Source organism: Schistocerca gregaria, chromosome 4, assembly GCF_023897955.1.
Source record: "Schistocerca gregaria isolate iqSchGreg1 chromosome 4, iqSchGreg1.2, whole genome shotgun sequence".
NCBI lineage: Eukaryota > Metazoa > Arthropoda > Insecta > Orthoptera > Acrididae > Schistocerca > Schistocerca gregaria.
Window position 1 is genome coordinate 563,099,807 of NC_064923.1, and position 1,153,433 is coordinate 564,253,239.

Genomic DNA, 1,153,433 nt, shown 5'->3' on the forward strand with positions numbered 1-1,153,433 from the left:
GAAAGAAAATGCTTCATGGCAGTCCGCAACGACCTTCAATCTAGTTGCAGGGGCTGATGATTTCAGAGCTGCTTGGCTGTCTCAATAAAAGTAGATGCTACGATTTTTGAAGGGTCTACTCTAATTCTCCTCTGTGCACATGCTGATAGAAGATACCGTGTAATACTGTGCCCATCTTCCCTAAAGAGATTCTAGGCAGTACACCAGACCCAGTACTTTCATTTGTTTTCGACCTGTCAGTAAACCACTATATTATGTCTCCTGCACGGTTTAGTGGTTCGTTCTTCCACTGCTCGCTGCTTCCAACTGTTACATGGCAAGTTTTATTGAAACAGCTAGAAGTTATTGTATAGTTAGTTGGCATTTCCCCAGCCACCGCCATACTGATTTGGGATTCCGTATATTCTAACTATATCCAGTTATTTCCATTTTTTAGCCTTTATGTCCCTGTCGCTGCCTCCATTTTAAGCCACAGGTGTAAGGCTGGCATGTCTAGCATAATATCCATTCCGAGAGTGGATGTCCTGCTAAGTCCCTCTGTTTGTGAATGCAGACCAGTCTCTGCACTTTGCAAGACTCCCTAGCACCCACCTTCTGTTCGACTTTGTTCATATTATAGCCCAACAAATTATCTTTGGCCTTTTTGCAGAGGTGTATATTCAGTACGTACTGGGTTTAGACCCCAGTTTCCCCTATAGCAGCTTCTACTGCTTATAAGATTATCTTTCGCAATGGAACATATTTTTATGTGAGGTGTTCATAATAGTTTTCCTTCCAGGGCTACCTCTAGATACACTCAGGCCCCTCTAAAGTTTCATCGAGAAACATAATTTTTCAGTATGTGTGCTGGACATGCTTCACTATAAATAATACTACACCAATTTTCATGGGCCTTGTCTTTAAATACTTTTTCACTATGTCTAGCGCACATAGGTTTAACAGTACTAGCAAATTTTCTAAGTCTTACTGTGATATAAATCGTCTACTTATTCTTTTCAAGAGTAGTCTGTCGCATTCAGCTCATCTATGAGTTCATTCACCATTAGGTTCTTCATCTCTAACCATTTACTCGAAGGTCGTATTACTAGAACCCCCTCGACATCCAGGAAGGTACAGAGAGCGACCAGAAAGGGTAGTGCTTTTTCCACAGTGTTACTTCACATGATCTGCTTCGCAAGTATTATGAAAATGTGGCAGTTCATGGATAAAATTACGTATTCACAACAACAAAAATATATAGACAGAAAACAAAAGTGGCATTATGAATTTGGCAGTACCGTAAGGTTTTCACTTTGACACTAAGGGTTACTGAAAGGAGCACGACGAATTTTGCTAGAGCGTTGTCTTACGATTTGCTCATTGAATTTGTATCTGCCTGCTTGTAGTTCTGCTACAAAAGAATTGAAAATTTGGCTTTCAGCCAGTCTAGATGGTCGAACAAAGGCAGCGTGCACCTGAGAGGCAAGCACGTTACCTAGGAGCTAGCAAACAGGTGCGGATCTTTCATGTAGTTATTGGCTCAGTAGCCGCTATGGCAGATAAACCGCAACATAAGAGACGAGAGTAGTTGTATTTCCCGTGTGGAACCACTTTCGTTGACTCAAAAGCATTAACTGATATCCTTATGTCACATCTCAAGAGAAAATCACTCGCAGTATTCAGTTGAAATGACACGATAATATCAAGTGAATTTAGCAGGATAGTTTGATGCCATCAAGGAAGTAACTCGTCGGTCACAGAGTTGCCAAACATATTCTGCGCTGTTGCCAAGTTTCAGTTATACTGCCAGGAAGCATACCAGCTGGTGTGGTCTGTAAGTGACCTTAGAAGTGACTATAGCTTCATCTCAAGGTTGCAGGTGGCAAGGGCCGCAAGATACTCATTATGTCAATGAACCTTATCCGCATTTCTGTAACTAGGTTTAAGGGCTAGAGTGCAAATACTTGTAATGCATCGATGCACTGAATGCAAACTAAATGTCATAAATAAATAATTTGTGTTTTACTGTCTTAGTCGGACCGAAACCTTGAAAGCGTATTCACCAGACGCTTTACAACCCGACTGGAAATGTTACCCATCTGCAAAGAATAACAGTTATTCGTGGCTTCTGGGACAGTTTCTGTTTTACGTCGTAACAAACAAAACTTAGAACTTAGAAGAGTACATGTTTTATATTACAGAAGAAAATTTTTAGCTGAAGAAGAATAACAAATATAAGGAACAGTTTCAATTATTTTGTTTTGTTTTGTATATGTGGGCCACAAAGAGGTGGACAGTTATTTTGGTTAGAAGCAGAATACTATTCTTTCACTTTTTTATCCCTGGAATATTCTTTACGTTGATTCTAAATTCAGAACTGTTCTAATTTGGCAAAAGCCCTCCGGCTCCGAAATTTCTTTCATTTGTTGAAAAATAAATGGCTTCCTTACAGACCTCATATGCATCCAGTGCATAATAACTCAAAATTGTGAATATATTTCTGAATGAATGTTTGTTTTGTATTTTTCCGTCACCCTTTTCACTGTTATAAGTTATGTACTACAAGGAACGCACGCCGTTGGAGGCTGCAGTCTGTAATTTATTTTACCTTAATAACTACATCAGTTTTGTTCTACAATTTATTATATACGGGTGCAAACATGGAATACATGGGAATAATGCAGCTGCTCAGTGACAGGAGGCATTGAGGCCAGGCCTCGGATCTTCGACCCCTCCCCTCTTTGCCTCCGCCTATTTGGTGTTGAAAGTCTTCTCAACTTAAAAAAAAAAAAAAAAAAAAAAAAAAAAATACTAGTGCAGTGATCAGCACGTGTGTCTAGTAAGCATGAAGTCCACGTTCGAAGCCCAGCCGGTCACAAATTTTCATCTGCCGCCATTGCTGTATTTCAACGCACTGTGACAGTGTGGACGTCGGTCCTTCGATATTTAAGATGCAATTTTTTTTTGAGGAAATAGAGGTGATTTGCGAACATTTGTCTTGCCATCAATGTACCAGGACGTCAACGGCATCCAACCCTTAGTCATTGCTCTGCGCCAACGCTAGCCCAAGTCATATATATGCGAATCAGATTGTAGTTCATATTTAGTCAAATAACGAATGGTCAGTATACAAGTATGCCGGTTGGAGTGGCCGAGCGGTTCTAGGATCTACGGTCTGGAACCGCGCGACCGCTACGGTCGCAAGTTCGAAGTCTCTAGCAAGGATGTATCTGATGTCCTAAGGTTTAAGTTTAAAAAAAATGTGTGTGAAATCTTATGGGACTTAACTGCTAGGGTCATCAGTCCCTAAGTTTACACACTACTTAAACTAAATAATCCTAAGGACAAACATACACACCCATGCCCGAGGGAGGACTCGAACCTCCGCCGGGAACAGCCGCACTGTCCACGACTGCAGCGCCTCAGACAGCACGGCTAGGTTTGAGTAGTTCTAAGTACTAGCGGACTGATGACTTCAGAAGTCAAGTCCCATAGTGCTCAGAGCCATTTAAACCATTTTTGAAGAATACAAGTATTTGCGAACAGTGGAAGCAGAATTGCAGCGAACTCATCACTTAACCAAGTGCAACATAGGTTACCTGATAATGAATCATTCCAGCTTCATAGCTGAGGGTAATATTTGCAAAGCAATTCATTGCAGATTTAATGTAATACCCCCACGATGATCTCTGAAGTCATACTGTATCATTAGCAGCCCGCGAATGGAGTACTATGTTCGTTAAATCGGATTACTCAAGCTGAGGCCAAATAAAGAGAAGCGACGACGCCACAACACTATCTTTACCTAAGTGGGCAGTCAGTGCTAAATTACGTGCGTCAGCATTAACGTTACTGAACGCAGTTTGACAGCATAACACCACCACAACTACTGACAACCTGGACCATTATCAAGACGCAGATGCTGTTGTACACGTGCTTCCTATGTAATTGTCTTCTTTAACTATGGTGATTGTGAGAATTAAAGAGCTTTATAACCTTAATTCTATTTTTAATAAGTATTCAAAATTGGTCGGTTAAAATTATTATGTACAAAACAGCAAACTAATGATCCGATTTATAAGCTCTGAAAAGGGATACAAAAAGATGTAACCTGAAGTAAAACAAAAAATATTTACTTGTAACTGCTAACAGTAAGAATGAGACTCTATATCTCTTACATGCAATTATTTCTAAAATAGAATATTTATGACTCTAGTTCATTTAAGAAACTGATATATTTTTCAGAAGACGCCTGTTGTACATAATGATGAATGTGCATGTGCAGATCTATTAGAATGAACCTGTGGATCAGAAAACAACTCAGATGTTCTTCGATTCTTGTTTTGGATATTGTTTTCTAAAGTTTTGCGTAGTAATTATGCCACACGAATACTAGTTGTTACCTTAACAGTAAATTGTTTGCCTGTTTTACCGCTCATCGACCTCTTTCACAGAGGTGGGCTTCCTCTGTTATTTTGTTTATGTTGGACCTGACTGCGGGGCAGTCCATGGGACAGTGATGGTACTCAAGGAACTGTGGATTGGCACAGTGCTTTTGCAAAGAACTGAGAAATTCAACTGTCAGTGAGGATTTTCTAATATCAGTGTGACCCAAAGGCCTATTAAAATTTGAAAATGGCACTAATGCACAGAATAATGTTGACAGAGAGGTAAAAAATTGAAAGACATGCATGAAATGATATAGGGTTTTACTGAAACCTAAAAAAGTGCAGAAACTGGCCAACACATGGCACTGGACAGCAACACGTCAGTGATGCCACATGAGAATCACGTCTAAAATGAGCTGTAATTAAGAGTGGGAATCAGATCATCCCTAGCCTGCCTGATAAAAACTTCCTGGGAGGTAAAACTGTGATTATTGGTTGTGGGGTTACCTGAAGTTGGATGTCTACTGTGATTGTCAAACCTTATTAGAGATGCTATAAGACAACACCTACTGGCAATTTCTCACCATACCTACAGATCTGCTGTACACTGCAGTTCAAAACATTGTCCCTTGACTACAGGTATTTTTGATGAACGACATGTGAAGTGTTTGTTTTGTTAATTATTGCTTTTGTACCACATTTAGCGCCATCTGATGGTCATTTTGTGCATGTTTTTACTTTCAATAAAATCCCATGTCATTTCACATGAGTGCCAGTTTTTACCTCTGCACCTCCATTGTTCCAGACAATACTGAATTTTCAAATGTTAATGGCCTTAGGGTCATCCTGTATTTTCCTTAGCTGCCACAGTATAATTTACTAGTTTTGGAAGTGTCTCCTCAAACATTAATGTAAACAATGTGGAGAATATAGAGCATTTAGCATCTACATTGCTTTCTGCATACATTTCATCCCTGGTTTGATTTTTCAGTGCCCAAGAAAAAGTATGTATCTTATGATTTGAGATCATCCTTTTGCAGGCCTGCAGTTTTGCCGGTTTCACTAAGACTATCTTTAGCTTTATCACCTATCAGTAATGATCTGAAATGCCAAGATCTCTTATAAATACTTTACAATTTTCCTTGTCAGTATCCCTAAGTACGTGGTCCATAAATAAATTAAAACTTTTTGAAACCCTCTTAGAACTATTTACCATCTGCACCATGACAAAAGAGCTCAAAATGTTTAAGAAGTTTTCAATAATTTCACCCTCAACAATTGAGTTAACATTCATGTATACACTTATTATTATGTTTGTTCTGGGGTCTGAAACTTTCTTCAGGACTTAAATTAATTTGTTGAAATAAGCCTCCACATTATCAGCAGTTGAATGTAAACACAAGAATGATTAACTTTTTATATGCATATAGTGTTGGTACTTCAGTGTCTGCCAATTCAAAATGTTTATCTACACTAATTGTACGTGAGCTTGTCTAGCTTTAAAATGTATGCCATCCCTGAATAGATATATGATCCGCTCCCCTTTAAGGCAGACCCACAGTAGCGACTTGCACATTCATCTGATGATAGCACTACATGCTGCAATTCATTATCTCTACACCAGTACTCTGTAACGCACAATACCGTATTGCTCCAAGACTGTAATTCAACTTCAAGCTGGTATACTTTATTTATAACTGACTGCACATTTTAATGAATGATAGATAATTCTGAGAAAATTTTCATGATGCTAGTGCACTTATGTGTGGTACGCATTCTGTTTCCCACATACATAGTGCAGAAGTCTCAGCTAGTTGAGATAAAAGCTGGTTGAGATACTTTTATAATAGGGGAGCCTATTGTCATGCTTTATCCTAAAACAGGCATAGTTCTCCTACATGTCATAACAGGTATTTCACAATGTGTAGTCCCACACTCACTCACTATACTCTCACTAATCAACTATACCAACCTCCCTTTTCAAAATTTCAGGTGCAGAACATGTGTAGTGTACCTCTATCTCCCGATTTTCCCCTCTGGCAACAGCACAATGTGTGCCCGTCAGCAGTTTTCAGTGTCAACTTCAGCTCTTTACTGACATGCCTTGCAGCACTGCCAAGATGATGCTGATAATTGTGCTGAAACAGCTCTGTCTGGCTTACAATGGTGCCACCAGTTAGGGAAGCTCTCTTACTCAGGCCACCACCTATGTTGTATGTCCTGTCTCTAGCCAAGCTGTTCCCCGCCCCACTCACTCACTCACTATCACTATGTGTTCATCTTTTGTGAAATCCTTACACACAGAGCAAAAAAAAAAAAAAAAAAAAAAAAAAAAAAAAAAAAAAAAAAAAATGCCGCCACCTGATCCACCCAAGCATTAAGCCTAAAAATGTTGGTGACCTGATGCTCCCCCTAACTTCTCCTGTAATTTATATTAAAATTCTGTAAAATTGTCCTGTAATTGATGACCTACACCTCTGCCATGACTGCTGCTTACCTACATTATTTTCTTCTTCCTAACATTAGTGTTATTACCAACCTTCTTAATCATGGGCAAAGTCTGGTGCAAATATCCTACAACCTTCAGGATTCTCTTTCCTTGACTATGGCAGCTGAAACCTGTTGCTGGTAGCCACAACAAAACAGTCAGACCATGTTCTGCTCCTGTTAGACCTTCCAGCAACTCCCGGTTGCCAACACTGCCTTCACTACTACTTTCCCTCATCCTCACCAACTCTCTGCTAGCTTGACCCAACTATCTTCCTTTCATGGTCCTCTATTAATATATTCCTGCTGCAGATATTGTGGTTCCGGCAAAAGGTCTCAGCGATCTCCCCAGAGTCTTCCCTACTAATTCCTGCTCCCCCCACCCCAGTGAAACCATTTACTACAGCTCCCAAAATGCTTCAGACTACTCTGTGCCTTACAACAGCTTACTCATGATCAAATATTATCTACAGCAATGAAAAAGAAAACTTAAATATGATACACTAATGGAATATTATGTAATGCCGATCAGTCCCTATACCAGTTCCAAACTGAATAATCCATAGCCCTCACCCGCCTAATTCTTCCCCTGCACATCACCTCAGCCAATGAACACACCCGTCAACTCCTATACCTAATCAAAGTCCTCAATCTTTCCTCTCCCACATCCACACCGACTGTTCAAGCATCCTCGTACAGGCCAACCACAAATTAGAACAGCATGCCACCCTCCACCTCAAAAAACTATCCAATCTCTTGACTTCCCAACTCCAGAAAGGCAACTCACTCACCCTCCACAACCTTTCCACCAAACCTCAACCTCCTCTCATTGCACACAGACCCAATCTCTCCCATCTACTCAATCTCCCACGTCCAGCTCCACTCCCCCCAAAACCTCAAAATCCTAGTCAACACAATCTGGAACCACAACACCCCAACTAGGAAGTTAACCTTTCCTCCAAACCTCTCTCCCAATCCGAAACCTCTTTCCTATCCAAAAGCCACACCTTCAGCCCTACTCCCAGATTCAACCAAACAACCCTAGTCAAACATTTACTGTCCTATACTCGCACTCTCTGCTGGAAATATCACTTTGCCACGAACAAAAATAATCCTAATCCTACTCCTAATGATCCAACTCCCCAAGACACTGTCCAAATTGAACCCTGCCTGGAACAGTTCCATCCTCCATCACAGCGGGACCCACCTTCTCTTCCTCAAAATCACCCTCTCCAAACCTTCCAGGAATTTCTCACTTCCAGGCTTGCCCCTCAGTCCTTCTGGAAAAACCTTAATCCTACTCCCAACATCACCTCAGCTGAAGCCCAGGCTATCTGTGATCTGAAGGACGACCGATCCATCGTCATACTTCCGGCTGACAAGGGTTCCACGACCGTGGTACTTGATCGTCCAGAGTATGTGGACTCCACCGACACCCCTCACCCCTACCTTCTACCTACTTCCTAAAATTCACAAACCCAATCATCCCGGCCACCCCATTGTAGCTGGTTAAAAACCCCCACAGAACGTATCTCTGCCTACGTAGATCAACACCTGCAACCCATTACATGCAGTCTCCCATCCTTCATCAAAGACACCCACCACTTTCTCAAACGCCTGGAATCCTTACCCATTCTGTTACGCCCAGAAACCATCTTTGTAACCATTGATGCCACTTCCTTATATACAAATATTCTGTACGTCCAGGGCCTCACTGCGGTGGAGCACTTCCTTTCACGCCAATCACCTGCTGCCCTACCTAAAACCCCTTTCCTCATTACCTTAGCCAGCTTCATCCTAACCCACAACTTTGTCACTTTTGAAGGCCAGACATACCAACAATTAAAGGGAACATCCATGGGTACCAGGATGGCCTCCTTATACGCCAACCTATTTATGGGTCGCTTAGAGGAAGCCAGCCTTCTTGGTTACCCAAGCCTGCCAACCCAAAGTTTGGTACAGATTTATTGATGACATCTTCATGATCTGGACTCACAGTGAAGAAGAACTCCAGAATTTCCTCTACAACCTCAACTCCTTTGGTTCCATCAGATTCACCTGGTTCTACTCCAAATCCCATGCCACTTTGACGAAAACAGCTTTCGCATCCCGCATCTACCCTCCCGACCTGGTACAGAAGCAGATAACCAGAGCAACTTCCTCATCCCCTTAAACCCAGAACCTCTCACAGAAGAACCCCAAAAGTGCCCCAGTTGTGACAGGATACTTCCCGGGACTGGATCAGACTCTGAGTGTGGCTCTCCAGCAGCGATACGACTTCCTAAGATCCTGCCCCGAAATGAGATCCATCCTTCATGAAATCCTCCCCACTCCACCAAGAGTGTCTTTCCACCGTCCACCTAACCTTCGTAACCTCTTGGTTCATCCCTATGAAATCCCCAAACCACCTTCCCTACCCTCTGGCTCCTACCCTTGCAACCGCTCCCGGTGTAAAACCTGTCCTATGCACCCTCCCAACACCACCTACTCCAGTCCTGTAACCCGGAAGGTGTACACGATCAAAGGGAGAGCCACGTGTGAAAGCACCCACGTGATTTACCAACTGACCTGCCTACACTGTGACCCTTTCTATGTGGGAATGACCAGCAACAAACTGTCCATTCGCATGAATGGACACAGGCAGACAGTGTTTGTTGATAACGAGGATCACCCTGTGGCTAAACATGCCTTGGTGCACGGCCAGCACATCTTGGCACAGTGTTACACCGTCCGGGTTATCTAGATACTTCCCACTGACACCAAACTATCAGAACTCCAGAGATGGGAACTTCCCCTTCAATATATTCTCTCTTCCTGTTATCCACCAGGCTACAACCTCCGCTAATTTCAAGTTGCCACCTCTCAGACCTCACAATATCTTTGCCTCTGTACTTCCACCTCGACTGACATCTCTGCTCAACCTCTTTGCATTTACATATGTCTGCCTATGTGTGTATATGTGCGGATGGATATGTGAGTGTGTGCAAGTGTATACCAGTCCTTTTTTTCCTCCTAAGGTAAGTTTTTCCGCTCCTGGGATTGGACTGACTCCTTACCCTCTCCCTTAAAACCCACACCCTTTCATCTTTCCCTCTCCTTCCCTCTTTCCTGATGAAGCAACCTTGGGTTTGTGAAAGCTTGAAATTTGTGTATTTTTTATTGTTTTTATTGTCTGTACCAACATACCAATGCTTTCATTTGTGTGTTTTCTGTTGTTTTTATTGTCTGTACCAGCAAACCAACGCTTTCGTTTGTCTGTTTTTTATTGTCTCTACCAACATACCAACGCTTTCATTTGATATATATATATATATATATATATATATATATACGTGGAATTTTTCCCTCTATTTTATATATATATATATATATATATATATATATATATATATATATATATATATATATATATGGAATTTTTCCCTCTATTATATATATATATAGAAAGAAACTTCCACATGGGAAATATATATATATATATATATATATATATATATATATATATATATATATATGGTCTGCTTGTGTATGTATATGTATGGATGGATATGCATGTGTATGTGTGTGTGTGTGTGTGTGTGTGTGTGTGTGTGTGTGTGTGTGTGTGCGCGTGAGTATAAAAATGCACGGAAGTATGATTTTTTAACACAAACCTACGTTGTTTTTTTTTTTTAAATGGAACCCCGTTAGTTTTGTTAGCACATCTGAGCATATACACAAATACGTAATCAGTGCCGTTTGTTGCATTCTAAAATGTTAATTACATCTGGAGATATTGTAACCTAAATTTGACACTTGCGTATCACTCCTCCGCGGATCGATCGTGTGTATTGGAGAGCACTGAATTACATAGGGATCCAAAGGGAACGGTGATGGACCTTAGGTACAGAAGAGACTGGAACAGCACATTACGCCCACATGCTAATACCTTTTTATTGGTCTTTTTCACTGACGCACATGTACATTACCATGAGGGGTGAGGTACACGTACACACGTGGTTTCTGTTTTCAATTATGGATTGGGATAGAGTGTGTCCCGACATATCAGGCCAATAGATGTTCAATGTGGTGGCCATCATTTGCTGCACACAATTGCAATCTCTGGCGTAATGAATGTCGTACACGCCGCAGTACATCTGGTGTAATGTCGCTGCAGGCTGCCACAATACATTGTTTCATATCCTCTGGGGTTGTAGGCACATCATGCTACACAGTCTCCTTTAACATACCCCACAGAAAGACATCCAGAGGTGTAAGATCAGTAGAACGGGCTGGCCAATTTATGCGTCCTCCACGTCCTATGAAATGCCCGTTGAACATCCTGTCAAGGGTCAGCCTATTGTTAATTTTGGAATGTGCAGGTGCACCATCATGCTGATACCAAATACGACATTTTCGAGCAATGTGGGCAGATCATTCTGTAGAAATGGGATGTATGTTGCAGCTGTTTGGCCCCCTGCAATGAAGTGAGGACCAATGAGGTGGTCGCCAATGATTCCACACAATACATTTACAGTCTATGGTCACTGTTGCTCTACCTGTCTGAGCCAGCGAGGATTATCCACGGACCAGTAATGCATGTTCCGTAGATTCACTGCCCTGTGGTTTGTGCAACCTGGTTCATCGGTAAACAGGTAGAACTGCAGCGTATTTTCTGTTAATGCCCATTGACAGAATTGCAATCGATGATTAAAGTCATCACCATGTAATTGTTGATGTAGTGACACATGAAACGGGTGAAAGCGGTGATGATGCAGTATGCGCATGACACTACTTTGACTCAGCATAACCAGCTCTCGCAATGTCCCATGTACTCATGTGTGGATTCATGCAACAGCAGCTAACACACCAACTGCACCCGCTTCTCCTGTGATGGGCCTGTTACGGACCCATTTGCGTGCTATGACCATACCTGTTGCATCCAATATTTGGCTTGTGTCTGTGTATGTATGGATGGATATGTGTGTGTGTGCGTGCACGAGTATATACCTATCCTTTTTTCCCCCTAAGGTAAGTCTTTCAGGTCCCGGGACTGGAATGACTCCTTACCCTCTCCCTTAAAACCCACATCCTTTCATCTTTCCTTTTCCTTCCCTCTTTCCTGACGAAGCAGCCGCTGGTTGTGAAAGCTCGAAATTCTGTGTGTGTGTTTGTGTGTTTTATTCATTGTGCCTATCTACAGGTGCTTTCCCGCTTGGTAATTCTTGGAATCTTTGTTTTAATTCACTGTGACAGGTGTACACTCGCACACACACACATATCCATCCGCACATACACAGACACAAGCAGACATATTTAAAGGCAAAGAGTAACGCAGAGATGTCAGTTGAGGCGGAAGTACAGAGGCAAAGAAGTTGTTGAAAGACAGGTGAGGTATGAGCAGCGGCAACTTGAAATTAGCGGAGGTTGAGGCCTGGCGGATATCGAGAAGAGAGGATATACTGAAGGGCGAGTTCCCATCTCCGGAGTTCGGATAGGTTGGTGTGGGTGGGAAGTATCCAGATAACTCGGACGGTGTAACACTGTGCCAAGATGTGCTGGCCGTGCACAAAGGCATGTTTAGCCACAGGGTGATCCTCATTACCAACAAACACTGTCTGCCTGTGTCCATTCATGCGAATGGACAGTTTGTTGCTGGTCATTCCCACATAGAAAGCGTCACAGTGTAGGCAGGTCAGTTGGTAAATCATGTGGGTGCTTTCACACGTGGCTCTCCCTTTGATCGTGTACACCTTCCGGGTTACAGGACTGGAGTAGGTGGTGGTGGGAGGGTGCATAGGACAGGTTTTACACCGGGGGCAGTTGGAAGGGTAGGAGCCAGAGGGTAGGGAAGGTGGTTTGGGGATTTCATAGGGATGAACCAAGAGGTTACGAAGGTTAGGTGGACGGCGGAAAGACACTCTTGGTGGAGTGGGGAGGATTTCATGAAGGATGGATCTCATTTCGGGGCAGGATTTTAGGAAGTTGTATCCCTGCTGGAGAGCCACACTCAGAGTCTGATCCAGTCCCGGGAAGTATCCTGTCACAACTGGGGCACTTTTGGGGTTCTTCTGTGAGAGGTTATGGGTTTGAGGGGATGAGGAAGTGGCTCTGGTTATCTGCTTCTTACCAGAATGTATACATATAGATATGTCTTTCTGCATTAAAGGGCATTATTCCACACATTGTAAATGTGTGTATGTGAGTCTGTTACAGTGACATCAATTTTGAAATGTCTTTACTCCAGAAATAATGCCCTTTCAATGATGAACATTTTGCATGCCATCTATCCAATACCTATTGCACTATACATTACGTTTAGCTGTCCATGGTTCAACTGTTGTTATTTCTGCACATGTGTTGTGAACTGTAAAATGACATCAAGTATTGAGTTGGGACGTAGTGAAAGTATCAAGAAAAACAAGAAAGGAGAAAGTAATGTTGGAAATTACAAACAAAATGTTACAAACAAAGCAAGAGTAAAAGGTCATGAGAATACAAATAGTAAAGGAAAATGTGTTGCAGAAAGAAATATTGGTGAAAATGCAGGTCAGTACAGTGCTTACATAGCTTTATCAGAAGATATTATTACTTTTACCGGTGCATATTGCATCTGAAAATAGGATGACAAAGTAATGGTTTATTCATTTTGCTTCTCTTTTAATTGCTTATAGGTGGTGTGTGAATTTAGCACAAAATATGAACAGGAAACATATTTAATCAGTTTTCTTGTTGCAAAACCAATATACAGAAGAAGAAGAAGGAGGGCCATGTGGGATGAGTCTACTAGGAAATGATCACAAGCATCTTGCTCCGATTTTTTTTGTGCCAGTAAATGCTGAATGACGTAAAGTGTGCCACCCAGTTTTGTTTTCTCTCTTTGAGAAAACAGTAAAGAGACTTCAGTCAATAAGGCTTCAGAAGAAGAGTTCACGAAATATGTGGGGAATTGATAGTAAGAACCATGCTTGGGTCACCTGCTCATGGCCGGCCGCGGTGGTCTCACGGTTCTAGGCGCGCAGTCCGGAGCCGTGCGACTGCTACGGTCGCAGGTTCGAATCCTGCCTCGGGCATGGATGTGTGTGATGTCCTTAGGTTAGTTAGGTTTAAGTAGTTCTAAGTTCTAGGGGACTTATAACCACAGCAGTTGAGTCCCATAGTGCTGAGAGCCATTTGAACCTGCTCATGTAAAACTCATTCATGACCACATAGGGCCATTTCCTGTACAAGAATCACGGCACTCTTCATATGAATTCAGACATTTGGTCTCCAAGTCCACAGTTCAGGGTATGTATCATTTGTTTTGGACAGAACAACCCACTTCTGGCATTACACCCAAGTGCTATGCAAAATATTTCACAAAACATTTCAATCTATAATTGGTCCACCACTAGTTGACACATGCATAAAATCCTAAGAACTTAAATTAAAGATGAGAAGTCCTATGTTAAGCGATGTTGCTAAAAGAGTAGCTGCTATGGAGCTTGTTGTACATAAGTTTTCCAAAATCATGAAAATTACTGAGGAAGAATGCAAACACAGTGATTCACTTCTTGGTATTTGTTTTGACTTCATGCAAAACTTCCCACTGCTAAACATGCCTGTACAGGGTGTATTTCATCTTTGGCAGCTATGAGTAAATGTATTTTGTGTACATAACATGAAGAATAATGAGCCTTTAGTGCATGTATACCATAAATGCACTGCAAAGAAAGGAGCCAACAAAATGTTTAATTATAAAAAAGTATGTGGCAGAAAATGTCAAAGAGCTATGTTTGTTTTCTGACAGTTGCACTGGGCAAAATAAGAATCACTATATGGTGCAATTTGTTGGACACTAAATGTTTTGATGAAGTGGAACAGTTTTTTCTGATTCATGGACATTCATATAATGTATGTGACAGGAAATTTTCCATGGTAAAATGTGTAACCAGAAGACCTGAAAGAATATTGTGGAATGATTGCCACTGCTTCCAGAAATCGAAGTTCATTCTAAAGCGAATAGAAACCAAAGATAGCTACAACTTCTCAAAGTGGTGGTCATCATACTACAGGAATGGGGGTTGTCGAACAAAGCACAAGGTAGGCATGATCCAGAAAGTCAAGTTTCAGCCATTTTCCTTTATGCCTTTTGAATACTGTAAGTTACAGTCAGGTGTTGTGGCTTCTAAATTCATAAGAGGACTATAGAAGCATATAATTGATTTTTTATATCCGCGACTGTGCATTGTTTTTAATTTTGTGGTTGTTTACATTGGACCAGTGGCTACTTACAGGAACAAAATGCAAGACATTCAGTCTTTACTTGATTGTATTCTACATGAATATAGGTATTTCTACAATGATTTTATAAAATGGCCTGTAGACAGTACTGTTGCTGCTGATGATCATGCTGATTATGATCAATGACACCATGTTGTGTGTACTTTGATTGGAGTTAACAATCAATACTGTGGTAATGTATGAGTAAAGAAATGTAAAACTTTGAAGGCTAATAAATGCATAATCTGACCATATGGATGAATTACTTACTCAAGAAAAGGACCTTATTCCAAGATTTTGGACTTATTTTTTCACAGAGATTGCAAAACTTGGCAAATGCAGTAATGACAAGATGAACATTCCATGATGCTCTGGAAAGTCCATCCTGTTACTTTCCATATACTCACCCATGGAATGTTTTTCTTCATTTCTGAAAGCTTAAGGGTTTGGAGTAAGGCCCTTTCAAAAATGACTGTTATCATTTAATATTTATCCATTCTGAATTACTTTTTGTTGTTGCACCTGTTTGGGCAACATATTTGTTTTATTTTATTAATCATTATTATCTGGTTGAGAGGTTCACTGTTAACATATCGGTATCTCTGGAAGAAACAATCTGTGCAATGGTATGAAACAACCAGTTGTACAATGAATTGTAGGTTCACTCAAAATAAATCATTAAATTATTTTATTATTAAGGGTGTAGCCTGCCATGACTCCAAAAATTTGGTTTAAATTTAATGGACCTTAAAATGCAGCAAGTAAACAGTGGATTTTGAGCATAAGCATCACTATTTATTTTGTCATGTGATTGTTCTGTACAAAAGGTTCTGTTACAATATAGTGTTGAACAGACAACACTTAGAAGACTAGCAAAGTTACATAATCATATACTCATGAAGCATTTATCTGTCAATTATTTCTCAACAGGAAAACTTGAAGAAAATTTAAATCTAAATATTGCTCACAAATGTAGTTTGTATACCAAAGAAAAGGAAACACATTTTATCCATACTATGTACAAATAAATTTGCTATTGGTCCTAGGCTGTCTCCTTCATATGTATCTCAGTAACAGTGGAAATTGGTGATTGTGGAATGATATTCTTTGATATCTGTGGTTTTACAGCACCACTGTTTTTTCCTACAGAGAATTATAATGTGGTTCATTACTGGAATTTTCATGACAAATATTTTGCATAAAAATAATGCACCATAAACAAGGATCATTTCTGTTTCACCAACTTGTTTTTATCATCTACAGGAATTAGGTGGTTATCTTTTCCATAATGCTCAACATACATAAAGTTATCAGACTTAATGGTGTATCTTTCATAATATTTTTTTGTGGAAATAGTCGAAGAGCTAACACTCACTACACGTTCATTTGTTTCATAAATTTTCTGAGTAAATTTACCATCATTTTAGTGGTCCAGCTGAGAATATCTCTTAATCCTCCACTGGGAATAATTCCTAGATGTTTCAGTCTTTTGTTTTTCACAGTTCACAGTCATACAGGAAACAGCCCATCTTTGTCCGTATTTTGCAGTTATTTTTTTCCAAGATGGTATAGTCTTTAAGAAGTGTAACTACTAATATGAAATAATTTCTTTCACTGCTTTTTGTTATTGTGTGATGAAAAAAACAGCATAAGACCTTAAATAGGCATGAGTATTCCACAAAATTCATGACTTTCTGTTGAAGCATTTGTTACATCATTAGTTGGAGACAGCTTTTTCTTGGACTTTATTAACAACTTGACTGTAAATAGCATACCCATTTCATACATAAAACACACGCTTACAAAAGTCGTAAAACTTCTTTCTTTGTGAAAAACTTACATCAGTTGTTCACCACACTATACATATGTACACTGAAATGTTGAAACTATGTTATAAAATGAGAAACACAATTTTTCTCAAATTTGTATACATTTTTTACAAAATAAATTTATACAAATGCAACAGTTTTGTATTGCTTGTACTTTTACATTTTAAACATATGACACTTCCAGTTGGAATAAAAAAGACTAGGAACACACCTTCAGTACATAGCAGGTATAAAAATTCCCAACTTTCGTGCCACTGAGGTACTAGTAATCCCCCATTGAAATTACATAAATATCACATATAATGCACATACATTGTATCACAGTCTATCAAGCAAGGAGAAACTACTCAGTAGCCTTTTATATATGCAGCGAGGTGCTTCTTGTCCTCTTCTGATAAACCATTTTTAAGAGTTCTTCGCACTAAAACAAACAAGAAGATGCAGTAAATATTCATTAAAAGAATTATAACAGATACAAGCATGCAAGAGAGCGAGAGAGAGAGAGAGAGAGAGAGAGAGAGAGAGAGAGAGAGAGAGAGAGAGAGAATTATTTTATATATACCATAAATTAATTAATATTTTCTAACAATATGTATTGACTCAGAGCACGAAATTTTGTCGTAATAATGAAAATAATCAATTTTTGAAAATATAAGTAATTGGATAGATAAAAAGTCTACTCACCAAGCAGCAGCAGGAGGAGACACATATAAAAGGTATTATATATGCAAACTGGAGCCAATGGCTCCTTCTTCTGGCACAAGGATTGAAGGGGAACGAAGAGGAGTGAAGGACAAGGACTAATGAAGTTTAGGAAAAGGGGTCCATTATGTCTCAGATTTTGCGCACCACATCTAGAAAGCTTTTTGTCATCCTCCTAATCTCTGCAATATCCTTGTTGTCAGACGCTATGCTGCTCCTGCACCCATCTCCCTAATCTATGGCCCCTACCCCTGTGACCACCCCCACTGAGAGACCTGACCCATACCACCACCTGTACCAGAAAAATATGTACTCTCAAAGGGAGAATGCGCATGTGAAACAACATGTCATATAGCAGCTGTTACATAAACACTGTTCAGCGTGATACATCAGCATGACTACTATCAAATTATTGGTTAGGATGAATGGGCACAGGCAGAGGGTGTATACTAGCATCAGACAATATCCTGTTGCAGAGCATGAATTACAATGAGACAGTCATGACCTCGGTACCTGTTTCTCCACTTGTACCAACTGGATTCTTCCCCCAGACACCAGTTTTTTAGGACTCCGCAGGTGGGAATTGGTGCTACATGTCCTTGGTTCTCACCATCCACATGGCCTTAATTTATGTAATTTTCTACAGTCTCAGCATTTCTTCTCAATAACTGTTCCTTTCTTCACTCAATTTTAGTGTTCTACATCTTCCATTTTCTGACCTGTCTATTTTCTGCTGTCTCCCTCCCACCTCTGTCACATACAAAACACCTACTTTTTGCTCTTTTTAACACATGCATGATATTTTAGCAGTAATTCTCTGTCTTGCATATTACACTGTTTTTTACCTTTAAGCTCTCAGGTTTTCTAATCTCATCTGGCTCAGTCTCCAACAATTGGTCTTTCCTTCTCATCATGTCTGATAAGTCTTCTCTGACCTGGAGTTCTGAGTGACTTTTCTGAATTCTACTGTATTTCATAAACCTCGCTAGTCCTTTTCCTACACCCTTTTCCTTCCCCTTCAATCCTTCTGGAAGGATCTGAAGGAGCTACAGTACTGGCTCTGAAAGCCTGCATAAGTGATACTTTTTATGTGTGTTCTCCTGCCACTACCTGGTGAGTAGATTTTTTATCTATCCAGTTACATTCCATTTTGTTATAAGTTGAAGTGAAAAGCCCATACTTTTGTTTCTCTTTAACTCAGTGACATATTTACAAGAATCTATATCAAAATTAAGGAAAGGAGAAGGTCTGAGGTTCCAAAACACCATCTCTGAAGAAAGTGTTTGAAAATGCAAATGAGGAATGTGTTTGAAGGAGTTTATATTCTACATGATTATCCCAGGGCTAAATACCCCTTATTTGCAGCATCAGACTTAAAATTATATATCTCAGACAGATTATATTGATTGAAGACTCCTAAAATTTATTACAGACTTCTTCACTCTTTTCCACCTAGTTGGAAATATACAAGGGTTGGAACTTCAATAGTGGCAACTATCTATTTACAGCTCGTACAGAACAGATAGGTGTTTCAAAGTTTTACTGACCTTCAAAGTAGTTACCAGCATTGTGTATAGCCCATTGCCAGTGATGTGGAAGTTGTAGGATACTATTAGCAGAGCCAGTTGTGTTGACAAGTTCGAGCAGTGAGGTCTATTTCCTGACGAATTTGTAAAAGTTCTGAAGTGAATGCCATGAAGTGTTTCCTTCCATTTAGAAATCAAGTTCAACTTACGACGGCTTAAGTCAGGGGAGTGCAGTAGGTGGTACAGCCCCATCAGTCAAACAAATTACTAACAGCTTGCACTGTACGTGCTTGAGCATTGTCCTGCAAAATGATGGTCAGGTCCTGCAGAACATGTCATCATTTCTGTTTCTATGCTGTTCATTTTTGGAACACAAACTATGACCAGCTTAGAGACAGAAGTGATAACACTTTCTGCAGGACCTGACCATCATTTTGCAGGACAATGCTCAAGCACATACAGTGCAAGCTGTTACTGATTTGTTTGACTGATGGGGCTGCTAAGTGCTATACCAGCTACTGCACTCCCCTAATTTAAGCCCTCATGAGTTCAACTCGATTTCTAAACTGAAGGAGGAAACACTTCGCAGCATTTGCTTCAGAACTGCTACAAATTTGTCGAGCAACAGACGGTGCCACTCAAACTGTCAACATAGCTGGCACTGCTACGAGTATCCTACAACTTCCACATTGCTGGCAATGGGTTATACACAATACTGATGACTATTTTGAAGGCCAGTAAAACTTTGAAACAGGTATCTATTTTGTATAAGCTGTAAATAAATAGTTACCAGTACTGAAGTTCCAACCTTCGTACATTCTTTGAACTCTTTCACAAATATATAAAAATCCCAATATCTAAAGACATACTATGTAGATGACTGTGAAATGCATGGGCCAAATTGTGTGAAGAATGACTGCTTGAACGATTTTGTGTGTCCTGCAGTTAGCTGAAGCTTGTCTTAGTGGTTTTCTATAGGAGTGAAATGTTGGGGCTGGGTTCTTCACTTAACACTGGTTCTTCACACTTGGTAAGTTTCATGGAACAGTTAGTGGCTACCTTCAGCTGTATGCCAATTTAGGTTTTTTAGCACTGCTGTTACACTCTCCCATGAGTCAAACAAACTTATGACCTTTCATTCTGCCCTTCCTTGAATATACTCAATAACCCATCTTAGTCATACGCGATAAGGGTCTCACATGCTTTGCTTGAGTAATATTATAAGCTGGGAGGCACAAATATTTTGTAACCAATCTCCTTTTTAGACTGGCTACATTTTCCCTGTATTCTGGCAATGAATCAAAGCCTCCTGCTTACTTTACATATGACTGGGTCTTTGTGACCTTTCCATCTAATATCCGTACCATGTGTTACATCTATGTATTTGTATGAGTTGATTGATTCCAGCTGTGATTCATTGATATTGTACTCATTGGATATAAATTTTCTTTGTTTTGTTTGATGAAGTGCACAGTTTTACATTTCTCTGCATTGTCAATCTTGACATCACCTTGAAATCTTATCAGGGTATGACTGATACTTGTGCAGTTTTTTCAGATAGTATTTCATTATAGATAAATGCATCAACTGCAAAAAGTTAGTCAGTTAGCAACCAAATACACTTCCCAAGAACCACCTGAAGTTAATTCTACTTCTACTGATAACTCTTAATCCAAGATAAAATGTGGTGTCCTACATAACACTTAATCCAGTCAAAAATTTTGTTTTGATACTTGATACGATTGGAGCATGGGTGTGGTATGGAGTCAAATGCTTTGCAGAAGTTAAGAAATACTGCATCCACCAGATTTACTTGTTCCATGGCTTTCAGAATGCTAACTCAGCTCGCAGTTCTGTAAAGATTCCAACAAGGATTCCACCCAATCCTGGAATTTTGTTTGATTTTAGTGATTTCAGCTGTTTCTCAATGCCACTGACTAATATCTGTATCAATTGTCTTTGTAGTGCTGCAAGAGTTAAAGGTGGGGCAGTACTTCAGTAGATTCCTTTTTTAGCAACATTTGAAAAGGTGTTCAGTATTCCTGTTTTCACTTTGCTTGTCGTCCATGAGGGCCTGGACAGCTAAATTTAGTGCCACTACTGGTCTTTTCATATGATCAGAGTTTCTCTGGGCAACATGAAAGATCTTTCAATAATATTCTCTGTAGCAGTGACTGAAGACTTTATGCATTGATTTCTTGACAGCCAAATGTGTTTCATTCAGCATCTCCTCATCTGCAAACCAATGTGTTGTTTCACATGTATTACACATTAGTCCCTGTTAATTTAGAAGTTTGTTTAATGTGATGTATACCATGGAGCATGCCTCCCATTGTGAAATGTTCCTAAAGGTACAGTATATATCCAGTGTTCAGTCAGTTGTTCTTCTAAACTTGGGGACACAGTTCCTCAACATAAACCTGCCCACAGAAAAATGTTTTGAGTGTCCTCTTTGAGATATGTCAAGGTTGCCTCTGTATCTAGCTTACTGAACATGTAAATCTTACTTGTTTTAGCTGTCCTCTGTATTTTAGTAATCATTATTGCTACAACTGCCTTATGGACACTCATACCAGGTTGAATATGGACATTCTGATAGAGGCCAGGTGTACTTGTAAGTATTAAATACAATGCAAGGGAATGCTTTTAGTATTATTTTGCAGGAGCTTTGTCATTCCTACCATCTACACAAGTTCTCAATTGCATCTGTGGGTGCACCTGGTGGTCAGCGGAAGGGTGCAATTACAAATTTATACCCATCCTTGATATTGAATCTTGCCCAAACAATCTTACAAGCAGTTTGAATTTCTACCTCTGTGAATTTGTGTTTCTTGTCTACTATGACAAATACACAATATCCATATCCCATTAGCCTCTCCTATCTATATGCCCTGAAATCTCACTTCTGTCGATATCAGGTTTTTGTCAGAACTTAAATGAGCTATACTGCTTTTTAGCACTGCTTCAGTATTTGTGACTGTGCTGTGAATGCTTCTGCAGTTGGTCACTAGGATTTTAATTATTTCATCTGTGTTTGTGTGTGTGTGTGTGGAGGGGGGGGGGGGTTATTGGCATTTCTTCAGATCTTAACACTAATGCTTTGGTGTTTCCTGAAATTAACACTATCTGAATTTGATGGAGAGTCACAAAAAAAGAAATTGTGTGCTCTTCACACTCAAGTCAGCCACTTGGGTAGCAGCTTCTAGTGTGTATTGCAATCATGAACCATTTCGGAAGCCCCTATGGTACTCAAGCATATGACACGAGTTCAGGAAGTCTCTTTCCTACCCCACCATTGTAAGGGACTTGTTTCTACCTTGTTACTTCTTTTCATTTCTTCATTTGCTATGGAGAAAAACCTCCACTGAAGAACAAAAAATTAAGTTTTCCCAGCAGCCATATACACCTGTATGCTTTTTGAGAAAAGAAGCTCATATTATGTTAACAAAGTCTTTCTCAATGCCCTCTTCAGGAAAGTCAACTGCGGAAAACCATCATCTGAACATTCAGCACATTTTATAAAATAGTTTCATACTTGCTTTCAGCCTTACTTCATTTTCTTGCTTCATATTTCCTCAAATCTCTGAAGTCCCAATAATTTTCCCTGTTGCTATATTCTTCTGCTATTAACACACCCTGTGATCTCCATTGGTATGTGCATGCACATTAGTCATCCTGTCATCTTTATCTTGTAACAACTCTCTTGGTAACTTTTTTAATCAACTGTTCTTGTATTTTCTTTTTCAGCACTTCTCCCATTCTTTCTCCTTCCTTTAAGATGAAATCTACTACCATTTCTGTTATTGTTAATGACATTCATTTTGTTTATCTTTATAAGTCTTATGTATGTATTCCTATTTTCTTATTTTAGTTTATCTATATGTTTCCTGGCTTCACTCTACTTGACTTTCATACTTCTACTACTGTACCATCACACAGTATGGCAAAACATTCTTAGTTTGAAGCACTTTACTTGTTTAAACTGATTATTTCTTTTGACTTGGAGCTTGGTACTGCGCCTGTAATTTGCCACCATTTCTTTTCCTGCAGCTTTCATGACTCCAAAAGTATGAACTACATTCGTTATGAAAACATCAATCATATGTTTTTTCCCTTATCTTGCAGATCTGTGTACTGATGCCTGCTGCAGTTCCTGTATTGGGATATTCTAGAGCCTCTGTATAAACTCTTGTTTTCTGTTTTTATTTAGTTATTTTCTTTAAACACCTAACATTAGAAATTTTTTTTATTACAAGGGAAAATGAAAACAGACTTAGCAAACAAAAACAGACTAAACATATTCTGCTGAAACTGCACATCCGATCAACCAAGGAATGATGATTTTAATTCAGAAGACAAGAGATAAAAGAAAAGAAGAGAAATCTGAGAAATTTTTGCATACTGAATCCCACAAGTGATACCACATGCCTCACACTAAGTAAGATACCAAAAACAGTAGATGACAACTGTTTACTAGATGGATCCCAGCTTTCTCACAGAGTTTACTAAATTTTAGTTTTTTATTGGCGACTGATTTACAAATAAATTAATTTGTGGTTAGTCCACTTGAATTATTAAGATAGATCATCAATATCTTGCTGTCACAGTAAAGAAATAATATTAGATTCCTCATAACAATATTACATCCAAAATATTCCAATTCATTGAATTTTCTAATGGACTGATGACATAAAATGTTGTTGAGATACGGGTGAAGTGCAAAATTTTTCTTTGTTTTCTCACAAAGTATTAGGAAGGTGAACAACAACTTTTTGTTAAGCCATTATTGAACTATAATATCAGAATTGTGGACATACAGAAACTTAATTTTGTAATGAAGAGCATATTAAGAGCAGTGTTTTGTCTATAAGGCATTTGAAGTAATGTATTATGATGCCTATGGGTTGGTCATATCACTATGCACTTATGTGAATGGAAGCCTCACTGATACTAAGAGGATGAACTTAGGTCACTTTACTGGAATGGCATCACCATTATTTATCATGAGAGATTGGCAGGTATTGTGTGTCTGAAGAGCAATGATCATGGAACAAGGCACACAGGAGGAATTCAGTAGTTACTGTGAGTAATGGAAACACTAGCACTGATGAAAGCTGAATGACATACTTCAAATGGAGTAAGAATATGACAGCTATTTTATGGTAGATTTACTTTTGAATTACTGTCACTATGAGTAGATATAAGTGTGGCCTACTTGAGTATTGTTTGCTAATAAACATTTTTGGAGATCATGCCTGTCTTTTAGAAAATATAAATTTTGTTTCTCTTGGCCCAACAATATTTCACTACTGTTGTGGCAGCTACATTATTTATTCTATTGCATTACTATACAGTGAGTAAGGTACAGTACTGTAAGTTAAAACAATGTAATGTGTCTTCAGTGCCACACTAAGATGCAATTGAATAAATAGCATATTCTCAGGCAATAACATAACACTGTCAAAAAACATGTTTGAGTGAAGAGAAACAAAACTGTGTTTTTGGTACAGAAAACCTAATCTCAAAGAAATATCTATAATTACCATGTACAGACAAAAAGTTAATATTGTAACAAAATGAAATATAGCCTGCAGTCTGTTTACCTTTTGCTGACTCTGCAGAGCAAAAAGGAAAAGAAAATAAAAGAATTTTGTTAGAACTATGATTTTGAAATTACAGAATATAAAGACTAAACAAATGTCTTCTCATGACTTTAACAAATAGAAAAAATACTTACTAGGCAAGAATAGATGTAAGTATAAAAAAAAAAAAAAAACACAACCACTTGAGCTCTCAGAACCAGAAATCCCTTGACGAAACAGATGGAGAAGAAAGAGGAAAGGACTGGAGGAAATAAATCTAATTAAGAATGAAATAGGATAGTCAACCAAGTAAAAGTAAACTCAATGAGATAGTATGACAGGTATATGACGAATGGAATAATTACACGCAAACAAGAGTTGAAACCCTGAGAAAGTCAGATGCGGGAGGCAGAGTAGACATCAGTCAGATAGATTGTATGGGTAACAAGATGAAGAAGATGAAGAAATAACAAGTGCTGGAGATCTGCTTCCAAAGAGAGGAATGCAAAGGAGAAATTCCTATACAATGGAAAAATAAATAATAAAAACAGAGTGAGAGGGGATGAGGAAACAGACAAGAAATGAAGAGGAGAAAATATAAATGAAACTAGTGATTAGAATGACATTGAGTCTAAATGAGTCTAAGAACAATGTGCATATTGTAATCATAGTCAAAATTGTAAATTTCTGAGATAATGGGGCTGATTGTGAGATTCAAATGTTAATGTAATTGCACTGCAATTAGAACAGAGAGTGATAGGGGGAGAAATTTGGATTGGTGTTAGTCACAAGGATATGAACCTCAAGGCAAGGAAACAGTGTTGGTAAAAGCATAGGATCTAACCAGGATGGTATTGAGGTTGTTAGTGTGATAAAAACTTACTTTGTATCAAGTGGAGTATCTCATTTCAAGGCATGATTTGATTATTTTCCAAATAGACAAGTGGGCTGGAGCATTGCATTTTCAGCTATGACTGAATGATAAGAAATATAACCTCTTGTTGTGTTTAGGAATCAATTATTTTATGGTTGGCACAGATAGTGTGCTTGTTTTCAAGCTGGAGAGGTAATTAAAAGTGAGCACAGTAGGTGAGACTGGCTATTTATGAAAACATACATTTCCCACAACTGCCACACATTCCAGGAAAGAAATGATCTGTAAGTAAGGGATGATAACTATTTATGCATTTTATTGCTGTTTGTTTGCTGCTTCATACACACTGTGGTATGAAAGTGCCTGTAAGTGACATGGAGGTCAGAAATAACAAAGATGGTATGAGATTACAAAACAGATAAACATTATCTGTGCATATGGATTTTGAATTTCTAGAAAGTTTAGACAAAATATGGAACCCAATGAAAATATTGTCACTATAGCAGAACTACATGAAAGAGGTTTACTTAAGCTACCCATGAAACAATTAACCCAAGAAGGAGAGAGTCTTAGTTCTATAAATGTATCACTTATCTGTTTGTCTGTCTATGCTTCAATACGAAATATTATGGATGATTATGAAGTTTATTAATATTCAGATCTTTTGTCTTTTACTCTCCCATCCTAACTGCACGTGTGACCCTCTTAACATGAGATGTGAGTGAAACCTGCCTCTCTTTCCGATATTTCCTAACCTATCGCTCTTTTGTCTCTGAGAAGGACTTGATAGTTCCATAAGATAGGTATTGTTTTCCTACATTTTAGACACATTTTAGTCATTTGGCAGTACTTATAATTATCAATCTCATACCCCCATACAGTTGCAACATATCTCACTGACTTATAAATTTGGTATGCAGCACCAAGAGTTTAAAATAGTCTGACCATGACACAGTTTTCCTATACTTGATGACTGCAGAAACTCATTTGGTTTTCATTAAATTATCTTTTCTATTACATGCTTAGTGATTATGAACTTTTCTTCATCTATATCCATGCCTTACAAACTACTGTGAAGTGCATGGCAAAGGACATTTCCCATTGTACCACATATTAGGGTTTCTTCCCCTTTTATTTTGTGTCAAAGCATGGGAAGGATCACTGCTTAAATACTACTTAGTGCACAGTAAGTAATCTAAAACTGTCTTTGGAGACCCTATGAGAGCAGTATTCCTCATTCAGGTACATTTTCACAGGGCAATTGACATATACAATTCAAGTATTTCAGCATCTCAGTGACATTCTCCTATGAGTCAGGCAAACCTGCAACTATTTGTGCTTGCCCTTCTAAATCTTAATTCTTTTTTACATTTATTTGATAGTTTTTGAATTTCTATCTCTGGGTTTAGTGCTATGATGACCTTATTCTTATTTTCAGTGACACAAACATAGCTTTTTTAAGACCTCTGTCAGGGAAATTATCTCCAAAATGAAATCACAACCAAGTAAACTTTCACTTACCGAGTTGACACATTCACAGATGAATACAAATATGTGACACAAATAGTATCTTGTGGAACAATGGGTGCCTTTATTTGAAAAAAGAAGAGAGAAAATTATGGGAAAGTGAGAATCCTGAGGAATTAAGTAATCAAGATGTCCAGGATGCTGACGACACATAAGAACAAGAAAAGAAGTAAATCAATGGCAAAGTACATCTTTCTTCCCCATTTTCTTAATAATGTGAAGAATATTAATTGCATCAAAAGGAAAACTCACTTGAGAAAACCATAAAATTACAATGAACAGAAAGGCTAGACACAACTTACCCTCAAGAGGAAAAATTCTAGCACTGCTGATAAGCTATACTAATATACCAAAACCTGTCTTAGCATTCAGAATTATTAATTCCTTCTTCTGGGAGGAAAGAAGAACAGCTTGGGGAATGTTAGAAATTAGGGCAGGTCACTCAGGTCCCAGGAAAAGAGGGACCCAGTAACTTTGAGCACAAGAGAAGAGTTTTGTTTCACCTTCACCTCACAACAGCTGGTTTTCTCTCACCCTGAGATCTGTGTGACCTGCCCCTACTTTCTAAAATTCGCCAATCTTTCTCTCTTTCCTCTCAGAAGAAGGAACTAACAGTTCTGAAAGCTAGGATAGTTTTTGTACTTTAACATGAGGGAGGATCTGCAAGTAAAGTGCAATAATTTTTTTTTCTCCCCTGCTATTGCCGTTGGAATGTCAAAATTTCACAACTGAGTTTGAAATTTGCACCACCGAGGGAATTTTGTTTTCATGTGCAATTCTAGTAAAACAAGGCTGAGCTAAGAAACAAACTTGATGTCCACGCTACTGGCATCAACTTGTGAAGAGCAGCATAGTGTAGTTTGATATTTGTGGATCAAAGGGAATAAACTGAGTGAAATTCACAGGGACACATGTGGCATGTATATGGACAACTGTATGGACCATAGCAATGTCTCCAGGTAGTGTGCATTCTTCCCAGAGGGCCGATTCACCACACTATGGGTGGCTGGTAACAGCTTCAACCCACAGAATGTCAAGAGCCATCTAGGCAACAATTTTGAGCAACCGGCATGTGAAACTGCAAATCTTATCACAACAGTTCAACACTTTATATGGTGCAGTGTGCTATATTGTTCATGATACATCGAAATTTCGTAAAGTTAGTGCTCCCTGGGTGCCTACGAAGCTGACAGACAACTACAAGGACCAGAGAATGATGACAAGCTTGGCTGACTTAACACTTTACAACACTTTACAACACTTTCTGAAAGGAATCACGACTGGTGTTGAATTGTTGGTGTGCCACTACACTCCCGAAACCGAACAGGCCGCTAGGAAAGTGCTTATGACAATATTATTGGAGATGCATGGCGTGTTACTGGTGGACTTTCCTAAGCAGGACCATTATGAATGCTACAGTCTATATTAAAATTTTAGTTAAGCTGCATCATGCCTTTCATCATAAACACCACAACATTAATGATGATGGTGTCAAACTTCTTCATGACAATGCTTGTCCCCATGTTACCACTCCTGTTCATGAGAAAATTTAGGTGGGAGGTGCTCCAGCATCCACCTTGCAGTCTGGACCTTGCACCATTGGATTTTCATCTGTTTGGTCCCATGAGGAAATTCCTGGCCAGCCAATGCTTTGCGACTGATGCAGAAGTGAAATCAGCATTCATAGATGGCTGTACTCCAACCAAACAGACTTCTAGAAACAGAGTGTACTGAAACTGATACCATGCTGGAAGAAATGTGTTGAGAATGTTGTTTTCTATGTAGAAAACTAGATAAAAGATATAAGTTCATTTCTCACTTTTTTGTTTTGTTATCTACTAAACTTTTTGGTAGTAAATTTATTATATATTACTTTCTGATATTCACTTGCATACGCCTACAAGCAGTACTGGAATTTCACCTCTTAAAGATAATTCCTGGCCAGCTATTCTCACGCCTTGTAATATAACAGAAAATATCGATGAATTTCTATCATGGCTTCAACAAAATATCTAACATTTTAGGTCACCACTTTTCTTATGCAATACAGCTTACCTACGTCTTATGTAGTTAGTGACATGTAACAGTAGTATTTGTACTTTTACAGCTTTTATGAAGGTTGTGTCTGTAAATTTTAAATTAGATTAATTACTGATGTCACTTTAAATTAATTTACATGAAAGAGTACAACACACATACAGAATCACATACTGCTTGGTGAGTGCATCATTTAAACACAAAAAATGCTGCAAGTTCAAACAAAAGGAATGAGAGTGTGGCATTTCTAAGAAACTATTTTATCCCGATATACTAGTGCACAAAAATGTTCGGTAACCTCAAACTATGCTGCTATTCTGTGACAAGTTTTATCAAAACCAGTAACTCAGTGACTATGGACTACTAGTTTACCATGTACTTGTTGTCATTCTCAACCAGGAACTCCTGTGTAGCCTAATGGAAAATTATATGTTGCCTTGTTCTAAGCAGTGGAAGTAATGAATACAGACATGCGTGCATTATAATGAGGACCACTGCTAACTGAATGTACCTGGTCACAGATCCACAGCATCAGTCTTGTTTCTTTCATGTCTAACATTGCACACATTTTCTGGTGGAGCGCAAGAACAAATCTGAAATAAGTTGCTTGCCTTTTGCCACTTGGTGTAAATCTTTTCATGATTAAATGTGTTTCGGTGTAAGCTTGAAGAAGTTTAAACTGTAGGTCATCTGACTGGTAGTGTGCTGGGCTGCCCCCACCAGCAATACATCAGTGAGAGCTGTACGGGCACTGTTGGATCCCACTGTGCTGCTGTACTACTGAGAAATGTCAGCCAGTCCTCAATGAGCCATTGTTATATATGATTTAAGTACCTTACATTAATACTTGTTCCATAAATCATGAATACGGCATTTGTGACGTGGAAAAAGTCACTTAACATAAGTTAACAGTTTTTCCCTACTTCATATCTAAAAAAAAAATTATCTTCCTCTCTCTTCTCTTTTACTACTGCACATCTAAAAATTCATGTATTGAGTAGGAGATGGCATCCAGAAATTCTTTTAATTCGTTTTTAAATGCTTGTTGTCTATCTGTCAGACTTTTAATGCTATTTGGTAAATGACTAAATATTTTTGTGGCAGCAGGCAGCATAATTCACCCCTTCTTGTGTCAGAGTCAGATTTAACCCATGATAGTGAAGATCATCCTTTCTCCCAGTGTTGTAGCCATGCACTTTGCTACTATTTTTGAACTGAGATGGGTTACTACCAACAAATTTCAGAAGTGAATATATGTACTGTGAAGATACTGGGAATATCCAGATTTCCTTAAATAAATGTCTGCAAGGTGATATTGGGTGGGCTCCAGCTATTATTCTAATTACACCTTTTTGTTCAATGATAATTTTTCTCTTAATGGTGAATCACCTCAAAATATAGTGAAAGAAAATTGGTATAGCAGGCTAATTTACTGACATGTTTATCACCAAAATTTGCAATAACCCTAATAGAATAAGTAGCTTAACCTTAATGTTTCAACAAATCATCAAAGTATTCCTTCCAATTCAATTTCTTATCAATGCATACACCCATAAATTTTGAACACTCTGCCTCAGCAACAGACTTCTGTTCAAAGCCTGTATTTATCGATGGCGTTATGCCATTTACTGTACAGAACTATATACAATGTGTTTTCTCAAAATTTTAGTGAGAGTAGCTTGTATCATCAGCAAAAAGAACTAGCTTTGCATCTTCATTAATATATAACTTTTAAGCTTCCTGTGCCTGATGATGTGTAAAGTACTCGAAAGAGGGGCAGACTGTGGCTGCACATTCCTAACACTTTTGAAAAGAGATGGGTATAGGAATGTGATTATATGCAGTAAGTCAGTCAGAGTCAGGTACAGTAGTTTGGTATGAACAAGAAAGTACTGCCACGAGTTCAATAGTTTTCGAGATATGATGCGATATGTTTGAAGCTGTATATGAATGGGAAATTTTCATACACATTTCAAAAAAATTAATGTTAACTCTGACACTAATGAAACTTATGAATACATTTTGGCATGCTTAGATACACTACAGAGAGCTACACCATATATGAATTTGATATTTTTTACTTAATTTTTATCAGAGATAGAGGCTTCAATGCAATTTTTTATCAACACAGAGAACAATGCACTGCAGTGGCAATCTGCAGACAATACGTAATGTGACAATGTCATAACTTCTGACCTTAAAAATCAGGTATCTACTAATGTAAATCAGACTACCATACCCCATATGTAACAGTTGCTTAGTGTTGCAAGCAGTCTCATATCTTTTGTATCAAGGTAGTATATCACTGTACCAGAGTGTGAAGTAATAGCATGCTTCCTGTTTTGGATTTGCCATATAGATTGTTATTGTAACAATTTAAATTAATGTGTAGCAATAAAATGCTCATAAATTCATATCTAGAAAATGATTTCCTATGCTTATTTCATTGTGTTATGCTACACACAGAAGAGCAGTGCATTCAGTCAGTAGATGTTAGTCATCTCCAGTAAATCAGTGCTGAAAACAATATATTTAAGTTAAGATATTAGTAACTCATTATCACATTCAGTGCTTTTTTTCCACAGTCTATATGTTTCATTTTGATACACACAACTATCCCGTTGTAACTAATTCTTACCATAATGATATCTGTTATAACTCTGATTTACTGATAAGCAGTGTAGCAAATACTACCATAGTCGTGTGTTTCATTCCAATAATTACTCACACACTGACAGTTACATGAAATTACAGAAAATCAAAAAAAGGCTTTCATTTTCAATCCGAGCAGATGAATTCACAACATGCATACAAACATACTGGCACACATGCTAAGCACATACCAAACCTTCTGATCATGGTGACCCCCTACAACCTTCCATCACATTATTCTCCCGTGTTCGAGACCGCTTTACTATGAAAGAAACATGTGCACTGTTAGGCTCATTGTATAGGGTGCGAAAAGCAACAGAAGCACATAAAAATGCTATCAATTATGGAAGCTGTTTCTGTGTAGGATGACCGCATGCTGTGAGCAATATGATTATTAAACAAAAATTATCAGCAATGCAGATACTTTATTTTTAAATACAGTTTTGTTGACAGCCAATTTCTGTACAGGAACTGGCATTTATTGTTTTAGTGTACACTGTGTGAAATACTAAAATCAATATTTCAAAAGAAGCACAGCTGCAGTTTTGGAACACATTGGTAGCCATATCATAGGAATACAATTTATAGTTATTTCAACACATAAAGAAAGATCAAACATCAGTTACCATGGTAAGAACTGCCAAAACTTTATATTATACATACATTTTTTAAGACTATTGAGGTTTCAGAGGAGGTAACAAGAAACTAGACAGTGATATCTGCATAAAGCATTGAAAGGTTTAATTGTAAAACCTACTGACACTTTAGGATGAAGTGAATTGTGAAACACTGATAAAATATCCAGTTTATTTTATGCTACTGCGTTTTGGTTGGTCTGTGATCTGAAGTGCATTTCCAGCATTCCAGCAGAGACTATTACAAAATTTTATTCTCTGCATGTTCCCTACCATCCCCAAACAGACGAACACTTCGTTTTGAGATTTACCTGTACTCATTTTTGTGTGTAACTTTCGAGTTACTGTATGTATTTACTGAAGCTTTTTGTTATTTGTGGAATGTAATATTAGTAAATTAAATGAATGATAGTTTTCCAAAACTGAACTCCTATCTTGTGGTCGTAAGTACTGCACTTTTTCAAGAAGAGAATTATGGATGTTACAAACACAATGAAAATTTTGTCTTTATCCATGGCATTACAACTTAATAAAGATACTTCCCTCACTCATGACTCACTAACCACGGACATTCAAACACTAGAGGCACTGAACCCTTATAAAAATTATTGACAAAATCTGAAAACCTACACTGCTATATACAAATATTTATGTGTATTTACTGTCACAGTCACATCAATTTTACATCTATTCTCTGTGAATTACTACATGGTGTCCAGCAGAGATCAGTTTTTGTTGTAGCATATATCATGTACTTTATTTTCCAGTATAAAACACCATAATGAGTTTCTGTCCTGTCCTTAATTGTAACAAATCTAAAATTTCCATTTCAGAGACACAATGGAATCTTTGCTTTGAAAATTACTTAGATTGTGAGAAGCACCCCAAGTTATTTTTACTTTTCTGATTATTTCTTTTACTATCCCTTCAGGCATTCAGTCACTGGTAATGCTAAACATGAAAAATAATCATAAATACATTTCATGACTTCATTTTCAATGCAATGATTACTTAGTTTAGTATTATTATGTTTGATTCCCGGGCCTAGTTTCAAGTTCGCTGTGTTAAGTATAGTTTAAAATGTTTATGCACAGCGACTATTACTATCTACCCTTTTTTGCACCCAGCACATTTGAAAATTATGAAGGAAAGAACAGACAACCACTCACTGTATGGAGGAGGTGTTGAACACTGGGTAGGTACATACAACAAATAATCAGAAACTTCTCGACATAGTAAACAAGTGTCATTACCCATTTCATTGTTTGTATTCCACACTGAAGTTTCGACTGTTGTCTTAATTTTGCACATAGTATTTTTTTAATGCTAACTCCCATAAGACATACTGATACCAAGGACACACTGTACATGTGGAAAATACTTTCTGTAAGTCATGCTAGTATAGCCGAACACTTGAGAAAGAGTAAAAATGGCACAGAACACAGACATATAATAAATTTGTGACCACACAGTTAGCAAATCAGCTAGGTACTGATAAAGTCAATAACAGATTTCCTTACAAAGTTAAAGGAAAAAGCAGTCAACACTAAAGAAATACATCAAAACAGATGTAAACATTTTTTGAAGATGATTGGCCACAGTTATTAAGTATTTTTTTGAAATAGAGGACACACAGCTGTCTGTATGTTCTTTATTGTCACAACTGGTTTCAGTTAATACTCATCATCACAGTCTCTACATAGAGTGAAAAAAGCATTAAACAAACACAAATGCATAGAGTACAATCAATTACAAATGAGGGGGTATATACTTACGAAAGTCCATATATTATTTACATGTCATATCAAGTCACAGCAATAATGCAATGATATTATAGCTACACCAGAAGTGCTGCACATCAAGACAACAAACAAGTTTCAATACTCGGTGCATCAGTGAAAGCACAATTATAACATTTGTATTCAGGATTAAGTGAATGATATTTCTTGACACTGATCGCCATTTTTCTTATACTTTGTTGGAGTAGATGATTCTATAGAGATTCAATATCTGTCAAGTGTTGGTGTGTTGGCTAAGTGACCTTTTTTTTTTAACAGTTATTATACATCATCTTGAAGATATGCATGATGCACATAAATCACTGAATAATAAAAAAGGACAAGGGGGGGGGGGGGGGGGGGGGGGAGTGTGCAAAACTAGATTAGTGTGGTTTGATATCTCAAACATTTCTTGAATTTCAAATCAGATGTATCATCAGTGGGTATAGTGAACTTCTCACTGACAGGACTTTTTTAAAGTGTCAACCACTGTTGAGAAAGAATAGTTCATTGAAATGTAAGGGAATGACTGGGAACTTTATGATAGAGAAAAAAATTATTGAAGATTTTAAAAACAACAAACAGAGGCTTGCAACACAAACTAAAGACATCTGCATAATAAGGATGAAGGAAAAGAGCCAGAATAAACATAGTTAGTTGTGCTGTATGTTTTAGTAGCAGAAAAACTTGTATCTGGAGACTATTTCTAGGAAGAAATAGAAAAATGGTGCTGGACCTCATTCATTTGTTATTTTGAATAGAAGTGAAAAGACTTGAAATAACATCCCTGGAATAGTCTAATTAAAGTTGAAGGTTATGTGAAAAAACAGGGAATCCTCATCATGTTTTGACTGATCTATGTAGTGGTCACATACAAATTAAAATTTTTTAAAACATTTATTAAGTTGGTTGTACAATGCACTTGTTTTGCACTTAGTGTGGTCATAAATTTCAAAATGTAAAACACCATGCTTCTACTTAAATTTTGTGTAATTTTTACATGTATTAGGTGGGCAAATCATATTTTGCAAGTTTTTTTGATGAACAGAGTATCAAATATTTTATTGGCTATATATCATTACATGAACAGTTTTTTGCTCAGAGTTTGGGAATCAGTCCACTTGCTTTCTCAAACATCAGCTCCTCATACAGTCTTCCTGTCTATGTGAGTGTGACTGTGAGTTCCAGTTATTGTATTAGTTTTATTTAGATACTCCTGCATACAGAGTGTGAGACAAGCCATTATTGCAACCAAACTCTTCTTGTAATTTATATTATCTTATCTCTTAAATTTCTGTGTGATTAGGAAATAGACTGCCATGCAAAGCTTTTCAATACCTCACTGAAGACTCGTTTTCAAAGACAGTTACCACCTTTTTACCAGGCTCTCTCATTTTAGGCAGTTCTGGATTTCTGCAACAATTGATATGTGAAGAGAACAAACCATTCCTCTTATCGTCTTTCATAGTTTGTCTTGGAAGATGAATACAAAACTATTTATCACTATCGGTATTTTCAACACGAGGTGAACATTTGAACCCGCACTTAGCAAATGTTTTGGTGTTATAATTAGCATCAATTTGTCCAACATGATGCCTTAATCCAGTATGTTATTACTGTCATGCATCTTTAGAAATTAAAGTGTAAGATTCCATTTAACATAAGATAAATGTTAATTTTCTTAATTCCATCTTATTTTTCAAATGTATTATGCACATAGTTGCAAAAATCACTCAGTTCCTATCTGCATACTAAATTGACTGTGAATAATGTCCCAATACAGCTGCAGTACTGCTCTGAGGGGCACCACACATGGCAGTTAGTATTATAACATGTTTTAAGATTTTCTCCTGTTCATTCCCACAGATCAAGTGGAGAGAGAATTACAGCTTTTACACCTCTTTAAAAGGGCCAGTGAATAAACTATACGATGTGGAATGTTAAGTTGTTCGAACATTTCATATGCCAGAAGAAACTCAAGTTTCATGTTATTATGTACTATTTATATCTCAGAATATTAATATAGTGACTTCATGTTTTGGCATTTTTATTTTCATAGTCACTGTCATTTGTGGCATTTGTGACATGTAATCAGCATGGCTTCAGAAAACATCGCTCTTTTGCAACGCAGCTAGCTCTTTATTCGCACGAAGTAATGGCCGCTATCGACAGGGGATCTCAAGTTGATTCCGTATTTCTAGATTTCCGGAAAGCTTTTGACACCGTTCCTCATAAGCGACTTCTAATCAAGCTGCGGAGCTATGGGGTATCGTCTCAGTTGTGCGACTGGATTCGTGATTTCCTATCAGGAAGGTCGCAGTTCGTAGTAATAGACGGCAAATCATCGAGTAAAACTGAAGTGATATCAGGTGTTCCCCAGGGAAGCATCCTGGGACCTCTACTGTTCCTGATCTATATAAATGACCTGGGTGACAATCTGAGCAGTTCTCTTAGACTGTTCGCAGATGATGCTGTAATTTACCGTCTAGTAAGGTCATCCGAAGACCAGTATCAGTTGCAAAGCGATTTAGAAAAGATTGCTGTATGGTGTGTCAGGTGGCAATTGACGCTAAATAACGAAAAGTGTGAGATGATCCACATGAGTTCCAAAAGAAATCCGTTGGAATTCGATTACTCGATAAATAGTATAATTCTCAAGGCTGTCAATTCAACTAAGTACCTGGGTGTTAAAATTACAAACAACTTCAGTTGGAAGGACCACATAGATAATATTGTCGGGAAGGCGAGCCAAAGGTTGCGTTTCGTTGGCAGGACACTTAGAAGATGCAACAAGTCCACTAAAGAGACAGCTTACACTACACTCGTTCGTCCTCTGTTAGAATATTGCTGCGCGGTGTGGGATCCTTACCAGGTGGGATTGACGGAGGACATCGAAAGGGTGCAAAAAAGGGCAGCTCGTTTTGTATTATCACGTTATAGGGGAGAGAGTGTGGCAGATATGATACACGAGTTGGGATGGAAGTCATTAAAGCATAGACGTTTTTCGTCGCGGCGAGACCTTTTTACGAAATTTCAGTCACCAACTTTCTCTTCTGAATGCGAAAATATTTTGTTGAGCCCAACCTACATAGGTAGGAATGATCATCAAAATAAAATAAGAGAAATCAGAGCTCGAACAGACAGGTTTAGGTGTTCGTTTTTCCCGCTCGCTGTTCGGGAGTGGAATAGTAGAGAGACAGTATGATTGTGGTTCGATGAACCCTCTGCCAAGCACTTAAATGTGAATTGCAGAGTAGTCATGTAGATGTAGATGTATCTTTGCACAATTCTGATATCTGTTTTCATTTATGGTATTAGCTGTTTAAGGCATATTGTATTTTATTGTTGTTACTGAAACAAATACCAAACACTTTTATTGTTGCAAGTGCCCTATCTCCATGTAAAAATTTTATCGTATTTTTAATATTTTGTGATCAGTCCCATATCTTGTGGAGACACAATATAAGATCACTGGACTTCAATAAATCACTATACGAGCTATTGTTAGTCCACCTCCTTTTTGGCTCTTCCTATAGAAATGAGTGTCTACTCAACTTCAGTAATAGTTTTCTTTAACACTTACCAGTTTAACAAGCCTGTGGTCAGTCACGTTCAACTTCATTATACGTGTCTGATGTCCTCTGTCAGGCCAATTCAATGCTGATATTCACTTCTCCTTTATTTCATTATAGACTAAGTAAGCATCCTATCTTTTTTGTAGACAAACTGTGGCTTTCCAGTTTCCTACTAATGCAATAAAGCCTTGTATTCATTTTATTAAAGAACTGAATGTTTGTGAATGTTCTACTTCACATCTCTATGCATTGTTGCTACCTGTCACTTATTATTCTGGGTACTTCTAACTTCAGCTGAAAACTTATATCAGAATTGTCCTGTATTACTACATGCTTATTTTCTCTTTATGGATGTGGCATTTCTGTCATAAATGTAAGTGCTCTTTAATGGTGTTTGTGATAGTTTACTGTATCTTGGCAACAGAGAACCAACAGTTACACATGCAGTAGTCTATATGAGTGTGTAATTAATAGAAGTTTAATATCCCTGCCAATGTACGTTAGCAATAGCAATGTGGGGGCACTCCAGTTAGACTCAGCTAGGCACTGCCAGGTGGATGTGGCCACCACAACACATCATTTGACCCACTTACAGCCATGGGTTAAGCTATTCACCACGGGTCAATCTAGTACAGCACACTGCATGAGTAGCAACCTGTAATGTCTAGCTGTTAATTGGATTTTTAACTAGCTTTAGACAATGATTTTTTGGCTAATGTTCTTGGTGCTTATCCCATGCTCTGCTTATGACAACCTTGGCTTTGTTCACAGATCGCAAGTGTGTTTTAGGTTCCTGTGTTATGGGCCCAAAGTTTATGGAACTGAGGCAGCAATATATGTCACAACAACAACAGTTTGTGGCTCAACAGGAACTACTCCTGCTACTGGTCTCTCTGTCCCCACTTGGGCCATTGATCCTGTCATGTGTTCTTCCAGGCCTTGGGTTGCAGCTTCATGGAAATATAGTCTCAAGCCCTGCCTACACCCGGCTTTCCCCACCATCAGCAGCAGTTGGTTGCAGTTCACCTATACAGACATGGCATATTTGTTTTCCTGGGATCGTTATTCTTGTGTTGCTTAGTGATTCAGTTCAGTATATTGAAACACTTCACATTGAGCTTTTGTAAGTTATTGTGAAATAGTTACATGATTTTTTCATTCCTATGTATCAGATACCAATGGTTCTGCAACACAGTTTCAGTTGTCTTCTTCATTGTATCTTACAATCTTGTTTGGAGGTTTTTGTGTTTTCAGGGGCTCTTTTTATGCATAGTGTTTAGGGTATATTCAAAGCCTGTGACATGCAAGTTTGTGTTGCAGTAATCAGAAGCTTGTTGGTAGCTTCTTAGGCACATGTTTGCACACTGCCTAAATGTACTTTTGTTTCATTCAAGCCGTTGGGACAGTCTGTGTTGTGCCTTCTCACTTGGGTGCTGCACTTCTCTGACATGGTTCAGCCATCTCTTTTAAGAGGGGAGGGGTGTAGTGAATGCAGGAGTGTCCACCTACATTTTCAGCCACCACACTTATGGATACACTTCCTTGGAGGTTATTTGTCAATAGACAAGTCACTGAGGTGTTTACCACAGTGACTCCTGCAGCTGCCACAGCATTCGGAGATGCAAGCTGTGTCAATACATGGCATGCAAGTCACAATACACAGCACCTATTCACATCTGCAAGGCCATATGTTCACATGACACTGCACGTAAAGTCTTCCATAGGCATGCACTTAGGTCGCTGCTTCACCCCTTGGGAGTCAGTTATGTTCCACACTCTGACTAACCATCAACCACTAAAAGTCTGCATTACAGACCCAATGCCTGCTGCTGTTGAAGCCCACCAAGGCATTTTCTCGAACTTGCCATGAGACCCTGTGACGCTGGACTTTTGTCAGCCACTTCTGAGAGCACTGTTCCATTGAATCTGTCTCTGGACTATCCATGAGCCACTGCCTCACAGAACCATGTCATTAAAGCACCTTGCCGCTCATCAGTTGAGTGGCCTTGAGCTCCCAGCCTTGTGGGACTGAGTCATTGCTTAACCTCCCTGCTCCTCATCTCTTCAACATTCATGGACATTTTTCCTCAGAAACTCAACTTAGTTAGTCCCTGTTGTCCTCATAAAGTGTGGATTTCAATTGCCGTCAGTCATGTTACTTGGCCTAAGCACGCAACACCTTAGTAGCTTTGAAAAAATCAAACAATGGAAAATCTGGGATGGAATAATGACAATATTATGAAAAGGGTAGTGAGGCGACCGATAACCTCTGACAACCTCGAAGGAAGTGACGTCATAGATGGTGGAATCCTGATTGTGACCTTGCAGTTGATGAGCGTGCCACAGCCTGGAGGAAGTGGAACTTGACTAAACGACAAGAACACAGGGCGAATTTCACAATGGTGCAGAACTGACAAGCAAGACCATCATATGTGTGAAGAGATCTTATGATCGATCAAGACTGGAAAAGTTGGATGAAGAATTTAAAATGTACAACACCAGAAACTTTTATCAAGCATTCAAAGAGGAACTCTGAGGGTACAAACCACAATGCCTTCACTTTAAGAATAAACCAAGGGAGCTGGTCACTAATAACCACGAGAACGTGGAACTTTTGGCAAACTATTTGGTGAAATTGTGAAGAGCCCACAGAAAGACTCCCTGTTGAAGATCCTCAAGAGATGCTCCTACCATCTAACCCACTAACTATACAGCAAGTTGCTAATGCCATCAACCATCTTAAAAACTGCAAGACACCCAGGGAAGATGGCATCATTGCAGAAGCTCTGAAACCAGTTGGAAATACAATCACAGAGGCCCTACACCAGATCTTGGTTGACTGTTGGGAGACTGGCATGGTCCCTGATGATTGGAAATTGGCTATTACACACCCTTTACACAAGAAAGGCGATTTCAGTGGTGTCAACAACTACCAGGGGATTTCTCTGCTGCCAATAGGATACAAAATGCTCTCCAAGATTTTACTGGACTATGTAGAAAGTCAATGTGCTCAAACAACTGGTGAATATCAAGGAGGATTTCAACGTGGTATATCCTGTACCAAGCAGATCATCGATCTGAAAACCATTCTCCAACTAAAACAAAAAAGGAGTATGAACATCACCATGGTTGTTGTCGACTTTATGAAAGCTTATGATTCCATTGACCGCCACACACTCTTCTTAGTACTCCAATATCGATGTATGGATTACAACACACACACCCTCATCAAACAGACACTCACAGATACAACATCTAAGGTGAAGTTCACAGGAGAATTATCTTAGAGTTTCAACATCATAACGGAAGTACAACAAGGTGATAGTCTAACACCCATCCTGTTTAATATGGTGTGTGATAAAGTCATCAAAACCTGGGAATGTACACTGAAGAATCTAGGAATCAAACTGGTTACCATTGGAGCCGGGACTCGAAGAATCAAGATTAGGTCCTTGTTTTCGCAGATGACATTGCAATCATAACCAACAACTCTAAGGATGCTGACATTGCTGTCCAAGCCCTGCATGAGTTAGCTGTGAAGTCAGGGTCACAAAAATCGTATTAAAGACCAAATACTTTGAGAACCAGTGCTCCAGTAACACCCCTTTGATGACTATACATAGTACGATTGGATCTGGGCATTGTTTTTAAGCGACTATCATTAAAACATCCATTTTTGACCCACTGCCCAACATACCAATGCAGACATACTCTGACATGGAATTTGACTGCCATCCAGCAGCTTGTTTTGCAGTGGATTAACAGCTGCAAACCACCATGGATGAATTCTTGTTGAACACATGTGATGTCACCACAGAAAACATGTGATGTCACAATGGCAGTGTCCCACGACCCCTAAGGTTTTGTCTGAAGTCCAGAAGGTGTAGCTGGAACATGTCTGAAATCCAGGAGTGGCTGGAACATGTTTCCTACCAGGCTGACCCAGTTTTTCAAAATTATTTCATGCTGTATTACTAGCTCCATGCACCTCAGGACATCTTGACTTTGACCTCATAGGACTCTGACTACTGGGTTGTCAATCTTACTGGCTCTAGACCCACATCCTCCAGTGTTTTCATACATCTCACTGATGGCTCACGCTCATGAAGGCTATAGCCCAGTGGCATGTCTACTGCACTGGCATCAAAACCAACACTAAAACACATTCTACTCCCACACCTTCAATCAGACATACCCACTGCAGCATTTTTCACTGACTGCCCACAAGAGAAGGTTCACAGCGACTTTGTTGGGCGATTTATGAGAGCTATGTGGCTGTTGGTTGTGGATGCCATTTCCAGTTTCTCATATGTGACACACATGTTGTCTACTACCACTACTACCCTCACCACCATCCACACCCCTGAGAGAATTTTTGCTATTGAGGGGGCACCTTGCACCTTAGTATCTGACAACAGTTCTCAATTTACATCAAATCAGGTGGAGCACAGTTTGAGGCCTTCTGACACAAAAATGGCATCATCCATTTGACTACTGCCTTTTCACCGCAACTCCAACAGGGAAGTTGAATGGATGGTCCACACCTTCAAGATTCAGATGTGGAAAGTCATGCATACACCATTGGCCGAGGATGCCTCATACGGATTCCTCGCAACATATAACCCCACCCCATCAACGGAATTAGCTCAGCCAGACTTCTGCATTGGCGCAGGCATCATCACACCCTGTAAGATCTTCTGCATCCTGTGGACCATGTCCTCCTGCATACAGGCTCGCCTACATTCAGGGTGCCAGTGTATGTGCTCACACTTTCATCTGGTGTCCAGGTTGAACCAAAGGGTTTATCCTAGGCCAGAAGGATTCACAGCTGTTTGAAATCTAGACTGGCATCATTCACCTGCTGCACCACCACAGCTGTCTCTACAGAATCCTAGCCTCCTCCTCCGCTCCACAGAATTGACACTAGGGTCAAGGGTCACCTCCAGCCAGGAATCCATCCCCTCTCACATGCCTCCTGCACCATGGTAGGACTTCCAACCCCAGGACCTTACTTACTAATGTGCAGATGAAAGAATCACAGTTAGGTCACCTGTGGAGAAAGAACTTCCCCTCTGCCCCACACCCCAGTGGCACTGGACCAGTCTCAAGTTGTGGATCCACTGCAACTCCTCCATCCTCACTGCCGTCAAGCTGGCCTCCTGCTGCGGTCGATTTAGGGCTGATGGTCCTTGATCCACAGGCAGTGAGTGATGCCTCTCCTGCCCCCCACATTCACAGCCACCAGCACCGGCGAGGTCAACTTGGCCCTACATGCTGGTTTTATATTCCTGACAGCAGATCTTAGCAATGGCAACACACAGGCACTCCAGTTAGTTTCAGCTAGGTGCCACCAGGGGCATGGCCATTGAGTTATGTGATCTGACCCACTGACTGTCACAGGTTATCGAACTACCATACCTCAGTCTAGTACAGCATACCACACAAGTAAACACTGATTATGTCTAGGTGTTATTCAGATCTTGACACTGCTTTGGACATTGACTTTCTGGCTCACATTCTTGGTGCTTATCCCATGCTGCACTCACAACAACCTGGGTTTTGTTCATGGATCCACAGATCACAAGTGTGTATTTGGCATCGACTATTTACATAGTGCACCAAAAAGACAATATCTAAATTATTTGAATTATGAAATTTTTCAATATAGGTCCTATTCTGCATTTAGTTTTTTAGTATTGTAATAAAAAAACTTCTTGCCATTGTGCTCTATAAGGGACACACATCTGGAGTGAGGTGTCAAGAAGAAGTAACCAAATATAAAGACTTCAGCTATGTGACAATTTGTAGTCTATATGCCAGTATAACCAGATGCTTGTTGCACACCATATACTTATAACACTTCCAAAGCATAATGTGTATATGCAAAAGCTAGTACCAACTTAAGTTTCTGGAATCATGAGTTCTTTCTACCAGAGATAAGAAGACAAAATATAGATGTGAGAAACAGATAAGTCTTCCAGAATGTTGAGCTGCGATAAACAAAGGCTGGAAGGCAAATTGACAGTAAACAACTTGTTTTCCAACTACTCTATCTCACTTCACCAAGTGTTCATTTGTCTCAGTTTAATATTTCACAGCCTGCAGTATGTATTTGTTTCATCGTTATACTATGTCTCTTCAGAAGAAGGAAACCCATCCAAACCGAGGACTTACATTTAGACTTTCACACGTAAATGAAGAACTGTGGCATCTGCCATGGCACTGTCTCAAAAAGCAGGTTTTGAGTGTAATTATGTAACTCACCTTTAACATTAATGTCATTGAATTATATTATTATTTATAATGTGCAGGAACATGCAGACAATATATCCAAAAATTGTAACCTTTTGTGGCTGATAACTGACGACGACTGTTTGACAAATAGCTACTTACTGTTAACTTGTAACTTAATGGACCAACATACTAACTACTGCAAAATTTTCAAGTAAGGTGCTTGCATTACCTAAGTGCAGAAGCTAATCAGGGAACTAACTGCAACAATTTTAATACTGCCTAGGATGTTACTGAAATAGTTCCTAAACTTTTTCAAGTAACCAATATATGAATATGAAACTCATAACTAAACAGGATAATTTTGCTAAGATGTTTCAAAAGAAGGTGGTTGGATACTCTTTTTGAGTATCGTATCAGCTTCTTTTGAAACATAAACAAATTAGATAATGGTTGAAAGATACCCAAATAAACTTTTTAGCTATGTTTGTCAGAGGAAAGATGCAGTCAAAGCATTGGCACAGAACAGACATGCAGTTGCTGGAAGGAAGAAAAAGTTACCCCAAACCCTGTCTCATGTAATATAAAGTGCAGGCAAAGAAACATATTTAGCCTAGTCAAGTACTCTTGCTTTTGTTTCATCATGTAACTTGGAGCTCTTCTTCTCAGTCCTAAAATTTACTTTTAATGAGAGAGGAATATCAGCTGTTAGACTTACAGGATTTGCGATCAGCATTTCTGGTTCGTTTGCGTTCTCGTGGTGTTGTCCTCGTATTTGGTGCTTTGGTGGCAGTTTTCACAAGAGATTCCAAAATTTCATCATCTCCATCTGTCAGGTGACCATTCACTGTTGCATCGCCAGTTGAAGGACTCAAAGCATTTCGGCCTGAAAAATTGTACTCCTCTAGTGTGTAGCTACATTTTACTTGTAGTCCTCTAGTCTACATTTAAATTTTACATTTAAACACATTGTGAGGCACATTCAGCTATGTGACAAGTTATCAAACCATGTCTCACTGTAGTCATCTGGCACAGGTAAGTTGTGAGGCAGGTCATGAATCATGCCTGGATAATTCATTAGGCAAGAGTATTGTCAATGAAAGATACAGAGTCTGAAGCATTTGTATAACAATGGGTGTTCAAAGGAGGAGTGGTAGATTTTTTAAAATATTTCTAGTAATGAAGTGGATTACTAATATGGCTACAAAATTGTTCAGGGCAACTTTCACTACATAGTAAGCCATATGATTGGTAATAGTATGTCTGATATATTACTTTAGACTATGAATAAAGGACAGAAAATACTGAACTCCTGAAGCTTAAGTTATTTTAGTTATACTTATCTGGAAAGATATGTGTGAGACAGGAAGAGTGTTAGAGTTGATTGTTACACACAAACAGTAGATAGCACAGACATCTCAGCTACAGAACATCACTGGAGAGGGTGAAATGATTTTTGATATTTACAAATGAAATGTTTATGCCCTACGGTATTAACATGGCCATCATCAGATTATTCTGATATTGTTTTGGGCTCTGATTACATGGGATTTAATTGCAGTGAGAACGCACACAATGGTTACTTTTAGGCTAATTTTGCAAAAAAAGAAATGTAAAAAGTGGATGGACTGCCAAAGAAGAATTAAGTAGCAAAGGAGAGGAGCACTATTACAAGGGAAACAACTGTGTTTCTAAATACTGTAAGCTACGTGGTGGAATACAAGCATTATTTGCAGGTAGTGCTCCTGCTGTTACTGAAAAGTTTTCCCATTAATATGGAAGAACTCTGGCAAGGAGATATTCAAGTATTTTCTCCTCCATACACTTAATGCTATGTTCTTCAATGTTCATATTTTGCAACAATTTGATTTATTCATGAGCCAGTTTACAGCTTCTTGTGTCATTCTCTGACGAGAACTGTCTGTTGTAACTGCAGATAAAGTAACCATAGAATTCACATGAATTCTTAAAACACTTAAATGATCTCCATAGTTATAATGATTTAGTTGGATATTAATTTTCATTGTTATCTTAGTTATAATGTGATAACAGGTGAGGGATGGAGAGAGGGGGGGGGGAAGGGAAGGAGGGAAGCAGGGCCAGTATCAAATAATAGAGATGTCACAACATTGAAAATCTGAGGCTGATTGTACATAAAATTTGTACAAGAAGAAGCTGCTACATTAAAAAGGAAACAAAGTTGTTGATCCTATCACTGTAACTGTTTAGCTTTTTAATTTATGAATAAATTTAAAATTTGCATTATTTTTACGTTTTCATGTAGACTATTCTTTCTGTCTTTTTTAGATGTATGGAGGAGATCACAGTGTACATCATAAGGATAATTTTTTTATAGTTAGAATGACACTCTGATCAATTTTGATGTGGTTACTTTGTTTACAAAAGGTCAAAGAAAGACTCATAACAACAACGAGTTCAATTTTTTTTCTTATGATTGGCAAGTTGGTGCCCGATTGTTAAAAAGGAGCTATTTTCAGTTTTGAGGCATTGCTTTCAACATCTGAAGATTTGCATTTTCTTTATTGATGAATTAAAAAACCAAACCTGAGAATCTACTTCACAGCGCACATCACAATGGTGTGGCATGGATTGTGCCTTTGTCATAATATATTCACATGAATTCTTAAAACACTCAAACAATCTTCTTAATCATGTGATGGTAACAGGGGGAGGGAGGGAGAAAGGGTGGGGGCAGGGAAGGATGGAGGCAGGGAAGGGGTCCCTAAATTATGGTAAGGAATGATGGACTCCCTGGGCCACATAAATTGAGAAAACTGATTCAAATGTTTCCAATATGCATTAACTGATGTACCAGCAGCAACAAGAGGAAGGCATGATCAGTATACATGAAACAAAAGAATTCAAGCTACAGCATCACAAGCATCAAAGAAAGTATCATGGATGCATGTCAGAAGTGGTAAACAGTTTGGTGGAGTGATATGTGGAAGGGAAAAATTATATAACAGGTTTGATTGTATGTATACTGTATGTGTACACTATACGTAGCAGTGTAAAGTTCCAAAATGTCAGATTGGCAGGGCTATATAGAATAAGCTCAGCCATTGGGAGTACTTCATATTTTATGCCCAAAAATGTTAAAATATCCAACCCCAGGATACCAGAACACAATTTGACTATTTTCTGATTGTTAATGATCCTAATTTAATGAGGCTTATATTTTTGCCAATGTCAGCCCAAAAGATAATGGGCTGCCACCAGTGGTAAAACCTATTGTTTCCTTCTGTGGGGAAGAAGACACGGGTGTAGGATGAGTGAAGTTACGGGGCCAGTTCTCTTCCACCTTGCTCTTCCTCTGTTCTGTCTTACCTTCCAGTCTTCTCTTCCATGTCATCTCCATCATCATCATCATCATCATTATCTGCCCTGTACAAACTCTGTGATGCTGGTGGCTGTGTTATGTTCCTATCCCATGCACCTACTGTATATTCCTCGTGTGTTCCTATTCCATCCACCTAATGTCTCTCCCTACTGCATTCCTATCTTATGTTCCTCCTACCTCCTGCCTCTTCTTCCCATATTCCTATCCTGTGCATCTGCTTCTTTTCCCACACCTGTCAGTCACCTAATCCGTCAAAAAAAAAAAAACTTTTCGCTAATCAAGGTGGAGAACTGCAGTTCCGACACTTTGTAGCCATACAGATGTGCGCGCGCATGCTCATGCCGCCCCCCCCCCCCTCCCCCCCGCCCCCCCCCCCCCATACACACACTGGAACAAGCAAAACCAAATTTTACCAATTTGTGAGCGGAAGACCCCAACTTTCCTTTTGTTAAGCTATATTCCATTCCCCCCAACCCCCCCTTGAACAACTTCTAGAATTACCTCTGTGTGTGTGTGTGTGTGTGTGTGTGTGTGTGTGTGTCCTTGAACAACTTCTAGAATTACCTCTGTGTGTGTGTGTGTGTGTGTGTGTGTGTGTGTGCGCGCGCATGCGCACACACACAGTACACTAAGCTCTTGCTAATCTGGCCTTTCAGTAATCTGGCCCACATTCACCCTGTAGTCACTCAAGCAGAAGTGACAAGTACAATAATGAATACTCACATGCAACAATGTTGTTAGTTAAATATAATGTTACACAATGCTATAAATGTCTGAAACTGTAGCTTTCTTTAGGATTCAGCATCATGCTCCTGAAAGGAAACATGTTATGCTAGACCTCGAGTGGAAACTCAAAATTAGTGATAAGTTGAACTGATATTCTTTGCAGAATGATACTGCTGCTGAGTACAATGCTGGATAAGCAACCAGTTATGACCAAACTTTAACAGACAAAGAGTTAATCAAAAGCATACAGAAAAGTTCTGATTGAAGTGATGAAGAAGAAGACATAGGAGAAGAGAATGTGAAGAAATCTCACACTGCTGTTGTTGAAGCTGCAGACATAATTCTGGAGTACATTATGCAACAATCAGAAACATGCAGTACCAATGTAATTGTTTTAAAGCTGTTGTGTGATAAAGCATACTGCCATCATGTATAATTATTGTAGAGAAACTAAAGAGCCTAGTGTAGTTCAAATAAGGATTTATGGGGAAGGTTGCAAAGATCTCTGTTTTATGTACATAACTTTTGATGAAACAATCCTCTACTGTTCTGTGGGTTGATATCTTCACTCCCAAAGTAATTTGGTGTATATATGCATCCACATACATAAGTAACTATTAGCAGCTGATTTACAGAATCCTCTAAGCAGATTTTTGAACTTAATTAGTGGTAACAAATTTTTTTGTCTCCCTTCTCTGCCTATCCAATTACCTCCCTATGGCTCATACCATAATGCGCAATGAATTTTCTGAATCAGTAACCAGAGAATTTTCTTGTTAATTTAATTAGGGAACAAACTTGAACAAATGGATCAACCTGCATCGTTTATTTTAAGGGACACATCTCAACATGTCAATAGTGTTTAGTGCAAAAGGTGGTTCATGCACATGAAAGATGCAGAAAATTGTTAATACTTGCAGTGTATGGCTCTTGAAAGTTTATATTGTGTTAATTAAGCAGTTTAAGAATTCCTTGAAGTGCTATAACCTTCGCCCACCTGCACTAGGAAATTTGGTTATTAAAATGAAAAATACATTTTACAGTATTAGCTTTATAAACACCTGTCAATTTCCAAGTACAGATTAGAAGTATGTGAGAAGTCATTAGTGGTGTTAAAAAATGCTTTCATTACACTTTACACATGCAACAAATATCTGCTGCTTCTGCATTTGCCACTATTATATAGACAAGCCACTATTATTTGGACAACTGAGAAACCTAATAAAGTAGATCAGCATTCAATAAACACGTGAGTGCTTTTAAAGAGGTACAATACGGATCAAATGTAAGATACTGTAAAATGGTAACATCACCATGAGTCTCATACAAGCAGATTTTGATACTTAATTCTACATAAGTGGCTACATATTACGATTCATGTTGTTACGCATTGGCAACATGCCATTTACAAGAATCAACTGGTCATTGTATGCGTAAGACCACCAGTAACCAAAGTGTACAGCTATGCCACTCATAATCTTCATAAGATGCTTTTGCATAAGAAATCAGTCCATGAGTTTTCACTTTCACTAATCAAGGGTCCAGACCCAACCTTGGCAGAAAAACCTCAGATGATAGGAAGATGTTTATAAGTGGTTCACAGTTAACTGTTTAAGTCTTAATCTCAAAAAGACTCTTATTATGCAATTTCAAGTAATTCCTGGATAAAAAGTAAAAATGGAGTCAATACATGGATAAACTAATCAAGAAACACATTCCAGTCTTGCCCTTACAAGCATCTATCATTGTACTGACTACAGACAAGGGTATTGGATTATTTTGCATAATTTTACTGGCTGTTGTATTACAGAATTATCTTTTGGAGCAGTGCACCAGAAGTGAATACAGTGTTCGCTCAGCAGAAGTGAGCAGTATGGATATCGTGTAAAGCAGAGAACCACAAATTTTGTAGAAGCTTTTCTAAGGATCTTTGAATTCTTACACTCACTTCCCAATATATTTAATGATTTTTCTTACTGATAATGTAAATCAGTTTTTACTGAACTGTGTTATGCATAGTCTCGATATAATACACAAAAATAATTTTCACGTAGACCTTGGCTATTTGTCCAGGGTTCAGAATGGAGGCACATACTCTGGTAGTAAGATATTTAATAAGCTCCTGTCAAACTTCATGCAAAATATCAGGAACCTCTACCAATTCAAAAGGAAATAAATCATATTTCATTAACCACTCTTTCTACTAATTATATGAGTAACTCGGGGATTGAACCATTTTGATCAGTAAATGGCAAGTTGCAGGATTCATTATAAAGCTATTTGACAAGTGATATTGTACCATAAGTAGGACTCATATTTATATATGTAGAAATATTTTCTTAGAAAAACACCACTGTAATCAAGTAAATATTAAACTACTAATAGCAGGTAAACAGCAGCTACATAATAAAACTGAGAGCACAGCAGTTTTTTTAAAAAAGTAGCAGCTTTCTTACTAACTTACTCATGTTTAGATGGTGTAAGTGAGTAAAGCATTAAGCAGTATAATGACAGATTACTGTTAATACAGTATACAGATTAAATTAGCATGATGTATTAGTCTCATGTTAATGTACACCTTGACTTTTCCACATTCATGAAGGTTCCCCTTTTTGATACTATCTATGGAACACAATAAATGAATGAGTTCTGGAAATGAGATGCTAAAAGTATTCAATCCGTTTTGCTATTTTGGTAACAAATTAACTGATGATGGCTGAAGAAGAGCAGCTATAAAATGCAGATTGACAATAGAGAGAAAAGCATTTCTGAAAAGGAGAACTTTACTAATATAAAATATAATTTTATGTGTAAGGAAGTGTAGCCTTGTATGGGAGTGAAATGTGAACAATAAGTAGTTCAGACAAGAAGACAATAGAAGATTTTGAAATGTGGTGCTACAAAAGAATGCTGAAAATTATATGGGAGTTCATTTTGTTGCACAAATTGACTAAAAGAAGGGCTCAGTTGATATGACACATTCTGTGACATCAGTGAATCATCAGTTTGGTAGCAGAAGAGAGACAAAGGTTAGCATGCAGTAAGCCGATTCAAATGGATTTAGTTTGGCACAGTTATTTAATGATCAAGAGGTCTGCACATGAGCTGCATCAAAACAGTCTTCAGACTGAAGACCATGATGATGTCAATGAAAACAACAAAATTTAAAAAAATTGGTGTTTCATTATGTACCTGCGTCCTTCCTTTGTCGACGCCATGGCAGTGTTAAAGTGCCATGAACACTTTCTGCATCAGAAACATCTCCACCCAACAGCTGCCGCAATTCAGCATCTGCACGATCCTCCTTTGTGCGAAACTTGCCAACCTACAAAACATAAAAAGTCCTTAAGGTATTAAATGACTACTTACACATGTACTCTTCATCATTTACAGTTAATATCTGTAACACTAATGATTGTATGTACATCATACCTCAGTAATCATCTTCCCACGTGTTTTGTTGCGTTCACGATGATTTGCTTTTTTCTCGAGTTGCTGCAGTACACGTTCTCTAGTAGTGCGATACTCAAGAGCAAATTCAGAAACAGTGCGGCAAAATTCATTTGGTCGTAAATCCTGCACTCGATGCATCGGAATCCCCAGCCATAGGAGAAATTTATGAAACCTTAAACACAAATATTTTCTGCATCATTCTTTCATGAGCTACATTATTACCAAGTTTTCTGTTACAGAAAAATAATTGGTTCAACATATACTGGTTTATTAGATGAATAAGTCTGCTCTGTAAAGAATTTTCGATAAATTGGCAACTGTAGGCATATCATCCAAATATGGAACATAAAATAATACTGCTGATTAGCTTCCAAAGAAAGATAAATGAAGTAAAGAACAAAACACACACACACACACACACACACACACACACAATTGTATTGAAGTAATTGTTATAGTATTTATTACTAACCTGTTCATGACTCTTCTGTGCACTATCCCTAAAACAATAATCCTCTCGGCACAGTCTGCCAGAAAATCAGACATCCTGAAACAAACCAACTACCTTGTGACTTGTCAACATATTTTTAATCAATAATTTTTGAATAACAATGCAAAAGGAAGGTAGTTGGTGATCCATGTATCATTTGTGTGACATGACAGTGATACAGAATGAGGCAGTCTACCAAACCCCTGAAAAAGTTGCCTGAATAATGGCTGTGATTTAATATCACATAATAATAATATTCTTATAGTCTGCTTTTCTTAATAAAACTAGCTTTCTTAACTATGAGTTTTTATTATGTGATTAACATGCTGTATTACAGAGAGTAACACTCCATGTGTTATTTATAAGTTGACTGCCAAGAGGCCACCAGTGGTGCAGTAGAGCAGACTGCTTTGGCTATCAGTGGCCACATGGCAGTCAAAGTGTTAAAGATAAGTTACCTCAGGCTATGATTTTGCAGGACATTAATGAATGGAAATAAATATGTTAACTTAGTAATTTATTTCACTCTGAGACCTGAAATCACGTTAAGTGCAAATGTCAGTTAATGGGCGTACTTAAGGAGCTTAAGTGCTTTTATCCATTTCAAATTTTCTTACATACACACACAAATTCTGATGTTTCTGTGTTGATTATTAACTCTTATAGTCTGATTGAAAGTAGTTGTCACTTGACATTTGCGCTGCGAAGTTGCGGCGTTGTCACGTCAAGCACTGGCTGGAGGCAGCCACCTCAGCGCATCGCTACCCCCGGCGATAGAAAATTGTTTTAAAGCCTGTATCTTCTACAAAAATTTCAAACCCACATATGATGTATATCTCTACAATGTCTCTCAATCTGTCGAACATCTATTCTTAATTTTAATTAGGACAAGAGTTATGTTAATTTGTTTGAAACCATTTAAATTCTCAATTTCGCAAACAGCTTCTAACTTATCACGTCATTACTGAAAAACTATTGGTGTCACAGCAAATACTTTTTTTCTATTCATTACCAAAATAATGCACTTGGTAAAGAATCCTTAAAAGTTTTCGTAGTGCATCACGTTTCCTGTATATAAATTTCTGAAAACAGCATTTTTAAGCAACCCTATCAGTACTGAACTCTAAACAAGTATGATGTTTAAAATCTCTCTCTCCTATAAATATTATGTAAATATTTTGAAATTTACTTACAGTATCGGTCTCAGTGGTATCTATAAGCAAATCAAATATCTTTTCTTCATTTTAATTAGGGCCGTTGTTACATTAACTATTGAAGTGAAATAAATTTTCGCGTCCGGAAAAGTTTTCTTCTTTAGATTGCAAATCTCGAAAACTATTACACACATTGAATAACATTTTGGTGTATATACAAAATGAAATAGAATTAAAATTCAGTCTAACTTACCGTAAGGAGATGACGAGAGCTAGCCAAACAGCATTTCTTAGTCTCACAACAAAAATAAGAATTAATCAAAATAAATGCACAAACACAATATTTAATGGCAGTCCGCTGCTCGTGGTTTCGCGGTAGCATTCTTGCTTCCCGAGCACTGGGTCCCGGGTTTGATTCCCGGCGGGGTCAGGAATTTTTCCTGCCTCAAGGTGACTGAGTGTTGTTGTGTCGTCTTCATCATCATCATTCATACCCATTACGGTTGGAGGAAGGCAATGGCAAACCACCTCCATTAGGACCTTGCCGAGTACGGCGGTGCGGGTCTCCTGCATCGTTCCCCTACGCTCTGTCGCGGAGTATGGGACTTCATCATCATCAAGTACACTACACACTAATCAGACAATGCGAAAACACTGCTTAATTCAGAGTCAGAGTCAGTGGAACTATCCATCTCGCTGCTCGTATTGACAGATATAATCAAGTCTTCGACACTTTGTTGTAAGATACCTTCATTGTTCCATGTGTCCTGTATCACTCTTTTCACATGATGCACTACCTTCTGCCAGTCTTCCGAGGTCACAATTTCAACTGCCTCTTTCAAAAGGTATTCTACTTCGGTTAATGTGAATTTCTTATTTTCTGCAGCAATATGCCATTTAACCTGAGCCCAAATCAGCTCTATTGCATTGAAATGGCAATGGTAAGGAGGCAATCTGAGCACTTTATGCCCGTATTTTTTTGCTACTTCATCCACAATATAAATCGGGTTCTTTGGCTTGTGTTGCGATACAAGCTCTAATAATTCTGCCCTTGTAAAATTACTGTCGAACTGCACCTTATGTTTCTGTAACCAGCTAGCAATGTCGTTTTTCCTCATTGCCTTTGTGGGTGCCTTGTCTTGTATTACTGAATGATAAGGAGCGTTATCCATAACAATGATAGAGTTTTTTGTTAAGTTCTGGAGCACACAGTCTTCAAACCATTTCACAAAAGTATTGTGGTTCATCTCTTCGTGGTAGTCGGAGGTCTTATTTGAACTGAATAGCAGCAGACAATTTGGAATAAAACCTTTTGAATTTCCGGCACGTGCTACAATTATCCTTTTCCCTCTGCCGATCGGAGCTGCCATATTACCGCTGATGGTACCGTCTGTCCAGCCTTTTTTTTAAACTGTGTCCTGCATTCACCCATGTTCCATCAAGCCAAACAATATCATCAAAATTTGTCCCCACTAATTCTCTAAGGAAGCGGCACCGCCAGGCTGCAATATCTTGGCGTTCCATTAGTAACTTTCTGCCAGAGACAGATTTATAGCGGAATCCTAACATTTTAATGACTCGTAACAAAGATGATTTACTACCCTGAAACAGGTCAGCCACTGTGAGGGTAGCATGTAGTTTTTTGAGTGTTGGATACTCCTTCCTCGAATAAAATGCGTATATTTGACGACGAATGGCATCTTCCTGAAAAGAATCAAGTTTCGTGACCCTCTTCTCTAGTCGCCTATTTTTCCCAGGTGTATCCAATTTAGATGATTCACTTGAGTCTTCTTTCGTGAATTTATCCTTGCAGATTCTTATTACTGATCACTTGCTAACTTGCAGAGCAGCTGCTGTTCGCTCCACCATCTTATCCAAGGGAGTGAGAGGCCCTCCTGCATCCCTCTATCTCAAAATACTCCCTTAAGGAACACACGTATTCACGCACCTGACTGCGTATAACGACGCCATGTCCACCACTTTTTGGAGCTTTCTGAGGAGTGTGCAGCCTCGGCCTCCCTCTCTTGCGACTGCTTTCATCAGACATCATAAACGCACGAAGCTACTAGTCACTCAAATCTCTCATCCGCACGTCTACAACGGCTCGCTGAGACTGGCTGGCACAATGCCTTAGTCAGCTCAGCAGAGCGAAGTGGCAACGCAGTGGCAGCCGACAGCGCCGGCTGCCATTGGTTTATCGGTGGCGAGAGCCCTGCAGCCCGTTGCCTGTCAAGTGACAACTACTTTAAATCAGACTATAGTGTGATGACATAGCTGAAAACAATATAAAATTTAAAACCAAACAATGGAAAATCCAGGCTGTAATGTAACAATATTATTGAAAGGAAAGTTGCTACTCACCTTATAGCGGAGGTGCTGAGGCGCTGATAAGCACAATAAAAAGACTGTCACAAAGAAAGCTTTCAGCCATTAACGCTTTTGTCAACAATAGATCACACACACACACACACACACACACACACACACACACACACACACACACACACACACACACACACGACTGCAGTCTCAGGCAACTGAAACCACACTCAGTTGCCTGAGACTGCAGTCATGTGTGTGAGCTGCGTTTGCGCTGGTGCGAGCGCACATTGTGTGTGTGTGTGTGTGTGTGTGTGTGTGTGTGTGTGTGTGTGACATATTGCAAGAAGCATTTTTTTTTTTTTGAGCTAAGGTCTAAGAGACAACTTAATGCAATCAATGATCGTACACCTTGCCAAAGCAAATGATACAAAACTTGAAGACTTGGAACCAAAAGATGCTCCATCCAGTTTAGCTAAGTCATGTGACTAGGGCCTCCCGTCAGGTAGACCATTTGCCGGGTGCAAGTCTTTCGATTTGACACCACTTCGGCGACTTGCGCGTCAAATTTAGCTAAGCGAAGACTATGTAAAGAGCTCACCTGATTTAAATTTCTGTCTCTATTCATTATAGTTACAGCAGACACAATGCAAATGAGTTTTTATGTAAGATGTATGATAAATCTGTCACAAGTGGTGAAAATTAGTTAACTTGTCAGTGTAAATGGAAATGAAGCCCCATGCTTCTTGAGAGAGCATAGAGGAACAATGTGGGAGACTCGCACCGCCATACTAGGCAAGGTCCTAATGGAGGTGGTTTGCCGTTGCCTTCCTCCAACTGTAATGGGGATGAATGATGATGATGAAGATGACACAACACCCAGTCATCTTGGGGCAAGTGAAAATCCCTTACCCTGCCAGGAATCGAACCCGGGACCCCATGCTCGGGAAGCGAGAACGCTACCGCGAGTCGATGAGTTGTGGAAAACTTGCCAGTAATTGCCATTTAAAATAAGACACCCAGTTTTGCATTTATTAATGTATCAGTTTTTCCTATAAACTTGTTCCAAATTTGTTCGTATTGATATTTCATCTTATTGTGCTGCTGTCCTTTGCCCTATACTTCTGGGGTAGGGAGGTGGAGGGGTATCAGTATAGGAGTGGGGGAAGACACGTGCTACCTGTGAAAGCATGTAGAGATACGGTGGGAACAGAACAGTGGGTTGCTAGATGCAGCATCAGGAGAATGTGTTGGGGCCAGGTAAAAAGGCCAAGGGAGAGGGGAGAGAAGTAGAAGAGGAAAAACTATACAGGTGCACTGGAGGGATAGAAGGCACATTTAGGGCTGGAGTGGGAACAGATAAGGAGATAGGCAGATGAAGGACAAGGGCTCGTGATGGATGAGGCAAGGCAGGTTAGAGGAATGAAGGATATGTTACAGGAGTGTTCCTATCTGTGCAGTTATTCAGAAAAGCTGGTGTTGGTGGGCAGAATCTCGATGGTTCAGGCAGTGGAGCAATATCTGAAGACTTGACTTCACCTTACGACAACAGTAAGTTATTCATGTGTGAATGTGTGTTTGTGTGTTTTGCCTATGTCTGATGAAGGGATCAGTCCAACAATATAGGGAAAGACAGATTGCTACTTACTGTGAAGATGACATATTAAGTTGCAGATAGGCACAATTAAAATACACTTAAACACAAGCTTTCAGCCATAGCCTTTATCAGAAAAAGAAAGAGAAACACACACCACTCATACACACAAGCAAGCACACCTCATGCACACATGAAGGGTACTTTGGACCAGACTGCATTGTGGTCTGAGCTGCTGGAGTTGGTGGTCAAGTATGTGTGAGGTGTGCTTGCTTGTGTGAACAAATCATGCGTGTTTCTCTTTCTTTTTCTAACAAAGGCTGTAGCTGAAAACTTACATATAAGTATCTTTTAACTGTGCCTGACTGCATCTTACGTGTCATCTTTACGGTAGGTAGCAATCTATCTTTTTCCGATATTGTTGACAGTCCAACCTGGAGTTTCCTTTATTTGAAGGTTTTCCCGATAAATAATAACATCTTCCAGCCTTCTTTCAATATGCTTATCTAGCACCTCAATGCCTCTTGTATGTGTTGAGTGGCAATCTATCCTTTTCTGATTGTTATTATTTCATCCCAGATTTTTCTTAGTACAGTACTCTGCATGTGACAAAATTGGTTTTATTAGTGCTGAAACTTATGATAGCTGACAATATCGAGCAACAAAGAAAGTTACTGGTAACAAAGATGAACAGTTAAAAATAAACTTAAAGTTCACAAGTGGTCACTGTGGTAGCTGGACTGCTGGTAGCTCTCTGGAAATACCGAGGAATTCCTTCTGCTGAGTGCCTGGTCTTGGTGCAGTTGTAGTTGTTCCTTCACATTTCCACTTCACAATCCTATCACGAACAGTCTGAAATATGTTCTGATGGATCTTTTACTAAGGTGACATCCAATGATTAGTCCACTTTTGAAGTCACTGAACTCTCCTGACTGACTTATTTTGAAGTTACTGCTTCTCTACTGACAACACAATACTCCCTGTTTCCTTTTACAATGGCAGCTCCACCTCTCATTACATCTAGCCATCAGTTCCATGTTAAATAGGGGTGTCTTGATACTTTTGTTCAGATAATGTACTTACAAACAAAGCTAATATGGAATCAGTAATATTTACAGCAGATGATAAAACATAATTATGGCATGAAGTGTGTGAACTGGGAAGTAAGGGAGAGTAAAAGAAAACTAAGTAAACTTATAAAACTGACTACAGATAACTTACTTTGTCTTCATAGTGAAGCCATCATGCTTTGCAATAACTTTTAGATGGTCCCAAGAGGCTTTGCACTCTTGCTCCATTTTCTGAATGTTGGCAGCAAGCTCATCAAAATCAACTTTTGATGCACGTGTAACAGCACCAATCTCTGAATACAAGTCTGTTGAATCTGGAAATTTTTCCATAACCATATGACAAAGGTGGTGCAGCAGAGAGTGTTTATGCACTGTGTCCTTTACTTCTGGAACCTTTGCCAAATATTCAATCTGAAATCCTTTCACCTGAACAAAAATTAAATATAGGGTTTCAGTTGCACTGTGGGTGGTCTTTGAGAATTTTACATCAAAAAGAGAACATAACCACATTAAAGATACCTATTTAAGCAAATTGTTCAGTGTTGATACAAAAAACAAACAATGAAAAATTGCACATGCAATATTTTCATACAGATCTCTATAAAAGAAGAGCCTTTACATTGCTGATGATCGATTACTTTCAGTGAAGTATAAGTTACTCAAAAAAACTATAGCATATAGGTTAGGATGGATACAAGCAGAGGCTGGAAACTGACAATACTGGCTAAGCAAATCTCATCTGTGACATTTTTTACCCTATTTTGGGGAATCACACAAAATGGGAAACTGAAAGGTTAACTGTATATTTCATTTATCATAATTTAAAATGATTTATGTTTCTGTGGCAAAATATATGTCACAATAACGAATAAAAAGGTCCACAAACATTAGGGCTTTCTCCAGCAAATATTATTCAGTGTGTTAATGGTTAATTTGGAAAGAGAAATAGAAGTTTTTCAAAATAATACAATAATTCAGAAAAAATTACATTTTTACAAGATGCTAACTACGGAAGACTATTAGCATGAGCTCTTGACTACAATTACAGCTGATGCTGCTGCACTACTCAGTGCAGAAATAATATGTTTCACACCATGATGATTTCTTGTAATCAAAATAACAATATACAATAAAATACAAGTTCCCAATAATTAAACCAATAAAAAACTCTTTTTTATGTTGTGATGCCACTTAGAATAATTTAAAAGAATGGGTGACTTGTTCCTTAGCTTTAAGCCTACACTCAAAAGATACAAGATAAATAAAGTCTGAACCTCAAACATTTCATCCTCTGACCCTATTATCTACATGAATGTTTAAGTAGTATTCAGATCTCAGTCAAGATTTTAAACTTCCATTCAAAACAGTTTATTAAAAAATGCATATTACATACATTTCTCAGTGTGTTCATCTTACCTCACTTCCATTTAGAAAAATACCAATTGAAAGCAAGGTACTAAGAATACCACGGAATGTTTTGTTGGATTTAAGGGTCTCCATTCCTTGCTTAAGATCCATGAGAGGTTCTGCTACTTCCTGTAGGTTAAGAAATTGAAATCAGTTTCTGACTTTATTGCAAGGAATTACAATAGACAGCAATATTTCAAAGATGGGTGATGAAATACTTCAATAAAACAAAATGATCTGGGATTTAGTTACACAGGCAAATAACACATACATGTTTGAAAAACATCAGTCTCTATTAAACAAATACAAACACTATGTTCCAATGACACAATAATCTATTGTTACTGTAGCTACAACAAATAAAGCTACATTGGGAAAATCGTTTTCAATTCCAAGCATGTATTGCTATGTGAAACTTATGAAATTATTGCTCCTTCACTTCCTAATTATGTTCTGTTCAAATGTCAATCTTCACTCACGTCTTTCCTGAAATCTTAAATCTAGGTAATCTCTTTCCTACTATCTCAGAAGTAATTTCCTCAGCTCTTGAAACTACTGTAATTCAGACAAATACCCTGTCACACTTATTGTATATATGATTCTATATTCTCCGGATGACTCTTCCCCCACTCCACCCCCCCCCCCCCCCCACCACCACCACCACCACAACCACCACCACCACCATCCAAACCACCTTCTTAGAAATCATTCAGCGCCTCAGAAAGAAGGTTGAAACTAGAATTTCTGTTTATATACAGTCTGCAAGTTACTGCTGTGGAGGACCCTTCCCTTACTTCTGTCAATTTTTTACCAGACCTGAAGACTAACTGCCACAGGCATCCCTGGCCAGTGTAAGTTTCTACATGCTGCATGGCAGAATGTCACTTTGATCTGTAATTGACACAAAGACTGCAAGAATGCAGCCAGAGTGCTGTGGGAGAAGAGAACAAAGCTCAGCTCCCATAGTGTAGGAAAGGGTAGCAGGAACCAATTGTCACCACCAACCATTAAAGTAGCAACACTTTTAGTGATCTTTAATTGCTGATCAATGATGACGAAAGTTATGTGACATACCAAGGAAGTAAGTAGGAATCAGTATTTCCCAGAAAATCTGGAGAAAGTATTGAAATGAGCTGGATCCAAAGGTTGCTTTGAGATAGGAGGGAGTCACAATGTTGCATAATGAATGAACTGGATTCAGATGGCAACCAGAATGATAAGCAATATTATTTTGGCATAGTTCAATGAACATTTATGGTATCAGAAGTAGTCATATGGCAGCTTACTGATAATCAACTCTGGTCTTACTTCGAAAAATGAATACAGTTCCCAATTTCGCTATAATATATACGACTCAAACTGTCTCAGCTGAATGAGATTCAGTGTTCATTAGAATTAGCATAAGACATGGTTGGCTACACCACTAAGCGAGCTAATGACACAATTATCAGGCTTTCATCACAAATATAATTGTACTTTATAGGTACACAGTATTTATTGTTGCAGTTTTTGTGTCGTTAAGATAGAAGGAAATAGGTGGAAGATACTAGTCAAACTTCCTCAAAAAATTTCTCCGAAGTTGAGGAACACAGAGTCAGGATACCCATAAAATAAATGAAATGAAACAATATAATTTTCACTGCTTAAAACTTGTGAACATTGAACACTTCTCACCAAAGTGGCTGAGAACACTAGGAAAGCAGCATGTGGCATATTCAGGAAATTTGGTTTCAAGACTAAGTGCTCTCATAATTATCTTTATATCAATATTGTACAAAAAACATCATTCAGCAGCTGATATTTCATGGCCAGCTGGCACTGGATATTCTAGTGGTGTGGCCTATATGACTGCAAACACAAATGTAAAGTGTAGACAACTGTGTTATCATGTAAGGCTTTCAACTGTATGTTAAACTTGATGCAAATGTACGTATTATATATTGCTGGTCATGGATTTTGGTAGTTTTCTATTTGCTGCTGAAGGTTTCACTAGTTTGTTAGTCACTGTTATTCAACACTACAGAAGCTGTGGGCACAAAGAGTACACACATGCACTGTCTGGTGCCATACAGCTGTCATTAACACAAAGATTGGTTTGACCACCAAAGTGATGTACCGTGCATGATCCTTTTGGAGGTGGTGTACCCTTAGCTTCCTCACACCTTTGAACAGGCACACAGACATAGGGCTCTATTGTTTAACATGGACTCTGATCTACAATGGAACTCAGCATGATCTTAGTTCATGGTGACATAATCAAGTGTAGTTCAGTCTGAGTCCATTTTTTCTAACAATCTAAAATCATACAATTGGCTCTTATTGACTATGAGTTACGTTGAGTGATACCCCATATTTAGAAACCTTGTGTAAAAAAGTTGTTGAACATGTTAAGACAGCATAATTTGCATAATGTGAATGCAGAACCTACAAGACTACAAACACACTCTGATAATGTTTTTGGTAACTGTCCTCATGCTATGTGTTCTTCCAAGGCGAATGGGTTAATTTTCTCAGATCAGACCTTAGTCGTACAAAATACAACATGGGAAAACTAATACGCTAGCTCAGAGTAACCAACAGGCTGGGATTATTTTTAAGAGGTACTTCAAATCTCAAATTATTTTACAAAACCTTCCAGAATTATTTAATACTTTGATATTTAGTATATGGCTCATGTACTGAGGGGAACCACTGTCCACCACTGAATTTATACCCTTGTGAGCACATTTCAGTTTTAAGCAAGTGGCCTATAAAATTCAGTCAGTGATTAAAATAAAGACACAAAATACAGGAATTGATACATTTAAGTAGCTGAAATCAAGGCGATTCTGACAAATCTCAATTTATTCACAATTGATCAGATTATTTTGAGTGCTGGCTCAACACAAGATATATCGATGCAGAGATATAAAATGAAATAATTATGATCTTATGATATCAATAAACATATAGAATCTATTCAAGATAGTCACACTAAGAACAATTAAATTGATTATATGTCTAGCAGTTGATGTAGAGCAGTTTGCAGGCAGTTTACACAAATCTAACATCACTGAATAAAGCACTAAGTCTCTAGCTCTCAGCTTAAATGTTAAATCATTGACTCTTGAAAATCCGTTACTTGACGTACATACATGTGTGGAACTTCATCACCTAAATGATCTTACCAGACCAGTGTCCACCAGCAAAAGACCTTGAAAAACTCTCTCTATGCTCTCAGTTCAGTGTGAATTATGTGACTAACTACTCTGGTCAACATTTTATCTGTGGCCAACATGCATTTCATCACAAAAAGAGTCATTTACACTTAACTTTTAACTATATCCATTGAAAATTATTTGGCACAAATCTTTAAATGTTCTTTCATTTCATTCATAACTGCTATAAAGTCCATTTATTATTATTACATCATCAGAATTGACACACACCATTATTACTATTTTTAATCATTACATTTCAGCATGGACACACACTAGTCAAGACTCTTACTTTATTTACTCCCGCTGTTTCCACACTGCATTATTCAAATGTCTTATTTTGTAATACTAATTTCCAACTTTTCTTACAATAAAAGTACTATCAAATCTTATCATACTCATAAATGCAGAAATTAGACTGCTTTTTGGTGGATGATTTGTCTGGCACACAGGATTAGTACAAGGTGCCCAAAATTAAATTTCCAGATTCAAAGTGCTCTACAAAGAGAAGCACTTCTCAGAATATCAAATTTGAACAGAATATTATTGACATAGGGGGAAACATCATGGGAAAAAGGTTGACAATAGACAGCGCTGTCATTGTCAAAATATGCATGCACATCAACAGATGCAAGGCACACAGCTATTTCTCAGTTTGTGTCCAAGATACCACAAATCACAGTCTCCATGAAGAATCATGCGCTGCTGATATAGCTCCTTTACAAGAATGGTGACTGCACATCAGTAGCCCTGCAGACATTCTGGGCACTCAACAAGCACTGGTGCGATATCTGCTAAAGATCAGGAGAAAATGGTTACAAAATTTGAAAAGACAGGTTCTTTTGAAGTGCAATGTGGCAGAGGGAAGAAAGAAGTTGATCAACATCCATCAAGGATGTAACATCAGCACCGCAGGAGAGGTCACGCAGCGGTGTGCGAATATGCAGTGCATGGGAAATTGCCCGAACGTTGGACATGCCTGTGAACACAGTGCATAAAATCCTATGAACTATCCTGCAACGCTATCAGTTCAAAATCACCCATGTTCAGGAGTTGCTTCCTGCTGAACAGCCAACAAAACAAATGTTCACTATGGAATTTCTTGCTCGCATGGAACTGGACAATGAATCGCCATGAAACATTCTGTGGACAAACAAAGCCCATTGCCATCAGCAAGGACATGTCAGTCTGCAGAACTGCAAAATATGAGCAACAGAAAATCTGCATTGACATCAAGCAGCATCACTTTACTCTGAAAGGCAACTATCTGGTATGGACTGACAGCAACATTTATTGTAGGGCCATATTTTTTCAAAGAGATGAGTTCTGCGGATCCTGTCACCTGTACTGGCATTGGCAAACATAATGAGAGTTTTTTGTGTGCCAACATCATTACAACCCTTCAACAGCATGGATGTGTGGGTAAGATCATTTTTATGCAAGACTACATTCCTCCACACATTGCACAGCCCGTGAAGTGTTGGCTGCTGCAGAGGCATTTCAGAAAGGGTAGAATTATCAGCTGTTGTTTCCCTACAGCATGACAGTCCAGATCACCTGATCTTAACCCTTGTGACTTCTGGCTGGGAGTTAGCTGAAAGAAGTTCTGTTCAGTGCTCCATTTATGAATGTAGGTAAAAAGGACACATTGTACATCACATTCTGAACATGACCCCCAAGACACTCCAGTTTATTGTGGAGCATGCTGTTTCTCAATTTCAACTTGTGGCAGAAAATGGCAGACAGCAAATTGAAAATGTCTTGTGGCAGTCTCCCAACAATTAGAAACCAATGTTAGTCTGCTTTATACACAGTTCTTGCTTGGCCCCAGGACCATGAAAAACTGATATAATTTTGCTGTTTATGCCGCTTTTGGCTCCAGAATAATTAAAAATTGAAACCTTTTGTTTTTTATGTGGTTTTTGCATCAGGAAAATTAAAAACTGACTTTCCCATCCAATATGGTATGATCTTACTGTTGTGGATGGGCTTACCTAACTCAGAGTGACATAACTGTTGACTGCTGAACTTCTGCAGTCATGTACAGTGAACAGTGTGGATATTGTAATTTGCAACTTGAACTATAGCCATCATAGTGTAGTTCAGCTGTCATTTGTAGCTAGCCCCATTAATGTTAATAATATACCTATTAATTTCTGAGTCTCATGCATTTGCGGTTGTGATTTTAAGAGCATTGGCAACATATTGCACTGGCACTTGTGATTATGTTTCCAAATCAGTTTCATCTCCTTGACAGAAAATTCTCATCAAAATTCCACACAGAATGCAAGTTCCACAGAAGACAGTGCAGTAGCTGTGGTATCTGTGTTATTATGCGACACTGTCACCTTCAACTAGTTCCTCTTCCCCTACTTCAACATTGCCTTCAAGTTTGTTTCGCTTGTACAGTCCTTTTATAAACTCCTCCCAGCTTACTGTTTTACCTCCTTGGCTTAAGAATGGCTTGCCATCTGAGTTCTTGATATGCATACAGCTGCTTCTTTATTCTCCAATTATTTTTACTGAGTCTCATGCATTTGCGGTTGTGATTTTAAGAGCATTGGCAACATATTGCACTGGCACTTGTGATTATGTTTCCAAATCAGTTTCATCTCCTTGTCAGAAAATTCTCATCAAAATTCCACACAGAATGCAAGTTCCACAGAAGACAGTGCAGTAGCTGTGGTATCTGTGTTATTATGCGACACTGTCACCTTCAACTAGTTCCTCTTCCCCTACTTCAACATTGCCTTCAAGTTTGTTTCGCTTGTACAGTCGCTTGATATCCCTATAAGTGGTATCTACGCTCATTGTTACACATGCTTATATAGCCTGCCATTTGTCCTCTTGCAATTCCTGCTTAGCTATTTGCACTTTCTGTTAATTTACATGTCTGAATTTCCTATTATGTGCTTCATTTTTTGCAAATTTATATTTTCTCTTTCATTAATTAAATTCAGATTTGAACTAGATTCTGTCTTTTTTACCTATTTTCTCCTTTGCAGCCCTCAGTATTCCATCTCTTTCCACTCCTTTCCCCTGTTTCAGTCAATCATTGCTTAAAACACCCTCAGTAACTGACAATAACCTCACATTCTCTCAATTTATCCAGGTCCTATCCCCCTAATTTCTTACATTTTTGCAATTTCTTCAGTTTTAATCTGCAGTCCACAGCCAGTAAATTATGGTCAGAGTCTATATCTGCCACTGGAACTGTCTTACAGTTCAATTGGTTTTGAAATCACTGTCTTACCCATTATACAATGTATCTTAAATCTTCCAGTGTCTCCAGGTCTTTTCACATCCTTCTTACATTAGTCTTAAACAAAGAGTTAGCAAAGATTAAATTATACACCGTGCAAAATTCTACCATGCAGGTCCTCTATTATTTCCTACCCCCAGTCCATATTCTCCGACCACTTTTCCTTCTCTTCCTTTTCTTATTATTAAAGTCCAGTCCCTCAAAGGAATTAAATTTCCATCTCCATTAACTACCTGAATAATTTCTTTTGTCTCAGCATACATTCTTTCAAACTCTTCATTATCTGCAGAGCTGGTTGGCATATAAACCCGTACTGCTGTGCTGCATGTTGGCTTCATGTCTGTCTTGTCTATGATAAAGCATTCACTATGCTGTTAACAGTAGCTTAACTGCATTCCTGTTTCCTTATTCTTTTTTAGACCTTTTTCTGCATTATTCCTATTTGATTTTGTATTCATTAACATGATTTACAAATTTATGTATTGTAAAAGGTATCTCTTCTGAGCCCCTAAAACATCCAAGTAGACCCCAATCATTTAAGAAAGGTAGCAAAGACCTGCTTAACTATAGACCATTTTCATTAATTCAAATGCTATACAACGTCTTTGAAAGCATCATGTATCAGCAAACATTTGACTACTTAGAACTGAATAAGATATCAAGCTCTTCACAGTTTGGTTGCAGGAATGAAAGGTCAACAGTATCACCCACAGAACTCTTGGTAACAGACATTTTATCAGCACTTGAAGACAAAGTTAGGACCCCTTCTATTCATTGTACAGGTAAATGACTTACCAGAAAATAGTGACATAAAGACAAATATGTAGCACATGATACAACTTTTGTATTTGTAAGCTCTTTAAGGCTGGACCTTATGAACAATATGAATCTGGTGAAAGAAAGGCCAGCATCTTCATATAAGGAAAAAAGTTTAATAGTAAACAAAAAAAGACCCGAAATATATGGTTCAGCCTATAAAAAATTGCCATTGCAGAGGAACAAAATGTAAACTTGTTAAGGTCAAACAATGGAAAATCCAGGATGGAATGCCTGTTGCTTGTTCTGTGCCTGCTCCTGTGCCACCTGCTGTCATCCACGCCATGCTTGCACTACTGTTGCTCACCTCCCTCACCCCTGCACCAATGCCAGATGATGCCTGCTGCACCAAATCCATGCCTGTGCAGTATCCGCTTCCCAATCCATGCCAGTGCCTGCACAGAATGGCCTCATCCATTCTGTGCCTGCAACTGCGCCCAGTGATGCCAGCCAAGCCACGACTGAACCTCTGCATCTCGTGGACTGTACCACACATGCACAAGCACCAGCCTCACTTGGACAGCCCAGCTCAAATCTGTGGCTTCCAATTGATGCTGTCACCTCCCGGGCCAAGCCAGCACTTCCACTCGGTTCTGCCTGCCGCACTGCATCTGAACTACCACAGCTCACTGACTGTGCCACACTTGTACAGACCACCACTTTGCTCGTGCAGCCCAGCTCTAGCCCACAGTTGACATCTCATGTCATTTCCGGTGTTCAGGACACTGACCTCCAAACCAGTGGCTCTGCTCCAGACAATCTTTTTATCTTGTCTGCCACCAACAACAGCACCGTGCACCACATTAACACTAAACCCGACCTGGTGGTTAGTCAGCTCCCCAGATGTTAACCCTGTGACTCCCTCTGCATGGCAAAGGTAGGGGTGGACAAACTGTTGCAAGCTGGCATCATTCGCCCATCAGGTAGCAGCCGGGCCTCAAGCGTCCACCTCATCCCTAAGAATGACAGCTTGGCCTGACTCTGTGGGGACTATCAAGCCTTGAATGCCTGCACAATCAAGTACAACTATCCAGTCACTAATATTGAAGACTTAACACTATCTTGCTGGTGCTACGGTGTTTAGTGTAGTTGATTGTAAGAAGGCATATCTGCAGATAATGATATACAAAGATGGGATTCACAAGACTGCCACAATCACACCTCTGGTATTGTTTGAGTTCCTTTTTATGTCTTATGGACTAAAAACTGCTGCACAAGACTGGCAATGCTTTATAGACAGCTTAATTTCTAATTTTATTTTTGTTACATGTCTCTGGACGATATCCTCATTATTTTGCCAGACATGGACTCACACTCTGACCACCTTGAACAAGTTCTCAGCACTGTTGAAGCCAATAGTGTAGTGATGAACACTGATGAATGTCGACTCTGTCAGGTGCAAGTCACCTTCTTGGGCCACATCATTAATGCTTCCAGCATCTGCCCAACTCCAGAGCACACCGAGCCGATTCATAACCTAAGCCACCATTTGACATCTATCAAAAACTCTACTGTTTCTTCAGGACAATCAGTTTCTGTTGTTGTCATTTGTTCCACACCGCTGCCCTGCTGGAACCTTTAACACAAGCCCTCAAAGGCAAAAATACATATGGTCATAGGAAGCTCGCGTGGACTACAGACGTGCAGTGCTCCTTTCAAGCAATCAAGGATGATTTGGTTCAGGCAGCCACCTTGGCCCACTTGATTCTAGAAGCTACCCAGTCCAGCACCACTGACACTAGAAACAGCAATAGGAGCCATCCTTCAGCAAGAGGTCAACGGCTCCAATCATTCTTTGCGCTTCTTCTCCTGTAAGCTGACTGAGGCACAGCACAGGTGGTTGGCTAATAACTGGAAGCTACTGGCTATTTACAAAGCTGTGAGGTATTTCAGAGAGGATACTGAAGGATGCCCTCTTGTCATTTTACATGGACCACCAGCCCCTAGTCGATGCCATCTGTATCCCACCCAAGGATGAGTGCTTCTACCATTACCATCACCTTGAATACATCACACAATTCTCTACAGATGTCCGTCTCGCAAAAGGCACAGACAATGTAGTCACTGACTACTTGTCATACATTGGTGCCATCTGAGCCATGATCAAGTTCGACAAACTCGTACAGCTCAGCAGGGGCAACTCAATCCAAATTCTCACTGCCATCTACTTTAAATTCCACCTTACACATGGACAGAATTTCCAAGGTGCTCCATGTTCTGGAATAGCACCTTAGCATCAAATGTAATTGGTCAATCCATCCTGAAACTCAGGTACACATACTTATGTATGAGGTCTACCAATGCGTCTACCTTTTCCTTACATGTAAGGTGGAACCATGTAACTGTGGGTATGGTGGCACCATCTATTGGTAGAGAGACTGATGTGTGTGCCATCTGATATTGCATAGCACCAGTGTGGTTTCATGCCAAAGAGAAGGTGGTCGCATATGTTATCATCCATTACCTAACATGTAGGTGGGTAAGCGGGAACAATGAGTAGTGATTTGATTTTTGGTGGCAGAGGGAGTTAGAGGCCATGAAATGTATTGATGGTTGAAGGCTGTGTATGGTGAGTACAGTCTAAGTCATTCAAGTGTTGTGGAATGGCGTAAATGATTCCTTGAGGGGTACAACTCACTGGAACGCAATGCTTTCTGGACAGACTCATCATGTCATCACACCGGAAATGGTTGTGCAAATGAATGCTTTAGTCTTTGACAACTGGAGAATCACCATGGACAAGATCCATTGGTTAATGGGTATTAGCATGGGCACCGCCCACACCGTAATACATCAACACTTGAACTTTTGAAAAATCTGTGGGCAGTGGGTTCCCCACCAACTGACCACCGATCAGCGCAAAACTTGAATGGTGCTGTCTTTTAGTCATCTGCAAAGTTATCATGAGGAGGAATACGGCTTTCTATTGCGTATTGTCACAGGTGACGAAACATGGTGTAACCCTTTTGAACTGGAAAGCAAGCATCAGAGTAAGATGTGGAAACATGTAACTTCACCACCTCCAAAGAAATCAAAGGCTGTGCACACCAGTTCTAGTAACATCATGATGTCTCCCTTTTTTGACCACAAGGGCCCACTCCGTGTCGAGTTTCTGGAATGGGGAACCACCATCAATGCCGAGCGTTATCAAGCCCTAGATGAGTCATCAAGTCAAAATGCCAAAGCATTTTGTCCAATGGCATTATCCTCTTGCATGATAATGCCTGCCCACACATGACCAATGCGCTGAAGACAACATTGCAGCAGTTTCGGTGGGAAATGCTGGAACATCTATCATACAGTCCCGATCTTTCACCATGTGACTTCGAAGTGTTTGGACCTCTAAAACAAGCTGTTCGCAGACATTGATAAGCAATGGATGACAAAGTGTGTGACTGGGTCCAGGCCTGGATCCAACAGCAGCCTACTAGCTTCTTCAAGGATGGAATCAACCGGCTAGTGTCACAAAGGGATAAATGTGCCAACTGTTTTGGTGACTATTTTTGAGTATGTTTACTGTGTATAACAAAATTTTGGGTTAATAAAATTGTTACCATTATTTTACACTAGTGATCAGGTTTCATCTTATTGCCCTTTATATATGAAATGACATAATTTCAGAGACTTTACTCCTCTGATGTAGATATGATTTTGTATAGACTGAAGCGGTGAGTGAAAATTTGTACCAAGGCCAGGAATAAAACTTGTGTTTCTTGCTTACTAAGCAGGTGCATTAACCACTAAGTCATTCAACTGCACGGAATACACTGGCACGCCTCCCTCCTCAATCCAAAGTCAAATATCCACTCATCGCTTCAGTCTGTGTACATAAAATCATATCTGTATGGAGAGCAGTAAAGTCTTTGAAATTATGTCATACATTTGTATAAGCACCTGCAACTGGGTTTCAGGCTGGACCCCCATTTACATTTGTTGCCGCGGTGCTACTCCAGAAATGTGGAGAACCTCAGCAATTCTGCTCATGTGTAAAGAGGAATTTAAAGTAGACTGGGATGGCAGTGAGAATTTGGATCAAGAAGAGAGGCATGCCAGGTTAATCCATGCAGTTGTGTGAACTGCTGTGCCAAAGTTGTTACTGGCTAACACACCTGCCTAGTAAGCAGGGGACCCAGATTTGATTACAGGCCTTGTCACAAATTTTCATTCACTACTTCAGTCTACATACATAAAATCCTATCTCTATGAGACCTGAGAAGTCTCTGATATATTTTCAACCTGTTTCAACATCTTGCCCTCCCTAGAGTCAAATCTACTGCTTACCCTATAATTGAGCAATTCATTTGGCTCCACATTAAGTGAGATCACAAGTTATGGATAAGGGTCAGTGTACTAGGCCACCATTGTAAAACCACCTGGCACATTCAGTCCCTGCTAGGCATCTTCCAGGTACCAAAGGGACACTTCCAACACATTCATGTGGACCTGGTGGGCCCCATTCCCCCATCCGCCAATAATCATTACGTTCTCTCCATTGCTGACCAGGCAATATGCTGTGCAGAGGCTACCCCCATCCAAGACATCACTGCTGAAACAGTTGTCAGAACTCTCATGTCTACCTGGTTCACACATTTTGGCTGCCCTGCCTCCATAATCATGGACCAAGGTAGGCAATTCAGGTCCTCACTGATTGCCGAACTAACTATGTGCCATTACCTGTTACAGAACTACCACCTACCACTCTCAAGAATGGGCTTGTTGAGAAGTGGCTCTTATTTGTAATTGAGGTGACCAGTCAGACACACTCCTGTGAGAGTTGCTGGGTATCCACACAGCACATAAACAAGACCTCAATGCCTCACTAGCTGAGATTTTACACAGTTAGATGTTATCCCGCTCCCCTATGCCAACGTTGCTTTCCACCTTCGCAGCGTCCAGCATCACATTTCCAACCTTCATGATCCCCCTTCCCTCCCTCCATATTCTTCCTCAAATTTTCATCTCCAAGGACCTAGCCATGCGCAACCACATCATGCTGTGTGATGATACTACCCACACCAACTTCCAGGCCCCCTTCTCGGGCCCGCAGCCCAAACACCTATGACATTCTGCTTAACAGCAAGCCAATCACAGCCTCCATTAACTGACTGAAACCTATCTGGTATCTCATCAGCTAGGACTCTACCATCACAATGGCTTCCCTTCCTACTCCCATTGTCCCTCCATCAGTGACTGCGTCCCCTCCTTCCCAGATGCTGCTAGATGTCTGCTGCTTCTGCCCAAAGGATCTTAGCCTCAAGGTTACAGAAAAGGAGCTGGTAGATACAGTCCCCGATACACAACTTCTGTGAAGTTCTCACCTTACCTGATAAAATCAATCCCGCAACTCTGTATGCACATTTAATCGCTGATGGCAGCCTGACAATTTTCACTATTCACCCGCTCACTCCTGACAGTGACCTCCTCACAGACCCGTCCAATGCACACACACTAGGGGATACATCTTCCCCACCTTTACCTCCCATGCTCACCTGCGTGGACTGCAACATACATGCTTCCACCCATTTCCATGACTATCATCTGTACATCCTGCATCAGACCATGCCTGCCAGTACTTCAGCTGCCTCAGTCGTTACCTTCAAACTGTGCTCCACACTACCGGTGGAGGGAGAGTGGGGAAAGGGGCTGGGCTCTGTGGGAACGTTAATATCAGTGGCCAGAGAAAACAACTCACAGTCTTATCTCTGATGGTTGATGGGAGCAGTACGCTCTATAAGTCGAGTGTGTTAAGTTTTGTATCCTTGTATGTGTCGAGTTTTTACAAAATTTAATGTTGCCTACTCCATACCACTGTGTAGTTTATCATTCATTATTATTATTTTGTATTGGAGTTCCACATGCTCAACTCATTTTACAAAACAAACAAAAATGACTTCACCAAAAACAGAATTTAAAATGAGAGGTAACTACTGAATTAAGAGTTTTTCCATAGTAATCAGATATAGTACATACCTTTTCACTGTTCTCATAATCTAGTTTAAAGGCCCAGAGTTTCAATCTAGCAGGAAGTTCTGAAATTGATGCAAGTGTCAGCAAGAACTGTTCTGCACTGCCAAGTGGTAAGTCAGGATTGGCCATTTGTGCCTCTTGGATCTTAGTACATTCTTCTTCTGTTGGAAGCATTGTGAGAAGTTTCTGGAAAATAAATGTAATTACTCTGACATTTTTCACAATATTTATGTGAAGAAATCTTAATTCATAACAGGCAAATAATTGTTGATATAATTTTATATTTCAGTCAGTTATATATATGCTGGTCAGTCGTAAGTGTTGATCTTTGTAAAAGAGTGTTTTGTATTTTTGGTGAGCTGAGATCAGTTATTTTATAATCAAAAGATTACAAGAAAAATAAATGTTATAAATTTATAACGCTACAAACATACATGAAACCATAGTTTGTGGTAAGTAGGCAGTGTTAGTTCATAAATTTGTATACAATCTAGACCTGCATTTCAGTGACTGATAAATGTGACACTAAGTTTAGTGTTCATTTGCGAAATAACTCTTAGAATTTCACATCACTTGCTGTGAACAATATTGATTCGTTTTTTGGTATCCTGTTAAATTAATAATACATAAAGTAAGAGTAGCCTGCCTTGTCTAATGTCAAACTACAGATGTTATCTACATAATCAGATTCTTGTAACATCAACACTACTTGCTTATTTGAAACATTTTTTCCAGCCATAGTTAAACACATTACTTATTATGGTTCTCTAACAATCTTCTAATTTTGATAACATTCTGTGTTTAATAATATGGGGCCTTTCTTTGTAGCTCCTTCCTTAGTAACAATAATAAAAAGTTATGGACTTCTGGCATAAGCTGCAGCATGATTTGAAATCAAATTGATTTTCAGGACTGGCCTGCTTCAAGCCAAGACAAGAGCCACCACACTTTAACATATTTTAATGAATGCTTTAGTAACATTTCTGAGATGGCTAGATCACTGGTTGCATTCCATATGAATTTTTATATGAATTTGGAAACAATCACAGACTATACTTTAAAAATGTAACAGAATACTGCCTTCAATTTCTAGAACTTAGTCCAAAGCCTTCCCAGAATTTAAATGGCCTATGGTAGCAAACTAGTTACTTTGATGGCATCTTTAGAGCGATCATATTCCTGGATATCTTAATGAATGCTTTAGTAATAGAAACAATCACCACTTTGACCACTAAGGGTTTTCGTTTATGGATTACACTTACTTAATTTACTAAAGAGAAAGCAACTTACTGACCAGAAATTTACTGAATATACCTTAAAATAGAAAAAAACCTACAAAAATATAAACTTGGACTGTCATAAAATTAAGTTTCTTAAAGTAAATTCCAGACAATTCTTCTGGTGCAGTATAAATCTTCGATGCCATGTATTTTGAAACATAAACACTTTGGATACCTTGGTTATGGAAGCACCTGCCATATGAGCACTCAACACTTTGCCCATGTTCAAATGCAGTGGGCTATGACATAATGTGCTCACAACTACACAGAACAGTGTTCTGATCATGACTACCACTTGCAAAGTATTCAGAACACTGCACAGGTGCTGTTCAAGGGAAAATACAACAATGCAACCTGCAGGGTTGGCTATCATCTGAGTTTATGTTCAATCGTGCATTTCTCACAGTGTTTCCATATTTTTTCCACCCCCTAAATATGAAGGCAGTCAAATCTGAGAAGTCTGTCTAGTAGAAGATGTCAGGTTACAAAATGCATTTCATCATCAGTGTGTAAATTTCGGAAAACACTAAATGAGTCACTTATACAGCAAAAGCACAATAATTACTACAGTAGCACAGCATAATTGCTATCAAAATTGGGACAAGCTTCAGAGAATAGTGAGATGAAAGATATGGATTCCTAGACCTTGTCAAGCAGCTGTGGTACAACACTGAAGAAGTTCATACTGCAACAGTGCAACACAATGATTTCCACTGACAGACAAATAAAAGGTGAAACACTGAAATTAGATGCCAGTGATGCATTACAGATGTCTGATAAATGCTACAGTTATGTGAAAAGCTAAATGTCTTAATATAAGAAGAAAGTTGAGACAAAATCACAATTAGCAGCATTTCTGCATACCCTAAATAGGAACTTGTAACTTGCATTGGAAAATATTTTGCCTTTTGAGTCCAAGCAGTCAAAGCCAGACATTTGAAATACAATATTAAGCAGGACAAGCCGCGCAGGATTAGCCGAGCGGTCTAAGGTGCTGCAGTCATGGACTGTGCGGCTGCTCCCGGCAGAGGTTTGAGTCCTCCCTCAGGCATGGGTGTGTGTGTTTGTCCTTAGGATAATTTAGGTTAAGTTGTGTGTAAGCTTAGGGACTGATGACCTTAGTAGTTAAGTCCCATAAGATTTCACACACATTTGAACAATTTTTTTAAGCAGGACAAGGGTGTTCGAACTAAAATATTAAAAGCACCACACTTCTAAACAATAAACTCATCATCTTTAGAAACATAGCATACTTTATAATGAATAATCATGATCATCATCTTCATCCATAACTGGGGACTGTACTGACTTAACAATTTTACAAACATATCATCAAATAGTAGAAGCATTGAGTTATCAACATAAAAAAGGAACTTTGATAGCTTTTGGAAAAATCCTTTTTTGAGCTACAGTACACAAAAATATGATCCCCCACCCCCTCGTCACACAAATACATGAATCTGTACAGTTATATTGTGCCAGCTGTACAAGGAAAGTTAGTAAAGTATTATTCTTTTATGTATGACTGTCAATGACTCAACAATTCCATTATTTGTTGAGCAGTTTCCTTTACTCCAAAATTATTTACATTCTGTGCAACTTTCCATACCATATTTACAATAATTGTAGGTAGGAATCATAAAATATACGTATAAGAAATGATGTTAGTTATTGTGTTATCATAAAAGTAATTATTTCTCACCTCTATTCCTTCCCTGTTCATGATTGTGGCATCCATCTTCATAATGGCAGTTCGTATAGATCTTGGGGGAGGAAGCTTTGTCATTCCTATATTTATTGCATTTGAGCGTTTATGATCCAATACTATGATTTCCTTGTTTTTATTCATCTCTTGCTGTTTCTATTGTAAAAAGGAAATCCAATGATATCAAATTTCATTTCAACACTGTATAATGGCAAGCTTAATCATCTTAAGTAATACTCATAATCTCTTACTACAACATACTTCTAAACAAAATATATTCCTATCTAAACATATTATGTTCCAAAACAGGTCTTGAAGCCTGTTTCCAGCCAAAGGCAGGTACATATTCATTTATATTTTCAGTTCTTTATTATCTAATACTAGAATGATAAAAATCTGAAAATGCATTATACCAAAGAAAAGGATCCCACTGGTTTAGTTGATGCATAGAAAAAATTAGGAATATACTGTGTTTACCTAAACAATGATCGTACCACAAGTTGTGACCAACATTTTAATCACACCTAACTATTAATTGTTTACAAACTTGGTTTACTTTTTGTGGCAACTGGTCCCATCTTCTGCTAACATATTCAACTTACTGAGGCACACCTCATAGTTGCACACCATTTATAAATTCTTTTTTTAGGATAATGACTTTCTGCAGCAGATAGTCCTTGATAATCAATATATATCTGCGAGTTGTGCAGTGTGATAGATGAAACACTTTTGTGTAATACGATATGGCTGATAGTTTCAAGAATGCCTTGATTTATGTAATAACTCTTTTTTCTGCTTTTATTTAACATGCTGATAGTCACTGATAGTAATTATACAAGGTGGTCAAAATAAAACTGGCCTGGGAAGTCATTATAAGATTGACACAGAGCTGAGGGCTGGCAGCAGCTTTAAAATGTCGTTGGAAATATGACTCCATCATAATAATATCCTATATATGGTTATGATTGGTTCTCCTCAAAACTGGAGGATGACCACACTAATCTCGATCCAGCACTAGCAAGATAAAGAGCACCGAAAAGGGAGAAAGGAACCAGCACTAACCACATTTCATTTGTTTCCGTCTTTTATCATGTTTGTTTTATTCACATGTGTCCAATCTACACAATGTTAGTTCTACTATGTGACCACCGAGACATGCACCTAGTGAGAGGCATTTGCATGATTTGTCACATTGCCTACAAAAATATTACAGGCTACAAGAATATTACAATGAGTGTGCATAAATGATACAGTCTACTGCGCCACCAGCATATGCCTTGTTATAGGATACATTCTGTAGTATATGAAAACTGGCCTGTGCAATTGCTAATCACAAGTTAGTGGTGTTTACCACTGGAAATGATTTTTTTTTAATTTTAGTGGTAACATACTGTCTCCAGTAAGACTTTCACATTACTTTTCTGAAAATAACTATTGAGTATTGACTTCCTTGTTCCTGGCTGATGACCTATCATTATAAAACTTATAAGCGCCAATGCTTTTATCTCTATCTGACACAGCAGTAGTTTTGCTCAGTTTTCTCTTACCATTTCTTTGCACCTACATCATTTTCTTCTTTCTATACTTTTCCTTTCCTAACTTACCTCCACTTCATCTTAATTATACCCTCTTGATCACCATTTTCTTTCTGTGTAGCTAATTACAGTCTGCCTGTGATCTATTTACCAGTGGGCATGTCTACACTCAGTGTTCTTTTTACAATGGTATTTTTATCAGTGTTGTATGCATGCTAAGCTCTCAGGTTGCTATAGTGCATGTAATAACAGTAATGATAATAATATTAACAGAAATAACAATGGTTATTATTAGTTAATGTTCATTTTGTGGATATAATTATTACTGTTACTGTTTTTTGTGTCTGCAGATAATCAAAATTTCACAGGTCTGTGAGTTGTGAAAAGAGAGCATCTACATATTGACAGAATAATATGCAACTTGCCTCTGGTGGCATCAGTTAGCAGTGTTGACTGTCCTTTAGCAGGTAACTTCTTAACTGGGTTCAGAGGAGACTAGCTCACATTTCAATATGCTCTATGATGCACATTATTTACAATTCACAGGCTATGTATTAATTTCTTACTTTTCCCTTTTTCATTATTCATTTTTTTTGTGCTGTTGCATTTTGATGAATGTAGCCGGAATCTCATTTCTTGTTGGCACATGGCATTGACATAGAAATGTGTTCTTTTATAAAGTACTTCTCATTAGAATTTACAATGTACATATCGATTATCAAATCAATTTTCAAATGATCATGTCGTCACTATTCACATTTGTGTCAGTATTCTCGAGAAAATTCATACTATTTCAAGCAATCATACATGAAAGAAAGAACGTGAGTAAGTCACAATGTGAACTTTTCATTGCCATTTTGCCAAATCATTCAGTTATTATTCTTAAATTTCATGTGAGAAAAAGAGGCCTTGGTTGCAGTGCAGTCTTCTTTGTGTATGTTGCATTCACCGATTACCTCCATTTTATATTTTTGATGAAGTTTGGGTTGCAGTTAGCTTCTTGTTAACAGTGAAATCATTATAAAAGGAGCAATAGCTCAAATGGAACAAGGATATGGAAGGAAATTAGCCTTGGAGTTATTTAAGAAATTTTCATAGCACCCCACCACCTAACTTAGGAAAACAGCAGAAACTCTAAATTGAAACCCATTCCTCACAAGTATAAATCCAGTGTCCTACTTGCCACACCATATTGACCAGGATTTATTTTTCCACTCAATTTCAAAGTATATATATTTGACTTTCTTGTTAAAGATTGCATTTTATTCCCGAGTCAATAAGATATGATGTAAGGTGTCTGGGAAATTTGAATCCTTCCATCCTTACTTTTCACTGATCAACAACTGCTATATTGGATCAATCTCTTGCTACAAAACCTTATACTCATATGTATGCCTCTCTGTTTGTTATGTGAGAGTCTTCACATACCAATCAAATCATTTGAGAAAGGGTTTTTCTTTATTATTGCTTACAACACTTCATAATGCAAGAGACTAACTCTTTTCATACTTAGCATGCAGGACTCATATTCAAGAGTTAATTTTTTTATGTTTTTACTGAATCAATTGTGGAGAATTTTTGACCGTTCTTTGGGAAAGAACACAGCTAATTTCCTTCCTTATCAGTTCCATATTCTGATAACGTACTCTGTCTCAAATAACCTCACTGTTCTCCCTATTTTCATTATTTCCTTACAATAAAGGAAGAAAATAGCTGCATTGGCATAAAATTGATCTTAATTTAAACTACCTTACTTCAGAAGTGGCATATCAGACATTATTCATTTAGGAATATGTGCAAGCAAATACCACAGCAACTAAAGAAGATATAGTGTATGTTATTTCAACCATATTCAATTGCATAACAGTAAAAATCACTAAAATAATACTAAATTACTAAACCAACCAGCTAACCAAATAAATTATTTTCTTCCAAGATACCATTTCTTTCTTAAATAGGCCCCAAAAAAGCAGAAGTCCCAAGAGCAGTACTCACCTCCTATTAGAGCAGCATGCCATTTCGTGATGACCATTCAAAAAATTGTGAAAGAGAACATAAAATATTAATAAGCATCAGAGTAAGTACCATAAGCCAGTCAATATAACGAATAATACAATAGAGATTAGAGAGCATGAGTAAATTGTAGTTATACACCAAAGTACCTTAGCAAAGCACACAGTCAGGGGATCAACATCCAATACCAACAAATCCAACAAGCAAAGTAGAACATAGGCCAAACATCATTCCATTTTATATATTTTGTGATCACAGATCACAGACAAGAATTTCTGCCAAATTATCAGGGCATTTCTTGTGCATCACATGTAGCACTCATATAATGAGATCACAAAAAATATTAATGAAGCCATGAATATTTGTATTTTTCAATTTCTTATATATATGCGCATGCTACTATTGCATCAGACTGATGTAACTCTCAGTCAAAAATCTAATTCCTAACTGTTTAAAAGTAAATTAAATATCTGCAAGCCAGAATTAATAGGTCAAAGTATATCTTTCAGTAATGTGAAAAATGTGGCACATTGTGATATTTTCATGGTGTCAGCAGTCTTGTAAGAACTGTAGTTTCATTTTGTATGACACAAACCTTATTTGGCTTTTGTTAGCACACTTTTGAATGCAGACAACTCCTGGGTTTGTTGGCATTTTATAACTTACACTTACTTGTATGGATAAACAAAATATAAAATCAAACAACATTGTGAAATAACATGTTTAGGAAAGAGAGAAATAGTTTTTCTTTTTAGTTAAGGACAGCAGAAAAGTTTAAAATAAGCAAAATAAGTCATCATTTAGAGAAATTTTGAATTCCCTCACTCTTTAGAGCAGGAAACTAATTTAAAGACATTTACATCACCAAACACAAATGTACTGATAACTTTTGTATCCAAAATTAACTTCTAGCTAACTCATCACAGGTCGAATGTACATGAAACATCATGTATAGATTAGGCTACAAAAATTTCTCCCATTTTTTTCCATTAAATGGAACACAGATATCCCAGCATTATACATTATATTGTATAACACCACAGATATTTATTTGCATGGACACCATTTTCCTAGAAAATATCATGAGTCCACATTAGTTACTAATATTGTAAAAAGCTTACTGGTATAGTGTGTGGATTTTCATTGTTTATTTCACCTACAATAATGACACACTATGAAAACCCATTGCTGCCTGCCTCAACTCAAATGCTCTTTGCCATAACCAATGAAACCTATCTCTAAACCAACATTCACCATGCATATGGTGTTTCAATCCATGGAAACCAGCTTCCCCAATGCCCATCTGAAAGTCTACCGAAAACCTCATTCATTGCAACACCAGCCAACTTCATTCTTACCCATAACTTTTTCTGCTTTGAGGGTTAGACCTAAAAATAAATGAAGAGTTCATTAATGGGAATGAGGATGGCCCATACTACTGCAACTATTTCATGGGCCATATGAAAGGAGGTAGATTAGAAAATTTAAAAAGGGAAATGAATAGGTTAAAGTTGTATATAGTGGGAATTAGTGAAATTTGGTGGCAGGCGGATCAAGACTTCTGGTCAGGTGAATACAGGGCTACAAATACAAAATCAAATAGGGTAATGGAGGAATAGATTTAATAATGAATAAAATAATAGGAATGCGGGTAAGCTACTACAAACAGCATAGTGAATGCATTATTGTGGCAAAGATAGATACAAAGCCCACGCCTACCACAGTAGTACAAGTTTATATGCCAACTAGCTCTGCAGATGACAAAGAGATTGATGATATGTATGATGAGATAAAAGAAATTATTCAGATAGTAAAGGGAGAGAAAACCTAATAGTCATGGGTGACTGGAATTCAATAGTAGGAAAAGGGAGAGAAGGAAATGTAGTAGGTGAATATGGAATGGATGTAAGGAATGAAAGAGGAAGCTACCTTGTAGAATTTTGCACAGAGCATAACTTAATCATAGCAAACACTTGGTTCAAGAATCATGAAAGAAGGTTGTATACATGGAAGAGGACTGGAGATACTGGAAGGTTTCAGATAGATTATATAAGAGTAAGACAGAGATTTAGTTACCAGGTTTTAAATTGTAAGACATTTCCAGGGACAGATGTGGACTCTGACCACAATCTGATGGTTATGAACTGTAGATTAAAACTGAAGAAACTTCAAAAGTGTGGGAATTTAAGAAGATGGGGCCTGGATAAACTGACAGAACCAAAGGCTGTAGAGTGTTTGAGGGAGAGCATTAGGGAACAATTGACAAGAATGGGGAAAGAAATACAGTAGAAGAAGAATGAGTAGCTTTGAGAGATGAAAAAGACAAGGGCTAGTAGAAATCCTTGGATAACAGAAGATGTACTGAATTTAATTGATGAAAGGAGAAAATATAAAAATGCAGTAAATGAAGCAGGCATAAAGGAATACAAACATTTCAAGATTGAGATGACAGGAAGTGCAAAATGGCTAAGCAGGGATGGCTAGAGTACAAATGTAAGGATGTAGAGGCATATATCACTAGGAGTAAGATAGATACTGCCTACAGCAAAATTAGAGAGACCTTTGGAGAAAAGAGAACCACTTCTATGAATATCAAGAGCTCAGATGGAAACCCTGTTCTAAGCAAAGAAGGAAAAGCAGAAAGGTGGAAAGAGCATACAGACGGTCTATACAACAGCAATGTACATGAGGGCAATATTATGGAAATGGAACAGAATGTAGATGAAGATGAAATGGGAGATATGATTCTGCATAAAGAGTTTGACAGAGCACTGAAAGAACTAAGTCAAAACAAGACCCTGGGAGTTGACAACATTCCATTAGAACTACTGACAGCCTCAGTAAAGGAAACAAAAGAAAAATTCAGATTAGGAATGAAAATCCATGGAGAAGAAATAAAAACTTTTAGGTACATTGTAATTGTGTCAGAGACAGAAAAGGACCTGGAAGAGCAGTTGAACGGAATGGTCAGTGTCTTGAAAGGAGGATATAAGATGAACATCAACAAATTCAAAATGAAGATACTGGAATGTAGTCAAATTAAATCGGGTTATGCTCAGGGAATTACATTAGGAAATGACACACTTAAAGCAGTAAATGAGTTTTGCTATTTTTGGGGGGGGGGGGGAAATAACTGATAATGGTCTAAGTAGAGAGGATATAAAATGTAAACTGGTAATGGCAAGGAAAGCGTTTCTGATGAAGAGAAATTTGTTAACATCGAGTATGGATTTAAGTGTCAGGAAGTCGTTTCTGAAAGTATTTGTATGGAGTGTAGCCATGTATGGAAGTGAAACATGGATGACAAATAGTTTAGAGAAGAAGAGAATAGAAATTTTCTAAATGTGGTGCTACAGAAGAATGCCGAAGATTAGATGGGTAGATCATATAACCAATGAGGTGGTGTTGAATAGAATCAGGGAGAAGAGAAATTTGTGGCACAACTTGACTAGAAGGAGGGATCGGTTGATAGACATGTTCTGTGGCATCAAGGAATCACCAGTTTAGTATTGAAGGGTAGCGTGGAGGGTAAAAATCGGAGAGGGAGACCAAGAGATGAATACACTAAGCAGATTAAGAAGGATGTAGGCTGCAGTAGGTACTGGGAGATGAAGAAGCTTGCACAGGATGGAGTAGCATGGAGAGCTGCATCAAACCACTCTCTGGACTGAAGACCACAACAACAACAATGAAAAAGCATTCTTCAAATCTCCTGAGCTGGGGCCCCTGGCTTTTTACAAATTTATGAAAGATATTTTTGTGCTGTGCTCTGAAATCTTTGTGAAGCAGAACTAAACTTCTTTCTGCAACAGAATCATTCTGTTCACCAAATTAAATTCACCCTGTCCTTCTCCAAATTTCTTGGATTATAATCTCCATTTCCTTGTGGACCACATTGAAATTGTACTTCACACAACATCAACCAATAAGTAGCAAGATCTCCATTTCAACAGTTGCCCGCTTCCATGTCAAATGCTTCCTTCTCTATGGTCTATGTATCTATGAAAAACAAATCTGCTCTGATGCTGTATCTCTTGAGACCTATATTAATAACTTCTATCAGGCTTTCCTCCCTGTCAGCTACTCTACTGATCTTGTCAACAGTCAATATCTCCCTGGTGGTCTCTACTTCTGCACCTCCAACCAACTGACATTTAACTTTAAAAAACTCAATGTACTTCCCTTGTCACCAATTACCACCTAGACCCTGAAAGCCTCAAGCCAGGATTATGACTTCCTAATTTTATAAACCCTGAAAAGAAATCATCTCTCCCTCATATTCTCCCCACACGACCCACTGTTGCCTTACATTGCCCTCCTAAACTTTATTGTCTCTATCATTTATCCTTATTTCCTTTTCCTCTTTCTTTTTGTGTTTAATTGCAATACTCATATCAGTCTTTATTTTCCTCAGTGAGCTCTGTACTAAACTGGAGAGACAACTCAAAACTAACTTCATACAGTAAAACATGATGTTTGGTGGGTATGTCATATTGGCAAGGGGTATTCCGGGTTGTTGGTATTACTTGTGCTTGTGACTTTTAAGCAATTCTTCTACTGAACTCAAACCGAATCTAGCCAGCAACATGTAATATTAGTGAACAGTGATTTCATTTATCCTGTGTAGTAGAATGACTTGTCAGCTTGCACTTACCTATCAAGGAGGCTGTGACGTATTGCGTCATGGCTTGGCTTCATGTAGTCCCTCCAATTTAGTATTGGCTCACTGATTTTCCCTGGTTCTTTTATCCCCACCTTTGGTTCTCACTCTATTCTTTTTATTATCTCTGAATTAAAGTTGGCTGGGAGCCTACTAGTGTGATACATTTAACATCTTACTGTTTCTCGCAAGCTTTCCATCATTTTCATCTACCTAATTCCTCATCATAAGATGTGGTGGTCCTTCTTAGTTCAGTGTTTGAATGACCTGTCCCCCACCCTGCTCCCATTTACAGCCTCTACATCCAAATCCTCTTCTCTCCCTGAAGAAGAAACCTGTTTTCCGATAGCTAGAATTGCTAAGTTCTATTCTAAGTATATCTAACAACAGTACTGGGAGTGGTTAGTTAGTTTTTCTGTCTCTCTGTGATATTAACAAACTTCCAACACAGGAGAATTTTAGCATCACCAAGCCACAGCACTGTATACAAGAATTCTGCAGTTGATTTTCATCCATATCTTTTATACTTCAAGCATCTCAAGAGAGACATAGATATTATCACATTTACTAGAAGAAAGTTGTAAATACACTGGTCTCCAAAATTAAAGCAACAAACTATTATTTCCCCATCCTCTGTCACATTCATGATATAATCATACGAACTCTCAACACATGCTCATACAATCATGTTCCACATAGAATATGGTATTTCTGGCATTGTACAATCACGTCCACAATGACAACAGGGTACCTATCAAATGGGGTAATGCTTACAGGTAGTACCATATCCACAATCGCCGTGTAAACAGTCAAAGACAATGCAGCATGCACAGAGAAGATACCTGCCAGATTCTCTGCCGTGGAGGGCCTAGGAAGAATGGAAGCAGGACAGATACAAACTGATGCGGCTCGCTGACTTAATGTGAATCGTTCTGTTGTCTTTAGGGTATGGTGACAATTTATAGAGACTGAAATGTATTCCAAAGACCAGGGTGGGCCTGACCATGTGTGGCATCAGAAAGAGAGGACCGCTATTTCGCTGTAAATACAAGACAGTACCCCCTTAGTACTGATTTCATCTGGAAAGTGATTCTCAATGGATCCTCATCTGGAGGGAATGTGGAACACAAATTCAAAATCCAAAAATTGTGGGAAGGAACCTGTGTCAAGGAGGATCCCTAATGGTGTAGGCAGAGATTATGCTGACCAACTGATCACCTCTTTTTGAAACTGTATGGCATGGTTTAACTGCTGTCAGGTATCATGATGATAACTTGTGATCTCCTGTGTGGCTGTTGTGAGATTCTGTGGACACAGCCTTTGTACTGATGGACAATAATGATCGAACTCCTAGAGCACATGAGGTTGATGTTTTTTTGGAGACAGAAGATACTGCATGGATGGTGTGGCCTGCTTGCTCTTCTGATTTGAATCCCATAGAGCACATCTGGGATGCACTAGGGTCACAGGTTGTAACCACCAATCACTCTCCAAGACTTGCGGGCAGCTCTGCTGGAGGAATGGGCTTTACTGCCTCAACATGAGATTGATGACAATTCAGAGCATGCCCCATCATCAGACCAGTGTTGTTGCCATAGAAGGTCACACTCCATACTGAGCACATTGATTAGTTGTCAGAATGTATGTGCAAATCTTTTAAGTTGGAAAAAAAGGAAAAACATTTTTCTCTACCTTTATGCATGTCGCAGTTTGTTTGAGTTATGTATTATTTACATTGCTTCTACTTTACTATCACCCGTTTATACTGTATTGTTGTCCGCCCCCTGTAGCTGAGTGGTCAGCATGACAGACTGTCAATCCTAAGGGCCGAGGTTCGATTACCGGCTGAGTCAGAGATTTTCTCCACTCAGCGACTGGGTACTGTGTTGTCCTAATCATCATCATTTCATCCCCATTGACACACAAGTTGCCAAAGTGTGTCAAATCGAAAGACTTGCACCAGGCGAGCAGTCTACCTGACGGAGTGTCCTTGCCACACGACATTATTATTATACAGTATTGTTGCAAAGTAAGTGCAACCTCGAATAATTTACATTTGTTCACTTTAATTCTGAACACTAATGTAATATCCATCTGTGATGAAAGGTTTTCATTTATACTACTACACTGTTTCTTAGTCATTAGGTACCAGCTTACCCAACCATAATTATTTGCAGAATGAATTTTTGCATTGATCCGAAATCTTCTGGCAGATTACAACTGTGTGCCAGACTGGGACTCAAGCCCAGATACCTTAAACCCAGATATCTTTTAATCTGTCTTGAATTTCCAAATCATTTCATTCTGTTGCAGAGTGAAAATCCGTTCTGGAAACAATCCCCTAGGTCATGGCTAATCTATTTTGTCTGCAGTATTAACTTAATGGTGACGCAGTCTTAAATTGCCATCTCTCTTACTCTCTAGTAGCAGTGAACAAACTTTCTTTTCTTGAAATCAGAAACAGGTTATTATTTTTGGTAAAGCATATTTTGTTTCCATTCTAACAGAAGGACTTGAGTTTAAAGGTAACTTGAATTTGAAATTAAACTAAGAACGAAGGCTGAATCTCTATCAAGAAGGCTCCAGGACATGGTTATATTTACTACACAAATGAATCCTGTTCACAACAGTTATGTACTTAGTATGACAGAGAGTCACACAACCAAATCAGAGGCCATCCCACAATGAACAGGGACATGCGGACTCCACCCTGATATCCACAACAACTTGTCAGTGTCCTGCTTCATCACAATATATTTTAGTGATACTGAATCCTCCAAAACCCTTTCCTCTGAGTAAGTACCAAGAAATCTTAGAAGATAAGAGCATTTGGAATAGGAATGACTGAATGATACAAGGCTGTCTTCACCCTTATGACAAAAGAAAATTTCTGCTTACGCTAGTACACAGAAGAAACAGAAATAATAAATTTGTTTCAAAATATAATATGTATTAATAATGATAATTTATCATTCTTTCTGGTCTTTGATTAACTACACATATGTTCTAGTTTTTTTGGACAACTCTCTGTTGTACGTCAACATGACATGTCAAACAGCCCACAGCACAGAAATTGTGACACTATTTCCATTAACTGACTCATTTCTATAATATCACAAATTTCCTGTTGTCCTGCTTCTACAATGACTTATTTTACTTACTTCAGACATAAATTATGATACCAAGCTGTGAATCTGAATTAGTATTAATTTTTTCTCTTAAGTGTCATTAACTCTAAACTGAATAAGTACCACAAATGGTAATAACAGCTCATTGGTGGTCAAATGGAAACAAAATTATTACTGACGTATGGAAAGTATGCAACCTGTCTGGTTCTAGTTTTACGGCTTCAGGTTTTCTGATTGCTGAAATATAGCACCTATTGTCACAACCTATGACAAATGCAATCTTAACTTTATTCACATTGCAGATGTGAATAATTTATTAAACTAACTTTCTCTAACCTACTTTAAAATGGTGCACTTCACTAGAGTTCACGCAACATTAGTAAAAACCTGTCCTCATTTGCATTTTCAAGGAATACTGATAAGACATCGAATTATCTGGTTTCATGTGTGGATATAAAATAATTATTTCTAAAAGTAACATGTGATTAATTGATTTGTTAATATGATGTGATACATTATAATTAGAGCCTTAAAAATTAATATGAAAAAGAATTTTTCATAAGGCACCAGCATGTTTGATACAACAGGCTTTCACTTCTGAGATATATCTGAGAAAGCACGATATTTTTAAGAGTACTACATATCACACGTAATTAAAAGAATTTCATAACAGAAATTTCCTGTTCTACATAATAGATTATGCATCTGAAATTAAAAATCAGAACTGAATCTTGACACTTCAAATTCTGTAAGAATTAAATGTTGCGGAGATATGAGCCACTAGAGTGTTAGCAAATTCTGCTACATAAACATTCAATTCTAATTACTTCACTTAAGTAGCTGCAAACAAATTATCAACAGCTGATACACAACTACATAACTACACTTCATAATGTGTAATGCAAACTGTGATATAAATCTACATACTGAGAGCTGTGATGGCTTGAAAGACATTTTCCAATAATAATATTATGTTTATTTACCAGTAAAATACTGTAAAAGAGTCTATTTGGTAGAGCAAGACTATATTTTAAATGTTTTGTAGAACATTGTGAAAGAGAAGCAATGGAAAAACTCTCAGTTATAAATAATCTGATTATCGCTTTCACCTGGGAGAGCGAAGCATTGTAAATAACATCTTTAGCTTGCTAGCATTCTGTGATTTCTAAGACGCTTCTGTATTCTGTGACTTTACTAATTCCCCACCCCCCAGATAGTAGACTTGACTAATGAAGGATATATTTTCAAAGGAGGGGCACTTCTATTGTTAAAAAAAAGAAACAACAGCCGCCATTGCTACGAGATATCAGAAAATATTAATTTTTGTTAATATACACTCTTTTAAGAAGTTGAATGTATACTGTAATACTTGAGCATTGAGAAGAAATTTTTTATGAGATAATAATTGTTATCTTAAAAGGTAAAATTTTTCTCATTTATGAAGTGAATATTATGCTCATCTTTCCTCTCCTAGTAATTACAATACTAAGTGTAAGCAAACAGGAGACTTAGGACTTTAAATGCTAGGCAGTACTGTGTGATCCCTGTTTAATAACACAGTCTTTTGGAATGAAACAGACTCTGTTTTGTGAAAAGTGAAAATTTGTGGAACTTGCCCTACCTACACAGACTATCATAATTGTTCAGAATCATACCCATCTGACTTGCTCTTCAATAACAGCATTAAGAATTTTTCAGAGTTACATTATGACGCAGATCTTGAAAAACTGTTTCTTATGCTGGCTGCTAAAAACTTCAGCCTTTGGTGTGCTTGATTGCACTCTGGAGACACTGCACATTACTGCAAAATTAATAATTTACTCTTTTCAGCCAAGAAGACAGCAATTAAGATCCACACCATTAAATATTTTATTTTTGATGAAAAAGTCAGTTTCAATTTTCATATTCAAACATAACACCAAAGGACAGATTTATTTAAATCATTTAATACTAGGAAGGAATGAGGACCTGGTAAGAGTATGGAACAGTAGTAACAATCAATTTTGGAGTGGAAAGATTCAAGGCTGCCAGCCTGTTTGTTCTTTTTGCTCTTATCAGGAATACTTAATAATTTTTCTAGTGGCCAAGGGAGGGTTATTAGAATATGCAGCTGATGGAATTGTTTTATGGCTTTTCTGTATTTTTTTGTTGTTGATGTCTGTGGCTCCAGAGAGTCCTCATGTTTCTTTTCAGAAAATACTACACAGTTGTTTCCGTGACTGGATCTGTACACAACAGTGAACAGACATGAGGAAGAACACTTCCTGCAGAACATATAAATAGATTTACAGTTAACATATGGTGGGAAAGATAGCAGTCCTAATATTTACCAGTGAAGTTTTTATCTCATTGTATTTTTTGACTATTTATTAGGGTGAATTACTTGAATCATCTTCTAGGTTCAAATATTTCCCTGTCTTACCGGATCAGTCTTGCAACTTTCTTCCTATTTCTATTTACCCATGTTTCTTCACTTGACCTCTTATTTATTTGGATCCCCTTCTATTTGTCCATTTTCATTAACTCATCATTAAAAATATTATAAAATTGTACATTTCGCACCCATACCATTTCACCTTCTATTTTTAATCGGCACTTACAGAAAAAGAAACTCTCCAAGAAATGAACATTTCTTTAACTTTTACTTGACAGTCTTATCATGGTTTTAATTTGTTATATGTATTTACTCTTCTTCCATTGACTATTACACTCCATTTTAAAAATTTGAGATGGCAGACAATAATTCTAAGTTCTGTCAACACGAGAGATATTCACCCCAAGAAACACCAATGTTACAAGCCTCCTTCACCAATGTGGTACTTATTCCATATGTGTTTATCGAGTAGTTCATAAAAAACAGTCAATTATTTACAGAGATTTGGGTTTGTGGCAAAGATACATTACAAAAACAATATTATCTAAAGTGCTATTGATAAAAATATTTCCTGGAAATATTAAAATAAAAAACAATTGTAAAAAATGAATTTTTGTACTTTATTTTTTTATGAAGGTGCAAGTTCACAAAAAACAAATTTCAAAACAATCTACTACACTACAGAAACCTTTGTTCAAATTTAAAAAGAATACTTTTTCTGTGACATGCATGTAGGAAAGGTACATATGGGCAAAAACTACTAAGCAGTAAGCTTTCAAAATTTAAAAATTTATATAAATGCATGATACGGAGAAAAATTAAAAAATGGAGGACAAAAGTGGAACTATCTACACAGTGGGTACCAACAAGCTCAGGTGTGTGTGTGTGTGTGTGTGTGTGTGTGTGTGTGTGTGTGTGTGTGTGTGTAGTTTTATTTTAATTTGTAATTGTGATTATTTCATTTACACAGTAGGTTTTACCTAAGTAATTATTACCAGCACGGTGATTGGAGACAGAACCTATACCATGTGTAAATCTCATGCTTACAGAAAGCTTGTTACAGGTCACATAGTTAAACATGAAAACCGTCAGGGAAGCACAATGTAATAATAGTGCACTACATGCTATAAAAATTCTTGTCCATGCTTTGAGGTGTGGTAGTGCAAAATGATTTTTTAATTGCAGGTGGTAACTCAAACTAAGGAACATATAAGCATTTTTTCCACAAAGAAGTTACTTAAAAACACATGCAGCAGAGTGTTATGAATAAGATAATATTATGCAATAAAATGGGAAAACACACACACACACACACACACACACACACACACACACACACACACAGAGAGAGAGAGAGAGAGAGAGAGAGAGAGAGAGAGAGAGAGAGAGAGACAGACAGACAGAGAGAGAGAGAGAGAGAGAGAGAGAGAGAGAGAGAGAGAGAGAGAACTATCCCACAGAAATAACTTTGAGTCTCCTCCTACCTTGGCAATGAGGTCCTTGGCACGTGACTCAAACAGGTGCTCCAGCTTCTGTGTATCAACTGCAACAGAGGGAAGCTCATCCCATATAGTGCCTCCTACACTGTGCAACTTGGCTGCAACAACAGGATCATCACGAACTTCCTTCCAGAATAGTTTGACTGTCTTTTTAGTCTTTCTAATTGGTGGAGATGTGGGTGAGTTTGAAAGCGCAGTCGTCCGTGGCGAAAGACCATTCCGCATAGCTGGTGGAATGGCAGCTGGCGGTGGTGGTGGTGGACCAACTCCTCTTAGGGCTGGTGGTGGTGGTGGAGCAACACCTCTTGGTGCTGGAGGTGGAGGAGGCGGACCACCATTGCAGATGGGTGACGGAGAAAGGAGGTCAGTGTCATCATCACTGACCAAGTCAGTAAAGTCCAAGTCAGCTAGAGCCAATGGCCGCTTGACCTTATTCACTAATTCCTCCCACTGTAGGTCAACTTCTGACTTTTTGACCTCTGGTGGTGGTCTAGGAGATGGCACAACTTCAGCCTGGGAAACAAAAAATATGTCACACTTTCAAAACTATAACCTTGTGTGTTCATTATTCTAGGAGGAAATATAAAACTATTTGAAGACTGTCAATTGTATATGTTATGAGAATAAGAGATCCTTTTCCAGTTTACTGTTTATTTCTAGCAGAGAAGAGTGTTTTCTGGATAAATTTCTATTTAGATAATTATTCGAATATATTGCAAAAAATTGTATTCACTAATAAAATATTAAAATTTAAAGTGATTATGAAATTACAAGTGATTATGAAAATACAAACAATTACTTGTCACTTGATTTTTTTGCTGCTGGGGGTCAGGTCATGTTTTGTTTGATAAATAATTTAATACAGCTGTATAGAGTGGTGTGCATTGCTGGCTCAGTGAGGAAACTCCAGACCATTACACTAAAAGCCTGGGGTTTGGTCCACTGTTGGTCATTATTTTCGTCACTTGGGTTCCCTCCCCCCACCTACAACAATAATTTAAATGCTAAGTCAAGTAGCAATGTGTTTTGGAGTAGGCTACATGTTGAACTATGGGCCCACCTGTACCTGGTGAGGGAAAGGCAAGAGCATGCCACTCCAGTATGACTATGCCTTCTGACACACTGCAGTGTTCAAATCAATCTTTAGGTTGAGCATCTTGTTACTTGCTTTGTGGTGTAACGGATATAGCATAAAAATGCTCTGTAAGTGAATTGTTTTGCAGTTACACTACTGACATGACCCAATTCAACTGACTCTGTGATTGCCAGTATTTCCTCTCTTTGCTAATGGAAGCACTCTGTGTAACTAGTCAAAGATGACAATGTAACCACCAAAGTCTCTTATCTTCCATACCTCCTTCAATTGTAACAAAATTGCTAACCTTATAGAATATGGGTGTCTCATTCATATAATTACATATAACTCTCATGTTTACAGCACTAGAAAATGAGAGAACAATGGAAGGACTTCCTAGCATCAATAGACTTTAAATTTACAATCTCCTAAAATGGCGTTAGACAAAGTGAATAGCAAAACTACAGAAAAATGTAGTGATATGTGGAATGCTGTTGGACATACGAAGTCATCCAAATTAATTGAAAGTTCACTAGAACTAGCTCAGAATAATTTTTGCCTAAAGAGATGAATGATTTTTGATTGAACATATCCCTATGCAGTTAATAGTGGTTTGGGATTCAAAAATTTCATAAGGTACAGAGAGCTTGACAAAATTAAGGAGTTCATAATATTGCAACACGAGGACTACTTTCTATCCAGGAAGTATCAAGAGGCATTTTGAAGACTTTATTCATCTTTCTAGACAAAAGAAAACAATTGCAATAATTGCACCACTAAAATTTTATTACTGTGTAGGTTCGCAACCTCTAAATATTTTACAAATAAAACATGGTCCATTGTATATTAATGCTCTTTATGTAGTTGTGTGATTAGCTAATTTTGACTTTGTATAATTTTCAGGCACCTAAAATTGAAATATACCATTGTGGAAAAGACTAACATCGTCTGCATACATCATATCACTATCGGTTTGTTGCAGGATTCTCGAACATATTCTCAGTTCAAATATTATGAATTTCCTTGAGACAGAGAAGTTGCTGTCCATGCATGAGCACGGCTTTAGAAAGCATTACTCCTGCGAAATGCAACTCGCACTGTTTTCACATGATATCTTGCAAAACCATGGATGAAGGGTATCAGATGGATGCCATATACCTTGACTTCCGGAAAGCGTTTCACTCGGTGTCCCACTGCAGACTCCTAAGTAAGGTATGAGCATATGGGATTGGTTCCCAAATATGTGAATGGCTCGAAGACTTCTTAAGTAATAGAACCCAGTACGTTGTCATCGATGGTGAGTGTTCATCGGAGGAGAGGGTATCATCTGTAGTGCCCCAGGGAAGTGTGGTAGGTCCGTTGTTGTTTTCTATCTATATATTTTTTCTCATGATGCTGTGGTGTACGGGAAGATGTCGTTGTTGAGTGACTGTATGAGGATACAAGATAACTTGAACAGGATTTGTGATTGATGTAAAGAATGGCAGCTAACTCTAAATATAGATAAATGTAAATTAATAAAGATGAATAGGAAAAGGAATCCCATAATGTTTCAATACTCCATTAGTATTGTAGTGCTTGTCACAGTCACGTAGATTAAATATTTGGGCATAACATTGAAGAGGGATATGAAGTGTGACAAGCATGTAAAAGCAGTTGTGGGGAATGCGGATAGTTGCCTTTGGTTCATTGGTAGAATTTTGGGAAGATGTAGTTCATCTATAAAGGAGATCACATATAAAACACTAATACGACCTATTCTTGAGTACTTCTCGAGTGTTCGGGGACCCTATCAGGTCAGATTGAGGGAGGACATAGAAGGCAATTCAGAGGCGGGCTGCTAGATTTGTTACTGGTAGGTTTTATCATCATGCGAGTGTTACAGAAATGCTTCAGGAACTCAGGTGGGAGTCTCTGGAGGAAAGGAGGCATTCTTTTCATGAATCGCTACTGAGGAAATTTAGAGAACTGGCATTTGAGGCTGACTGCAGTACAATTTTACTGCTGCCAACTTATATTTCGCGGAAAGACCACAAAGATAAGATAAGAGAGATTAGGGTTCGTACAGAGGCATATAGGCAGTCATTTTTCCCTCGTTCTGTTTTAGAGTGGAACAGGGAGAGAAGATGCTAGTTGTGGTATGAGGTACCCTCCACCACACACCACATGGTGGATTGCAGAGTATGTATGAAGATATAGATGTAGATATAAAAAATTACAAGATTGTATTAACATAACCAAATTACAGTGATAGCTCTTCTTACATGCGTGACATCAACTTGCTTGCATCATGTCTTACATTGTATAATTAGCAGTTTTATCTTCCACATATATGGTCACACATCATTCATAAATACATGTAGACAGAATCCAGATCACAATGCTATGTCATCAAGTGTCACATAGTAGTAACTGTAACTATGAGTACTGCAATCTGACAACTACAAGCAGCTGTTCTGATGTCATCAGAGATACATTTACAACTAAGGTCGCAGAACTATTGATAGCAATGTGGGAGAAGTACATTACATTATTTGCAGGAATACTGGATTTAACTCATGTATTATATAATAAAATCAGTTTGTGTGTCCATTTGTCACAGATTACTTGCCACCGACGAAAAACAAATTCTGAAAAATGTGCAAACATTCTGCAAGTAATAATACATAGCCAATGTATTGTGCAAAAACAGCACTTCAATAAATGAAAAGAAATTTACATTCAGCTCTGTCAACAACAGTACTCAATAGATGGTTTTAGGTTGCATGCTGACGTCTAGCAGACAGGTAGTGTATATGCTATGCTATTAAGAAGGTGAAGACAAACCTTTGCAAAACAACAGCATTAATACCTATACTTGCATCTATAAATCTGCACATCAAAAGAGAAGAAGGGAGTATTAATAACAGTTGTTGTTAATTAAATAATTTCACTATAATAGAAATTATTTGTAATTTTTTTCAAATTATGGTAACATCCTACCAGTTCAGTAAACAGACTGTCAAGTGAAGCATTGTTAATGTGACAGTGGTCAACCAAAACTTCTCATTGAGAAATGGCTGGTTTAACAGACAGCCCAACAAACCTGAAAGCTAGGATACTTTCATGTACTTTTATGTGTGTCTGTCAACAGTCTTAAATATTTCTCTTTCTGAAGGCAAGTTCTGGGCAGAAGATAAGTTTCATAATTGTACAGTTTTCTTTGGTGACCAGAAGTTGAACAGCTGTAAATTCTTTTATTTAACATAGGACCGGATTTGGGATCTTATACACCCATCTTCAGGTGTCATAGTGGTACTTTCCACTTCCGGTATATGCTCTGATGTGGATGTTCCTCTGACAGCACTATTTCTTTGGTGAATTTTCATTTTAATATGAAGTCCACTAATTATGGCTGTCTTCTTGGTTTCATTTATAGTTATAGTATTTGATATGCCTTGATATAAACAGAGTTGTGATGAAGTTTTTCTCAGTCATCATCAAGCCTGACAGTTGTGAGTGCTATCTGATATCCCCTACACAGTTAGATTACCCTGTACAATAATTTCACAATGCACATGCTTAACCCCCTAAAATTTTCCTCCCATCTCCTTTGCATGTTCTTGCATAGTTTAAAAATGTACAAAAGCCTCATTCCACCATCTTTCTATTGTACACAAAGAATTTCCTATCAGACATTGCATGTAACCTACTTGACTTCAGCACTAGTTGTTTTATTAAGACACACTCATGCAAACTGAAACTAGTTCTCGGAGACTGCAGACATGTGTGCAAATTGCGCTTGCATGAGTGTATGTGTGAGTGAGTGTATGTGTGTCTACTGCTGATAAATGCCTTAGTGGCCAAAAGCTATAATTGTGTGAATCTTTTTGTTGTGTCTATCGCAACTCAGCATCAGTGCTATATGGTGAGTAGCAACTTTCCTTCTCTGGTATTGTTATAGTCAACACTAATTCACACAATTTACAAATCAAGAATCTGTAGATACTATTTCATATGTTAATTGCTCAATGACACATGATATATTCAGAAACTGAAAACAATTAATGGTTATTTACATTATTCTAATTAATGCTTTTGACAAACAGAGCCTTACCTTTGATTTTGACTTGGCCAGGCCTTCCTTAGCACGAGATACAAGTCCAGTCATGTCACCAGCAAGGTCTGGTGGACGCGGGCCTGTCACTTCGTCTTGGTTCCCACCGACACCTGCATTTGCAAGTCTCTGTGTGAGATCACGTACTGAACCTGATTCTCTTTTGGGTGAGTCAGGAGTCTGTGCTGTTCCTTCCATCTCGTGACCAGATGCGACACTTTTCTGGTTTTCTGTATCAAGACCAAATTCTTTTTACTGCATGTGAGAAAGACAATACCTTTCCTTTAAATTGTCAAGCTCTCATACATTCTTCATATTAATAGTGTACAAGTGCAAAATAACCTTCTGAATGACTGATGTATCTTTTTGTCAGGTCAAATACTTAATGAATTTTTATTGAGTGTTCTAATTTGTTTTTGATTAATAACAAATGTGCAAAAGAACACTTTTTTCTTCTCATATGAGTTTCATGCTTTAAAATGTGCTGTATTAAACATTTACATACACACTACAGAGGCAGTCTGTAAGAAGCAAAGAAATTACACATTAGACCACATATCCATATCTGTTTTGTCTTTTCTATCTTTCTTTTTTGGCTACTCTGTTTCCTCACTTCTCAGTTACTCCATCTTACCTCCTGCCAATGATCAGTTTTACTCATGACTACCTTGTTGATTACAACAGTTCACTGTCTTGTGCTTCACATTTCCAATGTGTGACAATTTCTTTCCAACAGCCGAAAAAAAATAACAACCATACCAGAGACAATAAAAGTACAACTAGATGATGACAACAATAAATTCCTGAGAGATTAAAACTAAATTAATGTCTGTGGGTTGAACTTGGTATGTTGCAGTCCAAGGGTATATTTGAGCTCATTACTTCCATTGTGTATCATCTACTTGACCTACAGCTCTATGTAATTTTTCTCTTCCTACATCACTTATACATCCTCTCCTAAACTTCTTTCTCCTTTAATTTTCATACCAATCAAGCAATTTTCATTTCCAAAAGCTTAAGATTCAAATTACTTTTCTATTGTGTTTGAGAATACTGACTATTTTGTGCCTGTTTTTGGAAATATTGGTATCACTTCAGCCTTCCACAGTACCCATTTAAGCTGAGAGATGGCAACTGCATATTATAAAAATAATAGAGAAACTGACTACATAGTGCAACGTGGTCACAAGGCACAATGTATCCATACATGTGTATATGTGCGCATAAGTATATATGCATACATGTATTCTTTATTTTTAAAAAAAATGATGTTTTCAAAAGCTACAACAATTTCCTGTCTTGTTTATGTGCATTTCAGTGGCTCAACACCTGTACTATTGAGTGAGTTGTTACTTTTACTCTTTAAATTATTTACATTCCACAAGGACTTTCCACTGCCTTGCATAGGTGTAGGTGTTGTTCCAAATGGGCAATGAGCGATATTTAAGTTTTGCTTATCAAAGAAACCTGATTTTTTTTCCTTTATTCTTCCTTCTCAAAACAGGTGAGTCCCTCTCACTTGTTGCCTGGAAACCTGGTTCTCTTACCATCCTTCATCCTCTTTGTTTTCTCAAGAAGGAAACCTGTTGTTCCAAAAATTAGAAGTGCTGCATTCTAAGAGCAGTACTGAGAATTGTAACTTGTGAAGATAAGTACTCGTCAGCATTTCTTTCTCTGTGATTTTAACTAGTTTCTGAATTCAACTTCCTATTTTAAACAATCTTGAGAAAAAGAATATTTGTTGGAGGTGAACTTGGTGAAAATATGGATATTCAATAGCAGATTGTGTTTTAAACTGAAAATAACACAGACACTGCTTAGTAAGCAGGAATAATTATAATACAAAAGTTATTTCTCTGTAATATTTCTTTGTGACACAATGTATGCAAGCAAATATAAAGTATGTTTGTCCAGAATGTAGTTTCTCTTCACTATAATGCTCACAGAAACAATGTTACTGTGGGACAATCCATCTGAATGGAAAAGAAATCCTCAGTTGTTATCATATTCCAAGTGCTTCCCTGTTTTGATTCTTTACACCCAAATTAAACTGGTAACACCACCTTCCACCATAATGATAATGCTTCACCATATCAAGATCTTCATCAACTCTTGTCAATGAAATTTTGCCTGTATGTACTCTGCTGCTCTCACTTCTGGTGCCACTGAATGCAAAACAAAAGAGCTACAAATATAAATAAGCTATTTTTCTATGATTAACCTCCCATTTTGTGTACCAACTTTATGAGAAAAGCAAAAAAGTGAAGTTAGTTGCCTTTTTGCACAATCTCTACAGTGCGCCCTGCCTTTCACATGTATGGCAGAAACTCAACAAACAACATCGATTATTTCTGAATGATAGCTTGCCTTCTGAACTATTTTGAACTAGGAATTGCACTTTAATGTGTCTAGAGCTGTATCCTGGTATGTTTATGTAGCAGCTCTAAATAAATATAATTTTTCACTGCTCTTTGCTGCATATTTCTTTTTATACACTGCAGTAATATATTTACCACTGTGTGGCTCCCATTCAGAAATGGCTGCATAACCATTTTTGACAAGCTCATACATTCTCATCAGGATAGAAGGCTACAATGAATTCCAATGGTTGACCATAACATTCATTACAACATCTATTGCAGTATAGCAATGACATGCAGAGAATGAAATTAGGACATACACAGTAAATGGTCTTAAATGAATGATCTCACAATCTATATTCTTAGTTAACGGACACGTTGTTTCCATTTATTTGCCCTGAGTTCAATAATATCATTCTCTTTCCTTGTCCATTCTCCTGAATAGATTTATCAAGGTATTTTATTTTTTCTAATTTAATTATTAACAAAATTTTTACTGTCAATTTTTTTGTTCACCATATATCTGTTTGACTGAAAGTACTACAAAAATTGTCTATTTGTGTTAATTCTTTTCCAACTGTTTATTTACTTTATTATTGGTCTTATGTTTACAGTAAAACTGTGTGATAATAAAACACAAATTGTTATTACCATGATTTTTCTTTTTAACAGCCCACTCCCATTTGACCTGCTAAGATAATTTACTCTGTATTTTAAAACTAATACATCTATATCTTATGTTAAGTTACCAACATCAAATTCTTTGAAAATCTGAACTAGAGTCATTCTAACAGCAGACCCATGCATGTTAAGACAATGCACACATCAAACCATGTTTTGATGTTGTATTATTATTATTATTATTATTATTACTAAAAGTTCTGACATTAACTGTACTTTTTCATTATTATCTGAGACTAAGAAAACATAAGCCAAACACATTCTACCACAGGAGTTAACAAAGAGTAGGAAATTATCATACAAAGACAACACAGAAAGGCATAAATGTAAAGTGTGATGAATAAAAGGCAAATGAGTACAGGGTGATCTTAGTATTCAGAAATGATAGAAATGAGAAATTATTTTCAGATAAATTGCTATGAAATAGTACATAATACAAAGTTGCATATAACCCATGAAAAGTATAACAGAAAGGGTGCAATGTACTGTCAGCAACAATATTAAGTAAACAGAGATGACATGCACAATTCCAAGTAAAGGGTGATTGGAAGTTTTCAAGACTAGAGAACAATTATAGTTTGGAACAAGGAAGATGTTACCATGGAAAGGGAACAGTAAGTACTTCTATAAGGTCTATTTAATTGGATAGATAAAGGATCTACTCACTAAGTGTCAGCTGAACATACACATAAAAAACTATTGTGATTGGCAAACTTTCGAAGCTCCTTCAGGCAGAAGGGTTGAAGGGGAAGAAAGAAGGGTGAAGGAAAAGGACTGGAGAGGTCTAGCAAAAGAGGTAGATTTTGTGAAAGTCACCCAGAACCGCTGGTCAGGGAATACTTATCGCACACGATGAAAAGGAAATATTGATTGTTGGGGACTGTTCTAGATGACATTTGAAAACCTGAGAGAGTACCCAACAATCAGTATTTCCTTCTCATCCTGACCCATGGTTCTGGGTGACTTTGCCAAAATCTACCCCTTTTCCTAGACCTCTCCAGTCCTTTTGCTTCATCATTGTTCCTTCCCCTTCAACCCCTCTGCCTGAAGAAGGAGTCACAAGCTCTGAAAGTTTGCCAATCACAACAGTTTTTTATGTGTATGTTCTACTGCTGCTTTGTGAGTAGATTTTTTATCTATCCAATTAAATAATTTTATCAACAATTGATTGTTTTTGTTGTTATATTCTATAAAATCTAGATGTACATATGCCCACCACAAACCATTGAACAGAGCACGATGAAGCTTAGTCCCTGCTATTATCAGTCTCTTCTTTGTGTGTTCTATTCACAGATGGAGCAAGGGAAAAAATGACTACATGTGTCATTGCATGTTTTACCCCTTCTTATCTCATCCTTCTGAATTATATAGGATGTGGGTTTTAAAGGAGAGGGTAAGGAGTCATTCCAATCCCGGGAGCAGAAAGACTTACCTTACGAGGAAAAAGGGACAGGTATACACCCGCACACACACACACACACACACACACACACACACACACACACACACACACACATATCCATCCGCACATATACAGACACAGGCAGACATATGTAAAGGCAAAGAGTTTGGGCAGAGATGTCAGTTGAGGCGGAAGTACAGAGGCAAAGATGCTGTTGAGTGACAAGTGATGTACAAGGGGCGGCAACTTGAAATTAGTGGAGGTTGCGCCCCTCATACATCACTTGTCACTCAACAACATCTTTACCTGTACTTCCGCCTCGACTGACATCTCTGCCCAAATGCATTGCCTTTACATATGTCTGCCTGTGTCTGTATATGTGCGGATGGATATGTGTGTGTGTGTGTGTGTGTGTGTGTGTGTGTGTGTGTGTGTGTGTGTGCGTGCGCATGCACGAGTGTATACCTGTCCTTTTTTCCCCATAAGGTAAGTCTTTCCGCTCCCAGGATTGGAATGACTCCTTACCCTCTCCCTTAAAACCCACATCCTTCCATCTTTCCCTCTCCTTCCCTCTTTTCTGATGAAGCAACCGTGAGTTGCGAAAGCTTGAAATTCGTGTGTGTGTTTTTCATTGTGTCTATCTACCAGTGCTTTCTCGTTTGGTAAGTCACAGCATCTTTGTTTTTTAATATATTTTTTCCATGTGGAATGTTTCTTTATATAAAAAAACAAACACCATCTGAACAAGCCTTATAGGCACCAATGATACTGTCTGGCCACCATGTCATCCTCAGCCACCCACACACCCCTGCAAGCCTACAATGTCCTAGCAGACTACATTGTATCAGCACTGCAGCTCAAATGGTGATGGTTGTGGTGGTGGGGTGTCCAGTGGAGTGTATGAGGGGAAATAGGAGATGGAAGTGGGATGTTGAGTTGGAGAAGGGTGGCTGACAGATGGGAGGGAGAGACAAGAGACACAGGAAGGGAGTGTGGCACTGGTGAGCTCATTATGACCACAAGGAGGGACAGTTGTGCACAGTGCACAGTCATGTGGAGGGCTGGATTGGGAGGAGGAAGTAAAACACAGGAACAGGGAGGGTGCAGACAGGACAGTGTGAGTGTAGGATAAGTGATATTGGAGCAACAAGGCAGGGCCAGAGTTGGATGTAGGGCAGAGGCTTTTGGAGATTGAAGCCAGTAGGATTATGAGATTGAAGGGTGTACTGTGTTGACAACTGACTTTGTAATTTGGATAAGCCTGTATTGGAGGTAGGTTCCAAATGGCACACATTATGAAGTAGCCATTGAAACTGACGATGTTGTGCTCAGCAGAGTGTTGTTTGTTGACCACTGCTTGACAGTCACCATTCATTTGGATAGACAGCTGGTTGGAGGTCATGCCCACATAAAATGCTGTGCATGAGCTACAGCAGAGATGACATATATCGTAAAACCTTCCACAGGTTACTCTCTCTGTGGTAAGATGGGATAAGAATAGGATGGGCATGTGACAGGACTTGAGTAGTATATCCTAATTGGGTGTATCGGATAGGTCCTGCAGCTTTGTCTTCCAAAGGGCTAAGACCCATATGGAAAATGATTAGAATGAGTATGGCATCAGGATGAATGATGATACTGCATAGGGAGGGGGCAGAATACCTTTTTGGGAGAGTTGGGAAGAACTGCAGCACATGATGTCTCTTATTTATGGACATGATGATGAGTATTTAAAATCCTGGCAAAGAATATGATTAAGTTGAATCAGTCCAGGATGATACTGCATTCTTCTCTGACACCCTCCAAGCACATCCTGTTCATAATCTTGTCCCAAGAATATCATATTCTATCAGAGGCACAGCACAAAAGCAGTCATAATCTAGCTCTGCCATAACTTCTGCACACCATTTTATATGGACCACCAACCAGCTGTCCACCCAAATAAATGGCCACCACTAAACTGTGTCCGAGACCAGAGTTTTGTCCATGCAGTGCAGGGCATGCCATTCAGTACAGCATGTTCATTTTCAACAGTTGCTTCATATCCCAAATCCTTTTCACTAGAACCAACATAATTGAATTATGAAGATGGGAACTGTATGTGCAACAAATCCTTTAACTCCATAATCCTCCTGATCTCCATTTCCGCTCATATCTGCCTCACATCCACTTCCATCTCTGCCTTGTGACCGCAGCTTCAATCACCCTGCACTCAAAACCTCCTGTTTGAAACCTCCCTGTTCCTCTATTCTACCTCTCCCTCCCAATCCAGTCCATCATGTTGTTGTGAGTCATGCGTAACCCTCCCTGTCACCAGCCCAAATAAACTCACCACTGACACATTCTCATCCTGTGCACCTACTATTTCTCCCTTCCAGTCATCAGGCCCTTCCTCCAACTCAATCTCCACTCCCTGACTCCTTTCTCCCTTCATACTGTCTACCATACTTATCCTCTCACCCAGTTGAAGTACAGTGCTGGCACAATTTAGTCAGTCAGGACAATATATCCCTGTGTGTGATACTAATTGTAACACTACTGGTTGTAAGCCTCATCTTAGGTGTAAACACCAAATGTAGTTGGCAGTTAGGATGGGCAATTTTTCTTGGGAGGTAGGAGGAGTTTGCTCAGCTACCTGTGAACAGAAAGTGGGGCATTTTGTGACTGGAAATGGCTCAGGGAGGTGTGTATGCTAGATGAGAAGCAAGTTGTCCAATTCGGTCAAAACTGTGACACATAGACATTAGCATTATTATTATGCAATAATAATGCACTGCATAATGGCTTCATACATGTAAACACTTTGCCAATGTTTCAATCTCCAACACAATTTACAACAGATTGTGGTGCAGAATAAACTATTGTTTTAATCCAGAAACTTGTGTTGATGTTTTTCATTTGGTAGCTGTCCCACTTTTAGCTGTTTTTGGTGGTGATGTTTTCAGACTTTATACAAGAATTCTTACTAACCCGTCAACTGCACAACTTTTGCATCTTTATTCTTTCCACCATTTACATTCCATTAAAAACTTTTCATTGCCTTATTTAGTTTAAAATACAGTACAGTTAATGGTAAAAAAAGTAAAAATAAAAACTTCCTGCCCAGGAAAATATGTCTGTTTTCTAAATTTGACTAGAAATTTCAAAACAGTGAACATTTTGTGTTTATGCTAGGCTGAAATTTTCTTAGCCTGCTAAGAATATGCTTATCTTTTGTCTCATGCAGTATTCATTATGACCTATATTACAAAATAATTAACTGGGTTGAAAAAATTAGTTGTAAGAATAACTAGATTACAGCTACAGGAAAAACTAAATAGACCAGTGACCAAACAGAACATACAAAAAATAACCTTCTTATTTACAGTACAATAATGTGCAAACTTTTACCCCTATACTGCCATTTGGGTTCACTGTCTTCCCATGTCCCAAATAAACTCTTGTTGTTGATAAACATTGCTCTTTCCTTATTTCACTGCCTCCTTCTCCATTCATTCTATGACTTTTATTTATTTATATTTCATCAACATTTACCTCTACATCTTCATCTACACACATGTTCTGCAAGCCACTGTACGATGCATGACAGCTGGTACCTTATATCACTGACAATAATTTATTTTCTTGTTTCACTCACAAAATGAGCAAGGGAAAAATAACTGTCTATTCATCTCTGTGTGAACCCTAATTTCCTTTATCTGGTCATTATGTGAAATGTATGTTGGTGGCAGCAAAATCCTTTTGCAGTATGCTACAATTCTTTAGTCTCTAAATTTTCTCAATAGTGTTTCATAGAAAGAAAGTCATCTTCTCTCCAAGGAGTTCCATTTGAGTTCATGAAGCATCTCTGTAATACAGTAATTGCTTGTTGACTGTGCCTACCAGGAACAAATCTAGTAGCACACCTCTAAATTGCTCCAGTGTCTTCCTTTAATCCGCAGCTCTCAAGAAAGGGTCACATGAGTGTTCTATATGCAAACTCCTTCACAGACAAGCTATATTTCCCAAAAATTCTCACAATAAACCAGACTTGACCATTTGATTTCATTACTCTTGTTCTTAGGTGCTTATTACATTTTTTATCTCTTTGCAACTTTATGCCTACATATTTAATCAATGTGACTGTGACAAGCAGCAGACCACTAATACTGTATTCAAACATTACAGAATCATTTTTCCCACTCATCTGTATTAACTTATATTTCCATACATTCAGAGAAAGCTGCCATACATCACTCCATATAGAGATTTTGCCTACGTCATCCAGTGTCCTTTTACAGCCACTCAATGACAATACTTTCCCATATACTATAGCATCATCAGCAAACAGTCACAGACTGCTGCTCACCCTATCTGCCAGATTACTTATATATGCAGAGAACACTCCTCTTTTGTAATCCTGATAATATCCTTCTCTCGCATGAACACTTACTGCCAAGGACAATGGGCTGGGTTCTGTTACCTAAAATTCTCCGAGCCACTCAGATGCCAGGGAACCTATTCCATATCCTTGGACCTCCATTAACAGTTTGCAGGGGGCACTGTGACAAATACTTTCTTGAAATCTAAGAATATGGAATATGCCTGTTGCCCTTCATCCACTGTTCACAGAATATGATGTGAGAAAAGGGCAATCTAAGTTTTGCATTAGCAATGCTTTCAAAATCTGTGTCGATTTTTGGACACAGGTTTTTCTGCCTCAAGGAATTTTATTTTATTCGAACATAGAATGTGCTCTATAATTCTGCTGCAAACAGGTGTTAAGAATGTTAGCCTGTAATTTTATTGGTCCATTCTTTTACCTTTCTTATCTACAGGAGTCACCTGTACTTTTTTCCAGTCACTTGCGTCATTGCACTGAATGAGAGATTCATGATAAATGCAAGCTAAGTAAAGGGCTAATGCAGTACAGTGTTCTCTGTAAAATCAACCAGGGATTCGATCCAGACCTGGCAACTCATTTGTTTTTAACTATTTTGATTGGTTCTCTGCACCAGCTATACCAACTGCTATGTCCTCCATACAAGAGTCTGGAGCCTCACTCTAGTCAAAAACAATGTTCTGTCCATGTAACTTGCTTAACATGAGGGGAAATTCAATTTCTTTTTCACAGTCACTTTTAATCATCAATTTCTTTCTTGTAAGTTTGACCATGTTGTACTGACAGTAATATATCAATACCTTATACTATCAATACATCTTTAAAAAAATTCTGGAGCATCCACTTAAAAAAAGTCACCTGCAAAAGCCAATGGTGTAGCATGAAGTTTTGTACCTCTATTTTAATAAGTCACTGGCAACCTGCCACATCTTCACAGTAATAGTACTAAGTATCTATGGCTGGACAGCTTGTCTGGCACAGCATTAATAAATTATATACACAAACCTTCCTCATGAATCAATCTGTCTATTAGTGAAAACTGTATTAAAATTGCTACAGTAGCTCCTGACATTAGGCTTCACATACAGACAGAAAAATACAGTAGGAGCTTTATTATGAAATATGTATAGATATTTGTACAACAGAAGTTTGTGCTGTCTAGTTTAAATTAAATGTCAGTTAGACTGTATAATAATGGGTTCTGTTTAGTATTTAAATACTTGGCATGGTAATTCAGAATGTAAAGTAATGAATTGAATTCTGAGGGACAACGGGTTTTCAGACAATGTAATGTTCTTGGCAGTTTGGAAGAAATGGCTAAGCAGTTTTATGAAAAACATTTGAAATAGTAATTGTATATTTTCCTGAACTGTTAAATTTCCAACATAAAAAATAGCCATTACTGAAAAGCTAAAAAAACTGTTATTAGAGCTAGTATGGTGCAATGAAACACAGTACACTAAAGTCGCAGGAATGAGACTACTGGGAAACTTCATGTAAGCACAAGAAACAATTTACTGTTGAAAGTGTGCTATATGCTCCAGTACATTGTGTGTGTAAAATGCAGCCACACACTGTAGTTAACATGAATGCAGAAGGATTTTTTTCCCTATGTAACCTTGGCGATGGCCAGCAAATAATAATTCAAAAACATAATTGAAAAACAATAAAAAATATAGAAATAAAATTCTGATAAAAGTGAAAAGTATCAAAAAACAAAACAAAAATATAAGTACCGTGTGCCACAATTGAGGCACGCAAAGAGGCGGTGGTCTCCTGCTGCTCGCGGATGAAGCTCCGCTGGCGCTCGGCACGCTCTCTACGCCTCCTCAGAGCTGGTGTCACACCTGCATCACCGTCTGTCCGTGCAAAGTCCACATGTCACTACTGCTCACATATGATTAATTTTGAGATTATCTATAGTTGGTAATGAGGCAACTTGTCCTCTCTCTTCAACTGAAATATTATAAGCATATAAGATACAACAAACCTTGCAGTTATATGATAATATTATGTACGATCATCCCTCATAAAATGTCCTAAAAACATGAATATATAAGTAGCCTGGTCAATGCAGTCACTTTTAATGTCTGTATGTGTTTGATATACAAGCTCACCATCCGTAGATGAATTTGTTTTAGACAAGCCAAGTCTACGCAACTCTTAATTTGAGAGCTAGAGAGGCTATTGAGTTGGAAATAGTGTTAGTACATTGTATTGTGGATCCCAAAGCATGTTAACTGTCTTGTGTTTCAATGAACTTGTCACAATTAATTTTACTTCAGTCAGTTTTTTTAGTGTTATTGATGATGCGTATGTAATAATTGTATTAATGAAGGAGTATGCTTCATTGCCTATATGTTTTTTGTTTTCTTATCTGGGATGAATGTGTCCAACATATTCTCAAAATGAACTTCGGTTAAACAAATCACATAAAATGACTGGACAGTACTCATCTCAAGAGGCCAAAATTCGTAATACTGTTGATTAGTGGAAAATACTAATTCTAACTTTTGGAACTTCCTCTGCTTCTTCTTCCAGGAAGAAAGAGAGGTTGATTGGGGTAGGCTGGAAAGTAAGGGCAGATCACTCAACCCTTATGTTGCACTAGAAGATACTCTTTTTTCCCCCATATTTCTTTTAATAAAGCTCTAGTTCACAGGTGATAGAATGGACAGATTGAGAAGTAAAGGTGAATTAAGGGGGAAGAGAAATGAAAAATGAAATGAGTAAGGCAATTTATAAATAGGCAGTAAGAAATAATAAAGGAGGAGGACAAGAGGATGAAATCACCATAAAAAAGGAGAAAAGTGAAAATAGGTAAATAACTGAGTATCTAATGAAAATTTCTCATTCGTGTAAGTGCAATTTGTTAAGTGTAGAAAGATGGTGGAGTGGAGGCAGAATTGAAGTTCAGAGAAATTGGTAATGGGTGGGAGGATTCAAATAGTGCAGCAGTAACAACCATTCAGGTCTCAGGAGTCATATTGTTCAGATTCAGATTCTTTATTTTCCGTTGACCACATGCAGTGAAATAGGCTTTATTATAATGATGTCAAGATACATAAGAAGTTACTATATTAGTTAATGTTTACATTACAAGTACATATTATTTATGCTACATTAATCAATTGTACAGTATTGCAATCATAGACTTAAAACTCAATTTCTATGTTACAGGTATCCAAGAATTCTGTATGACTGTGGTATAGATTGTCTATTAACCATTTGTGCAGTTTATGTTTAAAATTATTGAAAGGCGTATTGAGTGCTGTATGCGATATTTTGTTAAATTATTTCGAACAGTTCACTTTGTGAGAGTTGCCCGTTTTTGTCCACCTATGTCTAGGAATATCAATACTCTCTCTGTTTCTGGTGTCATGAAAGTGTATGTTCTCTCTGGTGTTAAATTATGTTCTGTTCTTTTTAGCATATATCAGTGATACATAAATATGGAGATTTATTACTGTCATTATTTCCATTTTGATGAATAAGGCACGGCAGTGTTCCCTTGGACCAACCTTTTTCTGCATCAGTTGTACATCACTGACATGACATGAATGGCCCTACAGTAACAGCCCATAAGATATATTAGACTGAAAAAGCCCAAAGTACACTGTTCTGAGATATTTGTTACTCACTAGATCAGACAGTTTCCAGATGAGATAGGACACCCTTGATAACTTTTTGCAGACCTGGTTGATATGGGGTTGCCAGTTAAGTTTGGAATCAATGTGTATTCCAAGCAGTTTTATGGATTTTGGTTCTACCTCATTAGCCAGTCTCAACTGCAGATGCAGAGTTTTCTCTGGATTATACAGAAGTTTGTTAGCCGAGAACCAGTTTAGTCTTAAGGTGAGAGTGTCCTATAAATCTCGGTCTGTGCTAATTAAGATTGTATCGGCCACATAGCAGATAACTGACTCGGGCCCAACATAAGATGGCAAATCATTAATTGCAACAATGAAGAAGAAAGGACCAAGGACAGAGCCCTGAGATACACCAGATGCAACATTATTCATAGAACAGTGTCTGTTTTGAATTGACACAAATTGTCTCCTGTTATTTACGTAAGAGTTGTTTATTTCTACCCTGTATTATTTGTACCATAATACTTTAGTTTGGCTAGTAGGGTGTCAAAGGGGATACAATCAAATGCCTTGCTCAGATCACAAAGTTCAACTGAGACTGTGTTTATTTTCAAATGCTGTTAATGTCTGATTGTAGCATGCTCATAAACTAGGTGAGGAGTGTCCTCAAGACAGACAGTTCTTTAGTAGCAGTAAAAGTAGTAGTATTTATATTCATCCATGGATCACTTTAATAAGAAGACCGGACATGTTATGGCGTTACAGGTTAAAAATTTAAAATATAAAACTTTACTTACTTACAAGTCTGGTTTGAAGGGAATGGGGCAGGCAAGAACCAGCCAAGGAATTGCCTGAAGTAATTTCGGCAAGCCATGCAAAAACTAAATCACAATGGCTGGGTGGAGATTAGAATTCCTATCCTCCTGAATACAAGGGCAATATGTTTAAAAACATACAGCCTGATTCAGTTCATCCCTGGTGCACAATACTGCTTTGAATATCCATACGTGCAGATGGGTTACTTCATAAAGAAATAAACTGGTGCTACATAGTTCTGTCATTTTTAAGAACAGTTACTGCACATATTATGCATACATTATTCCATAATGTAAGAAGCTGGCGCTACACTATTATTTAATTTCTCAACATGAACATGTGAAACCCAAATAACTCTGTTCTTCCATGAGATCCAGAAAGCTGTAGAGACTGGAGCCTGAATTTTTGCTGTGTTCATTGACTTCCAGAAGTTGTTCACTACATCTCCACACTGTCCCAAAATGAACAGAGTATGATTTATGAAGTATTAGATCAATTGATTCCCAATATAAAAAAATGTAATGTACTGCTCATAAACAATTGCCGAACAGCCCGTGGAAGCAGTGACATCTGTTGAAATCTAACAGTGTGCACAAAGAGTTAATTAAAATGAAAAGACCACATAAAAGTAATTACAAAAAAGGCACATGTTGGACACACTCTTTCAAAAAATCCTTAGGAATTGTAGCCCACTGAGAAAGAAGGTAGCTTATAAATCTTCTTTTGACTGCTGCCTGAATATTGCTTGGCTATCTAGAACCCACACCAAAAAGGAATGATAGAGGAAACTAAGAAGATCCAACGAAGAGCAGCACACTTCATCACAAGTTCATTGGGTAAAGTTCATTTAACAAGCACAGAAATGTCACGGACATGCTCATCAATTTGGGTGACAAGCATTAGAAGAGAGGCAATGGGCTTTATGGTGTGGTTTTTTGTTGAAATTCCATTAATGTAATTTCCTGAATGAGAAAACCAATATACCCCTTCTTCCTATGTATATCTAGGAATAGCACCAGCACTGTAACATTGCAGAGTTGAGCCCACACTAAGTCTTACCAACAACTGTTCCTCCTGTGTACTGCACGTGACTGCAAAAGTAAAGGGAAACATTGAACTCACAGTATCCTCCACCAAAAAGCATGAGGTGGCTTGCAGCATATAAACACAGGAGTTTATTTGTGTCCATTCGTGCTTTCAATCCGTTAACTTCTGCAAACAAAGCCATGTAGTATACACAACTGCCTGGTAAAAAACACAAGTGGTTTCTCACATTGTGCTGCTTTTTAAGTTTTAGGAGTTACTGCTGGTGAAGCTGAAGTATGTAGTAGTGAGTGGGACAAAGAGGTGGCTTTTACATCTAGATTAACTTTCATATTCTGCAAGCTACCTTACAGTGTGTGGTGACTATAACACACTTCATTTTTCCCTTCTCTGTTCCATTTATAAATGGTGTATGAGAAGAAGGACTGTTGGTAGATTTATGTATCTCTGATTTTCTCATAATTGTCATTTCATGAGACATACGTGGGAAGATATTATATGTTGCCCAATTATTCTTGAAACACTTGCTTTCAGAATTTCAAAAGTAAACCTCTCCATGGTACACATCGATGCTCTTGTAGTGTCTGCTACTAGAGTTTGTTGGACACCTCTATAACACTCAAACACTTATTAAGTGGTCACACGATTAAATGCACCACTTTATATTGATCCTCTCACTCTCTCTCTCTCTCTCGCTCTTCTATTAATCCAACCCTGTAAGCAATCAGGACTGATGAGCCACTTCTTCTCTGCTTCTATTGATGAATTACATTTTCTGAAGGTTCTTCCAATGACTGTCAGTCCGTCATCTGCTTGATCTAAAATCTGTTTTATATTTTCTCTTTAGGTCAATCTGGCCATTTAATCCTAGCTATTTTGTGGTAGTTTTGCTTTTCCAATGGTTTCATCACCAATTAATAGTAATGGATCCCTTCTGTTTGTGCACATACCCTACATTTACTCATGTTTAGAATCAACTGCAAATCACTGTCCATCCTCTGCAGGTCTTCCTGCACTTCACCAGTCTTTCGGCATTGTAACCTTTCCAGGGACACCAGCACTGTCTGTGAACAGCCTCACAGAGCCTCTGATACTATCTGCTACATTACAGATAGCACTATGATAACTTACTATTATTATATAGTTATATCATACAAAATTGTATTATAATTTGCTATTATAATTTAACCAATTTACCATATAAATGTTCATTCGATAATACATACTATATTACATTTATATGTTGACAAGATCATCTACCTGTGGACATTTACTAATGAGCACTTTTTCTGAGGTACTACTTAATCTGGCACTACCTAAAGCCATGGCTTTTAATAACTCTTGTTTCATCAATTTCGTTGATGACAATAGCCGCTCACATTTGTCTAATATATTGTGGCATCATGTGTGTAATAAGGCCAATACGTCTGAAGAAGATATTTTTACAAATATCGAAACCATGGTCAAGGGATAATAAATCTTTATTTGCAACTGGTTGACTGATTTTTCAATTTGTTCATACAATTAAATGTATAAAATGGATGATAACATTCACAAAGTTGTTAAATTATCGAAAACATAAATGGGCTCACAATTACTTACCTTCATAAGGAACAACACCCAGTACAACTGAAAGAACATAAAAAACTGTTCTCTTGGCTGTTTGAGAAGAAAGGAAAGAGTGCAGTAGGTCATTCAGATGTTTAGTGGCATCACTGTAGTGGACTATTAAGCACTGTGCCAGTGTCAGCTCAAAGATGATAGAAGGAGGAGAGACAGAAAAGATGTACGGGTGAATGTGGAAGAAATTAGTATGGGAAAAGTTAAAATATAATTCAAAATAATATTAAGTAAAAAAAGTAAATAAAGGACTGGTTTCAATTAGCTGTGGTGGAGCTGTAGTAAGTTGTTGTGTGTGGATACATAGAACAGGTTCTGCAGTATGATTCATTATAGGGACAGAAGGAGTGTTAGGATTTAATGCCCTGTTGACAACAAGGTAATTAGAGACAATGTACACACTTAGATACGACACGGAAATCAGCCATGTCCTTTCCAACATTTGACTTAAGGAAACCAGGAAAAGCACAGAAATCTACTCACTTAGATAGGATAAGACAATCGGCCATGTCCCTCTCTGTGCAGGTGTACAGCACATGTAATTTAATCATTTTCATTACTTATTGTGCAGAAGATGTACCTCAGAGACACAAAAATGTTAACCAACTCTTCTGTTGTTTCTTTGAACAAAATTTTCACAATTATGAATGGAGATACAAAACTGTGGATGTTCCACAGCAGTTTATTTAAGCTCCAAGTTAGTTTTTTTAATTTAATGAACTGAGTCTGGAGATTCAGAAATTCATAATTTCATTGTAAAATAATACATTAACATATTAACTTATATGACACACTGAGCTGCATACAGAGACAACAAAATGGCTGTTACACATTGAGTTTTAAACCAAAGCCTTCTTCAAAAGGAAAATATACACACACACTTTCACACAAGTAAGCACACTTCATGCACTCATGACTGCTCATGGCTGCTCCAGCCAAAATGCATTCCGGCAGGAGTGGCCAGAGATAGTAGTCACATGTATGTGAAGTGTGTTTGTTTGCATGAATGTATGTTTTCCTTTCTGAAGAAGGCTTTAACTGAAAGCTCAATGAGCAACATTCTTTTCATTGTGCCTCTCTGCAACTCAATGTATCGTCTTTATGGTGAGTAGCAACCTATCCTCCTCATAATATTGTTGATATTCCAGCTTGGACTTTCTGTTGTTTAATTTAAATAAATATTTTTGAACTATACAATGCATTTCTCCAATATAAATTCAGTTGTCATAAACAAACTGCAGTCAAAGCTCTCAGTTTTCCACAGCAAATGCCGTGCAAATTACTGCGAATTAAAATACATCTCTCTCCCCCCCACCCCCTTTCCCTTTCTATATCCTCCTTGAAAAGCACTAAACAACACTGATAACAAATTGACCACCATGCTATAAGTAGGTAGGACTTCATAGGTACTGGTACTTGCCAACAAGCTAAAATCCACCAGGAATACTATAGCCCACATTCTGAATAAGGGTAAAGACAAGGTTCCACATTTGAAGTAGAGGTGAATTAATAGGATTTCTACAATCTAAGTGGGAAATTATATCTAGGTCAATCAAGGAGGGCTATAACTACTACACTTACTGACCATGTTAGGAGTTGGAGACTGATAAAGAAAGATTGTACCTTCGCTGAACATGCTCTGAATAAATGTCATTCTTACGATACTGAATGTGATGTTCTCCATAGAGGAGCTAAATGCAGAAAACTATCATTACTTAGAATTCTGGCTATTAATAACCACCCATCAAAGAATCCTGACCTGATGCCTATAGACCAAACACAGTTTTATTATTCACTATTACTGAAGAAGCAGCAGCTGATTACTGTTTTTCGTCATCATTAGATAATGTGCTTGTCATAGCTGTTCCACACCCACATTACATCATTCCACAGGCTCCTTTCGCCTCTCTCTGTGCCCCCCACCCCCACCCCCACCCGATCTGCTTTCTTCGGCCTGTTCATCACATTCACCAGTTATTTTGTCCATCTAAAATAGTAATCTGTGCCAATGAATAGTGACTTGCACATAGTTTATGGCCTTATGCTTTTAATCTTTGGGTATACTGTAATATAAGATTTATTTGCTCAGAGCTTCTTTGTGAATTTCAATATGTTTTTTCAATAGATATTTAGTTATAAAGGGACACATATTTTTGGAAAGACAAACTCTGTACAACTACAAAATTCCACTGATGTGTGGATTATCTTTTTAGACTTAAGTTACCTGAGGATGGTCTGTAAAGCTAAAATCAGTTCATAATGAACTATACAATATACATTATTGTGGAATATCAATGTTGTATACTTATGTTTTTAATATGTTTGGTTTTTATCCTAACTCATTCAAACTGGAGGAAGTGTATACTAAGTTTGAAAAAGAATACGAAAAATATTTGCATGCCAAGCAGCTATAAAGCACATACAAAAGTTATATGGTCAATAAACTTTTGGAACTTAACCTTTTCGCATCTGGTAGAATTGGGAGGTAAGGAGTGGATGAAATGGGCTTTATAATGATTACATAGCAAAGTTTCCCAGATTCATTTTCCATTTTACCCCCTTATGCTGGGTGTCTTATCCCTTGATCCTAAGTGACTTCCCTCAAAATACTTATTTTGCTTTGTTCCATTTTCCATCCTTTCGCACACAAAGGGAACTCCGAGTTTAAGAGTAGTGTATAACGCAAATTATTTTCACATGAGTAGATCCAACTACACATAATAAGCAGTATTTTTCTTTTCATTTTATTTGGTTGTTCCTATATAGAAAAGGTCTCCCAAATGAATCTACAACCAAATATAGATAGAAAAACCTGTTATGCACCAAAGAACAACAGACATAGGCATGGCTAAGAAATGCCACAAAAACTTGCTTTCAGAACCAGAGGTTCTTTCATCCAGTAAAAGAATTGTAGGAAAACATAGTAAACCTAAACCTAGATGTTCAGTCAGTGAATGAAAGTAAAGTTCAGGGAAGAAAGGGAGATTGCAGTTCAATGTCCTGTTGACAGCATGGTCATTAGTGACATAACACAAACTCAGATTATGGAAAGATGGGGAAGGAAATCAGCCATGCCCTTTTCAAAGGAACCATCTGAACATTTTCTTGGAGCAATTTAGGGAAATCATGAAAATAAACTAAATTCTCCCAAATGCAAGTCCAATGCATTAACAACTGCACTATCTCTTGTAAAGCCCAATATGTTACCATGTGCCAACTTCATTTCCCAACAGTTTTCTATCTAACACAAATATTTATTGTGATAATATATTTACACAAATGGTAAGAAATAACAATGTACAGAAACAGATAGGTATAATGAATTTGACATAAAAATACCATATCTGTATCAAGAAAATTTAGTCATAGGAATGCTCTCTATTTGGTGCCATGTTCATCTTTTCATATAAACCATTACTGAGGAATGTCTGACAAACAATATTTTGTTAATTTCTTCCTAAGGTGATACCATAGTATCAGCTGCTGATAAAACTATACTACTACTACTACTACTACTACTACTACTACAACTAGAAGGTATAAGTACTGCATGTACAACTATTTTGTAGTTTCAATAATTAAATGTATGATTCCTAACCCTGAATTCTTGTATTCGCGAAGAGCTAAGGTTTAGGACATGTTGGTTTATGTTTACCATAGTTTACCCGAAAAACATCAGGTGAACGCCAAGATGGTTTCTTAGACAAGGCCAAGCAGAATTTCCTTCCTCATCCTTATTTAATTACATAAGTGTTGCATCTCTAGTATCCATGAAGTCAAAAGGTTATTAAATCTCAAACTTGCTCTATTCCATTTAGCTCTATGTTATTTAGTTTCCACACAACACAGCCAAACACCAGTGACTCTCATCACTTTCACAGTGGCTGCACATTTTCAATAACTATTGTGCAGCTATGAAGCCTAAGACTAAACAGTTCATTGTGTGTATTTCTGTGAAAGCTTTTAGGGGTTTGTGGGTTACTTCACTGTCCCACATATAGTTTGGCAGTTAGGTCTACAATGACACTAATATTTCTCAAACACATAACTGATACCAAAATGCACTTGCCTCTTGCAAAATTCGCAAAGCTTTTAGAATTGAAGGTAAACTTACTTCTGTCCTTATGGGAGCTGTCTCCATAACCAGGTGGTGTACGGGATCCGGGAGAACCTTCTTCATCTTGACCAGGGACCAGCAGTTGATTTGATGATGGTGACTGCTGTTGTTGTTGGCGAACAGAGAATGGGGATGTGCCGGTTGAATGTCGGCGTGACTTACGTCGTCCAGTAGCTGGTACTGACTCTGTCAAAGCTTTTCGCTGCCGCAGTGTCTTCCTACATATAAAAAATAAGGCAAAGATATATTTTTAATCCATAATGTGGACAACATAGTGCAAAAATATTGTATATTATGAGTAATTATAGCTCACTTTTCTTGACATTCTCACATAAAAAATTATTTAAAATATATCTATACAAGCATTATTAATTTAAAAACTGGAACATAAGCAACACAATATGTTAAGATAGCTGTTCACTATACAGTGATGGAATGCCTCCTTCATATGATGAGTGGTTACTGTGCTAATTAAATTAGTCATCCAACATTATAAAATCTGTTTTCTGACCAGGAACAAATGAATCCCTTCTGTCAATTCTCAACTGTAAATGCACTCCCTTAACAGATACTTGTCTTATTACCTAAGTACAACTTCATATTTGTTCTGTGTTCATCTATCCATCGTAATTTGCTGCTTAAGGTTGTCCCTCTTTTCCATGTGTACACAGTTCCTACAGAAAGAAACCTTGGCAGTGGGTTGATGACAGGTACAGGTGGACAGGTGTGGGCAAGTGAGTGATACATAGTCTTGATGCCAGGCTGTAGCATATGTATTCATACTCGCTGAGCGCACATGGGTAGGAGTGGCCGCTTAGATCTACCTATACTTGTCTTCTATTTCCCAGACTTCACAGAATTTCTCATTAATACCATGCTTAACTGAAGATTGGAAAACTAGGCAAGATGTGCTGGCAGTAAGAGGGTATATCATGAAACTTGCTGGAGTTCTTAAAGGTAAGAACACTGTCTGCAGCAGGCAAGGTTCCAAGATTGACTCCCTGTCTGACAAACAGTTCTCATCTGCCATAATGTTTTGCCTAATTATCTATTTCTATAGATACTATAGTAGAGAACTAGACATTCATAGCACGAAGAACCAGGCTTCAATAAGAAGAGGCATCTGACTATTCTGTCTCTTTTCCCCCTGTTTAATTTTTTTATGGAAAGAACAATAGAAACACAAAAAAACACGTAAAAATTGTAGATTTCATTGAACAAATGCATTACATATAATTTTTGATGATATTATAGTCTCTGCAGTTTCAGAAAAAGAATGTATTATGTATTTTGGCTAATTCCCTGGACAGTTACGATCTAGGAATGAACAAAAACAAAAGAGCACTTTGACATGCAAGTGAGATCAAGCATTAAGATAGGAAATACATCTACATCTACATGATTACTCTGCTATTCACAATAAAGTGCCTGGCAGAGGATCCAATGAACCACCTTCATGCTGTCTCTCTACCGCTCCACTCTCGAACTGCATGCGGGAAAAACAAGCACTTAAATTTTTTGGTGCGAGCCCTGATTTCTCTTATTTTATCGTGCTGATCATTTCTCCCTATGTAGGTGGGTGCCAACAGAATGTTTTCACAATCAGAGGAGAACAGTGGTGATTGAAATTTAATGAGGAGATTTCGTCACAACGAAAAACACCTTTGTTTTAATGATTGCCACTCCAATCGACGAATCATGTCTGTGATACTATCTCCCCTATTTCATGATAATACAGAATGAGCTGCCCTTCTTTGTACTTTTTTGAGGTCATCCGTCAGTCCCACCTCATGCACATCCCACATCGCACAGCAGTACTCCAGAATAGGGAGGACAAGCATAGTGTAAGCAGTCTCTTTGGTAGACCTTTTGCACCTTCTAAGTATTCTGCCAATGAACAGCAGTCTTTGGTTTGCTCTACCCATAATATTATCCCTAAGTATTTAGTTGAATTTACAGCCCTCAGATTTGTGTGACTTGTGAGGAACGGTGTCGAAAGCCTTCTGGAAATCTAAAAATATGGAATCAATTTGACATCCCCTGTTGATAGCACTTATTACTTCATGAGTATAAAGAGCTAGTTGTGTTTCACAAGAACGATATTTTCTGAATCCATGCTGACTATACTGAAGCAAACAAATAAATAAAGATGGCTGCTTCAGACAATATACTAAGCTATAGTAATAACTGTTTGATGGGTATTAACAGACCAATCACAGCAGTCAAACCAACCTTCAAAAATAAAAATGATTTATCAATGAACAACACTTTAATATAGGAGGAACTAAAGATGAAGTCAAGATATTAACTTGAAAGGATTCATCTATGGTCATGGAAGAGGTAAAACAGAGATGTATATAAGTATGTATGAAGGAGTCACAAAAGCATCCAGTTTGAAACAAAATCCAGTTGGCAAATATTTAAAGAATTAAACAAGAAAGGATACAGATTGAAATCTTCCAAAAGAAAGACTGCATTATTTGGACATCTAATGCAGCATACCAAACTCATAAAGAATATCTTTGCAGTGAAAGTTGTAGGAAAGTAAACAAGCGTTAGGCTCAGGACATCCATATTACAAAAGTGTGATTAGTGGAATGAATTGCACAGCTACAACTAAATGGTACAGATACTGAGAGACAGAGAAGAATGGTTATATTAACAATATCATAAGAGAATATCAACAGTGATAGAAGGGAATGATATTTATGATGATTTCTTTTTCAAGACTATTCTGTGTTATTAAAATCACAACTATTTATTACCTAATGGCATCATCCAGTTGCTTCAGTGGTGTTCCCTTCTCTTCTCCATCCTCATGGTGGAGAACTGCCTCATATATTTGGAACTGACGAAGAAGGTCCAAGTCTGTTCCTTGCTTTGACATGTACCTGCAAATGTTCAGAATTCTTTGTCATGGAAGTAAAAAGAAAGAAAGAAAGAGAGAGAGAGAGAGAGAGAGAGAGAGAGAGAGAGAAAAGAGAGAGAGAGAGAGAGAGACATTTAAAATTTTTATGATATGCAACATTACTTTTTTAGTCATTATTTATGAGACACATTGAATTTATAACAAAAAAATTGAAGAGATTAACTTTCCACATCCTATTCATCTAGTCTCCCTAGGAAAAAAACTATTAGTTTATAAAACTAGGATAGTGTATCACAGTATTTTCATTGTGCTTTTCTGCAACTCTGCTGGTCATCTTTATGGTGAGTAGTAATCTACCCATTTTGTAATACTGTTGTAAGTTCTACTTATCAAACAACGGAAAATCCAGGATGGAATGTAACAATACAAGAGAAGGAAAGTTGCTTTTCACCATATAGTGGAGATGCTGAGTCACGATAGGCACAATAAAAAGATTCACACAATCGTAGCTTTCGGCCATTAAGGCCTTTGTCAGCAGTAGACCCACATACACACAAGCACGCACACACACTCACACTAGCACAACTTGCACACACGTCTGCAGTCTCAGAGAGCTTGTGTGAGTGTGTGTGTACAGGTGTGTATGTGTGTCTACTGCTGACAAAGGCCTTAATGGCCAAAAGCTATGATTGTGTGAATCTCTTTATTGTGCCTATCGTGACTCAGCATCTCCGCTATATGGTGAGTAGCAACTTTCCTTCTCTCGTATTGTTGAATGTTGTACTTAGTAAGTCAACCAATATAGTCCAGGTATACAATTCTGCCTGGGAGAAACCACATATGGGGTTCCCCACGGCTCAATCTTAGGTCCACGATTGTTCCTCACACATGCAAAGAATCTTCCATTTGCAAGCAGAATTAGTTAATATTGTAGATTACAATAACATTGTAGTCAATCCGTGCATGCATATAGAAACAGAATAAATCATAAACAATGATCTTAAAAGTCTCATTGACTGTCTTTCTGTGAATGGTCTCATTCTCAATTTTTAAAAGACACAGCATATTCAGTTCTGCACATCTATTGGTACTACACCAATTATAAGTGTAAAACATGGTGAGTAATTAATAAACATGGTGGAAATTTCAAACTTCTTAGGTATCCATGTTGATGAAAATTTAAACTGGAAAAACACATTTGGAACTCCACACATGTGTGTGTGCGCGCGCGAGTGTATACCCGTCCTTTTTTCCCCCTAAGGTTAGTCTTTCCACTCCTGGGATTGGAATAACTCCTTACTCTTTCCCACATATGTCTGCTTGTGTCTGTGTATGTGCGGATGGATGTGTGTGTGTGTGTGTGTGTGTGTGTGTGTGTGTGTGTGTGTGTGTGCGTGCGGGCGCGTACACCTGTCCTTCCCCTTGTGGAAGTTTCTTAACAAAGATTCCAAGACTTACCAAGTGGGAAAGTGCTGGTAGATAGGCACAATGAATAAAACACACACACAGAATTTGAGCTTTCGCAACCGGCGGCTGCTTCGTCAGGAAAGAGGGACGGAAAAGGAAAGATGAAAGGATGTGGGTTTTAAGGGAGAAGGTAAGGAGTCATTCCAATCCCCGGAGCGGAAAGACTTACCTTGGGGGGGAAAAAAGGACAGGTGTACACTCACACACACACACACACACATATCCATCTGCCATACACAGACACAAGCAGACAATTCTCATCAAATTTGTTCATTCAGCCATTCACACATATTGTTCTGAGAATCCCATCATGAACAAGTAGCTACTAACAAAAATTATGACTGATCGAAACCTGCTCATACTGATAACTACAGAAATTCCTCCGAAATTACTTTTTATGTAGATTTGAATCTTCCCAGATTTTCATTGTTAACATCATAAGCACCATCAGCTAATTATAATGTACTGAGACATTGAGGGAGCCACTCCTGCCTTTATACCTGCCCTCTACTACCATCACACATCCCCTGTGGTCCAGCTGACAGTGCTCTGTGATGTCATCAGCTCTCAGGTCCACACTCCCATCTACATTATTTGTGTCTACTGTCTCCTCTGCCACCAAAGGACACATCAATGAAGTTCTATCTTCACTTTCACTATTTTGTACTGTTTATCATATGCAAATGCTGTTGCTCCTTCAGTGATATGAGCTTGGAGCCCCACGCCTTGCCGAGTTGGTAGTCAGCATGTCTATTGATCAGGTTTCCCCCCTGCTTGGTTGCAGTCACTTCCTGGAACATGGAAGTCTATGGATTCTCATATTATCATACTTCATATAGTGCTTGTACTGCAGACAGCAGCACTCAGATACTGAAGATTTACTGAGTTGTCCTAGCCTAGTGTGGCATTGGTGTTAACCAATACAACTATCTTCCACTGTTCAGGTTGTTTTGCCATCATGCCACATTCTGAAAGGATGTTGTAAACACTTGGCTTTCTAAGCCTAAGTTGTCCTTTTCATAGCCACATAGGCTGCACGTCTTGGTGGCTGCACATGTCACACATTCAACGCCAAATTTGTTTAAAATACTGTTGGTCTTCACAGTGACAGCCTCTACATGTGGTATACATGTTAAAACCTCTTTGTCTGTCCTCTTCTGTTTCTTCTTTTTCTTTGGAATGTGACTGATGCAGTGCACATTCAATTTGGGCTATGGAGTAGCCATATTTGTGGAAGACTTCTCACAAATGCTTTAATTCAGAGGCCAAGCTTTTTCATCTGATAGGATGCATGCATTATTGGTCACGGTCCTCAAGACACTACTCTTCTGGGCATGATGGTAGTAGCTATCAACCAGGGCGTACTAGTTAGTGTGGGTTGGTTTGCAGTAAACTTTGTGCTCAAGTGATCTATCTGTCTTCCACCCCACCAGGACATCCAAGAACAGCATCTGTGCATCTTTCTCCAGTTTCATAATGAATCTGGCATTTGGGGGGGGGGGGGGGGTACATTAGCTCAGATGAAAGAATGCACTGAGCTTCCCCATTCTATGGGGCCACATCACAAACATGTAATTCACATGCAAAAGAGACTGGAAGGTCTGCAAATGTATGAGTCCAAAGCTGCCTTCTCAGAGTGTTCTACAATCAGATTCCCCATCACTGGAGGTAGTGAACTGCTGTTAGCTACATCCTGGGTTTGTTCATGATGTATAAGACATAGATGGGTGTTAACATATGCCTGGACAGGTCTGTCATTTCATGGTCAAACATTTCACTTGTCAGTTCTATCAGATCCTTTGGTGGCACTCTGCTGAACAAATAAACAACGTCAAAATTGACCATTATGGCAATATCTGAAATGTGTAGGTATATCAGATTTTGTGCGAAGTCTGTCAAGTTGTTTACACGGTGGCAGGGTTTCCATACATAAGGACTCAGCAGTCTTGAGGAACCTGACAAGCTGAGAGATTGAGGCACCTATATTGATTATAGGGTGTAATGGGATGCCCTTCTTATGCATTCTCGATAGAAGATACAACCTAGGTGGTACCGGACTCCATGCCAAAAGGTTTCTGATGGTCTTCTCTGGTATTCCTGATGCTGAGAATTGTGCTGTTGTCCTCCTGTAGACCTCATTTGTAGGGTCACTCTGTTGCCAAGTACAAGTGTTACCTCCTCCCCCCAGTAATGATGCACTCGAAAAATTTAAAGGGTACATTTGCATCATATCTCAGCCAAATTCTTATTCAACTACTAATTGCCTCATAGGAAACGTCCAAAATGTGGGATTGTGCCACTAGCTCAGAATGTGGGGCATTTTCTTGCACCAATCATATATTTTTCCACACCTTGTTCACTGTTTATTTTGCCATATTTACCCAATTATAAGACAAGGTTTTTCCCAATTTGTCAGTAACAAATGGAGGGTAATCTTACATTTGCAGATTAAGTTATTGCTGCAGAAGCTGATGTTTTTATGTTGTTTAATAGTGTATGTAGTTTTAAAAGGTTCAAATGGCTCTAAGCACTATGGGACTTAACGCCTGAGGTCATCAGTCCCCTAGACCTAGAACTACTTAAACCTAACTATCCTAAGGACATCACACACAGCCATGCCCGAGGCAGAACTCTAACCTGCGACTGTAGCAGCATCGCGGTTCCAGGCTGAAGCACCTAGAACCGCTCAGCCACAGTGACCAGCTACGTAGGGTTCATCTTTAGGCCTCAGCAAATGATACTTATGCTCGAACAGGCTAAGATTTGCAGATACGCCAAACTGCTCCATATTGTATCGATGTTGCTCAAATCATCATGTGCCATTTCACTCCTGCAGCACTAGTCCACAGGACATGCTAAGAACTATGAACTAGCCACTACAACAGTCTATTGTTCTGCTTAACATTTGGCAACTTTGTGAAACACAGGAAGAAATAGCACTACATCCTATAATCTTACAAACTCTTGTTGTATTTGAATAGTTTTGCAAAAAATGCTCTCATACATAAACGGATATCATGAACAAACATAAATGCTGAATTTTACGTAAAGGTAACATCAAAAAGCAAAAATGTTGCCTTTCAAAAAACATTACTAGATTCTGAAGCCAGCTCAATATTTCATTAGATTACGAGAGACTGTAATGATTTACAAAGTGGGCAGCAAATTAAAAATTTGGTTGCTGTTCATGTATTAGAATACTGGGGGAAAAGGATACCAACTTTCAATCAGCTTTAGAACATGATGGTGACATTAAAATGAAATGAGAAGGAAAATTAATCCAGAATGAAATGTCTAACAAACAAAATAAACCATATTAAACTTGCTCATCGTTGCTGTGAGACTAAATGACAGTGACAAGACCCATCACGGAGACGGCATGAACAGACATCAGTAGATCACAGGATGAGTGAAAGCTCAAAAATTGGACTGAATTATGATTGTGATCTTTAATTTATGTATCAGATGCTGTTGTTATACATGACTTGCACCCTAAGATATTGCAGTCTGCATTTCACACTTGCTTGCACAGCACTATGGGCTTGACTGAGAGGTAAATGAGAGTGGGAAGGGGGGGTAAGTGAGTGGGCTGCAAATTACAGCACATTGCTAATCAGGTGTACTTTGGCTTTTTTTGGAAAATCTAACACGTATGAGCTGCAGTTTGCTTGAATCCATTTCTAGTCGAAACTGAATTAACCTTAAAATTGGACAAATATTTGAGAATAGTATTAATCTCTGCGGGAGACAGTAACAGTCTGGATAGGAGCCAGTGGTGTACTTCGGTAGGTGCTTCATACTCCAATGTTGTTAATGTTCACCATGGTGTATGATGGGAACAAAACAGGAATTTGCTAGCTGCTGGTTCTACGTAGCCTATTATGAGAGAGCACCAGGCAGACAATAAGTTTGGAAGAAAGAGAAACTGTCACAGCCTCACGTCAGCAGAGAAGCGAAATCCAATATGTATTCAAATAAAAGCAGCTGTATTCTGAGGTCCGACAGTAACCTCATAAATCACAACATATTCAGAAGAAACAGCCAAATATTGGCAACAACCGGGACATATATTTCACACCTTTACTATTAGGATGATGATGATGATTAAAAACAGTGATACCACAGATGATAGGGTTAGCAAGTGAAAAATGTAGAAAAGAAAATGCTGTTCACTGGGACATATGACAACACAACTTATCACTGTATTAGACAAAGCAATAATCAAGGAATGTGTATGGGCTCACAATTGTAAAATGACAATGGAACGGTACAAGACAATTTTACTTGTAGTTGGTGCATTTTCTACACAGGTGCACCTGCTTGAGGGCTAATAAATGAAACTGTGCAATTATGCTAATTTTATATTTTTATTAATTGTAGACAGACTATACACTGCACAGCTTACCACAACATCTTGAGTTAATCAGCATGAAAGTTTGAAATTACACTGTAGTTAACATCAAGGGTTGAAAAAAATTAATTTTGAACTGCAGAAAATTCTGTGAATGACAGGTAATTTCAGAGAGTCCAGTCCAGCAATATTTTAAGGGCTAGTCTAATGCTGGAGAGCAGAATCAGTTTGTGACCATGCCAGGAACAGGAGCCATATTACTCGTCTTGGATAACCAACCACCTGTTTTAGTGTGAACTTGAAATTATTCACACCTATATTTATTTGTGGTTTGACAAACAGTTGGATCTTTTATTTACTTTCAGATGGTTGATCAGTCAAAGCTTTTGATTATTTGTGTTTGCCTCTGTTGTGCATTATTTCTGTGGTGTAATAAACTATTGGCGCTTGTATTCCTTCTTTGTTTGCTGAACTATGATTTACTGGGCACATTAGCACTTAGAACTTTGAAATTTTACAGCATTATCTACACTGTATGGGGCTCATGGATTAGCCTAAGAACTTAAACATTTTGTTTTGCTTTGCTGTTAATATCTGTTGAAGCTCACAACAGGAACAAGTGAAAAGCGAAGAGGTTAAAATCAGCCAGTCACAAACAAAGGTTTATTGGCTCTTCACCTAGGTTCTGATATTTGTAAAAATATCTTCTTCAGAAGTAGTGGGCCTTGTTACATCACATTAGATTAGATGAAGCTGAGTGGCTCTTGTCATATACTAAACTGACAAAATAAGAATTTTACGAAGACATGGATTTACATAGCAGACAGATTACATATGCCATACTGCAGAACGAATTCTCACTACTAAATGTCCACAGGTGGAGGCTCTTGTCAACATAAAATTGTAATAGGCATCACAGGATAAAATATTTGCATAAGTTACTTTTACACAATGTCAGAGACTAAGGCCAACTGCTACAAGTGAAAAGTATTTATGGAAACCTTTTATTTTTATGACCAATTTTTCTTGATTAGAGAAATTTAAAGTAATTTGCTACGTCATTATTATTTACTCATGTGCGTACAGAAAATTGGGTGCAGTTGATTTATTATCTGAATTACAAGTAAGAAATGCAACCAGCTCCCTACACAACATAGAGCCAAAGATAGAAGTAAGTTCAGCCATATCCTAGAGGGCAGCATAAATTATTATTATCAACGTGGGTGGTAACACTGCAAACTTCTTAAGTTGTTTGCACATTAGTTCCAGCTTCTCTTAATCCTCTCACCTGATTTGGCAGATCTGACAACAATTAGAGTCATCTACAGGAAAATGAGAAACGATAGTGACATGTGGAATGCCCTTTGTCACATACCATAAAGTGGCTTCTACAGTATAACTATAGATCTGGATGTAAATGTGGATAAAAATCTTGAGGAAAACAATATATAGTGGTTTGTAACTGCAACTTAAGTTTCATTCCTGTTATATTTTTTTGTTAGTATGAAAATCCGTTATCTGCAGTGAAGATAAGGCTCTGACTGCAATCTGCTAGTACCTAACTCCTCAGCAACCATTGCAAAATTTTGTAATTTATACACCTGAAGGTCTCAACACAGTTGTAAACAATGCCAACAGGTTAATAAACACTGTTTTTTCTTTCAACTAGATCTCAGTTCTCCCTGTAGAGAATACTTTACAGAAAGCAACATAAGATGTTGCCACTAAGTTATTGGTCTCAAATGTAGGTCTCTAAATCAATAATAGCTTACATTTCCTTGAAAAATAGGAAAAAGACTGGAATAAGCAATATAAATAAGTAATTGTGGGTTATTTGTATAGCTACCACCTATGCAAATTCCAGTAATTGGAAAAAAGCATGTGTGGCGGCATTTCTTAAATTACCTAAGGATTTTCTATCCTAGTCTTTTTCTAAAATACATCCTTCCCTTTCATAATGTGAATCTGGAATAAGGTGCCATTAACTCAGGATTTGTTTCAGAGCTATCACCCTAAGAATGATGTTGATGTTTTAACACCACATACAATTTGACGTATTGCCAGTTGGCTTCTGTCTCAGGATCTTTGGCTGACATTTGTTTAATGATTCTCCTGACATTTTGCCAGCAGGAGTAGCTGGCATTGTCATCCTACATTGCTGGCAGCAGACTAGAGTCAAGCCCAAGCTCAAGCTGGCCTGAGATTGTATGTACCTGTCATGCCAATGTCTGAGGCTTTTCCCTGGTTATTGACACTGTAGCTCTTCCCTTTGTACATGCAATAGTAATTTGCTGCAGCTTAGGAATCCAGGAATCATCTGTCTTATGTTTCTTCCTCCTTGTTGAAAGTTATTGTCATGTTTTGAATTTCTGTGGTTTCCCCAAACAAATCAATACAGGTGTGGTAGCTCTTGTTCATGGCTAGAAGCCCTGTGTTGGCAAATTGTATGATGTGATCGGTCTTACATTGTGCATTGTTCTGACATGGCCAATTTCTCCACTTGTCTGAACCTATAATATTGTTTGTGTTCAGTGATCCTGGTACTGGTGGATCTTTCAGACATTCCAATATATATTTTTCCACATCTACACAGTATGCGATACATTCCTAAGATTGTGAGTGAGTCCATTTTGTCTTTTGATGATCTGAGCCATTCTTTGATCTCCTTGGTCTGTTTGCTAATAGTCTTTACATTGTCTTTGTAGAAGTCATAGAGATTTACAAACATGACAATAGTGTCAACAAGAAGAAAGAAAGCCTCAGGGTAAATGGATCCTGTATTCCCATGCTACAGCGAATAATCATTCCAGGTACCAACGAGAGAAACATAGTGGTGATGACCAAGGAAAAGCCTTCAGACATTTGCATGACAGTTACTCATCATCATCATAATCATCATCATTTAAGACTGATTACGCCTTTCAGCGTTCAGTCTGGAGCATAGCCCCCTTATATAATTCCTCCATGATCCCCTATTCAGTGCTAACATTGATGCCTCTTCTGATAAACCTATTACTTCAAAATCATTCTTAACCGAATCCAGGTACCTTCTCCTTGGTCTGCGCCGACTCCTCCTACCCTCTACTGCTGAACCCATGAGTCTCTTGGGTAACCTTGCTTCTCCCATGAGTGTAACATGACCCCACCATCTAAGCCTGTTCATCCTGACTGCTACATCTATAGAGTTCATTCCCAGTTTTTCTTTGATTTCCTCATTGTGGACACCCTCCTGCCATTGTTCCCATCTACTAGTACCTGCAATCATCCTAGCTACTTTCATATCCGTAACCTCAAACTTGTTGATAAGGTAACCTGAATCCACCCAGCTTTCGCTTCCATACAACGAAGTTGGTCGAAAGATTGAACGGTGCACAGATAACTTAGTCTTGGTACTGACTTCCTTCTTGCAGAAGAAAGAAGATCGTAGCTGAGCGCTCACTGCATTAGCTTTGCTACACCTCGCTTCCAGTTCTTTCACTCTGTTGCCATCCTGTGAGAATATGCATCCTAAGTACTTGAAACTGTCCACCTGTTCTAACTTTGTTCCTCCTATTTGGCACTCAATCCATTTATATTTCTTTCCCACTGACATTACTTTTGTTTTGGAGATGCTAATCTTCATACATTTCTGATCTAGCTCTGAAATATTACTTTGCAAACTTTCAATCGAATCTGCCATCACAACTAAGTCATCCAAATATGCAAGACTGCTTATTTTGTGTTCACATATCTTGATCTCACCCAGCCAGTCTATTGTTTTCAACATATGATCCATAAATAATATGAACAACAGTGGAGACAGATTGCAGCCTTGTCTTACCCCTGAAACTACTCTGAACCATGAACTCAATTTACCGTCAACTCTAACTGCTGCCTGACTATCCATGTAAAGACATTTATTTTGCTTGCAAAAGTTTGCCTCCTATTTCATAATCTCATAGAACAGACAATAACTTTCTTCTAGGAACCCGGTCATATGCCTTTTCTAGATCTATAAAGCATAGATACAGTTTCCTGTTCCACTCATAACACTTCTCCATTATTTGCCGTAAGCTAAAGATCTGGTCCTGACAACCTCTAAGAGGCTTAAACCCACACTGATTTTCATCCAATTGGTCCTCAACTAATACTCGCACTTTCCTTTCAACAATACCTGAGAAGATTTTACCCACAACGTTGATTAAAGAGATACCTCTGTAGTTGTTACAATCTTTTCTGTTTCCATGTTTAAAGATTGGTGTGATTACTGCTTTTGTCCAGTCTGATGGAACCTATCCCGACTCCCAGGCCATTTCAATTATCCTGTGTAGCCATTTAAGAACAGACGTTCCACTGTATTTCATGAGTTCCGACTTAATTTCATCCACCCCAGCTGCTTTATTGCACTGCAATCTATTGACAGTTTTCTCCACTTCCTCAAATGTGATTTTATTTCCATCATCATTCCTATCCCATTGTACCTCGAAATCTGAAACATTACTGATCGTATTTTCACCTACATTGAGCAACTCTTCAAAATACTCCCTCCATCTGCCCAAGGCATTCACAGGATTCACCAGCAGTTTTCCTGACCTGTCCTAAATACTTGTCATTTCCTTCTTACCTCCCTTTCGAAGACTGCTAATTACACTCCAGAATGGTTTTCCAGCAGCTTGACCCATAGTCTCCAACCTGTTTCCAAAGTCTTCCCAAGATTTCTTCTTGGATGCTGCAATTATCTGTTTGGCTTTGTTTCTTTCTTCAATATAACTTCCTCTGTCTACCTGAGTTCTAGTATGTAGCCATTTTTGATACGCCTTCTTTTTCCTTTTACAGGCTGCCTTGACTGTGTCATTCCACCAAGCTGTTTGCTTCATCCTACTTTTACACACTACTGTTCCAAGACATTCTTTAGCCACCTCTAGTACTGTGTCCCTGTACCTTGTCCATTCCTTTTCCAATGACTGTAATTGACTACATTCAACTAACTGGTACCTTTCTGAGATCGCTGTTATGTACTTGAGCCTGATTTCCTTATCCTGAAGTTTCTCCACTCTTATCCTCCTACATATGGACCTGACCTCCTGCACTTTCGGCCTCACAATCCCAATTTCACTGCAGATTAAATAATGATCAGTGTCATCAAAGAATCCCCTGACTACACGTGTGTCCCTCACAGCCTTCCTGAATTCCTGATCTGTTATTATATAGTCAATGACAGATCTGGTTCCCCTGCCTTCCCAAGTATACTGGTGAATGTTCTTATGTTTAAAAAAGGAATTTGTGATTACTAAGCCCATACTGGCACAGAAATCCAAGAGTTGTTTCCCGTTCCTGTTGGCCTCCATATCCTCTCCAAATTTACCCATAACCTTTTCATACCCTTCTGTTCGATTTCCAATCTTGGCATTAAAATCACCCATGAGCAGAACACTGTCCTTGTCCTTTACTCTAACAACTACATCAGTGAGTGCCTCATAAAATCTATCCACATCAGTCGTTCGTTTACATACCTTACTGCAACTACGCTGGGTTCCATTTCTTTCCTGATGCAAATCCCTACACCCCATTGTGCTATTCCTGCTTTGACTCCTGACAGGTAGACCTTGTATTCTCCCACTTCCTCTTCTTTCTCACCCCTTACCTGAATGTCACTAACAGCTAAAACGTCCAGCCCCATCTTACTTGCAGCCTCTGCCAGCTCTACCTTCTTCCCAGGGTAGCCCCCATTGACATTAATAGCTCCCCATCTCATTACCATTTGTTTGCCAAGTTCGTATCTTAGGAGTCCCTGGTTTGTCAGTTAGAGGCGGGACTCCATCACCTCCAAAGGTCCAAGGCTTTTTGCTCTGATTGTTGCCAGCATCATATTTAAAGTATCGGGGAAGCAGGTTGCTAGCCTTACTTGCCCCGAGTCCCATTGAGTTTTACCCCTAACGGTTGAGAGACTAACCGGTGGATTTGGTAGTCTTTCCCGTATGAGCACAAAGGTGACCACGACTCAGAATATGTCCGAGATGCCCAGCCTTATTCCAAAGTAACTGGTATCCCGACTGTCGGGACCACTTACTTGGCCACTCATACGTTGCCTGTGGTTCATGAACTAGGACTTGACTACAGGAACCCACACCATGAACCACAGCTACTTATAATCTCAAAATACAGGTCCAATTCCAATCTGCCACCAGCTATGGGAATCTTTGAAAATTACAGCCACTCCTGCTGGTGAATCATGTCAGGAAAATCATTAAACAAACTTCAGCTTGTGCTCCCAAGATGGAAGCATACAGGCAATACATCAGCAAGTGCCCATGAAAGCCTCAACAATTTTATACATATGATTTGATGCACATTATTATTTCCTCAGTAGCTAAATATAGCTCTCAGCACTATGGGACTTAACATCTGAGGTCATCAGTCCCCTAGACTTAGAACTGCTTGAACCTAACCAACCTAAGGACATCACACACATCTGTGCCCGGGGGCAGAATTTGAACCTGTGACTGTAGAAGCAGTGTGGTTCTGGACTGAAATGCCTAGAATTGCTCAGCCACAGCAGCTGACTCAGTAGCAAATATGAAGTTGCAGTAATCTTTCTTCCCCCCCCCCCCCCCCTTTCCCCGTCAGTTGGCTGGATCACACAGCATATAACTTTAAGGAATAACCTATAGCTTTTTGTTGGAGAACTAGTGCCTAAACTGAAATTCAGTATTTATGAGATTTACAAAATGTTTTATGTACTCTCTCATATATTGTGCGCTAAAGTAAATAATAATAATAACAATAATACATAAAACTACGAAAATCTCCACTTGTGTATTAGGAAGATCTTCATATGTATAGAGACAAAATGGCATGAAAATGTTTTGGTTGTGTAATCGGTAGTTGCTTATGAGATATAACATAGACATAGAAAAGAAAACCTTTTTTCCTACATATATGAAATAACGAAACCTTACCTTTGTATTACAGCTTCAATGCCTTGTTCCTCTAGGGCGTCAACCTGATCATAATATGTATCTTGATCAGGAATACCATTCAGTGTTTTGTTTATTAGTGTAGTTGCATATATGAGAAGTTCAGTGTCAGCTGTGTCAAAATCCTTCAGCAATTTTATTATGTTACTCCAGGGAAGAGCCCCTGTAAGAAAATAAAGAAGACATCACAAATGAAAATATGGTGAGTAGTTAAAAAACCTGTTACAAATGCAGTGATATGCATCCACATATTCTTCTTACTTTTGATGGCCAATTTAATTTTTTTACTCAAAAGTTGAATTTCTAGGTGAACCACAAACAGAGAGTTTATGCATTAAAATGTTTGACAGTGCCAAGACAAAATTAATTCATCTGTTAAGTGATGTGTAAGACCCATAAAAAATCACTGTGCCATACCTAGACCATCAATGTACAGCCACTCTAGCATCTTTTTCTTGTCATAAAAGTGGATATTTTACATCTCTGTGTTGTGTTTAGGAAATATCTCATGTTCCCAGAATGAAATTTTTCACTCTGCAGTAGTGTGTGCACTGATACGAAACTTCCTGGTGGATTAAAACTGTGTGCCGGACCGATACTCAAACTTGGGACCTTTGCCTTTGATGGGCAAGTGCTCCACTGACTAACCTACCTAAGCACAACTCACGACCTATCCTCACAACTTTAATACCACCAGTACCTCTTCTCCTATCTTCCAAACTTAACAGAAGCTCTCCTGCAGACCTTGCAGAATTAGCACTCCTGGAAGAAAGGATATTGTGGAGACATGGCTTGGCCACAGTCTGAGGGGTGTTCCCAGAGTGAAATTTTCACTCTGCAGTGGAGTGTGCGTCGATATGTAACTTCCTGGCATATCGGTGCAGACTCTGCTGCAGAGTGAAAATTTAATTCTGGAAACATCCCCCAGATGATGGCTAAGCCATGTCTCTGAAGTATCCTTTCTTCCAGGAGTCTGCAAGTTGTCCAGGAGAACTTCAATGAAGTTTGGAAGATAGGAGACGAGGTACTGGTGGAATAAAAATTATGAGGGCAGGTGATTAAGTAATGCTTGGGTACCGTAGCTCAGTTGGTAGAGCACTTGCCACGAAAGGTATAGGTCCCGAGTTCGAGTCTCAGTCCAGCACACAGTTTTAATCTGCTAGGAGGTTTCCTATCAGAGTACACTCCGCTGCAGAGTGAAAATTTCATTCTGGAAACATCCCCAAGTCTGTGGCTATGCTGTGTCTCTGCAATATCCTTTCTTCCAGGAATGCTAGTTCTGCAAGATCTGCAGGAGAGGTTGGTGCAGTTAATTAATGAGAGTATTGCAGATGGGTGTGGGGCTACACAAGTCCAAATACATGTTGTCATAGGTAGGAGGATAAGGCCTGTTTCAGGATAAATTTTGACAACAGGTTCCCCTCCCTTAAAAGTGTCTCAACCCATTTAGAGACTTCTTCAATGTGTATGTGAAAGGTAGGATGTAAGTATTAATCAAAATGTGCAGTCTACTAAGAACAAAGTACACTAGCCTGAAGATGAAAGCTGTACCTTTTTTTACACTGAAACCAGGTGACAGGTGTACCTGCTTAAAGGAAGATCCTCTAACCATGATATCACCTTCACAGGAATCAGGTATCCAAGTAGAGAAGGAATTAGCATATTTCATTGTAATATAAGAGGTCCTACAGATAAAACTAGTGAATTGCTTATATATGTTGACTCTGACATTATTGGTATATCGGAGCACCACCTAAATAATTTGACAATTCAGAGGCTTCCTTTAGCAGGATACAGAGTAGCTGACTGTTTTTCAAGGAGTTCCTTGTGGAGTGGGGGAATGGCCATGTACATAAAAAACAGTATTCCATTTGAGTCCCTAGTAGTATCACAGTACTGTACTGAATAGGTATTTGAATGTTGTGCAGGGACAGTTGAATTTAGTGAAACTAAACTTCTAATTGTTGTTGTTTATAGTCCCATAACTCTGACTTCAGAGCTTTTCTGCTCAAGCTAGAGAGGGTTCTAGGTTCACTTTATAGGAAGTATCAAAAATTAGTTATATGTGGTGACTTCAATATTAATTTTGTATATGATTATGCAAGAAAAAGGGTGTTGGTAGATCTTTTAAAATCATATGAGCTGAAGCAGACTATTTTTTTTTTTGTTCCCAACCAGGGTGCAGGGGAACAATACCACAGCCACAGACAATATTTTTATTCACTCTTCATTACCAGATGGACCTTCTGTTAATAAAAGGGTGAATGGCTTTTCAGATCATGATGCATACATTTTAACATTAAAAGGTCAAACAAATGTAACATATAGTTACAAACTATGGCAATAGAGAAATTTTTAAACCTTGTTAAGGAACAAGAGTGGCAGCATGTTTACAGTGCTGATAACATAGATGACAAATACAATGCTTTCCTTAACACATTTCTCATTTTACATTAGAATGTTCTAAACAGGGTACTAGCAGTAAAAGGCAGCCTGAGTGGCTGAGTAGTGAGATAAGGACATCATGTAGAACAAAGTGGGAATTATATCAAAATTTGGAAGTAATCACAATCAAGCTACAGTGGCCACAAACAGTATTTTAATGTGCTTAAAATTGTTATTAGGAAGGCAAAGAGTATGTGGTAGCCAAAGAGAATAGCAAATTCACAGGATAAAATTAAAATCATATGGTCCATTGTGAAGGAAGTGTCTGGTCAGCAGCATAAGGTCGACAATATAAAGTCAACTCATAGTAAAAGTATTTCTGTACTGATAAGTCAGATACATGTACAGTATTTAACAATCATTTTCTGAGCTTTGCTGGTGAATTAAATAAAAACTTAGTTTCTACAGGGAACGATCTTACTCTCTTGGAAAATGTCTTTCCGAGATTGATGTCTGAAATACTCCTCTGTGATACTGACAAGGGGGAGATTGATTCAATAATTAAATCACTGAAGACTAAGGACTCTCATGGATATGATGGAGTGCCTAGCAGAATACTGAAGTATTGTGCTGAACATATTAGCCCTGTACTTAGCCATATTTGTAATTTTTCCTATAAGAATGGTCAGTTTCCTGAATGTTTAAAGTACTCAGTAGAAAAATTGCTTTTTAAAAAGGGAGAAACAGATAATGTAAACAATTTTGGACATACTTCTGTGCCATCAGTATTTGCTAAAGTTATTCAAAAGGCAGTGCATCTAAGGAAAATTGATCATTTTATATCACATAATTCCCTATAAAATGTACAGCTCAGCTTTAGAAATCATTTAACAACTGAAAATCTATATTCTCTTTTCTCTGCGAGGTACTGGATGGATTAAACAAATGGTTTCAAATGCTAGGTGTAGTTTTTGATTTACCTAAGGTGTTTGATTGTGTTGATCACAAAATATTGCTCCAAAAGTTGGACCATTATGAAATACAGGGAGTAGCTCACAATTGTTTCACCTCTGACTTCAAACACAGGCAGCAAATGGCCATTATTCACAGTTTTGAGAATGGCTGTGATGTGGGATCTGAGTGGGGTATGGTCAAATGGTGGGTGCCCCAAGGATCAGTGTTGGGGACACTCCTGTTCCTTATTTATATAAATGATATGCCTTCTAGTATTGTGGGTAATTCTAAAATATTTCTGTTTGCTGATGACACTAGCTTGGTAGCAAAGGATGAGTGCAGCATTGGCTCTGTCTCAAATAGTGCAGTTCATGGCTTGTAGACAATAAACTAATGCTAAATTACAGTAAGACTCAGTTTTTACAGTTTCTAACACACAATTCAACAAAAACAACATTTTAATTTCTGAGAATGGGCATATGATCAGTGATGCTGAACAGTTCAAATTTCTAGGTGTTCAGATAGATAGTAAACTGTTGTGGAAAGCCCACATTCAAGATCTTGTTCAAAGACTTAATGCTGCCATTTTTACTGTTTGAAAGGTATCTGAAGTAAGTGACTGTTCCACTAAAATTAGTCTACTTTGCTTATTTTCATTCACTAATGCCGTATGGTACTATATTTTGGGTTTAACTCTTCCAATTCTAAAAGGATATTTTTGGCTCAGAAATGGGCAGTTCGAGCAATAAGTGGTGTGAGTTTGCAAACCTCTTGTCAACCTCTGTTTACTAGCCTGGGGAATTTGATATTGGCCTCCCAATATATATATACTCTTTACTGTCATTTCTTGTTAACAATATCAGCTTATTCCCAAGAATTAGCAGCTCTCACTCCGTTAGTACTAGGTAGAAATCCAATCTGCATTTGGACCCCACTTTCTTAACTCTTGTGCAGAAAGGTGTGCAGTATAGTGCTGCATCCATTTTCAATAAGCTACCACAAGAATTCAAAAACCTTAGCAGTAATCCAAGCATTTTTAAATCGAAACAAGAGTTTCCTCATGGGTCACTCCTTCTATTCTGTTGAGGAGTTCCTTGAAAAATTAATGATTCCTATGTTATATTGTTGACTATGTTTACTTCAACTTATGGCTTGACTTTTGTTGGGTTCATAAACATTTTATCTCTCATTACTTTTACGTTGTAATTTCATGTACTGACATGTTCCATGACCTTGAAGATTTGCTCCTATGCAACTAGAAGTTTAAATAAAAAAAATAAAAAATAAACAATAAAACACTGCATAAACTTACTGTCCGAAAAGTTCTGAGATTGATTTTCTCCCAGGCGTGTAAGTGACATCAGCAAAGTAACTACGGCAGCACCCTGCACTAACATCTGGAAACAATATTTGTGCACATGGGAAGAGCAGGAAGTGCTAAGAAGTGGATCTGTGTCCATAAAGTGTCTTTGTGGCTGTGCCACAAACCACTACAGAAGCAACATCTCTAAATCAAGAATTCAAGATATTGTCCAGAATGTTTTCAAGAGGAGAAAAGTGTGTGCAAAGATTGTCCCACACACCTTGACTCCTGAACAAAAACAACAATTTGATAGAAATGCAAAATGCAGGCAATTTGTTTCTGGAAAAAATCATCACAGATGTCAAGACTCCCCCCCCCCCCCCTTTCCCATCCATGGCCCTGAAGAAGGCTTTCGGTGAATGCTTATACATAACAGTCTTTTCATTGCACCTGTCTGCAACTCAGCATGTGATCTTTATGATGAGTAGCAATCTGCCCCTTTCATACCATGTTGAAATTCCAACCTGTACTTTCCTTTACATTTTAAAGGAAGCACAAAAATTATTTTAACCTGGCACCATCTTGTTCTGACAATTCCAGATAATTAAATTTAACAATTCTTTACAAAAGCACTACACTAATCTGCAGTTCCTAAAATCATTCAGTTGCAAAATAATATGTAATGCAAAAAATAAAAGCACAGAAGCTAGAAGCACCAGGTGTAAGAGGAATGGCAAAAAAATGGTTCCAGTCTCATCCATCAGTCATACATGTCTGCTGATTATAAATTTTTAGCAAAACAACTGTCAGACAAGAAAAATGCAAACACAAGTGTTCCTCTGGGTAGTATATTGGGTCCATTCTGTTCTGAAAATATATCAATGACTTTCCAAGATAATATAAAACAAGGAGAAAACATTTTCCTTTCTGAAGACATCAACATCATAGTCAATGATGGAACATTAGAACTCCTATTACAGAAAGTAAATGAAACTCTCAAGGACTGGGCAGAACATAATAAATTACCAGTGAACATCAAGAAAACAAACATTATGCATTTCAACATAAAGATGGAAAACAATTGTCAAATTAAGTACATGTGATAAGTCTATAGATTGCTTATAAAACATGAAGTTTTTAGGAGTGAGTATTGTCAATTAACATGGAATGGACACACAAAACACAAGCAAAAAGAATGTAATTAGCATGTTATTCTCTTGGAAGTCTAATCAGTTCACAACGGCCACTGTTTTGTGGTGCTGTACTATTTCTGCATACACTCAGTTCTTAGCTAATGGATTCTTTTCTGGGGATTGAAGGCACAGAACTTGGACACAATTTTTAAGCTGCACAAAGAGGCCATAAGAGTAATAACAAAAAGTACTGTTGGGTTCATTGCAAAGAACTATTTAAAAACTGGGTATCCTTGCTGCACCAAGTGATTACGTCAACCAATATGTCAAATATGTTGTACAAATCAGGGAAGCATTACTAAGTATTTCACTAACAGTTCTGTACATAATCATGTAACAAAATCCAGTTTGGACATACATTTACCAATGAAAAACAAACAAAAACAACTCAAAACAGTATTTTGATTCAGGGAATAAAACTGAATAATAAACAGTTCAAGGAGATGAAAAATATTACTAAAATACATCTCTTTAAAAAGGGTGATAAACCATTCTTCATAAGTAATGTGTACTACAAATTAAAGATTAATTTGAAGGCTCAGAGGATAGGTTAATAATGAAAGGAGATAACTACACCATGTCACATGGTAATGCTTTTAGAAGAAAATCAGTCACATGCCAGGTTCTACAGTGCGTGATAGTAATATTGTGTGATTCTGCACTCAATATCTCATTCATCGTGTGTGTGTGTGTGTGTGTGGGGGGGGGGGGGGGGCAGGTTCCCACTCAGTTCTTCTCCCAGACTCAGGGGAGGATATGAAGAAATGCATGGGGCATAGTTACATGTTTATGGATCTGGAGTCATTTTCCAAACAGATTGGTGTTCGTGCAAGGGGTATACAAGCATTTTCATGGTCCAGAAGTCACCAGCCAGTGCCCTTAGTGTGTGAAGTTAGGAAGTGCAAAATTATGTTTATATTATCAATTATCAGCAGCATATTGTTGTAAACCAAATAACGCCGTGCATTGGTTAGGATTCTAGCCTCATATTCAGAAAAATCTGAGATTGCCTTGTCTAGCAATTCTAATTTAGGTATTCTGTGGACTTCCTAACTCATTTCAGGCCTATGCTGGACTAATCCCTTCATCAAGATCACCACTGACCATTTGCCCTCTGCTTCTTTTGAAAATCTGAAAGGTCTCCATAAACTCTCTGACTCCTCAACCTATAAGCTCCACCATAGTGATTCCATTCTAGGAGTTCAACATAATGTCCAATACCTATCGAAATCCATAGGCCCTTCCCATAACCTCTTCCCTGACTCCATCACCCTCCTCATCCCACATCACTCTACACTAACTCCTTTTACACACACCCCAAAGTCCACAAACCAAACAATTGTGGTGCCCCATTGTAACTGGCTATTGTGCTCCCACTGAAAGATTTTCTGCTTTTGTTGACCAAAACATAGCCTCCCAGATCAAAGATACTAACCACTTCCTTCACCAACTCTTCACCATCTCCACTTTCGATGCCACTTGCTCCAGCATCCATCATGCCAATGGCCTTCCACTATCAAACACTACCTCGTCCAATGTCCTTCAGATGCAAAACTCATTACCTCATACCTTATACAAATTACCAGTTATTTCCTGACACACAACTAATTTTCCTTTGAAGGTAAGGTAGACAAACAAATCTGCAGCACAGCATAACATCGACTTCAGTTTACTTGGGGAATTTTAGGAAAATGTGGTTCATCTGTAAAGGAAGCCACATATAAGCCACTAGTAAAACCCATTGTTGAGTACTGTTTGAGGGTTTGGAATCTGCAGGTCAGAATAAAGGTAGGTATCAGAGCAGTTCAGAGGTGGGCTGCTAGATTTGTTGCCAGTAGGTTCAAAAAACATGTAAATATTAAGAAGATGCTTCAGAAACTCAAATGGGAATCACTGGGCAGAAGGCAACTTTCTTTTTGAGAAGCACTATTGAGAAAATTTAGAGAACCAGCATTAGACGGTGACTGCAGATCGACTATACTGCTACCGACATACATTGTGCATAAGGATCATGAAGATAAGATTAGAGAGACTAGGGCTCATATAGAGGATGTAGAGAGTCATTTTTCACTTGTATTTTTGAGTCTAAATGGAAAATCATGATTAGAAGTGGTAAAGGGTACCCTCCACCATGGAGCATATGATGGCTTGTGGAGTATCTATGTGGATGTAGATATAGATGTAGATAACAAGCATTGTCTTCCTTGCCAAGAAATCCTCAATTGAGCTACATATTTGGTGATGATCTCTTAACCATACTATCCCATCCACAATTCACATTATTAACTGAAATAGTATACAAAATATATACCATTAAAATTCCAAAGAAAAACCACATTTAAAACTGTTGAGTTTCATTTGAAATAAATAAATAAAAATAAAGAAATGGGTGATGTGGCTTGTTTGCTATCATATTAAGATTCAGCACACTAAAAGCCACAAGAATAAGCCATTTTCATTAAAAAAACTTTTTCATCATTAACCTATTTTTAATCATTGAGCTATATAAACTGTGTCAATAGAACCAGTTAATAGAACCAATTTCAGTCAGAATACAGACACTCTTCAGGTATACAATGTTAAATTTCTCTCATTCATAGTTTTTCACCTTAATAAAAATTATTAACGTATAACTGTGGTTTCTGACATTTGTGTGGTATTACAAGTGGCCAGATCACTGGCAGATTAAAGGCCTGCCCAATCAGCATAAGGTGGAGTAGGAGCTGAATAGCATCCGTTTTTCATTTAACAGCTGTGCAGCCATATCCAAGAGGGAGGAAATATTCAACAGCAATACGAGCAATGCTAACCACATGTTATGCCTCATCATCGTGATCATTACCTTGCTGTGAGTGTCTGACTGTGTCCAACTGACACAGCAACTGTCTGGCAAAGGTCTGGATCAGAACTCTCCGATCACATTGTGAGTTATCAACTATGAAAGTTTACAGTGCACACTCAACAGCCTGCAATATAGATTCCTTTGGCAAAGAGACACCACTCGGCACACCAAATCTGGTGTCTCTCCCATCTCAAGTAGATCCAGGAATAGCAGGGTGTGGTACCATATTGCTCACAGCAGATATGTGCTGTAGCCTCGCAAGTGATTCTTCCATCATGTGGTGTATCCCTGGATCACCCTACATGCATGTAATATTTTATTTTTATTTATTTATTTATTTTGCAAATAATTCCTTCCCTGGAAGCAAAAGAGGGCTTAAGGAGAGCCAAATGCTCTATTATACCTTAGCTTCCTTAAGCATTATGTCGTTAGGACTTTTTTTATCATGGGTCAGAGGGGACAACTGAAATCCCAGCATTTGCCTTTTAGCCAACAAAAATCATCTGTGTGGAAATTGATCAATATGGTAATTTGAGTGTTTCCATCTGTGGAAACAAGACAATATTACAAGCATACATTTGTATCCTTTGGGTACTTGTAATAGCTGCAGTTTGTATGAATGACATCCTGCACTGATGTGCACCCCTTTTTTGTGGATCATACAGACCTGAGTTCCATCTGATGGAAATTACCTGATGCAACATCCCTCAACTGGTGGATAAGTATCTACAAAATCACTTGTATATAGAAGCAGCTTGTGCACCACAATTAAATGCAGTCAAACAAGCACTGAAAACTTCAAGCTTGTGGATTTTACTCACTCCCACTGTGGACCACTGTTGAGCTTCACAGGCCACTATTCAGATTGCAGGACATCACGCAAGCGGCTTCCAGATGGCCTCATCTACAGCATGCTCAGAGGAGCAGCTACGCATCCTGTGTTGCTGAGCAAGGGCACCACACTCTGTACTGATATTTTGTGTGCTACCAGTAGACAGACACTACATATGGTGAGCAACATTATATACTGTACTTACATAGAACTGAAGCTAAAACTCAATAATCTTTATTAACTACAGAGTTAAAATATTTTAATATCAATTTTCAGTGCAGTTCTTGGGGAACTGGAAGATGATAATAATGTGATGACATTCAACAGATACAGAAATAATTTCATCAAATTTTGTAAACTGATGCTTAATGGAATTAAATAAGTTACAAATTATCAAGATTTTGATTTGTGTTAAAACTGAATCTATCACTGCAGGTGGCCAAATTATGTAGGTTGGAACTTCAATAGGGGCAACTTTGCTGTGGAGGCACTATGCAATGGAATCTAGTATTGCTGCTGATAGCACACATTGTTGAAATACCTACCTTACATCCGAGCAAATGTACTCGCCCGTCCCACATAACCGGCGTGCGCACAATCGAGGAAAACACAGTCACTTGTGAGCAAGCGGTCTAATGTAACAGAGTCACTACATTTTCGAAACAGGAACAACAGAGTTGGATAAAGACTGAATGTGCCAGAGGTCATACAGCATGACAGCGTAATCAAGGTCTTCAAGAGGCATGCGGGGAATCAACATTGCTGTACAGAACAGTGGCTTGTTGGGTAAAAACTTTCAATGGAGGTCGGCAAACTGTGGCAGACATGCTTGCACAGGTCATCCTAGGGTCTCTGAAGAAGAAGTTAATGCTGTTGCCATGTTAGTGGACAGTGATTGATGCCATATGATTCGTGAGCTTGCCCACGAAACCCTATTAGTGCATATGACTGTGCTTCACATCCTAAAGTAATGTCTTGGCATGCGAAAAATTGCATCACAATGGGCTCCGCATGACTTGAGGGAAATGCAGAAATGGATGCGTTATGATGCTGCTCAGACACACTTGTACCGCTATGAGTGTGAAGAAAAGGCTTTCTTACGCCGTATTGTAACACTGGATGAGACATGGGCCACATCGTACGAGCCAAAACTGAAACACCAATCCAACAAATGGCATCACTGTGGTGAATCTCACGTACAACTGTGATGGTGTTAACCTAACATATTATGTTCCTCCACGGAATATCGTCAATGCACAGTATTAATGTTTGTTTCTGGAGCATTGCCTGTGACCAGCTTTGTGACAGAAGCGGTGACACTTTCTGTGCAACCCACCCATCATTTTGCATGACAATGCGCTGGCGCATACAGCGCAAGCTGTGGCTGCTCTGTTCAGTCGTTGGGACTGGAAGGTACTGTACCATCCACCATACTCCCTGGACTTAAGTGCTTGTGACTTTGATTTGATTACATATATTAAGGAACCATTTCGTGGCATTTGCTTCAGAACTATTCCAGAGATTCTACAGGCAGCAGACTGCTCCATTTGTACCATCGACAGAACATGTTCTGCTTACGGTATCCTGAGCCTTCCACATCGCTGGCAATGGGTTCTACACAAAATTGGTGACTACTTTGAAGGGCAGTAACAGGTACAAACATGTAACTCTTTTGTATCGATCGTGAATAAATAGTTGGCACTATTTAAGTTCCAACCCTCATATAAAAGCCTGTCTTCATGTCCCAAGTTGGTGGTAAAGAGCCACCAGAATATGGCAACTGAACATCCCAGAGGAAAGCTTTCAGGACTTGCTACAAAGAGCTCTGAATATGCAACTATTTTGTTGACTCCCTCCAATGAAGGGAGAAATGACCATCATAATAAAATAAGAAAAATCAGTGCTTCCACAGAAAGTTTTGTTCATTTTTCCCACGTACTTTTCAAGAGTGACCGAGAAATAGTCTGAAAGTGGTTTCCTGAACACTCTGCCATGTGCTTTAGTGTGACTTGTAGAGCTGCCATGTAGATACAGTCAGAAAAAGTGAGGCCACACTGGTCAGTCAACCATTTTCCTCAGGTCCAGAGGTTTGAAGTAGGGCTCGAGAAGAGCAATTGCCTGGCATTTTTTTAGTTGGTCTTCAGGAGAATAACACTCATTTCTGCAATTGCTATAGTCAGCCTCCAGACCAAGTGGACCTACACTTTAGACACCAGGTCTGTAGAAGTTTACCTGTGTATTGAAACCAGAAGCTTATAACAGCCTACTTGTTTTCAATGAGCAATCATTTTGATCATATTATTTCTTGCTACTGACATTAACTGACTTAGCTGAATTAACCTGTTATACAATAATCAATGAGGCAAGGGATTATTTGCACAGCCACTCAGATAGTGCCACATGTCCTAATGCTGTTGTATCATTATTTGATGACATCTCTTTGGCTCTCATCATTATCTCCTGTATTTCTTTATTGCTTGTGAATGGAATCTCTTAGTAACTGCATAATGATTCCCAGATACATTCTGTGCTCTTGTGTACAACTAAACATTATTTGCAACCTATTTCAGTGTGGTTACACTTATCAAATAGGGAGTGTCCTTCTACATGTAATTGAAAATTTCAGTGTATATATTTATTTGAGTCTGAATATGTCCCTTATTTGATTAGTGTTGTAAGCTCCCCACGTATCCTTTATTTCCACTGGTAGCTTTAATCATGTTGTTTGTGATTAATTGCACATGTCAGCAGGAAATGGAGACTCTTGCCAAGATCACACTAAGGACAGGAACTATCAGGTCAACAGGTTCCCTTTTTAACAGAAACAGTATGTTTACAAATGACATCACACACTATATATCTTCCATATCATCTCTATTCGAACACAAGTTTATCTCTCATGGCAATCTTTCAATCTGGTGTACTAACTTATATAACTTTCACTTGTAAAATGCTTTCTGATAAATTGCTTTTCTTATGAAATGTATGACCATTTTGTCTACATAACATATTATGAAAAAAAGAAATCACAATTCTGCAACAATATAAAAGCCGTACAAAGGCGAATGCACATTTGAGTGTCCTTGCATTATTATTACAACAACAAAGTTTTTATTTCATTCATTTACGGAGATTCTAGGAACATTTCTAGATTATACTAACCATGTGAAGAATCAACAGTATGGATGGCTCGGATGAGCAGTAGGCAATTTGTTTCCACATACTCCACAAATACAAGCAGAAGTTTCAGTGCAGTCTTCACAACCAGACGGAACTTGCTGGCAATCAGGGTGTACAGCCACTGAACTGTCTGATTGTGTTCCATCACACCGTTCATTCCATCTACATACAGCATAACCTGTCCCAAAGCTGTAAATAAAATAATAGCTTCAGTTAACTTGTAAATAAACTTTATTAAGTATGCAACAATCACTGCAACTGACTGATAACTTATTCCTTGTCTCTCAAACTTGTCAGTGCCACCTGTTTGTGCCAATTATTGTCTTGTCAATGCCACCTGTTTGTGCCAATTATTGTGAATTTACAATCTTTGCTGGTGACACTATGATGTGTACTGATAATTCATCTATGCAAAAGACTGTGTTCTACAACTTATGCTTTACACATTATTTGATCGTGAAGAAACATGGAAAATATTAAATCAGCTTACTATGGTTATTTTCATGCCATTATGGTTTATCAAATCATCTTTTGGGGAAATCAGCCACTGGCTAGAAAAGTGCCACATGCATAGAATTTAGTCATAAGAATTGTGAGTGGATTCCATCCTATAACCCCATGCAAAAATCTTTCTATGGAACCTAAAATCCTCACATCTACAGTGCAATACATATTCTCCAGGAAATGTTTCATAAAGAAAAAATAACCCGTTTTTAATCCAACAGTATGTATCAGTGTCATGATATTACAAGAAAAGATGACATCCACAATGAGCACACATACCTCCACATGGTACAGAAGGGAATCCATTTTACTGAATGCAAGATATTTAATGACCTCCCTTCACAAATTAATGTCTAGAGAATGATGTGCTCCCCCCCCCCCCCCTCCCCCTCAAAATTCCCTTCATCGAAAGGGTCATTCTACACCACAGAAGAGTATGTGAATCATGATGTATAAAATCCATATACATGTAACGCCCAGATACATTCTCAGATCCTTATTTGTGCATATGTTTATTTATTAATGTAGGCATATTTAAATGCCTTATTTTTCTGTAATAAATCAAAGTATATACACAGAATATGAAACTGATTAGCACTTTTTATGAAATACCACAGACTGTATTATAATAGCCACAACAAAGGTATAACAATAACTCATTTTATATCCCATTCACAACATGGATCACTGTAGCACAGAGCTCTGTAAAATGGACTAAAATGAATAACATTTTCCTTTACAGCACAAGATATAATAAAGAAAAGCAAGAACATTGTTTAATTAAACAGATATGAATGATTTATAAATTGCTTATAAATCACAAACATTTAAAAATTTCCTGACATTCAACAAAAACTGGGCAAGCACACAGTGTTCACAAAAATTCTGTCAGCTGCTAGGGCCTTGTGGTTACAAGTACTGAATTAGTCATTATAGATCCAGTAAGTGATATTCATATAAGTGAAATAATGCTGAACTGGAGAAAGGAATCCAAAACAGTAATAACTTAAAACAGTAAGCAGGCACACTGCATAGAATTGACTAACAAATTGGAAAAGTTTACCAACACCATATGCAAACAATAAAAATTTTTGTCTCTGTTCTGGAAACAGTTCAATTAGTAATTACAAAATGATAGACAGTAAGAATTTAAACATGGGGATAAAAAATCTCTAAATATGTGTTCTGTCAAGGACTAAAATTACACATGACACTTCACAATAGATTATAGCCACTCTACAAGAGTATATAAAACTAACTGAAGGTGTATAGTAAAATGCACATTACACTTTAGAATACATTAATACACAATTTTTACCATTTTTTATTATCAGTAATTCTACGAGATTATCTGGGTCAAACATACAAAGGCCATTGAATAAGTCACTACAAATATAGAAAAATGTGTGTGTGATATTTAGTGTGAATAATATTGATTTCTTCTGATATTTTTGATCAACATCATATTTCTTGTGAAAGTACAAACACTATTTTTACTTCCTATGCTGCTTGGATCTTCTCATAAACATCAGCTGCGATGAACCCTTAAGTAGAATTTATTCACCCCAAGATGGCCTACAAACATGTAAGTGAAGTAGCACAATCCATTAAAAACTGGTTATCAGTTCCTAGTTTCTAGCTTTTCCCTGTTCTCTCTCCTGGTGCAGCTTCAAATGTTGCCTCTGTCCCCATGAGCCTACATGTTACCCTGGTCTCTGTGCTGGGTGCGGATGTCACCTGCACTTCTGCTTTCCTCGTTGAGATTTTCGTCAGTACCTCTCCTCTTTGATGACCCCCTTACCCCAGAAAATGAATTTTACTGTTGGATAACAACATAATTGTGGTTCACTCATTAAGGTGTATCTCCCAATAACATTAGTCTTAGAAATGAGATACAAGCATTGTATTCAAGGGTGCAGAATGATGTGCTGATCAATACACAAGTGAGCACTGTAGCTCAAAAACTTCAGTTTATAGAGATTTTAGACTAAATTTAGGTTGTTCAGTGTCCCAGGAGTGTGGAAAAGGCAGTGCTATATAGTACCAAGTCAATGGATACCAGTTCAGATGTTCTGCAGCACAGAACATGTGACTGTCCAATGCAATCATTTCTAAGTGGTATCAAGGCCACTGTACTTGTGAATTTTCGGAAGGCTATCGTTTACAGGGTAGTAGGGACTTCAAAGTAGTCAGTATTTGATTTAAATGAATGGTTACTTATTTATCTTGGTCCTATCATGACCTCTCATCCACACAGTCAACAGCTAGACACAAATGATACCAGAGCTTTGATTTCAAGCTAATAAGGATTCTATTACTCAGGTTAGTGATATGAAAAGATTTCTGATGTGATCATGACTACATGACGGGAATTAACAGACTCTGAATGCATGGGTCATTCCATTTCAGAAATTGCTAAGGAATTCGATACTCTGAGATTGAAGGCGTCAGGAAAGTGCTGAGAATACCAACTTTCAGGCAATACCTCGCACTGCGGGCAACACAGTGGCTGAAAGCCTTTATTTAACAACCAAGAGCAGTGGCATTTGTGTACATTTGTCAGTAATAACAGACAAGCAACATTGTATGAAATAACCACGGAAATCAACATGGGACATACGATGAATATATCCCTTACGACATTGTGGCAAAATTTGGCATTAGTGGACTATGGCTGGAGTAGACCTCTCCTAGTCTCACGAGTCTAGAAACTGGATTATATGCATTTGCATGTTGCATATGCATATTTGGCTCTTATTCACCGGCTGTTGCATATTTTAACTAAAAACCATTGACGATGCCATGTTTTCGCTCAATGTTTCCAATATTTTAAAACTTTTGATGGGCGGTCTCTAGCTCGATCTAGTTTTGATGTCTCACAGATTGACCACGAACTATAACTGTAATACCCTCCGCTGTCATGCCGTACGCGTCGGCAACAACTGAAATACGCAAGTTTTTAGTCGCACGTCCATTGTTTCAGTTTAGCTTTCTATTGACTTGTACACAGTTGAACGTGTTTAAGACGTGTAGTGTATAACGCATTGTGCGCCAAGCCACCAGAAAAAAGAAACGTCGTTTCGTGGATAGCTGACCATACTGAAACATTTTACATATAACGGAATTGTATCGTAGAGCTTTTGAGAAAACGTTTTGTGCAAAAAAAGTTTCAAATAGACCAGATGTCAAGACAAGTCTTCATATCGCAGGAATGCAGAAGAAAGGACCACGATAACAATTTTTGATAACAGCAAGTTGCAGTAGCAGAAATTTGTCCGAAGGTAACGAAAAAAGTCGGTTAACAAGGATCTGTGTGAAGCATTCGTTGCAAACAATATTCCTCTTCACAAACTTACAAAACCTATCCTCAAAGGCTTCGTGCGCAAATACTGCTTAAATCAAAATACACCAAATGAATCAATATCGCGCAAAAATTACATACCGACAATCAAAGTAAAAATTCTGGAAGAAATATGCAATGAATTCAAGGACAGCATTATCCGGATTTCAGTTGACGAAAATACAGACACCTATGGCCGTTACATAGCAAATTTAATTGTTGGTGCTTTAAAAGAAGAGCCTTCTTCCTATTTTACGGCCTACAAAGAACTTGGAAAAGTTAAATCATTCTACGATTGCCAGATTTGTGAATGAGGGTATGAGAAAAATATTTCCAGAATCTTATTTCAGATGTGGCTCCCTATATAATCAAAGCAGGAAATGACCTCCTTGTATTTTATCCCAATCTGATTCATGTGACGTGCTTTGCTTATGGAGAACATCGCCTTGCTGAAGAAGTACGTCCCACGTTTGTGAATGTAAATATTAATACACTGATTTCATCAAGGAAGCTTTTAATCACTTCGGTATTAAAAAAAAGACATAGCTGTGATTAGCAATAATTTTTCCCATTTATCTGCAAGTATCATAAAGCTTGAAATTCAAGGTTTGTCGTTGAATGAAATTATTCAGTTAATAAATAAAATTATTCTTGTGAGCTCCTCATTGCCGGAGGTATTCCCAAGAAAACTTAAAGAAAAGTTTGAAAACATTTAAACAATAACTCAAGCTTTGAACCCTTGTGCCAAATTTAAAATTTTTACTAATAGGACGGATGAACTTTACCCAGAAACAGCAAGTGCCAACGTAGAACCCAAATTCAAATACTGCCCAGTTATCTCAGTTGATGTAGAATGGTCCTGTTCTACTTATATAAATGTTTTGAGTAATCGAAGTCACAATCTTACTATTGAACGTTTGGAACAGTACTTGGTCGTTTATGTTTACAATAGTAGAAAAATGTAAAATAAACTGTAAATGATGCGTTGGTCTAATAGTATTAATTAAAAGTCAAGTTTGTCCAAAAATTCATGATTGTATGTTGACTTTTCAGAAAAAGTGTTATAGAGTTTTTGAGCGTGCCCCTCTGCGTGCGCTATATCTCGAAGTTGGTCCTGTACATATCGATTGTTTCGCTGCGATTCACTCACATCCGCTCGTTACCGACAATAGCGAAGAAGGAACAATTCTTGAAATACGGTATACAACCCCATTTTGCAAATTTTTAGAAAATAATCCCAGAAATGCCCCCTTTCCTAGTCTCTACCAGCAAGTATTCAGAAAATGAGATCAGCGATCTAAATACGCCGATTTTTCGCGTATTCCTCGTAACTGATATGCACAGGTTCTACTTTTGAGATCTAATGCACGCAATAACTATCATGTTTTTCTACTATTTGATCTAGGATATTTCGACACTTTTAATGCATATTAAGCGTTTTTCTTGCACATTTGCATGTGCATTCTAAGGTTTTTATGATGCATATAATCTGGTCTCTACTCTTTACTATTTGTGGCCTGGTCAGATGAGTCGGTAGGCTTCGAGTTTGGCACAGACCCCACAAAACCTAGACCCAAGTTGTCAACAAGAAAAATGTACAATCTGGTGGTAGCTCCATAAAGGTGTGGACTGTGTTTACATGGAATGGAGTGGGTCCTCTGGGACAACTGGAGTGATCACCTACTTGGAGACCATTCTTCACTGGTCTTTCTATGGATGACAAAGCGCCATGTCATCGTGCCACAAATGATCATGATTGGTTCGAAGAATATCCTGGGCAATTCGAGTGACTGATTTGACCACCCAGATCGCCTAACATTAATCCCATTAAACATTTGTGGAACATTATTTATGCACAAAATCCTGCATCGGCAGCATATTCGCAATTATGGGCAGCTGATGACGCAGCATGGCTGAATATTTCTTCAGGTGGCTTTCAATGACTTGTTGAGTCCATGCCATGTTGAGTTGCTGCAATATTCCGGGCAAAGCGGGTCCAGTATGATATAAGGAGGCATCCCATGACTTTTCGTCGCCTCATTGTATTTGTTTATGATTTATTGGAAATATTCTGCCTTCCTTTACTGTTATTTCTTCAAGATAACTGTTGATATGTACAATATAACTCATAGCAATATAATGAATGCCATTATTTGATTGACTCACCTCTTAGGATGTAGTTTTGGTAATTCTGGTCTGCTTCAGAGCCAACTTTGATGAGGCATGCTAGGCCATCATTCTGAACAAATTCATGGACTAGGTCTTTGTCTTCCTAAACAAGAAATAAAAAAGCGTTTTAATATCAGAGACATTTACAGAAAATTTCCTGAAAAATTCTATGTACATCAAAAGGTTTCTCATTCACAATACAAACAGCAATGTGACAACTTAAGATGTATTAATACTCAGTGATGTGTGTTATTACAAACGGTAATAATGTGTTCTTCCATCGCTTCTTGATGCAACAATTTTGGATGAGAAGTTGTTTGTATTTCATAAATGTTGACTATGTCCTATGTTAGAGGTACTATCAGGCAACCACAAGTTTTAATCAAACATACACTTCCATGTACCTACAAAATTGCGTCAAATCCATATAGGCTACACTGTACTGTAACCTAGAAAGAGCACTCCTCAATTTTCTATAATAAAATACGAAGTATGTACAAAAAAACAAAAGTAATTTTTTTAACCTGGTGGTACAACACAAAAACAGTCACCCACTGGTATTTAGTGCTTTAATAAATATTTCTCTGCTAGAACCAGTTATATGAAGCACATAACAGAATTCAACAAACTTAGCTGTTTTACAATTTGAATAACCTCCGTTCTTTTACTGGTATGAGCATTAATGAAGTAATGACCACAAACATGAGCACCTCCTGAATTTGTGATTACTGTTCTAGATGCTAATTTTTACAACATACACATGCCTTGTAAGAAATGACATTATTTTTGACTCTCTCTCTCTCTCTCTCTCTCTCTCTCTCTCTCTCTCTCTGTGTGTGTGTGTGTGTGTGTGTGTGTGTGTGTGTGTGTGTGTGTGTGTTTGTGTGTGTGTTCATCCAGCTGTTTCACATTTTGTTCTTCCAGAAGGGTTCAAGATTATCATCACTGCTCATCTCTATTTCCTATTTTCATTCTTTGTAGCTGGTAATTTTAATAGGTCAGCATTGCTGTACCTGCAGTGCCACGGTCATAAAGTTTGATCTCTTGTTATAGCAGTTTACCCATAGTCTTAAATTAGTCTATCACAGCTTAGATTATAACTTTACCTGTTTTATCGTATAATTCTACTCAGTGAGAGATATCTGTGGATTTTGTTCATTCTATGTGAAGCAAGAAATACACAGAAAGTCCAGAAACAGATCAAGCTAAGGAGGCAACTATTCAAAGGTGGCAATGGTTGACACGGGTCAATTATTGCCTTGGAATGCAAAAGTATTGGAGCACCAGCCACAAAGGGCACGGTGCACTTGGGATCTACCCAGAAACCCTGCCATTGCTGCATTTCATACGCATAAAACCTGGCTGGTTTGTCCCTGCATGAGGGTGAATAGCAGAGAATGGAGGATTTGTGAACCTCTTGGTGGAAGAAAAATGTGGATACTACTTGCACAGCAATTCTCTTACACCTCAGAAGCAAATACAAGGTGTTCACCACTGCAGAAAGGGCATCTAAGCCAGTGTAACTGTTTGTTTATCCTGTGGATGGTCTTTCTGCGAAGCCCAGTAAAACCCGCAGGTGAGCATGTCAGTCATTGCGAACTCAAATGTTAGACAGATAATGGTGATTCTTAGGAAAATAGCTGACACAATGAAAAGGAAGGCCAGGTTGCTCTCTGTATATTTTCTGAATGAAGTCTCTGTCAGTGTGTGTTAAATGCATCAAGCATAGCCCACTGCAGATCGTAAATAAGTTGGCACAAATTGTACCTACCACCCAGGCTTCGAAGCTGCCTTTAGATGGCCAACTGAACTGTGGGAAACTGCTCCTACATACCCCAGGGAGATGACTTTCTTGCCACTCCGAGTCTCCCTGCTGGCTCTACTACTTCGTGCTCCTGCGTACACCACACGCACCGATGACTTTCCCGCCATTCCAGGTCTTTCTATTGGCCTTCGTTCTTTCGTGCTTCTGCACACATCATATCCGACGACTTCGCAGTCTGGAGAGAAAGACGTCACTGTGGCATGTGTAGGAGCACATAAGAAGGGGATTTGCTAATTACTGGGAGCTCAAAGTTAGACGTGTTATGATGCCGCTTAGGATGACAGCGTTCAGGGCTGGAAACAAAGCCAATATGCACTTGATATGTTTGCTGGTGGGCCCCGTCTGAGATGTGGCCGTTGAGCAATTAGTGTGAAGCCCTCTGGAAGCTGTGCCCTAAATCGGCACCAGTGATGCATGTCGCATGGGTTCTGAGGCCATCTTCAGTTCTTACGAGTGGCTGGTGAAGGTGGTGAAGACAGGTCGCCTAGCATACAGGGTGCAAGCGGAGCTCACAATCCACAGCATCTTTCTCAGAGTTGACTGAGGTCCTCTGGTTTGGAACTGAGTGGACGGTCTCAACCAAAGGTTTAATCGTCTCGTGGCAGTCTTAGTTGCAGATTTCTGGGCCTGCGTTATTGGTTGGGGATTTGTAAGACTCCCCTTGATAGGTCAGAGGTGCGACACACAAAGGAAGCAGCTACTCCCGTAGCAGAGTGCTTGTGGAGTGCACATGGTTGTTTTTAAGGATAGGAAATCATTTAAGGTACTCTCGCCAACACTGGCCTGTCGATACACATGTAAGTAAATCAGGCCGCATTCAGAGACAGGACGGTTCACTGTAAAAATTTTATCAGTAAATCGCCAAAATATTCGTAACACACTTCCCGAATTTACTGCCCTCCAGGAAAGTTCTCAACCTCATATTATTCTTGGGTCTGAGAACTGGCCAAAACCCAAAATAAGAAGCTCTTAAATGAGATTTTCACTCTGCAGTGGAGAGTGCGCTGATGTGAAACTTCCTGGCAGATTAAAACTGTGTGCGGACCGAGACTCGAACTCGGGACCTTTACCTTTCGGGGGAAATTACTCTACCATCTGAGCTACCCAAGCACGACTCACGACCCGTCCTCACAACTTCAATTCCGCCAGTATCTCGTCTCCTACCTTCTTCTGCGCAGAAGAGCTTCTTTGAAGTTTGGAAGGTAGGAGACGAGATACTGGCAGAATTGAAGTTGCGAGGACAGGTCGTGAGTCGTGCTTGGGTAGCTCAGATAGTAGAGAAATTGCCTACGAAAGGTAAAGATCCCGAGTTCGAGTCTCGGTTCGGCAAACAGTTTTAATCTGCCAGGAAGTTTCATATCAGCGCACACTCCGTTGCAGAATGAAAATCTCATTCTCAAGACTGTCGTTTTGTATATTCATAAATGATCTGGCAGATATGGAGAGCAGCAATCTTTGGATTTTCAGTGATAATGCTGTGGTGTACAGGAAGGTATCCAAAATAAATGACTGTACGTTGATTCAATATGACCTAGACAAAATTTGTAGTTGGTTCTTAATGTAGAAAAATGTTAGTTAATGAGGATGAGTAGGAAAAACAAACCCTAATTTTCGGATACGTCATTAGTAGTGTCTTTCTTGCCACAGTCACGTCGTTTAAATATCTAGCTGTAGCATTGCAAAGTGCTATAAAATGAGGATTGCGTTAGGGAAGGCGAATGTTCGACTTTGGTTTGGTGGGAGAATTTTAGGAATGTGTGGTTCATCTGTAAAGGAGACCGCATATAGGACGCTAGCGAGGCCTGTTCTTGAATACTGCTCGAGTGTTTGGGATCCGCACCAGATCAGATTGATATAATTGATTGAAGAAACACAGAGGCGAGCTGCTAGACTAGTTATCGGTAGGTCGATCAACATGCAGTTGTTACAGATATGCTTCTTGGAGCCCAAGTAGGAATCCCTGGAGTGAAGAAGACATTCATTTCAAAGAACATACATTTCGCACAGGGACCATGAAGATAAAGTAAGAGAAATTGGGGCTCAGATGGAGGCATACAGATACTCTTGTTTCCCTCTCTCTATCTGCGAGTGGAACTTGAAAGGAAACAAATAGTTGTGATACAGGGTACCCTCCGCCACGCCTCGTACGGTGGCTTGCAGAGTGTGTATGTAGATGTAGGTAGGTGTAGATGAGAGTATGGAGTACTCAAAGAAGCGAAGAAGAAATCAGCATGTAGCTACAAGCACCCAGAAGAAAGCAGGAACGATGTGTTAAGCCATACTCGTGAGGAAGACCAGTCATGGCAGCATCTTCTTGGCAAAGGTAGTGGCAACAGCCTCGGGTGCGGTCAGGGAGAAGGCAGTGGCTGGATAACAGACGAGTCCTGGCACTGTGTGAATGAAACCAACTATGGCTGCGGTTGCGCAGCGAAGGTGCAGAGCATTTAGGTAATGTTGGGTGCGTCTAGAGGCAACACAGACAGCAATCTCGGTCCCAAATAGTGTTATGTGCCACCCTCGTGAGGAAGGTCGGCTATGGTCGCACCTTCTTGGTGAAGGCACAGGGCAGTGGAAGCAGTGTCAGGCTCGTGGCCAGAGGAGGAGGCAACTGGGTGGTAGACTAGGTCTGGTGCTGTGGGAATAAAGGCATGCCCTTGGCGCCAAATGATTTGTCCTGCGCTGTGTCACCCTTGCGTGGAAGGCCGGCCATGGACGCATCTTCATGGTGAAGGTGCAAAGCTGCAGGCCAGTGTCGGGCACAACTGAGAGAACGGCAGCAGTTGGGTAGGATAGTTGTGTGAGATGACACCTATTGTTGCAGCTTGTAGACTTCATCCTTACCAGCAACTTAAGACTAGTACCACTTTGAGTAGAGTCCCATGTCAGCAACGTGCAGAGTAGTGGAATCATCGTCAACAGGCACGAGTAGAAGAATGTCATGGCCACGTGGTGGACGAGACTAGAAACTATAGTATCCTGAGCGGCAAGCTCATTGCAACAATTGATGAATTCCCAAGCACCTTGAAAGTGACACTTTATTAACACAGCACAGGTAGAACGAATTTCCCTATAAAGTAGCTTCTGAATGATGCAATTGAACGGGATCCTTCTGACATGGTAATGTGACGTAGTCAAGTGTCTGTAGTGATCTGGAAGGCTCGTGACGCTAGTCCATCTACAACTACATCCATACCCCGCAAGCCACCTGACGATGTGTGGCGGAGTGTACCCTGAGTACCTCTATCGGTTCTCCCTTCTATTCCAGTCTCGTATTGTTTGTGGAAAGAAGGATTGTCGGCATGCCTCTGTGTGTGCTCTAATCTCTCTGATTTTATCCTCATGGTCTCCTCGCGAGATATACGTAGGAGGGAGCAATATTCTGCTTGACTCTTCGGTGAAGGTACGTTCTCGAAACTTTAACAAAAGCCCGTACCGAGCTACTGAGCGTCTCTCCTGCAAAGTCTTCCACTGGAGTTTATCTATCATCTCCGTAACGCTTTCGCGATTACTAAATGATCCTGTAACGAAGCGCGCTGCTCTCCGTTGGATCTTCTCTATCTCTTCTATCAACCCTATCTGGTACGGATTCCACACTGTTGAGCAGTATTCAAGCAGTGGGCGAACAAGCGTACTGTAACCTACTTCCTTTGTTTTCGCATTGCATTTCCTTAGAATTCTTCCAATGAATCTCAGTCTGGCATCTGCTTTACCGACGATCAACTTTATATGATCATTCCATTTTAAATCACTCCTAATGCCTACTCACAGATAATTTATGGAATTAACTGCTTCCAGTTGCTGACCTGCTATTTTGTAGCTAAATGATAAGGGATCTATCTTTCTATGTATTCGCAGCACATTACACTTGTCTACATTGAGATTCAACTGCCATTCCGTGCACCATGCGTCAATTCGCTGCAGATCCTCCTGCATTTCAGTACAATTTTTCATTGTTGCAACCTCTCGATACACCACAGCATCATCTGCAAAAAGCCTCAGTGAACTTCCGATGTCATCCACTAGGTCATTTATGTATATTGTGAATAGCAACACTCCCCTGCGGCACACCTGACATCACTCTTACTTCGGAAGACTTCTCTCCATTGAGAAAGACATGCTGCGTTCTGTTACCTAGGAACTCTTCAATCCAATCACACAATTGGTTTGATAGTCCGTATGCTCTTACTTTGTTCATTAAACGACTGTGGGGAACTGTGTCAAACGCCTTGCAGAAGTCAAGAAACGCGGCATCTACCTGTGAACCCGTGTCTATGGCCCTCTGAGTCTCGTGGGCGAATCGTGAAGTGTGTCGTGATGGTTAACTGCAACGGCCACTGAGGCACCGAGTTCGGGAAATTCCAGCGCTGGACGGGCAAAGCCTCCAAAAGCGATGACTAGCCATAGGCGTGGCGTAGCTTGTAATCGTGTGGCGCTCGGTGAGCACAGGTGCGATGTAGACCTCGCGATGGCAGCGCCGCTCCAGGCGATGCGCGTGCTGTTGAATGCGAGGTTGGTGCCCCTGGTGGCGCCCGACAGAGGTCGGCATGTCAACTGGTGTGTTGAGATTTGTCTGCAGTAAAGTTTCCGTAACACGCGGTGTACTAGCGACGCTCGGCTCTCGACTGCCTCTGGTGAAGGAGCGCCTGCGGCAAGAGGGCAGGCTACCCGCTGGTTGCGAGCGTTGTGCCAGAAGCAGAAGTGACCGGCATACGTCCAGATACATGGCAATGTAGCTAAAAAGATTCCGAAATGCAGTTTTCGTTTTCCTGAGTTGTGTTTTGTGTAAATGCAACAACAGAGGATCGACGTTTGTTGCAGGGACTGGCAGTTGACCATCAACGAAGGTGTTCGATGAAAAGATTGACGATAAAGTACTGGGGACAGTAATAACCGTATATGAACTCCAAGAGGGGAAAAAAAAGTTACCACGAAGGAATTACTTGAATGGGATGGAAATCGGTAGATGTGATGTACATGTACAGAAAAACAAAGGATTACAGTTTCAGAAACAGTGGATGATTTGTTCAAGAGAAAGAGCTTCATAAATTGAACAGATCAGTAAAGAGATGGTCCACCTCTGGCCCTTATGCAAGCATTTATTCGGCTCAGCATTGATTGATATAGCTGATGGATGTTCTCCTGAGGGATATCGTGAAAATTCTGTCTAACTAGCTCGATATATCATCACAATCCCGAGATTGTTGGAGCACCCTGCCGATAATACCCCAATTATTCCCGTTTGAGGAGAGATCTGGCGAACTTGCTGGTCAGGTGGGGTTTGGAAAGCATGAAAACAAGGAGTAGAAACTCTCACAGTTTGCGGGTGGGCATTATTTTGTTCAAATTTAAGCCGAGAATGGCTTGCCATTAAGGGCAACAAAACGGGGTTTAGAAAATCGACGACATTTCGCTATACTGTAAGTGTGACGCGAATAACAACCAAAGGGGTCCTGCTCTGAAAAGAAATGGCGACACACACCATTATTCCTCGTTCTCGGGACGTATGGCAGGCGACAATCATGTAGGTATCCCGCCACTATCCGCGATGTCTCTAGATACGTCTTCGGTCTGGAATATCAATAACTGGAGAGGAATTGTCTTCAGTGATCATTCACGCTTTGAAATGAGACCAAATGACCAGTGAAGATGTGTCTGGAGATGCTCTAAGGTGCCATTTCTTTTCGTAGTAAGATCCCTTTGGTGCCTCGGGTGTGGATGTGTGTGATGTCCTTACCTTAGTTGGGTTTAAGTAGTTCTAAGTCTAGGGGACTGATGACCTCCGATGTTAAGTCCCATAGTGCTTACAGCCATCTGAACCATTTTTCTAGTGTTTGTGCTTGCCAAATCCTACCTTGGCGAGCAAGGTCGCCGGATCTCTCCCCAGTTGAGAATGTTTGGATTATTATGGGCAGGACCCTCCAACCAGCTCGGGATTTGAACGATCTAACGTGCCAATTACACAGAATTTGGCACATCCAACAACCCTATCAATAAATGGGAAGCCGAATAACTGCTCGCACAAGGGCCAGAGGAGGACCAATGCGTTATTGACTTGCTCAATTTGTGAAGCTCGTCCTCTTGAATAAGTAATCCATTTTTTTTTATTTTAATAATTAGTTTGTTTGTACGTGTACATTACATCTACCGATTCCCGTCCCATTCGATAATCCCTTAGTGGTGTTTTTTTTTTCCTTTTTTCCTTATAGTTTTCCTACAAATATGTGTCCGGAGTGCTCTAGAGGGGATCTGAGACATAAAACTAATTGTGGAAAAAGCAGATGCACAGTTGAAATTTACCGGAAGTATCCAAAGAAAATTACATTCGTCTGCAAAAGAGAGAGCTTGAATACTGCTCATCAGTCAGGTTGTTGTTGTTGTTGTTGTTGTTGTTGTTTTCAGTCCAGACACTGGTTTGAAGCAGCTCTCCATACTACTCTATCCTGTGCAAGCTCCATCTCCCAGTACCTACTGCAACCTACATCTGAATCTGTTTAGTGTATTCATCTCTTGGTCTCCCTCTACGGTTTTTACCCTCCACGCTGCCGTCCAATACTAAATTGGTGTCCCTTGCTGCCTCAGAATATGTCCTATCAACCGATCCCTTCTTCTAGTCACGTTGTGCCACAAATTTCTATTCACCCCAATTCTATTCAATATCTCTTCATTAGTTATGTGATCTACCCATCTAATCTCCAGCATTCTTCTGTAGCACCACATTTCAAAAGCTATTCTCTTACTGTCTAAACTATTTATCGTCCACGTTTCACTTCCATACATGGCTACACTCCATACAAATACTTTCAGAAATGTCTTCCTGACACTTAAATCTATACTCGATGTTAACAAATTTCTCTTCTTCAGAAACGCTTTCCTTGCCATTGCCAGTCTACATGTTATATCCTCTCTACTTCGACCATCATCAGTTATTTTGCTCCCCAAATAGCAAAACTCATTTACTACTTTCAGTGTCTCATTTCCTAATCTAATTCCCTCAGCATCATCCGACTTAATTCGACTACATTACATTATCCTCGTTTTGCTTTTGTTGATGTTTATCTTAAACCCTCCTTTCAAGACACTGTCCATTCCGTTAAGCTGCTCTTCCACGTCCTTTGCTGTCTCTGACAGAATTACAATGCCATCGGCGAGCCTCAAAGTTTTTATTTCTTCTCCATGGTTTTTAATTCCTACTCCGAATTTTTATTTTGTTTCCTTCACTGCTTGCTCAATATACAGATTGAATAACATCGGGGATAGGCTACATCCCTGTCTCACTCGCTTCCCAACCACTCGTCCAAAAGGTAAGATTAAGAAGAAGAAATAGATAAGATCCAAAAAGAACGGCGCATTTCCTCATGCTATTGTTTAGTCCGCAGCTCGTGGTCTCGCGGTAGCGTTCTCGCTTCCCGAGCACGGGGTCCCGGGTTCGATTCCCGGCGGGGTCAGGGATTTTTCACGTGCCTCGTGATGACTGGGTGTTTGTGTCGTCTTCATCATCATCATCAATCATCCCCATTACGGTCGGAGGAAGGCAATGGCAAACCACCTCCACTAGGACCTTGCCTAGTATGGCGGCGCGGGTCTCCCGCGTCGCTCCCCTACGCTCGGTAAACGGAGTATGGGACTCATCATCATCATCATCATTGTTTAGTCGGTGACAGTTCGTTACGGAGACACCCAACGACTTGAAAACCAGAGCTCATATTGATATTTACCGGCAGTCGTTCTTCCAATGCACCAGCAACAAAGGAAAAGAAGGGCAATGATGATGTAACCCCTGCACATCGAGAGTTATCATGTGGAATGCAGACGTGGATGCAGATGAAAATAATTCTCACATACTGTACAGTGGACATAAAAGGAAGGAAGCAAGATTAGGGTTTAACGTCCCGTGACGACGAGGTCTTGAGGGGCTGAGCACATGCTCGAAATGGGGATGGAAATCGGATACCACATTTCACAGGAACCATCCTGCAATTTCCTTGAGCAGTTCTCTAAAAACGAATGGGAATAACAGAAGAAGGATGAGAAGACTCTTGTGCATAATCGACGGGCACCACAAATTTGCCACGAAACAGCACAACAATACCACGCACAAAGAATTTAAGGATTTAGTTGACGATGAAAGATAACGATGGACATACGGTGTATATGGGATTCATTGTTCTGTACAACAAGAAGCACTTTTGTGTTAAATATGCAGGTATAGAAGATGTGATAGAATTGGTGGTGTGAATATCAAAATTTTCGAATCGCTCGCATTATTACATTGTCAGTTTCAATATGTTTTTACGGAAATGAACGAAGATTGTGGCGATGTCATATTACTGCAATGTGCGAGGGCTACTCGAAAAGTAAGGTCTGATCGGTCGCGAAATGGAAACCTATGTGAAAATCAAAAACTTTTTATTAGAAACAATTAGCTACACCTTCCAGCTACTTCTCTACGTAGTCGCCGTTCCGAATTCAACATCTTTCCAGTACCTTCGTCAGCCACTTGTGCTTTCCGCCAGTTCTCGGCACTGGTTGTGCCAAAATGTTGCGTTCATAGACAGTGTTTCACGTGAGCAGAGATGAAACTCAGCCAATTACGGGCTGTGTGGTGGGTGATTAAACACTTCCCATCGAAAACGCTGCAGGATCTTCTTCATTGCCCCTGCAGAGTGCGGTCGAGAATTGTCATGGAGAAGGAAACGCATGACAGTCATGTTATGTGGGGTGCATGAAATCAGGCGAAATCTCTCTACAGGCCCTCGTACTTGGCGGGAGACACTATTTTTAGGCATCTTTACTAGCTCACTGTGCGCTCAGAACAGAAGAGAGCGACAAGACGCAATCGATGGGCAAGCTAGAGACACAGCCCAACACATCTGTGCAATCTGTATCGGAGTTTCACTGACGTTACCATTTCGCGTCCGATCGTACCTTACTTTCCGAATAGCCCTCGTGCGCTAGTTAAGTCAAAGACATGCCTGCACCGAATTTTCGATTTAAGACATGCTATTGTTGAATTTCAGGAGAAAAAAGGAAAGTAAAACGAAAAGTAGATCAGGAATGGATTTTAAGTAGAGTTGACTACAAACTACGCTCAGTGAGAGGGCACATCAAAAATAGTTAAATAATACCGAAAATTTGTTTTTTTACCTATATTGTTGAGAAATATGGAACAAAGCCGTTTGCCGCATCGGCGCTTTCGCCTTTTAGCTTTCTTCCCGCTCAGACAGTGCGGCGCGGTAGAGCGGAAAGTGTGCACTCAGGTGCGACACATTGGCTTACGTGCACGGACGCCACACGCGAGTCGAATCGTTGGGCCCTCCCTGATATACACCTATTATTGACAAGCTATTAAGTATAAGCTTAATTGACAAGATTACGAATTAATTAAAGCAACTGACTTTATCAGTCTAATGTGCCATCAGTACGTGAAACATCTCCATCAGTGTAGACATTGCGCCATCTGTTACGAGATTTATTTATTTGAGATGAGGAAAAATAACGATTTTACAGATGATACAACATTGAGAACGCAACAACAAAAATAAACCTAAAATCTAGAACACTAGCAAGGAAAGTGAAAGTTAATAAAACATAATCTTTTAAAATTACTGTTTCTATGCATGATATATGAAGTGTAAAACGTAAGTATTATCTTATTTCTCTTTAACATTATATACTGTAACCCTCAACGTACGAGTGGCATATATGACCCCCATCGCCATATTTCGTAGATTTTTCAACCAGTTCCAATGCTTCTAAGTAGGTGCTCTTAATAGTGTATGACTGGAACGTTAACCTGATATTTACAAGCAAAAAGTGCTGATTATGATTGTACAGAATTTCTGATGGTGGCAGGCGAGCAAAGTTTTCCCCACACACTGTTCACAGATTGCGAGACTCACCTGGAAGATCTGCTTCAGTGAGAACAGGGCGCGCCGCAGTTCACGTCCCTCCGAGTTGAGGAGTTTTTCTGTAATGAAGGCGAAACAGGAAGTGATTATTCGACACTTCAATTTTTCACTAGCTCTACTGGAATGAAACATTGTTGTATTCTGCGTTTCTGTATTCTCAAAGCGGGCCAACAGAAAATAATAGCAACAATTAACATTTATTCTCCTGTTTCATTGTATGGAATAAGTATGGTAGACATCAGTTCAATCCGTAATGCAGCCAGTAAACAGGCAGCTGGCTCTATGGCTTATGGAATCACTCATAAAATGCAACGGTGGCTAGCAAACTCACATTAGCTTAAGAACGGCATCTGGCTTATATTATTTAACCTTTTTGCTACATACGCATTTCACTTATGACACAAAAGTAGTTGATGGTACTGTTGAGAACGAGCAATAAATAGAACCCTTCCAGAGTTCGAAAGTTGCGACAAATAAAATCCTTCCAGAGCTCGAAAGTTGCGTTACACAATTTACATAAAACCCCACCTACTTCAGAGCAAACATAACTCTGATTTACAAAACGAAATTGACACACGCTAAATGTACAATACGGGCTGCCTGTGTAGTTATTATAAATTTCGCATGGCTGAAGTACACTCAGAATATTCTCAACTGTCTTTTCCGAAGTCTCTGCTAGACAATTCAGCAAGAACATAACAATATATTTCCCTTCCTTCGTCCATCATAGGCAGGTTGAGAAATCCGTAAACCATGTGAATTCATTGTATACAACATTCGTACAGCAGCTTTCAAATATTGTATTCATTTATTTACAATCTTTTGTTTTCATCGAGAAATTTGCTTGGATGTAGGACAAGTAAAAAAAAAAAAAATTACAAACATTGTTACATAGACTGCTACAGCGTAAAGTGACATATAATGAAGCGAATATATCAGATACAATATACGAAACTGTTAAATCGTAACAATATAGAAAAATATTTTTGCTCCCATTACAATCATAATATTAGTAAAAATGAATGTAATATGAGCAAATAAAACAGATTAACGTACAATTAAGAGAAAGTGTAAGATTTGCAAAATAAAGTATACTCGGAATATTTACTGACAGTTAAGAGATTCTTAATAATTACCACTAGATTACGTCCGTACTAAAAATTAGTGAAACACAATTAAAAATATACTCGCATCAGACTGTTCATGGTTAACACACGCATACCAGAAAAAAAATTCCTGAGTACTAAGCTATTGCAGGTGGAAAATAATTGCAGAGTTATCAACAACTTAGAAAAAATATTGTTCTGTACTCATACTTCCGAAATATACACAGATTTTGTTGTTAGGGCTGTTTGAATTCTTAAGATTCACTGCCAGCATGTTTAATTTAAGGATGGAGAGAATCTAACACTTTTGTCAGGTATATAGGTTTCTTAGTTTATAACGCAGGTCAAGCTTTCTTCTTGCTTTATGATTGCGATATGATTTGTACAGAAAGAGATTCTTGCAGTTCCGCACAAATAAACAGTAATAAGATGAAAGCCTGCATGCGTATGTGTGAATTTGAAGGGCTGCTGGTTGCAGCGGAAGACGAGATGGAACTACTGAAACTGAAACTACGTGAGCAGCTGCACCACCAGGCAAAAAGTTTTAACACTTCTTTCACTTTAGGTAAATGGAATACAGCAGATGATATAGATTTGGGTGAGTTCTCAGTCGGTCGCGTTCGTATCGAAACTTTCAAAACATTTGCTGAACATTTCAGCAAACGCTGAAACTGCTACTTTCGCCCCTGCAACGGTGGCTCGACCCGCCCAGTCGCGGTGTGTTGCGTGTTGCGTACGTGTGGGGGGTCGGGACAGCGTGCAACAGCGCATCGCGCACACTGGTCGCCAATTCACGAATTTAAGTCAACAGAGCAACTTCAGCACAGAATTTTAGTTTCTATTCGGTCCATATGGAGATTCAGCAGTTAAGCATGATATGTTTACAGTTCCAAGGTGAGGAAATGTTCTTCAATCCTGTAACAATTATCTGTAACTTCAAAGCCAATAACGAAAAAGATATCTATTTTGTAAGTTGGTTTCTCACTTATGCTAGACCTAGTTTTGTATTAACTCCACCCACTGGCTGTGTCATGGTTCAGCTTTTTTTCTTTCACAGTTTATTCTAGGGTGGCATAGTACATTGTGATGGGCACGGTACAGCACAGTTTATAGTCTGTTGCATACTATAGTTACTTTTCTTTAAAACATTAATGTACACATTGTACAAAACTAAAGGTTTCACCGCCTCTCCCTAACTGTTGTCCGACAGAAATAACTGACACACAATGCACGGAGGGCAGCATGGTATTAGTGAAACATACGCGGCTCTGTAACATGCACGTCACAAAGTTGGAGCGGCAATCGAGGTTCTGGATAACCATCACCACGAGGGCGATTTAGAGCCCTGCCCTGTAAAGCACGGCAGGCTCCACCGTTGCGACAGAATGCCGTGCTTTACGGAGTAGAAAGTTGCTTGCGTCAAGATAAAACAGTCCTTTTTGCCAAATGTTTGAGCGCGAAAAGAAACAAGACTCCCTAGAAATTACACAATAAATTTTTGTCCCCATTTTTAAACACAAACGAAGGGTGGCAAATGGACATATGGGATCTCAAATTACCGTAACCAATATGAAGTCTAGTTTTAAAAAAAATGTTTAACTGCTTGAAAGTAATTAGCGTAATTAAGAAAAAATTTTGTAACAATTTTCATAGACAGAGGAAGAGTGGGAAACGGGATATCAAAGTAACCAGCATAATGTCTAGCTTCGGGAAAAAATTAATCCGAGCAATTCAGAAAAACGTATTAATGGTTTGAGGGAAAATTACATATGGATTTTTATCTGAATTTTCAAAGTCAAACTAAGAGTAGTAAAACGACAAAATGAGGTGTCAAATTAGCCTGCCTGAGATCAAGATTGGCAAAACTAGGCTTTGATCGCTAGAAAATAAGCAGGGCAATTAAGAAAAAAATATTTCGTAATATGAGGAAAAACTGAAATATTTCACGAACAGAAGAAAATTGATTTAAAACAGTCTCCAACGCAATAAAATATTTATCGACAATGGTGCACGGTTTTGGCGAAGGTGTGACCATCTTCAGAGAGTAACACCATGATGGCAGGCGGTGGAACAGCTAAAAGGGGTCCGCAGCTCGTGGTCGTGCGGTAGCGTTCTCGCTTCCCTCGGCCGGATTCGATTCCCGGCGGGCTCAGGGATTTTCTCTGCCTCGTGATGACTGGGTGTTGTGTGAGGTCCTTAGGTTAGTTAGGTTTAAGTAGTTCTAAGCTCTAGGGGACTGATGACCATAGATGTTAAGTCCCATAGTGCTCAGAGGCATTCGAACCATCTGAAGCTAACAGGGATCCACGAACGTCAACTAGTCTGAAGATGGTCATATTTTGACAGAAGTCGCCAGTTACCACTGTCAATAAATATTTTATTGCCTTCAAGTATGTTTTAATTGAATTTTAAAATATTTCATCGAGACCGCTGATATTCTTCACGAGAAATGTTCTCCAAATTATTGAAACTTCTCTGTTTCCTCTTGATCTATATACTCTTGACAATAAGAAGATATCAATTGATATTTAAATATACGTCATGCGTTTGAATAAAACTTGAAAATAAAAAATGAAGGATAACGCTCTAATATTTTGTGAAACAGTTTGTCTAAATGTAAGAAATAGAGTAGAGAAGCATTTGACGCGCATTTGAATAACGCTTGAAATCATGTACTGCATATGAAGTGCCGATTGAGAATTTAAAGTTCAATGTTTAAAGTTCTTTTAAGTTGTTCGAGGGTTATGGCCTACTTGACAGAATTAATTGTACATCCCAGATCCAAAAATTCACCGGTTTGCCGCGCGCGTTTCGTCAGCGAACAGGGTTTGCCATTCGCCTTCGTTACAGCGAAAAATCCATCGTCTAACAGTGCTGATTTCCACTGTTGCATCGCCTTACATATTTTTCACTCTTTCTTGAATGCGAATGGGCGTTTCATCTTCTGCATTCAAGATTTCCATCACAGAACGCTATCTAGTACGAATATCGATGTCAGCCATTTTGCAAGCGACTGCAGTACTGGCATGTTTTCGCAGAAAGTTACTAATGCAGTAGAATGGAGCAGTAGCTTTGAGAAATTGCGTCAATTTCATATTTTTCCCTAACAAACTTTATTTAAGGAGACAAAAATGGGATGCATTATATTTTCACTGATCCTCGTATCTACTTGTGTTGGTATTAATGTTACAGCTTTTTTTTTTTCGCGGTAGAGGACAATGTGTGCAGATAAAAAACAGAACTGTCAGAAAATACTGTTGTGCTTATACTAGTACCTATCTGCAGGAAACAATTTCATCTTATGAGTTGTGAGGTTTCATTGTCTACTGACAGTGAAGCCGCGTAGAGACGAACGAAGAGAAGCAGCTATCTGGGTAACAAAAAGAGACCTGAGAAGCAATGGCCGCAGCATGAGGTACACACTCGGCCGCGCATCAGCCATGACGGCACGTATGTATCGTTCACTGAGACCGATGGATCAGTCAGTTTGTATTCAATTTTGCACCCTGTGATGTGTACCCTGTAGCCGTTACCAGACTTCTAAGCTTGAAATAAATTTTGTCTACTGCTACCATCATTTAACCGTGTTATAATCTTCCTCTCTTCTTTGTCAGTCTCGAAAAAATCGCGTAGGTACGCTACGTCCACAGTGCAGTACAGCCCAGCTGCCCCACGCCTGTCGGCGTCCCCACACCACGGCGATGCCCTTTGCTGTAAATCTGTAAACTGACATTCCTGGTCTCCTGATGAGGGTGAGCAGCTTGTGATTGAAACCTCAGCGTCCAGGGCCCTTCGAACCCGCCTCCCTTCCTCCAGCTGTCACTAGTAGTGAGTTCAGCCAATCACCGCTGACTTAGCCAATTGACCACTGACTTGCCACTGACCGACCAATCACCGATGTATCTGTAAAATGACTGTCTTCTTTGCACGTTCTCACTGGTTCAGCTCCATCTACAGCTAAAGACACTTGACGCGTCCATGACCTCGTTTGGCAAACTACAGACAAAAAAGAAACTTCCTGGCAGATTAAAACTGTGTGCCCGACCGAGACACGAACTCGGGACCTTTGCCTTTCGCAGGCAAGTGCTCTACCATCTGAGCTACCGAAGCACGACTCACGCCCGTTACTCACAGCTTTACTTCTACCAGTATCTCGTCTCCTACCTTCCAAACTTTACAGAAGCTCTCCTGCGAACCATGCAGAACTAGCACTCCTGAAAGAAAGGATATAGCGGAGACATGGCTTAGCCACAGCCTGGGGGATGTTTCCAGAATGAGATTTTCACTCTGCAGCGGAGTGTGCGCTGATATGAAACTCCCTGGCAGATTAAAACTGTGTGCCCGACCGAAACTCGAACTCGGGACCTTTGCCTTTCGCAGGCAAGTGCTCTATCATCTGAGCTACCGAAGCACGACTTCTGTAAAGCTTCTCTAAAGTTTGGAAGGTAGGAGACGGATACTGGCAGAAGTAAAGCTGTGAGTACCGGGCGTGAGTCGTGCTTCGGTAGCTCAGATGGTAGAGCACTTGCCCGCGAAAGGCAAAGGTCCCGAGTTCGAGTCTCGGTCGGGTACACAGTTTTAATCTGCTAGGAAGTTTCATATTAGCGCACACTCCACTGCACAGTGATAATCTCATTCTGGATACAGACAAAAAAGTTTTCGGTCCGTACCGAGAAGTACTTTGAACAACGTGTGCGTTGGAAGTGTTTCACACTAGAGTTCCTCATTATGCTCGGATTTGGGAACGTCCCCCATTCCTTTCCGCTTTCTGATGAATGGAGTAACCCAGCTACTGTGCAGTTCGGAATGTCTTAAGGAAATGCAAATTGTGCTTGCGCCCATCTCAGCAACTACGGCGGTGTGCTCTGCCGACGTTAAACCAAGCAAAATTACTTTCTCTAGGTGGTAATCCGGATCGAATTCAATAACCCACGCATACCGGACTGGGAAAGACAAGTCGATACTTTTCTACCTCAAAACGTAGCACGTTCACTACACTACACAGCACAGCTGTACGGTCACTGCAGTACGTACTACGACTGTACGCTCACCTCAATACACAGTAAAATCAAGTACAAAGTACGGCAGTTATCCGCAGCACAACCCTGAGGCAGCACTCATTCGGAAGTAGGCAGGATCCGTGATGCGTCTCTGTATATATTGTCCATGATTATCCATTCTCGGTACGGAATTTGTGCCACTGTGGATGCTGCACTGCCTAAGTCGTTAATTGTCTTATCGTCCATCGAAGATCGCCAATGTTGCGTAACTTTGTATCTCAAGTGTCGATGGCGGCCGGTGTTGTACACCATCCGAACTCAGAAGTACTGACCATGTCTTTTTGTATCGTTAGCGATCTTAACAATCTAAGTCCTCTAGGATCGCTAATGCCGCAACCAGTATGTTGTCAATGTGTTCCTAGCTGTGCGCACCTTCCCGATTTCGTCAATTTTATTCAGTACGTTCCGTCTGCACAGGTACGTCAGAACTGCTATGAATTCTGTCATAGCTTTTTCTGTTCTTTGTCCGTGGCTGTACATCGCGCACGTTTCCTGTCAACTGCTCTGTCATTCAGAGGATCGAGGCACAATGTTGTCATTCGTCCTTATCGATCGTCGGTTAAGGGTTTGATTTTTCCTGTCGGGAGTGCCGACCTGCACAAGCTGGCTCAAGCTGTTCAGTCGTACCTTCCACTGTAGTTATTCTTCTCTCCTGGTAACTATTTGTAAGTGATCCAGCGGCTTTGATTCTTTTTGGAACTCACTACACCCCTTTCAAGATTGTGGATGACGTTTGACACCTGTGCATTTTGCCAGAGCATCCCCTGAAGTTCAGTACATGTTGCCACATTTCACACAACGTCTTGGCAACCAGCAATAGTTTGTTATCTGAGTCCAACGCTGGCGACATTAGTAATTTGCGGGTTCATTGCGACAAACGTAGTGCTCCACTCGTATCTTCGTGCGTAGTAGATATCTAACGTCGTGTATGGTATCGAATTTTGTGTCTTTGGCACTACAGTCATTTTCCTTCCTGCTCTTCAGCTCCTCGCACAGCTTGACATGGTTGAGGTGGTGAAAAATCATTATAGGTGGGTTTTTAGTTTCAGTTAGTTTAAGTGATTCTTGATTGTCAGCTGTCTGCACCAGTGCCTCGTCTCTAGTTGCTCGTATCTGTTGCTGGTTTCAGTTTTTTGTCGTCTTCCACGACTTTCATTGTTCGTATGTTGATGGTTTTCTTCTTTGTGTCTCCTCGATGTCATTTTCCCGGTATTTTCACTGCTTCTTCTCTTGAGCTGTTCGCAGTGTCGTGATTTTCAGTCGCTGGTGGTTGTTCCTCATCCTCTTCTTTTGAAGACAAAGTTGTATTGTTCTCCAGTAAACTCTAACGTATCCTTCTGTGGCCCCCCTCTCCATGCTGTTATCATATCCGATGCCTCATCATGGGAGCTCCTTTGCCGTCCGTGAACTACCAAAGGTATGTTTCGTTTTACCCAGCCGCTACGTGCATTGTGAACGCTGCCAGTGCTCCTGCCTGACTCAGACTCGCATACTTTTCTTTATGGAGGAAGATAGGTTGTTCCAGAGTGTGACTCTTTGCAGCCATATGTAGATCTGCTTCAATTATTGCATGGGTACGGAAGGAGGGGGGATAATATACATCTCCCCAAATGCGGATGTGTTTGGGCGGGGGGATTGTTGGGGCCATTTCCGGTATTCACGATATAGCCACCGGAAATCTCCGAAAATACTTGCCAGAACAGCTGGTACTACCAACTTGATATAGTAGCCTTCCCACTCGTTCATCAGCTTCCATTTCTTCCTCTCGTCGACTGTCATCAGAGCGCTTTCTTCTCTGACAACCTCTACTGTCAGCTCTCTACAACGGTTGACCATCTTTGGACTTTCCTCACCCCAGGTGTCGTGGGCGGCCTTGTTTGGGACGATGCCGACGTCACACTGAGGTGCGCTTTGGTTTGCATCGCGCATGACTCGATCTGTTACCGCTGGTGCGCTTCCCGCAATAGACGGCAGGCAGCTTCATTTCGGCTGGAGAGAATGGCCGGCCTTGTACACAGCTCTGGGCGGGAGATTTGCCCAGGTCACATGGTGCCGACGGCGTGGCTTGGTGTTCACGTCAAGATCGATGGCGCCCTGTCTCCGGAACCACGAGAGTAACAATTGTTAAGCTGGGGTCTTCAGATGTTATAAAAAAAATGGAAATACAAATGTGAACGTCTTTAAGGTGGTGCTGTGCCACCTTTAGTGTGTCATGGAGCTGCCATTCGTTTGGGTGGGCTGCTTACAGAACGATTACAAATTAATGAACGCTTTCACTGGACTATACTTTCACAAAAACCGAACATAAAAAACTTGACATGTTTGTTTGGATGGCCGTATTACTAATACGTTTTTCTGTCTTAAGCTTTACCGAGCGAGGTGGCGCAGTGGTTAGCACACTGGACTCGCATTCGGGAGGACAACGGTTCAATCCCGTCTCCGGCCATCCTGATTTAGGTTTTCCGTGATTTCCCGAAATCGTTTCAGGCAAATGCCGGGATGGTTCCTTTGAAAGGGCGCGGCCGATTTCCTTCCCAATCCTTCCCTAACCCGAGCTTGCGCTCCGTCTCTAATGACCTCGTTGTCGACGGGACGTTAAACACTAACCACCACCATCTCTTAAGCTTACTGCAAAGTACGGAAGCTTTTCACCAGACACGTTTCACTTTACTCGTAATGCACTGTCGGTGGTACTTCTATAAGCATTTTGCATGCACTGTACCGTCATTTCTGAGCATAGAGAGAGTTCCGTTCCGATCCAGCAGGTGGCGCCAAGGGTGCAGTAGTTTTCCTGCCTTGCCTGGACGGTGGTATCATGAGCGGAGCCTCGGCAGTGCCACCCGAAATCAAGAAGCTAGCAGGCGCGGTGAAGGAAAGCGAGTCTGATGGAGAGCACAGTACAGCTAGACTGGAAACATACGCCTGCGGTGCTGAATGGCAGTTGGCGGCTGTAGACACAGAGAGCGAAGTTAAGGGCAGTTGGCAGCTGTAGACACAGAGAGATCGAAGCTAAACACACACGAAGACTGATCCAAATGGTGTTTTTCTCGTTCCCGTGAAATCTGCGCCTGCAGCGTACGATGGTGCTGTGTGTCGTCTACATAGGATTGCTCAGGGAAGCTTTCAGGCATGGGAGTGTTCAGTAAATAATCCTTGATACTTGTTATGGATTCCCTGGCGTGCCACAGTGACTTTGTGTAGTTGTGTGGTGGTTGTGGTTTGAAACGGTGCGCCTTTGCTCATTATTTCTTGAAAGGCGACTGCAGACACACACACACAATGACCTTGTATATCTCGTTCTGCCTCGCCATAATTTGTATACGGGGAGGTCTTGGGGCATATTCGTGTAGATACTGTTAAAACATTGTTTCCAAAATTGCCAAGTTTTGATATTGGTATTACGATATCTTGCCGGGCTGATGTTTAACGGCGCTAAACGCTTCTTACAGGCTTGCTATCTGATGCTATTCATAATGCTGGATGAAGAATGTGCGAGAGACGAAGCAGGTCGTCAATTAATGAAATAAATTTGCCCACACCAAAGTTGTGGTGAGCCTTGTTGCATGTTCTATGTTATTTTTGTTTTAAGTGTGATTTTATTTTATGCATGTTAGATTAAGATTTTAGTTTTAACTTTTTGAGTTATTCTCTGATTGAGTGTTTCTACTTTGGCTGTATCAGAACTATTTAGGAGTTGTGAGATTTTGTAAGTAGGTTGAGAACTGATGTAGTTCCGCACGAAGCGAACTACTGGTAATGCTGTTTTCTCAGTGAACACTTTTTGGGTGTTATTGTTTTCGATATTATCATTAGTGAAGACGAATCAATAAGGTTTTCCTCAAAACATTGTAGTAAATGTGTCGACAGTAGTGTTATAAACAAACGATATCACTGCTTTCTTATAACTACTTCACAAATCCCTGTCCCCGCCACCGCTTCCACGCCACAGACTATGTTGCAGCTAAATGTGTGTTTTGATCCCTGCAGTGTTAAAAGAGTTTTCTTTAAGAATGTGTACAAAAGTAATAAGCCAGGATGAAGTTACACGAATAGGAGGAGCAAAAAACACACTTTTTATCCTACATCATTCAAGAAGTAAGAAGAAACATGATGCACACATGTGCGTCAAGACCGAAACCCACGTATAATGTGGAGCTACTCACCGATTATGGTGTGCACGCGAACCGACAGCTGAGTCCGAAGAACGATGGAATTCTTGTGGCTGTAACAGAGAGAGGAACAGTTCGTTAGACAGGCGGTGTACATAACTTACAGTTAAGTATACTGTGTGTGTGTGTGTGTGTGTGTGTGTGTGTGTGTGTGTGTGTGTGTGTGGATCAGCGTTGAGTAGCTCTAGCTTCATAATTGTGAAAAGATTGAGCGTAACGTTTTGTTGAAGGAACTGTGGTCACGTAGACGGTTCATAGAGGTTACTGCCACCACTGTGCGGATCATACTGTTCCCGTGATATAACTGCTGTGAATTTGGAAAGTTTAGCAGAGAATTGATGCTTGATGTAACGGCCAACTGAAGACAGTAATGTAATTGTGCGTAAGTGAACATACGGTGTATCACGTAGAGTGGGTGACATTGAAATTCTTTTATGCGACAGTTCGAAACTGTATACAATGAAGCGGCCGCGGCATTGTTATAGTGGGAAGAACGGATACTGGTTTGCCGTGGGCGAACTGGAGAAAATGCAGCAGTAGATTGCACGACACGTTCTGGCATTCTAGCCAAGTTGCAACGGCTGAATAAGTTGAAAATGTTCAAAGAAGAGCTGTGCGCTTTGCGAGATTTATATACTTGGCGTAGAAAGATGACAGAGGCTCGTAACAGACATTGTAAATGGAGTGAACGTGGTTTCTTTGTATGACGACACGGTATTTCAGGTTGTCAATTTGAACCAAACAAATTCCTTTAAGATATCTAAAAACATAAGTGTTGATCAGATCAAGTAAAAACATCACAGGTCGCCGCGTAACATATAGCAAAGCGACAAAGATAAAATGTCAGTACACCAACACCATCCTGTGTCAAACCGAGAAATTATCTCGTCAAGCAGTGACTATGATGTAAAACGAGAAAACTCTAGCTAATCGAGAATGTCGGCTGTTGTTCATCTCGTGTACTATCTGCACGGCAAATGGAAGGGAGGGCTGCTGATGAAACCGGCGCACTAGCTGCACTTGGCTCAGTAGGGAAGAGAGTTGTACAACTTTGGCACACTTTCGACGTAGAGTACAAGTTTAATAAATTTTCTTTTTCCATTTTTAAATTATGACTTTCACTTTTTATATGTTGCAGTCTTTTTCTGAAATTACAAAAGTTACTCCGGAAAATTACGTGAAAAAATTATCTAAGGTATAATACGGCCATTTACCTAGGAACAAATATTCGATAGCAATTTACAAGCTGTGTAGTCGAGAAAATATTATCAATAGTGTATTGAATAATTTCTATGACTCTGCTACACATCAATAATCAGTAAGTGAAATCAAATTAAACAGAAGTATTATCGAAAACCAGACAATAGTTAAAAACGTTTTGGAAAATAAGTTATTGGCAATTAAGACAAATTTCCATTTCAAGACAGGGAAAATTGTTAATATATTAAAGAAAATCTTCAGCATCAACAACAACATCATCATCATAACCAGTGTTCTGGTCTAGGGCAGGACATCACATGTAGCTCTCCATGCAGTTCTGTCATTTGCTGTCCTCCTCTTCGTCTTTCATTCACAGTTTCTTCCACAGCGTCCATGAGTTAACAAACTCTTCCCATTCAATGTACAAGCCAATTGCGTTTCCTATTTCCGATTACGTTAATTCTTTCTTCTCCCACTCTTCTTAACACTACCTCACTTCTCACTTTGTTTCCCCGTTTTATCCCTTCCATCCGCCCCCAAATCCACGACTCAATCCTTCCATTCATCTTCCTTCCTCCCTTCTCAATGTCCGTGTCTCTGTTCCACATCTCCATCTAGTTCTCGTACAAACACACTCCTCAAGTCATCGTATGGTGCGTGTCAGAGGATATTCTGTACCTTTACTAGTCATTTCCTTTTCTGTTCCACTCGCAAATAGAGAGAGGGAAAAATGACAGTCTATATGCCTCCGTATCAGTCCTAATCTTTCTAATCTTATCTTCGTGGTCCTTACGCGAAATGTACGTTGGCGGCAGTTGAATCGTTCTGCGGTCAGATCTAAATGCCGGTTCCCTAAATTTTGTCCGTAGCCTTCCATCCAGAGTTTCCCATTTGAGTTCACGAAGTATCGCCGTAATACTTGCATGTTATTGGAATCTACCGGTAACAAATCTAGCAGCCCGCCTCTGAACTGCTCCGATGTCTTCCTTTAATCCGACCTGGTGCAAATCCTAAACACTCGCAACAGCGTCCTACATGCAGTCTGCTTTGTAGGTGAACAAACCGAAGTCGACCATTCCCTAATACAGTCCTTATATGCTCATTCCATTTCATATCACAAATCTCACGTCTTCCATGGAGGAAGAGCTGCTCTACTAGAGCGGTCAGCATGTTCTCCAGACATGAACCCTATCGAACATGCCTGGGATAGATTGAAAAGAGCTGTTTATGGACAACGCGACCCACCATCACTCTGACGGATCTACGCCGAATCGCCTTTGAGGAGTGGGACAATCTGGACCCACAGTCCCTTGATGAACTTTTGCATAGTATGCCACGACGAATACAGGCGTGCATCAATGCAAGAGGACGTGCTAGTGGGTATTAGAGGTACCGGCGTGTACAGCAATCTGGACCATCACCTCTGAAGGTCTCGCTGTATGGTGGTACAACTTAGAATGTTTGGTTTTCATGAGCAATAAAAAGGGCGGAAATGATGTTTATGTTGATCTCTATTCCAATTTTCTGTAGAGGTTTCGAAACTCTCGGAACCGACGTAATACAAAACTTTTTTTTGATGTGTCTATTATTCTGTAGATACTGAGTTGCACCTACCAGATCACAAGAACTTTATTTTCAGCTACCTTGAACATTACGAGAAGACGATTAATTTTCTGTTTATTTCTTTTTTGGGCCAACACTTCTGCACTGTGGCGACTGTTGTGAAAGAGCACAAGAGCACTTGAACAGCCTAACTTTTGACACTTCGCGGCTTTTTTTTGGTTATTTTTCTTAGAATGCTGTTAAACGAAAATTACACGCGGTAATCTGAAGTACTTGTACAAGGTACTAAATCTAACATGTTATGCTACATTGTTATTCTTCTAGGCTCCGTGCAACTCGGCATCAGGATCGGAAGCACAACTGCAGTTGTGTATATATATATGGAGTCCCATGAATCTTTAACCGCACCGCTTTACTAGGCAAGGTCCTAGTGGATGTGGTTTGCCATTGCCTTCCTCCGATCGTGATGAGGATGAATGATGATGATGAAGACGACACAACAACACCCAGTCATCTCGAGACAGAAAAATTCCTGACCCTGCGAGACCACGAGCAGCGGATATGTATATACAAACATCCACGAAAAGCTGTAGCACTGGTTTCTCCAATATTCACTTAATTGTGGGATCGACGACGGTGTGCTTTTGGCTCTTCTCAGTGTCTCATCTGTATTCTAGTCAAGTGACCAGGTTGGTAGACACTAGGCCCTACTACTTGAATTTCATAACTTCCACAAACGGCAGTTTGCGTTTGGAGTTGGTTTTCTACTGTGCAGGTTCAAAATGGTTCAAATGGCTCTGAGCGCTATGGGACTTAACTGCTGTGGTCATCAGTCCCTTAAAACTTAGAACTACTGAAACCTAACTAACCTAAGGACATCAACACATCCATGCGCGAGGCAGGATTCGAACCTGCGGCCGTAGCGGTCGCTCGGTTCCAGACTGTAGCGCCTGGAACCGCTCGGCCACTTCCGCCGGCTACTGTGCAGGAATCTAATTTCGTGAGCAGTGTCAACATGAACTCAGTTGAATACGTTTTAAGTGCTAACGTAATAAAAATTACCAGGAAAGGTTAACCGCAAGGAACTAGGGCCTCCCAGACCATACCCGTTGACTGAGAAAGTGATGACATCATATACGCGTGACTACAAGCGAAAATTTAATAAAGAAATATATAATAAAAGTAAGTTGCTGTGTGGGTGCACCGTGAGAATGTCTGATTTTCAGCCCAGAAGTTAATTCATTAATTAATATGTGTGTGTTTAGGGATCTGGTACACTTGTCCGAAAAAATAAAAAAGGCACAAAAACTCCTATTTACAGGTTAGCAGTGAAAACTTAAAACATTATTTCATTCTTGCCCTAAACTGTACTTAATTATTTGCAAAACAAAAAAATTCACAAAAACAAATTATTCTTTTTTCATACAAGATACGCATATTATTATTATTATTATTATTATTATTATTGGCAGTGGTTATAGCTGTATAAAGATGTTGATTAGCGTAACTGTTATACAGTAGATGCTATTAATTTCACACTCTCATATTTACCTAAATCTAAAAATTTGTGAGCATCCAGACTGAATACTCAAGAGCAACCACTGTTCCCACATCCCCAGCGTTGCAGTTACACTGCAGACTGGCGGGATGGAAACGACAGGATAGGAATGTTGTTCATTACTGTGTAAATTGTATTCCAGGAGATTCCGTTGACCGCAATACGTCTCTTTAGTTACACGTTTCCTTTCCCCGGCGTGGCCGAGTCAGTAGGTTGGCAAATGATTAGTCTCGGCGGACCGAGGAGGTTGTGAATGAGAACAGGACACGTTTCACTCCCGTCAAGCAGTTCGTGCCCAGCTTGGGCCGAATAGATAGTTTTTGTATTCCAGTTCCAGATACGCCACGTTATTCCGGCCTATTCGTGATGACATTGAGCGTAGGTAGCGCTCACCGCTCGGCGCAGCGTTAACACCGTCTCTTGCACAGTCGGTAGCGAAACCAGTGACGGGTAAAATGCGCGGTCCAGAACGGGGTCTTTACTTTCACACGGTGCCTTTGAGAGAGCGCGTGGGTGGTCAGAACGAGGTTGCCTACTGGTCCCTGCTGACTCGCGCACGCATCCCGCGACCCGGTCACTCCGATACAACCACAGGCAAGCCATGGCGCAGTTCCCTTCTCTCCCTCTCTACGCCTTCGCTCTGCGTTCTCTCCCCGTCGTACGTCTCGCTTTGCTCCTTTTACAATGCAGCAAGCCGTTTCCGACTCCTGCTGAAATAGTGATCGTGTAAGGACAGTCGTTGTTTTAGGTACAGACTATATTATGTCATATTGTCCCCGTCAAAATCTTTCCTCTTACTTGTCACCCCAGCGATTTCTCGCGGTTCTTATATACATTCGCTGACAATCGAAACATTGTTACACGCAGTAATTTTGTTAACTACAGCCACAAAGTTGTTCAAAATTACAGAAAATTTATCAGTTGGTGGTTACAACTGAAATACATGAAATAGGGTACAAGGTCAAATACATACTTGTCGTTTTCATGGAGACATAAGTGAAATGATTCGAATAAACAAAGCTGATTATTTTGTTAACTACACAAAAATTACTCCAATCCAAATATTCCTAACATGTTTCTACATAGTTTCAGATATACGTACATTACTTTTTGGTATGAATGGTTCAAATGGCTGTGAGCACTATGGGACTTAACATCTATGGTCATCAGTCCCCTAGAACTTAGAACTACTTAAACCTAACTAACCTAAGGACATCACACACATCCATGCCCGAGGCAGGATTCGAACCTGCGACCGTAGCTGTCGCTCGGTTCCAGACTGCAGCGCCTAGAATCGCACGTTTTGGTGTGAACAGACTTTCAATAAATAATACAGTAGTCCAAACCATCGATTTGCTTACATTATCGCTTAGATTTCGTTTTACTTGTCTCAGTAGTAAATAAGTAATTAGGTGTTGTTGTAATTAGCACCTGCTTTGTAAACTAACAGTATGATTAAGAGTTGTTACAGGTTTCAAATATTATAAAAACAGTATTTTGCTTTCTCTTTCATTATTTGATTGTTCGTAACTGAAAAGTTCCACTTGTGACTAAACGAACTGTTTATACATTGAAGCGCCAAACAAACTGGTATAGGCATGCGTATTCAAATACAGATATACGTAAACAGCCAGAATACGGCTCTGCGGTCGGCAACACCAACAACTCTCCGGTGCAGTTGTTACATCGGTTATTGCAACTACAATGGCAGGTTATCAAGCGAGTTTGAATGTGGTGTGCCGCGCAGGATTACTCGAGCGGTCTAAGGCGCTGCAGCCATGGACTGTACGGCTGGTCCCGGTGGACGTTCGAGTCCTCCCTCGGGCATGGGTGTGGGTGTGTTTGACAAAAAAATGTCCAAATAGGTGTGAAATCTTATCGGACTTAGCTGCTAAAGTCATCAGCCCTAAGCTTACACACTATTTAACCTAAATTATCCTAAGGACAAACACACACACCCATGCCCGAGGGAGGACTCGAACCTCCGCCGGGACCAGCCGCACAGTCCATGACTGCAGCGCCTGAGACTGCTCGGCTTAACCCGCGCGGCTGTGTGTTTGTCCTTAGGATGATTTAGGTTAAGTAGTGTGTAAGGTTACGGACTGATGACCTTAGCAGTTAAGTCCCATAATATTTCACACACATTTGAACATTTGAATGTGGTGTTACAGTCGGCGCACAAGCGCTTCGATACTGCATCTTCGAGGTAGCGATGAAGTGGGGATTTTCCCGTACGATCATTTCAAGAGTGTATCGTGAATATTAGGAATCCGGTAAAACATCAAATCTCTGACATCTCTGAGCCCATAAAAAGATCCTGCCGAATAGGACCAACGATGACTGAAGAGAATCGTTCAACGTCACAGAAGTGCAACCATTACACGAATTGCTGCAAATTTCTATACTGGGCCATTAACACGTGTCAGCATGCGAACAATTCAATGAAATATCACCGATATGGACTTTCGAAGCCGAAGGCCCACTCGTAAACCCTTGATGACTGCACGACACAAAGCTTCACGCCTCGTCTGGGCCCGTCAACACCGACGCTGGACTATTGTGACTGGAAACACATTGCCTGGTCGGACGAGTCTCGTTTCAAATTGTATCGAGCGGATGGACGTGTACGGTTATGTAGACAATCTCATGAATCTATGGACGCTGAATGTCAGCAGGGGACTGTTCAAGCTGGTGGAGGCTCTGTAATGATCTAGGGCGTGTGCAGTTGGACCCCGTCTAGATACGACTCGACAGGTGACCCGTACGTAAGCATTCTGTCTCATCACCTGCATCCATTCATGTCTCTTTTGCATTCCAACAGACTTGGGCAATTCCAGGACAATGCGACATCCCATATGTCCAGAATTGCAACTGATTGGCTCCAGGACAATCTTCTGAGTTTAAACACTTTCTCTGCCCACAAAACTGCTCAGACATGATCACCACTGAGCGTATCTGGAATGCCTTGCAAGGTGCTGTTCAGAAGAGACCTCCACCTCCTCATTCTCTTACGGATTTATGGTCAGCCGTGCAGGATGCATGGTGTCAGTTCCCTCCAGCACTACTTCAGACATTAGTTGAGTCGATGCCACGTCGCGTTGCGGCACTTCTGCGTGCTGTCGGGGGCCCTACACGATATTAGGCAGGTTTACCAGTTTCTTTGGCTCTTCAGTGTATATCTTTCTAGCATCTGTCCATCTTCTCCTTGGTTTTCCGTGGAGAAGTGTATTCACTCTGCTACCTTGTCAAATAGACCTGTTTTGTCTCAGGCTATTAAGCAAGCAAGCAGCACCGCAGGACGAAGGATAGTCGTTGTTTTTATGTCTGGATACACGTTGTACATTATCTGAACAAAACTGGGTATATACACTGTCTAGTCACATTAATGTTACCACCTGTCAAAAAGCCAGAAGAACAACTTTTTGCAGGAAGAGAGTCAATGGCGTTCTGTAAGGTACTGCTGGGATGTGGTGCGATGCCGACATCGGTGCCGTGCCACCTGCGCCAGGTTCTCAGTTGAGAATCCATGGCACGATACAGCTCACAGTTTCTCAACTGGGATTAAATCTGGGGAGTTTGCTGGCCAATGGAGTATTGTAAAGTCATCCTGGTGCTTTTTGAACGACACACACGCACTGCGAGCTGTGTGACACGTTACACTGTGCTGATGGCAGGGTCCCCAAGGATAGATGCATACGTGTTGATCCATTATGCCTTCAAGAACGACGTCAGCGCCCAGGGAATGCCAGGAGACACTATGCTCCCTCCTCCTGCTTGGATACTTCCGCCGACTGCTGCACGGTGTTTGTTTTCAGACTTTCACGTCCTACGAACCACAGGCCATCTGCCATTTGGAAAAGCCACCAGTCGCCATTCAGCGGACGTCCAGATGCGGGATTCTGCGCAAGCCAGTTCATTTCTGGAATATTTTGGTTCACAAACCATTGCCCCACATATGCTGCTTTATGACTAGGTGGGCTCTCTTGTTGATATGAAAAATCATCGTCTCCGAGCTATTTCTCTACTCTACGCTTTTCACAGTGCTGTAAAATGTATTCATTAACTTCCGCATTTAGCGTTTTCTTAACCGCAATAAAATAACCACACGCTAATCACGATAAACACTGCCATACTGTAAGACCATTACTTTTCGTACATCACTGTTGGGACTACACAGGACGCCAGTTATCTTCTCCAAGCTTTCTGCAAATCCAAACCTCCATCGGATTGCCACAGGGTATGGCGTGATCCATCACTCCACGTCACTCGCTTTCAGTCAACCACTGTCCAGTGGCATCGATCTTAACACCAGCCCGAGCTTAGCTTAGCGCTGACTTCAGAAATGCGTAGCCTATGAGGAGCTGTTCGACTATTGTACCCCATTCTTTTTGACTCTCTATGCAGAATCATCGTGCTAGTTGGGCAGCTGTTGTACCCTAGAGCTCACATGTAGGTCCTTTCGCTGATTTCATCATATTTTTTACAATCACCCTCTGCAATGCTCGACGTTCCCCGCCCGTCTTCCTGGTCTCGGTACAGTCGCGGCTCCTCCTTCGTGACAACTATTTCCAATTCCGCTTATATGCGTGTGTCCAGATACTTTTGATCCAATAGAAAAGCTTGAAAATCTTTGAACTTGGTGCTTCATTGAGTAATAGCCAGTGTTCCACGACAGGAACAAGCAAGCAATCCTCTGCAAAATGCAGGTGGAAAGAGGACGTATTGTATTGGCGTTGAGACGCTAGATACAGAAGGCAGTTGAGGTACGCCAGATGGGTGAGTGAGGCGCCTCTAGCAGCAGCACAGCTCACCACAGCCCGCCTCGCCTATTACAGCGACAGCCACTTTGTGTCTCGGCGCGGAGCGGAACTCCCGGTAACCGGAGCCATGGCGTCGCGAGGCGAGCACAAAGTGCGGCTAGTAGCCGGAGCTGCCGACTGTCACACGCCGGTGGCGCTGCCGGCGCGAACCCGAGACCACGGCTCGGCTCGCCTTCCACACCCGCCGCCAACTTGCGGCTGCCTCGTTGCAGTTACCACACAATGACAACTCGAAAGGCCAGCGCTTTCCGGAGTCTGCACTGGCTACAGCAATACTAGTGGCACTAAAGATATGAACTCAATCTTCAGGGATTAATCTCTTGTGGGTATATTTCTCCCAAAACCATGAAGGCCTCATGTACTGATGGGCGGCGAACGTCGAGCATTGCAGACGATGGTTGTAAAAGATTGGATGAAATCAGAGGAAGGAACGCATGTGAGTTACAGGGTGCAACAGCGGTTCAACTAGTGCAAAATATATGTATATGCACTGACGAGCCAAAGAAACTGGTACACCTGCCCAATATCGTGTAGCCCCCTCCCCACGGAGCACACAGAAGTGCCGTGCCGCAACACGACGTGGCATGGACTCGACTAATGTATAAAGTAGTGTTGGAGGGAACTGACACCATGAATCCTGCAGAGCTGTCCACAGATCCGAAAGAGTACGAGATGGTGCAGATCCCTTCTGAACAGCACGTTCTAAGGCATCCTAACCTAAGGACAACACACAACACCCAGCCATCACGAGGCAGAGAAAATCCCTGACCCCGCCAGGAATCGAACCCGGGACCGGATATCTTCACGCCTGGGGAGTTTGGTGGCCAGCAGAAGTGTTTAAACTCAGAAGAGAGTTCCTGTGCCACTCTTTAAGAATTCTGGACGTGTAGGGTGTCGCATTGTCCTGCTGGAATTGCCTAAGGCCATTACGTGCTTGTCACCAGTCAGACTCGTATCTAGACGTATCAGAGATCCCACATCACTCCAACTTCACACGCGCCACACCATTACAGAGCCTCCACCAGCTTGAACAGTCTCCAGCTCACATGCAAGGTCCATGGATTCATGAGGTTGCATCCATTTCCGTACACGTCCATTTGCTCGATACCATTTGAAACGAGATTCGTCCGACCAGGCAACATGTTTCCAGTCATTAACAATAAAATGTCGGTGTTGATAGGCTGAGTCGTAAAGCTTTGTGTCGTGCAAATGGTTCAAATGGCTCTGAGCACTATGGGACTTAACTTCTGAGGTCATCAGTCCTCTAGAACTTAGAACTACTTAAACCTAACTAACCTAAGGACATCACACACATCCGTGCCCGCGGCAGGATTCGAACCTGCGACCGTTCCAGACTGTAACGCCTAGAACCGCTCGGCCACTCTGGCCGGCTTTGTGTCGTGCAGTCATCAAGGGTACATGAGGGGCGTTCGACTCCTAAAGTATATATCGATGATGTTTCGTTGAATGTTTCGCACGCTGACACTTGTTGATGGCCCAGCATAGAAATCAGCATCAATTTGCGGAAGTGTTGCACTTCTGTCACATTGAGCGATTCTCTTCAGTCGTCGTTGGTCCTGTTCTTGCAGGATCTTTTTCCGGCCGCAGTGATGTCGGAGATACGATGTTTTACCGGATTTCTGATATACATCGTACACGCCAGTTTCTTTGGCGCTTCAGCGTATACATAATGACAGGTTCGCCAATGTACTGCCCTTTCATACAATGTATACGAGATACTATCACAATCTGTATATGTGCATATCGCTAAAGATGGCGGTATTATCGCGTACACAAGGTATGAAACGGCAGTGCATTAGCTAAGCTGTCATTTGTACTCATGTGATAGATGTGAAAAGGTTTCAGACGTGGTATGGCCGCCCGACGGGAATTAACGAACTTTGAACGCTTAATGCTACTTGGAATAGGACGCATGGAACATTCCACTTCAGAATTCGTAGGGCAATTCAATATTCCGAGATCCACAGTGTCAAGAGTGTGCCGAGAATACCTAATTTCAGGCATTACTTCTCACCACGAACAACGCAAAGGCCGGACGCCTTCGCTTAACGACCGAGAGCAGCGGCGTTTGCGTAGAGTTTGTCATTGCTAACAGACAAGCAACACTGAGTGAAACAACCGCAGAAATCAATGTGAGACTACAACGAACGTATCCGTTAGGGCAGTGCGGGGGAATTTGGCGTTAATGGGCTATGGCAGCAGACGATCGACGCGAGTGCTGTTGCGAAAAGCACGACATCGCCTCTCCTGGGTTCGTGACCATATCGGTTGGACCCTACGCGACGGGAAAACTGTGACCTGGTCATATGAGTCCCGATTTCAGTCGGTATGAGCCAATGGTAGGGTTCGAGCATGGAGCAGACCCTACGAAGTCATGGACCCAAGTTATCAACAACGCACTGTGCAAAGCCAGTGGTGGCTCCATAATGGTATGGATTGTGTTTACATGCAAGGGACTAGGTCCTCTGGTTCAACTGAAACGATCAATGAATGGAAGTGGTTATGTGTGGCCAGTTGGAAACCACTGAACAATGGAATCTTTGTGGATAACAATGTTCCATGTCACCAGCCCACATCTGTTCGTGACTGGTCTGAAGAACATTTTGGACAACTACTGTGAATGGTTTAGTACCGAGACCGCCCGACATGAATTCCATAAAATATTTATAGAACATAATCGAGGGGTCAGTTGGTGCACAAAATTTTGCACCGGCAACACGTTCGCAATTATGGACGGTTATAGAGGCAGCATGGCTCAGCATTTTCGAAAGGGGCTTCCAAAGACTTTTTCAGTCCATGCCACGCCGAGTTGCTGCACTACGCCGGGTCCGACACAATATTGGGAGATATCCCCTCACTTTCGTCACCTCAGTGGATCCTAGCTGAGATACCCTGGGCTGACCAGGTATTTATTTATAGTTGTGCTTCCACGCTCGTGCCACCCAGCGTCAGGCCATGTGATTAATGCTTACGACGTCATATCTTCTGACGTCATATACCCTGAACTACCTGTCGTACAATGATATAATTCTGCACTTTTTTTTCGTCAGTCTACTGACTGGTTTGATGCGGCCCGCCACGAATTCCTTTCCTGTGCTAACCTCTTCATCTCAGAGTAGCACTTGCAACCTACGTCCTCAATTATTTGCTTGACGTATTCCAATCCCTGTCTTCCTCTACAGTTTTTGCCCTCTACAGCTCCCTCTAGTACCATGGAAGTCATTCCCTCATGTCTTAGCAGATGTCCTTTCATCCTGTCCCTTCTCCTTATCAGTGTTTTCCCCATATTCCTTTCCTCTCCGATTCTGCGTAGAACCTCCTCATTCCTTACCTTATCAGTCCACCTAATTTTCAACATTCGTCTATAGCACCACATCTCAAATGCTTCGATTCTCTTCTGAACCGGTTTTCCCACAGTCCATGTTTCACTACCATACAATGCTGTACTCCAGACGTACAACCTCACAAATTTCTTCCTCAAATTAAGGCCGGTATTTGATATTAGTAAACTTCTCTTGGCCAGAAATGCCTTTTTTGCCATAGTGAGTCTGCTTTTGATGTCCTCCTTGCTCAGTCCGTCATTGGTTATTTTACTGCCTAGGTAGCAGAACTCCTTAACTTCATTGACTTCGTGACCATCAATCCTGATGTTAAGTTTCTCGCTGTTCTCATTTCTACTACTTCTAATTACCTTCGTCTTTCTCGATTTACTCTCAAACCATACTGTGTACTCATTAGACTGTTCATTCCGTTCAGCAGATTATTTAATTCTTCACTTTCACTCAGGATAGCAATGTCATCAGCGAATAGTATCATTGATATCCTTTCACCTTGTATTTTAATTCCACTCCTGAACCTTTCTTTTATTTCCATCATTGCTTCCTCGAAGTACAGATTGAAGAGTAGGGGCGAAAGGCTACAGCCTTCTCTTACTCCCTTCTTAATACGAGAACTTCGTTCTTGATCGTCCACTCTTATTATTCCCTCTTGGTTGTTGTACATATTGTATATGACCCGTCTCTCCCTATAGCTTACCCCTACTTTTTTCAGAATCTTGAACAGCTTGCACCATTTTATATTGTCGAACGCTTTTTCCAGGTCGACAAATCCTATGAACGTGTCTTGATTTTTCTTTAGCCTTGCTTCCATTATTAGCCGTAACGTCAGAATTGCCTCTCTCGTGCCTTTACTTTTCCTGAAGCCAAACTGATCGTCACCTAGCGCATTCTCAATTTTCTTTTCCATTCTTCTGTATATTATTCTTGTAAGCAGCTTCGATGCATGAGCTGTTAAGCTGATTGTGCGATAATTCTCGCACTTGTCAGCTCTTGCCGTCTTCGGAATTGTGTGGATGATGCTTTTCCGAAAGTCAGATGGTATGTCACCAGACTCATATATTCTACACACCAACGTGAATAGTCGTTTTGTTGCCACTTCCCCTAATGATTTTAGAAATTCTGATGGAATGTTATCTATCCCTTCTGCTTCTCTAAAATCTTTTTCTCATGGTAACCTCCCCCTTGGCAGTCCCCTCCCGGAGATCCGAATGGGGGAGTATTCCGGAATCTTTTGCCAATGGAGAGATCATCATGACATTTCTTCAACTACAGGCCACATGTCCTGTGGATATACGTTACGTGTCTTTAATGCAGTGGTTTCCATTGCCTTCTGCATCCTCATGTCGTTGATCATTGCTGATTCTTCCGCCTTTAGGGGCAATTTCCCACCCCTAGGACAAGAGAGTGCCCTGAAACTCTATCCGCTTTTCCGCCCTCTTTGACAAGGACGTTGGCACAATGAGGCTGACTTCATATGCCGGAAGTCTTTAGCCGCCAATGCTGATTATTTATCAAAATTTAGACAGTGGCGGGGATCGAACCCGGGACCGAAGACGTTTTGATTATGAATCAAAGACGCTACCCCCTCCCCCCTTTTTTTTTTTAAATTTTGGTCGCTTTTGTTCGTTGCATCTGCTCGGGGCGGACGTCGTAAGACATCCATTTATGTTCGTTGTTGATCGATTGACTCAGTGTTTTTTTTATTACAGAGGGCACGTAACCCTCTGACCGAACACGCTGAGCTACCGTGCCGGCTCCCTAGACCACGGATAGTGTCTGTAAAATGTGCCGCGAATACAGTAAGTAGCAAAGGAGTAATAATTATAACGTCATACCCCATTCGGATATTGTACGAACAGCGGAAAAGTAGTAAGCGATAAACACTTTCCATTTATTATTTTGTAGGGGTTGTCAACGAGAAAAAATTTAGTGGAGGTTTGTACGTATGTGGAAAGTTTGTTGCAAGTTACTAAGTGCTCACATTCTCAAATACTGGATGAGTAAAGCCCGGGAAATCAAGCGTAAGGGGCACCCTTCTTTTTTACCCCCCAGCCCCATTTCTTTGCAGGTAAGTGGTTCTTACCCCACAGCGATTGTTGCCTGACAATAAGGTATATATGTGCAAAGTTTGGTCGAAATCAGTCCAGTGATTTAGGAGGGTACTGTTTCGTATAAGGGCTTTCTCACAGAACTATAGACATCCTCGGGAGAACTAGGCGCGATAATACTGGTGTCTAAGTTGGGAAACATCCTTAGACTTCAAGAAGAATGTAGCAATTCCAATTACAAAGCATGCAGGTGCTGACAGGTGTGAACATGATCGAACTATCAGTTTAATAAGCCCTGGTTGCAAAATAGTAACACGAATTATTTACATAAGAATGATTGAATACAACATCGAGGGCGATCAGTTTGGGTTCCGGAGAAATGTAGAAACACCGCGAGACAACATTGAATCTACGACTTATCTTAGAAGATAGGTTCACCTCCTCAGACCTTATGTAGCATATATGCTACATCGAAAGGGAATAAACTAAACTTGCTGTGTCCAATTGTAACATATACTTTACACCATGTGCTTTCACAGCATCACTTGTTTTCCATCTTCACATGTTCCCAGTAGGTCAAACCATATGCTTAGAAAAGGTGTTCATTGTAGTACCAGCACGTGTTCAAAAAATAAAGGTAATTTCTTTTTGTTTTGGGTAATTTTAGACTAGAATGCGTCTAGACCCTGCTGTAATATGTTAATAGATCCAGAACTATCGAATAAGTTTATTTCATCGCAACAATACAGTGATGTTTTGTTTTCGATGGAGCACCAAGACTACATTTGGCTCGTATTTATATTTTCACATTCCAGTGACGTTGTTTTCATAACTTTTTGGTGTTTAATATTGAATTTTCCGGTTATTGCACATGTTTTAATTATTTTCTGACATAAATATTATTTACTTTGCACACTGTCTAAAATTTTTCTGAATCACACCAACTTTTTAATTTCAGTATTTCAATCTTATTTGGCCCAAGAAGACTGCATTGAACAACAACGTAAACTTTTCATTCATAAAATATAAGCTCAGGCCTGAGGAGGTTAAAGAAAGACAAACCCACGTTTACAGTATTTGTAGACTTTAGAGAAAGCTTTGTCAATGCTGACTGAAATACACTTTGAAATTCTGAACCTGTCACGGGTAAGATACAGAGAGCGAAAGATTATTTACAACCTGTACGCAAACCAAAAGGGAGTTACGAGTCGAAGGGCATGTAGGGAACTGGTATTTGAGAAGAGAGCGAAATAGGGCTGTAGCCTATTGCAGATGTTATTCAATCTGTACTTTGAACAAGCAGTTAAAGAAACAAAACAAAAATTTGGAGAAGTAATTTAAGTTCAGGTAGCTGGTGACATTGTAAATCTGTCAGAAGCAGCAAAACACTTGGAAGGGCATTTGAATTGAATGGAAGCGTCTTGAAAGGAGAATATACGACGAATACAACGAAACCAACAAAAAGAGTAATGGAATGTAGTCGAATTAAATCAAGCAGTACTGAGGGAATTGGATCAACAAATGAGAGGATAAAAGGAGCACGTATGTTTTGCTATTTGGGCAGTAAAACAAACTGATGATGGCCGAATTAGAGAGAATGTAAAATACATACTGGCAAAAGCAAGAAAAGCATTTATGGACACGAGAAAATTTGTTAACGTCAAATATAAATTTAGTATTTAGTATACACTAAATAAAACTGCGTAGAAAGCAAATTTGTGGCATAACTTGACTGAAAGGTGAAATCGGTTGATATGATACATTCTGAGCCATTAAGGAACCATCAACTAAATGCTGGAGGGCAGTAAGGGGGGAAAAGTGTTGGGGAAGGCAAAGAGATGAATACAGGACGCAGTTTCAAATGGATGGAGATAGTAGTGGTTATTCGAAGATGAAGAGGCTTGTACAGGATAGCATAGCGTGGAGAGCTGCATAGAACCAGTCTTCGTTCTGAAGACCACAGGACAACGAAATCAGTAACACCTTAATCCAAATAGTAATTCGAGGAAAACTAGAAAACTTGACAGAATGTAAAACTTTACAATAACGAAAGAGTCCTTTGTTCGGCGTAGTCAGTTTGAAAAACTGTCATACGGAAACATGCATCAGTCCTCTATGTGGTTAGGAGATAACTGCTGCGTGCGCAATACGGTGGCCTCTGTTTAAACGTTAAAGAAAAAGGTCAGCTTAAGATGTTTTACGGAAAACGCGTAGATCTATACCTGAGGGAGAGTATCAGGATTTGAAAACGGCTCGTATCGAACACAAGTACATTTGACTTAGTGTATTGGGAGACAAGAGGGTGGCGAATGAACTGTGTGTTGCAGTTGCTCTGGAGGCTCCAGCGACTGAGACTAAGTGTGAGGTGCACTATGCCGCCTTTACACTGGAATTGGTCTCTAGAGTGGTTTCTCCCGTTGTTCACGTCCTTCCAAAAACAAGAGTGGTATTACTGCCTTCACTAACAGGTTATAGCTGTAATTTATCCTCATGTCCACGACATACGGCAACATCTGTATTAGACTAGAATTGAGGCCTGTTTGATGTTAAAATGTACTGAGACGGAGTATGACCTAATTGAGTGGACACAGATCACTGGGAACAATTTTATCTCCAGTTAACATCCAAGTACTAAATAGTGGAGTACACATACAACCGGGAAACTAACACGACAGACACACATGTGAACTATCACGTGCCTAGAACCAGCAGTGTGTCGCTGCACTGCCCAGTGCGACGTAGTTAGCTGTACGATTGCGCAGCTGAATTTATATTAGCTACGAGGGCGGCGTATCACATATATTCCTCGGTCCACTTCCTGTTATTTAAGTAAGCTTAAACAAGGCTTGATAATTTGCTACTTTGAACCACAGCAGTTTCTTTTCCCAAGTTACTGTGAATCGGTAAGACTTCAAATATAAATAAATAAATGAAAACGCGTCAGGCGTATACAGAACAATTGTTTCATTCCAGCACAGAAGATGTCCGATCAGCAGAAAGAAATTTCTGAAGACTTTGTGCTATGACATGGCTTCGTCTTCAGACACCATAGTTATAGTGTCCAGACAACCATAGCCAGTCAGTGACATAAACACACGCCAAGCAGGAGAGGCGCGTGCGGAGGTTCGCGACATTCTCGTACACCCGATCATCTGAGAAACAGAGATCAGCGTGAGATCCTCATACACGGCCACCTTCACATTGTTAGTGGCCTGCTTATGGCCGTTCTGCTCAGCCAGCATATTTCAATTTCCCCAGCAGCTGATTTCCAGCGACGGAGCTATTTGTTGAAGGAAAGCGGTTTCCAGTAAATTACACTGTCTCGTCTTGCCATCTGACCCAACACGCAGATGTCTTTAAAAGAGGTTTCCACAACTGCGTAAAATGATGCAAACTGGTTCGACCTTCGGACAACAAATATTACTAACACGACATAAACCTTACAAATGGAAAAGAAGCGTGACTGGGTTAATGTTATAGCGACAGTTTTTATATTTTATTAAAACACTCAGGTTAAACGACACTCTCTTAAAATGTGCATAATGTGTAAACAAGGTAGCATATTGAAAAAAATAAAAATAAAACGGGCAGATAAACACCATTCTACAATCATAAAAAGGCAGCAGCAGTTGGACACTCACTGGGTGGACATGTTACTGCTTATGTCTGACTCATGGTAGTACACTATCCGATCAAAAGTATCGGAACAAATATTTTAACTCTCCTGTGGACGCTTTCAATGAGATGTCTGAATGTCTGTGGAGGAATGACAGCAATTCTTCCTCAGGAGCCAAAGTCGGAGAAGTTAGTCGTGTCTGATGCTGGGATCTGTAGCGAAGTCGACTTCTAATTCAGTGGCCGTCAAACTGCAGCCCGAATCAAATGTCCGTGCTGCGCTCGGCTCTCAGACATACAAGCAAGCTCACTACTTTCTTTTATAATCTGGACTTTAATAAAAATGCCAAGTAACTGTTAATCAAAACACAGGGATAAGTTGTGATCTAAATGACAATAGAAGTATTCATTTTTATCATCACAAGACAAAAAAAAATGAGTACAGAACCGCTTCACAAACTCTCGGACCGATTTGATGCAAAACTTGTTTTGGTGTGTGTAACATGCATCTAGTGACTAACTGCCGAGTCCAAAAGCGTCAACTAACGCTCAGGGCGTCTTAAGATCGTAGTTTTCTTGATTAAAAACGAACAAAAATACAGAAACAGTAATATTTTGAGATGTGCTTGATTTTTATTGAAATTGGTGAATTCGGCCGTGAAGAGTTAGCAGCTTATGTCAGGGACAGAGTGGTTACGTAGCGCAGACACTGCGGAACTAATAGAAGAGATGGGGAATATTTTATTGTTTGTCTTCCAATGCTGACAGCTCAAACATGTGCACAACGTGAATTGATCAACTTCTACGGTGAAAAATGTCAATCGGAAGTAACATGGTTCAATTCCCGGCTGGGCTGGGGATTTTCTCCGCCCGGGGACTGGTTTGTGCTGTCATCATTTCATCATCATCATCATCGTCATCATCATCATTCATGACAGTGGCTAGATTGGATTGTGAAGAAATTGGACTGCGTACTTCACTGTTGGCACTGCACTTGATGGCAGGTGTTCTCCATGCATTCGGCAGGCCCAACCAAATCACAGGATTGCCACAGGGTATAGCGTGATTCATTACACCAAATCACTGGCTTCCAATCATTCACTGTCGAGTGGCGTCGCTCTTTACACCATCTAAAAGTGTCCCTTGACACTCAATACATATATCAGTGAGCTACTCTAACACTGTACCCCATTCTTCTTAAATTCCTACGCACAGTCATCGTGCTAGCTGGACTGTTGGTAGCACTTTTGGCGCTCACCAGTTACTCCTTCCGACAATTTTAAGCGAATGTTTACAAAATGGTTCAAATGGCTCTGAGCACTATGGGACAGCACCTGAGGTCATCAGTCCCCTAACTAACCTAAGGACATCACACACATCCATGCCAGAGGAAGGTTTCGAACCTGCGACCGTAACGGTCGCGCGGTTCTTGACTGAAGGGCCTAGAACCGCTCGGCCACACTGGCCGGCGAATTTTACAACCGCACTCTCAATGCTCGACTTTCCCTGTCCGGCGCAATCTTTGTTTAGCTGTGGTTCTTCCTTTGCGTTTTCACTTCACAATTACATTACCAACAGTCGACTTGGGCAGCTTTAGAAGAGTTGAAAAGTCCGTGTTGGGTTTGCTACTGAGATGACATGCTATAACTAGTCCACGTTCGAAGTCACTGACCGATCTAGTCGCCTGTCACTGAATCTCAACCGCCAAACCAATGCTCCCAACTCACTTCTATACTGGCGGGTTTGCCTCACGAGACACCTAGTGGTCAGTTCCACATTACATAAGGGTTCTGTGTCCAAGTTTCTCCACGTTCTGTTCACGGAAGGGTCGTGGGAGAATGAGCTGCATGTTGTACATATTCTGATTTTACCTGCACGATCTCTAAGGGACATATGCATAATGGGCTCTAGACTATTCTCGCTTGCCATCCTCAGAGAGGGAGCTTGAAGATTTATCGTGAGATGCACAAACATAATTCTTAAAGTGTCACCAGTTATGGTTTTTCTGCAATTCTGTTTTACGCTCTCGGTAGTGAAACAAGTGTGTGGCAATTTGCGTTGTAGTAATCCGGTGGATGGGTTGGGTTTGGCGAATACCTGGAGAACGTCACCTGCCGTCACGTGCAGTGTCAACAGTGGCATGGACGGCGAGGATTATGTCTGATTCGTGGGGCGCTGAACTGCGCGGTCACCAGCGCCCGTACAAAGTCCCAATTTTTACGCAGTCCAATTTTTCACAATCCACTCTAGCCACTGTCACAAATGATGATGAAAATGATAATGATGAAATCGTGAGGACAGCACAAGCACCCAGTCCCTGGGCAGAGAAAATCCCCAACCTGGCCAGGAATCGAACCCGTGACCCGGAGGCAGCAACGCTATCCACGTGAAGTACGGAGGAGGTCGTATCGAAGTATGAGGCTGTTTTTCGTTAGTGTGTGGTCCCATTATTGCACTTAAGGAAACGCTAAATTCGGAAGAACAAAAATACCTCTGTGAGTCGTGCCTGGAGTGCACTGGAGTGTACACAAGTGTGGAGTGTTCTTTGTGTTGTTATACAATATCTTATACGATGTTTTTTCACTTGTGTGACATCACAAACTCTACTTTTTCATTTATTATTCCTTTAGTCAAAGGCCACCACGCTTTTTCGTTTCGTGAAACGCGTAGTTAAGCGTTTCCTCACGTCAACAGCTAGTGCCTGCTTTACATCAGGCTCATATTATCTCGACACCTAATGAACATTAATGCAATTTTTGCAAGATACAATTTCCTCCTAGATAACAGCATCACATGCAAAAAGCCGCCGGCCGTGGTGGTCTCGCGGTTCTAGGCGCGCAGTCCGGAACCGTGCGACTGCTACGGTCGCAGGTTCGAATCCTGCCTCGGGCATGGATATGTGTGATGTCCTTCGGTTAGTTAGGTTTAAGTAGTTCTAAGTTCTAGGGGACTAATGACCACAGCAGTTGAGTCCCATAGTGCTCAGAGCCATTAATTTTTTTTTTTTTTTTTGCAAAAAGCCTGAGATTAGAACTAATAGTAATTGCTAAACCATTAATATATATAAAATGTAGAGCGGTGGTCCTATTGCACTCCCCTCGGGCACACGAGAAATTATTCAGAGTCTACACAGCACTGTCCACCCATCATAATGTGCGGCTTCCTGCCTATAACGAAATGTTCGAACCAGTCACAAAACCTTGTTACATATTCCACGCGGAAGTATTTTCTTTATAATGTATCGATATCGGGCTTTATCAGAATGGAACCTGGCGATGTAGTGGCGAAGTGAGTGTCACGGAGCTGAGAGGTCGCGCGATGCAATCCCGGTCGAACTCCAGAAAAAGTTTCTTTCTACCTTCAATTTAGCCTTCACCCCCTCAATGACGTTAGGGTAGCCAGAAAAGACGCATGATTCGGATTCCCCCACTGGGGTTGGTTAGGGGCAGGCCACCGAAGTGGTGTCCACTTGGAAGACTTGCACCCGGTCGCTAAACAACACAAAATTATCATTATTACTGAATCCTGAATCAAAAGGCTTTAGAAAGTACGGAGACATTGAATATTGCTGGTTTCCTCTACCTATGACAACGAGCTATCGTGCGTAAAGAGCGCGAGTTCAGTTCCGTTTGATAATTTTTTTGGAACCCGTGCTGATTTCCACAAAAGGTTATTTTGTAATGCTCTGCTACAAATAGGTGTGAGTTATGTGAGAGGATAATTCTGTGGGTTGGTTCTACTTGTTTTTTTGTAGATGGGAGTTGAGCCATTGCTTTTCATTACTGGCAAATTCTGTTTTCGGAGAAACTAATTATGAACGCCGGTAGGGCAGTCCCTCTGATAGTTTCCATTTACTACCGATATGTTTGTAGGTTCATGGTCCACAACTGTTCATCAGGAGTTATTCTGAAATCTTTTAAAATATGAGACCTAGCATCTATTTTAAGAACTAATCGTGAAATAATCTAACTCACTATGTTTGTTCCTGATGATTAAACCATCTCCAGAGCAAAATGTCCATGGTGAAGTACCAGTCAACCACGTGAAACAAGCAACCTGTACTTGCGACAACATCACGGCGGCTCTTGCCTCGCTGACAGACAGGATCGTTTTCTCCAGGCGTGGACATCAATCGGGCCACATCAAACAGAAACGTAAACATAGTCTTCTTACTCAGAGAAAAAGTCCTCCGACCCCTGGTATCAACTGGCTGAAATAACTTATTGTACGCTGTTTCGTCACAAACTGAGATTCTGAGAGCCATGGGTGTAACACAAGCTAAGGGCTGTTCCACGCATTACGTAATTCAGAACGCGGTCACCATTACTGGAAAGGATTACATAACCTATAAAAAAGTGTCTAAATTCCGAAGAAACTAATTCGTTACCTTCGTAGTTCATTTGATATCCTGTGGGTATTTAGAAAGGAAAACGTGGTTAGCTGCATCTCTAAATGTTCAAAATCAGGAAACGTTGAGAGCATCGGAAATGGCTCAGCGACTGCTTGTTACCGTGTAATATAATCTGAAGGATGAGCGACGCATTTTCGAATAGTTTGAGAAGCACACATCACAGGGCGTCCTTATTTTTCATTCCTTACTTCTTATTCCTGCTTCTGAAAGGAGAATGTCACGCGCTATGAGGTGTAATACTCGCGTTTCCTTCCGGAGCAAAACGCGACATGCTATATAATTCCATTTTGAAGTCGTTTTGTAAGTCGTTACTTATTTCTGTGTACAAGTTAGCTCGTAAAAACCATCCGTGAATTATTACGGCTCGTCTTACAGAACTGCAAGTGATGTTTGCACGAGTCATGAGTCTTTTATTCTCGTTGGCCAATTTATTTTATACGCTGCGGCAAACGACATGGGATGTTGGTGCAAGCAGTGTGAAACGGCTTTTATTGCACAACATAAACTGGCCCCCGTATTTACGACAAGCCGGAGTAGCAAGAAAAGACAGAGAGAAGCAGGAGAGGGCGTAGCGCAGTGTTTAGCAAACTGCGCTTTACACGTGGGCGGCGCCAACGCCGACAAACATCTGCCGGCCAGGCCACGGCTCGATTCGTTAACAGCTTTCTGATGTTATCCGTACTGCGCAGTGCGCAGTAGCGACGAGTTCCGTTCCAAACATAACACGTTCCTTCGTTTGGCAGTTTTGTGGTCGCTACGTTCCTATTTGCTTCGTCTCTTATCGCTTCTTCCACTTTTGGCAATCATTGGATAATGTGAAAAATACCGTGCAGCGCTCTGGTTTGGTACTATGTTACCGCAGAACGCCTTGTCGGTTCGTAGATCTTCGGGTACTAAAGAACTTTGGGTTGTAGGCAGCTGTATTTTTAAAAAATGATTTAAATAAATAGAAATTTTTACTATAACACGGTTTTAGTCGGACTAAAAAGTATAACATAATTTTTCCTAGCCCGATACAGATTCCTAACCCCACACAAACAGTTCTGAAAATCTGTGATTCTCAATTTTTAATAGCTACGAAAATACTTGCAAGATTTATAACGAAAAACGTGGAGCGTTGGCAAAAGATAATGGTTCAGAGGTGAACTACTCACGCATGAACGATGTATTGAATGCGCCCCACCTTTTTCATTACAAATCTTACAAGTATTTTCGTAGCTAGAATGAGATATTCACTCTTCAGGGGAGTGTGCGCTAATATGAAACTTCCTGGCAGATTAAAACTGTGTGCCGGACCGAGACTCGAACTCGGGACCTTTGGCAGAAGTAAAGCTGTGAGGACGGGGCGTGAGTCGTGCTTGGGTAGCTCAGATGGTAGAGAACTTGCCCGCGAAAGGCAAAGGTCCCGAGTTCGACTCTCGGTCCTGTACAGAGTTTTAATCTGCCAGGAAGTTTCATTTTCGTAGATATTAAAAATTCATAAGCACAAATTTTCGGGACTTATCTGTATGTGGTAAGGAATCTGTATGGAGCAATGAGAGATTATTTTATACTTTTTAGTCCGATTTAAAATGAGGAATATTAAAAACTTATTTTTATTCAAATTATTATTTTCTGCTTTTCAGTCTTGTGTGTTTGAAATTTTTCAATCAATTTTAAACATTGTGATGCGATTACAACAGAGCGACGTGGAAAATTTCAGGTTTATTTAAACTTCAATTCACCAGACTCAATCAATATACTGCTTTCCCCTATGTGAATCTCACGTAAAGATACTGAAAAATTAGTAAGATTCAGCTCACATCGAGGCTTAACAGCAACCGTTCTTTCCGCAAACCACTCACAACTGTAACAGAAAAATAAGGAAAATGGCAGCGATACACAAAGCAGCCTCCGCCACAAAGTGGACAAGAAAGTCAGTTAATATTGCACTGTAATCCAGATCCGAACTACTTCGAAAGCCCCTAGCTCATTGGGAAGTTAGTTTTAAATCTATTGAAAAATTTTCACTGAACAGACAGGCATACAAAGGACGAGTTAACACAAACATAGTAAACGGAATCATTTATATACCAAATTTGGCTCAAATTGCTCCAGGCATCCCTGAGTTATGTTATGGGGCTGCTAGGACTCTTAGTCCCATAGTTTTTTATTTATTTTTATTTTTTATTTTATTTTATTTTATTTTTGAAGAGATGCGTGGGCGCAGTTGGTAGTTTATTCGTCACCGACTCTTTCTGCAGCAGGTAAGTTACTCACATTGCGCCTGAAGGAGCTGTGATGCAATCTGCTAAACACAGCCATCGGGCAGAAACCCCAACTGGAGAGGCGGTGCTCCGTGTTATGGTTATATGTCACCCCGTTTTCATCCCCACTTCGATCCGTATTGCAGATAGCTCGTTCTTTACCCCACGTTTCTGCAGTGCCATCCACTTCTCAGCTAAGTTTAAAATTTCAGGCCTCTAGCTCGTCAAGAAGTTAGTTTAATATCAACTGTAAAATTATACCGAACAGACAGACAGACAAGAAAGCGACCTCATAAAAGCGTGTTGACAATACCAGGCCCTTCTATAACAGACAGGATAAATCAGTTCATGGGTCGAAGGAAGATGTTAGGTTACCAGCTCCGGTATGTCCTTGCCTAGTAAAGAACTATGAATTGAAGGGCGCTTTATTTTTTTAACTTTTATGCAGCGTTTCACGGATAGACAAAAAAGAAACCCATAAAATTTACTGTCTTTCATCATAAACAAATAGTTTTACGACATTTACACCGGGTGTTCTATACTTACGCTTTGACCTATTTCCAGCGACAGTACTTCGTACCACTACTACTCATTCACTTTCTTGCTCCAATAGCAAATGAAAAGAAAGAAAATGCAACTATTTTGGACTTTATGAGAGATGAATGTTCGAGGCAGTAGAATAGTTATGCAGACTATCGCAAATGCTGATTGTCTGAAAATGAGAAGTAGCGTTTCGCAAAAAGCTTGTTTTCTTCCCTTCAAGTATTCCCACCTAACCTCACAGAACATTTCCGTAACACTACTGAACTGATCGAACTGACTGGTAACAAATCTAATAGCACGCCTCTCCAACGATGGCTCCCTTTAATGCGACGTGGTGGCGTAACGCGTCCTCTGTTGGTTATTCTTCCGCCTTTCAGTAAGCATCAGTTTTTATTGTTTAAGGATAATCTAGGCTTTTGGCTCTTTAATATGACATTCCGACCCTCACGGATATCACCTGTTGCGGAGAACTTAATTGAGAAAGCGGATATGAATTAAACGAATCGTCGCAATACGCCTCCTGCTGGCACGAGTGACGATTCCAGATACATAATTTAACATTTGCGGACAATAAGAACCATAAAAATTAGAAATAAAGACGGGAAGAATCGTTGTTAGATTCACAAGGCACATATATATACTGTAAATTAGCATATACGAAATTACGTCCAGTACCAGAACGTACACAAAATTACCAATGTACAGGGTGTCCAGAATTGTTGCGACAGACTTCGAGAGGTTGCAGAGGGTGTCTTGAGTAACAATTTGAGGATATGAACGCGTGTCTGGAAACGTTAACCAAGTGGTCGTAGCTCTTAAGGCATGCATTTTAGAGCCCATGTTTACCAGATTTTTTTGCTTCGACTGACGGTACCTGTCAAAACTCCCGAATACTGACCATTCCTCCTCGGGCACTATATGTAACTTTGTACGTTTTTCGTCTGATGTGTCGAGTCTAGCGCCGAACCTTTTCCAGACGCCACACTTCCTCTTCTGATGTAAATTTACAATTTATATACTGTATTACTAAATTTACATGATAATCCTTCTACAGTCTCACAAAACACAGCCTCGTTAAGAGCCTATCTGATGCTGATAGTTGGACATTTTCACCCTGTCAGTGCTACACTACAACAGCAAGATCGTTTACTGAACTTCTGTGCTAAGTGACGGTTTTATACTCTTGCACAACGAGGTACTCCTGCACACTTTGGTAAGAGGAAACGAGTCGTTGATTCGCAGCTGCCGCAACGCCGTCGTTCTCAGACTCTCACATTCGCAGAGCTTCAGCGAGTTGGACGGGTGCTAGTGTAAGAATGACGTAACAACGGCGCCTTGATTGCTACTGTACGCAACCTTCAACACTGGACTCGCACACGCTCCGTTTCTTATCTGTACTGCACAGATATTTTTGAAATAAATTGCTGCACGAGTTGACACTCCTTTGGTTGTCAGTTATCATTGCATGTGTTAGCTATATTTCTTTTTTTCTTAAAACAAGAAAGAGAATCAGTATGTCCAATGTGGTGAGTGTTGTGAAGAAATTAAGTGGTATACAAAATGGAAATGAATTATTGAAAGAAAAAAGCAGATACTGTTCAAGTAAAGAGACATGGTGAATATTTTTCTACGTACGAAAAAGTAAATTTGAATTGCCTATTCGGTAGTAATAACATTAACATTCAAGCGAAATTTTAACACCATTTGATTAAAGCAGCGACGGTGCTGAAACACGTAGCAACACAACAGCGACAGTAAAGATGGGAATGGAAGCAATGTTACTGATGGTGTTGATGCAGAACAGGCATTGAAGGCTGAGGCTTTCGATGGTAAAATGGAGTTTTGAACATCTGGAGACGAGGAAATAGAGGGGACAGAGATGGTGACAAGACAAGTCACGAAGAATGTCGAAAACAGATGGGACTGGGGTAAAAGGGGGGAGGTTAGAAAATCTCTGGCCTAAATAGAGTTCCACATTTATAATCTGGCCCTGCTCCCAATAACGTTAGAAGTCTAATGAAACTTGATGTAAAAAACAAGAGCAACTCAGTAAATATTGGCCTTTGCATCAGATTATTTGTCACTTCTTTATTATCCAATTATTACATGTTTATCTATTCGTTGTTGTATCTGTTCGTGGCGAACAACAGTTCGTGCGTAAATGGTGAGCAGTCTTTACTCGGGGCTGGTTTTTCGTGCGCCACCCTGAACTTATTATACGCAACTTATTCTTAAGAACTTTATTGGAAGACTAACAACTTAGTATCTTCATACCTGCTTTTACTTTTGTGAAGTTTGTTATTTTCTGAATTTCAAATGGAGAGGTCAATAAGTGCACCAGGTGAGTAGATTTTGTAGAAATGGTTTGTCGGCTGAGTGCCTTTGATTTTTGTGCTGAGCTCGTGGCTCGGATCTGTGCGTGTGCTCCTGTGGTCCCGAGTCACGAGTGGCAGCGGATCAAGGTGGCCGGGCTGCTCACTCGCTGCCCGCTTAGGCCAGCCGCCAAGAGTAGCCTGCACTCCACGTACGCCGAGCCTCGGCTACTTACCTTCCAGTGGCTCTTCTTACCGTCGGCCCGAAGTGACTCATCGGAGAAAATTCTGCAGTACAAAAAGACCTGTCTCCATTCACTCATTGGCCTTCCTCTGTGGTATAACTGTTGTGGTCTTTAGTGCAAAGACTCGTTTGATGCGTATCTCCACGTTAATGTATCCCACGCACACCAATCTGTAACTAACTACTGCACACTACATCCATCTGCCCAGCTTGCTGCACCGAAGCACTCGTCTCCCTCTACAATTGTTATCCCACCACACTTCCTTCTATTACGAAATTAACAATTCCTTGCTGACTCATGCCCAATCCTTTTGATTAGTAACATTGTATCATCGAGTTCTTGTCTTCCTGTTTCAGTTCAATACTTCATTACTTACTCAATCTGAACATACAACGTTCGTTGGTCTTGTTTACCTCTTTATTTCAAAAGATGTTCTCTCCTTCCCTGTACCTTTAATCTTCCACGTTTAATTTCCGTAAGAGGCTACACTCCACACAAATACCCTTCGACAAGGCTTACTAACACTTACATTCATATTCGATGTTAACAAATTTCTCTTTCCCAGAACTGGTGATGACGTTCTGCATTTTATAGCTAGCAAATAGCAAAATTCGTTTACTATTTTCAGTAACTAACTCCCTCATCTAATTCTCAGCATCACCTGAGTTAATTCAACTTCACTCCATCACCCTCCTCTTTTCAGGACGCACCAGTTCCATTCATGTGTTACTCCACGCTGTTTGTGGTATGTGACAGACTTACAATGTCACCAGCAAATCTGATCGTTAATTCCATTTCTAATTTTGTCCTTAGTTCCCTTCTGTGCTTGCTCCATGGTCATATTGATTAAAAGAGGGAATAGGTCACAGCACTGTCTCTCTCATGTCCTTCGCCTCTAGTAATGTCTACCTAGTGTGTGTACATGTTGCAGATAACATTTCGCCACCTGTATTTTATGCGTGATGATCTCGATACTGTGAGATGCTTTTCCTAAATACATAAGAACTATAAACGTGGATCTGCCTTTGTTCAATCTATACTCCCAGATAAGTCGCAGTGTTAAAATTGCCTCGCGTATTTCTAAATTTTTTTTCCAGAAACCAAAGAGACGTTCAACAGGCTGTCTTTTAACATAGCTGTTTCACTGAAAATGAAACACTCCGCCTATGTCCCCAATAAACTCTGAGAGCAGTACCCACTTCTTATTAACAACCCAATGTACACTATTGCACCCAAGTTCCTACTTTGTTTCCTCATTCGCCCGTTTAGTCGAGAGCAAGGAGCGGAAATAGGCGGAAGGACTAGAAATTTTCTGTTCTGCCCATAGCAGCAAAGCTATGTCTTGTGTCGGCCTAGAACCTAGAGCACTGCAGGCGAGAGAGAGGCCGAATCAACTCCGCACAGCCTGACGCTAGTTACTGAACCATTACGCCTACTGCCCGCAGTTTTATTTTTTTTCTCGTATACATTATCTCGGTGTAGTAACGTGCCGAGATATTGTTTTGTTTACTCACAGCACGATGCGGTGTTAGGTACACTTATTTTTGTTGTGGTATAAAGTAAAACCAAATCAAGAATATATTTAAAACAGTAAATAAAAATAAATAAATAAAAATTCCCACAAAAGATTTCCCCTTACCATCCCTGATTCCTTGACGGGTGATGGGACACAAAAAAAGTGGTAACCGTCGCGAATTCTAAATTTATAGTCGCGTGTTCGCATCCAACGACATCTTTTTATCACAAAAAAGTCGATATAAAACATAAAAAATACAAAAAGGTAACTAGCTGGGAATCGGAAAAAGTTGGCAAATTCGTTAACCGAATCCTTATCTGCATAGTAGGGATAGTGCTTTACGAAAAAAAAGCCGCACTGCCTGAGCGCTTGCATAGCCACGCGGAGGACACGCAGATGCGTGCATGCCGTGAAGCTGCAGTGTGTGCAAGCTCTGATAGGCCAATTCCTTTGCGCTGCGTTGGAAAGTAGTTGTTCGTTATGTTTTCTTAGCCGCGTGGATGGGACCAGGAGGCTTTTGAATCGCAACGGGCGAGTGCTCGCACGTGCGAAGAATGCCCGTGACACCGGGCCGCGTTAGACAGCGAGTGATGGGGAGCGTGTGCTGCACACTAGGCTTCGCCACGCGGGTGCAGTCTTCTACTTAAGCCCCATCACCTGCCGCTCGACATCGCCAGTGCAGTAGCAGTTGCACTCTTACCCCTGTCGTTTCCCCGCCTGGCGTCGATCCAGAGACTGCAGTGATTTCCTAGGCACGGTCTGCGAAAGTCCTTGACTTCCTCCGACCTCTCAACTGACTTACCCAGCCAGTTACGATGGACGGGAATTGGGGGGAAGGGGGGGGGGAGGGGACAAAGGGGGGGGGGGGAGGGCAAACCGCTGAGGTCATCGTTTCCTAGACTTACACACTACTTACACTAACTTACGCTAAGAACAACACACGCAACCATGCCCGAGTGAGGACTCGAACCTCCGGCGGAGGGGCCGCGCAATTCGTGACATGGCGCCTCTAACTGCGTGGCCATTCTATGCGGCTAAATAGCAGATATGCAAACTATTTCATACCAGAGCATTTATATCGAAAAACGGTTTAACTCTCACAGATACTATCCCTATTCTCCAGTTTTAAGACGAAAATAATTTCCACGGGTGTTTTAGCGAAACAAATTGTTGAAAGTGATTATCATACCCACGACAACGTCTGCAGTGGAGCTATCTATCCCTATAGCCAATAGAAAAAAACCATACTAAACAGTTCTATGACGCAAAGACCGCTATTAGCAGTAGCAGTGTTCTGAATCGAGTGAGACATCGTTCGTCTTAGATTTCCACGACCCTATATCCACACTGTCCAAGTCATCTGACTTTGTGCGACGGAGAGTACTTAAGGTACCACTATCTCATCCCTCTATCCTTGTTCCATTCGCGAATGGCGTTTGGGAAAAATGTTTGTCGGTGAACCTCCGTATTAGCTATAATTTCTCGAAATTTCTCATTGCAGTCATTTCCCCCGGTAACTCTCTCCACAAATCGAGAGAAGGATTGACTCTTTGTACATACAAAAAAAAGCAGTGTAAGATGAATGTTTTTGTATACAGAACTATTTTTTTTCATTTTATCCAATTCATGCTAGTTAACTGTAGACTAATAGTCCATCTACCCGTCAACCCACTATGCAACCTCCACAAAGCTTCTTTGTGTATGTGTGTGTGTCTGTGTGTGTGTGTGTGTGTGTGTGTGTGTGTGTGTGTGTGTGTGTGTGCGTGTGTGTGTGTGTGTGTGTGTGTGTGTGCGTGTGTGAAGCCCCATCACCTCCTAATGACCCAACTGCACTGTAGCATTTAAGAGAACTTCACGTTTTGAGAGCTAATCTATGGTCTGCGATCCTAATACCTGCATTGTTGAACTAATATTCAGTTCTCATTTCCCAAAGTCCTAGCAACTTTATATCTAAGAACGTGTCTTGATTTTTTCAGTCTTATTTCTATTATCAACCGCAAAGTCAAAACTGCCTCTCTGGTGCCCGTGCCTTTCCTAAAATCAAGGTGATCGGCACCTAACAGATCCTCAATTTCCTTTTCTGTTTTCTGTATGTTATTCTTGTCAGCATCTTGGTTGTATGAGCAGTTAAGCTGATTGTGCAATAATTCTCGGACTCGTCGGCTCTTACAATCTTAGGAATTGTGTGGATGACTTTCTTTCCGAAAGTCTGATGATACATCGCCAGGCTCATACATTCTACACGTTAACCTGAATAATGGTTTCTTTTTCACTTTCCCCAAATGATTTTAAAAATTTCAATGGGATGTTACCTTTCCTTCTGCCTTATTTGGTCTCAGTTTACACAAAGCTCTTTTAAATTGTGATTCTAACACTCGATCCCCTAACTCTTCCCTGTCGACTCTTGTCAGTTCTATCACGTCACCAGACAAGTCTTCCCACTCACGCAGTCATTCAATGTACTCTTTCCACCTGTCCGCTCTTTCCTCTGCATTTAACAGTGGAATTCCCATAGCACTCTTATTGTTACCACCCTTCTTTTAATTTCACTGAAGATTATTTTGACTTTTCTAAATGCTTAGTCAATCCTCCCAACAACCATTTCTCCTTCGATTTCTTCACATTTTTTCTGCAGCCATTCCCCTCAGCTCCCCTGCACATCCCATTTATTTCATTCCTAAGTGACTATTATTTCCGTATTCAGAGAATTTCCCTGAGGATCTTGCACTGCCCATGCTTACCTGTTAGCCAAGCAGGCAAGGCGTCGCTCGTTGTCAGGAGAACGGGTAGGCTGCTCTGCTCTTATCCAAGCCAAGCTATGCCCAACCAAAGCAGGCTAAAAGGAATCTTGCTCGCGTGCCCGTCTTCCCGCGGTGCTACGCTAAGTAGCAGTTTATACTGTACGCTTCCATTGTAGTGTTATGAGAAGTGTCTGGAAGTTGATAAGCCTTTTTTTACACGAGTATCACGAGTCTGAAAGAAACATGTATTCATTTGTGGTCATTGTAGGCCAGAAAATGGTGGATTTTATTTCTTTTTTTTTTTCTTTTCGGCGTATTTCGGGCTTATTGATTTATTTCGGTATGAACAGTTTTCTCTGCGACATCACCCTGTTTAGACTAGTCTATTCTCAATTCGAACAATCTTTTCTGTAGTAAGTAGAACCATCTCTGAATGTCGAGATCCCCTGCACCTACGAAGCTGCATTATAGTATGCAGCAACGCCACCCAAAGTAAGGTTTTGGAATGGTTTCTGTAGCCTTCGTGTGTTTCAACCAAATATGACCCCAGTTATACGAGTTCTAATCACTTTCTGCAGGATGTGTATTGCGGGTTCGCTGAATTCATTCTAAGTATTCGAAATAATTCATTCCAAATTCACCAAATGCATTTTAACAAACATGAAGTTCGTTATTCATGAAAAATGTTCAAATTTGTGTGAATTCCTAAGGGATCAAACTGCTGAGGTCATCGGTCCCTAGACTTACACACTACTTAAACTAAATTATGCTAAGAACAACACAACACCCATGCCCGAGGGAGGAATCGAACCTCCGGCGGGAGGCGCCTCAAACCGCGCGGCCTTTATGTTAATCTAAAAAGTACATGTCTACAAGGAGAAACTATTCTTTCACACCAAGCTTTCTACGCACTACGTTGCATACTACCAGAGTCTGGTCTTTTACATCGGCTGAGCCACATATTTTTTCGTATGTCAATCAATATTTGCTTTAAATTTAGAATCCCTACATACTGCTAGATGGCCTCTAGTTATTAGCACACCTTTCCGTACACTAAGTCTACACTTTCAAGATATTTAAGGGGTGAGGAATCTGCTGGTCAAATTTTGCAAACATGTCTTAACATACTCGAGGTTCGCGAATGACTGTTAGTAACTTTTTTACACAACTTCCATTGCGAAACACCTACCGGTTTATTTGAAGCTGCCTCATAAGCCCACGACAACTGTTCTGTTGTTTCACTTGGCTCTCTTTCGTGACTGGTACGTATTCCCCAATTCTTAATTTCTCCTCAGTCTCCTTTAAGTCTGGTTTGTTCAGTCTGCTGTTCCCTCCGTTCTGATAAATGAGTTGCAGTGAAACTACGTACGCGGAACATACATCTGGCTAATCACATTGATAGTGCAACCTTTTGTCGGGTGCAGCAGGCTGAATGGGTCCTGTGAAGCTTGCCAAGCTTTCAGAAACCCAAGTTGGCCTGCTTTAACCACTCCGCAGCAGTACACGTTTACTCTTAACTCTTTGAGGAGGATGGATGATTTAATGGCTGCCGCGGAGATAGAGGCAGGCAGTCTGGAAGGAGACTTGGTTCACCTCTGTTCGGACCTCGTAAAGAAAAGGCACATATCTGAGCGAATGGAAAAGTCGACGAGAAGAGATACCCCAAGGACACAGCGACGGTTTGGGGGAATGTCGGACACGGAAGAAGCAGCCGAGGGTGTTTCACAACGACGGCGGACGGCTGTGTAAACACGGCGGCCCGCGTGGGAAGTGCGAGGAGGGGAGGCGCTGAAACCTGACGCCAGCGGCGCCTTGGCGGCTGCCAGGCTGCAGGCACTGCCCGCCAAGAGGGGCGACTCGTCTTCAGCGGCCCTCGAGCGGCTCAGTATTTATGACACAGTAACGTTGCATCAATGCATTGCGCGGAAATGCGGGGCCAGGGACGGTACAATAATACCGCGCAATACTTAAGTCTGCTAAGCGTCAGTTACATGTCGGCACTCGACAATGTGAACCTCGCATGTATTGCGACTGAATTAACTGCCTTGCAAATCACAGGCATAAATTATGCAGAACGGGCGAAACATGTCTGAAAAGCTGCCAGGAAACATTTCAGTGCACCAGGCAAACCACAGATACGTAGATCGCAACAACTAATTACAAATTAAACACGTGAACTGTATTATTTTTCGATACTTGTGCTGTTTTCTATATACACTCCTGGAAATGGAAAAAAGAACACATTGACACCGGTGTGTCAGACCCACCATACTAGCTCCGGACACAGCGAGAGGGCTGTACAAGCAATGATCACACGCACGGCACAGCGGACACACCAGGAACCGCGGTGTTGGCCGTCGAATGGCGCTAGCTGCGCACCATTTGTGCACCGCCGCCGTCAGTGTCAGCCAGTTTGCCGTGGCATACGGAGCTCCATCGCAGTCTTTAACACTGGTAGCATGCCGCGACAGCGTGGACGTGAACCGTATGTGCAGCTGATGGACTTTGAGCGAGGGCGTATAGTGAGCATGCGGGAGGCCGGGTGGGCGTACCGCCGAATTGCTCAACACGTGGGGCGTGAGGTCTCCACAGTACATCGATGTTGTCGCCAGTGGTCGGCGGAAGGTGCACGTGCCCGTCGACCTGGGACCGGACCGCAGCGACGCACGGATGCACGCCAAGACCGTAGGATCTTACGCAGTGCCGTAGGGGACCGCACCGCCACTTCCCAGCAAATTAGGGACACTGTTGCTCCTGGGGTATCGGCGAGGACCATTCGCAACCGTCTCCATGAAGCTGGGCTACGGTCCCGCACATCGTTAGGCCGTCTTCCGCTCACGTCCCAACATCGTGCAGCCCGCCTCCAGTGGTGTCGCGACAGGCGTGAATGGAGGGACGAATGGAGACGTGTCGTCTTCAGCGATGAGAGTCGCTTCTGCCTTGGTGCCAATGATGGTCGTATGCGTGTTTGGCGCCGTCCAGGTGAGCGCCACAATCAGGACTGCATACGACCGAGGCACACAGGGCCAAAACCCGGCATCATGGTGTGGGGAGCGATCTCCTACACTGGCCGTACACCTCTGATGATCGTCGAGGGGACACTGAATAGTGCACGGTACATCCAAACCGTCATCGAACCCATCGTTCTACCATTCCTAGACCGGCAAGGGAACTTGCTGTTCCAACAGGACAATGCACGTCCGCATGTATCCCGTGCCACCACACGTGCTCTAGAAGGTGTAAGTCAACTACCCTGGCCAGCAAGATCTCCGGATCTGTCCCCCATTGAGCATGTTTGGGACTGGATGAAGCGTCGTCTCACGGGGTCTGCACGTCCAGCACGAACGCTGGTCCAACTGAGGCGCCAGGTGGAAATGGCATGGCAAGCCGTTCCACAGGACTACATCCAGCATCTCTACGATCGTCTCCATGGGAGAATAGCAGCCTGCATTGCTGCGAAAGGTGGATATACACTGTACTAGTGCCGACATTGTGCATGCTCTGTTGCCTATGTCTATGTGCCTGTGGTTCTGTCAGTGCGATCATGTGATGTATCTGACCCCAAGAATGTATCAATAAAGTTTCCCCTTCCCGGGACAATGAATTCACGGTGTTCTTATTTCAATTTCCAGGAGTGTAAATCTCTACTGCAGCAAGAATTAGCAACAATTATTTCCAGGCTGCTAATTGAAAGCTTGTATTACCTTACGTCTCTGTTGTGACAACTGTAGAAAAAAAAAGTACATGCTTACTGGATACCTCACCTGTTGTCAGAAACATTTCTGCTTACTGTTATGACACCACGGCCTTTAGTTTCCTTTTCTGTTGTGGAGAACGGCCTATATGGCTTTTCTGATCAATCAGGAATTTCTTTTCTCAAAGTACTGTATGGTGCTTTCGTAGACATCTTCCAGCTCACTCCTGATCCTCTGTCGTTTACTTCTTTCAGTTCTTTACGAAAATTCCTTCGGAGCGAGATGAGTATCTCTAAGTCTCGCAATACCACCCTTACACGATGCAATATACTGCACAATATATTGTCCGAGCATTAATATTTTTTAAAGCTCCACAGTCTTCTTCGATATACTGCACAAGCCGCCATTAACGATCTCAGACGGTTGATATTATTGCGCAGTACACAGTATCATCCTTTCTTCTGTCCGTGTTGTTCCTAATTTCTACTTTATTACGCCTTGAATGCCTTCTAAATTTAGTATGTCTGTCAGTCAGTCAACTATTTGGTCGAGAAGAATCTCTGCCAACCTAATCTCTCCTTGAAACTGCGTGAATTGAACGCAGATGGATATGATCAACACCGATGGCCAGCATTGCTAATTTGTGGGGAATCCCCCAAACTTTGGGGAATTTCAATTCGATTCGGATTCCTACGATGGTTCCACCTTTTGTCTACAGTTTTTTGTTATATTTTTTTAAAAAGTTCTTATTTCTGTAATCCATGCTGTTGCACACGTTTTTGCAAAAATACAATAATATTTGTTTTGTTATACTGTTCTCGTTCATTCGGCAGCAGTTTCAAGATTTCTGTTATTCGTACTCCTAACTCTTTCTGTGTACTCTGATAGGTCTCCTCTTATTTCTCAATTTCTCTCTGTCGCTTGCATTGAAACTAATATTTTTTTCTAACATTTTTTCCTTCAAGTATCGTTATTCTGTCCAATTTACAGTTAATTGTTAATCATTCCGATGCATATAAACATTCCGGTCTTACAACTGTGCTACAGACTTCTCCTTTTGCGTGGCTAGGCGTGCACCTTTTACTGCAGGTACTTTCTGTTGAACCATACGCTATTTCTATTGCACCTATTTCTACAGCTATTGTAAATATTTCTAGTTCATTCTGCTGTTTGGGTTCTCCAAAAGATTTAAATTCACTGAATCGTTATAAATTAGCTATCTGTGTTCCTAGGTATTTCGTTCGCATTTTCTGTTGTTTTGGTTACGACCTGCAGAAGATTTATTTGAGTCACTCCTTCTGTCAGATAATCTGAAAGTACATAGATAGTCTTCAAAAGTTAAGCATTTCATATAATTAGATTCGGTTTCCTACCTATAACTATTGGTTAAACGATGTGTAATTTTTTAGCTTGAAATTCCAGATACAACTTTTTCCAAAACACAGTTAAACAATGAAGGTTCTCCCACATCATTTCTTATTTCAAGTGGCTAAAAGATTGCTTTATTATCATTTTTGTTGAATTTCGATTCCTATGAGCGGGGCAGACTGACAGCTCTTACCCTCCGCAGCACCGACCAACAAAAAAGGCTGTTAGGCGATGAGGCTGCTAAAGTTGTCTCGATGCCCTCGGAAGGAGGCGTTGTAGCAGAATGATGAGGTTTCTGACAAGTGGAAGCAAGAGCAAGATGTCAGCTATCAAAAGGATTACGATGCACTACACGCAAAGGTAACGAGATTTGAAGTTGGTGAGTAGGATACAGTGTAGTTGGAATGAGTTTTACGGGTGAAGACATGGTAGTTGAGGTGTCATTGCGAAAGGAGTTAGTGGGGAGAGAGGGTGAGGGAGGAAGATAGGAGATTACGGTTTAACGTTCCACCGACGACGTCGTCATTAGGGTCAAAGAACAAGCTCGGAGTGGGGAATGAAATCAATGGTGTAGGACCCAGCATACCGTTTGAGTTATGAAATTCACGGAAATCATCGGTGACTTGAGAGGGATCTGAACTCCAGTCACCCGAAAATGAAAACAGTGTCGTACTTTGGTCGGTGAGTGGAGCATGGTACTGACATGACGATCTTGCGTATAGGGATGCACGGCTTCGCAGGATTGGAGTGAGAAGGATGAAGAACCCACATACATTGCCTGCCAAAAGAAGTGAAGCGTCTAGAAGACATGGTCAATATAACTTCGTATACGCACACAACACCGGCGAGTACCTAAGTGATTAGAGTAGCAGTTCACTGCGACAGGTAGAATGACCACCAGTGTGTTTGTTACCAGGCGTGGTATGGTATACAAAGTCCTGGAGAGTGTGAGATGTTGAGTGGTCACTGTGAAGGACACAGAGATGTCGCGTACTCGTTTTAGACAGCGTAAGCAGGACCGGACAGAGCATGAAAGGGACCTCTTCGCGGGTCTCCATTTGAACGACTGGTAGCATCGCGCAGTGTCCAACTTATGGAGCATTCGGATAAGATAGTGGCCCAATGTTGAATTGCATATGAACGTGAAGCCAGGCATACTCGTCGACAAGATTCTGGTCGACGACGGCTGAGCAACACAAGAGAGGATCGTCGTATTGTGCGGTAAGCACTTCGTAAGTCATTCACATCTAATCCGAGAATATTCTGTCATTTCACATCACTGGTCGGAGGCTAGAAGCAGCCGGACTACGAAATTATCATCTCATTCGTAGGCTGCCTTTAACACAACACAAATAGCTATGTTTGGCGTGGTACCATGACCCGGAGGCATGGACTGCTAATGAACAGTGTTACATTTTGCTGAGAAACCAATAGAGGTAACGTAAGACCCCAAATGTCTATCATCGGCGAGTATGGGGGCGACCTGGAGAGAAGTCTCACTCTTACAATGTTTTGGAGTGGTATCGTGATGCTGGGAGGCTCGGATCTGGCTTAAGGTCAAGGGTGGTAGTGACTGAGGAAACTCACTGCACTTTGGTATGTCATGGACATCCTGCGTCCTCGTGCGTTACTTCTCATGCGAGAGCATCGTGGTGCCATTTTTCAACACGGCAATGCCCGTGAACACATAGCACGTGTCTCTATGAACGGTCCGCGTGATGTTAGACTAATTCCGTAGCCAGCAAGATCTGTCCCCAATAGAACATGTGTGGGACCCGTTCAGACGTCAATTCTGTGCATCCGGGATGTCAAGGACAAGTTACAACAGTTGTGGGTCAGATTGCCTCAGGAGAGGAGATAATAACTTTCTGACACCCTTCCCAATCGAATCAATGCATGCGTCCCAGCCAGAATGGATGCAACGACTTTGTGATAACTGGGCTCATACTGCCAGGTTCTTCATAAACTGCGTTCAATCAGAAGTTTCATTCCATTTTCTTCTCTTCTTCTGGATGCTTCACTTTTCTGTCAGGAAGTGCAACTAAAGTGTATATTGTAATCGATGATACGGGGTCTACGCGCTCAGTAAAATACAACGCGTTCGGCGCTGGTCGAAACACGTCGTGGCCAACAGCTTCGCGCCCGACGATGGCGTACTCGGCTCGAGAAGCCAGAGGAGAGCGCCAGATGGGCTCCTATCTGTACACACCTGCGCGCGCGCAGCCAGTCCACAGCACGCCTGCGCCTACGTGTACAGTCGCCCCTCTCCAGTCGACGGGACAGAAGTTCGTTCGTGTCACTCTGGTCCGGCCTGATGGCGTAAGTCGCAGTACGTGACACTACAGACGTTAAGAGTTGCAGTGACTGTCTCCAGAAGGGAGCGAGTGATATTTTCACACCAGTTTAATACTTCGTAGATGCGCGTTTAAACAGACTCACGCTCTCGGTAACATATAGCGAGGTTAAGGACTTTACCGAGTATGACATATTGAGTTCCCGCCTAGCCGGAGACGTAGCCGAGAGTTCGCGATATATGTTAGGCAAGTTATCTGGTGTGACGTCAGAAGTTCGTTGCGAGGGCCATATTTCCCGAGGACCCCGGTATCACGGAAGTGACGTCAAAATAACGTATCACTCGCTGCGAAACTCAACAAGAGTCGATCCAGTTAGCCAGAAGTGACACTAGCTTCTCCCGTGTGTGAGCGGACACTCGGAAATCGCAACATATCGCAGAAAAACAGCTAAATATTTGTGACAAGGAAGAACATAAATGTCGCTGTAGCTCTTTTCACTCTCAGCAATTTCATCTTTCGTTTTTTTAATCACGCTGAAGTCAAAACATGGAAAAAACTCATTCCTGAGATCGCGCGCTCTGATATGTAACAATGAACATTGTAGAACATAATTCGTAACTTTCTGCGTCTACTCACTATGCAACACTTTCTAGTCAAGCAACTTCGGTCATTAATTTCATATGAAGGCTAATGCCACAGATTAACTGACATTTAATTATAACAAACAGTACCGAGCCTGAAATGTTTCTAATAAACCTTCAATGCGCCGTTGCCTTCAAATGGCGTACAGCCACACACACACCTCAAAATAAGGAAACAACAAAATACGTAAATCCAATATGGCGTCTCTTAAGTGCATTTGTGGACTGCTATCGAGTTAAGATGCACGTCAATTTGACGCCAAACACCAGCAAGGCAGGAGTGACACGAGTGCCTTCCAACCGAGCAGAACTTCCTCACCTGCTCTCTTGTATGGTCGGCCATTTTCTTTACTACCTCTCTTGACAATAAGCTCGCTGCCGACCTGCGCGTTTACGAAAATCGGGAAGCCGTTCTCGTGTTTCGAGAGGCCGAGAATAGCGCCGGCCATTACGACGGCGACAACGCACTTGGCACATTCCGCCCAGTGCCTGACACGTACGTTTTCAGTAACGGACACTTACTACCTCCAGCAGGCCTTTTCATTTCAGTTTCGTGACATCTGAAGCTTCGGTTGGTTGGCCTCTATTCTACCTTAACCGCAAGCGATCATTACTTACGTCGAAATCATTTAGCAACAGTCGTACTTGTTTTATTGTTAAAGTATAAGGGGCAATCAGAAAGTTTCCGTTCGAAGGCATACAGCCCAAAATAAATATATAAATATGCTTATCAGCCGTGAGCACTGAAGCAATCACCCCACCGCACCAGGTTGAAGAAATCCGTTTGGTAAAACATCGTAGCCTGCTGTGTGAACAAGTCCGTACTGTCTGCTGCACACCCTAATCCGATGGGAATCGTCGACCTTTCAAGGCCTTTTTTAGGGCACCGAAGGCATAATAATCACATGGGGAGAGATCAGGACTATGGAACGGATACTCAGTGTCTCCCGCTTGGGTTGGAGTAACTTCTGCTTTCCGACGTTTGCGATACGAGGACTTTCGTTATCATGAAGCAGCACCAGTATTCCTTGTCGCATCATTCCACAACGCTGGTCGTCTACAAATATGATGCCCCATATACAGTTTTCAGTCTCCGAAGATTGTCCATTGGTGTTTGTCCTTCCGTAGCCAAGAAATAATAACAGCGTGATGATTCTATGGACGCATTTGGTGATAACGTAGCCGTACATCAAGTTTCCGTATTTACCGCTTGCACGTGGGAAAGACACGAATGCCACCCTAATCTCATACCTACATGTGGGGGTTAAAAACTCCCATAAGATCCGCGCTATGTTGCATATACACTGCAGCAACGCTCTCAAACGGAAAATTTTTGAGCCCCCCCTTGCAATGATACACTGTACTTTTCGCAGCGTAAAAAAACTTAGAAAGAGGTATGTACGTGTGTTCTTATCGACAAGAACTGAAAAAAAAAATGGACAGAAGTATTTTCTTTGTCATTAGCCATTTATTTTCGTAAGGACACTAAGCAAGGTGTCACAGCAGTGAAGATACTGTAATTAAGTAGTAGATACGCTGAGTGGCTGTTAGTGCAACGCACGGAGGTAATCCAAGAAATAACAACCTACTGCGCATTCCCGCTGCACAGATTGACGCCAGATTTCTACACTACTGCCCATCAAAATTGCTGCACCAAGAAGAAAGGCAGATGATAAACGGGTATTCATTGGACAAATATATTATACTAGAACTGACATGTCATTATATTTTCACGCAATTTGGGTGCACAGATCCTGAGAAATCAGTACCCAGAATAACCACCTCTGGCCGTAATAACGGACATGATACGCCTGGGCATTGAGTCAAACAAAGCTTGGATGGCGTGTACAGGTACAGTTGCCCATGCAGCTTCAACACGATACCACAGTTCATCAAGAGTAGTGTCTGGCGTATTGTGACGAGACAGTTGCTCGGCCACCATTGACCAAACGTTTTCAATTGGTGAGAGATCTGGAGAATGTGCTGGCCAGGGCAGCAGTCGAACATTTTCTGTATCCAGAAAGGCCCGTACAGAACCTACAACATGCGGTCGTGCATTATCCTGCTGAAATGTAGGGTTTCGCAGGGATCGAATAAAGGGTAGAGCCTCGGGTCGTTAACACATCTGAAATGTAACATCCAAGGTTCAAAGTGCCGTCAGTGCGAACAAGGGGTGACCGAAACGTGTAACCAATTGCACCCCATACCATTACGCCGGGTGATACGAAGTATGGCGATGATGAATACACGCTTCCAATGTGCGTTCACCGCGATGCCGCCAAACATGTATGCGACCATCATAATGCTGTAAACAGAACCTGGATTCATCCGAAAAAATGACGTTTTTCCATTCGTGCACCCAGGTTCGTCGTTGAGCACACCATCGCAGGCGCTCTACATCTACATCTACATCTACATCCATACTCCGCAAGCCACCTGACGGTGTGTGGCGGAGGGTACCCTGAGTACCTCTATCGGTTCTTTCTATTCCAGTGTCGTATTGTACGTGGAAAGAAGGATTGTCGGTATGCTTCTGTGTGGGCTCTAATCTCTCTGATTTTATCCTCATGGTCTCTTCACGAGATATACGTAGGAGGGAGCAATATACTGCTTGACTCTTCGGTGAAGGTATGTTCTCGAAACTTTAACAAAAGCCCGTACCGAGCTACTGAGCGTCTCTCCTGCAGAGTCTTCCACTGGAGTTTATCTATAATCTCCGTAACGCTTTCGCAATTACTAAATGATCCTGTAACGAAGCGCGCTGCTCTCCGTTGGATCTTCTCTATCTCTTCTATCAACTCTACCTGGTGCGGATCCCACACTGCTGAGCAGTATTCAATCAGTGGGCGAACAAGCGTACTGTAACCTACTTCCTTTGTTGTCGGATTGCGTTTCCTTAGGATTCTTCCAATGAATCTCAGTCTGGCATCTGCTTTACCGACGATCAACTTTATATGATCATTCCATTTTAAATCACTCCTAATGCGTACTCCCAGATAATTTATGGAATTAACTGCTTCCAGTTGCTGACCTGCTATTTTGTAGCTAAATGATAAGGGACCTATCTTTCTATGTATTCGCATCACATTACACTTGTCTACATTGAGATTCAATTGCCATTCCGTGCACCATGCGTCAATTCGCTGCAGATCCTCCTGCATTTCAGTACAATTTTCCATTGTTGCAACCTCTCGATACACCACAGCATCATCTGCAAAAAGCCTCAGTGAACTTCCGATATCATCCACCAGATCATTTATGTATATTGTGAACAGCAACGGTCCTATGACACTCCCCTGCGGCACACCTGAAATCACTCTTACTTCGGAAGACTTCTCTCCATTGAGAATGACATGCTGCGTTCTGTTATCTAGGAACTCCTCAATCCAATCACACAATTGATCTGATAGTCCGTATGCTCTTACTTTGTTCATTAAACGACTGTGGGGAACTGTGTCAAACGCCTTGCGGAAGTCAAGAAACACGGCATCTACCTGTGAACCCGTGTCTAAAGCCCTCTGAGTCTCGTGGACGAATAGCGCGAGCTGGGTTTCGAAACCCATGCTGATTCCTACAGAGTAGATTTCTAGTCTCCAGAAAAGACATTATACTCGAACATAATACGTGTTCCAAAATTCTACAACTGACCGACGTTAGAGATATAGGTCTATAGTTCTGCACATCTGTTCGACGTCCCTTCTTGAAAACGGGGATGACCTGTGCCCTTTTCCAATCCTTTGGAACGCTTCGCTCTTCTAGAGACCTACGGTACACCGCTGCAAGAAGGGGGGCAAGTTCCTTCGCGTACTCTGTGTAAAATCGAACTGGTATTCCATCAGGACCAGCGGCCTTTCCTCTTTTGAGCGATTTTAATTGTTTCTCTATCCCTCTGTCGTCTACTTCGATATCTACCATTTTGTCAACTGTGCGACAATCTAGAGAAGGAAGCACAGTGCAGTCTTCCTCTGTGAAACAGCTTTGGAAGAAGACATTTAGTAATTCGGCCTTTAGTCTGTCATCGTCTGTTTCAGTACCATTTTGGTCACAGAGTGTCTGGACATTTTGTTTTGATCCACATACCGCTTTGACATAGGACCAAAATTTCTTAGGATTTTCTGCCAAGTCAGTACATAGAACTTTACTTTCGAATTCATTGAAAGCCTCTCGCATAGCCCTCCTCACACTGCATTTCCCTTCGCGTAATTTTTGTTTGTCTGCAAGGCTTTGGCTATGTTTATGTTTGCTGTGAAGTTCTCTTTGCTTCCGCAGCAGTTTTCTAACTCGGTTGTTGTACCACGGTGGCTCTTTCCCATCTCTTCCGATCTTGCTTGGCACATACTCATCTATCGCATATTGTACCATGGTTTTGAACTTTCTCCACTGATCCTCAACACTATCTGTACTTGAGACAAAACTTTTGTGTTGAGACATCAAGAACTCTGAAATCTGCTTTTTGTCACTTTTGCTAAACAGAAAAATCTTCCTACCTTTTTTAATATTTCTATTTACGGCTGAAATCATCGATGCAGTAACCGCTTTATGATCGCTGATTCCCTGTTCTGCATTAACTGATGTTTGTCACCAGAAGGTCTAATATGTTATCGCCACGAGCCGGTTTTCTGTTTAACTGCTCAAGGTAGTTTTCAGATAAAGCACTTAAAAATATTTCACTGGATTCTTTGTCCCTGCCACCCGTTATGAACGTTTGAGTCTCCCAGTCTATATCCGGAAAATTAAAATCTCCACCCAGAACTATAACATGGTCGGGAAATCTACTCGAAATATTTTCCAAATTATTCTTCAGGTGCTGAGCCACAACAGCTGCTGAGCCCGGGGGCCTATAGAGACATCCAATTACCATGTCTGAGCCTGCTTTAACCGTGACCTTCACCCAAATCATTTCACAATTCGAATCTCCGTCAATTTCCTTCGATACTATTGCACTTCTTCTCGCTATAAACACGCCTCCCCCTTCACTGTCCAGCCTATCTCTGCGGTATACATTCCAATCCGAGTTTAGGATTTCATTACTGTTTACGTCTGGTTTCAGCCAACTTTCTGTTCCTAGTACTATATGGGCGTTGTGACCGTTTATTAATGAGAGCAGTTCTGGGACCTTTCTATAGACGCTCCTGCAGTTTACTATTAGCACATTAATATTGTTATTCCTTGTTGCATTTTGCCTACTCCTGCCTTGTCGCGTCTCAGGAGGCGTCTTGTCGGGCCTAGGGAGGGAATTCTCTAACCTAAAAAAAACCCATGTGCACTCCACACGTACTCCGCTACCCTCGTAGCCGCTTCCGGCGTGTAGTGCACGCCTGACCTATTCAGGGAGACCCTACATTTCTCCACCCGATAGCAGAGGTCGAGAAATTTGCACCCCAGCTCTCCGCAGAATCGTCTGAGCCTCTGGTTTAAGCCTTCGACTCGGCTCCAAACCAGAGGACCGCGATCGGTTCTGGGAACGATACTACAAATAGTTAGCTCTGATTCCACCCATCGAGCGAGGCTTTCCGCCTTCACCAACTCCGCCAACCGCCTGTACGAACTGAGGATGACCTCTGAACCCAGACGGCAGGAGTCATTGGTGCCGACATGAGCAACAATTTGCAGTCGGGTGCACCCAGTGCTCTCTATCGCCGCCGGTAGGGCCTCCTCCACATCTCGGATGAGACCCCCCGGCAAGCAGACAGAGTGAACACTGGCCTTCTTCCCCGACCTTTCCGCTATTTCCCTAAGGGGCTCCATCACCCGCCTAACGTTGGAGCTCCCAATAACTAATAAACCCCTCCCCCCATGTGCCTGCTCGGACCTTGCTGAAGGAGCAGCCACATGTCCACTCACAGGCAGAGCGGGCGATGCCACACGGCCAGCCTCCACATTGACCCTCCGCCTCGTGCGCCGCGAACGCCGCTGAACCCGCCACTCCCCTTGGGGAGAGGGTGGCCCAACCGCGCCCGGTACCCGCGAAGATGTCTCGACAGCAGGGACAGTGGGTGAAGCATGTAACACCTGGGGTGTACCTTGCGACGCACCAGACTCCCCACTGCCGCTACACTCCGAGGCAGCAGCCTGAAGACGGCTGACCGCGGCCATCAACACGCTCAGCTGTTCGCGAAGAGTGGCCAGCTCCTCCTGCGTCCGTACACAGCAGTCACACATCCTATCCATTCTAAGGAATCAATTTACTGAAGAGACTTAATCAACTTTTAACTAGACTGCTAATGCACTAAAGGCGGCTGATTATTGACTAAACTGTGATTGCTAACCACTTCTTGTAGAAAACAAGGAAAATAGCACTACCTGTCTCTGGACTGTATTGAAAACAAACACTAGCACTATGGCTGACTAAAGGGACTCTCTCTGACTGTGATGCAGCGTCAAGGGTAACCGCAGCCATGGTCTGCGATCTCATAGTCCATGCTGCTGCAAACGTCGTCGAACTGTTCATGCACATGGTTGTTGTCTTGCAACCGTCACTATCTGTTGACTCAGGGATCGAGACGTGGCTGCACGAGCCGTTACAGCGATGCGGATAAGATGCCTGTCATCTCGACTGCTAGGGATACGAGGCACTGGGATCCAGCACGGCATTCCGTATTACCCTCCTGAACCCACAGATTCCATATTCTGCTAACAGTCATTGGATCTCGATCAATGCAAGCAGCAATGTCGCGATACGATAAACCGCAATCGCGATAGGCTACAATCCGACCTTTATCAAAGTCGGAAACGTAATGGTACGCATTTCTGCTCCTTACACGAGGAATCACAACAACGTTTCGCAAGACAACGCCGCTCAACTGCTGTTTGTGTGTGAGAAATCGGTTGGAAACTTTCCTCATGTCAGCACGTTGTAGGTGTCGCCACCGGCGCCAACCTGGTGTGAATGCTCTGAAAAGCTAATCACTTGCATATCACAGCATCTTCTTCTTGTCGGTTAAATTTCGCGTCTGTAACACGTCATCTTCGTGGTGTAGCAATTTTAAAGGCCAGTAGAGTATTAAAGGTCTACGGGTTTCCTCGACATGTTTTGTCCGTGTCGTGCGAGTGCCAAAGTTACTGTGCATTCTATGATTAACAGTGTGACACAAAATCCCGAAGACTGTGGGACGAAGTGTATTGCTTGATGTTTGAATGCCCGGAACTTGAAAGCTACCTTGAACTAAAGGAACAATGTAATTATACAACAATGACGAAAAAATGTGAGATAATTACGTGAAATGATGAGGAATTGACAACGAAACTGGACCGGATCGTCCGTCACTCGTCACAGATGCTTTGGAGAATCGAGTGAAGCGCGAAATGGTGCCAGACGATGCTGTAACCTTAGACGAGTAACGCAAAAGTATCTCAAATATTTATCACTCACAGCGTGACTTTCGCGGCTGAACCAAAATTTGTGCGATTTTTTCCCCAGCAGAAAACGCAGAGGATTACTGCAGTACTGACAGTTTTGACGCTGATTCATCAGGCGCTAATTGGGCGCTATGAACAATGCAGATCGACATTGTATTGCTTTTTCGCAGTTTTGTGCATTTTCAAAATGCCCACCTCACACTGCTGCTACAACCAGAGGCTCGTAGGATAAATTTGAGTGGGAAGCAACTGAAAAAGATGAAAGCAATTAAGTGGCCAGTTCTAGAATAAACCCCCATTTTAGTTTTACAGAGTACTCCTTGGATCTCCCACCCAGCTAAAAACCCCCAGAGACTGGAAAAATGCACAGGTCACTCGAACGGACCCGCAAAATTACAGACAAGCATGCTTAACATCAATTTATTGCAGAATCACTGAACATATTTTAAGGTCGAATACAATAAACTTCCTTGAGACACAAAAGCTTCTGTCCATAAATCAGCGTGTATTTAGAAAGCATCGGTCGTGCGAATCTCTGGCTGCCCTTTCCTCACATGACGTCCTGCTAACCATGGATGGAAGGCAACAGGCAGACTCCATATTTCTAGATTTCCTGAAAATGATTGACACTGTGCTCAACTGCAGACTGTTAACAAAGTTACTAGCATTCGGAATAGGTTCACAGACACGTGAGTGGTTCGAAGAAAGTAGCAGGTGGTCCTCGATAGCGATTAATAATCAGATACAAGCTTGTCGCCACGGCTTCCCCAGAGAAGTGTGATAGGACTGCTCTTGTTCACTCTACACATAAATGATCTGACGGATAGGGTGAGCAACAATCTGCAACTGTTTGCTGATTACGCTGTAGTATACGGGGAAGTACTGTCGCTGAGTGACTGTAGAAGGGTACAGGATGAGTTAGCATTTCTATTTTGTGTGATGAATGGCAGCTTGCTCTAAATGTAGAAAAACTTAAGTCAATGCAGATGAGTAGGAAAAACAGTCCTGTATTTTTTGAATACGAAAATGGCTCTGAGCACTATGGAACTTATCATCTGAGGTCATCAGTCCCCTAGAACTTAGAACTATGTAAACCTAACTAACCTAAGGACATGACACACATCCATGCGCGAGGCAGGATTCGAACCTGCGACCGTAGTGGTTTTTCGAATACGGTAGGGGTATTGGTGGTGTGCCGCTTAACAAAGTCACATCGATTAATTATCTGTGCGTAACGTTGCAAAGCGATTTTAAATAAAAAGAGCACGTATGGACGGTAGTAGGGAAGACGAATGGTCAATTTCGGTTTATCGCGAGAATTTTAGCAAAGTGTAGCTCATTTATAAAGGAGATGGCGTATAAAAAACTGTGCGATCCATTTCCTAGTCATTTCCTACTATTCCTTGAGTATTTGGGAGCCCCTCACGTCGTATTAAAGGAAGACATCTCAGCAATTCAGAGGCTTGCTGCTAGATTTGTTATCGGTAGGTTCGAACAACACATAAATGCTTCGTGACTTCAAACGGAATCTTCCTTTTTCTTTCGATCTGTCACATTTTCATTTGACTGCCCCTTGTATTTCAAGTTTTCCAGCAATTTTATTTCTATTACTGATTTAATATCCGTCAGCTATTTCTTTTTTGCTATCAGTTTACTTTTCTTTTCTTTGTGGAATACAACACCGGCGCATTAACTTCGTTTACGCTATGTACCTATAACTGGGGTGCTGCGTGTTAGTTAGCAGCCTTCCTCCCACAATGCTGGCACCAATGCTGTCTGCATCTTGTACCCGAGTTCGACGCACAAGAACTCTCAAATAAAAGTGTATTGGCCGTTGGCCGACTCTGAGAAGGAACGCCCTAAATGAGAGGTCGTAAAAGGCCAATGATGTCTACGGCATTCGATGCCACACATAATGTCTATCCTGCAACCACAATATTGGCTGCTAATATGAACAGGGGTGGGACTGGAGGTATCGAACAGCTAAACTAGCATAAGGCTGTTCAGTTTTGGAACACAACCTACGACCAACTTAGGACAATGCTCCAGCACGTACAATGCAAGCTGTTACTGATTTGTTTGGCTGATGGGGCTGCTAAGTGCTTTACCACCTGCTGCACTCCCCTGACTTAAGCCCTAGTGAGTTCAACTCGATTTCTAAACTGAAGGACACACTTCGTGGCATTCGCTTCACAACTGCTACAAATTCGTCGGGCAACACAACTGGCGCTACTATGAGTATCCTACGACTTCCACATCGCTGGCAACGGGTTATACACAATGCTGGTGATTACTTTGAAGGTCAGTAAAACTGTCTATTTTGTACGAGCTATAAATAAATAGTTGTCACTATTAAAGTTACAAACCTCGTATCTCCGTGTTGGCATCCAGGGAGGGTTATCAGCTTTGTGCTCAGAAATTTAATTAGTTTGCTCCCTCTACTGGTAGATAAAGTATTTCACTAAACAGGTAAAGTAAGACTCTTATATAATTTAAAGATCGTGTACAAAGGTAAATTTAACGATGTGCGACAGTCACAGAAAAAAGTTATAATTATTGTTAGTAAAAGTCCATCCTCAGTTACTAAAACCATTTAATCTAATTCCAAAAATACCATTTTGCTTATTTACAAAAACTTTGAAAGTTATTCTCATTGATGATAGGTCTATCTGATAAAACATTCAACTGCCATCCCTTGCACTACTGCGTGGGCAAAGAATCATATTTACAGAAAAAGAACCAAGTTTAATTTACGAAAATACTATCTATCATCACCGTAACGCTTTCGCGATTACTAAATGATCCTGTAATGACGCGCGCTGCTCTCCGTTGGATCTTCTCTCTCTCTCTTCTATCAACACTATCTGGTACGGATCCCACACCGGTGAGCAGTATTCAAGCAGTGGACGAACAAGTGTACTGTAACCTACTTCCTTTGTTTTCGTTTTTCATTTCCTTAGGATTCTTCTAATGAATCTCAGTCTGGCATCAGCTTTACCGACGATCAACTTTATTTGATCATTCCATTTTAAATCACTCCTAATGCGTACTCCCAGATAATTTACGGAATTAACTGCTTCCAGTTGCCGACCTGCTATTTTGTAGCCAAATGATACGGGATCTTTCTTTCTATGTATTCGCAGCACATTACACTTGTCTACAATGACATTCAATTGCCATTCCCTACACCATGCGTCAATTCGTTGCACATCCTCCTGCATATCAGCACAATTTTCCATTGTTACAACCTCTCGATATACTACAGCATCCGCAAAAAGCCTCAGTGAACTTCCGATGTTATCCACAAGGTCATTTATATATATTGTGAATAGCAACGGTCCTACAACAGTGCCCTCATAATTTATGCAGTGGGGTCGGTGCAGTGGGGTTGCCAAGGTAAGAAACAAATCTAGGGCTTAAATTAACCTTTTGAGAGAATTTTAAAATCAATCTTCAATTCTAACATCAGTCTTCATTAGCAAAATTTCATGTAAATCCAACACACGCGCCGTTACGTAGAAGTTAACCACTGCATATGATTGTCTCATGATAGAGTTAGTCTGAGTATGTGACTGATTATGATAGTTTTTTTGATTGTTGTTGTGAACCATTCTTCACGTACAATCTAATTTAAAAACAGCCAGATGCGTTTCAAATTGATTGAAATCACACATGGATAAAGTAGTCTACTGGCCATTAAAAGTGCTACACCACGAAGATGATGTGCTACAGACACGAAATTTAACCGACAGGAAGGATGATTAGCTATTCAGAGCATTCACACAAGGTTGGCGCCGGTGGCGACACCTACAACGTGCTGACATGAGAAAGGTTTCCAACCGATTTCTCATAACAAACAGCAGTTGAGCGGCGTTGTCTGGTGAAACGTTGTTGTCATGCCTCGTGTAAGGAGGAGGAATGCGTACCATCACGTTCCCGACTTTGATAAAGGTCGGATTATAGCTTACCGCGATTGCGGTTTACGGTATCGCGAGATTGCTGCTAGCGTTGGTCGAGATCCAATGACTGTTAGCAGAATATGGAATCGGTGGATTCAGGAGGGTAATACGGAACGCCGTGCTGAATTCCAACGGCCTCGTATCACTAACAGTCGAGATGAGAGGCATCTTATCCGCATGGCTGTAACGGATCGTGCGGCCACGTCTCGATCTCTGAGTCAGCAGATGGGGACGTTTGCAAGACAACAACCATCTGCACGAACAGTTCGACGACGTTTGCAGCAGCATGGACTATCAGCACGGAGACCATGGCTGCGGTTACCCTTGACGCTACATCACAGACAGGAGCACCTGCGATGGCGTACTCAACGACGAACCTGGGTGCACGAATGGCAAAATCCAGGTTCTGTTTACAGCATCATGATGGTCGCATCCGTGTTGGCGATATCGCGGTGAACGCACATTGGAAGCGTGTATTCGTCATCGCCATACTGGCGTATCACCCGGCGTGATGGTATGGGATGCCATTGATTACACGTCTCGGTCACCTGTTGTTCGCACTGGCGGCACTTTGAGTAGTGGACGTTACATTCCAGATGTGTTAACGAAGCGTGGCTCTACCCTTCATTCGATCCCTGCAAAACCCTACATTTCAGCAGGATAATGCACGACCGCATGTTGCAGGTCCTGTATGGGCCTTTCTGGATACAGAAAATGTTCGACTGATGCCCTGGCCAGCACATTCTCCAGATCTCTCACCAATTGGAAACATATGATCAATGGTGGCCGAGCAACTGGCTCGTCACAATACGTCAGTCACTACTCTTGATGAACTGTGGTATTGTGTTGAGGCTGCATGGGCAGCTGTACCTGTACACATCATCCAAGCTCTGTTTGACTCAATACCCAGGCGTACCAAGGCCGTTTTTACGGCCAGAGGTGGTTGTTCTGGGTACTGATTTCTCAGGATCTATGCACCCAAATTACGTGAAAATGTAATCACATGTCAGTTCTAGTATAATATATTAGTCCAACGAATACCCGTTTATCATCTGCATTTCTTCTTTGTGTTGCAGTTTTACTGGCCAGTAGTGTAATTTGCACATGAAAGTTCGTGCTTAAAAGTAGAGTAGTAAACTCAATTATAGATCAGACACGGTAATCGGAATTTAAAAGTATTTGCTTTCACATTACTAGCGAAAGGGTTTGGTACACAAGTAGTCTGTCAGTTACGAACCACTGGCATATAATTTTCAAACACAATACTGCCTGCCTCCTACTGGCGGGTACTCTCGTAACATCCAGTAGTCAGTTCCGTGTATTACGTAGGGGCGTCCGGATATTGTTGATCAGATAGTGTACAGGGAGTCGTCCGGTCAAGAAAAGGTGAGAGAGCGGAACCAGGTCGGAACGCCATCTGCGCAGCCGGCTACGGATGTGGCGGCAAATCGCTTTAGGGCCGCCGACGCCTGTGACATGGCAGCGGCTCCTCTGCGGAGCTTCCCAATCCTGTTTGCCGCGTCTGACGTCACCTGCCGGCCAACATCCCGCAGCCACCTCTCGGAAAAAATGTGGATGCGGCCGCTTTCCGCATCGACGTCTGCACTCTGCCAGCTGCGTGGCACAGAGTGGGAAGAACGACTGCTTGTACGTCTCTGTGCGAGCAGTTATTTGTGTTATTTTACCCGCGCCATCGCCACATGATAGATGCCGAGAGCGCTGAAGCATCTCCGTATTATTTGTCACGAAAGACGGTTCTCCAAGTTGTCACAGCAGGTTCTCGCAGGGTGTACGACTGTCTGCCGGGTAATATTTTAGTCAGCATTACTCTTGCGCTCTGTCGCCAGTCAAACAAGCCTACATAAGGCTGATGCAATATTCAAGTATCAACCGTATAAATGCTTTCTCCGCAATATGTTTTGTAGACAATTTGCAGTTTCTCCGTATTGTGGACTTTCATTTGTTTTAACTGAAACTCATCCAATGTGGTCCTTCCGCTTCACCACTCTACATGTTCTTACTCCGAAATTTATGTATGATTTGACTGACTAATTATGACTCATTAATTGCATAATTAAAGGAGACCACATTTTAAGTTTCCGGAGCTGTCGGGAGCTAATTTCCAATCTGCACCAGTCTCATTTTTTGTGGCGATCTAACTGAAAGTGAGTGTCACACTTGCTGGACAGAATTTCCTAGTAGATAACTCCCTCATCTGATAAAAGCATGAGACAGCAACTAAACACTATCCGCTACATCATTAATATACAGTATGAACAGTAACGGTCCTGTTACACTCCCTAAAACATATACAGGGAGAGATTAGCCAGCGTCGCTACGGCAGCCACGTTTCGTCCCTGCTGCATTGGAACGTACCAAAGGACAACAGCGAAGGCCGCTGCTATACACCTGTCGCTAAGGGAAAAAATGCAAGTTCAAAATTACGAAAACATCGCATTCAAACGTTTTTTCAGCTGCTGGATGCTTTTCTATCTCACTAGCGCTATTGACGCTTAGAATTCATGCAGTGAATATATGAACTATTTAAGCATCTGCATAATTCTGCTTTGAAGCGTCTTCAGAAGACAAATCAATGCACTAAAAAGAACATTTGCATGTTATAAGAGTTGTTTTTCATATCAAGTGAAAAAGTTGAAAATGAGACAGACATTACATCAAATAAGATAAAATTGTAAACAGTCGTCCGTTTCAGGCGATCTACAAGTGTTTAAAGGTGTAACGCAATGTAATACAAAATGGTACAAATGGCTCTGAGCACTATGGGACTTAACATCTATGGTCATCAGTCCCCTAGAACTTAGAACTACTTAAACCTAACTAACCTAAGGACTTCACACACATCCATGCCCGAGGCAGGATTCGAACCTGCGACCGTAGCAGTCACGCGGTTCCGGATTGAGCGCCTTAACCGCGAGACCACCGCGGCCGGCACAGTGTAATAGTACGACGCTTTTGCAGAATCACTCACGAATTTAGGCTGAGTGCCTTTCATGGGCAACTTTACAAATAACAGGCCCTTCTGTTCTGCCATACAGCATTATAAGACAACAACAAAATGAAATAACAAATATGACAGGCAAACTGTATATATACCACAAAAGTTTTGTCTTAATTTAGAGTAAATCTGCATGAGTGGTACATCACAAGATTATAAAGTATCGTTAAGGTGATTTGTTAAGCATAATATCTTCAAATGGACGTTTATTTCCAGTAAACAGTGCAACAGCAACCAAACAGAAATGCGGAACAAAATATGCTCCCAATTCATCAGCGCCAACAGTCCGCGATAATACCAAAACCGAGACATAGCGTTGTGTTATGTCTCATAACAGGGCTGAAACATTATGATACCAGCAACGACTGGCGTAAATAGGTTTCGTAAAGCCTGGTGGTAGTATGTACGAAATTTTAAAGACTTACAGTGCACCAAAAAAACAGTACATTGCAATATTTGGTAGAGCGAATGATGTTAGCAGGAAGAAACTAAAACAGACACCTAGAACTGTGAGAGTCAAAGTGAGTAAAGTAAAGGCGCAGACAGTTATCGTGACAGAAATGCCTCACAGGAGTCATTTGACAGATTCTTCTATTCAAAAGGTAGCTCAGTATCTTGGGAAAGATCTGTTACTCAACTGCATATGTATTTGTTTGCAGTGTGTTTTCTATCTCCTCTGTTTACTGCAAACACCCAAAGATTTCTTCTCTCCTCGTTCCATGGGAATACGAGCTTACAAAATCCACCAATATTACTGACGTATATAAGTTTTTCATTTAACAATAGTCTTTTCACATGCCTGTATCAAATTTTAATTTATTTAATACGGTCAGTAATTGAAAATAAAATGATGTTTTATTGGATTTTATTATGAGTCAATACTTATTATCATTTCCATTTGACAATAAAAATAGAATTTAAATAAAAGCAAAAAATCTTGCCACCAGCGAGATTTGAACCATGGACACTTTGATTATTAAAATTTGACGGTACACAATGTCTAAATAAATAATCGCGATATGTATTGTACTTAAAGAGTCCCTGGAAATAATCGGATCTTCAAACGCGATTTTTTCGAGTTTTTCTATTTTTGAATTGAATTGTATTGCTTTAGGTTGTTACAGGTCTGCTGCTCAGAACTGCAGGCAAAGTAAGGCAGCAGTCACCATTTGGTGGAAGAAGAAGTCGGAAAGTCGTCCACAGACACTACAGTGCTGTTATATATACTATAAAGAAAATCGAAGGGAGGTAGTCTATAGCGTCCCGATGTCGCATAAAAGCTCGTATTTACGCTCAAATGCATTATTGTCTGACCGAAGTGCAAACAAGCACAGAGTGTTAATAAATCCGAAAGTAACTCAGATACTTTGCAGTCTTTTGCACAAGTCTACAAAACAATGTCCCTACTCCGGAAGGCACTGCGAACATACGAATCGAAGAAGAAACGCGGACAAACGTGGCATCGTAGCTGATCAGCCAATCACGTCTCTCTCTCTCTCTCTCTCTCTCTCTCTTTCTCTCTCTCTCTCTCTCTACCTCTCCGTATATACGCTCTCTAACATCCCCCGTGGTACATACCAACTACTACTGTAGTGTCTGTAACTTTCCGACTTCTTGCACCAAACAAATCGTCATTGCAGTGCAGAGCAGCAGACCTGCAGCAACCTATAGAAGTTACGTGCCGTTCGACCAGAGACGTGTTTGACTTAACGGTGAGACAGAAACGTTAGTGTCAGGAGGATGTTTGCGAAAATGCTAGTTTTCACGCAGCGGCAGTTTACCTACAGGGACGAAGTAAACACATGTTCACATACCACGAGCCAACGCCAGCAACTCCAGCTGGCACTCTTCCATTATTAGGGTCCTCAAAATATTTCCACGTCCACTTTCCAGCTGACGGTCTAAAAATGAACGTTTAGGATAAATGAGTTGCCAGGCTGCGTACAAAAACCGACAGTGTCGCTTGTGCAGCGTTATGTCAGTATGCGCTTTTACTCTCAAATCTTTCCTTCCAATCCTCTCTTAAATAAGCAGTTTAGAACAGTTGTCGGCAAACCGCGGCTCGCGGAGAGCTGCATGCGGCTCTTCCGGCCCTCTGCCTGCGGCTGCTTTTCCACGAAATACGGCGTGTGGGCGTGCATCTACAGTGCTGAAGCATCATCGACAATTCCAAGAAATTTTAGTTGAAACGGAGAGTGAGTGCGCAGATCTGCTGCACTGCAAGATACGCTGTCTGGCTAAGTGAAAACGCTGCGGTTCCTTATGAACATAAACTAAAGAACTACTTGTGAATAGTTTTCACTATCCGGTATTAACCAACCATCAGTGTATCAAAAAAATTATTGCATGGAAAACGTTACGTCTCATCTAAAAGAGCTTACTTATACTCTACAGGGGAAAGGACAGACTATTTCGATGTTAGAAGTTATTTTATTCGAAAATAAGTTATCTCTTTTTGCTCTATATTTTGAAAAAACCTTTGATTCACTTTCGAAACCTGTTGAAACAATTCCAAGAAAATTATTCTGACATTGACATTTGCGATTTCAAAACACTTTTAAATATGTAGGAAGGTTTCCTCTGCAGGTTTGAGGAAGTTAGAAAAAGCAAAACCCTTAATGCTACTGTAACATATGAAATACTAAAAGAATTATGAAGCTCGAAATTTTAAAGTCTCTGTGCTGATATTGAAATACTGGAAAAAAACAAATGTGAACTTCCAGAACGAAATTAGAGCATTCGCTCGCGAAAGGCAAAGGTCCCGAATTCGAGACTCGGTCCGGCACACAGTTTTAATCTGCCAGGAGGTTTCAAATGTGAACTTACTTCACAGCCCAAGTGGTCTGCTTTGAAAGATCTGTAGAAGGGAGATATGTCTATTTTTAACACCTGGAATAGTATTCCTGATTTATAGAACCAGCTTAAAAAGGGTCTGCCCTTCTTTCCTTATTCATGTCTGCATATTTATGCGAAAAATAATTTTCAAGCGTCAACTTTATCAAGAGTAAATCGACACATCGTCTTCTTGATGAGAACCTGGAATCGTGCCTAAAATTAAAAGCAACATACAAAGTTGAGTTACCGAAACTTTGTAGGGCATCAAGGCCATTGTTCACATCAGTGTTTGTCAGTCATTGCGATGATTTAATTTTAAGGCTACGTTACAGTTTAATGTCATCAATAAATAAGACCGTTATTAAGTATGATGTCAAGTTTCATTCAACGTATAAACAGCGTACCTAAGCCTTAAGTGAAGTGCTTAAGTTAATTTTACGGAGCAGTGCGGACTGAAAGAGCATGTACTGTCGAGTATTCAGAAAGGAATGTTGAGGAAGATGATACAAGTACACCAGACGAGTGTGGATGGCATAGTTGGAAGGGATCGACCCCAGTGAACGCACCTCACATTGCAGATGTTTCTGGCAAAATCAGTTTAGGAGTTCCCTAATTAAGTTAGTAACGGCGTACCTACCTACACAGTTTAAGTTTTAAAAAAATTGGCTTCCAAAGGATATTTCAATCGTTGTTCTGTTGATATTTGGCTCTGTGACTAATGGGATTGGTGACTATTGGGTTATCAGAAGTTGCCATCGCTGTCTTGCACAGGCTAGAAGGGCTGAGCATCTATTTGTTCCGTTTTCACAAAAGTTTACTATTTCGTTTGTGCCGTGACGCTCGACTCGGGAGGTAGCCGGTTAGAATCTTGGAGGCGGAAGAAATGTTTACCTCCAATATTTGGTTGACAAACAGGGCAGGTGACGGCGTAATCTTCTCGATTATCGAACTGTTCAAGAGTATGCTGGATTAAATTAAAACAATCTTCACAGTATCTCGTAGAGTGAGGGTGTGCTGGTACTGTATTCACTCTCTCCCTTATCTAATAACCATACAAACAACACATCCCACTGTACGTATACTTCCATTGCAGTCAACTACACTCAACAGACACAACTCACGCACAGAGTGGAAAGTAGATGTTATGCACTGAGGAACAAAACTCTGCCCCAGTAGACGGTCTGCCAGCCAACAACGCCACGCAGCTCTTTACTTCTTTCTCTTTCTTCTGGAATTGTATGTCAGTATTTACTCTGATACTCTCTCATTGCTACTCCTGTTCGCAATTACCTTGTATGAGGTTCTTTCAAATGATACCTGGTCAGTTGCTTCTACCTTGCCTTATACGTAAGGTGGCACCACGTAACTGCGGGTATGGTGGCGCCATCTATTGGTAGAGAGACTGACGCATGCACACGGTTTGATGTTGCATAGCGTCAGTGTAGTTTCACACCGAAGAGAAGGTGGGCACACAAGTTTTCGGAGTGTTTCGATTTTTGGCTGCGGAGGGAGTTGGAGGCCGTGAAATGTATCGACGGATGAAGCCTGTGTACGGTGAGTACAGTTTGAGTCGTTCAAGTGTTGCAGAATGGCGCAAACGATTCCTTGAGGAGCGCGAGTCACTGGCAGACGATGCTCGTTCTGGACAGGCTCATCCACTGTACAGTCACGACCTTTAACCGTGTGACTCATGTGTTTGGATCTCTAAAACAGGCTACTCGCCGACATCGATTCGCAACGGACGACAAAGTGTGTGACTGGATCCAGGTCTGAATCCGACAGCACCCTACTGGCTTCTTCAAGGATGGAATCGACCGGCTAGTGTTGATGGGGATAAATGTAGCAACAGTTTTGGCAACTGTTTTTGAGTATGTCTACTGCGTATAACTACATTTTTGAGTTAATAAAATCGTTACCGTTACTTTACACTAGTAACCGACTTTCATTTGAATGCCCCTTATATTATACAATTAGTAAAATGTAAAGTGTGTGGGATTACATTCAAAGGGATCAAAGGAGGGAAGAATAACTTAACGAAATCGAAAAAAATCATTTGTGAAATAGAAACAATAATTACAATAAAGGCAGTTTATTGGAAATGATTCAAATGGCTCTAAGCACTATGGGACTTAACATCTAAGGTCATCAGTCCACTAGACTTAGAACTACTTAAACCTAACTAACCTAAGGACATAACATACATCCCTCCCTGAGGCAGGATTCGAACCTGCGACCGTAGCAGCCACGTGGTTCCAGACTGAAGCGCCTATAACCACTCGACCACAGCGGCTTCATTGGAAAGAACACATGTTTGCACATCTGCGAAATCAATCTGTGCCGCCGGGTAACATTCAACACGTTGTGTTCCATCATGTAGACTGTGACATGCTTAAATGCTCTTTCGCATGCTATCCATTAGGTGGCCGAGATGTGGCAGTTGCCTAAAACGATGGAACTATCAGGAAGCGTCAAGGATGATCTCTGACTTCGTATGGGCGGCGTGTACGAATTCCCATGCCAATGGGAAAATATGTACACACGCTGCATATGAGAACCGTTTAAACGTACCACAGTGGCGTAGGCGAAGCTGAGGCGAACAATTTGATATCCGACACTTGTGGTCTATGAAGTCGGGAAACAGCCTGAAATTCGCCTACAAAAGCCATACGAGATTTGACCCATAATCGTCATTGATTAAAAACCCATTGTTCTTGCACTGACATAATGTAAAATTGACTTTTATGTCACTTTACCCCAAAATATTATTAATTTTAGTTGGCACAAGATTAAAAATTAAATCGTTTTGTTTGGATGGTCTTGTGCCACTGTGCTACGTTTAGATAGAACTGTACACATGACTGGGTTTTGCATAACGTTCCCAAAAGTCTTGTTTTCCGTTATCCTCACGGAAAAGTTTAAATTAATAGAAAGTCACGATCGACTGTACTTCTGAATTGACGACCATGAGGAAGGAGAACAGTAACACAATGACAATGACACAGAGCTACCGTGTCCAAAGATTTAGAGGTCAATACGCCCACCCGACATTATGCCTCCCAACACCAGAACACCTCTATAACCAAAACGATTATGTCCACCTATGTTCGTGGATTTAGTACTTTTTCCCACCTCTCGCCATATGAAGGTATGTCCAGCAATGTCGTACGTGATCGTTTTGGTGGTCCAAGTGCTGTGGGGTGGGCAGGCATAGTGTTGCACGGGCATACTGATTTCCCAGTCTTTCCAGACAAAGTTATTGTGACACTGTACTCCTTACACATGTGCGTCTTTCCAGGGGTGCATTCATCCGTGACTACACCTTTATGAATGACAGTGCGCGACCCCATCGAAAAGTGAAGGTCCAGGAGCTCATCGAACAAGTGGATATTCAGCGAAAGTACTGGCCGGCCCGTTTCCTCACCTTACATTCCATCCAGCACGTATGGGATGCCTTGGGTAGGTGGTGTAGGAATGGAACGCCTTACTCCTTACCAACTCGTGACCCGGATGGGAGCACGTTGCGGAGCATGCAGTACGATCCGTGCTAATCACACAGTCTATTAAGAACCATGTCCCGCTTTTTGTAATGTACAGGAGACCATCATGAATCTTTGGTAACTCCACAGTAATTATTGTCTTCGAATAAAAGTGTGCCGGCGGGAGTGTCCGTGCGGTTCTAGGCGCTGCAGTCTGGAGCCGAGCGATCGCTACGGTCGCAGGTTCGAATCCTGCCTCGGCATGGATGTGTGTGATGTCCTTAGGTTGGTTAGGTTTAAGTAGTTCCACGCTCTAGGGGACTGATGACCTCAGAAGTTAAGTCGCATAGTGCTCAGAGCCATTTGAACCATTTTGAATAGTGTCATATCTCTTCTGCTAAACCTTCCGGGATGTAAGGTCGTGGTCCATGAAACTCTTTAGCTCCTAACGTTTCGTCCAGAGCCGTGCTGGACATCTGTTTCTCCTCCGGTGGGTCTTGCCGACTGTCGGCAAGACTCACCGGAGGAGAAACAGATGTCCAGCGCAGCTCTGGACGAAACGTTAGGAGCTGAAGAGTTCCATGGACCACGACCTTACATGCCGGAAGGTTTACCAGATGATATGTCATCCGGTCGTGAAAGCCTTCATACTAGTGTCGTATCTGTTCGTCTCAGTACGTATTTTTTTCAGTTACCTTCAGTACTATACTGTAGCCGTTCCTTCTATGTACGTTACAAGTTTCCTTACCTTCATCTTTAAGTTTGGCACACCAGTATATAAGCAAGGACTCGCGGAGCTGCCGCTTCTTATGCAATCGTAGGGCATCACGATTATTATTTAACAATACAATGACTGACTGGTTAACAGCGAATATGTTCCTGGTGTGTGTGTATGTTTAAAAGGTTCAAATGTGTGTGAAATCTTATGGGACTTAACTGCTATGGCCATCAGTCCCTAAGCTTACACACTACTTAACCTAAATTATCCTAAGGACAAACACACACACCCATGCCCAAGGGAGGATTCGAACCTCCGCCGAGACCAGCCGCACAGTCCATGACTGCACCGCCCCAGACCGCTCGGCTAATCCCGCGCGGCGTGTGTGTTTTGTATACAGGATGTTTCCGTAAGAGCGTGCAAGCATGTAACAGGACAGAGAGAATGCTCTATTGAACAATTTGAGGCAGGGAAACTGGGATCGGAGAAGCCAGCCTAAGGAGATATGGAAGTAAACTTTTCTACCACTTTGTCTAGAATTACTGTTTTCCACCTTATCTACAACTAACATGCGTGCAAGTTTACACGTGTGTAGGTTTATGTGTATTGAACTGGGGACCTAGAAACGATTGAGAGATTTCGTCCCGCCGTAGCCCTTAGTGGATCGCAACCCCACAAGCCACAGCAGTCCACCTACCCCACCCCCGCCCAACACCGAACCCAGGGTTATTCTGCGGCTCTGCCCCAAGTGGGCCGCCCCCCCCCCCCTCCCTCCCCAGAACGTCTCATACCAGACGAGTGTAACTCCAAATGTTTGCGTGGTAGAGTAATTATGGTGTACGCGTACGTGGAGACAGTGTTTGCGCAGCAATCGCCGACATAGTGTAACTGAGGCGGAGTACGGGGAACCAGCCCACATTCGCCGAGTCAGATTTAAAACCGCCTTAAAAACCATCCACAGGCTGGCCGGCACACCGGAGCCAAATCCGCCGGGCGGATTCGTGCCGGGGACCGGCACGCCTTCCCACTCGGGAAGCAGCACGTTACACCGCGCGGCTAGCCGGAGTTTACACGTACTGTGCTGTTTGTTTACATGTACATTCTTTTTTTTTTTGCAGGGGAACAAGGACAACGAGCCCAGTTACTAGAAAGTCATGACGCAGGTGTCCATAAGGTGGCTCTGTTGTATCATGCTGTGAATCAACGATAGACCGATTCATTACTCGGAGATATTCAGAGACGTACAGTACAAGATGGAGCAGTACCGCTAAGTTTTCGCAGAACTCACTGACATGCACCGTGTGTGGGGGGAAGAACGTTGCTCTCGCTGCTGAAAGACTGTGCAGGTAACGATTTCCTTACAGGCATCATCCGCCACGACGAGTGTTTATTTCTCTCGATCGACGAATGCGGGAGACTGGTTCATTGGAAAGAAGAAACGAGGAACCTCGAAACATGAGGACTACTCTCACACATGATTAGGGAGAGGACGTGCTGGAACTTTTGACAGCAGACCTCACTACAAGTACTCGTCGCATTGCACGCGAAATGGGCGTTGCACATACTAGCGATTGGCGAGTACTCCACGAACAACAATTACACCCATATCACCCACAACGAATCCTTGCAATGCTTATGACTCACTATGCACGAAGGCTTGCACTGTGTCCGTGGCTGCTTCCAACAATGGATTAATCGATCATATTTCCTCCAAATCGTGCTGTTTACTGACGAGGCTTCATTTGATCGGGATGGTATTTCGAACAACAGGAATAGCCACATGTGGGATGAGAGAAACCCTCGCTGTAGTAGAGTTACACCATCACGTGCGTTTTGCTGCGAATATCTGGGCCAGCATTGTAGGCAACAATCTCATTGGGCCATATCTTCTACCTGGCCTTCTAAATGGCCACCTCTACTTGAGGTTCGTGGAAAGAATTATACCGGAGTTGTTGGACAACGTATCTTTGGCTGTGCGTGAAAAGAGGCGAATGCAACATGACCGTCCACCGCCTAACTTCATTGTTGATGTCCGCAAACACCTCAAAGCTGTAACGTATCCTTGGCTCCGTGCGTCAGAATTTTGTTCACCGATGTTATGCTTGCATAGAAGTGTACGGCCGTCAGTTTCAGCACATTTTGTAAGATACAGTACAAATGGGACGTTCACAGAGTCAATGATGGTATTTGAAGTTAACTGCAATTAATGTAAATAAAAAGGTACACAGCAATGTGATTTATTCCTATTATCTTCTAAGCTGTCTTCTTCGACTCTACGTTCCCTACCTCATATTGTTCAGTGAACACCTTCTACGTCCAGTTAAATTTTTGCACGCTCTAATGGAAACGCCCTGAATGTAATATACCATCTGGAAGACGGCTATAATTTTACTTTAGTAACTAATCTCTATTCAGAGAATGTTACATTGACATACGCACAAGACTACAACACGCTAGGATGAAGTCTATTTTATAATTGGTAATTAATTATTAAAATCAATTTACAACAGTCTTCGAAAAACTTAGAGGAAAGAATGATAAGTTACACAATTCGGTATTAGATACCAGCCCAAACATGCAAACTGTCATTACCAAACGAATACAAAAATTAGCACGCTTTTTTTTGCCACAGAATGAATCGTCGAGTAGGAGCGAAGTGTTCTCAGACTTGTGATACTCGTGGAACAGCACAGGATAGGAAGGAAGCCGTTACAGCACTGAGGTAAAATTGTCACCTAGATTGCCACTGTACGCAATCCTCAACATTACACTCGTAGTAGCTTCGTTTCTGCTAGTGCAGGCGGCATACGGAATGCTGGGGTAGGTGGAGAATATGAAGGCCAGTTCGTGAGCCTTTAGGGTGCCGAGGACCAGCAGTAAACACGTGGCCTGCTCTGTCATCAAATAAGCCCAGAAAAGCTCAAGAATCACAGCACTCCCATTAGCCTCCAAAAAGGGGGTACCTAAGAGCCACAATTGCCAGACAGCCGTCATCAAATAGTGGTGTTGAATACACATGAAGCAGATTTTCATTGTTTTGTGCCTGCCAACAGAGGCTGAATCTTCGAATGATGTCGCTCTGACGTACGCCAGCAACTTCACCGACTGGCAGTTCAGCGGCCTAGTGCGCAAGCTTAGAGCTTGATGGTCTTTCGAGATATGTTGACAGACATTCGCATTATGCAATTCGCATTGTCTCGTTCGCGGCTGTAGAAACGGCGAAATCTACACTGAGAATGCAGGTTTACTATCACCTCCGTTACACAGGAGGCTGTATGCAGCGATTTCCTGAGGTCAACAAATTTATCGAGAAAGACGTTTACGATTTTTTTTTAAAAAAAAAAAAAAAAAAGCAGACTGTGCAATTCATGAGGGAGTAGCAAAACAAGATTTGAGCAGTTTACATTTAGTCCGTCACAAACGATTTCGTTTCCAATTGGATCTCTTCTTATGCAGCCGTTCTTTCTTATCAATTTTCCGACCTCTGTTGCTTCCAGTTTACTTTTGTTTCTTGTAACTGACCCAGATCTCGTTTTCACACTACAGTAAAAGCAACTCCACAGTTTAATAAATTTTGTCATTGCATTCTTTCGGGTTTAATAATTAAGTGTTCTTGATAATATTCCACATATTGCTGGAAATTCATGCAGCTCTTCAGCTATATCACTTTTATTACTCGTATGACACATATTTAAAATGTGATAGCTGTTCAGTTACATCGTTGTTAACTGTACCCATCGACTACAACTTAAGAGATCATAACTTTGTATTCTTTATTAATTTTTCTGAAGTGCTCTATTAAAAATCCTAACGAGTATCGTTGCTAAGATGCCATAAAAGATTAATTCATTGCGGACAGTGGCCAAGGGTAAGGCAGCTGTTCCGTAGAAAGCTTAGATCTAGAGCTAAAGTACTTGCTAAACAGTCCTACTCGTTGGCCAGATGCAACATTACAGGACGACAGATAAGTATGGCTAACTCAGTAATTATCTTCTCCTATCTGACCTCACCATCAACATAATGGACAACTCGAATTCAGTGTATCTATTTGGATCAAATTTTATTTGGCAAATGCTACACTATGAATCCAGGGTGTAGTAATGTCTGATGCCACAGACACACTTCTAAGGACGTTATCTTTCATCAGACAACTGTCCACTTGACGTCTGTCTGAAGTTGAGGATACACGGCACGCTTTTACAGCCACATGAATGTTCTCTTTCTTTGTTTCTTTAAATCACTTCAACAAAGCTTGCGCATTGTTGCTGCCACCGTATTTTCGAAACCCGGAAAAAATGATGTCTTTGAACACGCATATATCGAGTGACCAATACTGTCCAGACATTTCAGGTAATTTTCAGATGACCGTTCTAAAATGTAGGACATGTGTGAACAAAGGAAAATTCGGGTCTGACTTTCCATCGACTATGAGGTCCTTAAAGCCAGAGCAAAAGCGGGATTGGCGAGTAGTTTTCAAAGGGACCATATCGGTACTGAACTCAATCGGTTCAGGGAAACCACAGAAACCTTAATGTGAATATTGGAAAAGGGATTTAAACTCAAATCTTCCCAAAATGGAATCCAGTATTTTTAACACACACTGCTCTACCTCGCTCAGTGACGTGCATGCGGCCGCCGTTTTCTGTAACGACGATCAGTTAGTTTGCTGGTACTTACTTCTTGTGGAAGTTTTCGAACTCGTCCTGCTGCTCGTTGATGGATGCGTCCAGGTCCAGGTATGCCCCGTAGTCGCCATCTTTGTACAGCTGCAGCGCCGCATCATCGAGCTGGAACAGAAAAGGCGAGCGTTATTGCCAACTGTCTAAGGAAATGCTGAGTACAGTGCATTTCACACACCACTCGAACATCAACGCATTCGACAGAGGACTGCATGTGTAAGAGGTCCAATTCCCCGACGCGGTAAAGTACAAAGTGTGATCTACCAGGTACGTCACGCCTGGGTGAGAGAGGCACTGTGGAATGCAGCCCTATATAAGAAGAAAAGCTGCAAGACGTACAGAAAAATGACACATACAAGTGGATAGAACATCACTCCAAATTTAAATTCGTAACACACATCGTGGCGTTGTTGAGGAACGCACACTAGGTGGGAGGCGTGTCAGAGCATGACGTATAAGAGAGGGATGGGTTCGTTTTATGTCCTCGAATCCCTAAACGTTAGTCAATTGTAGCGGTTCAGTGACGGTTTAGCACCAAATATCCGGTTAAGGTTCCAACAGACGAAACAATCCCTGGGAGATACAACACATTTAGTGAAACTGGCTGCTTATGTGGTGCAAAGAAAAAAAGCTCGACGGGATCGTAAGTGTGGCGCAATCATTTGCCACGACCTTGAAAAACTCTACAGCACGTGCGGGCAGAAAACTGCAGATACCGCAGTATACTGTGCGGCGCATTTTACGCAAATGTCTGAGTGTAAAACCGTCCCCGCTACAATTGTTACTTGCTCTGACTACTCGGGACAGCCGGCCGCGGTGGTCTCGCGGTTCTAGGCGCGCCGTCCGGAACCGTGCGACTGCTACGGTCGCAGGTTCGAATCCTGCCTCGGGCATGGATGTGTGTGATGTAGTTAGGTTTAAGTAGTTCTAAGTTCTAGGGGACTGATGACCACAGCAGTTGAGTCCCATAGCGCTCAGAGCCATTTTTACTCGGGACAATGAACTTTGTTCTGATTTTTGAGATGACTTAAAGCGGTTTCTGGGGAAAGATGGTTTCTCATGTAAGTTGGTTTTCAGCGGCCACGTTTCACACGTGCAGAAAGATGAATCGTCACAACTTGTGGGTTTGGTGCACAGAACATCGACACCAGACAGTGGAACACATTCGCGATTCACCTAAAGTTAACATATTTTCTGCCTTGTCCTCTTCGGAAGTTTATGTACTACTTTTCTTTGCAAAGAAAACTTTGACAGGTTGCATGCAACTCATTATGCTGCAGTAATGGCTTAGGCTACATTTTTAACAAGACAGTGGGAACTTCATTCACAATAAGGCGCTGCTCGGTGGAGCAGAAGTGCCTCAGTACGGTATTGGACATGCTTAACATCACGAAACCCCTCTTCTTCGGTGGCCCTCATTGTAACGTGATTTAGCTCTATGTGATTTCTTTTCATGGGATTATGTTACACATAGTATGCCCCTGCCCAAACTGCCACTTAATTTGGAAAAGTTGCAAGGCCATATCGATCATAATGTGTTGGACCGCGTACGGCAAGAGTTTGACTTTCGTACTGACGTTTCCTGCATCACAAACGATGTGCAACAGGTGAATTAAAAACTTGGGGATATTCTCTTTCAACTGACGTGCAGCTGTTTTCGAGACATATTGTAGTTTCTGCCCAGTCGTCTTCTGAAATCTCGGAGGCACTTACGAACAACCCTGTACTTCTTAAGTGTATAAAGTGGTTACCTTCATTTATGTTTTTACTTAGTCAATAAAAAAAGCTGGAACTGAGTGAATGACGTTGGTTGTACCAAGTACTTATTTGGATTACGTTCACAGTATCACACTGAGACAATACATTGAATGAAAACGTGAAAAGAACTCTTCTATACACTCGGTAGCGGCACTGTTTTATACACACAGGGTGTCAAAGCGGCTTCACAGCTTTGGAATGATATGTAAATTTATTGACATAACTTACAGAATCGGTAGATGTGTCATTTTGTGGCAAAACAGCTACGAGTTTTAAATAATAGTGTCAAGTTCCATTTTGGTTCAGAGTAACTTGTTCAAAGGCAGCGTAGATTCGATTTTCCAGGTCGGCAAAATTGTTTGGTAGGGGAGGAACATACACTCGGTCTTTAATGAAATCTCAAAGAAAGAAATCCAGTGGTGTCAAGTCTGGGGAGCGAGATTGCCATGCGACTGGCCATTCACGGCCAATCCGCCGACCTGGGAAGCGATTATCGAGGAAACCTCCTGGTAGTGAAATGGGGTACTGATGCACTACGTGAATCAAAATTGAAGTTGTTTGCTACAAAACGACACCTCTATCGGTCCTGTAAGTTATATCAATAAATATGTATATTATTCCGAAGTTGGGAAGTCCTTTGGAAAGACCGCGATTGTCTTCAACATAACGCACTAATAAAAACACGAAGGAGTTATGTAAATTGGTCTCAAATTGCTATTCGTACAGGTATCGACGGCAAATTCAAAATTCTAAACTTTGACGGCCGATGGGTGAATGTGTGACGCTGCACCGCGATTTCATCGCACAGCTGGCAAGGACAGTAAACAGAGGACTATCGTTACAAGGGCGTGAAGTCTTAGTGAATTTCATTCGGTGTACGCAGCAACTATGCCTCGCACATAGGCGCGTGAACAATATAGCAAAAGGTCAGCATTCCAGAGAGGGCGTGGAGTTGGGCTCAAAGAAGCCGGATAGAGTAATAGGCAAGTCGCCACTATTCGAAAATGTTGCCAGGAATAGGTGAACCATGGCCGATCACAGCATAAAGATGGAAGCGGTCGACCTAGAGAAACGACAGAACGTGTGGATCGAACAGCCATCAGAGGAGCAGTCGAGCCCCAGATTCATCATTTATCGTCGATCCGACTTGATACTGGTGCTTCAGTGACCGCAAGGACCAATAACAGGTAGAACACAGGAAGGGGCCTGAGCTCCCAGCGCCTCTCGCGGCGACTGCCACTGACCTCTGTACACCAACAAGCCCTTTTTGCAATGGTATCTCGGCCTCGAATCTCAGCGACTGGAGTAGAATTGTCTTCAGTGATGGATCCCGCTTCGAACTGAGTCCCGCTGAGCACCGAAGAGGCGTCTGGAGACGACCCGAACGGCGGTGGGATACCGACCTGACTGTCGTCGCCAGACATACGGAACGACAACCAGGAGTAATGGTCTGGGTGGCATTTCATTTCATATCAGGGCACTTTTGGTTGTCATCGGGGGCTCTCTTACAGCACACCGAGCGGGTTAGCGCAATGGTTAGTGCAATGGAGTCGCATTCGGAAGGACGACGGTTCATCGGCCATCCCAATTTAGGTTTCCCGTGATTTCCCTAAATGGCTTAAGACAAATAATGGGATGGTTTCTTCGATAGGGCACGACCGATTTCCTTATCCATCCTTCCCTAATCCGAGCTAGTGCTCCATCTCTAACGACCTCGTTGTTGTAGGGGCGTTAAACACTGATCTCATCCTTCTCTTACAGCACAGCAGTGCGTCGACGATATTCTACGCCCCGTTTTCTTGCCCTTCAAGGCAAGCCACTCTGGACTTATATTTCAGCAAGATAACGCCCGGCTGCACACGGCGACAGTTTCTACTGCTTGTCTTCGTCCTTGCCAATTCCTAAGTTGGCCTGCAAGGTCGCCAGCGCCAACTAGACAGTATCTGGCACGACGTCTCTCAGGAGGATATCCAATAGTTTTGTCAGTGCCATAATTAGTTGTTTATCGCCTTCTCATAAATATCGCCTTCTCATAAACTATCTACACTCCTGGAAATGGAAACAAGAACACATTGACACCGGTGTGTCAGACCCATCATACTTGCCCCGAACACTGAGAGAGGGCTGTACAAGAAATGATCACACGCACGGCACAGCGGACACACCAGGAACCGCGGTGTTGGCCGTCGAATGGCGCTAGCTGCGCAGCATTTGTGCACCGCCGCCGTCAGTGTCAGCCAGTTTGCCGTGACATACGGAGCTCCATCGCAGTCTTTAACACTGGTAGCATGCCACGACAGCGTGGACGTGAACCGTATGTGCAGTTGACGGACCTTGAGCGAGGGCGTATAGTGGGCATGCGGGAGGCCGGGTGGACGTACCGCCGAATTGCTCAACACGTGGGGCGTGAGGTCTCCACAGTACATCAATGTTGTCGCCAGTGGTCGGCGGAAGGTGCACGTGCCCGTCGACCTGGGACCGGACCGCAGCGACGCACGGATGCACGCCAAGACCGTAGGATCCTACGCAGTGCCGTAGGGGACCGCACCGCCACTTCCCAGCAAATTAGGGACACTGTTGCTCCTGGGGTATCGGCGAGGACCATTCGCAACCGTCTCCAGGAAGCTGGGCTACGGTCCCGCACACCGTTAGGCCGTCTTCCGCTCACGCCCTAACATCGTGCAGCCCGCCTCCAGTGGTGTCGCGACAGGCGTGAATGGAGGGACGAATGGAGACGTGTCGTCTTCAGCGATGAGAGTCGCTTCTGCCTTGGTGCCAATGATGGTCGTATGCGCGTTTGTCGCCGTGCAGGTGAGCGCCACAATCAGGACTGCATACGACCGAGGCACACAGGGCCAACACCCGGCATCATGGTGTGGGGAGCGATCTCCTACACTGGCCGTACACCTCTGGCGATCGTCGAGGAGACACTGAATAGTGCACGGTACATCCAAACCGTCATCGAACCCATCGTTCTACCATTCCTAGACCGGCAAGGGAACTTGCTGTTCCAACAGGACGATGCACGTCCGCATGTATCCCGTGCCACCCAACGTGCTCTAGAAGGTGTAAGTCAACTACCCTGGCCAGCAAGATCTCCGGATCTGTCCCCCATTGAGCATGTTTGGGACTGGATGAAGCGTCGTCTCACGCGGTCTGCACGTACAGCACGAACGCTGGTCCAACTGAGGCGCCAGGTGGAAATGGCATGGCAAGCCGTTCCACAGGACTACATCCAGCATCTCTACGATCGTCTCCATGGAAGAATAGCAGCGTGCATGGGTGCGAAAGGTGGATATACACTGTACTAGTGCCGACATTGTGCATGCTCTGTTGCCTGTGTCTATGTGCCTGTGGTTCTGTCAGTGTGGTCATGTGATGTATCTGACCCCAGGAATGTGTCAATAAAGTTTCCCCTTCCTGGGACAATGAATTCACGGTGTTCTTATTTCAATTTCCAGGAGCGTATATCGCCCTCTCACGTGCCCCGTCGGACCTTTGAGTACTTCGGCAATTTTCTGGCAAATATATTTATTTTTCTTCGGAATTTGTGCGACTTGTTAAGGCCTATTTCAACGGGGTACGAAAGATTAATGGAACTTACTGTTATACTTTATTTTCAAAATGTCCCTAAGCTTACACACTACTTAACCTAAATTATCCTAAGGGCAAATACACTCACCCATGCCCGAGGGAGGACCCGAACCTCCACCGGGACCAGCCACACAGTCCGTCCATAGCTGCAGCTAATCCCGCGCGGCCTTTATTTTCATAAGTCCGTCTTGATCACGCAGATTTCTTACATTTTATTACCTCTCAGATCTGTTACAAAGATAAATATTGAGTAAGCGACAGGTTCAACAAGTTAACTCTAAATCTAACGAGTCTTAGTGATACATAAAAATATAGAATTATAAAATGTTTATAGCCACGTACAGCATACATACATACGATTAAAATATTCTCTTGTAAATCGTCGTAAAGTTGAACATGTGAGTACTTGGTACGCACCGGTAATACTCAGATTGCGTCTGGTATTTATACAGGAGACTAATGCCAACAGAGGGCACTTTTAGCTAGAGCGCATATTAAACCAGTGTCGCAAATGTGATGATTAAATTGCGGCATGCACAGTCATTAGTTACTTTTTTTAAGTACTTCCCATAGCAAAACGAGCGTCTAACAATAAAATTTAACTGACGTAGAAGTGGATTCATACTTAAAATACCATAAAAAGTACAAGTAGTAATACACTAATATAACACAGCCACTAGCCTGACTAGGTAAAACATAAAACTTGTATAAGCTAGTATAAAAAGTGTAACAATAAAATAAGAAAAATTATACTAGCTTGTTTGTTTTACCTAGTCAGGTTGGTTCAAATGGCTCTGAGCACTATGGGACTCAACTGCTGAGGTCATCAGTCCCCTAGAACTTTGAACTACTTAAACCTAACTAACCTAAGGACATCACACACATCCATGCCCGAGGCAGGATTCGAACCTGCGACCGTAGCAGTCGCGCGGTTCCGGACTGCGCGCCTAGAACCGCGAGACCACCGCGGCCGGCTTAGTATTTGTACTTTTTATGGTATTTTAAGTATAAATCCAATTTCACATCAGTTTCGTTTTGCTATTGGAACTAATTTTTTTTAAAGTAACTAATGACTGTGCATGCCGCAATTTAATCATCACATTGGCGACATTGGCTTAATATGCACTCTGGCTAAAAGTGCCCTCTGTTGGCATTAGTCTCTTGTATAAATACCAGACACAATCTGAGTATTACCAGCAAGTACCACGTACTCACATGTTTAACTTTACGATGATTTAGATCAGAATATTTTAATCGTACGTATGACTGCTATACATGGCTATAAACATTTTATAATTTTATATTTTATGTTTCAATAAAACTTGTTAGATTTAGCGTTAACGTATTGAACCTGCCGCTTACACAATATTTATCTTTGTAACAGATCTGAGGATGGAAGTATGCCGAAACCGGTAATAAAGTGTAAGAAATATGCGTAATCAGGACAGACTTGTGGAAATAAAGTGCCAAAAATAATTGCGGACTCATTTACACACTTTATATCTTCAATTAATAACTTATTGTTATAAGTGACAGTTCCTAAACTGTGTTTTCTTAAAGAGCAAAGGACAAGATCTCATAAGCTACAATAGATAAGTTACTACAGCTTGCACCAAGCACTACTTAGCCGTTTCCATTCTATGGTGTAAAGCTCGTACAAGCCTCAGGGCGTGTTTGTTTGTAGGGCGGTGATCCTATTTCTATCTGTTTACACTAGGGCAGACGGCGATCGGCACTCGCCGTTGAGCTACGCAGTTGGTCATGAGCTATAGCAACAGCGCGCCTACCTAGCCTCTGGGTTTACCAACAACCTGGAGATTCTCACCGCGGGAACGGGGTCAGTACATAAACACCGCGGGGAAGCGGGCCAGGGGGCAACGAGCCCTAAGAGAATCAGAAGCGTTCAGGGAATGTAAACACCTCGCCATCAAGAAAAATAACATTCCTACGCCGTGTGCAGCGAACATAATCCAAATATCGAGTGGTGTATGTCTGTGTACGAAAATGTTTCAATCTTCGAATAAACGAAATTCCTTCGCAATCTTCTCTGTCTTTTCTTCACTTTTATTCTCCCAGGTAAACAGAGAACTTCGTACGAGCTTTTTCTTTACTTGATCTGTCTATACAAACTGTGTTTGTATGGGTAGCTCATAGTGAGACAAATTTTCTATATCTTCGCAGTAGTTTTTAATTATATAGCAACAGATTTAAACTGAACTGGGGTGGAGAAGATCAAACCGGCTTTTGGATTTTTCAAAGATCTGACTAACCTTTAATCTACTAACATGTTCCCATCTTTCAGCTAACACTAAAGTCGGTGAAGTCAAACTAAAGTACGGTTTCTATATAGTAAAGCTTAGTAGTGACTTACGGTTCACAATAAAATTGTACATTGCGAAACACCGAATAAAAAAATATACAAAACACACTCTTATGTCGCTGCAAAATACTCTGTAAACTGAGTAAGCTTAAACGTTGATGAGCCTACCACGCCAGACAAGAATGAATTAGGTAAGAACAATTTCGATGGTGTTCAAACAAATAACATAAAAATCATCGCTAAACATTTACTACCGAACTGTGTATCCCCTGGCGACAAAACGAGTCACTTTGCTCCGTTAGGACGTTAAGTTTACAATAAGTGCACTAATCAACCGGCTGTCAATGATACCATTGAGAAACGAGCCGAAAATTGCCCTTGTGTTCAAAAGGTTCAAATGGCTCATGGGCCTTAACATCGGAGGTCATCAGTCCACTAGAACTTAGAACTACTTAAACCTAACTAACCTAAGGACATCACACACATCCGTGCCCGAGGCAGGATTCGAAACTGCGACCGTAGCGGTCGCGCGGTTCCAGACTGAAGCCCCTAGAACCGCTCGGCCACCGCGACCGGCAACCCTTCTGTAAGGACTGTTAAACTTCAGTAGTCATAACTAAACAATACCCGCGGCAAAAATTCGTCATTGAGGATACATACCGTTGCTGGCGTCTCTTACAGACTGCGATGACAAAAGTCATTGGATACCTCCTAATATCGTGTCGGACAGCCTTTTGCCCGGCGCAGTGCAGCAACTAGACGGGCCATGTATTCACCAAGTCGTTGCAAGTCTCCTGCAGAAATACTGATCCATGCTGTCCGTATAACCGTCCATAATTGCGAAAGTGTTGGCAGTGCTGGATTTTGTGCACGAACTGACCTCTAGATTATGTATCAAATGTTCGACGGGATTCGTGTCGGGCCATATGGATGGCAAAATCATGCAATCGAAAAGTCCCAAATGTTTCTCCAACCAGTCGCGAACAATTGTGGGTCGATGACATGGCGCACCGTCATCCATAAAAATGAAGTCCATCAACGGCTGCAACTGGTCTCCAAGTTGCTGAACATAAGCATTCTCAGTCAATAATCGGTTCAATCGAACCAGTGGACCCCCCCCCCCCCCCCCCAAAAAAAAGGGTACAAATGGCTCCGAGCACTATGGGACTTAACTACTTAAACCTAATTAACCTAAGGACATCACACACATCCGTGCCCGAGGCAGGATTCGAAACTGCGACCGTAGCGGTCGCGCGGTTCCAGACTGTAGCGCCTAGAACCTCTCAGCCACTCCGGCCGGCACCAGAGGACCCAGTTGATTCAATGTAAAAACAGCCCACACAGCCACCACCAGCTTACACACTGCTTTGTTTACAACTAGGGTGCACCTTACCGTCGGCTCCTGCCAACCGAAATCGGAACTCATCTGATCAGGCCACGGTTTTCCAGTCGTCTAGGGTCCATCCCATATGGATACGAGCCAAGAGAGGCGCTGCAGGCGATGTCCTGCTGTTAGCAAAGGCACTCGCCCCGGCCGTCTGCTGCCATATCCCATTAATGCCAAATTTCGCCGCACTGTCGTAACGGATACGTTCGTCGTACGACCCACGTTGGTTTCTGCGGTTTTTTCAAGCAGTGTTACTTGTCTGTTATCACTGACAACTCTACGCGAACGCAGCTGCTCACTGTCGTTAAGTGAAGGCCGTTAGCCACTGCGTTGTCTGTGGTGTGAGTTAATGCCTGAAATGTGGTATTCTCGGGATACTTTTTTCACTCCATCCCTTCGCTTAACAGTCCGCGTGTACATTTCTGAGCAAGTGGTGTCTATATACAAGTGATTATACGGGAAACAACGCTATCACACAAAAGATATCAGCATACAGTGGAGTCAAAGCTGACAAAATAAATCTACAATTCCTCTACTTGCATTACCCAGTAGTTCTGATTATCTGTTAATATTAATAACTTCTCAAAACTGGACAGACTTGTCGGCAAGGAATTATCTTATATCTTTACTTTTAAGAAATATTCTTACTTTCCGCTGGTCGATAGTTTTTCTTAGTATCTCAAACCGACCATTTTTGGGTAGTGTCACCCCTTCAGATTTGTTAAATAATATCAAAATAAATAACTACTGGTTTATATCCCTATGTTTTCAATATTACAAAGCAAAAAAATTTCCATCTCATTTCAATACAAATATTGCACTACACACCGTTTATAGTATAGATTCTATTACACCGTAATCAGTCTTACTAATGTAACACTGTCAGTTTGTCATATACTAAAACCCAACTAGAACACTGTCGCTTTGTACTGACCCTTTATGGCCAGAATTTTCGTGCTTTGGCTTTGACAACCACAAAAAATATATTTCTGGACCTTTATTTCATGTTTAATAAAAAAGGAATTGGAGAGTCCCGTCAGGTAGTAACGATAGTGTCATCGACAAATATTACTTCGTATGAAGTGATGTTGATAATTTTGTCTCTCAATGACACACATAAATTCCTTACAATGGGAACAGTTTGAACAAGGTCTTTATTCTATATTACAATGGCACAATTTTCACATCTCTTACACTAGCAACAAAATATGGGCATGAGCTCCAAGATTTTGGGTTCAAATTTCACTTGAAAGTGAAAATCTTTCTTTCTCTTTTTGTTCTGAAAAGAATTGAGAGATACTTATTATCACTGCAGTCTTCAAATTGAATTTCTTCAGCTTCTTGAGGATAAATGGAAGTGTTCTGTTGACGACTGAAACGTGGCTTGGTGTCATTTTCCGTTACTTCGACGTGTAAATTGTTGAGTTCAAATACTGCAAGAACATGATGTTGTTCTACCAAGAATCGACGGAAGATTCAGTTAACTTTTTTCTTTCCTCAAGAATCACTACTTCCTCATTTGATGTATCAACAACAAATGGAAAATTCTCCTTGTCTCCCCTTTCAAATGGTTCTAAGCACTAAGGGGCTTAACATCTGAGGTCATCAGCCCCCTAGACTTAGAACTACTTAAACCTAACTAACCTAATGACGTCACACACATCCATGCCCGAGGCAGGATTCGTACCTCCAACCTTAACAGCAGCGCGGCTCCGGGCTGAAGCGCCAAGAACCGCTCGGCCACAACGGCCGGCTACTCTCTCCTTATCTTTCAACAAACGGGAAAGTAATATGAAGACCGAATTATCACAGAAGACACTTAAAATCAATTGCGGAATGACCGACTTCCAACTATACGCAACCCCCCCCCCAAAAAAAAAAAAAAGAGGTCCAGAGTCAGAAACTCCGGGAGAACTGTAGAATGAAGTGATTTTGTACATAGTAATTGTTATGAACTTATTAAAGACATGTTTTAGCCTTTAAAGGCGCACACTTCTAGGAAGGGACGAGACGCTTTACCATGCGTCTGCTGAGGCGCTCTAGCAAGGCGAGTTTACATGACGGGGAAACCACAGCTTGGTGCTAATTTCGGCCAAGTATTTACCAGGTCCCTCTACGACGGTTTAAAGGATATGAAGAGAGATCACGTTCTTAAAAGGTTCTTAATTGTTTCCCTTTAAAAAGATTTTTCAAAATAGGAAATCCTTTGTAATGTTTTGTATTTAATATTATGGAATACTTTACTTGTAAATTAATTCAAGAGTATATTTTTGAACCCGCTAGTATGTGTAGAGGACACTCATCAACACTACAGACTTTTTACGTCAATCAAACGCCTTTTAAATTTTTATATAAGAGCAGCAACAAACAACTTAACTTTTAGTACGCATATATAAGAGAGAAACTGGTAAGTGTTCCTTTAACATAACTTAGTCTGTAACGATTAGAACTGGTATACTATACAAAGTTTGCATTGTTATTAGATTTTTTATTTATGTAAAATTGCAAACATTGGATTTATTTTTATATAGTTTAACAGATCTGAAGATGGGAGACACTTACCGAAATAATTATGTCTGAAATTTGAAAAGTAAATAAATAATGATCGCCCTACTGAAAATAAGTATCTCCTATTACTAGTTTTATTAATGTATACATCACGCTCGTAGCTGATTTGCAATGCAATATTATAGTGATTATTGTATCTGGTGTAGAATAGAACTGTCCAGCGGGGACCAGTAACGAAAATAAAGGCGCTTTATAAAGGGTGGGAGAAAAATTAAGATTGTGTGCATCAGCTGTAGCCTCAAATGCAAGTATTTTTTTCGAATATTTCTCTTCTCTTTATTAGCTGTTTGAGACAATGAAGATAGTGCATGGTTATCTTGTACATCCATGACAAATAGGGTATAGCGAATAAATGGCTGCCACTGACTGGTCACGAATGGATAACTTATGATTGTACTCGGGTTATTTCCTTGTTAGCCTAACCTAAGGCTGATAAATTGCTATGGTCAGATGACGGAAAAATACAGAGAGATTATTTAGTGCTGAGAGGCAAATCTTGGCGAGATTTCCAGCTTCCAGGAACGCTCCCAGTTGTACGATCTGTCTTACCCACCCGCGTACGACCTTAGCTGTCACGGGTACCTTAAAATAGGCTTGCTGCGGCCTACGCTCATACCGACGTCCGTATTACGCGATTCGTAAAGACACATTGGCCGAGGTTAGGGACTACCAATTACCTATCTTTCTTTTTCCTTTACATTTATTGTAAGCTCCATGTATTTAGAGTTGGGCGCGCTCTAGTGTAATTCTTAGATTTTATGATCAATTCCCACGGTAATATTTAGATTTCTGTAGCTGGAACTTTTCTGTCAGTTCTATGTGCTATTTTCCAACGAAATTATAGTTTGTTCTTACACTGTTCGATTCATTAAATCGTGAAAATGCTTACATCTTGCATCTGATGCTACTGCAGTCTGGTCAAGTACATCTACATCTACATCTACATCCATACTCCGCAAGCCACCTGACGGTGTGTGGCGAAGGGTACCCTGAGTTCCTCTATCGGTTCTCCCTTCTATTCCAGTCTCGTATTGTTCGTGGAAATAAGGATTGTAGGTATGCTTCTGTGTGGGCTCTAATCTCTCTGATTTTATTCTCACGGTCTCTTCACGAGATATACGTAGGAGGGAGCAATATACTGCTTGACTCCTCGGTGAAGGTATGTTCTCGAAACTTCAACAAAAGCCCGTACCGAGCTACTGAGCGTCTCTCCTGCAGAGTCTTCCGCTGGAGTTTATCATCTCCGTAACGCTTTCGCGATTACTAAATGATCCTGTAACGAAGCGCACTGCTCTCCGTTGGATCTTCTCTATCTCTTCTATCAACCCTATCTGGTACGGATCCCACACTGCTAAGCAGTATTCAGGCAGTGGGCGAACAAGCGTACTGTAACCTACTTCCTTTGTTTTCGGATTGCATTTCCTTAGGATTCTTCCAATGAACCTCAGTCTGGCATCTGCTTTACCGACGATCAACTTTATATCATCACTCCATTTTAAATCACTCCTAATGCGTACTCCCAGATAATTTATGGAATTAACTGCTTCCAGTTGCTGACCTGCTATTTTGTAGCTAAATGATAAGGGATCTATCTTTCTTTGTATTCGCAGAACGTTACACTTGTCTACATTGAGATTCAATTGCCATTCCCTGCACCATGCGTCAATTCGTTGCAGATCCTCCTGCATTTCAGTATAATTTTCCATTGTTACAACCTCTCGATACACCACAGCATCATCTGCAAAAAGCCTCAGTGAACTTTCGATGTCATCCACAAGGTCATTTATGTATATTGTGAAAGTGCACGTCATGAATGGCTAGTAGAGGCCGAAGGGCAGCTTCAGCAGCCTAATGGGGAATTTTTCCTGTCCTCCACGCCGGTGACCATCTTTCCTTCGCGAAGTATGAGAACTGTGTGCATAAGTTTATCCGTGGACCGCAGATGACAGCAAGGTCATGTGTGTAGTGTAATGTCGTGTTCGTGGTGATGAGAGAAGGGAGAGGGTAAAATCCGGTGCCAGCGCATAGCCTACTCCTCTCTAAGAGAACCGAGGGTGCCTCCGAGCTTAACGTCCATCTACGACAGACGGATCACTACCAACAGTGTTGCTCGCCCTCACTCCGTGAAACACTGTGGAGAGGTTTGGAATTTAATCCAGGACACTGGTGCAAAGAGTGACTTTACGCCATCACCGCTCCTGTGCCCTCTGCAGTAAAGACAGAGGGAAAACTGCTAACAGTACGCGGCGTACCCGACGGTGCTTAACTTCTACGGTCTGAAGGGAACACGTGTATCCATCTCGACACCCCTATTGAAATTTAGGCAGTACGACACAGCCATTCAGAACGCTATCCGTGGTGAAGGGGAAGAGAAGCAATAGAAGGTAAAGTAAAATCTCTTCTATAAGCTGCAAAAATACAGCGTAACCTAGTACAGTGGAATGACAACAGCACATTTTGGGAGCACATGAGGTGTTGTTGGAGGCTGTGTTTCGATCATAAACGATCATCATCAGGTACAGAAACTATCAGAACAATATTCTCGTCCGATACGACCCTCTTGTGTAAAATTAGTTAATGTAAGGTCAAACTTTTTTCAAGAAATATTACTCTCGTAAACAACATTTGCTATCAGACAAGTTGAGATTATGCCACTGCTGTCATTAATTTCTGTTGCTGGTGACACACAAAACTTATAACTGACAAGTTACGTTTTTCGTCAATGGATTTACATACTCGTACATACACGAAAGCGACGAATTTTCCGATATACATATTTATGTTCATGGGCCTGGAATACTTAGTAGTCTCTGATGGCCTCGATATCGACGGGACTTTTATACCTAATCTCTCTGTCCTTCTCGTCGAAAAGAAATTGGCTGAGTCTGCAGCTAGAGAACGCAGTGCTAACTTAATATTCTGACGGGGAATCACTCCTCCCCACTTTCAGGATGGAACGTTTCCCCATTTGTGCATTATGTTAGCACCGTCGGGGAGGGGGGCACTGCGATAATAAACTCCTTTCGTGTGCTCCACATTGGCTATACTTGATCACGCACAATGTTTATATGTGGAGTGATGGGAAAGTCAATGAACGAAATAGATTCTTCATATAACACGCGATTATATTTGTATTTTTTAAATTCCAGTTTCTGTTTGGACTGTAATTTTAATAAAAAAAGTTAACGACGAGATCACTAGAGTCGGAGCAAGAGCTTGGGTATGGGTTGGATTGGGAAGAAAATCGGTAACGTGTGTTTGGAAGGAACTAAACTGGAACTCACCTAAAGGGGAACCACGAAAAATCAAATTCTGGATGGCTGGACGGAGATTCTAACCGTCATTCTCCTGAACGCCTGTCTGGTATTTTACCACGGAGCCATCTCGTCGCACTGCAATCCGGACGGAAATTTTCTAAGACATCACCCCCGTTCTCGCAGTGGCGCCGTTCTCGTGACTATTGCGGACGCCCGAGCCGATTTCCGCTGTTCCAGTGGAAGAGGACTTTGTACAGTTTGGAGATGATGGGTCGGTCTTTCCGTAATTCGTCTACATGTTGTGTGGTTGGTACTCTCTAGGTTGGCTTAAGGGCTAGTGACATACCCGTGAGGCAGGTGTTTCCCAGCACCTGATGGAGAGAAACTTGCGAAAAGTCCTGGCGGGAAGCAGCACTTTGCAAAGGAGTGCAATTAGTGAGAGGAACGAAAAGCACCTTGGAAATGTCTGCTCTCTGAATATGCTGATATGAGTGAAATGAAGTCGCTTGAAGCTCAGGTAACCGAGAGGCTGGAGCTCATGAAAACGAGAAGTTGCGTGTAGGAGATGAGTTGTGTGCCCTCCAGAGCTGAGACGTCATCTTAAGGTGTTAAATATGTCTGAAGTTGGCGGTTAGTGACCCTTTGTGACCAAAAATATTACTTTTACAAAAACAGAAAGCCTACAAGTATTCGAAAGCGAAAAGTACATTCCCACGCAAGAGTTTGGAATTTGCTTAGTCACTTTCTCGCTTTCTAGGCAGGTATAGCAGTTAGTGGGTAAGTGCTCGGTAGGAAGAAATCTCATATCGACTTGTGGTGTCGTTAGTTAGATGTTTTATAAAAGAGACTGATATGGAGAAGTCTATGTAAAGTCAATAAACAACCCTTGTTCCTGTGGAAATTGTAGGAGTATTGTGAGTGAATTTTGACCTGTTGACTTATCCTGTTTTGGCTAGGTGGAGGTTATCGCCAGAGGTAATTCGGTGATTTGAGTGTTAGTGGTGTATGGTAACCAGTAGAATGTAATATAATTTCACAATAAAGTTTCTATTATAGATGTAAAGCTAATCACGACACCCAATAACAAACTCTTTGACCTAACTCAAAATTTATAAGTAGAAAATTCCATATTTTGTATTTTACAGAGACACTTTTATAATAGAAGCACAATTTTGCTCATTGCCTGCTGATTCTACTGGTACCCTACAATCCTTCTGAAACGATATTTTAAGAAATCCATATTTCTAATGTTGAAAGTACTTTAATACGTTACCCTAGATTTTGCCACGATGAATTGAGGATCTACAGTAACTAAAAACCATAACAGGTTATACGGAAGATCAACTCATTTTGCTAATTCCAGGATTGTATAACATTAACAAAGGAAGCTGTTACGTTACATTCAAATTCTATAAAAACACTTTTTCAAAACTAAAACTTATTCAGCATACCTGGAGGAAAAATATCAAGTTTTACTCATACTATTGTAATCCAAAAGCATTAGTCGAATTAATATTGCCACAATATAAACCGAAATAATAAACACTCCAAAACTTCGGAAATATTAGGAACTCGAAAAATCCCAGACAAGTTTTGGAATGATCACTAGAACTTCTTTACGACGAAACATTTTATACATAATTTCTCAATCGTTTGAAATTGCGTAATAAATTCACTTATTTTATTCTGCTAAGATAGCGGAGGGGTTTGTGGAAATAATAGTGGACTCAAATGTGGTTATTACAACATTAATATGCATTCATACAAATTTAATGTGACACAGAAAAACTATTTTCTGTTAATACAAATATAAATTAAAATAGCGCTAGCCTTCAGGCTTGCTTCTATTACTAAGCACATCTTAATACTTCGATTTGCGACATACCTCCCTTAAACTGGTGGGGAGAGAGAGAGAGTTGTCTTTAAAAACGTTTTTGATAGACGCCAAGCGTCACTTCAGCGTGAGTTGAAATTATGGTAGGTCACGTAGACCTAAAATACTTTTAATGTTTGTGAATGTCAACCAAAAGTAGGTTAGCAGCAGTACATGAACATATCCGATGTCTACCATGAGCGTCTTTTATAAATCTTTACAAAACATACGTTGTGCTATGAAGACATGTGTAATAATGCACTACCCAGATGTGGGAGTGCTAAGAGTCTGTGTCTGAGGAATGCGGAGTGGCCTTAAAGACCTAATGGTCGACGACAAAAACAATAAACAAATCCCAAAGAACAAACCGAAAGCAATCTAAAGCGCGAGAGCCAAGAGTCGCCAACAGCGTACAAACAAAGCCACTATAGAAAACCTAGGGAAAAACCAAGAGCAAGCGAGTAATTGTGTGCGAAAATAACGTTGTCGATCACGAAGCTTCGGAAACGCCAACGTAACTCGAGGAGGAAAGAGCGTACATTTTCCTCCTAGCTTGCACCGCGAGGATCTAACCAAGGAACGTGACGTCTACGCTATCTGCGGTGTAGACATGAAGCCAAACAACTTTGGATGGGCAACGCTGGTGCGTCGATCTCGATATCAGAGACCATTGAAGGTACTAAAACAGGTTTTGATTGGTTAATACTACATCGCTCATAGTTTAAAAAAACAGAGAGCACAAGTGGAGTGCGGATACAGAGGCCCTAAATCAACTGCAGCCAACGAATTCATCACATTGCACTGATGAAACCCACGAGTTCAATTTGTGGCATGTTCTTTATCGAGACCACACATGGTAACGACGCAAGTGGTTGGATCTCGGAACCTTGCAGACTTGCTGAAATCAGTGACATAGCTACAGGGCAATAACTGCTGGTTTTGAAGCAGCGAGAAGTTCAACGTCGTGTCGCAGGTCAAAGAAGGCTGGGGATCCTTATTCAGATTATCTTGTATGTACAGCATTGATCTTGGTCCGTCAATAAACATTTCCTATTTATCTTGCGCCCCAGGACCCGTGGATTCCGGCCGTGGCCGCAAGTCAGACTTGACCACGGAAGCTCCGCCAACGAGTCGAAGGCAGGTTTCAGTTTCAAGAGTCCTAATGATCAAAATGGCTCTGAGCACTATGGGACTTAACATCTTAGATCATCAGTCCCCTAGAACTTAGAACTACTTAAACCTAACTAACCTAAGGACATCACACAACAACCAGCCATCACGAGGCAGAGAAAATCTCTGACCCCGCCGGGAATCGATCCCGGGAACCCGGGCGTGGGAAGCGAGAACGTTACCGCACGGCCACGAGATGCGGGCAGGGCGCTGCAGTTTTGGACTGTGCGGCTGGCCCCGGCGGAGGTTCGAATCCTCCCTCGGGCATGGGTGTGTGTGTGTTTATCTTTAGGATAATTTAGGTTACTTAATGAGTAAGCTTAGGGACTGATGACCTTAGCAGATAAGTCCCATAAGATTTGAGATACAATTGCACAATCTCTTTTGCATAGCATTAAAACCAATACACACGCTCACTATTTGAGACACTCTATTCAACTTAAATCGCTTAAACGACTGAAAGAGTAATAGCTCATCTTCTGATCATACATGGTGATTCAGCTGCACCTAGCACTGTGTTTTATGCAGCCCGTAAAGTCTTCAAATATAACGTGCAATATTTTCATATTCCCTCCCTCATTATGTGCAGTTTGTTAGTCCTACAGAAGAAAATGAAAAGTCCTTTTTTTGGCAAATTCAATGTAGTTGAATTTCGTACTGGAATAAGTTTCTGCTGGAGGCCACAGTTTTCGAGATATTGCAGAAAGACAATTTTTTATGTTTTTCTTGAATAATTCGAAAACTAGAGCCTCTAGCGGAAACGCAGCCCAATACAGAATATAACTATATATAATTGCCTACAAAGATGTGATATTCATTTTTCTGTAGGACTAATAGTTTTAACGTAGTGAGTAAGAGAATATGAAAATTTTGCGTGTGGCACTGAATCATTAGTCAAAGGGAAAACTAACCGCAAAAAATAAACTTATTATTTACGTTAACATACTGAAATGTGCAGGAACACAAAAACGATTTTTTGTTGATAATTATTACTTTGCAACCGTCTAAATTACAACTGAATAAAACCATTTTTCTTGCCATATACATTTCGCCTTTTTTATTTGCAAGGCATCTTCAGTGGAATATTTCGTAGATGCTGATCTACACGTGTTCTTTTTCTTGTTTTACAGCTGCTGTCCTGGTGCTGTGAAACAAAATATCTTATGGTAGAAAACAGAAGAACAGCTGTATAAAAGGAAAAAGAACGCGTGTAGATCAGCATCTACGAAATTTGTTGCACAAGGTTCCTTGCAAATAGAAAAAGCGAAACGCCTATGACAAGAATAAATTATTTTATTCTGTTGTGATTTAGACGGTTCTATGGTAATAATTATCAACATAATATTACACACAACTGAGGACAACAGCACAAGAAATAGTTAACGATGTTACGCGACAATGGATTTATTTTTAATCGCGTAAAGGAGTCGTAGCAACACTGGAGATTTCCTCGAGTAAACTGTTCAGAACTTCCTCCGTAAATAACTGACAGATAAAAATATGCGTAGATAACTACGACAGAAGAATAGAAGTAATGATTGTGTGAGACGCTGTTGTAAGACAAACCCCTTAGCTAATGACCCCAGCCGGAAAAACACCAAGGCAGCAGCGCAGCGCTCTCTGCTCCGGAAATGCCGGAGTCTGGCGGCGGGCAGCGCCTGCAGTGTTGTCTCGCAGACACACAATAGCAACCAGCTTCCTGCTTCGCTTTTCTCCACAGGTGGTTCTATCAGCGCACTGACACGACCACGTTACTCGAGAACCTTCCATCAGTCTGATAGGAGCCTAAACCCACTGAATCCCAGTAGGATGCACTTGCTGGATACACGGCTCTGTGGAAATACATACTGCAGGTACCGGAGCAACAACTATAAAGTTCGGTAGGAGACAAACAAGTGGGATTTAGGGAAGAAGTAGGGACTGCGCAGAAAACAGATAGTTAAAATGAGTTAAATGACTTTGCTGCTACCAATCACGATTGTCTTTTATTTATACACTACTGGCCATTAAAACTGCTACACCACGAAGATGACGTGCTAAAGACGCAAAATTTAGCCGACAGGAAGAAGATGCTGTTATATGCAAATGATTAGCTGTTCAGAGCATTCACACAAGGTTGGCGCCCGGTGGCGACACCATCAAAGTGTTGACATGAGGAAAGTTTCCAACCGATTTCCCATACACAAACAGCAGTTGACCGGCGTTGCCTGGTGAAACGTTGTTGTGATGCCTCGTATAAGGAGGAGAAATACGTACCTCACGTTTCCGACTTTGATATAGGTCGGATTGTAGCCTATCGCGATTGCGGTTTATCGTATCGCGACACTGCTGCTCGCGTTGGCCGAGACCCAACGACTGCTAGCAAAATATGGAATCTTTGGGTTCAGGAGGGTAATACGGAACGCCGTGCTGAATCCCAACGCCCTCGTACCACTAGCAGTCGAGATGACAGGCATCTTATCCGCATGGCTGTAAGGATCGTGCAGCCACGTCTCGATCCCTGAGTCAACAGATGTGGGCGTTTGCAAGACAACAACCATCTGCACGACAGTTCGACGACGTTTGCAGCAGCATGGACTGTCAGCTCGGAGACCATGGCTGCGGTTACCCATGACGCTGCATCACAGACAGGAGTGCCTGCGATGGTGTACTCAACGACGAACCTGGGTGCACGAATGGGAAAACGTCATTTTTTCGGATGAATCAAGGTTCTGTTTACAGCATCATGATGGTCGCATCCGTGTTTGGTGACATCGAGGCGAACGCACATTGGAGGCGTGTATTCGTCATCGCCATACTGGCGTATCACCCGGCGTGATGGTATGGGGTGCCATTGGTTACACGTCTCTGTCACCTCTTGTTCGCATTGATGGCATTTTGAACAGTGGACGTTACATTTCAGATGTGTTACGACCCGTGGCTCTACCCTTCATAGATCCCTGCGAAACCCTACATTTCAGCAGGATAACGCACGACCGCATGTTTCAGGTCCTATACGTGCCTTTCTGGATACAGAAAATGCTCGACTGTTGCCCTGGCCAGCACATTCTCCAGATCTCTCACCAATTGAAAACGTCTGGTCTATGGTGGCCGAGCAACTGGCTCGTCACAGTACGACAGTCACTACTCTTGATGAACTGTAGTATCGCGTTGAAGCTGCATGGGCAGCTGTAGCTGTACACGCCATCCAAGCTTTGTTTAACTCAATGCCCAGGTGTATCAAGGCCGTTATTACGGCCAGAGGTGGTTGTTCTGGGTACTGATTTCTCAGGCTCTATGCACCCAAATTGTGTGAAAATGTAATCACATGTCAGTTCTAGTATAATATATTTGTCCAGTGAATACCCGTTTATCATCTGCATTTCTTCTTGGTGTAGCAATTTTAATGGCCAGTAGTGTATTTTACCTGACGCGTTACGAGAAACGATTTCCATTCTGAAGAGCGTTTCCTGCAGTTTCGTCGAAATGTGTCGTGCAAAATATTAACAAAAGAAAATCGTTACTGTTCGCAGAAATGTTATTCATTACCAGTTGTTTTCAAGGACGTAGGCTTTGACAAAACATTTCTAATGGACCAAATCAAACAGATATATACGGTGAAACAATCGGAACAACACAGCCGCTTGTACAACAAGACGACAGTAGTAACTTCCCCCGGTTTCGGGGAGCTCTATGACTCCACTGATATGTAGAAACTGATGAGAATTATGAAGCACAGTTCGGTGAAACTAAGATACTGACTGGCGCTAAGACACAGGTGAGTTTCAGGGGAACACTCGACTGTCAAGGTAGAACCCAAAGATGGAGAGGACTAAGTAATTAGACACTGAAGGGCAACAAACGATAAAATGGGGATACCAGAGATACACCTAGAGGACAAGAAGGGCGATTGAATACGAAATTTCTGCAGTACATAAGACAGAAGAAGATCTTGATAACCTGAGCTAGTAAGAGCGATAAAACTGTAGATCTCACACAGCAAAGAGACAATATCAATGAGGACGAGAAAGCAGCTGAAGAAAGAGTGCAAAATTTACGTTACTGGGAGAACGTGTAACAGTATTAGTGAAGAAATACGAGAGATACTAAAAATATGCGAATAGAATTCTGTTTAAGAAGATAGGCATACATGGTTACTTTGTTAAGGTTCCGCAATCGCACTTCAGATGTAAAGTTTAAAGCCAAAGCTGTCATCGACCCGAAGGTTGCTTTGAACATCTCAGTCCTTTACTAGGCACGAGATTATTGCAGCTGGTATACCCATGCCCACCTCCAACATTTGAACTGAAGTACTCAGCCAATTACGAGAGGCTGTATGGTTTAACGTCGATTCAACCACGGTGTGACTGCACATTTTTCGCTCTAAAAAACCATTGCCAGATATGACACAGAAAGTGAATGTTAGAAACAAAATCCTAGGAGCAACTGAAAATTGAACCACGCATCTTTGGATCGGTAGGCTGACATAATTTTTACTTATAAATCTTCTTTTACCGCTCTCCTTCCTCCCCTTATAGTTGTTCTCCCGCTAGTTCTTCCTTCCTCTGAACCACCGAACCACAACCTACTCACTGGGAAGACATTGGAGAAACGTCTGCATCCGTAATACACAAACCACTGATGTGCATAGCAGAGGGTATTTTTCATTGTACCACGTATTTTGGTTTCTGCTCACTCCATTCGCGTACGCAGCGCGGGATGAACGATTGCCTCAGTGTGCGTTGTAATTACTCCATTCGTGGCTTCGTTGTAAATACGGGAGTGTGACGTCTATACGGGAGTGTTACTTAGGGGCCTATAGTACATTCTTAGATTCCTCATATAACAGCAGCCCTTGTGACTTTGCGAGTGGGCTTTCGGTGTACAGTACTTGTTTGTGTTCAAGCATCTGCCAGATCTCAGCATTGCTGTGACGCTCTCAAGTGAGGTAAAACTGTGACCTCCTTGGTATGTCTTCAATATCCTCCGTTGGTTCTGTTTGGTATGAGTCGCACACATTTGAGAATATTTTACGATTTCCGCACGAGTGTTTTTAAAGAAACTCCTTTGTAAGCAGACTGCATTTTCCCATAATCCTACAAATGAATCGAAGTCCGCAGCTACCTTAACTATGGGTGAACCTAGTTTATCACCCCATTTCATATTCCTACAGATTGGTTCACCTGGGGGTTTGTAAGAGTGTACTGATTCCTGTTGTGAGTCACTCCTATTGCAGTCACAGCACACTACGTTTTTCGTTTCGTTAAGTGAACAATTTTTCTGGACATTTAAAATAAGTTGCCAATCTTTATAGCACTTTGAATGCCTGTCAATGTCTATCTGCATATTTGTGCAGCTTTTTTCCAGATAGTACTTCCTTACTCATAACTGCGTAATATTGTATACCAGGTTATTAACATACAAAATGAAAAGTGATAATCCCCAAACACTTTCCTGGGACATACATCAAGCTAGTTTTATTTTTGACCATGTCTCCTGATCCCAGATAAAATGCTGCGTTATCCGTCACAACTTTTGTTTGATACCCAGTATGATAGCACCTTCATTAATAAGCTGTAGTGTGCTACTGAGTTAAATTATTTCTGAAAGTAAAGAAAGCTGTATCTACCTAATTGCCTTGACCCATGGCTTTCCAGATCATGGGCGCAAAAAATGCGATTTGGGTTTCGCATGATCGATATTTTCATAATCGATGTTGGTTGGCATAAACGAGGTTTTCCTGTTAGAGATAGCTCAATGGATTTGAGCTCAAAATATATGAGGGTCATTCAATAATTAAAGAGAGAAATAGGTCTGGGGAAAACTCTTAATAGGGCAAGTTTGATACTTTTATGGCTTTAAGTTGGCATCACTAGGATGAGCCCTGATCAGCTGATGTATCAGCATTGTTTTGATTATAATCTTAAAAATACATTTCCAGACAGCTTGTCCGCTTGAAATCCACATTAGTTGAACAACGTTCTGTTATTCGTTTTTCACTTGCAGTAGGCGAGAAACCAGTGACTATATACTGTAGAATGTCTAAAGTTTATGGTGAAGGTTGTATGAATCGTGCATATTTTTGCAAGTGGGTAGAGCAGTTCAAAAATGGCCGCGACTCAGTGAACTACGAACACCGTTCTGGCCGACCAGTTACAGTTTCAACTCCCTCACTTGAAAATCGAATTGATGACATTATTCGTGCCGACCGCCGTGTGAGGTGGAAATAATAGTTGATAAGGTTCAAGTTAGTACTGGTACAGTCCATAACATTATCTGTAAAAGCTGAAGTACCGCTAAACATGTGCAAGACGGGTCCCAAAGGAGTTGATGCGGCTACACAAGGAAAAAAGGTTGAGTGTGCACAGAGCTAAAGGACCGTTAAGAAAGAGAAGGTGAGCACTTCCTCAACAAAATTTTACCTTGTGATGAAACTTGGGTTCACTGTTATGCCGGCCGGTATGGTGGTGCGATTCTAGGCGCTTCAGTCTGGAACCGCGTGACCGCTACGGTCGCAGGTTATAATCCTGCCTCGGGCATGGATGTGTGTGATGTCCTTAGGTTAGCTAGGTTTAAGTAGTTCTAAGTTCTAGGGGGCTGATGACCACATATGTTAAGTCCCATTGTGCTCAGAGCCATTTGAACCATTTTTTTCACTGTATGAGCCAGAATAAAAAAGACGAAGCATGGGGTGAAAGCACACCAACTCACCCGCCAAGAAAAAAATTCAAAATCCAAGCATCAGCAGGAAACGTCATGTTGACGGTGTTTTGGGTTGCTGAAGGTCCAGTTTTTTTGTGATTATCTCGAAGAGCAGCGTACAATGAACACCCAATACTACTCTGAGTTGTTTTTAAGCAAGGTGAAGCCAGCCATGAGAGAGAGACGTCGTGGACCTCAGAGGAGAGGTTGATTCTCCAGCAAGACAACGCACGTCCTCAAACTGCTCAAGAGCTGAGAAGGTGAGGGGGGTGGGGGTGGGGGGGGGGGGGGGAGGAGGCCGACAGGATCACCACAATAATACTACGTCATGGATCAAAGCTGACGGACGGTACCGAAAGCTGAAGTTGCGCCGTTTTGTGGATCCCATCTGCTGCCCTTCTTGTAGGCACGTGAGACCTGTGCTTTCTTCCAACTACTACACAGCTCTTTTGTTCGACAGGTCTACGGTGTTTTATGGTTAAACGGTCTAACTCAGCCGAAAATTCGGGATAGAATCTTACGGAAACCCATCAGTTCCTTACACTGTGGTCAATTTTAGCTCTGACTAAGAAGGATAAGCGCATTTTCCTCTCGTATTCCGTTCCGGCAGAGGCGACATGGGACAGTGCAGTTCTGCAAGGGGGTTGGCGATCTGGAATTTTAACCTCGCCAACATATTACATGTATTCGCTGATGAAATTCGTTACAAATAATCCATCACATATTGAGAAGAACAGTGATGTCCCCACCTACAACACCAGGGGGAAAAATGATCTTTATTACCCTTTGTTAAAGCTGTCAGTGGCTCGAAAGAGGGTTCAATACGCAGCAACAAAATTTTTTGATCACTTGTCCAATAACACAAAATATCTGACAGCTTGGATATTAGATGTTGGATGTTAACCGGGGACCTAGAAACGACGACTATCGCAGTCCAATTCACCCCTCCGCCGCCTCACACCGAACCCATGGTTACTGTGCGGTTCGGTCCCCGGTGGACACTCCAGGGAACGTCTCAAACCAGACGAGTATAACCCCTATGTTTGCGTGGTAGAATAATGGTGGTGTACGAGTACGTGGAGAACTTGTTCGTGCAACAATCGCCGACATAATGTAGCTGAGGCGGGATAAGGGGAACCAGCCCGCATTCGCCGAGGCAGATGGAAAACCGCCTAAAAACCACCCACAGACTGGCCGGCTCACCGGACCTCGACACAATTCCACCGGGCAGATTCGTGCCGGGGACCGGGCGCTCCTTCCCGCTCAGAAAAGCCCTGCGTTAGACCGCTCGGCGAATATCTGACAGGTAGTGAAGCTAGTTCTAAGTCTCATTTAAAATAATTTCTCCTGGACAACTCCTATTCCACTGACGAATTTCTACTTAAAAACTGGTATCCAATAAAATAATAATAATAATAATAATAATATATACACTCCTGGAAATAGAAATAAGAACACTGTGAATTCAGTGTCCCAGGAAGGGGAAACTTTATTGACACATTCCTGGGGTCAGATACATCACATGATCACACTGACAGAACCACAGGCACATAGGAACAGGCAACAGAGCATGCACAATGTCGGCACTAGTACAGTGTATATTCACCTTTCGCAGAAATGCAGGCTGCTATTCTCCCATCGAGACGATCGTAGAGATGCTGGATGTAGTCCTGTGGAACGGCTTGCCATGTCATTTCCACCTGGCGCCTCAGTTGGACCAACGTTCGTGCTGGACGTGCAGACCGCGTGAGACGACGCTTCATCCAGTCCGAAACATGCTCAATGGGGGACAGATCCGGAGATCTTGCTGGCCAGGGTAGTTGACTTACACCTTCTAGAGCACGTTGGGTGGCACGGGATACATGCGGACGTGCATTGTCCTGTTGGAACAGCAAGTTCCCTTGCCGGTCTAGGAATGGTAGAACGATGGGTTCGATAACGGTTTGGATGTACCGTGCAGTATTCAGTGTCCCCTCGACGATCACCAGAGGTGTACGGCCAGTGTAGGAGATCGCTCCCCACACCATGATGCCGGGTGTTGGCCCTGTGTGCCTCGGTCGTATGCAGTCCTGATTGTGGCGCTCACCTGCACGGCGCCAAACACGCATACGACCATCATTGGCACCAAGGCAGAAGCTACTCTCATCGCTGAAGACGACACGTCTCCATTCGTCCCTCCATTCACGCCTGTCGCGACACCACTGGAGGCGGGCTGTACGATGTTGGGGCGTGAGCGGAAGACGGCCTAACGATGTGCGGGACCGTAGCCCAGCTTCATGGAGACGGTTGCGAATGGTCCTCGCCGATACCTCAGGAGCAACAGTGTCCCTAATTTGCTGGGAAGTGGCGGTGCGGTCCCCTACGGCACTGCGTAGGATCCTACGGTCCTGGCGTGCATCCGTGCGTCGCTGCGTTCCGGTCCCAGGTCGACGGGCACGTGCACCTTCCGCCGACCACTGGCGACAACATCGATGTACTGTGGAGACCTCACGCCCCACGTGTTGAGCAATTCGGCGGTACGTCCACCCGGCCTCCAGCATGCCCACTATACGCCCTCGCTAAAAATCCGTCAACTGCACATACGGTTCACGTCCACGCTGTCGCGGCATGCTACCAGTGTTAAAGACTGCGATGGAGCTCCGTATGCCACGGCAAACTGGCTGACACTGACGGCGGCGGTGCACAAATGGTGCGCAGCTAGCGCCATTCGACGGCCAACACCGCGGTTCCTGGTGTGTCCGCTGTGCCGTGCGTGTGATCATTGCTTGTACAGCCCTCTGGCAGTGTCGGGAGCAAGTATGGTGGGTCTGACACACCGGTGTCAATGTGTTCTTTTTTCCATTTCCAGGAGTGTAGTTGCATCAGAAAGACTAATAACAACGTCTTCATGTGCACATATCCCGCAAACCCATTCATTCCACATCATTTTGGAGAAAAAATCGTTGAAATGATCTGTGGAACACGTAACTAACCATAAAACTAGCAGTCGCCTGCCTGCGCTGGGACGGCGATCGGCGATGGACAGGCAGGCAGCGCGCGCCGATCTGCCATCGCTCTCTCCCCCAGCCCCCAGTACGTACTTCCTGGAGTGTCTGAGCCGCTGGCCTCGCCGCCTGACCTACGCTGACAGCACCCGTCTCTCCCAGATAAACCCAGCACAGCACTTTCTTTTCAGCAGCCCTACTCAGCTTCCAGAACTAGGACGTTTTCCACCAGTTCACAGTAAGTAACCCGGGCACTCATCTCTCACGAGTTTTGTAACGGAAACCCGACTTCGACTATCACTGCCACACTTTTCAAACCGTTAATTTCTGTCTCTCTCAGCGCAAGCAATCAACAAAATAACGTACCGTCTTCAACTCAATTTTATCGACGTTAGATGGTATGGATGAGGTGTACTACCACCTTACAAATTTTATGAACACAGTTTTCTGTCCGATTCAACAAAAAAAAAAAGCTTCAAATGGCTCTGAGCACTATGGGACTTAACATCTATGGTCATCAGTCCCCTAGAACTTAGAACTACTTAAACCTAACTAACCTAAGGACATCACATAACATCCAGCCATCACGAGGCAGAGAAAATCCCTGACCCCGCCAGGAATCGAACCCGGGAACCCGGGCGTGGGAAGCAAGAACGCTACCGCACGACCACGAGATGCGGGCTTTTCTGTCCGACTCACGTTTTAATATTAATATTTAGTTTGCCGTGATGTACTTTGACAGCACGTTACACATTATTTTGTCTGGTTACATTTGCCGTACGTGCGATTTTCTACTGTGTGCATCAATGAGAAGATGGCTACGTTCTGCCAAGTTCAATTATTGCACTTTTATACTGAAGATATTCAATGAAATAATCTCTAACTTACGTCTGGTAAGAACATTAACTGCAATCTCTCGCAAACAGAACACGGAATAAAAGAAAAGCAGCGCTTGCACTTAACTTCAGTATAAAAATAGATATGTGGAACAGTATGTTATGTTTTTGTTTTGTTTACTGTTCTAGGTGCAGAGACAAAGTATTTTGTCGTCACACATAAGCTATATTACTTTACACTGAATATGTTCAACGTAAGATCACAAAGTGTTGCACTGTAACACACAGTCACAAAGAACAGAGACCATGCGTTCATATAACTGATTCGCCTCGAAAGGCAATGAATCCACCAACTTCAGTGTGGATGCACAGTTACGATCGACCTCCTGCGGGAATCTCAAAGTAGCAAGCACGGATGACATGGTCGGCGACACCGCGTAGGTGGCGCTACGTGGAAATAAGGGTCGGCTGGGAGGCGAACTGAGATTAAGTCCACGTAATTGCGATAGACACTATGTCTAGTTGGCAGAGTGATTAAGGCAACTGATTAGCAAGTAGGAGATGCCGGGTTCGATTCCAGGTGCGGCACAAGCTTTCTCTTGATGCTGCTCATTCCGCATGCAGTCCCCATTAGCTGTCATCAATAGTTCCTTTACTTTCCTTTCCTTTCTCCCCCCCCCCCCCCCCTCCACCTTCAATTTTCACAAACAAGTAAACTTTGCCACCTAACTTCAATGGTACACACAACACCGAAAAAAGCATTGCACTTAAAGGAGTAATGTAATCAGGACGAAATAATGTGGAATTATTAGATAGGCATCTACTCATGGCAGAATGCTGCCCAAACAGATCGTAACAAACTAAATACAGTTACTAAAATGTTACTGAATAGGAAACTGTTTGGTATGTATGTATGAAAGAAGTATCACATATATAGAACATTTAAGCACATAAGCTACCGGAAGATGAATTTTGTATGTTCGAACCCAGTAATGCTACATTTTTTTTTCAATCAAAAGAACTAAAACAAAACTACCTCTAGTTACTTCTGCATATTCTTAAATATAGGGGATGCTGTAAGGAAGAGTGGGTTTAACGTCACGTCGACATCGAAGTAATTAGGGACGGAGCACAAGCTCGGATTGTGTAAAGGATGGGGAAGGAAATCGGCCCCGCCCTTTGAAAGAAATCATCCCCATATTGCCTGGAGCGATTTAAGGAAATCACTGAAAACCTAAATCTGGATGTCTGGAAGCGGGTTTGAACCGTCGTCCTCCCGAAAGCAGGCCCAGTGCAAAGTCCGTTACATTTCCATTACATTTTAGGTAACGTGTAACTCAATGCACGACTGACAATAACTCTACGATGACACACTGATAGGCAGGACTCGAGACTATCTCAACCACTTACTTAAATGTGCACTTCTTATCGGTAAATAATTTTGCTTATAAACTTCAAAGACTTTACGATAATCGAAAAGTCAAAACACACCTGACGATAACAGATCATTGTTGTCTGCATCTTACATTTGACAGGGAACGGTAAAGTTCTCGTCCGAGTGCCGTACACAGGGTACATTCTGATTTTTGAAGAGCCACAGTTATGACTCCACGACAGTTATCTGGTCTCAGGCCATTTGTTAGTATTTTACTCGCACTCCACGTCTCCTGTGCACAGGAAATTTTATATTATTATAAGCATGAAGGCAATGGACCAACGAAATTTCCACCGAAATTAGACCAGGCAACAGCACTGGGAAAATGAAAGTCCCTGCCGCAGATGACACGAGTTTCTGATCTCGTGCTGTAAATCGGAGTGGACCTTGATATCTTGGCACCTTGTGTTCTTGGGTCCCGTAATGAAGTCATTCGTGTTCCAATTAACAGCTCCACGCTTAGAATCACTATTGATACGAAAGAGGGAGCACAGCCGAATGTGTGAGCTATCGTTTAATAAGATTTATGTAGCACAAAGAGAAGTTTTTTAGGAATGATTTTTGTCATCGCACCCGTAAAACTGTTAAACACACTGCAAAGCAGGTTGTTTCATTGTACAACTATCGCAACGAGTATTGTGCGTACGAATTTGACAAAGCTTTGAGCGGTTTCTTGTTTTCTGAAGCCATACTCGCCATCGATGGCGATCCGAGGCTGTGCAGAAGTGACATTCATCGCTGAAGGCGACGTAACGCCTCTTGCTAGCAGGCAACGCTTCCCAAGTACGGCACCAATCCGAAGGCGCTGTGTTGTTTACGGCAGCCTGTTCCCTGGGTAGCGATTCATAGAAAATGTGAAAAGTGATCAGTGCTATTTTAATAACAATACCGACAGAAACGAGCAACAGACACGTGGGACAAGAACCGGTACTGCACTGCTGAGACAATAACGAACCTGTTACTGTGTGGTGTGGTGTGGTCTGTTGGGTGGTACGCATGCGCAGCACTTGCCCCACACGGTATATGTGGTAGTTTCTCCTTGTTCTCGTCGGACATCAGTTGTATTACAGAATGGCACTATCCCTAGTCTGGATTCCCGATTACAACGTGATTTTTGATTAGTGTCTCAAAAAATCAGAATCATTAGGAGGACACTGGTGTTTTTTATTGTATTCAGCCACAACCGCTTTTCGAGGAAAGCAGCGGACGGACTAAGTTTTCTTTCATTTGCCTGTTTAATTTAAAATTTTGATTATGAGCGTCATGAAACTGAAGGAGCCAATATTTTTCAATATTCCTTCGACTTCTACGTGTATTACAGGAAGTAATAGGAATAAAAACTTGTAAAGCAGTTATTTCTCAACGGTTCTAACACTCGAGTTAAACTGACGTGAGAAAAAAAGATATAACTGTATACCTGTTGCTTCAGCGATAACCGCCATACCTGTGCGGGATTATAAGGGTTACTGCAGTGAGTCCATTACTTTTGCCCAGTTGGAAGATGTGAAGAGGATACGCTGTAAACGGGAACCCTCCCACTCTGTTAACAGACTTGGTGGAACGTCGCCTTTAAGACGATGCGGTATCCCCCTTGTCCCATTCAGTCCGTAATCGGGACGCTATCAGACCCAAACGCCGCTCAAGCCGGACGTTGCACAATTCTACCAGCCGGCCACAATGACGCCCCCTTTCAAATTCTGTCACGTACTGGTGACGACCTGTGGAATGCACCCTAGGCATACTGCACGCCCTTAAGGCCTGACAGCAGCGTTACTAGGTTACAACAGAAACGCAGTATTTTAACAGAAAATTCAAGAAGAAAGTATGTATTTACTGACGAAGTTAGAGCTGATTTTCCATTCCTAAAATAAGAACAACAAAGCGATTTTTTTTCACTGTGAAGAAACACAAGCTTGTGATTTCAAGCAAAAGTTTCTTCACACAGTGTGATGCGTTTTGTTACAAAATGTGAGAACAATGCCGTCATGAATGATGAAGAAAGACATCTTGCTACTGAGGAAGCTTTTCTAACTTTTTATGCAATGAAATATAACCATTCCTTCAGGTCAACGGAATGCACTACTGTAGTCATCAGGAAGCTGTTTGAGGCTGACGGAGTGGCCGTGCGGTTCTAGGCGCTACAGTCTGGAACCGAGCGACCGTTACGGTTGCAGGTCCGAATCCTGCCTCGGGCATGGATGTGTGTGATGTCCTTAGGTTAGTTAGGTTTAAGTAGTTCTAAGTTCTAGACGACTGATGACCTCAGAAGTTAAGTCGCATAGTGCTCAGAGCCATTTGATCAATTTGAAGCTGTTTGAGCTGTTTACAAGTTCCAGAACAAAGAGTGCAGTATATATCAAATGTGTTGGCCCCACAGGCATTGCATCAAATTTGTGAGGGGTTGAGAGATGTGTGTGAAATCGTATGGGACTTAACGGCTAAGGACATCAGTCCCTAAGCTTACACACTACTTAACCTAAATTATCCTAAGGACAAACAGATACACCCATGCCCGAGGGAGGACTCGAACCTCCGCCGGGATCAGCCCACAGTAGGTAGGAGACGAGGTACTGGCGGAATTAAAGCTGTGAGGACGGGGCGTGAGTCGTGCTGGGATAGCTCAGTCGGTAGAGCACTTGCCCGCGAAAGGCAAAGATCCCGAGTTCGAGTCTCGGACCGGCACACAGTTTTAATCTGCCAGGAAGTTTATTATTCGTGGTGTAGGTTGTGCTAGCTTTACCTGGCACTAATACTAATAATGTGTCTGCCCTAGTTAAAGACGCCGTCATATTAAAGTGATATATTGTGTTATGCAACAACAATAAAACAAAAAGGTATTGCGATATTTTTTTAGTGCGAGTTTTAACAAAAAGATACGATGATCTATGTAAAATCAGCATAAAAAAGTAGTATTTAACACAAATGTGCTATATACATATACCATAACCCAAAGTTTCCACAAAATGTCGATTCCTTTCTGCTTTTAATTTGTGGCCCGTATTTTGATTTTGAAAATCTGGTCACTCAGTCGTCACGGATGGCTGCAACTCTTTTCATTTACGTACCGGTTGATGTTACGTGTACTGAACGGCGTCTACTCCGGGCCATTAGTTCGAGGTGCTTGTTGGAATGTTTCGCGCTGCTGCGAAATGACAGCAGGCGTGCGATACCTGAGCCGTAGCAGCAGTAACAGCAGCAGTGTGGCCTCTCCCACTTGACGCCTGGCCAGGGCGTCGGTGATTCAGACAGCTTGCCGCCTTATTTTAGCGACGCGTAACTCTCGCGCCTGCGTCACCGAGCGCCGCTCGCCAGAAACTATTGCTTAGCGCCACACGTGTTATTTCAGCGAGTTTCGCCCGAGCCAGTGAACCGACAAATCTCGGCGGGCAGTTGCACCGTTGGTCCACGAGATCACAGCAACGCATCGAGCGTCAACACATTCTCAGAATGAACAGGGCGGAACCACTTTACGTTGTGCGAAGGCTGAACAAAAAGCATGGCACCTGTACTCCAAGAAGAATGTAGACATTATGAAACCTTTTTGTAATTGTTTTATTGTCTTCGCATTGATGTTTCTTCTTGGCATTTTCCCCTCTGTAGTAGGCTCCCCTTCTCGCTCTAGAGACACTTCTTCTTCCGGAATTTTTTTTCTTCCAACTTGGGTTGATGGGTGGGTGGGTGGAGTGTCATGTTTATGTTGTATGACGACGATGACGACGACGACGACGACGACGACGACGACGATGACGACGACGATGATGATGATGACGATGATGATGATGACGATGATGCCACGTAGTCTAGCATCGGGGAACCTCCAAGCTCGACGTCCCCATCCAACTGACGGATCACCATCAACAGTGCCCCATATCCTCACTTCAGGAGACTGCAAAGATCTGAAATTTAAGCCAGGACATTGGCGCAAATTCTGGTGATCAGGAACTTTACGCCACCACCTCTCGTCCCCTTTCCGGCCAAATATTGGCAGTATAAATCTTTTCCACCACCAGGATTGGAACCGGATTACTCCATGTCGAGCGCCACCGCAGAAGCGTGCTTTAGCGACCTCGGTCCCGGAGGAGTCTTCTGGATGCCAATGATCTGAGTCTCACTGATAGTGATGTTCGGCCAGCTTTGCTTCATTCGCGCCAGAGGTCGCTGTCAGTTTCCAGGCTGTGTGCAGTTTCGGCTGCAGTCTGCAATGAATTTGCCGGCTGTTATCGTGCCTTGATCGTATTGCCTCTGTTATCTCTCGTGTGTTATCCCTTGTCAGACAGTACATATACCCCTGTACTATCTTCCTGCAGGGCAACACTCGATCACGCACAATGTGTGTCTAAAAACTGTCTGCATAGTGTCGAGGCATTTTCTTGGTCCGTAAGATCTTCTGATCCGTCCCCAGTAGACCACCTGTGGAATCAGCTCAGGCGTCAAGTCCAACCTAGTGTCAATATGCATGATACCGAGGTGTAGTACAAACGGGGAAATACCCCGTATTGAAATAAGTAGTCGCATTTCCACATTACCGTTACTAGGTGGTTTACAGTGCCAGCTATTGCCCCCCTGGTGTCAATGTCTCACTCACTGTGTATGGCCAGTCGATCGGCTTGAACGCCTATGCTGTAAGGATACACCAGTAATTTCTCTCAGACTCTCTCTCACTTGTTTGATAGTTTCGCCTCTGTTAGCTCTCGTGTGTTATCCCTCGTCAGACAGTATATGTACCCCTGTACTATCATCCAGCAGGGCAACGCTCGTCCACACACACCATGTGCGTCTAAAAACTGTATGCAAGGTGTTGAGGCACTTTCTTGGTTCGTAAGAGTTTCATACCCACCCCCAGTAGAGCTCATGTGAAATCAGCTCAGCAGTTCCAAGCTAACCAACTTACCTCAGCAGGAGAAACAACGGCTGCGTGACACCCTTCCCAACACAACCAGTGCATGCATCCAAGCCTCAGTCAGTTGCATGTTCCGTGGATTATAATTACAACCTCTCGCTATGATGTGGAACGAGTCAGTTTTACAATTACAGTACGACTTCTCAAAGTAAAGTATGACCACATAATGACCACTAACATGATTTCTTAGGTTTATTATCCCGTATCTATAGCGATTCACAGTTAACTATATTCAGTCCCTCCCTCTATTAAACATAGACCCAAATTCTTTTCATCACTGGGTAGATGGTTAAGAATTATTGTGGCTGAATGCTTTCCACGCCCACTAAAACTAAGTGACGAATAGTGTAAATCATTTCTTTTTCTAGCGTTATATTTCTGTTCCAGTAACCTTCAAACTGCGATTAACTGCTGACAATAAACTTCTTAAGGAAGTAAATGTTCTGTGAAACTGTTGTTGCTGTGTTCGTCTGTTTACAGAGCTGTCTACAAGAGCTTCTAGAGTGAACAGCACATATCCTTCTCACACATTTTTACGCAATAATCACTTCCTTCCTCAGCTACGACTTGCCCCAAAATACGATACTATAAGACACTAGTGAATTAAAATAAGAAAAGAAAGTCAATTTTTTGAAATAATCATCTAGAGAATCTCTTGTAATTCGTAACTCAACAGTTGCAGATCTTAGACATTTACCAAAATCTGTTAACTTAAAACTCAACTTCTTTTCAATACAAATACCTACGAATTTAGTATTCTTTATCTCTATCTCCGATGCATTATTTCTAGTGGTGTAGAACGAAAATGTGCAGTAATAAATTTTGGCTCTTGTGTCTTACACACTGAGGCCACAAAAATTATGGGAGTCCTCCTAGTATCGTGTCGGACCTCCTTTTGCCCGGCGCAGTGCAAGAGCTCGACATGGGATGGACTCAACAGGTCTTTGAAAGCCGCCAGCACATAGCCGTCCATATTTGCGGAAGTGTTGCCGTAAGAGGATTTCGTGCACAAACTGACCCCTCAATTATGCCCCCTAAGTAGTTGATGGAATTCATATCTGGCGATCTACGTGACCAACTCATGCGCTCGAACTGTCCAGACTGTTCTTCAAACCAATGACGAACTGTGGCACGGTGACATGTCGCACTGTCATCCAACAAAAATTCTATCGTTATTTGGGAACATGAAGTCCATGAGGGGCTGCAAATGGTCTAAAGTATTCGAACATAACCATTTCCAATCAACGACCTATTAAGGTGGACCAGAGGACGCAATCCAGACACTATCAGCTTGCACAACTAGCCTTGTCAATTTCGGTCGTCCTGGGGTCTGCGCCATCCTCTAACCCTATCATCAATTCTTATCAAATGGTTCAAATGGCTCTGAGCACTATGGGACTTAACATCTGAGGTCATCAGCCCCCTAGACTTAGAACTGCTTAAACCTAACTAACCTAAGGACATCCCACACATCCATGACCGAGGCAGGATTCGAACCTGCGACCGTAGCGGTCGTTCGGCTCCAGTCTGTAGCGCCTAGAACCGCACGGCCATTCCGACCGGCTCGCATATATGGAAACAGATTACACATGTCTAGTTATATTAATGGGACCACCGCCTATATTCGACGACAACGTGCAATAACCACTCACAGATGGCAGTACTAACAGTAGTGGATACGTAAAACGGGCTGGGGGGGGGGGGGGGGGGGGACGTCGTGAAAAACAGTGCGGTCGCTGTCCTAATGCGGAAACGGAACGATTTATCTGACTTCCAAAAGGCATGATCATTGGCTTTTGGAAGAAGGGTGCAAGCATTTCCGAAACGGCTGAGTTTGTGAACTATTCGCGAGCCGCCGTGGTTAAAGCGTACTTTGCATAGAAAAATGGTTCTATACATAACTGGCACCGATCCAACTAAGATGCACCGTGAGGCATAGATGAGAAGAGTGAACGACAGCTGCGGTGATGTGTACGGGCGAATGCGCGCAACTGTAGAGCAACTGACTGCCTGGATGAGCCAAGAGACTACCAACAGTGTCTCCTCAGCGACCGTTCAGTGAACGTTGCTGCGTATGGGAATCTGCAGCAGGCACCTGGTTCGTGCATCCAGGCTCACTGCTATTCATCGACGACATAGGCTGGAATTGCACGCCAGTAGTGGAACTAGACGCCCACTAAGTGGCGACAGGTGGCCTTTCAGATGAACCACGTTTTATGCTGGATTGGAGAGATGGCCGTTGGATCGTCGGAAGGGTCCACGCCCAGGAGGAAGCGTTATAGTCAGGGAAATATTTTTATGGTCCTCTAACCCTATCATCACTTCTTATCAAATGGTTCAAATGGCTCTGAGCACTATGGGACTTAACATCTGAGGTCATCAGCCCCCTAGACTTAGAACTGCTTAAACCTAACTAACATAAGGACATCCCACACATCCATGCCCGAGGCAGGATTCGAACCTGCGACCGTAGCGGTCGCGCAGCTCCAGACTGTAGCACCTAGAACTGCTCGGCCATTCCAGCGGACCAATTCTTATCAACTGCTATCGGGACTCATCTAATCAGGCCACAGTTTTGCGATCGTCTAGGGTCCAATCGATATGGGCACAAACCTAGAAGAGGCGCTGCAGGTGATATCGTGCTGTTAGCAAAGGCACTCGCGTTGGTCATCCGCTGCCATCCCCCGTTAACGACAAATGTCAACCCACCGTCCCAGTGCATACATTCTTAGTACGTCCGAAATTGATTTCTGCGGTTATTTCACGCAGTGTTGCTTGTCTGTTAGCACTGACTAGTCTACGCGAACGGAGCTGCTCTCGGTCGTTAAGTGAAGCCGTCGGCCACTGCAATGTCTGTGGTGAGAGCTGGTGGCTGGAATTTGGTACTCTCTGCACACTCTTGACACTGTGGGTCTCTGAGTACTGAATTCCCTAATGGTTTCCGAAAGGGAATGCCTCATGTGTCTAGCTCCAACTATCATTCCGCATTCAGTCCTAATTCCCGTCGTGGGGTCATAATCCTGCCGAACACTTTCGCACATGAATCACCTGAGTACAAATAACAGCTCTGCCAATGTACTGCCGCCGGCCGCGGTGGTCTCGCGGTTCTAGGCGCGCAGTCTGGAACCGTGCGACTGCTACGGTCGCAGGTTCAAATCCTGCCTCGGGCATGGATGTGTGTGATGTCCTTAGGTTAGTTTGGTTTAAGTAGTTCTAAGTTCTAAGGGACTGATGACCACAGCAGTTGAGTCCCATAGTGCACAGAGCCATTTGAACCAATGTACTGCCCTTTTATACCTTGTGTACGCGATAGACCGCCATGTATATGTGACTACCGCTATTCCACGACTTTCGTCAACTCAGTTTACTTCGTACAGATGGACAAACTCTTTTATCCTTGGGAACTAGTTCACTGCTGATCTGTTTTTTTTTTTTTTTTTTTTTTTTTTGGAACCGTTCATTTTTACTCGTTCACCGTTCATTTGTGCTTGGTATACGGTTCTTATGAAAAACTGAAAACTAGTAGTGTAGGTGACTGAAGGATGGAGGTCACCAAGAGCGGGCGCTTGCCTCCCCCCTGGAGTATAGAGTTTTTATTCATTACAGAATTCTTACATACTTTTAGAAGTAATTTCTGTGATTCTACAGAACATCTCGTTTAGCCAACTGTAGCGTTGTGTGGCTGATCGCAGGGAAATAATATAGGGTGCTGTACGGAAAACCGGCCCAGAGTACATACTGCTCGCCAATTATGGACGATGTGTTGCCCGTTACGAGCATACACAACAAACAAACAAACATGTAATAATTAGGCAGTGAAGAAATAACAAGCTAATGCAAGCAACAATTGCGAAACAATCGATGTCAATGTGTAGAGAGCTGAAGAAGAGAACATGAAAATCTAACGCGACGCGCATGGGCTATAGCCACCTGTTGGTGGCTGTTTCCCAACTTAATAGACCGTAAGTGTCTTGCATAAACTTCTTCGTTTCAGCTTCCACTACATGGCTATGCTACGTTGTAAACAATAATCGTTTACACCCTGTATATACTTCTCGTTGGCTCTGAGTTCGTAGGCGAAGTAGAGACTTTATGGAAGCATAAGATAAAATGTGGTTTTTCTCATCATACTTGCGTCACACACTCAGTAAAAATTAGGTTTCTATGTTGCATTATTAAAGTTAATGCAGCAATAATAATAATAATTAAGTTCGTAGTAATAAAGTTTTTGGTTTGAAAGCTCCTTCTGAGCAAATGTTCTTGAGATAATAAGTAAATACGATTTTATGGCAATTTAAGTCTTTTCAAATGGAGAGAAACCGCTTTTCCTACTGAGCGAAAATGACCCACAACCCACTTTTTTTTTCCAAAGAAACCAAACTAGAAGGTAATGCAAATTGAAAACAACCAAACTTAAAAATAATTAGAGTCTTCCTAAATGTAATGTTTTGTATATGAAAGATAAACGATTTTCGTGTAATATGAATTTCTTACACTAAAAATAAAGCAAATTATTGAAAGATAATTGATAAATCAAGTCGATGAAACCAAAAAATATATGAATAACAAAAAAACTTGCCTTGTTATAAGTATGTCTTCTGCTGTTCATCGGTATAATGAAGTGAGTTGATATGTTTTCTGTAAAGACGTACCTATTACATACACCGTAATTTTTATGTAATTTACGTAACTATAAAATACTTTTTGATTACCGGTCGTGGACGCTGAATAGCCAGAGCCAAGTGCAAGAACAGTTTGGAACACATGTAAAATGGGCGAGCGCAGTGAACGAAACGAACATCTGGATACTGAACTAACTAGGAGCAGTCGGCAGTGGAACTGAGACAGGTGGTCATGCGAAGAACGACGAGTGCGGCCGAGAGAGACCGAGACTGAGACGAGCACGCGACCGAGGCTGGAACGAGAACTGCCGAATTGACCGCCGCGACCGAAGTGAACTATGAACCGATCGTTCCTCGTTCCCGGGAACTATAAGTAGACCGCCGCGACCGAAGTGAACTATGAACCGATCATTCCTTGGAATTCGTTCCTCGGTCCTTTCGTTCATCTTGGTGAACCGTTCCTTTGCACCCGTTCGTTCGCGAACTACCCATCTCTAGTACTTAGTCATTGATTTTTTTTAAGAGCAATACATCGAGATTCACGAACGAGTCTAACGTTCGTCGAGTCGAACGGTGCAGGGGATTTAACAAAATGCGATACTGTACAACTGTATTGGAAAAGCCAGGAGGTCGCAGTGAGGTGAGGTGCGTAGCGTGGGAAGCTGGGCGGGAGAGAGGCCGGCGCGCCGGCTGCACAGCGCCGGCAGCCGCGGAACGAGGCTGCGAGGCCGGCCTGTGGGCTCTCCAGCTCCAGCTCCAGCGGCCCCTGGGGACGGATGTAGGCCGCGGCAGAGGCCTGTGGGCGGTCTGGTACTGGCTCTGCCTCTGGCTCTGGTACTCTGTTCTGCCTCGCGGGGCCTCTACAGCTACGCAGACTGGGACGGCAAGCGGACGCGGTCGCACCTCCTTAAGACTCTTTCCTTCCTGGTCGCTCGCTTCACCTACAGCTAGACGACATTCTCCTCAAGCCGCTGTAACCTACGCGACGGAGAGTTCTCCCTGTCATTATTAGTTATTCTGTGGGCAACCGACGGGCCGCAGACCGGATCCGACCATCGATTGTTTTCAATTCGGCCTGCGGAAAAAATTCGCAAAGTTACTCCTACCCGTTTGTCTTCTGGAACTATCTGCGTCAAATCCATATTTTGTTTCTCTGTTCTTTATCGTACTAACATTAGTACGAGGGTCACTCCAAAAGAAATGCACACTATATTTGTAAAAATACAGTTTTCATTATGCATGTGTGAAAGTTTTACAGTGTGTAGATACATCTTTCCCGCTTGTTTTCAAACTTAGTTCAACCTATTCCCGTGAGTGGCGCCGTCGCAGCATGTCTTCAAGAAGGCAGCTACACTTGGCGTTCGTCAGAGGCAACGTGCTGTTTTGGAATTCCTGTGCTGTGAAAACGAGACAGTGGGAAATATCCACAAGAGGTTGAAAAAGGTGTATGGAGAAGCTGCTGTACAGTTAGTCGGTGGGCATGCAGGTTACGTGATGAAAGCGGGCACGGCAATATTGAGGCTTGTCCTCGCAGCGGCAGACCTCGCACTGCAAAAAAATGCTTCAAATAGCTCTGAGCACTATAGAACTTAACTTTGAGTCTTTGGGTCGATTCCACAGGCAATGACATCTCGGTCGGCGGAAGATTCCAATCCGGGTAGCGATGCGTTCTCACAACGGACAATTGCGAGTGTAAGCCACCCACTACTAGCTACATCAGTTGAAACATCGAGTGAAAAATTAACTCGACATTCACGAAAATAAATAGGTCCACTAAGAATAACAGATTGTGCAGTGCCATTTGTTCCAAGTTTATTTTCCAAGCTAAGTATGTGTTTATACACTGGCATGCGGCGGCGGCAATGACGATAGACACGTCGACGAGGCATAGTGCTTCAATGCTGTTGCAGATAAGAGCTCACAGTGGAATGATTCCACTGGCTCGATGTTTTGCAAGAAAAAAAAATGGCTCTGAGCACTATGCGACTTAACTTCTGAGGTCATCAGTCGCCTAGAACTTAGAACTAATTAAACCTAACTAACCTAAGGACATCACACACATCCAAGCCCGAGGCAGGATTCGAACCTGCGACCGTAGCGGTCGCCCGGTTCCAGACTGTAGCGCCTAGAACCGCTCGGCCACCCGACCGGCCTCGCACTGCACACACTCCAGGCAATGTGCAGAGAGTTAAAGAATTGGTGACTGCTGACAGACGCATCACAGTAACCGAATTGTCACTCTACGTTGGGATAGGGGATGGAAGTGTTGGCAGAATACTGAAACTGTTGGTGTTAAAAAAGGTTTGTGCCAGGTCGGTTCCCAAGATATTGACAGTGGCTCACAAAGAAACAAGAAAAACGGTATGCAGCGAACTTTTGGAACAGTACGAAAATGGTGGAAATGAATTTCTTGGAAGAATTGTGACAAGTGATGAAACATGGCTCCATCATTTTTCACCAGAGACGAAGAGGCAATCAATGGAGTGGCACCGTGCAAATTCACCCAAGGAAAAAAAATTCAAAACCACACCTTCTGCTGGAAAAGTTATGGCTACGGTGTTTTTCGATTCCGAAGGACTGTTGTTTGTGGACATAAAGCCAAGTGGAACCACCATAGATTCTGATGCATATGTAACGACACTGAAGAAACTTCAAGCTCGACTGATTCGTGTTCGACTACATCGGCAAAAGCAGGATGTTTTGCTGTTGCACAACAATGCACGGATCATGCCAGTCAAAAAACCATGGAAGCGATCACAAAACTCGGATGGACAACTGAAACACCCGCCTTACAGTCCTGACCTGGCTCCATGTAACTATCATCTCTTTGAGAAACTCAAAGACTCTCTTCGTGGAACAAAGTTTGAAGATGATGACTCCCTTGTGCACGATGCCAAAAAGTGGCTCCAACAGGTTGGTCCAGAATTTTACCGTGCGGGTATACAGGCGCTGGTTCCAAGATGACGTAAGGCACTTGAGAGGGATGGAAATTGTAAGGAGAAATGAAAATATTGTTCCTAATCTACACACTGTAAGACTTTCAAGGATGTAGAATAAAAGATGGATTAAAAAAAATAGTGTGCATTTCTTTTAGAGTGACCCTCGTAGATAATTTGTGCTTTGTGGACGTACTGGAACCCTGCAGCTGAGAGTCAAGATCGCATAATTTTGTTTTTTTATTTTCAACAACCGGTTCGATAGGCTTTGCTGTCAAGATTTTTGTTATAAAACGTGTTCATTGTCAGCTGGGACTTCACGCCACGTTGTCATGTTACAGGTAAACTATAGCACATTATACACAGGTCTGTCAGAAATAAAACTTTTACAATCAAATAGCACCTTGTGCACATGGCTAAGACTGTATACGAGTATGTAGCGCTCACAGATTATTGTCACCTCATAAAAATGACAGTATATAATAAAATGCACAGTGAATTTTCATAACGTGACAGTCAACTTTGAGAGTTACATATACGGACATGGCCATGTGCACAAGGCACTTTCTGATTTTAAATGTTGTATTTCTGACAAATCTTGGTATAATGCGCTACGTCTTATAAAAAGAATTTTTGAAGATCTGAAAATGACGACCAAGTCTATCGATACTGGTTGTTTGCAAATAAAGAACTATTGATGCGGTCTTGGCTTAAGAAAGCTTTTTATACGCGTTTCTGTTTCTATTACGACGCTTCACGATTCCTGTCAACCCATCTTCAGCTTCCTGCCTCGGGCATGGATGTGTGTGATGTCCTTAGGTTAGTTAGATTTAAGTAGTTTTGAGTTCTAGGGGACTGATGACCTCAGATGCTAAGTCCCATAGTGCTCAAAGCCATTTGAACCATCTTCAGCTCTGTGCATGTATTCGCATGTTGTGAACATTCTTTATTAACGATACTACACTGCACAATTTTGTAAGGACGTTTTAAACGCCATAAATAAAGATAAAATATTCACTACGCGTAAATAAATGTTAACATCTGGTAGCTTTAAGGCATAATTTGTTGGCTAGGCGAGTCGGGAAAGGGTGCCATTCATATCGGTGCGTCATCCAATAAACTTGAACGTGACAGACGCTATATTTTTGACCTGTCACGTGTCTAGGCGTTCCGCGAGCGTACGTAAGCATGTGAATCAGGCCCAAGGTCACCGAACGTTGCCCGCGCCTGCTCTATCCTATTCCATTCGCGCACAGAGCGAAGAAAAAAAAATCTATGTTCTCCTGTTGATACGGTTGTTGTTGTTGTTTTCAGTCCGAAGACTGGTTTGATGCAGCTCTCCACGCTACTGTCCTATGCAAGCCGCTTGTTCTCCGAAAGATTACTGCAACCTACATCCAACTGAACCTGCTTCATGTATTCGTGTCTTGATCCCTTCCTCCTACACTTCCTTCCAACACAAAATTGATGATTCCTTGGTGTCTCAGACGAGTCCTATCAACCGATCGCTTCTTTTAGTCAAGTTCTGCGACAAATTTGTTTTCTCCCCTATTCTGTTCAATACCTCCTCATTAGTTACCCGTTTCAGCTGGACTTCAGCTTTTTTCTGTAGCACCACATTTCAAAAGATTTCTTGATTTCTTCTCTGAACTGCTTATCGTCCATGTTTCACTTCCGAACGAGGCTACACTCCACACAAATAACTTAACTTAAATCTATATTCGTTGTTAACAAATATTTCTTCCCCAGAAACGCTTGTCTTGCCGTTGCGTTAACATTTTATATCCTCTCTACTTCGGTCAGCATCAGTTATTTTACTGCCCAAGTAGAAAAATTCATTTGCTCCTTTTAGTATCTATTTCTTAATGTAATTATCTCAGTATCACCTTATTTAATGTGACTAAATTTCATTACCCTTGTTTCGCTCTCGTTGATGTTCATCTTATATCCTCCTTTCAAGACACTTCCATTCCGTTCAACCGCTCTTCCATGTCCTTTGCTATCTCTGACAGAATTATGATGTCGTCGGCAAACCTCAGAGTTCTTGTTACTTGATTCCGAACTTTAATTCCTTCATCAAATTTTTCTTTGTTTTCCTCTAGCGCTTCCTCAATGCTCAGATTGTATAACATCAGGGAGAGGCTACAATTTTGTTTCACGTCTTTCTGAACCACCGCCTCCTTTCATGTCCTAATCTTATAGTCGGCGTCTAGCTTCTGTACAAGCTTTAAATGACCTTTCCCTCACTGTATTTTAGTCCTGGCCGAGCGGTTCTAGACGCTACAGTCTGGAACAGCGCGACCGCTACAGTCCCAGGTTCGAATCCTGCCTCGGGCATGGATGTGTGGGATGTCCTTAGGTTAGTTAGGTTTAAGCAGTTCTAAGTCTAGGGGGCTGATGACCTCAGATGTTAAGTCCCATGGTGCTCAGAGCCATTTTAACCATTTATTTTAGTCCGCGACCTTTAGGATTCCGAAGAGTGTATTCCAGTCAACATTGTCAAATGCATTCTCTAAGTCTATAAATGCTAATAAACTTAGGACTACCTTTCCTTAATCTATCTTCTCAGACAAATTCGTAGTGCCAGTTCTGCTTCGCGTGTTCCTACATTTCTCCGGAATCTGTATTGTTCTTGCCCGGGGTCAGCTTCCCCCAATTCATCCATTCTTCTGGAAATAATTAGTGTCATTGTTTTGCAACCAAGACTTTTTAAACTTATGGTTCCGTAATATTCACACCTGTCAGCACTCGCTTTCTTTGGATTTGAAATTATTACATTCTTCTAGAAATCTGAGCGAATTTCCCATGTGTCATAGGTCTTGTACATCGGTTGGAGTGTTTTTGTCACGGCTGGCTCTCCCAAAGACGGCAACAGCCGTGGGGGAGTGTCGTCTACATCAGGGACCTTGTTTCGACAAAGGTGTTTCAGTGCTCTGTCAAATTCTTCTCGCTGTATCATACCTCCCATTCATCTTCATCTACTTCCACGGCCTCTCCATACATTCCTTCCCCCTTTCAGGTTTCCCCACTTTCCCTGTACGAGATATTTCCTGTTCTTCAGCGATGATACATCCACATTCTTCCGTTTCAATCGTTTCTGTGTCAACGGGTACCGCCGTGTTTTAGCCGTAGCATCTCTCCCGGGTTCTTGCACAGCTTTTTCTGTGGATGAAACATTTTATTAGAAATCTACTCTGTAGGAATCAGCATGGGTTTCGAAAAAGACGGTCGTGTGAAACCCAGCTCTCGCTATTCGTCCACGAGACTCAGAGGGCCTTAGACACGGGTTCACAGGTAGATGCCGTGTTTCTTGACTTCCGCAAGGCGTTTGACACAGTTCCCCACAGTCGTTTAATGAACAAAGTAAGAGCATACGGACTATCAGATCAATTGTGTGATTGGATTGAGGAGTTCCTAGATAACAGAACGCAGCATGTCATTCTCAATGGAGAGAAGTCTTCCGAAGTAAGAGTGATTTCAGGTGTGCCGCAGGGGAGTGTCATAGGACCGTTGCTATTCACAATTTACATAAATGACCTGGTGGATGACATCGGAAGTTCACTGAGGCTTTTTGCAGATGATGCTGTGGTGTATCGAGAGGTTGCAACAATGGAAAATTGTACTGAAATGCAGGAGGATCTGCAGCGAATTGACGCATGGTGCACGGAATGGCAATTGAATCTCAATGTAGACAAGTGTAATGTGATGCGAATACATAGAAAGATAGGTCCCTTATCATTTAGCTACAAAATAGCAGGTCAGCAACTGGAAGTAGTTAATTCCATAAATTATCTGGGAGTACTCATTAGGAGTGATTTAAAATGGAATGATCATATAAAGTTGATCGTCGGTAAAGCAGATGCCAGACTGAGATTCATTGGAAGAATCTTAAGGAAATGCAATCCGACAACAAAGGAAGTAGGTTACAGTACGCTTGTTCGCCCAATGCTTGAATACTGCTCAGCAGTGTGGGATCCGCACAAGGTAGGGTTGATCGAAGAGATAGAGAAGATCCAACGGAGAGCAGCGCGCTTCGTTACAGGATCATTTAGTAATTGCGAAAGCGTTACGGAGATGATAGATAAACTCCAGTGGAAGACTCTGCAGGAGAGACGCTCAGTAGCTCGGTACGGGCTTTTGTTAAAGTTTCGAGAACATACCTTCACCGAAGAGTCAAGCAGAATATTGCTCCCTCCTACGTATATCTCGCGAAGAGACCATAAGGATAAAATCAGAGAGATTAGAGCCCACACAGAAGCATACCGACAATCCTTCTTTCCACGTACAATACGAGACTGGAATAGAAGGGAGAACCGATAGAGGTACTCAGGGTACCCTCCGCCACACACCGTCAGGTGGCTTGCGGAGTATGGATGTAGATGTAGATGTAGATTATACTATATGTTGGAGTCTGGGGTCGCTATGTCGCCAGCACATTTTCATTCCAACCTGGTGATCCTGTCTGTTACCAGTGTTCTGCTGATGATCACTTTGTACCAGCCTCTGTTATTCTCTGTGCACACTGCAATTTCTGAGCATTCGTAGTTGCCAGAGCCCAAGTGTCAAGACTGAAGTTGTTCCTAGCAGTGCGCAAGAATTTTACGCTACCCGTTATAGAAACACTGTAACACCCATCCTTGTGTTTCATCAAGAACTGAAGCTTCTGCCGGCAAGTTCAAACCTATTCCCGTGGAATTTCTGCACTTTCTTTGTCTTTCCATTTATTACTTTTACAGCCAAGATGGATGCATTTGGAGATGAATTACATATTTCAGTAGTTCATAGTTTCTTTCTGTTTGGACTCAGAACTTAAGATTTTCTCGTATCCATCTCCAAACCATGTGCTGCACAAGTAACTTCAAATCTTGAATCATATTTGTTAATTTTATCAGTTCTTGACATATCACCGCAATATCTGTAGAGTTTCATGGACTGTCCATTGATTTTGGTCCTTCGATTATATCAGTCTAAGCCTTTAAATGCGTGTTGCATACTATGGTAAAAAGCTTTGGAAATATCGTCTCCCTTGGCGAATTGCTTTGCTTACTGGAATCTTGTCGCATGTGTGGTCCTCTTCTGCACTCAGTCTTATCGTTGTTTGTTCGTACTACGATTCGAGAGCCTCATGTATTTCTGAATCGCTTGAGATGAATGCCGGGATGTTTCCTTTCAAAGGGCATGGCCGATTTCTTCCATCACTCCCCAATCCGAGCTTCCGCTTCATCTCTAATGATCTCGTTGTAAACGGGACATCGAGTTCCTATTTTCCATCTCGAGCTATTCCAACCGGTCACGATCCTTGCACCAAGCGTCCCAATTCCTTATATCCGCTCTGCTTGGTAAGCTCTCCAATCAGTGAAGCAGTGAGTTGGAAAAGACCTGCCCGTCTTGTACGCAGTTTCCCTTACAGAAGCGCCGCAAATTCCAGGAGTCTTCTAATAAATTCAAGGCTTCCGTATAATTGCTTTCACGTGTTCGTTCTATTTCGTGAGGCTTCGGAGCGTATCCATTGGTATTTTAAACGATATTTTAGGCTTCATGAATGTGCCACCAATCTTGTTATTGGATACCACTGGTTTTTAAGACCTTTGAAGTACTGCTGGTAGTTTCCGCAACGAGACAACACTAATCTGAAAGTTAGCTTTATTTGAGAAGTATCTGCAGCTTTCGGTGTTACTTTTTATTCTGTTACTAGCTATGGAACCTGGCATTGCCTGGTCATTTATTTTGCCAACTTCCTATTACAAATGAAAACAATATATGAACCCTGTTTGTAACGCAATATTCCGCGCAGTTTCCGTGAGCTGATTGACAGTGCGATTTTGTAAACTTCTCTGTAGTAAGGCCTCTTCACAGCTCTATAGACAGCTATCATTTTCGCCAACAGCAGTTTGCGCTTCGTAGTTGAAAGCTGTCGAAAACGCTACTAAGTGTCAGGGATTCTCTTAAGTCGACTCGACTGTGGAAAGTCCTGGTAGTAAAGTTTCAATATAATAGAATTTCATGCGTGATACGGCATTTTTTTCACGCATCTCAGCGTTTGTGAAGTCATACCGCTTGAACTATGTGACTTGCAATCACATATTTATGTCCGTTCATTAAGCGGGATATGGGGGTACAGTCTGCAAAGAGGTAATAAATTTAAACGTCATGCACAATGCGGCAGCTTTTCACGCATCTCAGTGTTTATGACGTCATATCCCCAAGGCCCACGAGAAAGACAGGCTGCGGCGCGTACGTCACGAAGGTAGGCCTGCGCTCGCTCGCTCGCTCAACAGCAGACAAAATGCTTTTCTAAATGTGTTAAGTCGCAACTGGTTGTGTACGTACTAACGAGAATTGCATTTTCTACTTGAATTTGCTATTATGAAGTCTTGCTGATTACTAGACGTACAGCAAAATTTAAGATCAACTTTGGACATAAATGGTATAACGGCTTGTTTATAGCATATAGTCTCTTCTGATTAACAGTCCTCATATCATACAAGATGTGGTGCCTTAAATAAAGAATCATTTTGGGGTAATTTTAATTTTATTATACCCCAGTACAGCCGTAATAAACTATCAGTAGGCTGGTGGACTTCATATCATTGTAGGACTAACAACAGTACGACTCCGTAGTAGTGGCTACCAGTGGAAGATGTACTTCTCGTTTGTATAAACACACCCAGTTACGAGTTAACAGGTGTAGAAACGCAGTTTGTCTGCTGAGTTGAGCGAGCTCGGCCTACCTTTGGGACGTACACGCCGCGGCAGGTACGTGGTTCTTTCACCATCAGCGACTGTTGTCTGAGGGTAACGAATGTGTACACCAGCTCTGCTTGGAATCGATCCAATAGTTCAGGAGGAGATGTGGAACGCACACACACAATTTTCTACAATATACATGAATTTAGTAATGGATAAAGTCTGCGGTGCAAGCCCCGTGACCAGTCTACGACCTGATTATAGGCGGAGTGTAGCATTTCTTATCGCTGCGGCTCTAGGAGGGGGAGGATCAGCGGGTTGCTCACCCTGGCCGCCTTTCACCCCTAGGAAGGTCTTCGGTACTCCATTTGTGAGCAGACTGAGTGGACCTGGAGCCATCCTGGAGAGACTATAACGAGGAAAAATCGCCGCCCTTACCTGGGATTGAACTCGAAACTTCCGGGAATGATGTCTGTTTTACCCGTTAGACTACCACGACCACACGGTTATTCAGTACAATTAAAACATCCAGGAAGTATATGTGCCGAAAGTGGACGGGGTATGATGTAGTCTGCTCTCTTGTAGGTTGTTACCGTGACCAACTGGCAACTGACGGAGCTGCGGTGTGGAAGAGTGCTATGGCTACCGCTGTCCACTGTCAGAGGGCCGCGGGACGAGCAGGCACAACAGGGCAGTCCAGAGACCAAGAGCTCCTGCTACAGTGGCACATACCTTCCGATAGGACTACTTATATTTTTAAAAATATTGATATCGGCCCTCGATACATCGAATGAAAGTACTGATATTTCGACCGAAGAAACGTCGACGTGCCGGCCGCTGTGGGCGAGCGGTTCTAGGCGCTTCAGACCGGAACCGCACTGCTGCTGTGGTCGCAGATTCGAATCCTCGGGCATGGATGTGTGTGTTGTGCATAGGTTAAGTTAGGTTTAAGTAGTTCTAAGTCTAGGGGACTGATGACCTCAGATGTTAAGTCCCATACTGCTGAGAGCCATTTCTCAAATGTCGACGTACCGGCCTATAAAAATATCGGCTGCACATTGTAAATATACTGCCGGTTTTAGAGCTGCACATTTAAGTATTGATTTATCATTAGATATACTGTACATCACAAGCCAGCAGTCTCTTGTCCCCCCTCCGAGTAAGAATAGAAAGAAAACTATGCACGTTCATGCTTTGCGATAACAACTTTGCTAACAATGGTAACTGCATGTAAGTGGCACAATTAAAGGTGACCGATGGGTCCGTCGTTCGGTTTCGTCACATATCCGACTTCTACGGAACACTTCGTCTCGAGTTCCCTGTTTTTTTTTTCTCATTTCTGCAAAGCGCCACCGACCTAAGTTTGAGTGTAAAGGTTGCGTGGTGAAGTTAAACGTTGCAGTTTCTGTTGGTAACGCCGTTTGCTGATTACGTCAGCAGTTTCCCTCACATGTCTCAGCCCATCGCAAAGACCAATCTTGACATTTACATTTTTGTTCATCATTTTGAGTAACTGTTTTTAAAGAGTGCCGATGTGAAGAAACAATTTTTAACGCATCTTCGCATTGGAAATCTTATTACTCTACCAACCGCCAGCCCGCTCCCCCCTCCCCCCGTCCCCCAGTGCAATCTGGCTTCTTCTTTGTGCCACCTGTACTTGCTTCACAGAGTCAAAGAGAAAGACTGGATGTGATTAAAGCTCAAAAAGTTGCAAGATTTCCTCACACAGTGAAAGTAAAATTATGCCCCACCAAAATGTCAACAGAACAATATATTTCAAATATTCACCGAAAGCGGCGAAAAAAATGATATAAAATAAAAATATCGGTGCTCGATATTGCCATTTCGATATCGATTTACTGGGGAGAAATATCGCAATAATATATATATATATATATATATATATATATATATATATATATATATATATATATATATATATGGATGAATCAATCTCCGCCTTCCGGCAGAGTACCACACCTCATCTGCGCCGTTTTTCTAAATGAGGACAGCTGCAAGAAATGATCCCTGAGAGGGTAAGGAGCAAAATACGTCTTATACGGGAAGTACGTACACTCGGAGATGAAGATAAACGATGTTAACGGTGATCACGGTACCAACATCAGTTTGTTGCCGCCCCCCCCCCCCCCCCCCCCCCCCCCAACATGAGGTAAGCCTGACAACTGTATGGAACATTGTTCACAACTACCACTACCCGTATGGCTAACAACGCGTTCAGGTTTTACTACTTACTCTTTAGTTACGGTTTAGTAGCTGGTTCGTCACGCTCTGTCATGCATCCTATTCACAGATGGGGCTATCTTTGCAACAGACGATATCGTCAACCTTCTCACGACGCTGTACGATACCACTGTGTCTTCCTGATTTAAGTGAATGGTTTTTTTTCTACACGTTTCCACCACTCAGTCTCTCGATCTGCCGACTATTTATTTATTTATCTATTTATTACGAAGAACTATTCAAAGGGCAAACTTATATCTTATAATGTATATTAATAGTAGCTGTAATTATTATGTTGCACGTATCGTACGATGCTTGAACTGGGATTACGGGTCGGGAGAGGGGGGGGGGGGGGGGGGGGGGCAGCAGAGCCACATACCAGCGATCACTTGGACCTCATAAGTTGCCGCATGTTAATCCATCAATCAGAGACTACATGGCCACAAGTAGCGAAGGCTGTTACTTTTACAATAACTGTAATGAATTAACAGATTCTCCTTTATCCGTGAAAGACTTGCTCCGTGTAAGTTTTGTTGAGATCATGAATCAGGAGCCAACAACTTCTATTTAGCGATAAGTAATGCTGAATACGTTGGAGACAATAAAGGAGCGAGTTTTAATTCTCAATCCAGACTTTGCTTTTGTGTAGAACTGCCTGAATATTATATAAATTAATACTGGAAATCCTTTTGTTTTTTAAGAGTAATCTTACTTTTGGAAAGTGGGAAACTTCGATGCTTACTTTGACTCAACACCACGCCCTCGAATGCATTGATTTTAGTAAAATTAAAAAATAAATAGTCCAACAACATGTTTTTATGTAGTACATCAGTGTAGTTTAACATCGTAACAGATAGGCTCTATTGGAAAGAAAAAAGTTATATTCGTTTTTGAACTTAAGGCCAAGCTTCTTATATAATCTTTTGATGGAATAACAAATGAATTTTTCCTGGTGCTGTTGGCTACGCTGCAACACCTCTCTGAAGAATAATACGAGATGAGCTAACCGCACAGTTTAAAAAAAAATAGCGCTAATTATATTCAGATAAGAAGATAAAAGATAAAAATATATTCACTATTTCAAGCCGTACTCTAAAGCGTTTTGTATCGTGAATATATAGCAAATCTCGTAATAAAAATCATACTGAATGGCAAGTTTTAACGATAATCCGTTACCTCAAAGGATCTCATAGTAAAAGAAATAATAATCATCGGACAACGATTACCATAGTCCCACAGAGGGTATCAGATCTAAATGTATTAAAGCTATACAGGGTCAACATTTTCAACACTGTGCGACCCATTTGTCATCACGACTATTTTATGTTGCCGTACATACACACATCAAAAATAGTTTTACATCACCCCTGTTCCGAGAGTGCCGGAAACTGTACAGAAAATTGGAATAGAGATCAACATAAACATCATTTCCGCCCTTTTTACTGCTGATGAAAACCACACACTGCATGTCGTACCACCATACAAGGAGACCTTCAGAGGTGGTGGTCCAGATTGCTGTACACAGCGGTACCTCTAATACCCAGTAGCACGTCCTTTTGCACTAATGCATGCCTGTATTCGTCGTGGCATACCATCCACAAGTTCGTCAAGGCACTGTTGGTCCCGATTGTCCCACACCTCAACGGCGATTCGGCGAAGATCCCTCAGAGTGGTTGGTGGGTCACGTCGTCCACAAACAACCCTTTTCAATCTATCCCAGGCATGTTCGATAGGGTTCATGTCTGGAAAACATGCTGGCCACTCTAGTCGTGCGATGTCGTCATCCTGAAGGAAGTCATTCACGAGATGTGCACAATGGGGGCGCGAACTGTCGTCCATGAAGACGAATGCCTCGCCAATGTGCTGCCGATAGGGTAGCACTATCGGTCGGAGGATGGCATTCACGTATCGTACAGCCTTCCATGACCACCAGCGGCGTACGTCGGCCCCATATAATGCCACCCCAAAACAGCAGGGAACCTCCACCTGCTGCACTCGCTGGACGCTGTGTCTAAGGCATTCCGCCTGATCGGTGGTGGTCAGTGTTTAAGGTCCCGTCGACAACGAGGTCATTAGAGACGGAGCGCAAGCTCGGGTTAGGGAAGGATTGGGTAGGAAATCGGCCGTGCCCTTTCAAAGGAACCATCCCGGCATTTGCCTGAAACGATTTTTGGAAATTACGGAAAACCTAAATCAGGATAGCCGGAGACGGGAATGAACCGTCGTTCTCCCGAATGCGAGTCCAGTGTGCTAACCACTGCGCCACCTCGCTCGGTCCCGCCTGATCGGGTTGCCTCCAAACACGTTTCTGACGATTACCTAGTTGAAGGCATATGCGACACTCATCGGTGAAGAGAACGTGGTGGCAATCCTGAGCAATTTGTTGGGCCCGTCTGTATCGCGCTGAATAGTGTCGTGGTTGCAAAGATGGACCTCGCCACGTCGGTAGTGAAGTTGCGCATCATGTAGCCTATTGGGCACAGTTTGAGTCCTAATACTGGCTGCACGAAAATCAATATTCAACATGGTGGCGTTGCTGTCAGTGTTCCTCCAAGCCTTAATCCTTAGGTAGCGGTAATCCACTGCATTAGTAGCCCTTGGGCGGCCTGAGCGAGGACTGTCATCGACGGTTCCTGTCTCTCTGTATCTCCATGTCCAAAGAACATCGCTTTAGTTCACTCGGAGATGCCAGGACACTTCCCTTGTTGAGAACCCTTCCTGGCACAAAGTAACAATGCGGACGCAATCAAACAGCGGCATTGACTGTCTAGGCATGGTTGAACTACAGACAACACGAGCAGTATACGTCCTTCCTGGTGGAATGATTGGAACTGATCAGCTGACGGATCCGGTCCGTCTAATAGGCGCTGCTCATGCATGGTTGTCTATATCTTTGGGCCGGTTTAGTGACATCTCTGAACAGTCAAAAAGACTGTGTGATTCAATATCCACAGTCAACGTTTATCTTCTGAAGCTCTAGGAACCGGTGTGATGAAAAACTGTTTTTGATGTGTATATAAAGAGGAAAACTACTGTATTTGATAAACGACCTACAGGTTTCGGAGATACCCCACGGTGTGATCGCAGCGAACCGTCAGCAACGGTTCAGTTTCCGTATGTTCGCGGAGATTATTAGAGACTGTCTCGTTGGACCACTCGTCCTCCCACAATGTTTCGCAGGCGTGGCATATCTGCACTCGCTGAAGGCAAACCCTGCCTCTCCTACTCTGTCGCGTCCCGGCAGAAGTACTATCACCAGCTTTGGAGGAAGGTGTGGCTTGCCTGACGCAATCAGGGCGCAGAAGACAATGTGGTCTGAGGTCTGTTAAGTTACTTTAATGGAGAGAGAGAGAGAGAGAGAGAAAGTCTCGTCAGATGCTTAGGACAGGAGATTTTGGAACGGAAAGAAGTTGTTGGCTTCGTAGGAATTGAAAAAGAGTTTTCAATTTAAATAACCGTTTATTTCCCAATTAGTCAATCCTATTAGTCCATCTCGTCCAACCCCTATTTCCAGCTCCTTCTTTCCCCATTCTCTGTCCATCACCTCATCTGCTCCTCCTCCTTTCTCTGTCCACTACCTTCTTCCCGCCTCTAAGTCCATCATCTCTTCCCCTTCCTATCTCTTCACCCCCCCCCCCCCCATACAGTAGATGCTTGCCTATGGTATCTCCGCCGTAAGAGCAAAATGTTAGTGCACGCACTAGTGTTTCGGAGTTCATTGTTCATTGTACATTGTGGAAGACGGAGCTCCGCCGCAGGTCACCCCCATAAGTGTTCACACAGTGACCCAACGACATCGTCAGTTACGATTGCAGTGGACAGAGGACCATCGGGATTCGACCGTCGATCAATGGAAACGCGTCGACTCTTCGGGTGAATCAAATTTTTGCTGCGCTATTGGTATGGTCGTCTCCACAAAGACTGTCATCAAGGTGAAAGGCGGCTCGAAAAATGCAGCGTTGCACGGACACAGGCTTGTGGGAGCAGCACGATGACAGACATTCTCCTACGATTGCATGGGACCTGTGGTAGTAATCGAAGACTCGCTGACAGCTACGAACCACTTGCATCCTTTCACGCTTGATGTCTTCCCCGACGGCGATGTCATCTTTCAGTAGTGTAATTGTCCGTGTCTCCGAGCCAGAACCGTGCTACAGTGATTTGAGGAGCATTATAGTGACCTAACGTTGACGTCACAGCGGCCAAATTCGTCTGATGCAAATTCTATGGAACCCATCTGCGTCGCTGTCGGGCGCCATCACAGCGTGCGCGAATCAGCGGCCCGCTATTTACTCTAATTACATGACCTGACACATGACACTAATGCCACATACCTACCAACAAACCTACCAACAAACTGTCGAATCCCTGACAGACAGAATCACTGATGTATTTCGTTCCAGATAATGACAAACAAGCTATTAAGCACGTGGTTATAATATTTTGGATTACAAGTTTAATTACCCTGCATAATTGAGCAGTGTCTTGAAAGGAGGATATAAGATGAACATCAACAAAAGCAAAACGAGAGTAATGGAATGTAGTCGAATTAAGTCGGGTGATGCTGAGGGAATTAGATTAAGAAATGAGACACTTAAAGTAGTAAAGGAGTTTTGCTATTTGGGGAGCAAAATAACTGATGATGGTCGAAGTAGAGAATGGAGACTGGCAATGGCAAGGAAAGCGTTTCTGAAGAAGAGAAATTTGTTAACATCGAGTATAGATTTAAGAGTCAGGAAGTCGTTTCTGAAGGTATTTGTATGGAGTGCAGCCATGTATGGAAGTGAAACGTGGACTATAAATAGTTTAGGGAAGAAGAGAATAGAAGCTTTCGAAATGTGGTGCTACAGAAGAATGTTGAAGATTAGGTGGGTAGATCATGCAACTAATGAGGAGGTATTGAATAGGATTGGGGAGAAGAGAAGTTTGTGGCACAACTTGACTAGAAGAAGGGATCGGTTGGTAGGACATGTTCTGAGGCATCAAGGAATCACAAATTTAGCATTGGAGGGCAGCGTGGAGGGTAAAAATCGTAGAGGGAGACCTAGAGATGAATACACTAAGCAGATTCAGGCGGATGAAGGTTGCAGTAGGTACTGGGAGATGAAGGAGCTTGCACAGGATAAAGTAGCATGGAGAGCTGCATCAAACCAGTCTCAGGACTGAAGACAACAACAACAATTGAGCAGCACGTGTCCAATTAACTCCCCTGGGTGACAGTAGATATTACTTGAATGACTGTATAGGGCTCTCTACCCAGGATAATGAATACGTTGCGTCCTGCTTATCACGAAATGTTTGATCCAGTCGTAAATCTGATTCGATATCTGGTAGGTGGAGAGAACGGGGAAGGTGACACTTGGGGCGGCGACCGGCGGTCAGCCCTTGACAGTGGCAGAGGCTGCCCTTTGTGGAGGGCGGGCGGGTCGCCGGGGATTCTTGGGCTCGTTTTTTTGTGGAGACACGGAGTTTTGTGGTGGGAACGCAGCCGGCAGCGCCTGCGGGCACACCTGCCGCTTCCGCTCCCACAGTGGAGCGCCGGCGGCAATTACGCATGCGCGGCTCTAATTGCCTGCCGCATTCAGTCTCCGCTGAGAAAGTGTCCAGTCAGCCACCCGCCTGGGGAATACCACAGCCGTGGACGGCCCGCACTTCCTGCCCTCCAGCCATCTCGCGCCTTTTAAGTGGCTTCTTCGAGGCCCGCTTCCTGCCACGCTCTTTTCTTATAGTAGTACGCATTAGAGTAACTCCGCCTTTCACTGCATAATTACAGCAGTCAGCAGTGAACTATGGAGAACATCACATTCGGAACGAATTCAACGGTGGTTTCAAGTGGATGGACTCTTTGGTCGGTCTTTGATGGAGCAATTTTATTACTGACAATAAAAGGCACAATTTCTTTACATCGTGAGCCCGTTTCTGACTTGCATACTTGTCTTTAGATTGTCACAGGATTTCGTCAACGATTTTACCGCGAATAAAACTGCTAAAATCGATTTAGAGCACGAGACTATGCTGAAAAGGCGTGACCTCAGTCACGTAATTCGTCATACAAAAGGGGTGATCAAAAAGTTTTCGTTCGGAGGCCGTACAGTCCTGAATAGTTATGCATTCAGGAGGAATCGCATTTGGTGAAACTGCGTGTCCTGGTGCGTGAAGAATTCTCCAACTGCCTGCTACACATCTTCGTCCGACAGGAACGTCGACCCATCAAGGCCGTTTCTCTGGGACCGAAGGTGTGATATTCGCATGGAGAGAGATCAGGAGTCAGGGCAGGCGCTCTGATGTCTCCCAGTTGAGGCTAGTTTTCCAGATCGGTCGGTGTCTTGTGTCGAACTGCGCTCAGCATGGAACTTGTCCCATCACTCCACGGCGGTGGCTTTGGACAGACATGCTGCCCCATACACACTGTTCAATCTCCGATGGATGTCTACCGGTGTTCGCACTTCCGAAACCAAGAAAAGAATAATAATACGCTGGTATTGTTTGGACGCATTTGGTAATAATGTCGCCATAATTCAAGTTTCCACATTTAATGCATACAGACTGGAAAAACACGAATGCCCCACTAATCCTCTGACTACATGTCGGTGCTTATATAGCCGCATCGGAGCCGCGCTACAATGCATACACGCTGCAGCAAAGCCCTCAAAAAGAAACTTTTTGATCGCCCCTCCCTTTTTAGCACCTGGAACTTAGTACTGGTGATTAACAATCCCACATATTCAATGTAAAAACGTTGCATAGTATACTTTGAAGATATCTACAGTTGATCAAAATCAACAGTTCCTAGATTTCTCAAACTATTTGGCTGTTACCGTTGTTACGCATAAATAAAATTTTAGAATGTAGCTTTGACCATGGTTTTTTCTCCCAATTATGGACCCACAGTGAGCTAAACCACTTGAAAGGAGTTACTATCGAGTGGCTACCGAATAGTGTGCCGAAGCTTGTCCAACTCTGTGGGTCGCTGGGTCCACCCTTTCCTTTAAATTGTTTGTATAACACGTGTGTGCGTGTAACTCACAATGTTTATCATATTTTCGATAGCATGTTTCAGTCCGTAGAGGTAATCTTCGGATCTACGAATGGCTGTAAAAATTTCGTATCAGCTCTAAGTTACATACAAATAAATGTATCGGTGAGCAAAATAAACGAAAGAAAATTGATTATAAGTGAGCGTATCTGGTTACCTAAAAATTGCAGCAACTGTTGCGCGTCGTCAGCTGGGCTGCTAACCGCTTCCTTAATCGAAATCGATAACGCACGACGTATCGTGACGCTGGTTTCGGAGAGAAGCCGGTTCAAATCCGGGTGTTGGATGAAATTTTCGCAACCAGTATTTGGCAGTAAGGGTAGGAGACTGGCTTGAAGTTCCTCATCGCCAGTGTTTGCGCCAATGTCCTGCATTAAATTTCAAACCTCTCCGCAGTTTTGAATAAATAATTTTGAGTATTAGGCTGCGTCATTATAACACAATAAAGCAGGGGTGTCCAACCCGCGGGCCGCATGCGGCCAGAAGCTAGTAACAATGCTGCTCAGGAAGTATATCTCACGAACGGTTATATATACAACATTAACATTTTTACATTTTAACTGAACTACTAGCAGTACCTTAATGATTAAATAAACGTGAAAATGCCGTTACATTCGCGTCGGGGAAATGAGAGAAACGCAAAGCTGTATACAAATGTACTCCGTTTATGTAAAATTATGACAGAATGAGTTTCCATATGAAACTCCTGCCAAATGATTTTATCATTTGTCTACGTTTTTTTCATGGTTATTATAGTGTTAAGTATATTATGTGCAGCCCAATAAATTGTTCTTCTACACGTGTGGCCCACGTAAGCTAAAAGGCTGGATACCCCTGCACTAAAGAAACTGAACTGCCGGCGTTACGCCCTAAAGAGGACGGCTGGAAAGTGAGTCAAAACGTCGGAAATTCAATTTTATAGTGAAGCGGCCCAATATCCAAAATTATTTGGTTCAAAATGCCACTGGCTGTGGAAGCCTACGAATTCTCCGCGGGGCCTCATAAAGAGATGACATGTAACAGCGTATGGAAATTTGTGGTAATATCCTATAGGACCAAACTGCTGATCATCGGTCCCTAAGGACATCACACACATCCATGCCCGAGGCAGTATTCGAACCTGCGACCGTAGCGGTCGCGCGGTTCCAGACTGTAGCGCTTAGAACCGCTCTGCCACCCGGGCCGGCTATGGACTTTCCGGAACTAAGATTCGAAAATGAAAAGGAAATCTTACGGCAATTGTCTAGTAACAGTTTCGACTCATGGAGGTAAGTGGTTTCTTTAACTGTGAAAGCTATTTAGAAAATGAGCGCTGCTTAGCGAGCAATGTAGAAGCGCGTGTTGGGAATTACTGGAATCAACAGGAAAACACATTGCTCAAGGAAGACAATGGAGGGACAACCCTAGTTAAAATGTAATGAAACTGTCTGGAGAAAGCTGTCAGGCGAAAGGAAGTTCTTTGCAGGATTCAAAGAGATAAGAAAAACACACGGTATTGGCCTCACTCTGTGGTTCTCAAATTTTTTTTACTCTGGACGCCCCTTCGCGGAGAAAAATAGTATGAGTCTCCAGCCTGTTTTATTAATAAAAATATACATTTTTGCTTTTTCTTTGACTTATTTAAATTTAGAAAAATTTTAGGCAACAGAAAACTAAAAGTACTATTATAATGAACACATGGAACAAATTATTTATGTCGATCAAATTTTCGTTTATTCAAAAAGTATGAAATGAACAATATTTTCAATTCAGCAAAAATGGACGACAAGAGCATTAAAAATTTTAATTCCGAAGTTCATTGTGGTAGATGGCACTAAGCACTATGGGACTTAACATCTATGGTCATCAGTCCCCTAGAACTTAGAACTAACTAACCTAAGGACATCACACAACACCCAGTCATCACGAGGCAGAGAAAATCCCTGACCTCGCCGGGAATCGAACCCGGGAACCCGGGCGCGGGAAGCGAGAACTCTACCGCGCGACCACGAGCTGCGGACTTGTGGTAGATGAGCTCACTTTTGAGAAGGAAGTTTAAGACGTGGTCTAATAGAGGAAACAGCCAAAGTTCTTTGCTTGCATTTAGCTTTCACCGATAATTCGGCTACATAGCTGCCAAAGCTAAAGAGCCAGTCTCGCAAAAGTACGTTCTTGCAAAAGGCATCACGATCCCCATTGCATTTTGGCTCAAGGTTGGGAATTCCTTGCTAATACGTATCCAAAACTGCAACAAAGACACTCAATTAAATTTACTCGTCAGTGAAATATCACAGTTGAGATCCTTATGTTGTTCTTGTTCTTTTATATTTAGACATGATCATTGCAACATTTTTGAGAACCATCGGCCGAATGGAAGGTGGATAAATGATAGTAGAGAACAGTCAGGAGCAACACGGAGTCGTATAGCACAGGCAAAATGACTGGCGATGAATGAATTATACTGAAATTTTCACTTTGCCCACGGTAATACAGCTTCGACGTATGCAGGAATTAAGGTGTCGACATAACCATTTAGTCCATCTAGGCACCACCAACGAAAAGCTGGAGGTTGAAGGCTCGCGGTGAGCTTGCACGTGGAGGCTCGGTGGCAGGTCGTTAGCGATTGTAAGCAGCCGCAACGGCGCTGACAGGAGGTTCTCCACGGCGCAGGTGTAAAAATAGGCCAGCGCCGCTCCTCTCCGCCTTTGTGTCTACTGCCGTCGAGCATCCTGTTACACATCCCAGGCGGACCGCTGCCTTCGCTCTTGATCATCGTGAATCGTGCTTCCAGTCACCGCCCCTCACGTTCACGTTTACCGCGGCTCTCCAGTATCTCCTCCAACTAAAACTGCGTAAATGAGTCCCGTCTCGGTCGCCAAATCTTACCGATGTGTTCGTTCCCAGCTCGCATTCTGCCTCAAGCACTAAGTGTTTACAAAACAAGAACATAAAAACGCCTTTTAGGTACAAATCATTTTACAACTCCTAAAAATTTCGCCTTAAAATTTATGCACTCTTGCATGCTTTCGAACCTATTCTGGAAACTTTTTTACGACTCTGACTTTGGCACTCAAAAGTATGGTTTTGAAATGATTTAGTAGCTTCTCGAGGTGTGAAAATCGCTATCCACGCATTCTTGATTGGACATAAGAGAACAAAAGGAAATCGTTGAGGGATAAATCAGGAAAATTCGTTCAGTAACGTAATAATTTAATGATTTCCACCGTCAAATAATCAACTGCTTAATGTGCTGTGTGACATTGTTCTGTTGAAGAATGATCCAGTTTTTTTGATTGTTTTTCCTGATTTCATCCAAGACTTGTGGTAAACAAATTATCGTTCACTCTACAGCATTAACTGTTCTCTGGACCTCTATAATTTATATCTAGATATGCCTTGTGTAACGAATGAAACAAGCGATTATTTCTCGAAAGTTCTTCGCAAGCGTCCACATTTGTCGGTTCTATTTTCCTTTCCTTTAAAAAAAATTCCCAAACAGCTGATTGCTGGTTAGTTTCTGGAATATATCCTAGTTTTGTCTCCTCTATGCTGTTACAGATGATTTTACATTTTCTCAGTCTACTACATTTTCGACCATTTTCTTACACTAACTAAACTAAACCTGTTTTTGACCTTCAGTCAAACTGTGCGAAGTCTATCAGGAACGAATCCGTTTCACAATTTTTTTTAATGCCCATTCAGTCAGTTAGTTACATATTCCATACATCATCTGAACTATTCTTTATCGAAATGATGTGGGACCCGGCAGTTTACAGGACGTGTATAGATTATTAGTGTTAACATTAACGATCATAATATCTTTTAGTCCTAATCAATCCACTAACCTTAAAAATTGATTGTCCATTTTTTATTTTCTCTGGGTACCAGTTTTTAAATAAGTATTCGTCCTTCAAATAGAAGAAATTGTCCAGGAGGAATGATTTTAGGTTAGTTTTGAAACTTGTTTTGCCGCCTATCAGAGATTTAAGCTATTGAGCAAACGATCAAAGATTTTTTTGACTGTATATCGAACTATTATCTGACCTGCTGACAGCTTCAAAAAGGGATAATAAGAGTCATTTTTCCACCACTATTCTTCTTAAATTGTGACAGATTATTCACGACGAATTTCATTATCGAATGTGTATATTGTGATGATGCAGTTATGATGTCTAACTCCTTGACGAGGTACCTATGCGAGAACCGCGGTTTAACGCCACGTGTTATTGTTACTAGTGGCTTTTGTGCTATCAGTAATTTCTTTCTGAATGATAACTCCAGAAAATTAATCCATAAGACGTTACTGAGTGGAAACATGCAAAATATGCCAGGAAGTTGATTCAGAGAAAGCAAACTGTGAGCTTCCTAGGATAGCAGAGCCCCAGTACTCCCTGGTGTAACCACGCAGCCAATCATACGACGAGCAAAAGTCGATAAACTTAACGGTTTGAAAAGCTCACTAATACGCTTCATTCATTTCATGTATCCGTCAGCAAGTGCACCAAAAAATTTGGAGCATTATGCTGTGTTTACTGACTTCTGTCCATGTGCTACATCAATTGTTGGTATGACTCCATTTGTCGTGCAGAACTGAATGTAGTGTGTTTTCTCAATATTTAAGGAGAGTCCGTCCAGTTTCAGAGAACAACTTAATGACTATCTGGAAAACGTCATGAACAGTCTGTTGCTTTTTCTCTAATATTTATTATAAGACTAGTATTGTCTGCAAAAAGTTTCATTTGTGCTTGTTGAATGTAACGTGGTAGGTCTTCAAATGTCTGAGGAACAGGAGTGGAGGAGTGGACCCAAAACTGAACCCTGAGATTTAATGTCGAACGCACTGTGACGTGTCTAAGGATCCCTCTAGCTCAAGGTGGGTCACATGCCGAGCTTCAGTCATGCTCTATACTTCCCGGATGTTTCTGAAACCGATAAGTTTAGTCTTCACAAAATTCGTCACCAACGGTCATCACGAAATTCTGCAATCAAGCTGTGAACCGTTTTCTCTGTAGATGACGTTGGACGAAGCGATTCGAGGCGTCAGTGTTGAGTTAGGTCTTGAAGGAAACCGTAAAAAAAATCATCCTACGAAAACCTTCACGTTAACTTATCATTTTTCACAACAATGTTCCTTTAAACACTCACATAAAAAAGAATCCTCTCGTTACTGAACTGACATTGTTTTGGTAGTAACAAATTTTAAAGCAACACTAATATCACATCTCAACTGCCACATCTAGCAGATGATTGAGAAACGTAAGAGACGACCCTCGTACCACTGACAATGGGGTTTCCAGTAGTTTCTCTGAACCACCGACGCTAATTGGTCCGGCAGTTCCTTAAAAAGGTCGGGGCTGCTTCCTGCCTCCATTCTTCTACCAACAGCCTCGAAGTCAATAACTGTGGCCTTCCTAGGAAAGCAGAGCCCCAGCATTCCCTGGTGTAACCACGCAGCCGATTGGCAACCACTGGTGCATAGCGCTGCGAAGAGCAGGCGCGGCCGTGACGTCACCGCTTAGCGCCTGCTCTTCTCCGCAACCGACTAGGGACTTACGAGTGCAATATGCATCACAGTTAAAGCTAACAGATTTCCTGCTTTCAAAATGTACAGAGACGTGCGACGCGGCAACACAGCGGTGGCCGCTGCGCGCGGTCTTTCCCGGTACTGCATTTCTCTGGAAAGCTCGTGCCGCGGGCCAATCCCTAATGCAGCCATTGTTTCAAGATGTCAAGAGTCAGGCAACCGCGACCGGAGGTTGGCGTTTGAGTAACTGTGAAAACAAACAGCATTTCTCGTGACTGCGTATGTCTCATACCAGAAAAACAGTTCTGTTCTGACTTCTTCATTCTCGTTGTTTGGTTTCGTCGAAATCAAGATGAATGTACAGGGTGACAACTATTGAACTGTATGAAACAAAATCGTCGTAACTTCTGAACGGTTTGCGTTAGGACGGTCAAACTGCACGGTTGGCCGCGGGGCATGATGGGAGTTTGTAAGTGCATGCATGGTTTGGTTTAGCGACGAAGCTTACTTTCATTTGCATGAGTTCCGTCAATAAGCAAAACTGGCGCATTTGGGGGACTGAGAATCCGCTTTTCTCGATCGAAAAGTCCCTTCACTCTGAACGGGTGACTCTGAGGTGTGCACCCGCATCTCGTGGTCGTGCGGTAGCGTTCTCGCTTCCCACGCCCGGGTTCCCGGGTTCGATTCCCGGCGGGGTCAGGGATTTTCTCTGCCTCGTGATGGCTGGGTGTTGTGTGAGGTTAGTTAGGTTTAAGTAGTTCTAAGTTCTAGGGGACTGATGACCATAGATGTTAAGTCCCACAGTGCTCAGAGCCATATGAGGAGTGCTGCGTCCAGTCACAGAATCATCGGTGCGATATTCCTTGATGGCACGGTGACTACCGAAGGCTACCTGAAGATTTTGGAAGATGATTTCATCCCCATTATCCAAAGTGACCCTGAAATTGACAATATGCGGTTCATGCAAGACGGAACTCGACCCCATCGACGCAGAAGAGTTTGATGTCTGGAGGAGCACCTTGGGGACCGCATTCTGGCTCTGGGGTGCCTCGATTGGCTGCCATATTCTCCGAATCGAAACACATGCGACTCCTTTTAGTGGGTCTATATTAGAGACAAGGCGTACAGCAATAACCCAAAATCATTGCTGAGATGAAAACAGCCCTTCAGAAAGTCATCGACAGCATCGATGTTCCGACACTTCAACGGGTCATGCAGAATTTCGCTATTCGTCTTCTGCACCACATCACTGTCAACGAAGGCAGGCGCATCGAACATTTCATAATCTAAATCTGAATATCTGTAGTGGCGTTTACAAATGGTTCAAATGGCTCTGAGCACTATGGGACTTAACAGCTACGGTTATCAGTCCCCTAGGACTTAGAACTACTTAAACGTAACTAATCTAAGGACACCACACAACACCCAGCCATCACGAGGCAGAGAAAATCCCTGACCCCGCCGGGAATCGAACCCGGGAACCCGGGCGAGGGAAGGAGAACGGTGGCGTTTACATGTTAAATAAAGTGTGAGCAGGCCGTTGTTTGTAAATAATTTACTTTTTTCTCATATAGTTCTGTAATTGTCACTTTGTATTTCTACTAGAAACCAACCTCTGATTCTTTAAGGAATCTGTCATGAGTTAACCTGTTTCGAGCACCTGACCACTTTACCAGTGATTAAGGTGTTAAATATTTCACACTAAGCGTGTCAAAACCAGTACGGTTGAAGACACTATACCCTAATTATTTTGGTAAATTTTATTTCGGAATATTCGATCACAGACTAAAGAAAAAGTTTAAACCAAAGCTGTGCGCATGCAGATAATGCTTCATCTGGATCCAGTCTGTAAATTTGCGCAATTTTATCTCGGCTTTATTATCGGGGTGAACAGTTCCACTCTGATGCACTATTTGACCCCATACTTCGTAAGCACCATTACCTCGGTGTCGCTTAACGTTTGCCGTGGAAGAAGGAAATGCAAAAGAACTGTTATAAGAACGAACGCAGTCATTTAAACTTTTACTTTCACGGTCTTACCTCGTTGATTACCACCGAAGTGTCAGACGTGGCCAGTACTTGGATGGGTTACCGCCTAGGTACGCCACGTGCGGTTAGCAGCTTTCCCCTTGTCTTAATGCCGGAAGATGGGAGGGTGGGTGACTTAAAGTCTCTGATCACCAGTCTTTGCTCCCGTGTTCTGGATTAAATTCCAAACATCTACTCAGTGTCTCATGAAGCGAGGGCATTGTCGGATGAGGAAATTAAGCCCGACGGCCCCTATTCGAGAGGGGTAAGCTACATGACGGTACGGAGTTTCACCTCTCCCTTCTCATCGTCACGTAACACGAACTTAACACCACTCTAGTCACCCATTACTCCCGCCAGCACTCGCCAGATACACTTAAATCCACAACTCTCATATTTTGCGAAGGAAAGGTACCGTTATGTGCGAAGACGGCAGAACCTCCCCTTCGGGTTCTGCCAGTGAACAATACCTTACAACTTTATTGTACTTTTTCCACACATACCAATGAATAGGTCAAAATCAAAACTTTCTGTTTTAAGAAAAGCTAGTTTTTCACGCGTATCAAGTTTTACTATGTTATATCTCGTGAACTATGTGTCATACAATGATATAATTTTGCAGGTACATTTAATGGTACCTGTGAACACTGCCCGCAGAATTTGTTGCGAACGGAGATACCAGTAAAGAAGTAATAAATTAAAAAGTGATGCCTCATGCTGTAGTTTTACGGCGAGAACAGCGAAAATGTACTGAGTTTTTATAATTAAAGTGCAGCTGCTCACATAGAGATCGAATGTGGACTGTAATTATCGTATGGCAGCGAAACTTGGTATCTATGCTAATGCGTTAATGCGGAACCGTTTTACGCTGGAAAAAAATTAGTTCCAGTTTTGGTCACCAGGTGCAGGCATGCCGTTGACTGTATTATTAACCGACGCTTACACAATTTTTTTCAATATGAGGACCGGAGACTTCGATGAGATGCTGCATCCGAAAAACGACATGATCAACAGTTGCTCGTAGCTGACAAAATCTGACCAACGTGTTCTTGCACACTGGCCTTCAGATCTGGTGGAGATCGAAAGTGTCCCTGGTAATTGCGTCCTTGCAGATATCCCCTGAGCCAAAAGTCACGCAGATTCAGATGACATTTCAGGCTATGCATCTGGAAAACGTGTGGTGATAGCACTTCCATACAACGTCGCATTAAGCAGATTTTTCACTGGGCGAGAGACATGAGGTGTTGCACCGCATGAAAAGAGCAGTTTCCACACAGTTGCGCTTTTTCAAAGAAAGATGTTGTACAGGGTGGTCTCGATAAAATGCAGACGTCACGGTACACCTACAGGCCATCTCAAATAAGAACGGAAGGTTCTTGTGAATCCACACCATAGGGTCACATACGACCAGTGCAGTCGCTCAACATGCACTACATGCGGTTTAACAGTACCCTAAATTCGGCAGTTCTGTGTATTCACTGTTGCATGCTGCAAAGCAAAATGTGCCTCGCCACTCCATAGAATATTGCCTGGCCATATGTCATCAACTTCTGTCCATGCTAGAAACCGAAGAGCCCGTACTGTTGACCATGGGAAGACAATTCTAGAGACACTGCATGAGCACTAACATTACCCGAGGCACGATCTGCGTGCTCAGATATAGCCACAGCAATTTAGTCAAAACTTTCACCGGGATAGGACGCCTTCCTCTTCCAGGTGCCACACCAAGCTCACCCGTGTGTTCGAATAATCATCTTCTTTAAACCACCTAATGACGTCAGGTCTCTACTCAGACTTTCAGTCGGCAATACTTTATCAGCGCAGCACTGTAATTAATGGGTTTCAAATAAAACTGTTTCACTAACAGCGCACGGTTTCTCTTCTCGATACCCATACTGTTCATTCAGGTTATGTACTGTCAAACGACAGCGTGAATGTCATACCGTCATACAGCGTACAGTGTGAGATTTGCGCCTGGTGACCAAAATTGGAACTAACTGTTTGCCAGCGTAAATCCATTTCGCATTAACGCATTAGCTTATCTATAAAATTTTGCTGCCATTCGATAATTAGACCGCAAACTGGACCTCCGTGAGTAGCTGCACTTTAATTACAGCCACCCGGTAGTAAAAGATAAACGCTTTTGCTTCCGTTAGTTTGTGGGAGGGAACGGTGGACGAGAAAAGTTTTCAAAAAGGTATAAAATTATGTGTAAAGATTGTTCGATAAACGTAAGTGCTCTCATTCTCAAATACTATATGATAATTTGCGCAATTGTAAGCTGCACTTCCTCAAGACACACACACAGTTTCTAACTTTAATAATTGGCTTATTGCGTTAAACCTTTAACATATCTTAAAAAATGGTTCAAATGGCTCTGAGCACTATGGGACTTAACATATGTGGTCATCAGTCCGCTAGAACTTATAACTACCTAAACCTAACTAACCTAAGGACATCACACACATCCATGCCCGAGGCAGGATTCGAACCTGCGACCGTAGCAGTCGCGCGGTTCCGGACTGAAGCGCCTATAACCGCTAGACCACCGCGGCCGGCAATATCTTAATGAGGATATTATGAAAGCATTTAAATTTTGAAATTCGATCAGTAACTATATGAAATATTTAAAATCAAATTTCTGTTCGCTCTGGAGGCCATTAGATAGGCAAGTTTCAACTCGGAAGAAGTCACTAGCTACAAAGAATTAACTTGGATTTGGGAGGGAGAAAAATATTTACATCCTTTTTAAGGGAACCATCCCAGAAATCGAATTTAAGCGGGGGGGGGGGGGGGGGGACGTAAAACTGGTCATAATGTCGAAAAATTTTTGGCAACATTTAGTTCTGTAGCATGTTAGAAATTATGTCCACAATTTTCAGAGTTTAATTCGTACTGCTAATCATGTATACTAAAGAACCAAAGGAACTGGTACACCCGCCTAACATCGTGCAGGACCCCCGCGAGAACGCAGAAGCATCGCAACACGACGTGGAATGGACTCAACTAATGTCTGAAGTAGTGCTGGAGGGAACTGCCACCATGAATCCTGCACGGCTGTCCATAAATCCGTAAGAGTATGAGGGGGTGGAGATCTCTTCTGAACAACACGTTGCAAGACATCCCAGATATACTCAATAATGTTCATGTCTGGGGGGTTTGATGGACAACGAAAGTGTTTAAATTCAGAAGACTGTTCCTGGAGCATCTATGTAGCAATTCAGAACGTGTGGGCTTTCGCAATGTCTGCTAGAATTGTCCAAGTTCGTCGGAATGCACAATGGACATGAATGAATGCAGGTGATCAGACAGGAAGTTTACGTACGTGTCACCTGTCAGAGTCGTATCTAGACGTATCATGGGTCTCATATCATTCCAACTGTACGTGCCCCACACCATTACAGAGCCTCCGCGAGCTTGAACAGTACCCTGCTGACATGTAGTGTCCATGGATTCCATACCCATATACGTCCATCCGCTCTATTCAATTTGTAACAAGACTCGTCCGACCAGGCAACATGTTTTCAGTCATAAACAGTGCAATGTCGGTGTTGACGGGTCCAGACGAGGTGTAAAGCTTTGTGTCGTTCAGTCACCAAGGGTACACGAGTGGGCCTTCGGCTGCGAAAGCTCATATCGATTATGTTTCGTTGAATGCTTCGCACGCTAACACTTGTTGTTAGCCCAGCATTGAAATCTGCAGCAATTTGAGGAAGGGTTGCACTTCTGTCATGTTGAACGATTCTCTTCAGTCGTGATTGGTCCCATTCTTGCAGGATCTTTATCCTACCGCAGCGATGTCGGAGATTTGATGTTTTGCCAGATTCCTGATGCTTACGGTACACTCGTGAAATGGTCGTACGGGAAAATATCGCACTTCATCGCTGCCTCGGATATGCTGTGTCCCATCGCTCGTGCTCCGACTATAACACCACGTTCAAACTAATTTAAGTCTTGATAGCCTACCACTGTAGCAGCAGTAACGGATCTAACAACTGCACCAGATACTTGTCTTTTATAGGCGTCGCCGACGGCAGCGCCGTATTCTGCCTGTTTACCTATGTCAGTTTTTGAATACGCCCGCCTATACCAGTTTTTTTGGCGCTACAGCGTAAAAAGCCACCTTGTTTCAACCAATGCATAGTATTAGGCCCCCTCAACCCTCCCCCCCCCTTTTTCTTCGCGATTCTGTCCTTGTGTGTGGTGTTTTTATTATTTCTCGAGATTAGAGAAGCATCTGAAGAGTAGTGAGGCAGTTTACGATGCGTTATCTTCGTCTGCCCTTGGCTATCTTTGCCTGCTGTTATTGTCTGTGATGTACAAACATAAACATTCATTGTCCTGCTTTTACTGCAAGAAGAACGAGTGTCTGTAAACTTTCCAACTGGATTGCCGTTTAAATCGCCAAGATACAGCAGCTAGGCTTTCAAGAAAGTGACTGAAAATAAATAAACACTTTCAATAAGGCACCTAAAAGAACTGATAATATGCGTATTGCTAGTACTTAAATGTCAGACAAGAATACTACCAAAAGGGCATGCCAGAAGGATGAGACTAGAAGAAAAGGGCCACATGGAGGTCAAAAGGACCAAATGTGTGATTACGCGCACAACGTACTTGTTTCTAGCTTAGAGGCTAGTAAAATTTTCTTTTTGCATTTTCCTCACCTCACATTTTTCATTGTATAAGGAAGATTGTTTATTGTTTGCTGAGCCTTTGCAGATAAAGGGTGAAATTTGCTACACGCTTTGTAAGTAGTTTACCACAACTTTCTGTAGGACAAAATTTTTCAAGGTGCACCTCTGCCAAATGTGCTAAAATTTTATGAAGTAAAAATTGCTGCATATCAAACACAAAAATTTTAAAATTGATGAGAATTCTGAAAATGATATTACAACAGTGGCACACAGAATTTTTTACCTTGTTACTAAGAATAACCAGTCTCATTGTGAGAATGATAACTAAAGTTATCTTTAAGAAAATGTTTCTAACGTGACAGTATGAGTTCGAAAAATATGCAGCATCTTTATGGCCAAATTATAGGACTAAAAAAATTGAAAAATTAAAAAAAGTTGTTGTTACAGCCAGTAGCTTAGTACAATAAGTGTAAAATTTGGTTGAGTTGTCTCTCAAAAAGCAAAAGTTACATCAGCTAATACCTTCCTGTCCATTTTCTTCTACGTCATCCTTGAACGATTTAGTGGGAGCCAAGGTAAACCAAAATTGAAAGCCTGGGTACAGAGTAGAACCGTCGTCCTCCCACATAACAGCCCAATGTCTAGCCGCTGTTTCACGTCGCTTGTGGTGCCTACAGCACGGATTGCTCACCTTCCCCATGAAGTAGGAATGGCGGAACCAATATCCGGAAACCATGGGAGATCTAAATTGTGGGACGTGGATTTCATACTCGCTATTCCCAAATACGAATGAAATATATCCTAATTACTGATTTATCCACAGTATCCAAACATTGTGTGAGTGTGTGAACTGGCCCGATCGTTAAATATGCCACCTATGAAATACTCGACAATGAAAACAAAAATCTGTTCAAATGGCTCTGAGCACTATGGGACTTAACATCTGAGGTCATCAGTCCCCTGGAACTTAGAACTACTTAAACCTAACTAACCTGAGGACATCACACACATCCATGCCCGAGGCAGGATTCGAACTTGCGACCGTAGCGGTCGCACGGTTCCAGACTGAAGCGCCTAGAACCACTCGGCAGGCCAAAAATCTGCGACATATCTTGCCGAGAGCTGCGTGGTTGACGGGATGGAAACTTCGCTAATTCGAATCAGTCTCACACGTAGTCAGAAATAAATCCAGAAAGCTCGTCTCCACTCGGATGTCAGGTGTCACAGGGACTAAAGAGAGCCTCTTGTTCACGCTTGATTCAGAAAACATGTTACCAAGTAGAAATACCTGGGTGCTGGGTCAAATTAATTCGAATATTCAACCCACTGAAATACGTAGTTGACGCTGGCACCTTATGTGAACGTCATTACAAAGCTGTGAAAAATGCGGCGACTTCTCTAGTGAAACTTCACTTCTCCCCTCCCACAACACACTCACAAAAACACAGGCCATCCGTTCCCTTGCTACATTATCGAGAGCTCTCGCCGAGGAAAATACACAATGGAACATGATGAGTTATCTGAACACCGGACACAAACGAACGGGATGTCACAAAGTATTATTTCAGCTTTTCCAATGTGTACAACCGGCAATTCGGGTTAGCCGCACCTGAGTGTATGTGGCACGCACAGACAGGAATTTACTCATTTATTACCATAGACATGAACTGGTGACCAGCTACCTTTCACTTCCGTAAAGCCACGGCGGTAATGCTAAGGGAGTGTAGAGTGTGGACCTCACGATGTCTGTCGTGTAGCGTGTGAATAAGATGCCATTCATGCAGTATAGTTCGCAGTTCTGTTAATTCATGTCTCACAGAACTATTGAATAAGGCAAATGCCTATAGCTAAGTAACATAAAATAAAAGGTTACTGACGATAAATCGCTGAGGCGGTGAAAAAGAAAATGAAATAAGCTGGCAGACAACTAAGTTTTCATGCATGCGTAAGAATAAACTAAGTTTTCATGCATGCGAAAGAATGAAGAAGGAAGTGGATTACTGCAAATCGGATGCAATGCATCACCAAAGATCGAAGAAAGGCATTAATTAAGGGAAAACTGTATAAAAGCGTTCCGTTTTGTGTCAGGTTCTATATCAGCAGATCAAGAAATATTTGATTTCCGGTATTAGCGCAGGCTACGAAACTATAAATATCATAGTACCAATGTGTCTCTGTTTTCATTTTCTTTTTTTCCCAGTGTTCCTGCCCTGCCTTGCAGGTAGATGTGTGCTGACTTCAGCCTAAAAGTAGCTGTTCTGTACTAGCGTTGAAATCTCCGAGGCAGCTGCTTCAGGAACACGATGCTTGATAGGGCATCATTTGCAGTGGTTGCCTGCTATTACACTTTAAGTAGCTGCTGGGTGTACGTCGAAGCATATGCATCCCAAGACTTTCTCACAGTTGCCTTTCGGTATTTACAGAACGGATGAACTACGTCACCGAACCATAAAGCAGGCGTGCTAGCTTAGTAGATGAGAACATTATCGTTCTAGTGGAGAATAACTTAGATTGAAGGCTGTTTCCGCATGCTGCAATCATGCTGTAGTACAGTGTGTTCATGTTAAACATATACTAACACAAACTGTAATCATCTGAGACGTAATTGAGATATTTACTGGCGCTTTCTTTCTTCAAGTACGGTTAGTTATAATGTTTTCTGCTTTTGCTTGCGACAGTTGGTACCGCGTAAATGCTTTGATCACGTAAATGTGCACCAGGATCCACGTGGACTCCACAGCAGAAGACGACGTGTGTGCTTTTTCTCGCGGAGGTAAAGTCTGTTATGCTAGCACAACATCGTTTTCGGCGTGAATATGGATTCCCACCAACTGACGATATTGCCATTTGCGTAACATTCACGACATGGGACAAGCGGTTTCGGGAAAGTGGGAGTTTGCTTTCAATAACGGGCCATAGTACGGAGTTCCAGAGGCTACTGCTGAATTAATCGGTAAACCGTTCCAGCGGAGCCGTCGTAAATAAATCCGACAAGCAAGTAGGCAGTCAAAGTTACTCCATCTGACAGTACACAATGCCATCCATAAAATGTTGCGCCAACGGGCGTAGAAATTGCAGATTCGTCATAAAATCAAGAGAAATGAAATACAGATTATGATGTCTCTAGCGCTACTAATGACGTGTATATCGAAGTGTATTAGGCGTGTACAAAACATTATGGGTTACTATACTTGTAGATGCATACCGTCAATAAATATTTCAATTATTTCTCAAGTTATTACAAAAATGTTCATGTGTGTGTGAATTCCTAAGAGACCAAACTGCTGAGGTCTTCGGTCCCTAGACTTACACACAACTTTAAGTAATTTATGCTAAGAACAACACACACACCCATGTCCGAGGGAGGTCTCGAACCTCCTGCGGGATGGGCCGCGCAATCCGTGACATGGCGTCTCAAACCACGCGGCTAAAATCGCTAACTATTGCCACCTAGAATAGCTCCAAAAGCATGATACGAGCTGAAAAATTTGTGGGACAAAAGTTGCTTCGGACGAAAGTTGCGTGGGATAACGGGGGTCATAATATAACATTGGTTTTTTGTTGCTAGGTGGGATCGCTTCAGAGATATCAAGGTCAACTTTTTTTTTAATGGGATACTATAGCTTGGTAATTATTTTCTGACAGCTGCTATCGAGACAAATCCAATGATTTGTAACAGTAAGGTTTTTGAAGGTCAACGAAGGTCACAAAGGTGGTATGAATGTCCATTTACAGAAGGTGTTCGAAGTGATGACTATTGGTATCAATGCAGTGCTGCAATCTTCTTATCATGGATTGAGTGGTATTCCTTATCACATTGGCAGCTACCGCAGCACATACTCTGACAATTTTCTCTCACATATCTTCAGGTGTATTTGGAACATCTTTATAAATAATGTCTTTTATTAATCCCCACAAGAAAAAATCCAGAGTCGTCAAGTCTGGCGAACGTGCTGGACACCTGACACCTCCTCCGCGTCCAATACAACGATTTGGGAATTGTCTCTGCAACTCGATTCTGGCCATCGGCGAAAAATGTGTCGGACACCCATCTGATACCACATTTTGTTCCCTGTTCCTAAATGTATATCAGCTAATAACAGACAAAATGCTTCTTGTAGGAATATGGTGTACTTCCTACAATTAAGATTTCCTTCGATGAAATAGGCGCCTATAATTCTGTCCGCTAGAATCCCACAGATTACATTCACCGACTACGGTTTATGGTGAGCAACTTGCCGCCGCCAACATGGATTTAAAGTTGCCCAATAATCCATGTTATGCAAATTAACATTTCCATGGTTCGTGAATGTAGCCTCGGCAGTAAATAGAATCAAATTAATAAATGTGTCATCCCTCTGAATCTGAAGTTGAGCCCATCGGCAGAATTCAATGCGACGCATACAATCCGAACCAGTTAATTCTTGGTGGAGACTGATATGGTAAGGATGATATTTTTGGCGATGCAGAACACGAACAACACTACTCTGGCTCAATCCAGATTCCCTTGCGATTTGACGCGAACTAACTTAAGGATCTCGAACCACAGTGGCAACACTACCAATGTCCATTTTCTCGTTGGTAACTTTCCTTTGGAGTTAAAGATCCAGTTGTTCTCAATTTATCATACACATATTGAAATGTACAACGTGTCGGGTGAGTACGTTGAGGATATCTTTCAGCGCATAAGTCTCTAACTCTCACTGAATTTTTGTTGGTATTCTCCGTAAATGAAAAGCATATCGACTTGTTCTTTGAAGGAATACATCACTCACATTCGCTTGATTCGATGATACTAGTCTTACCATCCTTGTTAGTGTTGTAGTACCAAACCGTCGAATGGTGTTTACATGTTAATGACACGTTAGATGGATACGCCGTATATTTACTATTTGCAAGATATACGAGAGCGAATTGCCAGAGCATGTGCTTCAGTAAGTGCCGATGTGATAGTGAATACCACTCAATCCATGATCAGAAGATTGCACCACTGCAGTGATACCAATGGTCATCACTTCAAACACCTTCTGTAAATGGACGTTCATGCCACCTTTGTGACCTTCGTTGACATTCAACGACGTTACTGTTGTAAATCATTGGATTCGTCACGATAGCCACTATCAGAAAATGAGTACCAAACTATAGCATCCCATTTTAAAAGAAAAAGTCGATCTTCGTATCTCTGAAGCGACCCCACCTAGCAACAAAAAACCAACGTCATATTATGACCCCCGTTGTTACACGCAACTTTTGTCCCACAAATGTTTCAGCTCCTATCATGCTTTCGGAGCTATTCTAGGTGGCAATAGTTAGTGACTCACCCTGTATATTATCATACGTTTAACCTGTCTTCATAATCACCTGCATTCATTTTGAAATAGAGCCAAACTTACGGGCCCTTACCTGTTAATTTCTTAGTTCTACCAGGGTGATAATCTGATTGACTGCTTCCCATAACGTAAGCAGTTGACAACAACGTCGGCAACTGTGGCTGCGACATATGCACAGAGCGATATGACTAACGCAGTGGTAAGACGTTGGAACCGACAGTGATTAGAAACACTGCCTCACCATCCAGATTTAGGTTTTCCGTGATTTCCCCAAAATTTGTAACGTTTGCCACTATTTCCCCAAACTTGTAACGTTTCTCCGTCGTTCCTCAGATGTCCTCTAATCTCCGTCTTCAACATTCGTTTCCAATGTGATTGGTCGGATCCAAAACAAAATGTTTGTAAATACCCACTGTGCAACGAACGAAAGACAGCAGCGTTCCGACCTGTTGCTCATATCCAAGTGGTGGTACTTGCTTTGTTTTACTGCGAATGACGAGTTTGTAGAATTAAGAACGTGGAATACTGAACGATCAAGTTCGTCCACGGTATCGGCAAATCAGCAGAAACCTACGTTCAGGTTGATGTCGCGTTCGTTGAAGGCGTTCGACACAGCTACGCACTGCCGCCGCCAAATGGACAAAATACCGGAGTATGGAACACCACACCAGTTGTGTGACTCGACTAAAGAGTTTCTAGCAAACAGAACACGATATGTCAGTTTCGACAGAGAAAACTTTTCAGGTGTAAAAAGGAACTTCCTGTTATCCAAAATGAGTATCACTGGACATTCACTTATCATAGTATGTATAAATTACCTGGTGGATAACGTCAGAAGTTCCACGATGCTTTTTCCGGATGGTGCCGTTGTGTGCAGAGAAGTCGTAACACGAAATGCAGGAAGGCCTGCCGAGAATCGACGCTTGGTGCAGGGACTGACAACTGTCCCTCGACATCGACAAAAGTAACGTATTGCGCATAAACAGACAGACCCATTAATATATGAGTACACCATTGTAGAACAATCACGACATGCAATTACTTCCATATGTACATATGCGTAGGTGATGATATAATCGCAGGTAAGGCAGAATGGTTCAAATGGTTCAAATGGCTCTGAGCATTATGGGACTTAACATCTGTGGTCATCACTCCCCTAGAACTTAGAACTACTTAAACCTAACTAACCTAAGGACATCACACACATCCATGACCGAGGCAGGATTCGAACCTGCGACCGTAGCAGTCACGCGTTTCCGGACTGCGCGCCTAGAACCGCCAGACCACCGCGGCCGGAGGTAAGGCAGATGCCAGAGTGAGATTCACTGAAAGAACCCTCGAGAAATGTAGTCCACTGACCAAGTAGAGAAATGTAGCCCACTGACCAAGTAGGTAGCTTACAAAATCATAGTTCGGCCAATATGTTAGTGAATATGGGATGCGTAACATATAGTCTGACATAAGAAATAAAGAGATCCTAATAAGAGCTGTGCGTTTTATTACAGTTTCCTTTAGTAAGCGGGAAAGCGCCATAGAGATGCTTAGCCAAATGCATTGGCACACGCTGCAAGAGCGTTACGGTTAATTGTCTGTTTAAAAAAACCACGCAAAAGATTGTGACAAAATTTGACATTAAATGTGTAATTTTGATTTATAGAGACTTGTAATTCTTTTTAATCAATTCCTCGCGAATTTTCATGTTTAATTATGAAATAAAAGAGACATTAAAAAAAAGAAACAAAAGTAGCATGGACGGGTCTCGAACCAGGGTCGCCTGGACGGGAGTCTCGCTCGCCTGCCATTTTTTCTAAAATTTCATTTTGTTCGTTTTCGTTCTTTGCATCTGATCGGGGCGGACGGCGTAAGACACCCTTTTGAGTTCGTTGTTGATCTACTAACTCAGTTTTTTTATTGCAGAGAGCAGCTAACCCTCTGACCGAACACGCTGAGCTACCATGCCGGCATTTTTAAATCTCATTTTTTTCGTTTTCTTTCGTCGTTTCTGCTCGGGGCGGACGTCGAAAGACAGCCGTTTCAGTTCGTCGGTGATCCATTAACTAAGGTTTTTTTATTTTATTTTAGAGGGCAGCTAACCCTCTGACCGAACACGCTGAGTTACCGTGCTGGCTTCACTCGGCTACTCGCTCACTTGCCACAACAGTGAAACTTTTCTGTATATAAAGAACTGCCCAAACTTTAAAAGGCAATATTTCAAAAACGAGTCCGCAATGGCACCTACAATTTTAGGATGTGATAGGTGCCTATCCACACTATAAGCAGGCGAAGTGGGAGCTCATAACTAGATGCACCTCCCAGAAGGTCCCCCTCTTTGTTCGTCTTCGCAAGCGTTTATTCCGTTGTATGGGTTCCACTGCTCTAAATTTAGCGTCACGTACTTGACGGAGCACAAGATCAGTTTGGGGAAGCCGGTCGGTGTGGCCGTGCGGTCCTAGCCGCTTCAGTCTGGAACCACGTGACCGCTACGCTCGCAGGTTCGAATCCTGCCTCGGGCATGGATGTGTGTGATGTCCTTAGGTATAAGTAGTTCTAAGTTCTAGGGGACTGGTGACCACAGATGTTAAGTCCCATAGTGCTCAGAGCCATTTAGTTTGGGGAAGGAAATCGTTCGTGTCCGTTCCATAAGACCCATCCCGCCTCTTGCCTTAGCCGATTTCGAGAATTTCCGGAAAAACTAACCTGGATTGACGAATAAAGATTTGAGCCAGTGCCCTCCCGGACAGGAATGTGGTGCATTAACCACTGCACCGCATTATCTTTAAAGTTGGTACCAATGGCATGTTGCATCAAGTACAAATTTCCAGAACATTTAAGTAATGATTCAATGCATTTGAACCGCCGACAGGTCGTTACCGCAATGGAACAGTCAGGACACTTGTATGCAAGTGTGCCCGGCCTCTCGCTGGACTCTGCACAACTCGCAGTGGGCGTCTGCAGCTCGGAGGCTGGTCCTGGGATGGAAGACAAGGCCACGAGGCCTACGCCGCGCCGTCCAGGGCCCGCGACAACAGCCAGGCCTGCTGCTCCGGCCGGCCCACAGCGCCGGCGTGGGCTGCGGCGCCGGAGTCGGCGGAGGCTGCGTTTTGGCACCTCACTGCTCGCAGCGAGCAGCATACGTCCGGTCGCTTTGATCACTGCTTCCACACGCAATTACGAAAGGTGAGCTTTTACTAGCAAGCGTTTTCTGCCTACACTACTGGCCATTACAGTTGCTACACCACGAAGATGGCGTGCTACAGACGCGAAATTTAACCGACAGCAAGAAGATACTGCGATATGCAAATGATTAGCTTTTCAGAGCATTCATACAAGGTTGGCGGCGGTGGCGACACCTACAACGTGCTGGCATGAGGATAGTTTCCATCGATTTCTCAAACACAAACAGCAGTTGTCCGGCGTTGCCTGGTGAAACGTTGTTGTGATGCCTCGTGTAAGGAGGAGAAATGAGTACCATCACCTTTCCGACTTTGATAAACGTCCGATTGTATCCTAGCGCGATTGCGGTTTATCGTATCGCGACATTGCTGCTCGCGTTGGTCGAGATCTACTGACTGTTAGCAGAATATGGAATCGTTGGGTTCAGGAGGGTAATACGGAACGCCGTCCTGATCCCAACGGCCTCGTATCACTAGCCGTCCGGATGACAGGCATCTTATCCGCATGGCTATGACGGATCGTGCAGCCACGTCTCGATCCCTGAGTCAACAGTTGGGGACGTTTGCAAGACAACAACCATCTGCACGAACAGTTCGACGACGTTTGCAGCAGCATGGTCTATCAGCTGGAAGACCATGGCTGCGGTTACCCTTGATGTTACATCACACACAGGAGCGCCTGCGATGGTGTACTCAACGACGAACGTGGGTGCACGAATGGAAAAACGTCATTTTTTCGGATGAATCCAGGTTCTGTTTACAGCATCATGATGGTCGCATCCGTGTTTGGCGACATCGCGGTGAACGCACATTGGAAGCGTATCACCCGGCGTGATGGTATGGGGTGCCATTGGTTACACATTTCGGTCACCTCTTGTTCACATTGACGGCACTTTGAACAGTGGACGTTACATTTCAGATGTGTTACGACCCGTGGATCTACCCTTCATTCGATCCCTGCGAAACCCTATATTTCAGCAGGATAATGCACGACCGCATGTTGCAGGTCCTGTACGGGCCTTTCTGGATACAGAAAATGTTACACTGCTGCCCTGGCCAGCACATTCTCCAGATCTCTCACCAATTGCAAAAGTCTGGTCAATGGTGGCCGAGCAACTGGCTCGTCACAATACGTCAGTCACTACTCTTGATGGTATCGTGTTTAATCTGCATGGGCAGCTGTACCTGTATACGCCATCCGAGCTCTGCTTGACTCAATGCCCAGGCGTATCAAGGCCGTTATTATGGCCAGAGGTGGTTGTTCTGGGTACTGATTTCTCAGGATCTATGCACCCAAATTGCATGAAAATGTAATCACATATCAGTTCTAGTATAATATATTTGTCCACTGAATACCCGTTTATCATCTGCATTTCTTCTTGGTGTAGCAATTTTAATGGTCAGTAGTGTAAATCGTCTCTCTAACTGAATACAGTATTGAGCGGAACTTCACTGGCTTAATGTCACGGGATAGCGATATGCTCATATACAGACGGCGGTACTATCGCGTACACAAGGTGTAAAACGGCAGTGCATTGGCAGAACTGTCATTTGTACTTAGGTGAATAACGTAAAAAGATTTCCGACTTAATTATGGCCGCAAGGCGTGAATTAACAGACTTTGAACGCGGAATGGTAGTTGGAGATAGAGGCATACAACATTCCATTTCGGAAATCGTTCGGGAATTCAATATTCCGAGATCCACAGTGACGACAGCATGCAGAGAAAACGCAGTGGCCGACGGCCTTCACTTAACGACCGAGTGCAGCGACGTTTGTGTAGAGTTGTCAGTGCTAAAAGACAAGAAACAATGCGAGATATCGAGATATAACTGCAGAAATCAATGCGTGACGTATGAGTAACGTGTCCTTCAGGACAGTGCGACGAAATTTGGCGTTAATGGGTTATGGCAGCACCACGTCCCAAGCGAGTGCCTTTGCTAACAGCACGCCATTGCCTGTAGCGCCGCGTGACCATGTCTATTGGACCTTATATGACTGGAAAATCGTGGCCAGCACAGATCAGTCCCGATTTCATTTGGTAAGAGCTGATGGTAGGGTGCGAGCGTGCCGCAGACCCCACGAAGCCACGGATCCAGGTTGTCAACAAGCAACTGTGCGAGCTGGCGCTGGCTCCATAATGGTGTGGCTGTGTTTACATGGAATGGACTTGGTCCTCTTGTCCAACCGAATCGATCATTGACGAAATGATTAAATTCGGCTACTTGGAGACCATCTGCAGCCCTTCATGGGCTTCATGTTCCCAAGCAACAAAGGAATATTTATGGCTGACACACGCGATGCCATCAAGCCAAAATTATTCGCGATTGGTTTGAAGAATCTTCTGGACAGTTCGAGCGAATGATATGGTCACCCAGATAGCACGATATGAATCCTATCAAACATCTGTGGGACAATAGTCGAGAGGCAGTTCGTGCACAAAATTCTGTGCTGGCAACACTTTCTGAATTATAGACAGCTATAGAGGCGTAATATTTCTGCACGGGACTTCAAACGACTTGTTGAGTCCATGCTACGTCGAGTTGCTGCATTCGGTCACTCAAAAGGAGGTCCAACATGATGCTAGGAAGTATCCCATGACTTTTTCACGTCACTGTGCACTATACATATATTCCACAATCCACTTTATACTCCATGGTGGAGGGTACTTCATACCGTTGCTTGTCAAATTGCGTAACAGTACACGATTACCTGTATGATTGTATGTTCTGTTAGGACTGATTGTGTGAAATTCAAACTCCAATGTACTTGCTGCGAGCTGCGGCGTTACGACACTCCTAGTTTCAACAACAGTCGTGAAGGAGGTCGGATCGGTAAAACAGATGTGGCCGCAAATGTCACCAGTACGTGTCTGACAACTCGACGAAAAATGGCGGCGGTGTGAGTGATAAATAGTCGAATTTGATCCAAATACGCAGAGACAGGTTCCTGGCTGCCCATTCACGACAGTGCTCTAGCCCATAAAGCGAATATCAAGCACCATTTTTGGGCAGCAAACGGATCACAATCCTGGATCAGCCGCCTTTTTCGCCCCAGCTGGCTTACAGTTGTTCCCTAAATTGATGTTGGCAATGAAAGGACACCGTTATGACGCAGTCAAGGACAGGCAACAAAACTGTTACGCAGTATTAAACGAAATTTCAAAAAAAGGTTTATACTGACTATTTCAAAATACTTTCAGAACGATTTCAGTTACGTATCAATTTAGCGGGAGACTACTTAAAAAAAAAAACAGTATTTTGTGATAATAATCCATGAGTTTTATTTTCTGTACCCACAGTCAAAATGGTTCAAATGGGTCTGAGCACTATGGGACTCAACTGCTGTTGTTATTAGTCCCCTAGAACTTAGAACTACTTAAACCTAACTAACCTAAGGACATCACACACATCCGTGCCCGAGGCAGGATTCGAACCTGCGACCGTAGCAATCGCACGGTTCCGGACTGCGCGCCTAGAACCGCGAGACCACCACGGCCGGCCACCCACAGTCCTAACTGAACTGGGACATACTGCGTATTCCTTATTTTGCCCTTGCGGTCCTTTGCGGAATGTATTAGGCACTAGTTACGATGAGCAGTCTTGCAATGGATATATTAGCGTAGAAAGCTGCTTTAAACCACCTTAGCTCTGAAGACCACAACAAGAACAACAAGGTTTCTATGAGTAAGAAAGGACGAATATCAGGCGCAGTTTTGTATGTGAAAGAAATATGTTAACGCAGAAATTGTGCGAATAGATTATTATAAACACCATTGTACCTGAAATCTCACTTGTGGCATCCATCTATATCGTAATTTTCTAGTATCTGTTTATCGAAAACTTTATTAGATCCTCGATCGAAGATCGAAAGGTTTGAATCGCTAAGACTGCGGGATTTATAAATCGCAGGCAATGGTTGAGCTCACAACGGATGGATCGTGTCTGTACTTCTTTGTAACACATTATTTGTTTTATCTGCGATGTTACCGTACCACCGTAGGCGCGAGCGCCATGAGCAGCATTGTTACGAATTACCTTTCAGTAAAGTTATAAAATGGTGTAGCGTGATCAAGCGCTTAGTTAAACACTGATTCGGCTGTCATTGCGAAGAGCTTACGCAAACTGCTAGGACCCCAAGTGAGTCAATAAAAATATTTTCCGGAATGTACATGAAAATAGGTATTAAATTACAAAATAATAAAAGATGTCGTCTCATATGACTCGTAAGTATGCTCAGCAATACAGAAAACACAAGTTACAGGAATGTTCGCGATAAAAGGAATAAAAGAATGCCAGAAGTACGGTAGTGTCGAAAAGGAAATGAACGAACGGCACAACGAAAGTTCAAACTTGTGATTTATCTGTTCTGTAACCATTACACTACTCTGTGTAACCACTGTACTAGAGATAGTTCGCAGGTTCGAATCCTGCCTCGGGCATGGATGTGTGTGATGTCCTTAGGTTAGTTAGGTCTAAGTAGTTCTAAGTTCTAGGGGACTAATGACCACAGCAGTTGAGTCCCATAGTGCTCTGAGCACTGCATTTGAACCAGAGATACTGGTAATTAAATTACATATTAAAACGAAATACTTCTTATTACACTGCAGCGGCAAAGAAACTGGCATACTCATGCGTATTCAAATACACAGGTATGTAAACAGCAGAATACGGCACTGCGGTCGACAACGCCTATAAGACAAGTGCCGCGCAGATGTTAGATCAATTACTGCTGCTATAATGGCAGGTTAACAAGATTTAAGTGAGTATTAACGTGGTGTTATAGTCAGCGCATGAGCGATGGGATACGGCATCTCCGAGTTAGCGGTGAAGTAGGGATTTTCCTGTACGACCATTTTACGAGCGTACCGGGACTATCAGGAATCCGATAAAACATCAAATCTCCGACATCGCTGCGGTCGGATAAAGATCCTGCAAGAATGGGACCAATCACGACTGAAGAGAATCGCTCAACATGACAGAAGTGCAACCCTCCCTCAAACAACAAGTGTTAGCGTGCGAAGCATTCAACGAAACATAATCGATATGGGCTTTCGCAGCCGAAGGCCCACTCCTGTACCCTTGATGACTGCACGACACAAAGCTTTACACCTCGTCTGGACCCGTCAACACCGACATTGGACTGTTTGTGACTGAAAACATGTTGCCTGGTCGGACGAGTCGTGTTACGAATTGAATCGAGCGGATGGACGTGTATGGGTATGGAATCCATGGAACCTGCATGTCAGCAGGGTACTGTTCAAGCTCGCAGAGGCTCTGTAATGGTGTGGGGCACGTACAGTTGGAATGATATGAGACCACTGATACGTCTAGATACGACTCTGACAGGTGACACTACGTAAGCATCCTGCCTGATCACCTGCATCCATTCATGTCCATCGCGTATTCCGATGGACTTGGACAATTCTAACAGAACAATGCGACAACCCAAACGTCCAGAATTGCTACAGAGTGGTTTCGTGAACACTCTTCAGAGTCTGAACACCTCCGCTGATCACCAAACTCCCCAGACATGAACGTTATTGATTAAATCTGGGATACCTTGCGAAGTGCTGTTCGGAAGAGGTCTCCACACCCTTGGAACCTTACGGATTTATGGACAGCCGTGCAGAATTCATGGTGTCATTTCTCTCCTACTTCAGACATTAGTCGAGTCCATGCCACGTCGTGCTGCTGTTGCGGCACTTCTGCGTGCTCGTGAAGGCCATACACGGCATTAAGCAGGTGTACCAGTTTCTTTAGCTCTTGATTGTATTTTATCACGACGATTTCATGAATATAGTGCGGACCCGAACTGCGCACAGAGAATTTTCTTCTAAGTTCATAACTTTTGAAATTATGTGCTAAATTCAGTCGGTTGCTGCCAACATTCGGGAAGCTTATTGCCCTGGAGTTGCAATGCTCCGTTACACACACTATCACATTCAGATCGAGACTGCTAGCATGGCGCCAGGCGTGAACGTTAAAATGTCGTTAAGCCTGACCGAGACGATATTACACTACGTGATCTGGCGTCAAGGAGTTGTCAGAAATTCTTCTAGAAACGACTTGAAGTGAAAACATGCAATCATCCTGTTGTCGTGGACTTCAGTCCGAAGAATGGTTGATGCAGCTCTCTACACAGGTCTGTACTGTGCAAGTCTCTATATGTGTGCAAAACTGCTATGTAATAAAAGGGAACTTCATCTCTGATTCAAGAGAAGCAAAACCATACCTGACACAAAAGCTGAATGAAGCGAAAATGAGCGTAAGGAGAGCAATGAGAGAAGAGATGTTTTGGTCGTAAGTAAAATCAGTAAGTGGATCAAAATCATCTATTCATTCACTCAGTGATCATACTGGCACCGAAACTGAAGATATCAGAGAGAAGGCCGATATACTGAATTCTGTCTTCCGAAACTGTTTCATCGTGGAAGATCATATCACGGTCCCTCCTTTCAAAAGTCGTACCAACGTCAAAATGTCAGCTACTGAGATAACCGATCGCGGAATAAAAAAACAATTAAAATCGCTTAGTGATGGAAAGGCGTCGAGACCAGATGATACACATACGAGACTTAAGACAGATTATGCGAAGGAACTTGCTCCTCTTCTAGCAGTAATTTATAGTAGATCGCTTGAGGAACGAAGGGTACCTAGCAACTGGAAGAGAGCGCAGATTGTTCCAGTTTTTAAGGAGAGCCGTGGGATAGATGTACACAACTATGGATCAATATCGTTGAAGTCAATCTATTGTAGGATTATGGAACATGTTTTATGCTCAAGAATTATGACATTCTTGGCGAAGAAAAATCTCCTCTATCAAAATTAACATGAATTCCGCAAACAGATATCCTGCGAAACTCCGCTCGCTCTGTTGCTCTATGAGATCCACAGCGCCGTAGACAATGGCGCTCAGGTTGACTCTGTGTGCCTTTACTTCAGGAAGGCCTTTGGCACAGTCATGCACTCCCGTTCAGTAGAAAAAAACACACAAAAAACGAGCTTATCAAGTATCGGAGAAGATTTGTGACTGAGTTCAAGACTTACTTGCAGATAGAACTCAACACGTCGCTCTTAACGGAACAAAATCGACGGATGTAAAGGTAACTTCCGGTGTACCCCAAGGAAGTGTGATAGGAGCATTACTATTTATAATACATAAAATAATGTAGTAGAAAGCGTCGGACGTTCTTTAAGACTGTTCACAGATGATGCGATTATCTATAACAAAGAACCAACGCCAGTAACTAGTAACGATTTGCAGAAGTGTCTCCAGAGAGTTTATGGATAGTACAGGCTCTGGCAGTTGACCCTCAATGTAAATAAAAGTAACATATCGCACACACATAGGAAACGAAATCCACTATTGTACAACTACACTATTGATGCCAAACTCCTGGAAACAGTATCTACAGTGTAATGTCTAGGAGTATCTGTCTAGAGCGACAAAAAGTGGGGAAAGCAGATGCCAGTCTCAGATTCATGGGAAGAATCTTAAGGAAATGTAACTCATCCACGAAGACAGAGACTAATAAGGTGCTTGCTCGACCGAGTCTTGATTACTGATCACATATCTGGGATCCCTATGAGAAGAGATGGAGAAGATACAACGAAGGGCGGCACGTTTCGTCACGGGATTGTTTAGCTGGCGCGAGAGCGGTACGGAGATGCTCAACGAACTACATTGGCATACGTTACAAGAGAGGCGTTGTACTCAAGGAGAGCTTTACTATTGAAATTTCGAGAGGGTACGTTTCGTAAAGAGTCAGACAAAATATTACTTCCCCCCACATAAGCCTCGCGTAATGAACACCGAGGAGAAAATTCGAGAAATTAGAGCCAATATAGAGGCTTACCGACAACCATTCTTCCCGCACGTTATTTACGAGTGAAAAAGGGTTGGAGAAATCAGTTAGCGGTTCAAAACGTACGATCCGCCACACACTATTAGGTGACTCATCATCACCGACTTAATTCGACTGCACTCAGTTACCCTTCTTTTACTTTTATTGATGTTCATCTTAAGAATGTTTAAGACACCGTTACCTCTGTTAAATGACCTTCCAAGTCCTTTGCTGTGTCTGACAGAACTGCCGTGTCATCGGCACACCGCAAAGTTTTTATTTCCGCTCCCGGAACTTTATTTCTCGTTCCAAATTTGTCCTTGGTTTCCTTTAGTGCTTGCTCAATGTACAGACTGAACAACTCCTAGAATGTGCTACAACCGTGTCTCATTCACGTCTCCACCACCGCCTCCCTTTCATGTAGCTATGATCTTATAGCTCTAGTGTGGTATCGGTGTACACATTGTAAGTAACCTTTCCCTCCATATACTTTATTCCTACTACCTTCAGAATTTCAAAGAGCGTAGTTCAGTCATTATTGTCAAATGCTTTCTGTAAATATGCAACTGCCTTTCTTCGGTCTGTCTCGTGGGATACGTCGTAGGCTGAACACTACCTCGTGTACCAACATCTCTGCCGAGCCGAAACTGAGTTTCTCGAAAGTCAACTTTTTCCATTACTCTGTAAATGATTCGTGGTGGTATCTGCAACCATGACTTATTAATCTGATAGTTCGGTAATATTTCCACGAGGTGGGCTGCATACGTTCTGGCGTGGCGGTTAGCGTCGCTCGCTGGAGTGCTGCTAATTTGCAAAAGATGTGATCCGTGGTACGAAAGTGACTGGGCTGAATGCAAGAAAATGGGAAATACGTCCTCCCTGTCGGAAGATAGCCATCAATGAGAGAAGGCAGCCTTTCAAATTTATCGTTTTAGCAGAATGCAGTAATAAAGTTATTCTTGTTTGGGACTTCTGGCAAGGATCACAAGGAGTAACCGTCGGTGGAATATCGGTGGTTCAGATTCGCAAAACTACTTCAAAAAGCACAAATAAAAATAACTGCAGGAGGATGGATTCGAACTGGATACCATAGCACGCCAGCCACTAGCGCTTAACTACTAAGTCACGCAGCACAGAGCCTAGCTTGAAGCACTGTTCAGCATTCTGTGAGGCCATTCGTCTGTGGGTGGTAAATAGTTACAACATCGCTCACACTACATAACCGCCTGCCACTCACAGATCAATGGCACATGTAATACCGGCGAACGTTGACGTTGAACAGAGAGACTGGGATACAAATCTGTCTGTCGTAAATTCCCATATAACACAGCGAAGTAAGACACTACACGCTTCACACTGTTCTTGTCGCTTGACGGCCGCAGTGTCGAAACGACAATGGATACACTATTTCTGTTTCAACCGGACGATTTGTAGCAGCAATAGATGTTAAACGAAAGACCAAATTGACTCTGACATAATTTTCGTTGAATAAATTGGCAGTTTTGTGTGGGGTGGCAAGTGAAAATGTCATGATTTTTTGACTGACTGTACTGTTTAGTTATTTCTGTATTTAATGTGCCGTAACGAACACAATTGGTTTGAAAGACATCGATCGTAGGTAAGAAATGAGGATTCATGGTCGTTAAGGACATAAAGCAACGGCCTACAAGCGACAACAACTATGTCCGATAATCACACCACGTTGACTGTATGTCAGAGAGATTTTGTCCGACTCAACTGCTGTTGTGCTATGGTTCTTGGGCGTTCTTAGGCGTTTCGCTTAACTTAAAAGTCAAGTTTAACCCAGTAAACAACGAAATCTTCTCCGATGTTACAAGTCTTAGATAAGAAAATAAGTTTTCCAAATTTGCATAAAGACTGAAACATTAAAATTTAGCTTCATTTTATTTTTGGACGCTTATATTTTCTGAAACTACTGGTATGGAAGTGTAGCCATGTATGGAAATGAAACATGGACGATAAATAGTTTAGACAAGAAGAGAATAGAGGCGTTCGAAACGTGGTGCTACAGAAGAATGCTGAAGATTAGATTGATGGATCACACAAGTAATGAGGAGGTACTCAATAGAATTGGGGAGAAGAGAAATTTGTGGCACAACTTGACTAGAAGAAGGGATCGGTTGGTAGGACATGTTCTGGGGCATCAAGGTATCACCAATTTAGTATTGGAGGGCAGCGTGGAGAGTAAAAATCACTAGAGGGAGACCAAGAAATGAATACCCTAAGCAGATTCAGAAGGATGTAGGTTGCAGTAGGTACTGGGAGATGAAGAAGCTTGCACAGGATAGAGTAGCATGGAGAGCTGCATCAAACCTGTCTCTGGACTGAAGACAACAACAACAACATATCTATTTGTGTACCCGTAGACGTGCCTCTGGCTCTGAGCACTATGGGACTTAACTTCTGAGGTCATCAGTCCCCTAGAACTTAGAACTACTTAAACCTAACTAACCTGCGGACATCACACACATCCATGCCCGAGGCAGGATTCGAACCTGCGACTGTAGCGGTCGCGCGGTTCCAGACTGTAGCGCCTAGAACCGCTCGGCCATCTCGGCGGCCGAAGCATCTCAGCATTTGCTTTTAGTGATTTAGGGAAACTACAGTAATGATATATACGGATGCATGGACGGCTATTTCAACCGCCATCTTAGAGTGCACTTACAATATCTGCACTTTTCAGCGTAATGTACAAGTTGGGAAAGCTTATGATCAACGGAAACGCTCGGTTGTTCGTTGGCGAAGGTCCACTCAGCGAAATTGTTGTTGTGGTTAGTCATAAAACGTGCGTCAAGGTCGTGACTGCTTTCACATTTCTGCAGACGCAGGCGCACTCCGCCGTCTGCTGGCCTGTAAGCGAGACGTAGGAGGCGATGGGTGGCGCCGAGCCGTGGCGGATCTCTAGCCGTGCCGTGTTCGTCTCATTACGCTAACCAACTCCAGTCGGCCTTACTTCGGCACGTAGCTGGCCACTGATTTCCGTTTGGTCACGTCTCGATTGTCACGCTCGCTATGCAGAGGCAGGAACTATTCGAGAGGCTGTGTTGTTTTCCAACCCGTATAACAATATGTGATATTAAATAGTGAACACTTCTCGATGGTTTACAAGGTCACGAGCTGACTTTCGACTTCTGTGATCATCATCAAGTGACAACTGAATACTGCAAACAGAGATAAAATGACGTGTGGTTTGCACAGACATTATTTATACAGAAGATAGAAATAATGGCAAGTAGGAGTGTTTGCACAGGAAAGTAGAAAATAATTTTTTTGTTTCGTAAAAATATCTACGTCAACTAAAACAGAAAACAAAGTAATTTATGTGGTGATACATGTAGCAGGTGATGAGAAATGAAGTTGAATTAGCAATTTTAACCCACTATCTTTAACTAAAATTAACTTTAAGAGAAGAAGAGAAATAAATTAAGTCGGGCCGTTGAATACTAACTGGACACTCGGTGTCACGTGTTTGTAGACTTTCAATAGTTCCAGCGATCTCATCTTTCCGCTCTTCTTAAAAGAATGTCAAACTTCAGATTCTTCATCACATGAGTGATTTTCTGTCAATAATGATCGGCAATGGTTGAAACAACCCGCTGGAGATTGTCAAAGACAGATTCAGTCTTTTCAGATTATCTTAAAAAAAAGGTCACTTAAATGATACAGAATGTAAAATTTTATATTCCTTAAAAAAAGCACTAAATTAATCTACTACAGCTGCAGGACATCAAGTAAAATATGACACAGATGCTGGCTTAGCATTAAATGACCAGACTAAATTTCATTTCCCCCCTTCCCCCTGCTAAATTAAGTTTTAGTTCAAATGGCTCTGAGCACTATGGGACTTAACATCTGAGGTCATCAGTCCCCTAGAACTTAGAACTACTTAAACCTAAATAACCTAAGGACATCATAAACATCCATGCTCAAGGCAGGATTCGAACCTGCGACGGTAACGGTCGCGCGGTTCCAGACTGAAGCGCCTAGAACCGCTCGGCCACTCCGGCCGCCTAAGTTTTAGTTACAAATATCAAGTTAAAATTGTAAATTAAACTTCTTTTCCATCAGTTGTTATATGTATCTTCATATAAACGTTTTGTTCCATTTTTAGTTAATATAGCTATTTTTGAGAAACATAAAAAGTGTAATAATATCCTATGTAAACACTTCTACATATCATTATTTTCGTATCTTCTGTATAAATAATAGCTGTATAAATCGCACGTCATTTTATCTGCATTTGCGACATTCAGTTGCCCCCTGTCGATGGCCTAAAAAGCCGAACGTTAAATAAATGTAATTTCGCAGAACATCTGGAGATGTTTTCTATTTAATATTTCTATAATGTTCAGCAAGCACCGACGGAAAACTCAGCTAACGTAAAAATATGCGAAATGGAACAAGTGGAACGTTACCTGTATTCTGGACAGGAATACGAGTGATTCGACAGCTCAAGTCGTCAGTCGGTCGGAGAAGCCTTTGAGTAGTCCTCCATGGTTCGTTCCCTGGTCCGTTGCTTCACTCCTCGTATATCAATATTTCTTCCATATTATATTCTTATATCTATCCCTTATGTCGTGACGACATCCAGCTGTATCTAAGCGCTAGCCCGAAGGGTACTGCTTCCGCCATCCACGTATCAATGATAAACGTTGTTCGGTATTACGAGAGGCACGGACCTGGGTGTTAAAGTGAATCCCAGACACAGCTGATCCTCATACAACACCAAAAGTTGATCAGCGATCATTTTCGAGAAATTGGTCCTCCCACACTCCTTCATAGTCTCCAATTAATATATATATATATATGATGTAAATAAAGTAGAAAGAAACTTCCACATGGGAAAAATATCTTAAAAACAAAGATTCCAAGACTTACCAAGCGGGAAAGCGCCGGTAGATAGGCACAATGAATAAAACACACAAACACACACACAGAATTTGAGCTTTCGCAACCGGCGGCTGCTTCGTCAGGAAAGAGGGAAGGAAAAGGAAAGATGAAAGGATGTGGGTTTTAAGGGAGAGGGTAAGGAGTCATTCCAGTCCTGGGAGCGGAAAGACTTACCTTAGAGGGAAAAAAAGGATAGGTATATAATCGCGCGCGCGCGCGCGCGCGCGCGCACGCACACACACACACACACACACACACACACACACACACACGCATATCCATCCATACACAGACACAAGTCTTTCCGCTCCCGGGACTGGAATGACTCCTTACCCTCTCCCTTAAAACCCACATCCTTTCATCTTTCCTTTTCCTTCCCTCTTTCCTGACGAAGTAGCCGCCGGTTGCGAAAGCTCAAATTCTGTGTGTGTGTTTGTGTGTTTTATTCATTGTGCCTATCTACCGGCGCTTTCCCGCTTGGCAAGTCTTGGAATCTTTGTTTTTAAGATATATAATCTTGAATGCTAGTAACCTGAAAAGAATAAATTGGCACAATTTGTAGGAAATATCTCGCTTATGTACATGCGATTCAAAAATTTTGAACAAAGAAAGAAAAAAAAGAGTCGCATGGCATCATTGGCTGGAAGCCCCTGTTGGCGTATGTTCTGTCGCCTAGTTGCAAACCGTTTTCTTCCTCCTCGCCCAAGGACTCCTTCCCACGCGGCGTGCGATAGCTGAGTCTTAAGAATATCTGTTGACTATGTCTGTATTCGTCCACCCGGTTAGCCGTGCGGTCTAACGCACTGTTTTCCGGGCGGGAAAGCATGCCGGTCCCCGGCACGAATCCGCCTGGCGGATTAGTGCCGAGGTCCGGTGAGCCGGCCAGTCTATGGATGGTTTTTAAGGCGGTTTTCCATCCGCCTCGGCGAATGCGGGCTGGTTCCCTTATTCCGCCTCAGTTACACTATGTCGGCGATTGCTGCGCAAACACTTTGTCTACGTACGCGTACACCATAAATACTCTACCACGCAAACATTCTAGTTACACTCATCTGGTGTGAGACGTTACCGGGGGTCCATTTGGGGGCCGAACCGCACAATAACCCTGGGTTCGGTGTGGGGCGGCGATGGGGTGAGTGGACTGCTGTAGCCTGTTGTGGGGTTGTGTACCAGTGCGGTGTACGGCGGGGACGAAGCATCTCCGTCGTTTCTACGTCCCAATTCCATACAGTACAATATCTGTATTCAATAATTACCTCAGACATGTTTATAACATCGTTTAGTGCGGTGATGTCAGCTTCTCCAATCCTCTGTTATAAACCCGATTGTTTCCCTCGTTACAGTTCCGTTATGAACACGCTCCTCTGCTGCTGCTGCTGCTGCTGCTGAGTCCCTGTGTCGCTACAGGCAAACACGAAGGGAATCGCTTGTTTGTCTCGTATGAAAATGAGACAGATACGTGACTGCACGCCTGTGTCAGAATTCCGCACTGATTGAAGACGGCACAGCGATACTAGTACGCTGACTTCCCCACGGTGGCCTTAGAGTCGAGCTCTTCTGATGTGGACTCGCCGAGTGGTCCAGCGCAGCGGCGGCGGCGCTATTGATCTTGTGGCAGGGATGAGGGGGGAGGGGGTGGGGCTGGCCTCGCGCCAGTACACTCGCAGGCCGCTAACCTCCCAAGGCACACAGCACAGCTGCCACCTTCCAGGCGTCTCCACTGCTGCCGTTTTGTAGTCCTAAAAACCGACCACAAACACACGTGGTCTCGCATTCGGGAGGACGACGGCTCAATCCCGCGTCCGGCCATCCTGATTTAGGTTTTCCGTGATTTCCCTAAATCGCTCCAGGCAAATGCCGGGATGGTTCCTTTGAAAGAGCACGGCCGACTTCCTTCCCCGTCCTTTCCTAATCCGATGAGACCGATGACTTTACTGTCTGGTCTCCTTCACCAAAACAAACCAACAAACACACGCAACACCGCCTTTCCCTAAACAAAATTTTGATTCACCCAAGCTTTAGGCAAACATTGGTTGAGGATCTCGGTGGCAAATCTGCATGCCTGTGAACCCTCCTACGGACCCACACGTAGTCCCAGAGATCCATCAAAATGCAGCATCTGTGATCTACTGTTCGGTGCTCGTGCGGTAAAAATCAGGTTGGTACGGCTTCTAATGAATCTTGGAAGACTACCTACCTACCGGCCAAAGCCACTGTTTCGATATTAATCTGTGGCAACCGGCAAGTGCTGGCGCCAGCAAGTACGGGCGCCAAACAAGTCAACTGGAATTCATCGTCATCACATCAACAGATTTTTTATCATCCATCGCTGGATACAGGTCTCTTCCAAATGTCTGCACGTGTTACTTTTCACATCCAAGTTTGTTCTGGTTATCTCTTTATGTCATCAATCCATCTTCAGTTAGGCAGTTCCCTATGTGGAACTTCCTGGCAGGTTAAAACTGTGTGCCGGACCGAGACTCGAACTCGGGACCTTTGCCTTTCGCGGGCAAGTGCTCTACCAACTGAACTACCCAAGCACGACTCACGCCCCGTCCTCACAACCTTACTTCTGCCATTACCTCGTCTCCTACCTTCCAAATTTGACCGCGAAAGGCAAAGGACCCGAGTTCGAATCTCGGTCCGGTTCACAGTTTCAATCTGCCAGGAAGTTTCATATCAGCGCACACTCCGCTGCAAAGTGAAAAATCTCATTCCAATTCCCTATGTGTTTCTTATAACGGGAAATCCAACACATGTTCTCCTTCAATCATCCATTATTTATTTCATTTCGCTATATGCCGATCTATCTCCAACTCAGTTTCGTCATAGTCAATGCCACATCCTCAACATTTGTCTTTTCTCGTATACATTTATTTCCTGTTCCTTTTCATTATACCCAACAAGCATCTTTTCAGTGCTCGTTGGATGACACACAATTTGTAAACAGTTTGAGCATTTAACATCCACGTTTCACTTCCATAAGTTGCTTTAATACCTTTTGTTAAAGGTTAAACTGGGAATTTAATCTTTGAATTGAGCACTGAGTTCCCTAAATGAACTTCTTAGTTATATTTACCCTATTTTCTTTAAATGACCATGCGCTTGTTGTTTTCATTTGACTTACGAGCAAAAATTTGTCACTGTTCCTATATTTCATTATTAATCTTTACTGTTTTCCTATCGGCATACTAATTATACATTATTTTCGTCTTACAGTGATTAAATACTCAGGCCTTACAACACACTTGCTACGTTAAGTTCATCCACTATTGGCCAACGTTCTTCTGTACACAAGGCAAACAAAATAATGTCACCTGCAAATCGGAAACGGTTCATCGCCATGATCCTCAAACCACTTGTTTTCTGTCCTGTTCCATTTAGTAGCTCGTCACTTCGTGCTTGTTTGTGCAACCTTGTTCAGCACTATTTTTTTCAAGTTTCTTCTCTCGTCTTCACGCTGTCTACGTTTCAGTCTTGCAAAGTACGAAGTTGCAGAGGTACATATAAAGTAACCTTTTATTGAGACCCATAACGATATTTCATACCTGCAGATAGTCTGTGGCAATATGTTTCGGATCTCTCCCTCGCTTCAACTCTCTTAATTACTCTTGCTTCTGTAGGTGAAGGTTCTCTGCATACGCCGACTGCAGTGCCTTTCACAGTTAAAATGTTCAAGAAGTCTGCAGTTTACAGTTTAATACAAGTAATGACTTCTCCACACAGCAGTTAACAGAAGAAACAAGTAATAAGCAACCAACACAGTTTACAAAAAAACTAACGGAAAGCGCAGGAAAAAAGAACCGCAAGAAAGAAACGAGGAAGATATAAAAACGCGAGCTAACATACAAAATTACAAACCTCCTGCTCTGTGACACCACTTAGAAATTCTTTCAAGAGCATGGTCCTAACAAACCTAATCTTAACATCCGCCGACCTAATAACCATTTCATCGGAAGAGCAATAAAGATCCGAAACTTACGCAAATGAAGCATTTACTAAGTATAAGATTCCCTAAAGAAATGACTTACAAAACACTGTTCCATCGATGCTTGACATCGCTTGTCAGGTTAATGCAGGAGATAGACAATGTCCAAAGAAGAGCGGCGCTATTCGTCACGAAGTCTTTTAGTAAGGACGACGGTGTCGCAGACGTTTAGAAAGCGCTATAGTCTTACGTAGAACTGCCTTGGCAGACACTGCAAGAGAGGGGTTCTTCATCACTCTTAGGCTTTCTGATAAAAGCGTGAATTGAGCATGCCGGCAAAATCAGGGAATTAAGAACTCTTACGGATTCGATAACCGATCTTTTTGCCTACTACTCGCGAAATGAACGGGAACGGAGGATATGACAGTAGTATCACTCAGCCATATAACAGGTATTGAAATAGGTGAACCTTTACATTGTCTAAATATAAACGTATCACAAAAGTGTTGCATCATCCACTTATCTCGAAATTCATGGCACAGAAACAAAAATTAGCTCTGAAACATACGTACATATTCACGAGTAATCTGTTCCGACACCAAATCAAAGACTTGTGTAACAACAAAATCGTCTGTTTCCCATAGGGGATTTTTCACAACACTCCTGAGCAGCGTCAATACTTGTTCGGATGCAGGCTTGAATCCGTCATACTGTCATGAAGCCAATTTAAATCCACATTGTCGTATTCTTCAATGGCCATTTAGCTAAGTCGCGCAGAGTACGAGATCGATGTCGACATCAAAGAACAGCTCGTTCCAAATGGCCGCATACGTGTTCGAATGGGTTCATGTCTGGGGAACGTGCAGGCCACTTCACTCTGGTGACAGCATGCTGAAGGGAAGTGTTCACGAGAACAGCACGATGACCACACGAGTTGTCATACGTCAACATGAAATTGTCACCTAAATGTTGGCAATACGGTCCAGCTGTTGGTTGCAGAACCTCGTTCCTGCGCCGCAGAGCAGTCAGACTGCCCTCAGTAAAAACGAGAGTTATAAAGCGGCCCTATGTAACAGAAGAAATATTGAATTTAATCGATGAAAGGAGAAAACATAAAAATGCAGTAAATGAAGCAGGCAAAAAGGAATACAAACGTCTCAAAAATGAGATCGATAGGTAGGAAGTGCAAAATGGCTAAGCAGAGATGGCTAGAGGACAAATGTAAGGATGTAGAGGCTTATCTCACTAGGGGTAAGATAGATACTGCCCACAGGAAAATTAAAAAAAAAAACCTTTGGAGAAAAGAGAACCACTTGTATGAATATCAAGAGCTCAGATCGAAACCCAGTTCTAAGCAAAGAAGGGAAAGCAGAAAGGTGGAAGGAGTATATACAGGGTCTATACAAGGGCGATGTACTTGAGGACAATATTACGGAAATGGAAGAGGATGTAGATGAAGATGAAATGGGAGATGCGATACTGCGTGAAGAGTTTGACAGAGCACTGAAAGACCTGAGTCGAAACAAGGCCCCCGGAGTAGACAACATTCCATCATAACTACTGACGGCCTTGGGAGAGCCAGTCCTGACAAAACTCTACCATTTGGTGAACAATATGTATGAAACAGGCGAAATACCCGCAGACTTCAAGAAGAATATAATAATTCCAATCCCAAAGAGAGCAGGTGTTGACAGATGTGAAAATTACCGAACAATCAGTTTAATAAGCCACAGCTGCAAAATACTAACTCGAATTCATTACAGACGAATGGAAAAACTAGTAGAAGCCGATCTCGGGGACGATCAGTTTGGATTCCGTAGAAATATTGGAACACGTGAGGCAATGCTGACCTTACGACTTATCTTAGAAGAAAGATTAAGGAAAGGCAAACCTACGTTTCTAGCATTCGTAGACTTAGAGAAAGCTTTTGACAATGTTGACTGGAATACTCTCTTTCAAATTCTAAAGGTGGCAGGGTTAAAATACAGGGAGCGAAAGGCTATTTACAATTTGTACAGAAACCAGATGGCAGTTATTAAGAGTCGAGGGACATGAAAGGGAAGCAGTGGTTGGGAAGGGAGTAAGACAGGGTTGTAGCCTCTCCCCGATGCTATTCAATCTGTATATTGAGCAAGCAGTGAAGGAAACAAAAGAAAAATTCGGAGTAGGTATTAATATCCATGGAGAAGAAATAAAAACTTTGAGATTCACCGATGACATTGTCATTCTGTCAGAGACAGCAAATAACTTGGAAGAGCAGTTGAATGGAATGGATAGTGTCTTGAAAGGAGGGTATAAGACGAACATCAACAAAAGCAAAACGAGGATAATGGAATGTAGTTGAATTAAGTCGGGTGATGCTGAGGGAATTAGATTAGGAAATGAGACACTTATAGTAGTAAAGGAGTTTTGCTATTTGGGGAGCAAAATAACTGATGATGGTCGAAGTAGAGAGGATATAAAATGTAGACTGGCAATGGCAAGGAAAGCGTTTCTGATGAAGAGAAGTTTGTTAACATCTAGTATAGATTTAAGTGTCAGGAAGTCCTTTCTGAAAGTGTTTGTATGGAGTGTAGCCATGAAGTGAATCATGGACGATAAATAGTTTGGACAAGAAGAGAATAGAAGCTTTCGAAATGTGGTGCTACAGAAGAATGCTGAAGATTGGATGGGTAGACCACATAACTAATGAGTAAGTATTGAATAGGATTGGGGAGAAGAGAAGTTTGTGGCACAACTTGACCAGAAGAAGGGATCGGTTGGTAGGACACGTTCTGAGGCATCAAAGGATCACCAATTTAGTATTGGAGGGCAGCGTGGAGGGTAAAAATCGTAGAGGGAGACCAAGAGATGAATACACTAAGCAGATTCAGAAGGATGTAGGTTGCAGTAGGTACTGGGAGATGAAGAAGCTTGCACAGGATAGAGCAGCATGGAGAGCTACATCAAACCAGTCTCAAGACTGAAGACAACAACAACAACAAGAACAACAACATGTAACGCCACCACCAACATCTTTATGTATAAGTGTAACACAGAGTTGGAAGAGTTACCGGGTTGTCTCCAAACACGTTGTCTGCGATTATCAAGGTGCAAACAGAACCGAGTGTCATTCATAAACTGCATCTGACGCTAATCCTGGGTCGTCCCTTCTGTTTATTTCTTGCCCATCTGTGACTGAGTCCATGTCGTTGTGGCGTAGGACGAAGAGTCCGCCATGATCGTCAGGAGTGGAGTTTCGCATCATGCAGTAGCCTCCTAACAGTTTGATGCAACACATAACATCCTGTAGCCATTTCTAACGCCGAATTCAGTTCTGTAGCACTCAGCCCACGGTTCCTTTGACTCAAAATCCGTAGATATCGATCACACTGTGCACCTATCGAATGCGGACGGCTTGCGTGGTGTAAGTCCCCAACACTGTCATATCCGCGCCACATCACTTTAATTACGGTGCAAACTTTGAGCGCATTTCCTGGTTGAAAAGCTTTCTGCGTGTAAAGTGAAGACACGGACCGGTTCATTTCTCGCGATTGTCCTTCGTGGCAAGACGGATATCCAGAGATATCTCTAATGCCTCCCTACGCGTTCTTTACTTTCAACTGAAACACCACAATCCATTCGAGTGCGGCGATCTGCCCATAGGCGGCGCTCATGGTAACTGTGTTTGCTTGCTAACAACGCCAGAGGTGACCTTCCGAACGGTACTGGAACAGTCACAATAGCAACACACCTGCACGACACATCGGAATGATGAAAATTTTTGTTGATATGTGTATTAGGTTTAGTCGGAAGCCGTTTCCATTGTTTGCTGAGACGTCAACACAAGCAAGGGCAGACGTTACTACGGCGACAACAAATGCGATCGTATTGCGTGGATGGTGGGTGTTTCTGCAGCCACGCCTCACCTCCGCCTCCGCCTCGTCCTCATCGCATGCGGCCTTCACGCTTTGGATGGCGCATCGCGTCAGCAGAGCGCAGACGGCCCGCTCCCTACCCGCGCCTATCCTGCTCCATCAGCAGCAGGCCTAGTCACGTAATCGTTTGGATCGTCAATATCTGCTGTGCAGTCTAAGCTTGTGACTTTTCCGCAAAGTGTCACCCACAAGAGGAGAGGGCTCAGCAGCTTTGTCGTCACGTTCTTAATGAAGGAAGAGCACTTAATTGTTGACTACTAATACTCCCAACCACGGATTCATACAAAAGGGTAACATTACAAATCCAATCACAATAATTACTTGCCGACTGCTTGAGTATCTAGCACGACGAAAAACTAAAAATATAATTTCTGTTATATTCGGTATGCATCCGACAAAACGCCGAGTATACACCTCTGACTGTATTTCTGCTAAAGAATTAGGGTCAAGCGATTTGGATACACCTTTGGCTTGTGTCCCAAGAGGAGGATCATCTTAGTGTCACTATCCTACAGTACACCGGGGGAGGTGGCGCAGTGGTAGCACACTGGACTCGCATTCAGGAGGACGACAGTTCAATCCCGCGTCCGGCCATCCTGATTTAGGTTTTCCGTGATTTCCTAAAATCGCTCCAGTCAAATGCCGGGATGGTTCCTTCGACTGGGCACGGATGACTTCCTTCCTTAATCCGATGAGACCGATGACCTCGCTGGTTGGTCTCTTCCCCCAAACAACCCAACCCTATCCTACAGTAGAGGGTCAAAGTACGAATATTACAAACTTCCTCCTACTTAGGCAAAGAGAGCAAACGGGTTTATTCTTTTGGCATTTGGCATGGCCTACAGTGAGCTTGACGAGACTTACGGAGGCACCATTAGTTCTCTAGCTGATTCTCGGAAAACCCCCAAAAAAGTTTTTTACTATACTTTTGTCGTCACCAGTGTACCAAAACCCAATCGAGGATTCCAAGACAGCTATACACAAAAAATGTCTGAAATCTTTACTATATATTCGTAAGATTCCTATCTCGAACAATATTGAAAATCTTCTTCATCTCTTTGCCCCTTTCCGAGATGCATAGGTTCAAAGTACATTAATATGTTGTTGTCGTTGTTGTTGTTGTTGTGGTCTTCAGTCCTGAAACTGGTTTGATGCAGCTCTCCATGCTACTCTATCCTGTGCATGCTTCTTCACCTCCCAGTACCTACTGCAACCTACATCCTTCTGAATCTGCTTAGTGTATTCATCTCTTGGTCTCCCTCTACGATTTTTACCCTCCACGCTGCCCTCCAATAATAAATGATGATCCCTTGATGTCTCAGAACATGTCCTAGCAACCGATCCATTCTTCCAGTTGTGCCACAAACTCCTCTTCTCCCCAATTCTATTCAATACCTCATTAGTTATGTGATCTACTCATCTAATCTTCAGCATTCTTCTGTAGCACCACATTTTGAAAGCTTCTATTCTCTTCTTGCCTAAACTATTTATCGTCCATGTTTCACTTCCATACATGGCTACACTACACACAAATACTTTCAGAAACGACTTCCTGACACTCAAATATATACTCAATGTTAGCGAATTTCTCTTCTTTAGAAACGCTTTCCTTTCCATTAAAATACACACGTACAATCAGCGTGGGACGAAGACATAGTTTATCAAGTAACGTAGCACGGAGAAATATGCTGTAAAGTGTCTCCGTTGTCCTCTGGAAACCCCATGTAGTAATACTGAAGCACACGCAAAAATTTTTTGCAAACAAGATCTGGTCTGGTTGTAACATTAGTTTCGCGTTATTTCAATTTAACATAAGTAAACTATCTAAATTTTACTGACCAATAGATTTAGTTTCATGTGAGTTACACGTCCTCCTGCAGCAAGAAAAAGTAGAGAACCACCGAAAGAATGCTCCTAAGGGAGCACAAAAAAGTGGGGAACCAGCGGCCTCATTCTATCTTCTTCCGCACCTTTAGAATTTTCCCAATAATATTAGCATGCGAAATAATTCGCAGTTTTTTGTGCAGAGAGAGAAGAAAGTTGCAGTGGCAAAGAGATGGAAGTAAGAAATACTGGAAAAGGAGACAATGGTGGTGTGAGAGAATGAGAGGGATACAGTGTCAGTGGGACTCAACTGACAGTGACAGAACACTGCTAAGAAAAGAGTGAAGGAGACAGTGCCGAGGATGAGAGGAGAGGAGGAATAAAGAGAAAAGTGGAACTGGGTGAGAGTCAGTGATAATGAGAGACAGAGTATGTGACAATGACAAACGGAGGACAGAGAGAGATAGTGACAGTAAGAAGAGACAGCAGCAGTAGGAGGGACGGAATGAGATATCATCAGTACGAGAGAGCAACAGGGAGACAGTGACATTGAGAGAAAACTGTAATAGTAGGACAGAACGAACGCGAACTGTAGCTTTGACGTAGGAGACAATGACGGAAAGACATACAGAGACAATGACAATATAAGTTGGGCTGAATAAGTGACTGAGAAAGGGCAAGTGGGAGTGTGTGGGTATGAGCGATAGACTGGTGGATGTGATTAAGTGAGAAAGGGCAACTGAAAGTAGATGGGCATGAGCGGTGGACTTGTGGGTGCTTTGGGAGTTTGACGTGAGTTACATGTTAAAAAAAGGCGCGAATACGTCCGCTTGCAAAATTTTTAATAAAATTTTTAAAGGTTCTGAGGAAGGCATATGAAGCAGCTGGTGCCCCACTTTTCAAAATGGTTCAAATGGCTTTGAGCACTATGGGACTTAATTTCTGAGGTCATCAGTCCCCTAGAACTATTTAAACCTAACTAACCTAAGGATATCACATACATCCATGCCCGAGGCAGGATTCGAACCTGCGACCGTAACGGTCGTGCGGTTCCAGACTGTAGCCCCTAGAACCGCTCGGCCACTCCGACCGGCCCCACTTTTCAGTTAGGTCTTTTTACATAAACAGGAACATTTATTTTTGTGCTCCGATAGGAGCATTTTCCCGCTGGTATCACTTTTGCGCGACCTTCTGTAAACACCGAAGTGTTCCCTACACGTAGGAACCAATGGCTAGCGACGGCGAATCAGCTTTAATGTAAGCCGAACAAATAATTTGAAAACTGATCTACGAAAAGGACCTTCTGACTTCTTATACGTCCTTTGACCGAGTGGTCTTTCCAGGCAGTTTGATTTCACATCTCGAACTATTGATTGTAACTACGACAGGAGCTGGACGAGTGCTTCGCAATATTATTACTTGCCGAAATCTTATCGAGTCATGCCTTTTGTGTTGTAGTGCTGAACATCAATAGCAACTCATTAATATGAAAACTATTTCTTTTCTTTTTGAAGTTGTTACCCGCTAGGAACAACCGCCGTTTCTTTGCAAATGAAAGTGAAACGAGTGGAGAGCGGCCTACTTTACGGAAATTCTGGGTGGAACGAGAAGTAGAAATGAGAATGGATGAGAGCGGCCGGAAAGCACTCGCCTCGATTGCTTCGCGAGGCCACGACGCCGCCCGGCATTAGGCAGAGCAGGAGGGAAGAGCCGCGGAGATAGGCGTGCAGCCAACGACCGCTCGCCGTCTTATCTCGCCAAAGGGCCTCACACCGAGCTCACTACACTACTCTACACGACGCGACAAGCGGGACACCGGCGGCCGCGCACTCTGCGGGGTACACCGTCCACCTGTCCGCAGGCAGTGACCTCAGCCACGTGAACCATTAGTACCGAATTCTGCCGAGCGTCGTGGCCACCGCAGTGGGTAGCAGCTGGACTCTCATACGGTAGGGCGGCACTTCAAAGTTCGGTCCGGTCCTCTAACATGTCGGTCTTGCGTTCTTTCCCTAAATCACTTAATATAAAAGTTGAGATGGTGTCTTTGAAAAGGACTCAGACAGTTTCCTTCCCCAATCCTAGTTTTCTCAGACTACTAACTTGGTCGTCGACGGGATATTAATTATTCTTCCTTCAATGCAGCTCGGATATTTAGGTGTAGTCTTTGTGACGGACTCACCTCAGATGTCTTCATTAGCAGAATTGCAAGAAACCCCCAATCGTACGAAACTTCCATAAATATCTCAGTTTAGCCTGTCAGTGGTGGTGTAAGGAGGGCACAGTAGCTGGCCAGTGTAACGGGGCGCACAGTATAGCTGGTCAGTACATGCGGGTACTGGATAACTGGCCACACTTTGCTACCCTGGCTTTGCCAGTCCGTCCTTGAACTGACTTACTGAGCCGCTGCGTAGGAATTCTTCCTGCCTATACTGTGGAGATGCTCTCGTGGTTTTTTGTCCCCTTGCAGAGCCGTATCAGCATCGTCGGATTTTGAAAGAGCAGAGCGTACAATCGGTATAGTTCGTACAAGATCGTATATCTTCAGTTATGCCATAATTATCCTTTATCTACTAATATCAACGTTTTCCGGCACTGTAAAATTACTGAAGAATAGTATTTATGACCCGTCGACTCCTCCTAATGTCTGAGTGGTAAAAGGCAACTTTTGTTCGTGCCAAAATAAATGTACTTTCCCTACGTATCTCTTTGCTAAGTCACGAGCGATTTTTAAGTCTACACGTCATTCCACTGGCTCTGAAAGCGCCAGATGACCAATCTACTCTGCTAGCCAACGTCGGAACTTAACGCTCATTCCTTACTCATTATACACTGCAGCGCTGATATATTCAGTTCACTAATGTGAAATAGCAAAACTGGAAATAAATTTATATTTCCAGTATTTGGCTAACATACAAAGAACAAGTGTAACGCACCAGATATTGAACCAGTAACCTTGGCTAAATCCTAAACGTGTCTGCGTTATTTCGTGGTTATCCATCTGACGGTTTGGAAGGGAAGGCTATGCTCGCAGACCTACCGTGGCGCTATCGAAATTAGCATAGTGTTCGCCTGCACTGGGGTTCGTATTCTCCTCCTTTCCTCTTGTCTCACAGCAAGTCGTCCTCAGCCAAAAAGGCTGCTTTCAACGTCGCAGTGCTTTATAAGCCACTGTGCCATCTGCATGTGCTATATTCTTGTCTTCCTCCGACCTGTGAACTGGCATACAGCGACTTACAATTATCGTGGATCCTGAACCACGGTGTACTTTGGCAATGATTTACGATTGAGAAAAATTCCAGGGTTGAAAGACGCGATAAATGACAGACAAAATTCTAGGGCTCACTGAGGGTCGAATCATCAGAGCATTGCATTTACCGTCTTACAGTCACCCACTTGGCCACACTTTCCATCCTGCACTCAAGTCAAACAACACAAACACTATTAAGAGCGGAGTTTATCGTAATCACAGCTATCCACACGACAAAGACGCACATTTGACGGTTCAAAACAGGTCAGCGGAAAGTAGTCGCAAACCACCTTAATTATACGCGAGACAGCACTGAGAGGCTCGCACATAATTCTAACGTTCCCTGCCTGTGAGTTGACCTGATTGACATTTAGGGGTAGGGATGTTTATGCTTTGTTGATGCTCGCTCAAAGGGACAGTCTTCGTTTCGAGGAATACAGAGAACGTTGCAGTACATGATGTTTTGTATAAAATTTCACAAGTCAGCTCTAGAAATACGTCCGGGAGCAACACCATTCTGGGTCATGGCTGGCAGCCTTGCCGAAGCGTCGGTGTTGACCGTCCGTTCCCAGCGTAAGAGCCGCTGCCGATGTCGATGGGCGTGGCGCGCCCGGCCAACGCAAACACATGAAAGGCGAGACCCTGAGATGCTTTCTGTAGGCAGCGGTGTGGGCTCCGTGGCAGAGCACACACGGTGCACAAAGTGGCCGTTAAAAAGCGACGTCTACCTACGTGTCATCTTCCTGAGAATTATGCCATACCACGTGTTTCTCGAGGACTGATCAGTGCAAGTAAGCGTGCGTTTCTTGCGATATTTTACCAAGATAAAACGAGATATGCGGTCAAATTTAGGTCATGAAACTATTTGTAACAGTGAGTGATTGAAGTGGCACGAATGAAGCTAGTTTATGCTGAACGGGGATAAATACGTAGAAAGGTACAAGACAAGCAAACGTCACAGACTACTTCAATAGATGAAGTCATGTACATAACAGGACTTCACTAGAAACATTTTTTTTTTAATTTAAAAGGTGAACTGACCATTGATCGTTAACAGAGTATTTCTTTAACCCGCAGTTGAAACACTTCACTCTGAAACCTTAAAAAAGGGGAGGGAAGTAGGAAAGCTGCCGCTGACGTAGTTCGTTGAGTTGCTGCCGTTCACGTTCCAGCATCTTTAGGCAAAAGCACCAGAGGACAGCGGGACAGGTGAAGCTGCCCCTCTGCAGATCCGCATCAAATACAGCGAGGAGAATAGTTAACAGCAAACAGATTAGCCATTAATCTTACAAAGACTCCCATTATGCAGTCCCAAGCAAATCAAAGCTTCTTACGGGTGTCAAATGTAGATCAATGGACAAAAATGAGATTCCATTTGTGAATTTCCTGCACATCTAAATGGATAATAAACTTAGATAGCACCAGTACGTGTGTAATACGTTAACCAAAAACCACAGTTCTGCCCGCTTTATACGAAGGCAAACTCCACCTAACAGTGTCAAAAGGGATGCCTAAACCTCAGGCGCTAGAGTAGCCTAGCGGCTGAAATGGTATCGACGTTTAGAGAGAAGTACATTTCCAGAGTGCTCAAGAAAGATGCGTAGGTGACACCGAGGCTGTTGCCGAACTGGCTGGTCTTTGCCATTTTAATCACGCGAGTGTCAACGTCGAACGGTCCCTAGTGGTTCCAACGAGCATGGCGCAGTAAAAATTGCTCTGTCACCCTACACTCCAAAGGGGAGAGTGAGATCACCTTCAGCGGGACTGCAGCCCCGCGTTGGCCTTAAAGTAGGACTGATGAGGCAACAGAGGCCCAATTTGTCAAGAATGTCGCCCTGTTGCTCATCGCACTACGTTATGTCTATTTCCACAGCGAAATGTGTGGGAATCAATGCGTCAAAGGAAGGGGTTGTTTCGTTCACGCCCTTTATGGACCGACCCCCCCCCCCCCCCACACACACACACACACGCACACGCTTTTTATTGTTCTTAGTGACGGTGTATCTGAAATATATTCTCTGCCATCCATACAAATACCGTGTGACTGCAACGTCGGTTGTGTTTTTGACTTACATCGCAGAGGCGTCAAAAGAAGGAGTGAAATGTGGGCAAGACCAGCTACCATCGTGTGGCGTCCACAATGGCGTTAGGCAGGATTGTGGTGAAATTTGGTGATAATGTAACATCATTAATCCACCTTACAGCTCACATAAACTTCAGAGCTGTGGCCTGTTTCTCGCATGTGTCGGTGTCATAATGTTTTGGTTCATTAGTGTATACGATGTAATATACTGCAACAAGAATGTCTCTTTGTGCAAGATATGTAAATCAGTTGCCTTTTACAATATTTAGCTCTTTTGATACTTCAACACTCGATAGCGTTCCATGTTATAGAAGCCACTTCTCCGTACTGATCTTTTTCTTGTAATTTGCGAAATAGTAACACTAGACACGAGCTTCCGTGGCCGAGGTCATACCTCGTATTTAGCGGTCATCCACATATATGTGAGTCGCCAGAGACTCCATGCCATACGGATGGCGGATTCCCCATTATGTCTCCAGGTTATCTACCTGATGCAGAAGAACAGCGTCTAGAATGTGAGTCTGCCGTGGAGGGGGGAGGTTGACGAGACTGATGGCCCTCATTCAGCGCATGACCCCAACTGCTGTGACGCCGACATCTCTTCTTATTTCGGATATGACGTTTTACCCACGTACTAACGCACAGAGATTTGGATCAAGGGTTTAGCCATATTATATCTTTACCGGAATAGTGACTACACTTTCTCTGTTTTTGGACCTTTCTATTGGAACGATTCACTCGTCTCCGACGCCACAAGCGCTACCGCCAGTACTTTGTTAATTGTCTGGGTAGTGTCTTCTTGGATTCTCCCAGCAGTTGGGATGTGCCAGGTATGAGACGTCAACTTTATGTGCTTGTCAGTATTACAGACCACAACAAATGACGGAACCGTACGGACCCTTTCTTTGTGAAGCCGTGCCTTGCCCCAATGGTGTTTTAGGAGTATCCGAGGGCATCTTGTAGCTAGTAGCCGTGACTGCAGTGCCTTATGTTGGTTCCACCAGAAGAGCAACCTTTATGTTGTATATATGGTTTAATTTTGTGTTTGTTCTTCAGATACCTTCTTGATCCCTAGATGGGCACAATTATACAAATAAAGGAACGGGTCGAGACAAGAAAGAGGGGGAGCATAGTGCCCAGACTTCGGGTTTCGTCTCAGCCCAACCTATCTCAATCAGCCCGAAGCTGATACCTCCACTTCGTGCGCCGCTAGACCAGCCAGTTCGAGTCCTGATGGTGGAAAAAAGTTTGACTGTCAGTATTTGGCCGGCAAAGGGAGGAGAGATGGTGGTGTAAAGTTCCTGACCACCAGACCTTGAGCTAGTGTCCTCGTTTAAATGCCAAACCTCTACGCAGTGTCTCATGAAGTGAGGGGTATGTTACACTGTCGATGGTGATCCGTCTGTCGGATGGGGACGGTAAGCTAGGCGCCCCCCCCCCCCCCCCCCTTGGTGTTATTCGCGAGGAGTAGGCTATGTGCCGGAAATCGGGTATCACTCTCTCCCTTCTCTGATCAGCACCATACGCCACAAACAGTACACTATACCGTAATACACTACTGGCCATTAAAATTGCTACACCAAGAAGAAATGCAGATGATGATTCATTGGACAAATAAATTATACTTGAACTTGACATGTGATTACATTTTCACGCAATTTGGGTGCATAGATCCTGAGAACTCAATACCCAGAACAACCACCTCTGGCCGTAATAACGGCCTTGATACGCCTGGACATTGAGTCAAACAGACCTTGGATGGCGTGTACAGCTACAGCTGCCTACGCAGCTTCAACACCGTACCACAGTTCATCAAGAGTAGTGACTGGCGTATTGTGACGAGCCAGTTGCTCGGCCACCATTGACCAGACGTTTTCAATTGGTGAGAGATCTCGAGAATGTGTAAGCCAGGGCAGTAGTCTAACGTTTTCTGTATCCAGAATGGCCCGTACAGGACCTGCAAAATGCGGTCGTGCATTATCCTGCTGAAATGTAGGGATTCGCAGGGATCGAATGACGGGTAGAGCCACGGGTCGTAACACATCTGAAATGTAACGTCCACTGTCCAAAGTGCCGTCAATGCGAACAAGAGGTGACCGAGACGTGTAACCAATGGCACCCCATATCATCACGCCGGGGGATAAACCAGTATGGCGATAACGAATACACGCATCCAATATGCGTTAACCTCGATGTCGCCAAACACGAATGCGACCATCATGATGCTGTAAAGAGAACCTGGATTCATCCGAAAAAACTGACGTTTTGCCATTCGTGCACCCAGGTTCGTCGTTGAGTACACCATCGCAGGCGCTCCTGTCTGTGATGCAGCGTCAAGGGTAACCGCAGCAATGGTCTCCGAGCCGATATCCCATGCTGCTGCAAACGTCGTCGAACTGTTCGTGCAGATGGTTGTTGTCTTGCAAACGTCCCCATCTGTAGACTCTGGGCTCGAGACGTGGCTGCACGATCCGTTACAGCCATGCGGATAAGATGCCTGTCATCTGGGCTGCTAGTGATACGAAGCCGTTGGGATCCAGCACGGCGTTCCGTATTACCCTGTTCAACCCACCGATTCCATATTCTGCTAACAGTCATTGGATCTCGACCAACCCGAGCAGCAATTTCGGATATGATAAACCGCATTCGCGATGGGCTACAATCGGACGTTTATCAAAGTCGGAAACGTGATGGTACGCATTTCTCGTCCTTACACGAGGCATCACAACAACGTTTCACCAGGCAACGCCGGTCATCTGCTGTTTGTATATGAGAAATCGGTTGTAAACTTTCCTCATGTCAGCACGTTGTAAGTGTCGCCACTGGCGCCAGCCTTGTGTGAATGCTCTGAAAAGCTAATCATTTGCATATCACAGTATATCCTTCCTGTCGATTAAATATCGCTTCCGTAGCACGTCATCTTCGTGGTGTAGGCATTTTAATGGTCAGTAGCGTACATACACGTAGTATTATAAATATTGTAATGGAGTATGTTACCAAGAAGTGTCGGCCGTTGTGGCCGAGCGGTTCTAGGCACTACAGTCTGGAACCGCGCGACCACTACGGTCGCAGGTTCGAATCCTGCCGCGGGCATGGATGTGTGTGTGTTGACCTTAGGTTAGTTAGGTTTAAGTAGTTCTAAGTTGTAGGGGACTGATGACCTCAGAAGTTAAGTCCCACAGTGGTCAGAGCTATTTGAACACTTTTTTTTTTGCCAAGAAGTAAACAAATAAATAGCATGAAACAGAATAATTATCTTATACGCAAATTTGGTAATGGCTCTGCACTTTAGATCAAATGATTCAGGATATGCCAAAGCGGCACTGCGGTAGGAAGGTGTAAATGCGACTTGAATACTGCAGACCAGATGTGCGGTCGGTCGTTCGAAAAGATCTGCTGAGACAAACTTGAACGTGTAAAGGGCCTTTACTTAATACGCTGCACAGCACTTTGCTCTCGGCCATTAGGCTGCTGGAGTGGAGCGGAGCGAGTGACAAGCAATCGGTGCGAGCGGAAGTTAAAAAGCCGTTCTTTCAGATCATGGCAGTGTACTGCCAGAATTATGGCCCAAATTTCGGCGAGGGATCGATTTCTGGGGCTGATATCTTGCAAGTGTGCTTTTTTTTCGCCTCCAAATATGAGGACACGTTGGTGATGTTTCCCTGTAAAAAAATCGTTGCCACAGCAAAATGCAGCGATAAACAACAGAATAAAAGCCAAGGCCGACAAGAGATCGAAAGCCAGATATTACTATGTGTTGTGGTGTGTTGCGTTTACCCACAGAGCCACCGAGTAACGTGAGATGGGAATCAAAGAACCTCATTTGCACCTGCTGAAATCTGCACTCCTAATGCTAATGACTCCATGTAAGTCATCTGTTGTAGCAGGAATCAGACAGCTGCGGATGACTGTACCAACGGACGGTGCAGTTGTTGTAGTCAGTTGGGAGCTGTGAAGGGCGGAAACCGTGCACGTGTGGCCTGTATTTTGAGCAGAGCTAAGCGCATTCTTACGGCCTCCTCTTCCGGCGTTTTTCTTGGACTAGCCGCCCCCAGTAAATCACGGCCGGCCGTATGCCGCTCCACCTCCACTGACAATCTGTGAGGTCCGCTGGCATGCCGCCAAACGCCACCTGACCGGCTCCCGCCCGAGCCCCAGACACACGGAGATGAAACTCGAATAAAAAAAATCCATCAAACCTGACTGACGTCTTCGGGCGCTGCGACAGTCTGTTATAGAGTCCAGACAGCGAGTACACTATCAACAAAACCCGCACCGCCTGAAGAAGGCGAAGGGGGAGGGGGGAGGGGAGGGGGCGGTCGGTCGTCGAAACACTGTGCATAAGACGGAAACAACAATTCGTCAGAACATCCGGAAGCTCAGTATCGCACCGAGAAAACCTGAGACATCACTGTCACTTATGATGCGTTTGGTAAAAAAATGGTTCAAATGGCTCTGAGCACTATGGGACTCAACTGCTGTGGTCATCAGTCCCCTAGAACTTAGAACTACTTAAACTTAACTAACCTAAGGACATCACACACACCCCATGCCCGAGGAAGGATTCGAACCTGCGACCGTAGCAGCAGCACGGCTCCGGACTGGAGCGCCTAGAACCACACGACCACAGCGGCCGGCCGTTTGGAAAACAAAAAGCATGTACGTCGTAAGTAAACAAACTGATTTCAGTGGCACGATATACAATTACACATAGCGTACGAAGCAGCTAAGAAAAATAGTTCAGAAACAAACTAATTAACTTTTTGAGACTGTTAAAAACAGACGGTACTCGGGTTTGACAGCTGAGAAAGAGTAATGAAGACTGTTTTTCATCTCCGAAAGAACAGAATTTCATGATTCCGTGGCCGTACTTACACAGGATGATAGAAAAATGCCGACGTCAGCCGCACCCGAGGGCACTGAAATAATTCAATGACAAGTCAAAGAGCCAGACCGGGTCTCGAACCCGGATATCCCGTTTTATGACAACGGATAGTGGGGCACTAGGGACGTAGTGTGCGACAAGTTGTGAATATGGAACGGACGTGCAGCGTGCTACGACAGGCGGACTGCTCGAGGCGACCGCTCACGTAAAGCGGGACGTCCGGGTTCGCGTCCCGGTCCGCCACAAATTTTCACATGTCGCCATTAAATTATTTCAATGCTGTCATGCAGCTGACGCCAGGGTTTCTCTTTTACCGTATCTTACATTACTGTTTGCAGGGAAAGATGCTCACGATATGCACTTGGAAGATGCAGGTTTTCTTGTACCCAGTAAATCGTGCTCAGGCGATTTACTCTTATAAGATCATAATTAAGAAAGACGTAGCAACAGTGAATAACAATTTTAGTTGAGTATAATCAGTGACAGAGTGCTGCATTTAGAGGGAATCAATAGATCAAGACCTTGAAAGAGAGCGGGAAGGAAAATAGATCTGAAAAAAGTCAGATCAAATGCCTTCCAATGAGGTGTTCTAAATTGGAAAATATTAACTGCAGGCTCCGACTAACCGATTTTCTCTTTGTACCCCGCGCAAACGTGCAAGAACAGCCTACGAATAACGTGACCGTTACCTCTGCAACAGGATAGGGTCTCCGCAAGCTCGAGTAGCTTTGCGTCAGCAACTTCTGTTGATTAGTAGAACGAAAAACCAGTTCCAATTTTACTTTTTTTTTATTAGTTCGATGACCGGTTTTAGGCAGAGACCCATTTTCAAATCATCGTAATATAGTCAAAATGGTATTTCCGAAAATGTGAAAGTCATGTCAAAAAAGTGTAACGAAAAGTTACAGCGCATGAGATAACGCGCTGTAACACTTCGTTGCACATTTTTGACATTATTTTCATATCTTCGGAAGTACCATTTTTTACTATGTTACAATGATTTGAAAATGGGTCTCGGCCCAAAACTGGTCATCGAGCAAACAAAAAAAGTAAAATTGTATCTTTGGTCTGGTTTTTCTTTGTTCTCTCCACAAGTTTGTTTCAGAGAGTATATTCTTAAATTCTATCTTAGTTTTGCTATCGAATAATAAGTATATTCATCAGGACATTTTTATGCATACTGCTATTAAGCTCCAAACCAGCATTAGTTGTAGTTTCAGTAGGCTCTCTTGAAGTAAAACGGTTTTCAAAACATCTACTCACCAATAACTGTCATACGAAAGGGAGTGGCTCTTACCTGAAACAAAAGAATTTTTTTTTCGTTAGTTTGTGGATGAAAAGAAACGAAACACTGTGATAAGTCATGTTATAATGCACCATCAATATCTTTAAAGTATTACTGAAAACAATTCAAGATGCTGAAAATACAATCAAACGATAGAATTTTTTTCAAACAAAGAAAAGAATTTTGAAATAATGACTGTGGGAATGCAATTAAATTAAAATCTGCAGAATTTAAAATTGTCTTCTATGGTAAAAAAAATTTACTGATCGGTTTCGATCTGTATGATAATCAGAATATATGTTTGTTTTGCTAAACTGGTGTAGTCAAGATATGCACCGTGAGGATATATAAAATATAATAAAAGTGTGTTTTATACCTTTTCGTGGTCCCTCTCTTGGTTACAAGAGGACGATGGCGACAATATAGATCGAAATCGGTCATAAAATAAAACTTTTTTTATCAATGACTGTTGTAAATTCTTCAAATTTTGAACATTGGATAGCTGTGTCCGCTCGCTGTGATTATGTCAAATTTCATCCTGATAAAATAAATTCAAATGCTAACCTTTCGCACATTGTTCAGTCATACTCATTAAACAGCCGCAGAGAACTGCTCCAAAACGAACAAGAGGAAACCGAAAGCAAAATACAATGGAAATTATCTCTAGAAATACGCCTCATGCAGGTTTTTAGTGAAAGGCTTAAATAAAAATACACAGCTGTTACATCTTGGGCAAGTTTTCTCATTTAGTGTCGCTTATTACAGATTCCAGTTTCGTCAAAACAACGGCGCTCCTTGACATTCTTCAGATACAGAGAGCTACACTCTCTGTTCAGGCTACACCACGTCACATTAGAGGGCAATGTGCACAGGGATTCAAGGCGTAATTTTTCAAGTAGCATGCAAACGTATTTTCTCAAGATATGCGTTCCGCTGAATTCATCCATTAGCAGTAGACGCCTTTAAGTTTTTTCTTCAGAACTGAAAGGCATGTGGTTTAAAGGCGGCCTTAAAAGGCTAAACAGCGAATGTTGGTGGGAGTCGACAGCTGCAAACAGCTGGCGCAAGAATTTTTGAGGTCGCGAGAATCATTCACAGCACCCCAAAAATTTTCGAGAGGGTAAGCCGATCATTTATTAGAGGATGTCAACTTTGTAGCAACATTGGAAGTAGAAATTTCGAGCATTTTCTGTTAAAATTAATATTTGAAAAAACAAGACTGACTAAAATATAACTTTTTTCCACCAGCGTCTTAATCGTGACATGCTTAGTAGTGGCGCTTATTATTTTAACACATTAATGGTATTACAGTACTTTGCCGAGTACACATGACACAAAAATCGCATATATGGCTCAAATGGCTCTGAGCACTATCCGACTTAACTTCTGAGGTCATCAGTCGCCTAGAACTTACAACTAGTTAAACCTAACTAACCTAAGGAATCACACACGTCCATGCCCGAGGCAGGATTCGAACCTGCATCCGTAGCGGTCGTTCTGCTCCAGTCTGTAGCGCCTAGAACCGCACGGCCATTCCGGCCGGCTCGCATATATGGAAACAGATTACACATGTCTAGTTATATTAATGGGACCACCGCCTATATTCGACGACAACGTGCAATAACCACTCACAGATGGCAGTACTAACAGTAGTGGATACGTAAAACGGGCTGGGGGGGGGGGGGGGGGTGACGTCGTGAAAAACAGTGCGGTCGCTGTCCTAATGCGGAAACGGAACGATTTATCTGACTTCCAAAAGGCATGATCATTGGCTTTCGGAAGAAGGGTGCAAGCATTTCCGAAACGGCTGAGTTTGTGAACTATTCGCGAGCCGCCGTGGTTAAAGCGTACTTTGCATAGAAAAATGGTTCTATACATAACTGGCACCGATCCAACTATGATGCACCGCGGGGCATAGATGAGAAGAGTGAACGACAGCTGCGGTGATGTGTACGGGCGAATGTGCGCAACTGTAGAGCAACTGATTGCCTGGATGAGCCAAGAGACTACCAACAGTGTCTCCTCAGCGACCGTTCAGTGAACGTTGCTGCGTATGGGAATCTGCAGCAGGCGCCTGGTTCGTGCATCCATGCTCGTTGCTATTCATCGACGACACAGGCTGGAATTGCACGCCAGTAGTGGAACTAGACGCCAACTAAATGGCGACAGGTGGCCTTTCAGATGAACAACGTTTTATGCTGCATTGGAGAGATGGCCGTTGGATCGTCGGAAGGGTCCACGCCCAGGAGGAAGCGTTATAGTGATCTCGTAATTCTACAAGGCATCTACATCTACATCCACATCCATACTCCGCAAGCCACCTGACGGTGTGTGGCGGAGGGTACCCTGAGTACCTCTATCGGTTCTCCCTTCTAAATGGCTCTGAGCACTATGGGACTTCTCAGGTCATCAGCCCCCTAACTAACCTAAGACATCACACACATCCATGATCAAGGCAGGATTCGAACCTGCGACCGTTGCGGTCGCGCGGTTCTAGACTGAAGCGCCTAGAACCGCTTGGCCACCAGCGGCCGGCTCTCCAATCTATTCCAGTCTCGTAATGTTCGTGGAAAGAAGGATTGTCGGTATGCCTCTGTGTCGGCTCTAATCTCTCTGATTTTATCCTCATGGTCACTTCGCGAGATATACGTAGGAGAGAGCAATATACTGCTTGACTCCTTGGTGAAGGTATGTTCTCGAAACTTCAACGTAAGCCCGTACCGAGCTACTGAGAGTCTCTCCTGCAGAGTCTTCCACTGGAGTCTATCTATCATCTCCGTAACGGTTTCGCGATTACTAAATGATCCTGTAATGAAGCACGCTGCTCTCCGTTGGATCTTCTCACTCTCTCTTCTATCAACCCTATCTGGTACCGATCCCACACCGGTGAGCACTATTCAAGCAGTGGGCGAAGAAGTGTACTGTAACCTACTTACTTTGTTTTCGTATTGCATTTCCTTAGGATTCTTCTAATGAATCTCAGTCTGGCATCTGCTTTACCGACGATCAACTTTATATGATCATTCCATTTTAAATCACTCCTAATGCGTACTCCCAGATAATTTATGGAATTAACTGCTTCCAGTTGCTGACCTGCTATTTTGTAGCTAAATGATAAGGGATCTATCTTTCTATGTATTCGCAGCACATTACACTTGTCTACAGTGAGATTCAATTGCCATTCCCTGCACCAATTCGTTTCAGATCCTTTTGCAATTAATTACAATTTTCCATTTTTACACCCTCTCGATACACCACAGCATCATCTGCAAAAAGCCTCAGTGAACTTCCGATGTCATCCACTACGTCATTTATGTATATTGTGAATAGCAACGGTCCTATGACACTCCCCTGCGGCACACCTGAAATCACTCTTACTTCGGAAGACTTCTCTCCATTGAGAAAGAGATGCTGCGTTCTGTTATCTAGGAACTCTTCAATCCAATCACACAATGGACAAACACAATGGATCAACACAAGTACCAATCTCCTTGGGGACCATGTCCACCCTTACATGCCTTTTGTTTTGCCTCGGCACGATAGCATCTACCAGAAGGACAATGCATCGTTTGACGTAGCTCCCAGTGTACGTGGATGGTTCGGAGAGCACCAGGATGTGTTTACCGTACTCCACTGGCCACCGAACTTCCCGGATTTAATCCCAATCGAGAATCTGTGGGATTGCACCTTGAGAGGGATGTTCGCGGCATGGATCCTCAACCGAGAAAACTAACGCAGGTGGCCAAGGCACTCGAGTCGGCATAGTTCCGCATCCCTGTCGTCTCGCAGCGGCCCCGTTGCAAAAGGTGATTATTCAAGCTTTTGACAGATGGCCACATTACTGTGTGTGTAAACAGATATTCGTTGTATAATAATTCCAATCCCAAAGAAAGCAGGTGTTGACAAATGTGAAAATTACCGAGCTATCAGAATAATAAGTCACAGCTGCAAAATACTAACGCGAATTCTTTACAGACGAATGGAAATACTGGTAGAAGCCGACCTCGGGGAAGATCAGTTTGGATTCCGTAGAAATGTTGGAACACGTGAAGCAATACTGACCCTACGACTTATCTTAGAAGAAAGATTAAGGGAAGGCAAACCTACGTTTCTAGCATTTGTAGACCTAGAGAAAGCTTTTCACAATGTTGACTGGAATACTCTCTTTCAAATTCTGAAGGTGGCAGGGCTAAAACACAGGGAGCAAAAGGCTATTTACAATTTGTATAGAAACCAGATGGCAGTTATAAGAGTCGAGGGACATGAAAGGGAAGCAGTGGTTGGGATGGGAGTGAGACAGGGTTGTAGCCTCTCCCCGATGTTATTCAATCTGTATATTGAGAAAGCAGTAAAGGAAACAAAAGAAAAAATCGGAAAAGGTATTAAAATCCATGGAGAAGAAATAAAAACTTTGAGGTTCGCCGATGACATTGGAAGAGCAAAGGACTTGTAAGAGCAGTTGAATGGATTGGACAGTGTCTTGAAAGGATGATATAAGATGAACATCAACAAAAGCAAAACGAGGATAATGGAATGCAGTCAAATTAAATCAGGCGATGCTGAGGGAATTAGATTAGGAAATGAGACACTTATAGTAGTAAAGGAGTTTTGCTACTTGGTGAGCAAAATAACTGATGATGGTCGAAGTTGAGAGGATATCAAATCTAGACTGGCAATGGCAAGGAAAGCGTTTCTGAAGACGAAAAAATTTGTTAACATCGAGTATAGATTTAAGTGTCAGGAAGTCATTTCTGAAAGTATTTGTATGGAGTGTAGCCATGTATGGAAGTGAAGCATGGACGATAAATAGTTTGAACAAGAAGAGAATAGAAGCTTTCGAAATGTGGTGCTACAGAAGAATGCTGAAGATTAGATGGGTAGATCACATAACGAATGAGGAGGTATTGAATAGAATTGAAGAGAAATTTGTGGCACAACTTTACTAGAGGAAGGGATCGGTTGGTAGGGCATATTCTGAGGCATCAAGGGATCACCAATTTAGTATTGGAGGGCAGCGTGGAGGGTAAAAATCGTAGAGGGAGTCCAAGGGATGAGTATACTAAACAGATTCAGAAGGATGTAGGCTGCAGTAGGTACTGGGAGATGAAGAAGCTTGCACAGGACAGAGTAGCATGGAGAGCTGCATCAAAGCAGTCTCAGGACTGGAGACAACAACAAGGTATCGTTGGAGCCCGCGGTAAGAGGGTGGGGGGAGAGGGGGACGGTATACGAGTGGAAGGATGAGAGAGAAAGAAGATTGCAGCACACGCAGCGGAAAAGTGACATTAACCATCACGTTTCGAGTGGACTTTGATGGAATTAATGAAAGACTAACCTGTTTCGTGTAGGGATACAGAAACTGTTAAGATCTGCCGTGGAAGAAACTTCGGCGCCGCTGTCCATTTGGATGAGGCACTGCTGGCGGAGCAGCGGACTCCGAGAGCGCGGCCGCGGTGTAATAACAGCGGCCGGCGGACGGGCGCCGCCACCTGCTTCACATCGCGCGTGTTTATTTCCGGCCGCCAGCAGAACGTGCGTCCTGCTGCTCAAGCCACACACGTTTTGTGTTCCCTTCGTTATGGGGCCTCCAGTTTACTTCCGTTTGGGTTTCTGGAATTCTTATCTCCGAATGCATTTCAAAATCATACCCTAAAGTTTGTAAGACGAGGTGAAAATGTTCCTATATTTTCCCGGGAAATTCATTTAGACATTAAAACCAATCCGGGTTTTGAATGAGAAATTGTAGACTGAATCGAAAGCGCGAGCACCTGGAAATTAAACCTGGGCACTGAAACGAATCCCTATCATTGTATCACCTGATGAATACACCCTTATTTATTGAACTGTTCCATACCATTTATATTCTAGTGATGTTTCTTTGAAAACTGCATATTTATTTTCAGTACAGGAGTATTCCGTATAATTATGATGTTTGGCGACTATTACTAGAAATTTCATTTATCTCTTTATATTTTTTCAGTTATATTTTGAAAATCCACTTGTCTCATTCTCGTATTCTTTTGCCGGCCGGGATGGCCGAGAGGTTTTAGACACTACAGTCTGGAACCGCGCGACCACTACGTCGCAGGTTCGACTCCTGCATCGGGTCTGAGCACTATGGGACTCAACTGCTGTGGTCATCAGTCCCCTACTTAACTACTTAAACCTAACTAACCTGAGGACATCACAAACATCCATGCTCGAGGCAGGATTTGAACCTGTGACCGTAGCAGCAGCGCGGTTCCGGACTGAAGCGCCGAGAACCGATCGGCCACAGAGGCCGGCAAGCAGGCAAGATGTGCTATTCTTGTTTACTTTATAATAACCTGCTGGAGAGTTTCTATGAAGTGTTACACGCAGAAAGCCAAATCTGTGGCTTGCTAGGATGATACATAATGTGAAATTTGTCTAGTAGACTGATTACGGCCAAATCTTCAATAAGAATGTTAACTTGTGTAATACATCAGTTCGTGTTGAAATATAAGATCAGACAATCTTCAAAACAGTGTTTCATTTGAAATTGATCATTTTAAATCAGTGTCTTGTTTAAGTAAATTTCGAGAATCAATGTATTATCAGAGTCGAATCGACAATATACTAGCAGCGCGGGATTCGCCGAGCGGTCGAAGGCTCTGCAGTCATAGACCGTGCCGCTGGTCCCGGAGGAGATTCGAGTCCTCCCTCGGGCATGAACAGATTAATGTTTTTTGCTAAACTTGACAAAACCAGAGCATCTGAAGAAATCATACTCCTGATTTTATACGACGACTAGCCGAGCCAAAAATATGTATGAGAAATCAAGTTGAGTATATTTATTGATTGCTAACGAATGCTACAATCAACTTAGGAACAGCCTGTGTACAATCCCGTTTTCCAGATGGTGCTGACAGAAATGTCCAAATTTAATTATCTTCATTTTATTACGTTTGCGATTAGTGAACTGAGGAAACGGGGTTGTTAAAACACATTACTAGCCTGCTTTCCACGTTGATCATTGTACTTCCAGCGAGTTCGGTACAGCCTGCCCTGCAAAAATTATGCGTCTATAAAAACGCGAACTCTACAATCCTCAATGTGATTGTAGCCTAATGGAGCAAATAATCTACCACATTATGAATGCCCGCTGACAAGACTCCAACTATATTGGAAAGACAAGCCCTCTCCTAAGGTTATTTCATGATTAGTCTTCCTGACAGAGAACTAAGATGGAATGGTGAATTAATAAAGTCTTTAATCTATTTCTCTCTCTCTCTCTCCCCCCCCCCTCCCTCACACACACACACACACACACACACACACACACACACACACACACACACACACACACACACACACACAAAGTGAATGAGGTGACGGTACCAGATTAATCTTTCGAAGTTCTCTTTTCGTATGTACAACAGTTCTGACTTTTGCAATAAGCGGTATTCTTATAATTCGCTACCTCGCATACTGAAGCACAATAACTGGCGAATACTAAGTCTCCTGGACTTTCGCAAGGAAAGGCCTGGATTCAAAAAGAAAAATTTTCAGCACGACAGTGGTATTCTCCAGATTGCATCTTTGCGAATGGGATAATTGTCATATTTTAAGTACGAATTGAAGTGGCAGGCGAAAGAAAGTGCTAACCCTCGATCTCGCAAGCATTAGTCTCAATACATTATCTGACGAGTTTTCGGATGCACCATACTCTGGTAACGAGCAGTTTCATTTGTATCGCTAAAAAGAACTGCCTACTTTATAAATTGTTGCAATAGTATTCTTGTCTCTGAATGTCACCAGCATGACGCTCTCATGTATTAGAACATTTTTCCTCAGCAGGTTAACCCCCCGCTCTACCTTTCCCACGTCTAAAGAAATTCGTTGCTGGACTGTTTGCATCCATGCCCGAGTCAGGATTCGAACCTGCGACCGTAGCGGTCGCGCGCTTCCCGACTGAAGCGACTAGAACCGCTCGGTCACGCCGGCCGGCTATTAGCTTAATGACCGCATATATAGCCGAATGGTGTCGCCCTGGAGTCTCAATCCGAATCCAGTCACTGCTAAAATTTGTCGGCAAGGTAGCTCAGCGTGTTGAGTCAAGGGACTGGTCACCACCTGTAATAAAAAAAATCTGAGCTACGTCCTCATATCTGTAAATGTGAAAGGTGTCACACGAAATCCGCCAAGAAGCACTGACGACATAATGACGAAGTAAAAAATCGGAGTGGGGGGAGTGTGTGTCACTGTCTTCGGTGCAGAATGACCTGGGTTCGATTCCCTGAACCCCTTCAAATTTTTCCGGGGTAGGAAGGTCTGGAACAGCGTCCACTCAGGCTCGAGAGACCAAAAGAAGAGCTTTTTCAAAAAATGGCTCTCAGCACTATGGGACTTAACATTTGAGGTCATCAGTCCCCTAGACTTAGAACTACTTAAACCTGACTAACCTAAGGACATCACACACATCCATGCCCGAGGCAGGATTCGAACCTGCAACCGCAGCAGCAGCGCGTTTCCGGACTGAAGCGCCTAGGACCGCTCGGCCACACCAGCCGGCGAAGAGCTTTTTCAACAAAGAAATATCGCTCCTCGTAATGCCTCGCTGACAACAGTCGGAACATGCCTAAATTATACTTCATGAGAGGTGTGTAAAAAAAATGGTTCAAATGGCTCTGAACACTATGGGACTTAACATCTGAGGTCATCAGTCCCCTAGAACTTAGAAAACTACTTAAACCTAAATAACCTAAGGACATCACACACATCCATGCCCGAGGCAGGATTCGAACCTGCGACCGCTGCGGTCGCGCGGTTCCAGACTGAAGCGCCTACAACCGCTCGGCCACAACGGCGGGCCAGAGGTGTGTACGATTCATAACTAGTTTCATGAACTTTCGCCAGCTGCAGGAGGATACTTTAAATTTACCAGAATCGAACTTCACCCGTAAAGTTTACTCACTGGAATACTTTCGGCCCAACTGATTTCACCTAAGAGAGGACTATATAAAAAATAAATGCATTTTTTGCCATCGAAAAGTCTTCCACTGTGGGGCGGAACCTTTCAGCTTTGCCCCCGTACACGTGTTATTTCTGTTAAGTTAAAAAAAGAAACAGAAGTAGCTGAAAGCAGGCGAGTGGCCGGCTTTGAACAGGCCTAGTGTCCCTTTGTGCTTGTCGCCGCAGTGACATAACCCGCTCTTCTCCGAACACAGAACAAGACGGCCAATGTAAGCTCCTGCCGATACATTTCCGCCCTGTGTGAAACGCAGAGCGTAGCTGAGGACGCGCGCGTGGTCGGCCGCCTAACGGTCCCGTGGTCGAGTCCGGGCGGTGGCAGCGGCTGCGCGTGACTTGTTCGGCCGCCAGTGGCCTCAGGTCTGCCGCCGTGGCGCGGGTACCGTAGGAGCTGCGCAAACTCAGTGCGCAATCTCTGGACACGTTTACGTTCCCACCGCCGCTCTCGCCGCGAAGCTTCACTTTTGCCCCCTCCGTCTTCTCCCTTCGCTATTTAGATAGGTTCTGCACTATTTTATGCCAAATGTTCCTTGGTTTTGTACGATGTTCCAAAATGATCTTCGCAACTTTGGTCACTTATACTTAGCAAGATGTATGAGACAGGTGAAATACCCTCAGACGTAAAGAAGAATATAATAATTCCAATCCCAAAGAAAGCAGGTGTTGACAAATGTGAAAATTACCGAACTATCAGTTTAATAAGTCACGGCTGCAAAATACTAAAGCGGATTCTTTACAGACGAATGGAAAAACTAGTACATGCCGACCTCGGGGAAGATCAGTTCGGATTCCGTAGAAATGTTGCGACACGTGAGGCAATACTCACCCTACGATTTATCTTAGAAGCTAGATTAAGGAAAGGCAAACCTACGTTTCTAGCATTTGTAGACTTAGAGAAAGATTTTGACAATGTTGACTGGTATACTCTCTAAAGGTGGCAGGAGTAAAATACAGGGAGCGAAAGCCTATTTACAATTTGTACAGAAACCAGATGGCAGTTATAAGAGACGAGGGACATGAAAGGGAAGCAGTGGTTGGGAAGGGAATGGGACAGGGTTGTAGCCTCTCCCCGATGTTGTTCAATCTGTATATTGAGAAAGCAGTGAAGGAAACAAAAGCAAAACGAGGATAATGGAATGTAGTCGAATTAAGTCGGGTGATGCTGAGGGAATAGGATTAGGAAATGAGGCACTTAACGTAATAAAGGAGTTTTTGCTATTTGGGGAGCAAAATAACTGATGATGGTCGAAGTAGAGAGGATATAAAATGTAGACTGGCAATGGCAAGGAAAGCATTTCTGAAGAAGAGAAATTTGTTAACATCGAGTATAGATTTAAATGTCAGGAAGTCCTTTCTGAAAGTAAATAGTTTGGACAAGAAGAGAATAGAAGCTTTTGAAATGTGGTGCTACAGAAGAATGCTGAGGATTAGATGAGTAGATCACATAACTAATGAGGAAGTATTGAATAGGATTGGGGATAAGAGAAGTTTGTGGCACAACTTGACCAGAAGAAGGGTTCCGTTGGTAGGACATGTGTTGAGGCACCAAGGGATCACCAACTTAGTATTGGAGGGCAGCGTGGAGGGTAAAAATCGTAGAGGGAGACCAAGAGATGAATACAGTAAGCAGATTCAGAAGGATGTAGGTTGCAGTAGGTACTGGCAGATGATAAAGTTTGCATAGGATAGAGTAGCATGGAGAGCTGCATCAAACTAGTCTCAGGACTGAAGACCACAACAACAACAACAACAACAACTTCAGAAATGAGGACAGAAAGGGGTGGATTGCGGCATAATTTTCACACAGATATAAATGTTATTCAATATCATATTTATTGACAAAAAGGGAGCAGAGTTGGTAAGTAGCTTCTTCTGCACTGTTTGCCGTAAGAGAGAGATCACCTGCGAAGGCTAGGCAGATGAGTACTATCTTGTATTTTTATAACCAGTTCTAAATCTACAGTGTCTGTACATGTCGTCGTCCGTTCTTTTATCAATCCAAATTGTCAAAGGTCCCTCTGAAGCTAAACGTCTGTTCTAAAACCACCCATAAACGGAATTGAAAATTAGCAAGTTCAGGCGCCTGCTGAAAACTATTGGTTCTTACTAAAACGTTGGTGGTTGTGGTGTGCGTACTGTAAGACCTTCAGTACACACACACCATCAGATTATTTTACTTGTCGCTCTAACGAAGTAGGCGAGTGTCTTATCGTGGCGTGTGTTTATCTTCTGCCATTACGTCAGACGATAGAAATGCCACTTGCACGCTTAGAGTAGCGGATTGACGGTGACCAACTTTAAACAGAACTTGATTCATTATCACACACATTTATTAAAATAATAAAAAGCATAAAAATTACTTAACTTGGTTCTGGATGCTATTTATAATTGAGAATCTGAAGTTCCTTTGGTATTGATACGTTAATCTCATTCTCACATATATCACTGATACTTGACAAAAGTGTCTATACATTTATCTTCATGGCTATGTACAGGAATACGGTAATCTTACTAAGCGCAGATTGAAACTTGACTATAGACTGGTACAGACAAATGCAGACTGACTAATCGGAGGTCTGTACACTCGTTATAATACATCGCGCGTTCATGTATCACTGTGCGAGTGTGATCCGCGAGGAGAAAAGGTTCTACGTAGCCAGCAATCTCATTGGCTGCGTTACATATTAATACACGGATCGGCGGAAGCAGAATTTGGTCCCTCTCTATGGCAGCGCCATCTCGTAGTGCGGAGACGGACGAGCGCTGCGCCTGCGCTGTTGTGCTTAGCGGGGCCCGCTCTCGTGGGAAAGTTGTGTACGCGCTGACTACGGAAGTATGTACACAACAGTGGTTAACTTCAGATTTACCGGCATTGACTTTCTCATACTAAAAGACTGATTATGGGAAGGAATAGAAAAAATTAAGGGAGGTCGTAAATCAACAACAACACATCTGATACGCTGCTGCTGAGTCATATATCTATGTTCATTAAAAGCACTGTTTGTACACAAACTCGGCTACATTCGCAGTAACCGATTCACAGCTTTGATCCTCGATGCTCCTGCGTTAACAGATTTTCTACGATTTGTCTAGGTCGCATCAGGTAAACACCGGGGTGACCACTTAAACAAAGGGCTTGTCTCTAATGGCGCGATGTCGGCGGGCGCTAAACTGCGGCGACGATTCACGTGAAAGGAACTGCACAATGGAAGTCGGTAAGTGGTGATCGCGCAGCTGCTGCTGCCAGGGTTTGCACAAGGCGTCGCCTGTTTCGGCTCCTGCGAGGCGCTATTGTCACTGCGATGCGGCGTGCCTTATGAATCGTGCAGACGACACGCCACCTCCCGGTTTAGTCACCTGTGACTCCACACGCCACACGCAGGAACACGAAGCTTCCCCCTCCTATCGCCTCCTTTTCCCTGCAGGAAATATCTTCACTAGTTTTAAAGCCTCTTTACTACTTGTTCACTTAGTTTCAGCTATTGCACCTGAGTATGCTTCACAGCCGTGAACCTTACCGCGAGGAAACCTGTTCTTCAGCGAATTGTGCTTTAACGAAGGTTACGATTAAGAGCCCAACAGTGATCTACGAAAATTTGTTATCTTTTGTTCTTTCTGTTCACGAATAATCCGTTCCGCAACGTACCGGGTGTGTTACTTCCTTCTGTGGGTATGTTTGTTTACTCAACGTTCATATCGATTTTAATCACTAGAGCTATCAAGGGCGGCTGTTAGAGAGGGCCGGCCAGTGTGGCCGAGCGGTTCTAGGCGCTACTGTCTGGTTCGAATCCTGTCTCAGGCATGGATGTGTGTGATGTCCTTAGGTTAGTTAGGTTTAAGTAGTTCTATGTTCTAAGGGACTGATGACCTCAGAAGTTGAGTCCCATATTGCTCAGAGCCATTTGAACCAATTCGTTTTTAAGTTTTTTTTTTCATTTTACATATTAAAACGTTTCGGCTGTGTAACCATTCGCAATCAACTGCAAACATCTCACAAAAACATTAATTACCATACAAATTACAACGAAACCTTTGGTTATCGTCACGAGAATAAAACGAGTACAACCCAAAACATACGTAGTTACTGGGTTAAGCATTGCGTTCTCGAGCGGTCTAAGGCGCTGCAGTCATGGGCTGTGCGGCTGGTCCGGGCGGAGGTTCGAGTCCTCCCTTGGGCATGGGTGTGTGTGTTTGTCCTTAGGATAAGTTACGTTAAGTAGTGTGTAAGCTTATGGATTGATGACCTTAGAAGTTAAGTCCCATACGTTTTCACACAAATTTCACATTGCGTTCTTTTTTTTCTATATTTAGTCTGATTTTATTCTGGTGTCTATAAGCAATGGTTGCTTTCCAAGTTGCTTTCATATTATGTTTCTCTGATACGTACGCAGTTACTTGAGAACGTAAACACAGCCGAAAGGTGACTGTACTTAAAATTAAAATAGCCCGCATCTCGTGGTCGTGCGGTAGCGTTCTCGCTTCCCGCGCCCGTGTTCGATTCCCGGCGGGGTCAGGGATTTGCTCTGCCTCGTTATGGCTGGGTGTTGTGTGTTGTCCTTAGGTTAGTTAGGTTTAAGTAGTTCTAAGTTCTAGGGGACTGATGACCATAAATGTTAAGTCCCATAGTGCTCAGAGCCATTTGAACCATTTAAAATTAAAATAAAATTGATACGAATAACAGTGACCCTGTTACAACTAAACCAACGTAAGAAATTACCCTTTTTGCAGACCACCTGCAAACAGCCATGGTCTCTTCAGCACTATATTATGACATAACAGCATTCTGCGTAAACTACAGATAGGCTCATTCAGTGAAATACAGAATAAAGAGGATCATCCAGTCACTTAGGAGCAGTCTGAGAGTTGTCTTTGAGAGCACTACACAACACCAATATCTGGCTGTCACTGTCATTTTCATTGGTCAATACATGTAATAATCATGTGGGAGAACGCAAGCGAAAGGAATTCGCAGTGCCTCGTAAATAGCTCTAATTTAATGGGAGATGGAAACTCTGACTTCAGATCACCTTCCACGGAGAAACAGCAAATCTCTAGTTGCGGGGCAAGGCTGCAGTCGAGTTACGTCAGTAAGTCAAGACTCCGGATGTAGTGAGGTGAATCAAATGAATGGTCTGTAGGCCTAGGGAAGGCTACTGCATTACTTCTGCGAAGATAATCATAATGTCTGAGGAATAACTACGGACGAACAGGCTTCCGGCAGATAAGAAAGGCACCAGAGACATAATTTTGTTATACAATAACCTTTCCTGCTGCCAGTCACAATTACCTTTTATTTAATTCTTTCACGACGCATATGAAGAAATGATTCCCATTCTCAAGCGTGTATTATGGCATTTATGCATGATGTTTGCGATGTGAGCGGCTGAATTATTATTTTGTCTTCACTCGATTACTTCGCAAACGGGAAAACAAGAACTGGCGAATACTACTCAAATTGTCTGGTTCAAATAGATGAAAAAACACGTTAGTAGAAGTCTGAATTTTAGAAGGAAGAACTGATGACTGTATCGGTGTCCCCAGACGTTCTTTATCATTGGGTAAAACGAAAGACATGAACTATACTATCTGATCAAATGTATCCGGACACATATTAACGGACATTAATATGGGGTCTGTCCATCTTTAGCCCTTATGATGGCTTGAATTCTCTTGGGGACACATTCAGTGAGATGTCTGGAGGACTAGGAACAAGAAGCCCATTCTTGCACAAGTGCTGAAACCAGAGAAGATAATGATACAGGACACTAGGGGATGAAGCGAAGTCGACGCTGGACGGTCGGGCCCGAAGCGAAGTCGACGTTGTGACTCATCCCAAAGGTGTTCCCTTCTGTTCAGGTAGCGACCCTGGGCAGGCCAGTTTATGTCAGGAATGTTGTTGTCCACAGACCATTGCCTCACAGCTGCTGCCTTGTAACCGCATGCATAGTCATGCTAATACGAGGCGTGTTTTTCTTAAGTAAGTACCGTTTTGAAATTTTAAAAAAGACGTGCTATGATATCTCAATCATTTTATTTTTACATGAAAGCCTGTACCTTAATCTACTTTCCTACATAACTTCCGTCAAAAATGAGGCACTTGTCATAACGTTGTAGCAGTTTTTGAATACGCTCCTCATAGAAGTCTGCCGCCTGACTTGTTAACCATCGCATCACCACTGTTTTGTCTTGAAGACGCTGACCGCCCAGGAGTTTTTTTCGGGTGCAGGAACAGATGGTAGTTACTGGGCGCAAGATCGGGGCTTTACGGAGGATGATCTCGAGTTTCCCATCGAAAAGATGTGATGAGATCTTTGGTCTGATTCGCCACATGCGGACGGGCATTGTCTTGCAGCAAAACGATGCCCTTGCTCAACTTGCCACGTCTTTTGTTCTGAATTGAACGGTGCAGATTGTGCAATGTCTTACAGTAAGCTGCTGCATTAATTGTCGCATTGCGAGGCAGAAATTCCACAAGCAATGCTCCTTTTCTGTCCCAAAAAACTGTTCACATGATTTTCCGGGCAGAAATTGTCTGCTTAAACTTCACTTTTCTGGATGAATCTGACCTTCATACAGCCCCTATCTTGCGCCTAGTGACTACCATCTGTTCCTGCACTTGAAAAAAAAAAAAAAAAAAAAAAAAAAAAAAACTCGGCGGTCAGCGTCTTCAAGACGATGACGAAGTCAAAACAGTGGTGATGCAGTGGTTAACAAGTCAGGCGGCAGACTTCTATGAGGAGCGTATTCAAAAACTGGTACAACGTTATGAAAAGTGCCTTAATATTGACGGAAGTTATGTAGTAATGTAGATTAAGGTACAGGCTTTCATGTAAAAATAAAATTATTGAGATATCTTAGCACGTTTTTTTTTTTATTTCAAAACGGTACTTACTTAAAAAACACTCCTCGTACAAACAGCCATCGTCTCCGAGCAGTACACTATGCTGTAAAATGTGATCATATTCTTCCATATCTGCGTTTTTCTAAACGCGATAAGGGGACCCTACCCACAAGAAACAGCCCATGACGTAACACCACCTGTTCCCCACTTCACTGTTGCACTACACAAGATGGCACGTAACGTTCTCCTGGGATTCGACAAACCCAGACCCTCCCATCGTATTGCCACAGGGTATAATGTGATTCAGTACTCTAGTGTTTGACGGTCGCTGTCTATCAACACATGAAGTCTGTCTCATCTTGGTTTAGCTATGGTTGTTCCTTCGCGTTTCCACTTCACTATCATAACAACAACAGTCGACATGGGCAGTTGTAGAAGGGTCGAAATGTCCCTGATGGACTTGTTACCCAGGTGACGGAGTTCTCCTAACCGTCCCATTCTGCTGTTATGTACTCCCCACTTCCACTGATGTCAGTGTGCCCCGCCTATTGTGAGATCTAGTGGTGTAGTCCGGATTACATACGGAGGTCGGAAAGTTTTGGTTGTATAGTGTATAAACTGGTGGAACACCGAACAGTATCCACCGGATCTATCTCATCCCCCTGCCCCCTCTTCATTGTCTGGATTACACTTTGAAGGAAAATATCGTTCCATGGAAAACGTGGGAGTCCATTCGAGACGTTACAGCAATCTTACATGTGTGGTTTTCAGTCCCTGCTGAATTACACTTCAGATATGGTACCTATACACTGGAAAAACATTGGACAAGAGGATTACATATAAAAAAACAAAAAAAAATCAGGACGTTGACCGCGAGGCGGAGAGGTTTTCAATTTGCCCTGGTACTGGTGTACCTGCTGCGGCCGCAGCATCCGGCCGGCCGGTGTTGGACGGACACAGGGGGGACGCTGGAGTCGCGTCGTTATAACGGTGAGGGGTGGGGTGGGGTGGGGCGCGGAGGGGAGAAAAGGGGAGGCAGGCCTGTACCGCCAAGCTCAGGCAAGAGGCGGCCCGGCGCCGAGCTTTCGCGGGCGGTGACGTCAGCCCTGCGGGGAGCCAGTGACCGGCCGGGCTGTGGAAGGACGGGCGGCCGCCGTGGTGTGCCCCGCAGCCGGGCCGACGCTTCCACGCTCCACAAGACTTTGGCTTTTGGAAAGGTAAAGAGACCAGAGAGGCAGCTGACGCCATCCTTCGTTATGGAAAAACACACTTCCCTACCAGCTGAAGATCAACAAGTCCGGCTAGGTAGCTGCGCGGTCAGCGCTGCGGATTGCTAAGCGAAGGGGCCCGTGTTTGACTACCGGCCACGTCGGAGATTTTCTCCGGTCGGGGATTCGGTATTGTGTTGTCCGAACATTGGTATCGTCATAACTGGCATTACACTATTATAAAGGGGCGCTGTTCACCCTGGATATCGAAAAAGCAGGGGGGGAACGTTCAAAAGTGGAGTTACAGTTCAGAATAAATGTTGTCTATGATAAGATTTGATGATGACATTCCTATGTGAAAGTGAGGAAGAATTACAGGGTCTGCCGATATACGTACAGTATACTGAACACACCCTATCAGCAGGGTAGGGACCAAATTATCAAAATTGGTAGCTACGTAGAAATCGAATCCTGTCACGCTAGAATAAAATTTTTAAAAATCGAAAAATGCTCAAATGTTTTGTGAAATGTCTTGTCTACAAAAAAAAAAAAAAAAAAATAGATTAGGGAACACTGGGGACGCTTCTGAGTGATGCTCGAAATCACGTACGGCAAATTAAGTATCGATTAGGAAGTTAAACTCAATGGTTAAGCCAGAATTTTAAAGAGTACTAGAGTTTCGAGCGTCATTCAAAGGCGCGTAAAATGTTGTTCTAATCTATTTTATTTCTTCCTTTGAGACAAATCAGGGTGCGTCCCAGGTTTCTATAATCTATTTTATTTCTTTCTTTTAGGCAAATCATTTCACAGAACATCATTTCACAAAACAGCTGATCTTTTTTTATTTTCTAGTTTCGTTCAGGAGCAGTTTTCCACATCCCGCTAGGTGAATGCCGAGCTGGTCTCCACGTTCCACCTCGATTGTATTCGACAGGGCGTGATTTACGCTTTGCAGAAAGGAGATTCCAATTAAGTAACAACAAACGCAGAGGAAACTTAGCGCAATGCTTACTTTCTCTGTAACCTTAACGGCACTCTGTATCAACAGCGCTGACCTCACGAATGTGGCACTTTTCAGCAGTCGCAGGTAAACAGGCTGTAAATACAAATGCAATATTTCTTCCATAACGGAATAATCTGATTTTTAAAAACCTCAAAAACACTTCCGACGTCAAATTTACTTTTAAGATTACGATTATAAATTAATTTGTTACACAAAAACAATTTAATTAAGGGCACACTTTCAGTTACTGGACTGAAGAAAGTCCTTCAGTATTTTAACAAATTATACAGAAATTTTCGAAATGCTTTTATGTTAGAGGAATAATGCATTCATTATTTATCAAGTCAATATGAAAAACTTGAAATTAATTAATGACATACCGGATGCAATTCAAGGATTTCATGGCCTATGTGCACAAATAAAAGAATACTAAATTTCACTAACTCATATCAACCTTGGTAATTTGTGCATTTAAACAGATTCATTATGCGAGTCTTTGCATTCATCACAAATGTTAACGATTAACAGAGCCTCATTCACTCAAATATATGCGTTAAGTGCCTCGGAAAGAGTGTAAATACCTGTTATCTAACACAGTTGCGTTATACGTATTCGTGAAGCAAACAAGTTGAACGACATTGACAAGGGCGTGCACAGAGGCAGGCGTAAGATTCAGTATCTGTTTGAAGCAGAACTGCTGTCCTGAAATTTCCAAGTTAATTGACCATTTGCTGGTATTCTTTTTGAAACTTACAAAGCCAGATGTCTCAGGGTTCTAAAAGCTTTCAGTAGCTATGTACCTTCAATCGGCCTTGAATTTTTCCCCTCGTGCTGCCAGTCAGTCCCCAAAACTATTAAATATGAATATAGAAGGTATTCGCACATATCTGAACATTACATGTCTGACAGCAATATAATATGTACCAATATCAAAAAACTTCATTCTCTAGGCTAAGTACATTGAAGGCAATAGGTATCAGTTATGAAGTAACAGATCTAATAATTAATTTAATAACCCGCCATTCCCACCCCTCCTTTCAGTTCAGGTCGTGCGTCATTGGTTATCGAGTTCCCTATAGTGTAAATAATCGAGAAAGCCAAATAAATTTAAGTTTTCACAAAATTTTAATCTTTTCGCAGTGCTCCATTTGGTGGTGAGTTCACGGGCAGCCAGTCGACTGATACACACACACACACACACACACACGCACACATATATATATATATATATATATATATATATATATATATATATATATATACGACTTTCCACGTCGTCATTAACAAACTTGAATTACCAAATAATGATGGTTGTGGCGATGGTGTTGATGTTGTATGTGGCTATAACATTGTGTGAATACGACATTATTAACTCGCTGAATTCCGATAAATATCAGGCTGATCGGCATCACACGATCTTTTGCATTCAGTCAACATTAATCTGAAGCTACCTGTATGGGCAACATAAAAATGGCTTTGGATTGCAAGAAGCGAATTTGATAATCACTTTACACCACGGATTTAAACAGCTGATCTATTTTAAAAGTCGCTATTGTGAGTGTCGCATTATACCTCCTTTTTCCCTCCAGACTGCGCTGCGCTGGAATGCTGGGTAAATCTGGCGCGCATATTAATGTGACGTAAACACGTGAGTCACGCGAGAGGTCTGCAGGGCGGCATCACGTTTCCGTGATAAATAACGCACGGGACACGGCGAACGGTCCAGTTGGTTAGCACTGGCACGTTTTCAGCCGATATCCCTGGGGCTGTAAATGTTTGAAGAAACGTACCCTACCAACAGCGCTAAAACTTAATACGTATTACAGAATAGCATAGGAGACAGACGGGCGAGCAACTGCGACTGACTGATGTAAGGGATGCCGACGGAAACAAAATAAATTAACCGCATATGTCTGCCTATGCAACAGAATGAAGGAAATTTTCGTTTTGTGGTATTTTCAGTGTTGCCGCCAATTAAGTGGCAATATAGGAGAAACGTAAATTGCATTTATTCAGTTACACATAATCTAAAATTCATTGTTTCAGTATGAATAGCAACTGAAGTCGACAGAGCAACAGCTTTGAAGAGGTAACAACATAACCACTGTTTCCGCAGCAGAACATTTTATCCTGGTCAATTTCATAACATGCTAACGCATTTTAGAATACCACATCTACGTGGATGTTACTTGGAGAGAGCAGGATGGTTAAAATGGTTCTGAGCACTATGCGACTTAACTTCTGAGGTCATCAGTCGCCTAGAACTTAGAACTAATTAAACCTAACTAACCTATGGACATCACACACATCCATGCCCGAGGCAGGATTCGAACTTGCGACCGTAGCGCTCGCCCGGTTCCAGACTGTAGCGCCCAGAACCGCACGGCCAATCCGGCCGGCAGAGCAGGATGTTTAAAATAGATTACATAATGGGAAGATACAGAATTTGAAACCAGATTGGAAACCACACAGTATTTCCAGTGACTTTGAACACAATTTATTGGTTACAAAGTATGGATTAAATCTGAAGGAACTGCAGAAAACTAGGAAATCAAGGACCTGTATAAACTGAAAGAATCAGATGTTACTAAAAGTTTCAAGGGAAGCATTAGGCAACGATTGACTTAAACATGGGAAGGAAATACAAAAAATAAAAAAGAGGTACATTTCGCTGATAAAGATATGCAGTTGAAAACCTTGGATAACGTGCGAGATATTGCCTTTTAATTGGCGAAAGGAGAAAACATATGACTGTAGCACAGGAAGGTTGCAAAAAGGAAAACTTATGGATAATATGCTTCGTTTTCGAGAACTGTTTGAGGATGGTTCGCAAATCGTATATTTTACGATGAAGTGTAATCAGGTTCCATTTCTGACACAAAGAAATTATTTTCACACATTAAAATATGAAATAATTTAAGAGTAGGGGAGAGTGTCATACACGGAGGATAATATGCGTAAGAACTCATGTTGTTTCCCGCACAGTTTAAGAATGGCATGAAGCAATGCGCAATAGAAGCCGCCGTAAGCTCTTTCTGGCATTTTATACTGTTTTTCTTGTTGTGAGACATTTTGTTGTGTTTTGTGCAACGATTGTAAACATGCCGAGTTCTACGAATTTAAGAGCTCTATAACACATGGAACGAATTTGAAGATTTTTTGATTCTTCGTTTGCAGATTAGTTTAGTGATTAAAATTTCTATATATTTTTGAAGCTAGTTGCATAACATGTGGACAGTTCAGCCATATATCGTCTGTCGAGCACCATCTTGTACCTTGAAGCGGTAGAATATTTTTCACCATGGAACGCGTGATATTTGAAAATGAACTGATTTTCTTTAATGTCCTAACAAATTTTCATGTCTTGAAAATGGTAATTTGTATTAATTCCTAATATTTTTGAAATTTTTAAAGGGGTTTGATAAGATTTATGCTTAGTTTGACTTACTGATTATTTATTGGTGTGTGGAATAGAAACTATTAAATACAATAGTGATAAGATTTTCTCGATTGCAACGTTTTTAAATTTCAGTCGAATATTTGATCCGAGGAACCTCACCATGTCATACCTTGGAATGTGTTTTCACATTTGGAAAAACCTTATTTTCCGGGTAATTTTTCTAATTTCAAAAAAAAAGACTGCAGCGCACATGGATGCTATTATTTCAAAATGGAATGAGAAATTACATTAAACTTATGTAAGTCTGCAGGCTTTCGTGTCCGTTGTCACTGAAGTTAAAATATGGGTCATTAGGACTCGTCATACTTCCTCTAAAATAATCGACGTATCGACCCCTCTGCTGGGATCTTCTTCAGGATTTTTCGGTTCCACTATTGTTAGAACACTCTAGCAGTAGTTGACACCCGAATATCTTGAAGAAGATCCCAGCAGAGGGGTCGAAACGTCGTGTAATTTAGAGGAAATATGACGCGGCCTAATTACCCAGAAGATTTCAACTTCAGTATATTAAACTTCTATTACAGAGCTGAATGGAGACAAAAGTTTGAAAATTGTTCCAACACACTCCCCTACAGTGTATTTCATCGATGACCAGCCGAAAGTCATGAATTGTTTGTCAACAATGATTCTTTCTTAGATCACACGACACGAAATACGAGCCGAACAAGAAGTCTTCGTACTAAGCGACGTCTATGGTTGGAGTCGCCTAAACAAGCTCTTTCGTGCTGGGTATACATCACTAGGCAAGATGTCGTGATAATCCTCGTATTTCACTCAACACAACTGCATGACACCGAACAGGATATCTTTCACGGAGCTGACTATTCTCCGAACTGAGGGTAACAGATAAAGTTGTCTTGGTCGGACTGAGCGAGTGACTACCACAGCTGGTGACGCAACCTCCCACCTCTCTCGGTTCGTCGCTACAGGCAGCTCCACGGCCAAAGCTACACCTGGCCATCGACACACACGCACCGCTCGTTCCCTCACGCACAAACTTCCTGTGCGTAGGTGTTGCTGCCCGTGTCTAGCCCGGTAGGGCGACAAGCCTCCCATCCCAAATCGATGCACGCAAATAATTTATAAGATCCTGACGCAGAGTCCACTTGTATTGAATGTTTGCTTATGTACGACAAACTACGCTTTACGGTCTACTTCCACATGCTGTGTTTAGATATACTGCAGCTCTCGGCTTCAGAGGTTTGGTGCGACTTGTTTCCAGTCTGCTTACTCATTTCACATTGTTTACTTGAAATTTTCATGAAAAGCTCGGTGACCCCCCCCCCCCCCCCCTCCCCCTATGAAGACTACGAGCCATTTTCTCATCGCTCAACAAATAATCCGTAACACACCAACATAGTGTTTGCTTGGCCTTCTTACAGTAAACAAATAAATAAAAAAGAAAAAATTAGAGTTTAGATGTGAACAGATGGTATTGCATTTATTTACTTGTAAAATTTACGAAAAAGACGGTTTTTACCATTTAAAATACAGTGAGCGTTAATACGGTGTTATGCTGGTATGAAAGTTAAGGAAACTTCTTTCTCAGGAGAGTAAAACATGCAGTACGTAACTCTGTTCAGAAACCATCTGCAGAAGCTATCTGCTACATCTCCATGCACGTTTCATATCCTACTTGAAATAAATAAAGCAAGCTCTTGCAAAAACATTCTTCCCTAATTATCATATTTTTGTGGTGAATAAACAGCTAGATTAAGGAAGGGCAAACCTACGTTTCTAGCATTTGTAGACTTAGAGAAAGCTTCTGACAATGTTGATTGTAATACTCTCTTTCAAATTCTGAAGGTAGCAGCGGTAAAATACAGGGAGCGAAAGGCTATATACAATTTGTACAGAAACCAGATAGCAGTCATAAAAGTCGAGGAACATGAAAGGGAAGCAGTGGTTGGGAAGGGAGTGAGACAGGGTTGTAGTCTTTCCCCGATGTTATTCAATCTGTATATTGAGCAAGCAGTAAAGGAAACCAAAGAAAAATTCGGAGTAGGTATTAAAATCCATGGAGAAGAAATCAAAATGTTGAGGTTCGCCGATGACATCGTAATTCTGTCAGAGACAGCAAAGGACTTGGAAGAGCAGTTGAACGGAATGGATAGTGTCTTGAAAGGAGGATATAAGATGAACATCAACAGAAGCAAAACGAGGATAATGGAATGTAGTCGAATTAAGTCGGGTGATGCTGAGGGAATTATATTAGGAAATGAGACACTTAAACTAGTAAAGGAGTCTTGCTATTTGGGGAGCAAAATAACTGATGATGGTCGAAATAGAGAGGATATAAAATGTAGACTGGCAATGGCAAGAAAAGCGTTTCTGAAGAAGAGAAATTTGTTAACATCGAGTATAGATTTATGAGTCAGGAAGTCATTTCTGAAAGTATTTGTATGGAGTGTAGCCATTTATGGAAGTGAAATATGGACGATAACTAGTTTGGACAAGAAGAGAATAGAAGCTTTCGAAATGTGGTGCTACAGAAGAATGCTGAAGATTAGATGGGTAGATCACATAACTAATGAGGAAGTATTGAATAGGATTGGAGAGAAGAGAAGTTTGTGGCACAACTTGACGAGAAGAAGGGATCGGTTGGTAGGACATGTTCTGAGGCACCAAGGGATCACCAATTTAGTATTAGAGGGCAGCGTGGAGGGTAAAAATCGTAGAGGGAGACCAAGAGATGACTACACTAAGCAGATTCAGAAGGATGTAGGTTGCAGTAGGTACTGGGAGATGAAGAAGCTTGCACAAGATAGAGTAGCATGGACAGCTGCGTCAAACCAGTCTCAGGACTGAATACCACAACAACAGCAACAACAAACAGTTACGATTACGGTATCCATAAAGTGATAAGTGCTCGAAAATGAGCAGTGTGCGGAGCCATGAAAATATTTAACTACGTACGTCCCTTGTGGAGTAAAGGCCCTGATAGATAACGGAAACAGCTCCGAAAACTACTCCTAGCCCACAGATACGTTTCTAAATAGATAATATCTGAAAAATTATCAACACTCTTAGAGGCAGTTTTTAAGTCCTTACAGTGGAAAACTTAAGACGTATGCGTGCATGGAACACGTCTGAACAAACGTTGTTTTGCTGACGACATTGTAGTTATTGCTTCTTTTGCGAATACACTTCGTAACGAAAGAATCAACTTCAGACAAATTTGAAAGAAGGCATGAAAATTTCAATAACGACAAAACGGAAGAGACAATACATCCACAAGAAAACAGTACAGATTTACAATGAAATGAAATGATCGTGCGGCATTGTTGGCCGGGAGGCTCATCCACGGACGTTCGTAGCTCAGTTGGTAGAGAGCACTTGCCCGCGAAAGGCTAAGGTCCCGAGTTCGAGTCTCGGTGCGGCACACAGTTTTAGTCTGCCAGGAAAGTTTCATATCAGCGCACACTCCGCTGCAGTGTGTAAATCTCATTCTGTAAGTGAGTAATTACTTTTACAGTTTACGTATGGTTTCCAAACGAATCTTCATGTGTTACTGATATTCTTAGATAATTGCTTTGTCACAGGTACAACGATTGTGAGAATATCTGAAGTCATGCTCATTTTGTCGATCTGCTCGTAAGTACACATTACTCACATCCGATGGTATCTACTGCATTTTATTTTTTAAAATTTCTCTGTCACAGAGGAACCTGATGAAAATCCACGCCAAGATTGAGACTAGCTGTTAACAAAGAACTGCTCAACGTATAGGCAAGTGATTAAACCACGACCTTCATTACATTTCCAGTACTGTTAGGATCGGGCTTCGTCGCGGCGCGACATGTAGCTTCATTGGGCATTCCACCCCCTACTCGCAGCCGGTCCGGCCCTCACAACGCACGCAGTGAGTCACGCCGGCGCCTCACGCACAAAGGCGTCGTGGCGCCTCACGCACGGCTGAAGGAGGGGCCCGCAAATTCTACTCGCTAACCGGCGTCTGCTCAATATTCCTCTTCGGCACCTCTGTGCGACTCTGCTAGAAATCCGACGCCTTCGGCTCCTTTCCTCGGTAGCAATTACCGTCATGTGTCGGGAAACCACATGGCAACGTCGTAGAAGAAAATCAGGAGTCTGACACAGTGATAACGTACTCGCCAATTCAACTATGTGACGAAACAATGCGGAACTGTACCGGGAGTCTGGAAACGCAACACTTACATGGGCGCCGTTAACGAAGGCCTTCTGTTCCTAGTGTACGAACAGAAAAAGCTGATATATACGTGGAATACAGCGGCTGGTGTCAAACATGCTGAGACCCTTCTTGGTTTACTGCTAACGTCACTTATAAAATACTTAAAATGCTAAAGATACCATAATAAGCTACGTTTAGGCCGTATTGCAGTGACCTTCCTCAGAACGTAGAATAATTAGCTGGGGCGAAAATGCTTCGGTGTACTGCATTTATAACGCAGGATGCGGGATCTGGCAGCGTCTACTAAGGATGCAGCAAAACCCCTTAACAGCGCAGGTGTATACGAGATACAGTGTGGGGGCAAAACAGGAAAGCTTGTTTCGTTCACATATCACAGCATGAGCGCTATGTTCGGTTGGGTCAACACTATAGATCATCGCTGTTGTGGGCAGAGTTTCAGGAAGTCCGAGCACTTGCAAGACGGCAAGTATACGAACACACGGAATAAAAGGGTCAACTAAAATCCTGACTGCATCAAAAGAGAGGACGGGCTATCAACTACCAGCAAGTCATATAGTCTATGAACTGTCTGCTACGCATCTCCTCCTCCTCTCCTAACACCAACAACTTTTATTTTAGCGCTAATAAAATGTAATAATGTGATGTCGGTGGGATAAAAACATTTTTTTTAGAAATGTAATATATTGCAGCACTATTACCCAACTAAAAAGTCTATGTCCTGAGTAAAACAGAAGTGGTTTCTGGTGTTCCCCAAGGTAGTGTTATAGGTCCTTTGCTGTTCCTTATTTATATAAACGATCCGGGAGACAATCTGAGCAGCCGTCTTCGGTTGTTTGCAGATGACGCTGTCGTTTATCGACTAATAAAGTCATCGGAAGATCAAAACAAACTGCAAAACGATTTAGAAAAAATATCTGAATGGTGTGAAAAGTGACAGTTGACCCTGAATAACGAAAAGTGTGAGGTCATCCACACGAGTGCTAAAATGAGCTCGTTTAACCTCGGTTACACGATATATGTGTCTAATCTAAAAGCCGTTAATTCAACTAAATACCTAGGTATCACAATTACGAACAACTTGCATCGGAAGAAACACGTAGAAAATGCTGTGGGGAAGGCTAGCCAAAGACTGCATTTTATTGGCAGGAAACTTAGAAAATGTAACAGACCTACTAAGGAGACTGCCTACACAACGCTTGACCGTCCTCTTTTAGAATACTGCTGCGTGGTGTGGGATCCTTACAAGGTAGGACTGACGGAGTACATCGACAAAGTTCAAAGAAAGGCAGCACGTTTTGTATTATCGCGAAATATGGGAGAGAGTGTCACAGAAATGATACAGGATTTGGGATGGAAATCGTTAAAAGAAAGGCGTTTTTCGTTGTGACGGAATCTTCTCACGAAATTCCAATCACTAACTTTCTCCTCCGAATGCGAAAATATTTTGTTGACACCGACCTACATAGGGAGGAACGATCACCACGATAAAATAAGGGAAATCAGAGCTCGTACGGAAAGATATAGGTGTTCATTCTTTCCGCGCGCTATACGAGATTGGGATAATAGAGACTTGCGAAGGTGGTTCGATGAACCCTCTGCCACGCACTTAAATGTGATTCGCAGAGCATCCATGTAGACGTAGATATCTCCCTGCAACACGAGTACTTTTACCCTTTTAAGTATTTTATAAAATGACGGGCAGTGCACACAAAAGAATTTTAATGAGAAAGATTAATGAGTTTCACAAGATCTGTATTTGCGGATTCCATGTTTCATAATTCTACAACAGAGTGGTATGGGTCTATAATGCTGTTACGTCGGGCAACCCTTATTGAAAACGGGAATGATTGAAAGGACTAACCGCTTTACTATCTCCCGCATTGAAAAAAATACGAAACGTCAAATTCAGAAAAAAATACGAAACGTAAAATTCAGTATTTTGACCTTATCTCTGTCACGTTCTGCTTTGGTGCCGCAATGGCCACCGAGCAACCTAATAAATGATTATGATTTTTACTCTTTTACAGGTGTCACGCAAGATCTGAACTACTTAGCGTTTTACGTCAAATTGGTGTTTAAATTTTACATTCAAGTTCATTGCATTTATTAACAAGGCTTTGAATTGGAGCTGTAGCTCGTACTCATACAAACACGAATACAGGACTTAGATGCACAAGCATTTCAGTTGTGCAGTCGGCATTATTTACAGTTTGGAGTAAGATGGTTCAAATGGCTCTGAACACTATGGGACTTAACATCTGAGGTAATATGTCCTTAGGACTACATAAAGCTAACTAACCTAAGGACAACACACACATCCGTGCCCGAGTCAGGATTCGAACCTGCGACCGTAAGGGTCGCGCGGTTCCAGACTGAAGCGCCTAGAACCGCTCTGCCACACCGGCCGGCGTTGGAATAAGACATTAGGAAGAAAACACCGCTGGAATTCCTGTATCGCCTCTAATATTCATGTACAGCAAACATGCCCGCTTTTTATGCTGTCTAGCTATACTTATGTTACAGCACAAATTTGAGCTGCAGCGAAAGAACAACGTATATCGTCGCCGAGGAGAATGACCTGTAGAGAAACATTGCGTGAACACACCACAGAAGATTCCGTTATCCCCGCTATCCAATAGCAATTCTGTCACCAGATCTGAAACAGACCAAGTGCTGCTGAAGACACCAGACATTTCTTAGAGCAGCTTCGCAGCACGGGGGTGCACCCCCGTTTCGCACAGCTGTGGAGGAAGAAAAGATCGATAAAAGGGCGCCCTGCGACGGGAAAGAGAGCCAGACCGGCTGCCAAGGGTCGCCCACCCCCACTGCCGTCGTTTTCCCAGGGGAAGGGGGGCTGGGAGCCCACACTGCAGTCAGAGAGCCAGCGCCCGTTGACAGACGCGAGACGATGGCTCAGACCACTTACACAACTGGCACGTGATGTCTCCTTTCACAAACATTTTGTAGTTCTCGTGATATGGAGATAAAAACAAACTGGTTCCTGCAGCTAGCGCGAGAGGACTTACACCCATATTGCAAAGATTTTCGAAAAAGTCTTGGGCCGAAATACTTCACTGGAGCTACTACTCTGTCGTAAAATTTCTCGTCATAGTTTGATCAGGAATAGATGCCAAACAAATAATCGCCTGTGTAGCAGCATTTAGTGTAATGTTGGCGGCAAGCGCATAGCTTGAAAAGAAAGAGAAATGGAAACGGTTGCATGTGAAACTGTGGATAGTGAAAAAAGAAGCTCTAAGCCTGAAAGAATTTACTTCGTGAGTTACAAGACCTAAAGAGAAAAATAATTTTATAATGGACTAGCAAACATTTCATTTTGTTCTTCTGTAAGAGTCAGAGAAATGAAAAAGAGACAGATGGTTAAAAGTAGGTAAACTGTTTATTATTTCAAAAGTAATCGCCATAACCGTTAATACATTTACCCCACTGTGAGACTAGTCGGCCAATACCTTGATGGGAAAAAGTTTGCAGTCGCCTACAAAATGTTGATTGTACCTACGGGAGCATCTCTTCGTCTGAAGCAAGTGGGCAGCCACGAACGTCTTTCTTCGGGGCTCTAAAGATACAGAAATCACATTGGATAGATCGGTAGTTTATGGAGGATGTGTACGGACTTTCCAGCGAAATGCCACAACGTAGTGCAAACAATTTTGGATACTTATGGGCGGGCACCATCTTGCAATAGAATGCACTGGCCGTCTTCTTTCACAGTGGGAAAAATGTATTGGCGGTTCCATCTGTTTCGCTTTCATTTCATTGCCCTAAATAGATACTAAGAAATGCCATTCCTGCTAAAGATCATCTCATGGTTACGTTAAGAACTTTAGCAACATGTGAAAGCTACTCGAGCACTCGATATAGACTCACATTCCACAGCGTAATGTTTCATGTAATGTTCCAGAAACACATGAAGCTACATATTAACAAAGGAGGAATTTTTGAAAGGAAGCATAACATCTTTAAACTCCGCCTGAAGAGGCCTCGAAACCCAAAGGTACCGACCGATCACGGTGTCTTTCTCAACCGATAGGCGTTCAAATGGTTCAAATGGCTCTAAGCGCTATGGAACTTAAGATCTAAGGTCATCAGTCCCCTAGACTTAGAACTAACTGAACCTAACTAACCTAAGGACATCACACACATCCATGCCCGAGGCAGGATTCGAACCTGAGACCGTATCACCCGCGTGGTTCCGGACTGAAGTGCCTAGAACCGCTCGACCACAGCGGCCGGTCTCGATAGGCGTCACTGGATGCGGATATGGAGGAGCACGTGTTCAGCATGCCGCTCTCCCGGCCGTTGTTGGTTTTCGTGACCGGAGCCGCTACTTTTCAGTCAAGTTGCTAATGAGTGCAGACGGTCACCTGTCCAAGTGCTCGGCAAGCACAACAGCGCTTAATTTCGGCGATCTGACGGCAAGCAGTTTTACGTGGGCAAGGTCGTTGGCACAGTCTTTTTATATCAATGAATAAATACGTTAATTTCACTTTCATACACTTTATTAAAACCACATGGATTTCCACACGACCATAGAGTTTTCTTTTCATTCAATCTGGACGTATGTGAAACGCCTGACTGCGTGCCTGAAGAACCTGATGGCGTATTTAATGAACTTTCACCGGTCTCTTCCCCCACATCCTGTAACCAGTAAAATGCACGATATACAGATTATTACGCTCCTGATTGACGTTTGTTTTTCTCTCGAGGGATACCATTAACGAGTACCAATAAACACTGCGTTTATAAATATACGAAGTGCTCGTGCCGGTAATGACACTTCTCACGGTCTATAAATAAAGACGAATATACTTGAAGAACGTATTTGCACTTCGTAAAATAAATGCATTTACAATTAATTGCATTTCTAGATACTTTCTTTTAACTTTTCCGCCAAATACTGGCTCCTTAATCCATTTCAATTCATCCTTATTTCATCCACAGTACAGTTACTTCGAATGCAGCTGACCGCTGCAGCTATTTCTTTATAATATTCCAGTCATTTATCGGTCCGTGTTATGAAGAATTTTGTATTCTTCATACTTTGTAATGATCATTGTGATGGTTGCCAAGCACCAAATACATTTCGCCGCCTTTTCATGGTTTACAGGCACTAAAGCAAGTGAAGCGACAACTATACAACGACGAACTTTTAAATAGGTGAGATAATAGCACCCGAGAGATACGGGCCTTACTGATCCGCCGGCAAGAGTCTCCAATCCCAGCTAATACTCGTATTATCAAGTCATATGTTGAGTCGTATATTACATAACGCACTGTGTGAGGCAGGTCAAACGATGGAAAGAGACGTGGTCATATCCAGTTCTACAGGCTCCTCCTTTCGGTAAAGTGAAGTGATGTTCACACAAAACTACCACTTGTTGATGCCTTTTCTTCAGTGTTAATCACTACATTACCGGGCCTCCCAAATACAGTTTATGTAACTGCAGGTAAAGTCTGTGGCAGAAGCAGGCAGAGTGCAGCCCTTCTTCGTCTCAGCACTAAGAAGGAGAAGGTAGCAGGCACATCGCCTCGGCCACACTTTAGACCGTTACAGATTCGCGCTACTAATTTGATAGCAGCCTCAGTGGACCTGTGGCAGTCCCGTAGAGACTGGAGCGGTTAAAAAATCGCCGCATCATCTGGGAATGCACTCCGGACATAGAGGTCATTTCTCAGTACCACTTCTGGTATAAACATTCCAACATCATTTCTCGAAATGCACCTCTAGCTGGTGATCTGCTCTTCCAATGTCGATACTCGCTCACTTGTAAATGGCCAACCGGTTTTGCGATGGACTTGGATTGTCACGATCATACTTGCTTTTAAATTAGGCGGCTGATCTGTGCGGAGTAACTTTGTTCACAGCGACAGATAAGAGGGCACATTACACTGGTCAAGCGTTTATTCATCTCCCTTATTTAACTTTTGGAAACCAGTCATTTTGCTGACTAAATCGGAAACGGGATCGGCCTATTTTTAAAGACCATTCGTGTGAAATTAATGACGACTGTCGATCGGGGAACTGATAGTGGGCTAGCAAAGTCGTCTTACAGAAAAAGTGATACTAATGTAACCATTGGTTACCCGTGAGTGTAGCAATGTGACAAAAGGAACGCTAATACAAGAAAGGACGATGGTGAATACAGTGAAAGAATTATTGGTTCATAACATTTGGTAACAAAACAGATATTTATTTAAATTTTCATTTCTTTACGCAGATGTGAAACACGGAGACACTTAATTACCAATCAGAGAAACCGAGAATGTGACAGAGCTGTTCTTCAGGAAAACGCACAGTAGAGACGTGGTCCCCTTAAGACGAGCAAACGCCATTAGCCATCGCAGCGAACCAGCCGACCAGCGATCCGTTTGTACTCCGGGGAACCACCTCTAAATGATATAGATCTCATATATCCACAAGGAAAGTAGCTATTTTACGCGGAGGCAAAAACCACGACCGAGCGAGGTGGCGCAGTGGTTAGACACAGGACTCGCATTCGGGAGGACGACAGTTCAATCCCGCGTCCGGACATCCTGATTTAGGTTTTCCGTGATTTCCCTAAATCGCTCCAGGCAAATGCCGGGATGGTTCCTCTGAAAAGGGCACGGCCGACTTCCTTCCCCGTCCTTCCCTACTCCGATGAGACCTATGACCTCGGTGTCTGGTCTCCGCCCCCACAACAGCCCAGCCCAGCAAAAACCACCTCCAGGTGATATAGATTTCACATATCCACAAGAAAAGAGGCCTTTTTGCGCGGAGGCAAAAACTCTCAGCGGCTAGGTTGCTGAACCTTTTCCTTAGGGTCTCCCAGCCAACAATGCCATACGACTTTACTTTTCCGCGAGTTGTACGAAGGAATATTTTACGAGATTTGTCTCGCACGCCGCACATAGCCAGCAGTGCACACAGATTCTGACCGTGGCTGCAGTGGGACGCCGCGTGCCGTAACGGAAGTTTCAATCTGAGTGGTTCAAATGACTCTAAGCACTACGGGACTTAACATCTGTGGTCATCAGTTCCCTAGAATTTAGAACTACTTAAACCTAACTAACCTAAGGACATCACACACGTCCAAGCCCGAGGCAGGATTCGAACCTGCGACCGTAGCAGCAGCGCGGTCCAGACTGAAGCGCCTAGAACCGCTCTTCCACAGCGGCCGTCAATCTGAGTGGCGGAAGGGCGTGTTTTCAAGCCTATTACAACAACTAGCGCTGTATTACAAAAGCGGCCGCATGCAAGCAGGGTCCTCTGTTGAAGCTCGTAACCTCCCGATTTTTGCTTCCATTTTGTTTGGTTCGTGATGGTGCCCTGCATTTGGTTATCTTTCCTTATGAGCCCTTGAACTCTACCATTCAACAGGTGCTGATTAACTTGTCAGCAAATTTACTTTTGTATTGATACTACGATGCGGTTGTGCCCCTTCCGAAGCGGCAGCGACTTCAAGGAAAACAATTGCGTAGTGGGAGTAAACGCGTGCTCGCGGTGGGCAACGGATGTTGAAAACTGTGGACAGGTCCCTCGGCCGGTGGTGTGCTAGCGAATGCTGCACGGTTCGGGACTCAATACGGATGGGCAAGAAATGACGGCCGGCCAGAGTGGCCGAGCGGTTCTAGGCGCTTCAGTCTGGAACCGCGCGACCGCTACGGTCGCAGGTTCGAATCCTGTCTCGGGCATGGATGCGTGTGATGTCCTTAGGTTACTTAGGTTTAAGTAGTTATCAGTTCTAGGGGACTGATGACCTCAGCTGTTAAGTCCCATAGTGCTCAGAGCCATTTGAACCATTTTGATTTTTTCTGAAATTTATTTCCTGACAGAAAAAATGACTTAACACATTTTTCATCATATAAACTAAAACTGCAACGTAAATTCAGAAAACGTATGTTACATACGTAATGGTCAAGTTCATGACGAATATTTTGATGTGTATTTACACATGTATCGTACATATACTACGACAAATGCAAGGGGGTCCACTAAGTGACATTTAACAAATGTTTAGCAGAAGTGTATTCTCAAGTAGATTTTTTTTCAACAATACAATACACAGGTAAACTTGTGGAAGTATCTTCAGCTATTGCACTTAAACTATTCCTGATGTCAACTTTTAGCTGGAAGATCTGTATTCTTCTCTCTTTTTACTTGCCTATCATCAGCCTTATAGAACACACCAAATTTTTATCGATAACTACTTGGCAAAATATTAGGTATTTGCGACAGGTTTAACAATAGAAGAATAGAATTTTCATTATTCTCTTACAGTGTATTTCATATTTATTTGTCATCCGTTTCAAATCACATAATTACTTTAATGACACACTTTCGAAATACTAAATTTATACAGTTTACAAATGAGAACATACAACTTCCGTTCCACTGACACAGCTCGCCTATCCAGAAATACTAGATAGTGCGTGACAATGCCTCTTAGTTTCTACTTGTGACTGCGACTAATCACAGTGTACTATCTACGGCAATAAATCACATTTTGAACCCAGCAATACCAACACATTTTCCATAACACGTAATATCAGGGGGGAGGGTGCTCTGTGCTCATCACAAAAAAATAAAAAGAAACAAATTTCGTTAAATATATTTAACTTTTATTAACAACACACTTTTTGAATAGGTATTGATGTATAAGTCATATAGAGAAGCTAAAAACATCTTTTAGCCCAAACTTAGTAGCACCAACGCATTTTCCGCGAAGTTTAAACTGAATGGAGGGATACTATATAACTACCACAAAAATTTTTAAAAAAATGTAAATCTCATTCATTGTCGTTGGTTTTCATTCACATGAGACTTTTTAAAGTTATATAGATGCGTAAGAAGGGTCCTGAACCTGAAAATATGAACACGACATTAGTTGCGAAAACTCTCATTCACTACTAAGACTTGAATTTTTGGGTTAAGTTTTATAGGGAAAATTAGAACAGTTACGTTATCTGATACAAGAAATCATTAAAAACAACATATATTTTTTTAAGAAATTGAAAATGTGTAGTACCAGACTAGATTACATTTTCAAAAAGTGCCCCTCTTGCTATGGCGAGCGTCAGTGTTGCGAAGGGGTTACAAGTTGTGAATGCATAAACTGCGAATCTAAACTGTGCCAAATCGCAACTAAAAATCGCAGTTACGGAAAAGTAACGTTCAGAGAAGACAGTGATATCGTGAAGTCACAATTTAGCCCGTCCCTATGACTGAGGCTTCTCAGCTGGATGCAGGAGGCCTACCCCCTCCTCCTCTCCTCTCCTCTCCTCTAATCTGCTCTGCTCTCCTCTCCTCTCCTCTCCCCTCCCCTCCACACAGTACGGCGGCGTCAGCGCACTCGAGGACCGGTCTGAGCGGCAGCGGCGGCTTGCAGCTACATACGGCCTGTCGCTGACGCCCAGGTGTTCCCGTAACGCTGGTGCTCTGTCGAGCAGCGGAAAGAGGCGGGCGCGTCAGGTGAGCCGGTACGGTCCCCAGCAGTTTCTATACGTGCTGGCGACGCGTTAGCCTAGTGTCCAGGTAATGCGCACTTCTGCCCCACGCTTGTGAGAGACCTGCTGCTGCAGAGTATGAGCACTCCTACACTGGAATTCCTCCTCCGTGCCCAAGTACGTTCCTCTGAATTCTACGAGGCTGTCGTTGTTAGAGAGATACCTTTATTGATAACGAAGGACCACTGGATGCTGAACAATGTCTCTGCCCCAGAAGGCAACTACACCTGCTAGGACCGTCAGCCAAACTCTTGTTTTCGCGAGCTACCCACACCTCTATGAAATTCTTTTAACAAATGGTTCAAATGGCTCTGAGCACTATGAGACTTAAGAACTGATGTCATCGGTCCCCTAGCTCCCCAAAGCCACATAAATCCTAAGACCCGCGTGTCGAGGAAACAAAACGCATTCGGTGTGAGTCAACTTTTTGTACTTTGCCACAAAGGATCGTAAAATACCGTCCTTCGCGAAGTGTTTTTTTTAATTATTATTATTTCTTCAGCGTGGCTTTGTTGTGGAAATGAATGTAATGAGTACGTGGAGAGTGTAGTGTCGCGTTCGTATTGTTGATAATAAAACGTAAGAAGAGAGTGACACATGGACTCACGCCATGAGAAACTGCCGAGGCGTGTGGGAATGGACACTGGAGCACACTACAGAAACTTTACCGCCGCTCTTTCTTTGCCAACCGAATACTGGTGATGAAACAAGGCCTACATGGAGTCCAGAGCCAATACGCAATCGCGCCTACCGACCAAAGCTATGGAGACAGAGAGGAATGCCCACAAGCTCACAGAACAGAAAATCTAGGCGAGGACTGAATGTCACTACCGTGTTTTAACTTCATGTTCGATATTGCATCTTCATGCCGTAACAACACATATGAGAAAGTTATTTATCAATGAGTATCTGGCATTGGATTCAAGCTTGCACCTTAGTTGGGACATAAGATGAAAATCCCAAATTCAGATGCACGTAAATGCAATGCTTCGATAGCGACAAAACTTTGCGAATGGAACAAAAGAGGGAACGGTGGCTTTACATTGCGCGTAAAGTTGACAGTGCTCCCGTAACCCATTCATTAAAAAGGTTACAGACTGAGATCGCATCTAGAATCCCGCAGTTTATTTGTTGGCGTTTCATCAAACACTGTTCGTCATAGAAACTAAGTGACACTACATTAAGTTCATTTTGTTCAGGTTACAAATATAATCTTTTTCGTAGCATAATGAATGTTCAACATAACGTAGTCTGCGCGATTAAATGAAATGACGTTGGTATAAAGCCACCAGCAACTGACGAAAGGAAACTTAACTACATATGTGTGCTATGCGTTTATTTCTATTCTACAGACGTTGAAGGTTACAGAGCTATATCGGTAAGACCTATACCGCACTAAATCAGAAATTTGTGAAATATTTTTATAATATTTGTTTTTATACAGTCTTTGTTGATGTAATGAGGTTTGCCGTATCGTGGTCCTAATTTTTGCGAAAAACGTGTCGAAGAACTTTGACGGTGTAATACGACCCTCGTCGTGCTTCTTAATCTCAGTGATTACATTGTATCTAATCTGCTTGGTGTCCTTTGGCTGCTACGATTCTTTGCGTTACTCGACTATACGTTAACTCTGTGCGCGCTGGCGCTATTCTAATACTAAATTCTAGTTGTAATAACACTGCAAAAACAAATATGTAGTCACAACACTTCAATATCAATTAACATATCCGCGGCTTATGTAGAGGAAATGCCACTTAAATAGAACTTTATGATAATTTTTAGTTCCTGCTAGAGACCGCCTCCAAATTCACACCGACTGAAGTGACGCAGAGCTTAGCACACTGGACTCGGTTTTAGGAGGAGGACGGTTCAAATCTGCATTCCTTGAAAGGGCACGGTTGACTTTCTTCCCCGTCCTTGAAACGATACGAGCGTGGGCTCCGTCTCTAATGACCTCGATGTCGACGAGACTTTGAACTTCAATCTTCTTCTTTTTCGAATTCACCCTAAGAATCGTGGCTTGTTGCGAGTGGGACACTTGGCGACGCTTGACATCATAACCATTGTTCTTTCACGTGCAGTACTCACCATCACTCTACGGCCACTTTCGCTCACGGAAGTTGCGGAGCTCTAGTTTGGGAACAGTAAGGGCGGATGTGTGAACGGAGGACCGCAGTTGTGTCTCTCTTCGCACGTTATACAAAACTTGCATCGGAACGTGCTCCCTAACAACTACGAGTACTACGCGCTGGGGAGACCCGATCCGTCCACAGTCCCACATTTCTGGGTGCAGTGTCCAAACTTTTAAACAAATACTGCAGTGAACACTAACTTGGGCTATCTCATCTCTACCTATATAAATAGAAGTCACTTCCTGCATGGGCAGGCTAATCTCAGGAATACATTATGTGTATTCGCAACTGCGAATATGAACAGCCATCAGCTGTATAACTGATTGGCGACACTGAAAACCGCCGGGCCTGGACTCGAACATGGGTTTTTTCGTACAAAAGTCAAGTTGTGAAGACGATACCATTGCCACCTGGCGACATGGGACACCTAGGCACGTGCAAGCCACCTAAGTAAGATCCAATTGACTGAAATCTCTTCATAACATTGCACAGCAAAGAAACATGCGACTCCGAAACCTGTGGTTTTGAATCATTTACGCATGGAGTAAAACTCAACATGGGATCACTTTTACTTCATTTACACAAAGAATTTCTTGCAGGAGCGCAACAGATGATACAACTTTCAGCTTTTTGCTTTCCTTGAGTCAAACATAGATGCGGACGCGATTCTAAGCGTGGTGGAGCATAAGATACTATTTGTTTGGACACTTTCAAATTATACACATGTACACTGGCGAGAAGAATATTTATGTCCTTAAAAAATCATAAAGACATGGGCACGGTCTTCTTGAACGAGATTCAGGAATTTCTTACGGATGAATGCTCAAGATTTCGAAATTCTTTTACAGGTGATTGATGGACACATTTCCAAATATTACGACAATTTCAAACATCCAATTTCTGCTTACCTCAGATTACCAGATGCAATCCGCTCTCTTAACTCACTGCAATTTCTTCGAACAACGGGTAAGGGAGATACTCATCTTAGAAGTACGAAAACAACTACTTAGCGAAAAAACATGCGAATCCAAAATATGTGTTGTTTTTACTTTTTGTGCTTCAAGTAAAATGTTTATACCGAAAAAGTACTTCTGTAACTTGGCTGGGTTCACACACAGTACGTTGTATCAGCAACACAGAAGATGGCTAACTTTCAGCTTTCTTCTTTTCTGTAAGCAAAGCTACATGCGGACATGAGTCTTTGCGTGACGCGGAGACGATGTCAGCCATAAAGTGTCGACGACAAAGAACTGTGGCAGTGAGTCTGAACAGTTCATCTCAGTGCGAAATATCCTTCACAACAGGAGTGCTGTAACACGAGCTAAACATGTAAATCATGCGTGATTTTTTCTTATTTGTTCTTTTACTTATTTTTCCGCTACATATTGAATCACACACACACACACACACACACACACACACACACGCACATACATACATACACACATCCACGAGCCGTACACCATATTTAAATCGGTTGTAAACATCTTGCTTAAATCATTACGTGCCCACACCATTGCGTCAGTGTCCTCTAACGAGTTGTTTGTTTGGCGGTGGTTCGCGTCTTGACATTTCCAAATTTTTTTCCTAACATTCGCGTTTTTATTAGGTTCTGATACTTTATTATTAGTTTAATATATAGGTATATACTGTAATATTTGATGTTACGTAAATATAAGTTCATCGTTTTTGAGGGGTGACTTTGTTCGATTGGCTTAATCTGCACGACAGCTTGCGCTACTTGTATAAAGGTATTTTGCGCCCTTTTTCTTTTAAGCTTCGTAATTCACATGTTGCAAAGATTCTGCTACTGGGTAGGAACAGTGATCAAGTGAGACTGACCTTGCGGTTTTACTAAAATGTGGGAATGATGAAATAATGTTTATCTTATGCGGAGAAGTATTCCAAATTTGTACAGCACTGTCTGTAATGGAACTTTTATAAGCCTGTGTCCTTATTAATTGGACATGGTACATTCCTTTCGTAGACGATGCAGGAAATGTGCGATTTAATACAGCTAATGTGTGAATTTTACGCGCGACCGTTGAGTAAATAGTGTGATTTACAAACTAGAAACATCCCTCAACTGCTGCTGGAGTGCGTTGCAATCGCTTATACCATGTTGGGGCCCACGTACCGTATGCACGAATGGCATCGTTCCTGAGCGTTCAGCAGCACGTTGAACTTGGCACGCTCAACGTTAACGTTCGACAGCACCGTGCGTGTGCCGACGGCTTAATAGTCGTGAACACTCCGGTACCAATGAGGCTGCCGCAGCACAGGAAGAAGCTGCGAGGACAGGACGCCGGCGGCGGCCTTCTGGGGTCTTCGTCCGCTGCGGGCCACGCCCGGCGAAGTGCACTCACCGTCTGCCACACCGCGCCGCGATCGGAGCAGCCGTCGGCGCGCAGTACACGGTCCGCCCTGCCACGTACGGTGGCATAGCAGCTTAAGCCGTCAGCACACGGGCCGTGCTATCGAACGTCAACGTTGAGCGTGCTAAGTTCATGTTGCTAAATTCTCAGAAATGATGCGACTTGTGCATACGGTACGTGGGCCCCAACGTGGCATACGCGACACAACGCACTCCAGTGGCAGTTGCGGCATGTTTCTAGATCGTAAATAACACTGTTTACGAAGCGGGCGCGCCTAAAATTTCCACGTTAGCTCTGTTAAAGGCACATTTCCTCCATCGTCCATGAAAAGAATAGTACCGTGTCCAATCAATAAGGACACAGGCTTATAAAAGTTGCATTACAAACAGTGCGATACAAATTTGCAATATTTTTCCACATAAGATCATTCATCATCCTCACATTTTAGTAAAACCCCAAGGTCAGCCTTGCTTGAACACTGTTCCTACCCAGTAGCAGAATCTTTGCAACATGTGAATTACGAAGCGTAAAAGAAAAAGGAGTGAAATATCTTTATACAAGTAGCGCAAGCTGTCCTATACATTAAGCCGATCGAAGAAAGTCACCCCTCAAAAAAGGTGAACTTATATTTACATAACATCAAGTATTATAGTATATACTTCTACATATAAAGTATCAGAACCTAAGAAAAACGCAAATGTTAGAAAAAAAATTTGCAACTGTCGAGTCGCCAACCACTGCCGAAACATACCACATCGTACGGATCAGCGACGCAACTCACTTCGCCAAACCAACGACACACTATAGACACTCAATCATAGCGTGTTAGCACTTGCTAAAAACCTTAATCGTAGATATGTTACTAACTGAAATTTAACTATAACAAATTGTACCAAGAACAATGCGTTTTGGGTGGATCTTCAGTGTGTCGCTGCCTTCACATAGCCTACTCTCATAATACGCAATTCTTTTGCCACGAATATGATGTTTCTCATTATTTTATTGGAACGAATCACAAGTTAACAACGGGTTTTCCAGTGATTCTCAATTTGCTGGTGTCCAGAAACGGCATATGTATGCATAGGCTTGAAATGAATTCCAATATGGCGCCTCACAACTCCATACTGAAGGGAGACGGCGTGCGTGTGATGTAGATGGCGTTGTGCCATCTCATTGATCAATGCTCAGACGCACGCTCTGAATATCTGACATGATATTGCTCTGCACGTTCGGGAAGACTCCGTAACGTGCTATTCCACGCTATGACGTCAGAAACTCGACACGCTCAACGTCAGTTGCACGATCCGTGCGCCGACGGCTTTACCCTTCACATGCCGCCCTGAGCTCTACATTCCAGACGCACCAACATCTCCAAGCATACAACGTAACTGTGTTACGGGGCCATAACTGTGCACGATAAACACGATGACGGGCAAAATTGTGGTGGTTGTCCAGCAACATTTTCCGATCATTTTGGCGTAAGCGAACCGTGGTTTCAGCTACGTCGTTACGGAGTAATAATATACAAGAAAAAAACATAGAATAAAGCAGCCGGCACACGTGGCGAGGCAGCTAACGTTGACATGCATACAGGTGCGATATCCAGCGTCACGAGACACAGCGCCGACGGCACACGGCACGAACTGGTTAACACGTTTGCGGCAAAAAAAAGTTAGTCTAAGCTAGATTAAGTAAGGCGTAAGCTTAGGCTCCTCCCCCCATGAACCATGGACCTTGCCGTTGGTGGGGAGGCTTGCGTGCCTCAGCGATACAGATGGCCGTACCGTAGGTGCAACCACAACGGAGGGGTATCTGTTGAGAGGCCAGACAAACGTGTGGTTCCTGAAGAGGGGCAGCAGCCTTTTCAGTAGTTGCAGGGGCAACAGTCTGGATGATTGACTGATCTGGCCTTGCAACATTAACCAAAACGGCCTTGCTGTGCTGGTACTGCGAACGGCTGAAAGCAAGGGGAAACTACAGCCGTAATTTTTCCCAAGGACATGCAGCTTTACTGTATGATTAAATGATGATGGCATCCTCTTGGGTAAAATATTCCGGAGGTAAAATAGTCCCCCATTCGGATCTCCGGGCGGGGACTACTCAGAAGGATGTCGTTATCAGGAGAAAGAAAACTGGCATTCTACGGATCGGAGCGTGGAATGTCAGATCCCTTAATCGGGCAGGTAGGTTAGAAAATTTAAAAAGGGAAATGGATAGGTTAAAGTTAGATTTAGTGGGAATTAGTGAGGTTCGGTGGCAGGAGGAACAAGACTTCTGGTCAGGTGACTACAGGGTTATAAACACAAAATCAAATAGGGGTAATGCAGGAGTAGGTTTAATAATGAATAGGAAAATAGGAATGCGGGTAAGCTACTACAAACAGCATAGTGAACGCATTATTGTGGCCAAGATAGATACGAAGCCCACACCTACTACAGTAGTACAAGTTTATATGCCAACTAGCTCTGCAGATGATGAAGAAATTGAAGAAATGTACGATGAAATAAAAGAAATTATTCAGATAGTGAAGGGAGACGAAAATTTAATAGTAATGGGTGACTGGAATTCGAGTGTAGGAAAAGGGAGAGAAGGAAACATAGTAGGTGAATATGGATTGGGGCTAAGAAATGAAAGAGGAAGCCGCGTAGTAGAATTTTGCACAGAGCACAACTTAATCATAGCTAACACTTGGTTTAAGAATCATGAAAGAAGGTTGTATACGTGGAAGAACCCTGGAGATACTAAAAGGTATCAGATAGATTATGTAATGGTAAGACAGAGATTTAGGAACCAGGTTTTAAGTTGTAAGACATTTCCAGGGGCAGATGTGGACTCTGACCACAATCTATTGGTTATGACCTGTAGATTAAAACTGAAGAAACTGCAAAAATGTGAGAAATTAAGGAGATGGGACCTGGATAAACTGAAAGAACCAGAGGTTGTACAGAGTTTCAGAGAGAGCATAAGGAAACAATTGACAGGAATAGGGGAAAGAAATACAGTAGAAGAAGAATGGGTAGCTCTGAGGGATGTAGTAGTGAAGGCAGCAGAGGATAAAGTAGTTACAAAGACAAGGGCTGCTAGAAATCCTTGGGTAACAGAAGAAATATTGAATTTAATTGATGAAAGGAGAAAATATAAAAATGCAGTAAATGAAGCAGGCAAAAAGGAATACAAACGTCTCAAAAATGAGATCGACAGGAAGTGCAAAATGGCTAAGCAGGGATGGCTAGAGGACAGATGTAAGGATGTAGAGGCTTATCTCACTAGGGGTAAGATAGATACTGCCTACAGGAAAATTAAAGAGACCTTTGGAGAGAAGAGAACCACGTGTATGAATATCAAGAGCTCAGATGGCAGCCCAGTTCTAAGCAAAGAAGGGAAGGCAGAAAGGTGGAAGGAGTATATAGAAGGCTTATACAGGGGCGATGTACTTGAGGACAATATTATGGAAATAGAAGAGGATGTAGATGAAGACGAAATGGGAGATACGATACTGCGTGAAGAGTTTGACAGAGGACTGAAAGACCTGAGTCGAAACAAGGCCCCCGGAGTAGACAACATTCCGTTAGAACTACTGACGGCCTTGGGAGAGCCAGTCATGACAAAACTCTACCAGCTGGTGAGCAAGATGTATGAGACAGGCGAAATACCCTCAGACTTCAAGAAGAATATAATAATTCCAATCCCAAAGAAAGCAGGTGCTGACAGATGTGAAAATTACCGAACTATCAGTTTAATAAGCCACGGCTGCAAAATACTAACACGAATTCTTTACAGACGAATGGAAAAACTGGTAGATGCAGACCTCGGGGAGGATCAGTTTGGATTCCGTCGAAATGTTGGAACACGTGAGGCAATACTGACCTTACGACTTATCTTAGAAGAAAGATTAAGAAAAGGCAAACCTACGTTTCTAGCATTTGTAGACTTAGAGAAAGCTTTTGACAATGTTGACTGGAATACTCTTTTTCAAATTCTAAAGGGGGCAGGGGTAAAATACAGGGAGCGAAAGGCTATTTATAATTTGTACAGAAACCAGATGGCAGTCATAAGAGTCGAGGGGCATGAAAGGGAAGCAGTGGTTGGGAAAGGAGTGAGACAGGGTTGTAGCCTCTCCCCGATGTTATTCAATCTGTATATTGAGCAAGCAGTAAAGGAAACAAAAGAAAAATTTGGAGTAGGTATTAAAATTCATGGAGACGAAGTAAAAACTTTGAGGTTCGCCGATGACATTGTAATTCTGTCAGAGACGGCAAAGGACTTGGAAGAGCAGTTGAACGGAATGGACAGTGTCTTGAAAGGAGGATATAAGATGAACATTAACAAAAGCAAAACGAGGATAATGGAATGTAGTCAAATTAAGTCGGGTGATGCTGAGGGAATTAGATTAGGAAATGAGACACTTAAAGTAGTTAAGGAGTTTTGCTATTTAGGAAGTAAAATAACTGATGATGGTCGAAGTAGAGAGGATATAAAATGTAGACTGGCAATGGCAAGGAAAGCGTTTCTGAAGAAGAGAAATTTGTTAACATCGAATATAGATTTATGTATCAGGAAGTCGTTTCTGAAAGTATTTGTTTGGAGTGTAGCCATGTATGGAAGTGAAACATGGACGATAACTAGTTTGGACAAGAAGAGAATAGAAGCTTTCGAAATGTGGTGCTACAGAAGAATACTGAAGATAAGGTGGATAGATCACGTAACTAATGAGGAGGTATTGAATAGGATTGGGGAGAAGAGAAGTTTGTGGCACAACTTGACTAGAAGAAGGGATCGGTTGGTAGGACATGTTTTGAGGCATCAAGGGATCACAAATTTAGCATTGGAGGGCAGCGTGGAGGGTAAAAATCGTAGAGGGAGACCGAGAGATGAGTACACTAAGCAGATTCAGAAGGATGTAGGTTGCAGTAGGTACTGGGAGATGAAGCAGCTTGCACAGGATAGAGTAGCATGGAGAGCTGCATCAAACCAGTCTCAGGACTGAAGACAACAACAACAACAAGCTTAGGCTCAAATGGTTCACATGGCTCTGAGCACTATGGGACTTAACATCTGTGGTCATCAGTCCCCTACAACTTAGAAATATTTAAACATAACTAACCTAAGGACATGACACACACCCATGCCCGAGGCAGGATTCGAACCTGCGACCGTAGCGGTCACGCGGTTCCAAACTGGAGCGCCTAGAACCGCACGGCCACAACGGTCGGCTGTTCCTAGGTGCTCGATCTTGTTGTATCTTGGAACAGTTTTTCAAATTTGAAAGCGGCCGTTCTGGGTTTCATTTGGCTCGCAAATCAGACATTTTACGAAAATTGACGCGCGTAGAATTCCTACGTTACCTCTGTTAAAACACACATTTTCTCTCTTGGTCATATGCTTACCATGTTGCTGTGCCTGTGATACACACAAATAAAAACTTCATTATCTGTGAACGTGAAATAAGATAAAAATGAAAGACACATGACCACCTACTCCTGACAGAGAGCGAACTTACATTTACAAAAGATCTAATATTACAGAAATTATATCTACAAGTTCAGGCTTTCAGAAAACGCGAAGGTGAAAGAAAGAAGTGTGTATAATAGAAAGCGAACTCTCTTCCGATCTGCCCTCCTTTCTGTAACGGAACACCTCAACCGAATACGCTATGCTGGACCGCAATTACTTGGAAACTCGTATTTTATTTTGAGTCTTCTAAAAGCTGTAATCCCCAGAATGTTATTATTTGCCATTTAATTACAACAAATCCTAATAATAACGACACGTTGTCATTAATTACCAATAGGTCGTTGCCTTAAAACGACTATTACTACACAGGAGTTATAACACGAAAATAATTAAATATGAAAATTCTTTAACCACCAAATGACGTTTCCCGTCATTTAGTTACAGGAAATGATACCATTAACAATTCATTCTCGAGACACTCAATGTGCTGGTGCTTATAAACAGCATATATTCATGTGTAATAACACAAAACCCACTGAGTGTGAGCTTCTGATGTACACAACAAATACAGTATATCATGTTGCTTTCTGCTTATTACGTAAGGAGCGTTCTTGCTTCCTATTGTTTCTCCTATATGTGGCACGTTGCCGAAATGTCACAGAATCTATTTTGTGTGTCATTTGACAATATTGCTCCGCAACGTGAAACAGCAGGAAGTGAAATGCTATCTTGAACGGCGCCACGGCAACGATAGCTACGTAGACCGGTGTGCCGACGGCTTATCGGAAGAACCGTCGGACGATACACGTGTTGCCAGAATAGCTCAGCACAGCGTCATCGTTAGAGCACTGCACCCGCTTGGCGAGCCGAAATCAGCAGCAGTTGTTCCCCATCACTCGTTATCCACGCGGTTCTGTCTCCCTCGCTACAAAGTGGCAGAACACTCGTCTAGTGTGAGCTTAAGGTTCGAGTGTACTACAACGGTTGTCGCGACATGATCGGCGCGGCAGTAGCCGTGCGCCTGTCAAATTACACTTCTCTGATGTAACTGTATACAACCCTCTGCCAAGCACTCGGAAGTATTGCATTCAGTGCCACTGGACTGCCGCACGATTCGTGCACTATAAGAGCGCCTTAATAGGCGCGTGACCCCTCCCACGCAGCTAAGGAGACATGAGGGTTAGACACGTCATCACGCAACGCGAGGCACACGGAAGAGAAAACCGCAACTTCGAGTACTTTGCGCGTCTGCGACGTTTCCGCGTTCGTATGCACCCGCGTGAGCAGCCGTCATTGGGCGAACTGGTGTCGGTCATCTTCAGCAACTTCCGCCATGTTATGCAAAGTGTGTTCGCCCCCCCCCCCCCCCTCTCTCTCTCATCAGTTTGTAGTACATCAGTTTGTGTTGAAATATAAGATCAATCTTTAAAACAGTGTTCAATTTGAAACTGATCATTTTTAATCAGTGTCATTGTTTAAGTAAATGTGGAGAGTCAATGTATTATCAGAGTCGAATCAGCAATATACTATGATAATAAAACGCTAACAGCTAAATATTTTTCACTAAACTTGACAAAACCAGAGCATCTGAAGAAATCATACTTCTAATTTTATACGACGACTAGCCGAGTCAACAACATGTATGAGAAATCAAGCTGAGTATATTTACTGACTGCTAACTACTGGTAAAATCAATTAGGAACAGCCTGTACACAATCCCGCTTTCCCGTTTAAAATATAAATTTCTGTATTACCTGGTGCTGACAGAAATGTCGAAATTTAATTATCTTCATTTTGTTACGTTTGCGATTACTGAACTGAGGAAACGGGGTTGTTACAACACTTAACTAGCCCGCTTTTCACGTTGATCATTGTACTTCCAGCGAGTTCCGTACAGCCTGCCCTGCACAAATTATGCGTCTCTAAAAACGCGAAGTCCGTTCGTAAACAGAAAGCAAAAAAGAATGAAGACGTCGTAGCAGCAACTCGGGTCCCAGAGACAGGATTTTACACTATTTCCAACACAGCACGAATGCCGGTCCCTGGCGCTATAGCAGTCTCAACTGGGTCTGGAGCACGCTTGCAAGATGCAACGCGTCCCTTTATAAACGGGGCTCGTCCACAACGCTCAATGTGATTGTGGCCTAACGGAGCAAACAATCTACCAGATTATTCTATGAACGCCCGCTGACAAGATTCCAACTATATTGGAAAGACACTAGAAAGGCCTCTCCTTAGGTTATTTCGTGACTAGTCTTCCTGACAGAGAATTAAGATAGAATGCTGAATCAATAAATTCTTTAATCTATTTCTCTCCCTCTCCCCCCCCCCCCCCACCCTCTCTCTCTCTCTCTCTCTCTCTCTCTCTCTCTCTCTCTCTCTTCTCTCTCTCTCTCTCTCTCTCTCTCACACACACACACACACACACAAACCGCAGAACCGCGTGAACAGCATGCGGATCGGGCACGCGCTTTCTGACAGCGGGAGGAATGAGTCCAGCAACACCTCTAGTCGACCGTTGATGAAGTGATTGTGAAGAGGAATCGCGAAGGAATAACCACAGCTAAGCTACGACCAGGGACACCGCATGTCCTGACAGACAGCGGAGGGTGGTTGTAAAAAAATTTCATGAAATCTGCGGAAAGAACTCTCCAGAGTCCCAAATGCAACTAGCACTACAGCTAGCACAATGACTGTAATCAGGGAGTTAAAGAGAGTAGGGAAAAATAGTTGAACAGCTCCACATCAGCCACTCATTCCTGTACTGTATGTTAACAAAGGAAATTTTGCGTCGCATCTCTCTCCGATTTAGTGGTAAGATGACCCAGTGCATAGACCGTCAAAAACTGAGCTCAGATCAAGCATAAAAACACGAAGAAGGTGTACTGAACTGTGAACAAAAAGCAAAATAGAGACAGTGAACGGTCCAAGAACAAGAAGTGCAATAACGAGCGACAATGTCTCGGGTAAGTGGTCACGGAATTGGATTGCCAAGCGAGTGAGCCCTGTTCTTAATGCCCTTTCTTTTCTCGCAACATTATGAATTGTCTCCAACGGCCTTGCCGCAGTGGATACACCGGTTCCCGTCAAATCACCGAAGTTAAGCGCTGTCGGGCGTGGCCGGCACTTTGATGGGTGACCATCCGGGCCGCCATGCACCGATGCCATTTCGCAGGGTGCACTCAGCCTCGTGATGCCAATTGAGGAGCTACTCGACCGAATAGTAGCAGCTCCGGTTAAAGAAAGCCATCATAAAGACCGGGAGAGCGGTGTGCCAACCACACGCCCCTCCTATCCGCAACCTCATATGAGGATGACACGGCGGTCGGATGGTCTCGATGGGAAACTTGTGGCCTGAAGACGGAGTACATAAATTGTCCATAGGGTCATTGAACTGTTTGTTCTCTTTCTGTAATCTTGGCAGTTGTTATAGCGTTGGCTATAGAATATGAGTCATGTGGTAAGAATACACTACCGTCGCAAGTAAAAGTGATGAATAGTGAGAGCAGGCGAGATACCACATAGGCGTCTCACAGAAATGAAAACAACAAATAAACGGGTGTGAACTATGTTGCAAAACGGAACATAATTTCAAAAACGTTAAAAACGTATGTTTTGACTGAGCACAGAGAAACTGTATGACTGTGATACTGTTGCGTCCATTTGTTGCAGCTTATGTGACAAACCACTATGTTCTCATCATTTCGTTGGGAATGGTCACATTCACATTCATACGAACATCTACATCGGGCAAGGAGGCATTTCTCACTCACTTACCGGACGTACAAATTAGGTACGTCGATAAGAGATTCCTGTCACAAGTCAGAGGTACTCTCACTAATGCCGCGTGTGACACACCGGACGTGTTGTCCTGTGGAGGATTCGGTTGACTTGTCGCCTTGTCATCAGACGTTTGCGATTCTCATTCGAAAGTCACTTCCCTTCGGCTGCTAATACAACAGTTGTACAGAATCAACTGTCACTATAGGTCCCTCGCCGTTGCAAACGGACGTTACATCACGACACAGACACAAATTTCAATAAAGCCAACAGCGAAAAAGCAATAAATAAATAGGAGCGACGGAGATTTGAATACAGCTTGCCCGCTTGATAGTGCAATACCGTAACCACTTGACCACGACGCCATTTCTATGCCCGCTGATCCAATTTGCGTTTCCTGTTTTTAGACCGTTCACTGTTTTTAATTATTAATTATTTATTTTTTTCACAGTCCAGTACACCTTCTTCCGGTTTTCATGCTTGATCTGCGTTCAGTTTTCGACGAGTTGTCCACTGTGCCCTCTTAGCACCAAATGTGAGGGGGTGCGATGAGAGTTTCCACTGTAAGCAACGCTTGTGGTGGTGTAAAGAGTGATGTCACTGGACACGGATGACTGCAAAGCAGTGATTCTTAGTGATGACTCATACTTTATCCTGTGGCAATCCCATGGGAGAGTTTGGTGAATGACTTAAGAATGTTACCATTCAGCAAGTGTCGTGCCAACAGTAAAGCACCAACCAGGTGGCGTTTTTAGTTGTTGGGGTGTGGTGCCCTTATCTCGCTTAAGAAAACACTAAATGCGAAAGGATATTAAGACATTCTAGAGCATTGTGTGCTGCGTTCAGTAGAGGAACAATTCGGGGAGGACGATTATTTGTATCAGCGTGAGTATGTAGCCTGTTAATTGTAAGGTAATGGTTTGTCATCAGTAATATTCCTGAAATGAACTGGCCACTCTGGTCACAACTCGAACCCACAGGATCCACAGACATTCAAGCACCTCACGGAAAGTGTCCCCTAAAGAGTTCAAGCGGTCGTAAAGGCCAAGGGTAGAGACACCCCACAGTAGTGTCCACTAATAGGTGTTCGGATACTTTTGTTCAGACAGTGTAGGTGTATTTGTTAACGTGAATACAGAATGAAGTCGGTGACTTGCTCCACATGTGCAGTGTACCTGCCCCACTGCTGATGTGCATTCTGTGTAGGTTGCCATTTTTGAACGGCTTTTACTCAACTACGAGAAAGGTGCGGCCATGTTTCAAATTGGCTTATTTGTTAAAACTATTGAAAATAAAGGAACAGACTATGTATAGACTTTGACCAAATTTGAATGGTGATATTCCCTTACAAGAAAGAATTATATCACGGCAGAATATTGAAATTCATTAGTTTAATGAAAAAAAATCAACATTAGTGTTTTAATAACACCAAAAATTTTGTCTTTGGCTTTGTAAATGAGAATAAATTATGCGATTAAACGCATAATATAGACGTTACTATAAGAACTGATGAGATGTCGGCTATATGACAGTTTAAACAGATGCCACGGAAAAATAAAAAAGAGCAAGAATCAGTGAAAAAAAGAAAAAGAGAGCTGTTGGCACACCAGTATACGGCTTCCTGTGCATTTCGCGTGGTTTGTGCGAATCAATGGTGCTCCTTCTAGACTACTGTTTTCTCCTATAATCTATGTCTTTCTAGACAAAGTATTGGTAAAATTCGTTTCCTATAAACAGCTGCATTACTGAAAGAGTGACAAGTTTTTTTCAGTTAACACGGTAGTCAGACATCCTATTGTTCGCAGACATTTTGTTAGCGCATAAAATAGAGCTGGAATTTTCGTTGCATTTGTTGAATACGCTGTAAAAAGATACTTACTGTTATTCCTTTCCTTGTTCTTCTTTGTTACACAACTCAATTCAAACTGAAACTTCCTGGCAGATTAAAACTGTGTGCCCGACCGAGACTCGAACTCGGGACCTTTGCCTTTCGCGGGCAAGTGCTCTACCAGTGAGTACCGGACGTGAGTCGTGCTTCGGTAGCTCAGTTGGTAGAGCACTTGCCCGCGAAAGGCAAAGGTCCCGAGTTCGAGTCTCGGTCGGGCACACAGTTTTAATCTGCCAGGAAGTTTCATATCAGCGCACACTCCGCTGCAGAGTGAAAATCTCATTCTGGAAACATCCCCCAGGCTGTGGCTAAGCCATGTCTCCGCAATATCCTTTCTTTCAGGAGTGCTAGTTCTGCAAGGTTCGCAGAAGAGCTTCTGTAAAGTTTGGAAGGTAGGAGACGGATACTGGCAGAAGTAAAGCTGTGAGTACCGGACGTGAGTCGTGCTTCGGTAGCTCAGTTGGTAGAGCACTTGCCCGCGAAAGGCAAAGGTCCAGAGTTCGAGTCTCGGTCGGGCACACAGTTTTAATCTGCCAGGAAGTTTCATATCAGCGCACACTCCGCTGCAGAGTGAAAATCTCATTCTGGAAACATCCCCCAGGCTGTGGCTAAGCCATGTCTCCGCAATATCCTTTCTTTCAGGAGTGCTAGTTCTGCAAGGTTCGCAGAAGAGCTTCTGTAAAGTTTGGAAGGTAGGAGACGGATACTGGCAGAAGTAAAGCTGTGAGTACCGGACGTGAGTCGTGCTTCGGTAGCTCAGTTGGTAGAGCACTTGCCCGCGAAAGGCAAAGGTCCCGAGTTCGAGTCTCGGTCGGGCACACAGTTTTAATCTGCCAGGAAGTTTCATATCAGCGCACACTCCGCTGCAGAGTGAAAATCTCATTCTCAATTCGAACTGCCGCAGCTTTCCAAGGCGTTTCACTGTTGAGACGGTCGCTCACGTACGGCCGCGTTCGCCGACCGCCATAACCCTTGCGCCGACCCCAGGCTCTTGCAGAAGCAGGAGTGGAGGAATAAACGGCAAAAAGGAAATAAAAGTAGACGCAATTACCATTGTATGGCCGCTGCGTGCAGTCAGTTTTTCTGTTTGACAGCACTTGTCGATCTGCTTATTTATTCAGGCAGCTCCTCTGAATTCGCAGCGAATCCTGTTCCAGAAGTACCGTCCCAGAAAAAAGAAGTACAGTGCACTCGACCCCAGACCTCCAGTGTGAGCACTGCAAGTCAGAGACAGTCGATTTCGAGTTCGGTATCGCCTCACTGATGTTCGCGTCATTCGACTAATGTCCGGCTCACAACACAAGTGTCGTCACTGAACAATTACGTATTTGACAAATGCACGAGGAGGTACCTCAAATTTTAATATGACATAAAATCTAAAATGCAGTATAAGTAAAATCTACATTAATCTCTTCCGAACATGCACAGAAAAAAATCTACTGAATTAACACATCCCCAAGTCGAGCGTCTTGCACTGCGCTTCTTCCAAAGAAGCTACACCATAATTATACATATACAGTTCATCTTCAAGATATTGATGCGTACTGTTTGTAAAATCGCGCGACAATGATGCGACACATCCCAACCTTGGGTAATGGCCGGGAAAATTTATTCACACGTGTGTCAGGCAGTTATTACCTACGAAAGTACCCCTGTGCACTACAGCCTATTTGCCAAATCCACGAGCAACGATTTAACTTTTAAAATCACATAAAATGTAAAATACACTACTGGCCATTAAAATTGCTACACCAAGATGAAATGCAGATGATAAACGGCTATTCATTGGACAAATATAGTATGCACGCAATTTGGGTGCATAGATCCTGAGAAATCAGTACCCAGAACAACCACCTCTGGCCGTAATAACTGCCTTGATACGCCTGGGCATTGAGTCAAACAGAGCTTGGATGGCGTGTACAGGTACAGCTGCCCATGCAGCTTCAACACGATACCACAGTTCATCAAGAGTAGTGACTGACGTATTGTGACGAGACAGTTGCTCGGCCACCATTGACCAGACGTTTTCAGTTGGTGAGAGATCTGGAGAATGTGCTGGCCAGGGCAGCACTCGAACATTTTTTGTGTCCAGAAAGGACGGTACAGGACCTGCGCCATGCAGTCGTGCATTATCCTGCTGAAATGAAGGGTTTCGCAGTGATGGAATGAAGGGTAGAGCCACGGATCGTGACACATCTGAAATGTAACGTCCACTGTTCAAAGAGCCGTCAGTGCGAATAAGAGGTGACCGAGATGTGTAACCAGTGGCACCCCATGCCATCACGCCGGGTGATACGCCAGTATGGCGATGACGAATACACGCTTTCAATGAGCGTTCACCTCGATGTCGCCAAACACGGATGTGACCTTCATGATGCTGTAAACAGAACCTGGATTCGTCCGAAAAAATGACGTTTTGCCATTCGTGCACCCAGGTTCGTCGTTGAGTACACCATCGCAAGCGCTCCTGTCTGTGAGGCAGCGTCAAGAGTAACCGCAGCCATGGTCTCCGAACTGATACTCCATGCTGCTGCAAGCGTCGTCGAACTGTTCGTGCAGATGGTTGTCGTCTTGCAAACGTCCCCATCTGTTGACTCAGGGATCGAGACGTGGCTGCACGATCCGTTACAGTGATGCGGATAAGATGCCTGTCATCTCGACTGCTAATGATACGAGGCCGTTGGGATCCAGCACGGCGTTCCGTATTACCCTCCTGAACCCACCGATTCCATATTCTGCTAACAATCATTGGATCTCGACCAACGCGAGCAGCAATGTCGCTATACGATAAACCGCAATCGCGATAGGCTACAATCCGACCTTTATCTTAGTCGGAAACGAGATGGTACGCATTTCTCGTCCTTACACGAGGCATCACAACAACGTTTCACCAGGCAACGCCGGTCAACTGCTGTTTGTGTATGACAAATCGGTTGTAAACTTTCCTCGTGTCAGCACTTTGTAGGTGTCGCCATCGGCGCTAACCTTGTGTGAATGCTCTGAAAAGCTAATCATTTGCATATCACTGCATCTTCTTTCGGTCGGTTAAATTTCGCGTCTGTAGCACGTCATCTTCGTGGTGTAGCAATTTTAATGGCCATTAGTGTACAATGAAGTAAAATATCTATTGATTCAAACTTACAATTTGGCATCGTTGAATACGTCCAGTAAAACTGCTAGTGTAGCCAGGACACACACACACAGACACATGCACACGCACACACACACACACACACACACACACACACACACACACACACACACACACACACACACACAGATTTCTAAAACCTTTTTGAATTACCTTTATCTAATGCAGCCGAGATGACACAGTCGCTAAAACACTGGACTCGTTCTGCGGAGGACAGCGGTTCAAATTCTCGTCAGGCAGCCAAGATTTAGGTTTTGCTTGGGTTCTCTAAATTGCTTAAGGCTGTGAAAGGACATGGCCGATTTCCTTCGACATCCTTCCCTAATTCAAACTTGAGCTCTATCTCTGCAGACCTCGTCGTGGGCAGGAACTACAAATCCAATCTTCCTTCCTTCCTTTTACGCAGGGCGCAGCAAATAAGAGAGGCTCGGAGAACAGAGAAAGGAAATATAGCATTAATCTGACTATAGCAGATGTTGAAAGTGACACACCATTCATCTCTTGGCCCTTTTGGGTCCTTGACAGCAAGTTGCTGGAAGTGGACCGAAGCTGGATTGCTGGAATTGCTGCATCCGAAATGTTCTGCTGCAGCTTTAGAAGACAAAGAGGGTTGTTGCGATACACCTTAGACTTGATGGCTCCCCACACAATGGCTCCGCACACCGACAGATCGGATGACCTGGGTGGCCAACTACGACCGCGGCCCAACTGACCTCTGTTAGCAACCCTGTCAGGCGTGAAGACTGTGTAAACGTGCTCCAAGGTGCACGTGGCGGGCGTACACATGGTGTGCGCGTCACGGTGTGTGCTTACACGCATACATTCACGTCTAATGGTATCCCCTCGTCCGGGCCACTTTTATTTGCTTCACCCTGAAGCGTTTGTTCTTTTCTCACATATCAATTTTTGCACTTGATCAATATTTTCTACGGATCATACCATCTGTATCCTCACTACGCATGCTGATGAGTGAAACAGCTCACAAAATGTCTATTTAACTCATAGACTGCTACGGTCGCAGGCTCGAATCCTGCCTCGGGCATGGATGTGTGTGATGTCCTTAGGTTAGTTAGGTTTGAGTTGTTCTAAGTTCTATGGGACTGATGACCTCCGATGTTAAGTCCCATGGTGCTCAGAGCCATTTGAACCATTTGAACGATAACTCACAGACGCCGTCGGCTACGTAAATATAGTAGACTATTTTTGAAAGAACATGACATGCGACTTGGAAGGAAAACTATAACCGAAACACCACATTCACTACAAAGCAGTTGTAGCGAGCTTCTTTGGTCAGTTTTCTGTTTTTTTTTTTGTTTTTTTTTTCATCACATAAATCAAATGTGTTTCTTGAAGACAAGAGTAAAATTGTTTATTATCACTGTAGAAACTTGAAATCAAAAAAGAAAATTAATCACAAGAATGCTTTTTGACATCCAAGGAAAATTTTGGGGCATTTAAATAAAAAGTTTGCTCTCCAGCAATATAATAGAAGCTTCCTTTTCCCTTCTAAGTACAAGTATTTTGAGGCTGTGGCGGAGGGGGGGGGGGGGGGGGGGGAAATTTCAACTTAAAAGTCTTTGAAATATTACACGCCAACTACCGTACGTGTTACAGCAGGGATTGCGCCATAAACTAGTGCTGATGTCACTGGCGGTGAGGACGACTCTATAGGTGGCAGCTGAAAATAATCGGCAGCCTTCTCAAACTGACGAGCAGTTAGACGGGACTTAATTTACTAATCATTAACGCGAAAGGGCAAATGATTACCATCAATTGTACAATCTGTTGGCAAGCTCAGAGCTAGCACATAAAATGAAAGACGCTGTTCAGACACTGTCTGGTACATCAGCAAGAAAGCAATAGGAGCGAAAGTAATTACAGCAGCAAGGAGGGCCGCGCACTATTGTGAATGGAGTCAGACAGGTACTGCAAGTACTTGTGGCGGCTAACTGCCAGTCACGGCCACCGTTTAACGTTTCATGCAGAGCCAAAGAACGCCGAGCGCAAACCATAAATTTAGTAACCAAGGTTGCTTTCTACAAGAAGTAGTTGCCGATGGCAGCACGATTCACGACCAGTGGTGTAAGAATATGTATGCACTCCGCTTGATGTATGCACTTTGCTTCTACATCCTTCCTGTAGATCAGAAATTAAAATATGCAACTGTCACAAATAGTTTTTTTTAGGTTCTTAACAATAATTATGGCTATGCGTTTTGGCAGATCTTTAATTACTGACCTTGCTCCTTTAACAGTCGATTACAGGGCAACATTTTACTCTAGCTTCTGTAGGCTGATGGCATGAATGTGCATTAAACTCAACGAATAACTGAAAACGATAAATACAATACACTTTTAAAATATTCCATAGCACTTATACAGGTATTATAGTGCTCTCTACTTTTACGACATATAATGGGGAAATGTATCCAGAATTCTGGAAACAATTCCCCAGGGTGTGGCTAAGCCGTGTCTAGACAGCAACCTTTCTTCCAGGAGTGCTAACCCTGGACGTTGCACTGGAAAACCGCAGTAAAGTTTAGAAAGTAGGAGATGGGGTGCTGGCGGAAGTGAAGGCATGAGGACGGGTCGTGAGTCGTACTGGAGTAGCCGAGTCGTTTGAGCACTTGCCTGCGAAAGGCAAAGGTCCCGGGTTCGAGTCCGGGTCCGGCATACAGTTTTAATTTGCCAGGAAGTTCCGTATCAGCGCAACCTCCGCTGCAGAGTGAAAACTTCAATCTGGAATTGGGTTAGATGTAGATGAACTGCAACATCAAACATGGACAACTGTCCCCGGTAACAAGAAATCGAAGTGTCAGAGCTAACCTTGTCGCCGCTGTGGGTCGTGTTTTCCTTCGCTATTAATCGTCGAACATGATGAATAATTACTTCGAAAACGCTTTCTTCCACGCACAAATCGGCGCAAGAAGCATTCACAGAAATAGCACTAGCGCTTCCTGTTAAGATTACGATTTCATCTGTCTCCGACACTGGCTGCTGCGACACTTGCTGCTAGCAAGGCGGACGTCTTGAGTGGAGCATCCGAGCCATCTGGCTCGGTGGAATGGAATCACGCATGTGCACTTATCGTGACTGAGGTATGCAACTAAGCGGATGTCTCTTCTTTCGTCTGAGGCACGCGCCTGCACACGACGATTTGGCGCAAGTTGCACAGATGTAAATACTACATGAGGCTTCCGACAAACGGAAGATCTGCCGAAAATTGCGCTGTGGCTCGCGCCTGCGGTGTCCGGAACTGCAGATGAAATTGCTCTCCGGATTTAAACCCTTCGACAATGTACCACAACGGGCCTGGAATACCTAACTTACAGTGGTTACAAAAGTGAAAGCTTAGGCCGACAAGAAGTTGCGCTCGACCTGCAAGATAGCGAGCGCAATGCCTCCGGTGACGCTGAGTTCTCTGAGAGCTGGAGGGGAGAGGGAGGCGGCCTAGCCGGCTGCAGCGCGCAGCTGTTGCATTCCAGACCCCCCCCCCCCCCCACCAGCCCCTCCTCTTCGATCCCGCCCTTTGTCCCTTCACAGCCTTGACCGCCACCTCACCTGCGCCAACTCGTCGTCGACTCGTAGTACAGATGGTAAAGTGCTGGAACTTCGTCTTGGTCCAGTTACCCGATATGTTTACAGCGCGAGATGCCCTTGGCTTTCCGCCCGGAAAACCTCTTTTGATAGCTGAGCAATTTTTTACAAACAGTCCACACTGACAGAAAAAGGCGAACAGGAACTTTTTATTCCTTTTTGTTTAGCATGCTCTGGGGTCGTTTGATTATTCTACTTACGTAGACGATGCACACAATTCACTACAGTTGTCATTGTGGGTACAAAAAAAGAGTCAACTGAAAATCGTGAGTATGGAGTTGTTGGGGCGGGATGAGATTTCTTGCATATTTGGTCTATTGGCTGTACGATGGATGGCCATAAAGTTTTAATTATTACTGCTAAAATGTAAACAAGTAAACTTAGGAAGTATTTATTTTGTTTATCTCCAGGTACTTAACATTTGAGGTCATCCGTCCCCTAGAACTTAGAACTATTAAACCTAACTAACCGAAGGGCATTATACTCACCCATGCCCGAGGCAGGATTCGAACCTGCGATCGTAGCGGTAGCGCAATTCCAGACTGTAGCGCCTAGAATCGCTCGACCATAACGGCCGGCCGCAGGTGCATGTCTGCAGTCGTGGTACACGTTGAAAACCTAGCGCCAAAGTACCGTGAAATTCAAAAAAACAAAAAGACCCAACACGTTGATAAAGCTGTGTTGCTGTGGTCTTCAGTCAGAAAACTGGTTCGATGCAGCTCTCCAAGCTAGTACATCCTCTTCATCTACTGCAACCTAAATCCATTTGAGCCTACTAACTTTATTCGTGCCTGGGTTTCCCTCTAGAATTTTGACCTCCCTCACACTTTCTACCACTGCAAAATTGACAATTACTTGATATCTCAGAATTTGCCCAGCAAACTATCCTTTTTTTTTTTAGCGAAATTCTATCATACATTTCTTTTTTTTCTCCAACTCATTTCACTACCTCCTCTTTAGCTGCTCAATCTATCCACCTAATCTTCAGCATTTTCTGTAACACCACATGTCAAAAGCTTCTATTCTGTTACTATCTGGCCGGCCGCGGTGGTCTCGCGGTTCTAGGCGCGCAGTCCGGAACCGTGCGACTGCTACGGTCGCAGGTTCGAATCCTGCCTCGGGCATGGATGTGTGTGATGTCCTTAGGTTAGTTAGGTTTAAGTAGTTCTAGGGGACTGATAACCATAGCAGTTGAGTCCCATAGTGCTCAGAGTCATTTTCTTTGCTACTATCTCAAATAATATTGCTATTGCCGCCCGCTCGGTTCCACGACTGCTCACACTCATACTAAAAGCTCACCGAACCGAGGCACCAGCCCAAACGTTGCAGCTGTGTCAGGTCAAAAATGAATGGTATTTAGCTGCCTTTATCATCAATGAAGGAGTGCTGAGTCTACCAATATGGCCGCGAGACAACGCTGTAAAGCAAGCAACGGAAACATGTGAGTTCATTCCAGGCGGAAAAGGTAAAGGTTTCTACATCATGGAGCAATAAGATGCTAAGTGTATTCTGGTACTGCCATGGTGTGGTGCTAACCCATTATGCTTGCTAACAGACCATGCGTGTACGCTAAAGGAGCATACCACCGAAATCTTCAAGCGAAGTTACGGAAACTGTCACGACGAAGCAATGCGGGAAGCTATCCATGACAGTTATTTTTGCTCCAGGGGAATATCCAGCTGATTGTGCAAAGGAAAGTAACAGATATTGTTTCTTTGGACTACAAAATTTGCCTCACCCTTGATTCTCCTGACACGTCGCCCAGCAACTTCCTCTTTCCAGAACGATAACGACGTGATTTTAATGGAACGTTTTCTGACTGCCAAAATGCAGACTTCTACAATCAGTATCCGCCAAATTATGCAACGTCGAAAAATTTGACGCGCTGAAGAGTGAATACGTGGAGAATGTCTTACAAGTGCAGCATTATCTTTTCGAGGTGACAATTGAAACTTTATGCCTGTTCTTGTAGATGACGGAGTAGCCTGTACAGAATTGAAAGATCACTTTTTCGAAACCCCATAATTGTCTCCCATTGCGACGCATAAATTCGAAATCTGGTTCAAAACTGCCTACACTCTTCCCCTGTAGTGGTACAAAAGCGTGGACCTCTGCGACGTTATCCTTGGGCTCGCCGACCCTTGAAAAAGCAAAGTGTCGACTTGCGAAAAAAGACCAGAGCTCAGAGAAGTTCACGTGTAAAGTGAGTTAATAATATGACGCTCTATCGCCGGCCTTGCGGCGGACTTCACTGCCGCTAATCGCGTCATCCAGCGCACGGCCTCTTATTATAATTACAGTTTTCCTCAAGAACAGTGAATCACATACCAGCGATCAAACTGTTTCCGTTTGTGGGCTTTGGTGAAGCGTATACGCAACGTAGGCGACACCGATGCGAGTATCTATAGAGGGCGAGTCACTTACTATTGCCACCTAGAATAACACCGAAAGTATGATAGTAACTGGAAGGTTTGTGAGACAAATGTAGCATGGGACAGCGGGGGCCATAATAAGAAGTTGGTTTTTTGTTGCTAGGTGGGGTCGCGTCAGAGGTATGAAGGTCAACTTAGTTTTTTAAAATGGATGCTACAGTTTGGTGCTTATTTCCTTATAGCGGCTATCGACACGCAGCGTTAAATTCCTGCGAGTGGCCAAGGAAAACACTGCAGAATCAACAAGGAAAAGCCTCTGGAGGTGGCATATAGAGTGTCAATGCAACTACCCCTTTCATTGGGACGTTGATTTCCTAACATTTCGATGTCGAAAACGACTGTTTGTGGCTGGTCGGCGGAGTTTCGAGTCCTCCCTCGGGCATGGGTGTGTGTATGTTTGTCTTTAGGATAATTTAGGTTAAGTAGTGTGTAAGCTTAGGGACTGATAACCTTAGCAGTTAAGTCCCATAAGACTTCACACACATTGGAACACTTTTCTTTACTGTTTGCGTGCGATGAGAAACAGGAAAACGTTCTTGACAATCTTTGTTACTGCTGACATACTCCTGACGCTTCAACCCTTCTTTAAGGGCAATGTGGACTAGTAACCCCATTTAGTATGATATTACCCCCTTTTCAGTGCAGTGCGAACGCAGGTTTTGCTCTCGTGTGTAGGTTGAACCACCACGGACAAGTTCAAAATCATTCGACGAAATATAAACGTGATCCAAAGCAGCAAAGAGGTCTTTTTAAATAATGCTCTAATGGTTCCAACTGTACATCACAGCAAAAATTGCCGTCGCTGTGCATTACAAACAGGTACGGAAACTAAACGAGCGTACAGCATTGTGGGCCGGGAGCCCCCCATTCGGGGAAGTTCGGCCACCGAGGGCAAGTACTTATTGTATTCTACGCCACAGTGGGCGACTTGCGCGTCGAAAATGGGGATGAAATTATGACAAGGACAACACAAGATCCAGTCTCTGAGTGGAGAAAATCTCCTGCGCCAGTCGGGAATCGAACCCGGGCTCCTTGGAGTAGCATTCCGCCGCGCTGACCACTTTTTAAAAAATCTCATTTTGTTCGCTTTTGCTCGTTGAATCTGCTCGGGGCGGACGTGGTAAGACATCCGTTTAAGTTCGCTGTTGATCGATTAACTCAGTTTTTTTTTTATTACAGAGGGCAGTTAACCGTCTGACCGAACATCCGTTTAAGTTCGTTGTTGATCGATTAACTCAATTTGTTTTTACTACAGAGGGCAGCTAACCGTCTGGCAGAACACGCTGAGCTACCGTGCCCGGACTCCAAACAGGTGAAATCATGCTTAATGCTGTTGCTAGCGGACGATGTTTTTTAAAGAAGAGTTCAAGCTTCAGGGATATGTGAGTAGTATCAACGATTGTCAAGAATGTCTTTCTGTTGCTCATCGCACTGCGAATTTTCGTTTTCGACCGCGAAATGTCCCAAGGAAAGAGGTGGTTTCATTGACGCCCTGTACGCCACCTGCTGAGACCTTTTCGTTTACGTTCAGAGCAAGCGGTGCGTCTGAAACGTTTTCACTGGGCGCTCGTAAGAAAACCGCGCGATTTCAACGCTGCGTGTCGCGTTTCTGGGGACATCGCTAAACCCTACTTTTTTGTGTGTGTATATGTGTCGACACCTTGCCGTTTCAAGCGTCACCGAGCTCGCGTGTGACGTCGCAGGGCGCCACCCTTTTGTACCATTACAGAGGACGGTTGTACGTACTTTTGAGATAGATTTCAAACATGCGTCGCAATGGGAGAAAATTATGGGGTTTCGAAAAAGTGATCCTTTAATTCTGAAAAATTACAAATTCTCACATCTCCTTCGATGAAATTGGGGCCTATAATTCTGTCCTCGTGAATCCCATACCATGCATTCACCGAGTACGGTTTTTGATGTGCAACTTGCCGCAGCCAAAATGGATTTTCAGTTGCCCAATAATGCATGTTATGCAAACTAACATTTCCATGGTTCGTGAATGTGGCATCGTCAGTAAATAAAATAAAATTGATAAATGTGTCATCCCTCTGAATCCGAAGTTGAGCCCATCGGCAGAATTCACTGCGATGCATACAATCCGTACCAGTTAATTCTCGGTGGAGACTGATATGGTAAGGATGATATTTAGGGCGATGCAGAACATGAACAACACTACTCTGGCTCAAGCCAGATTTCCTTGCGGTTTGACGCGAACTAACACAATGATCTCCAACCTCAGTGACAGGAATAGCGTTAGGAACTTTCCTTTGCCGGATATATTTAAGATGAGTAAAAGATCCAGTTGTTCCGAATTTATCGCAAACATATTTAAATGTACGATGTGTAGGGTGAGTACATTGAGGATGATTTTCACCGTATAAGTCTCTAGCTCTCACTGAATTTCGTAGGCATTCTCTGTAAATGGTTCAAATGGCTCTGAGAACTATGGGACTCAACTTCTGAGGTCATTAGTCCCCTAGAACTTAGAACTACTTAAACCTAACTAACCTAAGGACATTACACACATCCATGCCCGAGGCAGGATTCGAACCTGCGACCGTAGCAGTCTCGTGGTTCCAGACTGCAGCGCCTAGAACCTCACGGCCACTTCGGCCGGCCATTCTCTGTAAATGAGAAGTATATCGACTTGTTCTTCGAAGGAATATATCAATTCACATTCGCTTCATTCGACGATACTAGTCTTACCGTTCCTGTTAGTGTTGTATTGCGAAACTGTCGAATGGTGTTTACATGTGAATAGCGCGTTAGATGGATACTCTCTATTCGGCGAATATTTACTATTCGCACGATATATTGTCAGAGCATGTGCTTCGATAAGTGCTAAAGTGATGTGAAATAGAAATAAATCCTTGATATGAAGATTGTAGCACTGCATTGCTACCAATGTTTATCACTTCGAACACCTTCTGTAAATTGACGTTCACGCCACCTTTTTGACCTTCGTTGACTTTCAAAGACCCCACTGTTACACATCATTGGATTCGTGTCGATAGCTGGCTGGTGTGGCCGAGCGGTTCTACACGCTTCAGTCTGGAACCGCGCGACCGCTACGGTCGCAGATTCGAATCCTGCCTCGGGCATGGATGTGTGTGATGTCCTTCGGTTAGTAGTTCTAAGTTCTAGGGGACTGATGACCCATAGTGCTCAGAGCCATTTGAAACATTCGTATCGATAGCTGCTATAAGAAAATACTATAGTATTCTATATTTTAAAAAATAAAAAAATAAGAAAGGTGCCCTTCATATCTCTGACGCGACTCCACCTAGCAACAAAAATCCAACGTCATATCATGGCCCCCGTTATACCATGCTACATTTGTCTCACAAACCATTCAGGTACTACCATACATTCGGAGTCATTCTAGGTGGCAATAGTTAGTGACTCACCCTGTATATATACGCCTATGTTGCGTGTACGCTGCACCAACGCCCACAAACGGAAACGGTTTGATCCCTGGTATGTGATTCACTGTGGCTGAGAAACACTGTAATTATAAGAGGCTCTGCTGGATGACGCGATCACCGGCAGCGGAAGTCGGCCGCACGGACGGCGATAGCGCGTGACTATCTCGCTGCCGAGAGACCGCTGACAAACTGCACACGGTAGCTCGCGCCCTTATCGCTGGCCTCCATCGCGCGTCACGCACATCAACGAAACGTCTCGAGACCCGGGAGGGGCTTCGCGTTCGCACGTGACTGTTCTTCCGGAAGACCAGAATTTTACTGTGGCCCACGTTTACATCGTCATTTCAACGTCTTTAGACACTCAATTGCGTTACCAGAAATCAGAGATATATCCAACAGTGCTAGTAACTATACATTGCTTCACAGTTTCCAGCCGGTGTCACGTAAAAAACAAGTTTCTTAATGTACAGGATGGTTAGAATCAAAACTTCACTACGTAAGAGCGCCCCCATGAAATACGAGTCGTCGTAGGTCAATGACACTTTATCGATACATTTGTAAGAACACGCGGAAGATAAAACAACGAGTAATCTATTGAAAGAATCAATATTATAATTTCGACACGAAATTGTTCTTCAGGAAGACCAGAATTTTACTGTGGCTCACGTTTACATCGTCATTCCAACGTCTTCAGACACACAATTGCGTTACCAGAAATCAGAGATATATCCAACAGTGCTAGTAACTATACATTGCTTCACAGTTTCCAGCCGGTGTCACGTAAAAAACAAGTTTCTTAATGTACAGGATGGTTAGAAGCAAAACTTCACTACGTAAGAGCGCCCCCATGAAATACGAGTCGTCGTAGGTCAATGACACTTTATCGATACATTTGTAAGAACACGCGGAAGATAAAACAACGAGTAATCTATTGAAAGAAGCAATATTATAATTTCGACACGAGATAGTAACATTTGTTAACTGCATACCATGTTTACGTTCCAGGTTACGGACGTTAGCCAATGTGACTACCATCTACATCCACGACAGCCTGGAACCGCACTAGAAATACCATTTGACAATTGTTCGCAGCATTTTTCGAACGGCGGAGCATGGATGTTCAATTGTCGCGACAAAGCTAGTGCACGGATTGAAGTTCACACATTGCGTCCAGCATTCACAACCGTGACAACAGTAACTTCTCATTCGAACATCCGAATCATGCTCTTCAACTCCGGCGCGAAAAGAGGACCTCGCCGTATTCCTTTAACGCTTCGATACCTGCGGAGAGCAGCAGCACTATTGCTGTGGTTTTGACACAACAAGCTTTATGAGTAAAGCCCTGCTTGCCTTGCGCTGATCCACGCTGACTGTCTGTATGTGTAATGCAGACTGATGCTTGTGTTCTCACCATACTTCGCCGCACCAGTATCGGGAGGTCACGACACCGACGCCATAAACAACGCAAATCCTGCAAACACACAGTCTGAGCATTAGTCCTATAAAGTTGGGACCCATACGATAGCCGCGCAAGATAGCCGCGCAGTCTACGGCGTCTTGTCACGGTCCGGGCGGCTCCCCCCGTCGGAGCTTCGAGTCCTCCCTCGGGCATGGGTGTGTATGTTGTCCTTAGCGTAAGTTAGTCTAAGCTAGATTAAGTAGAGCGTAAGCTTAGGCTCAAATGGTTCAAATGGCTCTGAGCACTATGGGACTCAACTGCTGTGGTCATTAGTCCCCTGGAACTTAGAACTACTTAAACCTAACTAACCTAAGGACATCACACACATCCATGCCCGAGGCAACATTCGAGCCCGCGACTGTAGCAGTGGCACGGATCCGGACTGCGCGCCTAGAACCGCGAGACCACCGCGGCCGGCCGTAAGCTTAGGGACGGATGACCTTAGTAGCCTGGTCCCATAAGACCTCACCACAAATATCCAAATTGACCCATGCGATAAAGCCGGCCGGTGTGGCCGAGTGGTTCTAGGCCTTTCAGTCTCGAACCGCGCGACCGCTGCGGTCGCCTCGGCCATGGATGTGTGTGATGTTCTTAGTCTAGTTAGGTTTAAGTAGTTCTAAGTTCTAGGGGACTGATGACCTCAGATGTTAAGCCCCATAGTGCTCGCAGCCATTTGAACTATTTGAGCCATACGATAAATAGTTTTCAGTTACACTGGCTCAATTAGCGAAAGTTTAATTATGAACACCCTGCGTATACCTGTTTTATCACTAGTATTTCTTTATTCATTTTTAAGTTTCTACTGCCCAATTAATCACGATATTTTTCTGGAACGGTGAAAGTGATACTGAATTTCCTGGTAGTAATACATCCCGCAGCAAAAGCTCGACCGCATAACACGGGATGTTCATTTGTAGCCGTAGTAAGAGATCCGTAAATTCAAAACAGGGATTACGACTGTCCGCAGCTCGTGGTCGTGCGGTAGCGTTCTCGCTTCCCACGCCCGGGTTCCCGGGTTCGATTCCCGGCGGGGTCAGGGATTTTCTCTGCCTCGTGATGACTGGGTGTTGTGTGATGTAGTTCTAGGGCACTGATGACCATAGACGTTAAGTCCCATACTGCTCAGAGCCATTTGAACCATTTTTTGATTACGCCAACTGACATGCTCACATATAAACAAAAAAATTCTTAAACAATATGTTATACGAGTTACATAAAGGTAAATCTGTCATCAAACTGAGGTTGATTTGAAACCCGAAAGAATGGTCATGGCGCAGGTGGTATGCTCTTACCAACCTTTGATCTTTGAACTTGCCTTACTGACTTACCCAGCTAGTTATAAGATTTCCGACAGTTTTAACGTGTCACTTTCAATACGGTACAAATCATCTAAAAGAGCGACATATCTTAGAAGACAATTGGGATTGAATTCCGCACCTTAGAATGATAATAACCAGAAACTTAACTTCCAACAAATTGATGAATTAGTCGACGTTAAGGAATGCTGCTACTTTCGAAGCAAAATAAGCCATGATGAACGAAACAAGGAGGACATTAAAAACAGACTAACACAGGCAAAGGGGGGCATTCTCAGCCAAGATAGATCTATTGGGTTCACACATAAGCCTTGTTTTGAGGAAGAAATTTAGTGGAAGTGTGCATTTGGAGCACGGCGTTGTATGGAACTGAAACACAGTCGGTTGGAAAACTGGAACAAAGGAGAATCTAAGCGTTTCGAGATGTGGTGCAGCAGAAGATAGTCGAAAATTAGGGGGACTTATAAAGAATGAAGAGGTTCTGCGCATAATTGATGAAGAAAGGAGCAGACTCGGGGACAGCACGATAGGGCATGCTTTTAGACATCAGGGAATAACTTCCGTGGTACAGAAGCACATATAGAAGGTAAAAACTGTACAGGAAGACAGAGACTGGAAAACATTCAGCAAATAATTGAGGACATAGGGTGCGAATGCTACCTGAAATGAAGAGGTTGATCCAATAGTTAAGAGTTTGGAATAACAGATGGCTGTTCATGAGTTCTATTTTCTTAACGCCTGTGTTCATACGGTAATATGTAACTTTCTCATAAATGAGTATCATGCTCATTATACCGGGAAGCGCTTCCCCTAACAACGAATACGGTAGGCATAAATGACACGGAACCAAAACAAGAAACGAAGACAGAATAGTAAGAAAGAGAAGCAGTTACCTATAAATAGACATTCTACGTTGGCTCAATACCGTGACCTTGTGATTTAACGATAGCAACATGGTGGTCACCCTTCTTTTGGTGAAGTGTTCCAATAGTCCTATTCTCGGCTGCTGTTGCGTGTCGCTCACGTAAAAGTCGATAGTAGAATCTATTTGCTTCATCTGAATTGCCGCCGCAGCTGATTTTCATGGTCGCCGCCAACTTGGCGTCATATTTTAACGAGGAAAAAGCACACTTGCAAGGTATCAGCCGCAGAAAGCGATCCCACGCGAAAATTGGGGCTTAATTCTGATAGTATTCAGTCATGATCTTCGAAAGTACAACTTTTAAACTGTTTGTTACTCGTTGCGCCACACTACAGCCGCCTAATACCCGAGCGCAAAGTACTGCGTAGCAGAGTGACAACCACAACCCTCATATTCACGGAATGTTGAAGGCGTGGGAAGAGGAGGGGGAAGGTGGACATATCTATCCAACGAGTTTTAAAATCTTGTTCAAGAACACATGTTATCTTTCGCGGAACGTAGTAATAGGCCAGTGTAAGCTCACGCATATATATGCTCAATATTATTTCAACAATATTCTCGTATTGATCATTCTGCAGTTGTGTATACATCTCAAAATTAATAAACCTAAGTAACTGAAGAATTATTTTGAAATGAGGTAAACGATTTTAAAATTACAATTTAATAATACCGATCATGTTGAAGAAAGTGCATCTTTTACAGATGTACATAACTTTCACAGTGCCAGCTTTTTTAAAAAAAAAACTGCACAGCAGCGATGTTAATAATCAAATTGCGCTTCGCTATTTCTTTACTGAGACAGTAATTCGTTTCTTTCATTTGCACTTCATTTGTGAACTGCAACACAAAAGTGTTCGCCGGCCGCGGTGGTCTCGCGGTTCTAGGCGCGCAGTCCGGAACCGTGCGACTGTTACGGTCGCAGGTTCGAATCCTGCCTCGGGCATGGATGTGTGTGATGTCCTTAGGTTAGTTAGGTTTAAGTAGTTCTAAGTTCTAGGGGACTGATGACCACAGCAGTTGAGTCCCATAGTGCTCAGAGCCATTTGAACCATTTTTGAACCACAGAAGTGTTGAAAGCAAAGAGAGCTCTAAGACCAGCAACGGGTTAGAAACTGCGCATTTTGACACACGAACAAACATGTTACTAACGTCAAAACAATATTTCACAAACCTCTTACTCAATCTCTGTACAGTACTTCACACTTGGGCATTAGCGGGCCGCAGTGGGGTGGAGCGAGTGACGAACAATCGGTACGCGCTCAAGTTTAAAAGCTGTACTTTCACGAGGTCATAACTGCGTATTGTCAGAATTATAGTCCGAATTTTTACTCGATTTCGGTTGCTCAGGCTGTTCCGTTGCAAGGGTGCTTCGTTCTCCTTACGTCGAGTAGGTGATGTTTCCTTGTAAGGGAATTTCAGGCGACCATATTGAACAGCAGCAACACAGATATTTTGCTTCACCAATTTGAGCCTTTGCTCCGTCCTTAATGACTTCACCTATAATGATTTCACCTTCGAAGGAATATTAAACACTAATATTCCTTTTTCCTGGTCCGCTGAAAAGACGCGAACGATAATCGCTGAACGCGAACTATCAGACTTGTTGGCTGAAAGGAGGGCGTCCATTAATTATGTGAAGGATTTTTTTCTTACTTTGAACCGTCTCCCCGCCAGGTGAAATGTTGTGGGAGCCCCCGTCATCTCATGTACAGTTTATCCTATATACTTTAAGAAATTACATCTATTTGATATGTTCATATTTTTGCTTCATACCACAAAAAACATCTAAAACATATCTTCTACACACCACAGTTCTTCTGTGACATAGAGGATGATTACGTAGCCTTTCAATCTCTTGGTTTATGTGACCACTACAAGAATCTTTGTCGATGAACCTCAGCTTAGTTTCCTTCCACGGACGATTAACGTCTAAGGGCACGTTTGTTTCGACATGTCAGCAAGCCGCTTAATATACTCATTGTATAACTTTTCATATATTTTTTTGTTGAACACAATAACATCGTCTTTATATGCATTGCATTATATCACGACTAACACTGACTGGCACGTAGCCGGCCGCTGTGGCCGAGTGGTTCTAGGCACTTCAGTCCGGAACCGCGCTGCTGCTACTGCCGCAGGTTCGAATCCTGCCTCGGGCATGGATGTGTGTGATGTTCTTATGTTAGTTAGGTTTAAGTAGTTCTAAGTGTAAGGGACTGATGACCTCAGATATTAAGTCCCATAGTGCTTAGAGCCATTTGAACCATTTGACTAGCACGCAGTGATTTCGACCGGCGTTGGCACGGAACTGCCGAATGTAATCTGACGCTTGTGAGGCACTTGTTTCAAATCCGGGAAACTTGAACATACACAAGTGTAAAGCATTCAGTTCAATCAGGGAGGCCATAAAGATTGGAGAGCACTTTAGTATTGTCTATGCTCGGTGTTAATTTTATAATACAAATGTTGTCCATTATAATAATGTATATTCTCTGAAGTAAAAAAAGTTTACGTGAGGTTTTCATTGCCTCTCCCGTATTCCATCTTTAAATCAGATTGCCTGAGGTTTTGCCGGACCTTTCTAGCCAGGTTTTGATTTTACGTACCCCCAAATGGTCGCGTGATTTGGATCACAGATGTTTCCATTATTCTGGTAATCACCTGTTAACACCGCAAGCGAAACTGTGTTGTGTCGCCGTTGAATCACCCATAGCACAAAGAATGGGTGTTTGTGTGTGTGCTCCGGATGTGTCACACGTCCTGGTCTAGGAGGGCCGCCAAGTGGAACGTGATAGTAGTGTTAGCGACCCACTCAAAGCGCATTACTCTCTGCCTTGGAATCACCCTTGTACCACAGTGTTTACTTCAAGGCTGTAAATATTTACAAAGTTACCTCCGGGTCGTCCGAAGAAAGTGGAGTTTCAGTGTAGACTACAACGTAAAACTGACGGAACGATTAAAAGCGGCATTTATTCGCCAACAATATTTTTTTTTCAGTTCTGGAGTCACGACTGATAAAAAAATTATTCAAAACTTTACCGCTTACAATAACATCTACCGCCGCATATAGACTAAGCACTAACCTCTACAATCGAGTGATCCAATAACATGAAGTATTGTCTTTATATTTTATTCTTTCGTATCTCCTTCCACGCTTCATTTAGAGCAAAAAATATATAGTTACTCAATTCGGTAGTAAATTTTCAAATGCTGTCGAAAATAGCTATCAACACTAAGCTGAAATAAAAGTATGCGCATTGCGCAATAAAAGATCCAATGAAACAGATGTTACACTGTTGAACGAGGATATTATTATACCTTGAAGGATAGATGCTATGGTATAGAAAAACGTTATATTGTATACTAAAACGTTAAAAGTGTAGAAGTTATCTCTGATAGAGGCCCCTTAACGTAATCACACTCTCTCAACTGAGAACAGGGAAATGGAAAGTTAGACAAATCGAATACTTTGGTGAATAACTCGCTCTTCAAGTTTTGCGAAATCCGAAAACGACATTCACAAAAAAAAGTGTTTGTGATGATGGTTACAAAAGCCGGCCGGTGTGGCCGTGCGGTTCTAGGCGCTTCAGTCTGGAACCGCGCGACCGCTACGGTCGAAGGTTCGAATCCTGCATCGGGCATGGATGTGTGTGATGTCCTTAAGTTAGTTAGGTTTCAGTAGTTCTAAGTTCTAGGGGACTGATGACCACAGATGTTAAGTCCCATAATGCTCAGAGCCATTTGAACCATTTGATGGTTACAAAAATGGACTCGTATTCCCGAGGATGGCGGTTCAAACCCCGGTTTCAGTGACATCCGTAAATCGTTTAAAATGAATGCTGGGATTGTTCCTTTCAGAGGACAAGGCTGATTTCCTTATTCAATTCGAACTTGAGCTCTAACTCTAATGATCTCGTCGTCGATGGGACGTTGAAGACTAATCTTCGTCCCTGCCTTATTGTTGTTGCTGTTTCTACACAGCAGACTTTAGAAGGCCACTTAATTTTTGACATTCTTCGATAGCACCACGTTTCAAATGATTCTTTGTCGTTCAAACCGGTTTTCCGATGACGAGCCTTACGACATTTACAATTAGATCAGATTCATACGTCCGTTCCAGGTTAAGTTATGGTAAAAGGCCGCAGTGAGATGTTAGAAGCAAAAAACATTAACTGGTGGTTAATTTGCTTGCCAAGTAGACTGCTTGCAGTAAGATGGTAACTAGGAGCCTCTGGTGGAAAGTGGTCCGCAAATGACACGGGCTGCTTGTGAACGGGGCGCGCCTGGAGTCGTCCTGTAGAATGTCAACATCCACCTGCTGCTGATGCCGCTTTCGGCAGCGGGGTCCAGTTAAGAGTGTGTCTGGCCTATTGGAGGTTTGCCAAGGAGTTACCAGTATGGAGGCGTCATCGCATGCAGTGTATATCAACAATGAAACTTACACTCTGCAGCGGAATGCGCGCTGATGTGTAACTACATGGCAGATTAAAATTGTGTGCCAGATTGAGACTCGAACCCGGGACCACAGCCTTTCGCGCGACTTTCTGCCAGGACGTTTCAAATGAGCGTACACTTCGCTGCAGAGTGAAAGTTTTAGTTTGGAAACATCTCTCCAGCCTGTGGCTAAGCCATGTCTTCGCAACAGCCTTTCTTCCATTGGTGCTGGTCTTGCAAGTTTGGTAGGAGAGCTTCTGTGAAGTTTGGAAGGTAGGAGGTGGCCGAAATACAGCTGTGAGGATAGATCGTGAGTCGTGCTGTAGCACTTGCCGGCGACAGGCTAAAGTCCCGAGTTCGAATCTGGCCGGCACACATTTTTAATCTGCCAGAAAGTTTCACCACATAGCGAGGTTATGAATAGTTCTATTCGCTGCGTGTTCTGATGAACTGATTCTGTAGTGGCATTAGTGGCAGAACAACAGAGAGAAAATTTGGAATACATTTCACATAAATTTTCTCAGCATGTTATAGTCTTAGGTGGAGATTTCAATGTACCAGATGTAGACTGGGAGACTCAGATGTTTAGGACGGGTGGTAGGGACTGAGCATCGAGTGACGTTATACTGAGTGCACTATCCGAAAATTACCTCGAGCATTTAAACAGAGAACCGACTCTGTGGAAATAACATCTTGGACCTACTGATAACAAACAGACCCGAACTTTTCGACTCTGTAAGTGCAGAACAGGGAAACAGTGATCATAAGGCCGTTGCAGCATCCCGGAATATGGAAGTTAATAGGAAAATAAAAAAAATGGAGGAAGGTTTATCTGTTTAGCAAGAGTAATATAAGGCAGATTTCAGAATATCTAACAGATCAAAACAAAATTTCTGTTCCGACACTGACAATGTTGAGAGTTTATGGAAAAAGTTTAAGGCAATTGTAAAATGCGTTTTAGACATGTAAAACTGTGAGGGACAGGAAAAACCCACCGTGGTTCAACAACAAAGTTAGGAAACTACTGCGAAAGCAAAGAGAGCTTCACTCCAAGTTTAAACGCAGCCAAAAGCTCTCAGACAAACAGAAGCTAAACGATGTCAAAGTTAGCGTAAGGATGGCTACGCGTGAAGCGTTCAGTGAATTCGAAAGTAAAATTCTATGTACCGACTTGACAGAAAATCCTAGGAAGTTCTGGTCTTACGTTAAATCAGTAAGTGGCTCGAAACAGCATATCCAGACACTCCGGGATGATGATGGCATTGAAACAGAGGATGACACGCGTAACGCTGAAATACTAAACACCTTTTTCCAAAGCTGTTTCACAGAGGAAGACCGCACTGCAGATCCTTCTCTAAATCCTCGCACAAACGAAAAAATGGCTGACATCGAAATAAGTGTCCAAGGAATAGAAAAGCAACTGGAATCACTCAACAGAGGAAAGTCCACTGGACCTGATGGGATACCAATTCGATTCTACAAAGACTACGCGAAAGAACTTGCCCCGCAAGTCTCTAGAGGAACGGAAGGTTCCAAATGATTGGAAAAGAGCACAGGTAGTCCCAGTCTTCAAGAAGGGTCGTTGAGCAGATGCGCAAAACTATAGACCTATATCTCTGACGTCGATCCGTTGTAGAATTTTAGAACATGTTTTTTGCTCGCGTATTATGTCGTTTTTGGAAACCCAGAATCTACTCTGTAGGAATCAACATGGATTCCGGAAACAGCGATCGTGTGAGACCCAACTCATTTTATTTGTTCATGAGACCCAGAAAATATTAGATACAGGCTCCCAGGTAGATGCGTTCGATACAGTTCCGCACTGTCGCCTGATAAACAAAGTAAGAGCGTACGGAATATCAGACCAGCTGTGTAGATGGATTGAAGAGTTTTTAGCAAACAGAACACGGCATGTTGTTATCAATGGAGAGACGTCTACAGACGTTAAAGTAACCTCTGGCGTGCCACAGGGGAGAGTTATGGGACCATTCCTTTTCACAATATATATAAATGACCTAGTAGACAGTGTCGGAAGTTCCATGCGGCTTTTCGCGAATGATGCTGTAGCATACAGAGAAGCTGCAGCATTAAAAAATTGTAGCGAAATGCAGGAAGATCTGCAGCGGATAGGCACTTGGTGCAGGGAGTGGCAACTGACCCTTAACGTAGACAAATGTAATGTATTGCGAATACATAGAAAGAAGAATCCTTTATTGTATAATTATATGATAGCGGAACAGACACTGGTAGCAGTTACTTCTGTAAAATATCTGGGAGTGTGCGTGCGGAACGATTTGAAGTGGAATGATCATATAAAATTAATTGTTGGTAAGGCGGGTGCCAGGTTGAGATTCATTGAGAGAGTCCTTAGAAAATGTAGTTCATCAACAAAGCAGGTGGCTTACAAAACACTCGTTCGACTTATAACTGAGTATTTCTCGTCAGTGTGGGATCCGTACCAGATCGGGTTGACGGAGGAGATAAAGAAGATCCAAAGAAGAGCGGCGCGTTTCGTCACAGGGTTATTTGGTAACGGTGATAGCGTTACGGATATGTTTAGCAAACTCAAGTGGCAGACTCTGCAAGAGAGGCGCTCTGCATCATCGTGTTGCTTGCTGTCCAGGTTTCGAGAGGGTGCGTTTCTGGATGAGGTATCGAATATATTGCTTGCCCTACTTATACCTCCCGAGGAGAGCACGAATGTAAAATTAGAGAGATTTGAGCGGGCACGGAGGCTTTGAGACAGTCTTTCTTCCCGCGAACCATACGCGACTGGAACAGAAAAGAGAGGTAATGACAGTGGCACGTAAAGTGCCCTCCGCCACACACAGTTGGGTGGCTTGCGGAGTATAAATGTAGATGTAGTATATACAGAGTGTAACAAAACCATACCGACAAACTTGGCCGGATTGTGTCCAACTTCATAACGAATGTAGTAACCTGTCTCGAACAACGACTACGGTAAAGATTATGAATTTATAGGGACAAACGCCTGTGACGAACGTGAGTCGTGACACTGACGCAGCTACACTTGGCGGTCTCTACAGTGATGCGAACAAGCCTGGACACTTTCGATGGCATCTAACGTCCTGAATGCCTCCAGGCCGACCGGGCGACCAGTACACACTGGCTGATAAAGCTAAGTACCCAGAAGGGGCAGGGTAAACGAAACTTCACGGATTAACAGGATATGTGATGTTACTTCGGTGAGTACAATATCGAGTCAAATTTACACAGAACTCGGCATTATGAACCCACTTATCAGTATGACGTTACACTCTCCTTGGTCTGGATTCATGAAGTGAATTGTTTGCGAAGGGTATCATAAATCCGTTGAATCCACTTGTGAGGCAAGCTATCCAACAAGTGCTATAGCTAGTCGTCGATATCCTGAACATTGGCTCTGGAAGGAGTTGTTGTCCGAGCTGTTCCAACTCGTGTTCTATGTGCGACAAAGGTACCTAAATGACACGTAGACACTACATAGACATCCGTGCCATGGGTGAACGAGCATTGACCTGTTAATAAATGACACTACGATTCTGTCACATGGTAGGTAACACTTATGGAGGCAAGATATCCGTCACGTGCCGTAGTGCTGCTAGAGCTCAATCATTACCAGCCGTGTCCTCGTCTCATACACGATGGCTGCCCGCACCATACAGCCATGAGTAACACATGCGCGGGCCGGTGTGGCCGAGCGGTTCTAGGTGCGTAGCGCCACTAATAATAATACGGAGAGCCGAGACACGGTGGCGCCAGCAAGTGGGCAGTCTGCGAGTTACGTGGGCAGCGCGCCGTGTGCGTCGCACGTAACATAACATCGATAGTGCACACGTTAGTAGTGCTTAGGCCTGTACATGATAAGGTTCCTTCAACGTGCGCTTCAGCTGCACGTTTCTTCGGCGTTACAAAATTAACTAAGCCATCACTGATTTCTATCGAATGAAAATATATTCTCTCTCTCTCACTCACTCTCTCTGTCTGTCTCACTCTCTGAAGCAGATGTCAGGCGGAAACAATAGTGGAGAAGCAAGAGGACGACAATAGTGTTTAACGTCCCGTCGACAACGACGTCATCAGAGAGGGATCACAAGCTCAGATTAAGGATGGGACGGAGAGGAAATCGGCCGTGTCCCTGCAAACGAACCATTCCGACATCTGCCTGAAGCGATTAGGAAGAAAACGGAAAACCTAAATCAGACTGGCCGGACGTGCGTTTGAACCGTCGTCCTCCCGGAAGCAAGTCCAGTGTGAAAACCAGTGCACCACCTCGCTCGGTGCGAAAGAATTTTTGGCAGAGTGGTCCGCCCCGTAATTTATGGAGCACGCGTCTACAGCCGGTCCTGAAGAAAAGAAACTGACCCGCTGTTGGCGTCGAGGCGCCGCGTCGCTTGTCGCGCCTGCTTGCGCGAGATATCGCCAGCTGATACTGAGCTACTAGGAACGCCTCGATTGCCTGACATCTGCTCAGCGGCTGTCCACAATGCTATCTGAGGCTGCTCAGTGTTAGAGAAATAGCGCCTCACAGCAAAATTCACGACCAAAACAATAAAATCATAACCAAAACAACAAAACTTCAGCTGCGGGTCAGTGTCCCCATTTCTAGGTATTTTTGAACACGCAGTTATCAAACGCTAAGCATATCACGACGACCCACTTCAACTGAAAGCAGGTGAAATGATAAGCACGCGTTTGGTAAATTCATTCCTCATTGCTAGATATAAGATCATCATAAACTCTTAAAAGTTACTGAAACTCTAAACTTTCGTCTTTCGATAGAAAAAAATGTTAATATGGAACGTGGCAGAGAGTACTTTCGATAACACTGCCATTTCTCCCCTTTCCATTTCAATTAACGAGTAGTCTGCGGTACGAAGGAAGACGAATGAAAATGCTGTCTATGAAGTGAAAACAGGAATACACCGGAATACGAAGCAGTTGACCTGGAATAGGATCAGACGGAGACAGCAATGGTCTCAGAAACCTGCCAAAAGACAGAACACGGTATGGTGATAAATGATGTAAAACTCCAATCGGTAGCGATTGTCGCCGCCCTACAGTAGTATCAACCGACGCTTGAGCTCACATTCATTGTTGGTGATACTTATAGAGTAGTAGTGTCTTCGTTTACAGGGTATCCCAGGGCATCATTAAAACCAAGGCGTTTTTCGTTGCCGAGGAATCTTCTCACGATCTTTCTCTTCCGAATGCGAAAATATTTTGTTGATGCCGACCTACATAGGGAGAAACGATCACCATGATAAAATAAGGGAAATCAGAGCTCGTGTCGAAAGATATAGGTATTCGTTCTTTCCACGCGCTATACGAGATTGGAATAATAGAGAAATGTGGAGGTGGTTAGATGAACCCTCTGCCAGGCACTTAAATGTGATTTGCAGAGTATCCATGTAGCTGTAGAATGGTCAGTATTCAGATATATGAAAAGAACGATCGTTTGAAGCAAAAAACTTCATATGGACATATGCTCTATTTCGAATGGTTTCCAGGATAGAACACATTTAGTGTAAACCGTTATTTATTTTATGAACTAATTAGTACATTGTCACTGTTTACAACGCACCACAATAGTACAGAGGAATTTGATATAGGGCACTTGTCGTCTGTGAAGCCAGAAAACTACCTAAAATTGGCCTGTTAGGAACGACCTAAGCTAAAACGCATACGCGTCGGGCGAGATTTTCAAGATTTTCTCGCCCTCTTCGCGCAAATTACACTGTCCAGCCACATCAATATGATCATTTCTCAAAAACCTGGATAACCACCTTGTGCAATGCGACACAAAAACATTCCCCAGACCGTAACGCTCCCAGGTGGCTTGCTTTCAGATGTTTCACGTCATACATGCCAATGAGCGCCTGTCCCACAGAATATATAGAACTGATTCATCCCACCAGTTGCGGTAATGGTGTGCAAATTCCAGCCTTCGTCGTCGCAGCTGTCAGCATAGGTGCGTGCACCAGACACCTGCTGCGGAGGCCCAAACGCAGCAGTGTTCGGTGAATGGACACTGAGGGAACACTGTTAGAGCCCCTTGGTTCTTCTGGGCTGTATGTTGTTCAACAGTTGCACGCCTATTCGCCTGTACTCATCTCCGAGGACGTTGTTCACCCGTGTCATATATGGCCCGTAGTGCAACGTTGTTGTCTGCGCCGGTTTTGGATAGGGCATTGCATTGCCATGCAGGACATATTTTAAGCACGCCGTCAGTCGGACAGCTTACAAACTTAGCAGTTGAAATTCTTCCACCCTTGGCCCGAAAGTGACTGATCGTGCCCTTTTGTAGGTGAGATAAATCGCTCCGTTTCCGCATCACGAGCCTGCACTCTTTTCCGCGTTGTTCCCGATATGGTTCAAATAGTTCAAATGGCTCTGAGCACTATGGGACTCAACTGCTGTGGTCATCAGTCCCCTAGAACTTAGAACTACTTAAACCTAACTAACCTAAGGACATCACACACATCCATGCCCGAGGCAGGATTCGAACCTGCGACCGTAGCAGTCGCACGGTTGCGGACTGCGCGCCTAGAACCGCGAGGTTGCCGATATGCTTTTTAGTATATCCTCCAGTGCATGTGCTACCACCTACCGTCCGTGAATAGTTATTCCAACGCTGGCGTCGAAACTAGGCGGTCGTCGCATTAATGTGACTGGACTGTGGATTAGTCCTAGAGAAATAAATGAATAGGGCCTTTTTTTGTAGGAAATTTGATGTAATTTAATTTGAACTCCAACACGTTGTCTCTAGAGACGTACGTTTTCGAGGTTGTTTTTTTTCCACCAGTCTTCCGACTGGTTGGTGCGGCCCGACACGAATTCCTCTCCTGTGCTAACTTCTTCATCTCAGACTACCACTTGCAACCTACGTGCTCAATTATTTGCTGGATGTATTCCAATCTGTCTTCCTCTACACTTTTGCCCTCTTCAGCTCCCTCTAGTACCATAGATGTCATTCCCTCATGTCTTAACAGATGCCCTATCATCCTGTCCCTTCTCCTTATCAGTGTTTTCCACATATTCCTTCCCTCTCCTATTCTGCGCAGAACCTCATCAACATTCGTCTGTAGCCCCGACTCGTAGAACGTTATCCTTCCGTTCTTCTCAAGGTAACTTCCCCCCTGGCAGTCCCCTCCCGGAGATCCGAATGGGGGACTATCCCGGAATCTTTTGCCAATAGAGAGAACATCATGACACTCCTTCAATTAACAGGTCACATGTCATGTGGATACCCTTTACGTGTCTTTAATGCATAGTTTCCATTGCCTTCTGCACCCTCATGCCGTTGATCACTGCTGATTCTTCCGCCTTTAGGGGCAGTTTCGCACCCTAAGGACAAGAGAGTGCTCTGAACGTCTATCCGCCCCTCCGCCCTCTTTGACACGGCCGTTGGCAGAATTAGGGGTGACTTCTCATGCCGGAAGTCTTCGGCCGCCAGTGCTGATTATTAATCAAAAATTTAAGCAACGGCAGGATTCGAACCCGGGATCGAAGAGGTTTTGATTATGAATCAAAGACGCTACCCCCCTTTTTATATTTTTAAACATTTTGTTCGTTGTTGATCGTTGTGTTTGGTCGTTGGGGACGTCTCATGACATTCGTTCAAATTCGTTTGTTGATCCTTCCACTCACTTTTTCATTACAGAGGCCAACCAGCTCTCTGACCGGACACGCTGAGCTCCCGTGCCGGCTCTACCCCTAGGCCACGGGTCTGACCATTCGAGTTATTCAATTAACGTACAATGGGGACATTAAATTTTTTATCTCGAAAATCCTTCGGAATAAGACATAAGTCCATGTGAAGTTTTTGCGCAGTCCGGTGTGGCCGAGCGGTTCTAGGCGCTTCAGTCTGGAACCGCGCGACTGCTACGGTCGCAGGTTTGAATCCTGCCTCGGGCATAGATGTGTATGATGTCCTTAAATTAGTTAGGTTTAAATAGTTCTAAGTTCTAGGGGACTGATGACAGCTGTTATTCTAAGTTCTAGGGGACTGATGACGTTAGCTGTTAAGTTCCATAGTGCTCAGAGCCATTTGAAGTTTTTGCTTCAAATGATCTTTCCTGTCGTATCTCCGAATATTTACCATTATTCCTGAGGCAACCTGTATATTAATAACCAGTTGACAAATGAAATGAATGTTATAGGATACGTTACGTGTTGATCGTGAGAAGCAGGGACCCAAGGACGCTTTCTTGACGTACACTTCGCACTACTTTTGCCTCTGATAATGTCCCATAATGATATACCACATAACTTCCGGCTATTAGCAAATGTTCACTCCAGTTACATGTCTGTCGTATGCACATATCTTGTTTACTAGGCGACGGTGCGGTATTGCACGCACAGTTACGCATCTGACACGTCACACTCGCAGGTCACAGAAAGGTCACGGCAAACCACATTTGCTTGGCGTTCGCTGTGGGCGGATAGGGAGCGTAGGCTTTCTCTCTGCCACCACGTACTTACGAGAAGCGCTGCGCGGAGCCGCGGTTAATGACGGTTAGGAAGAACGGACCTGGCATCGAACCCGGATCCGTCTGGACGCGAGCGCGGCAAATTGGTAGAAACCGAAATGACGGCAAACAGTCACGTCGTGCGGCGGGAGAAGAACGCTTTCGGATGGCAATGAGCAAAAAGCGGCGGCCTTGGAGCAGCCAGCGGGCGGCGGCGCCCACAATGGAGGCGAGCCTCGGCGCATTAATGGCACCGGTTGCGTCGGTCGCAGCCCGAAGCCCGCGCGCGTGTCGGCGTAACCCACTTCCAGCACTGCTCGCTGGCGACGGCAAGGGTACCCAGTCAGCAACGACTAGCTCCGTCTCCTGCAGCACCGATTTTATACTACCGCTACTTCTGTCAGGGGTGTACCAGTTATACAGAGAGATCGGTTAAAAATTGAATGGAATTTTTGCAAATACAAGGTCGTATACAGCGTATTTCCACGTATTCCTACAACAGGTAGTACTGCTTTAAAACAATGTTATGTCCGGAAACCATTATTTCTAGATGTATGGGAGAAGAATTCGACAGGGCACTGGAAGATATAATTCGAAACAGGGTCCGGGAGCAGACCGACATTCCGTCAGGATTACCGATGGCCTCGGGAGAGCCAGCCACGACAAGATATATGAGGCTCGCGAAATACCGCCAGACTTTAAAAAGAATGTAATAATTCCAGCTGCAAAGAAAGGAGTTCAGTAAATCACAATACGAATACGAATTATTTACAGACCAATGGTATAACTAGTAGAAGCCGAGCTGAAGGAGGGTCGGTTTGGGTTCCGGAGAAATGTACGAACAAGCGAGGCAATACTGACACTATGACCTATTTTAGAAGATACGTTCAGGAAAGGTAACTTACCTTTATAACACTTGTAGACTTACAGAAAGTTTTAGACAATGTTGACTGCAACATTCTGTTTGAAATTCTGAAGGTAGAGGGGGTAACACACAGAGAGAGAAGGGCTATTTACAACGTGTACAGAAACCAGACGGCAATTGTAAGAATCGAGGCGCATGACAAAAAGTGGTTGAAATGGCTCTGAGCACTATGGGGCTTAACATCTGAGATGATCGGTCCCCTAGAACTTAGAGCTACTTAAACCTAACTAACCTAAGGACATCACACACATCCATGCCCGAGGCAGGAGTCGAACCTGCGACAGTAACAGTCGCGCGGTTCCGGACTGAAGCACCTAGAACCGCTCGGCCACCGCGGCCGGCAGGGGCATGACAAGGAAGCAGTGGTTGAGAAGAGACTGACGCAGGGTTTTAGCATGTCACTGATGTTATTCAATCTGCACATTGAACAAGCAGTAAAGGAAACCAAAGAAGAATATGGAGTAGGAATTAAAGCCAGGAGAAGAAATAAAAACTTTGAGGTTTGTCTTTGACATTGTAATTCCCTCAGAGATAGCAAAGGACTTGGAAGAGCAGATGAAAGGAATGAACAGTGTCTTGAAAGGAGGATGTAAGATAAAAATCAACAAAAGTAAAACACGGATGATGGAATGTAGTCGAATTAAATAAGGTAGTACCGAGGGAATTAAATGAGAAAACAAGACACTTAAAGCGCATGATGAGTTTTGTTATTTTGGCAGTAAAATAACCGATGATGGTCGAACTAGAGAGGATATAAAACGTAGACTGGTAACGGCAAGAAAAGCATTTTTGAAGGGAAACTTGTTAACATCGAACATGGTTTAAGTGTTAGGAAGTCATTTCTGAAAGTGTTTGTATGGAGTGCAGCCATCAACGAAAGTGAAATATGGACGATGAACAATTTGGAAAAGAAGAGAACACAAGCTTTTGAAATGTGGTGTTACAGTAGAATGCTGAAGATTGGATGAGTAGATCAGGTAACTAATGAGGAGATACAAATGGCTCTGAGCACTATGGGACTTAACTTCTGAGGTCATCAGTCCCCTAGAACTTAGAACTATTTAAACCTAACTAACCTAAGGACATCACACACATCCATGCCCAATGCAGGATTCGAACCTGCGACCGTAGCGGTCGCGCGGTTCCAGACTGTAGCGCCGAGAACCGCTCGGCCACCCCTGCCGGTGAGGAGATACAGAAGAGAAGTGGGTAGAAAAGAGATTTGTGGTACAACCTCACTAGAAGAAGGGCTCGGTCGATAGGGCACGTTCTGAGACCTTGAGGGATCCCCAGTTAAGTATTGGAGAGAAGTGTAGGGTAAAAATCATAAAGGGATACCAAGTATTGAATACCACAAGCAGATTCAGACGATGTAGGTTGCAGTAGTAATTCGGAGATGAAGTGGCTTGGACAGGATGAAGTAGCATGGAGAGTTGCAGCAAACCAATCTTCGGACTGAGACAACAACACCATTGAGTATTTAAAAATGCCAAGTGTTCCTAATGAAGTTAGTGTTGGTAAGAACAGTTCCTATAATGACGTGTACGGAAGTCAGTACCTGCTGAGATATGGCTCAACGTCTCTTCCCATTCTCATCTGTCTGCTACGTGGAGACAGACACTACGTAGTGTTACTTGTGGTTACCACACATCCAGAGACATGCTTCAGTCCTTCTTCGCTGTGAATCACGCACTCTTTCAAAAACACTGGGCTCCATTCGGATTGGGTCACATGCACTGGTGAGGCGCTCCTGCACCGTCTCCCTACTGTCGATGTTGGGCGTACACAAATGCCTACACAAATGCCTTTAAATGTCCATGTAGCAGGAAATCCAACGGATTTAGGTGTGGTGAATGAAGATGTCACGTTACCGGACCACCTCTGCCAATCCGTCGCCCACGAAACTTTACGATGATGTACTAATGCACAATCTGTAGAAAATGGCTTGGAGTCCCGTCGTGCACAATGGGTAACGTTCCCCAACAGCGCTGGTAACACAGCGCACAGAAATCGGTGATACGCGGCACGTGTTATTCTGCTTGAAAAGGTGCACGGCCCTATGATTCCGTCACCGATAATTCTAGTCCACAGATTGATACTGAAGTTTTTGTATGTCCATCCTTACGATTGGAGATCTGGAGACTTCGGCCGCTCACTTATGTAAGAAAATGAAACACCTACAGCCGACCTTACGATGTCATTCATTTTATCGCTACCAGTTGCGGTGTTTCAATGCACCATACTCAGGCCTTAGCTGATGCTGAGTTGGTTAACACCATCCGTATACACGATGCATCAGTGGCCAACATCTATAACTGGTTTTCGCAGACCACCTTTATCCGTGATATTATCTCTCCAAAGATCAACTGTGTACTGACTAGTTGTGACCAGAACTACCTGCTGTAACAAGACGTGACACAAAGAAAAAAAGATCTATACAAATGTATATTCTATGTGTTATCATACTGCAAATAAGGGTTTCAGGGCTGGGTACAACAGGGCTTGCTTAAAAAGAAGTGTAATTGTACCGCAGAATTTATGAGTAGTGAAATGAAGTTATGAAATCCTGTTTGCTTTGCAGCCTCGTCAATTGGTTAAATTCCCACGAGCTACTACCGAATCTACCCATCTAAATAGTTGAATTACTTAATAAAATAATGAAAAAAAGAAAGAAAATGGTCAGACCCGCTGACTGCCATGCGAAAGATCCGAGTTCGAATCGCAGTTCTGCCAGGGATTTTTCTTGGTGGAAGGAATGGAACAGGGTGCACTCAGCCTCGCGATGCCCTTAGAACCTGCTTGACCGATGAAGTAGCAGCTCCACGTCACAAAAACTGACAACGGCCAGGGAGCGATGCGCCGACCCCACGTCCATCCGTACCGTATCCAATGTCGCCGTTGGCAGAGGATGACACGGCAGTCGGTAGGTACCGATGGGCTCGTCAAGGTCTGTAGAACCATTTTAGGTTTCACCGTGAAGTGAAAAGTAACTGCTGTGTCACCTATCATCTCGTCATTTCAAGGCGGTTCATCGTACTGGACTCCATACTCAGTATCACTATCCGTATCATTTATAAGCCAGCGATCAGTAGGAATCACGATCGGCCTTTTTTTCAATACCAATTATTTAACCCCACACACTTCATCATAGCAGTGACTCACAACCATGGAATCATCGAAGAAGACATAACAACAAAACACGTAAGGACAAAGTCGATGGATTTTAGGTTAAGAAGAAAATGTAGGCAAAACCTTCTACCTACATGTACATACCACCATAAATAACACGATCTGGACATTGAATTAGAGTGATGAATAATTAACAATTAGCAAATACCTCAGTGATACTTGCCAGAAGCACTACACAGGGTGTCTCTTCAATGGGTCCATTTTTTACAACGTGGAGCTGGAGTCAGTCCAAACATATCTTGTCTGGCGTCAAAGGAAAGCTGTCAGTTTGTTTCCCTTCACAAATGAAATTATTTTCAAATCGTGATTTTACGGTTCCATTCGATAGAGCGTTCCAAAATTAGTCTACTAAGTTATTCATTTTATCGATACGTATTATGAGGAACAGTAAACCTCGAAGGCCAGTAAAAATGGTTCAAATGGCGTGGAAAGGGACCGTCTCACTTGCAGTACATGAATTCTGCTTATTCAGTTCACTAGTTCATAAAACAGCGTTTCAAATTTACTCTCATGTACTCAATTTCGAGAAACTCAAATTCCATGCTCAGGTACGTTTCAGATGCAGCCAATATTTGCAATCGAAAGAATAATGCCAAGACGTCAAGCCTGTATGGATCACAAGAGCGATACAACCACAGCCCACAAACGTAAGTAGCGTGCGTGTAGATTGATTTTTTTTAATGCACATTTGTCTGGGCAGGCGAATTGAATAAACAGAAATCATAGTGTGCCTGTGCTCACAAGATTCATTAAGGTGCACTGTTCAATGGACAGTCAAATTTCAGCTGTTTAGTAACAGTATTCGCTGACATATTTTTTGGAGGGTTCAATCTAAATGAGATACTCCCAACAATATTAATAACAAGTATAGGAAGTAAAAGAAACAACACAATAAGAATATAGATGTATCTCGTCCATTTATACAGAAACTATGGCGTTAGCATAATACGACGGATCAAATTCCTCAAAATAAATAAATAAATAGATAAAACTTAAGGACGGGATTCGAGAGCTAAAAATACAAAAAAGGAAATCTGAAGCGAAATAATAATTTTCTAAATACTGGTGCTAAAACTAGGATTCCGCCATAGGAATAGTAATAAGACAGGAGTAAATAAATTGCATAAAAATGAAAGAACGCTGGACCATAAGAAAATGACAAATGATAAAGTATTCAAATGGTTACAATGAAGGAAATATAAGTATGAGCAACAATATATGCAGATAAAATAAGACATCAGCCGAAATGCCCTCACGAGGTGAAAGAGAATAGTTAAAATTTTTCAATTCCGTAAATAGAAAATGGCTACTTTTGTAGACGTGCGTCAAAGTGCCCAAAGATTTCTGGTTTTCTCCTGCATTTTGGTCACTGGTATTTAATATTTCCCTAGCACTACTCAACTATTTGCTTTTGACTGATTTAGGCGCAGAACGACAGAGACAAGCATTACTTGACAAATTACAAATGAGCCGAACACAGTATGTAAATCACCTCATATATTTCAAAGACCAGACGCCTGCCGGCCGGGGTGGCCGAGCGGTTCTAGGCGCTACAGTCTGAAACCGCGCGACCGCTACGGTCGCAGGTTCCTATCCTGCCTCGGGCATGGATGTGTGTGATATCCTTAGGTTAGTTAGTTTTAAGTAGTTCTAAGTTCTAGGGGACTGATGACTTCAGTCGTTAAGTCCCATAGTGCCTCAGAGCCATTTGAATTTGAACCAGTCGCCATTTTATGCAATAAAACAGCACTGGATTTACACCCAAAAAAATTACTAAACGATGACCATCTTAGCTGATATACATAAGTTTCCATAAAGAAGGCGGAGACAGAAACTTTATTATCAGCTAATCACATTTTTAGAACCAGGAGCTTATTTCCTATTAACAACTTCGAGAAAATCGTATTGCTGTTGCGGCACACGAAAGGCTAGTGTTACGTTAAAACTGGTTTCGTAACTTCGCGGTATTTGGCGTTGCAGTGAAACGGAAAGGAAGCCTTATTGGTCTGACCTCGTCTTAAAAAATGTATACATTCCGGCGTGGCGTTTATTGCTTAAACCATGACCAGCGTTTCTGAAATATGGTGAAAAGAGATTTCTTGGATTTCCTGGGAAACTTGACAACTTTGCATGCAAATCCGTTACGGATTGGCACGCTTCAGCACAAGAAATTAGCTCACTGGTTCCCGATGGCAGGAAGGAAAAAAGAAGACAGAGTTTAACGTTCCGTCGATAGCGGGATCATTAGAGACGGAGCACAAGCTCGGATTACGAAAGGATGGAAGAGGAAGTCAGTAGACCACTTCTCAAAGTAATCATCCCGGCATTTGCATGGAGTCATTTAGGTAAATAACGAAAAGCCTAAATCTGGATGGCCGGATGGGGGTTTGAGCCGTCGTTCTTCCCCACGCGAGTCATGCTAACTACTGCGCCACCTCGCTTGGTACCGGCTCCCAAAAGAGAGGACAACGTCAAGTGGAAGAAACACCTTTCGAGGACGATTCCAAGTGATAACTACAGGGTGTTTCAAAAATGACCGGTATATTTGAAACGGCAATACAAACTAAACGAGCAGCGATAGAAATACACCGTTTGTTGCAATACGCTTGGGACAACAGTACATTTTCAGGCAGACAAACTTTCGAAATTACAGTAGTTACAACTGTCAACAACAGATGGCGCTGCGGTCTGGGAAACTCTATAGTACGATATTTTCCACATATCCACCATGCGTAGTAATAATATGGTGTAGTCTCTGAATGAAATTACCCGAAACCTTTGACAACGTGTCTGGCGGAATGGCTTCACATGCAGATGAGATGTACTGCTTCAGCTGTGCAATTGTTTCTGGATTCTGTCGGTACACCTGGTCTTTCAAGTGTCCCCACAGAAAGAAGTAACAAGGGTTCATGTCTGGTGAATAGGGAGGCCAATCCACGCCGCCTCCTGTATGTTTCGGATAGCCCAAAGCAATCACACGATCATCGAAATATTCATTCAGGAAATTAAAGACGTCGGCCGTGCGATGTGGCCGAGCACCATCTTGCATAAACCACGAGGTGTTCGCAGTGTCGTCTAAGGCAGTTTGTACCGCCACAAATTCACGAAGAATGTCCAGATAGCGTGATGCAGTAATCGTTTCGGATCTGAAAAATGGGCCAATGATTCCTTTCGAAGAAATGGCGACCCCGACCAGTACTTTTTGAGTATGCAGGGACGATGGGACTGCAACATGGGGCTTTTCGGTTCCCCATATGCGCCAGTTCTGTTTATTGACGAAGCCGTCCAGGTAAAAATAAGCTTCGTCAGTAAACCAAATGCTGCCCACATGCATGTCGCCGTCATCAATCCTGTGCACTATATCGTTAACGAATGTCTCTCGTGCAGCAATGGTAGCGGCGCTGAGGGGTTGCCGCGTTTGAATTTTGTATGGATAGAGGTGTAAACTCTGGCGCATGAGACGATACGTGGACGTTGGCGTCATTTGGACCGCAGCTGCAACACGGCGAACGGAAACCCGAGGCCACTGTTGGATCACCTGCTGCACTAGCTGCGCGTTGCCCTCTGTGGTTGCCGGACGCGGTCGCCCTACCTTTCCAGCACGTTCATCCGTCACGTTCCCAGTCCGTTGAAATTTTTCAAACAGATCCTTTATTGTATCGCTTTTCGGTCCTTTGGTTACATTAAACCTCCGTTGAAAACTTCGTCTTGTTGTAACAACACTGTGTTCTAGGCGGTGGAATTCCAACACCAGAAAAATCCTCTGTTCTAAGGAATAAACCATGTTGTCCACAGCACACTTGCACGTTGTGAACAGTACACGCTTACAGCAGAAAGACGACGTACAGAATGGCGCACCCACAGAATGCGTTGTCTTCTATATCTTTCACATCACTTGCAACGCCATCTGTTGTTGAAAATTGTAACTACTGTAATTTCGAAAGTTTGTCCGCCTGAAAATGTACTGTTGTCCCAAGCATATTGCAACAAACTGTGTATTTCTATCGCTGCTCGTTTAGTTTTTATTGTCGTTTCAAATATACCGGTCATTTTTGAAACACCCTGTATAATCACTGTGCATCACAAGGGGTTTCCTTGTTTAGTGAAAATGTGAAACAACCATGAAAGGCATTACTTAAGGCACTATTTAAACAGTGCTTGGCGTAATATTTTAAGTAAATCCTGTAAAGGGTGGGAAAGTCAATTCAGAGGTCGCAGGAAGGCAAGGGCATACCACTTCCAAGACAACCATACTCAGTTAAGCACTGCGCTGTTCAAAACAACTTCCGGAATGACAGCTTCCTCTTTTAATAGCTGAAAGAAAGTAGGCGGAGACCATTTTACTCCGGTTAAAACCAATCAAGTATTGCTGCTCCACTGAGTGTTTTCATAATGTGCTTTTTTGAAATGATTTCTACGTGGACAATAACACCAGAACACTTCCACAAAGCAACTTACACTGAATAGAAGTGTCACAATCGTAGTTTACGAAAAAGTTCAGAAATATGTATATTCTTCCTCAGAATGAGTTGAAGTCATGGCGTGATCGAATGAAGATCAGGATTCTCTGGCTTTTTGTATAAATCATTTCCGGCAACATTTTTTGCTGAAATAAGAACTTAGGGCTATTGACAGATTTAGTTCCTTGCGTAAAAGGTCATCGGTATTTAGACTCAAACTAATGCAGTGCCAACTAAACTGGAGTGGGAAACTGATGACATGACACTCTCTCGTCGGGCTATTTTAGGGGGGCAGCGGGCGTACGCAAATCTAAACACGTCATCGTCTCAAGAGCCTGCATGTTGACGTTAGGACTATGAAGGAATAGAGCAACTTACCTGTTCTACGTAAGATCAGCGCAATTGAGAGATTCATACTATTATTGAGTGTGGTATCATTCACGCTCGTTCCCAACTGTCGTAAAACACATTTGTGTAACAGTCTAATAAGACGTTTCACATGTCAAGAATTATATAGAACTGCAAAGCGTGGTGTCTACTTCGTATTGTGTAACGTCTGTACAGACCCCGTTTAAAGGTGATATGATACTATTGTAACAAATACATTTCTCTGTGAGATTCATGTAAATATTTGATTAATATCGAGCAAAGATCTTAACAATTCCCTGTAAATAATATTAACCATATAACTGATAGACCGTGAATTTAAGTATCTGCAGCAATGTGAATAGCTACAAGAATATAGTCTGCGAGGATGTGGCGGCACAGTCGGGTACGGCTACGCATAATTTATCTTCGGCACCTATTTACTTTTTTATTGGGAAATATTCGACGCCACACGATAGTTCCGTTAAACATTGACTCAATCAAGTTATCTCAGAGAAGATAAATAGGTATAAGATCATACAAACTACTAAACGGAAAAACAACAAGTTCGATTTTTTACCCTTTATAAACGTATACTCGACTATAGCAGAAAATTTCAATCAGCGAATTGCCCCCTAAAGTCCCATGAACGTACGTAAAATATTAAGTGTACACATACAAATAACAATCGTAAGAAAAGAAACTCAGCGCTTCTCAATAGACGTATGGCCATAACGACAGTCAGCGGAAGGACATCGAATATGTTAAAAGAGTTCTAACGTCCTCCCACTAGACAAAAGATGCGTGAAATTCTACCAACGAATCTAGTTCGCTCATTACAGCTGAGATAGTTCGAAAATGCCAATGCTGATCACACAAAATATTATTTCATTGGTTCAAATGGCTCTGAGCACTATGGGACTCATTAGTCCCCTAGAACTTAGAACTACTTAAACCTAACTAACCTAAGGACATCACACACATCCATGCCCGAGGCAGGATTCGAACCTGCGACCGTAGCAGTCGCACGGTTCCGGACTGCGCGCCTAGAACCGCGAGACCACCGCGGCCGGCTTATTTCATTGAGTTGACAGTACAACAGATGGTGGACGCAGTATGAAAACAACTGGTTTGTGCAACGAGAAGGATAGATTATGATAATACATGGTCAGATGATCTCTGTATTCTCGTTCATTGTTGAAATTCAAATTTTGCCTGCAAGCATGAGTAGAAAAAAAAATATTTGCTTGATTATGCGTTGATTATAATAATCCCGCAATGACTATGTTTCTACAAAAAAGAAATTTTATAAATGTTCTTTTTTATGTCTTCTGCGAGAAATGACACTGCATAGAAACTGCGAGATTTTACTTAGCAGTAATTGAAACAAGGATAACGTGGCATTTAAAGTAAAAAAAAAAAGACAGAATATGATTAACTTGCGTGGAACCATTTATTAACTTCTGAAACGTATCATATCAATTATTTATATCTTCGCAACATATTCTGCTACGAGGCAATAGGAGCATAGAATTTTGTTTTGTCTAACAATCGAAAAACTTATAATTTTTACAGGGCTAAGATTTATCACAACACGCAGAAAGAAGCAAACGTTTGTTTCTTTATTCTTAAGGGATCTTTTTTGTTTCGCTTTTATGATTTAGTTCTCCGACCCGCCGATGTTTGGCACCTGATGTACTGTCCTTTTGAAATAATCTGTTCTTTCGTTCTAGATGAAAATGCTGTTTTTCCTTAGTCGGAGCACTAGAAGGGGATCCATTTAATACTATGAGAGCTACTAAGAAGCCACTCGAAATTGCGGTGCCCGTTCGAAAACTGACACTAACGGCCGTCTTTTTAAAAGTAACGGCTATCACAACTGTGAACAATTTCGCTGCACTTGTCTAGGAAATTGCTTTAAAAGAAGAACTAGGTTTCCCTCTATGTCTCTAACAGCGGTCGGAGTATCAAGTACCACAGCTAGAAATATTTTGGCTGTGGCTTGGGACACACACTCTGAAGCTCGTATTGCGGCAGGTAGACCGACGCAATCAATAGAATCGACCTATGTGAAACGAGCGATGACTAACTCCTCATTATGAACTGCGTACACTACGTATTGTGGATTAGTTCGCACTTGTACCTGTATTCACTGTAAGAAAGCGGAGGCACAAAAAGATTCAAGGTACGCGTCCTTGCGCAAACTCGAGCTAACAAGTACTTGCATAACGAACAGGTTGTAGAGCCGTCATTTCTGTCTTCGAATTATCATTGTCTGCGGCTGTATTAAATGTGATTCGATACGCAGTGGTTACATCGTCTACTTGTTGGCTCACAATGAAAACTGTTGTATAGTTTTCTCTGTTAAATGACAGCAGTAGAGGCATGCTGCATTTTAAGTGTGCTCTCGGTGGCACTTTACACTACAGGGCCAGCAGCGTGTCATACAGCCAAAGAAATTATAATTATTAAAATGCTACTAGCCGCTTTTCTATATTGGTTATAATAACTGAGTGTACAGAAGCATTATATCTCGGTAAGTCAGAGATAAAAACCATTATGCTTGAAACAAAATTTCTTTTTCATTTATATGAAGGTAACAACAGTTTAATCGATTAAGTGATTAGACGAAGCCGGAGAACTTGATTTTAGTTCAATAATTCTAAAACTCAGGTTTTCATGACTTTAGTACCCTCTCGCTGTCGTCCATGTGATGCACCCTTATTTCGACAAAATTTTACTTCTAATTTCAAAAACCTAAAAAAAATCCACGTCGGCGGAAAGAAAGCCAACATTACATGAACCACTTGGCTGTTGTCTCGTGGATTGGCTTTGATATGAGAAGTTGGTACTAGTGCGTTCGGGATTGCTGTCAGCCTTGCATCAATTCTGCATGTCATGATCATAACAGATTTTAATGTGCACCCTTAATTACTTAAGTCGCTTGTGATGAATGGTGTCAAAAGCTTTCCGGATATCTAGAAATACGTAATCAACCCTGTCGATAGCGGCTATTACTTCGTGCGAATAAAGAGCGTTGCACAAGAACGATGTTTTCAGGAACCATGCTGATTACGTATCAATAGTATGCAGTGGTATATTAGCGCATCCGAGAATAGCCCGGGATTCAATGCGGCGTCGGTTTATGACGCCACAGCCCTGACGAGCTTCAACAGCCGTCGGTACGCGCACTTGTCAGCTCGCAAAGAAAGACACCCCAGATAATTAAAAATCAACAGATATCATTCCAGATCCCCAACTCATTTTAATGACTGACTCACTGGCGAACATATTATCAAGTTAGCAATTTTATTTCGAAGTTCCCAAACATTTAACGCAAATTTGTCCCTGATTAAAAATTCTGAGAGAAGAGTGACCGTAACAGATTCGCTCCTGACATACATGTTTATCATATATGATTGAAGTGACTTCAGAAATTCACTGTGGCTGCATTAATTCACTTATTATCACAAAACTGAAACTCATAAAGAAAAACTCAAACATTATTGTACTGTTGCAGCGCACTTCAGATTTCTTCCACGAGAGTGCAGCAGTGAGCAACTAGGCAAGACGGCTACAGGCGCCAAGTAAGTTTACGTCGTGCTTATAAGGCTTTCATACCAGTTTGCCATAACAGTGTAACGACGGTTCAGAGCGAAGTTCAACAAAGATCCACCAACTGACAAGTCCATTCGGCGTTGGTATGCGCAGTAAAAGCTTCAGGATGTCTCTGCAAGACGAAATCAACCGGTCGGACTGAACCGTGTGTTAAGTAAGAGGTGTAGAAAATAGGAGAGCAAATTATTCGGATTTTCTTTTGACATATACGTTACATACTATTTCACGTGCTCTCTTGCGTTACGTAAATAATCTATCAGCGTTAAGTAAAGGAAACTAGAATACTAAAATAAAGAAAGAGGAAGAACGTTTAAAAAAATAACTGCGTGAGGTTCGAGCAGGTGATCTATTAGGTCGCAGTGGTTTTTGAGATAGGACATGATATTCATCGTAAGCGTTAAATATAACATCTACTGCTCCTGTATTAATTCTTATATTGAAAATACCCAAAAAATTACAGCTCCCAATTTCAAGCCATATCTGAGACTGGAGATTTGTATAAAAGCCAAACTGCAGATTTACGACACTGCCTGGAAGTATTAAAGAGTTTTTAATTATACTTCATTCATACGCTCCCAAGTATATTAAGAAGAACCTCTATCAACGTTTCCGCCGTTAATCCACGAAGCAGCACACGTGGGATAAAATTATCCACGGTAATAAAACTGTTGGAAACAGTCGACCATATTGAAAGTAGGTGATGGAGTTTAATGTTAGGACGTAACATTAACAGGAGGAAAGTCATAAGGAAGCGTAGATAACCGAATGTAACGTGAAGAGCTCCGGGAGAAAGCTCCCTGTCCGGACACAACACGCCTCGAATAGAAGGGACGCAAGGTGATGTGATGTGATGGTTCCGGAGACGGCGTAGCCAACCACTGCATCAGGCACGGGGGCGCAGATGTCGATTACAGCAGGCGAGATAGGGGGAGATCTACCACGCAGTCTACTTCATGCCACGTGAGAGCGGGATCTTCACCTCAGATGTTGTGCCACGGTTTTTAGATGTGCAACACATGTGCTCAACTGGGAATAACTTCCTCAGGCTTAATCTCTTAATATCGTAACAGACTTCCTACGGATACTCGTTCAGGGAAGTGGTTTGTCTGTCGCTAGGCTTTCCAAATAACTAAAGAGACAAAAGTTATAGGTTACCTCCTAATATCGTCTCTGACCTCATTTTGCCCCGACGTTATACAGTAGCTCGACGTGGCATGGACTCACGTCTTTGGAAGTCCCCTATAGGAATATTACACCACGCTACCTCTACAGCAGCCCATAACTGCGGAAGTGTTGCCGTTGTTGCATTTTGTGCCCCATAAATGTTCCGCGAGATTAATGTCAGGCGATCTGGGAGGCCACATCATTCCCTCGAACTGTCTAGAAGGTTCGTCAAACCAGTCGGGAGCAACTGTGGTCTTATGACATAGCGCATTGTCATCGAAAGAATTTCCATTGTTATTTGGGAACATGATGGCCATAACGGCTGCGAATCATCTCCAAGTAGCTGGACATAACCATTTCAGTCAATGATCGGCTCATTTGGACCAGAGGACCCAGCCCATTCCATGTAAAAACAGCCCATACCATTATGGAGCTACCACCAACGTGCACAGGTGGCAACTTGGGTTCCATGGCTTCGTGAGGTCTGCGCCGCAATCGAACCTTATCAACTAAAATAGGGCCTCATCTGACCAGGCCACGGTTCTCCGGTCGTCTAGGGTCCAACGAATATGGTCCCAGCCCAGGAAAAGCTCTGCAGGCGATGTCGTGCTGGTAGCAAAAGCTCTCGCGTCGGTCGTCTGCTGCATACTCCATTAACGCCAAATTTCGCCACACTGTCCTAACGGATTTCTGCGTTTATTTCATGCAGCGTTGTTTCTCTGTGAGCACTGACAACTCCAAGCCAACGCCGTTGCTTTCGGTCGTTATGAGAAGGCCTTCAGCCAATGCGTTGTCCGTGGTGAGGTAATGCCTGAAATTTAGTATTCTCTGCTCACTGTTGACACTGCGGATCTCGGAATATTGAATTTGGAATGCCCCATGCGTCTAGCTACAACTAACATTCCGCGTTCCAAGTCTCAATTGCCGTCGTGCGGCCATAATCACGCCAGGAATCTTTTCACATGAATCGCCTGAATACAAATGATTGCTTTCGTCAGTGCACTCGTGCGGAAAAATCGGTCGTGGTTTCTTGGTGTCTGTCTGAAGTGACTAAGGGAGACAACTAAATTAAAATGGTGACAGCATGATTTGAAACTGGCTTCTGCGAAGTGCGAGCCTATTATTACGCCGTCTGAGTCATCTCCCTCAGGCTTACCTTGCTGCGAAGGACAGCGCTGTGTGGAAGTTGTTTCTTGAGCGCTTTTCACAAGCTTATTACTCTTAACAAAACGACACTGTATGAAAAGGATTGCCTTTCTTCTTAGGGCTGCAGCCTGCCACAGCATTTCAGTAACACAAGTAGCAAAAATAAATTATAAAGCACCATTGATTTTGTGATAAGTGGTGACATCCGGACACGGCTACTCTTCGTTTCCAATGTGGGAACTTTTCGCCAGAACTAACAAAGCTGATACGAAACTTTCCTGGCAGAATACAACTGTATTCCGGACCGAGACTCGAACTCGGGACCTTTCTTTCAGGAGTGCTAGTCCTGCAAGGTTCGCAGGAGAGCTACTGTAAAGTTTGGAAGGTAGGAGACGAGGTACTCGCGGAAGTAAAGCTGTGAGGACGGGGCGTGAATGGTGCTTGGGTAACTCAGTTGGTAGAGCAATTGCCTGCGGAAGGAAAAGGTCCCGAGTTCGAGTCTCAGTCCGGCACACAGTTTTAATCTGCCAAGGAAGTTTCGTATCAGCGCACACTCCGCTGCAGAGTGAAAATCCCATATAGAAACGTCGTTAAGACTAACTCCTAGATGTCACATAAACAGTGTGTCTACAGTAAGCACACGTCCAGCAGACATATCACGCTGATACAGTGAAACACCGCCTCTAGCCCTCATAATGGCATCAGTTCGGCACTTCAGTCATGCAATACACAGATGAAGCCACTCACTGATCATTATACACCGCACAGCTGTCAGACAGTGGGGACGTTGACTGCTACGTTTCACCTGCTGTCCCAGACATTTTCCATGGGATTAAGATCAAGTGATTTGGCAGGCCATTCGAGGTGTGATAGAGTGCCTGAGTGTTCGTAAAATAAGCAAAGTAGGTGGGCAGCCTTGTGACTACGGCTGTTGCCATCTTCAAAGGCGAGAGTGTCCACAGCACACTCCTCGCGAAGATGCAGACGAAAGGGCAACACTTGGTCACCGACTATGTTGAAAGTAACATCCTGGTTCGTGCTCACGGGGACGTCATTAACTGGCCCAAGTTATAGCACGAAAAATACACCCAAAACCTGAGAGACCCACCTCCGGATTGAAGTGCACTTTCACGGGCGCTAAGAACCTTGCTGTCGTGCGACCGCATCACCGTACCATTCACCCACGAACTGCACCCTCCACGTACTGCGGGTACTCCAGCCTCATCGAGCCGTAGGTGTGCTCGACGCATATGCGCGTTTTCAAAAGCGGTAAATTCGCGACTCGTAGACCCACACTAAACGCCTCCAGGCAGCTGCTGCCCAGTTTCTTTGTTCTTTGGTTCACTTAAGACATACGACTTTATGTTCAACTGTGAGAAAAGGTCTGTTGCAAGGTACCGGACTAGGTATGTCCATTAACTTCGCAATTTTTACTTGGAGACTGCTTGAGATGGACGTGCATTTTTTGACAGCAGCAAATCAAAACGATTATCATGGACAAGGTGTGAAATTCACTTCGGGCCCTGCAAGTTAAAATCCCTTCACGGCCACCCTAGCCGGTCGGTGTGGCCGAGCGGTTCTAGGCGCTATAGTCAGTTAGGTTTAAGTAGTTCTAAGTTCCAGGGGACTTATGACCACAGATGTTAAGTCCCATAGTGCTCAGAGCCATTTGAACGGCCACACTTTTTACACCATTTTTCATGTCTGTGAATAGTGCACAATTCCTGCTAGACGCGTTTGGTGATCCGCATTACTATACCAATAAATCGAGCAACTGCATTCACAATTCATGTGGTTATAGGCTCGCCCAAATAAAGTTGGTCCTGTCTGCCATTCTGTCACGTCTTCACGATGACCAATTATCGTACCCGCTGATTTCATACAATTGACTGGCATATACATAGTCTACCATTTTACTGCTTCCACTGCGATGAAGTATGTTAGCTCCAGTTCTACACCATCTACAGTGCTCCAAACTGTGATGTGTGCTCTTTTTTTAGGAGTATCAGATATTTTGTCCCGTGAGCCCGCGTGGCTCATGACACAAAATGTTCCATTTTGCTCACTGAACTCATGGGTAAGACAAGCATTTTATACTAGCTGAAAAACAGAATCTTCGTGAAGTAATAATGTCCTAGGCCAACGCCAACCATTATGCTGGAACATGGGGACCAACCGAGATGACGCAGAGGCTGGTTGAACAAGGAAGCAACCTGTCTTGTCTCAATAAGTACATAAACAACCCAGTTGTCTATATGTCTCTAGAGCAAATGTTTGGAATTAACATACACAATAACAGTGGAACCTCGTACACAAATTTAAAAAAATAAAAATAAAACAAAATTTGAATTTGCTGAACAGTACTGATAAAGGGTGCTGTTCTTTTGCATTATCTACTTTTTCTTCTTAAAATGGCGAAATGCAGAAGGGTGTGACGAGACCTGAGGGAACAGACACTCTGCAGTGGAGTGTGCGCTGATATTAAACTTACTGGCAGATTAAAACTGTGTGCCAGATTGAGACTCGAACTTGGGACCTTTGCCTTTCGTGGGCAAGTGCTCTACCAACTGCGGTATCCAAGCACGACTCACGCCCCGTCCTCACACCTTTACTTCTGTGAGGGCGAGGCGTGAGTCGTGCTTGGGTAGCTCAGTTGGTAGAGCACTTGCCCGCGAAAGGCAAAAGTCCCGAGTTCGAGTCTCGGTCCCGCACACAGTTTAATCTGCCAGGAAGTTTCAGTCTGCAACTAGTACGAAGATTAAGTGGCTAGGGATGGGGCAATGCGATAGTTTGGACAGCGTTCCATGACATTCTCTATGGCTATTCAGCGACGTACTTGGAATTCTAGCCTAGTTTGATGAATTATGTATCCTCGGGGATTATTTTCTAAATGTTTACTCTGGGGAGGCTGGAGTCTTGCAGCAAGAGGATGCGCGATGCCACACGGTTGGAAGGGTCTTCAAATTTCTGAGAGTTGTATTTATTTACTAACTGAATACCTGAAGTTGCCGGGGTATGTACCATTCCAGTCTATCTCCTCCGTCCGCCTCTTTCTGTGCATCTCCTCCTCCTCCCTTCCCTATGACGCTCACCCCAGTAGGAAACTGATGGTTCTTACCGCCACACAAATTTCTTTCCAGATCGTAACTAAATGTGTACCAAATTTCGTTAAATTCGTTTTTGGGGTTAAGGATGAACTTTTTACCACGACATCGCCCACAAACGCACATGTCAAAAACAACTGACAAATATTTAACGTATTCTATAGGTATTTGCGCATATATTTCACCTGTGCCTCTAGCGAAGTTTGCCCTGCAGTTTCATTCTCGAAGCAGCCCAATGTTTATGACGTCGTATCCCCTGAACTATGAGCTGTATAATGATATAATTTTGCAAGTACATCTAGTGGTATATGTGGCTAACGTCTGCGAAATGTGTTGTGAATAGAATTAGTAATAAATCAAAACGTCATGGGTGGCGCTGGAGCTTTACAGGCCTCTCAGTGGTTATGACGTCACATCTACTAAACTATGTGTCGCACAATGGCGAAGTTTTGTTGGTACATTCAGCGGTATATGTGGATACTGTTTGCGAAAAATGTTGCTAATACCGTTAGTAGCAACGAAGTAATAAATTTAAACATTTTGCTTGATTAAGCAGTTTTGTCATGGCTCTCAGTGTTTATGACCACCATACCTCCTGAGCTAGGTGTCGTGCACTAGTATAATATTATCAGTAACATTCAGTTGTATATGTGATTACTGCATGCAAAATGTGCCGTGAATGCAGTTAACAATAAAGAAGTAATAAATTAAAACGTCGTGCTTCATGCGTCAGTTTTACTGCATGAACAGCGAAAACTTAGTAAGCGATGATTTTTTTTTTCCTTTCACCATTTTATGGGGGCTGTCAGTGACAAAAAGTTTCGTAAGGATAGGAAATTTTGCGTAAAGTTTGTTGCAATTCGCTAAATGATCTTATTCTCAAATAATGGATGACTGAATTTGTTCGTGCTACATGCGGTGCATTGTATTTTCACCGCCACTCACACACCTTTCGTTGATAGATGGTTCTGAGCCCCACAGTGATTCTTTCCAGACAGTAAATGATTTATATGTACCAAGTTTGGTTGAAAACGGTGATGTCTTTTAGGAGGAGATGTGGAACATACATACATATCTACATACATGAGTACATCCATTATTGTACTATGTATGGATTTATTTATTTATAAATAAATAAATCTCTCAGTAATTTGAGGTCCCTTCTAACCATGTGACATCAGCTGAGAGAGGACACTGAAGATGCTTTAGCAGTTTAGCTCTTTCGACTCGTCGGCACAGATGCCCTAGCGTGGCGCGGAGTCGCACGAAGGCTCCCTAGCGGCCGCGGAGTGAAGCCACTATCAGCGACGCGCAAGGCTAGTCATGCGATGTGTAGCTCCACCGAATAGCCAGGAAACGTTTATCGGCGGACACGGATGTCACTCGTACAATCTTAAAACAGCCTTAATAAGGTTCGCCAGCCCTGTGAGTGGAACAGGGAATTGTATCTATGCTTTATAGATCTAGAAAAGGCATTCGACCGGGTTCCTAGGAGGAAGTTATTGTCTGTTCTACGAGATTATGGAATAGGAGGCAAACTTTTGCAAGCAATTAAAGGTCTTTACATGGATAGTCAGGCAGCAGTTACAGTTGACGGTAAATTGAGTTCATGGTTCAGAGTAGTTTCAGGGGTAAGACAAGGCTGCAACCTGTCGCCACTGTTGTTCATATTATTTATGGATCATATGTTGAAAACAATAGACTGGCTGGGTGAGATTAAGATATGTGAACACAAAATAAGCAGTCTTGCATATGCGAATGACTTAGTTGTGATGGCAGATTCGATTGAAAGTTTGCAAATTAATATTTCAGAGCTAGATCAGAAATGTAAGGACTATGGTGTGAAGATTAGCATCTCCAAAACGAAAGTAATGTCAGTGGGAAAGAAATATAAACGGATTGAGTGCCAAACAGGACGAACAAAGTTAGAACAGGTGGACGGTTTCAAGTACTTAGGATGCATATTCTCACAAGTGGCAACATAGTGAAAGAACTGGAAGCGAGGTGTAGCAAAGCTAATGCAATGAGCGCTCAGCTACGATCTACTCTCTTCTGAAAGAAGGAAGTCAGTAGCAAGACTAAGTTATCTGTGGACCGTTCAATCTTTCGACCAACTTTGTTGTATGGATTCAGGTTACCTTATCAACAAGGTTGAGGTTACGGATATGAAAGTAGCTAGGATGATTGCAGGTACTAGTAGATGGGAACAATGGCAGGAGGGTGTCCACAATGAGGAAATCAAAGAAAAATTGGGAATGAACTCTATAGTTGTAGCAGTCAGGCCGAACAGGCTTAGATGGTGGGGTCATGCTACACGCATGTGAGAAGCAAGGTTACCCAAGAGACTCATGGGTTCAGCAGTAGAGGGTAGGAGGAGTCGGGGCAGACCAAGGAGAAGGTACCTGGATTCGGTTAAGAATGATTTTGAAGTAATAGGTTTAACATCAGAAGAGGCACCAATGTTAGCACTGACTAGGGGATCGTGGAGGAATTTTATAAGGGGGCTATGCTCCAGACTGAACGCTGAAAGGCATAATCAGTCTTAAATGATGATGATGATGGTGAGTCCTGTGTTAAAATCGTCACTACTCCGAAATCTACGGCGTCTCATAGCAACGTAACAGCTTTCAGATGTATTGCGAGTAATGACCATTGGACTATAAACTGCGGGAAATACATCTTTTAGAAACTGGCCTTTAGTAATTTCCGCAGAAAACTCCACAGGGGAAACTACAAGGTCAAGAGTCATCCCAAAGACATAAGTTTAAGTGTGAACCGAAAAATCAAATACAGTCTACTGAACTCAATTAGAGCTAGCTAAATCAGAATTTTTCATTTCACGCCACCTGCAGCTAGAGACAGGCTGCACGATCTGATAGAAGAAAGGCCTCTGGGTATTAACCTCGCGCGTATTCACTAGGTCGCAATACGCTCCTACCGACACCGTAGAAGAGAAACAGAACTTGACGCTCGCGCACAAAAACGCACTTGCAAATTGCAATAAGGTTACTATACTGCAAAAATAATTATATCGATCACTTTGGCTCATCAAATCCAGCTGACGACGTCGAAAGCCACTAACTTACACTGCACCTCCAGGAGGCCCACGGCTTACCTCCAGGACACAGGATGGCAGCAGGCCGACTCTCGGTTTTTAGAGCTCCCAGAGCTGTTCAAATCTTTCAATCCATCAGGCTCAGAAGTACAACGTGGGCATTCTCTTGCGCCATATACTTCTCCCATTAGAAATGCTTGCAGCCTCCTGCAAGGACCTCTCGCTGTGTTCACGGTGCTGGGGCGATCACTAAACCTTAACGGGTCTTAAGCCTTCCTCACAAGGGACGTGTTTCTCACTGCCGAAGACGCCAGACGTGGTGTCCTTCGTAGTTGCTACGCGCATGACACGACCTGGTGCATCATCTCAATTTGCACCACTTGCAGCTAGAGGGTGCCTGCACCATCTGATAGGAGGCAGGCACCCGACAATTAACCACGTGCGCACTCACCAGGTCGCAATTCGTGCCTACTGACACCATAGAATTTGACGCTAGCGCACAGGAACGCACTTGCGTTCGTGATTTGCGACCGCAGCGCGCTCTGGTGGCAGCTGTCAGCGGCATCTGGCGTGAAAATCGCCCAGTTTGTTTACGAACGTAGACACGCGTGAAATAGCTGCGTTACCTCTGCTCGCGATCGTCATTGGAGTCAGCCAGTGGTGTAGACTGCAGTTCACTAATCCATGTCCCCTGACATGTTTACAAAATCGAACAAACTATCGTGAGCTTATAATAAAAAACTCAATGACTTATAATAAATAACACAGAGTATTGTAGATCACACTTCTAAGAAATTAACACGTAGGTCCCAAAATCTTTTAGAAAACATTTGCTGAGAATTGGATTTTCTTATTTTCAGAGTATTTAAAGGAGATCTGTTTTAATTGTTAAAAACCATTCAAAAGCCACGATCGCATAAAAAGTCCTTTATTTAAGATAACCGGTTTCAACGGTCATTGCTGTCATCTTCAGAGCTTTAATATCTTTATGTTATAAAACATGTTCGTTTTCCACTGAAACTCACACAAGATATCAAGTGGATGAAACTCAGCACATTATAAACGTTTGTCATCGTTAAAACATTTAAAAACGTTTTACGAATGACAAACGTCAGTAATGTTCTGAGTTTTAGCCATTTTACATCGTGTGTGTAAGGTTCAGCGTAAAATGAACATGTTTTATATTTAAAAAAATATCAAAGATCTGAAGACGACAGCAATGACTGTTGAAACCGGTTGACTTAAATAAAGGATTTTTTATGCGAGCTTGGCATTTGAAGAGTTTTTAACAAATGAGGTGAGAAAAAATAATGCAAGTACCCAGACGCGAACCTGGTCCCTTTGCCTTCTCAGTTCACGACTCTTTAAACTACACTACGGTACTGACATTACAGTAGCATCTAAATGATACAGTATGTTAAACGATTTATACAAGTGTCTAAAGACTGTAACCATAGATGTCATTATTTGATATTTAACTCCAAACAAACCAGAAAAAATGGGCGGTGTCACTGGAACGGCATACTTTCTTAGTAGGCGTGTTATAATACGAGAAACATTTAATCAGCGATACGTAGTTTCCCGTAATTCTACTCTAACAAATGTATAAAAAAGACGCGTTTTCGAGAGATCGTCAATGCGCCAGTGACTTGAAACAGCTTATATTCACAGCATGTAGGTAATATAAAAAAACACCAGAGATGGAGCTCAGCTACACGTGACTTAATCCAGTACTACGTCTCGTAATTGCTCCTTGTGAAGTACAACCGATGTTGCATCTCATTGGCCACGTTCCTCTCCATGAGGCAAAAATCCTACTTGCCAGATTCTTTCTTTCACACTTCGCGATGTAGTGTACGTGAAATTCCAAGCTGTGACTTCATCTAGTCATTTACTTACCATTTCAACCCCTAAACAGAGCGAGCGAAAAGTGACTATCTATATGGCTCCGTACGAACCTGAATTTCTCTCATCTTATCTTCTAGGCCCTTAGGCAAAATGTACGATGACGGCAGTAGAATATTTATGGAGTCCGCCTCAAATTCCGTAATAGCACCTCTCAAAAAGAGCGTCGTCTTCCTCCCAGGGCTTCCCATTTGATTTCATGAACCTACCGATAACAAATCTAGCAGTACATCTCTGAGTTGCTTTGACGTCTTTCCTTTATCCGACCTGATGGGGATCCCAAAGACTCGAACAGTGCTCAAGAATGGGTAGCATTCGCGTTATATACGCCGCCTCTCTTGTAGGTGAGCTACACATGCCCAAAATGCTCCCAATAAAACGAACTCGAGCCTTCGCCTTCCCTAATACCATCCTAACGCGCTCATTTCATTTCATATCGGTTTGCAACCTTAGATCGACGTAACAGTGATTCATCACACGCACTAGAAATTCTTACTAAGTAATCTTGTATATTCCGACAACCACTCAACGACAACGCCTCCCCGTACACCACAGCGTCATCAAGAAACAGCCATACGCTGCTGCTCAGTCTGACCATTAGATCATTTGTGTTCTCACACTTCCCCGAGGCACTTCAGACAATACCCTTGTCTCTGATGTGCACTCGTCGTCGACGAAAACGTACTGGGTTCTAGGCCTTCGAACCACACACATATCTGGAGACTTTAACTGTCTGCTCGGACCTTCGTCAACAGTCTGTAGTGTGTCAAACGATTTCCGGAAATTTACGAATATGGAATCTGCACGATGTCCTCCATCCATAGTACGAGGGCCACTCCAAAATAAATGCGCACAACTTTTTTAAAATCCATCTTTTATTCTAAATGTTTGAAAGTTTTACTATGTGTAGATACATCCTTTAGGAACAACATTTTCATTTCTCCACATAATTTCCATCCCTCTCAACTGCCTTATGCCATCTTGGAACAAGCGCCTGTATACTCGCACGGTAAAATTCTGGACCAACCTGTTGGGGCCACTGTTTGGACACGTGCACAAAGGAGTCATCGTCTTCAAACCTTGTTCCACGGAGACAGTCTTTCAGTTTCCCAAACAGATAATAGTCGCATGGAGCCAGGTCAGGACTGTAAGGCGGGTGTTTCAGTGTTGTCCATCCAAGTTTTGTACTCGCTTCTATGATTTTTTGACTGACATGTGGCCGTGCATTGTCGTGCTACAGCAAAACACCCTGCTTTTGCCGATGTGGTCGAACACGACTCAGTCGAGCTTGAAGTTTCTTCAGTGTCGTCACATATGCATCAGAATTTATGGTGGTTCCACTTGGCATGATGTCCACAAGCAAGAGTCCTTCGGAATCGAAAAACACCGTAGCTATAATTTTTCCAGCAGAAGGAGTGGTTTGAATTTCTTTTTTCGTGCGTGAATTTGCATGATGCCACTCCAATGATTGCCTCTTCGTCTCTGGTGAAAAATGATGGAGCCATGTTTCATCACCTGTCACAATTCTTCCAAGAAATTCATCTCCACCATTCTCGTTCTGTTCCAAAAGTTCGCTGCATACCGTTTTTCTTGTTTCTTTGTGAGCCACTGTCAACATCCTGGGAACCCACCTGGCACAAACCTTTTTTAACGCCAATACTTTCAGTATTCTGCAAACACTTCCTTCCCCTATCCCAACGTAGCGTGACAATTCACTGTGATGGGTTGTCAGCAGTCACCAATTGGTTAACTCTCTGCACATTGTCTGGAGTGTGCTCAGTACGCTGCGAGGACAATCCTCAATATTGCCGTGCCCGCTTTCTTCACGTAACCTGCTTGCCCACCGACTAACTGTACTGCGATGGCCACCAGGATCTCCATACACCTTTTTCAACCTCTTGTGGATGTTTCCCACGGTCTCGTTTTCACAGGACAGGAATTCTACGACAGAACGTTGCTTCTGACGAACGTCAAATGTAGCAGCCATCTTGAAGACATGCTGTGACGGCGCCGCTCACGGGAACAGGTTGAATTAAGTTTGAAAACAAGCGGGAAGGATGTATCTACACACTGTAAAACTTTCACACATGAAGAATGAAAACTGTAGTTTTACAAAAATAGTGTGCATTTCTTTTGGAGTGACCCTCGTACGTAGGAGATATTGTGTGTGAAAAGGGCGAGCTGAGATTCGGACGGACAGTGCTTTCTAAACTCCTAATCTCCCTTCCTTCTCTGAAACCACCTCCTGATATGGTCGGAAATGATATAGTATTTCCCTAGCGGTCCACCATGCCCAGATCTTGTAGAATTCGGACACGTGTGGTCTGCCTGGATTGTCGTCTGCCTCTGTGTGGGGACCGCTGTACCCATCGAGGCTCAGATAGCCCTCGCAGCCCTGTGCAGCGCCCTAGCGAGTGGCCCCATAACGCGAGCGAGAGGAGCCGCAAATGGCTGGCGGCCGGGCCACGGGTCTTCCCGTTAGGACGCGGCGCGGAGGACCCGAGGTCGACCCCCGCGGCCGGCCCGTGACCTTCTGCGGCCGCACAATGCGGGGCCGCTTTCCAGCCACCAGCCACCAGCCTGCTGCCGCTGCCGCTGCCGGCGTCGTTGCCAGATGGCCCCGGCTGCCTGCCGGTCGCTGCAGGTTCCTCCTCTTCCTCCTGCCGACTGGTCCTCGCGATCCGCCTGTAGGTACGCCGTCCAGATTTAACGCCGACCCACGCTACGCCCCAACGGCACAGAGCAGCAGCGTCAAATGACGGTGTTCACGCTAAATACGTCCACTCAAACGTATCTTCACCTAGCCCAATACCGAGAGATTACTTTCTATGGTACAAGAAGTCGAAATATAATACCAGAATTTATAAAAAAAATTAGCAACGATATAATTTATTAATTACTAATGCGAAATTCATAATGGATGTTCACGACAAAATTTGTATAGCAAACTTCCGAGAGTTAAAACAATGGGGAAAGTGTCGCTCTAACATTTCAAACATCGACATTTATTTGCTAGACAAAATATCTACATAAAAATATCAAACAATACATAGAAGGCAATGCATTGTGCCCTTTTAACTTATCCATTGTATGTTGTTTCCTTTCTAATTGCAAATAATGAAAAAAGTATTTTATTCTTGAATACCCCTTGCCCGACCGGGGTGGCCGAGCGGTTCTAGGCGCTACAGTCTGGAACCGCGCGACCGCTACGGTCGCAGGTTCGAATCCTGCTCGGGCATGGATGTGTGTGATGTCCTTAGGTTAGTTAGGTTTAAGTAGCTCTAAGTTCTAGGGGACTAATGACCTCAGAAGTTAAGTCCCATAGTGCTCAGAGCCATTTGAACCATTTTTGAATACCCCTTAACTTCTTCTCTGTTTAAAATTTGTTCAATGAATTTTTTGTGTATTTACGTTTGTAGAATGCACGATGAGGGCTTTATGTTTGTTCTGGTAATGCAGAACCTAAATCAATCAATGTTCTCTTTCGACCTACCCGGATAGCCGTGCATGTTAAAGCGCCGCTTCTGGGATGCGGGCCGGCCGCGGTGGTCTAGCGGTTAAGGCGCTCAGTCCGGAACCGCGCGATTGCTGCGGTTGCAGGTTCAAATCCTGCCTCGGGCATGGATGTGTGTGATGTCCTTAGGTTTAGGTAGTTCTCGGGCATGGATGTGTGTGATGTCCTTAGGTTAGTTAGGTTTAGGTAGTTCTAAGTTCTAGGGGTCTGATGACCACAGCAGTTAAGTCCCATAGTGCTCAGAGCCATTTGAACCATTTTTTCTGGGATGCGGTTGTGTGCCGGGCAGTCAGGATGTGGTTTTTAGGCGGTTTTCTGTATCCCACTAGGCAAATACTGGGCTGGTACCGAAGTCCCGCCTCAGTTACACGATTAACATACATTTATGAAACTTTCGCTCCAATTCACATGGATAACGCTACACGCAGAAAAAATTGGAAATTTGTGGTAAGGTCTTATGGGACCAAACTGCTGAGGTCATCTGTCCCTAGGCTTAACGCTACTTAATCTAACTTAAACTAAGGACAACACACACACACCCATGCCTGAGGGAGGACTCGAACCTCCGATGGGGGATGCCGCGCGGACCGTGACAAGGCGCCTTAGACCGCTCGGCTACCCCGCGCGGCCCTACACTCAGATAGTTGGGGTAATCATATTCCCTATTGGGAGGGGGAGACTAGCTGGCGACAGGAAGGACATCCAGCCATCCCCTACATGAGGATGCCAAATGCGTTAATAATCATGCGCACCGTGTACCGATGCGGGACAAAAACACAGGAAATCTGATAAATCAATTTTTGTATCTTTCAAATATTGGGCATCTTCTGTGGAAGAAAATTCAAAGGGAAAATGATTCAAGTTACGTAACGTTGACAATGTGTAGCACAAATTAAAGAATAAAATAAATATGCAGAGGGCAAAAACTCGACTATCAAAACTAAATGGATGGGCCGCAAAGAAGTTAACTTCGGATGTTAAGAGACGACGCTACTTCTTACCTACCAACGTCGACGTCAGAAATTCCTTCCACAGAATTATTTACGTCAGCATTCTGTCCCGCTCCGTTCCGTGTGAATGCCACCATTTGGAACGCACAAAGTGAAATGTTTTAACCTCCCTCCTGTTCCCTGACGTCCGGAGCTAAACGCCCTTTATTTTTTTTTTTTTCAACTACACAAAAGAACAGTGTGGCAACCGATACACTGCCTTTCAGCCAAAATGTTACGTTTTCTAAAAGAAAAATGATGTAATACTTCAGCGTTGCTCAGAGGCCGAGTACAAGTCTCAACTGGACGCCACTTGGACGAATTGCATATCATTACTCTAGCGCAGTTTTCCAGTCGGAGAAAGAGGGCTTACAGTTTAACGTGGCATCCGAACCACGTGCTGCTCCTCGCGATTCTTCACATCATTGAGAAGGGAAGGCTAGACTGAAGGGAAACTGAAACTTCCCGGGCTCCGGTAGGGATTCCACCCCGCGACCTGTTTCCAGGGACATGCTTTAATGCTGGACCATCAGGTCCTTCCAGGGACATGCTCTACTGCTGGACCATCAGGTCCTTCCAGGGACATGCTCTACTGCTGGACCATCAGGTCCTTCCAGGGACATGCTCTACTGCTGGACCATCAGGTCCTTCCAGGGACATGCTCTACTGCTGGACCAGCAGATCCTTCCAGGGACATGCTCTACTGCTGGACCATCAGGTCCTTCCAGGGACATGCTCTACTGCTGGACCATCAGGTCCTTCCAGGGACATGCTCTACTGCTGGACCATCAGGTCCTTCCAGGGACATGCTCTACTGCTAGACCAGCAGATCCTTCCAGGGACATGCTCTACTGCTGGACCATCAGGTCCTTCCAGGGACATGCTCTACTGCTGGATCATCAGGTCCTTCCAGGGACATGCTCTACTGCTGGACCATCAGGTCCTTCCAGGGACATGCTCTACTGCTGGACCAGCAGGTCCTTCCAGGGACATGCTCTACTGCTGGACCATCAGGTCCTTCCAGGGACATGCTCTACTGCTGGACCATCAGGTCCTTCCAGGGACATGCTCTATTGCTGGACCATCAGGTCCTTCCAGGGACATGCTCTACTTCTGTACCATCAGGTCCGACAAGGTGAAATGAAATACATATCGACGATCGTGACTAGTGGACGTGCTGGTCGCAACGATGTTGGCGAAGACATGGTTCGATAAACGGGAGATAAACGGAGATGCAGCTTCGAGACACATTTCACGGATCCGAAGAATGCACGCCAGATATAACGTTAGTCACCTTGAACCTAATGGGGTGTAGTCCTGAGCATTATTCTTGTGTTTGTGATTCACATCAGGTCGGTAATTCAGAATCGTGATGCCAGATGTGTTACTTGTCGGTATCTTCAGTAAGAGGGTGTCGCGGAAATGAGCTCTGATCGATTGCCTTGGAGGGAAAAAGATGGTTTCTCGAAACGCTGTTGAGGAAGTTTAGAGGACTTGCATTTGAAGCTGACTGGCAAACCAGTCTTCTGCCTCCAACATTCGTCTCGAGTACGGACAAAATAGGGGAGACTAGGGCTCATATTCTGAAGTATCTACATAGGTGTAGAACGCCTCCACGAGACTCGCTAACAGCTGCAGGTCACATTGCCATGGACTGGATAATGCTCTGACTATTACCGCCCAAGCACTTTTGCACGTCGAACACAACCGTGAATGCCCTCTCTTACTTCAGGAACGTAGTTCCAGGTAGCTACAGGGACTTTCACTGAGTTTCAAAGCGGGCACTTAGCTGGTCGTCCGGTTGTATTATTTCTCCAGAATGTTCCTCAACTAATAGGACACAACTGTAGCCAGGCAGGCGCGAGAATTGTATCTTGAATGAGAGAGAAAGCCAAGATGTGGATCTCGTTCGCATGACTATTAAACAGTAAACACTGGTTACGCAGTAAGCTGATGTACAGATTCCGCTTCGAAAACCAAAGTCATCATTGTGAAATAACTACGTCCCTAGAATGAAAAAGGGATGTCTATGTCATAAACCAACCTCTGAAACCTAGCTAGTGGAAGGTTTCCTGGTACCTGCGATAAACCTGACGTTGCCGAGGATCGAGACAGGGGCAAAAACGTGATTCGCCTGGTCCGGGAAAGCGATTCCAGTCCTCCACGTCCCACTATTGATCTCTTTTCGGTCATTATAGCTGTACAGGCGAAACAAAGGAAAAGTTTAACGAATCGGACGGTGGAATTAGAGATATTGTTCCAGAAGGAAAGTGTGGACAATACGTAGACGTGCATGGAAAGTGCAGCATCATCACAACGTACAAGAATAGACGAGAAAGCGGTTCTGTTCCACTTGATCTTATTTTGTGCACGTTGGACTGTGTTTATGATATAAAAGACAAACAGGAAGAATTGTCTGTGGCATTTATTTTATTTGCTTCCACGACGAGTTTCGAAGGCTTACAACCTCATCCAGAGCTGGATGCAGAGGTTTACATGTGTGTTTCTTCTCCTGGATGCAGCCAGCCGCCTGCCTTGTGCTTCACTTCAAAATCCAGTGGCACAAATGCGTGTGTTCTTCTTGCTGGAACGTTTTCCAAGTGAAACATACGAAAAAAAAGCCTTCATCGAGGAGAAGAAACACATATGTATGTGATTCCCACAGATGGTTGTTTCCGTGTGTCTTTTGTGTGTGTGCCGACCGAAGTGGCCGAGCGGTTCTAGGTGCTACACTCTGGAACCGCGTGACCGCTACGGTCGCAGGTTCGAATCCTACCTCGGGTATGGATGTGTGTGATGTCCTTAGGTTAGTTACGTTTAAGTAGTTCTAAGTTCTAGGGGACTGATGACAGAAGTTAAGTCCCATAGTGCTCAGGGCCATTTGAACAATTCTTTTTATTTTTTGTATGTATGCAGATCAATTTTATACAGAGAAGTAATAGTCACCTAATGAACTACGTAACACTGGCGGAATGAGTAAATGGAAGTGAATATTGAAGGTATTCAAAAGCTTGCCTCTATATTTGGGAGAGTAAAAATGTTAGGAGTCGCTACGAGTAGTTCAATAGTTTTTGTCTGGTTCAGAACTGTGTTGATAGTAACATCTGTTGAGTGCCTTAAGTTACTTTGTTGTGGTACGGTTTTGTTGATATTGTGCAAGTGCCGGGAGCGGTTTATTGCCTCACAGCGTGGTTAGATATGGTAAAACGTGTTTGTAATTGTCAGGACTTAAGGAGGTGAACAGGGAGTGGACATTCGTATCACGAAGGAACCTAGTGAATCATTAACTAGAGGGCAGAAGCTACAGTCGATTTAATTTTAAAAGTGACCAACGTGATATTTGATACTGCTTGCAACTCTTTCTAGACTGGTTTACCATTTCTGACTAGCGGATCGAGTACGTGCGCTTCTGCTACAAATCGCCCTCGCTCTTTGTTATTTTCGACTGACTTTCTCGAACACTACAATGTTGCGCAATGCTTCCGGGTGGTGGAAGTTTCAAATCCCAGCGAAGGCAAAGCTGACAGAAATGTAACATTACTCGCATAGTCAAAAAGTAGCAATTTACGTACTTCAATTGCTACTCTTTCACGGCCAGGCGTCGCCCAAAAGAGTGGCCCCCGCGACCCTATGACCTCTGTCAGTTGGATGAGATAGCCGGTGATAAACTGCACTTCAGATTAACTCTGCCCAGTCGGACATGCTGCAACTTTTGGCCGCGCACACTTTATTAACGCCCACCAGAGCTATATGTAGTACGTAAGCACTCATATATCACCAGTTGGAAGTCATGCCATCGACGTCGTTTACAGCAACAACATTTTTACTTAGTTACGATCGACAGTTATTACAAAAATATTTATATCACGTTTCAGTCAAACAATGATGTCCTTAAACACTGAACTGTTTGCTTTAGCTTCAAAAGAGACCATTCCGTGAATATTCATACTACTATTGTTGATGGTACTGACATTCTGAAACTAGTAATTTGAACAATTTTGTATTAATTAGCGATTCTAACTACATAAGAAATTGCTGCTGAATACATGTAGGGCCAACATCTTCTAAGTACAGTCGACACAAACAGGTCTTTTTCAATGTCTTCTGATTGTCTTATTTTATTCAAATAACTCATTTAATTATTCATGATACATTTAGCTGTGTCTCTGAATTAATATACTGCCTTACAAGCAACACAGATCATTTTCCGAAAGTCGTGGCTATCATTTATATGCTCGTCGAAGACCTTTAAAAATTATTACTTTATTATTAATTTGCTTATAGCATCGCGTTTTAATAATTTATCCCTGTTCTACTTCTTTTTATATATAACATATCAAATCTGTACATTACCAGAACATACAGAAGTTCTACAAAAGTACCGAAAAACTTTCTTTAAGACATAAACTTAATTCTAATTTGTTTTCTCAGATGTACCAGTCTGTGTACAAGAAATTTCCTGTTCGACTGCTGTTTAAATGCTTCAGAGCTGTCGATGTGTAAACGTCATCATGCAGCGCATCTAATAGTCGGATGGAGAGACAAGAATTTGCTTTGAGTGATATCTTTTCAGTGTAACAATACCACAGAGAACTGTAGATGATGTATTCTGTGTGCTTGGTCCTAAAGTACAGGGTGTCACACTCAAACCTCTCTGATTTCAAGGACCCAGGAGAGAAAAACCATAGTAGATACGACAATGAAAAATGCACCACATTGTAGAGCATCTCAAAGAATTTATATTCCCGTGTCAGAAGGGCCAAGTAACGTCGCCAGAGTGCAGCATGCTCGCATGAGGTGAAGCTGGCGACTCCACAGCAGCACGCGTAAGCAGTAGTGTGCAGAAACAAAATCGCTGACTGCTGTGCAAAGAAATTATCGTCGTGTGTTTGAACGTTATCCACCTAATGTGAAAACAATAAAGGAATGGTATAGGAAGTTTATGGCAACAGGAAATGTTCTGAAACATTCTGGCACGTTACTGAGTTTCAGAAGAGACAGTGGAGAACTTCAGACAGATGTTTGTCAGAAACCCACGTAAGTCAATTCGTCAAGCATCTAGGCAACTTGATGTACCTCGATGACGTTGCATCGTGTAGTTCACCAGCGTCTTCGTATGTGTGCTTACAAAGTGCAAATTCTGCAACATCTGACGCCGAACGACAAACCACGCCGACAACAATTTGCTGCGGATATTCTTTCATCTATCAGGAAGGGTTAATAGGAATAATGTTCGAATTTGGGGTTCGCAAAATTCGCACGTTGCCATTGAACATGTTTGTGACAGCCCTAAACTAAACATCTGGTCAATATGGAGCTCCGCCGCATTGGTTAACACCTTTTCGCAAGTTCTTGGATAGGAAATTTCCCAATCGTTAGATCGGACGCGGAGGATCCAGTGCCCTGCCACCGCGACCCGGCATTACGCCGCTTGATTTCTTCATGTGGGGATTCGAGAAGGACCGCATGTATGCGACCAAAGTGGGCGATATTCCTACGTTGCGTCATCGTATCACTAACATTATTGCAACAACAACAGAAGAAATGTTACAAAGAACCTGGCATGAAGTTGGATACATACTCGATTTTCTTCGTGCTACAAATGGTTCACATGTAGAGGTGTATTGATAATAAACTAATAAATTCTTTGTGATGAGTGGGACACCTTGTGTAACACAGCAGTTTGTATGTTACGCCCTCGGCGTGCTGCCTAACTGCTCTGCTGCCAGCGAAGAACCTACCTGATTGTGAGTCATTTCCTCCAATAGTACGTCAATGAAATAGGTTGGAGAAAGGTTATAGCTGCAGATATCTGCAAGAAAAACCAATGTGATGGGATGCCAAGGGAAACTGAGGACTCAACTGATAAAATTTTGGAACAAGTAAGTAGTTTCAGTCACTTGGGGCAATGCGACACAGTGGAAATTAAAAATAACACAAGCAAATTTCAAAGAATGTTTGGTATAGTTGGCAGAATATTACGTGTGAAAAATTAGAAATGTTAATATAGGACAGTGATAAATGGACAACAAGTGGATCAGGACAGGCGATTAGAAGCTGCAGATACGAGATTACTTAAGTCCTGTGGTACGTTATACAGCGCTGAATAAAAGAGTGGAGTAATGGTATCCGGAAAGAACTGAACATTTTCAATGCAAATGATAGACTAATAGACAATAAACTAACGCAAAGAAAATATTGAACCGGTGAACAAACATAAGTCCAAAGATCTCGCTAGAGCATAAGCCAATAACACTATTGGATATAGGAAGATCCGTCACCATTACAGGTCCATTTTTCTTGAAGATGTATATATCAAGACAACAGATCATAGTGATGAAGGTCAGAAAGCAACACCAAACTCCTTCACTTTAATGTCCACAGAATATGTAGTTGTGAGGTGAAGACTACCCAAGTCGTTTGAGAGCTAACTAATTTACATAATTTACTCTCATTCGAGTAGTCCTCTCAAAGTCAGCACCTGCGCCAATCAACTACTCTCTGTATGAGCACGTACAAAGCTACCGCCGAACGATAACACCCCACCCCTGCATGGCCGCAGATTTTCCTTCGAAAGTCGTAACTGCTGATCACATTCAGCACAGCATAGCAGCCTTGGCGTCCATCTCATGCGCCCCTGCGCTGAGCTGCAGACAACGCTCCAGCAGTCGCCCTACCAGACCAGCCAGCGCCACCCACGAGGGTCCACAGCAGGCTCAGAAAGACTCTCGAACCTTTGTCAATATTTGAGGCCTTGCACCCAATTCACACTGTGCCCCCTCCGCTTCTCATTCCCCACCTCTAGCATCCAGACCGACCGCTGTTCATTTCATGGAGAAGCCACTCCAGTAAATCCGCCACAAACTTTTACTGAGTATTTAGCTGCACAGTTCTTCACTTCCGTCTCTATAGTCAACATCTCGTCATATGCAAGTTTGTCGCTTTTTTTTTTTTCACAAGATCTGGTGCCGACGGCAGGCGAGTGGAGATGAGTGTCCCCAGCAGCACAAAAAGGGTTTCTTTTTTTCGAAAAGTTAATAGCTACTGCATGCTAAAAGTAAATTTTTGTCAAAAGCGAAATTAATAGGTTTACAGGGTATTTTATAATTCCTGTTACCTGCTTTTGGGGGCTGTGGAGATGACTTAGTATATAAAGTTTCGATAAAGATACCGCATTTGGTATATATGTTTGAAGACCGGATCACTTTCAAATCTTCCGCTTCACGGCATCGCACATGACGGAAGAGCTGCACGACGCATGTATCGAGAACCTTTCCCGGATCGCTGCAGTCCATCACATAACATCTTCTTAAAAACCATTCCACAGCCAAGATCGCATAAAATATTACTTTATTTAAGACAGCTGGTTTTCAACAGACTTTGCTGTCATCTTCAGGTCTTAAAAATCTTTTTGTTGTAAAACGTCTTCATTTTACGCTGAACCTCGAGAGCATGATGTCAAATTGGTACAAATCACCACATTATAAAAGGTATGTTATCGTTAAAATACTTAAAAACATAAATTACCTTGTGCAAAACGCCATGTTCATATACATATTGCTGACAGATGCTTGTTACATCATACAGACACGATTCACAATAGCACATCTGTCCACATATGCTGGACATATTCTAAACAGTGTGAATCCACTTCCGCAGTTGATTCGCACTGTTTAGAATACGTCCAGCACATTTAAACAGATGTGTTCTTATGTTTCGTATTTGTGTGATATAACAAGCATCTGCGAGCAATATGTATATGAATACGGCCTTTTGCACATGGCGCTATATGTATTTAAATATTTTGGCGACGACAAACCTTTTAAAACGTGCTGACTTTTATCCACTTGACATCTTGTGCGCGAGTTTCAGCGTAAAATGAACACGTTCTGCAACAAATAGATTTTTAAGACCCGAAGATGACAGCTAAGCCTACTGAAACTGGCTGTCAGCAAAGTCGTAAATAAAACAGGTTGTCTTAAATAAAGAAATATTTTATGCGATCTTGGCTGTTGAATGGTTTTTAACAATTATAACAGATCGTCCTTCACAACTCTCAAAACGAGAAAATTCAAATATATCATATTGGTCCAGTTACAAAAACGGCTTGGGGATGTGGTACGTATGCGACTCGGAGGGTTGACTGGCGCTCCGTGGATAAGCACCAGTGTAGTGGCGGATTCACCTCGTTTAACGAACAGCCGGCTCGCCAAGTGCTCCTGTGGAGGACAGAGGTCTGAGCTCATTGTCTCCACTGTGTGCCTACCATGAAGCGGTAGATTTGAAACTGATCCGATCTTCAAACTTATTTTACATCAAAACGGTACAATCCGCACATGGGATCAGTATCAATACTTGATTTACTAAATCCCTCCTACAACCCCTAGAAGCCTGGAATAGGAATTGTGAAACACCTTGTACATTACAAAGCTTTCCCTAGTCCCAGTCACCAAGCTAGGTGGTGCAATGGTTATAGGACACTCACAATCGGGAGAAGGACAGTTCAAATCCGCGTCTGACCGTCCACATTTAGGTTTTCAGTGATTTCCGTAAATCGTTCCAGCCAATTGTCGGGAGGGTTTCTTTAAAAGGGCACTGTCTGCTTCCTTCCCAATCCTTGAAATATTCTGAACTTGTGCTCCTTTTCTGATGGCCTCGATGTCGACGGGACATTAAACCCTCATCTTCTTTCCTTCCTTACTTTAGTACCCTTCGTAAAGATCTTCGTCGAAAATGTCAAGTATATATTTCATACTAAACGGATGGACGATACACACAATATAGCCATTCACAGGTCTGGCATTGTTTACAAAACTTGTCACACGAAACGTATTTGAGGGACAGTGAACTGTATTTAGAAGCTTCGCTAAATGCTTAGAATTGTACAGCCGTCTTCGTATAAACGCCTGGAAAACCTCCTTTTATTTTATTAAAATATCCACGTAATTTCGTTTATGCTGCCTCACGTATGTCATGTATTTGCATTTTCGTTTACTTTTGATTTCTTAATATTTTCTAGAAAAATCTGAGACAGTTTCAGTTTTAGGAGCTATATTACTGTCGCCTACAATCGTTGCATATGTAACAAATGATGGATACACAGAGAGAAAACTAAGACCCACACAGATCGGAATGTCCGCTGCTTTCAAGCGCGCACAGCGCCAGTATAAGTAGCTTTTAGGGGCAGCGAACAATTGTGCTGCATACCCAATGTCGAGGAATGAGCGAAGGGGAAAGAGAAGGTACGTAGAACAGAGAAGGGCTTGCAAAACAACTACGACACAATGCGCTTTGGCGGTACGCACCTGGACTGAATTCCCGAAGCTGGTGAGCGTTGGTGCCCCTCAATGACGTAATGTTGACAGTTCCCAGCCTGCTCTCGCTGGAGATCCGTATTTGTTGTTGCCTTCTTACTTGCTTCGCTGCAGATAATTATTCTTGTGTGGATTGCGTAAATATTTTTGCTGCCCCACGTCAAGGGCTCGTTCGATAAGAATGCCAGGACATTAAAAGGTTACATTCAATAGTCTTTCGTTCCACACTCATTGTCTCCAAGAAGCTACAGTAAAGACTGCCAAGGACGGTAAATGTAACTCCCGGCGAGACAAAAGCAGTAAAATTAAGTCTGACTTCCACGTAAAAAGTTTATTAGTTAATTACAACGACATTTATTCTACAAGGAAGGGATAAAGATCAGTGTTTAACGTCCCGTCAACATCGAGGTCATTAGAGACGGGAGGTCATTAGAAAAGAGCACAATCTCAAACTGTTTTGTTAAGGATGGGGAAGGAAATAGGCCGTGCGCTTTTCAAAGAAGCATCCTGGCATTTGCCCGTTGCGATTTAGTGAAATCACGAAGAACCTAAACCTCGATGGCCAGATGGTAATTAGCGTCCTCTCAAACGCGAGTTCAATGTGATAACCACTGCGTTACCTCGCCCGGTAATTATTATATGTAGATAATGGAATGTAGTCGAATTAAATCAGGTGATTCTGAGGGAATTAGATTAGGAAATGAGACGCTTAAAGAAGTGGGGAGCAAAATAACTGATGATGGTCGAAGTAGAAAGGATGTAAAATGTAGACTGGCAATGGCAAGGAAAGCGTTTCTGAAGAAAAGAAATTTGTTAACATCGAGTGTAGATTTAAGTGTCAGGAAGTCTTTTCTGAAAGTATTTCTATGGAGTGTAGCCATGTAAGGAAGTGAAACATGGGCAATAAATAGTATAGACAAGAAGAGAATAGAGGCTTTCGAAATATGGTTCTACAGAAGACAGCTGAAGATTTGGATAGATCACGTAACTAAAGAGGATGCATTGAATAGGACTGGGGAGAAGAGAAATTTGTGGCGCAACTTGACTAGAAGAAAGGATCGGTTGGTAGGACACATTCTGAGGCATAGAGGGATCATCAGTTTAGTATTGGAAGGCAGCATTGAGGGTAAAATCGTAGAGGGAGACCAAGAGATGAACACTCTAAGCAGATTCAGAAGGATGTAGGTTGCAGTAGGTACTTCGAGATGAAGAAGCGTACACAGGATAGGGTAGCATGGAGATCAGCATCAAACCAGTCTCTGGACTGAAGACCACAACGACAACAACAACAACAAGAACAACAACAACAGATGGCCTTATGATTTATGGCAGTTTCCCGGTTCGTTAATGATACTGTGGCCTCTCACTCAGGTATTAAAAAATTCTCAGTAATCTTTACTTGTAAAGCTTATTTCAATAGCGCACAGCATGCATGTTGATGAAAGTATATACGTTACAAGGTTTTTCCGCTCACAAATGGTCTCAGAAGCTTAAAAATTTTAAATTTAAGACAACTAGTTACCGTTTTGGTACTGTCTCTGATTTGGTGCCTTCGCATTCTTCGGAAGCACAGAAAGTGCGGCGAGGCTCTCCCTGGAGAAAAGTGCTGCATTTTAGCAACAACAGGATGCCACGTCATTGAAGCAATGCAACCGTTTCCCTCCTCTCTCGCAGCATTTAGTTTCTCAGAACGTTGTCAAACAACTCGTGTATTTTCGACTATATTGAGCATCAACATAGAATGCAGTTATTACAACTCTGCACCAATTGTACGCCCTACTAGCCAGCATGCAAACGAACGTAAATGTAAAGCTTACGCTATATAAGGCAACGGTCCCACGGAGAGAGGTAGCGCAGTGGTCAGCATACTGGACTCGCATTCGGGAGGACGACGGTTCAATCCTACGTCCGGCCATCCTGATTCAGATTTTCCGTGATTTCTTAAATCGCTCCAGGCAAATGCCGGGATGGTTCGTTTGAAAGGGCACGTCCGACTTCCTTCCCCGTTGTTCCCCAATCCGATGACCTCGCTGTTTGGTCTCCTCCCCAAAACAACACAACCCGCAACGGTCCTACCCGCATTACTCTATTGCTGCTCAACGGGGAAGATCACTAGCACCACGAACCTCAAGTTACTACAGGTGATCCGGAACAGGTGTATAAGGCTTGTACTTGGTACCCAAAGATGGGCTCGAGTCAATTGCTTAACCAAGAAATCCACTTGCCACCGAACTGCGACCAAACAATTCTACTGATCAAAATCTGCGTGCTACGATCAACCAACACACATCCTGGAAAACACATACGAAGTTACCCCAGAACAATGGCACCAGATTCGAGTGCCTCGCACAACTGTGGAAGCAACGCAATAAAACTAAAAGCTAATCGCAGGAACCACCACTGCAATAGGGCTCCTGGTTCACGGGCAAAGCCCCTGCTCAGGCGTAAATGAAGCTAGGATTGGATCATAAACTTCCTGTACCTTAGACATCTAATCTCAGTCGAAGGTAGCACTTTGGATCCCTCCCATCGATAAGAAAGCAGTGCAGTTTTCATGGCTCCGGACGGTAACTCCACTATTATCTACATCTACATGACTACTCTGCAATTCACATTTAAGTGCTTGGCAGAGGGTTCATCGAACCACAATCATACTATCTCTCTACTATTCCACTCCCGAACAGCGAGCGGGAAAAACGAACACCTAAACCTTTCTGTTCGAGCTCTGATTTCTCTTATTTTATTTTAATGATCATTCCTACCTATGTAGGTTGGGCTCAAAATATTTTCGCATTCGGAAGAGAAAGTTGGTGACTGAAATTTCGTAAAAAGGTCTCGCCGCGACGAAAAACGTCTATGCTGTAATGACTTCCATCCCAACTCGTGTATCATATCTGCCACACTCTCTCCCCTATAACATGATAATACAAAACGAGCTGCCCTTTTATGCACCCTTTCGATGTCCTCCGTCAATCCCACCTGGTAAGGATCCCACACCGCGCAGCAATATTCTAACAGAGGATGAACGAGTGTAGTGTAAGCTGTCTCTTTAGTGGACTTGTTGCATCTTCTAAGTGTCCTGCCAATGAAACGCAACCTTTGGCTCGCCTTCCCGACAATATTATCTATGTGGTCCTTCCAACTGAAGTTGTTCGTAATTTTAACACCCAGGTACTTAGTTGAATTGACAGCCTTGAGAATTGTACTATTTATCGAGTAATCGAATTCCAACGGATTTCTTTTGGAACTTATGTGGATCATCTCATACTTTTCGTTATTTAGCGTCAACTGCCACCTGACACACCATACAGCAATCTTTTCTAAATCGCTTTGCAACTGATACTGGTCTTCGGATGACCTTACTAGACGGTAAATTACAGCATCATCTGCGAACAGTCTAAGAGAACTGCTCAGATTGTCACCCAGGTCATTTATATAGATCAGGAACAGTAGAGGTCCCAGGACGCTTCCCTGGGGAACACCTGATAATGAGGTGACAAAAGTCATGGAACAGATGGCGGCAGTACTGCGTACAGAAGATATAAAAGGGCAATGCATTGGTGGAACTGACATTTGTACCAGATTTACGAAGGCATTATGGCCTCACGGCGGGAATTAACAGACGTTGAACACGGAATGGTTCAAATGGCTCTGGGCAGTATGGGACTTAACATTTGAGGTCACCAGTCCCCTAGAACTTAGAACTACTTAAACCTAACTAACATAAGGACATCACACACATCCATGCCCGAGGCAGGATTCGAACCTGAGACCGTTGCGGTCGCGCGGTTCCAGACTGAAGCGCCTAGAACCTCTGGCCCACACCGGAGAACACGGAATGGCAATTGGAGCTAGACGCATGGGACATTCGATTTCGGAAATCATGGGGAATTCACGAGTGCCCCGAGAACACCAAATATCAGGCGTTACCACTTACCACGAGCAACGCAGTGGCCAATACCTTCACATAACGACCGAGAGCAGCGGCGTTTCGGTAGAGTGCTATCAGACAAGCAATACTGAATGATATAACCGCAGAAATCAACGTGGTACGTACGATGTACGTATCCACTGGAACAATACGGTGAAATCGGGAGTTAATGTGCTATGGCTGCAGTGTCCGAGGCGAGTACGTTTGGTAACAGTACGGCACCGCCTCCAGCGCTTCTCCACAGCTCTTGACCATATGAGTTGAAACCTGCATGACTGTAAAACCGTGGCCTGGTCAGATGAGCCCCGATGTCAGTTGGTAAGAGCTGATAGCAGGGTTCGAGTGTGGCGCAGACCCCACGAAGCCATGAACCCAAGTTGTCCAAAAGGCACTGTGCAAGCTGGAGGTGGCTGCGTTTGCATGAAATGGACTGTGTTTTCTGGTCCAGCTGAACCGATAATTGACTTGGAGACCATTTGCAGCCATTCATGCACTTTATGTTCCCAGACAACGATGAAATTTTTATAGATGGCAGTCCGCCATCTCACTGGGCCACAATTGTTCGTCATTGATTTGAAGAACATTCTGGACAATTTGAGTAAATGGTTTGGCCACCCAGATCGCCCGACATTAATCTCATCGATTACTTATGGGACATAATCGAGAGGCCAGTTCGTGTACAAAATCCAGTACTGGCAACACTTTCTGCAGCGGACTTCCAACGACTTGTTGACTCGTTGCCACGTCGAGTGATTGCACTATGCCGGGCAAAACGACTTCCAACACGACATTAGGAGGTATCGTCAGACTTTTGTCACCTCATTGTATTGCCTCTGTGCTCTGCGAAAGCCATGACGAAACGTACCGTTCTCCACTGATCTTCCTCTAGCCTATCTACTAAGCGTTCCAAGAATGGTACAAACAAGTGTTTTGTAAGCCACTGCTCCCACGGATGAGTTAAATTTCCTCTGAGTTGAACAAATTTCAGCCTGGCATCTGCTTTTCTTGCAGCTAGCTTTAACTTTTCCGTAGCGATTGCTTCCAGTGGCTTTTCGATATTGCCTCGGTAAATTATGTATGTAGTGAACAATAATCCTGGTACCTGAGTGGTAAGTGCGACGGAATGCCATACCTAACGGCCCGGGTTCGATTCCCGGCTGGGTCGGAGATTTTCTCCGCTCAGGGACTGGGTGCTGTGTTGTCCTTATCATCTTCATTTCATCCCCATCGACACGCAAGTCGCCGAAGTGGCGTCAAATCGAAAGACTTGCACTAGGCGAACGGTCTACCAGACGGCCGGCCCTAACCACACGGCATTTCCATTTCCATAGCACAACACACCCTTGACGTACTCTCGAAATTAGTTTAATACCTAGCGATGTCGCCCTGTTAAGAATTATGTGTTAGGTTTTATCTGCCAGGAAGTCGTGAAATTAATCTGAAAGCTTGTCCGATACTCAGTAATCTGGTGTTTTGCTCACTAAACGACAAAGCCGAATTGTATCGAAATTCTTATCTGAAGTCAAGGAACACACCACCATATCTACCCTTATCTAACTTTAAAGTTCCCCGCAGCAGTTTCTGTCACTCTTTTCAAGCTGATCCTAGGAAGTGCTGTATAAATCGTGCAAATTGGCTGAACTATAATGAGTTCATGTCCCTCATTGCTGTGATGACTGTGCCATTGCGGTGAGAGCCGTAAGACCACCCGACAGAAACACCAGGTCAGCGTGCAAGTTATATGAAAGTGATGATATTCAGTTACCTAAAGTTGTTTATTGAATTTTTGTCGTAATTCTTAGCAGTTGGTGGTAAACAAAATTACCGCTACTCCAGATAAGTTTTCTGGTTGTAAATACTTAATGCCACCTGTGCAAAGCCAGAGCAGGTCGCCAATGCATTTATATTTAGGATCAGCTATCAGACCATCACCACCTGTTTTTATAAAAAGGCATGCGTACAGTCGAATGTACGAAACGGCCTAAAAAAGGTGCACATTTCTAATACGCTTTTTTTTTAAGTCTACACACTTACACTGGTCAGACAGAACATTATCACCACCTACCTAATAGCCTGTATGTCCACCTTTGGCACGGAAAACAAAGGTGACACATCGTGGCACAAAGCAATGAGGCCTTGATAAGTTGCTGGAGGGAGCAGGCACCACATCTGCACACACAAGTCAGCTAATTCCCCTAAATTCCTGGGAACTGATGCCACATTCAACACATCCCAGATGTGTTCGATCAGGTTCAGATATGGCAAGGTGGGAGGAGGGGAGAGACAGCAATCAATTGGTACTCGCCACTGCGTACCGCGAACCACTCCAACACACTCCTGGCCTTGTGACAGGGCGCATTATCGTGCTGGAAAACGCCACTGCCGTCGGGAAACACGATCGTCATGAAGGTGTGTAAGTGGTCTGCACCCAGTATACGATACTCCTCGCCCATCATGGTGCCTTGCACAAGCTCTACTGAACCCATAGATGTTCAAGTGAATGTTCCCCATAGCATAATTAAGCCCCTGCCAGCTCGTCTCCAGGTGTCAATGAGCTGTTCCCCTGGAAGACGAAGTATTTGCGCCCTCCCATCGAAATGATAAGGAAGGTATTAGGATTCAGTGGCAAAGCTCTGGCATAGCACCAACGTCTAGTGCCGATGGTCACATGTCTATTTCAGTCGTACTTGCCGATGTTGTGGTGTTAATATTGACACATGCATGGGTGTTCAGATACATTTGTACTCTGTCCAGCATTATAGTAGGTTGTTAGTTGCGCCACAGTTCGCCGCCTGTCCTGTTTTATCAGTCTGCCCAGCCTACGACATCCACCCAACTCCACGACGCCTGTACGCGATTTCACCTTAGTGTTGCCAAGTGTTGAAGATACTCATCCCAGCACTCCTCGAATCGTGCAGTTTCCAAAATGCTCGTGCCGACCCTCCGGACCATCACAACGTGCCCTCGGTCAAACTCAGGTTGATTGCACGCCTTCCCCATTCTTCACACGAACATCACGCTCACAGATACTACATGCACCGTTCCTGTGTCTGACTAGCAGTCATTCCTCGTCAGGAGACGCTGCTATCGCCTGAACGGGTTTATATTGACAGTCAGGTCGGTAGTCATATAATGTTCTGACTGATCAGTGGAACTTAAGTACACCAAATTCTGTAATGAAACGAATAAAAGGTAAATCAAAACGATCGGTAAAAGCGTCGGAACTGTCTAATTTCTTACATTCCTGTTAACGAAATGTTTCCCAGCGCGAAACTAACCTTTTCCTTTTTTATAAAAAAATATAATTATCTCGGCTGTTATGCGGTTTATGAGTGTAACAGAGTAACATAATTTGTGAAAAGGTAATTACCATCGAGTGTCTGTTGCTTCGCCACGGCATATGATTTGACTCCGACGCTGGGCTCTTTATCTTAGGGCTTCCTTTTGCTGCCCTAAGCTGGTGCTGGGGACGCACGTAAAAGTAATACGGCGGGTAATTGGAGAGTGGTTAGTATTAACCACGAAAGCTGGGTCACGAAGGCTCTGCGTGACTGCTCTATCGTCGAGGCCCAGGGAATTACCATCAGCATTAGCAGCGCTCCGATTCCTCTCCTCGCCCACAGCCGGCGCTTGCCGATCGGTCGGTCCCTGCTGCGCTGTTACACACGCAGCGGGCAGGCCGCTCTTCACGCATCTCCGACTGGCGCCACAGCCGTGTGTCGCTTTCCCGTCTACTACCGAATCTCCTCCTCGCGTTTACTCGCACTAATCGTATCAAAGTCGCGGCCGTAAAGACGACATTAAAACTGTGTCTGGGTATTTGGAAATTAAGCCTACGCCGTGCAAGAAGCTTAACATTGGTTTTCTCTTCATTTACTTGTTCAGTTGTACTGACAAAGAGCTCACTGGACAAGAAGATCTATTTTGAATATAGTAAACTCTGGAGCAACCTTCAAGATTGTACAGCTACGGTAACACTCCAATTATTGTGTTACCATTCAAAAATTAAAAAAAAATAAAAAAAACGCAGAAGGACGATACGCTAAGAAATCGATTTAAATTTCCGCACTTAAATTGTTTGCTGTTATTGCCGAATCTGGCTTCACGGTAATTAACTCAAGAGTTTTGCGTGCTCAGTAACTCTGTGGAATCCTATATTCGAATCACGGCAGTCGGTTTGGTAGTGCTCGTGTGAGTGTGGAAATTCCTAAGGGACCAAACTGCTGAAGTCATCCCTAGACTTACACACTACTTAACTTAAACTGCCTTATGCTAAGAACAACACACACACACCCATGTCCGAGGGAGGACTCGAACCTCCGGCGGGAAGGGCCGCGCAGTCCATGACATGGTGCCTCAAACCGTGCGGCCACAATGGGCGGCGGTAGTGCTCGTAAATATGAAGAGTGCAAAATAAAGTTGACAGTTCTCGTTAAACACACTCTCTCTCACACACACAAATATATTAGGAATGAAGGTGGGCAGGATACCGTCTCACCCAAAACATGAACACTCAGAAATGCATCTCCGAACATACTAAACCAAAGCATTACAACTGTGTTATTAATCAGAATTTCTCTGTTTCAGAATTTCAGGAACACAATTCTCTGTTACAGAATACCAACTATCGAAAAAAGGACGATGAAAAAGTATAAGAAAAATCCTTCGATTCACGCAGGGAACCAACCAATATATCAAACATTACACAGTTACAATAGAAAATACAAATTAGAATTTTACATCAGGAGAATGATACCAGATAGACTTACAACAAAAACAGTTGAATTCATGAAACAAGAAGTAAAGCGATAACAGAGACAGTTAAATGCATTCGAGAAATAAAAGACTGACACAAAATTGCTAGGGGTTACACAAAAGGTTAACTGGATTGTTTAATCTTAACAGCGGCATATTGACTGGGAGGAGATAACAGCTCATCGGAAAAAAAGTTCGATGGGAACAGCTCACAGGAAAAAAAAAAAAATGAAAGAAATATGGACACGGAAGGGGAACCAACGTTTCTCAGTTTTTCAAACAGTCCTAAATGAGCTCATTCCCATAAATAATACGAAGCACTGTAATACTTCCCAACACACAAATACTTCATATTCCTTTAAACTGAACAATCATTGTTTAGAAGCTGCCCGGTGTAGGTGCTTTGTTACCAAAACAACAGCCAAGAAAATAGGAATAAGGGCGAAAATAGTTACACATTCAATGAATTTTCTGAGACGTGGACAAGTGGAAATAAATCCAAACTATTTTCAACTTAAAAAAAGCTAACAAAGGAAAGTTCAGTCCCTGTGAAAGGTCTCTCAACTGAAGTAGATGGGCAGGATCGACTCTTCAGTGGCGTAAGGTTCAACGCGGTGCCATATCTTTACATCCACCTATCACAGATTGGCGAGGTCTTAGATGCTACAGTGAACTCAGGACACATTTACTCGCACTGTCGCAAGAATTTTATCACAGAGTAAAGCCTTATGCACATTCCTGATCAAGCAGATGATCACAAATACACAAATATATGAAGATTATGTCGACAATCTAAATCAAAATCAAACTATGTGAGTTGTGATTGGCACAATTTGACCTGGATAATCTCGATATTAACAGCCTGAAAACAATTTTCCAGATGCATGTTCTTGAACGGTTACTCCAACCTGTATTATCCATGTATAGATACAAGGACGGTGAACGTCTAGTACATTGCGCTGCCTCAAAACAGCTCCCAATAGGTCTGTTGTCTCCCCAAGAGCGCCACAAACATGATTTTGGGAATGTCACAATACATACGCAACGTTATGGAGTTCTTATGCTGCAACATCTATCTGAAGACGCCTCTGGTTTTCAGTTTAAATCGGTAACTGTATAAATAAAACCTTGATTCTCACCCGGTTCTTTTTTAAAAGGCATGTTGATACATAGCAGAACATATAAATTAAGTCATTGGCTTTGCTGCGTTGACGTAGAGATATAGAAATATTGTTAGCTTTAACTAATTCGTGACTGAAAAAATTGTTCTAGGAATGGGACATTGCAGGATTCCTCCCTGCTCCCGACAAGAGATACTGGAAATTTTTCCTTGGTAGTAAAATAAATACCGGAGCTTGTTGTAATCACGTTCCTCTCCATCAATCACATATATGAAGTACGGCTGTGAGGAACTGGGATTATTCTACAGGCTGTCCAACATAAAATCCGCACGCCTTACGTACTGGTTAATCATGTCTAGTGCAAAAGCTCGTGAAGTGGCAACACTCTTGAAAGTTGGGTACACTGCATTTTATCGGAAAGTTAAGTGTAGCTATGTGCTCGTGCTTCAGTTGTTGTGAGAAGCTCGTATTGTTGAGTTGTTATACAAATGGGGTAATTTGAGTTAGAAGAGCAAATTACTAGTGTGGAGTGTTACATAAAGACGTCACGGAATGTAAAGAAATCTTTCAAGTGAGGTATGCTGATAGGAAACTCGTGACGACCAGCACTTTTCAAGATCTGTATAAGAAATGGAGGCTGTAGGATCCGTTCAGAATGTGCAGAGAAACAGACGGTTGACAGTGAGGACGAATGAAACTATAGGCAGAATTCGCGTAGAAATTACGAGCAGTTCCCAGAAGACCGTAAGGAGGTTATCGCAGCGGATTGTTGTATCTCGCACATAGTGTCGTATTGCACTAAAAGATATAAAATTAAAAAGCCCATCGTGTATGATGCAAGAGTTGAAATTTAAGTATCAGAAAAAAAGAGTTCATTAATGTAACTGGTTAACAATCACGTGCTAACGGTTACTTGGACCCCTTGCTTCACTTCAAGTCAGATGAGCCCCGGTTTCATTTGTCAGGTCATGAAACTCCCAGAATTGCAGATGCTGGTCGCAGGACAATCCACATATTCTGCACAAAGAACCTCTCCACTAGGAGAAGATAGGCATTTGGTGTGTGTTGTCTGGCGTGCGCATTATTGACCCCATATTTTTCGATTACACCTATAACAATGCCAGATATCTAGAGATTTTTCCCTCTTTCTTGTACACAATTAAAGACGCAGAGAAGCTGTGTGCAGTATTCCAAGCTGTTTGCAGTATTTCAAAATGAGCAATCAGTCACAAACCAATCGAAGTATGACCAACATTACCAAGGTGTTTCCAGAAGACAGACTTGACACTAGAGGCCTCTGGCCCCCAAAGTCCCCGAACTTGACAGATTTTTATTGATGGGGCACACTAAAAAGCCAAGTGTATGTTGAGAATTCTAGCACAATAGACGATCTTAAACGGAACATTAGTAGAGAAGTTATCATTATGCCTGCAGAATTACAGCATCATCACACGAAGCCAGCGATTCCTGGATGCATATGGCACCACTTATAGCATCTCTTAAAAACATGTATCTACATGTTTTTTCAACTTTGCTATTAACTATTCTTTTTCAGTTAGTTCATTGTTTCTTGAATATCGGGCGTGAGCTGTACCGCTGTTATTGGGACACCCTGTAATAAACTGCTTTGCCCTTGTCGAATGTGCGGTTCTAGGCGCTAAAGTCTGGAAACGCGCGACCGCTACGGTCGCAGGTTCGAACCCTCCCTCGGGCATGGGTATGTATGATGTCCTTAGGTTAGTTAGGTTTAAGTAGTTCTAAGTTCTAGGGGACTGATGGCCTCAGAAGTCCCATAGTGCTCAGAGCCATTTGAACCTTGTCAAATGGAGAGAATACGGTGGGAAAAAAGTAAGGCCAATCGTGGACATGTTCCTCTGTGTTCGCAAAGATTTATCAACAACCAGTGGAAGAGTAAATAAAGTGAACCATATTGAAAATAAATACTATCCATTCCGGTCTGAATAAAAAATATCGTAGCATAGCTCTTTAACATATACGAACTAAAAAGTGATGCAGGAGAAAAGTACCTTATCCCACTAACAAAGCAAAACATCCCTTTATTGGTGAGACGTACCTAGGGCATGGCAGGCCTGCACAGACGCACAGTACTCCGAATTACAAATCCAAGGTTCTACAAATGCATCATCCCATTCTTCAGAGAAAGACCCATACGGACACGTTCTACCGAGAAAAATTCAAATGAGGGATTTTTCTTTGAATTATTCCGATAAAAAGAAAGTATGATACGCTTCACGCGTTATCGTTCTGATATCTCTCAAGCGCTCCTAGCGTTTGGCACGCCCTGTCACATGTTCATTCTGCGATAACACCGCTTATCTTTTTCTTACAGGGACTGGCGCTTTGATGTCACACACACGGTATCCCGATGACGGTGGAATTTAAATTAAAATATATGTACCAAACGTTGATGATGGTGTTTGGTTTGTGGGGCGTTCAGCTGCACTGTCATCAGCGCCCGGTAGGAAATGTGAAATACTATTCTATGTTAACAACTAATGTACCATTAACAATTGCGTTGATCGATTTCGGTACATTACAGATATAGGATAGCACCCTCTTCGTTACATTCGTCTACGAAGACACTACACTGGCCATCACATGACCCAAGACAACACCTGACATTTCGTAATACACTGGAGGTTTTCACACCATCTGCCTTCAACAACACAGTCTCCTGCCACACCATGGTTGACGTGACGCCACAAGCAGTCGACCATATGTTCGCCCTGAAGATGGCCCCTGCGATGGGCTGAAACCGGTCGGAACTAAATAATAAAAAACGCGATTAAGACTGTTTTCTTAATACTAAGTTAATTTATATTAATCGCTTTTAATCCATAACCATGTTGTCCAAAATTATATGCTTTTAAGTTCTGATCTACACAAAAACGGCTTGTTTCAATGTTTCTGACATTTAATACCTCCTTTTTCCACGTTGATTCTACAAGAAAATGATCCTACTCTATAACCCATGATATATTAATTCTCTTTCTCTGTGGGTAATGATGTTCAAAGGGGAACATAACGCTTATCACTTCAGAACTTTTCATCATCTAGATGTACAAGAAGCTCATTTACCTCGTTTACAGCCCTGAATGTTCTGATGAAGCAAACGAGTTTTACGTTTCTGGAATTTGTTACAGATATTATGGTCCTATTCTGTTCTAATGTCTTTCAAGACTTCTCAGTCTATAAAAGGACTCTAACCCAAAAACCTGTGCCCTCTGACTTCGGGAATCACAGGGATTTTGCCTCGCGTTGTTGTGGCACCCCTTACACTTCCTGCAGGGTGCTCAGCTAGTCTGTCCTTCCCCCTCCTACTCAAACGTATGCCATAATTTGTGTATCCCCTTCTCCCGACTGCAACAACAAGCACAGCACAGATATGGGACTTCATTTCAATCAAAGGTAAACCGCTCAGCTCTTCCTTCATTCAGTTGTCAACTGTTCTAATCCAGGGCTGGTCATGGCATTGCAGAGCCTCCACAAACCCCCACGATGTATGCTGTTGCTATTTCCTCTAGGTCATCTTTAATCCAATACTGTAATTTACTAGCCATGCTGTGTCCTGCTCCTGGTACTATGAGTAGCTGATCTTCTTCATAAAAATATCTGCAGAAAGCCCCTTTGTTTTCTGTCACCTGACTAAGCTTGGCACTAGGTTTCATGATGCTTGTGGCCTGGTCTCATACACCTGGCTATTCCTGTAGCATTTGGCCTACAGTCCTCCCGTGACTGCTACGCAGGAAAGAGACTGTTTTCTTTCCATTTGGTTTTTCTACCTACGAGTCTGCTCCACTTTACTTGCTCAAAAATTGGTTGTGGCTCTTTCCTAATTTCAGATATCAAGTCAAGGTGACTGCAAACCAATATTTGACCTGCGGGAGGGCTTTCGGTGTAATGTGGACTGCGAACCACGGTGCTACTTTATATTCACAAATCATTGTCAGATATGAAAGAAACGATAAAAAAAAAGCACACCGTCTTCAGGCCACGAGTGGCCTACCGGGGCCATTCGCCCGCCGTGTCATCCACAGAGGAGGATGCGGATAGGAGGGGCGTGGGGTCAGCACACCGTTCTCCCGGTCGTAATGATGGTATTCTTGACCGAAATCGTTACTATTCGGTCGAGTAGCTCCCCAATTGGCATCACGAGGCTGAGTGCACCCCGAAAAATGGCAACAGCGCATGGCGGCATGGATGGTCACCCATCCAAGTGCCGACCACGCCCGACAGCGCTTAACTTCGGTGATCTCACGGGAACCGGTGTATCCACTGCGGCAAGGCCGTTGCTATGAAAGAAGCGATAAGCGACAGAAAAAATAATCGTAGGAGCGACTGTGAATTCCTCAGCCAGACGATGAAAATCATCTTAGACTAGTTGGTTGGTCGGGCCGGTAGGCCAGCTGGTGGCTGAGCAGTGTCGGGGGGCAGGAGAGTATCCCGCCTGGCCACAGGAATCCCAGCGGCCGCGGCGGTTACTCAAGGCGTCAAACGACCGCAGCTTTCTGGGTACCAGCTGTGGTTTTGCTTCGCGTTGCGGCACTAACCTGGCGTCCATAGAAACGCTACCCGAAGTTGCCTCTGAAGTGGCGAATGTCACACCAAATTGGGTCTTCCAATTAATTATATTATATAGTGTGGACCACGTAATCGGAAACCTCTTTCTGCATACTCTTTGCCAATAGAGTATCGTTACGTACAGCCACCTATGTACTGGAGGAAAAAGTTAATCTGGATTCTCAGTGCACCATCGCGAGACGTAAGACATTCACTACTAGTCTTGTAGTGATATCCTACGGTCAACAGCAATATCTCATACTATTTCTTCTTCCTGAAACGCACCCGCTTATGCAGATCGTTCACATGGCCTCTTCCAATCTGCTTTTTTTCTCCCACTGTATATCGTTTAGCAACTCTTCTCATTGCAGTCCTCTTCAGTAAACGTCATACTTCACCTGGTCTCTCCATCTTGCTCGCGCGGTCTTCCAATTGGACTTCGTCCAGATTCTGTCCATTCTAGGGCTCTTCTCGTAAGTCTTTCTGGTCCCATCCTTTTAACGTGGCAAAACCATTTACGCCTATTACTCTCCACATTTTCTTTTAGGACCCTGCAGGGTGTTTCGTGTTGTTTCATTCCTTATCCTGTCCCTTCCCGTCTTACCCACGATCCCTCGTAGAAAGTGTATCTCTGTTGCTTGTATTATGCTCAGGTATATTTTGTCCGAGTCCAACATTCTGCCGGCCGGAGTGACCGATCGGTTCTAGGCGCTTCAATGTGGAACCGCGCGACGGCTACGGTCGTAGGTTCGAATCCTGTCTCGGGCATGGATGTGTGTGATGTTCGTAGGTTAGTTAGGTTTAAGTAGTTCTAAGTTCTAGGGGACTGATGACCTCAGAAGTTAAATCCCATAGTGCTCAGAACCATTTGAACCATTTTTGAACCAGCATTCTGATCCACTGGTCAAAACTGGCAGATAGTATGACTTGTACATCTTGATCTTTGCTTTGGCAGGTACTTTCCAATTTATAATTACGACCAATACACAATAATAAAATTCTGCAGAATTTTCTATTCTCTCCGAAATTTCATCCTTGATATTTCCTTTCCTGGTTAATTTACTTCTTAGACGCTTGCAAGAATCTACTTCTTTAATAATTTTTTCATTGAAAATTACATCCTTCATTTTTTAAAATTTTTTGCTGCCGATTTGCAATACTTTTTGTTAAGCCAATTTCCATGCCTGCTTTTTTAATTACTCTATGACTGGCATTTAACTGTTCTTCCAATTTCTGCTCGCTTTTTTCCCAAACTATCACATGATTGAGAGGACGAGTCGTGAATCGTGCTTGGGTATCTCAGTTAGTAGAGCACTTACCTGCGAAAGGAAAAGGCCCTGAGTTCGAGTTCCAGTACAGCACATAACGAGGAACTTTCAAAGAAATTGTATTTTGTAAGATATTCTATCCACATTGGCTTTATGGGATGGTTTTTCAAACAAATATCTTGCAATTATTACCATCTGGCAGCACTGCTGAAGATAGTTGCAGCTTTAAAAGAAACTCACGCACTTCTCATTACAATGCAACGATGCTTCGTTTTCTTCGTTCCACTTGTTAAGTTTTTCTTCAACGAAATTTGTCAGTATCTCTAATTAATACAATAAAATGGAGTCATGGATTACAATATTTTTCCTCTTCAAATAAGAAACTATCTCTTCAACACTTTCTCATTTTGACACACTACCGCCACAGTACCAATCAAAATAAATTATTGCTTCAGTTTATAAATTTTGATACTGTGATTAGTATGGTATCAAGGACGTTACACATAAGCAAAAATGTATTGATTTATCGTGTCGTATTCCGTTTAATCAAGCGAACTCTCTAATAACGTATATATAATTCTACAAAATACATTTAAAAACTGAATTCGTGAACTTTTGAGCATCCGGGAAGAATTTTTCGGGGCACCGTATGTTATGATGAAAACAGGGCTAATCCCAGTTTTCCGGGACGTTTGGTCGCTCTAAAATGGGTGAGTCCGCGTGGGAAGAGAGAGATAGAAATTCCATAAATTTAAATAAAAATAATAATTTATTTATTTCAAAGTAAATTTACAAATAACCCTTTTAAAGCCAACCAAGAAACCATGTTTAATGTCTGAAACACGAAAAATTCGTATTTAAGTAAATAAACTCATAAATTTTGAAAATACTTCATTTAATAAAAATGTAATATTTTATTCGCCTCTTCTTGGAAAAAGCATGCGTTATTTGTCTCAAAAAAGTTGGCAACCCTGGTCATGCTTCATGTATACTAACCAAAAGGCTGGAATGTCGAACTGCACCTCCCCTACCACAAGCCTGACGTCGTCCCGTACATCCCTTCCGCGCCGCCTACGCAGGTATGGGCTAAGTTCCGTACGCACTCTATTTAGGGGTGTACTTTTCTTCTTTTCCTTATTTATTGATTTTAATTCACAGCAAAGTTTCTTCTGGTTTCGTACTGTTATTTTTTCAATATCTGCTATCCTTGGATGTATGCCAATACAGGTTCGCAGACATGCAGTTGGTGTAAGGCTTTTAGAACAGCTGCGACACGCTGAGAATACAGAGGGACGCCGGTGCAGCAGCCGCGCGCCTGTCGGACGTCAGCGCCAGAAGCGGCTGCTGTCGCGTCCCTGCCGTGGTCCGCTGGCGGAAGCCGACGCGGTCACACACTGACGGCTGGCGTCATCTTCGTTGAGCGCCTGGAACAGCTACGTGAAGTAATCTGAAGACGACCTCTACTTATTCTTTCTAACGGCCAGTACCCCAAATTAGTCGCATTTAATCCTGAACTCAGGAGGAGACTTTTTGTAACATATATTGCGAGGTGGGATCTCTGAGACCCCTATGTTTCAACTGAGATTAAAGGCGCAAATTATTTGAAATTTTCAATTTAACATTTATTTTTAGAATTATTTACTTGTTCCCAGAATGAAATTTTCACTCTGTAGCGAAGTGTGTGCTGATAGGGTACTTCCTGGCAGATGTGTGCCGGAGCGAGGATCGAACTCGGGAGGAGCTTTGCCTCTCGTGAGCTAGACCTGGCACAGTTTTAATCTGCAAGGAAGTTTCATATCAGCGCACACTCTGCTGCAGAGCGACAATTTCATTCTAGAAACGGAACTCCAAGCTGAGGCCACGCCAAGTCTTTATTTCCAGGGGGGCTAGTCTGGCAAGTTTTGCAGGAGAGCTTCTGTGAAGTTTGGAAGGTAGGAAGGAGATGAAGTAATGGCGGACGGGTCGTGAGACGTGCTTGGGCGGCTCAGTTGGTACAGCATTTTTCCGTGAAAGGGAAAGGTCCCAATTTCGAGTCACTGTTCAGCTTACGATTATGATCTATTGACGTTTGTATAAATATTACATGTCGCTTTTATTGCTCTAGGCAAAGTCTGCAGTAGTTTACTTCTTACCATAGAAAATCATGTACTCTTGTGCGATTTTTAAATGCTACACATACACGAACTGTGGATAACTGAATTTTGCATTCTGAAATACTACTGTGTCTCTGTAGCAAACAAGTTTTCACATAAACTAAAGTCCAGGGTTTAAACTAGCATATAAACATTGCTCTTCCTACGTATAAAAAGAAAATCTGTAACATTGACATTCAATACTGGCGTCTACATTTATCTTTACGACCACTCGGAACACATTCGATTTAGCTAAAACTTTAAGTATGCAGTTGGAGAAACAGAAAGATCTCCATTCCAACTTTTCTGAAGTTCTTTCTGTTGTGCCGGCCGGAGTGGCCGTGCGGTTCTAGGCGTTACAGTCTGGAACCGAGCGACCGCTACGGTCGCAGGTTCGAATCCTGCCTCGGGCATGGATGAGTGTGATGTCCTTAGGTTAGTTAGGTTTAAGTAGTTCTAAGTTCTAGGCGACTGGTGACCTCAGAGAAGTCGCATAGTGCTCAGAGCCATTTCTTTCTGTTCTGCGGGACTTCTGGCACAACGGTAAGGGGAGGTGGACTACAGAGTGGTGCAGCAAGATTCGGCATAGGAAAGTTGGGCAAGAGCAGAAATGATTAGTGAACAACTTACACAGAGAACAGAAGATTTACTTGCTGTTTTCCAAACGTATGAACACTCATTACTAGACCTCGGACTTTTAGGTTCTAAAAATCTTAAATTAGGTACCTGAAATAGGTTGTATCACTTACAAAAATAGGTTCCAAAAATCAGAATATAGGTGACCAAAATATTACATTTTATTGTCTAGAAACGTAAAGAGAGTGACAAAAATCACATTATTATTGTCCATGTCCATAATTACAGTCAGAGTAATTAACTAACATTTTCTCCAGATTTTCCGTTGAGAATTGTATCTCTCGTCTATTAATAGCATCTTACATGCCGATAATGAGCGTCCACGTCAACAGACGTTATCGGAGCATATTTAAATGACGGTATTAGGCACAATGGAACCGCACACTCATGCTCTGTTGATTTACCTGATACGATGTCAGCCGCTGTGCAGAGGATGGTAAGTCCTGTTTTTTTGTAGCACTGTCTTTAGTTTCTCACTAACTTTCATACCAATAGAACCTGGGACCAAGTTGATTTTTTCAGGAAACCTCTTCTATCAATCGCAGTGCGTGTAGACTGGTTTCCCTGAACACTCTAGAGTTTTAATAATAGGGACCAAAAAGCATAGTGAGATTTTATGTATGCAATGTCGTTGGAAATTGTTGGGTCTTTTAAAAGATCTTTAGCTGAAGTAATGCTCACTGTTTCCTCCCACAATTTAAGAATAATGTTCTTAATGTATTCCAAATGCTCGCTGTAATATTCCATGGCCTCTAGCTACGTTCCCCAGCGAGTAAGTATGGCTTCTGGTGAAAGTGGTATGTTTTTCTTGTACGTGCTTAAATAAAAACCTTCCTGATGGTTGAAACTAGCTTATGTACATATGGAAATTCGAGACGTAATCGTCTTAGCTACACGATTCATGGCATGAGCAAGACATGTGATATGGAGCAAGGTTGGGTAAAATATTTTCACCAATTTAACAGCAGCAATCATGTATGTGGCTGCACTGTAGATTACAAGTACTTTATTTTCATCTAGATTGTTGGGGAAAAGTAATTTGGGGGCTTTATTAACAAAGTGAGCAACTATTTCCTGTTTAGTCTTCTTTAGCTCCTTGCTGAGATCACATGAGGTACAGAGCGTGTTTCAGGATCTAACTTTCCAACATGGAGATTAGCCACATATCGACCTTATCTGTCAGTTGTCTCATCGACAAAGATCCACATGTATCACCTCATCTTCTCTAATACTGCTCAATGGATTTTCCTATAAAATATCTAAATAGTTCTTTATCAGTGTGCATTCTGATCGAATGCTGTGGTGACAGTATTTCTCTAGAAAACTTTTGAACTGGCTATTTTCAACTACATTGAATAGTATGTGTGCTGCAACAATGCCTCGACATAGGCGCTAACGTTTGTTTCAAGTTCGATATATTTTTTTAAATTTGTTTTGTGTTAAACGCCGCAACATGCTGGCTTAAATGCGACCTCTGTTCAGAACATACCTAAAAACAAAAAGAAATGAGAAATACTTTGTGGAAGAATTTATGTACGAGATTTGCTTAGCAAAATTAACCTACATTAAGGCTTTACAAATAATATTTTTGCGTTTGCATGTGTCTGGTCCACGTTAACTCGAGGGAAAATAGTGGCATCACCTGTGAGTGGGCGTAGCAGATAAATGGTTAACATTTGTTGGAAACATTGTAGTGAATAACCCTTCCGTCTGTAGATAAATCACGAAATTCTTGTAAACACTGACGAATCGGAGATGATTTGGAGTTGGTTAATTTCGGCAGGCTTGACACAAATAGACTGTCACTGTGAAATATTTCACCACATCCAAGCAGCACGCTGACCAGCTGAATGAAGACAGTGCAGGTGTTTTAAACACGCTATTCCGACGGGCAGGAAGGCGCTGGAGGCAGATAACAAGGCTTTTCCGTGCCCTGCCAGCCCATTTGACGGTTCACAGCGAGCGGAGCAGGCGGGTTGGAACAGTCTGGCGTATGCTGTCGTTGTCTGACTCATGCGATTGGTATTCGCGCATGCAAACAAATCAGTTATCATTCAATTACTGTTTGCTAAGTAGCCAGGAAGACCATAAGAGTAATTTTGGTCATCAGAATTTTATTTGACAGGATTTTTAAAAATTAGATACAGTCAGGATCTAACATAAAGTTATGTATTTTTAGGATTTTTAAAACTTAGTTACAATCAGGTTCTAACATGAAATTACGTATTTTAGGTACCCATACATGTCAGCATTAAACAAAAGACGCGATATTGCAACCGACAACAAAACAATGCATGGTTGCCGATTTAAAGAGTTGGCGGGGTGGGGGTGGGGGTGGGGGGGGGGGGGGACGTATAGAAGCATTCCGTCAGAATTGACCTGGGACAGCGAGTTTGAAAATTTTCGCGTGGGCTGGGAGACCACACCTCGTGACAGCAGTGTGAGCCACAACATAGCTTTACCATGACTGTCATTTTCGATATCTACCTATAGTCATTTGGTAGAATCAAGTACAAGTGAGATGACGTGCAGGAACAATACATGCCTAAGGAGTCAGGGATACATATGAGCGAAAGGGTATTATAAAAATATTACTACCGTAGCTGCTTATGAGAGTAAGCAAAATACTGTGATCAACGCTGCATTTAGTGTATGTCGGAGGTCCCACGCTTCTTCTTGATAAGTACAGGCACTGTAAAGTGGGGCAAGCGACTGGCGCTTTCGAGTGCCGCAGAGAACTGACAGGAAAGGAAATAAGAGAGTTTCCGCAAAGTTATGTAAAAGGATGACAGATTACAGTCTTGCACTCGAAGATGGCCTTCATGACTCCTGATTCCTAAGAACGTGAGAAACAAATTTTAAAAATGCTCAAAGTACAAAAGGCGACAACGTGTCTCCAGATATTCGAAGGAAAACCCAGTTAATGGTGATCATTGTACCAGTGCAAACAGACAGAGATGAGAGTAATGGAAGGGTGCTGTACACAAAAGTGTTTAGCTACTTCAGAGAAATAAAGGTACACATCTGAGTCCAAGATAATCAACATGATCTGCCAATTAAACATCAACAATAATATAACAATATTTCTGAATGCTAAGCTCAGACATATTTATGCAATAATTCAACCTAAAGCTCTGTAAGAGGAATTATACATTACAAGAAATAAATTCAGTACAAAAAATTGGGAACCAAAGGCAGAGGAAAATTCTTGATCTGCTCAAAGAAACTAGTATCTGGCGAAGACAGCAAAAGCATATTTTGCGAAGATTTAGTACAAAAAATTCGAAAACTTGGAAACTACTTAGCTTGATTTAAAAAAAGGTATGTGCAAATCATAAATGGAGAAGATTAAAAACAAGGACAGAACGAAAAATAGATAAGTACTGCCATACACTGAGGATTAAACAAGACCGATCGAATTTTTAACCTATTTTATAAATAAGAAAACTATGAGAGCATTGTATGTAGACAGGAAAACAAGAGATGTGGAAAGTGAAATTTGCAACCTACCATTTCAAGCTTTACAACATCTAAAACCTCACAGCAAAAACCTAAATTTAGAGTCAGGGAAAACATAGCTTAAAGAAGCAAATGACCATACCGAACACTGAGCGAAGCTTAACCCTAGCAATACCAACTAATTTTCCACAACGCACGTTAGGAGTGCCGGGAGTTCCTTCTGCACACCCTAAAAAAGGGTTAAAAAACAAAATTCGATAATTGTTGTTCACTTATATTAGACTTTTAGGAGAGGTATTGATCTGTAAGTGTCGTAAAGAACCTGAAAATACCTTTTCAGTAGACACTTGGCAATGTCTACGCATTTTCTTTTACGTGTACTACCAAGCTCGGGGTATTTCATGACCACAAAAAAAATTTAAAAATGAATATTCGGTTAATTGTTGATGACTTTTCCTTACAACAGACTTTTTTTAAAGAGAAACTGAATCTTAAAATATTGAATATGACACTGACTGCGGAAAGTGACATCACTACTAAGACTTAACACAAAAATTTAAAATTAACTGAAAAATTTAATGCACTTATGAAATCTGATACAAGGATTCATTAAAAACATTTTTCTTTAATTTTAAAATATAAAATAACTGACTGAATTATAATATTCTCAAAAGGTGGACATAGAATATCATCCCCCCACTCCCAAGGTATTGCGGGGATTAAATCGAAGTGAAAGAAGTATTTCAAATAGTGTGCACCTTAACGACAACGTTTAACAACAAAGGAGAAGGATATAACAGACATGGAAAATAACTGCTTCATAGAATACACGTCCTCAGGCAAATGACTAGACAGTATCATGAGCGCTAATTTTCTTGAAGAAATAAAGTCTAAAGAAGCGTGTTGAAATCGTCACGGTCCCCAGAACATGGTACAAAAGAACGCCTCTGCCATTAATCACGTTGGGCCCAGAAGCACACTACAGTTGTTGTTGTTGTTGTGGTCTTCAGTCCTGAGACTAGTTTGATGCAGCTCTCCATGCAACTCTATCGTGTGCAAGCTTCATCTCCCAGTACCTACTGCAACCTACATCCTTCTGAATCTGCTTAGTGTATTCATCTCTTGGTCTCCCTCTACGATTTTTACCCTCCACGCTGCCCTCAAATACTAAATTGGTGATCCCTTGATGCCTCAGAACATGTCCTACCAACCGATCCCTTCTTCTGGTCCAGTTGTGCCACAAACTTCTATTCTCCCCAATTCGATTCAACACTTCCTCATTAGTTATGTGATCTATCCATCTAATCTTCAGCATTCTTCTGTAGCACCAGATTTCGAAAGCTATTCCGAAAGCTTCTATTATCTTCTAGTCCAAACTATTTAACGTCCATGTTTCACTTCCATACATGGCTACTCTCCATACAAATACTTTCAGAAAAGACTTCCTGACACTTAAATCTATACTTGATATTAACAAATTTCTCTTCTTCAGAAACGCTTTCCTTGCCATTGCCAGTCTACATTTGATATCCTCTCTACTTCGACCATCATCAGTTATTTTGCTCCCCAAATAGCAAAACTCCTTTACTACTTTAAGTGTCTCCTTTCCTAATCTAATTCTCTCAGCTATACCCGACTTAATTCGACCAGATTCCATTATCCTCGTTTTGCTTTTGTTGATGTTCATCTTATATCCTCCTTTCAAGACACTGTCCATTCCGTTCAACTGCTCTTCCCAGTCCTCCGCTGTCTCTAGCAGAATGAGGATGTCATCGGCGAACCTCAAAGTTATTATTTCTTCTCCATGGATTTTAATACCTACTCCGAATTTTTCTTTTGTTTTCTTCGCTGCCTGCTCAATACACAGATTGAATAACATCTGGGAGAGACTACAACCCTGTCTCACTCCCTTCCCAACCACTACCTCCCTTTCAAGTCCCTCGACTCTAATAACTGCCATCTGGTTTCTATACGAATTGTAAATAGCCTTTCGCTCCTTGTATCTTACCCCTGCCGCCTTCAGAATTTGATAGAGAGTATTCCAGTCAACATTGTCAAAAGCTTTCTCTAAGTCTACAAATACTAGAAACGTAGGTTTGCCCTTCCTTAATCTAGCTTCTAAGATAAGTCGTAGGGTCAGTATTGCCTCACGTGTTCCAACATTTCTATGGAATCCAAACTGATCTTCCCCGAGGTCGGCTTCCACTAGTTTTTCCATTCGTCTGTAAAGAATTCGAGTTAGTATTTTGCAGCTGTGTCTTATTAAACTGATTGTTCGGCCAGTTTTGTCAGGACTGGCTCTCCCAAGGCCATTAGTAGTTCCAATGGAATGTTGTCTACTCCGGGGGCCTTGTTTCGACTCAGGTCTTTCAGTGCTCTGTCAAACTCTTCACGCAGTATCGTATCTCCCATTTCATCTTCATCTACATCCTCTTCCATTTCCATAATATTGTCCTCAAGTACACCACCCTTGTATAGACCCTCTATATACTCCTTCCACCTTTCTGCTTTCCCTTCTTTGCTTAGAACTGGGTTTCGATCTGAGCTCTTGATGTTCATACAAGTAGTTCTCTTATCTCCAAAGGTCTCTTTAATTTTCCTGTAGGCAGTATCTATCTTACTCCTAGTGAGATAAGCCACTTACTACACACACTACAGATAAAATTGAATAATGTGTAACAAACCAGGCATCATTGGTTAAACAGTCGTCAATTTCAAAAGAGACATCTCCTCGAGGTTATGGGAACGTCACTTTTGAAACAGCTCATCAGAGAAGGGACGGAACAAACTACTGTGGTAATGCTTAGGGGCAGGTAACAGGCTCGGGAGAGCAATAAATGCTTTACTTTTGGATTCAGATTCCTTCTACACGGTGAACTAACTTTATTTGAAATTGTGGGTTACAGCAGGGACAGCGATATTCTCATTTATTGGTGGAGAAGGCGGAAGCAATATGGAGAAGATGTTAGGGTGAGAGAGAAGCAAAGTTTACAAATGAGAATGGAATTCGCGCCATTCGACGTGCTGTTTAATGTTTCTGAATAGGAAGCTATGCGCAGTAATGAGAGTTCGCTCCGATGCGAGCCTACAGCTGGAGCCAGGGCCGCTCCCACACGAGATGGGAAATGAACGGCGACCGCCAACCTTCACCCCGGGCGGCGGCCAGCTCCGGGAATTGCGGACAAGTTCCCAGCGGCCGACGAGGGCTCACAGCTCCCACGCGAATACGGCTCCAGCCGGCGGGGCAGGGCAGGTTCAGCTGTAGTTGCTAGCTGTCCCTGTGGCTGGCCGCTCTGCTCGCTCCCCAACTGCTGGAGACTCTACTCACTCAAACCGTTTCTCTTACAGGCCGAACACTTTTCAGCATGTTCCTTGCAGTGTCAGCTTCACGACAAGACGACTAGTTTCATGATTTCGTGACAATAACAAAAACGGATAAGTGCGAGTAGGACTCATGCACCGAGGGTTCCCTACAGACTTAATTATGAATATAGACAGTTCATTCACCCATAGAATCTAGAATTTCAAGTTTTCGACCGATATCGATACTGGCTGTATGTTTTGACTGCACTGGCGTAGAAGCTTAAATCTTTAACACCGGAAAGAGGGCATGGATCTCAAATGGTTCAAATGGCTCTGAGCACTATGGGACTCAACATCAAAGGTCATCAGTCCACTAGAACTTAGAACTACTTAAACCTAACTAACGTAAGGACATCACACACATCCATGAACCTGCGACCGTAGTGGTCGCGCAGTTCCAGACTGAAGCGCCTAGAACCGCACGGTCACACCGGCCGGCCCGTGAACTAATATTCGGGGTATGGGACCTTATCATCAATATATCTATTATGGATCTTTTACATTTGTTCAAAAAAATGGAAAAGTGAGAGAATTCCCGCTTACACGCAAATGCGAAATGGAGAGTTGCGAAAGCTTACACATTATTCCGTTATTCTTATAAAGTGCACTTAATTATGTACAAAACCAAAAGAATTCCACAAAAAATTCTTTCTTCTGTCATATAAGTTACGCATCTTCATCTTATTATTATTGTTACTACTATTATTATTATTATCACTGGTAGTGGCTGTCGTTGTATGAACTTGTTGATAAGCATAACTGTTATACAGCAGATATTATTTATTTCACACTCTCAGATTTATCAGATTCTGAAAAATTTTTGAGTACCCAGGACGTATAGTCACGACCCGCAACTGATCTCCACGCACCATTCCTTCAACGCTTAAGGTACACGCGGTAAAGCATCTACGCATTCTAACAACAAATAATTTTGAATAGATGCTACTCGTGAACTTGGCATCACACTTTCAGGGTATGCGGGGAGAACATACAGGGTTTGCTGCCAGAAGAGGTGGAGTTTGAGGGTGGGGGGAGGATAAACTGCGCTTCCGTAAACTCCAGGTACGCAGTGCAGCTTAGCACAAATCTGTGCTGTGAGCTTCCACAAACTCCTGAAATCCGGCCTCAAGCATAAAGTAACCCCGAGATTGGTCCACAACCGCATCAAAAACAAAACACAGACAGCGACAGCATAGATCATTGCCAACGAAAACCTAAACGACAATGCAGTCAACACCAGCTGAATGTACGCTGCACTTCTGGCAATGAACGTCTGCAGATCACAACTGCACGAAGTCTCCCGACTGCTAGCGATCAGAAGTGTTTCCCACGAAATAATACGACATAATCGACACAATGTAGGTAAGAGTACGCAGTGAGACGCTTTGCGTTTTACTTAGCTTATACATGTAAGTGCACCCAGAAACCCATTGGGGATAAGCGTATTATGTAACACAGCTTTTCTGAATTCATCTTGAAGTTTAAGTTCATACAATGAAAAGTGTGTTAAATATGACACGATTGTTACACACTGTAGCGTGAAGCCGATTCGGAGAACATTGTTATCGAAACTTTAATTAATCTTTTCTTATTTCGTTTAACCGGGTGACGGTCAGTTTTTTTACTTTTACAATTACCAGTTTCAGTTGTGATTTATGGCTACCTTCAACTTCAGTACAGCAGCATATGAGGCCTAACTCGAAGGCGAACCATTTGCAGACTATTTGTGAAGGAAGAAACAGTTTTTGGTTTTAGGCTCAATAAAATGAAAAAATACAGATCATGTATCGTTAACCATGAAAATAATAGCGATTACAGCTTATCGCTAGATGTTCTACAATAATGGCTGTCACAGCTCTCGCGCCAATATCCGCTGACTGCTGCGACTGCAGTGCCAACGTTGTTCATGGAATTAGTGCAATTTTCGAGCGCATTGATCTTGTAAGTAGGCTGTTTAGGTTTTTTTTATTGGTAACGCCGCCGCCACGTAGCGCTCTGTATGAAAATCACTGGCTGTGCCGTGTGCAGTCTGTGGCTGGTTTGCATTGTTGTCTGCCATTATAGCGTTGGGCAGTTGGCTGTTAGCGGCGCGTAGCGTTGCGCAGTTGGAGGTGAGCCGCCAGCAGTGGTGGATGTGGGTGAGAGATGGCGGAGTTTTGAAATTTGTAAGACTGGATGTCATGAACTGCTATATATATTATGACTATTAAGGTAAATACATTGTTTGTTCTCTATTAAAATCTTTCATTCGCTAACTATCCCTATCAGTAGTTAGTGCCTTCCGTAGTTTGAATCTTTTATTTAGCTGGCAGTAGTGGCGCTCGCTGTATTGCAGTAGTTCGAGTAACCAAGATTTTTGTGAGGTAAGCGATTTGTGAAACGTATAGGTTAATGTTAGTCAGGGCTATTCTTTTGTAGGGATTATTGAAAGTCAGATTGCGATGCGCTAAAAATATTGTGTGTCAGTGTAAGCAAAGTCTTGTATAATTTTTCAAAGGGGACGTTTCAATCTTACACATTCTAAAACATTCGCATGTAAACTAAAGAATTCTTATTTTGTTTTAAAATCTGTTGCAACCTCTTATGACAGTGTAGTATGGGCGATTTCAGAGAATGGAAAGAAATTAGTATTTAACGTGTTATCGATGATTACGTCATTAAAGACAACGGAGCACAATATCGATTGGTGGATGGAAATTGGCAGTTTTATTTTCAAAGCAACCATACCGACATCTACCTTTTGGTTAAGAGAAGCTTCGTGAAACGTACCTCTGGTACGCCGTCTTCCTAAATGCAGTCCACTATCTTGGTACGGCGCCACTTCGCTTCGCCTGGTTTGGAATAATAGCTTTTCCCAATACCCAGTACATTTAGGCCTACAGCGCGAGAGCCGATATTGTTTTTTTTTTTTTTGCGCTTCTAAATGAGCAAAAGTTGTTTATCTCTTGAATATAACAAAAATATTGCTAAGAGTTTATTGCGAACATATTGTTGTCACTATCTTCCTCCATCCCGTTAATTGCCTGGATTCGTGGAAATATTATACAGGGTGAACCAAAATCCGCGCAATAGGACGCCAGTGCGCGCTTCTTGCACACTAACAATACAAAATTATCTTTAACAAAATTTCGTCCCGTGCATATTTTCGGTGGAATTGACGCCACAGAAAATCAGTTCGCCGACTATGTAATCACCTGAATTACACATATCTTCATTCAATACTTAGTCGCTGTGTTGCTCATTTAATGCACTGGATATGACGAGAGTTATGCGTTAGAATACTTGAACCCGAGAATTCGATTCTGGGTCCATGTGTAATGTTTGAATGATCTACCCAATAATTTTGTAGTATGCTGTTTCTTAAACGATTCGTATCCCTCAATTACGGTATTTTTTACGTTTAATATAACAAAGGAAGTTCCAGAAATATTCATAATCAATCAAAAATTAATTAGGTACCTGTCCTAGGGCAGAAATAATTACGAGACGTATCAGTGTGGAGGTGTTAAAAATACTGTATTAAATAAAAGCGACCTTTTTTTGTAATTCTGGGGAATAAGGTAACTGAAGAAGCTATGTTGGCATGGGTCGAACGACATGGTAGGATATCTTTCCTGGAGGAGAACTGAGTAAATGTTCAAAGACAAAATACTTCTTAAAAATGAAGTAATAAAAACCATTGTACTCTCATTTCTATGTTGATATTAAATAATTGTCCGTGTTTTGGGTTAGACGAGCTGTAATTACTGTATAACCATCGAGAAGTCGGAAACCATACCACGTAGTTTAAAATTAGAAAAAAAATTACACCTACGTTCGAAAACGAACTCTTAACACAATCCCCTACCCACTCCGCTAACTGGCCAGTACACCTACAGAGTCTGAGTGAAGGCATTGTCGCACATATGATTTCATTGTTGCCAAACTGCCTTTCTCTGACTTCCATTTCCTACCAAAAATGTGCACGAACTTTCGTCACAGACATTTTTGTATTGTTAGTATGCAAGGGACGGCGCTGCGGCGTCCGAGTGCGCGAGGTTTCGTTCACACAGTGCACAAATATGTTAATTCTGACACCTTCTATAGTTTACGCAGCAAGAGTGAGTTAACAATATATCTTTGATCTCATCTTTTTGAGCAGAATGTCTTTTCCGGTTGTAGGTAGGTGTATTTTTGTCCTTGCAGCAAAAACTCATCTTTTTGAGCAGAATGTCACCTGTTTCCGTTGTAGGTAGGTTTAGTTTTGTCCTTCCAGCAAAAATTTATTCTGCCTCCAGCTCCATAGCCATTCTAGAATGTGGTCAATAATCAAACGTTTTTGCCCACGTTGCTCTCCAGTGTGCAGTCGAACTCAAGGTCTGGCACATGTCGAGACAGTATTATGTCACCGTAGATCGCACCGCTCTCTCACTTGTTTCGAGGAATAGTGACTGACTTGTTATTTTGGAAACAGACAAACTCGACTTTCTGTGTATATAGACGATACAACTCAGTTTTAGAGGACGAACTATTCGCTCTGCGGTGGAGTGTGCACATAATCCGCACTGTGTCGCCGGCCTGTGTGGCCGAGGGGTTCTAGGCGCTTCAGTCTGGAACCGCACGACCGCTACGGTCGCATGTTCGAATCCTGCCTCGGGCATGGATGTGTGTGGTGTCCTTAGGTTAGTTAGTTTAAGTAGTTCTAAATTCTAGGGGACTGATGACCTCAGATGTTGGGTCCCATAGTGCTCAGAGCCATTTGAACCATTTTTCGCACTGTGTCCGAGTCTTATTGCGTTACGGGACTTGTGAGAAGTCAGCGAGGACGGAACGTAGCTTTACCACAGAATGTGGGATCTTCAAGGCCACTGTAACAAAAGGAAGTCAGTTGTGACGGAGGGCCAAGCACTCTGGGTCAGAGTTTTCCCAACGAAAGGCAAGGTTCGAGTCACAGACCGGCATACATTTTTAACTTTTCACGGCAGCTAAGTGCGTTAGGCCGAAATTATCCTGAAGGCACTACGGACAAGTCTGGGCATCATACAGCGAATCTCTATTTTTTATAGATTGTTTTAAAATGTTTTCTCATTATCAGTTTTGAATCCGAATCAAACTTGCCACTAGGTTCTATAACACATGCAAACATAGTCTATAAAGACTTAACTATAATGTACTCCTTCAAAGCAATGGCCCCTGTACGTTAGTTGTTGGGGTAGGGGGCTAGGCTTGGAGGTATGGAATATTTTTATTATTTTGGAAGGCGAAAAGCGACTTGTAAGTAGCCACAAAAGGTTCTGCTTCCGACGCTGTTAAAACCTGTGTAATACCGAAATTTAAATCGTTTCCTTGAAAGAAAATACCTGACTACATTTTTCTTTCTTCCCTTGAGAGATTGGGGAGGCGGTGGTGGGGCCGCCGCGCATCCTTGTTGTCCTTGTGTATGCACGCCCTTGCTTCAACTAGTCGAGTATTTTTTGTCAATTAAGGACAGCATCAGTCCCATATGTTTTCGGTGGAGTTACGAATCGGTTAGCCGTGTGTTTTTGTTGACACTGTCATGTGCTCGCCAGAGTTGTGGCCGACGGCGGGAGGCGTGCTGTTCGGTTTTGGCCGGCGATGCGAGCGGCAGGTGGGTGCAGGCAACGTCTTGTCCTGTGGCGCGGGTTAGCGACCCGGCTGGCTGTGCCTTCGCCGGCCCGGCCCGGCCTTGACCACGGCGCGGCGCACGTGCGACTCAACTACACAGTCTCTGGACTCACCCGGTGCGGCGCCCGCAGAAGACGGTGGACGGCGGCGATCTGCGTGGCCAGTGGCAAGCCAGTGCTGAACGTGTGCAGCGGCGGCCGCGCCGGCTCCGGGAACGAGCTGCAGTACGCGAACGGGTCCACGTCGTCCAGGAACTGCACGCGGCACGTCAGCCCGTCGCCCTCCATGCTCACCATCGCTCTCGCCTCGCCCTCCTGTCGCCGCGACCTCCGCGCACAGACTGGAGCCGCGACTGTGGCGAGTTGCCTGTGCGACGCGAAGCTGCGCGACACTAGCGCTACCGGCGGGACGGAGCGCAACTGCCGTCGCCAGGTGTGCGCCGACCGACAGCGTCTGCGCTGACCGCTCCTCTTACGACAGGGGAGAGGAGCCTCTTGGCTGGAGATGTAGCCCACGAGACACACAGTCTGCGAGAACTGACAGGTAGGCTGTGTGACGTCACGAAGTCGATGCCTTGCCAGGGAAAGTTTTATGTCAAATCCCGTCTTAATCTTGGAAATTACGTAGATTACTGTCGATATTTTGAACGTTCTTTTTTATAAGATTGGTTATCGCCTCCGAGAACCATAGCAAGAATCAATATGCGGTGTATCGATGTCAGTACTGTATCTGTTACTTGAGAAACTTTGCCAATTCCCTATTGCAGTGGCAAAAGTTCACCAATACTGTTGTCGCACCTTCCTCTAAAAGTAATTGAAAACTTGCATCTGACACACTTTTTTCTTTGATGTCTACGTGCAATAACAACAACATCAGTCATTTAATTTAATACATTTCCTGGGCTGCATATATTTGTTACTAGCGGTAGTGCCCGGTATGTTTAATATCTTTCACACACAAAGTGTTTGGCTCTGCGCTTGTCCATACTCACAGCGAATGCTGCTCGCTTGGGAAACTGCAATCACTTTAAATCGAAGGTCGTATTTCAATCACTGGGTGTGAACGGAATGCGACCTGTATGAAAAGACGATAAGTTGCCCCATCTGTTGTTACATTTTGCGATAATTATCTCATTGTGTTTTTGAAGAATTCGTCTTCTATTGTTTCAGTTCAGTTTTCACTGTTTTAAGTAGGCCATGTTTGAGTACAACTTAAAGTGTTCTAACAGTTTACATCACGGTTCGGCAAATCTCGTGTTCTCTTCGATCTTTTGATCGGCGGAATAGCTGCAGTATTGCACTACAAAGTTGTATTATCAATAGACATTGGACTTTAAGGTTCTAAAAATCTTAAATTAAATACCTAAAATAGGTTCTATCATATACAAAAATAGATTATAAAATTCAGAAAATAGGTGACCAAAATCTGACATTTTATTCTCTAGAAAGATAAATAGATTGATAAAAGTCCACTTTATATTATTGGCCATATCCATAATTACAGTCGCAGTAAATAACTAACACTTTCTCCAGATCTTCCATTGAGAAACTGCATCTCTTGTCTGTTAATCAACAGATGTCCCTGGAGCATATTTCAATGATGGTATTAGGTGCAATGGCACCGCACACTCATGTTCTGTTGATTTACATGATAAGATGTCAGCCACTTTGCACGAGGTGTGGGTCGAGTTTATATATATATATATATATATATATATATATATATATATATATATATATATATATATATATAAAGCACTGTCTTTAGTTTCTCACTAACTTTCATACCAATAGAAGCTGGGACCAAGCTGATTTTTTTCAGGAAACCTCTTCTATCAATTGTAGTTGCGTATAGACTGGTTTCCCTGAACGCGTTGGAGCTTTAATAATAGGAATCAAAAATGCATAATGAGTTTTTTTGTATGCAATCTCGTTGGAAATTATTGGATCCTTTACAAGATCTTTAGCTGAAGTAATGCTCACTGTCTCCTCCCACAATTTAAGAATAATGTTCTTAATGTCTTCCAAATGCTCGCTGTAATATTCCATGGCCTCTAGCCACGTTCCCCAGCGAGTAAGCACGGCTTCTGGTGGAAGTGATACATTTGGAAGTTCCTCTCTAAATAACTGAATTCTTGTAGGTGCTTTAAACAAAAACCTTTTTGATGGTTGAAACTACCTTACTTACACCTGGAAATTCGAGACGTAGCATGTCTGCTGCACGATTCAGGACATGGACAAGACATGTAATATGGATCAAGGCTGGGTAAAATACTTTCAACAATTGAATGGCAGCGATCATGTATGTGGCTGCATCAGTGTAGATTACAAGTACTGTATTTTCATCTAGATGTTGGGGAAAAGTAATCCGAGGGCTTTAATAACAAAGTGAGCAATTATTTCCTGGCTAGTCTTTTTTATATCCTTGCTGCAGATAAGATGAGATACAGAACGAGTGTCAGGATCTAACTTTCCAACAAGCAAATTAGCCACATATCGACCTTGTCTGACAGCTGTCTCATCGACAGAGATCCACATGTATGAATCGCCTATATCTTCCCTTATCCTGTTCAATGTATTCTCATATAAAATATCTAAATAGTTTTTTATCAGTGTGGATTCTGATGGAATGCTGCGGTGACAGTATTTCTCTAGAAAACTTTTGAAATGGCTATTTTCAATTGCATTGAATGGTATGTGTGCTGCAACAATGCCTCTACGTGGGTCCAGATGAAATTCGTTTTTGTTTGTTGCATTTGTTTTAGTTACAAACGTTTGATTCAAGTTCGATTAATTTTTTAAATTTGCCTGGTGTTTAATCCATCCAACATGCTGACTTAAATGTGACCTCTGTGCAGAACATACTTAAAAACAAAAAGAAATGAGAAATACTTTGTGGGAGAATTTACGTACGAGATTTGCTTGGCAAAATTTACATTAAGGGTTTACAAACGATATTTTAGCATTCGTATGTTTCTAGTCCAAGTTAACTAGGGAGAAAAAAATTGTTCAAATGGCTCTGAGCACTATGGGACTCAAGATCTTAGGTCATAAGTCCCCTAGAACTTAGAACTACTTAAACCTAACTAACCTAAGGATATCACACACATCCATGCCCAAGGCAGGATTCGAACCTGCGACCGTAGCAGTCCCGCAGTTCCGGACTGCAGCGCCAGAACCGCTCGGCCACCGCGGCCGGCAACTAGGCAGTGGCATCACTGTTCTCTGAGTGGACGCAGCAGATAAAAGGTTAACATTCAACTTACGTCTTTGTTACACACATTGCAGTGAATAACTCTCTCGTCTGTAGATAAATCAGGAAATTCTTGTAACCACTGGCGAATCGGAGATGATTTGGAGCTGGTTACTTTCGGCATGCTTGACTTTCCACAAATACGCAATCGCTGTGAAAGATTTCACCACATCCAAGCAGCACGCTGACCAGCTGAATGAAGACAGTGCAGGTGTTTAAAACAGGCTATTCCGACGGGCAGGAAGGCGCTGGAGGCAGATAACAAGGCTTTTCCGTGCCCTGCCGGCCAATTTGACGGTTCACAGCGGGCGACAAAGCTCTGCGGAGCAGGGCGGGCTGGAACACCCTGGCGTATGTTGTCGTCTGACTCACTATCGGCGTTCAGGCATGCAAACAAACCAGTTATCATTCAATTACTGTTTGCTAAGTAGCCTCGAAGACCGTAAGAGTAATTTTATTTGACAGGAGTTTTAAAAATTAGATGCAGTCAGTTCTAACTCGAAGATGGGTATTTTTAGGATTTTTAAAAATTTGGTACAATCAGGTTCTAACATGAAATTAGGTGTATTAGGTATTATCAAACTGCAATTTCCGATGAAGTATTTGCGTAATCCTTAGGTGGGAACACTACGAGAGAATGTTAATTATAAAAAAATTAAGTTAAATGGATTTTGGTATTAACTTGAAATGAGGTATTTTTAGGTGCTATAAAACTAGCGTTTCCGATCATAAATTTGCGTAATTCGTGTATTTACAACTTTTATTGCCTTTATTTAATGAGGAACAAAATAGGTTTTTACCTAAAATCCGAGGTCTAATCATCACGCTGTTAAATAGAAGCCGATAATGTTTAGGCTCATCTGTATATTAAGCAAACCACTTTTCTTTGTGCGTTGGAGGGTATTCCATGTACCCTTATCATTTTTTCCCTTTCCACTTCCATTTGCTAATAGTACTTAGTATGAATGAATGTAAGTATACTTCCCTCTGAGCTATAATGTAGGTGATTTTGTGGTTCAGGTCGTCGCGAATTGTACAAGAAGTAATGCGTTGCCTGACTCCGTTTGCACTGTAAGTCTCGGAATTTTAATGTTAAACTTCTCTGTAATGCGCAACGCGTCACTTGCAGCGTCTGCCACCAGAGTTTGGTGTGGTGATCATCACAGTAACGCTCCAACGCGTATTAACACGTGATGAAAACCGCCGCTCTGATTTATCTTCTCTATTAATCATGTCTGGTGAAGATCCCGTCCTGATAAGCAATACTCAAAACCGGTCGAATGAGAATTTTGTTTGCCCCTTTTTTCACAGAAAATCTCGGTCTAGCAGCTGGTTTTCCTACAGCTAGTTTAGTATGGTCGTTTCACATTGCGTCACTCAGGATGGTTACTCTGGCACGTCCACAGCTGAACGGACTACCCAAACACGCCTAACCCTCAATCCAAATTCCCGTTTCCCATTTTCCACGCAATCTCGAAGTAGCGTCCCCCAGGCATTTTTCCTCTTATGTAGGTCGCATCATGCGAAGCCCCAGACGAGATCGGGCGAAGAGGGCTCTGCACTGAATAATCATACACTGAAGAGCCAAAGAAACTGGTACACCTCCCTAGTATCGTGTATGGTCCCCGCGAGCACGCAGAAGTGCCGCAGCACGACGTAGTGCTGGAGGGAACTGACACCATGGATCCTACAGGGCTGTCCATAAATCCGTAAGAGTACGAGGTGGTCGAGATCTCTTCTGAACAACGCGTTGCAAGGCATCCCACACATGCTCAATAATGTTCACGTCTGGGAAGTTTGATTGTCTCGGAAAGGTTTAAACATAGAAGAGTGTTCCTGGAGCCATTCTGTAGCGATTTTGGATGTATGGGGTGTCGCATTGTCCTGTTGGAATTGCCCAACCCGGTCGGAATGCACAATGGACACAAATGGATACAGGTGAACAGACAGGATACTGACGTACGTGTTACCTGTCAGAGTCGTATCAAGACGTATCAGGGGTCACATATCACTCCAATTGCACACGCCACACACCATTAAAGAGCCTCCACCAGCTTGAACAATCCCCTGTTGACTGGCAGGTTGTCTCCATACCTGGACAAGTCCATCCGCTCGATACAATTTGAAACGAGGTTCGTCGGACCAGGCAACATGTTTACAGTCATCAACAGTGCAACGTCGGTGTTGGCGGGCCCAGGCGAGGCGTAAAGCTTTGTGTTGCGCAGTCATCAAGGGCGCACGAATGGGCTTTTGGCTCAGAAAGCCCATATCGATGATGTTTCGTTGAATGGTAAACTCTAAACGTTATGCTGACATGATGGTAGCATTTTCTCTGTCTGAAGGCAATGCCAACGATCTATATGAAAAAAAAAAAAAAACATTCTTCCAGCAAGATGAAGCAACAAACTAAACTGACGTACTGGCTGGACACGCATTTCCTGGTCGTGTTATCAGCAGAAATGGCGATATTCCGTTGCCTTCCCATTGACCAGATTCATCGTCTCCAGAATTTTTTTATTTGGTGTTTCTTCACGTCCTGGAAAACGAAATGAGACCCAGAGACGATCAGAATGAATGAAACTTTCCTTTTCTTCCGTGGTATCCACTGTTTTACTTTTCCAGATTTTGTGCAAAATTTCAAACAGGTAGAACTTCCAGAACTTTCAGAACTCGATTTAAAGAGCATATAGATTGCTACAGACTCGATAGATATAACAAATTAGCAGTGACAATACACGTTAAAAGCACAGGCCACCCACTGAAAAACGAAAACAACTTTGAAATTTTACACAAAATGGGAAAAAGTGGAAGAATGGATATCATGGAAGAAACGGAAATTTTCACCAAAATACATTAGACTCGTGATGATCCGACATTTGACCTTTGACACTCTCGGTAGCCCGATTCCGCGTCGGCGGCAGGCACTGCGCTTGCTCCAGACACAGGCAGGCACGTACTTGTCAAGACAAGCACTTGTTGCCGTCGGCCACATGCCTCACGCCAGTATAAAACTATGTGTTATTCAGAGGGCTCCTTTCATGTTATTGGTGAATTTAAATTTTCCTTCTTGGATTAATTGTTCTTTTTTAATTTTTGCTTTAAAAAGTGTTGTGTGATACTGAGCACAAGTAGAAACGCTAAATGTAAGCATAACTTGATCTTCCCACAGGTAAGAGTTTTAACGCATGGCTCTTTTTGAGGTATTCTTCCTGAAACTTTTTTTTCTTCCTCCATTACAAAAGATTTTGTTGGGAATTGTTGCAAGTTTAAGCTTGTTTTTATCGGCATTATCTTACTGATAAATGGGAAATTATTAAAAGATATGACAGTGGTGAATCTCCAGCTTCCATTTCTAAAGCGTTTGGTAAGGGGCGACCTATCTGAATATAATAGCGAAGTTACCAAGGATGAGCTTTCATTTTGTGATGAAATGAAAATTCCGCAAGACGATGTAGACAGTGTCAAATAGCGGTAAAGCAGAAGAATTCGTAAAACTGTAGATGACTAAGAGCAAAACTCTTCGCATGAGCGAATACCCTCAAGTTGAGGAAGCTCTGTGCGTTTGGTTTAAACAACAAAGAGGTAGATATCTCCCTATTTAGGGAGATATTTTAAAACAGAAAGACCAGTATTTTCTATCGTGAAATGATCAACAACGATGATTTTCGAGCCAGCGATGGTTGGTTTGAAAGCTTTAAGAAGCGGCTTGGCATTCGTTTTGTTGCAGTTGCGCGGAGAAAAACTACCATCTGACGACACTGAAGTTTGTCAATTCATTCAAGATTTAGACACCAAAACTGACGAACTAGCCCTACGCCCTAACACCTGTATAATGCCGATAAAACAGGCTTAAACTGGCAACAACTCCCAACAAAATCTTTTGTAATGGGGGAAGAAAACAAAGTTTCAGGAAGGAAATCTCAAAAACGGTCACGCGTTAAAAACTCTTACCTGTGGGAAGATCAAGTCCCCACGGACATTTAAAAACATAAAAGTCGAATCTCTTCCAGCGACGTAAAAAAGCCAAAGCCAAGAGTGGATTACTGAAGAAGTTTTTTAGATTGATTTTCTAACCATTTTGTACAAGATGTCAAAGAACACTTAAAGAGAAAAACATCTGGCATTGAAGGCCCTTTTGCTGTTAGATAATGCTCCAGACACTCGTACGAAGAAGAATATAAAGTTAAGATGTTGATGGTTATATAGAGGCTTTGTATTTGCCAATAAATACGGCTGCACTGATTCAGCCGATGTATAAAAATGTCATCAAAACACTGAAAGTACATTACAAAAAGCGGCTACTGATTGATATTGTCAGCCAACCTCACGCAGACATCACACCTATCATAAAAAAATTAACATCAAGGATGCCGTTGTCAACGCAGCATTTTCTTGGCTTCAGGTTAAGCCTTTAACTCCGATAAAATCTTGAGAAAATATTTGGCCAGAAAACCCATTCCTTACAAGGAAAGACGTCAGAGATAACAAATCTGAAGATAATAACGAAGTTACCAAGGCCGCAATTTCATTTTTGATGAAATTAACATTCCACAAGAAGATGCAGAAGAATTGAAAAGATGGGTGTTACACGACGACCTTGTATCTGAACTGACAGATGAGGAGATAGTTACGGCTCATGTTGTAGGCGGCGAACCGATCGAGGCGGCCACCGGAGTGAAATGCACTGTCATTTGCTATCAGGCTATGACGGCTGTCAACACTTTCTTACGTTGATATGAAGAGAGGGAACTCGACTAAGAGAACATTTTAATGTTAAAGGACATTCAAGAAAAATGCAGTTTTGTCAAATAAAGGCTTGTTTGGAGACCGTGGCTGTTATATGAAATAAATTGTTAATGGTGTACAACAGCCAGCCACAAACTCGTTTTAGATTACTTTGTTTAAAAAGTACCGTTACCGCTTTCGAATTTTTCACAATTCATTGTGCCCGCATCTCGTGGTCGTGCGGTAGCGTTCTCGCTTCCCACGCTCGGGTTCGCGGGTTCGATTCCCGGCGGGGTCAAGGATTTTCTCTGCTTCGTGATGGCTGGGTGTTGTGTGATGTCCTTACGTTAGTTAGGTTTAAGTAGTTCTAAGTTATAGGGGACTGATAACCATAGATGTTAAGTCCCATAGTGCTCAGGGCCATTTGAACAATTCATCGTCAGACGGTGTTTTCCATACTTTAATCAAAACAAATTATACATTTGTTTCCGATGAGTTGCTGAAGACCATCAACAATTCAAGAATAAGCCACGACGGACTCTTTGCGAAAGAAAAAAAAACTGTTAGATTTTTAAAGCGATAAATACGCTAGTTACATACATTTGTATGTATGTACATTTATTTATAGTATGGCATACGTCACTACTCTTATACACTTTATATACAATTTAATTACGAATTGGCATCCAGGCATTGAATATAATCGACAGCCTCCTCAGTTGCAGCTAGGAAATCGGAGAAGGTTCCCTCGTAAACTGAAAGGCTCGGTTTTGACAGACGGAAGAACCACACTATTATTCGTGGCCACTACATGTATAGAGGAAAAAAACGTATGCACGCAAATTAAGTCGGACGAAAGAGAAGCTGAAGTACATAATATAGTGAGAAGTCTGATACAAAAGAGACAAGTTATTTCTTTCGAAGAACTTGAATTTATGCTTTGCTCTTGGTAGCACAGGAGTGTGTTTTTCTATCTGTTTGTTAAAAGCTGGATTTTCTGCTATTCTCATAACTAAAATAGTAAAAATCACCTTAAACAGCTTGAATGACAGTGATATGCAAGAAGAAGCGGCTTTGTGTTAGCAGCACAGAACGAGAATGTAAAAATATGTACACATTAATGTGACCATGGCCTTCGTTCTACATCAACGTGAAATAACAACTCACTGACGGCAGGTGGCAGCCTGTAATATTTCTGGCTTTGCAGCCATCATTTTTTTATTCGACTACAAGAAGCTCTTTTTTAGAGCAGTTTATAAGGCAGCTGTGACAAGATGACGTAATGTGGTGTGAGGTACCGATGACAGATAGATGGTTTGTTCCGTACGGGTATCGTGAGAACGACCTCCTAAATTGTGGTTCTTCTCCGCGATTGGCTGCTCCCTTCGGAAGTTGCGCGCCAAAATGGTAATCTCCTACTATTAAAGAATTTGAAAAATTAAACAGTGTATTTACTTGAATTTCAAATTAAAGCATTTGCCTATAGCGTGCTATCTTTCAATTATTTCACGAGTATTAAAACCAGCAGAATAATAAACAACTGCAAAACTAAATCTACGGCTGTTTTCTGCGCAGGGGACACTACAGAAGAGTGCAAGTTGGTGAACATTTGTTAGAACTTAAGCTTTCCAGTCAGGGCGGTGGAAATAAATATGCACCTCGCGTGTGCGGCAGTCCTAGTACAAATGAGATCGGCGACCCGACATCGGTGGTAACACAGAGGAGGTATGAAGAAGAGAAATATTTTTCAGGTTCAAAAAATGGCTCTAAGCACTTTGGGACTTAACATCTATGGTCATCAGTCCCCTAGAACTTAGAACTACTTAAACCTAACTAACCTAAGGACATCACACAACACCCAGTCATCAGAAGAATATTTTTGAGGGAAGGCGTTATTCGTACACATGTAAATATCACCCTCTATCTCTCTCAACTCTCTTTTTCAACATGCCGTAAGTACTAGCAGTGTAGGGTACATAGAGTGTGCCGGGGAGGATGCAGAAAACAGTGCAGTCGTTGTCGTCATGTGGAAACGGAATGATTTATCTGACGTGCAGAAGGACATGATCATTGGTTTTTGGACCAAGGATGAAAACATATGCGAAACGGCTAAGTTTGTAAACTATTCACTTGCCGCCTTGGTTAAAGTATACCGTGCATGGCAAAATGGCACTCTCCACAACAGGCGCCGAGGCAACTGCAGTGCATCACGGGGCATATATGGCGGGAGTGAAGGACGGCTGCGGAGATGTGCACGGGCCAATAGATGTGCAACTGTTGAGCAATTAACCGCCCAGATGAGTCGAGGAGTTAACCAATAGCTTGACATTATGGCCGAGCGGCTCTAGGCGCTTTAGTCATTTAGGTCATTCATTAATTCACTACCAAGTGACTAACAGTTACATGGCTTAGAATATGCTGTCAACGGTGGACAGCAGCAAGGTGCCACCATACGAATACCTGTCCCACAAATACTATATAGGTTACAGACATCACAGTTACAAATTAAACACATAGGATCGTATTTTACGTAATATCTCACTTAACAAATACAAATAAGTACCCACTTAATAAGCCGGCCAGAGTGGCCGAGCGGTTCTAGGCGCTACAGCCTGGAACCGCGCGACCGCTACGGTCGCAGGTTCGAATCCTGCCTCGGGCATGGATGTGTGTGATGTCCTTAGGTTATTTAGGTTTAAGTAGTTCTAAGTTCTAGGGGACTGATGGTCTCAGTTGTCAAGTCCCATAGTGCTCAGAACCATTTAGTTAACCAATAGTGTCTCCCCAACAACCGTTACAGTGTATTGGTCTCCACAACAGGTGCCTAGTTTACTGCTGTTTATCGGCGACGAAAGCTGGAACTGGCACACCAGAGCCGCAACTGGACGTCGAGTAAGTGGTGACAGGTGGTCTCTTCCGAAGAATCACGGTTTAATGCTCCAGCACACAGACGGCCATTGGCGTGTACGGTGTGGAACGTCTGAAAGCAAACATCTTGCATGCTTTATGGTACGGGGAATGTTTTCGTGGTATCCCCTGAATGATCATGCCATTCTGGAAGGCAAAATGAATCAATAAAAATAAGCGTCTATCCTTTGGGTACATATCCACCTCTGCATGCTAATTATTTTACCTCGACACAATGGCATCTACCAGCAGAACACTGCAACGTCTCACACAGCTCGCAGTGTACGAGCGCAGCAAGAGGACACCAGGATGAGATTATTGCATTTCCCTGGGGACCAAACTCCCCAGATTTATGCCTTATCGAGAATATGTGGGACAACTTCGATCGCGCTCCAATGATACTCAACAGAGAAATGTAGAGCAATTGGCCTCGGCGCTGGAGTAAGCATGGTTCTACATCCCTTCCAAAACGTCACCGATTCTCTTCCTGCACGTCTCGAAACAGTCCACGCTGCAAAATATGGTTATTCAGTCTTTTTGACAGTTGGTCACAGTAACGCGATTGGTCAGTGTACTAGTAAACACCTTCCTTTTGAAAATGCGTTTAATTTCTATTTGTTTATAAATTCTTTCATTGATAATACAGCATATTTGTTGACTGTAAAGAACAAGTTGTCTCGTATTGCGCGTCACACGAAGTCAGTGACATTCATACTACCCGCTCCGTACAGCTGCACGTCATGGGCTAGATGCAAGTCACGCCTTGCACATGCCTCCCGCGTGACGCGGGGCTGTTACTCACAACAGCAGCTCCCCCTTAGCGACTAAACGCTTAACGCGCTGCTAGTCTGACGCCGCGCCGCTGGCCAGGTTTCCCACCCTGCGTGACCGAAATACGCGTCCGTGTCGATCGCCGGCGCGGAACTCATCGCATTTCTCGCCACGGCGCGACGGCAGCGATGATACGCGCGTGACCGAGTGTGGTCGCAGAACCCACGCGTTCCCGGCCACTTCCTCAGTGATTACAGCGACGCTTGACTCACTCATCCGCAGGTTCCTCAACAGAGCGGAACAACAGCCTGCCAAACGCACTCCCATTAGCGTCGCCGCAGCTGCGCGTCCTCATATTTTCTTCTCTGTTCTTAAGCCATACCGAGACCAGTTCACTTGCAATCGGTACTCGCTACGTTTCAAGACGTCTCCAGAAGACCTTACCATCCTTGATCACCGAACACCGTTGATGATCCTCATTCCTTAGAATAACCGAAGATCTCGGCTGTAAACAATGGTTTTGACAAATTGCAAAGTAAAGTTTCAGTAAAGTATCGTATTGCAATTATGGCGTTCATTCAGATGAAACTTGGTCAGTGCGTCTACCTTTGCCTTACGCGTAAGATGAAACTGTGTAACTGCAGGGATGGTGGCGCCGTCTATTGATAGAGAGACTGATGCGTGCACACCGTTTGATGTTGCACAGCGCCAGTGTGGTTTCACGCCGGAGAGGTGGTCACACAAGTTATCGTCCACTACCGAACATGCTGGCGAGTAAGCAGGAACAACGAGGAGTGATTCGATTTTTGGCGGAGGAGGAAGTTGGAGGCCGTACAATGTATCGACGGATGAAGCCTGTGTACGGTGAGTACAGTGTGAGTCGTTCAAGTGTTGTGGAATGGAGCAAACGATTCTTTGAGGGGCGCGAGTCACTGGAAACGATGCTCGTCCTGGACAGGCTCATCGTGTCGTCATGCCGGTAATAGTTGTCGCAGAATCACCGTGGACGAGATCTATCGGACTGGACATTAGAGGGGCACCACCCACACCATAATGCATCAACACTTGAACTTTCGAAAAATCTGTGCGCAGAGGGTTCCCCAACAACTGACCACCGAACAGCGCAACACTCTAATGGCTCTGTATTTTGTCATCTGCAACGTTATCATGAGGAGGAATACGGCTTTTTGTCCCGTATTTTCACAGGTGACGAAACATGGTGTCACCATTTCGAACCGGAAAGCAAGCAGTGGAAACATGCGACTTCACCACCTCCAAAGAAACCAAACGGCGTGTACACCAATTCTGGTAAGGTCACGGTGTCCTTTTTTGACCACAAGGGCCCACTGCTTGTCGAGTTTCTGGAACGGGGAACCGCCATCAATGCCCAGCGTTATCAAGCCACTTTACAGAACCTTAGACGAGCCATCAAGTCGAAACGCCGAGGCATGTTGTCCAGTGGCGTTATTCTCCTGCATGATAATGCCCGCCCACACACGGTCAATGCGGCGAAGACGACATTACAGCAGTTTCGGTGGCAAACGCTGGAACATCCGCCGTACAGTCCCGACCTTTAACCGTGTGACTTTCATGTGCTTGGACTTCTAAAACAAGCTATTCGCGGACATCGATTCGCAACGGCAGACGAAGTGTGTGGCTGGGTCCGGATCTGGATCCGACATCAGCCTACTAGCTTCTTCAAGGATGGAATCGACTGGCTATTGTCGCAATGGAATAAATGTGCTGACAGTTTTGGCGACTATTTTTGAGTTAATAAAATCGTTACCGTTACTTTACACTAGTGACCAGGTTTCATTTTAATGCCCCTTGTACAAGTAATACGAGTTCTGAATTCAGATAATCACTGTGCGTCTGGTCCCGGCGGAGGATCGAGTCCTCTCTCGGGCATGGGTGTGTGTGTGTTTGTCCTTAGGATAATTTAGGTTAAGTAGTGTGTAAGCTTACGGACTGATGACCTTAGCAGTTAAGTCCCATATGATTTGACACGGCACGGTACCTCACAGTGGACTGAAACGAAGGTGCGAGCATATGGAATAGGATCCCAGATTTGTGAGTAGCTCGAAGACTTCTTAAGTAATAGAACCCAGTACGTTGTCCTCGACAGCGAGTGTTCCTCAGAGAGAAGAGTATCGTCAGGAACGCCCCAGGGGATAGGACCGCTATTACTTTCTACAGACGTACATGATTTGGCGGCCAGGGTGGACAGCAAGCTGCGGCTGCTTGCTGATGATGCTGTGGTATACGGGAAGGTGTCATCTTTGAGAGACTGTAGAATGATACAAGATGACTTAGATAAAATTTCTAGTTGGTGTGATGAATAGCGGCTGGCTCTAAATGGAGAAAAATGTAATTTAATGCAGATGTTTAGGAAAAACGAACCCATGATGTTCGGATACAGCATTAGTAGTGTCCTGCTTGACACAGTCAAATGGTTCAAATGGCTCTGAGCACTATGGGACTCAACTGCTGTGGTTATCAGTCCCCTAGAACTTAGAACTACTTAAACCTAACTAACCTAAGGACATCACACACAACCATGCCCGAGGCAGGATTCGAACCTGCGACCGTAGCAGTCGTACGGTTCCGGACTGCGCGCCTAGAACCGCGAGACCACCGCGGCCGGCGACACAGTCATGTCGTTTAAAAATCTGGGGGTAAGGCTGCAAAGCGATATCAAATGAAACGAGAATATCAGGATTATAGTAAGGAAGGCGAATAGTCGACCTCAAATTATTGAAAGCATTTTAGGAAAGGGTGGTTCGTCGGTAAAGGAGGCCGAATGTAGGACGCTCGTGCGACCTATTCCTCAGTACTGCTCGACTGTTTTGGATTCGGACCAGGTGGAATAAAGGAAGACAAAGAAGCAATTCAGAAGCTGGCGGCTAGCGTTGTTACCGGTAGGTCCGAGCAACACGCAAGTGTTATGGAGATGCTTCGGGAACTCAAACGGAAATCCCTGGAGTGAAGGCGACGGTCCTTTCGAGGAATGTTATTGAGAAAATTTAGAGAGCCGGCATTTGAAGCTGACTGCAGAGCGATCTGACAACCGCCAACATACATTTCGCGTAAGGACCACGAAAGTAAGATACGAGAAATTAGGGCTCATACGGAGGCATATAGATAGTCGATTTTCCCTCGCTCTATCTGCTAGTGGAACAGGAAAGGAAAAGACTTGTTGTTGTACAAGCTACCCTCCGCCACGCACCGTACTGCGGCTTGCGGAGTGACTTATATATGTAGATGTAGGTCTACACTAACGCCATATTTTTAAAATTTTAAATCCTACCCAAAATTTTCTTCTTAATAATTCGTCAGTCGGTACTTAACACTTTATTTGCAAACTAAGTGCAATAAACATGGGTCAGTATTGACATACCACTGTTTATTTGATTGGTGAATTAACGAAATATTACTGTGTCGCATCTCAAAAACACAGATTTATAAAAGATCCCAACTATTTCAGTTTTTGATACTAACATTTGCATCAACAGTTTCTGCAATAATGAAGTATAATAATCTCGAAAATTAATGTTGATTCAGCACAATATCAAATTAATTTTAGCACGTAAACAACATTTCTGTCATTACTTTGTCACGTAAATTCACGTAGACTTTGGTAAGGGACACAACACTGTTTACTTGATTAATATACATTCACGTTATCTGATTATCAAAAACTTTTGAAGGGCATTTGCCTTCAGTCACATATTCAGGACCTTTATCTGAGTCGTAGTTATCCATATCATCCCCAGATTCATAAAAATCTTCTCTGAAAAGAATTTTTGTGGAATTGATACCATATGCTTTACTAATACACACAGCCATGTTTTTGCCATTTACCGTTCTTTACATTCCTACGAATTTGCCATTAGCGAGAATCTGAATTTACAGATAGAATCTCTGTTTCTCAGTTCACTCTGTAACTTCCAGCTGTGTCGAGCAAAGGAAATCAATTACCATGTTTCACAAGCAATAACTCTGTTTCTCACAGACTGTCCCTTACGGTTTACAGCTAAGGTCTTCAGTTATGAATCTGGGCGCTAAGGCACGGCCCAATTACGTATATCTTGCCACTAATACAGGGACCACATCAGTCACTAGGCTCTCCTGAGATCACTTCGACGTCTAAACAGGAAAGATAGTACTGCGATATGAAACTAGACAATTGCCTGACATTTATTTCTTTTGAGCTTTTCCTTGATTTTAGTGGCCCTAGCAATACTATGCCTTCGATGTGGTCAAAGCTTCCAAACTTGCCACTAAATGGAACTGCTACTATATGGAGTTGATGGTTTTACAAACAGCTGGTTTGAATTACACTTAACAAACAGAATACAAAAAGCTCTGCTGATTAATTCAGACAATGCTGGATGGGTAGAAAATTTTAGTGACTCGGGAGAAATCATGAAGGGAGAGCCTCAGTGTTCAACTTTTTATCCACTCCTGTGTCTTACGTACGTGAATGATGTTCCACTTAACATTCAACAAGCAGAAATGGACTTTTTACGGACATTACTTGTGTTACAATAAATCCCGTTAAAGACAATCAACGGAAGCGATTGCTAATGATAGTTTCTAAGGAATTATTACGTGCCTCTCTGAAAATGGGTCCTTCCATAATTTTGAACAAAAACACACTATATTCAGTTCTGCATAACAAATATAGTTATAGCAACAACTGATGTAGCGCATGAACAGAGTAAGTAAATACTGTAGAACGCTCGAATTTTTTTTTTTTTTTTTTGGTACATGTTGACGAAAAACTTGAATTGGAAGAAGCATGTCACTTAGCTTCTTAATCACTTAAGTGATACACTTTGGTTTTCGTATAATTGCTAATCTTGAAAACAAGCGAATTAACTTCTTGACAAATTTTGCGTTTTCCCGCCCAATAATTTCTTATGGAATAATTATCTGGGGTAACTAACCACTTACAATGAATGTATTGATTGCACGAAAATACAAAAAATATGTGGTGTTCACCCACAGACGTAATTTTGTACCTTTTCGAAGAGCAAGGCGTTCTAATTGCGCCGTCACAATACATATATTCGCTAATGAAATTCATCATACACAATCCAGCACAATTTGAGAATAACAGTTAAGACCACATTTACAATAATTGAACGAAAAAATGATTTTCATTACGCATTATTAAAGCCATCAGTGGCTCAGAAGCAACTTCAGTACGTAGCAACAAAAATTCCAATCATTTATCCGGTAACATGAAATGTCTGACACGTAGCAAAGCAAATTTTGAATTTTATTCAATGGGCGAATTCCTATTTAAAAAGTTGTCGCCTGTAAAAAGAACTTATTTTTAAGTTTAATTGCAGAGAAGGACTTAGAAACAGGTTCATTAATGGTAACAAGAATCATAGATACACATCCTGAGAACTGATTGGTACCACATCATCAAGATAAAAGAACCGCTAAAATATGTTGAGGGCCAGAACCAAAAATGAAGAATAGCTAACATGTTACTAAATATGGTCATCTGGTCCGAGGAATATCCAATCCCTTACATCCCGTAGCGCTAACGCAGAATTTCCTTGCATTACAGTTGCAGAAGGTATATATATATATATATATATATATATATATATATATATATATATATATATATATATATTACCCATCTCAGAACTGATGATGCTAACTGCAATAACTAGAGCGCCACCATTATCCACACATTACAGATGATGGAGAAAGCCATAGAAAACTACACTTCGATCTTGACAGGGCAAACAGTAATTTGTTATCTAACCCCTTTCCGTTTTCCACAAAGATATCCTGGAGCAAAGATTGGTTACATTGTAACTGCCTCGTTTAACAGCTTCTTCTTTGTTTTCGAAAAATCTTTTTCAACTGATTTGACACAATTATATTGGGTTGACGCACAAGTACACAGCGTTTTTTCCATAAGTTTAATAAACACAAGAGATACACGTAACAGAGACTTCAGTCGCCAGTAATATATTCTCCATCACAATTTACAACAGTCTGCCAACGCTGGGGTAACCTTTCGATACCGCTACTGTAGAAATCACGAGGTTTTGAAGCGAAAAACTTGTCGAGCCATATTCGGAGCGCATTTTTATCCGGAAAGGTAGTTCGAAGAAGGTTGTTCGATTGAGAGCGAAAAAGATGAGAATGTAGGGAGCAAGATCGGGTAAATGAGGTGGGTGCGGAATGTTTTCCCAACTCAGTTCCTGTATAGTATTTTTTGTCTGTCTAGCAGAATGTGGGCGGATGTTATCGTGGAATAGCATCACTTCACGCAGTCTTCCTCATCGTTGTGCTTGGTTTGCGTCTGCAATACGTCTCAGCTTTTGACAATAAATGTCAGCAGTGATGGTAACACCTTGGGAAAGCAATTCGTAGTACACCCTACCCCGGCATTCTTACACCAGACGCATAAAATTATTTTTTTGTAGATGCGCGCGAGTCTTTGCACGGGAAGTTGGTGCTTTCTTTGGGCACAACTATTCTTTTCTTTTTCCTACGTTAGTGTGAAGACATCATTTCTCGTCGTCAGTAACGATACAAGATAGGAATGGTAGGTTTTGTTCACGAGTCAATTGATGACAAGCAGGCAGAGATCAACATATGGCCATCCTGTGATTTTTGGCCTACAGCATGCTGTACCAATACACCCGATTTTTGAACCTTCCCCACTGCATATGAATGTCGCACAACAGTTAAATAATCATACTTCATTACATTTGCCATTTCCGAGTACACTGACGAGGATCATCGTGGATTAACGCCTTTAAACGTTCTTAACCAAACCCCGAAGGTCTTCCTGAACGTGGGAGGGTTACTAATGCTAAAACAATCCTCCTCAAAACGAGAGAAGCATTTTGTTGCCGTGCTCTGTCCAGTGATATTATCCCCATGCACGGCGCATATATTTATGGCTGCCCCCGCTGCTGTCACTCCCCTATTGAACTTAAAACAGAAGAATATGTCGGAAACGTTCCTATTTCTCCACTGGGCCACAGCTCCACTCATTATCTCCAAATGACAAAATGACAATGTGTAAACTCAAATAATAATACTGAACTACAAATAAATCACGACAATCGATAAATGAACTCATAAAATCCGGAATACCAACATGGAAAACAAAATAGCTACGAACTTGCGCACCAGACTAATATATTTATTTCAGTCTAATATACAATGTGTTCCGCAATTACTGTTTAGACCTGTATTTTGCATTTTTGTCTTCACGTAATTTTTGGACTATACAGAACTTTCCACTCGAGTATTGTCGCCGAACGATATGCTACACGTCAACTATTCTCTTAACATGCTCCTTTATGTTATAACATCACATGTCTGACATATGCAGATCATTTTATTCAGAGAAATATTACATAAAGTCATTTACAATTTAACTGGAAAAGGATTCTTTCGCTTTTCACTGGAGTATACGCTGTTTTGAAGCTTCTTTCCAGATTAAAATTGTGTGCCAGACTGGACACGAGCCAAGAACCTTGTATCTTGTGGCCATTGATTTTTCTGACTGACTGAGTTATCCAGATACTACTCTCGACACTTTCTCACAGATTCGATTCCGCCGGTACCTTTCGGTAAGAATATTGCCCAAGAAAGGAGAAGTGTCCCGATCCGCCACTCACTTTTAATCTGTCAGGAAGTTTTAATCTAATTCAAAATTGACATATGATTATCTGCGTGCTTTTCCTGAAATACAATTTAATAAGTATGTCACTGACTATCTGTTTGACGTACAGCACATATCCTGGTTTTTCATTGTGATATAGTTCTAAGAAGCCACGGCTGTAAAATGCTAGCACGAATTCTTTACAGACGAATGGAAAAACTGGTAGAAGCCGACCTCGAGGGATATCAGTTTGGATTCCGTAGAAATGTTGCAACACGTGAGGCAATACTACCCTATGATTTATCTTAGAAAATAGATTAAGGAAAGGCAAACCTACGTTTCTAGCATTTGTGGACTTAGAGAAAGCTTTTGACAATGTTGACTGGAATACTCTCTTTCAAATTCTGAAGTTGGCAGGGGTAAAATACAGGGAGCGAAAGGCTATTTACAATTTGTATAGAAACCAGATGGCAGTTATAAGAATCGAGGGTCATGAAAGGGAAGCAGTGGTTGGGAAGGGAGTGAGACAGGGTTGTAGCCTTTCCCTGATGTTATTCAATCTGTGTATTGAACAAGCAATAAAGGAAACAAAAGACAAGTTTGGAGAAGGCACTAAAATCGATGGAGAAGAAATAAAAACTTTGAGGTTTGCCGATGACACTGTAATTCTGTCGGAGACAGCAAATGACTTGGAAGAGCAGTTGAATGGAATGGACAGTGTCTTGAAAGAAGGATATAAGATGAACATCAACAAAAGCAAAACGAAGATAATGGAATGTAGTCGAATTAAGTCGGGTGATGCTGAGGGAATTATTTTAGGAAATGAGACACTTAAAGTAGTAAAGGAGTTTTTCTATTTGAGGGGCAAAATAACTGATGATGCTCGAAGTAGAGAAGATATAAAATGTAGACTGGCAATGGCAAGGAAAGTATTTCTGAAGAAGAGAAATTTGTTTACACCGAGTATATATTTAAGTGTCAGGAAGTCGTTTCTAAAAGTATTTGTATGGAGTGTAGCCATGTATGGAAGTGAAACATGGACGATAAATAGTTTGGACAAGAAGAGAAATGTGGTGCTACCCAGAAGAATGATGAAGATTAGATGGGTAGATCACATAACTAATGAGGAGGTATTGAACAGAATTGGGGAGAAGAGGAGTTTGTGGCACAACTTGACTAGAAGACGGGATCGGTTGGTAGAGCATGTTCTGAGGCATCAAAGGATTACTAATTTACTATGGGAGGGCAGTGTGGAGCGTAAAAATCGTAGAGAGAGACCAAGAGATGAATACACTAAGCAGATTCAGAAGGATGTAGGTTGCAGTAGGTACTGGGAGATGAAGAAGCTTGCACAGGATAGAGTAGCTTGGAGAGCTGCATCAAACCAGTCTCTGGACTGAAGACCCCAACAACAACAACAACGTAGTTCTAGTCATTTCACTGAACTACAAAAACAACTTCTCGCTTCTACTGGACCGAAATTTTCAAAGACTTCTTTTCTTGGATGGTCTACGTCGTATCTCTTCATTTTTTATTAACAGGTTGTGTAAATTTCAGCTAGCTTTCAGTGTATTTAGACAGTAGTGAATTCATTTTCTTGAACATCAATTATTTTTCTCGCTTTCGCGTCACAAATAGCGGAAGTACTACTAGTGTAAGGGAAATGACAAGCATTACCCCTGCTTTATGGCTTTCCTCTTTCTTTCTTATGTTGCGTTAACAAGAGCATCTGAATGAAATAAAAATAGACTACATTTCTATATGTATAAGAACGAAGTCTTTCGCGACGGCACTGTTATCTAAAACATTCTCGAACTTCTTTCCGCGTCAGTTTAGTACAGAACTGAGCAGTTCATTGTAAATTAGTACACAGAGCGAAAATTGTTTCCGTCAAGGACCACTTGGATTCCGAAATTAAGTGTCCGAACTACGTGTTCCGAAAGAACGACCATGGTTCACGTGATATGAAATCAGTTCTCCAAGAAAAAGAAACGTGAAAGTGTCGGACATTCACGTGATGGGCCACCGATCGTATTTCTTTCTGCAGCGCCAATTTCATTAAAATAGGCGGAGTCTTGGGAAGACGAGATAGGAGATCTATTTTCCGACCTCGTAAGAAATAAGAGGAAATGCTACGTCCTGTAAAGAACAGTCTCGGCCTGGGGATGCCTAGGATTTATAACATCCGTTGTGAGTGCGGAAGCAATTCATCGGCCAGTCAGAACGCAATGGTTCTTACGGCACTGCAGAATGTCAACGGCATATTGAAAACTCAAGAACTGAAGAAATCTGCAGGTGCTGAGCACAGCCTCACAAACAAACACAAGACACTGTCTGACGAAACAAAAGTTTTATCCCAGGCTCCTACATACTCAGATTTTGTAATTACAGAGGTCGTAGAAATAAGAACGTCCGAGAAGAACATCAAGCGTGACAGCGGATATAATTTTAGTGGTGCATGAAAGCTAGCTCTCGATGCGATGTTCACCCTAGTGAAGCCGTCTGTGGGCTATACAAATGTAAGGCTACCGCAACGGCAGTTCCAACAGTCATTTGTTCCTGAGAAGGTGATACAGGTAATCGTCGAAAGCTCGAGATTTTATCCTGTATTTATGCGGCAAGAAGTCCGAGAATCCTTATACGAATATGTAATTTGAGGCAGATTTTCTATTTTACTTTAACACTCCATGAAGCACATTAAGTGACGATATTTTTCTTCTTTATAGTTCGCTGAAAAGACATCAACTACATGGCTGCTCTTGAGGTGAATAAGCTACGTACAAGAAAAGCGCGTTTCTCTACCCTAGGAAGAAGTGAGCACGAACAGAATTTAATGGATCATCTGAAAACAAGGTTATCTAAGGTGGCACAATCTCGGAAAATGTCTGAACGAGGAAGGAAACGGGCTATTAGGAAAGACAAGTCTGGGCTTTGGATCCTATCCTTCCAGAATCCTTGCAACAGGAAACACTGGTCGCTTTTTACCATCACGAGTCATTGCCAGTGGAATGCTGGAGCAAGTAACATTGTATTTATGAACTGTTCTTTTCTCAGGTTTAGAGGATCATCGAATGCTTTTTCGAAAGGTACAGCGAAGAAGGAGAATGCTCGACCACTTTTTTTCGATGATCCGGGGCTAATTACTTACAACTCTTGGCGAAAAATAGGAAGTTTAAGTACCGATGACCTGATGAGTTAAGGAAACTACGAACACCGACTGTAAGAATAGATAATTTGCCATAGAATTACTTTATTAAACTGTTCTTTTGACTGTCAGTAAAGACAAAAGTAGAACATAATTACTTTATTAAACTGTTCTTTTGACTGTCAGTAAAGACAAAAGTAGAACATTATATCACCTACTCTAGCGGTCTAGTATGACGTCGCACACTTGAACAATACGGTCTGAAGTGAGCAAACGTGCTCCCCAGGTGGCTATAGAAAGTTGCTACCTATGTGGGCTGCAACATTTCGAAGGCTGTATTTCAAGTCAGTGGGTAGCTACAATTATAGCTGACCAGCGGGAACCCGTTTGCGTTAGAGCAACGACCTTTGACGCCAACTGCTGAGTGTGGGCGAACTCCATGTTAATGAGTGGCGGTACGGACAGAAGTCGTCCAGCGCTGAACAGAAGTTACAGGGAAACTTTCTGTGTTTCACACGGCGCACGGAAAAACACCGACAACGTGAAGAATGTTGAGCGAGATGGGAAACTCATCATTACCAAGACGGAAAAATTCATGATTTGGAAGCTGTGGGAAGGTCAAAGTTCGGATTTAGTGATGGATCTGTATCGTCAAGAAACACAATGAAAGCATTCCTCCGTACAGTAAATGAGAAAGAGGGTACCATAGACAACCTTACAAAAGAGTTTAAAAAGGATTCGTGGTGTAGAGACTGGCGATCACTGGGAAATAAATGCAGCTGTGCGTTCAGTATTTCAGTTGCAGCCTGGATTCATGCGATGGACTTTTCCTCTTATGTTACATTGTATTATTTACCTCATTTTCCTCGTGACAGCACTGTATCACGTTTCTTGAACTAGCAAGTAAATACCAACCACCAATTTTATACAAAAACGCCATCATAGTTTTCATAATACTTCACAGAAAATAGTCAAGAAATGTAAGGTCTGGTGACCTTACTTTCTTCTGCGTGTTCTCTGTTATATTATTACTATATACGATTTCACTCGATTTGCATGATATTGATAATGATCTCAATTTAAACGACAAATTATAAGGATTTTAACTATGTTATCCGAGAACTCGACGAATTATTCTGTAGGTGATCAGCCCAACTGCCACATTCATTTGTCAACCAGATTCTGAATGGAATTTTAGGTCCTGTAGGCTCTTCGTAGCAGTCAAGTCAGAGACCGATATTATTAAAGTGCATAACTTCTCTTTCCACTTGAGTTTTACTTCATCTGTCAGATCCCTGCATTTTAAAGTCTTCGCACTGGAGCTGTTTCGCAGGTTGTTTTATGATGAATAGTTAATTTTTGTTAACTGATTAAAATTTATTATTCTTTCGTACTATAAGCTCATTTGGGCGCTACTGCTATTTTATAGTATAGCCTGAAATCAACATGGATAGTACAAATGTCGTCAATTACATGGTATATGAGATAGAGTATGTACAAAGGTATATGTACATTAAGTTGTTCATAGCGTTTGTAAATACTGCCTCTGTGTCTGGTCGCTATTTTATTGCTGTCTTAAATTATGAACAGGTAAATATTTTCATAAGTTTTGACTTTTGGTTCTATTTTGACTACTTATTAACTTGATCCAGGTTTACTTATATTTAGTTGTTATAACGTATTTATATACTGGATTAGTATATGATCCTAATTTTCTTGCTGTCTTATACTGTTAATAATTACAGATTTTTCATAAGAGTTGACAGTTCTGTATTAACAGCTTTGGACTTAATTTCATATGCTAATTATGGAATCTCCGAAAAATACATATCTTCTATGACAGATGCAGAGAGCATGCAAGAGATTCCGACACTAACCAATCCACCTTCTTTCTACATGTAAGAACGCACAACTGTAACACAGAAAACATCGAAACAGCATTCCAGAAGGAGTCAGTATGAATATTCTGGAAGAAATGGAAATTTACCTACATATAAAAAACAGCCTACGAGGTATTATAAGCGAACAAACAGATGTAAGGCATAAAAGCTTTTTAGAAAATTTTATTAGCATCCAAGTGACAACGTACACCAAAGATTACACAAAAAACAGCTGAAATCACGGTATCTATGATTACACAAACAAAACCTGAAATCACGATATCTATGATACAGATAAACAAATGTAAGCATAGAGCATCTCTAGATCGAACTGTAAAGCTGTCAAAATAGAACCAACTGTCAAGTCTTACGAAAAATATGCAATTGTTGACGATATAAGATTGCAAGAAAATTACGACCATATACAAACCGGGTAAATCTATATATGTTCTAACAACTTGACATAAGTAAACCTGAATCAAGTTAATAAGCTGTCAAAATACAATCAAGTGTCAAATCTTATGAAAATACATAGTTATTCATAAGACACAAGAAAGTCGCGACCAGACATAGATGCAGTAAATACATACGTTAAGAACAACACATCGTAGGTATTCCTTTGTGCATATTCTATATAGAACTAGCATCTAATTGACAATCTGTACTATGTATTATAAATGCATTTCGTACTAGAAAATGGCAATAACTCTGAAATAAGCTGATAAAGTAGTATGAAAGAATAATAACCTTTAAGCAGCTAACAGGAATTATCTATTCATAAAAATGTCATACTGTGACCTATATTAGGCTACGGGCCTTACAGTCCGAAAATGTTTGATGTGAGTTACAACGTAGTCTACATGGAAGGTGAGTTGCACAGCTTTTGTTAACATTTTTATCGGATTGCTTTATCGTTTATTATGCTGCAGTTCTAGTAAATTTTGAGTTGTGTAGTTTCCTGTGACAGTGGAAATGTCGAACCTATAGTACGGAGAAATGACTTTTATCGACTGATAACCGCTGCTTTTATGTGTGGTGAATTATTTTTAAGAACCGACCTTTTCAATAACATTCTAAGTGTGCTCGTGTTTTACATTCAGATGTAATGTGGAACAAGGTTTCCTTTTGGTGTCGACAATCCCTGCAGCTGTAATCTATTCCTTGCTGCGTCAAAATGTACTGCTCGTTTTTAGTCGGAATGACCTGTGTTTTATTGGTATTTTTGCCTGCATATTATCACTGCTATTATTATCAGTAACAATGGCGGCACGTGGCTAGGTAGATAAATGACAGAATAAAAACCAAAAGGTTAATAGTTAATTCTCACTTGTCGCTTATGTCATCTCTGGCAATGACTTGTTAATGGAAAAATGTCAAACTGCATCGTGGTTTGGAGTCCATATTAAATTGTGGACTCCCCCCCCCCCCCGCATTACTAAAAGTTTTCTGGGTTAGAAATATGTAAATCTTGATCATAACATCCTTTCAATACTTTCACTATTATCATAATTTGTAACATCATCTGATTAAATTATAATGCAAAAAAATATCGTGTGTGTAAAACACTGCTCGATTTAAGATAGGGCCTGAAGATGTCAATCTGATTAGGTTAAACAAATAGGTATTTCAATATCCAGAAACATGTGAGGAACTAGTTTTACGTTGAACATAGGACGCTATTACAGTCAAAGCTATGTTGGTTGAACCAGGACTCCACCGACCACCCTTCCGATGTGCTAATGTAGACCAAAAGAAAATAAACACTTCTAATAAACATGAAACCTTAAAAAAAATACCGTAAGAGTTATGAACACTTGTTAACTTCTATACTGCTTATCACGTATTTTCTTCTGCTAGTTGTTTGCTTTCCGTATTTTGCGAGGAGGTAGTATGGAACAAAACAAGGAAAAATGTCCACTACACATGGGCTTTAAAAAGCATCCCTTAAGAGCTATCACAGCTTGTTCTGTAGAAGAGGGGTGTTTCACACTAGCTAAGAAGAACAAGTGCTCATAACTCTTAAGGTATACTCTTCATAGTCTATGTTAACTGGACAATTTTTTCTTTTTTGGTCCGTACTACCAGCTCTCAAAATACGAAAAGCCAAGAGCTTTCAGTAGAAGAGATGTGTCTAATGGTAGCGAAGAGGAACAAGTAGTCATAGCGCTTAATGTATGCCTTTTAGAGCCCTTGTTTACTAGACAAGTTTTTCTTCTTTTTGTCTGTATCACCAACCCTGAAAGTTTCTCGGTGGAGTTCTGGCTCATCCTGTATCTAAGATGAATTTTGATGCTTACAGAACGTTCATCTGGGATAATTTTTGAGACGAAAGTTCCTCTTCCATTTTTTAATTGACCAACCATAGACTTCCCGGCGAATGAAGGCCATACGCGGCAGATTTATTTACAAGTACGTCGTATTGCCCCGAGATGTTATTGGCCAGACAGCACTTCCGGCCAAGCTCGGAGGAAGAACGATGTTCCCGGAGTCACGACCCTCCATCGCTGAGTCCACAACTGAAATTTTGTCGTTCATTTTACGACTATAACGAAGAAGCTCCCTGAAATCTTTGTGATGTCATCACCTTAAGTGTAAATTAGTTTTATTTCCTTTCTCTTAGTCGTTAGCTAGCTACAGAAAAGTAATGATATCACCGAAAATATTGGTCTGAGTAAAAAAAATGGTATGCAGGGTGAAAATTAATAAAACCGACAAACTGCAGGGATGGATTCGTGATTGGAAATGGAGGGGAAAAAAAAGGTTCTCTGAACATGTCCGAAAATGCATCGTTGCCAGGGTAGATTGCGCTGACGAATGACAGTTCTTCTGACCAAATACCGTGTGTGTGTCTTTTGTGTTGTAGGCTGTGTATTTGTCGCAACGTACTGTAAGCAGCAGAGTGGTTTGGTATTCATTCCGGGAAATGGCCTTAGGGACTGATGACCTTAGCAGTTAAGTCCCATAAGATTTCACACACATTTGAACATTTGAACTGGCCTAGTTGAGGTTTGCGTACGGCCAGCAGATGGAAAGAGTCGAGAGGCAGCACGACTATACTACACCAACGATATCACACAATATTTCAAGCACATTTTGGGCGTTTGTGTGATTATGGGTCTTTTCAGACTGATGAATGTGTAGGCAGGTGGCAGACTGTGCGTTCACCAGATTTGTAGGACCAAGTTCTACAGGCAATCGGCCTGCCAACATCGTGTAAGTCAAAGTACGATTATGTATGTCCTCCATGACAACTACTTCTATCCCTGACACCTACAGTCCCATGGAAGCCACTTAGAACATCTGTTGTGACATGGATGCGATGCTGTTCTGTACTGTATTCAGAGACTATCTGTTGTTGCTGTACGTACGCAGCCCATTTTCGGGCACATGTTCGTAGGATCTTTTTTTTCTCCATTTCCAGTCAAGGATCCGTCTCTGCAGTTTGTCGGTTTTGTTAATGTTCATCCTTTACATCTTTTCCATTTCTTTCAGCATTATGTGTACGTAGTTTGATTTTCCGTTTTCATCGAAATGTCACCATATATACTATAGATATACTTCGTCTTTAATTGTATTCTTCCCGCAATTAAAGTCTTAGTTTGTGTGACAAAGCATGGCGATGTATTCGCGAGTAGAAAACAAGAATATTTTTGTTGAAATAAAGCAAAAGCAGTAACATGTTTTACGCAGACTCAAAGAAGCTCTACACTGGAAAAGAAGATGTTTAAAATAAACACGTGTCACAGGCTGGTGACAGTGACGACCTGGTGGGCAGCGGGCCACGTGCAAGCCACGCCACGCGAGGCGCTGGAAGCTGCCCAAGGCGCGGAGGTCGCCAAGGTGGAGACACAAACACAGGTTCCCGTTCCCAGCCTATGACTGTGTCAGGCAAAACGCCACGTCATCAGCAGCAGCCAAAGTAGTCAGTCAACGAAGGAAAAGCAGGGGGAAAATCGTGTAGTCACAAATTTTTACACAGTGCTAGGAGAGAGTGCCATAGTAACATACAAGAAATCCTAACCGGTGAGGTGTGTGCGTTGAGGTGGGGAATGGTCAGACGTCCCAGTTTTCATGCTTTTCTCGAATAACTCGAAAGCTAAGGCTTCTAGAGAAAATGTTTCCGTGTATAAACTACATTACATTTCCTACAGAAAGGTCGTGTTCACGTTTTCTCTAGGACTAATGTTTTCCACGTTCAGGGAATGGAAAAATCGCTGGTTATTAAAAAGATCGTTCTAAAGGGATAAAATTAATGTTCATCCTTAAATGAAGTTCTCTTAGGTGAGTATACAAAATAACTTTGCTGAACTCTTGTTTATATAGTGGAGTTATTTTCTATTTATGAAGTGAGTACTTATTTGAAGCTGTCTAGTGCCTTATTACATAAAAAAACTTAACAGCTGGAGTTGTTAACTGTCTACCAGCCTGAAGAGCCTTTTCCACGTGTACCATACTGACAGTGGTATTCGACAATGTCGATTTCATTTTCTACACTATCATTGTTTGGAGTACTTTTAACAGGCACTTAATTATTAAAATGCACCACCAGAGCCTTAGCTCTTCAGAAATCTGAGGAGGCGCAGAGGCTTAAAGCGTGTCCCTCCACAACAGAAGTCGTCAGGCAAGTGTTACACAACTTCAAATATTTCAACGTAAGTCAAGCAATGCATTGCGGCAGCCTACTGTTTGGACTTCAAAATGATAACTCCCATTCCATCAGACATTTTCACACCCATCTTGGAAGAAGTGCTTTGGACGTGTGATACGTGGTTCCACCTAGTGCTGCTCACTCTACATGAGCCAGCAATTCCTGGATGGTAAAGATCTATTCAAAACGAAACTTCCTGGCAGATTAAAACTGACTTTTGCCTTTAGCGGGCAAGTGCCCTACGACCTGAAAGGCAAAGGTCCCTAGTTCGAGTCTCGGTTCGGTACACAGTTTTAATCTGCCAGGAAGTTTCATATCAGCGCACACTCCGCTGCAGAGTGAAAATCTCATTCTGGAAACCTCATCCAGGCTGTGGCTAAGCCATGTCTGCGCAATATCCTTTCTTTCAGGAGTGCTAGTTCTGCAAGATTCGCAGGAGAGCTTCTGTAAAGTTTGGAAGGTAGGAGACGAGATACTGGCAGAAGTAAAGCTGTGAGGACGGGGCGTGAGTCGTGCTTGGGCAGCTCAGTGGTAGTCGGCTTTCGGCCGTGGTCGCGTGCGGACCGGCTCCGCGCGCCGGACAGCGCACCGTAGTTTGTTTACTTCTGCGTCGCGGTATTTCGTGTTGTGTAGCGTCCATTTCTATTGCACCTCATGGCGCACTGTTACCGCCGAGCGACAGTTAAAGTAACATTCCAAGCCGAACATGCTAGACCACGCGCTTTTGAAATTGAGCAATTCATTCGCGAAGAGCTACGTCTGGACCCTCAGGAAGTGATAGGTATTCATTTCTCTATCACTAGCAGCATCGTCTATATTAAGATGACGACGGAGGAAGCGTGTGCTAACGTAGTTCGACAACACGCACGCGGACTCAAGTTCAAACATTCTGACGGGCATATTGGAGAGGTGACGGTCGATCACGCTGGTTTCGGACTTCGAACAATCCGGGTTTTTGAGCTCCCTTTCGAAGTGCCGCAAGATGTGGTCGTCGAAGCTTTCCGACCCTATGGCAATGTTGTGGGGCACATCGCGGAGAAATGGCAGACATTCACGACATACAACGTGTTGAATGGTGTCCGCCAAATCAAAATCGAACTCTCCAAACATGTACCATCCTATCTGCTGATAGGTGGCGTGCGAGCCATCGTTATGTATGATGGCCAGCCGCGGACGTGTGCCGGTTGCGGACAGGAGGGCCATGTTCGGTCAGAATGTCTCCGCCGACGTTTGCTCCAGGTCCCGACCAGTGACTCAGCTCCCAAAGTGACGGCCGCTTCTTTACCAGATAGCTACGCCACAGCCGTACGCAGCCCCGATGCGTCACTTCAGGAGGCACCTCTTCTCCACCCGGCACTCCCCACTGGAGATGACGGTGCTGCCATGGCCTCACCGGCACCATCTCCTCTGACGGCTACGACACCACCAACTCTCCAGAGCTCGATGGACATCGACGCGAATGCGGTGCCTACCTCTGCCTTTCTTCAGACTGGCGCGATCTCGGACATCGAACATCCACATTCTGATTCAGAACAGCACCTCCGAAAGCAACGGTCGCCCAGAAAACGGAAGAAGAGGAGTCAAACGCCATCTGACGACACACTTCTTCATGTGGCATCACAGGCAGTGGAGCTGATACACGACAGTGATCTCCCTTCGAGCGTTCTGACGACAGGAGAGGCTGCTCCTGATGTCCCATCTGAAGAACGATCTCACACGAATATGACGGATTCCAAGGAGGGTGCCTCCCTGGACCCCACTACAGCAGCGTCGCTACAACTCGCCCTCGAGGAGTGTGACAGTCGCTCACCGTCTGTTCCAGTCTCCTGGGCTGATGATATCGACGAAGGAGCAGTTCGAGATGGTGGTCCTCCCATCAGGCAGTGCCCCATGGAGGTGCCTGACCCACCTTCCAGCCAGTGATTACGACAACGGTGACTACGTCAGATGTTACACGCCAGCCAGACATCTCTGCCGGAACATCTGTGCCAATGGTGGGAGCACGCCCCCAACATTACCGCATAGCGACGATGAATCTGGCCACCATTCGGGCCCCCCATAAACTGGCAATGTTCCGTGAGACCATTTATGCTGCTGATGTCGACATTGCCCTCCTCCAAGAAGTGTTTGTCGCCGATTTCCATGCCCCCACTGGCTACGTGGCACACATCTCCCATGCTTCTGACAACGGTAGTGGAGTTGCCATCCTCCTCCGTTCTGGACTCCCTGCTGAAGATGTAGTGTACCTTGCTAATGCTAGGGGTATGGCTCTCACGCTGTTCGGCGTCCGTATCCTCAATGTATATGCGCCGTCCGGCTCCAGTCGACGTCGTGATCGACACACTTTCTTTGCTGACGAGGTAACGCCGCTGTTTGAGGGTCCCCTAGATGATATGGTCATCGGTGGCGATTTCAACTCCACGCAAAGGCCTGAAGATCAATTACCGCATCATTCCCCTTGTGCGGCCCTCTCCGTCATCATCGACAGACTCCAGCTTGTTGACACATGGACAAAGGTGCATGGCACCCGTGCAGGTTTCACATATTATACGGCGCATTCATCTAGTCGTCTCGATCGTATATACCTCACACGTTCCCTTGCTGCCGACACTCGACATGCCGAAGTATGGCCTCTGGCTTTCTCTGACCATGACGCCTACATCTGCGATGTCGTCCTCGCCCGCCAACAAGTGTGGCACAGCCGCGGCTTGTGGAAATTCAACGTTTCCCACCTGACTGTCCCTGACTGCCGACGAATCGTTGAGGATGCGTGGGCCCTCTGTCATCGTCGTCGCCCCGCCTACGCATCCACCTTATCGTGGTGGGTATCATGCGCGAAACCAGCTCTGCGCAGGGCGCTGATAGGATATGGCAAAGACTTCAAAGCCTGGCAAGCGAGCACCATGGACTTTTATTATGCAGTCCTTCGTGACTGCACTTCGATGGCCTTCTCTCCTGATCGTCAGATGATGGTGCATCGTGCTAAAGCGCAGATCACTTCCCTCACGCGACGGCGCTTAGAAGGGACTCTTGTCAGATCCTGCACCCGTGACCATATGCCTCATGAAACGCCATCGATGTACCACCTTCTCAGGGAACGCCGACGTCGTCGTCGAACCCTCATCCACGATCTCACAGATGCGGAAGGACGACGACACACTACGCAATGCGACATTGGTCACGCTTTCTATTCTCATTTCCGTCAACTGTTCGCTGCCGTCCCTCATCCCCCGACCTTAATTGAGGAGGTGGCAGCAATGACTGTCAACACCATGCCAGAGGATGTGGCTCAAGAACTTCAGGAACAAGTGACCTCTGATGAAGTCCTAGATGCAATCAAGGTGGGGGCTGCCAACAAGTCCCCTGGACCTGACGGCCTTCCCCTCGACTTTTACAAGTATTTTAGCTACCTTTTGTTACCTGCTTGGACGTCCATCTGTCGTGAATTGATGTCACCCACAACGATGATCCCAGCCACCTTCCTTGATGGGGTCATCATCCTGGTCCCTAAGCCACATGGGCGATCACGGATCTGTGATTACCGGCCCATCACTCTACTCAACAGTGACATGAAAATTTTCACCCGTTTGTTGGCCTCACGCCTCAAGAAGGCAGCAAGATCCGTCACCTCCCTTGATCAGACTTCGTTGGGCGGTGACAACAACATCCATACGGCCCTTTGCCGTTATAGGGACATGATTGCGCTCGCGCGCTCGCGACATTTACCTGGCGCATTGGCATCGCTTGACTTCCGTCAAGCTTTCGACCGTGTCGACCATACTTTTCTGAAATCGGTCCTCCAACACATGGGTTTTCCGGTTCGTACAATCACCGTGGTAATGCGGCTCTTGAGCGGCGCAACTTCAAGAATACTCTGTAATGGTCGCCTCACCGCGCCTCTAGCGATCGAGCGCTCTGTCAGACAGGGATGCCCACTTTCCACGATACTGTATGCTTTGGCATTAGAGCCCCTCCTACAGGGGCTTCGCCAACGCCTGGTGGGCCTGACATTGCATGGGCACCGCTTCTGTTGTACAGCCTATGCTGACGATCTAGTCCTCTACCTCCGCAATGAAGACGATGTTCGCGCTGCTCTGACTTGGGTGACGACTTATGGGGAGGCATCGGGCAGTTCTCTTAACATTTCCAAATCGAAGGTTCTGCTCATTGGTGAGGGTCTACCAGAAAGATCTGTCGCTCCTCTAAGTGTGGCCACCAGCGTCCGCTGTTTGGGCATTGATTTTATGAATGACCTCCGTCGCTCAGCGGCAACCAACGGTCGACGTCTCCTACAAACGATCAGGGCTGGCCTTATGGACCACCGGCTTCGATCCCTCGACATTATACAGCGCGCGCAATACGTGAATGTTTATCACGCCTCACGCATCCCCCATGTGGCACAAGTATTCCCGGTTCCGATTACCCTCGCACGTCGTATTTTAATGGCGATGGGATCCTTTGTCTGTGCCGGGATGTTATTTAAAGTTCAGTATTCCTCCCTTGCCCTCCCGCGGGAGCGTGGTGGAGTGGGCTTATTCCATGTGCCAGACAGAGTTACCGCACTTTTTGTTAGCTCCCAACTGAAAGTCTGGCGTCGCTGCCCGACGAGCCTGACCGGACTGCTTTTGCGTGAATACGCACCAGTCTCCATGTCAGCCCCGGTCATGTTATCCGACATTCCACCCCCCTTTTATCACTTTCGGTACTTCTTCTTTGAAATCAGTTACATTCTGCACTCCTTACCCCTTCTCCGTATACTCCAGACAAAGACTGTATACGACACCTTACAAATGTGTCAAACCCCCAACCCCATTGAACACAAGTTTCCCCAGATCATATGACGCCGTGTGTGGAAAGCAGTGCATGCTGGTTACCTCGACACCAGCGTTCAGTCCACCTGGTATATCACCGTCAATGGCAAACAGGTCAACCAGTCTCGTTTGCACCGCATCCGCCTTGCTGACACACCACTCTGTGTTCACTGTGGTGTAGAGGACACGGACGCTCATCGGTTCTCATGTGGTCCGTCTGCTGACGTCTGGAGGCTCGCGCAGCGTATCCTGGCTTTCCTCACCCGACAGCCGCCTGCTCAGATTATTTTCCTGACGCTTCTATTCCCGGATGTGATTCATTACCCCACAACAAAAACTAATGCCGTGAATTGGATACGCGGTCATACAGTCCGCTACCTTTTTGGGCCCGATGAGAAATCAGAACTAGGTTATTGGACGTACCTTAACGATCGACATTGTGCACTTGTTCGCAACCCCAGATACAAGCAGTTCTTTTCCAATTTTCTACGGAGCGCCTTTCATGACCCGCCTTCCAGCTGGAACGTCCAAGCCATGAGATGCTGATGCTTTTTTGCCGATATGATGTTCTGAACGTACTACACACGGAATCCCCACTAAAATTTCGAGAAGACACGTTTGGATGTTCCGCCAATCAGACGGCGCAAGCGACTCCTAGAATTCTGGTGCAACGACTGCCATAATAAAAAAAAATGAATAAATAAAAACACACATACAAAAAAAACAAAGAAAAATAAAGAAAACAAAAATGCAATACAATAAACTTAAAAAAAAAAAGTGGTAGAGCACTTGCCCAAGAAAGGCAAAGGTCCCGAGTTCGAGTCTCGGTCCGGCACACAGTTTTAATCTGCCAGGAAGCTTCATATGAGCGTACACTCCGCTGCAGAGTGAAAATCTCATTCTAGAAGATCTATACAGTCTACCAGTAACACAAAAATTATGAGAGAAGTGCAGTGTTTTCAGTCATTAATTAATTCACTACCAAGTGATTAACAGTTACATTGCTTACAATATTCTGGACAGCATCAAGGTGCCACCATACCAACCCCTTTCCCACCAACACTGTATAGGTTACAGACAACATCACACTTATAAATTAAACACATAGGAACGTATTTTACGTAATATCTCACTTAACAAATGCAAATAAGTACCCACTTAATAAACTGAGAATTAGTCCATTATGTAAACACGAGCCCTGTGAAGCCATGTTGTCTGTCCTCATAAGACAACTGGACCGTAAACGCTGGGGAGGTACAGTCTGTCTGTAAACTGAAATGCGAGCAGGTCTCGTGGCGGAAGTTGCCTTCTCCGAAAGAACAGGACAACTGTCGTACAGAATGACTAACAATTAATTTCTCCGCCAGCAGTGCAGAACAATGTGCAGAGACCTACGTACAGGTTCTTTCCACATGCATTGTCTGCGTTAGTGTTATTAGTGACTCATATCTGCGTTCCATGTAGTGTTATCGTATTTCGTTCAAAATAAACACTCGGCGGGAATGCCTACACAATCTGTCTCCATTGATTCACAAGGCGTACTGTGAAGAGCATGTAGAACTTTGTGAAACACCCTGTAGTTGGTTCTTGTGATATAGTGGAGTAGACAACGAGCAAAATCTGCTCGACCTTCAGTTTGAAGACCTGTGAAGCAGAAAGGTGCATGAACACAATCCAGCGTCCTACCGTCCCTCGCACTTATACCCGACACGTCTGCTCCTTCCAACCTGTTACACTTCCGGAACACAGTTTACCCTTTAACATGGCTCTGCTGCACTTAGATGCGATACATACATTTAATATTTATTTTTAACCCATTTCATTTATGGATAAACATTAATTTTATCCCTTTAGAACAAAATATTTAGTAATCTGCGAGTTTTCCATCACTGAACTCGGAAACTATTACTGCTAGAGATAAATTGTATAGAACCCTTTTTGTAATGAAGCGTCCCCTTGGAAAAATTATACACGACTGTGCTTAAGCTGACACACAATATTTTTAGCGCAACGCAATCTGACTTCCAAAAATCCCTACGAAAGAATGGTCCTGACTAACATTAACCTACACGTTTCACAAATCTTCGTTACTCAAGCTATTGTAATACAGCGAGCGCCACTACTGCCAGCTAAATAAAAGATTCAAACTACTGATAGGCATAGTTAGCAAATGAAAGATTTTAATACAGAACAAACAATGTATTTACCTTAATAGTCATAATATATATATATCAGTTAGTGACACCAATTCTTACAAATTTCAAAACTCCGCCATCTCTCTCCCCACGTCCACCACTGCTGGCGGCTCACCTCCAACTGCGCAACGCTACGCGCTGTTAGCATCCAGCTGCCGCTGCTCAACACTACAATGGCAGACAACAATGCAAACCAGCCACAGACTGCACACGGCACAGCCAGTGATTTTTATACAGAGCGCTACGTGGCGGCGGCGTTACCAATAAGAAAACCTAAACAGCCTACTTACAGTAGGAAATTTAATTTAGTTTAATTTTATATTGGGAAACATTTGTACTAGAAGCCACGGCTTTTGAGTTATTCGAGAAACATATAAAGGTCTTCTAAGCATTCCCCACCCTAATGCTCACATCTCAGCGATCAACATTTTTTTTCCTAATCGATCTTTTTCGGTCTTCGTTGGGTGGGCTATAGCTTCACCCCGACATGCAGTACGCCAGACGCCCTTGCGCACGCACAGCACACGTCCACGGCTCGTTGGGGGCGCCGCGTGCACCGTTTTTCAATCAGAAGTTCACAAATAGCACTGCACTGCTCAGACTAGCGCCGGCTGCTGGTTGCTTCTGCCAAGCACTCAAATGGGGCACGCAATGTTTCGGGTGAGGGGTGACTGAAGTCAGATTTAAATCAGTTGGTTTTTGATAGTTGCAGCCAGAAGTACACCACAGCATTGTGCCTACTGTCCCTCAAGTAATAAACTTTTAAGGCCACGAAAATTTCGCATATATCAAGGAAAAAACAATGAAGACATAGCTCCAATATCAATTAAAATGAACAACAGGTTTTTGGCTGGTTGGTTGGTTGATTCTGGGGAGTGGACCAAACAGCACACTGGACTCGCATTCGGGAGGACGACGATTCAAACCCGTTTCCCAAAATCGTTTCAGCCAAATGCCTGGATGGTTCCTTTGAAAGGACACGGCCGATTTCCTTCCCCATCCTTCCCTAATCCGAGCTTGTGCTCCGTCTCTACTGACCCCGCTGTCGACGGGACGTTAAACACTAGTCTCCTCCTCCCCTCCACCAAACAGCAAAGTCATGGGTCCCATCAGATTGGGGAATGGTGGGGAAGGAAGTTGGCCGTGCTCTTTCAAAGGAACCATCCTGTCATTTGCCTGAAGGGACTTAGGGAAATCACGGCAAACCTAAATCGGGATGGCCGGTCGCGGATTCCGTCGTCCTCCCGAATAGGAGTCCAGTGTGCTAACCACTGCGCCACCTCACTCGATAACGCGTTTCTGACATTCCTAGAGTCTCTGTAGATATCTCCACTTCACTCGAATTTCAGAATATTTACGTGTTTCTTGTTACATATCATGAGTCAAGTATTAAAATGTTGGCAGTTGTACATGTTTGCAATAAATATGCATTAGTTTTCTACTTTGTTTAACTGTTTCCATCCCAGACACCACCGCAGTATTTCAGAGTGAACGGTTACTAATCGCCAGATGTGAAGAACAGCGGCCTATTTTAACATTTATAGCTTTAGGGGCCATAATATTCAAGAGCAAGCTTTACTTCATAATTTAGTTGAGGTTGTATTAGCTGGTGTATGGCATACGAAACGGATTGAGGTGCAGACAACAGATGGTATAGTAGGTACGGATTCTGCGATAAATTGCACCAATTTATTGTGTGATAATCTGATTCGCTGCCGCAACAGGAGATGTAGGGACTACCCTTGGGCCAGCGTCTAATATTAATATTTTTTTTAAATATGACTCAGATTTCATTGACAATCATACTAGCTACCCCCTCGATAGTAAGCTATCATCCAATAACTTTATATTTTATTTTAATTACTACTTTTAGTAACACTAGAATGACGATATGCAGACGAAACACTTCGTCCATCATCGACTCGCGTCAAAAATACTCACCTAGTGAAGTGATTTTTGGTAACCACTTGTCTGAGGAAGGTGAGGCCATACGGTACAGCTTGTTCTAGGGTCCGTACGATTAAAATCTGAGTTGCGCGCCGTATATAATTATCATAAGAAATCACGACTCTGCGAGCAGACCACTAAACAGACGATGTGAAAAAATTCTGCTTCCTTGGAAGCAAAGTAACGGATGCCGGATGATACACGGACGTAAAAAGCAGACTGATAAATACAAAGAGGGAAAATTAGCTGGACTGACAAGATGAGGGATAAGGAGATGCTCCGCAAAATAGGCGAAGAAAGGAACATACGGAGAACTCCGATAAAAAGACAGGACACATAGGACATACGTTAAGACATCAGGGAATAACTTCCAAGGCACTACAATACAAACAACAAATAACCGTGTAAATGCTCGTCTGAGATGAAGAGGTTGACACAGGAGAGAAATTCAAGGCGGACTACATCAAAGCAGTCAGAAAAAAAGGCTCATCATTAGGATAGCCACCCTAATTCCCGAGTAAGGTGGCGCATTGGTTACCTTATTTGATTCGCATTCGGGAGGACGTCTGTTCAAACACCTGTCCGGCCATCCTGATTTAAGTTTTCCGTGATTTCCAAAGGGCACCACCGACTTCCTTCCCCTTCCTTCCCTAACCCAATGGGACCAATGACCTCACCGTTTGGTTCCCTCCCCCGAATCAACGAACCAAGCACCGTAATTTTTGCTAAAACTGTGGAATCATGACTGAAGACGTAGCCATAACTGTTATAACTTGAGTATAGATTTGAGTCTTGCTTTTTCAGATTCACAAAGGTCGTAAAGCAGTCTTAGAGCAAACATCACACGGTTCGGATGCGACGCTGTTTCACCACAGAGGTAGTTAAAGCCGTAAAATCACCAGAGAGATACTGTTTGCGTGGAATATTAGAACGAAATTAGAATCGGTTGTATCACAGCACTGAGCTGAACATAAATTGTACGTGCTGCCAAGCATTTATTGACGTTAAATGCCGTAGTTATAGGAGAAGAAGTGGATTAAAATTTTTGCCTTGAACAGATGGAATGCAGCGTTAAGATTCGAGTTCATCTTAGCTGTTCGAGCAGTTAAATTTCATTCGCAAATGAGCATTAATACCGACTGGATGAGCATTCAGATACGCCGAATATAATTTTTGTCTCCAACAGCAACCAGCCACTATTAATACGGCTGTTTATTTAGGTAAATAGCGCCGTTACCGAAACTTCCTGGAAGATTAAAACTGTGTGCCCGACCGAGACTCGAACTCGGGACCTTCGCCTCGCGGACAAGTGCTCTACCATCGTCGTACGCGCACAACAGTCAACAAAACCATAGAAAACATTGAACTCACAACAACATCAGGAGACAAGAAAAATCGCATTCCAGTGTGAAGAGTGTTGCAGCCCACGCCCTCGTCGATGGACCTTGTGTATTTCTTGGATGTTCTCTTAATTTTAGCTTGGATATAAACGACACTTTCTAACATGGAAATGAATGGTAGAGCACTTGCCCGCGAAAGGCAAAGGTCCCGAGTTCGAGTCTCGGTCGGGCACACAGTTTTAATCTGCCAGGAAGTTTCATATCAGCGCACACTCTACTGCAGAGTGAAAATCTCATTCTAGTGCCGTTACCGGTTTCGAACTGGCAAGTTCATCATCAGACGGCTGTTCACATGATTTTCAAGATACACTTTACATTATCGTCCGTTTTCGATTTTTATTCTTCCACTGTGGCGAAATATTTTTCGTGTGTTGTTGCCCTATGGTAGAAAACAGTGTTAGAAGCGCCGTATGTGAAAATTTCGCACTCTAAAGATTCGTGCTTCAAGTTGGCAGTACCGCTTGTTGTGGCAGTGGAGAGATCGGTGAATCCGCCAAGCAGTGCATCACATCGGATACCACTTTGGCATGTGCCCTTTCATATGACAATATCAGTTTTTGCTTGAGAGGGTACTTGTGTAGTTCATTCGGAATTTTTATCATTAGTAAAGGCATGTCTGAGCAAGAGAGAGCTGCATCGTTTGGGACATTTTATTTTAAGAATTACGTGTACTTAAGACGTGGCTAATATAGTATATAAATTATTGATATCTGCTGTATCCCACTGCGTTGTTATGCACGGCATTGGGATGAGTGAGTAAAGCATGAGTGAGAATAAAGCAGAACAATTTTCTAATAAGCCAGCCAATTTCCATATCACACTCGAGTTTTGAAATGATACAGCGGAACTGTTACTGAAACAGTTAACTTTGATCTTCTCCAGAAATCTAGAACATCGGTTGTAACAGACTCATGTGGGCGCATTTGTGTGTCTATCCTTTTAGCACGACGTCTCTGGGACGACGGCCGTTTACTATCGTGATAGAAAATAAAAACACCTACAGTCGTTCTTATGATTTTATTTTATTTTGTCGCTACTAGTTTCGACGCTTCATTGCGTCATCTTCAGGCTGTTCTGATGCGGTACAGGTTGATACGATCCCCATGCATAACCCATCCGTTGGAGCATTACTGGATTTGCATATACTGTGTCAGCACTCCAACCATCAAGAGTTGACAGTTGATAGTTGGAGTTATGACACATTATCTGCGAATTCAGTAATGCTGACAACTGATGGGTATCGTAACAACTGACTGGAATGCTCTCTTTCAAATTCTAAAGGTGGCAGGGGTAAAATACAGGGAGCGAAAGGCTATTTACAATTTGTACAGAAACCAGATGGCAGTTATAAGAGTCTAGGGGCATGAAAAGGAAACAGTGGTTGGGAAGGGAGTGAGACAGGGTTGTAGCCTCTCCCCGATGTTATTCAATCTGTATATTGAGCAAGCAGTAAAGGAAACAAAAGGTATTAAAATCCATGGAGAAGAAATAAAAACTTCGAGGTTCGCCGATGACATTGAAATTCTGTCAGAACCAGCAAAGGACTTGGAAGAACAGTTGAACGGAATGGACAGTGTCTTGAAAGGAGGATATAAGATGAACATCGACAAAAGCAAAACGAGAATAATGGAATGTAGTCTAATTAAGTCAGGTGATGCTGAGGGAATTAGATTAGGAAATGAGACACTTAAAGTAGTAAAGGAGTTTTGCTATTTGGGGAGCAAAATAACTGATGATGGTCGAAGTAGAGAGGGTACAAAATGTAGACTGGCAATGGCAAGGAAGAAGAGAAATTTGTTAACATCGAGTTTAGATTTCAATGTCAAGAAGTCGTTTCTGAAAGTATTTGTATGGAGTGTGGCCAATTATGGAAGTGAAATGTGGACGATAAATAGTTTAGACAAGAAGAGGATAGAAGCTTTCGAAATGTGGTGCTACAGAAGAATTCTGAAGATTAGATGGGTAGATCACATAACTCATGAGGAGGTATGGAATAGAAGTGGGGAGAAGAGAAGTTTGTGGCACAACCTGACAAGAAGAAGGGACCGGTTGGTAGGACATGTTCTGAGGCATCAGGGGATCACACATTTAGCATTGGAGGGCAGCGTGGAGGGTAAAAATCGTAGAGGGAGACCAAGAGATAGATACACTAAGCAGATTCATAAGGATGTAGGCTGCAGTAGCTACTGGGAGATGAAGAAGCTTGCACAGGGTAGAGTAGCATGGAGACCTGCATCAAACCAGTCTGAGGACTGAAGACCACGCCGGCCGGGGTGGCCGAGCGGTTCTAGGCGCTATAGTCTGGAACTGCGCGACCTCTACTGTCGCAGGTTCGAATGCTGCCTTGGGCATGGATGTGTGTGATGTCCTTCGGTTAGTTGGGTTTAAGTGGTTCTAAGTTCTAGGGGATTGATGACCTCAGATGTTAAGTCCCATAGTGCTCAGAGCCATTTGAACCATTTGAACCTGAAGACCACAACAACAACAACATCGTATCAACACGTACCGCATCAAAACAGCCTGAAGATGACGCAATGAATCGAAACTGGAAGCGACAAAATAAAATAAAATCATAAGGACGGCTGTAGGTGTTTTTATTTTTTATCGTGTGGGCGCAGGATCGTATAGTACTTTCTTTTGCTCTCTAGTGATAGTTTGGCCGGCGCGCTCAGACCGCTGCAGTTGGAGCCTCCCGTAGTGTGGAGACGTGTGGCTGTGACGCACCGAGAGACAAAGGCTGAGCCTGCGGCCATGTAGACTCCTGGGCGCGCGAAGCGCTGTCGAAATCGCGTCGCAGCCAGAGCACGACGCAGCGCCCTAAAGCGAATATTTCGGGCGTCGGAGGAGCTGTCCCTGCCAGCGTCCAGCGGCCAGTATCTCGGCTGCTCGTCACAGCCAACACACGGCACACACTCCCCTCTGAGGGCGCCGCTAAACGCAAAAGAACGCGCGTAGTGGCACGATGCATTTTATGAGAAAGTTGATAGTGTCGCAATGGGTAACCCTGCGATCCCTAATTTTTATATGGACAAATTCGACAGTCGGCTCTAAAAAATGCAAACAAGAAACAATGCCGATGGTATCGATTTGTCGATGATGCATTCGTGGTTTGGTCGCATGGTAAGAAAGCTTTAGGAGTATTCCTTTGTTATTTGTAGGGTATAAATCGAAAAATCCAATGGAAATGGAGAAAGACAACGCACTATCCTTCTTGGATGTTTTAGTTATGAGACAAGCTGACGGAAGGTTGAAACATAAGGTTTTTGGGAAAGGCACATACGGATAGATATTTGCATAAGAACTCCAACATCCGCAGCAATTAAAAGTTTTGTTGACAGAGCCAAAAGCATTTGCGCACAGGAACACCTGGACGCCGAATTAAAACATCTGACACACGGTTTCGAGAAGAATAGCTATTCAGCAAAAAAGTATAGGTAAATAGGGTTTTGCGAACGAACAACAGTAGAAAAAAGGGCAACGATAAAACAGAGCGATGGAAGAACACGGTTTCTCTCCCTTTTATGAAAAAAGTAACTGATCAGGTAGGCAAGATTATACAGAAACATGACATCAGACCAACTAAGAAAATACGTCGAGCACTTCTATCTCTAAACGACAGACGCCCTCCTCTGTCAGGAGGTCGAGTATATAAGCTTCAGTGTACTCATGGAAGGTCAACATTGGAACTTCAAAGAGAAGTGTGAATACAAGACTGAAAGAACATCAAAGTCTTTGCCTACTACAGGAAAACAGAAAAATCAATTGCAGCAGAGCATGCTCCTCAGTCAGGAAATAATGAAGTGAAGTTTTCCGTGACCACTATTTTATCTAATATGACAAACTATTATCCTAAATAGAGAACCATCGAAATATACAATCAGAGTGATAATTTTAGCCGGCCATTGTGGCACAGCAGTTCTAGGCGCTTCAGTCCGGAAGCGCGCGGCTGGTACGGTCACAGGTTCGAATCCTGCCTCGGGCATGGATGTGTGTGATGTCCTTAGGTTAGTTAGGTTTAAGTAGTTGTATGTTCTAGGGGACTGATGACCTCAGATGTTAAGTCCCATAGTGCTCAGAGCCATTTGAACCTTTTTTTTAAAATAATTTTAAGAGAAAAGTGGATGTGCAGAATCGATAGATAAGCGTTTATCCATGACAGACGACAATCAGTAGTTAAGTTTTATCTCTGACAAAGATTATTTATGCTGATCACGTGTAAACTGGACCACGCCGACTTTACACAGTACTTATGTCGTTCTCCGACTTCCGACTCGTCAGTCGGCGAGAATCAGCGTCGCCAGGAGCACCTCCGAAGATGTCCAGCGCAGCTCCGGAAGAAACGTCGGAAATGGTAAAGTTTCGTCGACTACGGCCGCACAGCTCGGAAGACTCACCAGTAAACTCTTAATTAATTTTATAGATCTTTTTTCATAAGCGGTACCATTCTTGACTTTCTAGATTTTCTAGTGGACATTATTTCTAACTGCTGTATTGAGGGTCACATTCACATTACTTAAGTTATTTGTAGTGGTTAGTTTGGCATATTCCTTGGCAGGATCTACTGAGACTGACGACACGGTATCTTCAATGCCAACATCAATGAAAACCACCAGAGCTGTGTTATTACACAATGTATTGCGTCATGATCGGTTTCGGTTTCAGAACATCATTATGTTTATCACTTGTACCACTATCATAATGTAAATGGTCTGGTTGTATTATGTAACGTTAAAGATACAGTTTGTAAACAGTGTTCATAAACATACTTTCGACCGCTGGGCGGAAGCATGGCGAGCAGAAACGGCTCGCTGTTTACACAGCTCGCTGTGCTTCCGACACACGGTCAACAAAATTGTTTGTGTAAACATTTAAAGAAATGTAAATGTTCAAAGGTGTGTGAAATCTTATGGGACTTAACTGCTAAGGTCATCAGCCCCTAAGCTTACACACTACTTAACCTAAATTATCCTAAGGACAAACACACACACCTATGCCCGAGGGAGGACTCGAACCTCCGCCGGGATCAACCGCACAGTCTATGACTGCAGCGCCTGAGACAGCTCGGCTAATCCCGCGCGGCTAAAGAAATGTAAATGACATAAGAAGCAACATGCAGAAATGTCTGAATAAGGAACTGAAAAGGAAGACGTGGCGTGGCGTTTCAGAGGACACCTTTTCTATAATTTCACTTTGTGAAGGTGAATGCGAAATGTAGGGTTAGTGGTCAGCAGCAAGATCTAACGCCCATTGACCCATTCGGCCGTCGTGCATTGCTGAATTTTAACTGGAACTTAGAGATCACTACGACGTCAAGAGATTACATTTACTTACATACTAGCCAAGCCATCGTTAAGTGCATGGCGGAGGGTGCCCTGTATCACTAGTACTCGTTTCCTTTCCTGTTCCACTCGCAAACAGAGCGAGAAAGACATGACTGTCTGTATGCCTCCGTAAGAGACCAAATTTCTGTTCTCTTATCTTCGTGGTCCTCTTGCGAAATGTACTTTGGCGGCAATAGAAATCGTTCTGTAATCAGCTTCAAATGCTAGTCTTTTAAATTTTCTCAATAGTACCCATCGAAAAGAACGTCGTCTTCGCTCGAGGGATTTCCATAGTACTTACTTGTCATTCTAACCTACCGGTAACGGATCTAACAATCCACCTCTGAATTGCTATGATGTCTCGCTTCAGTCCGACGTGGTGCGGATCCCAAACACACTAGCAGTACTCAAGAATGGCTCGCACTTAAGTCCTATACGCGATCTCCTTGACAGATGAACCATCTTTTCCTAAAATTCTCCCAATAAACCGAATTCGACCATTCCCCGTCGTTACTACAATCCTTACATGCTCGTTCCATTTCATATCACTCTGCTACGTTACGCCTACGCATTGAATCGACGTGAGTGTATCAAGCAGCATACTACTAATGCTGCACTCTAACATTACGAGTTCGTTTTTCCTGAACACCTGCCTTAGCTTACATTTCTTCTACATTTACAGCTAGCTGCCATTCATCACACCAACTAGAAATTTTATCTATGTTATTTTGCGTTTTCCTGCAGTTTCTCAAAGATGTCACCTTCCAGTACACCACAACATCACCATCAAACAGCAGCAGTTTGCTGCTCACACTGTCCGCTGTATCATTTATTTACATAGCAAATAACAGCGGTGCTATTGCACTTCCCTCTGGCACTCCTGGCGATAACCTTGTCTCTGAGGGACACTCGCAATCGACGACAACGTACTGCGATTTGTTATTTTAAAGTAAATTATCGACACGTATTACAGTAGCTAAATTGCAAATGAATCATAGGACTATGCACTTTACGATGTGACTCTAGAGAAACTTTGACCACGTTACTTATTTCTAGGACTTCTGGAAGCGCTACGGATACTGATTATGAACGTGGCATGAATACCAGTTTCTGAATTATCCGACGAGAAAGCATGATGGTCTGAAAGGACAAAATATATAATGGATATGACATTTAAACGAAATGTAGAAGATGATTTCTGTTCTGTACGAAATGCACTATCTGACAAAAAAGTGAAGACCTGATCGTTTGTTAATGTTACTTCGTAGACGTATACACCATCGGCAAGTATGTAAATGATTAAAGTTCCGCACAGCCCCATTGACAGGTAGAACGACCACTAGAGTCGACTAGCTTTGTTCGTGGTTAGTGTTACTACCAGTCTTGGTATGGTATATAAGGAACCGGAACTGCATCAGATGTTGAGTGATCATTGTGAAGGACACGGAGATACCGCGTACTCGTATGAGACAGCGTTATCAGTACTTGACAGAGTTTCAAAAGGCGTCCTTGTGAGTCTCCACACGGCCGACTGGGCGAAGCTTGCAACACCCGATTTATGGGCCACTCTGGTATGACAGTGGCCCCTAGGTGGACTGCATGGGAACCTGATGTCATGAATAGCGGTTCTGCACAAATCCATTGACCATAGTCGGAGAGAATGGCCGCGACTTGGTCACATTCTTTTGAAGAGGCACTGTGATGTTTGTCCCGGCGTCATGGAGTGGGGAGCCATCGGGTGTGACACCAGGTCACCGATGGCAGAGGCAGGGAAATCTGACGGCAAAACGGTACAATGAAATTCAGCGTCCTCACGTGTCACCTCTCATGCGACAGTATCGTCGTGTAATTTTTCAATAGGACAAAGCTCATCCACACATGGCGCGTGTCTCTATGAACTGTCTCAGTAGTGTTGAAGTACTCCGTGGCCATAAAGATCACCCGATCTGTCTCATATAGAACACACGTGGGACCAGATTGGACGTCAACTTTGTCCCTATGCCAGTACCCAGGATATCAAGGAAGAGTTACAACAGTTGTGGGCCGGCTTGCCTCAGGAGACCATACAACGGCCTTACGATTCCATTCCTATTAGAATAAGTCGATGAATCCAGGCCAGGCGTGGAGCAACGTCATACTGATAAGTGGGCCCGTACTGCCAAATTCTTGGCAAATTTGACTCGATTTTGTAATCATTGAAGTAACATCACATACACTCTCAATCCGTGATATTTTTATTTTATTTCCTCCCTCCCCTTCTGCCTGATTCGCTTTTCTTGTCGGGAAGTTGATATACACTGAAGAGCCAAAGAATCTGGTACACCCACCTAAGATCGTGTAAGACCGCCGCGAGCACGTAGAAGTGCCGCAATACGACATGGCATGAGCTAGACTAGTGTCTGAAGTAGTGGCTCAAATGGCTCTGAGCACTATGGGACTCAACTGCTGTGGTCATTAGTCCCCTAGAACTTAGAACTACTTAAACCTAACTAACCTAAGGTCATCACACACATCCATGCCCGAGGCAGGATTCGAACCTGCGACCGTAGCAGCCGCACGGTTCCGGACTGCGCGCCTAGAACCCTGAAGTAGTGCTGGAGGGAATTCACACCATGAATACTGTAGGGCTGTCCATAAATCCGTAAGAATACGACGGGGTGGAGATCTCTGCAGAACAGCACGTTACAAGGCATCCCAGATATGCTCAATAATGTTCATGTCTGGGGAGTTTGGTGGGCAGCGGAAGTGTTTAAACTCAGAAGACCGTTCCTGGAGCTACACAGTAGCAGTTCTGGACGTGTGGGGTGACGTATTGTCCTGCTTGATTTGCCCAAGTACGTCGGAATGCACAATGGACATGAATGGATGCAGGTGATCAGACTGAATGTTTACGTACGTCTCACCTGCCAGAGTATCTAGACGTATCAGTCCCATACCACTGCAACCGCGCACACCTCATACCATTACAGAACCTCCACCAGCTTGAATAGTGCCCTGACATGCAGGGTCCATGGACTCGTGAGGTTGTCTCCATAACCGTATACGTCCATATGCTCGATACAATTTGAAACGGGACTCGTCTGACAAGGCACCATGTTTCCAGTCATCAACAGTCCAACGTCGGTGTTGACGGGCCCAGGCGAGGCGGAAAGTTGCAGCAATTTGTCGGAAGGGTTACACTTCCGTCACGTTGAACGATTCTCTCCAATCGTCGTTGGTCCCGTTCTTGCAGGATCTTTTTCCGGCCACAGTGAAGTCAGAGATCTGATGTTTCACCGGATGCCTGATTTTGACAGTACACTCGTGAAATGGTCGGTGTGGAAAATCCCCACTTCACCGCTACCTCGGAGATACTGTCCCATCGCTCGTGCGCCGACTACAACACCACGTTTAAACTCACTTAAATCTTGATAACTTGCCAATTTAGCAGCGTAATCGATCTGACAACTGCGCCAGACGCTTGTTGTCTTATACAGGCGTTGCGAACCGCAGCGCAGTATTCTGCCCGTTTCTCTGGACTTGAATACCCATGCCTATACCACTTTTTTTGGCGCTTCAGTGTATTTTTCAGTGAGTTAACTACTGTTTACTTTTGAAATAAACGCCGAAGAAATGCGCTCCAGCTTTTTAAGTACAGGGTCTGCTTATTTTTACAAAGACGTTTTTAAATGTAAAACGTTTTATTTTTTCTAAAAAATACTCGTCCATAAAATTTACATTATCTTGCATGCTTTCGAACTAATTCTCTAAAAATGTTTTCTGTATGATGTTGCTACCACAAAATCATGGTTTTGGAAGGGTTGAATAGCTTCTTGAGTTGATGAAAATCACTGTCCGCGCATATTTTGTTTGAAATAAGAAAACAAAACGAAGTCGTTATACGATGAACCATTAATTCGAGTTTTTCTCATGAAATTATCAAACCCTGTCAGTCAAAATAGTTTCGAGACTGCATCAATGAAAAACAGACACACGATAAGACGGTGATTTTAATGCTTCAGGGATTCCACATAGTCTCCTCTCACTTTAGAACAACACACAAAACGTACATTCAGCCATGTGAAACCGTTGGAAAAATCCTTCATTGCGATGTTGTTCAAATGCGCGTCACATTGTCTTGAATGTCGGTTATGTTGTCAAAATGTTAACCCGTCAGGATAAATTCCGCACTTTGTCGTTTTGCTGTAGATTCGTATTGTCAACTTGCAAGTGTAGTCACCCGTGACGATTTTTCCAGTACAGAATTGTCTGTGTTCTACATTTGATTTTGTTCGGGAGTCGAGACGTGCAGGAGAAAATCTTGTGTACACTTTTCTCTTCTTCAAAAGGTTCCGTGAAGTGTCTTGAACACTTGATTTAGAGACGCTGCTTCATTGCAATTTGTGACGCAACAACGTTGACACACTACGGCCGCATTTTCAGTACTTAGCTCTGCCTGCCGACAACTAACTGGTAGAATGCACATCTTGTTTACAGTTGTGAGTTTAAGGTACCACCGGTGTTACTACGCTGACTTCACTTATGCGTCAGCAATAAAATCAGTATCGGGCCTTTTTGGACGGACGGTGTATGTGTGCCGTGCTGTGTGACAGCTGACATTGTCATGATGAAGAATCATACGTTTATGTGTCTGAGACAAATTGTGTACTGTTTATCTTTAAGTGTTGTTCAGTCCTCTAAAGCAATGGAAGCGACATGTCCTATGTAACGAACGGCCCAAGCCGTCATGTGATTCGCAAATGAACTTTTTTTCCGTTCGCTTTGGAACATCTACACGGTTTATTTCTGCTTAATTTCCGAATCCAAGACTCATCACCCGTTGCGATGTTGTACATGGATGTTTAATTCCTGAATAGGATTTTGTGAGCATTTCTTTACATCAACTGGCATGAGACTACTGTTGAGCTTCGATCAAATTGTACAGACTCCATCGGGAACAGACCTTCCTCACAACTAAATGTTCATGCAAAACGTGGAATTTACTGCAGTCTTCGATGTGTCTAGGGATGCTGATCCTCATCAATCGATTTTGTCGAAATAATAGTCCTTTTTTGTCGGCTTTGATGAATTTCATCGCTGACAAAGCATGACATCGTAGAAATACTGCAAACCTATTGTAAACTCTCTTTTCCGAAGGAGATTGATTGCCGAAAGTTGAATAAAATGATTCGAGGAATTGATGTACAGTCATGTCTTTACGAAACTCGTAAAAATGGCTCTGAGCACTATGGGACTCAACTGCTGTGGTCATCAGTCCCCTAGAACTTAGAATTACTTAAACCTAACTAACCTAGGGACATCACACACATCCATGCCCGAGGCAGGATACGAACCTGCGACCGTAGCAGTCGCACGGTTCCGGACTGCGCGCCTAGAACCGCGAGACCACCGCGGCCGGCAAACTCGTAAAAAGTAATCTATCAAGAAGCTACATGTGAAATTTCCATTTCTTGGCAAAGCTGTTTTTTTTTAAAAATATTCATTCTTACGTGAGCTATCAGTCTCAGATCTGTTTGCAAAGGCTTTTTGTACGTGTGTTATAGATTGATAAACATACTAAAGTCTGTGGCTGGTAAAGTGAAGGTATGTCTGCTAGGAGATACTTTGGAGGATTAGTAAACCGCCCAATCAGAGATCTGCACGTCCAGAGTTATGTATTAGCGTGGCCTGTTGAACGGACACAAAGGCCTTCTATTCCACTGCTGTTTGCGGTTTGTACGGACGATTTGCTTTTTCCTGCTACTCGACACTGGTCGGAGCTGGCTTATGGACGGTATGTATTTGAACTGAGGTTAAATTCTGATGGCCACTCTCGTGCTTGCGTCTATGAGGTTTACGATGAGCCCGCGGCATTCTTGAGCTGTTTGGTGTAATATATTTTTTTCACCACTTGTAAATCTATAGCTGTACATTAATTGGTGTTTAGACTTAGTTTTCACTGTCCAAAGAGATGGTTCTTGTGCCATGCTAGCGGTACAGTATCGGTATTTCACTTCTTCGTCTGTGACTGTAGCGTGATGGCTTCGTTACACTCTCATTGATTTAATACTTCTGAAAGTATTTTGGCATTTATAGAGTTTTCTTTTGTCCCCATTTTCGTATCTGTTAATGCTGATTGAAATTAGTATTAATAATTAGAAATTCCATGAAAACATGTATCATTTATTTCCCTTCCCCAGTCACTTATGAAATAATTGCTGTACTTAGTCTACATAAGTGGCCTTATTTTCATTCTTGTATCTGTTCTTGATTGGGTTGGGCACAAACTTCAATGTGAACTCTGACTTCAGCAGAATTATTCGTGAAAGTGAACCCAAACTGTACACTCAGATAATCATTCATGCCCTGTTTTCTTTCTGTTGCGCAATGTAAGCATCTTCTACTCTTGAATGTCTTTAATAAGTCTTGGTCAGACAGAGTTAAAACTTTTACTTGGGTCAAAATTCTGCATAAAATTGGCATATTTTCAGGGAATTTTTACCGAAGTAACGTATTTTTATGTTCTCAATTCATTTCAAAAACCTAGTAGAAGGGTTCAAGAAAACTGTAGACGGGCTACTCTGCCAGTTACTGAGCTGTCGTTGTCTTAACAATAATAACGGACAAATTTTAACGAAGTAGTAAAACGAGAAATTTTAAAACACTGGTAACTATACATCACAAGGCTGCGAACTAGTGGCCGTTTGTAAAAACTTAAGATGACTAGTATCGGTTCACAGCTTTTCCAACGCTCTGAATAGGGCCAACACGCACTGTTTCTCGTGTCTGGTAAGTTCGCTTTCCAGTGCAAATGTAATTTGTCGCGTTTTGATAAACATCCGCAAGTGGAAGTGACAATACAATTTCAGTGCCGAGGTCTTTGTTGACAATTGTTTATTTATTAAGACCTTTGTAATGAGTCTCAACATCAATAACTGGCGAGTGTAATATGAAGATTTTCTGGCTTACATTACATGTTTGTACTACGTGAATTATGTTTCATAGATTATATGTTAGGAGTCACTGGAATATGGAAAGAAGTCGACTATACAGATTGTGTTCAAATGTAGTCAATGCTGCCTCATACTTCGATAACTGACTGCCGTAAACATGCGTTCGATACGTGTTTTTTACAGAACGAACTTCTGGCTTTTGCGTCACACGACTATACGCAGCGAGGACAGAGGCAGAGGACCAAAGCGCAACGATTCCCAACGGCCTCCCTTACGGTTGCCATGGCGACACAACCCCTGCTCCTAACGTTGCACACAGGGGAGCCGTCGCTTCTTTTCTACTGTGGGCGAGCCCGCGTTAATGAATTAATAAAAAACAGTCTCTAAAAGTTTAGTGTGAAAATAAAGGTATTCCTGTGTATATTGAACAACACATAATGACCGTCATATCTGCTGTACTAAAAGTGCAGCAAGACACAAAAGATTTGTATGGAGTTCAGAAGTAGCCAAAATGTCATCATTGCAGTGCAGTAATCATAGCACGGGAACCATCTGTACAACTGTAGTGAAGGATTTGTTCCACCCGAGGTGACACAGATATAAAGATACTGTTATTATCTTTGGGAGGATAGGGATTCAAATCCACGACCGGCCATAGCGGTTTAGGAATCCCTCTGTTTCCGTTAACTGTCTCCCGGGTTTTCCGGGATGGGTTTTTCAAAAGCAGTTTGCTGAGGTCACTAACGCACGCATGCTAACGCACCGCATGCACTGTGGCCTAGGCTCTGTGGTAGCCAATTCCTGGATTAAATTCCAAATCCCTCCACAGTGTCTCTTGAAGTGAGGGCATAAGACACTGCTTATGATGAACCGCCCGTCGGCTGAGGATGTTGAAGTCTGTGGCCCTCCTGGTGCTAATTGAGAAGAGTAGTTATACGCTGCCACTGGGTTTCATCCTCCACCACCTTTTGAAATCTGGAGTACAGAATTTTTATTCGTACAGCGAGGCGATAACCATCAGTTCTATGGCCCTTATAGGCTATAACAAGCTTTTTGTGTCACACATACATCTTGGGTCTTATGGCATGACACGTCTCGAAACTGACCAACTCTTTTATATAAAAAATGGCAATTTTATAGTCCTGACACCCCCACTCTACCCCTGACAAATTTCTATAGATGCCGTGGATTTTTTCCAGGTGGGATTAACAAGATATAGAGAAGGCCCAAAGAAGAGCGGCGCATTTCGTGACGAGGTCGTTTAATAATCGCGGCAGCATTATGAAGATACGCATGGGTCTCCGAAGTAGTTGTTACTGAGAAGCGTTGAGCATCACAGAGAGATTAAAATTCCGAGAGATTAAAATTCCGAGAGTCAGGGTACATAGATCTCGCTGAATGATCACGAGGAAAAATTAGAGAAATCAGAGGTCATATCGAGGCTTCGTGGCAGACGTTCTTCCTAAGCAAGTTCGACTGTGGAGTATAACAATAGACTCATCGTCCACGGAAGTTTAAACTGTAATTTAATTCTTTTTCCCTCGACTGAGGTAGCAGGATTGCCAACAGCAGTGTCTCCAAACATTTGGCGTACACAGGGAGTAAACGATAAATATTTACTAAGTTCCGCAGTGGCGTAGAGGTCGAGACGAACAAACTGATATAGGGCACTTTTGGTTATCAATCCGGGAAACTGCCTCAAGTGAGTACAAAAGCCACGTAAGGATATACGCGCCGAGCGCAGTTTTGGATAAAATCGATATTGCATATTAAAAAAATCCTGGTCCCTGCGCTTACCGAATATAAATAGAAGTGTGTGTAAATTCTTCCTAGAAATATTGTGAATTCTAACACCATACAATTAACAGTTACCGAGCGAGGTGGCGCAGTGATTAGCACACTAGACTCGCATTCGGGAGGACGACGGTTCAATCCCGCGTCCGACCATCCTGATTTAGATTTTGCGTGATTTCCCTAAAATCATTCCAGGCAGATGCTGGGATGGTTCCTTTGAAAGGGCACGGCCTACTTTCTTTCCCGTCCTTCCCTAATCCGATGAGACCGATGACATCGCTGTTTGGTCTCTTCCCCCAAACAACCCAACCCAATTAACAATTATATTGTTTTGTTTTTCTGGTGTTCTTATAACAAGACTACTGTGCTTGTGAAGGCTAAGATTACGTCAAATTGTAAACGTAATTTGTTTCTGTACAACGTTTACAAAAGTCTTTTTCTTTCAGTACACTCACGGGAGAGTTTAATAATGTTAACGAAGTAACAGAGCACAAAAGTGGCGTAAGGAGGGATAGAAGATATCGACAGTTTCGTTCTGCAATCATGTGCTGTAGCTTAGGATAATTTCAGGCTGTTTCCAGGCTTTGTTCGTCTCGTCTTCGCCTACATCAATGTGGTAAGTTGTAAGCAAGTAAACAATTGTCATTTACACCCAATAAAGTAAGAAATCGCCTCTAGTGGGACATCTGTGCCGGCCTTGGTGACCGAGCGGTTCTAGGCGCTTCACTCCGGAACCGCGCGACTGCTACGGTCGCAGGTTCGAATCCTGGTTCGGGCATGGGTGTGTGTGACGTCCTTAAGTTAGTTAGATTAAGTAGTTCTAAGTTCTAGGGGACTGATGACCTCATATGTTAAGTCCCATAGTGCTCACAGCCATTTGAACCATTTTTGGGACATCCGTCGTACCAAAAATAAGTTACATATTAGCGAGCTCTCTTAAAATTGATGTCTCCAGCTTCCCGATTTTCACTTGGCTGTGTCCTTTCAATCATCTATTTAAGGTTTCTGTGGCGCAAAAAATCACAAATAGCACCCAGCCATATTCTAAAAATCTTCTTTATTTAGGTATCATTTTACTGTATTGAAGTAAAGTATTTTCGTGGATTCTTGCGAAGTGTCAGTACGACAGTAGACGTTTTATCTCAGACTTTAATTACAGTCCATTCTATGCACGTTATTTAACAGATCTTCAAATTCTGTACGTGTTCACTCTTGAAAACATCGCTATTTCTTCTCGAGAAATATATTTGAAAAACACGGCTTTTGTTGCTTCTTTCATTCAGCACGCACGTTTCTAGGCTGTGGATGATGAAACTTCGTATTATGCAGCTGCTCATAATACAGATGACGATAGTTCAAATTCTTGCCCGGTCAGTCATATTTAGTTCTCTGTGGCATCCCTTGAGCAAATGACAGGTTGGAATCGCTACGGCTAATTCTTTCTCATACTTCTCCCAATGACAGCTTCTGCAACTCTCTAATGACCCCGTCGTCGACGGGACATCAAACGGTGATCTTGCTTCCTTGTAGAGTGATATAAACGGTGTTTGATTATTTGCCATTTTGTCGCTTTACACGGTGTTTGGTTGTTTGTCATTTTGTCGCTTTACAATACTAAGTTAACATTGCTCTTCTCCATTAGCCACCGTTTTTTAACGTTGACTTGTCAGCGTTTGGAGAGTTGTAAAGTCCTGATTGCAACTGCTCGTATACGTTGATACAGAGGCAAATGAGGGCAAGAGCGTAATTTCTGCATGAGAATCGTGGTAGAATTTACATTTCACGGCCGGCAGAGGCTAGTAATTACGAAGCACCTGAGAAAACCACCGCCCCGTGATCAATGTGGCGCCATGGAATGCCAAATAAGGGCGAGAGCGCGAGGGGTGTCGCGCCGTTACGGCCGTGCTGTGTGTACACACAGGTCCGCATGCTGCAGCTCTCTGGCGCTCTCGTGCCCGCCGCTGGTCTGATATTCGCCGCCCTTCTACTGAATTTGGCGCCTCCGGGCACGTCTCGGGTATTCTCCGCGATGTCGGATCTGAGAAGGCGGCACTCGTGCCTGGCCTGCAGACGGCACGGCCGTCGTGCACAGCAGGCGGGGCTGCGCGCCTTTTACGATTTCTGCAGCCGAGCGGATGGGTGCGGACGCGTCGCCAGAATGGTCAAGTGGGCCAGGACAGAGGCGTCGGTATCTGTCTACTCCCTGCATCACAGCAAAAACCATTACGTCTTTTACGCCCATTACGAGTGAGGAATAAAACATAATATTCAGGATAAGAAGTGACGGGTCCATTAAACAGGCTGAGCTTTACCATGCACCACCCTTCCTTTTACGGCCTCGGATCCTTTCCACCTAGACAGATAACGCGGAGAATGACAGTTTAACGTAGGTTCTGAACCGTGGCACAACTTTGCATTTTCCATACACTTAATACAGTCAAGGTGTGGGTTCCTGTAGTCATGTCCTAGTTCGTGAACCACGGGCAACGTATGAGTGGCCAAGTAAGTGGTCCCGACTGTCGGGATACCAGTTGCTTTGGAATAAGGCTGGGCATCTCGGACATATTCTGAGTCGTGGTCACGTTTGTCCTCATACGGGAAAGACTACCAAATCCACCGGTTAGTCCCTCAACCGTTAGGGTTAGTACCCAATGGGACTCGGGGCAAGTAAGGCTAGCAACCTGCTTCCCTGGTACTTTAAATATGATGCTGGCAACAATCAGAGCAAAGTGCCTCGGACCTTTGGAGGCGACGGAGTCCCACCTCTAACTGACAAAGCAGGGACTCCTAAGATACGACTTGGCAAACAAATGGTAACGAGATGTGGAGCTATTAATATCAATGGGGGCTACTCTGGGAAGAAGGTAGAGCTGGCAGAGGCTGCAAGTAAGATGGGGCTGGATGTTTTAGGTGTTAGTGACATTCGGGTAAGGGGTGAGAAAGAAGAGGAAGTGGGAGAATACAAAGTCGGGAGTCAAAGCAGGAATAACACAATGGGGTGTAGGGCTTTACATCAGGAAAGAAATGGAACGCAGCGTAGTTGCAATAAGGTATGTAAACGAACGACTGATGTGGATAGATTTGACAGTCTCTAGCAACAAAATTAGGATTGTGTCATTATATTCGCATTGTGAAGGGACAGATCAAGATAAGATGGATAGTTTTTATGAGGCACTCAGTGATGTAGTTGTTAGAGTAAAGGACAAGGACAGTGTTCTGCTCATGGGTGATTTTAATGCCAGGATTGGAAATCGAACAGAAGGGTAGGAAAAGGAGAGGATATGGAGGCCAACAGGAACGGGAAACAACTCTTGGATTTCTGTGCCAGTATGGGCTTAGTAATTACAAACTCCTTTTTTAAACATAAGAACATTCACCGGTATACTTGGGAAGGCAGGGGAACCAGATCTGTCATTGACTATATAATAACAGATCAGGAATTCAGGAAGGCTGTGAGGGACACTCGTGTATTCAGGGGATTCTTTGATGACACTGATTATTATTTAATCTGCAGTGAAATTGGGATTGTGAGGCCGAAAGTGCAGGTGGTCAGGTCCATATGTAGCAGCATAAGAGTGGAGAAACTTCAGGATAAGGAAATCAGGCACAAGTACATAACAGTGATCTCAGAAAGGTACCAGTTAGTTGAATGTAGTCAATTACAGTCATTGGCAAAGGAATGGACAAGGTACAGGGACACAGTACTAGAAGTGGCTAAAGAAGGTCTTGGAACAGTAGTGTGTAAAGGTAGGATGAATAAAACAGCTTGGCGGAATGACTCAGTCAAGGCAGCCTGTAAAAGGAAAAAGAAGGCGTATCAAAAATGGCTACATACTGGAACTCAGGTAGACAGAGAAAGTTATGTTGAAGAAAGAAACAAAGCCAAACAGATAATTGCAGCATCCAAGAAGAAATCTTGGGAAGACTTTGGAAACAGGTTGGAGACAATGGGTCAAGCTGCTGGAAAACCATTCTGGAGTGTAATTAGCAGTCTTCGAAAGGGAGGTAAGAAGGAAATGACAAGTATTTTGCCGGCCGCGGTGGTCTCGCGGTTCTAGGCGCACAGTCCGGAACCGTGCGACTGCTACGGTCGCAGGTTCGAATCCTGCCTCGGGCATGGATGTGTGTGATGTCCTTAGGTTAGTTAGGTTTAAGTAGTTCTAAGTTCTAGGGGACTGATGACCACAGCAGTTGAGTCCCATAGTGCTCAGAGCCATTTGAACCATTTGAACAAGTATTTTGGACAGGTGAGGAAAACTGCTGGTGAATCATGTGGATGCCTTGGGCAGATGGAGGGATAATTTTGAAGAGTTGCTCAATGTAGGTGAAAATACGATCAGTAATGTTTCAGATTTCGAGGTACAATGGGATAGGAATGATGATGGAAATAGGATCACATTTGAGGAAGTGGAGAAAATTGTCAATAGATTGCAGCGCAATAAAGCAGCTGGGTGGATGAAATTAAGTCGGAACTCATCAAATACAGTGGAATGTCAGGTCTTAAATGGCTACACAGGATAATTGAACTGGCCTGGGAGTCAGGACAGGTTCCATCGGACTGGACAAAAGCAGTAATCACACCAACCTTTAAACATGGAAACAGAAAAGATTGTAACAACTACAGAGGTATCTCTTTAATCAGCGTTGTGGGTAAAATCTTCTCAGGCAGTGTTGAAACGAAAATGCGAGTATTAGTTGAGAACCAACTGGATGAAAATCAGTGTGGGTTTAGGCCTCTTAGAGGTTGTCAGGACCAGATATTTAGCTTACGGCAAATAATGGAGAAGTGTTATGAGTAGAACAGGAAAATGCTTTATAGATCTAGAAAAGGCATAGGACCGGCTTCCTAGGAGGAAGTTATTGTCTGTTCTACGAGATTATGGAATACGAGGCAAACTTTTGCAAGCAATCAAAGGTCTTTACATGGATAGTCAGGCAGCAGTTAGAGTTGACGGTAAATTCAGTTCATGGTTCAGAGTAGTTTCAGGCGTAAGACAAGACTGGAACCTGTCTCCACTGTTGTTCATATTATTTATGGATCATATGTTGAAAACAATAGACTGGCTGGGTGAGATTAAGATACGTGAACACAAAATAAGCAGTCTTGCATATGCGGATGACTTAGTTGTGATGGCAGATTCGATTGAAAGTTTGCAAAGTAATATTTCAGAGCTAGATCATAAATGTGAGGTCTATGGTATGAAGATTAGCATCTTCAAAACGAAAGTAATGTCATGTCAAAGGGAAAGAGATATAAACGGATTGGGTACCAAATAGGAGGAACAAAGTTAGAACAGGTGGACGGTTTCAAGTACTTAGGATGCATATTCTCACAGGATGGCAACACAGTGAAAGAACTGGAAGCGAGGTGTAGCAAAGCTAATGCAGTGAGCGCTCAGCTACGATCTACTCTCTTCTGCAAGAAGGAAGTCAGTACCAAGATTAAGTTATCTGTGCACCGTTCAATCTTTCGACCAACTTTGTTGTATGGAAGCGAAAGCTGTGTGGATGCAGGTTACCTTATCAACAAGGTTGAGGTTACGGATATGAAAGTAGCTAGAATGATTGCAGGTACTAGTAGATGGGAACAATGGCAAGAGGGTGTCCACAGTGAGGAAATCAAAGAAAAGCTGGGAATGAACTCTATAGATGTAGCAGTCAGGGCGAACAGGGTTAGATGGTGGGGTCATGTTACACGCATGGGAGAAGCATGGTTACCCAAGAGATTCATGGGCTTAGCAGTTGAGGGTAGGAGGAGTCGGGGCAGACCAAGGAGAAGGTACCTGGATTCGGTTAAGAATGATTTCGAAGTAATAAGCTAAACATCAGTAGAGGCACCAATATTATCACTGAATAGGGGATCATGGAGGAATTATATAAGGAGGCTTTGCTCCAGAATGAACGCTGAAAGGCATAATCAGTCTTAAATGATGATGATGATGATTAATACAGTCACACTCAGTGATGGTACTAACAAATCTCTCATCTATCATATCTTCTTTTTATATTCTTCTTAAAAAAACAACAAACTTTTATTTATATTTCTACCCTAAATTATTATTATTTTGAAAAGTATCATTCTTTGTAAATGTTGTAGACAAAACAAAAGGAAAGAAAACTGTAAAAAGGTGAAAAACGAAAATTGTAAGATGTACGACCTGTTTTAAACATCAGGTAACAGGTCTATAATTTGGCAATAAAAAAAATAAAAAAATACACTTAATGCATTTGGAGTGAAGAAGCCACCTTGAGTGCCTAATAAAAACCTTCGCGCACATTCTAGAGCCTTATTCCACACTTCGTAGAAAAGTATGGTGCGAATGGCTCTGAGCACTATGGGACTTAACTGCTGAGGTCATAAGTCCCTTAGAACTTAGAACTACTTAAACCTTACTAATCTAAGGACATCACACATATCCATGCCCGAGGCAGGATTCGAACCTGCGACCGTAGCAGTCGCGCGGTTCCGGACTGAAGCGCCTAGAACCGCTTGGCCACCGTGGCCGGAAGAAAAGTATGTACGATGGAAAAATTAATCATATTAAGTTGGTATTCCTGAGACATACTGAGTCTCACCTTTATTTGTGATGAGAGTTTGGAAAGGAATAGCGATGGGCTGAGGGGTGCGTTAGAATTTGAATGGGTGAGGGAGACGTACTAGGACAGTCCGTGCAGGCGCGGTATCTGCGGTGCCAGAGCTGCGTAACGAATAGCGCTTTTGTCCAGTAAGCAGCAGGTCACGATTCGAATCCCGGCGATAGTACAAACTGTGATTCATTATTTTCGCTTGCGTCATTATCATAGATGAAAAAATTAATTACCAATACGCTGCGCTTCACAACGATCGAATCATTTTCACCTCCGCTGTCAATCTTATTGTCTTCATTGGACGTGTTGTTGTTTTGTTGTGGTTACTTTATAAAGAACCTTATGCTTTTATCAGAATAATAAAACTTCAACGTTTTGAAAACCATCTGTGCCGTCGTACGTACTCTAACGAAAATGGAAACTGAATGACTGACACCTATTGTTGGAGGTATCTACGTGTGGCGGTACGGCACATAACCTGAAAAGATAATATTGAAGAATTTCGCAAATTTAACAAAACTGACGTCGTAATGAAATAAATATTATCACAAAAAAATTGAAAAGACTATGTAATCAACTAATATGATCTATGATTGTTATTGTAATCTCTGTTCCTTTTGATAAAGGATTGCACACACTTCTCTTTCGTTTCTTCGTAGTGTAAGAAGCCATTTTGTGACGAGGCACAAGACTAAATATAATCAAATATTGCTTAAAAGTGTCGCTAATGTTTTACTGTAACAACTCCTATATTCTTGAACTGATATATATCAACGACTTATGCAAATTTTGTAGGGGAACACTGGCACAGCACAGAGGTCAACGCCGTTGTTCTAAACTATAACGGCCTAGAGTCGGAATAATGACTTTAATATTTGCTAATTTTGACAGATAATTAAAACTAAATGTAAATGTAGGAGATTTCTTTTCATTAGTAGTTCTTCTTTTGAAACAGTAATAGTTGTCAATTTTTCTAATATTGAATTATATTCATTTAACGTGATTTCAGTAAATTTTTTGATCTCCCGAGCGTTGCTTTTTCACAATACTAAAATAAATAATTAACGTAAGTAAACTTTTGCTGATAATCGAGAAAGTTATGTATTGGTGATGTCTTTTGATATAAAAACAGCTTGTCGAGCAAACTAACTGCGAGAAATACCGTAACTGTGTCGATGACGTAAATAATTTTCCATTTATGAAGCAGCAGAGTAATACTAACTCCAACTTTGCATAACAAACAAAATCAACAATACACATACGTAATAAGAACCACCACATATGGTGGACTGTGGTTAAAAAGACGGCTAAATCTGCCCCAAATTAGGCGCTGGAGATCTGTTTTAGCAATTTCAGATGTTTCTGAACACCACTGACATCGATATATCACCCATTTTTGCAGAGGTGCGATAGCTAAATTGGAGTAAAGTGACATTTGAACTTTTGCTTTTGGTTTGTCACTATCAGTTACAGTTTCTGTCTCGTCCATAAGCGTCTGTACATTAATTTTTATATCATTAACAGCTTTTACGAGGAACCAGAATTTCTTTCGATTTTGTGGGAGATCTTTCGATAACATTCTTCCACGGTAGTCATTGCAAGCTTCACACATAGCCCTCCTGACAGACAGACGCGTTTCACTCAGCATGGCTCTGTCTACAGTCCTACACTTTGGTTTACACCTACTATGTAGTAGTCGGATTTTTTTTATTTACTAGTTCCTTGATAGTGCCTGTATACCACGAAGGTCCTTCCCATCAGGAACTGTTCTATTAGGAGCATAAAAAATGCGTGATCGACTAGTTTTTTAATCTTCAACCACGATCCTTCTACAATATCTTCTTCAGAGCCAAATTTTTCGAGTTTCTTAATGAGATACAACACTACTGCCTCTTTACATAGTTTTCTGAATATTAAAGCCTTCTACTTGTTAAAGTTGCTCTCTGTAGTCTGGCAATAATTATTTCTACAGTTGTCTCGAGGTCACTGATATCAATTTCATTGTGGACCTCCTCAAGGACGTCAGGTCTATTTGTTGCCTTTACATCTAGTGTATTTACATTATGAGTAGGTCCCAAGACAGGAATTTAGTATTGTTACGCACGACGTTTTGTCACGCCCGGTACTTAAAAAACCGTAATTTGCCGAATTGCTTGCTGAATGATTAAAGTCTCCTCCGACGATGACAGGGTGTCTGGGGACTTGCGAACTAGAAAACTTTAGTTTTCTCTATTTTCTATTACGTATGAAGGTCAGTCTTGTGGTCGATAAAATGTTAAGATTACACGTTTATGCCCACCCTGCCCATACACATCATATTCTCTCTCATGTTGTTCATATGGTCCTTAGTGAAAATTGCTTTACACAGCGTTTCGCAAGAGGAAACTAACTCTTCCTTGAGCATCTCCGTAACTGTTTGGATGAACTGAGATAGCTTGCCAGTGTCTGAATTTCTTCGATTTTTCTTTCAGACCAAGCTGACGGGAAACACAAATATTCGATTTGTATCCGTGAGCATAGCACACATGAGTATTGCATGAGGTATACTTTACATATGAGTAAAATTTAAAAAAAATCGCCCAAATAATTATATTACTTCTGTCTCTTTTGCATTCGAAACAGTCGCACTATGTTTTGGAACTGCTGTCAAAGGACTCAGTTGTTTGGATCTTGAAGCGAAAGTCCACGCAGTATGAAGTTCGCATATCACGGTGCATTAGATTCAATGAACCTGTAGCATGATTTGTAAAAGATAAAACTACTGGTTATTGTTATTGTTGTTGTTGCTATCGTCGTGGATTTCAGTTTGAAGACTGGTTTGGTGCAGCTCTCCATTCTGTTCTATCCTGAGCAAGCCTCTTCATCTCAGAATATCTGCTGCAACCTACGTCCTTCTGAATCTGCTTACTATATTCATCTCTTGGTCTCTTCCTACGATTTTTACTCCCAACACTTCCCTGCTATACTAAACTAATGATCCTTGATGTCGTACGAAGTGCCCTGTAAACAGATCCCTTCTTTTAGTCAAGTAGTGCCACAAATTTCCTGTGTTCCCAATTCTATTCAGTACCTCCTCATTATTTACGTGATCTACCCGTCAAATCTTTAGCATTATTCTGCAGCGCCACATTTCAGTAGCTCCTATTCTCGTTTTGTCTAAACTGTTTACTGTCCGTGTTTCGCTTCCATATCTGGCTACATTCTACACAAATGCCTTCAGAAAAGTCTTGCTAACGCTTAAATCTATATTCGACGTTAGAAAATTTCTATTCTTCAGAAACGCTTTTATTGCCATTCGCAGACTACATTTTATATTCTCTCTACTTCGGCCATGATCAGTTATTTTCCTAACCCAAATAGGAAAAATCATCTACTACTTAATGTGTTGTTTCGTAATCTAATTGCCTCAGTATCACCTGATTTAATTCGACTACAATCCATTATCCTTGTTTTGCTTTTGTTGATCACCTTATATCTTCCTTTCAAGACACTGTTCATTCTGTTCAACTGCTCTTCCATGTCCTTTGCTGTCTCAGTCAGAATTACTGTGTCATAGAGAAGCCTACAAAGTTTTTATTTCTTCTCCCTGAATATTAATTTCTACTCCACATTTTTCTTTGGATTCCCTTATAGCTTGGTCAATGTACAGATTAACATTGGGGATAGACTGCAACCTTCTCTCACTCCCTTCTGAACAAGTTGTAAACAGCCTTTTCGCTTCTTTTACCACCGCTATCTTCAGAATTTCAAAGAGAGTATTACAGGCACCGTTGTCTATTTAAGTCCCATAGTGCTCAGAGCCATTTGAACCGTTGTCTACAAATGCTATAAACTCAGGTTTGCCTTTCCTCAATCTATCTACACGCTAAGGATCGGTTTTGCCTCGCGTGTTCCTGCATTTCTCAGAAATCCAGATTGGTGTTCCCCGAGGTTGGGTTCTATCAGATTTTCCATTCCAGAAATACTGGTAAATACGATTAATTTATTTTGAAACATACAGTTCGTCTATTTACTTGTTTAATGTCAGATGCAGGTGGATCGGCCTCCAACGACTGGTGTGTAACTGAATCGTATACTGCAACTAGGAGAAATTGTGACAGCACAGGTTTCTCATAGATAAATGGGAAGACAAATTTAGGTAAATTCCAAAGAAGTGAGATAACTCATTGTAGATGCAGATACGTCCGTCGGCTGTAGACCTTAACGATGGGCCGTCTCGGTACTATTCCACACGAGAAGGCTTTGAGTCAACTTTTCTTTCGGTCTATTTCTATATCTTACGAGCAGTTGTTAGCTTTCCTGGTGACATAGAATCGTTTGAGACTTCAAAGGCGGGTTTGAAAAACGCAGTGACAAACTACATCCACTAGGATCTGTCCAAGACAGCAGCTCGGAACTACCACATCGTCCTTGTTGATATGGCACTTTATTTATGGCAGCCTGGGGAGTCAGAGTCGTCGCATTCCACCTTCGAATGTAGCGCAACAAACCGCGGTTAGTAGAAACATACCACGCAGAGTACTGTCGTGTATAGGAGTTGACGGCTGGCGAAACGACTAATACCACCTGGGAAATGTACTTTGATTAGTTGTGTACCAAGTAAGTACTAATAATTTCAAACATTCATTAAAACAAAAAATTAACACCTTTCTAAATTTTTACGTCCTGGCGAATTAAAAACAAAACGTGAAATTAAAATCTTTCACAAGAACCATTACTTCCAATCACTCGAATTTTAAAAACATAAAATTAAAATTCATTCACAAGAACAAGAACTCATGGTAAAATTTCTAAATTATCACGACTGTGTGGTAAAGCTACCCTTGTATTTTTTTAAATCGTAGGCTAAACATTTAAACAAACTGCGCGAATAATCGATGAGTATATAACAATAAATTTTAAGAGACCATTTACGCATCTTGAAAGCAAGTCAGTATCCAAAATTTATGATAGAGTCAAATGTAATGACAGTGGTTTAAACTACACAAGGCTGCATCCAAGTAAGGTAGTGCCCTATGACCGTACCTCGGTCCACATAATCAAGCCGCCACAGTCCTCAGTGGACCCGTTATTGCTAACAGCCCTGGCTGCCAAGGCGGTGTCAAGTGACATCGGATCGTTCCAAAGCCAAGTATTTAACGGACCTCCAATGCCCATCCAACACCTTTGAAGTCAAACATTTGTTTACACAATCAAATCAGTCGTTTGCTGGCTACGAATGTAGTATCATATTACTTCTGTAAAGCTCAATAATCTTCAATCTCCTCCGTCTCAATTCCCAACTATAAGACATCTCCACATGCTGATTGAGCCACCAATCCAGGTAAGCACTCACATAGTCCAATGTCGCACCATCCGACTTCGCATTGCCTTCCCTTTACGACTCCCGATGGCGCCACGGACGTACGGTAAGAAGTGATAGTTCGCAGATGTGCCACTCATCGGCACAGTTGGCCGACGAGGATTCCACCACAGTAGTCTGGCACCGGAGTGCTGAGCACGGCAAGATTTCAGCTCTAAGCGAAGAAGCGACTTGTTTCTAAGCGAGAAGAAGCTCATCCAGGATTTAGAGCGGCTAAGCTGGGTTCCCAAAGACAATATTTGGGAGAAGTTTTCAATTCTGACACTCCCCCGACAGATGCGGATAACCTTCTGAAAAACATGGTCGGAACCAGAGCATTGTAACTAGTTTCTAGTTGTTTCTGAGTATTCTTCCCATTGTCCCATGATGATGATGTTGTCTTCAGTCCTGAGACTGGTTTGATGCAGCTCTCCATGCTACTCTATCCTGTGCAAGCTGCTTCATCTCCCAATACCTACTGCAACCTACATCCTTTTGAATCTGCTTAGTGTACTCATCTCTCGGTCTCCCTTTACGATTTTTACCCTCCACGCTGCCCTCCAACGCTAAATTTGTGATCCCTTGATGCCTCAAAACATGTCCTACCAACCGATCCCTTCTTCTAGTCAAGTTGTGCCACAAACTTCTCTTCTCCCCAATCCTATTCAATACCTCCTCATTAGTTACGTGATCTATCCACCTTATCTTCCGTATTCTTCTGTAGCACCACATTTCGAAAGCTTCTATTCTCTTCTTGTCCAAACTAGTTATCGTCCATGTTTCACTTCCATACATGGCTACACTCCAAACAAATATTTTCAGAAATGACTTCCTGACACTTAAATCTATATTCGATGTTAACAAATTTCTCTTCTTCAGAAACGCTTTCCTTGCCATTGCCAGTCTACATTTGATATCCTCTCTACTTCGACCATCATCAGTTATTTTACTTCCTAAATAGCAAAACTCCTTTACTACTTTAAGTGTCTCATTTCCTAATCTAATTCCCTCAGCATCACCCGATTTAATTTGACTACATTCCATTATCCTCGTTTTGCTTTTGTTGATGTTCATCTTATATCCTCCTTTCAAGACACTGTCCATTCCGTTCAACTGCTCTTCCAAGTCCTTTGCCGTCTCTGACAGAATTACAATGTCATCGGCGAACCTCAAAGTTTTTACTTCATCTCCATGAATTTTAATACCTACTCCAAATTTTTCTTTTGTTTCCTTTATTGCTTGCTCAATATAGAGATTGAATAACATCGGGGAGAGGCTACAACCCTGTCTCACTCCTTTCCCAACCACTGCTTCCCTTTCATGCCCCTCGACTCTTATGACTGCCATCTGGTTTCTGTACAAATTGTAAATAGCCTTTCGCTCCCTGTATTTTACTCCTGCCACCTTTAGAAGTTGAAAAAGAGTATTCCAGTCAACATTGTCAAAAGCTTTCTCTAAGTCTACAAATGCTAGAAACGTAAGTTTGCCTTTTCGTAATCTTTCTTCTAAGATACGTCGTAAGGTCAGTATTGCCTCACGTGTTCCAACATTTCGACGGAATCCAAACTGATCCTCCCCGAGGTCCGCATCTACCAGTTTCTCCATTCGTCTGTAAAGAATTCGCGTTAGTATTTTGCAGCTGTGACTTATTAAACTGATAGTTCGGTAATTTTCACATCTGTCAGCACCTGCTTTCTTTGGGATTGGAATTATTATATTCTTCTTGAAGTCTGAGGGTATTTCGCCTGTCTCATACATCTTGTTCACCAGCTGGTAGAGTTTTGTCATGACTGGCTCTCCCAAGGCCGTCAGTAGTTCTAATGGAATGTTGTCTACTCCAGGGGCCTTGTTTCGACTCAGGTCTTTCAGTGCTCTGTCAAACTCTTCACGCAGTACCGTATCTCCCATTTCGTCTTCATCTACATCCTCTCCCATTTCCATAATATTGTCCTCAAGTACATCGCCCTTGTATAAACCCTCTATATACTCCTTCCACCTTTCTGCCTTCCCTTCTTTGCTTAGAACTGGGTTGCCATCTGAGCTCTTGATATTCATACACGTGGTTCTCTTCTCTCCAAAGGTCTCTTTAATTTTCCTGTAGGCAGTATCTATCTTACCCCTAGTGAGATAAGCTTCTACATCCTTACATTTGTCCTCTAGCCATCCCTGTTTAGCCATTTTGCACTTCCTGTCGATCTCATTTTTGAGACGTCTGTATTCCTTTTTGCCTGCTTCATTTACTGCATTTTTATATTTTCTCCTTTCATCAATTAAATTCAATATTTCTTCTGTTACCCAAGGATTTCTAGCAGCCCTCGTCTTTTTACCTACTTTATCCTCTGCTGCCTTCACTACTTCATCCCTCAGAGCTACCCATTCTTCTTCTACTGTATTTCTTTCCCCTATTCCTGTCAATTGTCCCCTTATGCTCTCCCTGAAACTCTGTACAACCTCTGGTTCTTTCAGTTTATCCAGGTCCCATCTCCTTAATTTACCACATTTTTGCAGTTTCTTCAGTTTTAATCTACAGGTCATAACCAATAGATTGTGGTCCGAGTCCACATCTGCGCCTGGAAATGTCTTACAACTTAAAACCTGGTTCCTAAATCTCTGTCTTACCATTATATAATCTATTTGAGACCTTTTAGTATCTCCAGGGTTCTTCCACGTATACAACCTTCTTTCATGATTCTTAAACCAAGTGTTATCTATGATCATTGTCCCATACAAAAATTAAAAAAAAAAAAGCATGTGCGCACTCGTGTGTGCTTGTTGTGTGGCTATCCAAATTTCCCGCGTTCAGTCACGAGTTGATTTGAAGTTTTTTTTCTGTCGATTATCGCTCCTTTAAGCTGTAGTAACGATTTTTATGTGTCAGAAGTGCCGAGTTGCACAGTGGTTCGGAAACCACGTTAAACTGACTGGGTACGTCAGCTGAAAAATACATCTTCCAGTAGGATTGCGCATAGGAAAGTACTGCGGCTTGTTTCGTGATGCGCCTGGTGAGGATGTGATGTTGGGTATTGCAAGCACTCCACGATGAGCTTCATGAAGCGCTCCTAGGATGTATTACTCCGATGCTGCTGATGTGTTACCAAGGTTTATAATGACACGGAGCTCTTTTCATAGTCAGCTAATGAAAACGATTTTCTTCCAGAGGACTGGATAATGTACAGTGGATCAGAGATATTCAACAGTAGTTTCATTGTAATAAAGTAGTCTGCACTTCCAGCACGCGTCTTTGAATTGTTTGGTACGGATTCTGAGGGCCTAACCGCCACTAGCTCCACAAATACCATGTCGTGATTCCTAAGTAACATGGTACATCTACGAGTATTTAAAATTGCAATACAGAACATTGGTATTTACTTCCAACAGGTTAGTCGGTGGATTTTCAGGATAGATTATTCTATCTGGAACAAAGAAAGGCAGCCACTGGTTATGCCTTTATCAAGCCAGTGTTTCAATTACTACTGTGGTTACAATTTGCACTGTGCAATCTGAACTGCGTAACAATACTGCAGGTTTAATTGTAACAGAAATAAATGAATAAAATAAATATTGTTTTCTTACTTGCGCTGCTTGATAACAACGTAAGCTGCTTTCAACTAATGTTACTCGATGAAGTTATTCGCCAGTAAGGCCATGAAATATATAGCTGTTGGGAAGTATTGTTACGTCACGTAAGTACTCTATTAGCACGAAAATTACCACAGATATTTGTGGAACACGCTAAATTTCACGAATAAGCCAGGGTGACCGCGGCTTGAAATTGTTGCCATAAGTAGGAAATTAATGTGTCACTTAAAGTTTCATCAGCGCAGATTTGCCGGTAAATTGAAGGGTAAAATGCGTCGCTTAGTCATTAGCTAAAAGAGGAAGCCAATTTCTGCGAGCAAACTCATTAAGATGAGCGCGGAGCTTGATTAGCCGCCAGCGCGAAATTAGGTCGGCAGCGCGGAACATCCTCCGTAATTAGTTCCACCGGATAAACTGGCAGCAGCACCGAAGGAAAAGTAGCGGCCAACTGTCAATCAGGAGCCATGTGGGAAGTGCCTACAAAAAAGTGAGTAGAAATGATATATGGATCTACCGTCCTATACCGCTGGTATTTATTTCTAGCAGAATACTGAAACATATTGTCAGTTCAAACATTATGACTGTTCTGGAACAAAATAACGTTCTCCGTGGAAATAAGAAGTGTCTTTGAAAACATCGATCATGAAAACCGTAAACTCCCTTCGTCTCATATGATACCCTCAATGTTATTTGATAGAGGTAACTAAGTTGATTCCGTGTTTCTAGACGTTCGAAAAGCCTTTGATCCAGAACGGTTTTTACAGAAAAACGTTCCTGTCGGACAGATAAGCAGGTTTTCGACTGGTTCGAATTTTCCGTGACAGGCGGGACGCAGTACGTTATGATGAATGGAGAGCCATCTGCAGACTCTGAAGTAACATCTGGTGTGGCACAGGGGAGTGAGATACGACCGCTGTTGTTCATGTTATAATTAATGAATTAGCGTATAATATTAGTTGCTTTCATAGGTGATACAATTTGGAACGCACCTGTCTAAATTATTGATTGTTAATAAGGACTTGGATGCACAACGCAGCTAGTACTACGTTTCTAAATACCTAATTGCTATCCGGACACTTAATTGATCTCGCTTTCTTCAACTATGAGTAACTTGCATCGTGGCATAAGCCAATCGATTTCGGTGCACGAGACACTAACACAGCTCGAGCGAAAGGAGAATAGGTCTGCAAATTAAACGTAATGTTAATAAAACTCTTCTTTGTCTTGAGCTACCGTAAGCGACACAGAATCTTACAACTTCGTCGTATTGAAAATGGAATAATGATTGTGTACAATCAACAGGACTCGGTAGTGAGCGTGTCGTGTAACATAAATTTCACTATAAAAGTTCGTAAAGATTTTCTTTTTGTTTAAAATAAGATTTCCAACTCATTAACTAGCAGCGTTACAGCGAAAGAATATCCCCATAGATCTTGCACCCTAAGGCTATTAATTGAATTCAAATTTGCTCCTTTGATTTTTCAGTATAAATAATGCATCTAACATAGTTTTTCAGTAATATGGTGTAAGTTCGATGAAGATGCTAGTCGGATCAGAGGAGGTAAGAAAACTTCTTTGCTTCAAACTCAGAGTGCTTGTAACAGTATGAACTGGATGGTATAATAATCGCTATATGGTTACTGTTCTTATTTTGGAGCTCATACAAAATGTATTCGTTGTTCTGGCAATTCATAATAAAACGCGTTAGAAGCCGATGCTTATCAAACTTGTTCTCGTTCGCACGGAAACGGCGCGCTCGCGGACACGAAGACGCTAGCGACGCTTCTGCCATCTGTTGAGAGCGTGCTTACCTTGATCATGCCGTCTCGGGCGCTCGCCGGGCCATCTGACGGTTGGCTCCTGTAACAGCAAGTTGCAGTCATCAGATACAGAAAGTATTCTGTACTGCAAGCACAATTAATAATAACAAAATTACATGCTGCATAATTTCTAAGTACCTATAACAATTCTAGGAACAGAGTATAAAGTCTTTTTGAATTTACTGTGCGCAAACGAAGTCTGTGTTAGATACTGAGTATATTTTTTTTCTGAGGCAATAGATAATAAATATGTAACCTATTGTGTTACTCATTTCCATAGACTGTAACATCTTCACCAACGAAATGTTTTGGTTATTTTAGACACCGAATATGCTCTGTCTTTTCAATAATGGCTTAATTTAGCTAATTCTGCGTGTGACGAATTTACTAAACGCATTTAACGCCTTTTTTGCACGCTGCAAATCAATTCGTATTTATATATATCACGCGAAAAGGCCCTTTCTTACACCAGAATTTATGTAAATGGTGATTAGCAGCAGCTGCGAAAAGTGGCCACGACAAGAAAGTTGGGCCTGTATATTTTCTCCCAAAAATATCATCATATAAAGTAGCACACTGTTCAAGAGCAATTCACTAGCAATAAAATCAGTTTGTCTCGTGCTGCTTATTGATGCATACCTTCCTCAACGTTTTTAAAAGTTTATCATTAATTTTTCCGGAATCCATATCAAACAAAAAGCGTAACGAAAGCGTTTTTATAACTGAATCACGCGGTCCTGGGGATGTTTCACACAGGTGGAAATAGTTTTCGCAGCACCAGATGCAACGTTAATAATGTGTCTTTGGGAAACATGAATGTAAGTATCGATTATTGCCCTGATAATACTCAGAATTCTTCGAAGTTTACGTCTACACCTACATCTGTACTCTACAAACTGTATAGCGCATGACGGAGGGTATTTTTCACAGTATCATGTATTACTTTACTTCCTCTTCCATTCGCAATTGGCTGGCTGGTAAAATGATTACTATAGTGTCTGTGCACGCTGACTAGTTTTGTTTTTCCGGTCACTACGGAAATGATAAATAGTGTTGCAGCATATTCCTAGATTACTCACGTAATGCTAGGTATTGAAATTTTCTGGCCAGACTTTAGCGGAATAGCTAGCGTCTATCTTCCAAATGTCAGCCATTTCAGGTTTTGAAACATTTTATTTTTAAATTTTATTTTATTTCGTTTCAGGCAGGGCCCATTTCACCAGATACAATTATTGCATAAAACGAGACAAACAGTACATTCGTCTGATTTCTTTACAAAATATAAACTATAATTGAAAGATAGTTTGGAGTCAACAAAGTACATTAGTCTGGTTGCATCTTACAATAAAATAACGAAAATATAACAGAAAATACACATACATAGCGAAACATTAAAGGCATCCTCAAATTTTAAAGTGAAATGGTAAACGCATTTGGCTACGAAGTCATTCATGGAACTAAGAGCTACTCTAAGAGAAAATAGTCATGAATTCTTAAAATAGTTTTGCACAAATATAAAGGAAATAGTAGCACTGAGTGCAAAGTTATTTATGATACTTGAACGGGACATATGAGTTACTTGTGGAAAAGTTCTTGCCTGAGTCTGTTCATATTCATTCTACATTTACTACCAATCGTCAGAGTGTTGTCGGTGACGGCTTGCATGGGTTTCGAAAAAGATGATCGTGTGAAACCCAGCTCGCGCTATTCGTCCACGAGACTCAGAGGGCCATAGACACGGATTCCTAGGTAGATGCCGTGTTTCTTGACTTCCGCAAGGTGTTCGATACAGTTCCCCACAGTCGTTTAATGAACAAGGTAAGAGCATATGGACTATCAGACCAATTGTGTGATTGGATTGAAGAGTTCCTAGATAACAGAACGCAGCGTGTCATTCTCATTGGAGAGAATTCTTCCGAAGTAAGAGTGATTTCAGGTGTGCCGCAGGTGACTGTCGTAGGATCGTTGCTATTCACAATACATATAAATGACCTTGTGGGTAACAACGTAAGTTCACTGATGCTTTTTGCGGATGATGCTGTAGTATATCGAGAGGTTGTAACAGCGGAAAATTGTACTGAAATGCAGGAGGATCTCTGAATCTCAATGTAGACCAGTGTAATGTGCTGCGAATACATAGAAAGAAAGATCCTTTATTATTTAGCTACAATATAGCAGGTCAGCAGCTGGAAGCAGTTAATTCCATAAATTATCTGGGAGTAGGCATTAGGAGTGATTTAAAATGGAATGATCATATAAAGTTGATCGTCGGCAAAGCAGATGCCAGACTGAGATTCATTGGAAGAATCTTAAGGAAATGTAATCCGAAAACAAAGGAAGTAGGTTACAGTACGCTTGTTCGCCCACTGCTTGAATACTGCTCAACAGTGTTGGATCCGTACCAGATAGGGTTGATAGAAGAGATAGAGAAGATCCAACGAAGAGCAGCGCGCTTCGTTACAGGGACATTTAGCGTTACGTAGATGATAGATAAACTCCAGTGGAAGATACTGCAGGAGAGACGCTCAGTAGCTCGGTACGGGCTTTTGTTGAAGTTTCGAGAACATACCTTCACCGAGGAGTCCAGCAGTATATTGCTCCCTCCTACGTAAATCTCGCGAAGAGACCATGAGAATAAAATCAGAGAGAGTAGAGCCCACACAGAGGCATACCGACAATCTTTCTTTCCACGAACAATACGAGACTGGAATAGAGGGGAGAACCGATACACACAGAGGCATACCGACAATCTTTCTTTCCACCGTCAGGTGGCTTGCGGTGTATGGATGTAGATGCAGATATTCAGTTGCCTTACTCGCTGCCCCTAAGTCCGAATATTACACTGTTAATACTCGTCGGTATTGCGCACCTGTGGGTTCAGCACTACAGGTTTAGCGTTCTCATAGGCGATCAAGCTTGAAGAAATGTATCAATATGGTGCCAGTTGCATCCTTTTCTTAGCCACAGGATTAACGAAAAGAGACTTCATTGGTGCTACGTGGTGCAACATTTTACCGTCAATTATATTGACGTCCTAGCCTCAGGATTAATGATATCACATTTTAAAGCAAATCTTCACTGGTTATGAATGACGCAATATTCACCTATAATCTGCAGAACAAGACAAATAGTATGTGTGCCTCCTATCTGTGCAAAGACATCTTCATATGAAAAACTCAGATCAGAGCATTATCTTGTACATTTTGTAATCCGAACCCCAACTCTTGTAGTGTTCTTTATAATTGTAACTCATTGGTTTACCACAGCTAAGACAATCCGTATCAAATTTTTGTCTGGTGGTCAGGAGATAATGTAAGATTCTCATATGTTTCCTGCTATTGTAAATAATTCACCTTTACTGTACTGGGACAGAGATAAATGAACGCACTGCGAAGATTATTGACTCTGTGTGTAGTTTTATCTGTGGTTGCCTTGTTAGACAGTCGGTTGTGCAGCGCTGGGAAATTCTGTGAGGCTTAGTAGCTGTGTTTTTCAGAGAATGAGATCTTTATTTGTGAATCTGGGAGGAGGAATCCGGAATACTTTATTATGTAGATGAAATCTCGTTTATATTGATGGAGAATTTTAAAGGTACGCTTGTAGTTTCTTTGTAATGAGAGAATTCTGTAATTGTTAGCCTTCTTATGTTGCACCGTCTTTTTATCAATAGTTAGATGACTTAATATCGATTTTCTTTAAAGTAAAACCACCTCCATAATTCATAGTGAAGTTTGAAATAATCTGACACGCGTGCATTGCACCTTAGGCCACACGCAGTAACACACTTTCTGACAAAAAAAGATTACATTTTTTATCTTGAACTACTACATTTGCTTTCGAGAACGTCGGTATTTCACAAAAGCAGCATGCTGAGCAAGAGGTACGTCATATTTCAGGACAGATATCCCTTTGCATTATTGAGCAAACAGCATGTAGTCGGAATTGTCAGTTGTCGTACTAGTAAGCAGATGATTTTTCAGTTGAACAGTGTTGGTAATTTCAAACAGTAATTTTCTACCGAGAAGCGTAGTTATTTTTATTGTGGATATTCGAAGTCAAGCATTGCACTTCATATCACGCAACGACCATGATGTACTTCCATACTGAGCTTTAGTTATATTGTCTTCTTTGAACACGCGATTATTTCATTTTTGCATTTAGTTAGATTCAGTTTCTTTGTTTCAACGTTTGCATTTGATGAAGTTTATAGTTTTATTTTACAACACTGTTCAGGTGCGCAACACAGCTACCAACCAACAGCAGTTGAGTACGATGTTACATAAGAGGAAAGTTTTTGAAATTAATATATTCAATTTTCTCTCATGTAGCCAATATTTCATAGGAAGTTTACAGGGAGAGGGACAACCCATTCCCATGGCAGTTGATGAAGTTGCTGTAGCTATAACCACTTGTGGAGCACGTGCCTCGAGTTCTGCTACCAGTGTTCGAGCTGTGTCAAGAGAATTCCCTCTCCTCTTTGCTCTTTGCTACAGCCTTAATCCCGCATTGTGCACAGGGTCGGCAAGGTTAAGTACCGATCTGGTATGGTTAATTTTAAGGAGTGGCCAGTTGCCACGGCATACCCCCTGGGACGGAATTAGTGTACCCCAGCTGCCTGTGTCTAGTGTAAATCGTCAAATAATGTGAATGTGTTGCAAATGTCTGCGAGTCATGTAACTGAGGCGGGACTTGGGGACCAGCCCGGTATTCACCTAGGAGGATGTGGAAAACCGCCCAAAAACCACATCCAGGCTGGCCAGCACACCGGCCGCTGTCGTTAATCCGCCGGGCGGATCCGATCCGGTGCCGGCGCGCCTACCCGAGTCCAGGAAGCAGTGCGGGTCAAGAGAATACTCTCTCCCTTTGTTAACAATGCAAAAGATACTGCAGCGCGTTTTACTATGGTATACTTACAAGATTTAGAATATGCGCCAAACAAAGCCCCAAAATAGTCTACAAAGCCGTGACTTTGCCCTTTGTTTTTTTTGGCACTCATGGAATTGGATGACATGTGGCTGGAGAATATTCTTCGGACGGACGAGGTACATTTTACTCTGCTCGGTGCTGTGAATGCACAGAACTGTCGCCTATGGTCTCGCACGTCTGTTAGGTGTACAGTGACATCTGCACTTTATAAGGAGTGTTTCCACCTTTGCGACACCGCAACAGTGTCCACACCACTATTTTCAAGATAGATGGGGTGACATTTCAAGTCGCTTACCAGGTGAAAGATTTGCTTCTAGAAACCTTCGCTAACGACAGCATCATCTCTAGGGAATTTCAAGATGTGTGCCCTTTCAGATCCTTCGACTACAATCAATGTGACTTCTGATTGTGGGGATATCTGAAAGATCGTATCTGTTAAGGATGTATCCCGACCCCTCCTGACCTGAGTGATAGCATACGTCGCTCTGATTCCACCGGAGATGCTGCGAGCAACTATCGACCATGCCGTATTATGGATGCAGCTTGTTGCTGAGTCGGGAGACTATGCTGAACGTAACTTGTGACCATATCCTAATAAGCGTGACAGAACCACAATTATGTAGTTGATCTTCCCTCTTCTTTTCCTTTATCCAACCACGTTTTGGCTTACAGCGCCACATTTTCACCTAGTGGCAGAAAGTGAAACTATTATTGCTTTCAGCATACTCCACGAGCACACCGATTAATGAACATATCTACGACGCATATAGCCCAGACTGTAGCACTTGGAACAGCGTCGGTTTAATCATAACCATCTCCTATTAACAGTTATGGCGTTAACTTTCAACATTGTAAAATGTTTACTTACTTTTTCCATCTGTTTTGTTTTCATTTGAGCACCCCTTATATGTGGACAGGAGAAAACGGCCTGCCAGTCACTTAGCTATTTTGCTCACCCTCTCGTAAAGATTACATAAAGGAAAGGGTAAATGAAAGAAAATTAATTGTTAGTCTATTTTGCTAATGACCCTTATCAGTCATGATGTAAGTAGTGGATTCTGGAGCTTATAATTTTGTAGACACACAGGACGAGTGCAAATGTGTCATGCGCTTGTCACGACTCTCGCGTGGAATGTCCGTGATGGATTTTACACGCCGTTAATCACTTGTGAAGCTATGAGGCATCCGAAAAGCTAAATTATCTTGGTTTTTTAATTACTGTTGTTTTATAATTTAAATAGTATGCAGTCAGTAGATTACAGCAAAAATCTTAACAAAGTGGTAGAAAAACAGAATCTTACGATTCGGTGGCTCTGAGCACTATGGGACTCAAATGCTGTGGTCATCAGTCCCCTAGAACGTAGAACTACTTAAACCTAACTAACCTAAGGACATCACACACATCCATGCCCGAGGCAGGATTCGAACCTGCGACCGTAGCAGTCGCACGGTTCCGGACTGCGCGCCTTTTTTTTTGTTTTTTCTTTTTTTTACTCTTTTTTTTCGAACTCGGGACCTTTGCCTTTTTTAAATTTCTTAATTTTTTTAATTAATTAATTAATTAATTTATTTATTTTTCCACCTATCTAGCCTAAAAACAAAAACAAAGATAGTGCCACCGCCACTTTCATCCTACAGTTAACTAGGACGGCCGTTCGCCACCACTTTAGATTTTGCGAACGAAACAAAAATTAAATATGCCTCTGAACTTTTAATATAAAAAAATAATAAAAGGAGAAAGGAAAGGGTATAATACGTTATTATATTTGATTTCTTGTTCATTTTGTTCTTAGTTTGTTCTTGTGTATTTGTTAGGATTCTAAACGCAGGTCTCCTGCCCACTTTTTTTAAATCTTTTTTATTTATTTATATATGTATCAATGTGCGAACAGTCATAGTTAATCAAGCCTGGAAAACTAAAACAGAATGAAGACACCATCGAAGATATTAAACGTAAATAACATGAAAAAGAAAGCTACCACGTCGTAGTTAGGCTTCCCATTGACTGCGCCCACTAATAAAGCTTGTTCAATATATTCTCGTTTGCAGTTTGTTCTGACCTCATCTGCCACTGCCTGGAACATTCCAGCTGCACGGGGGGCTGTGAAAGGCGCTCCATAGGTAGTTTGCGAAGCATTGTCGATATCTGGTATGTCCGGAAATAGCATGATGTCTTTCTTGCAAATAGAGCCAGAAGTCAAGGAAATTCTTGTGTCCGTCACGACAGAGGTAATGGACCGCATGTCCACGTATCCAGGTGACGGAGTTGGTTCGAGTCTTGGGGTAAAATGTCTCATCCGGAAACAATAACGTGCGTGCAGATATATGCTCCGGCCTAACTCGCAAGAGATAAGCCAGCATCTGCCGCACTAGGTGCCAAACCGGTTCCGCCTCTCCGCAGCTGAGGCGGTGCTCGTCAGAATCTACAGTGTTACAACCCACACAATTAGGAGATTCTGCCATGTGGATATTGTAGAGACGTTCTTGCGTCACCAGCTTCCCATTAACGACTACGTACCATTGGGAAACAACGTCGGAATCAAGCATGGCATCGTGTACAGTCTTCCACACAACGCGCCACCGTACGTCAGGATATTTTAGTTCGACCACATTTAGGGGGCGGCGTTGCATCATGTCGTGATAAATACGTCGATTCGTGGCCATTTGTGGTGTCGTGAGCGCTACACTGCAATAACTTTGTTCTAAATAGAAACGTCCTATATAAAAGAGGGGCGCTGGGATGTCCTGTAGTGGCACCGGCGCTCTTAGTGAAGTAGGTCGTAGCGCCATCAGAAGCAGACTCGTGAGGCTCGTAGGACAACGGCGCAGCAGACATAAATGTGAGCTAACATAGAGGGCAATGGCCCTATCATGGACGTTGACTAGGCCGAGACCACCTTTTTCCTTGGGGAGAGTAAGAGATACGTATCTGATCTTCAGTAACATACCAGCGGTGACGAAGTATCCCAGCGCTGCCATAATGCTACGAGCCAAGGGTTTCGGAATGGGTAGCGTTTGGGCGACATGCGGTATGCGGGACGCAAGGTATACATTGGCATAATACGCCCGCTGAACGATGTTGAGGGATCGCAAGCGCTGATTTGCAATTCCGGCCCTAATTTGGTGAAGAAGGCGTCGATAATTGAGCGTCGTCGCGCGTCGCATGTCGTTCATGAAATCTAAGCCCAAGCAGCGGACAGTATCACTGAAGTGTAAGGGGGTAATGTGTTCCTGCGGTAGCCCAATCCCGATGCTCAAGGGGACAGATTTGTCAACGTTGATTTGGCTACCAGAAGCTGTACCGTAGGTTGCAATCCAGTCCAACGTCGCGGCCATATCGTCAGCTCCTCGTATGACGATCATCAAATCATCCGCATATGCGGTGCAGCGATAGATGGAGCCGCCGAACTGTATCCCAGTGAGCCTGTCTCGGAGACCACACAACAAGGGTTCTAAGGCCAATGCAAATAACAATGTTGATAATGGACATCCCTGTCGTACTGATCGGCGGATCGGCATGGGTGCCGTCAGTCTTCCATTAACAAGAACTCGAGAAGTAGCCCCATGCAGAAGGCGCGTCAACACCGTGATAAAGGGGTCGGGATATACCATGCGCCGTAGAACGGCAGTGAGGAAAGTGTGGCCCACACGATCAAAAGCCTGGCTAAAGTCGATAGACGCCAGGGCTGCCGGCAAACGTCTCACCCGTGCAAGGGAGATGAGATCTCTGTAACGACATAACGCAGTTCTGATGTTGTTGGGTCCCCCCAAGGACATCTGATCGCTGGACAGGACGTGCAATAGTGTGCCCCGAAGACGTTCTGATAGCAGCCTCGAAAAGATCTTGAAGTCGCTGTTCAATAACGTTAAGGGGCGATAATCGCGGACATGATTCCGTCCCTTCGGCTTATGGATGGGGACAATCAGTCCTTCCAAGAACGGTGCAGGCAGCGGTATACCCGGGGACATCAATTCCTGACAAATGTCAACCCAACACGGTACCAACAGTTGTTTAAATGCTCGATAGAACTCTAATGGTAATCCATCGATTCCTGGTGATTTATGGGGAGCACCTTTACCAATGGCGTCGAACACTTCCTCTTCTGTCACTTCTCCCAGTAAAGTCGGTACCATGTCTGGTGGAACTGTACCGTGGACATGTGCTGAAACAGAGTCTACCGTCGCCATATCAGGGAGCACTGCTGAATAAAGTTGAGCGTAATGCCCATAGAAGGCTTCTGCTATATCTGCTTGTTCTGCCATGTGTCGTCCGTCGTCCGTTATCACGTCGGTTACCAGTGCCCTACGGCGCCTCCTGCGTTCTAGGAGCACGTGGTGCATAGATGGCCTTTCTGATTGTATCATGTCTGGAGCACGCGACCGTATAACAGCGCCTTGTAAATGATGGCGTGCTAAGGAGATGAGTTGCGCTTTCGCGCGATTGACTATGATCTGCCGGTCAGGTGAGGGCTCCATAGCAAGACATTCCCGTAGGACGGTGTAATAAAAGTTTTCCGTGCTCCTCCTCCACGCCGCCGCTTCTCGGCCGTAAACCATGCAGGTGCGCCTAAGAGCAGGCTTGGCACATTCAATCCACCAACTGAGGGCCGATCGGTAACGACCACGACGCTCTAAGGACGCGTTCCACGACTCTTCGATAGCACGTTTACATGCCGGCTCGTCCAGATGGGCGACGTTCAGTTTCCACGGGGGCCTACTGCGCCACACACGTGCAGCTGGGAGGGCAATGGTGCAAATATAGGCTGTGTGGTCGGTGAATGCAGTGGGCCAGAGCTTTGCTCCTCTCGTCGCCGTCGAAAGGGTGCTTGTGACGTAAATCCTGTCTAACCGACTTGATGAATGACTTGTATAGTGGGTGTATCCAGGAGCTGGGCCATGGATATGGCGCCACGTGTCAATCAGGTGGAGGTCACGCACTAGCATTTCCAATTCCGCACACGGGACGTGATGTGGCTGCTGATCAGACGGAGATAATGTACAGTTAAAATCTCCTCCGATCACTATATCGTCTATGCGGCCCATAAATAGACGTGTGATATCTTCCGAAAAGAAGCGGGCCCGATCTCTTCGTCTCCCTGATCCTGAAGGGGCATAGACATTGATGAGTCGTACACCGTTGACAGTTACTGCCATGGCTCTTGCAGTCGGTAAGTACAGTACGTCCGTAGCCTCCGAACCGTCCCGTAGCAGAACAGCCACACCACAATCGGTAGAAGAGGCGTGGGAGATGTGGGCGATATATCCGTAGAAGTCAGGGAAACTAGCGACACATACTTCCTGTAAGAGGGCCACGTCGACGTCCGCCGCATCAAGCATGCGTTGTAGCATTGGCAGTTTGTGTGGTGCCCTTATCGCGTTGATATTGATTGTGGCTAGGCGAAAGGTGTGCTGCCTAGCCTCTTCACCTAGGGTAGACCCCATGGTAATCAAAGCTAACCGCAAGAGATGCCGGACCTACCAAATTCGTTACAAATTATGCGTCTTTTACGATAGGAGTGGCATCTCCAATGCCACCCCCTCCGCTGTCACCCGTGCCCTCTTTAGGAAGTTCCTCAACATCGTCCGACCACAGTGGCTGCAACACGATGCTGTGTAGCTGATCGGCACCTAAATCTCCCGCACGTACGTCGTCTTTGTTAGAGGTAGACGGAGCGCCATCCATCGACGCGACCTGCTGAATCCGTGGTGCAAGAAGTAAACTTGGCACTCGTGGTATGGGCAAGTGAACCGTCTACACCACTTAGATTCTCAGCAGGTGCAGCATCCATGCCGTCTGAGGAGATGTCACCGTCTTGACCGGCCGTGTGTAGGAGGCAATCGTCTGAAGGGGTCCGCCGACGTCGCTTCCGTCGTCGAGGCGAACGTTGCTTGCGAACGTGGACATCCGTATCCGAATGTGGGAGGCAATCCAGCGTCGTATCACCTTCCGCTAGGAAAGCCGCGGTCGGGACAATGTTCGCGTCCACGTCCATCGCGTTCTGGATGTTACGTTGCGTCTGGAGTCCGTGGGACTGTTGCTGCTGTTGTTGCTGTGGAAGGGTTGGCATCGGGGGTCCTTCCTCTTCCTCCCTTAGTACTTCTGGCGTCGATGGGTGTGTCTGATCGCCCGTTTTGTCCTCAACTATGGTGCGCATCGTCGTCTGAGCGTACGTGAGGGGCAGGATTGTCGTCCCCGTCGGGGAAACGGAGTCTCCCACTGGTATCTGCGTAATTTGACGTTGTAAGCAGCTCGATCGAACATGGCCTTCCTGCCCACATCCGGAACAGGTACGCGGCTGACCGTCGTACATGATGATTGCGCGACAGCCACCGATGTTCAAATAGGACGGCACGTGTTTCTTGAGCTCAAGTTTAATTTGGCGCACACCATTGTAGACCTTATACGTCGAAAAAGTTTGCCACTTTTCTGCAACGTGGTTGATAACATTGCCGTACGGTCGGAAGGCGGCCTTGACAACTTCCTCTGGTACCTAAGGGGAGCTCAAAAACCCTTACAGTCCTTAAGCCCATGCCTGCATGATCCACCGCCACTGCACCGATATGCCCGTCAGAATGTTTGAATCTGAGAGAGTTCGAGTATTTAGACACCACTGTCGCGCAGACCTCTGCACTGGTCATTTTAACATAAACCACGCTCGCCGTTATAGAAAAATGTATTCCGACGACAGTCGCCGGATCTAAACGTAGATCGTCTCGTATGAACTGTTCTATTTCATAGGCTCGAGGACGCTCGTGATCTGGTTGGAAGGTAATTTTGATCGTATCGTGGCGCCATGTGTGTGCCATAGTCGCACCGAACTTGAAACTAATACAACTCGCGCCGCGAGAAGGTAAACACAAGCAAGCGCTCACGGTCGCGCACGGCGGGGCGCAGCGGACGTCCTCGCCCCACCGCAGCCGAAAGCAGACTGCGCGCCTAGAACCGCGAGACCACCGCGGCCGGCCTATTCGGTGGTGTAAACTAGAAGGTTGCATAACAGGATTAATATTTCGCTAATAAAGTGGTAAGTGACCAGCCAGAGAAGGCCACAGTCGTATAAGAGAATTAACCAGGCACAACTAATGTGGTTGCAAACCCAATTCAGCTAGCAATTGAGATATCAGATGAAAGTCAACTGCGAATCATGATTGGTTAAAGAAATAGAAGATACTCGCGTTTTACAAAAATAAACGGATTCCATTCCCACAATTGAAATGGGCAATACCACTATCCCATTTCACCTTGAAGATGGTACTTAGAGGATTTACTAGTAGGTTACTGCTTGCAATTTTATGTAAATTAGATTGGCACGTGATGGCTAACACATGTGTTTCTCCTTGCATCACGTTTCACTCGTTCAGCGACCTGTAGTTAGCTATGTACTTGTAGCCAACCACTGTTTTTTGGGTGCTACTAAGAGAATAGCAGCTCTGCCACAGCAGTTATGAGAAGCCGTAGAAGCCGGCAGCAGCCAAAATACCGTCATGGCGATTGTGGCATCCTGCCTATTTACGCATTGCGAGGTGAGCTGGGTCGACCATTGCCAATATCGTCGATCCATCAAAAGGACGGGATTACGGCGGCATCTGCTGGCATGTTTCCACATCTTCAAGCGATAGACTGTACGTGGTTAGAAGCGGTACATTGACACAACAAAAGAGCACCTAAACAGTATAAATACCCGGCCTTCCTAGCGAGAGGATTCCAGTCTGACAGCACCAGCTACAAGGAGAGGTCTAAGACGGACGACAGGGCGATAGGGTTTTGCAAGCAGCCACCACGAGTTTGGGTAACAAATCTAGCAGTCTGCCTCTGATGTGCTTCGATGTCTTCCTTCAATCCGACCTGCTCCGAATTCCTACTCTAAGAGTAGGTCGCACCAGCGACCTACATTCGGTCTCCTATAGAGGTGAGCCACTCTTTCCTAAAATTCTCTCAATAAACCGAAGTCGACCATTCGCCTTTCCTGCCACAATTCTCACACGCACGATCCATCTCATATAGCTTTGCTACGTTACGCCCAGATAGTTAAAGGACGTGACTGTGTCAAGCAGGACACTGTTGTTGTTGTTGTTGTGGTCTTCAGTCCAGAGACTGGTTTGATGCAGCTCTCCATGCTGCTCTATCCTGTGCAAGCTTCTTCATATCCCAGTACCTACTGCAACCTACATCCTTCTGAATCTGTTTACTGTATTCATCTCTTGGTCTCCCTCTACGATTTTTACCCTCCACACTGCCCTCCAATACTAAATTGGTGATACCTTGATGCCCCAGATCATATTCTACCAACCGATCCCTTCTCCTTGTCAAGTTATGCCACAAATTTCTCTTCTCTCCAATTCTATTCAATACCTCCTCATTAGTTATGTGATCTACCCATCTAATCTTCAGCATTCTTCTGTAGCACCACATTTCGAAAGCTTCTATTCTCTTCTCGTCCAATGTATTTATCGTCCACGTTTCTCTTCCATACATGGCTACACTCCATACAAATACTTTCAGAAACGACCTCCTGATACATAAATCTATACTTGATGTTAACAAATTTCTCTTCTTCAGAAACGCTTTCCTTGCGTTTGCCAGTCTACATTTTATATCCTCTCTACTTCGACCATCATCAGTTATTTTGCTCCTCAAATAGCAAAACTCATTTACTACTTTAAGCCTCTCATTTTCAAATCTTAATTCCTGTAGCATCACATGATTTAATTCGACTACATTCCATTATCCTCGTTTTGCTTCTGTTGATGTTTATCTTATATCCTCCTTTCAAGACACTGTCCATTCTGTTCAGCTGCTCTTCCAGGTTTTTTGCTGTCTCTGACAGAATTACAATGTCATCGGCGAACCTCAAAGTTTTTATTTCTTCTCCATGGATTTTAATTCCTACTCCGAATTTTTCTTTTGTTTCCTTTACTGCCTTCTCAGTATACCGATTGAATAACTTGGGGGATAGGCTACAACCCTGTCTCACTCCCTCCCCAACCACTGCTTCCCTTTCATGCTCCTCAACTCTTGTAACTGCCATCTGGTTTCTGTACAAATTGTAAATAGCCTTTCGGTCTCTGTACTTTACCCCTGCCACCTTCAGAATTTGAAAGGGAGAACTCCAGTCAACATTGTCAAAAGCTTTCTCTAAGTCTACAAATGCTAGAAACGTAGGTTTGCCTTTTCTTAATCTATTTTCTAAGATAAGTCGTATGGTCGGTATTGCCTCACGTGTCAACATTTCTACGGAATCCAAACTGATCTTCCCCGAGATCGGTTTCTACCAGTTTTTTCATTCGTCTGTAAAGAATTCGCGTAAGTATTTTGCAGCCGTGGCTTATTCAACTCATAGTTCGGCAATTTTCACATCTGTCAACACCTGGTTTCTTTGGGATTGGAATTATTATATTCTTCTTGATGTCTGAGGGTATTTCACCTGTCTCATACATCTTGCTCACTAGATGGTAGAGTTTCGTTAGGCATGGCTCTCCCAAGGCTGTCATTAGTTCCAATGGGCTGTTGTCTACTCCCGGGGCCTTGTTTCGGCTTAGGTCTTTCAGTGCTCTGTGAAACTCTTCACATAGTACTAGTAATACTATGTCCGAAAATTACAGGTTTGATCTTACTACTCATCCGCGTTAACTTACATTTATCCACATTCAGGGCCAGCTGCCATTCACCACACCAAATTGAATTTTTTTCCTATTCGTCTTGTATCTTCCTACAGTCACTCAACTTCGATACCTTACCGTACACCACGCTATCATCAACTAACAAACTCAGATTGCTGCCCACCCTATCGAACGCTTTGTCCAGGATGACAAATCCTATGTACATGCCTTGATTTATTTTCAGACTTGCTTCCATTTCAACGGTAATGTCAGAACTGCCCCCTGGTGCTTTTACCTTTCCTAAATCCAAACTGTTCCTTATCTAACAGATCTTCAGTTTTCTTTTGCATTCTTCTGTGTATTATTCTTGCCAGAAACTTGGATGCGTCAGCTGTTAAGCAGACTGTGTGTAATTCTCGCGCTTATTGGCTCTTGCTTTCTTCGGCAATCTACATCTACATCTACATCTACATGACTACTCTGCAATTCACATTTAAGTGCTTGGCAGAGGGTTCATCGAACCACAATCATACTATCTCTCTACTATTCCACTCCCGAACAGCGAGCGGGAAAAACGAACACCTAAACCTTTCTGTTCGAGCTCTGATTTCTCTTATTTTATTTTGATGATCGTTCCTACCTATGTAGGTTGGGCTCAACAAAATATTTTCGCATTCGGAAGAGAAAGTTGGTGACTGAAATTTCGTAAAAAGCTCTCGCCGCGACGAAAAACGTCTATGCTGTAATGACTTCCATCCCAACTCGTGTATCATATCTGCCACACTCTCTCCCCTATAAGGCGATAATACAAAACGAGCTGCCCTTCTTTGCACCCTCTCGATGTCCTCCGTCAATCCCACCTGGTAAGGATCCCACACCGCGCAGCAATATTCTAACAGAGGACGAACGAGTGTAGTGTAAGCTGTCTCTTTAGTGGACTTGTTGCATCTTCTAAGTGTCCTGCCAATGAAACGCAACCTTTGGCTCGCCTTCCCGACAATATTATCTATGTGGTCCTTCCAACTGAAGTTGTTCGTAATTTTAACACCCAGGTACTTAGTTGAATTGACAGCCTTGAGAATTGTACTATTTATCGAGTAATCGAATTCCAACGGATTTCTTTTAGAACTCATGTGGATCATCTCACACTTTTCGTTATTTAGCGTCAACTGCCACCTGACACACCATACAGCAATCTTTTCTAAATGTGTAGATGATATTTTTCTGAAAGTCTGATGGTATATTTCCAGTATGATACATTCTAGCACCAATGTGAATAGTCGTTTCTATGTCAGTTCCTTAATGATTTTAGAAATTCTAATGATATGTTATCTATCCTTTCTGCGTTATTTGATCTTCAGTTTTCTATAGCTCTTCTAAATTTTGGTTATAATACTGGATTCCTTCTGTCTTCCCCCTCGTGTCCTTTTTCTCCTTCTCTCATGTCATCAGATAATTCCTCCCTCTCTTAGAGGCCCTTCAGTGTAGTCTTTACACCTCTGGATTTAACAGTGGAATTCCCACTGCACTCTTAATGTTACCGCCCTTGCTTTAACTTCACAGAAAGTCTTCCTTCCCTGTATTCCTGAATTTCCCTGAACTTTTTTTTGCACTCCATTCTTTTTTCGATCAACTGAAGTATTTCTTCTGTTACCCATGGTTTCTTCGTACTTACCTTCCAACTACTACCTACGTTTTTCTTTTCAACTTCTGTGATTGTTTTTTTAGATATGTCTGTTCCTCTTCAACTACAGTAAGTTTAGTTGAGAGGTATCGCAGTGTCTATAGCCTCATAGAACTTCAAGCGTATCTCTTCATTCCCTAGTACTTCGGTATCCCATTTCCTTGCACAATGTTCCATCCTGACTAGTCTCTTAAACTTCAGCCTAGTCTTCATCATTATTAAATTGTGATCTGAGTCTATAGCTGCTCCTGGGTTCGCTTTATAATCCAGTATCTTATTTGGGTATCTCTGTCCGATCTGAAATCTTCCCGAATCTCGTGGCCTTTTCCAACCACACCCCCTGCCATATTAATACGAAACATTATATTATACTTTCTCATGTGTCATTCTTACGACATGCCAGGAGATATTGTTTTAAATGACTAAAATCATTACATATTTCTTTGAACTCTCACACTGTTAGAGCTATCTCGTCATCCTACTGTATCCTGTTTATTTCCGTTCATATGTTATTCCTTATAATATCAGCGTGTTGTCAGACTTGCAGTTTTTGCGCGTAATGGGTACTTAACGATTGTAGTGCATTTTTTATATCGTAATTCTGTTGTTCGAATTCTACAGGGACGCCATTCTATATAAGACACTATTTTTCTGCGATATTATGGTCCGACATCAGATTTTATGTTTTATCTCATTTATATGTAGACTATCATTAATCAGCTCTATACGGTGAAGTGTGGGAAAAGCAAGTTCGAAAATGAATCAACTTTCTCATCCATCTCGTTTACTTAGTACATCTCTTCCTTTTTTTCAGTCTTAAAAAATATTCCTTTCTGTTTTATTACATGCTTAACTTGTGTGTGTCAAGCTATTGATTTCCTGAAGCCAAGTGCGAAAGTCGTATTTTGACATTCATGATTGCACAAGTATTGGGTAAAATAAATTAATTGAGGGATTGATATGCATATGGCTCCACACTGGTTGCAAAAAGTATAGTGAAATATACTAATTACAAAATGATAATTACACGGAAACATTTATGTTTCTTATTATTACACTACACTGCAGTTTAAAACTTATAGAACGATGTTTTGTGACTGTAAGCTGATATGTAAAAATATTTTTCATTCTGATTTCAAAATTATTTTTTTATCAGTGTAGAATTTTGCACAGAATGCTGTCGCAACTTGTTGCTGAAATCACATGTTTTTCCAAGAGCACGTTTCTTAATTGCGCTAAAAATAAATAATTTATTTTGTAACTTCGTACAGAGCTTTACGTACACACTGCATTAAAGTGCACACTGATTTCACTGCATGAAGTTCGTTCTAACATGGGGCCAAACATGCATTGAGCCAAAAAAATCCCATTACCTAAACATACACATTTCAGGTTACGTTCTGACGAGTCTAGAAACAATCTCCACTGTCTTGGATCTTAACTGATGTTAAAGAAATTCAATAAACGCTTAGTATCACACCAAAATCCATATGGTCTTCTTTTTTAAGGAATTTTATTAACTCAGTTTCTCTGTTCATCTACCAAAAGAGTGATATCCGCGTAGTAGCAGATGTTTTGCTTTCAGTCTTGACCCAAGCAATTCGGCTGCATCTGTTTACAGATCGAATTAACGCGGTAAATCATTTAGTTCGACTAAATAATTCTTGTGCAGAATCTTCTTCCGGCTTGTAGCTATCACCACCGTCTCATTCGCTATCTGAGCTGCTCACTTGTTGCAAATGTTCAAGAATGATAGGTAGAACTGGAATAGGAAGAGATGCTCTATGCGAACTGGTTGTAAGACCGAATATATGTTGGGTTATTTTATGTCGTTCTTACTTTTTCGTTATGACCTTCAACGTTAACCATACAAAAATAAGTCGTATACATGACTTTGCGGCTCCCTCCAAACCACAGAAATTGCAAAAGGTATTGCAATCCTCTTCCCATTTTCCCACAGTCTCAGTCGCTCAAGAAATGTATGGTATACCTTTTGTCTTGATCATCAAGCCTTATATCGAAGTACGTGTAGTAGACATTTATCACAAAATTATTAATGTCCTGTCTTTGCTTAGCAATTACGTGGCTACAACAAAATAAGAGAATATGTTTGTGTTATTCAATCACTTACGGGAGCTCATTTCTAAGAAAATATAAAGCAATATTAAGCAACGGAGGTATAACCTCATAACACTATACTATGTCAAAGATGAACTAAAGTTTCCCACCTAACAACCAGATGGGTGAGGCAAGTGTGACCAAATACTCCATCTTACTAAAATAAAATTTCCCTTACTAGCAATAAAATTTCTCTGAAATGAAAAATGAACAAACGTGCGCGGCTCAACCCTATGACTAAATCGAGATATTCTTTTTAAACAGAGGCGTGTATAGCCCCAGAACCTAAAGTACGAGTAACTGCAGGTGAAGTCGTATGGACTGCTGTTAGGAAGAGAAACTACGCAGCACTAACCGTTAGGTACCGTCGCGTAAGCACGGTTTTTGTACAAATCAAGTGAACTCATTTTGCATTTCAACCTAAGTTCCATAAAGACAAATTTCTGAGAATGTATGTTTGGAGCACGGTATTGCAAGGTAGTGAATTACAGACTTTGGGAAAACGGAAACGGCAGAGAATAGAAGAATCTGAGGTGTGGTACTATAGAAGAATTTTGAAATTTATGTGATAAGGTATTGAATAAAGAGGTTCTCCGCGGAATCGTTGGGGAAAAGAGTGTGTGGAAGACACTAACAAGAAGAAAGGACAGGATGATAGGACATGTTTTATCTCCCCTCCTTCTCCTCAAAAATTTAGGAAGAAGATAGAAACTTTACAAAGTTTTAAAATTTGCTCACATTAGTTTCATCATGCACTAGACATGAGTGCAAATCCTCTGACAAGTAAATGAGTATATCTTTTTAATCGTTCCACGCAGTTACAATATGATACACGGTACTTACATAGTAATGTCTGAAAGATACAAGACTGTCAGTCGTTCTGCCTGGTAAAGCAGCCATGTGACATCGGCTAGTGGTCTACGTAACAGTATTCGTAGGCTTCTGTCCACTAAAGTGTGCGGTAGGAAGTTTTGTTTGTCGTGAGAGCACTTCATTGACCACGGCTTGTTATTTATTACTTCCAGTCCCTCATTCCTCTAATCGCAAATGCCTTGTTTCCACAACAGTGCAGAATTGAGGAAAAGGAATTTTATATTGTCACAAGTTGTTCGGTACAGGTGTTCTGTTAGTTCACCCCTTTCTGAATTTCTGTAAACCCTACAATATTCTTAATTTGTATCAGGAGAACGAGGGAACCTCAAATAATTTAAGGCACATGAATAAATTAAATGGCAGCAACGGCGGAGAAGGAAGACTTCGGAACGGCGTAGCTGGCAGATGAGGCAACCCTCCTTTCTGTAGATTAAATGAGAAGGAAACCATTGCCTTGTGGTGGAGGAGAAACTCCAAAGGCTAAGGGAGACAGCCCCAACAGAAAATACTTTCTTGCGTTAGGCCTAGCAAGCCAGTAGGAAAGTCTTCATATATTGCTTTCAAAACACAGACGAGCCTCGGAACGAACCACTCAGGATTTGACCCCACTGCTTCTTCAAGTACTGATGCGAATGATGGGAGACCTGATGATATTCATCAGTACAAGAAGATGAAACCAACTGGACTAAAAAATAACCTAAATATTGGCACCCGTAATATATTAACCCTCAATGGAAAAATGGAAGAAATGACAGATGTACTAACTGAGAGGAAGTTAGATATATCGGGATTATGCGAAACATAGTGGAAGGGAAAGGGTGAGAAGAATTTGAGAGGAGGAGGAAAACTATACTGTAGTGAGAATAACAGGTCTGGAAGAAATGGTGTGACAGTGATGGTGAATAAGAACGTACAAAGCTGTATTGAAAGTGTGAGATATATGTCAGACAGGATCATAATCTTAAACCTGAGATTCCAAAAATAAACACTAAAAGTAATCAGATTTATGCACTTCAAGTGGGATGTAACGAAGAAGAGAAGATGGACTTTGAAAATATGTTAGAAAACCATATAGATTTTGCTAATATAGTGATGGGAGATTTTAATGCACAGGTAGGCAAAGACAGAAAGGGTGTTTTGGATATGGAGGCAGAAATGAAGAAGGGGAAAGGCTCCTGTATTTGTGCCAGAGGAATGGAATGAAAATAGCAAACAGCTGGTTTATGAAGAGAGAAAGTCATGTTATCACCAGATACAGTTGGGTTGGAAGAACCAAGAGTGTAATTGATTACATTCTAGTAGATAGGGAATGGGGAGAGAAAGTAACAAATGTGAAGATAAGGCCAAGTGTGAGTGCAGATGGAGACCATAGATTACTGGTGGGACAATGGAAAATGAATCAGTGTGTGAAAAATAGGAAACAGAAGAAAGTGATGAGGATACGGGATTGGAAACTGAAGGAGAGTGAATGTGCTGAGAAGTACAGAGAATTAATCACACAAAAATTTCCAAAAGAAGTTTTCTGCGATGTAGAAGAAGAATGGAGTTCATTCAAAGACGCTCTAGTTGAAGCAGCACTAAAAGTATGTGGTAGAACATCTGGAAAGGAAAAAGTAAGACAGACAAGTTGGTGGGATGATACCACAATCCAAGCAGTTAGAAGAAAAAATGGAGCATGGAGAAAGTGGTGGACAACTAAAAATGACGAAGACCATAAAAGATATATAGAGGCAAAGAAGAAGTGCAAAGAAATAGTGGAATCAGCAAAGAAAAAGGCATGGGGAGAGTTTACAAAAAAACTTGAAGAAGATGTGAAGAGCAATAAGAAAATGTTCTATACAATAATGAAAAATAAAAGGAAGGCGTCTGAAGTACCAGTAAAGATGGAAACACAGGACGGTACCGTGATTGAAGATCCAGGGAATATAAAAGATCTCTGGAAAGAACATTTTAAGAAGCTGTTAAACTCTGAGGAGCAGGTACATGAGGAAACAACAAATAATGGAGAAATTGAGAGAAGTTGGGAAGCAGAATTAGGACAAATTACACGGGAAGAAATGGAAAAAGCTGTGAAGAAGAAGAATGGGGGGAGGGGGGTGGGAAAGCCCCAGGACCTGACGAAGTATCAGTGGACATGATAAGAGCAGCAGGTCCATTGGGAATGCAGTGGCTGTATGGAGTATTACCAAGCGTGTGGAGAAATAGTACAATACCTGACGATTGGAGAACAGGAGACATTGTTCCCATCTTCAAGAAAGGCAATAAAAGACTTTGTAAAAACTACAGAGGAATAACCCTTAAGAGTCGTACAGCGAAGATTTTTGAAAGAATTTTACTAAATCGAATAAGTGAAAAGATAGAAAAGGAGCTGAGTGAAGAACAGCAGATGTTTAGGAAAGGAAGAAGCACGATCGACCTGATATTTGCTATCCGTCAACTGACGGAAAAAAGTTGGGAGTATAACAAAAGGGTCATAATGGTTTTAATAGACATAGAAAAGGCATATGACTTAGTTAACAGGGAAAGACTCTGGGAAGAAATGAAGAAGATAGATATAAAAGATGGATACATTAATGTAATCCCCCCATGAACCATGGACCTTGCCGTTGGTGGGGAGGCTTGCGTGCCTCAGCGATACAGATGGCCGTACCGTAGGTGCAACCACAACGGAGGGGTATCTGTTGAGAGGCCAGACAAACGTGTGGTTCCTGAAGAGGGGCAGCAGCCTTTTCAGTAGTTGCAGGGGCAACAGTCTGGATGATTGACTGATCTGGCCTTGCAACATTAACCAAAACGGCGTTGCTGTGCTGGTACTGCGAACGGCTGAAAGCAAGGGGAAACTACAGCCGTAATTTTTCCCGAGGACATGCAGCTTTACTGTATGATTAAATGATGATGGCATCCTCTTGGGTAAAATATTCCGGAGGTAAAATAGTCCCCCATTCGGATCTCCGGGCGGGGACTACTCAGGAGGATGTCGTTATCAGGAGAAAGAAAACTGGCGTTCTACGGATCGGAGCGTGGAATGTCAGATCCCTTAATCGGGCAGGTAGGTTAGAAAATTTAAAAAGGGAAATGGATAGGTTAAAGTTAGATATAGTGGGAATTAGTGAAGTTCGGTGGCAGGAGGAACAAGACTTCTGGTCAGGTGATTACAGGGTTATAAACACAAAATCAAATAGGGGTAATGCAGGAGTAGGTTTAATAATGAATAGGAAAATAGGAATGCGGGTAAGCTACTACAAACAGCATAGTGAACGCATTGTTGTGGCCAAGATAGATACGAAGCCCACACCTACTACAGTAGTACAAGTTTATATGCCAACTAGCTCTGCAGATGACGAAGAAATTGAAGAAATGTACGATGAAATAAAAGAAATTATTCAGATAGTGAAGGGAGACGAAAATTTAATAGTAATGGGTGACTGGAATTCGAGTGTAGGAAAAGGGAGAGAAGGAAACATAGTAGGTGAATATGGATTGGGGCTAAGAAATGAAAGAGGAAGCCGCCTAGTAGAATTTTGTACAGAGCACAACTTAGTCATAGGTAACACTTGGTTTAAGAATCATGAAAGAAGGTTGTATACGTGGAAGAACCCTGGAGATACTAAAAGGTATCAGATAGATTATATAATGGTAAGACAGAGATTTAGGAACCAGGTTTTAAGTTGTAAGACATTTCCAGGGGCAGATGTGGACTCTGACCACAATCTATTGGTTACGACCTGTAGATTAAAACTGAAGAAACTGCAAAAATGTGGGAAATTAAGGAGATGGGACCTGGATAAACTGAAAGAACCAGAGGTTGTACAGAGTTTCAGGGAGAGCATAAGGGAACAATTGACAGGAATAGGGGAAAGAAATACAGTAGAAGAAGAATGGGTAGCTCTGAGGGATGAAGTAGTGAAGGCAGCAGAGGATAAAGTAGGTAAAAAGACGAGGGCTGCTAGAAATCCTTGGGTAACAGAAGAAATATTGAATTTAATTGATGAAAGGAGAAAATATAAAAATGCAGTAAATGAAGCAGGCAAAAAGGAATACAAACGTCTCAAAAATGAGATCGAGAGGAAGTGCAAAATGGCTAAACAGGGATGGCTAGAGGATAAATGTAAGGATGTAGAGGCTTATCTCACTAGGGGTAAGATAGATACTGCCTACAGGAAAATTAAAGAGACCTTTGGAGAGAAGAGAACCACGTGTATGAATATCAAGAGCTCAGATGGCAACCCAGTTCTAAGCAAAGAAGGGAAGGCAGAAAGGTGGAAGGAGTATATAGAAGGTTTATACAAGGGTGATGTACTTGAGGACAATATTATGGAAATGGAAGAGGATGTAGATGAAGACGAAATGGGTGATACGATATTGCGTGAAGAGTTTGACAGAGCACTGAAAGACCTGAGTCGGAACAAGGCCCCCGGAGTAGACAACATTCCATTAGAACTACTGACGGCCTTGGGAGAGCCAGTCATGACAAAACTCTACCAGCTGGTGAGCAAGATGTATGAGACAGGCCAAATACCCTCAGACTTCAAGAAGAATATAATAATTCCAATCCCAAAGAAAGCAGGTGCTGACAGATGTGAAAATTACCGAACTATCAGTTTAATAAGTCACAGCTGCAAAATACTAACGCGAATTCTTTACAGACGAATGGAAAAACTGGTAGATGCGGACCTCGGGGAGGATCAGTTTGGATTCCGTCGAAATGTTGGAACACGTGAGGCAATACTGTCCTTACGACTTATCTTAGAAGAAAGATTAAGAAAAGGCAAACCTACGTTTCTAGCATTTGTAGACTTAGAGAAAGCTTTTGACAATGTTGACTGGAATACTCTTTTTCAAATTCTAAAGGTGGCAGGGGTAAAATACAGGGAGCGAAAGGCTATTTACAATTTGTACAGAAACCAGATGGCAGTCATAAGAGTCGAGGGGCATGAAAGGGAAGCAGTGGTTGGGAAAGGAGTGAGACAGGGTTGTAGCCTCTCCCCGATGTTATTCAATCTGTATATTGAGCAAGCAGTAAAGGAAACAAAAGAAAAATTTGGAGTAGGTATTAAAATTCATGGAGACGAAGTAAAAACTTTGAGGTTCGCCGATGACATTGTAATTCTGTCAGAGACGGCAAAGGACTTGGAAGAGCAGTTGAACGGAATGGACAGTGTCTTGAAAGGAGGATATAAGATGAACATCAACAAAAGCAAAACGAGGATAATGGAATGTAGTCAAATTAAATCGGGGTGTTGCTGAGGGAATTAGATTAGGAAATGAGACACTTAAAGTAGTAAAGGAGTTTTGCTATTTAGGAAGTAAAATAACTGATGATGGTCGAAGTAGAGAGGATATAAAATGTAGACTGGCAATGGCAAGGAAAGCGTTTCTGAAGAAGAGAAATTTGTTAACATCGAATATAGATTTAAGTGTCAGGAAGTCATTTCTGAAAATATTTGTTTGGAGTGTAGCCATGTATGGAAGTGAAACATGGACGATAACTAGTTTGGACAAGAAGAGAATAGAAGCTTTCGAAATGTGGTGCTACAGAAGAATACTGAAGATAAGGTGGATAGATCACGTAACTAATGAGGAGGTATTGAATAGGATTGGGGAGAAGAGAAGTTTGTGGCACAACTTGACTAGAAGAAGGGATCGGTTGGTAGGACATGTTTTGAGGCATCAAGGGATCACAAATTTAGCATTGGAGGGCAGTGTGGAGGGTAAAAATCGTAGAGGGAGACCGAGAGATGAGTACACTAAGCAGATTCAGAAGGATGTAGGTTGCAGTAGGTACTGGGAGATGAAGAAGCTTGCACAGGATAGAGTAGCATGGAGAGCTGCATCAAACCAGTCTCAGGACTGAAGACCACAACAACAACAACATTAATGTAATAAAGACAATGTACAGAGGACACAATTGTAGAATTAGAACACCATTGGGGAACTCTGAATACTTCGAAATAAGACAAGGAGTTAAACAAGGAAGTCTTCTATCACCTGCACTTTTTAATGTTGTGATGGAGGGAATAAATAGGGCAATTAAAGATACAGTAAAACAAAAAGACAGAAAGATGATTTTGCGGATGATATGATAATATGAGGTGATAAAGAGGTAGATGTGCAGTTACAGCTTGATGCGTAGAAGAAAATAATGAAAAGGTATGGATTAAAAATAAAAAAAGAGAAGAGTAAAGTAATGGTATTTGGAAGAGAGAAAGGGATCAACGGAAATATTTCCTTGAATGGAAACCCCTCAAGGTGGTAGAAAGTTTCACTTATTTAGGGAGTGAAATATCTAGGGATGGAAGAATCACTAACGAAATTAATAGGAGGCTGCAGAAGGCAGGCAATTTCTACCAAACAATAAAACACCTGGTTTGGAATACGTAAGTTTCAGAAAAAGCAAAACTCATTATGTATAAGAATTATTAATTCCCTATTGTCACCTATGATGGAGAAACATGGACAATGACAGAAAGGGACTTAAGCCGACTGCAAGCAGGGGAAATGAAATTTCTTAGAGCAGTTAAGGGAAAAACAAAAATGGACAGAATAAGGAATGTAGAGATTAGAAAGGACCTTAAACAAGAAAGTATGAGAAAAGAAAATGAAAAAAAAGAGATTAAGATGGTATGGGCATGTTAAGAGGATGCATGGGCAGAGACTCCCCAAAATTATGGAAGAACTAAAGATGGATGGGAAAAGACCTACAGGGAGCCCAAGAACACGGTGGAAAATGGAGTGAAAATATCTGTAGAAAGGAGAGGTGTGACCTGGCAGCAAGTGGAGGAACAAAGTGATGGGCGGACCGAGCCAAATGGAGAGGACTCGTCAGCACCCAGACCCGGCAGTAGCTGGAGCATGATTCGGATATAGATAGAATAAATTAACCCTTTAAGTGACAAATTTTTTTTCCCGAGTTAACAATGAAATACTTCTCAGTGTGTACTCTGAAGGGATAGTAATGAATAAAACTGATCATTTATTATTTACTGCTGTGGCAGCCATGTGCTATGGGATCGTAAATATTCACACAAATAACTCAGGAGAAAAATCTGTACTTAGTAAACAATGGCACTTCCAGTGGTATGTAGATTTTTCTCTGTCGCTTAAAGTGTTGATACAGCAGCATTTGATCAGGTAGGAAAAGTTATCGACTATATATGATCTCGTGCTTTATTATTCCACGGGTAATGGAATTATGAAGAAACTTTCGGGAAAGACGACTCATTTGCTCTTGCTTTGTACCATGAACGTAAACGGATATTAATGTATGATATTCCGTTTGAAAATCATAAAAAATACGGCTTAAAATGTATCTTGGTGCCCTAGATTTCCTGTATGTCTTCGAACATAAAAATAATCAAACTTCCTTCAGTAACTATAGTGGTAACCCTCTCCTTTGTAGTGGTTGAGCTCCAACCAGGCCAGTACTAATTACAGGGGAAAAAATAGAAATAAAGTCCGATGCTTCTTGACAGAGCGTAGGGGAGACCCGCACCGCCGTACTAGGTAAGCTCCTCATGGAGGTGGTTTTCCGCTGCCTTCCTCCGACCGTAATGGGGATGAATGATGTTGATGAAGACGACACAACAAAACCCAGTCATCTCGGGGCAGGTGAAAATCCCTCATCACGCCGGTAATCGAACCCGGGACCCCGTGCTCAGGAACCGAGAACGCTACCGCGAGACCATGAAATGCGGACACTAATTACATCGAGCAGTGTAAATGTCTGCGGATTCAAGATGAAAGGTTATTAATGATAAGTGAATGAATTCTGCTACTTTGGACGAAACGCAATGCATGGCGAAAGAAGGAAAGAGGACATATGACGCAGATTAGCGGAGGCAAAGACGGCACTTCCTAGCCAAAAGGAGTATATTGCTTTCATAGGTCTTAACTTGAGAAAGAAATTTCGAGGAATTTCCTTTTGGACCACAGCATACATTAGAAATCAAACATTGGCTCTGTGAAAGCTGGCAGAAAGAGAAGAGGGACGTTTGAAATATGGTACCGCAGAACTAGGATGAATTGTAGAATTAGCGCAAAAAGGAATGTATATATATAAACCACTCATTAGAACAGTGGTTCACATGGTTTCTGACACTGTTACTCCCGAGTGAAATCAGATATTAGCTGGTACCACCCCTCCTCCAACCTCTATCATCATCATAATCAATAATGACTCCTAATGAAACTTCAGAATGAAAAAGAGTTTTCTTTGAATGCTTTCGTTTTTAAATTGGCGAAAGACGAGTGATATTTGGTTTTCGTAGTTGTTTTACTGAAACTCGAGCTAATGAATAAGTGAGAAAGTGGTGCTGCTTATTTCTATCGAACGTTTTTAAATGAATGATGAAGTGATTCAAACTGCGTCACGAATGGTACCTACAACTCCTTCTCAGAAAATAAAGATAACTATCCGTATTGAGGATAGGCATTTATTATCAAACATGCTTCTCCGGAACCACTCATCTCACTAGTGACACTTGCTTCACCCACACCAGCATCGCCATTCAAAATCAACCAAATTAAAATCTGTGTACTGTATTTAGGTCTCCTCTCTGTAAATCGCTTGGTTGCTGGAAACTTGGAAGATTTCAAGTTGATAATGCTGTGTCTGACCACTGCCAGCAATGATAATAATAATAATAATAATAATACAGTCTAGGCACTGCAGTAGTGTTGTAGTCATTAAATAGTTGCTGTTGTGTTGTGCTGTCGATTAGTTCGTTTATTGTTGCTAAGTGAGTAATGCATCACTTCCTGGTCCATTTCGGGAATTACCTACAGCTCTGAGAAGACACTTTTATGAGATATTTAAGCATATGTCTCAATTTTACTGTCATAGATGCATGGTAGAAAGAATGTGTGTAGTGTATGCGAGGAAGATATTCATACAAGCTGTAACTTCCACCATACTGTGCTGTGCATTAATGATAGTATTTCAAATTATTGGGAACTTATGTAACCAGTATTACGGTCTTACTAAATAGTGATAACAGTGATGTTGTTGTTGTGGTCTTCAGTCCTGAGACTGGTTTGATGCAGCTCTCCATGCTACTCTATCCTGTGCAAGCTTCTTCATCTCCCAGTACCTACTGCAACCTACATCCTTCTGAATCTGCTTAGTGTACTCATCTCTCGGTCTCCCTCTACGATTTTTACCCTCCACACTGCCCTCCAATGCTAAATTTGTGATCCCTTGATGCCTCAGAACATGTCCTACCAACCGATCCCTTCTTCTAGTCAAGTTGTGCCACAAACTTCTCTTCTCCCCAATCCTATTCAATACCTCCTCATTAGTTACGTGATCTATCCACCTTATCTTCAGTATTCTTCTGTAGCACCACATTTCGAAAGCTTCTATTCTCTTCTTGTCCAAACTAGTTATCGTCCATGTTTCACTTCCATACATGGCTACACTCCAAACAAATATTTTCAGAAATGACTTCCTGACACTTAAATCTATATTCGATGTTAACAAATTTCTCTTCTTCAGAAACGCTTTCCTTGCCATTGCCAGTCTACATTTTATATCCTCTCTACTTCGACCATCATCAGTTATTTTACTTCCTAAATAGCAAAACTCCTTTACTACTTTAAGTGTCTCATTTCCTAATCTAATTCCCTCAGCATCACCCGATTTAATTTGACTACATTCCATTATCCTCGTTTTGCTTTTGTTGATGTTCATCTTATATCCTCCTTTCAAGACACTGTCCATTCCGTTCAACTGCTCTTCCAAGTCCTTTGCCGTCTCTGACAGAATTACAATGTCATCGGCGAACCTCAAAGTTTTTACTTCGTCTCCATGAATTTTAATACCTACTCCAAATTTTTCTTTTGTTTCCTTTACTGCTTGCTCAATATACAGATTGAATAACATCGGGGAGAGGCTACAACCCTGTCTCACTCCTTTCCCAACCACTGCTTCCCTTTCATGCCCCTCGACTCTTATGACTGCCATCTGGTTTCTGTACAAATTGTAAATAGCCTTTCGCTCCCTGTATTTTACCCCTGCCACCTTTAGAATTTGAAAAAGAGTATTCCAGTCAACATTGTCAAAAGCTTTCTCTAAGTCTACAAATGCTAGAAACGTAGGTTTGCCTTTTCTTAATCTTTCTTCTAAGATAAGTCGTAAGGACAGTATTGCCTCACGTGTTCCAACATTTCGACGGAATCCAAACTGATCCTCCCCGAGGTCCGCATCTACCAGTTTTTCCATTCGTCTGTAAAGAATTCGCGTTAGTATTTTGCAGCTGTGACTTATTAAACTGATAGTTCGGTAATTTTCGCATCTGTCAGCACCTGCTTTCTTTGGGATTGGAATTATTATATTCTTCTTGAAGTCTGAGGGTATTTGGCCTGTCTCATACATCTTGCTCACCAGCTGGTAGAGTTTTGTCATGACTGGCTCTCCCAAGGCCGTCAGTAGTTCTAATGGAATGTTGTCTACTCCGGGGGCCTTGTTCCGACTCAGGTCTTTCAGTGCTCTGTCAAACTCTTCACGCAATATCGTATCACCCATTTCGTCTTCATCTACATCCTCTTCCATTTCCATAATATTGTCCTCAAGTACATCACCCTTGTATAAACCTTCTATATACTCCTTCCACCTTTCTGCCTTCCCTTCTTTGCTTAGAACTGGGTTGCCATCTGAGCTCTTGATATTCATACACGTGGTTCTCTTCTCTCCAAAGGTCTCTTTAATTTTCCTGTAGGCAGTATCTATCTTACCCCTAGTGAGATAAGCCTCTACATCCTTACATTTATCCTCTAGCCATCCCTGTTTAGCCATTTTGCACTTCCTCTCGATCTCATTTTTGAGACGTTTGTATTCCTTTTTGCCTGCTTCATTTACTGCATTTTTATATTTTCTCCTTTCATCAATTAAATTCAATATTTCTTCTGTTACCCAAGGATTTCTAGCAGCCCTCGTCTTTTTACCTACTTTATCCTCTGCTGCCTTCACTACTTCATCCCTCAGAGCTACCCATTCTTCTTCTACTGTATTTCTTTCCCCTATTCCTGTCAATTGTTCCCTTATGCTCTCCCTGAAACTCTGTACAACCTCTGGTTCTTTCAGTTTATCCAGGTCCCATCTCCTTAATTTCCCACATTTTTGCAGTTTCTTCAGTTTTAATCTACAGGTCGTAACCAATAGATTGTGGTCAGAGTCCACATCTGCCCCTGGAAATGTCTTACAACTTAAAACCTGGTTCCTAAATCTCTGTCTTACCATTATATAATCTATCTGATACCTTTTAGTATCTCCAGGGTTCTTCCACGTATACAACCTTCTTTCATGATTCTTAAACCAAGTGTTACCTATGACTAAGTTGTGCTCTGTACAAAATTCTACTAGGCGGCTTCCTCTTTCATTTCTTAGCCCCAATCCATATTCACCTACTATGTTTCCTTCTCTCCCTTTTCCTACACTCGAATTCCAGTCACCCATTACTATTAAATTTTCGTCTCCCTTCACTATCTGAATAATTTCTTTTATTTCATCGTACATTTCTTCAATTTCTTCGTCATCTGCAGAGCTAGTTGGCATATAAACTTGTACTACTGTAGTAGGTGTGGGCTTCGTATCTATCTTGGCCACAATAATGCGTTCACTATGCTGTTTGTAGTAGCTTACCCGCATTCCTATTTTCCTATTCATTATTAAACCTACTCCTGCATTACCCCTATTTGATTTTGTGTTTATAACCCTGTAATCACCTGACCAGAAGTCTTATTCCTCCTGCCACCGAACTTCACTAATTCCCACTATATCTAACTTTAACCTATCCATTTCCCTTTTTAAATTTTCTAACCTACCTGCTCGATTAAGGGATCTGACATTCCACGCTCCGATCCGTAGAACGCCAGTTTTCTTTCTCCTGATAACGACATCCTCCTGAGTAGTCCCCGCCCGGAGATCCGAATGGGGGACTATTTTACCTCCGGAATATTTTACCCAAGAGGATGCCATCATCATTTAATCATACAGTAAAGCTGCATGTCCTCGGGAAAAATTACGGCTGTAGTTTCCCCTTGCTTTCAGCCGTTCGCAGTACCAGCACAGCAACGCCGTTTTGGTTAATGTTGCAAGGCCAGATCAGTCAATCATCCAGACTGTTGCCCCTGCAAGTACTGAAAAGGCTGCTGCCCCTCTTCAGGAACCACACGTTTGTCTGGCCTCTCAACAGATACCCCTCCGTTGTGGTTGCACCTACGGTACGGCCATCTGTATCGCTGAGGCACGCAAGCCTCCCCACCAACGGCAAGGTCCATGGTTCATGGGGGGTGATGATCTTTTAAAAACACTTTAGTTTCGTGACCAGAACACAATTGAATCTTTTTGTTTTTACCGCTCAGAAATTACGTTTTACACTCCAGGGGATGATTGCCACAGGCTGGGATCCATTGCACAAGAAAAAGGAGCACCATGCTGCGTTAAGGAAGATATCAGGAAAAAACTTCCATGCTACCGATGGGAGGAGTGGATAGTAGATATTGGAATATATACAACAAGTAATTGAGAACGTTGATTGGAGGTGTTAATCTGAGATAAAAAAAAATTGGCACAGGAGAGGAAGCCGTGGCGGGTCATGAAACAAGACTGTGCAACATTTTTGCACAAAAGCCAATACTGACATTGTGGGATGGCACCTCGGGCTGTGTATGTTACGATCTTGTTATTATTTGGTGACCTACATGTCTTAGTATTTTATGAGCCCCCGGTAGACTAGCTATAGTAAATGGGCGATGAGTAGCCCGCCAAGCCCCAAGTATCGACCGTCGGCACCGTTCGGAACACATCGTGTCGGCTGTTCTCTGGTTCAGGTTGCTACCGCCCTCAGTGACCCCAAAGTTGTGATACTGTAAACCCGGATTCACGAACGCAACAAATGTGTCGCCAGCCTAGTGGCATACTGCAGTTGCATGTGTGAAATCCCAGTTTTTAGTGACGCAACTTAATAGACGCCACTTTTGTCATTGTACGGAAAGTTTTGCCTGGTTGTACTTTGTTGGACCGCTTTCTTTCCACCACTGGTCCCTGGTGGTAGTATTTCGAAACACGAGCATTTTGTCGCAGTTATCGTGGACAACTGCTGCTGTACTCCATTCGATCTCAGCATGTTTTCATTTTTGTCTGAAAAAAGTGTCAACAATGGTCGACAGATACACTTTCACAGCTTCTGGAACTACAAGAACTGCAACCTATGTCTGATTTTCTGCAGCATTGTGTGTGTGTGTTTGTGTGCGTGTGTGCGTGCAAACCAATGGCGTATTCAAAATCTTAAAAGATTTTTGATCGAATAAATATATAAACTTAATACGCATAACCAAAGAAGCGAATACAATAAGATGCAAGAGTAGCATCTCTCCAGATGACATTTACATACCAGCTGTTGGTTAGTTTGCAACTGCAGGCAGCATTTTCGACTCCGAGTATTATTTCTTTTAAAAATGTGTCTGTGGACCCTGATTTACCCCTGTGCGAATCTGTTTTCGGATTCAACATTTGGGGTTTCCTCTTCCTTATATTTAACTCCTGTCACAGTTGTAGTGCCTCAGCCTGCATTGTATCGTTAATACGGGCCAATACGATTTCGGGTGCCACCATAGTGAAAACTGTGCAACTACGTAGAACTTGTGGTGTCCGGTGTGAACAATAACTCACTATGCAACTGCAGGAAGGCACAAGCTGTGGTGCCACATTAGTTGTGTGTGTGAAACTGGCTTAATTGTCTGACGAAGTGTTTCTTTGACTGCGTGAGCGGATAAATCATCGATTAATAGCAGTAATTCTTTATTAAATGTTTTGAATGCCATTTTTCTTCTACTCATTGTGGTTTACCATAATAGTCTTAATGTAATATCATTGTCCTTGCTACAATTATGTACCACATTTGAAGACGACCATCTCTGTAATGTGCATTCGCGAATCCATATTACCTCTGTGTCAAAATTTATACCACAGCAGCTGATCGCCATGAGTCGCCCACGCCGGTGAGTTGGCAATACTGGTAGACCAACAATAAAACGTTCCTCCTCCCACACCCTCCGCCGTGGCCGCACTGCTTACCCTCTGTTCCTGAGGTAAGCCACCAACTTTATTTAGCTCACGGCCGACTTCAGAAACGTCATTTACAATTAAGTACGTCCTGAAATATCATTGTCTTTGTAAGTATTTTTTTTTTTGTAATGAGCAGGAAAACTATACCCTCAGGAAGCCTTTAACGTTAGTTGATGTTCTTGGATTCAGCTGGTAGTTGATAGATGCATATTATTACTAAACAGGTAGACCGCAGGCTGCACGAATATTTGAATCAGGTCACACTTTAACGACAACTGCCCTTCCCCAGCCCCTCTCCCCCCACTATAGCCTTATAGAAAAGTGCACGTGGACTGTATGCATGATATCAGTATTTGTAAAGAAAGTTGAAAACGTGAAAATGTTGTGTTAATTCTCAAATTATGTACCAAAAAGTCCTGTCAACGATAAAAGCTGTAACATATAGCCTAAGCTACAAGGTGTAACTTCGTTTCCGCCGTTTTTTCCCGAACATTTGAGGCTTTAATGAAACAAAATTGGTTACACATGTATCATTAAAAGTATTTTACATCGCTGGTCACTACTTTCTCCCATCTTTCCGACAGTGTACGAACCCCACGTCGAAAAAATTGTTCATCTTTCCAAGCGATCCACGAATAGATCCAATTTGTGACTTCTTCGTGAGATCGGAAATGTCGGTCAGCCAGGCCATACATACGCCATTGATCTGACAGGTGATTAGTCAGAGGGTGCAATGCCTGGAGAATACGGCTAGTGGAGTAGGACTTCGCATTTTAACGTTTCCAAAAACGTTTTGACCTCTTTTGCAACGTGCGGTCGAGCATTGTCGTGTTACAAAATCACTTTATCGTGCCTATCGCTGTATTGCGGCCGTTTGTCTTTTAATGCTCTTCTCAAACGCATTAATTGCGTTCGATAACGAGCACCTGTGATTGTTTCACTTGGTTTTAACACCTCATAGTACACGACTCCGAGTTGTTCCCACCAAATGCAGAGCATGATCTTGTAGTCGTGAATATTCGGTTTGGCCGTCGACGTGAAAGCATGGCCGGGATATCCCCATAATATTTTGCTTTTAGGGTTATCGTAATGAACTCATTTTTCGTCCCCGGTCACAATGCGGTGCAGAAATCCCTTCAGTTTTCGCCTCTGAAGCAATTGTTCACAGACACACAAACTCCGTTCAACGTATCTTGGTTTCAGCTCACACGAGACCCAAGTTCCTTCTTTTTGAATCATGCCCATAACCTTGAGGCGTTTTGAAATGGCTTGCTGTGCCACCCCCACTAATCGTACCAATTCTTCTTCAGTTTGACGCAATTGTTCTCTCAGCAATGTCTCCAATTCTGCATCTTCGAAAGCGTTCTCTCTTCCACCACTATGCCGGTCTACGACGTTAAAAACACAGTTCTTGAAGCGTTGAAACCACTCATGACACTATGACCCTTTCACTAATAGCGTCCTTACCATATGTACTTGAGAACATTCGATGAGACTCAGTCTCTGTTTTCTTCATATTGAAACATGACAGTAACACCTCTCGCAAATGACGAGAATTAGGCTCGTAAACTGACATTTTCAATCAAGAACAAGTTTATGATGCAGACACAAATCGACTAATGTTTGAATGAGGTTATGTGGACCGCGGTCCAAGCTAACTGCCTGACGTCTGCAATCTGTTTATTTCGACTGCTACTTACCGTTGTGGTCGCCTATCGGCAAACGGTGGAAGCAAAGTTGTACACCTTGTACTTAACTAGGGTACACTACTGCGGCATACTGACCTGCGACGCACGATGGTGGGCCTCTGGGCGGAGCTGTCGTGCAGTCGCACCGACGCTGCGTCCACCTCCTCCACGTCTGCCAACACAACACAGACAACACACGCTTTACTGTCCACGCTCCAGAGTCCAAAACGAAAACACAGCACAGTATCTCTTCCACAGAACTAGTCGATTCTACAGTGTAACTACGTGATGATGCTACAGACTTCCAGAGACGGCGGAGAAGAGTAAATACGAAGGTAATCCCAAAAGTAAGGGCTCCTATTTTTTTAAAGTACAGAGCTCTGTTTGTGTGGGAGTTGGTCACACTGTTAATGAAGAGTGCTTCACGCGCTGTGTGTAAACATGAGCAAGCCGCGCTGAGGCGCTCAGTCTTGGCTTGGCAGCCGTTGAGAATGGAGCTCTCGTTGGATGTTACTGTCACGTGCGAATTGCGCGCAATTATTCGGTTTTTGAACGCAAAAGGGCACTGCGCCGATTGAAATCCATCGCCAATTGACGGAAGTGTATGGTAAGCCGTGCATGGATGTCAAAAATTTTCATAAGTGGTGTAGACAGTTTGCAGCTGATCGGACCGAAATTCACGACGAAGAAAAGAGCGAGAGACTGCCAATTTCTGAGGAAACAGTGTTGAAGGTTGAGCTAAGCATGCGTGAAGATCGGCGGATCATCCTGGATTATCTTTGCACGTTGGTTCCTGAGGTTTCCCGAAGCACCGCTCACAGAATTTTAACGGAAACTACCGGAAGGTGTGTGCAAGGTGTGTGCCACGAATGCTGACTGAGGACCACATGCGGCAACGAGTTGATGCTTCCCGCGCATTTCTTCACCGCCTTGCATCCGAACAGGACAACTTTCTGGGTGACGAAACCTGGGCATACCAATTTACGCCTGAGACCAAGAAACACTCACGTCAGTTCATAATTTTCTGAACAGCATGGCGGCGAGGTGGTATGACATGGGCATGCAAAAGCTGCCACAGCGTCTACAAAACTGCATCGACAGAAATAGCGATTATGTCGAAAAATAGCTAAATGTTCAAGCTGTAAAGTGATGTAAACCATTGTAAAAATAAACAGGTCTATGTACTTATAAAAAAATAGGAGACGTTACTTTTGGGATTACCCTAGTATATCAATTTGAGTCAAGGGACCCTGGTCCGGGAAAGACTGAAACGAAAACTATAAGTGAAAATCATTTTGATGCCTCTGACAGTGGACCTCTTCTACTGCAAGCTCTTTGCTTTTCATATTTTTGTACGAAAAAAACCAACAGAATATGTCCAGTAAACATGGCCTCTAAAGCGCATACCTTAAGAACTACGAGCACTTGTTCATGTTTGTTACTGCGAAACACACATCTTCTACAAAACAAGTGCTCGTACCTCTTAAGGCGCGCATTTTAGAGCTCGTGTTTACTACGTTTGATCTACATTCCCTTTTCTCAAAATATGGAAAGGAAAGAGCTTGAAGTAGAAGAGATCCATTGCCATAGATATAAGAACGATTTTCATTTATAACTTTCGACTCTGTCTTTTCCAGATCAGGGTCCCTTACCTCAAACCGAAACATGTACTCTTCCATCATCCTTGGAAGTCGATAATATCGTCACAGAATCACCCTATGTAAAATCAGAACAAAGACTAAATAGAGGACGGTAACCAGTTCATAGTTCGACTAGTGTCAGCTCTTGGTAGACATGATTGATTCGTGGAATACCAACACGACATTTGTGGAAAGGAAATGCTCTGTAAATTCTGAATGTTGCGCCTTACACAGTGAAATGTGAGATGTTAGAACGGAAGACGAAGAGACCAGATAAATTGATGAACGAACGGTCTAAATTTAAATACATTAGTACCGTATTGCGCTGTCAAAATAAATGATATGATTCGAACCCAGCACACTCAGCTGTTGGCAACGCGTCTATTGGAATGTGGCAGCAACTATTATACACTGATGTTTCTGAAAGTAATTTTAAAACATAATAAATACTGTTCAAAGCCCTTCTATGAACTCATACTAAAATGCAAAAACTAGGCACTTGTGCTTTGTGCACAGTGAGAAAGAGAAAATGAAAGTCTTGCTGGTGATATTTGAAGGTACTGCGGGCTGTATAAAATCCATAGGTAGAGGTGGCTGAATCACTTAGTTAAAGTCCTAGGCACCAGCTGTACCAGCTGTCACATTCTGCATTGTTTCTAATACCAGAAGGGAACTTCAGTCCATAACCACGCGGCTACTACGGTCGCAGGTTCGAATCCTGCCTCGGTTATGGATGTGTGTGATGTCCTTAGTTTAAGTAGGTCTAAGTCTAGGAGACTGATGACCACAGATGTTAAGTCCCATAGTGCTTAGAGCCATTGGAACCATTTGAAAAGGGAGGGAAAAGTTTCTCAGTTAATTCGAATGCGTTTACTACTCAAAAGCGCTCCGTGTAGAATCTCCTGGATGAGACCTCACTAATAAGTGTCAAATGCAGGCCTATGGACATCACCGCGGTTCCACCACATGAATCCTCGGTAGCAACTAAACCTTTCCCAGACTGACAGCAAAACTTGCTCTGGTGGTCATCATGCAAGCGCAGTTCTGATGGGACTCTAGCTATATATAATTCCCGTTCGGCATTGTAACTCCTATGTGCTCAGGCAAGATACAGAGTGTTACTTACCAACATTTTGTTACTATAGGACTTTTATCAGGGTGGATAATATAAGAGAGAGAGAGAGAGAGAGAGAGAGAGAGAGAGAGAGAGAGAGAGAGAGAGAGAGAACATGTACAAAGAACGGAGAGTTTCGTCACGGATTCTTTTAACAAGTATGAACGCGTCACAGTGATGCTCATCAAACCCCATTAGTAGAGGATACAGGAGAGTTTGTAGCGCATGACGAAAAGGTTACTTTAAACTTTGTAGAGCGTTTGTTGCTCTAAGAATATAATAAGATTCTGCTTCCTCCTGCATACGTCCCGTGAAAAGACACGACAGGGATTCAGAGAAATTAGAGCTCATCGGAGGTTTAACAACAGTCGTTAATCGAACACACCATTCGTGAAATGAACAATTAAGGAGCGAAATGACGGAGGTATAAGAAGTACACTCCGCCACACACTGTAATAGTGGGCTGAGTATAGATGTAGAGGTCAATGTAGGTTGGTTCCAAATGTGAAAGTTAATGAATAGCGTGTATATATATGGTATTGCAACTTACAAGTTTTCCGTCGTAGGTGGAACTGACTCCACCTAGTTCTAACGAACGTGAAACGAGATAGAAAGAAAGGGAAGGCTCAATTTAATGCGTATATTAATACGTGACATCGCCCCGCTTTAGCGTAGTTACAAAATCCAGTATCACCAGAAATAATGTGAAACCAGTGGCTTTCATGAACTCCTTTCATTTACCGTTTCCAAGCGAAGATTCTAAGCGCTCGAGTGACAATTATAGCGCTCTAAATCGTGCCAGACATTACGACAGTATTTGCCGTATATCAGGTACTACAGTAGCATTTCTCACGCTCAAATGTCGACAAATAAAACTCGTAAATTAAGGAACACATTTCAGAATACCATCTTTGACATGTAGGAGTATACATATATAAATTTATAACGTTGGATTTACATTCACACTGTTTGTTAAAGAGAAGAAAAGTTTCTAACGAGGACTAATTACAACCATGTTTGCGACATTTACGTACCTGAAAATAATATTTTGGGAAGCAACTGGACTGTGACAGGTACATCATTTACATCTACAATGACAAGATGTGTAAAAATGAAAAAGCGAAACACCGGTTAAACTATTAAAGAATACAATTGATACATAATCTGACGAAACATTTTGCTCCAAAAATTGCTTATATATGGAAAGTCATTACATTTCGATAATTTTTAGGTCATTAGAAAGCTCAGAGGAAGGAGTAAACACAACTAATTTTAGAGCATGTAGAAGCTGTTGAGATAATGTTCATATATTAAAAAGTAAATTGTCTTAAATCGGAATACTGAAACACAACTAATTTTCGTAAGTAGTAATACTAGCATCCCTTTTGGATTTTTTTAACACCGAAACAGCATGCCTGAAAAGTCTTGTTCAGAGATCAGACAACAGTAAATCGTAATTTCGGTTTTGCTAGCATCACCGAGAGCAAATTCCTTCAACAGGAAGGAATTATATTTTTATAGTTATTGATTGTTATGAAGAAGCAGAGGTATTGTCTGATAATTATCAATATATGTTTAATATTTACCATAACTTTGAAAGATTATTAATAACCTGCATAAGGAAATTAAAGTGTGAAAGTTATATTGACTTTGGACCAAGTGCGACAAGAAACAGGAGGGGAAGTCGATGTCGAGATGTGTTAGGTGACAGACACTTTTATAGATCCCCGTCATGCTGTATTGTTGCGCATTGTTGTACTTATGTTGCAACCTTAATGTTTCTAAAGAAAATATGAGGAACAAGAAACTTAAATAAATAATGACGATCATCAAAACTAGCAGCTAGTTCTTTTATTTATAGCAGTTCAGTCCATCATGCAAGTTACTGCAAGGCCGAGGCTGTGAGCCGGAGATGCCGATTGCGCAGTTTCTACATCTACGTGACGATTGAGAACAAAGCTAAGTATTCTGTACTTACAGAAACAGGGAGCCCAGGGCAGAATTCACGTCAGCGGTATCGGCACATCCTAATTACAGTCGTGAATTCGAGTAACTGTCACACAGTCCAACAACGAACCGCTTACGCCAGAGCGAAACAAAATGCGACGGAGTGCAGGGGCTGCAGCGGCGTCGCTGTGATTTGCCGAGTGGCTGTGCAGATGTCGACATGGCCGATTGCCGGGATTAAAGCTAATTACGCCCGCGCGTCCGTTACTACACTTGCAGTGCTGGCAGCGGGCAGCGGGCAGCGGGCCCTGCCTTAACCAGACACGTCCCGCAATTTCCTCGCGCCGTAAACTAGACTGCTGCGTAGCGCCTCTCTGTAAACAGCCTACTGAGACAGACGGAGAAGTCGGCAGGGCGAGGCAAAGGAAGCAGAAGGCGAAGGCCAAGGGCGATCTCTCACAGCGAACAATGGGGCCGTACGAATTTCCTCTCGCCGACCTGATTCGTACTGACAGGGCTTGTAAGGCAAAGCTAGGACTTTAACATAACGTAAACAGGAAGACGCAACTCTCAACCGTTTTTGAGAAAATCGAGTTTGAAAATTATAGGCTTGCTTACGCTTTATGCATTTTAGGGCTGCTAGTGTAATGTGAATTCTGCAAAACTGTCATATAAGAAATAACTCAATAGACCGTTTCTTGCAGATTTCCGTACAAAAGACAGAAATACGAATGTCTTGTAACTTATTTTGAAAATGAGTTTCTTTTCTACTCTTATGTGAAACTGTTAAAAGCTAAATAAATATCTTAAAAAAAACAGCGTCCGCTGCTGAGCGAGTAACTACTTAGTTTGATAAACGTGAGGTCTCGGGATCGAATCTCGCTGCTGGTAGTTTTTTCTATTCTCACGTAATTCTAACAACAAGTTTATTATGACCATGCAAAGTATCAATATTTATTCATTAATTTGCTCTTTTCGTGATCTTTAACACGAAAAAGAGAGCAAAAGCTTCTTTTCTTATTGAGATTGCACATGGAATCAGGATACACAAGAAATGTCAATCATATCAGTGCAGTAATTTTATTTGTATTTTTGTATCTTCATTTGTGAGAAATATAATGTTTAAAGTATACAGTACTGCACGAATCTTGATGATATTGATCATAACAAGACGGAAACCAGAAGCTATCGCGACATACAGCAGATGTAATGAACGCCGGATTCTTGCATGTCCATGTTTTTTTCTGTGTGTCTATTGCAAGACAAACTTGGTTTATATTCATGAACGGTTCTCAGTCGTCACACATTTTCGTGGCGAACTACACATATCGAAGCATAGCAACGACCATTAGAGTGGATAACTCACAAATATAATTAATAACGGCTGTGAGATTAGATCTAGAGACCTCAGGCTTATGAAACTAAGCGCATACTCGAATGGCTGCGTACTCCCTGCATATTAGCCACCACACAAAGTATATAAGCGCACCTAAAATCTTCAAATTCGATTTTCTCGATAAGGATGAGAGTTGTGCCTCCCTATTTAAAACATTTTGAAGTCTTAGCCGTGCCCTACGCAGCCTGTCAATACGAATCAAATCGTTGAGAGGCAGTTCGTATGGTCCCCTTGCAAGCTAAAAACTGTTTCCTTCCAGGGGATCCATGCTTACAACGAGCCTACCACAAAATGATGTTTCGAACTGCGACACATTATTACCTGTTGAAGAAAGGAAAGTTTGCAGTGATTTGTGGCGTCCCAGTTTAGAGTGCTTATTTTTCGTAAATGTTTTAACTGCTGATCAATTACTTGCTAGCAGTAGGTAATATGCATGTGAAGAAGTCTAGGGTTCCATGCAGTATACCTTGCTAATTACTAACATCATTGGAGAAAACTTGGTTTCGACAAAAAATATTGAAAATGAACTCTGTTTTCGGGTTGTCTGTTATGCAAGCATATTTCTCTTGCGAACGTAAACGACTGGTTATTTATGCTTAGCAATTGCTACGAACCTATTGGAAAGCCAGGTACAGTACTGTGAAACTTGTTCTCACTGAGGAATAAAAAATATAACTAAAGGAATTTGTGATGTCGGAGTACATGATTGCAGTAAATATTTATGTCTTACTTCTCAACAGAAGGAACGTGTTTGAGAAACTTGATGCTAGATTTCACATTGTGCTATGTTTTCCATTCTGTCTGCTGAGAATAACTTGTAATTATTAGTCTCTTATGTATAATCAAACCTGCACTTTGGTGAATATGTCTCACTTCACAGATTAACTTAATTAATTTAACTGGGATGTAGTAATATTTATTCAACGGATTACCACCAGGTATTAAAGTATGAGTGGTCCATTATAGATTCTAACAATGTACAGTTCAAAATGGTTCAAATGTCTCCAAGCACTACGGGTCTTAAAATCTGAGGTCATCAGTCCCCTAGACTTAGAACTATTTAAAGCTAAGTAACCTAAAGACATCACAAACATCCTTGCCCGAGGCAGGATTCGAACCTGCGACCGTAGCAGCAGTGCGGTTCCGGGCTGAAGCGCCTAAAACCGGTCGGCCACAGTGACCGGCCAACGTACAGTATTCGTCCTTTCACAGAGTTACGAGATATTAATATCATATGTTCCTAGCTCACAGTCAAAGCGACGCGATAGCAAATGCACAGATTATTGTCAATGGTTCTTGAATCGAAGAAGTTGCGTATGCATTTTGATATATTATCTCGAAGAGTTTTAAGCAGTAATTTTAATCATCAGAAGCTTTTTCCGTTATGGTTCATACCATAGTTTTCGAAAATCGACTAAAAGAAGTCATGGCGCTCTGAGGCTGTGTATTTCGTGAATAAGATACTTTATTCCCTAAATTTTAACCTACACGCTTCTTGATGGGTGTATATAAGGGGCAGTCAGATGGAAACCGAACACCCGCCACAAAGAGACTATGGAGCCATTCCATTCGAAAGTCATCACCACATGCATTATTTATCTCACTGGGGGGGGGGGGGGAGGTGGAGCGGGGGGGGGGGGGGGGCAGATGATCAACTCCCGTTTCACAGAACGCACACAGCAGCTGACGTATCCACAACCGCACCCACTCTCGCACTTCCTCGTCCAACGGAAACCGACGTCCACGAATATCTTTCTTGGGGTCGTCAAAGATCTCAAAATCACATGGTGAAAGATCCTGGCTGTATGGAGAATGTTGCAGTGTTTCCCAACCAAATCGCCGAGTCTTAGCCTTCGTCCGATAGGCAGTGTGCAACAGGATGATGCTGTGCGAGGGTCTTCCTGGGCGTTTTGACTTTGAGGCGCTTCGCAGTTTCTGCAAAGTGTCTTCATAGTGCCCCGCATTGGCTGTAATTCTACGCTCGAGGAATTCGACGAGCAGCGGAATCATCCTGTTGAACGATAAGGCCCTCCCGTACACTGTCAACTGTCCGAAATGATATGTCCCATGCATCTAGGTCCAACTACCATTCCGCGTTCGAAGTCTGTTAACACCCGTCGTGCAGCCATAATTACGTCGGAAACGTTTTCATGTGAATAATCTGAGAAAAAATGTCAGCACCGCGAATGCACTGCCCTTTTATACCTGGTGTACGTGATACCGCTGCTACCTGTATTGTAAGATGGCAAGAACTATGCCCCTTACATGAAGTCATTAAAGTTCACCGAACTCACGTTGAGCGAACAGTAGGGCTGAACAAAAATGCCTGACAAGGCACAATGCATCTTGTAGAGCGTATAGTATGGACGTATTGGAATAATTAATGGTTCATATGTCTCTGAGCACTATGGGACTTAACTTCTGAGGGCATCAGTCCCCTAGAACCTAGAACTGCTTAAACCTCACACACATCCATGCCCGAGGCAGGATTTGTACCTGTGACCGTAGCAGTCGCGTGGTTCCAGACTGTAGCGCCTAGAACTGCTCAGCCACTCTGGCCAGCTGAATAATTAATGTTGGGTGATGGTTTTAAAGTAATTCACGCGACAAGAAAACTTTTTGGAAACGTGTCGGTTTACTGGAGGCTAGTTTATCCCAGGGAAGTATTCAGAGTTGACCACGACCGGGTGGCAGCGCCCAGTTGTGGAGTGGCAAAGGGAAGCGACAATAGGCAGCTTAGGGTGGCTCATACTCTGAGAAAGCGGTAATGGTACGCGTCCTCCAGCTGCCTTAAGATGAGTGACAGTGAGGAGGTGGTTGACCCCTACTCCCTGCTGGTGTACCAGGAAGCAGATGGAGAACTTGTACACCTGTTGATAAATGTCTGTCATCCCGATTTCAGTGAAACATGCGAGAAAGCCGTGCAAAGTTATGGTGGAGCGGCCAACAGAGGCCGAAATGTGTGTGTTCCTGACTATTTCACGGTCCACAGAATCTGATGTAAATCAGGTGAAGAGCGACAGAATGAAATATGACGGCCTCTGACGGGAACGTAGGATCAAGGAATTTGAAGTACTCTCCTGGGAGTCAGAATTTCGGAAAAAAATGGTGTTTTATGCAGATGCTAACCTTGATGGGTGGCCTGGGAGGAGCTAAATAGCAGAAGTTGAGAGGAAGGGAAATTTTGTGGGAATTTGTACACATCCCAGAGCAGGCATTGGTCAGCACTGGGCAGCGACACATAATTAACGCTACTTGCGCTGCAATTTTCGTAAGTAATTTTGCTGGAGGGGAAACCGAGGCGAAGAGCAGACTGGCAGAAGTCTCTGTAGAGGTTTTACGTTCCCAGCTTGCCTAGAGTGCGGACGTGGCACCCTTTACTTAGCTTGCCTGAAAGAGAGTGAGCATCTCTGCGGTTTAGGACTTAGCAAACGGAACGATTGAGCTTGGAGACAGAAAGTTTTCGTTCAGCTATGTACTGAGCAAGATAGCTAGGAGTGAGTAGACGAGCGCAGCCTTGCAGCACCACGAGGTCGGCCGACGTCCACACAACGTCGCCGCTCCACCACGCTGTATTCGGTGATATTGCGCCCGCCCTGCTTGACTTAGGATACTGATTAAATTGTTGGATGACGTCGGCAAAGTTCCCACGAGGGTTTCATGGGCCGTGTGTTGTAGAATTCTTCTCGCACTTCGCGTTACGCCTGGGTCAGTCGATAGGAATTAATTTTGATTTATCGTGCTTTACTCCATGTAAACGCAATTTATTCCCACTGCCTGTTAGGAGAGTCATGTAATGTGACAGTTGAAGGTTGTGAGTTAAAATAAATTTGTGCTAATCGAGTGCATCTGTTTTCAATCAAGTAGTTGAAATCCCAAGTTACTTTCTTAATTAATTTTATGTTCAACATTTGCATCTGGTGTTCAATAGCCGAATATAACATCAATGTGCACACCTTTTTAATTAAAAGGGATCAATTCTGAATGAATTAATGTCAACACTGCCACCACAGTTTAATCAGGAGTCACAGGGGCTTATTACTTTCTTTGCGTTACCCGATATTGCGGCAGTTTTGCACTCTCTGTTGCTCTGTTAGTCAATTAGCTGGAGTGAACACACGCCAAAACCAGATAAGTGACGGGTGGGGTGTTACAGTACATGTGCATATCGCTGTCCCATGACTTTCGTTATCTCAATGTATCAAGGCTGAAATACCTTGGCGGGATGTCTGCTGTGGTGCCATTTGTTTGTCTGCTGCACTTATTTACTTAAATCTGTTGTGGAAGGATGTAACAGACTCAAGACTAGAGGCGACACCGCACAGTGCCAGGGCCGTGGCCGGTGGTTACCTTGAGCGTCCTCGTCGTCGTCTTCGGCGGCGAGACCCATCTGGCGGCGGCGCAGCCTGGCGACGCCCATGGCGGGCTCGACGAGCGACGCGACGCTGCCCAGGATGTCGTCGATGTTGGTGTGCGAGCCGATGAAGCCGCGGCTGCGCCTGCGCGCCGTCCCGCCGGTCTGTTGGGCAGCCTCGACCTCGGGCCCAACGCCGGGCTCAGGTTCGGTGTCCGGCACATTGTCGTATGGCGAGCGCCGGCCGCTGTCCGCCTTGCTGCAAGCGAGATAAACGTACACTATGTCAGCGTCAGCAATGCTTCACTTGTAACATCCATACAAATTAACATTCGTTCCTGAAGCGAAGAGGAAGACCGGTGTTGAAGATCGCACCTTGTACGAATTTTGACACTGCTGTGCGCTGGAGTTTCTTGATATCTGACTACTTTTTGTTTATTTAATTCGTTAGCTTTATTAGGTTGGTGCGTATGTTCGTACCGCTTTGTTTCGCATGTTGGTATTCTGATTGCTATGGTTTTATTTATCGATTGTCAAAAATGAGTCTGAGCACTATGGGACTTAACTTCTGAGGTCATTAGTCCCCTAGAACTTAGAACTACTTAAACCTAACCAACCTAAAGACATCACGCACACCCATGCCCGAGGCAGGATTCGAACCTGCGCGGTTCCAAACTAAAATGCCTAGAACCACTCGGCCCCACCGGCCGGCTATCGATTGTCATTTTTTAAGTGTAGTTCGCTGTTGTTATATCAGTTTACGTATTGTCACTTTGAAATAGTAAGTGGAGCTGTGGATAGTAGAAACTGGAGTGCCAAGTGGAGAAATCGGAATATTTCCGACATGCTCTCCTGTTAGAGTACATTAGAGGGGTGACAGCAACGGAAGCAGTCGGAAATATTTTCACCGTGTATGGCAATAGTGCCTATGGACAGAGCACGGCGGGAAAATGGTTTTCTCGTTTTTATCATGTTATCGTGTTACCATCAGCTGTTAAGTTTTTGCTAACACTTGCCTTTGTGAAACAATCTCTTTTATCGCAGTTATTAGATATTAATTATCTGTTACTTGTAGCCAGTCTGGATACTTGCATCCAATCTGGAATTGACTGTGAGATACATACCCAGTTATCATACCATTAGCCGTTAAGTAATCGTAATGAGACAATATTCTTCCTCTCGTTCATAGGCAGAAATGTACAAGTAAGTGGCAAATGTAACCTTGATTTTTAGTTATGGCTGTGGCGTTACACGCCCAATCACACTGATAATGTTATTCGTAAGCAGAAACGCATGTTTAAATGCCTAAATGCAAATTTGACATATGTCAGTCAAAAATTTTTTTTGTATAATTGAGGACTGTGGCATTGCACGCCCAGTCTTACTGATACTCATGGTTAACTTCTGTTTTATCATTGCCGGCCGCGGTGGTCTCGCGGTTCTAGGCGCGCAGTCGGGAACCGTGCGACTGCTACGGTCGCAGGTTCGAATCCTGCATCGGGCGTGGATGTGTGTGATGTCCTTAGGTTAGTTAGTTTTAAGTAGTTCTAAGTTCTAGGGGACAGATGACCTCAGATGTTAAGTCCCATAGTGCTCAGAGCCATTTGAACCATTTTTGTTTTATCATTAATCAGTATTAGACAAAGTCGGATTAACACACCTGTACACTAACTTATTTTTAAGTACAAAATAGTTGGGCACTGCTGCCTTTCTTTCTCTCAGCCATTATGTTTTATTAAGAATATGTAGTTTTACACATATTCGTGCATGTACATTGTATTTGTGGCGTTATACGGCAAATTTATAAAAAGGTCCTCGGAAACCTAACACTTAGCTTTATACTTTTGTTAGTACTGCGATTAACGTGTTACATCATGTTATGTTACTACCTGATGTTCTGCCAGGTCTACCAAGCTTCTAACTACTCTACGCAATTTATGTTAATGTTATCTTCACTACTGCTACTAATGCTATGTTAATTCCAAATCATCTACTTTGAAGTTTTTAGACGCTGATGACTTTATTGATGCTTAGTCATACTGATGTACTCTTCACGATATTACAGGTCGTTCCTGTAAATAGCCACACACACGTTTATTAATGAACCACATAAAATTTGAGCAATGTATTGAGAAATAATTTTGCCGAGTAATAGCTATTCCTTCTCACGGGCTCCGAATCTGTTATAGGGGTATCGGTATACTCAGCTTTAATGGTCATATTAATCCAATTCCTAATGTAAAGAAAGCTACTGTTATGTATATTTCCACGCGTGCATGCGCATGACTATCAGCAATGCTCGGTACACAGTTGCTCCCCGCGTTTACTTCCGGTGCAGCTATCGCGGCCTACCGACCTCGTCCGCGCAGTGCGGCCTGCTGTTTCTCTTCAGCCCAAGTAATGTAGATTATGACTGGTTACTACGGTGCTACAGTTTTGTACTTGACATGGCCAAACTTTGGCATGCAGCAGTTTAGTGTCAATAGCTTCTGAAGAAGGCCAAATTAATTTGGCTGAAACCTGCGTAAAGTTTGGTTTGTGCTTGCAACTGAGGCTGACGTGTTACATGTTAAACACGTATTTACATTTGGATCCTGGACTGAGTTTTAAAAATGGTTCAAATGGCTCTGAGCACTACGGGACTTAACATCTGTGGTCATCAGTCCCCTAGAACTTAGAACTACTTAAACCTAACTAACCTAAGGACATCACACACATCCACGCCCGAGGCAGGATTCGAACCTGCGACCGTAGCAGTCGCACGGTTCCGGACTGAAGCGCCTAGAACCGCGAGATCACCACGGCCGGCGGAATGAGTTTTAGGAACAGGCGAGGAACAGTAATGAACGTTGTCTCTTACGTTGACTGTTGTAATCGACGTGTTACACTTCTGTCTATGTGGAACAATGATATAGATACAGAATACTAGGTATTGTGGATGTGGACAACAATGCGATTTAAGATGGCATTTGAACTGAAATATTTCTAACACGTCCTGTTATGGAATTTAAGGAAGTAAGGAAAGTAATAATGTATTTGAGGCGGAAAGCGAATGGTTCATTACGATAATGAACTGTCATGCTATGCCCCATAAGAACAGGAAGATGAGGTAGTCCAATATAGCGTTCGAATTTCCACAGCATCGAGTTGTTCCATTGTTATTGTTCAGAGACCATTACCATACAACGAACAGGGGAAGAATTATGCATCTTTGCATTCAGTGAAATGGCATGTATTTCATACAGAATCTGGATCACTCCTGCTGTATCATCCAGACCGTTTTTATTCTAGCTTCGTTATCGGTACTGATGTTGACATCATTATGCTGCCGTAATGGAACATTTCAGAAGTAGGAACTCTTGCATGAACTCAGTTTTTGTTGTGTTCAGTGAACTGCGCGATGAAAGATATGTTTACAACATGTATCGCACGATGATGTTCATGGCCAAGATGGGTGTATAACAGTCAGAATGAGATAAACAAAAGTTATCCAGGTTAGGAAGAGAAACATGATAACATCCAACCATTCAAATGGCCCATCATTGAAAAGAAAGATCTTGATAAGTGCGAGTAGGACCGCGCACCGAGGGTTTCGTGCGAACTTAATAATGTACGAGTATACAGATAGTTCATCCAACTCAGGAATTGAGTTTTGCCTGTTATCGATATCGACACTGGCAAGACATCAAAATATGAGACATAAATGGCCGCATCTTTTGACTGCACTGCCGTGGAAGCTTAAAGTTTTTACATCTCCAAGGTAGCATAGACCTTACTATTTCTTACGTTTACTCGTTCCTGCGAGAAAGGGTTCTTAATAGTCGGACGGGCGGACAGCCTCACAGTCATCCTATAAGGATCCATTGGAACCACAAAAATCAGATGAAAATACTGAACAATTCCTCCCTCAGATATTACAACATGGATACCTAGGAAAAATGTGGCACGATTTGTGAAGGAGGTGGGCAGTGCGATCTGTGATGTATGTCATGGATGCTGTGTTTCTAAGGAAACATTGACCTGCTCTCATAAGTGTATTGGATGCTACCTGCTAGGGCTGCAGTGGGCTGAAGACTGCTGTGCTGATATGAACATGTGATACATATCATCGTGCTGAGCGTGTCCAGTTGCCTATGATACTGTTGGACACCTTGGAATCCTCGCCGAATCACCAGAGCATCTGGAACGAGTGCTGTAGCCGGATGCGAAAGTAGACTGAATATCTCAGAAAGTGTAGTATAGTGTTTGTACTCATCAGCGGTCTTCTCGTCACTGGAGCATCTCGAGCTTGAGGACGCCCTTGGGCACCTCAACATCTTTGCAGAACTGTCTACTAATCCGACACGACTGCTCAGTTGGATGCAAAAGCGGGTTAGGTCTCTCAGAATTTGTGGCACAGTCGTGTTACAGACTTCTTCTCTTCGCTGGTCCTGACCTCCAGCATCTTTACAGAACTGTCTACGCATCTGACACGACTGCTCTGCTAGATGCAAAAGTGGAATGGGTTTTTCAGAATCTGTGGCACAGTGTTGATACTGACCTGTGGTCCTCCTCGTCGCTGGAGCTGGTCTCGAGCTTGACGACGCCCTCGGGCACCTCGGCGTCCTTGCAGAGCCACCAGGGCAGCTCCCCCGACTGCTGCGGCCGGATGCGGAAGCCGGGCCCCACGCGCTGGGAGCTGGGCGCCCTCTGGAGCGCGGCCAGCTTCCTGGAGCTCGGGGCGCGCGACAGCCCGCCGCCGGCCGCCACCTGCGCCGCGCTCGGCGCGCGGGACACACCTGCTGGCAGCGGCGCAACCTCACTTGAGTCCTCCCCCTAACATGCTGTGTGTGCCGCATCTACTCTACTGGCCATTAAAATTGCTACACCAAGAAGAAATGCAGATCATAAACGGGTATTCATTGGACAAATAGATTATACTAGAACTGACATGTGATTACATTTTCACGCAATTTGGGTGCATAGATCCTGAGAAATCAGTACCCAGAACAACCACCTCTCGCCGTAATAACGGCCTTGATACGCTTGGGCATTGAGTCAAAAGGAGCTTGGCTGGCGTGTACAGGTACAGCTGCCCATGCAGCTTCAACACGATACCACAGTTCATCAAGAGTAGTGACTGGCGTATTGTGACGAACCAGATGCTCGGCCACCATTGACCAGACGTTTTCAGTTGGTGAGAGATTGGAGAATGTGCTGGCCAGGGCAGCAGTCGAACATTTTCTGTATCCAGAAAGGCCCGTACAGGACCTGCAACATGCGCTCGTGCATTATCCCGCTGAAATGTACGGTTTCACAGGGATCGAATGAAGGGTACAGCCACGGGTCTGAACACACCTGAAATGTAACGTCCACTGTTCAAAGTGCCGCCAATGCGAACAAGAGGTGACCGAGACGTGTAACCAATGGCACCCCATACCATCACGATGGGTGATACGCCAGTACAGTGATGACTAATACACGCTTCCAATGTGCGTTCACCGCGATGTCGCCAAACACGGATGCAACCATCATGATGCTGTAAACAGAACCTGGATTCATCCGAAAAAGTGACGTTTTCCCATTCGTGCATCCAGGTTCCTCGTTGAGTACACCATCGCAGGCGCTCCTGTCTGTCATGCAGCGTCAAGCGTAACTGCAGCCATGGTCTCCGAACTGATAGTCCATGCTGTTGCAAACGTCGTCGAACTGTTCGTGCAGATGGTTGTTGTCTTGCAAACGTCCCATCTGTTGGCTCAGGGATCGAGACGTGGCTGCACGATCCCTTACAGCCATGCGTATAAGATACCTCTCATCTCGACTGATAGTGATACGACGCCGTTGGGATCCAGCACGGCGTTCCGTATTACCCTGTCTAACCCATCGATTCCACATTCTGCTAACAGTCATTGGATCTCGACCAACGCGAGCAGCATTGTCGCGATACGATAAACCACAATCGCGATAGGCTACAATCCGACCTTTATCAAAGTCGGAAACTTGATGGTACGCATTTCTCCTCCTTACACGAGGCATCACAACGACGTTTCACCAGGCAATGCCGGTCAACTGCTGTTTGTGTATGAGAAATCGGTTGGAAACTTTCCTCATGTCAGCGCGTTGTAGGTGTCGCCATCGGCGCCAACATTGTGTGAATGCTCTGAAAAGCTAATCATTTGCATATCACAGAATCTTCTTCCTGTCGGTTAAATTTCGCGTCTGTAGCACGTCATCTTCGTGGTGTAGCAATTTTAATGGCCAGTAGTGTGCCTGTCTCCATCTTTATCTGGAACAGCAGTTTAAAAAGGAAAAGAATTTCGCAATGAAGATCACACGATGCTGGTTGGTCGTCTTGTCACTCTCTGCAGGCAACTACTTTGGATACGGAATGCTGAAATGTGTAGTCCGAACTGCAGCAACCTTTTTTTACGACTCTTGGAACCGCTACTTCTCGTAAAGTAGCTCCTCAATTGGCTTCAAGTGAATGAGTGCATTAATTCTAGTTCTCCCTCACCCGAGGAGAAAGCTCTGGCAGTACCAGGAATTGGGCACATTCCTCGGGATTCACACATAGTGACCGCCCACTATGGAGGCAAGCTTATATTGCAGTTGGAGAAACCGTAAAGGACGAATTAAATGGTTAACTCATCTTCTGTAAACTGACGATAATCCAACCAACATCCCTACAGATGTTTCTAAAATGTACGTTATCCGATAAATCTCGGTTGCACCATACTCCAGGGAAAGGGACAATACAATACATCTCGGATACCTCATATCCTGTACAAAGCACTGTACGGCATAGACGTATGAAATACACTCCTTCCACCCTTCCTGTGTATAAGCGATGCGTACGGTAACTAAGGTAGCAGCTTGAACTAACAACTGTAAACAACAGATGTGTGCATTCGACCAGTGAGTTGTGAGCAGGTAGTGTTAAACAGTGGACGTGGGCACGTAGTGTGATGTCCTTAGGTTAGTTAGTTTTAAGTAGTTGTAAGTTCTAGGGGACTGAGGACCTCAGATCTTAAATCCCATAGTGCTCAGAGCCATTTGAACCATTTTTTTGATTCAGTTGAACCAATATACCCAATGCATTCCAAGTAAACACTGCCCACGCCATCCCCCCGCCCGGCCCCCCCGCCACCCCCCCCGCTCCCCTATGCCCCCCCCCCCCCCCAACGGCCCCCTCCCCGAGTTACCACCAGCTGCGCAGTGCCTTATTGACAACCTGGGTCCAAGGTTTGGTAAGGCCTGCACCACACCCGAACCCTACCATTAGCTCTTACCATCTGACATCAGGACTCAGAACCAGGCCACAGTTTTACTATGGCCTAGGATCCAACCGATTGGTCACGAACCCAGGAGAGGCGCTGCAGCATTCGCGTCGGTTGCCTGCTGGGATAATCCATTAACGGTAAGTTTCGCCGCATTGTCCTACAGGGTAAATCCCACATTGATTTCTACGGTTATTTCACGCAGGTCTGCTTGTCTCTTAGCATTGACAACTCTATGCAAAAGCCGCTGCTCTCGGTCATTAAATGTAGGTCGTCGGCCTCTGCGTTGCCCGTGGTGAGAGGTAATGCCTGAAATTTGGTATTTTCGGCACACTCTTGACACTGTGAATCCTGGAATATTGAATTCCCTTACGATTTCCGAAATAAAATGTCCCATGCGTCTAGCTCCAAATACCATTCCGCGTTCAAAGTCTGTTAATTCGCGTCGAGCGTCCACAATCATGTCGGAAACCTTTTAATATGAATCGCCTCAGTAGAGATGACAGCTCCGCCAATATGCTGCCCTTTTACACCTTGAATACACGATACTACCGCCATCTTAATATGTGTATATCGATATCCCACGAGTTTTGTCACCTAATTATACAGGCGAATCACCTAAAACCTCGTACTGTTAGCCATTAAACGGATTTTAATAATGAAACTTCCTGGCAGATTAAAACTGTGTGCCTGACCGAGACTCGAACTCGGGACCTTGGCTTGGGTAGCTCAGATGTCAGTCTGCCTTCGGCGGTGCTACGGCACGGACATCTGTTTACGTCCCTGCCGGAGAAGTTCGCGCTCGCGCAGTTGTTTACCTCTTCGGCGTACTCGCGCGTTTAGACGACTCGATATAGAATGGCACGTGCATACCGAAAGTCGGCTCTCAAGATTAGCTTTTCGAATGAATATGCGAGACCGAAAGCCTACGAAATAGAAAGGTTCCTACGAGATGTAGTTAAACTTGACTACAAGGAACTTATCGGAATCCACCTCTCCATAGTAAGCAGTGTCGTTTACGTCAAGCTGGTTAACGATGCAGTATGTGACAGAATCATCCGAGATACTAAACATGGACTCAAATTTTGTCAATCTGATGGACATGTTGGAGAAGTAACTATTGATCATGCAGGACTGGGCTTACGAAACATACGCATTTTCGAACTTCCCTTCGAGGTTCCGTCTGGCTTGGTCGTTGACGCCTTACGCCCATATGGAAGAGTGCTCAGCCACGTTCAGGAAAAATAGTCCAACTTCACGACTTACCCCGTTCTCAATGGGGTGCGTCAAATCAGAATAGAACTGACACAACATGTACCCTCGTACTTGTTCATCGGCGGATGCAGAGCTATAGTCATCTACGATGGACAACCATAACATGCTCAGGCTGCGGGAAAGAGGGCCACGTACGTTCCGAATGTATGCAGCGGAGGATAGTGCAAGTTCCAAACGGCGAACCCGTGCCTCCGTCCACGTTGACGCCGCTGCCACTAACGTATGCGGACGCATTTCGAACAGATCCCATCCCGAAGAATGACCAGCTACAGAATCCTGACAGTTTACGGCAACCGACTGCAGCAGAGACCGCCTCCAGTGACGAAACGACGCACACCTCTGCCGTTCCGGCGCCGACGACGCCCTTAACCGAGCGGAAAGGATCGGTAGGAGGTGTGGAAATGGATCCTGCGGTTGTGTCGACAGCTGCTTTCGTCCCTGAGCACCAGGAGTCGCTTCCGCACTCGGATACGGAGGCGCACACGCGCAAACAACGATCGCCGAAGCGCCACAAGAAACGACGGCTAGCGCCATCGGATACCTGCTTACTGCAGTCCACGTCAGACGAACTTGGGTGTAACGTCGATACAGTGCATCCGGATGCGCAACGGGAGGTTATAGCCCCCACACAGCAGTACGACGCGAATCATGCTAGACAGGGGTTGAATATAGACACACCGGACAGAAAGCCGACGGAAGGAGTCCCTCTACCCACCGCAGCAACGCCACCGCCTTCGGTCAGCCCGGCCGGAGAGGCACGACGGGAGCTGGACCTCCAGCACAGGAAATGGGCCGACGAATCCGATACTGACCCACACATCGACGACGCACCCGCAATGGCGAGTGCTGCGTCCACCGGATGTTAACCGCGCAGAAGATGTAGACTGACACACAGATAGCATGTCACCGGGCAGCAGCACACAAATTAACATAAGCGTTCATGTGCGCTTTACGCACCGAGGAACAGCGGCAGGCATATCGAACAGCCTCTATTGATATTAATACGATCAGAACGCCAGTCAAATTGCAATTATTACGAGACATGTTGCATGCGTCAGACGTCGACATCGTTCTGCTGCAGGAAGTATGTGTTGAGAGCTTCCCCGACCTCTATGAGTACGATACGTACATTACACCTACTACCGACGGCGGCAACGGAACAGTGATACTTCTACATAGCGGCATAGTAGCCGAGGATGTGGTGTACCTGCCGTCAGCGCGAGGACTGGCGCTCACAGTGCTGGGAGTACGGGTAGTTAACATTTACGCACCGTCGGGGTCCGACAGACGGCGCGACCGATCCCGATTTTACGCAGAGGAGATTGCAACATTATTCTTAGGTCGGTATGAACATGTCTTATTTGGAGGCGACTTCAACTGCGTGCTCGCACCAAAAGATCAACATCCACGTTATACTTCACGCCCGGAGCTGCGGCAACTCATACAGGACATGAATCTCATTGATACATGGGAGAAGATATATGGCGACAGACGTGGATACACCTACGTCACGAGTCACTCTGCAAGTCGTCTCGGTCGCATTTACGTAACACGTCGTCTCAAACCTGCGATCCTCGACGCGGAATTGTGGCCTGTCGCCTTTTCAGATCACATAGCATATATATGCACGGTCTCCCTGAGTCGTCAACAAGTGTGGAGGAGTCCCAGTGTTTGGAAACTGAATACAGCACACCTCAGGGAACCTGAGTGCAGACGCATAGTCGAAGACACTTGGCACGTGTGTGAAAGCCGCCTCCCAACATATCCGACGACGTTGCAGTGGTGGCTGGAATGCATTAAGCCTGTATTGCGCCGAGCGTTAATTGCATACGGAAGAGAGCAGATGATGTGGAGGCGACACACGACGGAATTTTATTTCACGATGCTCTGCGAACTTTCTGTACAAGCACCTTCACAGGAGCGTTGTGTCGGTATAAAACGAGCATAGGCCCAAGTAATTTCCATAACGCGCTTCCGTCTGGAGGGTGTCGCAATGCGTGCAAGGGCCTTTGAACGAGTCCGTGGAGAATCACCGTCGATGTATCACGTTATCAGAGAAAAACAACGTAGCCGCAGAACCTTAATACAGACGGTCGTACTGCCAGATGGTCGCCGCATGACAACGCAAAAAGATATTGCCAACGCTTTCGTGGAACACTACGGTCATCTCTATGAAGAAGCGGAACACGATCAGGCAGCCTTTCATGAGGTCCGACGAACGCTCTCCGCGTGTCTCGACGAGCCGGCCAACCTGGAGTTAACAGGTGAAATCACAGTTGACAACGCAATGGAAGCGATTGGTAAGGGAGCGTCACAGAAATCGCCGGGGCCCGACGGGTTTCCGTTAGAATTCTATCGTACATTTAAAGATCTCATGATTCCACGATGGACTGCCATGTACTGCGAATTGATGTCTCCCAACGTCCCTCTTCCACCCTCCTTCTTGGAAGGAATGATCATCCCCATCCACAAACCATCTGGCGGCACAGGGATACAGGCCTACCGGCCACTGACCCTTCTTAATTGCGACTACAAGATCTACGCCAGGATACTTGCAGCACGCTTTAAACGCGTAATACGCCAAGTGATTTAACTCGACCAAACCCAGCTAGGAGGAGATAGCAATGTACAAACGGCACTCAGCGACTACCGCGATGTTATCGCAGTGGCATCAACATGTCGTGTCCGGGGTGTTTTGGTATCGATAGACTTCGATCGCGCATTTGACAGGCTGAGTCATGCTAAACTCACGGACGTAATGACGAAAATGAAGTTTCCGGAAAGTTTTGTCATCGTCGTTATGAGACTACTCCACGGAGCCGCATCCAAAGTGCTCATCAATGGATGCATGGTGGGGCCCATCACCATCTCACGATCGGTCAGACAAGGGTGCCCGCTGTCAACGATATTGTATGCCATCGGTGTCGAGTCGCTGCTCTGCGGGCTCCGGAATCGACTCCAAGGAATGACGATAAGGCACAACAAGTTTATATGCCGAACATACGCAGATGACCTAGTGTTTTTAGCACGGTCAGGCGACGAGGCAAGAGCGGCCTTGCATTGGATTAATTTGTATTGTATGGCTACGGGAAGTCGCCTGAACATGGCAATGTCGGGAGCGATGAACATCGGGAGAGGACTCTCGACAGGAAGTGTAGCACCATTACAGCCGATCAACAAGATGAAATGCCTCGGAATTATCTTCACTTAAGACGTTCGACGCACGGTGGCACTGAGTTACAGACATCTTCTGCAAACAATTCGTGCGAGTGTCCGAAGTCACAGGTTAAGGGCACTGGATATGATACAACGGGTCACCTTTGCCAACACTTATCTAGCCTCTCGCATCCCCCACCTGGCACAAGTTCTTCCTATGCCGGTGGTGTTGGCCCGCCGAATCCTGGCGGCACTAGGATATTTTGTGAGCACAGGTCTGCTTTTTAAGGTAGGATACGAAACCCTCACCCTTCCTCGTAGTCGTGGAGGTCTTGGACTAGTCCACGTACGCGACCGAGCAGTGGCTATTTATGTAACCACAATGATAAAGATGTGGACACGACACCAGAAAAATCTGACGGGCACCTTGATAGACGAACTAGTTCCACCTTCTCGTTCGGCTCCGGTAGCGGTGGCTCACATCTCATCATTGCATGCCCATAAACGAACCTTTTTTGTGGAACACAGTTATGTACATATGGAACTACCGACTACCAGGACGGCAACGGCACGTGATATATATCACATCTTGACTCGACGACGGCCGAATAATGCCGTAGAGCGCCGCCAACCAACAGTTACGTGGTCAGTGGTATGGCGTACAGTGCACCATCCACACCTTGATACGGGAACGCGCGCACTGTGGTATCAGGTGGTAAATGGGAAATACGTGACTCGTTCCAGGTTGCATACAATTCATATGGCGGACGAGCTACTGTGTCCGCAGAGCAATGTTATAGACACAGAGGAGCATCGCCTGATATGCGGTCCTTCGGCGGACGTATGGTGTTTGGTCAAAAAAATGGTCGCCTTCCTCCTTTGGGTGGGGCCGCAAACAATAGAACCACGCACACTACTTCTCCCAGATAGGGCATATTATCCCCGAACAAAGACAAACGCAGTGACTTTGATTCGAGGTTTGACTGTGCGTTATCTTTTCCGAGACAGCAGTAAGAATGTGCTTGACTTCTGGGCCTTACTACAGGAAAATCACTCACGGCTTATGAGACATCCGAGATATCGAACATATTACGCAAATTTTTTAAGGAGTGTCTTGCTTGATCCCCCACCCAGTTGGGGTGTCCCGGGTAGGAGAATGTAATTATTGTCTATAAGTATCAGAACAAGAAAGGACCAGGGCAGTGGAGAGTATCCACAAACACACGTGAAGACGTATCCGACACCAACGCGAGGTATGACGGGATTAGCGAGGTACGCGCCTGAAAGAGGAACGTAGACCGTTTTTGTTTTGTCCTGACAGAAGCAGGATATTTTTTTCACTATTATGTAAAACAAAAAAAAACAAGTCCACTTATTTACGTTTCCCAGAAAATTTTATTTTATAAAGTCATCCTCTTATATATTTAAAAAATGCTAGAAGCAGTTTATGTTTGTTATTGTTATACCATAAAAAGGCGGTACTAAAATAATGTTGGTAGAGCACTTGCCACTAAAAAAAAATGGTAGAGCACTTGCCCGCGAAAGGCAAAGGTCCCGAGTTCGAGTCTCAGTCCGGCACACAGTTTTAATCTGCCAGGAAGTTTTATATCAGCGCACACTTCGGTGCAGAGTGAAAATCTCATTGTGGAAACACAGCCCAGGCTGTGGCTTAGCCATGTCTCCGCAATATCCTTTCTTTCAGGAGTGCTAGTTCTGCAAGGTTCGCAGGAGAGCAGGAGAGCTTCTGTAAAGTTTGGAAGGTAGGAGACGAGGTACTACCGGAATTAAAGCTTTGAGGACGGGGCGTGAGTCGTGCTTGGGTAGCTCAGATGGTAGAGCACTTGTCCGCGAAAGGTAAAGGTCCCGAGTTCGAGTCTCGGTCCGGCACACAGTTTTAATCTGCCAGGAAGCGCACACTCCTCTGCAGAGTGAAAATCTCATTCTAGATTTTAATAATACTTACGAAGTTTATTTCTGTGCCGACATACACTACAATGCATATTGACATTAACAAGCTAAAAGTAGCGTAAATTAGTATGCCAGTGGTGTTTATTGCAGGATTCTAGTGCGAGTCGTTTAGGAGTAGTGTGAAAAGTTTCCACAACGACACTTGTTTGTGCCCATTCAACCTGCGTAGTTGCTAGGTACGATGTTATTATGTTTGCTTACAGTGTTCTTGTGTGTTCCTTCAGTGCATTGCTAGCTGCTAGTCATTTAATGTATGGCAGTCCAAGCAGTAGGTTGTGGGTGGACAATGGGATTTACCAATGCAAAAAAAGCCAACATGCTTATGGTGTATGGAGCGTGTAGGAAGAATGCAGTTCGTTCTTGTGCGGTAAATGCTCCAGGAAATACCAATAGATGTCGATCATCTTGGACAGTTTTTGTCAGTTATTCAACCAATTACGTGAAAGTGCTAGTGTACAATCTGAACAACGTAACAGAAAGAGACAGCTGACGGCAGAAGAGGGGGAAATCAATGCTCTTGTTGCTATTGCAGTTGATCCGCACGTTAGCTCTCGCGCAAGCGGACGAGGAAGTAGTATGATTCAGGCAAGTGTCCTACGCATTCTCTATCGACATTCATCCCTATCACATTTCTCTCCATCAAGAGCTGCATGGAAATACTCCAGATGTTTCATGTATCTTGTTTAGTGATGAAGCCACACTTGCCAATCATGGCCAGGTAAACTACCGAAAGATGCAGTATTGGTCTGTTGACAATCGCTGTTGGCTTTGTCAAGTGGAATGTCAGCGTCCATGGAGTGTAAACGTGTGATTTGGGATAGTGAACCATCAGCTCATAGGCCTGTATTTCGTGGAGGGATATTAAACACGCACAAGTATCGCGGCCTCCTAACAGATCATCTTCGACGTATGCTAAAAGACGTTCCTCTGCAGGGGAGGGGGAACATGGGGTACCAAGAGCCCGAAGTGCACAAAGTACTACAGCATGTCTTCACAAATTTTTTCCTAATCGCTGGATTGGACGCAGAGGACCTGTACCTTGCCCAGCCTCTTCCCCGGAGTTTACGCCTGTAGACTTTTTTCTGTGGGGAAAGCTGAAAGACGCTGTCTAGGAGGACATACCAACTACAACCGATGATATGCAACAAAGTATTACTGCAGCCTGCTCAGACATCTTCGGTGAAATGCTAGCACATGGGCAACAGATGTGCCATTCAAGACTGGAAGCGTGTATTGCCACTGCCGGCGGTCATTTTGAACACATCTTGTGATGGTGGATTGTCTTGTTAGTAGTCAGAATCTATATAACTTGCGTATGAGATTGTGTTGTTCTCTGTGTGCGCTACCACATCTGGTGTACAAGTGTCGGTGTGGAAACTTTTCATATACGATATCTCGTCCTGCAACAAACACCATTGACATTCTAATTTGCCCTACTTTTAGTTTTTTTAATGTCAATAGGCATTGTTTCCTTTAAAAAGTGTATGTTTGCACTAAAAATATACTTTCTAAGTATTATTACAGTCTGTTTATTGGCTAATAGTCCGAGCTTCTGACAACTAATCCATTCTGTGAAAACAGCACACCAGTTCCACTTTCCATTCCCGCAATATTTGTGGTGCAATTTTTACATCATTCACGTTGTAAATATGCCTCAGTACTTGGCACTAGACGTCAAATACCTGTCATTCATCATAATAGCAATGCAAGATCTAACTTATCTAGTTTCCTAGCTGAGCCTACCTATAAAATAGAAACGTCTGAAAATTCCTCCTCTGTTGCTGCTGTCCTCTTTTGGAACGGACTACCCTGCTCTCTGCACAGAAGTCAATTATATCGAAATTTTCTTTCTCTGAGTTACCAAGTTGCTCACTTACACCTTGAATAGATGATCATTCAAATGCATCCCAGGACAAGACGCACAGTTTTGCATGCGATTGTCTCATACCAGTGTTTTCAGGATGAGTAGTTTATATTCTCAAACAAATTTTCGTGCAGTTCTGAGCGTTTGAGGTCACGCACTTTCCTTGTTAGACTACATGGCTTATTATTGAAACTAATGTGGGGTCTGTTCTTTGTAGAAGTGTCTTCAACATGACATCTGCTCTCTTATTTGCGGTAAGTTCAATTAACAAGTAACCCTGCAACTAAAAATGAAGTCTCATACTTCTTCTTGACAGCAGAACAGTTTCCTTTGGTAGACAATGGGCTAAGGGAAATGAGACTGAATATCATAATTTTAAATACCAAAATTTAGAGTAAAATAAATATTTATGTGAAAAGTATTTCGGAATAAAGATGACTGTTCGTATTCCTGACTGTAGTAGTCAACTCCATAAAAAAACAATGAAGCTTTCAGGTTCAGCTGTTGCTGCTGTCAGTTATCACAGTCTCCATATTTTAGATATAAAGATGGCATAATGCGAGCGCAACCAGTCACCGCAATAAATGCGCTCCATACAGACTGTGTTTTGTTACAAACCACCTAAAATCGTTCACATAACCTTGAACAGGAATATCATAGGCCAAGTACAGTTGAAATGGATGTGGGTAGCATAAAGTCAGTAAAAACAGATGTTATTTCAGTCATTACCATATCGAGTCAAATTCACAAAGAAATTGACAGCAGGAGCCCACTTATCAGGATGACGTTGCATCACCACTGTCCTTGGACACATGCACTGATTCGGTTGGGTAGGGTGCCATGAAGCTGTTGAATCGTCTCCTGAGGCAAGCTGGCCCACAACTCTTGTTAACTGCTCGTGGGTTCTGTGACTGGGGCAGAATTGACGTCCGGAATGATCCGACGCTTTTTCTATTGGGGACAAATAAAGGAATTTTCTGGCCACAGCAGTACCTCAACATCATGTAGACAGTGCATAGTGACTCGTGTCATGTGTGCATGTATGGACAGACATTGTCCTGTTGAGAAATGGCACTTCAGTATTGTGACTTGAGGGGTAGCACATGAGGACGCAGAATGTCCGTGACGTTCCATTGTGCCACTAGAGTTTCCTCAGTCACTACTAACCATGACCTGAAGTCATACACTGTTGCGCCCCACACAATGACGCCGGTACTAGCACAGCTGTGCCTCTCCAAAACACTGGAACGAGAACCGTGGTTCATCGCTGAACACAATGAGACGCCATTCATCAGCTGTCCATGCTTCCTGACCACGACACCACTCCAGACTCAGCCTTTTGTACAGTGGTGTTAACAGCAGCATCGGACGATAATTCCTTTGTCCGGCAGATGTACTCCCTGACCATTGGTGTGGGATGACGCAGATTGTTACAGTGGTTCCATAACTTGTTCTCGAATGGCAGACGTGAAACGTTTCCGATGTGCTTGGTGCATTATACTGCCATCTTCTCTCGTGCTGATCAGACGTGGTCGACTAGAACTTTGATGGGGTATATGCCTACCCTCATGTTCCCTCGTGGTCCAACATTGGCCACTGTCATGTGCGAATGCCCCATAAATCTGGATATTGCGCTATTCGACCATTCGGCAAGTGGAGCCAATAAAACACTGCCATATTCTGATAACGTTGTCTTACACGAGTGTGCAGCATCTCTGTCCTTTACAGTGAATGCTCAAAATCTCATGGTTTTCACGCCCCTTACGTACCCCAGCAGGAATGGTAACAACACTAAACACGAACAACACTAATGCCATCTGTGGCCATTCTGCCTGTCAGAGAGAATTGCAATTATAACCATTTATACACCCACCAATGTTGTTTACTTGCAGGAAGTTACATTGATACCTGACCACATCATTTGTGTGCTTCACTTTCTTGACAGACAGTGTACCTATGGACAAAAATCAGTAAACATAATACACATTTGGCAAACCGCTGATAAAAAGACGTTTTAAAGAAGTGTGGGAACCAGAATTAGTAGATAAGTTGGAAACAATATACACACAAATGATACTGCCACAGGTATCGCTAGGGTAAGGTAAGTAAACAGTGGTGATGCAATATTTTGCCACGTTTGTCGTCAACAAATGCGCATTGCTTCAGCTAACGTGATATTCGACCAAAATAATCAGTGACGACCAAAGGAATACCTGGGAAATGCGATGAAAGACGACAGTTCAGACGTAAGTGGAATTCACACAAAATCTTTCAAAGTAAACGTCACATTTCGATACTTTTTGCAACTGTTTTGAGATGTAGAAGCAAACTAGAAATGTATATATGTTTTATTCCAAACATCTAATCATATTTTAAATCATCAAAATGAAACTTGTTTAGTTCAATAAATACATATCTTTTTCAGTAGTTGAAAAGACGGATTCGAAATATCTTTAATAATCGTAAAGCAACTACAGGCACTATGGCCACACAAAAGAAGTATCTATACTGTGTTTTGTTCGTAAAGAAGATGTCTGTTTGATAAGTCTAGGTATAAAAAAGGTGCTATGAATCTAGGAAGACAGCCATGTTGACTTGCAGCACAGGACGTGTAGCACAGACGTATAGAGAGTGAAGTACAGACAGAGAGTGAATAGAGAGAGTTTGGAGGAGAGCGAGAGAGAGAGAGAGAGAGAGAGAGAGAGAGAGAGAGAGAGAGAGTATTAAGTACAGAGAGGGTAAGGAGTACAGGCAGAGAGTGGAGTAGAGACAGTGTGGAATGCAGATAGGATGTGGAGTACAGACAGAGAGTGGAGTAGAGACAGTGTGGAATGCAGATAGGATGTGGAGTACAGACAGAGAGTGGAGTACAAAAGGCTATGTAGTACAAACACGTATGGAGCACAGATGGAGTATGGTGTGCAGAGTAGGTATAGTGTGGAGTAGAGATAGTGTACAATACAGACAGAGTGTGGAGTAGAGGCAGAGTGAGGAATACAGACAGGTTGTGGGATGCAGACAGGGTGTGGAGTATAGACAGCGTGCCTAATACAGACAAGGTGTGGAGCGCAGACAGGGTCTGGAGTACAGCCAGAGTATGGCATACAAACAGAGTGTGGATTAGAGATAGTATGGAGCAGAGATAATGTCGTGTACAGAGAGAGTATGGAGTACAGAGAGAGCGCGGAGGACAGACAGGGTGTGGAGTGCAGACAGCGTGTGGAATACCCACCACCGGCCAGCTGGTGGCTACTGGCGATGCGGGTCACACCCTCGGGCACCTCGGCGTTGGGGTCCAGCCACCAGGCGCGCTCCCCGGACTGCACGTGGCGGATGTGTCGCGCCAGCTTCTCCTTATCCTTGTCCTTGTCCGGAGCAGCTTCGCCGGAACCGCGGAAGAAGTTGGTGACGGGTGCCAGCGCACGCATCAGGAACGACTTGGCCTCCTCCCTGTCTGCCGGCTTCTCCACAGGCTCCTGAGCACAAGAGAGGGCAGCATCAGCACACTTGCGGAGGGTCAATTGCGAGTCCGTGGAGACGAACGGTCAAAGTTAACATTTGCCGATCGGATTCTTATCGGGACAGGCGTTTTATTCCCCTTCGTGGCACCTAATGGAAGCTATTAACCTGTGATTGTTTCCGTGGGAAATTAATCTCGATTTTGGAGTGAATATCCACCCATGTAGTTTTCAACGGTTACCCTGTTTTATCTGTGTGGATACTGCTGAATGTGGAAGAAAGCAGTTGGAGTCGGTGTATAGACTGTTAGCGATATACATTTTCCGGTACAGTGAAAGAATCTCGGAATCTTTCGGTTGCAAGTAGGGTACTTATCTTTGGCGTCTCGTGGCTCAAAACGAGGCTGGCGACCCCATACTTATGGAGACTGTATCTGAAGAATAGTTGTGTCGAGAGTTATCCTCTTTTTGAGCTCTTATGATCCAAATATTAGAGTGTTGTGGTGGAAATGACTAACGTGAGCGTCAAAAGATCTATTGTAAGAGTTGGAAAATATTGGGGCAAGTTGCACTTTAGTTTATATTCGTTTGTTATTACTGGCTGGTGTGTATAAATCGAATGATGAATCAACAAAGAGTCTATGGAATCCAGAAACAGGTGAAACAATCTTCTCTACCGTAATGGCACAGTAACGATTTTGTTACACCTCACGTGTTACTTTTCAATGAGGAGTCTGATCAAGGAGCAAGAAGAGCAAATGACAAGTTAGCACCTTCAAGAGCTCTGTGGGGTGGGAGAACGAAAATATTTTAGAAACTCTTTGTTCCCGCCTCAAATGTGGCTGTAAATGAGCTAGTAGAACCTCGTATCATTACGACCCAAAAGAGTATGAGCATATAGATTTTTCAATAAAAAGGAGGAGGGCTAAGAAGATTCGTGAAATTCTTCATGCATAATTTCCTAAATCTAGTATTTGTGCAAAAAGTAATCCTTAGAAGACTGTAATAAAATAACACCCCAGAGGTTGTGTCTCGAATTCTAAGTGTCCTCGTCGCACTTAGGAAGGCGTTGCAAATATTTTGCGGAGAGTGACTGCTAGCCCGAAGAATCTGTTAGGCCACTTTAGCAACAAATAGGTGTTAAATATACAGCCTGACATTCTGCACTTAGGTTTTAACATCTGAAAACTTACGAAGGTTCATGTGCTCAGGTATTACTTACATCTGATAAAAAAGAGCGTCAAATATCGTGAGTTGTTGCTTAAATGGTTGTGGATGGAGAACTTGCCCCGACACAGTGACGAAGCTTGCTTTATTACCTTCGTGACCTTGTGAACACCCACGGTAGTCACCACTGGTACAGTGAAAACTCTCACGGTCCATCACCATCCTCCTCGCGGTAAAGAAATGGAGTTTGGTGCGCGTTTCCCGATAGCCGCACTATCGGGTCAATGTTATCTCAAACCCCTGTCAGAACAGACGTTTCTTTTCCTGTAACTTCCAGTTATTATCTTATCTACTAGTGATTTTTATCTACGGTGATATTTAAAAGGGAAAACGTATGAAAAAACCCTAAAACCATAGACTAGCAGAAGGAAAATGTGCGCTCCAGCATTGAAACAACTGATGTTACAGTTTTGCGTAAAGTGAATTTGAATGGGGTTTTATGATCACAAACATACATAGAGGGGCAGGGCGATCATTTTCGACATATTTTACAATTTTTAACATTATTTTCCGATTTTGAAAAAACGATGTTTTTTTATTTATTAACGAGGGGCTGCTTTTATCTTGCAAATAGTTCGAATGAAAACAGAATTCAAAATAAAATGTAGACACTGAACGAAATCACAGAAACTCCCAGGAAGAAGCGAATAAATTGTAGGGAACGATATCAGAACTAACAACTCTAAATGGGTTAACAGTGTTCTCACCCATTCGCTGTCAGCAGAAAACAGCTGTATTCCTGAACAGACTTGCTAGAAGACATTGTACAGGACAGAGCCAATACAAAATTTTAATTGACAGTTTAAGTCTTATGGGAAAACCATGCACCAGATGTAATATAAAACCTTGACAGCAAACGTGAAAAGTTTCGTCGCGAACGTCAGGAGATCTTAAGAGAATGAAGAAGGTACGAGTATATCAACTCATTATGGTCATACGCGCTCTTGACGTGACCGTAAAATATAGTAGTATGACACTGTAGAGATTATACACTCTTTTTTTTAAAAAAAAGGTTGCACCAAGCAGGAATTATCCGAATAGGACGGAAATCGGTAAATGTGAGTACATATTCAGAGAAACAAATGATTACAATTTCAGAAAAATTGGATGATTCATTTAAGAGAAAGAGCTTTACAGATTGAGCAAGTAATTAACGCGTCCGTCCACTTCTGGCTCTTAAGCAAGCAGTTATTCGACTTGTGATTGATTGATAGAGTTGTTTGATGTCCTCTTAAGAGATATCGTGCCAAATTGTGTAGAATTGGCGTGTTAGATCGTCAAAATCCCAAGCTGGTTGGAGGATCTTGCCCATGATGCTGCAAATGTTCTCAGTGGGGAGAGATATGGCGCCTTGCCGGCGAAGGTAGAGTTTGGCAATCACGAAGACAGGCAGCAGAAACTCTCATAGAGTGCGAGAGGGTATTGTCTTGCTGAAATGTAAGCTGAAGATGGCTTGCCATGACGAGCAACAGCACAGGGCGTAGAGTGTCGTTGACGTACCGCTGTGCTGCAAACGTGTCGCGGATGACAACCAAAGAGGTTCTGCTATGATATTAAATAGCACCCCAGACTGTCACTCCTGGTTGTCCTGCTAAATGACGGGTGTCAGTCAGCTCGGTATCCCATCGCTGTCCAGGGCGTCTCCAGACACGCATTGGCCGGCCATTGGAGCTTGGGTTCTCACTGACTAGAATAGAGGTGTCTTCAGTGGTGAGTCCCTCTTCTAATTGGGCCCCGAAACTCAATATGTGAAGCTCTCTCTCTCTTGAATAAAGCATTGTCAGTTTATTTGCTTTCCATCTGTACACGTTTCACAACATCTGCAGTATTTCAAGTGAGTTGTTAATCTATATTACCTTACACATGGCTTAAACACAGAATTATTGTCAGATTATAATTATTTTATTTTACAAATTTCCGTTTGATACATTTCACCATTGCCGTCACCAGGCCGACAACTACGGAATGTAGCTGCTATGTCGCTCGTCAAAGCTTTCCATGCTTGCGTGTGGCGCTTACCAGTGTGAATGTCTTCATTATTGATCTCGTGATGGTAAGGGCAAGACGCATGTTAAGCAAATTTGTAAAACAGAAACATTGCGATGAAGTGAAAGGTTCTGCGTGTAAGAGCTAAAAATGTCAACTGATCTCTTGGCTTATTTTGTCTTTTAAATTTTTAAATACGGCTTAGCTTGTGTTACTTTTAGACAATTTATGGCTGTTTACGTACAGCCTAGTTATAGTGAGTTTTAGTCATTATACATTGGTGAAGGGAAGTATTACACCACGATGCACAAGCCAAATATAGAGGGTGCTTTAAAGTCTTTGTATCAAAATATGTCTAGAGGTGACAGATTACGTCAAGACTGTAGTGTTTTTGCCCCTGTGAGGCGCTAGGGCGAAGGCACTATGTGGCGTGCCTATTCCTTGTGTGTTGTCTATAATCCTGTCGTCCGCAGCTCGTGGTCGTGCGGTAGCGTTCTCGCTTCCCACGCCCGGGTTCCCGGGTTCGATTCCCGGCGGGGTCAGGGATTTTCTCTGCCTCGTGATGACTGGGTGTTGTGTGATGTTCTTAGGTTAGTTAGGTTTAAGTAGTTCTAAGTTCTAGGGGACTGATGACCATAGATGTTAAGTCCCATAGTGCTCCGAGCCATTTGAACCATTTTTTTTTTTTATAATCCTGTCACCTCTCCGTATGAAAGGGGTTGGGTTCAGCGAAATTAAAGTTCCTGATTCTCTTTGAAACTATCTTTCTCCGACTACAGACAGTCATTCTTAAGGTTTCACTCTTACTGGCGTAAGCAATATGCAGTACACCTTCTCAGGAGATCTTGCTAGTTCGACGAAACCTCGTCGTCGCCGTGGAGGGACAGCAAATATTTGGTCCCTAACAAAATTCTTTCCCCATGAGTTGATCTATCGCCCCTGGAGGTTCGATCCAAAGTTTTTGAAACGTCCCGCATATCAAACTTATTGCAGATTTTCATCAAAAGTGAGAATTAAATGATGAAATTTATTGGAACTTACGTCCATTACGAGTATTAGTACAATGTGTGTTAGATGGAATTAGTTTGGCTTTAGGAAAGGTAAAGGCACCAGAGAGGCAGTTCTGACGTTGCGTTTGGTAATGGAAGCAAGACTGAAGAAAAATCATGACACGTTCATAGGATTTGTCGATCTGGAAAAAGTGTTCGGGAATGTCAAATGGGACAAAATGATCGAAATTCTGAGAAAACAGAGGTAAGATATAGGGAAAGACTGGTAATATACAATATGTACAAGAGTCACTATGGAACAATAAGAGTGGAAGACAAAGAACGGCCGCGCGGGATTAGCCGAGCGGTCTAAGGCGCTGCAATCATGGACTGTGCGGCTGGTCCCGGCGGAGGTTCGAGTCCTCCCTCGGGCATGGGTGCGTGTTTTTGCCTTTAGGATAATTTAGATTAAGTAGTGTGTAAGCTTAGGGAATGGTGACCTCAGCAGTTAAGTCCCATAGGATTTCACACACACTGGAACACATTTGACAAAGAACGAATTGCTCGCGTAAAAACGGGTGTAAGACAAGGATGTAGCGTATCGCCCCTACTGTTCAATCTATACATCGAATAACCAATGACGGAAATAAAAGGAACGTTCAACAGTGGAATTAAATTTCAGGGTGTAAGGGTATGAGTGACAAAATTCGCTGATAACATTGTTATTCTCAATGAAAGCGAAAAGCAATTACAATATTTGTTGAATGGAATAAACAGTCTAATGGGTACAGAAAATGGACTGAGAATAAATCGAAGAAAGACGAAAGTAATGGGATACAGTAGAAATGAGAAGAGCGACAAACTTAAAATCATAACTAAGGATAACGAAGTAGATGAAATTAAGGAATTTTGTTATCTAGGCAGCAAAATAACCCATGTTGCACAGAGCAAGGGGGACATAAAAAGCAGAGTAGCACTGGCAAAACGGTATTCCTGCGATGAGAACTTACTTAGAGGAAGAAATTTGTAAGAAAGTGCGTTTGGAGCACAGCACTGTACGGTACTGAAACACGAACTGTGAGAAAATTGGAAAAGAAGAGAATCAAGGCATTTGAGATCTGATGCTACAATAGAATTCTGAAAATTAGGTGGACTGATAAGGTAAGGAATGAGGAGGTTCTCTACAGAATGAGTGAGGAAGGGATACATGTAGAAAAATGACAAGGAGAAGGGACATGAAGGTAGGACATCTGTTAAGACATCACGGAATAACGTCCATGTTACTAAAAGGAGAGTAGAAGGTAAAAACTACACGGGAAAAAGTGCTACTTTGGGAGGAAGCGGTTGGCACAGAAGACGAATTCGTTGTGGGTCGCATCACACGAGTCAGAAGACTGATGCAAGAAAAAGAAAAAAGAAAATATGTGTTTTCTCATTGTATCCTTGTCAAGTTCTATTGGTAACAAATGAGGGGACCGAATAACGCAGTAGTGTGAACTTCAGTGTGAGGTGGTGTATAGTCTGGAACCGTGCGACTACTACGGTCGCAGGTTCGAATCCTGCCTCGGGCATGGATGTGTGTGATGTCCTTAGGTTGGTTAGGTTTAAGTAGTTCTAAGTTCTAGGGGACTCATGACCACAGCAGTTGAGTGCCATAGTGCTCAGAGCCATTTGAGCTTTTTGAGGTCGTGTATTATCCTGATTATGAAGGATAAGACAACAAGGTTTATCATTCTTCCAATATGCTGGCGAACATTTAGCTTCACTTCAAAGATTGCCAAATCAGTGCTATTCTCATCTCCAATGGGGTTTCGACAATAATTGCTACCTGTGACCTTTCACCACGTCGTTTAAAGACACGTCACTGCCGATATGATCGTCACAAACAAAACTGTGAACTGCACAGTATGCCATTCAGTGTTTCAATTCGTTCCTGGCTCTAAATCGTGTATGTCTGTCCGTGTAATAGTGTTGGTTAACGTGAGCTACAAGTACTGCATAGCAGGTCGTATGAGCGGTAGTTAAGCAAAGCGTGCAAACTAAACAGTCCAAAGAAGACAGCATACGATGAGACAAACAGGTGATCTGCATAACACGGAATTTAGTTGGAGGTAATGTCGTAAGAAGTAAATGAAGTCGGTGGCAAACAGAGAGACAGACCTGCTCAGACTCTGACTCTGTGCTGGACTCTGTCTCGGAGGACTCTGTCTCGCTGCTGCTGCTGCTGCTGCTGCTCTCTGAGGCAGAAGCGGAGGTGGAGGCCGGGTGCTGGCCAGTGCCGCGCGCTGAGGGCGCTGTCGGCGCCGTCACCAGCACCTTGGGCGCCGAGCTGCTGGCGGACAGGCGGGCCTCCGCCCCCGCAGGCGCGGGCGGCGCGTCGGCGATGGCGCCGTCGGAGCCGGAGCGCAGCTTGCGGCGCACGGCCGCCTCCAGGTCGACGTTGAGCGCCGACTTGCGGAAGTCCTTGTTGCCGGCCCTGGGCGCCACGGGCGGCAGCTTCCGGCTGTGGCCCGCCCCCGCCGTCCCCGACGACTGGGAGCGCGACAGCGGCCCCTGGGGGCCGGGCGGCGGGGGCGGTGGAGGCGCGGGCGGCGGCTTGTCGGCACCGGCTGCCCCTGCCACAACAGACACGACATCCTCACTCGACAGCACAGCTAACGGTGCAGTGTGGCATCGCGAGGATGATCTAGACTTTGCACATCTCACAACTCTTCCTTCGCAGTTTCCTTCCAGTCTCCCACCCGATTGCACTGTGCAGCTACAGTGGGCAGTACAGGCACTGTTCCCTCCTCTCGAAGAAACGACACGGATTCACGAAAAACCACAGTTGCGTAAATGAATATATGATCCTTTCCAAACATAGGACATCATCGTCAAATGTTACGATATTCATAGCATCTGTGATACTCATATGTTTGTAAGCTCTTTGTATGTATCAAAACATGTGGTGCGTGGTAGAAATCTTCTCAGTGGCAAATCTAAAGTGTTCAGTGAGAACAATTTACGTGTGCAACAATAAGAATGCAGTGGGAACGCATTTACATCTGTTGGATGAATGTTAAGAAAACAAACAGTCCAAACCGACGTTTCAAGTAAGTCACTTGCAACGAAAATCTGTAACGCAACCATCTGTGTGTGGCGTGCTTATAATTATGTATTATTTATATTTCTGGACAATTAATCTGTAGAAAACACACCACATGTCATAAAGAAAGCGTGTAAACCGTCTGAGGATGAATCACAACGATTCTAAACCGGGTACGGTACCCTTTGAATAAGGGAATTGAAAGCAAATGTGATACTGGTTGCTGTCCTAACACCATCAACATTTGTCTTCAAAGAACAGCCACGGTCTCCATCATGTCATCGTATGACAAAATTGAGCTGTGGTTTACATGAGTGGTTTTTTGCACTTTATTGATAAGCTGTATCTTGCTACCACCACATATAGGTCAAAAGGCAGGTTCTTTCTTCCTAGATTCTCGTAAGGCTTGCGAAACTGATCTAGAAGGTCATGTAATATCGAAATACGCTCATACTAACAAGTAAACCCACCTAAGCGATGCTCTTCGATTTTGATCGACTTTGAATATGTTGTAGTGTAGATCCAAATAACAGACACGTATTTTTTATAAGTGCCCATAGGGCCATTAAGAGAGTGTAACATCCCCTTTAAAAATCGAGTTTAATATTTTTGAATGAATACCGTTGAAACGGTAACAGATACAACAGAAGCTACAAATAAAAATTCTTTGGTTTTTATTGTATGTTACAATGACCGAGCGAGATGGCGCAGTGGTTAACACACTGCACTCGCATTCGGGAGGACGACGGTTCAAACCCGCGTCCGGCCATCCTTATTTAGATTTTCCGTGATTTCCCTAAATCGCTTCAGGCAAATGCAGGGGTTGGTTCCTCTGAAAGGGCACGGCCGACTGTCTTCTCCATCCTTCCGTAATCCGATCGGACTGATGACCTCGCTGTTTGGTCCACTCCCTCTCCCACTATTTAGTTTCTTTATCTCGACATTTGACTAATAACAAAACACCTTTAATGCCAAGTTCAACCGGATGTGATGAAGAGGTAACGCGCGCCCGCGCGGTGAAATTGCGCTGCAGCCTCACACATTCATCTATCGGCTGCCAAAGTTTATAATTTTTAATTTTCCATCGGTAGCTGTATGTACATCAATTTGTGACCAATTTACCTAACTCATTGTCTTTTTTGTCTTAGAGTGTGTTATACTCAATTTTTTCAGGGGGTGTTTCACCTCCTTAACGGCCTACAGGCACGTATATAAAAAATACGCGTCTCTTATTTTGCTCTACACTACAACACATTCAAACCCGATCAAACTCGAAGTGTGTCCCCTGGGTAGGTTTACTTGTCAGTGTTTTCATACATAAGCGGTTGATTCGATGAACGACATGACGAGGCGGTCAAATAAGAGCACAAATTTTGTTGAACATCTCCTCGACCGTGGAAATCTCCGCTCTCGTGTATTCCACCTTACTGCAGACGGTTCGCGAGACTAAAGGATACGATTACCTCTTCTCTATTTTTAGGCGAGACGTACACCGGTAGAAGTGATACACCTCTCGACTTGTGCGAGAATGCAGGCTTCTTGTGATAGTTCCTTAAAAGCCTCAATGACCAATCACGTTTCCCATTCTTCTCAATTACAACTAATAGCCCCGACGTCGGGGGCATTTATTTCGGACCTCTTCCCTACTGTCCGACGAGGTTCTAGCTCCGGCTGAAGACTTACTTTATAGTATTCAATGTATGTGAATTATTGACCTAATGTCAGTATTTGTTGTAACCTGAGTGCTTAAAATGTGCGAGCTTCTAACTGATCACCTGCCTGTGAAAGGTTTCACGAAACAGTTTCCTATCTTTCATAGTCCGAGTTTAAAAGTAATTTTCATAATTTAAATGGTGCATTTGTAAGTACCGATTCGGTCGGAAGCGTAGGTAACGTGTCAGTAGCATCAACAAAAATCTTTTTCTTTAGCAGAAACTCACTTCGAACTGCCTGGTAGGAACATATGCCATCTATAAAGGGTAATGACTATCAAAAATATCACATCATTTACATATTCAGTGATTTTGGAATACACAGGAAAAGTGACGCGTCACGAAGGAGATATGCAAACTGGCCACACACATATTCAGATACGTATCTACAATAAATGTAAAATCGTAAACTTTGGCTGTCGATGAATGGATGTGTGATGCTGCAGCGCTATTTCACCGTACAGCTGGCTAGGGCAGTAAACAGGGGACATGTCCATATCAGTGCACAAAGTTTTTTGCAACTTTCATTACTTGTACTCAGTTGGGCAGTAACTATGCCTCGCAGACAGGCGCGTGAACAATAGAAGCAGATGTCCGCATTTTAGAGAGAACATTTATATGGGGGTCAAAGAAGATTGTTGGAGAAATGACGAATTAGAGAAGCGTTGCCACTATTCGAAATGTTGACAGGGATGGGTGAACCATGGCCGAAGGAAGCTGTCGTCCAAGAAAGACGACAGAACGGAGGACCGAGCAGACCTCTGTACACTAACAAGCCCGTTTGGAGTGGTGTCGAGTACATTCGGTTTGTAATTTCAATCAGTAGAGTAGAACTGTCTGCAGTGAGGAGTCCCGCTCCAGACTGGGCCTCGATGACTGGTGAGGACGTCTTTGGAGGCGCGCCCCGGATACTGGTGGGATACTAACCAAACTGTCGCCCTGCATACGGCCCGAGAACCAAGAGTGATGGTCTGGGGTGCCACTTCATTTCATAGCAGGAGTCTGACAGCACAGCGTTGCGTAAACAATACTCTACGCCGTGTTTTGTTGCCCTTCATGGCAAGCCATCTTGGGCTTTAGCAAGATAATGCCCGCCCGCACGTTATGAGAGTTTCTTTTGCTTGTATTCGTCCTTGCCAATCACTAACTTGGCCTGTGGATTTCATGGAGACTGAAGAAAGTAGTTGAAACCGACAGCGTAAAATATTGATGTGAAAATTAACTGAGAATGATTCCCCAACAGGAATATATGAGTATTTAAAAAAAGTAAGTATTTTCCCATCAGTTGCACATCTACCTTTTTCCAAACAAACTGAGCCGTTTGGTTATGGTACCTATTCGTTCCATACTGTTTAGGCAGTCACGCTGCATGGAGTACAGTAAAACATTAGCGAGTCAAAAGAAACTTTTACCTAAGTTTTATAAAAAGGTAACAGCGTATGGTAAATGGATAGAATAAAAGAAATGTTATTGTCAGATTATAGACTGTTAAGTCTTTCAGAATGCAGCAACAGGAGGTAGGGTAGCAAATGTTCACAACAATAATTGCAGAGCAGATGAAAACTTAAATAAAGCTACGGATGTGGTGACATTGAAGAAGGAATCAAGAGTGTTTCTAGTGGGAGAGTAAGAATTTGGAGGGGCGCTTAATGATGCTACAGTAGTATTAGATGTGAATTTTTGGAAAGTAAGATGTCTGGAGGAGAAAAGCTGTTGAAGGAATTAACAGTGGGCACAACGTTAAAAACGCTGAGATGGCTGGTGACAGTGATTAGAAGTACTGTAATGACATTGGTTTTTAAGCTCAGCTGGACAAAAGACATTGAGGCTGGTAATACATACAGTATAACGAAAGTCTATTTCATTGTTAAATTGCCACCTCAAAAGGAACTAACAGAAAGAGAACTCCATGAAGAATACTGACATCTTTTAGATGGGGATTTAAACGTTAAGAACAAGATGGAGTAAACAAAGAAAACACTAGGAAGAATTAAATGAAGCTAATAAACCTGAACGGCAAGAGGAAGAGCAACAACTCCCAGAAAAACTGGAACAAGGAAGAGAGATGGCGTTGGAACAAGCTGAGAATAAAATGCTGCCACAGATCAGAGATATTGATGAACCACCAGCAACAGTACCTCGAACACACAATTACTTTGAAAACGGCTCGGATTACTCAGCAAGTATTCTAAAATCAGGACACATTCATAAAATCGCTAGACTGAGGACTGTTAAATGTGAATGGACAAGTGACAGAAGCTCATTAGTGCCTAAAAGATGATCCAATTGAAAATAAGGACTCTCAGATACTATAACTGGAAACTTTGTTAATTAACTATTAAGTAACTGTGCGAGAATCTAGGTGGGCAGAATGACAGTTTTTAACTAGAAATTTGTAAAATAGGTCCAGAACTTGACATAACTGGCACATCCATGGAGAAAGAGATTGAAATATATGAGTTTAGTTATACATGGGGAACAATTGTGAAAGAAAGAACAGTTAATACGATCTGCAAAAATTTAGCAAGATTTTGATTTATTGGAGAGCAATGGAATACGCCATATGGAAACTAAAATAGTTGATGACGTAGAAACGGATAACAGTAATAATTATAACGAGAAACGAATGGGAAGTTAAGTAAGTGGTGTTGAAAATGAAGTGCTAAATAATGATGTTGAGGAAATTAGTATAATTAAGGAAGTTTCTAAGAATCAGTTGTAATGAAATGAACTGGAAATTTGTGGAGGCGTTATGAAGTGTTGAAAACAGTTATTGGACACATTTGAATGTGAAGGGAGAGCAATAGGAGGAAGGCGAAAAAAGAAGAAATGAGAGCAATGAAGAGAATAGCGAAGTATCACTAATTTTTAGGTTTGTCATTAGTTTAAGGATGAATAGTAACAGAAATGAATCAAAGAACTGAACTGATTTACAAGGAGAAAGTTTTGGAACTCATTAAAACGAACTGTTGTTTTAACCATTAAGAATAAGTGGAATAACTAAAGCCAACAAAAGTGGAAACAATTCGAAGCTTAAATAGGCAAGTAATAGAAAAAATAGTGAAAACCTTGCAGAAAACATGAATAATATTTCTCTTTATAACAAGACACTGCTTTAAATAACATTCAAGTAAATAATATTTAATGGTGTCTTAGTATATGACGCAGCTGGTGAAAAAAAGTATTCAGAGTTGCGTAGTCAATGGTGAATAATAAATGTAAGCCAAGTTTCACTAAAACTAGTGATGCCTTAAAAGAGAGCACTGTATAGAACAATAGCGGTGACTTTTGAAATGTAAAGTTTGCTAAGACGTTAGAGAGATTGTCTGGGGGAACCATGCAGCAATCCAGTACTGACAGTAAACTGAATGACTATAATGTGATAAACTAATATGTGTTATGGAACAAGTTTCTTAACGAAGTGCATGTTTCTTCATGCTCGATTTAATACCGTATTTCATCATGAGAGGTGTTGCATGAAGTACAATGCATATTAGTATGTCAATGTTAATAATTTAATCATATGATTTAAAAATGGGAAGGTTTGAGGTTATTCATCCAATCATCGTAACAGAGCGAGAATTACTAAGGAGTAAATATTAAGCAAATGTTCATTTCTGGCAATTTTGACTAGAACACATCAGTTCAGTCACTACGTCTTTACAAACATGTAGCGATGAACTTACTTCAAGGCTATTTACAGTTGAACTATTTATTTCACGAGGTTGACGAACCTAATAATGGACTTAGAAGTAAGTTCATATAAATTACACAACATTTCATATGAATTACACAACATGTTTTATTATCTTTGGCTCTATAATACCAGACATAATTTATATATCGTTTTCAAAAATGTTACTGAATAATAAGATGAGCTTAGTCCTGTCTAAGGTTAACGAGATATTTCACTTTAGACAAAAACATTTCCAAATTATTCCGTTGCTTTGTCAGTAAGCAGCCTCTGGTTTTCTTTGAATCTGAAAAGATAAAATACAATCAAGTTTTGTAATTAGAAGCACAGGGGGTTCGTCATTTGATGATTCATGTGTTGAAGGACAAATTCATTTAGCTTTAGATCAGGGCTTTGTTATCATTGACTACTCGAATATGGAACAGTACAATCCAAATTATTATTTAACTTAAGATAAATTTTTCTATCAGACTATATTACAAAATTTGCAATCCAGTCAGCGTATATTAATATAATATTAATAATTAATAGTGTTATTATCTGTCAAAAATTTTCGGTAGAATTTTCCTAGTGCACTATAGAGCTCAGACTATTTTAACTATTATTGTAAATATTACCTTTACCAACGTTAGCTCATAAACACTGTTAAAGACTGTTACATATGTGATTGGTTTGACTTTTTTATTTCGTCTACTAACGATCCGACAAGAACCCAAGGATAGCCTAAACCCACTAAAACTACGAATATGCAGCACGTGAAATTACATCCAGCCATCTAACACCACAGCTACAAAAGCTTTATTGAACCTATCCTTACCTTAGCTGTCGTAGCGAGGATCTCCACATTCCCGAAATTTTACCATTTTTTACATGTCCTTGAACACCATGATACCTTTTTTGTTGTCTGTACTCGACTGACTTGTCCTACATGTATTCTGTAGCATTTAATGAAATATTTTTCTGTCCTCAAAGATCTTGAATGTATCCGACAATCCATAGGCTACATAAATTTGGAGTATGTCAGTGTTAATAATTTAATTATATTATTTAAGAGTTATGATGGACACACACGCCCACACATGCGCACACCTATAAGTACACACGCTCACACCAACACATTCAGTCCCAGTCCTCTCCTATCTAGGGTCAGTGCTGAGTCTATATCAACATACAGGACCCCTGTGTACACCTCTTTGTAAACCACTTTCTACTCTTGGACAACGTTTGACATACTCGCTCTTTTCGACCGAGAAGCCCGTGCCGCCTCTGTCCATCTTATATATATATATATATATATATATATATATATGTGTGTGTGTGTGTGTGTGTGTGTGTGTGTGTGTGTTCCAGCGTAGCTCTGAAACGCCTGGAGAAATGTCAACGAAAGCGTTGAAGCGTAAAAAAAACGAAAACTAACAGTGTTGTGGTTGCATTTGCGTTGTCTCTAGGCTGACTGTTAACGGTCGTGATAACTTTTCACTGCTGAATGTGCGAGCTGATGTGGAGAGGGAGTGAAGTGTGAAAATAACCGAAAAGATACGACATTTCACACCGAGATCTATGAAACAAGGTCACTTTGACTTGTGGAGGACATCTGTGTCCACGAAATCTAGACAGAAGTAAATATTTCCTTGGTAAGTGGTTACCACCGTTCCTTTCACTGTCTCTACCGACACCACGCTTTGTTTTCTTTCTTTATTGTCATTTCATCTCCCCGTGCCACATAATGGCAGGAAGAGGGAGGGGAGGGCCGGTAAACGGTACAGGCAACCAGTCCTCTCTTCACTCAATGAACAAGAAAAAAGTAACGTAGATGAAAAGCAATAAACAGATAGCGGAGGTGTAGACATTGAATTTAAAACTCTTTTAAGGGTGAGAAGTAAAAATGGAAGTTTCGAGTTATACAACAGATGACTTTTTGCACTGGTATTTAAAAACAGTAGTAATAAAAGGTAAAATGAAACACAATAAGCACACATTTAAAACATGTAGCCGAAACACTGATATGTGAAATAAGAACTTTCCTGTCACTAGAAGTTAGAAGGGACATGGGACGGGGACTCAGTTGTTGAAGGGTAAAAGGTTGGCCGGTGAAGAGGGTAGGACTTCGGTGGTATAAGGATAGAGGACTGATGCATTGCAGTGATGGGGTGAGAGTGGCTGTTGGGACAGAAGATGTAGTGGACTAGAGGAGGGAATAGGTGACACTAATAGGTATTGGGATAAGGGGGGGGGGGTAGGAAAAGAGAGACAGAAGGAGAAAAAGGGGACGAGGAAATGTATGGGGGGGGGGGGGGGGGGGAAGGAAACGTTGATAAGTTGTATTGGGTGGAGTGAACCTATAGCTGGATGGATCAGTAAATGTTGGGGCGAAATTCATAATATGGGAGGGAGAGATGATTGAAGTTTCGTTGGGAGAGCATGTGGAGAATGTGTAAGTGGGGGGTTATTGGGATGTGCTGGTAATGGCGCGGCAGTGTACGAGGATTGGATAGTAGAGGGGAAAAGATGGGGTTATTGGAATCTAGTCTGTAGATGGTATAGACTGTTGAGAGGTGTCCAGTTTGAATGAGGAGAGATGGGAACGTGGTGAGTTGGTAAATACACTTTGTAACTTTTAACCGGTGTTTAAGTTTTAAGGAGTGGCTCTAATTATGAGAAACATGTTGCGAGGGGCCAGTGACCTATTTGAGGGAAAAAAATCACACTGGTGAGCTCATAGTAATGCCGTCGCCACTGAACCTGAGCAAACTCTGCCGATCGCACCGAGTGGCTCGCAAACGACCAACAGACTTCCAGCAACGTGCTGGAGATCGACCCTTGAGGGGCTCGGCTCTGTAATGTAAGCGCCCTTACCAATTTATTATACACTCACATAGGTGAATGTGATCGATTATCGAGCAAAGAGAGCGCTGGATTAGTGATCTGTTGTTGCTCAGTATAGAGAAGGTCGTTGTAATTGCGTAGTGGAAGCTGATGGATGGACGAAGTAATGTGTGTGTCTCACTCTTGCCGCAAGTGGACTCTCAGTAAATAAAAATAAATACACTGATTAGCGAAAAAAATATTTGTTTTAGTAGAACTGAATAGCGAGATACAGAGTGCTGCTTATCAGATTTCGCATCAGTCACGGGGTTGCAGTGTGGACCACCTAGTGCATCATCAGAACAGCGTGTCAATTTTTGGTGTACTGGGTGTGTGTTGAAATTTGCCATGGGTGCTATGTAAGACGAAGGTGGTGATTGTCTACCATTGTGTTCAAAAATAATATATATGATTTAACAAAGTGCAACTAATCACGACATTGATTACCTTGAAATCTGTCGGATAGATTCATTATTGTTACGCAGTCGAAGTCCTGTTGTAACATCTTCCGTGCTAAAACCGATTGTTTCTAACCATCAGCCCACGTCAAAAAAGTAAAGATTAGACTGCTAAATTATTAAAACAGTTAACAATCAAGTTACGATGCGTGTTTTGTAAGTAAGGTTTTATTGTTGTAGACACTAGCAGTTCGCGCACATACCGCAACGAATGCGTGCGTCGTGTACCGGCATGCCTCAGGAATAACTGTGCTCAGTTTCAGCTCTGTAGCTAACCTGTACGGTTCTGTTATGTGCTTTCATAATGTTTATGACTATCAACTCGCCCGCCGCGTTTGAGGTTCGCTCAGTGATACGGCTTTTGTCAGCAAGGAACCTGTCTGCTGCAGAAATTCATCGACAGATTTACGAAATGTACGGTGATAGTGTTATGAGTGAAAGCCAAGTGCGTAAGTGGGTACGAGAATTCAAATATGGCCGTGACAACGTCCATGATGAGGACCGCTCCGGTCGCCCTTCTTTGATTACAGACGATTTGCTGGCTTCAGACAAAGCCAGGATTCTTGAGAACAGGCGCTTCACCATAACAGGTCTCTCAAGCGAATTTCCTGACGTGTCGAGATCAGTGCTTTACAACATTGTTTCTGAACACTAAAAACTTCAAGAAACTGTACTGCCGTTGGATCCCGATACTTCTAACAGAGGACCACAAAAACCAATGATTTGAGTGAGCGATGAAGTTCTTGACTCGTTATCACGAAGAAGGTGACGGCTTCTTGAGTCATATTGTAACTGGAGACGAAACAAGGGTTTCGCATATCACGTCCGAATCGAAGCAACAGAGCATGGACTGGAGACACACACACTCGCCTGTAAAGGTGAAGGCCAAACAGACTATGTCCCAGCGCAAAACCATGGCGTCGGCGTTTTGGGACATGCATGGTGTTTGGTTGGTCGACTTCATGCAACGATGAACCACTATCAATGCAGAAGCATACTGCCAAACTCTGAGAAAGCTACGCAGAGCGATTCAAAACAAAAGACGCTGCATGTTGACAAAGGGAATTGTTCTTCTCCATGACAATGCAAGACCTCACACTGCAGGCCAGACCCGAGATTTATTGGACGATATTGGATGGGAAGTTTTAGACCACCCACCCTACAGACCTGATCTTGCGCCGAGTGATTACCACCTCAAACAACACCTCAGTAGCAACCGTTACAATGATGACGACGACGTGAAAACGGCAGTGAACTCTTGGTTATTGGAGGAGGCGGCAAGTTTTTATGAAGAGGATATTTTAAAATTGGTTGAGAGGTATGATACGTGTTTGAATAAACTTGGCAACTATGTCGAAAAATAGAGTGAAGGATGTAGTTTCTGAAAATAAATTAACTTTTTTGAAATAATCTTTCGTTGTGTACTTATGCTTAAATGGACGCCTCGTATACTGTAGTGTTACATGTTCGTGTCCGTTTTTATTTCTTCTTTATACACTACTGGACATTAAAATTGCTACACCACGAAGATGACGTGCCACAGACGCGAAATTTATAACTGACAGGAAGAAGATGCTGTGATATGCAAATGATTAGCTTTTCAGAGCATTCAAACAAGGTTGGTGCCGTTGGCGAAACCTACAACGTGCTGACATGAGAAACGTTTCCCACCGATTTCTCATACACAAACAGCAGTTGACCGTCGTTGCCTGGTGAAACGTTGTTGTGATGCCTCGTGTAAGGAAGATAAATGCGTAGCACCAAGTTTCCGACTTTGGTAAAGGTCGGATTGTAGCCTATCGCGATTGCGGTTTCTCGTATCGCGACATTGCTGCTCGCCTTGATCGAGATCCAATGACTGTTAGCAGCATATGGAATCAGTGGGTTCAGGAGGGTAATACGAAACGCCGTGCTGGATCCCAATGGCCTCGTAGCACTAGAAGTCGAAATGACAGGCATCTTATCAGCATGGCTATAACGGATCGTGCAGCCACGTCTCGATCCCAGAGTCAACAGATGGGTACATTTGCAAGACAACAACCATCTGCACGAACAGTTCGATGACGTTTGCAGCAGCATGGACAATCAGCTCGGAGACCATGGCTGCGGATACTCTTGACGCTGCAGCACAGACAGGAGCGCCTGCGATGGTATGCTCAACGACGAACCTGGGTGCACGAATGGCGACATCGCGGTGAACGCACATTGGAAGCGTGTATTCGTCATAGCCATACTGGCGTATCACCCGGCGTGATGGTGTGAGGTGCCATTGGTTGCACGTCTGGGTCACCTCTTGTTCGCATTAATGGCACTTTGAACAGTGGACGTTACATTTCAGATGTGTTATGACCCTTGGCTCTACCCTTCTTTCGATCCCTGTGAAACTCTACATTTCAGCAGGATAATGCGCGACCGCATGTTTTAGGTACTGTACGGCCTTTCTGGATACAGAAAATGTTCGACTGCTGCCCTGGCCAGCATATTCTCCAGATCTCTCACCAATTGAGAACGTCTGGTCAATGGTGCCCGAGCAACTGGCTCCTCACAATACGCCAGCCACTACTCTTGATGAACTGTGGTATCGTGTTGAAGCTGCATGGGCAGCTGTATCCGTACACGGCATCCAACCTGTGTGTGACTCAATGACCAGGCGTATCAACGCCGTTATTACGGCCAGAGGTGGTTGTTCTGGGTACTGATTTCTCAGGATCTGTGCACCCAAACTGCGTGAAAATGTAATCGCATGTCAGTTCCAGTATAACATATTTGTCCAATGAATACCAGTTTATCATCTGCATTTCTTCTTGGTGTAGCAGTTTTTAATGGCGAGTAGCGTACGACTTACGACAATTGTAAAGCCATAACTGGGATGTCGTAGGCCGCCAGGGCTTATTGGCGTCGCCTCCAACGACAGTTCCTCGTTGTGGTTATGGTGGGGGTGTGAACGAGATGACAGTGAGAGTTTGGAGATGGAGTAACTGGCCAGTGAGTTGTGAGTAGAGAGTAAGCTGCCCTCACCAGTTTGCCTGTCGGCGAGTGAGGTTGCCGAGAGCGTGGACTTGGAGCGCGCCAGGTCTGCGGGCGGCGGGCAGGGTGGCGGCTTGGAGGCGGCGGACCCAGCAGAGCTTCCGGCGCTCGCAGAGGGCGCCCGGGGCGGCTTGCCGGCCGCGTCCGCCTTGTCGGACAGCGACGAAGCCGAGCCGGACTTGGAGCGCGGGGCGTCGGTCAGCGACGACGCCGACGCCGACGGCGAGCGCGTCCTGGTCGTCTGCGCCTGCGTCTCTGAAGGGGCAGTCTTGGCGGCCGCCGCGTCTGCCGGCGCAGACGCGCGGGAAGACTCGGAGTCGTGCGTTGTGGCCGCCCGTGAGTGGGGGGCAGACGGAGCCGCCTCCGGCGTGGCCGGCGGTGGCGCTGGCGTCTTCTCCGAGAGCGATGTCGCTGAAGACGACTTGGAGCGCGTCGAGAGGTCCGAGTCTGACCTCTGGAGGCGACCTGTAACGAAAACAATGTTGGAAATTGTTGTGGCACAACATCAGTAAGTAATGCAAACATCATCTTTCTAGGCCAGTTTCGGTTGAAAAAAAAAATGCGGAACTGGTTGTGGGTGACCGTGCAATGTGCCCTATTCAGCCCCTACCAGTTCCATAAAGTGCCAATAGTTGGCGACGCTACACATAGCCCTGAAAATGGTGCCTGTAATGGAGTTACGCTCCAAGCAGAGAACTCTCTTTCAGTATTTTTTGGCTGAAAATAACCACCCTCAAATGTTCGTAGGCCTTGCGGAGACCTGGCAGTGAACAAAGGCACGGTCAGTAGCTGCGGGAGGCGTCTAGCGTCATCTCGACAAGGTCGCGCAAGTCTCTCCGAGCTCCCGCGTGCCGGCCGGCCGCACATAGCTGTGACTCCTGCGATGTTGGAACGTGTGGACACTCTCATTCAGGTGATCGACGTTTCACAAACAACTCGCTGCTGAAATGGACATCTCTGTTTGTGTTGCTGACACACTCATCCACCAGTTGAAATACTCAAACGTGTGAGTCTGCTGGGCTCCTCGCTGTTTAAAACAAGACCATAAAGAGCAACGAAGGACCACCAGTTTTCCCTGATTAAGAATGTTATCCTCGAAGGCAGTACATGGGGAGGTTACTGATGCAGTAAGACGTTGGTTCCATCAACGACCAGCAGAGCGGTAGCATGTGAGCATAAAGGCCCTGCCGGTAAGGAAGCTTAGGGCTGTCGTACTGAACGGAGATTATGTTGAAAAATACGTTTTTGTAGCCAAAATAGGGGGGGGGGGGGGAACATGATGTATTAGAATCCTGAATAAAACTAACGTACTTTCACAAAAAAAGTTTTGCATTATTTTCTGAGGAGGATCACATCAACGACCAAAATATGAATTATCCGTTTAAAGAGCGTACCGCTCGCTATTAGCACTGTTCCTGCATGGTGTAGATCTGTTACTACGCGGTAGTGTGACCCTCCACTGGCATACGGGGCGGCAGCTGACGTGTCAGTGAAATAGGTGTGTACACTGTCTGATGTGATGTAAATGCATTCGCATAGCACCACTATGATGCACAATTGACCATTAGACGTCACGAGAGACGGATCCACTGGTATAAAATGAGGCAGGAAGTATTGTGCTGGCAGTAGAGAAGCAGTAACGAGCAGTAACAAGAGAACAGAGCGGCCGAAGAGCTCAGTGACTTCGAACGTGTACTACTCGTTGGATGTCACCTGAGTCCATCAGGGACATTTCACACTTTCCAAAGCTGTTCCGGTCGATTGTTGTGACTTTGAAGTGGAGACGCGAAGGAACAACCACAGCTAAACCAGGACCAGGTAGTCTTTATGAACTGACGGACACGACCGTCGAATATTACAGAGGGTTTTAGTAAAAATAGAATCACTCGTGAGTTCCCAAGTGCTACCAGCACTCCAGCTGCGCTTAGGAAGTTGAAGAGAATGGCGTGCTAATCAGATAAGTAGCAAAACATCTTTCTGTGAAGAACCGACATCGACAAGAGAGTCTCAAGTCCTACTGCACGAAGGTAATAGTACAAAACGTGAAATAAACCATGGATCGGTTTTCGACATGCTGTACAACGCGATAAAGGTTGCCGCTCACTGGGTTTCATTCTCCCACTAATCTGAAAAGTCCGCCAAACTGAGTAAGCAGGGAAAATGTGGCACATGTGTCAGACCAACCCAAATGACTTCTCTAGCTAGCTGTATCACCAATGGATGAGTGCAGTACGCAGTACTGTGATCCCGAGACATAGCAAACAAGCAAGCGATGGAAACACCTCCGTTGAACCTCCGCTGAAAGAGGTGAAGACCCAAGCATTATTGGACAAGGAGATGCCGAGTATTCGATGGACCACACTGGTGTAGTATAGAATATGTTTGTAAGTGGTGAACCATGACAAATGCATATCGAAATCTCCTGATGAGGTTACATTAGGTAGTCAAGCATATGCGTCGGTGCAAAAGAGGGAGGGGGTGGGGGTGAGGGTTGCTCCATGATAACGCCTCAGTTCCTTCGGCAGGGACACATGCAGCTTCTTTGGACTATCAAATTTTGCCTCTTGCTACCCCGTGAACTCCTGATTCGACACACACTGACTTCGTCCTCTTTCCGCAGATGAAGAAAACATTGTGTAGCAGGAATTTCCAGAATCACGCCGAGGCGTTTTTCGAGATGGAACGTCTCCTGAATAGCCAGAACAGCTTAACACCGAAACTGGGAACAACACAGCAACTGCAGAACTGCAGGTGTTCTCCTATGTAGGAAGCAAGATTACACAAAATGGTCCAAGCAACGGAGTTATCGAAAGCAGATATTCCAGACGAAGGAAGCCTTCTTCATTGAAAGAGCTCTACGAAGATCATTTATAATTCATATGGAAAAGTTCCTGGATGTATACGTTTGGAGCACAACATCTGTAGAAGTGAAAAGTGGACCATAAGAAATATAGAGGAACTGGACGAAGTGAAACGTTCTACAGGAGCACAATAAAGTTAAATTGGCAGATAAGAGTCTAAATGAATAAAAACTAAAAGGACTTGGTCAGGAAAAAAAGTAGCTGTCACATATTGAATGTTGGAAATTTTACTTTACGCATGCCTCTGTACGCATCCTACGCTGTCTGATCTTATTGTCACAATAACTACGCGAAATATACGATGGCGGTGGCAGAAGCCCATGTATCACCATTACCAGGAAAGTTGACACGTTGGGCAGACCTCTGTTACGGTATCTAGAAATAGCTAGCTAGCTTGGCGTTAGGAGGATAAGTGGGAGCGGGTAGGGGCGCTGCACTCTCTCCTCTTTCCACTTCCCGTGTCCTAATCTCCTCCCAGGTGACGTCACACTACAAACAATAAGCCATACCATTAAGGGTCGGAAGCATCTGATGGAGAAGATGGCGAAATATTAAACGCTCGAATGTCTGCTCAAACACGACATGACTTGCGTATTTGAAATCTGGTGACTTAAAATGTTTGGAGCACTGCTGTCCTAATAGCTTTGTCTTTTATTATAATTTCATTATAACAGTTTTCAATGATATTTCTTTCCGCTCTTTTTAACATAGGTACAAGGTTTGTAATTTCTTGTAGTAATCACTTTTGCGTAATTATTTTCTTCCATGATGGGTCTGTTAATCAGAATACACATGTAAGTGTTTTTGTGAGTGCACATTTTAGAATCTTGGATTTAAATGAAAAATTTGGCATGCAAAGTCCATAGATTTTGTCTGATTTTAAGATACGACAGTCGTTGACGTGTGCACAAGTTTTTAATTTTTCATATTACCTCTAAAATTTGTCTTTTAAAATCTTTTTAACATTAATTTGCATTCTTGGTACTGGTTTTTAAAATACTATCTTAACTAGACAGATACAGAAATCATAAGTAATTGCAGAGTACGCTGTTATTCTCCCACTTGTATTTAGTAATTCAATCAATACGGTCTACAGACGTGATTCTGATTGGGGTTGCCCAAGCTCAATATTAGGTCTGCAGTTGTTCCTCATGCATGTAAAATATATTCTGTCTAATATACAAAAAGCATTTGGCGATTACAGTACTATTATAATCAACCCAAGCATATATGCAGAAACAGAAGAAATGGTAAACAATATTTTTAAAAGTGACTCTGAATGGTTTTCTGCGATTGGTCTCACCCTCAATTTTAAGAAGATGCGGCATGTTCAGTTCAGCACATCTAGGGTTACTGCACCAGTGAGAAGTGTAATACATAGTGAGGAAATAATATAAAGGGTGGAAACATAAAAATTCTCATGTGGCCGTCTTGATGAGAATTTAAACTAGGAAAAGACACATTTGCACTTAGAATCATTTCAAATCTGCGGATAGACAAATCAGTAACCTGACATATTTTGCATATTTTCATTCAGTAACGTCATATGGGATCACCATCCCATATGACATTACATTCATTGCTCAAAAATGTGCCTTAAGAATAATATGTGATGCACACCCACGATAGTCTTGTAGACATCCATTTAAGGAGCTGAGCGTTCTGACTACTGCTTCACAGTATATTTAGTTCTTCAGGAAGTTTGTTGTAAATAATCCACTGCAGTTCAAAAATAACGATAATGTACATAATTACAATGTAAAAAGATGAAAAAATGACATTCATAACTGCACAATCAGGTTGTCTTTAGCACAAAAAGGGGTGCAAAATGCTGCATAATTTTTTTTTGATCAACTATCCAGTGATATAAAATGACTCACAGGTCAAACAAACTGAAAAAGTTTCTCCTTGATAACTATCCCTATTACGGAGAAGAATTTATGTTATAGTATCGTGTAAACGGTGGTTGGTAGGAATTATTAACTCACATCTGCACTGTTTAGAAATATTTAGCATGTAACCATTTCAAATTAATTTGCGATATGATTGTAAAGTGACTTGTCCCATATCATTACGATTTATCATGCCAAATGATTCGCAGAACATGAAACTAACTAAGTAACTAACTTACTAACTTAGAAAACTTTTCCCCCTCCTCCCCGCATCTTCCGAGCTTTCCGTGTCATTCATAAAAAGCAGGAATTTACTAAAATTTCAGTTTTTTAATCATATGACGATATGTACATTTATGACATTCAAAGTGCCCAACTGTATTTGTTTGTCTGTCGCAGCCTATTATGGATTAAGCACATCTGAAGACGGCAACTATTTGTCGAAAGCGCTAATGAGATTTTCTAAAATATATGTTTAAACTACCGTTGACATAACAAACCCTTATCTATATACAAAAGGTCTGTGTGTATACGTACTGACAGACTTTTCTCCATGACCACCCACTGCCACCCAATCTTCAGGGTGGTGGTAGATAGCCCTCGGTGTTATGCTGTTATCAGGGGAATTGGGTGGCGGCGTGTAGTAGTGGGCAAATGTGGCGTGCAAAAATACGCGGAATATGGCACAATAAATACTCTTGGGAGGATTTATGTACTCGGCGACTTACGAACTTAACCGTGCATATGAAAATGCGTTTTTTCTTTCATTCGTCCGACATAATACGATGCTATCGCGGATTCGTCATTCAGACTTTAATATCAATGCGTAATATTAAATAGATCGGTTTTTAATCTCTCAGCGAGTTTTCGTCAATCAAACTTTCCCGAAGATCGACAGAGATACAAGCATAAATATCCAGATATACTCAAATATAAAAATACTTGTAACTAACAGATGAATAATTGAACGGCACACTACAGTGAATTCGGACAAACATTTCGCTTATTCTTCGCGAGTATAATCTTTCTTATAATTAGCACATCTTCGTCAGTTACTTCGCCTATTCTTCTTTTGCACACTGGCCACGTCGTAATATTAGCCTCATGGTGTTACCGGCGGTTAAATATGTCTCTGTAAAGTAACTTTAACGCCAGTGTGGTTGGAGTAGAGTGAGTATTGTATAGGCGAGTATACGAGTATTTACTAACACGGAAAAATTCAAAAGTCGTAGAGAAAATCGATTTTTCAAAGAGAACTAAGGGTTCCACAGCGTGAAGTATATTGAGATATCAGCTAACCACAGTTACCCACTTCCATCCTCCACAGAACTGGTGTAACGTTGAGGATTCGGTCACAATTACATTGCATCGTGATTGAAAAAATGAAAACATTTTCAAATATAAGGTAAAGTTCATAAGTGATGCACACACAACAAAAAATGTTTTGCATTACTCCGGTTCCCAGAACTCCTGAAGACAGACGGCCACTGTGGACGTTGTATCACAGGCACAGTCCCTTTGACTGTTCAGAAACGTCACTAAGCCCGCCCCAACATATAGACAAAGATGCATGAGAAGCGCCTATTAGACGGACCAGGTCCGACTGCCGATCAGTTCCAGTCATTCCACCAGGAAAGAGGTACACGGCTCGTGTTGTCTGTAGTTCAACCATGTCTTAGACGACCAATACCGCGGCTCGATCGTGCCCGCATTGTTAGTTTGTGCCAGGAAGGCCTCTCAACAAGGGAAGTGTCCAGGCGTCTCTGAGTGAACCAAAGCGATGTTGTTCGGACATGGAAGGGATACACAGAGACAGGAACTGTCAATAACATGCCTCGATCAGGTCACCCAAGGGCTACTATTGCAGTGGATGACCGCTACCTACGGATTATGGCTCAGAGTAACACCGACAGCAACACTACCATGATAAATAATGCTTTTCGTGCAGCCACAGGACATCGTGTTACGACTCAAACTGTGCACAATAGGCTGCATGATGCGCAACATCACTCCCGACGCCCATGTTGAGGTCCATCTTTGCAACCACGACACCATGCAGCGCAATACAGATGGGCCCAATAACATGCCGAATGGACCGCTCAGGATTGGCAATACGATCACTTCCTCTTCACCTATGAGTGTCACATATGCCTTCAACCAGACAATCGTCGGAGACGTGTTTGGAGAGAACCTGGTCAGGCTGAACTCCTTAGACACACTGAGTGAAGGAAGGTGGAGGTTCCTTGCTGTTTTGGGGTGGCATTATGTGGGGCCGAAGTACGCCGCTGGTGGTCATGGAAAGCGCCGTAACGGCCGTACGACACGTGAATGCCATCCTCCGACCGGTAGTGCAACCATATTGGTAGCATATTGGCGAGGCATTCGTCTTCATGGACGACAATTCGCGCCCTCATCGTGCACATGTTGTGAATGACTTCCTTCAGGATAACGATATCGTTCGACTAGAATGGCCAGACATGAACCCTATCGAACATGCCAGGGATAGATTGAAAAACGCTATTTATGGACGACGTGGCCCACCAACCACTATGAGGGATCTACTTCGAATCGCCGTTGAAGAGCGGGACAATCTGCACCAACAATGCCTTGACGATCTTGTGGATAGTATGCCACGACGAATACAGACATGCATCAATGCAAGAGGACATGCTACTGGGTATTAGAGGTACCGGTGTGTACAGAAATGTGGAGGTCACGCTGTATGATGGTACAATGTGTGGTTTTCATAAGCAATAAAAAGGGCGGAAATGATGTTTACGTCGTTCTCTATTTCAGTTTTCTGTACAGGTTCCGGAACTCTCCGAACCGAGGTGATGCAAAATCTTTTTTTGATGTGTGTATTACACTACTGGCCATTAAAATAGCTACACCACGAAGATGACGTGCTACAGACGCGAAATTTAACCGACAGGAAAAAGATGCTGTGATATGCAAATGATTAGCATTTCAGAGCGTTCAAACAAGGTTGGCGCCGGTGGCGACACCTGCAACGTGCTGACATGAGCAAAGTTTCCAACCGATTTCTCATACACAAACAGCAATTGACTGGCGTTACCTGGTGAAACGTTATTGTGATGCCTCGTGTAAGGAGGAGAAATGCGTACCATCACGTTTCCGACTTTGATACAGGTCGGATTGTAGCCCATCGCGAATGCGGTTTATCGTATCCGAAATTGCTGCTCGGGTTGGTCGAGATCCAATGACTGTTAGCAGAATATGGAATCGGTGGGTTGAACAGGATAATACGGAACGCCGTGCTGGATCCCAACGGCCTCGTATCACTAGCAGCCCAGATGACAGGCATCTTATCCGCATGGCTGTAACGGATCGTGCAGCCACGTCTCGAGCCCTGAGTCTACAGATGGGGACGTTTGCAAGACAACAACCATCTGCACGAACAGTTCGACGACGTTTGCAGCAGCATGGGATATCGGCTCGGAGACCATGGCTGCGGTTACCCTTGACGCTGCATCACAGACAGGAGCGCCTGCGATGGTGTACTCAACGACGAACCTGGGTGCACGAATGGCAAAACGTCATTTTTTTCGGATGAATCCAGGTTCTGTTTATAGCATCATGATGGTCGCATCCGTGTTTGGCGACATCGCGGTGAAAGCACATTGGAAGCGTGTATTCGTCATCGCCATACTGGCATATCACCCGGCGTGATGGTATGGGGTGTCATTAGTTACAGGTCTCGGTCACCTCTTGTTCGCATTAACGGCACTTTGAACAGTGGACGTTACATTTCAGATGTGTTACGACCCGTGGCTCTACCATTCATTCGATCCCTGCGAAACCCTACATTTCAGCAGGATAATACACGACCGCTTGTTGCAGGTCCTGTACGGCCTTTCTGGATACAGAAAATGTTCGACTGCTGCCCTGGCCAGCACATTCTCCAGATCTCTCACTAATTGAAATCGTCTGGTCAATGGTGTCCGAGCAATTGGCTCGTCACAATACGCCAGTCACTACTCTTGATGAACTGTGGTATCGTGTTGAAGCTGCATGGGCAGCTGTATCTGTACACGCCATCCAAGCTCTGTTTGACTCAATGCCCAGGCGTATCAGGGCCATTATTACAGCCAGAGGTGGTTGTTCTGGGTACTGATTTCTCAGGATCTGTGCACCCAAATTGCGTGAAATGTTCTCACATGTCAGTTCTAGTATAATATACTTGTTCAATAAATACCCGTGTATCATCTGCGTTTCTTCTTGGTGTAGCAATTTTAGTGGCCAGTAGTGTATTTAGATTTACGTAGGTGCATTTATTGATCCATATTTCGCGGATTTTCGTCCACCACACTCATCCACTGTCATTCACTGCGACCAAAGTATCTTACTAACATGATAGCTGCATCCATAATATCCTTAACGAGATTCACGTCTGCACACATCTGACATCTAGAGTGGTGCCCAGGTCTCCACCCACGGTAAGTACTCTGACCTGGACAGTGCCGGGTTTCTCAGCTAATCATCATAGGAAATGTGTGGGACTGACCTATGATGGAGGAGACGTTCCTGGAGGAGGCGGCGCGGCTGAGCGCGGGCGGCTTCCCCGCCTCGGCGGCGCTGGCGGGGGCGCTGCCGCTGGGGCTGGACGCGCCGCTCTCGTCCTTGGAGTCCGGGGAGGCCCTGGTCCTGGGCAGGCTCTTGAAGGAGATGGCCCGCGTCACGCCCTTGGAGGGCGCCTCGGAGGATGGCGTGCTGGGTGCGCTGGCGCTCGAGGCCGCAGCGGCCTTCTCCTTGTCCTTGTCCTTGGCCGAGTCTTCTGCAGAGTCACCGGAAACCGATGGCGCGCTCGGCGACTTGGCGGCGCTGGTCGCATTGGACGCCAGGCTGTCGGAAGAAGGGGAGGCTGACGTCCGCGGGGAGGATGACGTCAGCGAGTAGCCGCCCACGCGGGAGGAGCCACTGCCCGATGAGTAGCGCGAGGACGAGTACCTGCGGCAGAGCGCGCGTTGCACAGCTTATTACACGAGTAGCGCGAGGACGAGTGTTCATCGGAGGTGAGGGTATCATCTGGAGTGCCCCAGTGGTAGGTCCACTGTTGTTTTCTATCTACATAAATGATCTTTTGGATAGGGTGGATAGCAATGTGCGGCTGTTTGCTGATGATGCTGTGGTGTACGGGAAGGTGTCGTCGTTTAATGACTTTAGGAGGATACAAGACGACTTGGACAGGATTTGTGATTGGTGTAAAGAATGGCAGCTAACTCTAAATATAGATAAATATAAATTAATGCAGATGAATAGGAAAAAGAATACCGTAATGTTTGAATATTCCATTAGTAGTGTAGCGGTTAACACAGTTACACCGATTAAATATTTGGGCGTAGCACTGCAGAGCGATATGAAGTGGGACAAGCATGTAATGGCAGTTGTGGGGAAGGCGGATGGGTCGTCTTCGGTTCATTGGTAGAATTTTGGGAAGATGTGGTTCATCTGTAAAGGAGACCGCTTATAAAACACTAATACGACCTATTCTTGAGTACTGCTCGAGCGTTTGGGACGCCTATCAAGTCGGATTGAGGGAGGACGTAGAAGTAGTTCAGAGGCGGGCTGCTAGATTTGTTACTGGTAGGTTTGATCATCACGCGAGTGTTATGGAAATGCTTCAGGAACTCGTGTGGGAGTCTCTGGAGGAAAGGAGGCGTTCTTTTCATGAATCGCTACTGAGGAAATATAGAGAACCAGCATTTGAGGCTGACTTCAGTACAATTTTACTGCCGCCAACTTACATTTCGCGGAAAGACCACAAAGATAAGATAAGAGAGATTAGGGCTCGTACAGAGGCATATAGGCAGTCATTTTTCTCTCGTTCTGTTTGGAAGTGGAACAGGGAGAGAAGATGCTAGTTGTGGTACGAGGTACCCTCCGACACGCACCGTATGGTGGATTGCGGAGTATGTATGTAGATGTAGATGGGGCACAGCATGCGTGGCACAGCTTATTAGACGTACAGACTGAGGGCGAGTTCCTGCAGTACAGTGTGCATGGGACAGATTTTTACTTGAGTAGTGCGAGGACGAGTACCAGTGGCACAGCATGCATGGCAAAGCTTATTACATGGGTAGCATGAGTACAAGTGCTGGTGGCACAGTTCACATGGCACGGCTTATTACATAAAGAGGAGCTGGACCAGTACCAGCGCCACAGCATACAGCCACAGGTTATTACATGAAAAAAAAAAAATGGTTCAAATGGCTCTGAGCACTATGGGACTTAACATCTGTGGTCATCAGTCCCCTAGAACTTAGAAACTACTTAAACCTAAGGACATCACACACATCCATGCCCGAGGCAGGATTCGAACCTGCGACCGTAGCGGTCACGCGGTTCCGGACTGAGCGCCTAGAACCGCTAGACCACCGAGGCCGGCTCAGGAGGACGAGTTCCTGCTTGCATGGCGTAGCTTGCTACCTGAGCAGCGTGAGGACACGTACCTGCACTACAGTGTACATGGCGCAGATTTTTACATGAGCAGTGCGAGGATGAGTACCTGCTTGCGACACAGCTTGCATGTGACGACGAGTAGCTGCAGCACAGCATGCATGGCACAGCTTATTACATGAACAGCTTGAGGACGAGTACCTGTGGTACAGCACACATACAGCACCCTCAATACGAGTTCCATAGGATTTCAAATCACCAGGGTAACGTGAATAGCGCAAAGCTCATTATTTACTCACATTTTGTGATTGTTATTTATTGCTGCAGTGTGCAGATTGTTTCAAAAAGCCTTTGCATCAGATGTCTAGACGGTAGTAGGCACTAGCCATAGGAAGACAAGATTTCACCGAATGAGCTCTCCGCCCCTGGCAGCTGAGTGGTCAGCGCGACAGAATGTCAATCCTAAGGATCCAGGTACGATTCCTGGGTGGAGGTTGGGTTAGGTTAAGTTGATTTCGGGGGAAGAGACCAAACAGCGAGGTCATCGGTCTCATCAGATTAGGGAAGGAAGTCGGCCGTGCCTTTTCAAAGGAACCATCCCGGCATTTGGCTGAAGCGATTTAGGGAGAACCTAAATCAGGATGGCCGGACGCGGGATTGAACCGTCGTCCTCCCGAATGCTAGTCCTGGCTGGGTCGGAGATTTTCTCCGCTCAGGGACTGGGTGTTGTGTTGTCCTAATCATCATCATTTCATCCCCATCGACGCGCAAGTCGCCGAAGTGGCGTCAAATCGAAAGACTTGTACCTGGCGAACGGTCTGCCTGACCGAATGAGCATAGTCTAGTAAATTGGTGTGCTGCGTACTACCTATGCCAGTAAATCGAGTGTTTTTCGACAAGAATACTATAAGAATGAGTGCCTCTAAGTGGAGGGAAATAATATTTTACAAGGGAACCTGGAACTTTAATTTTGCTCAGCTCAGACCGTTTGACGCGGAGCATATGACTGGATTATAAGCAACACACATCCACATACAGCAGTGTACCTACGCCCTGCTACCCCATTAGGGGGCGTAACCAATATGAAAGGACGCCTAGCATCTTCAGGAAGCGTCAGCAAACGTTTGGTCTCTAACAAAAGTCGTTCCCCACGATATGATCTATCCCTCCTAGATGTTTGATGCAAAACTCTGAAACGCCAGGTGAGTAACACTATTTCACGAATGTAAAGAACCCTAGAAAACTTCTCCTGCGTGAAACAATGTTTCGTAACGGTACTTGCAACGTATCAGTCCTGGTTATATCCACGGATCGTTTTGTTGGGCATTGTGGGCACCAAACCCAGTTTTCTGTATCCAGTGGAAAAGGGAGGAGGCTTTGTCCAGCCTGGAGAGAACAGGTTGAACTTTCTGTAATCTGTGATATGTCTAAGAGATTTATGGTAGAAGTCTGTTATGCTACCTTAGACGTTAATGGCTTTCGCGTGTAGACAAGTGTTGTCCAACGCTTATTGGAAATAAAGTTTACAAAGGAGTGCTATTACAGGCAGCAGAAAATGACCATGACAATCTTCCTAAGGTGACTGAATGTAAAGTATGCCAGCGGACTTCTCCATATCACAATCTTGCCACAGCAAGATTGGAGACGAGTCGGGAGCTCTCTGAAGCAAAGGTGGTGTACTTATCAAGTTAGAAGTGAGTGACACTTCGTCATCCATAAACGTATTATTTCAGTACACAAATCTTTAAAAAATCACCAGTGTGATCATTCTAATTTATCATTAAATTCCAGCTTCTAGCATTGCGGTTTAGGTAGCATGCTTGAACTTAGTAGGCAGAGACCGCATGCCAGATTGCGGAGCACAAGCTAGCTAGAAGTGGCGTTTCATGAATAGGCGAATTTGTCGAATTCCAACTGGAGCCAATAAATTTTATTTGTTTTCATGGAACTTGCAGTGTGGTGTGTCTGTTACTGAATTAGTTTTGATCAGTATTCCTGTTCGTCTTTCTGGAGATTATCAGTGGAAGTTACTAGCCACCAAATGGACTATCTGTCACGTACGTTTTCCGGTTCACTGTTCAAATGTCGGAAAGTTTATGAAAGGGTCAAAGCGAGGCTGGTGACCCTCCTCTAAACAGATTTACAAGTGTAATAGTACAGTAAACTGAAATGGGTACATCAATAAAAGCCTTCCAGTAAAACGTGGGAGCGGGACATCGCATAACGTGCCCTGTGCATTCCGGCCGCTGCAGCGAGTGCGACTTCGCTTAGTGCCATGAACTCAGCGAGGACGAGACGTAAGGAAGTTTCATACTTTCGACTGCTGAGGAGGAGCTACTAAGCTCATTCTTGTACCCTTAACATTGCTACAGAAAGTTAAGAATTCCGAAAGCTGTCTGCATCAGCCCAGCTGCACCCAAATCTTCATTTTCTGATGAGAAGAATCCACACATACCTGTATATTAGTGGACATTAATGTAGTATGTGTGTATCCTTCACCTTTATGATGACCTGAACTGTGCTGGTGACACTTTCAGAGAGATGTCTGTTAGTTTGTGGAGGAAATGCATCCAATTTTTCCTCAAGAGTTGAAACCAGAGAAGGTATAATGTTGGACACTGGAATCTGGAGCGAAAGCAACACGCTAATTCATCCTAAAGACGTTCCATTGAGTTCCGTTGGGAAAATGGGAGGTCAGTCCATTTCAGGAATACTACAGAGTAATATAGCGAAGTCCACTTTGGTTCACTTAACAGTTAGACGTAGTATTGAACTGCACGATACATATTTCACAATGCGAGATAGCGGCCATTTCGCAGTTAACTTGGTACTGAACTGTGTGACACCTCTGATGTCACACGCCACATCTCCCCTATCAGTGATGTCATCACCCATTGTAAATGACGTCATATAATGACATTATTAGCTACGAATCCTTTTCTATAACGTCACATTGGCGGGAAATGAAAAGAGATACTGACTAAACAGGCAGTCAGGATGTGTATAGTGCGTTGAATCACGACTAGTATTATTAAAAAAAAAGCTTCATCTTAAATGCGTAAAATGACGCCATGTTGATAAAAGTATTGCCACTAGTACAAAATATTCACGTCGAAAAATATGTAAGCTTCACCTGAATGATGTAAATTGGCACTATTCAGCAAAGTGATCTCTTTTTCTCTCTCTCTTTCTCTTAGTGTAAAGCACAATTAAATATATCCCTATCTAAAATTCCTGCCAAACTCATAAGTTTCATTGGTAAAACATACACAAACACTCATAGAGGAATTTTTGTGTTTTACAAATTGTCTTGTGCTATCTATCACAAATACGTAAGCTTCAGTGTAAATTGGTGTCATGTTTAGAGCACCTGAACAGCCTGCGATATACGTAAAAAATACGTAAAGGCTGTAATTTCCACACCTAAGAATGTGTGAAAAATGTGTCAGTAACACTATGTTTATGTCAAGTGGCACAAAGTTATTTTTATGCCTAAAATATGTAAAAAGTGTAACACTTGACATAATCATGGTATGTGATGCTGAATTATTTTTTGACATACACTTTAGACACGTAAATTCTGTTAGTTATAACCTTTACATATTTTGATGGGCATTTTCAAGCTGACACAAACAATCATTGTCCCAGAACTGTTGCCCTATTGTAAAAAGTACATAATTATCTAAAATTTGTTCGTATCCTTTAGCATTTAGTGTTTTCTTAAGCGCAATAATAGAACCATATCCTCACCAAGGAAAACACCACCACACTGTAACATGACTCCTCCGTACTTCACTGTTGGCACTAAGGATGGCGACAGGTAACATTCTCGAGCAATTCGCCGACCAAACCCTTTCGTCAAACTGCCACTGGCTACTGCGTGATTCATCACTCCAAACAACTCTTTTTCAGTCATCCACAGTGCAGGGGCGTCGCAGTTGTCTCCACTTCAAGCTTGTGAAGAACTCCTCGACCATTGTAACCCGTTCTTTATAACTGTCAATGCATTTTGCTGGCCGAACTCCTGGTAGCGGTTCGGAACCCTGACTTAGTACTATTTTTTACAGCCACTCTAGTGCTCGCCGGTCTCTGTCCGTCAGCACATAAGATCTGCCTTGTCTTGGTTTAGCTGTGGTTGTCCCTTCGAGTTTCCGTTTTACATCCACATCACCAATAGACGAGTTGGCCAGTTTTAGAGCCCCGCAGGATTAGCCGAGAGGTCTACTAAGGCGCTGCAGTCATGGGCTGTGCGGCCCGGCGGAGGTTCGAGTCCTCCCTCGGGCATGGGTGTGTGTGTTTGTCCTTAGGATAATTTACGTTAAGTAGTGTGTAAGCTTAGGGACTGATGACCTTAGCAGTTAAGTCCCATAAGATTTCACACACATTTGAACATTTTGCCAGTTTTAGAAGGATTGAAATTTCCCTAACGGATGTGTTATTCAGGTGACATGGAGTGACTAGTCCATGGTTGAAGTCTCTGAGCTTTCCTGATTACTGCTTCTCTACTGCGAACGCTATACTTCCCGCCTCCTTTCATACTTGCGCGTCCGTCTCTCGTGATATAAACTGGTTACTTCCCCTTTGATTAATTGACTTCCGATCGGATAGTGTAAATAGGAATACCATACAAATATAACTGATGAATGGACGTACCACACTGTAAGTTCCATGCAAGTAAATGGAATTTACGGTGTTCAGTTAAAACTCGTGAATTATGCAACCTCCATTAAGGGGGAACCACTTGATGATGGCCGAAAAAAGCTCGATTTTTTTTATTACGGTATTAGAATGCATATACACTGTAGAATTATACCTCAAAATACGCGCCAAAAAGTAACGATTCTGTAAGCGTTTGAAGCCAAGCGTGGAAGACACGCCTTGGCTTTAGACAAATGGCTCCGCGCTCACGCTCCCTTCGTTACGTTCGTGAGATGTTTAAGATTTTGAGTAAACATGATTTGCTCGAGCGTTGTTTGGGCTGTTTCTCTCAAAATGTGAATGGAAGTTTCAATAGTCTCAATTGGAGATACACTCCCGAAATAGCATCCAGCCTAAGCGAAATTGCCAATATTGCTTAAAATTTGGCCGTTCGTCCATTCGACGTGGGCCACACTGCATTATTGTACGTGGCAAATGCCCGTCAACTCAAAATCGGCGATAAAATACGCCGATTCTGTGAAGATAGAGACTCAAGCGTCGACGCGGTCAGCGACGAACAGGCCTTTGAGAACGAAAATGAGGGCTTATCAGGTCAAAGTAGCAGAAATCAGCCATCCACTAGTAGAGGCGATAGTTATTGTGGGTCGAGCATCGACGATATCCCGTAAGGTTGAAGCTTTGTGCCCTTTTCTCTATGATAAATAGTTGTCAAACTTTAAACGCGTTTTTCTCAAAACCAGATTTTTCGGCATGGTTGTCGTCGATCACGCAACAATTTTCATCCGATTTCAATGATTTTTCATCTCCCTTGAAGCAAATACAATTCTCCTCAGTTCATCGTAGCCGATTTTTTTATGTTGATATTTAGTATATTTTTGACCAGAAAAAGATATTTCTTCAAATATTTATGATTTCACCAAAAATATTGTTTTTTTTTGCAAATTTCTACTATGAACTAAAATTACATCTGTAAGGATCAGTGTGATACGTTAATTTCATGTTCCAGATAGCGATCCAAGTAGTTACAGCGACAACCGTCGATCTACCTCCTTTCAGAGTTGCCTTGGGAGAGTTCCAATTATGCAGTGAAGATATTAATGTTTTATAATAAAAAATACCAATGTAAACGACAATGTACGCTTTATTCATTGCAGCAAACCCCATTTGTCTAGTACATTCAAGTATGAAGAAACGAAGTCCTGAATTTGAACAATATTTTCGTCCCTCACAGTAACGTTCCCCCTTAATCACCACTTCCAGCCAGATACTGGCTCCGCAATTTGATATGAGGCCTTTGTCCACCGGGCACAACAGCGCAGGCGCAACGCTCGTCCGTCTCCGCACTACGAGATGGCGCTGTCTTAGAGACGGACCAAATTCTGCTTCCGACGATCCGCGTATAAATATGTAACGCAGCCAATGGGATTGCTGCTATCGTAGAACCTTTTCTCCTCACTGTGGGGGTCCGGATGGGGGTTTTTCTGGGACGGCAACCAAAACCTCTCAGACCAACAGAACCTAAACGATGTCAAAGTTAGCGTAAGGAGGGCTATGCGTGAAGCGTTCATTGAATTCGAAAGTAAAATTCTATGTACGGACTTGACAGAAAATCCTAGGAAGTTCTGGTCTTACGTTAAATCAGTAAGTGGCTCGAAACAGCATATCCAGACACTCTGGGATGATGATGGCATTGTAACAGAGGATGACACGAGTAAAGCTGAAATACTAAACACCTTTTTCCAAAGCTGTTTCACAGAGGAAGACCGCACTGCAGTTCCTTCTCTAAATCCTCGCACAAACGAAGTCGAAATAAGTGTCCAAGGAATAGAAAAGCAACTGAAATCACTCAACAGAGGAAAGTCCACTGGATCTGACGGAATACCAATTCGATTCTACACAGAGTACGCGAAAGAACTTGCTCCCCTTCTAACAGCCGTGTACCTCAAGTCTGTAGAGGAACGGAAGGTTCCAAATGATTGGAAAAGAGCACAGGTAGTCCCAGTCTTCAAGAAGGGTCGTCGAGCAGATGTGCAAAACTATAGATCTAGATCTCTGACGTCGATCTGTTGTAGAATTTTCGAACATGTTTTTTGCTCGAGTATCATGTCGTTTTTGGAAACCCAGAATCTACTCTGTAGGAATCAACATGGATTCCGGAAACAGCGATCGTGTGAGACCCAACTCGCTTTATTTGTTCATGAGACTCAGAAAATATTAGATACAGGCTCCCAGGTAGATGCTATTTTCCTAGACTTCCGGAAGGCGTTCGGTACAGTTCCGCACTGTCGCCTGATAAACAAAGTAAGAGCCTACGGAATATCAGATCAGCTGTGTGGCTGGATTGAAGAGTTTTTAGCAAACAGAACACAGCATGTTGTTATCAATGGAGAGACGTCCACAGACGTTAAAGTAACCTCTGGCGTGCCACAAGGGAGTGTTATGGGATCATTGCTTTTCACAATATATATAAATGACGTAGTAGGTAGTGTCGGAAGTTCCATGCGGCTTTTCGCGGATGATGCTGTAGTATACAGAGATGTTACAGCATTAGAAAATTGTAGCGAAATGCAGGAAGATCTGCAGCATATAGGCACTTGGTGCAGGGAGTGGCAACTGATCCTTAACATAGACAAATGTAATGTATTGCGAATACATAGAAAGAAGGATCCTTTATTGTATGATTATATGATAGCGGAACAAACACAGGTAGGAGTTACTTCCGTAAAATATCTGGGAGTATGCGTGCGGAACGTTTTGAAATGGAATGATCATATAAAATTAATTGTTGGTAAGACGGGTACCAGGTTGAGGTTCATTGGGAGAGTCCTTAGAAAATGTAGTCCATCTGTTGTGGTTGGCAGGAGAGCCAACACCGTGTTACTAAAGGACGCCAAAATGCACGCATTTTAGCTCACGCAGGCTGGCGTGAGGTCTAGAACATGACAAGGGAATTAGAATTGAGAAAAACGGTCGTAGCTGGTGGAATACTTAACTTTAATCCATTAAAGGTGAACGTCGCTCGTGACAGTACATGATTCACAATATCAATGGTAACTGAATATGGCGCCTTGCTAGGTCGTAGCAAATAACGTAGCTGAAGGCTATGCTAACTATCGCCTCGGCAAATGAGAGCGTAGAAGTCAGTGAACCATCGCTAGCAAAGTCGGCTATACAGCTGGGGCGAGTGCTAGAAAGTCTCCCTAGACCTGCCGTGTGGTGGCGCTCGGTCTGCAATCACTGATAGTGGCGACACGCGGGTCCGACGTATACTACCGGACCGCGAACGATTTAAAGGCTACCACGTAGCGAGTATGGTGTTTGGCGGTGACAGCACACCATCAACAAAGGAGGTGGCTTACAAAACACTCGTTCGACCTATACTTGAGTATTGTTCATCAGTGTGGGATCCGTACCAGATCGGGCTGATGGAGGAGATAGAGAAGATCCAAAGAAGAGCGGCCCGTTTCGTCACAGGGTTATTTGCTAACCGTGATAGCGTTACGGATATGTTTAGCAAACTCAAGTGGCAGACTGTGCAAGAGAGGCGCTCTGCACCGTGGTGTAGCTTGCTCGCCAGGTTTCTAGAGGGTGCGTTTCTGGATGAGGTATCGAATATACTGCTTCCCCCTAAAATTATACCTCTCGAGGAGATCACGAATGTTAGAGAGATTCGAGCTCGCACGGAGGCTTTCAGACAGTCGTTCTTCCCGCGAACCATACGCGACTGGAACAGTAAAGGGAGGTAATGACAGTGGCACGTAAAGTGCCCTCCGCCACAGACCGTTGGGTGGCTTGTGGAGTATAAATGTAGATGTAGATATAGATATAGATCCAGAACTAAGTTAAGTTATTTTTATGATTATTATTATTTTAATAAATGTGTGTGAAAATTAATCAAGCTCTGTCTTAAGTCGGTCATCGTCAATCTGCTACTCTAAGCGTGCAAGTGGCATTTCTATCGTCTGACCTAATGGCAGAAGATAAACACGCCACAATAAGACCACGAGACATATTGCTGACACTCGCCTACTTCGTTTGAGCGACAAGTCAAATAATCTGATGGTGTGTGTACTGAAGGTCATACAGTACGCACACCACACCATGTATTATATGGTTTCTTCTTGAATGCCATAGAAATGTTGGAACAGTGATGTAACAAGTGTATCATTTCGTGTGTGTGTGTGTTGGGGGGGGGGGGGGGAGGGGCAGAGGTGGAGAGGGCTGGATGTACTGAATAAATGTGTTCTAACAGAACCCTAAATCTAGTCGTTGTGGAGCTTTCCAGCCCCCCGTCCCTCGTCTTTGTCGCCTGTCTGTTGGTAGCCACGCGACTACTCGCTGCGCTGGCCTAGGCGGCAGTCAGCACCTGTCCAGGTAGGAGGTCCAGGGCGAGGGCCTCGAGGCGCCGGCGAAGCGCGACGTGCGCGAGGTGTCGTCGCCGCGGTCGGACTGCACGGCGCAGTCCTGGGTTCGCGGCCGGGCGGCGGCGCTGGGCCGCGCCACGGTGCGCTCGAGCACGCGGGCCAGCTCGGCGCGCCGGCTGCGCAGGAAGGGCGACGGCGAGGCCGAGGGCGGCGTGGGCGACGTGCCGCGCGACACCACCGTCACGAACACCGTCTGCGAGGGCCGGCGCCGCACCGGGCCGCCCGCCTTCTGCTTCGCCGCCTCTTCCTCCTCGCTGCTCTCCGACTCGGACTCCTCCGACTCAGACTCCTCCTCTTCGCTGGAGCTCTCCTCGGCCGCCTTTCCATCCTGCACCTGCAACAGCAACGTGCTCTCGTTCTCTGTTCTTGGTCCAAGACGAAAGCATCGTGATCATTTACATCGACATCTACACTCCTGGAAATTGAAATAAGAACACCGTGAATTCATTGTCCCAGGAAGGGGAAACTTTATTGACACATTGCTGGGGTCAGGTACATCACATGATCACACAGACAGAACCACAGGCACATAAACACAGGCAACAGAGCATGCACAATGTCGGCACTAGTACAGTGCATATCCACCTTTCGCAGCAATGCAGGCTGCTATTCTCCCATGGAGACGATCGTAGAGATGCTGGATGTAGTCCTGTGGAACGGCTTGCCATGTCATTTCCACCTGGCGCCTCAGTTGGACCAGCGTTCGTGCTGGACGTGCAGACCGCGTGAGACGACGCTTCATCCAGTCCCAAACATACTCAATCGGGGACAGATCCGGAGATCTTGCTGGCCAGGATAGTTGACTTACACCTTCTAGAGCACGTTGGGTGGCACGGGATACAGGCGGACGTGCATTGTCCTGTTGGAACAGCAAGTTCCCTTGCCGGTCTAGGAATGGTAGAACGATGGGTTCGATGACGGTTTGGATGTACCGTGCACCCCTCGACGATCACCAGAGGTGTACGGCCAGTGTAGGAGATCGCTCCCCACTCCATGATGCCGGGTGTTGGCTCTGTGTGCCTCGGTCGTATGCAGTCCTGACTGTGGCGCTCACCTGCACGGCGCCAAACACGCATACGACCATCATTGGCACCAAGGCAGAAGCGACTCTCATCGCTGAAGACGACACGTCTCCATTCGTCCCTCCATTCACGCCTGTCGCGACAGCACTGGAGGCGGGCTGCACGATGTTGGGGCGTGAGCGGAAGACGGCCTAACGGTGTGCGGGACTGTAGCCCAGCTTCATGGAGACGGTTGCGAATGGTCCTCGCCGATACCCCAGGAGCAACAGTGTCCCTAATTTGCTGGGAAGTGGCGGTGCGGTCCCCTACGGCACTGCGTAGGATCCTACGGTCTTGGCGTGCATCCGTGCGTCGCTGCGGTCCGGTCCCAGGTCGACGGGCACGTGCACCTTCAGCCGACCACTGGCGACAACATCGATGTACTGTGGAGACCTCACGCCCCACGTGTTGAGCAATTCGGCGGTACGTCCACCCGGCCTCCCGCATGCCCACTATACGCCCTCGCTCAAAGTCCGTCAACTGCACATACGCTTCACATCTACGCTGTCGCGGCATGCTACCAGTGTTAAAGACTGCGATGGAGCTCCGTATGCCACGGCAAACTGGCTGACACTGACGGCGGCGGTGCACAAATGCTGCGCAGCTAGCGCCATTCGACGGCCAACACGGCGGTTCCTGGTGTGTCCGCTGTGCCGTGCGTGTATAGCCCTCTCGCAGTGTCCGGAGCAAGTATGGTGGGTCTGACACACCGGTGTCAATGTGTTCTTTTTTCCATTTCCAGGAGTGTACGTAATCTTGCATACTCATAACATTTATAATCTGGATGCAACGCCATAGCACTGTGCCACACAGTAAAATGCACATGACACCGGTTGGGAAATCCTGATTGTGTAACCTGGAGACCTATCATTGCGCTGTATATCGAAAGATAATGGGTTCACAATTCCTGTCATGAGCATCTTGGAGTTGTAGAGAGGAGTAGTAGATAAAGTTCTGATAAGGAGCCCATGTTCGGAAATGTACCATTCGGAAATAAAATAAGTTTGAAGGTATGATTGCTTCACGGGGCGCACACGAACAGAGAAGAGAGCGCCGTCTTCAGTCCTTGTAATTGTGACATCACATTCCATTTTCATCAGTAGCTGGTATATCCGCAAGTGGGAGGGTTGTCTGTGGTGCACCACACTCTCGAGTTTGGAGAGGACATCCTTTGCCACGCCAAATAGAAAACTCGATGATGATTACTGGAAACATTGCCCATACCATGGGCTCCTGTACAGCACAGAGGTCAGCACTCACTGTTTCCTCCGTGTGTGAAGTGGGGGATTTGGAAGTGATCTTTCAAACTTATTTTACATCGAAATGGTAATTTTTGAACTCGGGTTCCTTATCAGAATCCTGCCGGTGCGGCCGTGCGGTTCTGGAACCGCGTGACCGCTACGGTTGCAGGTTCGAATCCTGCCTCGGGCATGGATGTGTGTGATATCCTTATGTTAGTTAGGTTTGTTTTAAGTTCTAGGGGACTGATGACCACAGATGTTAAGTCCCATAGTGCTCAGAGCCATTTTTGAACCTTATCAGAACTTGGTCTACAAATCCCAGAAACCTGTAAAAGGAACTGTGAAACAGACTGTCTAACTTGCTTGAACATTAAACTCTGGATGAGAACTTCACAGAAATGAGTTTAAACACCGTTGATGGACTTACATTAAAGGAAAAACCTTACAGAAGCACAAATTACTGGATCACAAAAAAAGGTCTAAGTTGACTACGTCAACAATTACCTTAATACAAACGAAAAATAATTTTTTGGTGAGCTTTATTAACATTGCAAAGAAACGGCCATATTGGTAAGATCGTTAAAATACAGATAAAACTCTTCCGCCAATTTGTAATAGACAGTGTTATTCAGCTGCTTCTACCAATTGGTTTTATGCAACTTACAACGCCTTCAAAAACCACGCGCTGGATTTTCACGTTCTCTCGGTTGCTGCACAAAAGTTGAGTCCTACAGAAGAAATGAACATGATCGTTTAGTAGGGAATTTAATGTAGTTAAATTTTGTACTGGGATACGTTTTCGCTGGAGGCCACGTTTTTCGAGTTGTTCAAGGAAAACGCGTTTGAAGGTAACTTTTATATGTTTTTCATTCTACATAAAATTTCCTACTAAAATGTCCTGTTCACTTTTCTGTAGGACTAACAGGTTAGGCGTACTGAGCGAGAGAATATGAAAATCTTGCTTGCGGTATTTTAATGAGTTATAGATCGTATAAAACCTAGCGGTAGTGGCACCTGAGTCACCCTGTGTATAAAATGTGGTTTAATAACGTGGATATACGCAGAATATATTCTTAAGAAGTTCAGAAATACAGTTTTATGTCAAATATGCACTTATAATCATTATTAATGTTTCTATTTTCAACTCAAAATTGCTAATATTTGATTTTCCTCCTTAGAAACGCACGTTGTGATATGGGCCCCTTACACCGCGGGTTCCTGTGATGTGCTACACATCCTGTGCAGTATGGATTAAGAGCCTCTGTTTTCATCTCGCCCGTCCTTGTGCCATTCGCAAATAGCGCGTGGGAAGATCGACTGTCGATAAAGCTCCGTGTCAGCTCTAATTTTCTAATTTTCATCGTCATTTCGCTAGACTATGTTTCCCTCTCTGTCGTATACGCTGCCTCTCTCGCAGCACCTGCCGTTGGAATTTGTGGTGTATCTCTGCAACGTTCCCGCGCTTAATAAACACCACCGTGACGAAATGTGCCGCTCTTCGTTGAATCTTCTTTACCTCTTCTGTTAACACGACCTTATTAAGATTAAAAACTAAAAAACTAAACTCCTCCCCTAACAGGTCATGAAGGCCCAACGGTACCGACCGGCCGCAGGCATCACTGGAAGCGGATATGGAGGGGCATGTGGTCATCACACCGCTCTCCCGGCCGTACGTCAGTTTCTGAGACCGGAGCCCCTACTTCTCAGTTTGCCTCACAATTGCTGAGTGCACCCCGCTTGCCAACAGCGCTCGGCAGATCGGATGGTCAACCATCCAATTGCTAGCCCAGCCCGACAGAGCTTAACTTCGGTGATCTGACGGGAACCGCTGTTACCACTGCGGCATGGCCGTTGGCCCTTGTTAAGATTACTAGACAGATAGTGCATGGACGACTAGAGCAAGCTGTTTTCCGAAGATCTCTTTTTCCTAAATACATGTTGATTTTTATAGGGAGGATTTTTCTTTATCCAAAACTCTCATAGTGCTTGCACATAAAACATACTCCATAATTCTACAACAGATTGACTGCTGTGATAAAATCTTATAGTTAAGTTCATCTGTCCGATGATCCTTCTTGAAACCAGGAATGATTCGCGAATTTTAGCAATCACTAAGTAGCGTTCGTTACTGCACGTACGTACGATAAACTACTGGTAGAAGTGGAGCGAGATCTTTCACTAATCTCCGTAAAATCTAGCAAGTGTGTCAGTCGGTGCAGATACCTTTCCGCTGCTGATCAGTTTTAGATGATTTTCTATTTCGCGACCAGTTATCTGAATAGTTTCCGTTTCGGTGTCCATGTGATGACTGACAGCAGGAACCGAATTACGATCTTCCATGGTGTCATTTTTCTGTGAATCGTCTAACGTACACCTACATATATATTCCCGCACCTGAGGGTAGTTCTGATACCGCTATCATATACCTCCTTTTCGGGTGCATTTATAACCCAGTCAGATGGAGCAGAGGTAACACATTAGTCACTAAATCAGGACGATAGGCGCTCGAATCCCTGTCCGCCCACCCAAATCGCTTAAGGAAAACGTTCGTGTGGAAAAGACGCGGACCATGTCCTTCCCTATCGTCTTTAATGAGCTTGCGCTCCGTCTCTGATGCACTCCTAGTCGAGATGACGCAACTTCCTAATCCTTCATTTTGAGGTCCAAGTGCGAATGATGTTCGGGAAGAAGGACTGTCAATGAGCAGCCGTACGGAAGGGGCACAAGTTCAGAACTGGAATACAGGAGCTATCCCACCATTTTTCGTCAAGCGTTTTAGGAAAGCCACCGATATCTAGAGGCCTCGATGATTTGTCTGAAGACCCGCCGCTGATCCATTTCCCTCAGTCAGAGAAACAGACAGGTATAACGTTAGACAGAGGAGTGTTAGAGGAAGTCATACGAGAAGAAACAGTTCTTAAGCCGTATCTCCCAAAATGAAAGAAGATGACAATACAATCACCAGGAGGGCGTGAGAAGAAGATGACATCCATTACCTCCAAAACACAATGCTGTGACAAGTAACGTCGTCATTATATGTAGAAGAGCTGTCCTATAGTAAACGTCGAGACAAAGTATTAACAGCAGACCTACAGGCAGGGATGATGCACGCTTTACAGGAGACTCCTCCTATGTTGCGCAGTGTTGCCTACTTGCTAGGGTAGGTAACTCGGCAGTATGTGAATGTCAGTCCTCATTGGTAACATTTATCCACTCGTTACAGCGATATTCGGTGGGACTTTGATGAGTGAAAAAATACCATCAGATCTGAATCACTAATAACTACGAGACTAATACCGAATAAACAATGTCTGTGCCCGCAAAGGGTAGATCGTGACCAACAAAAATATTCTCTGAAATATAAAAGAAAATCAATATTATATTAAAAAGTATAAAATAATAAGAGATGTTGTCTCTCATGACTTGTAAATATGCATGGGATTATAGGAAGCTGGAGGAAAGGTTGCATCGAAAGGGATCCAATAAGCCTAAAATTGTTCAGTGCCGAGCGAATGTGAAAGCTACGGTAGCAACAAAAAGAAATTAAGGAAATGGGCGAAAGCGATTACGCAACTGGCCCATCATACAATGGACAGTGACAGCCCAAACGGATAATGTTCAAACTTCGTTGGAAGGCAATACAGAAAACAGTGACAAAGTAGACAACGGTAAAGGCACAACGGCAGACGAGTATGTATCGCGGTCATCAAGTACCATCGTGTTGTCAACCGATGTTACATGCGATAAACTTGTGATTTATCGATTCTGAATAACTATTGTACTAAAGAGATTGATAGTTAAAATTTACATTAGAACGAAAAAGTTGCTATGATTGTATCCCAGCATTTTCACGAAATGGACTGTGCAGACAAAAATTATTGTTGATATATCGATGATAACTGTGAAAGTCTGTGTACCCTGTTAAATACAGGATGTTTCAAAAAGAATATACGTATTACAAAGTATTATTTTGTCCAAACTATCGATCGCAGCGTCTCGGCTCGGCTACTGGAGAAACGAATACATAGTCTGGTTTATATTAACGGCCGCTAGATGTCAGTTGTCTTCTGTTTTGCTTGGTAACCGTCATATGTTTAAAACAGCTACTCTACAGCAGATATCATTTTGTGATCTCGAGTTTGCGATGTGCAATTCCGTGATTTCAGTGCAAAGACGTTTCAGGTTGAGGTACCAAATTGATCCTCCGACTGGGTGGAACATTCGCAGATGGTATCGACAGTTTCTAGATACAGGATGTGCATGTAAAGGAACGAGTCCTGGCCGCCCTCGTGTTCCTCAAGAAAATGTTGCACGATTTCAAATTACTTTCCTTCGTAGTCATTTAAAATCAACTCGTCATGCCTACAACAACAGTTTGGCGTGTTTTGAGACGTTGGTTGGTTATGAAGCAGTACAAGTTACAGCTGTTACAAGCTCTGCGTCCTGATGACAAACGCAATCGTGTGGCATTTTGTAACGAGGTTATTGATGCTATTGACAATGGTAACACTTTCGCACAACGCATCGTTTTCAGTGATGAAACGACTTTCCATGTTAGTGGTCAGGTAAACAAACACAATGTTCGAATTTACGGCCTACAGAACCCACATGCAGCCATTGAATAATTACGAGATTCGCCCAAAGCCAATGTGTTTTGTGCGATATCCCGATCATCTGTTTACAGCCCATTCTTCTTTGATGGAAACACAGTTAAAGGTCAGCAGACTCTCGCTATGTTACAAAACTGGTTGCTTTCGAGGCTGCACGAGACGACTTCATTTTTCAGCAAGACGGGACACCCGCTCACTGCAGTCGCACATACGGGATACTGGCAATTCAATTACAAATGTAGAACACAGTTTGGAGATCTTAATCAGGGAAAGCAAATAAACCGTATTGAATATTTTAGAAGAGGTGCAGATTGTGAGAACTAGTTAGCAGATACCTTCAAAAGTCATGAAAAATCAAACAGATCTCAAAGATCGCAGTCTTTTATTGAATTTTGATTATTTAGGGTCTTTCGACTAACTTTAATTGTGGGTTCTGTATAATTTTACTTACGGTTTCTTATAACCCGCCATACTGTGTCTGCTCATATATTCATCTCCTCTTTCCAATACCGTCCTCCTCCCTCCTCATTTTTCCCCTTCCCCTCCTCCCTTATCTTTCTCTAATGTACCACCCACTTTACTTCACACTCTTGTTCTTATAGTACTTTTATCTATTTTGTTTAGTAGTAAGACAGTCTATATAGTGGAGTATTAGCATAATCTTTTATGTGTATGGTGTTATATATATATATGGTTAAGCGAGTCCCAAGGTCCATTCAGCTTACTGCTCTCTCGGAACCTCACAGCGTAGAAGGCGTGCATGCCTCGCACTCTTGTTGTCAGTGGCCCACCACGCATCACGCCTGTTTACAATGTTCAACGTTCGGCTATTACCTGGACTCCGCACGTCGTGCTATAACCCAGGAAGCCATTTCTGACAGCCTTACTACAAGGCAGAATGAATGCACATTCCGCACACACATTAGTAAGCAACGCTTTCTGGTAATTGCAGTCCTTAGGTCCTTTTGCCTTCGTGTTATTTAGGACGGTGAGAAATTTTGCCTCACATTGACACACCCGCCAACTTTGATGATATACATGTGTGGTCAAAATGGGAGCGGTAGGCACAAGTGTAGTCTCCGCTGTCATCTCAAAATTCAGATGTTCAACCGTCTTGGCGGTTTTACATTGCGACAAGTGAGTTCGACATTATTGTTTTAATTATTCTTTCATTTGGGTTTACTTTAATCCCTGCTGGACCTCCTCCATCATTACTTGTATAATAGTTCTATTTTAGAGATGTCTAGTGCTTTCCGAACGTTAATTGGCGATGATAACCGGCTTTCTTAAGTATGTTGAACATCTGTGGTTGCTACAGTTAGTGCTCTTCATTGCAGCTTGGAACGAACATTAAGTCATTGAGTTACCTTGGATATTAAAGCTTGTAAGTAATTTATGACAGCTGCTCATGTCTTTCGTTATTAATTCGCGTGCTATGATTTTAATTTTTAGTATTAGGAATTTTGAACTAAGTAAGCACTGATAAAGCTTTTTACAAAAAATCTTCGCATAGATACACCTGAGGATGCACCAGCATGACACGAAACCGGTTGTCCCAGTATCGGAGCGATTAAAATAAAACAGTGACTGCGGCAGACTGGACTCTCAAACATTTTTACCAACAATTCAAGACTTAAACAAATTTTCATTAGTTTGAATATTCTCTTCAATATGAACCATTCAATAAAACTTTCTCTCTGTCATTTCATACAACTTATCTAATAATTTTTACAGTAGTATCCACAATTTCTGAACAGAATTTGAAGTTGCACTTCTCAGGCTGTCATTTCTCGTGCAGTAAACGTTTATAAATTTAGAGTGACGAAAGTGGGTGTATGACATTACACGGCGTGTGATTCTACCATAACATCTGACTTGTTTCTCTCTGGTTGCAAGCTACAGCTGCAGCCAGGTCAGTATAGAAACCTGACAGCTGGTGTTGCTATTGTTTAGTTTTTTGCAAGCTGTTAATCTTCAAATAGCCAGTGTTTTCTTGTAAACTCCTCTACTTTCGGGGGCACGAAAATATCCTATGTACCAGTAATCGTTGTAAATGTCGATTGGTTGCCAAATTTAATGCCACTGAAGTACGTTTTTCTAAACTTTTCGGTTCAATATTTCATCGATAACTAAGTTTTTCAATGTCCGAGAAAGAATATAGGGCCAGTATAGGAGTTGGACAGAATATTAAATTTGTTTTATATGTCTCGTTCCAGTTGAGATTTAAATCTTTTTCTGATGTAAAGAATCGAATAACTGCATCACGAACAGAATGAGTTTAAGTCCCAATTGCATACATATTTAATTCTACTTTTAAAAATTAGATTGTCAAACCCGATTTATTGCAACATCTAGCTTTAAAGGCTGTCCAGGCGTCAATATAATTTCAACTTAAAAACGATTGCAACGTCTACACCACGCGACGGTTTTTCTGCTTTCAGATAAGATTACAAATGGAGAGGGACAAGACAGAGGTGAAGGCCACTGAGGAGATGACTACTGCTGACCGGAACAGGCAAAATCACCAAATCTGTGAAGGGAGGAGAAAAAGAAGAGGAAGAAAAAGAAGAAGAATCACTTGTATAATTCGACATCACCATATCGAAAGGTAGAAATAGCCAATAACAGGTCTCACTGCACTTTGAGTTCTGGTTTTCAAATTATTGTAAATACGACCATCTCTGTTGATTTTCTCACAGTAATTCTTTCTCATAAAAACATGAAAATAAATTTAGCCTAATTTCAGCAAATTTATTTGTTATGTTTAGATTTGGTTCACGAGTTTTTTAATTTTTATGTTTTCAGTTTTTGCAATAATAAAACTTAAACAAAAAAGATTGTAACTAATTAAAGAACTATGTATTTGTTATTTGTATTTTTGAATCGCCCTTTAACTTACAAGGTACTGTATCTCTACCTCCGTACAATCTCTAGGCTATTTATGTTGGTGGCTCATAGCAGTGTGACATCTAAAGATAAAAGTGGATATTGATAACCAACCTCAGGGTTCTTACTGTGGGAAAATATACTGACTACCTTTATTCTTGTATAAAATTTTCTAATATTAATGTCATATTACTGTAAAAAGTGCTGATTGTAGCTTACGAGTAGTAAATTAAAACAGGCAGCTGGCTACATCCAGCAAAATTTAAATCCTGCGGTTTTTAAGTACAAGGGTGAGTCAAATGAAAACCTTAAATATTTTTTAAAAATATTATTTATTGTGCAGAAGTGGTACAAAGCTGTATCACTTTTCAACATAATCTCCCCTACGCTCAATGCAAGTCCTCCAGTGCTTACGAAGTGCATAAATTCCTTTAGAAAAAAATTCTTTTGGTAGTCCACGCAACGACTCATGCACCGCGTGGCGTACCTATTCAACAGAACGGAATGTCTTTCCTCGCATTGCGACTTTGAGTGGTCCAAACATAAGGTAATCACTTGGGGCAAATTCTGGGTTGCTCGCTGTCTTCGTTTCCGGTTGGTGGATGTGAGCCAAAATTTCGTGCTCAGTAACGATTCTTGCAAGGAAACCATCACCTTCTCGTTCAAAGCGCCGAAGCATCAACACGTCGTTCTCTCATTTCAGGAGTCAGCTGCCGTAGCACCCATCTTGCAGACACATTGTGAAACTGGAGCACATCATGCACAATGTGGTGTGCTGACCCATGACTAATCTGTAAACATGCTGTAGAGTCATTCAGTGTCATTCAGCGGTTTTCCTTCACTATGGCTTCAACTGCTGCAATGTTCTGTGGAGTCGCGACTCGTTGTGCTGACCTGGACGAGGAGCGTCTTCCACTGAAGTCATACCATTTGCGAACTTCCTACTCAGTTCGTAGACACGCTGCTGTGACAAACATGCATCACCGTACTGAACCTTCATGAATTTCAATAGCACCTTCACTACGCAAAAACCGAATAACAGAACGCTGTTCTTCCCTGGTGCAAATCGCAAGTGGGGCGGCGATCTTTATACTGATACTGCGACGGTATGTGTGCATCTGCGCTATGCTGCCATCTACAGGCCATTCTGCACGCTGTTTGTAGCACGCTTACCAACTTACAGGACAACGGCGCGAAATTTCAATTTGTTGTTACAAATTTAAGGTTTTCTTTGACTCCCCTCGTAATATTGAAATCCATGTGCTCCGTCTTGAGAAATAGTACGCCACATTAACTTATATACTATAAAATATTACTGAGAGACTTTGAATAACTGGTAAAATGTTAGTGATATGTAGAGGTCAAGTAAATTATCGGATGCATTTTACGTTGACAGCCCTGCAGTTCAGATGACATTTCCGACTGCAGTCTAGTTGGCAGGCTCAATGAAGGTCAGTGACACTCAGGAGTATGAAAGTATTAAATCGTCAGGTTAACAGTCAAAGAAGACAAGAAGTCAGTGAACTATGAATATAATGCAGATAAACAGTTGTGTGACAAAACGGTAACCACCCTTGTACAATGCTCCTCGTTGAACATAAAAAAAAACAGAGACGATTATAACAGCAGTCGCCGCAAGAAGTTACCTTGTTGGTGGTCGTGTTGTTAGTCTTGTCTTCTCGTGAGGCGGTAGTCGTTGTTGAGTTGTCTAGCCTGGAGCGCAGAGGTCCGTTGGTGTGGCTGAGGTAGGACGCGGTGGGGCCGAGTGCCCGAGAATCGGTGCTGTTGGAAGTCCGGTAAGAGCTCCGCTCCTCTGGGCGCGTCCTGGCAGACGTGGAGCCGAGAGAGGGGGAGGAGCCCAGCAGCGAAGGGCGGTAGGGCGAGCTGGAGGGCCGCTCCTCTGCCCTGCTGGGACGATCGTCGGATTTGCTGGACAGCAGCGACGACAGGTACGGGGAGCGCTCCTCATTCCTGGACCTGACAACGGACACCGTGAACAACAGGTTCAGAGTACCCCAACTCCAGGCTGTGGAGAACGAATGTAACGATATGTGGGGAAAGAGATGTAGCCTACAAGGGTTGTAACTTTAACAGTGATAACTATTTATTTGTAACTTATTCACAACAGGTACGCGTTTCTAAGTTTTACTCTCCTTCAGAGTAGTCACCAACATTGTGTACACTACTGGCCATTAAAATTGCTACACCAAGAAGAAATGCAGATGATTAACGGGTATTCATTGGACAAATATATTGTACTAGAACGTGACATTTGCACGCAATTTTGGTGCATAGACCCTCAGAAATCAGTACCTAGAACAACCACCTCTGGCCTAATAACGGCCTTGATACGAATGGGCATTGAGTCAAACAGAGCTTGGATGGCCTGTACAGGTACAGCTACCCATGCAGCTTCAACACGATACCACAGTTCATCAAGAGTAGTGACTGCCGTATTGTGACGAGCCAGTTGCTCGGCCACCATTGACCAGACGTTTTCAATTGGTGAGAGGAGAATGTGCTGGCCAGGGCAGCAGTCGAACATTTTCTGTATCCAGAGAGGCCCGTACAGGACCTGCAACATGCGGTCGTGCATTATCCTGCTAAAATGTAGGGTTTCGCAGGGATCGAATGAAGGGGAGAGCCACGGGTCGTAACACATCTGAAATGCAACACCCACTGTTCAAAGTGCCGTCAATACAAACAAGAAGTGACCGAGACTTGTAAACAATGGCACCCCATACCATCACGCCGGGTGATACGCCAGTATGCCAATGAAGAATACACGCTTCCAGTGTACGTTCACCGCGAGGTCGCCAAACACGGATGCGACCATCATGATGCTGTAAACAGAACATCGACTCATCCGAAAAAATGACATTATGCCATTCGCGCACCCAGGTTCGTCGTTGAGTACACCATTGCAGGCGCTCCTGTCTGTGATGCAGCGTCAAGGGTAACCGCAACCATGGTCTCCGAGCTGATAGCCCGTGCTGCTGCAAACGTCGTCGAACTGTTCGTGCAGATGGTTGTTGTCTTGCAAACGTACCCATCTGTTGTCTCAGGGATCGAGACGTGGCTGCACGATCCGTTACAGCCCTGCGGATAAGATGCCTATCATCTCGACTGCTAGTGATACGAGGCCGTTGGGATCCAGCACGGCGTTCCGTATTACCCTCCTGAACCCACCGATTCCATATTCTGCTAACAGTCATTGGATCTCGACCAACGCGAGCAGCAATGTCGCGATGCGATAAACCGCAATCGCGATGGGCTACAATCCGACCTTGATCAAAGTCGGAAATGTGGTGGTACGCATTTCTCCTCCTTACACGAAGCATCACAACAACGTTTCACGAGGCAACGCCGGTCAGCTGCTGTTTGTGTATGAGTAATCGGTTGGAAACTTCCGTCATGTCAGCACGTTGTACGTGTCGCCACCGACGCTAACCTTGTGTGAATGCTCTGTAAAGCTAACCATTTGCATATCACAGCATCTTCTTCCTGTCGGTTAAATTTCGCGTCTGTAGCACGTCATCTTCGTGGTGTAGCAATTTTAATGGCCAGTAGTGTATTTATTTGTAACGTATTCACAATATATACATGTTTCGAAGTTTTACTGTCATTCAGAGTAGTCACCAGCATTGTGTACAGTCATTTGCAACCCATGTGGAAGTTTTAGGATACCCTTAGAAGCGCCAGTTCTTTTGATAGTTCGAAGGGAACCCTCTATTGCCCGAAGAATCACTGTAACAATTCTGAAGCGAATTCTGTGAACTGCTTCAGGAGTCAAGTTATAGTCACAACGGTTGGTGCCCAGGGAGTGTGATGGGTGGTACAGCACTTCTCAGCTCCATCTATCGAACAAATCAGTCGCAACTTGCGCCATTTGTGCCCCAACATTCTCCTGCAAAATGATGGGTGGGTCCTCCAGAAAGTGTCGTCGCATCTTTCCATAAGCTGGTCGCAGGCTGTCTTCTAAAAATGAACAGCTTAGAGAAAGAAGCAGAACACTTTTTGCAGGACACGTCCATCATTCTTCAGGACAATATTCAGGCGGAAATGACGTAAGTTGTGACTGAGTTGTTTGGTCGATGGGGCTGTAAAGTGATTCCACCATGAACACTTTCCGGACTTAGCCCTGAAGGAAGGACTTCATGACATTCGCTTCAGAGGTGTTACAAATATTCTTCGGACAATAGACCGCCCCACTAAAACTATAAACACACCTGTCACTGCTAAGGATATCCTACGACTTCCACATCGCTGGCAACAAGCTATACAGGGTATTTTTTAATGACGTTTTATAAACACCAAAACAAGAAGAAAAGCCGCCCAGTAAACATGAGCTGTAAAATGTAGATCTAAAGAGCTATGAACACTTGTTCATCTTCGATAATGTGAAACACATCTCTTCTACTGCAAGCTCTTTGCTTTTCATATTTTGGGAGGAGGTAGTATGGACCAAAAGAAGAAAAAAATGTCGAGTAGACATGGGCTCTGTTGTGCATATTTTAAGAGGTATGAGCAACTGTTCAGTGGAAGAGATGTATTTCACAGTAGCGACGATGAACAAGTGCTTATAGCTCTTAAGGTATGTACTTTAGAGCCCATATGTACTGGACTTTTCTTTCTTGTTTTGGGAACCTGTTCTCAAATTATTGAAACGTCATTCTGAAACACTCTGTACTAAATACTGGTGACTACACTGAAGGGCAGTAAAACTTTGAAACATGTATCTATTCTGTTTAAGGTGCAAGTAAATAGTTGCCAGTATTAAAACCCTCTTAGCTGAAACTGGCTATCGATAAGCTGCAGAACAAATGGTTTACACCATAAAGTATGACGATAAAGACCATTGGGTCTCTGGTACCGGTTTCTGGCCCGAGCTGCAAGCACCTTGGGATATGACTGCGTGAGGCGTAAGTGCAGTATTGCATCCTGCCGAGCTATCTACTATGGTTCTGGCTCAGGCATCCGGCCACTTGGGGGAGTGCAGTACATCATATTACAAGGAAGGTCGCACTTGGTATATGGATGCACCGTAGGGTGCTAGTAACTTCTGCGGTAGCTCTGAATCAGGGTGTTGTCCGATGTCGGAATAAGCGGCTGTGTACCTCAAACTCCTCAGAAGGTTTGAGGTTAGTGCTAGACTGAAGTGCACTTTTCACTTACTCCAACCGGCTTTGATACAGAGTGACTGACACCAGTGTAGGTGAGTTGCGGCACAGGTACTGCTAGCTGACGCTGGACACACAAGATAAACTACTCGATATTTGGCGAAGGGACTTTCTTTCATGTCACTTTTTCACCCTGGGAAATTTCAAGGTTTCTAATTTTGACTTCTTACAGTCCAAGAATGTGACAACCTCTGGTGTTGTTTTGGGTCTGGAAGGTGAGGGTGATGGATTCCTTGCCAAGAGGAATGTGGAGTCGATAGTGAGTGGATTGGCCAGCTGGGGCCTCTAGTAAATGCCGTGTCATGGGCTACAGATCGACCCCGTTTTACAGTCATTTGCTGCACTGTTTGAAGAAGGGGAGTATCGCAAGGGCTCCGCCTCTTCATGGCTGTTTGTGGTCTGTGGCCATTTTACTGAAAAACTGCTGGTTAGTGGCTAAAAATGCTCCTCTTTGTAACTACCGAATCTCTTAGAAGCTCGATGGGCACGGAGGACTCTCCCTATTGGAACATAAGAGAAAGCGGGTCCCTTCTTGAAGCCCAAAATCTAGTTGTAAGCTCAGGAGTAAGATACTACTGGAATTGTATGACATGTGCCTGTTAGCTGTTTTCGTTATGCTAGTGAACAGATTCTTTCATTTTCAACCATGTATATTTTTTGAAATATTTGTAATGTTACCAGTATTATTTTGCTGATTTACTTATGGACATTTGTAAGTAGGCTGTTTAGTTTTTTTTATTGGTAACGCCACGTAGCGCTCTGTATGAAAATCACTGGCTGTGTTGTGTGCAGTCTGTGGCTGGTTTGCATTGTTGTTTGCTATTGTAGTGTTGGGAAGCTGGATGTTAACAGCGCGTAGCGTTGCGCAGTTGGAGGTGAGCCGCCAGCAGTGGTGATGTGGGGATAGAAATGGCGGAGTTTTGAGAGCGGATGATCCGGACGTGTGTCCATCAGAGACAGTAAATTTGTAAGACTGGATGTCATGAACTGCTATATGTATCATGACTTTGGAACACCATTAAGGTAAATACATTGTTTGTTCTCTACCAAAACCTTTCATTTGCTAACTATGCCTATCAGGAGTTAGAATCTTTTATTTAGCTGGCAGTATTGGCGCTCGCTGTATTGCAGTACTTCGAGTAACGAAGATTTTTGTGAGGTAAGTGATTTGTGAAAGGTATAGGTTACTGTTAGTCAGGGCCATTCTTTTTTAGGGAGTACTGAAAGTCAGATTGCGTTATGCTAAAAATATTGTGTATCACTTTAGTGAATGTCAGAGTACGTTCAGTTTTGCTCAGCTCTTTGAAAATCAAATAACATAAGGTATTTATCAGCACACTAATTAATTACATATGTAACGACCCCTTAGAAAAATTAATGAATTACTGTGCTGATAAATATCTTATGTTATTTGATTTTCAAAAAGCTGAGCAAAACTGAACGTTCTCAGACATTCACTAAAGTGACACATAATATTTTTAGGGCAACGGAATCTGACTTTCAGTAATCCCTACAAAAGAATGACCCTGACTAACAATAACCTATACCTTTCATGAATTCTTACCTCACAAAAATCTTCGTTACTCGAACTACTGCAATACAGCGAGCGTCAATATTGCCAGCTAAATAAAAGATTCAAACTACTGAAGGCACTAACTACTGATAGGCATAGTTAGCAAATGAAAGATTTTGATAAAGATCAAACAATGTATTTACTTCAATAGTGTTCAGTCCATGATATCCAATATTACAAATTTACTCTTTCTGATGGACACACGTCCAGATCGTTCGCTCTCAAAACTCCGCCATTTCTCTCCCCACATCCACCACTGCTGGCGGCTCACCTCCAACTGCGCAACGCTACGCGCTGTTAACATCCAGCTGCCCAACACTACAATAGCAAACAACAATTCAAACCAGCCACAGACTACACACAGCACAGCCAGTGATTTTCATACAGAGCGCTACGTGGCGTTACCAACATAAAAACCTAACAGCCTACTAACACATTTTGTATTTTTCAGAGGAGTCTGATTAGGCCAATATACCGAACCTTGTAACTTGTTAATAAAAAGGAAGTGCGGCTTGTATTTTGATTTTATTTACACTGTGATATCACTCGCTCGCTCTTCTCCAGTTGGCGTTATGTGAAAGTTAATGGAGTGCCGACGGCATGAGGAGTTACCTGGCAGAGTAGGGCGTATACGAAGAGGTCCGTTCGCGGTCGGTAGAGGCGCTGTCGTCGGTCCTGCCGAAGACGGGCGCCGGTTTGTCGGCGTGCGGGCTGCGCGGCAGCGTCGCGCTGGAGAACCTGCTGGAGCCGGGACTGGAAGTGGAAGTGGAAGGGGAGGTGGGTGCGGACTCCCGCGACGTAGAGCGCGAGTAGGAGGGCCGGTGCGAGAGCATGCGCAGCTGCAGCTGCAGCGGCAGGGAGGAGCCGCCGGCGGGCGCCTCGGTGCTGGGGCTGGGGTCACGTGACCGCCGGCCGCTGCTCGGCGTGGGCGGCAGCGTCACCGGGGGTCCGTGGCTGGCGTCCGCCTGTGGGCAGCCGGGAGGGTCGGCGCACTCACTCACACTACTCGCCTGTACGCTGCGAAACTTAACACACTTGAGTGGCATTCAACGAAAGTCATATGAGCTCTGTTTTCATTCGATGTGTTATTCTAAATTCTGTACACCAGATATTTTTCAGCAGAACTCCTCAATAGTCGATTTGTTACGCCATAGAGGGTCTGAGCACAAGAAGTGTGATTTTTAGAGTGAGATTTTCACTCTGCAGCGGAGTGTGCGCCGATATGAAACTTCCTGGTAGATTAAAACTGTGTGCCCGACCGAGACTCGAACTCGGGACCTTTGCCTTTCGCGGGCAAGTGCTCTACCATCTGAGATACCCAAGCACGACTCACGCCCCGTCCTCACAGCTTCACTTTTGCCAGTATCTCGTCTCCTACCTTCCAAACTTTACAGAAGCTCTCCTGCGAACCTTGCAGAACTAGCAATCCTGAAAGAAAGGATATTGCGGAGACATGGCTTGGCCACAGCGTAGGGGATGTTTCCAGAATGAGATTTTCACTGTGCAGTGGAGTGTGCGCTGATATGAAGCTTCTTGGCAGATTAAAACTTCGTGCCGGACTCGGTCCCGAGTTCGAGTCTCGGTCCGGCATACAGTTTTAATCTGCCAGGAAGTTTCAATGTGATTTTTGGTTGGCAGTAGCATTGTCGATGCTAGTAGCATTCTGTGGAAAGTAAGTAGGGGAGTCGGGTCTTGTTCACGCTACTGAGCGGTCCGGAATTACCTAGCTGAGCACAGAGATACCAATGTAGAGGATGTTGAACGTTGGAAGTATGATTTGGCAAAGACTGATTCGAAAAGTGTGAAGATTTTCAGGTAATGTCAGCTTTGCATTGCTTCCTCGCACGTAATTTATAATGTGTTTGAAAAAAGACTAAGCTTTTCCCAAGATTTTCCTTTATTTGTACAAGTCAATTAGTTCTATTGGCGAGACGTGATTCAGTAAAATTATCTGCTCACATAGATTGTTGCACTCAGAGTTTTACCACTCCTTTACCAGTCTGTCTCTCATGGCAGAGTCATATTTTTATAGTAAGTGATTTTTGTAAAGAAGTTTTTTAATTGTTAGGGAAAAATAGCAATGCGGGTAAGCTACTACAAACAGCACAGCGAACGAATTGTTGTGGCCAAGATAGACAAGAAGCCCACGCCTACGACAGTAGTACAAGTCTGTGTGCCTACTAGCTCTGCAGATGACGAAGAAATTGAAGAAATGTATGATCAAATAAAAGAAATTATTCAGATAGTGAAGGGAGACGAAAATTTAATAGTCATGACTGGAATGCGATAGTAGGAAAAGGAAGAGAAGGAAACTTAGTAGGTGAATATAGATTGGGGTTAAGAAATGAAAAGGGAAGCCGCGTGGTGGAATTTTGCACAGAGCACAACTTAATCATAGCTAACACTTGATTCAAGAATCATAAAAGAAGGTTGTATACATGGAAGAAGCCTGGAGATACTGACAGGTTTCAGATAGATTATATAATGGTAAGACAGAGATTTAGGAACCAGGTTTTAAATTGTAAGACATTTCCAGTGGCAGATGTGGACTCTGACCACAATCTATTGGTTATGAACTGTAGATTAAAACTGAAGAAACTGCTAAAAGGTGGGAATTTAAGGAGATGGGGCCTGGATAAACTGACTAAACCAGAGGTTGTACAGAGTTTCAAGGAGAGCATTAGGGAACAGTATACAAGAATGGGGGAAAGAAATACAGTTGAAGAACAATGGGTAGCTTTGAGGGATGAAGTAGTGAAGGCAGCAGAGGACCAAGTAGGTAAAAACACGAGGGCTAATAGAAATCCTTGCGTGACAGAAGAAATATTGAATCTAATTGACGAAAGGAGAAAATTTAAAATTGCAGTAAATGAAGCAGGCAAAAAGGAATACAAACGTCTCAAAAATGAGATCGACAGGAAGTGCAAAATGGTTAAACAGGGATGGCTAGAGGACAAATGTAAGGATGTAGAGGTTTATCTCACTAGGGGTAAGACAGATACTGCCTACAGGAAAATTAAAGAGACCTTTGGAGAAAAGAGAACCACTTGTATGAATACCAAGAGCTCAGATAGAAACCCAGTTCTAAGCAAAGAAGAGAAAGCAGAAAGGTGGAAGGAGTAGATAGAGGGTCTATACAAGGGCGATGTACTTGAGGGCAATGTTATAGAAATGGAAGAGGATGTAGATGAAGATGAAATGGGAGATACGATACTGCGGGAAGAGTTTGATAGAGCACTGAAAGACCTAAGTCGAAACAAGGCCCCGGGATTAGACAACATTTCATTAGAACTACTGACAGCCTTAGGAGAGCCAATCCTGACAAAACTCTACCATCTGATGAGCAAGACGTATGAGACAGGCGAAATACCCTCGGACTTCAAGAAGAATATAATAATTCCAATCCCAAAGAAAGCAGGCGTTGACAGATGTGAAAATTAATGAACTATCAATTTAATAAGTCATGGCTGCAAAATACTAACACGAATTCTTTACAGACGAATGGAAAAACCGGTAGAAGCCGACCTCGGGGAAGATCAGTTTGGATTCCGTAGAGGCAATACTGACCGTACGATTTATTTTAGAAGCTAGATTAAGAAAAGGCAAACCTACGTTTCTAGCATTTGTAGACTTAGAGAAAGCTTTCGACAATGTTGACTGGAATACTCTCTTTCAAATTCTGAAGGTGGCAGGTGTAAAATACAGGGAGCGAAAGGCTATTTACAATTTGTACAGAAACCAGATGACAGTTATAAGAGTCGAGGGACATGAACGGGAAGCGGTGGTTGGGAAGGGAGTGAGACAGGTTTGTAGCCTATCCTCGATGTTGTTCAATCTGTATATTGAGCAAGCAGTAAAGGAAACAAAAGAAAAATTTGGAGTAGGTATTAAAATCCATGGAGAAGAAATGAAAACTTTGACAGAATTACAATGTCATCGGCAAACCTCAGAGACAGCAAAGGACTTGGAAGAGCAGTTGAATGGAATGGATAGTGTCTTGAAAGGAGGATATAAGATGAACATCAACAAAAGCAAAACGAGGATAATGGAATGTAGTCGAATTAAGTCGGGTGATGCTGAGGGAATTAGATTGGGAAACGAGACACTTAAAGTAGTAAAGAAGTTTTTCTATTTGGGGAGCAAAATAACTGATGATGGTTGAAGTAGAGAGGATATAAAATGTAGACTGGCAATGGCAAGGAAAGCTTTTCTGAAGAAGAGGAATTTGTTAACATCGAGCTTAGATTTAAGTGTCAGGAAGTCGTTTCTGAAAGTATTTGTATGGAGTGCAGTCGTGTATGGAAGTGAAACATGGACGATAAATAGTTTGGATAAGAAGAGAATAGAAGCTTTTGAAATGTGGTGCTACAGAAGAATGCTGAAGATTAGATGGGTAGATCACATAACTAATGGGAAGTATTGAATAGGATTGGGGAGAAGAGGAGTTTGTGCACAACTTGACTAGTAGAAGGGATCGGTTGGTAGGATATGTTCTGAGGCGTCAAGGGATCACCAATTTAGTATTGGAGGGCAGCGTGGAGGGTAAAAATCGTAGAGGGAGACCAAGAGATGAATACACTAAGCAGATTCAGAAGGATGTAGGCTGCAGTACGTACTGGGAGATGAAGAAGCTTGCACATTATAGGATAGCATGGAGAGCTGCATCAAACCAGTCTCAGGACTGAAGATCACATCAACAACAACAAAGAAAAAGTTCATAATATAGGTTTGAATGCTAGTTTCTTTTCAGTCATTTAGAAAGTCGAGTATTTCCCACCGTCTCCTCGTGAAAGTTTTATTGTTTGATTGTGTGTCGCCTTATGGCACTTAGCGGGACGCAGTTATATAGGCTTTATGTAAGATCTGCTTAGCACTGCTGCATGTCATTGCATTGCTCTGCACAAGGCTTTCTCCTCTTGGGTAGTTTGCTGCTGCACTGCATTTTCATTTTCGTCGCTTTCGAGCAGCACGGAGTTCTCGTTCCCACAGGAAAGCAATGAAAATTTGGTAGAGCCAGGTTAACACCAGTCGGATTATTTTCAGTTAAGCTTTGCAGTTCAGAATTGTGAGCAGATTCAGTTTAGGTAAAGTTCAAGTGAGATTTAATTTATTTGGTAAATATTCTAATTCTTACTGAGCAGTGTTACATTTGCAGTGTGTTATTTAGTATTTGGAAATTTATTTAATCAATTTGCATAGACAAATGTACAGATAATTTTCACGGAAACATTTTGGACAAATGTTCTTTCAAACTTCGATTTGGAATTTTATGTAGAACTTTTCTTCCGTTAGTTTTCCGTATTGGAACTGTAAGTCACCTTCTGTGATGTCACTCATTGTAGCTCTGTTCACTGCATTGCACGGTACAGAATTTCACAGGGCAGTTTATTTAGTATACAATTATGTTTTCTGGAAGTGAATTGTAATACAGTTATACAAAAGCAGACATTTGGTGACTCTTTTTATCAGACAGCGTTTACGTAATCACAGCACTTGTATTGTTCAAGTTCAGTTTCATTAAAGACATACCCGAAAGTTTAAAATTAGGATACCAGTCCAGTTTAGTTAACAACAACAGAAACAAGAACAACAACAACAGAATAAAACAACTTACAGAGTAAAATATACGCTGCCTGGCAAAAAAGTGAAGCACCCAGAAAGAGAGGAGGAAACTGAATGGAACTTCAAGGACTGAGAGGGTACAAGACGTTATTTCAGTGATAACAAAATCGAGTCGTATTTACGAAGAACTTGGGTGTATGAGCCCACTTATCAGTATGACGTTGCATACCTCTGACTTGGATGCAAGCACTGATTCTGTTGGGAAGGGTGTTGTAAAGCCTTTGTGCCCTTGTCTGAGGCTGGGTGAAAGTGGACCTCCGAGCTGTCACAACATACGTCTTTTGTGATCAGGTCTGCAGATTGTGATGACTAGAGGAATATCTCACCAGCTTATAGAGACACGTGCAATGCGTTGACGAGGATTCAGCTCCGCGATATTGTCATATGGTAGGTGACACAGCTGCCATCAGATTTCCCTATCACCACCAACCTGATGTCACAACCTGACTCCCCACAGCAGGAGTAGCTAATGCAACTGTGCACTGAGCGAAGTGGTGCAGTTGTTAGCACACTGGACTCGCACACTTGGGAGGACGACGGTTCAAACCCACGTCCGGCCATCCTGATTAAGGTTTTTCGCGATTTACCTAAGTCGCTTCAGGCAAATGCTGGGATGGTTCCTTTGAAAGGGAACGGCTGACTTCTTTCCCCACCTAATCCGATGGAACCGATGACGTAGCTATTTGGTCCCCTCCCACAAATCAACCAACCCACCAGCCACAACTCTGCGCCTCCGTAACGGTGGGAAAATGGATTACCTCCCCAGGCCACTGCCATACTCGCTGAAAATGGGTAGTCTGGGGTAGTGTAGAACCGCGATTCATCGGCGAACAGAATCTGACGCTATTCATAAGCAGCTCATGTTCTCGGTCACGGTACCACTGTTAACTCAGTCGTCTGTGTTGCGGTGTGAACGCCAGCCTACCCACGGTACAGTACTTCCCTAGTATGGCAGCTCACCTGTGGTGAGAGACGACACAAGGAGTCCACTACTTCTTCCTAGATGTCAGCCACAAATCTGATGGCATTACGCTGTGCTTGGTGTACAATATCGCGATCCTCCCTTCTGGTGGTCAGACATCCGAATGCCCTAAAAATCTGAATATTGCGCCTTTCAACCGGCTGTCCAAATGAAGACCGGATATGAGTCCCATTTCACACTCTGTCAGGTGCTGATAAAGCTGTCGCACACGACTACGTGTCATCCCCGTGTCTCTCACAGTGATCACTCAGCATCTTATGCAGTTGACGCCCATTACATGCCCGCCCAAGCTTGATAACAACACTAAACGCGAACGACACCAATGCACTGGGATGACCATTCTGTCTGTCACAGAGAATTGCAACTGTGATCGTTTACATACTCGCCCATGGTTTGTACATTGACATCCGACTATATATTCAGGGTGCACATTGTTTTTTGCCAGGCAGACTGTGTAGACTGGAACAGGCGAAGAAAGCGTAACTCAGTAAAAGAGCTCTGCTGGAAACAAATGCGATATAGAAATGAGGAAGACGTTAGTGGGAGTGTATATTTGGAGCACCCCACTGTATGGAAGTGAAACGTGGGCAAGAAGCAATTGGAAGCGTTTGAACAGTGGCGTTATCTAAGAACGTTAAAAGTTAAGTCAACGAATAGGATACATACTCTGCAAATTACTTTCAAGGTTACGGGAAAAGGTAAGTAATGCTGTACCTTGTGTTGAGGTTTCTTTCTGTTCCAAAGCTTCTGTGTGCTATGTAATTAGTAAGATCTTATCTTCTACGTACTTACGGGAGTGACAAGTGAGGAGCTGAATTACATTTCTAAGTTCCTCATTTAATACTAGTTACTGAAAATTTGTAAGTAGGCTTTCGCATGATAATTTGCTAATTTGCGTCCGTCTTCAAGCTTCTGCCACTTTCAGTTTTCCAGCATTTCTATGACGCTCTTCTGTTTTTCAAACAAACATGTGATCATTTGTACCGCCCTTTTGTTTACATGTGCAGTACTTCTGGCTATTCCTATTTTGCATGGGTGTTACACACTTGAGTCGTATTCTAAGATTGGATGCACACGAGGTGTAATTTATTTTTTATTGTGCACTCCTGGAAATTGAAATAAGAACACCGTGAATTCATTGTCCCAGGAAGGGGAAACTTTATTGACACATTCCTGGGGTCAGATACATCACATGATCACACTGACAGAACCACAGGCACATAGACACAGGCAACAGAGCATGCACAATGTCGGCACTAGTACAGTGTATATCCACCTTTCGCAGCAATGCAGGCTGCTATTCTCCCATGGAGACGATCGTAGAGGTGCTGGATGTAGTCCTGTGGAACGGCTTGCCATGCCATTTCCACCTGGCGCCTCAGTTGGACCAGCGTTCGTGCTGGACGTGCAGACCGCGTGAGACGACGCTTCATCCAGTCCCAAACATGCTCAATGGGGGACAGATCCGGAGATCTTGCTGGCCAGGGTAGTTGACTTACACCTTCTAGAGCACGTTGGGTGGCACGGGATACATGCGGACGTGCATTGTCCTGTTGGAACAGCAAGTTCCCTTGCCGGTCTAGGAATGGTAGAACGATGGGTTCGATAACGATTTGGATGTACCGTGCACTATTCAGTGTCCCCTCGACGATCACCAGAGGTGTACGGCCAGTGTAGGAGATCGCTCCCCACACCATGATGCCGGGTGTTGGCCCTGTGTGCCTCGGTCGTATGCAGTCCTGATTGTGGCGCTCACCTGCACGGCGCCAAACACGCATACGACCATCATTGGCACCAAGGCAGAAGCGACTCTCATCGCTGAAGACGACACGTCTCCATTCGTCCCTCCATTCACGCCTGTCGCGACACCACTGGAGGCGGGCTGCACGATGTTGGGGCATGAGCGGAAGACGGCCTAACGGTGTGCGGGACCGTAGCCCAACTTCATGGAGACGGTTGCGAATGGTCCTCGCCGATACCCCAGGAGCAACAGTGTCCCTAATTTGCTGGGAAGTGGCGGTGCGGTCCCCTACGGCACTGCGTAGGATCCTACGGTCTTGGCGTGCATCCGTGCGTCGCTGCGGTCCGGTCCCAGGTCGACGGGCACGTGCACCTTCCGCCGACCACTGGCGACAACATCGATGTACTGTGGAGACCTCACGCCCCACGTGTTGAGCAATTCGGCGGTACGTCCACCCGGCCTCCCGCATGCCCACTATACGCCCTCGCTCAAAGTCCGTCAACTGCACATACGGTTCACGTCCACGCTGTCGCGGCATGCTACCAGTGTTAAAGACTGCGATGGAGCTCCGTATGCCACGGCAAACTGGCTGACACTGACGGCGGCGGTGCACAAATGCTGCGCAGCTAGCGCCATTCGACGGCCAACACCGCGGTTCCTGGTGTGTCCGCTGTGCCGTGCGTGTGATCATTGCTTGTACAGCCCTCTCACAGTGTCCGGAGCAAGTATGGTGGGTCTGACACACCGGTGTCAATGTGTTCTTTTTTCCATTTCCAGGAGTGTATATTCCCCGCATTCCTCCAATAAACTAAAGATTGACTATGTGAGTCTATGTGACCATTCCGTTCCATATCCCTATGAAATGAAGAAGCAGTAAAGAGGATAAATTAAGAAAGAGGTGTGGGAACACCATTACATGAAAAGGGGACAGCGTAGAAGAATATCGAATGCATCATTGAGAATGGAAGGAGGAATCGAGGGTAACATGATAGGTGCAGACAAATAATAGAACATGCAAAGTGCAACATGTACTGGCTACAATGACAAGTTCAACACAGAATAGGGAAGGACGGAGCACAGTAACAACCCTTTCGAAAGACTGCTGACTAAAGCAGAAAGGACTAGCAGTGTTCTTTTGCAATCACATAATCAATGCGCAAGACCTTCTCAATAAATGTGAAGTAAGAAACTTAAAATGTGATATTGTGATTACATGACGTAGTCAGCATGAACACAGCGACCTGTAAACCTTTGTTTGAATAAAATCACAATGCAGAAAACTGTTATTACTAGTTTGAGCCCCCTAAACCGTCAGAATGTATAACAGTGTTCAAACATGTGGTGCCTAAATCAACACAATAAGTAAGACACTTTGTCATTATAGTGTTAAAATCCTCAAGGGAATTTCAGTTTTAGAAAAAATAGAATAAATATACATTGCTATCATCCAAAGCCAATGGCACGAAGCAACGTACAACAGAAACACAGTGAAAACATACCTTAGAGTCGCATTTATATGATATGCCTATGTAAAACATGTCGCACAAACACTTCTGTAGTAATTTGAGTATGATGTAAGCCATAATGACAGGTCATAGTGTTCGTCAAAGCCAATCTGATCAAGATTGCAAACAAACTGACTAGCACTGTGGTGTTATTCCTAAAATATTTCTGACCTGTGACCTTGTATTACCATTTCCAGATCTGAAGATGACCGTTTAAGCAGTTAAAACCAATAATTATTGTTTTATACCTTGCGACCTTGGCCAAAAAAATGTTTTAATAAAATCTGCAACACTACACTGTGATACTTTGAGTAGAATTTTTTTTGAATGCTGTAAGTGAACACTGAAATGGCAGTTGCTCGTGGCGAGTACTCACCCTGCTCCTGTGCGGGTAGGTGCCGTACTTGGTGTCAGAGTAGGAGCCGGTCCTGGTAGAGGAGTGGTCGCGACCAGCCGGCGAGTCGAGCTGCGAGCCATACTTGCGGTCCGAGGACAGATCCCTGTGGTAGCCGCTGCCGCTGCCACCACCGCCGGCGGTGCTGCTGCCGCTGCGGTAGCCAGAGCCCGGCGTGGAGGCCGAGCTGCCGCTGAGTCTGCGGTCATACTGCAACAGGACAGGGGTCGTTATTACTTACTCGGAAGAGGAGCTACAGGAACAGAAAGGGTCAAGAAAATGGCTCCAATGACTGAGCACTATGGGACTTAACATCTGAGGTCATCAAACCTAACTAACCTAAGGACATCACACACATCCATGCCAGAGGCAGGATTCGAACCTGCTACCGCAGCGGTCGCGCGGTTCCAGACTGAAGCGCCTAGAACCGCTCGGCCACAGTGCCCGGCCAGAAAGGGTCACCCCAAGTAGTACCTTGAGTAGAACTTGCAGTTCGGCTTCCCTGGCTCTTCTGGGTCACATTTAGCTGAATTTCCTTTTATCAGTGCCGTTAAGCATGCTTTGGGGCCAGTTCGAAAGCACCATACAGGATATAACGGGAATCATACAGCCAACCAGTTGCACGTCAAAAGTTTATTCAAACCTTCACCTACGTTTCGCGAAATAGTGCGGAAAACCCGACACAGCTATTTCGAGACGTTATTTCTCTCAAAGATGTAATCTGACATTAGCCTACTTTACTGTGCATCGTAGTTTTGTTTACCATTTTCATAGGTTTATATACTTTTTTATTGTTTCTGTGACGTTATTTTAATGTGGTTTCATTAACTTGTAAGGTGTCTTTTCTCATTGACACTGCTTCTTATATGAGCGTCAACTGGGCGTAAGTTTCCTGCTGGGTTGTCCTTACTCTCCAGTTAGTTGTCTGTTTTAGTGTATGATGCAAGACTGCCTTAGATTTTACAGGGATTCTGAGGCCTGTGAAGGACAATCTAGAACTCAGAACGCCTGGAGTGTACAAAATACCTTGTCAGTGTGGCTGCTTCTACGTGGGTCAAACAGTACGGACTGAGGAGCAACGCCGGACGGAACACGAGAGGTGCTTACGCCCACGCTACCATGAAATATCAGTAGTGGCAGAACACGCGTTAGAAAATCGACACCAAATTCCATTTGACAAAACATCTAAGGGAGTTTGGGATACCGTCATAAAAGAAACAGTAGAAATAAAAACAAGGACGGCCGTCTACAACTCAAAACAGCCTGGGACCCTGATATTGCGAGGTTGAAGCAGGTGCGTCCGACGGGGGACGAAAACATTGCCACAGTTGGCGAGGAAGAGAGCACCAGTGATGTCACAGCCAGCAGCGCCGCTCTGTAACGGTGAGGTCACGGCGACGCGGTAGTAATTCACCACTTGACAATGGACGAGGAGAGCTCGGTCGAAGCTCAGGATTTTCACACCCGATATGGCTGGAAGCCCGAGTAGATTTTATTAATCATTTTTTCTGTTCAAAAAGCCTTATGGCCAAGAATAGCATTTATATGAATTATTTTACTGTTGACTAAACCTTACCAATTTGTTTCTCTTTACAAGAAATATGTAACACTTTTCGATTGTATGTAATTTTTGATGTTGCTTTTTGCTGCATATATGACTAACATGGACTACTTGTAAAGTATCTTATTTTTAGAGAGTTATCACTTCTGTGGAAGACGGGTTTATACCTACCTAAACCTAGATAAAGGTTTGAATAAACTTTCAACTTGCAACTGGTTGGCTGTATGATTCCCATTGTATCCATAATTATACAGTTGGTGACTGCTGCCATGTTGAAGATTTTACAATAGACGACATTGCCTATTCGTTCGTTCTGTTTCTGGTTACAATACGATATTATTACGTAGAGAAATAACAAAGCAAGAGAGAGAGAGAAGAGAGAAGTAACAAAATGAAAAGAACGTTTTGCTAAACCCATCAGATAGCAAACTCCGAAGATCTGATGATGCGGTACTGTGAGGCTTTGGAATAGACTTCAAGTCCCATCAGAACCTCCCCCTCTACATATCTACACAGTGTCCCGAACCTTTAGAGTCACGATTATTCGCGTGGTAGAGGGTCCTAAAGTGTGTAATTATTTTGTTCCGCAACCCTCCGTAATTTCTTAAACGCCGACACTACGTACTTAGGGTAACGTCTCCTTAAACTGCTACAGCGAAAACTTAAAAACAATGATAAACCCAGTCTATTCATAATAAAACCGTACTTATCACAAATGTTCCTAATGTTAGCTCAGCTGCCATAGTTTAGGAACAGTTAATGATAACTGGCTTTTCCATCAGAAACTTCACTTTTGAGGTAAAAAATAATTTTTACAAACAGCGCTTCTACACTGAAAATAAATGTACACACAGCTCTAGAACGCTGGCCACACTTACGCAAATATTGACTACGAGTCAACGAAGTTTGTGGTATGCATACAGAAAAATATAATCTATCTGCTGAAATATTCCTTATTGTCACATTTATTGTATGGAGATAATTTTTCAGCAATCAATATAATCCTTAAATATGATAATTTCATTCCAGAAAGCAATCCGTTGTCGCCTACAGACCAGCTCACAGCCGCACGGCGGGGTCTTGCGGGTTGCCGCCCGTCCCATACGCCAGCAACAAAACCGCGAGAGCCCACACCTCCAGCAGTAGGGCCTGAACTCATTGCTGAAAAACGAAAGTATCCCAATCAAAGGCCGCCCGGTTAGCCGTGCGGAATCACGTACTGCTTTCCGGGCGGGAAGGCGTGCCGGCCAGTCGGTGGATGGTTTTTAAGGCGGTTTTCCATCTGCCTCGGCGAACCCTGGCTGCTGGTTCCCCCTTATTCCGCCTCAGTTCCACTATGTCGGCGATTGCTGAGCAAACACTTTGTCCACCATAATTGCTCTACCACGCAAACATTGGGGCTCGGTATGGGGCGGCGGAGGAGTGAGTGGACTGCTGAAGCCTGTTGTGGGGTTGCGTGCCACTGCGACTACGGCGGATACGAAGCCTCTCTGTCGTTTCTAGGTCTGCAGTTCAGTACGATACAATACAATACAGTCCCAACCAAGAAAGGTAGTAAGCCAAAAACAGGAGCGGCAGAAAGCTATGCCTGGGACCACAGCTGAGGAAAGTGCACGAAAGATAAAAGAAACTGAAGTAAATGATTCCGACATCTTTGAAGAGCAGCGACAGCGTGAATAATGTCGATCACTTTGGAGATTTCGCACTAGATTCTATTGTAATGACAGATGCAACACATGTAGATGGAAGAGATCATATCTTTGCTAAATTTCGAGGAAGAAACACGAATACATAGAGTTACAGATGTCCGCACCGTACAAAAAGTACTGGAAAATGACCTAAAAGTTGTGTCACTGAAGTCTATGGTGATGGACAAAATATCTTTTCAGTTAAATGAAAAAGACACTTCTCTCATAAATAAGAGTGATGTGATACGGAAATTGCCAATTCCTAATGTTAATACTGGGCTGAAAAATGTCAAACGAGGAATCTGCTCTGTGTTTAACGATCCCGTTGGTGTACGTGGAAAAATATAAGACAGTGATTCTCTTTTGCGTATCTCTTACTTTTGTATTAATGTCAGTATATTAATTATAATTGTAGACAGTTAATACCCATGCTGGTCGTCTTTATAGTATTAAAATATGAGAAACGAATAAAGAAATTTCTGTAGTTCCCTCTGACGTAAGTTTCATGCCACAAATATCATAGAAATATCTTCCAAATGAAAATTTCAGTTATAGGTATGTATCGTTTTGTGTGTTCTCTATCTCATTTTTATGATCTCTCCCTCCTATCTTCCGTATAAAAGCAATATCACATGTGTATCGTATTTTGGACTAGCAGTATCATATTTAAGACTTTCAGTCCAGAAAATGATAGACTGTAATTTTAAAGAATTAAATACAGTCTCATTATGAAGCAGCTTATACCCTCCAACATTTGAAATCTTTTTCCTAACAGTTACTCTTTTCCTTTCAAAAATACAGACTGATTTTGTGATTTTGTACCAAATTTATCCTATCCTAGTGTTTATTTAATAACTATTGGCAAATTTCCACTAGAAAGCCATTTTGAATTGAATGATCCCGTGATTACACGCCACATGAACAACAACCAGGACATTGTAAATTTCTTCAGTAGTGTTATTTTTGTGACATGTGCAGTACGTAGGAATCTCAACTTTAGACGCAAGGTTTTTCTAATTCAGCTTTAGTGTTTATTATATTTTATTAGCTATCACTTGTTAACGAGCTAATTAGAAATACCACTAATTTTAGCTGTTATTATTGTTCATATGTAAACATATAGCCCACTACTAACTTTCAGCTAAAAAAGATTAAAATTATATGTAAATACCTTTGTAAATGAAGTACCTGAAGAGCTAATGATGAGAATATGTTACGAAGATTAGCAGTCATCTAATTTCAGAATAATTAGCATTCTTAACTAAAACATTATTACTGAAATAGAATTCAATATTTTGGCAAAGTAGACAGCGTAATTCAGTATCAATTACTGTTGTATCTAAAGATTCACATTCAGGAGAATCTTTCGCCAGAGTTAATCAGGAACATACATTTTTAATTGTAGCTTGTAAAACTCCAATAAACAAAAATAGATAAATGTAACTCTAATTATTGTAATCTTATAAATGAGAGGCTGTTGGAAGCCAGTTTAGTCAGTCTGCGAAATATTATGAAAGGTTCAAGAGCTATAGCTGCCATTTCTGGAAATTTACCGCAGACGAGTTAGAACAAATCAGAAGTCGTAGACTGTGTCGAGCTCTAGCTGACTTTCGCATCCTGGAGATCTTACTGTAATTTAGTGACTGTTTTTAATGATTGACTGTGAACTTGCAATTAAGCTCACGAACTGTGCCAAACTTCTACAATGTCCATCTATTGGAACAATTTGCTCAAACTGTGAAGTGTGTCATCATCAATAGTTAATTACTATGCACACCGTTTCCGTATCTGTTTGAGTGTTGGACTGAAAATACAGTGATTTAAGAAGTTTGTCCGGTGACTGTGTTAGTTATACGTGTTTGTGAGGCGAGAACTGTTGTGAATAGTCACGTCAGTGTTAGGGTTACTGCACTCGAACAACTACATCATCACATATCAACCTAACGGTTTGTGTGTGCATAAATTGTGATATATGACACACGATTCGGCCATAAATCGTAGGTTGTTCAACATAAATGTGCAATTAAAGTGTCTGGACTGTAATTTCAATGTGAACTATATTATTAATAAGAGTATACTTTCGACAAACACTTTTCAGCCAGATTCGATGAAGACGCAGCTACTGGAGGCGTCTTAGCAAAGATAAGAAGCGAAATGTTACAATATCTAATCGTGCGATGTATCCTGTAATCTGTAAATACACAAGAACGAGTTCTGAATAACTGGACACAGTGCATCCTGTAACTCGCGCTGACGAATAACCGGGCGACGCCATAGCGCGGGAACCATTTCATGTGAGAACATGTTCCGTACCCAGTGTTGCTGAACTTGCGGTTGTGCGTTTACCAGTTTTGTCATTATCGAACGATTACGTGCTGGTTGCTGCATAGCATGTATTCTTGAAAATGGCTACACAGCCCAAAATGGGCAAGAGTATGAAACTTTCCTTTCGTCCATTCTTCAGAGCTTCCGTGGTGTCGCGCGAAGTCACGCTCGCATTGCGTCCACGCGCGAAGCCTTCTTCCTCCAAGTACTGACCCAGTCGTAGACAGCATCCTCAGGAAGAGCACATAGGTGCGGCCAGAAATGGAGATGTTTCAAATAGTTTGATAAAAATACTGTTTAATCCAAATATACAGTCCTGGCGGAAGTACGAGAAATGTCTGATAATGAATTAATGATCGCAAACGAAATCTTAAAAGTGAATTGTCCAAACCGACACGTCGAAGCCCACCCTGAAATTCTTCACCCAGGAAGAATTCGCCGAAAGAAATGCACTGTCAAAGGCACATTGCAAGTGTTTAAAAATGTTTAACGTATTCATTTTTGCCCCACGAAGAACCGCATATAACAGCGGTTTGTACAGTCCTTCCTGCTCAGCTCGCGAATCAGCGAATAATAAACAGATGCAGCTGTTACAAGAGAACGTAGCACCGCTTAGCTTGAAGTCCAAAATAGCCACAAGTACACTCGTGAATTTTAAGAACTTAAATCATACCCAAATTGAATAAGTTGTAGTTCATATCGCTAGAGAAGTAACTGTCACACAGAAGGCTAATAGAAGAAAGATAATCAAGGCAGTGTGTAATGTTACATTACAGACGACTTCCACCAGCCAGGTTCTTAATTTGTTGACTTTAAATATTTTAGAACAATTTCTGCAGAACAGTTCTGATGATAATTGTTGAATAATGTATATTTCGCTAACAATGAAACAGTTCCTTGTTTATTCCCTGTATCGTCACAAAAATGCGAATTTCTATTGGGCGACGAAAACAAAAATTTTTCTTGCACCACGCCCAAGAAAGAAAAGTTGATGGATTCAGGCAATTTACAGAAATTACTAATTTAATTTAGACAGAACTGGTATGGCGTAAGAAATGGTTGTGGCGGTTGTTCTGCATATTATGCTGCGTACCGAGCATATTCGATCAAATTCGTAAAATGTGGTGATGCAAACTGCCAATGCAGAAATGACGGAAATTTAACAATACTGTTCCGCAGATAAACCTGAAATGACAAAGAAGTGTCGGAAATTACACTGTCTGAAGATTTTCTGAAAAAGATTTACACCGCTGAATTTTTTTTAAAAAATGAGAGTCTGAATCATACACTATTACTTCCGGATGGAATCCGAACTATATGTCTTTCGTCGACCTAATGACAGAGGTGTCATTATGTAAAGGCGAAGAGTCCAACAAAAGCGATGTATTATTTTATGAAAATGGTAAGAAGCCGTTTCGGATAACATAACGAACATACACTCCCATTTTTTCGGATTTAACTACGTCGGTTACAAGACTTTTGCAAGGAAACAGTCCTTTTCAGTCAGTTTTTGCTCCTAATTTGCCTTGATGTTTCTGAAGACACAGATAAAGGTACGGAGGCAGTAAACCACTGATACTTATCATTGGCACTGTTTTATACAAAGGTGTCAAAACACTCATCGACTGTACAGGCGACTCTGTTATTTTTACGCTCAAAATGATAAACTGCGATTTGCAAGTGACTTGACAGGTTAAATTTACACACAACACTTTAGAGGATAACAACAGGTTTCGTTTTACGCCAGCTAGGAATTTTTTTTAGTATGATCTATTAATGACATTTCCTCAACAAGTGTACCTGAGGTAAACTTCGTAATTTTGCGACTTCCTTTGCCGTAAAACTTTACTAAATCTGTTTAACCATTTCGAAGAAATATGGAAATCAGTAACGTGAATCTCATCTGAAATTCAGAGTGCCCAGTGTCATAGATCTCCCTCGGCAACGGCACAGTTCCAAATAGTGCGAACAGTATTCCTTTCACTCTTTTGCAAGTTTCATTTTGGCGGATATTGCGTATTTTGTGTAAGTCTTTCTTCCACTCATACAGTTCATGTAGATATTTCACGAAACGAAACCGGCTTTGCACACTGCTTAAGTTTAAGCGTTTTCTCCTTTCTTCGTTTAACCTTGTTGCAGTCTTCAATCCGAAGAGAGAATTGATGGAGCTTTCCATGCCGGTCTATCCTGTGCAAGCCTCTTCATCTCTGAGTAACTACTGCAGCCTACGGCCTTCTGAATCTCCTTATTGTGTTCATCTCTTGGTCTCCCTCTACGGTTTCTACCCCCCACACCTCCCTTCAATACTAAGCTGGTGATCCCTTGATGTCTGAGAATGTATCCTATCAACCAGTCACTTTTTCTAGTCAGACTGTCCACAATTTTTTTCTTCCCAGTTCTATTCAGTACCTCCTCGTTAGTTACGTGATCTACTGTTTATTGTCCAAGTTTCAATCCCATACACGGTTTTCCAGTCGTCTAGGGTTCAATCAATATGGTTACGAGCCCAGGAGAAGCGCTTCGGGCGATGTCGTGCCGTTATCGAAGACACTCGCGTCGGTTGTTTGCTGTCATAGTCCGTTAACGCCAAATTTCGCCCCACTGTCCTAAGCGATACTTTTGTTGTACGTGTCACACTGATTCGTGCGGTTATTTCACGCAGTTTTACTTGTCTGTGAGCGCTGACGACTGTATCAAAAGCCGCTGCTCTCGGTCTTTAAGTGAAGGCCGCCGGTCACTGCGTTGTCAGTGGCGAGAGATAATGCCTGAAATTTGGTAATCTCGGCACGCTCTTGGCACTGTGAATCTCGGAATAATGAATTTATTAAGGATTTCCGAAATGGAATGCCCCGTGTGTCCTGCTCCAGCTACCATTCCGCTTTCAGAGTATGTTATTTCCCGTCGTTCGGCCATAATAACGTCGGGAACCCTTTCACATGAATCACCCGAGCACAAATGACAGCTATGCACCTAGTGTATGCGAAACTACCACCGTCTGTATATGTGAATATCGCTACTCTTTGACTTTTGACATCTCAGTATACATGATAGATCTTCCATTATTTCTTGTCTCAGGAAAAGAACATAGAAACTACACGTGGTTTGCAAAGGAAGGAGAGCATATCAAGAAAAAGGGAAGTAAAAGATAAACTAATCTGCGTTTAGTATGGAAGCACACAGTCTTGAAAGTTCGATGTGGATGGTATTGAGTTACACATGTGTCTAATAAACAAGCGTTTGTGTCGACGAGAAACGTCTTCATAAATCTGCTAAGGAACTGGCTATTGATAAATGATGGCTATGTGTGCGCGAGAACCTCAAGTCGTGCAGAAATATAAGACGTGGAGGTTTCTCGATCTTAGACACACATTAATCGACATAGGAGGGATTTACAGAAAACTATCCGCAAAGGCTGTTATATGTCATTCAACACCGTGTCGCAGCACAGTGCAGAATGTTGTAAAAGGCTAAAAGACGTACTGTAGTTACGCCCAAGGTAAATGTTTATGAAACAATATACCAGTGCTCAGCAACACGTAGCGCAGGAAGGAACCTTTATCTAACACTGGCGACTCGACGGGCATCGCACGGGTGGCACTATTTCTTAACTAGAATCACAGATATTTTTTTTGCTTACGAGTCAATTTCCAGATGAGCCAAAAAGGGGTAGTTGGCACCCACGAATCCAGCGTGGTTGACTGTACTGAAATCGGTGCAAAGTCAATATTCAGCCTTGTGCGAAAAGATCTCTGAGAAGGGAGAAACAGGTTGAGTCGAAGGAATTGCTATAACGCTAGCAAACGAACTAACTTCTCTCCTCACAGTATCTACGCTATTCTATTACTGTAAATATTATACGTTAGCGTTTAATTTATAGAAAATTTTGTATTGTGGGAATCCACAGCTGCAGAATTATATCATGATGAAAAAGTCCGCTTCGGTTCTACGATAAATATTTATTTATGAGTCAACTAATTTCATGGCGTTAAAGGTACGTTTTCAGGAATATATCCGTCTATAAACAATAGCAAAACCTATGAGATGCATTGGATAAACAGGCAGAAGCTCCTGTACTAGAATTAAAAAAGATCTTAATGTATGCAACTCCAAGTCAGCGTTAAGCAACCATCTGCGTGAGGAGGGACACCGCATTACAAATCTGCAAAATAATTTACGAAACCCTTCATTTGGAAATAAAGGTACATACTCGCAACATTCACGAAGAAATCAAAACATTAAGGAACAAAACGCGCCTCCCAATGCATACCTTTAATGGTTAACTAGGGTACAACACTGCAACATTTTAGCAAACATCAACTGATTAAATACAATTACCTAGTAACATAATCTATTCCCTATTTTAAACTATCTTTATACGGTGCTATTTCGTCTTTTCTCCTAAAACAATTATTCTCCACGCCGCCATTTTCCTGATTGGCCTCTAGTATTGTTGATTCTTATGAAGTTAATACACCGCCATTTATGTATTTTGTACTCCTAAAGATGTTTTTAATAATTTTTTTATGTAATTATTTTTATTTGATATTTTAGTTTGTTAGGCAGGGTACCCCCCGCCCCCTCCCTCCGCCCTTTGAGATAAAAAATTACATTTTGTGATTTATGTTCTTCTACCTTTTATTTGTAAAATTTTACTTGTAAAGGTGCTACTCAGCTTCCTCTGTGACACGTTACGATTCTGTTGTCATGTCGCCTCTCGTTATTTACATTCACGCTCAGTCACGCGTTTCCTTTATCGGAGCCGTCCCCGAGTCAGCTCAGTTGCAGTCTTGGCTGTCTCGGCGTGCTTCATGTCGTTACGACAGTATTACTCCTTTGATATTTCTGTATAATATTTTTAACTTTCCGATTCCACAGCCCTTCTTTCATCCCGATGATGGTATATTTTGTTACCAGCATTTTATCTAGACTTGTCTTCCGTTACCTATCGTAATTATTCAAGTTCTGTTTTGAGACCTATTTTGCTTTACCAAGTTAGCGTAGGTTTTCATTACCTATACATTAATATGTTTTATACTTTTACATTCAACTGGTTTACCGACTTATCTTTGTTCTAGGTTTCTTTCATCGGAATGATCTTCCATGTATTCTGTTGTATTTTAACTTGACAACCAACCTCTTGAAAGTTGAACATTTTCAGTACAATTGGACAGAGAATTTTGGGTCGTCTACTGGTTATCGCTTGAACTGAGTTGTGAAATTTTAACATACAATTTCGTCTATAATTCAACTACATTTTAACCGAATCAGTATCTTTATAATTTTTGTTCTTGATTACATACAGATGTCTCCGGGAATATGTGGCTCTAAAGCCATGAAACTAGATGGTTCATAAATATTTGTCATGCAGCTGAAGCGGTCTTTTCGGTTATGATGTAACGTATGACAAGCTTTTTAAAACGTGAGAATTTCTACAGATCTTCAAGGAGACCTCCAATTAGTGAAATCACCTACACGGTACCTTCTGTTTCCTTGGAAGATGACTTTAATATAGCAAATCAACCAGGCGCTTCAGGATAAAGAAGTCTCTGAAATATGAATTTTACCTAACGCATGAAATTATACACTGGACTCACATTCGAGAGGATGATGGTTCAAATCCACGTATCCACGTCGAACCATTCAGATTTAGATTTTCTGCGATTTCCCTAAACCACTCCTGGCAAATGCGAGGATGGTTCCATTGAAATGGCAAGGCGGATTCCTTCCCAATCCATAAAACAAACGAGCTTGTGCTCTAACGATCTCTTTGTCGACGGGACGCTGAACACTGATCTTCTGTCATTTACTTTTGCACAAATTATTCTTAGAGGAAAAGTTAATTAACTGTTAAGAGATGTCATAAGCTAGCTACTGTTCTCTGGCCATAACTCCGTTATCCAAAATGATATTTGAAGATACAAGACGAGAAGTCATGGTAGAGTTAAGTCGTGAAATTCATTTATTGCTATTTTAATAGCCCCCAGTGACCAGTTTCAAAGGGAAATACCGACTGCCAATCGAAAGCGGTTTCGATTACAGAAACGAGCATGGGCCTCATAGGCTCAGACACGGTTTTTCCTAACTTAAAGAATAGACAGACATACGGGGATATCGTCGGGGTCGAGTCTGTAAGCGGCTTTGACGTATGTCTGAAATGCAGTGAAACGGATCAGATAACTTCAAAAACAGAACAGTGTTTCTTCATACTCCACAAAAAGCCTACTCCCAGCGAAAGTAAAGAAGTTTGCTTTGTGGTCAGATGTCGATATCAGTATTAGTCCAAAAAGTGAGTTGGAGAAATATTTAAAGCCTATTTCAAAATGGAAGGAAATGTACCTTGTTACAGGAAAACAAGGGGCAAAACTCACCGACCCTTCAGACGTTCACCAGAAAAGTATTATGCAACCAAGCACCCAGATCGACTTCTGAAAGTAAATTCTAGTTTGCTGCTTTCATTCTCAAAGCGATATGCCCACTCTCACACATGGATAATGCTGATGCTCTTATTTTTATTCATAGTAACTCTAACAAAGTCAAACGAGTGAAAAAATATGCTGAAACTCTTTTAACCCACTTATTTTTCTTTACTGTTGCTGTAACTGAGAAAAAAATTTCGTTTATTACACATTTTGCTAGGTGTGTTTTGATTTACACACACTGTTTTTCAAACTACTTTTGATTTATTTAAATGAAATTTAAGATATATTTTCGTTTATTACACATTTTGCTAGGTGTGTTTGATTTACATACACTATTTTTAAAACTACTTTTGATTTATTTAAATGAAATAAAAGATATATTATTTCCAAATTACCATTGAACAGCAGCGGTGATATTTGAAGCTTTATCTCAGCCTCAGGTCATCATGTTTTGAGGTCAGTATTTAGAAAAATATATCGCATTATTCACAAGCGACTTGTTTGCGTTTGTTTTATATGGGGTGATTCAACGGCTCCTACCGCAGGATTTTATGAAACCCAAAAGCCTTCAAATATCACGCGCAAACTTTTATATTCTCTCGTCCACTACACACAAACTTTGAGTCCTACAGAAAAAGTAAACAGGACTTTTCTGTAGGAAATGTAATGCAGTTACATTTTGTACTCGGATTCGTTTTCATTAGAGGCTATAGTTTTGGAATGACTCGAGAAAAACGTACAAAAGCGACCTTGAAATGCTTTTGTCTTGAGTAACTCGAGAAATGTGGCCTTCAGCTAACCCATACCCCGTTTACAAACTTGAAGAACTTTAAATTTCCTACAAAAAGGTCATGTTAATTTTTTTCTTTAGGATTAATCATTTTCGTGTAGCGAACGAGGTCATTTGAAAATCTTGCAGGTGGTATTTGAAGGCGTAAAGTGGTACACAAAACTCAGCGGCAGGGACGCTGAATCATCATTTATGTTACCGTTAACCAGTTATGACTGTAATTAGCATCATATCTAAAAATCCATGTATTGTTACGAAAGTAGCACGTCAGATCATCATTAGACAGTCATTGTGCTTGTTTAAAATACATCTTACAAATTGGCTCACGACATTTGTGAATGGGAGAGTGCACTTTAAACATTTTACGTTCTCCAGGTAGCCAATATCAATTTTCATTAAATACTGTATATCTCACTGAGAGCAGGGGACAGTGGGACCCACACGTCGGATGTGAGCTGCAACAGAGGGCAGGGTGTCTGCACTGCCACTCTGCAATGTAGGCCGCCCAGCGCAGTGGATTGCAGTTAAATGCGCCGGGCTGCAGCATCTCAGAGCCACGATCTGGCCGAGTTGGTGGCTAGGCTGGGAAAGCCAATGGGCTGGGACCACTGTGCAGCCGACGTCTCTGCACTAGACTGGTAAGTGCTGCTCTGAGATGTAAAGGTTCGTACAGGGGAGCAGGTCGTGGCGGCCCTTACCAAACGAATCAGAAGACTTGTGACCCCAAAAAAGCGAGGGGAAATACGTTCTGTCTTGTACAATACAGGGCGCGTCTGAGCGTTCTATGAGTGGTCTTAGAATGTAAAGGAAATTACAAACAAAATACCTTTACAGGCCTTCAAAACATCGTCATGAGCTAAAACACACTTCTAATATCAGCTGTAGAGCTGCTGGAAACTATTAGCATACGCTTCTTGTGGAATCGTTGAAAACACCGTGTTCACGCGCTGTTGCATATTTCCATCATTACAGGAGATGAGACCAATGCGATCCGATAACCAAATGGCATTAATTGTGTGACGTGACCATTTTTGTCAAAACTGCCACGTATCACAATCAAACTCCATTAAACTGATAAACTCATTTAATGTAAATTGATTTCCAGCTAGAAAAAACTACTAATATTGCACATTAATTTTTTATTCTAGAGGATTGTTTGAATGAGTAGTTTTGAATCCCATTGAATGCACATTGAGCAGAGGACACCAGAAAAGGGGAGAGAGGGAGTTTCGGGCCATTATGGGGTCGCAGTTCTTTTAAAAAAGCATGCGCCGCCAACGCAAGGGCAGAAGGAGAAACCAATGGGCCCATATATTGCGAGTTAGCCAGGGTCCAGCAGACAGGTGGAAAGCTATTGAGTAAACACACATGAAATGTTTTCGCAATTGTGAATATGGACAACCGTCAGCCGTATGTCGGAATGACGACAATGAAAAATGTATGCATATCCAAAGGAACATGCAACGTAATTCGGAATAACACAGGCACTACAAATCGTATTTATTAGCCGACAGCGGGCAAGCGAATTTCAAGTAAAATGTCTCGGCTGTACGGGAATATACATAATGGATGAACAAGTACAGGTTGTGGACACATGGCTGACGAGATTTGGCTCTGGCCGTGAGTGGTGCTCGGATAGCCTTTTGTTAAGCCGACCGCTCTCGATAAGCACGGAATCCGTGTTCGAGTCCGGATGCGACACATGTTTTCACTGTCGTCATTTCATTATACGGCTGATGGTTGTCGATATTCGCAACTGCGAATACATTTTATGTGTTTCATAGCGATTGTAGTCTCCATAGTGCCTTCTTCTTTGGACACACGTGCATGTTCAAAGCAACATTGCATCGTGATTCGGAATAACGCACGCACTGCAATATCGTGTTTTTAACATGATTTGTCCGCCGGCGCCAGGGAAGCACGCCACATGCCGACAGCGCCAGGGCGTGCCGTATCGTAATACGGGGCCTGTGTTCTGGCAACTGCTGACCACTGAATGGCTCAGAGGTAAGACTTGTAAGCTGTACTGAGAGGATACCACCCGGCTCTTTTGTGCTTGGGAGCGAGGGACCTACAGCTGACAGGCTAGCGCCAGGCTAACTGAATTGTTACCGACTGTGCTAAGAAACAGCGATACCAGCTACCATTGACTAATATAAATAACTTATGGTGTGGGAGAACGGAAATCGCTTGCGCATACGTGAAGAAGTCCATATTGGCTGAAACGAACAATACCGCATGTAGTACGAGTAATAGATTCCCTCTTCCTGAGCTCCAGCACTAAAAACTCGCAATATTGATTAATTATAATAAACAGTGTATGGAAGGGAGACTGCTGCCTTTTAGAATATCTCTGATTGGTCACCACTTGGAAGAATCGCTGCCACTGGTGGTAAAAATCATGCACAAGACTCACGCTCATAAAGAAAGAGTAAGCAAAAAATTCAGCTCCTTTCTGGGAGTGCTCTGTAGAACGACTCCATCAGAGAGCCGACAGTGGACACTTCATCAGAGAGAGGGATTTCGAGCCGGGCAGCCTTCGGTGCAGAATTTTGCAGCCACCGGAAGAGCCACTCACGGGCGCCGATAATGTTAAGTATTTAAGCATGGTCAGCACCAGCAGCGATCACTAACCGAGTTGTAGGAGGCATGTGAAGACTTTGTACAGATGATAGTACCTCCATTGTTTTAATTTAAGCTCTCTTATTAGCAGTTGTCGGCTCCATATGTGCACAGTGAAGGCAGTAGGTGCATGCATGATTCTTTCTGTATATCTTCCTTTCCTTATTGGTTAAAATTCGCCACTCAGTCTGTGACTTCTACAAACTTAGTTGTTTCCCCAAATGCTCTGTTGACTTTAACGTATTGAACTCAGAAACATTATCCGTTCTTTACCAAGATGGTAATATTTTAATTCAGTTGAAGAGAGTTAATATTTCATGAACGTAATTGACCACTATCACTTGTGCACTTCGTGTTGGGTTTGAAATCTACAGGGACTTATAATAAACAGGACATTATAGAGACCAATGTTTCAGTCACTCGTTTGATGAGTTCCCTATCTTTGAGAATTACAGGATTCGTGTTTCAAGTACGCTAGGATCACCCCTACTAAATTAATTCAGTTCGTTAAGTTGTCTGCTGCATGACACCTGTTATTAAATTCGAGTGATCCTATGGGGAATGATCTGTTTACCGGTAGCGTCACCCACTGTTACTCAGTCTGGCATCCATAGAAGTATGTTTGCTGCTCAGTTGTAGCCTTGCAAATGGCAAGGAGTTCATCGTCTTCGCCGTCTCCCTCAGGTAGGGATTTTTTATGGACCAACTCTTTGCCGTGGAAAGAGGGCGATTAATATCGTATTAATCTTGGACTTTGTCTGCGACTGTTTTTGGGTGGCACGGAAGACGATGAACACGACCACATTTACTGTCACTTGGTCTCCGTATCGCATTGGTAGCAACAGATTTCATCTGCTGTAATGACGCAGGTGTCCAACAACGCGTGACAATGTTGCCTTGATCGATTTCACAAGAAGTGTATGCTGATGCTTTCCAAAGCTTTACTGACGTTGTCAGAAGTTTGTTGTAACTATTGGTGACTGTTTTGAAGGGCTGTAAAGGTGTTTTCTTTTTAACTCTTGTTTCCTTTATTTTCTGAGACCATTCATCAATCTTTTCAGAAGGACATTGTTTGGTGTCATATCTTAACATTAGTACAGAGTATATTTATTATTTTTATAGATTTATTTATATAAAATGACTGTCTACCTAACACAAGAAAATTTTAAATAATATGTCCGAACTTTTACTTGAAGAGCCTATTGCATTAATGCCTCGTAACGGCCGCAGCGTGTTTCAATTAAGGCTGGATACCTCACTAAACCGTTAACACTGGTTTATAGCACAGTTGTACATTAGAATTTGACGACATAGAGAGTGCCCACCTTATTCTAGCATGATACGTTTCGTTACACGTACAGGTAAATGCACTGCCTGATAAAAAAGTAAACTACCCAAAGGGGAGGAAGAAACGAAATGAAACATCACAGATGTGTGATGATCACAAAATTGAGTCACATTTACAAAAAACGTGGCACTATGAACCCACTTATCAGCATAACGTGGCACCTCTTCTCGACTGGTGGGATGCTTGACTCTGTTGGGAAGGGTGTCCTGCAGCCATCGCACCTGTTGCAAGCTAGCCCACTAGTCTTTGATGACTGGATACTGGCACTGGTGCACAGCCCAAGTTCGAATCTGTCACAAGTATGCACTGCTGGCCACGGTAGTACCTCGACATCACGTATATACACTGAAGCGCCAAAGGAACTGGTATAAGCATGAGTACTCAAATACAGAGATATATAAACAGGCAGAATAAGGAGTTGCGGGCGGCAACGCCTATATAAGACAAGTGTCTGGCTCAGTTGTTAGATCGGTTAGTGCTGCTACAATGGCAGCTTATCAAGATTTAAGTGAGTTTCAACGTGGTGTTATAGCCAGAGCACAAGCGATGGCACACAGTATCTCCAGGGCACCGATGAAGTGGGGAGTTTCCCGTACGACCATTTCACGAGTGTACCGTGAATATGAGGAATCCGGGAAAACATCAAATCTCCGACATCGTTGCTGCCGGAAGAAGATCCTGTAAGAATGGGACCAACGACGACTGAAGAGAATACTTCAATGTGACGGAAGTGCAACCCTTATGAATATTGCTGCAGATTTCAATGCTGGGCTATCAATAAGAGCGAGTGTGCGAACCATTCTACGGAACATCATCAACATGTTCTTTAGAAGCTGTAGGGTCACTCGTGTACCCTTGGTGATTTCACAACACAAAGCTTTACGCCTCGCTTGGACTCGTCAACAGCTACAGTGGACCTTTGATGACTGGAAACATTTGCCTGGTACTCTGTGATGCTGTGGAGCATGTTCAGTTGGGGTGATAAGGGACCCCTGATACATCTAGATACGACTCTGGCAGGTGACATGAACGTGAGCTTTCTCTCTGATCATCTGCACTAGTTTATGTCCTTTGTGCATTCTGACGAACTTGGACAATTCCAGCAGGGCAATGCAATATCCCACACCTCAGAATTGATACAGAGTGGCTCCAGGAACACTTACGAGTTTAAACACCTCCGCTGGCCACCAAACTCCCGAGACAAGAACATTCAAAATGTTCAAATGTGTGTGAAATCTTATGGGACTTAACTGCTAAGGTCATCAGCCCCTAAGCTTACACACTACTTAATCTAAATTATTAAATTATTCTAAGGACAAACACACACACCCATGCCCGAGGGAGGACTCGAATCTCCACTGGGACTAGCCGCACAGTCCATGACTGCAGCGCTTAGGCCGTTCGGCTAATCCCGCGCGGCACATGAACATTGTTGAGCGTATCTGGGATGCCTTGGAACGTGCTGTTCAGAAGAGATCTGCACCCGCTCGTACTCTTACGGATTTATGGATAGCCCTGCAGGATCCATGGTATCAATTCCCTCCAGCACTACTTAACGCATTAGTCGAGTCCATGCCAAGTAGTGTGCGGCACTCCTGCGTGCTCGCGGGGGCCCTACACGATATTAGGTAGGTGTACCAGTTTCTTTGACTTTTCAGTGTAGTTCATAGAAACATGTGCCATGTGTGGATGAGCGTTGTCTTGCTGAAAACGGCACCACGATACAATATCATGAGAGGTAACACATGAGGACACCGAGTGCCCGTGAAGTACTGTTGTGCCATCAGACTTCCCTCAATAACAACCAGCCGTCATCTGAAGCTATGTTCGATGGCTCTCCATACCATGATGCAAGAAGTAATATCGAACTGCCTCTCCAAAACATTGGAGCAATGAGACCTGTCCTCAGGTAACTGCCATGGTCACCGACGATGGTCATCCAGGGTAGTGTAGAACAGCGATTCATCCCTAAACGAAGCGCGACACCATTCATCTGCAGTTCATGCTTCCCAATCACGCCACCACTCGATACGCAACTATTTGTATTGTGGCGTTAACGGCAGTGTACACATGGCACGGTAACTCCATACACTAGGTGCTGCCAGTCTCCTGCGAATGTTGCTAGATTACACAGAATGTTGTAGGAAATCCATTACCTGTTCTCGGATGGTAGGCGCAGAGGTGAAGGGGTTAAGATGTACATGGTGCACAATAAGGAGATCCTCCATTGTTATGGTCAGACGTGGTCCACTGAAAGCTTACGATGAGTGTGCCTACATTAAATTTCCCATGGCGTCCTATATCGGGTCATTGCACATCTGAATGTCCCACATATCTGGATATTGCACGATTCGGCCAGCCGACCAAATGGAGGCCCAAAATGAGGATCCTTTAAAACTCTTCCACGTGCTGATAACAATGTCTTACTATAGTACACGGCATCTCTGTGTCTTTCACAGTAATCGCTTAATGTTTGACGCTGTTCACATCCCTATATACCCTACAAGGTGTCGTAACAACACTAAACACGAAGAGCACTGATGTAGTGGTGGCTGCTCTGTCACGGACCGAGCGAAGTGATGCAATGGTAATGACGATTGTTAAAATCCTCGTCCGACCATCCAGATTTGGGTTTACTGTGATTTTCCTAAACTTCAGGAAAACGTCAAAGTGATTCCTTCGAAGCGGCACGGCCTCCGTACTTCCCCGCGCATCCTTAATGCGAGCTTGTGCCCTTTTCCTTCTACCTGTCACGGAGAATTGCACCTGTAATCATTTATGTCCACCTTCCCCCCCCCCCCCCCCCCCCCCCCCCGCCCCGCCCGCTCTCAGTCGTGTCTGTATGTACGAAATTACATTGTCATCAAGCCAAGACTTCCCGGTGCTTAATTCTTTTGTCGGTCAATCAATACACAAGATGTTTCAAAAATTATGAAGTATTCATGAAGAAGGTAGTATTGATCCAAAGCTAGAAGTAAGGTTCTTAAAATTAGCTCGCAAACCAGTTCGTATTGAGATACGGGCCGAGTAATGTGTAGCATTAAGCCGTGTAGGACGTCACAAGAGATGGGACAATAAATTTCCGCAATACACACACGCGTGGGTAGATGCAAATCCTTAAGTAATCATGAATTTGAGGCATCAGGATGGTTTAGTTATCAGTTTATAGACAAGAATCGTCTGTGACAGGCTCACAGGGCCATACACTGTATCAAACAGAGTAACAGACGTTACGTAGCACTGATTTCTGCGCACTGAATTACCAGCGTTGCCCTTTCAGAGGGGCAGCGACCGTGTTTTATGCACTACTGGGCACCACCTCACTTTCTACGAATTGTGTGAAAGCACTCAGCGCAACGTTTAATGGGCGATGGACTGTCGAGGAGGTATCGGAACTACACCCGCTGGATTTCTGGCTGCAGGGGCATTTAAAGGTACTAGGGTATGCCCAGACTGTCGACAATGTGCAGACGTTACAGCAGTGTGTGACCAGTGGATGTGGCGCAAACCGAATGGAGCCAGCTGTATTTAAGCGAGTGAGTGGTTCAAAAATGGTTCAAATGGCTCTGAGCACTATGGGACTCAACTGCTGAGGTCATAAGTCCCCTAGAACTTAGAACTACTTAAACCTAACTAACATAAGGACATCACACACATCCATGCCAGAAGCAGGATTCGAACCTGCGACCGTAGCAGTGAGTGGTTCACTGGGTAACCGTTTGTACATTTAAATAGTAGTAACTAGATACTAAACTGGCTCGTTACACACAGAGGGAAGGTTAGGGCTTTTAGTGGGGAATAAATCATCTGAAGTTTCTACTTAAAGGCAAGAAGGGTCTCGAGGAGAGTTAATTAAGTGGAATCCATGGATGTTGTTCTCTGCCGAAGCGAAAGAAAATCATGCTGATGTTTGCCGCGCGTCAAATTTACGATCACATAAATCGCGGATAAGGCTGCTTCCTCGCCTGTCGGCTGACCATTAGCTTGTGACCCCAATAAACTTGCTCATTTTCTGGTCTCGTAAATAACTGCACTCCATCTGAGGCTAAAGAAAACTACATACCTTTCGGGCAGTTTGTCAAGGAGACGGGCTCCATTGATTTTCGCGGCGAGGTGAGGCTGCGGCACGGTGCACATGCGTCTTGGCAGGGTTATGTGTTTCACGTCGGTTTGATATCCGTCTACGACAACGGGTAACGGTCAGAGTCAGCGTTGGCGAATACTATCAAAGTGCACTGTGACTGGCGCAGTGCAATCAGTGACAAGTATTTCAGGTCTTAAATGTTTCGCAGCGAATTTGTGCTAGGGGTCCCTTGTCGCGGCGTGGGTATAGAAGGGCGCTGTTAAATACTGGAGCAGACTGTATCTCATGGACACACATATATCAAACCAGCTGATTTACAGCTGTTGTCTGGTTACTTATTAATATCATGTGACCCTCTCCTGTCCCCCACCTCATACCTATAGGTTCTAGGAATATCTTACTCCCAGTACTTTCCCAGAAGGCAGGTGGTACATGTACCAAGCATAGGTGAAATACTTCACATGTCAACCTACTTCTCTTCCACCACCACCCCACCACCAACCTCATTCCCCTACCCACCTCTGTGTCACGAGAACTGTCACTAGCCAGGTCAGTAACCGGAATATTTTACATTACATGAACCACTCCACTTCTAAGGGTATCCAACCACAGTCAAATATACATCAAGGGGGCTTAAAACTGCTCTTTACTCGTTAACAGTTGAATTAGCTATGTTTTCATTACGTTGATAATAGGTGGATTTCATACTCTAGTAGTTTAACATTTCTCAAAGGTGAACGGACATGAACCTCCCCCCCCCCCCCCCCCGAAAGAAAGGAAAAGCGTTTATATTTTTGTACATACGAATACGTTTCCAAACTTCTCAGTTTTCTTTTGGAGAGTAAAGCATTATGAAAACTAAGAGCCGGGAAACTCAAAAGGTATTATGGGAAATTACAACCTATGTTTTACACAGGTTAGTTTTCAGTTTCTTGCATCGATGGGCTTCCTTCTTGACCGCCTGAGGAGATCACTGCAAAAGCGCAGATTTATATTTTGTAAATTCTAATTTGTCAAAGTTGTGAGAGTTTATTGGTATTATAGTTCTTAAATCAATTGCATCATACATTTCCCTCAATTGCAGTTTTCGGAAGTTCCCACAGAGAACTAGCACTTACGTAAACAAATTATAATATTAAAAAATTAATCGTTATTCATATTAAAATCCAGGGCATTTGTGGCACGTTAAAATGAGGATGACAAAAATTAGCTTTCTTAGGAGTGTGGAGTGTGGAGAGACTGTAACAAATTGTGAAACCCCCTCCATCCCGCTCCCCAGAATCGAAACTGTTAGTCAGTTAGTCTGTTCCTCACTCCATAGATTAAATTCACGATAAACGCTATGCTTTGAAGCATGCAGCAGCACAAAAACAGAACGCTTATACACAACTACAGAAATTTAAAAAATAATAATTTATGGCTACATGCTGGGTATTTACAATTTTCAATGAATAATTGTCTCTATTCAAAATTTTCCCTGTGGTATAGAAGTTTTGTCGCTGAAGTGGAGTGACCCAAGCCATCAGAAGTGGCGGGTGCAACATTAGCTCAGTCACAACAATTCGTTTCTGGAAACGCTAATCCTTTCCACAAATGGCTACGAAATCCTCACAGAACGATTTGCCCTTGACGCTGTATTGGATACAGTTTTTTGTGGGGCGAACTGCAGTTGTTTCCATAAAATTTCCCTCAGCGCTGACGCTGGTAACTGAAAGTGGTGATTAAATGCCCCGCACCATCAAACTGATTTCTGGGGCTTTGGAATGCAACTGTCACTCGATGAGTCAGCTAGCTGCCTTTTAAGTTGCACTTGCCTCCCAACCCCTTCACCAGCGCGTTCTGTCCTATCTATTTCTTTAAGTGGTTCGTTTCACCTTCCGAACGATGTCACAGGTCTAGCACGACATACAAATTGCCAACTAGATTTTGAGGAACGTGCTTGTAAACTGTCCATGTTACTACATAAACATTAGTGGTGCCACCGCAAAAACAGCAGAAAATCTTCTGTGATGAACCCATGGTGCATATTTTATCTATGGGGATGCATGAAGACCTTTGTGAACGAAACTCAAGTAAGTGGGGTAACTGGGTGTTTGCGTCCGAGTTCTTGTTTTCATTGTAGAACAGGGACATTTCAGAGGCGGCGACAAAATTCAGTGTGTCTTGTAATCCGTGAAATGTGACCGGCAGTTGTTGGTGTAAACAAAGTAGGGGAAAGTGGAGTAAGAGCAGGTAATCGGGTGAAACTGGGTACCGTGTTTCTGATGTCATTATTTATGTCCTCTGGTCGAGAGACACAGAATTACGCTCCACTAATGAAGGCAAGTTCATAGATTTGTCGACCTGAAAACAGCTTTCGACAACGTAAAATGGCGCAAGCTTTTCGAAATCATGATAACATATACAATACGTACAAAAAAACAAGAGGTAACAATAAGAGTAAAAGACCAAGAACGAAGTCCACGAAGTAAAAATGGTGTAACACAGGGATTTAGTCTTTCGCCACTGCTGTTCAGTCTATACGTCGAAGGAGCAATGTGGAAATAAAAGTAAGGTTAAAGAGCGCGATTAAAATTCAAGCTAAGAGGATTTACTGATGACATTGCTATACTCGGTGAAAGTGAGGAAGAACTACAGGATCTTCTTAATGGAATGCTCAGCCTAATGAGAGCAGAATATGGATTTAGAGTAAATCGGGCCGTGCGGGGTAGCCGTGCGGTCTCTGGCACCTTGCCACGGTTCGCGCAGCTCCCCCGTCGGAGGTTCGAGTCCTCCCTCGGGCATGGGTATGTGTGTTGTCTTTAGCTTAAATTACATTAAGTAATGTGTAAGCCTAGAGACCGATGAGCTCAGCAGTTTGGTCCCATAGGAACTTACCACCTATATCCAATTTCCAGTAAATCGAAGAAAGACGAAAGTAATGAGAAGAAGGGGAAATGACAACAGTGGGAAACTTAACATCTTAACTGGTGATCACGAAGTTGATGAAGTTAAGGAATTTTACTGCCTAGGCAGCAAAATAAACCATGATGGACGGAGCAAGGAGGACATAAAAAACAGCATAGCACTGTCAAAAAGGGCATTTCTGGCCAGGAGAAGCCTACTACTGTCAAACATAAGCCTTAATTTGAGGAAGAAATTTCTGAGAATGTACGTCTGGAGCACAGAACTGTATGTGAGTTAGACATGGACTGTGGGAAAACTGAAACAGAAGAGAATAGAAGCATTTAAGATTTCGTACTACAGAAGAATGTTGAAAAATACGTGGGCTGATAAGATAAGAAATGAGGAAGTTCTGCGCAGAATTGGTGAGGAAAGGAATATATGGAAAACACTGACAAGAAGAAGAGACAGGATGATAGGATATTTGTTGAGACATCAGGGAATAACTTGTATGGTACCACAGGGAGCTGTAGAGGGTAAAAAATGTACAGAAAAAAGAGTTTGGGATACTTACAGCAGATGATTGAGCATATCGGTTGCAAATGCTACTGTAAGATGGAAATCTTGGCACAGAAGAAAAAAGAAAAGCTCAAGAAGAAAGAGCGATTATCTTAGGGTGTTGTTGATCTTCAGTTCACCGCGTCTGTAAAGGTATGTTTATTTTACGGATCAACTGAATAATGTACTTATGATTTTCAACTGCGATTATTTAATAGTCACTTCACTTATAAAAACTCTGTTTAGTCAAGAATATGACATGTTATTTTATTTTTAAACCTCGATTATTTAATAGTCATTACACTTATAAAATTATGTTTAGTCAGGAATATTATATGATTAGTAAGTATTTATGCACTATCAAACAACGGGGATTTGGTTGAGCATTAGTATGCTTTTGTTTAGTTTTTATAGCGTCTGCTCTTGGTGTATGACCAGACACACTGAGTGGCGTCAAGACCGGGCACTACCCAGTCAATCCTTTGACAATGATTCTGCGGATGAAGACGATAAAAACAGTTCAGACGTCAGTTGCTTGTATTCTGAAGACGTATTTTCAAATTCAGGAGACTGGATTCAACGGGAAAAATGTCTTCGCTGGATTCAGAAAAGCTGTAGTGGAGCAGATGATGTGCATTGTTACTTTACATGTGAAATTTGTAAATAATATTATTAGTTAAATCATATTACAGTAAACAATTCTGCCGCTTTTCCACTGAATATCATGTTTCTCTATATTCCCATAAAGTATTTACGAGTACCCACTCCTACTCCACTAGTGGATTAACATGAAGTCATTTGACTTTTCCTATGTAGGTACCTCTCACTAAAAAGTACTGAAGCTATTAGTTTTAAGGACTAATATATTGTGCTCAATTAAATAATGAATAGTTTTTCTAAATCTGGCAATTTATAAGTTCAACAGTTTAGCTATAAATGGTTTTGTAGCATTAGCTCATCGATCTTACCCCGCTTTTCTCTGCTTAGTTTGACACACTCTCCCGTGGATATAATATTTATTCGTAAATGTTTGGGATATTGCTTTTGTTCGTAAAGAGTATGCAACCACACTGTACTGCAAGGGTAAGTTGATGTTGCAGTAGCACAGACTACGCTGCCTTACCTGGCCGGTGTCTTTGGTCGCCCCACTGTTGGCCCCTACTCCATAACTTGAACTGCCACCCTTGCTCCACGGTGTCTGAAAAGAGACAAATCACATGTCAGTAGAACTATACAACACTCAGGCAGGAAAACACTTTTTTTTTAATTCAGAAAACTATCACAACAGCACCGGCTGTAAGCTCAATCTGTTTTCAGTATGTAGAGGGAGTTCACAAAAGAATGACCTAATTATGGAAGGCAATAATTACGAAACATGGGACGTGCGGGCCAGGAAATGTTATTTGTTTGAATGAGTGTGATCTTTTTCAAAAAAATCGTCGTTCGGCCACATCGGCAGGCGTTAGATGTCAATCAATGGGTTTTCTCAGTTTGCAGTCAAGAGTAAGAAGGCTCTCAACAGAAGGTGTTTGGTGTGCTACAGTTTGCAAAGAGTGAGTCAGGTATTTCCATCCGGCGAGCTTTTCGTCGGCTTTTTGGCATTGATCTGTCTACACTCACAAACATTCGTCGTTGGTTTCGCCAATTTGAAGAGACAGGATTCTTATGCAAAGGTGAGTCAGATTGACCTCGCATTTCCGATGACAGGGTGGGAAGAGTTCCGGATACGTTTGAGCGGAGTCTCCGAAAGTCTACTCATCACTCAAGCAGAGGACTGGCAATGACTCATAGACTGTCTGGCGAGTGTTAAGGCGCCGTTTGGTCTATAAACCATATGGGCTACAATTATTGCAAGCTCTTACGGTTACTGATAAAAGGAAACGGGCTGATTTCAGCAATGTTCGGCTAGAGGACGTGGTAGATGGTACATTTTTACCAAGGTTAATTTTCAGTGATGAAGCAGCAATTCATGTTAGCTGTAAGGCAAACCGACATAACGTGCACATATAGGGACTCCAGAACCCTCATAACATTACTGACCGCGAAAGAGACTAACTTAAAGCGAACCTTTTTTGTGCCCTTGTGAAAAAGTCTGCGGTTCATTCTTTTTTGAGGAAAGCACAGAGACTGGAGTGAGTTGTCTTCAAATGCTGTACAATTGGCTTTTTCCACAACTTCAGGAGGACTCCGTTGACTTCCTTTTCCAACAGGTTGGGTCTCCACCGCACTGGCACATCAACGTACGTCACTTTCTCATGGACAATCTGCCTCAATGCTGGATGGGGCCCACAGGACCCCGAGACACTGGCTGCATTCTCGGCCTCCAAGATCACCACGCGTGACTCTGAGCGATATTTTCTTGTGGGGATATGTGAAGTAAAGTGTATTCAGCTCCCTCTTACCTCGTGACATAGAAGAAGTGAAGAACAGAATAACAGCTGCCATAACTTCTGTAAAAGCAGATCCACTGTGTAAAGTTTATGAAAAACTTAGCTACCGTCTAGGTCTTGTTAGTGCTGCTGCGTGTGGACACACATAGCATTTGAGCAGCATAGCTAAAACCTTAAGATTTTGTCGGTATTTTAATTCATCCCATGCAAGTAGTATGATTTTGTCAATAAGTTTGGAATCTTGAAATAAGGTCATTCTTTTTGATACATCCTGTACGTTCCACATGCTCACGCATCTCGTCACTAAGAGGCTACAGAACGTATCACACCTAATGTATTCTAAATGGACCAGTAGCATGACTAGCAATGCCAGTCTTTACAGCAGTACGACTATAGTGCTGGGTCCCACTTATATGATCACTGCTAGTTATGACTGTGCATTCCCCACGTCATGGAACGTTCAACATTGCTCTGTAGCATAACCTTCTTGCGCTATTGAGTTAACGTAAAAATAAATAAATATATTGTTCTACTGATCCTTACATTTAGAATCGTGTTTTAAATTTGTAATCAAACATTGTGCATGAACCTCTCTGGTATCTTGTAAATATTACATTTATATACCAATATATTTACACCTTAGAGTCATTTTTGTTTAATAACTAGAGAAAATTTAGGATGAATTGTGAATACACAGTACTAGAAAATGTCCTTATAAACTCTGGCTAGGCTTCTTAATGGTGTGCTATATCCCGATGCAAAATTTGATAACAGGTTGATGCAAGGGATCGAACCGGCTATGCAAATCCTCAAGTATTGGAAAACAAAAATAAAATAGTACCTTATTAGTCACTTAATGTAAATTTATTTCAATATTCAGAACTGTGAGGCCGGCCGCTGTGGCCAAGCGGTTGTAGGCGCTTCAGTCCGGAGCCGCTCTGCTGCTACGGTCGCAGGTTGGAATCCTGCCCCGGGGATGGATAAGTGATGTCCTTAGGTTGGTTAGGCTTAAGCAGTTCTAAGTCTAGGGGGCCGATGACCTCAGATGTTAAGTCCCATAGTGATTAGAGCCATTTTTAGAGCCAGATCTGTGATGCAAATTCCCGTAAACAGTAATGTTCATTCAGCACCCATTTTCAACTTTAGTAGTTTTAGGAAAAAGCTGCTAGTGGTCTCTCAACTTAGTACAGCTGCATAAATAGCTAGAATGAGACAGCAGATAAGAACGGCAACTGGGCGGGGTAGGTGAAAAAGCAGTCGATATTGTCGAAGTTTCTGCTTTTTCATGCAATAGAAGAATCTGTCCTCCCACTCATTTAAACTGAAACATCAAGGAGGACAGTAGATAAAGAAATTTTACTTACTGTGCTTACACAATATAGTAGGAAGAATGGTTGATTAAATCTGTAAAGGATTTCGGGGTATAAAAGGCTACAACTTTTCCCAGTTGGATATCGAGCCAGACTGATTCTGGATGATAGATACGGCTACATCATTCCATTCTGTTTCAGCACTATGTCAGAGTTCCTTCAACAATAGTTGCTTGTCTCTCGGCACCCTGTGACCAGATGTTTGCAACGGGTAATAAATAATGGCGTGTGACGAGGGCCTCCCGTCTGGTAGACCGCCCATGTGGTGCAAGTCTTTTGATTTGACGCCACTTCGGCGACTTGCGCGTCGAGGGGGATGAAATGATGATGATTAGGACAACACAACAGGCAGTCCCTGAGCGGAGAAAATCTCCGACTCAGCCGGGAATCGAACCCAGGCCCTTACGATTGACAGTCTGTCGCGCTGACCACTCAGCTGCCGGGAGCGGACTCCAACGAGTGAGAGACCTGAGAACATCCTGGCCGCTGTGTCTGTTACATTGTCTAAAGGTAACGTCATGCTCACCTTGAACATAGGTCATAGCCACCGGCCTTAACACGTCAGAAATGTGGTTGATCTTGTCCAAATTACCGGCTATGCAAACCAGACGTAAAAGCGTTGTGTATCCAGTGATCCCCATACCACAGCACTAGCTGTTCGGTCTGTCAGACGATGGCGAAGGTAATGTGTTAACGCCCGTTCTCCTCGGAATCTCAGCACACGGATATGTCCGTCATGGTGCTGTATCCAATGGAGACACGATGTGTCCAGTGTTGGCGCCTGGCGCCACTGTTGTCGCACCTGTCTTTACTGCCGCGTCAAGGCAGATCGCGCCAACGGTTGCCTTGCTGACAGTGCGTTGCTCTTCGAACGTCACAGCACTTTTCGCGTGACTATACTTCCTGTTACAAACAACCCAATTTTTTCCTCAGTGTGTGTGACTGCTCTTTCACCTATCCCGGCCAATTGCCGTTTTTATCTGCTGTCTCATACTAGGTATTTATGCAGCTGTACTAAGTTGAGAGACTATCCCGCTTGGCTAAGTGAACAATGTGTGTGTCTTCTCGGACGCTAGTCGTATTGGACCGTTTAGATTCTGCATGACGTTGAGTACGGCTCTCCTGAACCCATCGACCTCACACTCGCGAGTTATTCATGGGATGCCGGCCAGTGCAAGCAGCAATATTGTGGAACGATAAACTGTCGAATTTGGACATGCGTTTGTAGACATTTCTCCTTCTTACACGTAGCGTAACAAGATCTTCTCACACACAAATATGATTCGAGATTCAGTTTCTGAGTAAGAGACTCATTACATAATTTTTCCTTTTATACAAAAGTATATATGACGTTATTCATCCACTGAGGTGACAAAAGACCTGGGATAGCGATGTGCACTTACACAGATGGCCCTAATATCGCGTATCTACGATAGAAAAGAGCAGCTCACTGGAGGAGCTGTCAGTTGTACTCATGTGATTCAAATTAAAAAGTTTCCGACATGATTATAGCCACACGACGGGAGTTAATAGATTTTGAACACGGTATGGTAGTTGGACTACACACATGGAACATTGTACTTTGGAAATCTTTAGGCAATTCAGTATTACGAGATTCACAGTGTCAAGGGCGTGCTGACAATACCGTGTTTTGGGTATTAACTCTCACCACGGACAACATAGTGGCCGACGGCCTTCACTTAACGACCGAGAGCAGCGGCGTTGTCAGTGATAACAGACAAGCAGCTGTGATGAAATAACCACAGAAATCAGTATGGGACGTACGACGAACGTGTCAGTTAGGACAGTGCGGCCAAATTTGGCGTTAATGGGCTATGGCACAAACGACCGACGCTTGAGCCTTTGCTAAAGCATGACATCGTTTACATCACCCATTGTGGGATCGTGGCCATATCGGTTGTAACCTAGACTGGAAAACCGTGGTCGATCAAACGAGTCCCGATTTCAGTTGGTAAGAGTTGATAATAGGGTTCGAGTGCGGCACAGAAGCCGTGGACCCACGTTGTCGAAAAGATACTGCTAGCTGGTGGTGGACTGTTTACATGGAATGGACTGAATCTTCTGGTCCAACTGGAACGGTCATTGACTGGATATGGTTACGTTCGGCTGCTCGGAGACCATCTGCAATCATTCATGGACTTCATGTTCCCAAACAACGATAGTATTTTTATGGATGACAATGTCCCATGTCAGCAGGCCACAAGTGTTCATGATTGCTATGAGCGAATGATCTGGCCACCAGATCGCCCGATATGCATCCCATACAACATATATGGGACATAGTCAAGATGTCAGTTAGTGCACAAAACATTTTCGCAGATGTAGACAGCTATAGAGGTGGAATGGTTCAACATTTCTGCAGGGGACTTCCAGTGACTTGTGGAGTCCATGGCACGTAGAGTTGCTACACTACGACAGGCAAAAGGAGGTCCGACACGATATCAGCAGGTATCCACAGTGAACGTAGTTTGTGTGGATGGGCTGAAACCTTAATCGTTTGCATATCCAAGCAAGTAGTGCTTTTTATGACAATTTGACGTTCGTTTCTTGCCGTCTTCAAGGTGTCGCTCTTTTGATAACCAATAGCGTATTCCCCACAACTGTCAGCCTGTGTGAGCAGATTCAGAAAAGTGGTCTGCAGTGGCTGTTTCTGTCTGCTTATGTGTGAGCGAATGAATGTGTGAGCTGTGAATTATTACGGTTTCACATTAAGTGACCTACGTTGCCTTAGTTGATTTTAAATTCTTCATCACATATGTACGATCTTTTGCTTGGAAATGAACGAGAGAATGCAACCAAGCAAGTTGCTACACGACAAATTAGTAAGGGAACAGGAGAGTAAAGTTCGTGCTGCCGCGTTACTCAGTCACTTGGAAGTATCAACAGCCACCAGCTGGGAAGCGTAAACATTTCAACACCGTTACTCGGTCAGCAAGACAGCTACCTCGACACTTTTGAGACTGCGAGCGAACTCAGCAAGAAACTGTTAGAAAAGCGCACACCGTACTTCCTTCGTTACTCCCTTAATGTTGTGTAAGAGACATTAGGTAGAGCGCAAAAACGTCAAGTAGGGGTCTGACTATGCAGTAAAGACACTGTAACAAAGTTTTCAACTAAATTTAGCGGAACTGAAGACCACTGACTACTCGACAAGAGCATAACCGATTCGGTCATTACGAATGACGTTGTAGAGCGGAGGCTCTCCTCGATGACTTACATACTCTACCTTCACGCGATGAGGACTCTCGATCGATAGGCTTGATTGCGCTTATGTCGTTCGCACCCGATTCTCTTGTTATAATATGGTAACATGTTGTGTGTGAGAGTGTTCTGGTGTCGGTCTTACATTTGCTGCCTAACGAGATCACCGACCCGTGGCCACGGACAATAAAGTCCAGCCTCCGGTACTGAAGTCCACAGTCCAGGGGTTTGCCAACAAGGCTCTGGTCCAGGGCAGAAGCTGCCCTAAAACTACAGCGTCACAAGTCTGCCGGCACCCACCATACCATCGGGACAGGTTCAACACGACATCACGGCATCCGACATCGAGGTCCACCTGATGGTACAACTCGGGCAGTGACCAGGGAGGGATTGGGTACTAGCCGAGACGGTGGGTGAATCAAACACACACGTCGCGGGAACCATTATCTCCAATCAGAGCTACCGATGCGGTGTGCCTGCCTCGCCAGCGGGCGACAAACTGTCGCACCAGGGTGTCATTAACTTCTGCCGGGCTGATGCAGCTTCCTCGACAGCACTGAGTCCGCTATTGTATTCAGCGGACTCCTCTCCGGATTACGTAGCTGCCAGCAGTCGCAGAAGATACGACAACGTCTTGTATTCTGAGTAATAAATGGAATGATCTTGAATACTGTTTCATTGCATCTAATGACGTAACCCAGATCCTCGGTCTGTATCCTGACAAAACAGGAGGGGTTTCAAGCCCGGCAGTGGGCGGTCCCTGCGATTTCCCTGTTTTCAGTACAGAGTCGAAGCAACTCGTAAAATCTGTGTCGTAACATATTGCGGAAACATCTGTGATAATACGTGGCGGAGGACAAGCTTGTGAAATGTTTACAGTTTTTGTAGCCTTTGATCATAACCGTTGACAGGAAGAGTGACGAGAGGAGAACGACTATTTAAAAGTTTGTGACAGTTATTAGAGTGATTAAATAAATCGTGTAAGCAAATTTTTTAGTGATGAGCTACTGTGAGTTATTATTCCAAGATAATATATCACTGGCTGAGCTTTTAAAACGATTATTACGTATTCATAAGCAAAATATTCTAAAGGAATGCCATAAGAGAGTCTACATGAGAAAACTTTTACAGCCTCGGTTAATGTTACTCCTGTAGTTCACTAGACATTAAAATAAGGTACCAGAAACGGCGAAAGACTTGCTTATAACTTTGGGTGAGCACATTAGATGGGCAGAAAATACTATCGCTAGCTGCAGAAAGACTTCTACTTCCCCCTATATCCTTCGAAAGTAACGGAACATGTTTTTACAGGATGTGAAACGTAATCTTGTGCAATCACTCATTTGACCAAATAACTACTATTGCCCTTTAATCCAGCAAGGCAGGGGTGGCGAAAATCGTAGACGGTTACAGCCTGCTATGAATTAGACGAGACAACCAGATATCTCGGAAACGACGCATCGTGCAAAAAATATATATATATTAGGTGGAAAGTAAGTAGAGGTGACAGCTTGCCTGTGTTAAAACTGGCCACCTCCTAACAACCCCTACTGCGTGGGTGGGGTCAACTCTGCAATTCCAAACGAGAAACCCCATTTTTGTTATATATTCGGATTCTACATAAAAAATACGCACTGTTTACTCCAACTATTGTTTTCCATTCGTAGTACATGGCGTTGTAATCGACAAACATCAAGTGTGCCTGTTTCCCAATTAAGAAGAGACGCATTTGATTCTATATCTCAACTGGGCAACAAGGCAGCTGTTTCTGTCAGTAGGTTTGCGTGTGATTCTCATTATTGGAGACGAAAAATGAGTAGCGGAAAGTCATAACCTCTGTCGTGTTTACAGATCTGAAGCAATTTCTCTAGACTGACTGAGTACCGATTTTCCGAGTACCAGTTGTTTCACACGAATGTAGAATGTAAATGAGTATTACTCAGTTGAGCACCATGGTGGAGTGACGTTCAGTAGTTTCGAAGTGTTTGAATAAAGGCAGGATACGATTTCCTAATGGACGTAAACGAACTTGTAAGGAAGACAAGGAAACTATTAAAAAAAAAAAAAAAGGTGTTGAAAATTTTATCCACAACAATTAATATGCCTGAAATTTTTATTATACTACCCGCCCTGATCATGTACCGTACATATTGGAAAAAAGTGATAAGTGGAACATTATAGTAGGGGAGATGATTATACCTTCCAGGATAGTGCACCTAGGAACACACCAAGCACAGAACGGTGGCTTGCGGAATATCTAACAAATGTAAATGTAGAGATGATGTTTTGTGATCAGTGAGTCAGTCTAGTGACCGATTAAGACTCATATCAAGGAGTGCGTACCAGAGACTGCCAAAAGCAGTTTCTGTTCTTATGAGACTTGGGGCAGCATTTCTAAGTATTTTAGTTCTACACATTTAAGTGCTGTATGATACATTTAGCTGTTTGGAAGATACTTTTAGTTCCTCAGTTACGGGTTTTCGTAATGAGTAAAATTCAACATACTTTTAAAAACTAGTTGTATAGCCTTAGAATGATAAAGCCACACTTCGTCGGAAGAGCTCCAGTTTGTACCGTGGAACAGAAGAACGTCGTCTGCCATGGAACATATGACTCTTACTAATGGGATGAGCTAATGTCGTAACAACTCTTCCTGTCTTGAAAATGGGAGATCATGTTAGTTTTAAATAGCTTCCGTTTCATTAGATTTTTAACTTGCAACTATTGTATGATAATATTTCTAATTTCATTTCATATACTCACTGGTATGTTTTAAGCTATTAATATAACAGACTAGTAAATAAAGAAGTGACAAAATTTTCGCGACTGGGACACTTCTAAACCGCAATAGAATGTTTGTTCCAGGGTACTCGATCTTGTTATACCCTGGAACAGTTTTTCAAATTTGAAGAAGACTTAATCCTCAGCGGACGTTTTTGTAATTTCAGGAAAGGGCTGCAGAAGTAAAAAGGGAATGCCATAATTCAAAAATGGAATAAAATATATTTCACTTGCGGGAAGTCTAGAAAAAAAAAGAAATTTGTGGTAAGTTCCTATGGGCCCAAAATGCTGAGGTTATCGGCCCCTACCTAGGCTTATACACAACTTAAACGAACTCAAACTAACTTACGCTAAGGACAACACAGACACACCCATGCCCGAGGGAGGACTCGAACCTCCGACAGGGGGAAGCCACGCGAACCGTGACAACTTGCGTCGGACTGCGCGGCTACCCCGCGAGGCGCGGGAAGCCTGAAAAGTGTGTCAGGATGGTTCAAATGGCTCTAATCAGTATGGTACTTAACATCTGAGGTTATCGGTCCCCTAGACTTAGAACTACTTAAGCCTAACTAACATAAGAACATTACACACATCCATGCCCGAGGCAGGATTCGAACTTGCGACCGCAGCAGCAGCGCGGTTCCGGACTGAAGCGCCTAGAACCGCTCCACCACATCGGCCGGCCAGTGTGTCGAGATACAACATTCGCATCCAGTACAATATTTCTGAGACTCTTCATGGTTAAAAATCTTCGAATGAATGAAGGCACGTACCTATTCGTGCCCACAGAATCAGCGGATGTTTTATCTCCAGCTAGTAATTGTGCAATAGATGCTTGGCCCTAAAAGAGAAAGCGGATATAGACCTTGACAATTTAGCCGGCGAAGCACACTATAGAGCTGTAGCCAAACAGTAACATTTTGATTATTTAGCAAAAAAAAAAAAAAAAAAGAAAGAAAGAAAAGAAAGAAAATAGCCTTTACGTAAGTCTGCATCTAATAAAGATGGAATGTGCTTCGTTTAAAACAAAGGAACTAAATCACTACCTGACCAGACCAATACTTCTTCTTCTTCTTCTGCATTTCACACCATATCATTTCATCCGCATTAGAACAAAATTCTGAGACTCAGATAGCAACATGACACACCAGTCACGTCTCATGTAAGGTAGTGCGTTCACTTTCTGTGGAGCAAAAACTGTTCCGTGGAAGTGGAGCTGCTACCCAGCAGCCAGACTTGCCTGTCCGGCTGGACATGTCTAACCAGGACGGTGTTGGGGAAAGCGCTTTATTGAAAACTACGTTTGAAAAATCATGTAAACGAATTATGTGTTTCCACATCATATGTATAAAGAAGTGTCATAACATGGAAAAAGGCAGAAATTTAAAATATGCGTTGTTAAATAAGCTCCATTTTGAAACTGAACATAACTTAATCTGTATCCAGTACGTTGAATGAAGACAAACTGGAAACTTAACGAAACCCGTCAGCTGCACACAGGGCATCGGCTGCATAACGACGTTGGAGCCATCTGGTGGCCACACGTAGCAGCACGTAGGCTGCCCGTGGGGAAAACCCGCGGCCACCAGTGCTGCCAACGCTTCCCCTTCCCGTCCCGTCCGCGGATTTATAATTAGCGGCTAGAGATCCCGGCCGCTTTCGCCGCCGTGCTATTGCTGGGCGTGACCGAAAGGCGACGATCAGTGTGACGTCTCGAGGCGTGACACGCACGTCGTCCGCCTAGTGGCCTACCCACGCACGTGTCAGGATGTCGAACTAAGAGTGAGGCAGCCAGTACAACGGTTACCACATCAAGAATTTGCGCTCGAGCTGTCGATAATCTGTGGGGCCGTTACCAAGTTAGAGCTGCCATCAACACCGCATCCTTGAGAAATTATGGCCCACCGTTCCACCAGTACTTTATAACGCATTACCCTCTCACATCAGGAAATCATTCCTGGAGTCTACCAATGCTATCAAGCATAGTCTACCCTAAGTCTTGCATTACTGATCCTTCCCAAAACTCATATCCTTTGCCGGGCGATGTGGCCGAGCGGTTCTAGGCGCTTCAGTCTGGAAACGCGCGACCGCTACGGTCGTAGATTCGAATCCTGCCTCGGGCATGGATGTGAGTGATGTCCTTAGGTTAGTCAGGTTTAAGTAGTTCTAAGTTCTAGGGGACTGATGACCTCAGATGTTAAGTCCCATAGTGCTCATCTACATCTAAATCTACATCCATACTCCGCAAGCCACCTGACGGTGTCTGGCGGAGGGTACCCCGAGTACCTCTATCGGTTCTCCCTTCTATTCCAGTCTCGTATTGTTCGTGGAAAGAAGGATTGTCGGTATGCTTCTGTGTGGGCTCTAATCTCTCTGATTTTATCCTCATGGTCTCTTCGCGAGATATACGTAGGAGGGAGCAATATACTGCTTGACTCTTCGGTGAAGGTATGTTCTCGAAACTTTAACAAAAGCCCGTACCGAGCTACTGAGCGTCTCTCCTGCAGAGTCTTCCACTGAAGTTTATCTATCATCTCCGTAACGCTTTCGCGATTACTAAACGATCCTGTAACGAAGCGCGCTGCTCTCCGTTGGATCTTCTCTATCTCTTCTATCAACCCTATCTGATATGGATCCCACACTGTTGAGCAGTATTCAAGCAGTGGGCGAACAAGCGTACTGTGACCTACTTCCTTTGTTTTGGGATTGCATTTCCTTAGGATTCTTCCAATGAATCTCAGTCTGGCATCTGCTTTACCGACGATCAACTTTATATGATGATTCCATTTTAAATCACTCCTAATGCGTACCTCCAGATAATTTATGGAATTAACTGCTTCCAGTTGCTGACCTGCTATTTTGTAGCTAAATGATACGGGATCTATCTTTCTATGTATTCGCAGCACATTACACTTGTCTACATTGAGATTCCATTGACATTCCCTGCACCATGCGTCAATTCGATGCAGATCCTCCTGCATTTCAGTACAATTTTTCATTGTTGCAACCTCTCGATACACCACAGCATCATCTGCAAAAAGCCTCAGTGAACTTCCGATGTCATCCACCAGGTCATTTATGTATATTGTGAATAGCAACGGTCCTGTGACACTCCACTGCGGCACACCTGAAATCACTCTTACTTCGGAAGACTTCTCTCCATTGAGAATGACATGCTGCGTTCTGTTATCTAGGAACTCCTCAATCCAATCACACAATTGGTCTGATAGTCCGTTTGCTCTTACTTCGTTCATTAAACGACTGTGGGGAACTGTGTCAAACACCTTGCGGAAGTCAAGAAACACGGCATCTACCTGTGAACCCGTGTCTATGGCCCTCTGAGTCTCGTGGACGAATAGCGCGAGCTGGGTTTCACACGACCGTCTTTTTCGAAACCCATGCTGATTCCTACAGAGTAGATTTCTAGTCTCCAGAAAAGTCATTATACTCGAACATAATACGTGATCCAAAATTCTACAACTGATCGACGTTAGAGATATAGGTCTATAGTTCCGCACATCTGTTCGACGTCCCTTCTTGAAAAACGGAGATGAGTTGTGCCCTTTTCCAATTCTTTGGAACGTTTCGCTCTTCTAGAGACCTACGGTACAACGCTGCAAGAAGGGGGGCAAGTTCCTTCGCGCACTCTGTGTAAAATCGAACTGGTATCCCATCAGGTCCAGCGGCCTTTCCTCTTTTGAGCGATTTTAATTGTTTCTCTATCCCTCTGTCGTCTTTTTCGATTTTGTCATCTGTGCGACAATCTAGAGAAGTAACTACAGTGAAGTCTTCCTCTGTGAAACAGCTTTGGAAGAAGACATTTAGTATTTCGGCCTTGAGTCTGTCATCCTCTGATTCAGTACCATTTTGGTCACATAGTGTCTGGACATTTTGTTTTGATCCACCTACCGCTTTGACATAGGACCAAAATTTCTTAGGATTTTCTGCCAAGTCAGTGCATAGAACATTACTTTCGAAGTCATTGAACGCCTCTCGCACAGCCCTTCTCACACTACATTTCGCTTCGCGTAATTTTTGTTTGTCTGCAAGGCTTTGGCTATGTTTATGTTTGCTGTGAAGTTCCCTTTGATTCCGCAGCAGTTTTCTAACTCGCTTGTTGTACCACGGTGGTTCTTTTCCATCTCTTACGATCTTGCTTGGCACATACTCATCTAACGCATATTGTACGATGGTTTTGAACTTTCTACACTGATCCTCAACATTATCTGTACTCGAGACAAAACTTTTGTGTTGAGCCATCAAGTACTTTGAAATCTGCTTTTTGTCACTTTTGCTAAACAGAAAAATCTTCCTACCTTTTTTAATATTTATATTTACGGCTGAAATCATCGATGCAGTAACCGCTTTATGATCGCTGATTCCCTGTTCTGCATTAACTGATTCAAATAGTTCGGGTCTGTTTGTCACCAGAAGGTCTAATATGTTATCGCCACGAGTCGGTTCTCTGTTTAACTGCTCAATGTAGTTTTCAGATAAAGCATTTAAAAAAATTTCACTGGATTCTTTTTCCCTGCCGCCCGTTATGAACGTTTGAGTCTCCCAGTCTATATTCGGCAAATTAAAATCTCCACCCAGAACTATAACATGGTGGGGAAATATACTCGAAATATTTTCCACATTATTCTTCAGGTGCTCAGCCACAACAGCTGCTGAGCCCGGGGGCCTATAGAGACATCCAATTACCATGTCTGAGCCTGCTTTAACCGTGACCTTCACCCAAATCATTTCACAATTCGGATCTCCGTCAATTTCCTTCGATACTATTGCACTTGTTATCGCTTTAAACACGCCTCCCCCTTCACTGTCCAGCCTGTCTCTGCGGTATACATTCCAATCTGAGTTTAGGATTTCATTACTGTTTACGTCTGGTTTCAGCCAACTTTCTGTCCCTAGTACTATATGGGCGTTGTGACCGTTTATTAATGAGAGCAGTTCTGGGACCTTTCTATAGACGCTCCTGCAGTTTACTATTAGCACATTAATATTGTTATTCCCTGTTGCATTTTGCCTACTCCTACCTTGCCGCGTCTCATGAGGCGTCTTGTTGGGCCTAGGGAGGGAATTCTCTAACCTAAAAACCCCTATGTGCACTCCACACGTACTCCACTACCCTTGTAGCCGCTTCCGGCGTGTAGTGCACGCCTGACCTATTCAGTGGACCCTACATTTCTCCACCCGATAGCGGAGGTCGAGAAATTTGCACCCCAGCTCTCCGCAGAATCGTCTGAGCCTCTGGTTTAAGCCTTCCACTCGGCTCCAAACCAGAGGACCGCGGTCGGTTCTGGGAACGATACTACAAATAGTTAGCTCTGATTCCACCCCACGAGCGAGGCTTTCCGCCTTCACCAATTCCGCCAACTGTTTGTACGAACTGAGGATGACCTCTGAACCCAGACGGCAGGAGTCATTGGTGCCGACATGAGCAACAATTTGCAGTCGGGTGCACCCAGTGCCTTCTATCGCCGCCGGTAGGACCTCCTCCACATCTCGGATGAGACCCCCCGGCAAGCAGACAGAGTGAACACTGGCCTTCTTCCCCGACCTTTCCGCTATTTCCCTAAGGGGCTCCATCATCCGCCTAACGTTGGAGCTCCCAATAACTAATAAACCCGTCCCCCCGTGTGCCTGCTCGGACCTTGCTGAAGGAGCAGCCACATGTCCCCTCACAGGCAGAGCGGGCGACGCCACACGGCCAGCCTCCACATTGACCCTCCGCCTCGTGCGCTGCGAACGCCGCTGAACCCGCCACTCTCCTTGGGGAGAGGGTGGCCCAACCGCGCCCGGTACCCGCGAAGATGTCTCGACAGCAGGGACAGTGGGTGAAGCATGTAACACCTGGGGTGTACCTTGCGACGCACCAGACTCCCCACTGCCGCTACACTCCGAGGCAGCAGCCTGAAGACGGCTGAGCGCGGCCATCAACACGCTCAGCTGTTCGCGAAGAGTGGCCAGCTCCTCCTGCGTCCGTACACAGCAGTCACACATCCTATCCATCCAAAGGAATCAATTTACTGAAGAGACTTAATCAACTTTTAACTAGACTTCTAATTCATTAAAGGCGGCTGATTATTGACTAAACTGTGATTGCTAACCACTTCTTGTAGAAAACAATGAAAATAGCACTACCTGTCTCTGGGCTGTATTCAAAACAAACACTAGCACTACTGGCACTATGGCTGACTAAAGGGACTCTCTCTGTATTCAAAACAAACACGAAATCCATGGAACACTATTACTAGCACTCGTCAATCAAAGCTTCCTAAAAGCAAAAACACGCAGAAGAAGAAGTGACAAGTAAGAAAAATACAGTTAATACTTAAATTAAGGTAGCTCGCTGCACAGCAGACGTGAAGCAGACGGCGGTTAGGGCGACTGCTCAGAGACATTTAAACCATATCCTTTTTTACATGACTCCCGCGTCCAAACCGCTCATCTACTCGTAGAATTTATAACAGTAACTCCTATCTTCGAAATCCCTACAAGTTTAAAGAATACGCAAATCAACAATGCATCTAGATTTTTGTTCCAAAGAAAGATTTCCTTTGCTTCATGCGACTTGGCCACTGTCAGCATGATTCCCCATTGTCGAAATCTTAACAAAAAATAAAAAGGAAACCACTTCTCCTCTGACAATGAACTTCAACGGACTCTGTATCCCAGACATCAAAATCTGCACCAATATACTGATCCGCGCTATTAGCTCTAACGCCTCTCCTCTTATCACAACCAATTTCGAGACTTCCCTGTCTCTCGTACCCTCTCCACCTTCTTTAACCTTTTCTTTTCTTCTTTGCATTATAGTGACAGTTGCCCACTCAATTTCTGTTTCTGATCAGATCCCTTCACCACACCCGCCCCCTTCCACACAGCTATCTCGTTATTTACACCCTCACCCTCCAACCCTACATTGCATCTGCCATTTCCTCGCCTGCCTTTTCCCAGTCCAAGTCATTCCAATTTTCAGAAAACAGGCGTTACTCGTTTTTAAGATCTTTCAAGTTTCTAGATGGTATTTTTACATTTGAAAATGAGGAAGAAAGTCAACAGTGACGTTTTTACACAGAGATAACCTCGTTTTTCGTAAAACACCTGTAAATATTTCGTACTTCAGTAGTGCTATTTAAATTAGTTGGCATTTGGCTGCGGAAGGAGCTGGACTGCTACCGACAGCAGTACACCAGTGGCAACTGTACTGGCGTGCCGATTCCCACTGTGTTGACATTTCTGCTGTACAATACAAAACCTTAAGGTCGTCCCAAGAAAGTTAAGAGCAAAATTCTGAAATGCTTGGAGAAATTGCTGTGTGAGGTCTATATCAAATGTGAATTTCAGAATTTCTATGTAACTTTTGTGGCAGTTGTGGACTTTAAACCTCATACTTGTTGCGAGATTTATATTGTCAAAATAAAAAATAGTAAACACCACTTTACGCAGCTTACACGTAACAACCGACAAGCGATACAAAACTTTGGTAAGATCTGTTGCCTAACGAGGTAGTTTGGGAATCAAATAAAAAGACATTTTTTCTGTGAGTTCAATAGTTTTCGAGATTACCATGATAAAAATATTCGTAAATCTGGAAAGAGAGAGAATATATTTTGACACGCTTCGATACCATACACACCTCCACACTATGCGAGTTTCATTTTTTTTACTTAATTACTGTAGGAGAAAGAGACTTAAAAGCGATTTCTATCGGTGTGCAGAGTGTAACTTAGCGGCGGCTGCCTGTAGGCAGCATACAATACTTACTGCAAGAGGGCAGCAACTTTGGACCTTAAACAGCAGATGGCAACTGATTTAAATTGAATATACCAATTATGAAGAGATTTACGTATTCTGTAATCGTTTGGCTATAGAGCTGACCAATTCTATCGCTGCAGCTCACCCCTCGTCTATATGAGGTGAGGGAGATGGAACAAGAAAAAAGAAAACAAATTATTAGTCCAAAATGTTTCGCCTGCTTTCTAGGAAAGTGCAGTGTATCTGTAAAGGAAATAGCCGGGAACACGCCACTACTACGAGTTCTAGAGTGTTGTTCCAAATTAGGGGCCACTGTAAAGTAGCGATGGAAGCAGATATCGAACAAGTTCAGAGACGCACTGCTAGGATCATAACAGGACCTCACAGCGAATAAGAAGGAGAGAGAGTCATGTACGTGGAAATTAAAAGGGAATCCTTGGTAGAAAGACAACGTTATTCCCGTGGGTAGTCTTACAGAATCTTATATTCGGGGAAAACTACGTACAATTCTGTTGCCACCATCGTATAACTCGCACTGCGACAATGAGAGTAAGATAAGGAAGATTAGTGCACGTACAGAGGAAAATAAGCAGAGGTGTCAAAAGTCATAAAAAATGTTCAAATGTGTGTGAAATCTTATGGGAGTTTGCTGCTAAGGTCATCAGTCCCTAAGCTTACATACTACTTAACCTAAATTATCCTAAGGCCAAACACACACACCCATGCCCGAGGCAGGACTCGAACCTTCGCCGGGACCAGCCTCACAGTACATGACTGCAGCGCCTGAGACCGCTCGACTAATCCCGCGCGGCAAAAGTAATAGGATAGTGATATGTACACATACAGATGGCGATAGTATGGCGTACACAAGATATAAAAGGGAAGTGCATAGGCGGATCTGTCGTTTGTGCTCGGGTGATTTATCTGGAAATATTTCCGACGTAATCATGGCTGCACGACGGGAATTAACAGACTTTGAATACGGAATAGTAGTTGGAGGTGGACGCACGAGACATTCCATTTCGGAAATCGTTGGGGAATTCAATATTTCGAGATCCACAATGTGAAGAGTCTGCCGAGAATACTAAATGTTTGGCATTACCTCTCACCACGCTGAAAGCGGCGGCCGACGGCCTTAACTTAACGCAGCGGCGTTTGCGTAGAGCTGTCAGTGGTAACAGACAAGCAACACTGCTAGACGACTGGCCTGATAAGATGAGTCCCGATTTGAGTTGGTAAGAGCTAAGGGTAGGACTCGACGCTGGTACAGACCCCACGAAGCCATGGGCCCAAGTTGTCAAAAATGGTTCAAATGGCTCTGAGCACTATGGGACTTAACTTCTAAGGTCATCAGTCATCAGTCCCCTAGAACTTATAACTACGTAAATCTAACTAACCCAAGGACATCACACACATCCATGCCCGAGGCAGGATTCGAACCTGCGACCATAGCGGTCGCGCGGTTCCAGACTGTAGTGCCTAGAACCGCTCGGCCACCATGGCCGGCCCAAGTTGTCAACGAGACCTAAATACTAGTACGCTGTCGCCGGTATCTTACTTCTGTTCCATGTGAGAATAAAGAGCAGGGCATTCAACGGTCGCTTTGTGGAGCTGTAGGATCAGGTAATAGCTGCAATGACCGTTACATGTTCAGCACGAATTCTATTTGTTTCTACATTGCGTTGCAGCCAGTGCTCTTTACACAAATGTCTCGTTTCTTCTGACTTAGTCCCAGTATACGTCGCTAAATTGATTTTGTTTCGACAGAATGGAGTTATTTCCGCCTACAGTTTCTTGATAGGCTTGTAATTTTGCTTTTTATCTGTGTTTGATCATATTTTTCTTGTAAAGAAACAATTTGTTTCATATCGCGTGCTTTGTCCGACATATTTATTGCAAGTATTCTTGAGTCTCTTACGTTTAATGCTGTATGTGAGCAATTTCTGACAATGTATAGGTCGTCACTGATGTGTTTCAGCTAAACGATGAATCATATAATTCTGGTGGTAGTTTATGACATTGAAACGAAAATGATTAAAATATTTTTTTTTATTTGCAGACGTGGTCACATTTACTCGTACATCGCTATCTTATCGGTGTCATGCGTATATGACAACACATGGTCTTCAGCGAGGATCAGTCTACTACGATGCACATTTAAGGTGACTGTGTCTGTAGTAGATACAGTAAACACGGTTGTCTCCACACGATAAAATAAGATGTACTTAATAAAACAGAAGAACTGATGGGGAATTTGACCGATTCGCTGAGTCATCGTGCTTGATTTATTATATCAGTAAGAACCACTTAAAATCGCTAAGCCGCTTAGTCCACCGTTGAAGCAGGAGGATAAAAGAAGTACTGACTTACAAGCACATATAAATAAATAAGGCTTCCATTGTCAAAGAGGTGAGTAAGCAAACGTCGAACATTGTTTACAAGTTACGACTGAAAATGTGCCGCGCCATCCACAATTAGCCTTGGCACCAATAACACAGTTCACGTGAAGCGTCACAGCGACAGCTTAACGGCGTCTCTCATTACTCGGGTCAGATTGTCAATTTAAACTCTCGAATGTCGCGTTTTCACATCTACGGCTTTTTCGACAACCTGTCACTCACAAAGCGCTCTGCCTGTGACTCTTAGTCCTCAGAAAGCGCGCCGCAGGGCGACCTCCTTATTGAAACAATGAACACTGACCATGGAAGTCCGTACTCCAGCGTCGCTCTCATATACTGCGTCTTCTACTTTGTGTGGCGCTGCTACGGGACGAACAACATTACTGTCAACTACAAATGCCTCTGAGCACTATGGGACTTAACATCTGAGGTCATCAGTCTCCTAGATCTGAGAACTACTTAAACCTAACTAACCTAAGGACATCACACACATCCACGCCCGAGGCAGGATTCGCACCTACGACCGTAGCAGTCACGCGGTTCCGACTGTAGCGCCTAGAACCTTTCGGCCAACGCGGCCGGCTGTCAACTACAGTCTGTACAATAAATACATTCCATGTCCACCGCCGGAACTAGTAGAAGAAGCCCCACCCCTCCCTCCCCTCGCATAAGATCGTGATTTACGGATTGGACACGGGGCAGACGATACCTAACGTCACTGACAAGGACCCGTTTTCATCACGGAAACCTAAGAGCTACACCTCCATGGGGTAGGCGGTAAAAGCTACCCAAATTGTTGGAGCGACCAGATATCAGAAGGTAATTTTTGTCATATCTGAGGTGTCTACATCCACACGTAATGCAGCAAACCGCCTTATGTCGTGTGGCGGAGGGTAGTTTGTGTATCTTACTTCCGCCCTTCTCTGTTCCAAAAGCGAATGGTGCACAGAAAGAACGATTCATGTGAGCTAATTTTATGTTCATGATCTTTTTCCGAGATAAACGTAGATAGTACACTGATTATCTCTTATAGGAACGTATGCACTCGGAATCTCTTGTAGCGTCTCCACTGTAGTTGGCCTAGCATCTCTGTGATGCGTTCCCGCTTACTAAACGAACCTGTACGATACGCGCTGCTCTGCTTTGGATCTACTCTGTTTCCTCTATCAAATGTGGTACGGACCCAAGATTAACGAACAGTATTCACAAAAAAAAGGCTCTGAACACTATGGGACTTAACTTCTGAGGTCATCAGTTCCCTAGAACTTAGAACTACTTAAAGCTAACTAACCTTAGGACACACACACATCCATGCCCGAGGCAGGATGTGTACATTAAATACGCCTAGAACCGCTCGGCCACACCGGCCGGCAACAGTACTCACTATCGGTCGAATGGGGATTTGATAAGCTATGCCGTTCGTCGGTGGACTACAACATTTGAGAATACTTCCAATGAATCTCAGCCTGGCACCTGCCTCTCCCGCGATTGGAGTTATGTGGTCGTTCCACTTTAAATTTCTCCACACGTATAGTGTCAGATGATGAATGGATGTGACAGTCTGCATGTTCATCAGTCGTGTAATCTTTCAGTAATTAGTATTACTGCCTTTTTGTGCGCGACACGCTACACCTGTTCATACTGAACCAAGAGTTCATTTTCTTCAGTTCATCCTGCAATTTACTTCTCTGTGTACAGTAGTGTCATCCCATAAGAGTCATTTGGAGTTCTCGATGTTGTCCACTAGGTCATTTATATATACTGGTTGATTCTTATTAACGTTTAAGAAGACCAAAAGTGTTGTGGATGATGTTGAAACAAGTAATTTAGTATAACACACTTGGGGCAGCAAATGTCGGGAAATGCCATAAAAGTGAATGACGATTGTTGAACATTTGACTTCACCTCGCCGTACGTGCAGTGGTTGTGTTTCTCGATTCTACCCTCGCCGGCAGGGGGCAGTGCTACACATCGTTCTGCTGGGCTACTCTGTTTCCGTACTTGCATTATCCGATGTGATACGTAGTGCTCGCGATAGTGGTAATACAAAACTACGACGAATCAGTTTACACTAATGAAAACAGAGTAGCGTACAGGACTGATGTATATCACAGCCAATACCGGCAACAGTAGAATCGACAAGCCCAATCAATGCACGTGAGGTGAGGTACATTCATCTAGTGTCATGTCACACGGCTTGCTACCACAGAGACATTTAACATCCTCTCTAGGGTCACATCACATAGCACAGTTGTCAGCGACAGTCAGTTACTACCAAATTCAAAACTTTTTCAGATTTCAGATGAAAATGCACGGCTGAAATGTGTGTACGAATATAGGTGAAATATGTTAAATGCATGTGAAAGAAAATGCACACACACACACACACACACACACACACACACACACACACACACACACACGTGTGTGTGCATTTTCTATATGAGTGATTGTGTGTGAGCTCGCGCGCGCGTTGTGTGTGTGTGTGTGTGTGTTTGTGTGTGTGTGTGTGTGTGTGTGTGTGTGTGTGCATTTTCTTTCACAAGCATTTAACATATTTCACCTATATTCGTACACACATTTCAGGCGTGCATTTTCATCTGTGTATGTGTGCGAGCGCGCGCGCGCCTATGTGTGTGTGTGTGTGTGTGTGTGTGTGTGTGTGTGAGAGAGAGAGAGAGAGAGAGAGAGAGAGAAACATATGTGACATAAATCATACGCACGTTTTATGATGTGTGTGTCTACCTACTTAAAAAGAAGAAGAGGCATTCGATGCATAATGGGCACCTTATAAATCTTGAATATGTTGGACGTTGTTAGCGGTACTCACACTTGTGCCGTTGTGGCGGCATTCCAAGTGGTGAGAGCTACGCTGGGAGCTAGGTGCGCACTCCTCTCCCCCTCTCCCCCTCCCCCTCCCCCCCTCCCCCCTCGCTAACCCCCTCCGCCCCAAGGCTGCCGACCAAGGTGTGGGCGACGCTGGTGACGTCACGGCCTCGTCGCCAGCAGAGGCAACAGCCTTTCGCGTAAACACGGCTGCTGAGGAATGTTAGCTGCTTCTTTTATTGCGTATCAGCATTGTAGATTGATTACAAAAAAGACACTGGTACCAACTGAGGGGATTACAAATGAGAAAGAATGTGGCAGTCGGCTTGTTTCAACACAAAAGACGATCAAAGTCGCCCACTGCTTGGCTTAAGGGGAGGTTTCTTTTGGTTAAAAAGTCGATTTTTTTTAATATTGCATTTTTGGATCCATAAAAGTGCTTAGACCCAGCCCTGAAACGGTTTTTCCGAATACAGAACGGAAATGTTTGTTATTCGTGGTTGAACAAAAGAATGCACCTGCCTGAAATCGGCCTTTTTCACGCACCAGTTTTTTTTCTTTCGGAGGACGAGTTATTGTACCGGTGCTTGGGAGGAAACACACAAAATTCAAATGAAAATTTGGAATTGTGTGTTTGAAAGTTAGCCCCCAAGCATTTGCATTCTGGTGCGGAGAGTGTGGAGACTGCGACTTTCCTGGCAGCGAGCAGTTTCAACGAAGGGTATTCAGCAATTCTGAAAACCGTGACATTGGACGTCACCCTGGGACTCTATTCGACGCAGTTCGCCAAGCATTCGGACGACCACCAGATTCAAGCGGCCGAAAACCGCTTGTCACCGGCTGTACGAGCGGCTCTGGAGCAGCGCAGGATGGCCCAGATCGAGGAGGACGCACACTATGAGCAAGAGGAAGGACTAGTTTATGGACCCGGAATAGCAGATTGAACCTACGTTGCATAATATTGCATTTATATGTAGTCAAAACTTCAAACGCGTTTTTCTCGAAAAGGCGTTTTTTTTTTTTTTTTATCGCGTGGTATGGTAACTTCAAATCTACTGAACCGATTGGCGTGATTCTTTGTTTCCGACGAAGCTAACTAAATTGTCTAGGAGTTGTACCACTTTTATTCCAATCTATCAACTGTAAATATTTTTACTTGGTCGACGAATTCGAAAAATCGATGAAAAAACCCTATTTTTTAAAAAGTGGCTACCATTTTGTTTCCTATGGTACAAATATCTTAAGCGAGGTACAACTGCTGACGAATATTATACACTTCGCTAACTTCAGCTCAATTTTGATTTCAGACGAGCCGGCTTACCTGTGACACACCGCGCATGGAAATTTTGTTTCGTTCCGACGGCACTTCCGCCTTCGTTCTTCGGCATTTCCGGTCGAAAAAATTCCAGTTTGTAGAGGAAATATCAATAAACATTTTGACTTAATTTGACATTTTTTCTATAACACATTCCGAGAAAAAAATTCTCAAAGAACACGCTTTTTTCGGGCCAAAGATAGTAAACCTCCCCTTAAGCCAGTGCCTGACGCTCGTGCTGACACCATGGCTAATCCGCTGTGTACGACAGCTCCCTTGACGTGGCAGGTCAGGCTCTGACGATGTCAATGATGTCATTAGAGATGGAGCTCAGGTCAGCCGGTGTGGCCGAGCGGCTCTAGGCGCTTCAGTCTGGGACCGAGCGACTGCTACCGTCGTAGGTTCGACTCCTGCCTCGGGCATGGATGTGTGTGATGTCATTAGGTTAGTTATTTTTAAGTAGTTCTAAGTTCTAGCGGACTGATGACCTCAGATGTTAAGTCCCATAATGCTCAGAGCCATTTGAACCATTCGAACGGAGCTCAAGCGCACATAGAGCAAGAAATGGGCAGTGTCCTGTTTCAAGGACCTGCCACAAATCAACACAGTTGAAACCACGACTCTTTAACTTTTCATATTTAAAACGCTACTGTTTGTAAATAATGCTTTTATATGGCTGTTGCAAAACTGATGTAAAATTTTAATTTATGCTGTGTTCTGAATAAGTAAAATGAGTAAATACGTGAATACATTGGAACTTGTGAGACTACAGAATTGCAATGAAATACGAAAGGACTTGAAAAATTAAGTTACAAATTATAATGGCAGGCCAAGTACTTTTACTGAATGCTGCACTACAGACAGAGTGACACGGATAAATAACATCATTTTTCAAGATAGTCTCCAAATCTCTGCAAGCGACGGACTGAAGTTATTTGCGATGAACTGTCGTTCAATAAAAATGGAGTGAATTGGGTTGTTCTAGGGAGGAGACCAGACAGCAAGGTCATCAGTCTCATCGGATTAGGGAAGGATAGGGAAGAAAGTCGGTCGTGCCCTTTCAAAGGAACCATCCCGGCATTTTCCTGGAGATACGTAGGGAAATCACGGAAAACCTAAATCAGGATGGCCGGACGCGGGATTGAACCGTCGTCCCCCCGAATGCGAGTCCAGTGTGCTAGCCACTGCGCCACCTCGCTCGCTAATGGAGTCAATGATCCAGATTATGCGTACTGGGCACCCAATCTGATCTAGCTTATACGCCATCGTTCCAGACGCCGTCAAATCCTTCCTCTGTGTCCAGGAACACTGCATTTGTTGCTTCTGTCCTTGTCTGGCCAGGCAAATGTGTTGCACCAAGTGGAGGGATTGTTGGACAGTGGAATGCTCAGCGCAGAGTCGAAACTTTTCAGGCGTGAGTATATTGTTTTTAGTCAGGAATTGACGGAGGGTGAAAAGAGGCCGAGCGCAGAATGTTCTACATCTACATCTACATTTATACTCCGCAGGCTACCCAACGGTGTGTGGCGGTGGGCACTTTACGTGCCACTGTCATTACCTCCCTTTCCGATTCCAGTCGCGACTGCCGAAAAACCTCCGTGAGCGCTCGAATCTCTCTAATTTTACATTCGTGATCTCCTCGGGAGGTATTAGTAGGGGGAAGTAATATATTCGATACCTCATCCAGAAACGCACCCTCTCGAAACCTGGACAGCCAGCTACACCGCGATGCAGAGCGCCTCTCTTGCAGAGTCGGCCACTTGAGTTTGCTAAACATCTCCGTAACGCTATCACGATTACCAAATAACCCTGTAACGAAACTCGCCGCTCTTCTTTGGATCTTCTCTATATCCTCCGTTAACCCGACCTGGTACGGATACCACACCGATGAGCAATACTCAAGTATAGGTCGAACGACTGTTGGCGAGTGATCCAGCTTATGCCCGGAGGTGCCAGTGACACAGCGGTACCTGCAGTAACATTTATTTGTTAGGCTGAGTGTTCAGTGTTATGAAGTGTCTTCACGGTATCGGAAGGTGTCCGTGTGTAATCGCGTGCCGTGAACACGTGCTGACGCCTCATCAGCGAGTTGTAATATCGCCGCCACAGGTCAGTGAAGCACAGCTGCGCGCTGTGCTGGCGGCACCGTGATGATGAGGAAGCGTCGCGCGCCAGGACGTTCTGCTCTAGAGGCAGCCCGTTCAGCTGTCAGCTGAGGACTGCCGACTGTGGTCAATGACGTCAGTTGTTGTGAAGACTAGGCACTGGTTATCGGCCGTGGATTGACCAAGACTGCAGCAGATGTTCACGAGTTGGTCTGGGGGCTGCGCGAACGCCTCACGTCTATTCAGCGTGGAGATGACAGTTGATCATTCACGATGACCCGTAGTGGAGGAGGGCTGGCCCGCCCCAGTCTTCTCCTCAACTGCGTTATTCTAGTAGGCAGCAACGGCAGAACCAAGGCTGAGGTTAGCTGCGTCTCTGTCTTGAAATCAGCAAGAAGGTAGCAAGCAGATCGACAACGATCAGTTTATCGTGGTCTCATTGAAACTCAGTAGACCGTCATTCTCTATGGTTCTGGTAACACGCACAGGAAGGCAGCACCACTGCATGTCACTTTGACCTCAGGAAGCCTCGTTATTGAAAGGAGTGGGCCTGTGTCTACGACTTGGTGGCTCTGGGACTAAGATCGCATTTTTCTTCGTTTGTTGGTTCACCAGAGCTCCTAGCCTTACCATGGTTGTTTAATAATTAATCTCGATTGCCGACCTATGGGCTTTCTGCAACGTTGATTATTGCAGTGACGCTCTGGCGATGAAGTTACGCAGTGTTACCTCACACTACATTGTTGTCTAGCACTGCGGCGTATGCGTTGCTGCTTTTCTCTCTTGGTGGTTGCGTGGGAATGCTGACCTGGTGTCGTGAAACGTAATAATACTGTACCAACAACAGTTATTTTGATATTGTTTCATTAGTCAAACAGTTTCGACGTTCTAAACACGTCATCTTCAGGCCCGTTCAATATAGTTACAGGGCAGAAATGACCATATAATATGATGTCATACATAATGTTACATAAATGAACGAAATGATACATATTAATGTATCTCAGTAAAAGAAACCAGTAATGAAGTAAAATATTCAGGATATAATAAAAGATATGCTATGAACGTACAACATGATATGCATACATAAAGCTTTAACATCAGTCACCTAACAGAAATAACACCACTGTTCGATAGCTATTTCTATTAGTCACCGATGTTCTTGTTGTATGTATGCATATCATTTTGTACGTTCATAGTATATCTTTCATTATAACCTGAATATTTTAATTCATTACTGGTTTCTTTCACTTTTATACACTAATATCTATCATTTATTTCATTTATGTAATACTGTGTATAACATCTTATTATGTGTTTATTTGCTATCTAGTAACTTCTGTGTACAGGCGTGACTTATTCATTATAACGTGACTGGAACGTCGAAACTGGTTGCCTAAGAAAACAATTTCAAAATAACGACTGCTGGTACAGTATTATTATTTCATCGAGCAGCCGCTGTCCCACGCTCCTGGTCCAGGATGGAGTTACATTTGGTACCCTGACGTCCATTACATTGGCGGTACGTCTTGTTGACATTCATATTGTCTTCTCTGTTCAGAGTTGGACTGGTAGAACGTAAAAAAAAATAGACACGCAGGATAAAGTTATTCTGCTGTGCAATAGTTCTTTCCGTTGGAAAATCTCTCTGCTTCACTTATGTTATTTCAGTTTGCCGAAAAGATGGAAATTACGTGGTGCAAGATATGAACATCCTGATCATGAACCTCGATTACACAGTCTTGATAAAATTGTTGGCACGTTTTCACTACGGCTGGGTGCAATACTGCATCTTTGTCTGAATACCGCCAGAATTTCACTGTGAGCCTGCGTGCGATTTATACATTTTGCCCGCAAGAGTGGTGTCCGTCTTACTTCAACCATGGAGTACATTTCCAGCTGCAGTATCATTCCAGTCACACACTGTGATGCATCTGTTATCCACTTCGCAGCAAAGCTGCGTCTGCAGAAAACCTGGAATGTCGATTCTTCCGACAATGAGTCACTATTATTGTGCACTGATCTTATTAGCGTGCGAACGACGTTTGTAACTTTCTGCAGCCCATACGTATATTCACGATGGGTCGTCTTCCACCCTTTCTTTGGAAACGTATGAAAAAGGCTGTGCGAGGCCTACTCCAGCGCTCTTAGCGCTAATGACTTGTACAGCTGTAATCAAGGTCTATGGTAGTAAATGGCTAACCCGGTTCGTGAATGAAGGTGCACGATTCAGTTGCAGGTTGTCTGTCTAATGGCTTCCGAGGGCCACCAAAAAAAAAAAAAAAAAAAAAAAAGTTCAAATGGCTCTGAGCACTATGGGACTTAACATCTATGGTCATCAGTCCCCTAGAACTTAGAACTACTTAAACCTAACTAACCTAAGGACATCACACAACACCCAGCCATCACGAGGCAGAGAAAATCCCTTATCCCGCCGGGAATCGAACCCGGGAACCCGGGCGTGGGAAGCGAGAACGCTACCGCACGACCACGAGATGCGGGCGAGGGCAAAAAAAATTTGATTTTATTATTTCATGTAATTATTGACAGCATTTCGAAATTTAAAATGCTGTCATAATCAACTCATTAAGAGGTATAGTCTTATGTTAAATGTTTAACACTGTAAATCCGGAACGACTTTCTAATCAAAATATACTACCGTACGTAAGACGGCGCAACTTTTGTGCCTGCGTATAGACCAGCAGCGAACTACGCCGAAAGTATGTCTGTGATAGGAAAGATCTATAGGTTTTGTGAGTATAGAGTTTACATATTGTCAGTTGGACATAGTGAGTGGAGCTGTGGACGCTCGAAAATGGAGTAGCAAGTGGAGAATTCGGAACATTTCAGACAGAATCTGCTGTTTGTGTTCGGTAGAAGGGTGACTGAAGCTTCGTTCTGGCCTACTTGAAGCAACTCATGTAGCGCCTTACTATGTCCGTGAAACAAAGTAAAGAGGTCGGAAAAAATGTGGAAACGCCACGAGAATTGCATACTTGAACATAAATGCAGACGCCAGCCAAAGCCCGCTGGTTGCCTTGCCCTATTTGAGCATGAAGGGCACCTGCGCAGTTTTCTCAGTATGTTGCAAATGTCAGTCGCGGCAGAACAGTGTTCTCTGCGGTTGTGAGCTCATTACGTCGGAACTAAGAGAAGTCGAAAGTGGCCTATTTATTGATGCTCTTACGACGTGAGTTCCCGTAGCTAAGGTACCCAAGGTGTTTGGTGTTTCAAGAGACACCATATCTAAGATTTATACCACATGCAGGGAAAGCGGAAAAACGTCATTCGCTAAGCCACAACGTGGATGACGGTGTATGTTGAGTTATCGTGACAGATGGTAATTGAAGACGATTGTGACGAAAAATAAGATGGCGACTGCTGCAAAAGTGACTGCAGAACTGAATATCGCAGTCGCAAACCGTGTCAGGACCAAAACAACACGAGGGGACCTCCATAAGGAGAGAACCGGAGGGCGAGCTGGAATTCCAAGGCTGTTCTTCAGTGATGCGAATGCTCGTAACAGTAAAAAGTGATGCCGAAGTCATAAAACTAGGGCTTAGGAGCAATGTAAGGAAGGATGAGTCTTGTTTCACACTGTTTCCAAATTCTGGCCGAGTGTACGTACCAAGAGTGATGCACGGCGGGGGTTCTGTGATGATTTGGGCAGCCACATCGTCGTATTTCGTGGGCCCCACGGCTATTCTGCAAGGTCACGATATGAAATAGCTCATGTGTGACCTTTTAGGTTAATATACTATTTTTTCTTTCACTTGCGAGTGTCCAAACTCGCAAATACGAAGGACAGTGCCTCAGTGTCAGAGTCCTTTCGCCACATGCCTATCGGTTCACCAGCACTTCAACTAAACTTTGCTCGTGTTTTGATCTGTAGTGCTCTGTCTCACGTCCTCAAAGTGCATGCTCCGCAACCAGTAGCATGCTGCCCTGTGCCAGACGATTCTACTAACAATGCTTCTACTGTGATTCCGTAGATTTTACCGGCGTCTTACATGTTTATGCTCTTCACGGGTATGCTACAGGATCATATCCGGCAGCATACCCGTGAAGAGCATAAACAATGCGTCTACTGGTTTCGCATCCAAATCTTCTGTTAATATCAAGAGTACACGTGTCTGTATAAGTTTTAGATATGCTTTCGCTCGCTGCCGGCGGAACTTCTCGCTCTGCATACATGCAAGGAGTCCAACAGTGTTAACGGTATATCCTCACTGTTGGCCATTGTGCAAAAAGACTTACTTGCTGCTCCCGCTGAACACAGCGGGCATCTGCCACACACCTCTGTTGAGCCGCGTTTTGTGCTTTGCCACTAGTGAAAACTTCCGGAGAATTTTCCACGGTTACATTGACGTCTCCCATTTCGACTCGAAACAAATTTGCACATCACACAACTGATAAGCACACGATACCGCTTCGTTTACGGCAGCTGCCGCGCAACCCAGTCGGAGATGGGTCGATCGGCAAGTGCACGCGCTGTGCACCGAGACACCTCGGCAGATGGGCCTGCACTGGGTGAAGCAGAGGGCACGGCGGAGCTGCGCGCCCACGGCTGCCAGTTTAATTAAGGTGCCGTAATGGTGACACGGCGGTGGGGTGCGGGGAGCCAGCCGTCGGTCTGTTGTTAAACTGGGCGGGGATCACCGCCAAGGGACGCGACAGTGATCTGGCCTGCCAAACACGTGAATCACGTTGACCATACCCCAAGGTGCTGGTTGTCCCAGGTGAAAAAGTTACTGCAGGAGCTCCTGAGCAAAATCTATCAAGTTCGTCCGTGTGTGTGTGTATCCTTCTGTCTTACACTCAACCTCTTCATCTCAGAATAGTACCTATACCCACGGTCCTCAAATAATTGATGAATATACGCCGTCCGTCCAAAAAAGTTTCGAGACTGAATTTATTCCTGGTGCATTTGCGTCGTTGGCGATGTAGCTGCGGTGGCCGCTTGAACAAACAACTGTAAACAATACGTATGTATTCGACCAGTCACTTAATGAGCAGGCAGTGTTAACTAGTGGACGTGCGACTGAAGTGTGTCAACATTATTATGTCATTCTCTAGAATGTTTTGTAGGAGAGAAAAGTGAATGCAAAGTTTGACCGCACACCTTGAACTTCGAACAAAAGCAGTGACACGTGGACACCTGCCGCGAGTTGATTGAAATGAAAAACGCAGGAAATACTTTTCTGGAAAAACAAAAAAAAAAAAAAAAATGGTTCAAATGGCTCTGAGCACTATGGGACTTAACTGCTGAGGTCATCAGTCCCCTAGAACTTAGAACTACTTAAACCTAACTAACCGCCGGCACCTTTGACCGAGCGGTTCTAGGGGCTTCAGTCTGGAACCGCGCGACCTCTGCGGTCGCAGGTTCGAATCCTGCCTCGGACATGGATGTGTGTGATGTCCTTAGGTTAGTTAGGTTTGAGTAGTTCTGATTTCTAGGGGACTGATGACCTCAGATGTTAAATCCCATAGTGCTCAGAGCCATTTGAGCCATTTGAACCTAACTAACCTAAGGACATCACACACATCCATGCCCGAGGCAGGATTCGAACCTGCGACCGTAGCGGTTGCGCGGTTCTAGACTGTAGCGCCTAGAACCGCTCCGCCACCACGGCCGGCCTGGAAAAACCAGCTTGGTGTTATCATTACGAAACTACGACAAAACGATAAAGTGCAGAATGGGCCTCTGATAGCGTTCACCAAGTCTGAAGAAGGTGTTAATGTGGCGAGTAGAACAACGTTTCAAAGAAGGATTTTCTGACAGTTTCACATGGTTGTGTGAAACTTTTGTGCGTCGTACTTGAGTAGGGAGAGCACATGACGCATTAAAATTTTCATCTTAACTTTTCTCTATTTTTTTTCATTAATCTAATCTCAGAACTCTTTGGAGTGGCCGAACGGGGAGGGGGAGGGGGGAGGATTCTAACCTCTGTTCATGCTTGCAATTTTTACTCCAGGAAATTAATTTGCAGTTGCATATATCGACTACCATAAGATGTATAATTGAATGACGACAGTGAAAATTCGTGCCAGACTGGGACTCGAACACAGGTTTGTCGCTTATCACGAGAGGTCGCCCCACCAGTAGGCTATCCAAGCACGACTCCCAGCCACACCCAAACTTCCATATGTCGTAAAACCATATACCTACAACCTGTACTCGTACATTACTGAAGTAACATCACGTATCCTCTTTACCCGTGATGTTTCGTTTGCTCCTCCCCTTCTCGGTGCTGAATGTACGTCATAAAGCCGAAAAATGTATCTCAAGATTTTAAACATGGCAGAAACAGCAACTGTTGAAATTCTTCACGGTCAATGATGACAGCCAAATTACTTGTAACTACTGCCCGAACTATCACATTGGACAGACAGGTAGAGCCATTAAAGTAAGATATAAAGAACACATGCTAGGTAAAAATGGGGAAAACGTACATAATTCTACGTTTGCCGAACATCTATGGCTCTTACAGCATACGCCACGTAAACTGGATGACGTAGAAGTGTTTCATGAAGTGAGTAAGGGTTACAAACTGGACCTGATCGAAGAATTAGAGATTTTCAAGCATCTGGCTCAAAAAGATGGTTTTGTTCTTAATGAACAGATGCAGCAGAGAAGCAATTTTTTTTAGACACTTTCATTTTTTTCTTTTATTAATTTTCAATTCCCCCCAAAGGGGGCGGGCTGACAGCAGCTCAGTACACTGCTCTACAGCCTACAGACTTTATTTGAAAAAACGGAAGAAGAAAAGAAACAAGAAAAAACAGGCGATAAAACGGTGACGTCAAGTGGAAATGGCGGAAAAATGTGGAAAGTTAAAACAGAAAGCAAAGGGGGTTGGCAACGTTAATAAAAGACACAGGTATCAGACAAGTAACATAGTACACACACAATTAAAAAACACGGCGACAGTCTGGTTTCTGTTCGCAAGAGATAAAAAGCACACCCAGCGACAGTATGAGGGCCGTTCGCGACACTTCAAAAAAAAAAAAAAAAAAAAACCACAACACGGAACACTCACTGTAGAACACTGCACGAAAGTGGCGGCACAAAGATGACACTCCCGAGCCAGAGGCAGACGGGGGGGGGGGGGGGGGGGACCTGGAGGAGGGGGAAGAACAAGGAGGGAGGAAAGAAAAAAACGAAAAAGCGGGGGGGACCAAGGAGGGAGAAGACTAATAAAGGGGGGAGAAGGGCGGACGTGAGAGGGAATGAGAGGAGGCAGAGATGGGAAAGGCAAAAGGACTTGGGGGAGAGAAGGGGACAAAGAGAGGGGAGGTGGGGAAGAAAGAGAATGGAAGGGGGGAGAGGGAATCAGGGAAAAGGACAGAGGAAAGGAGGGGGAGTGAGGATCAGAGTTGATGGGAGGGGTAAATGGAGGGAGAGAGAGAGCATCATCTGGGAGGGGGAGTTGATGGAAGCCACCTTGGGAAAGGAGATGTAGGGTGTAGAGATGGAGGGTAGGGGGGACACAACAGTGAAGACGTGGCAGGGGGCAGGGATGAGAGAGGAGGCGAGCAACCAGGGGGTGAGGAGGTTCAAGGCGGCAGGAGGTGTAGAGGATGTGGATATGTTCAAGGAATAGGAGCAGATGGGGAAAGGAATGAGATCATAGAGGATCCGCATGGGGGACAGGAGGCGTATACGGAAGGCAAGGCAGAGTGCATGATGCTCAAGGATCTGGAGGGGGGGGGGCAGACATCCAGACAGGACTGTCATAGCAGAGGATGGATTAAGGATTTGTAGGTGTGGAGGATGCTAGAGGGGTGCAACCCCCATGTCCAGCCAGAGAGGAGTTTGAGGAGTCGGAGGTCGTTGTGGGCTTTCGATTGGATGGAGTGGAGATGAGGGATCCAGGTGAGGTGACGGTCAATGGTGAGGCCAAGGTAGGTGGGGGTGGGGGTGAGGCAGACAGGACAGGCGCAGACAGTAAGGGAGAAATCCAGGAGCCAGAAGGAGCGAGTGGTATGACATATGATGATTGCCTGGGTCTTGGAAGGATTGATTTTCAGGAGCCACTGGTTACACCATGCAGCAAAAAGGTCAAGGTGATTCTGGAGAAGGCGTTGGGACCATTGGAGGGTAGGAGCAAGGGCGAGAAATGCGGTGTCATCGGCATATTGCGAGAGGTGTACTGGAGGGGGGGGGGGGGTTGGGGCATATTTGCCGTGTACAGGAGGTAGAGGAGAGGGGAGAGGACAGAGCCCTGGGCACACCTGCAGAGGGGTAGCAGGTATGGGAATTGGCATTATGGATGGTAACATAGGAGGGGCGGTGGGAGAGGAAGGAGGCCATCAGACGGATGTAGTTGAAAGGAAGGGCATAGGTTTGGAGTTTAAACAGGAGACCAGGATGCCAGACACGGTCGTAGGCCTTTTCGAGGTCGAGGGAGACAAAAATGGCGGAGAGGCGGAGGAGTTGGTCATCCGCAGAGAAGAAAGGTCGAAAGCCACATTGGGTGTTGGGGAGGAGGTGGTTTTGGCGGAGGTGATGATGGATGCGCTGGGAAAGGATGGATTCCAAGAGCTTGCTGAACACCGATTTGAGACAGATAGGACGATAGGAAGAGGCATCAGATGGAGGCTTGTTGGGTTTGGAGAACATCAGGTCGGGATAGAAGCCAGTGGCAAGGATGACATTGTAGAGGGTGGCAAGGATTCAAAGGAAGGAGGGAGGGCACTGTTTTAGGTGGCGGTAGGTAATGCAGTCGTGGCTGGGAGCAGTGTTGCGTTTAGTGCGGATGGTGAGGCTGATGTCTTGTGTAGTGACGGGAGTGTTAAGTTCAGATGGTGGTGTGTAGTCCAAGCACTGGAAGCTAAGAGCAAGGGGAGGAACAGAGGTATTCGTATGGTCCATGATGTCAGGGAAGAGTAGACAGTTTCAAGCCCCTCCTTGCTTTAATATAATATAGCTGGCTGACTAGAATTTAGTTTTCTTGCCAGTTGACGCTGGTGAAATGCGCTTTTCCTGTCTTGTTGGGCTTTTACGTATTTTTGATGTTTGCTGTTTGTGATTTTCGATCTGTATGTTTTTATTCACATTTTACTTTAACATTTTGGTTGTTTTCGCTAGTATGTACTTCACCGCCTACGTTACGCGAGATTCTCGCGCATAACACTAGTGCCCTCTCTCGTTAGATGTGTTCCATGGCACAGCTTCATATGCTTGACACTAGGACACAGATAAATTGGTTCCCTAGTTTTTATTTTACATAGATGTTTTGAAATGGTTCTGATATGTTTTATTTTTTAAGACAGAAGGTTTGAATTAGCACAACTTCTAATAGTTTTGATGCACATGTGTATGTGCCCATGGATTTTTAAGTGCGCGAGTGTCTGGCACATACCACAAGCGCCCTCTCTCGGGGAAACCATCTGCCCTAGGGTTTCACACTCTCGTCACGAAGTACTGATGCTAAACTGTGTTCGCATTGATGCAGTGTCCATAATCATGTTGTATAAATGGAGATGATGTCTTAACTGCTGACGACGCCTTTGGCACAATTGTTTTATTAATCTCCATTGCAGGATGTAATTTTAGTGACTAAAAGTTTTTGTACCTGTAATACTCTGGTAATTTTACAGTTACTTAAGCTATAGTGTTTCCTCCCCCCCCCCCCCTCCCAATTCTATAAGTCCCTCCAGATCCTTGAGCCTCATGCCCTCTGCCTCACCTTACGTATACTCTTTCCGTCCCCCACGCGGATCCTCTATGACCTCATTCCTTTCCCCCATCTGCTCCTCTTCCTCGAATATATACGCATACTCTCTACCTCCCGCGGCCTAGATGCCCCTGGTTGCTCCTCTCCTCTCCTCTCCCATCCCCGCCCCCTGCCACGTCTTCACTGTTGTGTCCCCCCTACCATCCATCTCTACACCCTTCATCTCCTTTCCCAAGGTGGCTTCCATTAACTCCCCCTCTTGGATGATTCCCTCTCTCCCTCCATTTATCCCTCCTATCAACTCTGACCCTTACCCCCCTCCTTTCCTCTGCCCTTTTCCTGGGCTCCCTCTGCCCCCTCTCCCCCCTTCTCACCTAGCCTCTCTCTGGCCCCTTCTCTCCCCGAGTCCTTTTGCATTTTCCTCCTCTGCCTTTTCCCATTCCCTCTCGCGTCTGCACAGCCCCTCCCCCCTTATGAGTCCTCTCCCTCCTTTGGTTCCCCACTTTCGTTTAGTCTCTCCTCCTTCCTTGCTTCCCATCCCCCATCTGCCCTCGGCTGTGGTGTGTTATCTTTGTGCAGACATTTTAGTGTTTACAGTGAGTGTTCAGTGTTGTGTGTCTTCTCTGAAGTGTTGCGAACGGACATCATACTATCGCTCGATGTGATTTTTATATCTCTTGCGAACAGAAACCAGACTGTCGCCATGTTTTTTAATTGTCTGTCTACTATGTTTCCTGTCTGCTTCCTGTGTATTTTATTAGCTTTGCCCAGCCCTTTGCTTTATGTTTTAACTTTCCACAATTTTCCGCCGTTTTACAATTTATTTGCTTTTATTGTTTATCTTCTTTCTTGAGTTTTAAAAAGTCTGTAGGCTGCAGAGCAGCGCAATAAGCTGCTGCCAGCCCGCCCCCTTCGGGGGGGGGGGGGGGGGGGGCGGAATCGAAATACAAGAGAGGAAAAAAAAAACTTTCTTTCTTTCTGCTGCAACTGTTTTGGCTGTCATCATTTACCGTGACGAAAAAAGTATGGTATGGCATGTATAGTTAACTATCACGGAAATAATCATTGGTTTCCTTACGCCACTGGTAACTCGTGCTAGCATGATTCCTTCAACAAGATTTCCTTCGGCGAGCTTGTTCAACTGCCCAGTGCTTCAATAACAGATATTCCACAGAGAGTCCATTTGCTGCTGAGCGAGGAGAACCGGTTCGCCACACTGCACAGCGGCTCACCACCGCCAGCGTCAAGGCAGTGACTACTTGGCACGACATTTGGTCGTAGTTGAAGCGCCAGCGAGTGGCGGCGGGACTCCACGGATCCTGCGTGCTGCGGCGCCCCCACAATTAGCGAGACACGCTCTTGCGCACGCACGCACTCATACACGCAGCTGCCAGCTCCGCCAGCTAATAAATTTAACAAGCGCCTCCCATTCAGATTTATTTGTTTGTCTACTCCGGCGACCCTTTCACACCGCTACGTGCTTGAGGATCTCGCTGTGGGTCGCTCGCCCCCAAGTGGGCGGAATGCGCCCTTTCATTGGTAGCGGCGTTTACTTTCAACCAACGCCTAGCTTCCAACACAGAGGGACCACTTGATAGCTTCAGAATTCTCTCCTAATGCCTCGCCGGGAGGTTAAGCACCTATTAAAGAGAGCGCAACACGGAACAGTAGTTTATTATCGTCAGCATTTAACCCCTATGGTTAGGACGTGATGAATGGAGAGGACGACAACCTCAGAAACGAAAAGGGTTCTTGACCATGACAGCCTCATTAGACTTTATCAAAGAAATGTGTTTTAATACAATTTTAGATAACCATAGCCATTATCATAAGCAATCGAGTTTCCAACTTGTGAAATGTGCTCGGCTTGTTATTCTTGAATCAGATAATAAACCGCTGTAGTTGTAAATGCTTTTATTGGTTCAATTACGGCCAGTTTAGGGCGATTATAAGCCCATTTTCCGGTGAGCAATATTGCAATAGGAAAATGGAGAAAGTGTAATAAGAGACTGTATACGGCTTAAAACGTATTTATTATAATAATAGTGAGAAATGACTACCCAACTGCGTACATGGAGTTGATACTGTTTGATTAGTCCGAATGAAACGTGGGTGCCGCATCGGATAGTCAACAAAATTGCCTAAGGAAATGACACGTCGAAGGGAGAAAAAAGGAGAAAAAACCAAAGAGAGTATCAACGAAAAACATAAGAGCACGTATACCATGGGACGCGTGGCAAGATGCCACAGAACACCATTTATCCTACTTTACAGAGCAGACAATCCTCCTGCCCACGATCTGTTAAGAGTCATGGATGTCCAACCAATTAGCGCCTAATGCTAGTTTCACTGTCTTCCTACCTCTTTCCGTAGATGCTCACGCCAGTAGCACGCGAACACTCAACCAGCTTCAACGTCTTCGAGACATTTGTTCATAGGCCTTGCGTAGTAATAATTTGCCCTTTGCCGAAGTCGCTTATCTCAATAGATTTCTCAATTTGCAGTCCATATCTTCGCTAGAGTGATCTACCATCCGCGTCTGCCCCGCTAACATTCTTTTGTTACCACGTCACGTGACCGCGACGCAACCAGTGGGCCACGAACGTCGCTGTGGGCAGTGGTCATAATGTTCAAATAACTTACGGGTTTGCTGCCGGGTGGCGTCTTCGAACACCGCCGATATTTCGACGGGAGCACACCCTGACATTCTAAAGGCACAAATCCAAGGAAGAAAAAATGTGCAAGCAAATTTAATACCGCGGTTCACAGAGGAGAAACAAGGAAGACCCCACACACTGAACAAGTGTCAACACAACCAAAAATAACCAACATCAGAAATATCGATAGTTACTATTAATCAACAGGCGAGGTAGCACTAATTCTGTCCCTCTGTTTTTTGATGAGAGGCAGAGCCGGATTCCAAGCAGCATTTAAACAAAATCCACCATCTCTGTTAATAAGGTTGCTTGTTTTTCGACCACCTGCTAAGATTAAGGCCCTGTTGGCGTCCGTAAAAGACGATCTTGGTTTGCGTAAGGCTGGGGTCTATCGTATTCCTTGCAGTTGTGGCATGCCATATATTGGTCAGACAATGAGGACTGTGGAAGACAGGTGTATTGAACATAAGCGTCACATACGCTTACAACAGCCGAGCAAATCCGCTATTGCAGAACATTGTCTTGACACCGGTCATCCTATGGAATACAACAACACGGAGATTCTGGCTTGCACGTCCAGCAGATAGTTTTATTAAGCAAGCTGTTGAAATCAGACTATCAAGCAACCTTATTAACAGAGATGGTGGATTTTGTTTCAATGCTGCTTGGAATCCGGCTCTCCCACTCATCAAAAAACAGAGGGATAGAATTAGTGCTACCTCACCTGTTGATTAATAGTAACCATCGATATTTCTGATGTTGGTTATTTTTGGTTGTGTTGACACTTGTTCTGTGTGTGGGGTCTTCCTTGTTTCTCCTCAGTGAACCGAGGTATTAAATTTGCTTGCACATTTTTTCTTCCTTGCATTTGTGCCTTGAGAATGTCAGGGTGTGCTCCTGTCGAAATATCGGCGGTGTTCGATTTCACCCGGCAGCAAAACCGTAAGGTATTTGAACAATCGATTCGCCGGAAAAAGTTGAGGTCTCACAGTGGTCATAATGTTTTGGCTTATTATTGTACGTGCAAGTTTTCGAAAGTTAAAGAAAATCAAGATTTAAAAGTGATTTGCTAATAATAATACTTTGATCTAGAGTTCTTCTCAGAAATACAGAATTTAAATTTTTAGTTAGAAGATATCGCTGCTGACACTTTTCCCCCACTAATGCATATGGGTAGCTACACAGTGTGAAAATGTCTGCAAAAATCAAAATATGAAAATGTACTGTATGGGTACAGCTAAATCTAGAAGTGGAAATACCTGACCAAAGATAAACTAATTGTCTTCTGATGAAATAGCGTTCACTGTATCTATACTCATGGAGAGCTGCATCAAACCAGTCTCTGGACTGAAGACCACAACAACAACAAAGTATTTATACTACTCCGTTCAAGAATTTATGAAATTTGATGCCTGCCCCTCAAAAATTGAGTAAAACTGGGAAACTGCAAGAAAGATACTTATCAAGAACTTTGAGAAAATTACCAGTCATAAAGGAAGAGAGAACCAGATGACCTGAAAGAAACGTTACAAGATTTGGAGTTGCCTACAAATGAAATATGAACGTGTAATTGTTGAAATGTTTAAGAGAATTAATTTATTGCATTGAGACTGTGTCTCCACATAGTGTGTCTGTACATTAATCTACAGTGTCTTAGTGAGGAAGCAAGAGAGAGATGCGACATCGAAATAATTCATAAACTTTATTTGAGTTGATATAAATCAGATCATGTATGCTCTCTTTTGCATTCTACTGCTATAATATGGAATTTGATTTGTGTAAATGCTGGTATTGACTTTATAAAGTGAATTCTTGGGTCCATCTGCAGTTCTTACACTGGTCTGTAAAATATTCATGAAATACAGGCAACAGTAATGTTTATTTTAATCAAAATTTTATTATCAGCGAAAGAGTGTGTAGATTGAGATTCGTTTAAAAAGTCCTGTTAATTACATGGTAGCTGAAAGTCAAAACTTTTGTTTTATTTAGATACTTTAAATGCCAACTCTGACGTTACTTTCGTTTTGTTAGTGAGATTAAATTTGTGCTTGCAGCAAACTGACTCTGTGGCTTGTTTAAGGGCTATTTTCAGGTATTTTCAGGTTTATGTACTTCTGTGTGCACATGTATTTCCTATGGTTAGCAGCTAAATGCATTAATATGCCGTGAATGTCATGCTAGAAAAATTGCCATGTAGTGGCTGGGAGGCTTCTGACGAGCCGTTTAGCTTGCAGGATTTTTTAATGTCATGCGAAAAAGATTGAACTTTCTTTTAGCATTCAGACCAGTTTTAGACAACTAGGTCAGGTTTGAGGAACTCTGTGTAGTGATATGTATGTGTGTGTGTGTGTGTGTGTGTGTGTGTGTGTGTGTGTGTGTGATGCTGGGCAGACAGGTGGTTTATATGAAGGGCTTATTTCAATAGTGGTACAAGTCCTTTTTTGTTCTTATGGAGATGAAAAGTTAAATGAGCGCTGAAAAATATGCGGTTGAGATACAAGAAATATTCAAACATATGGCTTCTTGATAGAGATGAACGTTTCTTTCTGTTTGTTTGGCTCATTAATTTCAGAAGCATTATAGACAGAAAAGTGGAGGTAATAGACTTGTACCACTATTGAAATTAGCCCTTCATATCTGACACAAAGCTATCTGAATCTATGATTGGAGAACTTTAAACGTGCTCACTTTTATGCTGTTTTCAAGAGTACTGTGACTTGCTCCTTCTCTGTATAGGTAACTACTGAGTATCTGGTTCGATATTAGTCACTGATTGAGCCGGGAGGTCTGTAGATTTTGGAGACGTCAGCTTGTTCTTTCACCTGCTTTCTTACAAGTTTTACCATGTACGTAGTTCTGCTGCTCTTCCTGTTTTTATTTAAGTGAAAAGGAGGGGCGTGTGCAACGTCACATCATTCTCTTGTAGAGGGCGGCCAAAAGGAAACCAGCCTGGAAAATATAAATAAGACTGAGCGGAGACACTAAGCGGAATTGACTCTTGTTAACGAACAGGAGAACTGCTTGTTACAAAAAATGATGGAAACTGTTATTTTTATACACCATTTGGATACTGGCACATATATGCCCATGCGCATCTCTCCAATGCTCTGTCGCGAGTACTTCGCTATGTCATTCATTACAGTTAACTGATTGAGGCCAGGAGACGTGTTCAGTGGCCAGTTCAATGCAGCACGAAGTTGTGTTCATGATAAAGCAGCGCGTGTTCATAGACTACTGTTATTGAAAGCTCAATTCATGGGAAATGTGTGCGGAACTGTTTACAGAAGAGCTTAAGACTGGGTGTTTCGACAAAGCCCTCCAGAAAAGTCTGCAGTGAAGAACTCTGTGGCAACGTCGGTCATTTCCAGTGTGTTCTGATAAGGGGTAGCACCACCGTAGTATTTAAAAAATCATTATCTTAAAATATGCTTTGAACACTCTAAAATACGAGGCAAAAAGTTTACTCTGAGAAATTTTTTTTTCTATGGAATGGATGAACAGAAACGACCTACCAGCGCCAGCTTGACACCTCCTGTAGTGTCCGGGTGTAGTTAGAACCATTTCAGAACAATAATACAGTACGTTAGCTTGGCGTGAGCAAGTGTCAGTACGTGAAGAAAAAGGACAATTCTTTCGCTTCTAGTTTTGGTTTTTGTGTGGAGTGTGGAGCTTTGACTTTTGATTGTTATTTGTGATCTTATAGTTGTGTGCCGTTTTGTCTTTCATGCAAGAAAGAGTGGTAAGGAAGCGTAATCGAGCAGAAAAGAAACGAAAACATGATACCAACGCTGCGTCGAGGCAGTATCTCACCAGAACGTCCAAAGAATAGATATGAGGCTTAGAGCAGTCCGGGAGGAGTTAGTGCCTCTGCTAAGAAACTCAGAGACGATGACCAGGATCTTGACGTGAATGATGGATTGAGCTATAAGATTATAAATGTTCTTGCCGTTTTTGCTGTTGTTTCTCAAAAAGTGAAATGCAAAACGCGCAGTGCAGACGTCGGCTAGCAAGAACGAAGTCCTCTAGGCTTAGGATTTACAATAATCATTGCTTGTCCAAACTTCCCACGGTTTTAGCGGGCTGTCAGTTTCATCTTGACGATGAACAGTGGGATTTGTCTCTTAATATTTACTTTGTCGCAACACGACTATTTAAAATACAAAGAAAACTGCAAGTACTCAGCTCTCATTGATATATGGGGCATTTGGTAGGACACATCTATTTTTAAAACCATTGTAATTCTTTAATGTTTCAATTTCTTGTACAGAGCACCTGAAGACACCTCTCCGCTGATGCGAAACTGGTCAAGACTTTTTAACAAAAGTATTTTAACAGGTCAGTGCGGAAGATTTTATTCAACATGTACAATTTTGGCTGCAGTTGCCCGACCTCTAAAATACAGTAATATGCCCAGACGTTAATATACCAAATATTAAGTGTATGAAATAAACCGTCGAATCGTCCTGTTAACGAAGCTGCTTGGAGTAAGACTAAAAGGAATTGTAAGGTTTTGTGTGTTCATGGAACTGCCGAGACCGATATTTCAATCTTCTGTCATAAACTAGTGGATATGATTATGATCACAAGGGCAACAGTACGACAGGCCAGTCCTGGGATAGGGGATAAATGGTGTTTTCTGAAACTAGAATTTTTGCCTCTGGTTTCTTACGCTAACGATCAGAGATAAAGGTACTGCAAAGTGCGCGACCTCAATTAAATGCAAATGCGATTTAAGTAACATACGTCACAAGATGTGAGGAAAAGACCGACAAAATGTCTCATATGTTTAGTATCAATAAAGGCATCGTCACCACTTTACTGTCGTACTCGGTACAGGTAGCGAAAGTTCAATAACAGTCGGCACGTAATGACACGGTGAACGGTGGTCTCTAACTACTAAGTTCGCGTAGTGAATAGCAGGATAGAAACAAGAATCAAAATCGCAGAAAGGTCTTCTAATTGTACAAAACCAGTCCAGACTGAATACCGAAAGAAAGAAAACAGTACAAAGAGTAACAGTCGAAACGATCAAATGGTGTGGTCCGGAAGTTTCAAGAACTAATAGTTAAGTGTCTGTGCGTGAGCGGACGCATGTTTAAGTGCAGAGCTCCACCAGAGGATGCCCCCTATACCCATTGCGAGAAACTATTATTACTAGCTAAGTGGAGTACCTCATACTCCATGCTGATTCTGCTGCTTGGCAGGGAGTCCCAACTACTGAAAGACGCAAGAGTATAGAGGGTCCTCCTGTATGGAGCTGAAACGTGTACCATGAGGAAGAAAGACAATGGATGTGGTTGTGGACGTTGTAGTCGATGGAAAAATAAGCTGAATGGATAAAACGAAAAATTAGGAGGTACAGAGAAGAGTGGGAGAGCAGAGAAAGTTATTGAATGTAATCAAAAGGAGGAAAACAAATCGGATTGCCAGTTATCAAGAAAGAATGAGGAGGATATAGTGGCAGACGAGTGAGGCAGAGATTTCAGATCCTAATTGATGTGCTGGATGGCAGCATTAAGGAGGATGCGATGGACCACCAGAAAACCTGCTAACGCAGAGGGCCTGCTAACGTAGCAGCAAACTAACGACGACATCTTAATTTTTTTAATAAAATTTAACATCTAGCAACCGACATTTGACGTTGTAACACGAGTCTGTTGAGACCCACAAAGAAACAAGCAATTCGAAGCAGGTAAAATAGAGGGTGCTGTTGGCCAATTTTTACCAAGTCCAGAGCAGAACTGGCAGGTAGCAGACTAGAATCGATTTGGGAGCTGGTCTACGCTCAGATATGCTTTATGGACGGGATATAAATAACAGCGTTGCAACTTATTTAATTTCAATATTATTTTTATTTTTAATAATTCTTAAATTTTATGCTACATTTATTTTAATATTGGTGTTGTTATTGCATTAAGCTGAAAAAATCTACATTTCTAACTATTCTTCCATTGTCGTGTATTGTAACATATGGTTACACGCTCTGTTGTAAAAAGAAGGAAGTGCTGTAACAAGCTGTCGTAGTGTAATTGGGCAGTTAGATTATGGCTTACAAAAGCTTCACAGCATAAAAAAATGAATAAAAGTGTCTAACTAGATGACATAACAAGTGAAGAAATTAACAAAACATGAAGTTGAAGTAATGGAGAAGTTTATGTTCACATAACATGCTCACCCAGGCTGGGCTTGCACAATGTATCTTCCGTCCGCACGCCGTTTGATTTTGTTTCGCTGTATTCCATAATCGATTGATTAGCTGAATGTCTCAAGATAGAATTACACAATTTTGTAACCGAAAACATGTTGTACATATAAACAGCAACCCAAAAACGAGATGACTGGAACATGTCAAACATCAAGTACTAATAAATAAGCTGAACGCCTAAGAATTCCATTTGGCTAAATAGATGACAAAGAAAAGACCATACCGTCAGTCGGAACACGTACACTGCAACTGGAGAGGAGCAAAACCATTAATTAGACTGCCTCGCGTAGCGAGCTTATATTGAAGTTCACGCGAAGTCCTTGCTATGGAGGGAACATGATATAAACAATTGTGAAGACCATGACAGTAGAATTACACTTCAGAAACGGGTATCCTATTAGCTCTAATGTAATTCTCCCTGACGCCTTTGCTTCAGCACCATGTTATTGTGTTTCCAGTTAATTCAAGCCTCTGACGGACAGTTGATAGCCTGGCAAGGATCAAACATCTCTAGACAGCCGTCACACCAGACTGTTGACGCACCGTTTTCTCACTGTTTACACTTGGAGGTACAAAGCCAGGGCGACGAAACTGAAAACTAAACTGTAGACAGAAACCAGAAACAACTTAAAGGTCGCTTAAGACAACTAGTAGACGCCCGCTGTGTTGCTGAATGACACTGTATGGAAGTAATTTGAAGAATAAACACAATCAGTTAGTAAACAAACTTACCATCAATGGGATGGATGCCAAAGCGTCGCTGACTTATGCGTTGGTTACCTGATACTGCGCTGGTAAGAAAACAGACCTATTTGGCATTTCCTGATTAAAAAGGATTTTCTACCTTCGCGCGCAAGGGCCTATTTCCTTGCGATGTCGGGTAGTTACATATTACCATTAAATCTGTTTGCTGAAGGTAGGTATCTGTAATGCGCGCGCGCGCGCGCGCGCGTGTGTGTGTGTGTGTGTGTGTGTGTGTGTGTGTGTGTGTGAATAACGCGGTGCCTGTGTTGTATGATGATGATAAGAGAAGGGAGGGGGTGAGGTCGCGTGCCAGCAGATAACCTACACCTCTCGAATAGTATTAAGGGAGTGCTGAACTAAACATTCCCATATTTAAGCTTCCAACAGAAGCCAGCATCTCCAGTGCCGAAGTTCTCGGAATCAAGCAGGTCCTTGTATGCGGCATATCGGTTCAACGACATCCTTACTACCATGGATTCAATGAGAACATTGGAAAACCTACAAAATACCTATGGGAGTCCAAAACTAACAGCCATGTGCTTGATGTGCATACATTTATCTACCAGTGTGAATGCCAACACAAACACAAACATGTTCAATTATTGTGGGTCCAGGGTCACTCTGGTGTCTTATGTAACGAGTTGGTGGACCACCTGGCGAAACGTAGTATAATTGATGGCCAACCTTAGTGCACTTGTCTACCGCATACGGATTACGTTGCTGGTATAAAGAAGACAATCTTTCAAGAATAGTCTCAAGATGCAACAGTTATCACAACAGTCGAAAGGAAGACTTTAAGCAGCAGTGCAACCGAGTTCTTTGTGAAAAAACCTGGTTTTTACAGGTGAAGTTGTTTAGATAACACTACAGTAACTCAGTTCACAGTTATTATCCTTCACATCTTACAGGATGATTCAGCCATCTCCGTGCTACAGAAAACATCCAAATGATGTCGCAAACTCAGCTATGTGAAACTAGTGTGTTCGCGTTACGTTGTACAACGGCACAGGCATCTCACACACTTGGCGGGTGGAGGAATTGCCCAAATTTCGTCCATGAGAGACCTGTTACGGCAACTGTCCGCAGCGAACTGTCAGTATTCCTATTGAACAAAGATGTAAAGTAAGCAACGAAAATATGTTGGTGATACAAAGTGTTACTAGATTTAACTGACTTTGTAGTGACATCATGAACATGTTAATGCGTATATAAATGCAGGGGACGGCAAAAATATTGGAACAGCACAAATTCTCATAAATTAAGGCTAACTGCAGAAGGTGGCACTACACAAAACTGGCGCTAATAGCATAGGTACTTAGGGAACACACGACACAGATCTGTAAGTCAACGGTATTGGTGATAAGTTGAGTAAACTGTCCCGAAACAGATGTGCTACAAAACACCAAAGTTCCCTACACATGTACCCCGATATCAGTATGGGATATGATCACCATGCACACCTACAAAGGCCGCACAACGGGTTAGCATACTCTGGATCAGGTGGTCGAGCAGCTGCTGGGGTATAGTCTCCCATTCTTGCACCAGTGCCATTCGGAGCTCCTGAAGTGTCGTAGGGGATTGAAGACGTGCAGTCCGGAACCGCGGGACTGCTACGGTCGCAGGTTCGAATCCTGCCTCGGGCATGGATGTGTGTGATGTCCTTAGGTTAGTTAGGATTAAGTAGTTCCAAGTTCTAGGGGACTGATGGACCTAAGATGTTAAGTCCCATAGTGCTCAGAGCCATTTCAACCATTTGAAGACGTGCAGCGATACGTCGACCAAGAGCATCCCAGACGTGCTCCATCGTGTTTAGGTCTGGAGAACAGGCAGGCCACTCCATTCGCCTGATATCTTCTGTTTCAAGGTACTGCTCCACGATGACAGCTCGGTAGGGCCGTGCGTTATCATCCATCACGAGGAAGGTGGGACCCACTGCACCCCTGAAAAGGCGGAGATACTGGTGCATAATGACGTCCCGATGCACCTGACCTGTTACAGTTCCTCTGTCAAAAACATGCTGGGGTGTACGTGCACCAATCATAATCCCACACCACACCATCAAACCACGACATCCATACAGGTTCCTTTCAAGGACATTCAGGGGTTGGTACCTGATTCCTGGTTCACGCCAGATGAAAACCCGGCAAAAATCACTGTTCAGCCTATACCTGGACTCGTTCGTGAAAATAACCTGGGACTACTGTTGACACCAGGTTTTACAGGATCTCCTGTGACCAGGGGTCAATGGAATGCACCTTGCAGGTCTCTGGGCGAATAAACCATGTCTGTTCAGGCGTCTGTAGACTGTGTGTCTGGAGACAACTGTTCCAGTGGCTGCGGTAAGGTCCCGAACAAGGCTACCTGCAGTACTCCGTGGCCGTCTGCGGCCACTGATGGTGAGATACCGGTCTTCTTGTGGTGTTGTACACTGTGGACGTCCCGTACTGTAGCCCCAGGGCACGTTTCCTGTCTGTTGGAATCGTTGCCATAATCGTGAGATCACACTTTGTGGCACACGGAGGGACCGTGCTACGACCTGCTGTGTTTGACCAGCCTCCAGTCGCCGTAGTATTTTACCCCTCATAACGTCATCAGTATGTATTCTTTGAGCCATTTTCAACACACAGTGACCATTAGCACGTCTGAAAACGTCTGCACACTTACTCGCTGCACAGTACTCTGACATGCACCAACACACCTCTGCTGCCAGCGCCAGCGCCACCGCATGGTCATGCCCTGAAGGGATTTAAACCCGCAAACCGCCCACCAGAGCGTTGTATCAGCATTATCCTTAATTTATGAGCATGAGTGTACATCGCATTACTACGCTTAATACGGTACAGGTCAATCGTTGACGTTCAAAACAGTTTCCAGTCGTCTCGGAATAGATAAATGGAGGTCCTGTATGTTTCTACAGGGTATCTTATATCATTCTCCCAGGAGAATAGTGGCATGTTGAGGTAACAATGATGGAGGTGGGTAGTTATCACACACCCTTCTCCCTATCGTAGATCTCAAAGGCTCTGTAATCTTCCGACCTGGTGACTGTGGTAGCCAGGCAAGATACTACCATCCATCCTCGTGTTCTCAAAACCAATCGTGGACGATGCGAGCTGTATGACAGGGCCCACTCGTCTTGGAACACAGCATCACCGTTGGGGAACAATCATTGTACCGTGGGATGAACGTGATCAGTCAAAATATTCACATAACCTTTGGCATAATGCGATCTTGCAGAATACGCATGGGGCCTGTGGAAACCTCGCCATGTTTCAATCTTAGGACATAAACTCGCCCTGCAATTCTCTTCAACGACCGTCCGTCACGAGCACTCAGTACACAGTTTCGGCCGTCACGAGCACTCAGTACACAGTTTCGGCCGCGTGGTGACTTAGCGGATGATAGTTTTCCGCTTTACCTAAATGCAGTATAAATCTTCTATACCGTGCCTCTTGAAGCTCTAAACATTTGGGATACCTTGGTTACGGATGCACCCATCATAAGAGCACCAACAAATTGCCCACGTTCGAATTCACTTAGCTCCGACGTAACGTACAATCACACAGACTGCTGACGCTTGCAAGGCATTGAGGACATTGCAGACGAGGCGCTGGTGGTCAAATACAACAGAGCAAACTGCAAGCATGGCTGGCACCTGTATTTGTGTTCAAGCATGCATTTCTCGTGATGAGTATACAAATTATAACTACAGCATGTTTTAGGAAATGTTAAAAAATTTAAAATATTTATTATTGAGCTATTCTGCATGTAGATCCCTCTTGCTTTTCTGCTATAACAGTTGTGAGGATGTTATGTAGTGCGGTGTTTCGGTATTGCACTGAGGATGGCGTTTCAGTATTGCAGTGAGGATATTGCTGTTCGGATTTATGGGTTTCCGTGTTTAATCTCTATGAACAGCCCAAGGAAATATTGCAGAAACTACTCGTTGGCAAAATAGCAGTTGCTCATTTAGAATGCGTTGTGGTGAAATGAGGGCGTGAATGTAATTTCTAGTTGTTATAGGAGATCCACAACCTTGACTTTGTTGGCGGTGTGTTCATTTTGATGCATGTGAGCGGGGATTGCAGATTTACTTAATTTTTTCATCTAAGGGCATCCATGTGGAGGCGGTATCTTATATTAAAGCTTCTGGAATATTGACTGAGCGGTTCTAGGCGCTTGGGTCCGGAACCGCGCAGTTGCTACGGTCGCAGGTTCGAATCCTGACTCGGGCATGGATGTATGTGATGTCCTTAGGTTAGTTAGGTTTAAGTAGTTCTAATTCTAGGGGACTGATGACCTCAGATGTTAAGTCCCATAGTACTTAGAGCCATCTGAACAAGAAAATACAAGTTTTGTGAATGCTTCTCAGATTTTGTTCCACAGAATTGGACTACAAGACTGGCAAGGAAACGCTGAGAATAACTGCTGTGTCTGTGCGATTCGGTTTTGAAAAGTGCCAGACTAAACGAACCGCCACGTGGTAACGAGAGTAGCTATTTGTATGGTATTCATATGCTGCCAGACTAAGTGTCACGAGTAAAGGAGATAAATGTCATAAATTTTTATTTGTGGGACATCCGCTACTGTTTAGCAACATGTTCATGGTAAACATATCCGCCACAGTTGTGAAATACTTTTATTGACCGAAATCCTGCACGATAGAAGTTTCTGTATACTACCACGGTATCGGACTCTTAGCCTCAACATCAGATGTACCTAAAATCTAGCAGCAGTAGGACATCGTATCCATGCCCAAACAACTGGTTGGTAAACATCTATTTTAACAGTTCGCTTCCCGTAACCACACAGGTCTCACAGCGCGCTGTATTAGCATTCGACAGCATACATTCCTAGTGTCAATTTTGTGCCAATTGGCATTTTCCCAGGCCGTGATTGAAAGTTCGGATTCTTGGCAGCTACAATTTGGGATACTATTTGACGGTTCATCTACGGTAGATGTTTACCTACTAGTTGTTTGGGCATGGACATGATGTCCTACGGCTGCTAGATTTCAGATATATCTGATGATGTGACTAAGATCCCGAAACCGAGGTAATGTATAGCGATTTCTGTCATGCAAGACTTCGGTCAATAAAAATATTTCACAATTGTGGCGGATTTGTTTACCATGGACGTGAAGATAAATGTGTTGTACGTCTTACTTATGCTGTAGGGCATATAATTCAGTTGTTTTCAGGGGCAAATATACTGAAGTGCCAAAGAGACTAATATAGTCGCGCATATTCAAATACAGATATATGTGAGCAGGCAGAATATGGCGCTGCGGTCGGCAACGCCTATATAAGATAACAAGTGTCTGGCGCAGTTGTCTGATCGGTTACTACTGCTACAATGGTAGGTAATCAAGATTTAAGTGAGTTTGAATGTTGTGTTACAGTCGGCGCACGAGCAATCGAACACAGCTTCTCTGAGGTAGCGATGAAGTGATGATTTTCCCGTACGACCATTTCACGTGCGTCCCCTATCCGGTATCCGTATCCGGTAAAACATAAAATCTCCGACGTCGCTGCGGCCGGAAAATGATCCTGCAAGAACGAGACCAACGACGACTGAAGAGAATCATTCAACGTGACAGAAGTTCAACCCTTCCGCAAATTGCTGCACATTTCGATGCTGGGCCATCAGCAAGTGTGAGCGTACGAACCATTCAACCGAAACATCATCGATATACGTTTTCGGAGCCGAAGCCCACTCGCATATCCTTGATGGCTGCACATGACAAAGCATTACGCCTCGCTTGGGCCCGTCAACACCGACATTGGACTGTTGATGATTGGAAACATGTTGCCTAGTCGGGCGAGTCTTGTTTCAGCCTGTACCGAGCGGATGGTCATGTACGGATATGGAGACAACCTCGTGAATCCATGGCCTCTGGGTTTCGGCAGGAGACTGCTCAAGCTGGTGGAGGCTCTGTCATGGTGTTCGGCGTGTACAGGTGGAGTGATATGGAACCACTGACACGTCTAGATACGAATCTGAAAGGGGCACGTACGTAAGCATCCTGTCTGATCACCTGCATTCATTCTTGTCCATTGTGCATCGTGACGGACCTCGGGAATTCCAGCAGGACAATGCGACGCACCACATGTCCAGAATTCCTACAGAGTGGCTCCAGGAACGCTCTTTTGAGTTTAAACACTTCCAATAACCACCAAACTCCGCACACATGAACATTATTAAGCGTATCTACATCTACATCTACATACACACTCTGCAATCCACGATACGGTGCGTGGCGGAGGGTACTTCGTACCACAACTAGTATCTTGTCTCCCTGTTTCACTCCCAAACAGAAAGAAGGAAAAATGACTGCCTATATGCCTCTGTACGAGCCCCAATCTCTCTTATCTTTGTGGTCTTTCCGCGAAATGAAAGTTGGCAGCAGTAAAGTTGTACTGCAGTCAGCCTCAAATGCTGGTTCTCTAAATTTCCTCAGTAGCGATTCACGAAAAGAACGCTCCTTTCCTCCAGAGACTCCCATCCGAGTTCCTGAATCATTTCCGTAACACTCGCGTGATGATCAAACCTACGAGTAACAATCTAGCAGCCCGCCTCTGAATTGCTTCTATGTCCTCTCTCAATCCGACCTGATAGGGATCCCAAACGCTCGAGCAGTACTCAAGAATAGGTGGTATTTGTGTTTTATAAGCGGTCTCCTTTACAGATGAACCACATCTTTCCAAAATTCTACCAATGAACCGAAGACGACTAGCCGCCTTCCCCACAACTGCCATTACATGCTTGTCCCACTTCATATCGCTCTGCAATGTTACGCCCAAATATTTAATCGACGTGACTGTGTCGAGCGCTACCCTACTAATGGAATATTCAAACATTACAGGATTCTTTTCTCTATTCGTCTGCATTAATTTACATTTATTAATTTACATTTATCTATATTTAGAGTTAACTGCCATATCTGGGATGCTTTTGAACGTGCTGTTCAGAAGAGTTCTCCACCCCGTTGTACTCTTACGGATTTATGGACAGTCCTGCAGGATGCATGGTGTTAGTTTCATCCAGCACTACTTCGGAAATTAGTCGAGTCCATGCCACGTCTTTCTGCAGCACTTCTGAGTGCTCGCGGGGCGTTACACGGTATTAGGCAGGCAGGCTCTCCAGTGTATGACAGCATCTCTCTTGTAAGGACACTATATTGTACGGTGTTGCTTCCCCTTCCTGATTCTCGGGCGTTCAAATGGTTCAAATGGCTCTGAGCACTATGGAACTTAACATATGAGGTCATCAGTCCCCTAGTCTTAGAACTACTTAAACCTAACTAACCTAAGGACATCACACACATCCATGCCCGAGGCAGGATTCGAACCTGCGACTGTAGCAGCAGCGCGGTTACGGGCTGAAGCGCCTAGAACCGCTCGGTCACAGCGGCCAGCTTTTCTCGGACGCCAACACGACGGTAGTGCCACACGGGCAGAGAAGTCCACACGTGTCTCAGCGTGGCCGCCCCAGCAGGTGAGGATCAAAGCAGAGAACGTAGCACCCGCCTGTCCCAAGGTGCGTGGCGCTGCGGCAGGTGTCGCAGCGGCCAACGCCAACACGGAAGGCGAGGCAAGGCTAGCGCGGCGGCGGCAGCGAGCGACGGAGAGGTAAAAATACTGGCCGACAGGCCCGGCCGATGCTCCCGGCTAAATACAGCAGCCAGCGTGGGAAAGCCGGCGGCGCGTGGGTGGCACGAGCTGCGCACCAATTAACGGCCCGGCGGCGAACGTCAAACGCGTATCCGCCGCAATGAACGCTTGAACGAGGAAGGGTGGCCGCCGGTCCACACCGGGCCAGGAGCTCAGTAGGGTGACGAGTGATTTACTGACTTCATAGACAACGTTGTTAAGTTAAGAAACGGTTTAGTGGGCCATATCAGTTAAGCTGGGAAGTAACACAACTCACCCACCAGTGGACAGATATCTAGCAGAGTGCATGGTAGTGGTTTGCAAGTCAGAAGGAGGGGCATAATGCGTTTTATGCAGAGGTGGAGCATACTTTCTGGGGTCTCCAGTGCGCCCCTGTCTCACAAGGCGACCGTCAGACCTGTCAGTCACCGATTTCGATGAGTCTTGTTGTGTATTGTAGAGGGAACTGTCCTGACTATCTCGCTAGCAGCTTTTCAATCGACGGTTCCTAGTTTTCGGTAAAATCAATGTTGAAGTATATCCATAACGAGAACCACGTGCTGCTGAGCGAGCGTTGCACAGTGGCTAAAATGGCTCTGAGCACTATGGGACTTAACATCTGAGGTCATCAGTCCCCTAGAACTGAGTACTACTTAGACCTAACTAACCTAAGGACATCACACACATTCATACCCGAGGCAGGACACAGTGGCTAAATTTCGCGGTTTACTGTGCTGGTGGTCGGGTTCTAATCCAACCCATGTTTTTTCATCTCTTTCTTTATCGTACAGAATATCATCAAACAGTATATTTCACGCAAAATTATTTAAAAATAGACATTTTCGCCGTAGTCTTTTCCTTAATAAATCAATCACTAAAGCAAATTTTATTCAAATATGTTATCCGTTTGTATTAATTTGCTGCATAAGTTCGTCACGTTCTTCCGTAAGTTTAATAAACAGAACAGATACATTTAACACAGTCTTTACTCATCACTCATGTATTTTCTTTCACTGTTTACAACAGTTTGCCAACGCGACGGAAACGTTTCGATTCTGCGACTTCATAAATAAAGTCGTTTCGAGGCGAAGGGTTCGGAGAGCCATGTTGGGACCGCATTTTGATCCGGAAACGAAATTCCTTGAAGGTTGTTCGATAGAGACCAGATATGGTGAAAATCTGAGGGTGCAAGCTCAGGTGAATAAGATGGATGCGGAATGGCTTCCCAACCCAACTACTGTCTGTAAAGCGCTTTTTTTTAGTCGTTGTTCTTGGATTGCATCTGCAACGCAAGACGTCTCAGTTGATGAAAATAAAAATGTCAGCAGTATTGTATTCAATGAACTGTGGATGAAGCCCGACCAACAGGCATTACATGCATTGACCAAAAATGATAGTGCATTGAGAAAGGCTAGTTTCTAGCTGAAATCTAGATCTGACAATAAAAATTCCATAGGACGACTGATAGCTGAAATCTGTTATTTACAAGTCAAAATAACAGTCGCTGCGTGCAACAGCCTCTGAATGGAAGGTAACCTGATGAACGTTTTTTTTTTTTTTCTTTTCTTCCATCAAGATGTATCATATGGCACCTACTGTTATGTAAGCTTTTGGTTTTAGTTGTTTACTTTCACGCACTGATGAGTGTAGCCCATGTTCCTTCCCCAACTTTTGACACAATCTAATTTCCACCCCTCTTTGGTGACTTAGGTCTTGTACTGCTGAGACAGAATCTTGTGCTTGCTTGTTCATAACAATATGTCCAGCCACGGCTGGTTTTCTAGTTTTCTGCGTTTGCTATGTTGCTGGTTCTTAGCATAGTTCTGAGAATACGTCCATTAAATTGTCTTGTGTAGGCCGGCCGGTGTGGCCGTGCGGTTCCAGGCGCTTCAGTCTGGAACCGCGTGACCGCTACGGTCGCAGGTTCGAATCCTGCCTCGGGCATGGATGTGTGTGATGTCCTTAGGTTAGTTAGGTTTAAGTAGTTCTAAGTTCTGGGGGACTGATGACCACAGGTGTTAAGTCTCAGAGTGCTCAGAGCCTTTTGAACCATTTTTTGTCTCATGTAATGGCTACCACGTTCACCTGGAATATGACAAATTTTGTGAGGCTGAGGATATGGATATCCTTCACATGGAGCACTGTCTCTGGTTTATTTATTGTTCATTTTTATATTTTTCTGCGAAGACAATAGCGGATATTCTCGAACACTGGGAATGCAGAATTAACGCGATAAGTTACCTAGGACATTTTACGAATCAAATACATGGCGAAATGCATCATGATTATGCGTCAGCATCGTTCGGTCCGCAGCGTACAACCCTCTTTGCTGGCGTTTATAAGGGTTACTACAACTCGCCTCCAACTGACGCACAGTGGCTACCACGCTGTGCTAGGGACGCAGCGTGAGGCAAAGACGAGTCAAAAGAATCTGTCTGCGTGAAGAGGTCAGCCCAGTGCCAACTCAGATTAATGGCGCGCTGGCCGCCGCCGTACAGTGTAGCAGCACCGACAGCCGTGCCTTTGTTTACTGCCTGGGTCACCAGACACGCCTCCCTCTCTTGTTGACGACGGGCTGCTTGGTGGGCGCTCTGCACGGAAGCGGCGCTTTTGTTTGTGGGTGGCCAGCACGGATACACCACTATGTTGTCGACTAATATTATAGACTTGACGCCTTCAACTCCAAGCCCATTACGCAAGGTCAAGCGTAGTAAATATTTAAAGAAGAACAACGGATTATCAATCGACAATTTGTTTACTGACATGACAATTCGCTTACCTCTATGTTGGGTAGGGTTACCAAAGCTCTAGGAAATCCCCGATATGCCTTAGATGTACAGGGTGATTCTCTAATGACATTCAAAACTTCCAGGGACAATCGAGAAGGGTAAATTTATCAATTTGAGGTAAGGGACCCTGGTTAGGAAACGAACCAGTCGAAAATTATAAGCTAAAATCGTTCTGATACCTCTGACAGTAGAAAACGTGTACCGGTACTGTTGCTGTTAACATTGCAGTGTAGGTAACTGTGTGAGGTGTTAGTATGGATCAAAACAAGATAAAATGTCCTGTAAATATGGGCTCTAAAATGCCTACCTTAAGAGCTATGGGCACTCGTTCAGTAGGAGTTGCATCCCACAGCAGCGAAGACGAAAACATAATCATACCTCTTAAGGTATGCACTTCAGAGCCCATGCTTAAAAAAAGATTCAAATGTGTGTGAAATCTTATGGGACTTAACTGCTAAGGTCATCAGTCCCTAAGCTTACACACTACTTAACCTAAATAATCCTAAGGACAAACACACACACCCATGCCCGAGGGACGACTAGAACCTCCGCCGGGAACAGCCGCACAGTCCATGACTGCAGCGCCTGAGACCACCCATGCTTATTGGACATTTTTTCCTTGTTTTGATCTATATAAATATATTATAATTTTCTCGCTACAGCACATCCGGAAGCGTGGTACATATCGTCTAAGTGCATCATAACCTGTGAGGCTGGAGAAACCCTTTGGGAGATGCCCATCTGCAGAACGCGATAGCAGCAATAACGCCGGCCGTTGTAGACCAGCGGTTCTAGGTGCTTCAGTCCGGTACTTCACTGCTACTACGGTCGCAGGTTTGAATCCTGCCTCGGGCATGGATGTGTGTGATGTCCTTAGGTTAGTTAGGTTTAAGTAGTTCTAAGTCTATGGGACTGATGTCCTCGGATGTTAAGTCCCATACTGCTTAAAGCCATTTGAACCATTTGAGCAATAACTCACCAGAGAAACAAAGTTTGAGCATTGATCATTAGTCTAATTGACCTCTGAATAAAACTGAGTCACGAGTGGCCCGAGAAGGAAGTAAGATAAGGATTTAATGTTCCACTTGAATGATGTCATAACAGATGAAGCACAAGGCACAGAGGAGGGAGTAAGGAATTTGTGGAAACAATGGAAAAGATAAATATTGATCGATGGACGAGGATTTCAAACCATTTCTCAGAAGGGTAGACCGTCTCCTTCACGTCCGTGCCTGCTTGCTATCCAATGTCCCAATCAACATATGAGAGAATGGAGCAGAACAGTGTGGCTGGTTGGCTACTGATGTACTGAGCGTTTATTCTGTGCCATCTCCGGACACAGTGGTATATTTTCATCTGCCTTCTCTTATTGTTTTGAGAGATTAGGTGATTTAGTGCAGCTTTTTGCGTTGGGTGTTGTGTGGCTGAGACAGCGGCAAGCTGAGCTACCAAAGTTCAAAGAACAGAACCAAACCATGAAGCATCTTCTATTTCAGTTTAGATTACACGATAATTTAGACGTATATTTTGTGTTGGTCTTCTTACTTTTTAATCGAGTTCATGTAACGTCCAAATTACCATAATGCATCTACCAGTCACTCCATTTCCTGTTCCAGTACCAAATGGAACGAGGAGAAAACGACTGTTTAGATGCTTCCGCATGAGCCTTAAGCCGCGAGGAGTGCCCGCTCTGTTAGAGGCGCCATGTCACGGGTTGGGCGGCCCCTCTCGCCGGAGGTTCGAGTCCTCCCTCGGGCATGAGTGTGTCTGTTGTTGTTAGCATAAGTTAGCTTAAGTAGTGTGTAAGTCTAGGGACCAATGACCTCAGCAGTTTGGTCCCTTAGGAATTCACACACACACACACACACACACACACACACACACACACACACACACGAGCCTCAATTTATATTGCCTTTGTAGTCCTTATGCGAAATGTACGTTAGTGGAAGTAAGTTCTGCTCATTCATGCTGGTTCTCTGAACAGTCTCAACAGTGTTTCGCGAAAGCAACGTCCCTTTTGAGTTCACGAAGCTCCGTGGTGGTGCAGCAATAACTGTACAGAAATATCTGAATGACCACATAGAGTTTAGTGTGGATGGTTAGAGATATTCGGAAGAGACCTAAATGGGTGGTAGGAATGACTACAGATTTTTGCTTCAAATATTATCGCCGTTAGTTCGCAGAGACGTCTATGATTACGTGCACATATGCAACCGTCTTGCTTTCTATAAAAGGAAATAAAAAAGTAGAAATAAAAAAAGAGTAATATTTGTAAACTGTGTCAGAAGTCATGAAAACAGCTGTTGTCATTCTAAGACGACAGCAGCTATGTGTAATGCCGATTGTAAAACGAAGAAGGCAGCAAAGTTACCATCTTGGTTTTTCCCTTCTCTCTCTACATGCCGTGACCGATACCGTCACACACGACACGTAATCTGTTCAGAAACTTGTGTTTGCAGATACATGAGTCTGTTCTTAGGATTGGTGGGAAACGATACCGGTCGCTACTACATATTTTTAATGATCGGTCGTTTAGTTATTAGATGCTTTATCGTCATAGGTATAAAATACAGCTTAATGAATTACAAATGAAAAAAAAATCTAACTCGCAGCTGAGTTTGAGTTTTACACCCGAGAAACAGTGCACGTTGTAAAACGAGAACGGGGCAATGGAAGCGTAGCAGAATGTTGTAGCACACCAGACGTGGACGTGGCTTTTGAGAAAAGAACGGCAGGGAGGCGCGTGGCGTCACGGCGGCCGGCGCCGCTGTTTGTTTGAACGGAAGCTGCGAGACAGCCGGGCGCGTCCAACCGACGGGCCGGAGTGTGTGTGGGCAGTGCCACGCATACAGCACAGGAATACGCAGTCGCTGAGAGCCACGTGCTTGTCATCCGAAAACTGGTGCCAAGTGCAACAACGTCTCGCGCACTCGCTGCTGCAGTGGCGCGTTTTTCACGAGGTAAAAAAGTTAATCAAGTTCTTCTATTTCCTGGCCTTTTCTCCCGCATCTTCTCGAGGTCGGAATGTTAGACCGAGTTTGGCATTGTTGGCAGTGTAGGGTGGTCGGATGCCCTTCTTATCGCTACCCATCCCAGTTATTAAACTTTTACGATACGTAACACTACTATACATGCAGCATTAAATATAAAATGTACACACTTCTCAATAAATGCACCAGGCTAGTGCTGTGTGCTAGACACGCACGCGTGCAGTGACTCACTTTCACTCATACTACCACAAAACACTTCCAGCACTCATACCTGCTCACTCTGCTACCTGCTCATGATACCATTTACTCACTCTGCAGAATATAAGATAAATACCAATAAACGTAAAACGCAGGTAACAGGAAGCATTCGAGATGACGATGGGGGAATTAGATTAGAAAATTAGACAGTAAATGTAGTAGATAGTTTTAGTACTTGGGCAGCAAAATAAAAATGTCAGAAGTAAAGAGAATATTAATTATAGGCTACCTATACGAAAGACAACTATCTGGAGACGAGAACTACGTTTCTGAAAGATTTTATCTGGAATGCAGCTTTACATGGAAGTGAAATGTCGACCATAAACCGTACAGTCAAGAAGTGAGTAGACCATTTTAAAATGAGATGTTAAAAAAAATCGGACGGTACAAGTAGGGGTCGAGCTCTGAGGGTTCCGTTCAAACTATAGATTTTGATGAGTACGTTTTTGAGTATCAAAAGATGAGACATAAGTGACCGTTTCCTTTGACTGCATTCGCTTAGAAGCTTAAATGTTTTACAACGCCAAAGGATCGTACACCTTGGTAATTGACATAAATTTCAACTTGATACCTCCACCCGTTCCTGAGAAAAATGCGTCTTAACACACGGGCAGACAAATAGACAGACGGACAGTTGGCAAAAAAATATTGTTTATGTGATATAACTAGAATCTTTCTAGCATTTTTAGACTTAGAGAAAGCTTTTGACAACGTTGACTGGAATTCTCTCCTTCAAATTCTGAAGGTGGCAGGGGTCAAATACAGTATCCGAAAGGCTATTTACAATTTGTAGAGAAACCAGATGGCACTTATAAGAGTCGAGGGGCATGAAAGGGAAGCAGTTGTTGGGAAGGGAGTGAGACAGGGTTGTAGCCTATCCCCGATGTTATTCAATGTGTATCTTGAGCAAGCAGTAAAGGAAACAAAAGAAAAATTTGGAGTAGAAAATAAAATCCATCGAGAAGAAATAAAAACTTTGAGGTTCGCCGATGACATTGTAATTCTGTCAGAGACAGTGAAGGACCTGGAAGAGCAGCTGAACGGAACGGACAGTGTGTTGAAAGGACATTATAAGACGAATATCAAGAAAAGGAAAATGAACATAATGGAATGTAGTCGAATTAAATCAAGTGATGCTGAGGGAATTAGATTATGAAATGAGACACTAAAAGTAGTAGATAAGTTTTGCTATTTGGAGAGCAAAATAACTGACGATGATCGAAGTAGAGATGATATAAAATGTAGTCTGGCAATGGCAAGGAAAGCGTTTCTGAAGAAGAGAAATTTATTAAGATCGAGTATAGGTTTATGTGCCGGGAAGTCTTTTCTGAAAGTATTTTTGAGAAGTGTAGCCATCTATGGAAGTGAAACATGGACGATAAATAGTTTAGGCAAGACGAGAATGGAAGCTTTCGAAATGTGGCGCTACAGAAGAATGCTGAAGATTTGATGGGTAGATGACGTTACTAATGAGGAGGTACTGAACAGAATTGGGAAGAAGAGGAATTTGTTGCACAACCTGACTATAAGAAGACATCGATTGGTAGGACATGTTCTGAGGCATCGGGGATCACCAATTTATTATTGGAGAGCAGCGTGGAGGCTGAAAAACGTAGAGTAAGACCAAGAGATGAATACAGTAAGCAGATTCAGAAGGATGTAGGTTGCAGTAGTTACTTGGTGATGAAGAAGCTTGCACAGGATAGAGCAGCATGGAGCGCTGCATCAAATCAGTCTCTGGACTGAAGACGACAACAACAACTACTACTACTTACAATTTTCAGAGTTTTTCCTTACTTATGCTGTGAGAATTTGCTTCTCGCGAAATTGCATGATTCTAGGTCAACAGGATGACCCTGTTAGTTCGGGAGAATCGAAACATGTGACATAAATGATTATATCTTGTCATTGCATTGACTTAGAAGCTTAAATTTTTTACACCAACAATGGACTGTCGACCTTAGTATTTGATATAAATTTCAACTTGATACCTCTGCTCGTTTCTGAAAAAAGAAAAGGTACGTGCAAATGGAAGGCCAATAAATTAATTGCCTCTGAAAGAGTTCCGTTTTTATCGGTTGAGGTACGCAACCCTAAAAAGAATTCCAAATATTAGATAAGTAGCAATGGAAGAGGCTCTACGCTGAAATGAGGAGAACACGTGCGTTTATGTCACAGAAAGTGAATACATAATATTTGCTTGATTGATTTTGACTTTAATTGTTATTTTTAGGGTGTATGTAGACTTTAGTATCCGACTGTACATCGTAGATGTAAACATACCAATAAAATTTGTGTGCTCGCTCCCTAGGCGGCCGCCACGTCGTGAGCAGCATGAAAATCATAAGCAGCGAGAGGATAATAGAGAAGGAGCTTGCAGAATGAGCAGGTAGATGAGGGAGTAGGTTGGAGAGCTGCGCGGCGTGCGAGGCTCTGGCAGCAGCGGCGCGCGTTACGCTTCCAGCCAGATGGACACCGCAGTCCGTGTAAACAGCGCCGCGACGCGCTGCTATTTGCGTCCGCGTCTGCAAGCCTGCGTGTTGTGAGGGCCCAGGACCCTCTGCTCAGCAGGCACCGGATGATGGTGCCCGGCAAGGGTTTAAGGAGACCAAACAGCGAAGCTCAGCACTCCCCAACTCTTCTCCAAGACAGGAGTAGTGCACGCAGTCAGTCTTCGTAAAGAGTAAATATGTGAGAAAGTGTTCCAAATGTCTAACGAATGATTTAGGAATAAAGGAAACGACTCACCGAAACCAGAAGTGCTGCGACCTCGACAGATACACAAAGAAAAGGTACAGAGCTTTGCTTTGCTAGCTTTCGGAATGAAACTCCTTTTTCAAGCTGTAGGAGAAACACGCACAAAAACACACATACATACACACACTCACTCATGTGAATATGCCTGTCTCCCTACATTGTGCTCAGTCGACTGCCAGCTCTTTCCTGGCCCACCGTGAGTGGGAAAGGGCAGAGGCGTCTGTGGGCTAGCCAGCGGTGCATGTAGAGGAGGCAGGTGCCTGACGGCTGGGCACGCGATTTCACAGACTAGGGCGTGAGATGGCAGCACACAAGTAGGTAATACGAATTATGGAATTATGTGGGGCTACTGGCACAGGGGACCATGTACACACACACACACACACACACACACACGCACACACACACTATTGGGTCGTGGCTGGGGGGTTGGGGGCGGGGGACAGCGAGTTACCTTAGGTGTATGCCAGGGAGCTCACAGGAGCGAAGGTTGTGCTGTAAGGATAGCTGCCATCTGTGCAGCGTGCTCTAAATGTCTGCGTAGGGTGTATCTGAGACCTAACATGAGAAACAGGGCGGCATTCACCAAGTGGTTCGTGGAAAACCGCTTAAAAACAGGTTGGCCGGCACACAGATCCCGCGTGATCAGTCCGCCACCCGGGTTAGATCCGGGGTCGGCATACTTGCCCGTCCCGGAACCGATCGCGTGAACACTCGCGACTACGCACCTCGGCGTGTGGCAGGCACGGGAGCTCGGAATGATGCCGCTTACCCAAACTCCTAGAAAGTCTCTTATACAGTCACCAAGTAAACGGAATACGAGTATACGGAAAATCCCTACAGATACCTTTCACGGGACAAAGGGATTATTAGCAACAATAACTATGTCGTTATTGGTTCAAATGGCTCTGAGCACTATGGGACTTAACATCTGAGGTCTTCAGTCTCCTAGAACTTAGAACTACTTAAACTTAACTGACCTATGGACATCACACACATCCATGCCCGAGGCGGGATTCGAACCTGCGGCCGTAGCGGTCGCGCGGTTCCAGACTGAAGCGCCTACAATGGATCGCCCACACCAGCCGGCTATATCGTTATTAAGATAAAAGGTAGTGTCCGGCGTATCTCAGTGTAATGTGGTGAAACGACTGCTGTTCATGATCTATACAGGACGATTCTTATTTACGGTTAAAAAACTCCGAAACGACGCAGATGAAGCTGAGACAAGTAATTTAAAACAGTATGAGACACAGGGTGTTGCAAATGTCGGAAAATACCTCAAAAGTGTATGAAAAATCTTGAACATCTGACATCAAAAAAATGTTCAAATGTGTGTGAAATCTTATGGGACGTAACTGCTGAGGTCATCAGTCCCTAAGCTTACATCCTACTTAACCTAAATTATCTTAAGGACAAACACTCGTACCTCCGCCGGGATCAGCCGGACAGTCCAGGACTGCAGCGCCCGAGACCGCTCGGCTAATCCCGCGCGGCATCTGACATCACCACATGACGCATATCATAGCACGTGCAGTGGTTGAGCCTATCGGTCTGTTGCACCTAAACATCCCAAGTCGAGTATTTACGTCTGTGTGGCTCTGGGCCCACGTCCGTCGCTTTAGTGCATGGTGCTGAGGGTTCGGATGTTGCGTCTGGTACGCAGTGCTTTTTTCATTTGCATTAGATAGTTATGTGTTTGCACTGATATAGGCTTTGTTATTTATTATTTACCCTCTCCCTGTCTCCACTGATTTGTTACAGAAGCCCACCGCCCAACTTCTATGACTGCCCTTTTTAAACATCTCTTCATGTGGACCGCCAAAGTTTGTACAATGCGCAGAAAGAGTGGAAAAGAGCTGATATCATTTGGCAGCGCGATTGGCCTTTAGTTTCTGCTATCACTAGCAACCTTCAAGTAACTGGGATTTCTGTCCAGAGCATAAATGTAGCCCTGAGGAAGTGAAGTATCATATTTACAATTATCTGGAGAGCCCTAAGGCAGAGCAATTCACGCATGAAGGTCTTCGCTTAAAAAATACTCATTCGACAAATTCTTGAATACCGTTCCACGCTCGGAGACTCTTCCTGAGACGAATTGATGAGGGATATAGAAAAGATCCAAAGAAGGGCTGTCAAAGAGATACCGAACTGAAGTGGGAGACAGTAAAAAACAGACGCTGTGCCTTGGGCAGAGTCTTACAAACACATTTCCGGGAGCTCAGTTTCCGAGATGAGTCAAGAAACAAGTTCTTCCTGTAACATCCATCTCACACAACGACCTCGAAGCCAAAATTAATGAAATTAACGAAACTGGGGCACATTTCGAGCCGTAATTTCCGCGACGCAGGAGGAAGTGGAGTCAAAGTGTGGCATTCCGTGTAGACAATATGACGGCTTGAGGAGTATCGAAGACGGAAGATGATCAAAAAACTATGTAAACAAGTCAGTAACGTAAAGCGTAATGCTTCAGTCTTAGCGGCTCGCTCGGATGGAACAGGAAGCGGACTAAACGAAGCGAAGCGGCTGACAGCTGTCGGCAAGTACCCTAAGTAAGACGCGGGCACCGCGTTATGTGGGTGTTGGTTGCTAAGGCTGACAGCGGCCGCTAGTTTAGAGCAGCGTGATCGTGATCGTGCCGACGCGGGTGGTGTTAAACGGCGTGGCGGCCTTCCCTCCACTCTGCCCCGCCGCCCCCTCCCCACGCCGCAGTATCGGAGGCCTGATCTCGCCCCGCCTGGTGGCAGCGTCCCACAGCTGGTCCTGATTGAGGATTTCCTCAATGCGCCGCCGCCCGCCTCCCTGGCACCGCGCCTCAACGCGCGCCTCACTTACGCCGCGAGACACTTGTCAAGGCTATTGCAACCGGCTCTCTACTGCACAAGCCACTACACGCTGCTCCGTACGCCTCTCGAATTTGCACGCTGCTCGAACTAATCCTCCTCAATTTTAACATCGCTGTTTTTAATGTCTGTGCTGAATCTTCAGCTAATTCCTGATCAACTTCCAGAGTGCTTAATGTCTCGTGCATATTCCAAAGTATTTCCATTAATCATATTTTTTACGATTTCATCTCCTCGCACTGTCATTATTTTCATTTTCAACGTCCATTTGTACTTAATAATCTTTTCCTGTAGTTTCGGTCACCTGCTGCCTCTCTAGAAACTTCGACAGCTGTGGTGTTGTCCGAAGAACGCGGTCCCATAGGAGAGTTCGTACCTGACGACGGAACCACAAGTAAGGACAGTTCCTAACTGATGCAGCAACGAGTGAGAGACGTCGGCCTAGACTCTCCCTCGAGAGGTTCCATACGCCGACACTGCTGGAAGAGTACGTACGTGGGATATGCATTCTAAAGGTTTACTTGTTGGAAATCTCTCTGTCAGATTATTATGTTGTGTTCAACACACACTGCATACGCACGTACGCCACAAAGAGCCTACGTCCCGCTGTCTTTCAGGGACATAATCAATAATCAACAGACGCCTAGCATCGCCAAGACGCATCAGCGAACATGTTGTCTCTGACAAAAGTTGTTCACCATGAATTAATCTATCATCCATGTAACTATAAACACTATGTGATCAAAAGCTTCCAGACACCTGGCTGAAAATAACTTACAAGTTGGTGGCGCCTTTCATCGGTAATGCTGGAATTCAATATGGTGTTGGCGCCCCCTTAGTCTTGATGACAGCTTTCACTCTCGCAGGCATGTGACAGGTTCCACTCTCGCAGGCGTACATTCAATCAGGTGCTGGAAGGTTTCGTGGGGAATGACAGCCTATTCCTCACGGAGTGATGCACTGAGGAGAGGTGTCGATATCGATCGGTGAAGCCTGCCACGAAATCGGCGTTTCAAAACATCCCATACGTGTTCTATACGATTCAGGTCAGGACTCTGTGCAGGCCTGTCCATTATAGGGGCGTTATTCTCGTGTAAGGACTCGGCCACAGGCCGTGCATTATGAATAGGTACTAGATCGTGTTGAAAGATGGAATCGCCAGCCCCGAGTTGTTCTTCAACAGTGGGAAGCAAGAAGGAGCTTAAGACATCATTGTAAGCCTGCGCTGTGGTAGTGCAAGCCTCGCCCAGAAGAAAAACGACCACACCATAACACCGCCGCCTGCGAATTTTGCTGTTGGCAGTACAAACACTGACAGATGACGTTCATCGGGCATTCACCATATCACCACCCTACCATCGGGTCGCCACATTGTGTACCGTGATTCGTCACTCCACACAACGTTTTTCCACTGTTCAATAGTCCAACGTTTTCGCTCCTTACACCAAGCGAGGTGTCGTTTGGCATTTACTGGCGTGATTTGTGGCTTATGAGCAGCCCCTCGACCATGAAATCAAAGTTTTCTCACTTCCAATCTAACTGTCATAGTGCTTTCAGTGGATCCTGATGCAGTTTGGAATTCCTGTGTGATGATCTGGATAGATGTCTGCCTATTACACATTACCACCCTCTTCAATTGTCAGCGGTCTCTGTCAGTCAACAGACGAGGTCGGCCTGTACGCTTTTGTGCTGTACGTGTCCCTTCACGTTTCCACTTCACTGTCACATCGGATGCAGTGGACCTAAGGATGTTTAGGAGTGCGGAAACCTCTCGTACAGACGTATGACACAAGTGACACCCAATCACCTGATCACGTTCAAAGTCCGTGAGTTCCGCGGAGAGCCCCATGCTGCTCTCTCACTAAGTCTAATGACTACATAGATCGCTGATATGGAGTGCCTGGCAAAAGGTGTCAGCAAAATGCACCTAATATGAAAAACGTAGTTCTTGGGGGTGTCCGGATGCTTTTGATCACAAGTGTACAAATAATTTGAAATACTCTGCACAGTACAAAACTTCAACGTGGACAGCAGTATGGGAGGATTTTTCTCTGAAACATGTCGTTTGCCGTTGACAAACTTCTAAGAATAATGGATGACACTCAAGGAGAATTAGATGTTGGCAAGTAACGTGGCAAAGCGATACGAGGTGGAACAAGCATGTGAGAACTGTGGTACGGTAGGCGAATGGTCGACTTCGGTTTATTGGGAGAATTTTACGAAAGCGTGGTTCACCTGTATAGGAGATCGCATATATGACGCTGGTGCGACCTCTGCTTGTGTGCTGCTCGGGTGTTTGGGATTCGTACCACATCGGTCTGAAGGAAGACATCGAAGTAATTCGCAGGCGGGCTGCTAGATTTGATACCAGTAGGTTCGAGCAATACGTAAATGTTACGGAGATGCTTCGGGAACTCAAATGGGAATCTCTGGAGAGAAGACATTTTTTTCTAGGAACACTTTTGAGAAAATTTAGAGAACCGCCATTTGAAGCTGACTGCTGAATGAGTCTATTGCTGCCAACATATGGGAAATAAGGGCTCATAAGGAGGCATACAGACAGTCGTTTTTCCCTCGCTCTGTTTGCAAGTGGAACAGGAAAGGAAGTGACAAGTTGTGGCATAGGGTACCCTCCACCACGCACCGTCAATGGCTTGCGGAGTGTCTATGTTGGTGTAGATGTAGATGTAGATATTACCTGTAGGTCCTCGTTTATAATGTGTATTAAAATGGTCAGCAAAAATGTACACAAGCAGACTGAACACTAATAGTAAATAATAAAATAACAGTTACAATTAGCTAAAATATTTGTGAACATGGAATAATAAAAGCTGGAGCAGTAAAACGGATATTCGACTCGGACATGTATTGTGGCAGTCCTTAAGACCACTCATACGAGAGTAGTTTGGCGCCTACGTAGCCGGCGTTTAGCAACCCTGAACATTTGCCCACAGCGACTGCGTTCTTGAACTGTTTGCAGTTCGATTCAACACTTAGCGTGACGTTTCGTCTATCCAGCGCTATCTAAGTCAGGACAACATGTGATTACCACATCAGTTCGTTCAGTTTCTGGTTGTTCCGTCTGCTTCACGCATACGCATTTCGTACTGAGGTTCAAAGACCGTGCGCAACATTTTTCAATTGAAAGCCAACAGTGCCTCGTCTTCGTCCTTTGTGGTTTAACCTTTTGTTTGACATAACACTAGTAGAACTATTGTTGTATTATAAGCCTTGAGTATGAAAGCATGATATTATTATGTTTCACACTAAAATATATTCTGGAGGAACTAATAACCGACGCTTTTACTTCCAGCTTTAAGTGTTGTAGCTAATAACAAACTAGGTACGCAGGTACCGGATGGTTGGAACTAAAGTGCAGCTACCGACGGAGGTCCAATATAGGTTGTCACTATTGCATTACATTGGAAGATTTGCTAGTGTGTTAACGCAGAACAGACTTATATTGGAAAAGAATTAGTTCCAATTCTCGTCACCAGGAGCTCATATTGAACAAATGATGTAACAGCGATTAATAATAAAATCAGCATTATGTCTTTATCACTTGTTTGATCTTTTCTGTCCACGGTCAGTTCCTAATTCAGGACATACGCAAACGTCTTTCTTGCTTTCACAGTGCGAGATTTGCACATAATGGTCAAAAGTGAAACTAATTTTATTTCAGCGTAACTCTGTTTCACATTAACGCATTAGAATATCTACTAAGTTTCGCTGCCAATAGATAATTACAGTCCACACTGGGCCTATGTAAGTAGCTGCACTTTAATTGAAACGAGCCGGTAGTTACAGGTATCCTGAGAACAAGCCACTAATCGCAATATTATTACTCATAAGAGAAATAAATCAGATCAAACTTCTAAAACACAACGAAATTATTTTCAAATTCGAGCTAGTCTGTTTTACCGCACACCAAGGTCATTTTCCTGTAAAACTTTGTACCTATGTACAATCGATGCTTGAAAGTTAACAAATTTAAAAAAAGTCACAGATCACTAAAGACCCGATACCGTCTAACATACAGGTTTATATTTTTTAGACCGCACAAACTCTATGCCAAATATCTCGATTAATTTGTACGTTTTCCAACAAACGGCACGTCACGTTACATAATCGACATTTGATCACCCCTATTCACTCTCTCATTTACAACCAGCATTATACAGCGAGATAGAGAACTATGGTAACAAATGCTTGCAAAAAATCTTGTTACGAAATGGCTTTTGATATTGGACTACCATAGTGCAGCTGATGTATCAGGTCCACACGTTGCCCTTGTGAAGTTCGCATACTTTCATAATCCACTGTGTTTTAATTACGTCACTGAATCTGCAAATTTGCACTTCATTGACGAATAAGGGAAGAGTGTATGACTACACAGCAACCTCTGTTTTGGAAATGGGACTAAGTACAATATGTCTAAAATTTATTGTTTTCAAGCAGATGTTTAGCATTTATCCAAAATAATAACTGCTTACGGGTCTTGTGAATCTGGCGGTCATAACTGCCTGTTAGACGGTATTGTTTCACCAGCTATTTGTGCCTTTGTAGTCGTAGGTTCCTTGACCTTCTAACAACGACAGTGTAAAAATACGGAAGTCTGAAGTGTATCAGCTTGATGCATGACAGAACAGACAAGTCACTGTATTTTAAAATAAATTTTATTCAGTTCACTCGTTAGAACTGATATAGTTGCCCTACCAGTATACAAGAATTACTCTGCTGCGATATCGACGTGGCGTGAAACAGTAAAATCTACATCTGCGGCTGCATTACGTAAGTCACCTAACAGTGTGTGGTGGAGGGTATTTGTGGTAGCACTATCAGCTTCCCCCTCTTTCCATTTCCATTCGCTAACAGAGGACGACTGGTTTCTCAGGTTTTCTCGCTGTCGCCATTTCCAGATGTTCGGGGGCGAAGTAATTTGTCGCCAGACTCTCCGTGGAACGTAAGCTCTCGAAATTTTAGCAGTACACCTCTTCGTAATGCGCAGACCCTCTCACGTAGCACTTGCCACTGGTGTTGGATGAGAATCTCCATTACGCTCCCCTGCATATGTATTACTCACAATTAAGAGAATGTCGGGGCAAGGAAACTGCCCGACTTGCAAGTTGCCTATCTATAGGCTTCCAGGCGCAACAAATATTTTATTTTGAATATTTCATTTAATAGTGACCTAGTTTAAAAATTTAAAATATTCACATAATCGAAACTCATAAAGAGGTATAACCTTATCTGAAATATCAACACAGTAATAGAAGCATTATAGTTATAAACTGTGTACATACCTTGAGGCATCGCTTGCCGGTGTGGCTGTGCGGTTCTAGGCGCGTCAGTCTGGAACCGCGAGACCGGTACGTTCGCAGGTTCGAATCCTCGCTCGGGCATGGATGTGTTTGATGTCTTTAGGTTAGTTTGGTTTAAGTAGTTTTAAGTTCTAGGGGACTGATGACCTCAGCTGTTAAGTCACATAGTACTCAGAGCCATTTCTTGAGGCATCCCAAATGACTGTATGCAGATACCTAAACTATACTCGCTTAGTATTTGAGAATGAGAGCACTCACTGGCTAGCAAAAAACTGTACACATAATTTCAAACCTTTCCTAAACTATTTTGCGCCGTGGCCACCCGCAAAATGGCGAGAAGAAGAAAAAAAAAGGAGTGTCGCTTAGTACATTTTCGCTGTTGATGCAATGAACTCTCGCATCAGGAAGGAATTTTTGCCTTAGCACTTTCTTACTGCTTACTCTATGACGTCATAAACACTCAGATGCTTGGAAAAATAGCTTTTCCTTAAAAAGAAGCCCAAATTACCCGGAGTACACTCATCCAGTGTTTGATAATGACAGCACTTAGTGACTTCCAGAAAACTTTAAATTTAATTTCAGACCTTTTTTAAGCTTTCCGTTGCTACCCCGCGCGACTTCGATTATTAAATGTATTACTGGTGCCAAACGAATGGATCTTCTTTGTCTCCTTCATTATCAGTCCAAAGTGATAGATATATACAAGAAAGACTTACAAGTGTTTTGTAAGCTACTTCTCTCGTGGATGGATAACATATCCTTAAGATCCTTCCCGTAAAGCCAAGCCTCACCTCTGCTTCTGTCACATTTTGTCTTATGTAGTAATTCCGCTTAGATTTGTTCGGAAGGCTGTCACTCAGAATTTTAGGTTTATTCCTGCTTCGAATGATTTATTGCCAACAGCATAATCGAACAGTAATGCATCACTTCTCTTATTTATGCCAAAATGTTACATTAGTTTACGTTTGGAGTCAACTTCCAGCCCCAGCACGAATAATCAACTCCCTGGAGATCTTCCTGCATTTCGTTACAGTCTTCTGGCGTTGCAGCCTTGAAGGCATCTGTTTAAGACACCTTCACGCTGCATATTCACGTGCATGTCGACAGTCACTTGTCTGCCTGAACCCGTGGTCACTTCTCGGTCCAAATCGTCTGAGCTCTGATGTGGATCTGCCAGCAGGAAAGCTTGGAAGAAGAATCAGTTCGCGAGACAAGGGGCACTTTTAGGTCCACACTATCTTTTTCCGCCCTCTACGGTGAAGGGGCGCTGATCTGTTTGGCGTTGAAATCAGCACAATGAACACACATCCGCTTTGTCATCCAGGTTTTGAATCTGCTTAGCTCATTGCTCTTCTTCCCATAGCATAATATTTTGTGTGTTAATGCTAATATATGATCTTTTAACGACATTTAGTCCGTTGAATGGGGTATGCATATGAAGCATGAGAGAAGTCACAGAAGTTACAAAATAGCTCGAAAGGTTGCTAACAGATGAAGCTGCACATTGTGCAGCTCGTACAATACCAGGGTGCATAACAGAACTTGTTCTCCGAAAGCAGTTTTTGCAATGACAGCAAATTTTTTTCCAAATGTCAAACACTCGCAGTATAGAGGTGGCGCAAATGAACAGTGAAATATTGTGGCGTCACAACATTTATGTCTAAACGGCAATGGATTCAGATGCCACAGACAAAAATACAAATATTATCATCATGCAATAGTTTATAAGACTTCCTTGTCCTAACACACAATGGTTTATCAATAATAAAATTTGTCGATGTTTCTCCAGCACCACGAACTTGAGATATAGTGGCCATGAACGTCCGGTATCCGAGAACATCACGAGGAGGTACCTGTTCCAAAGACGTAGCTGTAGACTTAGTTGTAGTGTCAATACGAGTTATTGCAGTAGTCAACCAACATTGACCGACTGATTCAAGCTCGTCCATTGTGGTGGGCTGATTCCGGTGGACAGTGGCTTCCAATGTGCTCCACAAAAAATAGTCACAAGGACTCATATTGAGCGATTATGGAGACCAATCCATTCCCGCGCCAGTAAACTCGCAACAATTCTCGGAATTACTGTATCTCCGAAGTATGTATCAAGAAAGCGAAACGTCTGTTCTGTGCGTTGTGGTCTGGCCCCATCTTGCATGAACCACGCGGTGCCTGGTTGATTGTTCAATGCTAGGTGTGTGGTGGCATATTGTTCCAAGACCGCAACATAACGTTCACTAGGGAACGTTTGTTGTACGAAAAAGGGACTAATAATACCTCTGCTGCCCAAACAGTAAGTTTGGGAGAATACAGAGTGTTCGCTTCACATAAGGGGGGATTTTTAGGAACGCTAAAATCGCCAGTTCTGCTTATTCACGACTCCATTCAGGTGTAAATGTGAACGAGATGCAGTCAACATCAAATTCTTCGTTACCAACCATTGTGACACTCTGGTTCGCCGTCTGTCGCACAGTTCGTACAGACATGGACTAGTGGATTTGGATTTTGAATGGAGGCATGTGTAGGCTCTGCCCCATTATGTTCTGCCTGTTGGAATGCTTCGAATCAGTCTCTTCCAGACTTAATAAGCAAACTCTGTTCAGTACAACGTCATCGAAGTGAACGGAGACTATTTATTGATTTAAGTAAAGTAAGTCAAAGCGAGTGTGCTATTATACAATAGTAATGCTCCCTCTTTAGATCCAAATTTTATATTTTGCCTGGAGGCAACATCTCTCACTAGATCATCAGCTACGCTAATATCTGTTGGAATGTCGCGAAGAGTCTGCGAGTGTTTTCCGCAGTGGGTCCTTTGGGAATGTCATATTTCGTTTATAAAACGCGCCTTGTACCCTAGGATTCTGTGCTAAGCTTTGGTATTCCAGAACCAGAAAAACACTTTGTTTAATGGAATACACGATTTCAAACTCTTTTGGTACACAGACCCCCTTTTATGTTCACGCTGTGAAAATTATCGCTCTGAGCCGTGGCACACTATTTGTAGGCACTACACATTGCGGTTTTTCGAGCTATTTCAGAACTTATGTACACCTTCTGTATAGAATTCTTACAGCCTTCGCAATAAACATAGTACTTGTCGCATTCTTTTATTATTTAATTTCTAAATCAGGAACTCCTTGGCTGGATACCCTGTATTTTATATCCCATTCGTTAACCTTTCACGTGTTCCATACCGCCAAATGAATTCATTTAAAATCTACCAAATCGAATGTGCTAAATTCTCTTCGGCAGCGTTTAAAGCCGCGGGGGAATATGCTACCTTCTTCAATCGTATCCCCCTCCCAGATCATGAACTCCGTCCCGACATTTACCCCTTCTACATACTTTAAACCTACACGATTTATTTCGGTCCTCTCCACATATTTTCCCTTCTTCCTCTAGCTCGTTTTCCTCATCAAATTTTAGCGTCACTAATAACCCTCTACTCCAACTCCTCTTGTATTCCAACAGCCACTCCTATCCCCTCAATACATCAGTACTAGTAATCATCCATATATCAACTCCCTCATACTTTTCTCAACGACTTTCTTTCCCCTTAGAAAATAGACTGCCCACCACAGAGCAGGTCCTTCCAGCTTAAGTGCCAGTGAACTGCTTCTTTTTAATATCAGTGTTCTGCTTCAAGGTTTTTTAGAATGTTTTAAAATTTATTGCGTTTCTGATTACATCTTTTGTTACAACGTTTTTTGACTAAAAGCGAAGGACATGTCTCTTATATAAAAGAACTTCCGTCTCATTTCCACCTTTACAAAGTCTTAAATTCGTTGTCAAAATCTCACGTTTTTGTTTATTATTCTATCATCTGGTTTACATTTTTTGATAATTTGCTGAATAGTAAGTTGGCTGTAACGGTGACAACCCATCTAGGGCTATGGGGGCTGAAATAACAATAGAGGAAAAAAAGCTGCCGTCAGTAGCGATGGGAATTTGATATAAATACAATTTTCAGCTATGCACCTACGTTCGTGTTGCTGTTGAAATTCAAGACGGTCTTTTCCTTTTGATAGGTGTTGCAGGATACACAGAGTAAAAAGAAGCGCATGGCTCGAATTTCATTTACAAAATGTATTTTTAGTTATATAGTTAGTAGCTGTATGAGGCCTAGAGCAAGGGCTGTAATTCCAGTTTTGTGTTGCATTAACTCTTGTTAAAGACCTCTTTAACGATTCCGTTGCGCTTTGCGAAAGTTCTTTATCACTACGAACTTGAAAACCAATTTAGTCACATTGCGTCTATTCACACATGGGTAGGATTTTATATAATGGAGTGATTTTCAGAGCATTGAAAAGTGGGTCACAGTCTCTTATGGCTTGACAGGTTAAAGTAAAAGATAGTGGAAGCTTTCAATCTTGTAACAGAGAACGGTATAGTCTGCTCCAGTATCATGCCACTCGTACAGTGGTCTGCTCGGATTACTTCGCCGCCAGAATGTGGCGTGCCTCATTGTTTGTGAGGCCTCGGCAGCCGCCGTGGTGGGAGTATTTTTACCACCGGCCGGCCCGCCGTCGCTTCCGGTGTCTCTCTTCCTGACCGCCGCGCTCTGGAAACCAGCGGAGCCTTCAAAAGCCCAGACCTTCTCCACCATATATGTGTGATTGACTCTGTACATCTGTGACAGAAACCACTTAATTATACTAGTACGCGAATGTTCAACAGAAACAGAATTAACATTAGGAGAGTCACAAGGTAGGGTTATAACGCATCTGTTCTGAGGATAAACGGATGTGACAAAAGGGATATCTCCTAATATTGTGTCGGGCCTTCTTTTACCTGGCGTAGTGCAGCAATTAGACGTGGCCGGGACTCAACAGGTAGATGGAAGCCCCAGCAAAAATACTGAGATACGGTGTCTTTATAGCCGTCCATAATTACGAAAGTGAAGCCTGAGCAGGATTTTGTGCACGAACTGACTTCCTCAATATGTCTTCTAAGTGTTCGATGGGATTAGCGGCGGGCGATCTGGGTGGTCAAATAATTCGCTTGACTTGTACAAAATGTTCTTGAAACCAATCACGAACAGTTGTGGCCCAGTGAGATGGCGCGTTGTCGTCCATAAAAATTTCATCGCTGTTTGGGAGCATGAAGTCAATGAATGACTGGAACTGGTCTCTAAGTAGCCGAACATAACTATATTCAGTCGATGATAACACGGAGCAGAGAATCGAGGTCATTCCATGTGAACACAGCCTACACTATTGTTCAAATGGTTCAAATGTCTCCAATCACTATGGGACTTAACGTCTGAGGTCATCAGTCCACCTGGACTTAGAACTATTTAAACCTAACTAACCTAAGGACATCACACACATCCATGCCCGAGGCAGGAGTCAACCTTGCATCTGTAGCAGCAACGAAGTACCAGACTGAAGCCCCTAGAACCTTTCAGCCACAGTGGCCGGCACACACCATTGTGAGCCGAACCCTCCCAACAGTTGTGGCCAAATGAAATCGGGTCTCATCTGACCAGGCCACGGTTTTCCAGTCGTCAAGGATCCAACTGTTATTGAAACGAGCCCAGGATACGAGCTGCAGGCGATGTCGTGCTGTTGTCAAGGGCAGTCGTGTCGGTTGTCTGCTGCCATGACCCATTAACGCCAAATTTCGGCGCACTCTCCTGTCGGACAAGTTCACTGTTCGCATTGTTGCTTGTCTGTTAGCACTGACAACTCTTCGCAAACGCCGCTGCTCTCGGTCGTTAACTGAAGGCCGTCGGTCTCTGTGTTTCCGTGGTGAGAGGTAATGCCCGAAAGTTGTGAATTTCGGAATACTGAATTCCCTAACGATTTCCATAATGGAATGTCTCATGCATCAATCTCCACCTGCCATTCTGCATTCAAAGTCAGTTAATTTCCGTCATGCTGCCATAGTCACGTCGACATGTTTTCACGTGAATCACTTGAGTAGAAATGACAGCTCCGCTTTTTTTTTCTTTATTGTGGTTTCATTCCCCTGCCCCATATGGGCAGGGGAGGGCTGTCAGCGGCACAATCCGCCGTTCTTCAGCCGAGTGACATGACAACTTAAAGTAAGAATAATGTTACATACATAAGGCGATAAAGGGGAACTTAAAACTGAATAATGGGCGAAAGTGGAGGTAAAAAATAGACTAACACGGAGACGTTCATGGAGGACAGTTAAAAAAAGTCAACAGAAAGATAAAAAAACACAGTTGGCGATTCTTCAAAATACAGAGAAGACACTGAATGGACATGCACAGGTTAAAAGTCGGCCACAGTAGGAAAAACACTCCAGAACAATACACTTAAAACCCACTTGGAGCACGCACGACGAAGAATAAAATTGCCACGCGAGACCTGCCGAGGGAAAGGGCAGAGAGTATGGAAATGGAGGAGAGAGCAAGGGGCAGTAGGGGAAGCGGCGGGATGAAGAGAGGAAGGGCATCAGTGGGTACACGAAGAGGCAGGAGACACGTGGGGTGGGAGATGAAGAGGGAAGACAGGGCAGGAGGGAGTGCAGAGACACTGAAAGGAGGCACAAGAGATGGAGGGGGAGTAGGAGGGGGAAATGGCTCAGGAGGAGGGAGGGGGAGGAGATGGAGCCCTGAGGAGGAGGCAGTAAGAACGGGTTAGAGTTGGTAGGAAGGGTAGGTGTCAGGGCGAAGTTCATTGTCCGGGAGGGGTAGACAGCTCCGTCAATGGACTGCCCTTTTATGCCTAGCGTACACGATGCTACCGCCATCTGTATATGTGCATATCGCTGTTGCATGACTTTTGTCACCTCAGTGTACATAAATGGTTTATTAGTTCACTAATGAAGCGTTGTGTACAGGAAAGTATAGCCGTTGGAGGGTCTTAAGAAAATTTAAAAGACTTGGACAGCATTTCCACTTTCTTTAATGAATGGCACAACTGTTTAAATGTATACGGGTTGGAAAAATAAACTCCTGCAAATTGAAATAAGAACACCGTGAATTCATTGTCCCAGGAAGGGGAAACTTTATTGACACATTCCTGGTGTCAGATACATCACATGATCACACTGACAGAACCACAGGCACATAGACACAGGCAACAGAGCATGTACAATGTCGCCACTAGTACAGTGTATATCCACCTTTCGCAGCAATGCAGGCTGCTATTCTCCCATGGAGACGATCGTAGAGATGCTGGATGTAGTCCTGTGGAACGGCTTGCCATATCATTTCCACCTGGCGCCTCAGTTGGACCAGCGTTCATGCTGGACGTGCAGACCGCGTGAGACGACGCTTCATCCAGTCCCAAACATGCTCAATAGGGGACAGATCCGGAGATCTTGCTGGCCAGGGTAGTTGACTTACACCTTCTAGAGCACGTTGGGTGGCACGGGATACATGCGGACGTGCTTTGTCCTGTTGGAACAGCAAGTTCCCTTGCCGGTCTAGGAATGGTAGAACGATGGGTTCGATGACGGATTGGATGTACCGTGCACTATTCAGTGTCCCCTCGACGATCACCAGAGGTGTACGGCCAGTGTAGGAGATCGCTCCCCACACCATGATGCCGGGTGTTGGCTCTGTGTGCCTCGGTCGTATGCAGTCCTGATTGTGGCGCTCACCTGCACGGCGCCAAACACGCATACGACCATCATTGGCACCAAGGCAGAAGCGACTCTCATCGCTGAAGACGAAACGTCTCCATTCGTCCCTCCATTCACGCCTGTCGCGACACCACTGGAGGCGGGCTGCACGATGTTAGGGCGTGAGGGGAAGACGGCCTAACGGTGTGCGGGACCGTAGCCCAGCTTCATGGAGACGGTTGCGAATGGTCCTCGCCGATACCCCTCGCCTAATTTGCTGGGAAGTGGCGGTGCGGTCCCCTACGGCACTGCGTAGGATCCTACGGTCTTGGCGTGCATCCGTGCGTCGCTGCGGTCCGGTCCCAGGTCGACGGGCACGTGCACCTTCCGCCGACCACTGGCGACAACATCGATGTACTGTGGAGACCTCACGCCCCACGTGTTGAGCAATTCGGCGGTACGTCCACCCGGCCTCCCGCATGCCCACTATACGCCCTCGCTCAAAGTCCGTCAACTGCACATACGGTTCACGTCCACGCTGTCGCTGCATGCTACCAGTGTTAAAGACTGCGATGGAGCTCCGTATACCACGGCAAACTGGCTGACACTGACGGCGGCGGTGCACAAATGTTGCGCAGCTAGCGCCATTCGACGGCCAACACCGCGGTTCCTGGTGTGTCGGCTGTGCCGTGCGTGTGATCATTGCTTGTACAGTCCTCTCGCAGTGTTCGGAGCAAGTATGGTGGGTCTGACACACCGGTGTCAATGTGTTCTTTTTTTCATTTCCAGGAGTGTATATGGAAACACCAAAAATACTACACAGTGCTATACGGTGCACGAAACTCGTTGGCTTTCAAAACAGCCTCCATTCATCTTGCACTGGATATAAACAAGTACTGTATGGAATCTTATACTGTTCGTCCTGGAAAGCAGGGGCAAGTTCAGGTAGCAATGATGGAGGTGGATAGCGATTACGCACACCTCTCTCTAATATGGATCACAACACTCACTAATGTTGAGATCTGGTGACTGTGATGATCAGGAGAGATGCGACAATCTGCTCTGTCGTTTTGGAACATACCTTCACCATTGGGGAACAAACGTCGTACCATGGGATGGACCTGATCATATAATCCTTGGCTATCTTGCAGAGTGATCATAGGGCCCATGGAATACCACGATATGGCTGCCCAATTCATCACCGAACCCCACGAACCCCATATTTCACTCCTCTGACGTAAACGCAGCCATAATCTGAAAACCTTGCGAAACAAGGCTCGTCCGACCGAACGACATTCTCCTATTGCTCCATGGTCCAGGCTTAATGGCTTCGCTGCCACGTTTTCCTGTTCCGGGCATGACTGATGAATGGTTTCCAAATGATAGATCGCTCCGCAATTCCGTCTTTATGCTGCTGCTTTATGCTGCTGTTCCCGAGTGCATAATTTTATTCCGCAGTGAATTTTACATCTGTCGTCATCTTATTTATCGTCACAGTTCTCTTCAGTGACCACTTAACACTCACTTCCGCCATACTGTGATTCAGCGGATAATATTTTTCTGCTTCCTCTGAATACGGTATTGATCATCGATACGGTATCTCTTGAAACTCCAAATGCTTCGGTTATCTTCGTTACAAAAGCACCCACTTTGAGGACATTGCACAGGTACCGTACCTGGTCAAACACTCATACAACAGCGCAACCTGCATGTTTGGCTGCTGTATACATTTATGTTAAAGGATGCATTTCTCACGGTGGTTCCATATTTTTGTCCAACCCCTGTAAATGAACGCAAGGAGAGATGATCCGATAGTGTGCAATTACAAGATTACTGGGGAAGTTCTGGCCTCGCATAAAGTCGTTTAAGTACATGGTGGCCCCCAGAACGTAGTAAGTTTTCATTTGGTTATTATAAGGTTTAACGTATATTTACACCAATATCAAATGGTTCCAATGGCTCTGAGCACTAAGGAACTTAACTTCTGAGGTTAAAAGTCCCCTGGAACTTAGAACTACTTAAACCTAACTAACCTAAGGACATCACACACATCCATGCCCGAGGCAGGATTCGAACCTGCGACCGTAAAGGTCGCGCGGTTCCAGACTGTACCGCCTAGAACCGCTCGGCCAACCCGGCTGCCACACCAATATAATTTACAACTCAGTACACTTATAACACTGAACACTTTGCCATTACTGGGCAGCTAAATACAAGACTTTTCTCTTAAAAATGCATCACATGCTTCCATCTTTGGCAATGTATAGCTGGAGAAGTTCGCGGAAGTTCTTCATTGCGTCATCAATCGTTTCTCGGGGAATAACCTCTGTCTCTTCACGATTTATGGCTTTTAAGCCTTCAATATTGTCGAGTGGCTGTAGAAAACCTTTGTTCTTGAGATGACAACCGAGAAAAAGAATCATGGGCCGAAAGATCCGGTTATCTTTCCGACTATGGGATGTCATTGACCTGTGAGTTTAATCGACATGGAAAGCAGCCCTTCAGTGTTTGCACTGAATTATGGGCAATATCTGTCATAGCCCCGTCTTTTTTAAACCATATCCCGTTTTGACTGCAATGTCCCTGCAGTGGTGGTGTGAAGAAATTGTTAATCACCAGCGCACACCTTCCTGGAGTTCGCCTCCGTAGCGTAGCGGTAGCGTTACCGATCAAGACGCAGGGGGCCTGGGTTCGATTCCCATCACGGGACTGGATGTCGTGTGTCCTTCATCATTGACTCGCAAATCACCGATGTGGCGTCACCTAAAAAGGACTTGCAATACGGCGCCGAACTCCCCAGAATGGGGCTTCCCAAACAACAACAATGCATACGATCATTTCATTTACCGTCCTGGATTGAAACTCACTAGCTGTCGTTGTTTTCAAAAAGTTATGGCCCAAAATTTGCAATTGACTGTCCAATAGCTCACCAGACGACGAACGTGGGCTACGCTGCGCCTTTTCACGAATGAGGTGCGGGTTAGTGTACGAATAATGTCAGAAGTTTTCTTTACTGACAAACCCATTCAGATGCTAGTTTGTCTCATCAGACATCACAAAATTTGTCAGAAATACATAATCATGGTCAATCTTGCCCAGTACTGTTATACAGAAATTGCGCCTTCTCAGCGAATCTCCCGGTCGTAAAAGTTGCGCCACTTGGAGCTTATATTGATGAAATCTCAAATCGTGTTCCACAATCCTCAGCAAAGACTTGAGAGGGATTTGTAATGTTGGGAAATGACATCGGACTTATCACTGACGACTTCGTTGTAGATCTCGTCGGATGTCTTCAGGCGTTGGAACTTTAATTTGGAGTCTCTTATACTTCACAGTGGTTACAGAACTCGCCTCACGCTATTTTTTTTATCGACATCGGTATTGTCATTCTGTCTAGGACAAGGAGATCGCGATCTCTTCCACGGGGTGTTGTGTGGCGGTCAGTTGTAACGCTGTGCACACGACAGACCTCCTCCACTGCTTCGTTGCGCACACTGATCTGAATGGGGTACTATATGAGTTCGATTAGGTGCGGTAGATGGCGCAAGTACATATGTATCTCATCAGGGTGGCCGATTAAAAAGGTGCTATTTCCTTGGAACAGGCTGCATATGGTGGCAGTAAGTAATGTACGACATTAAATGGGATGTTCACGTAAAATCAGTATTAGAGAGTTGGGTTGTTTGGGGGAAGAGACCAAACAGCGAGGTCATCGGTCTCATCGGATTAGGGAAGGAAGTCGGGCGTGCCTTTTCAAATGAACCATCCCGGCACTTGACTATAGCGATTTAGGGAAATCACGGAAAACCTAAATCAGGATGGCCGGAGGCGGGATTGAACCGTCGTCCTCCCGAATACGAGTCCAGTGTCCTAACCACTGCCCCACGTCGCTCGGTGAGTATTAGAGAGGGCCCGCGTGTCTATAGAGAAATTGCGAACAGTTGCAGAGTTATGCTTTAGAGTTTAGTGCAGATGTTCGCAGCCTGGGGTTAACTACCCCCTGAAGAGTAAAATGTAATTTTCTGAGGGTAAAAACAAAACGTATGACACTGTGTCGCGGACGGTACAGCTTGTGAAGCGGATGTAGTAGTAGTAGTAGTAGTTGTTGTTGTTGTCGTTGTTCTTGTTGTAGCTTTATTCAGAACTCGGCTAGATATTTACGAGGGTATTGGACGTGTCTTGGTATCAGAATTTAAGAACAGGAAAAACAACTTAATTAAATGTATGAGCATCATATTCATCATGTAGTCCGTGGACTACTTGATGAAGATATTGTTCTTACATTTAATTACTCTATTTTCGTTGTTTTCAAATTGTAATACCAGGAAATGTACAATATCCTTGTAAAAGTGACCTATCGGCTACGTTATGGAGATACACACACGCTTAGAACTTTGTATCACGGTTCTATGAAATTAATACTAAAACACATGATTCACATATGCTGAAATGTCTCATGAGAATGCTTTCACAGAGTTTTAGGTAGTTCGCACGACAGAGTGGAATTTGCTTCATTAGTGACTTTGCAACATTCGTAAAAATGAGCGAACTAATTGACAGCGTAACAGTAAGTATGTAATGGTTACTATACTGCTATAGAGCCTACACTACATTATGCAGATGGCTCTAAGCACTGTGGGACTTAGTATCTGAGGTCCCATAGACTTAGGACTACTTAAAGCTAACTAACCTAAGAACCTCACACACATCCGCGGCAGCAGCAGCGCGGTTCCAGACGGAAGTGCCTAGAGCCGCTTGGGCACAGCGGCTGGCCGCACTACATTACTATTGTTATTATTAGTGGTAGCGGTCAGACACAATACATTGTCAGCCTCAGGTCTCCTAATTTATGTTACTTCAGGAGTAATTAGTCCAGAAATCAAGTGGTTTACAAACAGTAGGTCTAACTACAACAAACCCGTCTTAATTCGTTTATTTTTAAGTGGGAGAGCAGGGTGTGGGTAAAGGAAGGGTCGTAGAGGAGGAGTGGTGCCGAGGAAGCATGTTTTGCAACAAATTTCTGTTATCAATGTGGCTAGTTATCTTTCTTTTCTGAGAAGAAGCTGTAGGTAGCGCTCGCGATGCATTGACAATTGCTTTACCATTGTATGAAAAACGTTTATTACAAATAAGCAATCCTTGACTCATTATGTCATGTTTTAGTAAAAAAATATACATAAACTAAATGTCGTTTGTCTTTCGCCATTTTAAAAATGAAAGTGTTCAAAGAAAACTGCTTTTCAGTCTAAAGTTTAGTTTGGGGCTAATTTTCATGGTGGTAGGGGAAGTTGGGTGTGAGGGGGGTAACAGCTAATAACAAATGATTTACAGTCATCATCAAGCAGGCACGACAGCAAGCATCAAAAGAATTCGGAGTCGAGCTACTAGGGTCGTAAACAGATCAGTGGTCGGGGAATTTAAATATAAATCTTTGGAAGAAAATCGACACTGTTCTCTGCTGTGAGGTAAATCTACAAAAACTATATTCGAATAACACTGTGTGACCATCACGCTTGCCACCTCTGTATGTCGCGTATAGACAGTCGTTGTTCCCTCACTCACTCAGCCAATGAGATAACATTGAAAGCTCTTAACAGTAGCACGCAGTTCTCTCTGTCACGCACTACGTAACGACTTGCGGAGTTCAAATGTAGATGCAAACGTGCAGCCACGTAGATGGAAGAATAAAGGATTTATAGAGGTGTATATTGTCGACCCGGGAATTCGTGAAGCTATTTCGGCGTATGTTACAAGACGAAAGACGAGAACGGATTCGGAGCCGTTGGATCAATATAAACTGTGTGTTATGGTGGACCGACTGGTGATGGCCTCCCGTTTATTTTTGTCGCGCCCCTCCTTTGGAAGTCACGGCCACTGCTGGGCTGTCGAATACGTGCAGGCACTCTTAGAGTGCAGAGGGGAGTGGTTAGTGTCCCACAGGGCAGCAAGTGCTGGGCCACTCGGCCAATTGCTTGGCGTGCGTCTGCGCTGATGAGGGGCCACGGCCGTAACAGACACTGATGAGCGGGCCCTCCCCCCCCCCCCCCCCCCCCCCCCGCCCTCTGTCAGATAGATAAAGGAGGGGGGTCGTGCCGTGAGATTCGTAGACATGGAACGAGAACTGGAGCAAGTCATTCGCGAAGGCCGAAGCGAGCTACGACGCAAAACAGGCCAACATTATTTTTTATACTTTTAAACGTTTAAAGTATTGCAGTTCATTTTTGACTTAACTGTAATTGTAAATATTCCTAAATTCCTTCATTATCAACCTCAGAGAGGTGCTCAGACGACTCGGTATGCATATTTTTTTGAAGTATGTTAGCATTACTGCCATGATATTTTCGAATCTTTACCTAAAATGTGATTGCTGAGAACCGTCGCAACTCCATTTCAATATTAGTTCTAAGCTGTGCTTTGCTTCTGAATCTGTGCCTTGTAACACTTCCTCTAAATACGTGCACAGCCGTAATGTCGGTGAAGTCTAATAATCCTTGCAATTTGATTTCAGCCAAAGTTTCAGCGACAATAATCGAGTCTTCTTTTGGATGGCATTGTGATTTCACTTGTTTGCACTCTGTGTTATTTCATACTGCTTCCTGTTAGCTCTGCGTCAATCAAAACGGCCAGTGCATCACCAGCGATAAGCTTCGTTACTTTCTTCTCTTATTCAACAGAATACTTTTCTTCAGTTTCTTTGCCCTTGTTAGAGTCTCCGTAATTAATAGTGTCAGCCACGTGAGGGTTTCCGGAACCTCTCTGGCTTATATTGGTAGCAAATGTCAGTTCCTCAGGGGTAGAACACCGTCGCAGACTTTTTAATTTTCCGACGTTTGCTCTCTGCACTTGACTCATTGAAATCTTTTTACGGGCTGCCTGAAGAAGTGAAATAAAATTTAGGTAGCTTCACGTCCGTCGCTAAGCAGTCAGCATTCTTCTCCAGTAAACTCTTCTCTTCGTTCTTTGCTGGAACCCACTTTTTCTTAAATTCAGGTCTGAAATATATGGGCTCCTCGTTATCTCATCGACTCTATTTTCCATGCTTGTCAGTTTTTCATCGAATGATCTAGCAGAAGATTTCTTAATTGCCTGATGTACAGCTACTCTAGAAAATTCTTTTGCCATTTTCAGTGGCTGAAAACTAAAACAAAAGTGACTTTGAGTACGGCAGTAATGTTACAACTTTTATCAATCGAAAAGAAAATGCATGTATATTTGTATTCTGTTGTATTTCATATCTAAAATAAACGACCCGTGGAACACAATCCGGTTTCATTAGTCACGAGAATAGAACTTAAAAGTTGCATTTTGTAGCACACAATCATGTCAAAAATGGCTCTGAGCACCATGGGACTTAACATCCATGGTCATCAGTCCCCTAGAACTTAGAACTACTTAAACCTAACTAACCTAAGGACAGCACACAACACCCAGTCACAATCAATCATGTCAAAAATAGATATAACTTAAACATTACGACAGTAAAGAAGTAGCTACTTACTAAAGCTCACATGCTCTAAAAAACCCTACAATATTCGTAACAAACCAGTCGGTTTCAGCAACAACAGTACTACCTCGTTAATGTAAAGGCGGCTTAGAGCGAAAGGTTTACCGCTGTGTCCGCCAGTTAGCAGAACTTACGACTGTAACTACCGACCGATTTCATCAATTCCATTATTTGAAGCCATTCTGACTATTTTTCGACCGTGACTCTCTCAAGAAATAAGTAAAGGTTTTTTTTAAATTACCACTACCAGTCACAAACTTTGTCAACTACTATATTACTTATTTATTTAGCGACATGTTTCGAGGGTTATACCTCATCTTCAGGCTAAATGGCATTACAAAAACAACTACAATATGGTCCTACTGATTTACACAGTCTTTTCGTAAATGCTGTGGTCATCTTTGTTCTTCTGGCGTGGCAGTCTCGTTGTGGTGCGTTGCGGTGTTTCCATTTCCCTGGTTGTCTTGGTCACTGTTCACAAATTGTCACTAACATAGCAGTAACTTGGAAACACGATCACAAACAGTTCTGTAATGCAGTGGACAAGATGGCGGTACTCGAGAATAGGTCGCACCAACAGCTGAGATCAATCCTAAGCATGGAAGTGAAAGCTGAAAAGTGGAAGGAGTATACAGAGGATCTGTACAAGAAGATGCACTTGAAAGGAGTGTTGTAGATATGAAAGAGGACGTAGATGAGGATAAGATGGAAGATATGATACTGTGAACAGAATCTGACAGAGCACCGAAAAACCTAAGTTGAAACAAGGCCTCTGGAGTAGGCAACACTCCGCCAGAACTGCTGACAGCCTTGGAATAGCCAGCCATGAAAAGCTCTTCAGTCTCGTCAACACGATGTACGAGTCATGAGAAATATTCTCAGACTTCAAGAAGAATAAATAATTCCAATTCCAAAGAAATCAGGTGCTGACAAGTGTGAATATTAACGAACTATCAGTTTAATAACTCTCAGTTGTAATTCAGTAACATCAATTCTTTATACGAGGGTTGTCCAGAATGTAAGTTCCGTTAGGTCGATAAATGGAAACAATGGAAATAACAGTGAAAATGAGAAACATTTTATTTGCAAGAGTTAGCTACAGTTTCCAGATACTTGTCTACATAGTTGCCGCTCCGACTTACACATTTGTCGGAGCGTTATACCCTATTTCCAACACCATCGTCGTAGAAGGCAGCCGCCTGTGATTTCCGATAATTCTCTACGCTGGTCTATAGCGTGTAGCCTGCACCCAAGTGTTATCTTCGTATCCTGTGTTTCATGTGAACAGAGATGATACTCAGGACGAGCCAATTAGGGCTGTGTTGTATATGATCGAACACTTCCCATAGAAAAGGCTGCAGGATAGTCTTTACTGCCCCTGCAGAGAAGAAAAGAGTGGAAAAACTAACTGAAGCCAACCTCGGGGCAGATCAGTTTGGATTCCGGAGAAATACTGACCGTTCGACTTATCTTAGAAGATTTGTTAAGGAAAGGCAAGCCAACGTTTACGGCATTCGTACTCAGCGAAAGCTTTTGACAGTATCAAGGGGAACATTCTGTTTCATATTCTGAAGGTAGCAGTGGTAAAAAGAGCGAAAGGCTATTTACAACTAATACAGTAGCCAGAAGTTAGTTATAAGAGTTGAGGGGCGTGAAAGAAAGACAATGGTCGAGAGGGGACTGACATGGGGTTGCAGCCTACCCCCAATGTTATTAAATCTGTACATTGAGCAAGCAGTAAGGAAAACAAAAGAAACATTTGGAGTAGGAGCTAAAGTTCAGCGAGAAAAATAAAAACTTTGAGGTCTCCCGATGAAATTATAATTCTATCAGTGACAGCAAAGGGCTTGGAAGACCAGTTGAACGGATTGGACAGTGTCTTGAAAGGAGGATATAGGATGCACATCAACAAAAGCAAAACAAGACTAATAGGATGTTGTCGAATTAAATAAGGTGATGCTGAGGGAACTGGATTACGTAATGAGAGAGATTTATTATTTTGGCAGCAGAATGAATAATGGTGGGCGAATTAACGAGGATATAAAATATAGACTGGCAATAGCAACAGAAGAGTTTCTGAAAAAAAGAAAAATTGTAGACTTAAGGGTTAGGAAGTATTTTCTGAAAGTACTTACTTGTATGAACTGTAGTCATGTATGGAAGTGAAACATAGACGATAAAAAAGTTTAGACAAGAAGAGAATAGGTGCTTTTGAAATGTGATGCTACAGAAGAAGCTGAAGATTAGATTGGTAGATCACGTGACTAATGAGGGGGTACTGAATAGAACTGGGGTGAAAAGAAATTTGTGGGACAACCTGACTAGAAGAAGGGATGAGCTGATAGGAAACATTCTGAGGTATCAAGGGTTCAGCGATTTAATAGTGGACGGAAGTCTGGAGGATAAAAATTGAAGAGGGAGACCGAGAGATGAATACAGTGAGCAGATTCGAAAGGATGTAAGTTGCAGTAGTTATTCGAAGATGGAGAGACTACAACAGGATAGAGTGGCGTGGAGAGCTGCTACAGACCAGTCTTCGGATTGAAAACCACAACAAAAACATATGAAATCCGGCAATAACCATTGTACATTGTCAACGCTTTCTGTCAATCGATCTCACCGTGAAAGGTAGTCATAGGAATTCATATGTGTACCACATGTTGGTTCATCAGAGTATTTTCCTTTCATTCGCTGATAGATGTCATTCGATTATTATGTTAAATTTATGAAGAACCATTTTACAGTATTTCCATTTATAGTTATCCTGTTAAAAGTTCACAACCACGTGCGCAAACATAAACTGTATGTTTCTTTGGCTGTATTCCATCATATGACTGAATGCCCGAATGTCTTTGACATCATAAAATGATTATCGCTGGATATGTTGCGTAAACAGACATCGGCTGATAGGGATGTCTGTTTCGTTGCGACTCTGGCCGGAGTCGGTACACGTTTGATTGTTGTGTTACTGCTATGTCGTTTGCAGCTGGCCACGCTACGTCTCAAACACAAAAGATAACAGACTTGAGAAGGATTTACGTTCACAACAATATTATGTTGTGGAATCTGCCAGCTCATTTGCGTCTATTATTTACGAGATATCGTGTGTGTGACGGAACTCGTTTTTCGCTCGATTGATATTTCCTGAAGCCAACCTGACATGACTCACCTTAAGCACTTACTACGCCAGCGTCACAACTGAAAAACCTATGAAGGGGCGAGTACTCCGAACGTGAAGTATCGTGCAGCTTGTGTTTTCCCCGATACCTGTGGAGACCATTACACTTTGTAGGAAATTTCCGAACGGGTATCCGCATTAATTTTGGATCGTGTAACAAAGGGCGAGAAGAGTGACTGCTCGCAGCGGACTGGAGCGGTTTGCCTCTTTCGCAACTGACGGCGGGCTTCTACTGATTCCGTCACAACCTCATTTCTCGCTCTTAACAAGGCAGCAAAAGAACTGTGATGTCACGCCACTTCAGCGCGTTACGTCGCTATCGGCTGATTATGTCACTCCAGAGATTTAACGCTGGCCCCTGAGCTCCGTGTCACCGTTCGCAGGGTTGCTCTGGCGGACCGCGGGGCAGTCAACTGGACGCAGTCGCACGTCCACTCTCTACTCCGAAAAAAAAAAAATTAATATTAATCTTTCACTCAAAGACTCGCTGCGCGACAACTGAATGGGATAGCGGTGTCGTCAGAATTTGGAAGAAAACGTATGACTTCAGATTACAATTACGCTCCATAAAAGCTATGATTTGGTGGGATCACCGAAAGTATTGGTGGCATTAGTAGGGAAAGTAATATAATGTAAGACAGAAACTGAGAGCCGACGATTTTCCTTCGTTTTCTTTCTTTTTTTGCACTTTATTAGAACCGCACATAATTCAGTGTTAGTCCATTGTGTATTTTATACCCTTACAAGATATAAATTGCAGTTTACAAGTAATAAAAACTAATTTATCGCTTAACTTCTGTCCCTTTATGTAACCAAAGCAATTACATTTGATATTAGGTCTACGACTTTGCTTCCGCCGTTTTGCAATAGACGGCAGTAGCGGCAAGTGGGGTTCGGGTGGTTGGTTATAGGTGTAATACAATAAGCTTAGGCATCTGTAAACATAATGCCATAAAAATATTAGTCGATTTTTGATTGCATCATAAGGTAATTCTCGATTAAGTACGTCAACTTACGTACCCATTTCTCGCAATTTGCGGGAAGTTTCAATTCTGCTTTAACATAAAGAAATATCCGGCTGTGGCTTCTAAAATTCTGGATAAGACCAATGGTGAGGGAACTATTAGTGGAAGAACGTGCAGAGAATGTTTTCAACGCCTTAAGGACAGTGATTTTGATGTCGAAGATCGGCATGGAGGTGGAAGACGAAAGTTTTCGTAGCTACTGAAACAGACGAAGACAGTCACAAGAAATCATTGTCGAAAGCAATGATGCGTTAGAGCCCAGCACTGAAACACAAACGGCCATAACACAGCGAGACACGTAAAGGTAATTTTGCAGCAGGTCAGTGTTCGACCCCATGTCGCAAAACCCGTTAAAATATACATGGAAACGTTGAAATGAGAAGTCCTGTCCCTCCCGCCGTATTCTCCATACGTTGCTCTCTCTGACTACCACCTTTTTCGATCAGTGGCATACAGTCTGGCTGATCAGCACTTCCGATCACATGAACAAGTGCAAAATTGAATCGATTCATGGATCACCAAAAAAGACGCCCAGTTCTTCCGCCACGGCATTCGTATGCTATCCGAAAGATGGGAGAATGTTGGGGCCAGCGTTGGGCAATACCATGAATCATAATTTTTTTGCAAATTTTTTGCAATAAAGCCCGGAACTTCGTGAAAAAACGGCGGAAGCAAAGTTGTAGGCCTAATACAAGAACGGTTTATTATATTATTGTTGTTATTTTGTAGTCTACAGCACTTCTTAATCATGATCAAAGGCAAGGGTTTCTTGTTATTTTTGATAAATGGGAAAGTTGTTTATGAATAACAAAAACAAGTTTTATGCAAGTTTAAAGAAGTACTGAAGTGATGTTTGATATATTTTTGTTTTGCGTCCTTTCTAATTTAGCTTTTGTAGGGGAAATTGCTTTTTCTATCTTTGTATGATAAACCTGTATTCATTTCTTTTCTTTTTACCACTAAATCCCTCTGTTTCACATTGCATATAAATAGTTTTCGAATAAAACCTCAACTAAACAATGACAGTTTCAATTTTTTTACATATATTGTTTACTTTCAAGTAACAGACAGGAGGATAACTATGTAGACCAAAAATGCTCCATAGTTTACCCAGCCCTTTATATATCCTCACTGAGTTTCTAGATGGTTCTCCGCTTCTGGTTTTTAAGGAAACTAGTAAGACACGGATTGTATACACAAAGGAGGTAGTCGTCATGAGGCCTGCAACACACATAATGTACAGGCAACGCGTCTACGACCTTAACTAACCAAAGCTGCTTGGAAAACTACTGTAGTCTGTGCTTGTATACGATAGTCTACAGCAAGATGCCTTAGTTTTACAACTCTACTTCACACCAACCCTAATTTTCATACTACTGTCTTTAGTCCGAAGACTGGTTTGATGCAGATTTCATATTCTAGCGTATCCCGTACAAGCGTCACCATCTCTGTGTAGCTGCTGCAGTCTACATGGATTCAAGTCTTGTCGCTGTCTACAATCTCTACCCTTCCCCGCTACCTTACATTACCAAACTGACGATTTCTTGATACAACGGGTCGTATCCTGTCAACTGATTTCTTCCTGTAGACAGGTTGTGCCACAAATTTCTTTCTTCCTAGATTCGGTTCAGTTCCTCCTCATTAGTTACTCGATCTGCCTATCTAATTTTCAGCTTTCTTCTGTAGCGCTGCATTTCAAAATCTTCCGTCCCTTTCTTGTCCGAAATGCTTATTGTTCACGTTTCACTTCTGAAGAACCCCGCCTACGGTACAAATACCCCCAGAAAAAGAGTTTTACGTTCTCCCTACTTCGGCTGCCAAATAGTAAAACCCATCGATTGCTTTTAGTGCTTCATTCCCTAAACTAATTCTGTCAGCATTATCTGATTTAATTCGACCACATTCTATTACTCTTGTTGTACTTTTGTTGACATTCATCATATAATATTTTTTATAGGCTCTACCCCTTCCGTTCATCTGCTCTTGCAAGTCCCTTATTGTTTCTGACAGAATGACAGCGTCATCAGTACAACCTCAAAGTTTTTATTTCTTATCCCTGTCGGCCGCGGTGGCCAAGCGGTTTTAGGCGCTACAGTCGCAGGTTCGAATCCTGCTTCGGGCATGGATGTGTGTGATGTTCTTAGGTTAGTTAGGTTTAAGTAGTTCTAAGTTCTAGGGGACTGATGACCTCAGATATTAAGTCCCTTAGTGCTCAGAGCCATTTTCTTATCCCTGAACTGTAATTCCTAATTCAAATTTTTCTTTGATTTCCTTTACTGCTTGCTCAGTGTACATTTTGAATAACATCGGGGATAGTCGTCAAACCTGTCAACTGCCAATTCCCTTACACGTCTCTCAACTCTTATAGCTGCTGTCAGGCTTCTGTACAAATTGTAGATAATCTTTAGTTCCCTATATTTTGTCCCTGATACCTTCAGAATTTGAAAGGCTATATTCCAGTCAATGTCGCCAAACCTTCCTCTAAATATACAAATGCTGTAAATGTAGAATGCAGCCTAACTTCTAAGATATGCCTCAGGATCTGTATGGCCTCGTGTGTTCCTAAATATCTCCGGAACTCAAATCTTCCCAGAAACTGGCTTCTTCTACTAGTTTTTCCGTTCTTCTGTAAATAGTTATGTCAGTATTTTACAGTGGGTATTAAACTAGTGGGTTTGTAGGATTTACGCCTATGAGTTGCGTACTGGGTTTATCCAACTGTGAAAATCCTCAGGTTTTAAAAGCCGCTCTATAAGTTAAACGCTGATGTATAAGAATTACAGTAACAGAGTAGCATAGATAATGTGGGAAGAGAAATTAATTCGTTCAGCGGTATGATGTCATTTCCTTCTATTCGGCCTGCTTCTCTCTTGCCAGAGAGTTTTTCGTACAAAGCCGAAAATTGTATTTTCTAGCGAGTCAGTTGGCTACTGCAGCATGTATTGCTGGACCCTTCTAGTGTTCTGGCAAGGAAATTTATAAGGCTATTTTTCTTTGCGTAAGTGACAAGTTCTTTCGGTGCAGACAAAAAGAGCTTGATGTTGTGCACAACTGAAGCGTATATACTCCGCAAAACATTTAGCAGGACGGTGGTGTGTGAGATAAACAGCGGAAACAATTCAATCGCGAGGAAGTACGAAATGCACGGTAGTGTTCCCACCTTGACTATTTGTAAAAGGCATGTCTTGTACAGCTGTCACGGACATAACAAGAGGCATGAATCGCCTCAACAATTCTCTTCCAACGTTCTCCCCCGGTTTTGGCTTGTCTGGAACAAGTCTGTAAACAAAATACAGGGTTTGAGATTGCAGTCAACAAAACAGCACACAGTCCTTGTTAGATAATGTTCCTTCTTGCGCTACATGTTCTCATATCTGTAGTTGGTGAGCAATCACCTCTTGTTGTACAAGCACTTACCTCAGAGATAATTGTATCTTTTAGTCTATTAGTATGTTCTCCCATGTACCGCGACGCCATTGTGGGAGAGATATGGTTCAAATGGCTCTGAGCACTATGGGACTCAACTGCTGTGGTCATTAGTCCCCTAGAACTTAGAACTACTTAAACCTAACTAACCTAAGGACATCACACACATCCATGCCCGAGGCAGGATTCGAACCTGCGACCGTAGCAGTTGCACGGTTCCGGACTGCGCGCCTAGAACCGCGAGACCACCGCGGTGGGAGAGATATAATAGCCTTTGTGGATACGTCCGCACTCCATTGTCGACTAATGATTGAGTAAGATCGAGAAACCTTCACCTCCTACAGTTTCGTAGGACCTAAAAGCCGTAGGCACGCGGGACAAGGCAGCTGACATTGTCGTGCACGCAGACGGGACATCCAGCCTCACGCGACACAGTGCGTTTAGTGTCCTCATATTTTGTGTTAGAGTCTCCTGAAGGCTTTAATCGCCGAAATATTATTGACATTTAATTATAACGAATACTAACAAGAAAGACACATTTTCATGAATTTTCAATGGGTCGTTGCCTCAAAACGGCTCACTCTCACAACATGCGCGTTATAACGAGAAAGTAACAACAGTAAATACAAAAATTCTTTAACCACCAATACGACGTTTCCTGTCATTTTATTACAACAAAAGATATCAATAACGATTCGTTCTCGATACAGTCAATATGCTGGTGCTTAGAACCTGTATATATTCTTACGGTGTAAAAGCACTCCGTCTTCAGGTCACATCGGGACCATCCGACCGCCGTGTCAACCTCAGTTGAGGATGCGGATAGGAGGGGTGTGTGGTCAGCACACCGCTCTCCCAGTCGTTACTATGGTTTTCTTTGACCGGAGCCGCTACTATTCGTCCGAGTAGCTCCTCAATTGGCATCACGAGGCTGAGTGCACCCGCAAAATGGCAACAGCGCATGGCGGCTTGGATGGTCACCCATCCAAGTGCCGGTCACACCCGACAGTGCTTAACTTCGGTGATCTCACGGGAACGGGTGTATCCACTGCGGAAAGGCCGTTGCCCTCTTAGGGTGTAAAGTACAACATAAAACACGCCGATTATAGGCTTCTACTGAACACGACGAATATTGTATGGCGTCTTGCTTCCTGCGCGTCATTTGGGTGACATTCTTGCTTCCTCTTGGTTCTACTTTATGTAGTACGCCGCCGAAAAATAGGAGAACTTATTTTCTGTTCCACGTGACGAAATGGGTGCTCAACGTGAAACAGCAGGAAGTGACGTCACAAAACACGTGGAGCGCCACGTCAACGTTAGGCAAATCGACCCGTGTACCAAAGGCATTAGTCTCGCACACACAGAGACAGGCGTTGTTAACAACTAGTTTCTGCGCAGGTCTGCGAAGTCGTTTCTCGTCAGTACAAGAGGCTTGTTTATCGGACACACATCGGTGGTGAGAAATACGCTAAGTGACCATTTATCATGAGCGGAAATTTCGCTACACAGCGAACAATGAACAAAATTGGCGCTTTTCACATCACAATACATTATAGTCTTTGATACCGTCCAACTGAACTTTTCAGTATAGATTCGGACTCCGTGGTCCAACTTTCACCACTGATAAGGTTTTCTTTTATTTACCTTTTTCTGGACATACACTCCTTCTTTTGCAAGCCACGTTTAACTTCCGTGATAAGAAAAAAAAAACCGGTGACCATGTGAAGGAGCCTAGACACCTCGGCACACAGCTCTAGAGAGCCTATATGTAGAGAGAGAGAGAGAGAGAGAGAGAGAGAGAGAGAGAGAGAGAAAGAAAGAAAGAAAGAGGGCGTGGTCATTGCTGCTACGTCGGCCATGTTTCGTCCAGATTGCGGCGCAAGCTCCCAACGGACGATTCCGGGGTGCAGAGTCCGCTGAAATACTTCTGTCACTGAGACGAAAACACAAGATGAAATTGCGAAAGAGATGCTGCATGAACTATGAGGTCATTTCTAGGCTAATTAATGCGTCTCCCTACTGCTATTGACGCATGCATTACATGGAATTCATACAGTGAGCGTAAAATCTACTTCGGGACCTAGATATTTTTGTTTTGAAGCTTGTTCAGGAGACAAATCTGTGAACTAATCAGATGATCAATGCTTAGTGGATCGGTTTCCACGCAAAACGCAAAACGTAAAAACTGGAAGACATTATTGCAGGGTAAGATCGTAAACAATCAGACGTTTCAGGCGTCAACATGTGTTTGAAGGTGGAATTATTCACCGATTCAAGCTGATTGTGTTTCATAGGTAACTTTACAAATAACAAGGACTTATAAGATCCCACAATGTTAAAATGTACTGCAATAACTACATAAAACAAGTATAACAAGGAAACTGTCTCTCTCACACAGTAAATATAATGACTTAAATTAGACACCAAATTTGCAGGTGTGATATGTCAGGAGGTTATAGAATGTTGCTAAAACGGTATGCTCAGCTAAGAGGCTTGAATTGTACGCTTATTTACAGTGCTTCATCAACAAACTAGAAATGCGAAAAAATATGCTAACAGTTTATCCGCGACAACAGTCACGGAAACCGGAACGAAGCCTTGTCTTACGGGCCATAGCAAAACTCGGCTTGGAACTTCAGGTTACCAGGAAGGACTGGTAGATACAGCATTCACAAAGGCAGGCGGTCGTATGCACGAAATTTTAAAGAATGTAGTGCATCAAAAAATCAGTTCATTGCAAATACTTGGTGATGTGAATGATATTTGAAGAGTAAACTAAGTCGCCTGAAACTTTGAGAGTCGCCGTGAGCCAAGTAAAGAAGCAACTAACTGCCGTGACATGCATCTCTCACAGGCCCCATCTAATAGATTCTTCTTATATGAAAAAGATTCAAAAGGCAGTACAGTATCTACAGAAATATGTGCTAGCAACTGCAAATTTATTTTTATTCGATGTGTTTTATATCTCCTCTGTTTACTGCCTTTTTTGGATATATATGTAGATCCCGGTGGGGTCAAGGACTTTCCTGCCTCGAGATGACTGGGTGTTGTTGTGTTCATCGACATCATATATATATATGTATATATGATGTCGATGAACACACACACACACACACATATATATATATAATTTTCTAGTAACAATTACTTTCTTTAACAAGCTTTTATACGTAACTGTTACTAGAAAATTGTAATTCAATACTTTGTAACAACAACTCTACAAACAGCCGTATTATGCATCTATTTTATTCAAGCGGTACTGATTTCGATGCTTGTAGCCACATTATTAGGTGCTCCTCCAAACAAAAAGAAATAAAAAGTAATTGTGATTGAACCCCTATACATCAAAGTGATACCAGAGCCATAGTCATCTACTTAAGAGAACAGATCACAAATAAAGTTGCAAACATTAAAACATAGTAAACACCATGGTGGAGAATGCATAAGGCACAGACTTCACAGTTAAAACCGTAACGTCCGCGAGCGGAGAGCTAATCTATAATAAATTGAGCGGCGGGAATTAACCAGTGCCTTGTCACAAGGACGCAACTATAACTAAAGAGCGCAAGTGAGATGCTGGAATAAAAGCAACATATCATCGAGGCAAGAAGGAGAAGGCTTACCAGCAAGTCAGCACAGCAGTAAGTTGTTCGTGTGTTTTTATCTATTCTCATAATTAGCTGCTTCTGGCACAGGAATTACTGTGATGTGTAGGCATTCAGTCCCTGTCATTTTTTATTTCTTGTTGTTTAGATATACGTCTGATAATGTGGCTACAAGCCACGAAACTGTCAGTGCCTTAATAAAACTGGTTCAAATTACAGCTGTTTGCGGAGGTCTTGTTAAAAAAATGTACTATCACAGCTGCGGATGCTCCGACCATATAGTAGCTTGGATTCAGTATTTGTTTATTGACATTTCCATTTGATAGTAAGTATAGAATTTAAGTAAGTGCAAAAACTATGATCTTCAAACTTTAACGAAACACGCTGAACTACCTGCAATTAGAGTAAAATGCGTGATATGTTTTGTATTTGACAATGCTCGAAAAATCTTCCAATCTTCAAAGTGATTTTTCGAGTCTCATTGATAATTACGTCGAAAAGCTTTATGAGAATCATATCTGGGTAGTATTCTACAAATCCTGTAAGAATGGAGGAAACTGAAGATCCCCTTGCCACCTGCTTCCCGACCAAAGTGCAAACACATACAACATGTTTAAAAGTAACTCAAATACAGTGCAGTCATTTGCACAAGCGATGAAAACATTATTCTAGCACCGTAAAGCACCACGAAAACACCAATCGAGAGAGCCCCGTGTACGAAACATGGCGTGCAGCTTATCAGCCAGTCACGTTCTTTTTCACCTATAGGCACTCTATACCGAATAAGATGACAAAGTCCTGGGATAAGTACATATACAGAGGTCGGTAATATCGTGTACACATGGTATAAAAGAGCCGTGCATTGACAGAGCTGTAATTTGCACTTAGATGGGTCATGTGAAAAGGTTTCCGGCGTGAAAATAACAACTTTGAACTCGGAATGGCAGTTGGAGCTAGACACATGGAAAATTCGATTTCGGAAATCGTTAGGAAATTCAATATCCCGAGATGTACAGTGTCAAGGATGTGCCGAGAATATCAGATTTCAGCCACTCTCGCACCACGAACAACGCACTGGCTGACGGTCTTCGCTTACCAACCGAGAGCAGCAGCAGTTGCGTAGAGCTGTCAGTATTAATAGACAAGCACCACTGCGTGAAATAACCGCTGAAATGAACGTGGGCGTACGACCAACGTAGCCGTTAGGACAGTGCTGTGAAATAAGACGTTAATGGGCTGTGGCGGCACACGACCGACTCGAGTGCTTTGGCTAAGAGCACGACATCACCTGTAGCGCCCTCCTGGGCCCGTTACCATGTTTTTTGAACTCCAGACGACTGGAGAACCGTGTCTTGGACAAACTATTTCCGATTTCAGTTGGAAAGAGCTGATGCTAGGTTTAGAGTGTGGCACAGACCCCTCAAAGCAGTGGATCCAAGTTGTCAACAAGACACTGTGCAAGATGGTGGTGACTACATAGTGGTACGGGATGTGTTTACATGGGATGGACTCGCTTCTCTGGTCAAACCGAACCGATCATCGATTGTAAATCGTTATGTTCGGCTGCTTGGACAACATTTGCAACCTGTCATAAACTTCATGTTCCCAAACAAGAACGGAATTTTTATGGATGTGCGGGCTTTCAAATAAAAATTAAAGAGGTGTTGTGGCCCTCAATTATGTACCCTCTGACTCAGACCTGAAACATTAAACGTTTTAGCCGGTTTCATTGTATAGGGGCTGGGATACGTAGTTGCCGCATTACAAGCCAAATACTGCTGAGTTTAAAGTATACAACATAAACAGACATATGAATCGGATGGTCGAATGTTCCTATCACTCGGCAATTGCGAGTATTTAATGAAACATAGTAATTTATAGATGAAACATTGCAATTAAATAAAATCTGCAGGTGCTATCTTAACGACTTTGAATGATGAGTACTATAGCAAAAGTACCTTTTAGAATGTCGTTTATTACTGCTAAACACTTATTGGTGTCGATGGTCCAGCAATTAAATAAAATATAAGTTGAATGACAGGGAATCAATAGATTCCTACTTCACGTAATTAGTTAGGAACAACAACATAGCTCGCAAGATATTCACTTCTAAACGCAAATATGCTCCACTCTCCAAGTCTTTCCCACGACTGTGCGTCCATCGCGCCGTACTGTCCAATACTGTCCCGTGTTCTCTCCCGCACCTCCCTTAGTTACGAGCGCTGTGATTGGCGACAGCGCTCCTGTCATGTCTCCAAGCCAAGGCACACACTCAAACATTTTTAAACACATTCGAAATACTGGATTTACATTTAAATAACTTGAAATTAAATAAATATTCCTACGGCTGGACCATAAACACTCTCCAACACACATTATTAAATACATAAACAAATTAAATTAACATATATCAAAGGAATAGAACACAGGTAAGCCAGTAGCCTAATGTCTCTGTGCTTTCTAAAACACTGTAAATAATTGACCAATTTCTTCATGAATAGTATATATCGGATATAAAGAAAGACATAGATGAATAAATGTGTTTATAAGCATGCCGCTACCGTTTTTTCGTGTGACTGTGGAGTACCTATGGCCTGACGCGATTAGTAATAATCGGCCACTTTGACCTCCAATAACTCATATACTATTCAAGTTACAAGCCTGCAATTTATACTAATTTAGGTTTATACTAATAGCTTCCTAAAGACATGTCGATCAACAAAATCGGATGAACCGTTTAGATTCTGGAAATCAGTTTCTGGGTGTTACTTGTATAATTTATCGTCAGATACTAAACCTTAAACTAGTATAGATATTGAAAATCTGATTACACCATCAGAATAGTCGTGCAAATAATGGTAAGGTACGTTTCTTTTTGAGGTATCATGATTCACCTGGCTACTATTAATTTGTATACAAACTGTGAAATGTCTGCCATTAAGGTTTCACAAAGTCTGCCATCTCTGGCACACCCGGCATGTCTCCTTCATCGACACAGCGTCACCATGGAATTCCCAGCCACGCGTCAGCTGGACCACACGCTGGGGTTACCCCTCTTGCTCAGCTATGTTCGGTACTACGTGGTTGCTGGCGGGCCCCGGCGGCCACGTCAAAAGAATATTTTCAGGGCGTCACAACTCGCCTGTTTCCACACAGATGACAATGTGCCGTGTCACACTGCCACAATTGTTTGCGATTTGTCTGAATAATACTCTGGACAGGAATGATTTAATCACCCAGACCGCCCTGCATGAATCCCATCGAACTTTTATGGGATGTAATCGAGAGGCCAGTACGTGAACAAAAGCCTGCACTAGCAACACTTTCGAAATTATGGATGGCTGTAGAGGCAGCATGGCTCAATATTTCTACAGGGGCTTCCAACGACTTGTGGAGGCCATGCCACATCGAGATACCCGCACTTCGCTGGGCAAAAGGAAGTCCGACACGATATTAGGAGATATCACAGTAAGTTCTCAACACCATACCACTAGTCACTGACCTACGCGGCGTCCTTATACCGCAACAACTCACAGCGGCACAAACTGCTGGGTCTCCGCTGTGGGCTCCCTGTGGTGACGTCAGGATCTCGCTTCATCCGTGCCCCTTGTACACCAGTGAGAAGTGGTGCGGCTGCAGCTTGTGGGGTCATGTTATCTGTCACTCTTTCGTCACCCTATCCACAGATGGGGTACGAAATGGGAATGGGAGGGGGATGGAAGATCCAGAAGCGGGGGGGGGGGGGGAGGGGGGGAGTGGTGGCGGAGAAGCGGGGAGGAGGATAGGTGGATGATTCCGGAACTCCTATTATTGCCTACTCCACATTGAATAGCGGCTTGTGGAGTATATACTGATATTTGGTTATGGACTGCGGCCTTTCTTCCCATTATGTTATCGCACATAGGGCTCACGTTTGTAAAGCAGGCCGCCGCGAGTTGTGCGGTTCACCGACCGACCGCTGTGCGGGCTGAGCCGAATTTCAGAGCAGTTAATTGCGGGTCCCGCCGGCCCCAATTGGCGGAGTCTGCTAACAGGCAGGCCGGGGCTTGGCAACACCAGAGAGAGCGCCCGGAAACACGGCCGTCTATGCAACAGCGCAGTCTTTGGTGTGTGACGTCACGGACGCTGACCCCCGCCCTGCCGTAAGTCCCTGGAGCTGCACGGGGATTGAACTCTTTTAGGGACATTTGGTAACACTCCCTCGGTTGGTTTCCGCTCCACTCGCTTTCTTATTGGCTGATTTTCAGTCTTCCCTGTTGGTTTCATCCCACTGTGCTTCTGATTATGACTCCTCGTGTGTATTGCACTCTTGAAATTGCGTTTTAAATATGTTACTCGTATTCTGACTGCGTTCTTTTCGCATCAGTAATAGTGGGTGGGGTGCATGATTCCAAATTTGTCACATACAAAACTGGAGCTCCTTTCGTTGCATGGCGTTCTACAGACTTATGTGTATCTGTTACTGCTTACGAAGCTGAGTCTGAACTACTCGATTTACAAGCATGTTGTTCGTATCCCATGCTATTGTTTTGATCCGTCTTCTTACTTCCTCGCCTTCAAAGGAGAACTCCACGATGGAAGATTTTGACAGTATTGGTATGCAGCTTTGTTATACCTTGCCAGGGAAAGAGTCTGTAATTCTGCTTTGAATGGTGTTGCTTCTTGGCGCTGAGTGCCATGCGTTTCACAGTGGCTTGCTGAGTGTGGATGAAGATGTAGACGAGAAGGCCTTTACTTTGTAGTCTTGGTGATTAGAGCATTCTTCCTTGCAAATGCTAAAAATGCGACAATAGTTACGCACAAGTTTTCAAGCGTTGTTTACAGGTACTGCAAACAGCGTATTTTATCAGCAGTGGCCTTCATTAAACTCCAGAGTACGAAAAACATATGCGAGCTATAATAACGTAGAAGAGGAGCAATATACTTACAGTGGATTTAAATCGAGCAGTTCACAAACGGATTCGCAAGCTGTAACAAGTGACATGAGTCCACAGAGTACCACGTGACGAGACCAATTTCACTTTCATATGAAACAAAAACAAATATGGAATAGCTTACCACACACAATATTACAGCCGGCCGATGTGACCGAGCGGATCTAGGTGCTTCAGTCTGGAACCGAGCGACCGCTACGGTCGCAGGTTCGAATCCTTCCTCGGGCATGGATGTGTGTGAAGTCCTTAGGTTAGTTAGGTTTAAGTAGTTCTAAGTTCTAGGGGACTGATGATCTCAGATGTTAAGTCACATAGTGCTCAGAGACATTTGAACCATTTCAACCCAATATTACGGATGAGAGCAAAAATTAAGCAGAAAACGAGCACAGTATTTAAGTTGCAATTCAGAGACTGCCATACGCACAAGATGATCGTAATCAGGAACATGATTTCCACTTGATAATAGTCACACGGTCGATAGTGCAATATTCGGTTTTACAAATAAATACACTTTACCGTCAATTGACCAGACCTACCCATATAGTATATATGAAAAATATTATCATTTGGTACTAGTATTTCCGCTCCAAATTTTTTGTATCAAAAGTTCGCTGTCACGCCACTTGGAACGCTGCTGACTTTCTCTGTTTCCGTGTCGTGCCTTTCTGATACTTTGATGTTCTCCGCTGGAGCAGTCTCCAGGTCACCGGCGATGCATCGTCACTTGTGTTCGTCACCAACCGAGATCGGTGACAGTTTAATTAAAAGGCTTCTGAATTTTACGTGCAATACCAGCGAGGCTGTATTACTAATATCTGTGCAGTTGTGCTCTCAGAGAAATAAAGAGCAATTGTTTCATGTACAAATAATTGTCTGTATAGGGGAGTTTCTCTTTTTTCAGAATCCATACAGGATCTAAATGCTTCGTAAAAATAAAAACTAAATTGACAAGTTATATCGTACTATTTTTTCTTTCTTTGTATTTAACCAAACACAGGGTCATAAAAAAGAATTCAGGACTTTAATAGGTGTTACTATGGATCAAAACAAGAGAAACATGTACAGTAAACATGGGCTTTAAAATGCCTACTTTAAGAGCAATGAGTGCGTGTTCATCTTCGGTAAGGTTAAACACATCTCTTCTACTGCAAGCTCTTTGCTACTACATAATTACCTACAGAACGCAGTAAACAAATGAGTTGACAAAGGAAAACAAATTATTCTGTTGCTCTGAAGAAGCAGAGGTTCGAATATAATCTGCATCCTGCACTTATGAGCCATCGCTAAAGAAGGTGGTCGATATGGTATCCATTCAATTCATGGTTAAGGCGTACTTCTGTCGGATGTCTCAGCGAATCACACTTTCTCTGAAACCTCCAGGTTGGTCATTGATGCTCTTGCAGCCATTGGTGATGCGATCCTGCAGTGTTTTTACATCATTAACAGGGCTTCATGTGCCCCACAACTAAAAATATAAGGGATTAGGTAGGAGCTGGCCAACGTACCGGACCTCCCCGACTATTCCATTGCAAGTTAAATATCTGTATGAGGCGTTCTCGCATATTTCAGAGAAAACGGGATAATGCTCGTAATTCGTGAATCACATCCCCAGCCATTGTTGGAAAGGTAGCTCCGCTAGCGCGATAGGCAAATTGTTCGATAGAAGCTGGAGATACCTTGCTCTAGTCAACCTGTTTCCTGGTACGTAAGGTCGCTAGTAGTAGCAAAGAGTTTGTAGTAGAAGGGTTTCACAGTAGCGAACATCTGCATCTACATTACATGATTGCTCTGCAATTCGCAGTTAAGTGCCTGGCTAAAGATCCACCGAACCATCTTTAAGCTACTTCTGTACCGTTCCGCTCCCGAACAGCGAGCGGGATAAACGAACATGTAAACTTTTCTGTACGAGCTCTGATTTCTCTTTTTTTTATTAGGAAGATAATTTCTCCCTATGCACGTGGGCGCATAAAAATGTTTTCACACTCTGAGGAGAAAACTGGTGATTGAAATTTCATGAGAAGGTTTTGCGGTAGCGAAAAAAGCCTGTTTTTAGTGACTGTCACCCCAGTTTGTGTATCATACCATGGCACTCTCTCCCCTATTTAGAGATAGTACAAAACGAGCTACCCTTCTTTGAACTTTTTCGATATTCTCTGTCAGCTCTATCTGATGTGAATCACAATCTGCAAAGCATAACTTCAGAAGAGGGTGGAAAAGTGTAGCGTAAGCAGTCTGTTTAGTACACCTGTTACATTTTCTAAATGCTCTGCCAAGTGACAACAACATCTGCAAACAATCTAAGAGGACTGGTCAGATTGTCTCCTAAACCGTTTATGTAGATCAGGGTAACGCCAGCTATTACTTCTGTTTTACGTGATGACTTTCCGTCAGTTATTACGAAATGTGACCTCTCTGACAGGAAAACACGAATCCAGTTACACAACTGAGACGGTCCTCTATAGGCCCGCAATTTAATTAATACACTCGCCGCCGTCAGTGTCAGCCAGTTTGCCGTGGCATACGGAGCTCCATCGCAGTCTTTAACACTGGTAGCATGCCGCGACAGCGTGGACGTGAACCGTACGTGCAGTTGACAGACTTTGAGCGAGGGCGTATAGTGGGCATGCGGGAGGCCGGGTGGACGTACCGCCGAATTGCTCAACACGTGGGGCGTGAGGTCTCCACAGTACATCGATGTTGTCGCCAGTGGTCGGCGGAAGGTGCACGTGCCCGTCGACCTGGGACCGGACCGCAGCGACGCACGGATGCACGCCAAGACCGTAGGATCCTACGCAGTGCCGTAGGGGACCGCACCGCCACTTCCCAGCAAATTAGGGACACTGTTGCTCCTGGGGTATCGGCGAGGACCATTCGCAACCGTCTCCATGAAGCTGGGCTACGGTCCCGCACACCGTTAGGCCGTCTTCCGCTCACGCCCCAACATCGTGCAGCCCGCCTCCAGTGGTGTCGCGACAGGCGTGAATGGAGGGACGAATGGAGACGTGTCGTCTTCAGCGATGAGAGTCGCTTCTGTCTTGGTGCCAATGATGGTCGTATGCGTGTTTGGCGCCGTGCAGGTGAGCGCCACAATCAGGACTGCATACGACCGAGGCACACAGGGCCAACACCCGGCATCGTGGTGTGGGGAGCGATCTCCTACACTGGCCGTACACCTCTGGTGATCGTCGAGGGGACACTGAATAGTGCACATCCAAACCGTCATCGAACCCATCGTTCTACCATTCCTAGACCGGCAAGGGAACTTGCTGTTCCAACAGGACAATGCACGTCCGCATGTATCCCGTGCCACCCAACGTGCTCTAGAAGGTGTAAGCCAACTACCCTGGCCAGCAAGATCTCCGGATCTGTCCCCCATTGAGCATGTTTGGGACTGGATGAAGCGTCGTCTGACGCGGTCTGCACGTCCAGCACGAACGCTGGTCCAACTGAGGCGCCAGGTGGAAATGGCATGGCAAGCCGTTCCACAGGACTACATCCAGCATCTCTACGTTCGTCTCCATGGGAGAATAGCAGCCTGCATTGCTGCGAAAGGTGGATATACACTGTACTAGTGGCGACATTGTGCATGCTCTGTTGCCTGTGTCTATGTGCCTGTGGTTCTGTCAGTGTGATCATGTGATGTATCTGACCCCAGGAATGTGTCAATAAAGTTTCCCCTTCCTAGGACAATGAATTCACGGTGTTCTTATTTCAATTTCCAGGAGTGTAGATAAACAAGTGATTGAAAGCTCTTGAGATGTGCATTTTACAGTGCATGTTTACTGTTTTTTTTGTCTTTCTTGGGCTCACACTGCCATCTTTCATAATATGTAATACTTTTTTTTAATACCCTGTGTATGATACTCAGCAACTAAAAATGCGCTCTTCTGGGTAGGCAGTTTCTTCCGCCGATCTCGTCATTTTGTTCGTGAAATGTCAGCAGCGAATCCGGAGAGTATAATACAGACTGAAGAAACATAGGTTAACGAGCGGTCCGCTGAGTGGACAGAGGAAACGCGTCTTGTAACAATCGGTGTGGCGACGGGGAAGGACGTACTAGTCGATTTGTTTTTCATGCTTGCTCTATAAACTGTTTTGAACCTTCAGTGCTTGCAGCAACGTTATGCACTTCACGACTGAAAGGTGACAGCAGTGTTGCCAGATACAAGGACCTCCCGTCAACGTAATGAAAGCAGCGGCTGTCTACATACCAACCCACTAAACAGACATTAGCCAGATGCGCAGTAGACGCTTCGAATGGTACTGACGGAAGCGAATACCACCACAGTTTTTTCGGTCGCCAGCGAAGAAGAAAAGGTGGCGTAAAGATTCGGGGCACCAGACTTGGCGAAGATGAGATGGCTTACATTCGAGAACCCTCCGCTGTGTTCCACGACTGAGGGTATGTAATGAGTCCGTCGATGATCATCCGGCCCTGAGATGAAGGCATTGATCTTGGTCGATCCTGGCTGTACTCTAGGAGCGTTGGCTGACCAACACTGGATTTAATCACATCGTTTCCCTCCTTATACACCCCTCCTTTTCTCTCTTATAAGTCTCTTAGACAGGTAGAGTTGAAAACCCGAAGTAAGTGATACAAACTTTATTGTTTTTATTATTAAAGACGTTTATTCGTTCAGATCGCACAAAAATGCACAATGCTCACTAGTCTGAGAGAATTAAATCGTCATTTCATATCATTTGTAGAGAAAAAAATATTACACGGCCAATCGATTCCGTCGACTGTTACCATTAATTGGGCAGAACTAATATGGACGACTTTTCGTACTACCGTCTCTCTCCATACGAGGGTTGGAACTTCAATAGTGGCAACTATTTTTTCACAACCGATAGGAAAGAATTACATGTTTGCACCTGTAACTGTCCTTCAAAGTAGTCTCCAGCGTTGTATAGAACCCGTTGGGAGAGAGGTGGAAGGTGTATACCGTTAGCAGAGCCTGCTCTGTTGATGGTGCGAATGGAGCGGCCTACTGCCTGTCGAATCTCTGGAACAGTTCTGAAGCGAATGCAACGAAGTGGTTCCTTCATCTTCGGAATCAAATCAAAGTCACGAGGACTTAAATCCGGGGAGTGTGGTGGATGGTACAGTACTGCACAGTCCCATCGACCGAACAGAGCAGCCACAGCTTGCGCTGTATGCGCCCGTGCATTGTCGTGCAAAATGATGGGTGGATTGCGTCGCCGCTTCTTTCGCAAAGATGGTCGCAGGTGATGCTTCAAAAACGAACAGTAATACTGTGCACTGAGGGTCTACAGCGGAGGAATGTAATGCGTTCGGATAAGACCATCACGGTCGTACACGAGATTCCCCATAACTTTAATCCGCTCCATTCACATCACGAACAGAACGGGCTCTGTTAACGGTATACTACGACTTCCACATCGCTGGCAACGGTTCTACGGGTTCTACACAACGCTGGTGACTACTTTGAAGGACAGTAATGGGAGCAAACATGTGACTCTTTTCTATCGGGTGTGAATAAATAGTTGCCACTATTTTAAGTTCCAACCCTCATACAATAAGACAGTTAGCTGCGTGAACAGTGCACATTGGTTTATACACGCATAAAACGTTTTCTCGCTCTGTCATTGTTGATGTATAAAATGTTTTCATGTTGTAACTTGTTGACACCTGATAAATCTCAACAAGGACACAACATGAAAACATTTTATACACGTATTATGCATTTTATTTGTAAATATTGTACACTGATTGCACAGCTATTCTCTTATTCTATGATGAGAGACGGTACTAATGAAAGTAGTGTCAATGTATTTTTGTACTATCTGGGGGAATAAATTTCTGTAACTAGAAGAATAACCGTGTTTAGATTCTGCGGTCACCTCCAATATAGCTCACAATGTCAGTTAATCATAATAATATGATACAAATGTTCAGTCTTCGTCTTGTTGTTGACGTCATACAGAGGTGTGTGTGTGTGTTTTGCTTTTTGTGTATAAACAGTGAGCAGTGAAGTAATATGAATAAATCACCTACCAGCAGATTTAGAGCTTGTTGGTTAACTTGCTTAAAAATTTACACAGAAGAGTAGTATTACTTTTATATACATCATAAACTTGTCTGTTAGCTAAACCTATCTAAGAGGCGTGTTTTTTAAGTAAGCACCGATTTGAAATTAGAAAAAGATGTGCTAAGATATCTCAATAATTTTATTTTTACATGAAAGCCTGTACCTTAATCTATTTTTCTACATAATTTCTGTCAATATTGAGGCACTTGTCATAACGTTGTACCAGCTATTGAATACGCTCCTCATAGAAGTCTACCGCCTGATTTCTTAACCAATGCATCACCACTGTTCTGACTTCGCCATCGTCTTGAAGATGCTGACCGCCCAGGTATTTCTTTAAGTGCAGGAACAAATGGTAGTCACTGGGTGCAAGATCGGGGCTGTACGGACGATGATCTAGAGTTTCCCATTGAAAAGATGTGATGAGATCTTTGGTCTGATTCGCCACATCCAGACAGGCATTGTATTGCAGCAAAAGATGCCTTTGCTCAACCCGCCACGTCTTTTGTTCTGAATTGAATGGCGCAGATTGTGCAATGTCTTACAGTAATCTGCTGCATTGATTGTCTCAGTACGAGGCAGAAATTCCACAATCAATACTCCTTTTCTGTCCAAAAAAAAACTGTGCACATGATTTTCCAGGCAGAAATTGTTTGCTTAAACTTCACTTTTGTGGGTGAATCTGAATGCTGCCATTCACAGGACTGTTGCTTTGATTCTGGTGTGACGTAGGCCTCCCATGTTGGATCGCCTGTAACAATTTGGCTTAAGCAATCATCATCATCGTTGTGGTACCGCTAAAGAAAAATCAATGCACTGTCTAAATGTTTGGTTTTGTGAGCATCCGTCAACGTTTTCGGTACCCAACATGCGCACAATTTTCGGTAATTCAAGTGCTCGGACACAATACCATACAAAACACAACGAGAAACATTAGGAAAGTCATCCTGCAAGGAGGAAATCGTAAATCGCCTGTTTTCTCTAACCTTATTGTCCACTTCCTGCACCAAACTTTCATTAACGACTGAAGGACGCCCACTCCATTGTTCATCATGCACATTTGTGCGACCATCTTTAAATGCCCTTACCCACTTTCTTACCATTCTATCACTCAAATTGTTTCTCCGTAAACTACACAGATCTCACAATGAATATCGATCGCTTTTAGGCCTTTAGCAGTAAACAATCTTATAACAGCCCGTACTTCACAGTCGGCGGAACTCACGATTATCGGAGGCATCTTAAACACTCAGTACACGACGTAAACAAGGAAGACTCAGACTGTAATGGCGTCAGTGCGTAGACAACAGATGTAGGTGCCCTGTGCACATGCGCACAACGCCGACTGCAGCGCTGCGGCCGCGGTGTGGCAAAACTGCACTTACTTAAAAAGACGCCTCTTAGAACAATACTGAAAGCAGTCCGTTTCACGGCATGTTCTCAGCACCCAGAAAAGTCTCCATTGGCTATTCCACGTGTAATGGAAGATAACGAGATGGCTCGATCTGTGTGTGGCGTCCAGAGGTGGCACTAGTCTGGCGGAGCAGTTCCTGGGAAGCGACAAGGTGGGGGGGGGGGGGGGCGGTGGAGGGAGGGGGGGGGCTGGGAGCGCAATCGTGAGCTGTTTTTCTTGAAACGGCCGTTGCTGGAAGCGCCGGCAATTCCTCACACCCGCGATTACTCGACTGCACGAAATTTTTTTTAAACACCCTGCATAACCCTAGGAACAGATCATTGCAAGAAATCGCAATTTCTTCAGATTTTAAGTAATAAACGCACTGACCGATCTGATTCAATAAATAAATAAAAAATTGGCCATGTGAGAGTATGACTCGTGCAATTATGCTTCCGAACAAAATTAATTACGTATATAGACACTTCATCCATTATGCCAAAGGAAGATCTCTACGATATTGATACTGACAAGATACTGCTCCCAAGGATTCCAGTCTATCGAGAACATTTTAACTTCAAGTTTGAAGTGAGATATCAAAAGAGAAAATAAATATTTTTTTATGTGATGTAATAGCAACTTAACAGTTTTCTGCTTTTTTCTGTTACTTGTACTACGCAACGTTTCATCTGACCCAATTTCATGATTCTACATGAAGAGAAAGTACCTGCAAGTTTTGGCCGGCCGGTGTGGCCCGTGCGGTTCTAGGCGCTTCAGTCTGGAACCGCGAGATCGCTACGGTCACAGGTTCGAATCCTGCCTCGAGCATGGATGTGTGTGATGCCCTTAGGTTAGTTAGGTTTAAGTAGTTCTACGTTCTAGGGGATTGATGACCACAGATGTTAAGTCCCGTAGTGCTCAGAGCCATTTTGAACCTGCAAGTTTTAATAAGTGAGTTGGTGAGTATCAAAATGTGTGACATAAATAGCTATATCTTTTGAATTGCACTGACTTAGAAGCTTATTGTTTTTACATCACCAAAGGACTATAGTCCTCAATTTAATACGTCCACCATTTCCCGAGGAAGAGGGGTCTTAACAGACGGACAGACAGCCAGACATTACAAAACTACTTTTTACAGCAGCTGAGCTGCCACAGGGACCTGCCGGGTCGCCGTGACTCGCGGCCTCACCGCACGCGCCTCACGGCTGTCCCAGCTGGCTTTGATCCGTATTTAATAAACGCTGGGCGCGCGCCAGTGCAGATAAGACAGCGTAGTGCTCCGCACGACAGCTTGGCTCAGCCGATGGTAGTCAAAGATCAAAGGCCGGTAGCGAAATGAAGTGAAAAACGAAAACGACCGACATCTGCCATGTTCTCCGATGGAACTGCAAATTTGCCGCTCTGACATTTAATCTTTCGATGATGACACGGTAGTTTAGCGTTACCACGTTTTAAAATACCACCGGTATTTTTCTTGAGCACACAGATGCCTCCAAGCAGCTCTGCTACGTTCGTTAGGGTGAGCTGCACAGGGATAAATTGTGTTGCCGGTGATTCTTTCACTTTCTTCTGTGGAGAGTGCGTTTTGTTTGGACGGGCTGAAATCGTATATCTGGCGGACACTACTGTACGGAAACGAGTCGTGAACCGAGAGAAAACAGAGAGATTCGAAACGCAAGCGTTTGAATTGTCGTGCTGCAAAGGACGCTATATACAGTGTCGGAAAAAATTTAGTAAACACTTTTAGAGGTATCCAATTAAATCAATATACGAGGGTTGGAACTTTAATAGTGGCAACTATTTATTTACAGCTCGCACAAAATAGATACGTGTTTCAAAGTTTTACTGACCTTCAAAGAAGTCACCATCGTTGTGTATAACCCATTACCAGCGATGTGGAAGTCGTAGGATAATCTTAGAAGTGCCAGTTGTGTTGACAGTTCGAGCGGCGCAGTCTATTGCACAACGAATTTGTAGCATTTCCGAAGCGTATGCCTTGAAGTGTTTCCTTCAGTTTAGAAATCGGCGACTGAATGGAGGAACCGATTAGGATCTGCTCCAGCAAAATAATTGCGGAGACCGAATTCAGTCTTTCAGTTTCTTCTCAGTCATCTTCGGTTCCGTTTCCGGTAAGATCACTGAGCGACTGAACAGACTGAGGCGACTGCCTATTGGCTTAACTTAGGACCACAACGTCTATTCCCACCTTGCAGCTTTCATGGCGTCACGTGAAGTCCAACCGTGGCCACTTTTGGCGACGTAAGACACGTGTGACAAACTAAGCGACTTACTTTTTCGCTGATTTGATTAGAAGTGTTTACCGTCTCAGATAGATTAATTCGTCATCCTTCCCAGACGACCAAACATTCTAAATAAGGGCAGCAATCCTCACTTTCACCTGCGTGACAGGGTTACATTTCTCACATCAGTCATTAATGAAATACCCTGTAGCTACTTTGGGAAAACATTCCAAGGTCCGAGCACAGGACTGGGACAAGAACACCGTTGTCAGTTTATATGCCGCTTACAGCTGGCTATTATATTCCAGTTCACGAACGATGGCGGTTCACGCATATCTGGGCACGGAAAGGGGTTCAATTGTTCCCGGCTCCAAGTGACACTTGCGTTACGCACATGCAATGAAGTGACTAAAGTCAATGTATAGCGACATGCACACATACAGATAGCTATAGTATCGCTTTCGCAAGATATAAAAGGGCAGTGCATTCAGGGAGCTCCCATTTGTACTCAAGTGATTCATACGAAAAGATTCCCGACGTGATTATGGCCTCACGGCTTTGTATAAAGGATGATTGTTGGAACTAGAAGCATGGAACATTCCATTTTGGAAATCATTAGATAATTCAAAATCCCGAGATCCGAAATGCCAAGAGAATACCAAATTTCAGGCATTATCTCTCAACACATCAATGCAGTGGCCGGGGGTCTTCACTTAACGACCGAGAGCAGCAGCGTTTGCTTATATTTGTCAGTGCTAACAGACAAGCAACACAGGGTTCGAGTGTGGCACACAGGTTGTCAACAAGGCACTGTGAAAACTGATAATGGCGTCATAATGGTGTGGGCTGTGTTTACACGAAGTGGGCCGGGTCCTCTAGTCCAAAGGAATCGATCATTGACTTTAACTGGTTATTATCAGCTACTTGGAAACCATTAGCAACCATTCATGGAATTCATGTTTCCAAACAACGATGTCACCAGACCACAATTGTTCGCGATTTGTTTGAAGAACATTGTGGACAGTTCGAGCGAATAATATGAGCACCCAGATCGGCTGAAACCAATCCCATCGAACGTTTATGGGATATGATCGAAAATTCAGTTCGTGCACAAAATCCTGCACCTGCAACACTTTCGCAATTATAGATGGCTTAGTATTTCTGCTGGGACTTCCAACAACTTATTCAGTGCATGTCACATCGAGCTGAGGCAGTCCGCAGGGCAAAAGGAAGTCCAACACGATGTTAGGAGGTATCGCATGATTTTTCTCACCTCAGTGTATTCGTGATTTCCCACCTGAAGGTAGTGTGTCTCTTGCAGATTGTGTTTCTCGCTTGCTTATGTAAAATTTATCGCTTACCACCACCATGAACCGCGGCAACTCTCAATAAAGGGAATGGAAATTTACTAAATATTCGCGTTGGCTATACATTCACAGCAGAGCTCTCAGATCACTACAGAGCGCTCACAGGCAGTAGTAGAATGCATGAACTAGGTTGACAGAACACGTCTAAACTCCAACACCATCGTTCGTCACTCCAACTACTCGTGTAGCAGCTCATGCTGACAACCACCACGTCAACAACAGAAGAATAAAGTTCAAAGTCGAAAGAGGAAAAAGATTAAAAAAACTCCACACTCAAATTTCCACGGAAACAAATGGAAAATTTCAAAGCGAAATCCACGCCGAGCACGGGAATACACTTTTGGAATTTCTTAGTTTTCCTTGCTACAAGAGATAACTGTCTCCTTTCTTCTGAAATAAGCAACGGAGACGCTTCCCCTAACCCAGTCGCCACATGACTTCTACATCCTAGGGGGATTGCCGGTCAACTTGACGAGCTATAAACTGCACCAAGAATGTATTTATCACTTAGGCCTTCCGGCAAGTACGAATCAGGAGCAGAATGCAAAAATTTCTCCGCCACCGATTTTAGAAAACAACTCACCACCATGGGAAAATAACTCACTCTTAAAATCAGCTTCCTTGTTTCCAACCACCTCCCATTTACGAGGGTTGGGCAAACAAGGCTAGCACACATTAAAATGATATGTTACACACTTTGGGTTTTTCGTCACATCAGTCTGCAAAATTTTACTTCCGTATGTACTGTAGGTATTCCGTCTGTAATGATTTTCCTTCATACACCTTTTATTTGTCGGCCGGGCTTTGACTTGGCGCAAATCTGTGATGAAACTCTTGTTGCATTTGAAGCAATGCGTACCGAACCACAGATTGTGTTTCTGATCTCTCAATATCCTGGTCAGCACGTGTTATATATCAAGCCCTCGATTGTAAACAGCAGTGAGGGACAGTTGATCAGAAACCGAGTTGTTGCATGTAATACATGGTAGATGATGTGATTTACTCGTACTAGTTGATTGTACGACGATAAACTGAAAAATTCGAGCTCTGTCTCTAATTCCATATTGTCACTAATGGCAACCTTGTCGTGCTGTGTGAATGTAAATAGCGGTAAATGCCAAAACCTTGGCTACCAGTAGTAGTAACGTGTGCGGTGTTCGTGCCAGGAAAATGGTTTTTAGGGACGGTTCGTACGAATTTGAAGATGATTTGGATAAGATAAAGGTACTGACCATGTTCCTGAATGCAAATCCACTTCCAAAGCAGTTGTTAATCAGCTAAATGGGAATAATTCTATAAGCAAGTGAACAATATTATTTCCCTTACTACTGTTTGCATGAATTTACGTGACAGCGTGATGGCAGAAATGTTGACTGCCACCTTTAAAATTGTTTACATATTGTAGTAACGCAACAAAAAAGTTAATTTTATATTGGGAGAATCACAGATTAATTTCTGAAGTTGTTATACTTCATAACGTCAAAGGATGGTAACACCTATCTTTGTACCATAAACTAAAAGAATTTGAACCTTTTATTTTGTTTTCTTAAGAGGTTTCAGAGTAACGTGTCGTTAATTCGTCCAGCAAGTAAACAGTGGTAACTCGGTGGCAGATCATGTTAAGTGCCATCAGTTTGCAAGCAAACAACGTCACAGATTTAAGAATAAAATTTTACATAGAACTTACGATTTTAAGAATATGTCACTACTGTAGAGATATTTGAAATCAGTGTCTTAGCCGCACGGGTTAGTCGTGCGGTCAGGAGCGCCTTGCCACGATTAGCGTGGCTGCCCCTTCGGAGGTTCGAGTCCTCCCTCGGGTATGTGTATGTGTTTTGTCCTTAGCGTAAGTTAGTAAAGTTAGATTAAGTATTGTGTAAGCCTAGGGACGATGACCTCAACAGTTTGGTCCCATAGGAACTTAGCACAAATTTCCAATTTCACTGACTTATCTGAGTAAGAAAATCACAATGGATATACCTAAAATATATTATCATGCGTTTTCGTTAACACTTTACTGTATAATTGCTCTAAGCAACCAACTTCTCCCTGACATTACCGTGGTCTTCATATGTATAAACCATGGGCGATGAAAAGTTCTGTATGTGAGCCATGCTCTGACTTGAATACCACAGTACACAGCCTCCATTCACACTCCCACCACCACGAGGCCACACTGTCTGTGTCGAAGGGGAGCGGGGAAAAATGCGAACGCGCCACTCTGAAATGGCAGTGCAGTTGCACAGCATACAGCTTGATTTTATTTTTCACTTTTCTCAAAAATATACATGACAAAACAAATTTTCAGTATTGTTTAACTATTTTTGGCGCGCTGGAGATATAACATAATTTTTATCTGGTACAAACTGTCAGCAGCTAATGTAACAGATTTTTGCACTCAGGCTGCACGTAATCACGACTTGATGAGTTTAATAATCGAAAAAAAGGCCTGACACACAAATACGCCGACGGAAATATTGCAGCACGTTGGCAACCTCATTGTGGAGACATGGAAACTCTACGTGAAGAAAGAAATGTAGACGCCCTTGACAGCTTTAGCATGGGTTTGTCATTAAGACGGGAATTACCTTGCAGGCAATTCAGTTACATGTACACATGCGCAAGGGCGCTTCCAACTGAAACGGCAAACGCTCCCGAAATCAGATGTAAGACAGTCAATATCCTCAAAACGTTTAGGAAACTATCCTTGTAATGCTTTCATGGCCACGATGAATTCTTCAAACCTCGCATTTTCTTTTTAAATGCATCATCATCACATCAGAAAGAATTTGTTTCTCATTTTACAGGATCTTATTATGGATTGTGTGCACTCTACTTACTACGCGAGATCTGCAATCCATTCCTGATCTAAATTTCGTCCCTGCACTCCTTTTTCCTTCATGAATTCAACAACAGCGAGTTTTAAATCAAAATTTCGTTCAAGCGTGCACCTTGACCTAACAAACGTACTTTTCAGTAATTTATGAAGTCTCCATATTCTTAGTTTGTTTCTTCGAAAACCGTCGCAACTGACAGTGGAAGAACGCGCCTGACTTTAAGATAGTTTTCTATACGCACCAATAATTTCTTCACGTGCTGCAAGTCTGCAAATTTAAAGCAGAGTGCTTCTTGATGTATAGAATTATGACTACTGCATGTCGATCATTGTAATTTTTTACGCTTTCATAGACGATAAATAGTTTATAGAAGAAGAGAATAGAAGCTTCCAAGATGTGGTGCTACAGAAGAATGCTGAAGATTAGATGGGTAGATCACATAACTAACGAGGAGGTATTGAATAAAATTTGGGAGAAGAGAAGTTTGTGGCACAACTTGACAAGAAGAAGGGACCGGTTGGTAGAACATGTTCTGAGGCATCAAGGGATCACCAGATTAGTACTGGAGGGCAGCGTGGAGGGTAAAAATCGTAGAGGTAGACCAAGATTGAATACACTAAACAGGTTCAGAAGGATGTAGGTTGCAGTATGTACTGGGAGATGAAGAAGCTTGCACAGGATAGAGTAGCATGGAGAGCTGCATCAAACCAGTCTCAGGATTGAAGACCACAACAACAACACTCAACTAAATCTTCAAATTCCTTCTGCATCATATTGTAATATCGTTTCAGAGCAAATTTGCGGCACCCTTCGCTTGTGCGACTACATGTTATTTATTGTGAATTCTCGTCCCTCTCTCCTGTCATTCCCAGTCATTTATAATGATCTCTATACAGCCTGTTTTTGCGAAAACAGCCACTGGACCTGTGATCGTCCTTCATACTTGTTGTGTACATAGTTCCGCGTAGTCAGCGCGTACACAACTTTCCCACTAGAGCGCGCCCCGCTAAGCAGAACAGCGCAGGCGCAGCGCTCGTCCGTCTCCGCACTACGAGGTGGCGCTGTCTTAGAGACGGACCAAATTCTGCTTCCCCCGATCCGCGTATTAATATGTAACGCAGCCAATGAGATTGCTGCTAACGTAGAACCTTTTCTCCTCGCGGATCACACTCGCGCAATGATACCTGAACACGCGAGGTATTATAACGAGTGTACAGACCTCCAATTAGTCAGTTTGCATTAGTCTATAGTCAAGTTTCAGTCTGCACCTAATAAGATTATCATATAGCCATGAAGAGAAATGACTAGATACTTTGTCAAGTATCAGAGACATGTGAGAATAGGATTAACGTACCAAGACTAAAGGAACTTCAGATTGTCAATTGTAAACAGCATCCAGAACCAAGTTAAGTTATTATTATGCTTGTTATTATTTTAATAAATGTGTGCGAAAATTAATCAAGTTCTGTTGAAAGTTGGCCACCGTCAATCTGCTACTCTAAGCGTGCAAGTGGCATTTCTATCGTCTGACCTAAAGCCAGAAGATAAACACGCCACGATAAGACCACGAGACATATTGCTGACACTCGCCCACTTCGTTAAAGCGACAAGTCAAATAATCTGATGGTGTGTGTACCGAAGGTCTTACAGTAAGCACACCACAATACTGCGAACAAAAAGCGAAGGGTAAAAAGCGCCGACACCAAGATTCTGCTGAACTGAAGAGAGTTTTGCCGGCCATAAAATGCCACACCGCAGTACTAAACTAATTGTTTCGCTGTACCGAGTACCTCGGGGAAGCAACGAGCAAAGCCGAGACACGTCGAGCTTTGATCCGCACGCGGCCCACACACCCGGCCCGTGTGAAGTTCGGCACTCCTTGGCCGGCCCTGGTCTAAATCGTACAATTTGTTCGAACAGTATTCATTTGTGTTCCATATCTTCGTTTTCGGACAGAGACGTTTGATGTCGAATGAACAGTTTTCCTGCAAGGCAGGTTTCCCAACGAGAGAAGCTTTGACTGGTACGTAGACACAGAGCCGCCTGCACCCCGCGCGGCCCCCGCTCGACCATATACGGCAGCGAGTGCGCTGCGCGTACTGCCGGCCTGACCCTACGCTGCGCCGCGCTCTTGTCTGTTCCCGCCAGCCGAGCGTCGACTGACGTGGCCGCGTGTGTTCAGATAAGCGCCAGACCTAGGCCGGCGCGCCTGACCTCTGACCTCGGCAGGGCACCTTATCTGCCCGCCTGGCAGCGGAGGGGATTGCGAGCCGCGAGTAGGTTCTGCGAATTTCAGAGCGGGAATCGCCGCTTGAGTGGCACGCCCATATGTCAGCCGAGATAAAGCTTGTCAGCGCGGAGCGACGTGCGCAGTAGCTCACTGGGATTCGCGCGAGAGGAACGTAACACATGTTTACACATGCGTGGCGCAGCGCTGGCGACTCTGGAGGGGAAAGTACGACGCCGCGCATCCTCCGGGGCGTCTGTCTCGAGCGGTGGAGTGCGTAGGCGAGTGATGCGCGCTCTCCAAGTGACCAGCTGAGAGGTGGCATAAGACGAAGCTCCGACGTAAGGGCCATGGTGGACGATGCCAGTACTAGCGCACACGTTCCGATAAAATTTTACGTCTAAAGTTGGTCAAATATCTTGAAAATGTTTTGCCGCCAGATAGTTCTGTAGCACGAAATTAGAATCATATTAATACTGTCAGCTGCGCACGGGCGTTGATGTAGATCAACGGGAACAGGTGAAAACGTGTGCCCCGACCGGGACTCGAACCCGGGATCTCCTGCTTACATGGCAGACGCTCTACCCATCAGAGCCACCGAGGGCACAGATGATAGAGCGACTGCAGGGACTATCTCGCGCACACATCCCGCGAGACTCACATTCTCATCTTGTATGTTCACACACTACATTCGCAGTGTCCCACCCCAACACACTCATTACTCGTGGAAGACATTCTTCCGAGTCCCGTAAGAGTTCGAGGAATGTGTGTGCATCCACACAGAAGAAGAAGGTCATGGCCGGTATTATACACTCCTGGAAATGGGAAAAAGAACACATTGACACCGGTGTGTCAGACCCACCATACTTGCTCCGGACACTGCGAGAGGGCTGTACAAGCAATGATCACACGCACCGCACAGCGGAAACACCAGGAACCGCGGTGTTGGCCGTCGAATGGCGCTACCTGCGCAGCATTTGTGCACCGCCGCCGTCAGTGTCAGCCAATTTGCCGTGGCATACGGAGCTCCAGCGCAGTCTTTAACACTGGTAGCATGCCGCGACAGCGTGGACGTGAACCGTATGTGCAGTTGACGGACTTTGAGCGAGGGCGTATAGTGGGCATGCGGGAGGCCGGGTGGACGTACCGCCGAATTGCTCAACACGTGGGGCGTGAGGTCTCCACAGTACATCGATGTTGTCGCCAGTGGTCCGCGGAAGGTGCACGTGCCTCTAGACCTGGGACCGGACCGCAGCGACGCACGGATGCACGCCAAGACCGTAGGATCCTACGCAGTGCCGTAGGGGACCGCACCGCCACTTCCCAGCAAATTAGGGACACTGTTGCTCCTGGGGTATCGGCGAGGACCAGTCGCAACCGTCTCCATGAAGCTGGGCTACGGTCCCGCACACCGTTAGGCCGTCTTCCGCTCACGCCCCAACATCGTGCAGCCCGCCTCCAGTGGTGTCGCGACAGGCGTGGATGGAGGGACGAATGGAGACGTGTCGTCTTCAGCGATGAGTCGCTTCTGCCTTGGTGCCAATGATGGTCGTATGCGTGTTTGGCGCCGTGCAGGTGAGCGCCACAATCAGCACTGCATACGACCGAGGCACACAGGGCCAACACCCGGCAGCATGGTGTGGGGAGCGATCTCCTACACTGGCCGTACACCTCTGGTGATCGTCGATGGGACACTGAATAGTGCACGGTACATCCAAACCGTCATCGAACCCATCGTTCTACCATTCCTAGACCGGCAAGGGAACTTGCTGTTCCAACAGGACAATGCACGTCCGCATGTATCCCGTGCCACCCAACGTGTTCTAGAAGGTGTAAGTCTACTACCCTGGCCAGCAAGATCTCCGTATCTGTCCCCCATTGAGCATGTTTGGGACTGGATGAAGCGTCGTCTCACGCGGTCTGCACGTCCAGCACGAACGCTGGTCCAACTGAGGCGCCAGGTGGAAATGGCATGGCAAGCCGTTCCACAGGACTACATCCAGCATCTCTACGATCGTCTCCATAGGAGAATAGCAGCCTGCATTGCTGCGAAAGGTGGATATACACTGTACTAGTGGCGACATTGTGCATGCTCTGTTGCCTGTGTCTATGTGCCTGTGGTTCTGTCAGTGTGATCATGTGATGTATCTGACCCCAGGAATGTGTCAATAAAGTTTCCCCTTCCTGGGACAATGAATTCACGGTGTTCTTATTTCAATTTCCAGGAGTGTATGTCCGAAAGAGCAGACACCATATCCACATAAGTACATAGTTCTGTAGCATGTTTGATATGTCGTTTCCAATTTTCAGAGTTTAATTCGAGCTGTAAAAGATGTAATAGCCAACTTGTTTCAGCCAATGCGCAATGTCACATCACCTTTTTTACGCGACGCTGTCCTTGTTTGCGATTTTTTATTGTTTGCTGCCATCAGACAGGTTATCTGTAGACTATGATAGGCTGTGAGTCTATTTACGATTTATTAAGGAAATGCACACATGGTGGAACAAAACCGCGAATGCAAGCTTTAATAACCTCATTTAGAAGACTGACCAAAGACAACGTTTTGCTCGTCTACTATAGCCAACATTTCCTTATATGATGCAAGTCTGGTGTTCAATTGTGGTAAAATTGATAGAATCAGGACCTTTATGAAATTACATTTTGATGCAGACTGCTTCACTGGAAACCTATTGAAGAAGACTGTGCCGCGCTGTGTGGCCGCGCGGTTTGAGACACTATGTCACGGATTGCGCGGCCCCTCCCACCGGAAGTTCGAATCCTCCCTCGGGCGTGGGTCTGTGTGTTGTTCTTAGCATAAGTTAGTTTAAGCAGTGTATAAGTCTAGGGGCCAGTGACCTCAGCAGTTTGGACCCTTAGGAATTCACACACATTTGAAGAAGACTGATGGTGTGCGTGTTGCTAATTCTGAGATTTCAGTTAAGGATATTGCCAAAAGCTCATGCCAGTAGTATCAGACTAGAAGAAAAAATTTACACGAAGACGAAGAAGACGTAATGTACGTTCATGGCCTCCACTTAGGTACTTAGTTCTGGCATAAAGGTTAACAAAATTTTTCTTTCTGCAATTTCCGAAACTTTCATTTTTCGGTGTATAAGGAACATTTTCTGATGAACGATCTTAGATAAAAAGGCGAATTTTGCTACTGATTTCTTACATATTATAATACAACTTACCATGGAACAAAATTGTTCAAAGTACGTTACTGTAAAATTTATTTAAATTAAAGAAATGTTGCATGAGTTCTAAGACTGATATTGAAAAGTTGGTAGACAGAATTGTTTATATAACTACTAAGAATAAGTCATCACACTTGAAATTGAAACTGAAGTAACCTTTAAGAAAAAGTTTCCGATGTGACAGTATGTGGTCTAGAAATATCCGGAAAAGTCCTGATCAAATTGTGCGACAAAAAATTAACATAATAGCCAATAGAATAATGGCAACATGTGCAAGATTTGATTCAATTATCTCTCAAACAGTAAAATATACATTAGCTTATACATATCACTGTATGTTTTCATTCGTCCCTACTTAACGTTATCCATCTTTCAACTGGTCTGATGCTACTTTCATTTTTTCCGAGCTTTTGCTAATATTTGCACGTCTACGTAAATGCCCCATCCACATCCAATATCTTCCAGCATTTGTCTGCCCCTACTCCATTTTTCCCTCTACATTCGCTTCTTCAGCTAAGGTGACTATTCCTTAATGCCGTAACAGCTGTCTCATTGACCTTTTCCTTCTTCTTCCAGGTGTCTTTCACAGACTTCTTTCTTCAACCTTTTTTTTTAGTACTTCATTTTTGCCTTTGAAAGGTAGCTTTATTTGATGAGGAAGCTTAACATCATAGATATTACATGGAATCAGACTTTCATTCTAGAACCCACCGCACGTCGTTTGGTGTATTGAAATGCTGGTTGCGTGGCATGCTTAACGTGATCTGATTTACCGGACTGAGCAAACTGGTGATGGCTCCATAATGGTGTGGACTACATTTACATTGAATGGCCTGGAACCTCTGGTCGAACTGAACCGATTGTTGAATGGAAATTGTTGTGTTCAGCTACTTGGAAATCATTTGCACTCATTCACGGATTCATGTTCCCAGACATGTCGCTGGACCACAATTGTTTGCAATTGATTTGAAGAAAATTCTGGACAATTCGAGTGAATGGTTTGGCCACCCATTCCATCAAACATTTATGGACATAATCGAGAGGTCAGTTCGTGGAAAAAATCCTGCAGCGGTATTATTTTCGCAATTGTGGACGGCTACAGACGCAGTATGTCTCCATATTTCTTCAGGGGGGCGCCAACGACTTGTTGAGTCCATTCCAGCTCGAGTTGCTGCACTACACCGGGAAGAAGAGTTCCGACACAATGTTGGGAGGTCACATCAGTGTACTCTGCAACAACGTCCTCAACGGAAACTCTTTGATCGCTCCTAACAGCTTAGATGCGAACAGTAATTTCCGGACGTCGGTTCCTTATCAAAACGCTGCCTACATCTCCTAGAAGCTTGCAGTAGGCACTGTGGAATACTCTGCAAAGTCGTTCGGCTGCTGTGACGACGGAGGCGGCGTCGCCGTCCTCCTCGGTGGCCTTGACCACCACTCGACATGCAGTCCAGTCAGCAATTAGGCGAGCAGCTGCATACGCCACGCGCCATTCCGCAGTAAACACTCCGCTCGCCGTTTAAGTCCGACTGCCGGAATTACTGCGGCACGTAATCGAGTGCTGTCATCGCTAAACTGGCTGAAAACGCGAGGAAAGCTGTTAACATCCAACGCATACTGGAAAAATTACATCTCCTAAATAAGCCACTATCACTGAATCCGCATCTAAACAATCTGCGACCTTAACTGTGTCAAATGTAGCTGATATGACGAAACCCGAAGGTGTTCGATATGTTTAAAGCTTCATCTGCTGAATGCATCAAGAAATGCAGGAAATCAGCTTTAAAGTTCCAGTAAGTAGACGTTACTTTGAGAGGGATGGGGCAGGACATCTACCTTGGCTTATAGAAGGAAACAGCCAAGTATTCGCCTTAAGTGAATTAGTAGAGCCGTGGGTATGAATGAGTGATGTTAAGCGGCGGATCCGTTCTTCTAAGAGGTGGAAGCCAGGGAGACAGAATCCGTTTACTGCAGTCTCAGGAGCCTAGCACCCCACCTACAAGCAGTCATTTCTTAGCTCTGTCAGTCAAGGTTAACATTGATATGTACAGAAAAGGCCATGTCAGAATAAAAAAAACCCTGATTTGAATCTATAGTTTGAATGTATTACTCACCAAATGTTTACATGTACACTATCTGATCAAAAGTATGCCGGCACTTATTAGTGGACACTAATACGTCGTGTCTAAAGTTATGATGGCTTGAAATCTACCGAGGACACTCTCAATGAGGAGTATGAACGACTGTGCGGGAATGGCAGCTAATTATTCTTCAAGAGCCGAAACCAGAGAAGACAGTGACGCTGGAAGCTGTGGTCTGGAGCGCAGTCGACGTTCTAACCCATCCCAAGGCTATTTCTTTGGGTGCGGGTCGGGACTCGTGGCAAGCCAGTCCATTTAATATACGTCATTGTCCACAAACGATTGCCTCATAGAAGCTGTTTTATGACAGAGTGCACTGCCAAGCTGTTATTAACAATCGTCGTCCGAACTGTTACTCTACTGCACACAGAACACAATGCTGTAAAATATGTTCATAGGCTTCCGCATTTAACGTATTCTTATGTGCAATAGGGGTGAGAGGTGGGACGCCATTCTCTCCCTTTGACGACATAGTCAGATTAGCGTTCATATTTTAGGTAATGATATCGCTCTTCCCCAATACCACATTTGGTATGTGTGGTTTACGACATTCTTACATGGGAAAATTGTGGACAGAATGTTGTTATAATTGCATGTGTAATCTGCAGAGAACGTGTACCCGAGAGGGCATAGTGGAGGCAACAGGACAGAGAGAGAGATGGACTGGGGGCAGTAACTGCTCAGTGCAGCGATCTGACTGTGAGGGATTCTGGGAAGCAGCGCTCAGTGAATCTTACTTGCAGAGGGACTTCACAGAAGGGCGCCTTTTCGTAAAACATTTTACCTGGGTCAGGTGGCAGTCCATCATGAAGTCAGCTAGTTGTCGGAAAATGGTGGAGGAAGTTATTTAAGAGAGACTGCCGTAAACTGAGCTTTAGTGCAATTGGTGGGAAGGTCGTACAACTCTGTGCACTCTCGTGTTAGAAGCTGGGACGATGCGGACAGAGTGGCTGGCGTATAAGTTTAGTAGAGGCAAGACTGTAACTCCCCCCCCCCCCCCCCCCCCTGACGATATGAAGTCGCGTTGTTCTTTTACCAAGAGACAAAAACACTTATTTCACAGGCATGACCGTCTGGGAAGCTTAAGAGCCTCTTTCAGAATTTAGAAATGGTCAGACCAGAAAGATTACATCCTCCATAAATGAGGGACTGTGGCCCCATCTAGGCAAACGTTTTTTGCCAAGACAGCCATGCTCACGGTGATAATGACGCATTCATAGTCTAAGATCTTATTTTTTCAGACAAGGATATGCAAAATGGACATTGAGGCTGATCCCTCACCTGTGGTAGAGTGGGAGGTCGTCTCGAGGTGTGGCAGGGGGCGAAAGACATTCCGGAGGGCTGAACGGAAGGCCTCTCCAGTTTGTCTGAAGAACCGGTTTCAGGCTCTTTCTCAGGCTGATACTGATCTTCGGCCGGACATGGCTGCTTGTCCTGTTCCAGAGGTTGCCCCTCAGTCTGCAAGATCCGGGCGGTCGCAGAGGGTGGGCTTACTGGTAGTTGGGAGCTCCAACGTCAGGCGCGTAATGGGGCCCCTCAGGGATATGGCAGCAAGAGAGGGGAAGAAAACCATTGTGCACTCCGTGTGCATACCGGGTGCAGTCATTCCAGATGTGGACAGGGTCCTTCCGGATGCCATGGAGGGTACAGGGTACACCCATCTGCAGGTGGTCGCTCATGTCGGCACCAATGATGTGTATCGCTATGGATCGGAGGAAATCCTCTCTGGCTTCCGGCAGCTATCTGATTTGGTGGAGACTGCCAGTCTCGCTAGCGGGATGAAAGCAGAGCTCACCATCTGCAGCGTCGCCGACAGGACTGACTGCGGACCTTTGGTACAGAGCCGAGTGGAGGGTCTGAATCAGAGGCTGAGACGGTTCTGCGACCGTGTGGGCTGCAGGTTCCTCGACGTGCGCCATATGGTGGTGGGGTTTCGGGTTCCGCTAGATAGGTCAGGAGTCCACTACACGCAGCAAGCGGCTACACGGGTAGCAGGGGTTGTGTGGCGTGGACTGGGCGGTTTTTTAGGTTAGATGGCCTCGGGCAAGTACAGAAAGGGCAACAGCCTCAAAGGGTAAGGGGCAAAGTCAGGACATGCGGGTACCAAGCCGCAATCGGTATTGTAATTGTAAACTGTCGAAGCTGCATTGGTAAAGTACCGGAACTTCAAGCACTGATAGAAAACACCGAAGCTGAAATCGTTATAGGAACAGAAAGCTAGCTGAAGCCGGAGATAAATTCTGCCGAAATTTTTACGAAGGCACAAACAGGGTTTAGAAAGGATAGATTGCATGCAACCGGTGGTGGCGTGTTTGTCGCTGTTAGTAGTAGTTTATCCTGTAGTGAAGTAGAAGTGGATACTTCCTGTGAATTATTATGGGTGGAGGTTACACTCAACAACAGAGCTAGGTTAATAATTGGCTCCTTTGACCGACCTCCCGACTCAGCAGCATTAGTGGCAGAACAACTGAGAGAAAATTTGGAATACATTTCACATAAATTTTCTCGGCATGTTATAGTCTTAGGAGGAGATTTCAATATACCAGATATAGATTGGGACACTCAAATGTTTAGGACGGGTGGTAGGGACAGAGCATCGAAGGACATTATACTGAGTGCACTATCCGAAAATTACCTCGAGCAATTAAACAGAGAACCGACTCGTGGAGATAACATCTTGGACTACTGATAACAAACAGACCCGAACTTTTCGACTCTGTAAGTGCAGAACAGGGAATCAGTGATCATAAGGCCGTAGCAGCATCCCTGAATATGGAAGTTAATAGGAATATAAAAAAGGGAGGAAGGTTTATCTGTTTAGCAAGAGTAATAGAAGGCAGATTTCAGACTACCTAACAGATCAAAACGAAAATTTCTGTTTCGACACTGACAATGTTGAGTGTTTATGGAAAAAGTTCAAGGCAACCGTAAAATGCATTTTAGCCAGGTAAGTGCCGAGTAAAACTGTGAGGGACGGGAAAAACCCACCGTGGTTCAACAACAAAGTTAGGAAACTACTGCGAAAGCAAAGAGAGCTTCACTCCAAGTTTAAACGCAGCCAAAACCTCTCAGACAAACAGAAGCTAAACGATGTCAAAGTTAGCGTAAGGAGGGCTATGCGTGAAGCGTTCAGTGAATTCCAAAGTAAAATTCTATGTACCGACTTGACAGAAAATCCAAGGAACTTCTGGTCTTACGTTAAATCAGTAAGTGGCTCGAAACAGCATATCCAGACACTCTGGGATGATGATGGCATTGAAACAGAGGATGACACGCGTAAAGCTGAAATACTAAACACCTTTTTCCAAAGCTGTTTCACAGAAGAAGACCGCACTGCAATTCCTTCTCTAAATCCTCACACAAACGAAAAAATGGCTGACATCGAAATAAGTGTCCAAGAAATTGAAAAGCAACTGGAATCACTGCACAGAGGACTGGACCTGACGGGATACCAGTTCGATTCTACACAGAGTAAGCGAAAGAACTTGCCCCCTTCTAACAGCCGTGTACGGCAAGTCTCTAGAGGAGCGGAACGTTCCAAATGATTGGAAAAGTGCACAGGTAGTCCCAGTCTTCAAGAAGGGTCGTCGAGCAGATGCGCAAAACTATAGACATATATCTCTGACGTCGATCTGTTGTAGAATTTTAGAACATGTTTTTTGCTCGAGTATCATGTCGTTTTTGGAAACCCAGAATCTAGGACCCAACTCGCTTTATTTGTTCATGAGACCCAGAAAATATTAGATACAGGCTCCCAGGTAGATGCTATTTTCCTTGACTTCCGGAAGGCGTTCCATACAGTTCCGCACTGTCACCTGATGAACAATGTAAGAGCCTACGGAATATCAGACCAGCTGTGTGGCTGGATTGAAGAGTTTTTAGCAAACAGAACACAGCATGTTGTTTTCAATGGAGACACGTCTACAGACGTTAAAGTAGCCTCTGGCGTGCTACACGGGAGTGTTATGGGACCATTGCTTTTCACAGTATATATAAATGACCTAGTAGATAGTGTCGGAAGTTCCATGCGGCTTTTCGCGGATGATGCTGTAGTATTCAGAGAAGATGCAACATTAGAAAACTGTAGCGAAATGCAGGAAGATCTGCAGCGGATAGTCACTTGGTGCAGGGAGTGGCAACTGACCCTTAACATAGACAAATGTAATGTATTGCGAATACATAGAAAGGAGGATCCTTTATTGTATGATTATATGATAGCGGAACAAAAACTGGTAGAATGATCATATAAAATTAATTGTTGGTAAGGCGAGTACCAGGTTGAGATTCATTGGGAGAAACCTTAGAAAATGTAGTCCGTCAACAAAGGAGGTGGCTTACGAAACACTCGTTCGACCTATACTTGAGAATTGCTCATCAGTGTGGGATCTGTACCAGATCGGGTTGACGGAGGAGATAGAGAAGATCCAAAGAAGAGCGGCGCGTTTCGTCACAGGGTTATTTGAAAAACCGTGATAGCGTGACGGAGATGTTTAGCAAACTCAAGTGGCAGACTCTGCAAGAGAGGCGCTCTGCATCGCGGTGTAGTTTGCTCGCCAGGTTGCAAGAGGGTGCGCTTCTGGATGAGGTATCGAATATATTGCTTCCCCTTACTTATACCTCCCGAGGGGATCACGAATGTAAAATTAGAGAGATTCGAGCGCGCACGGAGGCTTTCCGATAGTCGTTCTTCCCGCGAACCATACGCGACTGGAACAGAAAAGGGAGGTAATGACAGTGGCACGTAAAGTGCTCTCCGCCACATACCGTTGGGTGGCTTGCGGAGTATAAATTTAGATGTAGATGTAGATCTTATAATGGCGGTTCCGCGTCTCGTTAAACCAGGTGGCCAATTTTGTATTACATATGGGTGCTTGAATACTTTTGATAAATTTTCAGCAGTCACATTTTTGTGCTGTAATCAAAGGGATCGAGTGCAATGTTTTGGGACACCTGTTTTCAATGGTTAACAAAAACATGGATTAAGAAAATAATTTCGTCTCACTCTTGGAAAAGTAATGGTGAGTGAGACGAACGAGAGAGAGAGAGAGAGAGAGAGAGAGAGAGAGAGAGAGAGAGAGAGAGAGAAATGCTTTGAATGAGAAGTGACAGTGTAACTTAGCTGTGTGTCAGCCAGCCTGTAGTGAAGGCGTGCCTGATCTCCCGGTCCAGTCAATATTGAAGGCCATTCGAACGTTGAATGTTTCTAACTACATTACGTACTCTTACTGCTGCCCTCAGCGCCTGTAGTCTTAGTTCCAGACTCTCATAACATGGAGCCTAGCACTGAGCCCATGTGGTAGACGCTGACTACACATTTGGGACATTAGGTGTTGAACACTCCAGAAACTGAACAAAAACGAAAGTGAGAGTAGGTAATCCTGCCGGGGCCTATTTAAGGTCTCGGTCCCAGCAAACACTACGTCTTACTGACGTGGTTTGTGGTGTTGTCACTTCGAATGGAGATTCCTATTAAAAAATTCTTCAAGCAACTATTGAGGGAATTTTACGAACTATTTAGATTGCCATTGGCTGGATGGTCCTCACCGTCAACTATCTATCAATAATGGTATCCTTATGCTAATGACATCGTACTTCATACGAATTAACGTACATAACGGCCACTGTTAACTTGATGAAAATTGCTAATTCCAAATTGAGTAAAGCTACATTAAAATTACCATCATACTAAAAATACCGCCACCCTAAACCAATAATTTAATCCAATTTCCTCCCCTTTCTGTAGCCTCGAGGGTGTATAGGAAATTGTTAGGTAGAATTATGAATAAGTTAACTATGAACACATTTGTTAAATAAAGTGTCATACTTGATCACTTCCATCGCCGAATGGTTAGTGTCTCTGCCTTCGATGCGGACGGAACCTGGTTCGATTTTTGCTGAGTTATAGAGGTCTGGAACGACGTCAACTGTGACATTTTTAGTGTGGGTGCGATTTGCGCTGTTTGGCAACTGAAGAAAAATTCATCTGCCAAGATGGCTAAAAAAGCATTTTATTGGATGATCGATTTCGGCAGAGCTATGCTGACATCATCGGATCTTATGCTTTAAAATACTACGAAATATTGTCCAGCGATTTTGCAAGTGTGCTGTGCGAAACAACTTGCAATAATGACGGACAATATGTATTGATATTTTAAAGCTTAAGATCCGGCGATGACAGCATACCACTGTAGAGCCCTGTCATCAAATAAAATGCCTTTATAGCGATCTGGGCTTGTGAAGTTTTCTTCAGTTACCGACTGCCTCGTGAGGTAAAGTGAGGAGCTGCTTGACTAGAGAATGAGCAGCGTGATCAGAATTGAGCTACCGGCATTACTGGCAGGAGGGACTGGCGACATGCTGCTCACATCATAGACCACGCCTCGTGTTGCCCTGCAGTGCAGATGTTGCACCGCGCGACAGCCGCACTGCAGCTGCTGCTGCGGCTGAATGCGCGCTGGGGAAGGCAGACAGCGGGCTATCTCATCTCCGGCCGGCGGCGTTGTGGATGCAGCCCGCGGTGCGTGTCTTGTATTACGGCTGTGGCCAGGGATGGATGTCCCGCGTCAGCGGCAGCAACGCTCAGAAGCTAAGTCCCGTCAAGAGTCCCACCCGGGTCCGTGTTCTGGCGTCTCCGCGTCAGGTGTCTGCTCTCGGGTCTCGTAGTGAAATGTCACCTTCAGTGAGTCGAAGCCAAGCACCCCGCACTAGGATGATTTCTCTCTGTGCATGCGTAAGCATCCAATTTGACAAAGTTGACACCTCTTGCTTTTTGTCGCCAGTCGAAATTTTTTCAACAGTTTTTCTAACTTCGACGTACACATCTACATCTACATACATAGTCCGCAAGCCACAGTACAGTGCGTGACAGAGGGTACGTTGTACCACTACCAGTCATTTCCCTTCATGTTCAATATACAAATAGAGCGAAGGAAAAACAACTGTCTATATATCTCCCTGCGAGCACTAATTTCTCTTATTCTCTGTTCGTTGTCCTTAAACGAAATGTACTTTGGCGACAGTAGGACAGTTCTGCAGTAGTTTCAGATGCTGGTTCTCTAAATGTTCTCAGTAGGTTTCCCTCAAAAAGAACGGTGACTTCCCTCTACGAATTCCCATTTGAGTTCTCGAAGCATCTTCGTAATGTTTGCGTGTTGATCGAACCTAGCGGTAACAAACCTAGCAGTCCGCATCTGCTTCCGAGTCTTCCTTTAATCCGACATGGTGCAGATCCCAGACATTGGGGCATTACTCAAGAACGTGCATTAACGTACTATATGCGGTCACCTTTACAAGTAAAAACACTTTCTGAAGGCTCTAACAATAAACGGATGTAGACCATTCATTTTTCCTACCACACTTCTCACATGCTCGTTCCATTGCATATCGCTTTGCAACGTTACGCCTAGGAATGTAATAGAAGTGCCTCTGTCAAATAGTAAAATACAAATGCTATACTCGAACATTACGGGATTGTTTTTTCAACTCAACTGCGTTAACTTACATTCTTCTACACGAACTAGAAATTTTGTCTAAGTCATCCAGTAACCTCCTACAATCATTCAACGTCGATACGTGCCCGTACACCACAGCTTCATCAGCAAACAGTTTCAGAATGATTCTCACTCTGTTCGTCAGATCATTGATGTGTGTAGAAAATAACAGCTGCCCTGGATCGCTCCCGACGATACCCTTCTCTGATAAAGACACGCCCTGGTGGGCAACGTACTGGGTACTGCTACTCAAAAAGTATTCAGATCACTCACATGTCTGAGGACATGTCCTGCATGATCGTACCTTTGTTAACAGCCCATAGTGGGGCACCGTGTCAAACGCTTTTCGGAAATCTGGGAGTATGAATCTACCTGTTGCTCTTCATCCATGGCTGCAGTAGATCATGTGACAAAAGAGAAGGCTAAGATTCGTACGAGCGATGCTTTCTAAAAGCGTGCTGCTTTGTGGACAGAAGTTTTTCTGTCTCAAGGAAATTTATTATTCCTGTGGTAGAATAGCAAACACAACCGCTGACATAATTATTAACTTATTGTAAGAAGGACCTGTTTCACTTGGCAAGTTGTGCCTTCACTGTGAACTGTTAACGTCCCGTGTCCTGTGAACGTATCCTACTGTCATGTATGCTTTCGTAAAGCTTTTGGACATGCCTAACTCGAGGCTAATAGTATGCTAATAATATCCACCGGAGCTTACACGTTGTTTGGAGCATTGGTCATTATTCATCATCATCATCATCATCATCATCATCATCATCATCATCATTTAAGACTGATTATGCCTTTCAGCGTTCAGTTTGGAGCATAGCCCCCTTATAAAATTCCTCCACGATCCCCTATTCAGTGCTAACACAGGTGCCGCTTCTGATGTTAAACCTATTACTTCAAAATCATTCTTAACCGAATCCAGGTACCTTCTCCTTGGTCTGCCCCGACTCCTCCTACCCTCTACTGCTGAACTCTAACCCTGTTCGCCCTGACTGCTACATCTATATAGTTCATTCCCAGTTTTTATCTGATTTCCTCATTGTGGACACCCTCTTGCCATTGTTCCCATCTACTAGTATCTGCAATCATCCTAGCTACTTTCATATCCGTAACCTCAACCTTGTTGATAAGGTAACCTGAATCCACCCAGCTTTCGCTCCCATACAACAAAGTTGGTCTAAAGACTGAACGGTGCACGGATAATTTAGACTTGGTACTGACTTCCTTCTTGCAGAAGAAAGAAGATCGTAGCTGAGCGCTCACTGCATTAGCTTTGCTACACCTCGCTTCCAGTTCTTTCACGATGTTGCCATCCTGTGAGAATATGCATCCTACGTACTTGAAACTGTCCACCTGTTCTAACTTTGTTCCTCCTATTTGGCACTCAATCCGTTTATATTTCTTTCCCACTGACATTACTTTCGTTTTGGAGATGCTAATCTTCATACCATAGTCCTTACATTTCTGATCTAGCTCTGAAATATTACTTTGCAGACTTTCAATTGAATCTGCCATCACAACTAAGTCATCCGCATATGCAAGACTGCTTATTTTGTGTTCACGTATCTTAATCTCACCCAGCCAGTCTATTGTTTTCAACATATGATCTATAAATAATATGAACAACAGTGTAGACAGGTTGCAACCTTGTCTTACCCCTGAAACTACTCTGAACCATGAACTCAATTTACCGACAACACTAAGTGCTGCCTGACTATCCATGCAAAGACCTTTAAGTGCTTGCAAAAGTTTGCCTCCTAATCCATAATCTCGCAGAACAGACAATAACTTCCTCCTAGGAACCCGGTCATATGCCTTTTCTAGATCTATAAAGCGTAGATACAATTCCCTGTTCCACTCATAACACTTCTCCATTATTTGCCGTAAGCTCTGGTCCTGACAACCTCTAAGAGGCCTAAACGCACACTGATTTTCATCCAATTGGTCCTCAACTAATACTCGCACTTTCCTTTCAACAATACCTGAGAAGATTTTACCCACAACGCTGATTAAAGAGATACCTCTGTAGTTGTTACAATCTTTTCTGTTTCCATGTTTAAAGATTGGTGTGATTACTGCTTTTGTCCAGTCTGTTGGAACCTGTCCCGACTCCCAGGCCATTTCAGTTATCCTGTGTAGTCATTTAAGACCTGACATTCCACTGTATTTGATGATTCCGACCCAGCAGCTACATAGCACTGCAATCTATTGACTGTTTTCTCCACTTCCTCAAATGTGATCCTATTTCCATCATCATTCCTATCCCATTGTACATCGAAATCTGAAACATTACTGATCGCATTTTCACCTACATTGAGCAACTCTTCAAAATATTCCCTCCATCTGCCCAAGGCATCCACAGGATTCACCAACAGTTTTCCTGACCTGTCCAAAATACTTGTCATTTCCTTCTTACCTCCCTTTCGAAGACTGCTAATTACACTTCAGAATGGTTTTCCAGCAGCTTGACCCATAGTCTTCAACCTGTTTCCAAATTCTTCCCAAGATTTCTTCTTGGATGCTGCAATTATCTGTTTGGCTTTGTTTCTTTCTTCAACATAACTTTCTCTGTCTACCTGAGTTCAAGTATATAGCCATTTTTGATACGCCTTCTTTTTCCTTTTACAGGCTGCCTTGTCATTCCACCAAGCTATTTGCTTCATCTTCCTTTTACACACCACTGTTCCAAGACATTCTTTAGCCACTTCTAGTACTGTGTCCCTGCACCTTGTCCATTCCTTTTCCAATGACTGTAATTGACTACATTCAACTAACTGGTACCTTTCTGAGATCGCTGTTATGTACTTGTGCCTGATTTCCTTATCCTGAAGTTTCTCCACTCTTATCCTCCTACATATGGACCTGACCTCCTGCACTTTCGGCCTCACAATCCGAATTTCACTGCAGATTAAATAATGATCAGTGTCATCAAAGAATCCCCTGAATACACGTGTGTCCCTCACAGCCTTCCTGAATTCCTGATCTGTTATTATGTAGTCAATGACAGATCTGGTTCCCCTGCCTTCCCAAGTATACCGGTGAATGTTCTTATGTTTAAAAAAGGAGTTTGTAATTGCTAAGCCCATACTGGCACAGAAATCCACGAGTTGTTTCCCGTTCCTGTTGGCCTCCATATCCTCTCCAAATTTACCCATAACCTTTTCATACCCTTCTGTTCGATTTCCAATCCTGGCGTTAAAATCACCCATGAGCATAACACTGTCCTTGTTCTTTACTCTAACAACTACATCACTGTGTGCCTCATAAAAACTATCCATCTTATCTTGATCTGTCCCTTCACAATGCGAATATACTGACACAATCCTAATTTTCTTGCTAGACACTGTCAAATCTATCCACATCAGTCGTTCGTTTTCATACCTTATTGCAACTACGCTGCGTTCCATTTCTTTCCTGATGTAAAGCCCTACAGCCCATTGTGCTATTCCTGCTTTGACGCTTTACAGATAGACCTTGTATTCTCCCACTTCCTCTTCTTTCTCACCCCTTACCCGAATGTCACTAACACCTAAAACATCCAGCCCCATCTTACTTGCAGCCTCTGCCAGCTCTACCTTCTTCCCAGAGTAGCCCCCATTCATATTAATAGCTCCACATCTCGTTACCATTTGTTTGCCAAGTCGTATCTTAGGAGTCCCTGGTTTGTCAGTTAGAGGTGGGACTCCGTCGCCTCCAAAGGTCCGAGGCACTTTGCTCTGATTGTTGCCAGCATCATATTTAAAGTACCAGGGAAGCAGGTTGCTAGCCTTACTTGCCCCGAGTCCCATTGGGTTTTACCCCTAACGGCTGAGGGACTAACCGGTGGATTTGGTAGTCTTTGCCGTATGAGGACAAAGGTGACCACGACTCAGAATATGTCCGAGATGCCCAGCCTTATTCCAAAGTAACTGGTATCCCGACTGTCGGGACCACTTACTTGGCAACTCATACGTTGCCCGTGGTTCATGAACTAGCACATGACTACAGGAACCCACACCATGAACCACCGTCATTATTATTTGAATTTTAGGTATGCTCTCACTTGGTACGGCACATTTGAAGATGCCTTTACTTGTACGATCAAGAGTAATTACAATTTAATACGGATCCAAAATATGTAAACAAACTAAAGAAGCTGTTTAGATTAGCATGTCCTTCACTTAAAACACATGTAATTTTGTTCAGTTTAGTGAAATACCTTATGTACTTTCTACTACCAGTTATGGAACAATGCAGTGGAAATAAAGAAATTATTCCTTCGGCCAAAGAGAACGTAAAGAATACTTTTTACAGTAGGCACCTGAACTTAATGCAAAGCTCTGAAGAGAAGTTAATCTTGGAATTTTTACTTTGAGTTCTCAGCTCCATAACTCGTAGAAGTATTTTTAACAACAGTGAAAAGCATTTTCAGATGAAATGTGATTCACACAGCGAGAAACAAAAACAAGTTCAATACCGACCATGCCTCCTGATCCAGCGTCCAGCGCGGTGTTTTATATTCTGGTGTGAATGTTTTCAACAAACTGTCATCTGACATAAACAACGGAACTGATAATCACAGAAGAAATTACGAAAATATCAAATTGACCATCCCTTCTATAGATTATTTCGTTAGCCTGATTAAAAGACTTATGGAACAACTGGGAATGATTACTGTGAACATGCCTCCACTTTTATTGTGCATAGGTGGTTCTAGTTTTGTGATAAATATCAATTTGTTCGTTAGAGTCAGGGTAATCACGGAAAACCTAAATCTGGAGTTCCAGAAGGGAATTTTAACCATCGCCCTCCCGAATGCGATCTAATGTGCTAACCAGGACGCCACCTCGTTCCGTTTTTCAAGAGCCTGCCTTGGTTTTCGCCCTCCGTTCTCGTATGTGGATTCATTTCCATCGACCAAAACGAGATGAAAATTCGCTGACATATCCGCTTCCTTTGTATGGCTTCTACATTTTCCTACAGGAATCCGGGCAACGTAACTGATTTTTCAGTTCTCATTAAAAAAATAGAACGTTCCGTCGAAACATGTATTGAAACGTATATTTGTAATAAAAGGCAGATAGAATTATGCTACTAGAAGACTAATTAACTTTAAAAACAATAATATAATAATATTGCTTTGATTCCTATATCTCGTGCTGCATCCGACATAGTCCCCATATTCTGTTTTGTTGTCAGTCCTCAGGTTTATATTGGTGATTTTTCAGGCTCTTGAACCCATTTAATACGCAGTCTCCCTCAGAATTATCTGTTTGTCGGTCTATATTCAAATACATTTTTTTTGTATTCGTTTTGTCATATTCTCATTGAGCGTCCGAACAAAAACAGTTGTCTGCGTTTGTTTCACCCATTGGTATCTTTTTTGTGTGTTATTTTCTTTAAATTTTCTTTAGATCTGTTCGAAACGGTAGATCCCTGATGCTCGTATTATAAAATCAATTTCTACAGCTTCGATCTTCTTGCAGTGCTTCCCCATTGTCGTCCATATAGAACTATAGGTGGTAACAGACTCAGACTTAATATATACTAAATTTCGTTTTTAAAAGGATTTTTGTGGTGCACAAAAGGGAGTTTTGATATTCCGCTCTTCCCTGAGCTCAGTCTGTTTCTTATGTCATTTCCACATCTCGTATTTATTAAGTACAGTTGTCACCCACAGCTGGCTGCACTCACATGTCAGTAGTTTTGTTATGATCAGTGTTGGTGAGTAAGTAAGCTGCTGTACTTGCAATAACATCAGCCGCTCTGACGTGTTTACCTAATCTGGTAAGCATAACATAGATGAAGAACACTCTCCAGTCATGTTACACACAATAACAGCAAAATGAGACAATCACCGAAGAGCAGGTATATATCATTTAGAGTGACAACTTTGCAAGTCAGCACACCTGCGAATGACGGACAGAATTTTCAAAATACGTTACAAAAAGCTCATAAGAATCCGGAAATATGAACCATCGCAATTTTGCTGGCGTACGCTTCAGTCCATCACACCACACCAGCAAAATCGTGTTACAATGAGAAGAAATTTTCGAGGAGATATGTGACGTCAATTTTCCGAATATGTTCGGGACACGCATGTTTCCCTCCGCAATTCTATGAGATCGGATCAACAGAATTTCCTTCATTCAGTGAACATCCAAAGATCCCAACCACGGCACACTGGTATAGTCTACAGGTGCACCACACTAAAAGAAATGTGGGGAAATCTTACGTAAATTAAAATTTCTCTGCTAGTAAAGATTACAAATCTTACGAATCAGAACAATATTAATATTGGCAGTGGAATAGCAAGAGACCTGCAAGAAACGGACATAAATCACTGACGTACATAAATTTGTACATGCAATAAACATGTTTCAGATTTAACTCTCTTAATTAAGCTTAAATTTCAGTTGTAAATGGCTATTCTGTTTCCGGCAAAAGACAAAAGTTGTAACAGTACTGGCCTCTTTGTGTAGTACTGTATAGGGTGACAATTATCGAACTAGATGCAACAAAATCGTCATAACTTTCGAACGCTTTGCGTTAGGCCGTTCAAATTACACGATTGGCCACGGGGCATGTTGGGAATGAGTATGCGATGTGTGGTTTGGTTTAGCGACGAATCTCATTTTCATTTGGATGGGTAAACAGGCAACAGTCCGGAGGTACGCATAAAATATCATCTGAAATTGTGCTAAACGCATTCTCTGAAAATTATTTCGAGCAGTTAGTTCACGAGCCCACGCGAATAGTAAACGGTCGTTAAAACACACTTGACCTCTTAGCAACAAATAATCGTGAGTTAATAACGAGTATCAAAACGATTCAGGGATTAGTGAACACAGAGTTGTCGTAGCAAGACTGAATGTCGTAATCCCCAAATCCTCGAAAAAGAAGCCAAAAATATACCTATTCAAAAAAGCAGATAAAAATTCACTTTACGCCTTCCTAAGAGACAATCTCCACTCATTCCAAATTAATAATATAAGTGTAGACCAAATGTGGCTTAAATTCAAAGAAAAGCAGCAATTGAGAGATTTATAAGGTGGTCCGATGAACCGTCTGCCAGGCACTTGAATGTAATTTGCAGAGTATCCATGCAAAAAAATAAATAAATAAAAGAAAATTTAGTCTGTCCACAGTTCGCTGATTTTGTCGAAAATGATAAATTGTTGAATACTACAAAAAATCTCCAGTGACTCAAATTTTTTGAAACCCTGCTGAAAAATTGTGTAGTAATCGAGGATCTTACCCCAATTTGGGCATTTCAAATAATCAGTGCTAAAGAGTGAAAACTGAGGTTGAAAAACGCTGTTTTTCGAGTTAATTTTTTCGTTTTCATGGGCTGTTAGCAGACAAAGCAATATTATGTAGACACAGTCAACAGATCAGGTACTTTATATTTTATTGTACACTATGAATGAACTGTTGTTTAGTTTTTAATTTATTACTGTTATCGTAATATTCGTTCTCTTTTAATATGTCGTAGAGGTGGGAGACAAATCCTTAATCTCTTAAAGCAAATAAGCATTATTCGTCATTGCTACTTCGTAAAAATTATTGAAATACAACGGATGTCCATCGGCGACAACGGAAAACTGTCGTATGGACCATATGGGAGCAAGTCTTGCACAGTGCATGCACACGCTTACATTAAGCCGCGACTGGGACATTTTTATCTCAGTAATGGTCTATCAATCTTTATGCTATGTACGAGTATTTGCTGCTTGTTTCTATCGGGTATTGTATTAAAAAAAGCACTGTTCGCTTTTCCCGTTTTTTGTTATAACGCAGTTCACATTAATGCTTTTTTTACGAATAAAAATTACCCACTTTTTAAAAGAGCTTTACGCGAAACGGAAAATTTTAGCCCTGCTGCTATGGCTAATTGATATTACGGTTTTCTTACTCTGTTATTAATAAACAACAACGACAACAACAACAAACACCTATTATACCCGAGAGCAAACAAATACCGAAATATACCGGTTATTCAGGACTAAAATAGCGGTATCGATTTCAACCCGTCGGTTTTCCCCATCTCACTCGAGTGCGCCGTATTACGAATACACCGTCTCACATATGGCCAGCTCCACAGCATGCTTTGGGGCGAGAAAACTGGACGTGAACTTGCACATACGACAGCTAGGAGTGCCTGCTGCATCGCCTGACAGTTACCTCGGCATCGTCAGCTGGCGCCAGCAGGTAGGCGAGGCTGGAGCCCGCGACGCCGTCGACGGCCGCGTCGTCAGCGACGCCTGCCAACTCCATGCGTCGCGGCGCGAATGGGTCGGGTGCCGGCGCGCGACTGACCACTGGCTGAGATAACGGCCCCCGTCTAACGAGACCAATTGTCGGGAAGGGGGGTGGGGGGGGGGGGGGGGGAGGGGCTGCTACCGCCGCTGCATCTGCCTGACAGTGGGCACACACTGCCGAAATGCAGCGCGTGCTCACTGGACTATTCGCAACGAGAGCGTTCGTAATGTCGTGACAATATTCCTCTCCTTAATCTTATCCCTTGTGTTGGAGGTAACAGAGACTGAGTTAATGCAAATTTTTGTGTACATACAGGGTCGTCCTAATCAACTCTGCCATCCAATTTATTTCCGAAATGAAACAAAATGTGGAAAACGCAATTGGCCAGGGATTCACGTATATTATCGGCTCACACAATAAGCAGGAATGCATAATCCATAAAGGTAAACGAACACCGCTTTCAACACAAAGTTAGGTTTTTTAAATGGCATATGTATTTTTTTTAGATGAAAGAACTAGAGGTACATTTAGTGATAACAGATTTGGTTTCAGTGTTTTAAACCGCATACACTCGGAAATATTAATCTTTAAAGAGTGGCAAAGGTACCGCAGTTTCTGCCTTAATACGCTGGGGAACGGTTGCCTGCACTGTCCTGACATGTCCTCACACAATGTCCAGGAAAAAATAACTTTGAACACAAAGTTCTGTTTATTGAAATGATAAATGTATGTCTTTTCTGCAGAAACGCAAATAAAAACTGTAGGTACAATTTTGTAATAAGTCGTCGTTCTAATGTCTTAAAAACGATTATTAATGGCACATAACCTACAGCAACTTCAATTTAGTGCGTGATACTCAGCACGGAAAACGCATTCACAGATAACCGAGAACGTCACCTTCGATGAACCTGGGTCACTTCATCTGATACTCGAAGTGCATACTGTTTGCATCAGTACACTTGTGGAGGCAGTGAGCAAATGAGCGTTGCACAGATTGTACTGTTTCTGCGTTTCTGTCGCTCATGCAGTGGTAATGCGTTGTTGCATATCCCCTGGCGTTGCTGGGGGTTCATGGTACACACAATCTTTCACTGCAACCCAGAGAAACAGGCCTAACGGCATCACATCGGGGGACCAGACTGGCCAGCTCAAAGGATTTTCCTATCCTATTCACGTATTTGCGAATATTGCATCCACAGAGTCCCTGGAGAAACGTGCGTCGTGTGCGGAGCATCCATTATGCTGTAACAAAACTAATAGACGCATTTCCAATTCCATGTCCTCCACGGAAAGAAGTAGAGTGGCGCTGACCACTATGGGACTTAACATCTATGGTCATCAGTCCCCTAGAACTTAGAACTACTTAAACCTAACTAACCTAAGGACATCACACAACAACCAGTCGAAGGAGTAGAGTGTCTGTAGAAATGATGCATATTATCGCCCGATTAATGTTCCCTGGTAAAAATAGGGAACAACAATACGGGTTCCGGTGATGCAGCTGGGCACCTAGAAATTGTCAACAGACAAACACAGTAAATAACAATGACAACGAAATTTCTGTTCTGGCTGCTGTAGCGCACAATCCTCATGTGAGTGTACGATCCATAGCACACAGTTCTGCAATAAGCGCTAATAGTGTGTGGAAAACTTCGCAAAGTATCTCACTTAACAAAGGACTGAATCCCGCAACGAATTCTGTTGTTTTGCATTTCGGCAGTTGCAAAGTCATCCTGACTTTGTACGTGATACGTTGTTTACAGATGGAGCTTCCTTTACACATCGTGGTCGAGTGAATCTACGGAACGTCCACTACTGGTCCATGGAAAATCCCCAGTGTCTTCGTGTGGTTGCTCATCAACGGCAGTGGGGTTCAAATGGCTCTGAGCACTATGGGACTTAACACCTTAGGTCATCAGTCTCCTAGAACATAGAACTACTTAAATCTAACTAACCTAAGGACATCACAAACATCCATGTCCGAGGCAGGATTCGAACCTGCGACCGTAGCAGTCGTGCGGTTCCGCACTGCAGTGCCTAGAACCGCACGGCCACTCCGGCTGACGGAGGACACATGTAAAATGAGAATGTGGTAGTATATTAATACTATGTAGATGTATGCGTGAGGAAGTTATTATACAATAGGAGAATTTGTGATGCATGACCGTGTGAGCTGGATTTTGTGAAAGGCAGCCGGAAGGGGCGTTAAGTATTAAATTAATTAGCAATTTATTTTTTGGAAATAAATCGCATTTTGTTTTCATTAAAATTTACTCATTTTCACAATTACGAAATTTCTAGTTTAAATTACTTGTGGTAATGTGACCGGCTGTCATTAGAAATGCCGTGAATACAGAAGTGGTCGAGATGTTCTGATTGGCTACTTAACATACAGCGTGACAATTACTGAACTATATGAAAAAAAACGTAAATTAGTTACTAACTACGGCGTGCACGCTCTTTATTCAACATGTAAACGTCACAACAGATATTCAGATTTAGGTTATGACATGTTCGATATGACCGCCATGATTGGCGAAGATGTGACGCAGGCGAATAGCGAAATTCTGCATGAGCCGCTGAAGTGTCGAAATATCGACGCTGTTGATGTCCTCCTGAACGGTTGTTTTCACCCCAGTAGTGGTTCTGTGGTTATTGCTGTACACCTTGTCTTTAATATAGCCCCACAAAAAGGAGTCGCATGTGCTCAGATCTAGAGAATATGGCGACCAATCATGGCCCATATCAGTGGCCTCTGGGTACTCCAGGGCCAGAATGCTGTCCCCAATGTGCTCCTCCAGGACATCAAACGCTCTCCTGCTTCGACGGGGTCGAGCTCCGTCTTGCATGAACCACATCTTGTAGAAATTAGGGTCATTTTGGATAATCTGGATGAAATCATCTACCAAGACCTTCACGTGGCGTTCGGTGGTCACCGTGCCATCAAGGGATATCGCACCGATTATTCCGTGAGTGGACGTTGCACCCCACACAATCACCCGTTGAGGGTGAAGAGACTTCTCGGTCGCGAAATGAGAATTCTCAGTCCCACGAATGCGCCAATTTTGCTTATTGACTAAGCCATCCAAATGAAAGTGGGCTTCGTCGCTAAACCAAACCATACATCCGAATACTAATTCCCATCATGCTCCGTGCAGTTTGAACGCCCTAACGCAAACCGTTCAGAAGTTACGTTTTGTTTCGTATAATTCAATAAATGTCACCCTGTACTAGCCAACAGGAACTGAACATTTTTCCGCTCGTTTGAGCAGGGCTTTGAGACATTATGGCGAGCACTTCTTTACAAGAAGCGTACTGAACGACTGACTGTGTTAACTCGCAAGTAGTTGTGGGTGAGTGAATGCTTAGGAAGTTCTGGCTGCTTTCGGGTATGAACCGAACTTTTTAAACCTAACTAACCTAAGGACATCACACACATCCATGCCCGACGCAGGATTCCAACCTGCGACCGTAGCGGTCGCTCGGTTCCAACTGTAGCGCCTAGAACCGCACGGCCACTCCGGCCGGCCCTTATAACAGAGACAGTAACATTGCATAATTAACGCCAGGATATTAAATACAGACTTGATAGCCATGTTCTGTGTTTTTAAAGACAATAAACCAAAATAAAGGAAGTTTTAAACTTTTTTTTGCATACGAGTCATGCTAGAATCCTGAACACCCGATAGTTTAACTAACTTTCAGCTACTGCCCATGGACTGGAGTTATGTGGCCTCTCCGTTGTAGGTATTTAATCGAATTTTCGTCAACGGGGCTTTTGTCGTCTAAACCAGTGTCTACCATCGCAGAGTCAAGGGGCAGACAACCTGAAACCTATCCAGGTCGTTGGAGTGTTTGAAGGTTAGTGAGTGAGCAACCCTCCCCGCCGCAACAAAAACGATGTTATACGAAGTACAACTGCCCGCATCTCGTGGTCGTGCGGTAGCGTTCTCGCTTCTCACTCCCGGGTTCACGGGTTCGATTCCCGGCGGGGTCAGGGATTTTCTCTGCCTCGTGATGGCTAGGTGTTGTGTGCTGTCCTTAGGTTAGTTAGGTTTAAGTAGTTCTAAGTTCTAGGGGACTGATGATCATAGATGTTAAGTCCTATAGTGCTCAGAGCTATTTTTGAACGGAGTACAACTAAATTGTATCCTAATGAAAACAGGTATGGAATGATGTGAATAACAAGTAGAATTTATGATTAAATTGGCATCTTTCTGGATATATTTCACGGTATCGTATCTTATAAAGTTTCTCCTTTCAGTTGCAAGAGCGGAATATTTATCTTTTCTAATGTGCATGTTTAAAAAAGTTTAAGCTCAGCAGTATTTTCGATGTTTGAAGCTATTTTGTTTCCTGTTTAGAATTCCTTTCGTTGAAAACGACTGTAATCAAATGACTGGCAACAGTTGGACATTTATACATGTAAATTATTTCACATTTCCAGTGACGATGTCAAACGAAAATAAATAAATAAATAAGTAAATAAAAGAAACGAGTTAATTGTAAGGGGGTTGGGGTAAGTTTCGATAACAAAATGGATGAAGTAAATATAGTTGCTTGAATGTAAAACTTCCGAAGCTTGCAATGGGGCAAAGCATTTTCTCATACTGACCTACGTTTGTTTCGACAGGATTCAGTAATACAGAAGTATGTTCTTCATTTGTAGCTTTACGATAGTAAGACAATCTTTCATCTAAATAAAACTGCTGAATCCAAAACAATACCAAACATTTTCTCCAAAAATAAGAGATTTATAGTGATAAGCACGCCCAGACGTTTCTGCCTGCAACAGACCTGGCGTTCGCCGTGCCTATCTCACGTGACGTCACGAACAAGCGCCGATGCCTTTCTTTGAGTCGGTGTTGGTAGAAGGGAGAAATATAAATGCTGTCAATTCCAGATATCATTGCATTAACCTGCAGTTTACATAATGATTTCCAATTATTTCCTTTGTAAAGTTTTTATTTAACTGAATTCCCAGAGATATTGAAAAACGAAAAACGTGGAAATCTGTTACAGGGAACTACTACTGGCTACAGGAGGAAAACTTTAGCAGTGGCAGACAAGCATCTCTCGCGGCTATTAGAGGACTATCCTCCGCTTCCTGAGGCGCTAACGGCATGACGTGCCACCACAGAAAGACTATCCCATAAAATTACGGTCATGGTTCTCCACCATCACCATGGTGCGTCAGGAGAAAACGTTGAAAAACTGCCATGATTTTCATACCACCATACTTCAAAGAGATACCGGGCCTCGAGAATCAATTTGCAGTTTTCGGTAACCTTTGGTAAGGAATTGTAAAAGTATTTTGTACGGCACTAGTACCTGCTAAAGTTAGTGATGAACATAAAGGTCAACAGGAATATAATACATATTTCTTGGAACAAGGGATAAACTTGAATTAACGCCTCTTTATCCCCGGTGATTCCTAAACTGCAAATGCGGGAATTCATTTGGAGCTCCTTAGTAGCGTACCGGTGGAATTGGCAGGCGGGAGTGGCTAGGAGCTAAAAATGAAGTGCCGAACCGAGCGGGAAGCAAACAGCGCCCTCTGCAGCTGCTACGAGTCAGTGACACAATAGCGACATCAGCGAAGCTGAAGCAAGTCCCAAAGGAGAATCATCTTACTGTTCTGGCTGGACCAACTTCACAATATCGGGAGGTGGCATACACTTCTCGTATGCATGAGATGAATCACGTCCAAACACAAGTTTCCTGCTAGCATCACCACAGTTCTCACATTAGGCTATACCGTTTATAGAAGCATCATAGATTGCTTAAGATATTGTAACTTCGTTATGACGACCGGTGGAGAGTAAGTTAGCTGTTATACGTGGAATAACATCAGCCCTCACGTGTCTACATGTCTGGGCAAGCACAGCCCATGATGGGCGACCTCCGTCCAACCTGTCCCAATGCACGATGCGGCAGGACACACAGTCTCGCTACCATGCATTGCTTGCGGAGGAGTGTGGGCATCTATGCATCATGCTACTGAGATAGCTATGCATTATCCAGTGTATACATTATTTAACAAATTTAGTAACTTTCTAAAGTGGTTTATGTTCACTGAGGTAAAAAAAATTCTATTCCCTCATAGGGCCGGCTACTTTTTTTTTCTTTTTTACTTTCTAAAGTAATTTTTGTTCTTCCTCAGGGTTCAAGCTATCTCCATACTAAATTTCCTTAAAATTGGTTCAGCGGCTTAGTTGTGAAAACGTAACAGACAGAGTTACTTAAGCATTTATAGTATTAGTGTGAAAGAAGGGATTAAACACATTCAAGATTGTACAAGCATTCATTACGTGGAATCGTATTATGTAGAACATATCAACCAATGGAAGCATTTTTACATATATGATAAAAAATTTTTAAAGAGTAACTAAGTTTCTGTGACTCGCGTTATAGTCTTCAAATCAATAAATATCTTGTAATTTCAAAAGTAGCTAGTGTTCTTCATCAGCGTTCAAGCTATGTTCATACCAAATTTCATCAAAATAGATTCAGCTGTTTAGCTGTGAAAAGGTAACAGACAAACATACTTTGACGTTTGTAATTTTTTTCTTAAAAAGTATTAAAACGAAGAAAGGATAAAGAAAAGTTTAAGTCAGATTAGTAAAGTCATCTTATTTGTATTATTGCGTATACATCTGTGACAAGCATGTTGTGTAACCTATGTAGCTTTGCACGAGTCAGGATGATACTGATGGTAGAAACATGGACAACACCACCTGTCGCGACATACAGATGGTGAAATGAACGGCGGATTTTTGCAAGTACATAGATTTTTTCAATGTGTCTATTGCAAAACAAACTTGCCTTAAAATCATAAACGATTTTCGGTCGTCACACAGCATCGAAGCGTAGCACTGAATATTGGTGCGGGTAACTCACAAAAAGAAATAGCGAAATTCGATCCTGAGAGCTCCGCTTATGAAATTAAGCGCTTACTCGTTCGTCTGCTGACTCCGTGAACAGTAGCGACCCTACAAAGCGTACAGCGAAAGCACGCCTATAATTTTCAAATTCGATGCTCTCAGAAACGATTGAATGTTCTGTCTTCTGGTTAACACACATTTAAGTCCTAGTCGTGCCGTACACACCCTGTCAATACGAATCAAATGGGTGAGGGAAGATCTACAGAATGCAGTACACAAATGAGGACACATTGGTTCTGTGAGTTGCCGAAACCACCAAATGTGAAAGTGAAATAAAGAGTTTTCTTTGGAGTAGATTGACGTTTACGTTTGTACCATTTCAACGTAATCTGGCACATTAGTAGCTCTGCTGATCCAAGATAACATAATGACGTGCTCTCAGTTACTTACTGAATTCTCTAGATTGCTCTTAACACCAAAGAGCTCTCAGTAGAAGAGATGTGTTTCACACTGCTGAAGATGAACAGGTGCTGGTAGTCTTAATGTATGCATTTTTGTGCCCTTGTCTACTGGACATTTTTTCCTTGTTTTGGTTGATAATACCACCTCGCAAAATATGGGGCAGTTTTTCTTAACACCCTGTATATGGCGCAGTGTAACATCGATCGCTCTCATCGTTGAACTACTGGCTATTGTCCGTGTTTTGCTGTTCCTGTAAACGCAAACAGTTAAAAGCGGATACAACACTAGACTAATGTGCTACCGCTCTATCAAATGATTCAAATGGTTCAAATGGCTCTGAGCACTATGGAACTTAACATCTGAGGTCAGCCGGCCGCGGTGGTCTAGCGGTTCTAGGCGCTCAGTCCGGAACCGAGGGACTGCTACGGCCGCAGGTTCGAATCCTGCCTCGGGCATGGATGTGTGTGATGTCCTTAGGTTAGTTAGGTTTAAGTACTTCTGAGTTCTAGGGGACTGATGACCACAGCTGTTAAGTCCCATAGTGCTCAGGGCCATTTGAACCATCTGAGGTCATCAGTCCCCTAGAACTTAGAACTACTTAAACCTAACTAACCTAAGGACATCACACACATCCATGCCCGAGGCAGGATTCGAACCTGCGACCGTAGCGGTCACGCGGTTCCAGACTGAAGCGCCTAGAACCGCACGGCCACACCGGCCGGCTCAACTCTATCAAATGGACACATAAAAACACCTGGGCACAGGCTTGTAGCGACTAACAAACCCACGTTTTCCTGCGATTACAGGTGTGGTACGGAAAACATGGTCATCAATGTTTGTTTGTAGTGGCTTTAACTAAAAACCACAAAAACTAAATTGCAAATATCTGCCGAAACATCTGAGGAATAACACCTGACGAGTCTTAGAATTTTTCTAAAAGTTGTAAGATATTACTACTGCGGGGAAAATAAAGGAAAATAAAAGACCTCTACAAGTAAAGTTGAAAAATCTCTGTTCATTAATACTTTCAAAATAATGAGCGTTTCGTTCAAGACTAAATTAATTGTGGAAATGTCCTAGTGTCACTGGACGTGGAAGATGACAGTTGTAAAGCAAAACGCGCCTACGTGACACAACAGCTTCGTAATCACGGGTTTGCTGAGCGTCTCATAAAAGTCACTTCAGCTGGCGCTATATAATTCACCGTCTCGTGCACTATTGCTGCACTCTCTCTTTATTAGTCGAACAACTTCTTAGCAGACAACGCAGAGTTTCAGCCGACCTCCTTACCTGTAATTCCGTAACCAGAAGCCAACCATATTAATTGGCTTCTTATTAAAAGGTGGGATGGCCAAGTTGTAACGTCTCGTCATGCCGAGGTCATTAGAGATGCAGTGCGAGCTCTGTTTGACAATGAGAAGGCAAGGAAGCGGCCGTTGAGGAGCCATCGCAGCATTTTCCTGCTGTGACTTAGCGGAATCAGGGACGGAGTTCGCATCTCGCTTCTGCGGCGTCGCGCGGACCTGCCTATTTAACGGGAAATGTGAACACAAGTTGTGAAGAAAAGGTTTGTCTTCATTCAGAATCATACTGATTTGATGAAGTTCTCTTGGCGTCGTAGCGTTCCGCTTCTGCGCTCTCCTTTAGCCTTGTGCTGCCTGGATGGTTGTAATCATAAACGGGCGCTTGGAATAGCATTTCGGTAATCTTGGCAGACACGAGCCAAGCGTGGGATACGTGGAGTATTACGTCATACTCCTCCCTCAGCACCACTGTTTACGCATCTGCTGGCAACGGATCGCTACACAGCAAGAAGGACTCAACTGGAAATACCCCAAATTCGTTACTTACACACATCTTAAATGAAAGGTGGTCAAGAGCGTTGCTGGGACAAAAAACAGCAGACGAAGTGAATGTACGATCTGTTACATTCACTGCCACATGCCACATGTTCAATCTTCACTTTACTTTACAGATGATAACACATTTTCCTACATAGTAACTGGTGAAGGTGGTGGTAACTACCTAACTGAAGCAGTAACACATGCATAAACCAGTGTTCCATCACCCCATATGTCGTGCAGGAGTGTTGCTATTATGACTGGTCCTCAACCGGTCGGTAGGCCACCCTGACGTCATTTGTAAACATACACACAGTTACCAGGAGCGTTACTTACGGGCAGAATCCCATTACCTACGGGTAGAACATCACACTCGAAAGTTTTGCAGCAGTGTAGAATTTTAGAACATGTTTTTTGCTCGCGGTTCATGTCGTTTCTGGAAACCCAGAATCTACTCTGTAGGAATCAACATGGATTCGGGAAACAGCGATCGTGTGAGACCCTATTCGCTTTATTTGTTCATGAGACCTAGAAAATATTAGATACAGGCTCTCTTGTAGATGCTATTTTCCTTGACTTCCGGAAGCCGTTCGATACAGTTCCGCACTGTCGCCTGGTAAACAAAGTAAGAGCCTACGGAATATCAGACCAGCTGTGTGGCTGGATTGAAGAGTTTTTAGAAAACAGAACACAGCATGTTGTTATCAATGGAGACACGTCTACAGACGTTCAAGTAACCTCTGGCGTGCCACAGGGGAGTGTTAGGGTACCATTGCTTTTCACAATATATATAAATGGCCTAGTAGATAGTGTCGGAAATTCCATGCGGCTTTTCGCGGATGATGCTGTAGTATACAGAGAAGTTGCAGCAATAGATAATTGTAGCAAAATGCAGGAAGATCTGCAGCGGATAGGCACTTGGTGCAGGGAGTGGCAACTGACCCTTAACATAGACAAATGTAATGTATTGCGAATACATAGAAAGAACGATCCTTTATTGTTTGATTATATGATAGCGGAAAAACACTAGTAGCAGTTACTTTTTTAAAATATCTGGGAGTATACGCGCGGAACGATTTGAAGTTGAATGATGATATAAAATTAATTGTTGGTAAGGCGGGTACCAGGTTGACATTCATTGGGAGAGTCCTTAGAAAATTTAGTCCATCAACAAAGGAGGTGGCTTACGAAACACTCGTTCGATCTATACTTGAGTATTGCTCATCAATGTGGGATCCGTACCAGATCGGGTTGACGGAGGAGATAGAGAAGATCCAAAGAAGAGCGGCGCGTTTCGTCACATGGTTATTTGGTAACCGTGATAGCGTTACAGAGATGTTTAGCAAACTCAAGTGGCAGACTCTGCAAGAGAGGTGCTCTGCATCGCTGTGTAGCTTGCTCCGCAGGTTTCTGGATGATGTATTGAATACATTGCTTCCCCCTAATTATACCTCACGAGGAGATCACGAATGTAAAATTAGAGAGATTCAAGCGCGCACGGAGCCTTTCCGACAGTCGTTCTTTCCGCGAACCATACGCGACTGGAACAGAAAAGGGAGGTAATGACAGTGGCACGTAAAGTGCCCTCTGCCACACAACGGTGGGTAGCTTGCGGAGTATAAATGTAGATGTAGATTTCAGTTGACATTGAAGCACGAGTAGAAATGTGTTAAAAAGTCTGTGGAACGATACACTGAATATCCATCGAGCCACGAAGAACAATCGCAACCAATGATGGGATCCGCATCGTCACGTTACGTGCAGAAGGCTTGCCAACCACATAAGTTGATCGACGCGTGCACCGAAGTCAGTCACGTAGTACGGACATAGAATCTGTTCCAGCTGAAAATTGGTGTTGAGCGATGCATCGCATTGATTTTCCAATTTTGACAGATGTACAGGATGGGCGATATTAACGACTTTTTAGTATTAGGAGCCGTGGGCTGAGAGCTCCAGAGCTGAATTCGGCATTCGAAGAGGCCTTACAGTACGGCAAGTATCGTATCCAGTTGTAGGAGGCAATTCTCCATTTCCGACGATGATGACGAGCACCATGTCTTACATTAAAATGGCACGGACTCAATTGCACACGGGCAAGAGATCATGTAGAATGGAACATGCAGGAATGGGCTCGGGTGTTGTTTACGGACGAAACTCAGATCCGCTTGTACGCTGATAATTGCAGACAAAGTGTTTGGAGACAACCCGCTAATATTTAACACCTTCAACACTGTCACCCACATATGCGACAATGTGGCGATGGTGTGATGTTCTGCGGGTAGCGTTACATGGGTCCGCCGCATACTGCTCGTGGATGTTGGGGGCAATTTCACTCTCTACGATGCAGGGACGAGAGTCTGGAACCAACAGTGGGTCGTATCGCCAAGGTTTTGTTGACAATTTGAACTTGACTGATCATAAGTCGCGTACTCATCGTGCTGTTCTCATGAACACATTCCTTCAGCACGCGAGGGTCAGCTTGGCTGTTCCCTAGTCGGAGATGTGTGGGATCGATTGAAAGGAGCTTCATTTCCGACAACAACAGCGTACTTTGCGCGCCTTACGCAGAATTGCCATTGAAGAGTGGGGCAATTTCGACCAGGGCCTCATCGATGATATGTCAAGATGGGTTCCAGCTAGCATCCGAGCCAGGGGTCGGTTACCAGGTACTGACGATGCTCATGAGTGTTCTGAAAAACCCTCGATTTAAAAAAAAGACGATTACGTTGTTACACAAAAGCTTTTTCTTAATTTTTTTTAAATTTGATGATCTGTACGCAATGTAAATGAACATATACACGTGACTCGGCGAAAATTTTTATTTTCTGTGCCAAGAATTTCGAAATAAAGGGTCGGATGCAAAACTTTTGTTGATATGTGTACGCCTTGTGGCGAATGCTGTAAAGAAAATTAGGTTATTTATAGCAATTATTACCATTTTTTATCCTCGCTACTCGCTTGCGAGGACAGCCTATATATCTGTCTGCAGCATCTAGTGATGCCCGGGGAAGAGATTCAAGTACATCTGCTGTCTGCCTGTAACACGCTGGTGGGCAGAAAACGCCGACCAACAGGGTACCCCGCAGATGAGGAGGCGCAGATAAAGCAACTCGGAGAGATGACTGAATAATCGTTTCACATATACTGTTTGGCCTTTTTCTGTTTCTTTACTAAGATGATCAGTCTCAAATCTAATTCAGGATAGCCAAAAATTAGACGAAGTGGTGCAGTACAGGCGAACGAGATATTTTTTAATGTTCTGATCATCACAAAAGTCCATGTATGAAAACGAACTACATGCCATGCCTTAAAACTGTTTGCGTGTTTCTCATGCACACAATGAAACTTTTAATATATCGAATTTTGTTCATGGTCGGAATATACAAAGATATACAAAAAAGCACGCTCTACTGCACTGTACCAGGAACCATTTTCTTCCATTTTTGATCATTCGATAATATGCTCTGCGTAGCATGTAGTAATGAGACTGAATGTAGTGAATAATTACAGGACGTTTTGAGTTGAAAGAAAAAAACCACTGTGTACACAATTTTCATTGAAAGTAAAGACGAAAGTCTTGAGGATCAGCGGACATGAGATTAGGGACAAATTTAACATAAAACTAGGTCACATGTTGTCGACAAGCTGAAGTAATTTTACTACGGCTAAAGCAGTGGTTCCCAATTTTTCTTAGATCATAACCCCTGAGTGCAATCAGACATTAGCCAGTACGTTCGCCTTCCCCCCGCCCTTCATCCCCACTCCCTGCCCCACATTATCACCAACTTTACCATCTTATTAAACTGTAGAATGAAAGACTTTCCTTGGAACAGCTTTACTTTTTAAATGATGAATGATCAGTGGTATTTTTAGTTTGTATAGCTTCCTTTGAATTACTGTTCTCCATTGCGGCACTTGGTTGACCTGCACACTGCCATCTCATTTAAAGTCAAACACCTTCAGATGTGTGCACTGTACTTACTGTTCGTAAATCACTTTATTGCTGCACACTTTACTTCTGAACTGGCAGAAATTGGATGAATTCAGGTTGTTAAAACTTTGTGTCTAGCCACGCTAATAATAATAATAAAATAATGGTAATAAAATCGTGTGCAGCGCTATAGTAGCCTAGTTACTGCTGTGTCTTTCTGTCAATTAATTCATTTATCTGTTTCACAGCAAGTAATGAAGCAGTTTCTGGACTAGTGCAGGTCCTGCCTACACTTGGAAAAGACATTTTCTTGAGATATTTAGCATTTGTTACGTATGTGTCTCAGTTTCATCATGACCGATGTACTGGACAAAGCAAAACAAATGTGTGTAGTGGGTGGACTATGTAAGGGACCTGTAACCTCCACCGCATTAATGCTACTAATTGAGAAAAGTAATTATTGATAACTTATATAATCAGTATTAGAGTCTTACAAAATTGTGATAATAGTCACAATTTTTTGAAAATAATTTAATTTCGTGACTGAAACAGAACCGAACTGTTAAGTTTTTACTCCTCAGAAAATTTCATTTTATCCCTCAGGGCGTAATTACCGCCAAGTTGGGAACCAACCACTGATTTAAAGCAGAACAACGTATAGCGGGAAAGCAATAAGTACGTAAGGAGTAGTCTAACACAAGCGAGGAGGGTATTCCTTGCTAAAGGAGATCTAGTAGTATGAACCAAAGGCCTTAATCTGAGAAAAAAATTTCTCAGGATATAACTCTCTATGAAAGCATAGCATGTAAGTGGCTCGTGATCGGAGTGAAAGTCGGCGAAGAGAAACGAAGCTTTTGAAATGTAGTGCTACAGGACTCTCGAACTGAGTGGGATAGTTACATAAGGGGCGACGAGTATCTCTATGAAGCAGGAGAGGAAAGCAGTATATGGGAATTATGGGAAAGACCAACTAGAAGAAGGGACAGGATGGTAGCATGTGCGTTAACAAGTTGATGAATAACTAGAGGGAGTCGTAGAGGCCAAAAAATGAACGGTAATGTAAAAATTGGAATATCTTAAAGAATTAAGACATTGTGTGCAAGTGTTACTCTGAGATGACGAGGCAGGAAGTCGTGGCTGCTCAGTGAAACCAGTCAGAAGACTGATGGAAGAAAATCTCGAAACCGATCCTGTGATTAAATTAAAAAAAACTCTAACAGTCGCTGTGGGACAATTCAACATATTCCTGAACTCTTTAATCTGGTCGAAGGACTGCTACATAGTGTCCATTTTTAATGGGAACATTTTGTTTACCACGAGACTAGAGTAACGGTAGACTAGAACGACCAAGGAAATATACTCCTGGAAATGGAAAAAAGAACACATTGACACCGGTGTGTCAGACCCACCATACTTGCTCCGGACACTGCGAGAGGGCTGTACAAGCAATAATCACACGCACGGCACAGCGGACACACCAGGAACCGCGGTGTTGGCCGTCGAATGGCGCTAGCTGTGCAGCATTTGTGCACCGCCGCCGTCAGTGTCAGCCAGTTTGCCGTGGCATACGGAGCTCCATCGCAGTCTTTAACACTGGTAGCATGCCGCGACAGCGTGGACGTGAACCGTATGTGCAGTTGACGGACTTTGAGCGAGGGCGTATAGTGGGCATGCGGGAGGCCGGGTGGACGTACCGCCGAATTGCTCAACACGTGGGGCATGAGGTCTCCACAGTACATCGATGTTGTCGCCAGTGGTCGGCGGAAGGTGCACGTGCCCGTCGACTGAATAGTGAATGGTACATCCAAACCGTCATCGAACCCATCGTTCTACCATTCCTAGACTGGCAAGGGAACTTGCTGTTCCAACAGGATAATGCACGTCCGCATGTATCCCGTGCCACCCAACGTGCTCTAGAAGGTGTAAGTCAACTACCCTGGCCAGCAAGATCTCCGGATCTGTCCCCCATTGAGCATGTTTGGGACTGGATGAAGCGTCGTCTTACGCGGTCTGCACGTCCAGCACGAACGCTGGTCCAACTGAGGCGCCAGGTGGAAATGGCATGGCAAGCAGTTCCACAGGACTACATCCAGCATCTCTACGATCGTCTCCATGGGAGAATAGCAGCCTGCATTACTGCGAAAGGTGGATATACACTGTACTAGTGCCGACATTGTGCATGCTCTGTTGCCTGTATCTATGTGCCTGTGGTTCTGTCAGTGTGATCATGTGATGTATCTGACCCCAGGAATGTGTCAATAAAGTTACCCCTTCCTGGGACAATGAATTCACGGTGTTCTTATTTCAGTTTCCAGGAGTGTACATTGTGTCAGAACTAATTCTGCTCTTGGAGGAGAACTGCCTGATAGTTTGGGACTGTGTATGCTGATTTGGAACTCGAACACAGACACCTGTCTTCTAAGCCGAATGCCTTCCTTACAAGGGGGAGGCCTCAGAGATGGCCAACCGATTCGACTCGTATTTGACAGGTCGCTTGTGTACAGCCTAAAATAAAAACTCTTAAGATATTTTGGCTCAAACCCCCCGTTTTCGAGAAAATACCCATAAAAATCAAGATGAGCAGTCGATTCAGAATTGCCAAGAGCTACAAATAATTGAAAGTACAGCATTTTGTATCAATATATATGGGATTCGCAAGCGCATTTTTTCCTAGAAGTCTCGGAAACTTTTTAGACTGCCGCTTATGAACCTATCAGGTAAGAACTGTTCAACGAAAGTGCCGCTGGCGTAATGCCTAAAGATTCTGGCTACCGAACCGAGAACATGTGTTCGATTCCCAGTTGCAGTCTGCATGTTTCTTTTTTATTTGTATTTTGGAACTGGTGGGCACGGGAGGGTTAATACCGTAAGTAAAGCAATAAGGAATAATAACAAGGTAGAAAAATGAATTTCTCAAACAATTTGGGTTAGTAAAGAATTAAAACTTTGATCCTGGTCGCTTTACAATGACGCTTTCATTTACTCTGTCACATATAAGCAACTTCCTTCGAGCAACTAGAAGGATGGTATCTGTAGTACAAACACTCGAAGCAAATATACTTGCGGCACCAAGATCATCTAACGGATTCAATCTTCCCGCAGTTACATTGTTCTTTCCGAAGACTCAGAATAAACAAATTTCGTTTGCATTTAAAAATATTTCTTTTCCTGATGTCTCGAAATTAAGTTTTTAACTTGGCGATAAAAATAAATATCACTTGCCTGGCACACAGATATGCAGTTTGAAGGAATTGCTTCTACCGTGCAAGTCAGTTGATATTCGTCATTCATAAACATGTTATCATACATGGCGGTGTTAGTTTGTCCGCCCCAGAAATCCAATATCAGACAAAACTTGTTATCAACAATGTATGGTTTTCAGATGTCGTCAAGGTATGTTTTCTGAACTGAATTCTCGTATTTTGCAGATTTCCAGCAAGTGAAGTAAACATTTTTTAATGATACAGTTAAAAGATTGGCCTCTTACATTCTCCGAGGACCAAGTTAATCACAAGTTTCTTGTAAGCGCAGGAATATCTTAGGCAACAATGTTCCAGACACTGGTGGAATATTGCACCGTCTACAAATACGTTACATTATGCACACTACCAACTGCGACGTTAATTTTTCTCCCGTATGATACAAAGTGCAGAGAATGTTCGTCATAGGAGCAATCTGACTCTGAATTGTTTTCATACAAATAGCTTAAGATTTTCATTTATTACTAACACAAGTCGTTTGAGGAATTTATTTGCTGGTTTTGTTATTGTTTCTTATTGAGATATATACCTTATTATTCGTCCTATTCCTACCAGATCCGATGCGAAGAAAACCGAAATAAAAAAGAACTGCAGACTACAAACGGTAAATGATCACTAGTTCTCTGCTTCCGAGCCAGATGCCTTGGTATATGTGCCAGCGGCGCTTTCGGTTAACAGTGCATAGCATATCGGTACAATAGCGCCATTCGAAAAAGTTTATTTGTTTGATTTTTGGGAAAATAAGCATTTGTGGACTCCATATACGACCAGGAAAAATGCTGTTTTCAATTATCTATCATTTCTTTCAATTCTGAGTCAACAGTTGTCGTGAATTTTAGGGACAGTTTTCGCAAAAACAGAGGGTCTTGAGCCAAAGTATCTTAGTCTTTCCTTTAATGTTGTACACAAGATGCCAGCCAAATGCGAGCCGTATCGGTTTGGCCGTGCATGAGGCTTTCCCCTTGCGAATTGAGCTCCCCTCACCATTTGTCTAGTACTACTAATCTTATTTTTTATGATGATCTGAAGAGACGTTGTGCTGATGCTGAGGACCTAGCTGTCACTGAGAAAAAGCTTGAATGCTGTTGCTAGCAGATCTAATTTCAAGCACGGTAGTATTCTGTGAGACGATTTTATTTCGGCAGTATTTAGGCTGCTGCGTCAGACACTTTGTCACGTGCGGCACAACTGGAGAAAGAGGAAAATGTAATTTCAGGAACAGATTTTTACTGTCGTGTTTACATGTTAGGCCTCAGTCGATTTTGCTAGCTCAATCAAATACTATTATCCTAGTGTCAGTTGTTTTCCCCGAATGGCGTTTGTAAATCAGGTGGTCCGATTTGTTCAGCACTTGAGATGTGAAATTACCACTTTTTATGTGTTTATAAATGGGATACTAGGCAGTTTCCTTACACATGTTTGTATACTCGTAACAAGGAGGAGGAAGAGGGTTTTGCTCCAGAAGAGATCCTTAAAAGTTTTACCCATGCAAATTAATGTACGAGGAATTGTTTTATTAAACCCAATGAGAACAAACAATTTGTAGAAATAAAAGTGATGCGATCATCGGCCGATCATTATTGTACTCCATCGTTTTGTAGACGGCGAATGACTATAATACAACTATCTGAATAAAAATACATTTATTTTATTGGAAACGATAACCTATGTCACCAAAAGGGAGGGTAGTTGCAGTAGCTTACCAACTTGACAGGAATGTAGTGTCTTACAAAGCAGTTCATCTTTGCTGATTCAGAAAATGTATCAGCATTGATGTGTCCCATTCCATGCAGCGAAGCTAAAATTTGCTTCTCTTCGTTAAAATGAATGGAATGAATAGTATTATGGATAGTCCAGTATTGGCATTTTTTCTTCGTTCCACACAAAATAACATTTTCGACTCTTGAAAAACCAAGTCATCGCCTGACAATCCAATCACGACTGAAATGCAATAAAGTGTTTACATGGAACGAACATTGATTGTGGAGACTGAAATCCGCAGTCGACTCACGTTTATAGAGTCGATAAACAGAAGCGGTATCGGGAAATCGGTTTACGGAAAATTGGACTGGGCACATCCGTAAACGCGGTGATTCTGACTGACCGAGTGCCTCATTTGTGGATGCTACTGAGAAGGCCAGACATCACGACAGCACTATGGTAGCAGAGGTGACATTACGACTCGGCCCACAGGCACTGAACTCGTCCGTGGACCAAGCAATGGCATCTAAACTTAATCCAGGAAGCCAAACGGCAGACCCCGATAAACACGACGAACAATCGGTCTCTGTGAGACAGCGCAGCTCGCAAGTTTAAATTAAGATCAAGAGCAGCCTAAGGACGTAGCTTTGACTGTGCTAACTTGTTAGCAGTAGATTTCATCGGGTGAGACACAACACGTCCCAGAACCTTTGTTTTAAATCTCTTACACGTTCTGTATTTATTCCATATATTATGCACGGATAGAAACATGAAATATAGACATACACCGAGGTAACAAAACTCATGAGATATCTTCTCGTACAGTGTCAGCTCGCCTTTTTCCCGGCGTAGCTCAGCAACACGACGTGACAGGGACTCAACAAGTCCCCTGCAGAAATATGAGCCATGTTGCGTCTATAGCCATTGATAACTACAAAAGTGTTGCCGGTGTACTGTTTTGTGCACGAACTGACCTCTCAACAGCGTCAGATTAAGGTTCGATGGGATTCATTCCGGGCGATTTGCGTGGCAAAAGTATTTGCTCGAATTTTCCTGACTGTTCTTCAGAACAATTGTGGCATGATGACATGGCGCATTGTCATCCATAAGAATTCCGTGGTCATTACGGAACATGAAACCCACGAGTGGCTGAAAATGATCTCCAAGTAGCCGAGCGTAACCACTTCCAGGCAATGGTCAGTTCAGTTGGACCAGCGGACCCAGTCCATTACATGTAAACACAGACCACACTATTATGGAGCCACCACCAGCTTGCACAGTGCCTTGTTGTCGTCTTGGATCCATGGCTTCTTGGGGTCTGCAACACATTGGAAACCTACCATCAGCTCTTACCAACTGAAACTGGAATTCATCCGACCAGGTCACGGTTTTCCAGTCGTCAAGGACCTAACTGGAGAGGTGCTGGATGAGCTGTCGTGCTCTCAGCAAATTCACTCGCGTTGGTCGTCTGCTGCTATAGCCCATTAAAGCCACATTTTACCGCACTGTCCTAACGGATACGTTGGTCGTATGTCCCACAATGATATCTGTGGTTATTTCACACCCTGTTGCTTGTCTGTAAGCACCGACAGCTCAACGCAAACAGCGCCGGTCTCAGCTATTAAATGAAGGATGTCGGCCACTGCGTTGTCCGTGGTGAGAAGTAATGGCTGAGATTTGGCATTCTAGGCACACTCTTGACACTGTGAATCTCGGAATATAGAATTTCCTAACGTGATCCGAAACGGAATGTCCGCTACCATTCCGCGTTCAAAGTCTGTTAATTTCCGTCGTGCGTCCAGAATCACGTTAGAAACCATTTCACACCAATCATCTGGGTACGCGAAACTACTGCCATCTGGGTATATGCATATCTCTATTCACGACTTTTGTCACCTCACTGTATTATCGGTAGTGTTGCTGCGCCTGATTAGGAAGAAAATGATTGTTTGGTGTGAAATTCCGTCTTGTTTGACGGTAATAACTGACTGTCGTCACGAAAAAAAAAAATGGTTCAAATGGCTCTGAGCACTATGGCACTTAACTGCTGTGGTCATCAGTCCCCTAGAAGTTAGAACTACTTAAACCTAACTAACCTAAGGACATCACACACATCCATGCCCGAGGCAGGATTCGAACCTGTGACCGTAGCGGTCGCGCGGTTCCAGACTGTAGCGCCTAGAAACGCTCGGCCACTCCGGCCGGCGACTGTCGTCACGCTGATAGATATTATATCGATATGTGGGATGCTCGTGGCGTCAGTTACACGTTAAGCAACTCGCAGAACTTCTCTGTAATGTCTCAATGCCGAGAGCTGGCTTCCACGAACCACTAAGAATATACCGGGTGTTTTACAAGTTTTGTCAGAGGCCTCTAGGTATAGTAGAGGAAACTTCGTGCATAATATTTTGATAGGGGCCACTGCCTTGAAAAGTACCGTTTGGATATAAATTAAGTTTGGAGGTTGGATTACCTTCAAATCTCCCATTTTACAGTAAGCACTCGGTGGAGGCAACGAGCCTTGACCCATGTGCTCTACGTGAGCCAATGGCGTGGGAAATGTTTCGAGTACTCGTCGTTGGGTTCTCTTCTGCGTTACGGAAGACGCCCCCTTCAAAGACGAGAGTGTGGCACGTCGATGGTGTGATAAACCTTTTGCATTTCCTTTACGTTTTCGTCTTCTTTAAAGGCAAAGAGAGAAAATGAAGCGGTAGCCCATCATAGAGCCTATGCCTACCGTCATGTATTTTTTGACTTACAGTGGTTAAAAAAACAGAGTATTTTTTCTGGTACCAGTAGGAGGAAGGAAGGATTCGCGCTCAGCTAGTGAACGAGTGAGAAGCACGCCATTTTTAGCGAGTAATTGTAGACCGCCATATTGGGGTCGCTATGAATAAGTGAGGAGTATGTATTTCATATGTGCACCGTTTAGAAAAATACAGTATTGTTTTATTAACAGAAAGGTCGTGTGAGTTGTTATTTCAAATAGTACAATAATTACAAGAACTGAAGCCCACCTGTGTACTTTGGAAAACTACGAAGATCCGATAAGCTTTATGGGAACACGCTCAAGATTTCAAAGGTGAACACGGCGACCAAACGTAGCAATATAAAGAATGGCATAGCTCAGCTTATTGCGCTTGTCATTCATGCTGAAAAATTAATCTCATTAATTCAATACATTTTAAAAAGCCACGCATTTCAACATTTTATTATCATCTATTCCATTATTTTATTATATTATACTGGGGCACCGCTACCAATCTTCCCAGTTCAGAACGTAGCACTTTCTAGCAACCGTTTTTGCAGTCGGACGCCGCTCTCTCCTCCTGAATCGGGAGTTTTGAAAGTGATCCGATCGTGAAATGTATTTTATATCCAAACGGTACATTTTCGGACATGGTTTCCTTATAAAAACTTTATGTACCTCTAGAAGTCTGAAATAAGAACATCCTGTACATATCCGCTGTCAAGTTAATGTTGCACTTTTCCGTCACAGGTGCAGTGGAATTTACATCACTTGACATCGCGGAAGCAAGTACATCGGTCAGTCGATCCGTGCAGTTCCCAACACCAGCGACACATTGAGAACGTTGATTCAGACAAATCAATGGTTACTGAGCACAGCCTCACAAGTAAAATTTAGTAGAACTATTATCCAAGATGCCATAGAGAGCAGAATTTCAACCCATGTGGTCCCGAATCAAAACTTTTTCGAGAATCTAGTTTCGCCTCTATATACTACTGAGGACAGCAAGCGAATAGAGCACCCATGATGATTTTCGTGGAGAATGTTACATAAGAGTGCGTGCTGAAATGTAATGCCTTCGAATTTTCTTTGCGAAAATTTTTCAAGATTTTTAAATAAAACAAATGTTATTAACTTTCTACTTCGCCATTTTTCATATGTACAGCCAGCTGTTGCTAGAAGGCTCCGATCTATAGCGTGTAACATGGCGGTGTGTAACGTAATTATATCGGTGTGCGAGAAACAGCGTGCTGTTATCGAGTTTCGAATTTGAAGAATCCGTTCGTACAAGGAAGACACTCTCCTTCAGCATGTCAATGCCAGACAACATCTGCAACATTCCGACGCCTTAGGTTCACTGTCATCGTTCATCCTCCTCACAGTTCCTATTGGGCCCCATTCAATTTTCACCTGTTTCCAAAACTTATAGAGCACATTCGATGACTTCACTTTGATATGGATGAAATTTTGTAAGAAGAGGTGAGGTTGTGGCTCCTTCGACAAAGTCAAATATTCAACACTGAGAATGTTAGTAAACTAGTCTCTCCGTGGGAGGAATTGTTCGCCGCCAGGGTGACTATGTTGAAAAATAAATACGTAGCCATGAAGAATAAAGTTGCACACTGTTAATAAAGTATGTTAAAAAGCTTTAATAGTGTTCGCATAAAAAATTCAAAGACCCTACTTTTCAGCACACCCTGTACTTCCTGTTACGTGATGTTTCAGCTCTGAATGTGCTCTACTGCGCTTTTACGAACAGATGTGAGTGATACAGAACGGTTGTTGTTTGGATCCGTTCCATTTTCTTTTTAGTAGGTGGGCGCGACCTGACTTTTTCTGCTTAAAGATTCTGCTACAAGAATCCAGAGCGGAGCTAATTTACTTACAAATTCAGATTCATTCAACTTGTCTCCACTGTAATCGAATGTACGAGGGGCTTCTGTAAGTGACACAACACATTTGTTTCTGCAAGCAGGTTGGCTCTATTCAGGCTTCCAATCTACCAGATTATTACGCTTTCTTTCGTCTATAAAACCGTATATTTCAACATAATCGCTGTCCAATGTGACGGTCTTACGCCACCTCACTGGGAGGGCCTGTATGCTCGCATGGTACTATAGTACTGGTCAAATTGCGAGCCGTCTTGTTGCATCAATAATCTCTCCAAAATTTTCTCGACCAAGCAATTCCGCACGGATGGTACTTCGTTGCTCTTTATGGTCTTCTGCTGGGTGGCGAGGGACCCAGAGGGCACATACCTTTAAGTACCCGAATTGGTGGACGAGAGTGTCAGCACTACCAACAAAGACGTCCAACTGAGCAGCAAAGTGTTTCTGATCTGTCAATCACCACGAATGAGAGTGTCCGCACGTTCTAACATTGCAGCAGTCGCAGCTGTGTGCGTCTGGCTGGCACGCGAGAGATCGGAAAGGTTTGCGCGGCCCTGTCGCTTTTCTTCAGAGAAAGGCCTCCGTAGACATTCTGCAAGGATCTATGACTACCTGCGATGCTCTTCTTTTCCGCCAAAAGAAATTCAGTGACAATTCTATGTCTCGAATGCGTCTCCGTTTCAGGCGCCATTCTGAAGGCTATGTACAGCGCCGCCACCTGTTGGTACATTATGAAACTACAAGAGCTGGAGCGTGAATATTCTAGAGTCCCACAACAAATTCCACATTTTTTTCAACCGAAATTGACGGAGAAAAGAAATGTGTTGTAGTACTTATTGAATGCCTCTCATATCAAATCAGATAGCATCAGGAACCAAATCGATAATCGAAATTTAATGTTATTAGGCTTCCGCTTGACAAGAAAATCAGTGGCCTGCCCCTGTGACAGCCACCCTCCCCCTCCCCCATCTGCCTTAGGCCGAGGTGCGTTATTTTCGTCTCTAATCTTTGGCGCAGTGTTTGAGCGTTCAGTGTAGTGTGCCCCGTTTTACGGTGTTGCAAACAGAAACCATACTGAGTCGTGTTTTTTTTAATTACGCCTGTGTACTTACTGTATGTCTTCGTTAGCATCGTCAACCTCGTTTTTATTCTATTTTAATTTCCGCCACTTTACTGTTTTAAACAAAGTCACCGTTTTTTCACGTTTATTATCTTGTTTGTTATCTTCCCATTATGTTTCCTTAAGCTCTTCTATCGGCTGTAGAGCGGCGTATGAAGCTGCTATTAGCCCGCCCTCTACTCTTGAGGGGGGGGGGGGGGGGAGATCGAAATTGAATAAAGAAAAAAAATGTGATTGGTTGCCGTGTGTCGCGTGTAGAGAGCATCCCCCATAGGCTGGAACAAGTTGCGCGTCGATCACCAGCAAACCCTAGACCTGCTACCGGGAGGGCACGGTTCCAAGGCGAGCCTTTTATTTCTGAGGCGGTCACACACACACACCTCTACCTAAGTGTGCGCGCCTGCCTGGCCCACCATCTGGACGACGGGGCAGAAGCATTCGTTATCTCGCCGGAAGGTCAGCTCTGGCGTCAGTGTCGCATACTCGACCTCGATAGGCCCCTGTTGACCTGTTTCCCCGCCAACCCGTTCCTTCCACAAATCTAATAGCATCCACGTGGACGACCTTCACCCTTATTCGTAAACAAATAAAGCGTACTAGGAACGTGTGAGTGGGTGTGCTAACTACACTCCTGGAAATGGAAAAAAGAACACATTGACACCGGTGTGTCAGACCCACCATACTTCCTCCGGACACTGCGAGAGGGCTGTACAAGCAATGATCACACGCACGGCACAGCGGATACACCAGGAACCGCGGTGTTTGCCGTCGAATGGCGCTAGCTGCGCAGCATTTGTGCACCGCCGCCGTCAGTTTGCCGTGGCATACGGAGCTCCATCACAGTCTTTAACGCTGGTAGCATGCCGCGACAGCGTGGACGTGAACCGTATGTGCAGTTGACGGACTTTGAGCGAGGGCGTATAGTGGGCATGCGGGAGGCCGGGTGGACGTACCGCCGAATTGCTCAACACGTGGGGCGTGAGGTCTCCACAGTACATCGATGTTGTCGCCAGTGGTCGGCGGAAGGTGCACGTGCCCGTCGACCTGGGACCGGACCGCAGTGACGGACGGATGCACGCCAAGACCGTAGGATCCTACGCAGTGCCGTAGGGGACCGCACCGCCACTTCCCCACACAGGGCCAACACCCGGCATCATGGTGTGGGGAGCGATCTCCTACGCTGGCCGTACACCTCTGGTGATCGTCGAGGGGACACTGAATAGTGCACGGTACATCCAAACCGTCATCGAACCCATCGTTCTACCATTCCTAGACCGGCAAGGGAACTTGCTGTTCCAACAGGACAATGCACGTCCGCATGTATCCCGTGCCACCCAACGTGCTCTAGAAGGTGTAAGTCAACTACCCTGGCCAGCAAGATCTCCGGATCTGTCCCCCATTGAGCATGTTTGGGACTGGATGAAGCGTCGTCTCACGCGGTCTGCACGTCCAGCACGAACGCTGGTCCAACTGAGGCGCCAGGTGGAAATGGCATGGAAAGCCGTTCCACAGGACTACATCCAGCATCTCTACGATCGTCTCCATGGGAGAATAGCAGCCTGCATTGGTGCGAAAGGTGGATATACACTGTACTAGTGCCGACATTGTGCATGCTCTGTTGCCTGTGTCTATGTGCCTGTGGTTCTGTCAGTGTGATCATGTGATGTATCTGACTCCAGGAATGTGTCAATAAAGTTTCCCCTTCCTGCGACAATGAATTCACGGTGTTTTTATTTCAATTTCCAGGAGTGTATTTCTGGCGGAGTTCGTTTTCGTTATTCTCTTATCCCGATTTTTTGTGCTTGTTTCTGCATGTAGTGGCTCCTTTTTTCAGAATAAATTTTTTATTTTTACATTGCTTCCTGTTTTCCAGCTATTTAGATAACTATAAGGGTCACTCAATAAGAGGCGGATTCTTTTTAAAACATGTATAACGAGACTGGAATACAATCCTTATTTGTATTTAAGCGTAATCCCCCTCAAGTTCTTTGCACTTATGCCAGCGTCGGACAAGATTCTTAAATCTACATTCAAAAGATTCTTAGTGGCATCTGCGTAACCAGTTATGCACTCCTGCGTGGACTTACTTATCATCAGCGAACCTTGAGCCACTAACGGCTTCTTTCAGTGAGTTAAAATGCACCCAAGTTTCATCTCCCTTTACAATACGGTGAAGAAATGTTTCCCCTTCAGCCTCGAACTGTCGCAAGAGCTGCCTGTACATACCCGTGAGCCTCTCTTTTATTTCTGATTTCAAATGTTTTGGAACCCACTTCACACACTGTCTTAAGGAACAATATGATGGGTTGACCCGATATTAACGTTCATCGTCGCTGCAATATTAACCATTGTAGTACCCCTGTTTTGTCGTGTCAGCACATCAAGTCTCGCAGAATTGTTCTCTGTGACTACGCAGAGCGTCTTCGGGGCATCGAATCTTCAACACTTGTTACACCTCGTTTGAACTTATCTACCCCCTCGTACACTTATGTTCAACTCAAACAACTTTCACCATACTGCATTGCCAACTGACGATGAATTTTGATTGGATTCAACCATTCAGCTAACAGATATCTAATGGAACTCTGCTGCTCCACGTTTAGTGCAAATCTGGAATGATACTGCCATCTTGTTTCACTGATTCCCAGCATCCAGTTCGCGGGTCCGGGTGCCCCCATATGATAACAATTCTAGCACACAAAAAACAAAAAAGCACAAACTTTGCCGAAGTTTTGTATTTTTTGTACAACTTTTCCGGTTATTTATTGAAAGGACCATGTGTAGTGTTATTTCGTATATTGCGCCTGCTCGTATAGCGCAAAGCGCAGCGCGCTGGCTTGCAAGACGGGGAGGTATGCCAGATCGGAATCGAATCTGCGCAGCAAATTAACTAACGTGGTTGATTTTTAAACGGTTTCTTACTTTCGTTTAGGAAAATACTGGACTTGTCCCAAATTTCCGCTGGAGTATACAGGGTGAGTCACCTAACATTACCGCTGGATATATTTCGTAAACCACATCAAATACTGACGAATCGATTCCACAGACCGAACGAGAGGAGAGGGGCTAGTGTAATTGGTTAATACAAACCATAAAAAAATGCACGGAAATATGTTTTTTAACACAAATCCTACGTTTTTTTAAATGGAACCCAGTTAGTTTTGTTAGCACATCTGAACCTATAAATAAATACATAATCAGTGCCGTTTGTTGCATTGTAAAATGTTAATTGTATCCGGAGATATTGTAACATAAAATTGACGCTTCAGTACCACACCTCCGCTGTTCGATCGTGTGTATCGGAGAGCACCGAATTCCGTAGGGATCCAAAGGGAACGGTGATGGACCTTAGGTACAGAAGAGACTGGTACAGCACATTACGTCCACATGCTAACACCTTTTTTATTGGTCTTTTTCACTGACGCACATGTACATTACCATGAGGGTGAGGTAAACGAACACACGTGCTTTCCTTTTTGAATTACGAAGTGGAATAGAGTGTGTCCCGACATGTCAGGCCAATAGATGTTCAATGTTGTGGCCATCATTTGCTGCACACAATTGCAATCTCTGGCGTAATGAATGTCGTACACGCCGCAGTACATCTGGTGTAATGTCGCCACAGGCTGTCACAATACTTTGTTTCATATCCTCTGGGGTTGTAGGCACTTCACGGTACACATTCTACCTTAACAAACCCCACAGAAAGAAGTCCAGAGGTGTAAGATCAGGAGAACGGGGTGGCCAGTTTATGCGTTCCCACGTCCTATGAAACGCCCTTCGAACATCCTGTCAAGGGTCAACCTAGTGTTAATTGCGGAATGTGCAGGTGCACCATAATGCTGATACCACATACATCGACGCATTTCAAGAGAAGCTCATTTCCTTGGTCCCGTCTCTTCACGGAACAAGGGCAGCATTTCTGCCGCATCGGAGGGAGAAGGTAGGAAGCCAAGAGAGAGGAGCGACTGGTTGGCTCCGATGTTTCTCCAGGAGAAATGTTCACACCGCGGATCGGGCTCATGAACTGCCAACAAACTTGTCCACAAGAACATATTGTACTCCTCAGCAAGTAATGGCCTGTCTAATAATGAATACTTTACGCAACACTTCGTAATTATTCTTCGTTATGCAATGTAGAACTTTGTAGAAACGATCTGGAGCATTGCCCTCTCCGTCGGAACAGTGTGAGATATTGTTTTAGCTATTCGTAAGTCCCGTGTTTTTACCTTCCTGTTCCGAAATCTTTGCCATATTTTAAAGGAATGCTCAGTGTTTCAAGACATGCTGTCCATAATAGCCTGTATACAGGAAATTTGCTTGACATCGGGTTTTCGCTGCAACCTTTACGAATAGGAGTGTGATGGTACCGAATCTCTCAACTTGAGTAGACAGGTGGTGCCGGTGACGTCACAGCACTGTGCCAAACTCCGGCGGACCGCGTAATTGCGTCCCCAGAGCTGTGGCAAGCGGGAAGTTCGCAGTTTGCCAAGCACACGCGTCTACAAAGAACTGTTCGTATAATCCTTAAAACATCATTCGGCTTCAGTGCCCAAAACAGTTGAAGTTACCAAGGCTATCATAACTTCGTTTATCCGATCTTGCCTGTATTATGCAGAACAAGTTTTGACTAAAATATCTTTTTCTTAAATCACTTACCTTCTTATACTAGACATTTTCTAAACACCGTGAGAACTACATAATTTGTACTACGTCAAAGAGCCGTTTAACATTTTCGGTAACAACTGTGAAATATTTAAAGAAAAGACTAGTGGGAACAACGACTATCTGGTTATGGAATAGTTCTTTGCACCATGAGAGACGAGACGCTATGCTCCAAAACTGGTCTCGGAACGTGACGCTGTACCTACACACGTACATTGCTTCTGCAAAGGGAAGTGGTGGGATTCTGATGCCAGTATGGTACCCTCTGACAAACTGCATTTCTTCTTTTTTTGTCAAGCTGCATTATGCCTACTCGGGCCTGATATCGTATTGTTTGATGCAGGCCATAGTCGTCCACACAGACCTCTTAGCCGGCATCCATGACCCCCACCGTGCAGCAGAATTGTGCTACGCAGCCGAAGCCAGGGTACCGTTGTACACGCAGAACCTTGTGGAGGTGGGGTTGCGTGGAATTTTTTGTCTACTTATTGGTATTATTATTTACTAACAGCAATTACACTTATTTTTAACGAGAAATACATGAATTTGGACTTAGGAAATTATAAATTTATGGTATAATTCAAGACGAGAATAAAAAGAAGACAGGAGAGAGTAGATATAGATGTCCATTCACTAAAACCAGCTGGGGATAGGGACTTGGCATTGCACTTCAATTCCAGCGCCCCCGTGTGGTGCTACCTATGCTAGTATTACCCGCATGAGCGTTACTCCTCCGGAAAACTCTATTTGCTCAGTCCATGCGCATCTAGTCTAACACACTGACAGGATACACGTAGTTGCTATGGATGTATGATTACACTCTATTTTCGGAGAAGACAATTGAAGTATCAAAAGCCACAGACGACTTAAGCCACAACGAAATTAGAGACCTCCTGGGGTCCAACAAAAACGCTGGGATTTTAAGAGGTCATATGCGAATGCTGCGTATACATTGGAGAGGCGGGTCGACTTACCATCATACGGCTAAAGCAGCACGAGCGTCACATACGGCAAGGACAACATTCCTGGTGGTGACCCAACACCAAAATGAATGTGGGAAACATATACATCTCAAAGCGGCGAGCGTGCTGCCTTCAACAAAATAAATGAATTAAACTAACTAATCTAAGGACATAACACACATCCATGCCCGATGCAGGATTCGAACCTGCGACCGTAGCGGTAGCGCGGCTCCAGACTGTAGCGCCTCGAACCGCTCGGCCACTCCGGCCGGCAACATAATCTCAGAGCGAGTGTCGATGAGGTGATCTTTGATTGCATAGAGGAACAGAAGTGTCAGTACAAATATCTTCAGTGGTCACAGATTCTTTTCTATCGAGTTTACATAATCTGGTATTTGTACACATTAAAATAATGAGGATGACATTTCGGAAACATTAATAGTTTATGTTCTCAACAGTGGCAATGATATGTAAACAACAGTTTAGTTATTATCTCTATATTACATTGGCAGTGCGTGTGTGTTTTCTGTTCAAGTTCTCACTTGACATTTAAATCATTAGGGATAAGAGGGTAGTTCGTGATTTTTAAATTTATAATTGTAGCGTGCTGAGCCCACTGAACGCTTCTTCCAAGACACGATTTTTATAGCTATTTACAATACTACACCTTTTTAGAAATTTTTATTACCTTTATGACGTAATTCTTAAGATGAAGCTGCAGTGATTTTAACACGTTTGGTGCCCCCGTCGCACCAGATGTGGTAGCTACAGGAGCGGCAGGTGGCCTACACCACGCCTAGCGTGTTCTGACGGTCCGAGCCGTCTACTCTACAGGATGTTTTCTTTACTGTGACCGGGCACGTCTCTTGCAGTTTAGTTGCTGTTTTATCTCTCTACCATTCTGTGGTGAAACTTGTGCGGATAAGTACATTTGTTTTTAGTTTATCGTTCTTTATCTATAAAATAATTTTTTCCCCGTAATTACACTTTTTTTTTTTTTACTAATGTACCTAAACAGGCTTGGACGTAAGAGGAAATTATTTGCTGTTGAAGGTAAACTTTGTGTGTAATTGCGCTGTAAATAATTATTTTATAGATAAAGGTGGATAAAGTAAAAATAAATGCACTTCACTTGCCTGCACAAGTTTCACCAGAGAATGGTATAAAGAGAAACCAACAGCTAAATTGCAACTGACGTGCACGGGCACGCACTGAGGCAAACCCAACAAACACAGTAAACAACACATACTGTAGACTAGACGGCGCCGATAGTCAGAACACGGCGACCTGCTGCTCCCCGAACTACCACTCTGGCGCGGCGGGGGAACCGAACGTGTTGGCGACATAATTGTGCTAGCGATCACATTAACAACAACAGTTTGTGGATTAGAGCCACATACATCTATGTGTAAGCCAGGCAGTCTACGGTATGCTTTCGGCCCCTGTGGCCGAGCGGTTCGAGGCGCTACAGTCTGGAACCGCGCCACCGCTACGGTAGCAGGTTCGAATCCTGCCTCGGGCATGGAAGTGTGTGATGTTCTTAGGTTAGTAAGGTTTAAGTAGTTCGACCTCAGAAGTTAAGTCCCATAGTGCTCAGAACCATTTGAACCATTTTTACTGTATGCTGACTGGTGGAGGGTGCTGCACAACAATATTATAGATTTTCTCTCTTCTTCCATTCGTCTATTAACCGAGAGAAAATAACTATATGCCACAGTACGTGCCATTATCTGTTCATCTCATTCTCTGAGAACTGCTATTTATTACACCAAGTGAAAGGTTTGTCGAAATCCTTATGCATTTTCAAACGGTCGCCCAACAACGATACTTTTCTGTAGACGGCAGCATCGTCTGCGAACAATTTGATGGAGCATTAGCTCCATACTAAACAATCTTATACAACCGTTCGCTCGACTAAAGATCCGTACTCAAAGACTGGAAAGTTGCACAGATCGCACCAATATTCAAGAAAGGTAGTAGGAGTAATCCACTGAATTACAGGCCCATGTCGTTAACGTCGGTATGCAGCAGGATTCTGGAACATATGTTGTATTCGAACATTATGAATTAACTCGAAGAAGTCTATTGACACACAGTCAAAATGGGTTTAGAAAAAATCGTTCCTGTGAAACACAACTAGCTCTTTATTCACATGAAGTGTTGAGTGCTATTGACAAGGGATTTCAGATCGATTCCGTATTTCTGGATTTCCGGAAGGCTTTTGACACTGTACCACACAAGCGGCTCGTAGTAAAATTGCGTGCTTATGGAATATCGTCTCAGTTATGTGACTGGATTTGTGATTTCATGTCAGAGAGGTCACAGTTCGTAGTAACTGACGGAAAGTCATCTAGTAAAACAGAAGTGATTTGTAGCGTTCCCCAAGGTAGTGTTATAGGCCCTTTCCTGTTCCTTATCTATATAAACGATTTGGGAGACAGTCTGAGCACCGAGTGAGGTGGCGCAGTGGCTAGCACACTGGACTAACATTCGGGAGAACGATGGTTCAAAACCCGCGTCCGGCCACCGTGACTTAGGTTTTCCGTGATTTCCCTAAATCGCTCTAGGCAAATGCCCGGGTGGTTACTTTGAAAGGGCACGGCCGACGTCCTTCCCCGTCATTCCCTAATCCGATGAGACCGATGACCTCGCTGTCTGGTCTTCTCCTTGAAACAACCCAACCCACAATCTGAGCAGCTGTCTTCGGTTTTTTGCAGATGATGCTACCGTTTATCGACTAGTAAAGTCATCAGAAGATGAAAACAAACTGCAAAACGATTTAGAATAAATATGTGAATGGTGCGGAAAGTGGCAGTTGACCCTAAATAACGAAAAGTGTGAGGTCATCCACATGAGTGCTAAATGGAATTCTTTAAACTTCGGTTACACGAAAAATCAGCCTAATCTAAAAGCCGTATATTCAACTAAATTCCTAGTTATTACAATTACGAACAACTAAAATTGGAAGCAACACATTGAAAATGGCTGCCTACACTTCGCTTGTTCGTCCTCTTTTAGAATGCTGCTGCGCTGTGTGGGATCCTTACCAGAAAGGACTGACGGAGTACATCGAAAAAGTTCAAAGAAAGGCAGCACGTTTTGTATTATCACGAAATATGGGAGAGAGTGTCACAGAAATGATACACGATTTGGGTTGGACATCATTAAAAGAATGGCATTTTTCGTTGCGACGGAATCTTCCCACGGAATTCCAATCACGAACTTTTTGTCCTCCGAATGCTAAAATATTTTGTTGACACTGACGTACATAGGGAGGAACGATCACCACAATAAATAAGGGATGTGAGATCTCGTACGGAAAGATATAGGTGTTCATTCTTCCAGCGCGCTATAGGAGATTGGAATAATAGAGAATTGTGACGGTAGTTTGATGAACTCTCTGCTAGGTCCTTAAATGTGATTTGCAGAGTATCAAATGGTTCAAATGGCTCTGAGCACTATGGGACTTAACTTCTGAGGCCATCAGGCCCCTATAACTTAGAACTACTTAAACGTAACTAACCTAAAGACATCACGCACATCCATGCCCGAGGCAGGATTCGAACCTGCGACCGGAGCGGTCGCGTGGTTCCAGACTGTAGCGCCTAGAACCGCGCGGTCACACTGGCCGGCAGCAGAGTATCCATGTAGAAGTAGATGTAGATGTAGATGGCAGCGAACAGTTTGATGGTGCTTCTGACCTTACCTGATAAATCTTTTGTGTTCATTGAGAACACTGTAGGTCCTAGTACGATTCGTCGTTGTGACGTACTGAGCTCTGTTCATTGGGTAGATTGTGTGTCTGTCAGTATAATCTATACCGACCTACGTCTGCCATACGCTGGATATCATGTGTGTCGGGCGTGTAGTTTCTCATTTTGTCACTCATAGAGTGCTGTGGTATTTTGTGGAGAACTTGGCAGGCGGAGGTGAAAGGGGTGTGCCAGTGCGAGTGAAACGGGCGCCGAGCTGTGCCATTGTTTGGAGCGTGCAGGGGCTTCGCGGGGACGCGAGGGCTGCCAAGGAGCGCGGCAGCCGCGTGCCTCGAGCAAGCCAGCCTGCAGCCAGCCAGTGGCTAGGCCAGCCGGAGAGCTGCACTGCGGCCGCATAACACACAGGGCGCCTCGGCTTGATTTAGACTCGAGCTGTGCCTGTCCCACATGCTGCGCCCACAGGTGTGACACACTCGAACTTGTCGGGATCAACCAAACGCTCTGCTCGTCGCATACCGCTGAATGAGCTACTTCGGACCAACCTTCAGTTGTCTCTGGGAGTCCGCATCTCGTGGTCGTGCGGTAGCGTTCTCGCTTCCCACCGGTCCCGGGGTTCGATTCCCGGCAGGGTCAGGGATTTTCTCTGCCTCGTGATGACTGGGTGTTGTGTGCTGTCCTTAGGTTAGTTAGGTTTAAGTAGTTCTAAGTTCTAAGGGACTGATGACCATAGATGTTAAGTCCTATAGTGCTCAGAGCCATTAGAACCATTTTTTGTCTATGGGAAATAAACGAAATTCTTACAGTTTCACTACATATACGGCCGGCCACTGTGACCGAGCGGTTCTAGGCGCTTCAGTCTGGAACCGCGCTGCTGCTGCTACTGTCACAGGTTCGAATCCTGCCTTGGGCATGGATGTCTGTGATGGGACCTCTACTGTTCCTGATCTATATAAATGACCTGGGTGACAATCTGAGCAGTTCTCTTAGGTTGTTCGCAGATGATGCTGTAATTTACCGTCTAGTAAGGTCATCCGAAGACCAGTATCAGCTGCAAAGCGATTTAGAAAAGATTGCTGTATGGTGTGTCAGGTGGCAGTTGACGCTAAATAACGAAAAGTGTGAGATGATCCACATGAGTTCCAAAAGAAATCCGTTGGAATTCGATTACTCGATAAATAGTACAATTCTCAAGGCTGTCAATTCAACTAAGTACCTGGGTGTTAAAATTACAAACAACTTCAGTTGGAAGGACCACATAGATAATATTGTCGGGAAGGCGAGCCAAAGGTTGCGTTTCATTGGCAGGACACTTAGAAGATGCAACAAGTCCACTAAAGAGACAGCTTACACTACACTCGTTCGTCCTCTGTTAGAATATTGCTGCGCCGTGTGGGATCCTTACCAGGTGGGATTGACGGAGGACATCGAGAGGGTGCAAAGAAGGGCAGCTCGTTTTGTATTTTCGCGTTATAGGGGAGAGAGTGTGGCAGATATGATACACGAGTTGGGATGGAAGTCATTACAGCATAGACGTTTTTCGTCGCGGCGAGACCTTTTTACGAAATTTCAGTCACCAACTTTCTCTTCCGAATGCGAAAATATTTTGTTGAGCCCAACCTACATAGGTAGGAATGATCATCAAAATAAAATAAGAGAAATCAGAGCTCGAACAGAAAGGTTTAGGTGTTCGTTTTTCCCGCTCGCTGTTCGGGAGTGGAATAGTAGAGAGATAGTATGATTGTGGTTCGATGAACCCTCTGCCAAGCACTTAAATGTGAATTGCAGAGTAGTCATGTAGATGTAGATGTAGATGTACTTAGGTTAGTTAGGTTTAAGTAGTTCCACGTCTAGGGAACTGATGACCTCAGTCCCATAATGCTTAGAGCCATTTGATTTGAACACTTTCCAGCTCATTATATGAGCCCCTGAAGTAGGTACATCCCTGCCCAATTGTATTTTTCACATTTTGTTTCTTTTCGGAAATATGTGACGTGGAAGAGTTTGAGGGGACGCCTGTAAAATATCAAAATTTGTCCTCTCAGTCATCGGGAATATTGAAGAATGCGATAGAACCCGTCGACTATGGAAAAAGACGTCACAAGTTACCACAGATGATGCAGTGCAAAGACATAGACGAATGTTGAGAAACGGAGCAATGTCGTACAGAGAAATCAGCTCCTGGACATATACCAAGTATATCCATATTTCTAACGTAACGTTACACAATGGTTCAAATAGCTCTGAGCACTATGGGGCTTAACATCGGAGGTCATCAGTCCCCTAGAACTTAGAACTACTTGAAGCTAACTAAATTAAGGACATCACACACAGCCATGCCCGAGGCAGGATTCGAACCTGCGACCGTAGCAGTGTCACGGTTCCGGACTGAAGCGCCTACAAGCGCTCGGCCACCGCGGGCGGCTAACGTTACATATACCGCTTTTTGCAGTAGAAAGTCCTGGTATCCTAGTCTTCAGTTGGTGTATATAGTTCAGCTGAAGGGTAGGATACAAGTGCTAGGCCGGCCGGAGTGGCCGAGTGGTTCTAGGCGCTACAGTCTGGAAATGCGCGACCGCTCCGTTAGCAGGTTCGAATATTGCCTCGGGTATAGATGTGTGTGATGTCCTTAGGTTAGTTAGGTTTAAGTAGTCCTAAGTTCTAGGGGACTGATGACCTCAGAAGTTAAGTCCCATAGTGCTCAGATCCATTTGAGCCATACAAATGCTATCGAAAGCCAAAGAAAAGCGACGTACATAACACTGACACGGAATACCTTACATGCATATATAGGTTGTATCTTGTACTTCAGTTCACATACATAGATAAACTGAAGTACAGGATCTGTTGGGTTTCTCACCTTTACTAGTACTAGTTTCAAGTGAAGAATAGGATACTAGTACTGCCGAAGACGAAAAGGCGACAAACGTGAAATTTGTATCCCGTACTTCAGTTGACCTATATAGGTGAACTGAAGGGTGGAATCCTAATACTAGTGACGACGAAAAAAGGCAACAAACATAAAACTTGTATCCTCTACTTCAATTGACCTAGATACTAAGGCGAAAATTTCGCCAAAGGCCAAATTTGTATCCTGTACTTCAGTTCACCTGTATAGGATACTAGTACTAGCGAAGCCGAAAAATGTGAGAAACGTAAAATTTGTGTCCATAGTTCAGTTGATCTATGTACGTGAACTGAAGAATAGGATTCCAGTGCCAGTGAAGGCGAAAAAAAGCGACATACATAAAATTTGTATCCCGTACTTCAGTTGACCTATGTAGGTCAATTGAATAATAGGATACAACCTTCGTAGTTCAACTGAGTTACAAGATGCCATTGTTATGTATGTCGATGTATGTCGCTTTTTTTTGCTGGTGCGAGTATTCTATTCTTCAGTTGACCTACACTGTACGGGATATGATTCAGTTTCAGAGGAAACAACAATTGAAATGACTCAAATCAGGTGAAGATATAATTCAGAATGCGTATAGAAACGGTCTGAAATTATCACAAGCGACAAAAAGCATACACAATATTTATTCCTTAATAGCACATTCATTTATTTTTACTTCCTATTATGACACTTTGCCACTCAAGATAACCCATTTGTTATTTACGGCTCGAAAATAAACAAGCTTATATCTATTACTAAAGTATGATGTCATTGGTAAAAGTCGATGAATTGTATCCCACACCAAATCAAATGTGTGACTGCACATCTTCACAATTATGCAAAATTATGCATTCACTTCAGAAATGTGCAATATATCATTCAAAAATTACGACTGAAAGAAAAGGTGAAACAATACCTGAGATAAAATGTAATTCTTAGTACTCTGCGGCATATTGGTACCAATGAAATATATCAGGTTATAACTTGTTATATGAAAAATGATACACCACAAACCACAAGTACTGCTAGTTGCTCTAGCCGGAGGACAAAATATATGTCAGTGGCGAGTGTCCAGTCAGTGCTTAGCTCAGTAAACGTCAGCTTGCTTCTATCGTCTGCTTTTACTTCATACATTATACGCCCATGTATAGCAGGAATTATGATGGATAAGTTCTTGAGTTAATGTCTCCAAGCTCAATACAAAAAAAAAAGCAGCAGCAATTCTTTTGACGTGTCCTTGGAAGCAATGTTTGGAAACAAAAGAGCATTGTCAAGTGAAGCAGAAAATGAAAATAACTCGACTCATGGAGATAGTTTCTCATGTTAAGTGATCCTTCCGTCGGTTCTTGGTAGAACAAAATTATAATAAATGAAAAGTGCTAGTTTGCTTTTATTCCACAGTATTAATTTAATTGTGTTAACCGATTTTTGGCTTACAAGGCCACCTTCACACATTTACTGACCTTTGTCGCCAAAGAAGTTACAATGTTTGTAAACTTCATTAGAAAAGAAGTTACACGTATAGATTGAAGGAGAAACGTACAGTAAGTTACATCTTTGAAAGTGTGGTGGTAATGCAAATAACAGTAAATAAAGATAAATAGAGTAAACAGGAAATACTTTAACATATAACAAGACAGCAAGCCTACATAAAAGCTTATATTAATAAACGAAGGCAATAAAATAAAATAAAATTAGAACTTGATAAGGGTACCTCAGGATGTACAAAACCTGGAGAGTGATACACAAACCAAATGAAAGAAGAAAGATTATCAATGTAACTACAGAATATATGAGGAACTTAAGCAATATTAATAAGATAATCAGAAATGAATAAATGCAGAAACATGGAGCAGTATCAGGCAACATACAGTAAATTATCTTTGAGGGTGTAGTGTTTCTGCATTTTAAAAGTAGAAAGTTGAACAATGTACAAGTAAAAAAGGATCAAACACGAAAAACATTAACACTATACTCAAAACTGTGCCTATGGAACAGTTTGCATTAATTAAATGGGCCAAGTAAAATAAAAACAGTACTTGATGAGACAACTACAAGAGGTATTAAACTTGGAAAGTAAAATGGTTGGTTCAAATGGCTCTGAGCACTATGGGACTTAACATCTATGGTCATCAGTCCCCTAGAACTTCGAACTACTTAAGCCTAACTAACCTAAGGACAACACACAACACCCAGCCATCACGAGGCAGAGAAAATCCATGACCCCGCCGGGAATCGAACCCGGGAACCCGGGAGCGAGAAGCGAGAACGCTACCGCAGGACCACGAGATGCATGGAAAGTAATAAAAGGTCCAGTTAAAAGAAAGACTTAAAAATTGTAACTAAAGTCTGTATGGGTTACATAGATAATTTCAGTAAAATAAAAGAATTCAATGAATATAGAAAAATGGGGGAATATGTAGGAACAGACAGTGTGCGAAGTAAACAGAGAGGATTATGTGAAGTTTAGGAGAGGGTAAGTGTTAAGCTGTGTCTGGTCATTTAAGATTAGATCTGAGCTGTGAGCTAATGTTTTTTAATTTCCAGGGCTTCCAGCAGATTGCGTTTTTGGCCTTAGTTTCTCATACAAGTCGATATTCGAATTAATTAAAAAAGAAAAAAAAATTGATTCCAGATTTTTACTACCAAAATGAAATATTTCAGCCAAATATCATTGTTGCAATTTTGCAGTAAATGCTTTTGTTTTGGTTCGACTATCCCTGCGCCAGCACATTTCCCTCAGCACATTATACACAATATGATTTTCACGCATACACAAAGGGAACTCTCGAGGCGACTCGCGTTTGTACTGTTCTGCTAAAAATTGGCCTTCGACTTCAAACAGATACGAACTGAATAAGTAGACATGCTGTTATGTCGTAATGTTCGCTTGAGGCTCTAAATAATGACGTCAAGAGCCACGATGTCAAAACATTGTACCTAAGCTGAAGGACGCCATCACTTGGCATTCGGCGTGGAGCGGAGTTTGACAGATATATGTGTCACACGTGTTGCATCAGTGCATCCGCTCACATAGTTTTTACGGTCGCAGTTTCGAATCCTGCCTTGGGCATGGATGTGTGTGATTTAAGTAGTTCTAAGTTCTAGGGGACTGATGACAGTCAGAAGTTAAGTCCCGTAGTGCATTTGAAACATTTGAGCAACGGTGATTTCAGTCATCTTCAGTTTTCAGCTAATGTCAATATTATTTCCTGGGTTTACTCTGCAAGTGCGAAATAAACATACATTACGAGAAGTCTGTATAATACCTTTTCGGTTTTCAATTGGATTTACTCGTGACGACGATGGCGGGGACAGGCACTGAATGCTAGAGAAAATGATTCTATTTGAAGCGGCTTGGAAACCGACAAGATTTCACACAGACATGCCACAGCGAAAGATTCCGAGGAAATTTTACGAAAAGTTTTATTCTGAATTAATGATAGGTAATAGGAGAACGAAATATTCTCAAAACACCGAGAGCAGCCGTGGACCTGCACTTCTGGATTAACAATGATTTCAGATGTCTATAAAAAAGATTGGAACGAAATTCGTAACAAGATTCTAAAATTTAAAGCAGTCTGCGGCAAAATAAAAAAAAAAAAACAAGCCTCGCAGGAATATCTTTAGATGAAATCTTACTGTCATGGCAGTGCCAGTTGTTCTATATGGATCTGGAATCCGACGCTCCAAGCAAAAGGATATGAGACAGATCCAGGTTGCCGAAATGAGACTTCTCCGTAGTATTAAAGGGTGCACCAGAGAAGATCACTTCAGCAAAGAAGACACTAAGAATGAATGCGCAGTAAAATGGATCGAAACAGTAGCAAGTGGTGGTCACATGTAGCGAAATTGCGTGAAAATAGATCGTAAAACAAATTCTTGGTTAGAAACGCAGAAGGACAAGACAAAGCCTAAGACCACAGAAGAAATGGTGGGCCTTGACTGGAAAAGCAGATATCACCCAATCCCTCACCGAGAGAGGTGGCGCAGTGGTTAGACATTGGACTCGCATTCAGGAGGACGACGGTTCAAACCCGCGTCACCCATCCTGATTTAGGTTTTCCGTGATTTTCCTAAATCGTTTCAGGCAAATTCCGGGATGATTCCTTTGAAAGGGCACGGCCAACTTTTTTCTCCATCCTTCCTTAATCCGATGGGACTGACAACCTCGCTGTTTGGTCACCACCCACGTATCAGTCAACCAATCAACCTAATCCATGAAGGAAGGAGAAGAAGAAGAAAATGACATGTGTCTATTCTTAGCGGCTCATGGCTTGTCAAATAAATGCTATATAGATCTCTATGTGAATAAGTCGAAAATACTGTCGTTGTTAATTAAAATTTGCACTTTCTCAGTCATTTAGTGTTGTGCGTTGATTAGCCGCTCTGTACACAGTAATGTTCATGGATCCCCGTAGGGCCTGCCTTGCCTTAGGAACAGCGAGCAGCAGTAGCAGCAGCAGCACCAGCAGCAGGAAAGGAACACCGACTTGTGACGGCCGCTCTACTCTGCTTCCGGCCTGTAGACGTGAATCCAACCACGGCTGCTGCGTATGTCTCCACGGGGCATGCGATACGCAGCGCTGCTGGACTATACGGCTTCGCAGCGGTCTGCCCGCTACGGGCCGCTAGCAGAGCAGGGGGTTTCTGAAGTCGGGCTGCCGCACCAGACAGACAGACCGGCTCCCTGAGGCGTCTAGGTCAACTAACTGAAGTAGAGGATACAAGTTTTATATTTGTTGCCTTTTTTCGTTAGTACTAGTGTCCTTTCCTTCAGCTGACCTATATAGGTCAACTTACATTGGTCAACTGAAGTACACAGTAGAAATTTTACGTTCGTTGCCTTTTTTCTTCTTCGCTAGTATTAGTATCCTATTCTTCAGTTCACCTACATATGTCAACTGAAGTACATGATAAAAATTTGGCCTTTGTCGAATTTTTCACTTTGCTAGTGCCGGCCGTCGTGGCCCTGCGGTTCTAGGCGCTTCAGTCCGGAACCACGCGGCTGCTACGGTCACAGGTTCGAATCCTGCCTTGGGCATGGATGTGTGTGACCTCCTTAGGTTAGTTAGGTTTACGTAGTTCTGAATCTCGGGAACTGATGACATCAGATGTTAAGTCCGATAGTGCTTAGGGCCATTTGAACCAGTTTTTGAAGAGAAAATGACATTTCATGAGAGGCAGAACAAAAATAGTTCCACAATACTTCACTCTTCAAACTGAATCATATTACTTTCTTTTACTCTCTGTTGGGCGCGCAGCACAGTATACGTCAGTATAAGACATGAGGAAAATTAATGCTCCAAAACTGGCTGCATTATGGTAATATTTCTTTTAAATATTTTACGCGACAGGCCGGTTTCGACTTATTGCCATTATCAAGTAACCTGCGACTAGTAAGATTAACTGTAAGTAAATCGGTGGCTGTTTTATGCTTACATTTGCGTTGGTATTAATGTCTAGTTGGAAATGACGACATATTGTATCTATAGTAAAGTCTTTTTGTCATGCCTTGGTAAGTATAATACTTATTGCAGTTACGAAACATAAAAGTACATTTTTGTCAGATGTTTTGACAGTTCAGTCTTGAAAGTCCTTTACTATGATGCTATATGTATACAAAGTGTGTACAGCTCACCAGTGATGATTTTACATTTCGTTGTTCTTATTTTACTTTAAATTTTATCTATGATCTATGCAAGCTTTGTTTACCATATGACTATTTCTTTTCGTATTCTATCTTATCAATAAGATTTTCGAGGTAGTATTTATGTTTAAAATCAATATATTCATTTAAAATTTCTTGTGGATATTTTGTGTGAATATAAATTTACAGTTCTTCAAAAATGTTCATAGTAAGTACTATCGGTATTTAGCGTAAAATTTCTAATGCAGTTTCAGTTTTCTCTGTTTTGTGGTGTTGAGTTTTCAGATGTAAATAGAACCTTGACGGATTACTATCACTGTCTCTGGTGTTTTCTTTAAATCTGATTTTAAAATTCTATCCGGTTTGGTCTACTTACATATAAACCGCTGCTATCATCATACGTGATTTTGTATATTCCAGAAGTGGTATATTCTGAGAGTTTGGTTGTGGTTCAAAGCAATTTCGTTATAAGATTGTAATTTGTGCGGAAAGCCAAATAGTGCTTTTATCTTATTTGATATTTGTTCTAGGTAAGTTGTAGGTATGTGGGTTTTTCTACATTTTGTTAAGGTTTCTCCGGTAAGATGTGTGTAATTATGAACGTGATGGGTTTGGTTTTGTATGTTTTTATACAATTTTGTTGCTATATCTGGATCAAAATCATTTTTCGGCTATGTAACAGAGTGTTTTTAGTTTTTTTTATATAGCTGATTGTTGTAGAGGCAAGTTGATTATTCTGTTCATCATAGAGTAGAAGAAGGTATGATTCTGTGTTTTAGGATGGCAAGAGCTGGCATTTATTATGTCATTTGTGGTGGTTGGTTTTCTGTGAAATGTGTGGCGGTTTGGTAATTTTCAGGTCACGGTAATTTATTGAAGTCTATTTCCAATTCCATAGCAAATTTGATGTTGGGATGGAGGTTGTTCAGTGCGTGATGGATATTACTGATGTCTGTATTGTTTCCATCAATCAGCATAACGTGTCATCTACATATCTATAATACGACATGATTTAATTAAATATTGGCCACTGTGAATGGAAAAAAATTTTCTTCAAATATTTTGAGAAATATATTTACAATTGTGCTAGATACACAGGTGCCCATAGGTATACCATCTGCTCGGCTGTACATTATTCCATTGAATTCAAAATAATTATGTGATAAAGTCGTTTTAAGGAGATCTGTGATTTCGTAAGCTCCTGCAATAGCAGTATTCCTACACTGAACTCATAGATTTTGAGTATAAATACTGTCTCGAAAACTTTATTGACATAATAGAATAGGAGAAGGAATAGTCAAATAGTAAATAAAAGTTACACAGACCATAGATACTATTTAAAGGGAAAGAAGAACAATGAAATGTAACATCATCTCTGATAAGCTGTATATAATTTCTAAACATAAAGTCGTAGTAAGGAACTGAAAAAACTGAACTGTCAAAATATGTGAAAAAACGTATTTTTACTTTTCGTAACTACAAGAAGTATTATACTTACCAAGACATGAAAGGAAGACTTTGCTGTAGATGCAATACATCATTTCATACTGGATGTAAGCACCAACACAGATGTGATCATTAATTTTCATATTTGTTTCTGTTATCACTAGTTTGTCAGAGTTTCGTATTACTGAATATTCAAGTGCTAACATCAGGGCATGACGAGTTGCGGCGACTTCTGAAACGGATGTGAGATGACGAGCGGCGTTGTTTGAAGTTCGCTCTGTCAGCGATGACAGCCATTCTTTCTCCAGGCACTTGTTCGCTCGCTTTTGACATCGGGTCGCAATCACCCGTGTATGGAGCAGATAAATAACTTAAGATATGGTACAACAAAAGGTACGCTCTGCCACACACTTTACAGCAATTCGAAGAGTATACATGAAGCAGAAAACGTAGAAAAGGAACTAGCGAGAAATACTGTTTTTTAAAAAAAATGATAAACTCTTTTCTACATAGAAGAGCGAGGAAAAAATAATTTAAGTACATCTAGTTTGGTCATTAAGCACAAGCATTCCATTAGTAGTTTACATTTTAACAAGGATGTTCATTCTTGTATAGGGTGATTTTGCCAAATGGGGACAAACAGCAAGAAACTATCACTAGGAGTATAAGGAGCGAAGAACGTCGTATGGACTTATTGCCGGATGTGCTTTCCAAGGGAGGTACACCCACTTTAAGATGGAGATAAAAGATACTCGACAGTGTAGACTTCAGTCACTGAAAGATCACATGATAACACACCAGGGGCAAGTGAGAAAGTTTGTCTGTACAGCACTGTAACTTACCACTCAAGAGGCCTAAGCAGGCTGTCTTACTACTACAGTTCACAGCTTCCTAACGACATCTAGCGTGGACGACATAAGGTTACTACTTACATATAGAGTTCAAAATAATTAACGCTAGGTAGGTAAGATTGCTAGTTATCAAGCAGTTTCGTCCTTAAATTGGGGCTTAACCAATGCAGGGCTGAAGTTCAGGACGCTTCAGTGTTTCCAGAACTTCTAATGGGGGTCGGTGCAAGCTACGACAAATGTCCGTTCGCAGGTGAATTACGCCAGCACCTCTCATCACTAATAAATTCTGTAAGCGGCTATTGCTACGTTTTGGAATGTGACCAGCATGTGTCTGAGCTCTGACGCCATTTTCAGTTGACTAAGAAAAATTTGCACGTAAAAGAAATCAAGCCATTTCTTTGGTGCTGCGCAAAGACTCTAGACTTAAAAGAGGTTTCTATAAACCAGAAGAGGCAGCTTTTATGTGAAATGTGTGTTGACAAGTATGTTATTTGAAAAAGCGTTAAGATAATGATTCAAGTCACTGTAACTTAGACGTGGGAAAATAAACTTACGACAATGGCAAGAACGAAAACAAAGGCGGGCAAACAAATTAACTATGGGCTTGACTTACTATGTAATATGTTAGAGACCAGATCGAGTATAAACTTTGTTAGAAATAAGCTGAATAACGCTCTCATTATTTCATTATTACTTGGTGTGAAAAAAAACCGGCAAAGACATATGAATTTGATTTGCTTGAGCACCATTTAAATATTAGTTACCTTACGCCATTTTAAAAAAAGATCTATTTTTTACAATCTATTGTTTTATTAGGCGCTAAACGTTTTTGGGGTATTAAGGGATCATGTTCTCTCAAGGGTCGGGCGCACTGGAATAGACGTCGCTAAGAGGATTCAACCTCATTTCGTCGCGACAGAACGACTGTTGACACAAAATAAATCTCAGAAACGAATGACAGTAGCTAGGACCAAACTGCTGCCTCTCCCGGTGTAACGATTACGGCTGCATGCTCACTACTCCTCAGTCCTGTACAGGGACGGCGTAGCTACCAATAAAATTTTCTGTCGTTTTTGTAACACACATACCGCATTATCGTAAGTCGAGAGTCAACTTTTCTGTGGGAATACATTTTTTTACACGAATTTTTAAACAAGTCATATTCTGAACGACCGTTCAAATAGATAAACGGGAATACCCGACCGTCACAAAATACTTTGTTTTGGGAAATTTATTGCCAACAGGAATTCAGCTAATATTTATGAAAGTTTATAAGTCCACCTCTCAATTTTCAACAAATAAAAAATCTGTGACCTGGTCGTACTTTTCTTGAAAATGATACCACTAAAGACACTCCGGAAACTGAAACAGCAGATGAAACCATCGAGAAAGTGCGTAATACGTTGATGGACGATTATTGATTTCAAAGCTAAGGTTAAATAAATAATTGACGAATTGTTAGCATATTCAGTCTGTGTGCCAATTTAAAAGCCTCCGACTGCCCCCGAATTCTATGTTTTACGAAATCTGTGGCTGAAAGGAAATGTTGAGTTTTGCAAATATTCAAAACAAGCTTTGGACAAAATGAGTTAAAGTAAGATAGACTGCTATTGCGGTCTTCAATCCGAAGACTGTTTTGATGCACCTCTTCACGCTAGTGTAACCTGCGCAGACCTCTTCAGCTGTAAATAACTGCCGCAACCTAGATCCATTTGAACCTACTTCTGTAGTCAAGTGTTCCTCACCATACACAATGTTTATACCCCACACTTCCCTCCATCAGCACACGTATATATTCTTTATTCCTCAGTATGTATCCTATGAAGATATCCGTCATTTTAGTCACATTGTGCCATAAATTTATTCTCTCCCCGGTTCAGTTCAGTACCTCTTAATTAATCTTCCTATACAAAGCTCAGCATTCTGCAGTAACTTCACGTTTCAGAAGCTTGTACTCTCGTCTCATCTTGTACTGATATTACATCCATATAAGTCTACATTCCAAACACTTCCATAAAAGATTTCAGAGCACTTAAATTTTTATTTCATGTAAACACATTTCTGCTTGTCAGAAAGGTCATTCTTTTTATTTACGGCCTACTTTTTACATCATCCTTCCTTCTACCATCGCCTACTACGTTTAGTGTCTCACTTAGTAATTTAATTCCCTCAGTATCAACTTAATGTGTTTCGAGCAGATTCAGTTACCTCTGTTTCACTTTTGTTTATATTCCTATAGGAACCTCTTTTTGAGACAGTAACCGTTCCGTTACAGTCATCTTCGTCGCAATCTCGGATAGAATTAGAGCGTCATCTGTATAGCTTCCAATTTTTATTTCTTCATCTTGACTTTTTAGCTATATTCAAGTGTGTCTTTGGCTTCCTTCACAGTTTGTTCTTCATAGAGACTAAGTAATATCGAGGATAGGCTACCACGCTGTCTAACTCCTTTCTCGACTACTGACTCTTGGTATCTGTAGAAGTTAAAGATAACTTTCCGCTCGCCGCGTTTTATGCCTGATATCATCGAGATATCAAAGAATGTATTCGTCTACGTCGACCAAATCTTTTGTCTAAATCTATATACATGGCTAATCAGAAATCCACCGATAAACATTCAACGGTTGTTCAGTGGTACCGTCTGAGTATTTTACTAAAAGAAGTCTATGCTCCTCGGCTGCTTCTTACGGGGTAACAACATTGTTGTATTGGCTGTTGTTCCAGCGGTTCTAGGCGCTTCAGTTTGGAAAGGCGCGAACGCTACGGTCGCAGGTTCGAATCCTGCCTCGGGCATGGATGTGTGTGATGTCCTTAGGTTAGATAGGTTTAGGTAGTTCTAAGTTCTAGGGGACTGATGACCTCAGATGTTAGAGCCATTTGAGCCATTTTGTTGCGCGAGTCAGCGCCAACACGAATAAGGGAGGAGGTAAGCTGTGATGGAAGGTATAAGGAATCCAAAATGATATGTACATAGCACTTGCTGATTAATAGAACACATTATTTCTAAAAAGTAAAGAAAGTTAACTTCTCGTTATGAGGTGGCTTGATCTGCTCCCTGTGTCTCCTACATGCAATTACTTTTACACACTGTTACTACTCGCAGAATTATCGTCTTTTTATTATGTTATGTTATGTTAACCGGGGTCCTAGAAACGACGGAGAGGCTCCGTCCCCGCCGCAGCCGCATAGATCCACAACCACACGACGACTATCGCAGTCCACTTCACCCCTCCGCCGCTCCACACCGAACCCAGTGTTATTGTGCAGTTCGGCCCCCGGTGGACCCCTCCAGGGAACGTCTCACACCAGACGAGTGTAACCCCTATGTTTGCGTGGTAGAGTAATGGTGGTGTACGCGTACGTGGAGAACTTGTTTGCGCAGCAATCGCCGAGATAGTTTAGCTGAGGCGGAATGAGGGGAATCAGCTCGCATTCGCCGAGGCAGATGGAAAACCGCCTAAAAACCATCCACAGACGGCCCGGCTCACCGGACCTCAATATAAGTCCGCCGGACGGATTCGTGCCGGGGACCAGGCGCTCCTTCCCGTTCCGGAAAGCCGTGCGTTAGACCGCCCGGCTAACCGGTCGGGCTATCGTCTCCCTATTAGTCAGTACTTCTGCTCTCGAAGTCTGTAACCGAACTGCACCCTCCAGCGATGGACCGCTATTTAAGTCAGCGTTGACAGGGGGCGCTGTACTCTGTCTTCCTGGGACTGTGGCGCTGCTCGCTCTTTCCATTGGCGCGCCGTTTCGCGGCGTTGCGCTGGTCGATATGCAGTCGATTCTTAGGGCTGCACAATAATGTAATTATAATTTATTCGGTTTCGTACCGCAGTCACCCTTGTTTCCGTGAAAACGTCTTCACAACAGCTGAAGAAGCCTGTGATAAGAAATAAGCAAAACGTACAACACACAACAGTGTAATGAGACAACACTCAGATGAAGCATGTACACTTTTATCACAGTGTGTTCAGTCTGTACTGTCAGTGTACAATACTGCACGTGACAAACGCAGAACTGTTCTCTTACGGCTATTGTTCAAAATTTTGAACCCAATGATCATGGCAGTGTGTACAGTGGCGCACAATCGACTGTCAAAGCTCAAGAATTCCAGGTGTTCAGCATACTACTTCCGCTGCGATGATAATCCTAGCATTGAGGTCCGTGTGAGTAACGATCACAGTCTCGTAATCTAGGCTCCTCACATGCCTCCAAGAAGAAGAAGTCCTTTAGTGTCATGTCTGGCGATCGAGCTGACCGCAGAACAGGAGCACCGCTGCCGAAGCATTGTCGGCCAAACTGTACTCCAATGTGGTTCCTATCATCGAGTGCAAAGCGTGCTGGTGCCATGTCAATTTGAAACTGCATATCCTGAGCGACTGGAAACAAGACAAAAAATGTGCATACCGTCGTTATTTGCACTGTTGTGCAATATTTTCAATACAATACAAATGCAAATATACACTGTACTGTCACCTTAAGGTGACCACCTGTCAAAAGCCTCAATACCCACTTTGGCAGCACGGTCGTGCAGGAAGAGAGCCACTGAGGTTCTGGAAGGCACCAATAGGGACGTGGAGCCATGCTGCCTACAGTGCCGTGGCCAGCTGAGCTACGTTTCTCGGTAGAGGACCCATGGCACAAACAGCCCAATCGAGGTGATCTCACATATTTTCGATTGGGTTTCAATCCGGGCAAAAATGAAATGAACGAATAGCGTCACTGGCCGGGAGGCCCATATTCGGGGAAGTTCGGCCGCCAAGTGCAAGTCTTATTTCATTCGACGCCACACTGGGCGACTTGCGCGCCAGTGGTGAGGATGAAAAGATGATGAGGACAACACAACACCCAGTCCCCGAGCTGAGAAAATCTCCAAACCGGCCGGGTATCTAACCCAGGCCCGCTTGAATAGGAGGCGAGCACGTTACCACCCAGCTAACTTAGCGAGTTTGGCGGTCACAGGAGTACAATAAACTCATCCTGGTGCTCTTCGAGCCATGCACGTACACTGCAGGCTGAGTGACACGGTGCATTGTCCTCCTAGTGGATGCCCTGATGCCAAGGAAAAACAAACAGCAATGTAGGGGTGAACATGGCTCCAGAGGATAGATTCAGACTTGTGTTGATTCGTTGTGCCCTCCATAAAGACAATGCCCTCCAGCCTGGATCCTTCACACGTTTCACACCAACGTCCATCTGTCTGATGGAGGATAAAATACGATTCAACTGAGAAGGCCACTTGTCGCCGTTCAGCCGATGTCGAGATGCCTTATTGGCGTGCAATTTCCAGCCTTCGTCGCCGATGAACAAAAATTAGCGTGGGTGCATGAAAGAAGCGCCTACTGCGGTGGCCTATATGCAGTAACGGTCGTTGAGGAGACATTGTTCCCCTTGGTTCATCTGGGTGGTCAGTTCCTCAACAGTTGCACGTCTATCGTTCACCCGTGTAATCTACGACCCGGGGTGAACCACAGTTGCTTCGATGTAGGTTTTGGATAGTGCCAGTTTGCCATGAAGGGTATACTTTAACCGTCGGGGAAAGCGAACAGTTTACGGTTAGCCGTTTCGGAAATGCTTCCACCGTCGGCCCAAAAGCCAATGATCATGCCCCTGTGAACGTCACATAAATCACCCTGTTTCCGCATTGCAACAACGACTGCACTGTTTTCTGCCCCCCCCCCCCCCCCCCTTCCCGACCACCTTTACGTACTATCCATTGCTAGTGCTGCCATCTGCCGCGTGTGAGTGGTTACTGCACATTGAATGAGGGGCGGTCACATTAATATGACTGAACCGTTTAATTTAAGATATTCCTGAGTTTTTCAAGAACTATGTAGAGCTATCCAGGAAGAACTCGTTAGATTTTACATAAAGAAATCGAGCCTTTTCACTGTGAGGCCTAGAGGCCTCCTGATCTTGCTCCTGATGTGAAGGACTTTGGATGATACGGAAGAAACTAGCGGCAAGTCGGAGCTTTGAATCAGTACATAGCGATCTGAAAGTTGTTAGATTCGTTTTCTCCCTCCGCGAAGTCTGCCTCTTAGGATCCCCAGTGACCCGCTTAGCTGGCAGCGACTCTGGCGGCCATGTTCCCCCGGCGGACTCGCGCCAGAGGAGGGAGCCCCTGCCTGAGGTGTCGGCCCACACAGCCCCTGCTAGACGCGACATGTGGACACCCACCCTCCCACGGCCCTCCATAATGCAGGCGGGCGGCGAGAACCGCTCGCGGGCGACAATGGGCCGCATTGTGCTTCCGATCCCCTGCCTGGCGCCCTCTTAAACATTAAACCGCCGCCAGCACGTGGCTCCCCACGGCTTTCCTCGGATCTACTACGTGCCTCCATCAAGTCTCAGGAAATTAGTCTGCTACCATGTAAGGGGTGGTATCTGTCACGTCAAACAGAAGATGAACCAAATGCGGTGGACTTTCTGAAAGTTCTCAGCCTAATGTAGAGACAGCTTGAATGTGAGCAAACTACAGTCAGCTTTGCAAAAGTTCCAATCTTTAGGAGGCATATCGTGCCACATACGTACATTTAATTGTTTGCAACGATCGACAATCACCTACAAAGTTTGCCGTTGAAGACTGATAAAAATTCTTCACTAATTTTGATAAAGCACCTAGTTTTAAAAACTTTTGCCCTGACAAAAGTAGAAAAGGAGTTATATCCGATATCAAAGGATTTGCCTCCTACCCCCTCCTACACTGAGGTGAAAGAAGTCATGTGATAGCGTTATGCACACTGTAACACAAATGTATGGAACACATTTTAGGACACATTATTCACACATAGATAAGAAATTATGTTAATTCACCATGTCTCTGGAAACGCTTTGTTTCCATGTTACAACTCATTTTCTCCAAATCATTAATCATGGGAAACACATATGGACAGAACGTACCATCATACCACATTCATCTCTTTCTTACACGAGATGTTCACAATATACTCTCCGTGGGCACTGATACATGCATCAAATAGCCGTCGTACCGAATCTGGGATGTGCTGATGCATCCCTGGACTATTGCGTGTGCTTTCCTGCCTTCCAAAATATGATCACGGGACTCATGTACTAGGGTTCCATACACAAGAGCTCTCAACCGCCCCCACAAATAAAAGTCCAGTAGGTTTAGGCCCGGAGAGGATAGGGGTCTGGCAATAAAAGATTTGGTGACAGATGGATAGATAGAGATGGACAAATTGGCCGGCCTCCACCCTCTCTGGACCTAAACCCACTGGACTTTGTAGTGGCATTTGAAAGCTCTCGTGCATGGAACTCCAGTACAAAGTTTTCAGAGTCTCCGTGCCCGTGTGATGAAAAGCTACGAAACCATACGCAACACAGCATGCAAAGGCGGGCATATATCGAGGCCCATAGAGGGCATACTGAATATCTCCTGCCAGAAAGATTTGCGTGTAGTATGCTGGTGCATTCTGTTCAGGTTCAGTAAAAAGTTGTACAAAATTATTTGTAACATGGAAACGAGGCGTTTCCAGACATTCGGTCATATAACATAATTTCTTCGCCTATGTTTGACAAATGTGTCTTGCAATTTGTGCCATGCATTTTTGTTACACTCTGTATAAAAATGACGGTAGTATCCCGTACACAAGATATAAAAGGTCAGTGATTTGTCATTTGTACTCATGCCAGTCATGTGAAAAGGTTTCCAACGTCATTATGGCCGCACGACGGGAATTAACAGACTCTGAATGCGGAATGGGAGTTGGAGCTAGACACATGGGACATCCCTTTTCGGAAATCATAAGATAATTCAATATTATGAGATCTATAGTGTCAATGTTGTGCCGAGAATATCAAATTTCAGCGTTGTCTCTCACCACAGACAACGCAGGGACCAGCGGACTCCACTTAACGACCGAGAGCAGCGGGTTTTGGCTCAAATGGTTCAAATGGCTCTGAGCACTATGGGACTCAACTGCTGTGGTCATTAGTCCCCTAGAACGTAGAACTACTTAAACCTAACTAACCTAAGGACATCACACACATCCATGCCCGAGGCAGGATTCGAACCTGCGACCGTAGCAGTCGCACGGTTCCGAACTGCGCGCCTAGAACCGCGAGACCACCGCGGCCGGCAGCAGCGGGTTTTGTGTAGAGTTGTCTGTGCTAATAGACAAGCAACACTGCGTAAAATAACCGCAGAAATCAGTGTGGAACGTACGACGAACGTATCCTTTAGGAGAGTGTCGTGGAACTTTGCGTTAATGGTCTATGGCAGCAGACGACCGATGCGAGTGCCTTTGCTAAGAGTACGGCATCTCCTGCATCACTTCCCCTTGGCTCGTGACCATATCGGTTGGATCCTAGGAGACTGGAAAGCCATGGTCTGATCAGATGAGTCCTGATTTCAGTTTGGTAAGAGCTGATGATAAGGCTGGAGTGTGGCACAGACCTCACGAAGCCATGGATCCCAGTTGTCAACAAGGCATTGTGTCCATGTGGTTGTTCCATAACAGTGCGGTCTGTGTTTACGTGGATTGGACGGGATCATCTGGTCCAAATGAATCGATCATTGACTGAAAATGTTTATGCTTGGCTACATTGAGACCATTTTCAGGCTTTCATGGGCTTCATGTTACTGAACAACGATAGAATTTTTATGGATGACTATGCCTCGTGTCACCGGAGTACAGTTATTTGCGATTGGTGTGAAGAACGTTCTGGACAATTCGAACAAATGGTTTCGCCGTACAGTTCGCCCAAAAGGAATCCAATCAAACATTTATGAGACACAATGGAGAGGTATAACCGTGCACAAAATCGTGCACCGGCAACATTTTCGCAATTATAGGTGGCTTCAGAGGCAGCTAGGTACAGTATTTCTACAGGAGACTTCCAACGACTTGTTGAGTCCATGCCATGTTGAGGTGCTGCACTATGCCGAGAGAAAGGAGGTCCGGCACGGTATTAGGAGGCATCCCACGACTTTCCATTGTTAAGAACCTGGCTGCAGAATTTAAGCGAGCACGTGCATTCACGGAAGTAGTTGTTCAGTCAGGACGTGAAAACTATACGTTTAGCTGCGACTGTATCAAATTAAAGGTTCGTGAAGGCGGCGACATTACAAGGCTTTTAGCATGCATCTGTTAACTGTCGTTCAAAAATCCACTCGAAAAACATTCCGGACAAGACGTTTGTACTGCTTGACAAATACAGTATTTTTCTTGAATTTCTGCAACACAAGACATCGTACTGACACTTCAGAAACGAACAGCCAATCGAAAAATGGACAACAAAAGAAGAAAGCGCTTTAGTCAAAGCAAAAACAGTGGTAACCTATCTGTTGGAAAAAAAATTATGGACACTGTGTTCTGTGATTTTTATGTAGTGCTATTCAAAGACCAGGGCAGTCTGTGAAGAGTGTTCCGCTTCGATGCTGGAGGTTGTTGTTCACGATAAACGTCCACATATTGAAAGAATAACGCTCTCTTCTATCACGACAACGCGCCCTCAGATGCGTGTCTGATTGTTGCTGCAGAGGTGCGTAAACCGTCGCCTCCCAGTTGCCTCCAGATTTATCCAGATTGTGTAATGATGAAGACTGCAACAGCGGAGACAGACTAATGTTTCCATTCGTACGGCTAGAGAATTCTGGGCGAAGAAAATCCTATAGGTGTTGAGCCACCTAGTTTAGGACTTCCCTGGTTAACCATCTACTGATTTGACGGTGGCCCAAATTTCATGACTAACCTAAACGGTTTTCTTGACATTCCAGCGACATCCATTCTCTCTCTAATGTCCTATATTGAAGCGGAGAGTCAATGTGATAGACAGTCAGATATTATGTTCACCTTTCGATTTCTTGGTTGTCTTTTTCTGCACCATAGTAAGCGTGCAGTTACTTCACACACACACACACACACACACACACACACACACACACACCAATGGAGATCGTAAGGGGACTGGATGTACACCACTGACTTAGTTGGCAGTAGGCAGCCACAAGACGTAAGCCCGTAGTGAATACACATTTTGACAGCAGCAGTGATGCAGTCGTGCAGTCACTCCACCTGTTTGCGGCTCAAGACTACACTGACGATTAAGCGGTAACTGACCCGCAAGCAACTAGAAACTAATTATGTAATCAAAGAAGAGTCTTAAGGGGTAGTCCGGTGTGATTATGTTCTAAACTGCGTACACTCGAACCGCGAGATGGAATAAAAACATCGAAAATAGCAGCACCGACGCCACGGGGAGACACAACTATGGCTGACGTATGCTCGTTTCCAGCAAGTTCTAATCTGCTTTATCTCAATTGGCAGGTGTTCATTTCCTCCTGAACAGCATATGGAAGGCGATATGATATACCTCGTTGGTAAAAGGAGTGGGGCCCCAGACGAGTGAAAATAGAACGTTTATCAACAACCACTTTCACAGCTAAGAAAAAGTCACAGAAGCAAGACGCATTACAAAACAATCTTTGGTTTCTCATATTCTGGTTCCTAGTTTGAATATATTTCCTGAAAGTGAAAACCATTTTGTACAACAAACTGATGTCCGAAAACATTGTTAACATGAACTGAATCATTCTTAGCTAGAGAAGCTGGTCCAGAAATCACATATTGATCTAAAAAGGTATCAAAAGATTTTAATTCAAACCAAATTAGTTCGACGAAAAGATGCAATTCAAAGCCGACTCCGTTCTGCATGTATGGTCGACATACGGTGCGAGGAGTTTCCCACGACAATGTTTCAGTTGTACAGAGGGGTCTTACACTGAGCAACGATTTGTTTTCGCTGAATGTAGTGATTTGTCTGCGAATGCTCTGAACCGAAATGAAGATTTAACAGTTCTTCCGCCAAATAAGATTTACGCTAATGAAGCCGTTAACTTTGAAGAAATGTGTAGCCATAGTGTTATCGTACTTGTTGCGTAAATAACTGTACTTCGGTTTCTTCGCGTCAGAGGACACAGTCAATACCTTTAAGCGGCGGCTCAATCAACAGGTTACCGGCGATGCTAGGCCATGCTGACCGCGGAATGAAGTTTTTGCACAGCGGCTGGCGCTGTTTTTAAAAAGCGTCACGAACCCATATGCAAATAGATCTACTACAAATTCCACGCGTTTATATTGAGTTTGCGTGAAATTCAGTAGAAAGGTGCTTAAACTATAATTTGTCATTTTTATGGAAACGTTCTTTTCTTTTTGCTCGGAAGTTCCTGTAAATTTGCATTGTGAACATGATGAAACATCACGGAGAGATTTACTATTGAAATTACGGGACAGCACTTTCCAGGTGGATTCAGACAACATATTACTTCCCCCACATACATCTCGCATATTGATCACGAGGAGAAAATTCGAGAAATTAGAGCCAATACGGAGGTTTACCGACAATCATTCTTCGCACGCACTATTCGCGAGTGGAACAGGGTTGGAGGGAAAAGATAGTAATACCGAAAGTACCCTCCGCCACACATCTTTAGGTGGCTTGCGAATTATGATGTAGATCAACTATTATTTATGTGGTAGCAGTTGGCACTGTTAGTAACAAAAGAGATAGTAATATAATAGCTGAATGTTTCAGATTCATTGGTAGAAGCAAGAGAATTCTTTCGTTTGGTAGACGGCGATTAGCCTCGTGCTACAATGGATTGATAACAAGTAATGGATCACACTGGAACTGAACCGCACCACACGATTGCCTTGGCTGCTGTGAAAGAACACACAAGTGCATGGTGTACACATGTTAAATGCTCGGATCACTAGCCACCACAGTGCTTTATTGACTTGGATAGTCTCACGTGAAATTACTAGAGATGAAATCAGTGAAGCAATGCGTTGGTACGTCTAAATCATAAGGGAAAGCAAAGAATTTAAATATTTTCTGGAAGAAACTATCAAATGTCGAAAAATTTCCGTAATTTCTCAGAAGCTAATTAACAGCATAAGCGGGAATAATTTCTCCTTGATTTTGTTACCATGTTTTCTTTCGTAGAGCAACACATTTGAACAGGTAGCTTATAACGATTTATCGTTACAGAGAGTGCCAAAAAAGTAGTACATGCGTTATTAACGAAACATATCTGTATATCTGATATTAATAATGCGAAAGTTGGTTACGTAAACGAATATACGGAAGAAAATAAATCTTCTAGACTAATTATAATTTGTCTACTGCTCCAACGATGTACATACATATTAGCAGTCTAATTATGAAAGTTCACACATACTGTATATGTAAGAAGAAATCGAACAATTACCAACAGACCAGCTATATGAAATTTGATCTACATTTACGTTGATGTCAAGAACCGCTGTAGGCTTTACGTGGACAATAATTTCACATCTCGGTAGAGCCTTTGGGATGCCTGTTTGCGAATATATTTAGCGGAGAGGTACGTACGCTGCGTCCTCATTTATGACACATAGTGGTGCATCTCTGGAGTTCATACGTAATATGATGCCCTTGTTCCGAAACTCAATCTTATTGCAGGTCACACCAAAACGCTTGTGTGTGCAATAGCTCGAAAGGAACTCGCCGGTAAATGCTCTTCACATGTAGGCTGCTGACCTCTGCTTGAACTCAGTGGTGGCGATAAAAATATCGGAGACGCAGCAATGAAACACGACAAAGCACGTGGCCACAGCTGAAAGACGTGATTTAATAGATAAGATCTCTTTCATTTTAATTACCTAGCTACTGTTTACTTGGAATAGAAAATAGGTTAGAAGAATATCTGAAAAAAAATCAGAGCAGAGAGAAAACAGCTTTGAACAATGAGATTCACTCTAGGCAATCGTCCGTAAAATAGACGCCTAATTCTGTCTTTGAATTCCACGCCTTGCCGAGTATTATGCCAATAAATACTTTAATTTCTCCAAACGAAAAGATTTTCCGTAAGTGCATTTATATTGTTTTGTTAATGGACTCGCCTTTTGCATCTCTTTGCTGTGTATATGTTTGTTGTAACCATACTCATGTAAATGCGGTAGTCCGTAATAAAATCTGCCGAAGTATTCGAGTTACACTGATGATGGAGCACTGTGAGGCAGCGTGCACCCCTGTTTTCTGGAATCGCGCGACTGCTACGATAGTAGGTTCGAATCCTGCCTCGGGCATGCGTGTGTGTGATGTCCTTAGGTCAGTTAGGTTTAAGTTGTTCTAAGTTCTAGGGGACTGATGACTTCAGACGTTAAGTCCCGTAGTGCTCAGAGCCATTTTGAACCCCTGTTGTCAGAGTGGTTCAAATGGCTCTAAGCACTATGGGACTTAACTTCTAAGGTCATCAGTCCCTTAGAATTTAGAACAACTTAAATCTAACTAACCTAAGGACACCACACACATCCATGCCCGAGGCAGGATTCGAACCAAGACCGTAACGGTAACGCAATTCCAGACTGTAGCGCCTAGAACCGCTCGGCCACTTCGGGCGGCTGTCAGAGTGGGGCAACCTGATAATACCAAGGTCACCATCGCGATAGATCTTACATTTTCATGCCTTGGACAAAACACCAATTTCTTCTTCATCTCTGACTTGCGATTCGCAGGGACTTTTGTCAGAGTTTGGAGGAAGAGATTATTCTCGTTCGCTTTCGTTAATTAACTATCCATCAACCTTAGTGTTTTAAAAAAAGAGACAGTTCGGAATGTCTTCGCCACACACATGTCAAGCGGCTGTCACAAGCAAATAACACCGAAAAGGAGACGATCACTCACTCACGTCTAAACGCTTAGGCTGCTATGATACAGAGTGAACCATTTGCGCTGTAGGATCATGAAGGCTGGTACTAAATCACGAATGATATTGAACTGCCTGCGACTGCAGGTCAACAGCCGAGAGTAAGAAACAAAAACAGCGTGTCGGACGTCGTCTGATGACACTGGAACCAAAGGTGAAAACCACCATCACGAGGTTCGACCTTGGAGCAGAACGTTTAGGCCTCCAACCGTGGCCAACGACAATGGCGTCTCTGCTACAGCGTGTTGAGAGACGTGTCACAAATCGTGGAGTTGCCCATCAGACGAGACGAGACACACACACAGACAGAGAGAGGCTGTGGTACTCACATAGGCGGTCGTCCTGTAGGAGGCGGACATGTCTGCGTGTGCATGGCCGCTGGCGCGCCGCGCACTGCCGACCCACGCCCGGCGGCCGTAGACGCCGACGCCGGCGCCGCTGCTGCCCCCTGGCGGCCGCTTATTTTGAGCGCCGCGACGCCGGCCGACCCGGCGCTCAGCTGACAGCGGCGGTGGCGAAACCAGACACCAGCCGGCAGCGCGCAGACAGGGGCGCGGCGCGGCCTTCGGCCATTCATCCGGCCCGCTCCCTGCCGTCTGGTGTACTGGGACAGCGTGCGCCACTCACGGCAGCGGGGAGGTCGAGGGCCAGAGTCCCGACCGCGTCAAGGTCATCCGAGGCCCAGCAGTGCTCTGTTTACGTGCCAGGCGTAAGATGCCAGCGACACAGACAATTGTTTTTGCAGTAGTCTCTGCAAGTGGTGCCCCCAGTGTACCTACTTCGAGTAATCCCGCATATAAAACATGAACGGGAAGCAGTGGTTGGGAAGGGAGTGAGACAGGGTTGTAGCCTCTCCCCGATGTTATTCAATCTGTATATTGAGCAAGCAGTGAAGGAACCAAAAGAAAAATTCGGAGTAGGTATTAAAATCCAGGGAGATGAAATAAAAACTTTGAGATTCGCCGATGACACTGTAATTCCGTCAGTGACAGCAAAGGGCTTGGAAGAGCAGTTGAACGGAATTGACAGCGTCTTGAAAGGAGGGTAATAAGATGAACATCAACAAAAGCAAAACGAGGATAATGAAATGTAGTCGAGTTAACTCGGCGGATGCCTGAGGGAATTAGATTAGCAAATGAGACATTTAAAGTAGTAAAGGAGTTTTGCTATTTGGGGAACAAAATAACTGATGATGGTCAAAGTAGAGAGGATATAAAATGTAGACTGGCAATGGCAAGGAAAGTGTTTCTGAAGAAGAGAAATTTGTTAACATCGAGTATAGATTTAAGTGTGAGGAAGTCGTTTCTGAAAGTATTTGTATGGAGTGTAGACATGTATGGAAGTGAAACATGGACGATAAATAGTTTGGACAAGAAGAATATAGAAGCTTTCGAAATGTGGTGCTACAGAAGAATGCTGAAGATTAGATGGGTAGATCACATAACTAATGATAAGGTACTGAATAGAATTAGCTAGAAGAGGAGTTTGTGGCACAACTTGGCTAGGAGAAGGGATCGGTTGGTAGGACATGGTCTGAGGCATCAAGGGATCACGAATTTAGTATTGGAGGGCAGCGTTGTGGGTAAAAATCGTAGAGGGAGACCAAGAGATGAATACACCAAGCAGATTCAGAAGGATGTAGGTTGCAGTAGGTACTGGGAGATGAGGAAACTTGCACAGGATAGAGTAGCATGGAGAGCTGAATCAAACCAGTCTCAGGACTGAAGACCACAAAAACAACGACAACAACACTACTGGTCATTAAAATTGCTAAACCAAGAAGAAATGCAGATCATAAACGGGTATTCATTGGATAAATATATTATGTTAGAACTGACATGTGATTACATTTTCACCCAATTTGGGTGCATAGATCACTACCCAGAACAACCACATCTGGCCGTAATAACGGCCTTGATACGCCTGGGCATTGAGTCAAACAGAGAACAGAGTTTGGATGGCATGTACAGGTACAGCTACCCATGCAGCTTCAACACGATACCACAGTCTATCAAGAGTAGTGACTGGCGTATTGTGACGAGTCTGTTGCTTGGCCACAATTGACTAGACGTTTTCAATTGGTGAGAGATCTGGAGAATGTGCTGGCCAGGGCTGCAGACGAACATTTGCTTTATCCAGAAACGCCCGTACAGGACCTGCATCATGCGGTCGTGCATTATCCTGCTGAAATGTTGAGTTTCTTAGGGATCGAATGAAGGGTAGAGCCACGGGTCATAAATCATCCAGAATGTAACGTCCACTTTTCAAAGTGCTGTCAATGCGATCAAGAGGTGACTGAGACGTGTAGCCAATGGCAACCCATACGCCAGGTGATACGCCAGTATGGCGATGATGACGAATACATGCTTCCAATGTCCGTTCACCACGATGCCGCCAAACACGGATGCGACCATCACGATGCTGTAAACAGAACCTGGATTCATCCGAAAAAATGACGTTTTGCCATTCGTACATCCAGGTTTGTCGTTGAGTACACCATCGCAGGTGCTCCTGTCTGTGATGCAGCGTCAAGGGTAACCGCAGCCACGGTCTCCGAGCTGATAGTCGATGCTGCTGCAAACGTCGTCGAACTGTTCGTGCAGATGGTTGTTGTCTTGCAAACGTCCCCGTCTGTTGCCTCAGGTACCGAGTCGCGGCTGCACGATCCGTTACAACCATGCGGATAAGATGGCTGTCATCTCGACTGCTAGTGATACGAGGCCGTTGGGATCCAGCACGGCGTTCCGTATTACCCTCCTGAACCCAACGATTCCTTATTCTGCCAACAGTCGGCCAATGCGACCAGCAATGTTGCGATACGACAAACTGCATTCGCTATGGGCTACTATCCGACCATTACCAAAATTGGAAACGTGATGGTACGCTTTTCTCTTCCTTACAAGAGGCATCACAATAACGTTTCACCAGGCAACGCCGGTCAACTGCTGTTTGTGTATGAGAAATCGGTTGAAAACTTTCCTCATGTCAGCACGTTGTAGGCGTCGCCACCGGTGCCAACCTTGTGTGGATGCTCTGAAAAGCTAATAATTTGCACATCACAGCATCTTCTTCCTGTCGGTTAAATTTCGCGTCTGTAGCACGTCATCTTCGTGATGTAGCAATTTTAATGACGAGTAGTGTGCTTAAGTGATTTTTAAGTTCTTACATTATATCTCTGTAATAATAACGTTGTACTGGGACCTATGTTAACCGTAGTTTCATGTTAATATGTATTTGACGTGTATAGTTATTTCAGTTTACGCACTGAACCTCTGTACGATGGGCGTGCAGTAAGTAATGCAACAAGTGATGCAACACATTTTTTCTAGGCCAATTTAGACTGGCAAAATGCGGAATTTGTTATGGGACATCACTGAATATTCCCGCTTTAGCTCCCATTGTTTTATGAAGTTCCGATAGGGCGGCGCTATTCGTAGCGTTCAAAACAGCATGTTAACGTAGGTGTGTCCCAGGAAGCGGCTTGTCATTGAGTTTCTTTTGGCGAAAACCAGAGCATTGCAGATACTCATAAGGGCTTTAAGAATATTTCCGGATACCGGGCAGTGAACAAAAGCACTGCGCGTCGTTGGGGGAGGAGTCGCTCATCTTCGCATCTTTTTTTTTTTTTTTTTTCGTTAAGAGGTGGAGCCCCTCCACGCCCACACCGGCATGATGGCCAACTCAAAAGGTCTACTGCCATCTCTGCATAAGGGTTAGTATTCACTAATGTGAGGTGTCGCAGGATGTGGGTACTGCGATGTGTGCGTACGTCTGGTTATGGTTAACCATTAATACGCGCTCATATGGAGATAGATCGGGTCGAAAAGCGAACGAAGGGTAGCGGTTTGAAGGGCAGAGGAAAAAAAGTGCCAAGGCAAGAGCCATGGGAAAAAAACCTCTGCGATAGTTAGGTCGGGTGGTAAGAGCAGTAGCGGATGTCTTGCTGCCTGCGATAGGTCGTGCAAGGGTAGGCTTTGTTAGTAGTGGGTATCATGCTTGTCGATACCTTTACGTAGTGCGTTGCTGCTGCTCGGCGGCTGCCGCTGGTGGCTGCGTTGGGCTCTTGCTCAGCGTCAGCAACCTGCAACAGTTAGGTTTGTCATCATTTTGTGTCCAATAGGTCATATATCGGAAGCACAGTGTTGGGTGATGTTGGCGATTGTTTGTGCGTCAGTGGGCGAGCTCGTCGGTTTCCCTGCGATAGCCTGTTTGCCGGCTTTGATAGCAGCTGGTACTTCCAGTCAATGTTGCTGATAAACAGGGGCTTACCGAAGTTTTGTCGCTTGTTAGTGTAGGTTATCTTGCCATAGGTGGTTATGCCCTACCTAGGAGTGATTTGGCCGTTTATGCTTCCACCTATGGTTGTGATCGTAGTTACCCAGAGTAAGGATGAAAGGATTGTTCGAGTGTCTCGAGTTCCTGTATAGTCGTGTGGCGTGTTTTTTGAATACTTCCTTGAGAGTTTCAAGGCGGTATTCATTGTGAAGGTCCACGTTGCGTGTGTAGCGTGGAGCGTTGCTAATGATTCGTAGTACTTTGTTCTGTATGATCTGCAGGCGTCTTCGCATCAAGATCGCGTATACCTGTCTGATCTCCCGCGTGCCGACCAGCCGCTTACACCTGTGACTCCTGCAGTATCGGAACGTGCGGACACTCTCATTCGAGGTGATCGACGAAGCATAACCAGACACCTCGCTGCTCAAATGGCCGTCTCTGTTCCTACTGCTGATACACTCGTCCATCGAGACGAGCTCACAAAACTTTATTGCAGGCCGTAGTCGCCGAGCGGTTCTAGGCGCTACAGTCTGGAACCGCGCGACCGCTACGGTCGCAGGTTCGAATCCTGCCTCGGGCATGGATGTGTGTGATGTCCTTAGGTTAGTTAGGTTTAAGTAGTTCTAAGTTCTAGGGGACTGATGACCTCAGAGGTTAAGTCCCATATTGCTCAGAGCCATTTGAACCATTCAGTGCTTATACGACGTTCGTCCATATTTCCGAAATGAAGCTAATTTTTCTCATAGAAGTGATGGGGTTCCTTGTATGCACACCGATGAGTTTAACGATGTGCCACTCAGACCACATTGAAATTCATTCCTTTGGTGATTACTGAACAAATCTAAAATTGCGGAATACAGTGAACTCTTACGTGGGTGTGCTATTGATTGGGTATTTAGCAGTTTGGCGCTTGCTCTGGCTTGAATTAAAACTTCTCTGTCGAGTATGCAGTGGGCCTCGTAGTGGCTGTCGATGGTGAAGAATTACTTTCATTTTTATTTCATCGATGAGCGAGGTAGCCTGATTATGAGATATATAACTTAAGCCATGTGTTTTCTTTGTGAACATATTCCAAACCTCCCCTACCAACATTCAATGATATTCCGGTAATTTTAATTACACTCCTGGAAATTGAAATAAGAACACTGTGAATTCATTGTCCCAGGAAGGGGAAACTTTATTGACACATTCCTGGGGTCAGATACATCACATGATCACACTGACAGAACCACAGGCACATAGACACAGGCAACAGAGCATGCACAATGTCGGCACTAGTACAATGTATATCCACCTTTCGCAGCAATGCAGGCTGCTATTCTCCCATGGAGACGATCGTAGAGATGCTGGATGTAGTCCTGTGGAACGGCTTGCCATGCCATTTCCACCTGGCGCCTCAGTTGGACCAGCGTTCGTGCTGGACGTGCAGACCGCGTGAGACGACGCTTCATCCAGCCCCAAACGTGCTCAATGGGGGACAGATCCGGAGATCTTGCTGGCCATGGTAGTTGACTTACACCTTCTAGAGCACGTTGGGTGGCACGGGATACATGCGGACGTGCATTGTCCTGTTGGAACAGCAAGTTCCCTTGCCGGTCTAGGAATGGTAGAACGATGGGTTCAATGACGGTTTGGATGTACCGTGCACTATTCAGTGTCCCCTCGACGATCACCAGAGGTGTACGGCCAGTGTAGGAGATCGCTCCCCACACCATGATGCCGGGTGTTGGCCCTGGGTCCGTGTGTGCCTCGGTCGTATGCAGTCCTGATTGTGGCGCTCACCTGCACGGCGCCAAACACGCATACGACCATCATTGGCACCAAGGCAGAAGCGACTCTCATCGCTGAACACGACACGTCTCCATTCGTCCCTCCATTCACGCCTGTCGCGACACTACTGGAGGCGGGCTGCACGATGTTGGGGCGTGAGCGGAAGACGGCCTAACGGTGTGCGGGACCGTAGCCCAGCTTCATGGAGACGGTTGCGAATGGTCCTCGCCGATACCCCGGGAGCAACAGTGTCCCTAATTTGCTGGGAAGTGGCGGTGCGGTCCCCTACGGCACTGCGTAGGATCCTACGGTCTTGACGTGCATCCGTGCGTCGCTGCGGTCCGGTCCCAGGTCGACGGGCACGTGCACCTTCCGCCGACCACTGGCGACAACATCGATGTACTGTGGAGACCTCACGCCCCACGTGTTGAGCAATTCGACGGTACGTCCACCCGGCCTCCCGCATGCCCACTATACGCCCTCGCTCAAAGTCCGTCAACTGCACATACAGTTCACGTCCACGCTGTGGCGGCATGCTACCAGTGTTAAAGACTGCGATGGAGCTCCGTATGCCACGGCAAACTGGCTGACACTGACGGCGGCGGAGCACAAATGCTGCGCAGCTAGCGCCATTCGACGGCCAACACCGCGGTTCCTGGTGTGTCCGCTGTGCCGTGCGTGTGATCATTGCTTGTACAGCCCTCTCGCAGTGTCCGGAGCAAGTATGGTGGGTCAATACATGAAATTATAGCACGATAGTAGAAACAGATAAAATGAAATACAAGAAACATATTCAGGCGACAATTCGTAAGTTTAAATAAAGAAAATCAACAATATAACACTCCTCGACAGAATGGAAGAAGTGAGGCATGAGGAAACGTTTCAGTTTAGACTTAAAAGCGGTTGGGCTACTGCTAAGATTTTTGAGATTTTGTGGTAGCTTATTTCAAATGGATGCAGCAGAATAGTGCACTCCTTTCTGCACAAGAGTCAAGGATATGCATTCCACATGCTGATTGATTTCTGCCTAGTATTAACTGAGTGAAAGCTGCTAACTCTTGGGAATAACCTAATATTGCTAACAACAAACGACATTAAAGAAAATATATACTGTGAGGGCAATGCCAGAATTCCCAGACTATTGAATAGGGGTCGACAAGAGATTCTCGAACTTACACCACATACAGCCCGAACAGCCCGTTTTTGAGCCAACAATACCATTTTTAAATCAAAAGAATTACCCCAAAAAATAATACCATATGACATAAACGTATGAAAATATGCGAAGTAGACTACTTTTCGAGCTGAACTGTCACTTATTTCAGATACTGTTCTAATGGTAAATAAAGCAGCATTTAGTTTCTGAACAAAATCTTGAAGATGGGCTTTCCACAACAGCTTACTATCTATCTGAACGCCTAGGAACTTGAACGGTTCCGTCTCGCTTATAATATACACATTCTGTCTGATCAAAATATCGGTTCTTGTTGAATTGTGTGTTAGAAACTGTAAAAACTGAGTCTTACTGTGATTTAGCATCAAATTATTTTCCACAAGCCACGAGCTACATTATTTGATAATGTTTCAATATTACACACAATATCCCTCACTACCAAGCTGGTGTCATCAGCAAACAGAAATATTTTTGAATCACCTGTAAAACTAGAAGGCATATCATTTATATAAATAAGAAACAGCAGTGGCCCCAGCACCGACCCTTGGGGAACTCTCCACTTAACAGTGCCCCATTGGGACTGAACATCGCTACCACTCTCAATATTGCGGAGAATTACCTTCTGCTTTCTGCTCTTAAAGTAAGAGGCGAACCAATTATAAGCTACTCCCCTTGCTCCATAATGGTCCAACTTCTGGAGTAATGCTTTGTGCTCAACACAGTCAAAAGCCTTCGTTAAATCAAAGAAAACACCTAACGTTCGCAACCTTTTATTTAATCCGTCCAAAACCTCACAGAGAGAAGAGAATATAGCATTGTCAGTTGTTAAACCAATTCTAAAACCAAACTGTACATTTGACAGCAAATTATGTTAATTTAAATGCTGCAGTAAACTTGTACATACAACCTTCTCGATAACTTTAGCAAACACCTATGTCATAGAAATAGGTCTATAATTGTCAACATTATTCCTGTCTCCCTTTTTGTGAAGTGGCTTCACTACCGAGTACTTTAATCGGTCAGGAAACCGACCACTCTTAAAGGAAAAGTTACAGATATGCCCAAGTACTAAAATACGGTTTGCATAAGATTATATGAATTAAGGAGGTCTACCAGCATCCTTTTCCTTGCACAATCACTTATACAATTAATATTAAAGTCACCACATATAACTAACTTTTTGTATTTCCTATAAAGTGAACCAAGAACCTCCTCTAGCTTTAGCAAAATTTTTATGAAATCGGATTCTGGGGATCTATAAATAGCAACAGTTAGAAGTTTAAATCCACTAAATGTAACCACACCTGCACAACATTCAAACACCTTTCCAGTGCAGTACTTTGAAACATCAATTGACTCAAATGGGATACCGTTTTTCACATACAAGGGTACTCCACCACACTGCAAAGAGCTCCTAGAAAAGCTGCCAGCCATCCTGTATCCTGGTAAAGGAAGCATCTGAATTATCTCCTTATTTAAGAATTGTTCAGATATATCAATAATTTCAGAGTCAACATCTATAAGCACTTCACTAAATTTAACTCTAATACCTTGTATATTTTGATGAAATATACTAATTCCCTCATTACTCGGATACCTAAGCTTTGTCGAACGTGGTTTCTTTGTTAGAGAGACTTCCCTTAAGCAGGAATACCTATCAGGTGACTTCAATCTAAAAAAGGTGAAGCTCTAACACCCATTAGTACAGGAATTTTCCCATGAGTGATCCCGCCACCCCCACCTATGCTGTCACCTATAAGCTTTTCCAACGTCCCCTTTGCATACCTGTTGAGGTGCAGGCCATGTCTAGTGAAACCCGTCCTGCTGATAGACTCCACCGACACCACTGAAATGTGACCCATGCTTTCTGTCATCAGCCCATCCCCAAGTCTCATGTTATTACGCCTGACGGCTGTATTAAGATGAGGCCGATCGTGAGGCTGAAAGAGTTCTACGAAATGCACATTCGTGTTGCCAGTCTGAGTGGCTATCTTTTGCAGGTCACCATCTATGTCATACTCCCCATCCCTATCAATACTATTACCAGCCCCACCCACAATCACTACCTGATCCTCTTTAGTAAAATCCCTACATAACCCCCCTATGTTAACAGTCACCTGAGCCAATCCTGCATTAGGCTTCACAATGCTGGTGACCTGGTTCTCACTCCCCAATACTTCCTGCAACTACTAGCCTACACCTCTACCATGAGAACTACCTAAGAGCAGAACCTTCTTCTTTCTCTTAGACTTAGCAACTGTCCTAGCCACCGTAACTGCTGAGGTCTGCTGCATACTTCCTACATCTACAGCTACTAGAGATTCCTCTCCACTAGACTCTGACAGTTGGTTATATCTATTGCAAACACCAATAGTAAAACTATCTGAAAATCTCCTCCTCCTAGCAGATCTCTTGCCAACAGCCAGCTCCCATTCCCCAACCCCCTTCTCCCTCCTCATCCTATCTAGCTCCTCCTGTGCGTTTTTCAACTGCACCTGACGCATTTATGAGAGAATAAGATACATTTCTCATGAATAAAATTAGGTGGTATACTCTGACGCTATTGGTGAATTCTTCTTCTTCTTAGGTCTTCAGCCATCAGGTTGGTTAGCAGCAATTCACCATACATTTGTCTCCGGCCTTCTTCTTGAGAGCGGTATAGGTGGTGCAGTTGGTATCCTCCATGATCTGGCTGATGTACTCTTGTGTTTTCCCCTTGTATTTTACCCTTCCACTCTCCCTTTAGTGATACTTTGAATGATACCATCGTGTCTCAGCAGATGTTAGACTAATGTGCCCCTTCTGCGTTCAACTACCTCAGGAGGCAAGGCTTCTCTTGCAACACTCTGTTCGGCAACTCTCCGCTTGAAATCTTCTCTCCTCAGGAAAACGTGAGCATTCTACAGTAGCACCACATCTCGAAGGCTGTTATTGTATGTTTTTCTGCTCCTCCTAGTGTCCATGTTTCACCTGCACAGAGCAACAGACTCCAGACAAAAATTTTTATGAGTTTTTTCCTGAGATGTTTGTCTATGATTCTGGACGTGAAAAGGTTCCTTCTCTCTTTAAAAGTATCTTTTAACTAGTGGATTCGGCTTGCAATATCCTTTCTTGACCTTCCTTGGGATGTAATTTTACTCCCTAGGCAGGCACAGGATTCGACACTCTCCAGTCGCTCATTTTTAAGTGAGCGTTGGGCAACGGTGTTTTGTCTGCTCAGCACTAAGCTTTTTGTTTACCTTTATTAATTTTCATATTATAAGAAGGGCTGAGGTAATTTCCATTTCGGCCAGCTGAATTATTAAAATGAAATAAAGGTATTCGTCACATTTTTATAAATAGGGCATTATTTGGTACATATCGTGATATGTGGGCTACTAAATTAAACAGGGAATCAACGAAAGTAAGCGTGTTAATGTAAAAGTTTGTTTTCTGTTGCTTTTTACTAGTAAGCAGGAACCCTTTACATGCTTCCCCATCGCAGGATTAATATAAATAATTCCCAGTATCAAACCTTTAAGTATTAGACAACGCCTAGAGGTACTATTTTATTAACATAAGACTGTTTTATATAGCTGACCCTGCCAAGATACATTATACATTAGCGTTAGACACCTCCAAGCTACGTCTGCTACTGAGTGAACCGAGGACCGAGCCAAAGGATTGTTTCTTGCGTATAGTACCAGACGCTACTTTCTTTACTAAACCCCGAGATCAAAAATAAAATGTTGTTTTAACAAATCTATATCTGTTCACTAGAGACAGCCAGCAACACAGAAGCCGGCCGCGGTGGTCTCGCGGTTCTAGGCGCGCAGTCCGGAACCGTGCGACTGCTACGGCCGCAGGTTGGAATCCTGACTCGGGCATGGATTTGTGTGATGTCCTTAGGTTAGTTACGTTTAAGTAGTTCTAAGTTCTAGGGGACTGATGACCACAGCAGTTGAGTCCCATAGTGTTCCGAGCCATTTGAACCATTTGAAGAGCAACACAGAGGTGTATCACCAGGGTGCTTGAGCGTTATAGCTACAAACGAAAACTGCTAAAAATACGTCCGGCAACCGATACGACCTGTGCACAAGTGCAATCAAGCCAACGTTACAACATTGCTACTGTCTATTTCGACACACGGAGAAAGCTCCTTATCACATTTTCACAGGTTCACTGCAAAGATACATTTCTGTACCTAGTCGCCGATTCCTGGGAGATTAAAACTGTGTGCAGGACCGAGACTCGAACTCGGTATCTTTGCCTTTTGCGGACAAGTGCTCTACCAACAGCACTTCGCCGCGAAAGGCAGTGATACCGAGTTCGAGTCACGGTCCTGCACACAGTTTTAATCTGCCAGGAAGTTTCATATCAGCGCACACTCGACTGTAGAATGCAAATCTCATTCCATTTACCGATTGTCACCAACGTGCTTTCTTGACACAGTCCGTAAAGTGTTTGGGAACAGGTCTCTGAGATACTGTTCGACGGGCCATTCAGGTCCCTGCGCGCTTCGTGATGAACGATGGTTAGCACATGTGAAGAGTCACAGTAGTTTGGCTGACACTGATAGCGCACGGCATCGAATTTTTGTAATTTTTTAATTTATGCTACGCGAAGTCCAGAACTCCAATATAATCCTCGCAAAAGCAATTCGACACAACTCTAAAAAATACTCGAGTTTTCCAACCACCTTTAATATGCCAAACTAAGGGGTTGTGTTCTTTCGACAGGCAGTATGTGATCAAAAGTATCCGGACACCCCCAAAAACATACGTCTTTCATATTAGGTGCGTTGTGCAGCCACCTACTGCCAGGTACTCCACATCAGCGACCTAAGTAGTCATTAGACATCGTGAGAGGGCAGAATGGGGCGCTCCGCGGAACACACAGACTTCGAATGTGGTCAGGTGATTCGGTGTCACTTGTGTCATACGTCTGTACGCGAGTTTTCGACACTCTTAAACATCCCTAGGACCACTATTTCCGATATGATAGTGAAGTGGAAACTTGAAGATACACGTACAACACAAAAGCATACAGGCCGACCTTCTCTGTTGACTGCCTACCGCCGACCACCGACAGTTGATGAGGATCGTAATGTGTAATAGGCAGACGTCTATCCAGACCATCACACAGGAATTCCCAACTGCATCAGGATCCACTGCAAGTACTATGACAGTTAGGCGGGAGGTGAGAAAACTTGGAACTCATGGCCGGGCGGCTGCTCAAAAGCCACAAATCACGGCGGTAAATGCGAAACGACGCCTGTCTTGGTGTAAGGAGCGTAAACATTGGACGATTGAAAAGTGGAAAAACGTTGTGTGGAATGACGAATCACGGTACACAATGTGGCGGTCCGATGGAAGGGTGTATGTATGGGCGCCACGAACTTGTAAGTCATTTGCAGCCGGGTGTCCGGGTACTTTTGATCACGTACAGTATGTGAGCAACGCGCCTAATGCACGAGCGACGCGGTTACAGTCGTAACTCGACAATGTTATTGGAAAAACTACCGTAGCGTATGCTTGGTTATGATAATCTACGGTAGCCTACGGTAGTTTTAAAACTCTGGGAGAAAACGGTCTGCAATCTCCGTTAGGGTAGGCTGTTTTACATTTATCTGTAGGCAGAAACGAAATTGTAGCAGAGCACCAGGTGAGTGGAAGGACAGAGTTACGTGGATTATCCTTCGCAGTATTTATTAGGGAAAAAAACCACAATTTTCCTCAATAGTTATCAGGCAACACAGTGAAATTAAGAATCCAATGAAATCAGATGTAGCTACTGATTAAAAATTTAAAGAAACCGCAATCAAAATCAAGCTTCATAACCAGTTAGTTCAGATATTTTTTCAAATTTCAGCTGACACGTTTTATTACGGTTTTAACCTACTTACAGGATGACTTCAGCAACGCTGTCCTAACAGCTATTTGACAACTGCTGGGGACGCTGATGTCGGAGTCTCGCCGCATTCAACAACACATCCAACTTTGCCGACAGGCCACTACTGATTATAGTCGCGGAGGAACATCCGTGCCCTCTACACGTTACTCGGTGCTGGAAATCCATGCGGCAGCTGAGAAATTCATATGCCATGCGGGCATCAAGTGGGGGCGGTTCTGTCGAGGGCATCACGGCACAAAAATAATGGCCACTGACCTCAGTTACGACGAAACGCCCAAATTTCTTAACTTTTGCTTTGGTTCATAGTCTGCTTACTGTTCTCAAGAACGTCTTGGGCGAAACACATATATGCCTCATAGAGTGTGCAGAGTGGAGTTTTGGCGACATACTAGCACAGTTTCTTGCATGAAACAAGAGGTCAGTGATGTAGCTATTCACCGAGGTGACAAACGTCATGGGATACCTCCTAATATGGTAAGGGACCGTCCCTAATAGAAAAAGTGTTACCGGTGCAGGATTTTGTACACGAACTTAAATCTTGATTATGTCCCATAAATGTTCGATGCAGTTCATGTCAGGTGACCTAGGTGGCCAAAGCATTCGCTCGTATTGAACAGAATGTCCTTCAAAACAATTGAACAACAGTGATCCGGTGACTTGACTCACTGTCATCTATATAAAAACTCCATCGCTGTTTGGGAACATGAAGTCCACGAATGGCTGCAGATGGTCAATAACGGTTCAGTTGCAGCAGAGGAACCAGTCCATTCCATCTAAACACAACCCACATCATTAGGGAGCCACCACTAGCTTGCATAGTAACTTGTTGACAACTTGGGTGCATGGCTTCATGGGGTCTATGCCACACTCGAACCCTACATCAGCCCTTACAAACTGAAACCGGAATCCCTCTGACCAGGCTACCGTTTTGCAGTAGTCTAACGTCCAACCAGTACCATCACAAGTCCAGGAGAGCGGCTGCAGACGATGTTGTGCTGTTATTAGCAAATGCGCTGGCATTGGTGGTCCGCTGCCATAGGCCATTAGCGCCGGATTTCACAGCAAAGTCCTAACGGATACGTTCGTCATACGTCCCACATTGAGTTCTGTGGTTGTGGCGGTGTTACTTGTCTGTTAGCAGTGACAGCTCTCGTTTGTTAAGTCCGTGGTGAGACGTAGTGCCTGAAATGTCTTATACACGGCACACTCTTGACATTGCGGATCTCGGAATACTGACTTCCCTAAATATTCCAAAATGGAATGTCCTATGCGTATGGCTCTAACTTCCGCGTTCGAATTCTGTTAATTTACGTCATGCGGCCCCTATCATGGCGGAAACCATTTCACGTGAATCAGCTTAGTACATACGACAGAAGCGCGAATGCACCGCCTTTTATACCTTGTGCACACGATACTACCACCATCTGTATATGTGCACATCGCTGTCCGATGACTTTTGTCAACTCAGAGTACTGTAGTGAGACAGCGCGGGAAATGAGGTTGGGCCAGCTAGTTAAATGCAGGAACTTTCGATTTGGCCAACTGAATAGGTGTCATCAAATAGATGTACCCAGTCAGTCGTGTTATTCCTAACTGATGGTCAAGCGCTGGACATCACACTAGAACCGTGACGGAACGTTCGAAACCGAAGATTCACGTGACATACTAGGAACTTCGATCTCAAGACTACACCGCGCTCTAAAAAGCTGTAGTGAAAAACTGGCAGCGTCACAACACCGCCTTCATCAAAGAGCTCCGCACTCCACCATGAATTTCCCGACCAGGAACTGTAAACTTGGCGTGCCATCAACGCACACTTGGCCAAACGCCTAACGTCATGCTGACAAACGCTAGGGCATATCTTTCATGCAATACAGAGCAACACCATGGAATCATGAGACATTACAGAACCTTTTTTTATAGTGATTAATAGCGGCATATTTTGTTCCCTTCGGACGGATCCTTGGGGATATAGATGAAACCTGGCAAACTGTTTATATGAGCCTACGTAAGGTCGACATGAGTTGGGAACTTCCAGTGTGGGGACGCAGCGAGCTGGCGCAATGGTCCGGTCAGAGACTGGATTGTAATTAGCGATACTGAACTGCGGTTTAACGCCTCATTGGTACCGACATCGCGTGTAGGTGTTCAAACGATAAATGGATGTATCCTCCCTTGCCATGTCCTTACTGCAGTTACAAGTACCCCAAACCTATGTCTCATGATTAAGTAAGTGTACTATGCCCTGGTCGTTAAAAATCTCTATATCTGCGCAACAGTGTGCAGTGCGTGGAAGACACGCACATAGATCATTTATGTTTATACTCGCAAATGGGCCTTAGGAAAAGTGATAGCTTTTATGGGTCTGTATGAGCCATGATCTCCCGTATTTTGTCCTCACGTGAGATGAGCACAGGGGCCAACAGTGTCATTCTTCAGACTGTTGCAAATGCTGGTTCTCTGAACCTCTTAACTAGCGTTTATAGAGAAAAAATTGTCTTCTGGAGCAGTCTCGTCCCGATTGAACCGATAGGGAATAAAAAAAAAAAAACATTGCAGCTCTGAATTTGCCTTTAAGCCGGTATTAAGGGGGTCCCAGAAACTCGATAAGTAATCGAAAATGCTTTCCACAAGCTCTGTCCTTCATGGGTGTGGTACGCTTTCCTAGAGCCTTCTCAAAAACAGTAGTCGGCCGTTCTCCTTCCTGCCAGCTAGGTGTTGTTAAACTGTAATGATAATATTGTCGTTTAGCAATAAAGTGTAGTCCATGAAACAGCAAATGATGAAATATGTGGCACCACGGTCCATGTGTTTTCCTTTAAGTTATCCCAAACCTAGTTGTGAGGTGTCAACGGCCTGAAACTTGGGCGCGGTTGCTTACTAGCTGTTTTGTTCCATGGACGAAGATAACTTTTGTAGTTAAATATTGGTTGCTTCACACGGGTATCTTACATGAGAATGTAGTGGGTGAAATATGAACACTGAAATGAATAACAAAATTTAGAAAGCGACTACTATTGCAGACACTGCGCTCATTTTCCTGTTCTCGTCCGTTCTGTCAGACTTTCGTAGCCTCTGTTGCCCCTGCTACCTGTGGCAAGTGTCCTCGCCCTCCTCCTACTGCAGAGGGAGAGTATTTGGCGGTCACGGCTGTGGCCTGGATAGCGCATAGCTGTCCTTTCTCTCTGACTGCCAGTTCCACAAGACGTATCTGCAACAGGTGCCAGCTCAGAGCGGTACATTAACTTGGCCCCAGCGGTTGCGCGAGACAACACGAACTATTTTTGCGGTGTTGAAGGAACATCAAGTGATCACCTGCTTTGTAGCTACAAAGAGGCGAAAAACACAGTGATTAGAGTTAAATAAATGTGATCAAAGGACAAAAGAACAGGATTTAACGTCCGGCGGCCGGGGTGGCCGAGCGGTTCTAGGCACTACAGTCTGGAACCGCGCGACCGCTACGGTCGCAGGTTCGAATCCTGCCTCGGGTATGGATGTGTGTGATGTCCTTAGGTTAGTAGGGTTTAAGTAGTTCTAAGTTCTAGGGGACTGATGACCTCAAAAGTTAAGTCCCATAGTGCTCAAAGCAATATGAACCATTTTTTTTTTATTTAACGTCTTATCACCGACAAGGTCATGAATGGTGGGCTCCATGTGGTTCCCAAGTTGTGCAGCGACCGTAAACCAAAAATTACCAAATATGCAGCAACCAGTCGCAAAATCATGTTCTATTTATCTAATTTTGCAAATCGATTTCAACTGATTAACAGCCATCATCGATACTTTCAATCAATATGTGCCCTGAGTAGTAATAGTGTCTTTAGCAAAGGTCAGACATAAAGTCATCTTTATGTTTGACCTCTGCTTAAGACAGTATTACTACTCAGAGCACATATTGATTGAAAGTACCTATGATGGCTTTTAATCAGTTGAAATAGATTTGCAAAAGTGAATAAATAAAACATGATTTTGCGTCTAGTTGCTACATATTTGGTAATTTTACCGACAAGGTAAAGGGTATCGGCAGTTTACTTTTCATAGTAGCTATCAGAACTTATTTTGAGCTATCTAAAGAAACTACTAGAAACCCAAATCTTTATGGCCAGAAGTAGAATGTGGATTTGAACGACGTACTCCCGAATTCGAGTCCAGCGTCTATCCACTGCGCCACATACCTCGATTATTTTGCTCAAAACAAACTTATTGAAACACCTGAGTTACAAGTTCACATAGATCTCTTCGCCATTCTACTTTCACTAGTCTCATGAAAACGTGCCGAAACAACACAACCTTGAGGCTCACAAGAAACCATGTACACTTATGTGGCTAGTAACGTAACGTATCATCAAAAGAAGCAGACTGAAAATATTTAGAGATGGACACTAATGGTAGGGCTGAAACGGCGATAATCGTTTGATTCCTAAATCTATTGGGTGTTCAAGGGTTAATGCAAAGAGTGATTAATGACAATATTGTAGAATGCTAACTGTGGCAAAAGGCAAAAGTGAATACTATAATTAGATAGATTAAATGTAATAGCTCTTTGCAGCTTGTTTTTCATCCATGGGATGAATTACTCCTTACGTGTCTTCATCCTAGAAGTGCGAGGGTCGTTCAGTAGATAATGCAAGACATTTTTATCTGGAAGCAATTTGATTTTATTCAGGATCCCAATATACTATTTTGTCCCCCACTCTATTGGCTATAAAACACCATCTTTCAACATAATCTCTGTTCAGTGAGACGTCATTATGCTACTTTACTGGGAAAGATTGCATGCCCGCTTGGTACCACTCCAACGGCCGACGTCAGCGCCAAGGTCTTGCTGCACCAATAATCTCCACATCTCTACGTACTGCTTGTCACGGAGTGTATCTCTCATTGGGCCAAACAGATGGAAATCGGGAGGTGCGAGATTCAGGATGTAGGGTGGATGAGGAAGGACAGTCCAATGAAGTTTTGTGAGCTCCTCTCGGGCCCCTGCTTTGTCATGGAGCTGGAGAAGTTCGTTTACATTTTTGTGGCGACGCATACTCTGAAATCATTTCTTCAATTTTCTGAGGGTAGCACAGTGCACTTCAGAGATGGTCTCGGCACCGTGAGGCAGCTCATCAAACAGAATAACCTCTTTAGAATCCCAGATGACCGTCTCCATGTTTTTACCGGCTGAGAGTGCGGCGGTGTGGCGCTGCTCCATGGATTGCCGTTTCGTTTCCGGCTCGAAATGATGAACCCATATTTCATCGCCTGTCACTATGTCTGACAAAAAATTGTCACTATTAGCCTTGTGACGCGAAGCACTTCCCTGCAGACGTTCCTTCGTTACTCTGTTAGGTGGCGAGGAACCCAACGGGCACACAGCTTTGACTAACCCAACTTGTAGACGAGTGTCAGCACTACCAAGAGAGCAGTGTGATGTTTGTTTGTGATCCGTTGATAACCTCGGATGAGATATACGAGAGTGAGTCATATTAAAACCTTAAATTTGTAATAACAAATCGAAATTTCGCTTAGTTATCCTGTACGTTAGTAAGCGTGCTACAAACAGCGTGCAGAATGGCCTGTAGGTGGCAGCATAATGCAGATGCACACATATCGTCGCAGTATCAGTATAAAGATCGCCGCCCCACTTGCGACTTGCACCAGAGAAGAACAGCGTTCTGTTATTCGGTTTTTGCGTTGTGAAGGCGTGAAACCTATTGAAATTCGTCGACGAATGAAAGGTCAGTGCAGTGATGCATGTTTGTCACGGCAGCAAGACTACGAAAGGAGTAGGAAGTTCGCAAATGGTGTGACTTCAATGGAAGATGCTCCTCGTCCAGGTCAGGCACAACCAGTTGAGTCTCCACAGAACATCGCAGCAGTTGAAGCCATAGTGAAGGAAAACCGCCAAGTGACACTTAACGACATTGCAGCATGTTTACAGATTAGTCATGGGTCAGCACACCACATTGTGCGTGATGTACTCCAGTTTCACAAAGTGTCTGCAAGTTGGGTGCCACAGCAGCTGACTACTGAAAGGAGAGAACGATGTGTTGCTGCTTGTGAAGAACTTCTTCGGCGCTTTGAACGAAAAGGTGATGGCTTCCTTGCAAGAATCTTTACTGGGTACGAAACCTGAGTTCACTTCCACCAACCGTAAACGAAGAGAGCGAGCAAGGAATGGCGCCATTCCTCATCACCAAGTGATTTCCATATGTTTGGACCACTCAAAGACGCAATGGGAGGAAAGAAGTTCCGTTCTGATAAAGAGGTACGCCATACGGTACGTGAGTGGTAGCGCGGACTACCAAAAGAATTTTTTTCTAAAGGAATTTATGCACTTTGTAAGTGCTGGAGGACTTGCAATGAGCCTGGGGGAGGTTATGTTGGAAGGTGATACAGCTTTGTACCACTTCTGCACAATAAATAATATTTTAAAAAAATTTAAGAGTTTCATTTGACTCACCCTTGTAGGATAATGCAGTGCCTATGTTATTCCGAATTGCGATGCAACGTTCCTTCGAACATGCAGCCATTATGAAATACATGAATGCTGTATAATAGAATGAAGACAGCGGAAATTTGTGCCGGACCGAGACTCGAACTCGGATTTCCTGCTTATCGCAAGCGGTCGCCTTACCACCCTTTTTTTCCTTGGGGAAGTTCTCTGCCAACTTTTTTTTCCTCTGACCGCTTGTTGTTCGCTTTAATTATTTATTTATTTAGTTTTTTTAAACATGAGAAGGTAATATAAACTTTATTTACAAACAAACAATACACCAAATCAACATAATGTCAGCATAATGTCAGTGGGGCAACCCTGACCGTCCCTGTTAAGCAGATGGAGGGTAGGGATGGAGGGGACACGAGTACGTGGAGGTCACCTCCAACTCGATGGCAGGGCCGAAGGAAGAGTGGGCAGTGGTGGACCACACGAAGCCTGGCCATTGGGTCCCCAGCACCACCAACCAGCCGGAAGATGACAAGAAGGGACAACCAGAGAAGTAGCTACTTAACAGTAACCATGAAATTTCATCGCGTGACACGCCAGTGGTATGTATAAGGAGACGGGAATAGAAAACAAGGACAGTGCGGTATAAGACACTGCGCCCGCCAGGGGCTTGAAATAACGTGAGGGAAGTGTTAGTAGTGCACCCGACAGCACTAGACCCAACCTTATCAGGTACATTCCAGCTCAGCGAGGGATCGCGTAAAATCTCACAGAGGTAACTGACGAAATAGGAGTGTTCAATCACTGCATGCCTATTCTGTAGGAGGGTCCAAAGACTGAGCCGCGGTTAATCCCCGACTCTGTGAAGGTAGGCGACTGTCCATCCATAGTCCAGACTACCGCATGAGTCTTGGCTTCAGAAAAACACACGTCATCCGGGCGAATGAAGCGTATGGTTCGACAACAGGTAGAAGGCGCAGAGGGAACAGGCGACCATTTGCTGCCTCAGTGTCCAGACTTCACCAACAAAGGCGCAACTCAGACGATGGGCGTCATCGTCGACCGAGTGAAAGTTGGAGCATGGATCGCATGTAAACGCTTGTTACTGATGAGTTTTCCACAAACAATGTGATATCATGTCACCTGGCCTGATCTTGGGAGGTATGGCTGATTAAGATTAAATCACACCGCCGTCCACCTCGTTAATGGAAAGGTTGCAAGGTACTCCTACCAGTAACTGAATGTAGAAATCCTACGGATGTGGGGTGCACGTACATGAGTGGCCAGGGCGGCATAGCTAATGTCCACAAAAAGAGAGACGCGCAAATACAGGCGCAACTTATCGTACCTACACTGGCGGGGAGATGGAGGCCGGCGTGTAAATGTTCAAGAGTTGTCGCGTAGGTGAGTATCCCGTGACCGATCACTGGTGCTCAGATATAAGTCCGCCGCACGACACGGGACGTTTGTGAGCCCAAGTCCCGCAGCTTTCCGGGGGAGGGCGAGTGTTTCATATTTGACTTTAAAATGTTACAAGCAGTCAGGGCGTAGCCCAACTCGGTCTGCAGGCTGCGAAGTCGGAAGGACCTATGCTATATGTGCTAGCTTGGAAACTACATGCACGTTCAGATATTTCACACGTTACAAAGCATCAAGGCAACAGAGGCGGTGGTACCGAACAGTCGTGAGGGTGACTTGGAGGGCGCGCCGGAAGTTAACCGCTGCGGTGCGACGGCTCGTGAACGTAAAGACAGTGCCAAGGAATCTGAAGCTCTGGACGCGAGACAGGCGCCACTCCTTCTGGAGTGAGTCACGGCCAATTGCCATCGCCGTAGATATGATAACACTCAAAGCACCCTGGCTGCCACGTCCCCGTACAAAGAGATCAGATCAAGCATCCTTGTGGTCTCTTCCTGTGGAAGTACCACCAACAACAGGACGTCTGCATAGGCACGACAGCGGAACGTGTATTGCCGCAGGGTGAATCCTGAAAAGTGCGTCACGAGGCTCCCAGTAAGTGACTCCAGGGCGAGAGCGTAGAGGAGCGTTTATAGCGGGAATCCCTGACGTAAGGAATGGCAAGTTGGTACCGGTCAGGTGATACGACCGTTAGCCTGGCCAAGGGAGTGAGCGTTGGCGTAGAGACGTTGTAGGGTGCCAGTGACGGTGGGCGGGAAGCCCGTCCGCTCCACGACAGTGAAGACGGAACCATGTCGCTCCTGATCAAAATCACTGTGAAAATTGACGGCCAGTATAGCTGCACCTAGCTGCTACAGCAATCACATCTCGACATTCCACCAGTGGCCGTCTGGGCACTGACTGGTTCATCTGGTGTCGTCTGTCCCGTGGATAGTATAATCTGAAGGAGCCAATGGCATCGTGTTGCCAAAATATGTGCAAATAAGATGTAGTCGGCACTGAGTTAGGTAAGGGGGCGGTAACTGACAGCTGTATTTCGCCACGATGGCCTATGAACTGAGATGATAATGCCTTCGACAAATGATGGCGGAACCGTGGAGGCTGTCGTCAACAGTCCATGGAACAGCTTCGGCGCCTTCAAATCCTGGAAAGCCCGGTAATATTGATGTGAAGAGGGGGGAGGGGGGGTCATCCCCGTCAGGCGATTTGTTTGGAGCAACCTTCGCTATCGCATCCTTCACGTCATCACAGGTGATGTTCTCCATCAGGCGGCTGGTCCCGGCGGAGGTTCGAGTCCTCCATCGGGCATCGGTGTGTGTATGTGTGTGTGTGTCCTTAGGATAATTTAGGATAAGTAGTGTGTAAGGTTAGGGACTGATGACCTTAGCAGTTAAGTCCCATAAGATTTCACACACATTTGAACATTTTGTCCTCCATCAGGTTTTCTGCTTCGATGCCCGAGATGGTGCGAGTGATGTGGGACAAAACCGGCTCCTAGTCATGAGCTTCATGTTGCTTGCACTAAATTTGAATTTTGAATTTGAATTATTGCTCATTTGGAGACCTGTTGCCTTACATTTTATAACAAGCCGTTCATTAAAGCTTTTCTCTAGATTACGAAAAATACACTCCTGGAAATGGAAAAAAGAACACATTGACACCGGTGTGTCAGACCCACCATACTTGCTCCGAACACTGCGAGAGGGCTGTATAAGCAATGATCACACGCACGGCACAGCGGACACACCAGGAACCGCGGTGTTGGCCGTCGAATGGCGCTAGCTGCGCAGCATTTGTGCACCGCCGCCGTCAGTGTCAGCCAGTTTGCCGTGGCATACGGAGCTCCATAGCAGTCTTTAACACTGGTAGCATGCCGCGACAGCGTGGACGTGAACCGTATGTGCAGTTGACGGACTTTGAGCGAGGGCGTATAGTGGGCATGCGGGAGGCCGGGTGGACGTACCGCCGAATTGCTCAACACGTGGGGCGTGAGGTCTCCACAGTACATCGATGTTGTCGCCAGTGGTCGGCGGAAGGTGCACGTGCCCGTCGACCTGGGACCGGACCGCAGCGACGCACGGATGCACGCCAAGACCGTAGGATCCTACGCAGTGCCGTAGGGGACCGCACCGCCACTTCCCAGCAAATTAGGGACACTGTTGCTCCTGGGGTATCGGCGAGGACCATTCGCAACCGTCTCCATGAAGCTGGGCTACGGTCCCGCACACCGTTAGGCCGTCTTCCGTTCACGCCCCAACATCGTGCAGCCCGCCTCCAGTGGTGTCGCAACAGGCGTGAATGGAGGGACGAATGGTCACGTGTCGTCTTCAGCGATGAGAGTCGCTTCTGCCTTGGTGCCATTGATGGTCGTATGCGTGTTTGGCGCCGTGCAGGTGAGCGCCACAATCAGGACTGCATACGACCGAGGCACACAGGGCCAACACCCGGCATCATGGTGTGGGGAACGATCTCCTACACTGGCCGTACACCTCTGGTGATCGTCGAGGGGACACTGAATAGTGCACGGTACATCCAAACCGTCATCGAACCCATCGTTCTACCATTCCTAGACCGGCAAGGGAACTTGCTGTTCCAACAGGACAATGCACGTCCGCATGTATCCCGTGCCACCCAACGTGCTCTAGAAGGTGTAAGTCAACTACCCTGGCCAGCAAGGTCTCCAGATCTGTCCCCCATTGAGCATGTTTGGGACTGGATGAAGCGTCGTCTCACGCGGTCTGCACGTCCAGCACGAACGCTGGTCCAACTGAGGCGCCAGGTGGAAATGGCATGGCAAGCCGTTCCACAGGACTACATCCAGCATCTCTACGATCGTCTCCATAGGAGCATAGCAACCTGCATTGCTACGAAAGGTGGATATACACTGTACTAGTGCCGACATTGTGCATGCTCTGTTGCCTGTGTCTATGTGCCTGTGGTTCTGTCAGTGTGATCATGTGATGTATCTGACCCCAGGAATGTGTCAATAAAGTTTCCCCTTCCTGGGACAATGAATTCACGGTGTTCTTATTTCAATTTCCAGGAGTGTATTCCTTATTACAAACAGCAATTATTGCTTTCAGCAATTGCAATGGAAGTAATAGTATATTAAAAATACATTAGAAACCAAAAGAAGAATGATGACAGTAGATAGGAAATACTTGAATAGAAAAAGAGATAGAAATGTTACCCTATCTGAGACACCCTGATCTGAAAGCCTTGCAGTCCTGGTTTGCTAAAGGTTAATTTGCGGTTTTATATTTCTAAACACTATTTACTTTATGTGTCCCGAATTTTACCTGTTATGTTGCTTATATACTACGTATTCAGTTACAAGTGTTACATCCCAACAGCGGTATAATGGCCGCGGGATGGATATTCCTGCTGTTCATACTTAACCCAGAACAGGTTTACAGGATTTATTGCATTACAGTGTTTGTTCTAATACAATTTAATTATTGTACATGTTGTGTAAGATTGTCTGTGGTACGTGATGGTGAAACTGTGTGTGTGTGTGTGTGTGTGTGTGTGTGTGTATTGCTGTTTGTGTTGGTGTGCGACTTGGGACTGCTGTCTTATGCGCTTCTTTGTGTTGCAGTGTTCTGTTATACGGCCACGTCTGTCTGTATTCATCATGTAATGTCCTTGAGACATCAACTGCGAATTTATTTATTATCTCCCACTTGTCTTTGTATTGCCCGTATCACGTCTTTGTTGTACTGCGTTGGTGTCGATTTGCTCCTCTGTATCTGTGACAGTGAAAAAGTATGTCTTCTGGGGATCCATATTTTCCACATGTAGAAGTAGGGCTCTGGCTGCAGCCAACGCTGTGTAAGTGCGCTTGGTAAGGGCCGTTCCCTGATGTCCGGGGAGAAATGATGTATCCTACGGTCGCTTGACTCTGATTCCCTTTGCCAGGTATCCATCCGCCATTTAACGAGTTGGCGCTTCTAATTGATGTCCTATTCGGTAATCTCGATTGCCTTATCCTGTCTCCTCCTCCTCGGCCAGTACACTGCAGCCCGAAACTGAATAGTTATGTCGATAGGGAAGGTTCCGAGCACCACGCAGAGTGATTTCACTGACGTGGTGTTTTAAGCTCCTGACAGTCTTACCAGGGCACTTCTCTGCCCTTGCCGCACGATGTTCTTATTTCTCGTCAGACGTACTCGAATGAGCTATGCAGTGGCTGAAAAACAGAGTCACAGAGCGCGCAATGTTAAGTTCTCAATGTGCGTTACGGTACCCTGAAGTGTTTTACGTTCCGCCTGGCTTGCTTCTACACAATCTTGGCAGCTCTGCCACTCGTTGTTGTGATTTGATCGTCGAAGGACATCGTTCGTCGAGTTGCACACCAAGATATTGAGTTTTCCGTATACTAAAGTCGTGTAGTTTTATGGTCGGATTACTTTGTAGCGTTCCATTGAATAGAATATGAACTGTTTTGTTAAAGTCAGCTGAAGTTTATGACGTTTGCACCAAAGGCTGATACTCGTGAGTAACCGTGTTGAACGGTGTTCTAATTACGCTCTTGAGTCCTCGGAGACCACCACCAGCAGGCCATCTGCGTATTCTATCGTCCCATTCGCACGGTTATCGCCATCCAGTTGATGTAAGAGGGGTTCGAAGGCTCTATCCCAAAAGACGCAGCCGCAGATTGATCCTTGAAGGCAATCTTTGGTCATTCTTTTAATCACTTTCTGACGTCCCGGGCGCCATTCGACCAGTCGGAAAGGCAATCGTTGAGGGCCTTAGGTACCTGCATCTCTCTGAGTCTTAAAAACATTGTGGGTCAGCAGAGATTATGGAAGACCTCCAAAATGTCTATTCGAAAAGCAGCTGCGTATTAGCTTTCTATTTTATTAACAGTGGTTAAAACCTGTACATTTTGTGCCCTGAAACCGAATTTGTGTGGACTAAGGCCAAGGAGCTCCCTGTGCGATTGCAAGCGTTCGCACAGAAGTCGGTTCTGGACTTTGGTTAATGTATTAATTAAGTGTATAGGCCTTTACGTTCTTGAATCTGGGATATCCTTATCCTCTGGTTTTTTAATTACGACGGCATCTGCTATTTTACAGCCGTAGCGCTTCGTTGAGTACATCCGTCAGGCATGGAACTATCTGTGGAACGACAATTTTCGCTATCTCGGAGTGGATACCATCCGGCCTGGGGGCCACTTTTGTTCTTTAGTTTGGCAATCGCAAGAGAAACCTCTTCCTATGCAAAGAGAATAATGCCGGAACCATTTTCATAGCAAGAATTCATTAAGGCTCGCCGTACAGTTTGAATTTGTCCATTCGGTTGTTGCTCGTCACCGAGGAGAAGTTTTTTTAGAAGAAATTCCGCAGAACTTCTCCATCCCTCTGTTGTGATCTTCTCATCTCGTCTCAGCGTTGCTAAGAGTAGAAGCGTCTTCAGGCGCTCCGTTTGTATTATGAAGGGTTCCCCCAAATGTTGGTTTGGAGTTGTTTTTGCACCTGTCGGTTCCAATGCTCTTCTCGTGTTTTTTCTAACTCTTCTTTGTAGCGCTGTTTTGCTTCACTAAATTGTGCGAGTTTTTGCTCTTTGATACTATTTCCGTTTGCTTCTTGCATCTTTGCGCATCCTTGTTAGCTTTCTAGTCCAGCCTTCGTCCTGCTTCAGTGGTCGGAATTGCAGCCGTTTGCCCTTTCTGTAGTAAGTCAGTCAAATTATACGCTTTATAATTCACTGACTCCTCAACTGCATGTAGACGTCAGTCATCTGTCTTATTTTGCCCAGTCAACCTTATGAAATAAAAATCGCTGATGTCCTGTGTATGTGTGTATATCTGTGTGCTTATGTTCATGATGATAGAGTTGGGGTCACTATGCGTAACGCCATCCATGACCTCCCACCCCGTTATAAGTGGCAGTGAATTAGCAAAAATGTTCAAATGTGTGTGAAATCTTATGGGACTTAACTGCTAAGGTCATCAGTCCTTAAGCTTTCACACTACTTAGCCCAAATTATCCTAAGGACAAACACACACACACCCGTGCCCGAGGGAGGACTCGACCCTCCGCCGGGACCAGCCGCACAGTCCACGACTGCAGTGAATTAGCATTTGCAATAGTTTTGTCAGTCGTGCTGCAGGCTCCCTATGGCGCAGGGGAGGTGGGTGGCTGATTCAGACTGTTGGCTATGTAGAGGTTGTGTTCATTTAGCACCTCATGGACTTGGTCCCACCGGTTGCCCGGTGTGTTAGTGTGTCATATAGCCGACCTAGCGTTTATGTCTGCAGGTACTAGTAAGTTTCTGTTATTGTCATATTCGACAACGTCTGTGATGTAACTGAGATGTGGTTCAATGTCGTGCAAATACAGCTTATATAATGACGCAATTATCCACTTCTTGCCTTCGTGCACTACTTCCACTGTTGCGACGTTTTCGGTAAATGGATGAACGATCTGTGTAACTGTAAGGTATCTATTTGTGACAACGATCGCAGCCTTCGCATTGGAAGTACCTTTTACGATGATTTGTTTGTGGTCAAAACCTACTGGTTTGCCTCTTCTGGTGCACGGCTCATGCAAGCAGACCATGTTCGCGTGCAATTCATGCACTAGTCTAGGTAGCTCCATAACAGCTAGTATCTGATCGTTTGCACTCGGTTGTATGAGTTTCATACAAAACATTTGTATATTCTTGATCGTAATCGAAGTATACTCCCATGGGGCCTCGCAGTGTCTTTGCATACATTTCCTAGAATGAACTTTTCGCCCCTTCTGCTGTAGGCTTTGTGCAGTAACGTAGTCAGTTCCTTAATGTCTATGGGTATATTTGCTGATTTCAGCAAAAGTCTGTCTGCACGCTCGTCGGATAGCAGATTATGGAACCTTTCGAGTTGCCGGTTGTAGTCACAAGTCACAATGCTGTTTGAAAGGTGTACCTGTTTTCTAGCCTCGTAAGATGTATATCTTCTTTCAGCTTTAAAATGTCGTTTGTTCCCCAAGTTCTGTGTTCTTTGTCGGGATCTAATCGTTCTCTCGTTGTCTGTTCGGGTTGCGTGTCTGTTATGTGTGTCTGTATTTCCTGTTTCGTGTGGTGTTCTTGTTTGCGTTCGAGCTTATGTGATTGACTTTGTGTTGAGTTGTCTGTGTTCGTTTGGAAACCGCAAATTTTCATTTTTCTCCCTTCCGTGCAGTACATCAAGATGCTTTGTGATATTGTGTGCTGTGTTACTTGTGTTTGTGAACCCCTCTGAGATGAACGTCACTGGTTTCATGTAGGTTCTGCACTTTTCGGTGTTGTATAGACTGTTGTGTTTCAGTGTGTCATGCTAGTGTTGTGTCGCGATGCTTTTCCCTATGTTTGTGTTTTTGGTGTATCCTTGGGTGTCTGTGCAAGTTTCGTGATCTGTATATTTATTGTTCTTGCTTGTGATGTCTACGCTTTCCACAATCATTACTCACTAATTTTATTTGTAATTATTCTTAAAAAAAAGCATGTCTGCATGGTAGCTGTAACATCCACGAGATAAATTTTAGCTACAGTGGGACGAGAGAAAATTATGCCTCTAACAGTTACAAACATGATCTATTCGACGTATGAAAAAACAGTGAAAACGAATGAAAACGATGATAAATATTAATTATTTATATAATATTCTATGATGTAATTGGACATATCGATGTGTATCCTACAAAGACAATGATAATTGTAAATTCCTTTTGTGACCTGCGTTTGTCTTCCTTTTTTTTACCTTTTGTTGGTTGGCTTTTGTAGGTTGCGGACGCATATCGAACTGAGGTGTGTTAAGAAACTGTAATTATTTGTTAATTATTACTTGAAAATAAAGTTCATTATTATTATAAATATGAGTGAATAATTATTTGTAACTTTAATTCCTCTCTCAGTAAGCATTATCTGTGTTAATTATTTCTTTCCGCTGCAAGCACCGCAGCCATTGATGATAGCGATTTGTATCGCGTTTTTGTCTGTGTTTTCCTTAGAAACAAATCAAATGTTTGCTTGATGAAGTGTAAATAGTGCACAGTACGAAAGTAGGTTTTATAGAGTTTAATAAGCATTTCAAATATTTACTTATTTGCTCTAACAATAGAAAGTCTGTATCAATTGTCTGCCGCCATCTTAACAATTATCTCAGCGGCAAATTCAAATTTAAATTACGCAACTGTGCAGAATAAATGTCGAAGGTAATACAAATGTGTGAAAATAAATGTGCACCGGTGGTCCCGAACTCATTTTAATGAAAATGATTCGAATAAGATTGGTTCTTTAAAAACAGTGCTCATAGCACGATCCTTATAAGAAAGTTTTCTAGCTGATAATCGGTGGTTTTAGTGATCATTTTGCTGAAGATAACTGCTTCCATCTTAATCAATATTTGTAAGGAATCTGTTGTATGAACTGTGATTTAGTGACACTTACACAACTTACAGACAACACTTAAACACGTCGACAACTTGGAGTTCTTTAGCAACTTGATCAAATCTTTAGCCGGGAGAAAAATTATTTAGTAATTACTCAATGTAATAAAATAAGATTATCATTTTCATGTACAAATTAGTTAAATACCAAACCACTAAATAACACAGCAAACGCCACATAGCTCATTGGTACAATTCCCGTTTTAGGTGCCTGGCTACCTCGTAGTACGTGTTATCTTGCATGCACAGTAGGTCGATGGCTTCCGTTTCCTGTAAGTAATGACGCTGAACAGCGTCGCTGGCAACCAATGACGGGAGGATTCCAATATCATCGAACGTGGCCGGGAGAAGACCCATTTTTTGCCGCCATGAAATTGCGCGGCGCCATGGCCTCGCCATGGTAACTGGAGACTTGTGTTTCCTGTGGTGAATGTCTTTGTATGCATACGGGACTTTCATATTCGAAGGCTAAACTCAAAAATTTTGTTCATCGTACGCTTGTTTTTCGGCCGTATATTAAATTTAAGCTTCACTTCTTCGTCAGACATTTCTCTGGTGACGTCCTCATTGAGATTAATCTCGTACAGTTCCTTCATGGAATTCTTGTCTGAAATAGACGTGGAGACATTGTATATGACCATTAGCGGTATGTTTTTTCGGACCTCTTCGCATTTGATGTCCTTTAACGGCGATGTTTTCTCTACGATTTTCATGGCATCCGTATTCGTCTCGGTTTCGATAACAACTGTGTTTATTGTTGTTCTGATCGACTTTATTTTGATTTTGCCCTTACCTGAATTAGGGTTTTAGTTAATGTCTCTCGTACCACCCGTGTATCCTGATTGTTTGCTTAAAAACCAGAACACTTGTTTTGTTTGCCTTCACTTTCTCGCCTCGGGCATGGATGTGTGTGATGTCCTTAGGTTAGTTAGGTTTAATTAGTTCTAAGTTCTAGGCGACTGATAACCTCAGAAGTTAAGGCGCAGGAACTGAAGTTTTACCCGGGTACTAGTGTTGTTGATGTTATTCGTAGCCACACGTTACGTGAAACTGTAGACTGCCGCTGGTGAGAATTCCGCCGGTAGACAACAGAAGGACGACAGCCGGTAGCGCCGCTCGCTGGGTGTACCTGGAATCCACTGCTGCTATCATGCGGCTATTGCTCCTCCACGGGTGCCGCAGGCAACTGCGTGGGATCCAGTGCTTCCTCGACGACGTCGCTCCATGACGGTGTCGTCGCCGCCTCAGATTTGTCCATACGATCCAAGGTAAATACTGCCGAGCCATGAGTGTGGCGGAGTTTCTCCAGATCTTCGGCTTGCCCAGGCACTTGTCACTGCTGGTCCGTCTGCCAAAGTAACATCGTGCTCCTCTTCATCTTGAGAAAACACCGATGTGTCACCACGTCCATCGGTCACTGAACAACGGATGCGAGACAGGGCATCTGGTCAGGGGTCGTACGGAGCCGCCGCTTGCGCTTCTTTGGTAACCGCTGCTTGAGGACCAGACTTTCATTATAGGAAGACGGGTGGGTGTCCCGACGTTCCGACACAAAAACCCTCGTAAGAACAACAGGTGTTGAAAGTTCCATCGAAGCGTCTAGCACGGCGTAGGCCTCGATGACGATTGTTCAAGCGTCACGTTTTGACCTTTCTCTTGGTCAACGGTTTTGTTCTTGCGCTCTGTTCGGCCATTCCTGACAACATCGTGGAATAGTGGCATCGCTCCAGTTTAAATGTCGAGTGATTCGCCAATAACTCCAACTGCATTCTTTCGTGCGCTTGTCTATGAGGCATAGTTACTGCTCAACTGAGTACAGGGAATGAAATTTGCAATGAATCTATGCCCTGGTATCAGCATGTCCCGTTTTTATTATCCTCGCCAGATGCGCCGAGAAATTGGCTGCAGTGTGACATTCATCCATCGGCCGGCAAAGTTTACAATTTTGCGTTTTCCATCGATACCTGTATGAATATCAATTGGTAACCAATTTACATAGCTCTTTCGTGGTGTCTCGTCTCTTTTCTTTTTTTTTTGTCAGAGAGGATTTCATGTGCAAATACGGTCCTGCGGACAGTGAATCTTTACATTAGCATCGGAAATAATAGCAAAAAGAAAATGGCTTGGTATAGATATTGAGCCGTGGCGTCCGTAGTATCTCTGACATGAGTAAGATCGATTTCCTAGTGCAGAGGTTTGTCTTTGGGCTTGGGCCGTCTCGAGATATAAGGGAGCGCCGACAACGAGTAAGGCGGGGGGGGGGGGGGGGAGGGGGGGAGGGGAGAGAGAGGACACAACGGTGTGCGAGTCGGCGATTGGCGGACGGACAGAAGCGAAGGAGGCGTGCCTGAGGCCGGGGGGCGGTTGTCACGTCGTCGTACTGGAGTCGGCGGGAGTTGGTTGGCGCTGTGAATTCCCAGGCAACCTCGTGAGCTGTAAATGTGCCCGACACTCTGTTATACTCTTTCGAAGCGTTGGTCTGGTATCTTCGCAAAATCAGCATCAAGACACCCAGTTAAGTACGCCAATTATTAAGAGTGCTTAGTTAACAGTGATTGTGATCGCTCTTGGTACACTAAGGCGTTGCACGACGTGTGATTTTAAGTTTGTTCCAATTCATTTGAGGTCTGCTACTAAGCGTGTGCTCTGCTTCCGCACAATATTGACGTATTTGCAGATGTGTGTCATGAAGTTCTAGTGATTCCTGGTTCTCGTGAGCCAATTCATTTCCCACTCTTAGAGTTTGTTATCAAGTACTGTTGTTTCACAACAAATGGATTTATGAATTTTAAGAATCGGAATGTGTGGACTAATGAAAAACCCTACGTAATTTCAGAAAAAATGCATCAGCACCGTTTCTCAGAAAATGAATTGGTAGATGATGATGGCAACAGAACAATACGGAAATAATGTCCTACCACAGAAATTAAAATGAATTCATTATCAGAACTTCCTCGTTAACGTATTATCTACCTTTCGGGAAGACGTACGATGTGGACGAAAACACAACGACGCAGTAGCACCACTTAGCAGCAGTGTGCGTGAATATCTGACGCTCATGTTTCGTGTACAGTAGATTGACCATGGAGGCCCAAGAAGTTGCTCTCATCGCTTCCGAGACCTTAGTCCAGACTTTTGGCTATGTGGATACTAAAAGGAATAGGTCTACGCCACCTCATTTAATGATGTGGAAAAACTGTTGGATCGAGTCTTCTATACATATGAGCACATACAATCGGCTAATTTACAAAGAGAAAGAGAGAAATTCCTTACCCAAAGCGCAGAAGGAGGCATTGCTATGAATGAACTTGACTTTGGGCGGCTCCTATGACCAGCTGTTGGGATCCCAGAAACTTTCCATGTTTAGAGGACTTACTTTTCTTGCTGCCATAGGCACTACCACCTCCGAAAAGTTTTTACTAACACCGCATATGCAGCGAGAGTGAATCACAGAGCACTCAGTGATTTTCAGTGGTAGATTCTACAAAAATAGATGTTATACATCACGGAAACAATAATACGCTGCTGTGCGAAACCTAACAGCGAAAAGAACTTTAACGTGATGTTACTGCTAAGTAACGTAGGTAGATGAAACTTAGACCATGCATGGAAATAACTGAAAGAAATATGTAATGAGGCGAACAAGTATGACACTTTTATTAAAAGAAAATAATTACACTGATGTCAAGACGATTTATGGTGGTCTGCTGAACATTAAAAGAGATACGAATAATTCTTAATAGAGTGTATGCTAAACACTCACTATGCCCATGCAACATTATGCCTCCCCACAGCAGAACACCAGAACCATCAAAACGATCATGTTCGACAATGTTATTTGGTGGATTACGTGGTTCTGCCGCTCGCCACATGAGGATAAGTACATGGTCGTGTTGGTGGTCCAGGTGTCATGGTGTGGGGAGGCATAATGCTGCTGGGGCGTACTGACTCTTTGAACACTACTCATTCATAGGTCAACTTTATTTTGACAATGGGTGACAAAGTGCGACCGCATCGAACAGCGCAAGTGCAGCAGCTCTTGGAACGACAGGGCATTCGGCGAATGGACTTAAAACCCACGGAGTTGTAGTGGGACATGCTGGGGAGACGTGTTGCACCAGGATCATCCTCAGACGACCACCGGCAGCTGGTGGATGAACACATTAACACTTAGGCGGCCAGCATGAGAGCACGCTGCAGAGCGTGCAGTAGCGACCATGGTGAACATGCGAGGTGCGACAATAAAGTAATGAGACTGATTTTCCTTGCAAGATGTGGCAACCCTGGAGGCTTGCATAGGCACAATATCTTTGACCTTGGTCTATAGGCTGCTTCTAGTCCAAGCGGTACGTTAATGCAACTGCTCAGTCGTGAGTTGTTCTGTAATAAGATAACACGTGTTGTAAGGTGTCAGGCAAATCCAACACCTTCCATGAAAATCCTGACATACTAAGCAAATCTAGTAGTAAGTCACATAGCTCCGAATAAATCGTCACATTAAATTAACCAAAGTAATACGAGTAACGAGTGAGCAAATGGAATACCACAGACTAACACAAGAATGCCTAAATGCATGTCGAACCTTCCCACCGTGAGACCGACGCAGTTCCAAGGGGAGAACGAGAACAGAAGCCGAGAGCAGAACCGTGTTAAGCTAGAAGGCCCTACAATAAGGGACGGACTGGACACCCACGTCTCCAGCCTACCTCTACCACCCGCACGTTTTAGCGTGAGACTTTTTCGCGTCTCTGTTACGCCAAGGACCACCCCCCAGCCCATGTTAAAAGCTAGAGCCCTCCAGAAAACAGTATAGATCTTACGATAACACAAAAAGGGCCACTACCACCCGCAAGTTTTAGCGTGAGACTTTTTTGCATGTCTGTTACATTAGGACCACCCCCAGCCCATGTTAAAAGATAGAGCCCTCCAGAAGAACAGTATAGATCTTGCGATAACGCTAAAAGGACCACACCAGCTGCAGGTTTTATCGTGAAACTTTTTTGCGTCTCTGTTACGTTGCAAACTTTAAAAACATTGCCCCACCACGAAAAGTATAAAGTTTCTCATTGGATAGACAGAATGTTTGTAGCCGGAGCTTAAGGTTAACATTGAGACCCTGATTGGACAGATGAAAACAAAGCCAGATAGGTTTTTTAAACCAACTTCGGTAAATTGTAGTAAGGAGAAGTTAGGAAAGAGTTGCTTCCGAGATGGCGAGGTCAGCGGAGCTGTGCTGCCCGCCGCTGCCCTGACGCTCCCTAAACACCGACAAGGTAATGAACGCACGCGATGCCGCATTTTTGAGCGCATAAGATTTCATTCAGAACTGCAGAAGTCTCATCTGTTACACCTCCTTTTTGAGTAATACTAGTGTCGATCGTTAATTAAAACTCATGGTGTTCACATTTGCCACTTGAAGAAAAATCTGAAACGCGATGATTTCTCTGTTATATAATTATTGAGAAGCCACATCAGCCACTGTAATTTACGACAAGTTAGATAAGTAATTAAAGATAATTTAGGGTCACTGTAGACCATTTTGATAGTTTTCTCTTTTGTGAAACTTAAATTAAACCTAGATTATAGATGTGATATGGCATAGGTCATCCTTCGATCGATTGTAGAACTTGGAAACCCATTCAGGGAATAATCGTTCACATTTTTGTTGAACACAGTTGGTTTTTACCATCCTGTATTAAAATATTTCCTTTTATCAATAGTGCAATTTATAAACAATGTTTTGTGAGTAGAATAAAATTTCCAATGGTAAAAGTAACTGCTTTTTCGACGTTATTTTACCATCTAACTAAAAATAGGAAAGCCTTGAACCCCTTCCACCAAATTTAGTTAGTATTAAGATTCTTTTACAGGGAGTGCAGTGGAGCTGACGCTGAGATCATTAAGTATTTGGTTACATCATCGCTAGTCTCACTGAACTATTCTGAATTCTACATGTCATGTGTGGTCTGGCGTCTCCTTACCAGCAACAGGTCCCAGGTTCAAACTAGTTAATTCCCTAAAAAACACGCTCAGAGTGTCGTTGCGCGAAAGTGGTAGGGAGACAAGATATAGAACAATCAGACACCACCATGAATGTTTAGAGTGTTTGTGTCTCTCGTCACAGAAATGGAACCGCGTAATATTGCGAAAAGGTATGCTATTTCTTTTTGCGTTAAACTTACGGTAAGCTTCAGAAGGCTTTTGGAGAGGAGGTTATGTCAAGAGCTCAAGTTTTTCGTTGGCATAAAATGTTTAGTGAAGGCAGAACGAATGTAGAAGATGAAGACCGCAGTTGACAACTATCAACCTCACGGATGGATGTCAACTTGACCAGGATGCGTGAACTTGTACGATCTGATCGAAGATTATCCGCGAAAATGAATGCAGAAGAATTGAACATCAATCGAGAAACGGTTCGTCTAACAATAACTGAAGACCTTGATATGAGAAAGATTTGTGCAAAAATGGTCCCAAAAAAACTCACATGAGAACAGCCAGACACACGGAAAAATGTGGCAGCCGATCTGTTGGAGCAAACGGAAATCAATCCAGGATTGTTGAGCCGTATTAACACTGGTAATGAAAGTCGGTTTTTTCAGTACGATCCAGAGACAAAACGTCAAAGTTCCCAATGGTGCTCAAAGGAATCACCCAGACCAAAAAACACTCTCATGTCAAAGTCAAAAGTGAAATGCATCCTTGTGTGCTTCTTTGATTCCAAGGGAATTGTTTATAAAGAGTGGGTGCCTCCTGGACAAACAGTTAACCAATATTACTACATGGAAATTTTAGAAAGACTTCGTAAAAGAGTTCCTCGTGTCTTTGCCAACATTGCTGATAATTGGATTCTGTATCACGATAATGCGCCATACCATACTGCTCTGTCAGTACAGCAATTTTTAACCTGAAAACAAATTTCAGTACTACCACAGCCACCTTATTCAGCAGATATCACTTTGAGCGATTTTTCTCTATTTCCAAGAGTCAAAATGGTGGTCAAGGGACACCATTTTCAAGCAACACAGGATGTCCAAAAAGCTGTGACGAGGGCCTTGGAGAATATTACAGAAGATGAGTTCCAGAAATGTTACCATCAATGGCAGAAGCGCTGGAAAAAGTGTGTGCAATCAGAAGGGAACTACTTTGAAGGAGACAACACTAAACTTGACTAAAACGGTAAGCAACATTTTTTTTCACTCCAGTCTCATTACTTTATTGTCGCATCTCGTACGCCCTATGACCAGTCTTTTGTAATGAATCGCGTTGCCGTCACTGTGATTATTGTCTTTGAATAAAAGTATCATTTCTGTTCGTCTCACTGCGTATTTCTGTCAGTTACCTTCTACAGTATATTACAGGAGTTCTTTCTATGTATGATCCAAGATCCACTGAGCTATGTAATATATATCATCTAACTGCAGAATTGTGTGGCCTATGAGGAGTCGCTCGACCATCTTACGCCGTTATTTTTCATCTTTTTAATTTCCTACGCGTAGCCATTGTGTTAGCACTGGTGGTAGCATTTCGGAACTCACGAGGGATTCCTTCCGTTGATTTCATGTGATTTTTTTAGAACCACGCTCTGTAGTATCCAGAATGAGAGTTTCACTCTGCAGCAGATTAAAACTTTGTGCCGGACCGAGACTTGAACTCGGAACCATTGCCTTGCGTGGGCAAGTGCTCTACCATCTGAGTTACCCAAGCACGACTCACGCCCTGCCCTCACAGCTTTACTTCTGCCAAACTTTACAGTAGCTCTCCTGCGAACCTTGCAGAACTAGAACGGTCCAGCACACAGTTTTAATCTGCCACGAAGTTTCACACCAGCGCACACACCGCGGCAGAGCGAAAATCTTATTCTGGAAACATTTCCCAGGCTGTGGCTAAGCCATGTCTCCGCAATATCCTTTCTTCCAGGAGTGCTAGTTCTGCAAGGTTCACAGAAGAGCAACTGTGAAGTTTGGAAAGTGGAAGAAGAGGTACTGGCAGAAGTAAAGCTGTGAGTTCGGGTCGTGAGTCGTCCTCAGATGGTGTTGGCACGGGTAGCTTGGGTAGCTCAGCGTGGTCGGGCAGAGGGTTACCTGCCCTCTGTAATAATAAACTGAGTGAACGGATCAACAAGAACCTAAACGGGTGTCATCGGATGTCCACCCCGAACAAATTCAACGAACAATATCGAACAAAATGAGATAAAAAAATAGAGCTCTTTCCCGCGAAAGGCAAAGGTCCCGAGTTCGAGTCTCGGTCCTGCACACAGTTTTAATCTCCCAGGAAGTTCCACCCTCTGCAGCAGTGTTCGACACTCCCTGTCCGGCAGTACATGAATTCCGCCAGGTCTTGGTTCAGATATGCTTGTTTTTCGGGTTTCCATTTCACAGTCACATCACAAAGAGTCGACATGGTCAGCTTCAGAGGGGTTGAAATGTAGTTTGATGGATTTGTTACTCAGATGACATAGAATTATTGGTCGATGGTTGAAGTCAGGGAGCTCTGCCGACTGGCCCATTCTGTAACTGCTTATCTACTGACAACGTGGTACTCCGCGCCTCATTCTGTACTGACGGGTCCACCTCGCGTGACATCTAGTGGTCAATTCGGCATACATGGCGGTGTACAGATACTACTGGTCAGATAGTACAATAATGTGACAGCGTTCATATGCTATTAGGTAATAAATAAATGTGTAGACGTGCTTATGCATTTCGTCAGCAGTAGATGCTGTACGCAACCACACATCGTTCATTGACCTCATCCTTCTAATAAAAAGTAGTAAACTGTTTACACAAAAACGCCGGTACTGCATAGTTTCAGCCTAGTTTGTTGTTGGTGTGAGTCGTGGCTCCGCCAGACGAGCGCAGACAGCTTCCGGAAGGCGCCCACAGGTTGAGGCCGGCGCCGCCCCTCTGATCAACACGCGGTGGGCGGCGGCTTGACGTCAGAGGCGGACGTCACCCGCGCTAACCCACACCACGACACTCAGCGCTCTTCTGCCTTTCCCTTCTCCACTAGTCGTCAGTCATGAAAGAGCATGCGGTGCAGTGGCTCATACGAGCTTGTTGACAGACCGTGAAATGGACCGGCAATCATACCTTCCGAATTTAAACTCCAAACTCTACACGAGAATGGACTGGGTTGATGCATAATTTCGCAGCGTTTTTCCATAGGTTCAATAAACACATCAGATACACATAACAGAGTCTTCAGTCTCAATAATACATTCTCCTTCATTATTCACAACAGTCTAACGACGCTGGGGTAACTATTCGATCCCAGGACTGTACAAATGAATTTGTTTTGAGAGAAGAACTTGTCGAACCATAATCAAAATATCCACGGGTGTACTGCCGGTCTATAGTGTCCAACGGGCACAATATTTCGGCGATCAAACATGTCGCCATCATCAGGTGAACTGACGGACTGAGCTCCTGTGAACGTGCCGGCACGGAGATCCGTACGCTATGCCTGCTCAGGGGGAACTGGGTTCGGTCGCGGCGGCGGCCGATTTAAATACCCTCCGCCCGCGGCGCGCTCCCTCCGCCGTCCGCGCCCCGCGCGACGGTAGCGCGGTGGAACAGATTGCGACGGCGTCTGAGATGACGTCGGTGTGATGGCTCTGTCCGCCGTGGTCGTCACAACTATGCGTTTGCTCGATTTACTCTTGATTAACCCAATCGCTGGTTCCCAAGCCTTGCTAAGATTATAGCCACAGTCACGGTTTATGAGGTCGTCATTGGTGCGAATTTCGATGGCCTCTGTAACAACGCTCTCCCAGTATCTCGACGTCTGTACCAGAATCCTCGTGCGGTCATACTCCATAGCGTGATTTTCCGACAAACAATGTTCAGCGACCGCCGACTTGCTCGGATACGTCAGTCGAGTGTGCCTCTGGTGTTCACGGCATCGATCCTCGACGGTACGCATCGTCTGACCAATATACGACTTGCCACATTGACACGGAATCTGGTACACGCCGGCCTTCCTCAAACCGAGGTCATCTTTGGCGCTCCCCACCAGTGCACGAGTTTTATTCGGAGGACAAAACACAGTTCCAACCCGGTGTTTCTTCAGAATGCGGGCAATTTTCCCCGAGAGTGCGCCTGTGTATGGAATAAATGCAGTGCCTACCTCCTCCCTCGTGACTTCATCCATCTCAACAGGTTGTGCTGCAGTGGTTGGGCGGAGAGCACGTTGGATCTGCCACTCTGAGTACCCATTCTTTCGAAACACAGTTCTCAGATGTTCCAATTCCTGGGGTAGACTCTCTGTGTCAGAGATAGTGCGCGCCCTATGTACTACAGTTTTAAGTACCCCATTCCTCTGTGAAGGGTGGTGGCAGCTGTCTGCGTGCAAATACAGATCAGTGTGTGTTGTCTTTCGATACACCCCATGACCTAGGGTGTCGTCAGCCCTTCTCCTGACTAAGACGTCAAGGAAAGGTAATTTACCCTCCGTTTCAGTCTCCATAGTGAATTTGATGTTGGGGTGTGTGGAATTTAGATGTGTAAGGAAGTCAAGGAGTTTATCCATACCATGTGGCCAGATGACGAACGTGTCGTCCACGTAACGGAAAAAGCAAGTAGGTTTCCATTCGGATGACGACAGGGCTTCCTCCTCGAAGTTCTCCATGTACAAATTCGCTACCACCGGTGAGAGTGGGCTACCCATGGCGACTCCCTCCGTTTGTTCGTAGTATTCTCCATCAAAAAGAAAATACGTGGAAGTCAAGACATGCCTAAAAAGTTCAGTGGTATTCTCGTCAAACCTCTGACCAATCAACTCTAGCGACTCTCGCAGGGGTACCCTCGTAAACAAGGTCCGGTACCGACTAGACTATATGGACTCCCGAAGTTTCACAAAGAGGGGGTACCATTACGCCCCATTGTCAGCAACATCAGGGCATCTACATATTTGTTGGCAAAATACCTGATGGGAATATTAAGTCCTTATGTGGGTAAATGCCCTCATCACATCCGTAATTCCGTGGATTTTGTTAAACGCCTTGATAGCTTCAGGTTGGATGAGTCAGATATCATGGTGAGTTTTGACGTCGTTTCCTTGTTTACGAGGGTACCCCTGCGAGAGGCGCGGACGGCGGAGGGAGCGCGCCGCGGGCGGAGGGTATTTAAATCCCAAAACAGTGGTTTTTACCTTTTACAGGAAAAGTAACAGTTTTACTGAGAAACTAACTACAGAGACGGATATAGCATTGTTTCATCTAAGTAAAACATTTTAAAGGCACATCAGATGACTTGAAATTTTGCTCCCAATATACTGCGCACTAAAGTTGCGTGGAGCAACTAGTATTCCTTGTTGCACTTGACGATACGACTGAGAACTGCATCGATGTCATACCGCTGTCACCCCTGTGTGAACCAGTTAAGTCGCTTCAATTATATTTCTAGGTACTCCACCAATATAGGTTGCTTCTGAATCGCATCACTAGATACGTTGCGTATCCTACCACATATTGTATCATCTCAGGGCGAATCGCACCTAACTTTTACAGTTCGTTTCACGTTCATACCTTTACCAGTGCCCCTTACGAAAGTAATTACACATTACTCTATCAATTTCCCGTTAATGAAGTACAAATATGTGTATCGCAAAGAAAATCTGTTTCTTACATGGGAAGAGATACCTGAAAATGGAGAAAAATTGTCAGCGGTACAAAATTCCTACATTAGAGGCACTTCTCACACCAAATAATGACATGGGATTGATGACATAATACAGGGTGTGTCCACAAACCCCGCTGCCATTTTAAAAAATCGGAATTTAGAATCAACTAGAGATAGAGAATCGTGCTTTGTAATAAGTTTAACGGCTCTCAAAATCTTTCCTTGTTATTTGTTGCTGATTTGACTTTAAGCACATCAAAATGGCAACATATCAGGAGAAGGCGTAATGTGTCATCTGTGATGCATAAATCAAATCTGTGACACCACCGGTACTACAGAATCATCGACTTTAGAATTGGAGAACTCCATGGGCAAACACATGCAAGAGTAACGTGGTTCAAAATCTTTAAAGACCGAGGTAGTGTCAAAGACCTTCCTCGCTGCATACACATGCAGCGTCCAGAGTTGTACACTCCCACACGTCACTCTTATCTAAGTTATCTCCTCACGATAGCACTAGATAAACACATTTAACGTAGTTAATACTTTCTAAGCTGGAAAACCGACGCACCACAAAGGAGTTACGCATATTGGTCACAAATTGAATTTCATACAGTATCCACGAAAAATGCAAAATTGTTAACTCTGGCGACCAATGGATGAATGTATGACGCTGCAGCGTCATTTCACCTCGTAGCTGGAAGGATAGTAAACAGGGAACATGACGATACCAGGGCATGAAGTCTTTGCGAATTTCATTCTGTCTGCGCAGTTGGACAGTAACTATATCTCGTAGACAGACGAGTAAACAATAAACGCAGATGTCAGCGTTTGAGAGAGGACGTGTAGCTGGGCTGAAAGAACCTGGGTTTGAATGATCGACGAATCTCTCGACATGTGAATAGGAGCGACGCCACTATTCGACGATGTTAGCACGAGTCGGTGAACCATCGTCGAACACAGCTTCAAGGAGGAGGCAGTCGGCCTAGAGAGGTGGCACAATGTGAGGACAGAGCAGTAGTCTGAGAGACGCTCAAAGCCAGGATTCATCATTATCATCGATCCGACGTGCAACTGGTGCTTCAGTGACCACAAAGACTAGTAATACGAGGCCCACAGGAAGGGGGCTGAGCTCAAGGCGTCCCATGCGCCGACCACCATTGACCTCTGCACACCACCAAGTTGGTCGCATTCAGTCTGGAAACTTAATGAATGGAGTAGAACTGTCTTTAGTTACGAGTCCTGCGTCGAACTAATGATGACCAGCGAAGACGTATCTGGATACGCCCTGGACAGCGGTGAGATACGAACCTGAGAGTCACCTGCCATATCGACCTGATAGTCAGGAGTATGGTCTAAGGCTCCATTTCTTTTCATGATAGGACCCCTTTGGTTGCCATCCGCGGCACCCTTGCAGCGCAGTGATACATAGACGATATTTACGCCCCGTTTTGTTGCTATTTATGGCAAGCCATCCTATACTTACATTTCAGCAAGATAACACACGCCTCGCACACTGCGAGAGTTTATGCTGCTTGCATTCGTGCTTATCAAAACCTACCTTGGCCATCAAGGTTGCCGCACCTCTCCCCAATTGAGAACGTTTGGAGGATTATGGGCAGGTTCCTCCAACAAGCTCGGGATTTTGACGACCTAAAGCGCCAATTGGACAGTATTGGTACGACGCCACTCAGGAGGATATCAATGCCAAGTCGAATAACTGGTTGCATAAGGGCCACAGGTTGACCAATGCGTTATTGACTTACTCAGCTTGTGAATCTCTGTCGCTTGAATAAATCATCCAGTTTTACGAAATTGTCTGTATATGTATGAAAATACACCGATTTCCTCCCCATTAGGATAATTCCTTCTTGGTGCTTTTTTGTGCTACATGTTAATAAATCAGCAAAATTGTGACGTAACAAATTTATCTTTATCAGTGAGAGCGTATGGCACTCACAGCTAAAGATAAATGTGTTATGTCACAATTTTGATGATTTATTAATATGTAGCACGCAGTTACTAACTTTCTCATTCTAATATTTGACAAATGTATCCCAGAATATTGTGGCCTCTGCAACTTGAGTTTTAAAGTAACTGACATACGTAACGAGCACACAGGCACGCTTATGCTACAGCAAGCACGCCAGCCATTACTACATGCGGCATAACTATACTCCTCGCAGCCGCTACCGCGCTGTATATCGGAACATCAGACTATAGCAAACCTTACGAACATTACAAAGTGAACTCGTCGTGCATCACATAAATTGCAGGAAGCAAGATCAACGGTCGACGTAGGGTTACATGTGCGGTTACGCTTTTTTTGCATCAAAATGCAAATGGTCCAAGCACTTTATCCAGACGATTTTAGTGCGCAATGTATTCACCTGATCCATACCGGCCTCCACATACACTGATCAGTCCGAACATTGTAACCACCCACCTACTATCTATATAAATCCGTCCAGGTGATAGCAGCGTCACCTGGCGAGGAATGACTGCTTGTTAGACACACATTGGGCGCGTATAGTATCAATGAGCGAGCTGTCCATATGTAGAATGGGAGCGATCTACACACATCAGAAAAGGTTTTGCATCACTCCGGTTCCCAGAACTCCTGAAGATAGACGTTGGCTGTGGATATTGTATCACAGATAGAGTCCCTTGGACTGTTCAGAGATGACACTAAACCCGGCCAAAGATGTAAACAACCATGCATGAGCAGCGCATATTAGACGGAGGAAGTCTGACACCAAATCAGTTCCAGTCTTTCCACCACACGGCTCGTGTTGTCTGTAGTTCAACCATGCCTAGATGGTCAGTACCGTTTTCGATCATGTCCTCCTTGTTCGCACATGGAGGAAATACAGGAACTGTCGATGACATGCTTCACTCAGGCCGGCCAAGGGCTACTACTGTAGTGGATGACCGCTACCTACGAATTATGGTTCGGAGGAACCCTGACAGCAAAGCTACCATGTTGAATAATGCTTTTCGTGCAGCCACAGGACGTCGTGTTACGACTCAAACTGTACGCAATAGGCTGCATGATGGGCAACTTCACTCTCGACGTTCATGGCGAGGTTCATCTTTGCAGCTACGATACCACACAGCGTAGTACAGACGGGCCGAACAACATGCCGAATGGACTGGCATCACGTTCTCTTCACCGATCAGTGTCGCAAATGCCTCCAACCCGGTCAGGCTGAACGCCTTAAACACAAGGTCCAGTGAGTGCAGCAAGGTGGAGGTTCCCTGCTGTTTTGCGGTGGCATTATGTGTGGCCGACGTACGCCGCTGGAGGTCATGAAAAGCGCCGTAGCGGCTGTACGATACGTGAATGCCATCCTACGACCGATAGTGTAACCATATCGGCAGCATATTGGCGAGGCATTCGTCTTCATGGACGACAATTCGCGCCTCCGCCATGCACATCTTGTGAATGACTTCCTTCAGGATAACGACATCGGTCGAATAGAGTGGCGAGCATGTTCTCCAGAGATGAACTCTATCGAACATGCCTGGGATAGATTGAAAAGGTCTGTGTATGGACGATGTGACCCACTAAACACTCTGAGGGATCTACGCCGAATCGCCGTTGAGGAGTCGGACAATCTGGACCAAAAGTGTCTTGATGAATAAGTCGATAGTGTGCTACGACGAATACAGGCATGCATCAATGCAGGAGGACGTGCTACTGGGTATTAGAGGTACCGGTGTGCACAGAAATCTGGACCACCACTTCTGAAGGTCTCGCTGTACGGTGGTACAACGTGCAATGCGTGGTTTTCATGAGCAATAAAAAGGGCGGAAATGATGTTTATATTGAGTTCTATTCCAACTTCCTGTACAGGTTCCGGAACTCTCGGAACCGAGGTGATGCGAAACCAACGTGAAACCACGTCCAGACGTCGTGGGGTTGGCCGCCCACCCCTCGTTACAGATTTCGGACGTCGTAGGCTGGGAGGACTAGTAAAACAGGATAGGCGGCGAACTGTGTCGGTACTAACATCAGACCTTAATGCTGAGCAGAGTACACGTGTATGTAAACACACAGTGCGCCGAACACTCCTAATGATGGGCGTCCGCAGCCGACGACCCATGCATGTGCCAATGTTAACACCATGGCATCGGCGACTACGACTGAAATAGGTACTGGACGTTAGCGCAGTAGCAGAGCTTCTTCATCATGCCACTGGGAGAGCGCCAATCCGTCGTCTTCCAGGAGAACAGCTCCTTGACACCTGCACAGCAGGAGGAGACAAGCTGTCGGCGGCTCTATAATGCTCTGGGGAACATTGGCATGGCTCCAGTGGAGCTCGTGCAAGGTACCATGACGGCCAAGGAGTATCGTAAACTGGTTGCAGATCAGGTACATCTCTTCATTACGAACCTGTCTCCTGACGTCAGTGGCATTTTTCAAGAAGATAATGCACCATGTCTCAAGGGCAGGAGTGTGATGGAGTGATTCGAGAAATACAATGGCGAGTTTCAATTGATGTGTTCGCCCCCCAACTCGCCAGATATGAACCCGATTGAACACATCTGGGATGTTGTTGAATATGACGTCAGAGCTCATCACACTCCTGCCCCCTCTCCTACCCGGAATTTACGGGAATCAGGTGGCGAGTGTGCAGATGTGGTGCCAACTCCCTCCTGCGACCTACTAAGGCCTCATTCTTACCATACCATTACGCATGCCGCAGGTAGACACACTGGCTCATAATGTTCTGGCTGATCAGTGTATGCTGACAATGACCACCTGAAAGCGTTCTTGTTTTAATACGGAACAATGCTCCAGATTCCTGGATATGAGAAGCGTCACAACATTAAGATTCTGGGCTCCAAAAAGCCACACAAAATACGCGAAGCGTGATATTTGGTGTGACAATATGCACAATTGGGCGATAGACCTATTTTTCTTCATAGAGAAAACCACAACTGGAAATGTTTAGACGGCCTTGCTTGAACAGTTCCTGCTACCACCTATCGAAGAGCTGCAGCCGTCCATCATCTTACAGCATAATGAAGCGCCCCCATATTGGAGAGTGAACGTGCGGGGTGTGCTGAATGACACATTTCCTGAGACGTGGATAGATCGCCATGGTCTCGTCGCATAGGCCCTGTGCTCTCCTGATGTCGCTCTGAAGACTTCTTTTTGTGCGGTTACGTCAAGGGTCGCGTGTACACAACACCAGTCAATGACACTGCAACTGCTCGTGCGCGAAACAATTAAGCACTGTTGATGCTGACCCTTAAGTGGCGAAACTCGATATCGCTTTGTTGTTGTAGGAGCAACGACCAGGACAAACACCGTAATTGTGACCTGACAGAAAACAGCTTTGACGGCTGCTAAATGATTTGCAACAAACCACGCTGCTCTGCCTCTAAAAGTTTCCAAGTATTGATTTTTGAAATCATTTGGGACTTTAATACCCTGTAGTCGCCCTGATCACAATTATTTCTTTATTGTAGTTGGGTTGGACACTAAGAAACTCATCTTGAGTGCTTCAGTACTCAGCACAGTATTGTACTAAGGACTGGAGAAAACTTAATTTTGCAGCGACTTTGTTTTATGAAGGGGAGAGTTGAAATCAAATATCAATAAAAATTCTTATGCGATCAACATGAATATTTATGCAATGCATCTAGAACGATGACGCTGCATTTAGAAATAACGGATATCATAACAATTTTTCTGATCCTGTATAGTCACAAGCCTATGGGGAAATTGAAAGATATGAAATTGTTTTTGGAAGCGGAAATCAAAAAAAATTTGTTTGCTAAATAGCACCCTTGTGTTTTTTCAAAGAGCTTCACCAAAACTCGACCTACATGTATCTCTGTCTGACTGGTCACCTTGTGCATTTAATCATTAGAATCGAAATGCCATTATACAAGAACCCTTGGTGGCTTAGACTTTCTCGTTTGGCCTAAGATGCTTTCTACTGTCCTGATTCGATGTGCAGAACGTCGAATCGCGAACTTTAAAATCGCCGCTGTGAATAAATGTTAAGCCTCCCACTTGGTGGTCGGTTGACAATTATCTCTCATTTCCTGTTTCCTCCCGCAGACACGCCTAAACACAAGCTTGTCTGCTCTGCTTGTTCATTTGACTGAGCTCCATTACAGCCCGTTAGAATGCATCCCACGCTTTTGTGCAGCGCTTCTCTCTCTCTCTCTCTCTCTCTCTCTCTCTCTCTCTCTCTCTGTGTGTGTGTGTGTGTGTGTGTGTGTGTGTGTGTTCTGAAATGTGAGTGCAATCCCTGACGCAAACAACATTGTGAACGTAACATTGTATGTTCCATCTGTTCTCTTTAGTTACTCATGATCTGATCTTCTTGACAATTTTGTCACGCGGCTACGTAAAAAATAAACATCATAATTTAACTTTCGGAACGTTCAGCTGATATTTACGGTAGAGGCCACTTACATTTAGTGGGATCATTTAACTGAAGGCACCTGGAAAACTACGCATCAGATCAAAAAAAGTATTAATTAAAATTTCTTTGTTTCGGTTGAGGACATCCAACGATACCATACAAGACCCACCACCGTATCTCGTGCGTGAGTGGTGGGGAAAACTTTGAAATCTTGATTTATAACCCCAGTATTTAATTACAGATTACGATTCTACACCAAAATCAGCACATACGTTTTGTATGAAGCATTTTTTTCGATTCGTCAAAGATGGCGCTGTAATCGGACGAATAGAAATGAGTACATATTCGTAATTTACTTAATGCTACTCAATGGCCGTTGAATACTCAGTGGCACGTGGGGATCCATGCTGCAAGGATAGTACAGGACAGTATTTCATAACTTCAAATTGGAAACCCCATCCGCAAGTTGTACTCCTCCGACAAATCGAACAGGCGACTACTCGACGCGCCACTGTGGTGGTGTAGCGAACTACGACGTATGGTTCAAATGGCTCTGAGCACTACGGGACTTAACTTCTGAGGTCATCAGTCCCCTAGAACTTAGAACTACTTAAACCTAACTAACCTAAGGACATCACACACATCCATGCCCGAGGCAGGATTCGAACCTGCGACCGTAGCGGTCGCGCGGTTCCGGACTGAAGCGCCTAGAACCTCATGGCCACCCGGCCGGTCCTCTACGACGTATCTTTACATGCAGTACGTTACTACTGGAGCTCACGTATCGTGGAGACGTAGAACAGAGAGCGTCTGTAAACATTACAATACTTATGCAGTGCTTATTGCGTGCACATCTACCTATAAGATGGAAAGCAGACGTGCAAGTGGTCGATGAATGTTGCAGCCAACAGCTCATGCATCGAAGCTGCTTACAAGAATAATATACAGAAGAATGGAAAATAAAATTGAGAATGCGCTAGGTGACGATCAGTTTGGCTTTAGGAAAAGTAAAGGCACGAGAGAAGCAATTCTGACGTTACGGCTGATAATGGAAGCAAGGCTAAAGAAAAATCAAGATACGTTCATAGGTTTTGTCGACCTGGAAAAAGCGTTCGACAATATAAAATGGTGCAAGCTGTTCAAGATTCTGAAAAAAGTAGGGGTAAGCTATAGGGAGAGACGGGTCATATACAATATGTACAACAACCAAGAGGAAATAATAAGAATGGACGATCAGGAACGAAGTGCTCGTATTAAGAAGGGTGTAAGACAAGGCTGTAGCCTTTCGCCCCTACTCTTCAATCTGTACATCGAGGAAGCAATGATGGAAATAAAAGAAAGGTTCAGGAGTAGAATTAAAATACAAGGTGAAAGGATATCAATGATACGATTCGCTGATGACATTGCTATCCTGAGTGAAAGTGAAGAAGAATTAAATGATCTGCTGAACGGAATGAACAGTCTAATGAGTACACAGTACGGTTTGAGAGTAAATCGGAGAAAGACGAAGGTAATGAGAAGTAGTAGAAATGAGAACAGCGAGAAACTTAACATCAAATTCTGCTACCTAGGCAGTAAAATAACCAATGACGGACGGAGCAAGGAGGACATCAAAAGCAGACTCGCAATGGCAAAAAAGGCATTTCTGGTCAAGAGAAGTCTACGTCTACTAATATCAAATACCGGCCTTAATTTGAGGAAGAAATTTCTGAGGATGTAAGTCTGGAGTACAGCATTGTATGGTAGTGAAACATGGACTGTGGGAAAGCCGGAACAGAAGAGAATCGAAGCATTTGAGATGTGGTGCTATAGACGAATGTTGAAAATTAGGTGGACTGATAAGGTAAGGAATGAGGAGGTTCTACGCAGAATCGGAGAGGAAAGGAATATGTGGAAAACACTGATAAGGAGAAGGGACAGGATGATAAGACATCTGCTAAGACATGAGGGAATGACTTCCCTGGTACTAGAGGGAGCTGTAGAGGGCAAAAACTGTAGAGGAAGACAAAGATTGGAATACGTCAAGCAAATAACTGAGGACGTAGGTTGCAAGTGCTACTCTGAGGTGAAGAGGTTGGCACAGGAAAGGAATTCGTGGCGGGCCGCATCAAACCAGTCAGTAGACTGATGACCAAAAAACAAAAAACTGCATTGTCGAGTATCATCCACACAACGTGTCACTGCATTAAAAATTTCATGACTCCGATTCCCATAACAGAGTAGTGTCTTGTGAATGAGGACGTCAACAAATGCAAGAGACCTCCACGTTCTTTGCCAAGGTACTGTTTTCCGGTGAGTCTACATTCACAAACTATGCTAGCGTTAACTGGCATAATATGCATTGCTGGTGTGCAGACAATTGCCACTGGTTACGGAAAGGTAACCATCAACGTTCTTGGTCTGTTAATGTTTGGCGTGGCATCATAGTGAAAAAATTAATTGGTCCGTATTTTATCGACGGCAAGTTGAAACGACGGAAATATCAACGGTTTTGTAACAGGAACTGCAGGTACTACTGCCGGATGTTGCCCTGGATGTTCGACACCGTATCTGGTGGAACTTCCTGGCAGATTAAAACTGTGTGTCGGACCGAGACTCGAACTCGGGACCTTTGCCTTTGGCGGGCAAGTGCTCTACCAACTGAGCTACCCACGCACGACTCAAGCCCCGTCCTCACAGCTGTACTTCTGCCAGTACCTCGTCTCCTACCTTCCAAACTTTACAGAAGCTCTCGTGCGAACCTTGCAGAACTAGCACTTTACAGAGCTTCTGTACAGTTTGGTAGGTAGGAGACGAGGTACTGGCAGAAGTAAAGCTGTGAGGACGGGGCTTGAGTCGTGCTTGGGTAGCTCAGTTGGTAGAGCACTTGCCCGCGAAAGGCAAAGGTCCCGAATTCGAGTCTCGGTCCGGCACACAGTTTTAATCTGCCAGGAAGTTTCATATCAGCGGACTCCGCTGCAGAGTGGAAATCTCATTATGCAAACCGTATCTGGTTTCAGCAGGACGGTTGCCCAGCGCAAAACCCAATTACTGCACGGGGGGTGTTAGACAGTGTTTACCCTGGTCGGTGGATCGGCAGAGGTAGTCGTAAACCGTTGTCCTGACGTTTACGCAGTTATGCTTCTGTACTGTGTACGGACATTTGAAAAGTGGATCACTGAATGCATCGAATGTGGTATCAGTCTCTGTTCGCCACTGAGATAAACAAATTGGAATTATAAAATTTTTTTATCCCATGCGTAGGTTTCGTGATATGTCAATGTCTTCAGTTTAAATGGGTCCGTAAAGCCATGGTGAAGTTATGACCGCTTGTAGTGGCTACCAGAAATAAAACGGAAGGTTAAAATTTCCGCTGCACTGGACAGTATTGCAAAGTGTTTGTGTAGTACGATGATGAAGGTGTGCCCGCACAGGTGATGCAACACAACGACCCGTGTAGCAGCAGCGGATCAGGTCACATCATTCCAGGTGTGGACGGTACACAGGGAAGTTCAGTGTGTCCTGCGGCTTGCTAAATTCCAATCTGTGACCAATGTTCAACGTGAATACCGTCACGTGTACAACTAAGAGCTACCACATAGAAATAACATTAATCGATGAGATAAGCAGTTAAACTACACCGGCAGTTCGTGGGCAAATTCCGTTCTGTTAGGCCTTCGTTAAGTGACGAGTCTGTAGAAGCGGTGTCAAAGTTTTCCACGTAATTTTGGTCCTTTTAGTGGGCGATGAGCTCATACCAACTTGCATCCTATTGGCTAACGTCGCTGCCTTTCACTCTTGCGTAGTGCTTGAAACACGAATAGCGTTTTTATTTTTATTTTATTTTTTTCAGTTATCATTTACGTAGAAGATTACTACACGGATACTTATTAAGTTAGGGGATACAAGAGCGTTATATTAATTGTAAAATTACAACTTGGTTATGTAATAAATGTGTGTATGATATTTTCAGGGGTTGCATCTTTTTAAATTATCATATCTTATACTTCATTTTTATCAGTTCTTAACTCTTATGTTTTGTTCTTATGTTTATTCTTCAGGAAGATTTGGTGCATTCCCTTGGATGATACCGATCATAGACATATACAAAACATAGAAATTCCAAATACCAAGAGCATCACGCGAAGGCAGGTTTCGCACAATGACTTTTCTCCGTATGAATCTCCCTCGGGACAGAAGCGTCGTGAACTTTGCTTAAGATTTCACCAGTTGGCAATAATTTCACGACAAAATACGCGTAAGAGATAGCTTTTCCGTAAAGTGGAGCTTGCAATTGATTATGAATCAAATATACTGCAGGAATTTCACCGAAAAAAATTCCAAATATTTTCCCATAGTTTTATTGCTTTTTTCCTTTTTTAATTTATTCATCAGTTCACAGACGAAAAAGGACAACGTTGTTTCAGTACACATTGGAAAATATTAATGCTGCTATCTTCAGTTGATGTGGGTAAATAAATAAAACTCGGGGTGCAAAACGGTGATGCCGAAACGTTAGGACTGCACCACTACTTCGTTTGGATTGTTATCTCGTTAAAAGCAACATAAAATACCTTGAAAGCTTTCACCGTCGTTTTCTCAGTCGAATATCTATGGATAAGCCAAGACACGTGTTCGATTATTCTGACCCCTTCTTCCAACGAACGAACTTTCTGGGAAATCAGGTTGTGGCACTTTCATTGTTCTGCTTGTAAGATAGGTGTTTGTTTCAATCACTTCCTGAGCCGCCTCCGGCGCCACCACTCGCGATGCCAAGAAAGCCGCAGCTAAGTAATGTTTGCAAAGAGTTTCCTCAAGCACAAGAATTGATATAACTCCGCGCACGACTCAAACAGTTCTGCTATTGCGTACTCGATGGAAAAACAGGTCCAACTGTAATGCCTGTCACCTGTGCACATCACACACATTCACCTTTTTGCTGCCGACATTTTCCTGAAAACTGTTGGGATTTTCCAAATCACAGACGCTAATGTTATGGTGATTAACCTTTCTACATGTGTGGAAGGTTGCTTCGTCCGAGACCGGTGTAACATTTCAATAGCAAATTCGTCGCGAAGCTGGAGTTTGAACTTTGTAAGCGCACAAGCGAAGTTGTTTATGCAATATTTTGTTACCAGAGTTTTGAGCCTTTGTTACCACGAAACGATACAATGTACAATCCATGAAATATTTTAGTTGACTTCTTGATGCTCGAAGTACCAAACTGCATCTTTTTATATACGAGTATTCTTTACGAAGCACTTTAGTCGATGTATGACATCTGAATATGTGAACTGCTTGCTGAAGCAGATAATTTAAATATTTTACAACCACACACACACACATTATATATATATATATATATATATATATATATATATATATATATATATATATATATATATATATATCCTGATGCAATAAATTATTATTGGGAGACGTTGATGGGCTTCTTTGCAACGTCTCTCTGATGTTCTTTACCATTTCAACAGATGTGTGCTTTTTGCCAGAATCTGATTGTCTGTTTACACTGGCAGTAGCTAGGGACTTTTCGTACGAAGTCTTAAAGGCCTAAAGGCCTGGCAGTTCACTTTGAAACTTACCTCGGAAATTTGTTTGGACAGCAATGGGGGATTCCGTTTCCGCTTACTACACTACGCATTACGCTCTCTCTTGAGGTGGAGTTATTTCTGGTAACTGTTCAGTACCTGAAACAAAACAAAAGAAATAGTTTAGAACAAGAATCTACACAAAACTGTTCGAGATGCTTTACGTGATACCGTCCGCCTCTGTGGGTGAGTGGTCATGCCATGCGGCGGATTCGGAATGGATTCCCGGCACTGCCAAAGATTTTTCCATGGTTGGAGGACTGGAATGTGGTGCACTCAGCCTCGTGATGCCAATTGAGAAGCTACTTGACTGAGTAGTAGCAGCAACATGTCTGCTACCCCCCCCCCCCCCCCCCCCCCCTCAATCCCCTCATACCGCATCTCGCATCTCGATGACACCATTGGATGTCGATGACACGGCGATTGGCCTGTCTGTGGTCAGAACAGCGGTGCTTCTCTTTGTTTACATGATGCTGGAAATGGAGAATATATATGTATCAAAATATTTTAATTGCGTTTGGAAGTCAGGAAGGTTTCACGTGTGTATTCGGTATTTCAGCCCCTTCCTATTTCATTCTCAGATGGTATGTGACAAGCAAAAATGTCGGCAGACCTCTATACTACCCCGAATTTTTCTACTTATAGGCTCGTGATCATTATGTGCGATATGTGTTTGAGGAGATGTAATAGTTGATACGTTTGAAAACGCGGGCTCTCGGAGTTTTTTGATTGTGGCATGAATGTGTGGTAACAATTGAAAAACTGTGCTGGGTCTAGGCTTGAACCCGCATAACTCAAAGCGTCTTCCTCGTAACGCCTCACACCACAGTTAGTGGAGCATTTCTGTTACGTTCTCACGCTGACTACACAAACCTCTGAGGAATCTGGCACCTCTCAAATGTTTATTATTTCTCTCGTTAATCAATTAATCAGATATAATAAGGATCCTAGACTAAGTAACAATAAAAACTGGTGGGATAAGAGTTTTCATTGGGACCACTTTCGTGCGTGAACGGCACTTGGTAAGCTCGCACTCCCTTCGGAATGTGCAAACCACACGCTACATAGTCTTATAGGCCAGACTTGTACAAGGATAAATGTTTTTTGTCGTCTGTTGCCTATACTACATAATAATTTGAAGAAACAGAGTTCGTGCGATACATGCAGTGATTTAAAATTATGTCGTCTCCGCCGCCGGATATCTCTGAGAACTGCATCAGTGTCGACGTACCTGAATGCTGAAATTTCTTGCGAAAAGTAAATGTACACTGTAGCCACTGAGAAAACGCCATGTAAGTGTGTGGAACACATTTCCGATGACATCACTTTGAAAGATTCTCTCATGGAGGCAAAACATACGTGGTAAAGCTGGCATATCAAGGAATAAGTGTAAGATAGTGAAATCGTGAAGTATGTGTATGAGAAAGTCAATGTAACATACAAGCAGATTAGATGTGCAGGCTAGCCATTGTGGTCTTGAACAAACAGCGAATCAGAATATCTGACATTGTACCCGGTCATCACATCATACAAAGCAAAAACAACATTACAAATAGTTTAAAAACATAGTTACATGTGAAGAAAAGAGTTTGTAAGTCACCTGAATTTACAAATACTTAGTAGAGCACGGATTCTGATCACCAGATGTTCTGAAGCAATCGAAAGCGGCCAGGAAGACTCAGATTTCTGCACTGCAGGTCCTTATGCAAAAGAAAACGCGATAAAGACACGATTTTATGGAATTGGAATGTCACCTGAGATTGAGATCCTATGAATGCAACTGAATTGCTTGCTTCTTGCCGCAATCTCACCAATACGCGTTGGTTGCTGGTCGAATGCGTTGTTCAACTGCTACTGCGTCATCACCTTTGTTAGAATTCGATATCTTCTTCTCTGAACCTGCGGAACATTGTTTACGTTGTAGTTGAAAAAAATGCTTTTGTACACATGTCAGAATTATTTTTGGGACACGTGAATTTGATTTCAGTTGACGTATTTGTTAGACAAGAACTGTAGAACTGTGGATTGTTTTCAAATTTTATTACTTGTACAGAATATATCGGTTCACTGTCTTCATATTATTTCGAAAATAGCTTTATAGCAATACGCCTACATACATCCACTTACTGTATTTTTTCTTTGCCTGTTTGTTTTCTGTTGTTCTTGGCAACATAGTAGTCTACCATATATTAATGTACAAAATCTTGAAAATTTACAGTTCACGCCTTCTTTATCTTCTTCCTTCTTACCAATGCTCCGTGTCCTGATCACTGGGGCCAAAATGAAATTTTTTTGACCCTCTTCTTATGTGTTTGAAGCCTAGTCAGAACACTCACGTTTGATCTGTCATCCGAAGTATCGTGTCACAATTTACCTCGGTAGTCGTTACTTGTCTTCTTTATGACGAAGTTCTGCAAAGCAGTATCTCTGTAGAATCCCGTGTAGCCCTGGAAAGACTTCATCTTTTGTTCTTTGCAGCTATTATTGGTGGAAGGAAAAACTATATCTACTCTAATTATGAAATGACGTCAACATTTCATTACTGTCATGTATTTGTTTCAATGGGTGTACTGATCGCGATTACCTCGTAAATTGGAGCAGAAACAAAATAAATTAAAAACAACATCGGCCTTGAAGGCTCGGCAAGAAGAAGTGGCACTTCACTTTAGAACTTTCTTCTATCGTTACTGTTTTCATTCTTGGAGAGGATATCTGTTCCTCGACAGTCAAGACAACGCGAAGCCACGACGTCAAAACATAAAAGGCTCCGCCCACAGAAGGTGAAGACGTTTACTCGCCATCGAGCCCTGCCGGTTACTCGAACCGCACGCCTCTCCGTTATACGACATGTGACACTACAAAGCTCAGTTTCTAGACGATCACTGCTTCCCGTTCTTAGAGGAACCTTGTAAGACGCTGATCGCACATGTGAAGAAATCGATCATTATGAAGTATCGCCCGATAGGAATGCAACACAACCAATTTACGGGTGACGCTGCCCTAACTGACCAAAGCTACTAGTCAAACTACGATAGTCTACGCTTACTTATGGTAGGCTAAGCTATCCTGTTGTTGTTGTAGAACTCTACATACTATTTATTTGTAGCCAGAGTCAGCTACCAATCTCTGTACTAGGAAGTGATTCTCTGCAAATCTCACCCCATCTGGTATCAAGTTTTTAACAATTTAACATCCTAATGCACAACTGCGTCGTTTGAAAACAGCATCACAGAGATGGACAATTTATACGGTGACAGGAGGATGCAGGCCGAAACTGCCAAAACACGGGTCGTTAAGCCAGGCCTGGCTCGGCTTACTGTACCGTGGGCTGGTACTGGAGGCGTTAAAACTGGCAGCGGTCCGCGGCTGTGAACTCCCGCCAAACGTTCTGCGCACTGGATTCCTGCGAGCCGAGGTGGCTGACCGCCGCTGCGCGTTCCCCCATCGGCCCTCTGCTGGCCGCCGGCGTTGGTTTACCATTCGCGCTGTCGGCAGCGTGTAGGTAAGCAAACAAAGCCGACGTCACGGGAAGCTCTGGCCCCAACTGATCTTTCGCAACGGCGCCTAATAGTCGCGGAGTATCACCAATTCCTCTGAACTTGCAAAAGGGCTCTAAGCACTAAGGGACTTAACATTTGAGGTCATCAGTCTCCTAGACTTAGAACTACTTAAACCTAACTAACCTAAGGACATCACACACATCAGTGCCCGAGGCAGGATTCGAACCTGCGACCGTAGCAGCAGCGCGGTTCCGGACTGAAGCATCTAGAACCGCTCGGTCACAGCGGCCGGGTCTGAGCGTGCAGTTTTAAGATGTCGATCACTGTTCTTCCGTTGTATTACCGTTTTAAAATGTGCAAACGTTGTCAAACGCAATTTAGATAATAAGGAAAATAATTCTTTACATGAGAGTTCGATTATTTGAGTTTTGCAAGTAAAACTTATCTCAATTAATGTGATTTTTGTCTATTACGTTGGTGATCAAGACAGAAAGAAATTAACTACATTAGCTACCTTTGGGCATTGATTTGTATCAATGAGGTAAGTTGAAAATTTGTGATGGACCAGGATTCGAACCTGTCTCTGATGGTTAGAAATCAGATGACCTGCGCGCTTCGCCCTCCGGATTCAGTATTCACTACAACCTTACGAGCTATTCTAGCATGCCTCCGTATGGTTTTGGTACTGCCATCAGATTCAAATTGTATTGTTGCAAACTGTTGAGCTAGGCTGACCATTGAAGACCCACTTCTGCTTAGATTTAGCAACAGACACTCAGTTTTCTTACGTGGATTCTAAGTTTTGCATCTGCTGATGGCAACAACCGACATAGACTCCATTGTAATAAATAAGTGCATTAAGAGGTCATTCATGAAAACCACACACAGTTTAAAAGATGCATGAAATTAACAATTATTAAAATGCGGCAATGAAATTTTGTACGATGCTTTACATGAAATTAACACATTCACAAGTAAGTCTCGTAGATAATATATATTTAACTTTTTTACGGAATTTAAAAATTTTATTTTCAAAAAATAAAATACGAGTCTAATGTACTTGTTTCTCAGAAACTATGCAAGAGATATCTACAAATTTTCTCTGTTTAATTTCTTTGGATACATTAAGCTTCTATCATGAGTTTTTTAATATACCGAAAAAGAAAATTTTAATAATATTTGAGTTATTATTCTGTAAATATAAAATACAATTCATGAAAATTCCAAGACCTTGCACCATACCTCAGCTTACACACAAAACTTAATAATTTTATCCTTCATAGATTCTGAGGAAAAAGTACACAAACTTTAAAAAACACAAGTTCCAGGAAATGCAATTTTAAATTCAGCCTAACTTTTTTTCTTATGTCACCTCTTCGAAGGCCCGAGTTCTGTACTTGCGTTCTTCTTTGCATTCAAGGCTTCTCTTCTGGTTTCTTCTTTTCTGCCTTGTTTCCTTTATCGTGTCTTCAACTGACAGTTCAGCTTCAGAAAGGTGCCGTAAATCTATTTTTCTCAGGATGTCTCGAGTGAAATTTCCTATCTTAAAGCGCATTCTGTCTAATACCTTCAATTTCACTACGCTCCAGTCATTACCTTAAATACAAAAACTGTATCACATGCAGCAATTCTGACAACTTCATCACACGAAAATGTAGCCAAACCAGAATTCTTCGTAAACAAAGCACCTAGTTTGTTTTTGTTTCTAGGGTACAGAGCAGAGTCACCTACAGTCTATAAAATCAAAGAGTATAGATCACTGCTTTCTAGAAACATCGAGGATTGCTTGAAAATAATCCTCGGAATCATATTTCACCGAGCTAGTATTGAAGTGTTACTTAGAAAACTGAGTGCGGCAGGAAGGTCGCATCACACATTTAATTACCACAGCTAGGAAGGCCCCTGGTCACCTTGTCATTCAAAACCATGTCCTCCAGGAGTTCACGGATAAAACAGTAGAATACCTTATACACATCATGAATGCCATACTTAAACACCAACACTTTCCCGCCTTTTGGAAGACGGCCAAGGTCCTGATGTTCAGAAGCCGCGGAAAGACCACTCCCTCCCACAAAATTACCGACGCATCAGTCTGCTGAGCGCGCTCAGCAAGATCGTTGAGAAAGTAATACTAAAAGGACTCACTAGGAAGTGCATTACAAATGACACCCTGAGGCCGGCGCAATTCGGCTTTAGGAATCACCACCCGACAACGCAACTACTCCTCCGCGTCGTTGAATACATAACACGCGGATACAACACAAACAAAGCAACTGGGGCAGTGTTCCTGGACATCGTAAAGGCCTTCGACCGTCTGTGGCACAACGGCCTCGTACGCAAACTCGGCGACGCAGGGTTCCCCGACGGGCTCGTACCTCTCATACACTCATACCTCACGTACTGGAATTTCAACACCAACGTGCAGTGCAAACAATTAACTCGACATGATATTCAGGCTGGAACACCCCAAGGAAGAATCCTAGGGCCCAAACTGTTTAACCTCTACATCAATGAACTTCCAGCTACACTCAACACGATGGTGGCAATCTACGCGGATGACACTGCCATCCACGAGCAAGATTGGAAGCCGTCTAACATTAACTCACGACTACAGACTGCACTCAGAGCGGCAGAGTCTTGGTTGGTGAAATGGCGTGTTAGAGCAAACGTCGACATGTGCGAAGCGGTTCTGTTCACTAGAAGACCGAAACTACTGCGCAAACATCATGAGTGCAATCCAAAAACACTACATGCACTCCCAATACGTTCCCGTGAGAAGGTCAAATAACTCGGTGTCTGGCTGGACCGAAAACTACTCTGGGGGGACCACATTCAAAACATGACCAAGAACGCAAACGCGAAGCTCAAACAACCTTATCCTATGCTCAACAGGTGTAGCACACTGAATAGGAGGGTGTCCAGGTCCATGCACACCACGCTTATTAGACCTCTGACGACGTATGCTGTTTCCGTCTGGGGATATGCTGCCCCCCACACTCCTGCGTCGTCTGTAGCTCATACAGAACAAAGTACTCACAGTCATAAGAGACGCTCCACGTTACACACGCACCGCGGATCTTCACCTGGAATATCGGCTAGATACCCTCTTGCAGGTATTCCAAAAACTCTCCACACGACTGTACAATAACACGAGACACTCGAGCAACCCGTTTATTCTTTCTCTGGGGAACTACGACCACAACCGCAGATAAAAACATAATAGACGAAAGACACTATTAGCAAGGAACTAAACATCTATGGTCCATAGCACGCTAACACAACAGTACTGGCGAGCCCCTGCAACACAGCTACTACTGGCAACCCCAGATGCTCGACCCGCCGAAAAACATGCAATCGCAGGAAAGCCGTACTGTACACAACACGTAAACCAGCCTCCCCCCCCCCCTCCCCCCTTACACTGTGAGCTGTTCTATGGCTGATCGCCCACTAATGAATGACGACCTCGGGATGTTACAAGGCTGCAGCCGCTGCAGCAGGCCCAGGAGAATTCACAAGAGCCCAGATGCAGCGCCCGGACAGACCCATCTAGAAGGAGCACCCACAACGACAAAGGTAACGATGCACGATACCTTGCACTAACATAACCTCACCTTGCATGCACTGTCGCAGCTAGCAAGCCGCTACGGCCCTTACTATACGTCCTATTGGCGCAGAGGTTTTTTTTTCCCTTGGCTCTTGCCTTGGCACTTTTTTCCCTCTGCCCTACAAACCGTTGCCCTTCGATCGCTTCCATCCACTTACTATCCCCTGATGAACCATGTCAAAGAGTAATCTTACCCAGACGCATGGACAACATCACAGCCCTGTAACTCTTGACTCGAAAACTAACATGTTATACGGAAGTGAGGTGACAGTACAACTTTTGGGTTGGTCATCACGTCGGTGTGGGCATGGAGGGGCCCGATCCTATATAAAAAAAACACATTTAATTATTTTTCAGGCTCGTCAGATGCGACTTCATCATTGAAACTTTGGGAAATTATTGCCCATGAGTTCTACTGAGAACTAAATACGAATTCAAAATTGATATTTTCGGTCAATTACATGAACGTCTTTCCTTAAGCGATATAGGCTGTATTATTCTGAAGTCGGTACAGATTAAGCCACAACTATTTGATATTTTGATTTTGTCCCAAAGAGATCTTATAGTCATTGACATTAAGGTGATCATTTACGTTGCAAACGTACTGTACAAATTTTCTTTATCATTACTGCAAAATAATACGTCTTTCAGTGACTCAAAGAATAAAATAATATCAACAACGAATATAGCACATGAACAGGCGACAGTACATAGGATAAAGTGCTAAAAATATTTGGGCGTACATACTGACGAAAACTTGAAATTGATGAAACATATTACAGATCTTCTCTTCGTATAATCACTGATTTTGGCAACAAATAAATGAGCAGACTAACACATTCTGCACATTTCCTCCCCTCACTGTCTTATGATATACTTCTCAGAAGTAATTTTATTATCATTTAACTATGGCTAGCGTCACATCACGCAAGGGAACATTTTTTCTTCAATACATGTACAGATATTTAAGGCATAGAAAAGAAAGCTATGATTATAAGTCGATTAAATTTATAATATTTACGAAGCACAGAAAGTCACAGACTTATGTGCAGCTGCTGAACTACACAAACAGGAACTCCTCCGGATTGCCAGGAAAGAATGGATTTGGACACATACGTATGATGTGCTAAACGGTATGTCATTCTTCACCACAGATGGCCGATGTTGTTGATCCCCACTTGTACATTGAGTCAGCTCATCTTCCACCATTTATCCTTATTTTGTTGAGTGCAGAACAGATCTTGCGATGCTCTTCAAACTCTGGTGGCCTGGATGAGATACAGGGCATCTTCAACTGTTCTGGGGACGCGTTGTTCTGCCATATTTCTGTCCATAGTTCTGCTGTTGCTGCGTTGTCCATCAGAGCTCTGCACGTTGTGGAGGTGGGTGATGGGAGCGAAGTCTGTCTTTACTTAGAACAGAAATAAATGAAAATATACAACTTCAGATACTTTACTGGTATCACACAGATATAATTTTATGTATATAGACTGAAACAGCGAGTAAACAATTTCTACCAAGGTCGAAAATCGAGGAGGGGAGGCGTGCCAGGGTTGTCTGCGCAGTTATGTCAACTGCTGTGATGACGTGTCTTAGTAGCTAACGCACCTGCTTACGTAGGAGGAGTCCCAGATTCGATTCTTGGCCTTGGTCCAAATTTTTACTCTCTACTTCAGTCGATATACATAAAATAATGCAGAAATGTCCTCGTGAATGGAGAGGTAAAGATCACCAGCTATTTTTGGAAACTCCCACTTGAGAGCAGCTTCACGGCACAAAAATAGGGATGCTATATGGCTGAGAATAGGCAGCCAGAAAGTTTGAGTATTTCTGAAAGTTCCACTGATGATGAACGTAGTCTGGTTGAGCTACATATCGAAGAGTCTGGTGTGCCAACTGTTGATCATATTATAGCGCAACATTCTGCCAAAGGGTACACCGGTCCAACAGCAGATGTCTGTAGTGTTCCTAATGATGATCCCCATGTTATGTAACAATTTTCTGGAAGATGTTATTTCTTCATCTTGGCGGCATATATCAGCGAGTGCTCTTTGAAGCTGAGAGTCCTGTCAGTAGTTACCCCTAGAGAACGTGGACTTTTGTTGTGGTACGGCTGTTTCCCTTCAAAATATTCCTTTATTTCGTTGTTTTCGAGCTTGTTGTTAAGGTGGAAGCTGATGACCTTTGTTTTAGCAGTAGTTGGCTGTAACCTCGAGTTACGGAAGTATTGTCCAACAATTGGTATGTCTTCAGTCAAGACAGACTCATTAACGCCCAGATCTCTGTGTGTCGCAGCTAGAGTCCAGTTGTCAGCATACCAAATTTCTTTGATGTTGTCTCAGGCATAAGCAGGGAAAACAGAAGAGGGGCTAGCACTGATCCGTGTCGAAGCCCATTATTAAGCTTCATCTTACTACCCACTAGAAATTGGCAGATTCTATTGCGTAACTTAGCATTGATGAGGTTTCCAATTCTAGGAAATGGTATGGCCCTTACAGTTTTGAATATAACTCCTTACCTCAATGTAGTACCACAGGCTGCTGTTAGATCTATAAATAGTTGAATTCTTTTGTTTGTTTTGGAATCCTATTTCAATAAATGTTGTGAAAGAGAGAATCTGGTAGGTGAGATCCTGCCTGTTCAGCAGCTAGGTTTTGGGAAGTTTTGTGGCTGATTCTGTCATACAGTATTCTTTCCAGAACTTTATATACCGTGTTAATCAAAGCAATTGGTCCGTGGCTTGGCGGTATGTCATTTGGTTTACCTGGTTTCAAGACAGCTACGATTTTTGTTCTTTTCTAATCATGGCGTGTGTTACCAGTTTGGAGGATATCAGCGAAGAACGCTGCTAGACAGTTCTTACATGGTTTCTGCTGTGGATTAGGAATTCTAAACGTATTCCATTAAAACTATGTGCCTTCCCCAATTTCATTTCTTTGAGAGCTGTCGTTATTTCCTCACTGCTGAACGATCTGGAGTAGATTTACAGGCTAGTTGAGGGCCTTCAGTTCCTTTCCGCCTAATTGTACGTGATCGAATGTTGGAAGTTCTATAGTAGATCACATTGTTATTTGCTACTTCCTTGGGAGTAACACCCTCCTCCGTGGGGTCTGGTGTGTTGGCACCTCCAAGTTTTTTCAGCAGGGACCAGGCTTCTCTGCTTGCCGTGTAGAAGTGCCTCAAATGTTTCAGTCCACTGGGTATGACGAGCTGAGTCGATACCATGAAAAAATTTCAAATGGTTCAAATGGCTCTGAGCACTATGGGACTTAACATCTGAGCTCATCAGTCCTCTAGAACTTAAACCTAACTAACCTAAGGACGTCACACACAACCATGCCCGATGCAGGATTCGAACCTGCGACCGTAGCAGTTGCACGGTTCCGGGTTGAAGAAATTTGTCAGCTGCTTTATAGTCATTGTTGTGGCAAAACAGTTTGGAGGTGTTGGAGTGACTCAGAGCCAGTGTCACTCCGCACCGCCACAACTAGTCACTAGTTTCGCACTTTTCCATCCATCTAGGTACATATTCCCTTGGTATACATTTCTTTGCTGTGCATAATATTACTCCAATGAGCCTTTTATAGTTTGCGCTAATTGGTGGGATCCATCCCACACATTTATCCATATTTTCAGAAAATATCTGCTGTTTTACAGAACCAGCTAGGTCTGTGATATGACCTTATGACAGGTATTCTTGTGCCTAATTCGAGAAGTACTGAAGGATGTTGCTGTGTGGGGAGTCTTCCATGACTTCCGTCAACACGGGTACTGGCAGGCCATTGTTGCCACAGGCCGCAAAATATAAATCAGGGTTCAAGGTTGTAATCTTTTCTCCAGGCACCAGAACGGAATGTACACCGATCTTTAGCGTCAGTAACAAGATGGACAGTTAACTAGCATGTTCTCACTTACATCTTTACGTTTGTATTTCCGTATGTGGAGGGTCATATGATCAGAGCGATTAAGTTAGTTGAAGGCAGGGGTTTTGCAGTAATAAAATTAGTTAAAATGAGAAGGAGGGTTGAGATCCGGAAGTCGTATGTGTGTTACATTCTGTTGTGCAACTCAATGGTATGATGCCGTGACTAAGTGGGTTGGCGGAGCGCCAGTTAAGCATCGCGAAAGAGAACGCGGTGTCACCGGCCAGCGGATGACGTGACAAGAAGCAGCTCACCGCATGCAAGGGTGTCAAGGTCGAGGGAGGTAATCGAATGAGTACCGCTAGCCGAGCAACGGCAGAATATTTCTCCAACCTACAGGAAAAGAAGAACTGCAGACATCAGCAGCGGAAATTAGTATTTAAGGGCCGGCAGCCAGCTCGCGATCATCATCCGATGGAGGCGTTGGAGTGACTCAGAGCCTGTGTCACTCCGCGCCGACACAACAAGTCACTGTCGCAGTGCAGGTCGTCGCATAGGAGGCGAAAGAGCGACGCCCCCTCAGAAATATCGTCACAGGCAGCTGCCTGTCCCGGGAGTCATCGCTTGGGGTGCGCTGTGGTACCACATTGTCACCATCGTTCTGGGACACTGGCTCCACAAATGACGTGACTGGGGCCGGAGTGCGGGGACCCTGAGCCACCGACCACCGACGTCGAACAGATGTGCAGAACTATAGGCCTATATCTCTCACGTCGATCAGTTGTAGAATTTTGGAACACGTGCCATGTTCCAGTATATTGACTTTTCTGGAGACTAGAAATCTACTCTGTAGAAATCAGCATGGGTTTCGAAAAAGACGATCGTGTGAAACTCAGCTCAGCTATTCGTCCACGAGACTCAGAGGGCCTTAGACACGGGTTCACAGGTAGATACCGTGTTTCTTGACTTCCGCAAGGCGTTTGATACAGTTCCCCACAGTCGTTTAATGAACAAAGTAAGAGCATATGGACTACCAGACCAATTGTGTGATTGGATTGAAGAGTTCCTAGATAACAAAACGCTGCATGTCATTCTCAATGGAGAGAAGTCTTCCTAAGTAAGAGTGATTTCAGGTGTACCGTAGGGGAGTGTCGTAGGACAGTTGCTATTAACAATATACATAAATGACCTCGTGCATAACTTCGCAAATTCACTGAGGCTTTTTGCGCATGATGCTGTGGTATATCGAGAGGTTGTAACAATGAAAAATTGTACTGACATGCAGGAGGATGTGAAACGAATTGACGCATGGTGCAGGGAATTGCAATTGAATCCCAATGTAGACAAGTGTAATGTGCTGCGAATACATAGAAAGAAAGTTCCTTTATCATTTAGCTACAATATAGCAGGTCAGCAACTGGAAGCAGTTAATTCCGTAAATTATCTGGGAGTAGTCATTAGGAGTGATCTAAAATGGAATGACCATATAAAATTAATCGTCGGTAAAGCAGATGCCAGGCTGAGATTCATTGGAAGAATCGTAAGGAAATGCAGTCCGACAACAAAGGAAGTAGGTTACAGTACACTTGTTCGCCTACTGTTTGAATACTGCTCACCGGTTTGGGATCCGTACCAGACAGGGTTCATAGAAGAGATAGAGAAGATCCAACGGAGAGCAGCGCGCTTCGTTGCAGGATCACTTAGTAATCGCGAAAGCGTTATGCAGATGACAGATAAACTCCAGTGGAAGACTTTGCTAGAGAGACGCTCAGTAGCTCGGTACGGGCTTTTGTTGAAGTTTCGAGGACATACCGAGGAGTCAAGCAGTATATTGCTCCCTCCTACGTATATCTCGCGAAGAGACGATGAGGATAAAATCAGAGAGATTAGAGCCCACACAGACGCATACCTACAATCTTTTTTTCCACGAACAATACGAGACTAGAATAGAAGGGAGAACCGATAGAGGTACTCAAAGTGCCCTCCGCCACAGACCGTGAGGTGGCTTGCGGGGTAGGGATGTAGATGTAGATGAAGACGCCAGACAGTCGCTTCTGGGGATGGTTTCCGAGACAGGGCACTGACTTGTCCCACTGCTATCGCCACCCTGCCCCCTCCTCCAGCCACGATCTCAACAAAGGCCGGCGGAGCATGGTTCCATCTCCTGCAGTACGACTCGGCAACGATTCAAGTAACGCCAGTGCAAGTGTAATCGCCACAGTGGGCGGACATGCGAGGGTCTGCCAACCATCTTCTTCGCAACCGAGAATAGTGCGAGCGGACGCAAACCTTGTTCAGGGTCCAACAACCAATGTACTGTAGTTGATTATTAAGCGATGTTATCCTGTCATCAGAAGCCATACGTGGACACACCTTCATTATCATCTTCCTCGCGCTCAGCAGAGAAAGCACGATCCAATCTGGCGACAGGCAGTGGGGTCTCGTGTCTATTAATTTGGCGCGTTTAGCCTGGTGTCAGGAAGACTGCTTAGGCAACATGGAGGAAGGATCTAATGGAGTTAGGCGTCAGCAGTGTGGAGCACATACAGCGACAGGGTGCCATGCAGCGCAGTAAGTGTCGGTTTCAATTATTTTGGTTTCGATCCTGCTGGGCCGGCCGTGGTGGCCATGCGGTTCTAGGCGCTTAGTCCGGAACCGCGCGACTGCTACGGTCGCAGGTTCGAATCGTGCCTCGGGCATGGATGTGTGTGATGTCCTTAGGTTAGTTGGGTTTAAGTAGTTCTAAGTTCAAGGGAACTGATGACCTCAGATCTTAAGTCCCATAGTGCTCAAAGCCATTTGAACTATTTGATCGTGCTGGGTTGTCCCTTTTCCTATCTTTTGCCTGAGTCATTGTTTTGTATTCTTTGGGTATAATTTTCTCTTGATTAAACTGTAGTCTTGGAGAAGGAATGTCCAGCTGCTGAGATTATCGTGCAACTCAGGGTTACAGGTAAATAAGCTGAAAGTGGTGGAGAGGAAGCAGTCACATCCCAACCCAACTGCCCTGCATGGCACTGCTCCAAGATTGGTTACCCTGTTTTCAGGGAAACGAGGGGAAGGTATTTTTATCATTTTCAACAGTTTGGATACACCCACCAAATTCAGGTGGGATGGGATAACGGACATTTATTACATGTTGCTAGCCTGAAGTTAATGTGAGACGCCAGAGCACATGTCATGTGTAACAAGAATCTGAGGGAGGCGAAAACATTTGAGGAGTTTCAGAAAAAAATTATAGAGAGGTATCGGAAGAAGAGCACAGCAAGATATTGTCAGGAGAGGGGTATCGGAAGAAGAGCACAGCAAGATATTGTCAGGAGCAGCTTACTAGCGTTTTTTTTTTTTTTCAAGCGGAATGAATCGACTGAAAGTTTCACCGATCCTACTCGTAAAATCAATGTAGGTACCTACGAGGTCATGGATATTGATAGGGCTAACTCTGTAATTTTGTGGGAAGCAGTGCAGAAGGCTCTTGATGCATTTTGGAAGGGGCTACAAGTGGGAATGTCAATAAAGGTTCGTTTGGAATTTCCTGGGTACCTGAGTGAGGCAGCTGATGTTGAATTATCATTTGAGGAAACTGAGTTATAGGCTAGGTCACGTGAATGTCAGACAGTGTTTACTGTGGACATAAATTGTTTTCGATGTGGACGGAAGGGTCATGTACAAAGAGACTGCAGGTAGTAACATTTCAGGTCACTCGAATCGGTAATGCCGTAACATAAATTAGAAGTTCCATTCGCAGGGAAGGCCTTACGCGCAGCAGTCAAACAGCGCAGGGAGCGGGGTGTCTACTGTGCACGGTTCCAGTAACATATTCTTTCTGTGTGGGGGATAAATTATGTAAAATGTTGTCGGATATCGGTTTTCAGGTATCAGTTCCAAGTAATTTGGAGCAAATGGGTTAAGTTCACCACGCTGTACGTTAAGTGGCGTAGGTGGAGGGCGTGTAAATTCACTTAAAGTTCCAAATGGGGATGTTAACTTCCAAATGGATGCAGAAGTTCTTCGCATGGTTGACAGTGACTCTCGGACTTGGTTTTCTGGTTGCACTTCGCTTCGTATTGACCTGGAACGGCATGTGGTAGAACTGGATGGTACTTTGTTTCAGGTAGGCTCTACAGCTGGAATATTTTCACTGTCACAAGCTCCGCCATATGGTCAGGGGAAGCCAATTAAGCTGCATACAATGTCCTTAAGGTCAATTCGTAGTATCTCATATCCAGAGGGTACAGCGAAGATAGTCTGGATTGATGTCGATACTGACCTGCCAGTGAACTCATTGTGTATCATCGAACCTTTGGCGGATAGCGAAGTAATAGATGCAGTTAGTCGTTTTATATGACGTAGCATGTCCTGCGTTCGGAAGGTTGGAGGTACAAGGGCAGTGCCTGTCAGTATATATAATTTTGGTCCTGAGGAAGTAAAGTTGTCGCGGGGTAACGTGGTTTCGAATTTAGAAGAGTTAAAAGAGGATGAACTAGGCACTGATTCTATAGCAAACTAGCTATACCCGGTGAACTTCGTACCACCTCTGAAAATTTTTACATTTTATAGCTGAGATTCTAAAAGGTATCAGATAGATTATATAATAGTAAGACAGAGATTTAGGAACCAGGTTTTAAATTGTAAGACATTTCCAGGAGCAGATATGAACTCTGACCACAAGTTATTGGTTATGACCTGTAGATTAAAACTGAAGAAACTGCAAAAAGGTGCGAATTTAAGGAGATGGGACCTGGATATACTGAAAGAACCAGAGGTTGTACAGAATTTCAGGGAGAGCATAAGGGAACAATTGTCAGGAATGGGGGAAAGTAGTACAGTAGAAGAAGAATGGGTAGCTTTGAGGGATGAAGTAGTGAAGGCAGCAGAGGATCAAGTAGGTAAAAAGACGAGGGCTAGTAGAAAGCCTTGGGTAACAGAAGAAATATTGAATTTAATTGATGAAAGGAGAAAATATAATAATGCAGTAAATGAAGCAGGCAAAAAGGAATACAAACGTCTCAAAAATGATATCGACAGGAAATGCAAAATGGCTAAGCAGGGATGGCTAGAGGACAAATGTAAGGATTTAGAGGCTTATCTCACTAGGGGTAAGATAGATACGGCCTACAGGAAAATTAAAGAGACCTTTGGAGATAAGAGAAACATTTGTATGAACATCAAGAGCTCAGATGGAAACCCAGTTCTAAGCAAAGAAGGGAAAGCAGAAAGGTGGAAGGAGTATATAGAGGGTCTATACAAGGGCGATGTACTTGAGGACAATATTATGGAAATGGAAGAGGATGTAGATGAAGATGAAATGGGAGATACGATACTGCGTGAAGAGTTTGACAGAGCACTGAATACCTGAGTCGAAACAAGGCCCCCGGAGTAGACAACATTCCATTGGAACTTCTGACGGCCTTGGGAGAGCCAGTCCTGACAAAACTCTACCATCTGGTGAGCAAGATGTATGAAACAGGCGAAATACCCTCTGACTTCAAGAAGAATATAAAAATTCCAATCCCAAAGAAAGCAGGTGTTGACAGATGTGAAAATTACCGAACTATCAGTTTAATAAGTCATAGCTGCAAAATACTAACACGAATTCTTTACAGACGAATGGAAGAACTAGTAGAAGCCGACCTCGGGGAAGATCAGTTTGGATTTCGTAGAAATGTTGGAACACGTGAGGCAATACTGACCTTACGACTTATCTTAGAAGAAAGATTAAGGAGAGGCAAACCTACGTTTCTAGCATTTGTAGACTTAGAGAAAGCTTTTGACAATGTTAACTGGAATACTCTCTTTCAAATTCTCAAGGTGGCAGGGGTAAAATACAGAGAGCGAAAGGCTATTTACAATTTGTACAGAAAGCAGATGGCAGTTATAAGAGTCGAGGGGCATGAAAGGGAAGCAGTGGTTGGGAAGGGAGTGAGACAGGGTTGTAGGCTCTCCCCGATGTTATTCAATCTGTATATTGAGCAAGCAGTAAAGGAAACAAAAGAAAAATTCGGAGTAGGTATTAAAATCCATGGAGAAGAAATAAAAACTTTGAGGTTCGCCGATGACATTATAATTCTGTCAGAGACAGCAACGGACCTGGAAGAGCAGTTGAATGGAATGGACAGTGTCTTGAGAGGAGTATATAAGATGAACATCACCAAAGCAAAACGAGGATAATGGAATGTAGTCGAATTAATTCGGGTGATGCTGAGGGAATTAGATTAGGAAATGAGGCACTTAAAGTAGTAAAGGAGTTTTGCTATTTGGGGAGCAAAATAACTGATGATCGTCGAAGTAGAGAGGATATAAAATGTAGACTGGCAATGGCAAGGAAAGCATTTCTGAAGAAGAGAAATTTGTTAACATCGAGTATACATTTAAGTGTCAGGAAGTCTTTTCTGAAAGTATTTGTATGGAGTGTAACCATGTATGGAAGTGAAACATGGACGATAAATAGTTTGGACAAGAAGAGAATAGAAGCTTTCGAAATGTGGTGCTACAGAAGAATGCTGAAGATTAGATGGGTAGATCACATAACTAATGAGGAAGTATTCAATAGGATTGGGGAGAAGAGAAGTATGTGGCACAACTTGACTAGGAGAAGGGATCGGTTGGTAGGACATGTTCTGAGGCATCAAGGGATCACCAATTTAGTATTGGAGGGCAGCGTGGAGGGTGAAAATCGTAGAGGGAGACCAAGAGATGAATACACTAAGCAGATTCAGAAGGATGTAGGTTGCAGTAGGTACTGGGAGATGAAGAAGCTTGCACAGGATAGAGTAGCATGGAGAGCTGCATCAAACCAGTCTCGGGACTGAAGACTACAACAACAACAACATAGGCCATCAGGAAAACGTTGTTTTGCCATATAAATTATCTGTATTCTATAAGAATAATATATACGTGTAACACAATGTATACGTGTTACACAATAGCCGTTGTTGGCGGGAGCTCATGACACAGACAATAATAATGGCCGGAAACTGAGTAGGGAGTGAGAAATGGCTTAGGGGAAAGTCCGGCAGTATCGGCCACTATTAGTTCTGGTGTTTCTACGGTAGATCGTATGGATTTAACAATTGCACCTGATACACGGCTCGTCCACGAGCAAACAAATATAGCGGCAATTTCGTGTCGAAACGTGTTCGCCATCATTATGAATAAGGCCAAGCGCACACGCATTGATTTTTATCGTACGTAAAAATATTGTACGATTAAATTCTTTTAGAGGAACAGAGGACAGCTTAGGAGCTTTTTTGTTACACTAAAAGAATTTGATCGTACGATGTATTTCCATATCGATGCGCGCGCGCTAGGCCTAAGTGTCGGTTTGGCAAATGACGCGTGCTTCCTAGTTAAACTTCTCGGTCTAGTTCTGTCGATTCAGAGAGGGATATTCGAGTCGTTGATTTTTGGTACTTTTTCTTCAAATACCTATCTATCGAATAGTGAAAGACTATCAGCAGTAGACACCTGGCGGGGATAACTGATCAAGTGATAATTGATCGACTGGGGTCGAAAATTATTAAATTACTAAAATCACTATTAAAAAATTGGAGTTGGTTGTAGAAGAGTGAAGCTTTAGGGTTGCGTGTATTTTGTAATGCCACATCACAAAAAAATTAAAGTAAAAAGTCCTGTTCAAAAAATAAGAAAAAAATATAGGGTGGACCACCCTTATCAGTTAGGGGTATGAAAAATAGATTACGACCGATTCTCAGACGTACCGAATATATACATGTAAAATTTCATTAGAATCGATCAAGCCGTTGATCAAGTGACAATTGATCAGTTATCGACCGAGGTTAAAAATTATGAAATCACTAAAATTTCTGTGGAAGAAAAGTGAAAATTTAGGGTTGTATGTATTTTTTAATGCAACATCATAAAAAATAAAAATAAAAAGTTTTGTCCCAAAAAATAAGAAATTTTTTGGGGGGTGGATCACCTTTATCACTCAGGGGTGTGAAAAATAGATTACGACCACTTCTCAGACCTACCGAATACATTGTAAAATTTCATCAGAATCGATCGAGCCGTTTCGGAGGAGTGTGGCAAATAACACTGTGACACGAGTATTTTATATATAAGGATTACACATTATAGCAAATTATACAATATCGGGAGGGTCTGTTGACTGGTCAGCGGTATGGTAGCACATGTGGAAGCGGAGGATAGAGCAGTAGAGGAAAAACTGTTGAGTGAGTACGTGGAATTATTTAATCCGTCGAGTCTGTTACCCGCAACACCACTTGCTCAGCACCAAATTCTTACCGGAATTGAAACACCCATCCGCAAACGCCTGCACCGAGTTCCAAGGCATTTACAGACAATTATGGATGAGCTTATAGATCAGCAACTTAGAGATGGCGGCATAGAACCTAGTTGTAGTCCTTGGTCTGCTCCCATTGTAATTGAAAGCAAAAAATCACTAGATGGTGCAAAGCAGACCGCCCTTGTTGTGACTACCGGTTCGTCAACCAGAAAATGGTGTCGGTGCGTATCCTATGCCTAATGTAACAGAGACATTGGACAACACGGGTCAGTGTCGGTACTTCCCAACACTTGATTTCTGTAGTGGTTACCACCAGTCGAAAATAACGCCGCTCGATCGACCGAAAATTGGGTTCTCAACACTGACTGGGAATTTTCGGATTCACCACATGCCTTTTGGACTTAAAACGCGCTGGCAACATTTCAGCGTTTGTTGGATAGTGTGTTGCGCGGATTAAAACCAAAACAGTGCGTGGTATACCTGGACGACACAGTCCTTTATTCAAAGAATATTCCAGTACATTTGGAGCGGTTGCAGGAAGTGTCTGACCGTCTGCTCGCAGCACGATTATCGTTGAGTTTAGAGAAATTAAATTTTGTATTGCAAAAAGCTCGGTATTTGGATCACATTATAGGACATTTAATGTAATTTAATAAAAAATATACAACTGTAATTAATAAAACTAATAAAAAGTAATATAGTAATAATTATAATTTGAATATTAATATTAGTAATTCTTTCTTTGCCAGAGAAGCTAGATGTACGAATTATCAATTAATTATATATTGTCTTTGAAATTAGTTTTGTAATGTGAATGAGAGATAACTTCCTAAGCATTTTGACTTGAAACTGTGAATATGCTTTCACACCTTTTAATAAAGTGACATCAAAACAAAAGAGAAATAACTCTAATAACACTATGCTTACAGTTCTGTTAGGTAATTATGCATTCTTTCTCTCAATGATTAATAACGCAACATTACTATTAACCCGGCGCTGATCAGCAGTCAGCAAACTAGCTCTGTATTCGGAATGGTTACGGGGTTATAAATAATTAAATGTCTGTCTCTTGAATTATCACAGATATTCCTCAATATATACCAAAAGTATAGTGAAAATTCATGTGCTTATAGCACCAGGTAATATTTCGTAGGTCAGTTCAATTTGAAGGAATAAAACTCGTAACTAGAGATCGTGATTTCGTCTCGAATACCAATATAAGATAACAAGTATAATCTTTTACAGATGAAATCTTATACTAGAACTAGAATCCTGTGACCAGGCCTTTCTGCCTGGGATGTTGTCCTGCAACCTTGAAAACACCTGAAAGTGAAATATATTGAATTATTCGTAGCCGCCGCGTAGCTCGTGGAATCTGAAAGAAAATTTAGTGTCCTAACCGGCGGCACGTCTCGAAGGTGAGCTCAAACAAAATTATTAATTATTTTCTAGTAGTTAAGGCCACGTCTACTCAGGACGACCAAGGTTTAGGTTTACAAATAATTATGTACCATACACAAGTTTGAAGTCATGAACAACTATATTTTAGTTTCGTTTACAACTTACATATAGTGTTACAGCAAGATGAACCTCAGATAATCGTTTTTTCCTCTTCAAGTCCAAGAACAGAAGAAGTCAACCAGAACAGAAAGTTCAGACACAGAATCTCGAATGTCCATCAAAGCATACATTGCAACATAATGCATTTGTTTACTATTTGGCATACAGCGCCAGCGATTCATACGATAATTATTAGTACACGGCATTTACAAACTTCAAATTCATGACCACCCCAGGAGATACAGTACAGGTAGGATGGAATTCATACCGATCCAAAGCTGGTTGAGGCCATTCAAAATTTTCCTAGGTAAGGAAATTGCAATCTTATTTGGGCTTGCAGATTTTTACCATAGGTATGTTCCGAAATTTGCAGAAATTGCAAGATCTCTCACGCAGTTACTGCAGAAAGGAGTGAAGTTTCATTGGACTGCTTAGTGTGAGACGGTGTTCCAGAAGTTAAAAGAATGGTTGACATCTAATCCCTTCTTGGTCTATACGAATTTTGAAAAGCCGTATATTATTTCTTGTGACTCAAAAGATTTTGAGCTAGGAGTTATTTTGAGTCAGGAAGTAGATGGACAGAAGCAGTCTTCTGCGTTGCTTCACAGCTGCTCAGTAGTACTGAAAGAAATTATTTCGCTATGGAGAAGGAAATGCTCGCAGTGATTTGTTGAATTGGATACTATCTTTGTTGCCTCTATGGTAGACGATTTATAGAGGTGACTGATCATACAGTGCTCAAGTGGCTTTTAGGTTTTAAAGATCCAATGAGTAGATTGTCCAGCTGGGCTTTGCAATTAAGTGAGTAGTATATAAGCCGGGAAGGCCATACATTAATGCGGACGGACTTAGCCATAAGGTACACAAAGAGCTTACCTGGACTGTCAGCTGTTCTGTACCGAGGACTGCATCTAACGACGCGAAATAGGCCAGGGTTAGTGGTATTGCAGAACTTGCATGACGAAGTGTTGAGACAAGCACGTGATTCGATTTTGGTGGGACATTCAGATCGAAGAATAACGGAGAGAAGGGAATCGTAGAATGATGCACAAGCAGGACATGACCGTTACGTGAAAAATTGTGTTTCATGTGCTCAAAGAGCAAAACTTAACCACCAGAAAATGATACTACAGACATTACTGGAGGCTTGTAAGCCCTTCCAAATTGTATGATTGGACGTCCTAGGCCTTCTAGCACAAACACTAGCAGGGAATCATTAAGTATTAACCATTATTGACAATTTTTCTCATTAAGTCTCAGCGACAGCTTTAGTGGACCAGAAAGCTGCGACAGTGGCTCAGGTACTAGTTAGCCAGTTATACTTCAGTTTGGGACACCTGAAACCATAATCACGGACCAGGATGAAAATTTTAAGGAGGAATTAATGCAGCAGCAATAAAGAATGTTGCGCATTCAGAAATTACGGACGAGCTCTCTACATCCTCAAGCTAACAGTCACACGGAACGAGTCTACAGGACAACTGAGAAAATTCCCAGCATACATCTAGAACATCCTATTCGTGTATGTCGTCTCTGCATACAACTCGAAAGTTCACCAGAACACAGTATGAAGTAATTTTTGAGAGAAAGATGCCGTCGCCCTTTGAGTTTTTCAAAGCCCAGCCGCAAGGAGCCATCTCGTTAGAGCATCAGTGAAGGATTTCGTTAAGAGAGTGAAACTTATACGGAGGAAAGTACAAAAAATGCATACGAAGTCTTTAGAGAAGCAGGAAAGGCTACATGACATGACAGCAGCGCTACCTACGTACGATGTGGGTCAGTGGGTTATGTTAACGAATCCTTTTATGGCAAAGGGGAAAAAAAGTAAGTTTGTGCGGTAACATAATGGCCTTTACCAGGTAATAGAGATGACGTCGTCTGTTAATGGTAAATTGCAGCCCCCTCACCTACAGTTCGGTAGTCCATGTAAGTCGAATTCGGCCGGTTAAGGGGCTATGGACAATTTGCGTCGTGTCACCCTAGTCTCCATAGAAGGGTGGAGAAAAACTACAGACGAGGAGAAGAAAAAAGAAAAAGCAAAGCGAAGGAAACAGGGTAATATGACGAATCGTCAGTCTATGCTGGGACCTAGAGCAGCAATGTGATACCGACATTTGGATTTATTTTCAGGTTATCAGCTACAATAACAAGAACCAGTCCATTCCTTAATTTATGTGCCTGACTTTCCTCCCTAGGTTTTTCTTCCCAAACGCCTTTTGTTTCTTAATGATACCACTGATGAGGAGCTGCTCACCTCTCTGGATCAGGTGATCGTCTCTTAGAGCACGTGAAAAGCTACGGAAGTAAACAACAATAATCACTGGTTCATTAACATCATCCGCTTGTGTATTCCTTGTGGTTGTTCAAGACAGCCGACCGGAGTGGCTGAGCGGTTCTAGGCTGTATAGCCTGGAACCGCGCGTCCGTTACTGTCGCAGGTTAGAATCCTGCCTCGGGCATGAATGTGTGTGATGTCCTTAGGTTAGTTAGGTGTAACTAGTTCTAAGTTCTAGAGGACTGATGACCTCGGAAGTTAAGTTCCATAGTACTCAGAGCCATTTGAACCATTTGTTCAACACAAGAGTTGCCCAAATTCTACCCATCCCAATCTTTAGCCTAGAAGTTCTAACTGATCAGAACGCATACCCCTCCGACAAGGCAGTGCAATGACTGAACAGTCATGAAGGCAAAGACGAAGTGTGCTCTAGGACCGTAACGTATAATTGAGTATAAGAGGGCCAAATGTGGTGTAATAAGTAGTGACTAGCAACAATATATAGTTTCAAAGGAAGTGAACCTTGTAAATATAGCTCAAGTCTGATAATGGTAGAGGAGTCAAAATTATGTAAATAGAGTTGAGTGTAGACAGGTGTAAAGGCAGAATACAGGAAGCCATTCCTTATGTAAGAGGGAGGAATGTGCAGTGTGGAATGTTTAGGGCGATTAAGGCACTTAAGGGTAGGAGTTCTGCAGTAATGAAGGTAGTTAGACTGTGATGGAATATTGGGAGCCAGAAGTCGTATGTGTGATACATTCTGTTGTGCAGCTCAGTGGTATGATACGGTGATGTAAGTGGGTCGGCGGAGAGCCAGTTGAGCCACACGAAGGAAAACGCGATGTCACAGGCCAGCAAAAGGACGCGAGATGAAGCAGCTCACCGCATGCCAAGGTGTCAACAGCGAGGCCAGTAATCGGGTCAGTTACATCGGCCAAGCAACACCACAATATCCACCCGATCTACTGGGGAAGAAGAACCGCAAACATCAGTGGCAGAAAGCTATATTTAATGACCGGCTGCCAGCTCGTAATTATTATCCATCGGAGTCGTTGGAGTGACGTAGAGCCTGCGTCACTCCACGCGGCCACCAGTTTGGAGTCGTTGCTGTCATCGCAGTCATCGTAGTGTAGCTCGTCGCCTAGGAGGCGCCAAGGTGAGGCCGCAGTTGTAACTGTCGTTGCAAGTAGTCAACAGGCAGCCACCTGTCATGGATGTCATCGCTTGCAGTACGTTGTGGAAACACATCATTGCCATCGTTCTGGGATACCGTGACTAGGACCGCAGCCAACGACCGTGGGATGGTCGCTGAGACGCGGGGCTAACCTATTACACCGCTGCCGCCACTCTTTTGGTTTATAGTGGACCCGAAGACGGCTTAAGTGTTGCGCCGAAACTAGTCGTTCGAAATAAAGTTCCTTGAAGATACGGCTTTGGTGGTTCATTTTCTTTATTTATATTATCAGCCGCTGTCCCACGTTCGAGAGAACGTGGACTTCCAGAAGTTGAACAGTTTTGACCGTATTCGTTATCATATATACCATTTATCAAGTCAATATCCCTTTTTCTCAGCACATAGTAATACCTTTCAATTGATGGGAAGACAGGTGGAGAAAGAACACTCTGCAGCTAGCGGTTGGTGAGTCCTAGAGACGGTTTCTGTTGACAGGAAGTAGGTCGAATTAGAACTTCCCTACGTTAAATTCATGGCTTATTTACGAACTTCAGCTTAAATGAAGCGCGTGTAGTTATGTACTTTCGGAATGTGGCATAATAATTTTGTTAAAAAATCGGCGATGATGCTGGTTGAAATTAAAAGTGTGGAGGTTGCTTTGTTCCTTTCGGACAGTCGTCGGTATGTAGATGGAATGACTGAATTGTTGTGTTCCGCTTCCATTTTGTGTGTTTTTCCTTTTTAATTGCTCCATTCTACAATTTTTTGCAAATTATTTAGTTCAACGTTTTTATTCAGGCACTTGCCATGTGTATTCATAGGATGTGCATCAAATTCAGTAATGAAATAAATGTGCTACGTAAAAGATAAACTCTGCGTCCTTTATCTTTCTCATTGGTGCCAGTTTTCAAATTATATTCTATTCCCTGAGTTAGTTTCTTTAAAAAATTGCATTCTTATAATTAAATTCTAAATCTAATTAAACTGACAATTTCCAGTTCGGTCTTTTCTTAACTGTTAGGAAGGGCTTGGGTTGGTAGCGAGCGTGTCGTTTTTAAATTTATAATTGTCCTTGTAAGGTGGCTTAACCAGAAATTGCGCACAAGGGTTACATCTCAATTATTCTTGGTACATAACGTATGTAGAGCCTTGGATAGGATCCGTTTGCAGTTCTACAAACATACTTTACAAACTAGACAAGCAATTTGTGAAATAACCGTACGTGATGGAATTTTTTCACTATTTTCCCCCAAATCAGCGTTGAAAACCTTATAAAAATCACTTAATAAATAAATTTGAAACAATTCTTATGTCGCAGAGCTGTGTAATAGTATACCCGTAAAATACAATTACATATAAATTATCTACTATGATCACCTACTCTTGACTCTGCTGGGTGGTTTGTAGACACTCTGTTCCATTACGCGACGTATATACGTCTCCAATTGCCTATTCAGGTTGTATTTGAGATCACTATAAGCAAATCACAGGGAGAACCTCTTCGAAGAGTAGCACCGTGTTTACCAAATCCCGCCTTTACTCAGGGACAATTTTCAGTGATAACTGAATCAACTAACATTTTTGTACACTTTAAAGAAGATGAAAAACAAGAAGTATGCGAACATTACACTCTTGCATCAAGTATCGTTTACACCGGGTACTGTAATTCTTGCTGTAAAGAGTTTTCTGTTCATTCGGACAACTGTCGTTATCGCAATGGCTAAACTTATTCCTATTACTGTCATATTTTAAAACTATAAAAGTTCTAAAGTTTCAGACTGGTTCCCTCGTTTATTAATAATGTGAAAAGTGACTGATGTATAATTCAGCAAGAAACGAATAAACATGAAATTCTTGAAACAACCACTGCATGTAGCGCTGACGACTTCAGTTTTAGGTAGTCAAGTGCAATGAAAATTATGATACGGGGGCTGGCACGTACGCAGCCATTTGTGTCTACAGAGCGACGTCCCTGCAGTGGTGGGCAGCCTATGGTATCCGTATAATGATACTTGCTGTTGCTGAGACATTGTGACAGCAGCTACATTGGTTATAACTGAGATTCAAGCTACACGAGTAGGGAGTAGCCTTGGAAAAAAAGTCCGACAATATGTGCGCGACATTTAGCACTTCAGACTGCAGTGTCAGCACCGTCTTCTCACAAAGATGTGCTCGAACCCCGACTGGAGCCTTACTGCACTGTGCAGCTGTGCGGCATAGTCTGGCCAGTTCAGACACTGTTGGATGGCCTCAGTACTGTCATTGTATGATGGAAATGCTGATACCGAAATGCCCATTTCTTCTGATGAAGTATTTATCCAGGTGCATGAACTAGCACAACAATTGACGTTGGAGCACTGTAAATCCTTATCATTTACATCAGCAGCCTCTGTACAATGTGACAAAGAAGTATGATGTGTAATTAATGTCACACGAATCGTTAGGCGGTTGTATCCCACCAAATCATAACTTCGGAAGGGTTTATCAACAGTGGCATATACTGTGGGCAAGCAAAGCTGAACTAAAAATTAGTGAGTAATATTAATAATTGCAGTACCATCCAGTTTCCCTCATTAAAAATTAGGACTTGGGTTGGAATATGTCTGTTTCTCAGCCATCGGACACGAGGGAGAATAGTGCTTCGGAGACTTGTTGCAGCAACGGCAGAGGGTGGGTGAGACGGAGAAATGCAGAAATCAACACGCCAAGACTTCGTATCCCATGTTTGTTGCACAGAATCAAGAAAAAGTTGTTTCGAGTACCTGAGAGAAATCGTACAAATCCTGAAGCCATGTTCACTTCTTTACTAGACCAGTCCCCAAGTTCCTCTTCCACTGAAGTAAAGAATCTGTTAAGATCACTTCTATAGTGATGAACTGTGCTTAAATAAAGGCAGTTACAATACAACTATCAGAATTTGTGGCCTATTATGATGTGGCATTGTCTCAGCCGTTTTCAAAGGCACCTTAGCTCTTAAGCAGAATGACCTAATCGATGCTGTGGTAGTGTTGTTACAGATAAGATTAAATCAGATACTGAAAGGGTTGCTCTTATTAGACCCATGCTCGATGAAACAACTGATGTTACCAATGAAAGACAAATATCTACTATTGTACGCTTTGTCGACGATGAAGGGAACTGCAAAGAACGATTTCTACATTTCACTGACGTAAGTTCACACCAAACAGCCAGTGGCTTATTCGAATATGAAACAACTACTGTTCAAATTTTCGATGGTGCTGCAGTACTGGCTGAACATGTTTCTGGACTTAAACTTTAATTAAAACCGAGTATCCTGCAGCTATTTTCATCCACATAGTCATTGGCTAAATATCTTCTTTACCAATCTGTGCATTTTAAGGACGCAGTCAATTCTTTGTTTCTCTGAATGATTTAATAGCCATTTTCTCAGATTACACTTCATGACAGATTCTCTTAAAGCCTTTATTGGAAAGAAAATGTCAAGTGTTGTACCTACACGATGGAAATCCATTTCCAGGCTTGTAATTACAATTCATCATTGTAGAAGTCATCTGTTTCTTTACTTTAATGGAAGGGGAGCCTGGGGACTGATTTAGAGAAGAAGTCAATATGGCTTGAAGCTTTGTGAAATTTCCCTCAGGGACTCGGACAGACTGTTTCTTGATTCCGTTCAATAAAAATTTACCATTTTCAGATATCATTTTCGAATTTTACGTAGTAAGAGTGTGAAAACGGGTTACTGTACTAAAAAGTAATCGAATTTATTACCACACAACAAAATATTAGAAACACATGATTTGAAGAAGTATGGTCAGAAACTATGACCGTTGATGATGAAGAGAAGGAAGAAAGGCCTACAAGGAGAAATTGTCGTGAAGACGAAACCAATTCGTAGTACTTAAGGATTTTCCGTGAAGTACTGGAAACATTAATAACTCAAGTCAAATTAAGATCTGCATAACAGCTGAAATTTCTGGCATTACTTGCGTGTAATCAGTCTGCGAGTTACAATAAAAAAACTTCACAACATCCGAGAGAAACATACGTTCCTTATTTCGATATACTGCTTTAAGAAATGAACTAAAAGCGTTATATTTACTTCTAGAATTTACAAACAAGTGCATTCAAACCATTGTAAATTATATAAAATCAAGTGAACGTAATGTTTTGTACAGTGAATTTTATAAATTGTGTGAACTGATTTTAACATCACCATCTATCACAAGTGCAGAAAGCAATTTTTCAGCACTGAAAGAAAATTTTATTTACGGGCAACACATGGACAAATTCTTCTGAGCAACTTGGCTCTTCTATCTTGTTTTATTGAGCGAGCACAAAAAGGAATTATTTTTTGAGAGTGTGACAATGCGTTTAATCCGTAATGAAAGACCGCTGGAATTCATGTACACAGGGTGGTCAGAAACGGTTTGAAAAGCTTGCAAGGGTGTTTCAGGGTAGTTGTGCTGAATAAAATAATTGTTAAGAAAAAAATTCTATATGTTGTGCCGTTTCCGAGTTAATTACTATTGAATTTATTCAATCAGGCTGTTGCGCCCGCGAATTCCAGCAGCCTATCGGAAACGGTGTCGTCAAACGTTTTCTTCATCTTGTTGCCTAGAACCGAACGAGAGAGCGCTACCAGAATTAGACGTGGGTTAGTAGTAAGGATGGAACCCGATGCAGAGGCTGAGGCTGAGCAGTCTCGTGCAACGTCGTCTATGCTACGAGAAAAACTGACTCTAGTCGTGTCTGGCAACTTGACTTTTGCGCGCGCAAAGATATCGAAATGGATGACAGAGGTATAGAAAAACAATTAAAATCGCTCAAAATAGGAAAGCCGTTGGACCTGATGGGACACCAGTTCGCTTTTACACAGAGTAAAGATCTTTGGTGTGACGTCATAAGCGAGTGACTGCGTGTGAGATCGCTCTCCAAGTTCTTATATAGTTTTAGGTTTCAGATACATATTTTAACGGTTTTTGTGATAATATTTACGATATAAGTGACTTATTAGTGGTTTCTTCATTCACCTCTGCCTTTCTTGTGTTGTGACCTGATATTTGTGAGTGCTTCGTATCGAGCAAAGTAACCTCTTACCTGTGTTTACATTCCGCGCTGACCAGTTGCAGCTGTAGCGGCGTATCGAAAGCTAAGTACTAATTAATTGTTTGTGTATAGTGGTTTATTTAGGAACATTAGTAGTCTTCAACCGGAGTTTCTTGTGTTTTCTGGTGAAATAATTTCAGAAGAACCTTTTGGGAACTGTTTTCAGCTTCATTACTGTGACATTAGATGTTTGATTCTCTTTCTGTATTAGTCTTTTGTTATATTCACATGTGTTGTTTATTAATACTGTTAATAATAGTAATTGCTTCCCTTGTAGAGTAATTTTGTGATGATTGTAGTCAGTTTTTAACATCGCTATTGTAGAAGTGGAACTTAGATAAAGTAGATTTCTTGCTACAAAAACTGTAAAATTTTACCATGAGTGAGAAGTGTAGGATTTGCCATAGGTTCGTGAGTAGTGGATTGCAGTGTGAGTCTTGTTCAAAGTATTTTCACTGGGGAGAATGCAGTGGGGAAGCCAGTGGGTATTCTGGTGAGATCCTCTCCTGGAACTGCAGTAATGGAGCAAGAGTAAGTTGATAGAGGAGCATTAGCGTAAGATCTGTGCCCTTCAGGTGCAGTTGAAAAACGCACAGGAGCAGCTAGATAGGATGAGGAGGGAGAAGGGGGTTGGGGAATGGGAGCTGGCTGTTGACAAGAGATTTTGCTAGGAGAAGAAGATTTTCAGATAGTTTTACTATTGGTGTTTACTGTAAATATGACCAACTGTCAGAGTGTAGTGGAGATGAATCTCTAGTAGCTGTAGATGTAGGAAGTATGCATCAGACCTCAGTAGTTACGGTGGCTAGAACAGTTGAAAAGTTGAAGAGGAAGAAGAAGGTTCTGCTGTTAGGTAGTTCTCATGGTAGAGGTGTAGGCCAGCAGTTGCAGGAAGTGCTGGGGAGTGAGTACCACGTCACCAGCATTGTGAAGCCTAATAGAGGATTGGCTCAGGTGACTGTTAACATAGGGGGGTTCAAAATGGTTCAAATGACTCTGAGCACTATGGGACTTAACAGCTGTGGTCATCAGTCCCCTAGAACTTAGAACTACATAAACCTAAGGACATCACACACATCCATGCCCGAGGCAGGATTCGAACCTGTGACTGTAGCAGTCACACGGTTCTGGGCTGCGCGCCTAGAACCGCGAGACCACAGCGGCCGGATAAAATAGGGGGGTTATGTAGGGCTTTTACTAAAGAGGATCAGGTAGTGATTGTGGGTGGGGCTGGTAATAGTATTTATAGGGATGGGGAGTATGACATAGATGGTGACCTGGAAAAGATAGCCACTCAGACTGGCAATACGAATGTGCATTTCGTGGAACTGCTTCAACGTCATGGTCGTACTCATCTTAATACAGCCGTCAGGCGTAATAACATGAGACTTGGGGGTGCGCTGATGACAGTAAGCATGGGCCACATTTCAGTGGTGGCGGTGGAGTCTATCAGCAGGACGAGTTTCACTAGACATGGCCTGCACCTCAACAGGTAAGGAAAGGGGTGTAAGGTGTCAGGTAAATCCAACACCTTCCATGACAACCCTGACATGATAAGCAAAATCCAGTAGTATGTCATATAGCCCCGAATAAATCGTGACATTAAATTAACCAAAGTAATACGAGTAACAAGTGAGCAAATGGAATACCACGGACTAACACAAGAATGCCTAAATGCATGTCGTACCTCCCACCATGAGACCGATGCAGTTTCGAGGGGAGAAACGAGAACAGAAGCCGAGAGCAGAACCGTGTTAAGCTAGAAGGCCCTACGATAAGGGACGGACTGGACACCCACGTCGCAAGCTAACCACTAGGGCTTCACCACCCGCACGTTTTAGCGTGAGACTTTTTCGCGTGTCTGTTACATTAGGACCACTCCCCAGCCCATGTTAAGAGATAGAGCCCTCCAGAAGAACAGTATAGATCTTACGATAACGCTAAAAGGACCACACCAGCTGCAGGTTTTAGTGTGAGAGTTTTTCGCGTCTCTGTTACGCTGCAAACTTTAAAAACATTGCCTCACCACGAAAAGTATAACGTTTCTCATTGGACAGACAGAATTTTTGTAAGCGGAGCTTAAGTTTAACACTGACACCCAGATTGGTCAGATGGAAACACAGCCAGATAGTTTTTTTTTAAACCAACTTCGGTAAATTGTAGTAAGGAGGGAGTTGCTTCCGAGATGGCGAGGTGAGCGGAGCTGTGCTGCCCGCCGCTGCCCTGATGCTGCCTAAACACCGACAAGGTAATGAACGCACGCGATGCCGCATTTTTGGGCGCATAAAGCTTCATTCAGAACTGCAGAAGTCTCATTTGTTACACCCCCTTTTTGCGTAATACTAATGTCGATCGTAAATTAAAGCTCATGGTGTTCACATTTGCCACTTGAAGAAAAAATCTGAAACGCGATGATTTCTCTGTTATATAATTATTGAGAAGCCACATCAGCCGCTGTAATTTACGACAAGTTAGATAAGTAATTAAAGATAATTTAGGGTCACTGTAGACCATTTTGATAGTTTTCTCTTTTGTGAAACTTAAATTAAACCTAGATTATAGATGTGATATGGCATAGGTCATCCTTCGATCGATTGTAGAACTTGGAAACCCATTCAGGGAATATTCGTTCACATTTTTGTTGAACGCAGTTAGTTTTTACCATCCTGTATTGAAACATTTCCTTTTATCAATAGTGCAATTTATAAACTATGTTTTGAGAGTAGAATAAAATTTCAAATGGTAAACTTAACTACTTTTTCGACATTATTTTACCAGCTAACTACAAATAGGAAAGCCTTGAACCCCTTCCACTAAATTTAGTTAGTATTAAGATTCTCTTACAGGGAGTGCAGTGGAGCTGACGCTGAGATCATTAAGTATTTGGTTATATCAACACTAGTCTCACTGAACTCTTCTGAATTCTACATGTCATGTGTGGTCTGGCGTCTCCTTACCAGCAACAGGTCCCAGGTTCAAACTAGTTAATTCCCTAAAAAACACGCTCAGAGTGTCGTTGCGCGAAAGTGGCAGGGAGACACGATATAGAACAAGCAGACACCACCATGAATGTTTAGAGGGAAGGTTGACAAAGATTATAGGTGACAGCATAGGTGGAGGTGGTGGGATCACTCATGGCAAAATTCCTGTACTAGTGGGTGTTAGAGCTGTACCTTTTTTAGATTGAAGTCACCTGATTGGTATTCCTGCTTAATGAAAGTCTCTCTAACAAAGAAACCACGTTCGACAAAGCTTAGGTATCCGAGTAATGAGGGAATTAGTATATTTAATCAAAATATATAAGGTACTAGAGATAAAGTTAGTGAACTGCTTATAGACGTTGACTCTGAAATTATTAGTATATCTGAACACTTCTTAAATAAGGAGATAATTCAGAGGCTTCCTTTACCAGGGTACAGATTGGCTGGCAGATTTTCTAGGAGCTCTTTGCGGTGTGGTGGAGTAGCCATGTATGTGAAAAACGGTATCCCATTTGAGTCAATTGATGTTTCAAAGTACTGCACTGAAAAGGTGTTTGAATGTTGTGCAGGTGTGGTTAAATTTAGTGGATTTAAACTTCTGTTATTTATAGATCCCCAGACTCCGATTTCACAGAACTTTTGCTAAAGCAAGTGGAGGTACTCGGTTCACTTTATAGTAAATACAAAAAGTTAGTTATATGTGGTGACTTCAATATTAATTGTATAACTGATTGTGCAAGAAAGAGGATGCTGGTAGACCAAGTTAATTCATATAATCTTATGCAAACCGTATTCTTTCCAACGAGAGTGCAAGGGAACAGTAGAACAACCATAGACAACCTTTTTGTTCATTCCTCATTACTAGAAGGGCATTCTGTTAGCAAAAAGGTGAATGACCTTTCAGATCATGATGCACAAATTTTAACTCTAAAAGATTTTTGTGCTGCAACTCATGTTAAATATAGTTATCAACTGTTTAGGAAAGTTGATACAGTTGCTGTAGATACCTTTGTAAACCTTATCAAGGAACAAGAGTGGCAAGATGTTTTTAGCGCTGATTCAGTAGACGATAAATATAATGCTTTTCTCAAAGCTTTTCTCGTGCTCTATGAAAGTTGCTTTCCGTTAGAACGTTCAAAACAGGGTACTAGCAGAAACAGGCAGCCTGGGTGGCTGACTAGAGGGATAAGAATATCTTGTAGAACAAAGTGGCAATTCAAACAGTCAAAACCTAAATGCAGCAGCCCATTACAAACAGTATTGTAAGGGGCTTGAAAATGTTATTAGAAAGGCAAAAAGTATGGTATGCGGATAGAATAGCTAAGTCTCAGGATAAAATAAAAACCATATGGTCAGTCGTAAAGGAAGTGGCTGGTCTGCAGAGACAGGTCGACGATATAGAATCAGTGAGTAGTGGGAATGTCCGTGTTACTGGTAAGTCGCATATATGTACATTATTTAATAATCACTTTCTGAATATAGCAGGTTAACTAAATCTAGTCCCAACAGGGAATCTTAGAAAAAAGTGTTCTGAGACTGTTACCTGAAATGCTCCTCCATGATACAAGAGGGAGATTGAGTTAATAATTAAATCACTAAAGACCAAGAACTCTCATGGATATGACGGGGTATCTAGCAGAATACTGAAGTATTGTTCTATCTATGTTAGTCCAGTACTTAGCCATATCTGTAACTTTTCCTTTAGGAGTGGTCGGATTCCTGACCGATTTAAGTACTCGGTAGTGAAGCCACTTTACAAAAAGGGAGACAGGGATAATGTTGACAATTATAGACCTATTTCTATGCCATCGGTGTTTGCTAAAGTTATCGAGAAGGTTGTGTATACATGGTTACTGGAGCATTTAAATTCACATGTACAGTTTCGTTTTAGAAATGGTTTAACAACTGAAAATGCTATATTCTCTTTTCTCTGTGAGGTTTTGGACGGATTAAATAAAAGGTTACGAACGCTAGGTGTTTTCTTTGATTTAACGAAGGCTTTTGACTGTGTTGGCCACAAAATATTACTGCAGAATTTGGACCATTATGGAGTAAGGAGAGTAGCTTACAATTGGTTCGCCTCTTACTTTAAGAACAGAAAGCAGAAGGTAGTTCTCCGCAATTTTGAGAGTGGTAGTGATGTTTAGTCCCAATGGGGCACTATTAAGTGGGGCGTTCCCCAAGGGTCGGTGCTGGGGCCACTGCTGTTTCTTATTTATATAAATGATATGCCTTCTAGTATTACAGGTGATTCAAAAATAATTCTGTTTGCTGATGACACCAAGTTGATAGTGAAGGATCTTGTACGTGATATTGAAAAAGTATCAAATAATGTAGTTCATGGAATAACTTTGTGGCTTGTCGAAAATAATTTGATGCTAAATCACAGTAAGACTCAGTTTTTGCAGTTTCTAACTCACAATTCAACAAGAACCGATATTTTGATCAGACAGAATGGGCATGTTATAAGCGAGACAGAACAGTTCAAGTTCCTAGACGTTCGGATAGATAGTAAGCTGTTGTGGTAACCCCATTGTCCAGGATCTTGTTCCGAAATTAAATGCTGCTTTATTTACCATTAGATCAGTATCTGAAATAAGTGACACTTCAATACGAAAAGTTGTCTACTTCGCATATTTTCATACGCTTATGTCGTATGGTATTATTTTTGGGGGTAATTCTTCTGATTCAAAAAGGGTATTTTTGGCTCAAAAACGGGCTGTTCGAGTTACACGTGGTGTAAGTTCGAGAACCTCTTGTCGACCCCTATTCAATAGTCTGGGAATTCTGACATTGCCCTCACAGTATATATTTTCTTTAATGTCGTTTGTTGTTAGCAATATTAGCCTATTCCCAAGAGGTAGCAGCTTTCACTCAGTTAATACTAGGCAGAAATCCAATCTGCATGTGGAATGCACTTCCTTGACTCTTGTGCAGAAAGGAGTACAGTATTCTGCTGCATACATTTTCAATAAGTTACCTCAAGAACTCAAAAATCTTAGCAGTAGCCCAAACGCTTTTTAAGTCTAAACTGAGGAGTTTGCTCATGGCTCACTCCTTCAATTCTGTCGAGGAGCTCCTGGAAGAGCTAAAAAATTAAGCAAATTCCAGTGTTACATTGTTGATTTTCTTTATTTAAACTTACGACTTGTCACTTGAATATTTTTTTTTTATATTTCATTTTATCTGGTTCTAATTCCATGTATTGACTCGTTCCATGACCATGGAGACTTCTCCTTAATTTGGTCCCACGGAACAATAAATAAATAAATAAGTATGCGAAGAAACTTCCCCCTTTCTTGCAGCGGTGTACTGTAGGTCTCTAGAAGATTGGAAAAGGGCACAGGTTACCCCGTTTTCAAGAAGGGACGTCTAACAGTTGTGCAGAACTATAGATCGATATCTCTAACGTAGATCACTTGTAGAATTTTGGATCACGTGCTATGTTCCAGTATATTGACTTTTCTGGAAATTCGAAATCTACTCTGTAGGAATCAGCATACGTTTCGAAAAAGACGATCGTGTGAAACCCAGCTCGCGCTATTCGTCCACGAGACTCAGAGGGCCATAGACACGGGTTCCCAGTTAGATGCCGTCTTTCTTGACTTCCGCAAGGCGTTTAATACAGTTCCCCACAGTCGTTTAATGAACAAAGTAATAGCATATGGACTATCAGACCAATTGTGTGATTGGATTGAAGAGTTCCTAGATAACAGAACGCAGCATGTCATTCTCAATGGAGAGAAGTCTTCCTAAGTAAGAGTGAATTCAGGTATGCCGTAGGGGAGTGTCGTAGGACCTTTGCTATTCATAATATACATAAATGACCTCGTGGATAACATCGGAAGTTCACTGAGGCTGTTTGCAGATGATGCTGTAGTATATCGGGAGGTTGTAACAATGGAAAATTGTACTGAAATGCAGGAGGATCTGCAACGAATTGACGCCTGGTGCAGGGAATGGCAATTGACTCTCAATGTAGACAAGTGTAATGTGCTGCGAATACATAGAAAGAAAGATTCTTTATCATTTAGCTACAATTTAGGTCAGTAACTGGAAGCAGTTAATTCCATAATTTATCTGGGAGTAGGCATTAGGAGTGATTTAAAATGGAATGACCATATACAACTAATCTACATCTACACCCATACTCCGCAAGCCACCTGACGGTGTGTGGCGGAGGGTACTTTGAGTACCTCTATCGATTCTCCCTTCTATTCCAATCTCGTATTGCTAGTGGAAAGAAAGATTGTCGGTATGCCTCTGTGTGGGCTCTGATCTCTCTGATTTTATCCTCATGGTCTCTTCGCGATATACACATATATCGCGATTACTAAATGATCCTGCAGCGAAGCGCCCTGCTTTCCTTTGGATCTTCTCTATCCCTTCTATCAACCCTATCTGATCAGAGAGATTAGAGCCCACACAGAGGCATACCGACAATCGTTCTTTCCACGAACAATACGAGACTGGAATAGTAGAGAGAAACGATAGAGGAAGTCAAGGTACCCTTCGCCACACACCGTCAGGTGGCTTGCAAAGTATGGATGTAGATGTAAATGTAGAAACGGTGCAACGTATCGAATTATTCTCTTAACAATTTATTTAGCAAAACGTAACGTGCAACGTCCTTGCTTTGCAGTCTGTGTGTGTGACCATCATGTATATAAACAAGCGTGTAAAATTATTTATTTTCGTTTTAGAATTGTTGTATATTTGGTGACTGGCCTGTTTTGTGAAAAGATAGTTCTCATGAGGCTGTAATGGTGTTCCTGATAAAACACTGAAATTTGGCTTTTGTAGTAATTCGCTCGTTGGCTGCCAGACTGCACGGTCAGCCCTTCGATTTTTGTCTGTTACTTATCACTTTTCTCACCTGCGCCAGTACTGTTAATAAGAAAAATGTTGGGCCCTACCTCAGTTCTTAGTCCAAATTAAACGTAGAGGCTTGGTAGGTTCAGAGGTCAGAGGAATGCAAGGGCATACCACCTGCAGTAAAACCGCGCCTAGGAAATTACTGTAGTGTAGGGAACATCTGTGGAATTGATGGCAGATGTAGCCATTTGTAATCTGAGACATTTTGCTTGTGATCCGACTGCTGCTGTGTGTGAAATGTAAACAAAGAAAAAAATTCGCGTCTTTTTGTATGCAGCGTCAACACTATTTTCCGTTTTACTACTGTACATGTCGTGAATGTTACTCACTACTCCAAGTAAACAGTTGTCACTATTGTTTGTTCAGTTTTCTTCTATTGGTTTGATCATGCCCTTTGGTGACATACGTGATAAGTTTTTAAGTCGAAAATTATGACAGTTTTGGCAGGTGGCAGGTGACGCTAAATAACTAAAAGTGTGAGGTGATCCACATGAGTTCCAAAAGAAATCCGTTGGAATTCGATTACTCGATAAATAGTACAATTCTCAAGGCTGTCAATTCAACTAAGTACCTGGGTGTTAAAATTACGAACAACTTCAGTTCGAAACACCACATAGATAATATTGTGGGGAAGGCGAGCCAAAGGTTGCGTTTCATTGGCAGGACACTTAGAAGATGCAACAAGTCCACTAAAGAGACAGCTTACACTACACTCGTTCGTCCTCTGTTAGAATATTGCTGCGCGGTGTGGGATTCTTACCAGGTGGGATTGACGGAGGACATCGAAAGGGTGCAAAAAATGGCAGCTAGTTTTGTATTATCACACAATAGGGGAGAGAGAGTGGGAGATATGATACGCGAATTGGGATGGAAGTCATTACAGCATAGACGTTTTTCGTCGCGGCGAGACCTTTTTACGAAATTTCAGTCACCAACTTTCTCTTCCGAATGCGAAAATATTTTGTTGAGCCCAACCTACATCGGTAGGAATGATCATCAAAATAAAATAAGAGAAATCAGAGCTCGAACAGAAAGGCTTAGGTGTTCGTTTTTCCCGCTCGCTGTTCGGGAGTGGAATAGTAGAGAGATAGTATGATTGTGGTTCGATGAACCCTCTGCCAAGCACTTAAATGTGAATTGCAGAGTAGTCATGTAGATGTAGATGTACTGCATCTGAAAGGGTTTTGTCACATCTGAACCTATTGTACAGGGAGAGGAACTACCTAGTACAGACGAAGATGTGTGTTTTTCTATGCACCACCCACCGCAGTGCATCGATAATGTGATTTTACGGCTGTTCACCTGATGATTCATACAAGGACTCAAAACCACTGAATCACTTATTTCACCTTAGGTATATATGCAACAACTTGCTAAGTGTTTGTTAGAGTTCAGAATTCGGAGCTAGGTCAATAGAGACGAAGAATGTGCAGCAGACCAGTTTTGGAAATACAAGGATGTAAATAGCCACTGGTATCACGGAGGACCTACTGCAACATTCGTTTGAAGGTATTTAGGACAATGAAAAATCTGAGCTAGCTAGGTCTGATCGGGTTCTGAGCACTTAAATACTGCGCAGTACTACTCTGTCCTTGAATTATATTTACTCTTGTAGGTTATCAGTGTTTCATGCTCAACAGTTAATGGCACACTTATAAACTGCAAAGAACGAACTCCTGATTTACGACCGTAGAGTATAACTACCGCTTGCAAAAACGTATTTTATCAGCGAGCTTTATTACAGTGTTGTCCGAGAAGAGCAGTCAAAGAAGACAGCGGTGTTTATTAGCTCGTACCGCTGCTTGTCCTATCTAGTAATGGTCTCCACTCAAGGATGCGGGGGAGGGGGGGGGGGGGGACGTGGAGACATTTGGACTGCGGACCTAGGTCGGTACTGACGTCGTTTAGGTAGTTCAATGGAGAAGGCAGTTCGCAAATTTCACGTTTCTGGCTCTGGATCAATGGCAAGCCCGCCTGTGACTCGTTGTTTATGCGTATGTTTTGAACCTTAGGTGGAGAGCTACACCGACGGACACTGATGGAAGGGCTGCGAAATGCAACGCCACAAGTACGCTGTTGCAACTGCGACGTAATTACATCATTCGAAGCTCTTTAACTGACAATAATATTCATCCTGTAGTATAAACCAGTGCTGTTTAACGATGAATCAGTCGACAAAGTTTCATTATGGAAGTTAATTTCTGTGTTATGTTCTACAACCTTCTAATGACGTCAGAAGTTGCAAGTCGCTTGAACAATACATTCAAGTTAGTGAAAGTTCCATAACTACTTACCTAGTTGTTAGCTGTGGACATCGTAAACATCTTACTAAGACGCTTTAGAAAAGGACAGAAGTCAGTAAATTAACTGAAACCCAGATGTACTTAAAGCACCGCAACAACAACCAGTGACATTTTTATGACTTATTTATTTATTTCAATCGTTACGGAATTCGAGCATTTTCTGGTTCACTTGTAGTGTTGCCATAACGTTCTGTTCAGATCCATAGCAACTTAATTTACGTTGTAATTTCCAGAATTTATTTTCACACTCCAGCAGAGCGTGTGCTAATCTCAAACTTCCTTGGAAGATTATAACTATGTTCCTTTCGCAGATAAGTGCTCTATCGACGGAGCTATCCTAGCAAAAATTCCTCGATTTAACACCTCTTGCCCTCCAAACTACATAGAAGTTCCCCCACTTACCTTGCTGAACTACCCTATGCAAGAAAGGATTTTGCGGAGACATGGTTTACACCATAGCCTGCGGTATTGTTTCCAGAATGAATTTTCACTCTGCAGTGGAGTGCTCGTTGAACGGAACCTTCCTGAGATTAAAATTGTGTCGGGTGATGAGACATGCTTGGATAACTTAGTCGATAGAGCGAAAGCAGGAAGTGCATGTGCATTGAGGAGCCGAAGAAATAGACATAGCTTGTCTGGGCGCATCCAACGTAAAACTGGGCGTATGAAGCAGATATAACGCACAAAAGCATTCATCGTTATTTCTAAGCGTCGAGGATATTCCGTACCGCTGCTGGGCCTATCGCAATAGTGGAGGTTCGTTAGAACTAGTTGGCTGGACAGGTTAACGTTTAATCTTCTGTAAAAATTGTTGTTGTTGTGGTCTTCAGTCCAGAGACTGGTTTGATGCAGCTCTCCATGCTAACTCTATCCTGTGCAAGCTTCTTGATCTCACAGTACCTACTACAGCATACATCCTTCTGAATATGCTTAGTGTATTCATCTCTTGGTCTCCCTCTACGATTTTTACGCTCCACGCTGCCCTCCAGTACTAAATTGGTGATCCCTTGATGCCTCAGAACATGTCCTACCAACCGATCCCTTTTTCTTGTCAAGTTGAGCCACAAACTCCTCTTCTCCCCAATTCTATTCAATACCTCCTCATTAGCTATGTGATCTACCCATCGAATCTTCAGCATTCTTCTGTAGCGCCACATTTCGAAAGCTTCTATTCTCTTCTTGTCTAAACTATATATCGTCCATGTTTCGCTTCCATACATGGCTACACTCCATACAAATACTTTCAGAAACGACTTCCTGACACTTAAATCAATACTCGATGTTAAAAAATTTCTCTTCTTCAGAAACGCTTTTCTTGCCATTGCCAGTCTACATTTTATATCCTCTCTTCTTCGACCATCATCAGTTATTTTTCTCCCAAAATAGAAAACTCGTTCACTACTTTAACTGTCTCATTTCCTAACCTAATTCCCTCAGCAACACCCGACTTAATTCGACTACATTCCATTATCCTAGTTTTGCTTTTGTTGACGTTCATCTTATACCCTCCTTTCATGACACTGTCCATTCCGTTCAACTGCTCTTCCAAGTCCTTTGCTGTCTCTGACAGAATTACAACGTCATCGGCGAACCTCAAAGTTTTTATTTCTTCTCCATGGATTTTAATGCCTAATCCGAACTTTTCTTTTTGTTTCCTTTACTGCTTGCTCAATATACAGATTGGATAGCATCGGAGAGAGGCTACAGCCCTGTCTCACTCCCTTCCCAAGCACTGCTTCCCTTTCATGCCCCTCGACTCTTATAGCTGCCATCTGCTTTCTATACAAATTGTAAATAGTCTTTCGCTCTCTGTATTTTGCCCCTGCCACCTTCAGAATTTGAAAGGGAGTATTCCAGTCAACATTGTCACAAGCCTTCTCTGTGTCTAGAAATGCTAGAAACGTAGGTTTTCCTTTCCTTAATCTTTCTTCTAAGATAAGTCGTAGGGTCAGTATTGCCTCACGTGTTCCAACATTTCTGCGGGAATCCAAACTGATCTTCCCCGAGGTCAGCTTGTACCAGTTTTTCCATTCGCCTGTAAAGAATTCGCTTTAGTATTTTGCAGCTGTGACTTATTAAACAGATAGTTCGGTAATTTTCACATCTGTCAACACCTGCTTTCTTTGGGATTAGAATTATTATATTCTTCTTGAAGTCTCAGGGAATTTAGCCAGTCTCACACATCTTGCTCACCAGATGGTAGAGTTTTCTGTGGAAATATGTTCCAGAAAATTTTTTAGGCCATAGACGCAAGCGGAAGTCTTCCTCTTGCCTGTAACGACAGTGTTTTCAGTCCAGCTGAGATGCTCATCAAAAGTTACATCCAAGTTCTTTTCTGGGATGGTATTGGAATGTCTTCGAGAAGAATAGGAGGAAGTTGTTCATGTAATTCTGGGCTTAATAATTTAGGATTGGATGCTAAGATTACTTGGGAAGTTTCCTCATTTAGCTGAAGCCTTTAGCTGAAGCTCAAGGTTATTCACTCACTTTGTCACTGAATACAAATCGTTATTATCTGGGTGACGTCCGTACTAAAGTCTTAGTTCTTGTACTTTATCTAAAGCTGCAAGTCGTGTGTATAGAAATGATGTATCATTAGCTAGGAGGAAAGTGAAAGTTGGTGTAAGATTGGCCGCAATGGCATTTCTGAGTGCTCGTGCTTCCTGGACAATTTTTCGCTGCCGCATACAACACATTGCTGTTTGTTTTTCAAGTGGCTTTCAAATCATTCCGGTGCACTATCAGAAAATTTTAGTTGTCACATTTTTCTGAGCACCACGTCGAAGTTGACAGCATCGAAAGCTTTGCTAAAGTAAAGTAGTGTCAATACTGTAGCCTCACTGCTGTAAATGGCATATTTTGAGTCATCAGTTACCTCAATTAATGCTATGGTGCAATGATATTTACAAAAGTCGGTCTGAAATTTGTCATGTAAGTGGAATTTGCGTAAGTGTTGAGTAATTTGGTCTTGAACAATATATTCCAACGCTCAGGATGTAGGAGATAATATGCTGATTAGTCGGCAATCACAGGGTCGAATTATGCTTATGTAGTGGCGTGTGTTCCCTTCACAAGGGGAAAATTAAATGTGTCTGTTAATACAGGTATCTGCAGCATCCTCGATCAAGGTTATGGTGATACCGTTATTACCTACCGCTTCAGAATAGCTTCTCTTTATCGCTTTTCCTGTTGCATTTATTGTTACGTGTTGAAGGTGAATAGTATTGTGGTTAATTAAGTACTCTGGGGATTTTTTAGGGGTATAGTTCTTTGCAGCAAGGGGTTTGACTGGTGCTTACAACCATTCGTTCAGGTCGTCAGTCGAGACCTGAAAAACAGTTTCTGTCGGATTTCCATGGGAACCAAAGGAACAAATATGCCTGGTTTCAGAAATGTGAATGCATTGTTTTCATCCTGTTTCGCAGCTTTCTGCGTTCTTGTCAAGGATTTGCCTTGAAACGTCTATGAGCAGCGCCCCTGTTGCTCACCATTCCACTTAATTCAGCTGTCGGCAAAGGAGGAGGAGCTTTTCTTTGTACGTATTGCAGTGTGTCTGTCATAGACAGATGTGAGCTTACCAGTAAGTTCATGAATTTTGAATTGTTGCCTTTCTGATTGATAACACTGAATTCCTGAGCTGTTAGCTGTTAGGGAGTCACTATCTATGTGTTTAATTTCTCTACACGTTTCGTGAAACGATTTGAGCTTTGAAGGTTGTGAGGAGCTGACCAGGAATACTACATCAAGGGCTGAGAGACCTGCAACCGAAGCTTGATCTATATCTCTTACTTTGGCAGTTCTTTTCCTTGCAGTTACAGCTATATGAATGAGACTATGGGCCATGTGCTTGTTGCAACTAAACAATTTTCTTGTGTTTATTGTGGAGGGTATGCCTCTCAAGGAGACTATGTTCTTGTCTCGCATTACACGAATTTCACATATTAACAATGAAGTGGATGTAATTCTGACTGAAAGAAAGTCATTGTCCTAATTTTTGGTTGCTTAAAGAGAATATCAGTTAGGCGATTCAAATTCAGTACACTTATTTCGATGAAGAATTCGTCTTGCCTCTCTTTTTTAGAGTTCAACGTGCATAAAGACTGTAGCTTTGAGGTCATATTGTACACACACACCGACACCTACAATGCGCTTTTTGGTCTGTCATCCCTAACAAATGCATATTCTGTGGTTAGCCACGTTTCGGGCAGCAGGATTATGTGAAAGTTTGTGTAACTGGTGGAAGAGAATGCTCAGTTCTTTGTAATGTGCAGGTAGGGTTTGAGCATTTCAGTGTGACACTAACAGTTCTGACACATGCTTCCGGACGTCTGCAGGAGGCCGTTTGACAAGTTTGCCCCATCCTGCGGCGAGGGACAGTGACCCATATTTTCGGGAAGCGGAACAGCTCATTATTGACAACGATTCTGCGCGCCTGGGATGGTTTTTCCTTACGGTAGCTAAAGGAGAGGGGTTAGCAAAGCTAAGATTTCCTGAGATGACAGAGCGATGGGAAGAAGAGGAGGGAGATTCGTAGTGAGGAGATACGGTCGAGCTGGGGACTACCGTAAATCTTCACTCTCTGTCTTAAAGGATTAAATATTGTCAGTACATCGTACAGTTCAGGGCGGAAAGGAAAAGAGGAATAATTTACAGGTTCTATGCTACCAACAGAGAAATGCGAACTTAACCACTTGTTTGGTGTGAAAGATCCGCTTGACGTTTTCCTTGTATGCGATTTAAAACTTTATTTCTAACTTCGTCTCGTGCAAAACACTATTTATATCTTTTTATTCATCAAGGAACGTTTCGACACCTCTGTGTCACTTTCTGCGGATCAAATTTATTTGTTTTAAGTATATTACAAGAATTATGGAGTGTGCATTTGGTTTCAATAGCTCACCTGAAAATTATATTGCTAGTTGGAACACATGTTTACAGATCGGTTTTCAGTGTCCTTTTTTGTTGTTTTGACAGCTTATCACCTGCAATGTAATTATGAAGAATATTTGTGCATTTTTAAGTACTTTTTATTGGGTAGTCGTTATGTATATTACTGTACTTACCTTTTCCCTATTGTGTATATCCGGTGGGTATCTCTTTCAACTGCTCTCGTGTACACTGTATTCACCATGTTTTTTATATAATTTCACTCTCATCTTTACTTCAAACATTTTTTTTTACAATAATGTGATTTGAGGAGACACTTATGTCTCCACACTCACTGAAAGGTGCTATGTTATTGTCATTGCTCATTTGTTTAACGTTTGTCTTATGTTTAATGTGGCGCTAATTTTGAATGTTTCAAGAGAACTGTTGTAATGTTGTAATGTCCCTGCCGCGGGAGAACTTGTGCTTGTGTATGTGTGCAAAATGTCTGTCTGCCTCTCCCTCTTATTAGACACACACACACACACACACACACACACACACACACACACACACACACAATTTCTCCTTCAGCTGACAAATCGCAATAGTTCACACGAAACGTCCAAATTTACGCCACACTATACAAAGGCAAACGATTAACAAGTGAGCAGCGACAATAACATAGCACCCCTCAATGAGAATGGCGATGTAATTGTCTGTTGTCGAAAATACGTGCGAAGTGAAGGTGAGAATGGGATTATATAAAACAGCGGTGTGAAAACAGGGCAAAACAGCATTAGAAAGAGATACTCGCCAGATACATGCAACAGAACGTAAAAGGTAAGTACAGTAACATGCATAACCACTGCCCACGAAAAAAATACTTCATAATGCACAAATTTTCTTCGTGACTAGTTTGCAGGTGATATGCTTTCAAAACGACCAAAAAGGCCACTGAAAACCAATCTAGGAGAAAGCATTTCCACTAGTAACGTAATTTTCAGGTGGGCAACCGAAAGCAATGAGATAAAATGCAGATATTATAATTTTTAGGTCGGCAATAAATAAAGGATCATAATCTTTGTATTATATTTTACAGAAGTAAATTTGATCTACAGAAGATGACACATAGGTGTCGAATCATGTCTTCGTGAATAACAAGAAATAAACAGTGCTTTGGATTGGCAGAGTTCAAAACAAACCAAAATTTTTAATAACTAAGAGATTACCACGTAAAGCTTCTATTCAATTATATTTATTATAACGACACTGATTCTTCTAATTTAGATTTTAAAACGTAGGTTACCAAGAAGACGTTTGCGTAACGCAATACAAAAAAAGCAGTAATTACAGTGGTAGTGAATCCTGCAGATGGTATGTCCCAGGCATGCGAAGCAATGAAGGGATTTATAGCGTTCATTCGTCACTTCTCATAACGAAACTAATAAATGAAAAATTATATACGTATTCTTAAAAATTATAAATTAATTCGGAACTTATTTTTTACGAGAGGCCATTAAATTTGGGCGAAACTGAAACAGCTGCCTGTTTCCTTGACCGTTAAGCATCGGAGTTCGTAACCAACAGAAGGTGTTCGAAAAGTGGCGTGACCTTTTAGGGACCGGGAAAGGCCAGAGAACGGTAACCGAGACGCTGCAGCTGAATACAAAATTCGTCTATTGATTTCGAACACATTAGAAAAGGCGAGGTAGCCAACACAGTGTGGGAAAAGACATGAATCCACGATTATGGAGTATTACTGGCACAAATATGTTATCTTCAGGGAAGGGATACAAACAAGCCCACAAAGAAAATAACGGTGGTAGTCCATTGAAGCTCTCAGAGAAAAATGTATCGAGAGAGAACTAATATAAACGAATTGACGAGTGGTTATAGTTAAACTTTACTGCTTGAGCTAGAGTAAACGAGACCCAACTTTATACTCGTAAGAATGACGTCCAGATAGGATTTCCGTTGTTAGTATCGTGACTTGCCGGTACTAGTACGACGGCGTAGGTTTGAAACTCAAGCATCAGTGTGCATTTCAGTTGCAGTCAAAGTGAGCAGGACTTTACACGAAAAGCTGTTTTATCACAACCACACCAACAGTACAGCTACTCTTCACGAGTATCGACACATTAAAGTAATACCAAGCGGTCTTCATTCCGCACCAGAGTTGAAGATCATTATACGGAAGCAAGAATTAACTTGCGATTTGGGAACTGCTCCTGGGAATGGCCGACGGCCAATTGCGCCACAGAAGTTACCGCTGCAGTGGCTCAGAACGCTCGACGCAATGTACGACGTTCAAGGAGTGTACGAGCTGTGCCATGACAGCTGAACATTCCATTCGAAAAGTGCCGCAAACAATTATGAAATGTATCTCTAGTGTGGTTCCAGGGCTGTCGTGGATGCAGGTTGTAGTCACGCTGCTCAAGTTTCGTAACATGGAACGTAAAAATGGCGCCCCATTAACAAATATTACCACCCCGCCCCCGACCCCATGTGGAAACTAAAATGTGGTTCTTTCAGTGGTTTATTCTTTATTTCTGTTCCGCGTGTCCTTAGAAATGTTTCCGCGAAGTTTCAATGCCTTACGATCACTCGTTTTGATGGGTGCTCTATCAAGTAGCGAAAGTTTAGTTATAACAACCCTGTAAATAATAAACTAATGACGCATGAGAGTAATGGGTACGAGAACAAGAGCGCGTGCACCTGGACGTGTAGTTTACCATGGTAGCATCGGCGTGCTGGTAATACGGTGCTTGCAGAACCGGGTCCGAGTGTGTGTTGCTACAGCGATTGCGGAAATTGTGTGCACCTTCTAGAAATTCGGTCCGTGTTATTACCTCGAGTTTAGAGTACACCTCACTCTACAAGGCAATGAAGTTCAGGAGAAGTTCAACTAATATGGAGGCAGATTCACACACCAGACTGCACGATGGACCGAAACAGACCGATCGCGACCATGAACCGCTTCAGACAGGGCTGGAGGCCGTGTCTCCATCGGGTTGTTTCGTTGTTTAGTGACTTTTCACTGCAAAATATAGTCCACGCTGTCAACGTTACAGCGAAGGTGGCGCTAACCCCTCCTGCAGTTTTATTGGTGAGCAGCAAAGGCACTTAATTTTCTTATGCTGCTTAGGGCAGAGCGACGCAAATCCAGAGATGCGGGGGAAAAATATGTTTTTCCGCAGGGGCGTGGCCAGGAAGCAAACTTGAAAGCAACGGCTCCTTCCTTCCTTTTTAACGAATACGCCAGCTTGCGTCTGTTTTAATCATCTGACTTTCTGCAATGTCAAAATTCTTTGTAACGTCTTATTCGGTGGTCCTTATCCTTGGCAACACTTACGATGGTTTGGGAACATGGAGGCAATTACCTTCGCGAGGAAAATTTGTCCAACAAATCTACCAGCTCATTGGTTATCCTGCAGTCGACCCATGATTGTGGCCATTTGGTTCGTAATCTCTTCTACAGTTCGAATCAATGATTAGATTTTATATCAGCTTAATATTTCGTAACATCTTAGTAGGACTAGACGAAACGGCCATTACAGCCATTCTATGTGAATGTGTGTGTGTGTGTGTGTGTGTGTGTGTGTGTGTGTGTGTGTGTGCGCGTGTGTGTGTGTGTGCGTGCGTGTTTTAGAGCTAGAAAAGTGTCTGATTCCCAGCATTATTATAAAAAGCTAAAGAAGTTTTGAAACGAAAAACCTGGCACGCTGCGAAGGATGCCACTTAAAATTTTAATCTATTTACTTACGCTTGAATCTGTCTTCAGTCAACAACATCAGTCAAATGTCTTTTCAGCCAGTAAGCGCTACGTTTTACACAGTTAGGCCGGCCACGGGTTGCACTGAACTTCAAACAAAATTGCCGACAGACCAGTCCAGCGTTTATGGTGCACTAAGTATGCATCACCTGCAAATAACATTATATAAACACCATGAGTTTTCTGAAGGAAGCTTAGAAACCTGTAATGCTTTGTGTAAATAAGTTCTTTATGTCAAATGTAACTGATTGCGGCTTACTCATTGCAATATGTAAAGTTACAGTGATTCCGCAGAAAACGGCACAGCTTGGGGGCGTGGGCAACAAGCAACAAAGAAGCTGCAGAGTGCAAAATTCCATTGACCATATGAATGGTGGATTTCCAGATTCACACGACGAAATCTCTTCTACGAGAGATGATACGAAATTCGGGTGCAGTGTGGAAGTAATTATGAATGGAACTGTTTGCATTTAGAAGTCTAAAGACGAGGGTCCACTACGTGAGACGCTTCTCCAGCGATTCCAAGAACTGCTCGTGGCTGACTTTTAATGGTTCCGTGTCTCGGGTTCTTCGGCTGACATTTGATGGTTTTTCTGACGTCCTGCCAGCACGAGTGGCTGGCAATGTCAGAGCTTCACCCTCCGTTGCTGCTGGTGGTGGACTGGAATCGAGCTCGCGGCCGCAGATTGTATGTGCCTGGCGTGCCGAGGTTCAAGGGCTTTCCCGTGGTCATTTCCGTTGCGGTTCTCCCCTTGCTACCTGCAAAGGTCGTCCGCTGTAGCATGGGAATCCAGAATCCGTTCACCTTGAGGCTTTTTTCTTTCTTGTTGAAACTATTCTCATGTTTGTGTATTTCTATAGCTTCTCTGAACAATCGGGAATGACAGCTCTTCTCTACAGCAAGAACTTCCGTGTCGGCAGATTTCACTATGTGGTCAGTCTCACTCAACGCATGCTCTGCCACGACCGATTTCTTCACCTGTCGCAGCCGTAAACGCCCCTTATGTTCTGCGATCCTGGTGCTGATCGATGGTCCAGTCATTCGAACGTAAACATATTCCCGACATTGGCAAGAGGGTTCTTTTTCTCCTTTCCCATTCTGGTACATACTTCGATCTTCTTTTTCACTTTATAAACAGTCTTTACGCCGTATCTGCGCAACATACAGACAATTATATCCGTCACTTTGGTGTGTGTGTGTGCCAGAAAAGCCGTACCCGACATTTCTTTTTCCGATATGTCACTTCGATCAGTGTTTGACACTTCTTTTGTATCGTTTGGCCCAAGTTGTTGTTTCTTCAGCTTCTCAATGAAGTGTCCTGAGTCCTTTATGGACGTGCCAGTCTTTCCCACATGCAGCTGGAGCAGAGAGGCCAAGTGTTTCGCCAGTTTATATCTCGGTAAGCCAGGAGTGCTAACAGTCGGTCTTCATGGAACATTATTCTTATGGATCTTTGATAATCCATACAGCCGAGATGGTAGAGCTTCTGTGTTGCGAAGGTTCCTCTGTACGTCCGCCGAGAGAGAAGTGGCCGATTCGTATTCCCTGTTATCCACTGGGTCGGTCTGCGCGTAGATTTACGTACGTTGTCGAATCTAATAGGTCCTGGATCTTTTGCTCATAATCTTCGGTCTTTATTACGAATGTCACACTTCCCTTATAGTCAGGCAGCACCAATATACTCTTGTCGTCGTTAAGACTCTTGATAGCTTGTACAAGATGAAACCTGGTGGTTTTGCTCGGTACAGAATCCTGTCTGTTTCAGTGTGTATTTGGTCAGCGCATTCAGAAGGAAGGGTCCGAACTGGCGCTTCGGTACCAGTAGTGATGTTCTCCATACGTATAGTACTCGGGGTAGAAGCGAAATTCCCTCCTTGCTGAAGGAAGGACTGTTCCTCGTTGGTCAACTGTCGTTCAGTGAGGTTGACCGCTGTGTGTGACACGTAGGGAATCGCCTTGTCAGTCCGCTTCTTCTGTTGCTCAGTACAGCGCTCGAGTTCGTTGTGCATGTTCCTGTGAGTGGTGCTGTCGAGCATGTCCCAGTCGTCTCTCGGCATTCTGCTATTTAGTGCACAGAAAATGGCCAAATGCTTCTCATCCGTTCGTGCCAAGTGTTTCCATCTTGCATGAATTCGCTCAGGAAGAAAAGCTCGTTCCATTCTGTGGTAGATACGATATGCTTGAGCGGTGGTGAACAGGCGCTTACATTTCAAGAACTTCGGTGTAGCCACTTCATCCCGGCCCTGCGACAGAAAGGCGAGAGAGGACATCAATCGCACTTTCTTCTTCCATCGTTGATCAACAAGTCGGTACAATCTGAAATACTGCTCCCCGTAAAGGCTTAGTACAAAATTGTTTAGGCTTTCGTGGCCCCTTGCTGACAAAGTGCTTGTTCACTTCAACTCGGTTCTTCAACCGACGTTTGTTTGATGATCTTTCTAACGTTTCACCAGCACGAGTGGCTGGTATTGTCGTTGCTGGTGGTGGACTCGAGTCGAGTTCTCTGCCGCAGATGGTATGAATCTGGTGTGCCAACGTTCAAGGGCTGTTCCGTATTCTTTTACAGTGCGCTTTTTGTTACTTTTTGCTAGATACTATTAACGCATAAATAAAAAAGAAATAAAAAATAAAACCAATAGGAAAAAAGGCATCGATTTGCGAAGCGGAGAATCTGTTTTCGATTCCTATTTGCATTCGCTAATTTTTTATTTGCATTTTTTTCCGTTTCGAAAATGGCAGCCGTAAAAAAAGAGGAAGTATAATAGTCTCGTATTCGAGAGATTTCTGGAGCGAATCTCGCTGCCGGGAAAAAATAAAAAAGTAGTCATCGTGGCTGAATGCCATCAAAGATCCTGAGTTCGATTACTGACGGAGGTTCAGTGGCTAGGTATGGTGTTGTACTCATCATTTCACTTTCATCAACCGGCAAATTGCCGGTGTAGTTAAACAAACAGGTCTCCGGGCCATATATGCAACACCCACATTTTGCTTTACATACTTTACTTAGGTTTTACGTCTTACTACATATAATGAAGCACTAGAATTCTATGACACACCTATTACAAAAGGTAAATATACGGTGCCAATATGCCCAAAAAGCCGCAAAAATGTGATTTTTCAGGGGATCATATCTCGAGTTCTGTTGATCAGAGATAAGGGGCCAAATGTTTTGTCCAGCCCTCGGCCTAGCCACCATCTCAATACCTATCGGAAGAAATGACTTTAATTTGCTGACTAAGAACTAACTGTTTTATCCTATAGCACAGGCTCAAAGTTTAAACATACTTACTCCAGCACATGCACATTCAGCATCTCGCTTGGTTCTTTTGCACTGGAGGTGGTCCAGTGTGGCGGCTTATAAAAGCACCATTTGTTCATGGGCGGTTTCTAATAAGACTCCAAAAAAAAAAAAAAAAACATGATTTTGGGATACGAAAATTACCAAAGTACCGTTTGTGGGGATGGTCGCTTCTACAATTTTTGTTCGTGGCAGATCGTCAAAATTTATGCCAGTCATCTTAATATGATATTCTTGCAGAACTTCGTAACTTTCTTGGATATCATTATCTGTTATTGGGATCCAGAGGTTCGTTCGTGCCGTATATATGCAGAAAACCGCAAAAAATGATTTTCAAGCGTTTTTGCACCGTAAGTGGCAATTGTCTAAACATCTAACCATAGAAAATGGCTCAAGTTTTAATTGTACGTTTTTTGGACGTTTACATAGATACGCCATTTTCTGGTTTCGAAAATCTGTGTATCAAGATACTCCCGAAAAACGCTGATTTTTGGGTAGCGAAAGTAGAAATTGTGGGGATGGCTATTTCCATAATGTCTAATCATGACAAATCGTCGAAATTTTTACTGTATTTACGTGGGAAACTTATTTCTATATCATTATCCGTTACCAAGACCCAGAGGTTCCAAGCTGTCACTGTTATGCACACCAAATATGCACGTAAAAAGCGGTATAAAGCGTGAATATTTTCTGCGAGGAAGGCAGAATGAGGACTGAAACAGCTGACTCCCCTCATTTCTGTCAGAGTCCTTTCGAGAGGAACAAATTAGCCTTTTTTGTGCTCCGACAGTAGTTTCTTCCGCTGGTAATATGGATGTTTAACTGTTCAGCGAAGTAAGAAACAAAAAAACTGTGATGAAACTGATATCAAAACTGTCGTTAAAGAAGGAATCTGACAAGATCATAGTAAATCACTTATCCCGTCGCGAGCTGAATCTTTTGCTAATCTAGAGATGACGCGCAATGCGTAGACATGAGTTCAGAAGCAAACTACGGAAAATACATTCTGTCTCTCTTGCTGTGTCTTCCTACTCACAGCAGACGATCCTTGCTGAAATCTAAGAAATCCATGGAGGCCTCAATTGATCTGGATGTATCACTGAAAATGAGTTTTGCTACCACTTATAAGTACTTAAAGAACCATGATTCGTGTTTTTATCACAATCCAACACCAACCAAATTCCGTGTCCAGAGTATCGCTGTTCGGAGATGATAGATTAGACTGGAAACTACAAACACTGACTTGACTCAGTACGTACTATTTTTTATAATCCAGCTCCAATAAACAAATATGGTTTTAGTCGCAAAACCACAACCCATTTATTTCCATTTCTTTGTTGTACTTAATATTAATTGCGTCGCAAGTCATCAAACACAAATACTGAATTTGCTATGTGGCTGTAGCTACAACTACACCTAACCGCTGTATGTGGAATTACTTTCGTTTACTGAACTTTGTCGCTTCCTAACGCCGTCTACTATTGCTGCTTCTATCTGAAGAATGGATTTCATAAGTTAACATATCACTTGTCTTGATGGTGTATCATACAAGGAACGAAAACAGGAAGAAACCGCCTATAATTCACATCGACACTCTACGAATGACTCTTCAGCAAAAAAAATATTTTCTCAGCTAGAGCTAGGAGCGACTAAATGAATTTTAATGCTACTGCGTACCACTATCACTGGCACCAGAAATAAATCTTGGCGACGACTTCTCGCTGGTAGCTCTGATGGCTTCACAGGCGGTGAACACGAGATCCACCGACTAAGACGTCCAGATTGTCTTGTGGCGCGGAAAATGGAGTAACTCGTTTAACCCTAGTTATTTCATGTCAAAAAGAAGCATTGATACATTATGGCAGTACCGAACATTCATGTTATCGACAGTAAACCAAATATCGACAAAGCTAAGCAGATTAATTTGCCTCCAGGGGAAAATCGAGTGCTGAAATCCTGAATCTTTAACATAGCAAATACTTTCTCAGGAGTGCTAAGTTTCAATGCGATAACGATACTGCAGTTATTGAAAGTCAAGACTATCATAATTCAGTCTACAGCCTGGTATGCCAGTCGAATATGGATACAGAGGAAAGCCTCTCTCGACTACGAAACGGAAAGAAAGGCTCAATGTTTAGGAAGCCCTTTCTCTTAGTCACTAATATTTATGAGTTAGCCATAAACAGTGTTTCAATTTGAATGTTGAACTTAGCTTGGTATTTGTTCTTGTCGTCTAATAGCTTCTGTTGGCTACAGGATTGCTATCGCAACGAGAGATATCTTCAGTATTAGGAAATTAATTTTTCTTATTGCTCATTCTCTGCGTTTGTGTATGGTAGGAGTGTGATTAAATAACGAAATACACAGAGACACGAGAATGATCAGCGTCCTTAACATCAATAAATACACTCTAACAATAAAAGAAACGACGCACCACGAACGAATTATCCGAATCGGATGAACACCGGTAGATGTGATGTACATATACAGACAAATGATCAGTTTCTGAAAGATTCGATGATTTGCTCAACAGAAAGAGCTTCACAAATTGAGCAAGTCAACAATACGTTGGTCTATCAAAATGTTCAAATGTGTTTGAAATCTTACGGGACTTAACTGCTAAGGTCATCAGTCCCAAAGCTTACACACTACTTAACCTAAATTATCCTAAGGACAAACACACACACCCATGCCCGAGGGAGGACTCGAACCTCCGCCGGGACCAGCAGCACAGTCCATGACTGCAGCGCCTGAGAGCGCTCGGCTAATCCCGCGTGGCCGTTGGTCTATATCTGGCCATTATGCAAGCAGTTATTCGGCTTCGAATTGATTGATAGACTTGTTGGATGTCTTTCTGAAAGATACCTTGTCAAATTCTGTCGAATTGGCGCGTTAGATCATCAAAATAAAGAGCTCATTGGAGGACCCTGCCCATAATGCTCCAACCGTTCTCAGCTAGGAAGAGATCCGACGACCTTGCTAGCCATAGTAGGGTTTGGCATGCACGAAGACAAGTAGTAGGAACTGTCGCGTGTACGGACGGGCATTATCTTGCTGAAATGTAAGCCTAGGGTGGCTTGCCAGGGAAGGCAACAAAACAGGGCGTAAAATATCTTCGACGTACCGGTGTGCAGTAAGTGGGTCGCTAATGACAATTAACGGGGTCCTGCTATGAAAAGAAATGTCATCCAAGACCATCATTCCTGGTTGTCGAGCTGTATGGTGGGTAACAGTCAGGTTGGTATCCCACCGTTGTCCAGAGCTCCTGACGACAGGTCTTCGCTGGCCATCGGGGCTCAGTTCGAAGCGGCACTCATCACTGTAGACAATTCTACTGTAGCCAATGAGATTCCAGTACGAAGTGTCTGGAGACTCCACGTACATAGCAAACTGATTATCGTCCGCCGTACGGCCCGTCAATCAGGAGTGATGGTCTGGTGTGACATTTCATTTCATAGCAGGACCCCTTTGGTTGTCATCTGCGGCGCCCTTGCAGAACAGCGGTACGTCGGTGAAATTCTACGTCCCGTTTTGTTGACCTTCATGGAAAGCCATGCTGAACTTACGTTTCAGCAAGAAGATGCCCGCCCGCACACAGTGGGAGTTTCTACTGCTTGTCTTCGTGCTTGCCAAACCTTCCTTGGCCAGCAACGTCACCGGACCTCTTCCCAATGGAGTAGTTTGGCTCATTACGGTAAGGGTCCTCCAACCAGTTCGGGATTTTGACGATTTAACTCGGCAACTGGACAGAATTTGGGGCGATGTCCATCAGGAGGACATCTAAGAACTCTGACAATCAGTGACAACAATAATAACTGCTTGGATAGGGTTTCTACATCTATATCTACATATATACTCCGCTAGACACCAAGCGGTGTGTGGCGGAGGGCACAAATCGCACCAAAGTCATATTCCTCCCTCCCCACTGTTCCACTCGCGGACCGCGCGAGGGAAAAACGACTGTCTGAGCGCCTCAGTACGAGCTCTTATTTCCCTTATCTTTGAATGATGATCATTACGTGATTTGAAAGTTGGTGGTAATAATATATGCTCTACATCCTCGATTAAGATTGGATTTTGGAATTTAGTGAGCAGCCCCTTCTGTTTAGCGTGTCGTCTATCTGCAAGTGTGTCCCACTTCAAACTTTCTATGACATTTGTAACGCTCTCGAGATGGCTAAATGTACCAGTCACGAATCTTGCCGCTCTTCTTTGGACCTTCTCAGTCTCTTGAATCAGACCCAACTGGACGAACTAACGTATTGTAAGCTATTTCCTTTGTTGAAGGGCTGCATCGCTTCAGGATTCTACCAATAAACCGCAATCTAGAGTTCGCCTTACCTGTTACTTGTGTAATCTAATCATTCCATTTGAGTTCATTTCGAGTAGTCACACCCAGATACTTGACTGATGTAGCCGCTTCCCAAACTGATCATTCATTTTGTACTCATACATTAATGGGGATTTTCGCCTTGTTATATGCAGTAGGTTACACTGCCTAATATTGAGAGATAACTGCCAGTCATTACACCACGCATTTATTTTCTACAAATCCTCTTTGACTGGTTCACAACTTTCTTGTGATACTAATTTCCTGTAGACTACAGCATCATCGGCAAACAGTCTAAGGCCGCTGTCAATACCATCAACCAGATTGTTGATGTAAATCGTAAAAAGCAGAGGACCTATTACGCTGCCCTGTGGCACATCTGAAGTTACTCTTGTTTCTGTTGAAATTACCCCGTTCAGGACGACATACTGCTCCCTGTCTGTTAGAAAACTTTCTATCCAACCGCATATGTCATTGGATAGACCGTAAACGCGCACTTTTTGTAGCAAGCGACACTGCCGAACTGAGTCGAACGCCTTTCGCAAGTCGAGAAATATGGCATCAACCTGGGAGCCGGTATCTAGAACCTGTTGTATATCATGCACAAAGAGGGCCAGCTGTGTCTCGCATGACCGCTGTTTCCTAAAACCGTGCTGGTTTCTGCAAATGTGCTTCTCAGAGTCTAGATAGGTCATTATGTCTGAACACAAAATATGTTACATGATTCTGCAGCAAAGTTTTGAAGCTCTTGGTCTTGAATAAATCACCCAATTTTTTTTCTGAAATTCTAATCATTTGTTTGCCTGTACATCTACATCGTATCTATTGATTTCCGTCCCATTCGGATAATTCCTTCCTGGTGCGTCATTTTTTTTTCTTAGAGTGTGTAAATGATTTTAAGTCCCTAACGGCGTTTTCCTGTCCTTATGTGAAGGCTAGTCCCCGGAAATACTGAAGGAATTTTGATACTGTTTTCAATAACAGATAGATTGATTCACGAGGAAGACTTGTGAAGCGGGAGGAGCTGGATGAGGAGTGGTAAGGTGATGGGCAAATTAATGTTACTCACTTAATTACAATTTATTATCTCTTATACGAAACAATCTCCTAACAGCAAAGGAAAACAATTAACATTGAAGACTAAATGACCTTTAAGCAAAATTTAACTCAAATACAATTAAGTGTAATTTTCAACAATTGTACAAGTACGGCAGGGTCTAAATAAAATACAGAAACGAGTCAAGACAACATTATCATTTTGTGACCAAGAGCTTCAAGTCAAGCGATGACAAAAACAACAATATTAATAATAAGAGTATTGAGCAACTGTATTAGTGGCGTAGGCTCGATAAGGTTGTCACGGAGCATTTCACAAAAATGTGTGCCACCAGGAAGCCTACAACCCTTTTTTTGACACATTTAAGTCTCCTCCACCTGGGAAAGTGTTTGTGATAAGTGCGGCCTCTCAGTGTTAAAAATAAACACAGCAGGTACATTTGAGGCCCACAGTGAACGCGAATAGCATCTTAAAACGCGAACATGAAATTAAATTTTAAAACGCTCTGCAGTCAGCAAAAACAATAATCAACGAGCGCCTCTCCAGGACACTATCAAATATCTTTACAAACAGATTTAGCAAAAGCATTTGGCATCAACAACCGTGAATAATTGAGATTAGTGTCAGTCAAATGTTCAAATGTGTGTGAACTCTTATGGGACTTAAAGATCATCAGTCCCTAAGCTTACATACTACTTAACGTAATTTATCCAAAGGACAAACACACACACACACACACACACACACACACACACACACACACACACACACACACACACACACATACCCATACCCATACCCGAGCGAGGACTCGAACCTCTGCCGGGACCAGCCGCACAGTCCATGACTGCAGCGCCTCAGACCGCTCGGCTACTCCCGCGCGGAAGTGCCAGTAATTCAGGTTACTAAAAAAGGTATAAAATTAACTGTGAGCGATACTAGGTATTATAGCAAAAGATCACCTGCCAGTACGGTAGCGAAATTAAAACAGAACCACCTTGGGGCACTAAATTAAACACTCAATTAAAGAAACTAACAGTTAATGGTTGTCTACATCCAGCTTAAGCCCATTTAACATTTTAATATTCGGATAATAAGTTGCCGTCTCTTTATCTAAGAATAGATGATCAATGCAGCTAGCCGCTATCTCTGTGTAATGTCTTGTCCGTATAGACGTGTATCTGTTGTTTTTAAGATCCCTTCACCTTCACACATAAGTCTACACAGTAAAGTAAGGCCCTCCCAGTTCTTGGCTGATCCGTGATAAGACAGGCGAAAAATTAGACTAACGGAGGATTATTGGTATTATCTCTCTTTTTCATTCGCTCTCTATCTTTCTCTCCTTTATCTATGTATAGTTTTTAATATAAGATTTCATTACGTGATATAATGGTAAAAAATCAGCCAAATAGAATCTTTGGTGGAGTCCTTCGTCCTGGTAATCAGCGGCTGGCTTGCTGTAAGAGATCTTTACATTTATTATTGTTGTTACACTGCAGTCAGTCGGAAGAATCAATCGTTTGGACAATTTGTTTCTTTTACGAAAGATTGCGAATTCCAGATACGTACGAAGCCTTTTTGGACGATTTAACACAGACCCAGTGATTGCAGGCTCTCTTCGACACAGCTGAAACTTCCCCACTAATTACAGGGCCAACGTGATCAACAAATGACTCAGAAAAAACTCATTCGTTCATTCACTCCAGAACAAAAAAGTCACAAACCTTATTTATGGAGGAAATCGTGTATTAAATCCATTTCCATTACATGTCCAGATCTCCGGTGATTCCACGCCTTAATTATTTTCCTTTTACAATCTCTTTCTCTTCAAAACAAACCGCTAGAGGCACAAATGTTAATTGGCTCGCTTTAGCGAGAAGAAAAGCAGAATTTGTATCTCTCAGGAATACGTCAATCCCTCAACAGATACTCCAGAAGCTGTCCTAGTTACCATTCTAACAACCATGGAGAATGCATAAATGCATGTCTGTTATTTCAAAGAATAAATGCACTAGAAAATACTTTGGCGTCGACGCGCTGGCGCAGCATATATTACGAGAAAATCAGATCAGATAACTTTTCCAAAGTGAATGAATGTGGATGGTTTGTTTGAAAATGATTAATTGGTGCGTGGTAGAGGGTATTTTCCGTGGTGACATTACAATGCTCCTCGCAGCTAGTGAAGTTTGTGAGCCTAATTTTGATTTACCGAACACACTTCGCGAGCTATCTATTAGTGTGGGTAACCCGGAAGTGATGAGTGTCAGTCCTCCGACTGAAAAAAAAAAAAATATTTTTAAGACAGACGAAGAAAAGAAACATTGAAAACAGAAGAAATGAAGAGACAGGTACCGCGGCTGTATTGCTTTTACGTGCATCAAGGTGTTGTGTCTGCTGTGCACAACTAAGGAAGATGATCTTTCATGAAACTATTATCAGGGTCTACCCATTCGGGAACATTCTTAAGCAGGGAAACCTTGGAAAACCTCTTAAACCTAGACCCCCAGCCTACGGTACATAGAAGATAGGAAAGCCTACAGAAGAAGAAAAAAAATTGAAATTGATCTCTAAAGGAAACATAGGGATACATTTATATAACGAACTTAGTTCCACTCGGAGGCACACAGGGGAATACTCAAAACACGTTTCAGAACTTCCTCTTGAATGCAATATAACAATAATTAGTACCTCTGTAACATACAAACTGCGTTAATTCTAGTATTACTAAAACAAGAAAACACAAGCACCAACAATTGCGTCAGAGCACAATAAACAGAAACGCCAAGAAAAGTGGCAGTAATTAGGTCAGCATGCAGTTCCCTTGAAAATATAAAAACATGGAGACACTAACAAGCCACGCCACTCAGCAATCTGATGATGGAATGCCAAAATCGCCAACAGTAAACTTAATGATTACCTCACGTTCACAACAAGTCGTGAAACGTGCTCAAAACGGCTAGAGATAGCCACGTACAAAAACAAACGGTGCTCACACACCCCACAGTATATCAGGTCAGCCAAACTAGGAAGATAACCACGATGCCTGGGGCCATAACGCTTGTTCATAAAATCCAATATTGCTGTCTGCTGATCGAAATGGGTGCTCACAACAAAATCAAATGGCTCTGAGCACTATGCGACTTAACTTCTGAGGTCATCAGTCGCCTAGAACTTAGAACTAATTAAACCTAACCAACCTAAAGACGTCACACACATCCATGCCCGAGGCAGGATTCGAACCTGCGACCGTAGCGGTCACGCGGTTCCAGACTGAAGTGCCTAGAACCGCACGGCCACATCGGCCGGCACAACAAAATCCATAGTCCTGAGGTGGACAGATTCCTAAAGCAAATTCACTTTCTCAAAATGGTTGAGTGGCTGACAGTTTGAATTCCAGATGGAGTCTCAGTGCCAATAACACATCCCCCACCCCGGCTGCCGGCTTCACACGTCCGTGGCAACAGTGGACTCCAAACTAAACACAGTTCCGCCGACAAGACCCCGAGTACGTGCGGTAGCGTTCTCGCTTCCCACGCCCGGGTTCCCGGGTTCGATTCGCTGCGGAATCAGGGATTTCCTCTGCCTCGTGATGGCTGGGTGTTGTGTGATGTCCTTAGGTTAGTTAGGTTTAAGTAGTTCTAAGTTCTAGGGGACTGATGACATAAGATGTTAAGTCCCGTAGTGCTCAGAGCCATTTGAAGACCCCGAGTACGCCTCGCACATCCGTATGTTGCCGCTTGGTGCCGCCACCTTGTCCCCAGACAGGAAGGCGACCTTCGGTTACCCTGGAACTGGTTAGACACATTTGCAGTGAATGGCTACTATCAATGTACTCGAGCAGCACCGACATAGAATGTGCATGGCGAAGTTTCTGTGTATAATTTGCCACTGCTACACCAGACAAGTCGTTTCGCCATAGTCACAGTGTTACCCATGCGAAGCCGGGGCGGGTTTCCAGTTAAGAACTAACTGTTAGTATTTTCACCAGATTGATAATTATTAGACATCTAACTGCCAGTTTTTCGAAATAGAATTTCCGCATAGGTAACTATATTATTCTTAAAACGCCTGCAATTGAACTGATAGTAGCCACTGACTAATTAGAGCACAACAGGACCAGCAATAGTCCAATCACAATCCTCTAAGGCACTCCAGCACGAACCCCTGTACTAGTGATACCTGGCAGATAACAGAAGTACTAGCGGTATCTATTCCTCCTATTGTACATTATCACTTACCTAAATTACTGTTTCCTTATCTTCAAACGTTAATTACTACCTTATGCGAAATACCCTACATACGGAAACAAGGCGCATCGCATTGACCGTGTCCTTCGAGACTGGGACTGTATTGAGGATGTGCGGGCGAGGCCAGAATTTGGCGAGGTTATTTCGACTTCCTGGAAGGTCGTAACACATCCTCCATGCACTCACGATCTCTCCCGATGCGATTTCCATATGTTTGGAGCCCTGAAGAGAGACATTCGAGGCCGTCGATTTGCTTCGGACGAAGAACTGCACGCCTGGCTCCGTAGGCAACGCAAGCATATTTCCATGTAGCCACTGACCACCTTCCCTCACAGTGGGACAAATCTATTAACAGTTATGGTCACTACACTGAAATAATAAACACTTTACTTACTTTTCTCCATCTGTCTCTTTTTCACTTGACAACCCATTATACGTGTATTCAGCGACACGAAATATTCTCAGCCAAACTTACTGCTCAGAAAATGTGGAAAGTGTTGAATGGATCGACTTAGGATGTGAGCGCCTTTCCACTGACGCGGAACTGGCACACACTGACCTTCGACGTCGGCGTTGGTCTTGGCACCTACTGTGGACGCTATTGTCAGTCACGTCCGCGCGTATTAATGGATGTTTCCTCTGGCACACGTGGCAGTTTGGGAATGCTTTCAGGCGAGCTGCCGTCCCACGTCGGTACCACATGTGTGTTTATATGTGTGTGCTTGTGAGTGTGTGTATGCGTGTGTGTAGCACCAACAAACATCACGTAGAAGAAACTTCATTTTCTCTGTGGCAGGTTCTGCCTTACTCACAGCAACAATACACCATAAACTCTCACTCTTTACATTCTGACTGCGTCTGAAAATGGCTGGAACTTGGTCAGATAAAATTACAGTATGATTGTAGTCTTGTTCAGTCGGAACTAAATCGACTGTTACGGGGAGCCGGAACGATAAAAATGACAAAATTAACATTTTTTGTTTTTTTAATTATAAAATTAATTGGAGTTTTCTGAATAAAACAAATCAAGTTTTACCCTTCTAAGAGAATTCTAAGCGTGTTTTTCATCGCTGCAAATTTGACGCGCCGTATAAACGGTTGTAGCGACTTGGTGTGTCACCTCTGACAGCGCCGCTCGCTGGCTGCAAGCAGAATATCTTTGCGGAATTGGGCAGTGTTTTGTTTTCCGACGTTGTATGGTTTTATCTCTGTGACAAATGACGGTTCATATCGGTAAACATAAAAGCTATACCGTGTGTAATGACTTGTGGAGTTTGCTCTGTATTGTTTAGCTGTTCAATTTTACGTATTTGACGAATTTTGCACGTACCTGTTCTACGTATTTGGTTTGTGGACATCAATATGCCTTGTTTCAGTAGTCATGTGTTTAAGAAAAGGCACAATGAGTCGAAGAAGAAATCTCTTATTGTTCTAAGGGAGATGCTGCTCAGACTGCTTCAACGAGTACTCCAAATGAATGTGGTAGAACTTATTCCAGCAAGAAGCTTTGTCAGAGCAAAGAAAAATTTGAAAACTATGAAAGTGACGGTAACGATGTGAATGGAATAATTAACATTTCCTTGCTCTCTAATATTTTGAAACATAACGTATTATGCCAAGTTTGCAAAGAAAGAGGACTGGAATTGAAAGTAACTTCATACACTGGTTTGGCATGTAAAATATTATTGAAGTGTAACAAATGTGCTGCAGAAGTTTAGTTTTCTAATTCTAACGGTATTCTTCGTAGTGGTAATAGTGGAAAGAAGGTGTATGATATAAATGTTATGCTAGTGTATGGCTTGCGTTGCATTGGCAAGGGCAGTGCTGCAGGGACAATGTTATGTTGAATTAGGAACTTGCCAAAACCACCAACCAAGTTTCAAAATGCTTCAAATGGCTCTGAGCACTAAGGGACTTAAAGCTGATGTCATGAGTCCCCTAGACTTATAACTACTTAAACCTAACTAACCTAAAGACATCACACACATCCATGCTCGAAGCAGGATTCGAACCTGCGACCGTAGCAGCAGCGCGGTTCCGGACTGAAGCGCCTAGAACCGCTCGGCCACAACGGCCGGCAACCAAGTTTGGATTTTATAATGAATTGTTGGGATCTTCTGCTGAAGCTAATGCTCAAGCAACAATAAAGAAAGCAGTTGAAGAAGCTGTGACAGATAATGGGAATTGTAGAGATTTATCTGTTGCTTTAGATGGATCATGGCAACGAAGAGGTCATAATGTGATGTGCTGAAACGTTTAGGTTTCCAACCAGGACACATCATTTCCACAATGCGCTTATTTGATGAAGACAGACGAAGAGGTGCAGGAAGAAGAGACAAAACCTCCCACGCTAGTTTGCGCCATATAGTATCCCACGCTAGAATTGTTCAAGAAGAAGGAAGGGAGATCAAACATTAACGTCTTGTCGACCACGAGGTCATTAAAAACAGAGCTCAACCTCTGACTGAGGAAAGATGAAGAAGGGAATTCTCAAAAAAGTCTAGTCGTTTTCTCATACATTTCATCACCTGCCAAATACAATGAGCCTTCAATAAATAATACAACACGTTATTTTTATGTCATTTTTGGTTTAAAAAATGCGGAATTTGTTGTGGGACATCGCTGAATGTTCCTGCTTCAGCAGCTACAGTTTCATGAAGTTACGATAGGTGTCGGTGCTATACATAGCCTTCAGCATGGCGTCTGTAACAGACGAGCGTTCCAAACAGAGAGCTGCTATTAAGTTTGCTTAGGCGAATAACCAGAGCACCACAGATAGAATGTCTGCGGAGATCTGGCAGTGAACAAAAGCACTGTGAGTCGTTGGCGGAGGCGTCTGTCATCATCGCAACAGGGTCACCCAAACCTGTCCGATCACCCGCGTGACAGCCGACTGCACACAGCCGTTATTCCAGTAGTGTTGGGAAGTTAAGACATTCCCATTCGAGGTGATCGACGGATCGCAATGAAACACAGCTCTACTAAATTGGGCGTTTCTGTTGGTAGTGCTGACACACTCGTCCACTAGCTGGGGAGTTCGCTAAGGTTTGTGCCCGCTGTGTTATTCGAAGCCAAAAACAGCACCATAAAGAGTAATGAAGAACCATCTATGCGGAGCTGCTTGCGCGTTACAATGCTTGTTGTTGTTGTCTTCAGTCCTGAGACTGGTTTGATGCAGCTCTCCATGCTACTCTATCCTGTGCAAGCTGCTTCATCTCCCAGTACCTACTGCAACCTACATCCTTCTGAATCTGCTTAGTGTACTCATCTCTCGGTCTCCCTCTACGATTTTTACCCTCCACGCTGCCCTCCAATGCTAAATTTGTGATCCCTTGATGCCTCAAAACATGTCCTACCAACCGATCCCTTCTTCTAGTCAAGTTGTGCCACAAACGTCTCTTCTCCCCAATCCTATTCAATACCTCCTCATTAGTTACGTGATCTATCCACCTTTTACAATGCTTATCGTGACAAATAAACAAGGTTCATCACTTAGAACTGAAAACAAAACAGCAATCCATGGAGTGGTGCCACATCCCGTCTCTTCTGAAGAAAAAGTTCAAATATACACCTTCAGCTAGTAAAATCATGAACGATGGTCTTCTGGAACTCTGAAGGGGTTATTCTGTTCGATGTCATCCCTCAAAGTGCAACGAACAAATCAGAAGTGCATTGTGCTACCCTTAGGAAATTGAGGAAAGGATTTCAGCATATTCGTCACCACAATAATGCAAAATAACTGAATGGTGTGCGACCCGCGTCCTTGCCGTTCATAACTTTGCGTCTTGTATTATCATTAGTGGCGTCTTGTTTCCTTCTTGTGTTAATCGGACCACTGAGTTTTGTAATTTGTTTGTCCGCTAGTGGCAGCAGCAGCGTTTATCGATAGTCAGTACTGTGGTACTATCTTTGGTGCCACGGCTAGTATTTCCGGGACGTCGTGTGTCAGGCAGTTAGGCTTCGGACGGAGCAGCGAGGAGGTCCGCAGCGCGAGGGAGGCCGGGATCTCCGGCGGCGTGCAGGCACTGTCGGACCGAGGGACTGTAGCCGACGCCCGAACCCTAGATGTTTGAAGTTGAGTGAACCTTATCTAGTAGTGAAAACTCTACTGTTTGTGATCTCGTTGTTGATTGCGTGTTGCTGCTCCCAGGGTCGGTGAGACCAACCGCAACAAGTGTAGTCTGTCAGGTTTTTCGGAAGCTATTAGCGTTGGCGGAAGCTATTAGCCGCTTTCTACTGCTTGATGTTAGTTTGGATTTGTTGTTATTACTGCTGAAGTGCAACCAGCGGTATCTTGCTGCCTAGTGGCCGCTAACGCCCCAGTTACCGGCCTTGGAGGTTAGCGTATTTTGCGCCAATGTACTTTTCCTCGTCTTGCCGATGCTGAAATGTTCAAATGTGTGTGAAATCTTATGGGACTTAACTGCTAAGGTCATCAGTCCCTAAGCTTACACACTACCTAACCTAAATTATCCTAAGGACAAACACACACGCCCATGCTCGAACCTCCGCCGGGACTAGCCGCACAGTCCATGACTGCAGCGCCCTGAGACAACTCGGCTTGCCGATGCTGTCCGGCATGGCGTGCAATTTGACAGCTTCCTTGATTGTCGTGTGGATAATTGTTTTCCTTGTCTACCTGGGTTATAGTGGTTCCTCCTGCCTTTTGGTGTTTTAAACACCGGAGTCTGGATACGCAGTGCTGTCTGTCACTTCGCTCTCGCCTGAATTATTCCATCGTTTTACTAGTTATTTGGCTCTAGCTGGATTTGCTAAGAAGGTTGATCGGCGTTTAAACCGTCTCAAGTTTGAGTTGCCCTCCTTAGGTGAATATTACTCTCGGCTGCGTGTCTCACCGCTTACACAGCTGTAGTCACCTTCCTCAGGTCGATCCAGGGAGCACTGTCTGTGGATCACGCCGTCTTACTTGGTCAAGGGAAAGCCAGCCATGACAAAACCATTTCACCAGATGTGCAAGCTATATGAGACTGGTGACATATCCTCAAACTTTAAAAACAAAGTAACCCAAGGAAAAAGATAGATGATCAGTGTGAATATTACAGAGCTATCAGTTTAATCTGGAAAATGCCGACACAGATTATTTACAGAATGGTGAGAAAGTGGTAGAAGAAAAACTCGGGGGGAGATCAGTTTGAGTTCCGGAGAAATATTGGAACATGTGAGGTGATACAGACCCTAAGAGTTGTCCTAGATATTCTAAAGGTAGGAGATATAAAATGTAGGGAACAAGAGATTATCTACAACTTTTACAGAAAGCAGATTGCAGTTATAAGAGTGGAAGAAAATGAAAGGCAAGCAGCTGTTGAGAAGAGGGTGAGACAGGTGTGTAGCCTATACCCAAGGAAGCATAATAAGATCTCTAATGCTGTTATCCAATCAAAAGTATTTTGAAATATGGTTTCGCAGGACAGAGCGGATCAGGTTATGGTTGTGGAGGGGGCCGAAATCAGTTACTGTTAGTTGCACAAAACACACAAACTTTTATATTCCTAAGAACCACTTAATTACAGATTGCCTTAAAAGAATCAAATTAAAATAATATGGCTGAAGGCCTAGTTAAGAAAACTTGCGATACCTCCTGGGCTGAAGGCCGAAAACCATAGCCAAAACATGAACGGCTAAAGGCTTGAACACAAGTTATAAAAATTGCTTTAAAGAATACATGCGGCTGAAGGCTTTACTTTAAAAAAATATTTCACGTAAATATTCGTCTGAAGGTCACAAACAAGACACTGAACAACTCAGGGCTTAGGGCCTGGGTAACAATAATTTCAGATAGAGCTAATTTTTTTAAAAAAAATTAGTTTTAAACAAATCAATTTTCAAAATTTTAATTTAAGACAGCTGAAGACCTTATCTTAAAAATAAGTGGTTTAAAAGGTCAGTTGAAGGCCACACACTGGACATTGAACAACTGAGGACTTAGGGCCTCGATCACAAAAATTTCAGATTGAACAAACTTTTAAAATTTTAGTTATTAAACAAATCAATCTTCAACTTTAATTTAAGTTGACTGAAGGCCTTATTTTAAAATTAAAACAAACTAAATTAATAGACGGCTGAAGGCCTCACACAGTACATCAGACTAAAATGAAAATCACAATTTAAAACCAACAGAACAGTGGTGCTAACAAGTGTTCCAACGGTTGGCCTGAGGAGGTAGCTCTAATGTAAGGTGAGGTGAGACAGGCAGCCAAGAGTAAGGTTAAATAATTGGATGGCAACCCGACCCAGGGACGGGTGAAGGACTGACCAGCAACCTAATCAATTCCCTTCCGCCCGACCAACGGTATGACAACGGAAAATATCAGCCAAGGACGAAGATATCAGCCACAATTTATCTTCAAAATTGGCGCCTAAAAACAGCCAAGGGGCAATAACCACTCTCAAGAAAAAAATATAAACAAAGAACTAAAAGCTGTCGAACTACAGACCATGCTGGACAACATTAACATGGGGAGGAAAAACACACTACCAGAAAAATAAACTAACGACCAGGTTCAGGTAGCTGGGGCGTTAACGGCCACAAGGCAGAAAATACCGCTGGTGCACTTCACTGATAAGTAACAACGAATTTAATTGTTAAAGTCCACACAGGAAGACAGCTGCAAAATTTCGCCAACTCCAACACACCGTATGTTGCTGCTAGCCGGAACGGCCCATAAAGCAACAACCAACAATGAACGAATAGACGTCACAGCAGTTGAGGTTTCATAACAGGTTAACTGATCACTCAACTTCAGTGTCCAGACTCGGTGAGCAACGAACTTTGTAGCTCTGGCAGCTAGCGCCTCACAATCCGGCCGCTCGTGCAGACCGCCAGCGGTCCCAGCCTGATCCCGTGCCGCGGAGGCTTCCTCGCTGCTCTGTCCCAGCCGACCGACTGCCACACACACCTCCACAGGGAAATACAGTGGTCACACCAAAGACGGTACAGCAGTACTACTATCGATAAGCGCTGCTGCTGCCACTGACAGAGGCAAGTCAGCAACTTGTAGTAGTAACTCACGGAGAAATAAGACGCCACTCGATTGCGGCAAAATGCCAAAGAACAAACGGCATCAATGCGAGCCGGCTGCGGCTCATATTCGAATACGGCCATATAATGCGGAGTTGTCCGCTGGATGTCACGAGAGGCTAACCCGCTAGCATAAAAGTAAAGCCAGGCAGCTGTGTGTTGTCAGTGCGAAAGCAGTGACAGTAGAATGGGTTGGTCAGGAAAGCTTATTGACTTTGAACATATACTTGTCATTGGCTGCCACCTAAATAACAAGTCGGTCTGGGACATTTCAGCTTTTCTAAAGCTGACCAGGTCGACTGTTGGTGATGAGATTGGGAAGTGGAATCACGAAGGAACAATCCCACCTAAAATACGACCAGGCAAATCACATACAATGACGGACGGGAACCGGCGGTCACTGCGGAGGACGATTATAAAACATCGAATGAAATCAGAGGGAGTGATCCTTCGTGAGTTCCAAAGAGCTACCAGCAGTAAAGCTAGGATAATGACTGTGCGTAGGAAGTTATAAAGAAAGGAATACAACGGTCGAGCAGCTCCTCATAAACCACCGATTTCTGTAGTCAGTGCTAAGCGTTCACTGAGGCGATGTAAATAGCGGTGGCACTGGAAACAAGCGATTTAGAAGAATGAACCACGCTATACTCTGCAGCAATCGGACGGGAGGGTTTGGATTTGGCAAATACTGGAGAACATTCCCTGCTATCATGTGTAGTGCTAGTAGTGAGATACAGACTAGGTGGTTTTTCGGTATGGGAGTGTTTTTCGCATAAATAAACGCGTAATGAGGAAGGATATGGACCGATTCTACAACACTGTCTGCTGCGTTCAGTAGAGGAACAGTTCGCAGCCGATGGTTGTCTCAGCGCTGCTGTCATAAAGCAGTATCTGCAAGGCAATTGTTTGCGGAAAATAACATTTCTCAAATGGACTGACCTGGTCAGAGTTCGATCGGAACCCAATGATAAACCGTGGGGTGAGCTGGAAAGTCGACTTCGCTCCCGACCCCAGCGTCCAACATCTCTACCTTCTCTGGTTTCGTCTCCTGAGGAAAAATGATTTATCATTTTTCCACAGACACTCGGCCTCATCACTGAATGTGTTTCCAGTAGAGTTCAAGCTGTCAAAAAACCGAAGGATGGACACAAAACCCATATTAATGCCCACTAATAAGTATCTGGATACGTTTGATCAGACAGTGTATATAAACGGTTTATCAAAGACAGTCTGAAACACTATAAAATTGTTCGCCGGTGAATCTGTTGTGTGCAGGAAAGTATCGTCGTTCAAAGACGCAGAAACGATTGTACAAAATTTCCAGCCGGTGTAGTGAATAGCGAACTGTCTTTAGATGTGGATATAAACGCTCATTGCAAGGATAAAAAGTCTGATAACGTCTGATTGCAAGATTAGTGGCGTCCCATTGTTCAAGCATTACGTAGCAATACTACGAATTTGTATGATACGGGACGAACTTGTAAAATCAGTAGTTGGGAAGATTTAAATTTATAGGATACTTAGACTTATTGTAAGTTTTCAGGGAAAGTGTGGTGCATCTGCAGAGGAAGTCGCCAGCAAGAACATAATGCGAACGATTATGGAGGACCGTCGCAACGTGTCCACTCCTTACCAAGCAGCTACCACAGCAGACATCAAAAGAATGCACATAAGAGCTGTTACTTGCAGCTAAACGGGTCAGTATAGCCCCTGCGAAAATGAGACAGATGTTCGGGAAAGTTGAAAGGATCCTTCAAAAGGATCGTGACTTTGTCCTCGCGAAACATGTTGCGTAAGTTTAGAGAACCGCTCTCTGGGAAAGACGGTGTGCCAAATGTGTACACCTCATAATTAGTATGGGGGAACAAGTCTTATAATATGGCATATTACAGTCTTTTCTCTCAGTCAGTGCCCGTATGTGAAAGGACCGACTAAAGATTAACACTAGTGCAAGTACCACCGCCTCACGCTGTTCAATGCCTTGCGGTGTATACACAGTATGTGCAGGTGGATGTTGTAGATGTGCCACATAGTTGTTGCTGATTTGTATGAAAAAATGGAACAGTATCTTGTATAGTTTATGCGCAAAGTATACAGCATAAAATATACAAGTGTTTATTAGTTACTCGTCGAATATTTCAATCCTAGCCAGCTCTGAGCCAAGAAGACTTAGCAAAAACGTCCGATTCGCTTCCATTACGATGACATAATAGACATTACAAGGATCACAAGAAACTTAAGGCTAAAAAGAACTACTTTAAAATATATACAGACAATGGACTGTGAGACTCGTCACCGAACTACACTACTGGCCATTAAAATTGCTACACCAAGAAGAAATGCAGATGATAAACGGGTATTCATTGGACAAATATATTATACTAGAACTGACATGTGACACATTATCACGCAATTTGGGTGCATAGGTCCTGAGAAATCAGTACCCAGAATAACCACCTCTGGCCGTAATAACGGCCTTGATACGCCTGGGCATTCATTCAAACAGAGCTTCGATGGCGTATTCAGATACAGCTGTCCATGCAGCCTCAACACGATACCACAGTTCATCAAGAGTGACTGGCATATTGTGACGAGCCAGTTGCTCGGCCACCATTGACCAGACGTTTTCAATTGGTGAGAGATCGGGAGAATGTGCTGGCCAGGTCAGCAATCGAACATTTTCTGTATCCAGAAAGGCCCGTACAGGACCTGCAACATGCGGTCGTCCATTATCCTGCTGAAATGTAGGATTTCGTAGGGATCGAATGAAGGGTAGAGCCACGGGTCGTAACTCATCTGAAATGTAACGTCCAAGGTTCAAAGTGCCGTCATTGCGAACAAGGGGTAACCGAAACGTGTAACCAATAGCACCCCACACCATCACGCCGAGTGATACACCAGTATGGCGACGACGAACGCACGCTTCCAATGTGCGTTCACCGCGATGTCACCAAACACGGATGCGACCATCATGATGCTGTAAACAGAAGATGGATTCATCCGAAAAAATGGCGTTTTGCCATTCGTGCACCCAGGTTCGTCGTTGAGTACACCATCGCAGGCGCTTCTGTCTGTGATGCAGTGTCATGGGTAACCGCATTCATGGTCTCCGAGCTGATAGTCCATGCTGCTGCAAACGTCGTCGAACTGTTCGTGCAGATGGTTGTTGTCTTGCAAACGTCCCCATCTGTTGAGTCAGGGATCGAGACGTGGCTGCACGATCCGTTACAGCCATGCGGATAACATGCCTGTCATCTCGACTGCCGTTGGGATCCAGCACGGCGTTCCGTATCACCCTCCTGAACCCACCGATTCCATATTCTGCTAACAGTCATTGGATCTCGACCAACGCGAGCAGCAATGCCGTGATACGATAAACCGCATTCGCTACAGGCTGCAATCCGACCTTTATCAAAGTCGGAAACGTGATGGTACGCATTTCTCCTCCTTACACGAGGCATCACAACAGCGTTTCAGCAGGCAACGCCGGTCAACTACTGTTTGTGTACGAGAAATCGTTTGGAAACTTTCCTCATGTCAGCACGTTGTAGGCGTCGCCACCGGCGCCAACCTTGTGTGAAAGCTCTGAAAAGCTAATCATTTGCATATCACAGCATCTTCACCCTGTCGGTTAAATTTCGCGTCAGTAGCACGTCATCTTCGTGGTGTAGCAGTTTTAATGGCCAGCAGTGTAATATACTGAGCTTTTCAAGACAGACGACTAACCATGGTTTCAACACTGTTATGAAAAAATATTTCAGTCAATAATACATAGTTTCCATTTATATATAATATTTTTCCTTGTAAGGTTGTCCAAAACGTTTTTAGTATTTTATTAATTTATAATATGTTGCGACCTTACAGGGACTATGCCTGTAACAATAGTCACATACTTATACATGTTTGTAAAAGACTAATTATTCATGGAATAGTGGATGAAAATTTTCTTTCCAGTTATATTCCAAAAAGGGAAGTGGAATAAAAGAAATAAGGAGAAAGGAAATGGGAAACTAGGTTTTTTACAAAATCAGAATACGAAGAGTGAGCAATATTTGGAACGGCAAAGGAGTAAGAAGCCAACAGTCAAGGTAAGACGAAGGCTTGATATTTATTCGCCTGTAGTCAGTCAAACGATGTGTGGTTCGATTGCGCGCCGATGTGGCCGAGCGGTTCTAGGCGCTTCAGTCTGGAACCCCGTAACCGCTACGGTCGCAGGTTCGAATCCTGCCTCGGGCATGGATGTGTGTGATGTCCTTAGGTTAGTTAGGTTTAAGTAGTTCTAAGTTCTAGGGGACTGATGACCACAGATGTTAAGTCCCATAGTGCTCTGAGCCATTTGAACCATTTTGTAGTTCGATGAAACAGCAGGAATGGGCTTTTTCTATTTAGTTTTTCTATCAGCAACTTTCAGTAGAACGTAGAATTCTGTGTTAGCAATCTTGTGCTGCATGGAAAATTCTCGTAGAAAGTAGTAGCCATTTTCTTGCACACGAATGCCGTGCTGAAGTTTTCCCGTATGTAAAGAATCATTACACTTTACAGTAATATTTTCACGAGGGAACATCTGTTTAGCCATTACAAAAATTGATGTGAATATTTCAAGAAGCCAGACTCGAGAAATAGTAGTTGATGGGCCGATGCAAACAATCGATATGGTACATAACAATACGACGGCAGCATTAATGGCAGTCACGATATGGATTTGAAGAAAAATATAAATGTGAGAAGTTTTAAGGCCAATATGTCAGTGCAAACAGTGGAAATTACCAGCACAATCAAAACCATAAAGTACTTTTCCCCAGAGCTGTTATGAAAGAGGTATTGCAAGACGACAAAAATTTCATATAGTCCGTTGCCGCGTGAACAGAGAATGCTTATGAGCGGAGCAGCACAACAAACATTAGGCAACATTGCCTCAGCTGATACGAACAGCGCGAATGTGATAATACGGTTTCTAAAGGATATGTTTGAAAAAAATCGATCAAAAATTTACAAACTTTTATCAAACTATTATGATATTGACTAAAACTTCGATAAAAATTTCATTGTCTTGATCAAAAATTAAATCTCTAATACCCATAAACATTAGAACAAAAGGAAACTGCGAAACATGATGGTTTACAAACTTCTCATAACGAATTAGGAAAAACCGTGACGGAAGTTCAGACAGCAGTTTATGAACTGGAAACAGTTTGCGAAAATCTTCCCAAGATAAAAAAGCTGTCGGAGCGGACGGGTTTGTAAAGCTTGAAAAAAGTTGATGTCTAAGAAAGAAATGAAAATTGTTGATAAAATAGACACAGATGTTAAAACTGCAGTGCAACAAATTCGTTCGGAACTAAACGCTAGTAGGATCAGTTCGAACGAATTGAACAAAGTTAACCATGCCAGACGGTTGGCTGGCAGTCTGGAGGATAACTGTTCTCCCTTGCAGATTTACAGCATTAATGAGAGAAATCCCGGCACATATAATCAATTACCGCCTTTTATGACGAAACAAAGTAGTTACTACACATCACCACATACGTCAGTTTTTCATACACTGGGAGCATATTCTTATCTTTTGTCGATATCAGCAGATGAAAGCCTTTGCAACACCGATAATTTCAGGTTTTCGCTACTGAATCGAAAAAAGCGCACCCAGTAATATTCATAAGAGCATTTCGTAATGCACTGTCATGTATCTGGTCAGACAAAAAATACGCAACCTGGTGGGGTCTACCCAAGGCGACGTCTTCACCGGGGCTGAAGACCAATATCAAACGTATGAGCAGTTCGGGCAGGTCTTTTTGGAGAAATTTTGGTCGACAGCAGTTCAAGAACGATTGCGGCCGAAAATATTTGATCAACAACCAGCCAATGGCAAACAGGGAGGATTAAGAATGTGCGCCGAAAAATATACTGACAAAAAAATATGTCCTATGTGGACGTACTGAAAATTTGGAAAGGTCGATTGCCACCTCATATTCGAGAAAAGCTAGTCACCGTGTGGGAGACAGACCTAGAACACTTTCTTTCCATATTGGACTTTAATGATTACATTTACGAGATCGACGCCAAGTGAATAATCGAGTGCGCAAATAATAATCGTCATGGCCACCACTACAAGACAATGCGTACAAAAACAATAATCACCAAGGAAATGACCTTTACAGAGAAAATAAAATCGTAGACGCAATCCTAGATACCAACATTCGCCCAATCACGGTAGGAAAAATCGGTACAACTAGAGGCAAGACAATATAGATAACACGCAAAGAAATAATGAAACACGTACAGGCAAATGAATACTGGACCAAAGCAAAGAGATTAGGCAAAGGGACCAAAGTTTCCACAGCAACCAAGAGAAAATGCTGCGTAATACGGAACACGCAGTAAACATAGTTACTGGTTTCCCTAAGCTTCTTGACAACAATAATCTACAGAAGCAGTGGGGCCATAAAAAAAGCAAACTTATACAAGGGTTGGCTGAAAAGTAATGCCTCCGCCTTCGTAACTCTTTAACAGTTGGCAGCATTGATATGCGGCAGGTACTGGCTTGTTTCGTTGCCTCTTCTCTGTAGCTCCAGTTGGCGGGAAGCGTTAGCATTGAATGGTTGTGTTGTTAGAGTGTAAAGTATGAAACCCTGCGCAGACGGTTGATCAATGCGATTTAAGCAACGTGCAGTCACTGAATTCATGACAGCAGAAGGTGTCACCCCAAGGAAGGTTCATCGGAGAATGAAAGCAGTTTATGGTGATTGTGTTGATGTGAATACCCTGCGTCGTTTGGCGATTAAGTTTAAAGATGTTGAGGCGGAAACATCTGACCTGTGTGACAAAAAAGAGTTGGACATCCTGTGATAGCAACCACCGAGTTTCACAAGCAAAGTGTTGACAGATTGATTCACTACGATCGTCGTATCACTCAGAAAGAAAATGCAAGTACAATAAGAATTTTACTAGAACGTGTGGGTCACGTTATTACTTTGCTTGGCTATCAGAAGATCTGTGCACGATGGGTACCAGAGGTGCTGACTCTTGAAATGAAAGTGCACGGACTTGAAATTTGCCACGAATTTCACTCGCGTTTCGAGAATGAAGGTGACGCCTTTCTCCATTCAATCATGGGGCATCATTGTGCTTCTGATGAAGATGTTGAGAGAACTGGGAGACTGTGGCTGCGGAAACAGTGTGTCGACTTCTTCCGTGACGGCTTCACAAAACGTCTTCATCATTGGAAAAAATGTATCCAATTAGCTGGTGATTATGTAGAAAAGTGAATATTGTTAATTAAAGATCATATTCTAAGGATTATTTTTGCTTTTGCTTTTGCTTTATTTAAATATTCCCATACAAACCCAAGGCATTACTTTTCGTTCCACCCTCGTACATTTCTCGTCCAGGATAAAGATATGAGAGATGAGCTGAATTTTGATGAGACATGTAATAGCAGGGAGGCAGATGAAGTGATACAGGCATAATAAAGTAGGTGATATGTCTGTAAACATTATTATTGACATGGACACTTGAGCGGGTGTAATACTGAACGTATTCGATGAAATCAAAAGAAAACTTTCCTCTGAAAAATTGCCTAATTTTAAAGCAATGGGTAAAACTCTCAAGCAGCAACCGTACAACATGGGTACCTGTTACGATAAATTATATTACAAGGCAACGTCTTAACCTGGACTGCAGACATAACAGACCAATGTCAAATATACGGCCATTTTCTGGACAGATTTACTGATGTTGTGTACGATAAGATGTTGAAGTTGAGTGACTATAGGAAGATAAAAGCTTAGATCAGTTTTCCAGTTTGTGTGATGAATGCCAACATATGTGGAGAAATGTACGTTAATGCAGATGAGTCGGAAGAACAAACCTGTAATGTTCGGATACAGTATTACTAGTTTGCTGTTGGACATAGTCAAGCCTTTTGAATATCTGGGCTTAACGTTGCAAAACGATGTGGAATGGAACAAGCATGTGAGAACTGTGGTAGGAAAATCGAATGGTCGACTTCGGTTTATGGGAAGAATTTTAGGAAAAAGTGTTTCACCTGTAAAGGAGACCGCATATGTGACACTGGAACGAGCTATTCTTGAGTACTGCTCAGGTGTTTGGGATCCGTACCGGATCTGATTGAAGGAAGACATCGAGGCAATTCAGAGGTGGGCTGCTAGATTTGTTACCAGTAAGTTCAAACAACATGTACGTGTTACGAAGATCCTTCGGGAACTCAAATGGGAGTCCCTGGAGGGATTCCCATTTTATTATTGAGAAAATGTAGAGAACCGGCCTTTGAAAACGACTGCCAAACGATTATACTCCCACCAACATATACTGCATGTAAGGAACACAAAGATTAGACACGAGAAATCAGTGCTCTTATGGAGGCATATAGATAGCCGTTTTCCCTCTGCTCTATCTCCCACAGGAACAGGAAAGGAAACGACTAATAGTGGTCCAGGGTACCTTCCGCCACGCACCACATAGTGGCTTGTGGAGTACCTGTGTAGAGGTAGAATAAGCTGTGACCATCTTATTGTTGAAAAACTATTAGTCCACTGCATTCTGGATAACAATTCTCTTGTCCAGTATGAAGTGAAAATAGACTTAGTGTATTTTTGAAGTTGAAGATTATATAGTCTCCTTTAATTTAGTGGTTCAAATGGCTCTGAGCACTATGGGACTCAACATCTGAGGTCATCAGTCCCCTAGAATTTAGAACTACTTAAACCTAACTAACCTAAGGACATAACACACATCCACGCCCGAGGCAGGATTCAAACCTGCGACCGTAGCGGTCTCGCTGCTCCAGACTGTAGCGCCTAGAACCACACGGCCACTCCGGCTGGCTTTAATTTAGTCAAGGTGAGGGCAAGTCAAGATATCAGTCAACAGTTCACCTGTAAAGGAGACCGCATGTGTGACGCTGGAACGACCTATTCTTGAATAGTGCTCGGGTGTTTGGGATCAGTACCGGATCTGATTGTGCACGATGGGTACCCCAGATGCTAACTCCTGAAATGAAAGTGCACAGACTTGAAATCTGCCAGGGACTTCACTCAAGTTACAAGAATGAAGGTTTACAATTCAATCTTCCACAGATATTTTCCATAAATTAAACGTATGCAAACAACTGTCAGATACATGTAGCAATGTGCAAATCATACAGGATAAGGTGCAAGCGTCTTCCTACCTATCCAAAACCCAAATAAATGAATGAAGTGAAGTACTCTTACTACATATACAAGTCTTTGAAAGACGTTCTTGTGGTGTCGATAGCTACGATGCCACGGAGTTGGTGCAAGTGCTTAGGTTGGCACTACGACACCGACACAGACGACAGCGCCCTGTAACCGGCGCTGTGCAGCTCTACGAGCGCCGCTCGAGATTGAGCTCATTAGGTTCCGAGTAGACGACCAAGCAACATTGTTTCTATTTCATAATGGGCGAGCCACTACAGATTTTGCCGTCACTACAGATTCTACCGTGCTCTTTTTAGCCAAAGTTAAGTACAACTGATGTAGTCCAGTTATTGTGTGATGATATAGTAAAATCAATTTAAATGCACTACCAAGTGTTCTACCTGAACTGCTCCTCCTAGCTTCCTGCATTCGGCCACTCTTCAGTTTTCAGGAGCAGACACACGCGCCGCCTTCCAGGCGGGATACAAAAACTGGATTCTATCCTCGTCACCAGATTGATTTTGGTGAAGCTCGTATACTGGTGAAACAGTCTCTTACTTTCAGGAGGAAGATTAGAGAGGCTATAGAGATAGCGAAGCGACCCGCCAACATGAACAGAGAAGACGGCTACCCACTTCCGCCGTCTTGGCTGCCAGCAATAACAGCGTTAAGGGACGCCAGCTCACGTGAAGCAATACACACGGGCGCGCGGGAGACCAGACCACAACAGGCGCAGGAACATAGATCACTGGCGCGGCTCATCGGGCGCTAGGAACCAGGGAAACAACGCCACGTCAGAACTGCCGCCTGGTTTCCCATTCGCCGATTTACACCAGTCACAAGCGGAAATCAAAATGTTGGGTTTCCACAAATGAAAAGAAATAATAAAAACACCAATAAAGAACTTGTAACATCCCTCTCTTCCTTCTTTAACAGCCGATTAGAATTATAAGTGGCATTCAGATGAAACCCGGTCACTAGTTAAAGTAACGGTAACGATTTTATTAACTCAGGAATGTACGTATACACAGTACACGTACCCAAAAATAGTTGACAAAAGTGTTGCCAAAATTGTTGGCACATTTATCCAATTGCGACATTAGCCGATCGATTCCATGCTTGAAGAAGCTAGTAGGCTCCTGTCGGATCCAGGCCTGGACCCAGTCACACACTTCGTCGTCCGTTGTGAATCGATGTCCGCGAATAGCTTGTTTTAGAGGTCCAAACAAATGACAATCACACTGTAAAAGGCCGGGACTGCAAGGTGGATGTTCCAGCGTTTCCCACTAAAACTGCTGCAATGTCGTCTTCACCGTATTAGCCGTGTGTGGCGGGCATTATCATGCAGGTGGATAACGCCATTGGACGACATTATTCGGCGTTTCGACTTGATGCCTCGTCTAAGGTTTTGTAAAATGGCTAGATAACGCTGGGCATTGATTGTGGTTTCACGTTCCAGGAACTGGACAAGCAGTTGGTTCATATGGCTTTGACCACTATGGGACTTATCGTCTGAGATCACCAGTCCCCTGTGACTTAGAACTACTTAAACCTAACTAACCTAAGGACATCACACACATCCATGCTCGAGGCAGGATTCGAATCTGCGACCGTATCAGTCGCGCGGTTCCACACTGCAGCAGCCGGCCGGAGTGGCCGTGCGGTTCTAGGCGCTACAGTCTGGAACCGAGCGACCGCTACGGTCGCAGCTTCGAATCCTGCCACGGGCATGGATGTGTGTGATGTCCTTAGGTTAGTTAAGTGTAATTAGTTCTAAGTTCTAGGCGACAGATGACCTCAGAAGTTAAGTCGCATAGTGCTCAGAGCCATTTCAACCATTTTGAACCAGACTGCAGCGCCTAGAATCACTCGGCCACTTTGGCCGGCCAAGCAGTGGGCCCTTGTGGTCAAAAAAGGACATCATGACCTTACCAGAAACGGTGTGCACGGCCTTTGATTTCTTTGGTGGTGGTGAAGTGGCATGTTTCCACTGCTTGCTCTCACGTAAGCTTTCCGGTTCAAAATGGTGACACTATGTTTCGACAACTGTGACAACATGCGACAGAAAACTGTATTATTCCTCATGATACAGAAAACTGTATTCTTCCTCATGATAACGTTATAGATGACTCAAAAACAGCACTATTCGAGTATTTCACTGTTCGACAGTCAGTTGGTGGGCAACTTTCTGCGCACAAATTTTTCGAAAGTTCAAGTGTTGATACATTATCGTGTGGGTGGTGCCCACGCTAATATCCAATAACCGATGGATCTCGTCCACGGTAATTCTGCGGTTGTCCTGGGCTAAAGCATTCACTTGCGCAGCCATTTCCGGTGTGATGACACGACGAGCCTGTCCTGGACGAACATCGTCTTCCAGTGACTTGCGCCCCTCAAGGAATCGTTTGCTCCATTCCACACAGGCTTCATCCGTCGATACATTTCACGGCCTCCAACTTCCTCCGCCGTCAAAAATCGAATCACTCCTCGTTGTTCCTGCTCACTCGCCAGCATGTTCGGTAGTGGACGATAACTTGTGTGACCACCTTCTCTCCGGCGTGAAACCACACTGGCGCTATGCAACATCAAACGGTGCGCACGCGTCAGCCTCTACCAATAGACGGCGCCACCATACCTGCAGTTACACAGTGCCACGTTCAGTGTAAGGCAAAGGTTCATTTGAATGAACCTCATAGATAGCAGCCTCGTTTGCAGGTATATAATAGTGCCATCTCATTCAACAGTAAACAAAAACACCATAAATAAGGTCACTTGCAACAGTGACTGAAACTTCGGTAGTTTTACATTTTGCAATGCGATCACAAAACCAAAAAAAAAATTATCAACAGATTAAACACATGTAAGTAGGCTGTTCAGGTTTTTTTATTGGTAACGCCGCTGCCACGTAGCGCTCTGTATGAATATCACTGGCTGTGCCGTGTGCAGTCTGTGGCTGGTTTGCATTGTTGTCTGCCATTATAGCGTTGGGCAGTTGGCTGTTAGCGGCGCGTAGCGTTGCGCAGTTGGCGGTGATCCGCCAGCAGTGGTGGATGTGGGGAGAGAGATGGCGGAGTTTTGAAGTTTGTAAGACTGGATGTCATGAACTGCTATATATATTATGACTATTAAGGTAAATACATTGTTTGTTATCTATTAAAATCTTTCATTCGCTAACTATGCCTATCAGCAGTTAGTGCCTTCCGTAGTTTGAATCTTTTATTTAGCTGGCAGTAGTGGTGCTCGCTGTATTGCACTAGTTCGAGTAACCAAGATTTTTGTGAGGTAAGTGATATGTGAAACGTATAGGTTAATGTTAGTCAGGGCCATTCTTTTGTAGGGATTTTTGAAAGTCAGATTGCGTTGCGCTAAAAATAATTGTCTCAGTTTAAGCACAGTTATGTATAATTTTTCTAAGGGGACGTTTCACACGTTCTAGTTTCACGCTTCCACCAAGAATCAAGTGCTGTAGCGAGAATATTTAAAGAGTGTAACAGGTTCACTATGCCGTTTGCTCCTCACAGACAAATTAAATGCGTAGAATATTTGGTCCCATTTCAGCAAATAGTAAATAACTTTCCACTTACCAACACGGGATTTACATAAATCGTGTTGACGTTTAGAAAGACCAAAGTTGACAAGTGGATCAAACTACTACAGTGAGCCCCCCCCCCCCCCCAAATGAAATATTGTTAGAAGAAAGGATCAGGTGGGTATTAACAACCCTTAATGTGCAGGCAGAAAAGAGAAAACAAACGTGTGATAAACTTTTGATTGGAGTGTGCGTGTACTATGCAAGGGGGGAGGTGGTAATCTTACATACAGACCCTAAATCCACCAAATTAAAGAAAATAAACCGTAAGTGGCAACTACTACATACAGGGTCATACACGATAGACGACATCCCACACCCTGGATGTTATCTTTTAGATCAACCCAATTCAGGCAAAGTACTGGGATTACACACACACACACACACACACACACACACACACACACACACACACACATACACAAAGACAAAGAAGTCTGTGCCTTAAAGCCAACATCATTAGATCAAAATATATTACTACCAGGTACACATAATAATTACAAATTAAAAAATGAAAACAGCATTTAAGTATGTAAATATTAATTTTTTGACTTGAGGAAATCCAGGTAGAAAAACATATATTTACACTACACTACTAGCTACCTGAAAGTATACTATTCACAATATTTACACTAACCACCACAATAGTAACTGCCGTCAAAGAAAGTTACTATGACTAAATGGTACAACTGAAGTGAGGAGAAATGTGATTTTCAGGAAGTAAACATCAATTGAAGTTCTAATGAAACTCTTATTACACAACAGGACGAGTAAAATGCTTAATAGGTAAGTTTTCATTGCTGTAAATGCAACGTTTTGTAGCGCTAATTCGCGAATACATGAAAGGCAAATATGTAGCTTCAATTGCCAGAATTTATCTGAATTAATTCAGTTTTAATAAGTATGGACTGTACAAGATACGAGAGTAATGTTCCGCAAAAATGAATGATAGTGTACTGTTAAACTACTCTACAAATGTTGTGTTTAGGTATGAGTGATGAACTGGCTATACTACGGATAGAAGAGCAATTAAATAGTTTGTTTAGTATTGGTTACGTGGGAATGGTGTAAGAGCACATCTCAGCTGACAGGAGAGGATATATGAATAGAATGGTAGGATCCGTAACGACCCCACTGGTAGGGAATGTAATTATGTGTAAATGTGTAAGTATGTGTGGTGACTAATGATACGTACTGAAAGGCTCATGAACGCCCGTTACTGTGAATATGAAAATGGTCGTGAACGTAATTTAAGAAGAAATTCCAGTCATGTCGCATGTACAGTGAGTTGCGTATGAATAACTGAAGCATCTAGATACACAACGGTCGAGAACTTATGCTTTTGCTCATTAGCATAGCGCATTCCGCTTTAAGGAAAAGAGTTACCCTTCGCGTTTTTCCCATACTTGTTATTGTCATTAACATTTCACCAAAGTGTTACATACGTAACAACTAGTAGATTGTGAAATTTTTACGCAAAATTACGTTTTAAGAACATTTACAACGCAGTTGATAAGTTAAATACATTATCGCTTCCTACACGGAGCCACAGGTACATAAACCTGTACATAATATAACTAGTAATTACGTACGTGTTGAACTGCAATGCGGTATGGAACTTAAATGTTCGTCTAAAATGGTTAAATGATGGAGACGCATCTGCGCTTGAAGATGATGCAGACGCATTCCATCGAAACGAGACGACCACGCTACTCGGCTGACAATCCGTGAAGACTTCATAAAAGCAACACTTTTTTGTCTCAGCCAATTTTGGTTGAAGAAAGGCGGAGCTTGTTGTCGGACGCCGTGGAACATTCCAGTTTCATCCCTTACAGATTCATGAGGCTCCGATAGATGGCGACGCTGTACGTAGCCTTCAAAATGGCGTCAGTAACGCAGGCGCGTTCCAAGCAGACAGCTGCCATGGAGTTTCTTCTGGAGGAAAAACCAGAGCGTCGCAGACATTCGTAGGCGTTTGCAGAGTGTCTACGAAACCTGGTAGTGAACAGAAGCATGGTGAGTCGTTGGGCGAAGCGTCTGTAATCATTGCAACACGGTCGTGCATACTTGACTGATCTCCCTCTTGCCGGCCGCTCGGCTGCTCATTGCTGTAACTTCTGCATTGTGATCGTCACCACAAAAATGCAAACGAACTGTTTCACCAAGACAATGCACGGCCTCACACAAGTCTGCACATCCGAAGGAAGCTCACAAAACTTCATTGCAGTATTCTTCCTCATCTAGCCTACAGTCCGGACGTTTCACCTTCCGACTTAACTTGGTCCAACGAATGATGCACTCCGGGGGAAGCAGTACGCCGTTGACGGGGAGGTTATTGACGCAACAAGACGCTGGCTTCGACGTCGACCAGTAGAATGATTCCAATGTGGGCATAATGGCCCTCCCAGTAAGATGGTGTAAGGTCGTCGTATTGAACGGAGATTATGTTGAAAAATAGGGCTTTGTAACCAGAAGAGTAGGGAGCAATGCGATGTATTGGAATCCTGAATAAAAGCAACCTGCTTTCAGAAACTGAACGCCACGCTATTAATGGAATGCTCTGGACATTAACTTGTTTTTTTATTTGTTTTCCTTTAGGGCGCAAAAACAACTGGGGTCATATGCGCCCAAGTCAAAACTATAGAACATGAAGACAGAGGAGTTAAAAAACGACTACATGTCAGTCTCAATCGACGTAAAAGAAAAGGACGTGGAGAAAGGGCTATAAAATACACTATAGAGAAACGGGGGTCTAGAACTAAAAATTAAATGGCCTTCGCCATATTGCTACGACTTATAAAAAATGAAACGCGGTCGACAGCCGGCGCGTCGTTTGCTAAATCGGCCGATAACTCAGACGGCAAACCCAAGCGGGAACATAAAAAAATGTGTATTCTATTAGGAAATGGCGACAATTAAAACTTGATGGGGGAGCGTCTCTTAACAAAGGGCGATGGCTAAAAAGGCAGTGCCGTATACGCAACCTAGTTAAAATGACCTCCTCCCGGCGGGAGGGCCGAGAAGAGATCGTCCAAGTCGCTGGGAGAGGCTTAATAATCTAGAGCTTAGTCCCACGAAGGGAAGACCAATGGCGATGTCAAAGTGACAGCACCTCCTGACAGACGGCAACACAGAGATCGTCGGAGGGGATATAAGATCTAGTGGGCGGAGGTAGGAGGACTACAGCCTTCGCAGCAGCGTGAGCAGCCTCGTTTCCTGGCGCACTGACATGACAAGGAACCCACATAAACATCACGGTGGCGCCATCAAGAGTGGGCGAGTGACAGTTTTCCTGGACCTGTTGCACTAAGGGAAGGATAATGTACAGCGCACAGAGATTATGAAGGGCGCTGAGAAAGTCTGAGCAGAGGACAAAATTCAAAAGCCTGTGTCATTGGATGATGGGGGCAAAGAGCTCGGCTGTAAGTACTGAGCAGTTTGCCAGGAGCCGTTACCGAAAATCGTCGGCGCCAATGACGAAGGCACACCTGACACGGTCAGTCCGAGAGCCATCACTTTACACAAAGGTACTATCGCGAAGATGCATGCGAAAGTCGTGAAAATGAAGGCGATAGAGCGAGGCTGGACTAGTTCCCTTAGGAAGCGAATGAAAGACAAGGTGAACAGGGGCCGCCGCACGAAGTCAAGGTGGTGAAGGATTCACATCCACTGGGAAAGTTGTAGGTAGTATGAAGTTAAGCAGCCGGAGCAAGTCCCGAAAGTGGACTCCAGGAGGTGACCGAGAGGGTGACCTGGGTTCGATTCCCGGCGGGGTCATGGATTTTTCACCTGCCTCGAGATGACTGGTTGTTTATGTTGTCCTAATCATTTCATCATCATTCATGCAAGTGGCGAAATTGGACTGAGTAAAGGTTGGGAATTTGTAAGGGCGCTGAAAACCGCGCAGTTGAGCGCCCCCAATCCAATCACCATCATCTGGCGATCAAAGGAATTATCAAAGGAGGAGGAACAGGGTTGGTGGTCACGCATCGCAGACAAACTGCATACATACGTGTTGAGGAGAAAGTAACGGCGGTAGGACAGTGTTAGTTCAACAGCTTTGGCATGCAGACTCTGAACAGGACTAGCGTAAAAGGCGCCAGTGGCGAATTGGATGCCGTGACGATGGATAATGTCGAACGGCGTAAGAGGGACGGGCATGCAGACGCATAAACAAAGCACCCATAGTCGAGTTTCGGACGGAAGAGGGTGGTTCGATCTGCACCCCAGAAAGAACCATTGAAGACACTTAGGACACTGAGGGAGTGTGTACGTTGGACTGCCAGGTAAGACACATGGGAGGACCAAGAGTGTTTCCTATGGAGCATGAGCCCCAGGAGATAGCAGTTTCAGTGAACGGAAGAGAAACAGGACCAAGATGTAAAGATGGTGAGAGAAACCAATTGCACAGCCAGAAGATCATACAAACGGGTTTGTCAGTGGAAAAACAAAAGCCATTGTCGATGCTCCATGAGTAAAGACGATCGAGACATCGCTGAAGACGCTGCTCAATGAAACAGGTCCGTCGAAAACTGCAACAGATGGCAAACTCATCAACGAAAAGGCAACCGGAGACGCCAGGTGGAAGACAGGTCATTGTAGGGTTAATGGCAATAGCAAAGAGGACGACGCCCAGGAATGAACTCTAAGGCACACTGTTTTCCTGGATAGAGGTGTCCGACAATGCAGAACCCACACGAACCTTGAAAACTCGGTCTATTAAAGATTCCTCAAGGAAACGGGGCAGGCGGCCATTGAAGCCCCCATGTAGAGAGTACGGAGGATACCATTTCTCCAGCAGGTGTCGTAAGCCTTTTCCAAATCGAAAAATACGCCCACAGTCTGGGATTTCCGTAGCAAAACCATTCATGACATGGGTGGACAAAGTGACGAGATGGTCAACTGCAGAATGGGGCGCTCGAAATCCACACTGTGCAATGGTTAGTAAATTGGCGAGACTCGAGCTACCATGCCAGCTGGGCATGAATCATCATTTCCATCAGCTTGCCAACACAGTTGGTGAGAGAGATGGGTCGATATATAAAAGGAATGTGTTTTTTCTTGCTGGGCTTAGGTATTGGTATGACGGTGGTTTCGCGCCAGCGTCCGGGAAAAGCGCTCTCTGCCCAGATGTGGTTGTACGTATTAAGCAGAAAGTGCTTGCCTGGAAGAGAAATGTGCTGCAACACCTGAGTGTGGACAGCGTCTGGCCCTAGGACGGAGGATCGGGGTGAACTGAGAACATGATCTAGCTCGCTCTTAGTAAAGGCGGCATTGTAGCATTCATGATTCTGAAAAGATAAGGGTATCGCCCGAGCCTCCTCCACTCATTTCCGATGGAGAAAGGAAGGGTGGTGGTGAGAAGAGCTCGAAATTTGGCCAATGTGGCCGCCCAAGGTGTTGGAGATAGCAATAGAGACCCCAATGACGTCTGCTACCGTCAGGCTGGAAATTGGGGATACGGTCGCAGAGAGCCATTACAGGTTCGCCCATACGTCAGGGGAAGGAGTGTAATTGTTAAAAGAATTAGTGAATGAAATCGAGCTAGCTTTTTTGCTACCCCGAAGAATGTGACAACACTATGCACGTATCTGTTTATAATGAATGCAGTTTGAGAGCTAAAAACGCAGAGAGCACGTCTCGGCGTGCAAATTGTGCCGCAGCATGCCTCAGTCCACCAAGGGAATGGGACACGGCGTGGTAAAGAGGAAGTGTGAGGAATGGAATGTTCTGCAGAACTTAGGATAACGTCCTTAAAATAGTCTGCCTGGTCCTCACAACTGGGGTAATCGTGTTCGTCGAAGGTCGCCAGAGAGGAGTAAAGCAACGGTCCGCTTTAGTAAGCTGCCATTTGGCTATGCACGCAGGTGGGGTAGGAGGCAGCAAATGGATAGCACTTGGGAAATGGTCGCTCGAGTACGTATAAGAAAGGGTTGACTACTTGAGACGATGGGCAAGCTGGGCAGTGCAGAAGGAGAGGTCTAAATGGGAATATGTGTGTGAAGAGTCGGAATGGAATGTGGATGCTCCAGTGTTAAGGTACAAGTTGATTAAGAAGGTCACCCAAGAGGGCACCCCTCTGACAGGTTCTGGGAGAACCTCAAAGGGGATGATGTGCATTAAAGTCACCGAGCAATAAAAATGGGAGAGATAGCTTGAAGACAGGTAGTCAGGGAGATAGATTGACAACGAACGTCATCCCGTATGAGCAGGATGACTCCCCCATGAGATGGAATGCCGACCACAGGGGGAAGGCCAAAATGGATAGGGAAGAAATGCGAAAACTCAAAGTGGTCGTGTGGACGCAATTTTGTTTCTTGAAGGCAGAGTACAAGGGGAAGCAGTGATTCTAAAAACCACTCTAAATCCTGTTTGTGCGGTCGAAGACCTCGAACGTTCCATTGGAGGAGAGATGATGAGGAAAAAATGAATGGGTGTCACCTTGGCAGCTGTCAATTGCCAGCCTGCGAAGACTTGCAGCGACAGGGCATAGAGGCAGGAGGATCCTGCCTCATGAAGTCCACAGAAGCATACGCATTCTTGTGCTGTCTGAGTCCAACGTACGGAAACGGTTGGTGGTGCTCACCAGCGACACTGAGGGGCCTGACGAAGGTATCATGTGGCAACACCATCAAAGAGGATCTTCGAGTCGGTGAAGGAGAAGACCGTTTCTCTTTTTTGGACTTCTGTGAGCGTTTCCAGTTAGCAGAGGATGACTCAGGTGTTGGTTGGCTGGAGGGATGTAGGAAGTCTTCACGGAAATCCTTTCCAGTCTGCCAGTTGTGTAGTTGGTGGCTTCGCGCCTTGAGGCGAGAGTTTGATGGCTTGTTGCACAGCTGGACGAGGGGACGGTGATGTCACCTTGAAAATGGGCGATTTCAGAATCTCAGAGCTGAAGTTGAGGTTGCATGTCTGCTTGGCCATGTCCTTCATGAAGAGGAATGTAGCAAGAACAGCACCGTAAGTGCCAGATGACAGAACACAAGATTTACCACCAGCCAGTAATTTGCGAGCGACTGGGTAAGGCACTCTTTCCTTTACCCGGATCTAATGGACAGCCTGCTCATCAAGATACACCGGACGATGTCGAGAGCAAGCGGCATGGCTGCCATTGCAGTTGATACAGCGGATGTCGACAAAACATTCTAGTATTGTTGAAACGATGCGCTGGTAGCAGCGCGTCGGGTTCAGAATTACGGTCAGACTGTGACAATTTCATAGCCTGCTTTGAACTTGGACGGAAGTACCACTCTATCAAAGGTGAGAAAAAAGAGTGCATGTGGCACTAAGGAGGAATCTACCTTTTTCATCGCCCGATGGATGGCAGTGGCACCCTGATCAATGAGGTTTGATTGGATTTCAGCCTCAGTCAGACACCACGGAAAGAATTCAACGTTCTATGGGCCTCGACACGAACAGGATAGCCGTTAAGAAGCGAGGCAACAAGCAGTTGTGCTTGAGAATCAGAAGTAGTCTCCAAAAGTAAAGTGCTATTCCTTAAACGCGAGCAGGATTTCACAGGGCCGGCAATTGCATCAACATCTTCCTGAATAATAAACGGATTTAGTGTAGCGATGGACTGACCGTCTTCAGTACATGAAACCACGGGGAACTTCGTTGGAGCTGGAAGGGTCTTTGAATCGTTAGCCTCATTCCGTTCACGTTTCGTAGACGTTGATTGTGAAGATGATCGGCTCATTGCGAGATAATCCCCCATCATCCGATGGAACACTCCTTCAAACTGGGGGCCTTCTTCACAAGGGGGCGCACCCGCCTTAGGTGATCGTTCACACCTCAGGTCACGCCTGACAGATGGACCAATCGGCAATTTGGGAAGGTAACAGCTCAGGCAATCACCCCTTCCTGGGCCTGACATGTACCAGGGGATAGTGTGAACCCTACCTGTCGACCTGGGGCTGGGAATTACGCCTTACTCAGTCACCTGGCACGCGTCAGACACGTGGGACGCCCTGCAGGAGCGCACAAGGAAGAAGAAGAAAAAGAAGAACCTCAAACGCCGAAGTGGAGGAACGATAAGAGAAGGGGAACGAAGAAAGGAAAGAGGAACGAAAAACAGTGGTGAGACAGTTCTTATGTCAGCGATGGACAATGTGTAACATTGCCAATAACACCCCAGACATGTTCCCCAAGGGAGGGGAAATTGAATAACAGGAGGATAGACACGTAGCACGGAAGGGAAAAGATACTGCAAAGGCTGTGGCCCCTCGGTAGCCGAGCACGAACCTGCCAAAGAGTGGCGAGCCCCCTGGAGGGGGAGGGGTTGACATTTACTTCCCTACACAAAGATACCAAAAGTATCTGTGGTGACAACGTATATGACAATGACTGCCATATTAGATAGTTACAGCAGACTTTATTATATCTGAACGGAACAGTACACACTGGGCACAAGTGTATTGATTTGCGCACTCAGTACTGCTGTATTGGCATGTGGATTGATGGAGGAGACGGCGCGTGCCAGCACAGCACAGCACGTGTGGTTGGGCGGCGTCTATTTGCGCCGCTGTGGGCAGTGCAACGCCTCGGCTCTGACGCGCCGGTTCGCCGCCCACCACCGACTGCTCCCCGCTCTCTGGCCAGACGGCTTGTTTTGCGGGCCGGCACTCCTCGCGTCTCCTTGCTCTCCTCGCCTCCCGTCGGCGTGTGGGCGTCGCGAGAACGCAAACAAGCAGAGGAAGAGGACGAGGAGGGTTCAAAAACCAAACGGCCTTCCGCGTGCGAGATGTATGGCTCGGGGTGGAGCACTGCGCTGCGCTGCGTGCGCTAATTCTGTACCGGCCCTCCATCGCTGGACAACGTCGTGTCTTCTGGAAAGTTCGTACTTCACGCGAAAAATCTAAACCGACAAACATTGAGCCGACGCGTGTCATTATAAACCCGCATCGCTGACGTCAATCTGACGCTCAGTTACGGAACACGTTTTATACACACATACACAATCTGTCCCACGGCTAAGACGATTGATGTGAAGTAAAATATAAGATGAAATTTACATGACTTTTTATCCAAAACAGTCTCCTTTTGAGTCTCATACTCATAGCGGATATCGTGTCCAAACACTTTCCTTGTAAGACGTGTATATTTCTATTGTCTATTGCCAAACGACAATTTATGAAAGATGTTTATATTTTATTAATAGGATTAAGCAGGAATAATTAATATTTGTCATTTTGGAAATAATTGTGGTAGCAGGGAATATCTGCACCGAAGTATTATTGATATAATTTTAAAAAGGGCGTGAGAGACCTCGTATGGATACATTTTGAGAAAAGAGCGGGAAAGACCGCGCATTGATACATTTTGTAATGGTAGCAGGGATTGTCTGCACCAGAAAGCATTGTTGGTGGGAGAGACCGCACTTAAGCGTTCGTAGCAAGTCAGTAGTAAGCGAGATGTGAAGCGAGTCGGTAGCAGGTCTGAAGCGAGAGGTTGAGAGGAGCGGTGTGCCTGCCAGCCACCAGCTATGATTTACAAGAGACTGTAAACGGATGTACAGAGACATCCACTAACTATTATCACAAGAGGAACTAATCTTATTGTTTTTTTTTTCTTTTTTTTTTTTTTTTTAGAAACTCAAGACTACTGAAGGTATGTTTGCCCAATGCTAGTTGTAGTTTGAACGTTTGTAAAATCTTTTCATTACCAACAGTAAATATTTGAAGAATCGTTTATAGATACTGATTATAATCCATCCCAAAAACCATCAACGTAAAACTTTGCAAAATTTTATTGTTGTCAAGAAAAAATTTAACTATGAATTACGTACCATCAGTCAAATCAATTAAAGAATAACGTCAGCTTGGCTATTAAAAAATAACGTCAGATTTGGTACTAAATACAGCCACTTATTATGACAGCCCACCAGCAGCTAATAGAGTATAGTAAAACAGAGTAAGTATATTCATGTCGCAGCTCGATGTAGCAGTCAGATGGCGCTCCGGTAACAGTAAAAAAGGTAAGGAACAGTTTTGGGTTATTGCAGGTAACGACTGAGGGCCACGACGACGACTCATTCTATGTTTCGTCGAAATAATCAACAAATCACTTTTAATAAGCAGCATTTAAATTTGTATGTATTATTATTGAGAAAGAGAGTTAATTTCAAAGGGAAGATTTCATTTGTTATTATTAAGCAAGAGACAGAAATCCTAAGGGGAGGTTTCATAGGTTATTGTAAAAGGAAAGTTTGCTTAACATAAGAGATATAGAGGAGACGGGAAGGTTTCATCCTTTCATTGCCATTTTCAGTTTTGGAAAAAACCAAGAGCTGCAAACAGACAAAACAGTAGCGTGTTCAAGGACCATCATGTAGTTTTGAGCACAGATACCGCGTGCGATCTCGCTTTTGTGCGCCGGTGCATTCTCGTGCAACATACATCATGGTCCTTGATTCCGGTGCACAGGCCCAAGCCGAAGGGTCCTCGTCCATAAACCATTTTTAAACACGCCAGTAGTCATCTGCATGCACCTTTTGACCTCCTTGAACGAATTATTTATGGATAATTCCTTTTAAATCAAAGAAAACATTGAGCCCTCTCTTGACACGGCTTTTCTGCATTCGGTCTCTGAGACTCTGGATCTTCCCATTCCGAAATTTGGCGCTTTGTAAGTGGCTCATACTTAAAAAAAAATAAAGAAGGGTTTCATCACCTGTTACTCTGTTAGACCTGAAGTCTGAGTTCTTAACGGCTGAATATTCCATGTCTCTGTGGTGTTCCACTCTGCAGCCGTTTTATCGTCAGTTAGCGAGTGGAGCTCATCGTGACAACAGATCTTTTTGCCCAAATTTTCCGTTGGAATGATAGTTGTTTTAAGAATTCCATTGAGCTTATCAATTAACCTGGTAGATACACTGAGACCATTTAGAAGAATTTCAGCCACTTTCTGAACATTTTCTTCGACTCGAACTGTCGATGATGCCCCTGGGCATGGATTATCTTCAATGCTCTCTCTTCGGTGGAAAACAGCGTTAAAAAGTTTTTACGACTCATTGCTTCATTAACTAAAACAGTTTCTAACATTTCGGAAGTGTCTGTGACACTTTAACCCAGTTTAAAACAAACCGAAGTTCAAAACATACTGTTTAAGTCTGGGTTATTGCGAGCAGCCTGTAATGCAAGCACTATCAAATTATTAAGAGATGGAAGTTAGCCGAAATATCCACGGCAGTTCATTCGCTCATTCATTACTAACGGTATTAGTAATTACAGCCGGCTGGTGTGGCCGAGCGGTTCTAGGCGCTTCAGTCTGGATCCGCGCGACCGCTACGGTCGCAGGTTCGAGTCCTGCCTCGGGCATGGATGTGTGTGATGTCGTTAGGTTAGTTAGGTTTAACTAGTTCTAAGTTCTAGGGGACTGATGACATCAGATGTTAAGTCCCATAGTGCTCAGAGCCATTTGAACCATTAGTAATTACACGAAAGTAAAATTGGGCACCTTTCCTGTAGGACTGCCTGAGTATGACCTTTTTTGAAAACGAACATGCTACCTGTAGAAGTCAACAGAGTTCCCGCCAACAGATGTCTATGGAACTCAGCTCATTCCATTGAGATCCATAGGGTAATAGAAACATGAAAATGGAATCCAGATTGATGCCATTTTCGTTCGGTTCCAGAAGGTATTCCACTCAGTTCCGCACGTCGGATATAGATGTCTTGAGAAGTTCATGTCTGATCAAAGACTGATAGTTTGCATACTCGGAACTTTGAATCACTGTTGCAACATCTTCCAGTACGAATGGAAACAATCGGTTCTCAGAAAAAAAACTTGAATTATTTTAGTTTTGTATTTGTATATTACTCTTTTACAATTAATAAACGGGTCTCTTTTACATTCATTGTTTTTAGTTAGTGATTACCAATACGAATTGGCTGTTTTGCGTCGATATCGGTAGTGGTTTCCAACCATACGCCGTCACATTTCAGTGGCAGTCAGCTCTCTTGCACCTAACCTCCTATCGCTGCACCGCTGGAATGAGTCTTATCCTCTTTTCTCACGTGTAAATGTTGCTTTCAGATCGCCGAGCCGTCCTTTCCCTTTCTTGATAGAAACTTTATTTATAGCCATCAGAGCATATTCTTAACAGCTCTGACAAAATAAAGTACCAGAAAGGTGTGACTTCTAGAACAGATATATCACAACCAATTTACACTCACCGCCTTTCGTAAACGGCAAATTTTTTTATAAGCTAACGTCAATTTCTGGCTTAGACATGAAGCAGTGCTGCAATTAGGTCCGTCATTAACAACGTCCTTCCACTGGATGACGCCATTTCCGTTTTCAGTTCGTTTTGGCCGATCAGTCACTGCCCACGGCAGAATGTCTTTTTCAGAAAATAAATCTTTACTGAGTGGCCATAGGCCAGTCGCCTTGAATTCCACCACTATATTTTCTGGCATTTGGCAGTTCCCACCACACTACAGAAAAAGCATCATCAATATTAATAGCTTTTCCAGGGTTCTTTCTGATCTGCACAACACAAGCACTACTGAAGGACCGTTTGAAAACTCAAAACACTTTACTGTATCTTCATTATATTGAGTTTCACAGCTGACTGTTAGTAATATTAATGGTTAGTTAGAACCGCCACAGCTGCCTTGATACACATTGTGTCACGAACAGTTTCATCCTTTCAGAACATCATCATGTTGCTTGCAGTTAAGCAAAGCAAGAAATTAGGTATGATCATAGTGTGTGATCGCAATTACCGTTGTGCTATACTGTATACAATTACTTCACACTCGTTTCTGTAATCAGTCACTCACTATTTTATGTCTTGTGCTTTTATTCTACAGAATTGTACCAAGTTCAACACAGCTCTTTTTTAATTTGTTAGCAATGTAAAACTGGAACGATCCAACTCAGTTATCACATGTTCAGTGATAACAGATTTTACGTTTTTTTGCAACTGCTTTTATTCATTAGTCATGATCATTCTATCATTATCATTCTATATGACCACAATAATTTGCAGTTATATTGTATATCAGCCTTTTCCTCACAGCTTCACCCATATCTGTGTTTGACATATCTATTGAACACACCTCCCTCTCTCCATGTCCACTTCTTCTTCCCTCTGTTGTCCACCTCCTCCTCTGACCTCTGTCACTCTACCACTTCCTCCCCAGTGCCTCAGTCTAGTTCATCTCTTCCTCCCCTTCTCTTTATCCATTTTCTGCAACCCCTCTGTCTGACCATATCTTCCTCTCCTTCCCTCTGACCCTACCCTCCTCTTCCTCTCTGTCTCTACTTCTCCTCTTCCTTTTCCACCTGCCCACCACTCCTCTACACCTTCCATCTGTCTCATGCATGTCCCTCACCGCTCCGTCTGTCCATTTCTTCCTCCCCCTGGCTCTGTCCATCACCTCATCAATCTAAACCTTCCCCCACCCCCCCCTACTCATGAGCACATGTAGCCCCTGCAATGCAGTTCAATAAAGCAAGCTGAAACTACTCCCACAATACGACTGTCATTCAGACCAAGTTACAAATTTATTTGCCACCAATGTACACGCCACAATACAAAATAGGTCGGTAAAGTAGGCCGATACTACACCAGCACAACATGCCTGTCATTCAGGACAGCCTACATGTCAGAGACCAGAAAACTGTTTCTTACCCTGGTATGTAGGCTGACCTGCAAAGCAGGTTGATTTGGCAGTCGATGCTGTTTCTCCACAATACGGCAGTTGTACAGAGCAGCCTATATTACAGGGACTAGAAGAAACACGTTTTTGCTCCTCTTTGAGTTAGGAGGTTATAAACACCATTGTGCTGATACTTGTGAGGCTTGCTCTCTCTGCACCAAATTTGGCCAAAAGACTAGGGAGATCATAGACCTTCATGTGTACACACACTCTGCTTTATAAATATGAGACATTTACTTCACAACTATTTGTATAATCAATTACTTACTATTTTATAAACCTAATGATGATACTGTTTTATGTAAGCACTGACATTTATTTCTCTTCTATTGCAAATAACTTTAGCAGATTTAACAAACACAGCTCAAGTTTCATTTTATTAACATTATACAACGGAAACCGGTGAGTTTGATTTTTTTAACTCTGTTACATATTCAAGACAGCACGTTTTTTACATGTTCAATGACAATACATGTTTTGTGGTACCTTATTTAGGAGCTAGGATCGTTCAATTGGATCGCAGTTACTGTTTGTTATATTCCACATAACTATTTTACAAGAGTTTGATATAATTAGTCACTTATTGTCATATCTGACAAATGAAGATGCAGCTTTTGGTAACCATTGTCATCTGTCCCATTTTGATTATGCATAATTGTTTTGTTCATCCTTGTTTGTGTCTATATTTGTAAGTATTTTGAATAATTAGGTAGTGTTTTCTGTATTCAAGTTTTTATCTGTACTTGTAATGATCGTGGTGCCAGAAACTATCGCACTCGGCACAGTACAAGTGGAATGTTAATGTGGTTACCTCTCTCGTGGAGTGGCCCTCTCTCGACTGTATACTGTACAGCTCTTTCTGTATTTATTTACACTTACTGCTCGCCATGCTTCCACCAGGGGACCGACAGGATGTTTATGTCATCGTTTCTAAATTTTTGTCTCTAACATTACAACTGACAGCTATAGACCTCAAATAATGATAATGGCACAACTTGGTTAGGATGTATTATAAGGCTGTAAGTAGTGTCAGATGCGTATTATTTAAGATACTATAACTTTTACCCTAATTCCTTGTTTTGTTTAATCGCAGGCGACCTGATGATCTAAAAGAAGAGACATGTTGTGACATAACAAACGTGTATGAATTGGGCTGTGGTGATTCTCAGTAATCGTTAATATTACTTTGCTGTGCGCTTCGTTTCTTGCTGGCTTTTCTTAAATTTTTTGTGTTCCATGCACAAACGAAAGCATATGGACCTAAACATGACACTTTAGAGGATTTACCTACAGTCACTAACCCCAACGGAATTGCAATGTAACTTTTTTATTCAAGTGAACATCAGTTTTAGTTTCCAGAGAAACTTTAAGCAAGTCGTTACTCATCCGAACTTAAACCATTCACATGAAACAGGAATTAACTACTACAGGGAAAGTCAACGTGGCCACTAAAATAGACGCAGGAGCAGTGAATTCTGTCCTCTAACACAGATAGTACACGCTCTAGCGAGTAGTGACTGAACTATACTATCACCTACTACCGTACTGTATAGGAAGAAAAATGAGTTGTTACCTCCAATTAGTTCAAAATTCGGATTTGGCAACTTGCGGCGTAACCAAAACTTACGCTGTCTCCTGTACACCGTATAATGGCACTTCAGTAGGCAGCCTTTGTCAGATTCACTCAGCTTTCCTTTCAGGATAAGGTCATTTTGCTCATGACATTTATATACAAAATTCATTAGTGTAAACATGACAGCTTTAGAGATAAAAATGACATTCTTAAGATCTTTTTGCGTGTAGCTTTAAGTCAAATAAAGCTGTGGATTACCATCGTTCTATCTAAGAATTATCATTGCCCGTATTCGTGTTTCCAGCGGCGACGATTTTGAACTGCAAAATTGTATCTGTCTGGATGTGTTGGCGGCCGCTACACGTGAGCTCGAACGCCGAAACACACACACACACACACACACACACTTTGATAAAACAAATATTTTGTCTCACATAAGAAACTACAGGCGAGTCCGTCATCAAAGACATTGTGGAGGTCGGCACCTGCAACAACAGCGTTAATCGGAACACAATTCGGTAGTATGGAAGCGGGTTCTTGGCGTCGAGAGACTGTGGGGAAGTTCTCCGAGCTATTTGCTTCACAAACGGCATCAGTAGCATCCCAGACATAGACACGACATCTGGCATCATGGCGTCATGATGACGTAGGTCGGCCAGTCAAGAGATTACTATTAAGGCCATCAAACCAGTATTTACCACAGTCAGAAGGAGATCTTCGTATAAAGATCAGGTTCGCACTCCAGGAATATCTTAAATATTTTCTACGGAGAAACTCTGTCCCCAACATACGAGGTTGTTGTGTTTTTACAGCCTGTAGCTTAAATTTGCAGTTTTGGAATGAAGATCCAAGCAAATTGTTCGCCCCTCGCATTGTGAGTGCTGTTTCAAATGGTTCAAATGGCTCTAAGCAGTATGGGACTTAACAGCTGAGGTATTCAGTCCCCTAGACTTAGAACTACTTAAATCTAACTGACCTAAGGACATCACACACATCTGTGCCCGAGGTAGGATTCGACCCTGCGACCGCTCTGCCACAGCGGCCGGCGAGTGCTGTTTGTTAGTCTTTGGAAAGACAGGAAGAAGCGCTGAAAGGTGATTTTGCGAAATGTTTTAGCTTTTTCGGTGCATGCATGTCGCTACCATGTCTTCATGTGTTTGAGGATGCTGCTGTTTCTGTTTAACGTCTTCCTTTTGCCACTGAGTGCTGCGTTCTTTTGCTGCCTACGTTACACAGTAAAAGATATGTTCTTAAATGTTTCTGTCTTTCTTCTGCGTCCCACTAAATGCTCTTAGTGTGACGATATTTTGTGCTGAGGGTACTACTAAGTCTATTCTACACCAATAACAAATCTGTCAAACTGCCGTGTAAGTCTGTTTGAACATGTTCCTCCAAAACTTCTAGACGATTTTTCATGAGGTTTTCAAAGATAGTTTGAGAATATCTAAGAACACCTTTATTTCATTAAAACCGGACCGTGGAAAAAAAATCGAGATTTAAAACTTCCGTATCTGTCTGAACACCCTAATCTCTTTCATGGGTTTTTCACAGGTAACTTGAGTACACCTTGGGTCACCGTTCAGGCTTCATTTGATTAAAATTGGATCACGAAAAAAAATCATAGTTGAAAGTTTTGTCCATACTAACATAATAAATGCCAAACTAACTGTCTGTTACGTTTCCACGACTAATCTGATGGACCGATTTTGATGGAATTTGGTATGAAGGTAGCTTAACCCTGATTGAGAACGTAAGCTGCTTTAGAAAGTTTATAATAAGATACTTTTTGATTTGAAGAATATTACTCAAATTAGGGAAAATATTTACTTTTTGAAAAAGCTATTCACTCTTTGACGTTTGATCTTTATTGTATTTGTGAAAATGCTTTTATCTATTCATTCGTATATACGAGGCAATGTCCTGACCTGCTGACTCATCAGTCCGCTAAGATCAGAAACTTCAAATTTGGAAAGTGTGTAGACATATTGTAGGCTTGAAGCTAAACCAACGAAAATTAGTATTTGATTTCTTGGTCAGAAATAAAGAAATACCTTTTTCATCTTTTTTTTAATTGAACCACTAAAGGAGTAAAATAATGGTTGGTAGATTTTTGTTAAAATTCTTCTAAGGCATTCTTAAAGTTTTATCTAAGAAAACTGGTATTTGACTTCTCGCTTTGAAATACAAAATACATGTTTCAGTGTTTTTTGGAAATTAAGCCCCCTAAGAGAGTGAAAATGTAATTGAATGTTTTATGAAATTATATTATTATGAAAATATTTTCAAAGCTATATCTATGAAAATTTGTGTTCAGCTTCTTTGTTATAAATAAAAAAATACGTGTTTCATTGTTTTTTAAAATTCGAAAGCTTAAGGCAGTGGAATATAGAATGAAATTTTTTAAGAACATATTACGTTGTATCAATAGAATTTAAAGCTAGATCTATGAAAATTGTTATTTCACTTCTCCGGTTAGATATAAAAAAATATGTGTTGGGGGATGAAATTTTCTATGGAAACATCACAACAAAAACGTAAAAGACTTGATTGACAACTTTGAAATCCAACTACCAGAATCGCATTTTGGTCATAAGTACATTCGGAAAAGATCATATTTCTACAGCGTGAAAAGTTTAGAAGGCGTTGCAGTTTGTGAACGACATAAAAACTAATTAAAGAAAAACAAAAAAGAATCTGTGCAGACCATAGAGTGTATGTGTTAGGCCGCCAGTCTGCTCGAGTTGCTCAGACAATGGACATTGGCGGTTGGATCGATCGATCGGTTGGTCGGTCGCGCACTGGGACACAAGATGACCTGTCCGTCTTCAGCGTCGGCGCATGTGAGGTCGCCACGTCAATCCAGTGGGGCGCGGCGTATAGCGAGGGGTAGTGGCTTCGCGGCCGACAAAAGAGCAACAGCAGTCAACCCACGACATCGGTCTGGCCGGCGCGAGCTGCGACGCCGTGAGACGGGAGAGCGTTTTGGGGGTGCTGCGCCAGGTCTTCGCCAGACATCGCACTTTATTAGAAGTTAAGTGATTCGTGATATGTTATTTCATTTACTTGTTAAATTCTACTTGTTTTCTTGGTGAGTCTCTCGTCCCGAGCTTGCTCGTCTGTCTCCCGTCCGCATCTATTAGGCAGTTAGTGTGTGTATTTCTGTCCATCGGTCGGTCATACGTTAATGCTGCCTCTGTCATGTTTGTCGGATTCGGTGTTAACGAATTTATTGCTTAAGGTGTAAAGGCCTAATCCGTGAAATATGTTTTTATCTTGCCTATCATCTTGAGAGGCGGTATATGTGTAATGTAGAGCATGTTTGTACATTTTATGTAAGACTGCATTTCATGGTTTTTATTTGAATGGTCATTTTAGTATATAAAGTTGCCACCCTTCCACCGTAAGAGTTTTCTTTTCAACACAAGTTGCACTTTTGGTGGCAAGTAATTCTTTTTTTTTTAATGTGTTTTTTATCGTTTCCATCCCTCCTACGGGAGGCATAGTTTATGAGTTTGTGTGAGTTGTTAAAATTTTTAGTTTAAAATAATGTGGTGTGTTGCAGATTTGCACCAGTGTAGTCTTTCAGAGGTTGTTGTGAGCGGTCGTGACTACGGCCGTGTTAAAAGGGAGCGGCAAGGTTCTCAGCCCGAAAGCTCATACTGTCAAAAAGAAGTTGTTTCTGCCTCTGAATAAATTGTAACTTGATATTTGCAGGGTGCTTTCTGATTATAATTTTAAATCTATTTTAAAAAAAGGGCTTTTAGGAATAAAATTTGCATTTATTGAAAGAAATTTAATTTTTTTCCATCAGTTACCCACTGGCAATTACTTCCACACTCACATAGTGTGATTAAATGTGTTCTTGACGAATCGCTAGTAAAATATGTAAATTCTTTAAGAAAAGATTTTGAAGGTAAATTCACGATTTAAATATGAATAAGCCACCTATAAGACTACTTTTTCTACTCGTTAAACTATTTACGTTACTGTGTAAAAGAACAAATTTCTTTTAGGTAATATACGGCATTGACCAGTGCGCCTTGCAAATCAGAACAATGGCGGATGTAAGGCTTCTTTAACCTTAGTATTATATTTAGAGAAGTTAGTACTGTTTATGAACTGCTGTTGTTCGCTGAAACCAAATTGCACATGAGAATAAATGTACTGTGAGACTGTTTTCAGTAGGCCAATCTGTCTAGAACAGGTATTCCGGTAGAGAATATGTATGAGTGCCTTTGCAACTTTTCGAGCAACTTTTTTTCATCGAACAGTTGTCGCCGAATACTCTGCTGTAAAGCATCTGAAATGAAAATAGACAAAACACGCTAACATTTTGGTTCATTCACATGGTCGAAAAGCCTGTCGTTACATGAAATGCACAAGTCACTGTTTTACATGTGTGATGGGATAAATAATGTGAGAATTTGTGTTCTTTTTCAATAAACAGAATTAAGATTACCGCAAAGCGATTTTATTTACGTACAACATTATGATTTTTTAAGAAAGAAGGCATTTGTGCAATATTTGATTGAGTGTATCGTATTTAATCCAGCTTTGGTGACGATCCATTTCCAGAGCATCAAATAATAGTTATTATGAAAATATAGCACATTACTATGTTTCCTTTAAGAGCTTCTGTCTGTGACGAATGCTTATATTTTGAGACCACTCAGCTACATAACAAGTTAAAAGAACAATCCATTTACCGACTATGACAAAGGCGTACAATAATAAGAGCATTGGCACAATGTGGATGTGCAGAAACACTTTTCAATCATGTCATAATGTATCACAACAACAGCTAAACACAGGAGCGTCAGTTCAATTATTTTCTAGCTCACCTTTGGGCAACAGTACCTTTATCACGTAAGTAGTAGAAGGCTAATACTAAAATAACAGCTAAGTACTGGTAGCTGTAGCAATAACGCTTCCCCTATGAGACCACAAAATGAATACTATTGACACAGACAAAATGAAATAAACTGCTTCTAATTTAAGAATAATTCAAACGTACGTAATAAATGGATACGACAGTCTCAGGAAAGGTTGTTTTGAGGGTGTGGTATCGATTGCGTGAATACCAGAATTCTGCGTGCTGTCCTAAGCAGAGTGCCTACAGAACCAGGGTGTAGTATCGGTTGCGTGAATACCAGAATTCCCGCGTGCTGTCCTAAGCAGAGTGCCTACAGAACCAGAAAAAATGATCAGCATGATAGGTAGAGGCGGAGGTCTGGTGAAATGACTCCTAAGACCCTACTATCTGTCCGGTCTTCGCCAGCTTTATTGATTGGCCGCATATCAAGTTCTCGCATTTCCTTTTGTCACTGCTAGTGTTAAATACAACTTGTTTCCGCTGAGGTTAACCGTTGCACTTTTCGCTGCACCCATTTGTTGGGCTCTCAACAGGATCAGCATGTCCTTTTATAGCTTGGCAACTGCACGGAGAACAAACAGCCCATCTCCTGGGTCAGTGGTAAAACATGCTGCAACAAGTGGGGTTAGAGCCACCAGTATAGTTCAAGTAACAGACTCAGTCGGCTAGAGTCGACACAAACTACAAGGTTTTATATTTTACTCTGTGTGGTAGTAACGGGTGTATACCGTGTCGTCACATACTGCAGATTCAGAATCTAATTGTATTATCGGACGAACCAGGGGACTGCGAGTGATCAATGTGCCACTATAAACATTAGCTAGGATTTGTCACTAAGTTGATGGTAATCAAACTGCAAGACGCTTGATTTCGTGCAACGTGGAGGCGATGAATTCGAAAGAATCGAGGACATCTCTATAAATTTTGCACGATAGAAAATCTGGGGGGAAGGATGGAAGTCCAATCATGTTTCGTTGAGGAAGATCAAAAAACAGGCAGTGAGGTTTGAGTACACGGAGACCAGGGCATGTGTTTTTTCAACTTGGAGTCCATTGTTCGTTTTGATTGTTAAAAAAGTTATTTATAAATTAGCATCCGATTGCCATGAGAGAAAAAAAACATAAATATTTCGTATACAATCTGTACTTACATTTTGACATTACTTGTCCACGTAGTGACGACCCAATTCAAACATCGTCGTAGACACCAGCTCGTTCATCAAATAATGGTGTCGCCTGAAGCTTCACCTAGTTATTGGCTGCATACTTGAGCTCGATGTCGGTCGTGAAGTGCTGAGTAGCCAGCTAGGCCTTCATCTCGGGGAAGAGATGAAAGCTACTTAGTGCCACGTCCGCCCTGTTGGAAGGCAGTTAGAAAATCTCCCACCACAGTCTGAGTTTTTCCTTTGCTCGATTCGCAGTATGGTGCTGTACATTGTCTTGGAGGAGAATGACTCCTTCCGATGTGATATCACAGTATTCTCACGTGTTACTCTCATGAAATCTGTTGTCAAAATTCTTTTGCGATCCAAAGAAACTGTTACTCTCGTTTTGCGGTTTGACAGTATCTGCTTGATTTTTTTGGGGGGGCTTTATGGGAGAATGACTGTGTATCCATTGTTTGGACATTCTTAGTTTCAGAGTTCACGTACTGCACCCATCTCTCTTTCCGAGTCATGATTTTGTTCAGAAATTCCTCCCCCCTCTCCTGACAGCGCTGAAGGTAGGGCAAGCTCGAACTCACTATTTCAGTTTTGCGAACATCGACTTCACATTGTGTACCCATCGTGCACAAAACGTATGGTACCCTAACATCTCTGTACAATATGAAGGGAGATTATTCTTAGAATCTGAGGCACATCTTCAAAAAGTTCGAAAATTGTGAACCAACATCTCACAAGCACAGTTTCGTCAACATGTTACACAAATTCAACACTCATATCTGACTGTCTTCCTCTGCCATTTGGTCTAGGGCATCTTGTTACGGCCCGCGCGGCTCCCCCCGTCAGAGGTTCGGGTCCTCCCTCGGGAATGGGTCTGTTTGTCGTCTTTAGCGTAAGTTAGTTTAAGTTAGATTAAATAGTGTGTAAGCTTAGGGACCCATGACCTCAGCAGTTTGGTCCCATAAGACCTTACCACAAATTTCCAAATTTTCTCTGCCAGTTTCATCATGCACATCTTGGTGACCAGCCTTGACTTTCCGCATCACTCCATCACAACACGTTCACTCAAATCCCCACCTTCCTAAAAACTTCACAATCGACTGTCAGTCTCAGTGGCCTTGCCTCCTGCTGTTGGCAGAAAGCGAATGGCACAGCGTACCTCACAACTGGTGGGAAAGGCAGGTACCGGCTGAGTAAGTGACACCTCTCCCGTTGCGTTATAAAATGCGGCAATCTTTAGTTACTATTTAATTATCCTCCTTAGTTAAAAGATGTGACCGTGAGCATCGGATTACCCAAGAGAACAACGAAAGCAGACTAGCAAAGAAATACGTTAGTTACAAGACGACGAAACTGTTCGAGGAAATAAGTATGTAGACGAAGTAAATTTGGAATGAAGAGTTGTTGTTGGCTCAGGTCGATAACTTCACGAGGTTCCAAAAATAAAGCACAATACGCAAGCCAAGAATACCTGGTCTAAATAAAGGGAGAAACTCAATGACAGAATGAAGCACATTTGGCAGGAGATCAAAAGACATAATCGACTAAATTGATTGCTCCGCGCCGACAGCAAAGGATGACTCGATCAAGTCGACGACCATTGCGGGACTGACGTCATACCAATTACTTTCTGATGTTACAGCTTACAACAGCTTTTCAGGTACAATGCTCTGAACATTTCATAAAGAACAATTACCTAGTTCAACAAACTTTACCGTTCATGGTCATTTGTTCATGATGATAAACACATCGGTGGATGATTATGTAAAACTTATCATAATGGACCAGTTATATCATCTGTATAAAATCATTCATTTTCTGTCACGTGATACTTTCATAGAGCTCTAGTCGGAAAATTTACAAATGCTTTTACCAAACCTTAAAAATTTTGCTCCACTGATTGGAAAGTGTTAGTCAAAAAACCCTTTTAGAAAGTCGTACACCCAGCAACATTAAATCAACAACTCTCAACGACGACTCATCCTACAGCAACTTAACAACTGATTACTGTGGGGCACCGCTCCTACTTTGTTTCATGACGCTACTCAGCGTCAAGGTTGGAGCGCATGTATACCACCACTTAAGACATTTAGGTATGCTTATTTCAACAGCTTATGGTCACATACTTATAGTTAATAACATTCGTTAAACCTCTCAGTAATTCACATGACCTTCTAAATAATAATTAATCAGGCCCTACTCTTGTGGAATGGAACTGAAGCACTTTCATTATAACCTTTTTATACAGACAATGAAATATCTATATTGAAGTAGTTTTCAAATTATGGCACATATGATAAAATCACACACGTTAATATGATGATGAAAAATAATCCTTTATAGGTCAATGGTCCACCTTAAATCTCCTAGTGGAATCAGTTTTTTAGAGCATTTAGTGCTATCAAAATATTTTATTCACGTTATAGTTTCCATTATTACCACAGGTTGTCATAGCTGCCTGCTAACATTTCCAATACCAGTGATATTTTTTGTATATATTCTTGTTATATGGATAATCTGTTGACATTTGAAATTTAATGATTTCTTTACAATTCTTTGGGTTTAAATTCTATTATAAATAAAAAATTCTTAGTTAGCTAAAATTTTCTGGTAACATAAGCGCATTTTCATGGATTGGGAACTATTCTTTCTAAAATCTACATTTTTATTAAACGAGAATTTTCTATTAATCTCACGTCTTCTTTTAACGTATAATTATTTGATAAGACGGTATCCAACACCTTTTCCCATCAGTTCTGCGGCGTCGCATGACTGTATTCTTCTTTTCATGGGTTTGTCCCACTATGAGTTAATTACAATATTTAGGCAGTTTTGAGAGGTTTATCTTACTTTAGCAGTTGCAGTTGCCACTGTAATATTTTATAGAATCCTTGAAAATGCTCTCCTGTCAGATTGCAACCCACTGAACTACCGATAATTTGAAATAATAAATGACAAAGTATCAGAACCCAACTAAAAAATGTGGTCGGTCAACACAGGAATCACATGTGAGTACGCAAGGCAAATAGACGTAATAGGCACGTGTGCAGTACTCATTTGCTCATCGCAACAATACGACTTCGTGCACGCCGCTATTCACACACACGTACACGTGCAGAAACGAATGTAGCGCCAGGGATTATCTGCAAGGAAGTGGAAATTTTAAAGAAGTGCGCTAGCGCATTCAGGTAGCTGCCTCGAGTTGTCTGTTAAGTAATGGCAAGTTTTATTTTATGTTTGCACCTCGCAGCATTTTGCGTCTGAATTCTAGAGGAAAAAAAGTCACAAAATATTTGTCCTCTCAAACGAAGACGCTAATAAAAATCTAAGGGGCACCATACCATTTTTTTTTACTTTTTTTATTTGCAAGAACTCTCTGTATACATTTCGAGACCGTAAAATGTGGATGTGAAAGGCGGCGCTTTCATTTCCCGAGTTTAGCTCGGTGTGATTTCAAGACTCTGACAGACATGATTTACAGACAAGAACGTTCTGCGTCTGTCTTTCTATTTTCCACTCCGGTTAAAGCTCTGCACATCGGAAATGCAATAAATGACATGCTCTCTCGGCTCCCAACGATTTAACAGCTAACTTATAGCATGGTGTCACAAACTAAATAAACTGCCAGATTTACAATCTCTGTAAACCCTGGCCAAACAGCTCCAAAACGTCGGCGCACGATTCCGTTTGCGTGTGCGATGCGTTCACTACGCGCTCTCTACGTAATGACTGAGTTAGTATTTCGGGAAGATATCCGCCTTTTCCATGTGCAGCTCTAAACTGACTGTGAGTTGTCACCAGTTAACTATTCCCTCTTGAAGTATTTTTGTTTTTTAAAGGTTATTTTCCTATCCTCTGGTTTACAACATAATACATCAGTAAATTAGTGCAGTATGAGAACCCAGTGGATAGCTAAAGTTCTACTCGTGTGAGTGTTTTGCCTTGCCCATATGTGTACAGTAACCAAAATCTAGAATTCATATCGCTAGTCTGAGCGTAGCTGATCTATCATAGTGGAAGAAAGATGGGTGGCCAGCAATTTCGTTGAACAAATTACCCGCACACGGGTTTCGAGAAAGACTGCAGTGATCAAAGAAAATGGACCATTACGGTTAATCATATGCAGATAATAGAAGACAGAAGCTTCTGGCGTACATCAAGGCACGCAACGCAAGATTACTGTTCTTTACATACACTAATAAGCCAAAACATTATGACCACTCCGACCCCGATGATGGATGCTACCTTGTGGCGTTGCGATAACGTGACGCGATGGCAAAAGTGTGTAGGAGGAGCAGAAACGGACAGATCACACTAAAGAAGATAAGAGCGGCGAATGAAGAAATCCATTGAGATAATCGACTTTGACAAAGGGTAGATTATTACTGCGCAGAGCCTATGAAGCTCGAAAACGGCGAAGCTGGTCGAATGTTCACGTGCTATTGTCATGAGCATTAACGGAATGATGTAGTACAGTGAAACAACCAATAGGCGCTACATCTACATCCATACTCAGAAAGCCACCTGACGGTGTGTGGTGGAGGGTACTTTGAGTACCTCTATCGGTTCTCACTTCTGTTCCAATCTCGTATTGTTCGTGGAATGAAAGATTGTAGGTATGCCTCTGTGTGGGCTCTAATCTCTCTTATTTTATCCTCATGGTTTCTTCGCGAGATATACGTGGGAGGGAGCAATATACTGCTTGACTCATCGGTGAGTTATGTTCTCGAAACTTCAACAAAAGCCCGTACCTAGCTACTGAGCGTCTCTGTTGCAGAGTCATGGTTTCTTCGCGAGATATACGTGGGAGGGAGCAATATACTGCTTGACTCATCGGTGAGTTATGTTCTCGAAACTTCAACAAAAGCCCGTACCTAGCTACTGAGCGTCTCTGTTGCAGAGTCTCCCACTGGAGTTTATCTACCGTCTCCGTAACGCTTTCGCGATTACTAAATGATCCTGTAACGAAGCGCGCTGCTCTCCGTTGGATCTTCTCTATCTCTTCTATCAACCCCATCTGGTACGGATCCCACACCGGTGAGCAGTATTCAAGCAGTGGGCGAACAAGTGTACTGTAACCTATTTCCTTTGTTTTCGGATGTCATTTCCTTAGGATTCTTCCAATGAATCTGTCTGGCATCTGCTTTACCGACGATTAATTTCATATGGTAATTCCATTTTAAATCACTCCTCATGCCTACTTCCAGATAATTTATGGAATTAACTGTTTCCAGTTGCTGACCTTCTATGTTGTAACTAAATGATAACGGATCTTTCTTTCTGTGTATTCGCAGCACATTACACTTGTCTACATTGAGAGTCAATTACCATTCCCTGCACCATGTTTCAATTCTTTGCAGATCCTCCTGCATTTCTATACAGTTTTCCATTGTTACAACCTCACGATATACTACAGCATCATCCGCAAAAAGCTTCAGTGAACTTCCGATGGTATCCACAAGGTCATTTATATATATATTGTGAATAGCAACGGTCCTACGACACTCCCCTGCGGCACAACTGAAATCACTCTTACTTCGGAAGACTTCTCTCCATTGGGAATGACATGCTGCATTGTGCTATCAAGGTACTCTTCAATCCAATCACACAATTTTGTTCATTAAACGACTGTGGGGAACTGTATCAAACGCCTTGTGGAAGTCAAGAAACACGGCATCTACCTGGTAACTCTTGTCTATGGCCCTCTGAGTCACATGGACGAATAGCGCAAGCTGGGTTTCACACGATCGTCTTTTTCGAAGCCCTTGCTGACTCCTACCGAGTAGATTTCTGATCTCCAGAAAAGTCATTATACTCGAACATAATACGTGTTCGAAAAATCTACAACTGATAAACGTTAGAGACATAGGTCTATAGTTGTGCACATCTATTCGACGTCCCTTCTGGAAAACGGGGAAGACCTGTGCCCTTTCCCAATCTTCTGGAACACTACGCTCTTCTAGAGATCTACGGTACACCGCTGCAAGAAGGGGGGCAATTTCCTTCGCGTACTCTGTGTAAAATCAAACTGGTATCCCATCAGGTCCAGCGGCCTGTACTCTTTTGAGCGATTTTAATTGTTTCTCTATCCTTCCGTCGTCTATTTCGATATATACCATTTTGTCATCTGTGCGACAATTTAGAGAAGGAACTACAGTGCAGTCTTCCTCTGTGAAACAGCTTTGGAAGAAGACATTTAGTATTTCGGCCTTTAGTCTGTCATCCTCTGTTTCAGTACCATTTTGGTCACAGAGTGTCCGGACATTTTGTTTTGATCCACCTGCCGCTTTGACATAAGACCAAAATTTCTTTGGAGTAGTTGGACATCCACGACTTTTCACGGAACTTAGTGTTCGGAGGCTTTCTGCTCCGCTTGCGGTTCGGAGGCTTGTCTGCTCTGTAGAGTAGGATAGATGGTGATCTGTAGCATGTCTGCCGAAATTGCACAATTATGGTGCACGCACAAGTTTCTCGGAGCACACAGTTCATCGTACACGTTGAACATGGAGCTCCGCAGCAGACCTCCGCTACGAGTTCACACGTTGACGCGACGATTACGATTTCAGTGCTGCACGGGACCATCGGAATTCGACAGTCTTCACCAGGGAAGACGAATGGAATATTCCAGAATTTGAAACACGAACATCTGCTAGCATGAGTTTCTTAGAAGTAGATACCTTAGGGGTTGCGAAGCAACTCAAATCGCTTGATACGGGCAAGTCTTCAGGTCCAGATTGTATACCGATTAGGTTCCTTTCAGATTACGCTGATACTATAGCTCCCTACTTAGCACTCATATACAACCGCTCGCTCACCGATAGATCTGTACCTACAGATTGGAAAATTGCGCAGGTCGCACCAGTGTTCAAGAAGGGTAGTAGGAGTAATCCATTTAACTACAGACCTATATCATTGACGTCGGTTTGCAGTAGGGTTTTGGAGCATATACTATATTCAAACATTATGAATCACCTCGAAGGGAACGATCTATTGACACGTAATCAGCATGGCTTCAGAAAACATCGCTCTTGTGCAACGCAGCTAGCTCTTTATTCGCACGAAGTAATGGCCGCTATCGACAGGGGATCTCAAGTTGATTCCGTATTTCTAGATTTCCGGAAAGCTTTTGACACCGTTCCTCACAAGCGACTTCTAATCAAGCTGCGGAGCTATGGGGTATCGTCTCAGTTGTGCGACTGGATTCGTGATTTCCTGTCAGGAAGGTAGCAGTTCGTAGTAATAGACGGCAAATCATCGAGTAAAACTGAAGTGATATCAGGTGTTCCCCAGGGAAGCGTCCTGGGACCTCTACTGTTCCTGATCTATATAAATGACCTGGGTGACAATCTGAGCAGTTCTCTTAGACTGTTCGCAGATGATGCTGTAATTTACCGTCTAGTAAGGTCATCCGAAGACCAGTATCAGCTGCAAAGCGATTTAGAAAAGATTGCTGTATGGTGTGTCAGGTGGCAGTTGACGCTAAATAACGAAAAGTGTGAGATGATCCACATGAGTTCCAAAAGAAATCCGTTGGAATTCGATTACTCGGTAAATAGTACAATTCTCAAGGCTGTCAATTCAACTAAGTACCTGGGTGTTAAAATTACGAACAACTTCAGTTGGAAGGACCACATAGATAATATTGTCGGGAAGGCGAGCTAAAGGTTGCGTTTCATTGGCAGGACACTTAGAAGATGCAACAAGTCCACTAAAGAGACAGCTTACACTACACTCGTTTGTCCTCTGTTAGAATACTGCTGCGCGGTGTGGGATCCTTACCAGGTGGGATTGACGGAGGACATCGAAAGGGTGCAAAAAAGGGCAGCTCGTTTTGTATTATCACGTTATAGGGGAGAGAGTGTGGCAGATATGATACACGAGTTGGGATGGAAGTCATTCCAGCATAGACGTTTTTCGTCGCGGCGAGACCTTTTTACGAAATTTCAGTCACCAACTTTCTCTTCCGAATGCGAAAATATTTTGTTGAGCCCAACCTACATAGGTAGGAATGATCATCAAAATAAAATAAGAGAAATCAGAGCTCGAACAGAAAGGTTTAGGTGTTCGTTTTTCCCGCTCGCTGTTCGGGAGTGGAATAGTAGAGAGATAGTATGATTGTGGTTCGATGAACCCTCTGCCAAGCACTTAAATGTGAATTGCAGAGTAGTCATGTAGATCAATTGAAACGTGTCGACACTTCGGGTAGATCGCATTTTCGCTACACCAGGTCGATCGTCGTCTCCATAAACGCCATCATCGAGCTGAACGGCCTCTCGAAACGTGCAGGGCGCAGCGTATGCAGGCTGGTGGGAACAATATTGTGCTATGGGAGACATTGCCCTTCACTTGCGTGGGACCTGTGCTAGCAATCGAAGACTCGCTGACAGCTGCGAACCACCTTCACCCCTTAATGCTTCATGTCTTTCCCGACGACGATGTCGTCTTTCAGGGGTATAATTGTCCGTGTCTCGGAGCCAGAACCGTAATACAGTGGCTTAAGGAACATTTCTGCGAACTCGCTGGGCCGCTATCGGGCGCTATCACCGCTACTCATTTCAGTGGTCCGATATGCACGCGAATTTCGTGAAGTGGGCCTATACATCTAATGTTATTTACCTCCACAAATCTACCAAAAACTGTCGGATCCCTGATACGCAAAATCAGCTATGTATATCGTTCCGAAGACGGACAAACAAGCCGTTAAGGAGGTTGTCATAATGTTTTGGCTCATCAGTGTACAATGGTCCATCCAGAATGCGTCGTCGGATGTCAATGTAACTCTGCTCACGGTCACATCATGGGTGTGTAAGTAAATGAGTATAGTTGCAATTCTTTCAAATGTTCAAATGTTTGTGAAATCGTGTGGGACTTAGCTGCTAAGGTCAGTCCCTAAGCTTACACACTACTTAACCTAAATTATCCTAAGGACAAACACACACACCCATGCCCGACGGAGGACTCGAACCTCCACCGGGACCAGCCGCACAGTCCATGACTGCAGCGCCCACGACCGCTCGGTTAATTCCGCGCTGCAATTCTTTGCGGCAGGTAGAACGGCCACCACAGAGCATTAATGTTGTTCTTGGCGGTGGTGGTGTTATCAGGCCTGGTACAGTATGTAAGGATGATGAAGAATATGACACTGAGATAGCGCATACTCGAGTGAAAGAGCGTGATCAACATCAGAATGTGTTTGAAAGGAACCCCATTGTCGAATCGTGCAATATCGTCACTCATGGGACATTTGCATGTGACTGTGGCTAAATGTTGGACTGCATAACAACGTGAGGGCAAGCTTACCTGTCGTCGAAGTTCCTGCCAACCATGTCTGACCACGAGAAGGGGGCCCGCAGCTCGTGGTCTAGTGGATAGCGCTGCTGGCTCACGGGGCCCGGGTTCGATTCCCGTCCGGCTTGGGGATTTTCTCTGCCCGGGGACTGGGTGTTTGTGTTGTAATCATCATTTCATCATCATCATCATTATTCGAGAGATTGGCTAGATTGGACTATGTAAAAAAATAAGTGTGAGAAAATGGGACTTGTATTGGCGCTAATGACCGAGCAGTTGAGCGCCCCATAAATCAAACATCATCATCACCAGAAGGGAGGTTAGTCGCACTGAGCACCAAGTACATCGTGAGCCCTTCGCATCTGCTTCTCTCATCCGATAACAAGTAATGAACTCCTTGCAATATTCTGTTTCATTGTTGGATGCTAGCAGCAGTCTGACTGGAGAATTACCCGACTAAACGTAGACTGTCCTTATTAACACACAACACAGAAGCGTATGGACGGGGTAGCATTGATGGATGATGAATTGCGTCGTGTCGGCCGCTGTGGCCGAGTGGTTCTAGGCGCTTCAGTCCGGAACCGCGCGACTGCTACGGGCGCAGGCTCGAATGCTGTCTCGGGCGTGGATGTGTGTGATGCCCTTAGGTTAGTTAGGTTTAAGTAGTTCTAAGTTCTAGGGGACTGATGACCTCAGATGTTAAGTCCCGTAGTGCTCAGAGCGTTTTGAACATTTGAATGGCGTCGTATTGTGTTTAGCGATGAATCGTGGTTTTGCCCTAACCGAGATTGTCGGCGACCTGTGGAGGACCACGGCGGAGTTAATTCTGGCGTCATTATGTCCAAAGCCATCGAGTATGACTCCAGATCACGGCTGGCGGCGATGGAGAGAGCTCTGACGGCACCAAACTGCGTCAGAGACATCCTGCTTCCTAGTGTCACTTCTTATGCAACAGTGTACTAGCGCTATTTTTCAACAGGACGATCACCGTCCACACGTATCTCGTTTCTCTATGGACCGGTCGTATGATATTGAGTTACTGCTGTTGCCAGCAAGATATTTCAATTTGTTCACGGTAGAGTATGAGTGCGACTAGCTTGGACGTTAACACCGTCCCAATGCCGTCCCAATGCCCAATGCGGGCCAGTATACAATGGTTTAATAAAACCCTTCCCAATTGAATCACAAAGGAAGTACAAAGTCACTCTGACAAATTGGTTCATACTGCTAAGTTCTTTGTGAAGATGACGTGACACTGTAGTCACTGAAATAACTTCAGTTACCCTATCAACCTGTGAAGTTTCATTTCGTTTCTCCTCCCTTCGGCGCTTCACTTTCTTTATCAGGCAGACAAAAAAAAAATCTGTATCAACCAGAAAGATGGTTTGACACAGTAGTACTCTAATGGAGGTGCAGATTAGTACTATGGATGTAATAGTATTTTGACCCTCAACTTGGGGAAGGTTATATATATATATATATATATATATATATATATATATATATATATATGTGTGTGTGTGTGTGTGTGTGTACCAGAGAGAGAGAGAGAGAGAGAGAGAGAGAGAGAGAGAGAGAGAGAGAGTATGTATGTTCCACATCTCCCAAACCAGTGTAGCGGCAGCCGCCGAGCCGAGAGGACGCGCAGTAGAGCAGATAAACTGTAAATTAATGTAGTCTTTGCTTTTGTTCACGTGCCTCTGCAAAGAAGTGAACTGTATGTCAGTATTTTACTGCGTAGACTAGTGGTTAGAAAATTAATTGTAGTTTTTTTTGCATAAGTCTTGAGAGCATCCTTATCTAGGGTGGCTTCCTAGTGTAAATTTTCCGTGTAGAGAAATTTATTTCTGTTTAATAGCTTGCTGTCTCGGAGTTCAGATAAAAATCTGCAGAGCAACTGTTAGTGTTACTTTCTTCTCCTTTGGTATATTTTCAATCTCAGTAGCACCATTTGAGACCTTATATCTATTTTATATACAGTACTATATTGCTAGGGACTGTGCTTGTTGTGAGTGGATACAAGGAGAGTTGGCTGCTGTCCGTAAACAGCTGGAAGCTGCTTTGGCTACCGTCGACAAGCTTCTAGCTAATGCTCGAAGTTATAGTGACGTCGGGGCGCCAGTGACGAGACCTGCGACACCTTTGGCATCACCGGAATCCCCTGGTGGCCCGGACGTCACTGCGGCTTCCGATATACCACATCTGACCGGTCCGCCCTTACTCCAAAGTGGGTAGCGGACAGTGGTGGATTCGTGTGTCACCGGGCGGAGGGCGAAAGAGGGAGCAAGCCGTGCGCTACGTCTTATCAACAGCTACGAGGTACTACCCAGTGTTGATGATAACTCTGAGCCAGCACGGGATGACTCTCCTGTTGAGCCAGCGGTCGAGTTTCCTGCCCAGTCCGGACAAGTACAGAGGGTGTGTTGCTAGTCATTGGGAGCTCCAATGTTAGGCGAGTGATGGAGCCCCTCAGGGAGATAGCAGACAAGGCGAGCAATCGGCTGCATGTAGTGGCACATGCCGGCACGAATGACGCCTGCCGCTTGGGTTCTGGGGCCGTCCTCGGCTCCTTTCGGCGGATGGCTGATTTGGTGAAGGTAACTATCAACGCACGCAGGGTGAAGGTTAAGCTGTCTCTTTGTAGCGTAAGGAGAGCAATAAGAGAAGCGATCAATGATTTCGAAAGTAAGACGTTCTCAACCGACCTGAATAAAAATCCTAAGAGATTTTGGTCGTATGTAAAATCAGTAGGTGTGTCAAAATCATCTATTCATTCTCTCAGCGACCACACCGGCACCTAAACGGAAGATAACAGAGAGAAGGTCGAAATACTGAATTCGGTCTTCCGAAGTTGCTCCACCGCGTAAAGCCGTAACACTGTCCCTCCTTTCAATCGTTGTGCGGACATAGAAATGGCAGACACTGAGATAACCGATCACGGAATTGAAAAACAGCTACAATTGCTTAGTAGTGGTTAGGCTTCAGGACCATATGAGATACCTATAAGATTCTATAAAGACTATGCGAAAGAACTTGCTTCCTTTCTAGTAGTAATTTAACGTAGTTCGCTTGAGCAACGAAAGGTACCTAACGACTGGAAAAATGCGCAGATCATTCCCGTTTTTAAGAAAGGCAGATCCACACAATTATACACCTATAGCGTTGACGTCAATGTATTGTAGAATTATGGAATATGTTTTATGCTCAAGAACTATAACAGTTTTGGAAAATGAACAGCTCCTCTGTAAAACACAACATGAATTCCGCAAACAGAGATCCTGCGAAACTCTGCTCGCTCTGTTCCTCCATGAGATCCACAACGCAGCGGACAACGGCGCTCCTGCTGATTCCGTGTTCCTTGACTTCAGTAAGGCATTTGACACCTTCCAGCATTTCTGTTTAATGAAGAAAACACGAGCTTAGGGAGCATGGGAGAAGACCTGCGATTGGGTTCAAGACTTTCTTGCAGATAGAACTCAACACGTCGCTCTTAACGGAACAGAATTGACAGAGGTAAAGGTAATATCCGGAATACGACAGGGTAGTGTGAAAGGACCGTTGCTTTCACAGTATATATAAATGATACATTGGAAAGGGTCGGATGCTCTAACGCTATTATCAGATGATGCAGTTGTTTATACAAAAGTAGCAACGGTAGAAGATAGTAAGAATTTGCAGAACGACCTGCAGAGAATTGATGAATGGTGGAGACTCTGGCAGTTGGCCCTGAACGCAAATAAATGTAACTCATTGCACATATATAGGAGAAGAAATCCACTACTATGCAACTACACTATTGGTAACAAACTGATGGAGACAGCGTCAGTCATAAAATAGCTAGGCGTAACTATCCAGAGCGACCTTAAGTGTAATCACCATATAAAACAGATAGTGCGAGAAGCAGACACAAGACTCAGATTCATCGGAAGGAACTTAAGGAAATGTAGCTCACCCACGAAAGAAGTGGCTTATCATGCGCTTTTTCGCCCAATTCTTGAGTACTGTTCGTCTATCTGGGATCCCTATCAGATAGGAATAATAGAGGAGATAGAGAAGATCCAACGAAGAGCTCCGCGTTTCGTCACGGGATCGTTTAGCCGGCGAGAGAGCGTTACGGAGATTCTAAACAAACTCCACTGGCACACGTTACAAGAGAGGCGTTGTGCATCACGGACAGGTTTACTATTGAAATTTCAGGACATCAGTTCTCAGGAGGAGTCAGACAACATATTACTTCCCCCCAAATACATCTAGCGTATTGACTACAAGGAGAAAATTCGAGAAATTAGAGCCAATACAGATGCTTAGCGATAGTCATTCTTCCCACGCACTATTCGCGAGTGGAACAGGATTGCCGGCTGGAGTGGCTGAGCGGTTCTAGGCCCTACAGTCAGAAGCTGCGCGACCGCTACGGTCGCAGGTTCGAATCCTGCCTCGGGCATGGATGTGTGTGATGTCCTTATGTTAGTCAGGTTTAAGTAGTTCTAGGGGATTGATGACCTCAGAAGTTAAGTCCCATAGTGCTCAGAGCCAATTGAACCATTTTTGGAACAGGGTAGGAAAGATAAGATAGAAGTATCGAAAGTACCCTCCGCCACACACCATTATGTGGCTTACGGAGTACGATGTAGATATAGAACGACTGGACCGATGCCAACCAAACTTAGTACACCTATCCCTTATTGTCAGGCAAAAATCGCTGTTGAGGTGACAACCATCCACCTGTCAGAGGTACAATGTCATAAACACTGATAAGCGTAAAAGCAAAAATACTACTCTTGGTTTAAGAATCATGAAAGAAGGTTGTATACATGGAAGAACCCTGGATATACTAAAAGGTATCAGATAGATTATATAATGGTAAGACAGAGATTTAGGAACCAGGTTTTAAATTGTAAGACATTTCCAGGGGCAGATGTGGACTCTGACCACAATCTATTGGTTATGACCTGTAGATTAAAACTGAAGAAACTGCAAAAAGGTGGGAATTTAAGGAGATGGGACCTGGATAAACTGAAAGAACCAGAGGTTGTACAGAGTTTCAGGGAGAGCATAAGGGAACAATTGACAGGAATGGGGGAAAGAAGTACAGTAGAAGAAGAATGGGTAGCTTTGAGGGATGAAGTAGTGAAGGCAGCAGAGGATCAAGTAGGTAAAAAGACGAGGGCTAGTAGAAATACTTGGGTAACACAATCTACACTCTTGGAAATTGAAATAAGAACACCGTGAATTCATTGTCCCAGGAAGGGGAAACTTTATTGACACATTCCTGGGGTCAGATACATCACATGATCACACTGACAGAACCACAGGCACATAGACACAGGCAACAGAGGATGCACAATGTCGACACTAGTACAGTGTATATCCACCTTTCGCAGCAATGCAGGCTGCTATTCTCCCATGGAGACGATCGTAGAGATGCTGGATGTAGTCCTGTGGAACGGCTTGCCATGCCATTTCCACCTGGCGCCTCAGTTGGACCAGCGTTCGTGCTGGACGTGCAGACCGCGTGAGACGACGCTTCATCCAGTCCCAAACATGCTCAATGGGGGACAGATCCGGAGATCTTGCTGGCCAGGGTAGTTGACTTACACATTCTAGAGCACGTTGTGTGGCACGGTATACATGCGGACGTGCATTGTCCTGCTGGAACAGCAAGTTCCCTTGCCGGTCTTGGAATGGTAGAACGATAGGTTCGATGACGGTTTGGATGTACCGTGCACTATTCAGTGTCCCCTCGACGATCACCAGAGGTGTACGGCCAGTGTAGGAGATCGCTCCCCACACCATGATGCCGGGTGTTGGCCCTGTGTGCCTCGGTCGTATGCAGTCCTGATTGTGGCGCTCACCTGCACGGCGCCAAACACGCATACGACCATCATTGGCACCAAGGCAGAAGCGACTCTCATCGCTGACACAGGTAATACAAGAATTACGTATTTCAGAGGACACTCGCACTCCAATACGGGAAGAGGGACATAAAATTACGGAACTGTCACAAAATAATAACACAGGGCACTCTCGGCCACCCCGGCTGGCTTCCATAATGCGACGCCATCTGGAGGGATTCGCAGTCTGCGCAAGGGTTCTTTGAACGATTCTGTGGATAATCGCCGTCGATGTACCACGTTATCAGAGAAAAACAAGGTATCCGCATAGCCTTAATGCAGGCAGTCGTTCTGCCAGACGGTTATCAATGCCTTTGTGGAACAATACTGTCACCCCTACGACGAAGTGGAACACGCCGAGTTTGTCCTCCATGATGTTCCACGAATGCTATCGGCGTGCCTCGGCGCGACGGCAGAGCGAGAGTTAACGAGAGAAGTCACAGAGGATGACATAATGGAAGCGATTGATAAGGAAGCATCGAAATTTTTGGAAATTGTGGTAATTTGCTATGGTACCAAACAGCTGACACCGGTCCCTAGGCTTATACACTACTTAATCTAACTTAAACTAGCTTATGCTAAGGACAGCACACACACATCCACACATCCATGCTTGAGGGAGGATTCGAAACTCCGTTGGGGATCGGGGGGGGGGGGGGGGGGGGGGAGAGATATAGGTAACCGCGCGGTTTAGATGGAAGCATCGAACATGTTGGCGTGGTCCGTCGGGTTTCCGTTAGAATTTTATCGGACATTTAAAGATCTAATACTTCGTGGCGGACTGCCATGTACTGCGCATAATGTCCCCAAATGTGGTTCTTCCACCCTCCCCCCATCCCCCCTTCGTGGTAGGAATGGTCAACCCTGTCCACAAACCATACGGCGGCAGGGGGATACAGGCCCACCGGGCACTGCCCATTATTAATTGAGACTACAAGACCTACACCAGGATATTCGTACCACGTTTCAAACGCGTACTGCGCAAAGTGATATCACTCGACCAAACTCAGTTAGGAGAGGCTAGAAATATACACTCCTGGAAATTGAAATAAGAACACCGTGAATTCATTGTTCCAGGAAGGGGAAACTTTATTGACACATTCCTGGGGTCAGATACATCCACATGATCACACTGACAGAACCACAGGCACATAGACACAGGCAACAGAGTATGCACAATGTCGGCACTAGTACAGTATAAATCCACCTTTCGCAGCAATGCAGGCTGCTATTCTCCCATGGAGACGATCGTAGAGATGCTGGATGTAGTCCTGTGGAACGGCTTGCCATGCCATTTCCACCTGGCGCCACAGTTGGACCAGCGTTCGTGCTGGACGTGCAGACCGCGTGAGACGTCGCTTCATCCAGTCCCAAACATGCTCAATGGGGGACAGATCCGGAGATCTTACTGGCCAGGGTAGTTGACTTACACCTTCTAGAGCACATTGGGTGGCTCGGGATACATGCGGACGTGCATTGTCCTGTTGGAACAGCAAGTTCCTTTGCCGGTCTAGGAATGGTAGAACGATGGGTTCGATGACGGTTTGGATGTACCGTGCACTATTCAGTGTCCCCTCGACGATCACCAGAAGTGTACTGCCAGTGTAGGAGATCGCTCCCCACACCATGATGCCGGGTGTTGGCCCTGTGTGCCTCGGTCGTATGCAGTCCTGATTGTGGCGCTCACCTGCACGGCGCCAAACACGCATACGACCATCATTGGCACCAAGGCAGAAGCGACTCTCATCGTTGAAGACGACACGTCTCCATTCGTCCCTCCATTCACGCCTGTCGCGACACCACTGGAGGCGGGCTGCACGATGTTGGGGCGTGAGCGGAAGACGACCTAACGGTGTGCGGGACCGTAGCCCAGCTTCATGGAGACGGTTGCGAATGGTCCTCGCCGATACCCCAGGAGCAACCGTGTCCCTAATTTGCTGGGAAGTGGCGGTGCGGTCCGATACGGCACTGCGTAGGATCCTACGGTCTTGGCGTGCATCCGTGCGTCGCTGCGGTCCGGTCCCAGGTCGACAGGCACGAGCACCTTCCGCCGACCACTGGCGATAACATCGATGTACTGTGGAGACCTCACGCCCCACGTGTTGAGCAATTCGGCGGTACGTCCACCCGGCCTCCCGCATGCCCACTATACGCCCTCGCTCAAAGTCCGTCAACTGCACATACGGTTCACGTCCACGCTGTCGCGGCATGCTACCAGTGTTAAAGACTGCGATGGAGCTCCGTATGCCGCGACAAACTGACTGACACTGACGGCGGCGGTGCACAAATGCTGCGCAGCTAGCGTCATTCGACGGCCAACACCGCGGTTCCTGTGTGTCCGCTGTGCCGTGCGTGTGATCATTGCTTGTATAGCCCTCTCGCAGTGTCAGGGGCAAGTATGGTGGGTCTGACACACCGGTGTCAATGTGTTCTTTTTTCCATTTCCAGGAGTGTACAAACGACAGTTAGCGAATACCGCGATACGATCGCACTGGCGACATGTCGTCTCCGTGGCGAAGTGGTTTCGATAAATTTCGATCGCGCCTTTGATATGGTGAGCCATGCTTGTTTTGTGGAAGTGATGACGCAAATGAAGTTTCCACAGGGTTTTGTCACCGTCTTGATGCGACTTCTCCACGACGCCCACTCCAGAGTGCTCATTAATGGACACAATATGGGGTTTATTACCATTCCGCGATCGGAGAGACAACGGCGCCTGCTGTCGACGATACTTTATGCCATCGCTCTCGAGCCACTGCTCTGCGGGCTCTGGAACCGGCTGCAAGGAATGACGAAAAAGCACCACAAGTTTTTCTGCATAACACACGCGGATTATCTAATTATTTAGCACGGACGGGCGACGAGGCAAGAACGGTGTTGCATTGGATTAATTTGTATGGTATGGCTACGGGAGCGACGAACATCAAGAGAGGAGTCCCAACGAGAAATGTGGCACCATTACAACTGACAGACAAGATGAAATGCTTGAGAGTTATTTTCAGCACAGACATTCAACGCACGGCGGGAATGAACTACAGGCATCTTCTGCAAACGATTCGTGCGAGTGTTCGAAGTCAGAGGTTAAGGGCACTAGACATGATGCAACGGGTAGCCTTTGCCAACGCTTATCTAGCTTCTCGCTTCTCTCACCTGGCCCAAGTTCTTCCAATGGCAGTGGTGTTGGCGAGCCAAATTCTGGTGGCGTTAGGATATTTTCTGAGTACATGGACGCTTTTTATAGTCGGGTATGAAACCCTCACCCTCTCTAATAGTCGTGGAGGCCTTGGACTAGACCACATCTGCCACCAAGCTGTGGCGATTTATGTAAGCACGATGATCAATACGTGGATGCGACAACAAGTCTGACGGGCAGCTTGATAGACGAACTGGCACCATCTTCTCGACGGGCATCGGTAGCAATGGCTCACATCCTGCCATCTCTTGCCCACATACAGGTATTTTTGTGTAGAACACGGTAATGTACATATGGAACTACCGACTACTAGGACGGCAACGGCACGCGATGTATTCTCATACTCATAAATTAAGGATAATGGTGATACGTTCTGGTGGGCAGTTTGCAGGTTCAAATCACCTCGGGGTATGACCATGCGGTGCAATTGACTAGCGGTCGTCGCACGGTGGCGTTGGCAGCAGTCCACATACGTAGAGGTGTGTTGGTGCATGTCAGAGCACGGTACAGAAAGTAAGTGCGCAGACGTTTTCTAACGCGATAATGTTCTACGAGTCGGGGCGTGGAATGTCAGAAGCTTGAACGTGGTAGGGAAACTAGAAAATCTGAAAAGGGAAATGCAAAGGCTCAATTTAGATATAGTAGGGGTCAGTGAAGTGAAGTGGAAGGAAGACAAGGATTTCTGGTCAGATGAGTATCGGGTAATATCAACAGCAGCAGAAAATGGTATAACAGGTGTAGGATTCGTTATGAATAGGAAGGTAGGGCAGAGGGTGTGTTACTGTGAACAGTTCAGTGACCGGGTTGTTCTAATCAGAATCGACAGCAGACCAACACCGACAACGATAGTTCAGGTATACACGCCGACGTCGCAAGCTGAAGATGAACAGATAGAGAAAGTGTATGAGGATATTGAAAGCGTAATGCAGTATGTAAAGGGGGACGAAAATCTAATAGTCATGGGCGACTGGAATGCTGTTGTAGGGGAAGGAGTAGAAGAAAAGGTTACAGGAGAATATGGGCTTGGGACAAGGAATGAAAGAGGAGAAAGACTAATTGAGTTCTGTAACAAGTTTCAGCTAGTAATAGTGAATACCCCGTTCAAGAATCACAAGAGGAGGAGGTATACTTGGAAAAGGCCGGGAGATACGGGAAGATTTCAATTAGATTACATCATGGTCAGGCAGAGATTCTGAAATCAGATACTGTATTGTAAGGCGTACGCAGGAGCAGATATAGATTCAGATCACAATATAGTAGTGATGAAGAGTAGGCTGAAGTTCAAGACATTAGTCAGGAAGAATCAATACGCTAAAAAGTGGGATACGGAAGTTCTAAGGAATGACGAGATACGTTTGAAGTTCTCTAACGCTATAGACGCAGCAACAAGGAATAGCGCAGTAGGCAACACAGTTGAAGAGGAATGGACGTCTCTAAAAAGGGCCATCACAGAAGTTGGGAAGGAAAACATAGGTGCAAAGATGGTACCTCCGAAGAAACCATGGGTAACAGAGGAAATACTTCAGTTGATTGATGAAAGGAGGAAGTACAAACATGTTCCGGGAAAATCAGGAATACAGAAATACAAGTAGCTGAGGAATGAAATAAATAGGAAGTGCAGGGAAGCTAAGACGAAATGGCTGCAGGAAAAATGTGAAGACATAGAAAAAGATATGATTGTCGGAAGGACAGACTTAGCATACAGGAAAGTCAAAACAACCTTTGGTGACATTAAAAGCAACGGTGGTAACATTAAGAGTGCAACGGGAATTCCACTGTTAAATGCAGAGGAGGGAGCAGATAGGTGGAGAGAATACATTGAAAGCCTCTATGAGGGTGAAGATTTGTCTGATGTGATAGAAGAAGAAACAGGAGTCGATTTAGAAGAGATAGGGGATCCAGTATTAGAATGGGAATTTAAAAGAGCTTTGGAGGACTTACGGTCAAATAATGTAGAAGGGATAGATAACATTCCATCAGAATTTCTAAAATCATTAGGGGAAGTGGCAACAAAAAAGACTATTGACGTTGGTGTGTAGAATATATGAATCTGGCGACATACTATCTGACTTTCCGAAAAGCATCATCCACACAATTCCGAAGACGGCAAGAGCTGACAAGTGCGAGTATTATCGTACAATCAGCTTAACAGCTCATGCATCGAAGCTGCTTACAAGAATAATATACAGAAGAATGGAAAAGAAAATGGAGAATGCGCTAGGTGACGATCAGTTTGGCTTTAGGAAAAGTAAAGGCACGAGAGAGGCAATTCTGACGTTACGGCTAATAATGGAAGCAAGGCTAAAGAAAAATCAAGACACGTTCATAGGATTTGTCGACCTGGAAAAAGCGTTCGACAATATAAAATGGTGCAAGCTGTTCGAGATTCTGAAAAAAGAAGGGGTCAGCTATAGGGAGAGACGGGTCATATACAATATGTACAACAACCAAGAGGGAATCAAGAACGAAGTGCTCGTATTAAGAAGGGAGTACGACAAGGCTGTAGCCTTTCGCCCCTACCCTTCAATCTGTACATCGAGGAAGCAATGATGGAAATAAAAGAAAGGTTCAGGAGAGGAATTAAAATACAAGGTGAAAGGATGTCAATGATACGATTCGCTGATGACATTGCTATCCTGAGTGAAAGTGAAGAAGAATTAAATGATCTGCTGAACGGAATGAACAGTCTAATGAGTACACAGTATGGTTTGAGAGTAAATCGGAGAAAGAGGAAGGTAATGAGAAGTAGTAGAAATGAGAACAGCGAGAAACTTAACATCAGAATTGAGGGACACGAAGTCAATGAAGTTAAGGAATTCTGCTACCTAGGCAGTAAAATAACCAATGACGGACGGAGCAAGGAGGACATCAAAAGCAGACTCGCTATGGCAAAAAAGGCATTTCTGGCCAAGAGAAGTCTACTAATATCAAATACCGGCCTTAATTTGAGGAAGAAATTTCTGAGGATGTACGTCTGGAGTTGTATGGTAGTGAAACATGGACTGTGGGAAAACCGGAACAGAAGAGAATCGAAGCATTTGAGATGTGGTGCTATAGACGAATGTGGAAAATTAGGTGGACTGATAAGGTGAGGAATGAGGAGGTTCTACGCAGAATCGGAGAGGAAAGGAATATGTGGAAAACACTTATAAGGAGAAGGGGCAGGATGATAGGACATCTGCTAAGACATGAGGGAATGACTTCCATGGTACTAGAGGGAGCTGTAGAGGGCAAAAACTGTAGAGGAAGACAGAGATTGGAATACATCAAGCATATAATTGAGGACGTTGGTTGCAAGTGCTACTCTGAGATGAAGAGGTTAACACAGGAAAGGAATACGTGGCGGGCCGCATCAAACCAGTCAGTAGACTGATGAAAAAAAAAATGGTGACTGTGTCTTGAAAATGGCTCAAAGAACACATGTTGATGACATTATAAGGGGTAGAATACTAGGGCGACTGGAGGCTGGTCAAACACAGCAGGTCGTAGCACGGTCCCTCCGTGTGCCACAAAGTGTGATCTCAAAATTATGGCAACGATTGCAGCAGACAGGAAACGTGTCCAAAGTTTACAACACCACAAGAAGACCGATGTTTCACCATCAGTGCCCGCAGACGGCCACGGAGTACTGCAGGTAGCCTTGCTCGGGACCTTACCTCAGCCACTGGAACAGTTATATCCAGACACACGGTCTACAGACGCCTGAACAGACACGGTTTTTTCGCCCGGAAACCTGGAAGGTGCATTCCACTGACCCTGGTCACAGGAGAGCCCGTAAAGCCTGGTGTGAAGACCACAGTACGTGGTCACTGGAACAGTGGTCCCAGCTTATGTTTACAGACGATTCCAGGTATAGTCTCAACAGTTACTCTAGCCAGGTCGTGGTTTGATGGTGTGGGGTGGGATTATGATTGGTGCACGTACACCCCTGCATGTCTTTGACAGAGGAACTGTAACAGGTCAAGTGTATCGGGACATCCTTTTTGCACCAGTATGTCCTCCTTTTCAGGGGTGTAGTGGGGCCCACCTTGCTCCTGATGGATGATAACGCACGGCCCCACCGAGCTGCCATAGTGGAGGAGTAGCTAGAAACAGAAGATATCAGGCGAATGGAGTGGCCTGCCTGTTCTCCAGCCCTAAACGCCATTGAGCACGTCTGGTGTGCTCTCGGTTGACGTATCGCTGCACGTCTTCAAACCCCTACGACACTTCAGGAACTCCGACAGACACTGGTGCAAGAATGGGAGGCTATACCCCAGCAGCTGCTCGACCACCTGGTCCACAGTATGCCAACCCGTTGTGCGGCCTGTGTACGTGTGCATGGGTGATCATATCCCATACTGATGTCGGGGTACATGAACAGGAAACAGTGCCGTTTTGTATCACATATGTTTCGGGACGGTTTTCCCAACTTATTACCAATACCGTGAACTTACAGATCTGTGACATGTATGTTCCCTATGTGCCTATGCTATTAGCGCCAGTTTTTTGTAACGCTATGTTGTGCGGCACCACATTCTGCAGTTATCCTTAGTTTATAAGCATGAGCGTATATCGTACCTTGATTCGAGGACGGCCGAGTAATGTAGTAGATAGGCGGCAACTGATGGCATGGCCAGTGGTATGGCGTATGGCACACCACGTACACCTTGATACGGGGACAGGCGCTCTGTGGAATCCGGTTGAAGAGGGAAATATGTGACACGTACTAGATTACATAAAATTCGCATGATGGATACCCCACTGTGTCCACACTGCAATGCCATAAACACAGACGAACATCGCCTGATACGCTGGGCTTCGGCGGCAGCGATCGCCTTCGTCCTTCGGGTAGTGCCGAAACCAATAGAACCACGGGTACTACTTCCACCAGATCTGACATTTTCCACGAACGAATACCAACGCAGTGACTTAGATTTGGGATCTGACTGTACCTTACATTCTCCAAGACGGCAGTAAGAATGTGCTAGTCTTTTAGGTTTTACTACAAAAACATCACTCATTGATCATGCAAATTTCGAGATATCGAACATATTACACAAATTTTTTAGGGAGAGTCTTGCTTGATCCCCCATCTAGTTGAGGTCCACCGGGTAGCAGAATATAATTACTACATATATTATGAACAAGAAAGGATCGGGACAATGGCGAGGATCCAGCATCAAACGTGATGACGTAACCGGTACCAACACGAAGTACAACGGGATCGGCAATGAACGAGCGCGCGAAGAGGGGCGTGGCTCGTTTTTTCTTTGTACTGAACTAAGCAGTGTGTATTTATTATTTGTTAGACTAGTTACCTAATAAAAGAAAGGGATGCTGGAAAAGTCCACTTTTTTACGTTTTCCGGAAATATTTTATTTAAAAAAAATATCGTCTGATTTTCACGCGATATAAATTTTTATTTGCTTGTCCGCATTTTTGGAGCGTTTGCACCGTCTGATATACTGGTAAGAGTTGGTAAAAACGCTAACCGGTAATTCCAGCGTTGAACAACAAGAAGTGCATACTGATTGCGTGAACGAAATAATTCTCGGCCACATTTTCCCCTATAAAATGGTAACGAAAGAAAAGAAAAACAAAAAAACTGGGAAAGGTGGCTAGCGTCGCGGAGTTTCATTTTTGCGTCCCGTGTTCGAAACCCGATTTGCTTTTATTAATTTTACTTTATTACTTTTTCATGTCAGTAGAAGGTTATTACACGAATGTTTGTTATCGAGTTAGGGGATACAAGGGCCTTACAGTAATTCTAAAGTTACTTAAAATTTTGTATTTGTGGGGATCCATAGACTCCAGATGTGTAATAAACGTAAACATGGTCCATAGCGGGCTGTAATGTGATTTATTACAGTGACTTTGCTGCATATGAATCTCACTCGGAAAAGAAACGTCGTTGACGTTGCTCAAGATTTCACGTCTAGGAGAATCTGACGACAAATTTCCAGCTGCTGTCAGTTACCACGTGACTGTGCTTGGCAATGGCAAGTTGTCGAAATTTGCTAATGGCATTATTAAATAAAAACATAAAATCACTACTTGGTTTCACAATAATTGTCGTACATTTAGCATAAATATGATAATTGCAACACTGCAACCGTTTTAAAATGTTCTATTCTTATATTTCATTCTTATATCAGTTTTTAATCCTTACATTTTATTCTCCTGTCTATTGCTCAGGAATATTTATAACTAATCGAATCCCTTGCACGATACCGATCGTAGAAACATTCGAAACATAGAAATTCCGAACAATACAAGCATTAGTGGTTCAAATGGCTCTGAGCACTGTGCGACTTAACTTCTGAGGTCATCAGTCGCCCAGAACTTAGAACTAATTTAACCTAACTAACCTAAGGACATCACACACATCCATGCCCGAGGCAGGATTCGAACCTACGACCGTAGTGGTCGCTTGGCTCCAGACTGTAGCGCCTAGAACCGCACGGCCACTCAGGCCGTCCCAAGCATTACGCGAAGGCATGTTGGCCACAGCGACATTTCTGCGTATGCATCTCACTGAAAAAAAAAGTCGTTAACATTGCTGAAGATTTTACGCCTTGGTAATAAATTAATGCAAACCACGTGTAACGGATCCCTTTTCCGAAAACTGGCGCTTTCGATTAGTTATAAATTTAGATACACCACCGAAATTTCAACAACTAAAATAATTTTTAATTTTTGCATTCATTTACTATCTTTTTTGTTTTTAATTCATTCACTATACAATTAGTAGACGATGAAGGCTAACGTTATTTCAACATATATTGAAAAATTAATCATCTATGGACGTGGGTAGATAAATTAAAAACGAAAAAAAATAGTAGGCTAACGGGCTTTCGAATACGAGCAATAAAATGACAAATGTGACTGGAACACAGGGTGCAAAAATGTGAAGTCGCGAGGCTGGCTACTGTGCCACTTCTTTGGCTGAACAACTTTCCCCCTAAAAGTGACACAAACAACATCGAAAACTGTGATAGTTGTTTTCTGAGAAACGGTTGAGTATCTACCGATAAGACGAGATCTTACTTTTACCCCTCTGAGCGAAGTGTCTGGGAAACTGCGTTATGGCACTTGCCGTGTTCTCGTCGTTAGACGTTTGTTTGTTTAAGGGTATCTTTTTGTCGATTCGCTATCGTCTCACGAGAAGTGCGCTGTTTGCGTTTCTGGCTTGTGTATGTTTTTGATTCGTGTGGCTCTTCTCTCATTACAACTCTCGTTGTTGACAACATAGTTCGGCTGGGACATAGTGAGGTACTTCCCTTCCAGTTTGAGGATTCGGTCTTCTAAGCCCGTACGCCGGGAAGGAATTGCTAAAGCCATCACCCGCACTGATAGTCACTCACGCACAATGGGAATAAACGTGTTAGAACACGAACGAGGACATCGACCCGCGAACTCCAAGGTCGGTGATTCGGCAGGGGAGTAGTCCTGGAACATAGGTATTCGACTACAGCATTCCCAATGCAAGGGTCCATATACCACTGCTCAGGTTTGGCCGGAATCGGAACATTCAAGTGAAGACAAACCAAAGGAACGCAGCGAAAACAGCACATATGAAGACTTGTGCATGCTGGAAGTTTGCTGCACAGGAGACCGAAAAAATGAACATGATAGCTGCAGCGGATGGTAAATTATGCCGCACATTTTGCAGCGCTGGTGAGCTGCTTCGATGACAACGTGTTTATTTTTCCTGCCCACGTGCAGCGTCTATTCATCCAGGTACAGTCAAAGGGAAAACCTTTTTGAGGTTTTGAGGTTTCTCTATGTGACCAACAAGCTGCCCAGACTAAGGCCGCAAAATGTGTGGCAGCAAAAGTGTTTATTGTGTCCAGTGATGGGCCTGATCTGCAGTATGCGGGAGATAGAGGAGGTGACACGCGTAGGCGAGACTGGGGTCGACCTCGTGACGCGCGTGTGATCACAGCGGCAATGGCAAGCGCCAGATCAAAGACACCGAGTTAATCGTGTGCAAACAGAACGAAACCAGGGACGTCGCACAAAGCGAAACAAGTCCACCGCCACACGCGTCGGCTAAGGCAGAGGTACGTGAATTAAATGAAAGGCGTGGTCATGTACAACGATGTTTTCCACGGGACGCCTTCATCCCGTGGGGAAGATCAGATACGTTGAAAGGTGTCACTACCTCACCCATGAGTACATATCATATTATGTCTCCGGTTGCAAAGCGCCAAAATTTTTCCCCTTTACATGAAATATAACCCATGAATGAACAACAACGTTATCTGACTACTTTTAGTTATATATATGGTAGTCAACCACTTTCATAGGGTAACGGTTTTAGCACAAGTTAAGTCAAGGTAAATTTCAACCAAGATCTCTTAAATGTTCTAATACAAGCTATCATTGAAAGTGGGTCATTCCTTGTAGGTGAAATACATATGATGCAGATATAATTGCATGCCTTGTGTTCTAATACCTCACGAATGGAAAATAACTCATTTTAAGGCAAATTATCGAGGTATTCTTTCCTGCAAAGTGTGTCCTGAAGATCATTGAGAGTCGCACATAACTCAGTTACCTGAAAATTTCATATAAATCGTAAAATAACGTATCTGGTGAAAACGTTTTCTAGAAATGTACTCCCTCTTCAAGGCAGATTGGTCAAATATATTTCAAACAGACGGACCTAAACAAAGATTAAATACTCATAAGTGAAATAGCGCATCAGAGATCGAATGATTGAAAACTGGTTTCGTGAGAAAAATGGTTGAGGAGAGATTTACATTCAAACTCAGTTATTATTCAGAAATAGGCACAAAAGCTCATAAATAACACTTATAAACGTTCACTTTTGGACCACGTGGCTGTACAGAGCCACACATTCACAAAAAGACAGAAAAATAACTCATATTCTTGACAATCCCCTTAGTATTATTTAAAGAGTGAGAAAGAGATGTGCAAAGCGACTGATATGCTCGAATGATCCAATAATAAATAGGTACTGATCCTCACGTATTCTAACAAATATACGGATCGAACAAAGAATTATATCTACTCGTACGAATTCACAATTTCAAAGTACATCTCGTAAACAAAGGTGAAAAATCATGTAACGTAGAATTATGCCTGCGCAGTGCGAGGAAGCAACAACCTCATCAATACTCTGGACAATGTGGTTTCAGAGCCGGCCGGGGTGGGAGAGCGGTTTTAGGCGCTACAATCTGGAACCGCACCACCGCTACAGTCGCAGGTTCGAATCCTGCCTCGGGCATGGATGTTTGTGATGTCCTTAGGTTAGTTAGGTTTCAGTAGTTCTAATTTCTAGGGGACTGATGACCTCAGAAGTTAAGTCCCATAGTGTTCAGAGCCATTTGAACCATTTTTGTAGTTTCAGAATACCCATCTCAGTACCACAAGACAAATACCAGCACTTTACAGCTCCGTGGCACACAGAGCGATGTTCACAGCTTCAGGCGAAAAGAGTAGAGACCGAATGTCCAGACCACCACGTTGCTTAAGGCCGTCGGTATACAAGTTAGTTAACGCTGACGTGGCGCTCTAAGTGTTTTGTGACGTCACTTTCAGCTACTGTATTTCTCGTTGAGGAGCCATTTCGTTACGTGAAACACAAAATAAGTTCTGCAATACTTAAGCAACATGCCATCTAATGTGGAACCACCAGGAATCAAGAACGCCCCCTACGTCACAAACAGAAAGCAAAACCCCACATTGTATCTGTCGCGTTCAGTAGAAGCTCATATCAGTGGGTTATATGTTATTCGTTGTTTCTAATCACCACCACATTGAATGTCTCTAGAAGGACTCGTTACTGGTACGTTTTGTTGTAATAAAATGACGGGAAAAGTCATATTGGTGGTTAAAGAATTTCTATATTTATTTTCGTATTGTAGCTCACTTGTTATGAGAGTAAGCCGTTTGGCAACTACCCATTGAAGGTTGATGCCGAGTGTTCGAGGAATGCTGTAGTGAGTGCCTTCAACAAACGTGAAGCCACGTCCAGACGTCATGAGCGGCTACCCCTTATTACAGATGTCGGACGTTGCAGGCTGGGCAGACTTGTAAACCAGGACGGGCGGCGAGCTGTGGCGGAACTAACATCAGACTTTAATGCTGGGGGGAGTATAAGCGTGTCTGAACACACAGTGCACCAACCACTCCTAACGATGGGCCTCCGCAGCTGACTACCCATGCATGTGACAATGTTAACACAACGACATCGGCAACTACGACTGAAATGGGCACGTGACCATCAGCACTGGACGTTGGTGCAGTGGTAGAGCGTAACATCGGCTGATGAATCCCGATACCTTCTTTATCATGCCGACGAGAGAGCGCGAATCCGTCGTCTTCCAGGGGAACAGCCCCTGACATCTGTACTGCGGGGTGAAGACAAGCTGTCAGTGGCTTCATTATGCTTTTAGGGTCATTCATGTGGACATCCGTGGGTCCAGTGGAGTTCTAGCAAGGCACCTTGACGGCCAAGGAGTATCTTAGGCTGGTTGCAGACCACCTATAACCCTTCTTGACGATGCATGTTTCCCGACGACAGTGGCATTTTTCAACAAGTTAATGCGCGGTGTCACAAGGCCACGAGTGTGATGAAGTGGTTCTAGGAACACAGTGGAAAGTTCCAATTGATATTCTGGTCCCTCTCCAGATTTGAACCCGTCGAACACATCTGGGACGTGATTGAACGTGGTGTCAGAGCTCAACGTCCCCTTACCCGGAATCCACGGGGATTAGGTGAATTGTGTGTGCAGATAGGATGCGCACTCTCTCCAGCGACCCACCAAGGCCTCACCGCTTGCATCCCACGATGCGTCACCGCTGTTATCAGTGACAAAGGTGGCTATTGTGTAGGTGATAGTAATGTTCTGGCTGACCAGTTATTGTTTTTTGTGCTGGGTAACACATCGGCCGTAGTTACGGGTGTCCGCAGAAATTTATCCAGGAGGAGGCAAGATTCCAAAAGCGCCATGTTTGCGTAGCTCCTTCGTGGAATTTGAGAACAAGTCGTGCCCCAACAAACAACTTTCGCTAGAGTACAGGGTAACACTTGCAACCTACGTCTTCAGTTATCTGTAGTTTTCAAAATTCTTCTGTAGCATCACATCTCATACGATTCTATTCTCTTCTGTTCCCGTTTTCCCACAGTCCACGTGCCATACAAAGCTATGCTCAAAACGTACATTCTCATAAATTTCTTTCTCAAATTAAGACCTATGTTCGCAACTAGCAGGCTGCTCTTGGCCAGGAATGTCCCCTTGCAATAATTCTATGAATTGTTGTCGCGCTGAGTTGCACGCCATATAATTTGAGAACCATTTCATTTAAGACGGTCCAAACATTTTCTCAACTTCATTACTTGACAATTTTTTTTTCTTCTCTTTCAGCGCAGAAATTGGTATTTCTTCTGCATTTCGATCTACATATGAAGTACTGGTTATTACACCTACAGTATATCATGACCGTGTTCTTTACGCTCTTTTGCAATAGCTCTATCGTTTAAAACTGAATGAAGGCTCAGAAAGCCTCGACGGGTCAAATGTGGACTTACTACAGGATGTGCAGCAGGCAAAGAGGCTGTTCTTCCCGCAATTGAAGATGGTGTGAGTACTGTAACTGTACTTTTCTATAGCTCGCTAAAGGCTATGCAAACAAGTGACAGAGAAAATACCGGGTACTCTATTTCGGCGACATTCTATAAAGGTTCCCATGTCCTAAGATTGCCAACCAACACCGAAACCACAGCTACGATAGAAACAGCTACGATAAGAAAACTGTATAATTTTCTGAGGTCAGCCTGACAACTAAACGATGTAGTGTTTGTTAAAGCGCTTCATCTTGTATTCGGCAGTGTTAAATCTCTGGATGCGTAGAATCAGAGACCATCATTTCTATAAATACGTGAGAACTCTGAAATTAATAAAATGTCTATCCCATATTACAGGAAGGGGCAATTGCCCACTCTTACCCCCCAACCCCCACCCTCTTACGGACGCCAATGACTGTACGTGCAGCAATTCTTTAGCAATAACATTCACGCGCTTCTTATCTGTTACGGTGTTATGCAAACAACACCAGATTTCAAGATATCTCAGGTGAATATCATCTACAACATAGCGCTTAAGTCACCTTTCTCTGGGCATATATGTACCAGTCAGGCGTATGCTGGGATAACAGCCATAACGTTTCTTCATACAATGACGATTAATCTTCACACAAAATGGAAACATTGTCGTCTGCACTCTTGCAGAAGGCGAAAACAGCTTTCAGTTTAAATAATTACTTGTAGCAGGTAATGCGCAAGATTCAGTATTCAGTAAAACTCCACTCGTTAAGTACAACTTTTCAGAAATGTTTTATGCTGAGAAGGTAATTCGCAGTTGCAAATAATGGTACAGCGAGTGGAAGTAACAACTTCGTAGCTTCGTTTCATCTGCACAGAGTCGACAAACATTTAACTAACATGACGCGTAGAAGTGTCGTCATCCCCATTACGTATCCCAACTCATTCCCTTGTTTGTTACATCAGAACTGTGCAGCTCAGACGGCAATTATGTGGCGAGCACAGATACTCCTCTTTTACAGAGAGAATCTCACCATGGAAAGCGGAGGAGGAATGGATGGAGGACACGTGTCTTGAGATAGAAACAAAACTGAAACAAGTTAGCGTAGTTGCTGTACACAGACTAAGAAACGTGCTGTGTAAGGAGCACAGAATAAGAAACAAAATGATTAGAGACGAAAAAGGTAGCTTGGTAGCGAAAACACAAAATAAAGCGAGGAAATGGAAACAATACTTGGAGGCATTGTATAGTTGTCCTGAAATATATATATATATATATATATATATATATATATATATATATATATATATATATATATATATATATGCCATCTGAAAATGAGGACACCATGTACGAAGCTGATAGGAGAGATTCAGCACGTGAACACTTACGGTGAAGGGTGGAGCAAAATCTGTAGTCTCGTAACTGAAATTTATCATTTCTTATCGGTAGGTCCGCAGCATAGACTACGTTATAATATGACATTTTATAATGAATAATTCCAGGTAAGGTGCAACAGTTTAACTAGTAATAACCGTTTATTACTACAACCTTATTTCGGTTAGAGTGCCATTGTCAAGTAAGCCTGTAGATGCTACATCTGGTGAATCCACTGGGTTGGTGTGTAATTTCGTAGCGTTTTTCCACACAACAGAAACCTATAACAGAGACTTTCGACCTCACACAACAGAAACCCATAACAGAGACTTTAGACCTCAGTAATATATTCTCATTCATCCACAACAGTGTTCCGGCGCTGGAGTAACTTTTCGATTTCGCAACTGTAAAAATCACGTGGTTTTGAGGCGTACAACTCGTCGAGACGTACTGAGAGCGCATTTTCATCCGGAAAGGAAGTTGTTAAAGGTTCTTCGGTAGAGATCAGAAAAGGTGAGAATCGGAGGGTGCAACGTCAGGTGAATCAAGTGGGTGCGGAATGACTTCCCGACCCAACTCATGTACAGTGATTTTTGTCTGTCTAGCAGAATAAAGGCGGGCGTTAACGTGAGGTAGCGTCACTTCACGCAGTCTCCCTGGTCGTTCTTCTTGGACTGCGTCTGAAAGCCGTCTCAGATGTGGCAATAAATGTCAGCAGTGATGCTTACACCTCGGGGAAGAAATTCGTAACACACCACAACATCGCTCTTCCGCCAGATGTATAACATTTTGTGGATGCACGGGCACCTTTGTACGGGAAGTTGCTTCTTTGTTTGGAGACAAACATTCATTTCTTTTACTTGTGTTAACATAAAGACACCATTTCTCGTCATCAGTAACAATAGAGGACAGGAACGGTTGGTGTTGTTCACGAGCAAATTGATGACGAGCGAGCAGAGATGCACATTGGCTACTTTTGTGATTTTGGCTCAGAGAATGCGGCACCCATGCACCGGATTCAAATGTAACACGAAGATAGAATGACCACAGTTCATCACGTCTGCCAGTTCTCCAGAACACTGACGTGGATAGTTGTGGATTAATGCGTTTAAACGATTTTCATCAAACCCGAAAGGACTCCCTGAACGTGAAGAGTCTAACTTCAAAACGATCGTCCTTAAAACGAGAAAACAATTTTCTTGCCGTGCTCTGCCCAGTGGAATTATCCTCATACACGGTGCAAATGTTTCTGGCTGTCTCTGCTGTGTTCAGCTCGCTATTGAAGTCAAACAGAATATGTCGGAAATGTTCTGATTTCTCCACTTGGCACTTCATTTTCAAACTCCACTCACTATCTCCAAATGACAAAATGACAATATGTAAACTCAAATAGCAACAGTGGACCACAAATAGAAAACGATAATCGATAAATCAGTCCATAGCAACCGCAATACCAGCATAAAAAACAAAAAAACTACGAGCTTTTACACCAACCTAATACTTACTTGTTGTATATATATTTCAATAGATGACCATACTGCAGCCCATACTGTATCAGTGAGACTACCGATGGTCTCTTTGTTGCTGGATAATCACGTAAATTCTAACTTTGCAGAATATTTTCGTGAAATACTTCTCACAGCTGGATTGGCAGTTTACTCTCGTTGATGCTTTATGTTTACTGGGTAGACTTTGTTAATCTGCAATGTTATTTCTCCTTTATTATCATAATGTTGTTTAGAGGTGTATCTAAGGCTGTCTTTTGTTTTTTTACTGCTGTTTTTTATACGTTCTCCTTTTTGAAAATGTCGGCAAAATTTTCTAGATATTTTTTTTGTTTTTGATCGATTTGTTCATCAAGCATATAGTTTGAGTGATTTGTGTGAATGCGTGTGTATATTTTTAATTCTTCCAAGATGTTCATGGCATGTCCTTTTCGTATTCTGTGTAGAACTTGTAATGCATTTTTGATGTGTTCTGTTTTGGAAGTAAAAGTTTGATTGATTACTGAAGCAAAAACTAGTGTGTTTTTTGAATCTAAGTATTCTAAAATTTCGGCTCGTTTGATCGACAGAGAATTTTGTGCAAACATTACACGAAATTTTATACATTCCTGGGTTTACAAAAACCGGTGTTTCGGTTTTTCAAGATCCTTTTATCGTTCGTAGAGTGTTGTTTGTTTGAAAAATAATTTTATGATTATTTTGTTTAAGATTTGTTTTATTCGATATTCGACCTAACATTATTGTCGGTCCAGATGTTGATCATTGTCTAAATTCATTTTCCCTTTTTAGTTTCATGACTTTGCGTACGGTTTGGCTTTCAAGTTTTCTTTGTTTTTGATAGATTCAGTGAACTATATTCGGGCTGAAATCATTTTTTTGGTCTCTGTGTTGGAGTATTGTAAACTCATTTTGTATTACTTGGTGTTCAATTAGCAAACTGATTATTCTATTCATCACTGCCTTGAGGTAGACGCATTTTTGAGATTTTGGGTGACAAGGACTTTAATAATTTATTTTCTGTAGATTTTAAACACGCGATGATATTCGTTATTGCTGATTTTAAGGCAAAGAAAATTTATAGATTTATTTGTTTCTATTTCCATCGTAAATTTTGTCTTTGGATCATGGTGTTGAGTTCTTGATGAACTGTTTGGATGTCTTCATCGTTGCCGGCTATTAGTACCAAAGTCTCATCTACTGAGTTTTGCTGAGTAGTCGCCACTTGGGACTGAAAAATTTTTCATCTCATGTGTTGATAAATATGTCTGCAATTGTACCGGCAATATAATTTCCCATCGTCACTCCATCGGCTTTTGTGTAAATTTTTTGATTGAATTCAAACTAATATTTTCCTGTAATTTCTATTGTTTCCCGTACTACAATGTTTGTATATAAGTTTGTAATATCAACGGAAACAAATCTTCCATTCTGTAATATCTTTCATAAACTAAAAAACTCCCCCCGAACAGGCCGTTAAGGCGCAATGGTACCGACTTGCCGCCGTGTCGTCTTCAGCTCCCGGGCGTCATTGAATGCGGAGAGAGAGGGGCATCTCATCAGCACACCCCTCTCCCGACCGTATGTCAGTTTCCGAGACCGAAGCCGCTACTTTTCAATCAAGTAGCTCCTCAGTTTGCCTCATAAGGTCTGAGAGCACCCCGCTTGCCAACAGCTTTCGGCAGACCGGACGGTCCCCCATACAATGGCTAGCCCAGCTCGACAGCGCTTAACTTCGGTGATCTGACGGAAACCGGTATTACCACTGCGGCAAGGCAGTTGGCGTATATCTTTTATGACATCTGCTAACGTTCTTGAGTTCTTTGTAGTGTATTTCTTGGTTAGTACTATGTTAAAATTTTTACTTATAAGCTGGCTGCCACTTTGTGTAGCTGTTCCATGAGATTTTGAAAATAATGTGAACATGTCTTAGCCCCCCTCCGAAGAACGTAAAGAGTGGACGGTTGTGTAGTATCAGTCTCGCATCACATATACAAGGTGCGACAGGGGGAAAGGTACATGCTTCGTGGGGTGATGGTATTAGTGATTCTGAACAAAAAACTTCGTATGGAAGTATGCCCTATTCCGAATGGTTTCCGAAATAGAGCTCATTTAATACCACTTTTGTACGCTTTTGTTGAATAACTGCAAAACCGCACCCTCCAGCGAAAACGTGTCGCAGTACAAAATTAAACTATATCAAATTTCCTACAAAAAAGTTCCTATTATTTTTTTCTCTAGAACTAATGAGGTAGTATATTGAGGTAGCAAGTTGAGACTAACAGCTTGATACGGGACACTTGTGGTCTATCTAGTCAGGAAACTACCTCAAATTGGCTTACAAAAACTACGCAAGCTACAGCACATGCGCGTCGAGCGAGTTTTTCAACATTCTCGCTCTCTCTTCGCGCAAGCTATTAGTTCTAGAGAAAAAAAATGAATAGGACCTTTTTTGTAGAAAATTTAATATAGTTTAATTTTGTACTGCGACACGTTTTCACTGGAGGGTGAGGTTTTGAAATTATTCAAGTAAAACGTACAAAAGTGGTACTAAATGTGTTCCATCTCGGAAACCATTAGGAACAGGGCATACGTCCATATGAAGATTTTTGGTGAGGATCACTAATACTATCACCCCACAAAGCATGTACATTTCCTCCTGACTCACCCTGTTTAAAAATTACACTCACAACAGTGACTTATCGATGAATGGAATACGGCTTATAAAATGATCCCGGAAAGAACTGATTTGTTTTTAGGAGGAACAGGAGGACTCGAGGGGCAGTTTTAGCGCTACAGTTAATAACAAGTCAGATTTAGAAATAAATCAGGAAATACACTCCTGGAAATGGAAAAAAGAACACATTGACACCGATGTGTCAGACCCACCATACTTGCTCCGGACACTGCGAGAGGGCTGTACAAGCAATGATCACACGCACGGCACAGCGGACACAGCAGGAACCGCCTTGTTGGCCGTCAAATGGCGCTTGCTGCGCAGCATTTGTGCACCGCCACCGTCAGTGTCAGCCAGTTTGCCGTGGCATACGGAGCTCCATAGCAGTCTTTAACACTGGTAGCATGCCGCGACAGCGTGGACGTGAACCGTATGTGCAGTTGACGGACTTTGAGCCAGGGCGTATAGTGGGCATGCGGAGGACCGGGTGGACGTACCGCCGAATTGCTCAACACGTGGGGCGTGAGGTCTCCACAGTACATAGATGTTGTCGCCAGTGGTCGGCGGAAGGTGCACGTGCCCGTCGACCTGGGACCGGACCGCAGCGACGCACGGATGCACGCCAAGACCGTAGGATCCTACCCAGTGCCGTAGGGGACTGCACCGCCACTTGCCAGCAAATTAGGGACACTGTTGCTCCTGGGGTATCGGCGAGGACCATTCGCAACCGTCTCCATGAAGCTGGGCTACGGTCCCGCACACCGTTAGGCCGTCTTCCGCTCACGCCCCAACATCGTGCAGCCCGCCTCCAGTGGTGTCGCGACAGGCGTGAATGGAGGGTCGAATGGAGACGTGTCGTCTTCAGCGATGAGAGTCGCTTCTACCTTGGTGCCAATGATGCTCGTATGCGTGTTTGTCGCCGTGCAGGGGAGCGCCACAATCAGGACTGCATACGACCGAGGCACACAGGGCCAACACCCGGCATCATGGTGTGGGGAGCGATCTGCTACACTGGCCGTACGCCTCTGGTGATCGTCGAGGGGACACTGAACAGTGCACGATACATCCAAACCGTCATCGAACCCATCGTTCTACCATTCCTAGACCGGCAATGGAACTTGCTGTTCCAACAGGACAATGCACGTCCGCATGTATCCCGTGCCACCCAACGTGCTCTAGAAGGTGTGAGTCAACTACCCTGGCCAGCAAGATCTCCGGATCTGTCCCCCATTGAGCATGTTTGGGACTGGATGAAGCGTCGTCTCACGCGGTCTGCACGTCCAGGACGAACGCTGGTCCAACTGAGGCGCCAGGTGGAAATGGCATGGCAAGCCGTTCCACAGGACTACATCCAGCATCTCTACGATCGTCTCCATGGGAGAATAGCAGCCTGCATTGCTGCGAAAGGTGGATATACACTGTACTAGTGCCGACATTGTGCATGCTCTGTTGCCTGTGTCTATGTGCCTGTGGTTCTGTCAGTGTGATCATGTGATGTATCTGACCCAAGGAATGTGTCAATAAAATTTCCCCTTCCTGGGACAATGAATTCACGGTGTTCTTATTTCAATTTCCAGGAGTGTATATTTCAATTGTGCATTCAAAGAAGGCTTTTGATAGAGTGAAATGTAATAATATGTTTTCCGTTCTTAGGCATCATTGTATCAACTACAGATACAGAACAATCCATTCTCTTCATTCATATAAATATGGAGTAGTCAGCACTTATGGTACGGCACAAGAGTGAAAAACTAAGAAATGTGTAAGACATTATTGCACATTGCTACCAATGACGTTTAATTTGTACAATGAAAAGACCGCGAGGGATGTAACAGGACTAACTCGGTATCGTAGTTTGTTGTCACGAATAGGAGAACAGCGTGATGCAGTTCGCTGGTGTCGTGGGCATAGTCACGGAATGTGAACAGGAACAGACGTGAGTCGGGTAGGCAGAAATGAAATGATGAAAAATGTCGGTTACAGTAACGTAGAAGATAAGTTGGACTGATCGAGTAAGGAATAACGAAGTCCTGGAACAATAAAAATTCCTAATAACTAATGTAGTGAATTTAAGAGAGAACTTGTGTGGACACATGTTATGAGAAAAATCTTTGCTGAAATGAGTACGTGAGACGACAGTACCTGGTAAGCGACGGGAAATGGGAACTGCAGGAAACTAACCTTACGGTTGATGATCGAAACAGCAACACCTGCATTTCGCTTGTAAGCAAGTTTCCATGAATATGGCGCTAAATCGTGTGTGTCCATTGTGTTACAGGCATCTTAACATACTCGTTCACTTGATATCACATTGACCGCTAATGTGCTGATAATATGCCACTTTAAAATGGAATGGTAGCAAGAGCACAGTAGAACTATTAATATGGAAGATTTCATGAGTACTGAGAGCCTGATGAAGCAGCAATCGCCATTACGATATGATAACCGGGAAGTGTGGAATAAGCCGAAATACTGTGCTAAGAACCCGCTAATTCCTCGTAGGCTACGAGTCAGCATTGTATCTGTATGTTGCATATGATTATCACAAGACTGTGCACAGTGAGCTGTCGTTTTTGTATTGTTGTGGATGGTTAAGAAGGGGTCAAACGGCTGGTCATACTAAGGCGGCTGTCGAGTTCTTTGTCCCCAGCGTCACTCCCCTTCTCGTTTTGAGACAATGCTGAAGTTTAAAATTTAATCCAAGCCATTGATACATGACCTGCTGATCAAGACTGTACGCCACTGTTTCCTTTCTCCTTATTCCACCGTCACAATTCCATTTGATTACCTCCAGGTTGAACTCTGGCGTGAGTTCGTACTTCAGTGTTCTCAGCTGCCAAGCCGAAAACTATTTTACTACGAGTCATTCTTTATGACTCCATGAAGACTTTCCGATCAACTCACCTATTATCGCGTAGAGAGAGATTTTTCCGCTTTAGTGTTAATCGGGTTTTAAATTGAAGCTCCCCATCAAAATATCACGAAGAAACCTCATTTTAAGAGCAGAAGCAGAAAAAGTTTCTGCGTTGTGCTTAGTGCCAAACTTTCTGCTGAACGCTGCCAATTCGCCAGACAGCGTGTAATAGCTTAGCCCCTCTCGAAGTGACCGGCGCTCACCTGTTGCTGTTCTATTAGTGGGACTAACGCGAATAGCACCGAACGTCGGTAAAGCAGAGATCTTCTGTACCCACCAGGACTGGACAGTGGCGCCGCTTAGTGACCAACTGCTCAACAAGATTTCGTGTGTAGATGGCAGTGCTGTACAGGCAACGAAACACAATGCGAATTTTAAATGTTACTGAGGTAACTAAAGCGTCCTCTTCACCCTTTTCTGTGTTTTTGACACTGAACGTATATTACGTGGAGCGGCCATTGTGTTTTCAAGTAACCTAATAACAAAAAACTACATCTTCAGCTGAAAGTATTGAAACGTACGTATTAAGTAGCTGTTGGTGGGTTTCGCAACTTTGTGTCTGTTGCTAAACTGTTTCAGCGTTCGCACGCGAGAAAACACACTACGTCAAACTGCGTAATTACGGAACTGTAAGAACTGCTGGTCTGTCAAACAAAAGAAGCATGCAGCTTAATGCTTCACTGACGTACGAAGTCTGTAGACACAGTGCGCTAGATGGCGAAGGAATACGTTCGTTGCTTTGAACAAGATACCATGTCGGCATTAACTTGATAATATTCAGGAAACATTAATAGTTAGATGGTGTGACGTTTCTGGTTATTACTATAAATGACTGCTACACAAAACTGTCTGTCGATTTTACACTTTCGGTTCATTCTTACAGGGATGTACACTCACGACAGAGGGATCAACCTAAATTCTCTCTTTCGCAGCTCGTGGTCTAGTGGCTAGCGTTGCTACCTCTGGATCACGCAGTCACGGGTTCGATTCCTGGCCAGGTTGGAGATTTTCTCTGCCTGTGGACTGGGTGTTTGTGTTCTCATTTGATCATCATTCATCAAAGTGGCTAAATTGGACTGTGTACAGACTGGGAATGTGTACGGGCACTGATAACCACGCAGTTGAGCGCCCCATCAACCGAACATCATCATCCTAAATCTTCTCAAATGCAAGTCCAGTTTTTTCATCACCGCTTCGCAACGGTCAAGTCTATGAAGACGATGGCTCCCACTATCATTACAGGCACCAAGCTGTCACGGAAGACTAATAACATAAATTGCTGTATGAGGCAACTACAGCATCATAAGAGAAGAATGGTTTCATCGTTTGTGAATAATATTATTTTTTGAATCTTTCGGAAGAACTATGTGTGTAGCGTCGCCATCCTACTTCCTACCGAATTACGACTTATCACTTTAGTTCTTCCGTGGTACAAGAGTCATAGCTACGGTTTATTTAGTTATTACATTATTTGTTTTTTATGCTGTCGAGGTATGTTATACTGCTCCATCTGGTTAAGGCAAAGCAGAGGGCGTCACATTCTTGAAGCTGCCCTGCAAAGGGGTAGCTTTACCAGCTTTATCAGTTATAGAATGAACGAAATTTAGAATGTCTTAGCGACTGCTCTTGTGAAACTCCAGCAATTTCAGTTTCTGAAAGGTGCCAGTATGCTGGTGAACCAGTCACACATAAAGCACTTTGAGAAGCGATTTACCCGCAGACAGGTGCTATTACGTATATTCGTATATGAAAAATACATACCCTGAAAAAAAATTCCCGCATCACGTGGTCGTGCGGTAGCGTTCTCGCTTCCCACGCCCGGGTTCGATTCCCGGCGGGGTCAGGGATTTTCTCTGCCTCGTGATGGCTGGGTGTTGTGTGACGTCCTTAGGTTAGTTAGGTTTAAGTAGTTCTAAGTTCTAGGGGACTAATGACCATAGATGTTAAGTCCCATAGTGCTCAGAGCCATTTGAACCCTGAAAAATCTGTTTTACGACTCGAAAAATTTGTACGCAACAAGCAACTGAACGCAATAAGACGACTCTGGAAAAAGTTTGTAAAAAGGGAGATCTTCAGCCTCGATAACTGAGAAGGTCAGTGTGAGTGATTGGCATGCAGAGAATCCGGGTTCAGTTCCGCGTACTGTCAGGTTTTTCCTTTGCAGGGTTCCGCTCAGCCACGTGATGCCAACTGAGTAGCTACCCGAACGAGATGTAGCGGCTCCAAGGCCTGCAAAGCCAATAACGACCGGGAGAGTGATGTACTGACTTCACATCTCTCCCTACCGCATCAGTTTGTTGAGGATGACACGGTGTTCGGTTGGTTCAGACTGAGCCGTCTCAAGCCAGAACGGAGGAGCTTCCTTTTGCTTTCGAAATGAAAGATAATTTAAAATGTGACCAGGAAGGTGGATATCTAGATCAGATTGTTCCAAAAAAAGGTTACTTTACGAATACAAAACACTGATGTTTCGTTAATGTTAAAATGTACTGCAATAAGGATACAAAATAACTATGTTGTTGTTGTTGTCTTCAGTCCTGAGACTGGTTTGATGCAGCTCTCCATGCTACTCTATCCTGTGCAAGCTTCATCTCCCAGTACCTACTGCAACCTACATCCTTCTGAATCTGCTTAGTGTATTAATACAGCAAAAAAACTTTCGCTACTGCACGATAAATATTAACTTCTTACTCCAGGCAACAAATCTGCAGAAGATAGAGCATATCATCAGTCTAAAAGTTTGGCAAGATAAAAAAGTCTCAAATGGATGCTTGCTTAGAGTGAACCGTACGGAAGCAACCATACAATGCTGGAAAGCGTGCTAACAATCAATTCGCGCCAGCAGTCAGTGGTAATACCGGTACCGAAACAGAGCCTGGTGCTCAGGATAGTAATAAAACTAAGCTGCAGCAGGTAGTGAGGACTGGCAGAAACAGGTTTCATAAAACATTGTGGACGTATGCTCAAAATTATAAAGAAATATGGTACCTCAAAAAGCAGAATTTTGCGGTGTTTGGAAGTGGGAATGAAGCTGCAGCAACAAACTAAAACAGTCACTGGAAACCTTGAGAGCTACTGTGAACAAAGCAAAGAAGCAGCAAACAAGTATCGTGACTGACGTTCCTGAACAGAAATATCTGTCAATCAACAGCAAACGGATATTTTTCTGTTTTTCATATCTTCTCTGTCTACAGCAAATGAGGTTTCTTTTTTCTTCACTCCGTGGAAATACGAGTACACGCATACGAGATCCATCTTCGCTTCTGTTTCCACCTAAAAGAACAGCCACAACCTGGAATCATTTCTGAATATCTTCGTAATGAATCACAGATGGTCAAATGCAAACACTATACATTTTATTGTATTTACATCAAAACCATACAGCTATGATTACGAATACTTTCTTCTTCGAAGAAACTCTTGTCTGTAAAAACGACATACTTAAGTCCACACACGTAAAATTAGCACAACATGTTGTCCGATAAAGGTGCAGTCACTTACAGAGTGCGCCGGCCGCTGTGGCCGAGCGGTTCTAGGCTCTTCAGTCCGGAACCGCGCGCCTGCTACGGTCAGAGGTTCGAATCCTGCCTCGGGCAAGGATGTGTGTGATATCCTTAGGTTAGTTAGGTTTAAGTAGTTCTAAGACTAGGGAACTGATGACCTCAGATGTTAAGTCTCATAGTGCTTAAAGCCATTTGAACTTACATAGTGCGTAACAAATCCGAAAATAGCTCAAACAATTTGAGACATTCTCGTATGTCTTAAAAACAATATTCCAGCACCGGAAAGCATTGCGAATATACGAATCGAAACATATCCGTGTGTGTAACTTGGTGACGCAGCTGATGAGCCATTCACATGCGACTTCACCTAAGGCTACTCTAAGGTAAGTCCACTGTTAAACCCTTCAAGGACCCCTAAATACAATCTGTGCAATCTAAACCAATGAGAATCTTAGAAATGATTACAATAAAATCTCAAGCCACGAGACGATAAACAATGCCTCCTCAGAAGGCAAGCGCTGCCCACTCGCCATCTGTGGCGACGAAAACTGCAGAGACTAAACATTGGTGCAAAATATGGTTACTGCTACTATTACTATTACAATGTTACTTAAAAACCGTCTTGATTGCAAATATTTTTATTCATATGACCGGTTTCGGTTCATTCAGAACCATCTTCAGATCTGATATTTCAGTTACAGGAGTAACCCGTCCAAATCCAGCAGTTTTCACATGCTACGTCACATCATGTGAAAACTGCTGGATTTGGACGGGTTACTCCTGTAACTGAAATATCAGATCTGAAGATGGTTCTGAATGAACCGAAACCGGTCATATGAATAAAAATATTTGCAATCAAAACGGTTTTTAAGTAACATTATAATTTCACTGATTGCTGTTGTCCCATAAGACATTGTCTGTTTTTGCAAAATATTACTATTACTACTTTGACGACGAGTACTACTACTACCGCCGCATATCGTACTTGCAGGATCAATTGAAGTTAGCCAGCTGCTGATAAGCAAAGGACAAACAGAATTTAGAGCGAACAGGCTGCAACAGTATGCTACGTTAGGGTAGGCTATATTTTTATTTTATAATGTACAAACGTATTTTGTGTTAGACCTAAGCGTAATAGACCACCGGATCATCGCCGAAAGTGTGAAACCTGTACTGCCATGCAAATATAAGCAATAAAAGAACATGAAGTAATAATGTCTCCTGACTGGTTGCGGCCACAGACATATTGTTGCAAATCAGTGCACCCAAGATTTCATTAGATTAGATTGGATTAGATTTAAGTTTTGTACCGTAGATCCAAAGCGAGGAAATCCGCAAGGATATAGAACATATCATGAAACAAGAACACACAATATGTACACTCCTGGAAATGGAAAAAAGAACACATTGACACCGGTGTGTCAGACCCACCATACATGCTTCGGACACTGCGAGAGGGCTGTACAAGCAATGATCACACGCACGGCACAGCGGACACACCAGGAACCGCGGTGTTGGCCGTCGAATGGCGCTAGCTGCGCAGCATTTGTGCACCGCCGCCGTCAGTGTCAGCCAGTTTGCCGTGGCATACGGAGCTCCATCGCAGTCTTTAACACTGGTAGCATGCCGCGACAGCGTGGACGTGAACCGTATGTGCAGTTGACGGACTTTGAGCGAGGGCGTATAGTGGGCATGCGGGAGGCCGGATGGACGTACCGCCGAATTGCTCAACACGTGGGGCGTGAGGTCTCCACAGTACATCGATGTTGTCGCCAGTGGGCGGCGGAAGGTGCACGTGCCCGTCGATCTGGGACCGGACCGCAGCGACGCACGGATGCACGCCAAGACCGTAGGATCCTACGCAGTGCTGTAGGGGACCGCACCGCCACTTCCCAGCAAATTAGGGACACTGTTGCTCCTGGGGCATCGGCGTGGACCATTCGCAACCGTCTCCATGAAGCTGGGCTACGGTCCCGCACACCGTTAGGCCGTCTTCCGCTCACGCCCCAACATCGTGCAGCCCGCCTCCAGTGGTGTCGCTACAGGCGTGAATGGAGGGGCGAATGGAGACGTGTCGTCTTCAGCGATGAGAGTCGCTTCTGCCTTGGTGCCAATGATGGTCATATGCGTGTTTGGCGCCGTGAAGGTGAGCGCCACAATCAGGACTGCATACGACCGAGGCACACAGGGCCAACACCCGGCATCATGGTGTGGAGAGCGATCTCCTACAGTGGCCGTACACCTCTGGTGATCGTCGAGGGGGCACTGAATAGTGCACGGTACATCCAAACCGTCATCGAACCCTTCGTTCTACCATTCCTAGACCGGCAAGGGAACTTGCTGTTCCAATAGGACAATGCACATCCGCATGTATCCCGTGCCACCCAACGTGCTCTAGAAGGTGTAAGTCAACTACCCTGGCCAGCAAGATCTCCGGATCTGTCCCCCATTGAGCATGTTCGGGACTGAATGAAGCGTCGTTTCACGCAGTCTGCACGTCCAGCACGAACGCTGGTCCAACTGAGGCGCCAGGTGGAAATGGCATGGCAAGCCGTTCCACAGGACTACATCCAGCATCTCTACGATCGTCTCCATGGGAGAATAGCAGCCTGCATTGCTGCGAAAGGTGGATATACACTGTACTAGTGCCGACATTGTGCATGCTCTGTTGCCTGTGTCTATGTGCCTGTGGTTCTGTCAGTGTGATCATGTGATGTATCTGACCCCAGGAATGTGTCAATAAAATTTCCCCTTCCTGGGACAATGAATTCACGGTGTTCTTATTTCAGTTTCCAAGAGTGTATTTTGAAAAAAGAGGTATGCTAACTATCCTTCGAGAGATTTTAGGAGAAATGATCTTCGTAGACGTGGAATTAGTCAGAAATCTTAAACACATTTTCATTTGAGAGGTCATATCAAACTTGTAGTAAAGTATGCACAAGAGTGAAAACTTTAATCATTTGTTATAATACAGATGTGGTCATATAGAAAAAATCACAGACCATTATTTTTCGACGTAGCCCTCATGACGTATAATGTACACATTCGCTACTAGATGGATATGTCGCGAAAAGAATGCTTTTAGTTGTGAATGCAGGCACTCGTGCACGCGGTTTTCATTGCTTCTGAAATGTTTGCGTCACAGCGTTTCTCTGAACCGCCCGAACACATGAAAATCACTGGGGAAGGGTGTGTCCGGCGAATAAGGCAGGAATTCTTGACATTCAGATATCATATCCTAGTTTGTTGCCACGGTTGAAAGGACAGCAAGGGGACGAGAATTTACTGTTTCAACAAAACACCTGCCGCTGCGACAATGTTTTCGTCCATCAGTGCACAATGTGCCACTTCTTTCAGACTTTGCGCACAACTCACGGATTTGCTGCGGGAACATACACGTCGCTCGTAAAGGAACAAAATCGAAAGATGGCAACGTAATTTCCGGAGTACACTATGGAAGTGTGATAGGATCGTTACCGTTTACAACATGTATAAATTATCTAGTAGAAAGCCTCGGATGCTCTTTAAAGCTTTTCAAAGATGTTGCGGTCGTCTATCACAAAGTAGCAACGCCAGAAGATAGTAATGGTTTGCAGAATGACCTCCAGAGAGTTGATGAATAGCGCAGGCTGTGGCTGTTGACCCTGAACATACGTAACATATTGCGCGTACACAAAAAAAGAAATCCACTACTGTACAGCTACACTATAGATGACAAATAGATGTAAACAATAGGCGTAACTATCCAGAGTGGTCTCGACTGAAATTATCACATAAAACAAATAGTGCGGTAACGATCCTATTACACTTCCTTGGGGTAATCCGGAAATTACGTTCACCTCTGTCTCTTTTATCGGTCCTACCTGGTTGGGATCCCAGATAAATGAACAATACTCAAGAATCGGTCGAACAAGCACCTTATAATCCACTTCCTTTCTGGATGAGTTACATATCCTTAAGATTCTTCCTAAGAATCTGACTTTGTCATCCAGAGTCAGATTCGTAAGACGAATCTGAAGGAGATGTAACCTATCCACGAAGGGAGTAAATTATAAGGTGCTTGTTCCACCGATTCTTGAGTGTTGTTCATCTGTTTGGGATCCCTACTATGTAGGGCTGATAGAAGAGACGGCGAATCTCCAACGAAGAGCGGCGCATTTCGCCACGGGATCGTTTTGCCGGCGCGAGAGCGTTACGGAGATGCTCAACAGACAGACGTTACAAGAGAGGCGTTGTGCATCACGGAGGAATTTACTATCGAAATTTCGAGGGAGCACTTTTCGGGAAGAAAACATATTACTTCCCTCCCCCCCCCCTCCCCCCCTCCCCCCTCCCCCCCCCCCCTCCCATGATCTCATCCCACAATGTCTAGCGTAATGATCACGAGGAGAAAATTTCAGAAATTAGTGCCAATACAGAGGACTACTAACAATAATTCTTCCTACTCACTGTTCGCTAGTGAAATAGGATTCGGGGGCTCAGTTAGTGATACTAAAAGTACCCTCCGCTACACGCCATAAGGTGGTTTTCCGAGTAGGATGTAGAAGTAGAGACATGAATCACTGTACTGTGCTCTCATTCTGCCAAGCATCTGCACAAGTTTAAGAGCTTCACTGCTCAAAAAAAGCACAGATTGCTGTTCGAACACAGTGCAAGTCGACAAAATCGGCGATCAACTTTACATTGACACAGCTTCCTTTCCTCTGATGCAACAACAGTTTGTCAACTGCAGGTCGTTTTTGGAAACACAAAGGTAACTTCTTCCAACTAAAAAATCGAAAGTACAATTTTTAGGAATTTTGCAGTATTTTTAACGTTTTCATTGGAATCATCTTCGTAAACGAATAATACACTGAGTGGATATGATAATTCTTAGGTTACTGTAGTCACGCATCATCAAACGGAACATCAGTTTATGACACTTACTTACATTTATCACATTACTGCGCAGAAGATGGGTAGAAGTCAGATTTTGCGTAATATGCCATTTGATATCATCAATAACATATACACATCAAGCGGTTGTACTAAGAAATTCGTTACTGGAGTAATAGTTGATCACCAGTAAATCTTGAAGGCTCCTCTGAAACTGAACTATATTAAAAGTTAAACATTTATGGCTGCTGCCAAGTTATTGAAAATATTGTCTCTATTGAGGTCGAAGTTAAGTGTAACAGTGATCGTCTGGTCACATATTACAGGTGCAGATGAAACGAAGTCACTGTTGGATGATTTTACCGGCCACTAGATTCCACTGAGGCAGATCTAGAGTCGTTCAAAGAAAGTCTCCTGTCAGTAGCGCGTAAATATTCAGATCATGCAATACTAGCTGGAGGCAACTTTAACCTGTCGAGTATAGACTGGGATCTCTATGGATTCATTACAGCGGTGGGGAGGGGGATACAGCCAGACAGACAGTTATGCAAATACTTTTTAAAACGTTTTCTGAAAATTTCCTTGAGCAGATAGCTTGCCTTTCCTCACAATATGGAAATATCTTGCACCTTGTAGCTACAAATAGGCCGGACATTATCGACAGTGTCTGCATAGAAACGGCGGTTAGCGACCATGAAGTCATTATAGCAACTATGATTACGAAAGTTAATAAATCAGCCAAGGAGGCTAGGAGAGTGTTTATGATAGATAGAGCAGATAAGCAATTATTAATATCTTACTTAGACACTGTAAAATGGATGTAGAGGAATTATGGGCAAAGTTCAAGCATATTGTAAATCGTTGTCTGGAGAGTTACGTGTCTAGTAAGTGGATAAAGTATGGAAAAGACCCACCATGGTTTAATAACGAAATTCGATGGATGCTGAGGAAGCAGAGGCTGTTGCATTCTAGGTGACACACAAATGAATACAAGCGAAGGTTAGTAGAGCTTCGTCCGTCTGTGAAAACATGTATGCGCGAAGCATACATCAATTATCACCGTCGCACGTTACCAAAAGATCTTAGCGGCTCGCAAGTAAAATCGCAAAACGGGTCTAAGGCTTCCATTCAGTCCCTTGTTGACCACTCTGGTGTGGCGGTTAAAAATAGCAAAACGGAAGCTGAAGTTTTAAATTTCACGTTCACACAGGAGAACCTTACAAAGATACCGTCACTTGACCATCGGACAGACTCCGTTATGGACGACATAGAAATAAGCATACCTGGCATAGAGAAACAAGTTAAAGATTTGAAAAGAAATAGATCACCAGGTCCGGATGGAATCCCATTTCGATTTTAGAAAGAGTACTCTACGACATTGACCCCTTACATAGCTTTCATTTATCGTGAATCTCTCGCGCAGCACAAAGTTCCAAGCGAGTGGAAAAAAAGCGCAGGTGACTCCAGTAAATAACAAAGGACCCGAAAAATGCAGATCAATATCCATAATTTCCGTTTGCTGCAGGATCCTTGAACACATTCTCATTTCGAATATAATAAACCTTCTTGAGGCTAAGCAGCTTATGTCTACGAATCAGATTGGTTTTAGAAAACATCGCTCCTGCGAGACTCAGCTCGCCCTTTTCTCCCATGATATACTGAGAACTATGGATGAAGGGCAACCGGCAGATTCCATATTTCTAGGTAGAAGCATTTGACATGGTGCCCCGTTGCAGACTGTTAACGAAGGTACGAGCATGTGGATTAAGTTAACAGGTATGATAGTGGCTCAAAGACTTCTTAAATAATAGAACCCAGTATGTTGTCCTCGACGACGAGTGTTCAGAGACAAGGATATCGTCAGGATTGACTCGGGGAAGTGTGATAGGATCACTGTTGTTCTCTGCTACATGCATAAATGATTTGACATACAGAGTGGGCAGAAGTCTGCGGTTGTTTGCTGACGCCTTGGTGTACGGTAAGGTGTCGAAGTTGAGTGACCGTAGGAAGATGCAAGACGACTCAGACAAATTTTCCATTTGGCGTGATGAATGACAGCTAGCTCCAAATGTGGAAAAATGTAGGTTAATGCGGATGAGTAGGAAAAACAAAGCTATGATGTTCGGACACAGCTTGACACCGTGAAATCTTTTAAATATCTGGGCGTAACGTTGCAAAGTGATATGAAATGTAACGAGCGTATGATAACTATGGTAGGGAAGGCGAAAGGTCGACTTCAGTTTATTGGGAGAATTTAGGAAAGAGTAATTCATCTGCAAAGGACCACATATTTACCTATTTTTGAGTATTGCTCGAGTATTTGGGATACGTACCAGATCGGATTTAAGGAAGACATTGAAGCATTTCAGAGGAGGGCTGCTATATTTGTTAGCAGCAGTTTCGAACAAAACTTGAGTCTTACGGAAAAGCTTCGGGAACTCAAACGAGAATCCCTGGAGGAAAACCGGCGTTCTTTTTGGGGAAACACTATTAAGAAAATTTAGAGAACCGGCATTTGAAGGTGACTGCCGAACAGCTTCCCGCGCCCAGGTTCCCGGGTTCGATTCCCGGCGGGGTCAGGGATTTCTCCGCCTCGTGATGACTGGATGTTGTGTGATGTCCTTAGGTTATTTAGGTTTAAGTAGTTCTAAGTTCTAGGGGACTGATGACCATAGATGCTAAGTCCCATAGTGCTCAGAGCCATTTGAATCATTTTTGAACCAACATACATCACGCGTAAGGACCACGAGGATAAGATACGAGAAATTAGGTCTCATACGGAGGCGTACAGACAGTTGTTTTTCCCTCGCTCCATTCGCGAGGGGAACGGGGGGGGGGGGGGCGAGGGGGGGGGGCCGAATGACAAGTAGTGGTACCCTGGCTTAAGGTGGCTTGCGGAGTATCTACGTGGATGTATATGTAGATATATGTTCCTGAATAAAGGACACCTTTGTGAACAAAAGTAAGTCACTCTCATTCTTTATGATTATTCTTACTTCGATTACTCACGCCATGAAGTGAACTCTTAACTTGCAAAAGAGATGTATTTTCCTCTGCTTCTTCTGTTTTTGCCCTTCCTCAACTCTCTAAGGCGTCGGCGATAATACACTGTTCAGTTACATTAATGTGACCACTTGTCAGAAGCCTGAACAACCACCTTTTCCAGCGCTTTTTGCGAGACATGCGGGTAGGGAGTCACTGAGCTTCTGGATGATACGGACGGGACCTGGAACAGTGCCGACTGCAGCGCCGTAGCTACCTCGCTTGCTCTCTCTGTAGTAGATACATGGCGCGAAAGTTCGAGCGAGGTGGTCCCACAGATTCTTGACTGCTATTAAATCCGGGAGTCTGGTGTCCAGTGGAGTATGGAAATCTTACCCTGGTCCCCTTCGAACCACGCACATCCTCTGCGAGCTGTGTGACCCGTTGCATTGTCCTGCTGGTAGATGCCATCGTGCCGAAGAAAAACAAACTGCAAGTTCGGGTGGATATCGCCCCTACCGATAGGTACTTACTTGTGTTGACCCACTGTGCCTTCCAGAATAACGAAGTCACTTGGGTAATGCCACGGAAGGATTCACCAAATCATAACTCTTCCTCCTGCGGCCTGGTGCTTCCCGACGATTGTACTTCCTGTTCGATAGAGTGCAATTCATGATTCATCTGAAAAGGCTGTCTGTCACCAATCAGAGATCGTCTCACTACAGTATTGAAGTGCAAATTCCAGCCTTCGTCACCGATGAATAGCAGTCACCGTGGGTGCACAAACCACGCGCCTGCTGTGGAAGCCCGTATAGAACAACGTTCGCTGAACGGTCGTTGAGGAGACACAGTTGGTAGCCTCTTGGTTCATCTGTGTGTTGAGCTGCTCAACAATTGCTTGACTATTCTCCAGTACACATCTCCGCATACTTCGTTCACCCATGTCATCTATGGTTCATGGTGCATCACACTTTCCTCGGTGATTTTTTTGGATAGCGCCGTTTTATCCACAGCGGCAAGCAAACACTTAACAAACTTAGCCGTTTCGGAAATTCTTCCACCTCTGGCCTGAAAGCCAATGGTCACGCCCACTTAGACATCAGATTAATCGTTCCATTTCTTCATTTCGACAATGACTACACTGTTTTTCGCCTCCCCTGACATGTTTTATATACACTCCATCACTAGCAGTGCCAGTTGCCGTGTGTGCGTGGTTACTGCGGGTTGACTTCGAACGTAGCCGACGGTCACATTAATGTGCATATACGGGTTTTGGCAACTTTAGTGACAGTTGGTAGCCAGATGCCTTGCCTTCCTGGGAGGCAGAATCTGTGTGCCCCATCTGTCTGTGTGTAATCTCACGCTCAAGGATGAGAACGTTTGCTAAATGTCTGTGTAGTGTGTATCTTAGTGGTATAGGGGTTCAAACCCAGTATTTACCTAGTTGGATGTGGGAAATCGCCTAGAAGCGACGTCATCAGATTTCGTGGTTGATCCGTGACAGGATTCTGTTCGGGACATACTCAGCCCCCAGATCCCGGACATGGAATGTTAATGCGCTCTGCTATCCAAGAGGGTCAAGAAGAGATATATTATTAGCGGTAAATATCATTAAGGAAAAAATATATCGACATGCAGTAGTTGTTATCCCCATTTCCTTGAGCAGTCCTCTGCAGCACGTTCTTGAGTTCACACCGCAAATAATTCGTATTACACGCCTTCCGAATCAGAAAAATTTTATCTTCGATTAACGAGTTACCCCAAAAATGACCCCATATCACATTACGGAATGAAAATAATGGGTTAGGTTTTATATTTTTATAACGTCTGGAAACTTTCGCATTACAGGTAAAAATTTACGAGTGCTTGCGTACTTAAGCAGTCTGTGGTTTACTTCTCCAAACCGAATTTGTTATCAAGCTGCAGTCCCTAACATTTAACAGCGTCGATCTTTTCTGCTTGTTCAGCAGATTTCAGACATGTATTCACTAGAAATTCTATATAAATTCTGAACTGCATATATTGTGTCTTTTCAAAGCTTACTTGCAAAGAAACGAAACATTTATTTGCGTGCATGAAAATTTTGTTAACTGATCTTCCTAAAATCATGTTTCATTTGCTTCTATTGCAATGTCTGCAAGTAAAAGCGGATTAGGCATCTGTGATACTGATAAAAGGTTTCCAACATACACAAGAAAAAATAAGAGCCCTAAGAATAGTGGGACTCTACATGTAATTAGATCACAGTTGGATGATGACCGTTTTACTTTTCGCAGAACTTTTACCTATTGACACACGTTGTTCCCTGTTGGAGAGATACCATACGAACCATTTTGCGACGTTTGCAGCAACACCACAATATTCTGATTTACTCAGTCATGTGCCTTTGACACGTCATAGAATCTACCAGTAGCCTGTACTTTATTGTGTAATCGCGCATTTAAAGACGCCATTTCTGGGATTCAAGGAGGCAAACCTGACTAGGTTCGAACGCGCCTTGAGTATTAACGACGACGTCTGGTCAGCCGACCAGCCTGGATGTGGTTTCTAGGCGGCTTCTCGCATCGCGATGGGAGAATATAGGGCTGGTACTCACGTAGCGACACCTGCTCATAGCAGTAACTCCAGACGCAGACAGATGGTGTATACAGATCCCGCCCTCGGAAGTGAATAAAAGACTGATGACCTTAAATGCTTAGTCCCTTCAAACCCTTAATCCGCAGCGGCTAACGAATTAAGACACTTTCTCTGCTTGCGTAAATAGTCTTCTCAGTATAGTAAGCGCTAGGAACAGAAGCCTGCAATGTATGTCAGGTCTCAGTGCCATGTACACTCCTGGAAATTGAAATAAGAACACCGTGAATTCATTGTCCCAGGAAGGGGAAACTTTATTGACACATTCCTGGGGTCAGATACATCACATGATCACACTGACAGAACCACAGGCACATAGACACAGGCAACAGAGAATGCACAATGTCGGCACTAGTACAGTGTATATCCACCTTTCGCAGCAATGCAGGCTGCTATTCTCCCATGGAGACGATCGTAGAGATGCTGGATGTAGTCCTGTGGAACGGCTTGCCATGCCATTTCCACCTGGCGCCTCAGTTGACCAGCGTTCGTGCTCGACGTGCAGACCGCGTGAGACGACGCTTTATCCAGTCCCAAACATGCTCAATGGGGGACAGATCCGGAGGTCTTGCTGGCCAGGGTAGTTGACTTACACCTTCTAGAGCACGTTGGGTGGCACGGGATACATGCGGACGTGCATTGTCCTGTTGGAACAGCAAGTTCCCTTGCCGGTCTAGGAATGGTAGAACGATGGGTTCGATGACGGTTTGGATGTACCGTGCACTATTCAGTGTCCCCTCGACGATCACCAGAGGTGTACGGCCAGTGTAGGAGATCGCTCCCCACACCATGATGCCGGGTGTTGGCCCTGTGTGCCTCGGTCGTATGCAGTCCTGATTGTGGCGCTCACCTGCACGGCGCCAAACACGCATATGACCATCATTGGCACCAAGGCAGAAGCGACTCTCATCGCTGAAGACGACACGTCTCCATTCGTCCCTCCATTCACGCCTGTCGCGACACCACTGGAGGCGGGCTGCACGATGTTGGGGCGTGAGCGGAAGACGGCCTATCGGTGTGCGGGACCGTAGCCCAGCTTCATGGAGACGGTTGCGAATGGTCCTCGCCGATACCCCAGGAGCAACAGTGTCCCTAATTTGCTGGGAAGTGGCGGTGCGGTCCCCTACGGCACTGCGTAGGATCCTACGGTCTTGGCGTGCATCCGTGCGTCGCTGCGGTCCGGTCCCAGGTCGACGGGCACGTGCACCTTCCGCCGACCACTGGCGACAACATCAATGTACTGTGGAGACCTCACGCCCCACGTGTTGAGCAATTCGGCGGTACGTCCACCCGGCATGCCCACTATACGTCCTCGCTCAAAGTCCGTCAACTGCACATACGGTTCACGTCCACGCTGCCGCGGCATGCTACCAGTGTTAAAGACTGCGATGGAGCTCCGTATGCCACGGCAAACTGGCTGACACTGACGGCGGCGGTGCACAAATGCTGCGCAGCTAGCGCCATTCGACGGCCAACACCGCGGTTCCTGGTGTATCCGCTGTGCCGTGCGTGTGTTTCAAAAATGACCGGTATGTTTGAAACGGCAATAAAAACTAAACGAGCAGCGATAGAAATACACCGTTTGTTGCAATATGCTTGGGACAACAGTACATTTTCAGGGGACAAACTTTCGAAATTACAGTAGTTACAATTTTCAACAACAGATGGCGCTGCAAGTGATGTGAAAGATATAGAAGACAACGCAGTCTGTGGGTGCGACATTCTGTACGTCGTCTTTCTGCTGTAAGCGTGTGCTGTTCACAACGTGCAAGTGTGCTGTGGACAACATGGTTTATTCCTTACAACAGAGGATTTTTCTGGTGTTGGAATTCCACCGCCTAGAACACAGTGTTGTTGCAACAAGACGAAGTTTTCAACGGAGATTTAATGTAACCAAAGGACCGAAAAGTGATACAATAAAGGATCTGTTTGAAAAATTGCAACGGACTGGGAACGCGACGGATGAACGTGCTGGAAAGGTAGGGCGACCGCGTACGGCAACCACAGAGGGCAACGCGCAGCTAGTGCAGCACGTGATCCAACAGCGGCCTCGGGTTTCCGTTCGCCGTGTTGCAGCTGCGGTCCAAATGACGCCAACGTCCACGTATCGTCTCATGCGCCAGAGTTTACACCTCTATCCATACAAAATTCAAACGTGGCAACCCCTCAGCCCCGCTACCATTGCTGCACGAGAGACATTCGCTAACGATATAGTGCACAGGATTGATTACGGCGATATGCATGTGGGCAGCATTTGGTTTACTGACGAAGCTTATTTGTACCTGGACGGCTTCGTCAATAAACAGAACTGGCGCATATGGGGAACCGAAAAGCCCCATGTTGCTGTCCCATCGTCCCTGCATCCTCAAAAAGTACTGGTCTGGGCCGCCATTTCTTCCAAAGGAATCATTGGCCCATTTTTCAGATCCGAAACGACTACTGCATCACGCTATCTGGACATTCTTCGTGAATTTGTGGCGGTACAAACTGCCTTAGACGACACTGCGAACACCTCGTGGTTTATGCAAGATGGTGCCCGGCCACATCGCACGGCCGACGTCTTTAATTTCCTGAATGAATATTTCGATGATCGTGTGATTGCTTTGGGCTATCCGAAACATACAGGAGGCGGCGTGGATTGGCCTCCCTATTCGCCAGACATGAACCCCTGTGACTTCTTTCTGTGGGGACACTTGAAAGACCAGGTGTACCGCCAGAATCCAGAAACAACTGAACAGCTGAAGCAGTACATCTCATCTGCATGTGAAGCCATTCCGCCAGACACGTTGTCAAAGGTTTCGGGTAATTTCATTCAGAGACTACGCCATATTATTGCTACGCATGGTGGATATGTGGAAAATATCGTACTATAGAGTTTCCCAGACCGCAGCGCCATCTGTTGTTGACAATTGTAACTACTGTAATTTAGAAAGTTTGTCTGCCTGAAAACGTACTGTTGTCGCAAGCGTATTGCAACAAACGGTGTATTTCTATCGCTTCTCGTTTAGTTTGTATTGCCGTTTCAAATATACCGGTCATTTTTGAAACACCCTGTAGGTGAACGGCGTCGTCTAATGGCTGCCAGCATCGAAACCTGTCTCAATGTTGCTTCATAAGTTCACCACGAACCATAATCGAGATATTTCAGTTGTATATTTCCTGTGCGCAGCACACGATGACTGTACAGTGGATAAATAAATCAGAAGCAGAAACAAAGGCAGCATCAACATTAACATCAACCGTGTTGAATATGTACCATTTTCAGCAGCCCACAATACCAGCAGAGTTATAAAGAGCTCTGAGATGCAAATGTCAAGTCACTGGAAACGGAACGGTTAGCTGCAGAATGTTTCTCGTATTTTTTTACGCCAGCTGTTACAGCCCCAAGCATTTCGGCGCCTACAGTGGTGTCACTGTTGAAGTGAGCTATCGTAGGCGGCGACTACTCTTTGCGGACTGGTGTTATTTGCACCGAACAGTGACTGCTCTGACGCGTAGGTAGGCTGTTAGACTTTATCGTGTTTACATGCGTTTTATGTGGCGCAGCGGACGTTTGGCACAGCATCAGAGTTCACACAACGTTTACCTTAGGTTCCTTCTTACCAAAGTTGTTTACGGACTCTAAAAGCTTCTCTGAGCGACCGATAGTGATGACTGTGGAAATTCTCAAAGTTTGCGTGTTATTGAGTGCATGGCAAGATCATAACTATGGATACATTGAAGAATTTTTCAAACCTTCTCCTTTGCAGTTATTTTAGCCAGTGTTTATACATCTCCTCATTTAGACAAGTATTGTTCTATTACCAGGAATAAAAAAAAGGTTAGATGCCGCCACAGGATATCGTTTGTCAACATCTGATTTGTAACTGTTAAGTAACTATTTTTTAGGTTTCTGGGAAAGAAGCTCGATTGTGTACACTGGTTTCGGGATAAGTACAGAGGCTCTCAATCTGAAATTTGTTTTTACACCACCATCATGTTTTGGGTGCGATCATATTGGGTACGTATGATTTTGCATTCTTCCAAACTATATGTCGCCTTACCCATTGAATTATACAGGCTGCACCCTTTAAAGAGTTTTACACCAAAGAAGAGACTAAGCGTTTTAAGGACGAGGAATCTTTGTCGAAGGAGCATTTTTCATCGTTATTGAATATACACCACGACGTTACGTGATGTAAGATACGCATGTAGACCTAAAATATTTACTTTACAGGTGAGAGATGTAACAGTTCATTTAGTGAGGCTTTGATCTAAAGATATCAGTAAACTCCATGCTGGTCATTCTTCGGTTCAAGGGAGAATGCGGGAAACATGACACATTGGCCGCAAGGGGTATATTTCCTTGCGTAGCGGTCTCCGGCAGAAGCCTGGAAACAGTGCAAATAGTTACGCCTCTTTGGAAATCTGGAAGGCAGGTTTACCTACCAGGTCAGGAACTTCTGGGGAACGACGGACACCCCCATTTAACCTTTTCACGGCAAAGTTTGCTAGTGTAACACTTCTGATACTAAATGTAACTGGGTTTTCTCTTTTGATGCTAGTCAGTTGTCAGGATGAGCATTACTATAAAGTGCATTTGATTCTAAAGCATTATGTAAAGGTGAAATTACTAAATAAATTAACTTTTCTCTCTTAACAACGTGTGGGCAGGGTGGGTTCTTCCTTGTCTCGGGTATGAGTTAGAATGAAACAGCATTTTTACATAAGATAAATTTTATTGAAAGTTTTGTACAACTGTTCCTTACTGGATGTTCTGGCTGGGAGAGCGGCAGCTGTGTCGTTTGCGAAGCCTTCTGCTGCGGCAGCGGCGGCGTCTGATTACGCGTGGCGGTGTGTATCTCGTGTCGCCGTCTCGCCCAGCTGACTGGAGACGTGCATCGCGAGATGGCCCGTTTAATTATTGAGAACTAAGTCGTGAATCGGATGGTGATACCTTGGATGTGGCGTCCCAGTGTTTCTCTTCTCTAAGCGGCTGCGTGTGTTATGCGTCGGCCAGCGTAGCAGCGCGGCGGGGGAAGGCCAGTGTCCCGGACTCGAACCACGGACTCCCGCTTGCCAGTCTTCGGCTGTCAGGTCTTCATCCCAGCTCACAGGTGACTGCTGATGTGAGGCCGTCTCCTTCCCGTCCTCACGAGTCACCCGGATACGTAAAAATCAGACTTCAAATACCTTTTAACTTCTGTCTTCTGGCGCCGAGGCTGCTGCTTGCTATTCCTTTACAGCGGCGGACTTGGTGCGTCTGTGTATGATGTAGTCTCTTGTTGCATGACGGTCTTCAGCACCGAAACTGACTGAAAACTACTGCTACTCTTCTTGTCGGGCCCACTGCGTCTCACGTCTTTATTCACTTCATTTCACTGGAGGTGAACGACTTCAAGGTTACCTCTTCTGTTACGTTGAAAAGCTTCTCGAACAATCTTCTTAACGTCGGTCATTGGTTCTTGGAATGTAAGCGAGGGCGTTTGCTCACATGTGACAACTGAGAAACTCGTGAGCCGGTCGGGCGATGCCCTGACGGCTGAATCGACAGCGTCCGCTTATGTGGGGAGGGCGACGGCTTCTTCTGAACTTGCTGACTTCACGGTCATTGTCTCTTCTGCTCTGCACGCTGTTTGTCAGTATGGAACTCTCTAAACTAAACCAGGTTTTTCATTTATTTTCTAATTTCTACTTCACTTTGATTTCACTAATTTATTTACTTATCTTAAGTGCCACTCAACACTACCAAGCATAGGCCACATCTGGAGCTATTATGGGAATACAGACGCTGCGGAAACTCCGAGTATATCTGTAAATACCGCGCGGATCTGGGACCGCAGCTGCAAAGTATTACTTTCCTGTAGTACAAAATGTAACGGGAAATTCACCTGGGAAGAGCAAGCTAGGCGGCGGGTTAGGAGGAAGCTCAGTGAACAATGTCAAGACACATCTCTGAAGGTATTTATAAGACAACCTATCAAAAGTGTGAAGAGGTCAGGTTTATGTTTCGAGGTACGGAAGCACGAAGGCAGCGGTATCAGTCATTGTTAGGCTGGTGTTGGCCGCCCAAGGGGGGACTGGGCAGTGTGGAGTACGACGAGAGGGTAAATGGCCTTTCAGACCATGATGCACGAATTTTAACACTAAAAGGCTTTTGTAGTCAAACAAATGTCACAAATAATTACAAACTACGTAGAAAACTTAATCCAACAGCAACAAAGAGTTTTTTAAACCTTATCAAGGAACAAGAGTGGCAGGATGTTTATAGTGCCAATAACATAGATGACAAATATAATGCTTTCCTTAACACATTTCTCATACTCTTTGAGAGTTGCTTTCCATTAGAACGTTCTAAACGAGGTATTAGCAGTAAATGGGAGCCCTGTTGGCTGACTAATGGGATAAGGATATCATGTAGAAGAAAGTGGGAATTATATCAAAATGTTAGAAGTAGTCACAATCAAGCTACAGTAGCCCATTAAAAACAGTATTGAAAGGTGCTTAAAATGTTATTAGGGAGGCAAAGAGTATGTGGTATGCAAATAGAGTAGCTAATTCACATGACAAAATTAAAACCATATGGTCAGTTGTGAAGGAAGTGCCTGATCAGCAGCTAAAGGTCGACGGTATAAAGTCAGTTTGTAGCAAAAATATTTTTGTTACTGATAAATCAGATATATGTACATTGTTTAACAATCATTTTCTGAGCATTGCTGATGAATCAAATAAAAATTATTTTCTACAGGGAATCAGATAACTCTTTTGGCAAATGCCTTTCCGAGATTGATGTCTCAAATACTCCTCTGTGATACAGACAAGGGGGATATTGAGTGGATAATTAAATCACTGAAGACTAAGGACTCTCATGGTTATGATGGAATGTCTAGTAGAATATTAAAGTACTGTGCTGCACACGTTAGCCCTGTATTTAGCCATATTTGTATTTTTTCCTTTAGGAATGGTCAGTTTCCTGAGCGATTAAAGTACTCAGTAGTAAAGCCGCTTTATAAAAAGGGAGAAAAGGATAAAGTAGACAATTTCCACGTTCCGTTTACAGCATCATAATGGTCGCATCCCTGTTTGGCGACATCGTGGTGAACGCACATTTGCAGCGCGTATTCGTATGACCCGGCGTAATGGTATGGGATGCCATTGGTTCCACGATTCGGTCACCTCTTGTGGACGTTACATTTCAGATGTGTTACTGCCCGTGGCTCTACCCTTCATTCGATACCTGCGCAACCTTACATTTGAGTAGGATAATGCACGAACGCATGTTGCAGGTCCTGTACGGCCTTTCTGGATACAGAAAATGTTCGACTGTTGCCCTGCCCAGAACATTCTCCAGATCTCTCACCAATTGAAAACGCCTGGTCAATAGTGGCCGAGCAACTGGCTCGTCACAATACGCCAGTCACTACTCTTGATGAACTGTGGTATCGTGTTGAAGCTGCATGGGCAGCTCTACCTGAACACGCCATCCAAGCTTTGTTTGACTCAGGCTTATCAAGGCCGTTATTACGGCCAGAGGTGGTGGATCTGGGTACTGATTTCTCAGGATCTATGCACCAAAACTGGGTGAAAATGTAATCACATGTCAGTTCTAGTGTAATATATTTGTCCAATGAATACCCGTTTATCATCTGCATTTCTTCTAGGTGTAGCAATTTTAATGGCCAGTAGTGTATTTCTATGCCATCAGTGTTTGCTAAAGTTATTGATCGGCTATGTAAGTAAGGATAATTGATCATTTTATATCACACGATTTGCTATCAAATGGACAGTTCGGCTTTAGAAGTCGTTTAACAACTGAAAATGTTAATTCTCTTTTCTCTGTGAGGTAGTGGATGGATTAGACGAAAGATTTCAAACGCTAGGCATAGTTTTTGATTTAACTAAGGCGTTTGATTGTGTTGATCACAAAATATTGCTCCAGAACTTGGACCATTACGGAATACAGGGAGTAGCTCACAATTGGTTCACCTTTTACTTTAGCAACAGACAGCAAAAGGTAATTATTCACAGTGTTGAAAATGGCTGTTAAGTGGCATCTGAGTGGGATATAGTCAAGTGGACGGGGGGGGGGGGGGGTGCCCCAGGGATCAGTGTTGGGGCCACTCCTGTTCCTTATTGATATAAATGATATGCCTTCTAGTATTACGGGTACCTGTAAAATATTTCTGTTTGCTGATGACACTAGCCTGGTAGTAAAGGATGTTGTGTGCAGCATTGGCTCGGTTTCAAGTAGTGCAATTCATGACATAAGTTCATGGCATGTAGAAAATAAACCAACGCTAAATCACAATAAGACTTAGTTTTTACAGTTTCTAACACACAATTCACCAAAACCTGACGTTTTAATTTCACAGAATTGGCATGTGATTAGTGTAACGGAATAGTTCAAATTTCTAGTTGTTCATATATATGGTAAACTGTCGTGGAAAGATCACGTTCAGGATTTTGTTCAAAGAGGTAATGCTGCCATTTTTACTATTCGAACGGTATCTGACAGTGAGTGATCATTCTACACGAAAATTACTCTACTTTACTTATTTTTATTCGCTTATGTCGTATGGTATTATATTTTGGGGTAGCTCTTCCCATTCTAAAATGATATTTTTGGCTCAGAAACGGGCGGTTCGGGCAATAAGTGGTGTAAGTTCACGAACCTCTTGTCGACCCATGTTTACGAGTCTGGGTATTTTGACATTGACTTTTCAAATATATATTTTTCTTACTGGCATTTCTTGTTAACAATATTAGCTTACTCTCAAGAACAAGCAGATTTCACTCGGTTAATACTTGGCAGAAATCAGACCTGCATTTGTATAGGACTTCCTTAACTCTTGTGCAGAAAGGTGTGCAGTTTACTACTGCATCCATTTCACTAAGCTACTACTACAATTGAAAAACCTTAACAGTAATCCACCAGCTTTCAAATCGAAACTGAAGAGTTTCCTCACGGGTCACTCCTTCTATTCGAAGAGTCCCTTGAAAATTTAGTTGATTCTTGTTGTATTGTTGATTGCGTGTAGTTAAACTAATGACTTGACTTTTATCGGGTTCATAAACATTTTATTTTTAAAGAAATGGCTCTGAGCACTATGGGACACAACTGCTGTGGTCATTAGTCCCCTAGAACTTAGAAATACTTAAACCTAACTAACCTAAGGACATCACACACATCCATGCCCAAGGCAGGATTCGAACCTGCGACCATAGCAGTCGCACGGTTCCGGACTGCGCGCCTAGAACCGCGAGACCATCACGGCTGGCTTTTATTTATTTTTTTTTATCTGTTATTACTTTTATGTTGTAATTTCATGTACTCACACGTTACATGACCAAGGAGATTTTCTCCTCAATTTGGTCCTACGGAACCTGACGTGTAAATAAAAATAAAAAAGATATGAGCGGTGCTGAGCTGGTATGAAAAGTTGCACAACCATGTAGACAAAGCACAACAAATTTATCATTGATAACATAAAAAGTACATTTCTCAGTACGATAAAAGTTGAACACTAAGGCAGTCTTGCTAAAGCCTCTCTTGATGAAGCACTCCTAATTGTGATAACCAAAATTAAAATAGTGCTTCTTGATGAATCACCGGTTCAACTCCGAGGGATCACAGTGTAGAACGACAGTCTCGGAAAACAAAAACTCTAGTTCCCTATGATGCCACTGAAGGGTGCCTTGTAGTGGAGGCCAATTGAACGTAGCGATGACGAAAAGTCCCAAGTTGCTTCGAATGCGAGGCGAGTGCCGGTAGCTGTTTGACTTGAAGACGCTTGTGGTGGTCGCGGCGGACGATGCCTGAAGCTCGGTTACCCGTTGGACGCCGTTGTATGTCTGGTTGCCGCGCAAGCCTTAGCAGTGGGCTGCAGGAACGATGTGGGGTGGCGGGTAGCAGACGTCGTCTGCGTAATTCAAGGCACAGTGCTTAAGGTAACTCGTAGCTTACGAGTAGGAGGTACAAACATGTTCGGTAAGGGGCTGGAGGACCCATAGTTTTCTGTCACTGTGGCTAGTTTCCAGTTACAAATGGTGTAACTGAGACATAGCAAAGTTTTGAACGAAGATACGAAGCCAAGAATTACTGGGCCTTACTATGATAGCGTGACTTTGTATTTAAATTTAGTAATACAGTATCATTTATATTTATATTAGTGTGTGGCTAACAGTAGTTAGTCTTCCTTTCTTTAAATATGTTCATGTGTTCGCGTTATCGCTGCATTCCAGTGGGTTCTGTAATATTTATACGTGACAGATGTGAGTGAACGGAGGAGTTGTTCATTTAATTCAATTATTGTTGTGCATTTACCTGCGTTGATATCCCTATCGTTCGCTGACCCCTTGAAAGAATGGTGGGCCTTCGGGAAATGAGCGTTCAGTGCGACCTACAGAGTCAGAGTTAATAAATTATCCTTGTCTACTTTGGTCAACATTTTATAGTGAGGTTGGCTATCCAGTTATTTAAACTTATCGTTAATGGTAGAGTTGGTATTAGCAATTACGTTTAGGTAGCTAAGTACAAAGTGTGTTATATAGCTGTGCGGCTGGTCCCGGCGGAGGTTCGAGTCCTCCCTCGGGCATGAGTGTGTGTGTTTGCCCCTAGGATAATTTAGGTTAAGTAGTGTGTAAGCTTAGGGACTAATGACCTTAGCAGTTAAGTCCCATAAGATTTCACACGCATTTGAACATTTCTGTTAGATAGAAAATATTATAAAGAAAATTGTTTTGAAAATTTCCACTTATTAATGCAGTGTGATTCATAGGTTTAAAGTATTATTTTTTGTACCTAAAATGTAAGAATTTTCGGAATGAAACTTCCTGGCAGATTAAAACTGTATGCCTGACCGAGACTCGAACTCGAGACCTTTGCATTTCGTGGACAAGTGCTCTATCGACATTTCTTTTTTATCTCATTTTGTTCGATATTGTTCGTTGCATTTGTTCGGGGCGCATGTCCCATGACACCTGTTCAAGTTCAGTGTTGGGCCCTTGTCTTAGTTTTTTTCATTATAGAGGGCAGCTAACCCTCTGAACGAACACGGTGAGTTACCGTGCCGACATCCTAAAATGTATGAAATTTTTAAAATTGGGAAATGTGTGATAAGTTCTACGGGATCAAACTGCTGAGGTCATCGGTCCCTAAGCTTACGCACTACTTAATCTAACATAAAGCTCACTTGCGCTAAAGAGAACACACACACCCATGTCCGAAGGAGGACTCGGACCTCCGACAAAATTAGCATGAGAGAGGTTCGAACACGGTTCGCCCGCATGGCAGTCCAACATAGTGACCATAACTTTTGTTTTTTTGTTTTTTGTTGATCTCATTTTGTTCGTTGTATTTGCATGGGGTGGACTTCCCATGATGATTGTTCAAGTTCATCGTTGATCATTCACTCAATTTTTTATTACAGAGAGCAGCTTGCCCTCTGATCGAACACGCTAAGCTACTGTGCTGGTTCGGACTGAGCTACACAGTCACGACTCGGGACCAGTCTTCACAGCTCTAATTCCGCCAGTATCTCCTCTCCTACCTTCCAAACTTCACAGAAGCTCTCCTGCGAAACTTGGTAGAGCATTTGCCTACAAAAGGCCAAGGTTCCGAGTTCGACTCTCGGCCCTGCACACAGTTTTAATCTCCTGGGAAGTTTCATATCCGTGCACACTCCGCTGCAGAGTGAAAATTTGATTCTGGAATTTTCGGAATGTTTCTCACAATAAAATATTATTTTAAAATTCTTCTACTATGAGTTGCGTTCATGATTATTTGTCATGCTAAAAGCGATTTTTTCATCACAAAAGTACGTACAAAAATCACCTGAACTTTACGTCTTTATGTTATGTTTCTCATTAGATCTCTGGACTTCTGATGACTCTCTTTCACCTAAAGGTAAATGAAGGATGTTCTTTATAGACTATCACTAATTATTATGACTTCCTATCTATTCCACGAAAGGCGATGCGTCTCCTTCCTCCTCCTCGCACAACCCCGCGCCACACCCGTCTTCATAACAGTATCGAAGTTCTCAAAAAGTAGTTCAAAGGCTTCTTTTAATTTCTTCAACCCAGTAGGGAGTGAGATGTTAGTGATCGTGTTCCGCACTACATCCTTTGAATAAAATAATTATAAAGAACATAAAATGATCTAATAAGGATTTAAAAAAATGATTTGTAGCTCGATGAAATGTTGATGAGGTGTATAGTTTTGAATCGTGTGACGATGATTGTGCTGTGAGCTCCTGGTTGCACTTTGTGATTGAGGAATTTGGATACAGATGGGACTTGAGGTCACACGAAAGAAATGAGGTGAGTAATTAGGTTGTCAGAGAAACAGGATGTAGGTGGTAGGAGACTATTTGGTAAGTGATTATGCTGGGGAAGGTTGAGTAGATTTCAAGCAACGATTTCATGGTCTGCGAGGGGAAGGTGGTGAAATTACCCTTTGAACTTTTTTCAGTATTAGGGACATAATAACGTTTTCAAGATAATGGTACAGTTTATGCTCTCTGACTGGCGTCTTTATTGATTTATTTTAATTTATTTGGAACTCTGGTTAACGCTTTTCCGGCAGCCTCTCATATTCCTGAAGTAGAGCTAATTTTGTTTCAGGTACTTCTTTTCTTTAAAGTTGTTTTGCAGAATAGGGTGCGTTAACAATATTTTCCTTCTGTTTAGCTTCTAACAGCACTAAAAATAACTAAGAAATCTGTATGGTGTGCACTCTATTCGCAGAACTTTCCCACGTTCTTTCTAACATCTTGATATAATCTTAAATGTGCGGCAAGAGAATTATCTCTGTGTAATTGGAATTACGGTTTCAATTCCAGTTTCTAAATTTAAACTACCTACCAAAAAATTTAAAAAAATGAGGCATTCTGAAAGAAGGACGAAAAGAAACTGGAAACTCATGGGTTGAGTGGGCATCCGATGTTATTTCGGTGATTACAAAATCTAGTTCAAATTAAATGGTTCAAATGGCTCTGAGCACTATGGAACTTAACATCTGAGGTCATCAGTCCCCTAGAACGTAGAACTACTTAAACCTACCTAACCTAAGGACATCACACACATCCATGCCCGAGGCAGGATTCGAACCTGCGACCGTAGCAGTTGCACTGTTCCGTACTGAAATGCGTAGAACCGCTCTGCCACAGCGGCCGGCACAAAATCTGGTCAGATTTACAAAGAACTAGGCAGTATGAACCCACTTGCAAATAAGACATGCTCTGCGACTCACGGCCGGCTACGGACTACAGCACTTGCTAACTATTGTGAATACATCAATAACAGACAATAATTTATTAAAACTGGTAAAAATGTCTCCCTCACGTAAGAGGCACCTTACACACACCATGAGGCCCCTTTCAAACTCTGTCAGGTGCTAATAATAGTTTCACACGAGTTCGCGGCGTCTCCGGTCCCACACAGCGATCACTGCACATCTGAAGCTGTCACGCCGCCTTATGTACCATACGAGGTAGGCAACGCTAAAGCAACCTGGTGGCCCTTGTAGATGTCACACTGAATTGTAACTCTAATTATTTTCATACCCGCCGATGATTTGTTGGTGTTCGAGGAGTCGCACTGACATTCGAACGTGTAATCTCGGTGCTTTATCTATAGGGCGCTTTTTAGTCCCGTCGGCCTGTTCCATGCTCATGTTAAACGTTTTCATAAAATCTTTATTAAGAAACAAAAGTACAAATCTTATATACCACCTAAATAATTTTAGACAGTGTATTGCGGCGCCTGTGTTGCACTAGTTGGTGGTCAAAATATCTCAGGGCGAATTGCGCAACTAAATGGTTTGCACGACTGAGTGTGAAGTATAGGTTTGCAATCATAATTAAACATTTCTACATTATCAGAATTCAATTCTCCATAGCATTAACCTTCAAAACCCAATTTTCCGAAGTGCACTTCAAAATGTTGGCCACTTGAAAACGTAGGTACTGAAAATTTACCAATTTTGTTGATTCTAAATGTAAATAAAAAGCAAGGTTATTATCATAAATCTTGTTTTTTGAGATTCAGGTCAAAATGACAAGTGTCTATTTTATCAAATCTAAAAACCCATAATTTTATTGTTTTTTTTTTCTTTTATCATGCGAACTTTATACTTTATCTCGAGGAATAAGCATTTAAAATTATGAGTTCGAATTTTATGAACATAACTTTTAAATTTTTCAACTTACAATTAATCTGCTGTTCTTTTGCCTTGCAGTAAACCTTTCTCTTCTTCGAAGATCTCCTTCTATTAGGCGGGAGTCTCTCTAACCGCAATTCTTGCCTCGACGGCGCTCTGGAACGTGGCGCCGATCCGAACGCTTGAGGCGTTTCTTGTCGCTTTTCGTGGCGCATGGGGAAGCCGTGGTGCCAGTAACGACTCCCAGTGCTTTCATGTTATGCAGGACACCCTTAAATCCGTCGTTAAAACTGATGCACCCACGATTGTTTGCAATTTGGTAAACTTTTATACTGGAAAACATATGTTTTGCAGCATAAGTCCAAATTAATTATTTCAGTGCTTCATTGCCGTTCTAAGGCTTCATTGTCACCAGTCAGATATTTGTGCATATCGGCAGTAGCTTCGATACCTTCAGTCCTTTGTGGTGACTTACGATCATAAGTATCCAGTGTTCTGTTAATCTCAGTTTCCTACCATTCACATCAACTTACTGAATAGTAATCGTGCTGTCGATTGTCATTTGTTAAACTTCTGTGATAAAGTGTCACCATAACAGTTTTTTTATATCACTCTCGTAGAAAGCATCTGATTCAGATATCTGGTGGCCAAGTGCAACACCTATATCCATATTTCCTTCGGTCCAGAACGTAATTATGGTAATTAGAGGCGTTAGTTATTTATGTCAACATTTCCACAGCCTCTTAATATTTGTTGCTAAACATTTATTACTTCAATTTCTCAATTTGTTGTATAATTTGGCACGTGTACAAAATGTTGTTAATGATAACAATCTATTAACAATCACGAGAATGTACGTCATTTCAGAATATTCTATATGTGTTTACAAAGAATAATAGGTTTTTGGCAGACAAAACTGAACGATATCAATAAAAATACTCATAAAAGGCTCTAGGAAGCACTGAATCGTACGATAAATACACGGATGCATTTAAAGAAGGTGGTATCAGACCATAATAATCTTGGGTGGGGGGAGGGGGGGGGGTGGCGGCGGCGGCGGGGGGGGGGGGGGTGAAGCTTTATAAGGTCATGTGCGCTTTTTAGCCAATACGCATTAGGAGTGATTTAAAATGGAATGATCATATGAAGTTGATCGTCGGTAAAGCAGATGCCAGACTGAGATTCATTGGAAGAATCCTAAGGAAATGCAATCCGACAACAAAGGAAGTAGGTTACAGTACGCTTGTTCGCCCAATGCTTGAATACTGCTCAGCAGTGTGGGATTCGCACCAGGTAGGGTTGATAGAAGAGATAGAGAAGAACCAACGGAGAGCAGCGCGCTTCGTTACAGTATCATTTAGTAATTGCGAAAGCGTTACGGAGATGATAGATAAACTCCAGTGGAAGACTCTGCAGGAGAGACGCTCAGTAGCTCGGTACGGGCTTTTGTTAAAGTTTCGAGAACATACCTTCACCGAAGAGTCAAGCAGTATATTGCTCCCTCCTACGTATATCTCTCGAAGAGACCATGAGGATAAAATCAGAGAGATTAGAGCCCACACAGAAGCATACCGACAATCCTTCTTTCCACGTACAATACGAGACTGGAATAGAAGGGAGAACCGATAGAGGTACTCAGGGTACCCTCCGCCACACACCGTCAGGTGGCTTGCGGAGTACGGATGTAGATGTAGATGTAGTAGATGTAGATAGCATGCTACAGATTTGTTTTCACAGCGCCTATTTCAAGCCGAATGTAATTCAATTGGTTTGAAGAATGTTGTATTTTCTTGGCCTCACTGGTATGGCTCAGTAGCAATTCCACAAGCTTTACAGATAACATAATCAACGATAAAATTGGTATTATGGACTAGCGTACAATTATAAAGACAAGCATAACAAATTAGTAAAATAAATTGTTTATCACAAGAGATGGCGATACAATACACAAAATACGCTACTGGCCACTAAAACTATTACACCACGAAGATGACGTGCTACTGACGCGAAATTAAACCGGCAGGAAGAAAATACTGTGACATGCAAATGATTAGCTTTTCAGATCATTCACACAAGGTTGGCGCCGGTGGCGACACCTACAACGTGCTGACATGAGGAAAGTTTCCAACCGATTTCTCATACACAAACAGCAGCTGACCGGCGTTGCCTGGTGAAGCGTTGTTGTGATGCCTCGTGTAAGAAGGAGGAATGCGTACCATCACGTTTTCGAAAGGTCGGATTGTAGCTTATGGCGATTGCGGTTTATCGTATAGCGACATTGCTGCTCGCGTTGGTCGAGATCCAATGACTATTAGCAGAATATGGAATCGGTAGGTTCAGGAGGGTAATACGGAACGTCGTGCTAGATCCCAACGGCCTCGTATCACTAGCAGTTGAGATGACAGGCATCTTATCCGCATGGCTGTAACGGATCGTGCAGCCACGTCTCGATCCCTGAGTCAACAGATGAGGACGTTTGCAAGACAGCAACCATCTGCACGAACAGTTCGACGACTTTTGCAGCAGCATGGACTGTCAGCTCGTAGACCATGGCTGCAGTTATCCTTGGAGCTCCACCACAGATCCCAACGGCCTCGTATCACTAGCAGTCGAGATGACAGGCATCTTATCCGCATGGCTGTAACGAATCGTGCAGCCACGTCTCGATCCCTGAGTCAACAGATGAGGACGTTTGCAAGACAGCAACCATCTGCACGAACAGTTCGACGACTTTTGCAGCAGCATGGACTGTCAGCTCGTAGACCATGGCTGCAGTTATCCTTGACGCTCCACCACAGACAAGACCGCCTGCGATGGTGTACTCAACGACGAACCTGTGTGCACGAATGGCAAAACGCCATTTTTTATGATGAATCCAGGTTCTGTTTACAGCATCATGATGGTCGCATCCGTGTTCGGCAACATCGCGGTGAACGAACATTGGAAGCGTGTATTCGTCATTGCCGTACTGGCGTATCACCCGGCGTGATGGTATGGTTACACGTCTCGGTCACCTCTTGTTCGCATTGACGGTAGTTTCAACAGTGGACGTTATATTTCAGATATGTTACGACCCGTGGCTCTGCCCTTCTTTCGATCCCTGCGATACCCTACATTTCAGCAGGATAATGAACGACTGCATGTCGCAGGTCCTGTAAGGGCCTTTCTGGATACAGAAAATGTTCGACTGTTGCCCTGGCCAGCACCTTCTCCAGATCTCTCACCAATTGAAAACATCTCGTCAATGGTGGCCAGCAACTGGCTCGTCACAATACACCAGTCACTACTCTTGATGAACTGTGGTATCGTGTTGAAGCTGCATGGGCAACTCTACCTGTACACGCCATCCAAGCTCTGTTTGTCTCAGTCCCCAGGCGTATCAAGGCCGTTATTACGGCCAGATGTGGTTGTTATGAGAACTGATTTTTCAGGATATATGCACCCAAATTGCGTGAAAATGTAATCACATGTCAGTTCTGTCCAATGAATACCCATTTATCATCTGCATTTCATCTTGGTGTAGAAAATTTTAATGGCCAGTAGTGTACTTAATGGGAAAACAAAGAATTATTTACACAAAGCTCAGAATGCAGTAACAAACTGCGTGTAATGCTATAAGTTAGCGAGTACGGTTTAGAGCAATGAGCTAAAACAGAAACATTCCCACAGCTCCTATCGTCAATCGCATTGTTGAATGGTATCACTGGCAAGCGAAGATAATCAATACTTATGTTTCCAGAATGCATTTTTTACTCAGGGCAATATGTGTTCTGTTATGAAGGCAGCTGTCAGATTGAAAACTGGAAGATAGGAGACGAGGTACTGGCGGACGTAAAGCTGTGGGGAGGGGTCGCGAGTTGCGCTTGCTTGCAGAAGGCAAAGGTCCCGAGTTCGAGTAAGGACAGTCTGGCTTTAGCAGCTGAGCAGAGCAGATGTTCTGTGTGTTTCCGCCCCCATCCCGAGTACGCTCGCCTTGTTTAATTTCTCCAGAAATCGGATTTCAGTCAACAGGGAGTACGTCGTTCTTTTCTCTCAACCATTCAAATATCTTTTCTTTTCCTTTTTTACGGTCTCACTTAATAATAATTATTTAAGTAACTTTTTTTAATATAACATGTTTTTAAAATTGACTAAAAGGCGTAAAATAATTTCTCCTAGCGTCATACAGATACCTAACCCCATAGAGACAGTCCTGAAAATTTGCGCTTCTCAATTCTTAAGCTATGAAGACACTTGTAGGATGTGAAAGGGATAACGACAGGCGCATACAACAGATAAGGAGATGAACTACCCATGTATCAATTTTGTATTGCGTGCACCCCACATTTTTCGGTGTAGTTCCTACAAGTATTTCTATAGTTGTTAAAAATACAAAAGCACAAATTTTCAGTACTATCTCTATGAGTTTAGGAATCTGTATTGAGTAGTATAAATTGTTTTATACTTCTTAGTCCATTTTAAAAACGCGTTATACTAAAACGTTTTCTATTTAAATATTTATTGTGTCTTTCAGTCATGTGTATGTCGAATTTTTCAATCGATTTCCAACATTTTGATGAGATTACAACAGAGAGATGTGGAAAATTTCAAGATTACTTCAGACTCTCTTTACCTGACTCAACCAATACATTGCTTCCTCCTACAATTATCTTACGAAAATACCCCGGAGGAAAAGTATTAGAGAGGATCGAGCTCACACGGAGATTTACTAGCAACTGTTCTTACCACGAAACATTCGCAAGTGGAAGGATAAGAATGAGAGAAATGTCAGTGATACACGAAGTCTCCACCGTCTTACACCAGACACGAAATTGTACTATGGTGAAAGTTTCAGGTCTATAGCTCGTCGGGAAACAATCGCAAAATTTATACCGAGAAAATAAACAAAAAAGCGACCTAATTAAAAATGTGTTAAAACGGTGACAAACGTTTAATCGCCGGCCGGGGTGGCTGCCCGGTTCTAGGCGCTACAGTCTGGCACCGGGCGACCGCTACAGTCGCAGGTTCGAATCCTGCCTCGGGCATGGATGTGTGTGATGTCCTTAGGTTAGTTAGGTTTACGTAGTTCTAAGTTCTAGGGGACTGATGACCTCAGAAGTTAAGTCCCATAGTGCTCAGAGCCATCATATCATATATATCATATCAAACGTTTAATCATTCTTCGACATCTCGGCTTCTTGAAATCGCATTTTCGTACTAAAATACTGGTGGTGCAATGCTGGATTCAATGTACTGAAGGACTGACAGTATGCAATGAGGTGACAAAAGTCTTGGGATACCGTCTAAAAACGTATCGGAGCTCCTTTTGCTCGGCGTAGTGCACCAGTTCGACGTGTCATGGACTCCACAAGCCGTTACAAATCTCCTGAAGAAATATTGAGCCATGGTGCCTCTATAGCCATCCACAACTGCGAAAGTGTTTCCGGTACACGATTTTGTGTACGAACTGACCTCTCGATTACTTCCCATAAATATTCGACAGGACTCATGGGTGGCCAGGTCATTCGCTCGGATTGACCACAATCTTCTTCACATTAGTCTCGAACAATTGTGGCCCTGTGACATGGCGCACTGTCATCCAAAAAAATTCTATCGTTGTTTCGGAACGTGAAATCCATGAATTGCTTGTTTTCGAAAACATTATTCGAGGTATCAGCGATCCAATTACAATCTTTGAAAATAGTTATAACAATCTATAAATGTTATAATTATTTTCAAAGGTCATGAGTAGCTGCAAATGGTCTCCAAGTAGCCGAACATAACCTTTTCCAGAAAATGTTTCGTTCATAGGGACCATAGGACCCAGTCCATTCCTTGTAAACACAGCACAAACCATTATTGACCCATCAGATTTTCACTGTACCTTCTTCACAACTTGGGTCAATGGCTTCGTGAGGTCTACGCCACATGCGAACCCTTCCATCAGCTCTTACCAACTTACCAGGCCACGTTCTTCAAGTCATCTAGGATCCAACTGGTACGGTCATGAGCCAGTAGAGGCGCTGCAGACGACGTCGTGCTGTCAGCAAAGGGACTCGCGTTGGTCGTCTACTGCCATATTCCATCAACGGTAAATTTCGCTGCACTGTCCTAACATACACGATCGTCATACACTGTGGGATCAAAAGTATCCGGACACTCCCAAAAACATACGTTTTTCGTATTAGGTACATTATGCCGCCACCTAGTGCCAGGTACTTCATATCAGCGACCACAGTAGTCATTAAAAATCGTGAGAGAGCAGAATGAGGCGCTCCGCGGAACTCACGGACATCGAACGTGGTCAAGTGACTGGGTGTCACTTGTGACATATGTCTGGACGCGAGATTTCCTCGCTCCTAAACATCCCGAGGTCCACTGTTTCCGATGAGATAGTGAAGTGGAAACGTGAAGGGACACTTACAGCACAAAAGCGCACAGGCCGACCTCGTCTGTTGACTATCAGAGACCGCCGCCAGTTGAAGAGGGTGGTAGTGTGTAATAGGCAGATATCTATCCAGACCATCACACAGGAATTCCAAAGTAGAACAGGATCCACTGCAAGTACTACGACAGGCGGTAGGTGAGCAAACTTGGATTTCATGGTCGAGCGGCTGCTCATAAGTCACACATCACGCCGGTAAACGCCAAACAACACCTTTCTTGGTGTAAACATTGGACGATTGAAAAGTGGGAAAACGTTCTGTGGAGTGACGAATCACAGTACACAATGTGGCGATCCGATTGCAGGGTGTGGGTATGGCGAATGCCCGGTGAACGTCATCTGCCTGTGGAGGCGATTGTGTTATGGTGTGGTCGTGTTTTTCCAGTTGGGGGCATGCACCCCATGTTGTTTTGCGTAGCACTATCACATTACAGGCCTGCATTGATGTTTTAAGCACCTTCTTGCTTCCCACGGCTGAAGAGTAATTCGGAGATGGCGATTGCTTCTTTCAACACTATCGAGCACCTGTTCATAATGCACGGCCTGTGGCAGAGTGGTTACACGACAAAAAAATCCCTGTAATGGACTGACCTGCACAGGGTGCTGACCTGAATCCTATAGAACACCTTGGGGATGTTTTGGAACGCCAGCTTCGTGCCAGGCCTCAACAACCGACATCGATACCTCTCCTCAGTGCAGTACTCCGTAAATAATGGGCTGCCACTCCCCAAGAAACCTTCCAGCACGTGATTGAAAGTACACCTGTGGGTGTGGAAGCTGTCAACAAGGTTAAGGGTGGCCCAAAACCATATTGAATTCCAGCATTACCGAAGCAGGGCGCCACGAACTTGTTAGTCATTTTCAGCTTGGTGTCCGGATACTTTTAATCACTCAATGTGTAAGTAGGCTGTTTAGGTTTTCTTATTGGTAACCCCACATAGCGCTCGGTATGAAAAAATCACTGGCTGTGCCGTGTGCAGTCTGTGTTTAGTCTGCATTGTTGTCTGCCATTGTAGTGTTGGGCAGCGGCAGCTGGATGCTAACAGCGCGTAGCGTTGCGCAGTTGGAGGTGAGCCGCCAGCAGTGGTGGACGTGGGGAGAGAGATGGCGGAGTTTTGAAATTTGTAAGAATTGGTGTCATGAACTGCTATATATATTATGACTAGTGAGGTAAATACATTGTTTGTTCTCTATTAAAATCTTTCATTTGCTAACTATGCCTATCAGTAGTTAGAGCCTTCAGTAGTTTGAATCTTTTATTTAGCTGGCAGTAGTGGCGCTCGCTGTATTGCAGTAGCTTGAGTAACGAAGATTTTTGTGAGGTAAGTGATTTGTGAAACGTATAGTTTAATGCTAGTCAGGGCCATTCTTTCGTAGGGATTTTTGGCAGTCAGAGTGCGTTGCGCTAAAGATATTGTGTGTCAGTTTAAGCACATTCGTGTATAATTGTTCAAAGAGGACGTTTCAAATAGACCAGTCGTGTACAATTTTTCTAAGGGACGTTTCAAATGTACGTCGCACATTGATTTCTTCTGTTATTTCTAGCAGTGTTGCTTGTCTGTTAGTACTGACAGGTCTACACAATCGCCGCTGCTCTCGCTCTTTAAGTGCAGGGCGGCGGCCACTGCGTCATCCGTGGTGAGATGTAATGCTTGAAATTTGTATTCTTGGCATACTCTTGACACTGTCTGTCTCGAAATATTGAATTCTCTAACAATTTCGGCGGCTGGAGTGGCCTAGCGGTTCTAGGCGCTACAGTCTGGAAACGCGCGACCACTAACGGTCGCAGGTTCGAATCCTGCCTCGGGCATCGATGTGTGTGATGTCCTTAGGTTAGTTAGGTTTAAGTAGCTCTGTTCTAGGGGACTGATGACCTCAGAAGTTGAGTCTCATAGTGCTCAGAGCCATTTGAATCTAACAATTACCGAAATGAAATGTCCCATAAGTGTAGCTCCAACTACGACCCGTGTTAAACGTCTGTTAATGACTTTTATCATGTCAGTGTAGTACTGTTAGTAAATATTCAACGTGCGGGGATCACTTATACGACGGCTTGAAAACGGAGATTTTCGGACACCGCCAGCTCTTAAAAGGGATGGGTGCTCAAACTTCCAGGCACAGGTGGTGTCTGTAAATTTCCGGAAAACCTTGTTGTCCACATAGTACCGCATCTGCAGTTCTCCGGCACCCACTGCGAACCGCCTGCATCCTTTCATGCCTGATGTCTTCCCCGATGGCGAAGGTTTTCCCATCAAGATAACTGTCCGTGTCATAAGGCCGGTATATTGTGCTACAGTGGCTCAAGAAGCTGGATAGTGAACTCACAGAGATATTTCGGCCACCAGATTCACCTGATTTTAACCCGATGGAACACATCTTGTACGCTATCGGATGCATCTACAAACAACCAGTCCGTAACTTACGGGAATCGCGCGATCTGTACGTAGAGATCTCGCATATACCTTAAGAATCCTATCAAGGACTTGGCGAATCCATGCCTTGCAGAATCGGTGCTGTATTGTCTTCCAAAGGTGAACGAACATGCTGTTCATCAATATTTTTAAGTCTTGTTCGGATAGAGCCTTGCAATTCTGGAAAGAAATTGGAAATGCGTAGTTAAGGACGCTCTGTAAGTGGTAAACGCATAAAGCCAATGTACTCTTGTTTAAACAGAGCACTTTGCTAGGAATAGGACAGGATTTATTCAGTAGCTGCCTGAGGTGTTTGAAATGTGCGTTACTAGATGTCGCTCGCGCTGGTGTGACCGTATCCACCAGTGCTCAAAGGATGGCGCAAGCGGTAGTGGTTACGCAGAAGTCTGACGTCGTGCGGAGGGTGTCTATTTTCACACTGCCCCACCACCGAGACGGTGGTGAGGGAAATAGACTTGGTTTGGGGAGGGGGGGGGAGGAGAAGGTGGAGGAGGAGAAGGCATGCAGTTTCGAAAGGCTGCCGCAAGAGGTAGTTGGGGGGGGGGGGGCCTTTCTGAGCCTAGAGGGTGCTGCCACCTGCCAGATGTTACAGGACGATCCCATTCGTCCGGACGTTCCGGGGGCCGGCCAACCCACGTGCAGGGTTAGAACGGAATTAGACCTGCGTGGGTGGAGGGGCGGCCGAAGGCGACTCTGGGCGCTGTTTTCCTTCAGACTAACTGGCATTGGCATTCCAAAAGCCGGTCCTCTCCCTCTACGTCACACATTTGCACTATTCCCAACATCCGAAATAGGATCTACATGATTCACGCTTTTCTGGCACCGTGCGGCAGTAGCCGCAGCAGTCGCTTATTTCTCGTATAGGATGTAAGTTAAGTAGGAAAACGAATGCAGAAGGGCGATACTCGGTTAAAAGTAGCCACACACATAATTTAGCAACTAAGAAAATACAGAAATGAAATATTGCTGGAAACTAGCCAAAGTCGGACCAGTTTTTAGGGAGACTGGGAGTGGCTCGATTTTGAAGCAGAATTGAGGAACGTTTTAACATAACTCAACAAACGCCATTTTTTTTCAAAACGCGTTTTCTGACTGATTCTGGTATTTTAATACAAGCCTCACACAGTCGCTAAAAGAACATACGACGAAACTATTTGCCGCTGTGAAATGCGCCTGAGTCGACAATACTTAAGTAATGCCAATTTTATAGTCGTCCGTTGTGGCTGACCGGTTCTAGGCGCTTCAGTCCGGAAGCGCGCTGCTACTACGGTCACAGGTTCGAATCCTGCCTCGGTCATGGATGTGTGTGATCTCCCTAGGTTAGTTAGGCTTAAGTAGTTCTAAGTCTAGGGGATTGATGACCTCAGATGTTAAGTCCCATAGTGCTTAGAGCCATTTGAACCACTTTTATACTGCATACTTGAAACTTAGAATATAAAATTTAAAAGTTAAATTTAACAGCCTGTACACTGGCATGTATTTGTCAGGCAGTCGTACAACATTCTACAAGATAAACCTGCTATTTGCTAAATCGGTCCCGTCGGCCCGAACGACAGTACATAATGTCCCACTTAATTCTCTTTCATGTTCAGCTACTGGTTTACTACAAGATTAGTAGCCGTTGTAGTACATGCTTGTTGGAACATCATTATTAAGATTATATAAGATTCAGAATATTCTGAAACAGTTCAGGAGAGGAAAAGTGCAAGATAAAGCAAGAGTCGTCAATGTCAAAAGAGTGAGGAACACACGATTGCAACCTCAAAAATGAAAATCTGAATACAGGGTGTTCGAAAATTACGAACCTATAGGACTTGCAGAGGTGAAAGTGAGTACATAATAAGGGTTCCTACGCCAGTCCAAAAACATGTCAGTAAGGCGGCCACTTTTACAA

At 43.0% G+C, this 1,153,433-nt stretch overlaps 1 protein-coding gene, 3 non-coding genes and 2 pseudogenes across 13 annotated transcripts; 2 read left to right on the top strand and 4 right to left on the bottom strand.

Annotated features, from left to right (window-relative positions):
• Nucleotides 1–15,868: 15,868 nt before the first annotated feature.
• Nucleotides 15,869–921,439, bottom strand: LOC126267989 (uncharacterized). Of its 10 annotated transcripts, none has more exons than XM_049973340.1 (35): nt 863,236–863,346; nt 725,965–726,039; nt 700,546–700,773; nt 690,932–691,284; nt 685,213–685,543; nt 673,711–674,102; nt 662,794–663,236; nt 653,507–653,980; nt 640,835–641,289; nt 634,247–634,490; nt 620,036–620,276; nt 615,492–615,754; nt 605,141–605,216; nt 570,082–570,130; nt 238,864–238,973; nt 172,643–172,701; nt 162,305–162,372; nt 150,578–150,683; nt 144,550–144,756; nt 131,861–132,041; nt 119,001–119,126; nt 116,233–116,453; nt 106,785–106,907; nt 96,225–96,454; nt 91,039–91,566; nt 75,842–76,000; nt 72,863–73,045; nt 59,627–59,746; nt 58,362–58,636; nt 52,056–52,130; nt 51,563–51,755; nt 51,323–51,455; nt 44,762–44,929; nt 32,016–32,086; nt 17,257–17,345 (listed from the first exon to the last, which is right to left on the bottom strand). In XM_049973340.1, exons 1-34 carry the CDS (start codon nt 863,326–863,328, stop codon nt 32,028–32,030), a joined length of 7,041 nt encoding a protein of 2,346 aa, XP_049829297.1. In that variant the 5' UTR covers nt 863,329–863,346; the 3' UTR covers nt 17,257–17,345; nt 32,016–32,027. The 10 variants fall into 10 exon arrangements, 8 of the variants coding, with proteins under 8 accessions (XP_049829299.1, XP_049829298.1, XP_049829295.1 ...); XR_007549061.1 differs by lacking the exon at nt 17,257–17,345 and adding an exon at nt 35,576–35,650 and having other exon boundaries at nt 620,036–620,273; XR_007549060.1 differs by lacking the exon at nt 17,257–17,345 and adding an exon at nt 35,576–35,650.
• Nucleotides 402,699–402,773, top strand: Trnas-cga (transfer RNA serine (anticodon CGA)). Its single transcript has one exon. It is a non-coding gene; the product is annotated as a tRNA-Ser (tRNA).
• Trnas-cga (transfer RNA serine (anticodon CGA)) lies at nt 403,299–403,373 on the top strand. The gene has a single exon. It is a non-coding gene; the product is annotated as a tRNA-Ser (tRNA).
• Nucleotides 482,517–482,634, bottom strand: LOC126268354 (5S ribosomal RNA; annotated as a pseudogene).
• LOC126268484 (5S ribosomal RNA) lies at nt 677,809–677,926 on the bottom strand (annotated as a pseudogene).
• Trnat-ugu (transfer RNA threonine (anticodon UGU)) lies at nt 842,768–842,842 on the bottom strand. The gene has a single exon. It is a non-coding gene; the product is annotated as a tRNA-Thr (tRNA).
• Nucleotides 921,440–1,153,433: the final 231,994 nt, after the last annotated feature.

What these genes read in the sequence shown, in the direction of transcription:
- LOC126267989 (XM_049973338.1), bottom strand. Translation starts at nt 863,328, where the DNA reads ATGGAGTTGGCAGGCGTCGCTGACGACGCGGCCGTCGACGGCGTCGCG. An exon ending in CCAAGGACCTCATTGCCAAG is followed by an intron (nt 76,001 to 91,038) that starts GTAGGAGGAGAC and finishes TTTTTACAATAG; the next exon opens with AAACAGCAAGAGATGAATAA. An exon ending in CACAGAAGAGTCATGAACAG is followed by an intron (nt 51,756 to 52,055) that starts GTTAGTAATAAA and finishes TTTGTGTTTAAG; the next exon opens with GTTTCATAAATTTCTCCTAT.